Source organism: Candida jiufengensis (assembly GCF_024610255.1).
Source record: "Candida jiufengensis strain CBS 10846 chromosome Unknown scaffold2, whole genome shotgun sequence".
Classification (NCBI taxonomy): Eukaryota; Fungi; Ascomycota; class Pichiomycetes; order Serinales; family Debaryomycetaceae; genus Lodderomyces; species Lodderomyces jiufengensis.
In genome coordinates this window covers 1-933560 of record NW_026261561.1, presented here as the reverse complement: position 1 = coordinate 933560, position 933560 = coordinate 1, and the positions used below count along the sequence as shown (strand labels likewise).

General features: G+C 27.1%; 363 protein-coding genes and 1 pseudogene across 364 annotated transcripts; 177 read left to right on the top strand and 187 right to left on the bottom strand. All coding sequences in view use genetic code 12, as the record gives it.

Moving 5' to 3' along the window:
• Window positions 1–561: 561 nt before the first annotated feature.
• Window positions 562–2865, top strand: PMT2 (dolichyl-phosphate-mannose-protein mannosyltransferase; the record flags this gene model as incomplete). The annotated part of the gene is made up of 1 exon (XM_051764045.1): window positions 562–2865. The coding sequence occupies one exon, from the start codon at window positions 562–564 to the stop codon at window positions 2863–2865; it is 2304 nt and encodes a 767-aa protein (XP_051619515.1).
• Window positions 2866–3116: 251 nt separating this feature from the next.
• ISA2 (Isa2p) lies at window positions 3117–3731 on the top strand (the record flags this gene model as incomplete). Its single annotated transcript, XM_051764044.1, has 1 exon — window positions 3117–3731. One exon carries the CDS (start codon window positions 3117–3119, stop codon window positions 3729–3731), a length of 615 nt encoding a protein of 204 aa, XP_051619514.1.
• A 49-nt stretch (window positions 3732–3780) lies between these two features.
• On the bottom strand, window positions 3781–5658 carry TPD3 (protein phosphatase 2A structural subunit; the record flags this gene model as incomplete). The annotated part of the gene is made up of 1 exon (XM_051764043.1): window positions 3781–5658. The coding sequence occupies one exon, from the start codon at window positions 5656–5658 to the stop codon at window positions 3781–3783; it is 1878 nt and encodes a 625-aa protein (XP_051619513.1).
• An 806-nt stretch (window positions 5659–6464) lies between these two features.
• KGF54_003452 (uncharacterized protein) lies at window positions 6465–7682 on the bottom strand (the record flags this gene model as incomplete). The annotated part of the gene is made up of 1 exon (XM_051764042.1): window positions 6465–7682. One exon carries the CDS (start codon window positions 7680–7682, stop codon window positions 6465–6467), a length of 1218 nt encoding a protein of 405 aa, XP_051619512.1.
• Window positions 7683–9554: 1872 nt separating this feature from the next.
• KGF54_003451 (protein serine/threonine phosphatase) lies at window positions 9555–11969 on the bottom strand (the record flags this gene model as incomplete). Its single annotated transcript, XM_051764041.1, has 1 exon — window positions 9555–11969. One exon carries the CDS (start codon window positions 11967–11969, stop codon window positions 9555–9557), a length of 2415 nt encoding a protein of 804 aa, XP_051619511.1.
• A 998-nt stretch (window positions 11970–12967) lies between these two features.
• On the top strand, window positions 12968–13963 carry KGF54_003450 (putative endodeoxyribonuclease; the record flags this gene model as incomplete). Its single annotated transcript, XM_051764040.1, has 1 exon — window positions 12968–13963. The coding sequence occupies one exon, from the start codon at window positions 12968–12970 to the stop codon at window positions 13961–13963; it is 996 nt and encodes a 331-aa protein (XP_051619510.1).
• A 31-nt stretch (window positions 13964–13994) lies between these two features.
• Window positions 13995–14741, bottom strand: TPI1 (triose-phosphate isomerase; the record flags this gene model as incomplete). The annotated part of the gene is made up of 1 exon (XM_051764038.1): window positions 13995–14741. One exon carries the CDS (start codon window positions 14739–14741, stop codon window positions 13995–13997), a length of 747 nt encoding a protein of 248 aa, XP_051619509.1.
• Window positions 14742–15253: 512 nt separating this feature from the next.
• KGF54_003448 (uncharacterized protein) lies at window positions 15254–16339 on the bottom strand (the record flags this gene model as incomplete). The annotated part of the gene is made up of 1 exon (XM_051764037.1): window positions 15254–16339. The coding sequence occupies one exon, from the start codon at window positions 16337–16339 to the stop codon at window positions 15254–15256; it is 1086 nt and encodes a 361-aa protein (XP_051619508.1).
• Window positions 16340–17315: 976 nt separating this feature from the next.
• FBP1 (fructose 1,6-bisphosphate 1-phosphatase) lies at window positions 17316–18353 on the bottom strand (the record flags this gene model as incomplete). Its single annotated transcript, XM_051764036.1, has 1 exon — window positions 17316–18353. One exon carries the CDS (start codon window positions 18351–18353, stop codon window positions 17316–17318), a length of 1038 nt encoding a protein of 345 aa, XP_051619507.1.
• An 813-nt stretch (window positions 18354–19166) lies between these two features.
• Window positions 19167–19835, bottom strand: KGF54_003446 (uncharacterized protein; the record flags this gene model as incomplete). The annotated part of the gene is made up of 1 exon (XM_051764035.1): window positions 19167–19835. The coding sequence occupies one exon, from the start codon at window positions 19833–19835 to the stop codon at window positions 19167–19169; it is 669 nt and encodes a 222-aa protein (XP_051619506.1).
• A 448-nt stretch (window positions 19836–20283) lies between these two features.
• On the top strand, window positions 20284–21723 carry SEC61 (translocon subunit; the record flags this gene model as incomplete). The annotated part of the gene is made up of 1 exon (XM_051764034.1): window positions 20284–21723. The coding sequence occupies one exon, from the start codon at window positions 20284–20286 to the stop codon at window positions 21721–21723; it is 1440 nt and encodes a 479-aa protein (XP_051619505.1).
• A 215-nt stretch (window positions 21724–21938) lies between these two features.
• KGF54_003444 (uncharacterized protein) lies at window positions 21939–22685 on the top strand (the record flags this gene model as incomplete). Its single annotated transcript, XM_051764033.1, has 1 exon — window positions 21939–22685. One exon carries the CDS (start codon window positions 21939–21941, stop codon window positions 22683–22685), a length of 747 nt encoding a protein of 248 aa, XP_051619504.1.
• Window positions 22686–22808: 123 nt separating this feature from the next.
• On the bottom strand, window positions 22809–23984 carry STD1 (Std1p; the record flags this gene model as incomplete). The annotated part of the gene is made up of 1 exon (XM_051764032.1): window positions 22809–23984. The coding sequence occupies one exon, from the start codon at window positions 23982–23984 to the stop codon at window positions 22809–22811; it is 1176 nt and encodes a 391-aa protein (XP_051619503.1).
• A 3576-nt stretch (window positions 23985–27560) lies between these two features.
• On the top strand, window positions 27561–28298 carry KGF54_003442 (sucrase/ferredoxin-like domain-containing protein; the record flags this gene model as incomplete). Its single annotated transcript, XM_051764031.1, has 2 exons — window positions 27561–27686; window positions 27906–28298. The coding sequence occupies 2 exons, from the start codon at window positions 27561–27563 to the stop codon at window positions 28296–28298; spliced, it is 519 nt and encodes a 172-aa protein (XP_051619502.1).
• Window positions 28299–28375: 77 nt separating this feature from the next.
• SAP3 (aspartyl protease SAP3) lies at window positions 28376–29524 on the bottom strand (the record flags this gene model as incomplete). Its single annotated transcript, XM_051764030.1, has 1 exon — window positions 28376–29524. The coding sequence occupies one exon, from the start codon at window positions 29522–29524 to the stop codon at window positions 28376–28378; it is 1149 nt and encodes a 382-aa protein (XP_051619501.1).
• A 5053-nt stretch (window positions 29525–34577) lies between these two features.
• On the top strand, window positions 34578–39153 carry CDR1 (ATP-binding cassette multidrug transporter; the record flags this gene model as incomplete). The annotated part of the gene is made up of 2 exons (XM_051764029.1): window positions 34578–38680; window positions 38769–39153. The coding sequence occupies 2 exons, from the start codon at window positions 34578–34580 to the stop codon at window positions 39151–39153; spliced, it is 4488 nt and encodes a 1495-aa protein (XP_051619500.1).
• Window positions 39154–39659: 506 nt separating this feature from the next.
• KGF54_003439 (uncharacterized protein) lies at window positions 39660–40355 on the bottom strand (the record flags this gene model as incomplete). The annotated part of the gene is made up of 1 exon (XM_051764027.1): window positions 39660–40355. One exon carries the CDS (start codon window positions 40353–40355, stop codon window positions 39660–39662), a length of 696 nt encoding a protein of 231 aa, XP_051619499.1.
• A 1761-nt stretch (window positions 40356–42116) lies between these two features.
• CCC1 (Ccc1p) lies at window positions 42117–43067 on the top strand (the record flags this gene model as incomplete). Its single annotated transcript, XM_051764026.1, has 1 exon — window positions 42117–43067. The coding sequence occupies one exon, from the start codon at window positions 42117–42119 to the stop codon at window positions 43065–43067; it is 951 nt and encodes a 316-aa protein (XP_051619498.1).
• A 7787-nt stretch (window positions 43068–50854) lies between these two features.
• WOR2 (Zn(II)2Cys6 transcription factor WOR2) lies at window positions 50855–52411 on the top strand (the record flags this gene model as incomplete). Its single annotated transcript, XM_051764025.1, has 1 exon — window positions 50855–52411. One exon carries the CDS (start codon window positions 50855–50857, stop codon window positions 52409–52411), a length of 1557 nt encoding a protein of 518 aa, XP_051619497.1.
• A 3456-nt stretch (window positions 52412–55867) lies between these two features.
• On the top strand, window positions 55868–56422 carry RHB1 (putative GTPase; the record flags this gene model as incomplete). Its single annotated transcript, XM_051764024.1, has 1 exon — window positions 55868–56422. The coding sequence occupies one exon, from the start codon at window positions 55868–55870 to the stop codon at window positions 56420–56422; it is 555 nt and encodes a 184-aa protein (XP_051619496.1).
• Window positions 56423–57157: 735 nt separating this feature from the next.
• Window positions 57158–58479, bottom strand: MCA1 (Ca(2+)-dependent cysteine protease; the record flags this gene model as incomplete). Its single annotated transcript, XM_051764023.1, has 2 exons — window positions 57158–57807; window positions 57921–58479. 2 exons carry the CDS (start codon window positions 58477–58479, stop codon window positions 57158–57160), a joined length of 1209 nt encoding a protein of 402 aa, XP_051619495.1.
• Window positions 58480–59165: 686 nt separating this feature from the next.
• KGF54_003434 (uncharacterized protein) lies at window positions 59166–61271 on the top strand (the record flags this gene model as incomplete). The annotated part of the gene is made up of 1 exon (XM_051764022.1): window positions 59166–61271. One exon carries the CDS (start codon window positions 59166–59168, stop codon window positions 61269–61271), a length of 2106 nt encoding a protein of 701 aa, XP_051619494.1.
• Window positions 61272–61277: 6 nt separating this feature from the next.
• On the bottom strand, window positions 61278–62447 carry KGF54_003433 (uncharacterized protein; the record flags this gene model as incomplete). The annotated part of the gene is made up of 1 exon (XM_051764021.1): window positions 61278–62447. One exon carries the CDS (start codon window positions 62445–62447, stop codon window positions 61278–61280), a length of 1170 nt encoding a protein of 389 aa, XP_051619493.1.
• A 392-nt stretch (window positions 62448–62839) lies between these two features.
• On the bottom strand, window positions 62840–64138 carry CEM1 (fatty acid synthase; the record flags this gene model as incomplete). Its single annotated transcript, XM_051764020.1, has 1 exon — window positions 62840–64138. The coding sequence occupies one exon, from the start codon at window positions 64136–64138 to the stop codon at window positions 62840–62842; it is 1299 nt and encodes a 432-aa protein (XP_051619492.1).
• A 119-nt stretch (window positions 64139–64257) lies between these two features.
• On the bottom strand, window positions 64258–65547 carry KGF54_003431 (uncharacterized protein; the record flags this gene model as incomplete). The annotated part of the gene is made up of 1 exon (XM_051764019.1): window positions 64258–65547. One exon carries the CDS (start codon window positions 65545–65547, stop codon window positions 64258–64260), a length of 1290 nt encoding a protein of 429 aa, XP_051619491.1.
• A 1086-nt stretch (window positions 65548–66633) lies between these two features.
• TRY4 (Try4p) lies at window positions 66634–67509 on the bottom strand (the record flags this gene model as incomplete). The annotated part of the gene is made up of 1 exon (XM_051764018.1): window positions 66634–67509. One exon carries the CDS (start codon window positions 67507–67509, stop codon window positions 66634–66636), a length of 876 nt encoding a protein of 291 aa, XP_051619490.1.
• A 2548-nt stretch (window positions 67510–70057) lies between these two features.
• Window positions 70058–72925, top strand: ATG9 (autophagy protein; the record flags this gene model as incomplete). The annotated part of the gene is made up of 1 exon (XM_051764016.1): window positions 70058–72925. The coding sequence occupies one exon, from the start codon at window positions 70058–70060 to the stop codon at window positions 72923–72925; it is 2868 nt and encodes a 955-aa protein (XP_051619489.1).
• Window positions 72926–73292: 367 nt separating this feature from the next.
• On the bottom strand, window positions 73293–76913 carry KGF54_003428 (uncharacterized protein; the record flags this gene model as incomplete). The annotated part of the gene is made up of 1 exon (XM_051764015.1): window positions 73293–76913. The coding sequence occupies one exon, from the start codon at window positions 76911–76913 to the stop codon at window positions 73293–73295; it is 3621 nt and encodes a 1206-aa protein (XP_051619488.1).
• Window positions 76914–81053: 4140 nt separating this feature from the next.
• Window positions 81054–82991, top strand: ARO10 (phenylpyruvate decarboxylase; the record flags this gene model as incomplete). The annotated part of the gene is made up of 1 exon (XM_051764014.1): window positions 81054–82991. One exon carries the CDS (start codon window positions 81054–81056, stop codon window positions 82989–82991), a length of 1938 nt encoding a protein of 645 aa, XP_051619487.1.
• A 388-nt stretch (window positions 82992–83379) lies between these two features.
• On the top strand, window positions 83380–85821 carry NOP14 (snoRNA-binding rRNA-processing protein; the record flags this gene model as incomplete). Its single annotated transcript, XM_051764013.1, has 1 exon — window positions 83380–85821. The coding sequence occupies one exon, from the start codon at window positions 83380–83382 to the stop codon at window positions 85819–85821; it is 2442 nt and encodes an 813-aa protein (XP_051619486.1).
• A 906-nt stretch (window positions 85822–86727) lies between these two features.
• On the bottom strand, window positions 86728–87240 carry NCE102 (Nce102p; the record flags this gene model as incomplete). The annotated part of the gene is made up of 1 exon (XM_051764012.1): window positions 86728–87240. One exon carries the CDS (start codon window positions 87238–87240, stop codon window positions 86728–86730), a length of 513 nt encoding a protein of 170 aa, XP_051619485.1.
• Window positions 87241–89864: 2624 nt separating this feature from the next.
• Window positions 89865–90587, bottom strand: KGF54_003424 (uncharacterized protein; the record flags this gene model as incomplete). The annotated part of the gene is made up of 1 exon (XM_051764011.1): window positions 89865–90587. One exon carries the CDS (start codon window positions 90585–90587, stop codon window positions 89865–89867), a length of 723 nt encoding a protein of 240 aa, XP_051619484.1.
• A 361-nt stretch (window positions 90588–90948) lies between these two features.
• On the bottom strand, window positions 90949–93087 carry HGT4 (glucose sensor; the record flags this gene model as incomplete). The annotated part of the gene is made up of 1 exon (XM_051764010.1): window positions 90949–93087. One exon carries the CDS (start codon window positions 93085–93087, stop codon window positions 90949–90951), a length of 2139 nt encoding a protein of 712 aa, XP_051619483.1.
• A 1382-nt stretch (window positions 93088–94469) lies between these two features.
• KGF54_003422 (ditrans,polycis-polyprenyl diphosphate synthase) lies at window positions 94470–95606 on the top strand (the record flags this gene model as incomplete). The annotated part of the gene is made up of 1 exon (XM_051764009.1): window positions 94470–95606. The coding sequence occupies one exon, from the start codon at window positions 94470–94472 to the stop codon at window positions 95604–95606; it is 1137 nt and encodes a 378-aa protein (XP_051619482.1).
• A 1084-nt stretch (window positions 95607–96690) lies between these two features.
• Window positions 96691–97236, top strand: ARF2 (Arf family GTPase; the record flags this gene model as incomplete). Its single annotated transcript, XM_051764008.1, has 1 exon — window positions 96691–97236. One exon carries the CDS (start codon window positions 96691–96693, stop codon window positions 97234–97236), a length of 546 nt encoding a protein of 181 aa, XP_051619481.1.
• A 767-nt stretch (window positions 97237–98003) lies between these two features.
• Window positions 98004–98801, top strand: RPL35 (60S ribosomal protein uL29; the record flags this gene model as incomplete). The annotated part of the gene is made up of 2 exons (XM_051764007.1): window positions 98004–98006; window positions 98442–98801. The coding sequence occupies 2 exons, from the start codon at window positions 98004–98006 to the stop codon at window positions 98799–98801; spliced, it is 363 nt and encodes a 120-aa protein (XP_051619480.1).
• A 377-nt stretch (window positions 98802–99178) lies between these two features.
• Window positions 99179–102470, bottom strand: KGF54_003419 (ubiquitin-ubiquitin ligase; the record flags this gene model as incomplete). The annotated part of the gene is made up of 2 exons (XM_051764005.1): window positions 99179–102379; window positions 102453–102470. 2 exons carry the CDS (start codon window positions 102468–102470, stop codon window positions 99179–99181), a joined length of 3219 nt encoding a protein of 1072 aa, XP_051619479.1.
• A 1012-nt stretch (window positions 102471–103482) lies between these two features.
• On the top strand, window positions 103483–104919 carry FGR44 (Fgr44p; the record flags this gene model as incomplete). The annotated part of the gene is made up of 1 exon (XM_051764004.1): window positions 103483–104919. The coding sequence occupies one exon, from the start codon at window positions 103483–103485 to the stop codon at window positions 104917–104919; it is 1437 nt and encodes a 478-aa protein (XP_051619478.1).
• Window positions 104920–105250: 331 nt separating this feature from the next.
• RDI1 (Rdi1p) lies at window positions 105251–105847 on the top strand (the record flags this gene model as incomplete). Its single annotated transcript, XM_051764003.1, has 1 exon — window positions 105251–105847. The coding sequence occupies one exon, from the start codon at window positions 105251–105253 to the stop codon at window positions 105845–105847; it is 597 nt and encodes a 198-aa protein (XP_051619477.1).
• A 293-nt stretch (window positions 105848–106140) lies between these two features.
• On the bottom strand, window positions 106141–108747 carry KGF54_003416 (DNA helicase; the record flags this gene model as incomplete). The annotated part of the gene is made up of 1 exon (XM_051764002.1): window positions 106141–108747. The coding sequence occupies one exon, from the start codon at window positions 108745–108747 to the stop codon at window positions 106141–106143; it is 2607 nt and encodes an 868-aa protein (XP_051619476.1).
• An 838-nt stretch (window positions 108748–109585) lies between these two features.
• Window positions 109586–111328, top strand: KGF54_003415 (uncharacterized protein; the record flags this gene model as incomplete). The annotated part of the gene is made up of 1 exon (XM_051764001.1): window positions 109586–111328. The coding sequence occupies one exon, from the start codon at window positions 109586–109588 to the stop codon at window positions 111326–111328; it is 1743 nt and encodes a 580-aa protein (XP_051619475.1).
• A 179-nt stretch (window positions 111329–111507) lies between these two features.
• On the top strand, window positions 111508–112428 carry PHB2 (prohibitin subunit; the record flags this gene model as incomplete). Its single annotated transcript, XM_051764000.1, has 1 exon — window positions 111508–112428. One exon carries the CDS (start codon window positions 111508–111510, stop codon window positions 112426–112428), a length of 921 nt encoding a protein of 306 aa, XP_051619474.1.
• Window positions 112429–112517: 89 nt separating this feature from the next.
• Window positions 112518–113402, bottom strand: PIN3 (Pin3p; the record flags this gene model as incomplete). The annotated part of the gene is made up of 1 exon (XM_051763999.1): window positions 112518–113402. The coding sequence occupies one exon, from the start codon at window positions 113400–113402 to the stop codon at window positions 112518–112520; it is 885 nt and encodes a 294-aa protein (XP_051619473.1).
• Window positions 113403–113682: 280 nt separating this feature from the next.
• KGF54_003412 (uncharacterized protein) lies at window positions 113683–115234 on the bottom strand (the record flags this gene model as incomplete). The annotated part of the gene is made up of 3 exons (XM_051763998.1): window positions 113683–114290; window positions 114441–115067; window positions 115207–115234. The coding sequence occupies 3 exons, from the start codon at window positions 115232–115234 to the stop codon at window positions 113683–113685; spliced, it is 1263 nt and encodes a 420-aa protein (XP_051619472.1).
• Window positions 115235–115475: 241 nt separating this feature from the next.
• Window positions 115476–116849, top strand: DIE2 (dolichyl-P-Glc:Glc(2)Man(9)GlcNAc(2)-PP-dolichol alpha-1,2- glucosyltransferase; the record flags this gene model as incomplete). Its single annotated transcript, XM_051763997.1, has 1 exon — window positions 115476–116849. The coding sequence occupies one exon, from the start codon at window positions 115476–115478 to the stop codon at window positions 116847–116849; it is 1374 nt and encodes a 457-aa protein (XP_051619471.1).
• Window positions 116850–116886: 37 nt separating this feature from the next.
• SMI1B (Smi1bp) lies at window positions 116887–118407 on the bottom strand (the record flags this gene model as incomplete). Its single annotated transcript, XM_051763996.1, has 1 exon — window positions 116887–118407. The coding sequence occupies one exon, from the start codon at window positions 118405–118407 to the stop codon at window positions 116887–116889; it is 1521 nt and encodes a 506-aa protein (XP_051619470.1).
• A 1170-nt stretch (window positions 118408–119577) lies between these two features.
• On the bottom strand, window positions 119578–120707 carry YST1 (40S ribosomal protein uS2; the record flags this gene model as incomplete). Its single annotated transcript, XM_051763994.1, has 2 exons — window positions 119578–120273; window positions 120618–120707. The coding sequence occupies 2 exons, from the start codon at window positions 120705–120707 to the stop codon at window positions 119578–119580; spliced, it is 786 nt and encodes a 261-aa protein (XP_051619469.1).
• Window positions 120708–121253: 546 nt separating this feature from the next.
• On the bottom strand, window positions 121254–123107 carry GPI1 (phosphatidylinositol N-acetylglucosaminyltransferase; the record flags this gene model as incomplete). Its single annotated transcript, XM_051763993.1, has 1 exon — window positions 121254–123107. One exon carries the CDS (start codon window positions 123105–123107, stop codon window positions 121254–121256), a length of 1854 nt encoding a protein of 617 aa, XP_051619468.1.
• A 1041-nt stretch (window positions 123108–124148) lies between these two features.
• KGF54_003407 (HPA3) lies at window positions 124149–124619 on the top strand (the record flags this gene model as incomplete). Its single annotated transcript, XM_051763992.1, has 1 exon — window positions 124149–124619. The coding sequence occupies one exon, from the start codon at window positions 124149–124151 to the stop codon at window positions 124617–124619; it is 471 nt and encodes a 156-aa protein (XP_051619467.1).
• A 1314-nt stretch (window positions 124620–125933) lies between these two features.
• KGF54_003406 (uncharacterized protein) lies at window positions 125934–128306 on the top strand (the record flags this gene model as incomplete). The annotated part of the gene is made up of 1 exon (XM_051763991.1): window positions 125934–128306. The coding sequence occupies one exon, from the start codon at window positions 125934–125936 to the stop codon at window positions 128304–128306; it is 2373 nt and encodes a 790-aa protein (XP_051619466.1).
• A 1398-nt stretch (window positions 128307–129704) lies between these two features.
• Window positions 129705–131474, top strand: KGF54_003405 (putative serine/threonine protein kinase; the record flags this gene model as incomplete). Its single annotated transcript, XM_051763990.1, has 1 exon — window positions 129705–131474. One exon carries the CDS (start codon window positions 129705–129707, stop codon window positions 131472–131474), a length of 1770 nt encoding a protein of 589 aa, XP_051619465.1.
• Window positions 131475–132095: 621 nt separating this feature from the next.
• On the top strand, window positions 132096–133604 carry KGF54_003404 (uncharacterized protein; the record flags this gene model as incomplete). The annotated part of the gene is made up of 1 exon (XM_051763989.1): window positions 132096–133604. The coding sequence occupies one exon, from the start codon at window positions 132096–132098 to the stop codon at window positions 133602–133604; it is 1509 nt and encodes a 502-aa protein (XP_051619464.1).
• Window positions 133605–133673: 69 nt separating this feature from the next.
• KGF54_003403 (uncharacterized protein) lies at window positions 133674–134765 on the bottom strand (the record flags this gene model as incomplete). Its single annotated transcript, XM_051763988.1, has 1 exon — window positions 133674–134765. The coding sequence occupies one exon, from the start codon at window positions 134763–134765 to the stop codon at window positions 133674–133676; it is 1092 nt and encodes a 363-aa protein (XP_051619463.1).
• Window positions 134766–135460: 695 nt separating this feature from the next.
• KGF54_003402 (uncharacterized protein) lies at window positions 135461–136360 on the top strand (the record flags this gene model as incomplete). Its single annotated transcript, XM_051763987.1, has 1 exon — window positions 135461–136360. The coding sequence occupies one exon, from the start codon at window positions 135461–135463 to the stop codon at window positions 136358–136360; it is 900 nt and encodes a 299-aa protein (XP_051619462.1).
• A 2815-nt stretch (window positions 136361–139175) lies between these two features.
• On the bottom strand, window positions 139176–140099 carry KGF54_003401 (uncharacterized protein; the record flags this gene model as incomplete). Its single annotated transcript, XM_051763986.1, has 1 exon — window positions 139176–140099. One exon carries the CDS (start codon window positions 140097–140099, stop codon window positions 139176–139178), a length of 924 nt encoding a protein of 307 aa, XP_051619461.1.
• A 4314-nt stretch (window positions 140100–144413) lies between these two features.
• On the top strand, window positions 144414–146450 carry KGF54_003400 (uncharacterized protein; the record flags this gene model as incomplete). Its single annotated transcript, XM_051763985.1, has 1 exon — window positions 144414–146450. One exon carries the CDS (start codon window positions 144414–144416, stop codon window positions 146448–146450), a length of 2037 nt encoding a protein of 678 aa, XP_051619460.1.
• A 283-nt stretch (window positions 146451–146733) lies between these two features.
• Window positions 146734–148743, top strand: TEA1 (Tea1p; the record flags this gene model as incomplete). Its single annotated transcript, XM_051763982.1, has 1 exon — window positions 146734–148743. The coding sequence occupies one exon, from the start codon at window positions 146734–146736 to the stop codon at window positions 148741–148743; it is 2010 nt and encodes a 669-aa protein (XP_051619459.1).
• An 89-nt stretch (window positions 148744–148832) lies between these two features.
• Window positions 148833–150569, bottom strand: KGF54_003398 (alpha-keto acid decarboxylase family protein; the record flags this gene model as incomplete). The annotated part of the gene is made up of 1 exon (XM_051763981.1): window positions 148833–150569. One exon carries the CDS (start codon window positions 150567–150569, stop codon window positions 148833–148835), a length of 1737 nt encoding a protein of 578 aa, XP_051619458.1.
• Window positions 150570–153885: 3316 nt separating this feature from the next.
• On the top strand, window positions 153886–156324 carry KGF54_003397 (uncharacterized protein; the record flags this gene model as incomplete). Its single annotated transcript, XM_051763980.1, has 1 exon — window positions 153886–156324. The coding sequence occupies one exon, from the start codon at window positions 153886–153888 to the stop codon at window positions 156322–156324; it is 2439 nt and encodes an 812-aa protein (XP_051619457.1).
• Window positions 156325–156410: 86 nt separating this feature from the next.
• Window positions 156411–158183, bottom strand: KGF54_003396 (uncharacterized protein; the record flags this gene model as incomplete). The annotated part of the gene is made up of 1 exon (XM_051763979.1): window positions 156411–158183. One exon carries the CDS (start codon window positions 158181–158183, stop codon window positions 156411–156413), a length of 1773 nt encoding a protein of 590 aa, XP_051619456.1.
• A 989-nt stretch (window positions 158184–159172) lies between these two features.
• ASN1 (asparagine synthase (glutamine-hydrolyzing) 2) lies at window positions 159173–160897 on the top strand (the record flags this gene model as incomplete). The annotated part of the gene is made up of 1 exon (XM_051763978.1): window positions 159173–160897. The coding sequence occupies one exon, from the start codon at window positions 159173–159175 to the stop codon at window positions 160895–160897; it is 1725 nt and encodes a 574-aa protein (XP_051619455.1).
• Window positions 160898–161002: 105 nt separating this feature from the next.
• Window positions 161003–163624, bottom strand: KGF54_003394 (M1 family metallopeptidase; the record flags this gene model as incomplete). The annotated part of the gene is made up of 1 exon (XM_051763977.1): window positions 161003–163624. The coding sequence occupies one exon, from the start codon at window positions 163622–163624 to the stop codon at window positions 161003–161005; it is 2622 nt and encodes an 873-aa protein (XP_051619454.1).
• Window positions 163625–163937: 313 nt separating this feature from the next.
• On the bottom strand, window positions 163938–164924 carry GCN4 (amino acid starvation-responsive transcription factor; the record flags this gene model as incomplete). Its single annotated transcript, XM_051763976.1, has 1 exon — window positions 163938–164924. One exon carries the CDS (start codon window positions 164922–164924, stop codon window positions 163938–163940), a length of 987 nt encoding a protein of 328 aa, XP_051619453.1.
• A 1806-nt stretch (window positions 164925–166730) lies between these two features.
• Window positions 166731–168209, bottom strand: KGF54_003392 (uncharacterized protein; the record flags this gene model as incomplete). Its single annotated transcript, XM_051763975.1, has 1 exon — window positions 166731–168209. One exon carries the CDS (start codon window positions 168207–168209, stop codon window positions 166731–166733), a length of 1479 nt encoding a protein of 492 aa, XP_051619452.1.
• A 388-nt stretch (window positions 168210–168597) lies between these two features.
• On the top strand, window positions 168598–169029 carry KGF54_003391 (uncharacterized protein; the record flags this gene model as incomplete). The annotated part of the gene is made up of 1 exon (XM_051763974.1): window positions 168598–169029. One exon carries the CDS (start codon window positions 168598–168600, stop codon window positions 169027–169029), a length of 432 nt encoding a protein of 143 aa, XP_051619451.1.
• Window positions 169030–169477: 448 nt separating this feature from the next.
• Window positions 169478–170989, top strand: KGF54_003390 (uncharacterized protein; the record flags this gene model as incomplete). Its single annotated transcript, XM_051763973.1, has 1 exon — window positions 169478–170989. The coding sequence occupies one exon, from the start codon at window positions 169478–169480 to the stop codon at window positions 170987–170989; it is 1512 nt and encodes a 503-aa protein (XP_051619450.1).
• Window positions 170990–171025: 36 nt separating this feature from the next.
• MSH3 (mismatch repair protein) lies at window positions 171026–174124 on the bottom strand (the record flags this gene model as incomplete). The annotated part of the gene is made up of 1 exon (XM_051763971.1): window positions 171026–174124. The coding sequence occupies one exon, from the start codon at window positions 174122–174124 to the stop codon at window positions 171026–171028; it is 3099 nt and encodes a 1032-aa protein (XP_051619449.1).
• A 239-nt stretch (window positions 174125–174363) lies between these two features.
• On the bottom strand, window positions 174364–176472 carry KGF54_003388 (uncharacterized protein; the record flags this gene model as incomplete). Its single annotated transcript, XM_051763970.1, has 1 exon — window positions 174364–176472. The coding sequence occupies one exon, from the start codon at window positions 176470–176472 to the stop codon at window positions 174364–174366; it is 2109 nt and encodes a 702-aa protein (XP_051619448.1).
• A 4415-nt stretch (window positions 176473–180887) lies between these two features.
• Window positions 180888–182546, bottom strand: KGF54_003387 (uncharacterized protein; the record flags this gene model as incomplete). Its single annotated transcript, XM_051763969.1, has 1 exon — window positions 180888–182546. One exon carries the CDS (start codon window positions 182544–182546, stop codon window positions 180888–180890), a length of 1659 nt encoding a protein of 552 aa, XP_051619447.1.
• Window positions 182547–189785: 7239 nt separating this feature from the next.
• On the top strand, window positions 189786–191042 carry PIR1 (beta-1,3-glucan linked protein; the record flags this gene model as incomplete). The annotated part of the gene is made up of 1 exon (XM_051763968.1): window positions 189786–191042. The coding sequence occupies one exon, from the start codon at window positions 189786–189788 to the stop codon at window positions 191040–191042; it is 1257 nt and encodes a 418-aa protein (XP_051619446.1).
• Window positions 191043–192659: 1617 nt separating this feature from the next.
• Window positions 192660–193226, bottom strand: KGF54_003385 (uncharacterized protein; the record flags this gene model as incomplete). Its single annotated transcript, XM_051763967.1, has 1 exon — window positions 192660–193226. One exon carries the CDS (start codon window positions 193224–193226, stop codon window positions 192660–192662), a length of 567 nt encoding a protein of 188 aa, XP_051619445.1.
• Window positions 193227–193635: 409 nt separating this feature from the next.
• KGF54_003384 (serine/threonine protein kinase) lies at window positions 193636–195969 on the bottom strand (the record flags this gene model as incomplete). Its single annotated transcript, XM_051763966.1, has 1 exon — window positions 193636–195969. One exon carries the CDS (start codon window positions 195967–195969, stop codon window positions 193636–193638), a length of 2334 nt encoding a protein of 777 aa, XP_051619444.1.
• A 906-nt stretch (window positions 195970–196875) lies between these two features.
• Window positions 196876–197268, bottom strand: KGF54_003383 (RNA methylation protein; the record flags this gene model as incomplete). The annotated part of the gene is made up of 1 exon (XM_051763965.1): window positions 196876–197268. The coding sequence occupies one exon, from the start codon at window positions 197266–197268 to the stop codon at window positions 196876–196878; it is 393 nt and encodes a 130-aa protein (XP_051619443.1).
• A 249-nt stretch (window positions 197269–197517) lies between these two features.
• On the top strand, window positions 197518–198351 carry KGF54_003382 (proteasome regulatory particle lid subunit; the record flags this gene model as incomplete). Its single annotated transcript, XM_051763964.1, has 1 exon — window positions 197518–198351. The coding sequence occupies one exon, from the start codon at window positions 197518–197520 to the stop codon at window positions 198349–198351; it is 834 nt and encodes a 277-aa protein (XP_051619442.1).
• A 31-nt stretch (window positions 198352–198382) lies between these two features.
• VPS28 (ESCRT-I subunit protein) lies at window positions 198383–199165 on the bottom strand (the record flags this gene model as incomplete). The annotated part of the gene is made up of 1 exon (XM_051763963.1): window positions 198383–199165. The coding sequence occupies one exon, from the start codon at window positions 199163–199165 to the stop codon at window positions 198383–198385; it is 783 nt and encodes a 260-aa protein (XP_051619441.1).
• Window positions 199166–199264: 99 nt separating this feature from the next.
• On the bottom strand, window positions 199265–200629 carry KGF54_003380 (uncharacterized protein; the record flags this gene model as incomplete). The annotated part of the gene is made up of 1 exon (XM_051763962.1): window positions 199265–200629. The coding sequence occupies one exon, from the start codon at window positions 200627–200629 to the stop codon at window positions 199265–199267; it is 1365 nt and encodes a 454-aa protein (XP_051619440.1).
• A 213-nt stretch (window positions 200630–200842) lies between these two features.
• On the bottom strand, window positions 200843–201688 carry DFG10 (putative polyprenol reductase; the record flags this gene model as incomplete). Its single annotated transcript, XM_051763960.1, has 1 exon — window positions 200843–201688. One exon carries the CDS (start codon window positions 201686–201688, stop codon window positions 200843–200845), a length of 846 nt encoding a protein of 281 aa, XP_051619439.1.
• Window positions 201689–202313: 625 nt separating this feature from the next.
• IFF6 (Iff6p) lies at window positions 202314–205883 on the bottom strand (the record flags this gene model as incomplete). Its single annotated transcript, XM_051763959.1, has 1 exon — window positions 202314–205883. One exon carries the CDS (start codon window positions 205881–205883, stop codon window positions 202314–202316), a length of 3570 nt encoding a protein of 1189 aa, XP_051619438.1.
• A 7033-nt stretch (window positions 205884–212916) lies between these two features.
• Window positions 212917–216216, bottom strand: MET10 (sulfite reductase subunit alpha; the record flags this gene model as incomplete). Its single annotated transcript, XM_051763958.1, has 1 exon — window positions 212917–216216. One exon carries the CDS (start codon window positions 216214–216216, stop codon window positions 212917–212919), a length of 3300 nt encoding a protein of 1099 aa, XP_051619437.1.
• Window positions 216217–217057: 841 nt separating this feature from the next.
• On the bottom strand, window positions 217058–221392 carry RBR3 (Rbr3p; the record flags this gene model as incomplete). Its single annotated transcript, XM_051763957.1, has 3 exons — window positions 217058–219603; window positions 219647–220408; window positions 220543–221392. The coding sequence occupies 3 exons, from the start codon at window positions 221390–221392 to the stop codon at window positions 217058–217060; spliced, it is 4158 nt and encodes a 1385-aa protein (XP_051619436.1).
• Window positions 221393–225941: 4549 nt separating this feature from the next.
• KGF54_003375 (uncharacterized protein) lies at window positions 225942–235077 on the bottom strand (the record flags this gene model as incomplete). Its single annotated transcript, XM_051763956.1, has 3 exons — window positions 225942–227719; window positions 227763–234095; window positions 234231–235077. The coding sequence occupies 3 exons, from the start codon at window positions 235075–235077 to the stop codon at window positions 225942–225944; spliced, it is 8958 nt and encodes a 2985-aa protein (XP_051619435.1).
• Window positions 235078–239472: 4395 nt separating this feature from the next.
• MFG1 (Mfg1p) lies at window positions 239473–241215 on the bottom strand (the record flags this gene model as incomplete). Its single annotated transcript, XM_051763955.1, has 1 exon — window positions 239473–241215. One exon carries the CDS (start codon window positions 241213–241215, stop codon window positions 239473–239475), a length of 1743 nt encoding a protein of 580 aa, XP_051619434.1.
• A 286-nt stretch (window positions 241216–241501) lies between these two features.
• Window positions 241502–242680, bottom strand: KGF54_003373 (uncharacterized protein; the record flags this gene model as incomplete). Its single annotated transcript, XM_051763954.1, has 1 exon — window positions 241502–242680. One exon carries the CDS (start codon window positions 242678–242680, stop codon window positions 241502–241504), a length of 1179 nt encoding a protein of 392 aa, XP_051619433.1.
• Window positions 242681–242902: 222 nt separating this feature from the next.
• On the top strand, window positions 242903–243559 carry PEX17 (Pex17p; the record flags this gene model as incomplete). Its single annotated transcript, XM_051763953.1, has 1 exon — window positions 242903–243559. One exon carries the CDS (start codon window positions 242903–242905, stop codon window positions 243557–243559), a length of 657 nt encoding a protein of 218 aa, XP_051619432.1.
• Window positions 243560–243595: 36 nt separating this feature from the next.
• KGF54_003371 (uncharacterized protein) lies at window positions 243596–244267 on the bottom strand (the record flags this gene model as incomplete). Its single annotated transcript, XM_051763952.1, has 1 exon — window positions 243596–244267. One exon carries the CDS (start codon window positions 244265–244267, stop codon window positions 243596–243598), a length of 672 nt encoding a protein of 223 aa, XP_051619431.1.
• Window positions 244268–245690: 1423 nt separating this feature from the next.
• Window positions 245691–246923, top strand: KIS1 (Kis1p; the record flags this gene model as incomplete). Its single annotated transcript, XM_051763951.1, has 1 exon — window positions 245691–246923. The coding sequence occupies one exon, from the start codon at window positions 245691–245693 to the stop codon at window positions 246921–246923; it is 1233 nt and encodes a 410-aa protein (XP_051619430.1).
• Window positions 246924–247229: 306 nt separating this feature from the next.
• DDR48 (DNA damage-responsive protein 48) lies at window positions 247230–247988 on the bottom strand (the record flags this gene model as incomplete). The annotated part of the gene is made up of 1 exon (XM_051763949.1): window positions 247230–247988. One exon carries the CDS (start codon window positions 247986–247988, stop codon window positions 247230–247232), a length of 759 nt encoding a protein of 252 aa, XP_051619429.1.
• Window positions 247989–249711: 1723 nt separating this feature from the next.
• CCT2 (chaperonin-containing T-complex subunit) lies at window positions 249712–251292 on the top strand (the record flags this gene model as incomplete). Its single annotated transcript, XM_051763948.1, has 1 exon — window positions 249712–251292. The coding sequence occupies one exon, from the start codon at window positions 249712–249714 to the stop codon at window positions 251290–251292; it is 1581 nt and encodes a 526-aa protein (XP_051619428.1).
• A 155-nt stretch (window positions 251293–251447) lies between these two features.
• On the top strand, window positions 251448–251759 carry KGF54_003367 (uncharacterized protein; the record flags this gene model as incomplete). The annotated part of the gene is made up of 1 exon (XM_051763947.1): window positions 251448–251759. The coding sequence occupies one exon, from the start codon at window positions 251448–251450 to the stop codon at window positions 251757–251759; it is 312 nt and encodes a 103-aa protein (XP_051619427.1).
• A 399-nt stretch (window positions 251760–252158) lies between these two features.
• Window positions 252159–253376, top strand: KGF54_003366 (uncharacterized protein; the record flags this gene model as incomplete). The annotated part of the gene is made up of 1 exon (XM_051763946.1): window positions 252159–253376. One exon carries the CDS (start codon window positions 252159–252161, stop codon window positions 253374–253376), a length of 1218 nt encoding a protein of 405 aa, XP_051619426.1.
• Window positions 253377–253732: 356 nt separating this feature from the next.
• On the bottom strand, window positions 253733–254539 carry KGF54_003365 (uncharacterized protein; the record flags this gene model as incomplete). Its single annotated transcript, XM_051763945.1, has 1 exon — window positions 253733–254539. The coding sequence occupies one exon, from the start codon at window positions 254537–254539 to the stop codon at window positions 253733–253735; it is 807 nt and encodes a 268-aa protein (XP_051619425.1).
• Window positions 254540–255847: 1308 nt separating this feature from the next.
• On the top strand, window positions 255848–256913 carry SPO11 (Spo11p; the record flags this gene model as incomplete). The annotated part of the gene is made up of 2 exons (XM_051763944.1): window positions 255848–255878; window positions 256096–256913. The coding sequence occupies 2 exons, from the start codon at window positions 255848–255850 to the stop codon at window positions 256911–256913; spliced, it is 849 nt and encodes a 282-aa protein (XP_051619424.1).
• Window positions 256914–257091: 178 nt separating this feature from the next.
• IPP1 (inorganic diphosphatase) lies at window positions 257092–257949 on the top strand (the record flags this gene model as incomplete). Its single annotated transcript, XM_051763943.1, has 1 exon — window positions 257092–257949. The coding sequence occupies one exon, from the start codon at window positions 257092–257094 to the stop codon at window positions 257947–257949; it is 858 nt and encodes a 285-aa protein (XP_051619423.1).
• A 471-nt stretch (window positions 257950–258420) lies between these two features.
• KGF54_003362 (uncharacterized protein) lies at window positions 258421–259518 on the top strand (the record flags this gene model as incomplete). Its single annotated transcript, XM_051763942.1, has 1 exon — window positions 258421–259518. One exon carries the CDS (start codon window positions 258421–258423, stop codon window positions 259516–259518), a length of 1098 nt encoding a protein of 365 aa, XP_051619422.1.
• Window positions 259519–260756: 1238 nt separating this feature from the next.
• Window positions 260757–261794, top strand: KGF54_003361 (uncharacterized protein; the record flags this gene model as incomplete). The annotated part of the gene is made up of 1 exon (XM_051763941.1): window positions 260757–261794. One exon carries the CDS (start codon window positions 260757–260759, stop codon window positions 261792–261794), a length of 1038 nt encoding a protein of 345 aa, XP_051619421.1.
• A 1733-nt stretch (window positions 261795–263527) lies between these two features.
• Window positions 263528–265159, top strand: RAD57 (putative DNA-dependent ATPase; the record flags this gene model as incomplete). Its single annotated transcript, XM_051763940.1, has 1 exon — window positions 263528–265159. The coding sequence occupies one exon, from the start codon at window positions 263528–263530 to the stop codon at window positions 265157–265159; it is 1632 nt and encodes a 543-aa protein (XP_051619420.1).
• Window positions 265160–265542: 383 nt separating this feature from the next.
• On the top strand, window positions 265543–266869 carry MAF1 (RNA polymerase III-inhibiting protein; the record flags this gene model as incomplete). The annotated part of the gene is made up of 2 exons (XM_051763938.1): window positions 265543–265548; window positions 265628–266869. The coding sequence occupies 2 exons, from the start codon at window positions 265543–265545 to the stop codon at window positions 266867–266869; spliced, it is 1248 nt and encodes a 415-aa protein (XP_051619419.1).
• A 125-nt stretch (window positions 266870–266994) lies between these two features.
• KGF54_003358 (DEAH-box RNA-dependent ATPase) lies at window positions 266995–269571 on the bottom strand (the record flags this gene model as incomplete). Its single annotated transcript, XM_051763937.1, has 1 exon — window positions 266995–269571. One exon carries the CDS (start codon window positions 269569–269571, stop codon window positions 266995–266997), a length of 2577 nt encoding a protein of 858 aa, XP_051619418.1.
• A 239-nt stretch (window positions 269572–269810) lies between these two features.
• URK1 (uridine kinase) lies at window positions 269811–271538 on the top strand (the record flags this gene model as incomplete). Its single annotated transcript, XM_051763936.1, has 1 exon — window positions 269811–271538. The coding sequence occupies one exon, from the start codon at window positions 269811–269813 to the stop codon at window positions 271536–271538; it is 1728 nt and encodes a 575-aa protein (XP_051619417.1).
• A 236-nt stretch (window positions 271539–271774) lies between these two features.
• On the top strand, window positions 271775–273130 carry KGF54_003356 (uncharacterized protein; the record flags this gene model as incomplete). The annotated part of the gene is made up of 1 exon (XM_051763935.1): window positions 271775–273130. One exon carries the CDS (start codon window positions 271775–271777, stop codon window positions 273128–273130), a length of 1356 nt encoding a protein of 451 aa, XP_051619416.1.
• Window positions 273131–273177: 47 nt separating this feature from the next.
• On the bottom strand, window positions 273178–275604 carry MRR2 (Mrr2p; the record flags this gene model as incomplete). The annotated part of the gene is made up of 1 exon (XM_051763934.1): window positions 273178–275604. The coding sequence occupies one exon, from the start codon at window positions 275602–275604 to the stop codon at window positions 273178–273180; it is 2427 nt and encodes an 808-aa protein (XP_051619415.1).
• Window positions 275605–276541: 937 nt separating this feature from the next.
• Window positions 276542–276811, top strand: TIM8 (protein transporter; the record flags this gene model as incomplete). Its single annotated transcript, XM_051763933.1, has 1 exon — window positions 276542–276811. The coding sequence occupies one exon, from the start codon at window positions 276542–276544 to the stop codon at window positions 276809–276811; it is 270 nt and encodes an 89-aa protein (XP_051619414.1).
• A 77-nt stretch (window positions 276812–276888) lies between these two features.
• KGF54_003353 (uncharacterized protein) lies at window positions 276889–278040 on the bottom strand (the record flags this gene model as incomplete). The annotated part of the gene is made up of 1 exon (XM_051763932.1): window positions 276889–278040. One exon carries the CDS (start codon window positions 278038–278040, stop codon window positions 276889–276891), a length of 1152 nt encoding a protein of 383 aa, XP_051619413.1.
• Window positions 278041–278120: 80 nt separating this feature from the next.
• Window positions 278121–280366, top strand: KGF54_003352 (uncharacterized protein; the record flags this gene model as incomplete). The annotated part of the gene is made up of 2 exons (XM_051763931.1): window positions 278121–279062; window positions 279113–280366. 2 exons carry the CDS (start codon window positions 278121–278123, stop codon window positions 280364–280366), a joined length of 2196 nt encoding a protein of 731 aa, XP_051619412.1.
• A 174-nt stretch (window positions 280367–280540) lies between these two features.
• Window positions 280541–281353, top strand: KGF54_003351 (uncharacterized protein; the record flags this gene model as incomplete). Its single annotated transcript, XM_051763930.1, has 1 exon — window positions 280541–281353. The coding sequence occupies one exon, from the start codon at window positions 280541–280543 to the stop codon at window positions 281351–281353; it is 813 nt and encodes a 270-aa protein (XP_051619411.1).
• Window positions 281354–281449: 96 nt separating this feature from the next.
• On the bottom strand, window positions 281450–282538 carry SRB1 (mannose-1-phosphate guanylyltransferase; the record flags this gene model as incomplete). The annotated part of the gene is made up of 1 exon (XM_051763929.1): window positions 281450–282538. One exon carries the CDS (start codon window positions 282536–282538, stop codon window positions 281450–281452), a length of 1089 nt encoding a protein of 362 aa, XP_051619410.1.
• Window positions 282539–285429: 2891 nt separating this feature from the next.
• Window positions 285430–286266, top strand: KGF54_003349 (uncharacterized protein; the record flags this gene model as incomplete). Its single annotated transcript, XM_051763927.1, has 1 exon — window positions 285430–286266. One exon carries the CDS (start codon window positions 285430–285432, stop codon window positions 286264–286266), a length of 837 nt encoding a protein of 278 aa, XP_051619409.1.
• Window positions 286267–286483: 217 nt separating this feature from the next.
• KGF54_003348 (uncharacterized protein) lies at window positions 286484–287157 on the top strand (the record flags this gene model as incomplete). Its single annotated transcript, XM_051763926.1, has 2 exons — window positions 286484–286499; window positions 286559–287157. 2 exons carry the CDS (start codon window positions 286484–286486, stop codon window positions 287155–287157), a joined length of 615 nt encoding a protein of 204 aa, XP_051619408.1.
• Window positions 287158–287203: 46 nt separating this feature from the next.
• Window positions 287204–287926, bottom strand: KGF54_003347 (mitochondrial 37S ribosomal protein uS10m; the record flags this gene model as incomplete). The annotated part of the gene is made up of 1 exon (XM_051763925.1): window positions 287204–287926. One exon carries the CDS (start codon window positions 287924–287926, stop codon window positions 287204–287206), a length of 723 nt encoding a protein of 240 aa, XP_051619407.1.
• Window positions 287927–288026: 100 nt separating this feature from the next.
• KGF54_003346 (tRNA methyltransferase) lies at window positions 288027–288881 on the top strand (the record flags this gene model as incomplete). Its single annotated transcript, XM_051763924.1, has 1 exon — window positions 288027–288881. The coding sequence occupies one exon, from the start codon at window positions 288027–288029 to the stop codon at window positions 288879–288881; it is 855 nt and encodes a 284-aa protein (XP_051619406.1).
• A 64-nt stretch (window positions 288882–288945) lies between these two features.
• On the bottom strand, window positions 288946–290727 carry KRS1 (lysine--tRNA ligase; the record flags this gene model as incomplete). Its single annotated transcript, XM_051763923.1, has 1 exon — window positions 288946–290727. One exon carries the CDS (start codon window positions 290725–290727, stop codon window positions 288946–288948), a length of 1782 nt encoding a protein of 593 aa, XP_051619405.1.
• A 159-nt stretch (window positions 290728–290886) lies between these two features.
• KGF54_003344 (uncharacterized protein) lies at window positions 290887–291879 on the top strand (the record flags this gene model as incomplete). Its single annotated transcript, XM_051763922.1, has 1 exon — window positions 290887–291879. The coding sequence occupies one exon, from the start codon at window positions 290887–290889 to the stop codon at window positions 291877–291879; it is 993 nt and encodes a 330-aa protein (XP_051619404.1).
• Window positions 291880–309873: 17994 nt separating this feature from the next.
• On the top strand, window positions 309874–311787 carry KGF54_003343 (uncharacterized protein; the record flags this gene model as incomplete). The annotated part of the gene is made up of 1 exon (XM_051763921.1): window positions 309874–311787. The coding sequence occupies one exon, from the start codon at window positions 309874–309876 to the stop codon at window positions 311785–311787; it is 1914 nt and encodes a 637-aa protein (XP_051619403.1).
• A 90-nt stretch (window positions 311788–311877) lies between these two features.
• Window positions 311878–313761, bottom strand: KGF54_003342 (methylenetetrahydrofolate reductase (NAD(P)H); the record flags this gene model as incomplete). The annotated part of the gene is made up of 1 exon (XM_051763920.1): window positions 311878–313761. The coding sequence occupies one exon, from the start codon at window positions 313759–313761 to the stop codon at window positions 311878–311880; it is 1884 nt and encodes a 627-aa protein (XP_051619402.1).
• Window positions 313762–314022: 261 nt separating this feature from the next.
• KGF54_003341 (uncharacterized protein) lies at window positions 314023–314856 on the bottom strand (the record flags this gene model as incomplete). Its single annotated transcript, XM_051763919.1, has 1 exon — window positions 314023–314856. The coding sequence occupies one exon, from the start codon at window positions 314854–314856 to the stop codon at window positions 314023–314025; it is 834 nt and encodes a 277-aa protein (XP_051619401.1).
• Window positions 314857–315636: 780 nt separating this feature from the next.
• On the top strand, window positions 315637–316668 carry MDH1-3 (malate dehydrogenase; the record flags this gene model as incomplete). The annotated part of the gene is made up of 1 exon (XM_051763918.1): window positions 315637–316668. One exon carries the CDS (start codon window positions 315637–315639, stop codon window positions 316666–316668), a length of 1032 nt encoding a protein of 343 aa, XP_051619400.1.
• Window positions 316669–335459: 18791 nt separating this feature from the next.
• MEA1 (Mea1p) lies at window positions 335460–337373 on the top strand (the record flags this gene model as incomplete). Its single annotated transcript, XM_051763916.1, has 1 exon — window positions 335460–337373. One exon carries the CDS (start codon window positions 335460–335462, stop codon window positions 337371–337373), a length of 1914 nt encoding a protein of 637 aa, XP_051619399.1.
• Window positions 337374–337494: 121 nt separating this feature from the next.
• KGF54_003338 (uncharacterized protein) lies at window positions 337495–337902 on the bottom strand (the record flags this gene model as incomplete). The annotated part of the gene is made up of 1 exon (XM_051763915.1): window positions 337495–337902. The coding sequence occupies one exon, from the start codon at window positions 337900–337902 to the stop codon at window positions 337495–337497; it is 408 nt and encodes a 135-aa protein (XP_051619398.1).
• Window positions 337903–343796: 5894 nt separating this feature from the next.
• ARG11 (Arg11p) lies at window positions 343797–344687 on the top strand (the record flags this gene model as incomplete). The annotated part of the gene is made up of 1 exon (XM_051763914.1): window positions 343797–344687. One exon carries the CDS (start codon window positions 343797–343799, stop codon window positions 344685–344687), a length of 891 nt encoding a protein of 296 aa, XP_051619397.1.
• A 168-nt stretch (window positions 344688–344855) lies between these two features.
• Window positions 344856–345926, bottom strand: KGF54_003336 (uncharacterized protein; the record flags this gene model as incomplete). The annotated part of the gene is made up of 1 exon (XM_051763913.1): window positions 344856–345926. The coding sequence occupies one exon, from the start codon at window positions 345924–345926 to the stop codon at window positions 344856–344858; it is 1071 nt and encodes a 356-aa protein (XP_051619396.1).
• A 303-nt stretch (window positions 345927–346229) lies between these two features.
• On the bottom strand, window positions 346230–349136 carry ZCF31 (Zcf31p; the record flags this gene model as incomplete). Its single annotated transcript, XM_051763912.1, has 1 exon — window positions 346230–349136. One exon carries the CDS (start codon window positions 349134–349136, stop codon window positions 346230–346232), a length of 2907 nt encoding a protein of 968 aa, XP_051619395.1.
• Window positions 349137–350121: 985 nt separating this feature from the next.
• Window positions 350122–351213, bottom strand: KGF54_003334 (uncharacterized protein; the record flags this gene model as incomplete). The annotated part of the gene is made up of 1 exon (XM_051763911.1): window positions 350122–351213. One exon carries the CDS (start codon window positions 351211–351213, stop codon window positions 350122–350124), a length of 1092 nt encoding a protein of 363 aa, XP_051619394.1.
• A 2008-nt stretch (window positions 351214–353221) lies between these two features.
• UCF1 (Ucf1p) lies at window positions 353222–353818 on the bottom strand (the record flags this gene model as incomplete). The annotated part of the gene is made up of 1 exon (XM_051763910.1): window positions 353222–353818. The coding sequence occupies one exon, from the start codon at window positions 353816–353818 to the stop codon at window positions 353222–353224; it is 597 nt and encodes a 198-aa protein (XP_051619393.1).
• An 871-nt stretch (window positions 353819–354689) lies between these two features.
• APE3 (Ape3p) lies at window positions 354690–356363 on the bottom strand (the record flags this gene model as incomplete). Its single annotated transcript, XM_051763909.1, has 1 exon — window positions 354690–356363. The coding sequence occupies one exon, from the start codon at window positions 356361–356363 to the stop codon at window positions 354690–354692; it is 1674 nt and encodes a 557-aa protein (XP_051619392.1).
• Window positions 356364–356724: 361 nt separating this feature from the next.
• On the bottom strand, window positions 356725–358710 carry JEM1 (Jem1p; the record flags this gene model as incomplete). The annotated part of the gene is made up of 1 exon (XM_051763908.1): window positions 356725–358710. One exon carries the CDS (start codon window positions 358708–358710, stop codon window positions 356725–356727), a length of 1986 nt encoding a protein of 661 aa, XP_051619391.1.
• A 281-nt stretch (window positions 358711–358991) lies between these two features.
• On the bottom strand, window positions 358992–360197 carry RPT6 (proteasome regulatory particle base subunit; the record flags this gene model as incomplete). The annotated part of the gene is made up of 1 exon (XM_051763907.1): window positions 358992–360197. One exon carries the CDS (start codon window positions 360195–360197, stop codon window positions 358992–358994), a length of 1206 nt encoding a protein of 401 aa, XP_051619390.1.
• Window positions 360198–361571: 1374 nt separating this feature from the next.
• On the top strand, window positions 361572–365276 carry TIF4631 (translation initiation factor eIF4G; the record flags this gene model as incomplete). Its single annotated transcript, XM_051763905.1, has 1 exon — window positions 361572–365276. One exon carries the CDS (start codon window positions 361572–361574, stop codon window positions 365274–365276), a length of 3705 nt encoding a protein of 1234 aa, XP_051619389.1.
• Window positions 365277–365492: 216 nt separating this feature from the next.
• Window positions 365493–366479, bottom strand: EAF3 (Eaf3p; the record flags this gene model as incomplete). The annotated part of the gene is made up of 1 exon (XM_051763904.1): window positions 365493–366479. One exon carries the CDS (start codon window positions 366477–366479, stop codon window positions 365493–365495), a length of 987 nt encoding a protein of 328 aa, XP_051619388.1.
• Window positions 366480–367361: 882 nt separating this feature from the next.
• On the top strand, window positions 367362–368738 carry KGF54_003327 (casein kinase; the record flags this gene model as incomplete). Its single annotated transcript, XM_051763903.1, has 1 exon — window positions 367362–368738. The coding sequence occupies one exon, from the start codon at window positions 367362–367364 to the stop codon at window positions 368736–368738; it is 1377 nt and encodes a 458-aa protein (XP_051619387.1).
• A 9257-nt stretch (window positions 368739–377995) lies between these two features.
• On the bottom strand, window positions 377996–378529 carry NCE4 (Nce4p; the record flags this gene model as incomplete). Its single annotated transcript, XM_051763902.1, has 1 exon — window positions 377996–378529. The coding sequence occupies one exon, from the start codon at window positions 378527–378529 to the stop codon at window positions 377996–377998; it is 534 nt and encodes a 177-aa protein (XP_051619386.1).
• A 159-nt stretch (window positions 378530–378688) lies between these two features.
• Window positions 378689–381736, top strand: RAD1 (ssDNA endodeoxyribonuclease; the record flags this gene model as incomplete). The annotated part of the gene is made up of 1 exon (XM_051763901.1): window positions 378689–381736. One exon carries the CDS (start codon window positions 378689–378691, stop codon window positions 381734–381736), a length of 3048 nt encoding a protein of 1015 aa, XP_051619385.1.
• A 515-nt stretch (window positions 381737–382251) lies between these two features.
• On the top strand, window positions 382252–383259 carry GLG2 (Glg2p; the record flags this gene model as incomplete). The annotated part of the gene is made up of 1 exon (XM_051763900.1): window positions 382252–383259. One exon carries the CDS (start codon window positions 382252–382254, stop codon window positions 383257–383259), a length of 1008 nt encoding a protein of 335 aa, XP_051619384.1.
• A 3544-nt stretch (window positions 383260–386803) lies between these two features.
• On the top strand, window positions 386804–388042 carry AAF1 (C2H2-type transcription factor AAF1; the record flags this gene model as incomplete). The annotated part of the gene is made up of 1 exon (XM_051763899.1): window positions 386804–388042. The coding sequence occupies one exon, from the start codon at window positions 386804–386806 to the stop codon at window positions 388040–388042; it is 1239 nt and encodes a 412-aa protein (XP_051619383.1).
• A 303-nt stretch (window positions 388043–388345) lies between these two features.
• Window positions 388346–388678, bottom strand: ECM15 (Ecm15p; the record flags this gene model as incomplete). The annotated part of the gene is made up of 1 exon (XM_051763898.1): window positions 388346–388678. The coding sequence occupies one exon, from the start codon at window positions 388676–388678 to the stop codon at window positions 388346–388348; it is 333 nt and encodes a 110-aa protein (XP_051619382.1).
• Window positions 388679–389061: 383 nt separating this feature from the next.
• Window positions 389062–389805, top strand: KGF54_003321 (acetyltransferase; the record flags this gene model as incomplete). Its single annotated transcript, XM_051763897.1, has 1 exon — window positions 389062–389805. The coding sequence occupies one exon, from the start codon at window positions 389062–389064 to the stop codon at window positions 389803–389805; it is 744 nt and encodes a 247-aa protein (XP_051619381.1).
• A 259-nt stretch (window positions 389806–390064) lies between these two features.
• On the top strand, window positions 390065–393121 carry UBA1 (E1 ubiquitin-activating protein; the record flags this gene model as incomplete). The annotated part of the gene is made up of 1 exon (XM_051763896.1): window positions 390065–393121. The coding sequence occupies one exon, from the start codon at window positions 390065–390067 to the stop codon at window positions 393119–393121; it is 3057 nt and encodes a 1018-aa protein (XP_051619380.1).
• A 43-nt stretch (window positions 393122–393164) lies between these two features.
• Window positions 393165–396842, bottom strand: HST6 (ATP-binding cassette alpha-factor transporter; the record flags this gene model as incomplete). Its single annotated transcript, XM_051763894.1, has 1 exon — window positions 393165–396842. The coding sequence occupies one exon, from the start codon at window positions 396840–396842 to the stop codon at window positions 393165–393167; it is 3678 nt and encodes a 1225-aa protein (XP_051619379.1).
• A 669-nt stretch (window positions 396843–397511) lies between these two features.
• KGF54_003318 (uncharacterized protein) lies at window positions 397512–398483 on the bottom strand (the record flags this gene model as incomplete). Its single annotated transcript, XM_051763893.1, has 1 exon — window positions 397512–398483. The coding sequence occupies one exon, from the start codon at window positions 398481–398483 to the stop codon at window positions 397512–397514; it is 972 nt and encodes a 323-aa protein (XP_051619378.1).
• An 88-nt stretch (window positions 398484–398571) lies between these two features.
• On the top strand, window positions 398572–399396 carry KGF54_003317 (uncharacterized protein; the record flags this gene model as incomplete). Its single annotated transcript, XM_051763892.1, has 1 exon — window positions 398572–399396. The coding sequence occupies one exon, from the start codon at window positions 398572–398574 to the stop codon at window positions 399394–399396; it is 825 nt and encodes a 274-aa protein (XP_051619377.1).
• Window positions 399397–399584: 188 nt separating this feature from the next.
• On the bottom strand, window positions 399585–400166 carry KGF54_003316 (uncharacterized protein; the record flags this gene model as incomplete). Its single annotated transcript, XM_051763891.1, has 1 exon — window positions 399585–400166. The coding sequence occupies one exon, from the start codon at window positions 400164–400166 to the stop codon at window positions 399585–399587; it is 582 nt and encodes a 193-aa protein (XP_051619376.1).
• Window positions 400167–400322: 156 nt separating this feature from the next.
• On the bottom strand, window positions 400323–401249 carry KGF54_003315 (TFIIH complex subunit; the record flags this gene model as incomplete). The annotated part of the gene is made up of 1 exon (XM_051763890.1): window positions 400323–401249. The coding sequence occupies one exon, from the start codon at window positions 401247–401249 to the stop codon at window positions 400323–400325; it is 927 nt and encodes a 308-aa protein (XP_051619375.1).
• A 1250-nt stretch (window positions 401250–402499) lies between these two features.
• On the top strand, window positions 402500–403903 carry KGF54_003314 (glucose-induced degradation complex subunit; the record flags this gene model as incomplete). The annotated part of the gene is made up of 1 exon (XM_051763889.1): window positions 402500–403903. One exon carries the CDS (start codon window positions 402500–402502, stop codon window positions 403901–403903), a length of 1404 nt encoding a protein of 467 aa, XP_051619374.1.
• Window positions 403904–404161: 258 nt separating this feature from the next.
• OPI3 (bifunctional phosphatidyl-N-methylethanolamine N-methyltransferase/phosphatidyl-N-dimethylethanolamine N-methyltransferase) lies at window positions 404162–404812 on the bottom strand (the record flags this gene model as incomplete). The annotated part of the gene is made up of 1 exon (XM_051763888.1): window positions 404162–404812. The coding sequence occupies one exon, from the start codon at window positions 404810–404812 to the stop codon at window positions 404162–404164; it is 651 nt and encodes a 216-aa protein (XP_051619373.1).
• Window positions 404813–406689: 1877 nt separating this feature from the next.
• On the bottom strand, window positions 406690–407016 carry KGF54_003312 (uncharacterized protein; the record flags this gene model as incomplete). The annotated part of the gene is made up of 1 exon (XM_051763887.1): window positions 406690–407016. The coding sequence occupies one exon, from the start codon at window positions 407014–407016 to the stop codon at window positions 406690–406692; it is 327 nt and encodes a 108-aa protein (XP_051619372.1).
• A 487-nt stretch (window positions 407017–407503) lies between these two features.
• KGF54_003311 (uncharacterized protein) lies at window positions 407504–408322 on the bottom strand (the record flags this gene model as incomplete). Its single annotated transcript, XM_051763886.1, has 1 exon — window positions 407504–408322. The coding sequence occupies one exon, from the start codon at window positions 408320–408322 to the stop codon at window positions 407504–407506; it is 819 nt and encodes a 272-aa protein (XP_051619371.1).
• A 383-nt stretch (window positions 408323–408705) lies between these two features.
• Window positions 408706–409845, bottom strand: VMA5 (H(+)-transporting V1 sector ATPase subunit C; the record flags this gene model as incomplete). The annotated part of the gene is made up of 1 exon (XM_051763885.1): window positions 408706–409845. The coding sequence occupies one exon, from the start codon at window positions 409843–409845 to the stop codon at window positions 408706–408708; it is 1140 nt and encodes a 379-aa protein (XP_051619370.1).
• A 457-nt stretch (window positions 409846–410302) lies between these two features.
• KGF54_003309 (ribosome biosynthesis protein) lies at window positions 410303–411695 on the top strand (the record flags this gene model as incomplete). Its single annotated transcript, XM_051763883.1, has 2 exons — window positions 410303–410324; window positions 410392–411695. 2 exons carry the CDS (start codon window positions 410303–410305, stop codon window positions 411693–411695), a joined length of 1326 nt encoding a protein of 441 aa, XP_051619369.1.
• A 502-nt stretch (window positions 411696–412197) lies between these two features.
• Window positions 412198–412867, top strand: KGF54_003308 (uncharacterized protein; the record flags this gene model as incomplete). Its single annotated transcript, XM_051763882.1, has 2 exons — window positions 412198–412248; window positions 412388–412867. 2 exons carry the CDS (start codon window positions 412198–412200, stop codon window positions 412865–412867), a joined length of 531 nt encoding a protein of 176 aa, XP_051619368.1.
• A 165-nt stretch (window positions 412868–413032) lies between these two features.
• Window positions 413033–413869, bottom strand: KGF54_003307 (uncharacterized protein; the record flags this gene model as incomplete). Its single annotated transcript, XM_051763881.1, has 1 exon — window positions 413033–413869. The coding sequence occupies one exon, from the start codon at window positions 413867–413869 to the stop codon at window positions 413033–413035; it is 837 nt and encodes a 278-aa protein (XP_051619367.1).
• A 3092-nt stretch (window positions 413870–416961) lies between these two features.
• Window positions 416962–419802, top strand: PHM7 (Phm7p; the record flags this gene model as incomplete). Its single annotated transcript, XM_051763880.1, has 1 exon — window positions 416962–419802. The coding sequence occupies one exon, from the start codon at window positions 416962–416964 to the stop codon at window positions 419800–419802; it is 2841 nt and encodes a 946-aa protein (XP_051619366.1).
• Window positions 419803–420916: 1114 nt separating this feature from the next.
• On the top strand, window positions 420917–424546 carry KGF54_003305 (uncharacterized protein; the record flags this gene model as incomplete). The annotated part of the gene is made up of 1 exon (XM_051763879.1): window positions 420917–424546. The coding sequence occupies one exon, from the start codon at window positions 420917–420919 to the stop codon at window positions 424544–424546; it is 3630 nt and encodes a 1209-aa protein (XP_051619365.1).
• Window positions 424547–435276: 10730 nt separating this feature from the next.
• Window positions 435277–436968, bottom strand: KGF54_003304 (uncharacterized protein; the record flags this gene model as incomplete). Its single annotated transcript, XM_051763878.1, has 1 exon — window positions 435277–436968. The coding sequence occupies one exon, from the start codon at window positions 436966–436968 to the stop codon at window positions 435277–435279; it is 1692 nt and encodes a 563-aa protein (XP_051619364.1).
• Window positions 436969–437270: 302 nt separating this feature from the next.
• On the bottom strand, window positions 437271–438356 carry KGF54_003303 (uroporphyrinogen decarboxylase; the record flags this gene model as incomplete). Its single annotated transcript, XM_051763877.1, has 1 exon — window positions 437271–438356. One exon carries the CDS (start codon window positions 438354–438356, stop codon window positions 437271–437273), a length of 1086 nt encoding a protein of 361 aa, XP_051619363.1.
• A 761-nt stretch (window positions 438357–439117) lies between these two features.
• On the top strand, window positions 439118–441901 carry KGF54_003302 (M28 family metallopeptidase; the record flags this gene model as incomplete). The annotated part of the gene is made up of 1 exon (XM_051763876.1): window positions 439118–441901. The coding sequence occupies one exon, from the start codon at window positions 439118–439120 to the stop codon at window positions 441899–441901; it is 2784 nt and encodes a 927-aa protein (XP_051619362.1).
• Window positions 441902–444552: 2651 nt separating this feature from the next.
• KRE9 (Kre9p) lies at window positions 444553–445362 on the bottom strand (the record flags this gene model as incomplete). The annotated part of the gene is made up of 1 exon (XM_051763875.1): window positions 444553–445362. One exon carries the CDS (start codon window positions 445360–445362, stop codon window positions 444553–444555), a length of 810 nt encoding a protein of 269 aa, XP_051619361.1.
• A 787-nt stretch (window positions 445363–446149) lies between these two features.
• On the bottom strand, window positions 446150–446734 carry KGF54_003300 (uncharacterized protein; the record flags this gene model as incomplete). Its single annotated transcript, XM_051763874.1, has 1 exon — window positions 446150–446734. One exon carries the CDS (start codon window positions 446732–446734, stop codon window positions 446150–446152), a length of 585 nt encoding a protein of 194 aa, XP_051619360.1.
• Window positions 446735–453145: 6411 nt separating this feature from the next.
• On the top strand, window positions 453146–454633 carry KGF54_003299 (succinate-semialdehyde dehydrogenase (NAD(P)(+)); the record flags this gene model as incomplete). Its single annotated transcript, XM_051763871.1, has 1 exon — window positions 453146–454633. The coding sequence occupies one exon, from the start codon at window positions 453146–453148 to the stop codon at window positions 454631–454633; it is 1488 nt and encodes a 495-aa protein (XP_051619359.1).
• Window positions 454634–454747: 114 nt separating this feature from the next.
• Window positions 454748–456259, bottom strand: ALT1 (alanine transaminase; the record flags this gene model as incomplete). The annotated part of the gene is made up of 1 exon (XM_051763870.1): window positions 454748–456259. One exon carries the CDS (start codon window positions 456257–456259, stop codon window positions 454748–454750), a length of 1512 nt encoding a protein of 503 aa, XP_051619358.1.
• A 1502-nt stretch (window positions 456260–457761) lies between these two features.
• KGF54_003297 (RNA-binding protein) lies at window positions 457762–459545 on the bottom strand (the record flags this gene model as incomplete). Its single annotated transcript, XM_051763869.1, has 2 exons — window positions 457762–458148; window positions 459264–459545. The coding sequence occupies 2 exons, from the start codon at window positions 459543–459545 to the stop codon at window positions 457762–457764; spliced, it is 669 nt and encodes a 222-aa protein (XP_051619357.1).
• A 744-nt stretch (window positions 459546–460289) lies between these two features.
• KGF54_003296 (prohibitin subunit) lies at window positions 460290–461144 on the top strand (the record flags this gene model as incomplete). The annotated part of the gene is made up of 1 exon (XM_051763868.1): window positions 460290–461144. One exon carries the CDS (start codon window positions 460290–460292, stop codon window positions 461142–461144), a length of 855 nt encoding a protein of 284 aa, XP_051619356.1.
• A 121-nt stretch (window positions 461145–461265) lies between these two features.
• On the bottom strand, window positions 461266–462804 carry KGF54_003295 (aminopeptidase; the record flags this gene model as incomplete). Its single annotated transcript, XM_051763867.1, has 1 exon — window positions 461266–462804. The coding sequence occupies one exon, from the start codon at window positions 462802–462804 to the stop codon at window positions 461266–461268; it is 1539 nt and encodes a 512-aa protein (XP_051619355.1).
• A 386-nt stretch (window positions 462805–463190) lies between these two features.
• ULP1 (Ulp1p) lies at window positions 463191–464330 on the top strand (the record flags this gene model as incomplete). The annotated part of the gene is made up of 1 exon (XM_051763866.1): window positions 463191–464330. The coding sequence occupies one exon, from the start codon at window positions 463191–463193 to the stop codon at window positions 464328–464330; it is 1140 nt and encodes a 379-aa protein (XP_051619354.1).
• Window positions 464331–464371: 41 nt separating this feature from the next.
• Window positions 464372–465955, bottom strand: KGF54_003293 (uncharacterized protein; the record flags this gene model as incomplete). The annotated part of the gene is made up of 1 exon (XM_051763865.1): window positions 464372–465955. The coding sequence occupies one exon, from the start codon at window positions 465953–465955 to the stop codon at window positions 464372–464374; it is 1584 nt and encodes a 527-aa protein (XP_051619353.1).
• Window positions 465956–470309: 4354 nt separating this feature from the next.
• KGF54_003292 (uncharacterized protein) lies at window positions 470310–471995 on the top strand (the record flags this gene model as incomplete). The annotated part of the gene is made up of 1 exon (XM_051763864.1): window positions 470310–471995. The coding sequence occupies one exon, from the start codon at window positions 470310–470312 to the stop codon at window positions 471993–471995; it is 1686 nt and encodes a 561-aa protein (XP_051619352.1).
• A 232-nt stretch (window positions 471996–472227) lies between these two features.
• KGF54_003291 (deoxyhypusine monooxygenase) lies at window positions 472228–473178 on the top strand (the record flags this gene model as incomplete). The annotated part of the gene is made up of 1 exon (XM_051763863.1): window positions 472228–473178. One exon carries the CDS (start codon window positions 472228–472230, stop codon window positions 473176–473178), a length of 951 nt encoding a protein of 316 aa, XP_051619351.1.
• Window positions 473179–473205: 27 nt separating this feature from the next.
• RPA12 (DNA-directed RNA polymerase I core subunit) lies at window positions 473206–473577 on the bottom strand (the record flags this gene model as incomplete). The annotated part of the gene is made up of 1 exon (XM_051763862.1): window positions 473206–473577. The coding sequence occupies one exon, from the start codon at window positions 473575–473577 to the stop codon at window positions 473206–473208; it is 372 nt and encodes a 123-aa protein (XP_051619350.1).
• A 554-nt stretch (window positions 473578–474131) lies between these two features.
• Window positions 474132–475769, top strand: CCT5 (chaperonin-containing T-complex subunit; the record flags this gene model as incomplete). The annotated part of the gene is made up of 1 exon (XM_051763860.1): window positions 474132–475769. One exon carries the CDS (start codon window positions 474132–474134, stop codon window positions 475767–475769), a length of 1638 nt encoding a protein of 545 aa, XP_051619349.1.
• Window positions 475770–476031: 262 nt separating this feature from the next.
• Window positions 476032–477294, top strand: ARP3 (actin-related protein 3; the record flags this gene model as incomplete). Its single annotated transcript, XM_051763859.1, has 1 exon — window positions 476032–477294. One exon carries the CDS (start codon window positions 476032–476034, stop codon window positions 477292–477294), a length of 1263 nt encoding a protein of 420 aa, XP_051619348.1.
• Window positions 477295–477540: 246 nt separating this feature from the next.
• On the top strand, window positions 477541–484875 carry TOR1 (phosphatidylinositol kinase-related protein kinase; the record flags this gene model as incomplete). Its single annotated transcript, XM_051763858.1, has 1 exon — window positions 477541–484875. One exon carries the CDS (start codon window positions 477541–477543, stop codon window positions 484873–484875), a length of 7335 nt encoding a protein of 2444 aa, XP_051619347.1.
• Window positions 484876–484916: 41 nt separating this feature from the next.
• RCL1 (rRNA-processing endoribonuclease) lies at window positions 484917–486023 on the bottom strand (the record flags this gene model as incomplete). Its single annotated transcript, XM_051763857.1, has 1 exon — window positions 484917–486023. One exon carries the CDS (start codon window positions 486021–486023, stop codon window positions 484917–484919), a length of 1107 nt encoding a protein of 368 aa, XP_051619346.1.
• A 246-nt stretch (window positions 486024–486269) lies between these two features.
• Window positions 486270–487370, top strand: TAF4 (Taf4p; the record flags this gene model as incomplete). Its single annotated transcript, XM_051763856.1, has 1 exon — window positions 486270–487370. One exon carries the CDS (start codon window positions 486270–486272, stop codon window positions 487368–487370), a length of 1101 nt encoding a protein of 366 aa, XP_051619345.1.
• Window positions 487371–487623: 253 nt separating this feature from the next.
• YCS4 (condensin subunit) lies at window positions 487624–491097 on the top strand (the record flags this gene model as incomplete). Its single annotated transcript, XM_051763855.1, has 1 exon — window positions 487624–491097. One exon carries the CDS (start codon window positions 487624–487626, stop codon window positions 491095–491097), a length of 3474 nt encoding a protein of 1157 aa, XP_051619344.1.
• Window positions 491098–491355: 258 nt separating this feature from the next.
• Window positions 491356–493170, top strand: LPT1 (lysophospholipid acyltransferase; the record flags this gene model as incomplete). The annotated part of the gene is made up of 1 exon (XM_051763854.1): window positions 491356–493170. One exon carries the CDS (start codon window positions 491356–491358, stop codon window positions 493168–493170), a length of 1815 nt encoding a protein of 604 aa, XP_051619343.1.
• A 461-nt stretch (window positions 493171–493631) lies between these two features.
• Window positions 493632–494804, top strand: HEM15 (ferrochelatase; the record flags this gene model as incomplete). The annotated part of the gene is made up of 1 exon (XM_051763853.1): window positions 493632–494804. The coding sequence occupies one exon, from the start codon at window positions 493632–493634 to the stop codon at window positions 494802–494804; it is 1173 nt and encodes a 390-aa protein (XP_051619342.1).
• Window positions 494805–494897: 93 nt separating this feature from the next.
• On the bottom strand, window positions 494898–495845 carry MED4 (Med4p; the record flags this gene model as incomplete). The annotated part of the gene is made up of 1 exon (XM_051763852.1): window positions 494898–495845. The coding sequence occupies one exon, from the start codon at window positions 495843–495845 to the stop codon at window positions 494898–494900; it is 948 nt and encodes a 315-aa protein (XP_051619341.1).
• Window positions 495846–495994: 149 nt separating this feature from the next.
• Window positions 495995–496861, top strand: KGF54_003280 (uncharacterized protein; the record flags this gene model as incomplete). Its single annotated transcript, XM_051763851.1, has 1 exon — window positions 495995–496861. The coding sequence occupies one exon, from the start codon at window positions 495995–495997 to the stop codon at window positions 496859–496861; it is 867 nt and encodes a 288-aa protein (XP_051619340.1).
• Window positions 496862–496907: 46 nt separating this feature from the next.
• KGF54_003279 (putative asparagine synthase) lies at window positions 496908–498815 on the bottom strand (the record flags this gene model as incomplete). The annotated part of the gene is made up of 1 exon (XM_051763849.1): window positions 496908–498815. The coding sequence occupies one exon, from the start codon at window positions 498813–498815 to the stop codon at window positions 496908–496910; it is 1908 nt and encodes a 635-aa protein (XP_051619339.1).
• Window positions 498816–499136: 321 nt separating this feature from the next.
• KGF54_003278 (uncharacterized protein) lies at window positions 499137–500489 on the bottom strand (the record flags this gene model as incomplete). The annotated part of the gene is made up of 1 exon (XM_051763848.1): window positions 499137–500489. The coding sequence occupies one exon, from the start codon at window positions 500487–500489 to the stop codon at window positions 499137–499139; it is 1353 nt and encodes a 450-aa protein (XP_051619338.1).
• Window positions 500490–501184: 695 nt separating this feature from the next.
• Window positions 501185–501949, top strand: KGF54_003277 (uncharacterized protein; the record flags this gene model as incomplete). Its single annotated transcript, XM_051763847.1, has 1 exon — window positions 501185–501949. One exon carries the CDS (start codon window positions 501185–501187, stop codon window positions 501947–501949), a length of 765 nt encoding a protein of 254 aa, XP_051619337.1.
• A 262-nt stretch (window positions 501950–502211) lies between these two features.
• On the bottom strand, window positions 502212–502856 carry YPT72 (Rab family GTPase; the record flags this gene model as incomplete). The annotated part of the gene is made up of 1 exon (XM_051763846.1): window positions 502212–502856. The coding sequence occupies one exon, from the start codon at window positions 502854–502856 to the stop codon at window positions 502212–502214; it is 645 nt and encodes a 214-aa protein (XP_051619336.1).
• A 476-nt stretch (window positions 502857–503332) lies between these two features.
• On the bottom strand, window positions 503333–505786 carry RSP5 (NEDD4 family E3 ubiquitin-protein ligase; the record flags this gene model as incomplete). Its single annotated transcript, XM_051763845.1, has 1 exon — window positions 503333–505786. One exon carries the CDS (start codon window positions 505784–505786, stop codon window positions 503333–503335), a length of 2454 nt encoding a protein of 817 aa, XP_051619335.1.
• A 1497-nt stretch (window positions 505787–507283) lies between these two features.
• Window positions 507284–507691, bottom strand: KGF54_003274 (uncharacterized protein; the record flags this gene model as incomplete). The annotated part of the gene is made up of 1 exon (XM_051763844.1): window positions 507284–507691. The coding sequence occupies one exon, from the start codon at window positions 507689–507691 to the stop codon at window positions 507284–507286; it is 408 nt and encodes a 135-aa protein (XP_051619334.1).
• A 1449-nt stretch (window positions 507692–509140) lies between these two features.
• On the bottom strand, window positions 509141–511273 carry DSE1 (Dse1p; the record flags this gene model as incomplete). The annotated part of the gene is made up of 1 exon (XM_051763843.1): window positions 509141–511273. One exon carries the CDS (start codon window positions 511271–511273, stop codon window positions 509141–509143), a length of 2133 nt encoding a protein of 710 aa, XP_051619333.1.
• Window positions 511274–512025: 752 nt separating this feature from the next.
• On the bottom strand, window positions 512026–513369 carry RRP8 (25S rRNA (adenine645-N1)-methyltransferase; the record flags this gene model as incomplete). Its single annotated transcript, XM_051763842.1, has 1 exon — window positions 512026–513369. One exon carries the CDS (start codon window positions 513367–513369, stop codon window positions 512026–512028), a length of 1344 nt encoding a protein of 447 aa, XP_051619332.1.
• Window positions 513370–513812: 443 nt separating this feature from the next.
• On the top strand, window positions 513813–514235 carry KGF54_003271 (uncharacterized protein; the record flags this gene model as incomplete). The annotated part of the gene is made up of 1 exon (XM_051763841.1): window positions 513813–514235. The coding sequence occupies one exon, from the start codon at window positions 513813–513815 to the stop codon at window positions 514233–514235; it is 423 nt and encodes a 140-aa protein (XP_051619331.1).
• Window positions 514236–514366: 131 nt separating this feature from the next.
• Window positions 514367–518902, bottom strand: KGF54_003270 (uncharacterized protein; the record flags this gene model as incomplete). The annotated part of the gene is made up of 1 exon (XM_051763840.1): window positions 514367–518902. One exon carries the CDS (start codon window positions 518900–518902, stop codon window positions 514367–514369), a length of 4536 nt encoding a protein of 1511 aa, XP_051619330.1.
• Window positions 518903–521268: 2366 nt separating this feature from the next.
• On the top strand, window positions 521269–522381 carry PGA46 (Pga46p; the record flags this gene model as incomplete). Its single annotated transcript, XM_051763838.1, has 1 exon — window positions 521269–522381. One exon carries the CDS (start codon window positions 521269–521271, stop codon window positions 522379–522381), a length of 1113 nt encoding a protein of 370 aa, XP_051619329.1.
• A 98-nt stretch (window positions 522382–522479) lies between these two features.
• On the bottom strand, window positions 522480–523535 carry KGF54_003268 (DNA-3-methyladenine glycosylase II; the record flags this gene model as incomplete). Its single annotated transcript, XM_051763837.1, has 1 exon — window positions 522480–523535. The coding sequence occupies one exon, from the start codon at window positions 523533–523535 to the stop codon at window positions 522480–522482; it is 1056 nt and encodes a 351-aa protein (XP_051619328.1).
• Window positions 523536–524342: 807 nt separating this feature from the next.
• TIM22 (translocation channel protein) lies at window positions 524343–524840 on the top strand (the record flags this gene model as incomplete). The annotated part of the gene is made up of 1 exon (XM_051763836.1): window positions 524343–524840. The coding sequence occupies one exon, from the start codon at window positions 524343–524345 to the stop codon at window positions 524838–524840; it is 498 nt and encodes a 165-aa protein (XP_051619327.1).
• A 184-nt stretch (window positions 524841–525024) lies between these two features.
• On the bottom strand, window positions 525025–525765 carry KGF54_003266 (uncharacterized protein; the record flags this gene model as incomplete). The annotated part of the gene is made up of 1 exon (XM_051763835.1): window positions 525025–525765. The coding sequence occupies one exon, from the start codon at window positions 525763–525765 to the stop codon at window positions 525025–525027; it is 741 nt and encodes a 246-aa protein (XP_051619326.1).
• Window positions 525766–526425: 660 nt separating this feature from the next.
• TAZ1 (lysophosphatidylcholine acyltransferase) lies at window positions 526426–527649 on the top strand (the record flags this gene model as incomplete). The annotated part of the gene is made up of 1 exon (XM_051763834.1): window positions 526426–527649. One exon carries the CDS (start codon window positions 526426–526428, stop codon window positions 527647–527649), a length of 1224 nt encoding a protein of 407 aa, XP_051619325.1.
• A 714-nt stretch (window positions 527650–528363) lies between these two features.
• Window positions 528364–530331, top strand: KGF54_003264 (uncharacterized protein; the record flags this gene model as incomplete). Its single annotated transcript, XM_051763833.1, has 1 exon — window positions 528364–530331. The coding sequence occupies one exon, from the start codon at window positions 528364–528366 to the stop codon at window positions 530329–530331; it is 1968 nt and encodes a 655-aa protein (XP_051619324.1).
• A 30-nt stretch (window positions 530332–530361) lies between these two features.
• On the bottom strand, window positions 530362–532482 carry KAR3 (Kar3p; the record flags this gene model as incomplete). Its single annotated transcript, XM_051763832.1, has 1 exon — window positions 530362–532482. One exon carries the CDS (start codon window positions 532480–532482, stop codon window positions 530362–530364), a length of 2121 nt encoding a protein of 706 aa, XP_051619323.1.
• A 312-nt stretch (window positions 532483–532794) lies between these two features.
• Window positions 532795–533544, top strand: RRP15 (Rrp15p; the record flags this gene model as incomplete). The annotated part of the gene is made up of 1 exon (XM_051763831.1): window positions 532795–533544. The coding sequence occupies one exon, from the start codon at window positions 532795–532797 to the stop codon at window positions 533542–533544; it is 750 nt and encodes a 249-aa protein (XP_051619322.1).
• A 669-nt stretch (window positions 533545–534213) lies between these two features.
• KGF54_003261 (uncharacterized protein) lies at window positions 534214–535704 on the top strand (the record flags this gene model as incomplete). Its single annotated transcript, XM_051763830.1, has 1 exon — window positions 534214–535704. One exon carries the CDS (start codon window positions 534214–534216, stop codon window positions 535702–535704), a length of 1491 nt encoding a protein of 496 aa, XP_051619321.1.
• A 340-nt stretch (window positions 535705–536044) lies between these two features.
• On the top strand, window positions 536045–537247 carry SGT1 (co-chaperone; the record flags this gene model as incomplete). Its single annotated transcript, XM_051763829.1, has 1 exon — window positions 536045–537247. The coding sequence occupies one exon, from the start codon at window positions 536045–536047 to the stop codon at window positions 537245–537247; it is 1203 nt and encodes a 400-aa protein (XP_051619320.1).
• Window positions 537248–537579: 332 nt separating this feature from the next.
• GLO2 (hydroxyacylglutathione hydrolase) lies at window positions 537580–538350 on the top strand (the record flags this gene model as incomplete). The annotated part of the gene is made up of 1 exon (XM_051763827.1): window positions 537580–538350. The coding sequence occupies one exon, from the start codon at window positions 537580–537582 to the stop codon at window positions 538348–538350; it is 771 nt and encodes a 256-aa protein (XP_051619319.1).
• A 241-nt stretch (window positions 538351–538591) lies between these two features.
• Window positions 538592–541729, bottom strand: CYM1 (Cym1p; the record flags this gene model as incomplete). The annotated part of the gene is made up of 1 exon (XM_051763826.1): window positions 538592–541729. One exon carries the CDS (start codon window positions 541727–541729, stop codon window positions 538592–538594), a length of 3138 nt encoding a protein of 1045 aa, XP_051619318.1.
• A 285-nt stretch (window positions 541730–542014) lies between these two features.
• Window positions 542015–543016, top strand: OAC1 (Oac1p; the record flags this gene model as incomplete). Its single annotated transcript, XM_051763825.1, has 1 exon — window positions 542015–543016. One exon carries the CDS (start codon window positions 542015–542017, stop codon window positions 543014–543016), a length of 1002 nt encoding a protein of 333 aa, XP_051619317.1.
• A 2756-nt stretch (window positions 543017–545772) lies between these two features.
• KGF54_003256 (uncharacterized protein) lies at window positions 545773–547464 on the top strand (the record flags this gene model as incomplete). Its single annotated transcript, XM_051763824.1, has 1 exon — window positions 545773–547464. One exon carries the CDS (start codon window positions 545773–545775, stop codon window positions 547462–547464), a length of 1692 nt encoding a protein of 563 aa, XP_051619316.1.
• A 956-nt stretch (window positions 547465–548420) lies between these two features.
• ERV25 (Erv25p) lies at window positions 548421–549077 on the top strand (the record flags this gene model as incomplete). The annotated part of the gene is made up of 1 exon (XM_051763823.1): window positions 548421–549077. The coding sequence occupies one exon, from the start codon at window positions 548421–548423 to the stop codon at window positions 549075–549077; it is 657 nt and encodes a 218-aa protein (XP_051619315.1).
• Window positions 549078–549157: 80 nt separating this feature from the next.
• KGF54_003254 (uncharacterized protein) lies at window positions 549158–551335 on the bottom strand (the record flags this gene model as incomplete). Its single annotated transcript, XM_051763822.1, has 1 exon — window positions 549158–551335. The coding sequence occupies one exon, from the start codon at window positions 551333–551335 to the stop codon at window positions 549158–549160; it is 2178 nt and encodes a 725-aa protein (XP_051619314.1).
• A 319-nt stretch (window positions 551336–551654) lies between these two features.
• On the bottom strand, window positions 551655–554273 carry FGR29 (Fgr29p; the record flags this gene model as incomplete). Its single annotated transcript, XM_051763821.1, has 1 exon — window positions 551655–554273. One exon carries the CDS (start codon window positions 554271–554273, stop codon window positions 551655–551657), a length of 2619 nt encoding a protein of 872 aa, XP_051619313.1.
• Window positions 554274–554852: 579 nt separating this feature from the next.
• KGF54_003252 (uncharacterized protein) lies at window positions 554853–556751 on the top strand (the record flags this gene model as incomplete). The annotated part of the gene is made up of 1 exon (XM_051763820.1): window positions 554853–556751. One exon carries the CDS (start codon window positions 554853–554855, stop codon window positions 556749–556751), a length of 1899 nt encoding a protein of 632 aa, XP_051619312.1.
• A 669-nt stretch (window positions 556752–557420) lies between these two features.
• Window positions 557421–558155, top strand: KGF54_003251 (uncharacterized protein; the record flags this gene model as incomplete). The annotated part of the gene is made up of 1 exon (XM_051763819.1): window positions 557421–558155. The coding sequence occupies one exon, from the start codon at window positions 557421–557423 to the stop codon at window positions 558153–558155; it is 735 nt and encodes a 244-aa protein (XP_051619311.1).
• Window positions 558156–560049: 1894 nt separating this feature from the next.
• Window positions 560050–561099, top strand: HEM3 (hydroxymethylbilane synthase; the record flags this gene model as incomplete). The annotated part of the gene is made up of 1 exon (XM_051763818.1): window positions 560050–561099. One exon carries the CDS (start codon window positions 560050–560052, stop codon window positions 561097–561099), a length of 1050 nt encoding a protein of 349 aa, XP_051619310.1.
• Window positions 561100–562473: 1374 nt separating this feature from the next.
• Window positions 562474–565197, top strand: MUB1 (Mub1p; the record flags this gene model as incomplete). The annotated part of the gene is made up of 1 exon (XM_051763816.1): window positions 562474–565197. One exon carries the CDS (start codon window positions 562474–562476, stop codon window positions 565195–565197), a length of 2724 nt encoding a protein of 907 aa, XP_051619309.1.
• A 343-nt stretch (window positions 565198–565540) lies between these two features.
• On the bottom strand, window positions 565541–566299 carry PRE9 (proteasome core particle subunit alpha 3; the record flags this gene model as incomplete). The annotated part of the gene is made up of 1 exon (XM_051763815.1): window positions 565541–566299. One exon carries the CDS (start codon window positions 566297–566299, stop codon window positions 565541–565543), a length of 759 nt encoding a protein of 252 aa, XP_051619308.1.
• Window positions 566300–566704: 405 nt separating this feature from the next.
• KGF54_003247 (uncharacterized protein) lies at window positions 566705–567172 on the top strand (the record flags this gene model as incomplete). The annotated part of the gene is made up of 1 exon (XM_051763814.1): window positions 566705–567172. The coding sequence occupies one exon, from the start codon at window positions 566705–566707 to the stop codon at window positions 567170–567172; it is 468 nt and encodes a 155-aa protein (XP_051619307.1).
• A 28-nt stretch (window positions 567173–567200) lies between these two features.
• Window positions 567201–568184, bottom strand: KGF54_003246 (RDH2; the record flags this gene model as incomplete). Its single annotated transcript, XM_051763813.1, has 1 exon — window positions 567201–568184. The coding sequence occupies one exon, from the start codon at window positions 568182–568184 to the stop codon at window positions 567201–567203; it is 984 nt and encodes a 327-aa protein (XP_051619306.1).
• Window positions 568185–568372: 188 nt separating this feature from the next.
• Window positions 568373–569764, top strand: KGF54_003245 (uncharacterized protein; the record flags this gene model as incomplete). The annotated part of the gene is made up of 1 exon (XM_051763812.1): window positions 568373–569764. One exon carries the CDS (start codon window positions 568373–568375, stop codon window positions 569762–569764), a length of 1392 nt encoding a protein of 463 aa, XP_051619305.1.
• Window positions 569765–569925: 161 nt separating this feature from the next.
• KGF54_003244 (uncharacterized protein) lies at window positions 569926–571785 on the bottom strand (the record flags this gene model as incomplete). Its single annotated transcript, XM_051763811.1, has 1 exon — window positions 569926–571785. One exon carries the CDS (start codon window positions 571783–571785, stop codon window positions 569926–569928), a length of 1860 nt encoding a protein of 619 aa, XP_051619304.1.
• Window positions 571786–572326: 541 nt separating this feature from the next.
• KGF54_003243 (uncharacterized protein) lies at window positions 572327–572821 on the bottom strand (the record flags this gene model as incomplete). Its single annotated transcript, XM_051763810.1, has 1 exon — window positions 572327–572821. The coding sequence occupies one exon, from the start codon at window positions 572819–572821 to the stop codon at window positions 572327–572329; it is 495 nt and encodes a 164-aa protein (XP_051619303.1).
• Window positions 572822–575106: 2285 nt separating this feature from the next.
• Window positions 575107–575451, top strand: KGF54_003242 (uncharacterized protein; the record flags this gene model as incomplete). The annotated part of the gene is made up of 1 exon (XM_051763809.1): window positions 575107–575451. One exon carries the CDS (start codon window positions 575107–575109, stop codon window positions 575449–575451), a length of 345 nt encoding a protein of 114 aa, XP_051619302.1.
• A 131-nt stretch (window positions 575452–575582) lies between these two features.
• KGF54_003241 (uncharacterized protein) lies at window positions 575583–577352 on the bottom strand (the record flags this gene model as incomplete). Its single annotated transcript, XM_051763808.1, has 1 exon — window positions 575583–577352. The coding sequence occupies one exon, from the start codon at window positions 577350–577352 to the stop codon at window positions 575583–575585; it is 1770 nt and encodes a 589-aa protein (XP_051619301.1).
• A 222-nt stretch (window positions 577353–577574) lies between these two features.
• Window positions 577575–579848, top strand: KGF54_003240 (uncharacterized protein; the record flags this gene model as incomplete). The annotated part of the gene is made up of 1 exon (XM_051763807.1): window positions 577575–579848. One exon carries the CDS (start codon window positions 577575–577577, stop codon window positions 579846–579848), a length of 2274 nt encoding a protein of 757 aa, XP_051619300.1.
• A 567-nt stretch (window positions 579849–580415) lies between these two features.
• KGF54_003239 (uncharacterized protein) lies at window positions 580416–581684 on the top strand (the record flags this gene model as incomplete). The annotated part of the gene is made up of 1 exon (XM_051763805.1): window positions 580416–581684. The coding sequence occupies one exon, from the start codon at window positions 580416–580418 to the stop codon at window positions 581682–581684; it is 1269 nt and encodes a 422-aa protein (XP_051619299.1).
• Window positions 581685–581948: 264 nt separating this feature from the next.
• Window positions 581949–582317, top strand: VMA10 (H(+)-transporting V1 sector ATPase subunit G; the record flags this gene model as incomplete). The annotated part of the gene is made up of 1 exon (XM_051763804.1): window positions 581949–582317. One exon carries the CDS (start codon window positions 581949–581951, stop codon window positions 582315–582317), a length of 369 nt encoding a protein of 122 aa, XP_051619298.1.
• Window positions 582318–582424: 107 nt separating this feature from the next.
• MSC7 (meiotic recombination directing protein) lies at window positions 582425–584272 on the bottom strand (the record flags this gene model as incomplete). Its single annotated transcript, XM_051763803.1, has 1 exon — window positions 582425–584272. The coding sequence occupies one exon, from the start codon at window positions 584270–584272 to the stop codon at window positions 582425–582427; it is 1848 nt and encodes a 615-aa protein (XP_051619297.1).
• A 198-nt stretch (window positions 584273–584470) lies between these two features.
• On the bottom strand, window positions 584471–590231 carry KGF54_003236 (annotated as a pseudogene). The gene is made up of 2 exons: window positions 589738–590231; window positions 584471–589310 (listed from the first exon to the last, which is right to left on the bottom strand). Coding segments are annotated over exons 1-2 (5334 nt in total).
• A 483-nt stretch (window positions 590232–590714) lies between these two features.
• KGF54_003235 (uncharacterized protein) lies at window positions 590715–591038 on the bottom strand (the record flags this gene model as incomplete). The annotated part of the gene is made up of 1 exon (XM_051763802.1): window positions 590715–591038. One exon carries the CDS (start codon window positions 591036–591038, stop codon window positions 590715–590717), a length of 324 nt encoding a protein of 107 aa, XP_051619296.1.
• A 465-nt stretch (window positions 591039–591503) lies between these two features.
• KGF54_003234 (serine/threonine protein kinase) lies at window positions 591504–592878 on the top strand (the record flags this gene model as incomplete). Its single annotated transcript, XM_051763801.1, has 2 exons — window positions 591504–592124; window positions 592198–592878. 2 exons carry the CDS (start codon window positions 591504–591506, stop codon window positions 592876–592878), a joined length of 1302 nt encoding a protein of 433 aa, XP_051619295.1.
• A 74-nt stretch (window positions 592879–592952) lies between these two features.
• KGF54_003233 (uncharacterized protein) lies at window positions 592953–594368 on the top strand (the record flags this gene model as incomplete). The annotated part of the gene is made up of 1 exon (XM_051763800.1): window positions 592953–594368. The coding sequence occupies one exon, from the start codon at window positions 592953–592955 to the stop codon at window positions 594366–594368; it is 1416 nt and encodes a 471-aa protein (XP_051619294.1).
• A 535-nt stretch (window positions 594369–594903) lies between these two features.
• Window positions 594904–595560, bottom strand: KGF54_003232 (uncharacterized protein; the record flags this gene model as incomplete). The annotated part of the gene is made up of 1 exon (XM_051763799.1): window positions 594904–595560. The coding sequence occupies one exon, from the start codon at window positions 595558–595560 to the stop codon at window positions 594904–594906; it is 657 nt and encodes a 218-aa protein (XP_051619293.1).
• A 3563-nt stretch (window positions 595561–599123) lies between these two features.
• Window positions 599124–599798, bottom strand: KGF54_003231 (uncharacterized protein; the record flags this gene model as incomplete). Its single annotated transcript, XM_051763798.1, has 1 exon — window positions 599124–599798. One exon carries the CDS (start codon window positions 599796–599798, stop codon window positions 599124–599126), a length of 675 nt encoding a protein of 224 aa, XP_051619292.1.
• Window positions 599799–600121: 323 nt separating this feature from the next.
• Window positions 600122–601753, bottom strand: KGF54_003230 (uncharacterized protein; the record flags this gene model as incomplete). The annotated part of the gene is made up of 1 exon (XM_051763797.1): window positions 600122–601753. One exon carries the CDS (start codon window positions 601751–601753, stop codon window positions 600122–600124), a length of 1632 nt encoding a protein of 543 aa, XP_051619291.1.
• A 2399-nt stretch (window positions 601754–604152) lies between these two features.
• KGF54_003229 (uncharacterized protein) lies at window positions 604153–605697 on the bottom strand (the record flags this gene model as incomplete). Its single annotated transcript, XM_051763795.1, has 1 exon — window positions 604153–605697. The coding sequence occupies one exon, from the start codon at window positions 605695–605697 to the stop codon at window positions 604153–604155; it is 1545 nt and encodes a 514-aa protein (XP_051619290.1).
• A 1300-nt stretch (window positions 605698–606997) lies between these two features.
• ARE2 (sterol acyltransferase) lies at window positions 606998–609079 on the bottom strand (the record flags this gene model as incomplete). Its single annotated transcript, XM_051763794.1, has 1 exon — window positions 606998–609079. One exon carries the CDS (start codon window positions 609077–609079, stop codon window positions 606998–607000), a length of 2082 nt encoding a protein of 693 aa, XP_051619289.1.
• A 1129-nt stretch (window positions 609080–610208) lies between these two features.
• KGF54_003227 (putative metalloprotease) lies at window positions 610209–610943 on the bottom strand (the record flags this gene model as incomplete). The annotated part of the gene is made up of 1 exon (XM_051763793.1): window positions 610209–610943. One exon carries the CDS (start codon window positions 610941–610943, stop codon window positions 610209–610211), a length of 735 nt encoding a protein of 244 aa, XP_051619288.1.
• A 613-nt stretch (window positions 610944–611556) lies between these two features.
• On the top strand, window positions 611557–612444 carry SPE3 (spermidine synthase; the record flags this gene model as incomplete). Its single annotated transcript, XM_051763792.1, has 1 exon — window positions 611557–612444. One exon carries the CDS (start codon window positions 611557–611559, stop codon window positions 612442–612444), a length of 888 nt encoding a protein of 295 aa, XP_051619287.1.
• Window positions 612445–612789: 345 nt separating this feature from the next.
• On the top strand, window positions 612790–613314 carry KGF54_003225 (uncharacterized protein; the record flags this gene model as incomplete). Its single annotated transcript, XM_051763791.1, has 1 exon — window positions 612790–613314. One exon carries the CDS (start codon window positions 612790–612792, stop codon window positions 613312–613314), a length of 525 nt encoding a protein of 174 aa, XP_051619286.1.
• Window positions 613315–613849: 535 nt separating this feature from the next.
• AAH1 (adenine deaminase) lies at window positions 613850–614923 on the top strand (the record flags this gene model as incomplete). Its single annotated transcript, XM_051763790.1, has 1 exon — window positions 613850–614923. The coding sequence occupies one exon, from the start codon at window positions 613850–613852 to the stop codon at window positions 614921–614923; it is 1074 nt and encodes a 357-aa protein (XP_051619285.1).
• Window positions 614924–615372: 449 nt separating this feature from the next.
• On the top strand, window positions 615373–616431 carry GTR1 (Rag GTPase; the record flags this gene model as incomplete). The annotated part of the gene is made up of 1 exon (XM_051763789.1): window positions 615373–616431. The coding sequence occupies one exon, from the start codon at window positions 615373–615375 to the stop codon at window positions 616429–616431; it is 1059 nt and encodes a 352-aa protein (XP_051619284.1).
• Window positions 616432–616823: 392 nt separating this feature from the next.
• ERG9 (bifunctional farnesyl-diphosphate farnesyltransferase/squalene synthase) lies at window positions 616824–618164 on the top strand (the record flags this gene model as incomplete). Its single annotated transcript, XM_051763788.1, has 1 exon — window positions 616824–618164. One exon carries the CDS (start codon window positions 616824–616826, stop codon window positions 618162–618164), a length of 1341 nt encoding a protein of 446 aa, XP_051619283.1.
• Window positions 618165–618374: 210 nt separating this feature from the next.
• On the bottom strand, window positions 618375–619412 carry KGF54_003221 (uncharacterized protein; the record flags this gene model as incomplete). Its single annotated transcript, XM_051763787.1, has 1 exon — window positions 618375–619412. One exon carries the CDS (start codon window positions 619410–619412, stop codon window positions 618375–618377), a length of 1038 nt encoding a protein of 345 aa, XP_051619282.1.
• Window positions 619413–620980: 1568 nt separating this feature from the next.
• Window positions 620981–622372, top strand: KGF54_003220 (uncharacterized protein; the record flags this gene model as incomplete). The annotated part of the gene is made up of 1 exon (XM_051763786.1): window positions 620981–622372. One exon carries the CDS (start codon window positions 620981–620983, stop codon window positions 622370–622372), a length of 1392 nt encoding a protein of 463 aa, XP_051619281.1.
• Window positions 622373–622450: 78 nt separating this feature from the next.
• On the bottom strand, window positions 622451–623719 carry KGF54_003219 (uncharacterized protein; the record flags this gene model as incomplete). The annotated part of the gene is made up of 1 exon (XM_051763784.1): window positions 622451–623719. The coding sequence occupies one exon, from the start codon at window positions 623717–623719 to the stop codon at window positions 622451–622453; it is 1269 nt and encodes a 422-aa protein (XP_051619280.1).
• Window positions 623720–624006: 287 nt separating this feature from the next.
• On the bottom strand, window positions 624007–625036 carry KGF54_003218 (uncharacterized protein; the record flags this gene model as incomplete). Its single annotated transcript, XM_051763783.1, has 2 exons — window positions 624007–624809; window positions 624868–625036. 2 exons carry the CDS (start codon window positions 625034–625036, stop codon window positions 624007–624009), a joined length of 972 nt encoding a protein of 323 aa, XP_051619279.1.
• Window positions 625037–627696: 2660 nt separating this feature from the next.
• On the top strand, window positions 627697–628875 carry KGF54_003217 (uncharacterized protein; the record flags this gene model as incomplete). The annotated part of the gene is made up of 2 exons (XM_051763782.1): window positions 627697–627752; window positions 627822–628875. 2 exons carry the CDS (start codon window positions 627697–627699, stop codon window positions 628873–628875), a joined length of 1110 nt encoding a protein of 369 aa, XP_051619278.1.
• Window positions 628876–628997: 122 nt separating this feature from the next.
• KGF54_003216 (uncharacterized protein) lies at window positions 628998–630209 on the bottom strand (the record flags this gene model as incomplete). The annotated part of the gene is made up of 1 exon (XM_051763781.1): window positions 628998–630209. The coding sequence occupies one exon, from the start codon at window positions 630207–630209 to the stop codon at window positions 628998–629000; it is 1212 nt and encodes a 403-aa protein (XP_051619277.1).
• A 297-nt stretch (window positions 630210–630506) lies between these two features.
• On the bottom strand, window positions 630507–631319 carry KGF54_003215 (mitochondrial 54S ribosomal protein MRPL50; the record flags this gene model as incomplete). The annotated part of the gene is made up of 1 exon (XM_051763780.1): window positions 630507–631319. The coding sequence occupies one exon, from the start codon at window positions 631317–631319 to the stop codon at window positions 630507–630509; it is 813 nt and encodes a 270-aa protein (XP_051619276.1).
• Window positions 631320–631487: 168 nt separating this feature from the next.
• On the top strand, window positions 631488–632564 carry KGF54_003214 (uncharacterized protein; the record flags this gene model as incomplete). The annotated part of the gene is made up of 1 exon (XM_051763779.1): window positions 631488–632564. The coding sequence occupies one exon, from the start codon at window positions 631488–631490 to the stop codon at window positions 632562–632564; it is 1077 nt and encodes a 358-aa protein (XP_051619275.1).
• Window positions 632565–632693: 129 nt separating this feature from the next.
• On the top strand, window positions 632694–638808 carry KGF54_003213 (U2 snRNP complex subunit; the record flags this gene model as incomplete). Its single annotated transcript, XM_051763778.1, has 2 exons — window positions 632694–633414; window positions 633905–638808. The coding sequence occupies 2 exons, from the start codon at window positions 632694–632696 to the stop codon at window positions 638806–638808; spliced, it is 5625 nt and encodes a 1874-aa protein (XP_051619274.1).
• Window positions 638809–638924: 116 nt separating this feature from the next.
• RFA2 (Rfa2p) lies at window positions 638925–639746 on the bottom strand (the record flags this gene model as incomplete). The annotated part of the gene is made up of 1 exon (XM_051763777.1): window positions 638925–639746. The coding sequence occupies one exon, from the start codon at window positions 639744–639746 to the stop codon at window positions 638925–638927; it is 822 nt and encodes a 273-aa protein (XP_051619273.1).
• A 497-nt stretch (window positions 639747–640243) lies between these two features.
• On the top strand, window positions 640244–642625 carry KGF54_003211 (uncharacterized protein; the record flags this gene model as incomplete). The annotated part of the gene is made up of 1 exon (XM_051763776.1): window positions 640244–642625. The coding sequence occupies one exon, from the start codon at window positions 640244–640246 to the stop codon at window positions 642623–642625; it is 2382 nt and encodes a 793-aa protein (XP_051619272.1).
• A 193-nt stretch (window positions 642626–642818) lies between these two features.
• KGF54_003210 (uncharacterized protein) lies at window positions 642819–644204 on the bottom strand (the record flags this gene model as incomplete). Its single annotated transcript, XM_051763775.1, has 1 exon — window positions 642819–644204. The coding sequence occupies one exon, from the start codon at window positions 644202–644204 to the stop codon at window positions 642819–642821; it is 1386 nt and encodes a 461-aa protein (XP_051619271.1).
• A 247-nt stretch (window positions 644205–644451) lies between these two features.
• Window positions 644452–646083, top strand: OLE2 (Ole2p; the record flags this gene model as incomplete). Its single annotated transcript, XM_051763773.1, has 1 exon — window positions 644452–646083. One exon carries the CDS (start codon window positions 644452–644454, stop codon window positions 646081–646083), a length of 1632 nt encoding a protein of 543 aa, XP_051619270.1.
• A 1202-nt stretch (window positions 646084–647285) lies between these two features.
• Window positions 647286–648350, bottom strand: KGF54_003208 (uncharacterized protein; the record flags this gene model as incomplete). Its single annotated transcript, XM_051763772.1, has 1 exon — window positions 647286–648350. The coding sequence occupies one exon, from the start codon at window positions 648348–648350 to the stop codon at window positions 647286–647288; it is 1065 nt and encodes a 354-aa protein (XP_051619269.1).
• Window positions 648351–650197: 1847 nt separating this feature from the next.
• On the top strand, window positions 650198–650743 carry KGF54_003207 (uncharacterized protein; the record flags this gene model as incomplete). Its single annotated transcript, XM_051763771.1, has 1 exon — window positions 650198–650743. One exon carries the CDS (start codon window positions 650198–650200, stop codon window positions 650741–650743), a length of 546 nt encoding a protein of 181 aa, XP_051619268.1.
• Window positions 650744–650770: 27 nt separating this feature from the next.
• KGF54_003206 (NADPH:quinone reductase) lies at window positions 650771–651787 on the bottom strand (the record flags this gene model as incomplete). The annotated part of the gene is made up of 1 exon (XM_051763770.1): window positions 650771–651787. The coding sequence occupies one exon, from the start codon at window positions 651785–651787 to the stop codon at window positions 650771–650773; it is 1017 nt and encodes a 338-aa protein (XP_051619267.1).
• Window positions 651788–652580: 793 nt separating this feature from the next.
• Window positions 652581–654458, bottom strand: RCK2 (serine/threonine protein kinase; the record flags this gene model as incomplete). The annotated part of the gene is made up of 1 exon (XM_051763769.1): window positions 652581–654458. The coding sequence occupies one exon, from the start codon at window positions 654456–654458 to the stop codon at window positions 652581–652583; it is 1878 nt and encodes a 625-aa protein (XP_051619266.1).
• A 2927-nt stretch (window positions 654459–657385) lies between these two features.
• KGF54_003204 (putative phosphoric monoester hydrolase) lies at window positions 657386–658252 on the top strand (the record flags this gene model as incomplete). The annotated part of the gene is made up of 1 exon (XM_051763768.1): window positions 657386–658252. One exon carries the CDS (start codon window positions 657386–657388, stop codon window positions 658250–658252), a length of 867 nt encoding a protein of 288 aa, XP_051619265.1.
• A 625-nt stretch (window positions 658253–658877) lies between these two features.
• Window positions 658878–660554, top strand: SMF12 (divalent metal ion transporter; the record flags this gene model as incomplete). Its single annotated transcript, XM_051763767.1, has 1 exon — window positions 658878–660554. One exon carries the CDS (start codon window positions 658878–658880, stop codon window positions 660552–660554), a length of 1677 nt encoding a protein of 558 aa, XP_051619264.1.
• Window positions 660555–660952: 398 nt separating this feature from the next.
• On the bottom strand, window positions 660953–663127 carry AFT2 (Aft2p; the record flags this gene model as incomplete). The annotated part of the gene is made up of 1 exon (XM_051763766.1): window positions 660953–663127. One exon carries the CDS (start codon window positions 663125–663127, stop codon window positions 660953–660955), a length of 2175 nt encoding a protein of 724 aa, XP_051619263.1.
• Window positions 663128–667799: 4672 nt separating this feature from the next.
• On the bottom strand, window positions 667800–668333 carry KGF54_003201 (mitochondrial 54S ribosomal protein bL12m; the record flags this gene model as incomplete). The annotated part of the gene is made up of 1 exon (XM_051763765.1): window positions 667800–668333. The coding sequence occupies one exon, from the start codon at window positions 668331–668333 to the stop codon at window positions 667800–667802; it is 534 nt and encodes a 177-aa protein (XP_051619262.1).
• Window positions 668334–668575: 242 nt separating this feature from the next.
• Window positions 668576–668914, top strand: KGF54_003200 (DNA-directed RNA polymerase II core subunit; the record flags this gene model as incomplete). Its single annotated transcript, XM_051763764.1, has 1 exon — window positions 668576–668914. One exon carries the CDS (start codon window positions 668576–668578, stop codon window positions 668912–668914), a length of 339 nt encoding a protein of 112 aa, XP_051619261.1.
• A 109-nt stretch (window positions 668915–669023) lies between these two features.
• TPK2 (cAMP-dependent protein kinase catalytic subunit) lies at window positions 669024–670337 on the bottom strand (the record flags this gene model as incomplete). Its single annotated transcript, XM_051763761.1, has 1 exon — window positions 669024–670337. One exon carries the CDS (start codon window positions 670335–670337, stop codon window positions 669024–669026), a length of 1314 nt encoding a protein of 437 aa, XP_051619260.1.
• Window positions 670338–671274: 937 nt separating this feature from the next.
• KGF54_003198 (uncharacterized protein) lies at window positions 671275–672024 on the top strand (the record flags this gene model as incomplete). The annotated part of the gene is made up of 1 exon (XM_051763760.1): window positions 671275–672024. One exon carries the CDS (start codon window positions 671275–671277, stop codon window positions 672022–672024), a length of 750 nt encoding a protein of 249 aa, XP_051619259.1.
• A 103-nt stretch (window positions 672025–672127) lies between these two features.
• ZCF10 (Zcf10p) lies at window positions 672128–674923 on the bottom strand (the record flags this gene model as incomplete). The annotated part of the gene is made up of 1 exon (XM_051763759.1): window positions 672128–674923. One exon carries the CDS (start codon window positions 674921–674923, stop codon window positions 672128–672130), a length of 2796 nt encoding a protein of 931 aa, XP_051619258.1.
• A 1293-nt stretch (window positions 674924–676216) lies between these two features.
• Window positions 676217–677743, bottom strand: KGF54_003196 (uncharacterized protein; the record flags this gene model as incomplete). The annotated part of the gene is made up of 1 exon (XM_051763758.1): window positions 676217–677743. The coding sequence occupies one exon, from the start codon at window positions 677741–677743 to the stop codon at window positions 676217–676219; it is 1527 nt and encodes a 508-aa protein (XP_051619257.1).
• Window positions 677744–678220: 477 nt separating this feature from the next.
• On the bottom strand, window positions 678221–679231 carry KGF54_003195 (uncharacterized protein; the record flags this gene model as incomplete). Its single annotated transcript, XM_051763757.1, has 1 exon — window positions 678221–679231. One exon carries the CDS (start codon window positions 679229–679231, stop codon window positions 678221–678223), a length of 1011 nt encoding a protein of 336 aa, XP_051619256.1.
• Window positions 679232–680348: 1117 nt separating this feature from the next.
• On the top strand, window positions 680349–681218 carry KGF54_003194 (uncharacterized protein; the record flags this gene model as incomplete). The annotated part of the gene is made up of 1 exon (XM_051763756.1): window positions 680349–681218. The coding sequence occupies one exon, from the start codon at window positions 680349–680351 to the stop codon at window positions 681216–681218; it is 870 nt and encodes a 289-aa protein (XP_051619255.1).
• Window positions 681219–681463: 245 nt separating this feature from the next.
• Window positions 681464–683551, bottom strand: ILV2 (acetolactate synthase catalytic subunit; the record flags this gene model as incomplete). The annotated part of the gene is made up of 1 exon (XM_051763755.1): window positions 681464–683551. One exon carries the CDS (start codon window positions 683549–683551, stop codon window positions 681464–681466), a length of 2088 nt encoding a protein of 695 aa, XP_051619254.1.
• A 2341-nt stretch (window positions 683552–685892) lies between these two features.
• Window positions 685893–687491, bottom strand: KGF54_003192 (ammonium transporter; the record flags this gene model as incomplete). Its single annotated transcript, XM_051763754.1, has 1 exon — window positions 685893–687491. The coding sequence occupies one exon, from the start codon at window positions 687489–687491 to the stop codon at window positions 685893–685895; it is 1599 nt and encodes a 532-aa protein (XP_051619253.1).
• A 2474-nt stretch (window positions 687492–689965) lies between these two features.
• Window positions 689966–691135, bottom strand: RPL3 (60S ribosomal protein uL3; the record flags this gene model as incomplete). Its single annotated transcript, XM_051763753.1, has 1 exon — window positions 689966–691135. The coding sequence occupies one exon, from the start codon at window positions 691133–691135 to the stop codon at window positions 689966–689968; it is 1170 nt and encodes a 389-aa protein (XP_051619252.1).
• Window positions 691136–691498: 363 nt separating this feature from the next.
• Window positions 691499–693445, bottom strand: KGF54_003190 (uncharacterized protein; the record flags this gene model as incomplete). The annotated part of the gene is made up of 1 exon (XM_051763752.1): window positions 691499–693445. One exon carries the CDS (start codon window positions 693443–693445, stop codon window positions 691499–691501), a length of 1947 nt encoding a protein of 648 aa, XP_051619251.1.
• Window positions 693446–695828: 2383 nt separating this feature from the next.
• On the bottom strand, window positions 695829–697741 carry KGF54_003189 (uncharacterized protein; the record flags this gene model as incomplete). The annotated part of the gene is made up of 2 exons (XM_051763750.1): window positions 695829–697565; window positions 697622–697741. 2 exons carry the CDS (start codon window positions 697739–697741, stop codon window positions 695829–695831), a joined length of 1857 nt encoding a protein of 618 aa, XP_051619250.1.
• Window positions 697742–699581: 1840 nt separating this feature from the next.
• On the bottom strand, window positions 699582–700037 carry KGF54_003188 (uncharacterized protein; the record flags this gene model as incomplete). The annotated part of the gene is made up of 1 exon (XM_051763749.1): window positions 699582–700037. The coding sequence occupies one exon, from the start codon at window positions 700035–700037 to the stop codon at window positions 699582–699584; it is 456 nt and encodes a 151-aa protein (XP_051619249.1).
• Window positions 700038–700617: 580 nt separating this feature from the next.
• Window positions 700618–701703, top strand: AGE2 (Age2p; the record flags this gene model as incomplete). Its single annotated transcript, XM_051763748.1, has 1 exon — window positions 700618–701703. The coding sequence occupies one exon, from the start codon at window positions 700618–700620 to the stop codon at window positions 701701–701703; it is 1086 nt and encodes a 361-aa protein (XP_051619248.1).
• A 142-nt stretch (window positions 701704–701845) lies between these two features.
• On the bottom strand, window positions 701846–702856 carry KGF54_003186 (Cu/Pi carrier; the record flags this gene model as incomplete). The annotated part of the gene is made up of 1 exon (XM_051763747.1): window positions 701846–702856. The coding sequence occupies one exon, from the start codon at window positions 702854–702856 to the stop codon at window positions 701846–701848; it is 1011 nt and encodes a 336-aa protein (XP_051619247.1).
• Window positions 702857–703506: 650 nt separating this feature from the next.
• Window positions 703507–704010, bottom strand: KGF54_003185 (CXXC motif containing zinc binding protein; the record flags this gene model as incomplete). Its single annotated transcript, XM_051763746.1, has 1 exon — window positions 703507–704010. The coding sequence occupies one exon, from the start codon at window positions 704008–704010 to the stop codon at window positions 703507–703509; it is 504 nt and encodes a 167-aa protein (XP_051619246.1).
• A 520-nt stretch (window positions 704011–704530) lies between these two features.
• KGF54_003184 (uncharacterized protein) lies at window positions 704531–705016 on the bottom strand (the record flags this gene model as incomplete). The annotated part of the gene is made up of 1 exon (XM_051763745.1): window positions 704531–705016. The coding sequence occupies one exon, from the start codon at window positions 705014–705016 to the stop codon at window positions 704531–704533; it is 486 nt and encodes a 161-aa protein (XP_051619245.1).
• Window positions 705017–705518: 502 nt separating this feature from the next.
• KGF54_003183 (NAD+ transporter) lies at window positions 705519–706658 on the top strand (the record flags this gene model as incomplete). Its single annotated transcript, XM_051763744.1, has 1 exon — window positions 705519–706658. One exon carries the CDS (start codon window positions 705519–705521, stop codon window positions 706656–706658), a length of 1140 nt encoding a protein of 379 aa, XP_051619244.1.
• Window positions 706659–706850: 192 nt separating this feature from the next.
• KGF54_003182 (protein disulfide isomerase) lies at window positions 706851–708992 on the top strand (the record flags this gene model as incomplete). Its single annotated transcript, XM_051763743.1, has 1 exon — window positions 706851–708992. One exon carries the CDS (start codon window positions 706851–706853, stop codon window positions 708990–708992), a length of 2142 nt encoding a protein of 713 aa, XP_051619243.1.
• Window positions 708993–709014: 22 nt separating this feature from the next.
• Window positions 709015–709497, bottom strand: KGF54_003181 (uncharacterized protein; the record flags this gene model as incomplete). The annotated part of the gene is made up of 1 exon (XM_051763742.1): window positions 709015–709497. The coding sequence occupies one exon, from the start codon at window positions 709495–709497 to the stop codon at window positions 709015–709017; it is 483 nt and encodes a 160-aa protein (XP_051619242.1).
• Window positions 709498–710232: 735 nt separating this feature from the next.
• On the top strand, window positions 710233–711537 carry PMI1 (mannose-6-phosphate isomerase; the record flags this gene model as incomplete). The annotated part of the gene is made up of 1 exon (XM_051763741.1): window positions 710233–711537. One exon carries the CDS (start codon window positions 710233–710235, stop codon window positions 711535–711537), a length of 1305 nt encoding a protein of 434 aa, XP_051619241.1.
• A 5179-nt stretch (window positions 711538–716716) lies between these two features.
• OYE32 (Oye32p) lies at window positions 716717–718021 on the bottom strand (the record flags this gene model as incomplete). Its single annotated transcript, XM_051763739.1, has 1 exon — window positions 716717–718021. One exon carries the CDS (start codon window positions 718019–718021, stop codon window positions 716717–716719), a length of 1305 nt encoding a protein of 434 aa, XP_051619240.1.
• Window positions 718022–723251: 5230 nt separating this feature from the next.
• On the top strand, window positions 723252–723782 carry KGF54_003178 (uncharacterized protein; the record flags this gene model as incomplete). Its single annotated transcript, XM_051763738.1, has 1 exon — window positions 723252–723782. One exon carries the CDS (start codon window positions 723252–723254, stop codon window positions 723780–723782), a length of 531 nt encoding a protein of 176 aa, XP_051619239.1.
• Window positions 723783–724714: 932 nt separating this feature from the next.
• KGF54_003177 (iron-sulfur cluster assembly protein) lies at window positions 724715–725572 on the bottom strand (the record flags this gene model as incomplete). The annotated part of the gene is made up of 1 exon (XM_051763737.1): window positions 724715–725572. The coding sequence occupies one exon, from the start codon at window positions 725570–725572 to the stop codon at window positions 724715–724717; it is 858 nt and encodes a 285-aa protein (XP_051619238.1).
• A 372-nt stretch (window positions 725573–725944) lies between these two features.
• KGF54_003176 (uncharacterized protein) lies at window positions 725945–726955 on the bottom strand (the record flags this gene model as incomplete). The annotated part of the gene is made up of 1 exon (XM_051763736.1): window positions 725945–726955. One exon carries the CDS (start codon window positions 726953–726955, stop codon window positions 725945–725947), a length of 1011 nt encoding a protein of 336 aa, XP_051619237.1.
• A 310-nt stretch (window positions 726956–727265) lies between these two features.
• Window positions 727266–728151, bottom strand: KGF54_003175 (CFD1; the record flags this gene model as incomplete). Its single annotated transcript, XM_051763735.1, has 2 exons — window positions 727266–727624; window positions 727707–728151. The coding sequence occupies 2 exons, from the start codon at window positions 728149–728151 to the stop codon at window positions 727266–727268; spliced, it is 804 nt and encodes a 267-aa protein (XP_051619236.1).
• A 691-nt stretch (window positions 728152–728842) lies between these two features.
• On the top strand, window positions 728843–729355 carry KGF54_003174 (uncharacterized protein; the record flags this gene model as incomplete). Its single annotated transcript, XM_051763734.1, has 1 exon — window positions 728843–729355. One exon carries the CDS (start codon window positions 728843–728845, stop codon window positions 729353–729355), a length of 513 nt encoding a protein of 170 aa, XP_051619235.1.
• Window positions 729356–731804: 2449 nt separating this feature from the next.
• On the top strand, window positions 731805–734015 carry KGF54_003173 (uncharacterized protein; the record flags this gene model as incomplete). The annotated part of the gene is made up of 1 exon (XM_051763733.1): window positions 731805–734015. One exon carries the CDS (start codon window positions 731805–731807, stop codon window positions 734013–734015), a length of 2211 nt encoding a protein of 736 aa, XP_051619234.1.
• Window positions 734016–734084: 69 nt separating this feature from the next.
• On the bottom strand, window positions 734085–735524 carry KGF54_003172 (uncharacterized protein; the record flags this gene model as incomplete). The annotated part of the gene is made up of 1 exon (XM_051763732.1): window positions 734085–735524. The coding sequence occupies one exon, from the start codon at window positions 735522–735524 to the stop codon at window positions 734085–734087; it is 1440 nt and encodes a 479-aa protein (XP_051619233.1).
• Window positions 735525–735929: 405 nt separating this feature from the next.
• On the top strand, window positions 735930–738074 carry SUP35 (translation termination factor GTPase eRF3; the record flags this gene model as incomplete). Its single annotated transcript, XM_051763731.1, has 1 exon — window positions 735930–738074. One exon carries the CDS (start codon window positions 735930–735932, stop codon window positions 738072–738074), a length of 2145 nt encoding a protein of 714 aa, XP_051619232.1.
• A 64-nt stretch (window positions 738075–738138) lies between these two features.
• IPK2 (inositol polyphosphate multikinase) lies at window positions 738139–739260 on the bottom strand (the record flags this gene model as incomplete). Its single annotated transcript, XM_051763730.1, has 1 exon — window positions 738139–739260. The coding sequence occupies one exon, from the start codon at window positions 739258–739260 to the stop codon at window positions 738139–738141; it is 1122 nt and encodes a 373-aa protein (XP_051619231.1).
• Window positions 739261–740992: 1732 nt separating this feature from the next.
• On the top strand, window positions 740993–741928 carry SSO2 (syntaxin; the record flags this gene model as incomplete). The annotated part of the gene is made up of 1 exon (XM_051763728.1): window positions 740993–741928. The coding sequence occupies one exon, from the start codon at window positions 740993–740995 to the stop codon at window positions 741926–741928; it is 936 nt and encodes a 311-aa protein (XP_051619230.1).
• Window positions 741929–742216: 288 nt separating this feature from the next.
• Window positions 742217–744013, top strand: PES1 (mRNA-binding ribosome synthesis protein; the record flags this gene model as incomplete). Its single annotated transcript, XM_051763727.1, has 1 exon — window positions 742217–744013. One exon carries the CDS (start codon window positions 742217–742219, stop codon window positions 744011–744013), a length of 1797 nt encoding a protein of 598 aa, XP_051619229.1.
• A 3-nt stretch (window positions 744014–744016) lies between these two features.
• MED18 (Med18p) lies at window positions 744017–744937 on the bottom strand (the record flags this gene model as incomplete). The annotated part of the gene is made up of 1 exon (XM_051763726.1): window positions 744017–744937. One exon carries the CDS (start codon window positions 744935–744937, stop codon window positions 744017–744019), a length of 921 nt encoding a protein of 306 aa, XP_051619228.1.
• A 348-nt stretch (window positions 744938–745285) lies between these two features.
• KGF54_003166 (uncharacterized protein) lies at window positions 745286–745591 on the bottom strand (the record flags this gene model as incomplete). Its single annotated transcript, XM_051763725.1, has 2 exons — window positions 745286–745511; window positions 745575–745591. The coding sequence occupies 2 exons, from the start codon at window positions 745589–745591 to the stop codon at window positions 745286–745288; spliced, it is 243 nt and encodes an 80-aa protein (XP_051619227.1).
• Window positions 745592–745904: 313 nt separating this feature from the next.
• Window positions 745905–746819, top strand: ABG1 (Abg1p; the record flags this gene model as incomplete). The annotated part of the gene is made up of 1 exon (XM_051763724.1): window positions 745905–746819. One exon carries the CDS (start codon window positions 745905–745907, stop codon window positions 746817–746819), a length of 915 nt encoding a protein of 304 aa, XP_051619226.1.
• A 67-nt stretch (window positions 746820–746886) lies between these two features.
• Window positions 746887–748212, bottom strand: ERG24 (delta(14)-sterol reductase; the record flags this gene model as incomplete). The annotated part of the gene is made up of 1 exon (XM_051763723.1): window positions 746887–748212. One exon carries the CDS (start codon window positions 748210–748212, stop codon window positions 746887–746889), a length of 1326 nt encoding a protein of 441 aa, XP_051619225.1.
• Window positions 748213–748606: 394 nt separating this feature from the next.
• On the bottom strand, window positions 748607–750718 carry PUS7 (pseudouridine synthase; the record flags this gene model as incomplete). The annotated part of the gene is made up of 1 exon (XM_051763722.1): window positions 748607–750718. The coding sequence occupies one exon, from the start codon at window positions 750716–750718 to the stop codon at window positions 748607–748609; it is 2112 nt and encodes a 703-aa protein (XP_051619224.1).
• Window positions 750719–751094: 376 nt separating this feature from the next.
• Window positions 751095–752501, top strand: KGF54_003162 (uncharacterized protein; the record flags this gene model as incomplete). The annotated part of the gene is made up of 1 exon (XM_051763721.1): window positions 751095–752501. One exon carries the CDS (start codon window positions 751095–751097, stop codon window positions 752499–752501), a length of 1407 nt encoding a protein of 468 aa, XP_051619223.1.
• Window positions 752502–754123: 1622 nt separating this feature from the next.
• Window positions 754124–756277, top strand: KIP2 (Kip2p; the record flags this gene model as incomplete). Its single annotated transcript, XM_051763720.1, has 1 exon — window positions 754124–756277. One exon carries the CDS (start codon window positions 754124–754126, stop codon window positions 756275–756277), a length of 2154 nt encoding a protein of 717 aa, XP_051619222.1.
• A 494-nt stretch (window positions 756278–756771) lies between these two features.
• Window positions 756772–756984, top strand: KGF54_003160 (uncharacterized protein; the record flags this gene model as incomplete). The annotated part of the gene is made up of 1 exon (XM_051763719.1): window positions 756772–756984. One exon carries the CDS (start codon window positions 756772–756774, stop codon window positions 756982–756984), a length of 213 nt encoding a protein of 70 aa, XP_051619221.1.
• Window positions 756985–757031: 47 nt separating this feature from the next.
• KGF54_003159 (uncharacterized protein) lies at window positions 757032–759635 on the bottom strand (the record flags this gene model as incomplete). Its single annotated transcript, XM_051763717.1, has 1 exon — window positions 757032–759635. The coding sequence occupies one exon, from the start codon at window positions 759633–759635 to the stop codon at window positions 757032–757034; it is 2604 nt and encodes an 867-aa protein (XP_051619220.1).
• Window positions 759636–759778: 143 nt separating this feature from the next.
• On the top strand, window positions 759779–761698 carry CWC22 (U2-type spliceosomal complex subunit; the record flags this gene model as incomplete). The annotated part of the gene is made up of 1 exon (XM_051763716.1): window positions 759779–761698. One exon carries the CDS (start codon window positions 759779–759781, stop codon window positions 761696–761698), a length of 1920 nt encoding a protein of 639 aa, XP_051619219.1.
• A 388-nt stretch (window positions 761699–762086) lies between these two features.
• Window positions 762087–763265, bottom strand: KGF54_003157 (uncharacterized protein; the record flags this gene model as incomplete). The annotated part of the gene is made up of 1 exon (XM_051763715.1): window positions 762087–763265. The coding sequence occupies one exon, from the start codon at window positions 763263–763265 to the stop codon at window positions 762087–762089; it is 1179 nt and encodes a 392-aa protein (XP_051619218.1).
• Window positions 763266–765086: 1821 nt separating this feature from the next.
• On the bottom strand, window positions 765087–766859 carry KGF54_003156 (ubiquitin-specific protease; the record flags this gene model as incomplete). Its single annotated transcript, XM_051763714.1, has 1 exon — window positions 765087–766859. One exon carries the CDS (start codon window positions 766857–766859, stop codon window positions 765087–765089), a length of 1773 nt encoding a protein of 590 aa, XP_051619217.1.
• Window positions 766860–767428: 569 nt separating this feature from the next.
• Window positions 767429–770422, bottom strand: KGF54_003155 (uncharacterized protein; the record flags this gene model as incomplete). Its single annotated transcript, XM_051763713.1, has 1 exon — window positions 767429–770422. One exon carries the CDS (start codon window positions 770420–770422, stop codon window positions 767429–767431), a length of 2994 nt encoding a protein of 997 aa, XP_051619216.1.
• A 153-nt stretch (window positions 770423–770575) lies between these two features.
• Window positions 770576–771340, bottom strand: KGF54_003154 (uncharacterized protein; the record flags this gene model as incomplete). Its single annotated transcript, XM_051763712.1, has 1 exon — window positions 770576–771340. One exon carries the CDS (start codon window positions 771338–771340, stop codon window positions 770576–770578), a length of 765 nt encoding a protein of 254 aa, XP_051619215.1.
• Window positions 771341–771694: 354 nt separating this feature from the next.
• CYC1 (cytochrome c) lies at window positions 771695–772030 on the bottom strand (the record flags this gene model as incomplete). Its single annotated transcript, XM_051763711.1, has 1 exon — window positions 771695–772030. The coding sequence occupies one exon, from the start codon at window positions 772028–772030 to the stop codon at window positions 771695–771697; it is 336 nt and encodes a 111-aa protein (XP_051619214.1).
• Window positions 772031–772942: 912 nt separating this feature from the next.
• Window positions 772943–777193, bottom strand: YOR1 (ATP-binding cassette transporter; the record flags this gene model as incomplete). Its single annotated transcript, XM_051763710.1, has 1 exon — window positions 772943–777193. The coding sequence occupies one exon, from the start codon at window positions 777191–777193 to the stop codon at window positions 772943–772945; it is 4251 nt and encodes a 1416-aa protein (XP_051619213.1).
• Window positions 777194–779505: 2312 nt separating this feature from the next.
• On the bottom strand, window positions 779506–781335 carry KRE30 (ATP-binding cassette family ATPase; the record flags this gene model as incomplete). Its single annotated transcript, XM_051763709.1, has 1 exon — window positions 779506–781335. One exon carries the CDS (start codon window positions 781333–781335, stop codon window positions 779506–779508), a length of 1830 nt encoding a protein of 609 aa, XP_051619212.1.
• A 625-nt stretch (window positions 781336–781960) lies between these two features.
• On the top strand, window positions 781961–788353 carry BLM3 (Blm3p; the record flags this gene model as incomplete). Its single annotated transcript, XM_051763708.1, has 1 exon — window positions 781961–788353. One exon carries the CDS (start codon window positions 781961–781963, stop codon window positions 788351–788353), a length of 6393 nt encoding a protein of 2130 aa, XP_051619211.1.
• Window positions 788354–788778: 425 nt separating this feature from the next.
• On the top strand, window positions 788779–789897 carry KGF54_003149 (uncharacterized protein; the record flags this gene model as incomplete). Its single annotated transcript, XM_051763706.1, has 1 exon — window positions 788779–789897. The coding sequence occupies one exon, from the start codon at window positions 788779–788781 to the stop codon at window positions 789895–789897; it is 1119 nt and encodes a 372-aa protein (XP_051619210.1).
• Window positions 789898–790524: 627 nt separating this feature from the next.
• On the top strand, window positions 790525–791553 carry IFM3 (Ifm3p; the record flags this gene model as incomplete). The annotated part of the gene is made up of 1 exon (XM_051763705.1): window positions 790525–791553. The coding sequence occupies one exon, from the start codon at window positions 790525–790527 to the stop codon at window positions 791551–791553; it is 1029 nt and encodes a 342-aa protein (XP_051619209.1).
• A 468-nt stretch (window positions 791554–792021) lies between these two features.
• Window positions 792022–793005, top strand: MRS4 (Fe(2+) transporter; the record flags this gene model as incomplete). Its single annotated transcript, XM_051763704.1, has 1 exon — window positions 792022–793005. One exon carries the CDS (start codon window positions 792022–792024, stop codon window positions 793003–793005), a length of 984 nt encoding a protein of 327 aa, XP_051619208.1.
• A 133-nt stretch (window positions 793006–793138) lies between these two features.
• Window positions 793139–793348, bottom strand: KGF54_003146 (uncharacterized protein; the record flags this gene model as incomplete). The annotated part of the gene is made up of 1 exon (XM_051763703.1): window positions 793139–793348. One exon carries the CDS (start codon window positions 793346–793348, stop codon window positions 793139–793141), a length of 210 nt encoding a protein of 69 aa, XP_051619207.1.
• Window positions 793349–795648: 2300 nt separating this feature from the next.
• Window positions 795649–797454, top strand: SIT1 (siderophore transporter; the record flags this gene model as incomplete). Its single annotated transcript, XM_051763702.1, has 1 exon — window positions 795649–797454. One exon carries the CDS (start codon window positions 795649–795651, stop codon window positions 797452–797454), a length of 1806 nt encoding a protein of 601 aa, XP_051619206.1.
• A 1991-nt stretch (window positions 797455–799445) lies between these two features.
• On the top strand, window positions 799446–800234 carry RPS4A (40S ribosomal protein eS4; the record flags this gene model as incomplete). Its single annotated transcript, XM_051763701.1, has 1 exon — window positions 799446–800234. The coding sequence occupies one exon, from the start codon at window positions 799446–799448 to the stop codon at window positions 800232–800234; it is 789 nt and encodes a 262-aa protein (XP_051619205.1).
• A 293-nt stretch (window positions 800235–800527) lies between these two features.
• On the top strand, window positions 800528–802798 carry KGF54_003143 (uncharacterized protein; the record flags this gene model as incomplete). The annotated part of the gene is made up of 2 exons (XM_051763700.1): window positions 800528–802196; window positions 802581–802798. The coding sequence occupies 2 exons, from the start codon at window positions 800528–800530 to the stop codon at window positions 802796–802798; spliced, it is 1887 nt and encodes a 628-aa protein (XP_051619204.1).
• Window positions 802799–805195: 2397 nt separating this feature from the next.
• ASH1 (DNA-binding transcription repressor) lies at window positions 805196–806494 on the top strand (the record flags this gene model as incomplete). The annotated part of the gene is made up of 1 exon (XM_051763699.1): window positions 805196–806494. The coding sequence occupies one exon, from the start codon at window positions 805196–805198 to the stop codon at window positions 806492–806494; it is 1299 nt and encodes a 432-aa protein (XP_051619203.1).
• A 200-nt stretch (window positions 806495–806694) lies between these two features.
• Window positions 806695–807747, top strand: KGF54_003141 (ubiquitin domain-containing protein DSK2; the record flags this gene model as incomplete). The annotated part of the gene is made up of 1 exon (XM_051763698.1): window positions 806695–807747. The coding sequence occupies one exon, from the start codon at window positions 806695–806697 to the stop codon at window positions 807745–807747; it is 1053 nt and encodes a 350-aa protein (XP_051619202.1).
• A 172-nt stretch (window positions 807748–807919) lies between these two features.
• On the top strand, window positions 807920–809050 carry KGF54_003140 (uncharacterized protein; the record flags this gene model as incomplete). Its single annotated transcript, XM_051763697.1, has 1 exon — window positions 807920–809050. One exon carries the CDS (start codon window positions 807920–807922, stop codon window positions 809048–809050), a length of 1131 nt encoding a protein of 376 aa, XP_051619201.1.
• Window positions 809051–810367: 1317 nt separating this feature from the next.
• TPS3 (trehalose 6-phosphate synthase/phosphatase complex subunit) lies at window positions 810368–812753 on the top strand (the record flags this gene model as incomplete). Its single annotated transcript, XM_051763695.1, has 2 exons — window positions 810368–810390; window positions 810464–812753. The coding sequence occupies 2 exons, from the start codon at window positions 810368–810370 to the stop codon at window positions 812751–812753; spliced, it is 2313 nt and encodes a 770-aa protein (XP_051619200.1).
• A 22-nt stretch (window positions 812754–812775) lies between these two features.
• KGF54_003138 (uncharacterized protein) lies at window positions 812776–813612 on the bottom strand (the record flags this gene model as incomplete). The annotated part of the gene is made up of 1 exon (XM_051763694.1): window positions 812776–813612. One exon carries the CDS (start codon window positions 813610–813612, stop codon window positions 812776–812778), a length of 837 nt encoding a protein of 278 aa, XP_051619199.1.
• A 186-nt stretch (window positions 813613–813798) lies between these two features.
• TIF11 (Tif11p) lies at window positions 813799–814257 on the top strand (the record flags this gene model as incomplete). The annotated part of the gene is made up of 1 exon (XM_051763693.1): window positions 813799–814257. The coding sequence occupies one exon, from the start codon at window positions 813799–813801 to the stop codon at window positions 814255–814257; it is 459 nt and encodes a 152-aa protein (XP_051619198.1).
• Window positions 814258–814343: 86 nt separating this feature from the next.
• On the bottom strand, window positions 814344–815411 carry KGF54_003136 (uncharacterized protein; the record flags this gene model as incomplete). Its single annotated transcript, XM_051763692.1, has 1 exon — window positions 814344–815411. One exon carries the CDS (start codon window positions 815409–815411, stop codon window positions 814344–814346), a length of 1068 nt encoding a protein of 355 aa, XP_051619197.1.
• Window positions 815412–816555: 1144 nt separating this feature from the next.
• KGF54_003135 (tetratricopeptide repeat-containing protein) lies at window positions 816556–819222 on the bottom strand (the record flags this gene model as incomplete). Its single annotated transcript, XM_051763691.1, has 1 exon — window positions 816556–819222. The coding sequence occupies one exon, from the start codon at window positions 819220–819222 to the stop codon at window positions 816556–816558; it is 2667 nt and encodes an 888-aa protein (XP_051619196.1).
• Window positions 819223–819430: 208 nt separating this feature from the next.
• AKL1 (serine/threonine protein kinase) lies at window positions 819431–821623 on the bottom strand (the record flags this gene model as incomplete). Its single annotated transcript, XM_051763690.1, has 1 exon — window positions 819431–821623. The coding sequence occupies one exon, from the start codon at window positions 821621–821623 to the stop codon at window positions 819431–819433; it is 2193 nt and encodes a 730-aa protein (XP_051619195.1).
• Window positions 821624–822379: 756 nt separating this feature from the next.
• On the bottom strand, window positions 822380–824260 carry KGF54_003133 (origin recognition complex subunit 2; the record flags this gene model as incomplete). The annotated part of the gene is made up of 1 exon (XM_051763689.1): window positions 822380–824260. One exon carries the CDS (start codon window positions 824258–824260, stop codon window positions 822380–822382), a length of 1881 nt encoding a protein of 626 aa, XP_051619194.1.
• A 146-nt stretch (window positions 824261–824406) lies between these two features.
• On the top strand, window positions 824407–825327 carry KGF54_003132 (uncharacterized protein; the record flags this gene model as incomplete). Its single annotated transcript, XM_051763688.1, has 1 exon — window positions 824407–825327. The coding sequence occupies one exon, from the start codon at window positions 824407–824409 to the stop codon at window positions 825325–825327; it is 921 nt and encodes a 306-aa protein (XP_051619193.1).
• Window positions 825328–825401: 74 nt separating this feature from the next.
• KGF54_003131 (N-acetylglucosaminyldiphosphodolichol N-acetylglucosaminyltransferase anchoring subunit) lies at window positions 825402–826058 on the top strand (the record flags this gene model as incomplete). Its single annotated transcript, XM_051763687.1, has 1 exon — window positions 825402–826058. The coding sequence occupies one exon, from the start codon at window positions 825402–825404 to the stop codon at window positions 826056–826058; it is 657 nt and encodes a 218-aa protein (XP_051619192.1).
• Window positions 826059–826303: 245 nt separating this feature from the next.
• RPC11 (DNA-directed RNA polymerase III core subunit) lies at window positions 826304–826639 on the bottom strand (the record flags this gene model as incomplete). The annotated part of the gene is made up of 1 exon (XM_051763686.1): window positions 826304–826639. One exon carries the CDS (start codon window positions 826637–826639, stop codon window positions 826304–826306), a length of 336 nt encoding a protein of 111 aa, XP_051619191.1.
• A 1721-nt stretch (window positions 826640–828360) lies between these two features.
• On the top strand, window positions 828361–830853 carry RDH54 (DNA-dependent ATPase; the record flags this gene model as incomplete). Its single annotated transcript, XM_051763684.1, has 1 exon — window positions 828361–830853. The coding sequence occupies one exon, from the start codon at window positions 828361–828363 to the stop codon at window positions 830851–830853; it is 2493 nt and encodes an 830-aa protein (XP_051619190.1).
• A 172-nt stretch (window positions 830854–831025) lies between these two features.
• On the bottom strand, window positions 831026–832402 carry TEF1 (translation elongation factor EF-1 alpha; the record flags this gene model as incomplete). Its single annotated transcript, XM_051763683.1, has 1 exon — window positions 831026–832402. One exon carries the CDS (start codon window positions 832400–832402, stop codon window positions 831026–831028), a length of 1377 nt encoding a protein of 458 aa, XP_051619189.1.
• A 501-nt stretch (window positions 832403–832903) lies between these two features.
• Window positions 832904–834943, bottom strand: KGF54_003127 (protein kinase activating protein; the record flags this gene model as incomplete). The annotated part of the gene is made up of 1 exon (XM_051763682.1): window positions 832904–834943. The coding sequence occupies one exon, from the start codon at window positions 834941–834943 to the stop codon at window positions 832904–832906; it is 2040 nt and encodes a 679-aa protein (XP_051619188.1).
• A 149-nt stretch (window positions 834944–835092) lies between these two features.
• On the bottom strand, window positions 835093–835566 carry KGF54_003126 (uncharacterized protein; the record flags this gene model as incomplete). The annotated part of the gene is made up of 1 exon (XM_051763681.1): window positions 835093–835566. The coding sequence occupies one exon, from the start codon at window positions 835564–835566 to the stop codon at window positions 835093–835095; it is 474 nt and encodes a 157-aa protein (XP_051619187.1).
• A 740-nt stretch (window positions 835567–836306) lies between these two features.
• On the bottom strand, window positions 836307–837371 carry KGF54_003125 (peptide-N4-(N-acetyl-beta-glucosaminyl)asparagine amidase; the record flags this gene model as incomplete). The annotated part of the gene is made up of 1 exon (XM_051763680.1): window positions 836307–837371. The coding sequence occupies one exon, from the start codon at window positions 837369–837371 to the stop codon at window positions 836307–836309; it is 1065 nt and encodes a 354-aa protein (XP_051619186.1).
• An 84-nt stretch (window positions 837372–837455) lies between these two features.
• On the bottom strand, window positions 837456–838379 carry KGF54_003124 (tRNA (guanine(9)-N(1))-methyltransferase; the record flags this gene model as incomplete). The annotated part of the gene is made up of 1 exon (XM_051763679.1): window positions 837456–838379. The coding sequence occupies one exon, from the start codon at window positions 838377–838379 to the stop codon at window positions 837456–837458; it is 924 nt and encodes a 307-aa protein (XP_051619185.1).
• A 131-nt stretch (window positions 838380–838510) lies between these two features.
• On the top strand, window positions 838511–840217 carry PSO2 (Pso2p; the record flags this gene model as incomplete). Its single annotated transcript, XM_051763678.1, has 1 exon — window positions 838511–840217. The coding sequence occupies one exon, from the start codon at window positions 838511–838513 to the stop codon at window positions 840215–840217; it is 1707 nt and encodes a 568-aa protein (XP_051619184.1).
• A 953-nt stretch (window positions 840218–841170) lies between these two features.
• Window positions 841171–842121, top strand: KGF54_003122 (CWC27; the record flags this gene model as incomplete). The annotated part of the gene is made up of 1 exon (XM_051763677.1): window positions 841171–842121. One exon carries the CDS (start codon window positions 841171–841173, stop codon window positions 842119–842121), a length of 951 nt encoding a protein of 316 aa, XP_051619183.1.
• Window positions 842122–842219: 98 nt separating this feature from the next.
• On the bottom strand, window positions 842220–844958 carry KGF54_003121 (uncharacterized protein; the record flags this gene model as incomplete). Its single annotated transcript, XM_051763676.1, has 1 exon — window positions 842220–844958. The coding sequence occupies one exon, from the start codon at window positions 844956–844958 to the stop codon at window positions 842220–842222; it is 2739 nt and encodes a 912-aa protein (XP_051619182.1).
• A 4867-nt stretch (window positions 844959–849825) lies between these two features.
• Window positions 849826–850920, top strand: KGF54_003120 (uncharacterized protein; the record flags this gene model as incomplete). Its single annotated transcript, XM_051763675.1, has 1 exon — window positions 849826–850920. The coding sequence occupies one exon, from the start codon at window positions 849826–849828 to the stop codon at window positions 850918–850920; it is 1095 nt and encodes a 364-aa protein (XP_051619181.1).
• Window positions 850921–854478: 3558 nt separating this feature from the next.
• On the top strand, window positions 854479–856516 carry GIT1 (Git1p; the record flags this gene model as incomplete). The annotated part of the gene is made up of 3 exons (XM_051763673.1): window positions 854479–854848; window positions 855568–856190; window positions 856247–856516. 3 exons carry the CDS (start codon window positions 854479–854481, stop codon window positions 856514–856516), a joined length of 1263 nt encoding a protein of 420 aa, XP_051619180.1.
• Window positions 856517–857039: 523 nt separating this feature from the next.
• KGF54_003118 (uncharacterized protein) lies at window positions 857040–857702 on the top strand (the record flags this gene model as incomplete). The annotated part of the gene is made up of 1 exon (XM_051763672.1): window positions 857040–857702. One exon carries the CDS (start codon window positions 857040–857042, stop codon window positions 857700–857702), a length of 663 nt encoding a protein of 220 aa, XP_051619179.1.
• Window positions 857703–859057: 1355 nt separating this feature from the next.
• Window positions 859058–861034, top strand: KGF54_003117 (uncharacterized protein; the record flags this gene model as incomplete). Its single annotated transcript, XM_051763671.1, has 1 exon — window positions 859058–861034. The coding sequence occupies one exon, from the start codon at window positions 859058–859060 to the stop codon at window positions 861032–861034; it is 1977 nt and encodes a 658-aa protein (XP_051619178.1).
• Window positions 861035–861171: 137 nt separating this feature from the next.
• KGF54_003116 (uncharacterized protein) lies at window positions 861172–863085 on the bottom strand (the record flags this gene model as incomplete). The annotated part of the gene is made up of 1 exon (XM_051763670.1): window positions 861172–863085. One exon carries the CDS (start codon window positions 863083–863085, stop codon window positions 861172–861174), a length of 1914 nt encoding a protein of 637 aa, XP_051619177.1.
• Window positions 863086–864501: 1416 nt separating this feature from the next.
• KGF54_003115 (uncharacterized protein) lies at window positions 864502–866989 on the bottom strand (the record flags this gene model as incomplete). The annotated part of the gene is made up of 2 exons (XM_051763669.1): window positions 864502–866576; window positions 866956–866989. 2 exons carry the CDS (start codon window positions 866987–866989, stop codon window positions 864502–864504), a joined length of 2109 nt encoding a protein of 702 aa, XP_051619176.1.
• An 860-nt stretch (window positions 866990–867849) lies between these two features.
• KGF54_003114 (uncharacterized protein) lies at window positions 867850–868731 on the bottom strand (the record flags this gene model as incomplete). The annotated part of the gene is made up of 1 exon (XM_051763668.1): window positions 867850–868731. The coding sequence occupies one exon, from the start codon at window positions 868729–868731 to the stop codon at window positions 867850–867852; it is 882 nt and encodes a 293-aa protein (XP_051619175.1).
• Window positions 868732–869122: 391 nt separating this feature from the next.
• Window positions 869123–870445, top strand: KGF54_003113 (uncharacterized protein; the record flags this gene model as incomplete). Its single annotated transcript, XM_051763667.1, has 1 exon — window positions 869123–870445. One exon carries the CDS (start codon window positions 869123–869125, stop codon window positions 870443–870445), a length of 1323 nt encoding a protein of 440 aa, XP_051619174.1.
• A 348-nt stretch (window positions 870446–870793) lies between these two features.
• KGF54_003112 (MFS transporter) lies at window positions 870794–872344 on the top strand (the record flags this gene model as incomplete). Its single annotated transcript, XM_051763666.1, has 1 exon — window positions 870794–872344. One exon carries the CDS (start codon window positions 870794–870796, stop codon window positions 872342–872344), a length of 1551 nt encoding a protein of 516 aa, XP_051619173.1.
• Window positions 872345–873082: 738 nt separating this feature from the next.
• KGF54_003111 (uncharacterized protein) lies at window positions 873083–873949 on the top strand (the record flags this gene model as incomplete). Its single annotated transcript, XM_051763665.1, has 1 exon — window positions 873083–873949. One exon carries the CDS (start codon window positions 873083–873085, stop codon window positions 873947–873949), a length of 867 nt encoding a protein of 288 aa, XP_051619172.1.
• A 732-nt stretch (window positions 873950–874681) lies between these two features.
• On the top strand, window positions 874682–875638 carry MTW1 (MIND complex subunit; the record flags this gene model as incomplete). The annotated part of the gene is made up of 1 exon (XM_051763664.1): window positions 874682–875638. The coding sequence occupies one exon, from the start codon at window positions 874682–874684 to the stop codon at window positions 875636–875638; it is 957 nt and encodes a 318-aa protein (XP_051619171.1).
• A 328-nt stretch (window positions 875639–875966) lies between these two features.
• On the top strand, window positions 875967–877163 carry PHO23 (Pho23p; the record flags this gene model as incomplete). Its single annotated transcript, XM_051763662.1, has 1 exon — window positions 875967–877163. One exon carries the CDS (start codon window positions 875967–875969, stop codon window positions 877161–877163), a length of 1197 nt encoding a protein of 398 aa, XP_051619170.1.
• A 1346-nt stretch (window positions 877164–878509) lies between these two features.
• RAS1 (Ras family GTPase) lies at window positions 878510–879286 on the top strand (the record flags this gene model as incomplete). The annotated part of the gene is made up of 1 exon (XM_051763661.1): window positions 878510–879286. The coding sequence occupies one exon, from the start codon at window positions 878510–878512 to the stop codon at window positions 879284–879286; it is 777 nt and encodes a 258-aa protein (XP_051619169.1).
• A 349-nt stretch (window positions 879287–879635) lies between these two features.
• KGF54_003107 (dolichyl-diphosphooligosaccharide-protein glycotransferase) lies at window positions 879636–880223 on the bottom strand (the record flags this gene model as incomplete). The annotated part of the gene is made up of 1 exon (XM_051763660.1): window positions 879636–880223. One exon carries the CDS (start codon window positions 880221–880223, stop codon window positions 879636–879638), a length of 588 nt encoding a protein of 195 aa, XP_051619168.1.
• A 274-nt stretch (window positions 880224–880497) lies between these two features.
• Window positions 880498–881292, top strand: OCA1 (putative tyrosine protein phosphatase; the record flags this gene model as incomplete). The annotated part of the gene is made up of 1 exon (XM_051763659.1): window positions 880498–881292. The coding sequence occupies one exon, from the start codon at window positions 880498–880500 to the stop codon at window positions 881290–881292; it is 795 nt and encodes a 264-aa protein (XP_051619167.1).
• Window positions 881293–882857: 1565 nt separating this feature from the next.
• Window positions 882858–883733, top strand: KGF54_003105 (uncharacterized protein; the record flags this gene model as incomplete). The annotated part of the gene is made up of 1 exon (XM_051763658.1): window positions 882858–883733. The coding sequence occupies one exon, from the start codon at window positions 882858–882860 to the stop codon at window positions 883731–883733; it is 876 nt and encodes a 291-aa protein (XP_051619166.1).
• A 2347-nt stretch (window positions 883734–886080) lies between these two features.
• RAP1 (DNA-binding transcription factor) lies at window positions 886081–888657 on the top strand (the record flags this gene model as incomplete). The annotated part of the gene is made up of 1 exon (XM_051763657.1): window positions 886081–888657. One exon carries the CDS (start codon window positions 886081–886083, stop codon window positions 888655–888657), a length of 2577 nt encoding a protein of 858 aa, XP_051619165.1.
• A 359-nt stretch (window positions 888658–889016) lies between these two features.
• Window positions 889017–890132, bottom strand: MP65 (putative family 17 glucosidase; the record flags this gene model as incomplete). Its single annotated transcript, XM_051763656.1, has 1 exon — window positions 889017–890132. The coding sequence occupies one exon, from the start codon at window positions 890130–890132 to the stop codon at window positions 889017–889019; it is 1116 nt and encodes a 371-aa protein (XP_051619164.1).
• A 5034-nt stretch (window positions 890133–895166) lies between these two features.
• KGF54_003102 (ubiquitin-specific protease) lies at window positions 895167–899171 on the top strand (the record flags this gene model as incomplete). The annotated part of the gene is made up of 1 exon (XM_051763655.1): window positions 895167–899171. The coding sequence occupies one exon, from the start codon at window positions 895167–895169 to the stop codon at window positions 899169–899171; it is 4005 nt and encodes a 1334-aa protein (XP_051619163.1).
• Window positions 899172–899247: 76 nt separating this feature from the next.
• Window positions 899248–900153, bottom strand: KGF54_003101 (putative pantetheine-phosphate adenylyltransferase; the record flags this gene model as incomplete). The annotated part of the gene is made up of 1 exon (XM_051763654.1): window positions 899248–900153. One exon carries the CDS (start codon window positions 900151–900153, stop codon window positions 899248–899250), a length of 906 nt encoding a protein of 301 aa, XP_051619162.1.
• Window positions 900154–902115: 1962 nt separating this feature from the next.
• RPS10 (40S ribosomal protein eS10) lies at window positions 902116–902463 on the top strand (the record flags this gene model as incomplete). The annotated part of the gene is made up of 1 exon (XM_051763653.1): window positions 902116–902463. One exon carries the CDS (start codon window positions 902116–902118, stop codon window positions 902461–902463), a length of 348 nt encoding a protein of 115 aa, XP_051619161.1.
• A 407-nt stretch (window positions 902464–902870) lies between these two features.
• GYP5 (Gyp5p) lies at window positions 902871–904598 on the bottom strand (the record flags this gene model as incomplete). Its single annotated transcript, XM_051763650.1, has 1 exon — window positions 902871–904598. The coding sequence occupies one exon, from the start codon at window positions 904596–904598 to the stop codon at window positions 902871–902873; it is 1728 nt and encodes a 575-aa protein (XP_051619160.1).
• A 340-nt stretch (window positions 904599–904938) lies between these two features.
• Window positions 904939–906120, bottom strand: KGF54_003098 (uncharacterized protein; the record flags this gene model as incomplete). The annotated part of the gene is made up of 1 exon (XM_051763649.1): window positions 904939–906120. The coding sequence occupies one exon, from the start codon at window positions 906118–906120 to the stop codon at window positions 904939–904941; it is 1182 nt and encodes a 393-aa protein (XP_051619159.1).
• A 1186-nt stretch (window positions 906121–907306) lies between these two features.
• Window positions 907307–908485, bottom strand: GAL4 (galactose-responsive transcription factor; the record flags this gene model as incomplete). Its single annotated transcript, XM_051763648.1, has 1 exon — window positions 907307–908485. The coding sequence occupies one exon, from the start codon at window positions 908483–908485 to the stop codon at window positions 907307–907309; it is 1179 nt and encodes a 392-aa protein (XP_051619158.1).
• A 4420-nt stretch (window positions 908486–912905) lies between these two features.
• On the top strand, window positions 912906–914492 carry KGF54_003096 (uncharacterized protein; the record flags this gene model as incomplete). The annotated part of the gene is made up of 1 exon (XM_051763647.1): window positions 912906–914492. The coding sequence occupies one exon, from the start codon at window positions 912906–912908 to the stop codon at window positions 914490–914492; it is 1587 nt and encodes a 528-aa protein (XP_051619157.1).
• A 96-nt stretch (window positions 914493–914588) lies between these two features.
• GCN1 (Gcn1p) lies at window positions 914589–922061 on the bottom strand (the record flags this gene model as incomplete). The annotated part of the gene is made up of 1 exon (XM_051763646.1): window positions 914589–922061. One exon carries the CDS (start codon window positions 922059–922061, stop codon window positions 914589–914591), a length of 7473 nt encoding a protein of 2490 aa, XP_051619156.1.
• A 549-nt stretch (window positions 922062–922610) lies between these two features.
• On the bottom strand, window positions 922611–923861 carry ZSF1 (Zsf1p; the record flags this gene model as incomplete). Its single annotated transcript, XM_051763645.1, has 1 exon — window positions 922611–923861. The coding sequence occupies one exon, from the start codon at window positions 923859–923861 to the stop codon at window positions 922611–922613; it is 1251 nt and encodes a 416-aa protein (XP_051619155.1).
• Window positions 923862–926160: 2299 nt separating this feature from the next.
• SGS1 (ATP-dependent DNA helicase) lies at window positions 926161–929364 on the top strand (the record flags this gene model as incomplete). Its single annotated transcript, XM_051763644.1, has 1 exon — window positions 926161–929364. One exon carries the CDS (start codon window positions 926161–926163, stop codon window positions 929362–929364), a length of 3204 nt encoding a protein of 1067 aa, XP_051619154.1.
• A 1296-nt stretch (window positions 929365–930660) lies between these two features.
• On the bottom strand, window positions 930661–931149 carry KGF54_003092 (uncharacterized protein; the record flags this gene model as incomplete). Its single annotated transcript, XM_051763643.1, has 1 exon — window positions 930661–931149. The coding sequence occupies one exon, from the start codon at window positions 931147–931149 to the stop codon at window positions 930661–930663; it is 489 nt and encodes a 162-aa protein (XP_051619153.1).
• Between the last annotated feature and the right edge of the window lie 2411 nt (window positions 931150–933560).

The following is a 933560-nucleotide window of genomic DNA, read 5'->3' as shown; positions in this document are numbered from 1 at the left end:
GTATGGTATAGCTTAAACTCTCATACAAAATGCAATTAAATTACACAAAAATCAAGGAGTGCTTTTTTGGGTAGGTGTTCTAAAGTAGAGCAGGTCACTCTAATAAACCCTTTTTACGAGAAATAAAAAAAATTAGATCGATCGACCGTCACGGTGATCTAAAAGCTACCAAGTAGTACTAAAATCTCGGCCTATTCTATTGTTATTTGAAGAACTTTGAAACTCACTAAAATAAAAATGAAAAATCTTTAATATAGTTCATGGATAGTGATCAAATTCAATTTTAATAAATTGATTTCATGATCAAAGGAATTAAATAAGTTTTAATGCATTACATGATAGTTGGTTAGAATTACCTATTAATAAGTAAAATTTGAAAGTAATAATCTACTAATAATAATTAATTCTATTGAATAATATTGACGTGTCTGATATTTTTTTTATTTTTATTTTTATTTTTGTTTGTATAAAGAATAATTTTTCAATTGAACGATTTTAATTTTCTTTAGATTTATTAACTAATTTTAAATCTAATTCAACCAACCAACTATCTCTAAAATAATGTCATCTTCAGCTCAACTTCATGAGACTGATGTCAAATTGAAGGTTAAACACAAAAAATCATCATCACCAACAACAATTGAATCAAAATATCAACCAGAAGAAGATGAAAATGATTTAGATGATTTAAAAAGAAGACAATTTGAAGAAAATCAAGAAACAATTGAATCATGGAAAAAATTAGAATCTATATTAGCTCCTATATTATTTACTTTATTATCATTTTTTGTAAGATTTTATCGTATATCAATAAATAATAATGTTGTTTGGGATGAAGCGCATTTTGGAAAATTTGGATCATATTATTTAAGACATGAATTTTATCATGATGTTCATCCTCCTTTAGGTAAAATGTTAGTTGGATTATCTGGTTATATTGCTGGATATAATGGTTCATGGGATTTTCCAAGTGGTGAACAATTTCCTGATTATATTGATTATACAAAAATGAGATTATTTAATGCTACTTTTTCAGCATTATGTGTTCCGTTTGCTTATTATACTATGAAAGAAATTGGATTTAGTATTTGGACAACTTGGTTATTTACTTTAATGGTTACATTAGAAAGTTCTTATGTTACTTTAGGTAAATTTATTTTATTAGATTCAATGTTATTATTTTTCACAGTTACTACAGTATTTTGTTTTGCAAGATTTAACAATTTTAATGTTAGAGAACAAGAATTTGGTAGAAAATGGTGGAAATGGTTATTATTAACTGGAGTTTCTATTGGATGTGTATGTTCAGTTAAAATGGTTGGATTATTTGTAACTACATTAATTGGTATTTATACAGTTGTTGATTTATGGAATAAACTTGCTGATAAATCTACTTCCTGGACTAGATATGGATATCATTGGATTGCAAGAATTTTTGGATTAATTATCATACCAATTACTATTTTTATGCTTTGTTTTAAAATTCATTTTGATTTATTATATAAATCAGGTACAGGAGATGCCAATATGTCATCATTGTTCCAAGCTAATTTAATGGGATCAGATGTTGGTGGAGGTCCAAGAGAAGTTTCAATTGTTCATTCAGTTGTAACTTTGAAAAATCAAGGATTAACTGGTGGTCTTTTACATTCTCACGTTCAACAATTCCCAGAAGGTTCAAAACAACAACAAGTTACAACATATGGTCATAAAGATTCAAATAATAATTGGATTTTCCAAAGAGCAAGAGGTCAACCTTATTATGACCCATCAGGAAATACAACTGATGTTGAATATATTTTTGATGGTATGCATGTAAGATTAATGCATCCACAAACTGGTAGAAATTTACACACTCATGAAGTTCAAGCGCCAGTAACCAAGAATGAATTGGAAGTTGCTTGTTATGGAAATTTAACTATTGGAGATGCAAAAGATAATTGGATTATTGAATTTGTTGAACAAGCAAGTAAAGAAGATAAAATGAGATTACATCCATTAACTACTTCATTTAGATTGAAAAATGAAGTTATGAATTGTTATTTAGGTGTAAGTGGGGCTACATTACCACAATGGGGTTTCAGACAAGGTGAAGTTGCATGTTTTAAAAATCCTTTTAAAAAGGATAAAAGAACTTGGTGGAACTTAGAAAATAATAGAAATGAAATTTTACCACCAGCACCAGAAGATTTTAAATTACCAAAAACCAAATTCTTGAGAGATTTCATTCAATTAAATTTAGCAATGATGGCTACAAATAATGCATTGTTACCAGATCCAGATAAACAAGATGATTTAGCTTCATCTTTTTGGCAATGGCCTACATTAAATGTTGGTATTAGAATGTGTGGATGGGGTCCAGATAAACCAAAATATTTTATGATTGGTTCACCAGCAACTACATGGACTTCAACATTTGGAGTTATATTATTTGCATTTATTACATTGTATTATATCATTAGGTGGCAAAGACAATATGTTGATTTCCCATCTACAAATAAATTAAAATTAAAACAATTCATAATGGGAGGAATATATCCAATGTTTGGATGGGGATTACATTTTATGCCATTTGTTATAATGGGTAGAGTTACATATGTACATCATTATGTACCTGCATTATATTTTGCAATGATTGTATTTTGTTATGAAGTTGAATCATTTACTTCATTCTTGAACAAAAAAAATTCATCATCAACAAGTAAAATCTTATATTTTTTAATATATTTATCATTATACATATTTGTTGGTGGAACATTTTATTATTTAAGATATTTTTCATGGGGTATGGAAGGTGCAAAAGAAAATTGGAAACATTTAAAATTATTAGAAAGTTGGAGAGTTAGTGATGATAATTATCAATAATCTCTAATTTATATAGTTTTATATAGTTTATATAGTTAATATATATTTGATTATTGTATTGTAAAGAAATTATTTTATAGTAAAAAGAATAGAAATTGGAAAAGTTTTCGACTAAAAATCCATATTTAATAGATTGAGTATTAAAAAATTTTGCGCGCGTAGTTTTGAGACACTCTTTATAACTTGAGGATCAAAAATGTTTGATAACCGTTTTTAAAATATATTAATAGTTAGTAAGCAAACTTTCATCAATGATTTCAAGATACTCAAAAATACCAAGTAGATATATAAGAATACTACCTAGAGTCTCCTCAACTTGTCTAATAACTCATCCAATCAGGTACAATTCATCAACCACTACCACAAAAACATTAAAGCCTTCAACTTTTGCATCATTCCCAGAACCAGATTTACCAACTTCACAAAATATAGATGATTTTAAATCAACTAAACTAGTATATGGATCAACTAAAAAGACAATAGCAATAACAGATAGAGCAAGTTCAAAATTAAATTCAATCAAATCACAAAACCCACAAGATTCTGCATTACAAATTCAAGTAGAAAGTGGTGGATGTCATGGATTTCAATATAATTTAAATTTAATTAATTTACAAAATTATTTAAATGAAAATAAAACGAAGGATGATATTTTTGTATTTGAAAAAAATGGTGGGAATATAATATTAGATGATTCAAGTTTAACAATTTTACAAGATTCAAAATTAGATTATACAAAAGAACTTATTGGTTCACAATTTAAAATTATTGATAGTCCATATACTTCAACTGCTTGTGGATGTGGTGCATCTTTCGATTTTGATTTTGAAAAATTAGAACAAAAGGAAAAAGAAAGAGAAAATTAGTTAAATACATTACAGATTAATTTATTTATTTTATTTTTTTAAAATTATTTTATGCTATAATTTCATTAATACCTTGAATACTCTTTGATGAATAAAATCTAACATCAATATCATCATCACTTTCTAATCTTTCTAAATTTGATAAAATTTGTAAATTTACTAATTTTTTCAATTCTTCTTCATTATTTATTTGATTTTTATGATTTATTAATGATTCAACTAATGTTAAATAAGATTTTGCAACATTAAATCTTATATTTGGTACTGAATCTGTAATTAAACTATTCATAAATGGTAATACTTTATCAACTAATTGTGAATAATCTATAACTGGTATTAAACTTGTTATTGCAAATAAACATGTAATTCTTATAATAAAATTTGAATAATCAATCTTATCGTCTTCATCAATTTTATCATCTTGATTTAATAATCTAACAAGTATTTCTCTTGTTGCCCAATTGGACCCAAATATTATTGTTAAATTCTTTAGATTTTGTACTGCTGCTTCTCTAATGGCAAATACTGGATCCCATAACCATGACATACATAATGATAATAATTCATTATTGAAAAAGGATTCACCCAATTGATCAGCTAATTTAGGGATATATTCAATTATAGCTAATCTAACTCTCCATTTATGATCTTGAGCTAATTCAGTTATAGCAGGTAATAAATTGGTAGATAATAAATTAATACCTATAGTTTCATTTACAACTGATAAATTTGAAATTATATTTAATCTAACATCTGGGAATTCATCTTTTAACATAACCAAAAAAATAGGTAATAATTTATCAATTGTAGCTTGTTTTTCCAAAATTGGTGATAATTCTGTTATTGTTGAAGCTAATGAACTTCTTACACTTTCTTGAGGATCTTGACTTAATTCATTAACCACTGGGATTATCTTATTTAAAATTGTTGCTTTTGTCAGTGGGAATTTATTTAATAATTTACAAAAAACAGGTAATTGTTTAGCAATTGCTTTTCTAACTTCACCTTCATGATCTTTCATTAATGAAATAAAAGGATCAATTAATTGAAATAAGTCCAGCTCATTATGAATGAAATTACAAGCAATTTTACTAAATCTATCAGCTGCTGTATATCTAACTCTCCAACTATCATCTTTAATTAATTTTAATGCACTTGATAAAAAATCTGAATTAAAACTATATTCATGAATTTTTTGAAAAAATTCCAATATTGATATTAATACATCAACACTTAAAAATTTTACAGAATCTTGATCATCATTAATTAAATGTTGAAACATTTTGGATATAATTTCCCAATCTTCATTATTTATTTTATTTACATCATTTGGTGAAGATTCAGTAAATTCAGTTAATAAATCAATAATGTGGGGTAAATTTGTTGCAGCTGCTCTTCTAACCATTGGATAATCATCAGTGACTAGTTTTAAATACATTCTTAATAAATCTTTTCTAGTTGTTGAATCAACTCTTATTATAACAGCTTGATATAAACCACATGATGCTATCTTTTTCAGAAACCAATTTCCTTGAGTTAAACTTGTAATTAATTGTAAAAATATTTTATTTATTTCTTCTTGAGTTAATTCTTTACTTATTTTATTTAATGATTCAATTGCTTTATCTCTAACTAATGGTTCTTCCATTGATGCTAATATTGTTAATATATTAATTAAAGGTTCACAATATTCATGACCACCAATTAATGGAACAAAATCACCTAATTTTGTACCTAATACAGCAAATACTTCTTCTTCATCATCTTGAGCAACATCATTTAAAAATGGTAATAATTCTTTACGAGTTCTTTCTGGTCCTAATGCTATAGCAATTGTATCTAATTTTTGCATAGCTTCAACTCTATTTGATACATCATCATGTTTTAACTCATCCATTAATAGAGCAAGTGGATATAAATCGTCCATTTTAAAAAATTGTGAATATATTTATTTAAATTATTATTTGTGAATGTTAAAAATTATATATGAATAAATTGATAAAAGTGATAAAACAGGGTTTTTTAAATGAACAAAAAAATTGATAGTCTAATTTGAAATTTTTAGTAAATTATGAAAAAACTCAAGTAGTAATGTAAGTCTGTAGATGATTGATTAATTGAGTTATAAAAATTGAAATAAATTTTGATTGAGTATCAAAAACTTAATCTTTGAATATTCGTTTTTTGTTGTCAAAAAATTGCAGAGAGAGAGAGAGAGAGAGAGAATGGAAAATTTATATTTTTATTTTTTATATTTTTTTTTATTGTTGTATATACAAATTTAATGTCATAAATTAGAGATATATTAGTTATCCACAATTAGTACTGGTCATAACATTGAAATCGATAGCATTATTCTATGACTTATTTCAATTAGTTTTGAGAAATAACAATAGCTGGAATCTCTTTTGATCGTAAAGAGTTAGAATTGGTTCTATTTTAATTGTTAGATATAAATAACTAGTGTCGCAATTTTTATGTTGCAATTTTTAAAATTCTTTGGTGTATGACATCAAAGTTTAGTTACCATCGTTTTTATCATAAGTTATAGGTGAGAATAGATTATTCAAATCTAAAACATGCATAAATTTTTTATTAAATACCATAATATATATAAATATAATCTAATTTACATCTAAATTTCAATAAAGTGATAATTATTGAAAGAACTAAACCCATTAATTTTTTTTTTATTTCACCTCCAACCTTTAAATTATTATTTTATTCATTTATTCAACCTTTATGTTCATAAGCTGAAAGATTTCTATATTTTCTTCTATTTGAACCAAAACATCCACAACAATAACCCAATAAACTGAAAATTACAACAATTAAAGTAGCAACAGCAGCTGACCAAATAAAAGCATAAAAATTTATAGATAAATAAGATTTTATACCATAATCACCAATTTCATCATTAACTTTTCTTCTTACAAACATAAATACTCCAGTAGCCAATCCAGCACTTAATAAAGCTATAATAAATATTATTAATTGAAAAATAAAATTTAAAACTGATAAACAACAATTATTTGGTGAACAACAACAAGCCATTAATTGTATAACAATAGATAAAAATGATAAACAAATAGTTACAATTAATAAAGCAAATGATGCTTTTGTTAAATTATTTAATAAAGTTAAATTATTTTGTAAATCTCCAGGTAAATTTAATTTATCAATTGATAAATTATTAATAAGTATTTGAATTTCATTTTTATAAGTTTGTGATAAATTATTTACAATAGTTGATTGAGTATCAATTGAAAAATCATTTACTGTATTGTTTAATTCATTTTGCATAATTTTAACTGGATCAAAGAAATATCCCGGTGTTGGTGGAGAACACCAAGTCCAATTAACATTTGAATTATCAAAATTTTCATCAATAAATCTACCTAACGAATTATCAAATACTTGTTGTGCTTCTGTTCCATTACTTTTAAAAAATCCACGACAATAACCCCAATAACTTGTTGAATAAACATCTGCTATACCTAAATCTTGTGGTGTAACATTATTTAATAAATCTGCTATAGCTGCTTGAATAGTATTACTTATTTGATCTGTTGGTATACTACTTGGTAAACTAGATGGAATAGATATACCTAAAGATGAAGTTACAGAATTAACTTGTGATATAACATTTGGATCATTAACTAAACTTGAAGCAGCATTTATCCATTGTTGAGCATTTGTTGGAATAGGACTATTTGTAGTTGTTGTTGTTGCAGTAGTAGCTACTTCATCAGCTCTTTTAATTTTTAATTCATTACCAATTGTTGAACTTATAATTTGTCTTAAATCTAATTTATTTAAATGAAAACTTATTAAATAAGTACCTGTTAAATGACTTTCATTTTTATATGATCCAGTTAATGCAAAACATGATAATACTATACATGCAATTGAGAAAAATATTAAAAATACTCTAAAACAATTAAACATCATTTTTTGAAATAGCTATATTGTGTAGTATGAAATGAAATTTAGCTTAGCGTGTGTATAAAACGCGATATAAAACTTAGGTTCTTGAATAAATAATAGATTTTGGATTAGATTTATATATGCTTGTTTAATTATAAAGAAATTGAAAGATAATAAATGAATGTTGATTATAAGAGATGGAATAGTATAAATTAAAATTTTGAGTTAAATGATTCAATGATTCATTTATATAAAATCATTTAATTATTTATAAATCATGTATAATTAAAATTAATTGCAAGCCTTTTTTTATTTTTCTTATTTTTTCTTTTTTTGTGATTTAATGATTTTGTGTAATTTTTAATATAGCCCACTACCAACTTTTATTTATAACCTTAATTTTATATTTACACAAAAACATTTTATCTATTTTTAGCATCAATTTACAACTTGAAATATAATACAGATCTATCCAATAACTTCGCCAATTGTAACTTCAAATATCATTTTAGTTAAAAATCCAGATTCCATTATTAAAAACTTCATGATTTTTTGTCATTGGAATAAATATTAAATATTTCGTAATATGCGAAGAAATATAATTTGAGCAACCTAATATATATGTATAATCTAATCTACAACAATCTAATTTTTAACAATTCACACATTATGATTTATCTTTAATTTACTAGCACTTCTTAATCATACACTTGAATTATTTTGATTTAATTGATTTGATAGATTTATCGGTTCCTTCTTTTCACCTTTATGATCATACGCGGCATCATTTTAAGTTTCTTTCTATTTAAAAATCATCCACAACAATAACCGATAGCATTTACTATTACTACTAATGTAGTAACTATAGCAGCTAATCATATAAAAGCATAAAAATAATCGATAAAAGAGCTTTTATACCAAAATCAACTACAACTTTTTTGTTTTTTTAGCAAACGCTATATTCACCTGCAACTGATGCAGCACTAATTAATGCAATTATAAAATTTTATAGTTGGAAGGTAAATTCAATACTGATATATTGACAACAATTACCTTCAGTCCTAAAATCATTTAAGTCTTACAAAAGCAATAGATATCAACGCAGAACAAAATTATCTATAGCTAATGTGTCGAAGAATAACTTTCGCATAATTCAAAAACAAAATGTAAAACGCTTTTAAGTATAATTGAATAAAATGATTAGAAGTTTTTTGCAATTTTCATAAACAATGGGATTTCGAATTGTCTATTAAGTTTGATTGAATACAAAACTTTTTGTTAATGACAGAAATGATCTTCTCATGCGAAGCTTTTTTTCTGGATATTTTATTTATGTTTGTAGTTAAACTTTTTAAGTCTACTTTTTAGCTCAAATTTAATTTTGATTTTGTGCTCTTATTTGAAACAGACAATTTTGATTTTTTGATTGATGCACCCTTTTCTTTAATGAGTTTATTTATTTAGCTTCAATTTTTGTAATTTAAAAAATTTTTGAGACTTTGTATGTATCATGTATAAAATTTTAAATGATACAATGATTTTGATGTTTAAAGAGACAGACAGAGAAAGGTAATTATAGATTTAAGTAACATAAAAGAGAAATTATGTTAGAACTGTTGCACCAATTTGCCATCTTATAAATTTTAAACTCATATCTACGTTATTCTGGAAATGAAAAAGAACAAATTAGTTTACGATATATTAGTTTCGTTTGCTGATCCTTTAGTCTATTGTCTTTTACAATGCCTCAAAGTGCTTCTTCTTTTATTGTAATTAAATTTGTGAAAATTTATGCTTAACTTACACTAACATTCTTAAAAAATGAGAATTAAATCGAATATTAATACATTAGTTCATTATATAGCTATATATCATTACAATATTCATTAATTAAAATTATTCATCATCTAAATCATCAAATCCATTAAGTAATTCTTTTTCCAAATCATCAGCATCCAAATTTAATTGCTGGTCCTCATCATCTTCATCTTTGCTTGTTTTTCGTTTTTTATCATTATATCTTTCTTCTTCTACGTCTTCGTCCTCTTCCTCGTCTTCATCTACTTCTAGTTTTCTTTTCTTTTTATACATATCTTTAATAAATGAGTCATGACCATTACTTTTAGTTTCGTTTTCCTCATCATCTTCATCCTCATCTTCTTCATTTTCGTTATCATTTTCATCTTCATCTCCATCTTCTTCATCACTTAAACCAGCTAAGAAATCATCAACTTCTTGATTAGCTTCATCTAAATCATAATCTTCAAATATTTCTATTGAGTTTGATCTAACACCCATCGAATCTTGATCATCACCTTCAATTAAATTCTTTTTCATTTCTTCATTTTTTCTTTGATGTTCTTCTAATTTTTTAAGGTATTTATCAATTTCCAGCTGTTTAATATTCCATAATTTTGAATCATTTTTGGATATTAGATATTCATCTTCTTTAACTTTTGACCATGAACTTAAACATGAAAATAACCAATCTGGATTTACAATTTTTAATTTATCACCATATAATTTATTAGCAACTCTTACTTTAAATGTTGGACCTGAATTTTCAGTTATGTCTTTACATATAACATGAGTAACTTCTGGAAATACTTCATTTACAACTTTTACTCCAAATTGTTTACACCAAATTACAATATCTGCTGAGTTTAAATTTATACCTAATGGTATAATACCTGAAAATAGTATTGTTATACCTTTTAAACATTGACTCTTCATGTAGGGTATTATATTAGTTAAGTCTGGTTTATTTGTTTTTGTGTACTCCTTATAATATTCTGTATGAATATTATTTAATACTTTATTCAACGAATTTAACTCAGTATCATCATCAAATAATAAATTATCTTCTTCTTCTCCTTCTTCATATTCTGATTCTTCATTTTCAGTGGTTGAGGTTTTATTGTTTAAATCCAGTTTATGTTCATGTAATTGTTCTAAATCATGTTGTAATTTAGCTAAAGGACGATCATGTTGTTGTTGTTCAATTGATTGGTTTCTTGTAATTGATTGTTCTAACAACAAATCAGTATTACCTTCTCCTCCTCCAAGTTCTAGTATTCTTTCTACTGGATTTGAAGTTACTTCTTTTGGATCTTCTTGAGTCGGTATTTGTGATTGAGTATTTTGTGATTTTTTCTGTTGTGATTCTTCTCCATCTTCGTCGTTTTCTTGTTGTTGTTGTTGTAGTTTTGAATTTTCTGCTGCTGCTTCTAATTTAGCTATTGATTTTCTCTTTTTTATCGGACCAATTAATTGACCATTCTTTTTAGGTAAAAAACTTGAATTAATATCACCAATCCCAACGAAGAAATCGTATGGAACAACTTTTATCAAATTATTCTCCCATTGCCATACATCACCTCTATCATCAATTATTACAACCATTGATTGATCAACTGGAAATAATCTTTTCAAATTTTTATGAGTTAATGAACCACTTTCATCTCTACTTAATATACGATCACCAAAATATTTACCATCAGGGTCTATAATTTTCGCTATAGCTAATGCATAATTTCTTGTTGCCATTGTATATATATGCATTTCATATTTATCATCCATATTTTTCAAAAATTCAGATAATCCAGGACGTACTTTTACATAATACCAACATTTTGTAGGAGGTAATTTTGGACCAGTCCAACCTGGTGGTACTATTGGATCTTCTTCGAGACAAAAAGTTTTAACATCTTTAACAGCAGGGTAATTTGGATTTGATGGGTCCAGTTGCCATTCTCCAACAGTTGGATCAACAGTTGCATGTATAACAGTTTGATCTAAATCAACTACTAATATTAACTTTTTTTCTTCATTTAATCTATCAGTTGTACTCAATTCAATTTTTGCTGCTTCATCAAAACTTATCTTTAAACCAGTATTATCATGAGACATTGATATAGTTGCTCTATCTTCATAATCATAACCTGAATAATCTTTTTCTTCTTCTAATGATTTCCCACATAATGCACATAATCCTCCATATTGAACCGTATGAGTACATGCTTCTTTTATATGTAATATTTCAATGTCATTATGTAAAATTTCTTCATTATTAAATACATTAATATCATCAATTACCCCTTCAATTGGACTTTCAAATGTACCAATTCTCTCAACTCTTACTTTTTTTGGTGGATCTTCTTTTGAATTTGGATCATCTTGATATACCCAATATTTATATTTGAAAATTTCTTTATGTTTAGGTATTGAATCACCTTTTGAACATAATATAGATGATATTATAACAGGAAATGGTAATGATGATGGTAATTTTATTGGTGTCAGTTCAGACATCTTGAAAACTTATGGGTAGACAAAAGATTTTATTGGTAAGTGACTTGATCTTGATATTTAGACTCTATAAGTATATGTATAATGAACTAAGATATTATTATATAGTTAACAATTGTATATATATTAATTGATTGAATTGATATTTTTGCTTGAATTAAAAATCTGGTTATTGCATTTACTTTTGTTTATTTGTTTGTTTGTTTGTTTGTTTGTATTTTTACATTTCGGAAAAAAAAAAAAAAAAAAATTAAAATCGGAAAATTTATTTTAAAGTCCTAATAAATTTAACTTAAAGTATAAAGAATAGAATAGGATAATACAAATCACGAAATGCAAAATTTATCAAAATTTACTTTTACGAAAGGTTAATAAAGTTTTAAATCTACTGCCACTCAATGTTGGATCAATAATCATGATAAGATGTAACAGAAACAATTTATTTTGTAAGGTCAATGAAACAAATTTACTTCGTTGACTTGTAAGAGCAACTTAGTCGATAAAATCTTTTTCTATCCCCATTGATATTATAAAGTTTCTTTTTATACTGCAGGTTTCAAAAGCCCCAGATTAATGCAAGCTAGTTAGGTCTCTCGCTACAAAACAAAAAACTAATAAAACAGCATATAAGGTAAAACAGAGTTTCTTTGATGAGTCAAGGTCAACTCCACCTTGAATGAGCGAAAGTATCTCTCTATTGTAGGATTGTACGAGCACTTCTTGAGACGGGAGACCAAACATATTCAATGTAGAATACTTTATGTGAGTTACTACCTGAATAAATTAGTCTTTAAAAAGGTAAGAGCGGCAATGTTATTGAAAAACACTGATCTTGTTGGACGCTGTTTGAACTTTCAAGAGCATAGAATATAAAATTAAGGGGTTTGCAAGGTTAAATCAAATAATACCCCCTAAAATAAAAGATCTAATTAAAACCAAAATATTATAGCAAAACTAAAATATATAACTTGAATACTATATTTTTCACGAATAAAAGATAAATGCAAAAACAAAAACTAGATGAACCAGTAATAAACTTATCAGACAATCATTGTCATTTCCACCCAGAAGCTACAATTGAACAAACTTTGAAATTTTCAAATGCATTAAATAATTGTAAATATGAAATTCCTGAGAAATTCTTTCATGTAATGACTACTCAACATATAGATTTAGAATGTATGAATGTACTATTAGAGCATTTACAAGATAAAAATATTATAGTACCTTATTTCGGAGTACATCCTTGGTTTAGTCATTTATTCTATATGGGAGATGTGAAACCTAATAAAATTGATCATTATACTCAAATTTTAAAACCTGGTCCAAGTGATGAACTTTTACAATATCTACCTGATCCAATGAGTATGAAGAAACATACTGCTAAAGTAATGGGGCTTATAGAGAAATATAACTTGAAAGTTTTTGGAATTGGAGAGATAGGTCTAGATAAATTATTCAGAGTTCCAAATGCTGGATTTTTAAGTAATCCTAAATATACAGACATTAATGAGACAGATAAACTTTCGAATTCAAGAGTTAAAATTGAACATCAAATGTCGATTTTCAGGTATCAACTAGAGCTTGCTAACCATCTAAAAAAGCAAGTATCAATTCATTGTGTGAAAGCCCATGGGATACTATACGATGAAGTAATGAATTATTCAGATATTATAGTTGTGCTACATTCATATACCGGATCCATTGATCAAGCTCAAAGGTGGTTAAAAACAAAGAAGAAAAATCTTTACTTTTCATTATCAAATTGGATAAATGGTGAAAAACAAGAATTATTGGAATTACTAGCGAAAAACGTTAATGATAGTCAAATTTTAACAGAAAGTGATATTTACATTGATAGATATTTCATATATCATAAAGAAGAAGAATATTTCAATCATTTAATTGGAATTTTTACAAAATTAAATTCTTATAAACCTATAAATTCATTACAACTTAAAACTAATATGTTAAATAGTCTTTCTATAATAGAATAAATAATATAAACAATATTTTTTCTCTTTAGATTTATAATCTTGATTTAATAATACTAACAAATTCTGGTTTTAATGAAGCACCACCAACTAAGAAACCATCAATATTCTTTTTATCTTTAAATTCTGGTGCATTTTTACCATTAACTGATCCACCATATAAAATTTGAATTTTTTCAGCTTGATCTTCACCAATAGTTTTAGCTAAATGTTCTCTAATTTGTTTATGAGTTTCTTCAGCATCTTCAGGAGTAGCAGCTAAACCAGTACCAATAGCCCAAACTGGTTCATAAGCAACAACGATTTTTGACCAATCTTTTATAATTTTTGAAACAGCATCTAATTGTCTTGCACAAACTTCTAATGTAATACCTGATTTTCTTTCATCTAAAGTTTCACCAATACATAAAATAACTTTTAATCCTTTATCTAAAGCATATTTAGTTTTTTCAGCAATAAAATCATCACTTTCTTTAATTATAGTTCTTCTTTCTGAATGACCAGTTAATGTCCATTTAGCACCTAAATCAACAACTTGTTCAGCAATATTTTCACCAGTGAAAGCACCACATGCTTTATCAAAAACATTTTGTGCTCCAACTTCAACAGTTGGTTGTTTATTTAAATCAACAGTTAAACCTAAATATAAAGCTGGTGGACATATAACAACTTCAACATCTTTTGGTAATTCTTCTGAATTTAAATTTTCAACAATTGATTTTACTGATTGTTTTGTACCATTAGCTTTGAAATTACCTCCAACGAAAAATTGACGGGCCATTGTGATTATGTATGTATATGTTTAATTGATATAGAATAAATTGAGTATATCTAAGATATTAAAAGATCGAATCAATTGAGTTGTAGAAAGCAAAGAATATATAATTTTAAATATGTTATGAATCGAATTGAAAAATGGAGAGAGGGTGTATGAAAAGTAGTGTATATTACAACAGGTGGTTTTTACGCATTATAATTGTCCGGGGATTTTATTTGTACGGAAAATTATTATACATGTGAATAATTAGCAGGTCTTATATAATGCGAATCTTTTTTCACGCAGACTTAACAAGATTGAAGCATCACTTGAGACGAAAGTTATAAATCTTTATTCTCTATAAATACATATATCCACTTCTACTTAATTCACTATTGATTGATGATGTATGTAACTCCGAATATCTTCGATGACTAAATTGAATGATTTAGAAAGTTGTCAATTGAGCAGTAAAGTAATAAAGTAGGTAAATGAAAGAACTTGGATGTTACTTGAATATCTAAAAATTCTTATCTCTATTCTGCGAAGCCATTAATATTATCAACACTTTTATATCCTATTTCGGCAACCAAAGGGATATGATCAGAAGGAAATTGTTCATTAGGAAATCCAATATCATTAGTATCCATATAATCAGGATCAACTTCCCCCAATATTTTATTTACTTTAATATCATCAGTTATGAAAATATGATCAACAACATCAGCAAATTTTGTAACACAAGTAGTGAAATGTAATTTTGAATTTTCAAATAATTCTTGATATACATTTCTTAATTTTATTGGATTTTCTATTATTCCATCACTATTTATTAACGCATTATTTATTCCATATTCATGATTTAGAAATTCTTTTGATTTAGATATATCTAATTTTCTTTCTTGAATTAATTTTATAACATCTGAATTAAAATTTGAATTTAAATCTCCTAAAAATAATACTGATGAATCCATTTCTTTTCTACATGAATTTAATTTGTTTAACAATAGTTTAGTTTGTATAATTTTAACATCATTATACTCGGGACTCCAATATAAATGAGTATTTGTAACATATAAAATCTTGTTAAATCTTTTATCATGTAATTTCAATATTATCCCCACAGTATTTCTAGGTATTACTCTTTTCAATAAATCATTAGTTAAATCATAATTTTTTTCATGTTTTAGTATTTCTTCTCCATAATTTATCCTATGTTCTTCAATTACATCAAATCTTTCAGTATTTATAAATATTGCAACTCCATCAGTATTTTCATTCGAATTATATTCAGGTGATGATTTTTGCATATAAAAACTTTTAAAATTTTCATTAGGGAAATTTTTACTCCAATGTCTTTTATATACATAATATTCCATTTCTTGAAAACACATTATATCACAATTGAATTGTCGTATTGTTTGATTTATCAAAGGAAATCTATGTTTTGTCCAATCTAAATCATCGGGATTATTTTGTTCATATACATCTCTCCATATATAATGTCTTGATAATAAATTAAAAGTCATTATTGAAAATTTATTGTCTTTATTTATAGATGATAATTGATTTAAATGAACCCATTTTCGATACTTTAAAGCATCGTATTTTTCTTGCACCATTGAAAATAGATATTTTGTATTTGTTTGTAAGAATTTAATGATTCTCAAAAAGTAAATTATTTAATAGAAGATATTCAATTGGATAATTATCAATTTTTTGGTGTAAATAACACCTGATGAAAACCTATAATTAAATGTATTAATTAATTGATAAATCTGATATCTTAAGAATATTTTTTGCTCCGACTTATTAATATTATAAATTTGAAAGTTTTTGTACCATTTAAGCGGTAATAACAGGTAACTATTTAATTCAATTTCATTTTATAATATTTCCGGATTACGAAACGATTATGAATTTATCCGATTTCAGTTACCTGATAATCATCGTAGCATTCTGAATGTGACATGCAATGAGCTATTTGATCTCTTGCCTCATATATATTCAAAAAGAAAAGAAAGAGAAAGGCTGGATTATGATATAGTTTTATACTTTTATTGTTTAATCTATATTATTTTCTCTTTATAACCGATCCGTAATAAAAAAGAAATGTAGAAGAAATGGTTTATTGAGTTTTGCAATTAATTGTACACTTTCAATGAGGTATACAAACTTAAGTTCAATCGGAATAAAGCTATCGCTATGCTTATTCATTCAAACTTTACTTCAGAAATTAATAAACAAGTAAAAAATGAGTGCTCGTTTGATATTAAAAAATACCTTAACAGAAAAAATTTCAGATTGTTTCACAAAATTAAATTAATCTAAAATGAATTAAATTTATCCTTCTAACCGAGATAATTTATATATTGATCTTTTGGATAACGTTTTAAAAATAATCAACTATTGTATTTAGATTATTAAGAACCTCCAGGATTCAACACAACACTATTTTATGTAGATGTTTTAGAACTAGTTGAATATCAAGCTAAGAGTACATTACCTGTAACATCTACAACAATGACTTGTCAAACGTGCTTTTTATATTAATTGATTTAAAATATTAAATATTAACCTATGTATAAATTAATTTGCTTAATTTTTTGGAATATATTCAATAAATCTATCAATTTCACCTTCTGAACCTAACCAAATACCCGATTTATCATGAATTCCCTTTGGTAAAATTTCCAAAATTCTTTCACCTTTATCATTAATAGCTTTACCACCAGCTTGTTCCAATAACATTGCCATTGGGAAACATTCATATAAAATTCTTAATTTACCATTTTTTGATTTTGTATCAGCTGGATAACTGAAAATACCACCATATAATAATGTTCTATGAATATCAGCAACCATTGAACCAATGTATCTTGCACTATATGGTTTACCTTTTAAATTATCTTGAGGTTTTTTCAAATCTTCAACATATTTTTTAACATATTCTGGCCAATAATAAGAATTACCTTCATTAACTGAATAAATAGCTCTTTGTTTTGGAATTTTTAAATTTGGTTGAGTTAAAATAAATTCACCTAATTGAGTATCTAATGTAAATCCATTAACTCCATTACCTGTTGTTAACATTAAATGAGCTGATGCACCATACATTGTATAACCTGCAGCAACCATTTCTGTACCTTTTCTTAATACATCATTTATTGAACCTTTTGAATCGTCTTTTAATCTATAAATACCAAATATAGTACCAACTGAAACACCTGCATCAATATTTGAACTACCATCAATTGGATCAGTACAAACAGCATATCTACCACCACCTTCAAAAATAATTAAATCTTCTTGTTCTTCACTAACTAATACTTTAACATTATTTGAAGATTTCATTGCATTAATAAAAATTTCATCACCAATAACATCTAATTTTTTTTGAACATCACCAGTACTATTTGCAGTACCTGAAACACCAATAAGATTAACTAATTCAGCTCTTCTAATATTATGAGCAATAAATTTAAAAGCAAATTGCAAAGAATTTAATAATAATGATAATTCTCCTGTAGCATTTGGTGCTAATTTTTGTTGTTCTTGTAATATAAATCTTGTTAATGTTATTATATCAGTTTCAACATCCATTTGTTTTGAAACAGTATCATGTGCTTCACTCATTATGTATTAATTTTTATGTATTGATTGAGATATATTGAATTAAGATAAAATTTATCAATTGAAATTGAAATTGAAATTGAAATTGAATAAATCAAAAAGAAAAAAGTTGTTGATAAAAAGATAAATAAAAAATTCGATAAACTATAAATTTATTTAAAATATATCTACCCCATATTAAAATTTAATTAAATGGTTGAAAAAAAAAATCACTAGATTTATTTAAGCTTGACAATTTTAATATGAGAAAAACAAATAAAAATTAACGAACGAACTTCGAACTAAAAAAATGATTTAATTATACATGTGCTTTTATTTAGTCTTTGCCCTAACATACCGGGGCCATAGGTTTGTGGAAGTATAATTTCTCAATACTAAAATTATATCTTACCATTAATATTGGATAGCAATTTGCCGTTAAATTTGTGTCTCAAGTATATTTTGTTTTATGATGTAAGTCGAGATAATATTCCCGGGACTGATTAATAAAATACAAAAACAAAATTATAAAATTTAATTGTTGTACCTATTACGTAATTTATTACTTAATGAAACATTTAATTTTGATTTTTCATAAACTTAGTAAAGAATATACGGAGGATAATTACCGTCAATTAGAAAACAAAAGTTTGTATTTTAGTCAAGACAGAGTCTAGAGGAAGATCGCGACTTCAATGTAATTTTAATTTTTTATTGAATGCTATTAATGATTCAAAAAATGATATATAATAGAGCTGACATTATTAAATACTAGCGGTGCTTTCAAATTCCTTCATTTATTCCGTCGACTAATTTGCAATATGTATCAGTAACAAATTATGTTTTATTTGAACTTTGTTGTTGTTGCCTTTGTTGATAAATTGATCTATTTATTTCAAATAATAGATCAACTGTATTATGCAGACCATTAGTACTGTTGTTCGTATTGTTATTATTATTGTTGTTAGGGGAATGACTGTTTTTCCCATTATCTGCATTACTATTGTGTTTATTATTTCTTAATACATTTTTAGGTTGAAATCCTTTATTTGAATTTGATTTAGTTGTCCATTGATTTGTATTTTCTAATGATTTATAAATTTTATAATTCTCTTCATCTTTATCATTTTTAGCTGATTTTAAATATGATTGATAATTCGACTGTAAATAATTTATAATTTCTTTTGAATTGAAATTGGTCGTATCTGATTGTGATTGAATTTGTAATTGTGGTGATGCATGTGAGGATTTATCATGAGACTGCTGTTGTTGTTGTGCTGGTGGCGTCGATTGCTTTTGCTGTTTTTTGTCCGTCGATGGTGTATTAGATGAATTCTGTTGATGCTGTGATGTAGTAGGTGGCGGCGATTGTGAATGTGCTTGAGTATGTGATTGAGATGATTTCTTCTTAGATTTCTTTTCGGATGATTTTGGTGTTTGATGTGATGGTGAGTTTGATGGTGGTGGAGCTACATTTGCTAGTTTAGCGGCCCAATCTGATGCCATTTTTTGTTCTATGATATTCAAGCTTAAACTAATTTGCTTAGTAGACCAATTTGGTAACAATACAATAATATAATTTGTGATGTTAGATAATTTTTCAAACAGAACTGCATATAAATCCCTAAAAAAGTGGAAAGAGGGTTTCAGTTAATTACTTAGTCGCGTGTATTACCATAGCTTACTTAATTAGGAAGTCAACGATATCTCACACTATGTTGACGTGTTACAATATTTTTTTCAAGTTTTTCAGGTTTCAATTTATTTTTTTTTTCACGAACATTATATAGGAATTTAAAATTGATCTGACGACCAAAATTATTTAACTTTTTATTTTATTTTAAAGTTAAGAATTATACAGTCAAAAAATCAATACAATTTTATAATTTTTCACTCAAACTCATCATATAATATTAAGTTCAAATAATCAATCACATATACATCAATAATTAATATGAGTGGGTTTCGTGTATTAGATTTGGTAAAACCGTTTAGTCCATATTTACCAGAAGTTATTGCTCCTGAACGTAAAGTTCCATTTCAACAAAGAGTAATGTGGACCATAATAACATTAATGATTTTCTTGGTGATGTCAGAAATTCCATTATATGGTATAGCATCAACAGATTCAAGTGATCCATTATTTTGGTTAAGAATGATGTTAGCATCAAATAGAGGTACATTAATGGAATTAGGTATATCACCAATTGTTTCTTCAGGAATGTTATTTCAATTATTACAAGGTACAAAATTAATTCATGTTGATATGCAAAATAAAAATGATCGTGAAACATTTCAAGTTGCTCAAAAATTATTGGCAATTTTATTAGCAATTGGTCAAGCTACTGTTTATGTATTGACTGGAATGTATGGTCCTCCAAAAGATTTAGGAATTGGTGTTTGTTTATTATTAATTTTACAATTAGTATTTGCAAGTATTATTGTTATTTTATTAGATGAATTGTTACAAAAAGGTTATGGTTTAGGTAGTGGTGTATCATTATTTACTGCTACAAATACATGTGAACAAGTATTTTGGAAAGCTTTTGCACCAACTACAAGTTCTTCAGCTAGAGGTACTGAATTTGATGGTGCAGTTGTATCAATGTTTCATTTATTAGGATCAAGAAAAGATAAAAAAAGAGCATTGATTGAATCATTTTACAGACCGAATTTACCAAATATGTTTCAATTAATTGCTACAATTTTAGTTTTTTTCATAGTTGTTTATTTACAAGGTTTTAGAATTGAATTACCAATGAAATCAACTAGACAAAGAGGACCATATGGATTATACCCAATTAGATTATTTTATACTTCAAATATTCCAATTATGTTGGAAAGTGCTTTAGCTTCGAATATTTTTATTATGTCACAATTATTATTTGTTAGATGGCCAAATAATTTCTTTATCAAATTATTAGGTACTTGGGATGCAAGACCTGGTTCAGCTCAATTATATGCTAATGGAGGATTAGCTTATTATATTCAACCACCATTTAGTTTTACCGAAGCTCTCTTAGATCCAATTAAAACTACCATCTACATAGCTTTTGTTTTAGGAAGTTGTGCTTTATTTTCAACTACATGGATTGAGATTAGTGGTACATCACCAAGAGATATTGCAAAACAATTTAAAGAACAAGGATTAGTTATTGCAGGTCATAGAGAAACTTCAGCATACAAAGAATTGAAAAAAATCATTCCAATTGCTGCTGCTTTTGGTGGTGCTACAATTGGTGCATTATCAGTTGTTTGTGATTTAATGGGAACTTTAGGTAGTGGTACTTCAATTTTGTTGGCTGTTACAACTATTTATGGATATTATGAATTAGCAGTTAAAGAAGGTGGATTTAATAAAGCTTTAGTAAGTGGCTATTCTGATGGTATTTAAAGTGAAATAACATTTGATGAAGTAAATATTAAATAAAAGGAAGTGTATAAATTTTAAAAAATAAAAATTCCAATTTTTTTGTACAGTGAAACTTGAATTTTGTAAGTGTTTTAAATTTTTCAATTTTGTAACCACTTTTTTCTTCTGCTACACTTTAAAAGTCATCTCCTAATAAAACAAACTCAAGGGTTTAGTAAACATATCAATACAACATAATGGCCAAATCACAACATAAGCAACAAGAGCCAACAATAGCTGAAAGTTCAGAGACAGAATCATATACATCATCAAATAAATTTCCTGCACAACATAAAAATCCAAATGATGATAAGTCACTAAATGAATTATTCAATGATTTACAAGAAGAATTAAATAAAACATCCACCAAACCAACCCAATCCTTAGCAACAAATACCTTAGATTCAAACGATGATTATACGTCCATAAATTACGATTTTAAAAATTTAGAAAAAAAAATAAATAATCTACCTAAAATTCAATCAAATTTCGAATCATCATCACAACATCAAAACCCAATAAAAAAATCATCATCAATACGAATCCATGATCCAGTAGTATCAACAACAAAGGACAAATCATCGAAAAAAGCAGACGCTGGATCAAAATGGTTCAATATGTCACAACCAGAATTAACTCCTAAATTAAAACAAGATTTACAAATTATAAAACAAAGACAAGCATTAGATCCAAAAAGACACTACAAGAAGCAAAAATGGGAAATTCCACAATTTTTCCAAATGGGTACAATAATAGAAGGTAATACTACTTATTATAATAAATTACAAAGAAAACAAAGAGGTAATAATTTAGTTGAAGAAATTTTGAATGATGATAATACTAAAAAATATTTTAAACGTAAATATCATGAAATTCAACAAGATAAAATGAGTGGTAAAAAGAATCATTATAAAAAGGTTAAAAATGATAGAAAGAAATTTTGAAAAATCCAAATGATAATAGATTTCATAGTTTCGTAGAGAATTTCAGTTTTTATAGATAAATTTAATCCAAGATTCAGCTAATTTTTCAAATACATTTTATATTTTGTGTATATTACTCTAATATTATTCAAGACCAGCTCTTTTAAAAACATCAGATCTAACTTGTTCCCATAATAATTTTTTATCATCTTTAGATAATTTTATCTTTTTACCATTATTATTACTAGTAACGTAATTTTTTTGTTTAAATTCATCTAATTTAAATTTATATTCTTGAGCAGTTGTAGCAGCAGCAGCTAAATTTATTAAGTAATTTCTTATTGCAATTTCTTTAAATTTAAATTTTAAAAATCCTGATTGTGAACTTAATAATGAATTATTATTATCTTGTGGTGATCTACTATTAATTTGTAATAATCTTGATTGTTTTACTGATATTTCAGCTACTGATTTTTTAAAATTAATATCTAAATTATGTTCTTGATATAAATTTGATTGAATTAAAGTAAAAATTAATTCAGAATCTGTTAAATGTGGTTGTATTATTATTATATTACATTTTGATGCTAAATCTCCAATCAATTGTGGTAATATGGTTTGATTATATGATATTGTATCTGATGTTGATGAAACGAGTGGTAATTGAGTTAAAATTAATTTACATCTTGTTACATTTAAATTCCAGTCTATTAAATAATTTTCATTGTCGTTTTGATACGATAAGTTGGAGCCTAATGATATTTTGTAATATTCTTCTGGATCTTGTTTTGATGAATTTATTGATGTGATTGATGATGATGAGGAGGATGGGTTAAGTAATAATGATGATTCATTGCTATTTTGTAGAGAATTTAGTTGTTGTTGTTGCTGCTGCTGCTGTTTGTAATTGAATTCTTGTGAAAAATGTTGTTCATGTAATACAATATCATTAACTAATTGTTCAACCGTAGTAGTCATTTGTTCCAGATCTTCAGGAATTGTACCTGTTGAACTTGAATATATAGAAGGAGCGCTTCGTACTGATCTTTTACCAGTTGAAGTTAATGATGAGAAAATTGAAGATGATGAAGAAGATGATCTATGCAGTGATTGATAAGACTTATATGAATTTTTTAAAAATTGTGAAGGTGCAGATCTTATAGATAAAGATGATGATGGTTGTTGCTGTTGTTGTTGAAGTTGTATATTTTGACTTATTGATGGTAATTGATTATAAATTGCATTTCTTGCATTTTCTTTGAATTGTGATGGTGCTTGTTGTTTTTGATGTAGACTATTTGTAAATGGTGATCCGTACATTGTGTATTGTTTATGATTTAAAATTCAATGTGGAAAGTAGTGTCAACTTATTAAGTTAAATAAGATAAAGTAATTATTTAACTCGATGCAAGTATAATTTTATGTGAAAAATTAATAAAGGGTTTGAATTCTTATATTGTTGTATATTTGAATAATTTGAGTTTTGAAATGTAAGATTGATTTATTATATCCTGCGACATGCAACATAAAACGACTATTATTATATTTCCAAACAATTGATGAAGTTAAGTGAATAAAAGAACGAAAAAAAATTAGTGTAATTGAATTGTTGATGTAGTCTGAAATAAAAAATTTAATTCTTAAAGTATTTGTATAATTTGATTTGTTATTTGACGTTGATATTATTATTTTTATATTTCCACTATCTTCTTATTAATCTTTTGTTATAATATATTATTACAAAATCCTAAATCAAAAAATTTAATAGAACTAATATTATAATTGAAGTGGTGGGGTATAAAATTTTCCCAATAACACAAAAGAAATTTTTTTTTGTTGATAATTAAATAAATTCTTTAGATTTCCCAAATAATTGACTGTTGAATGTTGATGTAATAATGGAATGGTTATATCAATACATTAAATATTCATCAAATTCAAACGTTATGAAGAAAGAAAAAGTAACGTTAATAAATATAATTTGGTTTGTAGAATTGAAATCGAAAATGAGGATTTATTTAAATTGTTTTTTATTATTTTTTATTAGTTAAATTGAAGGAACAATAGAAAAATGAAAAAAATAAAAAATAAAAAATAATAAAAAAAAAAAAAAACAATTAAAATTTTTTAAAAAACTTAAACTTAAACAAAAAAGGATCATTCAGATTTTAATTCTTCCGATAATAATATATAATATATTAGAAGGACTTAAAATGAATTTAATATTCTGTAACCGTTTTATTACAAGATGAAGATATAAGTCATTATTCATTCTACGAATGAATTATTTAAAGCATAAATATATGAAAATGTCCAAGAAATGAGGTTGAATAAATATTTGATCTTTTGAAAAGATTTTGGTTATTTTTTACTTTTCTCCTATTCTAATTTTTGATTTTAATCTCTCTCTTTTTTTGTCGGATTTTTTTTTTTTTTACTACTTTTCAGCTAGTTAAACAAATTTATTAATAAACGTAAAATTTAAATATTAATCAAAAAGATGTTTTGTTCCATCACTAACATATGATTTCATAATATTATATCAATTATTACTACTATTAATTGTTCTTTTTCTTTCCGATCGATATTCCCCCACATCTCTCCAGTTTTTTAAAGCTCCAGATTTTTAGTTAAATAATTAAAATGTTTGTTTTTTCTATTGTTTTATTTTTGTACATAAACATAGCACATAAATTGTTCGTAACAACTTTCATAATGTAACGAGAAAAAAAGGCAAAAATATTTATCAGTTTTTTCTGCATACATAAAACGTTTGTGGTTTACAATTTATTATTTTATACTCAATTAAAAGAAAGTCGAGAATTGTTTTTCAGAACTACAATACAATAGGAAGAACGAATTTGGTAATTATTGTGTAGAATTTTGTTTTCTGATCACCTTGAAAGCAAGACTCAATAGCAAACTACAAGATTCATAAGTCTTATTGTTGTTGATTAACAATAGATTGATTACGTATAATTATTTCTTATTATATTTTGTTAAATCAATTAAAATATTATTATTACAAAAATATATTTATCTCTCTTGTAATTTGTGTTTGTCGGATTAATTATTTTTTTGCATTTTGTGTAATTATTTATATCGTTTGCGTACAAGATTTGAAAAATAAAAAATTTTGATATGTCAAACCATTTCTAAACTTCTTAATATATTATACTATTTTATGCGAATTTACTTATTCTGAATCCCCCAATTCTTTTCTCTGCTTCGTAATTTTCTTATTTACTCCATAAATAAGTTAAATCTGCAGTCCCCAGTTCTGCCATCTCTCTCGGAGAATTAATATTATTTAGTTTTTCCGAGATGATAGTACTCTTAATATAATTTATCAAGTGTTGTTATTCCTGATTAGTTATTAATGCATAGTGAAATTTCACTAATTTAATTTGTATGGAGTTTTCATACTATTTTCCAAATCTTTCATTCTTTTTACACTAGAGCTTGTAAGGTAGGAATATTCTCAGATTCTCATGATTATCTACTCCTTTAGTACAATTGACAGTTTTGTAATGTGTGCACGCTTTTCTGATCTATTAACATAGTAGAGAGAAAAAACGATATTTTGTAGTATTAGCTCATTTATCTACTATATAAGATTCTTATAGTTGTCTTCTTGAAAAATTTCTATGTTTATCTAATGTCCATCTATATTGCAAATATAACAAAATAAATTAAATTTAAGAGGGAGAAAAGTTACTTATGTACTCCACTTAAATTTTCATAGCTGTTTATAACAAAAACCCAATTTTAATATAATTTTGTTTTTGTTCGGTTTGTTGTTCTTTTTTGTTATTGAAGGATGATCATCATTTATATTGTTCAATTCAGCTCAAATTAGGTGTAGTAGTTACAGGTCTAGCTCTTGGTGGCATTCTATCTTTTATTAACTATGTAATCATTAATTCTTTTTAAATCGTTATCTCAAAACATAAACTTCAATTTGATAGTACAAAGACTTGATTAAGAATGCAAAAACGCTAAGTACATAAAGAGATCAAAATTTAGGTAAAAGATTATGCACCAACCTTACAAACAACAAAATAAAGTATTTCATTCTTTCAAACCACAGGCTCTCATCCTCACATCGAGTTACGATGAAATATAAGCTAGACCTATTCTTCTCTTTGTTTATATGTCCTTTGAATAGCAAACCAAAAATTTGAACCCGTAATCATGCGCTAACTAATGATTCTTTGATACATATATCCTTTTGATTTCTGTCAAGAAAAGGATATCAACTCTAGTTTTACAAAAATTACGAGGTTTTTAGAATACATTTTATACTTATTTTTTTTCTTTGATCTTGTTGCAAATTTGAAAGCTACACAAAAAGCCAAAAGGCTTGAAAAATTTAAGAATAACAAAAGATTAAAATTATTATTATATAATATTTAAACAAAGTATCAAAAAATATCAATATTGATTATAGTTCAATCATTATACTGAACCAGATCATAGAAGAAATAACGCTAAAAGAAATAACGCTAAATGGAGAAGACTATAAAATTATAATATCATACAATCACAAGATAAAACAAAAAGCTCCTCCGGTAATTTCTGGTTTGACCGAAAAAAGTCTCATAACTAAGTAATTTTGAAGTATCACAAACTACAAAATCAGATAGAAAAGAAAGTAAATTTGACATGAAGCTATTACTATCCCATAGATCAACTTCGAAAATGTTCAATCAGCTAAGACCAAGTTCTATTTAAAAGATTCACTCATCGGCAATTAAATGGAAACTCACAGATTCAATAAAAGAACTCAAATATGATATTGGATGTACTTTCTGTCAACCTAAGCTACCACTGGAAAAATAAATCAACTTTGATGAGCCATTAAACAAGAGTTCAGCTATTCCAGAGAGACACATTATGGCACCAACTATTGACAACCATAAAATGAATCAGTTTGATTTCAAGATTGTAAATATGCCAGGTACATTAGCTCATAAGATTCATGAATTGAAAAGTAAGTTAGTCATGAAACCTGGCGTATCTGTGTCTAGTATCATTTTAAAGAAACATGATAGTGTTTTAAAGAGTTTTGGTGTTAATTCAAGTGGTGGGACCAATGAATAGTTGGTATTTATCTATCCCGATATGAAAGCTATAAAATCTGACTTGGATCATACTGATCAGTTTTTGAAAAAATATAATTAGCTTGAAACAGACCAGCAAAAAGTGTATAATCCTTTCTTAACTTCCGAACAAAAATAGGAACTACAAAAGAAGAACAATGAAAATGACATTACGGTAGATGACTCAAATTTTGAGGAAATTCCAATATGCAAAGATTTAATTGTAACATGTGGATATGCAAAAAGAGACATAAGATCTGGTGAACTAGGTCCATTCATTACAAAAGAGTTTGATCAAGTATTAAAATCAAAAGGGCTAGCTGATGAAACACATCTAGGTGAGATAACTCATGTCGGGGGTCACGCACTCGCTGGTAATGTCTTATATTACTGCAAACAATCTAACTCAAGTCGAGGCTTTATATGGTATGGACGTGTATTTCCTCAAATGGTTCAATCTTTTGATGATACTATTATCAATAAATCAAATGTAAAAGAATTATTTAGAGGTAATGTATCCAAATATGAATAAACTCAAAAAAATTGTATATATTTATAGATTTATGGAACTTTTATAAAAACTTTTATTTATTCGAAAGTTCAGTTATATCAAAACCAGAAATCGACAACATTTGAGGCAGTAGCATAATTGGCTTGAGCTAATCCAATTTTCAAAGTATCTAAATTATAAGCGACATAAGCATTTTGTAAAAAAGTGTCACCAAAAAAGTTACCTGAATTATCATTATCTTCCAAAAAAATTCTTGATCGACACATATTGTAACCTTGATCAGTGAACAACAAAGTATATGGAATTTTAATACTAACTCCATCAAAGTTGAAAGTTAAATGATCGTCGAAATTTACAGAATCACAATATGTATATCCAGAGTCATCAACTCCTAATGCATCCAAGATTGGCCTACCAACTGAAGGAATCAATCCAATGTAGGTAGTACCTGAATCTAAAGCTGCATTTATTTGCAACTCATGAGTAGTTCCATCTGGTAAAGTGTAAGATTGAACTTGAACTCCAACCCATGGATAATTTGCAACATCCAAAATAGTTAAATCACCATCATATTTTGCTGTATCAACACCACCAAATAAAATATTTCCTGATTGAGCATCTGGTTTATTTAAATATAATGAATATGCTGCATGATCAATTATTCCAGCATTTTTCAAAGCAAATGGGAAATTTGGATATTTTTGAGGAGTGTCTTCTTGTTTTTCTAATCCTATTCCCAAAAGACCACTGTATTTTCCATCTTGTGTAATTAAACCAAATTGTAAATTTGGTAATTTTGTACCATCAGCAAAATAATAATCATCAGTTGCATAATATCCAAATGCATTACTTCCGTCAACATAATTGGCATAAATTGGAATTGATAAATTTTTGTAAGTTGTTGAAGTTTTTTCATTAAATGTTCCATAACTTTTACATGACACTCCGTTTTCACATGTAACGTGTGTACTTGGGAACCATAAATTACTCAGACCTGTATCAAGAGCAACATAAAGTGATTGTTTGTTTGAACCCATAGTGATTTGAGTTTTATATTGTAAATCCCTATATTGAATTTGTATTGTTTCATCTCGTGATTGTACTGGAACACCTGTATCGTTATTATTGGTGAGAACAACATCAAATGATAAGTTCAAAGTTTTTGGAGCTCTTTTCTCTAATGGAGCAGCTAAAGCAACAGAAGCAACAACTGTTTGAACAAGTAAATTTATTACAGAATATTTCATTATATTTGGTATTATTTGACTAATTCATATCTGACAATTCAAGTTGTTGGATTTTATCCCTTATTTATAAAAACCTTTAATCATTGTCTTGTTATGACTAATTTTTTTAAATTCAAAGTACATAATACAGAACACGCTTCATATTATTATTAGATTATGTCGGTTTGTAGCATTTTGCAATAATTCGAAATTGGAAAAAATTTTGAACAATAGTAAATATTTTCAAATAGCTACAAACCGTAGGCATTTTGTTGGGCTTGAGATAAGGAAAAAACTAGCATTTTTCTTCAACACGGAAGCATTAATATAAGGTATACTTTTTAAAAATTTTCACTTAACAAGGCATCAAATAAAAATTGACTTCGCTTTAAATGCATCAGGTATAAACCTTTGCATGATCTGTAAGCAGTTCGTACTTTCACTCTAACCTCGACTTATGATTAATGAAATACTCGTTATAACCTTTATTAGTAAATAGAGTAATACAAAATCCCTGTCCAGTATATTCCATTTGTTTGGAAAATCAGATTTCTATTTTCAGGTTGCAAAATCAAAATTGTTGCAAAAGTCAACAGCAAATTTCGCTCAAACGTTTTTATCAACAATTCTCAAAATACATAACCATGAGAAAGTATAAGTTTTTGATTGCTAGCCAAAAGATTTTGATATAGGCACTTGGTTGCTGATGAAAAATTTTTTAGAAACAAGTTTACGTAAGATCTGCAATCAACGGTTTTATGCAAGGTACAAAAGTGATGTAGTGAAGGACTAAATTTGGATAAATTTAAACCCGTTGATAAATTGACACACTTTGAGGCCGTACAATTATAATTTTATCAATACTTATCTATCTTTCAAGTTTAAATGTTTCAAAACATGAAATTTTTGATTGTACAAAAAAATACACTAACCATAATTTATTCTTATCCTTCCGATTGGATTTTGTGACTTGAAAAAAAAAAAAATTAGAACAATAGACTACGGATGATAGGTGATATCTCGAATGTTAACTGAAGACGACTGCTTACATAAAATTTTCTTTTGAATGGGGATAAATGGGTATTTTGTAAATTCAAACTTTAAAGTTCCGGATCGCTAGTAAGATTTACGAAATTTGAAGTGAGGCCAATTTTTTTTTCAAAAGTGTCACGTAAATCTACAATAGCTATAACGCTTTACGTGAAATTGAAAGTAGTGACATGACACAACATTGATAAATAATTAGTAACATATGACACAACATTAATAAATACCTACTGACAATTTGTTAGACTTCTATGATATTAATTTTGACAAGATCTTATAAAGCTAATAGAAATATGAATATGTTATTCATATTTCATGGGTATAACTGAACATTGAGTTTTATGTATTTTGGGGAAGATGGGTGAAATGATTGAAGACTGCATATTGTATGATTTTTGCTATAAAACATTAGTAATTTGTGTCAAATTAAAAACAAACAAAATATGATGAAGTAATCGGAAATTAAGGTCCGAAAAGGAAAGGAATAAAAAATATGGAAAATTTTTTACGAAGAAAGTAAAGAAAAAGAAGGAGCAAGGGACCAGAAAAATAGATCCATAGAACCACATAGTGTATTAAGAGTCTTGTAACCTGTATTTGTATATTGAAACTAGATAATCATTTGACGTCATATCTTCTTCGTCTACAAGAATTCATCAAAATATAATCTTTTTTCAAAAAAAAAAATTCAAATGATTATGTGATAATCTTACTCAATAAATAGATTATCAAAACATACAATACAAACATAACAATCAATAAATATATAACTAGTAATTAACAAGCAATTACCTAATATGAATAATAATATTTTAATTCGACTCATAGTTTGTTGTCTCTTAATCATACATAAAGTAATATCAATAATCTAAATATATATATATTGGTCAATGTCAAGAATTTCAATATCACAGTTCAATAATTCGGACAATACATAATATGTAAACCTGCATTACTTAGATTAATATCAACAACTATGGGCTTGTATGCATTATTCTAAGTACCACTTTTTTAATTCTTCATCAGAAAGTTTTCGCTTTCCGGCCTCGATCGTCGATAGGCAAATACTTTGAGTAAACTTTTTCAGGTACTTGTTTGATTGAATCATTTGTTTTGGTGTTAGTTCGGAGTTGCATATTAAATGGTTCAATTTAAGTCGAAGTTCTCTTGCCCCCTGCTATCAGCCAAATTCAATTTCATTCGATTTTTTGAAAAATGTTCCCCATTGTTCTTCTTTGTTTTGTAATTCTCCACTCCGTTCATTTGGTATGAGGCATGATCTACTTGTAAATTGATACAAAAGATCACAATAATCAAGAATCTTTTATAACAGTCAGATTAAGTACCTATTGATAATTGAATAATTTTTATATTCTCGATCTTCAACTTGGTACGAATTTAACTAACTTATACCTTCTTCAAATTATGATTACAAATTAATCTCCGAATAAAAAGAAAAAATGAGATCAGACTATTTAACTCGGAGATTGGTCCAGATTTGGTGAAGTTTGAGGAACAGGATCGGATCTCGTAATTACTAATTCTGTTCAGTTTACGGGATAAAGATAGTAAAATATATAATTGTTGTCTTCGGTTAAAATTAAATGGCGGAACTTAACCCATCGGATAATACGTTTTTTTCAGCCTCTACGATGAATTGACAATAGATCCAGTGTCTCACTTGTTTGTTTGTGTTTTTGACCAATTTTAATAGCCATAATGTGATTCAATTCTCGACAATAATAGAACAAATTCTGATTTAGCTTGTGCATGAATTCACAACGCTCTTTAACTGTAATAAGCTACTTTATCAAGAAGAAATATTTATATGACTACTGGAAATATTCTGTGAGTTTACCCATAAAAAAACAAACATAGCTCGTCAAATTAAGGTTTTATAAGGCTAAAAGTACAACAAGTTAGTTTTTCTGTTTACTCAGCCGTGACTTTTTAAAAATTAAAGATGGTTTTCTGTATTTACTACGTTAATTCAGCTTCATAAAACTAAGTGAACGACTTTTTTAATCGAGGTACTAATTTAAGCTGTCAACGATTACACTTTGTTACAATTGTTGTCAGATCCGACCTGGACATTTTCAATTTTTTTAATGAAAATAAATATTACGAAAATTTGTTTTGAAGTTTGTTCGGAAAGTTTTAGTTTAATTTTTTTCTGAAATTAAGATTAATTACACAAACTTAGATCTATTAGTTTAAAAGAAAATTCGGATATTTTTTAATCTTTGACAAAGTTGTAAAATTTAGTGTGAAACATGTTTAAGAGTTTGACAATCCAGGCTCGCTATAGAAGAAGACACTTAAGTACAATCATCATCCTTTTAACGGTAATAATTGAATCTTTAGCCTCAAAATCTAAATTCATACACACCCTTATTGATGAAATCATGTGGAACAATTGGAGCGTTCGAATCCTTTCTGAGAAAAGGTTGAAACAAACGGAGTTTTTCAATATTTATTGAATTTGATTCAAGATTTTGTAGATCTATCTTCTCATTGACGATGGTCCTTAATATTCAAACTTCAAAGCAAGATCGTATATTATATCGTATTGAAACCTTAAATTCGCAATAAAAAGAAAGAAACCTGTGTCTCAGCTACTTTTCTTAAGTTTCTTAGTAAGTTTACCAAGCCGTCTTCTGAGCACAATTACTAACTTGTCGGCGATAAAACGTTAATTTCTCTAATGTTATAAAAACAACGTTGAGATCAATCTTCAAAACTTGTACAAAAAAATATTGCAGAATTAAAAAAAATTAAAAGTTTTTTCGGATAATTTGTTTTTCTTCTTCTTTTTTCTTTTTCAGATTTCATCAAAATAAACTTTAAAATTAAATATAGCAACTAATAAATGAATGTATATATTCCAAAATATAAGAAAAAAACTTGTTTTATTAGAATTATGACCTTATATTTGTATATTTAAAACGAATCTATGACATAAAGCTATCACGTTGCCAAAATAGATTTTTTTCAGTATATTCATTCAAGTTAAGACTATATTTATTAACAAAAAAATATATAAATCCGGTTAATATCAACCTATGAAACTCTTGATAAAAAAAAATCGGATAATTAACAAACACAATTGCAATAATAAAACCAAACATTTCATACATAAAGTACTATGTCAATCATAAAGTCAATGTCGATTTAGCTATGAATGGCTTTTTTATTTATGTATTTTTTAAGTGGCTTTACATTTTGTTAAATTGTTGTTAATAATAATATAATAAACTAATTTGTGTGATAATATGATAAATCCGTAGTATAATATTTTTTATTTTTAGTAAATCTCTCTCAGCCTTAACCAAAAAAATTCTTTAAATTTATAAATATTCAATTCAATTTGCACCCTAATCAAATTTTCTAAAATGTATAACGAAAATCTTATAATCTAGTTGATCATTTGAGAAAGATATGAGATGAGATGAGATCTTATTTTCAGCTTTATAGTGAAGATGTGAAACTCAAGTAAGATCAATTATAATAAATTTAGATCTAGAGTAATTCGGTTGCGGTTTTAACAATTATTTGTCTGAGCGACACAATAATATAATTATAGAAATTTTTAAATCAAATAAAGGAAATCAATTTAAAAATAATCTAGAAATATATTTTGTTTGTTTTTTTTTTATTTTGCTTCTTGACTAAATTGAATTTATTCTTTATTGTATATCTTTACAATAAATTAAAATTAAATTTAGTATTATGTCCTAATTTTTTTCGCTTTAAATTAATTTATTTATCAACCCCAATTACCCTTTAATGTCAAACATTTATCCGTCATCCGTAATTTTTTCTTTTTCAGGAATTCATATATATTAAATAAACAATTCTTAACAAAATTTCATCTCTTAATTTTCTTTAATGTTCTAGTTTCAATTATCATTTATCGTTTATCATTAATTATTATATATTTATTTTCTAATTTAATTTTATACTCAGTTCTTTTTCTAATTATTCATTTCATTAATTATTCAACTCCAAAAGCAAATTAAATTCAAATATGACAACTTCACCTTTAGAATCTAAAGAAGATTCTTTTAATAGGTTGGAAAATCAAAAAACGAATTCATCATCATCAACTTCCAATTCAATCGGTGCATATGAAGGTATTGATGAACAAAGTGTTCGTAAATTAGCAAAAACTTTTACAAATAGTTCAACTGGTGATATTCAATCTGCTTCTGGTTTACATAAATATTTAACAAATATGTCAACTGTTCCAGGTGTAAATCCAATTGCTGAAACTCCAGATGAAAGATTAGATCCCAACTCAGACAATTTTGAAGCTAAATATTGGGTTAAAAATATAAAAAAATTATTTGATTCAAATTCAGATTATTATAAACCTTCAAAATTGGGTGTTGCATATCGTGATTTAAGAGCTTACGGTGTTGCTAATGATACTGATTATCAACCTACAGTTACGAATGCATTATGGAAATTGTTACACGAAGGGATTGGTTATCTTAAAAAGGAAGATGAATCAAAGCAATTTAATATTTTAAAACATATGGACGGTATCATGAGACCGGGTGAAGTAACAGTTGTATTAGGTAGACCAGGTGCTGGGTGTTCAACTTTATTAAAAACTATTGCAGTAAATACCTATGGTTTTCATATTGGTAAAGAATCACAAATCACTTATGATGGTTTAACTCAAAAAGATATAGAAAAACATTATAGAGGTGATGTTATTTATTCAGCAGAAACAGATGTTCATTTTCCACAATTATCAGTTGGTGATACATTAGATTTTGCAGCAAGATTAAGAACTCCACAAAATAGAGGTGAAAATGTTGACAGAGAAGCTTATGCTAAACATATGGCTAGTGTATATATGGCTATGTATGGTTTGTCGCATACAAGAAATACAAATGTTGGTAATGATTTTATTAGAGGTGTTTCAGGTGGTGAAAGAAAAAGAGTTTCAATTGCAGAAGCCTCATTAAATGGTGCAAATATTCAATGTTGGGATAATGCTACTAGAGGTTTGGATTCAGCAACTGCATTAGAATTTATTAGAGCTTTAAAAACATCAGCAACAGTATTAGATACTACTCCGATAATTGCTATTTATCAATGTTCTCAAGATGCTTATGATTTATTTGATAAAGTAGTAGTTTTATATGAAGGTTATCAAATATATTTTGGAGATTCAGTACATGCAAAAGAATATTTTATAAATCAAGGTTGGGAATTTCCACAAAGACAAACAACTGCTGATTTTTTAACTTCATTAACAAATCCAGCAGAAAGACAACCACGTCCAGGTTTTGAAAATTCAGTTCCAAGAACTCCAGAAGAATTTGAAGCTCGTTGGAAAAACTCACCAGAATATAAAGCTTTAGTTGCTGAAATTGATCAACATTTTATCGATTGTGAATCATTAAATACAAAACAATTATATCATGAATCTCATGTTGCTAGACAATCTAATCATATTCGTCCTGCATCACCATTTACTGTTTCCTTCAATATGCAAGTTAAATACATTATGCATAGGAACTGGTTAAGACTTAAAGGTGATCCTTCAATTGCTCTGTTTTCTATATTTGGTCAAGTAGTTATGGGTTTAATTTTATCATCAGTGTTTTATAATTTACCACAAACTACAGATTCATTTTATTTTAGAGGTGCAGGTATTTTCTTTGCTGTTTTATTCAATGCATTTGCTTCCCTTTTAGAAATTATGTCACTTTTCGAAGCTAGACCAATTGTTGAGAAACATAAAAAATATGCACTTTATCGACCATCAGCAGATGCCTTGGCAAGTATTGTTAGTGAATTACCAGTCAAATTGTTGATGTCTATGGGTTTCAATTTTGTTTTTTATTTTATGGTAAATTTAAGAAGAAATCCAGGTAGATTTTTCTTTTATTGGTTATTTTGCTTTTGGTGTACATTAGTTATGTCACATTTATTTAGATCCATTGGTGCTGTTTCAACGTCTCTTGCAGGTGCTATGACTCCAGCAACAGTTTTATTATTAGCTATGGTTATTTACACTGGATTTGTTATTCCAACTCCATTAATGTTGGGATGGTCAAGATGGATCAATTATATTAATCCGGTTGGTTATGTTTTTGAATCGCTCATGTTGAATGAATTTCATAATAGAGAGTTCGAATGTACTGCTTTTGTTCCATCAGGTCCAGATTTTAAACAATTTTCAATTGCAAATAAAGTTTGTTCAGCTGTTGGTTCTAGACCTGGTAGTTCGGTGGTTAATGGTACTGATTATTTAAAAGAAGCTTACAACTATACTAATGGTCATAAATGGAGAAATTTGGGTATAACAATTGGATTTGCTGTTTTCTTTTTAGGAATTTACGTTGCTTTAACAGAATTTAATAAAGGTGCTATGCAAAAAGGTGAAATTGTTTTGTTTTTAAAAGGTTCTTTAAAGAAACATAAAAAGCAAATGCAACAAAAGCCTCATGATTCAGAATATGGTGGTATTCCGAATGAAAAAGTTTCATATGAAGCAGCAGCAGAAGCTCAAAAATTTGAAGAAGGTGATGGTTCAGTTACTTCTAGTCCAATTCCAGAAAACAAAGAAATCTTTTTTTGGAGAGATTTAACTTATCAAGTTAAAATTAAAAAAGAAGATCGTGTCATTTTAAATCATGTTGATGGTTGGGTTAAACCTGGTCAAATTACTGCATTAATGGGTGCATCTGGTGCTGGGAAAACTACTTTATTAAATTGTTTATCAGAACGTGTTACTTCAGGGACTATTACTGATGGTGTTAGATTAGTTAATGGACATGCGTTAGATTCTTCATTTCAAAGATCAATTGGATATGTTCAACAACAAGATTTACATTTACCAACTTCAACTGTTAGAGAAGCATTACAATTTTCAGCATATTTAAGACAACCAAGACAAGTATCCAAAAAAGAAAAAGATGATTACGTTGATTATGTTATTGATTTATTAGAAATGACACTTTATGCTGATGCATTAGTAGGTGTTGCTGGTGAAGGTTTAAATGTTGAACAAAGAAAAAGATTGACTATTGGTGTTGAATTAGTTGCTAAACCAAAATTATTATTATTCTTGGACGAACCAACTTCAGGTTTAGATTCTCAAACTGCATGGTCTATTTGTAAATTAATGAGAAAATTAGCAGATCATGGTCAAGCTATTTTATGTACTATTCATCAACCATCAGCATTATTATTAAAGGAATTTGATAGATTATTATTTTTACAAAGAGGTGGAGAAACAGTATATTTTGGAGATTTAGGTGAGAATTGTCAAACGCTTATCAATTATTTCGAGGGAGAAGGAGCACATCCATGCCCACCAAATGCTAACCCTGCGGAATGGATGTTGGAAGTTGTTGGAGCTGCTCCAGGTTCACATGCCAAACAAAATTATTTTGAAGTTTGGAGAAACTCAAAAACTTTCCAAGAAGTTCAAGCTGAATTAAACAGAATGGAAGTAGAATTATCCAAATTACCAAGAGATGAAGATCCAGATTCAAAATTAAAATATGCTGCACCATTATGGAAACAATATGTTTTAGTCAGTTGGAGAACCATAGTTCAAAATTGGAGATCACCAGGTTATATCTATGCCAAATTATTTTTAGTTGTTTCATCATCATTATTCAATGGATTTTCATTTTTCAAGGCAAATAATTCTCAACAAGGATTACAAAATCAAATGTTTTCAATTTTTATGTTTTTCATTCCTTTTAATACATTAGTTCAACAAATGTTACCATATTTTTGTAGACAAAGAGATGTCTATGAAGTTAGAGAAGCACCTTCAAGAACTTTTAGTTGGTTTGCATTTATAACTGGTCAAATTACTTCAGAAATTCCATATCAAATTGCTGTTGGTACTATAGCCTTCTTCTGTTGGTATTATCCAGTTGGATTATATAGAAATGCTGAACCAACAAATTCTGTTAATCAAAGAGGTGTGTTGATGTGGATGTTTTTAACATCTTTCTTTGTTTACACTTCAACTATGGGTCAATTGTGTCAATCGTTTATTGAAATGCCTGCTAATGCTGCTAACTTAGCTACATTATTGTTTACAATGTGTTTGAACTTCTGTGGTGTTTTAGTTACAGGACCAGAATTACCAGGGTATGTTTTTTAATTATTTTTTTGAAATTGAAGCGTTGCTTCTTTTCTATTCTTTATAACAATGTCTTACTAACTTTATGTTTTTTAGTTTTTGGATTTTTATGTATCGTGCCAATCCTTTCACTTATATGGTTCAAGGTATATTAGCAACAGGTTTAGCTCATACAAGAGTTATTTGTGATGAAGCTGAATTATTAAAAATAAACCCACCATCAGGCCAATCATGCAGTCAATATTTAAGTGCATTTGCTGAAAAAGCAGGTGGATATATTGATACAGCAAATGGAGCATGTAGATATTGTGCTATGAGATCAACTGATATATTTTTAAATAGTATAAATGCTAGATATAGTGAAAGATGGAGAAATTTTGGAATAGTGGTTGCTTTTATTGCTATTAACGTTGTATTAACAACTTTCCTTTATTGGTTAGCAAGAGTTCCAAAAGGTAATAGAGAAAAAAAACACAAATAAATTAATACTTAGAAATTTTTATTTTAATTTAATACCCGTTTACATATAGAATTATAGTGATTAATAATATAGAGTTTGCATTAGTTAATTATTACTCTTTTAGTCTTAATTCATTAGAAGTAACTCGCTATTTATACAATTTCAATCAAAAACTCTTACTCCAACGCAATTTCATTGATTTGATTAATGAAAAAAAAGACGTGTTTCAGAATTTAGCACGAGAGCTGAAAGAAATTTGACTATACAAAAATTGCATTTTAACATCTAACTTTCATCTAAATGAAAATGGTCAAAAGATGAAAGAAGGACCTAAGATGGTGATTGTTTAAATTTATTGCGATTTGGTTTCAAATCTCAAAGTGATTGATACCGAATTATTGATACTAAGAATCGTAAAATCTTTACTCATCAGGAAATAATCAAGAAAATATATTGATTCTTTATATTAAATTATATTAACTGATTCTAAGCTTTACCTAGACTTACTCACAAAGTACCAAAAGCATCTATTTTTTAGCATAAGAGAATATTATGTCATTACCAAATTTTTCTTTCAAACTTGACAAATCAACATTGTCTAGACAATTTGTAGATAACTCTTCATTTTCAAATTCAATGAATGATAGATTTCTTGGTTTAATGTATCTAATTAATTCCAATCCAGCATAATCTTCAAAAAATTCCTCAACTTGATTTTTATTTATATTTTTAATGTTGTCTATATTTTGTAGAAGTAATATTTTATTGGGTGGTAAATTTTGCCAGCTTTTTATGTCAATGGATGTTGGTTGTTCTTTTGTTGATTTAGAGTCTTTTTTGGATGCTTTTTTCTTGGTGAGTTTCGATTTTGATTCTGCTACTTTCTTTTGAATTTTGCTTTCTTTTCTTGAATTTCGTCTTGAATTTATTTCGTCCTTGTCTTTATCGAATACATCATCACTGTTAGATTTAGCAAAGTTTACGTTAATAGGTTTATCAAATAACTCTTTTTTATCTAGATCTTTCACAGCTTTTGAAGCAATTTCGATATTATCAAATGTTATGAATGCTTGACCTTTTAACTTTAAAGTCTTTTGTATTAGTATTTTGTTCGGGCTATAGTTTTGAAGTAGTGCTTGTAAACTAGATCGTAGTTTGTTTATGGATACTTTATCATTTATGTTGTTTACATAGATTGTTTGCTTTGGTTCGATTGATGTCATGGATGGTTTATCACTTATATTGAATGTTTAAATATTTTAATCTAATCAAAAAAGCGCACTATTAGTGTATTTTCCAAGTCTGCATATAAGTCAATGTTACATTACGTGTTATTATTAATCTTGTCAAATACATTTCTTAGATTTATTTGACGAGTTAGGGATGAAGCATGCTTACAACAGGAAGCTCAATTGAGCAAAAAAGTTATTTTTCAAGATCTTTCAAATTAATGTTACTTTCAAGTTTAAATACAATTGCTTTATTTGCTGTGATTTTGTAAAAAGACTTGTTAAACGTAACTTTATTTTACGTTTTTTCGCAGCTAAATATGTACTAATTTAAATAGAACAACAACTTTTAGAACAGTCCAAAAATGAGCTAAATAAACATCAAAATAGCTTACAAACATTAGAATCTCTCAAAATCTACTAAAATTACATAAAGACTAATTAATTATTTGAAAATTTGTAAAGAAACCTACCAACACAACTAAACTTAAACTTTGCAACTCTACTTTCTTCTTTTGCCTCTAGCTCTTTCAAAATTCCTACCTTTTGCAGAAATTCTTTCTGCATTACCTTTATTATGACCATATTCAAAGTGTCGGACAGCTTATTTGGCAATTAGTACTATAACAATTAAAATATTTCGACCTTTCAGAGCTCTTAAAGCTAATTGTTTTGAAGTGATCGCTTTACACCATTTTTTAAGATTTTAGATAAAAAAAAGGATTTTTCAGGTTGGTTGTATCTTTAAGTTAAAGATAATTTAGAAGATTTTAACATATATTTTTGCATATTAAAATACAAAGGTCTATTGATTTTGAAAATTAGAAATATATTTATATGAGAATTTATGTCGTTGAAACCTGAAACACGACAAATATTCGTTTACTGTCACACTCAGCTTTTTGTTTTGGTAGCATCATTACCAAGCTTACTAACCACAAAAAAAAGTTAAACCAATTAAATAAAAGTAATTTGTAATCATACAATAATAAATTATACCGTAAATAAATTATTAAACACAAAACTCCATTTAATAACAAATATTAATATTAATATTCTATTTTCTAGAAATTTAGATAGAGAAGAGATTTAATTTTTATTATTATTATTACTTTTAGATCTATTATAATGCGCAGAGATTTAATACTACATCATTGATTGTAGATGTTAATAATGAATTTCTTGTAGTTTACTCTATAGATTTTTATTCTAAGAACCTGGTTTTCTATGTTTCAAGGATCGTTACTTCAACATGTTCTGCTAATTTGATATAAGTAATTAGTTTAAATTAAAAATCCAATGTAAAAACTATTACTCTACTATTATATATAAATCTTACTTAATAGTTTACAATTTAATGTATTTCAAAACGCAATATTAAAATATAAATAAAATTAAATATATATTTATAAAATAAATAAATAATCATTTTTCCATTTTCAAATAGTTTTTAAATTCAAACCACATTTTATTTATATATCTTTTCTTTCATTATTTGAGTTTATCAGTTAAAAAATTTAATAATATATTCAATACTTAATATCAATAGTTAGGCAAAATCTACATATATTCAGATTTTAATTATTAATTTGCAGTTCCTACAACCAATTTATTTAAAATTGAAAAAACCATTACATCACATATCATTGGAATATAATACCTCATTTCACGGTTATATTCATCATCATAACAGAAATTAGATCAAAAAATATATCAATCATATACATTTATAGATATTCATACATAAAATAATCAATGTCTTTAGTTGCTTTAAAAAACGGAGTTTCAAAAGTTTTTAGTCAAAATAATAAATCTGATGATGAATTACAAAGAGTAAATAGGTTGTTAGATAATAACCAGAATCCTTACGGATCAACAGACAATAATGGAAATCAAGATGAAAGAGCATCAGCAATAGCAAGAGAAGAAGCAGTCATACAAGCAGCAGCTTCAATAGCATCATCATCAGAGAATAAAGAAGAAGAAGAAATCAATACAAATTTTTTAACCACATTTTTTAATAGATTTGATCCAAGAGTAATGTCGGATATAATTATCGGATTGAGTGATGGGTTAACTGTTCCATTTGCATTAACTGCAGGTTTATCATCATTAGGTGATTCGAAATTAGTTATAACAGGTGGTATGGCAGAATTAGTCTCAGGAGCAATTTCGATGGGATTAGGTGGTTATTTAGCAGCAAAATCAGAATCAGAATATTATCATTCACAAGTTAAAAAGGAAAAACTAGATTTTTTTAAAAAACCAGATTCAATAAATCAAGAAGCTGCAGAAATTATGTTTGAATTAGGTGCAAGTGATACAACAATTATAAGTTTTTTAAAAGATTTAGATTCAAAACCTAGAAATTTAATTGATTTTGTTATAAGATTTGGTAAAGGTTTAGAAGAACCTGCTGAAGGTAGAGAATTTACTTCTGCTTTAACTATTGGATTATCATACTTTTTGGGTGGATTTGTACCTTTATTACCATATTTTTTCACACATGTTGTTCAAACTGGTTTAATAATATCAGTAATAGTTATGTTAATTACATTATTTATATTTGGTTTCATAAAAACTTCTATATCTTTAGGTGATGATTGTGGTAATCATAAAAAAGTTGCTGAGGGAATTCAAATGGTTGCAGTTGGATCAGTGGCTGCTGGAGCTGCTTGGGGTCTTGTATATTTCATAGATAATTAATAATCATATTTTTGCAAAGGTAATAATTTTATACAATGTAGAAATATAGTGAGAATTGTAATATAGTGAGAATTGTATGAAATGTAACATTAAATTATTATCAAGAAGTTCGTCGGTTATAAAGAACGGACTTTAAATTTTTCGACAGTAAGGTAGGACTGATAGTGCTCTTGATTATTGCACCAAAAGTCATATGAGCGTCTGGGTGATCGACTAAAAATTTTGTATTTGCTACAACATCAATATTAGAAACGAATTAATCGTTCATTTAAATGAAGAGCTTATAATAATTTAGTATTATGCTATGAAAACAGCTTTCTCTTAATCTAATTTACATATATTAATTATTTGTCAAAAAATCGTAAGTGACTTCAGCAATTGAAGGAACTAGGAAAATCTATTCGTTTTGACCTGAAACTATCAAATGTTCTTGTGAAAATTCAGTCTCATTTTGCCTTCCCATTTATTGTTTCGTGACCCATTACATAACCAACCAAATTAACTTGAATTCTTTTAAGCAAAGTTGACATAAATGTGCTTTATGCATTTACGATAACTATATCTAAACTTTAAATTTAAATCCATTTCAGTACAACTTTAAAAAAGCCTAAATATTTCGACTAGAAAATTATTATTATTGTATGCACCTTTATAGTTTTTTAAATTTCAAGATTCAATGTAATGCAAGTTAAGGAATTAATGCATTTTTAGTAAATTTTCGTTTAATAAAATTAAAAAAATATCTTATTGTTTTAAATTTGAAAATTTCATATTCTAGCCTGCCAATACTGAAAAAATGATCACTTGCATGTTATAAAAAACAATAGAGGATTTAATAATTTGGTAATAAATTTAATGCTTTGGATAATACTGAATCAGCTGTAGTTTAGTTCATCACATGAAACTACTAAAACTACTAATATCCGTTGATTAGGTTTAAAAAAATGTCAACATTAAGTGCATGTTCGTTATGAGACCCTGCTATTGTTCTTTATCATATCAGAAGAAAAACTTCTTCGTTGACTATACCTGTTTAATTTGTAATTTTGAGTGCGTATTAGTTCATCAGTCTACTGTCTATTTAGTCTTGTGAAGTCCTAATTCTAGGATGAATTATGACATAACTCTAGATAGTTCGAGTTTTTTCTCATTGAATGTATACTTAGACAAGTTTAGAAAGTAAATACATTTTAAGTGTAATCCAGGCGGTGTTACTATCTTTGTATAATAATTGGGAACTTTAGCCGTGTAGATAGTAAATTGTTTGAGTAACAAAACATTTGAACCCCTGTTTCAATAATATAACAGGTAATTTTATTTGTATCGTAAAACTTTCAGAATAAAGTAATAAAAAGGATCTCGTCTAATATAAAAACAAAAACACAATACTGAAAGACATGATACAAACGTTAGACGAGAAAATATTTGCGATAGGAGATATTGACGAAGTCAAAACAAAAACGATGATACAAAATCGTTAGATCCCTAAATAATCAGAGATCGTCGTTGTTCATGAACAATAGAGGAGACATCATTTCGTCCGAACAAAGGACCCTTAATTGATAAATTTGAAGGCGGTAGAATAATATTTTGAAGTATATGTAGTATAATAGATAAGGTTAGTCTCACGGCATTTCTCAGTTAGGTTTTGATATAACAGTTCCTTATTTATCAAGAAGTATTTTAAGACAATTTACATGATGAACAGGATCTGTCACAAAACTGTAGTTAATCAAAATTAATCAAATTAGATCTTTTGTTAATTTTAATTAGTAACTGAAATTCGAGTTTCATCAAGTTTAATGCAATCATGGGAAAAAGGGGTAAGAACTGCAATGAATACTTTGAGCAGTTTGTTCTTAATTTTGATTTGATTGACTTATTGACGTATGTGAAAAATTTTCTTCATCTTTTTTTTTGATAGTATCAATTGTCGTAATCAACTTTCTATTATAAACTGGCATTGACATTACAAATGCACTGAAACGAATTTCCAAAAAACTTCGTCATTTTACTGCTAGACAGTGTTTTTGTAAAAAACAACTAATCATCAAATTTGAAAAATATTATTGATCCAAATTTGGACATTATGATAACTTATTAACGTATATGCATGATTTACTAATTCTAATTACTCTTCAACAAATTGAGTTAAAATGAGATTTGATCCTCAAAACCAATATGTAATTTAATTTTTGATGGTAAATCTCATCGATCTACAATTATTACCAATACTTGTAAATTATGCCGATATATGCCAAGTTGCCGTTACAAATATTATTCTTCTTAATAAAGATGACGTGTCTTTTGTAAATAATTCACTGAAAATGTGGTTAATCTTTTCGTATAGTAGTGTAGCCAATTACGATTGAGATAAATTTAATCCGCTTGTTATCTTTTCGACAATGTTTATAAATATTACGACTATAGAACTATTCTGAAAGAGGAAATATAAAGTAATTAAAAAAAATAACAGCCACATTCAAAGTAAATTTGTATATAGTTTTTGCATAGATTATTAAGGAGTAAATAAGAAGGTACTAAAAAAAAACTTTGTACTGATATATACTTATTTGGGTAAGAATAGTTACACTCCTGAATCAAGACCTAAATTTAATCTGGTCAAAAATGGAAAAACAGGCTTAATTAACTTTAACCTTTATTGCTCTATTGGTTATGTATTTTTTAATTTGTGCTACATACAAATAATTTGTAAAATAAATTTGAACTATCTAATAATAAAAATTAAATTTTGTTTTATTAAAAACAGTACGAGTTAAAATTTCTTTTTAAGGTACGATCGATTTTTTTAAAATTTATCAATTTTGTAACTCAAATCATGTGCTAATAAATTTAAAACTAGATAATAAAATTAATACATAGTTGGTTTCGGAAAAATTTAATAAGATTATAATTTTCCTTTTTCTTATAGCCGGATGAACCCTTTAAAAAACTTGTTGCATTATTTATCTTAGGCAACTTTTTAAACTGAGACAATAATATAGCAAATCACATCTTTACCTTGTTTAAACGTTCAATGCAACTCCAACATATTTATCCGTTTCGAAATCACCAAGGCTTTAATGAGATAGGTTATGAGATATGTTAATAGTAGCCTAAAAGTTCGTTTCAAAGAGTAATGAAATTTTTTAATTTAAGCCCTTGTTATTAGTGGTAACATGTTAAAATGTTTTAGGGGAATTTTTTTTTAATACAAGTTTAACCAAATATAGCAAAACTAAAAAATAAATTTTATTCAGATCCATGTACGCTTTTTTAATTTTACATAACTTCATTATATGCTAAGTAGTTAAAATCATATAAGTAGGTTAAAATATATACAAATTAAACCCCACATGCAAATTTCATTAAGTTATCTACAAATAGATCATTCAAAATAATGAATTACTAAATGATGACATGAAAATCGATAGGTTACCATCTATTAATTGCAAAATCATTTTATATTCTTGATGGACGCCTCTCTCTCGTATAACAAAATAACAAACTATAATCGAGATAACAATATACACAATAGCATGATGAATATTATAATCGCTTAGTAAATTTATTTATTTCTTTTTATCGACATTTGAAAATCAAAAATATAATAATTTATTATATCTTTAATCTTATTGTTCGTGCCTATTCATTATTATAATCGAGTCACTGTACCTTTTCTTAATTTGATAATATTTTCTTGTGTTGCATTTTTCAAAAATGGAGGACCTTTTTAAGATCAAATCTATGACGATACTATATTAATGATTTTTGAGGCATCTACTATCTTCATAATCCCGCTGATGCCCTACTCTACAAAGAAATTTGAGTAAAAATGTAAATTTGTCAACCTAAAATAAATAGGAGAAAGAATATAACTGAAATGAAATTAAAGTAAGAAATCAAAATTTATAAAACGTTTTACATCAAAAACAATAAAAAATAAAAAAATATATGAAATTGTCAAAAAATAACTGACAAAAAGTTTAACAAGGGGCACTTTGATCCATACTTTTAATTTCACAAAGGTATTGGTTCGATTTTGGTTTTTTTCAAAAAGTTCTCGAGTTCTTGCAAACATTAATTAAATGTAGAAATTAATGTAAAACACTGGTGATATCCGAGACAATTAATTGAGAGATTTTTCAAATAAATGTATAAAAGTTAATGTATCAATTAGTTTCAGACAGATATATGCAATTTTCTTCCCCACTCATCCAATTTTTGATTTGCGATTTTTTAAAATTTTTTAATCATGATCAAAAAATAAATGCAATGTTATCTAATAAACTGTAATGTTAATGCAATATATTTCTCGAGTAAAAGTTTAAGTTTAAAATTATATATGGTTTTAAGCTTTTCTATTTCATTCGGCAATTTAAATAATAATTTTTTTTGTCTTTAATTTGAATTTTCTTATCTAAATTGTATAACATTTGATTGTTGTTTCAAAAATTATATGGATAAAACTAGACCTTTGTATTTATTAATAATTGAACGAGAACAAATAATAAGTACAATTTGAAGAAGAAGTCATTTTTTTTTTTTGGTTTTTTTCTGTTTCACTTCTAAAATTTATTCAATCTTAGTAAATGCATATTATACTAAAAAGATTTACTTATCATCTGCTTTTGTAAATTATACATCTATTACAAGTAATTAACGGAATTAATGTTTGAATTAAAAATCCATCGATTCGATTTAGCGGTTCTTGATGACTAATTGACGAGTCAAACATAAGTGTTAGTTTATGAAAACGTCACGGAATGGATTGTAAAAATCATATGGACTTCCAATTGCCATATTTTCCATTGACCTTATCCAAATCCTTGAATTTGTGATCGTACACGAGCCAGTAAAGAAAAAAATCTAAAGATCTCAAATCTTACTAGCCTTAGAGTAGATTCATCTCTCACCCCCAAATCCGTTTAATTAAAGTTGCATAAGCTTACAGTAAACTGTTTAAATGTATAGTTAGTTAAATTATTTAAATTATGAAATTTACCTCAACCTGCTCTCCCCATTAGTTAAAAAAGATCTTTAAATTTATTTTTTTATTAAGCGTAACTTAAATTTTTTTTTTTTTTTTCTTTTTTCTTTATTCTTTTATTTTTGTTGTTGTTGTTGTTTTACTCCAACTTACATTTTTATTCTTTTAAAAAATCTTTGTAATTAAATCAAATCGAGAATTCAGATTTCAGATTTGCTTTGTTTAAAATTTTAATGGTTGTCAATTGATGATCTGATCATTTAAGTATCTGTTTATTCATTAACCAATAATTTGAAATATTGACCTTTATATACATAATTACTCCTATATTAAAAATGTTTCAAATAAGTATGAATGTTCTTAATTGCCTAAGTACTTTGAATTTTTAGTAAAGCTGTTAATTTATTTTTCTATCAAATTTTTAAATATTTCTTACTTTTTAATTTATAACCATGTCTTAGATTTGAGTTTAATAATAAATTTGTTGAGTTTCTTTTTCCTATAGAATGTTTTTAAATATAGTAAATTCAAATTTGACAGCTTATTTTTTTTTGAACTTGTTGATAAGACAATTAAATAAAATAACTATTCAAATTTATAATTGTTAAGTTTAATCGATGTAATAATTTATTTTTTCATGATTGTGACTTTAATTAATAATTAACAGTTATAGTTTTGTGATTATTATAAAAAAAAATTAATTATTAAGTTTATTAGCACAAAAGTTAATTTAAAATTATAGTAAAATAAATCACAACAAAATTTATCAAGCAAGGGGAGTAGTGTAAATTTTCTAATTATATATAATTTTTAATTTAAGTTTCATATTTAGTATCAAGATTTTCACCTTATAAATTATGATCAAAGTTTACATTTGTAACTACATAAAGTTTGTAATCAAAATAGCCAATATCAGTAATTCTATAAAACTAAATCATTTTATAATACTTCATAATATTTTGGTCTAAATTAGTCTTCGTTTGTTGTAAACCCTTTTTGGATTTAAAAAATTCAAAAAAGTTATAACCAAATATTTTTTTTTAATTTTTTATTTTTATTATTTTAATACGTTATACATTTTGTGTTTTGTACTATTGATGTATAAATTAACACAACTAATAAAAGTATTCAGAAATATTATTATTATTTGGTTGGTTGATTATTGTGATTTTTTTTTAAAATTGATTAACGTTTTTTAAATTATTTTTTTTTTTTTAAAATATTTAATTATTTATTTTTTATTATTTATTATTTTTTTTTTTTTAAAATATTTAATTATAAAAATTAATTATATTTTAAAAATATAAATATAAATTAATATCCTCTCTTTTTTAACCTTTAAAATGTTTAACTAAATTTCATTTCAAGAAAAGATTAAAATTAAAGAAAGAAAATTTGAATTCATTAAAAGTATAATGATTAATTAACTTTAATCTATTTATCATTCAGAAATTAAATTTATATATTATTCTTTAAATTTTCTGACATCATTTTAAAAAAAAAAGTATACTTCATTATCCACAAATTAATTCTTCAAAACCAAATACATTTTAAATCCAACGGTTTACAATATTTCAGTACAGACTTTATCAAATCTCAAGTCATCTTCTATCTCCATCATCAATCAATAAACATTTCAGTAGTTCGACTCATCAAAAAAAATTCAAAAAAATCTTTCAGTACATTTTGTATAATTTTGAGTTTTAATTTATTAGACTAACACATATTTCAATATTATTATTTCCAGATTCGATTATACGAAAAAGTCAACTAAAAAATAAATCATATCAATAATTAAAATTATTACTTACAAACTATACATCCTTTCGCCTTAAGATTATAACTTATTGTGATATTATTCGTATATTCGTGTTTCAAATTATAGTAACATTTTTGTCAGATTTGATATTTACCTTTAAAAAAAAACAACATATTAACCTTTCATCATCAAAAGAAACTTGATTAAATACAACATTAAAATAAACAAGTAATAACCATAAACAAAATAATTCAATTTAATCAAAGTATTTATAAATTTCTATTATAAAAAAAGTTTAATTAAAAAAACATTTAAAATTTTTTAGTCTAAATTAAAATTAATTAAAAATTATTAAAAAATTCATATTTCCATTTTTTGTTAACAAATTTAAATTAAATTTTAAAAGGTAAATTAAGAAAGTTTTATTAAAAAGGTTAAAACGAATTTTATTTAATTTATTGGAAATATATAAAACATTGCTACAATAATTGTTATTTTTTTGTTGATAAGTTGATTTTACAACCTTGTATTTTTTTGGTATATCTCAAATTATTATCAAAACAAGTTATCTTATAAATACAAAAAATCTATTAATATTTATTTTTAAGAATTTTATTTTCGATTTCAGGTTTGTCATATAAAATAATATATTATTGTCAAATTCATATTCATTAATTTCTAGAGGAGGAGGAGATAGACAAACTTCTTACTGTTTCAAATATTACGGGGAAATTATAGAAAAAATATTAAAATTATAAACAATTCTATTTTCACAATTATTTCAAGATACAGTAGTAATTTGAATTTCAGACGATTGATATTACATTTTAAAATAGTACTAGTACTATTATTAAATTTGTAAAATAAATACTACTTTACAAGATCAAACGGTAAAAACTTTCCCAAGAACAGAGTTTTAGATATTAGAATCCAACTTTCATACATTCATTAGTATTTGATAATATTATCATTATCAACTACATTTCATTTCATAAACTTTCATGCATTACAAAATTAATTTTATATCAAAAGAATATAATGCCACCATTGCCCTCTGTATCTGAACTACTACATTCAACAAATAAAAAACCCTTAAATTTACAGAGGCAACATGTCAATGATGCAAACAATACAATAACACAAGCACAAAATAATAACAACGTTATAGAGAACGAGATTAAACAGCCGAGTCTGAGACTAGCAATACCTCCCCCTCCTCCTACACAATCATCAAATCAATATACGGATCAAAATCAACGACTACCTTCATTTTCAAACACAATTATTTCTTCATCATCATCTTCATCAATATTTGATAAATCACCGAAAGGAATATCTAATCAAATTCCAAAATTCTCTTCCAGTAGCATAAATTTATATTCACACAATTCAGATACAAACTCAAGACTAAACAGTTCATTACCACTAAGAAGATCAACCGAATCTGCAATTTATGATAACTCGTCAACTTATAATATAAATTTAAATAAAAGATCATCTTGTGATATTGCTAGATCTAGCTCTATACATCAATTGATAAATCATCAAGAACAACCACAACAACCAGCACAACCAGTACAACCACCACCTCCAGCACCACCACCATCACAACCTCATCCAATTCAATTTTTACCTCAAAAATCATCAACCACAAATTTACCTCCTAATTTGTCACAAGATAAAAAAAAGTCAAGTCCAGTGATGTTATCTCCTAAAAGTCAAAAAAAACCGCATAAGAATATATCAACTCAAAATGTATCAAATAGTCATGAACTGATCAATAATACTGGTGCAAGTCATCAAACTCATCATCATATTAATTATTCTCAACCATTTAATTCTAATGCTGGAGATCAATTTCAACCACAAGTAAATTCAACTCAGCCACAACAATTACAACCTGAGTATTTAAGTCAAATGCAACATTTACAACTACAGCAACAACAACAACAACAACAACAACCAATAATCCAAAACTCGCATGTACAAAATATCTATTCTCATCCTAGTATTCAACAACAACAACAAAAACGTTATAGTATACACTTTCCGACAAACTCAAATCCACCACCACCATCAAACTATTTTGTACCACCTCATTATCAATCCGAAATGTCATTCAATTCTCAGCATCCCCCTACACGTCCTCAACCACAATTTTATGGTCAACAACCTTATATTCCTATACCTCCACCAAATCCATACGATCAACAACATGTTCATCTACAAAATTTACAATTACAACAATTACCTCCACCACCACCACCAAATTACCCATACACAAATCAACCCCCAGGTATGCCATTACAACAACAACCAATACCATTGCCGCATCATCATACATTAGGTGAAGAAGAAATATTAATACAGGATGAAAATAATGCATTAATGAATAAAAGAAAAATCATCAAGAAAAGAACAAGAACGGGATGTTTAACATGTAGGAAAAGAAGAATTAAATGTGACGAAAGGAAACCAATGTGTTATAATTGTGAAAGACTGAAAAAAGTTTGTTTGGGTTATGAAAACTTAGATAGTTTATCAAAAAAGAAAAAATTCAGAGATACAAGTTTAGATTTACCAATGTTTCAATAATTAGAAAAGTACAAGATTGTTAGCATATTAATTCATTTCATTTGATTTTTAAGAAAAGTTTTAGCCTTTTTATTTTTGAACTTTTTGTTAATTGATAGTTAATTTTTGGTTATTTTTTAGTTATACTTCGTAAATTATTATGTATTTTTTTTCAGGTAACGATATAATGAATTAATTTAAAAATTTTAATGTAAACTAATTTAATAATTTGTAGAATTGAGTCTCATGGAATGCTGTTACAATGCTGAGCTTATTATGGTTCGTATTGTTTTTGGATATTATGTGGTTCCTAAACCAAGTAAGTATTTTTTTCTAAACCGGGGATATTCTCCCCGGTTAAACAAAGATCGAACAGACTAAAATTTAATTTAAATTTATTAAATGAAAAAATACGCCCTACAACCAAAAAACCCCTTCACTCAACAAAACTCAGAAAGACATTGTGGAACATATCTAAAATTTAAAAAATTACAAATTGAGTGATAATAAGTATAATTTCATCAACAAATAAGGAAAGGATTCCGAATTGGTTAATAATTTTATATCTATTGTTATGAAAAAAAAGGGCTCAAATGATTAATGATAAATTTTACAAATTATTTTTGTGTGTTTGTTTATAATTGAATAATTAATTATATACTAATCAGATTGAAAGATAAACAAATTAATAAATCATTAAGTATTTGTGATATTTTATTGTTTATAAAAAGACAATGTGATTATAGAATTCTAATTTGCAAACGTTTGACACAAAATAAAAAACTGCACAAAATTAATTTGCTATTCGTATATACAGGTTTTACGTTTTTGTAATAAATTAACACAAAAATAAAATAAAATTTAAAATTTTTTAGATTTAAAAAAAAAATAAAAATAAAAATAAGGAACCAAATAAATTTTAATTATTTTTAGTTCATTACACTAAAATATTTATTTAACTAAATTAAGTAAAAAATTAAATAGAATTAGATAATAAGAATTAGAATTTAAATCTTGTAAATCATTTAAACTAATGATTCATCAAACTAAAAGAACTGGATTTTGCCTACTTAGGCTATATTCGATAGAACAATACATTTGAATGCTAAACAATTGAAAAAAAATTCTGTCGTAGATTTAAAAAGAGAAATTAAGGAGTTAAAAATATTTTGAATCTTGAGAGACAAAAACCGCCTTAATAATAATCGATTTTAGTCACAATCTAAATCAATTATCTACCTTTGGCTACATATTCTTTACATATCGAATCGTTTAATTCGAACTTGTTTGTTACTTTACTCTCAGCTTGTTCTTGATCAATTCGAATATGCTCAGAAGATAAAGTAGAAAAATTCTGCTGAGCTGTCAAATGTGTTTATATGAATAATTCTTCAGGCTCAAGGTACAATATTTTTAGGTCTAGAATGAACGATGAAGCACTTTACTCCAGTACTAATGAAGCATATAATATTTCATTTAAATAGTTTCGTGTTTAATTTTTGATTATCATCGTGGCTGATTAAAAAGGAATTGTTTTTAAACCAACGGATTTGAAATACCGTCTCTTGAAACAGATGGTCAAAACCAATTTGTATTACAGTTTGTGCGTAATTTGTGATAAAGTAGTTGTACCCAAAGAAAATTGAAAATTGATTTATAAGGTCATAAATTTGACACAATCAATAACTGTAAGAAAATAATTAGCTCATAACTCTAGTGTTTAAATGCATGCAATGTAATTGTTTTGTCTAGAGCAATTAAATACAAATCTTGTTTGTTCACTACTTGGCTCTCTTAATGTTACCTCTTTGCTGTGCAGTTTGCATTTTGTGGTTTTGAGATATGACTTTAAAGCGTATCTAAGGATTTTCATTCATTTTTATTAGTTGTAAAAACTATGTTTTTGCGGATTAATTTTTTTTTATGAGTTACATTCCAGTCTGAATAAACAATTAAGCGAATTACAAATTATCGTATGATTTTTGCCAAATGTACAATTAAACTTTTTTTATACATAGGTTATAAGTTTACAAAAATTATCGTTATTTGTCAAAGGTGAATAATTATTTCAACAAGCGAAAATAAAATAAAAGGGGTGTATAAAATATTTATAAAACTATGATATTTTGAATAAAATATTGATAGTAGATCAGATCAATAAAGGAGTTAGAAATTTAGCTTCTGACCTCTTCCGATTCAAAAAGTCAAAAACGTTTGATGATTTGATTAATGGTACAAATAATATTGCTTTTAATTACTAACCTCTAAATATCGCATCAAACCGATTCCAGTTATTAGTAGCATTTGCCTTATTTGATGACGTAAGCTTTAGGTGATCGAACTGTGTTACTACGATCTATCTTCCCCACAATATTAAGATGAAATTTTGGCTCACAGAGCTTGTCTCTATCTCTAAGTATCTAGTTAATGCTTTTAGTTTAAAGAAGTTTACAGCTTTATCAGCTCGTATCTCGAAAAGATTTGATTAGTTGAACTATTAGCTACATTAACTAACAAAGATTATATGTCTTTCAATAGTATACGAAATCTCCTATTAAGTCTTCGTAATATTCAGATCTTATTGACTTAAATATATCTTATGAAAGTATATACAGGATACTAAAAGTTGAGTTTTACACTATTAATCTAACGATAGAAAGAATGAAAGTTAATAGTTAGTTTAGAATAAAAAGGAAGGTGAAATCCATTTCTAGTAAATCCTAAAAACTGACTTTAAAACTAAATATATTGTAAGAAGAAGAATCCTTATATAAACTTAAAGATATTATACCTCTTCAAAATTAAAGCAAATATATACTCTACTTTATCTGTAGATGAATATTTAATATTATATACATAATTTACTTTATCTCTTTGTTCGAAATAATTATTATATGTAATATTATATTTATTATATAGATAAAGAATATCTTAATGATATTAAAGAGAGAGAGAAAGATAAAAAAAAAAAACAATAAAATTTAAAAAAAGCTTTTACATTTTTTTTCACTTTTGTCAAGAATATTTTAATTAAGCAACCACATTTCAATAATAATATAAACCTTCATCATAATTGAAAAGGGATTTATTTAATACTATGAATAATCACTAGATTTTTTGTCATTTTTATCTCATAAAAAATAATAGTTGCTCAAACAAAATTTTTGCATATACCCAATTTTCGAAATATAGAGGCATTATCGGCCATCAGATAAAAAGGTATTCTCAATATCAATAGGGGTCAATAAGTTTGTACAAATATCTATTCAGTTAAACACATCGTATAAAGACTTTCACTCATTATAAAAAGCTACTAATTCAATTTCATTCACTTAATCTATTGTCTTTCATTAGTTCAATTTCATAAATTCATCAAATAACCAACACTTCAAGCAGCTCAATATCTGTAATTCAAGGACGACCTTTCCAATTTTAAATACTGATTAAACTTAATATTAAACATATCATTTATCAAATATGTCGGTAAAAGCACGTAAAATAGCGGTGGTTGGATCGCGGTCGGTTGGGAAATCATCAATGACAGTTAGATTTGTTGAAGATCATTTTGTAGAGAGTTATTACCCAACGATTGAAAATCAATTTAGTAAGAATATAAAATTTAAAAATCAAGAATATGCAATAGAGATATTAGATACAGCAGGACAAGATGAATATTCAATAATGAATGAAAAACATTTAATTGGAATACATGGTTATTTATTAGTATATTCAGTAACATCAAGACAATCATTTGAATTAATAGAATTTATAAGAGATAAAATTTTAAATTCGATAGGAAATGAAAATATACCATTGATTTTAATTGGTAATAAAAATGATTTAAATTATCAAAGACAAGTACAATTTGATGAAGGTCAAAAACTAGCAGAAAAATTTAATTGTAAATTTTTAGAAACATCAGTTAAAGAGAATTATAATATAAGTCAATCATTTGAGACGTTAATTGAAGAAATTGAAAAAATTCAAAATCCACCAATGGCCAAAAAGGAAGATAAATGTGTAATAGTATGAAACAGAAGAAGTTGAAAAAATTTTTACGATTAAATAAAAAGGGTAATTAGCCACTAGCAACGGCTACACTTTAGCTTTGGAACTTGTACATGATTTTTTTTATTTTTTTTTCTTTAGCATAGGATGATTAATTATATATATAATAGTAATGATGTTATATTAAATACAATCGTAATGACGCTACAACCTAGTTGAGCTCAACTACATTATGATAACAGCAATCAAAGTGCTCGCAACAACTTTTCATGTACCTTGAATGAATTGATTATACTACGTTGATTTCTGCACAGATTTTTTTTAGTCTCGGAAATGGCTGAAAAGATTTGGTCAAACTTTGAATTTTTAATTATCAAAATTAAATTCAATTTAAAATGTAATTTTTACAATGCTTCTTTTTTGGGTGTAATTTTATTTAGACTTTATTTATAATTTTTGGAGATTAAATAATAAGTCAAATATTCTACTATCTAAAATAATACAAAATCAGAATTGAAAGGGCGCTCTCAACAAAAGCACCAAACGTAAGAATGGGTTTGAGAAGTCTTCAAATGTAGTGTCTCATCTTTGTCCAAAAACAATAATTGTGCATAGTGTGACTAAGAATAATCTGAAACGAAGTATAATTTTTTTAGTTTCGCAGCCAGAATACATTTATGAAACGTCAAAAACGAAAATACACACTCGAGTAATAATCTATATAAATACATTCACCCCCTATAAAACTTTAAACCAAATTCAAAATATAAATTGTAAATTAGTATCAATCGGATGAGATGCAGTTAATTGAGGTTTTTGACTATATTTATTTTGTAAAATAGTTCTCATATTTTGTAATAATGATAAATAAGATTGATTTGGATTTTGATTCATTACTGCTAAAAATGCATAACTCATTGCACCAGTAGCTTGACCTTGTTCACTTGCATCTGCACTGGTTTGATCATCTTTACAACCACTAAAAGAAATAGCATCACATGGAGCAGTTTTAGTTTGTTTACTTACTTGTTCTGCTTTTGATGCTTTTCCTTGATTCATTACACTTTTGAATGCCGAGCTTAACCCACTCATCATATTACGATTGTTTCCTGTTAAATAACCCATACCTGCTTTTAATAAATCTTGACCAGTTTCAGCATAAACATTTGGCTCCTTCAACACACCCTTTGTTGAATACATATATGGTAGATCTAAAGCCGAACCTGAATGACAAGAATCAAATAATGCAGTTAATCTACAACCTGGTGGTAACGATTTCACTAAGGTATCGTGTAAAAGGTCATCAACGATGAAACCATTTGTCTCAAAATCAAGAGGGTAGATGACCTCATCATACCCATCTGCTTCATCACCGTCAAGGTCTCGCGTTTGACCACCATGTCCCGAATCTGTTCATATTACGCTGTTAGTAGTTGTTTGTTGATGTCAAATTGGTCAAAAATTGCTGAAAATGTAGAATTCTGTCAAAATTTGAAAATTTGTGGATAAAGTAAATACATACAATGGAAAAAAAGACTATCATTCGGTCTTGCATCTTTCACAAGCCAATGAATAGCATCTAAGATGTTTTGTCTTAAAGGTATGGCTCTTTGATTTCTTTGATCATCAGATAATTTAACAATATCATTTTCACTGAAACCATGAGTGACTAAAAATTGTTCCATTCGAGTCACATCATTTATACAACCTCTTAATTCATTACTAGTACCATAATAATTGATTCCAACTAATAAAGCTTTTTTTTTACCATTACATTGAGAATATTGATAATTATAATTTTGAACACCAAAGGATTGTTGACTTTGAGGTGGTCTTGAGTAATGACCTGACCCATATTGATCTCCATAATTTGGTTCCCCATTGAGTCCAGGTTGTTGTTTATTATTGTAATTGTTATATTGTTGTTGAGGTGGAGGTTGATTTGGTCTTTCGTAATTATTATACTGTTGAGGTGGAGGATTTTGAGGTGGACCATAATTATTATATTGCTGATTTGGAGGTGGTCCTTGAGGTGGGCCATAATTCCCTTGATAAGTATGACGTCCTTGACCTGGGAACATTTTGAGCTTAATTTGTTGATGAAAGTAGTAATTAGTTGTTCGTAAATTTAAATTCACCTGAAATTTCTGAGTTTCATGGCCCCTTATCGCTACCAGATTTGTCATGAGATAAGGCTTATGATTCTGCGTCTCAAGATATCGAGTTCAAGATTAGATCAAAATTTTTAGAGCTATCTTCAATGAAAAGTTTGTTATCCAAAAATTACCAAATTATTCGTTTCGACGCTTCATTCTCATGACCAAGATGGTACAAAAAATAAACCGTTGATCTTTAAATAATGGTTTATCACGTACTTGATCATTTCTTAATCGCGTGCTTCTTGTTTCGTTTTAAAGGAATGTTTATATTAAGTATCCTGTAATTACATTGATTCTATTAAGTTTTATATCGTGAATTATAAAATTAAATTGTTATGATGTTATAAATAAAATTATCTCGTAAATAAATAAAATAATTGAGAGGTTGCAAAAATTAATTAATAGAAATTTTTATTTTTAATTTTTTTTTGAAGAATCTTTCGGTTCTAAAAACACAAACTTTAAATTTATTTAATATATTATTATACAGTCTACTAAATAATTAAGAAAAATAGGATCTTATAATATTATATTTTTTACAACCAACTTCTATCATTAGAAACTACTTCAACAATTGAGTTTAAATCAACCATTATAAAATAAAACTAATGTCAGAACATATAATGGATAAAAGGAAGAAAACAAAAAAGAAACATGTAAGACCAGGTCCAATATTTTCGGAAAATGGAATCCCCTATGATTATATTGTAGTTATTGATGCAGGTTCAAAAGGTTCAAGAGTACATGTATACAATTGGCTACTGCCTTATAAATCAATGGAAAAAGGTCAAAATTTAAATACGTATCATCCATTAAAGAAAGCAAGAAAGTATGAAGAAGAAATATCGGATGATGAAAGTGATTCAGATGATGAAAAATCAAAAGAGTTACCAAATTTATTCCCGAAAATACAAACAAAGACTAAATGGCATAAAAAAATCATACCTGGTGTATCATCATATAATAAAGCTCCTCATAAAATTGGAAAACATCATCTTGCAAAATTACTATCAAGAGCTTCAAAAATTGTTCCACAACCTTTACAATATCGTACTCCAATATTTTTATATGCAACTGGTGGAATGAGATTATTAATACCTACTGAACAGAAGGAGATACTAAAAGAAATTTGTAAATATCTTGAAAATCAATCGGACTTCTTTTTTCCAGATTGTGCAACTCACGTTAGTGTAATAGATGGTGATTATGAAGGATTATATGGTTGGTTATCTATAAACACTTTAATTGGAGCATTTGATGATCCAAATTCCCATCAACATGGTAAAAATCACACAACTTATGGATTGCTAGATATGGGTGGAGCTTCAACTCAAGTTGTATTTCAACCAAACAATACAGAAATTGATGAACATCAGAATAATTTATATCATATCAGATTAAGACAAGTTCCTGAACTACATGATCAAAAATATGAAGTACCAAAACTAGAAGAATATAATGTTTACTCAGATTCATTTTTAGGGTTTGGAATGTTTCAAGCAAGAAATAGATATTTTAAAGCATTAGTAGATAGTGATGATAAAGATGAACAATACCATTATTGGGGATTTACCAAATCTCCAATCACTGATCCATGTATTCCAAAGGGATTTACAACCTCTGAATTTATAAATGATCGTTCCTATGATTTTATAGGTGAATCAAATTTTGAAAAATGTTTAACCAATATATTTCCAGTATTACAAAATTCAACTCATGGCGGTGGACCAAAAGCTACAAATTGTAAACAATTCAGTGATGGAGACGAGGTAAGTGAATGTTTACTTAATGAACTAATACCAGCATTTGATTTTGATGTAAATCATTTTATTGGAGTTAGTGGTTATTGGGATGCAATTGAAGATTTACTTTCTCAACAGGATAAAAGAGAATTGATAGATCAAAAAAATACATATGATTATAAAAAAATTTTTAGTAAAACTTCAAAAGTTTGTTCTCAAAGTTGGTCGAGTATGTTAGAATTAAATAAGCAAAAAGATTATAAAGAGCAATTATCGGAAGATGAATTATCAGAATTATGTTTTAAAGCTTCTTGGATTTTAAATTTTTTGCATTTGGGTCTTGGGTTTCCAAGATTTGGTATAGATGAACCAAATAATAAAGATTTCCAAACTTTACAATTAGTGGAACAATTAGGTGGTTCTTCATTTTCATGGGCTCTTGGTAAAGCAGTACTATATGCCAATGATGAATATGTTCAAGCTTACAATAATCTTACACAGAGCTCTTTAGCAAGACCAGGTTTCTATCATAGTACTTCCGAAAACACATATCAATACGGAGCTGAACAAAATAATATAATGCCAAGACCTTTATTTGATGAATCTAAAACAAGTAATTACAAATCTTTTAAATATGAATTAAATGACGAAGATGATGAACTGAAATGGAATATTGAACCACATAGATGGTATGGAATGATAATATTTGCAATTTTACTTACTTTTGTGGGATATTTAATGTTAGGTAGTAGAAATAGAGGATTATTTGTTACAAAAATTACTACTGCATTTAGAAAACTAGTTAGGTTGACACCAGGATATAATGAAGCTAAATATACAACAGTATCCCATGATGATTTTGAGTTAGGCGACTTAGCAGAAGTTGATGCACAATTCAAAGTGGATGATGATGAAGAGGATGAAGATATCGAACAAGAACAACCACCAAGGAAAAAATCTATAAGTTCATAATATATATTAATTAATACTAACTACGTATTTTTCACCATTTGCACCGTTTTTTTCCAAATCATTTAATGCATCATCAATAATTTCTAATCCACCTTTATATTGTTTATATCTTGTTGGTTTAATTTTTGATTCTTTTAAAAATGTAGATGTTATTTTAATAAAACTTGATCCAAATTCTTTATCTTCGTGAAATCTTTTGATTATTACTTCTTTTAATTCAATTGAATCTGGGATTTGTTTGGGTACTCCAACTATTCCTGAAAATTTTGTCTTGTTATCTGTAGGTTTATTTATTTTCTCAAGTATGTCCAATACTTTTTGAGCTGTTTCTTTGGATACACAATCAACTGAATAATTTATACTACCACCATTTAAACCTTCTTCAATTTTTTTTAAAATTTCTTCATCTGATTGATGTCTATTTATTAAATGATCAACCCCAATATTTTTAAGATATTTTTCATGAGTGGTACTTGCTATAGATATCACTTTTAATCCATGTAGTTTGGCTAATTGTGCAAGATATATTCCAACTATAGTAGCACCACCCCAAATCAAAATTGTTTCATTTATTTTAACTTTTGGTTCTAAATTTAATTCAAATCCAAAAGAATTATATAATAAAATACCAGCAGTAACTAATCCAACACCAATAGTAGCACCATCTTCAAATGAAAAATTATCAGGTAATTTCCAAACTAATCTTGAATCAATAGCTGTAAATTGTTGAAACGTTGAAGTTCTATTATCTCTATAACTTGTAGAACTTACAATTACTTTATCGCCAACTTTAAAATTTTTAACTTTATTACCTAATTTAACAATTTCTCCTGATGATTCTCTACCATCAATTCTTGGAACATGAGTTACAAATCCATATTTTTTACCTTTCCAATCTATTGGATTTAAACCAATTGCTTTATTTGATACTAATATTTCATATTCATTTAATTCTGGAATTGGATATTCTGATTGAATTTTTAATGGTTCACTCAATTGTGTCAATGATAATACTGATTGTGATCTTTTATTAAAAGTGATTTCAGAAATAGTTTGAATTATTTCTGGTTTTGCTGGAGTAGAACTTGAAGTTTTAATTTTTTTCAAAGTTTGTGGTTGTGCATGTTGAGTTCTTAATCTTTTTCGTGAGATTTCTTGAGTTTTAGTATATGACATCTTTGAAAAGGGAGTAGGATTTAATTCTAGAGAAGAACTACAATACTAAGCAAAAATCATAATGACTATTATAAAGAATTTTTCATCATATATACTCAAGCCCTTATTTTTTATTTTTCATTTTTTAATCTTGATTTAAAGACTGTGGCTATTATTATTATTCTTTGTATTGCAATTTTTTTGCAACCGGAAAAAATAAAAAAAATAATAAATTTTGAAACTTGATAATAAATTGTACATAATCTATTTAATATGTAAAACAGCTACCAAATTTTGGCCACAATGTATTAGGAAATTTATTCACAATTTTGCAATTTTTTGATGCGACCCGAAACGAAACGAAATTGATAGGTTTACTTATGATTATAATATATTATTATAACAGTACGTAATTACACTTTTCCAAAAATTAAGGAACTATTTACACCACCAAAACCAAATGAATTACACATAGTATAATTTAAATCAATATTAGTTTTAGCTTTATTTGCCACATAATCAAATATAAATTTATTTTTATCATCATTTTCATTACCTCCAACATCATTTAAATTTAAAGTTGGTGGAATTTCTTTAGTTTTTAAAGCATTGATTGTGAATATCGATTCAACAGCACCAGCAGCTCCTAGTAAATGACCAATTGATGATTTTGTTGAAGAAACTAAAGTCTTTGCAGGAAATAATCTACTCATTGCATTATTTTCAGCTCTATCTCCAATAACCGTTGATGTTGCATGAGCATTTATATAGTCAATTTGTGACGGGTCTAATTCAGCTCTTTCTAATGCTTGATTCATTGCATTAAATGCTCCTTCTCCATCTTCTCTTGGAGCAGTTATATGATACGCATCACCTGATACCCCATAACCTAATACTTCACCATAAATGTCATCTTTAGTTAAACCTCTTTTCAAAGCATGATCCAATTTTTCAAGTATCATAATTCCACAACCTTCACTTAATACAAACCCATTTCTTTCTTTATCAAAAGGTCTACTTGCTTTTGTAGGTTCATCATTAAAATCAGTTACAACCGATCTAGCTCTTGCAAAACCCGATAAAGCTAATGGATGAATTGAACTTTCAGTACCTCCACATATCATTACATCTGCATAATTTAATTTTATAAAATTATAAGCATCACCAATAGCTTGTAACCCAGTAGCACATGCAGTTGAAACTGAATGTAATGGACCTTTTAAACCATATTTTATTGATATATTTCCAGCTGCCATATTATTTAATAATTTGGGTATAAATAAAGGTTGTACTTTCTTATATCCATTTTCATGATATGCAATTGAATTATCATAAATATCATGAAATGATCCAATCCCACTTCCTACTGCAATTCCAATTCTTTGTGGGTTTTCATTTGATAAATTTAATTTCGAATTTTGTAATGCTTCTTCAGTACATGCTAATCCATATTGACTAAATTCAGCTAATCTTCTAATTTCTCCCTTTTCAAAATGTTCTAATGGATCCCATTGGCCATTTTTTATTGATCCTTCGGGAACTTTCCCAATAACTTTTGATGGAATTTTATCCCAACCATCTTTTGTATAATTTGGTAATGATGAAGTTGATATTAAACCCGATTCTCCAGCTATTAATCTTTTCCAATTGTGCCGTAATCCAACACCTAATGGTGATATGATTCCAATACCTGTTACTACTACTCGTGTCATATCATTATTTCGGACTTGGTAAAATTATGTGATTTATTGAAATATCTCGTACCTCTTTTTTTTTCAAATCATTCGCGGAAAAACAATAAAATATTTTAGGATAAATGTCTTTAATATGATTACTTTAATTTATTTAAATGTTGTATATAACTATTCAATCTTTTCTCATCACCAACTACAAAATTTATATTATTTTTAGCAATTTTCAGACTGATATTGTTATAATGCATAAGACAAAGCCAATTTTCAAATAATGTATGTTTTGAATCGATTTTATAATCTACACTACGACGAATATTTTGATTATTTAAAAATTCATTTAATTTAAAAATTTTATAATTTTCTTTGAAATCTGGATTTGATTTTTTATATTGTTTTTCAGAATTTGCAAAATCAATAATGAAGTTTTTGAAATCTCGAAATATTTCCTCTTTTTTGGATTTTGTCAATTTTATTGAATTAATTTTTTTGTAATATTTTGAATAATAATTTGGCCATAACATTGATTTTACATCATCTTTGGAGTTTTGAAATAGTGATAGATAAGTCAATTTTGGAGGTAGGGAAAGATTTTCAAATGTTATCTGTTTGTATTCTTCTAAATTTTCATCGTTATATTTTTCTAACTCTACGTCTGTTCGCTCGTATAGCCATTGCTTGAAAATCTCTTCTTTAATCTTAGTGGAGCCTATCACATGATAACTTGGTGACTTTATAAATTCAGAACTCAATTTTTCCTCAACTAAATTCCAAGGATCAAAATAATCAATTTGTGATGAATAACGATTCAAAAGTTCCTTGAATTGGGTAGTTGAATCAACAGTTTCTTCCTCCTTTTCCAATGATAAATCTAATGAGTTGTTGCTTTCATTATCCGATGACTCTTCTTCTACTTGTTGTTGATCTAATACTTTGGAAACAATATCCTCATAATTATTTGTATATTCTTTCAGTTTATCTGGTTCATCTACTTCATCTTCTTCCTCGTCTTCTTCTTCACTTGATGAGTAACCAGCTAAAATACCTGAATTTTTTTGCTTTGGTACTTCTTCTGTAACTGGTTTTATTGATATATTATCATTCTCATACACAAACTCTTCATCTCCTTGATTATTATCTAAGTTTTCATCTTCCTCTTGAACATCAATCTCATCAGTCACTACTTCTGGCTCCTCTAATAATTCAACTTTAAGTCCTTTAGATTTTGCAAACAATAAACTAACTTCATCAAAATTAATCTTTGAAACTAAATTATTAATATCAATAGTTGATTTATAAAATTCTTCAATATTACTCAATTGCCAGAATGAATTTCCATCTTTGTTGTTAAAATAAAAATGTTTCAGGGTATTAGTAATAACTATATACCATGACGAATCAGGTATTTGATAGATTAAATGAGGTTTCATTTTATTATATTTCTGTGCATTATTTGGTTGTAACCGTGTTTATTGTTAATTACAGAAATTTAATTTTTTAGTATTTCCGATACAAGCTACCATTCTTTAGTAAAGATTTTATACCAACTTTTGATTCATGGCCTCACCAATTTTTATTTCATCTTGAATACCTTGCAACAAACTCCTTACTAACTACATAATAAATCTGCATCTCGATTCTTTCTATTTTAATTGAGCAGAACATTGAATTGAAAAATATAGATTATTGAAATTTTTCTTAATTATAACTCATCTCAAGGATTTTTAAACAAATCCAGTTAATCCCAATTTAATAGGATTAAAAATCTGGGGTACTTTATTTTTATACAATTTATTGATTCCTAATAAATCCAATAAAGTAATTTGTCACGGACATGAAATTAAAATTAAAAGATGAAAAAATTCGTTAAAATATTGACTAAATTGGAAACTTGCTCATTAGACTTATAAATGAGTTGTAGGAATACAATCACTGAGACCCGGAGAACAGGAGGCTGTTTATTGTCTTAAGATAAATATAAAATATTTAAATTCACATTCACCGTAGAAATAAAAATATAAATATTTGATTAAGGAGGGGGGAAAAATTGGTTTATACACACCACAAATACTATTTAATTTATTTAAGTCCGCATAAATTATGTATAATTACTAAAATTTTAATTTAATAAGAAAAATTATACATAAATTAAATATGGGGTAATTTTTAAAGAACGTTTTATTTTTTTTTTCTTTTAATTTTTTTTTTATTTGTTTATCCTGATTTTTAAATTGCGATTTTTTTAAAATATGGAGAAAGAAAGAAATAATTATTAAAGACATGTTAATGATGTACCAATAATCAAATTATCAAGGACACAATCAATCTACAAAATACTACAAGAAATTATTAACTTAAGCTATTTCATTATCTTAATATTTTATCATATATTTTACTATCATTACTTCATTACTTAATTTATTTAATTTGATTTTGAATGGAAAAATTTGAAATTCTCCTGCCTTACTTTGTATTTGCTCTCTAATATGTTGTTGGTTGTAATAATTTTGTTTAGTCTAGCTGACTAACATGTTGACTGACATTTTTAATCTTTTTGATTGTAGTGATTCATGACTTTTATTTCTTTTTATTGGCCTATCGTTTTCCAATGTAATACTATTATTATTGTTGGAATTAATACTTTTAACACTATTAATATTATTATTTGTTGGAACTGTTCGTATTGGTGGAAGTTGTATGTTATTAATTCTATGATTAACAATTCGTTTATATTCTTTTTCGTCTTCCAAAAGTTCATTATCCTCATCATCATTACTATTATTTGAGTCATTATCTTTTTCATCTTCATGTTCATCTTCATGATCTTGTTCTTGTTCATTATTGACATTCTCATTATTATTATTTCTATTTTTATTTTGTTTATAAGTTCTACGAATTCTACTAATTGCTTTTTCACTACCTTTATGTAAATTTTTTGCATGTCTTAATAATAAATCCCTTCTTGAAAAAGGTCTTGAACATATACCACAAGTAAAAGGTTTTAATTTATTATGAGTTGATTGTACATGTCTTGTTAAATGTTCTTCTCTTGTAAATGCTCTTTGACAAATTTTACAATTAAAAATACGGGAATGACCTGATGGAGTTTTTGTTCCATATTCAGTTACTTTTGGTTTTTTTGGTGGTGATATTAACATAACTGAAGAAGTTATTTTATTATTTGAATCGGTTGAGCTCATTGATGTGTTTGAATCGTTTGACGTAGTAGAAGTTATGGAGGATCTTGTTGATGAAGGTTCTGAGTTTGATGATATAGATGAAGAATCCGAATATGATAGATTGAGGGGTATTGATTGAAAATTATTATTATTGTTTGAATTAGTTGAAGTAGTTATTAAATTCGAGATTATAGGAGAATTTGGTGAAGTCATTAATTGTAATTTATTTGGTTGTAAATTATTTGAATGTGTATGTCAATTTTTTTTAAATACGGTAAGTGGTGGGTTTATTTAAAAATCCGCTTGTGACAATTATATGATAAAAAGACTTATAATAAGTAAAGTGAATATCACTTATTATATTGTAAATGTAGTAATAGTATCTTAAATTGTTGATTATAATTGCAAGTTGCTAGTTTTTGTTGAAAAGTGTCATATAAAAAAGAATGATAAATTATAAGTAATGAAAGAATGAAATAAAAAAATTTTAAAAAAAATAAATTGAAATGGATATTATATTTTATATTAATATTAATATATTAATATTTAAATAATAATTTTAAATTATAAGTAATATTTTATTTATTTAATATTTAATATTGTTAAGTATAATTTTTTATTATGTATTTTATATTATTATTATTATTATTTAGTTTTGTGTAACATTTGAAAATTTAGAACCTCTTTTAAAAATGGATCTACATAATNAAATTTACAAAATAAAAAATTAAAAAAAAAAAGAAATTAAAATGATTTTTTATATATTTCAAGTGGGGAAGATTCTTATTATTATAAAAAAAAAAAAGGTTAAAAGGAACTTTATATTATTACTATAAACAATTACTAAATAATATATTTATTACTATACTTAATAATTAATAAAGTATAATAATTAATAAATAATAAATAATAATAATTAATTATTTCATATGATATATTAATTGTAATAACAACAATAAAATTTTATTAATTTAATATTAATGATTGGTTTATAAAAAAGTAATAATTTATTTATTTTGTCTTAGCTGAAAATATTAAAATAAGTTTCATAAAATCAAGTAGAAAAAGAGGCTAATGCTTTATATATCTAGATAGAATTATGAATAAATACTAAATGAGTTTATATAATAATACTAATTTGTATCGTTATTTTTGGTAAGTATTAGAAGTTTCAAGTTATTATAATAAGAAATTCGATTCCGATTTTTATAAAATCCGATACTTGCTTTGATTTTATTATATTATAAACCAAAGAACAAAATAGTAATAATAATTCAATCTATATAATATGCTTAATTATTATTTACAGTATAAATCATTTATGAAGTATAAGTAAAAATAAATTAATAGCAAACTTTAATTACTTTTTCGTATCTACAATACTCCCCGCTAACAAATATATAATAGTAAGAAATATAAATATAGAGGGGAAGATTAAACTTCCAATGTCATTCAATTAATATAATATTAATCTTAATAGTATTTTAATATATTTTCTTTATTAAAGAATTCAATTGACTGTATTTCTTCTAACAGACTTTTAAAATCCAAAAATAAAACGTTTCAAATTGAAAATTCCATTGCACCATTTTTCCTACAGAATATTCATATTACTATAATATCTACAAAAGTATATCTACTTAAAGTAAAGATCAGAAAAACTCAATTAGATTACAAGGAATAGATATAATGTAAAGAAAATTCCATTATGAATATATTGTTATTCCTTGTCGGGGTTTCATCACAAATTGGATTTTATTTTTGGTTTTCTTAATTTCTTTTGATTTATATTTTCTTCATTTCATTCTTTTAAATAATGTATCAAAATATAATGTAAAGCACTTAGACTTAACAAATATAAATTTCAATTATATGAGAAATGATTTCAATATTCCATCAAGTATATCTAACAACCTTCATCTTATAGTTCGAACAAAAAAATTTATGTATCGAAATTAAAATATTCATTCCATGTTTCAAAATATTTTAGTAGTTCGGGACTTGAATAATCACGTTAGTAAATACTGAGCCTTTTCTAAAGATGGACTTGGACTTTAAGTGTAATATACTAACCACCAACTCCCCTCATATTAATGTTTAACGGTAATTTATAAAATTCTCGAATTTTATTTTCAGTCTAAATTCCCCCACAATTTTTTTAAAAATTTATTGCAACCTATTTTAATTTCAAGTATTATATAGTAGCATTTCGTTCCTAAAATTTCGTAAATAAACTAACAGATAATCTTTAATCTGACTGAAAGTGCATATTTCACATTTTAAAATTGTTAGTATGGTAGAGTATTTCGATATACCCGCTTTATGACTTATTTTTAAAAGTCATGAAATATTAAGTTCTGACTTTAATTATTGTTTGTGTATACTATACTTAAATGTTTTTTTTAGATCTTGCTACATAGAACTCAAGACGTAAATTGATAAAGTTTAACTACAAAAAATTGACAACTCCCCAGTGTGATGAGTAAAAGTAATCCAAAAGTCTTCAAAAGTCACTTAATAGTACTACGAATGAAAGTAGAGATGTATTAATATCTTTGTGCTAAACATTTATTTATCGTAACTACTTGCTACCAAATTTGATAGATAACGATTTTATCTATTTAAGATTAAATAATATTAATCATTTATTTATATTTAGTAAATATTAACAATAGTTATTAACTAACTACAATTATTTATTAATAATACATTTTAAAACCATCTAACTAATCCACCAACACAAATGACTTAAACCGGAAATATGGCATCATCTAATCCTTATCTAAATAGTGTATACAATGACGAGGATAATAATGAAAATAGTAAAATAAAATTAACCACACCTTTACCACATAATGATTATGATACAGATAATTTAAATGATAATAATTATGATACAAATCAGCAAAATCAAGATACTTTTTTATCGAGAATATTTGGTTTAAATTCTATCTATAATCAATTACAAGATAATTATCAATATTATGATCCAGAATTTGATAGCTCATATCATCAACAACAACGTAAGAGTTTATTAGAAGATGATGAAGATGGCGAAAATGGTGAAAATAGACATTTAAACGTGGAGGATGATGAGGAAAGATTATTACCGAATGATCAAATACCTATGGATAATTTACAAACCCAAATTCTGAATTCAAAAGATGATAAAAAGAAAATGGATATTAATTCAAATAGTTTATTGGATTCAGAATCAGATTCTGATTTATCATCAAGTTCTGATTCTTATGTCAGACCCAATAAACCAAAACAACAACAAACTCAACATCATCAAAAAACACTACCAGAACAATCCACTCCGATAAGCCAGCAAAAAGCACAATCAGAAGAATCACCTACAGCATCATCATCTAAACGACCACAAATCAAATTTCAAGTCCCACAAAGGGTCAAAACACTTGTAAATAATACTACTAATAGAGGTAATAAAACATTACCATTATATAATGAACAATATAGAAGACCCAAAACTCAACAATTTACAAATACAAATTATAAATCAACAAGAATAAATTCATCATCAAGAAAATATATGATTCCACCAAAAGAAAGAGCGTTATATTTATGGGCCAATATAACAAACATGGATGAATTTTTGATAGATGTTTATTATTATTATCGTGGTCGAGGTTTATTAAATATTGTAACTTCGAGAATTGTTGATTTAATTATTATTGTATTTGTTATAAGTTTTTCAATTTTTTTAAAATGGGGGATAGATTATTCCATATTTTGGGATAGTTATTCTCAAGAACGTCATTTAACATTATCTGATTTAATAATACCTGGTTTTTTTTGGAAAATTCCATTTTTAGTTAAATTTCTTGTATTTGGATTTTCCATTTACGTCACTTTAAGATCTATACAATTATATTTTGATTATACAAGAAAATTAAAAGAAATTCAAAATTTTTACCACTACCTTTTAAATGTCGAAGATGTTGAATTGATGACAATAAGTTGGAAAACAATAGTTGAGAAGTTAATGTTATTAAAAGATTACAATAGTTTAACTTCATCACATCCTATAGAAAATCATTATATAAATGATTTATCATCAAAAGTTCGATTAAATGCTCATGATATAGCTAATAGAATAATGAGAAGAGAAAATTATATGATTGCATTATTTAATAAAGATATTCTAGATTTTAATATTCTTTGGTTTAATGAAAAAACTGTTCTAACTAAAACTTTGGAATGGAATTTAAAGTTATGTATTGATAATTTTGTTTTCAACCAACAAGGACAAATTAATGGGTCCATATTAAAAGAACATAATAGAAATTTATTAGCCAAAGAATTAACTTCAAGATTCAAATTAGCTTCAATCATAAATATTATATTATGTCCATTTATTGTTATTTATTTTGTATTATTATATTTTTTCAAATATTTTAATGAATATAAATCAAATCCTAGTTCCATTATTGGGTTAAGACAATATACCCCTTATGCAGAATGGAAATTTAGAGAATTTAATGAATTACCCAACTTTTTCAATAAAAGATTGCAATTGTCAATGGGTCCAGCTAATAATTATATAGATCAATTTCCTAAAGGATTTTTGGTAATTAATGGTATGAAATTATTGAATTTTATTAGCGGATCTATATTAGCAATTTTGGTTATTATGGGAATATATTTAGAAAATGAAAGTTATTCATTTTGGTCATTTGAAATTACTGAGGGAAAATCAGTCTTGTTTTATATATCCATATTTGGTACATTGTGGGCTATAACTTCTTCTCCATCTTCCTCTGCTTCATCATCATCAAACACAACAAATGATCAAGTACCACAACAACAACATTTTTCATCAAACAAAATAGTTTATGATCCAGAATCAAATATTCGTTATGTTTCTAAATTTACTCATTATTTACCTAAGAAATGGAATAAAAAATTACACACTATCCAGGTCAAGAATGAATTTTGTGAGTTATATTCATTAAAAATTATTATAATCATAAACGAAATCTTAAGTGTTTTATTAACACCTTTTTTACTTTACAAAATTTCATATAATTCAGGTAATATAATTGATTTTTTCAGAGAATACAGTATTCATGTTGATGGATTAGGTTATGTTTGTTATTTTGCAATGTTTAATTTTGAAAAGAAATTAAATAATATGAATAATCCAAGTCATTTAAGAAAGCAGCGTAAAAAACAAAAAAGAAGAAAATCAAATGATACAAACAATGAACCAAATGACAATCAAGAAAACACTAAAGATTATGATTCTTCAGAAAGTTATGAAGATGAAGATGAATTTGGGTTTGGTATTGGTAATGAAGATAATGATAAAATGACAAAATCTTATATGCACTTTTTAGAAAGTTATGGGGCTGGACCAAAAGTAAATAATCAATCTCAACAAGAACAACATCAACATCAACATCAACATTTACCGCCTTCAATAAATGACAAATCCAATTTAGGTGATGGAGAGAATTATTTTGTATTTGACAATTCCGATATATTAAGCAATAATAGTGGTAAAGGAGTTCAATTTGAAGGTAATGCAAATAAATCCAAGAGAAAAGGTGGAGTTTTAGGAATGTTGAATCAATTTTATAAACAAGATATAAATTCAAATGTATAAGTAATTATAATCAGTTAATAAGAATTATCACATTTTAAGTAATTACGTGAATTCTCTACAATTTGCTCTAAACTATTTAAATAAAATTAAAAAAAAAAACGTCTATTAATTAATTTTAACATCCTAAATAAATAATAAAACATTACCCAAGTTTAAAAATGAAAATAAAAATTGTTGTATGTAAAAATAATACAAAATTTGATGAAATGAAAAAATATGTGTTTAATGTAAAAAAATTTAATGTTGTGTCGTTATAAATTTGCTTAGTTTATACAATTGTCTGTCTCTCGATATGAATTTATTGAATGAAAGTGTTGTGTGATGCATCAATTGACGCAATTAATGAATGTAATACAACTGCGTAGTCTTAAGTCCCTCCTGATTGTTCTTTTGCTTTTAAATGTTCAAGTAAAATAGGTCCAAATTCAATAAAAATTTTCTTCAAGAAATTTCTTCTAATAGGTTTTGCTAAAAATCCATTCATACCACAATTATAACATTCTTTTACATTACTTTCATCAGCAAAAGCTGTTAATGCAATAATTGGATTTATAAAATTTAAATTTGATCTAATATATTTAACAGCTGTAATACCATCCATAATTGGCATTTGAATATCCATAAAAATTAAATCATAAGTTGAATTTTTTTCTATAATTTCTACTGCTTCTTTACCATTTGCTGCCATTGTTAAATTTGTAAAACCTTCTAATCTTAGCATTCGTTTAATAACTTCTTGATTTACTTGATTATCTTCTGCTACTAATATTTTGATATTTTTTAATTCATCGCATAATTGAGACGATGAAATTGTGGTTGTTGTTGATGATGATGATAATGATGATGATTTTTTTATTGGTTCTTTGTTTTGTATTTGCATTTTGATTTCTGAATTTTGCTTTATAAGTTGTGGTTGCGCTTGAATTTCAATTTGTTTTTGTTGTGAGGTTAAACTATTATTTGGAGAAGTTGTAACTGCTTTAGTTAATGTTGTAACTTCAGTTGTTGTAGCTGTTGGAGTATTTGTTATTTTTGTTGTTGTTGTTGGGGTGGTAGTGACTGTTGTTAGTGCGATTGGCATTTTTTCTCCAATTTCATTTAATTCATCATTTTCATAATTATTATCGGTTGAATGTCTAGCCGTACCAGTTGAGCTTTTAGGATAAACACCACTTTCAACACTTTTTGATTCTGATGCTTTACTTGGTTTTGTTCCAACAGTTTCTACTTCATCATTAAAAGCGACTTTTCTATTTATTTTAGCTGATGGATTAAATTCATCATCACAAAATTCTTCTAAATCTTTTGATGACATCATCATTTCTCCAGTTTGTGGTAATGGTAAAGTTAATGTAAAAGTTGAACCTTCACCAATTGCTGATTTTAAAGTTAATGTACCTTTCATCATTTTTGCCAATTGTCTACATATACTTAATCCTAAACCTGTACCACCATATGATCTACTTAGTGTTTGATCACCTTGAACAAATGGTTCAAATACTTTTTCTTGTAATGAAGGTTCGATACCTGATCCTGAATCCTTGACTTCTATTTGAACAACCCAAGTTTTTGGTTTGTACATGTTTTTAATTTTAAAAGATTTATCCCCTTCAGATTCTTCTTTTTTGTTCATTGTTGGGTACGATTTGAAAGCATTTGCTTGAGGTAAGATATAATTACTTAATTCTGAATGAATCTCATCATTTGTTTGTATCTTTTCATTATAGCCAGACGCTTTCCCGTCATCGTCACTTGATGATGACAAATTTTTGGTGTCTGATGAATCATCAAATGAAGTTCTTGGTGATGGAGGTAAAGAATTATCATGTTCTTTAAATTTAAATTGTTGATCAAATACAACCTTTTCATACTGTTGTGTAGATAAAGTCACAAGACTCATGTTATCATCAGCTGTATATAAGCTTCTTTGTTGTTGTACTTCATTTTGAGGATCTACTGCCATTTGTTGCAGAGCTCTACTAAATCTTCTTTTCAATGATAGATTTGTATTATACCTTGGTGGTACTGGTCTAGCAGTTGGACCACCATCGAAAACGCAAACTTTCTCAAAATCACAGATTTCAGATTGTTCATAATCATATTCACCCACCAACTTGAAATTAACATCAACTGATCCATCAACTGGTGTAAATTTTAAGGAATTCGAAACTAAATTCATTATAATTTGAATAATTCTATTTGAATCACCATGTAAAATTAATTTTCTAAAGAAATTTGGCTTTACCAGTATTTTAAAATTAACTCTTTGATCTAATGCTAGTTTATTAAAGATTGAATGAATTTGATATACAATTTCCAAGATTTGAAAATTTGATTTTTCTAATTTTGATCTATTAAGGGTGTTTTTGGAATATGTTAATAATTCAGTTAAAATGTGTAATAATAATTCACCAGATCTATAAATCAATTTTAATGAATCTTTCATTCTTGTTTGATCTTCTTCTTCCATTGCAATTGAAGCCATTCCCAATATACCATTTAGTGGTGTTCGTAATTCATGTGAGATATTTGCAATAAAAACAGTCTTAGCTTCATTTGCAGCTTCTGCTTCAATTTTGGAAGCTTCTAATTCTTTAGTTCTTAATCTAACTCTATCTTCTAAGTGGTTATATTGCTTTTCCAACTCTTCGGTCATAATATTGAAAGCTTCAGATAATTCCGTTAATTCATCTTTAAATAAAGCTTTCGATCTTGGAATTCTTGTTGGTAATCTGATACCTGATGAATGAATTGATCCAGACCCATTTGTAGATGTAGTATGAACACTATTTCTTTTACTGCCCCCTGTATCAGAATCATAAGCTCCACTTTTCTCTCTTTGTTCCAGTATAACCATTTCCTTTTTATATTGAGTTATTGATTCTGTTGCATTTTTCAATCTTGTAATAGGTCGTATAAACCATATTGCTAAAAATAATGTTAAAACACACATGAATACTCCAACTCCAAAAACAACTCCGATTATAATTTTTTTTAATTTGGTAACTGGAGCATTAAATGTCTTTGATGTTTGAGTAGTTAAAATTAGCCACATCCAATTATTAAATCTTACTCTATAATAACTTGTTGCAAGTCGAACATTAGTCACAGATCTAACATTTGTTGTTACACCAGTTGTATTATTTGATTTGAATGCGGGCCCTATTAAAGATGATGAGCCTATAGGATAATATTCACCTGCTTGAATTATTCCACCTCTATTAGGGAAGACAGCTTCAAAACCTTTTATTGAACTATAAGGCATACTATCGTCATAATCAGTAGAATTGTGATCAAATACAGGAGTTACAGCTAGGGTCCAATAGTCATTAGTTGAAACATTTAAAGCTTTAAATAAAGTTTCGGCAGATGCAATAACTGAAAAATAGCCCACTATTGTATCATTACTACTTGCCTCTATAGTTGTAGTAACTCCCATATAAAAGTCTGTTGTATGTTGATTTACAGTTTCATTTGATAATGGTCCACTATAATAATATTGACCGTTACTAACATAATGATTAACAATTCTCGTCATAGGACCACCATCAGGTATTGGGTATAATTTTGATTTAACTTCATCTGATAATTGAACTGGTTCATTTTTTGAACTTGTTACTATATTTAAATCTTTATCATATAATCTAGCAGACACAAAAATATCTGTTGACATATATTGATCGAATAAGTCTTGTACTTCATCATATATGTGAGATGATGAATTACCACTCTGGGCAGCTTCTAAAGGTCTAATAACTGTATCAACTGTTGATAATGAGGCTATTGTTAATCCTATAAATCCCATTGCTTGTGCAACTTGTACAGATTTTAATTCTGAAATAACTGATAATCTCTCACTCCGTAGACTTTTTAAATTATCACTAAAATATATACCCGTAACTAACCCCAAAATTAATAATGATAATAGCGAAGCAAAACATACTAGCACTATTAGTTGAGGTCTAATTCCAATTTTTAACCTCTTCATAATAAATATACTATATAATTAATGCAGGATGATTGTATTGATGATATTACCAACGAACAGTTAAGCTATTGGGTCTTGTGATTTTTTATTTGATAAATGAAATCAGTTTGGAATTATGTAATTTTTATTGTAGGTGATTGATTAAGTAAATGAAAATAAAACTATATTCTTCGAGGAGATTTGAAATTTTGTTGTGCTATATTTAAGGATTATTAAAAATTTTTGAATATTTTGAACCTAAGTTAATTAAAACAGGGATTATATTTTCAAATGTTGAACTGAAAGTAATGAATATTAAAATTATTGTAAGATCTCTTGAAATTATTATTTTACAAGAAATTTATTATAAAGTAAAGATCTCTAGTACCTTACTTTGACTTGCAGATTTTGTCAAAAAAATAATTTCCAATATGTCTCTTTTTAAATAATAAATACGATGTCAAAATTATTAATTAGTTAGAACTGAATTATATAAAATGTATTAAAACTTTGATTTTTGAGTATAATACGATATGATGAAATGAATGTAATAATAATAATGAGTAAATTAAATAAATATAAGTAGATCTCGTAAAAGAACGAATAAATTAAGCAGGAAATTAATAAATTAAAATTTTCTCTAAGTCTAATCCTTTAATGAGTTCTAATTTTAATATGATTAATAAAAATGATAACTATAATGAAAAGTATAAGATGATAAAAAGTTATTAATATAAAATGAAATGAAGTGGTAAAAAATTTATTAATGTATTATAATTTTTGTAATTAATATTAAAATAGTAAAATAAAATTCTTATTTAATTATTTTTTTTTTTTCTTTATTATTTTTCTATAAATTCTAATAATAAATTTTTTTTTTATTTATTAATAGTAAATAACCTACCTAAGGAGAGGTTCATAACTTTAACGTTTTTAATTAAATGTATCAAATATTATATTAATATTAAGTATTTTTATTATAGTAAAGATTATAATATGATGTTTATAATAGTTAAGTTTAATCTTATTCGTAAAAGTTTTACAGAAATTATTATAAGTTAATGTAGTTATTTTTCACTTTCAAATAACTTTCACATCAAATAACTTTATAATTTTATCTATTAAATCAGTTGAATTTATGACAGCGTCAATCTATTTTGATTTTTAAATGACAAAACTTTAAAGCTTAAATGTAAGTTTCATCTAAAGTATTTGATTTTGTTGTCGCTATTGATGTTATTTTATTTTTTTGAATTAGATGCAATAATGATTAAAATATCAATAACAACATTATAAATAAATATATTTAATTTTCTGCCACTTTAGCAGGATTTTAATACATTCTACCTCACGAATAATTGATGTTTATAGCAATATCAATGATGTTTTTATTTTATGTAGAATCGAGTATTGGGTGCAAAATCACAAATTTCGTGATGACCAATGAATACTGTAATTGGTAATTGATTGATTATTGGTACTTATAAACTGCTGATTAATAACGTGATTAACAATTGGTGAAACATGTTAAACTAAGAAGATCGAGTTATTGAATCCCACAAAATCCTATATTGATTGCATCAATTACACAAAACAAAAAAGTTTTTGATTGTGTTGCACTCACTAAGGCGGGACATATTCCAGAAAAGAAATACAAAAACATTACAAGTTGTAGCAATTAATAATATTAAGATTCCACGGAACAAGATCGGAGTTTAATAAGTTCTAATTACGTAATTTAATTCAGATTTATGTACAAACAGAGACTGATCTCTTCTAAAACCTAAACTCCTAGATTTGTTCGAAATAAACTAAAAATGTTATTAATAAAATCTATTTATTTTAGTTTTGTATAATAATTAAACTTTTAAAGTTTTAATTTGCCTCAGCTCTAATAATCTTTTGATACACAAAACTAACAACAACAATAAAGAGTTTGTTAAAAAAATAATTGATAAATGAAAATATAATTTTCCAAATTTTGGTCTACCTTGAACGAAGACAGTTTACACTATCAATAAGACGAGAATGATTTTGAAAGTAATTTTTTTTCCTATCCTGATCATGCTGATGTAAAATTGAACTCCTTAAAGATTTTTATTATGCAGTAATTGATAATTTACAAGACGTTGTGAGACTCAAAATTAGTTGAAGCTAGGTTTTACTGATCATCAAAACTTATTTGCTCTCTCACAATTTGGCTTTGCTTACTACGATGAAAGTACATATTTTAGAACAGAACTTTGCTGGTATACAGTGCTTTCAATTTCACGGGAGACGACAGGCTAAATTATGTTTCACTATTGAACTCCGTTATATTGTTCTCGTAAATGTGCGGATATAAAATTTGTCTCAATTATCTTGATTTGGTTGGACCTCAATAGACGCTCATAAATTGCGATTGACTAAAATTGAATAGATATAATTGATTTCACTCGAAAACTTTTTATCTTACGAAGAATTTAAAAAAATGGTACTTAAAATAATGCATACAAGCACGTAATGATAAGAATCCATTACGAAAACAGAACAACAACAGAACAAACACAAAATATATTATAAATGGGTTTTGGTTATAAAGAGCTATGAAAAAAGAAAGGAATTATATATCTAACTTTTCTTTCTCTTTTAGTTTATTTCTTTATATTTAGCAAGCTAGATGGACATTACATAAACATATAAAGTATTGAAAAAAAAGTATTGAAAGAATAAATTTTGGAGTCAAAGTTTTCGTAAAAAAAACAACTACATGGGTTTGACTTTAAGATTCAGTCAAAAAATTAGACGTTTGAACTATTACTAGGACTTTGTGAAGAGATTATTCTTAGGTAATCCTTGAATTATTACTATCTAAAATAAACTACTTTTTTTATATCTATATATAATATCGAGTAAGTCGTAGTAATTAATTACGACTTTACTACAACGTTCGTTTTAATAATAGATCAAATGTTTTCCATAAAAAATCACAGGTTAGAATTGGAAATAATCGCTCAAAATATTGAATGGATTATTGAATGGATTGAGCATCATGAAGGTCTGGTTTTAGTTCATTCCTAGCTCTCCTTAATTCTCTTAAAGTTCGTTGGAGCAAATATCAAAGTAAGTGCAATATTTCTTCAACTTACTATTAAAACTCAACCAACAACTAATGTTATATAATCTACCTTTCAGACTTTAAAAACTGTGGTTCTAATCAACAAAGAAAATTAGTAATCAAGATAAGTCTGATATCAATTCTTGATCCCAGTTCGGATGGCTAATAATTTTGTTATAAGCAAATTTACTTTCCAAATAAATACTATAACTTAACTAAACGTCAACGATCATATTCCCAAATATCTACTGGAACTTATATACCGTCGATAACCCAATGACATGTCAAATCCTTCACTTCCAATATTATTTTTAATAAAGCCGCAAATTTGAATTCTACACGCAGATTCGGTTATTGGTGTTTCAAAATTTTCCAAACCAAAATAAAAATACTCCGAAATTTAAAAAACCCCTTAAATCAAAAGTGAGAAAAAAGAAAAAAAAAAAGAAAAATCGGTAGTAAATTTACCCCATAAGTCCTAATAGGAAGACAAATTTAATAGGAGTAAATTGGCAACCACAAGAAAGTCAAAAAGGTGAACTGGACTGCTTGCAACTAACTCAAATGTAATCTTTGGAGCCAATTATCTGTATGGTAGAAATATTCTCTTGGTATTTGTCATGAAATCTAACCAGAGACAGACAAAAACCCTTGATTTACCGATTGCGTTTGATTAAAGAGTTATTATTTTTTCTAAGACCTTATAACGGTGGGTCATTCGTACCATTCGTTATAATAGAGGGGAGAAATGTTTACTTGATGTAAGAATATTAAGTTAAAAAATAATTACTAATGATATTTATTACCGTGTTGTACTCAATTTATAATCCAACCATCGATAACCGAGACAATAGAATTTTCTATACAAAATTCAATAGAAAACTTTACCTTAACTATTAGAAACTTATCAAATTATAAACATATATGTAATTAAATTTAATTCTTTTATAAAGAGTGCCTCAGTTATGGAATATAATATAAATATGACAAGAATTCACCATCAAAATTGGTAATTTTACCATCTTGACTATCTCAACTCAAACTCAATTAAATTAACACTTACAATGGCACCAATTCAATTAAAAACTTCCGAACCTCCAACTCCTATAAATTCTAAATCAACTTCACCAATATTAACAACCACCAATCCTATTTTACAACCAAATACTCCAATTGATATCCCATCATCAGAAATTCCAATTGGTGAATATTTATTTCATCGTATATTACAAGCAAATCCCAAATTAAAAAGTATATTTGAAATACCAGGAGATTTTAATTTAAATTTATTAGAAACTAGTTATTCACCATCTTTAGCTTCAAAAGGTTTTAAATTAATAAATACATGTAATGAATTAAATGGAGCTTATGCAGCTGATGGTTATTCAAAAGTAATTGATGGATTAAGTGTATTTATTTCAACTTTTGGTGTTGGTGAATTATCAGCTATTAATGGTATAAGTAATGCTTTTTCGGAATATGGACCAGTTTTACATATAGTTGGTACAACTTCAATAAAACAACAAATCAAGGAATCAGAATCAAATGAAATCATAAATACCCATCATTTAGTACCCAAAAAAAATGCATTTGAACGTCCAGATCATAATGTTTATAAAAAAATGGTCACTGATATTTCTTGCGTTCAAGAAACTTTAGATTATGACTTAGACTCAAATTTAATTAAAATTGATAAAGTTTTGAAAACTATTATTCAAGAAAGAAGACCTGGTTATTTATTTGTACCTTGTGATGTACCAGATTTATTAGTTGATTCAAATAAATTATATGATATACCATTTAATGTAAAATCCAAATATCAAGGTTCTGAACAATCAATAAGTTTAATGAATGAAATTTCAGATCTTATTTTAAACAAATTATATGAGTCTTCAAACCCATCAATTTATTCAGACGCATTAACCACAAGATTTGGAGCAACAAATGAATTAAATGAATTTTTAAACAATTTACCAAACTCAGTCAAATTATTTACTTCAAGTTATTCAAGAAATGTTGATGAAACTAAATCAAACTATGTTGGAGTTTATGGTGGTAATGCATCATCAGATCAAAAAACTAAAAATTTATTTGAAAATTCTGATTTTGTATTAGCGTTAGGTTATTGGGATGGTGAAATGAATACCGGTAGTCATTCAGTAAATTTTGATACTGCTAAAAATAAATGTATTATTCATCCTGATTATATTCAAATTAATAATTTCATTACTCGTGTAAAACAAGCAGATGGTGAAAGATTATTTACTATTGGTGAATTTTTACAAAATTTAAATTCAAAATTGGACATTTCTAAAATCAAATTACCAACAAATATAGATCATTATAAATACCAACCAAAACAAGTATCTTCAAACGAATTGAAATTGCCATATATCCCACAATCTTACTTAAACGACCACTTCACTAAAACTTTACAAGAAGATGATATTTTCATAGTTGATACAATGTCATTTGCTTTTGGTTTATCAGATATAAGTTTTCCAAAAAATGTTAAATTAATAACTGGTATGAATTATGGATCAATTGGTTATGCATTACCAGCAACTTTTGGAGCAACAGTAGCATTGAATGATTTAGGTACAAAACAAAGAATTCATTTAGTACAAGGTGATGGAGGATCACAAATGACTATTCAAGAATTAGGAAGTTTCATGAGATACAGTTCTATTTTAAATATTCAACCAAAAATTTATTTATTAAATAATGATGGTTATACCATTGAAAGAAAAATAAATGGAGCAACTAGACCATACAATGATATATGTGGTAATTGGAAATGGTCTAAACTATTAGATGTATTTGGTGGTAAACAAGGTATAACTCATGATTCTTTCATATTAAATAATATTAAAGAATTTGACGAACATTTCAATGATGAAACAAACTCCAATAGTGATAATAAAAAATTACAATTTTATGAAGTTATTGGTGGTAAATTTGATGTATCTTATAGAGTTGATAATATGATGGTTAAAAATTAAAAAAATGGTATATAAAAACAAAATGTTAATAGAATTTGATAAATAAAATAAAAATTATGTTTCAAATTGTTTTCGCGCGCTGTTTTGGACTCTTTGAATAATCTACAAATTAATATCTTCAATTGAGTAAAAGTTATGCAGATTAGGACTGTAAAATATTTTTCTTTTTCAATATAGAATCGGGCTAGCTTTTGGCTATTCTAATAGAAAAGGTAATCAAATATCGTACGTAATGCTCTGAACATCATTTTTAATATGTTAGTAAATTTATTAACAAATCTTTTTATTACACAAAATATATTATTTCTCATCTCTTAGTTAATTATTTGAAAAAATATATTTACAACCAGATTTACATACAACCAACCTATTAAATAACTAGTAAATTATGGCAGGGTCCCAATTAAAACAGCTAAAAGCTGCTTTGAAAGAAAAAGGATTAATAGGTCAAACAAATACCAACAACAAAAAATCAACTAAAGGAAAAACATCAAGAAGAAATGAAACAAATAGGGATTTACAACAACAGAACTTACAAGAAATCAGAAATAATTTTAATAAATTTGATCAAAGAATAAATAGAACTAAACATGACATATCAATAGCGACAAAGCAAGGTATGGTCAAAATTGGATCGAAACAACATAATGAATATGCAGCCAAAAATGGAGCAATGCAAAAACAAATCAAGATGCAATATGATATGGAAAAAAATCGTAAAGGTAAAACTGGTGGGATATTAGATAAAAGATTTGGTGAAAATAATTCTCATTTATCTCAAGAAGAAAAAATGTTGGCTAGATTCACAAGAGAAAGACAAAATGCAGGAGGTAAAAAGAGGGGAATGTATTCATTAGAAAGTGATGATGATAATTCAGATTTTGATGAAGATGAGCAAGATAATGGTGGTTTTCAATTAACACATTCTGGACAAGCTTTATCATTGGATGATGAAGAGACTATAAAATATGTTGATGAAGATCAATTACCACAAAATATAGATTCAGAACCACCAAGAAAAAAATCTAAAAATGAAGTAATGAAAGAAATTATAGCTAAATCAAAATTTTATAAACAACAAAGACAACAATCATTTGCAAAACAACAAGATCAAATAGATGAATTAGATGAAGATTTTGGAGATATAATGGATGATTTGAGACAAGTTCAAACCACATTACCAAAACAACAATTTTCAAATAAATCAGAAAAAGAACTTGATTATGATAATAAAGTAAGAGAATTAAATTTTGATAGAAGAGCGGTCCCTGCAGATCGAACCAAAACCGATGAAGAATTACAAAAGGAACATGATGAAAAAATGAAAAAATTAGAACAAGATAGATTGAAAAGAATGGAAGGATTTGTTGATGATAGAGAAGCAGAAGGTGATGATTTAGATGATGATGATGGATTTTGGGGTGGTGATGATAGTGAAAATGAAGAAAATGGGTTTACTATAAAAGATGATGGAGAAGATATTGGAGATGAAGAGGAAGAAAATGAGGAAGATGGGAATGGAGGAAGCTCAGGAGGAAGACCTAAAACTTTAAAAACTCCAGCAGTTATTATGCCAACAACAATTGAAGAATTTATAGAAAAAATGTCAACAATTCAACCATTACAACAACCAAATTATATCAAAATATTATGTGAGACATATAAACCAAATTTAGCTCAAGGAAATAAAGAAAAAATGCAAAAATTTGTATCCATATTATTTGAATATATTTTATACTTATCAAATAATTTTATAAATTTTGAACCATTTTTAAAAATCTTAAAAAACTTATCATCATCATATAATGAACAATTGGTTGAATCAATGAGATTATACATACTGGAAATTTCTACTAGAATAAATGATTTAAAACCAAGTGATTTAATATTTTTTGTTATAGTTGCTTATTTATTTTCAACTTCTGATCATTATCATTTAATTGTTACTCCTTCAATAATAATAATGAATCAAATATTAAGTCATTTAATTTATCATTCAGACAGGATTGAAAAATTAGGTCAAGGTGTTTTTATAATTGATGTTTTATTAAAGTATCAAAGATTTTCTAAAAGATTTGATCCTGAAATTTTAAATTTTTTGGAAACTTCATTTTTAAAATTATGTCCTGAACCTAAATCGATTAATCAAGATGATTTATTAATATCAAATTCAAATTTCAATAATTCATTAAATTTGTCAAAATCTACTAAATTTAACGTAGAAGAGAATAAAGAACCAATAATATCAATACAAGAATTGTTTTCAACTTCAAAACAATCATCAACTAAACTAGCTTCAAATTTGCTTATCAAATTATGTTACATAATGGAAAAATGTATAAACACATGGAGAGATAATTCATCAATAATAGAAATTTTAAAATCATTTATAACATTACAAAAACACTTAATAAAATACACATCAATACCAACAACCACCCACTTAACAAAATTCCATAAATTATTAACATCAGCACAACAACAAAGAAAACCATTAAAATTACAATCACATAAACAAATTTCAATAGCAACATATGCACCAAAATTTGAAGAAAATTTCAATCCAGATAAAAAATCATATGAATTAAATAAAGATAAACAAGAATTAAGTAAATTAAAACAACAACTTAAAAAAGAACGTAAATCTGCCCTTAAAGATATTAGATTTGAAAATAAATTTATTGCAAGAGAACAAATTTCTGAAAAAACTAAAATGTATGATGAATATCATAAAAAGATGGCTAATATTGTAAACACTATTCAAAATACTGAAGGTAGTGAAAAGAATCAATATGAAAGAGAGAAAAAACAAAGAAAACAACGTAAATAGTATATTTTATAAAAGTATTTAGTTGTAATTGCATATACATATACTTGGCTTTGATTTGAGATTAAATTTATTGTAGAAAAATGAGATCTGAACTCTTATCGATGAAGTCCTCAGCTTAGATTGGAAATGCAGAGACTCAAATATTTAGATTCAAGATTAAAAAAGAGATCTATCTAGATTTTAAATTTTAAAACCCAGATTTGGCAGTCATTTTATCTAGATCGCAGATTGTGAAAAAAAGTTGATAAACCATTTTTTTTATTAAAATTTGGTTGCAAAATACAATAAAAAAAATTTTAAGAGTTAAAAAAATAATTTATTAATAAATTTAGCTCCGAAACATCCTTATCTTTTCAACTCTAATCTTGGCGCCATCTCTCAATCTGAATACGATAGTTGATTGTAGAGTAAATTCAGTATCAACAATTAGACATATACTCTAGATCTTGCGAAGATTTCCAAATAAGATTACTTATAATATTGAAAGTTATTTGAAAAATAAAATTACGTTTATATGAATTAGAAAAAATTAAATTATAAAATTATATAAATAATATAAAACAAACAAATAGATTTTTTTGAAAAATAAAAAAAATTAAAGGATATATTAAAAATTGTATGTTATTATATCATTATTAGGTCTCATGAATTAAAAATATGAATTGAGGGTATATTAGATAATGTTAAACATTAAATTTTCTCTTCTTTCTTTTTATTCTTTCTTTTGTTCTCTTATGATAATTTTATATTAGGTTACGTTTTTGAAGTGTGAATTGATTTGAGTGGTGTTGATGATTTTTTAATTAAGTTCGAGTATTGGTATTATGAATATGTCATTTGTAAAATTTCAGAAGCTATTATAGCTCTTTTTGATTTGATGATATTTAACTAAAAAAATTTTCAAATTTATACTTGTGACATAGATGGAACACCAGTTCTTGGAGTTGATCTTGATGATGAACCAAATAATCCACCTTTAAATAATCCAATTAAACTGAAAATACCACTAGCAATGAAAATAAAGGTTGAAAAATATAAAAATGCAACTGAAGCTTGAGCTTTTCTACATCTACCACTTGAACCTTGAGTAATATTATTATCATCTAAGTAATCTTGATTAGAACATGAATGAACTCTAATACCAGCAGCAATTGCAGTTGCAGCAGCAAAAGTGAAAACAAAATTTAAGAAATCAAAAACAAATAAAATAACTGGCCATGCAAATGCACTAATGAAAAATGCAAAGATACCATATAATGATGAAGTTAAAATACCAAATGCAGCAGCAAATACACCGAAGTTAATTTGTGGATTATGTTGAGTATAAGTTGTGGCTGCTAATGAACCAGTTAAACCTAAAGCAATGGCTAAGAAAATGAAGTTAAAAGCTCTTAAGATGACGTCTCCGATAGCTAACATTTTATTATTATATTATTTGTAGTTGTTGTTGTTGTTGGGTTTTTAATTAATCGAATTAGTAAAAAATTGAACTTTTTATGAGTTGTGGTAGGTATTAAATACTATGAAAAAAATATATTAATTCCTAAAGTTTTGAAATATCAATTGAGTTTTGAGTTATAAATTAAAGATATGAAATCTGAAAATTGAAAATCTCTGTTTTTTTTTTTCTTTTTAAGATAGAAGAAGATTGATAATTGAACTAAATAAAAAAGTAAGTAAAAGAAGAAAATAAAAAAATTTAGAATATGAAATTTAAGATTGGTTATTAGTTTAAATATATATGAATTATTAAACAAGATAATATTAATGATTTTTTTAATTAAGGGATTTTAAATTGCTACTTTATTAATAATATTTTAGTTTGATAATATTTAATTATTATTGTGTTAATAAATTTAAATTTTTAATTTGTTTTGGATGATTTCTAAAACGGAAAGTTTAATAATAATTGTATGGGATTATGTAATATTTTGTATCGCTGCTTAGTAATTACTAGTACAAATGTTTACGTAATTTAATCTTTTTTTTTTTTTTTTTTTTCAATTAAAATTAGAGAGAGAGAATTATTAAATTAATATTTAATATAATGATCATTCGAATTTAAATTATTTTCTTAATAGTTTGCTTAATTATAATATGTCATTTAATAATTGGAATATTCGGTTACAATTCTAAGTATTGATGATTGAATCATCTTACTTCTTGAATCATTAAAGAATGGTCAGTTTATAGAACGGCAGGAGTAAAATTCCACACCCATCTCTTTACAAATTCACTCAAATTAATTTTTAAAATTTTTAAAATTCTATAGACCAAAATTTTTGAACAATATGCTTTATATTGATAAATTAATAAAAAATTTAACCGGCTGAAACCATTTATTAAAGAAATTGATTTTATATTTTTTGTTGTCATTAATTACAATTTAAGTAAATATAACGGTTTGGAAACTTTTCTAATTTATTTGATGTAATAATTTAATCAATGAATTTTATTAGTTTTTGACATTACTTATCTCTTTCTTGATTACTATATCGTTAATGATGTACATAATTTATCGAAATAAATAATAGAACAATTCATGTAAACCATTTTATATATTTTATTGTATGGAATAATATACTTTGTGTAAGATATGACAAATAGTTTAATTATATAGTACATTATGTTTTGATTATATCTAATTTAGTAATAATTATTAACTATTTAGGTTTATTTAATAATAGTATATAGAAATTTTACGAATATGGAAAAAAATGAATTAAATTTTTAACTAAAATAGTACATTTTAGATAGTATCAATTAAATCTCGTGTAGACCTGAAATTCTCACATACCACATTAAGATTATCTTCATAAGAGTTTTAAATTTTTGATGCCATTCAATATCAATCTCTTTACTAATTTATTATTTAATAAATCTTTATTTTTCCTCGAAAAATCTTAATTCTATTTTAAATTTTTTTTTTTTTTTTTTTTTTTCTTTTCTTTTTTGTCAATTGATGAAGAAGACAAAAGTTTTCGACACTACTAAAAAAACTTAATCTTATAGAATCAGCAATATTAATAAAGGCTCATCCAATATGAAAAATTTGTAATTAATTGAGTTTTTATTAGCAAACATCATGCTTAGGAGCAATCACAATAGTCAACCTTTACAGTATTTGATATTTTTTTTCTTGAGTGTTCCTGAAGTTGACATTTTTTATTTTTCAATTATGTCATAATTTTTTTATTATTTTTCTCAAGATTTAATTACCGAGATTCGAGAATTTTCATCATTTGCTACGATGAATATGTCTAAAAATCTTCTTTAATAGTTGCTTTTTTTCACAGTTCATCCCTTTCATTCGATTTAACTGAGCTATATTGTTGTTACTTCAAGTTTAATTCATTCTCACTATGAGATGAACATCCATATGGTCCAATTAAGGTATATGTGGAATCATTTAGTATTGGTAACTATACAATCATTTAGTATTGGCAACTATACAATTTTAGTGTCATAAACTGGCTTTTGTATTCTCATGTGTATCTAGAAAATCAAATGCACGGCTAATAATAAGAACTTCCAGTGAATACAAACACTCTGAAAATAATACGACTACTAGTCAATTAGGAACATTGTAGAACTATAGACACACACAAAATTTTATATCCGAAATTAAAGTTTTGTATAAAATTTTAAAATTATGAAATATTACATATAAGATATATAGAGGAAAAAAACCTCACACAAAATTTTTCAGCCGTGAGTAAGGAATTTTTCATTTTTTATCGATATATATGACGTAGTTTAAAACACTTAGAATATAATGTTGTAATTAATTCGACTTGGCAGTTGTTGTAGCCTTATGTCAGTCACAATTTAACTCATTTACTAAAAAGATTCCTTATTGTTTGACCCCAGATTTCGGACATTTAAATTTGAAGTCCGATAAATATAATTTAGGTGTTTCAAGATATAGTAGATTCAATGTAAAAAGTTTAGAGAGACTAATTCAATTAAGAGAGATTGAAATCAAACATTATCAAAAATCATCTTCAACTTCAGAGTTTATAAATACTCATATATATTTAAATTTATTCAATTTCTCTAATTTTAGCATCAATATGATCTTTAAAATATCTTCCAACTTTTTCATCAACACTAACTTGAATAGGTTTTAAATCTTCATTATTTAAAATATTTGGATCAGCACCTCCTTTTTCAACCAAATAAACAGCAACATCACCATGACCTTCAGCTAATGCATGATGTAAACTTGTCCATCCATCATTATCTTTTGCATTTACTGGTACTTTTTTTTGAAGTAATTCTTGTATTATAGGAATAGATCCAATTGATGATGCTCTTATTAATGGTGTATAACCTTTTTTATCTTTTGTTTTACAATTTGCATTAAATTCATTAATTAATGTTCTGACGTAATTTAAATGATTTTTGGAAATTGCTAAATGTAATGGAGTTGTACCTAAATCAGTTTTAGAATTTATATCTGGTGGATTATTCATATGCATAAATAAATTTAAAATTTCAATATTTCCAATAGATGAAGCGATATGTAATGGAGACCAACCACTTAAATCTACGTATTCATCAATGTTGGTGTCTGGAGAACATGAAATTATAAATTTTACTAAATCTATATTATTTGCAGAAACTGCCCAATGTAATGGAGTTCTTTCATCTGAATCTTTTTGATATAAATGTTTTGGGTTTTCTGTTATTAATTGTTTTGCTAGATTTATTTTGCCTTCTTTGATTGCATTTTGGATTGGATAATCATTGTTTTCTGTATCCATTTCGAGTAGTTAGTCAGCGATTGAGTGGAATTGGTGTCAATGAATGATTTATTAGTGGCGAATTATAATTTTAAAAATGTGATTTGAGTAGAATTCCATGTTTCTCCACAAAAACGCATTTTTTTAAAACACAATTAAATTTACTAAACTTATAAAGGACTTAATAAATAGCATGAAAAAAGGGCTAAAGAGGATCAAATTGAACAAAATAAAGTATTTATTATTTATTATAAATGGTTGAAAGGAAGAATTGAAATTTTGTTACATAATCTAAATTTAAGGCTAGTGATATATAAGGTGCTAGCTAGCTTTATTTTTTGTTGTTGTTGGATTGCAATGATATTGCAGAATTGTCCTTGATCTAAGTTTCTTCTTCCTCTCCAGAACTAGTATCTGAATCAGGTGGTGGTTGATCGAAATAAGGAATTGCAATAATTGTGGTTTGTAAATTTTGTAAATCATTTAAATTCGTTGATTCATTATTCGTAGGTATGATGTTGTGACTTGGAAAGTGAGAATTGAATTGTTCTTGATTCAGTGGTTGATGATTAATTGGGAAAGCCAGTTCCAAATTTGGTGGTTGGGAAGTAATACTAGTTTGTCTATTACTATTATTTAGTTGAGATTTTTTACTTTGACTAGTTGAAATTTTTTTGATCATATTTGCTGAATTGCTATAATGTTGTGAATACTCTTTTTGTAAACTTTCTAGGTAAAGTTGATAATCATTTGATACTTGTGATTGATGAGTTGTAGATTTCGATGAGTTAATGGAAGATATTATTGATTGTTTTCTTAATTTAGGTGCTGTTGATGTTAAGTTGGAGTCATTCAGTGAACCCAGCACAGATGGTGAAATTATATTATTATATGGAACAATTGTTATATTTTTATTTTCTTCCATCATTTGATCATTAGAATGATCTGCTAAATCTTCTTCCTCATGATCTTTTTCATTTGGTGATAAATCATTTGATGTAGTTGATGCTGGGGGTAATGGACTTATTGGGTTATAATTTTCATCTAATTGATCATAATGTATTTTAGTTGATTTAAATTTATTTGAAATTCTTGCATTATTACAATGGGCGTACATATAATCAACTTCTTCCAATTTTAACCCTTTTGTTTCATATACCGTAAAGTATACAAATATTGTCCCTACTGCATTCAAACTACCCCATATGAAAAATATTTTACTTCCAATAGCTGCGGTATGTGAGCCTGTATCAATCAAATATGGAGTAATATATGCAAAAATCAAGTTAACAAACCAGTTTGTTGCAGCTGTTAAAGAAACAGCTTTTTGTCTAATAGATATACCGTAAATATCTGAACATAATGCCCAAGTACAACCACCCCAAGTACTTGCAAAAAATAATATAAATACACATGAAAATGAAACACATAAAATAGCATTCACATGTTGTTGTTGAATACTTACACCAGCAATTGCAATTATGAAGTTAGAAACTGCCATACCAATACCTCCCCAAAATAACAATGGTCTTCTACCAACGGTATCAATTAGAATTATACCAGGTATAGTAAAAACAACATTTACAACATAAGTAATTAGTGACATTATGTAGTAATTCAGAACCCCAGTTGAACTGAAAAAATTAACTCCGTAATAGAAAATAAAATTAACACCTGAACATTGTTGAAAAAATTGTACTCCAACACCCGTCAACATTCTTAAACCTTGTTTATGTCTACCACCACCACTTCTAAAACAATCTAAAATAGTTGTTTTACCAAAGGATCTTTCATAATCATAATTAGCTTTTATTTCAACTAATTCTTCAATCAAATCATCATCATCAGCTGGTAAACGTCGTAGTTTACAAAGTGCTTCTAATGCTTTTTGTAAATTATCTTTTTGTACATAATAACGAGGAGATTCGGGCAAAAACAACATACCAGTTGTTAAAATTAAAGCCCATAAAAACTGTACTCCAACAGGTATTCTATAAGAACCGGAATTTGTCATTCTTCTAGTTCCTTGGCATATTGCACTTGCTATTAATAACCCCCAAGTTATAGCCCATTGATAAGTAAAAACAATAGAACCTCTTACCCATTTGGGTGATGCCTCTGCTTGATATAAAGGAACAATAGCTGATAGTATACCAACAGCTATACCAGATACAAATCTACCAACAGAAAGTAAAGCTATTTCAGTAGAACTAATTTGTAATATATTTCCAATATTAAAAATGATACCAGCACTTATTATAATTGAAAATTTTCTACCATAATTATCTGAAATTAATGGTGCAATTAAAGCTCCGCATAATGTACCTAGAGATAATGAAGCAACAATGATAGCTCTTTCATGAGTTGAAAATCCTATTCCATTACTTGGAAAATTTGTATAAACAAATTTCATTTCTAATAAATCATTTATTAATCCTGTATCATATCCATACATAAAACCACCAACTGCTGCAACTAAACCAACAATTAAAGCTGAATTTGATGAACTCTTCTGTCGCATTTTTCTGTAATATTCTTCTTCTATTGTATTATCATACAATAGCTGATCTATATATGACCATAGCTTCATTTTGGCAATTTAGTTTCTCTATGGTTATATGGTTGAATACATGAGTTTTGAAAATTGAAAGAAGTGGTTGTAAATGTATTCTTGTTTTGAATGAATGAACAAATATTTCTCCGAATAAATATTGGATACAAGATGTTTATAATAAGTAGTAGTAAATATCTTATTTAAATAGGTTTTGATATAGTTTTGACTGAAAAGACGTTGTTAATTTGAATCTCTAAGATTAAGTGTATAAATGATTAACTATCTGGGGTAAATTATACAAAAATTTTGTTGATCTCTCTTTTATTAAATTTTTTTTCTATCGTATTTAATTTTTTTATTTATTGTGTTTTAATTTTTATTAAGATTCATTCCTCTCCATATTATTAAATTACAAATATTAATAATAAATTATTATAAAAGTTTTAGACAAGAAATTATTATAATTAATGATAGTTCAAATAATTGAAGTCAAATATAATTAAAATATGTCAAATTTGATTAATTATTTTCGTTCGAGAGGTTTATTGAATGTATTACTTGTTTAGAAACAAAGCATTCTCTGAACAAAAGATTGCAAATTTCATGTAAATAAATACATCAGTCTATATTAAGTGATCTGATATATCTTATGGAATTAGCTTCTGTTAAATGAAGATGTAATAGAAAAATAAATTAAGAAGTCTCTTCTATAAGTCCATTTAAACTAATGACTTTTTATCACTTGATTTTAAATTCGTCTTGCTCAAAACTCATTCATGAAAATCATATTGTTCAAATTTACGAGAATAGGAAAATAGATTTATCGTGGAAAAAATTGAGGGGAAAGTTTAAAAATTTGGTTGCAAAAAAAAAATTCTTTTCGTTAGTCTAGTATCAGAGATACTTTAATTGCTTTTATAGCCACTTTAAAGCTTGTTTAAGATTTTATTTTGTAAATTCTAGTAATCTCAATGAACTATTATAAAAAAATATGGAAACATTTTTTAAAAGCAGTCTTGTATCAAGTGAAATCTGACCACCTAGAAGTAAAAATTATAAGACAGCCTGGCAAATAAATTAACATTTATGAATTTTAACATCAATCTTTTCTGTGAGAAATTTGTCAGTTGTAATTACTAAATTAAAAGATTCAAAGTTATCATCAAGTTGAATATAATAACTTTTATGGTTGTAAACTTATTATTTACTATTAGTATATATTAATAGTTGATAAATATTAATTAAATTATTATTAGATTTAATTTATTTAAAATTACAAACTAATTTTTTTTTTTTTTACAACCAAAATTTTTTAAATTCACTTACTTTCTTATGATTAATCAACTATAATGCAATCACCCAAGATTACAGAAGATGTTAGAATAAATAATAATGGAGAGGTTAAACTAAAAGATATCACATCAGAAGTAAGACAAAGAAATAAAACCATTGAAGATGTTAAACAAATATCACCACCTCATACAAATAGAAATATTAATATTTTTACAATTTTCATTCAATTAACTCATAGATTATTTACTTATAATGTTATACCATCAATAATAGCAACTACTTCACAAACTTCATTATCACTTATTAGTATGATTTATTATAACATTATTCATTTTATTTTAATGAATTTATTTTTTACAATTGCAATTTATAAAAATTTTTTATATATTTATAGAAAAAGTTATTTAAAATATCTAACATTAATTTATTATCATAATAAATCACCACAAGTTATAAGAGATGATGTTAATAAATTAGATAAAATTCCAAAATCAATCTCATGTATATTAGATTTAAAAGATGCTGATGATGAAAATGGTGGTAAAGATGGATTAATTAATCAAATAAGTGAATTAAGTGCATGGAGTTTAAGTTCAGGAATTTCAAAATTAATAATTTATGAATATACTGGTGCATTAAATCAAAGTAGTGATTCATTAATTGATTTAAGTAAATTTATAACCAAAAATTTAATTTCATATTTTGGATCAGAATCAATTCCAACTTTTTCAATTAAAATTCCTCATAAAAATTTAATTTTATATAGTGATGAAATGTTATCAAATTCAAATGTTGCAACAGCTGTAGCCGTTGATGGCAATAGTGGTGCAAATCAAATTAATGGAGGTGGTATTACAAATGTTGACTTAGAAATTGATTTGATTAGTAGAGTTGATGGTAAACCAACATTAGTTGAATTAACCAAAACAATGAGTGAATTAGCACAAAATAAAGAATTATCAGTAAATGATATAACAATTGATTTAATTGATGAAGAATTAATAGAATTAGTAGGTCCAGAACCAGATTTATTAATTTGTTTTTCACCAAGTTTAAATCTAGAAGATTATCCTCCTTGGCATATAAGATTATCAGAAATTTATTGGGAACCAGAAAATATAGATGTAAATTATGCTGTATTCATTCGGGCATTAAAGAAATATTCAAATTGTAAAAAAAATGTTGGTAAATAGAGGAAGAATAAGAATACCAATATTGTAAATACAATAAGATGGTCTTTGATGAGTTGTTGATGATAATAACATATTAAAAACAAATTATATTAATGATAAAATTGCATGTTTTATACTTTTATTTCCTATTGCATTGATAATGATGATAATAATTTTAAATATTGATGACTTTTACTACTATTATCATTATAATTTAATTTCAATAACTATTTATTTAATTGGGCTATTTTGATAAATTACTTAGACTTAAAACAACAAAAACAACTTGTAGATTAGTAGCTCTTGAATAATTAATTTATCAATACTTAAATTTACGATAGAATAAATAAATTAATTAGCGTGTGAGTATTAAATTTTATACTACTATTATTAATAATAATAAAATTGTGTGATCTAATAAATTATATTTATAAATTATATTTAGTGCTACCAAATCAGTCAACGAATTTTTGATAGATCAATCAAAGAAAAAAAATTAAAATTGATTTGTTGTTATTTTCTCCTATTTAATAATCACAAGATCATAGATCAAATTTAATCGGTGAAGTAATACATTATAATACTTATAATCAATTGATAGAAAAACATATTATTCAGTTTTTTATATCAAATCAACGAAGAAGAAAAATCATTGATTTTAGATTAATAAAAGTAAAAAAAATAATTTCAGAATTTAAAATTAGATCAGAGTTTGAATCAAAAAATAAAATATAAATTATTTATACATATTTTTACACTTAAGTACTCAAATTAATCAAATTTTTAATCTTACATTAATCAATTTAATCAATCTTATCAATCGATATTTCATAAGTTAATTAATTGTTCAAATATTTGTCAAGTCGCGTCAACGTAATACAAGAAATTTAACTGATTAATTTTTCTATTTTGCATTTTTAAATTCCAAATTTTCAACAAACAAAATCAATAAAAAAATTCCTTAATACTAGGACAATTTTTTTAAACAAGATCAATCAATTAAACAAAGTAATCAATCAATTATTATAAATATTTAATTCATCAATACATTTTTATTTACACTCATTCATAAACTTTTTTAAAAATTAATTAATATACACTAAATATGGGTTTATCATTTTCAAAATTATTTGCCAATCTTTTTGGTAACAAAGAAATGAGAATTTTAATGGTTGGTTTAGATGCTGCAGGTAAAACTACTATATTATATAAATTAAAATTAGGAGAAATTGTTACAACTATTCCAACTATTGGTTTTAATGTTGAAACTGTTGAATATAAAAATATTTCATTTACAGTTTGGGATGTTGGTGGACAAGATAAAATTAGACCATTATGGCGTTATTATTTCCAAAATACTCAAGGTATTATTTTTGTTGTAGATTCAAATGATAGAGATCGTATTGCTGAAGCAAGAGAAGAATTACAACAAATGTTAAATGAAGATGAATTAAGAGATGCATTATTATTAGTTTTTGCTAATAAACAAGATTTACCAAATGCTATGAATGCTGCTGAAATAACTGAAAAATTAGGTTTACACTCAATTAGACAAAGACCTTGGTATATTCAAGCTACTTGTGCTACTACTGGTGATGGTTTATATGAAGGTTTAGAATGGTTATCAACTAATTTAAAAAATTCATCATGAGTATTAATTTAGGTAAAGTAAAATAAGAGGTTTTAGTTTTAAAAGAAGGCAGATCAAACTAAAATAATTCAAAAATAATAAAACAGCAATTCAATTAATTTAAATTTTTAACTTTGTTCTATTACATATCATTTTAAACAATTTTACATTTCCATCTTGTAGTAAATTTGGACTGTTCGTTCTCTTTTTCGTTTTTCTCTCGTAGAATCATATTTGTTGCTTCTCAGCCTCGTTTAAATTTTTGGTTTTTGCTCGACAAACTCGATTGCTCGACCCCATTTTTTCGTGATCTTGAGATTGTCAATAAGACAAAGATATAATTTGCTTATAAGGCAAAACTATACTACTTTATTACATTATTAATTTGGTCCATCAATACTAAATAGAAATTGATCTTATTTCCATACATAATAGTGCATTATTAACTTCTAATATGAGAGTCTCCGGAATGACCAAATTACAATGGATTTCTACTGGGCACTTAGCCCCAAAATTAAAGGTTTCATACTCATAAACAAACGCTCTATTGATTACCTCTTGCCCCACAAAAGTTGGATCATTATCAAAATCTTATTGCAAAAAAATCAATCACGTGCAGATACAATCAAGTAGGGCTACAAATTTTTATAGTAGTGAGAAAAAAAATTAACTATGTAATGAAAGTCGCACATAATAATTTTCTACTAACAAAAACAATTTTTAAAATTTTCAAATTAAGTTAGATCTATCTTAACGAACAAGTTCATTAAATCAAATATACATACACAATGGTATGTTTCAATAACTAGCATATGGAGTCATACGTAGGGAGTTTATCGATTACCAAACTAAGAGAAGCCAAGAGAAAACAAGAGACGAAATATAGACAACATGGAAAGATAATGAAGATTAAATAATGAAAATAAGGTCATCATCAATTTTAAGGAATATACTAAAAAGAATTTTTACATTTCAATGAAGAGTAATAGTCATGTCGATATTGTTATTAACAGAAACTTATTTTTATGATGACCAAATTACTTTCTATCAAGTCAAAAGAAAGTCAGCTTTTATAATATTCATCATTACTTACCTTCAATACTCATCAATTTCACAAGTCCTATCAACAACCGATCAGAAATTAAACACACAGTAATAGTTTCAAAATAAACTCCTTACAATATGCACTAGTCAACGAAAACAGTAAATACTAACATAAATATTAGGTCGCTGTCAAAACTTACGAATTAAGAACAAAATCAAAAGATCAATTAGAATTACAATTAGTTGAATTAAAAAAAGAATTAGCTAATTTAAAAGTTCAAAAATTACAAAGACCAAGTTTACCAAAAATTCATGTAGTTAGAAAAAATATTGCAAGAGTTTTAACTATTATAAATTTAAATCAAAGAGAAAATGTTAAACAATTTTATCAAGGTAAAAAATATCAACCAAAAGATTTAAGAGCTAAAAAAACAAGAGCAATAAGAAGAAAATTAACTAAATTTGAAGCTTCACAAGAAACTGATAAAGCAAGAAAAGCAAGAATTTCAAATCCACAAAGAAAATATGCTATTAAAGCTTAAATTAAATTAATTAATTAGTTTGAATTATTTAATAGAATATGTAAAATAATAATAATAAAATAAAAAAATTGGAAAAAAATCAAAGTTTTAATTTAATGTTATTATCTTTTTTTTTTTAATTTTGACATGCATGATTTCATGAGAAATAGCTTTTTTCATTTGGAGGTTTGTATTTTTTTGAAAAATAAAAAAAATTATGATGTTTGGTGTAAAATTGTATGATAGTTTATAAATATTAGTTTTTTAATATATTATACTTAATAATTTGGGATTTTACTTGTTAAATTTGAAAAGTTAGACTTTTAAGATATTAATATTTGCGTAAGTTTGGTTCAATTGTGTGTATGCTATTTATGCTATATACTTCTGTTCTTTGACTATTCAGTCATTTCAATATCTTCATTGAGCTTGGTTTTTTTCCTGCTTTGTTGTTTAAAAGCTGTAATTTTAGCTTTTAATTCAACATCATCAAACACGTCCTCTAATTTCAATGGAACTCTATTAAATGGATCAGTTGAATCACTCAACAAATGTGCTTTTATAGTTGATCTATCAATACTAATTTTTGATGATGGTAATACAACTGGATCCTCCATTAATGTAAACATCAAAGGATCTAAAAATTCATCAGGTACTTCACCTAATTCCAATTCTTCATTTTCTTCATTTAATCTATTGTCTTCAGCTTTTGTTGCAAAAATTGAAAGTCCATTGATGATTTTGTTATCAACAAATGTTTTATTTGTTAAAATGGATTCTGCCTTTTTGAAAATTTCTATATTAAAAGATCTACCATCTCTTGATACTGCAATAACAAATTCTTTTTGTAATGATAAATTTACAAATATTTCACATATATCACTTAAAATCTTTTTAGGTTCAAATTTATATTTTTCAGGTTCTGCAACTTTTAAATTTGATGCTTTTGGTCCAACCATTATTGATAAATTATAATCCAACATACCTGCTAATCTATCAACAATTTCAGGTAATACAAACCCTTTGGGAACTTCTTTTGTAAATAATTTAAATAGTTCCATAGTTTCATTAGATAAACCAATTAATGATTTAACTCTTCTTTCTTCACTTTCTAAATTATCATTTAATGTTTCATCATTACCTAATTCTTCATTTGGTTCTTGACCTTGTCTTCTACGATTTTGTTCAACTTGAAAATTATGAATTGAATTTAATAAATTAAAAGTTTCATCTAATAAGTATGTGGTATCATTCAACATTCTTGCAATAAATCTAATGAAGAAATCAACATTATTTTCAGAATAATCTGTTAATTGTAATCTATATTCTGGTATATTCCAAAGTTCTTCTAATATGACTGAAACATAATAACGACTATTGAACTTATCGTAAAATTGTGATGAAGCACCTGTTTTTTCAACCATTACGTAGAAGTCTAATAACGAATATAATATGTTTTTCATCACTAATTTATTCTTATCAAAGATTGGTATCAAAAATCCAGGGGAACCATCTTGTTTTGGCATTGACCCAATATATAAAATTTCAACTAAATTGGATTTCATGTGAGGATTACCAATTAATTCTGGACATCTTAATAAAATAGTTGTAAATTCAATAAACAAAGTTAACTTATCTTCATTTGAAACTAAAGGACAACCTCTAAAATTTGCTGAAAATTTACAATAATTGATCATACCTTCTAATAAAAATTCTGGATAGTATTTCCATGGTATTGGAGTTTTAGTTTTCAAAAAATCGTGATCATCTAATTCTGAAACTTTTGTTATATTAAATATTGGTATTGATAAAGGTTCACGTGGGTATTTATGTTTTGGATCAATTAATCTTGTGATAAATACTGTTGCTCCAATTATAAAATCAAATATTTCCAATTGTAAATCTCTATAACTAAAGACTGCAATTATACAATGAAATTGAGATTTTGATTTTTCAAGATGACTACGTAATGCTGGTAATTGTCTTCTCATCATATCCATATTAGCTGTTTCCATTCCAGGTATTGATCTGCCAGCTTCAATCAATTTAATTCTTTGTTCAAATTGTTCAATTTGACGTTTTAACCTATCAAATTTAATGAATATACCACCTATACCATAATGTAAATAAGCTAAAGTTAAATTAAAACAATCTGAAATGAAATTTGCAGGTTGACCTTCTCCTAATTCTTCTTTTCTTGTTTCACTAAATTTATTTGCTTCTTCTATAGTTGAATTAACTCTTGATTCTTCTTTGATATCAATTAAATTACTTTTGGTGAAATAATCCACATCAATTTTATCAATTTTGACATATGCTGGATAATCTAAAAATGGCATACTCAATTTTGTTAATATTACAGTTATATTAAACATGATACCGTCACCAGGAACTGTATTGAATTGTACATGACTACCTCTTCTTAGATGACTGAGATTGACTAATTCAGCTAACCATGTTAATAAATCTTGTCTTGTTTTAGATGAACCACGGATTAACTTATCAACAATTATAAATAATTGATCGATAACGACTTTGTATTCATTTTGAATAGATTGATATGCATTATTTAACTGAATATATGATAATTTAGTTATATCATCATCAAAGTACGATTTGGAACTATCAGTTAACGGCGATAATCTTAAAATTGGACCTAATAATGATCTGTATTCAAAATTCAATCCTTGAGATTTATCTGGTGGATTGAAACCTTCAATTTGTGAAAATATTGCAGCAACTGGTTTTATTGAAACTAAAGTTTGAATTATTGATAAATAAGTCAAATATCTTTGATCTTTAAAATCCCATTTAACTAAAATAGAACTTATATATGGGAAAATTAAATTTAATAAATCTAATAAAGTATCCTCTTCAAAACTAAATTGTATAATATCAATTAAAAATGGTGACATATCTCCAAATTGACTTATAAATGAATCTAATGCTAATTTTAAATCATTTGATAAAAACATATCAGGTATTAATAATCCCATATTTCCATATCTTACAGCTAATTTTATAATTTGATTTAAAATTTCAATTTTTTCTTGATAATATTGAGCTTTAGTTGGTATTGATCTTTTTTCTTTATATGCTTGACGATATATTGAATATAAATAATCTATTGGTTTTGTTTTTAATGTACCAACTTCAGTTAAAATTTCCATAAAAATCGAATCTAACAAACTTTCATCTAGGATATTATTATTTGAATTTTTTAAATCATGACATAAACTAGGTAAATATATTACTTTATTCGATTTTTCATTTATATTTAAAGTGACGTTGAATAAATATTTTAATTGTGTAATCATCCATTGTGATAAATGTTCTTCTTTTGATAAAGTTGGAGTTGTTGGTTGTTTTGGTGAATTTGTATTTTCTGTGGCAACAGGTTTTTGAGATTGTTGGGGTTGAGTCTCCACTTTTTTAGTTGATGATGTGGTTTGATTTGATTGATTTTGTTTATTATTTACAGATTCTGTTGATCCATTAGTGGTTGGTGTTGATTGTCCACTATTACTATTACTGGTGCTATTATTATTATTATTATTTGATTGTAATGCTGCTAATTTAGCTAGTCTTTTTGCCCTGATCTATAATAAATATATTGTTAGTAAAAAAAGATCTTTTATTGAATTAATTATTGAAATTTTAATAATTACATACATCATCTGATCCAGACATTTATTAAATCTTAATATTAAATTTAGAATGAATAAGTTTATTATTTTTTAAATTGATATAAATTTTGGTTGTAAAAATTGAATCAACTTTCAAATCTAATATTTAATAATTTTGTAACACTTAATATTTTAATTTAAGTAAATTATAAGTATTTATTAGTATTTAAGTATGTATTATGTAATACAGTATACTATTGATTGTGTAATCGTTATGTAATAATAGTATATTGGAATTATGTAATATTAAAGAGAGAGTTTTCAAGTACATTAGATTCAAATGAATTATTATCATATAAGTTTGATGTATTGAAAAGAGATTTAATATCATAAGTACTATTTTTGAGAGATGTAGTATTAGTAATAAGTTATTGTTGATATTACTTTTTTTTTTAGTTTCCCACTAATATTAATATAATTAATAGATTAATATTTTATTCTAGTACTTAAAACTATATTAAATATTTGAGGCTCTCATCAGACTTGTTTAATTTACTATACAGTAAATATTTGACAATACTTTAATACATGAATCACAACACTAGGTTTATTCTTGTATTGATATTCTCTTAATTTCTACATAGTATCCAGCTTAATACCTTAATAATACTACTATTACTACTACTACCTCCACACATACTATTTACTAAAATTTGTTTGTATGAAATATCTTTTAACAGAAGAAAAAAAAAAAATTATTTTTAAATAATAATAAATTTAAATAAATTTCATTCCAAATATAATTTTTATATTTAATATATAATATATGTTTTTCTAGAATTTTGATTAAGTTTTTATATCAAAAGAATATATATTTATACAATTTTATTAATTTACAATTACTTACTTTATGATTAATTTATTATTCAATTCATATATCATATAACAAATTATTTTAGTCTCATATAAATTTTATTTAATAATTAACGATCAAATTTTTTTTTTAATTTTGATTTGTTTTGATCATATAATAAAAGACTCATTATTATTATTGAGTTAACTTTATCATTATTACGATGTCAGATATACCAAAATCAATTATAACAGCTTTAACAAAATATCAAGATAGACCATTTATTTTATATCTTGAAAAAGATTTAATAAAATTTATAAAAAATTCAATTTTAGGAAATATAAAACAACCAGAATATGTTATTCAAGCTCAATATTTAAAAAATTCTTATTATAGATTATTAAGTCATCAATTATGTCATTATTATCAACTACAGCATTGGAATAATCAATCAAATGAAATTGTTGTTACTCCAACTGAAAATTTTGATTATAAATCTTTTATATTAATAATTGAAGATGAAAATAATGAATTTATGAAAATAAGTGATATTGCTCATCAATATCAAGCTGAACATTCTCCAAATACTTTTAATAATCAAGAATTAAATGATGAGAGTACTAGCAATAAGGCCGACATTAATGATAATAGTTCCAATGGTATTATAAACAACAAAGACGACACTAGTAATAATATCCAAGTTCCATCAGATGTAAATAAAAATGTAAATTCAGATAAACCAACAAAGCCAAAGTTCATTGTTAAGAAAATCATCAATAAACCTCAAACCCCTGAAATTGATAGCTCAAAGGAAACTAATATAGAGAAAAAATTAACAAATTTAAAAATTAATGATAATGATAACAAAAATAACGAATCTAGCATACCACAATCAGAAGATTCTGATGTATCAATAACAACTGATTCAACTAATAAATCAACCATAGAAAGTCAGAGAGCTTCAAAAGAAGCATTATATAAGAAATTAAGAGATGAAATATTTTTAAAAGAAGATGAAGATCAAGAAGGTGATGATGAAGAAGAAGAAGAAGATCTCGATGATGCGGAAGATGTTGATTCAGAAGAATCAAATAGTAAAAAAGGTCAAAACTCGGAAACAGATAATCACACATTCACAAAAGACCACAGTCATAAGAGTAAATATCATAACAATAATAATAATTACCGATATAAACATAACAATAATCAATACTACAATTCACATCCAAATCATCATCATAATCACCACAATCAACAACAACAACAACAACATCCATATCAAATGCCAATACAATTCACCTACCCACAAATGTATTCACCACAAGGTTTATCCCCAACTATACCACAAGGTCCAATACTATATAATCCATATTATCCAAATCAACCACAACATATAATACCACCACAAGGTTTTACTACATACACTACCTTCCCAATTCATCATCAACCTCCTTACGACAAGGAAACTGAAAGAAGAATTTTAAATAATCCTTATATTATATTACCAGGTGATGATGGATCAAATGATAGGTTTACAAATAATAGCGGTAATATTAAACAACAACAAAAATTGAAGAAGATTTACAATAATAATAATAGTAATGGTTATACAAATGGTAATACTAATGGAAATTATAAAGGTAATAACGGTAAACATTAAGATTTCAAGATTAAATAGTCTCTATCAATATACAGTAACCCAATGTTTATACAAAACTCAACAAAAGTATTCGCTTGGTTGTAGTATATTTTATTCGTCTAAATTTATTTTTAAGGACCAAATAATAATTCTCCTTAAAACGGAAATGTTTCAGATCAAAAAATTTAAAGTGAGAAAGCTTAAGACAAAAATAAAAAATTAAAACTCGTCTATTATTTTTATTCTCACTTAATTTAATTAGTTTGACGTGTTTTATCACAAATCAATAAATCTTTTGATCTACACTCCAAAAAAAACCTCATTTTTCCCTAAAAGAACCTCAACACAACAAATGTCAAATAACGAAGACGATTTAATACCAGAAGAAGTAGAAGGATATCACGTTGGTGAAAAAAAGACAATTGATGAATATAATAAATTAGATGCAGAAGATGAAAGTTTAGCAAAATGGAAAGCATCATTAGGTTTATCAAGTACAGGTTCTTTACTCCCCGTAGATCCAGGAGATAAAAGAAAAGTAGTAGTTACTGAATTATCAATTGAATTTCCAGAAGATTCCAATTTAAAACCACTCACGTTCAATTTAGATTCTACCACCAATCCCACAAAAGAAATTAAATTTGATATAAAAGAAAAATCAGTATATCAATTAGTTATAAAATTTAAAATCCAACATGAAATAATCACGGGTTTAAAATATTTACATTCAGTTAAAAGAGGTGGGTTAAGAGTAGATAAAGTTGAAGAACCTTTAGGAAGTTATGCACCAAATACTACTGAAAATCCTATATACATTAAAAAATTTTCTGAAGTTGAAGCTCCATCTGGTATGATTGCAAGAGGTAATTATTCTGCTATTTCTAAGTTTATTGATGATGATAAAAATGTTCATTTGACTTTACCTTGGAGTTTTGCTATTGTTAAATAAAACTTTGAGAATTATGTGATTAGTTGGGATAATTAAAACTAGTTTCTAAGTTACTGGTTAAGTAAATAGATTGGAAATGTTTATAATGAAATGAAGCTTGGATAGAATTAAAAGTATGTTTAAAAGAGGTTAAGTTACTAAGATAATGTAGATATTTTGGTTTCTAATTTTAATATTATTTATTATTATTATTATTAATATTATTATTATGCTATTAAATTAATTTATTATATTCATTATTAGTAAGAATATGTTATAATGCAAATTTTGAAACGCTATTAAAATCTATTTCTTTAATAACGTTTCATTCCTAACTTTTTTGAAGATCCATCTCTCATTGGTACATATGCTGGTGCTTTATTACTAGATTTTGGACCTGACGTTGATGATGTTGTAGATACGTTCGTATTATTAGTTGTTAGAATGAACGGATTGGGAGGTTGATTTTGTCTTGATAATGAAGTTCGACCAGCACTAAATTTTCTTCTTTTAACATTAGTAGATGAAACTGAAGAAGCTGATTTAAACCCACCTAATGAACTTGAAGAAGATCCATTATATTCAGTCAGGAAAGGAGCACCTCTTTCAAAAGATACCCAATTTTTACAATACCCTTTATAAAAATTATCAATATTAAAATTATCAAGAATTGAATTATCTTCAACACCTAACAAGTCATACATTTTTTTTAAATTTTCTATATTTTTAAATGATGATTGATTATTTTCAAAAATTCTTGAATCTTTTAAATCTTTAATGAAAACAGATAATTCATTATAATTTTGTCTCCAAGTTTCATAATGACTACCACTTTCTTCAATGTAATTTGTAATATACAAAAGGGTTTTAGCTCTTGTTACAGCAACGTAAAAACATCTTCTTTCTTCATCAACAGCAGTTTCACCAGTTGCGTATTTTGCAGGTAATAAACCATCAGTTAAACCAGGAATAAATACAACTGGCCATTCTAAACCTTTTGATCCATGAATTGTACTTAATGAAATTTTAGGAGTTGGTGAAGTAGTAGCATTTGAATCTTGTTCATCTTTTTTATCTTCTTCTGATGATTCATATAATCCAATTGATTCAATAAATTGTATAATGGTGTTTCTATTATCTAATACTTCAATTTCTTCATCTTCTTCATAAAATATATCATCTTTTTTAACAAAATCAACAAATTGACGTTTAACTTCTTCAATGTTTTCGATTTTATCTGCATTGGCTTCTGGGTCATCTTCGTATTCTTTTTTCAATCCTGATTTTTCATAAACAAAATCAAATAATTCTTCATGTAATATTTCGGTTGGTTTTGTTGTATCTTTTAAATTTTCAGGTAATAAATCAAACCCACCTTCAATTACATCTAAATAACTTTGTAACCCAGATCTTACTTTTATCGATAATTTTTCACTTGAATGACGATTTTCGGCCAATTGTTTCAAACATTCTCTTGCTGAATTTTGTTCACGTTTCAGTTGAGTAATTGCATCATCTATTTTATCTAAAGTTTTAGCACCAATACCTCTTTTGGGAAAATTTATAGTTCTCATTATTGATATTCTATCATTTGGATCACCACATGCTTTTAAATAATCCATTATTGCAACAACTTCCTTTTTGTCCCAAAATGCTTTACCTCTAACCATAAAATAAGGAATTTTCTGAGATACTAATTCCTTTTCAATAACAGAACTTTGAAAACCTGATCTTAATAATATTGCTATATCATTTGGTTTAATTGGTTGTTGTGGTAATGATAATAAATATTTGATTTCGTAAACAATTTTTTGAGCTTCATTTTCTGATGAATTTGCATTTTTAAAAACTGGTTTTATAGACAAGTTAAATTGTGAATTTAAATTTTTAGTAATTCTATCTGATTCTTGTCTCATTATTGATTCAGAAAATTTCAAAATATCATTAGTTGATCTATAATTTTCATTCAAAGTAATAATTTCACAAGATAATGATTTGGTTTGAGAATAATGATCTCTCATTGATCTAAAATTTGTTGTTTGAGCATCTCTGAATCCATAAATACTTTGATCTGGATCACCAACTATAGTTACATTATTTTGAAATTTTTCATTAGTTAAATGACCTTTTGCAAATGAATACATTAATTGTAATTGAATCTTATTAGTATCTTGAAATTCATCAACTAAAACATGTTTTATAAAATGTAAAAAGGGCCATTTTGTGAGTAATATATTACAATATAATAAACAGTCATCAAAATCTAATTTTTTTTCATCTTCTTGTAATTTTCTTTGATAAGCTTCATATAAAAAATATAAAACTCTATTCGAATCTGGTCTAATTTTATATTCATCAGGTAAATAACCATTTGATTTTAATTTTGAAATTTGTCTTTTTAATTTATTTATATCAATATCATGATATTTTTTGTTGGGAGATTTTGAACGAATTAAATCTAATTCTTTTGGTGTATTCTGCATATAATTTAAAATTGGTAAAGTTAATTCTTTAGTTAAAACTTCTTTTAAATAATGATCTTTATCTCTTTCATCTGCAATATTAAAATCTGATAAATTTAATTTAAATCCATATTTTTTCAAAATTTTAAAACATATACTATGAAAAGTACCAATTAATAATCTTGATATATCAATATTAGTATTTATTAATAATTTATCTAATCTTTCAATCATTTCATTTGCTGCTTTTTTTGTAAAAGTTGTAACTATAATTTGTTCAGGTTTAATCTTTTCTTGTAATAATAAAAATGCAACTCTTGATGTTAATACTTTTGTTTTTCCAGTACCTGGACCTGCTATAATTTGTAGCCTACCATTAACTGGTGATGTCACAGCTTTATATTGTTCTGGATTTAGATCTTTTAAAAATTTTAATTTAGGGTTGTCTATAAATGACATTTTGTATATTTGATGATATTGAATCTTGATCCATTAATCACGATTGAATGAAAAGTAGTTGTGAAAATGTATGATAGGTGAATAATTAAATTTTAAATAATTTATTCATATATATACAAAGTAATTATTATATGTATCATTTATGTTTCAAATGTGTAGCATTAATTTATTAATTTATACGTGTAATAAAAATGTTATGTATAATATTTATTTATTTATTATGATAATTTAATTTTGTGATATGTTTATCATTATTTTACGTAAATGTCTTACTTTGTGTTTCATATTTTGATCCTTTTAAATATACGACAATTAATTAAGATTTAAGGAAGGGCTAACTCTTTCAATTAATAAACAGACTATGATCATTCTATAGATTCAGATACTTATTTTGTAGGATCCATTGAATTTTTCTTTTCATTTGTTACTATCACAAGAATAAATAAAAGTTGTTCATTTAATTTACGTAATTTTGCAACAAAATAATGCACAAAAAAATTTTTAAGCCTGTTTCAGTTAAATAAAAAAAATAAATTCAATAACGGACACCTAGGACGTATAGTTTATTTATCCTGTGAAGGTGATAAGTCATCTTTATTGAAAATAACATATATATGAGATAATCGATTTTGTCATAATTTAAAACTGAACTTACATATCTAAAATTAAAAAAAAAAAAAGCTACCAAATAATTTTTATATTTTGTGAAATATAATACCTTCTAAAGTTGTTAGTATTTATTTTTAGTATGTACATTTGATTCATTCAACTAGTATTTTATCAAACCAATAAGAAGTACTGTATCAAGAATCATAAACGAAGAATATGACTATATAACATGAACTTAATAATAAAGATATTCTATCTTTTTTCCCTACTAATAAAGTATACATTATCAGATGCTATTCTACCGGGAGCTTCAAATGAAACTTTAGAGGTTGCTTTAAGATCTCAAAGAGATATATCAAAACCAATTCCTATTGATCAATTATCAGTTTCTGGTTTATCATTAAGTTCAATATTTGAAAATAATGTTTATAATACTGAAAGTTTATCAAATTTAACTACTTTATTAAATAAGGGAACTCAAGCGATAATGATTGATTTATATTGGAATGAATTTACATCCATATGGCAATTATGTCCTGCACCATTTCCTCAAAATTCTTCTTCAGCTATAAATAATACACCTTCCATTATATGGAATAATCAAACTTATTCTTGTGATTTAGAATTAACAACAGATTATGTAATGGAAGTTATTACTTCATATATAACGTCTACAAATACTGATTATCAAGCTAATTTTTTACATATTTTAGTTAATTTAAAATCAATTCATTATGAAAAATCAAATCAAACTATTGAATTGGAAAATATTTATAAACCGACTCCAGAAACAACTTCAGTTGGAAATTCAACATTATCTGAAACTTTTGCATTAATGTCACTGTATATATTTGGTCCACTGACTTTAAATGATTATCGATCTAAAGTTCAAGAAGAAGAGGAAAATCATGAATTTGTATCATTTTATAATAGATCAGATATAATTATGCCTTCATTAACAACAGTTTTACTTAGTGAATATAAAAGATTAATGGTTAATGTTATTTCAGATGAGACTATTGATTCAAGACGTTCTTATACTATCAATGAACTTGATAAAAATATGATATTTTTTAATGATACTTTACCTACAAATACTATGTCAATTTTGGAGGCTGACGATTATTGTAAACAAGTTTTGGTTCCAACAAATGGTCTTCGTCAATTCAATAATTTGTCACTTTCAACTCATTTTAGATATGTTATTGATAGCAAAAGTGTTCCTTTTACATTGAAGAATATACGAAGATATGTAAGATGTGGGTTATCACCAATTTTCAATTCTACTACGTACAATGTTGGGAATTTACTGAATACAATTAATTCACTGGATATTGAACAAGTCTATCAAGCTTATGCTCCATATTATTTCTGGTCTTGGAGTCCTGGTCAACCAGAAATTATGGAAAATACTACCAGAAACAATTCAGGTGATCCAGATGAACTGAGAAATGTTGCTTATAAATGTGTATATTTACAAAATGATGGTTGGCATGTTGGAGATTGTTATGAAAGATTTGAATTTGCATGTCAAAATAAAACCTCACCAAATGATTGGCTTATTCAAAAAGAAAATAAAAAAACTTATTTTGAAATTGGTAAGGAAGATTGTCCAGATGGGTTTAATTTTAGTTTACCAAGACTGAATATAGAAATGCTTTCACTATTAACTGCTGTTGATTTGCAAAATGGTACATATCCTATTTGGATAGATTTAAATGATATTACTATTGCAACTTGTTATGTTTCTGGTGGTCCTTATGCTCAATGTCCCTATCAAAGAACGGTCACAAGTCAAAGATTTGCTAGAATGATTGCACCAGCTTCAGTTATTTGTATAATTGTTTTGATTTTAATTTTATTGGAGAAAATATTTAGAAAAAATCATATTCAAGCTAATAGAAAACGATATTGGAAAAAGAAGCTTAATGATTATTACAAATTAAATGATTATGAAGGAGTGCCATCTTAATCTTATTACTTCTTCGTTGTTGCTCAATTCATTTCATATTTTATAGACTTTATATACTTTTAACAAGTTTTACCTGCATATAATTTATTCGCATTCAATTATCGATTTTTCCCTTTTTACTAAGAAAACCAGTAATTAACAATACTACTCCATAATTCAAATCTAACCAACCCACTAAAATGAACGATCAAAATTGGAAAAATTTGTCTAATGAATTAAGACGTAGAGCTCAACAAGCACGTCAATCAAGTGGTGGAGGTGCACCAAAAAATCCATTAGCAATCTTTGGAGGAATTGGAGGAATATTAGTATTAGGTGGAGTTGCCATGTTTGCTCAAAATGCATTATTTAATGTTGATGGTGGTCAAAGAGCTATAGTATATTCAAGAATTGGAGGTGTTCAACAAAAGATTTATCCAGAAGGTACACATTTTGTTATTCCATGGTTTCAAAGACCAATAATATTTGATGTAAGAGCAAAACCAAAAGAAATTGCTTCATTAACTGGTACAAAAGATTTACAAATGGTTAATATAACGTGTAGAGTATTATATAAACCAGATATATGGGAATTACCAACCATATATAGAACTTTGGGAACAAATTATGAAGAAAAAGTATTACCATCAATTGTAAATGAAGTTTTAAAATCAGTTGTTGCACAATTTAATGCATCACAATTAATAACTCAAAGAGAAAAAGTTTCAAGATTAGTTAAAGAAAATTTATTACGTAGAGCTTCAAAATTTAATATTGCTTTAGATGATGTATCATTAACTTATATGACTTTTTCACCAGAATTTAGTCAAGCAGTCGAAGCAAAACAAATTGCTCAACAAGATGCTCAAAGAGCTGCGTTTGTTGTAGATAAAGCAATACAAGAAAAACAACAATTAGTTGTAAAAGCTCAAGGTGAAGCTAAATCTGCTGAACTTATTGGTGAAGCTATTAAAAAATCAAGAGATTATGTTGAATTAAAAAGATTAGATACTGCAAGAGAAATTGCTAGTATATTATCTTCTTCACCAAATAGAATTATATTAGATAATGATACTTTATTATTGAATACTGTTGCTGATAGTAGAAACAATAAAAAGTAAATGAAAGAGTGAATAATTATTTTTGATGTACATAGTCTTTATATTAGTATAAAATAAACAAAATCAAATAACATAACATAAAAAAAGAATCAATTAAAAATACTATTAACCACACCCAGTGCAATTCCCATACCGGCTCCAACTGCAAGACCATCTCCAAAACGTGCCCCATACTTCTTCAAATGTTCATTTCCATTGGATTGTGGTTGTTGTTGAACTTGTTGAGGTTGATCACTAGGAACAACAGCTGTTTGTGGTTGAGCTGGTGGAAAATAATTAGAAGGTGGTGGATATTGAGCATAACCTCCATAAGAAGGTTGTGGTTGCATTTGTCCATAAGGAACAGGTGCACCTCCATAATTATTAGTATAGGAATTATTGGAAGAATATGAATTATGTTGTGATAAATTAGGGTTAGGTTGTACTTGTTTTCTTGATTTTTGAAATTCTTGTTCTAATACAGCTTTAACATAATTCGATGGAAATACACCTGATTTTTTACTTTGATCTGTTGATTTATAACCTTTCCACCAATCTTCTGATAAATGTTCTGTTATAGCTAAAATGTCACCTTTTTTCAAACTTAAATCATCAGCTTCTTGAGCTCCATAATCGTAAATGGCAGTACAATATCCAACAGGAATAGGTTCTTTATTTGGTGGTTGTGGTTGATAAGCTGGTGGAGCTACTGTTAGACTAGTTTTAGCTAGTTCATCTGCTATTTTATTTGTTTGATCTTTAAATGATTGATTTGTAGTTATTTGAGCTTGTTGGGAGTAGTTGACCTCTGATTTAGTTGATTTTTCACTGTTGGCGGTGCCAATATCTTTTGGTTTACTATCTTTCGTATATTTTTGAGGTAATGAATCAACTAATTGATTATATAAAGCTTCTGTAATGACATCAGAATCTTTTAAAAACTCTAACTCCGTTCTTATTGTTGTTAATGATCTATTTACTAATGCTGCTGACATTTAAGTATATGATTATGATCTATTGTAGGTTAGTGTTTGAGTGATATAAGCAGTAATATTTTAGTGATTGTCAAGGAAGGAATTAGATGTATATAAGAAAAGGAAATGAAATATTATAAAGTAATTAATATTCAGGATATTATTTTTAGCTTATGAGAATTTGGTTAAGTAATTTTACAGATTAATTTTGTGTAACTTTTTTGTTATCATTTATTTTTAGACATTGATACATTGAGGCAAAGTAAATGAGACAAAACTTTTGCAACTTTTGATTATTCTTTCATCTTATAACTGGATTCTTTTTGGTAATACCTTCAACTAATTCGATAATTTCACTACCATAAGCACCAACTAATCTTGAGTCATTATTTGAACTAGAATTAATTTCCATACTCTTATTCCAAATATGATATATTCTTATAGTTGAATCATTAGTTGCAACACAAATTGAACAAAAATCAGGACTTAAACAAGCACTTAAAATTCTTAAATTACCACTTGCATTTACTTCTAATGTAGGTATCATTTCAGGGTATGAATAACATCTCATTAAATTTGATTTTGTTGAACCACCAAATCCAAAAGTCGCAACAATTTCTTTTTTATATTTTGACCAAATTAATGAAGTTATTTGTCCATCTGTATAATATTCTTTTAATAATGTTCCACTTAATGTATGCCAAAATCTAATTCTACGATCTTTTGAACCTCCTCCTGTGGCTAATAATGATGAAGTCCATGGACAATAAGCTAATGCTTTTATCGCAGCATTATGATGTAAAATAAATTTTAATATGGGAGTTTTATAATCTTTTAAACTCCATATTGTACAACAATTATCATTTGCTCCAACTACTACTTCATCATTAGTAGAGTTAATGGCAAGTCCTTAAAGAAAAAGCTAGTATAATAAAGCAGTACTTAAAGCTTCTATCAGTATATAATTACCACAAATTTGTTGTTGATGACATTTAAACCCCTTAATAATTTCCAATTGAACAGTAAATAAACAATTAATTTTCATTATATGAACTTCACCAGTATCATCACCAGCTAAAAAATGATGAGAATCATTAAACCAAGCAAAGCAAAATACACATTTACCATCTTCGAGTTTAAACTCAGTGACAACATTATTAAAATCTTCTCTTTGATCAATTAACAAGATTTTACCATTTGCAGTAGCTGCTAATATCCAATGTTCAAATGAACAGCTGACTGCAGTTATTAGCTCTTCATTATCATAATTTACTTGATTTACATTACCTTCACTACCCCAAAGATAAATTTTAGAACCTAATCCAACTACCACCCTGTTTGTTTTATGAGACCAACTTATTAAATTTGAATAATAGTCGTTTCTTAAACCAGGTGCTTGTAGAATATCTGAAGCTAGAATTGTTTTTATTTGACTCTTTGTTGTTTTGGGGGAAGATTTATCAATTATATTTCTAATAGAGTCACCTTTTGACAGTAACACTTGGTTTATAGGTTGATGAGTATAAAATTGATTAAATTTAAAAACTTTAGAATCTTTATTAAAGTCTAATGCTTCTGCAACAACTTTTTGATGAACATCAGTAGGACTTTGAATTGAAGAACTTGTACTTCTAACATCTGAGGAAGATGACGAATCTGATGAGCTTGAAACATCTAATGATAGTTCTTATGGGATAAAAGGAGTCTTCCACTAATGAAGTTTGGGAAAAGTTCTGATCAATGTTTGAATTATTTGTATAACCTGGAGAATTGGAATTTGTTTTGTATGCCAGTAATGAGGAAGAAGTTGGTATAAATCTATCACCGATAATTAACGGTTTGTAATTTGACATTATTTTCAAATAATATTAGCAATCAGTTAATGTAAAAATACTTTTTTTTCAAATTAATATGAGTTAAGCTATTTGGAATTCAAAATGATAATGATTTGGTTAAAGTTTGGTTGCCTCTTTTTTTGCAACCAAATTATTTTTTGTGTAATGCTTAATTTTAATATGTATTTTGTGTAATTATGATTTAGTTGATCTCAACTTTGAATTTTATCTACATGATCAAATATTACAACCAAATCATATGCCACTAATAGTACAATCCTCCAAAAGCTATCAAAGACTACTACTAATCAAGTATTTATGCACAATTGCATTTTTAATTTTAGTTAGCTATGTATTTTTTGAAACTATAAAACAAGTGAAAAAACCATTCATTGATGAAATCTTTCATTTAAGACAATGTCAAACATATTGTGCTCACAAATTCAGTCACTGGGATAATAAAATCACAACTCCACCTGGATTATATATACTAGGATTTATTTATTCATCATTTTTGAGTTTTATATCACATGGTCAACTAACTTGTCTAAATTATAATGTATTAAGATCATTAAATTTATTTGGTGGTTTAATTGTAATGCCTATAGCTTTAACGTATTTTAAAAAATCAAATATAAATCAATTTTGGAACGTCAATATAATATCACAGCCATTGCTATTCACTTATTATTTTTTATTTTATACTGATATTTGGTCAACTATTTTTATTATTTTATCATTATGCTTAGTGAATAATAGAGTTAATCAAAGGCCCGTGTTAAGTTCCATATTTGGGTTTATGAGTTTATGGATGAGGCAGACTAATATTGTATGGGTTGCTTTCATTGCTGCTGTTTCAATTGATAGAAAAATTGTAAGACATAGTTCACTGATTGGTAGAATTGGGCAATTTGTTTCCACGAGTTTGAAAAATTGGACTTCATTGATTGGGTACATTGTGAATTTTATATTATTTGGTTTATTCCTAAAGGTGAATGGTGGTATTACTTTTGGTGATAAAGAAAATCATCAAGTTCAATTACATTTAGTTCAAGTATTTTATTGTTTCACCTTTATTAATATTTTCACTTGGCCAGTTTGGTTGAACAAAAGCACTATTAGAAATTACGTTAATTTTTTATCTGGAAATTGGGGACTTAATGCTTTATTTAACGGTTTGAGTTTTATTGGAATTAAATATGTTATAGACAATTTTACTATTGTTCATCCTTTTTTATTGGCTGATAATAGACATTACACTTTTTACATATTTAAGAAGTTGCTCAATCACAAGTATAGTTCTATTGCAGCTGTACCAATTTATCATTTTGCCACTTATAATATCATTTCATGTTTATCACGAGCTAAAAAATTGAATTTGTCACCAATTACAATTCTAGCTTATATCGTTGCTATTGTACTAACGATTGTACCTTCACCATTATTTGAGCCTAGATATTATATTATTCCGTTGATTATATTTAGATTATACATAGCTCCTAGCTATGCTTTTGCAAATGTTTTTGAGTTTCTTTGGCTTAATCTCATCAATGTCATTACAAGTTATATATTTTTCAATTATCAATTCACATGGTTATCTGAACCAGGAAGTATACAGAGAATAATTTGGTGAATCAATTAAAAGAACGTTAAATAGAAAAGAAAAGTCATTATATTTTAATATTTACTTCTTCTAGTGTCTTATCAATATTTGCTATCGTCTTGTCTAATTCTTGTTCATCAACTTCTTCATCAATTTCCTCTTCGGTTACTTCTTGTGATAATGGGCTTTTACTTGGCCCTTTAGTAGGAACTTTTGGTTTTGGTGTTGGTGTTGGTTTTAAATTTATCTCTTCTTCAGCTCTCTCCAGAACTTTAACATTATCAATAAGATTTAAATTATTATTTATAAAACTATCAACCGATTGATAATTTTTATTGTTTAAAGATAGTATTGAGATTTCATTTTGTTTTAATTCCAGTAATAATTCTTTATTTATATCATTCAGTGAATCCTTTTCTAAACTCGACATCCACTTTTTAACAGATCGTCTTTTTAATATTTCTAGATATGGTATTTCTAATTTAGTTTCTTTATCAATAAATACCAACTCCCCTTCATTCCCAATAAATAAATCACCATAGTTATTCTTTTGATTGGTTTTAATATCCCAATTCCCAATTTCTAAATCATTTGCAAAAATTAATAGGAAATCACCCCAAGTATCTGCAATCTTGAATTTAAAATCAAAATCTCTACCAAACAAAATGACTTGACCCCATTTCCCACCCGGAGGTGGTGATAAATCAATACCTATATAATTACCAACTTCATCTGTTACAAGTGGGATCCAGTTTGGTTTTATATATGTTTCATGTATAGTTCCTGGAGGTATACATCTTTGTTTCGGCATATTCAAGTGTTTGTTATTTTCATTGCTGTTCTTAGATGATGATGAATTTGATTCATGTGATGAAACTGAAGTCTTTCGTGAATTTTCTTCTAATGATAAATCAAAAGAAGTTCTTGTCAGTGATAATTCACTACTTGCATTTAAACTTAATTTCTTTTTGTACTGACTCGAACTTGGATGTGATGTAGGTAATTTACTAAGCTCATTTAATTTTTGATTTTGTTTATTTTCTTCTTGATGAATGAAATCAGCAACTTTTCTCCAATTTTCAGTTGAAATCATAATTTCATCTAATGACATTAATTTTAAACCAAATAATAATCCATTCGTTTCAATATTTAATTTATTACCAAAATTCAGTTGACCATCGGTTATCTTGAAAAATTCAATAAGACATTGAGGTAATTTTATATTTAAATCTTTTTGAAAATCTTGTAAATCTGAATTTGTACATTTACTCAGTAATGAACTATTCATATCTGGTGCATTTTTTAATAACCAATTCTTAATATGTCTCCATGCTAATTTCATTTCATGAATACCTTCAGTACTTGTATTAGGTTCATTTGCATTTGTGGTTGTTGTTGTATTAGTGGATTGATCATTTAATTCTAATGATGAACTACTATGTTGTGAATATATTGTTAATAAATTTTCAGAATCTGGTTTATTTATTCTATTAAATGATTTTCTTGAATCATATTCCGAATACTTGTCATCGGTACTTAATAAATATATGAATTCTTGAAATTTTTGTCCAATACTTATTTTTGGCATTTTTTTTAACTATAATTTTAACGAATGTAAAAAGTTAAATTTAAAAAGTATAATATGGTAAATGAGAGGCTTCAATGAATGATAGTAAGTTATGTCGGATGATTAGCGAAAGTAATAGTGAAATTGATAAGAAATATGTCTTGATAATCTTGGTTGTAAAGTAATTATGTACTCAAGGAAACATTTATAAATTATTATTAATTTATTTATTATATGACTTGAATAAATTTATTATTATGAAACACAATATTACAATACAAATGTTAATAATTAAATTTAAAATGTTAACTAATTGTCATTAGACTAAACCAACTAAATAGCGCGTTTTTCTTTCTAAAATCTGGTAGCATATTTGATGCTAATAATAATATTACTTAATTTAGTAAAATTTAATTTTTTATTATCACCCCCATGCCAAATTAATCGAGAGCGTATAAACTCTCGACCAGTTTTACCCGGTGAATGACCACGCAACTCGCGCTAGAAGTGCAAGTTCCATTGAAGCACTAATTGGAAAGATCAAACTATTTAACTATGATAGTAGAGTTAAATACAAAAATATAACCTGGGCATGAAGTAAAAATCTTATTAAAAAAAGAAGTATACGATAAACCAGGTTCCTTTACTCTAGGAAGAATCATAAATATAATCAAAAGAAATTGAAACAAAGAACCAAAAAATATAAAACATATTTAGTAGTTCCGATAAAATGTTTAATTTGAAAAATGTAATTTACAATCACTATCCATGGTAATCAAATTGAAGAAGAAAAAGAAGAAAAGAAAAGGATGGTACTTTGTAAATTTTTAACTGAAAAATTATTTTCTTTATACAACTAAAATTTGATCGCATCTTGGACATGGCTTAAGTGCAGGATTTCAAGATTATTCATACAGATGCATCTAGTCAATGATCATTAACTCAAGAACTACTTACAGTATATAACTACAATATTTTTGCTATAATATTAAACGTTAATTTAAATGAAACTATGTAAAAAATACACTATGAGCCCCCCTGCTGTATAACATATAAAAAGTTTTAACTTTTTTTTTTAAATTTGTCAATTTTTTTTATATATATTTGATCATCAATAGTAGTTTTTTGTTGTTATTGGTTTTTGATTTATTGATTTTGGAATTGTTTTTGTATAATGATATTTGAATGAATTTACCAGTTTGAAGCAGCAGCATCTTCAGCAGCTGGAGTAGCTCCTGATTCAGCCCAATCAACTTCTTCGGTTTCACCAGTCCATTCGGTTTCACCTTCAGTAGCTTGAGTTTCTTCAACTTCTTCAGTTTTACCTTCTTCTGAAGCATTTTGTTCAATTTCTTCTGGATCTCTGTAGAAATATAAATCTGGCATAACTGACCATTCAGTAGTTCTATCAGTAATAATTCCTCTTAATCTTAAAACTTCTCTTGCTAATAACCACCAAATTAAACCAATTGAATGTTTACCTTTGTTATTACATGGGATAGCAACATCAACATATTCTGATGGTGAATCCATATCAGTTAAAGCAATAACTGGAATGTTAACATATGATGATTCTTTAATAGCTTGTGAATCAGTTCTTGGGTCAGTAACAATAACTAATCTTGGTTCTTTGAATGAACGAGTGATATAATTTGTGAAGTTACCTGGAGTAAATCTACCTGCAATAGCAGTAGCACCAGTATGAGCAGCGAATTTTAAAACAGCTCTTTGACCAAAAGTTCTTGATGAACAGACAGCAACATCTGAAGCATTTGGAATAGCAGCAATGATTCTAGCAGCTAAAACAATTTTTTCCCAAGTCTTACCAACATTGATAATGTTAACACCATCTGGTCTGGTTTTGTAAACATATGGTTTGTTGTGAACCTAAAAGTATTATTGTTAGTATAAAATAATTCTCTTGAAATCTACCACAGATCAAACTAAATGACATCAATTATACAGTGATTTCGTGGGTATCTTTTTTAATTAGTTTTGAGTTCTCATGAATTAATTACAAATTATTTATAACTAAAAGCTTGTTCGCTTGTCCGCTTGTCCTTTTGATTAAATGAATATTCTTTTATCATGTCGCCCACATTGCTTTATTCATGAGTCCAAAACTTCACATTGTGAGTTCTCTAAATTATCTATCTCTCTTATTTCTCGTAGTGTAATGCTTTTATGTCATTCATTGTTTGATCCCAATCATTTAGTTTTATTCAACATACTTGAACGTTTTTTGATCCTAAATGAACGTTGGCAGCTAATAATAATTTAGCATCTTCTGGAGTTAAGTCAAATGAAGCTGGTAATGACATCTTGATTATATGACTATTATGAATTATTGGTTGTAAGTATTATATCAAGTTTCAATCAAATCTTATATTTGAAAAATTTTTGAAAAATTACAATTTTTTTTTTCTGCGTATTCACTAAGTTAAACCTTAACTACTACTAAGTATGTGTATTATAAATTTTCTACTAACAAATTGTAATTTTGTGTAATACAATTAGTACGAACTGTTGTTGTTTTCGCGCTACTTTAAAAACTGGGTCGGCTTGCTAACTGAAGCTAAAGCGCGCTTGTCCAAGTACTGTATGAGTTCTCGCGCAGACAATATATTTTTTTTGTTTGTTATGCACTAATAATCTCGCACTACCAAGTACACGGCTCAAACCCTAACGTAAGCTATATACACGTGACTTGTTTTTGTCTGAAACATGAAACATCGTTTGCATTTATTGTTGCAAAAAAGACGAAGGTTGAAGACAGTCGATTCAAGAGAATAGGAAACTTAATTTAAATTAATACTAGAAGGATTTTAAGCAATAGAGTCACTCGACGTGTATTCAGGAAACTAAGTCTACTTAACATATCTCCAAACGCTAGTTGTTTCAGTATATTCTTCTGGTAACATCAAATACATGAACTTTAGATTATAATCATATTTGAAATTTATAATATCACCAGAAACTAGATTTGGCAATATCGAATCTCTGAAATTTTTAGCTCTTTTAAACAACTTTATAAAATTGACGAAAATTTCCAGATAAGTCAATGATTTATTTGATAAATTTAAAAAACTTATGTTGTTTTCATTTTTAACAAATTCAAATTTAATACCACCTTGTAATCTTTTTGAATTTTTGAATTTAAGCAAACAAACAAATATTGGTGTGAAATTTAATATAATTGTAATGTTCTCTAATAAATTATAAATCATTAATGTTATTATATGTATAATTGAAAACATCAAATAAAATGCAAAACTTGTAGGTAGTAAAAAAATCATTATCATAAACAACAAAGTACCAAGTAATAATTGATCAATTTCAAAAATATCACCAGTTTCATAATTATTTAAATTGTCAATTCTATTTCTTAATACATTATATTTTTTACCACGAAACAATTGAAATAAAGATTTTATAATTTCAATTTGTCTTTTATAAACTTTTGCAGCACAACAATAAAATGCAAATATGTGAAAAGTCAACAAACTAATTAAATCAATTAAAAAGCAAATGAAAAAAGAAGCACCACCATAAAAACATAAATTTTTCAGAATAAACAACAATGTCGATTTATTTTGGAAGATAGTTAAACTTTGTACATGATTTTTCCAAAACATTATCGTCCATATATATAATTCCCCAAAAAATTGACCTAAATCTGTATTTAATTTAAAACCTGCTGGATGTTTACTTGATACCCAAGTAATTAATGACATCATATCTTTGAATAATGTTTTGTCCAAAATAGTGGAGTCAATAAAGTTGAATATCTTTTCCTGACGAGTGACTAGTATTGTGTAAATTGACCAACCTAGTAGTATATCATTGAAAATTAGCCATAATGAATTATATAGATTAATGTAATTTGAATTATTAATATTAAGATTATTGTTAAATATTGGTAGTTTCAAATCTTTAATTATTGGAGAATTTTGCTGATATAATATACTTCGGTCGTAATAACATAAAAATTGAATTGGGAAATAATTAAATTGCTTTAGTCTTAAATCAAATTGACGGAATACTTTGGATATTTTTACCAAAGATGGTCCAAATATTGGTGTATTTATAAATTGTATTAATGAGATAATGAATGATTGTATTAATTTTACTAGTGGGATTACAAACCAAGTAATGACAAGCTTGAATATCAAATTCAATAAGCTTGTGCCATTTCTTTTTATTTTCTTAAATAATAATCTATTTCGATGAATTTGATTGATTTTCTCCAAAACTTGATCATCTGATACTGATAGATTTGCTGGATCAATTACCTTTGCTGGTTGATAGAATTTTAATTTTGAATCTATTAATGAGTTTGTTTTAGACTTGGATTCTCCCATGGACTGTAAAAGAATTGGCTCGATTGAAAAATATTCTAGATTTTTGAAGTTTGGAGGATCAAAGTTGATTGTCATGCAATTGATTGAACTTATAAATTGATTGTTTGATTTATCATAATGTAATTGAATGGGTAGCTTGTTAGTTTGTTTATTATTAATTGATCCAACTATCTTTAAGTCTAATGAATTTTTTATGTCTTTAATTTCGACTATTTTATCTTCAACACAGTCTAGAATTATGTAAACATTGTTCAATTCGTACCCTAGTAGATAGACATTGTCATGTTTAAAATATTTCTTCAAATCATTTGGAAAATATATTTGTATGGAAGTAGTTTTCTCATCATATCTAATACTCATTTAGAGAGAATGAATCTCTTCGTAAATATTGTGAACTGTTATTTAACTGCAGATAAAACGTATCTCTTGTAAGCTTATTCACTTGGTCCAGTTGTTCTTTCTTTGATCTAACTTTTTTTTCGATTGTCTGTTCTATTCGATTTTTATCAATATATGGATAATTCTCAATGACAAAATGATTTATAAGTTTGTAAATAATGAAGTGAATTGACGTTATTAGTAGTATGACAATTGTTAATCTAAATGTCACTGAATTAAACCATTGAGACTGGTTTGATTCCATATACAAGCGAATGAGTATTGACAACTTGGTAAATTTACGAGATTGAATTTCGAGAATTTTAAGTTATAGTCTTGTTTCATTTTGTGTTACGAATTTCAGTCAATACAAATTATTGAATGTTGTATTCTACTTTGATCAAAGTGTTCTACTTCTAAATGATTATCGTATTATCTGAAACTAATTTATCATACTACGAATTCTAACTATTCGTGAATTCCAATTTACGACAATAGAATATAACCTGGAGATATTCTTTTTTTACTGTAATTTGGTTGCAAAGTTTTCCAATTTAAGTTTAAACCATTTAAAAAATGACGGTGCTAAGTTATGTTTGAAGACTTATAACATTTATAGCAATTTTTTCTGAAATCAAACTTTAGAGCTAGTCGAAAATATGTGCAAATTGCTGTTATGACTACGATCCCGCTATTTGATTGCACTTGACTTAATGCGGTTTTATGGCTCCAAGTCCTTATATGTTGATATGTGACTCAAACTCTTTATCTACTCATTGTGAAAAATGTATTTACGTATTGGACCCGCTAAGTACGATTTTCGCTTTCTTGTAGATATGTGACTCAATTGTCTAAATTTCAAAACTAAATATAATGTAATTAAAATAATCGAGATACCTAATAGGGAACCGAGAAGCGACAAATTACGATTATGATAAGATCTTGATATTCAAAGTATAAATATGGTATGAAGATCAACTTTTGAATTTACAATTAAAATCATAAACAAACTACGGCTTAACAATGTCAGTAATCATAAGACCAATTGAACAAAAAGATAAAGAAGAATGGATCAATTTATGGACAGGTCCAAAAGGATATATTGAATTTTATAAATCATCAGATAAGATAACCCCAGAAATTACAGAAACAACATTCAAAAGATTTTTAGATCCACAAAACCCAACTTATTGTAATATAGCAGTTAATTCAGAAACCGGTAAATTAATTGGTTTTGCAACTTATTTAACTCATACAAATACTTGGGCTCTCGAGGATTCTTGTTATTTAAATGATTTATTTGTTAGTGAATCAAATAGATTAGGTGGAGTTGGTAGAAAATTGATTGAAAGTGTTTATGAAGCTGCTGATAAATTAGGTTGTGCTAAAACTTATTGGCATACACAATTTGAAAATCATAGAGCTCAGTTATTATATGTAAAAGTTGGTGTTAAAGATGGATTCTTAAAATATTCAAGACCTTTGAAAAAATAAGTTGTTTATATTAGATATTCTAGTTTTAAATATAATATGAATTTATGGTTAGGAATTAATCGGATGCGAATGAATTAATCTTTTACAGATAACTTATTGTTCTTATATTGATAAATGTACAAAGTGATAGCCACATCGTTTTATTGAAATCTTTGTCTATACGTATTTATGTTCCTTGCGTTCAAACTTTTTGATCTTCATTTTTGTCGAAATTTTACATCTAACTCATACGGTGGTGCAAGTAGAGTGTCAAAGATTGATGGTCAATCTTAGTAATTCGAGTGAGTGATTTTCCCCTATACGTAAAATCCTCGTATTGTTCAATTCAGGGAGTTCGAAACTTTGATGCACAATGGTTAAAAATGGAATAATTAGAATATTAAACGCTTCATATATTGCCATCAACGAATGGCATGAATTGTCTTGAAACAATACACAAACACTAGACACTTATCCATTTCACTACATTTATAGATAGATAAACCTTGGCTATGCTGTAAGATAGTGTCAGTCTCATCTCAAAATTGATAAATTTGTCATATCTTGCAAGTAAAATAATTTATTATATTTCAATTTAGTAAAAACTATCTATTACTGACTATATCTTTTAAACGTGTTTAATTAAGACATATATAAATCTAAAATTTATAATGCCATTCTTCAACTAACTAACCATGATTTAGTTTTTGGTCTAAGCTTAACCTTAAATTCTAAAATTTCATATTTGAAACAAATTCAAATATTTACGGGATATAGGGGAATCAAATAATTCAGAAAGATCTCGAATCTGTTTCATGTAAGTTTGAGATTTTGTAAGTTCAATAGATTTGATAAATACTGGTTAAATTAAGTTTTATAAACTTCACAAGATATAGTAATGATTAGTATTACTGTTTGTATTAAAATGTAACATCAATGTCAATAATATTGACAATATGGTAATACTTATTCATCATAGATTCAAGCAAAAGTAACTTAAATATATAAAAATGCTTGTGTTAAATATAATCGAAATAATTTTGTGTAGTAATTCTCTTTCTGTTGCTTTTCATAAATATTTTTGATAATCCTTTTTTTTTTTATATTGTATTTTTACCTATTGAACAATTATTATTACAATATTCAAAGTTAATTTATTTTTACAACCTAGAATTTTAAGAAAGGATCATTTTTTATACAACAACCTTTTTTTCAAACTCAAATCATCTTTTTTATTTTTTTTATATTAAAAATATATTCAATTATTTATAGATTAGTTTAAAAACAATCCAGCAAGACAAAACAAGTTTTATTAATATATATATATATACGTATATGTCAAAAAATAAACTATCTTCACTATCTCAATATGGTACTACCGTCTCCTTAAATAATAAATATAAATCATCATTATCCAAAACAATTACAACTCCAACAAAATTTAATTCAAATATTGGTTCAAATGGTATTGGTAAAATTTTATTTATATTTTCAAATTTTATAAAATTAGTTCATTCAATTCCAATTTATGGAAGAAATGAAGATATTGATGTTGAAAAACATCATGAATTAACTCCTAAAGAATTTTATATCAACTTGTTTATTTCAATGTTCTTAGTTTTAGCTGGTGGTGTTTTCGCTGGTTTAACTTTAGGACTTATGGGACAAGATGAAGTTTATTTAAAAGTTATTGCAACAAGTGGTGATAAGAATGAAAGAAAACATGCAAAAAATGTTTTAAAATTGATTGGTAGAGGTAAACATTGGGTTTTAGTTACCTTATTATTATCAAATGTTATTACAAATGAATCATTACCAATTGTTTTAGATCGTTGTCTTGGTGGTGGTTGGCCAGCTGTTGTTACCTCAACTGTTTCTATAGTTATATTTGGAGAAATTATTCCTCAATCTATTTGTGTTAGATATGGTTTACAAGTTGGATCATTATTTGCACCATTTGTTTTAATATTAATGTATATTATGTATCCAGTTGCTTATCCTTGTGCTTTATTATTAGATCATATTTTAGGAGAAGATCATGGTACAGTTTATAAAAAATCAGGTTTAAAAACTTTAGTTACATTACATAAAACTATGGGAGTTGAAAGATTAAATCAAGATGAAGTTACTATAATTAGTGCAGTTTTAGATTTAAAAGAAAAATCAGTTAGTTCAATTATGACACCAATGGATAGAGTTTATACAATGAGTGCTGATACTTTATTAGATGAAAAAACCGTTGAAGAAATATTCAATGCTGGATTTTCAAGAATTCCAATTCATTTACCTAATGAACCAAATAATTTCATTGGTATGTTATTAGTTAGAGTATTAATTAGTTATGATCCTGAAGATTCATTACCTGTTGCTTCTTTCCCATTAGCTACATTACCAGAAACTGGTACAGATACTTCATGTTTGAACATTTTAAATTATTTCCAAGAAGGTAAATCTCATATGATTATAGTTAGTGAAACTCCTGGTGAACCAACTGGAGCCATTGGTGTTTTAACATTAGAAGATGTTATTGAAGAATTAATTGGTGAAGAAATTGTTGATGAATCTGATGTTTATATTGATATAAATAAAAATATTAAAAGAAAACAACCAGGTCCTTTATCAAAAAGAAATTTAACTGCTTATTTACATAATCTATATCAACGAGGTGGAGCAACATCAAAAAGAAATTCATTAGATTCTCAAATAAATCCACCATCTGATTTAAGAGAAAGATTAACAAGACAAGGTTCTCAAGCAACTGTAATTTCATCAACTCCAAATACAAGAAGAGATAATAAGTCTGAACATTTGACAGATCCATCAACTAGTGTTGATCAAAAGAATTCAACCAATGCTAATGCATCAAAATGGAAAATTAAAAATCCAGCAATGAATCCTTTAGAAACAAGTAAAAAATTTGTTACAATCAAAAGACCAGATCAAGGTACAATTGATTCTGTTGCAAAAGCTGCTTCTCCTGCACCACCAAATTTAAATGAACAAGATCATGAGCATCATGACGTTAGTAATGATTCAAATTTGGTTGGAGTTGTTCATCCAACAGAAGAAGGTGCATTAAATGAAGCAAAAAAGAGATCATTAGATGTAAAAAGAGATTCCTCACAACCACCAAGACATAATAATACTAATAATAATAATAGATTTTTATTACCGGATGAAAAAGAAACAGATGTATCAGATCAACCAAATAATACTACTACTTCAAATGGTAATCATCACAACAAAGATTCTAATAGTGAAGATAAACATTATAATGATGGACATTATGATGTTCAAATATCATCAAGAAATATACCTATACAAAAAACAAATAGAGATAATGAAGGTTTATTAATTCCAGAACAACAAGAATCTCGTAGTTATAGAACAGGAGGTATAATTGAAAGTGTTATAAATGTAGATGGTGTTCATAAAACAATAATTGAAAATGTAAGTGATAGAGAAGATCAAGATGATGATTTAATATTAGATGGATCTATTTCTACATCATCAAAACATCACAAAAAAAATAAAAAGAAAAAAAGATCATCAAGTACAAGATCTGAATCTTTTAATATGAATGATAATTTAAATTTTGATGATAATGAAGAAAATAAATCTTTATTATCTAATAATGGTAGTGGTGATAAATCTAATAGTAGAAATTCATCAATTGGTTCAAATAGTAGTAGTAAAAAGAAACATTAAAAAATTAGTTGAAGTTTTTCATTACCAAAAAGTGGAATCATCATCACTAGTATGTCTGTTAGTATTATCTTTAGAATATTTATTAAATAAATTTATAACAACTTTGTAACTTATATTTATTTAAATTTTATAACGAATTGAATGTACATGTTTTGAAATCATAGCAGTAATATGATTAAGCCTTTTTTTTTTACTGAAATTTGCACATTCACATATATATAATATAAGAATGTGATAATTTGTTATCTAATCATTAAAAATAAGCTTTTATAGTCACTTGTGTAACATTGTAGTTCTCTTAAACCCAAGAATACACATGAAAAAAATCATAATCACATTAATTCTTTCTTAGTAAGGTTACAAAATTAATACTTACGTTACGTGATCTATTAAATTGAAAGTTCATCTTCTTTATTCCATTAATTCTCATACGATTATATATATACAAAGTGAATGATTGTAAATTAAATAGTTAGATATAAATCATTAAAATGAGGCTAATCCGGAATTAACGATTAAACAGTGTAAAAATAAAGCTTGAATCAAAAGTATAATGAAAATAATAATTTATTATTTTAAGAATTATTTCTATTTCGTAATTGATTAAATTAATTTGACAGATTTTGACAGATTTTTTAAATATCAAATTAATCCATTCAATAAATAAGATATTTGTGATCATATTTTGGTTCCTTATTTTAACTTAGAATAGTAATAATTAATATATATATTTTGTTCGTATCTTTGTGTTGACAATTAAGAATTAGTAGTTTAAATTGGTAGAAGAAATTGTAGAAAGTTGAAACCCTGTTTAATAATACTTACTTTACTTCCCTATAGTTCGAATAAAGTTTAAAACAATATGGTTTAATGGACTACGTAATTACTAGTTGATATATTCTTTTAAAGCTGTAAATCAATAAAACAATAGAACCGGTTGTTAATTAAATACTATTTTATATAAATTTATCCGTTATGATCAATGATCTACATAATTAAGTTCTCCAATATAATAGAAATTTTTTAAATAAAAATAGAAATTGAAATTTTAATGATATTTTTTGATTCCCTCGTTTATTATATCTCTTGAATGAATTAAAATTATTATTATAATATTGAACTAGGAACTATTATTAAATTATAATAAATGATTTAAAGATTTAAAATTTCAACAATTTATTTTACTAGATATATCAATATTATTTTAATCTATCTCACAATTGAATTGATAAAAGAAGAGTATCTCTGATTTCATTTAATCAATTTTGTTCAACATCAATATATTTATTCAATTAAAAATACTGATCTATTTTGACATTTTTTTTTCCATTGATTTACATTTCCTAATTAAAAATATTTGATAGACAATTATTCATATATAATTTATAGATCCATGATATGCCGTTTAAGAAATTTTTTACTTCATCATCTTCATCTTCATCTTCATTAGTTGATGATCAATCTAAGAAATCAAATAATGAACAACAACAAGTACATCATCAACATCAACAACATCAACAACATCAACAACAGCCGCAACACCCACAAAGTCAATCACAGCCTCATAGATCATTATTAAATCAAAGGAATAATAGATCAAGTTCTCCACTTTCAACTACAAGTTCAATAAATTCCACAAGAATTGTAAATCCAAATCAACAACAGAAAAATGGTACATCAAATTCACAAAATTATGTAAATAGTAATAATAATAATCATAATAATTTAGCTGGAATAAATAATCAACATTCATCATCTAAACAAAGTTTAAATCATTATAATAGCAATAATAATAATCATCAACAACAATATAATAATGGAGGTAGTTCAACCACATTAAATAATAATTATTCACCATCTTCTTCAAGTTCAGATATGTCTAAAGATTCAAATATAAATGGAAATAATCATCATCATTTATCATTAAAGAGATTTTTAAAAAAATTCAAGAATAATAATAATGATAGTTCAGATAGTTTATCATCTCATAAACATAAACCAACTTCTAAAATTGGTAAACCTGACCCCATTCATCCAACTGCTGATTTGTTTAAAAAATATGGTACACCTGGTAAATTATTAGGTACAGGAGCAAGTGGATCAGTTAATTTATTAACTTCTAAAAATGATCCTAACAAAATATATGCTGTTAAAAAATTTAGAAGTAGATTACCAGCAGAACAAGAAAGTGATTATCAAACAAAAGTTCAAAATGAATATAAAGTGGGGGAATACTTAGTTCATCAAAATATTATACATACATTTGAATTAATCAAAGATTATTCAATAACAAACAAATATATAAAAGATCCTGATTATTATATAGTTATGGAATATTGTTCATATGATTTTTTCAATTTGGTAATGTCAGGATTAATGAATACAAATGAAATATTTTGTTATTTCAAACAAATTATAAATGGTGTTCATTTTTTACATGAAAATGGTTTAGCTCATAGAGATTTAAAATTAGATAATTGTGTTGTTAACAATAATGGTATATTAAAATTAATTGATTTTGGATCAGCTGTACAATTTAGAAAAGAAGTTCCTAATGGTTATTATATTACAGAAAATGATATAATGTTAAGTCCAAAACATAAATTAATTAGAGCAAGAGGTGTTGTTGGATCAGATCCTTATTTATCACCAGAAGTTTTTGAACCTTTAGGTGTTGGGTATGATCCAAGAGTTGCTGATGTTTGGTCCATAGCTATAATATATTGTTGTATGATTTTGAAAAGGTTTCCATGGAAATTACCAAAATTAAGTGATCCATCATATAGGTCATTTGTTGGCCCTCAATTAAATCCAGGTAATAATGTTGAAGATGATATGAATAATCTAACAATAGATTCAAGACATGCTCATCATCCCGTAACAGTTGGACCAGAAAAATTATTAAGATTATTACCAGCAGATTCAAGATCATTAATTAAAAATATGTTAATATTAGATCCCAAAAGAAGATATCTTATGTCTGATGTATCTAATGATCCATTTATTCAAAGTATTAGTGAATGTAAAGTTATTGGTGAAAAAAATGTTGATGAACATACTATAAAATCTGAAAATCATGAACATCATTTAATTACTGAAGATGATTTAAAAAAAATTACTGCGGAAAGAGAAAGAGCTAAAAGATTAAAAGAAGCAGGGATGACTTAAAATAAGAAAGGAAAAGTATAGAATAAGGAAGTAAGGGAAAAAATTTGTAGAGATTTTTAGTTTGGATAAAATATATAAAAAGTTAAAGGTCAATTTGAATAGTTGAGTGATTATTGTAGGTTTTGTTTGTATATCCGTTGACTTTACAACTTGTTGATAATGACCGAAACATTTTGAGTAATTAAAACAATTACCAATTGAATTATATATTTTGGTATTATATTACCCCTTAAAACTTACTGATAAAAAAAATAAAAAACCCAAAAAAAAAGAAAATGTTTTGTGTCATCTAAAAGAAATAGATACAAACAAGAAATTAATAATAGCTGAAGTGTTATCAATTACATATCAACAATTTAGAAACTTGTATTTACTTTATATTAATCATTGGCGCAGCCTTAATATACATTATTAATGATACTACATAAACACAATGTCACAAATCTACTATATAAGATATATAATACCGATTCAGATGAAGGAGGCACAACAAAAGGACCAAGATTACCAAATTTTCTAATTAAAATATCATTATATTCATCATTGATATCAGCAATAATAATATTTATATGTATATTTTTACATTTATTAAATTATAGAAAACCTTTCCAACAAAGATTAATGATTAGAATTCAGTTGATAGTTCCATTATTTGCATTAACTTGTTATTCAATGTTAATTAATCAAACTTCAATTTTTAATAAATTTATTTTGGAACCTACAAGAGAAGTTTATGAAGCTTTTGTTATATATACCTTTTTTTCATTATTAAGTGATATGTTGGGTGGTGAAAGAAATATTATCATAATGACAAGTGGGAGAGAACCAGTAAAACATCCTGGTATAGTGGGGTATATTTTACCACCATTAGATATATCTGATCCAAAAACCTTTTTAATGATAAAAAGAGGTATATTGCAATACGTTTGGTTAAAACCTATCATATGTGTCACTATTATAGTTGGAGAATTAACTGGATTTTATAATGTTAATGATATGAGTTTTAAATCGGTATATCTTTGGTTAACTTTAATTTATAATGCTAGTGTTACGCTAAGTTTATATTCATTGGCTATATTTTGGAAGATATTATGGAATGATTTAAAACCTTTTAAACCAGTAGGGAAATTCTTGTGTGTTAAATTAATTATTTTTGCCTCATATTGGCAAGGTGTAATATTAGCAATATTGAATTTTTTCGAAATTTTACCAGGATCAAATGAAAATAATGGTGGACAAAGTATTGGGATATGTATACAAAATGCATTATTATGTGTTGAATTAATTGCTTTTGCAGTGGGTCATTGGTTATCTTTCAGTTATATACCTTTTACTATATCAAATTTACCATGGGGTAGATATAAATTTTATTACGCTTTAAAAGATTGGTTAGGCTTTAAAGATTTAGTTATAGATTTTCAAAAGACTTTCAAAGGTGATCATTATAAAGATTATAGACAATTTGATTCAGTAGAAGCAATGGTTGCTCACCCTGATTCAAAGGGAAGAATGAGTAGAATTCATCAAGGACTAAGATATCATTATGATGGTAAACATAAGCATTGGTTACCTGATAATACAAGTATTAGTGGTGCTCAAAATATTATACCTAGTACTTCTGAAGTTCATGCATTAGATAATGCATCAATATTATCAAACAATACATCAATGAGAGGTATATATTCACAATCACCTAAAAATTCACCACCTGGATCACCAATCACTATAAGAGAAGAAGATTATTCAGATTCTGAAATTGGTGAAGTTGGTGAGAATTCAATTCAAAATATATTAAATTCAGATTCACAATTATCTAATATTGATTATTCAAAAGAAAAATTCGATATTGATGAAAAAATTTACCAGGATGCTATAAATAATATTAAAATATATTCATTAAATGATCCAGATATTAAAAAAATACTAAATTACCCCATTGTTGATGAAACTTTAGAAAGTCATTTATATGGTTATAAAGTTCAAAAATTAAGAAAACAAAGACAAATACAACAACAACGAAATTTAAAAAATTCGAATAAATCTTCCTTAAATAATAAACAAAGTAGTAAAAAGAAAAATAATGATTTACTACTGAGTAATCAAAGTTATAGATATGGTAGTATAGTTTAATATAATTTGTAATTAATCGTAGTTATATTCATTAGATTCTATTTACAATGTATATTGATTATTTACAGGTTAATCTTCAATTTTGAACAGATATAATGAATCAAGATCATCTTCTTCTATTTTTTTCTGTTGTGTTTGTCTTGGTTGTGATTTTTGAACTTTAATGGGCTCGATCTCCTGTATTTCAGGTTTTGGTTCATTAATTTCTGTTGGTTTGACAACACTTGAGATTCCATATTGTAATCTTGTATTTACGTCACCATCAATTAAGTTCCATTTACATTTGAGTGGTGATTCAGTTAATTCGTTAAGATAAGTTTCGATTTTATCTTTGATTAATTCTCTTTTTCTTATTTCCAAATTTAATTGATCATGATCTTTTATAATGTCCTTGATGTTTGGATTATTCATAAATGATATATTTTTATTTGTAATAATGTATAAATTAAATTTCCCATTTTTTTTCAATAATTTTTCTAATTCATTAAATTTTTGATTTTTTAAATCATTAATACTTATATTCCATTTTATTATAAATTGTTTATCACTTGATTTTTTTTGTTTTGATTTCAATTTATTATCTAAAATTTTCATTGTTTTTGTTGATCCAATTTTTAATAATTCTAATTCTTTTGATTCTGCTAATTCATCATTATAAGATTTTAACATTTCTTGAATCTTGATGATTTTAACTAATGGTAATTTATCATCTCTTTCAATAAGTTGTATACCTTGTTTTTGTAAATTTAAGTCTTTTAGTATTTCGTGAATCTTGCATGTTGATAAACCTTGGTCTGTTACTTGTTGAATTTGATAATTTGTATTGAGATTGTATAATTTTGTTAAGATTGATTTTAGTGCATTTTGAGATGATTCTGAACCTGTTTCTAGAATTTTTTGTAAGTCGAATCTGTTGTGATTGTTGCTGGTTCGGTGATTCAGGTTTTGGTGAGAAGGTCTAGGTACTCTTTTGTTGTTGTGATTCGAATTATTAGTCTTGGATTTATTGTATTGTTCTTGAAATCTATTTGATGAAAGTATTGATGATGATTTATTTGATGATGACTTATAATTTGAATGGTTGTTAAATGGTTTTAAATTCGATGTAGTTGTTGATAGACCTCGTCTACTTAGTAGTAGTCTAATAGGTTGCTTTAACATCTTGTTTTTCAGGTTTGCAAATTGTTATAAGAAAATACCGTTTAAAATAATACTTAAAGTAAAAAATTTATTTTTCAGTCCAAATCATATGTCTCATCATCTCAAAGAATGTCATTATTTTTCTGACACTTGTCTAATTAGCGAAATTAATTTAGTATATCACTAGGCTGTACATAAGAATGTGTATGTACATCAACAAGTCACCAATAAACAAGCTGGAAATAGAATGTGGTTGTTGCACCACATAAGTTTTGAACTTCTAATTCTGATTGTCAATACTTAACAAACTTAATTCTAAATCATAATTTCAATTTTGTGTTAAGAGCTAAAAAAAAAATCTCGTAAAAAACAAGGCTTGTGTAAATTTAAAAAAATAAAGGGGAAATAGAATAAAATGTTAAATTAAAGTATCATAAGTTTTACCTATTAAAGCTGGTAAACAACAAACTCAATGTTGACACTCAAGGTGACTACTTAATAAATTTATAAACAACATAAATGTAGTAACATTCAGAAGAAAGAGGTGACCAATTCTATAAAATCCCCTATTTTGATTGTCATTTATTGTTTTTTTTTTCGATAGTTTAGATTTCTAAAAATAAATTTTATTGTTTTAAATGTAATTAATTTATTAATATAAATGTATAGCCGTGTGTCCTGATGAAACTTATACTCAAAATTTTATAGAAGTAAAAATGAACGAACAAGTAAGTGATAATGAATGGAAGAAATTTTTCACCGCACAATGGATAATTAACTTAATTTTATCAATAACATTTATCACCATAATAATATATAAATTAATAAAGACAAGAGATTTCAAAAATATTATATTATATTTAATAGCATTAAGTTTTTATTTTGCAACAAGATTTACAGCATCAGCTTTAGCTATAGTGTATTTAAACAAAACCGGATATGATACTAGAGGTTATAGTTTATATGCAACTACTTATATTTTTCAAGTTATGGGATTAGGATTAATAATAATTTGTTTTAGTTTGTTGATTAAACACTTTCAAGAAAGGACAGAGCATGATAAAGTTGTTGAAGAAAAAACCAATAGTGCTTTTCATACTCGTTTGAGAAATTCGTCTTCTACAAATTTTGTTGAAAAAAACTCAAGTGATGAGACTGACATTGAAAATACTCCAATTCAAGAAGCTTTATCAAAAGTAGAAAAAAGCAAAATTGATAGATCAGGATGGTTACAATTTTTAATCATTACAACATATACATCAATCTCAATAATTTTGTACATAACTGGTCCATCACTTTATGCAAGTGATCCGTATGATGCAAGTGAAAGTTTAACAAAAGTCATATCCATCATGTACATTATTTCAACAGTTTTAATGATTTTGTTTTCCATTATATATTCACTAAAATGCAGAGACTATAGACTTTCAATTTTGTTGGTAGGTTTAGCATCAATCATTTTATTAATTGAAAACATTTATTTGGTAATTGATGCTTTTCAAGCAACAGATGGAAGTTACAAATTGTTAGGCTCAAATGCAAAAATGGGAATTTTCACATTATTGCCACAAGCTTTCTCAACCATTTTGCTTGAGATTGCATTTTTATGGTGGTAAAATAGCTCATCTAATCAATTCTTTAATAAATCAATTTTGGTTCAATTTGTTGTACTCATTTTTTCAATATACACATTCCAATAGCTAATAATTAATACTAATACTTAAAATTTAATTTAAATTTTAATTTAAATTCCAAAGTACTCACTTTCGAGGTAAATGTTATTTAGATTAGAACTTTTTTATAATTGTGAGTATTGTAATAAACTATAAGCTCTTGCTCTCTTATGTACGGCTAATACAAAATCAAAAAGGTGGGGTACAATAAGTTTGTGTAACAAGTTAAGTTTAATTTCAAACACTTTTCATTCAGAAAATATAATTCACGAAACTTAATCTTTCATCAAAAAACTTTATACTAATCTTTTATCACAAGCAAGTTAAGAAAAAAATAGAACAATAAACGCCATATTGAATTATGTAACTAAATACTGAATCTCGGAGAATTAGGTAATTAAGTAGATCTACTTTTTCTTCTACAAGATCTTAGCAAGTTAATGTTAGATCTAAATAGGTGCAATTACCTGAAAAACAATAATAGTAAATTTAAAGTTATCAAGTATGTACACTTACACCTCATAAATCCATCCACTTTAAACTTATGTAAGCATTTTTAATTTTGTTCTTCTGTCATTTGCCTCCAAATATTAAAGTAAACAATAGAGTAAGATCCAAACGTTTACAAATTTGTTCTCTTCTTCAAAAATTAAAATCAGATCTGCAATTATACTAATCACATACTTTGCTAGTTGCTATTCAAAATAGATTACCTTTTCCACCTTCCCCTTTTTCTCAGAAAAATGTTGGCAATAGGAGAATAGCTCGGAAAATACTATAAGTTTTTGTTGATTAAATGATTTCGATCGGTAGTAAAATCCAACAGCTAGGACATTGGAAATACGCAGTTCCCTTCCCGGCCACAAGTTCTGAATTTTTATGAATAAGTAAATGTTGGATCGGAAATACTTTGTTTCAAATTTAGCAAATAAAGGTGTAACTTCTAGTTTTGCATCATATAGCATTTGATATTTAAAGGGTTTTAATTTGGTTGTAAATAATCAAATACTTTTCCGCGCTCTATATAAAGTTTTTGGTAGGAAGTGTTTCAACAAACCTAATTGGGAAAGTATATACCGGGTTCATGGATTGACTTTTTTTAATAGTATTTTATCATTTACTTGAGCGGATATAGGACTACAGGTTTTGAGTTTGAAGTGGGCATAAAAATTGATGAGATTTCACACTATGAGTTTTGACGATCAAGCACTGTATGTTTAAATAGAGATTTTCAACTTAGAAGCATTTTAGTCAATATTATAGAACATCGGGAAATTTTTAGCCCTATGTCAAACACTTTGAGGATCTATTTGTCTCATTTTTCTTCTTTTATGGCTTTACCAGTCTGGAAATACAAAACACATATATTACACACATATGGATCTGGCAAACTCGTCACCTTTTTGGAATTTTGTTAATTGAGTTTTTCCCTAAAATCTTTAAGATTGAGAATGATAAATAAAAAATTTATTAAATTGTTTAGAGGTGGGAGAAGGTCATCTAGCAATACTCCAGTCTAAAATTTATTCATTGGTTTAAACCTGACTTTGATTTATGTATATTGAATGATATATTAGTACATTTAAATAGTCATATATAAATAAAAAATATGTCAAATATTTAAAAGAAAAAATAAAAAAAAAAACAAAAATAAAAAATAAAAATTAAATAACACAAAACCAACAGCCTCCCCATTTTTTTTACGATTATTAAAAATAAGATGGAGTAAAAAAAAATATAATTATAGGGAGAATAATCTATTTTGTGTATTTGTCATTTTTTCAGATGTTAATTTAATTTTTATCGGTTCCGGGGTGGATGTGTAAATTAATATTAGTACCAACAATCAATCCAAATAGAAAGAATTAAAATGTGTAAAAGATAAAGGGGGGTGATGTTACACAATTGTTAATAAATGATTGTATTTGTTGAGATGTAATCTTACGGATTAATGAATTTCAATTTAATGTAATGTATGAGAAGTATTTAGAAAACTGCATAAGTTTGTTATGTATCTATAAGTATGTACATAATAAAGTTTATTGATGATTGTTGTTTACAATCTTTATGTTTTTGTTGAAAAGTGTAACCAAATTAAAATTTTCATCTCCTTGTAAATTTTTGTATATTATTAAATTTTAAACTTTAAACTTTTATTTACACAAAAACTTTAATTTTTTATTATTTTAATTTGTGGGAATCCAATTACGAATTTAAATAATATTACTAAATGTACTCATATATGATATACGATATACCAACTGTGTAAACAAATACAATTAATTTTGAAGAAAGTGAGTAGAATCTCATGTGCTGGTTGAGTAGAGTAAATTGAAAGATAGAAGATCTATCAGTTCATATCATATACATTAAATACTCAGATCTCAAATCTAGAGATTCCGTAATGGTAGATCTGTTCTAGTTCTAATTTTACAAAGTCTTTTTTCAATTCTATTGTTTTAAGATAAATCAATTGAATTGAAGATTATTTAATTTATTAAAAATCTAATCCAACTTTTTTTTTTATATATTGTAATATTAATTTTCTAATTTAACCCCATAATTTTTGTTTAATTTTTATTATAGACCAGCTATAAAAACCTACTTTATACTTGAGTGTAATTTAATTTAAATGAAAATGTAATTAATTAATGCATTAAATGTAAAAGATGTAATTAAAATGAATGATAAATGATGAACAATGCAAAATAAAATACAAAATTTGTAACAAAATGAATTTGATGAATGTAATAATGTTTTAAACACAATTTCTATCTAAAAAATTATAATCTAATGAAATATTATCTATTATTTCTCTCATATTTATAATATAATTAAATGATACTTTACGTGATTGTTGTTGTTGTGGTTGTTGAAATGTAGATGTTGAAGTTAATTTTGGTGAACCTTTTAAACATGATCTTGGAGGTGGTTGTTGTTGTTGTTGTTGTTGAGATTGTTTTAAGTCTTCTTCATAATAAGAACTTGATAAATTCGATGTTGTTGAACTTTTTCTTGATGATGAATTTAAACTATAATTTGAAGTTATTGTTGAATCTGAATCTAATGATGATACAGAAATATCATCATCATCTTTATTGTTCTTGTTGGTAGTGTTGTCAATATTAATAGCATTATTATTAAATTTATTAATGTTTTCATCAGTAATTGTATGATTATCAATTTCTTCCTCTTCCTCTACTTCTACTTCTACTTCATCTTTCTCTATCATTATTTCATTTTGATGTGATAAATTAATTAATGAAGATAATGATGATTCAATTTTTGGACCATATAACCAAGTAATATCTGAATTTTTATCCCAATTTATAATTAATGGATTTAAAAATTGTAAATCTTTATGATTTTGATATATCCTTCTCCAACATATATTTTTTAATCTTTTATAATAAAAATAATTATTAAATTTATAATCAGGATTTGATTTTAAATATTTAATAAATAATAATAAATTTTGATTGTTTTTTAAATAATGATCTTGATTTTGCTGATTTTGAAAATTATTAATATCAAATTCAAAATCATCTGAATTTATATTGTTGGTTTCTGTTGTTGTTGTAGGTACATATTCTAAATAATCTATATTACAATTAAATTTAGTATATAGATAAGTGTTTGATAATTTTGAATTTATTATTGTGTCATCTGTAAAATAATACATCTTATTTTAATATATTGTTTATAGTGAATAATATATGTTAAAGATATTACTCTTTCCTTTGTACGTGTTCTTATTAAGTTACTTTGATATTGATTATAAAAATGTTGATGTTTAAAGACTGTTGATAAAAATGTAAATTAACTAAATTTTAAAAAAACGTTAAATTAAGAAAATCTGAGAATAAAAATCTGTTTATATTTATAATAAATATTTAAATTAGTTTGAGCCATTTGAATTTTATTTTTATTTTTTTTTTTTATTTTTTTTGTTTTTTTTATTTTTTTTATTTTTATAATTAAATTATAAAATGTTACACAAACATTTTATTTTTTTTTTTTTAATTTAATTTTAATTATTAATTTTAAAAATGAGGAGAAATTAAAATTAAATTGAAAAAATATAAAAATATAAAAATAAAGAAACATAATTAAAATTTGGGTAAAATAATAAATAAGATAATATCAATAGTTATGATAATATTTTATTAAATATTTACTACTTGAATTTCATTACTCCAATAATTATATCATTAACTAGTAGATTTTCTTAATTCTTCTTTACATTGAAACAAAAGAACTAATAAGTAATTGTAATTAATAAGCTTATTAAAGATTGAGGAAATTGTTGTCTAATATGAATTTTATATTATTAAAAACTACATTGCATTATAAATTTACTTATCCATCATACTAATAATTATTGAACAGTAACATCGTTTACTATATAAAAAATTAATTTAGTACTGAGGCAATCGAATTATACAACAAACTCCTTTAATCCATTGCTATATATTTAATATTTAAACGGAAGTGTGACATTCTTTAGCAATGAAAAAAGAAATAACAATTAAGTAATGGAAATAAGTAAAAATCTTGAAGATCTACTGAATCTATATTTTGGTTAATTGAGAAAGTGACACATTTTTAATTGAATATAAAAACTAGAAGGTGGAGAGTTTCAAGATATTACATAGGCTTAAATAAGGCTTATAACAAATTTTGTTTTTCAATTTTGTATTTATATTTTTATCCTAATTGTGTAACTTTTTTTTTTTTTTTTCCTTTTTTTGGTCCGGTTAACAATTGAAGCTAACAGATTTTAGATTTAACCTCTTGATATTACCTAAATTTGTATAGCTAACAAAATAATGGATACACTAAACTTATGTATTTTGTTTCATCGGATTTCATCACTCCTTTTTATACTATTATCCGCTAATTTAGAGATTTGACAAGAGATATATGTCTCCCTCCTTTTTATTATATAACTTGACTGAGGTCACTTACTCTAAGAAAAATTACCTAGAGCACCTAATTCTAGAAGGCTCCTGGTTTTGGCTTATATTCGAGTCACAAATGGAAATTAACATTGACATTCTTTATAAGTTTTTATTAAAGTTTAAATTCATAATTAAAGTTTTTAAAAGCGAAGCTGAAATATTATTCTCTATTGAGATAGGAACAGAATTACGAAATTAAGATATAAAGTAATTATAATAAAATCATTTAGGCGTTAAGTAGTTTATTAGATATTATTATTTTTTTGAAGGTAGTTGACTAATTTGTATGTTACTAGTCAATTGATCTTGTATCTAGATGATTCTTACTATCTAAACTGTGGAGAAAGGATCTTAAACATCATCTTTCTTCCTTCTATACGCAATATCTAGTACAAGTTTGAATTATAATATAACGCGGGCGGGACAAATTATAATACTCAACTGAATGAATAAATATATTACACTTTGTTGTTGCATATCGCATTAAAATTTTGAACAATATAAAAAAAGGAAAAATTAAAACAAAAAACTAAAAAGTTTAAATTTAAATTTAAATTCAAGAATAAGAAAAAAATAATTAATCCGAGAAATGTAAAGACGCTTAAATGTTTTTGCTTCTCTGCTTGTCTCATAACGTCAATGCGGAGTAAGAATTAATGATTCGATTATTGTAATAAGAAATTTATAATTACTGGTTGAATATCTAAGATTGAGACAAGCTAGATCAATGACAACGAAGAAACTCTTGTTTCTCTTGAGACTTTTCTAGATAAAAGATGTCATCATTCACAACACATTTTTCGCCTCGCCTTACTATTGAATTTTATTTGTTTTTTTCTTGATGAAATAAATCAATACATTTCAAAATAAGATGATCTATTTTTTCACAATTTTCTTATATGATCATCTAAGGAGTTAACGAGTAACAAGATCTCAATCGTTCAAGACCAGATTACAACTCGAATATATGTTACAAATTATTGGTTAATGAAATTTTTTTGGTTTTGATTTTGTCTCTGGTTTTTTTCAATCATCGAGTCCGATATTTCCCCCACACCAAAACTTTCTTTTAGAAATTTGAAAAGTTAAAAGCTTAATCATTCACAAATGAAGTATATATCAAGTCTATTGTTAGTATTGTTCTGTTTTCTCTAATCGAATTTATTTGACTCCAAGTTGTGGGGCAGTGATAAAGCAAAATATGTAAAATGTATTTATCCTTATTTGAGTTTATCCGTTTTAGTTAACATTTGTTCTTTTACATTGTCTTTCTGGTTTTTAGCTCTTTCGCTTTCCATATATAAGTATTATTTTTTTAGTTTAAATTTAACAATTGTAATTAACGATTTAGAGTAAATAAATCGAAGTTTGACACAAAACACTGACATTTGGAAATGAATAGAGAACATAAATTTTTAGCTTCTTTTTTCCCATCACTTGTTGCAACACCTCGATAGCAGTTCTCCAGGTAAGCACGTTTGGGATGACTGTAACAACTGTGAGCATTAAACAATCAGCTCATAAACAATAGGAGAAATCATCAACGGATCTGTTGAACATGGATAAAATTTTAACCTATTTTGTACAAAATAATAAATTATTTTTTATTTTCTTTTTTATTCACTTGCATTATTATAATTTTTAACTTTGTGTTATAATTTTAGGATAATTTAAAAAAGCTAAATTTAATTTTTTTTTTTATACACACATTTTTTTATTTTAATACGGCAAAAATTTTAACAATATTTGTTAATTTTTTGTAAAAAAAGAAACCTAACCATTTTGATATGATTATTTCATAACCATAATGATTTTTCCAAATAAAGCTAGTAAAAATTTCAAATGGAGGCGAACTTGTTATTTGTTTACAAAATTTTTACTTTGAATCCAATTTTTTTTTTGGAAATTCTAGAAGTAGTCGAAGATTTTGTGGGGTAGTATATTTAGTATTTTTGTTACAACATTTTTTAAAGCTTAAATTTAGTAACTTTTTATTTTCTTTATGATTATTCTACTGTTTTAGTTTAATCGTTTTGACCGTTTTGATTACTTTAAACAGTAATCGTACTTTAAGTTTTACAATTTTATATGAATTAGAATTGATACTATACCTTTTTTTGTTAAAAATTTGATAAGGTGGAGCTTTTCGTGTTATTCTCAGTCTCTCGACTAATAAACACTGAGATTTTTATATTTCTTTTAATCATTGAACCCCAGCTTATTGTCAAATTTACACCATCGCTTGTTCTGTAAGTAATGACAAATAGGTCTAAGGAAAAAGATTTGACCATTAAATAAGACCCAAGCTTTGACTTTATATCTACGGATCAGGTTTCGAAGCTTGGTTAAAAAGAACTGACAGAAAGATCTAGCACCTTGAAATTGATGCAAATGGAGGGGAAATCAACGTTCTTTTTCGTGAATGATTCAGATCAACCGTACGTTTCATGAATTTGGGTTTAGTTCGTACATGATCATCGAAAAAATACATATCATTTACAACATGAAATTTACTTCCACGTAAATTCTACATCAAAAGTTTTTGATACATGAGTTCAGCGCAAGGATACCTTTATTATAAACAACCCGAATAGGAACACCAAGTCAATGTATGAAATCGAGAAATACTAAGCTTTTTCGTTTTGTTTGCTTCTTAAATATAACCAAAAGTTATTGGTCAATAAATTTCTAAGAATTTTAAAAGATTATATTGATTAATGACTCTTTGTTGTATTTACAAGTGGAGTAAAATAATTTTTGGTCAACTGCTAATAGTAGAATCATACGGTATATAGAAAAAGCAGTATAATTCTAAAATTAGCCAGATAATAATTTGGCACATTGACGTAAAATTGTTTTTAGACATATAAATTTATTGACATTCTTACATAATCATTTATTTATATTCTATTTATATATGGCATCAATTTTTCAGTTAAAACTAATATTACTAATTAATAAAAAACATTAACGAAGCCATACTTTTTAGTAATATAGTTAATATTCATTACAAGTCTTTTCAAATAACGCCAAACATGGCACCTTCCAATTCTGCTTTTCATAATGATGATGTAAAAAAACAACCTAGTAATTCCAATTTAAACACTTATGGAGGAGCATCTCCAAATTTAAGACTGCCAAATTCATCAAGTCCACAACACTCACAAACTAACAATAATCCATTGCTAAACAGTCATAGTAATAGTAATTCACAATCAAATTTAAATTCAATGATACGTCCATCAATGCAGAGTTATAACTCAAATGAATCTCAAAGTTATGATGATCATATATCACAGATAAATCAAAACTCAAATAAAAACGTTGACTTAAAAACAATTGGTAAACATTTAGTAAGTCCTGAAGACAGTCTAAAACAACAAGGTGGAGATATAACTCGTAGATTATATCATCAAATGGAAAACGTTGGAGATGATCATTCTGGAGCAATTAGTATAAGAGATCCTAAAAGAAGAGCAAGAAGTTCATCATTTTCAACATATCTAGAGGAACAAAGAAGAGGTTCAATGGCGAGTGATATAAATGTTCCAGGTGGGTTTAGAAGAGAGTTTATAATTCAAAAATCAATAAAGAAAAATGAAGAACCACCAAATTTCTTGTCTAGAAATTTCATGGAATTTTTAAGTATGTACGGACATTTTGCTGGGGAAGATTTTAATGATGATGAAGATGAAGAGAAAAATGATGATGAAGAAGATGAGGAAGGTACAACTACTGGAGATTCAAATTATGAAGATGTATTTGATGAAGAATCAAGTTTATTACAAAATGAAAGAAGGTATTTACCAAAACAATTACCAAAAATGAAACCACAACCAAAAGGTGCAGCTTCAATACCGAAAACTTTTTTCTTACTTTTTAAAGCATTGGTTGGATCTGGTATTTTATTTTTACCAAGAGCTTTTTATAATGGTGGATTAGCTTTTTCAATGGTCACTTTAAGTATATTTGGTTTATTAACATATTTTGCATACATCGTGCTTATTAAATCAAAACAAATTCTAAAATTGACATCATTTGGTGAATTGGGATATAAAACTTATGGGAATCCATTAAAATATTGTATATTAATCTCAATTATACTAAGTCAACTTGGATTTGTTGCTACATATATTTTATTTTCTGCTGAAAATATGATTGCATTTATTGATGGGTTTTTATCAACAAGACCTGAATGGTTGAATAAAGCTAATGCTGTGTTGGTACAATGTATTTTATTGATTCCTTTAACTTTAATTAGAAATTTAACTAAACTTTCAGTTGTATCATTAATATCTTCAGTGTTTATTGTTATTGGATTATTAATCATATTTTATTTTTCAGGTTTGAAGATTTATTTAGATGGATTGGGACCAAATATTGAGAATTTTAATTCAAGCAGTTGGACTTTATTGGTAGGAATCAGTGTAATCAGTTTTGAAGCAATTGGGTTAATCTTACCAATAGAATCTTCAATGGCTCAACCTGAAAAATTCCCAATGGTTTTAGCAATTTGTATGTTTATAATTACTACATTATTTGTTGCGATTGGTACTATTGGATATACTGCTTTTGGTGATAAAGTAAAAGCAATAATAATTTTAAATTTACCACATGGCAACATAGCTGTACAATCAATTCTTGTATTATATTCAGCAGCTGTATTTTTATCAGCTCCATTACAATTATTTCCCGCGGTTAAAATCGGTGAATCTGTTGTATTTAGACATAAACGTAAAAATGGTGATGGTAAATTATATTATCATTCAGGTAAAAACAATCCTCAAGTTAAATGGTTGAAAAATGGATTTAGAGCTATTTGTGTTATAATCATCTGTATTACAGCTTATTTTAATGCTGATAATATTGATGGTTTTGCAAGTTTTAATGGTAATTTTTGTTGTGCTCCTTTAATTTTTATTTACACTCCATTAATTCACTTGAAAGCATCTTCCAAAAAAATTGAAAAATCAACTTATGATAGAATTTTACCAATTATTGATTATGTTTTAATTTTTGTTGGTATTTTCACCGTTATTTATTCAGCTTATCAGCTTGTCACCTCAAATTAAATAGAAAAATTAGAAGTATATACTTATAGATAGATTTTTATACTAAATTGGTAGTTTTCATGGGTTTCATAATAAAACATTTACAACTAAACTTTTGTTTCAAAACTTGTTATCAAAAGAAATGTGGTAAAAAATTTGAAATCATTTGGTAGTAATCTCGTTTGATAATTTTTATAAACAAAGAAATTTAAACGTGAAACATAAATTTATAAATTTAGAGATACAGACACGAATTTCGTAAACAAATTAGTTTATCAAAGTTTTCAAAAACTACCTAAATGCCATGCCTGAATCTAAGAAAAGAAAATCAAATGGTAATGATGATATAGCACAAGAGGAGAAGAAAGAATCACCATCTATCAAACCTGTAAAGAAATTAAGTTGTCAAAGATGTAGAAGTAGGAAAGTTAAATGTGATGGAACACTTCCTTGTTCTGGTTGTCTTAAAGCAAAAGTTGAATGTATTCAAACAATCGCAGATATGAGAAAGAAACGACCAAGTACAAATTATGTTGCTAAATTAGAAACTCAAGTTGCACATATTCGATCTTTTATCAACGATCTCAAAAAGTTAGATCCTGAAAAACAAATGGAGTTATTAAGAAATACTGATTTAATTGATTTATTAGAAACTGAAGATCTTGACTCACAAGCTAATACATCAACCACATCATTAGCTGATCATCATGACGATGTTGATGAAAACAAATCAATTTATGGTCCAATCTCAGTTTATGATAACAACCTTACCACAAATAATATAAATAATACTAAATCACTGAGACGTGAAAATGAAATTAATATAATTAAGAAAATGAATAAAGATCCAGAAATTTTAAAATGTATACAATTATTTTTCACATGGCAATATCCAGATCATAATATGTTTATATTTAGAGAAGCTTTTCTAATTGATTTTTTCAATCCAACCTCAACAAGTTTATATTGTTCGAAAATTTTAATATTAAGTATATGTGCATTAGGATCAAGAATGGCTGATGATCCAATTTATAACAAATCAAAGCAATTCTATAAAGAAGCAAAAACTTTATTACTTCAATCATTAAGTCAACCATCAATAACATCTTTGCAAAGTTTTATGCTTCTAGCATTTTTTGATATTTGTAATGGAATGAATTCAAGTGGATGGATGCTACTGGGGAATGCAATGAGGATGGGATTTGATATTGGATTTCAATTGAACCCAGAAGTTTGGTTTGTTAAATCTAAAGAAAGTTTAAATGAACTTGATGTTGCTATTAGATCAAGAATTTATTGGGGTTGTTATATGGCTGATCATTTTATTAGTTTAGTGTTAGGTAGACCATCTATTTTGAAATTGTCGGATGCTTCAATACCAGAAACTAAAGATTTACCGGATTTGGAATGGATTGATGATTTCACATATACTGGATATGAAAAGAAAAATGGTAAAGTTAATAATGGGTATAAATCATATATTGGTGATCCATTAAATCAAATTATAAATCTAATCAATATATCGGATAATATATTAAATGATATTTTCACTAAAACGGATATTGATGATCAATCAAATGAAGAAATTAACCTTGAATCAAGATTAGATAAACTATATGAATATAATTCACAAATAATGAATTGGAAGCAGAATTTACCAGATGATTTAAAATGGGAAAAGATTACATTGGCTCAAAGTGCAGAAAACCCAACTTATTCAGGTATACGATATTACTATTATATTTTATTATTGTGTTTAAATCGTCCCTTTGTTGGTTTAGAAACTCAAGCCGTAAATGATTTATCATCATTAACAATCTGTTTAAACGTTATAGAAGATTTATATGAATCAATTCGTAAATTTGAATCAGAGCATGGATATAAAAGAGCATCTATCTTTATTGTTTATTCATCAATTTTATCAATTTCAATTATTTTATTAACCAATTCAACTTTTTCACAAGTAAATGAACATAAAGAGAGACTTCAATTTTTTATGGGTGTTTTATTAGGATGCTCAAAAACTTGGAAATTAGCTGAAAAATCATATAATTTAATTAAAGATAAATTAAAACAAAATTATGTTGGTAATAATAATAGTATTGCTGGTTTTTCAGATCCAACTATATCAATTGCTAAAGCTGCATTTCAAGCATCTCCAGTTTCAAGTGTTGATTCACAAAATTTTACAAATGTCTTGCTTGATGATAATATAGATTTTCTTGGTGGTCCACCTGTTTTAATGACTTCTGATTTATTTAATGAAGATTGGGAAGCATTATTTCCTGATTATATTTTTCATAGTAAAAATTGATATACGTAGATGAAGAGATAATTTATTTTTGTTAGCTTTTTCATGCTTATCACATTTTTATCTAATAATTTATACAAATCTATAATTGATTAACCATCATTAACTTTTGATGACATTTCAGCTTGTTTAACTAAATTTTCAGGAGCATCAAAAGTATCTAATTTAAGTTCAATTAATCTTAATTTATTATTTTTAGCAAATTCTTCATCTTTAAATAATTTTGAAAGTTCACCAACTTTTTCAGCCTTATGAGTTTCATAATTATCAGATTTAAAAGTTTTCAATAAATCAGTATATTCCCATTCTTGAATTGCATTATATTCGGCATCTCGACCATGAATATATCTTTCAATAGTAAAACCATTATTATTTAAGACAAAAATGTACAAGTTATTGTGATTTCTTGCCATTGTTGAAAGTTCTTGGACTGTTAATTGTAAAGAACCATCACCTACGAACAAAATAACTCTTCTATTTGGATCAACTTCTTCAGCTGCTGTTGCTGCACCTTGAGCACTTGGTACAGTATACCCAATAGATCCCCAAAGAACTTGTGAAATTCCAATAACTTTTTTAGGAAATTGAGTTTGAATGATACCAAAATTAGAAGTACCAGTTTCAGTAATTACAATATCACCTTCTCTTAACCAATTACCTAAATTAGACCATATCCAAGCTTGAGTTAATTTATTATCATCGGGTAATTTAACTTCTGGAATTTGTTCCCATTTAATTTCTTTTGGTTCTGAATTATCAACAAATTTTTTCAATTCTGGGGATTCAACTAATTTTCCTAATAATTCTTTCATTCTAATTTTTGGATATTGAGCATTTTTGATCTTGGTATAATCTGAATGGAATTCAATAACTTTTGAAGTGTCTAAAGAATATGAAAAAGCACCAGTGTTAAAATCTGATAAGACTGCACCCAATGATAAAACCAAGTCAGATTCTTCAACTAATTTTTTGGTTTCTGGATATGATAAATCACCTAAATAAACACCAATAAATTTTGGATCTTCTTCATCTATATCTCTAGAACCTTTAGCCATTGGTGTAACTGCAAATTTATATTTAGTTAATTGAATTAATTTATTTGCTTCGAAAGTAGCATTATGTCTATTAGTACAAGCATCAACAATAATTACTGGATCTTTAGCTTTTGAAATCATTGAAAAAATTTCACCTAATACTTCAGTTTGAATTTTTTCATCATTTGGTGGTGGAGTTAAATTTAATGGTTGTTCTAATCTCTTTTTTGGAACTGGTGAATTAAACAAGTTGGATGGGAAAGCTAAGTAAGTTGGTCTTTGATTTATAAAAGCAGCTTCAATAACTCTATCAATTTCTTTTGGTGCTTCATTTGGATCACTTAATACAGCAGTGGCTGCACTAACAAAACTTGCAATTTTATGGAAAACTGTAAAATCACCATTACCTAAAGTATGATGTAATAATAATTCCTTTTGTTGTGATGCAGTTGATGGTACACCAACAATATGGACTAAACCAACATGTTCAGAATAAGAACCTGCAATAGCATTTAAAGCTGAACATTCACCAACACCAAAAGTTGTAACAAGTGCACCAATTGCTGAACCATCAGCTGATGTACCATTTTTGACTCTTGAATAACCATCAGTTGCATAACCAGCATTTAATTCATTAACACTTCCAACCCATTTCATACCTTCAACATCATAAATTTTATCTAATAATGCTAAATTAAAATCTCCTGGTACTCCAAATACATTTTTTATACCAATTGGTTTTTGATTTAATCTTTCGAATAAATATTGACCTAATGAAATTGTTTCTTCTGACATTTTTTGCAATTATAAAGTAGAATTGAATTCAATTGTTGATGAATATACTACTCAATTCAATTGATGTTGAATTTTCAAATGAATTCTATTAATTTATAAGGGGGTTTTCATAATTTATATAAAAGTCCGGAAAATTAAATTTCAACTAACCATAAAATATTTATAATTGCTTTAATTAATGAAGTTTATGTAAATGGATCCCAAAATCGCAAAGTATCAATTTTTAACTCAAAAAGGTATTCGGGGTTTCAATTTCCATATGATTTTCTTTATGTTTAGCTGGTAAATGAGCTGCTCCTAATTCATAACCGTTTGTTCCTGATTAATTGATATTATTATCTTTTCTTGTTCCTAAATTATTATTTTTTTCTTTTGCTTTTAGTTTATTTGATTTGTTTCAAGCCAAGCCGCTTAATACCGTAGCCGCATAACACCGTTCGATAAAAATGAAACGAATTCTTTATACAATTGTTCTACAAATCATCAATAGGCAGGTGTTTCGTGAGTTGAATTAGAATGATTGTTGCTAATATAGTATAGATCGGATTTATTAATAATGTTATTAATGTGAATCGAAGAAACGAAATACGAGAAACAGAATAGATAATCGTAATTTATTATTTTCTTCTGCTTAGTCAAAACAATTAATCCGTACTACGGTGTATCAAAGATACAACAAAGTTTCGAACATAGAGATTGAGCCCAATTCGAGTTTCTAATAAAGAGTAAATCACACGAGTCTGTTGAGCTGGAAGACAATGCAAAAAAAAACTTTGAATGCCCAATTATGATTCCGCCCAGGATCGAACTGGGGACGTTATGCGTGTTAAGCATATGCCATAACCAACTAGACCACGGAACCAATTTCTGAGCTAAAGAATTACCTGGTTTTTTTAGTTTTATAAAATTGTGCCCTTAACCCGTACAAAACTATCCCATGTGGTTTTTTTTTGGTTCAATTCAAATGCACTTTAATTTTCACTCCATCATAGCTTAAGGCACCATGAGCATCCGGTGTACCTTATATAGCGATAGGCTTATAATTGATTATATTAAATTGTATGCTTGAATTCATGCTGAACACGAGAAAAATGAAAGAAAGAACCATAAATTGATAAATTCGTTAGATTTGTCATGATTTTTGTCATGAAAAGGTTTAGCATCAAACCACTGACCAAAAGAAAAACAAATCTCAATCAATCAAGAACCTAAAATTTGGGTATTTAAGATGGTAAATATTATCCTAGAGCTGAAAAGCTGGAGACTGATTGAGATCACCAATGTCATTTGGTTGTAATTTTTTACTATATTTTTGCAGCAAAACTTGGTCAACATTAAACAAATTTTTTTTCATCGAAGCGTTCAAGCATTTTCTTTACACAAGTAATATATTTATATCAAACCGCAAGAAAAATTCATCATTCATTGCTCACTTTAAACCAGATAAATTGATCAACAAAAAAAAAAGAGCATTCGATTGGGTAGATCCCAATATCATATACATATACATATTCTACTTACTTGTCTCTGGACTGGCCCACTCATAATTTCCTCCAAACTTGGATTATAGGACCACTAAATTTCTTAGTATATTAAGACCTTTAGACCATTAAATCTTGAATTATAACAACCTGAGCTTTAGATTTTGGGTTAAGCAACTACAATTCATATAGAGCATTGTCGTTGCTTTCAACTCAATTATGATCTCGAATATACATTTACCAACAAAGTAGCAAAACAGATTTCAATTAAACTCAAATCAACTTTCAAACCCAAGATCTTGATCTAAAATTAAAATCATGCTCAGATATAAATATTTGCGCACACCCCTTAATTAAGTGGGGTAATTAGTGGAACCTAGAAGAAAAAAAAAAAAGGACAAACAATAGAACTAAGATGTTTCAGATTTGATCTATTAATATAAATTACAAAGCAAACACAAAAAATTATAAACCAATTATAAGATTGAAGTACGCCCTAGTAAGTTACCAATTGATGAGTTACAAAATGACTATATAAAACATTAAGAGTCCAAATCTTCACCCTTATCTTATCTAAAATCTTTACCAAGATAATAATATTTTAGTTAATTGAAAATTAGTAGTCAAAAATATGTCAAAACCTTATCTCCGATAGTAATTATATCAAATCTCATTTTTATTAGATTTTGATAAAAATAAAGTACATATAACTGATGTAATTGTTTTACATTACCTTGAAGTACAAACAGTTTAACAAAGTTATCATTCATATTAATTACAAAACGTTTATGAAATAAGTAAACCAGACCAATTAATTTTTTAATTGATAATATCAATTAATACCTTTTAAAATTTTGTTGAATAAGTTTCAGGTTTAAGGTTTTTTCCAATCACAATATAAAAAGCTTGTGATCGAGTTTAAATCGAGAAAGAACACGGTTTAATAAAATAATCATTAATCAAATTAAGGTTATTAAGAAGCATTTCAATAAAATCAACAATGATAATTTGAGATCATTTCCATAATTGTTTAATTTTTTCTTTGTTAAATCCAGGGGAATTATTTTAATTTTGAACCCCATTTTTTAATAACAAATATTTAATGCCTTATCAAAACATTGTACAAATGTACGTTTCAAAATCGACATTATACAATATCAATGAAGTAATTTGAAAGCAATTAGGTAGGTCTAATAGCAAAGAAAAAAAGTAAGTGAAGGTCATCTCTATTAATTTCAAGATCTCTTTGATAGATCTTTGAATAAACATATTCGAAATCATCAAACCATGTTACTTTTAATAATCATTAGACCTTTAATTGATCTACATTTATTGTATTAATTGTATTATGTATTATGTATTGATTATTAAATTACTAAATATGGAATTAAATTTATTGCCCAACAAAATATTTTTAAATTTAATTTTTAATTTTTAATTTAACGTATCAAAATTAAATGGTTATATACAGTATTAATTTAATTCACATATATAAATACAAAATATTAAATTAATTTAAACAACCAACCATATCTTCAATTTTAAAATTTTGATAAAAGATTTGTGGTTGAAGAATATTGATAATACTTCATTAGACTTAATTATAAATTTATTTTTTAAAAAGATAGTAGACTCATTTTAAAAAAATTATTCATTTTTTTAATTTTATCAAATTTATTAGATTATTCAGTTCTTTTCACAACAATTAGACAATAATTCAATTGATTCAGTTTCACTGTTGAGATTTCATTGGTTTTTTTTTTTTATTTTCATCATTAGCATTTCAATATTTAATTTTTTATTTTCACTTCAAAAGTTTAGCATAACTATTCAAAATGACAACTTCCAGCACATCATCATCTGAACCAACTAATCCATTAGCTACAGGATTACAACAAGATATTTCAAATGCAGATTTTGATATCAATATTTTACATGATCCATTCATCAATCCAAATGTTGATTTAAAATTCCCATTACCAATTGATAAAGAAACTTATATAGATGGACCAAATAATGTTAAAACTTTACATGAATCATTTAATATTTTACATTCAGCTTTTAGATTTTTTACAGGTGGAGAAAAATATGATAAGATTTATTCAAATAATGAATATAGATATTTTATGAATAAACATTCAGATAAATTTAGACATACATTTAAAAAACATATGGATGATCAATTGGAAAAAGATGATAAAAAATTAGATGAAATTATCTATAATTTAATTAATCAAGAATTAAATATGAAATTAATTAAACCACAAGATTTTAAAAAAAGATTTGAAGAAGTTAAAGAATTCATGGTTAAATTTTATAAACAAAATAATGATACAAATTTACCAACTTTCCCATCTCATCAATTTGTTAGATCTGCTTATGTTACTGTTATGACAATAATGAGAAAATTATTTCCAAAGGGAGTTTGGGTATCAAATGATGATTTATCGAATTTATATAAAAAATATTTGAAAGATCCAATGTCAATTATTTGGACTCCTTCTCATCAATCACATTTAGATTATATTATATTACATTTAATTTGTGTACGTTTCCAAATGGCTATACCAACTGTTATTGCAGGTGAAAATTTAAATGTTGCAATTGTAGGTAATTTATTAAAAAGTTTAGGTGCAATTTTTATACCAAGATCATTTAATAATGAATTATATACTGAAAGAAATTTAAATAATGTTATTGAATTTATTTTAGTTAATAAAATTCCATTTGAAGTATTTATTGAAGGTACTAGATCAAGAGATGGGAAATTATTATTACCAAAATATGGTATATTAAAATCTTTGGTTTCTATATATTTAAAACAAAGAAATGAAGAACATAAACCAAATTTCGATATGTTATTTCAACCAGTTTCAGTTACTTATGAAAGAGTTTATGAAAATGATCAATTTTTAAAAGAATTAAAAGGAGATGATAAAACTCAAGAAAGTTTATTTGGTATATTAGGAGTAGCAACAAGTGCATTTTATCATAAAGAAGATAAAATTATTTATGATAAACAAGGATTTAATGATAATACTGATAGAACATTAACTGGTAAAATATTCGTTAAATTAGGCGAATCTTTTACATTAAGTGAATTCATAAATAATGATGATGTAAAAGATGAAAAAGAAGTTAATTTAAAAAAATTAGGTTTTAAAATCTTGCAAGAAGTTAATAGAAATTCATTTATACCAGAAATTTCAATAATTGGTTTAGCTATTCAAGCATATAATTATTTTTCACAAAAATCATTATTTACAATTGAAGAAATGTTACCAATTTTAAAAATTGTATGTCAAGTTTTATTAAAAGAAAATGACTCATCTGCTACAAATAAAATTATATTACAAGATATGCTTAATTTTTCAGATGAGGATTTGATAAGTGTTGTTAAATTTGAAATTGTTTCATTTTTTAGATATATTAAAGTTAATGATAAGAAAAATTTAATTAAAATTGAATCACCAATTGAATTATTATATTATAAAAATTTAACTATTCATTTAATTATTCACAAATGTATCATCATGTATATTTTGCTTTTATTAAATAATGATGTCAATTGTAATAAGATTGTAATTGGGAAATTATTTTATATCATTACAAGTTTTTTAAAGAATGAATTTTTATTTGATTATGATGAAAATTCTAAAAATGATTTAAACTATATTTTAAATGATTTAGAAGAAATGGGATTAATCACCAAAGAAAAATCAACAGATTCAGATTTTGAATATTATAAAATAAAAGATGAAAAATATGTTAGATTATTTGCAAATTTAGCTCAACCTTTTATGGAAAGTTATATAGTTTTAATTTCAAATATTTTAGAAATGACTCATAATTTATCAAATAGATATGCAGCATCAAGACAACAAAGACAACATTCTAACTTGGTATTAGATGATGATGAATTAAAATACCCTACAACAAAAGGTTTATTGAAATATATAATAGATCAATCAAAAAAGAAAGCACAATTCCAATCCCTCGAATCCATAAATAAACAATATCTTGTCAGTGATTTATATTACCTTAACCACCTTAATTTAATCAAAATTTTCAAAAATAAAGCTAAAACTAAAGCATTTGTTCAAATTTTAAATCCAAAAGATCTTTCTATATTAAATGAATTTTTAAAACAATTATTAAATTTATCACAAAAGAGGGATTTTATTACTAATGAAATTAATATTAATTACATTATTGACATTACTAATAAAAATAAAGATAGAGATTCAGATGTATTGAGAAGAAGTAAATTATAATTTTAGATTAAATAGAATAAACTAATAATAATAATAACAATAATCAGTCTAAAAAATGATGTGTTATTCTCTATTTTATTCTCTATTTATGCAAATGATTCATCTTCAACTTTATCAATCAATTGTAAATAATAATAATAAAACCCAACAATATGATAATGAGATGACAAATTAACTTTTTCATTAACACTATGTTCACCACCACTACCTTCATCAATAAAACTAGGTATATATCTATAAATATTTTTAGTTAAAATCCAATAAGATTTAGTATCTGTATTTCCACTTGATAAAAATGGAGCTACTACAAATGGTGTTGTAGTGGTGGTTGTATTGATTAAGTTCTCAAATAAATAACGTATTGAACCTCCGAAAATTTTCCAACTTTCATTTAATGGTGATACTGGTGCTGGATTTAATGGTTCTACTATATTGTATTTAAAGTATCCATTTTCTGTAGGTTCTATAATTGTAGTATTTTCTATTATTAAACCTAAATTAAATTTATTAGCTACTTTAACAATATTTTCTTGATATTTTGCAACGGTTTCATCGACTGAAGATTCAACTGCGATTCTTGAATTTACTAAAAATGATACATGTTCAGGTAATGCGTTTGATTTAACACCACCTTCAATAATATCTATTGCTTGAGATGTAGTTATTAAATATTTAGTATCTAAATTTTCACTTAAATATTCAACAACTTTTGAATTAGATTTTTGGTCGATTTGAGATTTTAAAATATTTGTTTTTAAATTTTGGGGAATTTTTGAATGTTCAGCTAAACAATATAATTGATTCATTAATGGATTAACTTTAGTTAGTATTGGTTCAAATGGTGATGATTCAATTTCGTTAATTAATTGAGCAATAATTCCAATAGATGTATGAGATTGAGGAACACTTGAATGACCACCAGGTGTGAAAATCTCTATAACTGAATTCAAATGACCTTTTTCACCAGTAGCAGGTAATATAAAATTTGTACCTTCAATTTCTTGATATCCAGCATTACCTTCATCAATAATTTGTAAAAAAGAATCTTGACCATAACGGTTTTCTAAAAATTTACCAATTTGAAAAGCTCCATCTCCTGAACTTTCTTCATCATAACCAAAAGCTAAAATTATAGTTCTTTTAGGTTGAAATTTATTTTCATCTAATAAGAATTCAATAGTATTTAATAATCCAATTAATAAATTCTTACAATCTAAAACACCACGACCATAAATAAAATCATTTGAATCAATAAACCCACTAAACGGTGAATGATCCCATCTATTGACTGTTGATCTATCAACTGGTACTACATCTTGATGAGCGGTTAACATTATTGGTTTTTTATCTGAATTGGAACCTTTCCAAGTATATACTAAACCTAATTCATTTACTTTTTCAACTTTTAAATTCTTATAGACTAATGGGTATGTTTTTTCTAAGTAAGTGTGAAATTGTCTAAACGTATTCCATCTAGTGTCATTTTGACCTTCTTTAGTTGGATTTTGCATATCATCGTATACTTCAGTTGGGTAATTTATTGAGTCTTGAAACCTTTTATTTAATATTTCATGATATTCTTTGTTATGTAATATATAATCTATATTTTCTGGATTTGTTACGTATTTATTTGGAATTATTTTTTCAAGAATTGGACATAATTCTTCATCTGGTACTCCCATTGTTACTAGATTTTGAGAATAAATTGATTTTCCAAACCAGAATAATATCATAAATCCAATTGTGTAGAATACTAATAACCAATTGTTTTTCTTTCTTGGCTTTTCATTGTGAAGTGGTAAGTCTGACTTGCTCCAGTTATTGGAATGTACCGCTTTTTCATCTATTTGATTGACCATCTTCAATTAACTGAATTTATATAGATTGAACAATTTGAAGAATGGTATTAATAATTTGGTAAAATACAAAAATTCTATTTACGATAACGGAATTATCGCTACCATGTTTTTGGAATTGTGTTTGTGTAACAAGAATAGAAGTTTCAAAATTTGTTTGTATGAATTTAAAAAATTAAAAAAATAAATTTTTATTTTTAAAATCAACTTTGAGATGAATTAAAAATTGTTGGTGGCAATATTAGTCGATTATAATTGAAGAAATCACATCTTTTTGTTGATCTAATTTCTCGAATGGTATTATCTCATAGTCTTTTATTTCGGCTTCGTTTAAACTTTCAATTTTAAGAAATTTTGCCGTCGGATATTTGTTTAACTATTAATTTTGTTTATGTCTTACGATAACTAGAAATAAAAATTTACAATAATGTAGCATTGATTGCACTTTTGGTCCTACCGTCTTAACACTCGAGATTACGGTGATAAAATAGCTTCAACATCCCCGTCTAAAGAAGGTAAACGATGTAGAATTTAAAAGGGCTTTATCAGTTTTTTTCACATCTTTCCTCAAAATATCTTTCTTTCGCTTATCAATTTATGACTCAAATTAAACACTTGAAATTTGACTTCATAATCCTCCGACAAACGCTAAACCTCTGAAAGCAATTTTCAATACGTTCTATAAGTATACCTGTAGTTGACACATGTTTCAAAATTTTTCTTATCTCTCTATCTCTTACTTCAAATAATTTCTTATGACTCAAATCATTAAGCGTAATTTTTATGACTAAAGATAAATTAATTTTGTGTATTGAAATTTTATTCATAATAAAAAACGGTGATTTTCTTCTTTGTTAAGAAAAAAAAGAATTTTTCAAATTTTTCAAAATTTTTCAATATTACAACCAAACTAATTATTCATTCATTTAATTTTTAAAGACTTATAGGAGTTTTTAAATTTAGTAGATAAAAATAGACTAGAGAAATAAATTATGTGTGGTATATTTGCATGTTATAGAGTTCAAAATGTTGATGACTTTAAACCAAAAGCATTACAATATTCAAAATTAATAAGACATAGAGGTCCAGATTGGTCAGGTAATATTATATGTAATAATGATACTATATTATGTCATGAAAGATTAGCTATTGTTGGTTTAGATGCGGGTGCACAACCAATTGTTTCACCAGATGAAAGATATACTTTAGCAGTTAATGGAGAAATTTATAATCATATTCAATTAAGACAACAATTTAAAGATTATAAATTTAAAAGTTTAAGTGATTGTGAACCAATTATACCATTATTTGAAAAATATGATATTGATGCACCTAAATATTTAGATGGTATGTTTGCTTGGGTATTACATGATAAAGAAAAAAATAGAATAGTTGCAGCAAGAGATCCAATTGGTATAACGACTTTATATTTAGGAAAATCTTCAAAATCTCCAGAAACAAGATTTTTCAGTTCAGAATTAAAATGTTTAATTGAAGAATGTGATTCTATTGAAGCTTTCCCACCTGGTCATATTTATGATTCAAATACTGATAAAATTACAAGATATTTTCAACCTTCATGGTGGGATGGATCAAAAATTCCAACTACTCCAGTTGATTATACAAAAGTAAGAGAAACTTTGGAATTGGCAGTTAGAAAAAGATTAATGGCTGAAGTTCCTTATGGGGTATTATTATCTGGTGGTTTAGATTCAAGTTTAATTGCTTCAATAGCTGCAAGAGAAACCCAGAAGGCAAATGAAGAAAATTTAAAAAACCATCATCATAAGGGAATAGATGCAAACAAGGAATTATCAGGTGTTGATGTTTCAGGTTCATTACATTCATCTGCAGGTTTTAATCAATTACATTCTTTTGCTATTGGATTACCAGGAGCTCCCGATTTAATTGCTGCAGAAAAAGTTGCACAATATATTGGTACAATCCATCATTCACATACTTTTACTTTAGAAGAAGGTATAGATGCATTAGATGATGTTATTTATCATTTAGAAACTTATGATGTTACAACTATAAGAGCATCAACTCCAATGTATTTATTATCAAGAAAAATTAAAGCACAAGGTGTTAAAATGGTATTATCAGGAGAAGGATCAGATGAAATTTTTGGTGGATACTTATATTTTGCTAATGCTCCAAGTGCTGATAGTTTTCATGAAGAATGTGTACAAAGAGTTAAAAACTTACATTATGCTGATTGTTTAAGAGCAAACAAATCTACAATGGCATGGGGTTTAGAAGCAAGAGTTCCATTTTTGGATAAACAATTCTTAGAAGTTTGTATGAATATTGATCCAAAGGACAAATTAATAACAAAAGATCATATTGAAAAATATATTTTAAGAAAAGCATTTGATACTAAAGAAAATCCATATTTACCAGATGAAATCTTATGGAGACAAAAGGAACAATTTTCAGATGGTGTTGGTTATTCATGGATTGATTGTTTAAAAGACACTGCTGAAAAATTAGTAAGTGATGAAGATATGAAAAATCCAAAACCAGAATGGGGTGATGATATTCCTCAAACTAAAGAAGCTTATTGGTATAGATGTAAATTTGATAAAATGTTTAATAATTCAAAAGCTGCTGCTTCAACTGTTATGAGATGGATTCCAAAAGCTGAATGGGGTTGTCATGCTGATCCAAGTGGTAGATATGCTACTACTCATGATCATAAAGTTGATCAAGAATAAAAGAATTAAAAATAAAAAACGTTATACTGTTTATAGATTTTGTATTTTTTTTTGATATGTACAAAGAAAAAAACTGCTAATTAATATTTTAAAATATTTATTTTCTTATTTGGAGGATAAATATGCTTCAACATCTTTATGATCTCTTTCAAACCAATGAGAATTTATTTTAATATTATCTAAAGCTTGTTTTAATGCTCTTTCAAAACCGTGAATATTTCTATTAGCGAAAAATTGTTCAATTTGTTTGAATTCTTGTTCAGTTTGATAATTTCTTAAAGTGATTTTAACAAATCTATCCAACACAACCATATTTGTAGACATGATCTTATAAAATTTAGAATCATAATGGTTTAAAAAAAATTCCAAGAATTTATATTTTGTTGATGTGTTTATACTTAATGGTTTTCCTAAATAGTGAGAATCCATTGGTGGGATAATTTCAGGATTAATTAATGAATTTAATAATTTATCAACAAATTCAGATTTAGTTGTTGAACCTAATGCAGTTAATGCAATTTCTCTTGAATCTAAATTTGTTGGATTTGTAACTTGTTTCATTATAGTATCGAATTGATCTTGTGTAAAGTCTGGTGAAGATGCTAATGTTGAATAAACGAATAATACCAATGATGGATGGATTTTCTCTTGATTACTAAACAAATCTAATGCGTAATTGTAAACTTCTGGGATATTTAATTTCCCAGCTCTTGTTAAAATTTCAGCTCTAAATTTAACTTGTAAGAAATTTGAATCATCAATACCGGACTTATTTATATCTTGAATAATTTCAATAGCTTTTGATGAGTAAATATTTTGTAAATATTTTATTATTTGAAGACGTGATTCATCATTTGCAAAAACAGTTGCGAAATTACTCAATGTTTTACCTAATTCTAACCATACAACATAATCATTACCTAATTTTGGTGTTATTTGATTAACAAATTTTAAAAATTTAACTGTTGAATTATTACCTGAACATGCGGTAGCTGCAAAATCTGCTATAATACCAACTTTATCTCTTGTTGAAAAATTTTCAAAATGAGCTATAACATTGTTTTCCAAGATCGTATCTGAATAATTAACTCTATATACTCCTGATGTATCTTTATTAATTTTGAATTGTTTATCACCTAATTGAAAACCTTCAACCACGTGATTTTTTTCTTCAAATGAATCAATCCCAATTGAATTTCCACTCAAAGTGTTTAATGGAATCCACCAAACTGCCTCATTTTCTTCAGAAGTAACATCACCACCATTCAAAAATCTAGATTGACTAAAAACTAAACCTTGGTCATTATTTTCAACATTAACAATAGGAAATCCAACTTTTTTAATCCAAGTTTCCATTAATTTATCAATAGGTTTCCCACTAACTTCACCAATAGAACTCCATAAATCATGACTAGTAGCATTTCCATATTTATTCTTTTGTAAGTATAAAGCAACACCTTTTAAAAACACTTTTTCACCTAAATATTTAGAAATCATTAAAATAGTAGATGCACCTTTTAAATAACTTATAGCATCAAATACTTGATCAATATCTAATGCATCAACTACTGGAACTTCAATAGGATGTGAATTTCTTAATCCATCTAATTCCAAAGCTTGTTCTAATGAAGTACTTACAAATTCACTAAATATATCCCATTCAGGATATAAATAATCCACAGCGGCGTAACCCACCCAAGTTGCAAACCCTTCATTAAGCCATAATTCATCCCACCATTTCATAGTAACTAAATTACCAAACCATTGATGTGCTAATTCATGAGCTACAACATATGCTACTTTTTGCTTATATGATGGATCTGATTTTGTAGGGTTGTATAATAATGCAGTTGATCTATATGTTATAAGACCCCAATTTTCCATTGCGTTATGGGAAAAAGAATGAACTGCTATAAGATCTAATTTTGGAAGGGGATATTGAATTTCGAAAATTTTTGAAAAATAATCAACTATTTTGGGAGTGATTTCTGATGCTAATTTTGCATCTTCAATGTACCCACCTCTAGTAGTGTATATTCTAATAGGTAATGGTTTACCATTGTATTTTTCCAGTGTAAATGATTCAATATATTCAAATTCTCCACATGCCCAAGCTAATAAATAAGTAGACATAACGGGAGTTTTTTCAAATTCAACTACTTGTTGACCTTCAGTGGTAGTGGTTGTAGATTCAACTGGTGTATTACTTATTATTGTCCAATTTAAATCACCTGTAATTTTAACTTTGAATGTTGATTTCAAAAGTGGTTCATCAAGACAAGGAAATGCTCTTCTTGCATCTGTTGCTTCAAATTGTGTACTTACCATTACTTTTTCAACTCCATTGTCATCATAACTTGATCTATAGAATCCTGCCATATTTGTTTGTACTACTGCGTCATATTTGATATTAACGTATAATTTTCCTTGAGTAACTTGTTTATTGAATTTTACAACAAAATATTCTTTTGATTTATGTTCTTCAATTGATTCAATTTCAATTGTTTCTTTATCATTCTTGATCTCAATATTTTTCTTTTTAACAGTAATATCTCTATAATTTAAATATAATTCATTAGTTGGTTCTATAACTTCTAATTCAATTGAAACGTCACCTTCAAAAGTATCATTCGTTAAATTGATATCATAAATTGATAAGTCATAATGAATTGGTTTTAAATTCGTTGGTAATGCTTCATAATACGGTCCTTCTTTAGTTGCACACATGATTCAACTAAAGTTGGGGTAATTTTGTTCAAAATATTGAAAAATTCCTAAAAATAATTCCAAACTGAATTTAGATCTGGACTCGATCTGTCAAAAAAAAAAGAACTAAAAATAATTTGTGGTCTGAAAATACTATTTCACGACATGACAATAAATAGACTTTTATTATATAAATTAAAATTTGAGATCAGAAATGAATTAAATTTCTTACAATTGACTTATTTTAACAACAATTTTTTTTTATTTTTAAGTTTCTATTTAATTATATAAATTTCAAGCAAAATTCAGACTATCAATTCACCTTTCCATCAATTTAATATGAAATACCATTAGCTTCCAATAACATTTTCAAACGATCATTTTCATAAATTAATGATTCTACTTTAGTTTCCAATTGTGTCATTCTTTCCATTTTACGAGCTCTTGATCTTCTTGCAGCTTCAGTATTTTTAGCTCTTTTCAAAGCAGCACTATCTTCAATTTCATCAAATACAATTGGTTGTAAAGATTGTGATCTTTGTTTTTTTGAATATGTAACACAACCTAAATGATCAACTTTTGTTTTTTTACTAGTTGGTTTTTTCATATCTAATTGAGGAGTTGGTAAAGTTGATGAAGGGTTTGGAGTAAATAATTGTTGTTGTTGTTGATGACGTTTTGATTTTGGATAATCAATTTCATCATCTTCAAATGATCTTTTAGTGGTGACACTAGTAGCAATTGTACTTGCCAATTCCAATTCTGGACTTGAAGCAGATGTAGTAGCAGCTGAAATAGTTTCATCAGATAAACCATTTGGTGATGGTTCAATTAATAAAGCGTCTAAAACTTCATCTCTTGGTATTAATGATTCATCATCATTAAAATAACCTTCTTGGTTAGTGGTATTGTTGATAATTTGGTCACTTGAATCTAAAGATAAAATTGGTTCATCAAATTCATTAACAATATCAGTAGTTTCTTCACAATTTTCACCTACTGAATTGAAAACATCCTCATCAAATAATGCAACCCAATCATCTTTAGAATTAACTTTAGCACCATCAACAATAAAATCTAATTCATCAAACATAGGAGTATGATCAATCATTACATCTTTTCCATCTAAATTTGAACTAAAGACGGAATCCAAAACACTTGAATGGATTTGAAAAGGTGATGCAAAACCTTCTTCACTTTTAAGATTATTGTTAGATTTATTAATCATTTTGTTATTAACAATTTCTTTAGATTCAATTGGGAGTGAATCTTTTGGAAATCTATTAATTGTAGTAGTAGCAGTAGCAGTAGTAGTAGACATTTTTGTAGTAATAGTAATAGTAGTAATATTATCTAATAATTTAAATTAAAAATTTGTAGTAATAATAAGCAGTATAGCAGTATAATAGCAGTAGCAGTATCAGTAAATAATCTATAGTTTATGATATAATAATAATAAAATTTATATAAACTCTTGTAGTAGTAGTAGTATAATCACCATAATGGGACAGTAAATTAGGGAATTCTATTTCAACATTTTTAATAAGGTATAATAAGTTTTATAATCAACAAAGTAATTTTATGATTAATTGATCTCTTTTTATTTATATATAATAATAATAAATAAGTTTTAATAATTGTAAAAAACAACAAATAAATTTAAGCACACATTGTAAAATTGTAAGCTAATAAAGTAATAATTGGGGAAAAATAAATTAAAGTAAAGTAATAATAGTAGTTATTTAATTAATTGATTGTTGTTTTTATAATGTTGATAATTGATTTGAAAAAAAAGAAAAGAAAAAAAAATTTTCAAAAAAAAATTCAAATTTAGAAAGTGGGAATCAGTTTGGTTAAATATTAAAATATGAAAATATTGAAAAATTTTTCTCTTATTTATTTGTATTACAAATGTACTGTATATAACAACTTTTTCGTATATTTTTTCTATTGTATTGTATAATTATAATATAATAATAATCAATAACAAATGCTACCAAACAGTCACATAATGAAAATAAATTGGAGTAAAAAATTTGCTTAAATATTGAAAAGTAATCTCTGACTCATAATTTTTCAAACAATAGAGATCGATAAAATAAATATAAGGAGATAAACAAACCAAATTATTAATTGATAATCCAACTTTAAATCAAATTTACTTTCGAGAATGTTCCTGAGCTTAGTATAAGTACTTGACAACCTGTCAATTGAGTTATAAAAGAGGACAGCATTTTCATACATTTTCTACCTGTTCCTGTAGGGCTTTTAAATTATTTTTTGTAATCTTGTATCTAAATTTCATATTTTTTATTGTGTAGGGTCTGAGATTCCGTAAATTTTTAAACCGCTGACGGAGACGGACTGATAAGAGGAAAATTAGGATTTAAGAAGGTAACTTATTAGTACGGCACAATTGAACATGGATCGGAAAAGTACAACGCTTCCGTAATATTTATTTCACTGAAATCTCGAGAGCTAATATTATTATTAAAGATCTAGGGCTCAAATCGATTGATCTAAAAATTTTCGTAATCTAAGTATTACTTAAACTCATGGTAGCAATAAGAAAGTACAGTGATTAATTGACAATTACAATAAATACCAGTAAATGCTAAGCAACAGTCTAAATTCCTGAACTTTAGTTGATCAGTAAACGTATATCTTACAATAATTCTTGAAAAATTACTTAGTAAGAGTTAATTAAGTATTTGTCACTAGGATACTTTCAATCAAGACGAAAATGTGAGGAAAAGCTTGTAAAAGCACGTGACAATGCACGTGAGCAGAATATCTATATTCAAGTAAGTGTAATAAGATTAGATAGGATTCTAATTATCCATGAAAGATTTCAAAACAAATTATAATTATTCTAGTAAAGTTCCCAAATCTAACATTGTCCGATTATTTGTAAAATATTCTTCTCATATAATCTTGTTTGGTAGAAAGCTACACGAATTTGCTAATAAAGTTGACAAAAATTTCAAATTATTGTATATATCTACTTGAAGGCTTCTTTATGATTGTATAATATTCCTCATTATTATCATTTTACAAATATTTTTAATCATCATGCATATATTTGATATATATAATTCTAGATTATACAAAAATAAACCCAAATGCTCTATTTTTTACTGATCTTTAACCATTTTGATAATTTTGATTTCTTTTTATCTTCGTCACCATCATTATCATTTGCACTTGATTTTGACTTGCCGAAAAACAGCTTTGATTTATGATGATTATCATCAGGTAATAATGATCTATTCTTTTCCAATTTTCTTTCAGGTAATTCATCTTTAGCTTTTATAATTAAATCTTGAGAAGTATTATTTAAAAATGGACCTTTTGAAGCTAATGAATTTTCCCAAATTAAAATAATTTGTTCATTTTGAAATTCTTTTAAATTTATGAGTAACTCATTGTTAGTGGTAAATGATTGTGTTAATTTTGTGAATGGTGGATAACCTAATTTTAAATTATAATTATTTAAAAATTGAGGTAATAATAAATCATCTATTCTTTTTATAAATTGACCGAATTTCAATGAATTTATATTTTCTAAAAAATTTAATTGTAAAATGGATCCATCGGGGAATTTAATTCTAATTAAGTATTTAGTAGGTAGTTTGGAATCTTTTGGTTTAGTTCTTTTTGCTGAAGCTCTAATTACATTTTGATAAGTTTTTGCTTGATTTACAGTCATGTTATAATCTTCATCTGGATTTTGATATTGTTGTTGGTTTGAGTTGTTTGAAGTTGATGATGGAATGTATAATTGTGGAGTTTCTTGAAATTCTTCTTCTTTGTATACGTATGATGATGATGATTCTATCAATTCTGCAGATTCTGTATTATTTTGTTTTGATGGTATATCTGAAACAATTAAATTTGGGTTGTCTTGTGAAGTTGGTGGTTGTTCAACATCTGTCATTTCAACATCTTCATTTTCTTCATTTGTAGTAGTTTTTTTCAATTCATCATGAGTTTGTGCATATTCTTCTCTATGTTCTTGTTCTTTCCTTTCTTTAGCTAATTTTTCTTCTTCCAATTTTTTGCGCGCTAATTCTTGTTGTATATATAATTGATTAGCTTCTTCTTGTTTTTTATTTAATTCAGCTATTTGAGTTTTGGATTTAATTTCTTCAATTCTTATAACTACACTATTTGCATTACCTACAATTGATCCCAATGTTGTTTTTTCATAGTTGATAAAATCTATTGTTAAATTTAAAATTCTTAATTGAGTGTTTTTAATGGGATATTTGAATGATTCTACTAATTGTTTTAGGGTGGTTGTTGCATTAAATTTACTTATTGAGGTACCTTTTGAACTTGTGAATTTAACATTAATTTCTTTGTTTATGTCAATTTTTTTCAATTTTAAAGTCAATTTGGAGTTATTGATAAGATTGGTTAATCTAATTGGAGTTGAACTATCTAAAATTTTATCATTGTGATATAAATCTCCAGTGTATGTAGTTGAGTCAATTTTAAAACCAGTTAAACATTGTGAAACCAATTGTGAAATAGTTTGTGATTTGCTTGCAGTAAATTTTTTTGAAGTCGTTAAATAAGTTATATTCAATGATACTGTGGCCATTTGTTTATGTTTACGTTAATTGTTTAAAGGAGTGACAACGTTCTGAGTTTTTGATAAATATTGATGGCAAAATCAATTGATTACAACTTGAGCTAATAATAAATATTATTATATATCTTAATTGACCTGCACACACGAATTGTTTTAAATTTAGTTTGTATGACATAAAAAATAAAATTACGACACCACTAGAATGTATGCGTCACACATTCTTATAAATTTTTTTTTTTAAGCCGAACCACTTAATATAACTCTAACTTTTAAACAAAGGCAATAAAATTTTGATAAACAATAGTTAACAACCACTATCCTTTCGTTTTTTTATATAGTTTCAAAAACAAGCAAATACAAGCAATATAGTTTCAAAAACAAGCAAATACAAGCAATAATGTGTTTATGTCTTTCAGACCTTTGTTTAATAGTATTATCAATATTTTTCCCTCCATTACCAGTATGGATAAGAAGAGGTGTATGTTCAACTGATTCTTTAATAAATATTTTATTATGTATGCTTGGTTTTTTCCCTGGATTGATTCATAGTTGGTATATTATAGCAAAATATCCACCACATTTACAATACGATGAAAATAATAAAATATATTATGTTTATAGAAACGATTTAGAAAATCAAACTCAACATCAACAAGCTCATTGTCATCATCATCATCACCATTGTGAAGGTGAAGAAAGAAGTATTAGAAATGAACCAAACGGTGCACCACAAATTAATTATGGTGCTGTTAATGAAGGTAGTAGTAATGGTAGAGTTGGTCAAGCACCTCCTGAGTATTCAGAATATGATAATAAAACTCAACGTTAAAGGATAAAAATTGGCAAATGAAGAGCTAGAGTAAGGTGGGTTACAAAGTATTTATAATTCTTTAATGGTTAATTAGTTGGGTATTATTTGTTTAGTTTTTCAAAGTAGATAATAATAAGTGTTTTAATTTAAATAAATGTTTTAATAATTTTAAACGATCTGAGGAAAGTAGAGATTATTGTAGAAATAGGTAAAGCTTGGTGAATCTAGCGATCCATCACTACACTACGTCTGAACAGAAAGCAGTCAATATAATGGTTATGGTATTACTACCTATTTTTGTTTGTAAAGTAATAAAATATTATTTAACAGATAAGGAAAAAAAGATAAGAATTACTTTTAACATTCCACCAACTTTAAATAACCGAAGAATTATGTTACTACTATAAACCTAGATTAAATATTCAACAACTAAAGTATATAGATAACTACTCACATCAAATTACAAATGGCATCATTAATAAGAGACTCAATTCAAACAATGGGTAATCCCAACTCTACGACCACCCAAGATCAAGACATAATAAAATCAGAAAAATCAATAAATTCAATATCTTTCTTAAAATCATTAAAAGATTGGTGGTCTTGTCCTTCTCCTTTGATTTATGATTCTACTCAAAATTTACAAATTGATAAATATGAAAAAGCGAAATTGAATAATCGAATTATTGAATATGAATTGTTTAGAGCTATATTACCTGAAGAAATATATATTAAGAACCCAGTTGAAAAAATAACAGAAGGGACCAATTCTGATGAGTCGTCAACTACAGAAACAGAAGATTTAGAAAAGATAAAGCATAAAGTATCTGGAGAATTAATAGATGTTGAATTAGATGATGGAACATTTATACATGAATTTTATCTAAGTAATAATGAAGAAACCACTAAAGAAATTCATATAGTGATAATACATGGGTATATGGCAGCTTTAGGATTTTTTTTGAAAAATATAGAACCATTAGTGAAAATACCAGGAGTGAAATTACATCTAATTGATTTACCAGGATTTGGGAACTCTTCAAGACCAAAATTTCCTATTGAATTTTTAGTTGATCCACCGACAAAGAAAGCTAAAATACAACAAATATTAGATATTGAAAATTGGTTCATTGATAAGATTGAAAATTGGAGGATAAAACGTAACATTACTAAATTCAAATTAATAGGTCATTCAATGGGTGCATATTTATCTTGTTGTTACTTGATGAAATACAATCTCCAATCAAACCGTGAAAATTTAGTTGATCAAATCATTATAGTAAGTCCAATGGGTACTGAATCAAATCCAACAAGTTTAATAAATGATTCAAGATACGACATTAACTTACATTTTTCAAGTAATGCTCTTAACGAATTAAAATTTGAAGATCATGAAGCTAATGGTGAAGAAATAATTATAAATGAAGAATTTACCACGTTATGGGAAAAGTTAGGAGCACCAAAATTCCCCAAAAATGTTATATTGAAAACAATATGGGAGAATAATTATTCACCTTTCCAAATTTTACAAAAAACAGGTCCATTATATTCCAAAATTTTATCATATTGGTCATTTCAAAGATTTAAAAATTTCCAAACTACATCCACAGACAAAAATGAAATAATAGAATTAATATTAAAATTACATAATTATTCATATTCAATTTTTAATCAGTATCAACAATCAGGTGAATTAGCAATTACAAAATTTATAACTTCAGAAATATTAGCAAAATTACCATTATGTGATCGAGGATTAGTTGATTTCTTGGTGGATCATAATATAGATAATTATTGGATTTATGGAGATAAAGATTGGATGAATTATAAAGGTGGTGAATATATTTTTGAAAAAATCAAGAATAAGAATTCAAAATCCATTACAAAATTTGAAATATTGGAAAATGCTGGTCATCATATTTATTTAGATAATCCTACATTATTCAATCAAAGAATTATTGAGTTTTTTAAATTATAGATAGATAGATGCAAAATTTAGATTATATATTGGTTTCTAGATATTAAGTAGATTATTAATAGATTCTTCATTAATTTCACCAGATAATAAATTTTTAACACCCTTTAGAAAATTATAATTTTTATCATCAGTACTAACTTCAATTTGTTTTTTCAACTCTTCAGATATTTTAAAAGCATTTGAAATTACATCATTAGGTATACCTGCCAATTTAGCAACATTTAATCCATAAGAATTATTAATAACACCTCTAACTAAATTATATAAAAAAATAATTTCAGGAAAATTTTGATTTGGGGTTTGAATTTCTTCAAATCCCATATGATAATTTATAACTTCTCCTGGATATTCATCTTCAATTGTATGTAAACTTGGATAATGAGTAATAAACAAGATTAAAGGTTTATAATCAATTTCAATTAAATATTTTAATATAGCAAATGCTAAACTTATTCCATCAGTTGTGCCTGTACCTCTACCAATTTCATCTAATATAACTAATGATCTATTAGTTAATCTATTAATAATTTGACTACATTCTGACATTTCAATCATAAATGTTGATTTTCCCTTTAGGATATTATCAGAAGCTCCCATACGTATGAAAATAGAATCAAATATCCCCATTTTAGCAATAGAACAAGGTAAATAACAACCAATTTGACACATTATTGTAAATAATGCTATTGTTTTGACATAACTTGATTTACCACCCATATTTGGACCTGTTATAATTAATGCTCGATTTGTATCATATGAAATATTAATATCATTAGATACATAACTTGAATCGTTTTTCAATTGTTCTATAATTGGATGTCTTGCTTGTTTTACATCTATTATTAAATCATCAACTAAATCGGGTTTAGTCTTGAGATTATTATTGGAATAATAACTTAATGATAATAAACAATCTAATGTAGATAAATGTTTAACTATAATAGATAAAAATGAATATTGACAATCTAAAATTTGACAAAATTGTAAAAAAGATAAATCACATTTTTGAATTAACATTTCTTCATGATATGATTTTAATTTAATTAACTGAATAATTTGCTTATTTCTAAATCTACTTACTGTTTTTGTTGAATTAATTTTTATAAAATCCGAAGATAAATTTGAAACTAATGGACCATTTCTAATTTCTATAAGATATGGTTCTCTTTGAGCTGTTACATATTGCAATTGTGGTCTTTGTAATAATACTCTGATTTTGGTTAATTCTTTTTCAAATTCGGATTCAATGTTTTTTAAGTTTTCAAATTCCTTTTTAATATCTTCGAATCCTTCTCCATTACTATTTAAATTGAAAAAAGTAGTCTTTTGAACAAAAGGATCTTTTGATTCATTCAATAGGTATGATGGATTAATCATACTTATCAAATTGTATATAACATCAGTTTTGGATAATTTTAACAAGTCCTTTAACATTTCTCTTAAGATATTAGATTTAATTTCAAAATTTGAATCAGTGATTGTTTTTTCAAACAGTTTAACTAATTTTAAAACATCATTAAAACTTTGTAACATTAAAAATATTTGTTTTCTATTAATTCTTGTTGAATGGGTAGTCGCTGAATAATGAATCTTGATGAGTAATTCTTCTAGGTCTAAGTTCTTACCTATTTTGACAAGTTGTTGTGATAATGAATCTATAATATGATTAAACTTACATAATTCTTCTACTGAATTTAATCTTTGTTGAATTTGTTCTTTATCTATTAATGGTCTTGAGATCCATTTATTCAATAATCTATTACCAAATCTTGTCTTGGTATGATTTAATAACCAACATAACGTACCTCTATTTGAATTGGGTTCAGTTGTGTTTACAAATATTTCTAATGCTGTTAATGTGTTTGCTGGTAAAATCATATATTTTCTTGAATCTTTGAAAGTTGAAATATTTTGAGGAATTGTGAATATATTGTTTAATTTAAATTCTGATAAGTATTCAATTAAATGTAATATACATTCTTGAATTGATAATGAGTAATGTGTAATGTAATAATTCAACATTTCATCATTTAAGTATGTATTTAATTTCTTCATATTTTGAGATTTAGATTTATGTTCTATTTTTAAATCATGATTTATAAGCTTTAAACATTTTAAAGTACTTGAATTAATTTTTGAATCATTATTTAAAACAATAACTTCACTAGGTCTTAAATATAATAATCTAGTTTCTAATTCATCTCTATTAATTAAATCATGAAATTCATCATAAATGATTTCTCCAGTTAATGGTTGTACTGCAACCACCGCAAAATCTTTTTCATTAATTTCATTAATACATATAATATAATTTGGATTTTCTTCTTCAATAGAATTAGGTATTAAATTTGAACCAATAAATTCATCACTCATATATGTACCTTTTGTATATACTCCAGTAACTTCTCTTTTCATTAAATCTCCTGATTTTCCAACTTTATCAATTTCTTTTATAATAGCAGATTCCATTTGTTTAACAATTCCAACTTTTACATTACTGTTTAGTATTCTTTGTAAATTGATATGTAATCTATTATCAGGGAATGAACAATATGAGAACCGTAAATCTTCTTTATTTTCAATATACATTATATTTAATACTCTTGAAACATGTTGTGCTGATTTTTCTCCAAATATTTTATACTTATAACCAACTTGAATTAATAATATTTTGTCAGGATGTTGTGATGTTATTTCTAGGATTTGATTTTCTAGTGGTGTTAGTTTCTTTTTGGGGGTAGGTTTGGCTACTTTACGTGACGTGTATGTGTACTCAGTGGTTCTTTTTTGAGGTATTATTTGATCTTCTTTTGAGTTGGTGAATTGAAAATGATCCATTGATGTTGATGTATTAGTCGGTGGTTCTTTCGGTGGCGTTGTGATTTGTTCTGGTTCTATTGGCTGAGCGGTTGGTTGATATATTGGTTTTGATACTTCTTCTACATTATTTTCTACCTCTGATTCAGGTGTATTTAAAGTGTTAGATGATTTTAAATTTATAAATTTGAATTTTTCAATCCCATTATTTGTAGAATTTTCTGGCGAAACTTTAGGAGGTTGTTGTTGAGTAGGTGATTTTGGTTTTTGAGGTGTGAAGAAATGACTTATTGAACTTTGTTTCTTCTTAGGCGTCATTTAATGTACGTGAAGTTTGATTCAGGTAAAGTTGTAATACCAGATCAAAATTTAATTATTTAACGTAGGCGCGTTTTCTAAATGTTTCAGAATTATTTTTTGTAAAATGCAACGAATTTGTTAAATAAAAAGTCTATATAAATACCTATACACTAAAAAGTGAAGAAAAAAAAAGCCCATCCAAATATTCCAAAATAAGCGTCATTATTAAAGTTGTAGTCTCTGGATGTTGAAATAAATTATCTAACTCTACTAAAACTAACTTTATTAATATTATTACTTAATGAATTTAAACTTGAATTTTGATTAATAAATAAAGATTGATTGTTTTGTTGGGAAGTAGTTTGTATTGTTGGTGAATTACTGTGTTTGAATGATGATGAAGATGATATAGAAGGTAACGTGCCTGACGAATTTGATTTCTTCAATATCATTTCATTTTGGGGGTTGTTGTAATTGTTGTTGTTGTTGTAGTTATTATTGTGATAGTTTATCGTAGTGTAACTTGAACTACTATTGTTTTGACTGTTATTGTTATTGTTGTTGTTGTGGATCAAATGTTGAGAATTTGAGCTATTCGAGCTTGAAAAACTTCCACTTGATGAAGTAGTAGCTATTGGAGGGTTTTGATTATATTGGTGATTACTATTGTTTGAATGATTACTATTATAACTATGAGATCTTTGTTTAGTAGGGCTAGTATCTAAATGATTTAAAGAAGTTCTACTTGAATTAAAAGCAACTCTTGCAGCAATAGAAGCAGATGAATTTTGTCTTGTTCTTTGTAAATCTTGAATTCTCATTGATGATTTTAATTGTGGTGATGGTTGTTGTTGTTCTGAATCATCTACAATTGGCCAAAATACTTTTTCGGAATTTATTGATGGTAGTTGATTTGAAAATGAACTTTTCCTTCTTGTTATAATTCTATTATTTGATATGGGAGAAGTATTTGTATCATTTGATAATATAGATTGTGGAGAATTTGGTTCAATAGCTTCTTGATGGTTGTTTAATTCTTCATTACGGTGGTGGAGATGATGGCTATAGTACCCGTTTGATGATGATGAAGATGGTGGCTGTTGTTGTTGTTGTTGTTGATTTGATAAACTACGAATTGAAGGGGATATAGTTACTGATTTTAAAGAAGGTGTTTTATTGATCATCGGTTGAGTAGTTATTGGAGTTAATGGTCCAACCATAAATTGATTATGAATTGATGAACAACCTGAAAGACTTGGAGTTGAAGGTTTTGTATTTGTTGAAGATGATGTTGTAGTTAAATTTAATGCAATTGGCTGTTTATGTTGGTGTTGTTGTTGGTGATTATTGTAAGTAGTATTAGATCTTTGTCTTGCTGTTGTAGTTGTTAACGGGGTTATTTGTGATGAAGCATTTTCCAATGGTAAAGACAGTGAATGTTTACGATTACCATTTAATCTCTTATATTCTTCTTGACATTGTAATGACATTGATACTATTGGACTTGATAAAACTTTATTTTCACCATCTAAATCCAAAGACATTTGTGAATGATTTTCAGTATTTAATCGTAGCATTGGTGGTAATTTATTATCTGTGGTGGTTGTTGATTCAACTGAATTAAATTCATGATGTTGGTGATTGTTGGTTATTGTTGTTGTGGATGATCTTTCAAAATCGAAATTATTTATTAAATTATTTTTCATTTCTTCATATTCTTGAATTAATTTAAAACTTGATGAATAATCTTTTGCAGTCCAATCTTGTAAATTTTTTAAATTTTCAAAATTTTCAATAGTTTGTTTAGCTAATTCTTTATTTATTGAATTTATTAAAATATGATTTATAATTTCTTTTAAACAATCTAAATTACCAAATTGAAAACAATAATGTAAACAAGTATTCCCTAATTTATCTTGAATTAAATAATTAGACCCAAATTCTAATAATAATTTACAACCTTGTTTAAAATTATAAATACATGAATATTGTAAAGGAGTTTGTTCCAATTCTCCACCTTTATAATTTAACCATAATTTACCAGGAAATTCTTGTAATAAATAATGTAAAGTTTGTAAATGATGATTTTCAATACATAAATGTAAAACAGTTATATTATCAAAAGTTAATAAATCTAAAGTAGTATAATCATTTTGTAAATTCCCCAATGTCTTATTTATAAATATAATAAGATTATAACAAATTAAATAATGACCATAATAAGAACTATAATGTAAATTTGACCAACCTTTATTTGAAGAATCAATATTTAACCATAAATCGGGAAATCTGGATAATATTCTTTTTATAATTGGTAAATTACCTTCTATTATAGCATTTCTTAAACGATTTGAAGGATCTAACATTATAACATTATTGATGTATTAATAAATTGAAACATGAAGTTCAAAGTTAAATAAGATGAAGTAATTTAATCAATTGATGGTTGTAAATAAAATAAAATAAAATAAAATATAAATGTTGATAATATAATTATAATAATTATAATAAAATATAAAAATTGAAATATTATAAAATGTCACAAAGAAATTATTTTTTATTTTTATTTTTTATTATTATATTGCGATCTTAAGATTATAGACGTGTTTTTTGTTTTTCTTACTATAAATGGATTGAAAATATACTTTAAATAAATTTGTTTTAATTGATAATTGAGAATAATATGATTCAAGACTGATCCAATAAAATAGATGAAACTGTAAATAATATCAAATTAATCCAATTATGTATATATTCTTTACTACCATATAGTTGTACTATGTTACCTTTATTTGAAATTTAAATTAAAAAAAATTAAAAATAAAAATAAAAATAAAAAATTTCTGCACATAATAAATTATTTAATTAAAGGGAATAGAAAATTTCATCTTCTAAGAAATAGTTACAATAATAATAATAAAAATTTCATACTTCCGTTAAATTCTATTATTTTAATCTTATATTTGAAGTTAATCTTTATTATTATTTATATACAATAATAGAGACCAATTATATATAATATAAACTTGTTATAATTAAGATGAAATTCTCATATTTCTTAAAATACTTTATTCTTAAATATTGTTCATAACAATTTAAACTTAAACTTTTTAATTGTATAAAGGAATAACTCGTACTTTTTGAGGGGGAAATAAAATTTGTCCGTAAATTTAATTTTTATTTTGAATAAAATAAATATAATAATAAATTTATTTTTGCTATTCGCCTTGAAATATAAAAATTAAAAGATTACAAGAAGATTAAATGGAATAAAATAATTCCATCTTGTATTCCAAATTTCAATATTTAATCTTCTTATTATCATCATAAGGTTTTGAGTATATTTCATATTTTGATAGTTTAATAATTCAAATTTCTTACTTAAAGTTCCCTTAATTTCTTTTTTAATTAGATCTAATACATTCTTTATTATTCTTTTTCTAAATATAATAGTATCTTTTCTTGATTACAATTTTAGTTGAATTAAAGATTTACACTTTATGTACATTATGTACGTACAATACTTGCGATGTATATGCGTAACAAGTTTGAGTTATTTTGATGTAAAAATTGTACCAGATAAGATTGTACATTTGTAAGAACTTGAGAATTTTGTTGCTACTTGAGCTAATTTCTTACACTTGGGTAATTTATGAAAATGTAAACACGGACCTTAAGCCCTTTTCTTGGCTATAAAATATTAAAATTTCTGTCTAAAATTTGTTTATGTGTTTACAACCTGTTGTTACATGGACACTTGCCATATTTACTGTCTCAACAATTGATTATAAGATATCTACTTTAATAAAAAGACACTACTTTCAAATATAAACACTTAGACAAATCTGACTAGTTTTAAGTACATTTTATATAGTTTTATAGAACAACTACTCATGACTACTTATTAATTAACAACCAAATTGATATATAATTAACTTGAATATTTTTAATAATCCAAATTAGGTATAAATACGAACAGAAGATCAAATATGTTACGAAATTAAAGATCTTATTGACAAGACACTCTTTATGAAGAAATACTATAAGGAAATAACAAAGTTTAATCAATTACACTTGAGACTAAGGTCAAAGTTAGAATCAAATTTTGATTTTTGGTTTTACAACCTCCTCTTTGCTTCTTCGAAAACGAGGAAATTTTGATCTTTTTAATTAAAACATTATATTATGTTTTTGCGTACTTTTATAAATAATGTTTATTAATATAAATATATCTCTATCAAAAATCGTTAAAAGAAATTTTGAGCTGGATAAGTATGGTGTAGTCTTGAGGATGAGATGAGAAAGTTTGAAAAGATATATGTAAAGTCGTGAATAGATATTTGATAATTAATTGGACATGATTTAATTATTCAAATTTAAGTTTTTGAGTAGTGATTTCATTTGGACACCGCAATGAGTTCATGAATTGAATGAAACTGATTGATTGAAGGAATAAAAGTATAGTCAGTGTTTTTCTTTAATGACGGTATGAATTTAAAATCACTATGTTTTGTTGATATGATTGGACATTATGAGTTAGATGTGAATGAGTTGAATTGGAAATTTGATATATAATGATGATTCTTTATTTCAAAGATAAGTTCAATAACAACTTTAAATCTAATGATGTTCAAAAGGTAATTTCATACCAAATATAACAGGACCATCTTCTTTAATTCTATAAAATATCCAAAACCACATAGTTGCACCCATTAATTTAGCACCCCAATAGATATGAGGAGCAACGTGAGGTTTAGCTACTGGTGCATGACGTATATATTTAGCAAAATGTCCTGCTGCCATTGTGTATGTTGTTGAGTTGGTCTATTTTTTATAGATTTGATTTGGTTTAGACTGATAGTACTTTATATTTTTTTTCCAGTAGTAATGTTTTTTTTCTTTACTTTGGTTGGTTTAAAAAAATTATGTTAGTCGTGTAAAACTTTCAAGACTTTCGGTATGTAAAGTCTAATATACAGTAAAAACAAAATTGTTGTCGTTTTGTGTATAATTGATTTGTCGTTTTAGTTCAAATTGATTTGTCGTTTTGGTAAATTTAATCTGTCGTTCTAATGAAACTAATCTGTCGTTCTGTTGTAAATTGATCTGTCGTTATATAGTCAATATTTTGGCGTTTCTTAACTATGAAAAAACGAAATTAATTAATAGTAAAAGTGCGACTAAAATTTCTCCCCTCAAGCGACAGATTAATTTGATGTAGGGCGACAAAACAAATCTTTCAAAGCGACAGATTAGATTCAAGAAAACGACAAATCAATTTAAACTAAAACGACAAATCAATTATACACAAAACGACAACAATTTTGTTTTTACTGTAAGTATTTACGAACTTTCCAGTTCTTTTTTCAATACAGGCCTAATCGATATTCAAGTCTAATTCCCCAAAGAGTAGAAGATGGAATGAACTACTGGATAGGACTATATTGATGAATCAACTACAAATGAGAGTTTTTCCTGATCTTATTTAATATTTAAAAGTTTTTATTGAGTGTGAATTCGTCTAAAGAAAACTGACTTTGATCTTTGTTTTTCAAAAAGCAAGGGGCATGTAAAACAATAACGTTTTATTTTTTCATCACTCTGAATGTTCATTAGATATCCATCTAGCTAGCTAAAAACAAAGAAAAAATTTAAGATTGAGAGTGAGAAGGTTATTCATGTAATTCACTTACATTTTCGTAGATGTTTATAATCAAAACTTATTTTGAATATCTTCTGTTTTTGTTCTGTTTGTTCTATTTTTGTTGATCATGTGTGATCATAGCGTGCTTGTATGTTAATAACCACCTTTTTAGAAATGGTCAATCATAAATCATCATCAACAATAGAAAATCTAGATTTAGATTATTGGTTATCAATTGATTTACGAAGTTAATTTAATACTAATTAGGCATTCAATTGATAAACTCCGATACCTGTAATTTTACTTAAATTTGAATAGACCAACAAAACTAATGCAAGGTTGCAATAAAACACTTTCCCAAATTGTGTTTATGAAAGGAAAGTAATTTTTTCAATTGGCTTTCCGAAGCATTAATCAAATTGAATAAAGATTATTATGTTTTAACTAAGATCTTTTACAATTCTTTCCCTTTGATCCTCGCAATGCTATTTGATTGTTAAATTACAAAACAGATTTGGATTATTGACAAATTTAGATAAACGAAAGTTACAAATTAAAATTTAGGCTGGTTTTAGTTAAATTGCCTTTAAAAATTTTGGAGAAAATTGGAAAGATCATGATACACTCTAAATATCACTAAAAATTATTTACGAATTTTTCTTCACTGAATGCCTGTTTTCAATATTTCTTTTAACCTATATCTTTTCCCAATAGATTTTCAAAGCTACAACCAAAACAAGAGTAATTGATTTTTTAGGTGCAGAAAGCATGTTTAACATTACGAGTTATGAGAATTTCGGAACTTGTTTAGTTAATTAATTGTGATGATCTCAATACTTTTTATTTTTAATTTTACCCCTTAATTTAACAGTTCCACATTGTGATTAATTTTAATTACAATTAATTGTAGATCTTTAATATAAGAAAATCTTAGAACCTAATTAGGAATCCAATTAGGGTCTGTTTGTCTTTATGTAGAATATATCATTTGATAGAGCCAATAGAGACAAGATAAGTCATTAAAAAAGTTGTAAAAAAAGATAAATAAAAAATGTTTATTAAAAAAGAATTGAAGGTCTAAAAATTAATTATTAGAATTAAAGATAAATAAAAATGAATCACATTTGAAAGAATCTCCTAAGTTCTGTAATTTTCAGAATAATTTATTTGTCTTGGTTCAGAAGATGCAGATGATTGTGATGAAGTTATTGGTTGAGCATTTGTAGAAGTAGTTGTTGTAGAAGTGGGCTGATTAAGATATGGAGTTGTAGTTGGATTTGGAACTGTAGAATTATAAGTGTATTGTTGTGGGTATTGTTGTGGTTGTTGTTGTACCAAAGGCTTATTTTGATATGAAAATTGTTGATGAGTTGCATTTCTTGCATCACCACCTACCGGAACTTGAAAAGTTTGATAATTTACTGGAGGTTGTTGAGTTATATATGTGGTGGTTGTAGTTGGGCCACTAGCATTCTCTAATTGATTACCAGCAGGAGTTGCAATAACCATTTGTTGAGTTCCAGAAGTTGGTAATTGTTGTTGTTGTTGAGGGTTTTCAATATTTGAAGTCGAACTAATGGAATTATTTTGAAATTTTTTAAAATCTCTTTCATGTAATTTATAATGTCTTGTCATATTTGATTTAACACTAAAAAATTTCCCACATTTTATCCAAGGACATTTAAAAATTTTTTCACCAGTATGGGAATAATAATGAGTTTGTAAACTTGATGGTCTTTTGAATTGTTTATTACAGATTCTACATCTATTTCTTTCTGCTGTTTGTGGTGTCATATCATGTACTGTAGCTGTATGTCTTCTTTTCCTATTCTTTTTTGAAGGATCTGTTGTGGTTGATGATGAGCCTGGTTGAGGTTCATTGTATTGTTGATCATTGTTTACTGGTACTGAGATTGAATTTAATGGTGATGTATTTGATACAGGTTGCTGCTGTATTGGTGGTGGATATTGATTATTATTGTTGTTGTTAGGTATATTATTTAACGGTGGTAAAGCAGGTTGATATAAATAATTCATATTTTGTTGATCACTTATATTACTATTATTATTATTTGAAGAGCCTGAAGAATGGGAGGATTTATTTGATGATACAGAAGCTCTTGAGTTTTGATGATGATGTAAATAATAATTTTGATTTAATGAAGAGTTGGTCTTTGGGAATGAAGGTTGACCATATTCTGGAGCAGATTGATGAGAAGTTACAGAAGTTGCATAAGTATTTGGTTGTTGTTGTGGTTGTGGTTGTGGTTGTGGTTGTGGTTGTTGCGGAGGTTGTGGTTGAGCTTGTAAATAATAGTATTGAGGATGTTGTAACTGATGTAATTGTTGAGGTAAATGTTGTTGATTTAATTGAGGTGGTAAAGTTTGCGGTTGATTATAAGTATTTTGTAAATTAAAAGATTGAAATTGTGGATACTCCATAAATTGAGGAGTTGAAGAATAATAATTTGGTGGTATAACTTGAGTATACATATTTGAATTTGGAGAAATATTTAACGTGTTTTGTGGAGTTTGAATCACCGTTGGTGTTGGCTGTTGTTGTTGTTGTTGATTTATATTTCTCAAATCTTGATTAGCAGATTGAAAATTTAAAGTTTGATTTGGAATCGGAGTATTTATATTTGGATTTGGATCCGAATTAGTATTTATACTTGAATTAGTGTTTGTATTTAAATTTGAATTTGAATTTGAATCTAAATTACTTTGATTATTATAATTAATTGAATTATATGATTGATCTATATTATTATTAATTGAGTTTTGGTTATTTGACATTACTTTTTCTTAATACATTATCTAAACTTTTTATTCAAAAGTTATATTCCCATTTTTCTATATCTATAATGATCGAAAAAAAATAAAAATGTATGTATTGAATTAAAATATTATGATGATCCTTTTTTTGAAACAAGTAGTATTTGAATTAAATTTGAACTAAGTGGTAAATTAAAACTTTATATTTATGTATGGAAATTCAAAACTGAGACAAAGTCTGTTTCTTATATATGTTTATAAATCTCCAGATTTATTATCATTCTTTAATTAAAAAAAGTTGATGATATATAAGTATTATTAAATAATATTAATTTTGTCACAAGTAATTAAATAATTTTTTATTTTTTAGTTTTAAAATGATAACACAAATTCAAATTGATCAACATTCAAAAATTATTTTAATAAATTATACATAAAATTATATTTATATAACAAAATTAAAAATATTAGTTGATTATACATAACTAGCTTATTAATATAGATCTTAGTCTTAAAAAACATAGTTATAAAATCAAAACAAGGATTATGAGATTATATTTAAAGATTAATTAGATTGTCTATTTAAAATTTAAAAAATTAAATAATAAGAAGCCGAAGCCTAGCTATTGTAATTAACTCTTGACGTAAAAAATAAACCTAAATTAATTGTCTGAATTGTGTTTCTCGGATAGCAGCTAATAAATAATTTATCAATTAATTAAATAAGAACGTGTATTAAGATCAATCTCAAATTTACATGATGATCTAAATATTGAAAATAATAAATTTAAGGAACCTTTTTTCTGATTAGATTTTTTGAGTAATAAAAAAGACCCTAACTTAATAAATATAACCATAAATAAAAAGGGATTTACAATTTTCAAGTATATGTATAACATTAGGATCCTTTTTACATACAAACTTATTAATAGTATTATAAGTGATTGAAGTTAAGCGGTAATGTTGAATGTGTTACTTGAAACAAAAAAAAATTAAATTTTTTTATTTATTTTATTAAAGAGTGCATATACCAAAAATAGATTTCAAAAGGGAAAACAACAACTAAAAAAATGATTTGCGATTTACTTAAAATTAATTTTAGTACAATTTTTTTTTTAAATTCATATTTAACAAACGAAAATTAAAAAATTGGAGTGACGAAATTACATTAATTCCGGAAATTGCATACAAATTTGAGTGTTTTTTTTTTGGTATAAAGGTCTGGGTCTTTTTTTAAAAAACATATTAGCTAGCGATTTTTAATTTAATTTTAAATCTATTATTTACATACGAAATATTAAAATTTGATTGTATTTTTTAGTTTAAGTCAAATTTACATCAACTAGCCAAATTGATTAATCGTATAGTGAAGCTTAGTATAGGAAATGTAATAAATTAATTGTTACAAGCAACAAACGTACCATTAAATATTAAGTCCACTTTTCACAGGCTTTAAACTTTATTACTGAAGTAAATTAAGTTTGTAATGATAATATTATTTTATTTGAACCCTTTTTTATAAAAAAAAAAAAACAAAACTATTAATTTCATTTTTTGTTACCTGCATTGGTTTTGAATTTTCGTCTAATTTATTTAATAAAAAAAATTTTTTTTTTATTGTTTACAAAATTTATAGTTTAAAATCGCCCTTAACGCTTTATTATTTATTTTAATCAAAATACATCTGGAACTTTTTGTTCTAGTCATCATTTCATCAGAAGCTTTGTTTTGGATCTTGGTTAAATTATTAAACAATATACATCTAGTTGATAAATAAATAACCGCTTTTTTTCGTAAATGAGTTTGTAAATTAATGTACGCACTTATTCATAAAATTCGAATTTTTTGACCTAATTAGTCAAAAAAATTCATCAAGAGTGATCTTTTTTCAGAAAAGATTTTTTTTTGAGGCGTATGAATTATTATTTTACATGGAATTTTCATTAAAAGATCATCCTTGCAGTGGAATATTTGTTTTATAAAGATGTACTAGAATTGTCAAAAAAAGTTCTTTTAAGAATTTAAGTTTTACGATAAGAGGAACCTTTGAACTAAAGTTTCATCGTGGTATTTGAAATATAAAGCTTATTCTTTATTCGGTTGAGTTGACACAATTTTAAAACTTATAAAATATACAGTTTGAATAGCAAAGAAGGAATGGCTGAATTTCTTTGTGTTTCATCTTCAGTCTGAGATGTTTCTCTCACATGTTTTCAAAATTTGTAAATATGTTCGTGACATACGAGAATCAAAGGGTTAAATGTATCGAAATTAAGCCTGATCGACATACTAATATTAGTTAAAGATATATCGAGATCAGATTTATAATTGAGGTGACGATGATTGATCTTTATAGATAATCATTAATTTACAAAACTAATTAATTCGTATCTGATAAAGCACCTGCAATTTGTTTTCTTCGTTAATTAATCGATGATTTTCTATACATCTAAAATTTAGATACTGAAAAAAACCCTCCCCTTAAGATTTACAAAAACGTTTTTAAAAAAGCGACAATCTCTATTTTCCAAATTCACGAAAAATAGAATCGTCTAAAATTGCACTAGAAAGCTTTTCTCAACGTATGAGAAATTTCAAGGAAAACCTATTCCGGGTTCATCAAAGAACCTTTGTTCTAAAGTTTGTGTAAACTTAGAATGTAAGGAAAAAAATTTGAACAATCAGTATAGAAAAGTATGGTCGCTGATCTCTTGTTAATAATAAGTTCATCAAATTTTATAATAATTACATATACGATTTTAAGTTCTTTGTTCTACAAGTATGTAAATTCCACAATTGCTGGCATCTATAAGAGCAATTTAAAATTTATTAATGAATCAAAAGTATATCCTCAACTAGAATATTCATCAACTTTTACCAATTAACTTCCGGAAATATACCGTCAGTTGGCAATTAAAACTTAGGAGGTTAAATGGAAACAATATAATTAATTATTTAATCCTTATCTAAACATATTGGTTATATTAAAATGGATCTGCAAGAACAAATTAATTTAATTTAGCTTTTTAGACGATCAATTTTTAATGTTTTTTATTATTGTAAATCATCTTCTTTTTAACTTTGTAATTAAATTTTTTTCACATGCTAACGCTTGAAAGATGGAGAAATAGAATTCATTTAATAGTATAGAGCGTTTATAGATCCTAAATTCAACTCTGGACATCACTCATTATAAGGACTTGTTGAGAGGTAAGTAAAATATCAGTTAAAAATAATTTTTAATAAAGAAGTTAGTCTTAAATAGCGGGGAGTATTTCATACCGAGCATTGTAAATTTGATATAAATATATCACAAAATCCATAACTAACAAAAACCCTTTATTTTCTTTAACAATTTTATTTTAAATAAATTGCAATACTCAATTTACCTCAACATTCTACTTTAAAACTCCACCAATACTTTTGCCCAAAACAAGTAGCTTAATAGTTAATAACCAAACAAATACTTCAATTCAAATAAACGTTTTAATCTCCAATAGAAAATTTAAAATTAGATTAAAATTACTCCGAATTGTTTATATTCATAAAAACTGCACTAAAACTTTTTTTAACTCGGAATTTCGCTAATAGGTAATAAACATACAGAAAACACTTTCTCTTTGTAAAAAGTTGTGAATTGTACATTGTGCAATATAAATTATTTCTCTACAATTATTGTTGTCTTTTTTTTTTCAATACATAATCTGTATTAAATGTCCATCTAGCTTGCTAAGTATGAAGGATCAAACTAAAAATGAGAGGGTGGAAAGTTATTTATGTAATTCAATTAATTTTTCCTAGCTGTTTGTAACCAAAACCTATTGTTAATTTATTTTGTTTTTGTTCTGTTTGTCGTTCTGGTTTTGATCATTACGTGCTTGTATACATTATTCTAAGTACTAATTACTTATATTCTTCATTGAAGTTGTTAATATTTTCTCTCTTGTTATTGAGGCTAGCGTTTAATGGTCGTTTTGCTTCTGCGATAATCAGAGCTTTGAGGATCGAATGTAGACCAAAAATGAACCACTTGCTCATCATTAAGCTGGACATTTTATGTGAGTTTTTGAATAAACAATTTTTAATTAAAGAATTTCTGAGTAATGAATATTTGACACTTTCTTAATCTTCATCCATTAAGTTGTGATGGTAGAGAAGGCTTATGAAAATAAAACTAATACAAATGTTAATGGGTTTTCGCAAAATTCTACAATCTTGGTGTTAATTTTGTATATTCATTTCACTCAATAACCATGAAATGTGTATCAGAAGTGGCCGATGAAATACTACATTAAATGCCGAGTAAAGGATTTCCAAAACATCGATAAATTTTTAAAAACTGATGTAATTTCAATTTTCTAATTTCTACTAAATCATTCTGTATAATAAAGATCACTTTGGTCAATAGAAATTGATAGTGATTTAATCCATTTTCCAAATTTCTTTATCTATAAACTGAAGTTCTTGTAACTTGTTACGAGAACAAGCTATGAAAAAATTTAAATTGTTTACATAAACTCTCATATCTTCTTGTATCTTGTAGTAACCGTTCACAACGAATGAACTTTGCGAAAAAAAACTTGATATGAAATTTGATTTGGTACTCCAATCTTTAAAATGAAAGACCTAAAATCGAATTTCAGAAAATTGAACTGAATTAAATTTACAACGTAATAAAATATATGTAACAACCGCATATTTGAAGTAAAACAATTATAAAACAAATTTCTTGTATCATTATAATCACCACCTATATACTCATAAAAACTAGTCAAAGTAGTCTTCTCCAATTCTAATAGATTCACCTCTATAAGTACACTCTTTGTATTCAATTACTTCATCTAATAAAGCTAGATTAACCTACATGAAAAAAGTAGTCTTTTTATTTCTAAGACTTTTGGACTCCAGCAAAATAATCAGAATAGTAATCTAAAGCCGCTACTGCTTTATATATCTCCGTCACTAATAGTGAGCTAAAAATTTATATAAAATTTAGATATATCATACATAACGGAATTATAAAAAATAAAAAAATAAAAGACCTGAAATTGATTACCAAAAGAGATGAAAAACTATTGATTCGGCTATGATACCTTAACATCTTGAATCTGAATGATCAGGTTATTATCATAGATAGTTCTCAATTGCATTTAACTTGGTCATATTTGATAAGAGAATAAAAAATACGTACTTAGTAAGATATAACTTACACAAAATCAAAGAATTTCGAGACTACAAAACATATTAAAAACTTCATCGTAAAAAATAAACCTCGAATTATCGAAAGATTTATATATTATTTATTTATATATTTCAGGAATCAAACACCAAGTAGATCAAAGTTAATGAATCCTAAAAAAACTATTGAACATTTAGCTCAAGTTTTAAAAGTTTTCTTTTTATGAATAACTAACAAAAAGTATCTGCTTAGACATTGCAATCTACAAACTCTAATATAACGACAGTACAGTGATTTTGAAGCTCACCCCTTTCCCAATTGAATCAAAAGATATCTTGATTAGATCACAAGGCTTACTAAAATTAGTGTCGGTGAATTTCGAAAAGTAAACAAAAATCTAAAGCATAAAAAAATTTCTATTTATTTGATAAATTTCTGTTTAAATTTCAACTTACCGATCTGCTTGAGAGATTTTTTAGTTTTTCACTCTATTGTCGCCCGTTTTTTAGTTTGAGACAATAAAATTTAAAATTTGATCTGAATTTTTTCAATGCTTATTTGCTAGATCACAAAAATTGAAAAGAATTTGCGGGAACATCAAAGCACTTCCCGTTTGAACCATTAAAAGTTAAAACTCTTCATGCATTGGATGGAGATTGAGCATTATTTTCTACTACAAGAATCAGATCAAAATGTTTTTAAATTAGGTGAGTTTGACCCCTGAAAAAATTAGTTTGTTTTAAAGTTTTTTGTTAAACCTACTACGAATTGATTGCTACTCCAATTTAGGGAGATTACCGACTCAACGAGAAAACATGTTTTATCTTCGAGGTTGTAAAAATTTTGTCAAATTAAACTAATCATGCACTAATAAAATGTAAATTTATTTTCATAGTGTTGAATCAAGTTGTATCTTAAACATGATTAGAAATATAATATCATGGCTGGTTTAATTATAATAAATTATTATTTTTGAAATGACGTTTCAGTTTCTAAAATTAGATTTTCTCTGTTTACATCAAAATATATATCGTTGATTATTTTTTTTTATCTCATTTTCATTGATGTAATTACGGATAAATTAGCGAAAAACACAAGAAAAAACACAGTTGCTTATTTTACGTCAAATCTCATCTTTAGTTGATAAGAAAAAGTAAACAAGAAACTGTTTGATGATTAGAGAATTTCAGATCTAAACTTTGTTTCGGATCTCTAAACCTTGTATAATTATATTTTTCATTTTACCTATTATATTTTTAACTCCAATTAAAATTGTTTTACCCCTTTCGTTCATCTAATTACTTGCATTAAAATATTATATATGAATTATTACGTAAGAATGTAACAAGTGATTACATAATACATATACTTTGAAAATTAATTTTGTGTAACGCATTTTGTAGTTTATTGAAACAACCAGCACAAATCAAACTAACTAACCAGCATAAATCAATTAAAGACATGATCAAGTTTATCGATCTATAGTTTCAACCAGCACAAATCACAATAAGATCATAATTTTCTTAGCAAGTTTTCCCCTTGATCTTGACATAATTGATCATTTATTTCTCGGCCTCAAATGATCAATAGGCTCAAAAAATTTAAAAAATAATGTTACATTTTTTAGTAAAACTAATCTATCTTTCATACACAAAATTTGATACAATGTTTTTTACTAGTGTTTATGATGTGAATATTTATCTGTACTTGCTATGTTTTAATTTGTTTAAATTTTTTTCAATATTATGCAAGTAATTTATTTCGTAATATTACATTTTTATTATTGTCTTTATTAAGTTATTGATTTTTGTACTATTATTTATTATTTATTATTTATTATTATTATTATTAGTTAAAAAAATAAAAAGTGCTGCAAAAAATTATTTATATAAAAAGGAGAACGTTTTACTTATTAATTTATATAATTTTTTATTATTTTTATATTCATAAGTTTCATCTTATTACTTTCATCATATTATCAATTGACAACCAAAGATCAATTGAACTGTAAATAAATAAATAAATAAATTAATCATCAAATCATAAATAGTTTTTCAAATCAAATCAAATAATATATAAAAATGAAATATACTACAATCGCTTCAACTGCTTCATTTTTGACAACCATTTTAGCAGCAACTGTTCCATCTGCGCCATGGTCAACTTTAACTCCAAAAGCTTCAATTCCAACTGATGCTACCACAAATTATTCACAAAAATTCGGTATTCAAATAGTAACTGTTGAAGATGCTTCTGCTTTAGCTACTGAAACTGTTGCAAATTTATCATCAAAATTAGAAACTAAATCAGCCAAATTGAAAAGAGCAGTTGCTCAAATAACAGATGGCCAAGTTCAACATCAAACTACTGCAGCTCCAGTTGCTCAAATCACAGATGGTCAAATCCAACATCAAACTACTGCAGCTGCTGTATCAGTTATAAATCAAATCACAGATGGTCAAATACAACATCAAACTACTGCAGCTGCTGTTGCTCAAATTGGTGACGGTCAAATTCAACATCAAACTACTGCTGCCGCTGTTTCAGTCATTAATCAAATAGGAGATGGTCAAATACAACATCAAACTACTGCTGCTGCCGCTTCTGTTGTAAATCAAATTGGAGATGGTCAAATACAACATCAAACTACTGCTGCTGCCGCTTCTGTTGTAAATCAAATTGGTGATGGTCAAATACAACATCAAACTACTGCTGCCGCCGCTTCTGTCGTAAATCAAATTGGTGACGGACAAATTCAACATCAAACCACCGCTGCTGCTGTAAACCAAATTGGAGATGGTCAAATTCAACATCAAACCACTGCAGCTGCTGTTAACCAAATTGGTGACGGTCAAATTCAACATCAAAATTCAACTGTTGCTGCTGCACATCAAATAAGTGATGGACAAATCCAACATCCAACTACTGCTACTGCTGCTCATCAAATAACTGATGGTCAAATTCAACATCAAAATGGTACAGTTGCAGCTGAATCATTTACTGCTGCACCAACAACTCCAGCTTCAGGAATTCAACAAGCATGTTCATCATCAAACAATTTAGTTATGACATTAAAAGATTCATTGTTAACTGATGGTAAAGGTAGAGTTGGAGCAATTGTTGCAAATAGACAATTCCAATTCGATGGTCCACCACCACAAGCTGGAACTTTAATTGCTGCAGGTTGGTCAATTTCAAAAGATGGATTTTTACAATTAGGTGATTCAACTGTATTTTATCAATGTTTAAGTGGTGATTTCTACAATTTGTATGATGAAAATGTCGCTGCTCAATGTAATGCAGTTAAATTAAGAATTATTGATTTTGTTGATTGTTAAATTTACTTAACTAATTAATAAATCAATACTATAAAAAAAGTTTTCTACGGTTAAAAATATATTTAAAATTTATGGGAGAATTATTTTCTAGGAATTTTGGGATGGGCATTATTTTTTCGGTTTTTCATTACGTCATGTATTCTATACGTTTTCTATATAGATCTATTATTTAAAAAATACTAAGCATTATTAATTATCAAGATACTTTCATTTTGTCTTTTTCAACTTATTAAATTCGTATTCGGTGATTTAAATTATTAACTATATCGAGTATTTTCTCTCGCAGCATCTTGCATTAAATTTGAGTTCGTATTTGAAACATCGAGTTATATGCAGGTTGACAGATTTTACAATAAAACTTTAATCTTTTGAGTATTGCCATTTGTGGATAAGTCTTTATATGCGAGCAAAGTTGATGAGCGAACGTCTTGAAAAAAGGTTGGCTTTCAAGCTGGCTAGGGAATTCAGAAATCTGCAAAATACGAATTGTCAATGTTCCCAATTAAGAATCTAAATAAAATTTTGATGCAAATATGTTGCAATTTTTTGATAATATCATAATTTACTTACCATTTGTATTAATTTTGAATTATTTTGAAGAATTACGAAAACTTCTATATTAAGAGTTATAAAAAAGACACTACAAAAGCAATCGCTCAAAGCAGATAAATAATTTCTTCTACTTCATTCATATAGCCTACATTTAAATCACAGCTAATTTATCTTTCATAGATGAAGGTCTTTTATTCCCTTCTAATGGTTCACAAGCCTTTTTCTCTTTTTCAAAGCTTCATTTCCACCAGTTAACAAGTTCAATTGTTAATTCACACCTTGTTTTAAATTAATTGTGATATTACCGAATGTTATTGTTCTATAACTTTGTTCTTGGTCTTATTTTCTAATCTCGTTTGAGTCTTCTTCCCTTTCGTTAAAAGTTTTTGATAAAACTGGACTGGAATTGTTACCATATTGCCGTTTAACTAGATTTGATGATACATTACCGTCAACTAAATCACTTGTGTTGGTTGATAAATTTGATTCAAAACTTCAATAATTCAATTTTCTTCAACTTCAGTTGAAACTTCTACTTTTTCATCAAAATCTCTATCAGATATGCTTGAACCATCATCACTTTCAGCAAAACCTAAATAGTCTCAGTTTCAAAGTTGATCTGAGGGTAATTGTCTCTCTATTTGTGAAACATGCTGAAATATTCATACTTAATTCAAAATTGTTAGTGATACCAGAATTACTTGATTACGTGATAGTTGACGGTTTATTAAATATCAAATCTTAGTTGCAAACTTTTTGTCAGTTCTGATCTCTCCCAGCTTTCACGCAATTTATTCTAGAAGTAATAAATCATTTTTTATTCTTGATCAACCTGAAACAAATTTATTACATTTATTAATATATTTTTATTTTGTGTTAACAATAATTTTTAAGTCAGTTTAATGTCTACAGTATTAACAACACCTAACTAAAATCTGTGCATTACATTCAATAAGTAAAAGCATGTTGAAGAGGTGAAGAAGTCTTTTGAAAAAATAGTGCAACATGCTAAATGCGTGCAAACAATTCACCAATATATTTTATATAATCTATAAACCCATAAATCTAAGAATTTCTAATTTTTCTAGATGCAAATCTTTTACTTTCTCGCATTGGTTCACTAAATGATCTATGTCTCTTCAATGAAATTTCATTATCACCCAAAGAAATATTTAATTGTAAGTTTTCTCCTGTTTCCAAATTTATTGAAATACCACTGTTCATTGTAACTTGTGTATAGTCTTGATGAGTGTTAGTGTTTGAGTTATTTAATGATGCAACTGATTTAATTGCCAACTTATTATGTTTGCGATCTTGAATTGTTTCTTCTTTATCTAGATTATAATAGCTACTAACTACAGCAGACTCTTCCAGAACAGCAACATGAGCTTGATAATTTCTTGACAATTTAAAACATTTTTGCACTTCATCATAATTAAAAACCAATTGATTTAAACAATGAGGTGAATTACAATTATAAATAACTTGATATCCATCTAAATTTACTAACGAATAAGTTTTATCGTATGCATTTATTTGTAAGTAATTCATTATTTCAGTTTTGGTTTTGAAAGTTTGTTTTATATGGGGTCTACTTGCATTTATGTCGCATACGTAATGATCAGTTGTCATTTTTCTGTGGTGATATTGATTAATGATATGACTTCTATTAGTTGTGGATGTATTCAAGAAAATGTGAATTTTTGATAGACGTGACTTTTTATATACTTTGAAAGGGATGAAATAATTTTTTTTTAGCGTTAATCAATATTTGAAACACTTTATTATATTTAATATTAACTAAATTTCTCGTTCCTTGTTTCAGATTTTTTTATTTTTTAGTTTCACAAGTCCCATAGTTAATATTCGATTTTCCTTTCGATGCCAGCTCAATGAACAGTTAACATAATCTAAGAGATGGTATTTACGAGATTGGTATTTACGTGAAAAAACGCAAAATCATCGATAAAGCTTAACATATATGAGTGAGACTTTTTATTCATTTTTAAATCTAAAATTTACGATACTCTAGTATAATAACCTATTTATTTATATAAGTAACGGTAGTGTACAGACTTCTCTTAGGGTTATAAATACTTAAATTAGTTTCATCACCATATCTTAAAGTAACAGAATTGAATTTTGAAAAAGGATCATTGGGGTCTTTAATAATTTCAATTTCTTTAGATTGAGTAATATCTCCCTTTTCATCAAATTTATCCACGGGGAATGAATTTTTAGATGATGTTTGATCATCTTGATCCTCGTTGGTTGGTAGTGGAGTTTGATGTTTTCTTGATTTAGTTAATACGGGGATCATTGGAGGTTTTTGATGTCTTAATAATGCCCATTGAGTGTTTTTGAAAAATGAATGATTTTTTATTTCTGATGCTCCTGTTTTGGATCCTAATCTTTTTTCTTCTTCTTTTATCAATAACTTTTTTATAAGACTTTTGCAATTTGATGATATCACTTGTGTATCAGGGTACTTTATGTCCTTCTTTAGTACATTTGCAAATGTTTTCTTTCTATCATGACCCTTGAAAGGTGTTATACCAAATAACATTTCATATATGAATATTCCTAAAGTCCACCAATCAACAGCACTTGTATGACCTTTACCTCTTATAACTTCTGGTGCTATATATTCTTCAGTCCCCACAAATGAATTAGTACGGAATCCATCAATACATGCTTTTGTATCTATAGTGGGACCATGCCTTGGAGAATTACCACCAGATGATAAATGCATACCGTTTTTATTGAATGAGATCTCGGGATTTTTTGATCTTTCACTTTGTTTCGATAAATCAAAATCACTCAACATAATATGACCTGATTGATGTAACAATATATTTTCAGGTTTTAAATCTCTATATATGAATCCCATAAGATGTAAATATTCAAGAGCTGCAGTAACTTCAGCTGCATAAAATTTCGCATCATTTTCTGATATGGTTTTACTTTCTCTTGTTTGTAAAGCTCGGAAAAATTCTCCACCCATACAATATTCCATACAGAGGTATAAAAATTCTTTTGATTGAAATGAATGGTATAATGTTACTATAAATGGATGATTTGAAGTTGCTAAAATTTCTTGTTCTGCTAACGCTCTCTTGATCTTGTTTCTTTCTATCATTTCTTTCTTACTGAGAATTTTCATTGCATATAATTGATTTGACAGTTTTTCTCGTACAAGATATACTTTCCCTACATCTCCTTTTCCTAGTAACCTAATTTTTTCAAAACTGTCTGGTCCAACTTGAACTTCAACTTTTTTAGTAGCTGAGTGAGAATAAGTTCTATCTTGGGTTAAAGTTCTTGGACGTGTTGTAATTTTTACTTCTCCTATATGCTCATTTATATCAAATGGTTTTTCAATTTTTTCTGTGCTCTCATTTGTTTGTTTTGATTCATTTATTAATTTGTGAACTAATGGAGCTGAAGCTACTCTCCTTAACGCTCTTTGGAATGGTGATGGAGGTGGTGTTAAGTTGTTCTCTTGATCAAATGGTTTTATCAGTAAATCATCATCTACAGTTGTTGTTATGTTTGGAATGACAAGTGTCTGGTTTTTAGTTGGTGTTTTAGGTGGTGGACCCGGTTGTAATACTTCTTCATATTCTTCTGATTCTTCACCTGATGATATTTGATTATAATGAATTTGAGGGGGTTTTAATATACCATTATCATTTAATGAATATACTGAATCGTTATGTCTTAAAGAGACTGATAATTCTGATTTATTTACATTTAAAAATTTAGGTTGTGGTGGATTAGTAGTTGTATTAAAATGTGGTGGTAAACCTTGATGTTTGAAATAAGGATTTGAATTTATTACAGGACTTGAAGTTTCCGTGATATCACGTTCTGGTTCATTTGTTATTATTTTAGGTAGTTGATTGGAGTCTGCTTTGACACCTGGTATACTTGTAGATTTTTTATGTCTATTATCCTTTTGTGACGGTTGTAAGGGACTTGATGAAGATCTTGCTCTATTTTGAATTGATTTATCATCTGATAATGAAGATATCGATGATGAAGGTAGTCGAAATATATTTTTGAATTTGTATAAACTATTCCCATTGGTGTTATTGTTGTTATTAGTCTGATCATTTATATTTTGTTGTGTCTTGTTATTATCTATTATATCAATTGACTTATTTTGATTGTATTGACTATTATTGTTGTTATCATTGTTGTCTCTATTAAAAAAAAATCTAGTTAATGAAATTGATCTATTTCTATTTCTTGATGATGGTCTCAATTCTGGACTTGCTGAATTAGAAGTTGGTGAATTGTCGTTATTCTTTGATAAATTTAGGTTATTGTTGGTCTTATTAGTATTTTCATTATTATAAAATATATTGACCATAGCCTTGTATGTATTGTAAATGCAGTTACTTAAATGATTGATTTAAAAAATGATTTAAAAAAACAGTTTTGACTAATGTAATATAATGCTATAATTTATGATGGTCTAGTACTAATATGATATCAATAGAAACCTAAATAAATGATGTTTAATAAACTGTAAATTTATGTGAATAATTGTTCCTTTTTTTTTTCAATTTTATAAATTTAAATTTAAATTTTCCAAGTGAGGGTTGGTAACAAAATTTAAAACGGAATTATTTTAAATGTTCAAAGCAAGCAGTTTAAAAAATAATTATAATTGGAAACACAACAGAATGTATATAAGTAATTTTTATAAAAGACATAGAATAAGAATTCAAAATGAATTGAGGTTTTAACTAAAACTTATGTCTGGTAGATCAAGGGTCCTACTACTTAATTCTAGTTGATATTCAAAAGTGTAATAATAGTTTCCTTTTTTAAATAATACTAGGTTTATTATGCAATAATACTTAAAATTATTTATAATAATATTTGATTTCTCAAGTTGAATTAATGTCGGAAAATTGCGAATTGTGACAAGAAATTGTTTGGATTTATCAACCATTAACAAAACTACATAAGGTTTTTACAATTACTTCATGGATTAACTTTGAAGTGTTGGGTTTGTATTATATTGATCTCTATGGAATTAATTACAATTAAAGTACAACTTAAAAAGATGAAAACTACTTAAAGTACGCTATTATAAATAATCTTTAGTCCCACTATTGATTAAAAAAAGTCATAACCAGGTTTGCTAATGCTGCAATGAAGCTCCAGAAGACTATAATTGGTGATCTCGACTCGCCGGACTTTCTATGCCTTTACTTTTACGTAATATCCCATTATCTATTTAACTCTTTCCCCTAGATAATAATTGTATTTAATTTGCAAGATGAGGTGGTAATAGAAAATTAGGTATTGAATTCTTGATATGATAAATATGTTGACAATTTTTACAAATCATTTTACCTTCCACAATTTGAGTTTCTATTAATAATGTATGTAAATCTTTTAATATTATTTGATCGTCTTCCATTATCGGATCTAATCCTTCAGGTTTTGTTGGAGGTAATGATTCATTCCCCAAATCTTTTGCTACTGATATTATTGCATCCCAATCTAATTTATCTAACATATGTGTTATGAATACTGGTTTAAACTCTTGTTCTTCCTGTACTAATTGACATTCTTCATATTTTAATGGGAATGATTCTGTAGATGATTGACATCCTTTCACTGCACATTTGACAAAATTGGTTGTAAGGAATTTCATGATAGATTTGTGAATGGATTCTTATTGCCCAAGTTGAAACGTTGTAATTTTTAATGTATGAAACATACAAAAGATGTGAAAAATTAGAGATGGAATACTTGCATATAAAACTTGGTGTCAAAACATTATTTCATTTTGTCAAAGAATTTTGCGACAAGCTTTTATTTTTCATAAAAACATTTTTAGTGGCAACCAGTTTCAAGACTTAATTAAGCTCAATTCAATTAAAATTTGTAACACTCCACATCAATGTCATTACAAAAGCTAACAGCAGAAATATACTCACTTTTTGAAAAAGAAGATTATGCGAAATGTCAACAGTTATTGCCACCTATAAAATTAGAATTAATTAAACATAATTTATTAGTACCATTAGATTCAAATACACAAACAAAAGATCAAATAAATGATATTAAAATAGCTCAAAGAGTATTAGAAATTGGAGCATTATCATCATTACTCACAAACAATTATAATGGATTTGAAAACTCATTTGCTCAATTAAGACCTTTTTATTCAAATGGTAAAATTCATAATATAAATAAATTACATTTAAATACTGATTCAACTAAAATTATATCATTATATTTATTATATTTATTAAGTCAAGGATTAATTTCAAAATTTCACATTGAGTTGGAACTCATCTATAACTCCAAGCAATATGACGTTGAAAATGACAAATACTTGAATTTACCAATCAATTTAGAAAGTAATTTAATGGAAGGTAATTATATAAAAATATGGAAATTATTAAAAGAAGAAAAGAATTTACCATGTAAAGAATTCAATCATTTCATTGATACTTTGATAAATGCATTGAGATATGAAATATCAAAAAGTATTGAAAAAACGTATGATTCAATACCAATTTCAAATTGTAAAAATCTATTATATTTACCTCAAGAAACAAGTGATTTACAATTTGAAGAAATTTTAAAAGATAATTTAGATACACAAAATTGGGAACTTAAAAATGGAAATATTATTTTTACAAAACCAGAAAATGAAACTAATGTTGATAATGAAACTATTATTAAAAATGTCTTGGGTTATGCTGAACAAGTAGAATCAATTGTATAATGACTATAGAATATTATAAATATTTGTAATGTTATTCATTTTTCAAAGATGCGTAATAACCTTTATAAGCTATGTCCAAATCATTCAAAAAAGAATCTGAATCTTCTTGAGATAATTCTTTTTCTAAATTATTTATCTTAATTAACCAATTAATTAATTTTGACTTTCCTGTAAACTCTATATCCTCATTAAACTCATTTAAATTAACAACTAAATCACTTAGCAAAGGATGTAATTGTTCTCTTGTCTTATAATTCAATTTGATTGCGTCCATACATGTTATGAAATTACCAGTTATTTCTGCAATTAATCTTGCTTTAGCAGTATTGTTGGTGTTGTTGTTACCATTACCATTAACGTTCACAGTTTGACTAGTTTCCGATAAATGCTCAATTGTTGAAGGTACTCCAGACTCCAATCTCTTAAGAGCTAGTGGATAATTTAAATTAAATTTTTGCATATATTCCTTTAGAAAATTAGATAGATCAGGTAATAAATTTGGTAATAAATTTTGTAATATGGGAAATTTTGTATCATCAAAATTCTTAATTAGTATTTGGTACTGACTTATTAATCTGTATGTAGTTGATGTATATTTTTCTTTATCTGTAATGTAGTCCTTTATGAATGAATTCTCCAACATTTCGATAGTTGGTAATATCGAACATATTTCTCCTAGTGCATCATATACTGATTTATGCGTTGTACTTTTGATTATTGATGATCTAGTTATTTCATGATTATATATTGCTGAGTTTGAGGATATAGTGAATGAAGTTGAAGCTGTTGGGGCATATTCTGGTGGTAAACTCATTTATTCATTGATAAGTCTGATAAAATAGATAACAATTTTGTGCTTATTCAGTACATATAATTTTGGTATAATATGTTACGAAACAAAAATTATATTCAATTAATCTATAAACAGAACTATATTTTTACTTCTTGAGTCTCCAAAACTATCTCCATCATAACCCAATCTAATCCAGTCTTCTTTACAATATCTATAAACTATAGGGGGGGATTTATATCTACTCATCAAAGAACAAATATCATTATAATTTCTTGATGCAAAAAATTGATCAATAAATTGCTTACCAAATCTTGCTTTCGCAACTTCACATTCATGAATTATCCATTGTAATAAGAATTCGCTTGATTGACGATTGAATGGACATATTGTTATAGGAAATTTTATATCGAAATCTTTTGATTTTGAGAATTTTAATTTAATTATGATTTCAAATTTTATTGAGAAAAATCTACCTTGGGTTGTGAAACTTTGAATGTGGGTTATTGGTAATCCTTCTACTAATTTTTCCATTAATTTTTGATTTGATACATTTGTTGGCTCTATTATTGTTGTATCATAGTCATAAGTAACTTCTTGTGAGTTTATTGACGGTTCTTCTTGTCGATATATATCTAGAAAATCATGATCTGTTGGGAATGGGAATGTAAAAGTTGTCGTTGTTCCCTGAGTATTTAGTTCTTGATTTGAATGTGTCGTAGTTGAATAAATTTTATTCTCTCTAACTGGTGGTAAACCGCCATCATAACATTCAAGGTATTCTTTAACTTGAAAAGTTTGTTGCTTTAGTGAAAGGTGCTTTTTGACTTTGTTGTTGGATGAATTTGTCATTAGTTTACATATAAGATTTAATTGATCTCCAGGACCTATTGAACTATTTGGTATTGTAACTTCTGCTATAACTTGATTATCAGGAGAATTTCTTAATTCAACAACTGGTTCGTTAAATTGTCGATATAAAGGTAATGTATCATATAATTTAATAACAACAGGAAACATTTCCATATAAGAAACTTCGGTAGTGCTACTTTCTCCAGTTGTCACCTTCACAGTTAAATAATGTGTTGTAATTGAGCCAAAAGTCGTCAGACATCCAGATGATATAACGTCACGGGGAATAGGTATCAAAATAGGTAAATCTAACCCCAAAACTTTCTCACTAAATCCATTTATTGGTTTAAAAGCTAATGGATCTTCAAAAATCTTAAATTCTTTAAAAGCATCATTTGATCCAAATTTTGTGGGTACTGTAACTTTTTGTCTGGTCAATAAAACTATAGAGACTGAACGTATTAAAAAGGGTGATCCATTGCTTGATCTAATTTGAATATTTGCTTCTATTCTTGGTATACTTCTACTAATACCAGGACATCCATAAACTATTGATGAGGCTGTTGATTCTAGAAAAATATTTATTGGATATTCTTGTTTTTGTGCTGATGAGTTTGATGACACTTGAAATAGCATTGGGTGTAATTCATTGAATCAATTATGTTGGTGACATTAAATAGATATAGAGTTTGTTAGATTGAGTAATTTTCGTGTGTGTTTATACTTTATCGAGAATATACTTACATATATTTTTTCTTATGAAACTTGTTTCAAATATAACATATTTTAATTATATATTATCTTTTTACATTTATACATAGCAAAGCCTATTTCTTATACAAGAGTAGTTCATAGAATCCCAGGGAATATAGCCCATTGAATTTTAAAGTCCTCTTTATATTTCAAGTGGTAATAGTTGTAGGTTTCCAAAGCAGTAATTGATAAATTAGTAATCACAAATAGCCATCCAGCTATAAACATGAATGAAACAGTATTGAACCCATTTTTGAGACTAAATAACATCAAAATTGTATAAATTATAACTTCATAAGTATAATGTGGTGATGAGGAATACTTAAAGTTAGGTAACGAATATTTTTGTAAATTAGCTAATTGATAATGAGTAACAAATTGTTGAACTGAAGCAATTCCAAAAAACGCCATTAATATATAATCAACTATAGTTAATGCAGCACTTGTTCCACAATTACCTTCCAACCCCAGGTATGTAGCTGTTGAGATCAATACATAATGAGCCATACCAACTAGATAATGACTTACATTCATTTTAGAAGTTGGTGAAAATTTAGTAACAAAAAAGCTTTCAAACATTCTTCTTGAACCTTGAGCCAATAGTAGTTTGTTAATAATTTGTAAATTTTTATAAGTAGCTGAATCATTTAACCCCAACATCGATTTATGACATTCCTGAAAATAAGTAGCAGTAGATAAAGTAAATAAACAAATATAAAAATGAGTAAACCACAGCTTTTGAACAACTGCATTATCAGCTATAAATTGAACTATTTCTGATGAAGGTGATGATGGTGAAGAATTGGTCTTCAAATCTGCATTTTTGCCATAGTCCAATAGTTTATTCAACGGTTTAACAAATTTAACAATTAAAACTCCCAATGTTAAAGCCAAATATGAAATAATAACAAATATTTGTAAATGATAAATTGTTATATACATGTTATATTTGAAAAAAAAATTGATATCTTTGAAATATAATGATCTTGTTCTATATTTTTTTAATTTAATCAAATACTTGTACTTTTCAGATTCCACTACGACATATCATAAAAGTTTGTTAATTGTAGTTTAATTTTAATTTGAGATATATGTTAAGTTTATTTTGTCTCGTATATTTTTCAATTTATGAAATTTTTATAAGAGAGTTAAAATCTGTTTTACAATTATATTAGGGGGTATTGGTCAAAAGTTATGGATTAGATGTAATTATCATTAAAGAACGAAAAATATAGAAATGAATATTTTTAATAGAACATTTTAATATATTAATATAAATATATCTACTATAAAAATAAATACTTAAACAAGAATCGAATGATAGTCATCATTATGATAATGAACAAATTGTTATGATTAAAAATAAACAATGAAGAAATGAATAATAATTTTTTGTTTGAAATTAATACCGAAACATGAAGAACTTAAATAAAAAAGTCTTTTAAATTTTGAAAAATTGATTTTCTAATCAAGAACAGGGTATGAAAATTAAATTAGGTAATATTACCAATGACTCGCTGAGCTATTGTGAAATCTTTTTAAAATATTAACTCATTATTAATTTCAGTTAAACAATAATTGATAATAAAGCAAATAATCCAGCCAATATTGATGAAACCTTAGTTGATGAACCTGAACCTTCATAAGCTGGGACACTAACTGCTGAAGACGAAGGAGCAGCATTAATTGAAGTAGAAATACCTGAACCAGAGCCACTACCTGATCCAGTACCTGATGATCCACTACCTGATCCACTACCTGGTGAACCACTGCCTGATCCAGTACCTGATGATCCAGAACCTGATGAACCACTACCTGAACCACTACCTGGTGAACCACTACCTGATCCAGTACCTGATGAACCACTACCTGATCCAGTACCTGATGAACCACTTCCTGATCCAGTACCTGATGAACCACTTCCTGAACCAGTACCTGATGAACCACTACCTGAACCACTACCTGATGAACCACTACCTGAACCACTACCTGATGAACCTTCACCATTATTAGAACCTTGACCGCCATTATTTGAACCGTTGCCACCTGAAGGAGTTGAAGTGGCAGTACCATTACCATTACCGTTGCCAGTACCAGTACCAGTAGGATTACCGTTTCCATTTTCTGTTCCAGTAGCATTTCCATTACCATTGGTGTTTCCATTTCCATTATTGTTTCCACCGGTTGGAATTGAAGTAGCAGTTCCTGAGCCAGTTTCAGTAGTCTTACCATTGCCTGAGCCAGTTTCAGTAGTTTTACCATTGCCTGAGCCAGTTTCAGTAGTTATACCATTACCAGTACCTGTACCTGTATTTCCATTTCCAGTGCCTGTGGCTGAAGAAGTTGAATTTTGGTAAGGAGCTGTAGGAATTATAGATGATTGATGTGGGAAAGTTGTAATAGTAGTAAGGTATGAGTTTGATTGACTAACAATTCCTGATTCAGTTTCAGTAGAACCATCTGAGTTAGTTGTAGTCCAAGTAGTTGTGTACTCGGTTGTAAATGGAGCTGATGAAGATTTGGATGTTGATTGATGTGGGAAAGTAGTAATAGTAGTAAGGTATGAGTTTGATTGACTAACAATTCCTGATTCAGTTTCAGTTAAACCACCTGAGTTAGTTGTTGTCCAAGTAGTTGTATATTCAGTTGTAAATGGAGCTGATGAGGACTTGGATGTTGATTGATGTGGGAATGTTGTAATAGTAGTAAGGTATGAGTTTGATTGACTAACAATACCTGATTCAGTTTCAGTAGAGCCATCTGAGTTAGTTGTAGTCCAAGTAGTTGTGTATTCAGTTGTAAATGGAACTGATGAGGACTTGGATGTTGATTGATGTGGGAAAGTAGTAATAGTGGTAAGGTATGAGTTTGATTGACTAACAATACCTGATTCAGTTTCAGTAGAACCATCTGAGTTAGTTGTAGTCCAAGTAGTTGTGTACTCGGTTGTAAATGGAGCTGATGAAGATTTGGATGTTGATTGATGTGGGAATGTAGTAATTGTAGTTAATGAAGTATCTGATTGACTAACAATTCCTGAATCAGTTTCAGTTAAACCACCTGAGTTAGTTGTCGTCCAAGTGGTTGTGTATTCAGTAGTAAATGGAGCTGATGAAGATTTGGATGATGATTGATGTGGGAAAGTAGTAATTGTAGTAAGGTATGAGTTTGATTGACTAACAATTCCTGATTCAGTTTCAGTTGAACCATCTGAGTTAGTCGTAGTCCAAGTAGTTGTGTATTCAGTTGTAAATGGGGCTGATGAGGATTCAGATGAAATAATACCACCAGTTGAGCTTGCGCTTGATGAAATTGGACCGGTTGAGCTTTCACTTGATGAAACTGGACCGGATGAGCTAGCACTTGAAGAAGAAGGAGCTGATGAACTTTCACTTGATGAAGATGGTACTGATGAAGAACTTTCACTTGATGAAGCTGGTACTGATGAAGAGCTTTCACTTGATGAAGCTGGTACTGATGAAGAACTCTCACTTGATGAAGCTGGTACTGATGATGAGCTTTCACTCGATGAAGATGGTACTGATGAAGAACTTTCACTTGATGAAGATGGTACTGATGATGAGTTTTCACTTGATGAAGCTGGTACTGATGAAGAACTTTCACTTGATGAAGCTGGTACTGATGAAGAACTTTCACTTGATGAAGCTGGTCCTGATGATGAGCTTTCACTTGATGAAGCTGGTACTGATGATGAGCTTTCACTTGATGAAGCTGGTACTGATGATGAGCTTTCACTTGATGAAGCTGGTACTGATGATGAACTTTCACTTGATGAAGTTGGAACTGATGATGAGCTTTCACTTGATGAAGTTGGAACTGATGATGAGCTTTCACTTGATGAAATTGGACCAGTTGAGCTAGCACTTGAGGATGTAGGAGCTGAAGAGCTTTCACTAGAAGAAGTTGGGATAGATGATGAACTTTCACTAGAAGAAGTTGGGATTGATGAACTTTGACTAGATGATGTTGGGATTGATGAGCTTTCACTTGATGATGTAGCTGAAACGGAACTTATAGATGAACTTGATGAAGATAAAGTTGAACTAGTAGCAGTAGTTGAAGATGAAACATCAGTTCCTGGAGCAGGTGGTAATTTTTTACAAACACAATTACTTGGACGAAGTGAACCGGCTGGAACAGGACCATTATATTGTAATGAACCTAACAAAGTAGTTGGTAAACCAGCACCTGTATCGGTAACAACTTGGAAATTTGAATTAATGTAACCAAGACCAATATCAAATTTTTGTGATAAAGCTAAACCAGCAACATTAAGACCTCTTAAAGTTAAAATACCAGTACCAGCATTATAATCCCAAGCTGGAGCACTAAGGAATGGAATTGCAAGTAATGGAATACTAATACCAACTCTATTTCTATTACCATAACCATAAACCTTATAAGTACGTCCTGGAGTACTGACAGCTTCAATAACAATGGAACTTTCTGAATCATCTAAATAGAAAATTTGATTAGGATCAATTGGTGAAACTAAAGTAGCTAAATAAATAGTTGAATCTTCATAAGCAGCAAAACAACCATTACCAGAAATACCACTTGTTTGTTGATAAAAACTTCCATATAAACAAATTGTACCAGTATTTGAGATAGATGTAGCAGGTAAACCAAGAGTAACAGCTGCAGCACTTCTTTGAGTTTGATAAAATACAACTAAACCAGTATTTGTCCATGAAGCAGCAGTTAAACTGAAAATTGAACCAACAACTGCACCATTGGCACCAAAATATATTTCACCATTATTAGTAAATGATAAACCAACTAAATTATAATTAGCAGGAAGCAATGATTTAACGGCGTTAAATGCAATAATTCCATCATTTTGAATTTTATTTAAAACACCTAATAAAGTAACTTGTAATCCAATTAATGGATTAACTGATGAAATATATAAACCAGCATCTGGTTGAACAGTTAAATCACCAACAAAAGCGGAAATAGCATTATCAATGATTGACCAATAAGCACCTGAATGAATAGTTATAGCACCGACATTTAAATCAATAGTATTTCTTGAAATAGTGTTTGTTGTAATATCTAAACCAGCAATGGCTTGAACATAAAAGAACAAAATTGGGTATAAAATTTGTCTTAACATATTTAACTCAACTTATTCTATAATTTTTAACGAATGATTTTATTATTTAACGAATGAATTGAATTGATGAATGAGTCGAAGTTAAAATATGATGATATATAAATAAAAAATAACCGAAACAAATCATCTTGAAAAAGTATGTGGATATTGATATATATTTATAAATTTTTTAGATATTCCTATTCTAAAATTAATTTCACCAAATAATCTTAAGAATATTAAGGATATTTACAATTTGCCTTGAGATTTCAAAATTTGTATTTATGATATACACATATTGCAACAATTTTTAGCATTCTTAACGTGAAATACACAATCCCAAATAAGAAAACAAATATCCACAATTAAACTTTTTTAATTCCTTATTTAATCAGTATTTAAGTTTAATAATATTCGTAATTGTTTCTTTAGTAAAAAGCAATTGTATATTCTGTAAATTAGATTCATTATATTTTTGTTGGTAATACAAAATTAGTTTCATTTATTTTGCAACCTATATAATAAAAACATTACACAAACCCAAAGAAAAAAAAATGTGATATAAAAAAAATTTAAAATTTAAAATTATTACACAAACCAAGTGAACCCTACAAATTTAAAAAAGTTTATTGTTTCAAAAATATATTATAAATAATAATTGTTAGAAAATTGTACATTAATTCCTTATTTTATGATTCTTTTAATTCTTATAGACTTAAAACTAAAATGAAAGACTTTTTACTTAATATGGAGATTCGTCAAATTTCGCCAATATTTATTCTGTATAATGCATTACAGTATATCATCCATATATTTAAGATCGAAACGTTTAAATGTATAACAAATTCAAGCGTTCGTTTCAATGCAATTCTAAACAAGAATAACAATAACAAAATAGCCTAAAGGGTTGTTAAGCCATACCACAGTTTGGAAAACTAATCATCAAATTGAATTTGCTATCTATATTGTCTTTCATCTGTATATATATTTTTTTTGAATATGAGGTGAAACTATACATAATTGAATAGAGAGTAAACTTCCTAAAAATAAAGGACAAAAGAAAATCGCTCATAAATAAAAATCTCACTAATACTTAAGAATAGTCGATGCTGCATACATCCTTTGAAGAATTTGTTTTATTCAAGTATCCAGTAAATAAATGATTTTCCATGATCGACGACCTGCCAAAAAAGAATAGTTCAATACCTAAAGTAAATTAAACTTTCTCTTTTGTTCTTTATTACAATACACCATGAACAAAGTAAACATCAATAAGGTAAACAAAAACTACAACATTTTTCGTGTTTTGTACTTCTTGCTTAGCCATTAATGATTATTTCTATTATTTTACAACCATGAATTAAAAGCTAATTCAGAATTAAAGTTAATTTTAGACACTTGTTAAATCTTTAGCTTTTACTTGATTGGGAAAGATTTAGTTGTTCGATCGATCTTGTAACAAATAGTTGCATTAAACGAAAAAGTTCTTGACTAAGTATGTATTATAAAGATGAGGTTTAATTTCAAACCAAAACTTTTTGCAATAATACGAAAACATAAAAATGAAATTATCTAGGAAGTAAAAACATTTTCAAAGACAATACAAATAAATCAATTTGTTGAACAATTTATTTTTTGACGGTAATTGGTCGAAAAATTAATCTGAACACAGAACTGAAATATGCATTTTTTAATTACAAACTTAACAACTCAAAACCCCAGTTAATACAATTATATTGGTTGTGAGACTTTAATTAGTGTCTTAATTATCATCGTATTATTAACATGTGCATACTCATAACTATAGGGTCTTAATTCGTTATAAACAACAAAAGCAGAGTCTATTCAAACAAATTACAATTAACATTTAATCGACGATATACTACTTTATGATTTTTGTACTCAAGTCGAGTTTGAAACGTGGATCAGCCTTTTCAATGTGAAAAAATTCGAGATTCCAACATAAATGAACGTTTGATTGTGTATGAAATTAGCATCAGTGATTAAAATTATGCATAATTTAAATTTTGCCTTACTTGAATTCTTTGTTAGGAGTTTATGTTTAATGAGTTAAAATTTCTTACTTATTAAATTATTTTCTTTGTTCTTTATCTTATTTTTAAATTTTTATTTTTATTTTTACTGTTGAACCAATAAATTGATATTCCTGAAAATTGAAAATCTTGAACTTACAAAAGAATATTCCAAAAAAATTGATTTACTTAATTAAAATGAGTCGTATATTTTGACTTAACATAATTACGGGATATTAGATCTTGGATTGCATTACTCAAAGCTTTTTAATGAATCGCTTGCAATAAGTTTGAAGATTTAAATTTAAGTTAAGAATCAAACGACATGTATTTTGAATTCTATTAAGATATTAAAATTATTAACAAGAAAAATTTTAAAGTAAAAAAAGGGTTTAATAAAAATTAGACGAAAATTTAATTGTTTTACAATTTTAAACTTTTTAATAAAAAGTTTAATTATTTATTTATTTATTTATTTATTTATTATTTAGATTAAATTTTTTAAGCATCAAATGATTTGGGGGGTGTTTTTTTTTTTTTTGTCTATTTTTCATCATAGAATATATTTCAAGATTAATAGCAATGAATTATATAAGTGATTCTCATTCACGTAGTTCAATTAAACTTTGTTATTCAAAAACGGCAGTCCTTACCTTGATTTTTGAAATTAAGGTTATAACTGTTGATCAAAAAGTTTAATATACCAATTTACAAATTGAACAAATTTTGAGCAAAAATGAGAGACAAATTTGCACATGAAATATTGTACTTTAATACTAGTTACATGAAGAGTACAGTGTGTTAAACAATCGATTGTAATGCATTTTTTAAGCCAAAATTGAAATTATTTTATTGATGATATAACGTCACTAGTACTACTTTACATTCATTTGATTAATATATTTAAAATAAAGCATCAAGTATTTTCAGACAATACATTGATTCGAGAAAGTTTTATCTCTATAATGTGATGAAATTACTTTTGTTTTTAAATATTTACTATCGTAAAAGTATAAAATCTAAAACAACCAAAATATTTCATTTTACTTTTAAGAATTATTACTTTAAAAACTGATCTACAATTTGAGCAGAAAGAAAAAAAAAGGTAAAATTGAGTGTTCTAAAGAATATGTACGAATCGAATACATTCTGAAAGGTTTTTACGACACGTTTGCATTAATTTAGTAAGTACATTGTTAATCCCTAAAGTTACCTCAACAAAATAACCAGTTAAGTCAGGGCTCGATAATAACGTATTTCTCTTACAAACGTATTATTCTTGCAAACCCAGTCTTGTTAAAAACATTAAAAAATGGGCTGATTTCCTCTTCAGATTACTGTTAACATTAGATTTATCTCCACTGAAACTGATTATGATCGTGAAGTTTATCGCTAAGTAAAATTTTAGCTAAAAGTGCAACATATAACACAAAGTTTACGCATAATTACTTGCCGATCACTAAGGAATTATTTGTTTGAGAAATAAATATACTAATCACAGGGAAGAAAAGAGAGTTGGCTCTGCTGGATGTATTTCTAATGATTTCTAGAACTTGATCAATATTGCATTTCTTACATTAAGTACCAACAAAATTGCATTTTTCATTCGGTTTCTTTTGTTCTTATTTGGGTCTATTAGTTTTCTCTTTTTTGGGTCTTGATGAACGTTTGCTTTTGTATTATATCACTTAAGAATTTTCTTCACGACGATAACAAAAGTCAATATGCCCATTTTTTCATTAACATTGGCATTGTAGATTTAACCTAGATTTTGAGTATTTACTCGTCTCAGACTTGAAATCTAGATCTAAGATTTAAATGGTTAGATTTAAAAAAGTCTAAAGATTCCAAAAAGTTACTACTTTGGGGTATGGGGAAAAAAATACACGGCCCAAATCACAAAACTTTTTTACATGACAAGTATTTACTACAAGGGCGAAAACTGTCACTTTCATTTTCTTCCTGTCGATGAGGTATATACCAAGAATTACTCAACAATAAAGAATGACAATTGCAAAGAATCAAAAGATGAACTTTCTAATTCAAAAACGCAATCTCTTCATTAATTTTATTAATAAATTACACTCGGGCGGGGTTATCAGAAATTTCTAAAGTACTAAAGGTAGGGAAAAACAATAGGAGTGAAAATTTAAGATTTAGCAAACTGTTGATTATACCATTAGTGACTATTTCTAAATATGGTATCTAAAACAACTCAACTGAAATTGTAAATCTTTTTTCTTGTAAATAAATTTATGAGATATCACATTTTTTGATATTGTTATATGCAGTATAAATGCATAAATAAAAATGTATTAGATGTAATTGCTTTTGGCATTGTTCTAAGAAATATTTTGTTAATACTATAAATAAATTAAAATATACTTTCTTTAGTTATAAGACCCTTCTCATCATATGTGAACCAAACATTACACAAATTTAGTTCTTTTTTGAATAATTGAGCAATAAAAAATTAAATTCATCTAAGATAATACAATTTAAATAAATTAGATCTTGCAGTGGTTATAAGCAATATCTCAATTTAAAATCTTCAATTTTTTTGATCTGCGTTTACATAATGGAAATGTAAGTCAATATATGTATACAATATTATTTAGTTGATCTTTCTTTCTTTTACCTTAGTCAATTCTTATTTATTGTAATTACGGAAAGACGTGGAACCTTTTTTTATTTTTTTTAATTTTAGGAAACCAATGTCCCTTTTTAGAAAAAAATGGTATTTTTGTGCTTCGATTTCACTATTTTAAAATGTATTGATCACAATATAATATAATAGAGACATAATTTAGGGTAAAATTTTATAGAATGGTAAGACAATTTAAAACATATTCTTACTAGCCATTCTACTAAATTGTTAAACTGAATTTTCTTTCAATTTCTACATGGCCATTAATTTAGATATGTGAAATTTTTAGTTAATTAATTTAATTATTGAAAGGCAACGATTCTGCGACTTAGTATATCTAATCAAAAATTCAAGTTTAAATGCTAAATTTATTTTATTCTCAAAAGCATTTCTTAATGATGCCTTTCAATTCCTCGAGAAGTTTCAAGACGTGAAATTGAAATGAACGAATTTTAGTATGTATTTATTATTCATGTAGAACTGACTATTTCTTTTTTATTTTACAATATTACCTCGTACAACAGAAAGGGAACTCATCAATTCTTAACCTTTGCATAAAAAATCATAGGGAATTAATGTCCCTTTTTTAATACATGCTGCATAATTTTTTCTTGCATATAATTTACTCTTAAGATAATTTTTTCTACACAAAAAAAGCCACCATAGTTAAAACTTAGTAGAAAAATTACCCTCTAATTTTCATTAGCGATAAACTAATTTTATAAAACAAATAAACGAATAATTTGACAAGATTAATCTAAGTTGCTTTAATCACCTTACAGTTAATTCATTCTAGAATCGATTAAGGCAAATTAAAGTTCTTCGGAATAAAAAAGAACTACTTGAAAAGTATTTTAAATTAAAAAAAAACATAAACCAGATTACAGGAAATTTCAAGAAGTGTTTTTACTACCCAGACTTCCGTACAGTTAGAAAATATAATCTATCACTTTCATAAGCAAAACACAAATTATTTCCAATCTGAGGCAATAGAATTATAGTCATTATTAGATTAGATGATCTCGCTAACCGGGACATGGTTATAGACTTTAACTTCCAATCAAAGAATTTCCAGGACTCGATGGTTGTGATATTTCGGAAAGAAGGAGAGGATTCAATCTATGCTAGAGATTTACAAAACAATTAGATTTTAATTAAAAAGATTAATCCCTTTTTTAATACCTCATTTCTATTGTCTAAAAAATACCATAAAGGATGTTAACAAATATTTTACCGGATATATGTAGATGCTATATATAACTACTACATTTCGTAAAATTGTTAGCTCATTAATCCAGATTGTTGCTCTATCCTTTTTTTTCCTTATGCATGTTGTTAAGCATAACATGTTTCTACTTTTCGAACCACATAATTTTTCAATATCCGCATTTTTAATCACAACCCTTATTTTCACCTAAAAAAATTTTATACAGTGTCAAATTGCAATAATAATGATAAAAGAGAAGATAGAACAATTATATTGACTTCACGTTCGTTTCCAATCAGTGATCCCAAATTGTTGAAATTGAAGTTTCAAGCACTAGGAGCTATTCGGCATTTCTGTTCCTATCATACAAATGTATGTAAAATAAAAGGGTAGAATCATAAGAAGCAAAGCAATCTGACGAGCGGCCAAATTATTATCTAGTTGGAGAGTTAATCTTGATGACCAATATCGTTTATTTCACTGTTAGCTAATTTTAATGACCAGATAAAAGATAGTAATTGTAAAAATTGAGATGCAGATATTTTTGTAGGAATAATATGACTAGGTTTGAATAGATTAGAACAAATTTTAATCAAAAAGTTCATTTTCATTGACCAGATAGCTAATTCATACAAACTATGGAAGTACTTTTGAATTTAATTACATTAGTGTAATTGTGATCTGTTTCAAACAATAAATCTCAAACTTGAATTTTAATCTTATTTTGGTGCAAAATTATTCGTTTCATAATTTTTTTGGAGCAAAATTATTCATACCAACCACTCTCTCAAATGCATATGGTGATACACTGAGTCATTTATTTGCTGGGACTAAAACCGAAACCCAAAGCTAATTCTGTTTGCATATTCTGTAGTTATTATTATCGGATATGTTGTATATATATTATCAATATGTTAGGATGTGCTACTCGGTTTTTGTGTCATTAATTCTTTGTAAAACATTTTATATTTTTGTTTGGTATTTGACGTTTTAAAGTTTAATTTCGCGACAAAGACTTGAAAAACAATCATCAAGAGGACTTAATATACGCTTTATGTTCACTCTATTACTTTGCAAAAACTTTTGCAGATTCAATTAAAATTCAAGCATGCTCAATTAACATGATTTTGAACATAATCTATCTCATCTATAAACTTTTCTATAAGATTAATAAACTTCTAAAATATATCTACCATCTTCTTTCAAATCTTCGATTAATTTACCAACATCTTTAATTTCTTCACCAACTTTCTTAGCAGCATTAATTAAAATGTCTGATAAACATTGGGTAATATCTGGAACAGGCCAAGTTGGACCACAAAGATAGAATCCTCCCTTTTTATTAACAAATGCATCTGTTAATTCTTCAAGTGATTCTCTAATTCTATCTTGAATATAAATTTTTTGTGGTTGATCTCTTGAAAAAGCAGCACCAATATGAGTTAAAACACCAGCATCCTTATAGGCTTCCCATAATTCTCCATAAAGATACTCTTCTTTTCTATGTCTTGAACCCATAAAAAGATAAATTTCACCAATTTCCATACCTTGTTGCTTTTGCCAAATTTTTTCCTCTAAGAAAGCTTTGAATGGTGCCAAACCAGTACCTAAACCGGACATAATAATTGGTTGCTTTGGTGATGGAGGTAATTTCATAACTGATGGTTTAACACTAACTACTAATTCATCACCAATTTTCAAATCTGATAAATATTTAGAACAATGACCATATCTTAATCTACCTTTTGGATCAATCCAATCAACAACGACAATTAACAAATGAACAGAATTTGGATGCATTTTTTGAGAGGATGCAATTGAATATTCTCTTCTTTTTAGAGGTGCAATAATTTTAACTAGTTCATCAAAAGTTGGCCTTGCTGTAGTGAATTCCTCCAAAATATCAAAGTATGAATCGAAATTAACATCTTGTCTCTTTTTCAATTCTTCAGCACCTTCACTACTACCTAATTTTGTTAATTGTTCTTTTTCTTTTGGATCTGTTGCAAATTCTGCTAAAGCTTCATAAAATCTTTTCGGTGGTTTACCCAAGAAATCAATTGATTCTGATAAAATTTGTCTAACACTTCTAATTTCATTTAATTTAAAGTTTTCTTTATTGGTCATTTCAATAAATGAATCACCATCAAGTCCATAAAATTTGATGAATTTTTCAACTTCTTCGGAGTTATTTCTACCATGGATACCCAAAGCTTCACCAAGTTCATACCTCAAACCAGTTCCAGTTATGTCAAATTCAATATGGAAAATGTTTCTTGAATATTCTGTTGGTGTTAACCTTTTATTTTCTTGAACTTTAACAACAAAATTTTTAACTGGTAAATCAGGTCTTAAATCTTTCTTGACATTAAATGCATCTGAGAAAGCAATTTTTTGAGCAATACTATTATAAAAGGTATTATTGACTTCTTCTGATTTCTCAATTGGAACTCGAGGATTGGCAATTAATGAATTTTCATTAATGAAAAATGGAAGTGGTTCTGTTTCTTCTTCTGGTACCTCTGTCGAACCATTTTGATTTATATCTTTCACGTCCGATTGCTCTTTAGCTTGATTTTTTTCATCTTTGTTCTCAACCTCTTGTGTTAAATTTTCCCATTCTGGTGAAACCTCGATATCCACAATTGCTTTTTTCTGATCAGCAGCTTTAATGAAATTATCTAATACAGTAGCTAGTAACTCAAATGATCCTCCATTGGCTTGTAATAATTTATTCACAATAAAATTACCTAATTCTGGTAATGTTGCTCTCCAAAATGCTAATTGTAGTAAAAGTTCAGCAGTCAATCCTTTTGTTCCGTTATTTGTTTCATCTAAAGCATCGACAACAGTGAAATCAACAATAATTAATTTGTTGTGATTCGAGGCTAAAGTCTTCTTGAAATCAATTGGTAATTTTTCAATATCAATTTGTTGTTTATTATTAACCAAGATTACTTTACCACCAGGCTTGACAGTAGCTAAAATGTCATATGAATTTAAAAGAGAAATATCTTCGATTAAAATAACATCAGCAGCATCAACCGAGGCGTATTCCCCATTGGTTGAGATTAATTGAGATTGGAAAACTCCTCCTGATTTGGAATTATCGTATTTATTTCTAATAGCAACATTTTTGCTATTATCTAAAGACAAAGAAAGTGCTAATTTATCAGCAGTATCAACGACCAATGTATTGTCTCTACCCCAAAACAAATAACTTCCTTCAGGTGAGGAGTTTGCATTAAGAATTTCATCTTTAACACCACTTTGATTGGCCAGTTTTGATAACAATTTATCAATGTCAATATTTTTATCAAATTTGTTGATTGTTTTGGCAATTGTAATTCGAGTCCAGTTGAAATTGTGAGGATATTTAAACTCTTCAATACTAAGGGAATGATATCTATTACCCAAAAATAAAGAAGCACTTAAATCTGCTTTTAATTGATCATTTTCAGTGGATAAAACTACCAATTTACTAGTTGAATCAGGAACAATTGCTAAAAATTTTTCTTGATTAAACGGTACTGGAACTCTAATTTGAATTAATCCAAAATCATCATTTACCAAATTTTTCCATTGCTCACTGATGTATGTTCCATAAACAACAAAAACTGTCTTTGCATTTTCATTACCGAGGTATTCAAATTGTGAGTAGTTTTTACCAGTAACTTTACTCAATAAGCTAAAAGCATTATCAATCGAGCTGTCTAAATTTGAGGCCGAGTCTAATAAATTTTGATATAATTGTCCAATATCCTTAACAGATATCAAGTCGTCAAATTTTCTGAACTCTTTTGAAAACTCGATACCATCAAACAAAAATATTGACGGTTTACCTGAAAGAAAAGCATAAAAATGATTTAAAATTGCTAAATGTTGTATTTCATTACTAAAACTTAAAGGTGTAAAAACTGGAAAATTCAAATCTCTTGCAACATTTAATACTCTGCCATAATTTGATACTAATGAATCATCAACAAAATCAATAGCAGAAACATTTAAGGATAATGGAGCATTTTGTCCATACAATGAATTTCTCATATAATCAATACCATTTGCCCCAACAATAGCTGAAACTGGTTGACCATTCGTACCATTTTTTTTAAAGTAACCCAAAATTGCATTTGAAGCACCTGATCTGACTTCAAATTTATTATAAAATGGAACAATTTCGAATGCATTTGGTTGTTGATTATGTAACCAAAGTTGAATATATGAATCAATTAAATTTTCAACACCAATAGTTTCGTAACTGAATATTTTAGAAGCAATAGAGTATATAGCTTGATTTATAATGGTAGTAGCAGACGTGTAACTAACTCCTTTTATCAGGGTTGGATCAGTTGTTATTCCAAATGGATTTGATTGAATTATACTTGAAATATTTGAGCCGATAAAGCTTGAACTTTCTCCATTCTTATTTAAAGAAGATAATGATTCTTGTAAGGCATGAGGAGCCATGATAATTTTGCTGAGTTAACCTTATCAATAAAAAGTTTGAGGATAAATGATGTAGTTAAGATTCTTTCCTTCGTAAAATATAGAATTTTTCATATTCCCAAACTATTTACTTACTATAATCTTTGTATTAAATCACGTGCTAGCAGCAAATGGTAAAAAGCTTCAAGCCCCCTATTTCCCCTTAAGCACAAGAAGAGAAAAAAAAAGGTAGCACAGTCATATAATAATTTTACTCACGTAAAGTTGATTTACTAATTTCACAACTCGTCTATAAGTTGTTTCATAAGTTAATTAACAGGTTTAATCTTTTTATTAACTCTCTTTGATTTTATTATACGGGACAAGTAAATTTGGTCCAGTACATATATAAAATCTTTTTTCGAAGTAATAGATGTTATGAATGAAGACAAATTATGCAAATAATTAAACAAAAAGTTCATGAATTATTTCTGGAAGTAAAAATAAGTTAAAGTCAATATCTTATAATTAACTGTTTATACATGACTATAACATTAATCTTTAACGACTATAACAGTTTTTATTGGTATAAATGTTTGAATCTACAATGATGTTAAATCAGACTCTTAGTATTAACTAAAACTAAAAAAACACTATAATGATATAAAAAATTTACTATTAAATCGATGATTTAATGACCGAAAATAAACTAAATGTCGAATGAATGAAATTGAAAAAATTATTAGGTATAGATTTTCATGAATCAGCAAAAATTCAAGCTTTCTTGTTGATTTTGAACATTATTTATGGAAAAAGCTCTCTCCTGACGACTCAAAATAAAATCATAAGCAAGGGTATGAAAAAAACTTGATTAATTTTAAATTTAAAGCATTATGGAAAGTATAGTAAAAATTATACTTAAGATTGATGAAACTTTCATGACTGCACCTGAACCTTGATACGTACTAACAGTTAATGCTGATGTTTGAAGGCTGATGGATTGTTCACTCAAAGTTGTTGAGAAGCTCGAGCTGATAAGTTGTTGAGCTGAATGAATTGATTCTGAAATTGAGTCACCAGCAACAGTTGTATAAGCTGAATTAGTTGAAGTACCAGTGCCTTGATTTTGAACTTGGTTTTGACCATTTGTTATTACAGTATCGGTAGATTGATTTTGATTATTTGCAGCTGAAGTGGCTTGAAATTGACCTTCACCTTGACTATTTGAACCAGCAGTGTTGGTATTTGCATTTTGAGCAGCAGGTCTACTAAAAGCTGGTTGATCAGTAGAATCAGAAGAAATTAAAGTTGGAGCAACTCCACCTCCGACAGCGGATGATAATTGAGGAGCAAATGTTGAAATTGTAGTTAAAGGATTACCAGATTTTGAGACTATTCCTGACTCTGTAGCAACGGATCCATCTTGGTTAGTGGTTGTCCATGTAGTAGTGTAATCCCCACCTCCAACAGCGGATGATAATTGAGGAGCAAATGTTGAGATTGTAGTTAAAGCATTAGCAGAGTTTGAGACTATTCCTGACTCTGTAGCAACGGATCCATCTTGATTAGTGGTTGTCCACGTAGTAGTGTAATCCCCACCTCCAACAGCTGATGCTAATTGAGGAGCAAACGTTGAAATTGTAGTTAAAGCATCACCAGATCTTGAGACTATTCCTGACTCTGTAGCAACGGATCCATCTTGATTAGTAGTTGTCCATGTAGTAATATAATCTCCACCTCCAACAGCTGATGATAATTGAGGAGCAAATGTTGAAATTGTAGTTAAAGCATCACCAGATTTTGAAACTATTCCTGACTCTGTGGCAACGGATCCATCTTGATTAGTAGTTGTCCATGTAGTAGTGTAATCTCCACCTCCAACAGCTGATGATAATTGAGGAGCAAATGTTGAAATTGTAGTTAAAGCATCACCAGATTTTGAAACTATTCCTGATTCTATAACAACGGAACCATCTTGATTAGTGGTTGTCCATGTAGTAGTAAATATACCAACACTAATACAATCAACATCATCTCTTCTACAAATAATTGGTCCTGAAGTAATTGTAGGGAATTTTGATATAGTCGTTAATGAGGTTCCTGATTGACTAACTATACCTGATTCTGTTTTAACTGATCCATCTGAATCTGTTAAAGTCCAAGTTGTAGTATACTGAGTAGTAACTGCTGGTTCAGCGGAAGCTGGGAAAGTAGTGACAGTAGTTAATGAAGTTCCTGATTGACTAACTATACCTGACTCGGTTTCGATTGAGCCATCTGAATTTGTTAAAGTCCAAGTTGTAGTATACAGAGTAGTAACTGCTGGAGCAACAGAAGCTGGGAAGGTAGTAACAGTAGTTAATGAAGTTCCTGATTGACTAACTATACCTGATTCTGTTTTAACTGATCCATCTGAATCTGTTAAAGTCCAAGTTGTAGTATACTGAGTAGTAACTGCTGGTTCAGCGGAAGCTGGGAAAGTAGTGACAGTAGTTAATGAAGTTCCTGATTGACTAACTATACCTGATTCTGTTTTAACTGATCCATCTGAGTTCGTTAAAGTCCAAGTTGTAGTATATTGAGTAGTAACTGCTGGAGCAATAGATGCTGGGAAGGTAGTAACAGTAGTTAATGAAGTTCCTGATTGACTAACTATACCTGATTCGGTTTCAATTGAGCCATCTGAATTTGTTAAAGTCCAAGTTGTAGTATATTGAGTAGTAACTGCTGGAGCAACAGATGCTGGGAAAGTAGTAACAGTAGTTAATGAAGTTCCTGATTGACTAACTATACCTGATTCGGTTTCAACTGATCCATCTGAATTTGTTAAAGTCCAAGTTGTAGTATATTGAGTAGTAACTGCTGGAGCAACAGATGCTGGGAAGGTAGTGACAGTAGTTAATGAAGTTCCTGATTGACTAACTATACCTGACTCGGTTTCAACTGATCCATCTGCATTTGTTAAAGTCCAAGTTGTAGTATATTGAGTAGTAACTGCTGGAGCAACAGATGCTGGGAAGGTAGTAACAGTAGTTAATGAAGTTCCTGATTGACTAACTATACCTGATTCGGTTTCAACTGATCCATCTGCATTTGTTAAAGTCCAAGTTGTAGTATATTGAGTAGTAACTGCTGGTTCAACGGATGCTGGGAAAGTAGTAACAGTTGTTAATGAAGTTCCTGATTGACTAACTATACCTGATTCGGTTTCGATTGATCCATCTGAATTTGTTAAAGTCCAAGTTGTAGTATATTGAGTAGTAACTGCTGGTTCAACGGATGCTGGGAAAGTAGTGACAGTTGTTAATGAAGTTCCTGATTGACTAATTATACCTGATTCGGTTTCGATTGATCCATCTGAATTTGTTANAGTTGTTAATGAGGTTCCTGATTGACTAACAATACCTGATTCTGTTTCAACTGATCCATCTGAATTAGTGACCGTCCAAGTACTTGTAAATTGAGTAGTTACTGGTNATACCTGATTCTGTTTCAACTGATCCATCTGAATTTGTTAAAGTCCAAGTACTTGTAAATTGAGTAGTTAATGGCGGTGGGAAAGTAGTGACAGTAGTTAATGAAGTTCCTGATTGACTAACTATACCTGATTCGGTTTCAACTGAGCCATCTGAATTAGTGACTGTCCAAGTACTTGTAAATTCAGTAGTTACTGGTGGTGGGAAAGTAGTAACTGTTGTTAATGAGGTTCCTGATTGACTAACAATACCTGATTCGGTTTCAACTGATCCATCTGAATTAGTGACTGTCCAAGTACTTGTAAATTCAGTAGTTACTGGTGGTGGGAAAGTAGTAACAGTTGTTAATGAGGTTCCTGATTGACTTACTATACCTGATTCTGTGGTTGTAGCTCCATTTTGATCAGTTGTTGTCCAAGTTGTAGTATACGAAGTTGGAGTTGAAAAGAAGCTAGTTGTACTAACAAATGAACCTTGACTATTAGTACTTATATCAACAACACCAGTTTGAGTCCATGGTTGACCATTTGAGTTGGTTGTAGTTATTGTTGTTGTGTATTCTGTTGGTTCTGAGCCTGGAATTGGTGGTGGTGCTTTACAAGCTCTGCATTGTGCTGGTTGACCAGGGTTTGGTGGTGGTCCATTATATCTAACTGATCCTAATAAAGTTGATGGTAAACCTGCTCCATTATCTGTTACAATTTCAAATTTTGAACTATCATATCCTAATCCAATATTAAAATTTTGTGATAATAAACCTGCATACAAATGGTTAGTAAAAATAAACTCTCGTAAAAAAAAAATATGTCTTGCGAAAATTTGCAACCATTAGAAATGGACAAGTACAAGTTAATCACGTGAAAGTCATATATCAAAAGTTGGTTCAACATACCTGCACCTCTCAATGTTAAAATACCAGTATTGGAATTATAGTCATAAGCATTACTAACAAATGGGATAGATACCAAAGGAATACTTAAACCAATTTTATTAGCTACTCCGTTAACTTGACCAAAATTACGAACGTTGAAAGTTTGAGGCGTAGACAAAGCTTGAACAACCATTGATGAAGCACCGTCAGCTAAATAAAAAGTTTGTCCTGTTGAAACTGATAATAATGCATTGAAAATATAAATTGATGAATTGACATCAGCAGTGAAACAACCAGTACCTGCAATTGTGGTTGTTTGTTGATAAAATTGATTGTGAAGACAAATTTGACCATTATTATTTATAGTTAATGCTGGAGTACCTAAAAGAACGGCTCCTGAGGTTCTTTGATTTTGATAAAAAACTAATAATCCATTGTTATTCCAAGTAGCTGATGTAAGACTGACTGCACTTGGTACTACCCCTGATGATGCTAAATACATTTCTCCGTTATTTGTAAATGATAACCCAACCAAAGTATAAGTTGATGATGTCAAAGAAGCCAAAGAATTTAACGAAATAATACCATCATTTCTGATTGAATTTAATACACCAGCCAAAGTAACTTGTAATGCTAGTAATGGTGATATACTTGAGATATATAAACCAGCATTTGATTGAACATCTATACTTGAAACAAAAGCTGAAACAGCATTATTAATAATAGACCAATATGCTCCTGAGTGAATTGTGATATCCCCCACATTCAAATCGATAGTTCCTCTATCAACTCTATTCAGTGTAACATCCAAAGCTAAGGTCGAAGTTATAAGTAACCAAAGTATTAAATAAACTTGTTTAAATAACAACATTTCTTAAGTTAAATAAAAATTATTGTTGAATTTAAGTGGTTGGGATTGAGTGAAAAGACAATTTAATTTGGAAGATGAAAAGTTTTTGAAAAAAACAAAATAAAGAGACAATTTATGAATATAGGGATATGTATTTCATATATAATAATTAGTTTTGAATTAAGACTTTGTACATTATTGAAGTAATTGTAGAAGANAAAAAAAAAAAAAAAAAAAAAAAAAAAGTAAAAACCACCTTAAAAATTTAAGTTTTATAGATTAAAAATAGAAACTAAAACATAAAACAATTGAATTTAAGATACTTCACATTTACAAGTTGGAAAAATTACTAATTTCTTGCCCACCACCGTAAATGCTTAAGAAATTATAATTACAAAAACAATAATAATCAAAATGCATATTATTACCTATGAAATTAGTCTCAAAATTTAGAGCAAATTTTTTTTTTTCATCGAAAAATTGAAAAGGGCTTCAAATTAAAATATCAATTAAAATCATATTATTTTGGATGCAAGTAGCTTTGCAATAGCTGGAGTTGTTATGAACAGAACAAGAGTCTTGAACTCATCATACAAGAACCCTGACGTTGTGAAAGTATGATAGTTCTCTTTCAACTTGACCGGAAATGTACCCTGAACATCAAACTCAAAAATTTCTTTTGTTAATTTTAGGCGGTTAAAAATAAAAATGAAAATAATGACAACAAATTTATCAAACTGAAAGCAGAAAAAAATCAGGTTGTTCTTTTACAAGGTAATTTATATATTTTGGAAGAGCTAAAAAAATACGATGAGCAGCTTTTCACAGATAGAATAAATTAAATAAAAGTGTCAATGTCCTCACTGATGACTTGAGAACATCTTAGTAAGTAATTTCGTCGCTCATTGAGGAAGGCTGAATTGTCTCTATGAAAATTGACTGAAAACTTTGACTTAATGGTGAATTATGATTGGATGCCGGAAAAGGAGGGGCATACTCTTTGGAATAGCAAAATCGCTTTCATTCATTGTACTATTCTCAAGTTTCATCTACATTTCCATTTTTAAACTTTTAAATCTAGAGGCGAGATTTTAGGTTCAAACTTGTTCTACTAAAAGGAAACTCCAAAGTTTAAAGTTAAAACCAAAAAATTCTGGTTGATTAATGTTACATTTTTTTGGGGTAAAAACCCTGGATACAAAAATTTAAACTTTAGCTGTTTTAAACTTTAATTTCTATTTTGTTTTATACTTTTTTGTGTAACGTTCAAATCAGCAATAAAATCTCTTGAAAAAGACAGAAAGTGCCTTAATTAGACAAGCTTATGAAGGGTCATGAGTGGTTATTGTGCTTCGATTCTGCATAAAACAGACTCTTATAATATAGCTCTCCCAAAAATTGTATTTCTTTGTTTCAAAAAGGCTAAAACTAATAACCCACTAAATTATAAAGGATTACTCATTATAGTTATTGTGTAACTAGTTCAAAACAATACTTTTATTAAAAGAGGATTCAAAAACCAGTAAATAATATACGAACCTCGTAACTTTATCTATTAATGGGGTTAGTACTCGGATCCCTAAACTGAAATCTTCTAGAAGCAATGATATAATTTTAACTTTCAAACCTACATTAACACGCATGAGATCAATGTGTCAAGTACGCATTAAAGATCACTGCGATCTTCAAGATTAAATTGGCAAATCTTTTCATTACGATGTATCGATTAAAAGGGACATTACCTTTGCAAGAAAATTACTACATATATAGCAGTCGAATTCCTGAAAATGCAACACCAGTACATTGAAAAGATTGTCAGCCTATATTCTAAATAAAAGTAGGATAGTCACAGAGAACTATTGAAGTTGCGAAAAAAATCTTTCCCAAATAAGTAGTACTGAACTTAAAGAGTACTACTAAAATTTAAATTTGATCCTAAAAGATAAAGCTAATACTAAATGTTGCAAAGTTAAGAACCAAAAACTCACCCAAATTATTGCCCCACAATAACAGATATTTTAATTTTTCTAATTTTCTGAGTTTCATAACAACAATGATATAATTTTCATGCCGCATGTGCATGTTGGTTCATCAAATTTCAGTTCACTTTTACTATATAATTCATATAAAATTTAGATTTTAGTATCTGCATGATCTAATTTTTCACTATCTAAAATTTTAATTTCAGGTGGTGTAAACCCCATTTATTGCTACATGGTTTAATCAAGATGAAGATCCTGTTTGAAAAAAGTTAGTTGACTTACTCAAAAATAAACTTAAAATAACCATGTTTCATCTTGAGATTTACTTTAAGATCTGCTGATATCAAAATTTGAAGAAAGACAATATAATTGTAAGGTTTTAAAAGACTTTTATGTACGCGATTAAAAGCTTCAGCATTCGTTCACTAGGGACTCGTGGAGTGTAATTAGTTACCATAGCTGTTGTTAGTCTCGTCTAAAAACAAGCAGTTTAAAATCAAGCAAACAATATTAAGTAGTATCAAATTATTTCTGGAAGAGAAATTATGTATGAAAACTTTTCAATTAATGACCTATTTTTTGAACTAAAAAATTTAAAATCCACAACCTTTGGAACCAAAATTTCCGTTTAAAAAGGTAATAAATTATTATTTCAAGTTGCTTTATCATAAATAATATAATTGAAGAGACTAGAATGAAAATAGTGGAAGAAAAAGGAAAAAGAAAAAGAAAAAAATTAAAGTTTAGATCTGAAATTTCATTAAATTTACACAAACCTAAATTTTTTTAATCAAGGGCGTATATTTACTCATTTTACGAATTAATATTTTAATTATTTTCTGAATAAAGGGCTCAGTTGGCTTATTTATTTTAAATTTGTGTAATGTTCGTAACCAACAACTAATTAATTTGAATTTAATATTATAGTCTCTAACATCTGAAATTGGACCATAAATTTTCAAACCCCTCCCGTATCATTCATTTTTATTAAGAATTTCTGTATCATTTACATTTAATAAAAATTCATGCTCAGAAAGTCAAAATATGAAATATGATTTTAGCTAAGAGTTACCTAGGATTTAAAGATAAAAAATTTTCACCGTGTAATTCCATTAGTAAATTTTATAGTAGTCATAAAAGCTTCACTCATGTAATGTTGAATGTAATTGAAAGACTTCTTTCATCTAAACTTTTCAAAAACATAGTTTATAAGACAATGAAACCTCAATTTTTTGTGGTTTCAAGTGAGATCAATTGTTCCTCTTTACAGTTTCCGTAAAAGATGAGCTTTCATAATCGCAACTACAAATTCTCCTATTTGATCCCATGTTTTTGAGCTACTACTCACCAAGAGTATAACTCAAGTTAATCATACCCAAGTTTTTCAACTTAAATTCTTCTAACTAGAAATAATTTGAATATATTGTTTTGCATGCAAAAACTCGAGACAAGCTAACATATTCGAGGTTTATTCTTCATAAAAAATTTGGTGAAAATTTCATTTGAAAATGTTGTGATTATAAAAATTTTATTAAATCTTTGTGTCCATTTCCACAGCCTTCAATATTTAGTTGTCCTTTTGGATTTATTGCTCTTTTGCCTTTTACTTCAATAAAGCGGTAATTAGTATAAAGTTTCGGTTGAAAAAGAATAAAAAATTGATAGCACAATTGTTGTTAAAATGAGGATTTCCCAAAAAGTATTTACTTAGGTGATTAAGAAGTAGCTTCTGAAAAGTTTTGACTCTAAATTTTCTATACTTTGCTTTACATCTTAAAACCATATCTGGAATTTCATAAACTTTAAATTTTAAACATAACCTTTGAAATTCACTTCTCTGGTATTATGCGTAAGTAAGTAAAATCTGGTCATTGAGTTTACCACGTAATACTCAGCAAGCTCCATTGCTCACGCTGTTTCTTATTGACCTCTACGCAAATTGAGCAAAATTTGCATGAAACTCGCTTATAAATTATTAATTCGCAAAAATTTCGTCTATGATGGAACTAGACTTGCTCTTCTTTAATGTTCAAACTTATGCTTTTAGACTTATGAGCTGTTGTCTGTTCTTATATCCACTAGCTGTAAACTCGATTTCGATTAGGCTAATTGTAAAGCTGAAGAGTCTTAATTACACAAAAGACCTCAAATTTTCTTTATGGATTAATAAATTTGCAGACTTATGAACAAACCTTAAATTTTTGACTATAATTTCTAATGGTGTGTCTTGTTGCAAAAGTAATTAACTAGAGTTGTAATATAGATGATACACATTTCTACTTAGAGATTTAAAAGAAATCATTAAATTTTTTAAAACAAAACTAAAAATATTTTAAAACTTATAAACTAATACACAAGATATAAATAAAAATAATTAAAAAAATAATAAACCGAAATGAAGAATATAAAAATTCTTATAAATGAACAAAGTTCAACGATAGAATTTGAAAATTTTATGAAGTTTTAAAATTGAATAACGTAGATTGAACTGAAAATAATTGTGTGGTATGTTTTTTATTACCAGAACGGCAACAACTTTTAAAAGCTTAAGTGTGGGGTATTAAAATGCTAAAAAATTGTTATATTTTCTAAAGCATGATTGAAATGACAGTAATAAATATAGTTAAAATGGATGATATCTTCAAGACTGAACCCGATCCTTCATATGTAGTAACAACTGGAGCTGTTGATTGAGGAGTACTTGATGATTGTTGGCTTAAAGTTGTAACAACAGCTAAGCTACTTGATTCGCTACTGGGCTTGCTACTTGATTGCCCATAAGTGTAATATACTGATCTCAAACTTGACTCAATAGTTTCGGATTGAACACCAATCGATGACTCTTTACTTTGGTTGGTAGTTGAAATAGAAGTAACTTGGGTCACACCTTTAGTTTTTGCATCTGCTACGGAGGATGTAGCTTGACTCTGACCATTTACTTGACCATTTTCTGAATAAGTAGCTTGAGTTTGGCCTTCGTTTTGACCACTTGCTACAGCAGAATTTTCACTTTGAAAGCTGTATACAGATAATGTTGGTTTCTGTGCGTTAGATCCTGTTGAAATCAAATTGTTTGTAGCAGTGGCTGATGAACCAAACTCTTGACTCGAAGTTTGTGTTTTAAAACTATGACTGGCTATCTCGGTGGTAGTAGCAACAACAATTTCTGTAGACCAGGCACCTGTTGCATGTTCAATGCTTAATTTACTCTCATTGTCAGTGTTAAAGCTTAATTTGGTTGATTCCGGAACAGGCGTGTCAATATAAGTTAATTCAACACCTTCCACACTAGAAGAAAGCAAAGTAACCGATAAAACAGTAGATGATGAAGAATTCCAGTATGGACCATAAGTCGATTTGGTTGGTATTATTGAAGCTGTATTAAATGTACTTTCTGTAGTGATTGAAGGACCAGATTTTGAAATAATTGTCGATTCTGTAGTCATTGACCCATCTAAGGTGATGATAGTCCAAGTAGTAGCTGCGGGTTCTGCATCGACCGATGATGATAAAGATGGGAATGTGGTAATTGTAGTTATCGAAGAACCTGATTTTGAAACTATTCCTGATTCCCTTGCAGTTGATCCATCTGATTTAGTGGTTGTCCATGTAGTAATGGATTGAGTTGTAACCGTTTGATCAATGAAGGATGAGATTGTAGATTTGATTGCAGAAGACTCTGTGGAAGAAACTATTGTTAATTCTTCCGATAAAGTCGTTGATGAGCCAGCTGAAGCAAGTAATGAAGGTAATGATGACATATAAATTGAGTTTGAGATTGATGATAAACTAGTAGACAAAATCTCTGCTGTGGAAGTCAATCCACTTGATACTTCTACTGATTGAGTTGTAAGCACCGATGAAGCACAATCTGTATCATCTCTTCTACATATAATTGGGCCAGAGACGTTTGGTTGGAATGTGGCAACCGTAGTTGATGAGGTACCAGATTTTGAGATCATTCCTGTTTTTGTTGCAATTGAACCATCTGATTTAGTAAATGTCCAGGTAGTAGCCACAGGTACTGCATCGACTGATGAGGATAATGGTGGGAAAGTTGGTATAGTAGTTAATGAACTTCCAGATTGACTAACAATACCTGAATCTGTTTCTAATGAGCCATCAGATTTTGTGGCAGTCCAAGTTGTAATATATTCTGTGGTAAATACTGGTTCAATTGCTGATGAAATTGCTTCAATCGATGATGAATTTGCTTCAACTGATGATGAGGTTGCGTCAATTGATAATGAAACTGCTTCAATTGATGATGAAACTGCTTCAACTGATGATGAACTTGCTTCAACTGATGATGAAATTGCTTCAATTGATGATGAACTTGCTTCAACCGATGATGAACTTGCTTCAACTAATGATGAACTTGCTTCAACNTCCAGATTGAATAACAATACCTGAATCTGTTTCTAATGAGCCATCAGATTTTGTGGCAGTCCAAGTTGTAGTATATTCTGTGGTAAACACTGGTTTAATTGCTGATGAATTTGCTTCAATTGATGATGAATTTGCTTCAATTGATGATGAACTTGCTTCAACTGATGATGAACTTGCTTCAACTGATGATGATAATGGTGGGAAAGTTGTAATGGTAGTTAATGAGCTTCCAGATTGACTAACAATACCTGAATCTGTTTCTAATGAGCCATCAGATTTTGTGGCAGTCCAAGTTGTAGTATATTCTGTGGTAAACACTGGTTCAATTGCTGATGAATTTGCTTCAATTGATGATGAATTTGCTTCAATTGATGATGAACTTGCTTCAACTGATGATGGTAATGGTGGGAAAGTTGTAATGGTAGTTAAGGAACTTCCAGATTGACTAACAATACCTGAATCTGTTTCTAATGAGCCATCAGATTTTGTGGCAGTCCAAGTTGTAGTATATTCTGTGGTAAACACTGGTTCAATTGCTGATGAAATTGCTTCAATTGATGATGAATTTGCTTCAATTGATGATGAACTTGCTTCAACTGACGATGAACTTGCTTCAACTGATGATGATAATGGTGGGAAAGTTGTGATGGTAGTTAATGAACTTCCAGATTGACTAACAATACCTGAATCTGTTTCTAATGAGCCATCAGATTTTGTGGCAGTCCAAGTTGTAGTATATTCTGTGGTAAACACTGGTTCAATTGCTGATGAATTTGCTTCAATTGATGATGAATTTGCTTCAATTGATGATGAACTTGCTTCAACTGATGATGAACTTGCTTCAACTGATGATGATAATGGTGGGAAAGTTGTAATGGTAGTTAATGAACTTCCAGATTGACTAACAATACCTGAATCTGTTTCTAATGAGCCATCAGATTTTGTGGCAGTCCAAGTTGTAGTATATTCTGTGGTAAACACTGGTTCAATTGCTGATGAAATTGCTTCAATTGATGATGAATTTGCTTCAACTGATGATGAACATGCTTCAACTGATGATGAACTTGCTTCAACTGATGATGAATTTGCGTCAACTGATGATGAAATTGCTTCAACTGATGATGAACTTGCTTCAACCGATGATGAAATTGCTTCAACTGATGATGAACTTGCTTCAACCGATGATGATAATGGTGGAAAAGTTGTGATGGTAGTTAAGGAACTTCCAGATTGACTAACAATACCTGAATCTGTTTCTAATGAGCCATCAGATTTTGTGGCAGTCCAAGTTGTAGTATATTCTGTGGTAAACACTGGTTCAATTGCTGATGAAATTGCTTCAATTGATGATGAATTTGCTTCAATTGATGATGAACTTGCTTCAACTGATGATGATAATGGTGGGAAAGTTGTAATGGTAGTTAATGAACTTCCAGATTGACTAACAATACCTGAATCTGTTTCTAATGAGCCATCAGATTTTGTGGCAGTCCAAGTTGTAGTATATTCTGTGGTAAACACTGGTTCAATTGCTGATGAAATTGCTTCAATTGATGATGAATTTGCTTCAACTGATGATGAACTTGCTTCAACTGATGATGAATTTGCGTCAACTGATGATGAACTTGCTTCAATTGATGATGAATTTGCTTCAACTGATGATGAACTTGCTTCAACTGATGATGAACTTGCTTCAACTGATGATGAATTTGCGTCAACTGATGATGAAATTGCTTCAACTGATGATGAACTTGCTTCAACTGATGATGAAATTGCTTCAATTGATGATGAACTTGCTTCAACTGATGATGAACTTGCTTCAACTGATGATGATAATGGTGGGAAAGTTGTGATGGTAGTTAATGAACTTCCAGATTGACTAACAATACCTGAATCTGTTTCTAATGAGCCATCAGATTTTGTGGCAGTCCAAGTTGTAGTATATTCTGTGGTAAACACTGGTTCAATTGCTGATGAAATTGCTTCAATTGATGATGAATTTGCTTCAATTGATGATGAACTTGCTTCAACTGATGATGATAATGGTGGGAAAGTTGTAATGGTAGTTAAGGAACTTCCAGATTGACTAACAATACCTGAATCTGTTTCTAATGAGCCATCAGATTTTGTGACAGTCCAAGTTGAAGTATATTCTGTGGTAAACACTGGTTCAATTGCTGATGAAATTGCTTCAATTGATGATGAATTTGCTTCAATTGATGATGAACTTGCTTCAACTGACGATGAACTTGCTTCAACTGATGATGATAATGGTGGAAAAGTTGTGATGGTAGTTAATGAACTTCCAGATTGACTAACAATACCTGAATCTGTTTCTAATGAGCCATCAGATTTTGTGGCAGTCCAAGTTGTAGTATATTCTGTGGTAAACACTGGTTCAATTGCTGATGAACTTGCTTCAACTGATGATGAACTTGCTTCAACTGATGATGAACTAGCTTCAACTGATGATGAACTTGCTTCAACTGATGATGATAATGGTGGAAAAGTTGTGATGGTAGTTAATGAACTTCCAGATTGACTAACAATACCTGAATCTGTTTCTAATGAGCCATCAGATTTTGTGGCAGTCCAAGTTGTAGTATATTCTGTGGTAAACACTGGTTCAATTGCTGATGAAATTGCTTCAATTGATGATGAATTTGCTTCAATTGATGATGAACTTGCTTCAACTGACGATGAACTTGCTTCAACTGATGATGATAATGGTGGGAAAGTTGTGATGGTAGTTAAGGAACTTCCAGATTGACTAACAATACCTGAATCTGTTTCTAAGGAGCCATCAGATTTTGTGGCAGTCCAAGTTGTAATATATTCAATTCTGAATGGTGGTGGGAAAGTTGTTATAGTAGTTAATGAACTTCCTGATTGACTTACGATACCTGAATCGGTTTCAATTGAACCATCTGATTTTGTTGTAGTCCAAGTTGTAGTATATTCAGTTCTGAATGGTGGTGGAAAAGTTGTTATAGTAGTTAATGAACTGTCTGATTGACTAACTATTCCTGAATCGGTTTCAATTGAACCATCTGATTTTGTTGTAGTCCAAGTTGTAGTATATTCAGTTCTGAATGGTGGTGGAAAAGTTGTTATAGTAGTTAATGAACTGTCTGATTGACTAACTATTCCTGAATCGGTTTCAATTGAACCATCTGATTTTGTTGTAGTCCAAGTTGTAGTATATTCAGTTCTGAATGGTGGTGGAAAAGTTGTTATAGTAGTTAATGAACTGTCTGATTGACTAACTATTCCTGAATCGGTTTCAATTGAACCATCTGATTTTGTTGTAGTCCAAGTTGTAGTATATTCAGTTCTGAATGGTGGTGGAAAAGTTGTTATAGTAGTTAATGAACTGTCTGATTGACTAACTATTCCTGAATCGGTTTCAATTGAACCATCTGATTTTGTTGTAGTCCAAGTTGTAGTATATTCAGTTCTGAATGGTGGTGGAAAAGTTGTTATAGTAGTTAATGAACTGTCTGATTGACTAACTATTCCTGAATCGGTTTCAATTGAACCATCTGATTTTGTTGTAGTCCAAGTTGTAGTATATTCAGTTCTGAATGGTGGTGGAAAAGTTGTTATAGTAGTTAATGAACTGTCTGATTGACTAACTATTCCTGAATCGGTTTCAATTGAACCATCTGATTTTGTTGTAGTCCAAGTTGTAGTATATTCAGTTCTGAATGGTGGTGGAAAAGTTGTTATAGTAGTTAATGAACTGTCTGATTGACTAACTATTCCTGAATCGATTTCAATTGAACCATCTGATTTTGTTGTAGTCCAAGTTGTAGTATATTCAGTTCTGAATGGTGGTGGGAAAGTTGTTATAGTAGTTAATGAACTTCCTGATTGACTTACGATACCTGAATCTGTTTCTAATGAGCCATCTGATTTTGTTGTAGTCCAAGTTGTAGTATATTCAGTTCTGAATGGTGGTGGAAAAGTTGTTATAGTAGTTAATGAACTGTCTGATTGACTAACTATTCCTGAATCGGTTTCAATTGAACCATCTGATTTTGTTGTAGTCCAAGTTGTAGTATATTCAGTTCTGAATGGTGGTGGAAAAGTTGTTATAGTAGTTAATGAACTTCCTGATTGACTTACTATTCCTGAATCAGTTTCAATTGAACCATCTGATTTCGTACTTGTCCAAGTTGTAGTATACTCAGTTCTGAATGGTGGTGGGAAAGTTGTTACAGTAGTTAATGAATTTCCTGATTGTGAAACTACACCTGAATTTGTTCTGGTTACTCCACTTGCGTCTGTAGTGGTCCAAGTACTAGTAAATGATGTTGTAACTGGTGGTGGAAATGTTGTTACAGTCGTGAATGAACTTCCTGATTGTGAAACTATACCTGAATTTGTTCTGGTTACTCCACTTGTGTCTGTAGTGGTCCAAGTACTGGTAAATGATGTTGTAACTGGTGGTGGAAAAGTTGTTACAGTTGTAAATGAACTTCCTGATTGGCTCACAATCCCAGATTGAGTTTTAGTAATACCTCCTGAAATTGTTGTCCAAGTACTAGTAAATGAAGTTGTAACTGGTGGTGGAAATGTTGTTACGGTTGTAAATGAGCTTCCTGATTGTGAAACTATACCAGAGTTTGTTTTTGTTGCTCCACTTGCGTCTGTAGTGGTCCAAGTACTAGTAAATGAGGTTGTAATTGGTGGTGGAAATGTCGTTACAGTTGTAAATGAACTTCCCGATTGGCTCACAATCCCAGATTGAGTCTTTGTTGCTCCACTTGTGTCGGTAGTGGTCCAAGTACTAATAAATGAGGTTGTAACTGGTGGTGGAAATGTTGTTACAGTTGTAAATGAACTTCCTGATTGTGAAACTATACCTGAATTTGTTCTGGTTACTCCACTTGCGTCTGTAGTGGTCCAACTACTAATAAATGAGGTTGTAACTGGTGGTGGAAATGTTGTTACGGTTGTAAATGAGCTTCCTGATTGTGAAACTATACCAGAGTTTGTTTTTGTTGCTCCGCTTGCGTCTGTAGTGGTCCAAGTACTAGTAAATGAGGTTGTAACTGGTGGTGGAAAAGTTGTTACTGTTGTAAATGAACTTCCTGATTGGCTCACAATCCCAGATTGAGTCTTTGTTGCTCCACTTGCGTCTGTAGTGGTCCAAGTACTAGTAAATGAGGTTGTAATTGGCGGTGGAAAAGTTGTTACTGTTGTAAATGAGCTTCCTGATTGGCTCACAATCCCAGATTGAGTCTTTGTTGCTCCACTTGCGTCTGTAGTGGTCCAAGTACTAGTAAATGATGTTGTAATTGGTGGTGGAAATGTTGTTACAGTTGTAAATGAACTTCCCGATTGGCTCACAATCCCAGATTGAGTCTTTGTTGCTCCACTTGCGTCTGTAGTGGTCCAAGTACTAGTAAATGATGTTGTAATTGGTGGTGGAAATGTTGTTACAGTAGTAAATGAACTTCCTGATTGGCTCACAATCCCAGATTGAGTCTTTGTTGCTCCACTTGCGTCTGTAGTGGTCCAAGTACTAGTAAATGATGTTGTAATTGGTGGTGGAAATGTTGTTACAGTAGTAAATGAACTTCCTGATTGGCTCACAATCCCAGATTGAGTCTTTGTTGCTCCACTTGTGTCTGTAGTGGTCCAAGTACTAATAAATGAGGTTGTAATTGGCGGTGGAAATGTTGTTACTGTTGTAAATGAACTTCCTGATTGGCTCACAATCCCAGATTGAGTTTTAGTAGTACCTCCTGAAATTGTTGTCCAAGTACTAGTAAATGATGTTGTAACTGGTGGTGGAAAAGTTGTTACTGTTGTAAATGAGCTTCCTGATTGGCTTACAATCCCAGATTGAGTCTTTGTTGCTCCACTTGCGTCTGTAGTGGTCCAAGTACTAGTAAATGAGGTTATAACTGGTGGTGGAAAAGTTGTATACGTAGTTTTTGAAGTTCCTGATTGAGAAACAATTCCAGATTGAGTTTTAGTAGTACCGCTTGAAGTTGTTGTCCAGGTTGTAGTATATGAAGTTGGAGTTGAGTATAAACTTGTTGTACTGACAAATGAACCTTGACTATTAGTACTTATATCAACAACACCAGTTTGAGTCCAAGGTTGACCATTTGAGTTGGTTGTAGTTATTGTAGTTGTATATTCAGTTGGTCCAGAACCGGGAATTGGTGGTGGTACTTTACAAGCTCTGCATTGTGCTGGTTGACCAGGGTTTGGTGGTGGTCCATTATATCTAACTGACCCAAATAAAGTTGATGGTAAACCTGCTCCATCATCTGTTACAATTTCAAATTTTGAACTATCATATCCTAAACCAATATTAAAATTTTGTGATAATAAACCTGCACATAGACTGTTAGTAAAAAAAAAAACTTTATTGGAAGTTTTTGGCTCTCGAGATTTGCAACCATTAAAATTACTTAACAATCACGTGACCGATAAATTGATAATGTAATATAAATTTAAAATAAACATACCTGCACCTCTCAATGTTAAGATCCCAGTACTTGAACTATAGTCATAAGCATTACTAACAAATGGAATAGAAAATAATGGAATTGATAAACCAATTTTATTTGCAACTCCATTAACTTGACCAAAATTACGAACATTAAAAGTCTGAGGAAGTGATATAGCCTGAGCAACTATGGAAGATTGACCATCAGCTAAGTAGAAAGTTTGTCCAGTTGAGACAGGTAATAAACCATTAGAAATGTAAATCGAGGAATTTACATCAGCGGTTATGCAACCAGTACCTGCAATAGCTGTTAATTGTTGATAAACTTGATTACGAAAACATATTTGTCCATTATTGTTGATTGTACCAAGTGGTGCACCTAAATTTACAAGTCCTGATGATCTTTGATTTTGATAAAAGACTATTAAACCATTGTTATTCCAATTTGCTGAAGTGATGGTAATTGCACTTGGTACTACACCTGATGATGCAAAATACATTTCTCCGTTATTTGTAAATGATAACCCAACCAAAGTATAAGTTGATGATGTTAATGATGCTAATGAATTAAAAGATATTATTCCGTCATTATTGATTGAATTTAATACACCAGCTAAAGTAACTTGTAATGCCAATAATGGAGAAATACTTGAAACATATAATCCTGCATTAGGCTGAACATTTATGCTTGAAACGAAAGCTGTAATTGCAGTATTTATGATTGACCAGTAAGCACCTGAATGAATTGTTATATCTCCGACATTCAAATCAACTAATCCTCTATCAACTTTATTCAGTGTAACATCTAAAGCTAAGATTGAAGTAAAGAACCAAAATATTAAATAGAAATGTTTGAGAATTAACATGATTCAAATAAATTCTTATTGCCCTTTAAAAATCTAATTAATGTTAAGTGATTGGATGAAAAATCTTGAAACTAGTTAAAATATGATATAAAGTTTCAATTAAAACGTTTAAAAAGTCTGGAGAAATTGAGATTATTTATAAAAACTATAATAGATTACATTGGGTCAATTCTATATACATATACTAATTTTTTCCCAAGTTATAAACGTTTAATATTTTGGTTTGAATGGTATAATTATTAAAAATCTATGATCCCTTAATTACAAAAACCACCTTATTTTAGATTAAAATAAATAATTTTAGCCTAAAAAAATAAATTATTTTTTTTTAATTAAAATTAAATTTTTAAAATTTAAGACAAGTTACATTTACTGAGAAAAAAAAAATATTTTAGTCAAAATTTTAAACTAAAAGAAATAAATGAATTTAAATCATCAACTAAATTTTACGACTAAAGTCAAATTAAGTTAAATATTTATTAAAATTATAGTTTGTTAATAATTCAAAAAATTTAAATCCAAAATATGCGAGATTTGTTAATTTCTTTCATGTGAATAATAATTCTATATATCCATTAAATTAAGCATGGAATCTAGATTACTTACTATAAGTCTGTTTCAAATTGTTTAAATGAAAAAATCATTCACACAAACTCAAAACTTTGAAGTAACAAAATTTGAAAAACATAAATATCGGATTGGTAAAAAATTGATCAAAGAATATAGAACTGTTTTTCCAAATGTCCTACGCAATATAATAATTTATTTTCCAACACTTTTAACTTGTTGAGGAGAAAATATAATAATAGGTAGGGTCCGTATTATTTAACAATAGAACGGCACAAAATTATTGATGTGATGAGTTTATTTTTGTGTACGAGTTTTTATATTTGATTGAATTTTGTAGCATCAATTGCTAGAGGTAAATTTAAGTAATATTGCCTGATGGTACAATACTTCCATTGAAAATTTCTGTGATGGTAAACCTCATGTGAGCTCAATTATGAAATGATACTGCTAAGGTGAACAATAGCTTAGAATTAAGTATCAATTGACACAAGTAATGATTTTAGGATGTTGATTGCCAATTTTTTTAATTGTAAATGCGAGTAACCATACATCAGTTTGCGAACCACAAAAAATTTTATTGTATCAATCTCTTGGAAAAAAACTTTTTAGAACTGAATGTGCTTCACAAGTACACATTTTATGAAATTAGAGGAAATTAAGGTTTCTTTTTGGATAAGCGAATGTTTCTGAGTCTAGACACATCTTGTGATCGTAGTAGGATCGCAAATCTTGAAGATTTGAACTGTAAATTTACGATTGTGGTTGGATCAAAAGTTAAAATTCGTAAAGAAGAACAAGAAGAATTAAAATTTATAGTTGATTTGATGATCAAAGATTTACTATTGTTTCGACATCATAATTAGAAAGAATAATAAATCTCAGAGAATTTAAATACTACAAATTTACTGTTTAAAGTAATTTTAAAGCCAATTGTAAATCAAGGTGCTAAAGTTTAGGTTAAAAGCGATTCCTGTTGAGGTTTTAAAATGTTTAAGACCCTAGTCTCCTATTTAATTGAGTCCACCTTAGAGCTGTAATGACATAAGAATGTGAATTGGTTAAAATTTGCTGCACTAAGTCTAAAAAAAATTTATATTTAATGTGCATCAAAAATAAATTTCATTGCTTTATTTTTGAATAATGTATAAACTGTGGACTAATAATCATGATTAAGGTCCTTTAATTAGAAAAACATTCCCTCAAGCAATGACTAAACTATCTTTCTTTTCATGTGGAAACACAATTAATATTAAAGGGAGATTTAAAGTCTTGAAATTGAGTAGAATTAATCATTTACTCTAAAAAATTGAAGTTCTAGTTTAGGGGCTTTTTATGTTACACAAAATTGAATCACACTAATTTAATAATGTACACAAAACAAATCAACCATGCATTTTGTGTTAAAAACAAAATTATACTTTTTGTGTTGCAGATATGCAAGGGTAAAATTAAAAGGGTAAAATTACTAAAAGAAATTTGGGTCAGATTTTTAAAATTATCGAGCTCATAATCTTCCATACGATTTAAAGTATAGAAAACTACTCAAAACAGTATAAAGACTAGAAATAACTTAGGTTTTTACCCTTATTACTCATTCTTATTAAAAAAATTATAAATAATATTAAATAAAAAACTTAATACAATGATTCATTTTGGTTTTTTATATATTCTCTATTTAAAAATGTACTTACCTAAATAGGACAAGAATTTCAAAAGAGTGCTATGAGACAAGTAGGATTAATCTTGTTCAAAATTGATGTATTATAATTACAATTACAATTATATCAAGAATCATGGGAAAACTTTAAAATTTATTATTTTATTCTTTTTTTCAACTCTGTATCATGATTGAGCTTTCCATAAATAAGTTTTTTAATTAAAATTTGATAAAGTTTTAAAGCTTATCATTATATCATTAAGTGCTTCTTAGTAACAATTTGATCAATTAATATCTTGCTCTTCTCACTAAAATATGTTCGTTTATCAAGAATTTTACCGATACATTGCCCCACTTTTATTTATGTATTTTTGATTAAAAATTATTCTACATATTTAACAAATTTGTAATTATTGTAAAATTAACTTTCATAAAATCCGATTTATAAAAATTTTACGAAATTTAAAAAACCTTAAATTTTTTTTTGAAATTTTTTACACCTTGAATAATTTGTGATAATTCATAACCAATTTTGGTTTTACCTTATGTGAGGTTTGTAGAGTTTATTGGGGTAGAGGGTTTGTTTTGTAATTGAGGAATACAATTTACTTACCTAAATTTTTTCCAGATCAATGCTTTGAACATTACTAATTTGATCAGCTATTTTTCACTTGAATTTTTAAAGTTTTAAACGAATTTTCAACGGTTCATTGAAATAAGCTTTTTCTAAATAATACGTCAAATTTAGAAATGTTAAATTAAAATAAAATAAAATATTGAAAAATGAACAAATAATATTACTACCGTTAAGAGAAATTTAGCCAGAAAAATTCAATCTAAATTTGAAATCTATAAATCTAAGTCTGAGATTTCAGCTAATAAATAATCATGCATTGGAACTTTTGTAGGTTTTTTAGTAATGTTCTTCCGGAAATGAAATTCCAGAAAATTTTTAAAAAGAAGGTAAGTCCAAGTTCTAGCAATTTGTCGGAAAGAACAATAAGATTTCTTTAAAAGGGTATAAACGAAATTCTGAACTAAAATGTTACTGTAGAGAGAATAAAGTCCATAGAACAATTTTAATGGCAATTGAGATCTGCAAAATTTCATATTAAAGTGACTAAATTATTTTATGATACTTAGGCTAAGAAAATAAACGAAAAATATTATATGAATATATCATACTATTAATATTCTTTATATTCTATATTCTTATCATATTAAAGAATATTACAGTACTTTGAATAGTCTGTAATCTCAAGGTTTTGCTAACTTCTAAGTTACCTGAGTCTGGATGAATAGTTTAACGAAAAACATCAAGTATTCGAAATTTATATCTCTAAGGCGGTCAGAAAATTTAAAGTACTCATACATAATTCCACTTATCGTAATTTATTCTACTTTGCAAATCTCCTCGTAATTTTTTTCTACGCGCACAATAGAAAGTTAAAAAGAATAAAAAAATCTATTATTTAAAAAGAAGTACCCTATATTTTATTACATTTCCAACATTTACGAATATAAAATTCTCAAAAATTTCGTCATTTATGAGATTTCATAATTTTTGAGATCTTTCGTCATATAATGCTTTACTTTTTAAGCCCATATTAAATGAAATATTAATTAGGAAAAACAGTTATCTATAAAACGTGCGATCTTTTCTCTATCTTTTTTCATAACTAAACGATAAGGCGTTCACAATCAGTCAATATCTTCAAAAGTCAGCACTATTGCATATTCAACAAGTAAAAGAGCAGGTATTAGTCAGAACTATCTTATTAGTAGCACTAACCAGTTTTGTCTCGTAATCATATTACTTAAAACAGAAAAATTGTAAATCTAGTGTAGATCCATGCATTGTCAAAACAATACTAGTCTAATTTTAGCGATTTACTATGTTTGTTTCAATGTAATTCTGACGTGATATCTGCAAATCTGTAAAGTAAAGTTATAAGCCATAAGGGAGTGGGCTGGTAATTAATATCAGTACAAGTGACGAAATGAAGATTAGATAAAACTATCTTCTCATATTCGAACGTAGAGATTCAATCTAGACTTCAACAAATTATTTTTCCAAATTCTACAACCCTTGTTGTTTTAATTTAATGAGTGAATACCTTTACGTATATTCTTCTATAACATAATAATACATCATTCATAAATTTTTTCTATTTTTTATTTATTGGCTGATTTCTATTCTGTGGTGGTTGTTGTTGTTGTTGTTGAGGAGGAGGTTGAGGTGGTCCATTTGAATTATTAAGTAAAATTTCTAAAGCTCTTTGAGGTGATGCAATATTATTCAATTGACTAAATTCCATTAATTGTTTTAAATTACATAAAGTATCATTAATTTGTAGATTTCTAATACTTGATTTATTTAAACCAAATGTTAATTCATTTTGTTTTGTTATTGAATTTTCATATATTTTATTTATCGGTTGTTGTGATGATGATGAAATTTGTGAAAAATTAAAAAGACTTTCATATTTAAGAAATTCTAAATCCATCCATTCTATTCTAAGATCTCTACTCATTAATACTTTGAAACCACCAATTAATTTTGTTATTGATTCGTCATTATAAGTGAAATGTAATTCTAATTTTGATATAACTATAACTGATCCATTGTTTAATACTTGGAATTTTAAATTTGGTAAAAAGATTTGAAATTTTTTAAGTTGTGAGTTCTCGATACTTTTTGTTAGAAAATGAGGTAATGATGATACACTTAGTTCAAAATGATTTGGATCTGAATTTGGTGGTGAAGATGAGTTAATGTTGTTATTTAGTGATTTTAAAAATGAGAAATTTAATCCGGTGATTTCATTTAATGGTTTTTGATTATTATCTTTTAATTTGGTAAAATTTAATTTCAATGTAGAATTTGATAAAAAATAAGCAGGTATAACTCTTTGCCAAAATTCTAAATTTTTTATATTTTCAAAAGTTTCATTCGTTATAAAATCAATAAAATCTAACACTCTCATTGCTGCTGCATTACCTAAATTTCTTTTTATTATTCTAGTGTTAAGTTCTTGTTGTTGTAACATCTCGTTTGGTTTAGGTTGTTGGTTTTGTAGTGGTGGTCCTTGTTGCATTTGTTGAGGAATTTGTTTTGGAATTTGTTGTTGAGGATGTATTTGTTGTTGAGGTGGTTGTGTTTGCTGTAGCTGTTGTTGTTGTTGTTGTTGTTGCATTTGTTGTAATTGTTGTTGTTGTTGCATTTGTTGTTGTTGAACTAGCATTTGTCTTTGAGCTGGTGATAGATTAGCTAAATTTATATTTGGAGGTATTGCAAAATTATTAAATTGGTTTGGTGGTGGAGGTTGTTGTTGATACATTGGAGATTGTTGCATTGAAGGGTTGATTCTATTTTGTTGTTGATTTGGTGGTGGTGGTTGGATTTGAGTTTGAGGTTGTATTTGTTGTGAATTTTGAGGTGGAGGTTGTTGATTTCCAATTATTGGAGTATGACCTTGAGAATTATTATTTGATTGATTTGGATTATTTGGTTTTTGTAATGTATTTCCATTTTTTTGTGATTGTTGTTGACCATTAGTTTGAATAGATTGAGAACTTGTTGGACTTCCACTAAAATTTGCATTTCTTTGTAAACCAGGTCTTGTATTATTTGGTAACTGATTGTTGAATGATTGACTAGGAGTCATATTGAATTTTGTAGGTCCTTGTTGTTGTTGTTGTTGAGGATTATTATTTAAGTTCCCCGGGGTTTGTTGATTATTTATGACTGGTGATTGAAATTGTTGCTGTTGTTGAGATTGTTGTTGTGGTTGTTGTTGAAATGGTATACCATTGAAATTCCTCTTATCACCTGAATTTGGTGGTTGTTGAAATTGAGTTTGAGGAGTTTGATTAAACATCTGCTGCTGTTGCAGCTGTAAATTATTCATATGAATATATCAATTTGTCGATAAATCTCCTTTCTCGTAAATTGATTATTGAAAACAAAATGATTTAGTCTCTTGTTTGGAATTTTTTGATAGTTTTGAATTAATTTGTATCTTGTTTAATACATTTAAGAAATTGAAAATTGAAATATTATTTTTTTTGTTTATTATTTTTTACAGTTTTGTAACCCTTAATGTTTAATTATACGAATTCTTTTTCAAATTGTAATCAAGAAGCTATTAAAGAAAGGACTATTCTACAATATTTGTATAACAAAGATCATATCATTCATTCATTATAAGCTAAAACAGAATTACCTTTTAAAGTTGTAGTATTATTAACATATCGTATAAAAGCAGGATGTTTTAACATTGGTCTTCTTTCTTTATAAAAAGAATTTAATTCTTCACCTGGTGTACCTTCTCTATCATCAGTTATAATTTCTCTTGATTTAGTAGCTCTTCTTTTCAATAATTTATTTAATGTATCTCTTTTCTCTTCTTCCAACATTTTATTTTTATAATCTAATCTTTTTCTTGCATTTTCTGCTTTTCTTAAAGCTACTTCTTCTTCAGTTTCAATTTTTGTTTGTTTTTTAGCTTTTGATTTTTTACCACTTGCATCTAATTCAAGATATTGATCTTCTAAACCAATTGATGTTTCAGTATTATATCTTGCTCTTTGTCTTTCTGTCATTTTTGATATATCATTTGCTGAATTTATATTATATTCATTTTCTTCATCTGTTAATATTAAATCAGGATCTAAATCTTGTGGTTGAGTTTTAGGTTCTGGAATGGTTCTAATTTTAATTTTTTTAATTGGTGGTGGTATATCATCAACATCTGATAAATCATCTGAAAAATCTAGACCATCGTCTTGATAATAATTTACCTGTCTTTTCCTACTGCTTCTTGTATCGTCTTCTGTGGTTGTGGTAGTTGTTGTTGTCGAAGAAGTAGGTTTTGAAGTTGTGTCAGGTTTCATTGTTGGTGGTTTGATTTTAATTTTAATTGATTTATGTGGGGCTGTTTTAATTGGTTCAACAACCTTAACTTCTCCAATGTCTTCATCATCTTCTGCTTCAAATTCATCCTTCGGCTCTAAATCTTCTTCTATGTCGTCTATATTGAAATTTTCATCATTAGCTGGATCTTCTTCTTCACTCAGTTCTAATAAATCGTCTTCTTCTTGTTCATCTTCTTCGTCTTCATCCTCGTCTTCTTCTTCATCTTCATCTTCATCTTCCTCGTCTTGTTCAACCTCTTCTGCTAGTTTTGATCTTCTTCTTTCTCGAGCAAGCCTTGAAATTGAATCTTCACCATGATATGGTTCATCAGTACCTTCGTCTTCATCATCATCATCATCATCATCGTTAAATTCGGAGTCTACTGCTGGTGATTCAGTGTAATTATTATTCAGGTCATTATCTTCTTCGCTGCTATCTACTATCTTTGGTTTAGCCATGCTAGTTGATATGGAGTTAATAATTGATTTCGTAGTTGGTTAATTGAATTTGAATTCTTGAACATTAAATCAAATGTCAGAATATGTTATTAAATTGTGCGTCTTTATATTTTCAGACACTAAATTTATTTTTGATTTTTTACCACGGCAGTCAATCTCCACAAAATATATTACTTTTGATAATCCAAAACCAAAGATCATTAATTCAACTTTACAGCTCTAATGTCATCAGTGCCTATATTAACCATTCCAGAATCATCATTTGATCCATCAGTATACAACTTGCGAAACCCAAACTCAAAATCACAACTACTAATATATTTAATAAAATTAACTCATGGAGCATCATTATCATTAATTATTACATACGCAATAGGATTATTCATACTAAAACCTTTATTAGAAACAAAAAATGAAAGAAGATTAGAGTTGTTAGAATGTATAAGAAACAATCTAAGAGATTTTTACTTAAAAGCTATTACAAAAATAAGTTATATCCCTATAGTGGCAATAAGAAGATCAAATAAATTATATTCAGACGCTATATGCCAAACAGAATCATCATCAAAAGATAAAGAATTAAATGATAAATTATCTCAAACTGAATTACATCTCAAATTGAAAAAAATGTCAATATTATTAAATGAAAACGTACGTACTTATAAAATGCAAGATATGTCAAATTATAAAAGTATCAATTATGCAATCAAGGATTTACAAAATAAATCTGACTTAGTTTATTTTGATGATACTGAGGTTTTCATGATTGATAATGGATATGATAAATTGGGAAATAAAATAAAAAGGAAAAATATTGTTGTTGATACAAAAAATGAAATTAGAAGTATAAAAGGTTTGTATATGAGTGGACAAGTTTAGATAGGTCTGCTATACATTAAATATGACTGATATGCACTAAAATTTACTTTGTATTCTATTATAATTTGAATTGAACTCTTCATTATCTCTATCTGGTTTTTTATTTCTGTGATTAGTTGATAATGACAGTCGATTCGAGTTTCCAAACCTATTTATTTTTCTAGCACTTTCATCTCTTTTAGCTTCTTGTCTCTGAATCATTTGTTTTTCTTTTCTTTTCATAATTCTATCTTCATCAACATCATTAGGTACCCATTTACTCTTTAGTATTCTTCTAACAGCTTCAGGTGATATATGAAAAAATTGAGCTAAATCAATAGTTCTATATTGGGGAAAAGTTTCTTTTAGTTCTTTTAATTTAATCATTTCTTGTCTTGTTAATTTTTTTTGTGGATTCCATCTTTCATATTTAGATTTTTGAGTTAAATCTCTCTTAATCCATGGTGGTAAATTTGATTTAAAATTATTGATCATCTTTTTGTGTTCTTCCATTCCTTCTAGTAGGGTTTTTGGTTGATGTTTTAAAGGTTTTTCTGGTTTGGTTTTAAGGTTGGTTGATTCATTTTTATCTTTATTATTATTTACAAGGTTGATTTGATTAGATTTTGTGGAATTAGGTCTTATTTGAAGATACAGTAGTGTATAATTTGGTTGAAGCCGTATTGTATTCTTCAAAAGTGACCGTATTTGACTTGATATGGGTATCATTATAAATTTTTGGTTGCCAAAATTATACTATAATTTGAATTAAATATAATATAGATGAGTTGCAAATAATTTATCTTAATGCATATAAATCTAATTAGTATGTAATTTCTACTATGCAGTACTGTCGGCTTAATTTTTACAACAGAAAAAAAAATAAATTATGAAATATGAAATGTCAATTAAAAGACACGTTAATTCTATCAAAGCTACAAATCAACTTGTTAAATTATCAGACTAAATAGATCTTTTCAATCCAATTGTTTCAAATTTAGACAAATATACAAAATGATAACGGATGATCAATTAAATACAATAGCATTAACTTTTGGATTTGCTTCAATAATATTAATATTAATATATCATGCTATATCAACAAATCTTACCAATTTACAAAATAAAAAGACTCAATAAAATTCAAACGGATAAGCTGGAACTTATTTAATGGTAGTTTAACATAGAGACTGGGTAGTTACAAAATTGGGTAAGTCTAATTAGGATCTAGTTGACTATATAGAGATAAGAAAATAGTATAATTTGTATAAAATGGATATATGATATAAAATGATTGTTCCTAAGCACAAGACTTATCAAAGTTTATAACTCTTATTCACTTTAATACAAAAGGTTAGATCAAATAGATTGATTGTATAATTAAATGTATAAGATAAGTAATATTATAATATAATATCTAATAATTTCGTAGTAATAAATTTGGTAGTCCAAATTTTTAGATTATGAGACATTAAAAAAGACACATATTGTTAACCTTAATTTTAAATGGATTAATGGAATAGAAGGGAAAAAATGTTACATAAAATATATAATCAGTAATAATAATTCATTCTGATCTTTAATGAACTTTGTTGTATCTATTTATCATTTTGTAGACCGATTAAAGAAGAATGAGTATAATTGATGACTTATTATCAAGATCTTTAAATTATAAAGCCTCATAATATATTATATAATACTCTCCTAATAATAATTGTTTGGCTTAAATTAATTTTTAACAAATTAAAAAAAGAAAATAAAAAATTTAAAAAAGAAAAAATTAAATTAAAAATAACAACAACAAAAATAAAAATATTCATCAAAGAAAAAAAGATCAAAGATTAACTTTTATTAATTAAAATTTAAAGAGAAGTAATTAAAAAGAATCTATAGAAGAATACTTTAAAACTTTACTATTATTAAGGAATCAAGGGGTTTATTAGGATAATCATTTCTATTATTACTTTACATTAATCATATTACTATCTCAAAATTATTTGATAAAACTACTGAAACATAAATACATTCACTTTACATTTCAAGATTCAATAACAATTTATTTAATATAATCTAATAATTTATCTTAGTCAATCGCTTCTTATGTCAATTCTTAACACAATAATAATTACAAATAACTAATTAAACTAGAAAAATGACTACAACTGAAGGAATTGATCTAGACCGAATGAATATAGACACTAAAGATACAAATAATTTACAAAATCACGATATAAGCAATAACATTAATAATAATAACCAAGATGTACCTGAAGAAGATAAAATGCATATAGATAGATCTTTATCAAATTTAAATCAACATAGTCAACAACAACAAGCACAACAAGCACAATCATCTTCAAATCAAAATGAAAGAAATGGACAAGATAAAGATCAACAACAATTACAACAACATCAACAACAACAAGCTAATATACAACCACATCAAACGCAACAACAGCAGCAACAACAAGTACAACAACAACAACAAATACAGCAAAATCAAATAAATCAAAATCAACCTCCTCCTCCTCCACCAGAAGCATTTACAGTACCAGTTGATATAAAATGGGTACAAGGTGGTGAAAAAGTATATGTTACTGGTTCTTTTACAAATTGGAGGAAAATGATTGGATTAATTAAGCAACCAGATGGTAATTATCAAATTACTTTAGGTTTACCAGTTGGAACTCATAGATTTAGATTTGTTGTAGATAATGAATTAAGATTTTCAGATTTTTTGCCAACAGCAACTGATCAAATGGGGAATTTTGTTAATTATATAGAAATTACTCCAGAAAATGTTGAACATCATTTAGAAGAACAAAATAAATTACAACAACAACAACAACAACAAACAAAAGAAGAATCAACTATTGAAGATTCACAAAAAGATAATAATGAAAATAATAATTCAAAAAGTGGATTTTCAAGTAGAAGATCATCAACTTCAAGATCAAGAACAGATTCAATGTGGAGATTAACTAATGATGATGATGATATGGGTAATGGATATTCAAGATATCATGATTCAGAAGAAAATGATGGATTATATAAAAATTATGAATATATTAATGATATACCACCAATTTTTACAGATCCAAAAGTAATGGAACAATATTATGTTGCAATAGATAAACAATCAAGATCAAATAATGGTCAACAACAAGCTTGGTTACATCCACCTCAATTACCTCCTCATTTAGAAAGTGTTATATTAAATAATTTTAATAGTAATGAAAATAATTCTGGTGCTATTCCAATACCAAATCATGTTGTTTTAAATCATTTAGCTACTACTTCAATAAAACATAATACTTTAGCTGTTGCTTCAATAGTTAGATATAAAAGAAAATATGTAACTCAAGTTTTGTATGCTCCATTATAAGGTGATGGAATGGGTTTTTGAATTAATTATTAGAAAGGTTTATTAGTTATAAATTATAAATGTTTTTATGTTTTTTTTTTTCATTTTTTTTTTGGAAATACTTTATATATTAATTGTTTTAATTAGAGTAATGTAAAAATAAATAATTTTTAAAATTTATGGCGATTGTATAACTCTTATAGTTCAAACCTATTCATTTTGCTTGTTGAGTTACAAAAGTCTACAATTTAATAATACTTACTACTCAATTATATTTTTTATTATTTCAAAAAAGCTATAAAACTAAACCCAAAAAATTACAACTTCTTAATAATCTGAAGAATCGTTACCTCTTCTATTTGAAGATTCATAAGAATCATCATTATCATCTTGGCCATAAGATGAAGATCCATATGAATCATTACCACCTCTTCTATTTGAAGAATTTGAACCATAAGAATCATCATTATCATTTCCATAAGATGATTTTTTATTTGATGAACCATAAGAATCATCATTATCTTGACCATAAGTATTTGATGTTGATGAACCATAATTATCATTACCACCTCTTCTATTTGATGAACCATAAGAATCATCATTTGAATCACCATAAGTATTTGATGTTGATGAACCATAATTGTCATTACCACCTCTTCTATTTGATGAACCATAAGAATCATCATTTGAATCACCATAAGTATTTGATGATGACGAACCATAATTGTCATTACCACTTTTTCTATTTGATGAACCATAAGAATCATCATTTGAATCACCATATGAAGATTTTTTATTTGATGAACCATATGAATCATCATTATCTTGACCATAAGATGATGAACCATAAGAATCTCCTTTTTTATTAGAAGAACCACCATAATTATCATCATTAGTATTACTTGAACCATAATTTGAATCACCATAAGTATTCAGTGATGAAGAACCATATGAATTATCATTATCTTTGTTTCTTCTTTGAGTGGTTGAATCATCATAATTTGATGATCCATATGAATCATCATTATTGTTTCCACTTCTTCTTGAAGAATCTTTATCGTCGTCTTTACCAAATCCGAAAACCATTTTTTTTAGGTTAGTTAGTTAGTTATAAATTGCAAAAAAATAAAGCTAATTTGAGGATTAAAAAAAAAAACGAATTACTAAATAAAAAAACGTGGAATTGACTGAATATTTATAAGAAAGTCTATCCTTTTAATAATTTTGATACATGTCATTAAATTGTTATGCTTAATTCATACTTAATTTCACATTTTCCATGTATGCTAAAATTAAATTCGGTTATGAAAATTTCAAAATTTAAAATATAATCCCTTAAACTTCAGTTACACAAAAATAGAATTATTATTTTGTTTCAGGAATTTAATTTTTTTAATTTGACGTAAAAAAGTAAGGAACTTTATTTTTTTCTTTCAAATAATTGGATCCAAATGGTTCTATTTTTTTTTCATGAAGCTACTGACGTGTTGGTTGATACCAATTGAGCATGGTCCAATGATGTTACTGATACTTATAGTACTTTAAACACAATTAAATTGGGAATAGTCAAATCTAAATTAAAATTTCAATTAAAACTGACTGCCACACAAAAACGTTCGGTACTTAACAAAATTCCAATTTAACCACCACATAAAAATTGACTCAAAACGTGTACCTTACCTCATATTAAATTTTCGTTCTTTACTTAAGAATTAATAGAAGATGAAATTCTTTTAATTGTTTGGAATTATGAAAAGAATATTATATTTTATATGCACGAATGATAAAACTAACAATTGAAATGTTTATGTTTGGACCAAAATTTAAGTTTCACTTAACTACTACACGACGACGTGGAGTTTTATATATCCGTGATAATTTTTGATTTGGACAACTTGAAATGTGGAGACTTAAGTAGTTTCTTCAATTGTATTATCCCAAAATTATTTTAAATATTCGTAGCTATCTCTCTATGAGGATGACAAGCATCTTCTTTGCAATCTGATTGATTATTTTGTAGTAAGTCAATTAAATTAGTTTCAATTTGAATTGATCAACCAAATCCAAATATAACTTTATAGTGTACACAAAATTACTAGGTTGCTTTATCCTTGAACTATAATTATATCAATTGATCTCCTTTTTATCGGAGAATCTCATATGTCCATTTTTATCATTCAATACGCGTCTAATTTAAATAATAAGCCTTGTTTATAAATTTTGTCACTTCTCAACATCAATATGTTAAATTAACTTTTATGTTTGAAGTTTTGCATTAATTGATTATTTATCCTAGTACTATGTTAAATGATTAATAAAATTGCACGTATATAAATTGAAGATACCTTATAAACATTTCCATATCTTTCATACTGTAAGCATTTATTCTCTAACGTGAAGGAAAGAAAAATTTAAGGTATCTAAATAATTGATTGCATCACAGTTCAAAGTAAATTTTTGGTAAGATTTTGGCACAAATTTTGAGAAAATCTGAAATTTTTTGAATAGTATCAAAATGGTAATTCATTTTTAAGCACAGAAGTTGTTAATTCTTTAAAAAAATTTGTATAATGCTCTCGGTTACTCAGAGCCAATTATTTAAGAATGAATTGATACTTCTCTATAAGATTTGGTTGCAAAACTTATAAAGATTTATCAAATTCGCACGCAAAATTTTATTAAGAAGATCAAAGAACAAAAAAAAAACTAAAAGATGAAAAAGTCAATATCGAGATACAAAAGATTAGTACTACAACTCAAACAAAATCTCAATTGATTGTCAACACCACCAAAAAATTGATTTTTAAATATGTCTGTAAATATTTTCAAAGATCAAGTTGAGGAAGATAGAGCTGAGAATGCTCGTATGTCAGCATTTATTGGAGCTATTGCAGTTGGTGATTTAGTTAAATCAACTCTAGGTCCAAAGGGAATGGATAAATTATTACAAAGTGCAAGTAATCCAGATCATGCATTAGTTACGAATGATGGAGCAACAATATTAAAATCTATACCATTTGAAAACCCAGCAGCAAAAGTCCTTGTGAATATATCAAAAGTTCAAGATGATGAAATTGGAGATGGTACAACATCAGTTACAGTATTAAGTGCAGAATTATTAAGAGAAAGTGAAAAATTAATTGATCAAAAAATCCATCCACAAACTATTATTGAAGGTTTTAGAATTGCAAGAAAATATGCTATTGAAGCATTAGATAGAAATGCTACAAATAATGGATTAAATCCTGAAAAATTTAAAAAAGATTTAATTAATATCGCTAAAACTACATTATCATCGAAAATTTTATCACAAGACAAAGATCATTTTTCAAAATTAGCAGTTGATGCTATATTAAGATTAAAAGGTTCAACAAATTTAGCAAATATACAAATTATAAAAAAAGTTGGTGGGAAATTATCAGATTCTTATTTAGATGAAGGTTTTATATTGGAAAAAAAATTTGGTATTGGACAACCTAAAAAAATTGAAAATGCCAAAATTTTAATAGCTAATACATCAATGGATACTGATAAAGTTAAAATATTTGGAGCAAAATTTAAAGTTGATTCTACATCAAAATTAGCAGAATTAGAAAAAGCTGAAAAATTAAAAATGAAGAATAAAGTAGATAAAATAAAAAAATTTGATATAAATGTATTTATAAATCGTCAATTAATTTATGATTATCCAGAATCATTATTTACGGATTCTAAAATAAATACAATAGAACATGCTGATTTTGATGGTGTTGAAAGATTAGCTTTAGTAACAGGTGGTGAAGTTGTAAGTACTTTTGATAATCCAGAAAATGTTAAATTAGGTCATTGTAAAGTAATTGAAGAAATTTTTATTGGTGAAGATAATTTTCTTAAATTTTCAGGTGTTGAAGCAGGTGAAGCGTGTACTATTGTATTAAGAGGAGCTACTGAACAAGTACTCGATGAAGCAGAAAGATCATTACATGATGCATTATCAGTATTATCACAAACTACAAAAGATACTAAAACAGTATTGGGAGGTGGATGTGCAGAAATGTTAATGGCAAAAGCAGTTGATCAAGTAGCTGCTAATGAAACTGGTAAAAAGGCATTAGCTATAGAAGCTTTTAGTAAAGCTCTTAGACAACTACCTACCATTTTAGCAGATAATGCAGGTTATGATTCAAGTGATTTAGTTACAAAATTAAGATCAGCTATATATAATGGTATATCTACTTCAGGTTTAAATCTTAACGAAGGTATTGTTGATGATATGAGAGAATTAGGAATTGTTGAAAGTTATAAATTAAAAAAAGCAGTTGTTAATTCTGCTACTGAAGCTGCTGAAGTATTATTGAGAGTTGATAATATTATACGTGCTAAACCTCGTACTGCTGATAGAAATCATTAAAGTTAATAATTTTTAATATATACATATACATTCTTGTAATTTTAGTATTGTAGAATTTTCACGATAATTCTTAGTGTAAACAAACCACAAAATCAATCAAAACAAAAAATAATCAAGATTAATTGAAACAAAACCAATATAATGTTTAACAACTAATGAGTCAACTACCAGAAGACACAATAGAAACAATAACACAAACCCTCAAATTATACAACTCAGTAAAAATAAATGAAATAATAATATTCACTAAAAACTTACAATATATAGGAACTTACCCTGAAACCAAATCCAAAAAAGATGAAGATGTTAAAAAATTAAAAGAGTTAATTGAATCAATTGGTACTAGTGAGAAGAAATTGGTTAGTTTCAAAGTTAATAGTGATGCCGATGAAAATACCGAAGAGAGTGGGGAATACATTACTCATTTTATGGAAAAATTTATTATGGTTTATAAATTAGAGAAGTAAATAAGTTCATTTATTGGATTATGGAGTGTAAGCCCAATCTAAAATGTCAAATGTCAGCTTCAACTAAAGGGTGTGATTGTTTACGATGTTCTGATAGTTTTAATTAAAAGAAGAGCCCATTATATTTACTCAATTGGTAGGAAAGAGAATATTTCAGTTTTCATGAAGTAATTAGATGGTGAAGTTTAATCATGGTCATAAGGAAATACATAATTAGTGATTTGTTAACAAAAATTGACATTCAGTGTCTTACAATATTTTGTGTCATAAGCATAAAGTCTTTTGCAACCAACTAACTTTTTTTGATATGGAAAATTACCAAAGAATATAAAAAGAAAAAAAGTGATCTAACAAATATCAATGTTTATATTCAATGTCCCTTAATAAGAACTTCAAAAAATGAGGGTTGAACCAAATACTCCAATCTCAAAAGAAAGTCCACCAGAAGTTAGCTTAAAATTAATTAGGTCATCATCATCATCAACTCATGATTCCAAAAATCAAGATCAACAAAACTCAGAAACTCATGAAGACGATTACGAAACTAAAGACATTATCTACAACCCAGACGAAGAGTTGTTTAATTTCAATACCATCGAATATACGAAAAGAAAAAGAGCATATACAAATTACAATTCATTTTCAAATTTTAAAGAATTAGCAGCATTTTTTAAACTAGAAAATTCAACACTTGAATATTTAAATAATAAAATAAATCAATTTAATCAATACCAAGCTATAATTATTCCTAATAAACAACTTTTAGAATATATTGATAGTGTTGAAAAAACCAAGTTATTTTCTCCTGCTTCTGCTATTGATTGTTTGATTCCTGCTAGTGATGATATCGAAACCGAAAATGGTATGCATGATGATGGTGTTGATGCTACAAAGAAAAATGGTTCAGATGATGTTGTTAAAGAAAAAATTAGATTACCATTAGGAAGTATAACCCAGTACAAATATGGTAAGTCTACTGATGAATCCATTGAAAGCAAGAAAAGAGATGGTGGTTCAGCTGATGTTGATGTTCCTCGATTAACCATCAACCCGTCAGTTAAAGCCCCAAAAGATGATGATTCTGTATCGAAGGAAGATAAACTCCGGAAAGGTAATGAAGATAGAAGAATTGATGCTAGTCCAGTTGATACTAAGAAGATAGAACCAATCAAATTACCATTAATTGACATAACTCATTCAACAACCAATTCATCAGTTAAAAAGGAATTAGATAAACACAATCAAAAATCACTAGATAATCATCCACTTTATTGCGTAAGTTCATTTAAAGCAAGTCATTTAAGAAAAAAAACAAATCCTTATAAGGGATTACAAAATAATGATGAAATTTCACCAAAAGTTGATCAAGAACGGCCATTATTTATACCACAAAGAAGATCAAGAAATTTAAAAATGACCAAATCAAATAATTTAAATGGTAAAGATCAATTTAAAAATGAACCAATTAATAATCTTTTAAGGGATAATTCATTAAATTGTTATCAATTACATATGGATGGGTATAATTCTTCAGTTGATCAAAAGTCTTCAAATGGTGGCACTTGTGATGTTGATGGAAAGTTGCAAAATAAGAAAAAATTTATTGAAAAAAAATGAAGTCAAAAGCTTGTTAAAAGTATCAGTTTTCCTGTTTGTAATTATCTCTGTATAATAAAACGAAATTTCATAAAAGCATTAACTTTCTTTACTCAATCTACAATTATTATAAATCTAAATTAAATAAAGTATATTCTATAAATACATAACGAAACGAACTATATATAAAAAAATTTATAAACGATGTAGAATGATAAAATTGTATGAAAAAGATGTTTGATGTAATGGTTTGATCAGGTTTAAATTTAAGGAAACCAAAAAATACTTAATGAAAAATAAAAATATGCTAGATTAAAATTCTAAAGTTCTAATGAATAATTGAAGTTGATGCAAAAAAAATCAGTTTACATTTTTTTCTATTTCTTTTTCTCAATTACGAAATCATAAACTTGTGATACTTTTTTCGTAGATGTTGATGGTGGTGGTCCATTAGGTCTTTCAAAATCTTCATTACCTGATCCAGAACTTGATGTAAAAATTGTATCTGTTTCTATTATTCTTTCACCTATTACTTCATTATTTTGTACATTATTATTGTTGTTGTTGGTTGTTGTTAAATTACTATCTCTTCTTTGACTTATTGAATTTCTTCGTGAAGTTGGTGGAGGTCCAACCGGTCTACTTATATCACCAATATCATCATTACTATGATTTTGTCCTTCTAAGTCACTAGGTAAATTAGTTGCACCACCACTACCATTATTTAAATTATTATCACCACTACTTGAACTATTAGAACCATGTCTTTGATGAGTTGCAGGAGGATGTTGTAAAGCATTTTTAGCATTTGGATTAGGATGAAAAGTTCCAGAAGAATCATAATAACCCATATCAAATTCATTAGCATGTTGAGTATAAGTAGGTACATAAGCAGAAGGTAAATCAGGATCTCTTAAATGATCAGGTTGATCATATTGATTTTGTGATTGTCTATAAGAAGGTGGTGTCATCCATCTTGTACCATACAATGGTTGTTGACCATGTTGACTTCTTTTTTTATTTACTCTTATAGTTCCTAATATTACTATTATTACTAATACTATAAATATTGCAAAAAATGCCCATCTTGCTGAATTTGAATTTTCCCAATAATTATCACCCCAATCTCTTTTTGTAAAATTATTTGCCGTTGATGATATTATAAAATGATTTATTATTGCCATTATTTGTGAACTTTGAGATTATTTTATTTCGGATATAATAAGTAGTATGAAATAGGTTATTAATGAAAATTACTGAATAAATTTAATTTAGTATTAATGATAGTTATTGAATATCGATTTTATTCAATAAAAATATAGTTGTTGAAATCTAAATTTTTCCGATCTAATCTAAAAATTAATGTTTATTGGATCTTAGATAAATAGGGTTGATTTAATAAGAATAACTTAAACTTTAATCAGTATAAAATTTAATATTGATTTTATGATATTGATTATTAAAAGTTGATTAATATTTGATATAAATATTTGAATTCCGAATACTCTTTTTAATTTAAATAAAAGAAAAGAAAAAAAGTTTAAATTTTATAAATATTAAAATTAAAGAAAAAAAAAAAAAAATGTAAGAGAATGAAATTAATAAAAAAAAAGATAGGAGTTATAAATAAATATATTTATAAGATTAAATTTGTATTAAAGGATAGAGAGATAGGTTTAGTTTAGTTTAAAGATTTATTAAATGAATCGTATAAGATTTAGATGATGATTATAAATATGATTAACGATTATAAAGTAGATCGTTTTTAAATATAAATCAAATCATCAGTGTAAACTTTTAATCAGAAGAGGCTTGTGCAAAAATGTCTTAAATAACAATAAACTCCATTTTAATTCCATGACTTTACAATACAAATTTTTTTCATACCAAATGGAAGTTTGAATCGTATCTTAAATTTAATGTTTTCTTGAATAGTAATAGACAAGGCATTAGACATTATGAAAATTAATTTTACGGTACGGATAATATAAAATTTAAATTTAAATTGACAGTATTTTCTTGTTTAAGATCATTTCATATGCATATTAAAGGAATAAATAGTTTTCTTTATTCTTATAAGGGTTTTTATTTCTTATTTAATTTTTTATATTTTTGACTATTTACTCCCAAGAAAAAGCAAAATAAATTTTAGATTAAACAAGTTATACAATTAAATTCAAATAATTGAACGTATTAATTAATTATTAATTTGACTATTGATTTACTACATCGAATATTGGTACCAATTTAAGTAATTTTTAGAAAAATGAAAGATCAAATTTTTGAAAAAATGTGTTGATTAAATATTTTTTAATTTTTTAACTTCAATTTTAAACGGATTTATTATTACTAAAAATAAAAATTTTAAATCCGATCTATTTAATTTAGTGTAATATAATGATTTTCTCTATACTTTTTAAATTTTCTATTTTAAAGTTTTGCAACCAAATTTTTAAACTATTATTAGACAACTCATATACTTTTAATTTGAGATGAAGTTGGTTGTAAAATCTATACAAATATGTATTGAAGACAATGATTCATTGTAAGTATATACGGGAAGTAGAGATTAAGTTTTATACATTTGAAACTTTCTAACTCAATATAAGATCTATATTAGAAGTGCTTAATAAAATTTGGCAACAAATTGAAAATTGCATTAAAAATTATGATCACTTTTGTTTGATTTTATTCAAGAATCAATCAAGAAGGAAAGTCAAAACTTATTATTCAATTTCAGATATACCTTATGAACTTTCACATTTAACTGCAATTATAAAATTAATTAAAATTGTAATTAATCATTTAAGTCAACCAAATAATTTAACAACTATAAGAGATATTTATTATCAAGATGTTGAAATTTTCAACAAGAAACAACAAGAATGTAAAAAATTATTAATTGATGTATTTGAAGATTCATTAAATTGGTCATTAATTAATGATTTAAATATACATCCAACTCAAAAAGGATTATTTTTTGATAGTTTTAGTAATGAACCAATGCTAATTCCAATTAATTTTGAAAATTATTTTGAAAATAAAAAATTTTGTATTAATGATTTAAAAATTGTGGTTGTTGAAAAAGATGCTGTTTTCCATTCATTTTGTCAATTTCTTAATCTTAATTCTAATAGTGTCAAGGAATTAAATTATATTATAATTACTGCCAAGGGATTTGCTGATAAATTGACACTTAGATTCTTGTCATTTTTAAATTCAACTTATAAACCAATTGCAATTTATGGTTTCTTTGATTCTGATGTATATGGTATAATGATTTATAAACAATTTAATGAAAATTGTGGAAATAGTAACTTAAATTTTAATGGTATATTTTTATTTGACACTAATCCTATTAGTTGGTTGAATATAACCAATAGAGATTTTAAAATAATGAGTAAAATGTCAAATGACATAAATTCATCAACTCATAGAGAGTTATCAAGAGGTATGTTTTTCCATAAAAAAGTTGAAATGAATGTTGTTTCAAATAAAGATGGTAAAGATGAAACAACAAATTATAATCAATATATTTTTAATAAAACCTTTAAATAAAATTGTCTGTCTGAAACACGTGAATTGAAAATATGTCAATCGAAAAAAAAAAATTTCAAAGATTTCAACAAATTTTTTTGATTAATTGTACGTTTTTGAATACACATATTTTTTTTTTTTTTCGAATCAATTTCATTTCAATTGTTCAATTGATTTACTAATTATTCTCAATACCAAAATGTCATTCACAAATCGTCAAGTAGGTGGTAAAAACACTTTAGATTATAAATTATTTTTTGAAAAAGATGGTAAACCAGTTTCACCATTTCATGATATTCCATTATATGCAAATGAAGAAAAAACCATTCTTAATATGATTGTTGAAGTTCCAAGATGGACAAATGCAAAATTAGAAATTTCAAAAGAAATTAAATTGAATCCAATTATTCAAGATACTAAAAAGGGAAAATTAAGATTTGTTAGAAATTGTTTCCCACATCATGGTTATATTCATAATTATGGTGCTTTCCCACAAACTTGGGAAGATCCAAATTATACTCATGCTGAAACTAAAGCAAAAGGTGATAATGATCCATTAGATGTTTGTGAAATTGGTGAAAGAGTTGCCCATGTTGGTGAAGTTAAACAAGTTAAAGTATTAGGAACAATGGCATTATTAGATGAAGGAGAAACTGATTGGAAAATCATTGCAATAGATGTAAATGATCCATTAGCTTCAAAATTAAATGATATTGAAGATGTTGAAACTCATTTACCTGGATTATTAAGAGCAACAAATGAATGGTTTAGAATTTATAAAATTCCAGATGGTAAACCAGAAAATCAATTTGCTTTTAGTGGAGAATGTAAAAATAAAAAATATGCAGAAGAAATTATTACTGAATGTAATGAAGCTTGGGAAAAATTAATTTCTGGTCAATCTGTTGATTCTCATGGTATTGATTTAACTAATACTACTCTTGCAAAAACTCCTAAATTTGATGATAATGTTGATATTCCAACCGCTTCTCCTGCTGAAGCTGCTCCAATTGATAAATCTATTGATAAATGGTTTTTCATTTCTGGTGCTCATTAAATTAACTATATAGTGAATTAGTAATACTAAATAATGGTTTTAGTAATCTATGATATAAATTACATAAATTGAAGGACTTAAGAAGTTTATTTTTTAAAGATCATTATACCCTGTTTAAATAAGCAATTACAATATCTGCATAATTTTAATCAGCCTCATTACCACAATTAATTTATAACATTTAAAGATTATCTACTTGTAAGTTAACTAATATTAATCGGTTTGTAACTTAAATTGGATTAAAGTCCGTTATTCAGCCTTTCATTAATTCTCTTAGATATGGATAAAAGTACAAAAAAATAATATTATACTATTAACCGGAATTAACAAAATATTCATAACAAATTTACTAATCTCAATTATAAATCAAATATCTTATCAGAAAAAAAAAGATGTATATATAAATATTATCAACAATTCATCACATATCTGAAAATTTCATTTGATCATTATAATACAATTCATATAACAATGTCATTAGAAAAAATCATCATAATTGGTGGTTCATATGCCGCAATTTTAGCATTAAAAACAATATTATCATCTAAAACCAAAAAGTTCGATATAACAATCATTTCCCCAAATGAATATACTTTTTTCAATGTTAGTGTACCAAGATTGTTAATAGATAATTCATTAATTGAAAAAACTTTATTTCCAATTAAAGAAGTTGTGGAATATTTAGCTAAGGGAACAGGTAATAAAGTTACACATATAAGATCAAGTGTTGAAAAAGTTGAATTTGATACTAAATCAGTGATTGTTGCTAATGGTGAAAAATTAAATTATGATTATTTAATAATTGCATCTGGTTCAAGATCAACTTCTCCATTATGGAAATTAGATTCAACAAAGAGTAATGATTATAATTTAGATTCAATTAAAGAATTTACTGAAAAGATTAAAACTGCTAAAACCATAGCAATCATTGGTGGTGGTGCAACTGGTGTTGAAACTGCTGGTGAATTAGGTACTGAATATTATGGTGAAAAAGATATAACTTTATATACTGGTTCATCAGGTCCATTATCAGAAACATTACCAAACCATGTTGATTCAGCCACACAAAAATTAAATAAATTAGGAGTTAAAATTATAAACAACGAAAGAGTTAAACCAGAAGGCAATACTATTATATTACAAAATGGTACCAGCGAATCATTTGATTTGGTTATAGAAGCATTTAAATTAATTCCAAATACTGAATTTTTATCAAAAAATTATTTAGATGATCAAGGATATATTAAAACAAACAATTATTTTCAAATCCCCCAAATAAAAGATGTCTTTATTATTGGTGATGTGTTATCAATTGGTTTACATTCAATAGTAGATTTATCATATAATCAAAAACCAATATTTGAAAAAATTATAGAAAAAGAAATTTTTAATAATAATAGCATAGTATTAAAAGAATATCAAAGACCTACAACACCTACCTATTTAGTACCTATTGGAAAAAATGGAGGAGTTGGAGCTTTTTATGGTTGGAATTTTCCTAATTTTTTAGTTTGGTATTTAAAATCAAAAGATTTTATGATTCCTAAAGCAAAAAAATTTTTAACTTAGTTTACAATTTAGTTCATTTATGGAATATATTTTCATATTTTTTTTGGTTTTTATAGCTATTGTTAAGCTTATTTTTAGATTAATATATATATGACCAAATTTAAGTTTATTTTATTTGTAATTCTTTTTTAATTTACTTTTATATGATTTCGAATGTAAATTTATATATTTCCGAAGAAGTGACACAAAATCAACCCCACCCTCCCTGTAAAAAAGTTTTTCTTATTCAACTTGGAAATTTGGCAAATTTTTACACACAAATTTTCAAAAAATCTCGAACCAACTTAAAAATTGGATTGGTACCTATTTTAGTTTATTTTGAATGTTATTCGTATGTGATTTTTTTCACCAAATTGAGCTGAAGCAACAGTATATCGGAAATCAAGAATTGCCGACACTTGAAATATTTTGGTGAACTTTGAAAATCTAATTTTTGAGAATTCTTTCTTATTATTGGTGTTTCACATACTCTTATGTATATCATTCGAATCAGGAGAATTTTCTCTTTCATATGAGGGTCTTATCTCAAAAATGAAAAATTTAACCGCTCTAGTGCCTGCTATATAGGACACTGGGGACGGCCCAACATTTCACAATTTTCAAAAAATTTTTTAGATGTCAAAGAATGAGACTGCAATATTAATGTTCGAAAAGTAAATGTAATTTGTATGAGACTTTTTGTTCCAACTACTCCGTGTTAGTCAATATTTGAGCATAACGACAAAGCAATTTTCATAACTAATCTGGGAAAGGAAAAAAATTTGAAAGTTTTGGTGAACACTCAAGAGTTATACTAATTAATACATCTAGTTTAGGGAACAACTTGTGTGGTCGCTAGTCAGGGAAGTTTTATTATATAAACCAACTTATATAATCCATAAAGTAACTTCCGTAGGTATTATGCCGATATATGCAAGGTTGGCTATAAAAACTTGTGGCTAGTAAAAAAATAAGGTTTTCGGTCGATAAATATTATTCCTAATTCCATTAGGATTATTAAACAAAACTTCCTGTTCAAATGTCAGCAATACTTGAACTAGCATGTAGTTGATAATGCTTATTAATTATGGATGACATACATGCAGCTGCTGAATGGGCTTACTAATCACACAATCCTGACCATTTAATATAAAAAGAGATCAAAATTGCAAATGTTAAATTTAATCTTCTTAGAAATCAACTGATTCAAGCAATTGCCAATTTAAACTGCTATTATTGATTCGCATTAAAAAATTGAAATGTCTGCTCAACCAGAATCTGTTTTTGTCACCGGTGCTACTGGCTATATTGCTCAACATATTGTTAAACAATTACTTGAACAAGGATATAGTGTGATTGGTTCAGTTAGATCAGAAGAAAAAGGAAAAGATTTAAAATTAACAATTGCAAAGACTGATTTAATTTCAGATTTGTTTCATTATGTTGTTGTTCCAAATATTATTGACAAGAAATCCTTTGATGAAGTGTTTGATGAACATCCAGAAATTAGGGTCGTATTACATACTGCATCTCCAGTTGATTTTACTGCAAAAGATGCTCAAAAAGATATTATTGAACCAGCAGTTCTAGGTACAAAAAATATTTTACAATCAGCCAAAGAACATTCAAATATCAAACATGTTGTTATTACCTCTTCTGCAGTTAGTGCTATTGATATTACTGGATCAGTTAAACCCGATGACGTTGTGACTGAAAATTCTTGGAGTAAACTAGACTTTAAACATTTAAAGGGTCCAGAAGATGCAAGTGTTGGTTATGGTCTTAGTAAAACTTTTGCCGGTAAAGAAGTTGACAAATTTATTGAAAATGAAAAACCAAATTTCACTATAGCTTCAATTTTACCACCTTATGTATTAGGTCCACAAGCATTTGAAGTTAAAGATAAATCTCAGTTAAATTTCTCAGCTGAATTAGTCAATAAAGTTTTAAAGTTGAAACCAGATGATAAAATTCCTGAATTTGTTGGGTTTTTTGTTGATGTAAGAGATGTTGCTCATGCACATATAAAAGCAATTGAATCAAGTAAAGAAACAAATGGTAAAAGAATAGCCACTGATGCTGGATCTTTTACAAATGAAATTATTGCTACTATAATTAATAAACATTTTCCACAAGTCCATATACCTGAAGGATCAGTTAAAAAATCAAATGAGCAATTGAAAGATAAAGATTTTGCAAGAAATTTTTCAAAATCTGAAAAATTATTAGGATTTGATTATATTCCTTTGGAAAAAACTATTGTTGATTCCGTTCAACAAATTCTTGTTGCTAATTAAATTTTATGGTGGTTTAAAATATGAATAAATAGCCTCTTAATATAGCTTGTGAGTTTTGTTTAATTTCATTTGATTGTAAGTTCTGAAACTCTGGCATGAAAGTTTTCCTGTCTTAAATCTCTACTTTAAACAGTCACTCATATTGCCTTTGGTCTATATATACTATACAAAGAAAAAGAGTAGGGGTATTCGAAAATGCAGTTGAAATAACGCTAAAAAAAAAAAATTGACATGTCCTGGCTCAAATAGAAAACCCTCAAAATTTTTAGGGGGTAGTTTTACAGACTCTCTAGCATCAAGAACCAATAGGCAACATGTATGCATCACTAAAGCTTATATTTGTGTTAAATTATGTAATTGCTGAAGCTCTGCTGGTACATGTTATTACTTTTGCAACAATAAATTGTTGACAGCTGTAAAGTCCCCCATTTGAGAATTCTTTAAGGTACCTCATGGTAGTTAAATATTTGTGGTTGTACTGGCAGATAAATAGTGTAACTCCAGTTGCTTTGAAGTAATGATTTTTCATATTTATTCATTTCTTTTCTAGATTTAATTTACAACTTAAGGTTTTATTCAATAGATCTTCAAAAAATCAGTAGTTGAAAATAATTCGTAATTTTCTTCTCCCAAAGTCTTAGCTGTCAGTCTCTAAATAATGTATGTGTAGGGTTCTAATGATCTGTTTTGTAAACTTTATTTGTGAGGCTTTGGCTTGGTCTGGGAGTTGTTTTGTTTGGATCGACTATGGACTGCATTTGTCTTAAGTCTTTGTCAAGCCACAATCTAGATTTATTCTGTTCCTTGTACCAATGCTTAGTTTTAGTCTGATCTTTTGAGTGATATGTTCTCAAACTAATTGGATCTCTCATAGACCAAATGTAGCTGTTGTTGTATTGAATTCATCAAACCAAAGTTGAGTTAGAATCAACTATCTACCTTTATCAAAGAACCAGCCCACTCACGATCATGAATCTCAAGTATCAAAGTCAAAAAGGGTTGTCAGTTAATTATCCAAAACACCAAAGATCTTACTTGCTTCATTCCAGTGTCTAATCCATATCAAAGTCCAGTCAATTAGTCAAGTTTGTCTCCAAAGGTTGAGTCCCAAGTTTGATAAAATCGATAATTTGTTCAATGGGGTCGGAAAAGCGTCTCAGTTAGTCAACTCAGGTATTTCCCATACTTAAGTGGGTGAAATGTCTCACAAATATTTCTCAATTGATGATAAAGCTAGAATTCTGAAGTTAGTAGAATAAATAAATATATCTACATTTGCATGGATAAAAGTAGGTTTCTGTGATCAATTGGAGAAGAAGAAGGTTTTCAAAATGTCCAAAAAATTGTTTTTTTTGTTTGTATTTAAATGGCAAAATATTTGATATGCTAATCTTTAGCTGCAAAATATTTTGCACCTAGTAATAAAGTTGTAAACAAGATGTAAAAATTTCTTTTCACTACTAGTACGTCTCTCGCAAACAACTAAATACAACGAAGCTCAATGTTCCGCTCAAATAATTTCTAGTGAGACTGACTACCTGAGAAATCCTCTAAGTTACAAATTATCTCATTATTTGCTTTAATGCAGTTTGAGTTCAGAATATTTGACCAATTTTCAGACTTCGAAGACGCACATTACACAAAAACAAAATGATAATAGAATTGAAAAGATAAAATATTCTGTCACTGTTAAACTCAAACAATTAAGTTACAGAACCAAGTTCAATTATTATATGGATGATTACAAACAGCTAGGTCCAAATGAGATAATTAGCTCTCATAGAAATACATTTTTTTTTACATTATTACAAAATGAAGGATTAACAATAGTGGATTTATTGCAGAATCAAGAATTATCACTAAATCAAAAGAATTCAAATTTAGCTGAATTGTTCAACAGACCAGAACTAGAAGTTGATGTTTATTATGATTTATTGAGAAAAGATTTTAATGTTGAACCTACCGATATTGATGATATCTTTGGTGATGAAAATGAGAAATATATCAAGACTGGGATTCAGTCAATTGATGAAGATTTAGGTGGTGGATTACCAATTGGTGAAGTTACAGAATTATTTGGAGCAAGTGGATGTGGGAAATCTCAATTAGTATTTCAATTTATCAAAAACTGTCTAAATGAATTGGAAGATTCCAAAGTTGTTCATATATCAACTGAGACTAACCTAAATTCTACAAGATTAAATGATTTTTTGGAGAATGATCAAACAAAAATGGAAAAAATCTCATGTATATATTGTCCAGATTTGATATATCAAGATCATATACTATATACTCAAGTGCCGATTGAATTAGAGAAAAATTCAAGTACAAAATTATTAGTCATTGACTCAATATCTCATCATTTTAGAGGAGATGATTCAATATCAAGCAGTGATATACTAAAAGAAAAGATGGAGTCAATTGTGACAAATTTGGAAGATGATCCAGATTTTGAAGAGTTAAAACAAACTGAGAAAAAGCAGTCGAAGTTCAAAAACTACAAGACTGAAAAATACTCCAAGAGAGTTCAAAAATTATATTACATGATTCATTTGTATAGACATTTAAACAGATTAGCTAAAAAATATCAAATTGCAATTGTTGTTATAAATCAAGTTAGTGATTATGCATCAGATATAAATACAGACTATGGTCAATACCTAATTGAAGATATAGATGATCCATTAAATTATGATTTTCAAATTCCAATATCAGCAGGATGGGATCAAAAATCTATATTTAACTTACTACCTAGACATTTTATAACTACTGATTCCCAAAATACATTACTGAATATTCAAATAAATGAAAGAGATGTAGAATTATTAGATTTAGAAATTGAAAAATCAATGGATATATCAAACAAAAGATACAGGACAACCAATGAATATGATCCAAAAAACAACAAAACCAATGTGGTTAATTTACTCGAAAATCAAAAAGAATTAATTTTAAAATCTTATAATTTAAGAAACAAAAATTCAATAAATAAATTAATTCCAACTTTAGGTTATACATGGTCAATGAATTTACAAAACAAGATAATGGTACTGAAGAAATATAAACCAGATCTTAAAACCAAAAAGGAAATAGAAGAAGAAGCAGAAAATTTTAACTCAATAGATTTAGAATCAGGTATATCTTTTAATCAACTAATGGAAGAAGTAAATTCAAATGGTAAACGACCTTCAAGTTCTTCTTCAAATCCTCAATCTATAGACCTAATCAATAAGACTACAAATTCTTTATTAAAAGGTTGGAAAGTTCAAAGATTTATAAAAGTTATTCAAAGTTCTAATAATTTCTTAAATGAAAGTAATTTTGAATTACATAAATTTGTTATAGAGAAAGATAGAATCACTTAGCTGTATAGATATATATTTATTTGTATTATTACGTTATATAGAAATTGCTGCAATTCAATTGTTTCATATTTGAACTACTCACCAATAATAATAGAACGTGATTTACACAAAATGTAAGTAAGTAATAGAACGTGTTTATCAGTAAAATAGAGTAGTGCAATCAAGAACAAAAATTACGATACTTTGAAATAATAAATTATAAGTTCATAAGTTTAATAAATATAGCACAAAGTAATCACGTATAATAAATAGTAAATATTTACAACCAGCTTTTAATTATATATATCAATAATTTGGCAACAACAACTTCAAATACCAATAACTACAGTCTACAACACGGTATATCAACTATTCAATAAATACGCTTTCTATAATTAAAAAAGATGAAGGTACGAACTTAAACTGATGACGGAATTTATTTCTCCATGATTTTACAACCAGATTTAATACTAACGAATTTACCTAAAGTATATTGATGAAATTGATCTAGAATTAGTAAATCAAGAACTAAATTTTATAGTACCTGAAAATAATCTAAATATAAGAGGAGGATGTGAATTATTTACAACAAAACCAATTGGTTCAGATAGGAAATTATTCAAGACAATAGATAAACATTTAAATCAAATAATAGAAGATAATCAATTATCAAGATCATTAGAAAAAGAAAGACAGAATTCATTAGGTTCAATGTATGGAACAAGTGGTAGTCCAATTGATATACGAATAAATAATCAAAATTTTGCAGAAAGGAAAAGAAGGTCGAGTTCAAATCTGGGGAAATTAAATTTTCACAAAAGTTCAGTAATATCAAATACAACAGATGATGAAAATAGTGCAAATGTAAGTACATCATCATTATTATCAAAATCTTTAAATGACGATAGTATAATAGCGCAAGAAATACCCATTGATGAATCACCATTTGGACCTTTAAAAAGTACAACAACAAGAAGAACTTTTGCATATCTTATAGCTATTTTGAATAATACATTTCCCGATCAAGATTTTTCAAACTTACAACCAACTTTTGAAAATTTTTACAAGATTGAATCACCAGAAGATTTAATACAGAAGTTCAATAATCTTTTAGTTTCATTAGGTAAAAAAGAAGATATTTTAAATTGGATTTGGGATATAATAAATTCTTACATGGAAGTATTACCACTTAAGAATTCATCACCTTATTTATCAGCTCAAGGCTCTGGTAGTCCCACTAATAATCAAGGTTCAAGAAAAAACAGCTTAAACATAAGTAGTAGGAATGGATCAACTTCAACATTAAATGGAGCATCAAGTAATAATTCACCACCAGGTTCTACACCATCAAGTTATGAAAACTGTCAAATATATCAATTCCAACCATCAGATGAATCAATATTTGAAGATTTAACGTATCCACATCAACCAATGTGGTCCTACTACTGGTTTATCTACAATCGAAAAAGAAAAAGAGTAACTTTTTTACATTTAACAGCAATACAAATATCTACAAAGGAAAAAAAACGAAATTCAAAAGATCTCAATACGAATGATGATAAATTAATTCATGAAGATTATGATGATGAAGAATATGATGAAAATGATGAATATATAAATAATGGAGAAGAAGATGAATTAGAGGAAGATGATGAAGATGTAGATGATTTAACTAAGGCTACTACTTTAACTGAAGAAAATGCCGATGTTGTTGGTGATCTTGAAATTTGAATACCCTAATTTTGTATATACTCAAATATGATATGTTTTAATACAAAAAAGAAATTGATTTTCTTCCTCGTTGCTGACTTGAAGAGACCAAATCTACAAAATTTAAGAACTTGTAGCTGACAAATTTATTCTTTTATTAATTCACTACTTTTAATTAATTTTTCATCAATAACTAAACAATTTCTCATATACTCTTTACTAGTAAGCACTAATTCATAATACATGATAAATTTCGGCTTTTTTGAGTTATGTTGAAAATTACCATTATTGTTTTCCTGTGGTTGTTGTTGTTGTTGTTGATATTGGTTTTGTTGTTTGGGCTTTTTATATAAGACAGAAGATGGATGAATATAGCATGGAATTTTCAGTTTGGATTTGGTTATATTCTCATAACAATTTCCCATTGGTGATAATTTGACAACGTTATTGAAAAACCCTTTAAGAAGTACTTTTTGAATTTTAGTAATTTTTTCATCTGTTATTTCAAAAAAATCCGAATCTTTTGTTTTGGTGGAAAGACCAATTTTATCACATTTTTGAATTAATTGAGTATATATGTTTTTTATCCTTTTCATCGTTTTGTGTTGAATGAAATTATCATTACACCATTCCTTCGAGTAATCGTTTTTAATCCAATACAAGTATATGTTGAGTAAAGTTATATGATCACCTTGTGAATGATTGAATTGATTGAACCTATTTTCGTTGAACTCATTGGTAGATTTTTTAGGTCTAAATCTTAAATTGGAAGATTCTGTCAACATTGATATTATTATACATATTTCCTTCGTTATTGCAAATTTTTCACTTTCGATTATACATTTTGTAAGGACTGGATCTAATGGGAATTCATTCATTTTGAAACCAGTTTTGGTTAGTTTACCACCAGTTGTGATTGCGTTTAAACTATATAATAAATTTAAAGATTTGATCAAGTTGGGTTTTGGTGGAGAATCCAAAAATTTGAAATTTAACAAGTCATTAATACCTAATGATAATAATAACAAAACAATTGAATTTAAATTTAATCTTTGAATCTCTGGTTTAGTTGATGCTTCCATATCATTATCAAATGAATATTTTGTAAAAATTCTAAAACATTTACCAGGTCCAACTCTACCTGCTCTACCAGCTCTTTGATCACAGTTAGCTTTGGAGCATGGTACAACCACTAAGCTTTCCATACCTGTTGTTGGGTTATATTCATTTTGTTTTACATAACCTGAATCTATTACGTACGATATTCCATTGATTGTTATGGATGTCTCTGCTATGTTTGTAGCTAAAATTACCTTTCTTGTATCGGGCAATGTTGGCTCAAAAATCTTGTATTGTAAATCATTTGGCAAATTTGCGTAAATCACACAAACATTCATTTTCTTATCTTGTAATTGATCTTTTAATCTTACAATTGATTCATTTAGTTGAGTTTCTAATTTTTCAATTTCCTCTTGTCCTGTTAAAAACACTAATATATCACCAGGTAACGGTTGAGTCAAATGGATTTGGAAAATAGTTGTCATTATAGCATTTAAATAATTAGCTTCTGGTTGTTTTGTATAATGAATCTTCACGGGAAATCTTCTACCGGGTATATTCAATATTGGTGAGTTGTTGAAAAATTCTGAAAATTTAGTAGCATTTATTGTAGCACTTGCAATAATCAATTTTAAATCTTTTCGTTTAATACATAAATCCTTTAGCAAACTTAGTAGTATTTCAGTAGATAAAGTTCTTTCATGAGCTTCATCAATAATTATCGCATTGTATTGAGACAAATTTGGATCATTTAAAAATTCTCTTAATAACATACCATCAGTTGAAAATTTTATAACTGTATTTTGTGAGGTTTTATCATCAAATCTTATGGAATAACCTACTTTATCACCCAACTTTGCATTCATTTCAATAGCTACTCTTTGAGCAACTGATGATGCTGCTATTCTTCTTGGTTGGGTACATCCTATTAATTTTGTATTGTTATTTGAATATCCAGCTTCATATAAATACTGAGGAAGTTGTGTTGTTTTACCAGAACCTGTTTCTCCTACAACTATTAAAAATTGGTTTTCTTTCACTAGTTTCAAAAACTCTTGTTTATATTGGAAAACAGGTAGTGAACTTCTAACATTTTCAATCTCTTTTTGTTCAATTTGTGCAGGTGACTCTGTTTCATCTTCATCTAATATTTCATCCTCATCGAAATTAACGTACTGTGATTCATCGAAGACATACTCATATTCTTTATCTTCTCCAATATGAATTTTATCATCTGTCTGTAATGTTAGCTGTTGAGCTTTTTTAAATTGATCTGTTTCCCAATCTATTTTTGGTTGTTGTCTTTCTCTATCATTGGGTAGCCTTCTATGTAGTAATTCTTTTTTATTTTGTGGATCCGAGTAGTTGTTGTAGTTGTTTCTATAATTGTCTCTTTGGTGTTGGTGTTGGTGCAGTTGACGTTGATAATTGTTCCCATTATTGTTATGATAAGTTTGTGATCTTTGATGGTCTTTAAAAGGTTTAGCCAATTCTGCTTCCGCATCACTCTTTTGTGCAGAGTCCGAGTCTCTGTCATTTCCATTTTGATCTTCCTCTATTACTTCATCTTTTATTATATTGTTCTCCTCGTTATTACTATCAAATTCGAAATGTGTTCTCTTTCTCCTATATCCATATTCTTTGTTTCCATTTGATGAGACCATCTATTCTTGGCCTGGTTTATGTCTATCGTTATCCAGTTGTATAATGGTTGTTTGAATTGATTAGATGATCATCCCTTTAATTGTTGTCAGTTTTGTGATATTTCTAAATTAATTAATTGTTTCATAATTTAGATCAAACTTTTTACATTCCTTTATCTCATAGAGGAATTTGCAAATCAACTTAAAACAACCATTGATTAACTAAATTAGATTTATAAATATTCTTTATGTTTTAAATTATGTCATTGAAACCAAAAGCTAGAAGGTATTCAAGAATTTCTCCAAATCACAGCGATACTTCGTTTATCAGTCCATCAATTGAAGAAAACTTACAAGATGTTACAAGCCTACAAGAGAATTTTAAATCAAAATTAGATCTAGATAATTTAAACATATCAACCGACTCAATTCCAAATAGATTATCTACCGATTTACCTGTAAGGTCACCACTATTATCAAAATTTAGCAATTCTTTATCGGACATTCCAATATTATCCCCTGATCTGCCCTATTATAGTCCATCACCTCAAATAAACGAGCATTCGAAAATGAATACTTCATCATATATCCCACCATGGACAGAACCTTATATAATTGGTATAGCAGGAAATTCTGGAAGTGGTAAAACTTCTATCTCGCAACAAATAATTCAAGGTATAAATCAACCATGGACAGTTTTACTTTCATTTGATAATTTCTATAAATCATTAACTCCAGAAGAAAGTAAAAAAGCATTTCAAAATGAATATGATTTTGATACTCCAAAATCACTAGATTTGGATGCCATAGTTGAAACTATACAAAGTTTGAAAAAAGGTGGGAAAGCGACTATTCCAGTTTATTCATTTGCTAAACATGCGAGAACTGATAGAACTAATACTATATATGGAGCCAACGTTGTTATAGTGGAGGGACTTTACGCATTATATGATGAAAGATTATTATCAATGATGGATTTAAAAATTTATGTTGATACAGATTTGGATATTTGTTTATCAAGAAGATTAATTAGGGATATTTTGTATCGTGGGAGAGATTTAAGTGGGGCCATAAAGCAATGGCAAAATTTTGTAAAACCAAATGCTGTAAAATACATCAATCCAACTAAAGAAGTTGCAGATTTAATCATACCTAGAGGTTTAGATAATTCTATTGCTATAAATTTAATGATTAGACATATAAAGAATCAATTGATAGCAAAATCAAGAAAACATTTGCAAAATTTGAAAAACTTAGGTTTAAGCAATACTTTCCACGTTAAAAGTCTACCAAATTTGAAAATCTTACCAGTAACAAATCAGTCAAGAGGTATAAATTCTATTATTTTAGACGTCAATACCTCCAGAAATGATTTCATTTTTTACTTCAATAGACTATCCGGTATACTAATAGAATTCGCTCAAATGAATTTATTTGACTTTGAGTCAATGGATGTTGTAACTAAAGGTAATCATATATACAAAGGATTAAAATCAAAACAAAATCAACAAGTAGCAGTAAGTATAATAAGAAGTGGGGATTGTTTTATGTCACCTTTGAAAAAGACTTTTCCAGAACTAACAGTGGGTAAAATGCTTATCCAAAGTGATTCATCAACAGGTGAACCTCAATTACATTTTGAAAGTTTACCCAAAAATATAAATGAAATAGGTAAAATAATGTTATTTGATTCACAAATTATAAGTGGAGCAGGAGCAATAATGGCAATACAAGTATTGATAGATCATAAAGTTGAAGAAAAAAACATCATATTCATAAGTTATTTATCAACAGAAATAGGTATAAGAAGAATATTAAATGTTTACCCAAATGTTAATTTAGTAATTGGTAAATTATCATCAATGGAAGAGATTAAAGATGATTGCGACCTAAAAGATGTTCCTTGGTATAATGAAGAAAGATTTTGTGATACTAATTGGCATTTTAGAAATAGATTTATAGATAGTTTATATTTTGGAACTGATTAGTTAGTTATAGTTGGTTTCAAATTAAATTTGCAAATAAAACGCGCATGAGATCTTCAAAGATAAAAATAAATCGCAATCGGATCTCTGGATAGATATGACGTACGTCCTTGCGACTTTCACGACATATCTGGATAACCGAAAAATAAATTTATTATTTCTTTTGATTTTGCAACATCATTTTCTAATAATAGTCATACATCAACTTTCAGTTTGCTAGATCGAACACGAATTAAAATATGAAAATTGTTCAAAATGTTTCATATCGAATAAAATCATATCTATCACAACATATATCGACAACGAATTTACGACTTTCAGCATTTTTAATATCATTAATATCATGTTTAGTATCTGGATCAATTTTATTATTTACATTATTTACCCCATCATTTCATGATATATTGGGATTGACTTATTTACAAATAAATTTTATAGCTTCATTATCAGCTGGTGGAATGTATCTATGTCTACCTGTTTTGGGGTATTTATCAGATTGTTATGGACCTTCAATATTATCGTTTTTATCAGTTTGGTTTTTCGTTCCTAGTTACGCATTAAATAGTTATTTGGTACAATGTGGAAATAATAATGTTATTTTGTATTGTATTACGTTTTGTATGATTGGATTAGCTACTTCATCATTATATTTTTCGAGTTTATTAAGTTGTGCTAAAATTTTCCCCAAACAAAAAGGATTAGCTATTTCTTTACCTATTTCATGCTATGGATTAAGTTCATTAATGGGACTGCAATTGTTGAAATTAAATTATTTCCAAATGAAGGAAAGGGATGTTTTGAATTTAGTTCGAGTTTTCAGTTTTTTTGCTTGGTTATATTTAGTAATGGGAATTTTTAGTTTTATTTCAAGCTCGATAGTTTTAGTGGAGCAAGATGTGTTGTATGACTTAGAAGAAACAGATGTTGAAACCACTCCATTAATTAATGAAGAATTAACTCCACAAAGATCAATAAGATCAGTTGATCCACCAAATCATAGACAAAGATATATTAGTTTTTTAAAAGATTATTCTGCATGGATTATATTATTCTCATTAATTTTAAATATTGGACCTTTGGAGAGTTACCAAAATAATTTGAGTTCTATTACAGCAATATTGGAACCAGTCAGAATGAAATCTAACCTTTCTGATAAAGTTGGATTATTAGCTTTATCATCAACAATAACAAGATTAGCAGTTGGTGGATTAAGTGATATTTTCCACAAGAAGCAAATAAATGCAGTTTGGATATTAGTAGTTGTAATAGTGCTTGGGATATTTGGTCAATGGAATAATAACATAATATTAAATGGTGTATCATATGGCGGGGTATTCACTACATATCCAACAATAGTAGCATCAGTTTGGGGAATAGATATTATGGGATCCACATGGGGTTCTTTCATGGTTGCACCAGCTGTAGGATCAATAGTATTTTCATTATTTTATGGTAAAATAGCTGATCGTCAAGGTGATTCTCAAAAAAATGTTTTAACATATTTTAGAATTACATCATTTGCATTATTTTTAAGTTGTATTTTAGTATTATTAGCATTTCGAATATGGAAAAAAAGAGGACAAGTTTTGGTATAAATAGTAATAGACTTTATGTATTAGAATAGACTTTTTGTATTTATTTATTAATTAAAAAAATTTGGTTCAAAATTTAAGAAATTCAAATTTGAATTTGGATTTAATTCTAAATCTTCTGCTAATCTGTTGAATCTTTTGGTTTTATCTATCCATGAACTAGTTACCATTTCTTCAGTTTGAATTTTTTTGAGTTGGTTCCACATATTTTCTCTTCTCATTTCCATAATTAATTCACCATCACTTAAATCAAACAAATCTCGGTTTTTAGGTGGTAAATTATTAGCTAACAATTTTTCAAATTTCTTTAAAACATCTATTGGTATAAGTAAACATGCTTTTTTGATATATTCATTATTATTCGAACTCAATATTTGTGGTAGATTTTCATTTAATTTCATACCTAGCATATGCATACGACGTAACATAATTGAATATTTAAATCTAGATGAAATGTCACCCAAAATTAATGCTTGTGCATGACCATATTCTCTTAATAATTCGTTAATTCTGTGTAATGTATATACATCACTCATATCTGTCATGACTCGAATATTACAGTTCACCCGTAATCTAATAAATGTAAAAATCAAATTGTTGAGGTGAAGATATATTTGAGTCAATGGCATAATGAATAATGGAACTGAATTTGGTGCATGTTTTTGGAAAACATAAGTATTCAAAAATGATAAATCTTCTGTTAGGATAGTCATTGCTTTCATGAAATAATTTGATTGTGCTTCTATATCTTTTAATTCTTCAAAATATACATATAATGTAAAATAAGTGTAAACTAAATTACACTTGACGTGAATGAAAATTTTTATATCAAGTAATGATACTGGAGTTAATTCATATTGTTGAGTTTTGACATTTATATCTCCCACTGTTTCTTTCAATTCCAACTCTAAATCATCTAATAATTTAGTCAAATCATCAATTTTAACATTTTGGTCAACTGTTAATTGATACTCTGATAATCTCCTACACAATTTGAATAAATTTTGATATTTTTGAAAACTCGTAATAATCTGCTGTTCAACTTTTGAATCAGAACAATTTGCAGAATCAGAATCTAATGTAGGTATTGAACAATCATAAGTTTGTAAATTCGTTGATAAAGTAGTATTAAAAATTAAAGAATTTAAAATATCAAATCTAACAATAAAATGCCATATCTTTCGTCGAAGATTTTGAATTTTGGGTAATTGATGATTAAAACAAATGGGATCTCTATTTAAACCAATGGAATAACACAACTGAACTATTGCACCCATTGTGATTTGTATTACACTTCCTGTGTTGGTATTCTCTGGCGATAGTATTAAATATATTCGAATCATTATCCCTGCTTGTAATGCAGTAAAACTTTGCTTTCTAGTAAAGTCAAATTCTTTCATTATTGTTTCCGCTGCTCTGAAAGCATCGTATGAGACAGGATATTTAACTAATTTAGATTCACTTTGACCATTCATATCTAATAATGATAAGTATGTTAACCTAAGTATAATTAAGTGCATGGCTAATATTGCTAAATCATTTGATGAATCAACATTGGGGAAAGTATTCATGTAATCATCACTTATTTCTGGTCCCAAAATTCTATTTAATGATGATCTAAATTCTGATTCATCAATAATTGGCATTAATGGATATATGTCTTTAAAGAAAATATTCAATAATTTCTTGTTAACCCAAGCTGGTGGAATTAAATTAAAATATGAAGATATTGGATCATTAAAATCAATACCAGGAGAAGCAAAATGCAAACTTTTTTCATTTATACCAATTATAGTTTTTATTTCATTAATATCAATATCTTCTTCAATTTCAGGTATATGGGACGCACCAAAAATAATCCTAGATTGTGTTTTCAACTCCTCAATTTTTTCAGGTTTCAAATCATTTAATATAGCAGAAATATCAAAAACATTAGTATTACCTTTAATAGACAGTGCAATATGATTCCATAACAATTTAGCACCAATATCTCTTCTCATTAACAGCAAGTAAGGAAATGGTCGGTGTGACATTATTAGTGGTTTCCATTCTTGAAAACAGTATTGAAAATTTATTTCACCTGGTGGGATTTTTGAAAGTTTTGATGATTTTTCTTCTAGTTTTGATTCTAAATCTGCTATTTTCTTTTTGATTTTGAGAATCTCCTCTAGTTGTTGACTTTCTGATGATATGTTGGGTATATTTGTGGGTATATTGTTAGATATGTTTGTTGAAGTATTTGTTGTAGGTATATTATTATCCAATTTTATCTTCTTTTTAACTTGTTGTGGTTTTATTTTAGATATTTTAAGACTTTTCATAGATTCAGTATATAAACATTCATGTTTTAATTTAATACAAGTTTCACAAGGTTGTTGTCTATCACATTTTATTTTTCTACCTCTACATCTATCACAACTTAAAACTTTTCTATTTCTTTTTTGTAAAGTTTTGGGTTGTAGGGTTTTGGTCTCCATTCTTGTGTAAGGGTGTTGAGATAAAGCTTTGAAGTTGAAAGTTTTAACGAAGTAAATTCAATTCTTTCTGAGACCTTTTGATGAGTTATCTATGCGTATTTTTGACTTTATATAAATTGACCTGTAATAAATGCTGTATAAATAACAAAGTATTTAAAGTGTGTATTTATTTTATTTTATTTCTTTACATAGCCGTTACAAAATGAATCTCGGATATATATTTAGATTACTTGTGAATCAAGTTTTAGCCGTTTAATTAAATTTATAATTATGTTATTTTAGTTTTATTCAAGACCAAGTTTTATGTTGGCTTAGAATTGAGACTCACTTAATCTTAATTCACATTCATCACACAATCTTTGCTTTGAATGCATAAATCAACTTGATTTGTTACATTTTACATTCAAGGTGATCCTTATGATTTAACACCGATTAAGACCGAGACCAACTCACTTTTCTTTGAATCAAGACTATCAACCTTTGACTCAAAAAATGGTTTCAGGCACTTCAACATAGTTAAGGAAAAGAGCTCTGGCTAGATTTCAATGCGTCACATACAGATATTCAAGACATGCTGATGGTTAAAAATTTAAACTCAACAAAATGATCGTAAATTGTAAAGCATGTTGTTGTTATTTCTGTTTCTGATGTAAAAACAAACAAGCATAATAATCAGAGAATTCTTGAGCTTTTTTAAAATTTACATTTACTAAAAGATAGAAAAGTTATAAGTATTTAATATTGTTTCAAATTTTACATTGTATAAATATGAAACTTGTATCAAACTAAGCTACCAATCAATTTTCAATTTTTTATGACACAAAATTAAGGTTTTGACAATTTAATTAAAACTGTCAAAAATTGAAGAATATTCTTTGCATTACAAACTAATCAATAAACTACTATACAGCATCAGAAGGAACCAAAATTGTTGAAAATGTCATCAACTATATCTCCATCAGCACTACAAGCACTAGACGAACCCCTGAGAAAACAAATAATGAAATTTATAGAATCAGAACAACAAAAATCAAAAGTTCAATCATCAATTCATAATTTTACAGATATGTGTTTTAAAAAATGTAATGCAAATAAATCTATTACTAGTCCCAATTTAGATTTACAAGAAGAACAATGTTTAGTTAATTGTTTGAATCGATATTTGGATTTAAATATTAAAGTTGTTGAAGCATTACAAGGGAAATAAATTTAGGAAGGTGATTTTTTGTAAATAATTATTAAGTAGATTAAAATGTTGTAATATAGGTTGTTTTTTGGAGTATTTCATTGGTCTATATATGTACATAATTCATCAAATTCATTCAATTTATCATATTTTAAAGCTAGTCTTTTTAGATTTGTTATACTTTGTTGAATTAAACTAATATCAATGCTTTTGATCTCGTATTTTTTAATTCTTTTTAAAAGTATTCCATAAGCTCCAATTATATCATAAACAAAAGTATATATCATTGGATTATCAATAGATAGTATTTCATTTACCACATCGATTGCTTTTATAATAATTTTAGGTTGTTGCTCTAAGTAGTTGATATTTGTGATTATATTATTTAAAAGGTAAAATATTTTGGATATATTTATTAATACATCTAGTTTGATTTCTTCAATACATATCGATAATTGATTTAATAAAAATATGACTATTTCAGGATAGTTGTTAACATAAATTATTGATGATAAAATTTGACCTATAATTTCTATAAAATTCAAATTATTTCCAAATTTTCTATCAACTTGATAAAGACATGGATATGCAATAGTAAGTAATTTTAAAGATTCATCTTCTTGAGTGATTGAAGGTAAATGAGTTAAACACTTGATTAAATTTTGTCTTAATGGACCTATTAAATTTTGAATGGATGGAACTTTTTGGATCTCTTTTGACTGTAAATACTCTAGTAATTTACAAGCTTGTAATTTAGCATCAATGTCAAATTTCAAAGTATCAATAATCAACAATAATACAAGCATTTGTATCTCTGAATCATTTTTTACACTCACCAAAAACCAAGCTTGAGCTAATATAGAAGGATCAAATTTTTGTTCTCGAAATGATAATCTTGGTCTTAATGTCAGTTGCTTTTTTTGACCTAATTTAACTAATTTTTCAATTTCTAGTAATTTCGGACGAAAATATACGTTGATGTATTGAGGTAGTAGTGAACTGATGTTTGATTTGCCAATAATTGATATCACTAGTTTAGAATTTTGTACTGAACTCCATGACAAATTTGGATTTGAATGTAGTGATAATATTTGAAGTTGTTGTAGATTTAAATTGATTAAAGAATCATTAAGGTTAGCTAAAGCTTGAGTATAGTGGTTAGATGGATGTGAAAGTTCTTTTAGCTTATCAAAATTTTCAGCTATATTGTCTTGATTTGGGTTGACATCTGGCAATTCCTCTATCTTCATAATTTGATTTATTCTAAAACAATCCAAGAGATATCTCAAAACTCAATTTTTCTAAATTTTACAACCAAATATTCAAATAAATGAAAAACATACTAAAAATATCAAAAGAAGTTCAAAATGCTATAAGACTAAAAAGACCAATTGTATCATTAGAATCAACAATTATATCTCGTGGTTTACCTTATCCTCAAAATCTAGAAATGGCAAGATCAGTTGAATCCATACTAAGAGATCAAGATGTTGTTCCAGCTACTACTGCATTTATAAAAGGTATACCTCATATAGGTCTAAGTGATTCACAACTTTCCGAATTTGCAGAAACTCCTCAAGATCAAATTCACAAAGTATCAAGAAGAGATATGGGGTATGTAATGGCTAACAATTTAAATGGTGGTACAACGGTTTCTCAAACTATGATTTTATCCAATATGGTAGGTATAAATTTTTTTGCAACAGGTGGATTAGGAGGTGTTCACCGAGATTTACCAGGTCAATTTAATATGGACATATCAGCAGATTTAACAGAATTAGGTAGAACTCCAGTAAGTGTAATTTGTGCTGGTCCAAAATCAATATTAGATATTCCCAAAACATTAGAATTTTTAGAAACTCAAGGTGTATTTGTAGGAACATATAATGAAGATCATTTACCACCACAGAAGTTATATTTACCGGGATTTTATTGTAGAGAATCTTCAACATTATCACCTTTTGGATTTTCAAATTTTAAGGAAGCTGCTAATATTACTTTTAATCAAAATTTAATGAATTTACAAAGTGGTAATGTCTTTTGTATTCCACCACCAAAAGAAACAGCATTGAATAGTGAGTTTATAAATAAAATCATTGATGAAGCTAATGAAGAAGCTAGAATTAAAGGTATATCTGGTAAAAAATTAACTCCTTTTTTACTTAATGAAATAGCTATTAGAACTAAAGGTAAATCTGTTGATTGTAATATTAGTTTGGTTAAAAATAATGCTAGTGCTGCTGCTGAAATTGCTAAAGAATATCATAAATTAGTATGTTAATCATAAATTTGAATTGAGTATCATTATACTGACAATTGTAGGAAAATCAAAGTCAAACTCCAGTTTCAAGCCTTACAAATATAGATATTAAAGACTTAAAACCAAAACAATCACCAGCTACAACTTCGTCTAAAATCGATTTATTAGTAGTTGGATCAGTTGCATTAGATACAATAGCATCAATAAAAACACAAACAAAATTTAAAGATTCAAATATAGGTACAATAACAAATTCAATTGGAGGAGTAGGTTATAATATTGCATTAGCAAGTAAATACGTCAACTCCAACACTATAAAGTTTATTTCTAGAGTAGGTGATGATTTTGCTGGAAAATTAATATCAAACAACATTGACATAAATTCAAATTTAAGTATAGGGGATGGAAATACTGCTCAATATGTATGTACTCATGACTCGAAAGGTGAATTAATTATAGCTTGTGCTGATATGTCAATAATCGAAGAACCGGAATTTGGTGAAGATGTTGTACAAGAAATAGAGAAGACTGAACCAAAAGTTGTTGTATTAGACTGCAATTTATCATCACAAACAATAAATCAAGTACTAAATTATCCATATAAATTACAACCAAATTTCATTATTGAGCCAACATCATATATAAAATCAACAAGACTTTCTCAAACTAATTTAAAAGTATTCCCACATAATCAAATAAAATTAATAACACCAACAATAGAAGAATTAAATACTTTATTTGAATCATTCACAACTGCTCAAAAATTTGAATTAGATTATTGGTTCCCCGTATTAGATTCAATGAATATCAACAGTACATTTAGGGAGAAACTTGCAAGTATTAAAGAATTAAAAGATTTACATCAAAAAGGTATATTTCAACAATGTTTCCATTTATTACCGTTTTTCCAAAATATTTTAGTGAAATTAGGATCAAAAGGTTGCTTATTAGTTAGTTTGGTTATAAATCATTCAGATTTAAAAAGTATTCCAACTACTTCAACTTATAAACCCAGTAGAGTTGTTATCAATGATTATAATAGTAGAATCGGAGTATTAATAGAATATTTCCCAATACCAAAAGAAAATGAAAATTTACAAATTAAAAACGTAACTGGTGCTGGTGATACATTAGTTGGTTATTTATCTTCAAAATTATCATCAACAAGTAATAAAAATGAAAATTGGCTTAATTGTGAAATAAATTCAATAGAACAAGTTTGGTCCAAATGGGAAACAATATATAAATCTCAATTAGCTAGTGGATTGAGTTTAACTAGTGAGAAATCAGTTAATGAAAAAATAGGTGATATATAATTGTGTAAAAATGTTATGGAAACGTTTATAGATTTAAATAAAAGTCCGCTTATGTTATATATTTTTTACCTATTTAGTCGCTTAATTCCTTGTAGAAAAAAATATACAAGGGTTTTGAGAAATTGCAAAAAAATTACATCAGACTATTCTTCACCAACCAAATACCATCCAGAAATGTTCAATTCATTTAGATTTTTCAGGGTAAGACCATTAAGAGTATTACCAGTCGTTGCTATATCCTCGTATGCTATATCACATCAATATTGGAATCAAAAAATATACTTAGATACACAACAACAAGTACAACAGCAACAACAACAAAATAGTATAATTGTTGATTCATCAATATCTCCATTTCCTAAACAAATTTCAAAATCAAATTTAATAAGTCAAAATTTCACATTATTAGGTCATGGAATTAGATCAGTTACATTTATAGGTTTTAAAGTTTATGGTATTGGTATCTATATTGCAAATTCAGATATATCAAAAGCATCACAAATTTTAAACTCATTTGAAAAAAATAATCAGAATCCTGAATTTCCAGCATTAAATAATCCAACAGAATCTGATCATATAATAGAAACTCTATTAGATAATAATATTAAATTCTTGATAAGATTATCACCAGTAAGAAATACTGATTTTAATCATTTAAAAGATGGATTAATTAAAAGTATATTAGCTCATCCAAGTTCCAAAACATTAAAGGAACAATTAAGTAAAGGATTAGAAGAATTAAGAGCAGTTTTTAGTAAAACAAGAGGATCAGTACCAAAAGATGATTTATTAATTATGGAAATTTTATCAAATGGTGAGATGTCAGTTAATTATATTAATCAAAAACAAGATAAAATTAAAGAGATGGGGATAGTTAATGAACCATTAGTTGGTAAAATATTAATGCAACAATATTTAAGTTCAAATAAACCATTAAGTGAAAGTTTGAAAAAAAGTTGTATTGAAGGATTAAATAATTTAATTTAAAAAAAATCAAAGTATTTATTAATTATTTAATTGTTGTTTTATTATTATTGACTAAACTTGTAAATTCTCTCTTATTTTTTTTTCTATGAACTAATTCTACATAATAATTGATTCTTGTTCAACATTTGCTGAAATTGATTTATGTGGTAAAACTTTTGCACCATTAACATAAATTTCATTTTTAATTTCAACATCATCACCTAAAACAGTAACACCTTCAGTTCTTGCCCATTTACCAATTCTTGAATTCCAACCAACTATAGTTGATTTAACCCATGCATGATCTTTAACTTCTGAATTTGCTAACAAAACAGATCTTTGAATTCTTGCACCTTCACCAACAACAACATTTGGACCAATAGTAACATTTGGACCAATTAATGCACTTGGATGAATCTTGGCGGTTGGATCAATTAAAACATTACCTCCATGTACAAATTTTTCTTTTGATAATCTTTCTGGATGTTTTTTTGATAATGAAGTTAAATATAAACAAGTACCACTTAAAAAATCTTTTGGTTGACCAATATCCATCCAATAACCTTCTAAATCAAAACTATATAATTGTCTTTTTTCAACTAATTGTGGAAAAGTTTCTTTTTCAATTGATGTTGGTCTCATTTCAATTAAATCAATAACTTCAGGATTTAAAATATATAATCCTGCATTAATTCTATTACCAACAAATTCAACTGGTTTTTCAACAAATCTATCAATTAAATTTGGAGTATCTCTATCATGAACAATAACACCATATTTACTTGGTTCATCAACTTTTGTTGCAACTATAGTACCTTGAGCACCATGAGCTTTATGAAAATCTGCCAATTCTTTAAAAGGATAATCACAAATAACATCAGAATTTAAAACAAAAAATGGTGAAGAATCTTTTTTCAAAACTTTTTCAGCTAATTTTAATGGACCAGCAGTACCTAAAGGTTCTTCTTCAACACTAAAAGTAATTGATACACCATATTCTTCTTCATATTTTTTTAAAGTTGAAACCATAACTTCAGGTCTATAATTAACAGCTAATACAATATCTGTTACTCCAGCAGAAGCTAATGCTTCAATTTGATGTAAAATCATTGGTCTATTACCAAATTCAACTAATGGTTTTGGTAATGTTAAAGTTAATGGTCTTAATCTTGTACCATAACCTCCTACTAAAATTAATCCTTTCATTTTATATGTATATATGTGTTTGTAAAATGTGATTAAAAGTGAATGAATTAAGTTAAATTAATAAAATGAATGTAATAGTATCTTTTATTAAATGTTCTACCTAGATTTAAGGTCAAAGAAGAAAAGAAGAGAAAAAAAGATAAAAAAGAAGAATTCATTAAAAAAATTAATTGAAAGTATTTTCAATTGATTATATATTATTAGTATTATTATTTTTATTATTTTTTGTTGATTTCTTCAGGGGAGTTTAAATTTTTTTTTTTCGAAAAAGAAAAAAATTTATTTTTAAATTAAAATAAATAAACAAACAAAATCGCTATTAAGTAAACTCCAATTAGGTGTCAATTAACAATCAATCATCGATTTATTGTATTGTACAATTACTAATTAATAACTTATTCAAACGTTACACTAAAGAAGAAATTAATTTATTATCTTGTATAAAAAAAAAAGAAACATCAAAAAGGTAGTGTGCTTTGTACCGTTTTGGATTTAATTTAAATTTTATTTTAAGACGAAGACGTGTTTAATGATTAATGTACCATGCAATAAGAATAATAATATATTCATTGAACCACATGTTGATTTGTTATAAGATATATTATAATTCTTAATGACATTTCTTTTGTTAAAATTATCAATTGAATGACAATTTTATTTCAATTAAATAGATCTTTAATAAGAAATTATTCAATTAAATTTATTTTAATGAAAATTTCTCGAGGATCTTACAATTAAATTGAATATTTTTTAATTTATACTTTTAATTGCAAGTTCTTACTTACCAAACAGATTTAAATTAATATTCAATATAGATTTCGTAAAATTAAATTAAAATTAATAGAATTTATTCTTTTTATATTTTTGTGTTTATTCCTAACTCATGGCTGTTTCGTATATTAAAATAACATGGGTAGTAAATTTAATTGATTTGATTCTAAAATATTGATTAGTTAGTTATTAAGAACTAAATATAATACGTGTTATTTAAATAATTATTATAATAATATAATATCCTGTATATAGTCAAAGAATAATTATTCCGAAATTATTATATTACTTTAATTTATTTAATTACCTTTTATATACAGTACTACTATTAATTTGTAAATAAGAGCTGGCTTTAAATTAAATATTTAATACATCTTCACAAACAATATTAAAATTTAGTTATTGATTTTCCAGGGCTGTACAATCTTTGAAAACTCATTGAATTATAATTTTCAAGGCCAATAGGTAACCAAAATGTCTTAGTTAATCCAAATTAAGATTGACGAGATCTATCTCAAAGATCATTATATACAATTTTCTTATAAAAAACTGATACAAACAATAGAATGTAAATCTTTAATTAAACTTTTTATAAAAATCTTCAACATATAATAGTACAAAAACGTCTAAATTTGTTTCAACTTCTATCAAAGATTTTAAATTTAATCAAAAGACGTGTTCCAGACGGCGTGTTCTATTGTTTGAATTACAAAACTAAAATGGTTCCATCGATAATCTTATGCAACATGTGTATGACTTATCAACTATTTAACTGAAAGTAGAATTAATCAAAGTTATTATAGCTAGTAAAGAAGATTTTGCATATCAACTTTGAGACTATTTACACTCTATTTTTAATATACGAATTTTGTCGCAACATCAAAAATTTTGCAATCAATGTATTTTTTTCAATAGTTAATACGTTTACCAATTCTGATGTATTTATTGTACAATTTTCCTTGAGCCCTCCGGTAGTTAGAACTCAGTACGATTGTATATCTATTAAAAGGTACTTAAGGAAGAAGACGGTTTTATCGAAAATGTAAAAAGTAATAGATAAGTATGCGTAGGTTTACATTTTTTATACAACTTTGATACAATTTTAATGCCAATTTTCTACAAAATTCAATTAAAAATTAATACCAATCTTCTGTGTTTAATTCAGTCACTTAAATCACTTACTGATTAAGGTCAGCCAAACAGTTTCCTCAATTAAGATATGAGAACTACTACATTCACATGGATTCAATGAGATAACTCATATTAATTAGTCAATTGAAATTAAATATAAATAGAAATAGAATTGAAGTATTATATAAGTCGGTTGATCCAAACTATCCGAAAAAATAAAGTTTCACCCATTTGAGTTGATATTTTTCTAAACTTCTAACAAATTTCAATGCTACAAGTTTTCGAAACATCAAATAAAGTAAAGCTTTGAATAACATCACATCAATTGATAATTTTCAATCAATCTTTAACAAACGTACCTTTCATACCTAGTTGGTAATGATCAGGCGGATTTGATCAAGTTTTTTTTTAATAAATCAAATCTAAAAAATTAAATCTTTTGCAACTATTAAAAATATTTTTTAATCTAATTGCAATCACATTAAAAGCAACAAGATATTCATTTTTAATAGTATATTACAATATTTATAATATATGAATATAATATTAAATTAAATGATATATTATATAAAATCGATCACTATTATTATTCAAAATTATCAATAATATAATAATTAATAGGGGGCGGGAAAGCTACCAAATTCTCGGCACCTTATCTTTACTACGCTTATTAAATTAACTCTTAACTAAACTTTTGGGTTTAATTTTTTTTTTCTTATCTATATTAAAAATTTTTCTTTATCATACTTTGACTTTTTAACCATTATTGAATAATTATTTAATCAATCAATCAATCAATCAATCAAAACTATATTATGATTGTTGAAACAAAAATTATATATATCCATATAATATAATAATTTAGAGTATTGATAATAATAAAGATAGTTTAACATTATAATAACAAAAATTTAAATTTAGTATCAGATTACATTATATCACATAATTAACAAAATATATAAATATATTCAACGTTAAATAATTATAAGATGAGCCATCCCGAAATACGATCAACTCCAAAAAGGTCATTATTATCATCAAATCTAGCCAGGGAACATAATCAATCTAATCAACTTGGGGATCAAACATCGCTACCTCAACAACATACTTTTTTCAATATTCATGAAATTATAAATAATAATAATAATAATAATAATGATGAAATTATACTAGATCATCCTGAACCTCAATTACTAGCAAGTTCCGTAGGAAAAGATATAAATGGGAAGTTAATACCGTCATCATCTACAATCTCATTATTATCATTAGGTCAAGATTCTCAGTATAGTCAACAACAACAACTCCAACAATCTCAAAATCAACAAAATCAAGCACCAATACTAATACGTCAAAATTCAAATAATAGATCATATTTAAATTTACAAAGATTACAACAATATCAAAGAATATCACAACTGGAAAATTTACCTACAATAAATTCAATAAATTCAGAATATATATCAATACCAAACTCACCAAGTTTAGATCCAACTTCAGTAGGTAATTCACCTTCTAGATTCTGGTTATCTTCACAAACTCCACCTTACAAAATAAAACCAATATATCAATACGTAACTCATAGAAATCCAACCACTAATAATAGTACAACTACACTAAATAATATACAAGGAGATAAATCACCACAATTAAACCCAGTTCAAACACCTTTGGAAGATCCACCTATGACTCCCCTTTTTTTGAACTCACAAACTAGAATGGATTACTTTGGACAATTGACTGAACAAGTTGAAGAAGAAGAACATGAAAATGAAAATGAAAATAATGTTGATAATGATGAAATTTTGGAAATGGAAAAGGTTAATTAATGATTTGTTATATTGAGGTATTATAAAAATATATAGAGTTAAATAATGCATTCATTTTAATATCCTATAACTGAAGAAATATACTATATATGTAGCTAATGTTTTTCTCAAAAATTGGTTGTAAAAATCTCAGAATTAAAGTTCGAGTAATGTCAAAAACATCAAAATTAAGAGGCGAAAATATACGCACAATTATTTTCAAAGAATTCATTAGAATATGTCAACTTATGAAGGTATGAAGACCTCATATTCTACAAATTAATTCAAATTTCTATACTAACATATCAATTAGAGGAGCATAATATATCTCCCTCTCAAAATCCTGAAAGAGGTAGAAATCATCAAACATTAAGTAGAATAATAGACTCATTCATACATCAAACTCCAAATTCTAACAATCAAAGTCAAAACCATTCCCATCTAATTGATTCAAATAATATAGCATCAACAACATCAATAGAATCATTAACAGCAGCATTAAATCAATTACGTACCCTTGAACATTCAGATATTGCAAATTCTTTAATTAATATTTTAGAAAATGAACCAAAACATGAAGGTGTTAATTCAGAATTTTTAGATACATTAGAACGTATTCCAATCAATCAATTATCAAATGAAGAATTTTGTCCAATATGTACTAATAAATTTAAAGATGATAAATATCCTTTAGTTGTAAAATTACCATGTGGACAAAAAAGAAAACATTATTTTGATTTAGAATGTATATCTCCTTGGTTAGTTCAAAATAGTACTTGTCCAATGTGTAGGACAAATGTATTAGAATTTGAAAAAAATAGAAGAAAACTTATTGATGAAGAGATTAAAAAAGCTAAAGAAGAAGATTCTGAAGAAGAATTAGAAGAAGAAGGATGGGATATTTATGGATAGAATTATTTAATACATTTTTTATTATATCTATTTACAAGTTTGCCAATTACAAATGTCTTTTAAATTCTGCTGATTGTAATAATTCTTTTACTTTTAAAGCAACAGGATCTTCTAAATCCTCGTAAGCTTTAGGTAAATTAAATTCTTCAGTAGCTAATAAATCTTCATTGTATGTTAATTTTTCATTAGTTGTAATAGTAGCTTTTAATTCAACATCTGATAATCTATATTTATTTATATAACTCAACCATAAATCAATAACTTCAGGATTAGAATCATATGCTATTAATTTCTTATTATAAGTAGTTCTATGAAAATTTTGTTTTGTTTTAGCTTGAGCAAATGGTGATTTAATAACAGTATATAATCTTTTTTCAGTTTTTAAAGTAGTTAAAGAAGATAATGGTATACCTAAATAATAACCTGATCTTAATGCAAATTCTCCCATTCCAATTAAATCATCTTCATTATAGCCTCTAAAAGTTAATGTTGCAACTTCATTATTATGTGTTGGAGGCAATCTCAATGGTTTGTATTGTAATAATTCTACGTTTATTGGAATGGGACGTTGGTTTTGAAGGTTATGTGAACTTAATGTCTTTGGAGTATATGGGATTTGATTTTGAAGTAAATTTTTTTTAAATTGTTGATTTTCGAGTTTTTGTTGTGTTGATTGATTTACTAGTTCATTTGGTGATATGAATTTTTGAGATATACTGCTGCTAGTGGTGAATGATCTTATTGATGACTGTAGTCTTGTACGAATCATTGTGAATGGGTTTGATTGAATTAACTTTATTGATAATTGTAAAAATATTTTTCATATTAATTTTTTTTCTTTTTTGGTTGTAAATTTTCAAAAAACTATAATGGGTAAGACAAGTAAAGATAAGAGAGATTTATATTATAGACGAGCGAAAGAAGAAGGATGGAGAGCTAGATCAGCTTATAAATTATTACAATTAGATCAAGAATTTAATATTTTAAAAAATGTTTCAAGAGTTGTTGATTTATGTGCTGCACCAGGTTCTTGGTCTCAAGTATTAAGTTCAAAATTAGGTTCATCAGCTAAAATTGTTGCTGTTGATTTACAACCAATGACTCCCATAGATAATGTGATTACAATACAAGCAGATATAACACATCCAAAAACATTACAACAAATATTACAACAATTTAATGGAGAATTAGCTGATTTTGTATGTAGTGATGGAGCACCAGATGTTACTGGATTACATGATTTAGATGAATATATTCAACATCAATTGGTATGGGCAGCTATGCAATTAACTACATGTATATTAAAACCAGGTGGTTGTTTTGTTGCTAAAATTTTCAGAGGTAAAGATATTGATTTAATGTATTCACAAATGAATAAATTTTTTAATAAAGTAATTTGTGCAAAACCAAAAAGTTCAAGAGGTACTAGTTTAGAAGCATTTATTGTATGTTTAGGGTATAAACCAATACCCAATTGGGTACCACAACTAAATTTAAATCAACTGACTGATGAATTTTTTGAAGGTGTTTTAGGTGGTGAAGAAAGATTAATGGTTGAATTTATTAGTTGTGGAGGTGATGATGCTATTGATTCGGATGCTACATATAACTTAGATTTGGATAAAGTTAGTCTAGATCCTATTCAAATGCCAACGGCTCCACCTTATAAAAAGGCATTAGAATTAAAAAGAAAAGGAGAATTAGTTAGACGAGAGATTAAATAATGTAATGTAATGTAATGATAATGTAACTTTAAATTAAAAAATTCTATTTACAAAATTTATCTCTTTAATTATCTTTTAATGGTTCTTCACCTTTCAAAACTAAAGCATCAGGTTTTAAAGTTGGAAACAACAAGACTTCTCTAATAGTATTTGAATCAGTTAAAAACATAGCTAATCTATCAATACCACAACCCCAACCAGCAGTTGGTGGTAAACCATATTCTAAAGCATTACAAAAAGTTTCATCAACCATTTGTGCTTCATCATCACCTTGAGCTTTTTGTCTTGCTTGTTCTTCAAATCTTGCTCTTTGATCAAAAGGATCATTTAATTCTGTATAAGCATTACAAATTTCTTTTGTAGCTACAAATACTTCAAATCTTTCACAAAGTCCAGGAATTTTTCTATCTTTTTTAGCTAATGGTGACATCATTTGTGGATGACCAAAAATAAAAGTTGGATTTATTGAAGAATCTTCTAATTCACCAACTAATTTATCCAACATTCTTGCATTAGTTAATGGTGGTGAACAATCTAATTTATTATCTTTTAATACTTTTTTCAAAAATTCACCAGTAGCTTCTGTATGTAATTCATCACCAGCTGGGAATTTAACATTATAAACTTTTTCTAATTCTTCAATCATATTAATTCTTTTCCAAGGTCTTGTAAAATCTAAAGTTAATTCTTTACCTTGAGGACCATCAGGATGATATACGACTTTATAATCACCAGTAATTTCTTTAACCATTTCAGAAAACATTAATTCAGTCATATCCATTAAATCATAAACATCAGCATAAGCTTGATAAAATTCACAAGTTGTAAATTCAGGATTATGAGTCATATCAATACCTTCATTTCTAAATTGTCTACCAATTTCATAAACTCTATCCATTCCTCCTACAACTAATTCTTTTAAAAATAATTCAGGTGCAATTCTCATAAACATTTCCATATTTAAATCATTATGATGAGTTGTAAAAGGTTTTGCAGTAGCACCACCAGCAATAACATTTAAAATAGGAGTTTCAACTTCAACAAAATCTCTTGTATCTAAAAATTTTCTAATAAATTGTATAATTTTTGATCTAATTTTAAAAGTTTCTCTACTTGATTCATTCATAATAAGATCTAAATATCTTTTTCTATATCTTGCTTCTTGATCTTTAAAACCATAATGTTCAGTTGGTAACATATGTAAACATGGAGTTAATAATTGAATTGATTTTGCAAATATGGATAATTCACCTTCACCACCTTTTGCTGGGGCAGTTCTACCTGGATATCCAATAACTCCAACAATATCACCTCTTTTTAAAATTTCATGCATTTCTTCATATGATTCAATCGATTCAGCGTCTTGAGCTTGTGCCATAATTTGAATTTCTATACCATCACCTTTTAAAACATAAAATTTTAATTTTGAACCAGCTTCTCTTTTAGTCATAATTCTACCACTTACATTAACAATTTGATCTTTTAATGATTCACCTCTACTTAAATGTTCAAATTCTTTTTTAAATTCAGGTAATCTCTTGGTGACTTCAAATTTATGTGGATATGGATTAAAAGCATTTGGATCTTTATTGTTTTTTTCTCTTAATTCTTCAATTTGACGTGATCTAATTTCATGATATTGATTTGGATTTAAATCTGCTAATTCATCTTTTTTTTTAGTAGATTTTTTTTGCTCTGGTGCTGGAGTTTTGGATGCTTTTTTAGCCTCAATTGCTCTTTGTTTTTGTCTTCTTTTTAATTCTGTTTTAGATACTTGTTCTCCTGTAACATCATCTAAATAAGTTTTTTGAACTTGTTCAGTAACTTGATCAACTCCGTCAGACATTTTTATGGAAAGTTGTTGGTTGGTTGTCAAAATGAGTCTTCTTGATAAATTTGAAATTTTTTTTTTTTTTCTTACTCTTATTGTTATCTTTTAACAAAATTATTTTAGAGTGAAAAATTTTTTTCAGATTAAAGATCAATAGCAAATCACCAACCAAATATGCCAAATAATAACCACAAGTATGAACCATCAACCATCAACACAATCTCGATATCATCATCTGTGTTGTTATCATTACTCAGACACACTTCAGAACACTATCCAGCCTTATTTTCAGGTGCATTATTGGGATTTGAAGATGAAAAAACAATTGATATAACTCATGGTTTCCCGTACCCTTACCCAGATCAATATGAAGGTGGATCTTTTAAATCAAGATCAGGTAGTCAATACCAAAAGGATTTATTAGAAAATTTCAAAAAATTAGGCTATGGAGTTGAATTTCAAGGTTGGTTTCAATCAACAATTTCAGGAAATTTTGTAACTACACAATTAATTGAAGGATTAGCACAACAACAATTAAATAATTCAAATATTTTTATTTTAATTCATGATATGTCAAGTATAGGACAAGAAGTAAATTTAAAAGCTTTAAGATTATCAACTGGATTTATGAATGCTTATATTGATGGGAAATGGAAATCAAAAGATTTAGAAAAAAATAAAATATCATATTTAAATATATTTGATGAATTAGAAATAAAAATACAGAATCAAGCATTAACTGAATTATACCTTACAACAACAAAAGAACCAAAAACAACAGAATCAGAATTACAAATTTTAAATTTATTATCAAATTCAAATTCAACATCACAATTATTAGAATCATTATATTCTCAAGTAGATTCTTTTAATTATGATCAAAATAATTTTAATTATTATCAAAGACAATATCAAAAAGAAGGTTCAAAAATACAACAATGGAAACAACAAAGAAAATATGAAAATTTAGAAAGAGCTAAAAATGGAGAAAAAGAAATTGAAAATAATGATGAATGGAAATCACTTTTTAAATTACCTGTTGAACCTTCAAGATATAATAATCTTTTACATAGTCAATCTATTGATTTATTAGCTGATGATATATTAAAAAAATGTGATGAAGAATTACAAAAATCTTTTGCAATTAATAGAAAATTAACTTTATAGATTTTTGAATAAATGTTAGGTTTTGTCAACTATATTTCTGAAATATTATATCAATGGAAAAGACTTTGAAATAGCAGCTTATACAGACTATTTAGTAATGAACGTACGTTGTCTAATTTTAATAAAATCCAGAGTAAAGAGATAGCTTGTTTATCAAACATTGTATTTGTTCTTCTATAATTTTTTGAAGATACTTCATAATCTCAATTTACAATTGGAAACATACAATGTATTAATGTCCTTGGAAATAGAATTTATAATATGTATGTGATAATATACGAGTTTTTTATATTAAATGATTCCCACTTATATGCAGTAAAGTAAGTTAATAAATTTTTTATTGTTTAAATTTTTGTTTCAGATTTTTAAATTATTTTTGTTTTTTAATTAAAAGACCAACAAATTTAAAATATTTGGATTATTACGGGTAACAAATTAATATTTGTTTATTTCTATTAAAAGATTACGTAAAAAGGAGTATCCTGAAATTTTATAAATAGAGACAAAATTTTCCGTTAATTTCAGAATTATTTTGAATTTATAATAGTTGATCGACTATTAAACCAAATTTTGACAAGCTGAAGCGTAGTTTCACCTAATAATTTACTGATTACTACATTCAATTAGGAGATTAACTTTTAATCATTCTTTACAAATATATTATAATTTTATAATATTATTTGTTTAGTTTGTGGAATAGATTTTATAAATGTTTCATTATCAAGTTGTATTTTTCAAATAATAGCATTTCTTAGATTCGACAGTTAATTTGTCTATTTGGTTATCATACACCGATTCGTTCAAAACCTAAGTTTCGTGCTGCAGCTTATTTGAAAATATATTCGCATTCAGTTATGATTTTTGGTGAATACCCTCACATACTACTACAATGAATTAAATTATTAAATTTTGATCATTCTTTACAAATCTATTTTAACTTTATAATATTATTTGTTTAGTTTGTGAATTAGAGTTTATGATTAGTTCATTATCGAGTTGTTCTTTCTAATAATCTGTCATTTTTTGGATGTATAATAAAGGTTTCAATTTTCATCCAAAGACTTATTCGTGTGAGAAATGTGTTTAACTTTACATACTTTACCTCTTAATAAATGTATTTATATTGTATTTTTTGTATTTAAAACATTTTAAAAAATGTAGTTGATCTCTTTAAGTATTGATGTATAGAAGTTTGAAATGGATTATAACAATAAGCTCATGGTTTCCAGAGGTCTTCTTTATTAGTAAATCTAAAACAATTTATTATTGTCATAAAATAAGGCTTATTTAAAGCAGATAATATTTTTCACCGAAATCTTATATATTTATTATAATTTTCAATAGTTTGATTCAAATAGTGTTCATAGGTTTGATCATTTAAAATATTTTATGATACAAATAGTAGGACTAAAAAACTTGTTTCATATGATTTTAGTAATTTTTATTCAGTGTATAACTTTATTTTGATTTTTTTTAAACGAAGATATCTGATGGTAATTTTAAACTATTTACTCACTGTTTTTTTAACTTAATCCATTGATCACCCTTTAAAATTTATTGGACTATAAGAATTTTTAAATTTAAAACAAATTGTATCCTGTGTATAATATCAATTTTATAATTTAATTGAAAAGTTTAATTTTTTTTTTTACATTTTTAGATTTTGAATTTTAAAATCCCCACTAAAAATTAGACTCAAATAATATTTTTCTATATAAAAAGAGAGAATTTCTCAATTTTTTATTTACATAATTAAATTTTACAACCAACTAAAAAAAATTTCTGATAGAATTTTCTTTTAAAATTGGATGAAATATAGGGTAAACACTATTGATAGCAACCTCATCAGCAGATTCATTTATGAGTAAAACAAATTATATCATTTTTTACGAAAATATTATAATCTTATGATATTTATTTGTTCAAAATGTGACCAAAAGTTCTCAATTTCTTATCATTAACCTATGGTATGAAATTATGAACCTAAAGTTTTTGTTTTGAATTGTGTTGATGTTTGGAATTTATTCGAACTGAAAAAGTGGGAGGTTTTATCAGGTTTGCGAAGTCTCAAAAAGTTATTATCATGTTTGTTTTCATGACATATATTAATGAAGTTTAGTTTATGAGGTAACTTGGCTTTAAGCTTTTTATGTCTCGGTTTCAATATGTGCAATTCATATAGCTAGGGTATTTTTGGGTTATATGTAAATGATCTAATATATTTTAATGTATAATTTTATGATGTATTTTGTATTCTGAATAAAATTCACTTGATATTGTAGCTCAACTCTTCTACTTACTTTCATTGCGATTCAAATCTATTACTAAATTCAAAATATCTTGTCTCTCATTTTGTTGTAAAATTGACTATGTTCAATACTGATAAAAAAATTCAATTCTGCATATAAACTTCTATTGTTTTAATTTTTGTTTCAGAATTTTAAGATTTTAATTTTATTATTTTATTTATTAATTAATAAATTTGAAAATAAAATAAAATTACTCTATATAAATTTAATTACTGAGATTAGATTCTCAACAAAAGAAAAAAAAAAAGCGGAGTAAATTTGAATGTAAATAATCCTGTGAAAATTATATTTAAATTGATTTTTAAAGAGGTTGAACTACTAGAATAACTTTACAAAATAATAATATTTATAAATTTTATAGATAAAGACAATATTTTCCATAAATTTTAGAATTATTTGAATTTACAATAATTGGAGACCTAATCCTTTGAGTTCTTTTGCGAATTAGCTGTGTATTTTTGGTGCTAGTTTATTTCACTACAGTTAATTAAAATATTAAGTTTTGATCATTCTCTACAAATACATTATAATTTTATAATATTATTTGTTTAGTTTGTGCAATTGAGTATATAAATGTTTCATTATCAAGTTGTATTTTCCACATGATAGCATTTAATAAATTCAACAAATTAGTTTTTCTTTTTATTTAGCATATACTATTGTTTCATTTTAACATTTGCAACGCAAAAATTGTGTTTAGGATATACTTTAGACTTCGGCTTTTGTGAATATGTTCACTCACTACTACAATTAATTAAAAAATTAGTTTTTAATCATTCTTTACAAATATATTATAATTTTATAATATTATTTGTTTAGTTTGTGAAATAGAGTTTATAATTATTTCATTATCGAGTTCTATTTTTTATATGATATCAATTTTTCAATAATTTCTAAATTGGTTCTTTGTTTTGATGTTACCATTGTCAAATAATTAGTGTTTAACGTTATATACCATACCTCTTAATAAATGTATTTGTATTGTATTTTTTGTATACAAAACAATTCTAAGAATCGTAGAAAATTTCTTATCTAACTATAAATGCTTAGAAGAAGGAAATGGATTATAAAAATAAGCTCATGGTTTTTTCAGAGGTCTTCTTTAATAGTTATTGTAAATCAGTTTATTATTGTCTCAAACGTTAAAAAATACCATTCTCTACCGAATTCTTATAAATATATAAGAATTTTGAATAGTTTGATTTAAAGTGAGTTTATAGATTTGTAACATTTGTTTGATATAGATAGTTAAACTAAAGATATAACTTTATTTTATATCTCCTCTTTAAACACAGATTTTTAAATGTAATTTTAACTATTTACTCACTAGCTCTGCTAAGTTAATACATTGATCGTTTCTTTAAGTTAATTCATTGACCAATTTCAAAGATTAACCGACGAAAAGGATTACTAAATTTAGAACAATTGTATCCCTGTATAATAACAATTTTTTATAATTTAATTAAAAAGTTTAATTCTTATTTCTTATTTTTAAATTTTAAAATCTCCACAAAAATTAAAATTAGATTAGATTTTTCTATATAAAAAGAGAGAAATTCTCATTTTTTTATTTACATAATTCAATTTTACAAAATTTACTTAGCAACTAGATCCCATTTGAAATTTTAGTATAGTTTTTTTTTTGAAGATAATAAGTTGGGTCATTGAGTTTATCAACAGAATAAAAAAATCAAAATATATCTTTTTTTACGAAAATATCATAATTTTATGATATTTGTTTGTTTAGATTGTGATCAAAAGTTCTTAATTTCTTATCATTTAACTATGGTATGAAATTATGAACCTGAAGTTTTTGTTTCGAATTGTGTTGAATTTTAAAATTAATCCGGATTGAAAAAGTGGGAGGAATTACCAGGTTTGCAAAATCTCAAAAAGTTATTATCATGTTTATTTTCATGACATATATTAATGAAGTTTAGTTTATGAGGTAACTTGGCTTTAAGCTTTTTATGTCTCGGTTTCAGTATGTGCAATTCATATAGCTAGGGTATTTTTGGGTTATTTGTAAATNTTGATACTTTTTTTTTTTTTTTTTCTTAATTCGACATACATTTAAAAACTTAGCTTAATACAGTTTAAATTTAATTCTGCATATAAAACTTCTATTGTTCTAATTTCTGTTTCAGAAATTTATTATTTAAATTAATTAATTAATTATTAAAATTAATTATTAAAATTACTATGTATAAACTTTGACTACTTGGATTCTCAACAAAATGAAAAAAAAAAGAGGAGTAAATTTGGAATTAAATTATCCTGTGAAAGTTATATTTGAATTAGTTTTAAAAATTAAAAGAAGTTGAATAACTATTTTATAAATCAATATATAAGTATAAATATTTAAAACTTTATTCTTAATTTTTTTTTTGCTTCATTGTGATCTTTAGCTGCTTTTTAATTATCAATTGTTGATTGTCTGGAAACTTTTCTATATTCACAAGTTCCAAATGATAATCATTCTTCACGAATAGATTAATTCAGTTCTAATTTTATTTGTTTGGTTTGTGTTGCTCTTTTTACTATATGATATTGACTTCACATCAATTTATACACGTTAAAGAGAATATCAATTTGTATGCTTGATGTTATAAGAACTACTTTCAATTTTACATTTTCTCATTCATTATTCAGATCATCATTAGAACTAAAATCTTCAATTTTCACCTTGAGGTGTTACTAAACTTTAATGACTATTAATAAACATATAAAGTATTGAAAAATAAAAAAAACTTGTTTAAGAACATCTTGTACAAGTTTAAGAACATCTCCAAATGCTAAAAATTCTTCATCTACTAAAGTCAGGAAAGTTCAATTAATTCTGTTTATACTTCAATTTAATGTATGTAACTATTTATTTGTATTTTAATTTTTGACTTGTAGAGTTCAACTCTTTCAACAGTATTGTTTCGCATACTGACTATTTCTTGTTCAAATAAATTAATCATACTGACTTTTTGATGTATTCGCTTGGTAAGAAATTTCCGGGTTGTTTGACGAGGGAGAGGTTAATTTCATAGATTTTTGTTACGTTAAATGACAACTAAACAATTCATGTTGAAGATCAACAAAAAATTTCTTTTATTGTTCAATCAATTGTTGCAAAAAGAAAACAGCGAAAGTTGAAGCTAAATTTTTATTCAGAAAAATAATGAAGAGAGTATTGATTCTTGGAGGTTTTGACTGCTTACAAACTATGGGATCATTATTACTTTCTTTCATTTATTCTGAACTACGAAAAATTTGATCTAATGTATCTTCTCTATGTATTGCAACAATACTTATATATTGGCAAGAATTTCTTACAAAAAAAAAAAGAACAGAAAGAAAATAGCAAATTAGTTTTTCTACACTGACTGATTAGATCATTTTAAACAGCTGACTACTAATACTTAGTATATCATCATTATCAATGAAATTTTTACCAACCAAATTTCTGACATATGATATCGATGGAAATGATCTATATCCCAGAGGAAAGATTTTGAAATGGTATTATCAACAAGCTAATTAGTAATACACTTATAATTTATTCTCGAGAGTTTCGGTAAATAGAATCTGACTTTAGGAAAATCTAGAAATACGTGGTTCATTTAACGAACATTTGATTTGTTCCTAGTCTTGAAATTTTAATTTACAATTGGAAACATACCGATTAATAACTTGTGTTGTTGACAATAGAATTTCACATTATGTGATACTATAAGAGTTTTTTACATTACGTGATTATCATTTATATGCAGTAAAATTTTATTTAGTAAATTAGAAAATTTTTTATTGTTTAAATTTTTGTTTCGAATTTTAGATTTTAATAATAATATAAAATTTTCTTTTGCATTAAAGATCAACAAATATATTATTTTTGGAAAATATCGAGTAACAAATTGATAATTGTTTATATCTATTATTAAATATTACGTAATAAGGATTAATTTAAAATTTCATAAATAGAGACAAAATTTTCCATTGAATTCAGATTTTTTTTTGAATTTAAAATACATGATTGATAAATCACTTCATTGAATGATGGTTTTGGATAAAAATGACACATAATATTGTAAATTAGGAAATTAATTTGTTATCATTCTTTACAGATATATTATACTTTGATAATATTATTTGTTTAGTTTGTGGAATAGAGTTTATAAATGTTTCATTATCAAGTTGAATTTTCCTCATGATATCATTTCATAAATTCAACAAATTAGTTTTCCTTTTTGATTAGCATACAGAACTGCTTTATTTTTCAATCTTAGTAGCTGCTCTTAAGGTATTATATTCTGATCTATGAAAGACCCTCACATAACACTACGAATAATTAGAATATTAAAGTTTGATCAATCTCTACGAATATATTATAATTTGATAATACTATTTGTCTAGTTTGTGAAATAGAGTTTATAAATATTCTATTATCAGATTGTATTATTCACATAATAGCATTACATAAACTCAACAACACAGTTTTCTTTTCAATTTTCACACACTGTTCTTTTTGTAACTAGTTAATGAATCATACAATTAATAAAAAAACAGTAAAGTAAGAATAAGAATGACAAATATTAATAAGTAACTACAATGTATTGAAAATAAGTGTAAATAAGAGTAGTATATGAAAAAAATAAAACAAATAAGATAAAAGTAGGAATATTAGGATATGAATTTAATCTTAAGGATATAAAATAAATCCTAATAGATGTTTCATAAAAAACCCTTTTAATTCCTAATTTGGAATTGACAATAAAACGAAATGTCGTGTAATAACAACTCAGACTTATTCATTTAAGAACTATATTTAATGTTACATACCATACCTCTTAATAAATGTGTATATGTTGTATTTTTTGTATTCAAAACATTTCTAAGAATTGTAGCTGATCTCTTAATTAACTATTAATGCTTATAAGATTGAAAAGGATAATAACAATGAGCACATGATGATTTCAAAGGTCTTCTTTAAAATTTAATCCAGAACGGTGTAATATTGTCAAAATCTAAGGTCGATTCAAATCACTAATCATTCTCTGCCAAAATCCTATATATTTATGATAATATTGAATTTTTCGAGCTAAAGAGAGTTAATATATTGTATCATCTGAACTAGTATATGATACAAGTAGTAGAATTAAACGACTTGCTTTATATGGTTTTAGTTGCTACATAAAGACCCTAGGCGTTAGAACAAGCAAAACATACATTCTATTTTCTTATTTGTATGCCTCGTTGCCAACAAGCTTGATCTGATGAATGTGATTCAATTTAGTTTCAATTCATTGTGTATCTTTATTTCGTATTTATTTGAACAAAGAAAACTAATTAAAATTCTAGACTATTTACTTACTGGCTTTGTTAAATAAATTCATTAATCATTTTCAAAATTATTCGACTAAAATTAAATTTTTTATCTAGAAAAAACTTATATCCTGTATATAAAATGAATTTTAATAATTTAATTAAAAAGTCACATTCTTTTTTATTATTATTCTAAATTTCAAAATCTCTACAAAAATTATAGTCTACTTACTTATTAGATATTAATTTATTATAAAAAGAGAAAATTTCTCATTTTTTTTTTAATTAAAATTTTCAAAATTTACCAACCAACTATGTTATAAGTTTTTAATCTTGAAATTTAGTACTAATTTTTTATTTAAATATTCCAGGTTGGATTTTACCATTTACCAACAGAATAGAAAATCAAAATAGATCATTTTTTACGAAAATATCATAATTTTATGATAATTGCTTGTTTAAAATGTGTTCAAAAGTTCTTAATTTCTTATCATTTACTTATGGTATGAAATTATGAACCTGAAGTTTTTGTTTTGAATTGTGTTGATGTTTGAAAATTATTTGAACTGAAAAAGTGGAAGGTATTACCTTTTTTATGTAATCTTGAAAAGTTATTATCATGTTTGTTTTCATGACATATATTAATGAAGTTTAGTTTATGAGGTAACTTGGCTTTAAGCTTTTTATGTCTCGGTTTCAATATGTGCAATTCATATAGCTAGGGAATTTTTGGGTTATTTGTAAATGAATTAATATATTTTAATGTATAATTTTATGTTGTATTTTGTATTTTGATAAAAATTTATTTGATATTGTAGCTCAACTCTTTAAATTACTTCCATTGCGATTTAATTTTATTACTAAAATCAAATATCTTGTCTCATACTTGGTTGTAAAATTGACTATGCTCAGTAGTGATAAAGAAATTCAATTCTGCATATAAACCTCTATTGTTTTAATTTTTGTTTCAGAATTTTTAAAATTTAATTTAATTTAATTATTATTTAATTTATTAATTATCACAATATAAAATATTAAAATTACTATATATAAATTTAGTTATTGATATTCTCAACAAAATACAAAAAAGAGGGGTAAATTTATATTTAAATTATCCTGTGAAAATTATTTTTAAATTGATTTTTGAAAGAGGTAGAACTACTAGAATAACTTTACAAAATAATATTTATAAATTTTATAAATAAAGACAAACTTTTCCATAATTGTTAGTATTATTTGAATTTACAATAATTGGAAACCTAATCATTTGAGTTCTTTTGCGAATTAACTGTGTATTTTTGGTGCTAGTTTATTTCACTACAGTTAATTAAAATATTAAGTTTTGATCATTCTCTACAAATACATTATAATTTTATAATATTATTTGTTTAGTCTGTGGAAAAGAGTTTATAAATGTCTTACTATCAAGTTGTATTTTCCACATGATAGCATTTCATGAATTCAACAAATTAGTTTTCTTTTTATTTAGCATGTACAATTGTTTCATTATTAATATTGTGCTGCGGCTATGTTTGAAATTAATATTCACCTTTGACTTTTTTTTTGGTGAATATCTTCACTCCTATTACAATGAAATAAAATATTAATTTTGATCATTCTCTACAAATATGTTATAGTTTTATAATAATATCTGTTTAGTTTGTGAAATAGAAATCATAAATGATTCATTATCGAGTTGTATTTTTTACATGATTTCAATCACTGACATTAACGTAATGGATTTTTTAATAGATTTTTATTGTGGCCAGATTTTGGTGTTTGAATAATGTGTTTAATTTTACATACCATACCTTTTATTAAATATATTTATATTGTATTTTTTGTATTCAAAAAATTCTTACGAATTGTAGTTGATGTCTTTAACCATTAATGCTTTTAAGATTGAATTGAATTATTACATTAAGCTCATGATGTCTTCAAAGGTCTTCTTTGATTTTAATCTAAAACAGTTTATTATCGTCAAAAAGACTAAATTAAATATCATTCTCTACCAAGATCTTATAAATTTATGATACTTATCAATATTTTGATTTAAAAGGAGTTCATAGATTTGTATTGTATTTTTGATACAGACAGTAATCATTTTTTTTTCAGTTGCTTCATAGATTCACAAGAGATTTGTTTTCTAACAAGTATACTTTGGGGTAACAAATTGGCAAGTACGATTTTAATGAATTGTATAACTTTATTTTGTATTTCTTAAAACACAGATTTTTATACGTTTACTCAAACTATTTACTCACTAGCTTTGCTAAATTAATCCATTCATCGTTTGTATATAATTAATCCATTGACCATTTCAAAAGTTATTCGACAGAAACTTTTGTAATTTATAAAAAATTATATACGTGTATATAATATCAAAATTATAATAATTTAATGAAAAAGTTTAATTCTTATATTTTTTAAATTTTGAAATCCCCACAAAAAATTAAACTTAGATAATATTTTCTATATAAAAAGAGAGAATTTCCCATTTTTTTTTTTATTATATTTTACAAAATTTACTTACCAATTAAGTTGAAGTTTTCTTGTTTCAAATTTCTCATTTCAATTTTGATTTAATAGCAACATTTTTCAATTTTTAGTTAAAACATAGGAAAATTTAATTGATAGCATCAGCTACTTCATCAGCAGATTCATTTATGAGTAAAACAAAATCTACCATTTTTTACGAAAATATCATAATTTTATGATAATTGTTTGTTTAAAATGTGACCAAAAGTTCTCAATTTCTTATCATTTCCTCATGGTATGAAATTATGAACCTGAAGTTTTTGTTTTGAATTTTAAAATTTATTATGACTAAAAGATATGGGTAATATCGCGGACGCGATGATATCCTTAAAAGTTATTAATATGTTTTATATCATGACAAATACTGATAAAATTTAGTTTATGTGCATAACTAGGGAAATCTTGATATATTTGTGGAGAAGAATATTATGTTTTTAATGTATAATTTTATTTTGTATTTTGTATTCTGAATAATATTCACTTGATATTGTAGCTCAACTCTTTCAATTACTTTGATTACAATTCAAATCTATAACTAAAATCAGAATATCTTGTCTCATACTTGGTTGTAAAATTGACTGTGCTCCATACTGATAAAAAAACTTAATTCTGCATATAAATTTCCTGTTGTTAAATTTTTTGTTTCAGAATTTTTAAAGTTTAATTAAATTAATTATTTAATTAATTATCACAATACAAAAGAAATAACAAAATTAGAAATAAATAAAATAATATACAGTAATTTATTGAGATTCTCAACAGAAAATAAAAAAGTGGAGTAAATTCATAATTAGATTATCCTGTGAAAATTATTTCAAATTAGTTTTAAAAAATGATGGAGGTTGAATAACTAGAATAATTTTTTAAAATTATAAATATAAATAACAATTTATTCTTAAATTTTTTTTGCTTCAATGTACTACTTAGCTACTTTCTACTGCTTAATAAATTACCAGCCGGATACTTATCTATCTTCATAAGTCCCCAAATGATAATCATTCTTCACAAATAAGTTATTTCAGTTTTAATTTTATTTGTTTGGTTTGTGTTGCTCTTTTACTATATGATTTTGACTTTACATCATTTCAATTTGTATGCTTGATGTTATAAAAATCATCTTCGCTATTTCTACTTAACTTCAGAATTTATTACTAATTCAACACATCACCAACTTAAACTGGTCTTCATTTTCAGCATCAGGAATAACCATTTTTAAGAAACTAGTTGCTTGTTCAGGAATCATCTTCTCCAATTAGATTGGTCAGGAAAGTCTTGAATATTCTGTGTATACCTCAATTTAATGCATGTAACTATTTATTTGTATTTTAATTTTTGACTTGTAAAGTTCAACTTCTTCAGCATTACTGTTGCGCTTACTGACTATTTATTGTTTTAATAAATTATACATATTGACTTTCTGATGTATACGCTTGGTAAGAAATTACCAGGTTTTCTGACGAGGGAGAGGTTAATTATTTGACAAATTTAATGTGTTACGTTAAATGAGAACTAAACAATACATATTGAAGATCAACAAAAAATACTGTTGTTTAATCAATTGTTGCAGAAAAGAAAACCACAAAAGCTAAAGCCAATTTTTTTTTCAGAGAAAATGGTGAAGTAAGCATGATTTTTGAAACCATCTTTGTCTGCTTTCAAAACATGATTTATTTTAGTTTCTGTAGTTTATCATTAATTATTAAAAGTATTATTAACTCTTTTCAAGTCAAACTCTTCGGAATAATCATAAATTGACAATATTTCGGTAATTAATGAATAATATTTGATTTGAATTAATCTTAATCTGTGACAATAACAAACTGCTTTTGATAAACTATAAAAAGCGATTTTTAAGAAACATCGTGAGCTCAGTGTTATAATTCAATTCAATTTTATAAGCTTAAATAGTTAAAGAGATCAACTACAATTCTTGAAAACATATGAATACAAGAAATACAATATAAATACATTTATTGAGAGGTAATGTATGTAAGATCAGACACATTCCTTACACAAATAAGTCTGTGTAAGGAAATTGAGAATGAAAAATCCAAATTTGTAAATGCAAGAATCGAGCCATGTGAATTTCAACAGCTTTATTATGAAACGTTTATGAACTCTCTTCCACAAATTGAACAACTAATTTTAAAAGACTATAATTTATTAGCTGAAAATGATCCAAAGTTGATATTATAATTCAATGTAGTAGTGAGTGAAGATATTCTCACAATTTAGTTTAGCAGAACATTCCTTTAACATCTGCACAAGGTTGGAAAGGAATTTTCAATGTTATGGATAATTTTTAATTTCAAAGATGCTGCTGATCGAAACTTTAAAATGAAAAAATCAGTGTATGCTAATCAAAAGGAAAACTATTTTATTGAATTTATGAAATGCTATTATGTGGAAAATACAATTTGATAATAAAACATTTCTAAACTCTACTTCACAAACTAAACAAATAATACCATAAAATTATAATATTTTTCTAAAGAATGATCAAAAATTGATTTCCTAATTAATTATGGTAGTGAGTCAAGGCATCACTGAAACTAAAGTAATTTGCCAAAGGAAATTAAAATGTTGATTAAGTATTGTAGATTCAAAAAATTCTGAAATAAATAAAGAATTTGTCTCTATTTATTAAATTTCAGGATACTTCTTTTAACGTGTAATCTTTAATAGATATAAAAAATTGTTAATTTGTTACCCGTGATTTTCCCATTTTATATTTTTGTTAATTTAAAAAATAATTTAAAATTTGAAACAAAATTTTAAACAATAAAAATTAAATTATTAAATGAAATTTTACTGCAAATAAATGAGAATCACATAATGTAAAAAACTCTTATATCACCACAAAAAATAAATTCTTTTGCCAATAACACTAATTTTTAATTGGTATTTTTTCAATTGTAAACTGAAAATTTAAAATTAAGTTCAAAGCAAATGTTTGGTAAATAAGCTACCTCTTACCTTGATTTACCAAAAGTCTCAAGAAAAATTATACGTATAGTTCAAATTGGTTTGTAGACTCTACTATTTCGAAATCCTTCCTTAGGGATATAGATCTTTTTCATCAATATCATATGTCAGAAATTCGGTTGGTAATAATTTCATTGATGATGATGAAGTACTAAGTTTCGGTGGTCAGTTGTCTAAAATTAATTGATTAGTATGTGTAGAAAATTTAATTTGTTATATTTTTGATTTCTTCTCTTCTTTTTTGTAAAAAATTTGTACCAATTTATGAATTGTTACTACACACTTCATAGGGAAATACTATATTTTAGTTCATAGGATTGTGTCATTTTTATTATTATATGATACAAATAGTAGGATTGAAAAACTTGTTTCATATGATATTAGGCCTCATAAAACCCGGGGAATTTGTTACAACAAGCAAAACATACAGTTTATTTACATAGCTTTGAGCCAACAAGCTAAATTTGGTAAGTGTGATTCAAGTAAGTAATTTTAATTTAATGTATAACTTTATTTCATTTCTTTAAATACAGATTTTTAAATGTAATTTTAAACTATTTCCTTTTGGTTTTGCTAAATTAATTTATTGGTCATTTTGAAGATTATTTTACTAAAAGAATTTTTAAATTTAAAAACAAATTGTTTATCTGTATTATATCAAAATTATTATAATTTAATAAAAAAGTTTAATTTTTTTTTTTTCTCATTAATTCTTGAGTTTTAAAATCCCCACAAAAAATTAAACTTAGATATTAATATTTTCTAAATATTTAAAGAGAGAGAATTTCTCATGTTTTTTTTCAATTAAATTTTTTGATTTTAATTTTGGTATATTTTAATAGCAACATTTTTAAAATTTAGTCGAGACAACAGAGGAATAATATATTGATATCATCAGCGACTTCATACGCAGATTCAATCATGATCAAAACAAAATATATCATTTGTTACGAAATTATCATAATTTTATGATATTTGTTTGTTTAAAATGTGATCAAAAGTTCTCAATTTCTTATCATTTACTTGTGGTATTAAATTATGAACCTAAAGTTTTTGTTTTGAATTGTTTTAATTTCTGAAATTTATTTGGAAGGTATTACCGGGTTTGCAAAATCTCAAAAAGTTATTATCATGTTTGTTTTCATGACATATATTAATGAAGTTTAGTCTATGAGCATAACTTGGGAAAGCTTGATTTATTTGTAAATAAATTAATATATTTTAATGTATAATTTTATATTGTATTTTGTATTTTGATTAAAATTTATTTGATAATGTAGCTCAACTCTTTTAATTACTTTCATCATGATATAAAACTATTACTAAAATTAAAATATTTTGTCTCTCATTTTGTTGTAAAATTGACACTTTGCTTAATACTGATAAAAATATTTACTCCTGCATATAAATCATCTATTGTTTTAATTTTTGTTTCAGAATTTTAAAAATTTAATTTTTATTATTTAATTATTACAATTTAAATTAATTATTTATCACAATACAAAATATAGAATTACTATGCATAAATTATAGTTAGTGAGTTTCTCAACAAAATATGAAAAAGTGGAGTAAAATTGTATTTAAATTATCTTGTGAAAATTATATTTAAATTGATTCTAAAAATTGAGAGAGGTTGAATAACTAGAATAATTTTTCAAACATATAATATATATATAATATAAATAATAATTCATCTCAGTTTTTTTTTGCTTCAATGTACTTCTTAGCTTTTTTCTAATTTTCAGTTAAGTATGAATAGTGTCATTACTATATTCACAAGTCCCAAATGATAATCATTCTTCACAAATAGATGAATTTAGTTCTAATTTTATTTGTTTGGTTTGTGTTGCTCTTTTTCTGTATGATTTTGACTTTACATCAAATTTTATATGTTAAAGAGGATTTCAATTTGTGTGCTTGAATCATTTTCGTATTAAGTAATCTTTCTTACTTTAATCTTCATTTTATTGACTAGATTTTTTTTATATATTTTGCCTGGAAAAAATAGTTTTTCAAATTTCACTTCAAGAATAATTTTAATAATTAGTAATTTGGTTTAGAAAGTCGTTTTTCAATTAAAGTGGTTTTTAAATTTTTATTAATTCTGTTTTTGCTTCAATATAATGCATGTAACTATTTATTTGTATTTGAATCTTGTCTTGTAAAGTTCAACTCTTTCAACATTACTGTTGCGCATAATGACTATTTATTGTTGAAATAAATTGATCATTTTGACTTTTCAATGTATTCGCTTGGTAAGAAATTTCCTAGCTGTCTAAAAAGGAAGAGGTCAATTATTTAACAAATTCTTGTTACGTGGAATGTTAACTAAACAATACGTATTGAAGAAAGATTATCTTATATTGTTTAAACAATTATTGTAGAATGGAGAACGACAAAAGCTAAGGCTCAAATTTTGCTCAGAAAAATCATGAAGTAGGTATGACTCTTGGAACAATCTAAGTTTATGACTGCTGTCAAGCCTCTGATTTGTTCTAAGTTTTTGTGGTTTATCATTAGCTATGAAAAAAATTATTTATTCAAGTATAGTTTTTTCTTGTAATGTTTTAAAAATATATATCTTGATCTGAATTTCTTACAAAAAAGAAAAAAATAGATCAAAAAAATAACAAATTAGTTATTCTACACTGACTGATCAATCCCTTTACAACAACTGATAACCATTGCTTAATATAATATCATCAATGAAAATTTTACCATCCAAATTTCTGACAAATGATATCGATGGGAAAGATCTATATCCCTGGGTCAAGATTTTGAAATAGTAGTATCTACAAACTAATTAGGAATATACGTATAACTACTTCTTGAGAGTTTTGGTAAATAGCATCCGCTCTTAGATAATTCAAGGAGAGAGGTGGCTTGTTAACCGAACACTTGATTTGTTCTTAATTTTGAAATTTCAGTTTACAATTGGAAACATACAATGTATTTATGTCCTTAACAATGGAATTGGTATTATGTGATACTAAATGTTTTACATTGTATGGTTCTCATTTATATGCAGAAAAGTAAAAAAAAAAAAAATTCTTTATTGTTAAAATTTTTGTTTCAGATTTTAAATTATTTTTATCTTTAATTAGGAGACCAACAAATATAATATTTGGACTAATACGGGTAACAAATTAATATTTGTTTGTATCTACTAAGGATTACGTAAGAAGAAGTACCCTGAGATTTTATAAATAGAGACAAATTTTCCATTAATTTCAGAATTTGTTGAATTTACAATAATTGAAAACCCAGTCCTTTGAGTGCTTTTACAAATTACCTATAATTCTTTGGAGCAATAATTTCTACAATTAAATAGAAAATCAATTCTTGATCATTCTCCACAAATATATTATAATTTTATAATACTATTTGTTTAGTTTGTGAATCAGAGTTTAGAAATGTTTTATTATCAGATTGTATTTTCCACATAATAGCATTTCATAACTTCAACAGATTAGTTTTTCTTTTCGAATTAATTTCATTCATTGATATATATTTATTTGAAAATTTTTGTTGATGTTAAAATCCTTATTTCTTAATAAACGTATTTATATTGTATTTTTTGTATTCAAAACATTTTCAAGAATTGTAGTTGATCTCTTAACTAACCTAACAAGAACGAATTTGTTTATTAAATCATCTATAAGGTATAGAATACTAACGATTAATCAAGATCAACTGATAAATAAAGTTTAATCCCTTAAAGTTATTTTCTACCTTATAAGTTTACACAGGATTGAGATATTAAACTATTTATTGTCTTAATATTTATGTTTTAAGAAATAATGCAAAAATCCCCAACAAAAGTATAGAGCAGGTTCTGTATATAATATTTTATTATTCAAAAAATTGTTTCAGATTTATAAATTAATAAAATGTATATAAAATTATTTTGAAATATAAATAAAATTAATTAATAAAAAACAATTAAAATCCCACTAATAATTTTGTTTAAAAACGTATTAATTCTAAATTTTGTGTTGTGTTTATGGAATTTGAAAGGGGTTGAATTTGTATTTTGAAAAATTATAAATACTTCTGAGTTTCACCAAAAATTTCTCAAGTTCTTCTATAACTATAAACTAATTTTGTGTGTTTTTAAGTGTTCCAGTGCTGGCGATATGTGAAATATAAAAGGTAAATAACGGGCACAGTAAGATTATTATACCTTACGAATGTTTCATTGAAGATTGATTCATTTGTTTGGTTTGATATATAGAATTTATATAAAGTTTGTCATACATTCTTTATATTTTTCATTCCTACTGCATGCTTTTTTATTTACATATGCTCTAGCTTTTTGAAGTATGAATTCTTCTCCTTTGCTTAATTTGAAAACAATAAGTTTAAGGAAAGAGTTTCTTTGTGCGGACGACAAGTGACACTATTATTGCATCCCTTAATATTGATTTTCATTTTGAATTAATAAATGTTATATGTATTTTGTATGTTAAGTTCCAAAAATTTTGAGTTGTAGACAGTTTATCTCTTTATTTGTTCATCTGTTATTTTGACTCTTTCCCATAGCTTAATCTATCGTTTTCTCAACATTACGAACAGTTTGAAACTTTCAGAATGCAAATTTGCACTTCCTTCTCATTACATCTCATTGATTACAATAATAAGTATATTACAATAAGCAATTTTTTCAATTATCTATGTAGACTATTGTAATAAAAATTTATTATTACATATTATTTTAGTGCGAATTTCTTACAAGAAAACAACAGAAAAAAAAATATAACAGACTACTTTTTCCATACTGACTGATCATATTCAGTTATAACAGTAGATTACTATTACTTAGTATATCATCATCATCAATGAAACTAATATAATGTCAAAACCAGATAAACCATTATCAGCTACAGTTGAAGATCTAGTACAACTAAGAGCAATCATCTCACAATTTCAAGCAACTTATAAATCAATTCTTGAAAAATCGCCAACTCCAGAATTATTTGAATACTATTTAAAGTTAGGGAATGCTAAAATTGAAACAGGTGAAGCAGTAAGTACATTGGATAGATTAAAAGGAATTATTGAAACCCCACAAATCAAAGTAGCTGTTAGAATACGTCAATTAGGTGAAGCTGAAAAATTACCATTTTTAACTGGATTATTAAATGTAAATTTCAAAGCAGCTGCAGGTACTGATCAAACTTTACAAACTTTCTTAGATATAATTCCAACAGTTGATGATAAAACTAAGAAGTTGTTGAAATTTAATGATGAAAGCACCAAGTTATCAACTGATTATTATTCATATCCACCTACATTACCATTAATGGCAAATGATTTATTATTAGTCAGAATTTGTACAGATAAGTCATATAGACGTATTAGTGACTTTGTTGAATCAAAATCAATCAAGTATAATAATTCACATAATGCAAAATTGGCAATAAGAGGTAGATCGATTATGGATTTCTTATTACTAGAAATATTGGAAGAAAAATTTCCAAATTTATATGAAAATGATTTGGTGGTTATAAGAAGTAGATTGATGTCTTCTGAACAATTAGCTAAATTTGCCTTTGGGTATAATTTAGTTGACTCAATGAAGTATAATCTATCTTCAGATGCAAATATTGAAGAAAAAATGGTCATATGTGGAAATATTTTCTTATCTTATATAGCTGGTCTACAAATGGAAAATTATGACTTGAAAGAAATTAAATTGTGGTTGAAAAAATTATATGAACCTTTGGTAATTGATTTAAAAGCATCTACAACTCCAATTGGAAAAATTGCATTAATTGAATTAGAAAATTTATTTAAATCTATAACAAATTTAACAAAATTACCATTCGATAATATTAAATATGAAATTGTTGAAGTAAAATCAGATCCACATCTTGCTCATGTTTTAGTTGGTGGGGAAGTTTTGGGAGTTGGAGTATCTAGTGTAAGTTTTGAAGATGCAAAAGATCGTGCAGTTTTAGATGTTATGGATAATCAAAATAGTATAAACAAGATTTTCACAATTATGAAAGAAAGTTATTTAAGAAATAGAGGTGAACTAGTTCCGGTCGATCATAATCAGCAACAATCCATGGCAGTAGCAGTTCATGATAATTACTCTGATCCACATGCATACCAAACTAATTCAAGAGATGCTAATACAGCCCCAAGATCACAATATAGAATGTCTCTGGTTACATCAGAAGTATCACAAGGTATACATGAACAATATCCATATCAACAAAATTCAATGTATCAAAACCAAATGCCTCCTCAAAATGTCGGTTATCAACAATCTCCACCACCAATGCAAAGATATGGTCAACAACCTACATATCAACAACAACCACCACCACCACAACAACAACAACAACCAATGTTTTCACAATTTGGTCAACCACAACCACTACCACCACAAATGCAAATGTCAAGAGGTTCACCACACAATTCATATCAACAAATAAACAATCAAATGAATAGTTTTGGAGTTCCAGAACCAGTAAGTGCTTTCAATCAACCAATAAATTGTCCAAGAGTTCCATTATCAGTAAAAGAAATTAATATGCAAGCTAAAAATGATTTGTATGCCATATTAGGACCATTACAATTAAAAGCTGATTATGATGTTAATCAAGTTGGTACTGAATATCATACTATTTGTTCATGTAATGGTATTCAATTAGGATTTGGTGTTGATACAAGTAAAAAGAAATCAAGTCAAAAATCTGCTATGGCAGCTTTAGATAATCATGGTGCTTTACATCAATTAGGAGTACCAAATCGTTAATTGGAATAAATTTATTAATTATATACGAATACATACTCTATAAAATGTAACTACTACTCAAATTTATAGTTTATATTTCATAGCCAGTTGCTATAATAGTAAATCCCACAAAGCGTTTTCCTCAGGAAACTCATGATGAATTAAACTAACCAATACATAATTTTCATAAACTGAATTTAATAATTTAAAACTCTCAGATTGTTTCTTATAACATCTTGACCATTCTAACCATAATAAAAATGCTTCTTCATTCCAAGCTTTAAAAGATTCATAATCTATTACTGTAGGTTGTATAACTTCTTTTGATGGAAAAACTCCCCAAGTTACTGCATTTTTAGATTTAAAATTATGACTTTGATTTATTGGTAAATTTGATTCTATTTCTCCCTTATTATTACCTGCATAAAAAGTAGTTGATTCATCTAATTGGGGTTTAAGTTGTTCCCAGTCCTTTTTAGGTATAAATAACTCAACAAATGATTTTTGATAAATTATACCATTTGGAGGTCCCCAACCAAAAATATTATCTGTTGATTTACATCCATTTACAGCAGGTTGAGAAGCAACTGAAAACCAACCTTTCTCATTCAATTCAAATAATTGTTCTTGTATAATAGCAGTTTCTGGAGATAATGAACTATCAGCCCATGGAACAACATCAATTTTACCAGAAAGATAATCTATAAAAATTGAACTTAATTGTTTTGTAGTTGTTGGTGAACCCCATTTTGTTATTGCTTCCTTGGGGTTATGAATTTTTAAATTTGGTCCATACCCATCAATTTCTCCATAAGCTGGTGAATTAGAATCACCAAATCTACCATTGGGAAAATCGTCCCATGTTGCATCTTTACCTAATGCTCCTTTACCTCTACTTATTTCAAATAATGCCTTTTTATTACTGTATAATAATTTAGTATTCATTGATTTACCTACTACGTTTTCATTTATTGATGATTTTCTTCTTTGTTGTTGTGGTTTTTGACCATTTGGAATTTCTTCATCTTCGGAATCTGAAGCTAATGCATCTTCATTTTCAAATCTTGTTGATGGACCTTCCAAGATTGGATGTAATACTTTTGATTCATTTATTATTGATGCTACTGCTTTTTCCAAGTTTAATGTATAAAAATGATAACCTTTTAAATTTGTTGATTTATTAATTTTATCAATTATATCACAAAGTAATTCAACTCCTAAAGATTTTACTGCATCATCATCATTTTTTATATCTTCAAAATTATTATATATGGTTGACGGTATTGTTGCATGTGATAATTTTGTAGCTCTTGTGAATACTTTATGGGTTGTAATAGGCATTAGACCAGGTATCAATGGTATATTTTTGAGTTCTGGTTCTTGTTTAATTAATTTTTCAAAACTTATAAATTTATCAACATCAAAAAATAATTGAGTTATTATGAAATCAGCACCAGCTTTCACTTTTTCTATTAAATAAGGTATGTCCTTTTTAGGATTTTGATTTGAATTATCAGATCCATCAACATGTCCCTCCGGATAAGCAGCTACTCCAATACAAAAATAATCACCATAATGTTCTCTTATATATTTAACTAAATCAATTGCGTTTTTGAATTCACAATTTGGTGTCCAATATTCTTCTGTTCTTGCTAGATCTCCTCTTAATGCTAATATGTTTCTTATACCATTTGTTTTAGCTCTTGCTAACGCTTCATCAATGACTTCCTTGTTGGTGTTTGTACATGTCAAATGTAATACTGTGTTAAGACCAATTTTCTTTTGACAAGTAGCTGCTAAATCTAAGGATTTTTCACTAGTTGAACCACCAGCTCCCCATGTAACTGTAATAAATAATGGATTAAATGCTGATAAACGATTTAATCTTGCTAATAAATTTCTAAAACCTGAGTCTGTTTTTGGTGGGAAGAATTCAAAAGATACAAATTTTTCATCTGGACCTAATGAATTTATAAGATCTTTGACAGTACTCATATTTGGTGGTTGTTGTAATGAATAAAGGTTATTGTGGAGTAGAAAACTAATTTACATGTTGCAGCGTATGTATTAATTATTTTTTTTTTTCACTCGGGAATCTATGCATTAAAGTTAATTTTTCAATCTGTTTCATACAAAGAGCATAAGATCTACACAGATACTTGAATGATAATTAATTGATTGATCTATATACTTCAAATTACATAGATCTCCCAATACAAGACTATTTAAACTATTGTGATTCTAAGTAACCAAAAATTATACTGCACTGTAATCACCTCTATTACTACTATTCCCAGTAAATTTTTCAATAATTTCCCTAACAAAACTTGGTAAACTTTTCAATAATTCAATAAAATTTTCAATTACTTCTTTAAGCGCACTTTGAAAATCAATTGCATTACCTTTATTATATTGAAACCAAGCACCACCAATAATATAAATACTTAAAAATAAAACTAAAAAGATAAAAATCCAAGTAAACCAACCCCATGATTCTCCATTGTCATTTTTCTTCTTGTTGTTATCTTTATCATTGTTTTTATTGTCATTATTTTTCTTTTTATCTTTATCACTTGTAATACATGCACCTTTTGACAGTATTGCAATTCTTAAAGTTTCACCATTCCATTCATTTGATTTTATTTCATAATTATCAATTTTTTTATCACAATTGAAACTTAATTCCGCATTTATTAATTGATCACCCCAATTAGCCCCCTTTATACTTACAATTACTCCATTTTCACCATTTTTACCTAGTGTTGAATATGATTTTTGAATATTTGAATTAAAACCAAAAATTTCTGATACTATTGGTTCTTTATTATCTAATAATATTGAAGTTATACCACAAATATCTGAATTTTGTGGACAATCTTTTAAATTGTTATTATTATTATTAATTGTTTCACATATTCCAAAATTCCAAGTAATATTAGTTTTTGATGGTGGTGTATTTTTTATTGTTGACACTGTATGAATACCTTTAATTAATTCCAAATTATACGGCTGAAGTTCTTTTACTGAACAGTCAATTGCATTTGTTAATGCCAAAGTACTTGATAAAAGTATTAAAATTGATTTAAACATTGCAATCCTTAGATTTTGATGATTTTGAAGATAAAAGTTTGAATATTTATAAAGTCCGATAACTAAGCAAATCTAGAAAGCGAAAAACTTGAATTTATCAATCTAAGAAAGTAAATTGATCCTTTGAATTAAAAATTATTGAATAGATTGATGTATTATTATTTCGATAAAACCTATCAAATTGATTCAAGTTTTTTATGCCTTAATGATCTATTTGTAATATTAAGTTTATTATATTTCGTCTCTCTCTATCTTTTTAATTTTTTTTTTGTCGTTCGGAATAAAAAAAATTTTGAGACATCTTTTAAGTGTCGGTTAATTTCATCATGCGACACCAAAGATATTGTGGTTTTTTAATATTGTGACCTCAATGAATCGAACAATTTCAAAAATTTCATCATTTATCCCCGGTAAAAATGGCCAAAGGTTTATAAGGTCAAATTATAACTTAGCTACCTAAGTAAGAAATAACTAGCCCTTATCCAGCGAATTATATAGATAGTATTCTCTAATTCTTACATACCATACCTTTAAGAATTAAATATTCACGTGAATATTTTTGGTAGTACAAATAATATTAATTTTTACCCCACGATCTTTTTTTTAATTTGTAAGGAGATTAAACAAATTAAATTGAATATTTCAATACACAATTTTTGAAATTTTGTTACATTTTTCTTTTCTTTTCTATCAAGTCAAGTTTTACCACAACAACTTATTTCATATACTCATTTCAATTACACTTATCACATACATTTATAGAATCTTAATCTTACAAATATGGTAAAAGTTACAGTAGCTGGAGCAGCAGGTGGTATTGGTCAACCATTATCATTGTTATTAAAATTAAATCCTCAAGTTTCAGAATTATCATTATATGATATTGTTAATGCAAAGGGAGTTGCAGCAGATTTATCACATATTAATACACCAGCAGTAGTTACAGGTTATCAACCATCATCCAAAGAAGATAAAACTGCTATTGTAGAAGCTTTGAAAGGTTCAGATATTGTTGTTATACCAGCTGGTGTACCAAGAAAACCAGGAATGACAAGAGCTGATTTATTTAATATTAATGCTTCTATAATAAGAGATTTAGTTGCTAATATTGGTAGAACTTGTCCAAATGCTGCTATTTTAATTATATCAAATCCTGTTAATTCAACGGTACCTATTGCAGCACAAGTTTTAAAAAAATTAGGAGTTTTTAATCCAAAAAAATTATTTGGTGTTACTACTTTAGATAGTGTTAGAGCTGAAACATTTTATGGAGAATTAACAAATACTAATCCTTCTTTATTAAAAGGTAAAATTTCAGTTATTGGAGGTCATTCAGGTGATACAATTGTTCCATTAATTAATTATAATACAAATATAAGATTATTAAATTCAGATAAGGAGTATGAGGGATTTATTCATAGAGTTCAATTTGGTGGTGATGAAGTTGTTAAAGCTAAAAATGGTGCAGGATCAGCTACCTTATCAATGGCTTATGCTGGTTATAGATTTGCTGAATATGTTATAAAATCATTAACAGGTGGTGATTCTATTGTAAATAAAGTCCCAGATTCAGCTTATATTTATTTACCTGGTATAGAAGGTGGTAAAGCATTTTCAGAAAAATATTTAGGTGGTATTGAATTTTTTTCAGTTCCTGTTTATTTAACAAATGGATCTATTGCTGGTTTTATTGATCCATTTAAAAAATTAAATGTTAGTGAAAAAGAGAAAAAATTAATTGATGTTGCTTTGAAAGGTTTGAAAGGTTCAATTGATCAAGGTATTGAATTTGTTAATGCTTCAAAATTATAAGTAATTGAATTTTTGATTTTATAGATTTGAATATAATGGATGATCAAATATAAAATACTCAGAGCTTTGTAGAAATTAAGAGCTTGTCATGGTTCTAAATACTTTTTTGGCAACTCCTATAAGTTTTGCTCTCTAATGGCCTCTAGGAACATGAGACGATTTGAATAATGATTGACCTTTTAAGACGGAAGCCTTTTCTTCTAATAGTATGCAGATAGCGAAGAAGTATAAAAAGAATAGAAATCAAGAGTAAACTTTACAACCTGACACTCGGTCAATATTAGTTAATACAAAATACATAATACAATTAAAATTTATTAAAAATTCATCAAATATGACGAAGTAAAATCTTACCACTTACACATTGACACATACATACGTAGACAAAAGTAATAAATATGTAAATTTTCTAAAAATAATGGAAGTAGACGACATTATGAAATTAACCAAACTCAAGCTCTGTAAGTTAAAAATATGAAACAAATATTATCCACAACTGATACTTGGCTAACATCGAGGGTGATGATTATGTTACTAAAGTAAACAATCTCACCTATCATTGGAGCATTCAAGATTCTTCACTACTTTACGTTAGAAGAGTTATAAACAATCTTTTGCTGATATTGCCAAATTTAAGTTATTCTAGACCACAACAAAACACCAATTTTTAACATTATACATAACCGACATATAATGTTGAGAATTAGTAATTTTGAGAACTCAAACAAATCAAAATAACATTAAATAAAATATTTTTCGTAATGAATGAATCTTGTGTAAACTTGAACATAAACATACTTTAAACACTTTAAATTTTAAATCTAAAATGGAAGAAAAACAAACAGTAAATTATAGCTATTTTTAGATCCACAAGCTATTTGCTGACAATAATATTTTAACTCATTCCAGTCCACAGCAAAACTCCAACTTTCTAACATTATTAAATTATCAAAATGTAATGTTGAAAATTAGTAATTTTGAAAATTCAAACAATTTAAAATAATATTAAATGAAATATTTTTGTAAAGAATGAATCTTGTGTAAACTTGAACTCATACTCACTTTGGAGATTGTGAACTTGCCGAAGAAGAAAGCTGCAAGAACCAGCCTTGCTTTAGAATCTTCAGTGGTATCACATGCTTGTCTTAAGTGTATATCATTGATGAAAAGAAATTTTTTTAGATAATATGTGTCCAGATTAAACCAAGAGGAAATTTCGTGTCTATTTATATAATTTTTAGTGACATATTTTTTTATACATTTAAAACGGACAGTAATAATTAAACTTTTTTGTTATGAAATTTAAGGGGTGAAAATAAAATAAAAATAATTTTAATTTAAATCGTGAAAAAATTAATTAATTAATTAAAATTCTGAAACAAATTTTTAAACAATAGAATTATAGTAATAATCCTCGGAACTGTATTCAATGGTTGTTATACTCTTACAAATTAGTACCTCTTTGAAATTTCGTTTAACAAAAAGTAATTAGATTTAAATGTGTTTGTGATGAACGGATGATGGATATAGTATTATTGTACATTAATTGGTGAGTTTGATTTAAATTTAGTATCTTGTGGCGGATAACAGTCTAATCGAAAATAAAGTGACTTCGATTTTAAACAATTGAAATCTAAAAGTTTTCTCAATTGTCTAATAATACTTTATTATAGTCTCTTAATAACCAATTTTAAATTAATAGATTTTATTCCTTGTTTTAGAGATCATCTACAATTTGAATGTCAAAATAAAATTAAAGAATTATAAATATCTACTAATTTAGAATCATTAATTAAAAATGTATACGTACGAACAACGACAATTGAATTTTAAAAAAACAAAAATTTAAAACTTCAAATGTATCAATTAAATTTTACAGATTATTGATTGAGGAGTATGTCAAGTGACCCCCCATCCAAGATTGTTGTAATAAACAAAGTAGAGCACGAAGTAACAACCTCTATTCAAAAATGTTTGCTAAGAGATCAAAATCTACAAATCATAGTTTTAACAAATTAAAGATACACATAATATAATAATAAAATCGTTTATTAAAAAACATATTTTTTGAAATTTAAGAGTTCAATCAAAAAGTAATATCCAGTTATTGAAAATTCAAAATTAAAATTCGCTAGAATATTTCTCTACCTTTCATTTAAAAAAAAAAAACAGGAGAACATTAGTAAAAACTCATAAAATATCATAGTATGATCATGATAAATTCTGAAATTTCAAAGTCACAAACTAAACAAATGATATTATTAAAAATATAAATTATTCGTAAAGAATGATCTCTTCCCTTTTTTGACAAATTTGATTCAAGTAGCAAAAAAACTTAAAATACAGTTACCTTGAAAAATCCTCAGTCAAACTTGATTGAAAATTAACAATAAATTGAAAAAATATAGAAAAAATCATTTCTATTTATAAGTTTTATTTTTTCAAATATTTTATTTTCATCCCTTTCTGAAATTAATAATTTAAAAATAAATCACAAAATCAATAAGTATTTATTTTTAGAGATATTTGAATTTATTATACAGATAAATTATTTTCAAAGTTTTGAATATGTTTTTAAATGATTCAATACTAATTAGTTGTTATTAAAACAACGTGAAGACAAATAAAAGAATGGATTTTGGTTGAAAAGCTATACTAACTCAAGTTAATGCTCTAAAATAACTTTTTACCTCTCAGATTTAGTTTGTTACACTATATCTTGCAATTTAGATGGACATTTAATAAGCAATGAAAAAAATATAAACATATATATTAGTGTATTGAATTGAAAGATGGACTTTGTCAAATCAAGAGTCTTTTGTATTGTCTTCAAACCATTCATTCAAACAAAAAAATTTCAATTTTCATATTAAAGTTAACTCCTACAAGTTTTTACTCTCAAATGGCCTTTTGCAACTGAGAAAATCTGAATAATGAATGGCCTAATAAAAAGAAGCCTTTTCTTTTAGTATATGAGAAAAAATCGATGAAATATAAAAGTATTGAAATCAAGAGTAAACTCTACAAACTGACACTAGGCCAATATTAGTTAATACAAAATACAAAATACAGTAAATATATATTAAAAATTTATCAAATATGATGTAGTAAAGCCTTACGACTTACACATTGATATATACGTACGTAGATAAAAATAACTAAATTTAAATGGTAATAAACTAAGGTTTTTTATAAGAAAATGTCTTCCTAGTATTGTATTCTGAATCAATGGTTTAACATCTGACAATTGAAATATTTACTACCAAGGCTGGTTCAAAATAAACACACTGGTTTGATGACATAAATCCTTTAACTTATTTTAAGTCCACAACAATGCACCAAGTTTTTGACATTGTACATTATAAAAGTAAAATGTTGAAAATTAGTAATTATGAAATTCAAACAATTCAAAATAATATTAGATAAATATCTTTCGTAAAGAATGAATCGCGTGTAAACTTGAATAAGTATGGGAGATTTTAAATTTTCCAAAAATTCATTCCTTGATGATTTGTATTAAATGCATAAATGCATGTTAAAGGCGTATATAAAAGATAAAAAGAAGAATTTTTGAAAAGATTAAAAAGAGAGGAAAATTTGTGTCTATTTATAAAACATTTTCAAATTAATTAAAATACTAAATATAAAAATATTTCTTAATAAATTTATAAAGAGATAGTAATTAAATTAATGTGTTATGGAATTAAAGGGGTGAAAAATAAAAAAAAAAATTGTAGTTAAAATAATTTAAAAAAACTCTGTAACAAATTTTTAAACAATAGAATAATAATAACAGACCCTCGGAACTGTATATGACGGTTGTCATACCCCTCAATCATATAAATTAGTACCTCTTCAAGATTTCATTAACCAAATGATTTTGTGATGAATAGATGATAGATTTAGTGTCATTGTATGTGAATTATTTGGTGAGCTTGACTTAAACTTAGTATATTGTTACGAATGACAGTCGTAATTTGAAATGAAAAACTGAGTCCAATTTTGAGCAATTGAGATTTATCATTTTTCTCAATTGTACAATAAAACATAATTATAGTCTCTAAATAACCAATTTTAGATTAAAAGGTTTTGCTGTAGAGATCAATTACATTTGAATGTTGAAACAAATTTAAACAAATGCAAATACTAATTTAAAATCATTTTTAAAAAAATTATATGTACGAATAATAATTAAATTTTTACGAACGAAAATTAAACTTCACAAGTTTATATTGATATTTTATAAATTATAGAAGAAGAAGTGAGCCGAATGACTTTGCATCTAAGACTGTTGCAATATATAAAGTAGAGCACGAACTAACCACCTCTTTTCAGAAGAATTTGTTAAGAGGTCAAAATCTACAAATCAAAGTAATTTAACAAATTAAAAATACACATAATACAATAATAAATTCGTTTATTAAATTCACAGTGTTTAAAATGAAAGAATCAAGAACATAAAATAAATCAACGCAAATGTTTTTAAAGCTCTAACAGTTACAATATGTTTTACCATGTCAGTTAATAAAAATGGAGAAGATTAGTAAAAACTCATAAAATATCATAATATGATCATGATAAATTTTGAAATTTCAAATTCACAAACTAAACAAATAATATTGTTAAACTATATTATTCGTGAAAAATGATCTCTTCCCTTTTTTTTAATGAAAAATTTATGCCAAATAATATACCAAAAAGAATGGATAACCCATATAATCAAATGAACTTGATTAAAAATTATTTCATCGAATTTAAAAATTTAAGAAAAAATCATTTCTATTTATATTAATTTTTATTTTCAAAAATTTTTGACCCCTCAAAAATTTTACTTATAAAAATAAATCACAAAACCAATAATTAATTATTCGTGGGGAATATCTGATTTATCTGTAAATAAATTATTTTCAAAATTTTGAATATGTTTCTAAATGATTTAATATTGATAAATATTTATTGAAACAACAATCAAACAGATAAAAATAATGAATTTTGGTTGAAAAATTATGATAACTTAAGTGAGTGCAATGAGAAAACATTTCTTCCTCTTAAATTTAGTTTATTACACTATATTTGGTAAAAAAGATGCACATTTAATGAACAATAAAAGTATATAAGAAATAAATATACCTTTTGATGTACTGATTTCAAGGATGTATTTCGTAAATTTCGAGCCTATAGTATTGTCTTCAAACCAAAAATTCAAACAAAAGAGCTTTAATTTTGTTTTGTAACTCCTACAAGTTATTACTCTCTAATGACCTCTCGGATCATGAGACGACTTGAATGATGATCGAACCTTAAGAAACAAGTCTTTCGTCTAGTATATAGAGAAAAAAGCGATTAAGTATTATAGGATTGAATTCAAGAGTAAAATTCTACAACCTGACACTCGGCCAATATTGGTTAATACAAAATACATAATACAATTAAAATTTATTAAAATTCTATCAAATATGACGTAGTAAAGTCTTACCACTGACACATTGATATTTACATACGAAGACACGTTTAAACAGTGATAAACTAAATAAGGGAAAGTAACATGAAAAATCTCAAATTCATATTCTTGAAAAACAAACAAAACTGAACTTCTCAAATTGTTTACGCAATCAACGGTCCACGACTGATTTTTGGCTAACATCGAGTGTGATAACTATGTCACTAAAATAAACAATCTCAGAAACAATTGAAGCATTCAAGATTTGACACAAATAAAGATAGAATTCTTCATTGATATTATTAAATTTTTATTATTCTAAACCACAACAAAACACCAATTTTTAACATTATACATAATCGAAATATGATGTTGAAAATTAGTAATTTTGAAAATTCAAACTATTCAAAACAATATTAAATAAAATATTTTTCGAGAAGAATGAATCTTGCTCTGTAAACCTGAAGTCATACGTACTTTAGACATAACATACCTTAAATTCAAAAAAGTGGAAAAACTAAAAATCAATTCTATTTTTGATGCTTACTACACTGCTTTTCTAACATGAATAGTTTAATTTATTCCAGTCCACAGCAAAACTCCAACTTTCTAACATTATACATAATCAAAATATAATGTTGAGAATTAGTAATTTTGAAAATTCAAACAATTCAAAAGAATATTAAATAAATACTTTTCGTAAAGAATGAACCCTGTGCGAACTTGAACTCATACTCAGTTGGGAGTTTGAAATTGAACTCGCAATGCCAAAACTTCGTGCTTATTCACACGTCCAATAATTGGAAGATACATCAATTAAAAACCTGACCTCATAATTGAATTACGATACATCAAGTAAGAAAAAAATTATTTGTCTAGAATAAACTTAGAGAAGATTTCCTATCAATTTATAAAAATTTTGTAAATTAATTAAAATACTAAATATAGAAATATTTTTCTGTAAATTTGAAAACAAGTAGTAATTAAATTGATATAATATGAAATTTAAAGGGGTGAAAAATAAAATAATTTTAATTTTAATTAAAATTGTGAAAAAATAAATTAATTAATTGAAATTCTGAAACAAATTTTTAAACAATAGAATTCTAATAATAATCCCTAGGAACTGTATATAACGATTATTATACTCGTAAATACACAAATCTCAATCTTGCAAATTAGTACTTCTTAAAAAGTAATTAAATTTAAATAAGTTTGTAAGGAATGTATGATAAGTTCAGTTATCATTGTATTAATTGGTGTGCTTGACTTGAATTTAGTATCTTGTGGTGAAAGACAATCGTATAAAATGAAAAAGTGAATTAAATTTTGAACATTTAACATTTAAAAGTTTTCTCAATTGTCTAAAAAAACTTTATTATAGTCTTTAATTAGTCAATTTCAGATTAATAGGGTTTGCTCTAGAAATCGTCTACAATTGACTGTTGAAGTTTAAAGAAAGATTGATACAAATTTAAAATCATTTATTCAAAAACATACGTACGAATAACATAAATAAATATTAACAAACAAAAATTTAAAACTTTTTATGTACTAGTTAAATTCTAAAGATAATAGATTAAGAAGTAAGTCAAATGACCTCCCGTCTAAAATTGTTGTAATAAGTAGAGCACGAACTAACATTCTCCTTTTTAAAAAGTATGTTAAAAGATTAAAATCTACAAATTATAGTAATATAACAAATTAAAAATACACATAATACAATGATAAAATCGTTTATTCACAACATGGTATTTAAAAGAAAGAATGAAAATCATCAAAAATGTAAAACAAATGATTTAAAGACAATAACAAAATTTTCTATTTCATTCAATAAAAAAAGGAGAATATTAGTGAAAACTCATAAGGCATTATAGAATGATTCTAATAAATTTTGAAGTTTCAAGTCACAAACTTAACAAATGATATTATCTAAAATAAATTATTCGTAAAGAATGATCTCTTCACTTTTTTTCAATGAAATTGTCAAAAAAAAAATACGACCTTTACACAAAATCTAAATCATACTTTGATTATTTGAAAAAACTCGATTGAAGATTAATTCATTGAATTAAAAAATTCAAAGAAAAGTTCAGTTCTATTTATAATTTTTATTTTTTCAATTTTATTTAAACTCCTTCTAAAATTTAATAATATTTCAAAATAATTCACAGGATCAATAAATATTTGTTTGTGGGGATATTATTTAACTTTATTATAGTGTGTTAAAATTTGCTATAAGAAATTAAATTCATTTTTTGGTTTAGTCGAAAAAGAGGGGTTGATGTACAATAATTATTTTACACAATACACAATACACAATACACAATACACAATACACAATACAGAAAAATATAAATTATCCTAATTACCTATTCAATCCTAAATAACCTCTTGAATTTAACATGGCTTCCATTAATAAAATATTAATTTAATTTTGAGATTAAATGAGAAATTTAATGATTTACTCTTTGCAATCAGTTAATTTCCTTTTTTCTAATAATAAATTACATAATTACATTATTTACATTACTCAATATCTAATTTAAAATTAATAACATTTAATAGAGTACTTTACAACAAAAGATAAATTTGTATTAAATTAAACTGATCTATCTTATTCTCATAGTAAAAAAGTAAGTTCAAACAAACTTGAAGTAAAGATAAATTGGTTTTCAAGTAATTTGAATTCTTGTAGTTAAATTTAATACTTTTTAATTGGTAATTTGTTGAATGATTAGAATTAATTAATAAAACGGCCTTGGCAAATTAAAAGATTTCACCAGTTGAATTCATAAATTCTAAAAGTAATTTAACAAATATAGTAGGTAAACATTTTAAATTTAAGAGGCTACTTGGATTGAATAGGTAATTAGGTTAATTTTTATTGTAAGTAATTTGTAAATTTTTTGTATATAAAATTGTCGAATTAATTAGAACACTGAATATATAAACAATAATATTTCATAAATGTAAAATGGATAGTAAATTAAATTAATGTATTATGCATTGAAGGGGTGAGATTAAAATTAAAATAATTCAATTGAAATTGTGAAAAATTTATTAATAAATAAATTCTGAAACAAATTTTTAAACAATAGAACTAAAACAATAACCCTTGGAACTGTATGTAACGTTTGTAATCCCCTTATGAAGTAGTACCTCTTTGACAATTCATTTATCAAATAGTCATTAGATTTAAATGAGTTTGTGACGAAAGGATGATTGATTAGTATCTTTGTATGTGAGTTCATTGGTTAGTTTGACTTATATGTAGTATCTTGTGGCGAAACACATTCTAAAATGAAAATCTGACTTCAATTCTCAACATTACAGACTTGAAAGTTTTCTCAATTGTTCAATAAAACATTATTATAGTCTCTAAATAACCAATTTTAGATTAGAGGGTTTTGCAGATTAGAAGGTTTTGCTGTAGAGATCATTTACAATTGAATGTTGAGATAAAACTTAGAAAAATACAAATACAAATTTAAAATCATTTAATCACAAAACACATGTAGGAACAGAATAAATTTTGACGAACGAAAACTTAAAACTTCACATGTATAAATTAAATTTTATAGATTATAGACTAAGAAGTAAGTCAAAGGATTTATCGTCTAAGATTGTTGTAACAAGCGAAGTAGAGCACGAACTAACAACCTCTTTTCAAAAGAATTGTTAAGAGATCAAAATCTACAAGTTATAGTAATTTAACAAATTAAAAATACACATAATACAATAATGAAGTCGTTTATTAAAAAAATGCAATCAATAAGACCAAACAAGATCATCTTTGGAGATAAAGTAAATTTTATGAAACATCAACAACACTGGAGAAAACCGTATTAACACTGGAGTATTTCATAATGTTTTGTTATTTAATAAAAAAAAGGAGACCATTAGCGAAAACTCACAAAATATCATAGTATGATCATGATAAATTCTGAAATTTTAAAGTCACAAACTAAATAAATGATATTATTGAAAATAACATTATTCGTAAAGAATGATCTCTCCTCCTTTTTCAATGGAAAATTTGAATCAACATCAAAAGACATGGTTAGCAATCAAAACTCTAAGACATCCAAAGTATTTTGAAAATTATTTTATTAAATCAAAAAAACTTAAGAAAAAATCAATTCTATTTATAATTTTTATTTTTTCAATTTTATTTCACCTCTTTTTAACAAATTAAATAATAATTAAATCACAAAATTAAATAATTATTCAAATGATATTTAATTTAATGTAGGGAATATTTAATTTATTATACAGATAAATTATTTTAAAGTATTGAATATGTTTTAAAATGATTTAAAGTTTATATATTATTATTAAATCAACGATAAAACAAACGGTAAAAGGAAATTTGGTTGAAAAGCTATGGTGATTTAGATGAGTGCAGTTAGGTAAAATTTATCCTTCTTGAATTTAGTTTCTTTAATTATATTTAGAGTATTAGATGGACATTTAATGAACAATTGAATTATTTGATATATTTATTTATTTTATTGTATTGATTTAAAATATCTATTAAGTCAATTACGAGCCTATTGTATCGTTTTCAAATCATTAATTCAAACAAAAAAGTTTAGTTTTTGTTTTGAGGTTAACTTCAATTTTTAACCCTCTACAGACCTCTTGAATCATGAGACGACTTGAATAATGATTGACCTTTAAAAAAGAGACCTTCTCTTTTAATAAACACGGAAAGAATTTTGAAGAAAAGGACATAACGTAAGAGTAAAATTCTACAACCTGACAATCGGCCAAAATTAGTTAATACATAATACAAAATACAACAAAAATTTATTAGAATTTATCAAGTATAATGTAGTGAAGTCTTACGACTCACACATTAATATATATATATATATGTATAAAAAAGTAACTAAATATGAATAGTAATACACTAAGGTTCTTTATAAGAAAAATAACCTCCTGGTACAATATTTTGGAATGAACGAATAAAATCCAAATTGAAGAAACACCTCTAATATTAGCCTAGGATAAGTAATACACTAATTTTGATGACATAAAAACTTTAACTTATTTTAGTTTACAACAAAACACTAAGAATCTAACATTTTACATTATTAAAATATAATGTTGAAAATCAGTAATTTTGAGATTCAAACAATTCAAAATAATATTAGATTAAATATTTTTCGTAAAGAATGAATTTTGTGTAAACTTAAAATCATACTCACTTTAAATTCAAAATTGATTCATCAAAACAAAAACTTCGCCCTGAAGAACGCTAACGTCAACTTGAAGTGTGATACATCTGGTTAAGAAAAAAAAATTTTGTCTCGAATAAACTGAGAGAAAATTTCGTATCTATTTATATAAATTTTTTAAACTAATTAAAGAGCTATTTTATTATGAATTTAAAATGGACAGTAGTAAATTAAATTAATTAATTTGTTATGAAATTTAAAGGGGTGAAAATACATATAAAATAAAATAAAATAAAATAAAATAAAATTTAAATTATTAACTAATTAAATTCTGAAACAAATTTTTTAAACAATAGAATTTTAATAGTAAATTCTCGGAACTGTATAATACGACTATTATACTCGAACATACACAAACTCTCAATCTTATATATTAGTACCTCTTCGAAATTTCATTTACCAAATAGTATTTTGATTTAAAAGATTTTGTGATAAAATGATGATAGATTCAGTATCATTGTATGTGAGTCAATTGGTGAGCTTGACTCGAATTTAGTATTTTATGGTTGAGAGACACAGTCGTGTTCGAATGAAAAACTGAGTTCAATTCTAAGCATTTGTGTGAAAGTTTTCTCAATTGTCTAATAATACTCTATTATGGTCTCTTATAGCCAATATTAGATTTTGCTCTAGAGTACAATTGAAAGCTGAAACAAATTTAAAGGTATACAAATACATATTCAAAATCATTTATTGGAAAAAAACACGTACGAACAACAATAAATAAATATTAACAAACAGAAATTCAAAACTTCTTATGTATTGAATAAATTTTATAGATAATAGAGTAAGATGTAAGGCAAATGACTTCTCATCTAAGATTGTTGTAATAAACAAAGTAGAGCACGAACTAACAACCTCTTTTCAAAAAAGCTTGTTAAGAGATCAAAATCTACAACTTATAGTATCTAACAATTTAAAAATACACATAATACAATAATAAAATCATTTATTAAAAAACATATTCCCAAAAACAATACAATATTTAATTTTGAAAAACAATGACATTGAAATTATTTTAGGTAGAAATATATTCACTAAATTCAAATATTGATAAGCATAAAAAAGCATTAAGGTGTATGATGCTGCACTAAAAGAGTTCATAAATAACTGGCGTTTTATAAAAAGGGGAGAAGATTAGTGAAAATTCACAAAATATCATAGTATGATCATGATAATATTTGAAATTTCAAAGTCACAAACTAAACAAATAATATATGTATTAAAAATATATTATTCATAAAGAATGATCTCTCCCCTTTTTGTAATGGATTTCTGGTCCGGAAATACACATAAAACTATCAAACATCCTCGAAATAATTTTCCTAATAGACTTGATATAAACCTGATTAAAAAAAATATTAAACTAAAAAAAATTAAGAAAAAATCATTTCTATTTATAATTTTTTTTTTTTCAAATTTTCTTAATTATTAATACATGAACTTTCTACTATTTTTTTTCTTAAATCAAAATACATTTAAATTATATTAACTATTATACAATTTAAAATTAATAACTTAAAAATTATATCACAAGATCAATAATTAAATATTTATGGGGAAAATTTAAATTTATCTGTAAAATAATTTATTCCAAAATTTTGAAAGTTTTTAAATGATTTAATATTAATTTATTATTATCGAGACAGGAATTATGACTTAACTGATTATAATTAGATAACTTTTCTACCTCTTAGACTTGAATAATGTTTGACTTGTCCTTTTTTGTTTTGGTTTATGAAGAGCCAGAAGGCATGAATAGATAGAATTCAAGAGTAAAACTCTAAAACCTGACACCCGGCCAATATTAGTTAATACAAAATACAAAATACAATTAAAATTTATTAAAAACTTATCTTATATACGATATAGTAAAGCCTTTTGACTTACAATTTGATATATACATGCAGACAAAAATAACAAAATATAGATTTTCAAAAATCAAGGCTGGTGACATATCAATTAAATTAACCCCCACTAAAACTATGTAATCAAAATCACAAAAAAGATTATACGATCTATACTTGGTCAACATTGAAGGTGATGTCTGAAACACTACTTTGCTGACATAGATTCTTAACTAATTTCAGTCCACAACAAAACTCCAAGTTTCTAACAATATAGATAATTGAAATATAATGTTAAAAATTAGTAATTTTGAAAATTCAAACTATTCGAAACAATATTAAATAAATATTTTTTGTAAAGAATGAATCTCGTGTAAACTTAAACTCATAATTACTTATGAGATTTCAATTTTGCAAAAGGACGAATTGACATAAATGACTTTTCTTTATTATTTTCAGTGATATGATGAACTCTTTAAACTTTTTATATATGAAAACTATATAATTGATTTTAAGAAATTTTTGCAAGATTTCGAGTGTAGCTTAAATTGAGAGGAGATTTTGTACCTATCTATATAAATCTTTCAAATTAATCAAAATACTGAATATTTTTTTATAAATTTAAAAGGAGATGGTAATTAATTAAAGTGTTATGAAATTTAAGGGGTGAAAAATAAAATAATTTTAATTTTAATTAAAATTGTGAAAAATTTACTAACTTCTGAAACAAATTTTTAAACAATAGAATTATACTAATAAACCCTCGGAACTGAATATAACTATTATTTTATCCATAAATACACAAACTCTCAATCTAGTATCTCTTTGAAATCTCACTTGGCAAGTAGAAATACAATCAAATGAATTTGTGATGAAAGATTTAGAAGCATTGTATGTTACGTTATTGCTGAGCTTTGGCCTGAATTTCATGTCTTATGATCGAAAGGCAGTGGTACTCGAATTTAAAAAACTGACTTCAAGTTTCAACTTTTGAGATCTGAGAGTTTTCTTGATTGTCTAATATACCTTATTATAGACTCTAAATAACCAGTTTTAGATTAGAAGTATTACTTATATGGTCATCTACAATTGAATGTTAAATCCAACATTATAGAAATTTGAATACAAATTTCAAATCTTCTATTAAAAAAACATCCGAACGACAATAATAATAAAAAAGGTAAAATTTTTCCAAATTTCTTCCTCTACACAGTACAATAAACATAAGTCCGAAAACATTCCAATCCATGTGTAACTTTGTTGACACTGAATCGAAATGGAGTCATCATGTAGATAGTAAGAGAGCTCAAGTTTTCTTAAAAACCAATTCAAACGAAGTATATAATAACTTTGCTAATCTAATCGTTTAAAAGAAATGTACTTCTGTAACGAGTTTCAAATTTCCATAAAGCAAAAAGCACCAACAATAGAAAGTCTTAGACTTGAAGCGCTTTGAAGCATAAAAACGAAGAGTATCTTTGCTTAAGATTAAGACTTTTGAAAAGATGTCAATAGTAGATATCAATTTATAAAAATAACAATTCTAAATTTTTAATTAAATTTTTAAGACTTCACAAGTGTTGATTAAATTTTATAGGTTCTAAAATAAGGAGTAAGTCAAATGATTTATTATCTAAAATTGTTGTAATGAACAAAGTAGAGCACGGCCTAACGACCTCTTTTTGAAAAATTTTGTTAAGAGATCAAAATCTACAAATTATAGTAATTTAACAAATTAAATACATATAATACAATATTAAAATCGTTTATTAATATCACATATTATCAAGGAAGGAATATCACCCAGCTCCAGAAAAAATATGAAGCAATAAAAAATTGGACACTCCCCACCACTATCACTGAACTAAGAAGTTTCATATCCTTTATATCATTTTAAAAAATTTTATTCCAAGGTTAAGTCGTTCACTAAGATAGAAAAATGAAGATTCGTGAAAACTCATAAAATATCATGATATGTAATTATGATAAATCTTGAAATTTCAAAGTCACAAACTAAAAAATGATATTATTTAAAAATAACATTATTCGTAAAGAATGATCTCTCCTTTTATTTTATTATTATGAACTTATATCTAAGAAGAAGTACCCCGATCCAGCAATCACATTTATTACCAATAGATTTCAATATGAGCTGACTATCAAAAAACAGTTAATTTCAAATCTTGTGATGGTATAAAATCGATTTCCGCAACATACTTTATCACTAAACATATTTGAAATTGTTAAATCTTCATGAAATCTTTATTAGAGATTAAATTATAAAATTAAAAAATTTAAGAAAAAATCAATTCTATTTATAATTTTTATTTTTTCAAATATTTTTTTAACTCCTTTTTCAAATTTAATAAAAAATAAATCACAAAATTAAATAATTTATTTATTTAAGGGGAATATTTTTGATTTTAATGAAATATTAAAGTTTGTGAACAATAGATATAGCAAGATTAAAATCAAGATATTACAGGAAAGATGGGAAATTTTCCAAGTAGAAAAAGAAAAGCATAATGCAAGCAAGATAAGAAGAGACTAGTATATAACTGTCAGAACAAGGATATATAGAAAATAGGAATTGAGGTAACAAATTAAATTTCGTACCTAAAGTCTAACAATCGTAATACAAAATTTCCTCAAATTTATCTGTAAATAATTTATTTCTAAAAGTATTGAGTATGTTTCTAATCAAGTCAACATTATTTAAGTTATTACAACGACGGAGAAAGTGAAAACATGGAATTCGGTTGAAAAGTAATGATAACTTAATTGAGTCTAATTAAATAACTGTTCTACCTCTCAGATTTAATGTATCACACTAAATTTGGCAAGTTGGATGGACGATCAATATACAATTGAAAGATTTTTTCAATGTATTTTATCAATTACAAGTCTATTGTATTCTTCCAACCATTAATTCAAACACAAAAAACTTTGATTTTTATTTTGAAGTCAACTCCTACAAGTTTTTACTCTCTATTAGCCTCTTGGCACATGTTGAATAATGATTGACCTTTAAAAAAAAGGTGCCTTCTTCTAATGAACAGAGAGAAAAACGAAGAAGAATAAAAGGATAGAATTCATAAAACTCTACAATCTGACACTTGGCCAATATTAGTTAATACAAAATACAAAATACAATAAAATATATTAAAAATTTATAAAATATGATATAGTAAAGTCTTACCACATACACATTGATATATATTATATGTTAAATTAAAGACATATTCAACAATCCATAAATAGTACTCAACTAACATCGAGATTAATACAATACACCTAGACTTCGCGGACAGAAATAAAATAAATAACATAACTTAACCCAAACCACAACAGAACTTCAAGTTTTTGACATTTTACATTATCAACATTATCAAAATATGATGTTGAAAACTAGTAATTTTGGAATTCAAACAATTCAAAATAATATTGAATAAATATTTTTCGTAAAGAATGAATCTTGTGTAAACTTGATCTAATACTTATTTTGGAACATTAAATTTACCAAATTCAGATAAAGGAACCGTTAGAAACAAAGTTTTAGTTTTTTATGATCAATAAAAATGCAATGCTGATACAAATCGTTTGAGTTATTCCAGTTCACAACAAAACTCCAAGTTTTTAACATTATACATAACTGAAATATGATGTTGAAAATTAGTAAGTTTTGAATTCAAACAATTCAAAATTATATTAAATAAAATATTTTTCGTAAAGAATGAACCTGTGTGAACTTGAACTCGTACTCAGTTGGAAATTTGAAATTTAACTCGTAAAACAAAAACTTCGTACAATTAACTAAATTGAGTATCAATCAGCACGTCCATCAATTGAAAAATACATCAATTAGAAAAAAAAAACCGGATCTCTTAATTGGATGACGATACATCAAGCAAGAAAAAAAAATTTTGTCTAGAATAAACTGAGGGGAGATTTCCTATCTATTTATAAAAATTTTTTAAACTTATTAAAATACTATATAAAGAAATACTTATAATAAATTTAAAACGGGCAGTAGTAATTAAATTAATATGTAATGAAATTTGAGGGGTGAAAATAAAATAAAAATAATTTTAATCTAAATCGTGAAGAAACAAATTAATTAATTAAATTCTGAAACAAATTTTTAAACAGTAGAATTATAATAAAAATCCTCGGAATTGTATATGACGATTATCATACTTGTAAATACAGAAACTCACAATCTCACAAATTAGCACCTCTTCGAAAGTTCATTCACTAAATAGTAATTACAATTAAAAGAATCTATAATTGTGAAAATAGATCTAATATTCTTGTATATGAGTTAATCGGTGAGCTTGACTTAAATTCAGTGTCTTGTGGCGAATGACAATTTGATCGAAAATAAAGCGACTCCAATTTGAAACATTTGAGATTTGAAAGATTTCTCAATTATCTGATAGTACTTTGTTATAGTCTCCAAATAAACAAGTTTTGATTAAAAGGTTGTAGAGACCATTGAATGTTAAAATAGATTTAAAGAAATACACATACATACTTGACATCATTTGTTAAAAAAACATACGTACGAACAATAAATAAATTTTAACAAACAAAAATTTACATCTTCACATGTACCAAATAAATTTTACAGATTATAGAATAAGGAGTAAGTCAAAAGATTTTTTATCTAAGATTGTTGTAATAAACAAAGTAGAGCACGTCCTAACAACCTCTTTCCAAAACATTTTGTTAAGAGATCAAAATCTACAATTTATAGTAATTTAACAAATTAAAAATACACATAATACAGTAGTAAAATCGTTTATTAACGACATATCCACTAAAAGTACATATAGAAAAGCACTTCCCAAATACATATCAATTCCTGAATTTTATGCCACAAAAATATTCCATGATGTTTCTTCATTCAATGAAAAAAGGAGAAAATTGGTTAAAACTCACAAAGTATCATATCTAGATCATGATAAATTTAGAATTTCAAAGTCACAGACTAAACAAATGATATTATTAAAAAAATAATTTATTCGTAAAGAATGATCTCTCCCCTTTTTTGAACAAAAACTTTACAATGAAATCAAACTCAATTTAAATAATAACTCACATGATCAAAAAAACTTGATTGGAAACTATTATAAAATTAAAAAAAAATTGAGAAAAATTCAAGTCTATTTATAATTTTTATTTTTTCAATATATATTGGACCCTTTTTTATAATTTAATAAATTAAAAATCACAAAATTAGTAATTACTTATGTGAGAATATTTAAATTTATTATACAGTTAATTTGTTTTCAAAATTTTGAATATGTTTTTAAATGATTTAATATTAATTAATTATTATTATTAAAACATCGATATAACAAATAAAATAGATGGATTTTGGTTGAATACCTATGAAAACTTAATCGATCAAAATTGGATAACCTTTTTTCCTCTTAGTATTTAGTTTATTTCATTATATTTAGTATATCAGATGGACATTTAAATAAACAATTAAAATATTGAAAAAAAAACAGCTGTTCGTAGTATTGATTTGAAAAATAATTTTTTATCAATTACGAGCCTGTTCTGTTTTCAAACCAATAATTCAAACAAAATATTTGTAATATTTATTTGAAAGTTCACATCTTCAAATTATATAAGTTCCTAAAATGATCCATTTAATTTTTTCTTCTCTACAAGTTTGGTTTGTCTACCTTGTCATAATTTATTTCAAACCCTAGCTGGATGCATTTCATAATCAATTAATTTTAATAAAATTTTTTTTTATTAATATTTTTATATATTGCACCTGAATTATCCTGTACATAAGATTTATTTGACAGTTTTGAACCAACACATTAAATGATTTTAAAAAAACCATCAGGACATACTTCACTATCGAGTCGCCATCTAATGAATTATTTAGTTCAATCTGATAGCTTTGTTGATTCTAAAACATAACATATCAAATAAAAAATTTACGAAATTATAACCATATTTTTAATGTCGAAAGTAGTAAAGATAAATTTACGACAAACGTTAAAGATACATAAAATTTATCTTTAATCTCGTCTAATTTTTTTACGATAATGTTAAGTAAATAATTATGTAGTTTTATTTCTTACTTGATAATATTTGTTTCATATTATAAAAAATTGAGACCAAATACATTTATGCAACCAATATACTATAACCTGGCTCAACAATCAGAACTAATATAACCTTTCATTTCAATTATCATCATTCATTCACATTCGTTCAATTAATGCACAGAATAAAATGCCAAGCATTGAATACATAATAACGGCTGAGTTTCATATTGATAAAGGACCTTCATTAATTTTTCAATATCCTCATCAATTACCTGGATTACAATATTTATATTTTTTACCAGAATTAATGTTACCAGATCAAATTCATAAAAGAAATGAAGATTATACACTTTTTTTACTTTATAGAAATTTAACAACTGGAGAATTCCAATATCTTTATAATAAAAACACATGTGAATCAGAACCTTATTTTTTATATACTATAGTATTGAATTTACATAATGATGAATATAAACGAGGGTCACAAGTTAAAAGTTTATCAATTGTTACTAAATTATCATTTTTCAAAAATTTCAAACCAGTCATGATGATTTGTTTGGATTTATATTTTAAAGAAAATGATTATAATATTATTAAACAATTATATACAAGTATAAATGAAAAGAGTTTTGTAGTAAGTCGTGACTCTTTAAATGGAACTGAAAATGGTGATATAAGTTTAATTAAAAAATTATTAATTACAAGTATATTGGATCTACCTATTAATGATAAAATTTATTATGATGAAAATTTTAGGAATAAAATTTTGGGAATTGGTAAGAATCAAATTATAAATCCTGATTTATTTATAAGAAAAGATTTAAGTTTTAATTCAATTTTAAATTTTAATGGAATGAATATACCAATTAGAATTCCAATGATAAATTTACCTGATACTATTGGTGATTATTTAAATCCAACTGATTTGAATTTCAAACCAAATTTAATAAATATTTTAAATAGTAAATTATCAAGCTCGGTACTAAACAATGAATTGACAATATATGGATTACAAACACCACCAATAATTATATTAATTAACGCTATACTAACGGGGAAAAGAATATTATTAATGAGTTATGAAAATAGTTCAGGATATATAATTGATCATATACTACTAATACTTAAACTTATAACAGGTGGTGGGATTTTGAGTGGACTTTTAACTAACTATAATGTGTTCCCCATTATTGATGTTTCCAAAATTGAATTATTAGAAGAATGTGATAGTTTTATTGCTGGTACAATAAATCCATTTTTCAAAAACAATGATAAATTATGGGATTTATTATATGATTTAGATTCAAATGAATTTATAATAAGTTCAAATATTGAAACCTCAAGTGATGGACTAATCAAAAATTCAATCATTTCTGAAGATGCAAGATTTTTATCAAATTTACAATTATCAATTTTTAATTATAATGATGATTTAACTACTATTCAATTAATTTTTAGAAGACATATTAATGAAATTATTAGAATTTTATTAAGTTCTAAAAATTTTAATAATAATTTAATTCCAAATAATAAAGATTTAATCTTGTTGCTTGATGGAATAGGATATTTTTGGCCAAGTGATAGTACAAAACTTTTAGAAATATCATGTTATCAATTAATTTCAAAAAAATTTCAAGATTTATTATATAATGAAAAATTAATTTATAATTTAATTTTACCCAATTTATCTAATGAGTTAAGTTTAATGATTGATTTACATTATCATTTACAAAGTTTAAGTAATGTATCAATAAGTACTAAAATAAATGAAAGAGAAATATGGTTTAATATTTTAAAATTTTTAATAAGTGGGAAATCTTTGGAGATTTTTTTATTAATTACTTATTTAATCCCACCAAGTAGTTCAACAAGTTTACAAAGTTCAACAGCTCACGGAGGTAATTTAACAATATTTGATAAAAATAAAGGAATTGAATTATTATTAATTAATTTATTTAATTTTGATGATCAAATTAAATCAAACATTATTATGATATTACAAGAATTAGAAGATAATTTCTTGTGTGGTTGGTGTATTGATTTATTTTTGAAAAATAATTTGATTTATGAAATTGCATTTAATGAATTAGTTAATTCATAGATACATTTTTTAAATATTTACTTGGATATTTATTTATTTACATGACTTTTTTAATAATAGGTAACTTCTGGGCATTAAAATTCTGATCTTTTCTTGTTATTTATTTATAATTTCCATCTCATTATTTAATAATTTTATCTTCCAGAGTTGGTGAATAATATTGAGCTTCTTTTTCCTTATCATCAGGCCAATATTTTTGTTTTAATATATTATATAAACTTAATCTATCTCCAGGTCGTCTAGAACTATAAGCATCACCACTTCCAATATATTTACTTTGTCTATTAATATCATCATAATTTAAACTTGGATTATTTTCTGGAAATCCAGGTCTCTTATAACCAATACTAAATTCATTATCTGAATTATCTATATCTGAATCACTTTCTAATTTATGACGTTGTTCCTTTTTGTATGCTATATGTTTTTTACCTATAAGAAATAAAGCTATTGCTATTGATGCAAATAATCCATATCTTCTTAAAATGGTGGATCTTGTATCTGTTGGTTTTTGAGCTAATTTATTCATTCTTGATTTGGTTTGTATTATGGGAGTATAAATGAAAATATAATTTGAATCTTGAAAATAATTGTGATATGATTAAAAATTTACTAGCGTGATCCAAAACGTGAGGATCACGTGATACTCTTTTTTAAGGGGTATTTTTGTGAGGAATTGGCTGGTGCGGGGCTGTCTAGTTTGGGTCGATTTTGGTATGCTTCTAAGTCTTGGTCTGCTATAGTCTAGATTTATTCTGCAGATATCAATGTCAGTCTGTTTTTGTCTCGTTCTTTGTATCATTGCTATGTTCTAATCTGATCTTTGATTGTTACATTGATAATATCATATTAGTTGGATCTCTTATTAATCAATTGTTGCTGCGACTTCGTTGAACTCATCAAATCAAAGTTGAATTTGAATCAGCTATCCGTCTCTCCCAATCAACCTGCCCACTCACAGTCATGTATCTCAAGTATCAATGTCAAAAACGGTTGTCAGTTAAATATTCAAAACTTCAAAACTTTTACTTGCTTCACCACAGTGTCTAATTCAAATCGAAATCCAGTCAGTCAGTTAAATTTGTCTCCTAAGTTGTGTCTCAAGTTTGATAAAACTGTTATTTTGTCTCTTTGGTCGGAGGTATGTATCAGGTAGTCGAATAGATAGTCCCCAATTTTAAGTGGGCGAATTGTCTCACAAAAAATTCTCAATTGATGATGAAACTAGAATTCTGAAGTTAGTAGTAAATAAATAAATAAATAGTTCTACATTTGTATGGATAAAAGTAGTATTTGTATGGATGAAAGTAGAAGTTGGTGATCAATTAGAGAAGCAAAAATAGTAAAAATAAAAAAATAAAAAGATTGATTTGTATATATTTAAATGGCTAAATCTTTGTTATGCTGCAAAATATTATTGCAAAACGAAGTCGTGAATTTTAGATAAAAAATATAAATATAGAGACTTGAAACGACCTACTTTAGGTTGAGTTTGGACTAAACTAGCCTCGTTCAGAGCCAGGTTATATTTTAAAGTCACTTAAGTCAGGACCTACCTTGATTCTTGATCTGATTATACGTGTAATTTGTTGATAATCCAATATTTGAGCTTCATAATTAAAAATTATAGCACGTGAGCGGAGCTATAAACAGGGTTTTGTGTCATTTTGACCTTAAAATTGGCATTTACTAAAACAGCCTATATCTCATAAACCGCTGCAGTTGTTCACAATCTGGCATGTGGATTATCTTAGCTAAATTGAGATCTAACTTTTGGTGCTGCTTTCAAACCTGTAGCTGCTCAATTGAGCGAGTTAGACGTTTTGTTTGATATCTCAACGACCAGAGGAGATCCTTCAATAAGACCTATTGCATTATAAAGAGAAGGGGAAAGGGTATCTGAAAATAAAATAAAAAACAATGCTTGAAAAAAAGTGAAATGTCCGGGCTCAAATTAGAAAACCCTCAAATATTTTTAGGGGGTAGATTTACAGACTTTCTAGCCATATTGAGAACTCTGAGTACCATCAAGAACCAATTGGCAACATGTATGCATCACTAAAGCTTATATTTGTATCATATTATGTTACTGCTGAAGCTCTGCTGGTACATGTTCAATAATTTTGCAACAATAATTTGTTGACAGCTGTAAACTCCCCCATTTGAGAATTTTTAAAGGTACGTCATAAAAATTAGGTATCTGTTGATCAAATACTTGCTAAATTATTTTACTTTAGTTGTTCTAATGTATTAATTAATCATATTTACTATTGTCTATTTTTTAGCTTGAATTTATAATTTATAATCCTATTCAATTGATCTCCATGACATTAGTTGTTGCAATTTTCTCAATATATACGAAAAATTTTTCATCAACTCTGAAATCTATTAGTTATTGTTGATAAATTCGTAATGACTGAGTTGTTGTGCTTGTTAATTTACACTTCACCTTTTTGGTTGTAAATATCTTAATATGTTTTTATATTTGCAGTGTTTTTGCGTGTAAATTGTACAAAACTTTAAATAATAGTTTGGTAGCATCTCCTGAAACAATTTGTAATTTTTCTTGTCTTAAAGTCTAAGCTGTCAGTCTTTGAATATTGAATGTGTAGGATTCTATTGATCTTTTGCTTTTAAATATGAATTTTTTGACCATTTCTTTGAGGGGAATTTTTGTGAAGCTTTAGCTTGGTTCACGACTTCTTTTGTTTGGGTCGATTTTAGCCTGCTTTTGTCTCCAGTAAAAGTCTGCTACAGTCTAGTCTTGTTCCGTGGAAATCAGTATCAGTCGGGTCTTGTCCTGTTCTTTGAACCATTGCTATGTTTTAGTCTGATCTTTGATTGATGCATTGATAATATCAAATTAGTTGAATCTCTTATTGATCAATTGTAACTGCAGATGTTTTGAAATCGACAAATCAAAGTTGCATTAGAATCAACTATCCATCTCTACCATTCAACCTGCCCACACCCAATCAGGTATTTCAAGTATCAAAGTCAAAAAGGGTAGTCAGTCAATTACTCAAACCACCAAGAAATCTCATTTGCTTCGCTCCAGTGTCTAATTTAAATCAAAGTCCAGTCAGTTAGTCAAGGGTTGAGTCTCAAGTTTGATAAAATGATTAATCTGTCCATTGGGTTGGAAAAGCGTCTCAGGTAGTCAACTCAGGTAAATCCAATACTCAAGTGGGTGAAATGTCTCACAAATTTTTTTCAACTGATAATGAAACTAGAATTCTGACGGTTGTTAATAAATAAATAAATAGTCCTACATTTGCATGGATAAAAGTAGTTTTTGTATGGGTAAAAGTAGAAATTGGTGATCAATTACAGAAGAAAAAGGTATACAAAATAATCTTGAATGGAAAACTTTATCTGCATATAATAATGGCAAAATATTTGTTATGCTAGACTTTAGCTGCAAAATAGATTAAGTAGTGTATTTGAGCACAAAACATTGGTATGACGAGTTTAAAATTCTACTTTGGACACGATTTGACCAAATATAGTCTTGGCAGAACCTCAACTGTATTTCAATGTCTCTCCGACTACTATCTAGCTTATTTATTCAACTGGGTCACACGTATTTTGTGTAAATATTCCACCATTCATACTATTTAGTTAAAAGAAAGTAATGTAACTTGTTACATTTACGTATATGCAGGAACCAAAGGTACATCATATTCAGAAATATTAAAGTACTTATTATAACCTAAAAGTTGCAAATAAAAAGGATTAATAATGATGATTAAAAAAGCACAACCACAAAGCAAACAAGTAAACAACAAAATTATATTGACCAAAAGTTTCAAAAAACTTTTTTTAAGTCAATGAACAAGTAGCCTTTGTTTTATTTGAAACAACTTATCAAATATAAATTGTTTTGGAAAATTTTGAGTTACGATCATGGAAAACTGTAACTCAATTAAATATTCACACAGTTTTCAAAGTTAAGTTGATACTAAACGGTAAAATTACATTTTCTTTTCATTGGTTGAAATTAATTTATTCTCGACTATCTTATCATTGATGAAATTTAAACTTTTCTTAACTATTTTACATTTTATTATTGGCGGAATTTTATCTTTTCATAACAAATTTATAATTGGTGGAATTTGTTCTATTCTTAAATAATTAATTTCTTAACGTATCATTTTTAAGAAAATTTAAGGTTAAAATATATAGGAAAATATAAGGTTAAAACAAATAAGAAAATATAAGATTCATATTAGTAGAAGAAAAAAAAGGGATGTAAATATAAATATAAAAGAAATAATCCAATAATAATTGTAAAATTGAGAATGAAATAAGAATGATAATAAGAATATATATATTACTTGATTTCATATGAATACAGAGTTACAAAATAATATTAAACTAAATGATTATATAATAGTAGAATGCAACGAGTATTATTATTGATGAATTTAAAAAAGATACTAGGATTATTCCAACATCAATTCAATTTATAATTATTCCAATAATTATTTGATGAGTTCAATATAAAAAAAAAAAAAAAAAAATCAATTCAATTGTGATAGTTAATAATAAATTTAAAGGTACGTTATTTTGTGTTTTGTATTTCATTATAACCTCGATATTTAGTATAAATCTAGGTAATCTTGTATTTCATGATAGTTTCTATGTTTAGTGTATCAAAACATGGTAGTGTTTTGATTAAGATGTCCAATTTTATTTTAAAACAATCATTCGATCCATCTTCAAATCAATAGTAATGACTAATTTCATTAATTTAAATATACGTTATTTTGTATTTTGTATTTAAATTATATCATTCTTATTTAAAATCATTATTCCCTTATTCTCTAATCTAAAATGAAGATTGAGCTTTCATGTTTAAATTTTTAGTCTAAGAGAACAAATAAATGCTAAAATTTGTAAGATCAAAATAACATTAGAGTATAACTCTTCTAAATCTCTACTCTATGATACAAAAGGGAATATAAAAATGTTGAGTCTTACTATTTATATATTTATTTTAATAGTCTATATCTGGCTTTTGCTGGTAGATAAATATTTAATATTTACTTTTTGTTCGTCTCATTTCTCCATCGTCTCATTTCAGAAAAATTGAAGGAAAAATTTTAACATATACATGTTAGAATAGTGAGAAATATATCAGCATGTTTGTTGTAAAATTTTGAGTGTAATTAATTTGAGACTTTTTTCTCCTACTCTTCTAAGTGTGAAGTTTACAAGTATTTTTTAACTTTGTTGCTCCTAACATTTTACCATTTTTGGTTGCAAAAACTATAGAGAATAATCCTAGACAAAAATTTATAATGCAAGTAATTGAATACGAAAGCTATAGATTGTATTATGAAAAGAAATTTCAATCTTTTTATCATCCGTCAAAAATCAGACGTAATAACAGTCCAGAACAACTCAAGTCAATTATTAGTGAAAGAATCACCAATAGAGTCACATTGAAAGTATACCAGCTAGGCTCTTTAAATTTTTGACAGAATATCTCAACTTGCCTCAACCAAAGCCCCAAAGAGTTATGAACATGCTTCAAGTCAATCTCTCGTTCAAAATAAGTGGAAATCTGAGGATCAATTATGATTATTCATAAACTACCGCAAGTATCTACATTAGAATTTCAACTACATTCGTGAAAGAGAAGACCAATTTATGACATAAACTGATATTACACACGGTACTATAATCAATTATTTCTCGAATCACCAAAAGATAACCATTGGATCATTTATAATCTCAAACACAATTAATCAAAATGCCCTTGTTTTATGTTAAGATGTCTGAATTCATGTGATATACGGTGTGTAAAGCACGTGAAAATGAAGGTTCTTATTAAACCTAGCATATATTTTTACAACAAATTGAATGATTTGGAGCAATTGTAAAATTACTTAGCCTGGCTAGCTCAATCGGCTAGAGCGTGAGACTTTTAATCTCAAGGCTGCGGGTTCGAGTCCCGCGTCGGGCTTTCATTTTTATTGTATGCTATTTTTTTTTGAGCTCCATCAATACTCTGTTAACTTTAATGATTAGACGTGATAGACCTATGACACTTATAGTGCTCTACAATTTTGGCAACATGATCATAGAGGGGCGAAGTAGATTCTGAGACAAAACGATTGACAAAAAAGCAAGATCAGAAACATTATGATACATGTGGATCTATAGATCTTTGGACATCTTCGTCATAGTTCATATTTTGAACACTTTGATAATCTCACTTTGAAGTGTTTTGGCCAATACGGGTAATATAGAATTATAAATGTGGTTAATTTATGTTTATTAGGTCTTCCCAATATAGTAATCCAGGCGCTTAAATATTTTTTCAAATCATTGCAACAAACTTTATTTCTTTTTTTTTTTTGAAGTTCCAAATTTTTTCAGATTTTTCATAAAACTAAAAGGTACCAACTATAATAGATGGAACATGATACAAAACAGCATCAACATGATAAGATCCATCCTATAAAAGAAGTCACATATGGTGCCATATCAGGTATGATTGGTAAACTTGTGGAATTTCCCCTTGATACAATAAAAGTTAGATTACAATCTAATAATTCACAACCAATTTCAACTTTTCAAATGATTGAAAAAACATTTAAGAATGAAGGAGTGTTGGGGTTTTATAAAGGTTTAAAAGCTCCATTATTTGGTGCATGTTTGGAAACTTCTATTTTATTTACTAGTTATAATTTTGCAATGAATTTTTTAAAACTGGAAAGTTTAAGTAATCAATGTATTAGTGGTGGGTTTGCTGGATTTATGGCTAGTTTTATATTGACTCCTATTGAATTAGTTAAATGTCAATTACAAGTTGTAAACATGCAATCTCCACCTTCAAAAGTTAATCACACATATTCATCAATTATTAAAAATATACTAAAGAAAAATGGAGTTTTGGGATTATGGAATGGATTAAATTCTACAATGATTAGAGAAGTTGTTGGATCATCTATATGGTTTGGTACTTATGAATATTTAAATAAAAAATTTGAAAATTCAAAAGATCCATTTATAAAAAATAAAGATTTACAATTATTATTTAGTGGAGCAATGGCAGGTATAACTTTTAATTTTTCAATGTTTCCAGTAGATACAATAAAGTCAAATATTCAAACTAATGATATTTTAAACACTACTCAATATAAACATCAAAGTACTGATTTTTTTAAAGAGTTTAAAAAATTAATCACTAAAAAAGGTGGTGTTTTGAATTTATATAATGGGTTGGGTATTACTATGATTCGTTGTATTCCTGCTAATGCTTTAATTTTTTATACTTATGAGATGTTGAAAAAGAATTTTTAAAAGTTTGTATAGATTATGATAATAGACTTAATGATAGACTGATTGATAATTATTGTTTTTCTGATTATTGACTATTTCAAGCAATTTAGAGGTTAAATATTTTAGAGCAAGGAAATATTTTGACATTAAACCGAATTTAATCCAATCTATATTTTCTATATAAAATCTCTAATTTCTAGTAATAGTCCAAGAAAACAAATCACTTGCTCTTTTTAAATCATCAACATTTAATAAATCAGTACCAGCTTGATATAAATCCAATAAATGAGAATCAACTAAATTCCAAGGCCATGTAATATCACCCCATATTCTAGTTTTCAAACCATATGTATGAGCTTTATCAAATACTGACTTAAGTTTGGTTTTTTGTTGATCTGTGAAATTATTCTTGATTGTGGAATTGTAATCGTCTCCCAAAAGACTTTGTAAAGATCCACTAGCTACTTGAGAGAGTTTTGACCAGTTTTTTAATTCGTTATCACTTGCTGATGTGTTGAAGTAAGATAATGGTCCGTCTAAAAAGGTATACCTTATTTTTTCTTCACTAACTTTTCCAATTGGTAAATTTCCTGTGATGGTTAATACTAAGGGACCTTGATGTAATGAATCATCAGTTGTATTATAATAAGTTAAGAAATTTGAATCTATAAATGGTTGTAATAAAGGTTTTAATGCGTCATAAGTATCATTGGGAGAAGTTTTAAAATCAAACCATAAATAAACTTGTTGTTCTGGATCATTGTAAAATAATGAATGTTTTTGTTGTGATCCTAATAATGGGTTCCCATCACCATCAATAAATTTAAAATTTGGATTTGAATAACTTAAAAATTGATAAATTGGATTTAAATATAAATTAAATAATGTATTTATTGGATGTAAAAATACTTGATTATGACCAACATATACTTCATTACTATTAAAATATAAAGTTTCATTGGGGGTAGTAGTAATACCAGTACTTTCAGTTGTTGTTCTTTGTAAAGTGTAATTTTTAGGAAAATGCCAAATATCACTTTCTATTGAAACTGCACCTATTGATAATGCATCAAATAATGGATGAGCTCTCCAATAATCATTATGTGAATGTAATGGTTTTGGATAAACATCCCTTGTTAATCCTTCTATTGTGTAATTGAACGGTAATATTGGTGTTTTGGCGGAGTTTCCATCGTATTGTAATATTTGAGAATTGTTATTGTATTGAATGTCTTTTGATGGTTTGAATACGTTGATCATTTTTAGGGAGTGAGAAATGAAGGAAGTCTAGTTGGTAGAAATTAGAAAATGTGGGTTTTTTTGTGGATATGGTTGGTTCTTATATATATTGCTGCATTCAATTTATTAATGGTATATTGAAATTAAAAACGTGGGGTTTATATTAAATTACAAAAAAATTAAAGGTTATATATTTTTCGCTTGCGTTAATTTGAAAATAAATATAATTTAAAGGGTTTTGTCAAGAGTTAGAAGTTACCACATATTTTACTTACGAAAATTATGTATTTCATTATGATATTTACAAATTATTGTTCTTCTTTTTCACCTTGATAAAATTTCTTCTAAATGTTGAGTTAATTTATTCATTCTTTTAACAGAATCATGCATAACTTCTTCATTACTATAATATAATTTGTATTTTATAAATTCACAAAGTGATGAAACTTTACTTGATAAATTTATTGAATTAAAATTTTTAGATATCCAACCATCAACAATATGAGGAATTTCAATAATTTCACCAGTTTCTATTAATTCAACAATTAAATTTTTATTTTGGGTATGTGAAGATAATCTAAGGTATTTTGTAAGTACTGCTAAACTACAAGCAACTGATAAAAATGCAGTTGAAAATGATAATGTATATTGTGGGAATTTATTCCATGATTCTTTAACTGTTGATTGAAGTTCTGGAGCATCATACCATTCTATGGGATTACTTATAACATCTCTGAAATTTGATTTTGAATCTGCTGTTAAGTTTGTGATTGAAGTTGGTCCTACAACAACTGAATAATGATTATATTCTTTTGATGGACATATTTCTAGTAATGAAACAAATCCACTTAATGCTTTTGTTAATTCAATTAAACTTATCCATTGATTTGTTTTAAAATTTTGTAATTGTTGAGTTAAATTATTAGTATCTAAAAATTCATCACATATTAATGGTGTAAATAAATCTTTTGTTGTATCTTGTTGTTGAGCTGTATTTCTTCTAAATTCATATTTACACATTTTAAATTTCATAACTTCATAAATGAAAAAATTATATTGTAATACTTCACCCACACGTAATATTAGGTTAGCAAACCAATAAGTTATATTTATAACTATTAATTTTTTAGAATCTATAATGTTTATATGTTGATTTGATATTTTTTCAGCAAAATTAATATTAAAAGAATTTGAACTTATTAAATTATCAAATGTTAAATCATCATTAGATAATTTACTTAATAAATTTTCAAATATTTTACTAGCTAATATTAAACTTGATAAATCTGATGGTATATGATTTCTTTCATATAATTGTTTCCAACTTGTTCTATTATTCACAAGTTTTAAAGTCATGAAATCTATATCATTTAATGGTAATAAGATATTATTGGAATAATGATCTCTTTCATAATCAAATTTAAAATCATCTAATATGGAAGATAATTTATAATATGGTCTACCTTGATTAAATCTTAAAAGAATTATATGATTAATATAAAAAGTCCATATTAATCTTAAAATAGTTTCTCTTTCATAACATTGTCTTGATGTACCAAATAATGAATTTTTAGTTCCATTTTCTTTAAATTCAAATCTTTTTTGACTGTAAATTTCAATATAATTATTATCATATATTGTTTCAAATATTTTAATATTACATTGATTTACTCGGTACATATTAAATCTAAATGATGTACATTTAGCAAGTAATCTAAAACATGCCATTATACCAAAACCATTTAAATTATCCCAATATTTTTCCATTTGACCTACCCAATAAGATTCATCTGAATTTATATTAAGATTTGGATTTTTCCTGTTTGCTAATATACAAATTGTTGCAATCATTATATGTAATATTGAACTATCAACATTTAATGATATATTTTTTAAAAAAATTTGTTTTCCTGGAAACATTTGATGACTTGGTTGATTATAAATGTAATAATAATCAATTAAAATATTGAGTGAATTCCATTTAGGTAGTTCATATTTTGCTAATTCATGATCACTAAAAGGAGCTTCATCAGTTTGCAGCTTAGGACTATCATTACTTGTAGTAATACCTGATCTATAACTAATCTCAGAATTGGTATTTGATTGTTTATCCATGGGTGGCGTTGAATCATAATATGAATTATCATAACTTTCAGTTAAATCAGATTGTTGTTGATCAAATCCATTGAAGAATCTATTATGTACATGAGGAGGTGGTCCAGGATGGTGATGAGGAGGTGGTCCATGAGGATGAAGATGATGATGAGGTGGGGGATGGAAATGTTTATGATGAGGTGGTTGACGTGGTGGGAAATGTGAAGAATTTGAAGGATACGAATTAGTTAATGAAGGTAAAGGTAGTTGATTTTCTGAAGTTGAGTCTGATCTATGTTGGAAATGATGTTGATGAGGTAAATGATGAGGTGGTGGGGGACCATGAGGATGATGATGAGGTGGTCCATGATGTGGAGGAGGTCCTGGTGGAAAATCATGATGATGATGACCAAAAGAAGGAGGACCATGATGATGTGGAGGTGGATGACGAAATGGGAAAGGAGGACCATGATGGAAATGTGGTGGTCCTCCTGATGATGGACCCCGGGGGTCTCTGGGATCTAAATATCTAGATTCTGGACTTTCTAAAGTTGTTCTTGAATAATCTATTGAACTTGATCTTGTATCAATTTTAGGTTTTTCATAAGTAGTTGTAGTTGATGGAACAGGAGATGATAATTTTTTTCTTGAATTTTCATTATCTAATATAAATGAACTAACTCTTTCAATTGAAGAATCTTCTTTTTCTTCTTGAGTATTATTATTATTATTATTTAACATTTTTGATTTTTTAATTGCATCAATAGATAAAATTTCCCCCGTTTCTAAATCTTTTCTTTTACGTCTCCCACCACGATTACTTTGTACAAATATACATTTTATATCTAAAAATTTACAATTTGAACAAATTCTAGTTTTTTCTGGTATAATTTTATTTATACCATCAGCAGATGTAATTGAACTTACTGGTTCACCATCACATTTAATTTTTTTTTCACGACATGATAAACAAGCTCTTCTTGCAACTCTTCTTGATGAATTTGTTGTTGATGTTGTAGAAGTTTGTGAAATTGTACTTAATGTACTTAATGTTGAATCACCAGTAATTCTACTTGTAGGTGGTGATATTGATGTATTTGGTGATCCTGGATTTGTTTGTGATACTCCATCATTCATAATCTATTTGTGTAATGGATCTTTTGATAGATTGAAAGATTAAAGTGGATTGCTTTAGTAGTTGCTTATATAGTTGATGAAAAGAAGTTGTATTTTATGAGAATATCAAATAAAATCTGTTGCAAAAAATTGTAATATTAATGAAATACCGATTTCAATTGCCGGGCAAATAAAAAATATTGAAATTTTATTATTTTCTATAACAAATAATATCAAATCAATTTACGAATTTAATTTATCAAAGATTTAATAATTAATCTTAAATTATTTAATGATCAACAAGTAATGGCATAAATTTACGTCACTTTGATCAAGAAGGGAGTCAAATGATGAATAATAAATTGGAGGAATAAAAATTGATTTTAATTTAGAACAATTTGTACGGCATCAAAAATCTATTAATAGCACAGTGTTTAATTAATACATTATTTCGGTTAAGTATTTTTGCAGTAATAAATAAAAATTTAAGAAATTGTACACGGCAATTCGGGATTTAATTTTTTACGTTTTTTACGGCATCAATTATTTTGTTATTTGTTATTTGTTTATATTTTATTATGTAATATATTATGTAATATTCAGTGTATTGTATTATGTAATACTTTGATTATGATATTGGTAACCAAACAATAAAATGTATTACTGTTAAAATTGATTATAACCTTTGTCATTGCTAATATCATTTATAATAAAGAGTCAAGAATCTTCATACCTTAAAAATCGATGCAACAATCGAGTCAATTAATAGTGTAAGGAGAAGTACAAATTAATAAAAATTTTGTGTGCTTTGCTTCATTTTGTCTTAATATTATAATTGATTTCAAAATACAAACTTAAACAGCTTATTTTTTCTTCTTCCTTACATTCAATTAATTTGAGTATATAACTTATCTATTTATTAAATCAGAAATTCATCTATATACTGTCCTTTGAAACCCTCAACCCTTGTCATGTTTAGTTCAAACACTTTAAAGAAGCAGATTAATTAATTACTATAAGATGAAACAACTTTATTATTATTTTTTCTTAAACTTAATAATTTAATAATTTCAACTAATTTAATACTACCAGTTAATAATTCTTCTTTAAAATAAAATAAAAAAGCAGCAGTTGAAATACTTTGAATTAATTTAACAATTAATCCACCATATAATCCTTCAATACCTTCTTCATTAATAATTTTTTTAATTTCTTGAATCATTGATAAATTTTTTTCTTTAGTGGTATTAGTTTTTTCAATTTCTTGTAATTTTTTTTTTCTTATATGCATTCTTGATTTTAAAGTAATATATGGATAAGTTAAACTTGTTGCTATTAATTTACCAAATGCTCCTATAAAAAATGCTTTTATTGCAGTAAATGATTTTTGTCCACCATTTAATATAATTATATTTTTAATTTGTTCAAATATAGTATATTGAATTATTGGATTTATAACTAATACTAAAGCAGGTAAAACTCCTGCAAATAATGTTGATATACCATCTTGTTCAATAATATCTAATATAGTTCTAAAAGTAGAATTTGATTTGACAGGTTCTCCATTAGATTGTTTTGATTTCTTTTCAGTCATCATTCTTGTATTTGCAACCCAAAATGGATTAGATCCAATACATGTTATAGCTCCTGCAATAGCTCCAGTAATAATAGATTGGAAAGTACTTAATCCACCGGTTTTTCTTTTATTACTTACTTTATTAGCTTTTAAAAAAATATTTGAAGTTAATTCATAAAAATAATAATATATGAAATTAGTTAATGTTATTCCATATATAGCACTTTCTAAACCTGAATATAAACCAAATATTCCCTTTTCTTGAATAATTTCTTTTGCTGCAATATATGAACTATTTGTTTTGATTGATTTTAAAATTTTTTCATTTATTGATAATTTTGAATTTTCCTTTGCTTGTTGTATTTGTTGTTCTTTTGTTAATTTTGATTCAATTTCTTCTTTTTTTTTAGCTTTTGTTTGTGCTAATGTTGATAATGTAACTAATGGATATGTTACAATCATTGATAAAGCTCCACCTCCTGCTCCAGCAATTGCATGAGCAATTTCTTCTGTATCAGACATATTATTTTGGTTGATTTCTCTTAGTATAAGATCGAATTAATTTGTAAAGATTGAGAATATAGATACGATTGGTAGTTTGATCTATTGATTGGTTATTTGATTGTATATATATATATTCTTTTTAAGAAAAAACCTGGGGTTTGTTTTTTTATTTTAATTTTATTTTGTTTTTAATTTTAATTTGTTGATTTCTAATTTGACGCGTAATACTTTTAAAAATTTCCACGGTAAATAATTAAAGATCACATGTCAAAAATTAATTTGATATTATTATATAATACTGTATATAATAATTATAATGTATGTGGAGAGAGAGAGAAATAAGAGAAATAATTATTAACACTTATTATTCAAAAACTACAATTAAATAATACAATTTGGTTCGAAGTTTTAGTCAGAAAATCTGAAATTTTTAGGACGCGATAATAATTGTGAATTTGAATTACAATCTAGCCTAACGATTTTCAGATTAAATAACGTTGTTATCATTCCCTTTGATTTCGCTTGTAATATAAGTTTAAAGTTTAAGTTTCATTAGTCATTTGATCATGTTGTTAAAAACTTAAAGCTTAAAGCTCTTGTAAAAGTGTACATTTGAGTCACTCTCTTTTAACTTTAATCTTGAGCTACGTTGTTTAAAAACTTATTTCAAACCAATCCGGTAGTAAACTATATGTATAAATCCGTTTGTATGCTTTCGATTAAATAGCAGGTAATTTGTACAGAAAAATCAGTAATCTGATTGAAAAATAATATTTAAATAATAATTAAGGGGTAATATTACTGATGATAATAATATAATTAATACAAGATACAGTTTATAACGTTTATTAAAGGTATACTTAACTATTATAATTGGATTGATAATGATGATTATACAAATTTTTTGGAGGACAAAGACTTTATGGAAATACATACATAATAATAATTATATAATTAATACAAGATACAGTCTATAACGTTTGTTAAAGGTATAGTTAACTGTTATGATTGGATTGATGATTGATGAACTTATTGATTGATTATTGATTGATTATTGATTTATTCTTGGATTAGTTGAATTCTCTTATTCTTCTTCTATATAAAATTTTTCTAAAAATCTTTTTGTAATTTTTGGGATTATTTCATCTATATTTATATTAAAATCTTTCCTTGTTCTTTTCATTTAATATTTATTCTCAATTGGCTCAATTTAACCTTTTCTCAATTTTCTTGTTATCTGCTTGGTTCAATATTTCTCAGCTATCTAATTATTTGCTAATCTTATTTTTTAACTATTTTACATTGATTAAAATATTTTCAACTATCTTTCCATTGGTGGATTTTAGTTGATCCTTAATTGTTTTATCATTTGTATGATTAGACTTTTCTTGACTAATTTTTATCATTGGTTGAGTTTAATATACTTTTAAGTAATTTATCATTTGTAAGATTAGGTTTATTCTTGACTATCTTATCATTGATGAAGTTTAATATGTTTTTAATTAATTTATCAGTTGTGAAATTGACAGAGATAGAGTAGCAAATTTCAAGTTTTGAAAAAGAGTGAGTTCCTGATAAGTTGACGAATAAAAGTAAAGTTTATCAAAGATTCAAAGTAAATCGATGATCCCATGTAACATTAACTATTTTTTCCTCGTATTTCATTACCCCAGCTTTTTCAATTTACAATTTACGACAAATTCAAATAATAATTAAAAAATCTACAACCATTAATTTTGAGATAAACAAATTTTAAATTTTTCATTAAACAACCAACAAAACTATGTAGATAGTATTCAAAAAAAAAGGAGAAGAAAGGAAGATAAAGCATAAATTCATAAAAACATAGGACACATCAAAAAATTAGCAACCACTTTAAGGGGTAAACCAACAAACAAAAAATAAAAAACAATTGTAAAAAAAAAAACCACCAAAATCTACCAAGTATATAAAGGAAAAAAACTTTATAATTTCTAAAATTTAGGCTCTTCTTTTTCCTCTAAAACAATGTTTTACTCTTGTAAATTTATAAAATTGGAATTGATTTATATTCAACATCAACCATTGCAGATTCATTAGTACAAGAAACTTCTAATTCCAATTTCCAATGTCTATCATATAAATCTTCTTCTTCTTTACTAAATCCATGATCAGATTCATCTTTAAATCTCCACATCAATTTATTTGGAGTTTCAACAACTTCACCTTTATCAAAATTCAATTCATAACCACAACATTTTTCTAAATCCTTAATAAGATGTTTTTGAATATGATGTTGTAAATTTCTTCTAAATTTTTTTGAATTTTTATTATTTGTTGGTTTAATCTTTTCTAAATTATTTTGACATTCTTTTAAAATAAAAGGTGGATAATAACTTAATGCAGCATGAGTCCAATCATAATCACCACTCATAGTTTGTGTGTATATATAAGCTTCAAATTCAGTCAAATCATCAAATTGACGTTTACTTGCTGGTTCAACAACTCTTGAAATTAATCCTTCACCAGATTCAATTGATGTAATTGATGATGTTCTTGATTTGGGAACAGCAGTTAAATGATCCAATGGTTTTACTTCATTAATATCAAATGATTCAAAAGCCTTTTTTGATTTTTTACCCATAATTAAAAGTTGTTGTTGTTATATAATTTGATAAGACGTTTTAAAACTTTGGTGGTGGTTAGTATACTTTTTTTTGGCAACACTAATTATTTATAGAAATATATTATACGTTACTTATTTATATTGTATTCTATTAGTATTTATACTATATATTTGTAGTTGTGAAATACTAATATTCAATTTGGTTGTAAAAAAAAGGAAAAAGAAAAGAATGTTGAGAAAAAAGGGGAGGGTTCGATCTATATATATATCAGTTGGCGAAAAAGTGTTGCAATCGTAAGAAAATTTAATATTAGATTAAAAAAGTCTCCTCTTTTTTTTTGGTATGTTGTATGTTCTTTTAATTAGTAGATTAAATTAAGGGGGTATATTATACTTGAAAGGTCGTGTGAGGACTATTTAAGTAGTATAAAAGAAAAAAATAAGTGGAGAGATTTTTATATAAAAATTAAAGTCATGTTTATTAAACGTATGTTTTTTTAATACTTTTGATTCTTGTATTTTTTTATAGTATTTTTTTTGAGATTCTTTAAGCAATTAACTCTACTGACATTAAGGGCAATCAACTCAATTCAATGAATCTAATGATTGGACGATTGATGATTTATTACTTTTTGTTATTGTGTAGTAATTTTATAAAGTGAAACAAATCACAAAAGCGGAGTTTTTTCTCAACACAAAATATTTATTAATTTCCTTAGTATTTGATATAAAAATGAAACAATATCATTTAATGTTGTAAAGCTCAACGCATAAGTCTATAATTAAACTGAAAATGTAATGCATAAATTAATATTTAAATACATGATCTAATATTCTAGTTCTTAAATAATCTAATCTAATAATCTATACTTATAAAATATATGGTTTATCAAATAATATAATTATGACCTCTTCTAACAAATAATTCACCTCCTTCAGGTTTATCAATACTACTTAAAACAACTTTATCATTATCCAATTTTCTTTTAGGAAATCCATCAAAAGACTTTGAATAAACAGCAACAGAATGAGCAATTAATTGAGTATTTAATTTCCAAGCTTCATAATTTGGATTAGTTAAATCATCACATAATTGATGATAACAAGGATCAAACCATTTATTAACTGAACCTCCAAATTTTTCTTGTGATTTTGAATCTTTTACACCTTCAGCACCAGTAGCTATTCCACCTGCTGGTATACCATGATTTATAAACCCAACATAATCTGATCTACCATCAAATGGTACAAATGTATAATTTAAACCTTTTTCTTTATACCATTCAATATATAATTCTTTTAAATTACCACTACCATCTGGATGATCTTTATTATTTGCATTATAAATTTCATATTCATAATTTGGTGATGCCATCATATCATAATCCATAAATAATCTTATTTTTGAATTATCATGTTTGGATAAATTATCAGCGTAATACGAACTTCCTAATAAACCTTCTTCTTCTCCACTCCACCAAGCAAATCTTACAGCATTATTTAATTTAAATTTTGTTAATTGTTTTGCAACTTCTAATAATGATATAGTACCGGACCCATCATCATTAATACCAGGGCCAGCAGCAACAGAATCAGAATGAGCTCCCAAGGAAACAATATTATCATGATCTCCAAATACAGAATCAGCAATAACATTTATAGTAGTTATATTTTTAACATAAGAATCAATATATAAAGTAGTTTCAAATTCATGATTTGGATCCTTTTGTAAAATTTTGATATATTCATCAACATCTTTTTCATCTACTGATAATGTAGGAACTTCTTCTCCATTTGGTGAACCTAAAGTTCCTTGTATTGCACCATTTGAATCATAAATTATTGCTCCTTTTGCTCCAAATCTTCCAGCAACTCTTGATTTATCACCAAATGAACATTCACCTCTTTTTATCAATACAATATTATCTTTAGCAAATGCTGGATAATCTTCAATTTTACAACCATTAGCACCAACTAATACTAAATTACCATTAATTGGAGTTTTATTTGGTGTTGGAGGAGTTAAAGCTAATGCTAATAATGATTTTGGTTTTATACCATCGATTAATAATGAAAAAGATTCAACATGACCATCAGTTGCATTAAAACTTTGAGTCTTGATGTTGTAGTATCCACCTAATTTATTTAATTCTGAAATTATATAACGAACAGTTGCCCAATGACCTGGTGAACCAATGACTCTTGTTGGATGACCATATTTTTTAGTTGAATAAGTTGCAACTTTATATAAATCTTCAGCTCTTGATTTTAAATTTTGTTCCTGAATTAATGATTGTAAAATGGTAGTATTTATTTCTGGTAATTTATTATATTTAGTTTCATCTATAAAATTTTCAATTATTATTGAATCTTTATCTTCATAAGGTATAGATAATTCTTCATTAATATTTAATTCAAAAGTTTCTTGTTCTTGTTGTTGTTGTACTTCATTTATTAAAACGTGTTGTTGTGGATTAGTGATTTTATTCCAAAATGTTAAAGCTGGTAAAGCATTTGTACTAGTTAATGCAACTGATAATGATAATAAGACCGATGCTTTCATAATGAATAATAAATAATAGGAATAATTTAGTGAAAAGAAATAAAGTAAAAGGTTTTGTTGAATTATTTTTGGACTTCTTTTGTAGTTTCCTTAAATTTCCCTGACTAATATTTTTCTGATTATTTTTGTGTCTCTTTATCTTATCTCTTAGATCGCCACATTAGTTATGTAAAACCGAGTCAATGTTTTATTTCAATCTCAACACGAAAATACTTCAAAAAAACGGTTAGATTTTCAAACGGCTCTGAAAAATTGAGATTTTTAATACCATTTAGGTTTAAAAGCCGTGTTGAGTTTGAGTCTAAAAGTTAATTCATTATTTTTTTACTATGTATATACGATTTATTACTTTAGAATCTATTTATGTATTTTTTTTATTCTTTTTAATCTTAACTTTTTGATGATGACCACCAAAAGGATTAGATTTGGCATTTCCACCAAACCCACCTCTATTATTACCTCTATTACCATTCATATTTCCAAAAAATTGTTGAAAAAAATCTCCACCACCACCACCGCCATTACCACCAAAATTAAATTGAAATTGTTGATGACCACCACCACTACCACCAAAACCACCAGATCTTTGAGATGCCCATTGTGGTTGAGATTGTCCATTAGTTAAAGGATCATTTGGATCATCTCCATTATCGAATCTTTGTCTTAATTCTGGATTAGATAAAATTTCATAAGCTTTATTTATATCTTGCATTTTTTGTTCAATTTGTTCTGGTGTTAAATCTTTTCCTTTATATTTATCTGGATGATATTTTAATGTTTGTGTACGATATCCCTTTTTAATAGTTTTATCATCTGCATCTTTTGGGATATCTAGTATTTTATAGTAATCGTGTGCTGGTTTTTTTGGTTGTTGTTGTCTAAATTGTTGTTGCTGGTTGAATCTTTGTTGTTGTTGTTGTTGATGTTGTTGATATTGTTGCTGTTGTTGTTGTTGTTGTTGTTTCATTCTTTCTTGATGTTGTTTTTGTTTGTACGTTTCTACTTTACTGTAACGTTGTTTGAAAAGTGAAGTTTTTTGAATATTCTTGTTGAATTTTTGCATTATTGAATCAACTTGATCGTATCTTTTTTGTTTTAATAATTTATCTATTTCTGGTATTAATTGTGGTAAAAATGGAGTTGGGTTATTTTTGAACTTATTACATATTGTTGATTTTGAACCTATTTGAATGTATGATTCACATGATAACTTATTTAAATCTTGTATAAATAATAATTCATCTGGTTTTGAAGATGGTGTAAATTCTTTTATAAATTCATCACCTTTTTGTAATAAGTACTCATAGTTGTTTTTAATTTTAAGATTCTTGCGTTTTTCAACTTTACTAAGTTTCAATTCATCATGAAATAAAAATTGATTTAAATTTTTCCAAATAAATTGATAATTTTCCAAATCTTCATCATCCATATTTATTTGATCATTTGTTTGTAAGTTTGGATATAAATGACCAATGAAAATTGAATAATTTTCTAATTGTTGTAAAAAAATTTGAAATCTTGAATAAAATTTTGATAGTTCTCCACATTCTCTAAAATCATTATCCATTCTTAAACAATTTTTGACGGTTTTATAAGCTTGATCAAATTGAACACCAGTATATAGTAGGAAGTTTGATAGTATTGAATAATTTTTTAAATTTTTCACTGGTTGTAATTTTATTAATTGTTGTAGTACCCTAATCACTACTTTATTTATATTCATTTCTTCATCAATAATTTTAATTTGTTTAGTTGGATCAATTTTATAAATTTCCAAAACTGCTTTCAAAAATAACTCGTATACTTCATAATTAGACTTACTTATAATCAAAAGATTATTTAATTCATCAATACTTTCTTCATATTTACCTTCATTTATAAGTGATTGAGCAGTAGATAAATGATGATTATATAATTGAATAATTTCTCGTACGTGTGAATTATCTTGATTAGTAATTAAATGTTCCAAACTTTCTATATCTCCACGATGTATTAATAAATCAATTAATTTATTTCTTGCTGTTTTCATTAATGGATCAATTTTTAATACATCTTTTAAATCTATAATTGCACCATTATCTTTATTCAAATTTATTTGAATTAATGCTCTTTTGAATAACAATTGAGCTAATGATCTTTCTAATTCCAGTGAGTTCTCTGAAACATTTGATTTCACTTCATTTATAATTGAATCAAATTGATCAAGGACGTTTGATGTTGGACCTTGAGTTGTAAATAATGATTCAACTTCTTTTATTTTTGATGTTAATGCTTGTGGTGTTTGGGAGATTGTCAATGCTATGTTTAGTATGAAAAATGTAAATAGATGCTGTAGATCAAGTCTCATTATTAACTTATTTGAGTAATATTTTCGTTAGTTAATGTTACCAAATAACTTGTGTAATAGTCTTTTGATTAAATATTGAAAATATCACAATTTGGTGTTTCCGATTTCAGGTAGCGATTTTTCAAATGTATATAGAATTATAAAGAACAGCACAATATTTAATACCTACAGCTCATATAATGTTAATGACATTAAAGCTTTAGGTGTAAATACATTCTTTCAAAAGGATACAAATTTATTATTCATAAAGTGTTTATATAACAATAACAAAATAAATAAGACTATTTAAATAATTTTTGTAAAGAAACACCTTCTTCATTACTTTTTGACATTACTTTAGCAACAGCTAATTCAAAATCTTCTTGAGTTACATGAATTCTTCTTTCTCTTAATGCATACATCCCAGCTTCTGTACAAACACCTTTAACATCAGCTCCAGAACATCCATTCATTTTTTCTGCAATTTTTTTTAAATTTATACCTCTTGTTAAATTCATTGATCTTGAATGAATTTTTAAAATATCTGTTCTTGCTTGTAATGTAGGTGCAGGAAATTCTATTTTTCTATCTATTCTACCTGGTCTTAAAAGTGCTGGATCCAAGATATCTAATCTATTTGTTGCCATTATTATTTTAATATCTTTTGAACTTTCAAATCCATCTAATTGATTTAATAATTCCAACATTGTTCTTTGAACTTCTGAATCACCACCAGAAGAACCTTCAACTCTAGAAGATCCAATAGAATCAATTTCATCCATAAATATAATTGATGGTGCATGTTCTCTTGCCATTACGAATAATTCTCTGACCATTCTTGAACCTTCACCAATATATTTTTGTACTAATTCTGATCCAGAAACTCTTATAAATTTACATTCTGTATGATGAGCTACTGCTCTTGCTAATAATGTTTTTCCTGTACCTGGTGGACCATATAATATAACACCTTTTGGTTGAGCAATTCCTAAACTTGTAAATAATTCAGGATATTTCACAGGTAATTCAATAACTTCTTTAATTTCTTTAATTTGTTTATCTAATCCACCAACCATATCATAAGTTGAATCAGGTACTTTTTCAACCATCATTAATGAAACTAATGGATCTATTTTATTTGGTAAAATTTTATAAAGATCATGACTATCAGCTTTTAAACATACTCTTATTGATGGTGTTAATTTTTTAACATCTATATCTTTTGTAATATTGACTATATATTTACCTTCTGGATGAATTTTTACTAATACTTTTTTTAATCCCATTACTTTTATAACTTCACCAACAAATGATCCAGGTTCTTGTAATAATCTTAATTCATCTTTTAATTGTCTTACATTATTATTTAATTTATTTCTTTGAGCTTCTAATCTACGTAAATTTTGAGTTGTTTGTTGTATCTCTATTTCTGTATTTTGAATTTGTTGTTCATAATATGGTCGAATTCCACCTTCATGTACGTATGGTTTATCAATTACTGAAGTCATTGTTAATTATGATTTTTTTGAAGAATTTATGATGAAGATTACGTTAATTGTATGTGGAAAATATGGGTTGTATAATTGATTTGATATTGTTGTTGTAACTACTTATTGTGTTGCCATCAATTTGAACTTCAAATATTTCAATATGTATCATGTTTTATATACAGGAACCAAAAATCAATAATTTGATGTCTATTAAAAAAAAATTGTCGTGTGAATCAAATCAAATATTTGAAGTCTTGGGAGCTCAATATCTAATTCATTCAAATAACATACCAACTTTAAATTTAAAATCCGAACAAGGAGTGTACACTTCCTAAAGACTAAAAGATGATGATATAAAATATTGCTATATTAATTATTAATTGCTTCTTAGATCATCACAAAAAGAATTGCTAATAAATCATGAGACTATTAAACATTTTAATAATATTCATTTCAACATTAATAACGGTTAATTGTTATCAATTATATTGTAAATGTCAATGTAATAATGCTAAAACAATAATAACAAAAGTAAACAAATGTGGAGAATGTACAAAAGAATATTGTTTATCAAAAGATTCAAAATTATGTGAAGTAGAAAAAGATCAAAAAGAAGAAAATTCTAATAAAGATGAGACCGATCAAGATTCATCAAAATCTAAAACTAAACCCACAAAACCAAAAGAATCTAATGAGGATATTATTATAAGTTGTTATCAAGTTGAATCTTTAAAAGATGGAATAATTATATATTCATTTTTTACATTAATTTTGGGATTAATGATTAGATTATTTTATAGTTCATTTAAAAATGGATAAATATACATTAGATACTACATTAGAGAAATTCAGTACTCAAAAATGGGTTAAATCGGCCTAGAATTGAATTTAACCAGTATTTTGTGGTCACCCAAATTTTGGGCTCAGAGACCTAATTGAAAAATCAATAACTTTTAATCTTTGAATCTCAACAAAGACTTCAATTGGTTATTTTAGAAATTTTGTCGTTGACCTAAGCATTATTAGTAGATAGATCGTTAATCTCTTAGATCAATATCGGAATTATTCTTTAATTAAAATAATGTAATTACACTAAATCTAAGTTTCGTGTCTGATTTTTAGTCTATATGACAATAAAATTTTTTTTTCGTTACTATTGTACTTTACTTATAAATTTAAGTGTAGCACCATACAATAAATTAAAATTAATAGTCCACCTACAAAAAAAAAAAAAAAAAAAAAAAAAAATTTAACATATCAGATTTATACTTTTTATAGGAATTAAAAAAGACAACCCTATTTCAAGAAGTAGTTGTCTTTCATTTTTATTCATATTTAATCAATAGACATTTGTATCATTAGTATATATATATATATTGATTTATATAAATTATGTCTGATACTAATATTGATAAAAAATCAAATCAAAATGTTAATTCAATAGATGATAAATCATTAAATAATATTAAATCTACAACATCATCATCTTCATCAAATGATTTAAAGAACAATAGCAATCAAATAGCTAATTCAGATTCAAAAGATCATCATGTTAGTAAATCAAGTTCATCATCAATGGATTCAAGACCTGATAGACCTGATTATCAACATCATCATCAACAACATCAATCTCAAAATTCTATAAATTCAAGTTATAATCCAGGAAATCAACAATATCAACAACAACAACAACAACAACAATACAATAACTACAATCAGCAACAGCAGCAACAGTATACTAATTATAATGGAAATTCAAATTATTATTACAATAACAATAATAAGAATCAATATAATAATAATCCAAATAATAAACATTATTCTGGTAATAGACAAGGGTCATATAATCAAAACAATAATCCAAAATATAATAGTAACAATCAAAATAATCAATCTGGTCCAGGTCATAGGAAACTGTTTAGTAACTCGAAAGTAAATTATTCTCATCATAATCTTCAACAAGATCCAAATCAACAACAACAACAACAATATGGAAATTTTGTTTATGGTGGTACACCAATGTATGGAGCATATAGTTATTATCCTCCAGCAATGTATGTTCAACCAATTCCTTATAGTACTCAACAACAAACTCCAAATTATTTACCTCAACAAAATGGTAATATTAATAATATTAATGTTAGTTCTAATAATTCAACAAATTCAACACCACAACATCAACATCAACAATTAAGAACTCCTCCTGTTGCAAGAGTTAAATTAACTACAAAAGATGGTAAACCTGTTGATTTAGAAGATAAAAAGAAAAAAACTGCTTCTTCAACACCAATTGCATCTCCTTTTATTAAAAATGCTTCTCCTGCTATAAATAATATTAACACCACATCAGAAAGTAAGGAGCCTACAACTACTTCAAAGGCATCTTTATCAACTCCTGAATCAAATGTTGCTTCTCCTGCTACTACAACTTCAACCACAACTACAACAACTGAAACTCCAGTAGCTAAACCAGGACTTTCTGCTGCTGAAGAGTTTAAAAGAAAAATTAGAGAAAGAGCTGCTGCTGCCGCTGCTGCAAAAGAAAAACAAGAAAAGCCTGCAGAATTAGTAGTAGAGACAAAGAAAGAAGAGCCAAGAGAAGAGCCAAAGAAAGTTGAAGAGACTGAAGAAGAAGTAAAACCAACTAAGGAAGAAGTAAAAGCTGAACCTACACCAGAAGTCAAAGAACCAGAAACCAAATCTGATGAAGTTGTGAAGAACTCTACTGAAGAACCAAAAGAAGAGGCTAAAGAAGAGTCAATAGTTGAAGAACCGAAAGAAGAATCAAAAGTTGAAGAACCAAAAGAGGAACCAAAAGAGGAACCAAAAGAGGAACCAAAAGAAGAACCAAAAGAAGAATCTAGAGCTGAAGAGCCAAAAGAAACACCACAAGAAACTAAAGATGAAGTCAAAGTAGAAGAGCCATCAACAGATTCAAAGGAATCGCCACAAGAGAAACCAGAAGAATCATCACAAGAACAACCTCAAGTAGGATCAAAAGAATCAGAAGATACCACTTCCTCAACAACTGATTCTACTACAACTGCATCAACAACTCCAGAATTTACAATTACTCAATTTTTAGAAAAATTAAATGAAGTTAGTATAATTAACAACATTTTAGAAACTAGTTATCCAGAAAACATTAAAGGTGTTGATGGAACAAAACAAATTTCTGCTAAAAAATATAGATATGATCCTCAATTCTTAATTCAATTTAGGGATGTTATACAATATCCAATTGATGCTCCTTTTAAAACAAGATATGAATTTATGGATTTAAGTCAACAACAACAAGGTGGTTCAGGTGGGTTTAAACGTTCTGGTTCAACAAGAGATAGTTCAATGCGTAACAATTTAGGTGCTGGTCAAAGACAACCAAGTAGTATGAATACAAGATTTAATGCACCACATGGTGGTAAGGGAATCTTGGGAGCACAAGCAAATTTTGATAATAGTAGACAAAATTCAAGAAGTGGTTCAAAAAGAAGAGGAACTTCAAGTAGAGATAAATCAACAAGAAAAGGTGGTGCACCAAGTAAAAGAGGTACAAATACTAGAGGTGGTCCAGATATGCGTGAAAAGACAGAAGAAGAAATTGCAAAAGCAAACAAACCAGTTGAAGAAGTTAAACCCTTGGAAAAATCTGCAAATAGATGGGTTCCAAGATCAAGACAAACAAAAGTTGAAGTACGTTATGCAGAAGATGGTAGTGTAATATTAGAAAAAGAAGATGTTGAAAGAAAGATTAAATCATTATTAAATAAATTAACTTTGGAAATGTTTACTGCTATTACTGATGAAATGTTAGATATAACAAAACAATCAAAATGGGAAAAAGATGCAGCAACTATTAAACAAACCATATCATTAACATTCCAAAAGGCATGTGATGAACCATATTGGTCAGAAATGTATGCTAAATTTTGTGCTAAGATGACTCAAAATATTTTACCTGAAATTACTGATGAATCAAGTACTTTAAAAGATGGTACTCACCCTGCTGGTGGAGCATTAGCAAGAAGAGTATTATTGGCTACATGTCAAGAAGAATATGAAAAAGGTTGGAGTGATAAATTACCTACAAACGATGATGGATCACCATTAGAACCTGAAATGATGAGTGATGAATATTATGCAATGGCAGCTGCTAAAAGAAGAGGTTTAGGGTTGGTGAAATTTATTGGACATTTATACAATTTAAATATGTTAAATGATCAAGTCATTTATGTATGTTTAAAAGATCAATGTAATAATACTACGGATCCAAGTGAAGATAGTTTAGAAAATTTAGCACAATTAATAAAAACAGTTGGACCAAAATTAGATGCAAATGAAAGAACTAAAACTATGCTTAAAATTGTTTTTGATAATATTCAACTTATATTAAATCAAGTAAAATTAAGTTCAAGAATTAAATTTATGTTAATGGATTTACAAGATTTAAGAAAAAGTAAATGGTCAAATTCTAAAACAGAAGCTCAACCAACTACAATAGAAGCTATACATAGAGATGCAGAAATTAATAGATTAAAACAAGAAAAAGAAAAATCTAAAAAAAGATATAATAATCAAACTGGTACTAATTTAAATGAAAGATCTAATCTGCATTATGGTTCAAGAGATTCTGGTTTTGGTTCATCATCAATTTCAAATCAATCATTACAAAATCAAAACAATAATAATCAATTTTTCAAAAAATCACCATCGTTTGGTAGATCAAATTCAAATATACCTAACAATTTAAGTGATAGAAGTGGATCAAATCGTAATAATAATGATAGAAATGCATTTACTAATGTAACAAGTAGTAGTGGGAACAATAACACCTCAAGTACTGATCTTCAAAGAGATTCTTCCAAGAGATCTGAAACTCAACAACATGTTAATAGATTTGCTGCATTAGACGCTTTGGATAATGAAAATGATGATGAAGATGAGGAAGAAGATGAAGAAGACGAGGAAGAAGAAGAAGCTGAGGAAGAAGAAGAAGAGAATGAAGAAGAAGCTGGTGAAGAAGCTGAACAAGATGTTGAAGGGGAAGCTGATGCTGAAGACGAGATTGAAGTGGAGAATGATTCAAAAGATCAAGAATAGGGAGAAAGAAGAAAATAAAATAGTTTTATTATATTAGTTATAGTGTTGTGTGTAATTAAAAAGATTTTGAAATTATCAAAAGGTAGGTTTCTTATATATTTATGCATGTATTAATCACTTTATATATATATATACATATATTTAATAACCTCCAATAAAAGATTTTTCATCAAAATAAAGTACTTCATAACAAATTATCAATTTTTTAACTTCATTTTATGATCTAGCTAATGCATCATATTGTGGTGAAGTATAATAATATTCATTTTGATAATTTGATAAATTATTTTTTAAATAAACTAATAAATTTTCAAATTCTGAAATTAATACATTTATAGAAATAGAATCCATAGTTGTTGTACTTATTAAACCAGGAAATGAAACTAATAATCTTAATAAATGTTCTACTCCATAAATTTTACTTTGTTTTTGACCTGAATTTATCAAATTATCTTTTAATAAATTTAAATATTGAAGATTTTCATATTTATACAAAAGAATTAAACTTAGGGATTTATTAAAATAAATTTCTAATCCTGTTAGAATTTCTTCAAGTATTGAAATTTGATGTTTTTGTAATTGTGGAATTCTTTGGATTTTATAGGTTTGTAGGATTTGAAAAACTGAATTTGATGGTGGGACTGGTAATGTAACTAATTTTTTATCTTTTGTTATATATTGCCAATCATTAACTAAAAGATATTTTAATTCTGGTGGGAATTTTAAATTTATAGTTATATTTTTTTTAATTGGTTTTTTTATAGGATCATTTGATGAAGTAGTTGAACTTGATGAAGATATTGTTTTGGATCTTTTTGATCCATTATTATTAATATTATTATTATTATTCTTATCTTTAGAAGTTGGTGTTGGTTCTTCCTTTTTAACTCTTTTCTTTTTAGTTAATTGTTCTAATTCAGATTTTTTAAATTTATTTTCTTCATTAATTTCCATAATTCTATCAATTGAAACCCATTCATCCCATTTAGAATTCCAACCTTGATAATGTAAAAAATAAACCGTAGTATCCGAAGACCAATTTCCAGGTTTATATTTTGGGTTTTGTTCTAATGTTTCATGTTGTAAATCATTATTTATTATAAATGAATCTGTTGATTTTTTAATTTTGACGATTTTGGCTTCATAAATTAGTGGACCGTGGTAGGCGTATACTAGTTGGTTTGGTTTTAAGTCCGTTGACATTTCATTTATTGGGTGAGTATATATTTTTGGTGAAATGTGGTGTTAGGAATGTGAATTGATAATGTGTTGTGTTTGGTTGTAAAATAATATTTTGTAATAGTTTAGAAAGATTATATAATATTTTTTTCTGATTCACGTCTAAATACTAAATACTAATAAATTTGATTCAGAAAGTTTCAAGTGACAATTTAGAACAATTTTCTTTTCAATCCTCGACTGGTTCTGTAAGGGATTAAATCGGACCCCTTCATTAATAAATAGTATATGTTTTAGAGTGAGATTGATCGAGTATTTGAAGATAGTAAGATTGAATATATTACAGTTAGATTTAAGACATTACATTTGACTATAATTAATTTACGAGATGGTTAGTAGATAAATTAAATATCTCATTAAAAGATATACCTCATATAAACGTCTTTCTAAATTGTGGGTATTAATGTAAGTAAACTTATATATCTCTTCTTTGTCTCTTGCCTTGTCTATGTCTTAAAATTACAATAGTCTATAAATAAAATTGCTGAAAAATAAAAAATTAAAAAAACAAAAGAAAAAAAAATTAATTCAAATATCAACCAACTTTAAATCTTAAAAGTATAATAGTATAAGAATTGACTCAATTTTTCATATAATCTTAAAAACTTAATCATTATTTAACATTTGGACTATCAAGGATAAATACATTAACAACAACTAAAACATCATCATATATTATATCATTTCATAATCTTACACGTATAGTTCTATTCACATATTTTCAATTTCAGTTTTGATTTTTCATTTCCCCATTTAATTATATTAGTATTCATTCACTTAATATTGTCATTGTTTAACCTTGTATTAATAACCTTATAAATCCACTATCATATAATAACAAATGCAATGTCTCAATCTCCAAGTATAGTTGGAGTTCATTATAAAGTTGGTAAAAAGATAGGAGAAGGTTCATTTGGTATTATATTTGAAGGTATTAATATCTTAAATAATCAACAAGTTGCTATTAAATTTGAACCAAGAAAATGTGAAGCACCACAATTAAGAGATGAATATAGATCCTATAGAATATTAAATAACACACAAGGAATACCTCAAGCTTATTTTTTTGGACAAGAAGGTGTACATTCTATTTTAATAATAGATTTATTGGGACCATCATTAGAAGATTTATTTGATTGGTGTAGTAGAAAATTTACTGTTAAAACAGTTATACAAGTTGCAAAACAAATGATTCAAAGAGTTGAAACTATACATGAACATAATTTAATTTATCGTGATATTAAACCAGATAATTTTTTAATTGGTAGACCTGATTCCCTAGAGTCAAATCAAATATTTGTGGTTGATTTTGGAATGGCAAAACAATATAGAGATCCTAAATCAAAAATTCATATACCATATAGAGAGAAAAAAGCATTAAGTGGTACAGCAAGATATATGTCAATAAATACTCATTTAGGTAGAGAACAATCAAGAAGAGATGATTTAGAAAGTTTAGGACATGTATTTATGTATTTTTTAAGAGGTTCATTACCATGGCAAGGTTTAAAAGCACCAACAAATAAACAAAAATATGAAAAAATAGGAATGAAAAAACAATCAACTCCAGTAAATGAATTATGTTATGGATTACCAATACAATTTGCTCAATATTTAACTTATGTTAGAAATTTAAAATTTGATGAAAAACCAGATTATAGATATCTTATTGGATTAATGGATAAAGCAATGATTTCATTAGGTTTAGAAGAAGATGGGCATTATGATTGGATGGATTTAAATAATGGTAAAGGTTGGGATGCTTCATTAAATAAAAAAGCTAATTTACATGGATATGGAAATCCTCATCCACCAAGAAAATTACAAAATTCTCAACAACAACTACAGCAACAACAACAACAACAACAACAACAACAACAACAAAGATCAAATTCATATACTCAACAACAACAGCAACAACAACAACAAAATTCATACTTAAATTATCAAAACCAACCACTGTCCAACCAACCATTACTAGGTACTAAAAATGGATCAATTTCAAGACAACAGAAAAAATACGGAAATTATCAATCAATAAATCAAACTCCAATTAATGGAAATTCTAAATTTTCTAAAAATAATAATAATTTACAATATCAACAATTACCTCAACATCATAATCATCAAAATCATCAAAATCAAGAAGATGAAGATTTACATTCTGATACTTCTAGTTTTAATAGAAAAATAAGCTGGTCTTGTTTTTTCTGTTGTTTCTAGCATAGTTTATATTAATTCATTTTCATTCACAAAGTATCATATAATGCAATCAAATTGAAGTAGAATAAGAGTTACAATGTTCAAGATTCATTTATCTTACAGAATGCTCCAAAAAGCAAGAATTCATTAATCAAACAGAATGTTCAGTTATGGTAAATTCGCAAGATCAGGATTGAACCTAATGAACTACCGTCATACTTGAAATTATTTTAAATCATAAAAATTACATATAGAGTTTATTCTCTACATTTGAATATCCAAGACGTATACTGCTTCATCTTTATATTATAAATATTGAATTAGAATAAATAAATTTAATCATTTCTTGTAAAATTTATAGAATTTTACTGTTTATGCTTTATAAAACTCTAATCATGCTTTGTGGCAAATATTTTATTTTTGTATATGCAGAAATAGAAAAATACTTAGAATCCCAGTTTAGCCTCAATTTGGACAGAACTAAGCTCTTTTAAAACTCATTTACATTCCAATGTCTCCAATTTTACTGACTACCTTATTTATTCATCCATTTCATACAAAATTTGTGTAGGTTGTACAATTTATTAAGCTGCATTAGTAGCTAAACGTAGCACGTGAGCGGAGATATAAATACGGCTTTGTGTCATTTTGACCTTGAGATTAGCAATTACTAAAATGGCCCATATCTCTTGACTCATTGTAGCTATTCACGATTTAGCAAGTTGATTGAGTTAGTCAAATCAAGATCTAATCTTTGAAGCTACTTTCAGACCTGTAGCTGCTCAAATGAGCGATTTACACGTTTTGCTTAATATCTCAACATCTAGAAGAGAAACTTTTTTAAAACATAGTGCATTAGAAAGTAGAGGAGCAAAGGTATCTGAAAATGCAATTAAAGTTTTTAGAGAAAAAAAAGTGAAATGTCCGGGCGAAAATTAGAAAACCCTCAAATTTTTTTAGGGGGTAGATTTACAGACTTTTAAGCCATATTGAGAACTCTGAGTACCATCAAGAACCAATAGGCAAACATGTGTACATCACTAAAGCTCATAGTTGTATCAAATTACGTAAGTGCTGAAGCTTTGCTAGTACATGTTAATCATTTTTGCAACAATTATTTGCTGACAGCTGTAAACTCCCCCCATTTGAGGATTTTTTAGGGTACGTCATTTAGTTAAGTGCCTGCGTCACAGCTGGCAGTTGAATAACGTAACTTCAGTAGCTCTGGTGTGCTAAATTGTCACATGTATTAGTGTTTATTTTTGCTCTATTTCACAATCAGAAACCTCCTTCAATGATCTCCAAATCATCAGTAGCAACAAATTCTATCAAAATATAGTACAATGATATATCAACTCTAGTATTGAGTAGTTTTGCTTCTCAGTCGGTACTCAAATTTGGTGTTATCCAACTTTTAATATATTTGCACTTTTTTTGGTTGCAAATTATTTTTAAGATATATGGTAGCGTCTTTTGAAACATATCTGTATTTTCATGTTGTAAGGTTTAAGCTGTGAATATCTGAATACCGTCGGTATGGGTTAGTTCTGGCCTGTTTTTCAATCTTAATGACCATTTCAATCTTTTGGTGGCTAGTGTCTGGTTGCACTGGGGATATTCTGTGTCTAATTTTCTTACTTTCTTGTGCTATTTTAAGTCTTAACCATTGTATTTAACTTATATGACGATACGAAATGAGATAAATCAAAGTTGAATCAAAATCAACTATTCATCTTTAACAAGCAGCCTGTCCACTCACAGTCATGTATCTCAGTTACCAAAGTCAAAAAGGGTAGTCAGTCAATTATCCAAAACACCAAAAATCTCACTTGCTTCACTCCAATGTCTAATCTAAATCACAGTCCAGTCAGTTAGTTAAGTTTGTCTCCAAAGATTGGTTCTCGAGTTTAATAAAATTGTTGGTTTGTCCATTGGGTTGGAAAAGCGTCTCAGGTAGTCAACTCAGGTAATTCCCATACTTGAGTTGGTGAATTGTCTCACAAATATTTCTCAATTGATAATGAAACTAGAATTCTGAAGGTTAGTAAATAAATAAATAAATAGTTCTACAATTGTATGGATAAAAGTAGTATTTGTATGAATAAAAGTAGAAGTTAGTGATCAATTAGAGAAGAAGAAGTAGTAAAAATGTACTAAAAAATTTCTTGATTTGTATATAATTAAATAACAAAATCTTTGTTATGCTGCAAAATATTATTAAGACACAAAGTCGTGTAATTTGAACACAGATTATAACTATGGAGACCTGAAACTACCTAACTTAGGTTGAATTTGGACTAAACTAGCTTAGTACAAAGCTACTTTGTATTCCAATGTTATTCAAGTCACATATCATCTTGTTTGCTGATCTGATTCATGCATATATTCTGTAGATAATCCAATATTTGAGCTTCATAATTGACTGCTGTTGCACGTGAGCGGAGCTATAAACCCGGCTTTGTGTCATTTGACCTTGAGATTGGCAATTACTAAAATGGCTTATATCTCCTGACTCACAGTAGCTATTCACGATTTAGCATATTAATTGAGTTAGTGAAATCAAGACCTAACTCTTGGAGCTGCTTTCAAACCCATAGCTGCTCATTTGAGCGAGTTAGACGTTTTGCTTCATATCTCAGCAACCAAAACAGATTAGACAATTAGAGCTGGTTTGTTGGATAGCTAAAGAGTGAGGGTATTTAGAAATGCAATAAAAATTATCAAAGAAAAAAAAGTGAAATGTTCAGGCGCAAATTGGTAAATTCTCAATTTTTTCAAGGGGTAGTTTCACAGACTATTAAGCCAAATTACGATCTCTGAGTACCATCAAGAACGAATAGGAAACACATAAGTTTTATTCGCAAGTTTCTTTTGGCTTCATCTGAGCTGATGTTGAAGCTATGCAAAGACATATCTTTTTAGTCTTTGCAAAAACAAAGTTTTTGATAGCTGTGAACCACCCCTTTTGAGAATTTTTTTAGGGTACGTCATTTTGAGCGAGTGTCTAGCTCCCAAAATAGCTATAGCTTAAGCTCTGTCGTACCCGTAAGGTACACTGAAACAAATCACTTTTCAATAATGGCTTTCTCTATAATATATAATAAAATAAAATGACCTCCTAGAACTTTGTAGTTACAACAGCTATCAGTATAAATAAATTGTTGAATGCTGCATTTTGCGTTTAGTGTAGTTAGTGAATGGCCATATATGATAAGGAAGAATGTGTTTGAGATTGATAACGTATTTTGTAATTTACTTTTGGTATGCTTGTATTTGCAATTTTTTTGCGTGTAAAAGAAAAAAAATTATAAAATATTTTGGTAGCATCTTTTGAAACATATTTCGTAAACAGCATTTGCTTCTAATAATTTCAATACTCTGTTCAAGAAGTACTTGTCTTGATCAGTAAGTACTGAAGCATAATTTCAAAGCATCAAAATATTGTTTGGTTACTACTTCAGTACAAAGAAAGCAAGAACATCAGATACTTTAAAATTACTTGATCTACTCCGGGAGAATTTTGGGGTTCTTCCCGCATAGTTCTTATGTATATAAGAAATTACAATATCTAATTAGTGGATTATCTTGTACTCGATTTAATGAAATAAGTTCAGTCATTAATGAGGATGGTATTTGTGTTGTCTGGGCCGTTATAAACAGAAATAAATGTCCTCGTACTTCAATTATTAAGTTCCATAACATTTGGTAACTGAGTTCAAAAGACTGATTGTCTCGAAATTAGTTAAGTGATTTTTTGAATAGTTTTAAAATCCCAACCCCATTATTATAATGGTGTAATAGTTTGAGCTGGGAAGGTTTTAAATATTAAGCGCGAAGTTAAATTGCGAAATTTCAATACCTCCCTGAACATGAAGGACTAATGTACCAAAATTTACCGCTCGTGTAAAAGTGTGAGTTAAACGAGAAGCTTCATGTTACGTACTGACTACGCATGAAACAAGAGCTATCTCCAATGCTAAATAGTAAGTTTGAAATGAGCTTATATGCAGTACCTCGTGTTTAAGAATTTTTTCGAAAATTGCAGCCCAAACTATTAAATTTTGTCATTACTTCTTGATCTATATACCAATCTGATCTTTGATCAAAATCGAATGTAATTAATATGAGACATTAAGCACCAGCTCTAAGAGGGCAAAAGTTATAACGAGTAGTGTATTTACCAAAACTTCTCAGAAGCTCAAGTTTTCATCGAAATTTCAGCTGAAACCTAATTTTTTAACCATAACCCTTTCAACTTAAATAACTGGTCTTGTTTGAGACTATGATATTGTAAAATAGAGCTGTAATTGACTTGAAAATTGTACATTTAACCACTTTTGAGTTCGGTTGAGTTTTTGTTTACGAATATAGTAAATTTTATTTTCCTAACTAATTACCCTGGTGATGCCAAACGTCTCATTTTTATGAGTGTCGTATATTTAGATACTCTATATAAAAGCATTTTTGAACTTAGTCTTTACGTAGCACATCAGCTACATTTGTTGTGGTGAAAAGTTGAATTTTCTCAAATTTCTGCAGGGGTGCATCGACGATTTTGTGTTTTTTGACCCATTTTGACCAATTTTTGCAATTTTTCATGGCTGTAAATAGTAATATAAAAGAAGCTGTCTATACATTTCAAGACTATCCTAAAGGAATTTTGCATCCAAATTTTTGTTCTTGGCAGGATTTGTTGATCAAAAATTTGTACTTTGCTAACTATGGCGGTGTCTAATTAGCCCTTTTTTGACTGCATGGATTTTGATTCTGAACTCTTTTGATTCTCCAAATCATTAGCTTATCAGCTTCTAGATTGACCAAAATTTCTTAGTAATTTATTTAAAAAGTTCAATCTTTAGTCATTGTTGTTAAAATTCTTCATTGCTTGGAGCCTAGTTGATGCAATTATTTTTGTTCCCAATACTGTTAGTATAACAGTGAAAATTCTTCAGAGTAGATTCTCAAGACTAAGAGCTTATCCTAGTTTTTAAAACCCAATAGGTTGTACCATTAGTGTATGAGATTTTTTTGAATTTAAAAAGTTGCACAATGAGCCACTTACTTTCATGTATCGCTTTTAAAGAATTAGCTTGGGAGACTAATTATCAATTATTTGTGTCATCCAAAGAGGTGAAGTTTTACATATGCCATCTGTTCGAACTAAGTTGGCTGGTTTGTCCTCAGTACTTATTTGTCAGTATTTTAATTTGAGACGCAAAACTGTCCAGAATAGTAAATCGAGTGTCTTAGAACCAGCTAATAGTGGATTTCTTGTTATTTGAAAAACATCAAACCTATTGATACTGTTTAAGTTTTAGTCACGTCGAGTAAAATATGTTGGTGAAATCAAATAATTTATCATAGTAGATCTTGTTCTGGAAAGGAAAATTTTTTGTGAAGCAGCTTTCGAATTAAAAAATCATCAAATAAGTACAGGAAAGCTAATATGCGCTTCAAGCTTTCAAGCATTCATAAGAAAATATCCAGACAAAGTCCATCTCTTTTCCAGACAATTGGGTGAGTGAGTGAATATTATCGTCTGTATCTTTTTGAAATTCTAGCATTCTCAAGGGCTGACAGTAATGTTTTATCCAAAGCAAGTGAAATCAATTGCTAGAAGTTACCAAAGTTTGGAATTACAGTGAGGACGTTTTTGGAGTATTTTTTGCAACCACAAACGTATGGCTAATTGTTTCAGATCATGCTACCAGCTCATTTTCAAATTTACTAAAAATTTATCTATACATTATGTTAGTTCTAGATTATTACATAGTCTTTAGGACTAGAAGAATGAACAGTGCAGGTTCGAGTGAGATCGAGATCAAGATTTGCGGGATCTCAAGCCCAAATTAACTATTGTGGTAGGGATGGACTGAGATCGAGATCGAGATCAAGATCGAAATCAAGATCTGGATCGTAGAGATTCTGTTATGCTGGATCTATAGATTTTGTTATGCTTAAATCATGTTTTTGTTATGCTTAATTCATGTTTTTGTTATGCTTGTTTCAGGCTTTTGTTATGCGTGTTTCAAGTTTCTGTTATAGATCTAAACTTTTTTGATATGCTGAATCTACATTTTTTTGATATGCTAGCTTTCAAGATTTTGGTATGCTTGATTCAGATTTTTGATATGCTGATCGAAGTTTTTTGATATGGATCGGAAGAAACCTGGATCGGGATCTAGATACGAGTGGATCTTGAACAGATACGAAGATACGATGAACTAGTATTAACTACCCCAACATCAAAAATAGAGTAAGCTAGCCCAGAGATTTAGTTTTATACAACATTAGTCGCTAACAATAGGTAATCTTTGGACCAAAAATTTCTCACAAATCCTGTACGAAAATGTTGTTTCATTCACTAAGCATCAGTGATACCAAAGCTGTAAAACTTTAATCATCAAATCCAAAATGTTATTGACTACTCTTGTCTACACTGCCGTCATCTTTGACGCAGATCGATTTAATTAAGTTGAAACAGTCAAGAGTATTTTTTTTAAGTTGCAAAAAGGAAGTGCCTAAGTTACCAATATTTGTATGCAGAACCCTAAAGTACGTTATAAGTTTAGAATCATAACAAATAAAATTGCAAAAATGTGATTTTTGAACCAGCTCATAAATAAACATCAACAAAATCATTTCAAGATGAATCAGTTAGTCTATTGCAATTCAAATTGTGTATTATATATAGATTGAATAAAAATATACAGAATAAAAAAGTTGTGTTGTCATTGGAATCAATATAGAAATAAAAATATAAAGTTTAAAATATTTTGCTATACAATCAAACTAAAGACTTGGAAAACAAACACAATATACAAAGGTACGCAATACTTAAACAAACAAATTTAGCGCTGGATGCTTATACTTTAAGATAAGGTCCATGCTTCCTGTGCCATCAAAATTCTCAATAGGGGGTTTATCAGCCATAAAAATAATTAGAAAAGACTAATAAAAGTAGAAAAATATATATAAAGCCATAAAACTTAGTTATGTCTATTACATAAATTATTAGCTTGACTAGTAAGCCCTTAATGGCACAAGGCAGTTATAAAGTCACATATGCTGCTCTAAACCCCTGTTTTGAAAAAATTGACAATTTTGCCAAATAACGGCGAAGCACATCAGTTTTTTTCTTGACTCATTAGCCATCATTGACAAAATGCCCTTTTTACTGCTTCTCCAGCTACTTATACTTTCTCGCTTCTCTTCGATGTAGGTTGATTTTCCATTGATCTCTTGGTTGTTGAGATATTCACGGTTTTATCTAACTCCGTCAATTTTGCACCTACACTAACAAAAGCTGTACCAAAATGTAGGTCTCACTTTACTGACACAAAGAGACTACTTAAATCAAGCAATTCTTCACTCTTTCTTGAGTTATTGGCGTTTTTAATTTTGGCTTATATGCAGTCACATACAAATACAACTCAAAATGCAATATTTCAAAATCGATATTTTCACGAACATTTAAACTACTTCAACTTTTACAGAACCTAAACCATTGTAAAGTTAACAAAAAAGTAAATGTAATTATTATGACACTTTCTTCTCCAATTTGCACCAGTATGGAGTTGAAGCCAATTGAAAAAACGAAAACGAAGAGTGTAATTTTGCTTATATGCAGTATTTTGTGTGTAAAAAATTCTGGGTTCCCGACTCTGAGTTTTCTTCAAAAATATCTAATCCTTATATCATTTAGATCATTGATCAATTTTAAATGTGATTAGTTTGACACTTTTGGGTTCAACACTGAAAGTAAAAGACTTATTTAAGTAGTTTAGTTACCAATAACGTGACCTCGGTGGTATAAATTCGATTTTGTGTAATATTGACTTTGAAAGTGACCCAAACTAAAATGGCTTATATCTCATCAATCAGCATCGCTAGCAGCACACAGAATCGTTTTTTGATCTACTTGGACTAAGATCCAGCTGATCAAATTAGTTTGAAGGCGCTAGCTGCTCATTTGAGTGAGTTAGACATTTTCCTTAATATCTCAACAACCAGAGGAGTTTACGTAATGGGACCTAGCTCAATAGATGGATAAAGAGCAAGGGTGTCTGAAAATGCAATAAAAAAGTTTGAGGAAAAAAAAGTGAAATGTTCAGGCGCAAAATGATAAATTCTCAAATTTTTTAGGGGTAGTTTCACAGACTATTAGGCCATATTGAGAACTCTGAGTACCATCAAGGACCAATAGGCGACATGCTTGCAACAATCTGAGCACTCTTTTGGCTCTCATTTCCCAAATGGTGGAGCTTTACAAAGACATGTTTTGTAATTTTGCAACAGAAACCTTGTTGACAGCTGTAAACTCCCCTAATTGAGAATTTTTTCAGGGTACTTTGTAAAGATCAAGTATTTGTATTCGAAATACTTTTAGACAGCGTAGATTATGACAGGTGGAACTTGCTGAACACTCTGTATTCTAAAATAGTCCGAGTCTTTCAATCTTACTATTTGGTCAAGTACTAAAAGTATCCAGTATTTTTGCATATACCACTTTTTTTTATATTTTAGTTGCGTAGTTACTTTTTTCAAAAATATAAAGACTTCCTGGCCTTGTAATTGAGTTTGTTTCATATCATTTTCTAAGTTGTTTTTGATATGTTTGTATTTTTAATTTTTTGCAATTTGACAGACACAAAAATAATTATCGCTGATAGGTAGCGTATCTGAAACAGACACTTTTTCATAGTTATTTCGTTTGAACATGTGCTTAATTAAATCTATGGTAAAAGCTTCTCAATTCGAACCAATACTGTGTAGCCTAGAAAAAATAATACAACATGTCTGGACGGAGTTTAAAACGACTTACAAATTTGAATTTAACTGAAGTCTTTCTAATGAAAGATAGTATTTTCTTTAGGTGTACTTATAAATTTGTATAAAACCTATATATGATATAGCCTAAATTTCAACATCACATTGTAAAGACAAGCCCAAAGTATGAGCTTAAGTATTGATTAAATTTCAATAAAAGCTTGATTGTTTAACATATTACTGGTGAATAAATTAAGTGAACACAAGAAACCAATTGCGTTGACCATGGGCTTCATATCACCTCAAAAACATCTGGCTTTTCCCAAATCTGAATCATCTGAAACCATTATATTAGGGCATGTTAATAAAGCAGCTCTTTTTTTTCCAAGTTGAGTATTTGCACAACTGAAATATTACTAATACTTGGTCAGTTCGTTGTTCTAGAAAACTTGACTACAAAGTTATAATTTAGCTGTTTTGAACTTACGGCCAACCATGATAACTTCTTTTTAGTCATTTGATAAGATATCAATTTCTCTATTATCTATACCATCATTTAAGGTCTTAATTAATTCAGAATCAGATTGATGTATTCCCTTATATTCACAAGTTTTATGATCCAACATCAAAACACCTCGCAGTACAATCGCACCAGGTTTAATTAATAATCTCCCACCTAATTTTATAGGAACTGGTGTTTGCGTATTCTCATTTCTTAGAAATCTTAATGGTTCTAATTCATATGCGTAGATGAAATTGTTGTTTTTGTCTCTGAGTAATAATTTGTAAATTGATGCGTCTTTCAGTCTTGGTTCATTGAATTGATCGTCATTATCATCTCCTAAATTGACTTCTCTGATTATTCTGTTTGATTTGTTTAATCTATCCACTGATACATTATTTGGATCTGAGATTTCTTTCCATTCATCGATCTGATGTGATTTGGACTGACTTATATTTTCTACTCTAATAATATGTAGTAATGATGCTTGTTTTAAAGTCGAACTTTCTATATCTGCATAATTGGATGAGACTAGTGACATTAACTTGAAGGTAGATTTTGTTAGATTAAATTTAATTGTATTGCTACATATTGAAAAATTGTACTCGCGATATCTGGAGAAAAAACGCAATATTCATATTTACAATCTTTCTAGATCTTATAATAAATTATATGGTAAAAGACGTGTTAAATCAATGGAATGTCATTATTCGTGGAAGATGATGAAGATGTGACGGAGCAACAACAGCAATTGCTTGACCAACAAGATTTCGATGAAAGAAGTGAAAGATTAAATCCATTACAATCACATATTGAACCACCACAAACCTCACAACCAAAAGAAAAAGAAAACGAGCAAGAACAACCACAATATCCAGTTGTTTATGATACAGCAGAATCAGTTCCTGTATATCCGGAAAGAGAAGTTAATTGTACTTTAAATCTACGGTTTCAACAAGAAATTTTGGAGGATATGCTATCTAAAGATTCATTATTAATTCTAGGAAGAGGATTAGGTTGGGAGACTATAACTGCTAATTTATTATTTTCATTGAGTGCACCATTCATTCAATTGAGTAAAAGACAAAGTAGGAAAACTTTGATTTTCTTGTTGAATGCAAAAGATCATGAAATTGTTAGATTAGGTGAAGAAATTGATGATTTAAATTGGCTTAATGAAGATAATAATCAATGTAAATTTACACCACTTGCCGGTGATGCTACTTCATCAAAGAGAAAAACGATATATGAACAAGGAGGTATAATATCTATATCACCAAGAGTCCTAATAGTTGATTTACTCTCTGGGACAATAAATATTAACGAAATTACGGGTTTATTCGTGTTACATGCAGAACGTATAAGAGAAACTTCAAATGATGCATTTATAATTAACGTGTTTCGTGATAAGAATGAATGGGGGTTTATAAAGGCACTTTCTGATGAACCTGAATCTTTTAGAGGTTTTACTCCATTACAATCAAAATTAAAAATTTTAAGATTATCAAATGTTATACTATGGCCAAGATTTCACGTTACTGTTACACAATCCATACTATATCATAATAAAAAGGATTCCAAATTATTGGTTACTGAAATCAACACTAAGCTATCTTATAAAATGAATAAAATTCAAGCTGCTTTATTAGCTTGTATTGAAGCATGTCTTAGAGAATTAAAAAGACATAATCCAACATTAGCTACTGAATATTGGGATATTGAAAATATTCATGACCCAGATTTTGTTGTTATAATAAGAGCTTCATTAGATTCTCAATGGCATAGATTGACTTTTACAACAAAACAATTATTAAATGATATTGGTTTATTGGTTGATTTATTAACTGATTTAGTTACTTTAGATTCTGTTACATTTTATCAAATTGTCAAAAATATATTGGATCTAAATTTGAAACTGCAAGCCGTGGGGATGAATAGATCAATGAGTCCCTGGTTGAATCTTGATGAGTCTCATACTGTTATTGGATACGCTAAGGAAAGAGCTTTAGGTCAACATAATGGTGAATACTTGCTAGAGGAACTACCTAAATGGAGTCAGTTGGGACAATTAGTTGATGATATATATCATGAAAAATCTATTAGTGGGAATTATGATCAAGAAGGTGGTAGAATATTGATTATGTGCTCGAGTAGGAAAGTGGCGAACCAATTAAATAGGTTGCTAGCGTCAATGAAAGAGATAAAAAGAGGTGATTTTAAACATTTTTCATTTAGATCGTATATGATAAACAAGTTGAAAGATTATCTACAATTTAAGGAGGTGAGTAAATTAGTTAAAAAAATATCAACTGATTTGGATAAAGAAGAAGATGAGAATGAACAAAAAGCTGAAGAGACTGAAATTAATGTTTCCAAAACTTTTTCTAGAAATGGTCAACCAGTAAGTAAACGAAGAAGAACAAGAGGTGCAAGTGTAGCTGCTCGTGTTAACCAATTACATTCAATAGCTGATCCAAATGAAGAATCAACCACAAACGAAGATGATTTGATTAATCAAATGATAGCTGATGAAGAATTAACACAACAAGAAGAAGAAAACCCAGAAAAGGAAAACCTACCTGAAGATTTTGAAATTATTGAAGCATTTGATACAAATACTTTGAAATTTGAATGGATAAACCCTAATGATCAAATTATGATACAAGTATATAATGATAAACAAGGTTCATCATTTTTAGATGAACTTTCGCCTACTCATATAATAATGTATGAACCAAATTTATCATTCATAAGAAGAATAGAATTATATCAGTCAATAAATCATGAAAATCCCGCTAAAATATATTTTATGTATTATGGAAATTCAGTTGAAGAACAAAAACATTTGTTAAGGATCAAGAAGGAAAAAGAAGCATTTACAAAATTAATCAAAGAAAAAGCCAATCTAAGTAAACATTTCCAAACTTCAGATGATAACTATAAATTCCAGTTACAAAAAAATCAAGTTGTTAACACAAGAATAGCTGGTGGTGCAAATTTTAGAACAGAAACTGATGAAATGAGAGTTATAGTAGATGTAAGAGAATTTGGTTCATCCTTGCCAAACTTATTATATAGAATTGGAATTCAAGTTATACCTTGTATGATAACGATAGGTGATTATATAGTATCACCTAAAATATGTGTTGAAAGAAAATCAATACCTGATTTAATTCAAAGTTTCAAAAGTGGAAGATTATTCAACCAATGTGAACAAATGTTTAGACATTATGAATTACCAACATTATTAATAGAATTTGATGAGAACAAATCATTTTCATTAGAACCATTTTCTGAATCCAAATTTTTAAAAGCTAAATCAAATGCAACTGCTACAAATCAATCGATAGAACTGAAATTGAAACAAAGTGTACAATCTCAAATTTTTGCTTTGTTATATTCATTCCCGAAATTGAAAATCATATGGTCTTCGTCACCTTATGAGACTGCACAAATCTTCCTAGAGCTAAAATCAAATCAAGAAGAACCAGATGTAGGTACAGCTTTAGATAAAGGTGTAAACAAAGCATTAGTTACAGAAGATGGAGGTCCACCTGTTTTCAATGATGAACCAATAGATTTCATACAAAATATACCAGGTATCAACAACGTGAATTATTATTTGGTTATACAAAAAGTTAAAAGTATTGAAGAATTTGTTCAATTAACTCAAGACCAGCTTATTGAAATATTGGGACAAGAAAATGGTAGGAAAGTTTATAATTTTTTAAATAGATCTATATCTTAAATCTTAAATGATAAAGTTAGATTCATATCTTAAATTTTACAAGTTTAAAGCTAACGAATTTTGAGAAATTTCGTGTTGTATTTTCTTTTGTTTATTTTCCTTTTCTTCTTTTAGTCTATTAAATTTAGTCCATAATCTCACGAGTTTCAAATCTAATTGGTTTAATTTTTGACTAAATCTGTATAATTAATCAACTAATTTTTAATAATAAAATGCCCCACAAAATTGAAAATCTCATTGATGCCTTACACAAAATCTTAAGATCTGGAGATTTTCTTAATAAATAAAATTAGAGTGAGTGATTACTCTATTATTATTATTCTATTGTTCTATTAATATATTATTCCATATTGCATTAACAAATTATAAATTCTTATCTTCTAATTAATTTTAAATTCAAAAATAAATCAGCTTTATTTACAAACAACTAGCCACCACTTTCTAAAACAACTCATTGGATAAATTAATCTATCAATACACATTCACACACTCATCAAATTCTACATCAAAAGATTATGTCATCAGCTTATGCAACATTATTAGTTGGTCCAAGCTATGTTCCAGGTGTATTAACATTGGGTAAAAAATTAAAGAATCTAAAAACAAAACATAAACTTATAATATTATTAGATACTTCATCAATTGAACCAGAATTCAAACAATTGATAGAAGAAATATATGATGAAATTATTCCAATAAATGATCAAATTATAAAATCTCCATTAGCTAAATTAAAACAAGAATTAAATAGACAAGAACTTTCAGTTACTTTTAGTAAATTATTATTATGGAATTTAATTGACTATGATGATATAGTATACCTTGATTCTGATATTTTACCACTAAAGAATTTTGATGAAATTTTTGAAAATTTCGAAATTAGTGCTGATGAAATTGCTGCTTCTCCAGATTCCGGATGGCCAGATATCTTTAATTCAGGATTATTTAAATTGAAACCAAACAAACAAACATTTGATAAATTAATAGAATTTGCATCAAAGGGTTCCGATTCAACTTTCGATGGAGCTGATCAAGGATTATTAAATGAATTTTTCACCGAATGGAAAAAAATACCATATTTATATAATGTTACACCAAATTATAGGAATGATTATCAATATTTACCAGCATTCAAAAAATATTTTCATAATATTAAAAATTTACATTATATTGGTCATCAAAAGCCATGGCATTATGAAAACATTTTAAGTAGTGATTTATCTAATTTTCATCAATTTTGGTGGGATGATTTTAATAAATTCTTTGGTGATGATCAATCACTAAAATTTAAGATCTTGAATTTACCTCGTGGTGAAGCTTCGAATTTAAAATTCGAAAAAATTCAAAATTTAGATAAGAAATTAGAAGGTGAAGATATTTTGAAAGATGATTTAAAAGAATTGAAATTAGGACAAGAAGAAGAAAGTGTGGATGATGATATTGCAAATGAAGAAATTGAACAAAAAGTATTTCCTTGGGAATATCGTGAAAGAAAACCTCCTTCAAGAGTTTTTGAAGATTAGGATTTTAGATTTTCACTATTTTTTTGGTTTCTTTTGATTTTAGACTTTTGATTGCTGAACATTTGCAAAAACTTTTGCTTGTTTCTTTGCTTTTTTAGATTTTTATATATTGTACTTTGTTTCTTTATTAATAATAAATAATTTGATTCGTTAGACTGCCAATATCTCGACTCTTACGAACACAGAAATTTGATGCAGTTCTCTCAGCTTTTTGTTCCTATTTGAAAAATTGAAATTTCAAGGACAAATTCAACATGGTGGCACACACACACCAATTAATTAACTAAATCTTTATAACTCAAACCAATAAATGACCAAAATCAAAAGTTGCAAAAAAGGAACAAAAACAAAATTAACAAAATAATGCCATATCCTGGAATCGAACCAAGGTCTAGTCGGCCACAACGACTTGTACTAACCACTATACGAATATGGCAAATTATTGCTTTGTAAACTTAGCTGGTTTAATATATTCTAAGCCTAAATGCTCAATTTAGCCAGACTTTAGTAATGTTATTTTGGTTTGAGTGCTCCTTAATTCGCCCTAAATTTTGGCTGGCTGTGCGAGAAGTTGACATTTCCGTTGTTTTTTGTTCTTATTCATTCCTATTTTTGCAACATTATTTACGGTCTTGTTGAAACCTCCTCCTCTATATCTTTGAGTTTCAAGAAGACCATTTCACGATTAGAATTGCATATTTTGTGCAGTTCAAGTGTATTAATTTTTGCACTTTTTTGGTACCAAATTTATTAATAAAGCAGGGTGTGTGACTCAAATTCAACTACATGAGAATAAACATAAAAGTGAGCAAAAATAGATTATGTTCGTAACGCTAAAAAAGTTGATATCTCAGGAAATAAACAAAGTACCTCAAGCAATTACAAAGAGCAGCAAGAAGATTGAAAAAAGCATGTGAAAATTTTTTCGTTGTTTGATTGTTGTTTCATTAGACGATCATTTTTAAAAATAGGACCGACTTAGTAACCATTTCGTGGCGATTTTTTTTTAGTTTGTGCTTTATTTCTTAATTAAATAAAAATGTATTATCTTGGATCATCGCCTTAATTTGCTGAAATTTTGCCCTGTTGAAATATTTAGTATGAGTGTTTCAGAATTAAAATCTATTGTTCTTAAGTTTTTTAATTGATCTAATTTTTGACCTGCATGTAGAGCTTAATAATTTTTTTGACTTCCATCTTCCTTTCCGAAACATTTTCACTTCAAGTTATTAATGCAAGAATTTTATCCGGTTTTTGCCAATCTTTTATCTTGTCATTTCAAAATCTCAGTTTTGAGCTATATAGGTCTAGGACACAATATAAAGATCACATCTAGTTCTTCGATCGAAAATTCTAGCTCATGCATAATTCTTACACTAAAATTTCATTTACGAACTTTTCTTGAAAGGGTTTTACCAAAAGTCTAAAACAATCTAAAATTAACTTTAGTCTAAAATAGATGAGCGGCACTGAATACCTAAAGTTTGTTTCAGATTTCTTACACAATTTGTGTGTCTTGTGAAAATAATAAATTACACCTTTATTGGAACTTAATAGTATACAACTAAAAATATTGAGTTATAATATAATTTTGTAACACAGTAAAGTTGAAATCAAAACAAAGCAAAGAAAAAAATAGTTAATTAATATTTTTGTACTCATGCTTAATATAATAATTTATTATAAATGCAAGTATTGTACCATCATGAGAGTCAATCAAAGTATAAACAACTATGAAGTACATAAACCGATTCAAAGTTGAATCAATTAAGAGCGGAGTTGTTGTAGTTCTGGAAATATGACTAAATTTAGTTTATGCACCAGTATGGTTTTTAAAGTTAGTATATTTTTTTTACAATTCCCCTAGCAATATATATGTTACCTTAATCAATTATTCAGCATCTTTAATCTTAAACCAACAACAATCAAGAGCTCGTGTAAACTTAACTCATTTTTGATTTTAAATTTCATATGTATATTGTGTTGTTTTTAGAGTTATTACATTAAAATTTTGTGCCAATTTATACATTTTGCAATGTAGTGCATCACTATTATAATAATAACTACTTTATTTCCTATTTTGTGGCAAAGCTTTTTCTGATGATTTTATTACCGATTTCCCTAGTTTTTATTTCTTAAATTAAGTGAAATTATTATTGTACGATCTCAATAATAATATATCAATCTCTGTTCTTCCCTAGATAATAATTAATTTATTTACAAATTAACTTTATTGAAACATATTTTAATTGTAAATCACATAAACAACAGTTATAAAATATAAAATTATTAGTTCGTTAGATCTAATAATAAATTCGTCGGTTGCAAAATGAGATTGTAGTTAAGGGGTAACACTTCAAAATCTAAATAAATTAATTTGCATATTTCCGGTACTGAAATAAACTTTTTATGTTTGATTTACAAACTTCCGATGTAAAAGACCTTACTCCAAATGTAAAAAACGATATGATATTTTCTTTAATATTCTCTCACCAATAAAGTATTAGCTTTACTTAAACTAATTACCTATACTTTATTTTTTTTTCTTATTTTTTTTTTTCAATTCTTTTGATTTAAATTCCTATACTATTTTTTGTGTTTTATAATAATTTATTATTTAATGTGTTTCAGCTTATTTTTTTATTTTTATTAAATAATAAATCATTTTCTTTTAAATGAAAAAATCGTTAGCAAATATAGTCGATCTTATCAATCATTCTCCACTAATTTAATTTGGTTATAGATCATTAAACTTTAAATTTAATTTTAATTAACTACATGAAACAAAGTAAGTAATTTATTCTGAGGCAAATTTCATCTTATTGTACTGTATAAAATATTCGATAACTTTTTTATTCATATTTATATATATATATATTGAATAATCCTTTAGTTTTAATATTCATTATATAATATTTTATTTTTTTCTATAAGTCTTTCTTATTCAAATTAAAATAATAATACAACACCATTTTTAATTGAAAGCACAACAAACATATACTTTTACAAACAAAAATTACGAGTTCAACTTTGAGAGTTTCAAGTTTTGGTGATTAATTTACAACACAATATAATTTACTACAACCTCACAAACTCAAGTTCACTGAGCTCACATCTACTCAATTGCAACAATCTCATTATATACTTGAAAAAGAAAGAATTACTGGAGCATTTCCACCAAAGTTATAAATGAAACAATTTTTTTTTTTTTAAAACAAATTACTAAATTATTATAAAAAATTCAAAAAGAAAAAAATTATAAAATACATCAACAAACATAATTATACATATCATAGCATTATTATTTATATTTCATATTTTTTTACTATATTCATTTCTGTTTACCTACAAATTATTATTTCAATTCTTTACTTTCATTTCCATTTATTTCAATTGTCCAATTTTTTATTTAATCCATTTTTCCAAATATTTAATTATACATTTGCATATATCATTTTTGAAACTTCAAAACAAACATACATTTACAACATTTATTTTACTTTCTCCATTTTCCATTATTATAGATTATTTTATTTTATAGACTATGCAACCACCCATTAATTCAAATTCTCAACAACATAATCAGAATCAACAGCATCAACAACAAAATCAATCTGCACCACCTTCAAATTATTTAGTTCAACATAATTCACTTTCTCAAACAATGCCTCACCAACAATTAGTCTATTCAATTCCTCCTCCAAGCTCTCAGCCGATAGCTTTAAATCCTTATTATCAACAATATCAACAACAAATGCAAGCTCAACAACAAGCTCAAGCACAACAACAAATGCAAAGTCACCAGCAACAGCAACAACAACAACAACATTATTATGACCCAAATGCATATATGATGCAAAACATTGCACCAAATTATCAACAACAACAATCTATGCTACAACAACAAGTGAGACAGCCAATTCCTCAACAACAATCATACTATAATAATAATAATAATACAACTACCCCCAACAATGTTTTAAAAAATAAATTAAAAGATGAAACAAATAATAATAACGTAAGGTCAAATAATTCAATTATAACATCCCCATCTACAGAGGAAATAACAATAAATCAAGTTATACATGCAAATTTTCCTGAAAGATTACAAAAAGTATTACCTGCTCCGCCATTGTCAAAAGCTCCAATAAGACCGGATATAACTATAAGTAATACTGCAAAAAGAGCTAAAAGAAAATCTAAATTTAGCCAAGAACAAGACGATTTAATTGTAAATCTAAAAAGAAAAGGTAAGAATTGGGTAGAAATTGCTGAAATTACAGGGGTTGGATCATATTTAGCTGCTCGTAATAGATATCAAGTTATTGTTGGACAACAAGGTAATAATAATTCAAGTGCATGGGATAACAAAGACAAGATTTTTTTAAAAAATTTATTAGATGCAGCAGAATTTGAAAAATGGAAATATATTACAATAGAATTAAATAAATCAACTTCAAAAAATTTCAACGATTATGAAGTAAGAGAAATTATTAGAGATCTATTTTGGTCTAACCCGGCAAGTTTCGGTGTTAGTGAAGAGCTGATAAAGGAAACTGAAAAAGAACGTAAACAAACTGAAAAAATTTTAGAACAACGTGAACAACAAAGAAGAAAAAAATCAGGTGGATCTGCTGCTAGTGCTAGAAATGATGATGATGATGATGACGAAGAAAGTAGTGATGATGAAGGTTCAACTAATAATAATAATAATGCTAAAAAAAGCACGGCTAACGGAACAGATAATGGGGAATATAATAGTGATAGCTTGAGTTACTACTAGATTTGTTTATTTAATTTAAGTCTGTTTTGAAAACCGATATACGTAATACATAATACATTAATTTTAAAGTTTACGCTCGTAATTGTTGCAAAATTGTCGGTGTTATACAATCTCTTAATTCTTATTGATCTCGATGTTTTTACTCAAGTTTTTTTATCTTTAGCTCAATTCGCAGTGGATAATAAATCTGAAACACGTAACATAATAATGTTAGAGCACCTTAAATTTAATGAACCAATATACGCATTAATTAATATATTAAGTTGACACAGTATTTAAAACCGTCTGACTCAACTTTTCAATTTAATCCAAAGCTTTTAATTTTTTATAAACAACATCAAGCTTATCCTGAGGACTTTGTACTTTATCAATCCTTGTACCCAATCTAATATCACTTTGAATTCTAACAACTCCATTATCATGTAGCAACACGTGGAATTGCTTTATCAAATCTAAAACATCATCAATTGGTCCTTCAATTACTGTCCCACTTGATTGTAATGTAGTTTTAACTTTTGTTTGTTTTTTAGCGAGGTTACTTATTAGTGCTATTTCATTTGATACACTTGGGGTATTCATTCCAATTGGAATTAAACATATATCTGCTAAGCAATATAATTCTTTCTTCTCTGACATTATAGCGGTGGTTGGATCGGGCAAATCTGGAGATCGATCTGAAGTTTATGGTTTGTTAGATTCATAAAACGTTAAGTCCTCAGATTAGATTTGATAATTAAATTTTGTTCAAATGCGCACGACTTGTGGTTTGGTAGCATCCTTATCTTTTTGGATCGGATAAATACTCGTAAAAATTCAATCAAAATCTTGAAATTTTTCAATTGCTTTAGCCCCACAATTCAACAATTAAGAAGTTCAAGTTTTTAAAGTAGTATCACAACCTGGACTACGATTTTTTCATCAATCGACTTTCACTCTTCATTTTGGTGAATTTTTGACAATTCTATAGAACTAAATTCAATTTCAAACTATATTTTTTACACTATAAATTAATCGACCAAATGGCTTCAAAATCGACTTCTTTACAAAAATATGTCAAATTGGAAAAAAATCAAAAACTAATAGAGTTCGCTAAGGAGAATCTAAATCATATTCCTAGCGACGATAATAATTGGGAAAGAATGATTTCTGGGATGTTATATAACCCAGAAGCTGAAAATTTGGCTATAACAAGAATGAAAACTAGAGATTTTCAATTAGATTATGGTAATTTTAGATTTAGAGATTATAAAACTACAGATGAATATTCAACTGCCAAAAGAGAATATTTGGAAACATTTATTGGACACGTTGGAGAGGGTACATTCATGGAATATCCTGTATATTTTGATTATGGATTTAACACATACTTGGGTAAGAATTTCTACAGTAACTTTAATTTAACCATTTTAGATTGTTCAATCGTTAAAATCGGTGATAACGTATTATGTGGACCAAATGTATCAATTTTAACTCCATTACATCCAATAGAACCTTATTTAAGACTAACACCAAGAAAGGAAGTTTTGGAAAGTGCCAAACCGATTACTATAGGGAATAATTGTTGGTTATGTTCTAATTGTTCAATTATGGCTAATGTTGGTAACAATTGTGTTATTGGTGCAAATTCAATTGTATCTAAAGACATACCAGATAATTCGTTGTTCTTGGGTAATAAAATAATCAAAATTTTGGAAGAAACTGACACTAATGAGAATATTGAAGCTTTATTAAAAGAGTATGGATTTTATGATTCAAGAAAATAGACCATTGGTATTATAGATGATATATAGACAAATTTAATAGACATAAAGCATTAACTTTTTTAGTAAGTTTCAAAATTGAAATTTAAGCTGCAAAAAATGTACATAATTGGTAGCAACGTTCTGTTTGCTTTCAATCAAAATAACACGACTAACTTTTACTAAGTAGATTAATAATTTATGTAAGTAATTTAATAGATTGAATTATTTCAATTACTAATTACTAATTTATCTTACAATTAATACAACTAATAGAAAAGTAATGTCTGATAATATGCAAATTGATTCACCATCTCCTCAAGAGATTGATGAAGGATTGTATTCACGTCAATTATATGTCTTGGGTAAAGAAGCAATGTTAAAAATGCAAAATGCAAATGTATTAATAATTGGTTTAAAAGGTTTAGGAGTTGAAATTGCTAAAAATATTGCATTAGCAGGAGTTAAATCATTAAGTTTATATGATCCATCTCCAATTGAAATTCAAGATTTATCAACACAATTTTTCCTTAGTGAAAACAAAATTGGACAACCAAGAGATGAAATAAGTGCAGAAAAATTAAGAGAATTAAACTCATATGTTCCTATTAATATTGTTAAAAATATCGATGAATCTACTTTACTAAAATTTAAATGTATTGTATCAACTAATATCACTTTGGAAGAACAAGTTAAAATCAATCAAATAACTCATGCAAATGATATTGGATATATAAATGCAGATATAAGAGGTTTATTTGGACAAATATTTGTTGATTTTGGTGCAAATTTTACCATAGTTGATCAAACTGGAGAAGAGCCATTAACAGGAATTGTATCAGATATAGAAAAAAATGGTACAGTTACAATGTTAGATGAAAGTAGACATGGATTAGAAGATGGAGATTATGTTAAATTTAGTGAAGTGCAAGGAATGCCAAAATTAAACGATGGAAGTATACATAAAGTAGAAGTATTAGGACCATTTGCCTTTAAAATAAAAATAGATGAAAGTTACGGAACTTATGAAAAAGGTGGATTGTATACACAAGTTAAAGTACCAAAAGAAATTAAATTTGATTCATTATTAGATCAATTACAAAACCCAGAATATTTGATTTCAGATTTTGCAAAATTTGATAAACCACAACAATTACATATTGGTTTCCAAGCATTACACGCTTTCCAAACTAAAAATAGTAATAAATTACCAAGACCATATAATGTAGAAGATGCAAACGAAGCTTATAGATATGCTCAAGAATTAGCCACCCAAAATAAATTTGAAGAAGAACTTAATGAAAAATATTTGAAAGAATTATTCTATCAAGCTCAAGGTGATATTCCAGGTATTGTTGCATTTTATGGTGGTTTAATTGCTCAAGAAGTTTTGAAATGTTGTTCATCTAAATTTACTCCAATAAAACAATGGTTGTATTTTGATTCAATAGAGTCATTACCAAGCGGTAAAGATTATCCTAGAAATGAAGAAACTTGTAAACCACTTGGTTCAAGATATGATGGTCAAATTGCAGTATTTGGTAAAGAATTTCAAGAAGCTATATCTAACTTAAAAATATTCTTAGTTGGTGCAGGTGCAATTGGTTGTGAAATGTTGAAAAATTGGGCAATGATGGGATTAGGTTCAGGACCAAATGGTAAAATTTATATTACTGATAATGATTCAATTGAGAAATCAAATTTAAATCGTCAATTTTTGTTCAGGCCAAAAGACGTTGGTAAAAATAAATCTGATTGTGCCGCGGAAGCTGTTGTTGTAATGAACCCTGCATTAAAAGGTAAAATTGATTCAAGATTAGATAAAGTTGGCCCTGATACTCAAAATATTTTTGATGATAAATTCTGGAATAACTTGGACCTTGTTACCAATGCATTAGATAATGTTGAAGCTAGAGAATATGTTGATGGACGTTGTGTATTTTTCAAAAAACCATTATTAGAATCTGGTACTTTGGGTACTAAAGGTAATACTCAAGTTGTTGTACCACACTTAACTGAATCATATTCTTCATCTCATGATCCACCTGAAAAGGCAATTCCATTATGTACTTTAAGATCTTTCCCAAGTAAAATAGATCATACCATAGCTTGGGCAAAGTCATTATTCCAAGGATATTTTGTTGAATCACCAGAAAGTGTAAATTTATATTTGAGTCAACCGAATTACGTTGAACTGTCATTAAAACAAAATCCAGATAAAGTTGGAACTTTAGAAAATATTTCAAAATCATTAAATCAAAGACCATATACTTTTGAAGATTGTATTAAATGGGCAAGATTGGAATTTGAAACTAAATTTAATCATGATATTAAACAATTGTTATATAATTTCCCACCGGATGCTAAAAACTCAAATGGTGAACCATTCTGGTCAGGTCCAAAACGAGCACCAAAACCTTTGGAATTTGATATAAATAATCAAAATCATTTAGATTTTATTATTGGTGGTGCTAATTTATTAGCTTATATTTATGGATTAAAAGAACAAAATAACTTAGATGATTACAAGAAAGTCTTATCTAGTATTGAAATACCAGACTTTAAACCAAAATCAGGTGTGAATATTGCTGCTACTGATGCAGAAGCTGAGGAACAAGCTAACAAATTATCGGGATCAATTGATGATGAAGCAATTAGAAAAATTGCAGCTACTTTACCTGAACCAAGTACATTAGCTGGTTATAGACTAAATCCTATTGAGTTTGAAAAAGATGATGACACAAATCATCATATTGAATTCATTACCGCTGCTTCAAATTGTAGAGCTTTGAATTATGGTATTGAAACTGCTGATGCTCATAAGACTAAATTTATTGCTGGTAAAATTATTCCAGCTATTGCAACTACTACTGCATTAGTTACTGGATTAGTTTGTCTTGAATTATATAAAGTTGTTGATAAAAAAGATGATATTGAACAGTACAAAAATGGATTTATTAATTTAGCATTACCATTTATTGGATTTTCAGAACCAATAAAATCAAATAAAGCCAAATATGGTTCAAAAGAATTTGATGAAGTTTGGGATCAAATAATTATAGATAAAGATATAACATTACAAGAACTTATTGATAAATTTGCAAACGAAGATAAATTAGAAATTTCCATTTTGTCTTATGATGTTGTTGTATTATACGCTACTTTTTTCCCACAAAAGAAGAAACAAGAAAGATTAAATATAAAAATTTCTGAAGTTATTAAATTAGTTACCAAGAAAGAAATACCATCTCATGTACAATTTTTGGTTTTACAAGCTTGTTGTGAAGATGAAGATGGTGAAGATGTAGATATTCCTCCAATTAGTATTAAATATAAATAATCTATAAAGTATTAATATATATTATATATACATTTTGTTTTAATTAAAGTTGTTCAAAATTAACCAAATCTGCAGCTACACACATTGAATAAAATAATGAATTATGATCATTTAATAAGTTTGCTGGAGTATCATATTCTTTAACTTGTCCTTGATCCAATATTATGATTTTATCATACTCTGAAATTGAAGTAAATCTATGCGTTATGTTGATAATTGTGGAATCTTTGAAAGCAGCTCTTACTTCTTTTAAAAATTGAACATCAAACCCAGATTCTAAATTTGATGTACATTCATCAAATAAAATAATTTTAGGTTTTCTAATTAATGCTCTAACAATGGATAATCTTTGTAATTGACCACCTGAAATTGTGGAATTATTACCTTCACCTATCCTTGTATATAACCCTTCTGGTAATGACATGACAAAATCATATATGTTACATAATTTCAAACATTTTATTAATTCATCTTCATTTATATGAGTTAGTGGATTTATACCATATACTATATTATCATAAATTGAACCTTCGAAGAAATTTGGGAATTGTGGTACAATACTTATTGTTTCTCTAAGCCAATCTATATTTATTGTTGAAATATCTTGATCATAGATTTTTATTGCTTGTGAATTTTCTGAATCAAATAATCTTAATAATAATGATATAATGGTGGATTTTCCTGAACCTGATTTACCATAAAGACCAACTAGTTGATTTTTTTCAATTGCTACTGATAAATTTTTCAAAATTGGTGTATCATTATATTTGAAATTCAAATAATCAATTTTAATGATTTCTTTTATATTTTTGGTTTTGGGGATAACATCACCATCATTTTCAATTTTGGAATATGGAATCAGTTCTAATAATCTAACAATGAAAGTTCCTGCTCTTTGACCTCTTGTGACTTCTGGTAATTCATGAATTAAACTTGCTGCATTACCTAACGTAAATGTCAATAACGTAATAACTTGTAATAATTGTTGTTGATTATATTGATATTTACCAGTTAATTGCATACCGAAATATAATATAACACCAGTTGCAATAGCAGTTATAAACTCATTTATAGCTAATCCAATACCTGTTTGAATAGCTCTATAATTACCAATCTTGATTATATCATCAATTTGATCATTGAATTTTTTCATAAAATAGTTTTGCATGTAATATAATTTTATAGTTTTTATTGATGATACCGTTTGATGAACGTGAGTTTCATTCACAACAACACTTGATTTATATTTATTTTCAGCTGTTTGTAATACTCTACTGTATAAAATGGTAATGATCAAAATTAAAGGTACAAATGATAATCCAACTAATGCTAATTTCCAACCTGTTATAATTGACCATATTATTCCGACAAGAACCATTGATAATAAATTAATAACCACTGACAAAAAAGTACTAACTAAATTTCTCAAATCTCTAGTATCATTCATTAATAAAGTTGTAATTTCAGCAGTTTTCATTTCTTTGAAAAAACTCATATCTTGACAATTTAATTTTTGGAAACAATGTTTTCTTAAACCAACAATCCATTTTTCACTTGAATAATATAATAGAAATTTTGATATGTATGTTGTTAACCCAATGAAAACTGCAACACCAATTGAAATAGCTGACCATTGAACAATTGGCTTTGTAATATGTTTACCTATTGATGCATCTAATGCTGTACTTAATAATTTTGAAAAACAAAATGAAAAAACTGGTGATGCTGCACCTTCAAGAACTGAAAATATAATACCAATTACTATTAGTGATTTAACGTCTATTGTATGAGCACAATATTTTAAAATTGCAAATATTCCCATTAATTTATCATCCTTTTTAATTTGTTCTTCATCTGATTGAGCCAGGGTTATTTTAACTAATGGATCTATCTTTTTTTCATCAATATCACTTTCTTCATCATCATCACTCGTATCTTCTGCATATTCAAGGCTATTAAAATTATGATACTTATCCTGCTTTTTAACATATCCATCTTCCATCATTATAACATTATTTTCAGGATCAATACAACCATATTCATGAGTTATAGAAATCGTCGTTCTGCCATATCTCCAACTTTTAATTCTACTAATTAAAGTTTCTTTTGTTCTTGAATCCAATGCACTAAAAGCCTCATCCATAATTAAAACTGGGGAATCTTTTAATCTTGCTCTTGCTATAGCTAATCTTTGTTGCTGACCACCTGACAATGATAATGGAGTAATTTTGGTTTCTAAATCTAAATCTAACATTGCAAATTCAGCTGCTGCTTGTATATAGTGTAATGGAACATTTTCAATTGAATCATAATTATCAACTACCGCTAAAGCTATATTTTCACGAATTGTACCATTGAAAATTACGGGATTTTGTTGAATTAACGTAATATTTTGTGATATCCAATTTGAATCTAGTAAATCAATTTCACTTCCATCTATAGTTATTTGACCATTTGTTTTGTTATATAATTTCATTAATATTAATGGTATTGTTGATTTACCAGCTCCTGATTTACCAACAATATAATTTTGTTTACCTACTTCAATCATAAATGATACATCTTTTAATACCAATTCATCTCTTGTTGGATATTTAAATTGTACATGTTCAAAGATAATTTTACCAAAACAATGAGTTGGATATTTTAATATACCTTTTGTAATTTCATATTCATCTAATGATGAGTTCAAATAAGTTGAGATTCTACCAGCTGCAGCATGGGAAGTGTTTAAAATAGCCATTAATTGACTAATTGTGGAAATTGATTGACCCAACATCAAACAAGAACTAAAACATGTAAATAATTGACCAATTGTAATCTTGTGATGTGATAATAAATAAACACCAAACCAAAAACCTTGAACAAACATCATCAATGTTAAAAATTTTAAAATACCTGAATTAGCAGCAATTGCATTTGAAACTTTAAAATATGCCTTTGCAGAAGCATTAACAAATTTATTAAATTTAACCATTTCGACATATTTACCATTGAATACTCTTACAGTCAATGGAGATGTCATACACCAATTTAATACTTTACTCGCATTTGCACTAAGATCATTTTCTTCTTCTTGTGCTCTATAAGTTAAACCACCAAATAACCAAGCAAAACATGCCATAACTGGAGCTGAAGCTAATATAATTAAAGTTATAGCCCAAGACTGATAAAACGACATTACAATCAATGCAATAATTAAAGCAACAGTTTGTATAGATTCAGCCATAATTTCAGCATTTCCAGAACGTAATTCTTCAATACATCTATCAACTTGAGTTAATTCTCCCATGATATTTTTATTTGAATCATACCATTTAGTACTTTGATTAAGTAATTTTGAATAAACATCTTTTCTTGCTCTCATTTGTTGAATTTCTCCAAATTTTAAAAATATTGACATTCCAAACCAAACTAATAACATTTTACCTAGTCCTACTGCCATTAATATTCCACAGAATTTAAGACACTCATTGATGAATGAATCATATGATAAAAATTCATGTTTTAAATATTTTGATAATGCTTCCATTATATAACCATAAAGTAATGTTGATATTGGTGTTCCAACTGCTGCTATAGTCATACATAAAGCTCCTGATAAAAATACTGGCCAATCTTTCTTCAAATTTAAAAACATAAATACATTCTTTTTGGTGTCTACTTCTATATCCACTTCTTTGGTTTCTACCTTAACTTCATTATCTATTTTTTCGTTCATTTTGAAAGTAGTTGTTTAATTATTGAGCTTCAAAAAATCTGAATTAAGGAATATCATCATCTTTTTATTGATCTGAAACTGATCGTCACCCTCCACATTCAATCTTAGTAACATACTACAACTGAAACTTTCTCATCTTTGTATCTCTTATCTCATATGCATGTAATTAATTTACTTTATTCTTTCACTTGTTTCAAATCAGTAGAACAAAAAGAAAAGTGGTTGTAAAATTCAATTTTTTTTTTTGCAACAAAATAAAATTACCTATTTAAGCCTTGACAATTAATGTATGTAATTAAAGGTGGAAATATAATAAATTTGATTGAAGAATTTACATAGCATCAAAAGAATATTACATTAGATACATATAGATGAAATTTTACAAGATGACAAGTGCTGATACAAAAAAGAAACAAATTTTGTAGTACTTGGGAGATAAAATGAAAAATGAATATGGGCAACTTGTAATGCACTCTATGATGTATTTAACGCTTTATACATTTACTGAACTCTAAAATTATCTAACGTAAACTACTTCATTATAACCCGCTTGATGCCTTGTATGATCACAAGATCTTGGATCTAATATCGTAGACCTCAATTGTTCTCAAGTGGTTTCACTCACCACATGCCTTATGTTTGTCCTTTTTTAGGATTTGACATTCGATACTAAATATTGTTGACCATAGTTTCCCAGAGTTGTAATTTTTCTGCAAAAGGAATACCAAAAACCAATCCAGAAGTACTTGGAAATACATAAATCTTTGGTTTTAAAGGGGAAAATTCCGAGTATATATAATTTATAATCTTATTGTAAGTTGAATTATTACCACCACCAACCTCTCCCCAATGAAAATTATCTTTATCTAATTTAAATTTAATATTCATTTCAACACTGTAATATTTTATAATAGTCTCCCATATTCCCTTACCTATTAGTACTACGTTTTGAGCTTCTGTTTCTTGAATTTCTGTTATTAGTCTTTTTATATTATTGTATTTCTCATCTGATGCTAGTTCATCTGCTTTTCTGGTACATCTTAGTACTAAATCTGAAAACCCAATTTTATAATTTACAAGTTCATTATCATTTTCTGCTGTACATCCATTTTCCAATAGTTTCTCTAGATTAGGATTTTCAATATGAGGATCTTTATTTTTTTCTTGTATTACGTCTACTACTTTCTCTAGTAGCTTTGATTGTCTAAATAATTTCCAGAATAAATTTGAATGATGAGCGAAATGATGTTGGTCTATCGATGATTGAACTCCCGGATTATATCCTATAAATAAAACAATTAAATTTGAAGCTAATGATGGGGCTAGATCTGGTAGATTTGTAGTATTGATTTTTTCAACACGTCTGTTTTCTTTCTTTATAGGACTTTTTGAAGTGGTTTTTGATTTCTTGGATACTTTATATCTCGCTATTTCCGCTTTGTCAGTATTTTCCGGTGATTCACATTTGAAACCTTCTAGTAGACTCTTAAAACCTTGTAGATCACTCATAATCTGGGGTAAATCTGATCTAATAATGGCCAGAACAGATTTAAATCCAGGTACGTATGGATTATAAAAATGATGGAGAATTATATTACACAAACTCAAAGCCGCTTGACGAAGATTATTTCTACATGTCATTAAGATAAAGATTATGACATTCTATTAAAATGTCACATCTTTCGTTATATTTCCGTGTAAACAAATACAATAACAATTGCATTCAAAAATGGAGAGGGAATACTCACCCATAACATTCAATGAAATAGAATCAGAGTCGACCCCTATTAGAAGATCAAACGAATTACCAGATACAGAATTTATCACTGCAGATGGTATAGTGAATACAACTATACCAATTGATGATAAAAATGAAAATACTGAAGAAATTGAAGAAGTTGTAAATATTTTGGAAAATGAAAGAGAATTAGATGATGATAAGACTCAAATTAATCCTGTGAATGTTGCATATTTGATGTTTTCACCTAAAAGAAAGCAACAACAACAAAAGTTGGAGAAATTGAACCCTGAACCAGTTAGATCTCAAACTCAAAATAATCAACCCTCAACCTCAACCGATAACAATTATAAACAAACTATACTAAACAATCCAATGATACCGTATACTTTAAATTTATATTTTCAATTAATAATGAACGTTATACTATGGTCATTCATAATATATCTAACGTATATATCTTACAAAACCATCAAATCAGATATATACAATAAAATAGAATCAAAAGTAACAAAAATACTAGATGAGATAAGTTATTGTGCAAAACAATTCCAAGCTAATAATTGTGGATCATCAAACAGACCACCAGCTATAGCACAAGAATGTGATGCTTTGGAAAGGTGTCAAAATCAATCTATTCAAATTTATGGAACCTCACTTACTTTACTGTTGTTGGCTGAAGTTTTGAATTCTTTTGTGAATCAATTAAGTTTGAAAACTATTTTGGTTTGTGGGTTTTTGTTCTTGGGTGCTGTTTTTATGACTGGGTTGAATATTAATAATTTTAATAGAGATTTACCAAAAATTACGAATTGAAAAGAATGTGACAGACTAGATGTGACAACCTAGAGTCAATTGCCAGTCATGAGCTTAATTACGAGTCTCTTGAATAGAATACTTCAGGTTTCATTGTACAATTTACATAGATTGAGTATAGACTGTATTAATTAAATTATTTATTTTTTAACATAATAGTAGCCATTACCTTACCAGTTCTATTTACATTATGACCAAATCTTGTTAAACCCTTCATTCAAATCTTTATAAAATTCATTAACTTTAACACTATCATTAGTAGCTTCACCTAATTCCCCAAAATTTTTAACAAATACTTCATCAATAAAAATTTTAATAGCATTACATTGTTGAATATTATAACAATCCTGATAATGTAACAATTTGAACGCATCAACTTGTAAATTTTTACATTGCTTTAAATTTTGTTGTTGTTTAAAACATGGGTAAGAAAACATATTTAATATTGGTGAATATTGTTGATAACATAAATGTAAATTATATTCTAATTCTGCACAGTTTATTGCAACTGAATTTGTTAAAGGATTTGAAATTTTATATTTTTCAAATTGATATTTTTCTTCTTCTGATCTTGGTGGTTGTGAAGATAGTATTTTTGTAACTTTTGTTGAATTTTTAGAAGCTTCGAATTTAAAAGGTTCTGTTGGTGTTATTCCTGGTTCGTTTAATTGTTTTGTTTCGTTGTTTTTTTGAATTAAGTAGTCTTTTATGTCTGCAGGTAGATCTTCTCCTAGTGGTTTTGTTTCTTTTGTAGTTGTGAATGGCCACATGATGGAAATTACTTAGTTGTATTTGATCGGACTTTCGTAGAGATTTGAAAATTTAGTGATATTTTTACCCCAAGTTTTTTGTGAGATCTACACTTACAAAATTCTTTTGACGTACTATAATTAATTATTACATTAAAATTTTATACAAAAATAGTCTTATATTCTTTCCAATATACCTTCAAATATTCTACTTGATTCTAATTCCATTAAATTTTTCATAGTCTTTGATTTAATTTCTTTACTTAATTTTTCAATTTTTTCAATAATTATAATTCTAATCCTCGTTATAATTGGACTTAACCTTATAATTTCAGTATTACTGAATTTAGATTTACCGTTCACTTTAATATAATCAGGTATGACATCTTCATCTTTATCATTTGAAAGTAAAAAAGATAATTGTAAATCTAATTTTAGTAAGAATTTAAAAAATGATATTACTTCATCCTTTTGTAAATTTGTCCATCTTTTACCCTGTTCGTCTATGTCAATTGATTGATAAAATAAGTTTGGGTAATATAGTAGATAATCTTGGAAATCTCCTATTATTTTGATGTAATATTCTTCTTGTCCAAATAAATTTACTTGATTATTGTAACATATACTTTTCCATATTAAGTCTATTATTTCATTCAAATTTCTTATCAAGTGTGATAAGGGAAATACAACTATTGATTCTGATTGTTGTTTTATAAATTGTCTTTGTAAGTCTAATAATTGTTCATCGATATAATTTATAAATTTCAGTTGTTGAGTTAATGATAATGACACTTGATTTGTAGAGTTTTTGAAATTTTTTGCTATAAATTGTTGGAATTTTTCTTCAAATGGTAATGTCATTTCAGTTAGACTGTCTAATTCAACATTATCCAATTCGTCATCTTCGTAGTTTGGTAAATAAGATTGAGCAATTTTAGAATCTTCTTCATCTAATTTTTGTTCATCTTCTTCATCTTCATCGTATAATTCAGGGTTCAATTCTAAGTCGTCATCTTGGAGTTTTGTAGTAGGTAGACTATTTGGATCAATCTCATCATTCGGGCCTGGATGTAGTGGACTTTGTGGTGTTTCTGTTCCATTCATTAATGATTGTTGTTATTCACTTGTCTATGACGTGATTAGTAAATTTGTACATGTTTTTTTTTTTAACAATAAATTTAGGGGGCTTTCGAAATAGAGATTGGTCTTTGTCAATACCTCTTAATATCGTATGTGAAAAGTATACAAAAGTTTTAGAGAAAGAATTGATCAGATTTATTGCATATATTTACGAGGTTTCGAAAGCAGCATGTCATACTCAGTTTCCACAGTGATGATACTTTGCATTCAATAGAGTTTTAATGTAAACAGTTTCAAAGTTTAGAGCGCAAACGGTTGTTATGTTGTAATTGGCTAAAAACTTAAGGTACGAAAATTCCAAGTTTTTAAAGTGATTGGTGGTTTTTATAATTCGATAATAAACACAAAGTTTTTTCTATACCGTCAAGCTTAAAATTATTATTTAAAATGCACATTCTTTAATTAAATATACTTTAAGCGATGTAATAATTTCTTTAAAAGTACATTTTATCATATGTATTTTATAGAATCTTATTAATATATTAATTTAAAAGGTAGAGTTTATTATATAATTAATTTATTATATTAATGATAATATAATTGATATATGTGTGGTGAATGGTGAATAGCAATTCATATTTTTATTCATCAGAGATGGCTAATTATTATTTATTATTTATCATTCATTAACGATATATCCGTTTTAAATGACACAAATATAATTAGATAGAAATAAACAGAGATAGTCTTCATTTTAATTAAAGCAAAGTTATAGAAGTTATTAGATAGAAGAATATTTCAATAAAATGTTAATTCCATTAGACCAAAATAAACTCATTAGTCTTGTGAATTAGACTCGGATCCATTCATTGATATAATAAATTATTATAACTATTCCATTGACCTTTGCTACTTATTATTATATATATATAATACATCATTANAAAAAAAAAAAAAAAAAAAAAAAAAAAAAAAAAAAAAAATTAAGGCAGTATAGTTTTATTTATTTATTTATTTATTAGTACATCATCATCTTAATCATCATCATTACAATATTATTTATAATTATATTATTTATATATCATATTTACAACAATTTTTAATTCATTTTCACTTATCATATTAAGATCATACCATAAGTTTTTATACTCATATATATATATATATAAATAGATAAGGATTGTCATCATAATTTATAAATCAAGGGCAACCACTATAGTTTATCATTAATAAATATAAACAAAATAAGGATCAAATAGAACATCATTCATAAAATGCCGGTCACTGAAATCATACCAGATCAAGTCAATCAAATTAATCATATACAATCCATTAATACCGATCAATCCAATTTACAAAACAATAATTCTGAAATTAAGGATCATGACGTAATAGATCAAATTGAGGAAGATCAAGAAGATCAAGAAGATCAAGAAGATCAAGAGCCAACTTCTGAACAACAAAATCAACAATTTCAAAAACTTCAACAATTACAACAACAAATTGAATTGAATAGGCTGAATGAAAGGAATGATCAATTTATTGATGTTAATTCCTTACAAGATCAATTAAAAACTAAACAACAAAATTTACAGAACCAAGATTATGATAATGGTTATATCATTGATTCAAACAATTTAAATTATAGAATTGGTCATAATGACAACAATAATGACAACCATGACTTAGAAAACTCACATATTAATGCAAATAATCATGACATACCTCATAAACGTTTAAATATTTCAACAACTGAAACAAATATTGAAAATAACAATCATCAACATAAAATTAATACTGATACCCAAAACATGGAAAATAATAGTACTCACAAATCAATCTTACCAGCTAATTTATCGAAATCAGCTCATTCACAATCAAGAAATTCAAAATCATATAAATTTAAAAATCAATATAGTTTAGATTATTTTGATTCATTCAAACACTTACCACATCAAAAAGCTATAAATTATCCATACTCAATACCTTCAAATTACTCGAAATCTCATCACAACCATTCATTAAATAATTTTAATAATAAATTCTTACAACCAAATGCTCAATTTATAGGTGAACAACAATCCGGAAAATCAAAATTTCGTATAAAAGTTGAATTTAAAACTATAGACCTAAAAAATTCATTAATTACTGGGTTTTTACAAATAAATGGATTAACTAAAGATCATCAAGAAATAACCACTTACTTTAAAGGAGAAGTTATAAATAATCCATTGATCAATAATATACCAAACAATAAATTCTCTACAAAGAATTATTCATTCATATCAGAAAATAAAAACTGGGGTTCATATCCTAAAAATGATTTTGAACATTGGAAAAAATTAACAAATTCAACTAATTTAACAACTGAAGAATTTTTACAAAAATTAACTAATATTCAATTAGGTTTAGAAAATCAGAATTGTTTATATATGAGATGGAAAGAAGAATTTCTTTTACCTGATTCAAGAATAAAACAAATTCCAAATGCTTCATTTGAAGGTTTTTATTATATTGTTTTAAATATTGGGTCCGGTGATAGTAGTGATAATAATGATTTTGGTGGATGTGGTGATATCAATGGATTATATTATCATAATCTGTCTGAAAAGTTTCAATCTTTGAGTTTGAATCATGTTGAAAATTATGGGATTTCTGAAGTTTTTGATTTTAATTGATATCAAGTTAATGAAGAGGTTTTTATTTTTGGGTTTAGTTCTTTGGATGTTGTTATTGGGCTTTGTTCTTCGGGTATTGCATATTTATCAGCGGTTTTATAGTTTTAATAAATATTCATTCTTTCTTTTTCTTATCTACATTGATTTCGTAGTATTTTAACGATCATACTTTTATTTATATATTAATTTAATGTTCTATATACAAATTGAATATTTTAATTAACGTCTTTTTTTTAGTCAAGCAACATTAAATCAAACTTATATATTTTTCTTTTCAGCATCACGATTAGCATAAATCTTAGCAGTAAAAGGTTCTTCAAACAATAAAGCAATTTTATACATAACAAAAACAAAACCACTAATAACTAATCCAATTGGTTTTCCATACCATAAAGCAGTACCCAAAAAACATAAAGTAGATCCATTATACATTGGATTATCATTAATATTAAAAGGGAAACCAGTAACTCTTTCATTCATTAATATACCAAAATAATCACCTAAATAAGTTCCAGTTACTCCAAGTGCCCACATTGATGAAATTACTAAAATATTACCAAATCCAAATAACAATATAGCTAATGCTTTTATAATTGATGAATCAATTAATGGTTGGAAAGTAGGTTGTGAAATTAATAAATCATGATAAATTGAATCACGTAAAATACCTAAACTGAATATAGTAATAGCTAATAAATAACAACCATATTTAGGTGATCCTACTAATTTTGTTATAAAATGAGTATTATATTCTGCTCGTGCTACTATATTCCAGAAAATTGGATTGAATGAAATTGACGCTATTGTTAAATAAAATTTATCGTTTATTTGAACGTAATTTGAAAAATTTTCTATAAGATATTTTAAATCGGTTGTTAATGTTGTGAATTCTAATGATAATGATGACATTTTTTGATATAAGTTGGTGGGTTAGTTTCAATTGATGTGGAAAATTTTCCAAGGTTTGTTGTATGTAAATCAGTTGAATTGTTGTCAAATATATTTATGTGACGAAAAATTTACCCAAAAACTTTTTTTTTTTGCTTGTTTCAAAATTTTTGTTGTATTTAACATTAAGAACATTAAGCGCTGATTGTAATTTTTGTGTTACTTGTTAGATCTTTGAAACAACGAATCGTGGAGAAAGGTTTCGATTTATGATATAGATCTCATACCTAAGTCTTGTTAGTAAATGATTCCATTGTCGGCTATTCAAATGAATTTGTATTTTGTATTCCCGAATTTTGAATTTGTTCGAATAATGATTGTTTATTTTTTAACGTTTTCTTTATTACAAGTTTTACTTAATAAATCACATGCATATATGCTGTGTAAATTTTAAACAAATCTATTTTCTTTTTGTGTCACTATTCTGCATGCGCAAATATTGAGGTATGTAGTCTAGTTGTTGATACAACTCACTTTCAAAAAATTTCATACGAGCAGTTCAATTCCCGCTAATGACATTTATTTTGGTAGCGCGTACCCTCATTTGGTAGTGACAAGCGAAAAATAAAATTTGCAATTTTTAACAAACCATAAGTAAATGAGTTTAAATGTTACAGCAATGAGACTAAGTGCATTTTGAAGTACATAATTGCCACTTTAAAATGGTATTTTATTGTCAGGGCTCATTTGCGATACCTGCATATAGTTAATTTTTGCTTTGTGGCTAAGTTGCTATTGAAAGTGTGTTTTTAGACTTTTTAAAGGTTCGATTCCAACTGCTAACACAAGATTTGGTAGCGTATGCGCACGTTTGGTAGTTGCAGCGGAAAAAATAAAATATTCAAACTTGAAGGCATCATTACTTAACCAATTTGGAAGATACAAAAATAAGACCAAGTGCATTGAAGAGTACATAATTTGGAGATTGTAGTGGTACTTTTAAGTCGACGTGCATTTTGTAATACTGCATGTAAGCAAAGTGGCCCTCTTGGTCGATCTGTTTTTTGAGCTCAAAACCTCAAAAAGTCAATACTTCAGTGTTCGAGACCTTTTAAAAGCTCTATATAAACGCATTTGGTAGCCATAATTTCATATGGTAGATACAAGAAAAAACATTTTTTTGCAAAATTCACCTTGACATAACTTAATGAGCCCAAAAGCATTTAAAGTAAGAGTTATACAGTAAGCAATATAAAAGTGCCTTTCCATGTAGCACTTTTTGTGTGTACTAAGCGGGTTTAATATTATACCCATTAAAACTCCCAGCCTACAAATTTTTCAAGAAAAGGTTTAGTGGTGTAGCGGCTATCACGTTTCGTTTACAAATTAGGTCACTGATTGTAAGCTCCGAAAAGGTCCCGAGTTCGATCCTCGGCTAGATCATTTATTTTTTGCTTTTTTTAACCAGTTTGGTGTTTTTTTTTTTGCTACAATAATGATCTACTAGTCTCAAAGGTTATTTTGTGGTATTTAGCTTTTTTATCGGAGGTAAATTAAAAAAGCTGTTGCTGCTGATATTAAGTTTTTGCTTACATTTTTACCTCAGTTTTTTAGGGGGCTGTTCTTAAGGGGTAGAGTAGTACGGCCGACTATTCTTTCAAGAAAATTTTTAGAAAAGAAAAGATAAGCAATCTTGTTTGCAAAAGCTCGTCATTGAAATCTACATACAAGGGAGAAACCCCATGTTTATCAATTCAAAAGGTTTTCAATTACTCATCTCAAAAAATGGATCTTGAAAAATTGATCTCAGATTCCAAATCTACAAAGTTACCAGATCTCATTTTATCGCTATATTCAGTATGTATAATATAAAACACTATATAAGGACATCGTATTCGCTAGTTTTCTGATGATACACTACTAAACCTCGATCTATTCAATTTATCATCATCATCAGTGGTAAGAATAGGTTGAGTTCCAGAAGTTGAACCAACTTTGATATCATCTATTGAAGTAATTTTACCATCTTCAGAAACAACTAATTTTTGATCATCAGTAGTTGAAGATTTTCTTGGTAACCAATAATTATTATTACTTGGAGTATTATGATAACTATAAAATTTACCTGAATTTACTTGTGAACCCATTGAGTAACGACGTTTTGTTTGACCATTATGGAATTTTGCACCAATTGATGTAAAAAAATTATCGAATAAATCTGGCATTGTTTTAATTTGTATTTGAATATTTATAAGTAGTTAGTTTGTATAGAGAGTAAAAACGAAAAGATTAAAATAGATAATCTATTGGTTTTATATAAGTTGAAATAAATAAGGGATGAGAATTTATAATAGCTAAAAGCGATGTTTACGTTATAGATTAAGCGGAGTTATTATACACAGCTCCAGGGATTTTTAATAGTAGAATAAAAGTCAGAAATAATTACATAATGAAACCATAAGTGTAATTGAGGGGTTAAAAGCAAAATTGCAGCAAAAAAATTAAAATTATAAAAAAGAAACGTTTCAGATTTAATTATGTCATTAATCGAATAATGTGGAGAGTATTACTAATCGCATAAACTTTTTGAGACAACAATAGATTTAAAAGCTACTTATCTATTGATAAGATAAGTGATATATTATAAGTTAATTATTAATTAATACTATATATGGTTAGTCACCTATTCATGTATATTTCAGCCTTACCATCTTAACTTAAAAATACATGTTTAAATGCTTCTTTAGCATCTTTTGTAATAATATTTCCATGGCACATAACAATTGTATTGAAGTCTAAAGAGTAAATAGCTTCCAATCCTTTTCTACTCTTTGCATTATTGACCAATTTATTAAACATGAATACACCAACTTTTGAATAAGGTTGTAAATATCTTGTTAAAAATGAAAAACCAGAATGAGGATTATAATTTTCTGGATAACCTAATTGAGGTGAAAATTGTTCTAAATTAGGAACTCCTAAATTGAATAATAAATCAGCTTCAAATAATACTTTTGAATTTTTATCAAACAAGACCAATTCTGAATTTGCATGATATGGTAAGTAAACAAAATCAAAATTTTTATAAATCAATTCATCATTAATCAATTCTTTTAATACTTCACCACTAATTAATTTATTACCATCTTTTTCTTTAAATGTATAATCCAATGGAACTTTTTCAATGCCTTCCATTCCAATGATCTTGGTGTTTGGAAATTTCTCTTTATATAATGCTGCAGCTAAATTATGTTCTCTATCAGGTACAATAACATATGCGATATCTAAATTTGATTCTGATGTAACTCCTGAAAACTCATTTATAACATTTACTACTTGAGGTGAATAAGGTAATGGACTCCAAAGTATTAATTTTGGTATAACTGAATCTTGATTAGTACTTGGAAATTTAAAAATAGCCATTCTAGCTCCAAAATTGATTTTATCAAATCTTTTGAAAGGACTTGCTGCTAATAAGATATTGTTTGATAATGATTTGGTGACAACTTTAAAATTTTCTGGATAAACCATGGCTTGTGGTATTGATGAATTATTGTAGAAAGAAAAATTGGCAATTGAATTTGATTATTGTAGAAAAAAAGACTGATAATTGAATTGAATTATTTTAAAAGTTTTAGGAAATTTGACGATAAAGCATTTTCATTTATAAACATTTCAATTATTAAGCAATAATACAGAAAGATAAGTAGTTCAAAGCAATATTTTTACTGTGTAATAAATTCTGCACATCGATTGTTTTTTAATGTGCTACCAAATATCTGTCATAAATCCGTAACTTAAAACCTTTTCATCAAAATAATTTGATATTCTACGATATGAAACCAGTTCAATTTCCAATTGTCTGTGATTTTTTTATTTCTTCTTTATAAACTATTTAATCTAAACTAGGAAACTTAAACAATTTCAAATTCATACATTACAAATGGCTCATAATCAGTATCCACCAAAGATGCATATTCATGTAAATTAGTATTATTTGAATAACCATCACCACCTAAATAACCAAATTTCTTGATTAATTGTTTTTTAACATCACCAACACTCTTCAAGTTACTTCCCTCAAATTTAATTAAGAAGTTATCAAATTGTGGTGGTAAACCATACCTCAATACAGCTTCAACATAAACTCTTATAACTTTAATATGAAACCAAGCAGCCACTATATCTGAATAAGCAGTTTTACTTAATCTTATTAATTCATTTTTCAGTTTTGTTTCAGTTGCTTTTGTTATATCAAATTCTTTTCTCAAATTATTAAGCATTTCATCATTATATATAAAATCAGTCCTTGGATGCCATTTATGTTCTCTTGCATTATTTATAAATTCTTGTTGAAATTTCTTGAATAAAGTTACTGTGAATAAAGTAAATTCTGAATCTTTTGCAATAATTTCTGCTGATCTTGGTATAACAAATTGTGTTAAAGTTTCATAACTATTTTTAAAATCTGAAACAAGATTATTAGGTACTGCAATTAATAAAGTTACTAAATTTTCTGAATCTAATACAAATTGTTCTGGTTTTACAATTTCATGTAATGATTTTATTGATAAATCTCCATTCTTTTTCCTATCAGCTGCTAAAAAATTTGATTTTGCAGTTTGATAATTTTGATAAGAAGATCTAACATCATTATCTAAAGTAATTGCTTCACTTGAAATTATTTTGACTAATTGATTTATTGGTTTATCTAATCTATATTTTGAAGAGTTCCATTGAAAATTTTGAATATAATCGAAAATTGATCTAGATTGAACAATTCTGGAAGAACTCTTGGTTTCACTTACTGAATTCAATATATCTATAACTTTTGCAACGGATGAACCTAATTGTTGATCTATTTTATTTAATTCTTCGCTTTCTTGAACTAATGAATCTAATGTTCCACTTTGGAAATCTGGAATTTTGAGGTTGTATAATTGTTGTTTTCCATTATTTAATGATTGCTCTAAATATTGTTCACCATTGGCCGATTGTGGTAAAGAAAGTATTAAATAATCAGCTATCACGGCTTGTTGAGTTCCTGTTGACATTTAATGGATAATTTAATTGCAATTGATGATGATATTTGGATATACGTCAAAACCTAACTGGTTACTTTTATTAATTTAAGTTGATGAAATATTGAATGTTATCTCGTTACTCTCAACTACAAATTTCACAATATCAACGTTTAGCAATTGGTACACGACTTGAATAAACTAGATTTGGGGACTTCAATTACTCTCTAGGTGAGCAACATGTAAATTTTCATTCTTGGGTTGTAATTCAAGCACAATTCCAATTTCTTTGAAGCTTGAAGTTGAATTCCATACGTTTGAATGTTGTATGTGGTCTCAAATTAATCAGATCTCCCTATAATTACTTAAATCTTACCTTGTAACGAAATATTACACAAAAACTTAAGAAATATCTCATCTATTAAAAAAAATTAAATTTAAGTTAGTAGGAAGATCATTATAAGTCTTGTGAATAAGATCAATTATAATTATGAGTAACACATTAGAAGTATGTATAAAGATATATATAATGCATTAACACAAATAAATGATACTAACAGAAAAAGGAACGACTAAAAGATCATTCCACTGCATTTGATGGATTATTATCATTAATACCTGCAAAGTATTTCTATGATGATGCAACACAAGATCAATGGCAACAGAAGAAGAAATCAAAGGAAGAATCAAAACGTAATAAGAAGGCAAAATTTAATCAATCCGTTAAATCAAATGCTGATGAATACTTAAATTCTTATGCAACTGCAAAAGATGTAATGGAAAATAAATCAAGACAAGCTCAAGAAAAGAAAGAACAAGCTGAAGCTGAGGAAGACGAAGAAAGTGAAGAGAAAATTGATAAAGAGGAAATTGAAGAACCCGTAAAAGTCGGCAATAATGGAATCACTGAAGATTCTGAGGAAGATGATTTTCATTTGAATAATAATAATAATTTAATATTTGACGATGATGGAAATGAAATAGAAGTTGAAGAAGAAGAAACTACCACCAAGCCACCAAAGGATAAGAAAAACCAAAAAGCAAGTAAAGTAATATCAGAAGAAGAAGCTAAAAAGAAACAAGAAAATTTGGCAAAACTAAAGGAAAGATTAGAGCAAAAAATCAATAGTATGCGAGAGAAAAGAAAAGCAATAGGAACTAAAGCAGCTGGAGCTCCAAGTTCAAGAGAACAAATATTAAACGAACGTAAAAGAAAAGCAGAATTAACAAAACAACAAAAGAGAAAACATGAAGAAATGGAAGATGAGGAAGAGGAAGAGGAAGAAGAAAATGATTCAGATAAATCAGATAACTCAGATGATGAAGATAATGAAGATAAATCAGTATTATTTGGTAATATAACATTTCTGGATGGCTCTCAACTTACATCAAATTTATCATCAATACGTAAATCAGCAGACAAGAGAAAACAAAATGGTCCATCAAATAATGATATAAAAGCTCATTTAACAAAACTAGAGAAAAAGAAACAAAAATTAGATTCAATGACACCTGAGGAAAGAAATAAACAAACCGAAAAGGATAAATGGCAAAGAGTAATATCACAAGCTGAAGGTATAAAAGTGAAAGACAATGAAAAATTATTGAAAAAAGCACTTAAGAGAAAGGAAAAGAAAAAACTCAAGAGTGAAATTGAATGGAGAGATAGAAAACAAGTTGTTAAAGATACTGTTGCTGCAAGAGCTAAAAGAAGAGAAGAAAATTTGTTAGCTAGAAAAAATAGTAAAGGTATGAAAAGGAAAGATAAACCAAAATTAAGAAAGTTCACTGGTATTCTTGATAAAAAGAAAAATTCATCATCACAGAATAAAAAAAAGAGAGCAGGATTTGAAGGAAGTGTCAAATCAAAAGCAAAAAGATAGCCGGTAAAAGTTGGTGAATACTTTAATAATACGGTTAGAACATATAGGATTCAATAAAAGTTCATGGGCAATATTAATTATCTTATCATCTTTTCTTATTCGTAGTTTCAAATTCTCATACTAATTCATATTTGAAACAATTGTTTAGAAATAAAAGTCTCGTGCCATTAAAGATCGAAATAGTAGTACAGAAAGTAAAAAATTTAATGTAATTGTGCATAAATCAACATATGAAGCTACAAAATTCGATCTCTTAAAATTAATAACTACGTAATCGAGATATTCCTTAATAATTTTAGTTTGCTATTTTTAGGTAGTAATTAGTGTAGTAATCTAAAGATGAAATTTTCCATCATATTTTTTCTGTCAGAGATTCTACTAATAATTTAAATAAATAATCTTTTCTTCCCCCCTTCCTTAAATAATTTTTATCTTATTATCAAACTCAATTGATATTTAATACTACACTTATTTAAACTTAATCATCAATTATTTATATACAATGGCAGGATTTCCAGATCAAATTAAAAAAGTTTTAGTTGAAATTGATAGAGTATGTTTATATTGTCTTTATTGAAGAAATTGTGGTTGTCAAAAATTCATTGCTCAAATCAACTGATTAGTGGGTTCAATTGCAGCTTTTTCTTGTCAACCTACCACTTTAGAACATAATACTAACTTCAATTGACTAGAGCACCAAGGGTTTCCCATTATTAAATCATTTTGAAGCTCAAACTGGTTTACCAAGATCTTATGCTGTATTAGGACTAGTCGGAGTTTATTTCTTCTTAATATTTTTAAATATTGGAGGAATTGGTCAATTATTATCAAATATTGCCGGATTTGTTATACCAGGTTATTATTCAATATTAGCTTTACAAACCTCAACATCAAAAGATGATACTCAATTATTAACTTATTGGGTTGTTTTTGCATTTTTAAATGTTTTGGAATTTTGGTCAAGTGCAATTTTATATTGGGTACCATTTTATTATTTATTTAAAACTATCTTTTTATTATATATTGGTATTCCAGGTTTTGGTGGTGCTAACATTATTTATGGAACTGTTATTAAGCCAATTGCTGAACAATATATTAAACCAAGTAATGTCAATGTTGCTACTCAATTGAATGAAGCTGCTGAAGGTGTTTCTACTTCAGTTCATATTTAAGAAGGTTGAATTAGGGTTCAGGTGAGGAGAAGAAGAGTGTATTGTGTACAACAAATTATGCCTCGGGCAGTGGGTGAAGAGAATGTAATTTTATATATTTATACATTTGTTAATTAATTATATTTTAATTACTTTGAAAATTCATATAGCTAATAGTAGTATGTTTCAATGGTAAACACATTCAACATCTTCTAATCCAGTCATAGTAAATAATTTAATTTTATTTAATTTATTAAAATTAAAAGCTGTTGCAAATTGTTTAATTTTCCTATTCCATTTTAAATTTTTATAATGAGGATTTAAATAAGTTAAATAAGGATAAACTTTTATAACAACTGTTTTTCCAAAAGTAACTGGGCAAGTATAAAATGTAGAAAAACTATTACTAAAATCTATTTCTGGTGCAAATCTAAATCCAACTAATCCTCCAATGAATATATTTAAACCTAAAAATAATGAAGCATTCATATCATATTCAGTTGCAACTCTTCTTAATTGACCCAATGAGTATGCAACTTCTCCCCGTGCATATACACTATCCACTGTACTTAACGTTTGGATTTCTATACCTCTTGGATCTATTAGTTGTTGAATATTTGTTGCATAAAATTCTATCCAATTTTGTGGTACTTGAGGTTTTTTTGCAACACTATTTTCAAAATCTGAATCTGAATTCGAATCGGTGCCTGAATCTGAATCTGAGTTTGTTGTGGGGTATTGATTTATTTCTGGAATTAAATAATGATCATCGTCAATTAAATGAAATAATACTACTGAGTTTGTTAAATTTCTGTAGGTATAAAGGTCTTCTAAATTTTCTTGCAAATCATTCAAGTTTTGATAATGTAAAATATTATTAGTATTTGAGTTCTCATTTATGAAGTTGTGAATCTCTTCATAATCTTTGAATTGAAAATCATTTGATAAAATGGAGTCCTGAAAGCAACAAACTTCAGTGAAAAAAGAGGTAATCAAGAATACGATGATTTGTAATAAGTTCATTGTATTTGCGGTAGTTTAAGTTAAACAATAATCTGTCTGAAAAATTTAGACTTGATATAAATTGTATTTAAGAAATTTGAATTGCTACAAAAATATTCATTGATCCAATCTACAAACAATAAAATGACACCTATTAGATTCGAAATGTATTCAGAGGCGTTTGACAATTACAAAACACCTTCGATACATGTCTACGTTCCTTGAAAGACTGAAACTTCCTAGACTTCCTAATTGGGTAATATGCTGTAAAACTGTAAATAGCCGAGGGTTACTTTTGCAATATCCGGGTAACTTTAATGTCTGAGTTGTATTTTTTACGACTAGACATCAATTTTAGACTTCCTTATGCGGTAATTAACTGCAATTCAGCTTTTAGTGCCTCACATTGTCATTTTTTCAAAGTTTCGACTAGACACAGCTTTCTAGACTTCCTAATTGGGTAGTCAATTGAAAGAATTATTAAAAGAAGGTGATTGTCTTAAACTTTAAGATCGCGACCAGACAAAAGATTTGTGTAAATTTTGAGTTTTTTGCAACTATTTTTCAAAATTTGAATCGAAATCTGATCTGGTGCCTGAATCTGAATTGGAGGTTTTATGTGGGGGTATAAATTTCTTTTCTGATTGAAGAAAAGAGCAGGTGGGGATGGTTTTGCTGAATATTCTTTTCCACGATTAATGGTCGCAGATTTTTACCAAGATTGATGCGAAAAAATGTCAATCTTTGCAGAAAAAAAACGCTCACTACTCAAATATTAATATCAATTTCATGATTCACATTAGTTCTACAATTAGACATATTATAAGAAAGCCCAACTTAAAAAATTGTCTAAAATAGAGTTTACCTTGATCTATGATGTAACTCAAACTAATTTGAGTCTTGAAACAAATATACGAATTCGAAATCGAATCTTTTTTTTTTTTTATTTTTCCGAGGACAAATTTTGAGATGACAAGAACAGTAATACAATTGCTGTCTACCATAGTAAATTTAAAAAGGTTTGGCCCCATGGGGCATAAAACGACATGAGTTAAGTTACTCAATTGCTTTAATTGAACTTACAAACAGATGTTGACTAACAGAAAAATATTTGATTTGTTGAGTATTAATTAAAAAAGAAAGGCTATGTTGCCAATAGTTTGAGTTTGACTTCGATAAAGTGAAACAGGCACAAACAGTTCTCAAATTGAAATTGAAGCTCAATCTTAAATTTAAAGTTTCGATTTGAAACCAGGGACCTAATTTTAAAGCAAAACAGCAAATTTAAAAAAATATTTTAAATTAGTTGCATTTTCGTTATAAGATTATTGAGTTAAAAAGTACAGTGTATTAATATGAGCCCAAATTACGATTTGTAGAAATGCTCTTTTTATTCCCAAGGCTGTAGTATATTTTTTTTATATGTAAAAGCAAATTTAGATAAGATGTGAACTTTATGATAGACGAGATACATTTAAATTATTTCAAAGCCTGTAAAAGCAATAGTTACATACATAATTTACTATTTTTTCATATGATAAAACACTCATAGTTAATTTAACGAACAAAGCTAGTCAGTAATCATTATTTGTGCTCCCTCTCAAAGTTTGGCTGATGACAATACGCGTTTTGACTGAATATCTGGCCATCTTGAGCTTTCAAAAAAAAGTAATTGAAAATTTTAAAGTGTGATCGTCAAGATGAAATACAACACAAATAATCAAATTCTATGATTTCGCGTCTTAGATTCATTTGTTGTTTGAACTTTATAGTTTATAATTTGGTGTTTTGAATTTGAATTTGTGTTCTTTTTATACTTTTTAGGTTTTGTGTTACCAGTGTTTTTAACGGATAAATTAATATGAATTCTTAATTTTATAAATAAAGTTGTCTCATATCTTGAAACTCACTATAGATTTGTTAGTGAGTAGAAAGATTCAGTTTCAAGATTTATGGATAGCTGGCAAGATTTTTGATAAACTCTTCTGTTCACTTTATTCAATACTACAACATTTTCAACCTCCCGCCAACATTTGATTTCAACTTCAATATGACACAAAATTAATGGAATTTAAAAAGAAATTTATTTTCGGAAATAAAGACCACATGAAATTTTAAATTTAAAAATTTAACCAGAAAATCTTTGATATAAAAAATAATGATGTAATTGACTAATAAAAAAATTTTGAATTTATATATTTGCTAATTTTATAATTTTTGGATTTTTAAATAATTTAGTGTAAAAACCTTTCCTCGAGTTCGACCCTGATTTTGTTTTATTGATGTTTTAAATTATTATCCCCAATTTAAAAGTTTAATATTTATTGAAATATATGTTTTACAGTTTGATGATTTGAACCAATTTGTGGATGACTTTAATTAAGTAAGCTTTTTTCATATTTTACTCCTTTCATTAAGAAATTGGAGTAAGTTCTAATAATACTTATAATAATAGTTACTTAATTATGTCATAATCTTTATAATATGATAAAATATTATAATAAGTCATACACAAGTCATACACAAATTTGAAATTGAATTAATATTATTCTATACACGGCTGATCTCTACAGAATATTTCTTTAAAGTTGTTATTTTTAATTTATAATTTGTGTTCCTTTAAACATTTGTTAAGTGTATGTATGTATGTATGTATAAATTTTAATGTATAATTGATTAAAATATTATTTGTAACCATTTTTAAAATTTCAGTTTAAATATTTTAAATTTCCTTCACTAACTATTTTTTATTCTATTATTATAAAAATAAACAATCATATATATAATATTTCAAAAGTTACTTCATTTAATTATTTGATCACTTTTTATATAACTTTTTTTTTTTCATTTTCAATTAAAGTTTTACAACATTTGATTAGATCTATAAATTGCAACCAATTTTTTAAATTCAATTGATTCGACAGGTCAAACCAATTGAACTTATCAACTACTAGTTACACAAAATACTACAATCTAAATCAAAACAAATCACATCTTAGATAGCAAACAAGATTTCAAATCAATTTTTTAAAAGATTCAATTTTTTTTTAATTTATCATTATAATATTATATTTTACTACTTCAATTGATATTACAACAACTTTGAGGAAATAATGTCTGATGCTCAATCATCAAATAGTTCTGCATCTCAATTTGTATCAACTTTAGTTCCAACTTTAGTTATATCAGTTGTATTTTTAATAGCATTCGTTGCTATACGTAAAACTCAAAAAAGAGTTTATGAACCAAGATCAACTGTTAAATCAGTCCCAGAAGATTTAAGACCACAACAACCTTCAACTGGTCTATTTAGTTGGTTAACTGCTTTATTATCAAAACCTGAAACTTATATTATTCAATATGCTGGTACTGATGGTTATTTCTTTTTAAGATTTTTATTTGAATTTTGTTGTATTTGTTTATTGGGTGCTATTATTACTTGGCCAATTTTGTTTCCAGTTAATGCAACAAATGGTAATAATAATCAACCAGGTTCAACTGTTGCAGGATTTGATATTTTAACTATTGCTAATGTTAGAAATAAATGGAGAACTTTTGCTCACGTATTTTTATCATGGATTTTATTTGGTGCTGTATTGTTTTTAATTTATCGTGAATTAGTTTATTATACTACTTACAGACATGTTTTACAAACTACTCCATTATATGATTCATTATTGAGTTCAAGAACCTTATTACTTACTGAAATATCAACTGAAAAATTAACTGATGATAATTTAAGAAGTTATTTTCCAACTGCTACTAACATTTGGTATGGTAGAGATTATAAAAAATTAGATAAAGAAGTTGAAGAAAGAGATAAATTAGCTAAAAAATATGAAGGTGCGTTGAATAAAGTTATTACAAAAGCTGTTAAATTAAGAAATAAATGTATAAAAAAGAAAAAACCAGTACCTGAACCAGTTGATGATTTAGATAAATATTTAAAAGATGGTAAAAAAAGACCAACTCATAAATTAAAACCAATTATTGGTAAAAAAGTTGATACTTTAAATTATGGTGCTGAACATTTAGGTGAATTAAATAAAACTGTTTCAAAACAACAAGCTGAATATGCAACAAATAAACAATTACCTGCAGTTTTCATTGAATTTCCTTCACAATTAGAATTACAAAAAGCTTATCAAGCTATTCCATATAATAAAGAATTTAAAGGTGTTAAAAGTGTTACTGGTGCTGCACCTGATGATATTATTTGGAAAAATTTACAATTGACTCCAATGCAAAGAAGAATTAAAAGTATTTTAGCAAATACTTTTTTGACTTTAATGATTATTTTCTGGTGTATTCCAGTTGCTGTTGTTGGTGCTATTTCAAATATTAATTTCTTAACTGAAAAAGTTCCATTTTTAAAATTTATAAATAATATGCCAAGTGTTATTATGGGTGTTATTACAGGTTTATTACCAGTTGTTGCATTATCCATATTAATGTCATTAGTTCCACCAGTTATTCAATGGATGGGTAGAATTTCAGGTAAATTAACAGTTCAACAAGTTAATGAATATTGTCAATCTTGGTTTTATGCTTTTCAAATTGTTAACGTATTTTTAGCTATTGCTTTAGGTTCATCAGCTGCTTCAGTTGCTCAAGAAATTGTAAAAGATCCAGGCTCAGCTATGCAACAATTATCTCAAAGATTCCCACCATCAGTTAATTTCTATTATTCTTATTTATGTTTACAAGGTTTAACTATTAGTTCTGGTGTATTGTTACAATTAGTTCCATTAATTTTATCCAAAATATTAGGTAGAGTTTTAGATAGTACTCCAAGACAAAAATGGGTTAGATGGAACACTTTAGGACAACCTGGTTTCCAAGTATTATATCCAAATTTCCAATTATTAACAGTTATTGCATTATCTTATTCTGTTATTGCTCCATTAATCTTGGGTTTTACAGCAATTGCTTTCATTTTATTCTATTTTGCTTATATTTATACATTTGTTTATGTTATGAAACCAAGTCAAGTCGATGCAAGAGGTCAAAATTATGTTAATTCATTATTCCAATTATTTACTGGTTTATTCTTGGCTCAATTATGGATTACTGCATTATTTGTTTTTACTAAAAATTGGGCTTGTGTAGCATTAGAAGCTGTTATAATCATTGTTACAATAGTTGCTAAATTTTGGATGCAAAGAAGATTTTTAACTGTCTCTTATGCAGTACCAATTTCAGCTATTAAATATGCAGCTGGTGATTCAACATATACTTATCCAATGTATGATCAAGGTTATAAAGAAATTCAAACTGAAGGTAAAAATTATTGGGAAGGTGGTAATCAATTGGGATTAAATGGTGCTGATATAAAAGATCAAGTTGTACCATATAGAAATCCTTTAGAATCTGCAACTTCACCACGTACAGCTTCAGCAATCGATGGTGGTTCAACTGTATATGATCATCGTGGATCAGATTCTTCAGCTATTGATACAAAAGTTGGTAAAATTGATAGTGAAAAAGAATTTAGTAGAGATGCTAAATCAGCTACTGGTCCATTTGATAATCAACAACCAAATAGTGCTGATCCAGAAAAAGCAGGTGGTCATAATGGTCCATTAAATACTGCAGAAGGTGCAGCAAAAGGTGTAGCAGGTGCACCAGGTAAAGGAATATCATGGTTAAAAATCTTTTTCAAACCTAAATCTCAAACTTTTGATATGATAAGAAATATAATGCCAAATTCATATTTTAATTATATTGAATATAATTCAGAATTTATAAGACATGCTTATGATGATCCAGCAGTTTCTGCAGAAGAACCTCATATATGGATTGCAAAAGATCCAATGGGATTAGCTGAAATTGAAATAAACAAAGCTTTGAAAAATGGTGTTGATGTTAGTGATTCTAATGCTACTTATAATGATAAGGGTCAAATTGTATTTACTGGTCCTCCTCCTACTTATGAAGAAGCTATTAGAGTTTAGGTTTTCTTAGTGGGTCTAGTTTGTTTTTTAATGATTTTTGTATTCAAAAAAAAATGAACAAAAAAGATAAAAAAATTAATTATTGGTGACTTCTACCCAGAAGTTGTTCAATAATTTGGTTCATACTTTGGTATATTGCTTTTTCATAATAATTAATAATTTCAATTTATCACATTTTAATTTAATTTAATAATTTTTCTTTAAATTTTCCAACTCGGTATTATTACATGTTAAATATAATTTTTATATTGTTTATAGTTTATTAATAATTTATTCGTTTAATTTTTAATTCATATAACCTTCGTAGAGTTTTGATCTAGACCTGATGTTTTGTAGCTTTTGCTAAGAAAATATTAATATTTGATATATTATAAACTGTCAAAAAGAATATTTATTATATAACAACTTTAAATTAAGGGGTAATTGTAGTTATAATAATTTATTTAACTTACGAAATTTTATGTATGACGAAATTGAAAAAAAATACGTCATTTTTTATACCGACATTTGACCCCTATTTTCCCAAACAAGCTTGTTGGTTTCAAGACATAAAGATCTATCAGACACGAGATCTAATTTCTCTATCGATATGAAGTGTTTCTGTCTAAATCTATGAAGTTGTAGTTTAATAGAAATATATAGATTTTGTGTTTCCGTGTTTAAACAAATCTCTTAACTGCGTCCACTCCAAAAAAAAAATAAAAAAATCAACGTGATTGGTAGCATTTCAAGTAAATTAAAACAAAGAAAAAAAAATAAATTTAATCAAAAAGATTATTATTATTTAAATTTAAAATTCCATAATTTAAAATTAAGAAATACGACTAAAAATTTAATTTATAGAACTAGTTTAGTCTAAATATTCATTCAACATTGATACTTTTTTTAAAATTTCATTAATACATTTATTCATCCATTTCATCTATTAGATATTCAGTTCTTTTCATTTGTGTTATAATAATTTATTTATCAAGTTACTTTTTTTTTTTGTTCATTTTTTCAATCAAAATCATAGAATATTCTAAAGAAATTAGTTCAAGATAACTAGTTAAAACTGTGTTTAATACTGCAAAACCTACTATAGCAACTAATTAAAAATTATAAATGAATCAACATGTCTCCAAACAATGATAATTTAAGTCATAATCACAATAATAATAGTTATAATTCGAATAATATATTTCGACCGCACGATCAACAACAATTACAACCTCAACCACCTTTATTAAATCATAGACAACAAAGATCTGATCTTCCCCCAATATTACCTCCTTTACATCAACAATTTCAACCTCCACTGACTTTTCATCATCCTTTAAATCAACCACATCCAACAAATCATTATTCTCCACATCTTCATCATCAACAACCTCATCCACCTCAACCACCACCTCAAGGTCCTATGATACCACCTCATCATCATAACAATAATCAGCCACTACAACATCAGCCTCAACATCAACATCAGCATCATCAACCATTACATTTATTTCAACCAAATATGCCCACGGCTCATACACAACTACTTACTGAATCCAAGTTAAAAGAAAGGAAAAGTAGAAGAACTCATAAAAATTCTCGTGATGGATGTCCAAATTGTAAACAAAAAAGAATAAAATGTACTGAAGAGTTACCATCTTGTCATAATTGTGTTAAAAAAAATTATAGATGTGGTTATTTGGATTTTCCAAAAGATAAACTCGAGAAAATAAGACATAAAAATATGAAAAAATCTATGGAAGAAAATGGTGGAACATCGAATGAATACTCATCGAGTTTAAAAGAACCTTCATTAACTCCTATCAATAATGACTATAACTACCCAACTGGAAATATTTATAATCCAAGACAAGAGGAACTACTACATAATGAACAAATATCAAGAAAGAGTCCAAACGGCTCATTTGCATCTTTACAACAGCATCAACAATTGTATCAACAACACCAACAACTTCAACAACATCAACAACAGCATCAACAACAACCACAACCACAACCACTGTATCAACCTCAATATCAACCTCATCCACAACTACAACAACCACTAGAATTAAATCTAAATTATCATGGAAATGGTCTGGATACTATACGTCGAATATCCACAAATCAAATTACAAATCCTACATCATTGAATCCACCTTTATCATCATTAAACAACAAACCATCCGTAAAATCAGAGATTTCATCTTTAAATCACCCAACTCCACCATCTGAAAAACCTGAAAATTATCAATCATTACAAAGTTCATACAATTTACGACCATCAAATGGGCCTGGGGCTAAAGAATCATTTGCTGAGAAGATCAAACCTGAAGATTCATTACCACAAACTCAATCCAAGTCTACTCAAGAAGAGTCTAAACCCGAAAGTGATGTTTCATCTAATCCTAATATCCTCTATTTAGGCTCAGACATTAAAAAATCATCTGATTTTTTGAAAAACAATGGAAAAACTCCAGTATCTTTATTAAATCCGGAATCACCAGAATTATTTGCAAACATGGGTTCAATTATTACACCACCAGTCAACAATCAATCAATGTCATCACTAGATTCTTCACCATACTCAGAAACTCCCAATAATACAATACAATTATTCACAAATTATGAACCTTCTTATATTCCTAATCAAAATGGTACAACAAAGTCTCCACCAAATATTTTTGAATTTTCAAAAGATCAAGATTTATCTGTGTTTTTGGAAGTACCTATAATGGATCAAGATTTGAATTTAGCAGTTTATAGAGATTCTATTAAAAAAATATCAACAAGTCGTCATGAATTATATTTTTCCGATAGTTATATGGATAACCAACCTATTTCAACCAACAAGAAAAGAAAACTTTCAACTGTTGATATCGAAAAAGAATTTGATCCAACATTAATCAAAAAAGGATCTATTGATTCTGATGCTATTTCAGTTGATAGTTTTGAACAATCACAATCTATTTTTGCTCAACATTTTGGTATAGATATTTATCAAAAAAATTCAGATCATAGTTTTGATTCACTTGATGGAACGATTGTTGGCAAACCATTACCTGATGCACTCATATCAACCACTACTTTTAAAGTTTTGAAACATCCTGATCATTATAAACCGTTGTTTCTGAAAAGTAAAACGAAGTACAAATTTGAAATGCCATTACTGGAAACAAATCCAGAATGGTTGAAACAAAATAGTAAAGAATTATGGGGAGATGTTTATAACAGAGCATTTAATTTGGAAAATATATTCTTTTCACTTTTTTTGGATAGAGCATTAAATGTTATATTAAAAGTTTGTAATCATTCCATTACATCAAGTAGTAGTGTTACTTGTTTCACACCCAAAATTCAAGAAATTTTAACAAAAAAATCATATTCATATTTTGGTAAACTTATTAAAGAATTAAGAGAATCTGTTGGAAGTTCTGAAATTAAAGGTACAACTTTAATATCATGGTACGCTGGATGGTCATTGTTCTTACATTCTCAAGCAAGTGCAAAAGCTGGGATTTTGTTCCATGCTGGTTCTGCATCATTACTATGGAACTGTCTTAATGAATATAAAATTATACAAAATGTTGGTCCTTCAATTAATTTCATTTTGCATGCTTTAAGAAATCATACTTCTGCTTGTGTTATACCTGATTATAAATTTGATGTGTTGCTTGAGTTAAGTGAAAATTTCTTAATTTTTAAGAAGTTTATAAATTATAATACAAATTTAACGTCTTCAAGTAATGGATATATTTTGAAATATTTTGTTGAATTTGAAAACTTTCTAAAAGATTTAAGTGAAAACTTGTACCCAAGATTTTTGTACATTGATCAATATTATAAATCAAAGAATAACTTGCATGGTCACTCACAAAGTATAAAATATTTTTCACCTTCATTATTTTATGAATTAATTAATAAATGGTTAACTATAATTCCAAGTCATGCAATTTCAATTGGGAGAGATATGACACCTTTGAAAAGAGCATTTTATTTATTTTACATTGCTGTTGCTAAAGCTTTAGCGAATGTATTTCCTATAATAAGAGGTACTTTTTTAGTTGATACTTGGAATACAATATATCCACAATTTGATCTAGATTATAAATTATTTGATTTTCTGAGAGATGAAATCCAAGATGAAACTCAATTCCATTTCTTATCAAATTTAGCGGCTAAATTGGTTAGAGTAGTTAAGTTTTTCAATTCAAGACAACAAATATTATCTCATTATATGTCTGCTGATACAGTTTTAAAACAAGGTGAGAAATATATTGAATCTATAAAAGCTGATCATGATTTCGGTAAGGAATCTATAAGAGACATTGCAATGTTGAAACATCCGAAGATCGATTTCAAGGAAGTTATGATTAGTAATTTTAGTATCAACACAATTGTCAATATTTACAACTACCCGGTGCTTATTGAGTTTTGTAATCATATAAGTGCCAAAACCAATACATTCAAGAAGATGATAGAACATGAAAATCATAGTCAAAAAGTAAGAATTCAACAATATAGATCAAAATATGAAAACAATCAAAATGTAAAAGAAGAATACTTGACAAATATAAACCATTCATATGATTTTGATTTTAATAGAGGAATGTTTACTTTTGACTACAGAGTTGAACCAGCACTCAAATACTTGTTTGATTACTTGAAAACTTCAAATCAAAATAGAATTTTTTCACTTGATGATTTTAAAAATCAAGCTTTGAATTTTGAAGCTTCTCAAAAGGAAATGTTTAATAATACTTAATAATGATAAATACATGATAATACATAATGATTTATATATTCATTTATTAAATTTTTTACTTATTTTTCTCAAAATTTCTCAACTTATTAATTTTAAAACAATTCTCTATCTTTGTAGTCGATAATATATGGCAGTTTGGAAGTGTTTCAAATCTCGATCCAAGTTTTCATCGGATCTCAAATGAGTTTAACTATTGTAGTAATGTTGTAACTGGGATCTGATTTACGGCGGTACTGGGATCTCAAGCCCAAATTGAGTATTGTGTAGTTGTATCTCTGATATTGCATAACTAGATTTTGTAAGTATTGGTGTAATGTTGTAGATGGATCTGATGATCTCAAATCTAGATTTAACATATCTATTATCTAGATTTTGTAAGTATTGTAGTTCTGTTGTTGTTATATTTAAGATTTTAAACTGATCTAATCTAGATTCAAGGTACAATGGGCCCCTGGGATCTGATCTGGAATCTGAAAAGTTTACAATTGTGTTCATCGTAGTCAATTAGTTAATTGAAATTTACTTGATTTGCGTTATTTAGCTGCAAATTTATATAAATTTAGTCAGTGTTGGAGGAATAATGGAATCAATAATTTCAATTGAAAACCTTATATGAGCTTGAACTAACACAGATCAAAGACCAAATCACAACCCTTCTAGCCATTACTATATTTGAAACAAAAGTATTTGCAAGTCACCGATGCATTTTCCTATAATGTCAAGTTTTTGTGAATTATTTCAATGATCGACGACACGACACAAACTCTACTGATTAGTTTATCAAATTCAGAATTAAAATCATGAAATTCTTACTTTATGTACTTCATTAGTTCAACAACTACGACAAGGACTTCAATTTTACATCAATGCTATATCAAAATGATGGCAAATAAGTACGGCAAACAATTATGACTGCCTTTTATTTACTTACTTATTCTTCAATTCACTAAAAACCGGCAAATTTAAAGATTTTAGCAAAGGTACAAATTCGGGAAGGTGATCATATACATCTTTAAACTTCGACTCAACAACTATGAAAGGCTAAAAAGCAATTTTTGGGATAGTTTGAATGTATTAGAAGAGTCACGGGAGTAAGATAATCTCAGCTTTTGTTGGAATTGTTTCGGGTTCGCAGAAAATTGAAAGTAGTTATGAAAAGATTTTCCAGCTTCTTCAAAGGCAAGTAAATCAGCATCGGGTGAATCTAGGATCTAAAGTTTTAGCTACAACAATTATTACATCAAAAATTGGTTGATTATTACTACAAATTGATGGAGAAATAGCCATAGATAGTTTAATAGCCATTTTTATCAAATAAACTCGTTAAATAAAGAAAGAAAGGACTTAATAAGTTTCGTGATACTCATAAACCTGCCTCTGTTACCGACAATGATTCTGGAGAGTTCTAGCGGACGTGTGATGGACAAAGAACCAATAATTTTGCAAAACGTTCAAATTATTAATTGAACAATAGGAGATCCTGAATTGATTAAGTAAAGTGATACAGTAGCATGCTTTGAATTATACATTTGCATTACCAACGGATATTAACTGAAGAAATGAAGATATATTGTACGAAAGCATTAAACAAGAGTTTCAAATTGTATATAACTATGATTAATGTCGTGTCGGTAAATTGCATTTCAAAACATTCGGGTTCGGCTGGAGATCTCGGGCCAATTTTTTTTAGATAATCTTCACTCAGATCTTGATTTACCAATGGCATAGTGGTCAGTGCTACGATAGTGCTTGTGAAGCTTGCTTGTTCAACTCCTTTTGAAGCCAGTTGATTGATTATTTCTGGTATGCAAATCTCAGAATTTTGTTATGCCAAATTTAAGATTTTTGATATGCAAATCTCAAGGTATTTTGTTATGCTAGATCGAGGTATTTTGTTATGCTAGATCTGAGTATTTTGTTATGCTATATCTGAGTATTTTGTTATGCTAGATCTTAGTATCTTGTTATGCTAGATCGAGATATTTTGTTATGCTAGATCTAGTTTTTTGATATGCAAATCTCAGTCTTTTGTTATGCTAGATCTTAGTATTTTGTTATGCTAGATCTTAGTATTTTGTTATGCCAAATCTAAGCTTTTTGATATGCAAATCTCAATGTATTTTGTTATGCTAGATCTAGGTATTTTGGTATGCTAAATCTCAGTCTTTTGATATGCAAATCTCAGTCTTTTGTTATGCTAGATCTTAGTATTTTGTTATGCTAGATCGAGATATTTTGTTATGCTAGATCTAGTTTTTTGATATGCAAATCTCAGTATTTTGTTATGCCAAATTTAAGATTTTTGATATGCAAATCTCAAGGTATTTTGTTATGCTAGATCGAGGTATTTTGTTATGCTAGATCTGAATATTTTGTTATGCTAGATCTAGTTTTTTGATATGCAAATCTCAGTCTTTTGTTATGCTAGATCTTAGTATTTTGTTATGCTAGATCGAGGTATTTTGTTATGCCAAATCTAAGCTTTTTGATATGCAAATCTCAATGTATTTTGTTATGCTAGATCTAGGTGTTTTGCTATGTTAAATCAAAATTTTTGATATGCAAATCTCAAGGTATTTTGTTATACTAGATCGAGGTATTTTGTTATGCTAGATCGAGGTATTTTGTTATGCTAGATCTGAGTATTTTGTTATGCTATATCTGAGTATTTTGTTATGCTAGATCTTAGTATCTTGTTATGCTAGATCGAGATATTTTGTTATGCTAGATCTAGCTGTTTGATATGCAAATCTCAGTATTTTGTTATGCCAAATCTAAGCTTTTTGATATGCAAATCTCAAGGTATTTTGTTATGCTAGATTAGTATTTTGTTATGCTAGATCGAGGTATTTTGTTATGCTAGATCGAGATTATTTGTTATGCTAAATTTACGCTTTTTGATATGCTAAATCCAAGTTTTTGTTATACTAACTCGTGCTATTATGTTATGCTGGAATCAAGTTTTCATATATATACTAAATTTCTCCTAATTTGTTATCATGTTGTCAGTACGGGGTTATACTAATACGATAAATAAGTGCACATCAAGAGCTAATCGATTATTAAGGATCTCATATTGACGAAGAGGGCTCAAACATCATGAAAACAGAGATATCAAGTTGGGAAATCCGAATCTCAGATTTGGTCAGATTTCATACCTTAATCTCGTATATAATTATCAGATCTTAGTTTAATAGATCCAGATCTCAAACATATGACGTACACTTTCATTTCTATAAATTTTCCCCTCTTTTTCCACAAATGATACTACCAATTCTGGAACTCTGGGTAAAAAGTTCTACTGTCTCAAATTGACGAAGAATGCTCAAAACAGCAAGAACTTTAAGTTTTAGCTAAATCTATTATATGTTAAGTTGTGAGATCCAAGTCTCGAAATTTTCAACAGCATCTTAAAACATTGTACAAATTTCACCTCTTTTCTCTGCAGATACAACCACTTATATTCAAACCTTTTGAAGTTTCGCTTAGCATTGTACGTAAGTTCTCGAAGTCCCACCTAAATGAAGTTTCAAGGTATAAAATACCACCGGAGTTCCCGGATCTACTCATCCGGGAATCCCCGCACGCGCAATCAAAAAAGCGCAATTTTCACCCATATAATCAAATAGGCATGTGATGAGTTCATACTTTTATAAATTTTTGCAATATTTCTATAAAATCAATATATCATATTTCTCAACCAATTACGTGAGTTAAAAGCGATAATTAATATTCAAGCTATTAGTATGTATTTCTCTTGAAAAATACTTCCATCCGTAGTAGTATCTTGAAGGTGTAAAGGCCATATAAATCTACAAATTAAAATGCGAAATGTATTTATTTTGTGTCTTAATTCACAATAATCTGCTAATTTCAAAAACAATTGAGCACCCCTCATACATTTGTCTACTAATGTCAGTGCATGATCAGAATTATATTTGAGGTAAAAAATTCTCTATCATAAATGTTCCAAGATTAAAAGCGTGCTAAAGCTCCATTTTATATTCAAATTTTCTCACAACTGTGGTATGTTTCAAATTCTAGGATCATAGTTTTCTGTGAAACTTTGTTGAAATTCTATAAAATGATATACTGATAAAACGACAAACTATGTGCAAATAGAAGGAACAATGTACTACTTCTAATTTGATAGATAAATTGCTTTCGGCAATAGATTTAGCTTAAAACTAAAACGTGTGAACTATGGACAAATCGCAAAACCCTAATTTTTGTTTTATGTCAATTGCTGCAGATAATTAACTAAGATGTTCAGATCTGCCAAATTCTATTACATGTTGAATAAACAAAAATACGCAAACAAACAAATAAAGTATATGTAGATAGCGCGAAGATTTCTGTATTTGAACATTTAAAATTTGGCATCTTAAGATTACTGGAGTAGTTATGAAAAGATGTCTTGATCATTTGATATCTGTGCAAGTGGCATCTTTAGTTGCAAGTGAGAGAAGCTTAAGACATGTAAGTCAATTAAATTATGTACGAGTGGTCGAGTTTGCCTTTGATACAAGTTTTTTGTTGAATCGTATAAACTCCATGTTTTAAGGTCAAAGACTAGCAAAATTACGATACTTTTCATTAATTACTTGCTCTGAGTAATTCTTGAATCAACCAAAAGTATCATTTGAATTTGGATGTTTAACTCGCTAATTTTAGTTTTTTAATTTCATAGGTGACATTAGAGTTCTGATGAGATTAAAAATTTAAACAGCATCAAAAATTTCAAGTTTTGATATTTTTGATATGCACTGGTCTTGTAATTAATAGAGTAGCGTAGGGCTTGATGTCAGTTTTGAAAAAAGTTGTCGCCGATAACATCAATGTAGTTACTCTAGATTGCAGCCCTTATGGCTGAATCGCTATGTTGAAATGTATGGTTGTTTGAAGCTTTTGGACAGGATAGATTTGATCCGTCTATTTTACATGCAGAAGAAATTTAACATTTAGTCACTAATTACTATTTGTTCAACGGTGAAACTCGTGTAGTTAGGCTTTGAATGGTGCCAAGCATCACAAAAATGAGTTTGATCACTTCAATGATCAAACTGTGTTGAAACTTACTTATTACTTAGTACCAAAACCATGCATTTGAATTAATCTTAACATTGTAAAATGAGAAGCGGGTTGTAGTTCTTTAGTCAAGAAGTCCACCTTAAATTTAAAGGTGATAGGGACACTTGACCGTCACGATCAATATCTAAATCTGGTGGAGAAGAAGTTGTGTATCTACTGATTTGCGAAGGGAGCATACACGGGGAGATATTATTACATATCAGCGTATTTATGTGTTGAGTATTTGAAAAATATCATCGTAGTTTGATGTTAGACTTTACTGCTCAACCTTTATCATATCGGTATATCAGATTACCCTTTTTGTTTTCTAAATGTTATATGTTAATACCCTAACTTAATATATCCATATTTTTTAATGTATATTAACTTAAACGCAAGTTCGATTTGCATCAATTACTAAAGTATATATAATATTGATAATTAAAATATTGATTTTATTTTGCTCTCAATGAGGTGGTAGAAAAATTTGAGATTTGGATCTCGCAGCTTATCATGCACGAGATTTAGATCTCTTAAATTACACGAGATTTGGATTTTGTAACGAGAAACTTAATGGTCTTGCTTTGTTGAGCATTCTTTGTCAGTTTGAAGCATTAGAACTTCTTACCCAGACTTCCAGAATCGGTGGTATCGTTTGTAGAAAAAGTAGGTAAATTTCATAGGTACTTTCAAAATGAGGGTGTAGGTCATATGTTTCAGATCTGGATACCATTAAACTAAGATCTGATCATTATATACGAAATTAAGATCTTGAAAGCTAAGATCTCTGACCAAATCTGTGATTTGGATTTCCTAGCTTGAGATCTCCGTTTTACGTTGTTTGAGCCCACTTCGTCTTTTGGTAATTGGTAAGCTCATGATGTCTTTATTATATCAGGAAAGCCCAGGACAAACAAGTTAGAAAACACTATGATAACAAATTAGATAGAATTTAGTATACATATGAGAACTTGACTCTAGCTTAAAATAGTAGAACGAGTTAGCATAACAAGAACTTGAATTTAGCATATCAAAAATCGTAAATAGCATAACAAATAATTTCGATCTAGCATAACAAAATACTTCAATCTAGCATAACAAAATAACTAGATTTAGCATAACAAAATACTAGATTCAGCATAACAAATTACCTAGATTCAGCATATCAAAAAACATAGATTCAGCATAACAAATTACCTAGATCTAGCATAACAAAATAGATTGAGATTTGCATATCAAAAATCTCGATCTGGCATAACAAAATACTGAGATTTGCATAACAAATTACCTAGATTCAGCATATCAAAAAACATAGATTCAGCATATCAAAAAACATAGATTCAGCATATCAAAAAACATAGATTCAGCATAACAAATTACCTAGATCTAGCATAACAAAATAGATTGAGATTTGCATATCAAAAATCTCGATCTGGCGTAACAAAATACTGAGATTTGCATAACAAATTACCTAGATTCAGCATAACAAAATACCTAGATTCAGCATATCAAAAAACACAGATTTGACATAACAAAATACCTAGATCTAGCATAACAAAATAGATTGAGATTTGCATATCAAAAATCTCGATCTGGCATAACAAAAAAGTCTAGATCTAGCATAACAAAAAAGTCTAGATCTAGCATAACAAAATAGAATGAAATCTGCATATCAAAATTGAGCGTTCAAGTGGCTTAAAAAGGAGTTGAACAAGCAAGCTTTACAAGAACTATCGCAACACTAACCACTATGCCATTGGTAAATCAAGATCTGAGTGAAAATTATCTAAAAAAAATTGGCCCGAGATCTCCAGCCGAACCCGAATGTTCTTAATACAATTTAGCGACACGACATTGCTCGTAATATATACTCCTATTCAACACTCTCGTAGATCCCTCTCTTTATTACTTCAATTATTTACCGTTGATAATGCAAATAAATGCTTGCTATCATGCTACTGAATTGCTTGGCTTAACCGATATAGGAGCTCCCAATGATTTGTATCTAATAATTATTCAAACATTTAGCAAAAATGTTGTTTCTTCCTCAATCACATGCCCGCAATAAATCTCTAGACTTGATCTGAGTAATAAAAACAGCATTATAGGTATCACGGAACCTTACAAGTCTTTTCCTTTTCCATTTAACGGGTTTTTAAATAATCATGGCTTTTAAGTTAATTTCTTCATCGATTTGTTGTAAGAATTGACCAACTTTAGGTCTAACGATTGTTGTGACTCTTTGAATTTACCTGTCGCTCATCTACTTGCCTTTGAATTAAGTAGAATTTCTTATTTTAGGAGCACTCAATTTCCTCCGAACATGAAACAATTCTATCAAAAACTTAAAATACCTTACTTGCCCAACTTTTTTAATTCATTCGAAGTAAGTGTCCCAAAAATTGTTGATTGATCATTCGTAGTTGCTGATTTGAAGTATGAATTCAAAGGTCCACATGAATGGCCTTGCAAATTTGCACTTGCTTTGAGATTTCTAAAATTGCCAGTTTGTAGTGATTTTAAAAAGGAAACGCCAAACAAAAAGATGTAAAATCACTCGGAATAGTGTTTGTAATTATATTGGTATAGCATTAATGCACAATTGAAGTCCTGGTTGTAGTAGTTAAACCATTAAGGCGATTAAATTAACCTGAGAATTACTTGATTTTCAAATTTAAAATCAAATTATTAATGAGTAGAGTGTCGTGTCGTCAAACTGTAAAATAGGTTTTGCATTTAGTATAAGTTGCATCAGTTAATTGTAAATTTGCTTTGTTCATATATGGTATGGTTTCGACTAGTTGTCCTTTGCTTTTAATTCTGAATTGGTTCAAACTCATTATTTAAATGAACTGCAAATTGATCGATAATTCAAATATTCTCCCAACACAAGATTTAATTAGTTTCATAATTGAAAAATACAAATCCTACTTGCTTTAACTACGTAATTAACTTAGCTATTTAACACAAACCTAAAATTTTCAGGTCCCAGATCAGATCCCAGAAGTCCCTTGTGCTTTAAAGTCTAGATTATATTTGCTCAAAATCTAAGATCTATTAACAGCACAATCACAATACTTACAAAATCTAGATACGCAAAATCATCAGATATAACTACAACATTTCACCGATACTCACAAAATCTAGTTATGCCATATCTGAGATATATCGACAACATTACCGCAGTAGTTAATTTGTGATACCAGTGCTGTCGTGAATCAGATCCAGCTGCAACATTACTGCAATAGTTTAGGGGATTCAAGATCCAGTGAAATTTTGAATCGAGATTTGAAACACTTCCAAACTGCCATCTATTGGGTTGAAAATAATAAAGATTTGTTTTAAAATTGATGACGTAGAGACTGAAGAAAACCGAGTTTAAAATCAATTAAATGAATATATATGTCATTATATATTATCATGTATTTTACATTATTAAGCATTGGTATTATTTCCATTTTGAACAGCCTCAAAATTTGGAGCTTGATTTTTGGAATCATCTAATGTGAAGTTCTTAAGTACTGGTTCAACTCTATATTTGAAACAAAAGACTACCGGATTCTTTACCAGCTTCATAATCAGCTTCAATCAACTCAAAATATTTCTCTCCTTGCTTTTAATAGTATCAACGGGCATGCAATAAGATAAAATTTGCTGTCTTGAATTGTAAATTTGTACAACTGGTACCGATTTAGCATTTGAGAAGACGAACAAATAAAATTAAGCTTCATCTTGAAATCCGTCATTTAAATAATCAAATGATTAATAATTTAATTTGATTTGTCGGTGTATAGTATTCCACGTATCAACTAAAAAAACCCTCTTATTGTTGAAAACACGATAATTGAATTTAGCAAAAGCAATGTCGTATCTTTTCCAATTGAGATTGTATGATTTGATATAATAGTTAATTTTGTATTAACCAACTCATATATAAAGGTGAAATGATATTCCGCTTTTAGAATGGTGAAGTATATTATCTCTTGATTTACAATATTGATCGTTGTACCTAAATGTTAGGTTTCAGGTTAATCAATTTACAATTTAAAATGCATTAAAGGACCAGTCTTTTGCATGAATCATAGTTCAGTCTGACCATGATATCGGAATAGAGCAATCACATAAATACCGGATTAGGCATTTTCTTGGGAATGGAAATACAACAACTTACCAGCATTTCACGTTAGCTCAATTGTTTTTTTGATTTATGAACTTTCAACTGCATTTTGTAATTCTTTCACAAGCTTCCCAAATTCCAAATTTAATTTTGCATTTAATTTAATTGAACTAGAGCAAGCAACACGTACTTTATTATAACAATTAATGCTTTAGTTAATCTGAGTGTAGAAATATACAATGAGTTAGTTGCTTAGCTTCTCCCCATAGCTCTTCACCGTTTTGTGGGTTTTCAATCAAAATCAAGCAACAGCAGTTCAAATTTTACATTTCTTATCAATTCTCAGAATTGAAGTTTTATAATGAGTTAAACAATCCAACATTTTGAATAAATAATTGATCAAACTAAACCAGACAATAACTTCCAGTGGTTCACTCGTCATACAAACTCTGTTAGCAAATCTAGCATTTTAAAAACAAAATCCCTAGGTCTCAATTAAACAACATCATGCAAAATTATTATTCTCAATTTAACTAATCTACATTAATCTGGATTTTGCCCTTTATATGCAATCAATTTCTCATTTGTAAATGTAATTTCTCAAAAAGTTTGAAAGAAGTTAAAATTTAGAACGAGGACAATTTATGTGTACTGCCGTAATTGGTAAATCTGAAACAATTAAATAATGTCTGAATCTTGAAATCTGTAATATTTGAAACTATACTTTCCAAAAAAAGTCTTCTCTGTCAAAAAGTGTCAGAATCTACTTTTATAATTAAATCTTGTCTGTTTAGTTTCAGACAGTTCTTTGTTAATTTTGATGTCGTAAAATGTAAAGTCGCTGTTATTTATATTTGTCTAAAAATTTTAGAATTGTGTCGTACTTCATATTTGCGCTCTTTTTGTAATGATTTCGTACAAACTATTTCTATTAAGTATTTAACTTGACCTTCGTCGATTACAAGACCATTGTATGATCTATGAAACCATTATGCAATCACTCATGTTTGATGCCTTTGCCAAAACACAGATTAAGCTATTTGAGCTTAAATCAGATTCTTATTTTGAAAATCGAAATCTTTTCAGCATTTTGCAACCAAGAGGCTTTAACTATTATCTACGTGCGAAAGTAAAACACATTTCTAAGGTACGAGATCAGCTATCAACGTCTCGAGTGCATGAGATCAAAATCTGTGCAAATTATTCCTTAGATCTCCTTCTGTCAGTGCGAAGATCTATTTTTCCGAGCTTCAGATCCAGCCACACCATTATCACAACAATTGAGATCTAGTCTCATCTTAATTGTTTCATGTTAATTATTTCATGTTACTTGTTTCAACTTAGTATTGGATCTCGCTAGTCTTGGTTTCAGATCTCATTACCGCTTAACTTCAAACATGAGAGTTGGTAGAGTTCATTTAAAATTTTATTCAATTTCCATGATGTTCAATTTGACAATCGAACATGCAGTTGAATATGTGTATTAAGATAGTTCCGTTTATCAATTCTTGCATTCAAAAAAAATGAACATTAGCTTGTATTATTACTTCTTACCCAATCTTGCCTCAGCAGCTCTCGCTCTTTGTTCCCTCATGATCCTAGCTCTTTGATCATCATTTAATCCACTAGAATTTTGGTTCAAGTTGATGGAACGATGTTTTTCAATAGGATTTTTACTCTCAGCTTGTGATTCCAAAAGTTTCTTTTTTTCAAGACTTGCAATTTCTTCAGCTTTTTTATCCTCTTCATCAAATTCTTCTTTCGATTTCGCAACACCTACTTTTGCTAATTCCCAATTACAATAATCATCTCCTAATTTATGTCTTGCTATTTGGAAAGCTCTTTTTGAAGTTTGATTTCCCAATTCTGCAGGGTATCTACCAGCGTAATTCTCAACTAGTGGTGATGCTTTCAAATTTATTAAAAGTACTTGTATCATATGACTTAATCCATTTGCTGATGCATAATGTAAAAATGTTGGAGTGTTATTTAAAAGCTCTTCTGAGTTGATTACAAATGTATTTACATCAATTTTGTTGTCATTTACCCACTTTATAAATTTTGGGGCTTTTTGTTTTTTGAAAAATGGCATTATTTCGTTAGATTTGTCATTGATTTTTTTATCAGCATCAGATGTTTCTGTTGCAACATTAGACTCTTTTGGTTTTTTATCTTTTTCAGATGGTGGTATAACTTTTGGCAAATCAACTAATTTGAAATGACTTAATTCAACCCAACTTCTTTTAACTTCAGATAAACTTGCTCTTTGAGTTGAAAATGGTATTTTTTGTATTCTTTTGTCATCAGCTTTTATAGGAGATCCTTCATAACCAATCAATACCTTTTTGTTAGTTGGTCCATTAGCTCTTATATATATAGTTGAACATTCGTTCAAATGATCTCTCCATTTTGACAATAATTCTCTTACTTCTTCCATAAGTGCTTTTTCATTATATCTTCTAATACTTGAACCTGCTGAAATTGCCTTTCCTCTTGAATTATCACTAGCACTTTGAGCCCCACCTTGTTTTCTTCTAGTTGTGTATCTATGAAATGTTTTTGATTCTATTACATTCACTTGATCTATTTTGGAAGACTTTCCACTATTTGAATTTTTTTCATGTGATATTATTGCACCAGCAAAATGGCCACCTCCAATCATGAATATAGCTGATTTTGAATTACTTGTTCTTTGATTTTCTTTCAAGTATTCCAACGGATTATTAATGTACGTTTCATTAAATATAGACTTGTAAATTCCAATGGCTTTTTCATCTGAAATCATTGATGAGCCAAAAAGTACAAAGGGACTTTTCGTGTTTAAATGTGATTTGAAAGATTCATTTTCATTAATTTCAGCCTTTTCCAAGTTTTTTATCAATGTATTTACTTTTTGTTCTTGTTCTGTATTGTTTATTTCATCCTCCAGTTCATTCTCAGTATCATAATCTGACCCAGATAGACTTTCAATTGATTGAGTCTCTAATAAATTTTCGAATTCTTCTTCATTAATTGCAGGTAGGTTTTTCTGTTCTCTTTTCAAATTATATCTATGTAAGTCTGATTTGTAATATATCATGATATCTTTTGAAGACTTTGATGTATTTGGTGTATCTTTAATTGTTGGTTCGACATTTTCAAAAGTTGTTAAATCAAAAGATAGTAGTTTTAAGGAGTTTAGAAGATCATCGTCTAGATTATATATGTAGTTGTTGGAAATATCATTAACTGTCATGATGTGATTGAATGTATTGATTATGTAACTAAAATTTCCTATATTTTTAGTGAAAAAATAAAATGTTAATAATTTTTTTTTTTGCAGCAATTTTTTGATGATACAGTAAATGTAAATATTAGTCATAGAAAGAGTTATATTTTGAAGTTTACCAATAGAAGAATCAAAAGATTAATTGAATGGCAGCTGTTTAAAATTTACTTTTATTTATTTACAATGCTAATAAGCTAATTTGAATGCAAAAATCACAATAGGAACATCATTTAAAGTAATACCTTTACCAATCTGATTCCTTATAATCATCAATATTCTTTTCCATATTTATGACATTGTTTTAAAAAATATTCAATTTTTTCAGGTTTCATAAATGGGTGAGTACCATGTCCAAAATTTATGATATAATTTTGAGTTCCAAAGTTTTTAATCATTTTATCAACTTTTTTCTCTATTATTTCATCACTTCCATACATAACACCAGGATCTAAATTACCTTGTAATGTAATTCTTCTATCACCAACAACTTCACGTGCCTTTTTAGGGTCGAAAGTCCAATCAAGAGAAACACAATCATAACCTGCTTCACATAAATCATCTAAGGCATACCAAGCACCCTTTGCAAAAACAGTTAATGGTATGTTTTCAGTTATTCCTAATTCTTGTAACCTTTTTGGTAATTTTGATGCAATTTCTTTTAAATATGGTAATGAAAATGTATTAAAATCATCTGGACCTAATTCACCAGCCCATGATTCAAAAATTTGTAACATTTGAGCACCTGCAACAACTTGTTGAGCTAAAAACTCTATACAAGCGTTACAAGTAGCTTTTAATAATTTATGAGAAGCTTCTGGATATTCAAAAATCCATTGTTTTGCGAATCTAAACATTTTTGAACCTTGACCTTCCGTCATATAAACTAATAAAGTCCAAGGAGCTCCAACAAATCCTAATAATGGAACTCTACCATTTAATTTAGTTCTTGTTAAAGTAATTGATTTATATGCCCATGCTAATTTAGTTTTAACATCAGGATTAAGATCAATCCTTGATAAATCATCTGGATGTCTTAATGGTGATTCAAATACAGGACCTTTTCCATCAACCATATTAATTTCAAATCCCATAGCTTGAGGTATAACCAAAATATCACTAAATATAATCGCTGCATCAATTAGTCCATCAAAATGATCTATTGGTTGTATAGTAATAGCTGAGGCTGTTTCTGCATCTTGACATGCTTCAAAAAAATTCTTACTTCCTTTCACTTCATGATATTCTGGTAAATAACGACCTGCTTGACGCATAATCCAAATTGGTGGTCTTTCAACTTTTTCACCTTTTGCTGCTCTTAGTATTAAGTCATTCTTCAATGGAGCGAATTCTGGCATTGTTGAGGTTGGTTGTAACTTTCGAATTTGACTATTTGAGAATTTTAAAATAATTTATGGGGTTTTCAAATTTGGTTTTGTGGAATTTTTCAAATTTTTCACTTGTTCAACAGATCTTTAAATATTGATATTGGATTTGATTCTAGATCTTGAAAGATTTGAGGAGATAAGCTCAGATCAGACGATGAGATGAGATTAGAATGATGGTTTAATATAGTAATGAGAAGTTTGTTTTATACTTTAAACTAATAAGCTTAATAGTGGGAGAATAGTATTTCAAATATTATAATAATTGAAAGAAACTGACAGTATAAATATTCTATAAAGGACAAATTTATCCGATGAATTATTGATGAATGAATTACAATAAAAAAATTATATATGTAAGGACATTTTCAATTGAATTTTTATTTTAAAAATGTTTCAATCAAATCTCTTTGCGGCCAGTTGAACGTAATTCGAATTAACTATAAAATGTTACTAACTTTAATAAGCACATGGAAGCAATCTTGTTTTAAAAATTAGCCAAAATTTGGTAGCATTGTAATGTTTTCATTTTAACCAAATTCAAATAATTAATTAATAATTAATCATATTACAATTATAACATAAGTAGATATACAAGATAGCATTAAGAAGTTAATACCAATTTTTACAATTCCACTACACTCAGCGAGCAATAAATTTTACCATTGAAATATATATCATTCAATTGAACAAAGAACGTTGCTTCTCAAATATAGAATTGAATAGAATACAAAATGACTGATACAGGAGAATCCAATCTGTTGCGAAATAGTGTGAATAATAGTAGTCATAATCAAAGTAATCATAATACGAAATCAAACCACAACCATAAAGAACCTAATTTCATTGTCAAATTTTTCAGAGAAGTATTTGGATATAGGAAAACTTCATTATCATTATTTGTCATTTTAACAGCAGTAATTGCAATAAGTTTATCATATTATGAAAATTCATTAGATTATAGTATTAATTTACCTGATAATATATTTGAAAAGGATTTACTTGATAAATCTTGGTTAGATTTGGAAATTATATCGAAAAATGAACATCCATATGCATCAATTGCAAATGATGAAGTTCATGATTATATAAAGTCAGAAGTTCAAAGAGTTACCAAAGGAATAAATTACGTAACAATTGATGCAAATACTACAAAATTTTTGAATCATACGTATTTTGAATCCAAAGAGGTGTTTTATTTTGAGAGTAACAATATATTGGTGAAAGTCAAAGGTAAAAATCCACTGCTTCCAGGATATCTTTTAAGTGCCCATTATGACTCTGTACCTACAAGCTTTGGTGTTACTGATGATGGAATGGGTATAGCAAGTTTATTAGGAGTGTTGAGATACATTTCAAGTCAGAAACAACCAGAAAGAACTATAGTATTTAACTTTAATAACGATGAAGAATTTGGTCTTTATGGAGCAGCTGCATTTGTAGAGCATCCATGGTTTAATGATGTAAAATATTTTTTGAACCTCGAAGGAACTGGAGCTGGTGGTAAAGCAATTTTATTTAGAGGTACAGATTATGGAATTGTTAAATATTTTAATCAAGTAAGATATCCATATGCAACTTCAATTTTTCAACAAGGTTTTAATAATGGATACATTCATAGTGAGACTGATTATAAAATTTATCATGAAGCTGGTCTTAGAGGTTTAGATTTAGCATTTTTCAAACCAAGAGATATTTATCATACAAGTTTGGATAATATTAAAAATGTTCAAATTAAATCATTATGGCATATGCTTTCAAATTCAATTGATTTTACGAAATTTATATCAAATGAAAATATTGATGATTCAGGAGATTCAGAATCTGCTATATATTTTTCATCTTTTAATAGTTTTTTTTCATTACCAAGTTCAAGATTATTCACAATCAACATAATATTATTATTATTATTTCCAATAGTGAATGGTATTTTAATTTTTACCGCTTTAAAGTACAGAAACTTAGAATTAACTGCTGGATCATTTTTATTTGTTCCTGTTTCATTATTTGTAACTGCATTAATTGTATCATTTATTACAAATCAGATATTCAAGTCAATAAATCCTTTACTACCATCATCAAGTCCATACCTTTTAGTTCTGACTATATCGTCATTCCTGATTTTGATTTTTTACTTTTTTTCAAATTTATCAAGTTACAATACATATGGAAATTATAATGACTTCAAATTGATTTGCATAATCGAAGTGTCATTTATTTATTGGTTATTGTTGGTGTTCAGTGTTGTGAATGGGTTTGTTTCAGACAAAAGTAAAGATCACACTGGTGAAATAGGATTAACAGTTTTATTTTTCTTAGAGACTATAACATCTTTCTTGGGATTGTTAGCATGGGCTCTTTCCCTGAGGAAAAAAATTGAACTGACTGAAGAAGGTGAAGATGAACCGTTACTAAATGGGAATTTGGAAGAAAGATATTCTTCTGATGAGAATGAAGATCTGGATGAACAAGATACCTCATCTCAAATTAAGCAAGTTTTTCAAAGCTATAGTTATGATTGGTCCTTACAATATTTACTTACTGTTCCATTATCATTTTTTATTATATATAATTCTGGATGGTTACTAATTGAAGGAGTTAATAAAACTATTCAAGAATCATTATCAGGAGAAGAAACAGTTTATTTTATTTTACAAGCTGTTGCTATTGCGTTGATAGTTCCAATGATTCCATTTATTCAAAAATTTAACAGAATTATAATATTTTTAGTACTAATTACCTCCCTAATTGGATCATTCATAATTTCAATCAAGGAACCATTTAATGAAGAAAACCCAATGAAATTAAGATTTACTCAAGTATTAGACAAAAATCAAACTTATGTTAATGTTTACGGTAGACAAGGACATGTTAAAGAAACATTAAAAAGTTTACCATCAGTACAACAATCAAATTTCAAGATCAGCTGTTCTAAACTAGTTGATGGGAATGAAGTATGTACATATGAAACCAATTTGCATCCAAATATCAAACCTACAAGATCATCACAAGATTATTTAGATGTAATTGTAAAAAACACAACTAAATCAAAAGCATTTGGAATAAATTTTGATGAAATCAAAATAATAGCACCTAAAAACAGACAGTGTAATATTGAATTTTCAGGAACTGAAGTAAAAGCAATAATCTTAAAGAACAGTTCAAAAGAAATCCCACCATTCAAAAAATTACCAGATGGATTTTCAGAAGACAAAAATTACTATTATAAAGATGTCCATGGAATCAATAAATTATACCTCAACAAATTAAATTATGATTCAAATTATGATTTGGGTTTATATTGGATTCCAAGTATTGATGATGAAACAAATGTCTTGGATATTAAAGTCGATTGTTTTTGGGCTGATTTATCACCAGTTTCTTATGAAGGTGAAGTAAAATCAGCTATTCCAGCTTATGACGAATTACTTCATTATACTCCAAATCATATTAGTATAGCAAACAGAGATAGAGGATTAGTTTTAGTTTCTAAAAAAGTGAAAGTTAAAAGTAGTTAAGTGTATATTAATAATTAATAATTTAATCATAGAAAGTTTTTAAATCTCTGTTCAATTTACTTTTGAATATTTATTAAAAGATAAATCCGATAGTGACTCCTCGCTCACTTTTAAGGTCTTTTTTTCGAGAAAAAGCTTTGACACAATATTTCGATATGAGTTTGTTTTTTGATTGTGTAACATCCTATTTTATTCTCTGATTATTCATCTATATTATTGTATATTGATGAGGATCATTAATTTAAATAGACTGTTAAAATAGATTGTACTTATTTATTAAATAAGCCTTGTGGAACTATTCAATCAATATATTATGAAACAGCTCTTGCTCCAACTTTCTAACTGTGAAATTAATTGATTCTCATATTTCAAAATCTCCTCAATTTGGTACCAATATAATGCAAAAAATTTCAGTAACAAAATCTAAACATGAAATTTTTCACAACCATGTATCTTAGATACGAAGTTTAAATCTGTTGAGATACGAGATTTGTGGCTAGTGAAGGCACTTTTATGATATGCTAATTTTCTTACTTTGATATGCTAATGGCCATTTTTTGATACGCTAATTATCTTATTTTGATATGCTAATGGCCATTTTTTGGTATGCAGCATTCAACTTAATGCTCTATCTGGATCCGAACCAGGTATATTTGTTCTTGAGAGCCTCAGTGACCACTCGGCCAAAAAATTTTAACAAATCTTGTGGCTCAGTGGCAAGTAATTTTCTCACTATTCTGTTTAATCCACGCTGGTTCGATTCATTTAAATGACTAAAAATTTGAAGTGTGTGGCGTAGTTGTCACGCTACCGTTTATCTTTATACTTGCGAGTTCGACTCTAGTTTGCAACGGAAAACTTAACGTTTGTGGCTTAGTGGATAGTATACTTTGCTGTTCTTGTCTAATTAAACACTGGTTCGAAGCACGCTAAATGCATTTTTTGCCTATTGTATGGCCTAGTGGTCACGCTACCTAATAACTTTTTTTACTCGCGGATTCAACTCCAAAAACTTCCAAATATACAGATTTTTGTGGCCTACTCGTCACGCTACCATCAAATGACCCTCAAGGTCCCTACGCGCGGGTTCGACTCTGAGTAATTGATTTTTAAGTTTTAGAGTGTGGCCGACTTGTAGACGATGCGGGTTTAGTCAACTCATTAAAAATAGTCGGCAATGAATTCGATTCCTAGAATGAACAATCCCTACGTGTTTGATCTTTGAACATTTAAAAAATTTCCCTCTCAACTGAATGAGTACGTAGGTGACTCCATTCTCAGAATTATAAACCAGGTATCTGATTCACCCTCAAAGTAATCTCATTTTATGATTGCCAAAAGTCAAAAAAAATCTAAAAAGATTGGTCGATGCAGCTTCTGTGGCTCGAACACAGTACCTCCAGATCTTCAGTCTGACGCTCTCCCAGGTGAGCTAAAGCTGCTAACACGATGATTCTTTAAGAAAACCCACGCCGGGATTCGAACCCGGAATCCTTTGATTAGAAGTCAAAAGCGATAACCATTTCGCCACGCAGGCTAATTTCTTGATTTGGCAAATGCTTGAAAAAACATAGGTGTTAGGTACTTGATCTAATACCGTACAAAATGAATATGGTAAGTTGAATAAAATTAGGTCGTTGATTTTAGATCTAAGGGAGTAAGTTTAATTTGATTCGTAGAACTGTAGATTCTTTACATATTTATACATTTTTTCATTAGACCATTCAGAAAGCTTTCATGATTGACCAATTTGTCGACTTTAAGTTATTCCCAAAAAGTAATTCATTGCGTTGTTTTTTCCAAAAAGTCATTTCATTAAGTTTGAAAATGATTAAAATAAACGTATATAATGATACTAAACACTCCCAATATCTGTATCATCGAATTAATTAAAACTCCATATCTTTGATACCTATTAGTTCTATTTATCAGGTAGTTTTCTTGCTTTTCTATATCTATATTGTGTGATGACTTTTCATTATATATATAATCATTATTCATTTGATTCTGAATTAAAGTATCAGTTGATTTTGAATTGAACTTATTAGATAAAATATTTTGCAAAACATCGTTGTTGATCCCTTTTGGTTTATTCATACACATTGTTTTGTCTACTTTCCATCAATTTCTATAACTGAGTTCATTAATAGATGTTTTGCAAATTATAAAATAGTTGTGATTGATGAATTTATATGTAAATTTAAAGTTTCAGTCTCGATTTTCTCCAATTAAAAACCTTAAACAATTAATTAATTTTATCAATTTTCTTCAACAAACAAGATGAACGTTCAATTGTAATGAAATGATGATAATTTGGAATATGTATAAGACTGGAGTTTTTAAAAATTAAGTGGAGTTTCAAATAAATATAATTCTCCATCAAAAGCGCAATTGGTTAATCATACTTAAATCATATCATAAGATTTTACAAATACTTTCCACCGAGATCAAGATCTAAAACAATAATCAAGATCTTGTTTCAAATCTAAGTTCTTCAGATCTGTATGTTTGAGGATTAAACACAAAAGAGTAAACAGCTAGTAATTTTAAACTTATATTATACTTTACATTAATTAACTTAAATTAAAATCACTATAAACTATAATAATTAATGATAAAAAATTTCACCCAAAGAACCTTCCAAAAATTTATTAATCTAACCATCTTTTTTTCTTTTTTGTAGCAGTAATAGAAGCATGACTTACTTTTCTTTCACTTGCAGCATACCAATTTGTAGGATAAGGAGCAACAGAAGCCCAATTAACTTCAGAACTTGCAGTATAACTCCAACCTGGTGTAATAGTTGACATTACAACTGGAGATTTTTGTTTTGTTGTATAATAAGTTACAGCACTTGTTGGAAATCTTCTTGTCCAAGTAGTTGCAGTTACTGTTGAACCAGGTTGCATTTGCATTGGAGCAAATCTTGTTTTACCTGTTTGTAAAGTATATGGAACAGTAAAACTTGATGAAAAATCAGTATTTGTTGCAGGATCATAACCACTTGTTTGACCTTGTGGTGAATCACCAGTTACTGTTACAATATAAGTACCTGCAGTTCCAGACATTCCTGTTAATCTAAATCTTGGAGTATATTGAATTGTTGTTGCTCCATTTTTAAAACTTGTATAAATTTGAACAAAATAATAACCATTTGCATAATCAGTTTGTGGAACACTTAATGTTGCTGTTTTGGATGGAAATTGTTGTTCTTTCAATACTAATTTTGTTGGTTGTATAGTACCTGATAATCCAGTACATAAAGTTAAAGTATAAAATTCTACATTATCTAATGATAATGCATCATCTGATGAACCATCATCTTTCCATTGAACTTGAACACTTGCTGAACCTGATGTGCCTGAAAATTGATCACCTTGTTCTGGAGATGTAATATCAACTGCTGCAAACGTAGATGGTATTATTGATAATAATGTTAATATTAAAAAATTAAACCTCATAATATCTTAAATTTATTAATTTGACATGTATCTATTTATGTTTACGATGAAGTGATTTGTATAATGTATTGATCTATGAAGTAATAAACGATTGATTGTATATGATAATAGTCTTTGTTTGTAGTAACTTATTAAAAGTAATATTGTATATATTGGCTATGTTAATAATAATAGTAAATAATATTTTTGCTATTTAATATTTTTATATTTTTTTTCTTCTTCTTCGAAAGAAATTTATTTTATTATGTCAAAATTTTGAATTATTATATAAGGAACTATGTATGTGTATGAGGTTATTATTATTTTTCTTTTGTAACAAATTTGACATCAATAAGTTAAGAGGTATAAGAAAAGTATTATTAGATCTAAATGAATCATTGATTTGAATCTATAAATCTTCAGATCTTTTATAACTCTTTTGAAATTTAAAATCTAGATCTCAATGGAGATGAATTCAATTATGTAGAATGTTACATCGTAAAATCATTATATATTTACATTTAACATCATTATTTGATATATATACTGCATCTGTCAATTTGGCTTGTTCCTTAACTTTGAAGCAATCAATTGTTCAGTTTATGGTTTATAATAGAGCCAGTATACCCTTCAGTCAATGAATTCAGACGCGTTTCCAAGTTTTTTGCAACCGCTTGTGATAACAAATTTAATTTTATAAAAGTTATATTTTATTTGCAACAAAGATTAATAACCTGTATTAATACATATGTCTCAAACATACAATTGTTGACTTATCCCTTACTATCTAATTTTTTTAATTCTTGAATTAACCATCATAATAAAGTTTATATAATAAATATAGTATTATTGAAATTAAAATCCATTCCAAGGCATTTAAAGTATAACCTTCTCCAAACAAGTTTTTTAATTGCATACTAATATCTTGTTGATTGGGTATAGTGCCAACGCTGATATCCATATCATGATTCACAGATTCCGATCTATTCCTTTTAGAGTTTTTATTGGATTTTGATTTACTTGATTTTTTACGCTTTATTGATGGTATTCTTTTATTTGATACTTCTTCATTACTTGAATTATTATTTTTCATTAATTCATCATTTTCAGAATCTTCTGATAGTATATTATTGAAATAATCTTGATTATTTTTAAATTGTTCATTATCATTATCATTTGAATTTGGTGAAGATTTTGGTGAAGATCCTGGTGATAATGCAGTACTTCTTCTTGATATAGTTTTTGATGACATTGGATTTGGAATAAATGAAGCTGGTATTTGCATTAAATTAGTTAATGATTTATTAATTTTATTATCATTACTAGTTATATTTATAATATCATTTGGTATTAGTTTATTTGCAAATGATTTAGAATAATTAACCAAAAACATTTTGTATAACATTAATACTTTGTATTTGATTCTTTAATATTTGAATAGATATTGAAAATAATTTTGAATAATATAATTGTAATAATAAACTTAATTTATGAATATGTAAAAATAAGGATATAATTTCATATATTAATATAAATAAAAATAATAATTAAATTGTACATTCAAATGAATATATATCACAAGATCAAATTAAATGTTTAAGATTAGTATTTCTATTTTTAAAATTTGAATCATTTATGATTACTATAATTATTTTAACTATAAATAAAACGGGCTTAAATATTTATGATTTATGTGTGGAAAATGTTCTAATATTGATTTGAAATTAAAAAAATATACAATTGAAATTGGTTATTTAATTGTTAAAAGGCAATTATTACAAAAGGTGATTAGATTGAATTACATTTACATTTATTATTCTAATTGAGTCATTCAATATATCTGTATGTAGTAGTATAATAGAAATGTATTATAAAAAATTCATCTGAAACAAAAGTTTCATATTAATAATCGAATGCGAATATATCGGATATAAAAAAATGGATTTAGGTTCATACGAAGATACGCAGACAATTCATGGGGTTTTCCTTCTATTAATTATAATTTACGCCATCAACAAATAGCAACAATGATATACTGATATAATTATGTCCTTGCTTTTTGAACAAGATAGAAAGTTAAAGGATTTTGAAAGAAATTTTCATATACATTTAAGAAAGGTTATATTTACTTTAGCCGACATATCTTTTTTTTCCTTTAAAACGTTTAAAAACGACGGTTATAATGGAGGACTAAAGCAAGTAACATAACCCCGTTTTAAAATTTAATTATTAAAGTATGCATAGAGAATAGCTTATGTGAGATGTTCGCTTATCAACTAAAATCCGAGTGACAATAATTTTGAAAGACTTCAAAAGTGCATTAGAGTTGAAGGACAAAAGAATATAATCATTAATGTGAATATATAGCATATGATTTATACAGTTCAAGTATAGCTTGAGGAGTTCCATAAGTTTCGATCGAGTATTCCATAAAGTAAATGACCCCGGTTTGTAACATTGGTTATATCCTTATTATGCAAGATTTTTGAATTTTAATATCGTAAATCATTTAGTTTTTCAACAGTAATGTTAAATAAAACTATAAGCGATTATTAACAACTATATTTTCAATAACTACAACCCGCCAATTTGTCTATTGAGATTAAATAGAACTTTTAACTGATAAAAACCACTTAGCTCAAGCAAATGTAAGAAAATTTGAAATAGGATTTTTACAATAATTAACAACCTTATATTCTCCATCTTATATTTGAATCATTTTAGTGCCAATTTGGTGCAAATAAGATTGAAAATGATTAAAAATATAAATACAACTACTTCGATATAATATTTTCACATGCATTCAGCGTAGTCATTTATGTATACTTGACAGGGAGAGTTAATGACTAAAGTTTCAAAAATAGATCAAGTCAAGTCTATGTGAAACATTAACAAATTTAAATTTAAGCCATGTTCATATACATGATTAACAAAAAGCCATGTTTTTATTTCAGTACTGATTCATTTAACCTTTGTAATCTAATCCATCTAAAAATAGTTCAAAATTCTATTTATATCTTTTCAACATAAGAGTAGTAATTGTACACTTTATCTTAACAGTATCTATTTTTGCGGTGTATTTTTTCGAGGGAGAAGTTCTGCATAATATTGACGTAAAAATCTGGTTTTGATTGACCAAGTTTACAACGAGGACCAAGTTTACAACGAGCTCTAGTCAGGTAGCACATATCAGCTCAGTGAAATAATTAGCTGCAAAATCTTTAAAATATATTTTTTCACCAAATCTATACACATCGACTCATTTAAAAATCTGAAAAGTTTTTTTTGAGCAATCGTCCAAACCATAAGACTTTAAATGATTCATCCTGATGAGATTATCTCGTAATAATAACTCACAGCCATAACTATCACATAATATTAGAGAATAGTTAAACTTTGTGTAAATTTTTTTTTTTTTCAATACTTTATATGTTTATTAAAATTAATTTGATCTAAGTAGAAGATGCTAATAGAATCAAAACTGTAAACTCAATTGAAGGGAATTTACAAGTGAAAAGAAGTTATTAATATTAGGAGATGACCATCTGTAAGCAGTAAAACTCTGCAATTTAAAATTTCTTATTTAATGAACATATAAAGCATAAAAAGAATTTGAGATAATTCGTGAACGAAATTCACAGACTCTAAGACAAATTGTTTAAACGAAGTAAGTTAGTAAAGGAGAGTTCAGTTCTAATGTTCTAGGTTTTTTTATCATCACGAATCGTTTGTCTTTAATTGCGCTTATACTTTATGAAAAACAATTTTGGCTTAATGAATTTCATTAGGGGGTAGAGACCCAGTTGTTTCAGAGCTGAGATCAAGATTCAAATATTTTTGTTTTGAAGATCAGGAGAGATCTATAGAAAATAAGATCTTGCATCGAAGGAACCAAATCTAGCATAGGATTATAGGATTTTAGATCTGCTAAACCCTAAGTAGGTTTTGTGCAACAACATTTCTTGGTTATTAGAAGTAGTAAACTGAATAAAATAGAGCCAGTAGCTTTGAAGGTTTGATATACAAAATACTTTAGATAATGAGAATTTACTGAATATAATATGCAACAGAATTACATAAGTAGTAGGGTATTAACACAGCAAATTTTTTGAATTGAGTTGGTATTGATTGTGTTCATTAGAGAAAATGATTAAAATAAAAGCTTCAGGTGCTGAAAATTGATCTACCAGTAGAGAGCTTATAGATTTTATGTTCTTAAAATAAGCGAATATCTCAATAAGAACTTTTCTATTTCACTAGCATTAAATGTTGAACAGCGTTAAATTATAATAACACTGAAATATATAAGAAAAATAAGAGGTTAAGCCGTATTGGTAAAATTGTTTGTTCAAAACTTAAAAGATGATTGAATTGTTGAAAAGACTTAATTATTGGGAGGATGATCAATTAGACGCCAAGACAATTACTCATAATCCCAACGCTCCAAAATCAGCTCAGAACTTATCCCCCAGTTATTTAGGCCTCGATTTTGTAATTTTATTATTATTGTACATCAAGAAATTTTTTTTTAAAATTTGCAACAGTAAAAAAATGTCTGTCTGTTGTTTCAGAATATGCTACCAATTTTACAATATTTTTTTGATATTTATAAATTATTTTGTACCTTGAAAACGAAAAACAAAAATATATCAAATTTAAAATGCAATCATCTTCCATACTACTAAAACGTCAATATTACTGAGACAGAATTTAGTAAAAAGCACAAAGACCTTTTCGGGAGAGTTAGCTAGTACAAAAAGCAAGTTCTAGACACATGTTTGCAAAAACCTTGATGAGAGCTTCTTTCAAAAAAAAAACTGTCTGTCTATTACAATTTTAAGGACGTTTTCAACGGTTTTCCTAAACCAAGAATCTATTTCACTTTTGGTGGATCCCTCTAGGTATCCATCCTTAATTATGACGTACCCTAAAAAACCCTCAAATGGGGGAGTTTACAGCTGTCAACAAATAATTGTTGCAAAAGTGAATAACATGTACGAGCAACGCTTCAGCACTTACATAATTTGATACAAATATGAGCTTTAATGATGCATACATGTTGCCTATTGGTTCTTGATGGTACTCAGAGTTCACAATATGGCTAGAGAGTCTGTAAATTTACCTCCAAAAAATTTGAGGGTTTTCCAATTTGCGCCCAGACATTTCACTTTTTTTCCATGTTTTATTTTATATTGCATTTTCAGATACCTTCAATGTTGCCCATTCCAATGCACTAGGTCTTAATGAAGGAGCTGTGCTGGTTGATGAAATATTAATCAAAACGTCCAACTCGCTCAAATGAGCAGCTACAGGTTTGGAAGTAGCCCAAGAGTTTAGATCTTGATTTCACTAGTACAATTAACATGCTAAATCGTGATTAGTTGCTGTGGGTCAGGAGATATGGGCCATTTTGGTAAATGCCAATTTCAAGGTCAAAATGACACAAAGACGGGTCTATAGCTCCGCTCACGTGCAATAGTAGTTAACTATGTAGCCTAATTATAATATTATCTTTCAAGTATAAGTATAAATCAAATTAGAAGACAGACATCCTCGTAACTTGAATAATACCAGAATGCAAATAAGCTTAAACGAAGCTATTTCTGGTCAAAATGAGCCCAAAATAGGCACTTGAAAGTCACCATAGTAGAGTTTTGTGCCTCAATACACTACCTTTACTATTTTGCAGCATACCAAAGATTTTGTTATTTAGATATATACAAATCAATAATTTTTTAATTACTTTTTACTACTTATTCTTCTCCACTTGATCACCAGCTTCTACTTTTATTCATACGAACACTACTTTTATCCATACAAACGTAGAACTATTTATTTATTTAACTACTAACTTCAGATTTCTAGTTTCATTATCATTTGAGAACTTTTTTGTGAGATATTTCACTGACACAAGTCTGGGAACTACCTGAGTTGACTACCTGAGACGTTTTCCGGACCCAATGGACAAATAAACAATTTTATCAAACCTGAAAGCCAACCTTTGAAGACGAACTTAACTAACTGACTGGACTATTTAAATTCGACACTGGAGTCAAGAAAAGTGAGATATTTGATGTTTTGGATAATTGACTGACAACCTTTTTGGCTTTGGTACTTGAGAGATGTGACTGTGAGTGGGCAGGCTACTTGGCAGAGATGGATAGTTGACTTTGATTCAGCTTTGATTAGTTCATTTCATAACATCACATTAAGTCTAATGCAATGGTTAAGACTTAAAATAGCACAAAAAACTAAAAAAAATAGACACAGGCCAGTCGATAAATTAAAAAGGTCACCAAGATTGAACAATAAGCCAAAACTACCCTATACACACATTATGCTTCACAGCTTAAACTTTATGACAAGAAAATACAAAATTGTTTCAAAAAATGCTACCATATAACTCAAAATTATTTTGCACCCAAAAAACTACAATTGTAAACAATTAAGATTTCAATAACACCAAAATTGAGTACAAACGGACAAGCACAATTACTCCACTTAATTATAAGCAAATACCCAATACTGAAGTTTAAATATCATTGCTAATATGTCTTGATAAAAATTGCAATTGTTGTTGATTTGGAGTCCAATTGAATGAGTATATTAGAGCAGAAATAGACATGAACAAATGTGATAAATTAGCACACTTGAGCAGCTGGAGCTACATCATTTAACATCCAGCTGAAACACAAGTTCTTATAAAAATTGACGTACCCTAAAAAAGCCTCAAATGGGGGAGTTTACAGCTGCAATCAAATTATTGTTGCAAAAACGATTAACATGTACTAGCAAAGCTTCAGAACTTACATAATTTAGTACAAATATGAGCTTTAGTAATGCATACATGTTGCCTATTGGTTCTCGATGGTACTCAGAGCTCACAATATGGCTAGAGAGTCTGTAAATCTACCACCAAAAAAATTTGAGGGTTTTCCAATTTGCGCCCAGACATTTCATTTTTTTTTCAGGCTTTATTTTTTATTGCAGTTTTAGATACCCTCAATGTCCTTCATTCTAATGTACTAGGTTTTAATGAAGGAGCTGTGATGGTTGTTGAGATATTAAGCAAAACGTCTAACTCGCTCAAATGAGCAGCTAAAGGTCTGAAATGAGCTCCAAATGTTAGATCTTGAATTCAATAGCTCAATCAACATGCTAAATCGTGATTAGCTTAAAAGTTGCAGGAGATATGGGCCATTTTTGCAAATGCCAATCTCAAGGTCCAAATGACACAAAGCCGGGTCTATAGCTCCGTTCACGTGTAATAGCAGTTAACTATGCAGTCTAAATAGCATTATCTACAAAATATACATATACATCAATCCAATTTCAGATTTAAGCCGAAAAGCTCATCAAAGTATCAAAGGTAACACATGTTTGTTTACAATATTTTTAATACTACACTTTTCTGCAATTCTATAAAATTTACCCCATAACAACTATTCAATAATAAACTGATGAAAGGAAATGACCAAAATTTTTTTTTGAAAAGCGATATTAGAACTAATTAGTTAACTCATCAAAGAACAGGTTTTAAAGCTTGTCAATTTACAAACTCACGTCTATCAATTCAGTTAATCACTAACATTTTAGAATTGTTTCAACACTCAGAAATGAAAAACCGCTCAATTCTCAAACTTCTTAAGCGCGATTTGAATTGCTAAATATTTCTAAATTTGTCAATTACCGCTAATTTAAAAAGATGATGTTTTAAATAAAGACTAAGATTGATTCAATAAATTTTCAAAATAAAATACGATAAAATCTATTCAATTCTGAACAAGTTCATCACTCATCAACAATGCCATATTCACCACCAGAGCAATTGAAAAACAAAAACTTATGGCAAACAAACCCCTTTATTAACAATGAATTCATAACTTCCCCATCAACAAAAACCTTTCAGGTAGTCAATCCAGCAACAGAACAAATCATAGCAGAATGTCCAGAACAAACTGCTGAAGAAATAGACGAAGCTATAAAATCTTCTTACGACGCATTTGAAAAATTTAGAAAAACTCACCCGCATGATAGATCCAAAATGTTACGAAAATTATATAACCTCATTCATGAAAATCTTGAAGATTTAGCACTCATTTTAACTTTAGAAAATGGGAAATGTTTAACTGATGCAAAAGGTGAGATCAATTACGGGGCATCATACTTTGAATGGTTTGCAGAAGAAAGTAAAAGAACTTATGGTGAAGTAATCCAACCAACTAATCCAAACAATAAAATAATAACATTAAAACAACCAGTAGGTGTTGTGGGGTTATTATGTCCTTTCAATTTCCCTAACGCAATGTCAACAAGAAAAGCAGCACCAGCTTGGGCCGTGGGGTGTACATGTATTTTAAAACCAGATGCTCAAACTCCATTAAGTTCATTAGCTTTAGCTTATTTGTCAAAAGAAGCCGGGTTCCCACCAGGTGTGTTTAATGTTGTGTTAGCTTCAACTGAATCAACTCCAATGGTTGGTAAAAAGATTTGTGAAAGTAATTATATTAAAAAAGTAAGTTTTACTGGTTCCACTCCAGTGGGGAAATTATTAATGCAACAATCTTCATCATCATTAAAAAAATTATCAATGGAATTAGGTGGGAATGCTCCAATTATAGTATTTGACGATTGTGATTTAGAACTTGCTGTAACTCAATCAATTGCTTCAAAATTTAGATCTTTAGGTCAAACTTGTGTTTGTGCAAATAGAATCTTTGTACAATCAGGTGTTTACGATAAATTTTGTTCAAGATTTGCTGAAGAAATTGCTAGATTTAAAATTGGTAATGGTTTAGAATCAGGGGTAACTCATGGTTGTTTAATAAACACTAAAGCTATTGACAAAGTAGAAAGTCAAATGCAAGATGCTTTGCAAAAAGGTGCTAAAATCTTAGTAAAAGGTGGGAAATTACCGGAATTAGGTAAGAATTTTTATTCACCATCAGCACTTTACGACGTACCTTACGACTCACTTGTATTTCATGAAGAAACATTTGGTCCATTAGCAGCTATTGCAAAATTTGAAAATCGTGATGAGATTTTGAAAATTTGTAATGATACTCCTTACGGTTTAGCTTCTTATGTGTTCAGTGAATCTTTAAATAATATTTGGTACATGTCTGAATATTTAGAGACTGGTATGGTTAGTGTCAACACTGGTGTATTTACAGATTGTAGTTTACCATTTGGTGGAGTTAAAGAATCTGGGTTTGGTAGAGAAGGTTCACTTCATGGTATTGATGATTATACTTATGTCAAATCAATTAATTTAGGAAATGTGTATAGATAAATTTGAGTGTTATGAATATGTAAAAGTTGGTATAGAGAGTAAAACGTAGCAAATAATCTATAAACTTGTTTTGTATTAACACAAACTATTGAATAAATAAAATAAAAAGTTCAATTATAAAGATAAAGTCATATCTTTATACTTATTTACAAAAGAATGATGGAATTCTTTCCATCTAACAATCCATTCTTTACCAGGTGGTAAAAAAGTAGTTCTCAAATGATAAGTGCCCGGTCTTTGACCAAATCCATTCCCAGGTACACAACATATACCAGTATGTTCTAACAATTCAATACAATAAACGTCATCAATTTGTAAACCTGAATTTTTAGCTCTTGAAAATAATTTATGATATATTTCAGGTTTGAAATCAAGTTTAGGGAAAATATACATTGCTCCTTGTGGTTTGTCAACAAAAACATCTTCCATTTCTAAGAACGCATTATAAAGATGTTCTGCTCTTTCTTTTAAATCATCATGTATTGAATTTGTTTCTGAAATGTAAGTATCATAAGATTCATCTCCCTTTTTTGGAGGATTTATCATTAATTCAACCATTGCTTGACCTGATACTACTGAACATAAATTAATCGAAGCTAATTTAAATATGATTTCTCTAACATCTGGTTTAAAACCAACTAATTCCATATATCCACCACGTTGACCACATTCACCAGTAACCCCCTTTGATGTAGAATGTAATGAAGCTAACTGAACATCCTTATATAATTCTGGTGATTCCTTTTTCATTTCTGATAATACTTTTTTAAATGATAAGAAAGCACCATCAAAAACATTTTCTTGATAAACTTCATCTGCAATTAATACAATACCATATTCTGCACAAATTGAGATTAATTCAACCATATCTTTACGTGTTAATACCCCACCAGTTGGATTACCTGGATTTATAACCACCAAAGCTTTAATATTTATACCTTCTTTAGCTTTAGTTTTTAATAGTTGACGAATTTCATTAGGATTGGTTGACCATTTATTTGATTCATCTAAATAATAACCAACAGGTTTTGAATCATTCAATGCAATCGATGCAGTATATAAAGGATATTGTGGAATAGGAATTAAGAATCCTGAATTTTCATCTTGTGATAAAAGCTGCAATAAATATGAGACAGCAGTTGAAGCACCTGATGTCAAGAAAATATCTTGAGCATTTGATGGAAATCCATCTCTTTTTGTAATAAATTCAGCAACTGACAGTCTAAAATATGGAGCACCTTGAGAATGTGAATAAGCACCAATTGATCCAACATTTTTTAAAATATTTCTAGCTCTTTCTTTAACATCATTAGGGAAATTATTTGGTTCATTTAAAAGTTCTGGATATTGTAAAATAGAGAGTACTTGTCTATACCAAGTTAAAGGTTTTTGATCTAATTGTTGAGGATTACCAATATTTGCATTAATAATTTTATTAAAAGGTAACCCATGATTTGTTGGTGACATTTTAATTAATTCTTGTAAACCTTCAGCAATAATAGGTATTTTACCTCTAACTGCATATTTTGCTTCAACAGTTTGTTGATTAATATCATGGATAGTTAATGGTTCTGCAGGTTTGAAAGTTGAATATGAATATTTATTTAAAAGTAGAGTATTTGACATCCTTGTTGATGATGGCACTCGAAAACTTTTATTAGTTTGCTTTAAAATTGATAAACATTTTTGATTATTTTTTAAATTTAACATTGTTTGCAGTTGAATATATATTTATATTATATTTTAGTTTTATAAAAAATGAATGTGAATTAAAAATAATAATGATAATCAATTAGGTAGTGATATAAATTTTGTAGTTATTTACTCCAATCTAAAGCTGGAATCTTCAACTTTGGATTAATAATAATATATTATATTTGTGAATACAACCTGTACTTTATTTTTTAAAGTCTTAATAGTTGATTTGAGACTTAATTGATCAAAAATTTATTATAATTTGAATTAAAAATCTGGAGTAAATTGAAGAGTCACAATTTGAGTCAGATCTTTTTTTTTTTTTTTTCAAATGAAATTTTGATAAGCTTTTGAAGAACAATAAGAATTTAGTAATATGATCGACAATCTATTAGCAAGTTAATGATAAACTAATATCAATTATGAATAATTGAACCTACTGATAACAACATCAAATTTTAGAAAAATTTTTCCCATTAAATTCATATTTGGAACTTTTTCATTAATAGAAATTTTTTAAGTTATGTGCAGAAATTCAATTATTATCGGAGCTATATCACCGATATTGTGGGGAATTTAGCTTTTAATATCAACACAACTGAACAAAGTTAATGGTCTTGTGCTATAAATAGTTGAACAACTTGGACTAAAGTAAGCGATCTGAAATGCAAAGTTAAACGGCATTTGATGTAGTCAAACTCTAAAATAGATCAACATTGTGTCGAACGTTTGTGAATTTATAATTAATATTTGACATTTATTGGTCGAGTCAATGATTTACTCTAACAAATCAAAACATTGTTGCTTTAAACACATTGGTCTAAATTAGTCTTTCAACTAACTGGATCCAAAAGACGAATGGCGACAGTAAACATCACGTATTCTTCTCACAAGTTGTTCTGTAAATGTAGATCTGTTCGTAAAATCTGCACTCCACATTTCAACTGATGTTAGGTTTTGAGCATTTGTCAAACAACATTAAAGGCACCAAAGTTACGTTTAGAGAAATTGTTAGATCTAATTGTCTCGTCTCGTACATTTTTTATACCTGATGTTTGGGGCATTTTCAGGGTCACATACATTTCTAATTGGTTTGTGCTTTAAAGCAAATGAATTGTTTGAATTTTGCATCAAGGCAACTCGAAAAGCAAATTAGTTTAGATCCAATTTAATCCCTAATTGATAAAATTTTAACAACTGTGAAGAAACTAATTACAAATAAGTAAATTTATACAGTTACAAAATTTATTTATTAATAAAACATGAATACTTAAACAAAATACAAAAGATAAAAGTTTTCAAAGTGACTAAACACATCAAAAAATGATAAAAAAAAGTACAACTAAAACCTCAAATCGAACAGCAGCAATATCAGCACCATAAAATTTAAACAAAGTTCATTTCTTTCGACCTATCTGAAATACCAACTTATTTTAATTATCAAAATAATCAGCCATTTCTTGATCTAATTCTTCAACAGTTTTCTTTTTATGTTGAGGTTTTTTAGCTGGTTTTTTAACATTTTTTTTAGCTAATAATTTTTTCTTATGATCTGCTTTATTTGGTTGTTGTTGTTGTACACGTTGAACAGGTTTTGCAGCAATTCTAGCAGCTAATGGTTTTTTACTCGTATCAATAATTAATTCTAATCTTAATTTTGCTGCTCCACCATCAATTGATGCTCCATTATATTTTTCAACTGCTAATGTTGCATTTTTGCTTGATTTGAAAATAACAGTTGCAAAACCTTTGAATTGACCTCTTTCATTATAACTTAAAGCAACTGTTTGAACACCACCAACTTGTGATTGAAAAAATTCCTAAATTATTGTTAGTTATTTGAGACAAAAATATATAAAATTATATAAATGAAGGTAGGATGTGTTTTGATAAAAATATTGAGAAGAAATGGAAAGTTGAAATTATTTTGAAAGTTGTAAAACATTGTCGTTGAATGTATTGAAGGTCAATGATGTATTTTGATTGTAAAAAAAGTCTGTTTGAAGTCAAACATGTAAAAACCAGCCCATAATTGGATAGTATTTCCGCAAAACATACAACGCCTGTTCAATTTATCTTGATTTCCAAGTTTGTAAAATTGTTGAGAAGTTTGAGCTTTGTGGTTGGCATTAAATATTCTCAATTTTTAATTGGTTTTGAACATTGTTGCATTTTAGTTTGCATAGAATTTGATTAGCATTGATATGGAAAGGTGATTAATCTATTGAAACTTCTTGAGCATCTTATAGAGTATTTGCCATGGCACTTAACAACAAAGTTTTCATGCATCAAAGATTGATTGAGCTGAATTTCGTCAGAAAAGACTTTTGAAATCTAGCTAATGATCGTTGAACAATCATGATCATAGTTCGAGAATTTGTGAGATTACTTATCACTAAAAGTATGGACTCACAAATTGACTCTATAGGATGTCTCACAATCATCTGAGTTTGAGCACTTTTGTTAAGTTTCATTCCTGCAGTTAGAATGAAAAGTGCGAGCCAACTTATGGCCTAGTGCTTGGCCTACTAATAGCATGTTGCTGGCCCTATTATAGCACTATGTCTTCCACTAGTGGCGCAATGTTAGGCAATTTATGGCAAATGTAAATATCAACTTTAGTTTGAGTGGGTCTAATGGATTGCAAAACCGTTTATCAATCAGCGTTAAGACTTATCCTTCTAGACCTCGAACACAGTTTCAAACTTACCCTAAGAGTAGGAACCATTAGCCATTGATACATTTGCAATCTTCAAATACATTTCAAGACTTTTAAACACGTTTCAAAACATTTCTAATTTCAACTTTAATACAAATCTTTAGATTGAGCAAAAAATAAAGCATAAGTTTCTCCTTAATAAAATTCCATTTCCCAATTATATTTATATCATATTAATAATATCCTTTTTTGACCCCATATATCCTTAAAACATACCTTAATATTATCTTGTTTTAAATCTTTTGGTAAACCAGAAACATTAACTTTAGTTGCATAAGATAAATCAAAAGCAGGAGTAGCAACAGGTTTTGGAGCAGTTGGTCTATTAAATGAAACAGAAGGTTTTTTCTTTTTATTGCCAACTAATTTTTTACCAACTTTATTTTGATTTCCTTTATTACCACCAAATTTTGAACCTTGTCTTTTATTACCGCCTTTAAAAGTTTTTTTTGATGATGAAATAATATCATCTAATGATTTATCTAATGAAGCTGACATTGTGTATAAAATATGTTGATTACTAAGTAAATTAATTGATTGATTGATTATATAATTGTAATAAATTTAAACAATTAAATTTCTTTATGTTTATTAATGATTCAAATAAAAGTTAATTTGATATTAAGTTGGAAAAAGGCAATTTTTATTTTTTCTCGAGTTTTTTGTTTTGTTACTGCTGGTTTATTTATTTATCAAATTTTGGGAATAGATACACTACCTTATGATTTAGTTGTATAAAGATTATTTTGACAATCAAGTTGAGGATTGTTAAGTTGACACTGAATTTTCAAAATCTCAAGTATATATAATGATGGGTTATCAATAACAGTTTGCTTGTGACTTCCTGTGCCGTAAAGTTTGGAGTTTTACAATAATTATTAGTGAAAAATACTTGTAAAATAGATAAAGTTCGAGTCAATGTTTCTCAATGAAAGCTATCGCCCAATGCTTCAAAACCTAGACTACCATCAAGAACGAAAATCAATTTTCATACATGCTTTTGCGAGTGATCCTACTCAATTTGTTAAAAAAAGTGTTGCAAAATTATCTAAATTTAAATTGTTGCAAAAATTCAAACTAATTAACAAAAAGGTAGTGTAAATAACGACGGGCAATTATACTAATAATAATAAAATACAATATACTATTTATACTAATTTTCACTCACTCCCTTATATTAAAGACAATCAACTTCCCCATACAACTTCTAATAACAAATACAACCAACTCATACCTCCAAAAATGTCACAAAGAGTTGTTGAATTGATATCAAAAATAGCATTACCAGCAGGTATAACATTTGCATTAGCACAATCAGCATTATATGATGTACCTGGAGGGAAAAGAGCTATTATATTTGATAGATTAAAAGGTGTTGAACAACAAGTTATTGGTGAAGGAACACATTTTTTAATTCCTTGGTTACAAAAAGCAATAGTATTTGATGTTAGAATTAAACCAAAAGTTATAACTACAACAACTGGTTCAAAAGATTTACAAAATGTATCATTAACTTTAAGAGTTTTAACAAGACCTGAAATTTCAAAATTACCTATAATATATCAAACTTTAGGTTTAGATTATGATGAAAGAGTTTTACCTGCAATAGGTAATGAAATTTTAAAATCTATTGTAGCACAATTTGATGCAGCAGAATTAATTACTCAAAGAGAAGTAGTATCAGCAAGAATAAGACAAGAATTATCAAGAAGAGCCAATGAATTTAATATTGAATTGGATGATGTTTCAATAACTCATATGACATTTGGAAGAGAATTTACAAAAGCAGTCGAACAAAAACAAATAGCACAACAAGATGCAGAAAGATCAAAATATTTAGTTGAAAAAGCTGAACAAGAGAAAAAAGCAAGTATTATTAGAGCTGAAGGTGAAGCTGAATCTGCTGATGTTGTTTCGAAGGCATTAGCAAAAGCTGGTGATGGACTTTTGATGATTAGAAGATTAGAAGCTTCAAAAGATATTGCAAATACTTTAGCTGGTTCTCCTAATATTACTTATTTACCAAGTAGTAGTTCAGGTGGTGATGGTTCTGCGGAAGGTGCTAAAAATTCATTATTGTTAAATTTAGGTCGTTAAATTAAAATTTGTAAAGTGATTATTTATTAGTTTATGTACACGAGATTTAATGATATAGTAATATTTGTAAATAGAAAATTAATTTAAATGTAATTGAAAAATGCACTGTTTTTTGTAAAGATTAAATGTCTAGTACCACCAATTCATCATCAACCCCAGGTGTTGAAATCCCACCTTGAATTAAAGATTCAATATCAGAAATTTCTTTAACACACCCACTACTTAAATTAATAATTTCATCATTTGATTTACCAACAACAATATCATCCTCTATTCTTATCCCAATACCTTGGAAATGTTTTGGCCATCTATCATCAAATGGTATATAAAGACCAGGTTCAATAGTTATAACATTACCTTCTTTTAATTTATTAAATCTTGAAATTTGAGGTACATCATGTAAATCTAAACCTAAATGATGTCCAATATAATGAGGATATAATTGTCTTGAAATATCTTGATTATTTAAATTATCAAAACCTGGAATATTTTGTAATTCTTTTCTTAATGAATTAACTGAAAATTCATGTATATCATGTAATGAATAATTTAAACTTTCATCACATAATTCAATACATTTTTTATTAGTTGCTAAAACAACTTCATATAAATCTCTTTGTGGTTCACTAAACCCTCTTTTATAATTTGGCCAAGCTCTTGAAATATCAGCACAATAACCACCTAATTTCCCACCAGCATCTATAAAAACCAATTCATCATGATATAATAAATCATCATTTCTAGTATAATGTATAGATAATGCATTAGACCCACTAGCCACTACTGGTATATAAGCTTGTTTATCACAACCACCTTTCACAAATTGATAATCTAAATATTTAGCCAAAGTCTTTTCAGTTTGAAATAGGTTTTTGGTACTAACTTGACCCATTGCTTTATTTATAGCTCTACTTGAGATTTGACAAGCTGCATGCATAACTTCAATTTCTGCTGATGATTTAACACTTCTTAATTCGGCAATTAATTTATTCAAAGGATTAATAACTTTCCCCGAACCCAATATAACTTCATTTAATCCATAAAATTTCTCACCACCACCAAAATTGAAAAACAGTTTTGTTGAAGCAGGTTTTAAATCAATATTATATTTATTATCATAATACACTGTTTTATTAGTTTTCATTAAATTCTTAATATATGTAGCTGCTTTACTAACATCTTCAACTAAATCAGCATTGAAAAAATCATAAGCACCTTCCAAACCAGATTTTGAACCTTCCCATAATTCACGATGTTCATTTTTTGGAGGTACTAACATATGAAATACAACATCATCTTCATTTCCTATGTCTGATTTTTTCTCAATCACTAATATGGAATCAGGTTCTAACCAACCACTTAAGTAGTATAAATTATTATCTTGTTGAAATTCATAAAATACTGAACCTGAACTGAATTTAGTGGTATTACCTAATACTATAGCTAATGAATTTACTGGCAATTTTGATGCTAATTTTAATCTTCTTTGATAATATTCTAAAGCTGATACGCCTGGCGTTAGATTGCCTGGTTTTGGTATAATATGAGATCTTGTTTCATATGTAGGTTGTCCTAGTTTTATGGATCTTGGAGGTCTAGTTTTCAACGATAGACATCGTATTTGATAAAAATTGGTCCTTAGTATTCTATGAAAATGCATTTATATCTGACTTAATTTTTATATGTACAAGAATTAATAATATGTTATTGACAAGGAATTGAAGTTTTTCAATTTTAACTTCTCATTTGAGGTCTAATTAATTTATTATAGTAGTCCAATGAAAGATCTTTGAAAACTCAATTGATGGTTGTATAAAAATTGATTAGATCTTAACTTCGGAGTACAGAAATGTATTGAAAAATATTTATTATACAAAATATAAAAATAATAATTTTATGTTTGCAACCAATTTGAAACTAATTTTAATCCTCGAAAACATTTTCTTATCTTTACATATTTATTACATTTTACATTTTTATTAATATATAACTAACAATTGCCACGTTTAACTCCATAAATGATTCTAACCAAATAATCATCAACAAATGACTAATTATAGTTGGGATAAATATAAAGGTTATCACATAAATCATAATACAGGTTATCAGTCACAACCACCTACACAACAACAATCAAAAATAATAAACGGAATAGATTTATTACCATGGGACGAGTTTTTACCACGAGAAACAGAATCCCACCAAACAGTACCACCACCACCTCAAAAAACACGTCCTAAAAAATTAACCAAATCAGAAAAACGTGAAATTAAACAAATCAAAAAAATAAACGTTCAAAGAAGAAAAGAGCTAGAACGAAACACCGAATTAGGTACAAATGGTAAAGAAACAGAAGTCGATTTTAAGCCATATTTGGTCAAACAAGAATTAAAAAATCTATTCAATTCAATAATTTTACAAAAGAAACAACAATTAGAAAACAACTCAAACAAAAAAATATCACCAACAGAAGATTTCCCCATTTTGAAATACAATTCAGTATCCATATACAAATCAGATTTGAAAAACTACCTACCAAATGAATGGTTGAACGATGGTAACCTTTCACTAATTTTTGAATTCCTCAACGAGCTTTTCATAAAATCCCAAATACAACTTTCTCACGAAATTCAACTAATTTTCCCATCAATAGTTCAATTAATCCAACATTTCCCCTCAAATGATATTGAAAATTTATTACCAATTGCAGAATTAACAAAATCAAAATTTATATTCTTACCAATAAATTTAATTGACGATGATGATCAACAACAACAAGATTTAGAAGTTGAAAATAATGGAGATCACTGGATCTTGGGTATTTTATCATTAATAGATTATAAACTTTTCATATATGATTCAATGACTTTAGATGATGATATGAAAACTGATCTTAAACTTCACAAGTTTTGTAAAAAATTAGAAAGTTGTTCATTAATTCCTTCAAAACAAAAGATAAAATTACAATATTTAAAATGTGATCAACAAAAAAATTTTGATGATTGTGGTATATTTGTTATTATGATTACTTGTTATCTCATAAACGAGTTAATATTTGGTAAAGAATTAGTAGTAGATGAAGATGGTAAAAATTTAGTATCGTTAGATATCTCGGGAGTAAGATTTAATCCATTAGCTTGTAGATTATCAATTATGAAATTAATTTCAAAATCTATTGAATACTAAATATGAAATATATAACTAGATAAATGTATAAAATAAACTAGTTAATTTGATTCTTCAATTTGTGAATATTTTTCAGTCAATATATTTGTTATTAATGCACAAATTGAATCAGATTTTAAATTAGTAGTCAATTCATCTATTTCCTCTTGATTTTGAGCAACTTCTAGATCAAATTTAGGGTCATTTGAATCATTAACAAAAACTTCTTCAGCTATTAAATATTTTATTCCAACTTTACCTAGCTGCAAAGCTGACATAATTGTAATTAACATTTGAGTTATTTCATTTAAATTTTCAACATATTCAGGTGATGTATCATCTACATTATACCCCAAAAGTTTCAACAATTGTAATTTTGAAATTCTATCAATATTTGATAAAACCAACAAGAAATTTTTAAAATCTATAATCTTGTTTAAATATTCTAAAAATGAAAATATATTAGAAACTTTTGTAGTAGATGACGTGGGCAATAGATATCCAATACTTGATATTATTTCAAAATTTAATAATTTATTATTTAATTGGGTTTTAACTTCTATTATATCAAATTTACTTAATGGGTTTATTATAGCATTGTAAAATTTGTATTCAATTGATCTTGGATCTTCGTTGAATAAATCTATAATATCTTCATTTTCTATATTTATTGATTTTAGAACATTAAATGGTTTGACAAAGACCAAAACAATTGAATACATGACCATAAGATTTCTTTTCAATAATGGTTGATTTTGTAAAAATGTAGTGATTAAATAATTTGATGATTCATTTTTGGAAAGTAACAAGGTTGTAAAATCATTGTAAAATTCAACGAATTGAAATTGTTTGAATATGATACTTAAATTAAATAGTTTTAAAAGCCAATAATATTTAGTTTCATCATCTTGTTCATTGAACCATGCAATATTTTTGGTATGATACGTAGTTGAAAGATTGTATAGTTTAGTTAAAGTTTTAAATGATGATGATGATACTGAACTAGATGCGTTAATGTCACCACTAAGTTCATTAGTTTCACTGACTGATGAAGGAAACCAAACTAAATTGAATAAATTGATGACATATTTTAAAAACAAAAATTCAATATATCTGTTGCTAATGAATACTTCTTTAGTTTTGGGTTGATTTGAAAAATCAACTAGATTAGTATAATGATTTAAATATGTGATCGCGTCTTGATAATTTGTTTGGATAATTAATTTTATAACTATTGATTTAATTTGAGTATATAATTTTGCAGATTCTTCAGGCTTCAAACCTTGGTTTTGACTATTGTATTTTGCTATATCATCATCCAATTCCAGTTTCAGACTTTCAAAAGATTCAATAATTTTACATGCCCACGATTCATTAAATTCTGATAGTTTGTTATCTGTATTAGTGATTTGTTGTTGTTGTTGTTGTTGTTGTTGTTGTGAACTCAAATAAGATATCATTAGTTTGTAAGATGGATGCAATGATTGATACTCATTCATTAACTCTAAACTTTGAGCAGATATATTTTGTAATTGATTATTAAATTCATTATCTAAATGTATTAATTTATTAAATTGATATGCTAATTGATTTATATTTATAAAGTATATATCAAATGCTGATGGACTTGATTGTAGGTTACTCATGTCATCCAATTCATTAGTTGATGATGTTTATAATGGACTGCTTATTGTATTATATAATCTAAGTGATAATTGTTGTTGATTTTAGACTTTTAAAAAAAAGTGGTGGTAAAAATTATTTGTTTCAGAATTTGATTATCGTTTATAATACTTGATTTATTATATTGTAATTAAAAATACAACAATATTGTCAAGAGAAAGTTTAGCAATTGAAGCAAATAAATGTAAATAAATCTGAAATAGTCTCCATGACATAATCTTCAATTAGATGATTACATACTATGTGTATAATAGCTGTATCATTATTTAGTAAAGTATAGTAAATTAGTGTTACTTACTTTTGTAAGTGTATTAATATATGATTAAATCACGTGATCTATAATTGTTCTTTTTTTAATTTTTAAATTGTGAAAAAATAAAATTTTATCAACAACAAAAACATGAACTATTCTCATCAACTGAAGCATCTATAACAGATTATATTACTTTGAATTAAACAATTTAATTTCAAAAATCTTTATTTTTTTACTTCTTTTTGAATTAATCAAAGTATGAAAACATTGATTATATTTGATTAGTTGATAATTAGAAGATTTCATTGAGGTAAGATCATTAACAAAAAGTTTTATGGAATTTGCTCTGTTAGAAAACCATGAAACTAGACTTGATTATTATTTTTTTGCTCCAGTCCAGGTACATTTGATAATAGATAATGAAGATTGGTGATAAACAATTGATCAAAAACCATATAAAATTTTTACATCGAATTGGTCACTTTCGATATGTAAAATGCAGTTATACCACCAGTTTGTTTTATTTTTTCAGATCTAAAATTTGCCTAACAAACTGATAATTTAACTCACCATAGTGATTTATCTTTTCCTTAATTTTCAGATGCTTAAATATTTTTGGAAATAATGGTTTTTTAATCATTTATTTTTTTGTTTAGGATTCAATTGAGAAAAATAAAAAATTTTTGGGTCTTGATAGAGTTTGATTTCATTTGGATCTAAAAGTTAATTGTAATTTTCATCAAGGGTGTTGTCTAGTTGTTTATTCAACAACTTTTCAACGCCAGAAAACTTCTTGCTATTGGGATTAAATAGCATTCCTCTGAGACGAAGTTCAACCATCTCACTCATTGCAAAAAACTTTTGCATGAAATTCATAAAATCATATGATGTCACATAGGGTTTCAACTGAATGTATTATCAAACAAAAATTCTAAACATTTGATAAATATATGTTGTTACTTCCTAAATCAAAATTAATGTTTTGATTAAATTGTGATAGTCAATTTGTGTACAAGAACTATTTTCAATAGTTTACCAGGTGGTCATGTATATAGCTCGAATGTATGTTAGATTGTATTTGTATTTAAGTGTCTTTCAACTACTTTTTCTACATTATTTCTTTCTGTAATCTAAAACAATAATTAAAAGTTATTTTTTTAACACACTGTACAATTTTTTTAAAGATATATTTTCTAATGTAGTATATAAATGAAATGCTTTAAAGAAGGTTTGACTCAAGAATTTAGCATGTCATCAATTCCAGTAACCTAATGCTGCAATAATTAAAGTTACATAGAAACGAGAAAAATAATACGAGCCATGCGGCTTCTTACCCAATTGGGAAGTTCAAATTCTCACAAGTTAATTCTCGCATCATACAATTTTATAAATAAAATAAATTCCTTTCGTTCTTTAAAACATTACTTTGTTTTTGATTGACACTAGTTGATTGACACTAGTTGATTGACACTAGTTGTTTGACTAGTACTTGTCATGGCCAGTTGGAATGATGAGACCGTTGCGACAAATGTTCGCCGGAAATAGTTATCGCTTAATGATTCTTTGGAAGAGGATCACATAGAGTTTCAGAATGTGTAATGTCAAAGTACTACAATTTGAATATTTATACACTGCTGCTCCTCTGATTAAGATTTAAATCTTAGATAAATTGTGAAACTTATAACATAAAATAGTGAAGCAGAGATGGAAAAATGAATTCTTTGCCTCCTATTGCATGCTTTCCGAATTGAATCTTGACTTCTAATCTGATAGAAAAAAGTAGTTACACGATACTGGGAATAGGTACGTATGTTTACAAACTATTTAGAATCTAATGTATATTTGATTTGTATCTGTATTTAAAAAATTAATGAATCTGTAGTTGAACTCTTAACATAAATTAGAAAAATATAGTTTATTGAAGCTTTCTTTGTTGCGTTCTGAACTGATGTGGTAGATTACACCCAAATGGAGTAGATCAAGGAAGAATAGATTTATGAAAATTTGATGGTGACACTACAACAAATGTTTAGAAACCTACTACGTTATAAAATTGAACGAATATGACCTTGATTCCATTCAAAGTCTTATTTTGTTTTAACAGTTTCTTAAACTTTATGTTAAAAAAAGAATGAAAGTGATAAATTGAATTGAGACTTGAGAAATTGATCAAAAAAAAAAATTGCATCATCAACAACATTTGAGGTTTGAAGATTCATATCATTTGCAGCAAAGTTAATTTCAACAACGTTCCAAATTTTTTCAATATTATTGTTATTAATGATCCCAAGATTCAATTGATTACTTATGCTTATGATAAAATACGTGCCATTAATCTTTAATCTGCTTCTTTATGAATCAATCAATGGCTAAATGTTCTCGATTGTAATTTTAAGTGACTATACTTTTTCCATATCTAGATCAACGATCGCATATTTTCATCGTAATCCCATGAATGTAACAACAAATTGTAACTTGTACAGACCTATTTCTCCAAGGCACTTTAATGATATTGCTACCCATACGAAAAATCGTAGAAGTTGAATTATTAAAGTAGCTATGAATTTGTTTTCAACAAAACCACATAATTAAATAAATTATATTTTACAAATTCATATAGCTCCGTTGGTATAAAATATGAAGAAAAACTTGAACACGTGACATTGGTTTATATTTAGCAGCAAAAAAAATTCAACAGTTTTTCATTATCTTTCAAATTGGAAAATTGGTTTTTATCCCATGAGTAAGAGAGATTTTCATTATATGATCGTTTTGACTGAAGTTGTAAATAATGTTTCGACTATTTAGTTTTATGTGTGGTGGACCATCGAAGGTTATTATTGCATGAAATTCAGGACATCACTTGATTCTGTGAAAGCATTAAAATTAGTTCAATTGCAATGATACCCGAATTAAATTCAAATAGTTTGCAATGTTCCGATAAGTTAAAGGCTCGTGAGTTTCCTAAGTAATTATTCGTATTATGTCCTTATTGATTGCAGCTTTTTGAACTGATCAAGAGTTTTCAATTTATGATCAGTTTTAATTAGTTGTGAGGTCAATTTTCAATTTTAATTCAATCCAATTTCAACCATCATTAGATGGTTTTCAAATTTGATTGAATATTTGAAGAGGAATGTAATAATCGACAAATAATTGAATAATCATTTTTTTCCAATATATTTCATATTTGTGATCCATCTTGTTCGGGTAATCGTCCGATACAAAAGCATTTGAAAAAGCGTATAATTGGATATTTCGTTACTGCATTCTTTGTACTTTAGTGCTGAGAACCATCAGAAAAAAAACCCCTATACTATCTTTATTGATTCCAAGAGCACTTAATAAATTAGCAGATGGGATTTCTGACCCGTTAATTGGTAATAATTTTAACTTTGTCATGAATTTGTAATTAATTTGGTGATTTGAAAGCTAAAATCTTAGTTGAAAGCTAAAATCTTAGTTCAAAATGTATCTGATACTAACCCATATATGTTTATAATATGGAACGTTCAATTCTGCTATTAAGAGGTCCCAAATGATTGAGTCAAATGGGGTTTCAAGACGTGTAATATTAAACATGTTATCATGCTTAGTGGATTATACATTGTTATTCTTACGGTTTTAAATTTTTAATTTAAGTTATTGAATTAAAACATTTTTAACCAAACTATTTGATTTCATGATTTTGAGAGAATCTACTGATAAAAATACATTGCTTCAGCACCAAAATGATTGAGTCTAGCTATTTAGATCACTTAAAATTATGTTATTGTATTTGTATAAATTTACAGCTCTTGAATGATCTCTTATTCACTCGTTGTACATGAGATATTATGTATATGTAATCAATATTTATTGAAATTATCTTTGAATCAATTACTTATAAAATTTTGTTAGTAATACTACTATATTACAAATCATTTTAGTAATTTGAATTTGTAATACAAATACAATTTAATACATTTCACGTAATCATTTAAATACGAACAACAATGCTACATAACTCAATGAGCAGCCACTAGATATCTCAAATATCCAAAGATTAATAACACTAGCATTACATGATGACAGTAGATATACAAGAAATTTTGAAATATTTAATACTAGAACAAGGAAATTCTCATTTAAAAAACCATTTACAACAGTTCAAATACGTAGATGTTTACTATCAGCTAGAAACTATAAGATCACTTTTAGTTCAAAGACCACCTAATCCACCAATTGATTCAAAAATAAATCAACAAATTAATGAACTAGTTCAATGGAGAAACAATAACAAGTTAAAAACTTCAATCCACTCAATAAAGCAAAATTACATATATAAAAACAAATTAATTTCATTATGGAAAGGTGATATAACCACATTAACTGACGTAACAGCAATAGTAAATGCAGCAAATTCAGCATTACTTGGATGTTTCCAACCAGAACACAAATGTATTGATAATGTTATTCATACAGCAGCAGGACCAGATTTAAGAGAAGCTTGTTATGAAATTATGTTAGAACAGAAACACGAAGAACCAGTTGGATCAGCAAAAATTACTTCAGGGTTTAATTTACCTGCGAAATATGTCGTTCATACCGTGGGTCCAACCATTAGAGGTGGAAAGCCAAGTCGGAAACAAATTGAAGAACTAAAGAATTGTTATATTTCATGTTTGGAAGTTATGGAGAAATTAAACGAGTCAAATAAATCAATTGCTTTTTGTTGTATTTCAACTGGATTATTTGCATTTCCCAAAGACTTAGCCTCTAAAATCGCTGTTGACACAGTTCTTGAATATTTTGATAATCATCCTAATAGTTCAATTCAACAAGTTATATTTAATGTATTTTTAAAAGAAGACGAAGAACTATATTTGAACCTACTTAATAAACTTGAAAAGTCAAACGTAGCTCTAAAACCAACTACAAATCAGAATATAGAAAAAGCAAAACATCTAATCAAAGAAGCAGATTATATATTAATTTCTGCAGGTGCAGGATTATCAGCAAGTGTGGGGCTAGATTATTCATCAAATGAATTATTTCAAAAAGAATACAAGCCATTTTTGAAATTAGGTATCAAAAATCTATATCACACAATTGGTTTTCCCTTTCCATCAGAATTAGATCAATGGAATTTCTTCTTACATCATTATATAAATACTCATAAAAAATGGCCAAAAACTGAAACTTATCATCAATTACTAAAACTTACTGAAAACTTCAAAGATTGGTTTGTTATGACGACTAACGCTGATGGGTTTTTCGTTAAAAATGAATTTGATAAATCAAAAGTTTTGACAGTTCAAGGTAATTACTCAATCATACAATGCTCAAAAAATTGTAGAGATGATGCTTACAGATCAATTGATGAATTATCGACCCAATATCCATTAAAAAAAGAATCTCAAATTCCTCGTTGTGAATATTGTGGTTCTAAAATGCAAATGTTTTTAAGAATGACAAGATATTTTAATGAGAAAATAGTAGACGAACAAAGAAAAAACTTTCATAAATTCTTAGAGGAAGTGGTTGATTCTGGCAAGAAATGTGTAATATTAGAATTAGGTGTCGGCTTAAATACTCCAAGTATATTGAGATACTCAAATGAAGAAAGAATTGAGAAATTTCCAGAAGTATTTGATCTAATTAGAATTGGTAATGGACCAAGTAGTACTATTGATCCTGAAGTTATGGATAAAGCTATTGTTATAGATGCTGACGTTAAAACTGCAATTGATTTAGTATGTAAAAATTAAATATTATGGATTATTAATAGATATTATAGAATTAATAAAAATATAAAGCGGCTTTATGTATGTATTATTATACCTCTTAACTGGAAATAAAAAGAAATTACGATATTACACAAAACAAGAAATTTTTCACTTGTACAAAAAATTTTTTTTATCTTAAAGATCTATAAAATAAAAAAAAGAATTCATACCATCATTTAATCAGAAATATATATATACCAACGACCACAACATAATGTCCGAAATAGATATTGAATCCGCATCATTAGAACAATTAAGAGATATACTAAACAACAAAACATCCAACATAACTTTAGCACATAGATTTAGAGCATTATTTAATCTAAAATCAATAGGTAAAGAAGATGAGGACCGAACAAAAGCACGTAAAGCTATTTCGTATATAGCAGATGCATTCGCAGATGATTCAGAATTGTTGAAGCATGAAGTTGCTTATGTTTTGGGACAAACCAAAGATCTTTTTGCAGCTCCTTATTTAAGAGATGTATTAATTGATACTAATCAGCAGATTATGGTTAGACATGAAGCAGCAGAAGCCTTGGGTGCATTGGGTGATAAAGAATCTTTAGAATTATTACAAGATTATTTTGTTAATGATCCAGCTTTAGAAATTAGACAAACTTGTGAATTAGCTATAGAAAGAATTAAATGGGAAAATTCTGAAAATTTCAAGACTGAGAAATTAGAAAAATCATTATATGAAAGTATAGACCCTGCTCCTCCATTAGTTACTGATGAAAACAATTCCAAGATCGAAAAATTACAACACATTTTAAATGACCAACAAAAACCATTATTTGAAAGGTATAGAGCCATGTTTAGATTAAGAGATATTGGAACCGATGAAGCTTGTTTGGCATTAGCCACAGGGTTTGCCGATCCAAGTGCTTTATTCAAACACGAAGTTGCTTATGTATTTGGACAATTATGTAATCCTGTTACTGTACCTTCATTAATAAAAGTATTAAAAGATGAAAGCGAGGCAGGTATGGTAAGACATGAAGCTGCTGAAGCCTTGGGGAGTATAGCTACTGATGAATGCTTACCAGTATTGAGATCATTCCTAAATGACGAAGAACAAGTTGTTAGAGATTCAGCTATCGTTGCTCTAGATATGTATGAATATGAAAATTCAAATGAATTAGAATATGCAACAGTTAAATAGATAAACATTTTTCTTAGTAAATGTATATTAGTTATTAGTCCTAAATCTATATCCACAATTTGTACAAGTGTAAAAGACAGTAGCACCTTCATCAGCAGATCTTAGTTGTAAGGTATGATATTGCATTTCTTCATTACCACATTTAGGACATTTTTCCTTGATAGTTGCACCATCATCTAATTCATCTTTTTTCAAAGTAGTTTTAACTACTGATCTTGCAGATTTTAATTTTGAAGGAAATGCATCATCTGAACTTTTCGTTATAACTTTTAAATTTGCAAATTTTGATTTTGGGTATGATGCTGAACATACTTTACATGTTATATCTGATGATGAACTATGAGAATCTAGCAAGTCTCCACAATATGTGCAAAATATTAATGATCCAACTACTGACATTTGAGGGTGAAATTATGTAATAACTAATTTAAAGTTGATGTATATTGGTTTAACGAGTTTTAAGATAATGTAAGTAGATTTTGTAACATTTTTTTTGTTCCTTCGTACAATAAATATTTATTATGCAAAGCGATGAGACATAAGAAACAGTGATTAATACAAGGACTATATTCTTAACTAGACCCCATAGATTTAATACAAGGCAGTTAGAAGAAGATTACTTACGTCTTTGATCAAAAGCTTTGACTCAATTGACTTCAATTGATGCTTAATAGCCCAAGTAGAGCACTTTCTCGTAAAACTTTTACGTTTAATAATGAACACGTCCTCTCAAGTAAGCCATTCCATAACTCGGCGTGTTCTACACGTAATAAAGCCTTCACATTATCCAATTTATTAGTTTAATTCAACATATTTTGTTGTTTTACTTTTAAAAGAATATTTAGGAAAAGTTCAGATTTTTGTTTTGAAAAAAAAGTTCTCTAAAAAATAAAATTTACTTCAATTCTTTGATTTCAAACCAAATCGAAAACCACTAAACAACATATTCCAAAATGGCTATGCCAATGCCAGATTTATCAAATGCCATCGTAGCACAAGATGAAATGGGTAGACCATTCATTATTGTACGTGATCAAGGTAAAAAACAAAGAAAACATGGAATTGAAGCAACAAAATCTCACATTTTAGCAGCAAGATCAGTTGCAAGTATAGTTAAAACTTCTTTAGGTCCAAGAGGCTTAGATAAAATCTTAATAAGTCCAGATGGAGATATTACCATAACGAATGATGGTGCTACTATATTATCACAAATGGAATTAGATAATCAAATTGCTAAATTATTAGTTGAATTATCAAGATCTCAAGATGATGAAATTGGAGATGGTACTACTGGTGTTGTTGTTTTAGCTTCTGCGTTATTAGATCAAGCATTAGAATTAATTGAAAAGGGAATACATCCAATTAAAATAGCAAACGGATTTGATGAAGCTTGTAAAATTGCAGTTACTCAGTTAGATAAAATAGCAGATGAAGTATTAATCAATGAAAAACCAAATCTTTTAAAAGCAGCCAAGACTTCTTTAGGTTCAAAAATAGTTTCTAAAGCTCATGATCATTTTGCAAATATGGCAGTTGATGCAGTATTAGCAGTTGCTGATTTAGGTAGAAGAGATGTCGATTTTGAATTGATTAAAATGGAAAAAAAAGTTGGTGGATCAATTGAAGATTCTAAATTAATTAATGGGGTTTTGTTAGATAAAGATTGGAGTCATCCTCAAATGCCCAAAGAAGTTAAAGATTGTAAAATAGCTATATTAACATGTCCATTTGAACCACCAAAACCTAAAACGAAACATAAATTAGACATATCAACAGTTGAAGAGTTTAAAGTATTACAAGAATATGAACAAAAAAAATTTCAAGAAATGATTGATTTAGTCAAACAATCTGGTGCTAATGTTGTTGCTTGTCAATGGGGTTTTGATGATGAAGCAAATCATTTATTATTAGCCAATAAATTAAATGCTATAAGATGGATTGGTGGATCTGAATTAGAATTATTAGCTATAGCTACTAATGGTCGTATAGTACCTAGATTCGAAGATTTAAGTGCCAATAAATTAGGTAAAGCAGGTATAATAAAGGAGTTAGAATTTGGTACAACAAAAGATCGTATGTTAGTAATAGAAGAATGTTCAAATACAAAAGCAGTTACTTGTTTTATAAGGGGTTCAAATGAAATGATTGTTGCAGAAGGTGTAAGAGCTTTACATGATTCATTATGTGTTGTTCGTAATTTAATAAGAGATAATAGAGTAGTTTATGGTGGAGGGGCTTCTGAATTAACTTGTTCAATTGCAGTATCAGAAGCAGCCGACAAGCAAAAGGGAATAGATCAATATGCTTTTAGAGCTTTTGCTAACGCTTTAGATACAATTCCATTAACATTAGCTGAAAATTCAGGTTTAGATCCAATTGAAACTTTAAGTAATTTGAAAGCAAAACAAGTTAATGAAAATAATTCCCATTTAGGTGTTGATTGTCTTGGTAAAGGTACTAATAATATGAAAGATTTGTTTGTAATTGATCCATTAATTGGTAAAAAACAACAATTATTATTAGCTACTCAATTAACTAGAATGATATTGAAAATTAATGATGTTATCATTAGTGGAACTGATGATTATTAAGGGTAAATAGCTGGGTTATAATACTATTAACAGTACATATTGTTATAGAAATTAAAGACTGTCTACTTTATTACTCTAAAAAAATTCGAAGTTAATTGGTAGTGCGGAAATTTGATAAAGTTCGGTTCCAAATTTCAACGAAATTTCTAAGTTTAAAGAATCAAGCAAAACTAGAATAACCAATTCATTCACATCCAATTGACTTTTCCATTTATTGTATATAACTCAATCTTATAGCAGATTATTAAAAAAATTATCAATCATGAGTATGGGAACGCCAGCAGTTGTTATGGACAACGGTACCGGATTAACCAAGTTAGGTTTTGCAGGTAATGATTCACCTTCATTTATATTCCCCACCGCAATAGCAACATCATCAGCATCATCAAAAGCTGGTAAAACCACCATTAGATCATCGAATTTATCTTCGAAAAGAGGATTAGAAGATTTAGATTTTTATATAGGAGATGAAGCCTTGGAGGCAGCAAGTGGACCACAATATGGATTACATTATCCAATAAGACATGGACAAATTGAAGATTGGGATCAAATGGAAAGGTTTTGGGAAAGCTCTATTTTTAAATATTTGAGATGTGAACCTGAAGATCATTATTTTCTTTTGACTGAACCACCTTTAAATCCTCCAGAAAATAGAGAAAGTACTGCTGAAATTATGTTTGAGAGTTTTAATTGTGCAGGTTTATATATTGCAGTACAAGCAGTTTTAGCGTTAGCTGCATCCTGGACTTCACCAAAAGTTCAAGATAGATCATTAAGTGGTACAGTCATTGATTCTGGTGATGGTGTAACTCATGTTATACCAGTGGCAGAAGGTTATGTTATTGGAGCTGCTATAAAAAACATACCGTTAGCTGGTAGAGATATTACATTATTTATACAACAATTATTAAGAGATAGAGGAGAAGCTGATACAAGTTTACAAACTGCTGAAAGAATTAAACAACAATTTTGTTATGTATGTCCTGATATAGTTCAAGAATTTACAAGATTTGATCAATATCCACAAGAAAAATTTGCACAATATATGGTTGAATACACCGACAAGAATAAAAACAAAATAGTTGATGTTGGATACGAAAGATTTTTAGCACCAGAAATTTTCTTTAATCCAGAAATATGTTCATCAGATTTTTTAACACCATTACCAATAGTTGTAGACCAAGTAATACAAGCATCTCCTATTGATGTAAGGAAGAAATTATACAAAAATATAGTCTTATCAGGTGGTTCAACAATGTTTAAAGATTTTGGTAAAAGATTACAAAGAGATTTAAAATCAATAGTAAAAGAAAGAGTCGGATTAAGTGAAAAATTGAGTGGTGTACAAAGTAGTGGAGTTGATGTACAAGTTATATCACACAAAAAACAAAGAAATGCTGTTTGGTTTGGTGGTTCATTATTAGCTCAAACTTCAGAATTTAAAAGTTTTTGTTATACCAAAAGTGATTATGATGAATATGGTCCAAGTATTGTAAGAAATTTTTCATTATTTTCAGTACCATAATTGATTGAATGACAAGTTGTCTCTTGATAAAGATCTGGATCTCATTTACTTACTGAATTAAGATAATGTATAATATTGATATCATAACTTCGATTCGACTTACTCTCTACAATTGTTTTGTGTAATTTTTCAAATTTATGTTCTCTCTCTCTGTTAGTTTACATTTTTGTATTTATCACTATCAACTTTAGGTATTCAAAATTCAATAAAGTAAGATCAACAACAGATCATCGTACCAGGGGGGTTATGTCTACTAATACCACTACCACTACAGCCAACAACCTACAAGTAGTAGACTCCTTAGCATTAAGTGAAATTTTCAAAGGATTAACCTCAAATTCAGAAGAAGAAAGGACAAGATATGCACAAGAATTACATACATATTTATCATCAATTGCAAGAGATTTATCAACTGAACAGTTTAATAGATATAATAATGATATAAATAAAACAATTTTTGAACTACTACATCGAGAAAAGACTTCAGAAATATTAGGTGGTATAGCTGCATTAAATGCATTAATTGAATTTGATTCTGGTGTAGGTAAAGAAAATGCAAGTAAAACTGCAAGATTCTCCAACTACTTGGGGTCATTAATTTTATCTAATGATTTAGTAATTATGAAACAAGCAACTAGAACTTTAGGAAGACTAGCAACGTTAGGAGGAAATTTAACTGGAGATTTTGTTGATTATGAAGCTAAAAGAGCCATTGAATGGTTACAAAGTGATAGTAGACAACATGAAAATAGAAGACATGCTGCAATTTTGATCATAACTGCATTAGCAGATTATGCACCTACTTTATTATATCCTTTAACCAATCAAATTTTTGAAAATTTATGGTCACCTTTAAGAGATTATAAACTTATTATTAGAATAGATGCAGCAACAGCTTTACAAAAATGTATGCAAATTATATATGATAGAGATCCAACTGCTAGACTGTTTTGGATCAAAAGAATGATTGAACTGGCTTCAAAATTACTTAATGAAAATCAAGACGTCAATAATGATACAAATAGTTCATATAATTTAATACCTTCTTCATCTCAACTGAGTGAAAACATTCACGGATCATTATTAGTCTATAAAGAATTATTAAAATACTACAAAGATCCATTTATAGTATCAAGATTTGAAATAATGTATGAAAATACAATGCTATATAAACATCATAAATTAGCAATAGTAAGGCAGGAATTAACTAAAATTTTTCCATTATTATGTAAAGTCAACACGGAATTATTCGTTGAAAAATACTTGCATAGAACTTTTTATTATTATTTATCACAGTTGAAAAAATATAAAAACCAACATAACGAAACTGCAAATCAAGACAAGAGTGTAATATTTAGAAGCATCGGACTAATAGCAATAGAAGTGGGGAATCAAACAGCAACTTATTTAGATGCGATTCTAGATAATATAAGAGAAGGTTTAGCTCGAAATTTTGGAGTACAACTGTTTGAAGCAAATGAAAATGTTATAACTTCAAACATTGCATCTTTATCAACAAGTTCAAAGTACACAACCAGTAAAAAAGAAACAGAACCCGCAATTTTCGATTGTATAGGAAAATTATCTATAGCAGTTGGTCCAGCACTTACGAAGCATTTACAAAGAGATATACTAGATATGATGTTTGCCAATTGTTCACTTTCAAAACCTATGCAAGATGTTCTACAAACTTTAACCAAAAATATACCCACTTTAACAACATTAATCAACGAAAAATCACTCAATCTACTAAGTTTAGTCTTATCCGGTAAAGGATTTCAACCACCTGGTTCACCATACGGAAGTATTAAAATGAAATCAAATCTTGCAAAAGATTGTAGATTGATAATGATATCAAGAGATACTGGATTAAGTATAAATAATATACGATCAGATCAACAAAAATATGAAAAATTAGATAGCTCAATAATAGTTCAAGCATTAGAAATGTTGGCAGCTTTTAAATTTGATAATTATCAATTAAATGAATTTGTGAGATATTGTACTATAAATTATCTTGAAAGTAATAATTTGAAAGTTAGACTTACTGCAACTGTCACATCATGTGAAATTTTTGTTAAAGATCCTATATGTCAACAAGTTAGTGTAAATGCATTAAATGCTGTAAATGAAGTCTTGGGTAAATTATTAGCTATATCAATAACTGATCCTGCACCAGAAATTAGAATTGCGGGTCTTACGGTATTAGCAAATGCTGGTAATTTTGATCCTCAACTATCGCAAGCAGATAATGTTAGACTACTATTCATTGCATTAAATGATGAAGTATTTGAAGTAAGAAAAGTTGCAATAAAAATATTGGGAAGATTGTCATCAATCAATCCTGCATACATTGTACCGTCATTAAGGAAAACATTGATTCAATTATTAGCAAAACTTGATTATTCAATTTCAAGTAGGAAAAAAGAAGAAACTGCAATATTACTATCCATACTTATCAGCAACTCAAAAGAATTAACAAGACCTTATGTTAAACCTATTGTAGAAGCATTATTACCAAAAGCCAAAGATGTAAGTTCATCTGTTGCATCAAGTGCAATCAAATGCCTAGGCGACTTATCTGTTGTCGGAGGTGAAGATCTAAAACCATTCATACCAAGTTTAATGCCACTTATACTAGAAACATTCCAAGACCAAAGTTCTTCGTATAAAAGAGACGCAGCTTTGAAAACTTTAGGCCAATTATCATCATCATCAGGATATGTTATACAACCATTGTTAGACTACCCTCAATTATTAGGTATGTTGGTAGCTATATTAAAATCTGATAATTCAATAGAAATAAGAAGAGAAACTGTTAGATTATTAGGTATACTAGGAGCCTTAGATCCATATAAACATAGAGAAGTAGAACAAAATTCCAAAAACATACCAGCAGAACAAAATGCTCCACCTGTTGATGTTGCCTTGCTAATGCAAGGAATGTCACCATCAAATGAAGAATATTACCCCACAGTTGCCATCACAAATTTAATGAAAATATTAAAAGATCCATCATTAAGTTTACATCATACAAAAGTCATACAAGCTATAATGTATATTTTTCAAACTTTGGGTTTAAGATGTGTTACTTTTTTACCACAGATTATACCTGGTATTATTAATGTTATACATACTTGTCAACAGTCAATGTTGAAATTTTATTTCCAACAATTAGGTGATATCATATTAATTGTCAAACAGCATATAAGACCATTTTTAGATGAGATTTTTCAAGCTATAAAAGATTTCTTTTATGTCAATCAATTAAATATTCAAGTTACTATCATTAATGTTATACAGTCAGTTTCCAAAGCCTTAGATGGTGAATTCAAATTATATTTACCAGATGTTCTTACATTATTATTAGGTGTATTTGAAGAAGACAAATCGGTGAAAAGAGTTTCTTCATTACATGTACTTAAAAGTTTTGTTGTATTTGGAAGTAATATTGAAGAATTTGTTGATATTATTGTACCCACTATAGTGAAGATGTTTGAAACTGGTCCATTAGAATTAAGAAAAGCTGCTATTGAAACCATTGGTAGATTATCACGTAATGTGATGCTTAATGATATGGCATCTAGAATCATACATCCGTTGTTAAGAGTTATGCATACAGAAGAACTTCGAGAATCATGTATTAATACATTAAATTTTATGTTATTACAATTAGGTTCAGAATTTACCGTCTTCATTCCAATCATCAAAAAAACTTTAATACAACAAAATATAGTTGCACCAAAATTTGAACAACTTGTTAGTAGATTATTAAATGGGGATCCATTACCTTTGCATGTAGAAGAATATGAAAATGGTCATTATGACGCTGCAGATTCAGATATGCCTTCCAAAAAACTTCCAGTAAATCAAGCAGCTTTAAAAGCAGCATGGGATGCAAGTCAAAGACGTACGAAGGAAGATTGGCAAGAATGGATTGGTAGATTAAGTAAAGAGTTATTATTACAAAGTCCTTCTCATGCCATAAGAGCGTGTGCTGGTCTAGCTTCAGATTATTATCCATTAGCTAAAGATTTATTTAATGCAAGTTTTGCAAGCTGTTGGAGTGAACTATATTCTCAACATAAAGAAGAATTGGTTCAAGCTTTTTGTATAGCACTTTCATCACCAACAAATCCACCAGAAATACATCAAATATTATTAAACTTAGCTGAATTTATGGAACATGATGATAAATCCTTACCAATTGCTATAAGTACATTAGGCCAATATGCTCAAAGATGTCATGCATTTGCAAAAGCACTTCACTATAAAGAGTTAGAATTTTATGAAGAACCAACAACTCCAACTATAGAATCATTAATAAGTATAAACAATCAACTTCAACAATCAGACGCAGCCATTGGTATTTTGAAACATGCTCAACTACATCATGATTTACAACTAAAAGAAACATGGTATGAAAAATTACATAGATGGAATGATGCATTGAAAGCTTATAATGAAAGAGAAAAAGTTGAACCTGATAATATGGAAATTACAATGGGTAAAATGAGATGTTTCCATGCATTAGGAGAATGGGAACAATTATCAGAATTAGCTCGTAGTAAATGGGATAATTCGTCAAGTGATGTTAAAAGAAGTGTTGCTCCATTAGCAGCAGCAGCGGCTTGGGGTCTAGGTCAATGGGATAGAATGGATTCTTGCATAAAAGTTATGAAAGCTGCATCACCAGATAAGGCCTTTTTCAATGCTATATTGAGTTTACATAGAAATAATTTTGAAGATGCTTCTGAACATATCTTAAAAGCTAGAGATCTTTTGGTTACGGAAATAACAGCATTGGTCAGCGAAAGTTACAACAGAGCCTATGGTGTTGTTGTTAGAGTACAAATGTTAGCTGAATTAGAAGAAATTATTAAATATAAATGTTTACCTCAAGGTTCAGAAAAGAGAGCAATAATGCGTAAGACATGGAATACAAGATTACTTGGATGTCAAAGAAACGTTGACATATGGCAAAGAATGTTGAAAGTACGAGCATTAGTTATCAAGCCAAAACAAGATATGGACATGTGGATTAAATTTGCAAACCTTTGTAGAAAATCCGGCAGATTAAATTTAGCTGAAAAGTCATTAAATCTGTTATTAGAAGAAGGATCACCTGAAAATCCTTCAAGAGCACCTCCTCAAGTTGTTTATGCACAATTGAAATATATGTGGACAAAAGGTCAAAGACCAGAAGCATTAAGACATTTAGTTGATTTTACAACAAGAATGTCACAAGATTTAGGTTTAAATCCAAATGACTTGATAACTCAACCATTACCATCTGAAGGACCAGGTATTCCAAAACATGTTGATGAATATACTAAATTATTAGCTAGATGTTTTTTAAAACAAGGTGAATGGCAAATTGCGTTAAATAATAATTGGAGGTCAGAAACTTCAGAGATTATTTTAGGTGCTTATTTATTAGCTACTCATTTTGATAATAAATGGTATAAAGCATGGCATAATTGGGCTTTAGCTAATTTTGAAGTAATCTCATTATACACAAGTCAAAATCAAGGTGAAGAGAAAAAATCCAATGATATTGATGGTACAATTCATATTCAACAAACTAATGTTATACCTATTGAGGCAGTTCAAAGACATGTTATACCATCTATCAAAGGTTTTTTCCACTCAATTGCATTATCAAACTCAAATTCACTTCAAGATATGTTAAGATTATTGACATTATGGTTTAAATTTGGTGGTATACCAGAAGCAGCAAAAGCTATGAATGAAGGTTTTAATATGGTCAAAATTGATACTTGGTTAGAAGTTGTACCACAATTAATTTCACGTATTCATCAACCAAATGAAATTGTTAGTAGATCATTATTTGGTTTGTTAACGGACTTAGGTAAAGCTCATCCTCAAGCATTAGTATATCCATTAGCTGTTGCCATTACTTCAGAATCGGCAAGTAGAAAGAAAGCAGCTCAATCTATAATTGAAAAAATGAGGTTTCATTCTTCGGTATTAGTTGATCAAGCAGAATTGGTCAGTAGAGAATTAATTAGAGTTGCTGTATTATGGCATGAACAATGGTATGAAGGTTTAGAAGATGCTTCCAGATTGTTTTTTGGAGAACACAACACAGACAAAATGTATGAAGTATTAGAACCATTACATCAAATGTTACAAAGAGGGCCTGAAACAATGAGAGAACAAGCATTTGCTAATGCATTTGGTAGAGAATTGGCTGATGCTTTTGAATGGGTCTTAAATTTTAGACGTACTAAAGACATTACCAATTTAAATCAAGCTTGGGATATTTATTATAATGTTTTTAGAAGGATTACAAGACAATTACCACAATTGGTCAGTCTTGAGTTACAATTTGTTTCACCAATGTTGGAAAAAGCTCATGATTTAGAATTGGCTGTACCTGGTACTTATGAAGCAGGTAAACCAGTAATTAGAATTATTGGATTTGATCCTACTTTTTCGGTTATATCATCGAAACAAAGGCCAAGGAAATTGTCATGTAGAGCAAGTAATGGTAAAGTTTATCAATATGTTTTAAAAGGTCATGAAGATATTAGACAAGATAATTTAGTCATGCAATTATTTGGTTTAGTTAATACTCTATTAGTCAATGACCCAGAATGTTTTAAAAGACATTTAGATATACAGCAATATCCTGCTATTCCCCTTTCTCCAAAAGTTGGTTTATTAGGTTGGGTACCAAACTCAGATACTTTCCATATGCTTATAAAGGGATACAGAGAATCAAGAAGTATTATGTTGAATATTGAACATAGATTATTATTACAAATGGCACCAGATTATGATATTTTAACATTATTACAAAAAGTCGAAGTATTTACAAGTGCTTTAGACAATACAAGAGGCCAAGATTTATATAAAGTTCTATGGTTGAAATCTAAATCTTCAGAAGCTTGGCTAGACAGAAGAACTACATATACCAGATCATTAGCCGTCATGTCAATGGTTGGTTACATTTTGGGATTAGGTGATAGACATCCATCTAATTTAATGCTTGATAGAATTACTGGTAAAGTTGTACATATTGATTTTGGTGATTGTTTTGAAGCTGCTATATTACGAGAAAAATATCCAGAAAAAGTTCCATTTAGATTAACAAGAATGTTAAATTATGCGATGGAAGTTAGTGGAATTGAAGGTTCATTTAGGATTACTTGTGAACAAGTAATGAGAGTTTTAAGAGATAACAAAGAATCATTAATGGCTATATTAGAAGCATTTGCTTATGATCCTTTAATTAATTGGGGTTTTGATTTCCCAACTAAAACATTAGCTGAAGCTACTGGTATAAAAGTTCCACAAATCAATATTGTTGAATTATTAAGGACTGGTCAAATTGATGAAGCTGAAGCTAATAGATTACAAAAGCAAAATGATTTAGAAATTAGAAATGCTAGAGCTGGATTAGTCTTAAAAAGAATTACTGATAAATTGACTGGTAATGATATCAAGAGATTAAAAGGTTTAGATGTTCCTACACAAGTTGATAAATTAATCCAACAAGCAACTAGTGTTGAAAATCTATGTCAACATTATATTGGTTGGTGTTCCTTCTGGTAAAAGTAATGAAAAAAAATACGTCTATTATATTTATTAATGTATTATGCAACTTTCTTAGATACATTTGTAAAACCAGTACCTCTTATTGATAAAGTCATAAATTCATCATCACCATCTATTTCATCAGCATCATCTTTGAAATATGCTTCAGTACCCATTAATTGTTTTATATCCCTCAAAGCGTATATTAATTTTTCATCAATTTCACTCTTGTGAATTTTGATTCTTCCTATGTCTTCTTTACCAATAATCATAAACACTAAAGCCATAATAATCTGATATCTTCCTATAGCTCCACTTTTAGTAATTTCTTCAATTAATTGATATGCAGTCAATTCACCTAAGTCTTCAGGCAATGATTGTGCTTCTCCAACGTTTTCAGCTATTATTCTCCAACCTCTTTTTGATTCAGCTACTAAAGTAATTCCAAAACCAGGAGATTTACCCGAATTCTCACCTCTCCAAACATCAGCAGTTATATTAACTTCACATCCAGTATTTCTTAATACTGATCTTGCAGAATCAATCATTCTATTTACAATCGAAGGTGATACTCTTGTACAATACGCAACTCCTCTAATCGCTGAATATTTAGGTATATCTATGGCATGTATTGTTAATGGGCTCGGTATCAATGAGTTACAAACTAAATGAACTTCTCCACCACCTAATGGAGGTGATCCTCTTTTTATTGTATGAATTAAACATTCTCGTACTCCAAATTTCTCCATTATTGGTAATAGTCCCCATTTTATAGCATCAACACCAGTTTCACCCGTAAGATTAGTTAATCCTTTAAATATGATACTAAATTTCTTTTTTGAAAAAGGAGCTAACATTAACATTGGTTCAATAAAATATCCGACAGGTTTTGAATTTGGACAATTATGCGTTAGTTCACCTCCTATTATTATACCTGGTCTATATATTATGGTCGTACCAGTATATGATATTTCTATATGTGAACCATTTGTTACAGATTCAATTAATCTTAAAAATGAAACTTCATAATCTTTTAAACCTGGATTTAAATCATTTGATCTTATTTTTATTATTTTTATGGATTTCCCACTCAATGTTGAAAGTATTAGTCTTAATCTAAAACTTCTATGACCTTCAAATACTGTTACACTCGGATTTGATGACATTCTGGTAATGTTTGTGATGGGGTGGTCAGATTTCTGGTGTAACTTTGATAATACCTAGATGATGATCATCTTATAAAAGTTGAGTTTTTTAATATATTGTATTTCGTGTTTTCTAATTTACGGACAATGACAGATTATGCGACATTAAAAGTAAATTTCAATACAAAAAGAGACTGGAGATTTGTTTTCAAATATATTCAAGAGGTTTGTTTCAAATTTAAATACCAAAATACATTTCAATCGTTAATGTCAACTCCATCTGAAGGTTCATCATTGAAAAGGACAAATACAGAACAAAATGGAAACGATTCTATAAAAAAATTAAAACCCAATGACTATGATGTAGCTGGAGATACTGAATTACAAAATTCAATGAATATACTTCAAGACCAAAATAATTTAGACACAAATACGACAACATCAACTAGTCTAGCGACTCCTAATATTACTACAGCAACTAATCCATTGACAGCTCAAAATACATCCAAAGTTCAACAAGATCAAGAAAAACAAGATACCTCAAAATTGAATGATGCAATTGCAGCAGCAGGTGTTGATATTCAAAAAGAAGAAGAATTATTATTACAACAACAACAATCAAGAAGATTTGAAGGTTTTCAAGATAGACCAGGTTTCACAACTACATCTAAAACATCACCATTTTTGAATCCATATCATTTAGCTGCATTCATTGTTAAAATTGCTAAAACTCGTCAAATTAATCAAAATTTTTTAGAAGATGGGGACATGTTAAATTTAATATCTGGAGCTTGTGAAAATTGGATTGCTCATATTGCAAGTAAAACTTTAATACTATCTCGTCATAGAAGGAGAGGTATATTAACTTCGAGCTCAAAAAAAAGTAATTCCTCATCTTCATCTTCTTCATTTCAAAGATCAGGTGTTAGTAAAGAGTTAAGAAATATGGCTTTAAAACAAAAAGAGATGGAAGAGAAAAGAGTACAAAAGAGAATAGCATTAGGTTTAGAAAAAAGTGCTCATGATCCAACAAATGATGAAAATGGTGATAGTAAAGCAGGTGCAGATGAAACTTTACATAGAGCAGCTAATGCAACAGCTTCGATGATGACAATGGGTAAAAAGAAATATAGTTGGATGAATGCAGGAGGTGGAAATGCTAATAATGCAACTGCAGATAGTGGGAATTCAGGTAGTAAAAGTAAACAAAGTCCTATAATTTCGATAAGAGGTGATAATGGATTAAGATATAGAGAAGTAAGATCGGGTAATTCAATTGTATTAAAAGATTTATTAGGTGCTATCGAAGATGAAAAAAAAGGAACACAACAAGCTGTAATTAAAGGTTATGCTAAATTACGAGATTGAATAAATTAATGAAATGATGAATTGCTAAAATTGTTTCAAGGGTTGTAGTATCTTCTTTCTCTATGTTATATTAAACTAACTTTGATACTACTAACTTGTTGGTTATAGATAGTGAAATTTATCACGTCAATTATTTTGTGTAACAAAAAGATTGCAATGTTTTTGTTTACATTTTTCTTTTTGATCTTTTAAGTGATTTAAACAATTTACAACTAAAATAGTTTAAAATCCAACTCATTCACAAAAAACACCAATGGAGTTCAACCTAGCGACATATTTTAACTCGTTTGATATAGATAATGACTATGAAGTTGATACATCCGAAGTGGACTCAAAAGTTGGGTCATTAATTGAATCATTAGCCAATAATCCAGAAGCAATCACTACAAATGAAGATACGCTAGAAGAAATTATAGAATTAACTCATGGTTTTAGATCACTACCCTTTAAACAACAACAACAATTAGCGTATCTCATTGTCTCATCAGTTAATACAGTAGCTCAACAATATACTCAACTACTAAAAGAAGAGGATTTTCATGAATCATTAGATCAAGTCAAAGCTACAATGGAAAGATATGGCTACTTAATTTTTGTACTATTGAAACATTTGGGAAAAGAAGACTTTTCAGAAGTTGGAGTAGCGAAAAACAAAAATCATATACCAAGAGAATTAAAAGCCAAATGGGAATCAAATTGTACAGAAGTTGAAAATGGGTTAGTAGCAGTAAGAACTATATTAAATTTAGAACTTGAAAAAATATTCGTTACAATTCCTGAGAAAGATGCATATATTGAATTATTTTCAAGACCAATAATTAACCTTTTGGAAAGTCATGAAAGAATGAAAATCGAAGGTATAAAAATTTTAATGATTGAAGTTTTATGTATTGCAGTTTCAAAACATGGACATGGTAAAACTATAAAACATTCATTGGTTCAATGTTTGGCCTTTTACGCACATCTTCCACAATACATTGCTCAATTTTTACATAAACTTTCTGATAAATATAACCATACACAATTAACTGAAGAAGTATTGAGAGAAATTGCTCAAACTCATTTTAATGCAAATGATACAAATGGACCAAAAGCTTTTGCAGACTTTTTGGTAAAACTTTCAGAATTAAGCCCAATGTTAATCTTGAAACAAATGACGAGTATAGCTCAATTATTATCGAATACAAGTCAACCATTAAGATGTTCTGTGATTGAATCATGTGGTAATGTTGTTGTTAGTATAATCAAGAGTATACAAAGTTCCGAGGAAGATGAAGATGAATCAAATGAAAATAATAATAGACAACTAGACAAATTATTAGATTTATTACAGGCCAGATTTTTAGATAGTAATTCATTTGTTAGGTGTAAAGCATTCCAAGCATTTGCAAAAGTAGCAGAATTAAAAGTAAAAATGAATGAAAGAAGGAAAGAAATTATGCAATTAGCTGTTAGAGCATTAGATGATAAGAGCGGGTTTGCAAGAAGAAATGCTATAAAATTAATTGGGAAATTAATTGTTAACCATCAATTTCAAGGTCCTCATGGTACTCAATTAAATTTGTCGTTTTGGAAAGAAAGACTTGAAGAAGCTAGTAAAGAAATGTCGAATTATATACCCACAACAGGACCTCCAGCAACTTTAAATAATGATGACGATGATGATAAGGCAGCTGCTGGTGATGACAACAAATCAGATATTTCAATGCAAGATGCTGAAGAAAATAGCTCTGATAGCGAATCGGAAAAAGATGATGAAATGCATGAAAATAATCAAAATAATGAAGATGACGTACGACAAGAACAAAATGCAGGAAACATTTCTCAAAACATCACTGACAATTTACCAGATACCACAGGACTAGCAAGAATCAGATTAAAATTTGAATTTTATAAAGATGCAGTTGATTTCATTAAGTTAATTCACAAAGGTGTTGAGTTGGTTTCAAAATTATTATTTTCCAAAAATAAACTTGAGTCTATTGATTCAATGGATTTTTTAGTATTATGTGATGTTTATGGAATTGAAGATTCTCAAGATGGTATTAGAAAAATGTTACATTTAGTTTGGATAAAAGGTTCATCAGAGGAAGGTACATCAGTTGCCTCACATTTAATTCATTGTTATATAACTTTATTTTTAACTGCTCCAAATGGTACAAATCGTGAAAAAGCTACTCATATTGCTAAAAATTTAATTGCATTAACTTATGATGCTTCTTTAGCTGATTTGGCTTCATTAGAAAAATTACTTGGACTAATGTATGAAGGCAAAAGTATTAATAGTGAAGTCATTAATGTATTATGGCAAATTTATGGCGCTCAAGTTGATGATGAATCAGTAGCTCAGGAGAAAAGAAGAGGAGCTATTAAGGTATTGGGTATGATAGCACTAGAAGATCCTACGATCATGAAAAAGGGATTGTCGTCATTATTGGATATTGGTTTGGGTAATATTGGTAAGGCTGATTTTATCTTATGTCGATATACATGTATTGCATTAAAAAGAAATCCAGCATTCACCAAAAAGGATTCAGAAGATCAAGCAGTGGAAGAAATAAATGCATTTTCACGGTTAGTTGATATTCTCAAACTTTATAGCACGGATACAGAATGGTTTTCTGTTGCTGAACAAGCTATAAATGCGATTTTTAAAATTTCATCAGATCCAGTTGTTGTTTGCTCCGATATTATACGTGATAAATCGAAAGATGTCTTTTCAAATAATCCAGATCAATTGAGAAGTTTCGCATTGTCTCAATTATTATTTCTTGTTGGTCATGTCGCTATAAAAAGCATAGTTTATCTTGAAAGCCTCGAAGCTCAATTTAAAAAGAAAAAAATAGCAGCAGAAACTAATGAGAATAATCAAGATGATGAAGAAAATGCTGATAATGAATTAGAAATGATTGGAGGTACTTCAGAAGATGATTTTGCAGATGCTGTTATTCACGTTAAAGAAAGGGAAATTTTATATGGTGAAAAATCAATTTTAAAAGGATATGGTCAAATAGTACAAAAGATATGTGCAAATCCAAAACAATATAAAAACTCACTAGTACAAAGACATGCAGTGTTGTGTTTAGTAAAATTGATGTGTGTTTCATCAATATACTGTGAAGAAAATTTACCATTGCTTTTAAAAATTATGGAAAGTTCAAAAGATCCAATAGTTAGATGTAATTGTGTTTTGGGATTAGGTGATTTGGCAGTTAGTTTCAACAGACTAATTGATGAAAATACTGATTACATATATCGTCGTTTAAACGATGAAGATCTAACGGTGCAAAGAACATGTTTAATGACAGTTACATTTTTAATCTTGGCTGGTCAAGTAAAAGTTAAAGGTCAATTATCATCAATGGCCAAATGTTTAGAAAATTCAGATCAAAGCATTAGTGACATGTGTAAGTTATTCTTTGCAGAATTAGCCACTAAGGATAACGCAATATATAACGGTTTCATTGATATTTTCAGTGGATTATCATTTGATCCTACTTTGGAATCAGAAGAATTTAAACGTATCATGAAATTCTTAGTTGGGTTCATTGAAAAAGAACGTCATCAAAAACAATTGAGTGAAAAATTAATGGCAAGATTACCTAAAGTTAAAGATGAAAAAGAATGGAATGATGTTGCTTTTGTATTGGAAACTATTCCCTATACTAATGATGTTATTGCAGAAACTTTGAAAGAAGGTTATCAAGTTGTACAAGCTAGAAACTAGGCTAGTATAGATATAATGAATGATGTAATGAATGTAAAAAGGTGATTTTCTTGATGTTGCAACTCTGTTGTTTCGATGTTTCATAGTTGAATTAAAATTGAGCCGCACTTGCTTGATTTGTTAATTTTCGTATATTTTACATCATGAAATTTAAAAAATCAAGTTATTGATTGATTAACAACCAATTCACTTCTTTTCTTTATACCTCAATTGATACCCAACAAATCATTCCTTGCTAGTCTTTTACACTAGACAAAAATGAAGTCAATAATACAAGACCAAATCAGGCAATTGCTGGACGCAATTGGTTTAGATGAAGCAAGTTTGAAAATATTAATATGTACATTACTTTCATATCCATTTGGAATAATATTCAAAAGAATACCCGATCAACAATATTTTTTAAAAAACCTTTACAACGTTTTGGTTTCTTCATTATATGTATTTGCAATTTGTGATTTAAGAAGTGGACTAGGCACTTTGTTAATTTCTTCAATGGGGTCATATTTTATCACAAGATATTTAAGAACTCCTAGTATGCCTTGGATAAATTTTTTATTTTTAATGGCTCATATGTTTTATAGTCATGTTCATTTACAATTTTTTGCTGAATACGATCCAAGAGTAATTGATATAACCGGAGCACAAATGATTTTGGTTATGAAATTATCAGCATTTGGTTGGAGTATATACGATGGTAAACAACCTAAAGAATCATTGAATGATTACGATAAATCAAGAGCAATTTATAAACATCCAAATTTGTTGCCATTTATTGGATATGTGTTTTTTTATAGTTCCTTATTAACTGGTCCAGCTTTTGATTATGCAGATTATGATAAATTCATTCATTCGACTTTATTTGATGACGTACCAGAAGATAAAAGACCAGGTAGAACAAGAAAGAGGAAAATACCAAGAAGTGGATTTGAATCATTTTCAAAATTAGTTCAAGGAATATTTTGGGCTATATTATTATTTCAGGCTCCAAAATACGTTCAAACAGATTATATTTTTGACCAAGCTTTTGTGAAACAACATGGCTTCTTCTACAGAATCGTTTATATGTATTTTTTAGGATTTTCATACAGATTAAAATATTATGCTATTTGGTTAATTGCAGAAGGAGCATGTATTTTGTGTGGAATCGGTTATAACGGAATGGATCCAGTAACAGGTAAATTTAAGTGGAATAGAGTACAAAATATAGATCCATTAGCATTCGAATTTGGTCAAAATGTTCATGAATGTTTAGAAGCATGGAATCAAAACACAAACAAATGGTTAAAATATTATGTTTATTTAAGAGTTGCTAAAAAGGGTAGAAAACCAGGTTTCAAAAGTACTGTGTTCACATTTGCAACAAGTGCATTTTGGCATGGGACTAGACCTGGCTATTATTTAACATTTGTTTTAGGTGCTTTGTTACAAACTGTTGGTAAATTTTATAGAAGAAATATCAGACCTTATTTTCTAGAAGCCAATGGTAAAACTTCAAAATCATCTAAAAAAATATATGATATAATAAGTTGGATAACTACTCAAATAGCATTTGGATTCTTGGTGCAACCATTTGTTATATTAGATTTTAAAAAATCATTACTTTGCTGGCAAACTGTTGATTATTGGTTGCTTGGTGTTACAGCTTTAACATTTTTCATATACACTGGACCATTTGCAAAAACCTTTAAATTCAAAGCACCAAAGAAAGCTAATGATAGACCAGTCCCAATAAGAGCAGATTCTGCTAAATTATCAAAAGAAGAAAAAGAAGTGGTATCAAATGCAATTTCAAGTAAATTAGAAAAAAACTACGATTCACCAACTTTAGGATTACCATCATTAGATGTTTTCCAAAATTTTGATAAACATGAATTAGATGAAGATATTCATTTATTAAATAAAGCTTGGGATTCTATTAAAAAAAGACATTTTTTGGATGAAGATGATTTTGATGGTTTAAAAGATGCATTTAATAATTTTACTGATGAAATTAATGAAATTTTTGATAGAAAAAAAGAACAAATTAAAGAAGAAATTGAAAAAGAAGCTACAAAACATAAATTACAATGATTAGTTCAATTTAAGTCAGTATATAATAATTCATAGAGACGTACTGTTAATTTGCATCCATTTAATTTCTTTTTCAATTCGATGATTAACTTTGTGCGTTATCTATTTGATCAGTAATAATCATTAAAAAAAATCAACACAAATAATTATTTGGCCGATTGATCTTTTGAAGAAATTTTGACTCTGATAATCAATTTACTAAAAGTAAAATTATGACTAAGACATCACCTCAGCCATCGAATGTAGTAAATACGTAATATTTAGTGTTTAAATCTAGATTATTGCTATTACATAATTTCCCCAGATTTTGTGTTACGAAATATGCCGGATAATTTTGCAAAATTTGGATCTACAATCAACTGTTTAAAATTTCAATTTGGACTGAAAACACCAACATTCAACTTTATATACTAAACGTTTTAGTAGTCAATTACCATTTCTTCAATCTTCACCAAAGCTAAATGCTTTCCAGAATTTCAAAAACCTCCTCATTGAGGTCATCAGCATATAAATGTTATATAAGATATAATTCAACTGATGGAGCATCAACAACAAAATCACCTACAGGTATAGTATTTATGAATATGGGAGGACCTTCAAAAAAGGAAGAAACATATGACTTTTTACTCAGATTATTTCAAGATGGAGATTTAATACCCTTTGGACCATTTCAAAAACCATTAGGAAAATTCATAGCATGGAGACGTACCCCAACAATTGAAGAACATTATGAAGAAATTGGAGGTGGTTCACCAATTAGAAAATGGTCAGTATATCAATGTTCAAAAGTATGTGAAATATTAGATAAGACTCATCCTGAAACTGCTCCACATAAGCCATATGTTGCTTTTAGATACGCAAAACCATTAACTGAAGATACTTTAAATGAATTGCAAAAAGACGGAATAAAAAGAGCTGTTGCATTTTCTCAATATCCTCAATTTTCATACTCAACTACTGGATCATCAATTAATGAATTGTATAGACAAACTTTGAAACACGATCCCGAAAGATCAATTGAATGGTCAATTATAGATAGATGGCCACAACAATATGGTTTAGTACAAGCTTTTGCAAACAATATCAAAGAAAAATTAGCAGAGTTTCCACCAGAGATAAGAGATGAAGTAGTGGTATTATTTTCAGCTCATTCATTACCTATGGACATAGTTAATTTAGGTGATTCATATCCTGCCGAAGTAGCAGCAACAGTATATAAAGTCATGGAAATATTAAATTTCAGTAATCCATATAGATTGGTTTGGCAATCTCAAGTTGGTCCAAAACCATGGTTAGGTGGACAAACTGCCAAAATAGTTGGAAAATTGGAGAAAAGAGATGATATAAAAGGAATAGTATTAGTTCCAATAGCTTTTACATCAGATCATATTGAAACATTACATGAATTAGATATTGAGTTAAAAGAAGAAGTTGAAAATCCTGAAAAGATTAAAAGAGCAGAATCAATGAATGGAAATGAAATTTTTATTCAAGGTTTGGCCGATTTAGTTAGTGATCATTTATCAAGTGGTAAAAAATATTCAAAACAATTAGAATTAGATTGTATATTGGGTGGTGAAAAGGCATCTGGAACGTTTAAACATCCTGATGAATTATTTGGTAAACAAAATTAATGATGAAGATTGAAAATGAAAAATTATGTAAATAGAATGTGTTTTTCGGGATATGTATATATGCTAATAGACAAAATGTATTTCAGACTGTTCTTAGTCCGAGTATTCATCATCTGGATCGAATAAATCTAAGTTCAAATCCATTGAAGGCTGTTGTTCTTCAGATTTAGGTCTATTGTCATCACCATAACTATGTGAATGTCTCTTTCTCGGAGCTTCGGGTTTTGTTTCTTCAGTTTTTACATCTTCATCTTCATCTTCTTCTTTTACTTTACCATCATTTAATTCAAAATTTATAATTTCATCACCTTGTAAAGAGCTCATAGCAAGCATACCTCTTCTCAAAGAATCTTCAGCTGGCCATATATAATTATTAGGATGTATCTGAAATGCCATATTTCCTACTGCTGCTGGTGCTTTTGTAAATTTCGCTAATTTCATTGAATAATTTAGTAATTTATTTACATCAATGTTTTTATTTTGTATTCTATATTCGTTCTCTTTGCCTTGTGGTTCTTTTGGTAATTTTGGTAATTTTTTCAATTGCGATCTATATTCTAATAATTTTTTTAAGTTTGTTTTAAGTTGATTATCTAGATTTTCATTTACTTTCGTTAATTTTGATAATTTTTCACCTCTTTCTTTATGTTTACTCAATTCATGTATCTCATTCTCTAGATTTTCATTGACTTTTATAATTTTCTCGACGTTCGTGAAAAAGTCAACGTCTTTATAATGTGATATATCTTCATTTATATTTCCAAGTAGATCTTTAAATTCATCTAGTATTTGAATAATCGGTAAATTGTTAAAATCTTGAAGTTCATCTTCCGTTCGTATCTTACTGTTTATATTATCTTGAGTTGTCGGTATATTTCTAGTTGGATTTAATGACGAAGTAACATATGCTGATGGTGTTGATGGAATTGATGAATCTAAATTTTTAAAATCTTGATTCAATTGATTTAATCTAGCCGAAGAAGCAACTCTTGACACCGAGTTAGACTTGAATGGGGAATCTGCTCGTTTATGAGGTAGCATTCTTTAATTGACAGTAATTTTATCTGCCTAATACAATTAAATCTTTTAGTATAAATAAATTTGTTTCAAGATTTCAAACTCGCGTAATTTTTCATAACTCTTTAAAAGTGTCTTGACTGATACCAAGACTTCAATTACTTCAATAGTGCATGGTCATTAAGAGAAAAAATGTATTTGATGACTCCGATGACGATGCTGTTTCAGAAGTAATTGAGACAGAACCAAAAGTCAAATTAAAAATCAAAGAATTCATCAAACCACCAACTTTAGATCAACAACCCCCAAATGCTCAAAACGATGAAAATGAAGTAGAAGATACCAATGAATTTGACGCATTCGATGAAGATTATAATTACTCACCTGAAGATCTAGAATTACCTACAAAAGTGCAAGAATTTTCACTGCTTGACAAATCAATATTCGAAACAAATCCATATTCGATTGGTCTTTCAATAATGCAAAAAATGGGGTTTAAAATAGGTGATTCATTAGGTGTTTCAAACTCAAACAACAAGGCATTGAAAGAACCTATAACACTATCTTGCTGGACTAAAGGAAGAGGAATAGGTATGTTGACTTCACCAACGAATAATGAAGTCGATTATGAGTCCATAAAAATGTCCAACATTGAAGCAAAAAGACAAGGTAGAGATGTAATACAATTGAAACAATTAATGAAAATATCATTTGAAATTAGCGGTGAGTGTGAATTATATTTAAACGAAGATTTAAAAATTGAGGAGGTGAATCCAATTTGGAAAATTTACGTTGATGAACTTGAAGCTGAAAAACAATTAAGTACAAGATCTTCACACTCGAGGATGTTGGAATTTAAGTCGTACAAAGAATCTTTATACGAAATGGGTCATGATGAGGTAAAAGAAAGAACTTCACATTTACTCGAGTACTTAAGAAATGAACATAATTATTGTGCTTATTGTGGAGATCAATACGATGATGAGGAAGATTTGATCAAAAATTGTCCAGGAATAGATTATGACTCGCATCTACTGTAATTATCAAAACTTCCTAAATATTTACAACTTTTTGTCTATTAGAAATCTATAAATTATCAGTACCTTTTGACTTATTCTGACCAATCTCTAATTTTGCACTCTTTGCACCAAATTGTATAGCTCTTTTCAATTCATTAGATACCCATTCCATACCTAGTTCTTTAGCTAATTCTCTCAAAATATATTTTCTAACAGGTTGAATTCTATCATTTCCCTTTTTATCTTTTGCAAAATTATATTTAAATTTCAACTGTGGTGGAATTTCACTAGTGACCCAGTGAATAAACTCATCATCTAAGTAAGGATACCTAAGCTCTTTGCCCCAGCAACTTATGACTCTATCATCTCTACCCAAATTTCGTTCATGAATTACCTGAATATCGTAGTTCAACGAGTCTGCCAATTCCTGGTAGTTTGTATCTGATATGGAGTTGAATATCCCTTCATGACGCGAATAACCTGCAAACAATTCATCAGCTCCTAATCCACTAAATAAAACTTTTGCTGATGATACATAATTCTCAGTTACATCAACATATTTTAAATGATCTTTCTCAAAAGTTTCCCATTCAACTGAATAATCTTTTAATCTCTTCAGTCTAGTCAATTCAGGTATGACTGAAGAAGCGAAATAGAAAGCAATAGCAATAGATAAATCCATTTCAGTATTACAAGGATACATCAACTCCCTAACTCTAGACTTGTGAATTAACCAATTGGAATAATCAACATTCACTTCCACCAAATTTATCTTGAGTTTAGGAAACATTTTACATAAATGAAACCAAGACTTTATTGCTAATTTTCTATCAGGGCTTGAGCCTGGTTGTTGATTAGTTCGTGGATTCTCAAATCCAACAGTTAATAAATCTATCGAAATTTTATCTTGATCTTTGACTAATTCACATATTAGTCTTGCTATTATGGTACAATCTAATCCACCACTAAACAATACAGATAATGAACTTTCATCTTTTGAGTGAACTAATGGATGTATTGATTCAAAACGTAATCTAGTTGATTCATTTAAACGTTTGTGTAAGTCTTTTAATAGCTTTCGTTCATCAGCTACTTCATTAAAAGTTGGCTCAGGTAAATCATGTAATTGGTGATTGACTAAAGTTTCTTGTTTTATATCATATTCATAAACTAAATTTTTACACTCAACATAACCCAAACTAGAATTTGAACTGATGGTGATCCCTTCGTCATTAATGTCATAACACAATGACCTTTTCCCAATAGAATCTCTCCCAAAATAAATATGATCATCAACTAAATCAATTAAAATGATAGCCCATTCCCCACTTAAAGTTTTCAAAGTCTCCAATATTGCAACTTTCCTATCTTGAATATCCACCAAGTTTGAATGCAATAAATCGATAATAAATTGAGTATCATTGGTCTCCATACATTCCAGATTATATAGTTCTCCATTAAATTGTAAAAAGAATTCATCTCGTAGTACTGGTTGTCTCGTAAATGGTTGTCTTAATGATAGTATAGCTGAAAATGATTGGAAGTATAGGTCAGAGTGTTTGAATTGTGTATAATTTAGGTAGTTTGGTCCTCTATTTGATATTTTATATATTAGTTCGTCTAAGTTATTTTTGGTGATCGGTTCTTCTTCCTCATTTGTGATTTCATTGATTTGATCTTGAACCTGTATTATTTTTTCGAACTTCTCAACTTCTGAAATCTTGACGTTGTTTCTCAACTTTGATAGTTGTGAATTCAAATCTCTTAGCAAATCTAGGTTGTTTAATTTATGTAGTTGTTGTTTTGATAATGGTTTTAATTTTGAACCTTCTTTCAAAAATTTATCTATAGTTGAGTTATCATTAGTCTCCCAAACTAGTAGCTGAAGATTATTTTCCTTGACTTCGGTTAGTTCTGGAAAACACGTTGTCTGAGCAAACAGAGTTTTAGAAACTCTTAGTAGAATTCCACACATTCATTTAATTCTTTGATTTTATTAGTATTAACTTAATCACATCTGGGAAATAAATTTGTAAACAAAATTGGCTACCAAACGATTCAAATTTTGTAACTTTTGGCTGCAAAATTCACCTATTTGATCAACCTGAAATAGAGTAACCATCAAGTAAGTTATACTTACTATTTGAGAAGCTACTCTTAAGATGAAACTCAATTTCAAATTTTATTAAGCATTAACAAATCTTCTTCAAAATATATAACAGTATATATATATATAAATCACTCTAACAACAACAACATTTTTTAATCAACTTATTATTTCGCATTTCTCAACAACCTAACCAACCAAATCAACACTAATGACAGTTTTAGAATTATTATTTATATCAACCAAAGTAATCTTGTTTAAATTATGACCAAAATTAAAAGATTTAATCAACAATTCAACTTGATTAGCAATATCAAAAGACATATTTAAAATTGGATGAATCCACAAGACAATTTGTGTCAATTGTCTCTTTTGTTGATAAGTAAAACCACATACATTAATTTTAATTGCATTATTTGGTACATTATTCAAAATGGAATATTTACAACATTTCATAAATAAATTTAATCCCAATTCTGTATTTGTTAAAGTTTTACCATGTAATAATTTTAATTTAACCAAATAACCATTTTTAAATTGTAAAATATTTGGAACTAAATTACTTTTCATTATAAACACTTCTTTTAAGTTAAAATTTTTAAAAAATTCAATAAAATCTGATCTACATTCAATTAATCTTTCAATTTTTTTTTGATTTGTTGTTTCATCTATTGTCCAAACATTCCATAAATTATATGAACTTTCGTCAAATTTATCAAATTTATGAAATTTTGAAACTTGAGTCTTAAAAATGGTGGGGGTGGCTATATTTCTTTTAAAAACTGGTTCTCCTGAATATTGACTAAATACAATTGGAATACTATCATCTTCTTCTAATCGAGTTATTAAATTTGTTAAAGTATTTACATTTTGTTCTGTACTTTCTGTTGATAGTAAATCCAATTGATCTTCACTTTCACTTGATGCAGCAGAATTTAGTAATAATGATGGTGACCTATTATGATTTTTTAAAAACCAACTTTTTGATCTTGGTATATTTGTTCCCATGTGTGTTAATTGTAAATGATTAAAATGAGGATATCTATGATGATGGTGTTGATGTTGACGTTGTTGATTAGTATATGAATCATCCGTTGGTGAATCATTATAATTTTGTGAATTTTCTGGAGATTTCATTATTGAAGTTACAACAGATGTAGTAGCTGCTGGTGGTATGTTTGATTCCTTTTTACCACCACCAAATAACCATGATCTTTTTTTCAGTAAATTATTACCATTATTATTATTATTATTATTATCGGTTGTTTTGTTCTGTTTCTCAATTTTATTACTCTTATCATTACGATGCTTAATTGGTTTAGGAGGTGGTAAACGATGAGGAGGTGGTTGTTGACCTTTATTGAATATATTTAATTTTCTTGAAAATGAATGTTGTGAATGACCACCATTATGTTTATTATTATTAGTATTATTGGTGTTCTTAACGGTGTTGTTGTTTTTGTTATTGTCATTGGTGGTGGTATTATCTTTATTTTCCATTTCATTCTCCTTTGTTGAATGACTCTTTCTCCCTTGTATCATATCTCCAATTTAAGAAAAAAATAGGGGGAATTGGAACTTGATATAAAAAATTTTGGTTGCAAATTAATTGAGTATTAAATAATTATTTTGATATTTTAATTTGGTGTACAAAATTTATTAAGGAAAGTTTTGTTGCAAATAATAAATTTAAGATAAGAATAAGATTTTATTTAATGAGATGTTAAATAATAACAAGTATAAGAATTAAATAACTAATAGATCAAAGATCTTAAAGAAAGTACAGCGATTCAATATTAACAACTTTTTAGGCTTCACTACTTTGATTTGAAGATAAGGATTATCAAAACGATTTCAGCCGCTTAATGTTAAAGGTTCCACGCATTTGCAGCACACAAATGCAACACATTTTTAATACAAGAAAAGAGTTAATTTAAGAACTTATATATTTACTGAGACCAAAAATTTCATTATATGTCATTTGGAAGAACTATCATGTATTAAAATGTTTCAACAAATTAGGTTTAAAATAAGCATTTATCGTCCATACAAACTAGATTACAATTAACGGGATATTTTACATTTAATCAATAATGCATTAATCTTAACACAAAGTATTTTTAGTTTCACGTAAAATTTCAAATGGTAAACAAAAATGAAACATGAAATTTTGAAAACTAAACTAACAGAAAATAAGGTACTAGAATTTTTCAAAAATAAAGTAAACTAGAACAAAAATGGCTGATATATTAGATAGAGGAGCAAAATTATTTGATCCAAATGAACCAGCATATAATCATGCAACAGACAACCAGTATAAACAATTAAGATCAAAAGCTGATCATTTATATCAAAAAAGAAATCAATTAAGTCAACAATCTCAACAAGCATATCAACAAGGAAATAAACAAAAAGCTCATGAATTAAGTGAACAATCAAAATCAGCACTAACAGAAGCTGAAAATTATAGTCAACAAGCTGCTGAATATGTATTTAGAGAAAATAATACTGATTCAGCATCTGATGAAATTGATTTACATGGATTATATGTTAAAGAAGCAGAATGGATAGTTAAAAAAAGAATTGAACAATGTTTAAATACAAATCAACTGCATTTAAAAGTTATAGTTGGTAAAGGTTTACATTCAAATAATGGTATATCAAAATTAAAACCAGCAATTGATAAATTATGTAATGAATCTAATTTAAAACATTATATAGATTCTAAAAATTCAGGTGTTTTGGTAATTGATTTTCAAAATTCAGGAAATTCTCAAATTCCTTCACATTGGAATTCAGGTGGAATATCTCAACCTCAACAAGCTTATCATGGTTCTAATCAACCTTATTATGGTCAACAACAACAATCACATGCCAATAATCAATATCAACAACAACAACATCACAACAACAATAACAATAATAATAATAACATTAAGACTGGTAATCAATTTCTCGATTTGCTTATTAAAGGTGTATGTATGTGTATGAATAGTAAGTAGAGACCAAATAAAATAGATAATATAGATATTAGAGTAATATTACAGTCAATCTTAAAAAAGTGCTAAACTAATGAAATTTAAAAAAAGTTACTCTTGATATTACTTGATGAACTGAAAATTAAACAAAACAAATTATAAAAACTAATATATTACACATGACAAAATTAAAAACTTAATGACTAATGATCAATTTGATCAATCTCTCCTCTTCTCTTTTCTTTCTATAAAATTAAAAATGACTCTCTCCTTCCACTTATATTTTTTAACATCCACAACTACTTGAATCATTTTCCAAATGAATATTAATAGCATCATTATAATCATCCCCCTCGCCACCATTAGCAGCATTTAATTCTTCTTGTTGTAAAGCCATTTTAGCAACAACTTCAAATGCTTGTTCAACATTTACTGAATCTTTTGCACTTGTTTCAAAAACAGGATAATTTAATCCACCAAATTGATTTTGAGTAATTTGATTTAATTTTTTAGATAAACTTGGAATTTTTTTAGAATCATCTATATCTATTTTATTACCAATTATAATAAATGGAAAATCTTGAGGATTTGTAACATTAGATTGTACTAAAAATTCATCTTTCCAAGAAGTTAAATTATTTAATGATTTTTCATTTGTTACATCAAAACATAATACACAACAATCAGCACCTCTATAAAACGCTACTCCTAATGATTGAAACCTTTCTTGTCCTGCAGTATCCCATATTTGTAAAGTTACTGTTTTACCATTATCCAACAGAATTTCTTTTGTTAAAAAATCAGCTCCTATCGTTGCTTTATATTGTTGTGAAAATTTATTATTTACAAATTGTTGCATAAGGGAAGTTTTACCAACACCTGAATCTCCTAAAATGATCACTTTCAATAAAGTTTTCTTTCTTGATGACATTATGAAGTTGGTTGTCTATATGTTTTTGGTTGTTTTATGCTGGTTGTATTAACTATAGTTTTGGCTTTTGTTGAATGTAGAGAAAAATAATAAATATTAAAATGAAACCAAAGAAATAATATTATATACAGGTTTATTATTTATAAAATGATATTTTGCACGATATAAAAAAGATAAGATAACGATATTAATGATTAATTTGAATAAGAAGTACCTTTACTGTGTGGGTGTGATCGGTTTTGCTTTAAGTATAAGTAGACGAAGCTAGACAAAGAGTCCGAAACGCCAGTTTTTCACAATTCAAAGAAATAATGTAGTTACAATTTTAATGAAATCTAAAATAAATTTCAAAAGTAAATTAAATTAATGAAAGTAAGTAAAAAATAAAGAAAATCAAAGTGAAAAACCAATTTAACAAAATATGTATGTATATATATATGTATAAGAAAAAAGTACCTCTCCCTTCCCAATAAATTCTATTCTTGACCAAATCCAACAGTTTCTTCAACAGCTAAAGATAATTTTTGTTTTAAACTTTCATAATTTTCATAAGGTGGTAAATCAACTCTATTAAAACATGTATGAGATTTTGGTAATTGATTTGGTTCACCTGCTTTTTCAATTGTAAATCTACGTGGTCCATCACTACCTTGTAAATCTTTAAATCCATTAACTGGTATACGAGAAGTACCTGTTGTAAATTGTAATAATCTTGCTTTTTGTTCTGAATCCCATTCATTAATACATTTCCAAAACCATTGTATAACTTGATCTTGTTCTTGATATCCTCTATAATCAGTATGTTTTTTCCAATCTTGTGTATCTATTTCTGCTAATCCTCCAATTAATAATTCTAATTCTCTTTCATCAAAAACATTAACTAATTCTTGTGGTATTAATTCATTAAAACCATCAATAAAAGCTTTAAATTGTTCTTCAACTCTTTTACTTATTCTCCATTCCGTTATTAATTCAACATATTCATGTTTATTTTCTTCTGTAACTTCAATTTCTTTACCTTGAGGTTTTAAATCAACTTCAACTCTTTCTCCAAATATTTCTTCTTCTGTACTAAATGTTAAATCTAATATATCTGTTATATCATTATCTAATATCCATTTCAATGATCTATAAAATTCTGCATCAACTCCTTCCATATCTTGTAATACAACTTTTTTATGTAGCATCATTTTATATAATGCACCAACAAAGAAAGCATCTAAAAATCTTCTATGGAAAACACCTAATCCAACAACTCTACCAATAAATTTGAAATAATTTAAATGTTCTGGATTTATACTTGAATTTGGATTAATTTGTAATGTATAATTATCATGTGAACTATATTCAAATAAACAATAAAATGGATTAAACATATCATGAGATAACAAGAAAAAAAATTCTCTTGAAACTCCACCATAATCTAAACCTTCTTCTCCATCGAATTTTATCATTAATCTCTTTTTTAAATCTTCTGGTGTTTGTCTCATTATTTCTTGATAAGAATCTTCAAAAATATGATCTCTTCTAACTTTTATATGACATTGTCCTGGTAAAATTCTTAATGCAGGTTGTGATCTGAAATATATAACTTTTCTTCTAAAATCTCTTTTATATTGTGGTACATTTTGATCTAATGATGATGGTAATCTTGGATCATCCCATGTTGTAGTTTTAGTATTATGATCAACAAAATATACTCTTGCAGTATTTGTTAATCTCATTTCCCAACCTGATGGTAATGGACCTAATTGTGATACTGGTTGTTGTTGTATAGTTGTATTTGGTCCAAATGTACGTATATATTGTTGTCTTCTTGGATCTACCCAAGTTGTAGTTCTTGTATTATGATCAACAAAATATGGTCTACCTTCATTTGTAAAACGTTGTTCCCATCCTGAAGGTAATTCACCTAATCCTGAAGTTGTTGCACCTGAAGCTGCCATTGATACTGCAGCTGCTGGATTTACAGGAGTATTTGAACCAGTTGAATTGACAGTGACATTCCCGCTTGTTACTGAATTATTATTACTTGTTGGTAATGGACTTGTTGGTAATTCACCAGGTAAGGTTCTTCCACGATGTTGTCTTCTTTCTGCTTCAGTTTCAGTTTGTCTTTGTTGTCCTCTTTCACTTTCACTTTGATCCAATGTTGGTCTTTGCCATGTAGTTGTTCTTGAATTATGATCTACATAATAAGTTCTACCAAAATTATCAGTTCTTCTTTCCCAACCTGGTGGTAATCTTCCATATTGATCTTCAAATGATGAATATTGTCTATGTGAAGCAGCAGCTGAAGCAGCTGTCGCTGAATTATTATTAATTGCACCATTTCCAGATGCAGCAGCTGCTGGTGTTGATAATGTATTTGATGATGATGGAGGTACCATTGATGAACCATTTGATATTGAACTATTTGGAGCAGCAGATGATGATGCAATTCTATTACTACTACTACTATGACCATTACTTGATCTATTTGCTGAAGTTGATGAACCATTAATAGCTGAAGATTGATTACTTGATCCATTTCTATTATGTGAAATAACAACTATTATTCTACCACTAATTGCAACATTTTCCATTGATTTTTTCAATTCTCTTGTAATAGTTTCTTCTGAATTAGGTAATCCAAAATTTATTAAATCACCAATTCTTACATTAACTACACCTAAAAATCCTTGATCTTTCTTTTTAAATTTTTTTTGATCAAATACTTGAATTACTAAAATTGAATCTTCTGATGCTTGAAAATTAAAAGTTTCATTCCAATAAGGATTTAATGTCTTTTTAGCAGTTTTTGTAGTTTTAGTTTGTGATCCATCAACTGTTATAACTGCAAATGGATCAGGTTGACGAAATACATCTCTTTTATAAAGTGATTCCGCAGCAACTACTTTTACACTAATAGTTGTTGTATTTCTTGACATTATAATAATAATAAATTATTGAATATTTATATTAATTCCTGATGAAAATCTATAAATCTTCTCACTATTTGATTCAATTAATAAATTAGAAACAGAATTAGTCAAATACGAAGTTGTTGTATGGAATTTAGATGACAATAATAACGATTGTATATATCTCTAGATTATTGATAAATAATATGATCTTTGAAACAAAATCTTCCCAAACTTCTTAATGAATGATAAATGTTGAAACGTATTGAATGAAGTTAAATGACTAATACAAAATGATTGATTATATTATTAATAATTATTAAGGGAAAAGATGATTAAAAATATAATAATAAATTTGGAAGAAAAAATAAAAAATCTAAATTTTTGGTTGTCTCTTTTCTGAGAATATTATTTTTAGTAAATTAAATATTACTATTAAAGTTATTAATTCTTTTAATTAATAACTAGTTGATTAAATTGAACAAAACAAATTCTAATAAATAATTAAATGTATTAGGTCTATCTTATAACAATGAAAAGATTATTTGAACGTAGATCAAGTATAAAATTTGATGGTATTCAAATAATGTTGATAAATTTTAGTTCAATATTTAATTATTTCATCTTTTTGTTCTATGAACCTTACTATTACATAATACATTATGTAATCACCTTAGTATAAAAATTATATATACATAGCAATTTATTTATTATTATATTAACATTAATATTAGTAATGTTTCATATATTAATAAGATCTTACTCTTACTTATTTGATTATTAGATAGATTGGGAGTATCAGCTTTGAATTGAAGCATCAACTTATAAGTTCTTATGATATTTTTCTCCAGTTGTTTTCAAGTCTACTAAAACCAAAATTGTAAGATGTCGCAAATTGTTCGTCTGAAAAGTACATAAATGGACCTAATCGATTATTTATGTACCACCAGAATTGACATAGATCCGACCAATTCCACACTACTTTAATACAAATGTGTAACAAAATTTAATAATTATTTACTAAAACGGAAACGGAATTTGGATCAATTTGAATCAATAGGAGAGAGAGAAAAGAAAAATGAAAAGATCTAGAATAAAGTATAAATTTGAAACAAGCTTCTTCCATATGTAAAAATACATAAATATAATTTATGTTAAATTAGTCCAAGATTATAAGCCACAAGTGAAAAACAATCAATTCTTTGTTTGAGCAAAATCGTAGAATAATTTAACGATTTTATAGATATTTTATTATTAAGTAAGAAAAAAAAATTTATAAAACAATTTGCAGCAAAAAAACGAAATTAAATTTTTTAACAAATTTAAATTGAAACACAATTCAAAGAAAAAGAGAGTTTGAAAATTGTCATATGTTCAGTAAATTCTATATATTTGAAATATTGAAAGTTTAATAAGGAAATAAAGAAATAAAAAAAACAACCAGTAAATTGAGTCTAAAAAATTTAATAATTTCAAAATGTGTAATTTGTTCTTACACTAACTCCACTTTCATGATCCCAATATCTAATTTTTATAATCTTTTAAAGCAGAAGTACCATTATATAATAAAGCACCAAGAGTTTCAAGTAAAACTAACCAACCTAAACCAGAATTTAAACCTAATTTATCAGCTTCTGATTGATTAATACCTAAAGTTTGTAATAATTGATTAAAAGCATCAGTAGCATTTGTAAAATTTCCATGTAATATTTCATAAATAGCTTCTTGAACTTTAGTAATGTTAATAGAATCAGTTAAATTATCTCTTTTATTTAATTGTAATTGATTTGATTCAATATCGTAAATTACTGATTCTGGTTCTGGTTCTGAATCTTTTTTGGTTGGAATGACGATTGAATTTCCAATTGGTGATGTGATTGCAGCAGCTTGAGTTGTAGCGATAAGAGCAACAGCAACGGTTAAGAATCTCATCTTGTATTTTATTAGTTCAGTATAAGTAGTAGTGTTAGTAGTTGTAAAACTTGTTGTTTAAAAAGTTATTGAAATTTGTAGGAATTATAGACCATATTTATATTATTCCAATAACTACTTCAAACCAATGCCTACGTGAAAAATATTATAACCATTACTATGATAAATTTAAGCACATGTCAACCCCCCTACTCTTCAACTTGACATTAATTCCCACAATTCTTCAATATATTACAACTTGAAAGTTACGAGAACAATAAATGAAAAGCCTATTTAATTTTTTTGACATATGCTAAAATTATTCAGTGAAAGTATCAAAACCACTTGAACACTTTTACATTCAACCCTTCCTTCTTTTTATGTATTCATTCGTTATACGGATCACATATTTATTTGTCTTGTTTCAACTTTATTAAATTTAACTCTCATTCAGTTTATTGGTCAATATATGAAACAAATGATACCGATTTTTTATAAAGGATTTGCCAAAAAAAAACGGTTTTTATACAAAAACTGTGACTACTAACTAATTGAAAATAATCCTCATTAACGCAAGCAAAGCAAAATATAGCGCTTCAACTTTCAGCAGTTTCTATTGTTCATATTCTTATTGTCAATTTAGTTTCTACACTTATTGTCAATTTACACAATTTTTATTGTGCCAAAAATACCCTCTAAATTTAATTACCAAATTCCGTAAAATAATTTAAACGTTTTTTAATTATGTACATGCGATACTTTTACATGCAATACAATAGAATTATAAGTAAAATATAAACCATATGTTCATAATTTACCTACAAAGCTAATAGTAACTTAACCATTAAAGTGGAGCTATAAAAGTACCAACTATTGCGAGGTGCAAATAGTAAGAAATGAAGGGGTTAATTGTGCACATTTCAGTTTTGTACAAATTGTGTCAAAATTGAGTTACAAATCTGAAACAAATATGAATTTTGTTAGATATAATTTATTAAATTTCTCAACTTAAGTGGTACTAAGAAAATGTTATTCAATTAAATAAAAATGGACTTTCTATTGTTGACAGTATAATAAAAATAATTGTTTGTAATTACAATAAAATCACAATTGTTGCCTAATGTTATGATCCTACATATAAATAATTTACTATAATAATTAATGGTTTTGAATCATTTACGTAGCTCCACAAATGAATAAAAGGATAGGGATTTTACAAAAGTTGAACTTTAGCAACCAATAACATCCAATAAGAAATAAGAGTGTTCCACTAAACTTGAAAAATGTGGTTTTGGATATTGATTTTTTAGTCTTTATTTTAAAGACCATACTAAAAGAGTTAAACATTTTGGTAAAAACTAAAAGTACACAAATTAAAAAGCATAATATTATTCATGTTAAGTTTTCTCGATATAACACTATATAAATTCATAAAACCATTGGTATACTCTTATAAAAAAACCATAAACCCTAATAACTTAAATTTAAATCATCTAAAGATTTGAAAACATCACTATACTTATACTCATTTAAATTATTTCCCGAAAAAGTCTTAATCAATTTATGACCATCCTCAAAAACTTTATTATTATTTATATCATGAGCTATTATTTCATCTATATCAGTAGCTATAGTAGATATAGAATTAGATGAATGATTCTTTTTAGATAAAAAGATTGAATTATTACTATTGTTATTTTGATTATTTCTTATTGGTGAGAATTCTTGATCACTTTGTGATGATGAAGAAATATCTGATTCTGAAATATTATTATGGAAATTGAAATTAAATTCTTCATCATCTTTTTGTAACAAAGCTAAATTATTAATGTTTTGAATTTCTTGTTTCAATGAAAATTTAGGAGATCTTGGTATTGGTGTTTTTATATTTGATTCTTTTTTAGGTTCTAATATTGATTCAATTTCTGATTCCGATGATGATGATTCTAATAATTCAGGATTACTATTTAATGAAATTGATTCCAAATTTGAATCTGTACTTTTTATTGTTATACATGTTGGTTTTCTTGATATCATTAATGGTTCAATTAAACTTTCTTGAGATGAAGTATTAACATCAATACTTTCTTTACTATAATTTTTTGAAAAATTTAATAATTCTTGTAATTCATCTTCAGTATAATATAATTTATTTGAATTTATATGTAAATTAATATTATTTTTAAATTTTGAATGAACACCTAAAAATGATGATCCATCAATTGATAAAATCTTAGTACTATTATCTATTTCATTAGTTATTGAACACATATCAACAATATTAGTATTTGAAGCAGGTAATATTGTTCCACATTGTCTTTGATTAACATCAACTTCTAGTTTTTTAAATTTATTTAATTTAATACTATTAAAACCTTCACTTAGTCCACAATTTAAATGGTTTGTTTCATTCAAATTAATATCTGATGTTAAATCCCAATGTATTATATTACCATCTTGTCCACCAGTAAATAAATCTCCTTGATTCCATTCTATACTTGTTATTGATGATCCATTTCCAACAGAATCACTATTTATAGTTGCAAAATAATCTTGTTTTCTAATGTCCCATAATCTAACTACTCCATCACCATGACCTACGGCTAATATATTATCATTATCGGGATTCCATTTCACTAAATTAGCTGATAATTGTCTGAAATTTGTAGTTGTAGATGAAGACATTGGAATATTTAATTTTGAAAATCTTGTATCATATAATGATATACCAAATTTACCACATACACTTATTGTTGTATTATTATGATTTAAAGTATCAAAATTTAAAATACCTTGAATTGTTGATATTGAAATTGGTTGTGGTCTTAATTGAGATTCTGAATTTTTAATATCCCAATGAAATAAAAAATTATCATATATTGAAATCATTTCTTTATCATTATTAAATAAATTTAATTTTTTAATTGGTGAGTTGTGAATTATTGTAGATTTATCTTTAATATGTTTTCTGTGATTGAATCTTTTACATATTTCTGCTGAATATAATTCGGTATCATCTTCACCACCTAAATTAATATCAGGTATTGAAACTAGATGAGCATACCCTTTATTATTACCAGTAATCAAATGATTCTCATTGTTATTTATCCATTTCATACTATGTATATTTGATAAACTAATAGTTGAATGATGTATTAAATGATTTGAATTTAGATTCATTTCATAAATAAATAAATTATTTTCTTGATTACCTGATGATATTGCAATTAGTGGATTATTTTGTTGTTGGTTTTTAATACATATTGAAGTTAAATTCATATCATTATCTGGAATTTTCCAATAATTTGATTTAATCTTTGTACGATTTAATGAACATGATTTATTTAATATTTCAGTATCTTGAGGATTATTATTATTGAGTAACCATGATGAAGTACTGAATTTATTTTTACTATTCATATAAGGTGAATTTATGGATGATTGTGAATATATTGAATTATTTTGATTATTATCATTATTATTCATTGAATAATCATCATTTGTTAAAAGACTATCAACACTTGAAATTGGTGATAATTGGGGATTAAATCTCCGTATAGCATTTTGTCTAAATATTAAAGTAGGTTCGTAATAGTCAGTCATTATAAAAATTTATGATGTGATAGGTATAATAATTGAATAAATAGATTAATTGATATTTGGTTGTAAAATCTGATAAAATTTGGTTGTAAAAAATTAGATATTTGATAGATTAATGGTAGTAAATTAAACTTGTAAAAATTCAAGTTCTACTTGATTTAAAAATCAGCCAATTCTCATTCTCTTATATTATAATACTTCCAGCTTTGACTAAGTAATAATCCGTTTGATAAACATTTAAACTTTCTAATTGTAATTGTAAATCAGAGATAATAAATTGATATTGAAAATGCTGGTTATTTTTTTCTTTTTTGATTTAAATTCGCAGCACTTTTTTTAATTTAGTAAAATCTTATATACAGTCTTCTTACAACGTAGTAATCAAATCAATAAATTATATACAGTACACCTGTGATTTATATGAAACTGCTGGTTTAGAATTCAATTTTTGGAATAATTTATACCAACTTAAGATAGATTGTCAAGCATGGAATAAATTTTTAGTTTTATGTCATGTCAAATCAGAAAGATCGTTAATGCCAGATTGAAAACTAAATATATTTCAAAAATTTTAACAAGAATTCAAAAGAGCATTTGACGTCATAAGATCAATCTTAGAGAATCTTGAAAACTATTGTTACATTATACCTCTACGAAAACATGACTCAAGCTAATATATAAAAAGAAACAATCAGTAATACTACATACCAACCCTTTACAACCCCTACCATATCTCAATTACTATTAGTTAATCCTTATCTTCTTTTATAAATACAAGGTTTCAATAACCATTCACCTTCAGGATGAGTTTCTCTTTTAGATTCCAATTTTTCTTTTTCAGTTTCTTCTTCAATAAATTTTTTTTTACGTTCTAATTTTGCTTTTCTTTCAGCCAATACGTCTTGTGATGGTTTAAAAAATTCAAATCTTGTAAACATTTTATTTGAATTATCTGTTGATTTATGAAAGAATCCATTTAATTTTAAAGCATCAACAAATTCTTGACCTACTTTAGAATTTTCAACATTTTCTTGTTCTTCTTCTGGTTTTTCACTAAATCTTGATTTTATTTCAGCTATCCATAATTCACCTCTTGGTTGTAATATTCTATATGCTTCTTTAATAAAATCTAAAAAATTTGTTCCCATCAATGCTAAACAAAATATAACAATTGAACAAGACTCATCTTCCAAAGGAACATTTTTTATATCAGCAACAGTTATATATTCATTTTGCTTTTTTAAATCAAAACTATTAATTTCAACTTTTAAATTTTTAAATTTTTGCTTTTGTTGTTGTTGTTGTCTTATAAATTTTGTAATATCTTGACTAAATTGAGCTTCTCCACATCCCATATCGGCAACTATGATTTTTCTATCTTTATTACCAGGTAATCCACCAGGTGCATTTATATTTCTTGTGAGTAATCTATTTTTAAATTGATTTACAAATACATCTACTGGATTTTCAGGCCAATTTGAAACTTGTGATCTAAAACCCAGATGATATTCATCAAATAATGATGGTTGTTCTTTTATCAATTTAAGGGCTTCTTCTGATGTTATTGTATATAATTGTTCATTTATCCATCTAAATCTTGATCCTGATAATTTTGACATCATTTTTTGTTGTAATGGTGTTAATTTTGTTTGTGATGTGATTGGAATTGGTTGTGATTTTGATGTTTCAATGGTTGCTTTTGGAATTGTTGTTGTTGATACTGCTTTAGCTACTGATTTTGATCTTTTAGTGGTTTTTGAATCTATTTGATCTGGGTTATTTTGTTGTTCTTCTTCATCATTATGTTTTCTCTTCTTTTGATTCTTGGATTTTTTAACTTCCTTAATTTCTGTTTTAGACGAGTCTTTACTTAAATCATTTGTCTTGAGTTTTTTATCTTTTAAGTCGTTTGGCTTAGATTTGTCTTTCTTTTGATCTTTAGATTTTTCTTTACTTGGATTTATAACATCATCAATCTGATCATTAGTAATTTCAGTCTTCTTCTTACTTTTATTCTTTTTGTTTTTCTTCTTTTCAGATACACCACCAAGTGCTATATTCTTATCATTCTTTAAATTCCATCCTTTTACTTGAAACATTATTAGTTTGTGGTAACTCTTGACTTGTTAAAGTTGATTGTTCCACTGTATATGATTTTTTTTTCACATATATATATTTAGTTAATACAAAAACAGTAAAGTGCTTTCCTAATCCAGACAATAAAAGCCGCATCATCTCTTCTACTTATTACCCCTTAACGATAGTATTATTTTTAAAATAGTTTTACCCCTTAAGTCGGTTAGATCCGCAATTTTAAAATTATTCTTTCTGTAATCTTCCATTTAAAATTGCATCAATTTCTATTTATATTTAAACCACATCCCCTGCCAGTGTTATTCAACTTCTAAAATAGATATATAATATATTCCGAAACAAAACAATTACTCAACTGGTCAATCGAATTCTAACAAGTTAATTAAATCAGTTATACAAGTCAATTACGAAGTTACATCAATTAATCAAACCATTAATCAAAAATAAAATGTCAAAAACAGATCCAATAACAGCCCACATCTTAGACACAAACACAGGCACACCAGCAAGTCAAGTAATAGTTCAACTTTATACCACATCTCAAAATTCAACAACAGAAAAAGATTCACTTTTAGTAACTTCAAAACCATTCGCAATGGCTAAAACTGATAATGATGGTCGTATAAAAACATGGTCATTTGATCCAGATATTGATTATAAAACAACTGGAATAGTAAACAATGAATGGGAACATCTTATTCCAGGTGTTTATAAAGCTAAATTTTTAACTGGGAAATATTTTAAAAATAAAGGTAGTGATAGTTTTTTCCCATTTGTTGAAATCTTTTTTGAAATTGATGATCCAAAGAAACATTATCATATTCCACTTTTATTGAGTAATTATTCTTATACTACTTATAGAGGATCATAAAATTATCGTCGTTGTTTCGGTAAATAACTATATTTAGAGTATTGAAGAAGTAAATAGAGAAGAGTTTTCAATGGAGATTGGTTTCTTTTCTAAGGATTAATATTATTATGTATTCTAAATTATCTCTAATTCTAATAATAAAAATGAGTATTATTTTGTGACAGTTCATGAACCAACATTTCATTACATTTATAATAATTTACTTCATTTTTAATCATGTTAATTTCAAGTGGATCAGTTAAATTATATTGAGTGACTGATTTATTATAACGTTTGTATAAATCACTTGAAAAAGTTTCATTAATTTGAATTTTATTTTGAAAATTCACTTGTTTTTTTGTAGTAGGTACTCGAGAAAGTTTGATTGATGATTTATCTGATGATGTTTCTGTTGGGATTTGAAATCTATAATTTTTTTTCTTTTTAAGAATTGATGAATTGGTGGTTGTTGTTTCTTTGGTACGTGGTGGTTGGTTTGTTATATCTTTGAATTTATTTATTTCAACTTCTATCGATGAAGAAGAAGATGTTTTTGAATCATCTTGAAATTGTTTTATATATTTTAAGTGTATTGGTAAATTATGTTTATCTTCATCACTCATATTTTTTAAAAAATAATTCAATTCTTGATTATCTATTACGATGACTGTTCCACAACTGCTTTGTTCTTGATCAATTGATCCATTTGAGATACCATTAATATCGTTTTGGTTTACATCAAGAACTTTTACAGGTGATGAACCAATAAATTGAGAACGTTCATCATTAGGAGCCACTTCATGTTCTTGAAATTGATTAGATAATCTTTTTTCAGATTTTGATATATGTTCTTTTAATGCAGTTTCATCCATTGTTGTCCAATATTCTTCATTTTTTAAAAACATAAAATTATCATCGATATACGGCAAAAGAAAACTATTCATTGTACCACCTGCATCATCATTGTTTAGGTCTGGATTAAGATGATGTCCCACTACTTCATTTGATGGTTCAGCAGTTAATCTTTTCAAATCTTCATCACTTATAAAATCTAATATGTTATTATTTGTATCTTGAATTTTTTGATCTTTAATTTGATCTTTAGTCAATTCATCATCTTTTAAAAATGGTTGATTACTTACATTTTTCATGTCAATATTTGATGTGATTCCATTACTTGTTGTTAACTTTTCATTTAATTTCTTTAAAAAGTCTGGTGGTTTTGTTGGTGTTAATTCATTTTCAAATTTTTCATCAAATGTAGTCAACATATCATCAAATAATCCAGTTGATTCTGGTTCGAAACTTGGTAATGAATCTATTTTAAAATTTTGTGCAGGTTCAGCTGGTTTTGGTTCTTCTCTTGGTTTAGTTTTGACAACGATCTGATATTTCGGTGTATCTTCTTTATTTCTAAAATTGAATCTGAACCTTTTACCTGATGAAGATGATGTTGTTGATTTAGGAGTTGATTGATTCGATTTTGTAGTAGGAGATTTTGCTGCAACAGTTTGTGGAGATGTAGTTGTTGTAGAATCTAGTTTTTCACTATGTGGTGGTCTAAACTTTTTAAAGAATGATTTAAAATTACGTATTGAAATTGAGCTTGATAAAGTTGAAGACGATGGAGACTTAGTTGGAGGGGCATTTAGTAATGTTGCTTTTATTGGTGATTTAGTTTTCAGAGAATCTGATATTGGTGCTTTACGTTTTATATTCGTGGATGATGGTATTATTGGTGATTTGAATTTTTCATCAGATTTTGGAGTCTTTGGTGATGACGAAGATGAACTCGACTTCAGTCTTAATAAACTTGTCAATGATCTTGATCTTGTTAGTGATATTCTTTTCGGAGTTGTAGATGGAGTTGCAGATTCGTCACCTAACAATGACTTTACTTTCTGTTTCGGAGTTTCAACGTTAGCTTCTGTTGTTGGAGTAGCAACTTTAGATGAATCAGGCCTTGAATTTGATTTTATTAAATCTTCACTAATCATACTTTTTGTAGTGGTTGTTTTACTCAACGATAAATCAGTAATTGCACTAGCAGAGTCTTCATTGGTCGATTTTTTCTTTTTAGATCTTCCTTTAACTTTCATGTTTGGTGATTTTTCAATAGGTGGTGGAGGTATTAATAATGGACTTTTTGGAGGAGTTAAGTTTAATTGACTTGGAATAGTTTGACCAACTGGTGTCTTAGGACTTGCTGAATTTCCTCTTTTAAAAACTTGTGGTGGTGGTGTACCTTCTTTTGGTGAACGATTTACTTCTGAATTAGTTGTTGAAGTTCCAGGTTTATTAAAAAAATCAGCAGATGATGCAGATGAAGCATTTCGGTGATGTTTTTTAATTTTATGATCCATTATTGTAACATCACCTCTTGGTGGTACTTCTTTTTGTTCATCATGAATATATTTATTGAAAGCTGAAGAATTTAATTCATAAACTTCTGAAACATTACTTATATTACCAGTAGTATTAGCATCTGCTGGTTGAAGTGGAATATCTATTACAATTGGTACTGTATCATCATCATCATCAATTTTGACATTTTTATTGAAGTCATTTTCATTTGGTTCTTTCTCTTTCGCTTCATTATTAACAGGTAATCTTTCTTTTACCACGACCAGTTCTGGTGAAGAATCATTTAAGTAATGATCCACAAAATCAACAGTTGGTTCTGGATATATTTCTGAACTAGTTCTTTCGATATCATTTGGTGGTGAACTATTTGTGGAACTATAAGCAGCTCCAGTGTCATCTATATCTAATGGTGGTGGACGATTGGGTATATCTTTAACAGGTACTGTATGAAATGAATTTTGACCATTGTTTCCTAAATTAATAGGTGATGTTAACTCTGCAGAACCATTGAAGTTTCCATCTTGTTCTGTTGTTTGATGAATAGTTGATAGAAATTTTGGCTGTGATTTATCAATTTCCGGTGTTTGCAAAGGGGTCCCAAATATATCATCCTCACTTTGATTGTTTAAACTATTTAGTGTTGGCATTTGTGGTTTTGATAATTCTTCAACATTTACATTTACACTATTATTTGATATATTTGATGATTCATACGTTGTAAAATATGAAGTATTTGACCGATCACCAGCTTCCAAAAAATTATTTCCATCTTCTTCGTTTGATAACGAATTACGCGTATTTATATTATTATTATTATTATCATCATAATTATTATAATTGTGATAATTATTATTATAATTCCTATTATGGTTAATTGGTAGTTCTTGGTCCAATTTTTTTACAAACTCATTTTCATGTGAAACATCATCAAAATTTCTTGAATTAGTATTTAAATCATGGTGAGATATTTGATCAATTGGATGACCGGCATCGCTTGATTCAAATTGAGTCAAGGTAGGTGTAGTTGATTTATGATACTCTTCACTAATTTCATTTAATGTACTCAATCCTGTATCATCAGTGACATCATTACCATAGTCATCTTCATTTTGTGGAACAGAATTACTCATATTACTTTCATTTACTGATGATTCTGAACTCAAACTTGCGCTATTTCTCAGGTTCGTATATTGTAATTTATTTTGAAGTTGTTGATGCAGATTTATAATTTGGAAACCAGTTAAATCATTACTATCTAAAGTTGATTCTTCTTTATTTTCAAGATCATATTCTTTTGAATTTGAAGTTATATTAGATTCTTTTGAACTATTTGATAAATGTATCATCATACCAGGCATTCTTGGTTCCCGTGAAAGATTATGTTGTTGATGATTATTATTAAGTTGGTGATTATTAATTTGTTCTTCATTAATTGAGGTTGAAGGTGTATTACTCATTGATCTGTTAATCTGACTATTTGATCCATTATTATGTAAAACATTTGAAACATTAGAATTCGTTGAAGAAAAAGAATTTGAATTTCTTTGTTCTGTTTTAGTAATATTTTGACATTGTAATTTTCCACTATTATTCAAACTTGATGAACTACTATTATGGTTGTTTCTATAACTTTCAAATGGTTGTTTGAAATTATTTGATTGATCTTGAATTGTAATATTAGAATGTATATCGTCATTTTTATTATCTCTAATTGTTTTAGTTAAATTTTGCATATTTAAACTTTTAACATTTTGTAATGATGCTGATTTTGGTATATAAGTATATGAACCATTTGAATGTTGCATTGAATTAGTAGATGTTGAAGATTGAGATGATACTGGTGAATCTAATCTATTATGAAATGAAAGTACTTGTTGTTTTTGTTTTTGATGTTGAGGTGGTGGGTATTGATGAGAATTCTGATGGTGATTATGTTGATTAGATTTTGTATTACCATTTTGTTGTCTATTATTAGCTTCTGTATTAACTTTACTTGGTCTATTTCTTTTTATTGGATTTGTTCGTGGACGAAATATTTCACCATTTGGAAAATAATAAACACCTTCTTTTGAATAATAAGAATTTGAACTATTTATACTATTATTTCTACTACCATTATTACCATTATTATTAAATTCAGCAGATGGTATAACAGGTGATATATTTGATTTTTTTGTAGGTTTTCTTAAAAATTTATCATCAACTATTATTAAATTATCAGTTGAAGTTGATCTTAATAATATCTCATTTTTAGTTCTTGATGAATTAGTAGTTGATATTGAATTCAATGAATTTCTTCTTGAGTGTGAAGTTTGATTAGACATTTTAAAAATTATTTAATAACTTTTTCACAAGATTGAGTAAATACAACAACAACAACTTTTTTGAACTTTGATAATGAATATATATATAACAATTGAAAAATGAATATGTAAATGTACAATCAATGTCAATCTATTCTAACTCTCTTAAACTTATAATCTTTGTTGTTGTAATAATAATAAAGAATTGAAAATCAAATCAATAATATAAAATGTAATATAAAGTAATATTAATACCAAAAAATCAAGGGTTTAAGTGTGAAAAAAATTAAAAAAATTTTGTAATATAATATAATATAATAAAATTAAACGAATGAATATATAGTAAGAAGTCTTTTAAGACGTGTTTTCTTTTTAATAGTAGCTATTTGTTGATTAATTAATTAGTATTGATCCATATAAAATATAAAGAACTGAATTGAATAATAAAATATTTGATTATTTAAAAAACGAATTGGTTGTAAAAAAAATATCAATTGATGGAAATTAAAATTTAAAAAATACTTCATTTTTTATTTATTATTATGATTATTATATTATTACGTAATAATCAGCATATAGATTACATAATAGATTATGTAATATAGAAGATAAATAAATATAAGAGTAATCCTGTATATAAGTTATAGAATATTTACCCCTGTATAATAATAACTTTAAGGTACCACAAAAATAGAATATTTCCTAATTTAAATCAAGAAGTTCAATCAGATCGATGTTTAAATTATCAATTAAAAAGTTATAAAGTCATTAATCAATACAAGTTCTCTGATCAAGTTATCCTCATCTTCAAATTTGTTTTATTGAAGATATATTTAGCTTTATAAAAAAATTGTTGTAAAGTATAAACAAACTTTTTTTAATTTTAATTTTGATATAATGTAAGAATATTGTAAATCTTTTCCAAATTGAAATTAGAAGTTCTATAAATCTTTTTTTTTACTTTATTAAATAAAAAATATTATAATTAGATTCTGTTATGCTTTGTTTCTACATATATTAAATCTTGTATTGTTGTTGTTTCTTCAAGTAGTTTAAAATAAATAAAATTACTATATTTATATTGAGACCTTTAAAAAATAAGGATCTTTTTGTTTTCACTCCACTATCGATGGTAATTCTTGTAATTTATTGTTTCTTTGTTTCCTTCATTTCATCAAATTTAAGTTTTGTATCTTCAATTTTTCATGATTTTTGATAAGCTAGTGAAGTCAATAAATAAAATATCAAATGCAACTTGAACAAATTTGTGTAATTTGTAGTTGTTCTTTGTTACCAAAATATTTTTTTTAGTTTGCTAAGGGGTTAGTTAATTGAGACAACAACAAATTTAGCCTATATTGTTTGCTCCTTACTATATTGATTTTGATTTGATTAAGAATATTTGAGACAAATTAAAACGAGATGTCTTATTCTACTTTACTACTTACGTTACTACTTACAAGATTCATAATGGGAGAAAAGTATATCTTGTCAAAAAATTCCAACTTGAAACAATTTTTACTTAACTACTTTGCTGGCATTTGAAAAACTTTATTACTTAACTGAAGCATCTAAATTTAAGCTTTTTCGTTATTAAAAATGACCACTCCAAGCTTCTTACTTCCATTGATGATATAGTAATTAGTAATAGTTTCACAAATTTTAATAATGAACAAACAAAGAGGTTTTACTTGTAGTTCAGACGTATTGAGATTGTTAGCAACTATTTGGTGAATTATACAGAGTATGTTTATTGACATAAGTTTAATTTTTTCAACTAATCAAATTCATTCTGTAAAAGTCGATTTTCTTTCCATTTTAAATATCTAGCCGCAAATCAGTAAAAAATTCATAACCAGCCTTGCATAAAAAAAAGAATATAAAATCGATTCTTGAAGTTTGTTTTTATATCCGATCAAAAAGTTCGATGTACAATTTCTTATTTAAAATAAAAAATGTTTCGAGGTTTTGCGTAAAATGAGACAATCGACGGCTATTATTTAAAGCTCCGATACTTTTCCTACAATAGTACGCAAATTCAAGTCAGGTGATGCAAGGTGCAAAAGTTTCTATTACATTTTGTTCTTTTATTGACATAATTTTTTTCTTCGTTCGGGTTAAATCAATTAGCCAGACAGTGAGCTAATGTAAGGTCTAGTATCGTATAGTTTTGTCTATTATCTCGTTTGGTTTAAATTCTTTACAAATATGGCTAATAAACAATTTTTTCAATTTTGTGTAACCGCTTATATTAATCTATTTTGGTTGCAAAATATTTGAATTGAAAAATAACAAAGAAATACAAAAACAAAAAAAAAGGTATCAAGTTAATTAATTACACATACTCAAAGATTGTTTCACAACGAAAACACTTAGTCACAATCACAATGAAGTACAAAAGCGTAGTATCAATCAATTTATTATTTCTTCATTTATTAATCCTACTAATAACACCAACAACTCAATTCGAATTAATAGTAAATGATCAAGAAATAGAAAACCCAAAACAAGTTTTAAAATCAAAATTTAAAAAATTAGTTCCTTTGGAATTACAAGAAAATTTAGAAATCCCAGTTAGACCAAATCAAATTAATTTAAGAGAAAGTTTTATACAATCTAAGATTAAGGAATCTTCACCACCACCTCCTTTAAGACCTTTTGAAACTAAAAAATATACAAATAAATTAAAGTCTTTATTTAGAAAAAGTAATTTGAAGTCTGGGTTGGTCAATGTGGAAACTACTTCTTCTATCACTTATGCTACTGAAACTAGTTCTGAATCTGATTTTTTTGAAATTGACACAGATGATGAAGAAGATGTCAAACTCAATCTGGATTTGAGATTAAAGGATGATCACACTAATCAAACTACAAGAACCACTATAAATTATAATTCAGTATCGGTCAGTATTGCTGTTTTAGCAACTTCAACAGCACCTACTGTTGAATCACCTCAAACTTCACAAATTCCAACAATCCATTCAAATAAATCATGGATAAAAGAATTTCTACAATTTAAAAAATCACAAACTCAAAAACAACCAAAAAGATCATCATTAAATAATCATCGATTAAAATCCAAAATAACAGAATATGAAGATTCATTAAATAACCCAAAAGATCTTAAAAAATGGGTAAGATTAATAGCTTCTCCACCACCACAACAATATCAACAAAAGAAAAATTATTTAAAAAATATAAATCAAGAAATTGAAATTGATATAAATGAATTTATATCATATTTAGTAAAAGAACAAAATTTTAATGAATCAGATTTAAATTTTTTAAAATTTAAAAATTTAGATTATGGATTAATTGAAATTGAACAAGAATTAAATAAATTAAAAGAAGATGAAATTTCAAAAAAACCGAAAGTTATTAGTATTGGTGGTGAAGATATTATGAAATCTAATGATGGCTCACTAATCAGATTAGAATTTTGGGTGTTGTTCGTCTTCTTCGTGTCCTGTGTTGATTGTATATGGTCTAACGTAATATAAGAAATACTCTAACAACTTATATAAGTAACAACGATACTAAGAATTATATAAAAAAACAACGAATAACAAGAACTATACAAAACTTTTTCTATTTTTTTCTAAATTTCTAAAGCTTCAACATTAGTTGAACTCAATCTCCATAAAATCATCATAAAAGCACTTCTAAAAGGTTTAAATTGTTCAGCAATATGTAAAACATAAACATCATGAATTGGTTTCCAAGTTCTTTTTGAATCTTCTTTATTAAAAAATTTAGATCTCTTTTTTAAATCCTTTTTTTTGGATTCATCTTTATCACATTCCTTTTTAGCTTCATCTAAAGTTTCTGGTCTTTGTTCCAAATATTTGGCCATTCCTCTAGCTACTCCTAAATCATCTTCTGCAAAAACGTCATTTTCTTCTAATGTAAACAATGCAAACATTTTAGCTGACCATATTCCAATACCTTTTAATTTACATATTTCTTCATAAATTTCATCAACTGTTGCATTAGCATAAAATGAAGTATCTGTTAATTTACTATTTGAATCTGTGAAAACTTCACTTATATGTTTTACATATTTTATCTTGGGACCTGATATACCTGCACTTTTTAAAGTTTCATCTGACATATTTTTAGTTTTTTCAGCAGTTGGTACTTCATCATCTTTAAATAAATTTTTAAATTTATTTTCTATTGATTTTGCTGCTGCTCCACTTACTTGTTGTGCTATAACTGATCTTATTAAACTATACCAATATAAATGGATTTTATCAGAATCAGAATTTTGTAATTTTTTATCAAATTCTTTTGATCCAAACCCATTAAAATTTTGCTTAACTACTGTTGGATATAATGTTGGATCTTTTTGTATAACAAAATTTAAACCTTCAATAAAAGCTGGTGTATGATATTCAGTAAATTCTTTTGGTAATTTCAAATCTTTTGGAATATTTTCATGATCCAAAAATTTTTCAATTGAGGGTTTTGATTTTTCTAATATTTTTTCAGGATTTTTTGGAGCTTTGGGGTTAGTTTTAGATTTTGGTTTAGTAACTTTATTTGGTTTTGATTTTAAATTAATATCTTTTGGAATATCAGTTAATGTATATACTTGAGACGTGTTTTCTGCTGTTTTATCTCCTGATTTATTTGATCTTGTGATTGCTCCCATTTTGAATTGATTTTTGAAAATAGTAATGGGTTTGAAATATCTAATTGAGATTCTAATTTGTTTAAATAATCGAATTGACAAAATATTGAATGATATTTAAATGTGATACACGTAAGAATAACATAATTAGTAATGTAGCAATATCCTTTTTTTTTTTGCTGCAAAAAAAGCAATATTATGGGGAAATTTCATTTTTAGTATTACACAAATTACATCAGATCAACAGCAAATTAGTATAGTGTTACTCATCAAATTTATATTAAAATAGGTCTCAATGATAAATGGAACTGCATTTTAACGGTTTTTTCAATTCGAAAGGTGCATCTCGTAAATGATTTTCGATGATGAAATCGATATTGATGTCACTATTCAATTTTGCTACGGATGTTTAACACTAGAATCAAAAATAGATCAAAGCCAGTTAAAACTATCTTACAACAATTTCATACCAACAAGCTGTGTACAATTAGGGACACCATTTTAGTTGGTGTTGTCATAATCTATAGTGGTTATTTTCAAAATAGTGACTCCAAGTCTATAATGACATAAAAATACAAAACACGACAATGAAGGAGATTAAAAAAATTTCAAATATCAGATATCACATTCTTATATGCAATATAACTATCAATTACTTACTAGACGTTACCAACAATAATATCGTACACATAGCTTAAATTTTGACCATACCTAAACTTATACATTTTTCAACACGACAGCACATATATCATATAAATCATAGTAGTCAAAATGAGTCAGTGGGGAGTATATCAAGCAAATCAACCCCAAAAGAAATCATATCAAGAAATGACCCAACAAGAACAAGCAGAAGAAGGAGCAAAACAATTCGTGAATTTTATGCAATCATGTCCTGGAAAAACAGCAATGGCAGGAGTTAGTGGATTTGCATTAGGTGGATTTTTTGGATTATTTATGGCATCAATGGCTTATGATGTACCTGTGGGGACAGATGCAGTAAAACATATATCAGATTTACCATTTAAACAGCAAATGAAATTACAATTTTCTGATATGGCTAAAAGATCATATAGTTCTGCTAAAAATTTCGGATATATAGGTATGGTTTACTCGGGGGTTGAATGTACTATAGAAAGTTTTAGAGCAAAACATGATATATATAATGGTGTAAGTGCTGGTTGTATAACTGGAGCTGGATTAGCTATTAAAGCCGGACCACAAGCTGTTGTTATTGGATGTGCTGGATTTGCAGCTTTTAGTTTGGCTATTGATATGTATTTACATAGTGATGCTGCTAAACCTCCTAAAAATGATTATGATTTATGATTAACTAAGTAAAAAAAATGATACAAAATATAGATGTAGATGTATTAATTGGTAATACTTGTAAATAAAAATTAATGTATATTAGTATTGATACAAATTATTTAATAATACAGTTAAGTAATTGATTTTCTGAAATTGTCTAATGATAATGTTGTAATGTATCTAGTTATAATGTGGTGGTAGGTTAACAAAAATAATAACAATAATTATACTTAAAATCAGATGCATAAATTGAAGTAATGAAAAAAACTATTAAAAACAAAGTGAAATTTAGTACCCAATATTTTTTGTGCTGTATGAAACTTGTAAATTGATTTAGTAGACTGGACTGATTTTTCTCTTGTATCTTGGTTTTCACAAAATCTAGGTCTTGAAATAATTTGTTTATTTTACTTGAATCTTCACCATCTATCCCTTCTTTTGATAGCCTCAAGATTTCACTATCTATATTGAGTTCTTGATCCAGTAGATCTAATTCCACCAAGATCTGATCAATTTCATTTAATTTTAACTCTATTAATTCTATGTTTGTTGTGTCTTGTAATAGTGCAAGTGTCTCATAGTACTGATTGAAATGATCAAGTAGTTTAGATAATTTATTCTGGATTCTCTCAACACTTTTGTTGTCTTGATGTGATTGTTGTTGTGATTTTTGAATAATTGGTCTAGGACTTATATTTCGTCGTTGTACATTACTTTGTGAAGATGAAGAATGACTTATATTATTTAATATAGGTAATATTTTTCTAATTGGCTGATTCATATAGGATCTTTGTTGTTGCTGTAGTGGTTCATTGTTTATTTTGGATTTATTAAATTTATTTGTAGATTGATTTCTTGTTGGAGTATAAGTTAGTGGTAATGGATCTCCTAGATTTATGTGATCTGATTTGTAATGTGATGCTGTATAATTTGTTTTTTTCATATTAACATTGTCTATAATATTGAATGTTCTGTCTTGATCTTGTTTTATCTTTATCAAAAGTTAAGTTTTGGGTTTGTTTACATTTTTTATTTTTTCAAGATAATTTGTTTTTTTTTTTTGTTTCGAGTTTTGAAATTTTGAAACTGATTCAAATTTTAACAAGTTCTTCCATCAACTATTTAATTTTTAATGAGCAGGAAAAAATTATATCTATTGGCTCAATAAGTTTGAATAAGCCAATTCATTTCAGCAACTATTCTGGTCAATCCTATACTCAGCAAATAATAAATGAATTTAAAATGTCAGATTTACTTAAGTTTATTTGGGATCTACTCTCTAAATATTACAAGACACAAAACGGAAAGTGAATACTATTTTATAGAAAATCTTCAATGTCCACTTGATAAAGTGAAACAATCACTTTTAGTTTAGTCTTGGTCCAATTATTCAATTTACCCACATGGATCTAAAATTATAGGACTAGGTTGCTACCAAATATTCATCATAGAAAAATATCACAAACTTCACAAATTTCTCCAATGATCATTATAAATTTACCCCATATTTTATAGCAATTAACTTATCAAAACATCAATAGTTACTACTACTTTTCGTAGATAACAATATCTGCTCAAACTAACCAATCATCAATCACATGGAATGTCCTTTCAAGATGTTTTGAAAAGAGGAGATGATTTCCTAACAGAATACCCTAGAACAAATCCATCATGGAATTTTGCATCTCACGCAACTTGTCTTATGATGATAACAGGTACAAAAATAATACTAAATACATTATACAAGCCATTTATACATAATATAGAAAAACTAGATCATGCATTACAAAAAGCTCGAGAAGAAAATCGAGGACTTTTGACGGTGATGAACCATATGTCAGTAGTTGATGATCCTGCTTTTTATGCTGCTTTACCTTGGAGATATCATTTAGATATTGATACTATACGATGGGGATTTGGTGCTCATAATATATGTTTTTCAAATGCTTTACAAAGTTGGTTTTTTAATTTGGGGAAAATATTGGGGACAAAAAGATTTGGAGAGGGTCCATTTCAAGAATCTTTAGATGCTGCTATAAGAATATTAAGTCCTGATGATACGCTTGATTTGGAATTTACACCAGGTGTCAAAGAAGAACAAAAACCAAATATTTTACAAACTGTAAATAATTATCATAATCAACAAAATACAGAGTTAGTTAAATTCATTAAGCCAACACCTGAATCAACTAATGTATTAATGTCCAAAAACCCATTCATAAGATCAAAAACTTCATGGTTTCACGTTTTCCCTGAAGGATTCGTGTTGCAATTACAAGAACCACATCAAAATTCAATGAGATATTTTAAATGGGGAGTATCTAGATTAATTCTAGAATCAACTAGAGCACCAGTTGTCGTTCCAATTTTTTCATACGGGTTTGAAAAAGTAGCACCAGAAGATTCTGCAGAGAAAGGTATCAAGAGATGGTTACCAGATAATATCGGAGCTGAAATCCATATGACTATTGGAGACGCATTACCAGATCAAATAATAGAAAAATATCGTGAAAAATGGAGAGACTTAGTTACAAGATACATAGACAAATCCAATCCAACTGATCTTTCACAAGAATTACGCACTGGTACAAAAGCAGAGGAATTAAGAAGTTCATTAGCTTCTTACTTAAGACAAAGTGTATTGGATATACGAAACAACATACCTTTATTTAATAGTGAAGATAAGAGATTTAAAAACCCAAAATTTTGGAAAATTTATACAAACACTGAGGGTTTTAGTGATCCAGATGTAAATTTTGTTGGTAAAAATTGGGCTATTAAAAAGTATCAATCTCATTTACCTGAATATGAACCTGATAAAGAATAAAATTGATTGAATAGAATGTAATATAGATTATTTAAATAGATTTTTGAACATTTCATTTTGTAAATATATAATAATAATTATAGACAAAAATTTTGACATTATACATATTACACAAAACTTACTACTGAATAATTTGAAAATTTTCAAAAGTTTATTAAAATTATATCATTCTAGATATCAGAATAGAACTAGCATAAGCAACATGATTATATAGTCAAAATGTTCAAATCCTCAATTGTAAAGTACCCAAAACCAAGAACGATACTACTACGGTACAGAAACTTTTCATCAACTTCACACACTCAAAAAAACCTAATCAAACTACCGAAAGTTATAATAGAAGAACCAGTAAAATACAACAACAAAGTACTACAACAATATCATGATGAAATAGCAAACTATAAAGCAGATCATAAACTACCGACCAATCTCAAAACCCAATTAATAAACCTGAAGATAGAATCAATCCTACAAAAAAATGAAAACCAAAAGGAAACAATAGACCTAATAGAATTTGCATTAACTAACTCCAAATCACCAATTCCACTCCAAACGTCAATCTCATTATTCAACAGTCTATACGACCAAATCACCAAACAAAAACCACAGTTTCTAGAACCAATTGTGAAAAGTCTCCTAATAAATATACAAACCTTACCACCAAAAACACTAATCCTACTACTTGATTTCATTTCCAAGCAAGGTAAAGTCGAAATGATCGAAATCTACAATAGAATAGGCGTAAAATTCAGTGATGAGTTTATATCAGAGTATCTCACATTTTTATCATCATCTAATAAATTAGTAATAAAAAATTTCGAGGATTTAGTGAACTTTAAAATTAATGACACTTTAGTTTCACAGTTCAATGACTATATAGAGGCTTTGTTTGAGAATCACTTACCTGAGGTACACTGTTATGAGAATTTGGAGTATAGTATAGATAGAATACAGTTGTTGATCAACAATATTCTTTCAAAAGTGAATATAACTTCATTGTCTATAAATTCAATGTTGACATTGTTTAAACTAAATGAGGAATTTTTATCAGTTAATAGATGTGAACAATCTAACGAAAGCAATTCAAAATTAGTCAGAAATTTAGAAGCTAGAGAGAAGCAATTTTTGGAATATGTCAAAAATGAGAATATGGAAGAATCAATAGTAGAAAGTTTATTATGTACCTTAAAACTCCAAAACTCGTCATTATTAGCACCATTTACTAAACCAATTCAATCCAACGACAAATTTTCAGAGATCCTTAAATTTCAAGCCAAAATTTTCGTAAAAAACATAAAGGAGGAAGAGCTACTCAATCACCCAAAATCACTTGAAATCTCAGAAGATAACTTTGAAAAGTTAATATCAACAATATCAAATACCCTACCAACATTAATACAACCAGTAGTAGAATTCTACACAAACGAAGGTTTAGAACTAACACCAATAATCTACAAACACATCCTAGATCAACTTATACAAAAGAACCACTACCATCAAGCTATAAAAACATTCCAAGAATCAACACAAAAAGTATCTTGGTCAGAATCAATAAATAATCCCACAATTACAAAAACACTAAATGATTTAATCCAATGTGTATGCTCCAATCTTCCAATAAGAGAACTGTTTCCACTATTCCAGAAAATCAAAGCTAACTTAAACCAACAACAAATAAACATTGATTCAATTAACGTCCTCACTTCAAAAATGTTAGACCAAAATCTAGTTGGAGACACTATAGAATTACTCAAAAGAGAACTTCCAGACCTCAAGAACAACCTAAAAAAATTACCAATAGATAAATCATACGGAAAAAAGTACCTTCAATTGTTCAATACAATCCATGACTACGTCATATCAAATGAATCTGACACGACAATAAAAAACAATTGGTACTTATTCATTCAACTTTACAAATACTTTAATATTCCAGAACCAACAATTTTACCAACTTTAAAATTTTTCTGTTCACACAAAAGATGGAATTCAGCATTACTAATATTCACCAAAATGTGTGACTTAAACCAATTACACGGTCATCACAATTACCCACCCCCATCAAAACAAATTTATTCCTACCTTCTTAAAGAATTTGGAGATAATTTATATGAAGAAGGAGTTATTGAAATCCATGATTGGTTGAAAATGGACACTTCGATCGATAGCATAGGATTAGAGCTCAATAATATATTAATGAATTCATATTGTAATTTACAAGATGTTTCTAAAGTTCGTGACTTATTTAACTCAGCTTTTGCGGCCAATCAAATCAACGAATCAAGTGCTATTATTTTACTCAAGGCATATACTTATAATGATTTGAATTATGTGGAGAAATTTTATAATAATTTGTCGCAATTTGGTTTAGAACCTAACTATGAAATTTACAAGCAATATATTATAGCATATGCTTATTATGGCCAAGTGGAAAAAGCTTTTGAGTTGTTGGAAGAAGAGGATGAATTTGAAGTTAATGAAGATCTTTTGATTAATTTATATAATTTTTGTTATATTGCTGATCAACAAGTCAAAATTCCAGAGTTGGCTTCAGAACGTTATCCAGAAATTTGGTCAAATGTAGTTAGTAGTGGATTATTGATAAACAGTGATGGGTATACTAATGAAAAATTTTTAGTTGATGGAAAAGAAATAAAGTCTATAGAGTCTATAGAATCTTAATTTTAAAAATGCAATGTATATGTTAAAAGTCTAGATTAATTTAGTATTATTAACTTTTGTAGCAAACCTTAAAGAATTTAATGTTTCATTAAAATTCAGTTCTAATGGAGAAATATTCACAAACATTAGTGTTTTAGAATTACCTAAAAGACTATGCTTTAATAAATAAGTTAATTTTGAGTTTCTAAATGGGATATGATTATCACCACCTTGATTTTTAGAAAGACTTGCAATAACATCACCTAATGAGGATAATGATTTGTTTATAGATTGAGTTTCTTTTAATCTATCTCCTTCTACTTGTGATTGTGAAATTCTTTCAGATCCTGCTAAATCTATTAAGTTTAAAGTACCTGATGTCCGTGTTTGTGTTTTATTGTTAAATCCATTTATTTCTATTATAAAAATTGAGTGAGATCTTGATGATTCATCATTTGATTTAGTTGATGCTGTGCTTCTTTTTGAGTTGACTTTTTGTAATATAAAGGTGGATTGTTCTATTGATGATAATGTGGTGGTGGTGATGTTTGTGATGCTAGTTTTATGGTTTATATCATCGTGTTTTATCTCATGTTTAAGTTGTGAGTTTGAATTTAGTAAATCAATTATATTTTCATTGTAAATTTCCAAAAATTTACCAGTTAGTGAATATTCCCAATTTGGATCTTGTTGTTTTAGTTCTCTAATATAGTTGAAGATCTTATTTAATGACAAGGGGATCATACCATTTTGAGGGTGTGACATTGTGAAAGTTTTACCTGAACCTGTTTGACCGTATGCAAATACACATACATTTAATCCATCAATACAACTTTGAATTAACTGAGAATATTCTTCGAAGATATACTCGTTGGATTGGTGCATTGAGAAAATTTTGTCAAATTGAAATTTAAAAGTGTTCTTGGTAGTTGATATCGAATGAATTCCATTATTTGGTTTTGATATTATTAATTCTTGTTTCGCTTCATCATTTAAGTTGTCTTCGTTTAATACAATGTCTGTTAACTTTGATTTTTCTGGAACTGATCTAATACGACAAAATACTCTTATATTTCCTTTTAAACCTTGTAATTTTGCATGTAGAATTCTTCTTTTCAATTCTTGATCAATCATTTCTTCTTTCATTCTGGATATTTCAAACTTCATTCTTATCAATTCTTCCGTTCTGGTCGAGGATTCTTGATTTAGTTGAATAACATGATTTCGTTTTTGGGTTGTAAGATTATTTAACTCATCCATTTCTCTTTGTTTTTCACTATTCTTTAGTTTCAATTGATCTAATATTGAGGTGCATCTAATTGATTCTTTTTCTCTTTTGGGGTTTTCAATATTCTGTAATGAATGAATTTTAAGTTTAATATCTTGAATTGATTCAGTTAATATTGCTAGTTCCTGCTTCTTCTTAAATAAACTATCATTAATCTCTGCTTCTTGTGTATTCAATTTTTCTTGAAATTCCTTTTTGATTTCCAATAGCCTATGCTCTTTTTCTTGATCCGATAACTTCAATTTTTGTTTCAAGTCATTAACAATTTGTTCTTTCTCATCAATTTTATTAATATAACTCATTTCTTTATCTTTTAAAATCTTATCGATATCACTAAAAATCTCTTCTTTTCTTAGATTTAACTTAGTTTGATGAATTACAATCATTTCTTGATCATTTATTTCAAATTTCTTATTTAAATAATTTAACGAGTCCTTTTCGAAATTTTCCAAATCTTTAAAATTACTATTTAATTGATCCAAATTTTGTTTAATGTACTGAAATTTACTTTCAATATTGAAATTATTAAGGATTTGAGTTTCTAATTGGTTCTTGATTGTTATTAGGTTTGTTGTTACACATTCTAAATCCATTTGTTTTTCATTATATATTTGCCTTAATGAGTAAGTGTCAGTTTGTGAGTTTTTAGTTGGTGCTGATTTGAATTTTGATGATGACGAAGTGGCTAATTTTCTCATTTTATTTTGTTGGATATATTTATTAGGTGATGATACTCTAGATGATGAGTTATAACTATTGTTTGTTTGCAATGGTATTTGGTTATTCCGTATCTGTGTATTTGGTGAATGTGATTTTGATACTGAATTCAGTAGTAGATGATAATAATCATTTTCTTTTTCCCCTTCATCGTGAACCTGTAACATTTATATATACAGTGTGTGAGAATATTAAAAATGAATGTGAAATTATAATTTCAACAAGTAATTTGTTTCAAAATTGTTTCAATTGTTTCAAGTATGTTCTAGAAGTGAAATAAATTATGTTTTGTTTATTTACTTTTGATTTGCTTGTCACCAAAGTCAAAGTAGAGACATAACAACAATCACGACATCAAAAATAAATCCATTACACAAAAGTTTATCATATGAATTTTTCTTAGATGAGTATGATTTTAATTTTATAAAGAATCAATCTAACCAACTTCCATATTCAAAAATCTACCACAATTGCCAATAATGAGTCCGACGACTAAAAATTTAAAACCAAAATCAATATTGAAAAATAAAGCACAACCTAAAGTTACTAAAGAAATACCTAAAACTAAAAATATAACACCACAAATATCAGAAGAATCAATTGAAGAAGATGAAAATCTAGAAGGATTATCAGATTTGGATGAAGATGATGAAGTGGACGTAGCAGATATATCAAGTGGAGAAGATGCATCAAGTGAGGATGAATTAGATGAAGAAGAACTAGAAGAACAAGAAGATGAAAGTTTTCCCTTAAAAAAGAAACAAAAAAAGAATAAAGATGATGGATCAGAATCATTCGCAACTGCATTCAATTCAATTGTCAACTCTAAAATAAAAGCATACGATAGAAAAGATCCAATATTAGCAAGAAATAAAATTACTCTCAAAAAATTAGAAAGTGAAAAATTAGAAAATAAAGCAAAAAAAGCCATTTTGGCAGAAAAGAAACAATTTCAAGATAAACATAGAATAAAACAATTATTACCAATAACAACAGCAGAAGATTCAAATGAAAATATTAAATCGTTATTAAGTAAAGAAAGAAGTATGAAAAAAATAGCACAAAAGGGTGTTGTTAAATTATTTAATGCAGTTTTATCAACTCAAATTAAAACTACCACTGAACTAAATAATGTTAAAATGGGAGTCAGTAAAAAAGAAGAATTAATGACTGATGTTTCAAAAGAAAAATTTTTGGATTTAATTGCAGCTGCTGGAGGAGAAGAATAAAATTACACTAAAAAATGTGAAAAGATGCAAAATTTAATACCATATATTCAAAGAATTTTTCATACCACGAAAGCTACATCATCTTAATTGTCACCAAATTATTCGATTCGTAGTGAGGTTTGAATTAAACTTGCAAATAAACTAATTTTTTGCTATAATTAATAAAAGTTTTGCCCACATTGAAATTTTAAAATTCTCAAATGTTTTATATATCTTTCTTTTCTTTTTCTCTTCTTCAATTGTGAACTTACAGTTGATGTAATTCAAAAACAATTTGAATAATTTAAAAAATCAAAAGCTTTATTAATCACTAGATCTAAAGCTTCAAATCGATTTATCAGATCTTTGGGAACTGATTGTTCTACTTACTTGATTGACACGCATAAAGTTGGTTTAAATATTGTGTTGCTCATGATGCTGATTAAATGACTGAACTTGTTGTCTGGTCTTAATTTACCATGACACTGAAATAATGACAATCAATCAAATTACCCCAGAGTTAAACAAAATAGTAAAGCGCAATCTCAAAGAATTTTCGGAAGAATATAAAAAATTTGGTGAAATTTTCCTGATAAAGAAATTAATGAAAAATGGATATAAATAGGTCTTTAAATTAGTAAGAATAATGGATTAATTACAAAATTGAGCTCAAATAGGTCAATAGGTACAATGAATAGGTTTACTTCTACTGCAACAATTGATCAATCAACAGAAAGATCATTAGATTTGACAGAAAATACGGATATCTCAATTACAGCAACACCCGGTACACCAAATTTCAGATCAAGTGAAGATGATACTACAATTGAGATTATAAGGGATACACAATCTTACGAAGAATCACAAAGTACTCCATTTGTAGACGAAGTGATGACATCAACCAATCCACCAAAAAATAGATGGAGAATTATAGCATGTCTTTTATTCAATTTTACTTTGGGATTTAGTGATGCAGCACCAGGTGCCCTTTTGCCATATATTGAATCTTTCTATAGTATTAATTATGCAATTACTTCATGTATTTGGGTAAGTAATGCTGTTGGGTTTATTTTAGTTGCTTCTATATCTCATAAGATTCAATGGTTAGGAAAGCGGTACAGTTTTCTTGTTGGTACAATTTTAAGTTGTATAATGTACGCGATTGTATCTAGTGGCACGTACTTCCCTATAATTGTTGTTGGTTTCTTTTTTGGAGGTTGTGGATCAGCGATAGTTGCTGCTCAATGTAATGTATTTTTAAGTAGATTAGATAAACAATCCAAGTATTTAGCATTTTATCATGGGACTTATGGTGTTGGTGCAACTGTATCTCCTTTGGTAGCTACTAGTATGGTTAATAAGGGTATAAAATGGCATTTTTTTTATTTGATTTTGTTAGGATTGATGCTTTTAACTTTGGGTAATTTATTCATGTCGTTTGAAACTGCTGATGAAGATTTGCAAAAATGGTATATTGAAGATGATCAATCGCCAAACATCGAGTTAAATGACTTGAACTCATTGAGAAATTCATCAACCACTACTCAAAAACTGGACATGATATTAGCTTTGAAAAATCACATTACATGGTTAATTGCATTTTTTTGTTTATTTTATCAAGGTGCAGAAGTTTCATTAGCTGGTTGGATAGTTACATTTTTGTTAGATTATAGACATTCAAACCATAAGACAACCGGGTATATTGCTTCGGGACTTTGGGCTGGTTTAACTATTGGTAGATTATTATTAACTCAACCTATACATAAATTTATTGGAATCAAGAGAGGTGTGTTGATTATTTCTGTGGTGTCTATAATTTTAGTTGGTTTGACTTGGGGTATACCAGTAATCATAGCAGAAGCTACATTAGTTTCAGTAGCTGGTATATTCATTGGTCCAAATTATCCCCTTTTAGTGACTTATGGAACACAACCAGGTCTTATACCCAGAAAAATTCAATTAGTTTCATTAACTATAATGACAGCATTTGGATCTTCTGGAGGTGCTTTATTTCCATTTTTGACTGGGTTATTATCTCAAAGATTTGGAACTTTTGTTGTCTTACCTATTTTTATTACATTGTATTGTTTGATGACTTTACTTTGGGTTATGTTACCTAATATTGAGAGACAGAATAAAGAGACTAGAAGTAATTTCGGATTTTGGGAAAGAATTTGGTAAGTTAGGTAATTGGTTGATTTGGTTACATTCCAATAGAATCGTATAGAATTAGAAATTACAATATAGATTTAATAAATAATAATTAATTAATTGAATAAAATAAATTTTATAAGACGTAGATTCATTTTTCTCTAAACTTAGTAGTTAATTTTATTTGGTAAATCAAATCTGAAACACTCTCTCGATACTTTGAAAGAAAAAAAAAAAAATGATTAAGATTTTAAAAATTATGTTACTTAATTTTTCCTTCCTTATTTATAACTTTAATTTGCCAACACCTTCAAATCACTATCAATTGACCATCCTTCATTCTATCTCAATCTAGCATTAATCAATCACAATGGCAGTAGAAAAATTAATCAAACAAGGTCAAGAATCAATAGACTCCAAAGATTACCTAAGTGCAATTCAATCATTAACTCAAGCAATAAAAGAAAATCCAAACGCATTTCAAGCATACCTCAAGAGATCAACAGCTTATCAAAAACTTAAAAACTACGATGACGCAAAGAAAGATATATCATCAGCATTCACTATCGCAAATGAAAGAGGTAAAAGATCAGATATTGGAATTTGTTATTTCAAATTAGGTTTAATTTATTATCAACTTAAAAATCTCAAAACTAGTTTAATTCAATTTCAAAAAGCTAAATCATACGATTGTAATGAATCTACTTTGGATATGTGGTTAAGTAAATGTGAATATGATTTGAAAAATCATCCTGATTGGAATATTGATGATGATGATGATGATGAGTTTAAATTAGATTATGAACAACCAAAAGAAGAACCCAAAGAAGTGCCAAAACTCGAGGAACTAGATATTGATGAAGAAGAAAAACAACAACCAAAATCAGCTACAGCAACTGCATCAAAAGAATCAATCAAACCTACAACCACACAAACTCAACCATCAATTAAATCAACAAATATTGACGTAATCAACAAAATAGCACCATTAAATACCAAAATAAGAGATGATTGGTATCAAACAAATGAACAAGTTATAATAACAATTTATGCAAAAAATGTACCTCAAGATAAATTAGATATTAAATTCGATTCAAATTCATTATCTATTTCATTCCCAAATAAAATTACCAATTCAGAATATAATTACAATTTAGATCCATTATTTGACGAGATCAATCCATCCGAATCATCTTATAAAGTATACGGAACAAAACTAGAAATCTATTTGAAAAAAACAACTCCAACAAAATGGTCAACTTTAGAAAAACCACAATCAACCACAACCACTTCATCAGATTCAACTCCGGCTTACCCTACATCATCCAAGAAAAAAATCAACTGGAATAAATTTACAGTAGACGATAAAGAAGTTGGAGCTTCAGGAGATGGATCAAATGATTTTTTCCAAAATATTTACAAGGATATGGATGAAGATTCTCGAAGAGCAATGATGAAAAGTTATGTACAAAGTAATGGTACAGTTTTAACTACAAATTGGAAAGAAGCTAAAGATAAAGAATTTGAAACTTCTCCTCCTGATGGTATGGTTGCTAAAAAATGGGGTCAATAAGTTAAAATTTTGCTCAAAAAGTATGTTTCTATGAGTTGGTGTATAGGGTTTATCAAAATATCAATAACTAATGAATTAAAACTAACTAACTTTGGTCGGATACTTTTGTTCTTTCTTTATTCTTCTTTAAGCTGAATTTGTAAACTGATTCAAAAATCTCACACAAAATCACTTACCGGATTTATTTACCATAAAAGCAACCAACACAAATTACAAAATAATAATTTTGCATTCAATTCAAATTCAATTGACATTTTAATAAATGAATGTTATTCAAATCATTACTTAATCACAAATCCTCACTCTTTAAAACATACACTCAATTAAGAAAAATGCAAATTGAAGCAATCCCAATGAGATGGGGTTCAGGAGATAACTATGCTTATTTATTAATAGATGATAAATCTAAAAATGCATGGTTAATTGATCCAGCTCAGCCAAAAGAAGTATTACAATATTTGAAACAACATAATCCTAAATACGAACTTAAGGCTATTGTGAATACACACCATCATTATGATCATTCAGACGGTAATAAAGAATTTCACAATCGTTACCCAGATTTACCAATTATAGCTGGAAAGGATTCACCATTAGTTTCATATACACCTCAACATGAAGAAGTCATTGATTTAGGTGATGATTTATCAATCACAGCGTTACATACTCCGTGCCACACGCAAGACTCCATCTGTTATTTTGTAAAAGATGGTAAAACTGGTGAAAAAGCAGTGTTCACAGGTGATACGTTGTTTATTAGTGGTTGTGGTCGATTTTTCGAAGGTACTGGTGCAGAAATGAACCACTCACTTAATTCCGTGTTGGCCAAATTACCAAAAGATACTAAAGTATACCCTGGTCATGAATATACTAAATCAAATGTTAAATTTTCTAAAACTATTTTAAATAACGAAGCTATCAACAAATTAGCTGACTATTGTAATCAACATGAAAAAACTACTGGAAAGTTTACAATTGGTGATGAATTACAATTTAATCCCTTTATGATGTTACAAGATTCTCAAGTGTTGGGGAAAGTTGGTGGACTAACTGAATCTGATGATATTATGGATAAATTACGTGAAATGAAAAATAATGCTTGAAAGAGGAGTTAGAAATGTTTATGAATTGAGAATGATGGTCAAATCTGGGGTGGTAGTTATGTAAAAAATTTATACTTAATGCATAAGCTTATTTATTCAATAATAATTAGTAATGCGAATTGATTTTAAAACGTAAGAGCTACACCTGAGATCTATATTTACATGTTATATTTTGGTCTATACCTATACATCTTCTATACATAACTCAAAACCCTCTAAAAATTCTAAAACAGCGTCATAATCATAACTTCATATTTTTAATTTTCCATTCATCATTAACTTTCAACAATTCATTATTCCCAATAACACTAATCAAATTATTAGGATTATCAACAAGGTATTTTTCAGTAACTAATCTTAAATCTTGCAAATTAGTATTTAAAAAATTCTCTCTTCTTTCTTGTCTCAACTCATCAGAAATATCATCGAAAAATTGAGTTGATCCTTGGTTAGCTATATTTATCGGTGCATCAATCGACTGGAAAATTCTTAATTTAGCTTCTGTTAAATCCCTTTCTGTCCAATCAGCAGTTAACCCGTAAGGAAATGATTGTTCAAAAGTTTGTACTGATTTTATAGGATTTGGATCTCTATACGAGTAGAAATTTAATGTTCCTCCCAATCCATCATAATTTAATCCACCTCCATATGCACCGTTAGATTCTCTAATTTTGGAATGCAAGTTTTTAAACGTGTATAATTGTGATAAGATTTGTAAATGAGCTCCTTCTTTTGATGCGAATGATGTTCCTTTTTTAGCAAGACATGTGTAACCTACTTGGAATGGTAAATTTACTAATGTCTTTTCTGTGGGGTGGTTGTAATCAAATGTTGAAAGTAATGTGTCTAATCCTTTTGAAGTGTTTATTGATGTTGATTCTTCTTTAAGTATTGATTGATTGAATTTATTGATTAATGGTTCATTTTGTTTTATGATTTCTTTATCACCAACAATTCTATATTTGAACTGACTCTCACTACCTAAAATAAATTGTTGAATTTTTTTCAAATTCGGTAAAATCTCTTTTGATAAATATTCTTTACCCTGTTCATCTAATTTCTTGTTCATCTCCATTATAAATTGAACTTGATCCAATCCACCAGTAATTTCACCAACGTATTTAGCAGGTGTTAATTTTGAGTTACTTAATCCACAAGCGTACGAGTGACCACGATCAGCTATATTATTTATTTGATTCTGTCCCATATTTCTAATTAATGTGTATAATTTATCCACCACCATTTCATCATCACTATTAAATTTCGTTTTAGTGAGTATCTCAAACCATAAGTCGTAAATGCTTTCTGAATTTTGTTTCAATGATAATCCTGACAACAGATATTGTAATTTCATTTTGTTGATGTTATATGGATCTATTGTTGTTTTGTTGTTGAATGATATTCCACCAGTAAGCATTTGGATTTTAGTTTCTAATTCTGTTATTGAAGTTTGTGATGTTCCCGCTAAGTTAGTTAAACAATTGTTGAATAATGGTAAGTATGTATATAAGGTTGTAGGTAAATATGAAATGTCTTTCAATGCATAAACGTAAACTAATCCGTTTGTGTCTACGATCCGCTTGCTGATAGCCTTGTCATTTGATGAGTTGATCAATGGGGAATATTCAATTGAGTAAAAATCACCTTTTTTGGAAATATCTTCAATAGTCAAAGTTGGTAAAATATTTACATCTTGCTCTTTGGCTTGAGATTCAGCTAGTTTGATGTTTCTGTCATAAATGATCTTCTTGTCTTCTTCAGTTAATTTTTCAGTTTTCTCTTCAAAATTTTTAATTTCTTGTTTGTTCAAGTTTGAGTTGAATTGTTCTTCTGGATACATAGTAAACTTAAATTTTTGAGTATTTTCATTCAAAATAGTGGAACTCAATAATTCATCAAACATTTTCAATCCCTTTTCATGGTACTCGTCTTTAAATTCTTTTAGTACAGTTTCAACACTTAGTATATCTAACGGATTCGATCCGTTAACCCAAGATGGAACCAATGAACTTAATAAGCCAAATCCAAAATCGGGTTTATGTTTTTTAAATCCAATTTCAATTTGATGTAATAATGCTTCAACTCTATTGTTATATGACTTGTCATTTGCTGCTAATTTTGGTAATACATCTTCTCTAATGATCTCGATTACTTTTGGCTCTAATTCTGGAACTTTCGACTCAGTTAAGTAGTTCAACCCCACGGTGAATGATAATAATGCAGTTGTCGAATCTAAACCTGAATTAGCTGAAAAATCTTCTGAATATCCAGTTTCAATTAAATTTTGATATAAGGGAGAATTATGACCATCAAATAATAATGAACTTAAAATTTTCCATTTAAAAACTGTACTCTGCATTTTTGGATTTAATGGATTACCCAAGTTCCAAGTGACTGATGAGTTAAACTGCTCGGAAATGTCTTTGTCTATCATTGTATCCAAAGGACCTGCAACTTTTACATCGAATGTATTCTCCTTTGAGTTAGTTGTGAATATTGGTTTTTTGACATCTCTATTCGGTGATCTTTTTCCGAATTCTTTATAATATTCACTTAATCTTTTTAGATGATTAATCAATGGTAAATTACCATAGGTAAAAGTCCTTCCATTTGAAGGATGATAATGTTTATTATGAAACAGCAATAAATCCTCGTATGATAGTTTAGTCATTTTCAAAGGATCACCACCAGAATTATTTAAGCTTGGGTAAATTGACTCTAAAAATTTAATATAAAAATAATACATTGAATTTGAATATTGACCTTTCATTTCATTAAACACGACACCTTTAAATTCTAAATTTGAATTTATATCATTGACATCTAAATTCTCAATTCTCCAACCTTCTTGTAAAAAATCATTATAATTAAGTAGTGGTTCAAAAACAGATGACAAATATACGTCCATTAAATTTTCAAAATCTTTTGCATTAGTTGTTGCAAATGGATAAAAAGTATAATCATGACCAGTCATTGCATTCATGAAATTACTTAAACTTCTATTATTCATTTTGAAAAAAGGATCTCTTACTGGAAACTTTTTCGATCCACATAATGTTGTATGTTCTAATATATGAGGTACTCCAGTATTATCTGGAGGATTTGTCTTAAATGCAATTGAAAATACATTATTATTATCATTATGAGAATCTAAATGTAAATGTTGTGACCCATTAACTTCATTCTTAAGTAATACGGCAACTAATGAAAATTCAGGAATTGGTTGAGTATTTATAATCTCAAACCCATATTGTTTTAAACCAACTGGATATTTCCTAAGTATCGATAAATCAATATTATTTGATGATAATGTTGCATACTTTCTTGTAATCAGGCTCTTTGGCTTATTCAAACTTTGCCTTATATTGGCTCTCAACATCTATTCATTAACCTAATGGCAGTAATACTTGATTTGTGTAGAAAGATGAGCTTAATAATTTATTCTTTAAAACTTGTTGCAAAATTTACCGTGGATGACTCGACCTAATAATTTTTTTTTCACTAATTTTTATCACCGATTATCACAAGTATAAAACAAGCAAATTCAGGCTTATGAATTAGTAATATACATATTCTTAAATTTAGAGAGGGCCATTAAAGAGAAAAGAAAAGGTCATAAGAACAAATTAAGTGAATAAAACAGGAAAGAAAAATAGTCTATTAAATGAGTCAGTCAAAATCACAACCTCCAAAAGAACTACCGACCAATAATGCACAAAAAGTTTCAACACTAGGTGGATTTATAGCGGGAGGAGTAGCAGCATGCGGAGCAGTAACATTCACAAACCCCATAGAATTAATCAAAACAAGAATGCAACTACAAGGAGAGTTATCCAAAACTCAAAAAAATCAACCAAAATTATACAAGAACCCCATCCAGGCATTTGGGTTAATTTATAAACATGAAGGTTTGAGAGGATTACAACAAGGTTTAATATGTGGGTATTTTTATCAATTAGGTTTAAATGGGTGTAGAATTGGTCTTTATGAACCAAGTAGGTATTGGTTATCAAAAATATTCAATCCAAGTTCAATTATGGATAATGGATTTATAAAACAAAACTTGTTAATAAATGTTGTGGCTGGTGGTATATCTGGATCTGCTGGTGCTGTATTAGCATCACCCTTTTTTTTGATCAAAACAAGAATGCAATCTTTTTCAAAAACTGGAGCTGTTGGACAACAAACTTATTATCATGGTACTTGGGATGGTCTTAGACAAGTTTATAGACATGAAGGATTTAAAGGACTTTATAGAGGTGTTGATGCAGCAGTATTAAGAACAGGAGCAGGATCATCAGCACAATTACCAGTCTACAATCTTACCAAAAGTTTCTTGCTAAAGAACAAATTAGTCAAAGATAATTCATTTTTATTACATTTTATTAGTGCATCAATGGCAGGATTAGGTGTTGCAATAGTAATGAATCCATGGGATGTTGTATTAACCAGAATGTACAATCAAAAGGGAAACTTGTACAAGGGACCGATAGATTGTTTTAAAAAGACAATAAAGATTGAAGGTCCAATGGCTTTATATAAAGGATTTTGGGCTCAATTATTTAGAGTTGGACCTCATAGTATATTGACATTGATATTTATGGAACATTGTATGAATGCAATGATCAAGATTGAACATAAATTAGGGTTCAATCCGGTATACTAGTATAAAGCGATTCTTTGATGACTACTAAATGTCAAACTACATATTCAAAATTCAAACGACAACACATAGAGTATAGAAGTCTTAAATGAGATGATTATAGAATTTATAGAACACTTAGAGCCTTATAATGTATATGTAGATTTTACTTTTATCCTCGACTCTAGTACACATGTATAGTTTCAGAACATTACTGTTTGAACTATATTGCACTACTTTATTTATATAGATTTTGCAGCTAAAAATTAGCATACCAAAGATTTTGCCTTTCAGGTATATAAAAATTAATTTTTAAGTTTCATTATTTTTTACTACTCTTTCTTCTTTAATTGATCACCAAAAACTACTTTTATCCTTCTTCAATTGATCACCAAAAACTACTTTTATCCATACAAATGTAGAATTTATTTATTTATTTATTATATTACTAACTTTCAGAAATCTAGCTTTCATTATCAATTGAGAAAAAATTGTGAGACATTTCACTGACACAAGTATGGGACCAATCTGAGTGGAATACCTAAGACGTTTTTCCAAAGCAATGGACAATTTAATAATTATATTAAACTTAAAGACCTTTGGAGACAAACTTAACTAACTGACTGGATTATGTTTTAAAGACACTGGAGTTGAACAAGTGAGATACGGGGGTATTCGAATAGCTGATTTAAATTTTTTTTTGACTTTGGTACTTGAGATACATGACTGTGAGTGGGAAGGTTGTTTGTTGGAGATAGTTAGCTTTTTTTGACTCAACTATAATCTAACTCGTTTCACTTTATCTGATTAAATTCAATGTAAATTACAAGATGAAAGAAAAAGACTGAACAAATGCAACAAATATGACACAAACTAGCCCCAATCCAACTTGACACAAGTAAAAATTGGGCAAAATGGTCTCCAAGAATAAATACCGGGCCAAAACGACCATAGACATACATTATTCAGAAATTGACAGCTTAAAATTTATGACATGATATTACAAATCTGTTTCAGAAGATGCTACCACATAATTTAAAAGTTTTGCTCATTTTGGCGCCAAAAACTTGCAAATACAAATACAATTACAATAAAATCAAATAACACCAGAAATAAGTACAAATTAACAAACGGATCTTGTACCTTAAAGAATCTTCAATTGGGGGAGTTTACAGCTGTCAACGAATTAATGTTGCAAATTAATTAGCATGTACTAGCAACGCTTTAGCAATTAAATAACTTGATGCAAATACGAGCTTTAGTGATGCATACATGTTGCCTGTTGGTTCTTGATGGTACTCAAAGATCTCAATATGGCTAGAAAGTCTGTAAATCTATCTCCAAAAAAAATTTGAGGATTCTCCAATTTGCGCTCGGGCATTTCAATTTTTTTTCAAGCATTACGCTGGAAATTGGATTAGCGTTTAGTTCAAAGTCTTCCAGGGTTCAATTATTGCAAAGAATACTCATGCTATTACTTTGACTCTTGGCTCAGTTTGTTTCGGAGTCGTTAGTATTAAACAAATAATTAATTATTGATTTTAAAGCATGATCGAGTAAAAGTAATTCATAGTAAATTAACGGTAAAACATAAAATTAAGTGATACTATCGTGGGTTAAATGGTTTATATGATTTATGTTTTCTATAATACAATTATTACATAAAAATTCTAAAAAATTACAAATAATTTGGTAGCAAGCTCTGAAACAAATGAGGATAGTTTTTATAATTGCAAAGTTCTACAATAATCAATTAGTTTTTGACTTTTGACTGCGATTGCAAAACTCCATTTGATCTCAAAGTCTGGAGTTAGCCATTATCTTTTATGACATGATCGTCTGAAGGTACAAGAAATCTAGTTAAGATAAATCCTATTAAACGATTCTAGCTTTGAAAACTATTATCAATTGAATTGCGAATTAGAGGTATGAACTAAGTGGAATTGTCACTACAAACCATTTCGTATTTTACAATTAAGTGATATTATCTGATACTTTACCCTTTTGTTTATGAGGGGCATATTCTCAGTATATATTTGCTTTGATAGTTAATTTGTTTTCAGACATGCTGCGATTTTCTTAGTGATATTACAGTTTCAACTTGACTTAGTTTTGACAATCAGTACCATTCTCTCGATGAAAATGATAAAATTGATTTGAAAATACTGACTTAGATATCTTTTAATAATTTAAATTTTAGTAGAAATTTGCATCAAAATAAAAAATTAAAACCAATTATTGTTAATAAAACAATTTTGCTTTTTGATGCCGTGTCATTAACAGAAACCATACGATTTTTCAAAAATTACTAAATGCATTAAGATATTTAAATTAATATTCATTTTCTACATTTGTTATCTTTTTCTTGCTTGCAGATTATATATTTCTTAAATATCTAATTCTAATTATATAATTAGCCCTTTGTTATTCTTTATATTCTTATAGTTTACTTAATTACATCACAGGTTTTTGGTTTTTGGTTTTTGTTACTATTCTCAGTTTTGTACACAATAACTAATTTTAGAAATTGAAGTCTCCTCATAGAATTTAGAATTTAACTATCATTAAATATTTTGAATAACAATATCCAATTATCAAGTTCATTTCATATATTTAATCATCTATAATTATACAATTTAGAGAAAATATTTTATAATAAGTTCATTACTTATTAGTATATTTCAAGCCTACAAATTATTAATTTAAAGGGACAAGTATTTGCCACATCTGTCAATTAAATCTTATTTTAAAGATAGCCATACTCAAAACGCTATTCAACAATGATGCTAAGTAACTCATTCATAATATTATTTATCACATTAACATCATATGTATGTGCGATATTAGACGCACCAACAATATTAAACAATGGAAAGGGAGTATTATGTAGTCCAATCCAACTGAAACCAAACAAGCCTTCAAAATCATATATAAAATTAAAAACTCAACACCTCAAGTATGAAGATAACTTACAATCTATTCAAGCACTTATATTCCATTATCCTGATATTGTCAATTTCACTGCAATTCCAACTTTAGAAGAATTTGCCCAATTGTATCCTAACGAAAAGAAAGTATTGTATAAGACAATGTTAACTGATGATCATAAGTTCAACGTGAATGCTGAACTGGGTTATAATGTTGATAAAACTAAATTTTGGGAAGGTGAATTATCTTCTAAAAATGATGTAGTTTTTAAAATTTCACAATCAGGGATATATTGTGTTTATATTGCTCCAATTTTGGAAAATGATCAAAAAGAAAAATTGGGAGCTGTTGATTTCAAAGTACCTATTGTTTTTAAAAATTATTATGGTAATTTATCATATCCTATGTATTTAATTTATTCAACTATAAAGTATGTTGTTGTAATTTCCATTATAATGTTCATTGTTTTATTTAATTATATATTGAGGTTTAAAATTGGTGAAAATTTTCAAAATTTGAATTCTATTTCGGTTATTTCCAAAGGAATTTTATTTTTGATTTTGGCTCCGTTTATTTGTTTGGATATTTTTCAAGGATTTGTATTTTGGTGTATCAATAATTTTTTAGAGACTGATTCAAAATCATTTATAATGTCTACTTTGTTTTTCATCAATGAGACTATTGATAGCATTTACTCAAGTTTTAGAAATTATGTTGTATTGTTATTTGCAATGGGATTCGGGGTAATATATTACTACAATGGCAACTCTAATAATTATAGATTATTCCCACAAGAAAGTTTCAGAAAAATTACTGCATTCTTATTCATAAATATTATTGCATTAATTGTCAACAACATATTGAATTATTTGTTTTTGAGTCAAGATTATCAAATTGTTGGTCTTTTTAGTACTATGGGAAGTCCAGCTTCTACTACATCTGGTTTTGATACAAATGACAACAATAATAATTTTTTGATGTTGCTGAATACCATAGTGTCATTATTTCAATTATGTTGGTTTGTTTTGTCAGTTATATTTTATTTCAAAACTAAAAAAACAATAGCTACTTTCCCATCAGCATCAGATCCTGATTCGAATCAAAAAGTAGTATCAGCATTTAGGAAATCATTTTTTGTAATAATGGTTTTACCAATAATAACAGCAATTATCGGAGGTCTCATATCAGGTATTTTAACGCTTCGAAGTTTCAGTAACGTACCAGATTTCCCACAAAATTCAAACAGAGATTTAGTATATCAAAGTGCTTTGATGATAATAATGTTGGAAAATTCATTAGGTAAATTCATAATGCCAATAGTTTATTCCACTTTGTTTTATTATTTTACATTGATTTTGTCTATATTTTTCATATGGATTAAGGATAATAATGGTTTAATATATTCTGAAGATGATCCTGTTGCTTATGCCGATGTATCTAATTTTAATATTAGTGATGATGATGATAATGGACCAACTGAAGAAGAAACACAGGTTGATAATGCGCAAGAGGAGCATCAAGAGGAAGAACCAGTTAGAATTTAGATTCCTTAAAATTTGATTCTTTTATAAGGGTACAAGTACTTTACAACATATATGCAAATATATATATTTACAATAATACTATTGTTTATTGTAGTTTTCTATTAATACTAATCTTCCTCCGTATATACAAGATTATTTTATATGTTATACTATATACTCATTAAATTCATTAAATTGGTGTGATATTTGACTGATTGATCGGTGAATGTTTAATGCTATTGCTCTTGTTCTTGACAATTCAAAAAACTAGGTATTCTCTGCAGATTGACGTTACTGTGGTTCTTGGTGTCTTATGTAAAATTGAAGTAATCTAACGATGTCTTCTAGCATAATCCTTAGGAGGCAACTCTGCTATTTTTCTTTTTCTATCTTCTTTAAACAAACAATGTCTTTGAGCTCTTGGATCATATAATATAAGATTCAATTTTCTAGCTGATCTAGGTATTTGAAACCATTTTTCATAACCTGTAAGGGCTGTTGATACCATTTTTATCATTGTTGTGTTTGCTCTTGCTTTTGCCATTTTTGTATGTAATTTTGGTGTGTGAGACTCTTGCTGTAATTTAAGTTATTGATTTAAGGGTAGGATTGTTATGATGTTTTTGTTAATTATCAATTTGATATGTAATGTAAACTTGGTTGTTTTTTGGTAATAGTCTTGATAATTTTTCATTTAAAATTTTTGTGTGAGTCTATGCTACCAAGTCGTCTGTCAAACTCTTATGTGTCGTGAATCTAAAAGCTAAGACAATCACGCGTCCTTAAAATTAAAAAAAGTTCGAACTGAAAAATTTTGTTAACACGCAAATTATAATATTTACTATAGATCAAATTGATTGAAATATTATTTAAGGTCAATTGAATAATATACTTACTTGGATCAACACTAAATCTAAAACATTTAATCAAATCACTAGAACATCATCCAATTGACCAAGTCCACACCAAAACAAAAGATGCAGTCCCATATATTCAATTATGCATTAATATTAACATTTATATTACAACTTGTATCTTCATTACATATGGAAATTCCATCATTACCAAATCCAGATCCAGTCTGTATTCGTGATTTCGTACAAGAAAATCAAATGGTAACAGTAAATATAAATACAGATGGTTCAAAGGGAGATGGACAAAGATTAGATATTAAAATAACTGATTCTTTAGGAAATAATTATGCAACAAGAAAAGATATTGTAGGAAATGTTAAATTAGCATTTACTTCACATAATAATGCTGCTATAGATGTATGTTTTATTAATTATTTAGAAGCAAAATGGAAACATCATGGTGCAAGATCAAATTCAATAAGATCAGTTGAATTAGAAATTGAAAGTGGTGCAGCTGCAAGAGATTGGAATGCTTTACAAGCAAGTGAAAAATTAAAACCTAATGAATTAGAATTGAAAAAAATTGAAAGTTTAACTGCTGAAATTGTTGAAGAATTACAATATTTAAAATCAAGAGAAGAAAGAATGAGAGATACTAATGAATCTACAAATTCAAGAGTTAAATGGTTTTCAATAATTATTATATTGTCATTAATTGGATTTGGAGCTTGGCAAATTCAATATTTAAGACATTATTTTAAAGTAAAACATATTATTTAAATAAGTAATGCATGAGTAAATAGGTAATTAAAAGAAATATAAGATTTAGCAAAAATCAGTAAATACTATAAATTCTGTGATTATAAATAATAATTCAAGATAGAAGTAAATTGTTCACATTTTGTAATTTTACCTTTTAATACTTCAACATCTTCTTCGTTCAATTGAAAATTTAAACCAGATACTTCAATTGGTTCAACACAATTTTTAATAAACTCCAAGAACTTTGTTTTCTTTAAATGATCTGCTTTTTGGAAATTTTTGTTGAAAATTTCATCTTTATATATGTTGCAGTTTGAGTTATACAAATCATTTAAAATCCAATTTAAATTCCATTCTAAAATAAAATTCACTTTCATCCAAGTTTGATAAAATTCATTAAATGTTTTATATAATTGATCCTCTACTATTTGAGAATATAATATTGGGTTATTTATCCATCTCATTAGTATGTCTAGATTCTTAATTTGATAATTCTTATTATTTGGATTTTCATTGTTGAGGTGATTACATAATTCAAAGTCTTGGAATTCTTCCTTCTCTCGCAGAGTATTACCAATAATTTCTTTCAATATCTCTTGTGACAATTTAACTAAAAACAAATTTCTATAATCTAGACGGATTTTTGAATTTATAGCCAGCGAATAATAAAACTCAATTAAATATCTATAATCGATAAAATTTATTTTTTTGCTAATATAATCCAAAAATACACTTGAATTCAAATTAGCAATTGATTTTCCATTACTACTTCCTGATAATTTAGAATTAAATACTAATGACCAATAAAAAATTATAGAACAAATTTTAAATCTTAATTTCATTGAGTTCATATTATTTGAATTTTGATCCCATTCATTTTTAAGATTGTTATGCATTACAGGTTGGCTTTTCTTGTATTTAGTTTCCTTTTCAATAAGTAGGTTTTCATGTTCATAACACGTCTTGGGGAATATGAGTTTTGATGATAATCCATTAAATATAAATTCAACTACTCTATCATACCATTGACTTTGGAAATGGCCTAAAGTTTTGATGAGTTTCAGAAATAGTATTTGGGAATTATCTTCAACTTTCAAACTTGCAAATTTTGTATATTGAGGATTTGTATTTTGAAATAAACTCAAAATTGCATCATTATTAATTGAGTTGGGTGCTAGAAAAATTGAGTCCATTTCTTTTACCAAATTTATTTCAATGAACCGAAATATAAAATTTAAGACATTTGATTGTGCATGGTAAATTGTATGACATTCATTTTTCTTCTGTAGTGGGTAATAAATGGTTGATAATCCTGAACAATAAAAAGTCCAATTTATTAGTCTCCATAAATTAAATTCATTCTTGTTGATTGTTAATTTATCTTTTAATAATGATTCATCAAATATTCGTATCCCTTCCCAAGTTTCATTTTTGCTGTTGTTTGTCGCAAATATATTTAAGTTGTTCTTCTTAGGTGATGACGCTGCACTAGTTGGTGATTCTTGATCTGTTTTGGTTGATAATGGGATTTTTTCCTCATAACTTTCATCTTCTGAATCACTTATTACTATATATGTACTATCATGCTCATTATTGGATGTATTACTATCACCATTTGGTGAATCTTCTTCATATTTGATTTCTAGTTTTTGTCTTTTTGGTGGTGGTGTAACTCTTCTTGGTGATGTTCTTCTTCCATTAGTTTCAGCTTTAAACATTGAACTAATTGATGATTGTTGTTGTTGAAATGGTAATTGTGCTTGATGTGAAGATTGCACTTGTTTTTTACTTTCAATTAAATCATTTATGGCCTTAAATATTAATTCATATAATTCTGTGTCACCAGTTAATTCGATTATATCTAAATAATTATTTAGTATCAAAAAGCTTCTCTGATTTAAATTTGATTTATGTAAAAATTCATTATATATAGAATTGATCAATTTTATATGACTTAATGATTCAACTATCCCATTTTTAGCATATGATGAGTTTTGAGTCCAGTTTAAACTATTACTTCTTGAACATAATGTAATTAATACCTGTAGTATTTCATTTGATGGATAAATTAAATTTCTATTGTTTGAAAAACATGAGGAGGTTGGTGATGATGATGGCGCTGATGGTGCTGATGAGTTAATCTCCAAGAATTGTAATAAATCATCAAATTTCTCAAAATTGTTTAGATTAATTGAATTTTCATTTAGATCAGGTATGATTTTATTAATGAATTTGGTTTGAACTTCATTATATGATTCTTGTAGAAATAATGACATTTGGCAGGAGAAAATGATAAAATTGATGGGCGAGTTCAAATGTCTTGTTTTGTTGATTTGGGTTATATCATTGATCTAATAATGTAGTTGTATTGAAATGAAATTTATGATAGGGTTTTATAAATTGATTGGAAATTGGTTGTAAAATTAAATTTTTTGATATCCCATATATTTTTTTTTTTAGATAACAAAGCTACCAATTCCATTTGAAACAAATTTTATGTTAAGACGCGTTACATATTGATTATAAAAGAACAAATACAAATATCGATTAATGCTATTGCACATTATATTACAACGCTATAACTAAGAATGTATGTTAATATGTACCTTCACCATCATATTGATCAAAATCACTAGTCTGATCATTATTGTCATTAAACCCATTAAATCTCATCGGTAAAGTCCTATCAAATTCTTCTTCCTCGTCTAAATCATCAAGGTCATCTTCACCATTTTGAATAACTTCTTCTTCTTCATATATATTCCCTATCTCAAATTGTTGTTTAGAAAGGATTGAGTCAATTTCAGTATCTGAATCTGAATTGATCAGTAGATTATCACTCTCTATTGTTTTTATACCTTTGATTTGATTTAGTTGGCTTATTTGGTTGAGTCTATGTTCATCTGATTTGGAATCTTCGTTTGTGATCTTTTTTATTAATAAATTTTCTAAGTTGAGTAATCTGTTTAAGATTTGTTGGTTTACGTTATTTGTCGGTGATGTAGATAATTGTAGTTGCTGAGTTTGTATAGCTGACAATGAACTTGGAATAGTTTGTGGTATGTATGATTCTTGTGGTTGTAGGGTTTGAAGATTCGGATTATGTCTTGAGATTTTAAACGATAGTTGATTTGATTGTTGTTTGGATAACTTTTGTTGTTGTTGCTGCTGCTCTTGGTATTTCTTTGAAAATAATCTATTTGATTCAACTATTTGCAAGTTTTGATCGTTTGAAGCTGTCACATTATTAACTGTAGCATTATTAACTCCACCTCCATATTTTCGGTTTAATAATTGATCAATAAAGAATGAGTCAGTAGAAGCAGTTCTCAAATGGTTACCATTACATCCCAAAGTGCTTATAGATTGGTAATTTTTAATGATTTTATTCTTTGGCTTCCTTTTTCTTAAATTTATTGAAGTTTTAAAATTTAGCTCATGATCGAAATCTGGCTTCCTCAAGAATGTAAAGTTTTTCAAGTCTGTGACTTCATTTTCTTCATTGTCACTTGGATTAATAATACCCAACTTTTTGCTTTTGAATGTGAAAACTTGCTTGAATTTCACCAAAATTGAACACATGAACTCATAAATAAATATCAATACAATAAAAGGAATTTTGAACACTTGACAATACAAATTAGTTACATTCCAATCCTGATTCAACTCCGAACATTTGAAGTAAATGATCAAATTATTCAGTTTGAAAAAATTAAACTCATACTCAATATTTTCTCTAGTTTTATTAAAAACCCCACTCAAACAAATAGCCAAAATAGTACCAATAATAAATTGTAACAAAAACAAATAACTCATTTGCATTATCTTTCCCAAAGTATTAAAATCATCCCAATTGTTCCACACTGAAGGTGTAAAACCAAAAAATACTTTCACCATATTAAACAAAATCTCGAATGGAGTTTGATTATAGGATAATTTTAAAAAACAAAAATAGAATCCCGAAATTAATGTAAAAAACATCAATACCAAGCCAACTAAATTCAAAAACATTTTGTGAAATGACAAGATTATCAAATTGAAGAACTTGTAGTTGTTGAAAATTGACAAAATTCTTGGAAACAAAATGATACCAATTAAGCTGAAGAAATCATTGAAATAACTTTGATTATTGAAGAAGAACCTTAAAATGAAACAGAAATCTATTATTAGTATTAAAACAAAGTCAATATGATTCCATAAAATAAGATTTAAGAATTTAAAATTGATGTGGTAGAATTTATTCAATATTTCGAAATTAAAACTTAACCCAATTAACCAAAACAATATTTCTATTGAATTTAATTGTATTTCTTTCTCAGAATGTTGAATCAAGGCAAAATAGTTTATGGCAAATATTATCAATTTCAAGTTGATTAGAATGTTTTGATATTTTGGTATGACGTTGATCCTTCTGTATATACTAATGATTGATAGTTTATGATTTATATTCGTAATGTTGTAGGAAGTAGCACAAAATTTGTTTAATTCACCATCATAGTACTTATAATGTTGATTTTTTAACAATAATTTTTCATTATCATCTGAGTTAGGATTGGCGTTATCACCAAGTTTTTTATAATCATCATAATCATCATAAATTAGATCACCATTATAAAATCTATTCAATATCTGGACTATTATAGGTTGTGATAAGAAATTTTTCAGTTTGGACAATACACATAATTCCAAAGTATTAAAATTGAATTTATGATGACTTGAAATTAAATTTGGAGGTGGTTTTACAAATAAAATTTTAACTCTTTGATATGAATTATATTCTCTTAGCATTCTAATTGACATCAATTCACAAACATGAGATTTACTAATTAATAAATCATATTGGATTAAATTATTTTCCAGTTGAATTAAGTATTCGTATTTTAATAATAATAAAATATATATGGTGAATATTGATATTTTTAGATCATTTTTGATTGTGAATTGTGTTTTGTTTTCTTTAACTATTGATATAATTTCATTACTTATTGGTTTGATTAAAGTTGAGTATATTTCTGGAGTTTTCAATTGTTCATATTTCAAACTTAAATTTACTTTTTTATTAATTAATTTTTGAATTTTGAAATAATTTGTTTGGAATTCATTATATTGTTTTAATTGTATATGTTGCAATTGTTGACTGTCTGGAATTGATGAAGATAAAAGTGGTAAGTTTGCATTTTCGTACGAGCTTGAGTTTCTATATCTATTTGACATGTAATTCAATTATGAAGTTTTTTTTGAATGTATAAATTTGATGTAAAGTTGAATAGGTAGTGGTAGTGAAGAATGTGAAGACTGTGATAAAATATTGAAGTTTTTGTTATTTTATATATAACCAAATGTTGCTAATAAAGTAGTAGTCTTATCTTTTCTGATAATAGATACATCATCATATTTGAGTTATATAATTTATGGCAAATTAAAAGGAAGTTTAATAAGTTGGATCAATTAGTTTTCTTAATTTGGATTAATTGTAAACAATGTCAAATACGAACATATGCTACCATATTTTTTGCAAGTTTCAAACAGTAATGATCTAGAAGAATACTTTAGGTTAGTTAACGGCTGACACGGTCCTTAGAATTGTTCATAATACGAGATTTGCTCTATTGATTTTAAACTTCAGGTTCTTCTAAATTAAAATAAATGATAAGTTTAAATCATTGGAGCTATTAAATTATATTCCGAACCCAAAATTTGGTAGCAACACTTCTCCATAATTTTATCAAATATTGCTACAACCTTTATCTTTAATCTCCTTTCATCTACATTAAATAATCTACCCCAAAAACAATGGATATTCTATCATTGGGGTTTACATTAAACTCTAAAAAATCAAGTAAGATCCTAAAAGTCATAAATAATAACAATAGAATCTCGCTTGCAATAAAGCAAAAGTTCAAAAAATTAAATTCATACACTAAACAATATTTATCAAGTCAATATCTGATTAATCAACAACAAAATGAAATAATACAAGATATTTTTAAAGATGTTTATTTTTTATTAGATTGTGAGAATTTTAAATTTGATAAGTTATCTGATTTAAGTCTTAATTCATTACAAAAAATATACTCCAGATTAGATAATGTTCAAATTGATACGTTATCGAAAGATGATAAAATATTATTTGATTTGATTAATGAATATGTTTCATTAGTTATTAGTTTAAAACTATCAAATTCACTTATTTTCAAAACATTAATATTGAAAAACCAACAAATATATTGGGAAAATATATCAAATTCCATAATAAATAAATTAATATATTTTGTACAAAAGATTCCAGTTAATACTTTTAATTTTGGTGTTGAAATATTTCATAAGACTAACAATATATTATCAAGTAATTTCAAACAATCAAATTTACCACCACCAAAACCAAATCAAGGAATATTAACAAACTATTGGAGAAAATTCACCAGGTTTAATTATGCATTTTTTAAATCTATTTTCCAAACTATTGAAATATTATTTGTTCAAGATAATCCAGTTATAACATTACTTTCCAAAACTGATTCCAAAACTAATCTTTCATCAATAAAATACTACTTAATTTCTATAGTAAAATTCCCAATTACAATAGTAAATAAAGAAATTTCATCAAAATTAAAAATAATAGAAAAGGAAATTAAATCAAATACCATCAATATTAATACATTAGTAACTTCATTAAATTCCGAAAACTATTTACCTATAGTTGAAAAAATCTTACAAATTGATGAAAATGGTTCAAATCAAATCTCACAAACTATTCAATCAGTTATAAAATTCGACCAAAAACAATACACCGATACAGAAAAACCATCATTTTTAACAAGATATTGGGTTTTAATAGTTTTATTTATAAGGTATGCTCCATCACAAACTAAAAACATTTACAACAATAAAGAAGAAATCGTACATTGGATTCAATATAACGGTATAGAACCAATCAAAGGTTTCTTCACTAATTGGGTTATTAAACCAATCAATGAAATGTTAAATATTTTAAGAAGTGATGATGAAATAACAATAACAACAAAAGACTCCCTCAAATCAGAAGTTGATTCCCTTGAAAAAATGATTTATGAATTTGCAGAAGATAATCATATTACTAATGTTACTCCACAATTAATTAATCAAGATATTAAAAATGGAGATTTAAAAATTATAATGAATAGATATGAAAATGAAATTAGATCACCTATAAAATATTTAATTAGTGGATCTTTAATTAGATTAATTTTAATTCAAATTCAAAAGGGAAAAGTTGATGGTGGTGTTGCATTAAATGGAATTGATAAATTATTAAAATCTCAACAATTAGTGTTTGGAATAGTATCAATGAGTCCATCAATTATTATTCTTTACCAATTATACAATTATTTCACATCATCTAAACCTTTAATAGTTAATGGTAAACAATTAAGTATTATTTGCCTTAAGAGTTTAAATAATATAGAAAATTTATTAATCTTGTTGGATTATGAATCACAACAAAAAAAAGACCAACCAATTAATCCATATGAAGGTGAATTATTAATTGAAATTATAAATTTAATATTAAATTCAGAACCAATTATTCCAAAAGAATTACAAAATGATTGGGTATTTGATTTAAATGAAATTAATAATAATGATTATTCTATAAAAATTAAATTAAATTTAATTTCTAAAATATGGAATATGTATGGTTCTTATTTTAAATAGAAACAATATAGATAAATACAGTGTAATTATTCATTTAATTTGATAATTAGATAACAATCTTATTGATCTTAGTAAATAACAATATCAATTATAAAAGAAAAAATGTATGAAAGCTTAAGAATGATCTGGTAGAAAAATGAGTCGAAAGAACAATAAATGATTTTACTTTTTACGAGCAAAAGTTCTAGGATTGACAAATTTCCAAGGGCCATAACTACATACCCCGAATTATAATCTAGTCTACTCAGGTTTTTTATTTTCGTCATATTTCTCTTTATATCATTTTTTTATTAAAATCTCTTTTAAACGTCGTTTAAAGCGAGTTCATTAGATTTTTTTCCCTCAATATGATCAGTTTTGTTGATATTCGACCGAATTGTGAGCTAAAGTCAATTATAAAGAAATTACTTTAATGTATATTTAAGATGAAAATAGATTTATTAAAGAGAGAACTGTCAGCATAATTTAAGTAAATAAAGCTTGAAACATTTTCAGATTTCTTTGGAGTGGTTTCTTTTTGTTGTTTTTCTTACTCTCTTTTTATTTGCAAAAAATTACAAAAAAAGTGTATCAGATTTTGCATACTCATACAAGCGGAGAAAAAAAAAAAATCTTTATATTATTACATATAATATACATATATAATCATCAATGGATTAAATTTCAAAAATGCCATCATCACGCAGCTGGACTGAAGATGCTATGCAATCAGCAATTACTGCTTATAAAAATGGTGAAGGAAGTTATTTTTCAGTAGCTGGAAAATATGGAGTTACTAAATCTACACTTCAAAAAAGAATTGTATTGGGTCAAAAATCTTGTAAAGATGGTCACATAAATCAACAATTACTTACTAAAGAACAAGAAATTTCAATTTGTTTATATATTGCTTCTTGTGATATGTGTAATAACGGTCTAACTTCACTGGAAATAAGAGAAATAATTTCTAGATTTGTAAAGAGTTTAGGAAAAAATCATCATGTTGGTGTAAAGTATCCTAATAAATTACTTAAAAAATATCCATGGATCAAAATGGTTAAAAGATCGCCATTAGAATCTGGAAAATTAAATGAAAAATCAATCAATAATTCACAAATCGAAATTATTAATGAATTAACATTACCAATTGTTGAATCTTCATCATTTAACCAAAGTAATGATACAATAAGTGAAAGTCCAGTTGCTTCTTTGAAGGAAATCCTTGATATGTTGCCACTGGAAGGAAGACAAGATACTGCAAGACTTAAAAGAGCTATTATTAAGTGGGACAAATCATTGAGTGATAAAATCAAAGAATATGAAATGCAAATTAAAGAATATGAAATGCAAAATTTTTTAACTCAAGAAAAAACTAATCAATTGGAAACAAAATTGCAAGAATACAAAAGAGCCAAAAGCTATTAAAGATTTGGTTAAATTTAAAAATGTGATCCACAACAACTCCAAAGTGGCTACTCGAGAAAGCCTTGCAGCTGAAAGGGAAAGAATCTTTGCTGCAAAAGCGGCAAAAGCTGCTAAAAAAAGGAGAACCAACACCTGTTAAGAAAGTTTTAAGTAATATAACTAATGCTGCAACTCAAATTTGAACTGGCTTTAGATTTGATCCATTTTTTTACTTCTTTTTTATAATATTTTTTTATATTTGATTCTTTTTCAAATAGATTTACTACATAATAAAATCAATTCTAATGATTAGAAAATTAGTTTTTGCGTTACCTTGTACCATATGTTATATGAGTTGTAAAAGTAATTCTGAGTTTTAAAAAAAGCCTATTGTTCAAAATTAATTGCCAGATCACTATATAACGTGGAAGTTCATGAGCATCAAATAACTAATGATAGTTAGTTGAATTTGATTTCAATTTGATATAAAAGTAACTGAGTGTATCTTCTATTTTTTTTTTGGCACATTGACATCTTTTGTATCAATTTTTTTTTTCAGAGTCTCTGTTTTCGCAACCAAAACAATTTAGTAAAACATGAATGAAAATCGCAAAAATAACAAATCAGTCACAACTAACGTAAAATAAAGCTGTAAAAATAACGAACTTAGCTGAATATGATGCTTCAGAATAATACAATGTAAAAAAAGAAGTAGACGATGAGGGAAGAACAAAAGATAGTAATTACAAGCGATGAAATGTAAAAATAAAATTAATAGATTATTTCAAAGAGGTTTCACTCATCAAAAATTTATAAATGATATAATACTTTAAAACACATATAAAAAAAGAATTTTGAATCAATATTGAATAAAATAAATAAACAGAAGTCTCTTTTACTTCAGGAACAAAATAGAAAATAAAGTATTGAAATAAGAAAAGTTTATAACGAATTAATGAAAGATAGATTGAAGTGAACTATAATATCTTAAAGTTAAAATTCAAACAGAGAGTTTATTGTAATCTGATGAAATGATAAAAATTAATAAAAAAAAATGAAAAAATTCGATTTTTATCAATATATGAAAAATGGCTGCAAAATAATATAATAGATATATTCTTTGTTTCATTTTGATATATTAATTATGATAACCAATTAAAACTAAATAATTATTAATATGTAATATTATATACAGTATTTAGTATTAGTACTATTACGATTACTAAATTAAGTATTAATTTCCCTTAAATCGGTTATTACTTTTATCGTTAATTGGTAGCACAATTATACTATAATTTATCTAATCATAATAATGTTAATAATAATAATTAGTATTTGATATAATATATAATATATCAAATACTTTTCAAATATTTATTTATTTATTAATAGATCAACATAATTTTTATACCATTGATTATCAACTATCATATTCATTTTATCATCATTCAATTACTCATTTCTTTAGTCATTATTTTTATATAAATTAATTAATTTTATTAATTTACAATATATGATTTGATAAAAATTGTAAGACACTTATAAAAAAAAAGAAAAGAAACACAAGACATTAGAAAAAAAAAAATTATTTATTTAATTAATATACAGAAATCTTAAAATTTTCACATTTAAAATTACATTTCCCCAACTTTTATTTTTTACAACCAAATTAACAAACAAATATTTCATCTTGAAATCATCATCATTCTGTTCATAGACTATCATCATTAATATAACAACCACAACATCAACAAAAGTAATACATCTCCTTAGCATTTAATATTTTTTATCATCAATCAAATTTTATAGAATTTTTACAACCATCATTAATTAATTAATATCATCTATTCATTGTACATAATATAACAATTTTCTCATATATATATACAACATCAAAATAATGCCACATAATACTATGCCCATAGAAGATAAAAATAATAACAACAGCAATCAACTAAAACATATACAAATTGGAGGTAGAAAATCAAAATTAGCAGTAGTACAATCAGAATTAGTTAAACAAGCAATACAAACATATTATCCAGAAATAGATTGTTCAATATTAGCATTATCTACATTAGGAGATAAAGTACAAACTCAACCATTATATACATTTGGAGGTAAATCATTATGGACAAAAGAATTAGAAATATTATTAATTGATCAAATTGATGAATTCCCCAAATTAGATTTAATTGTACATAGTTTAAAAGATATGCCTACTCATTTACCCGAAGAATTTGAATTAGGTTGTATTTTCCAAAGAGAAGATCCAAGAGATGCAATAGTTATGAAAAAAGGATCACAATTTAAAAAATTAAGTGATTTACCTTCAGGATCAATAGTTGGTACTTCATCAATTAGAAGATCATCACAATTAATTAAAAATTATCCACATTTAAAATTTGAAAGTGTTCGTGGTAATATTCAAACAAGATTAAATAAATTAGATAATCCATTAAATGAATATTGTTGTTTAATATTAGCAAGTGCAGGATTAATAAGATTAGGATTAGGTGATCGAATAACTTCATGTTTAGATGATGTATATTATGCAGTTGGACAAGGTGCTTTAGGAATTGAAATTAAAAAAAATGACCAACAAATAAAACAAATTTTAAAAACCATAGAAGATCCAATAGCAACAATATGTTGTTTAGCAGAAAGATCATTAATGAGATATTTAGAAGGTGGATGTTCAGTTCCATTAGGTGTAAATTCATCCTTTAATCCAGAAACTTCAATATTAAATTTAAAAGGTGTAATAGTAAGTCCAGATGGTAAAATATCAATTGAAGATGAAATAAATAAATCCATCGATATTTCAAATGATGAAACCCTAAAAAGAGATTGTGAATTAGTTGGAATTGAATTAGGTGATTTATTAAAACAAAAAGGTGCAAAAGAAATATTAGATAAAATTGATATGACAAGAAATATAAATGCAAGACCAACTGAAGTATGAAATAAATGTTACCTTTAAGTGGGGTATATATAGACAAAATCATAACATCAAAGTATTCAAATGGATCAAATTATACTCTCATTGTTTTATAGTACGAAGTTTGATTGCGCAAATTTACATTTACTTTGTTTATTAAATAACACTGATTAATGGTGAAGTAATGCAATAAATTTTTTAATGTAAATAACACTCAGATATATTGCTAATTGAATGAGTAAATTTCAAATAATAAATTGAAAATGAATTTGTAACTCATTAAGTGAAAATATTGCGAATTATACTGAGCAAGTTTTATGACAATTACGTCCAAGATTATATCCTTAATACTACAACTTTATTTAAATTTTAAAATTAATTTGAGCTCGAAGAAAAGAGTAGCAGCTTTTGGTTGCAAAAATTTTGATGAACTTCTGACATATAAAATTTCACTTTATCAAAATACGCTACCTTCCTGATAACGTAATATATATTTTTATTGTGTAAATAAATTTAAAGCCATTTGTAAAATTTAGGCAACCAAATTTTGTAAAAGAATAGGTTTTTTTCAAAAACAGTTGAAGAACTACAGAAGTGCTTATAGTATCTATTAGATTATCTCTTATCAAATAAGTTCTTCTTAAAGCTTAATAAGAGTAACACAATCATCTCTGTCTGATCAATATTTTATTGATTCAACTTGTGTATATAAGTAATAGTAAGATTAATAATATAATTAATAATAATACAGAAAAAAAAAATTTATTGTTAACAAAAACAAATTAAGACAAACAAAATTTACAAATCTCATTTAGAAAATAATCAAGTTAATAAAACAACTATAATTTAACTAATAATATTAGAATTCAAATACTTTATAAAATTGAATCAAAACTACTACCAAAAACTTATTCAACTTAATCATAACATTAAGACGTGAAGAATATTTAAAAATCATCATCAAATTATCCATTTTTTGATTTTTTTTTCGCCCCTCCCCTTCATTAATAATTCAATATTCAATATTCAATTTTAATTTAATTCCAATTCAAATAATTTGTATATTAATCACTATTTAAATCATTTGTCATAGTAACTTTCATTTCGATTTCAATTCAATTTCATCTCATTTTATTTCATTACATTCATTCATTCATTCAATCTTCATTTTTCATTTCAATTCATTTTTAAAACAATATAAATTAATCATTGATCATTTATTACTAATTTAAATTGTTATTGATTGTTTACCTTTTTATTTGGTCTTCATTATCATAATATCTATACTTTTTGATACTTTTATTTTTGAAATCATTCATAATTATTTATTACATTAAAATTAAATTTATAAACTAAATTAAATTTAAATCAAATAAAGATAAAAAATTATAATATCATATGCGTGATTCAAATTTTAGAGCTATATCAAGTAATAAAGCTGCAGTTACAATAACGACAAGTTTATATGATAGAAGAGCATTAGATGTAACATCAGATAAACCTTTAGTAAATTCATTAAATTATTTAACTTATTTAGTTAGTTCATCAGCAAAAGTAAGAGAAACTTTATCTATTGATGGTGGTATAGAAAGATTAATTGAAATTTTACATGAATGTCATAATTTTAAAAAATTTATTAATGATAATGATGAAAAACAAATTTTAATTGCATGGAAATGGACTTTAGCTTTTCAATGTCTTGTATTGATTGGTACTAGAGGAACTGAAAAAATTAGACAAAAAGTTGTAAAAGCTGGAATTTTACCTATTATTGCAACTGTTTTAGATAATTATATTTCATTACATGAAAGATCATTTTTACATAATAATAATAATAATACTAATAATAATGGTGTGTTGGGATGTAATAATAATAATAATCATTCAAATTCAAATTTAAATCTTAATCTAAATCAAGGGAATGAACAAGATGAACAACAATTATTTCTTAATACTGTGAATGATATTGTAAATCCATTTCATTCACATTTTCAAAATCAATTTCAAAATCAAATATCTCAAAATGAACAAATAATTAATAATGGTAATGGATTAAGATATATAAGTCCAACAAATATAAATTCAGATCAAACACTAGTGAATCAAAACGTTTTTCAACAACAACAACAAGAACAATCTGAAAATCCAATATATAGTAATACAAGATTAAATACAAATGATGAAGATGAAGTTGAAGAAGCAATAATTGATGGGAATTTTTTAAACATGAATATAAATAATAATCAAGATAATAATAACACTACTACCAATAATAATAATGGGAATAATAATTATTATTCTCAATTCTCAGCAGCTGCAGCAGCATTTGAAGCAACTTCTATTTCAACTAATCAATCAAATTTATTAATGGATCAATTTATATCACTAAAAGATATTGATTTACAAGATATTGAAAATTCAAGTATTGAACATTTAATACAACTACTCAAATTATCAAAATATGAAAATAATGAATTTGCAAATGATGAAAATAATATATTGAATACATCAATTGAATTAGATATTAAAAGAAATTTTATAACTTTAAACCTTTTGGAAAAATTAAAAGAAATAAAAGAAACTGAATCTTTTAGCGATAATCAAAATTATTCAATTAATTATGAAGAAAATTATAATGATACAGAATATGATATGGATAGTAATTTACAATTTTTATCAGATTTATATCAAAGAAATTTAGATATTAATGGTAAAAACAATTCGAGTAATAAATTAGCTGTTAGATCATTTACTAAAACTGGAGTCGTTATTCCAAAAGATGATGATATAGTTTGGTCATTACAATTATTAGCATATATTTCTAAATATCCATACCTCAAGGATATTTTACAAAATACTCATTTAATTCTTAATATGAGTATAAGAGATAAACAAATTAAATTATATATTGAAAATCAATTAAAATTATCAAATAATAATTCCATTACTACCACCAACACTACCAAATCTTCAAGAAATTCAAGTATATCAACAACAACCAAGAAATACCCCAAGAGGGAAACAATAATTCCGAAATCAAGGAAAAAAAAATTAAAAACTACATTTTTAGAAAGATTTAATCCAAGTGCATCAAATTCTCCACAAATGATTACTTCATTAAATGATGATGATGATAATTTAATTTTAAAAGATGATAAATTTAATTTATGTAATAATCATCAAAATTTAGAAAATGGACAAGTTAATTTAAATGAAGGTGATGAAATTGAAGAAAATGCAGAAGTGGAAGATGACGATGAAGATGAAGAAGATGATGAAGAAGAAGATGATGATGAAGACGAAGAAGATCCAGAAGATGAAGAAGAAGAAGATTTAGAAGAAAGTTTATCAAATTCAAGTGAAGATGATTCAACAATAAAAGATTCAAATCCAAAAGATAATTACCTAAAGCATTTTTATAACTCAATACAAGAAATAAATAAAATTGAAAATGCACTACTCAAGAAAATTAAATATAATCAATTAAATTTAAAATTAAATAATTTTATTGAATTTGAATTTAAAAAATTATCAATTTTAATTATCCAAAAACGTCAACAATATAAAACTCACCTAAAAACCAAATGGAATTATGAAAATTATAAAAATTTCGATATAGATGATATATCATCAACTACATCATCCACATCATCAACTACATCATCACCAACTTTCACCACCACCACCCAAGATTTAGATTCATCACTTTTTGAAATTCAAAAATTAAACCTTTTCCCACTAGTTGAAAATTTTACATTTTTATCAGGTACAGATATGTATTATTGGTCAGGTGTTATAATGAGAAATTCATGTAGAAGAAATGATTTAAAAGGTGGAATTCGTCAATGTGGAAATTTAAAATGTTCGAAATGGGAAACTTATCCAAGAGAATTTAGTAAATGTCGTCGTTGTAAAAGAACAAAATATTGTTCAAGAGATTGTCAAATGAAAGCTTGGCATTGTCATCGAAATTGGTGTATTCCTTCAAGTTCAAGTTCTTCAAGTACTATTACTAATAATACTGTGAATACTAATACAATGACTAATACTACTACTAATAATAATAATAATAATAATAATGATAATCTTGGAGGTAATAATAATAATAATACTAATGGTTGATGATTATATGAGATTTGATAATGAATAATAAGATTTATTTATAGAATTATTTAGTTTATTTACAAATGAATAACACGAATGAAGAAATAAAGAAATTATTAAATTGACTTTCTTTAGCAATTGAAGTAAAGTAGTAGAAATGGCTTAAAAACTGTGAAGTGAAATCTGGTGTAAGAACTTATTAATAAGTAATATCCATTTAACTTCTTCACTAACTTTCCATATTAATTTTCAATTTATTTAATTCAAATTTAATATTTTCAGAGTATAGTTAAATTCTCACAATTGAGATTAAGAGTTCAAATCTAATATACATATATTATTTAAATATCTATATAATAATTTATTCCTCATTTGCAGCTTTATCACTTAATACACCACTTTCTTTAATCAAATCATTAATCTCATCACTTTTCCAAATCTTCTTAATTAATTTTTCTTTTTCGGTATCAAAACTTATAGTTGCAAATTCAATTTTATCACTGTTCAAATTAGATAAATCCATTGTCTTGGATAATATAGTAATTGCCAATTCACAACCACTTCTCAAAGTTAAATCATCATTATAATCCTTTTTCAATAAAGTTTGAACTTGTGAAGTATTTGCTCCAATACTTGTCGCTTTCCAACCTGAAAAATTCCCAGATGGATTTGAAGTATATAATTGATATTCAAATCTATTATCCCAACCCGCGTACAAAAATGATACACCAAATGGTCGTAATCCTCCATGTTGAGTATATCCTTGTTTTATATTTGCAACTCTTTTAATTAAAATTTCACATGGAATTTCTTCATTATAAGTTTTTAAATAATTTTGTGATTGTACTCTTGCATTATTTACTAAAATTGATGCATCAGATGTCATCCCAGCTACTGCACATATTAATTGATCATTTATAATATATATTTTTTCTGATGATCCATCATCATCTAATAATTTTGATGTTATTTTTTTTTCACAAGCTAGGACTATACCTTCTTTTGTAACTATTCCTAATGCTGTACCTGCCATTGAAATGGCTTCTTGAGCGTATTCGACTTGATATAATCTACCTTCTGGAGAAAAAATTGTTGTTCTTGAATCATATCTTCTTGACATTTTGTAATTGAAATTTGTATATTATGGTGAATTGTCCTTAAAGAAATTGTAAGTTGATCTTAGGTGCTTGAGCTTAATATTTAATTGTATCAAGTCTGATGTTTTCGACACAAATTGATGATTTATATAAGTCAATTGAACGTCGTGAATATGATATCTTTGGATTTGAAACAATGGTTGTAAAAACTTGTAATATCAATTGGTGGCAATAGTTAATTTTTTTGCAAATTGAAACAAAATCTAAAGTTTTTAGTGTCGTGTCAAGAGAAGAGTTCTTTGGTTACAGAAATAAATATTACCAAAAAAATATTAACCAAAATTATTTAAAATCAGCTCCAAAACCATAACCAAGTTTACTTCTTTCTAACTTTAAAACATTTCTTATAATACTAAAACAATGTTGTGATGTCAGTATTTATAAGTTCAAGTAATGTACCAATAGGTTATACAACTCCACAATTTCCCTCAATTTTCTGGCCAATAGGTTCAACAAGACCATCATATTTAAATTCATTTTTATATTATTCATGGGATATTTGGAGATTTACAGTATATTGGTCATTAATATTATCTGGTTCTTTATATTTTTGTGTTGGTTCATTAGCTATGTTAAGTTCAATTTTAAATAATTATAGACATAAAATACCAATAAATAGTTTTAAAATTATAACTTTTATTTTTGTATTTATGAGTTATATATTTGTTGGATTATTGAAAGGTTTTATTGGTGGGGCTATTATTGGGGTTATATTGGCTGCGATATATCAAGCTGGTAGTTTGACGATGAGTTGTTGGATTCCTTTGACTTGGTCTATTGCTCAAATTTTATATGATATTGCTTCTTCATATCTGATAAGTTCAATTATTTTATAGAGCAAATAAATTAATGTTTAATAATAAATTATTTACTTGTATAAGGTTGAATTTGCTCTTCTAAATATGTCCAAACTTTTTGTCCATTTTCAACATCATTTAAATCATCTCTACAAGTTCCCTTTTTACCAAATGATATAATATATTCACCATTTTGAACTTCTGGACTCAATGCAGCATAAATTTCAGTATATGCACCTAAAGAACTTTCATGAGTTATCATACCACCAAAAAAATTCTCCAACTTATTTAAATTCCTACTTAATCCAGTTTTAAGATATCCCGGACATAAAGCAACACTGATCACAGAATTATTTTGGTTGTGTAATGACCATTGTTTTGATAGTATTATTGAAATTGCTTTTGATTGTGAATATATGGTTAAATTACTTGGTTCTTTTGTTTGTCTAAAATTTGGATCTGAGAAATAAAGCCCATTCTGTGGTGCCCAAAAATGAGATGTTGATGATACCCAAACTATTCTACATGAGCCTGGTTCTAATGTTTTTGAGGTTGATATTAGTAATGGATCTAAATAGTGTTGTAATAAAAAAGGTGCAATACAATTCACACCTAATTGCAACTCGTAATCTTGTTTTGTGAATTCCCCCTTTCTTGGCATCATTACTCCAGCATTATGTACAATTATATCTAGTTTATTCTCAAGTTTGAGAAATTCATCAACTGCTGGTTTTATTGTAATCAAATCAGCAAGATCTACTTTTATAAAATTTAGTAAGTGTTTCCTATCTTCTTGACCTTTAACTAGTTCATCAATAGCTGCTCTTGTCGTTACCTCATTTCTTGCAAATATATAAATCTTAATATCAGTATTATTAAATAATTTTTTAACTACTTCATATCCAATACCTGAATTACCACCAGTTATAATTAATACTTTTCCCAGATCTTTGGGCCATTTATCTTCTGTAAAACTTGGTTTACCTGGATACAATCCTTGTAACACTTCTCTCCAATTTTGAAATGATTTTGAGGGTATGTTTACTGACATATTTTGAATGAATGAATACATATAAAGCAAGTTTAATAAAAATGTAAGTTATATAATGATCAAATTGATAATCAGAAAATATCGTGCGGCTCAAGATCTAAAAATTCGAGCCGCACAACTAATGGTTCTTTGAATTTTGAAATTTGTTTTATTTTTCAAGAATCACCGTCGGTTCGTTCTTTATCAAAATGTCATATAAGATTCTAGATTATTTCAAGACTAAGAAAATAGTCAATCAAACAATTACTTTCAAAGTACCAGTAGATTATTCAAGTACTCATCCAAACCCTCCCTTAATTGACGTTACAATTACTATCACTCAAAAATATGACAAAACATTTCATTCTGAAAAAGACGGTTTTGAAGAAATTATATTACCTGAAAACCCAAATTTAATGTTATATTTACAAGGTGGTCCTGGATTTGGATGTAACATACCTACAGATTACTCAGGAATGACTAAAGTGTTATTAGATGAAGGATATCAAATTGTATGGTTAGATCAAAGAGGAACAGGATTAAGTACTCCACTTGATTGTTTAACCAGAAAACAAAATACTCCAGCAAATAAGTACTATGATAAATTATTTGAATATTTGATTCACTTTAGAGCTGATTCTATAGTTAAAGATGCTGAACATATTAGAAAAATATTAATTGGAGATAATAAATGGTCATTATTAGGTCAATCATATGGTGGATTTTGTTGTTTTACGTATTTATCATTTTATTCAGATTCAATTAAACAAGTATTAATAACTGGTGGAGTTCCACCAATTGGTAAAACTGTTGATGACGTATATACACAAACATATAAACGAACAGAAGAAAGAAATATTCATTATTACAACAAGTACCCACAAGATATTGAAAGAGTTATTGGAATATGTGATTATTTAGAGCGTAATCACCCAGACGTAATCTTACCTAATGGTGGTACATTATCTGTTGAAAGATTTCAACAATTAGGTTTGAATTTTGGTGCCACTGGAGGGACTGATAAAATTCACTCAATAGTTACTAAATTTCATTCAGATTTGAAACAATTTAAAAAACTAAGTTTGAATACATTAACTTTAATTCAAGATCTGATGTCTTTTGATACCAATAATATTTATGCGTTCTTTCAAGAAGCGATATATTGTGACGGTAATATGAAATCAAATTGGAGTGCTGATAGACTTAGGTACGCTCCAGGCAATGAAACTTTCACACATAACACAGACATAATATATTTTACAGGAGAAATGGTATACAAAAGTATGTTTACAGACTACACCCTGTTAAGAGAGTATAGAAGTCTAGCAGATAAATTGCACGACTACGAGAATTGGTCACAATTATATGATATTGATAAGCTTAAACTGATTACATGGGATCAAGTCCCAATAGTAGCAGCAACTTATTATTCAGATCAATACGTTGATTTTAAATTAACTGAACATGTTAAAAATAACATTGTATCACCAGATAATTTGAGACAATTTATAACTAATGAATTTTTTCATAATGGGTTAAGAGCTAATCCTGAAAAGATATTAGGTTCTTTATTTAAATTATTAGATGATGATATAGATTAAAAAAGAAATTCTTGAGTCTATTCTAGTAATGAATATTCAGTTTGTTTTAAATATATCAAAGTTAAAGGATTACATAAAGCATTCTTCAAAGTATTACACAAATGACTATTACGAATAAATTTTACAAAAGCTGCTTTTTATATTTTAATTGATGACATAAATTAAGCTATATAATTACTAGGTACAAATCCAATTCTATATTCACCATTAGCATCTCTTTTCAACCCAACAACCCAATTCAAATTATTTTGTTGATAAACATAATCAATTTGTTGTAAATCATACAACACTTCAATAATGTCACCTTGATTAAAAGTCAAATCACCAATTTCCGAACCTTGGAAATCGTATTGAGCAATTTGAGTGGTTTTATTTAATTTATCTAATTTACTAAACAAATACTCTAGTAAATTGATCTTATATGAGTCTGTAATAATTTGATGTGTTTTGGTTGATTCGAAAATTGGATAGTCGGAGAAATGTTGTGTTGGTTGTGGAGCTAATTTGATTTCATTTTTTGCGGAGTTGTATATTTTTTTAAGATGTCTATCCGCTGTATTACCTTGTTCATTACCGTAATGAGCCATTGAATGAGTTGATAATGAACTTACATCTGAATCTGAAATTTCTGAAACGTCATCGTCACTTAAAGTTAATGACTCCATTGAATTTGAAGAACTTTGTGAATAGATTGGAATGGGTTGTGGTTTTGATTGTGGTTGTGATGCGTAAAATGATATTGTTTTCATTCTTGGTGGTAATGTTGGTGGTTGAGGTTTTGATTGTTCTGAAATTACTTCTGGTGGATCAATTAATTTTCTTGGATGATAAGTTTCTGATTGATTTGAATTTGGATTATTATATTTCTTGAATGATTCGAGGGTATCTGATTCTATTGTGTCATTAAACATTCCTTGTGATGGATTATTTGGTTTGACTACATGTTTTCTTTCATTTACTTTATTAGTTATACTCAATAAAAATTTATGAGTATTCAGTGATTTGTCTTTATCATCTATTTCTTCGTTAATTAATTCTGGATTTTTATTTTGAATTACTGTTAAAAATGATTCAATTTGTAACCTTGTTTTGGTAACGTCTTGTTCCCATTGATTTGTTATTGATTCATAATCTGGAATTTTATCGGTTACTAAACCATAAAACACTGCGAAATATCTTAGAGTTTCCATTATATTTTTATATATTGATGTTTGTTTACATATGAGTAATTTGGTGATTGTTTCAACAAATTCATCCAAAAATGACATGATGTGTGGTAAAATAGTTATAGTTTTGTCATTCAAATAATGAAACGCTTTATCTACGTCATTAAATTGATGTTGTAATTTATCTAATTCCTTTTGATCTTTTTCACTTAATGGTATTTGTTTTTGATTTAATTTTGCAATTTTACGATCTAATCTATCTTGATCTTCTCTTTTTCTATCTCTTTTTTTGATAAGTTTCAAAGTTTCATTTAATCTTTTTCTCATGGTTTTAATTTTAGGTATAACAGTATCGATGTAATCTGCACATTCATTATCTAAATGAAATTTTAAAGCTCCAATTGATTGCATATATTGAAATAGTTCATCATTTACACAATCCACTAAAAATTGTCGTTCTTTTGGATGAATATGCGGAATTTCAGATTCTGCTTCATAAACATCATATTCATGATAATATTTCTCAATATTTTTAAATTGTAATGAATTGTGACCAATTAAATTTTGAAATTCATAAATTACTTTCATATTTATTGACATAACATGAGGTATAATTTTTTTAAATAATTGATTATTTTGAGTTATTAAATATTTCAATCCCAGATTTGCTTGTTTAATATCATGTTCATAATTTTTAATTAATTCATCATCTTGATCAAAATCTCTATGATAAAAAGTTACAGTATCTTTTATATTATGACCTAAATGACTTGCTTCTGTATAAATATGATCTCCTACTCCCTTTATATGAGATCCTACATTATTTGAAAATGATTTTAATGTATTTACAGCCATTGATGATTTAAGATCTCGTGTAATTTTTTAATTGTTCATCAAATTGAATTCAAGTAAAGCATTTAAAGCATATCAATGGATAACTGAACAAGATTGAGTTGTTGTATGACTTTTTCTAAAGCTTATTGATAAAAAGTTAAGAAAATATTCAAAAAAGTCATTATTATTAAACTAATGGGCTTTTTCGGATAAAAAATTAACATTCAAAATATTCGCTTCTAAAAATAGGAAACATCAAATATTTATTATATTCATTAACTTGTAAGTTAAAGGATAGATAATTAGTATGATAAGAGTATTGAAGAGGTTGAGATAAATTACTAACGGTTTTATATGAATTGTATTTAATCTGACTTCAACAGTTTACTACAATTACATTCCGTGAAATCAATAAAAAAAGAAAGTTCAAGTACGAATCCAGTACATATACGATCAGCGATCAGGTTTTAGCTTAACAGTTATAAACATATCATATATTTATATTCTAAAAAACGAGATAGTGTTCTTTCTTACTCCAAATACTATTTAAAAAATTTATAAATCAAACAATTAAATTTTTTAAATGTTGATAAAGTCCACCTAATTTAGATTCAACTGATTGTGAGATTAATTTAAATTTGGTTTGTTCATTATTACCTTTCAATTCTTTCTCGACTGCTTCTTTATAGGTTTTGTATTTATGATCTGATACATTTTCACTCAACTCTTTATAAATCTTAAACAAAGTTCTATTAATGTCATCTTGTTTAACACTAGAATAGTTACCGCCATAAATTAATGTTAAAAATTTATCATTCAATTCTTCAAATGTTTCATCACCAATAAATTTTATATTTTTAACATTTGATATATTTGAATCAGTTAAACCAGACCAAACTGATGAAAAATCAATTTTTGAATTATATTCGTAACCCAAAGCTTCTGATATACTTGCATTAATAACATATACATTATTTTCAATATCTCTTAACTTTATAAATTCTTCACCTAAACAAGCAGTAATTAAAAATAATACAATTAATTTAACATAAAACATGGTATAAAAGCAGTTTCTTTAAATTTTGTGTTGATATTCAATATTTGCCAAAAAAACAAGGTTCGGAGAATTAATGATATATAAATACAATTAAAAAAATTTCTCAATAAAAGGGATAAAAAGGGATAATATAACTAGTATAGAGTCTACTTTTATTCAAAATTAAGGTAATTATTAAACATAAGTCAACAGTACAAATGAAGCCTTACGAATTTTAAAAAGAAGACAACTAGTACTTAAAATGCACTAAATCTAAAATGTTTAATCACTGCTTTTTTAAATACTAATTTTAGTACTGTACTTTTATACTTATTGTTTCATCAGTTTTTAAATCTTTAAACTTATAATAAAATGCAAATTTTATATAAATTAAGTTCTTAATTAAAAACCAAGTTTTAGACTTCAATTATTTTATTAAGTAAAGCACAATACAATGTTTTACAAGAAATTACCCCCCTATTTTCTACATATTCCTAAATTTACATCATGCAAAAAATCTTCTTTTGAATTTAATCCTTACTACTTCTATAACATCATTAATGTAACATTAGATTTGTGAATCAATGTAGAGCACAATTCAGAATGAAATAATTTGTTTGTTATTTTTTCCGAAAAAAAGGTAAATCAGCGAGTGGAAATTCTGAAACAATTTGGTTTCAAATTACATCACCGTATTTCCTTAAATTCGTATTTTAGTAACTTGACACACAAATTCAATATATCATTCATTGAAACTAATAAAAATTTAAAAAATGTGTCTATATTTAGAAATGAACATGTAATCATTAACTTGAGTTAATTCAGGCTAAACTTTAATTTGTTAGAGCCTTGTTATTTAATAGTATTTTTGGTTTGTATCTTTAATTGTATTTAATTAAAACTTAGTAAAATGCATGCTCGCCATTTTAGATCTAAGTAATAATGACTCAAATTGTGAATTATTTGTGGTTACTTTTAAAGAGACTTTTTGTCTACTGTGCCCATTTCAATAAATTAAAGGATTTCAGTTGAAGAATTTAAAACTCACTTTGTTTTAAATTCATAACTTTATTGATCAAAAAGATAAAGATATGACATCATACATTATACGCGCTAGATAAAAGTAAGGTCCAAATTTACTTTCTGAATAATCTCAATATAGAATTAATCAAATGATGGTTAATTTGTTTTTCATGTATTCAAACTACTATACTATTACATGTCGCTAAAATAAAACTTTACCAATATGTAAGTACATACAGATGAAGAAGAAAATTACCTTGGATATAGTATCGATTTGTGATAAATTGTACGATACCGAGTGAAATTGCTAAAATTAACTGATCAAAGACTTTAATAACTAAAAAATCAGTTAATTGTAATTGATTGACATTCTCGAAAACGAGCTTAAAACTTGTAAAACATCAAATTTTGTTTTGCTTTCTACTCGGAGTTTAATATCTAAACTTTGTTATTTTTATCTGGATCTTGTACAGGTTACATGTATTTGTAATTTTAGTTAAACCGACTAAAAGAAGCTTTCGGGTTCTTCTTGATTCTCAATTATTACCAATCAAAATTTGATCTAATTTGTTGCAAATTTTACGCAAAAAACCATAATTTTCATTATGAAACCTAAATTAAAAGAACGAAATAATATATTATATATCTCTTAGAAGGAGTTAAAAAAATTCCTGAGACAAAGATTAAAAAAGATGTTGGTAAACCAATCTTGGGATACTAAGATCAAGATAGCTGATAGATTTAATTGGTCTTGTGAGTTTATATTTATTATAAAACGTACATTTAAAAAACGATTCAAATTGGTTGCAAGATGCATTATATGCTTGTAAAAGATTAAATAGTATCTAATCCTCAATTTGAGAAAATTAATCAAGAAATAACCGAATTTTTTGAAGTAATATGTTGGTGCAATTATAAATAGCAATTATAGAAAAAGGTTGCAAAATATTTTCATTCCACAAAACAAAATTAGGTCACACTTGCTCTAATTCAATCAAAGATCAAGACAGAATTATTAGTCGAGTTCGATCCCAAAGTCTCACAAATTGAGATCACAACGCCGTACTAACGTATAATGACATACTTTGATTTTAAAATTTTATTTATATTTCTTGGTTTATAACACACCACAATTTTAAAGTTGAATCTGATTCAATTGCTATAAAATTTAAAGTTTTTCAAATTGGTCTCAAGTATATAAATATAACTTGAATTCCCCTTCCATTTTTAACTTTAATTCATTCAACAATTAACTCAACTACATACAATTGAAAACATCCATAATGACTAATCAACCACATAAATTATTTTATAAAGGAGCAGATAACGATTTCGTTATATTCATTGATTCACCAGAATTATTTCAAAAATTCAAAAAAGGAGATACCACTATTCCATTAATTGATATAGTTTCTATTTTCAAAGTATTTATAAATAGACAAGGTGGAGCAGAAGGTATATTAGATGAAGCATCAAAACAAGATTTAAGTAATGAATTTAAAACTTCAAATGTTGATGAAGCTATCAAAATAATTTTAGATAAAGGAGAAGATAAACATAATATTGATGTTGATCATGGAATTGCTTCTAAGAATGATTCAATTGGTGCTGGTAATACTGGTAATTAAGTTTAAGCTAATTAGAGAGAAAGATATAATATATGTTAATGTTTTTTTATGATTTAATGATTTTATAGTGTTGAAATATATAACAATATATTAAAAGTTATTTTAAATTACTAGCTACAAATTGTTAGCAATCAGTTTAAAGTTGAAGCATCAATTGTCCCATACTTTAATATAGAATTTTCTTCATATTCAATTTGTTCATCTATATTTTGTAAATTATTATTCATATTATGCATATCAGCAAATATGTGTTTATGTGCCCATATTTGACTACTCCATAATTGTACCGAGTATTGACAATTCATCTCGGTGTCAGTTTGAAATTTATAATTACCTTTTTTCATTAAACCAGAATAATTGAAATTTACTGTAAATTGGTTTTTATAATAACAAACATTTTGAAAAACCATATAATCTGATGGTGATTCTAACAAATAGTAAGCTTTAATTGATTTTGGAACTTGATTTAGGTAAATGAAATGATCTTTTGATTCAGAGCATGAACCATTATGTATATGATTAATTAATAAGTCTAGTTTTTCAAACCAGATATTCGATTCTTCTTGAGTTAAAAATAATAAAACAATTTCAAATTGAGTTGATTGAATCAAGAATCTTAATTTTATATTACCCACCAAGTTAACTTGTATACCATCTTGATCAGTATCATCAGTGATTATTGAACATTTAACTAATGGAATAATAAATTGAGGAACATATCTTTTCAAGGTTTTATTTCTTTTCAATTTTTCAACATATTTCAACAAAATTAAATGCCCCTTAAATAATAATATTGCATAATGTTTTAAAATTGGTTTATTGCCTTTAATATAAACAACAAATCCAACACCAATATAAATTGGAACTCCAAAAAATTCAGAACTTAAGTCATTAAATTTAAAACATAATTTTTCAAATTTGAAATATTGATTTTGTTTTGTTAAATATCTTTTAAAATCTACTATTAAATTTAATTTTTCATTTATTGAATTTGTATTATTTTGATTATTAATTTTATTAATTTTGGAATCTATTTCATTATGAATTTCTAAAATTTTTGTTGTGTCTCTATCTATTGATTCAAAGTCATCAATTACTGCTCTTGCAAAAACCAAGTAGTGAAAGATTCTTGACATTCCATTATGATGTAATGCCTGAAATGACAAATTTCTTTTTAGTTCTCCTTGATTTATACTACTTAAATGTTGTTCAATTCCTTTTTGATATTGATCAACTGCAATTTTAACTTTTTTACTCAATTCAAAACTATTCGAAAAAGTACAATCATCAACTTCATCATTTGAATTAAAAATATTTGAAATTTTATTTACTGCAATTGAATTTGAACAATAATATAGGTAATAAAATATTTCTAAACCTTCTTTTGAAATTGCTTCTAAAATGTTTTCAGTTTGTTCTGCAATACTTCCAGATCGATCATTTTTAATACCATCAAAAACTTGAGTTAATTTATCATGAGACTCAATTATTTTTTCTAGACATTCTTTAGCAATTATAAACGGTGTTGGTAATTCATGATGTGGTAATTCAAAATTTGAATAATAAAATCGAAATAATTCTTTACAATCATTAACATAAGATAATTCAGTTTTAACTATTTCATTTGACCTTTCTTCTAAATTATCATACCCCGAAGTATTTGCTGAATAAACTATTAGTGGTTTTGGTGTTTCTGTTATATTTTCAAAAGTGTTCGAGGAATTCAATAAGGTGGTTTGTTTCTTTCCCTTTTTTATAACTTTATCTCTAAATTTGAATGGTGAACGATTTTTATGTGATGGTTCTTTCAAAAAATTCAGTGGTAGTGAATCATATCCATTAATTGATGTTTTTAGTTGAGCTGCACCGTTTAAACTTCCAAAGGACTGCGCCAGTGGCATTGTGGTCCATATGTTGAAGTGTTTTTGAGTTGCCGAAATTAATTTGAGTTTTTTGTTATTTGATATTTTTAATTTTTCTGTTTCAAAATTCATTTGGGTGCAAAAATTAAAATTATTTAATGATTACATAATCTATGACTAAGATCTTTAAATTTAGTCGCAAAATAAAGTTTTATATAATGACATGAAATCTGGATTTACTTTCTATTTTTACAACCAATCATGAGTGCAAGACAATTAAAGAAGATAGGAGGTAGAAGTCTAGAAGATGAATTAAAAAGATTAGATATTGATGTGGATGAAGAAATGGGAAAAAGTAAGTCACCAGAAAATGAGTCAGAAGAGGAAGAAGAACCTGTAAATAAACCAAAATTTAATGCATTTGCTTTATTAAATGGAGAAGATGATGATGAAGGTGATGAATATGAAGAAGAGGAAAATGAAGAACCCACAACCAAAGAAGAATCAGACAAAGTGCCAACCCCTCCTGTAAATTTATTATCTAAGAAGTCTAAAAAGAAGAAGAAGAAGTCAAAGCAGAATAAAAAGACACCAGAACCAGAGATAATCGACGAGGGAAATGAAGAAGATGACGGGGAGTTAGATAGAATACTAGCAGAAGTGAGAGCCAAAGAATCCAAACAAAATCAATCCACCAATCAGTCCAACAATCTCGATTCATATAATTTTGAAGAAGAATATGATGAATTGACAGAATCAATGGGATTTTATGATTCAAATTTCAAAAATTTCACAACATCAGCATTAAAGCAATCTTTACCATTATTATCAATTAATTCTATTAAAAATCTAGATCCAGATCAAGAATACAAGAATTTATTTGGGAAATCTTTATCAATAGAATTAATAGAAGATGCAAATTCAACAACATCGTTAGCTATATCACCAGAAATACTAGCTCAGTTTAAAAAAATGAGTAAAATGATTAGAAATTGGGGTGGTAAAGATCGTAGAAACATTCCTGGAACTTCAAGAAAATTATTATTATCCAAGATTAGAGATGATTGGTTACCTACTCAATTAAAAAGTGTAACAATGGAAGAATTATCTAAGCAAGATATTATAGAGATTTACAAATACAAGGAAGAAGATGTTGAAGAAGAAGATATTGTACATAAAGTTACAAATGAATTATCTTTAGGTGTAAAATATTTTAAATTTAATAAGGTTTCAGATACGAAAAGTAAAGTAGCAAATACAAGATTTTATGTATCAACAGTTTTAACACCAGATCCAGAATCATTAATGCAATTACTACAACAACATCCATATCATCAAGAAACTTTATTACAAGTTGCAATGGTATTACTTCGACAAGGTGATAATAAGGCTACATCAAATGCTTTGATTGAAAGAGCTTTGTTTACATTTGATAGAAGTTTTCATAGAGTATTTCATGAATTGATGTCATCTGCAACTAATGGATTAATACGATTACCTTATGAATTTTTTGCAAATAGACAATTTTATTTGAATTTGTTTAGATACATTGTTTCATTAGGCGAACGATCATTATTTTTTACAGCTTGTACATATTGTAAATTTTTGTTAAGTTTGTCACCATGTGAAGATCCGATGGGAGTAAGATATTTTATTGATTTTTATTGTATAATGAGTGAGGAATACGAATATTTAGTTGAATTGAGAAACTCGCCACTAGTTACATCATATACGAGATGGTACACTCCGGGCATTGCGTTTTCTACCGTACTTGCATATTTAAAAGTAAATAAACAACAACAAGCAATTGAAGAATTGAAAAAAGCATACGAAGCATACCCGTATGTTGCATTTAAATTATTAACAGAAGTTGGATTATCAAATGAATCAAATTTGAAAGAATCAGATTTCAAAACTAATCATGAAGAATTAGTAGCATCAGAAACTTATTTAATAAGAGCAAAATTATTATGGCAACAAAATCTTGAATTTTTAAGTTCAAATTTAGAAAAATTATTTTCAACAAGAACCAAAAAATCAGCCAGTCAGGGTTATGCACAATCATTATTTGGATTTTTAAATTTTGGTAAATCAAATAATAATAAGGAGCTGAATGAAGTACCTTTAAATCTTATAAGATTTGCTATATTATCTGGTGAGAACAAGATAATGGCAAAATTACCAACCAATATATGGAATAGAGATGATATTTTAGAATATGATGTATTACCCCCAACTGAAAAAACCGAGCAAGAGTTATTTATAGATACTTCACTGAAACAACCAAAACATATATGTGATACATTGATGAATTATGTTGATCAAAATCTTTTAGGTGAGTTAGTTCAACGAAATACTAGAGGTGTTGGTGATGGTTTAAATCCTGAAGAAGCTAATATGATTCAGCAAATATTGAGAGATACTGAAGGGGTTAATTTGAATCTTGCAGAAGCTGATAGAGAAAGATTAAATCGTATGCTCACGCAAATAGTTGCTGAAGACGAAGCAGCAACTCAAGGGGAAGACGTGGAATAAAGTGATATAATTATATAGTTCAGTCAATTTAAAATAATACTACTTTTATTAAAGAGTCTGTTTGGTGAAATAGTATCAAAATAAAAACATATCTGACCGATTTTGCATTCTAATTGCTCAACATACTGCTAAATTATTCAAACAAATTTATACTCCTTCATTTCACAAATCAATTGTGTAATAGTATCTACTTTTGAAGAAGTCAAATCCGCTATTCATCTTTTTACCCCATAATTTAAAAAATGAAGAGATTTGGTAGCACGTTCCGTGGTTAATTATTTAATTAGGAAATTATTATAATAAGTCCGATTGGAATTCTATATAGAATTCTAAGATATAATATTCACAATGAATTAATATAATAATATAGTCATATATTACAATTTCGTATAAATATATTAATAAAAACCAAATAGTCATAATTCTAATTGGATCCTGCTTTAAATTATATTAGTCTAGTCAAAGAATTATAAAAAAACCTGGTGAAATTTGGTGGCTAATGTTATGGCAATAGCTTTAAATAATACAACGTCTTTTGCAACTACATCAACTACATCAACAAAGACAATGAATACAGATTTGGATAATTTAACCGACATCGAACAAAATCAGCCACCACCTAAACAAGAAGAAGATGAAAGCGAAGAGATTTTCAAAGATCAAAAACATTTAACCATAAGAGAATTTTTCAGAAAGGAATTTATAGATGATTTTCATCCTGTTTATTTTGTTGGATTTTTGGGTTGTGGTATAACTGGTAATATCTTTTATGGCTTTCCTTATCCTGCTGAATGGTTAAAAGTTTGTGGTATAATCTTTTTTTGTTTGACTATACTAATATTTTTGGTGACTAATTTGATGTTAGTTCTAAGTTTATTGTACTACCCTAAAAGACTATGGTTATATATTTATGACTACAATTATTCACTTTATTTTGGAGTATATTCAATGGGATTTACAACAATTATAAATGGAGTACATTTGCTAACTAAAGGTAAATACCCCACATTTCAATGGGTATTATTTTGGATTGGAACAGTACTAGCAGTTCATAATACTGCAGTCATTTTTTTCTTTTCATATTTATCAAAACACAGTGTTCACAAATTACGAGATATTAATGCAAGTATTTTTATTGTGATAGTTACATGTTGTGTTAACAGTTCTAATGGTCATTTAATTGTTGAAAACTTGAAAACAGAAAATCAAAAAATCATAACTGAAGTAACTGCACTTATGTTATTTTTCATTTCATTATTGTTATTTCATGGAGTTGGTGCGATATACGTAGTGAGATTAATACTATGCAAAGTACCCAGTACTCCACAAGTTTTCACACAATTTTTACCAGTTGGGTTCACGGGTCAAAGTTCATATTCGATTATGTTATTTGGGAACAATATGTACAAATTAATACCAGATGAATCACTAGGGAAAGCTTTCTTAGTTCTGAGTGCTCTACTATCATATGCGTTGCTATCAGCTAGCTACATTTATATGTTCTTAGCAATAGTATCATGTTTATCTAAAACAAAACCATTTATCAAGAATCCTGACCCAAAATGGAACACAAAAAGATTTGGACTAATCAAATGGAATAAAGGTTGGTGGACAATGACTTTTCCTACTGGAACAATGCTGCTTTGCTCTTTTGAGATATCAAAGGGAGTAGCTGGTTATGAATTTTTATTTTTTAAGGTAATGGCTGCAATAATTGGTGTTGCATTATTTATTATTTGTATTATTAATGTAATTGGTTTGGCTATTAGTATATGGGAAAAAATTTATGATGCTTTTTTCAAAGATTTAAATAATGATATAAAAGTTAAAGTATAGACTAGACATTTGATATAGATTTGACTTTCTTAAACTGAACGTGGTTGTATTTCCTCTTATATTTTCAATTGCTGCAAAATTAATAAATTTGAAAATGACCAAATTTACACGACTTTGTCAAATTCAAAATGAAACACAAAATTATTCAATCAACTTTATCTTTCATTCAAATTGTCACCAACCACCAACTTTATTCAATTCATCAATAAAAACCTAAAACCTACTCATACCAATTCCACTCGTGCAAATACAATTTCATAAAAAATGTCATCAGGTATTCAATCGTTATTAAAGACCGAAAAAGAAGCAGCAGAAATAGTCAATGAAGCAAGAAAATACAGAACCAATAGATTAAAAACAGCAAAACAAGATGCACAAGAAGAAATTGAAAATTATAAAAAACAAAAAGAAGATGAGCTTACTAAATATGAGAAAGATCACGAAGGAATAAATGAAAAAATAGATAAAGATGCTGATGCAGAAGTTGAACAAGAATTAAAAAAATTAAAAGAACAATTTGAAAAAAAAAAAAATGATGTTATTCAATTATTAGTTGATGCTACTATATCTCCAAATCCAGAATTACATATAAATGCTAATGTTCAAAAAGAAAAACCAACTGAAAAAGCTTAGATCAAACTGTTGTATACTAAATCGATAAATTGTTATAAAAAGAGAAATCTTACAAATCTGTTGTAGTCATTAATATCTCGTTTATTTCTAAAATGCTATTATATATTTTATGCTCCACCTTTAGCTAAATTCCTAAAAGCTTTTAATTTAGCCCAAACTCTACCATCATAACCAGCAATATTTAAGTTTTTAACAAAACCCCATGCCTTTTTATCATCAGTAATAGGATAATCAATAGGTGGTGGGATAGAAGTTGCAACTCCCAATACTCTAAGCAATGGTTTATCCATTATAATTGATTTTAAATTACATAATCCAGTTAAACCTTCTTCACCTCCAAATTTCCCATATCCAGATTTTTTAACACCACCAAAGGGTAATTGAGCTACATAATAAGTTGCAAAATCATTTATTGCAACATTACCACTTTTTAATTTATTTGCTAGTTGATTCAATTGATTAAAATTTGATCCAAATATTGAATTTCCTAATCCATACTCGGAATTATTTGCTAATGATATGGCATCATTTACATCTGTTGCTTTTATTATTGTTAATATGGGTCCAAATACTTCTTCATTAAATATTTTCATTGTTGGATCAACATCAATTAATAATGTAGGTTCAAAATAATGACCTTGTGGATAATTTGGATGTTGATATGCTTTACCGCCATGAATTAATTTAGCACCCTTTGATACAGCATCTTTTATTAATTCATCAAGTTGTTCAAATCTATTATCAGATATCATTGCTCCCATATCTATTTCATCTGATTGATCAATATCTGACCCTATTCTGAATTCTTTAATACGTTTAGATAGCACATCCACTAAAATTTCGTATGATTTAGGTAAACAAATAACTCTTTCAATCCCAATACAATTCTGTCCAGCACTTTGAAAAGTCCCTCTCAATATTATAGAAGATAAAGCATTTAAATCTTTAACATCATCCAAAACTATAAATGAATCCTTCCCACCCAATTCTACAACACAAGGAGTTAATTGTTTAGCAGCATTACTAACAACATGATGAGCAATAGGTTTTGATCCAATAAATGTAATATGATTTAATCCAGGGTGTGAGCTAAAATAATTAGCATCTTGAGGAAAACAATAACATAGCTGTATTAAATCTTCATCTAAATCCAAAGCTTTTAAAGTTGATTTACACATCGAAATAAACCATTTACTAGACCAAACTACATTTTCAGAACATTTTACAACTATAGCATTACCTGTGAAAACCGAAGCTATTATTGGTCCCATTAAATTATGAAATGGATAATTCCATGATATAATTGAAGATACTACACCTAAAGGTTCATATCTAACTTCTGCATTTTTCATAAACCCCAATAAAAAATTAGCAGGTCCGGGTCTTTGATTAGGTTTCAATATTTTTTCACCATGTTGAACAATCCAATTTACTTTCTCCAAAGTTACCATAATTTCTCCCATACTTGCATCTAATTTTGTCTTTCCAGAATCTCTACATGCTATTCTTGCTATATTCTCTTGATTCTCCAATATAAAACGAGCTAAAGTTCTTAAGAATTTTCTTCTAATGGTGAATGAACTATTTGACCATTTTTGCTGTGCTTTGTGAGCTTTCTCAATCATTTCATCCATTTCTTTTCTAGTTGTGGTTGGAAATATACCTAAATCTTGACCAGTTGCTGGACAATAACATTGTAATTTTGTTAAATCATTCTCTACAAAAATACTTGGTTTAGGGTATAATCGTTTACCTTTCCAATGAGGTCTTGCTTCTTCTGGTATTGGTATTGTTAATTTTTTAGGTGATTCAATTTTATTATATGAATTTGGTGATGAAGTTACATATTTACAATATATGTAATATAGTATTGGTAGTATTACAAATATAAAAAAAGTAGTTGATATTTGATATTGCCATTGCCATTGTCGGAATTCTAGATCAATTGCAATCATTGACCTAATTTAGTTCGGTAATTTAAGTTTCTTTGTTTACAATTTTTCAATCGTTTAGCGAGTTTTGAATTTTTTATTCTCGTTGCTTTTTAAAGCATGATACAATTCCGAAGCTACAAATTTTTTGCAACCATTAGAGAAATCAACTTAGTATTTTAATTATCATTACATGCATTAAATATTAATCTATTTACATCCTTAATAAAACCCTTCTGCTATAAATCTAAGCATATATTCATCAATATGACCAACACCTTCATCAAAATCTAAATCAGCATTTTCATTATCTTCATTATCATTATTTACAAGTTGTTTATTGTTGGTATCTTCACTAAAATCTTCATCATCTATAGCAACTTCCTTTAATGCAGCACCAGCAGCCACTCTATCTTCTTCATCTTCAGCTTGTGCAAATACATTACTCATCTTGTTATCACCTGAAAAATCAATAGTTCTATCAGTTGGAATTTCTTGTGAAATATTTGGATCTTGAACTAAATCACGTACTGAAAATTTTCCAAAATAATCAGTTGTAAATTCACCTTCTTGAATAACAACATTGTCTAATTGTCTTTTTTGATTTGCCTTTTTAATTATATTTGATTCAATAGTATATTCTGAAACAAATCTATATATGTGTACATCTCGAACTTGACCAATACGATGACAACGATCTTGACATTGTTTATCCATGGCAGGATTCCAATCTGAATCATAAAAAATAACTGTATCTGCACCAGTTAAATTTATACCTAATCCACCTGATCTTGTTGATAATATGAATACTGGAATTTTTGGATCTCGATTAAATTTTTCAGTTAATAATTGTCTATCTTCAATTTTAGTAGCACCATCTAATCTCATATATCTATAACCATGAATATTTAAAAATTGTTCCAAGATATCCAAAACTTTAGTCATTTGTGTAAAAATTAACGCTCTATGACCTCCAGCTGTAAGATCTCTTAATAAAATTGCTAATTTTTGTAATTTACCACAATCATATTGTAATAACGTCTTATCGGGAAATGCAATTGATAATTTGACTTGTGATTGATGAAATGGATTTGTAATTTTATTTGTGGCAACATCATTTTTAATTCTATATTGTGTAGATTTTGGAATTAATTGATCAGTCATATCTAATGCAACTACTGAAGGTGTTAAAATTGAATATTGACTTATTTCATCTTTCATTGAATCCACTCTTTGGTTTAATGTTAAACAAAATTTATCAAATGGTTCATCTGTGTAATTTTTTGGTTTTAAAGTTAAGAATTTCAACAACGAATTCCCATAAATTGGTTTCTTATTACATCTCAAAGTATTCAAATATAATACTTGTTCCAATTTACTTTTAACTTCAAGTTGTTCCTCAATTTTTAAATTTTGAAAATATCCAACATAATCAGTTATAGTTTCATTACTTGTAGGTTTCAATTGGGTTAATTGATCAATTTGGTTCTGGATTTGATTCGAAGACTGTAAATTTGATATTGAGTCAGACACAAAGAAGTTTAGATCTTCATTCGCGGTAAGTTGTAAATTCAACACATCGAAATCAACTGATTCTTTAGTGGTACATAATTTTTGAGTAAAATCGTTAGTAATCTGATAATCAGAAGAAGCTGATCTAGGAATAGCAAATGATGTAACAATGGGTCTCACTTCGAATAAATCTGGATGATTACAAACTTTTCTTAATTGCATAAGACAATTTATAATCGATAAAAAATTCCCAGAAGCTAAAGTTTCTTTTGTTTTAGCTCTTGACATGAAATCATCATATAAGTATCGTTGTCTTTTGGATAATCGACAATATACTATATGTTCATATTTACCAGGCATTTGTTTTTCAACATCTTTTTTCATTCTTCTTAAAATATAAGGTCTTAAAACTTGATGTAATCTAGATACTGTATTCTTGGTTTCTTCATCCATTTTGGAAGTGGTTTTTTCATTTTCATCAATTAAATCAGAACTATTTCCCAAAGAAGTTTGTTCTAATATTTTATCAACTGGTTTACCAAACCATTGTTGGAAATCTTCTAAATTTGCAAACCCATCAGGCATAGCTAAATTGACTTTTGAAGAAGGCATCAAGAAATATAGTAATGACCATAATTCCATTAAATTATTTTGTAAAGGTGTACCAGTTAATAATAATCTATTTTCAGTATTAAAATTCAATAATGCTTTCCATCTAGTTGATCTAAAATTTTTTATATTATGAGCTTCATCTAAAATCATATACTTCCATCTTCTTCTCTTAAAAGCTTGTTGATCTTGAACCACTAACTGATACGAGGTAATACAGACATGAAAAGCATCTGGTTTATTCCAACCTTTCCTCTTTTGAGCTCTTTGTTGTGGAGATCCATAATATGTCATTACTTTAAAACCTGGTGCAAATTTTTTAAATTCCATATCCCAATTAAGCATAACTGATGTTGGAACAATAATTAAATGCGGTCCCCAAATATGATGCTCACATGCTAAATATGATATTAACGATATTGTTTGAATAGTTTTACCTAAACCCATTTCATCTGCTAATATACCATTAGTGTTGTTATTGTACAAACTAGCTAACCAATTTAGCCCTTGTTTTTGATAAGGTCTCAAAGTACCCCTTAGTAACGAGGGAACAGGGACATCCTTGACTTTTGAACCATTAATTATATCAACTGGACCTTCATCCTCAGTTTCTAATTTCTTTCCAACATTTTCTTCTTCAACTGTACCATTGATTTCTTCTTCATCCGATTCACTCAACATATCAACACTTTCGTCAGACAAATTATCCATATCAACATCTTGATCACTTTCTGATTCTTCAAAATTATTAAATAAACTTGCTAATCCACCATTTGCAGAAGCGTTTCTATCGGATTCAATTTCTTCCTTCGCCTCTTCAACTTCTTCCTCTTCTTCCTCTTCTTCAGAGCTTGAAGAACTTGACATTGAACTGCTTTGATCAGAATCAAGTAATGAATTTCTTTCAGATTCCAGTTCTTGTTCAATTCTCATTGCAATTCCGTCTTTTTGTTCATGTTCCGTATCAACACCATTTGGTACGATTATTTCCTCTCCATATAATGCAGCTAATCCTTTACTTTCATCAAAACTTTTATCATCCTCTTCTTCTTCTGAGTCTACTTCAACTGATCCATTAAATGATGCTTCTTCTTTATCTGATGTTTCTGCAGTTTGTTCTCTCGAACTATCCATATCTGCATATTTTTTTCTTAATTCGTCAATAGATAAATTAATATCTTCTTCTTCCTTTGGTACAAATCCATTACTTTGTTTTTCTTCTTGCTCTTCTTCATCTTCATCTGAACTTGATGAAAAATTATCTGAATCGTCACTATCCGAATTTTCTTCTTCTTCATCCTCTTTTTCATCTTCACCAATATCACTCATAAATTCACTTTCTGCAGTTGCTTCTTTAGAAGATGTTAATTGAGCTTCTAATAATTGAGTTGAGTGTTCTAACATTTGACTTAAATGTTCTCTTCCCTTTAATTTTTTAATTTCCTCATTTTTTTCATTTTGAATAATTTGATAAACTTTGAAAGCTTCATTCCATCTTTTCTTGATCGCTTGCATTGCATTTCTGCTAATTTTCTTGATGTTTTGTTCTTGTTCCCTCAACAATCTTTCTCTTTCTCCTCTTTTCTTTTTGAAATGTTGATCTACCATTGATGCAATTTTTCTTGTTCTGTTTATATGTTGTCTTCTCATTTGTTGATGAATTCTGGAAAATGACATACCTTGAGCTACAAAATGATCATGATGTGTTAAGTTGTTTGTAGAGCCTTGTAATTTTGGTGTGACTGATGATGTATCTCTAAATGGATCGTTTAATTTAACGTTTGATGTTGGTGGTAGTAAGATTTTACGTCTTTCAATTTTATTCGCATTATACTCCAAAACATTTTCATTCATTTTTTTCAAGATGGTATTGAATAATTGTTGTTGCTGAGTATTTATTGAATCAAATTCTTGTTTTGTGAAATTATAATCTGGCATATTTGCTTCATCAATAATTGGAAATTTACAATTTTCATCTAAAAAGTGTTGTAATTTATTGTCTAAATTAGGTGCTACTAATAATTCATCTTTAGTTGCAGCAATTTTCAATGATTCAGGTTTAAAATCTATAATTTCATCAGATGTCTTTGATTCCATTATTGTATTGGATGATCCTTCAGGGGCTTGTTTCCAACCAGGTACATGCGATGGATGTGTTATGATTAAATGTGGAATACTTCTACTTATCTTTTTAATTCTATTTTTGAATTTTGGGAGCTCTGTACTTTCATCAATTTCTTCAATATCATCATCGGATATAAATGTTTCCCCATCCTCCTTTTCTTCTTTTTCTGGACTTTCCTGTCTTGATTCTGAGTTTTTCTCCTCAATTTTTGGTTTTGTTCGCTGTTTGCCTTTAGTTGTTGGTTTTGGCAATTCAGTTTTCTTTTTATTAGGTATGGATTTTTGTTTTGTCGGTATTGGTTTATGTCCATTTTGTTGATTAATTGGGAAAAGTTCAAGCTCTCTTTTATTTACATCTTCAAGCACTTGATTCTTGAAAGGATATTTCTTATTTAATAATTCTTCTCTTTCTGCAATTTTCTTTTTCTGAAATCTAAATGGCAAATTCTTCAATTCTTCATCATCTTCAATTTTTTCATCCCATTTTAGATTATAATCATTTGAATCTTTAAATTTTTGAAATTGTTCATTTGTTGTTGAGCTATTTGATGAAAAATCTTGGGGTTGCCAACTAACTATTGATTTATATTCTTTTAATTGATATAATTCATTAACGGCTAAGTTAAAATCTGATATGATATCTACCAATTTTTCTTCTTTTGTTTTTTCTATTTTCCTTCTCTTATTGGAGTTCGTTTTTGATGTTGATGTTGATGTAACTGTACCATTACTTTGATGTGATTGATTTGATCTTTTATTATTTCTTGATAATGATTGTAAATTATACAGTATAGGTGTTGAATTATTTTGACTTATTCTTGACAGTATTCTCCTCCTGCCTCCTTCATTTGACATTATATATACATTCGAGTTAAATTATTGTATGTTAAATTTAAAAACAATTATCAAGTTGTAAATAAAATTAAGATATGTGAATTGAAAAAAATATTTATAATATGTATAAAACATAAATAAATAAATTTAAGAGAGAGAGAGAGAGAGAGAGGGCTTGAAAAACGCTCATTTGATATATTTTACGCACTCATTTGAAAAATTAAGCATAGAGTCAAACATATATCAGTTAAAAGATCATTATATTATCGTCTTTATTTTACAGGTATAATGTTATTTAATAATTTAACATATATTGTTATTCCTTTATTTATACAGATGGTAAAATTCCATTTTCTTTAGCTTTTTCATCAACAGATACATTAACTCTTGGTTTTCCTATACTTGTAAACCATTTCATTGTTCTTGAGAAACTATCATCACCATTCCAATCAAAAGTAGGTTTAGCTCTTACTGGATCTTGACCTTCTGATACAATAACATCCTTGACAGCTTTTTGATCTGGATTTAAATGGAAATATAATATACTAAAAGCAATACCAAAAATTGAACCAAAAAATATTAAATTTTGTTTTATAGCTTGTGAATCAGATATAAAATCGTAATGATCTGGTGACCAAATATCATACATATCTTCTTCTGTATGAACTGGATCATTTAAATTTCTTCTATTTTGTGGATCATCATATTTTTTATATGGATTTTTATCTTGAGCTAATTGAGGATTTGGAAAATTTTCCCATTTTGATGGATCTGGAAATGATTGAATTAATGTTTTCCCACCATCTGCATAATTTCTTATGGTAGTTATATTTGATTGTGTATTGATTTTAATAAATTGATTTGATGAACATTTTAATGATCTTAATGCTGACCTAGATATCATTTTTATTAATTGTTGTGCAGTGGAATATATAGATAGGTAATTGAAGTAAAAAGTATGAGTTTATGAAAAAGTGAATAACTAGTCAATGGTTGTAAATGATGAAGATGAAGATGATTGACTATTATTTGACTATTCTACCTTTTAATAAATTTTAATAATAATAAATAAAAAAATATAACCAATAAAAATTAATTTGTATTAAGCTTACAATATAAGTCGTGTAATTCATCAAATTTATTAAGTATCAAAAGACCATTAAGAAGAATTCAAAATCCATACCGGTAGGGAATGAACTAATAGAAGAAGAGTAGTGTCAGAATGTAGAGCTTTCAGCTTAGACGTTAGCCTGAATTGCTTGTCCAGAATAACTTTCCTATCCAATAAATATGCTAATTTGATATTTCATTAAAGTACCCAAGGTGACTATAACTCTATATTAACCTCCGTAAAACTCCATCAAAGTCGTATGTATCTCAATATAACTTATTCTTTACTTGGAATAGTTTGACTTTCACCAAATTTAATAGATTTCAAAGGAGATTGTTCACTATTTGCAAAATCTAATAATCCATTATTACCTTCTAATCCAATTCCCAAATCTTTAGCAAAATATGATATTGTTAAAAATACAGGTATAAAAGCAAATAATACTGATGAATTATAAATATTCCAATATTCATGTATTGGTGGAGGATTTAAATTAAAATGATATTTATTTGTGAATGGAATTGGGGATTGTTTTGGTGTTGATGCTGCTGCGTGTTGGAATCTTTTTGTCGTTATCCTTTTAATTGATTGAGTAAACATTGTGAATATTGTATTAATTTGATTATATGTGAGCTATGAAAAAAGTAAGAATTAGTAAATTGTTGTATGATTAGGATGGGTATAAATAATAATAACTGAAACTTTTATAATTAAAATGTTTTTTTTCTATAGCCTATATAAAAATAATTAATATTAGTGCGATTTTTCAGCAGACTGCGCGTTATTACAGATTTGAAATAAAAATATGTGAAGTAATTTTACTTTTATCATTTTCATTACACTGATATAAACCCTAGGTAATATAAATTTTAAATTCAAGTTTTATCTTTATTTTAATCATTGAATGAGTTGAGAATTCAATTTAAAATTATATAAATTCATTAAGTTTTAGGATAATTATAGATTCTCTTAGTTCAAGTTTTCATTTAAATTTAAATTAATGTTACACATAATAATAATATTTTTTATATATTTTGCAACCAATTTTACAACAATTTATTAAAGATGACAGATTTTATAGCATTATTAAGAATAGAACCATTGAATGATTGTAAAATAACAGCACTAAAGAGAAGTCAAAAATCACAATATGAAGATCCAACTGAAACTAATATTTTAGTTCCCATTTTCACTCAAGAAGTTTTGAAAATAGGTAGAAATAAAACAAATGATATAAAATTAAATAATCCAACAATTTCTTTGACTCATGCAATTATTTGGTCAGTTAAATTTGATTCAGAATCTACTCCGTTAGTTTATATAAACGATTGTTCAAGAAATGGAATTTTATTCAATGGTTCAGAAATGCAGAATGGTGAAACAAAATTATTAAATGATGGTGATCAAATTGAATTTAAAACTGCTGCTATTTTAAGTTATGAATGTTTAGTTGATTCAATCAGGGAAACTAATCATTTAAAATCAGATTTTAAAATTAATGATAATTGGGTTGTAACAACAAATTTAGTTGGGACTGGTTCATTTGGTTCAGTTTATGTTGCAAAAAACTTAGAACATCCAGAAAAGTTATATGCTGTTAAAGTTTTAGGTAACAAACAATTTTTTTTAAACAAGAGTCCAATATCAGGTCATAATGAAGTAAAAATATTATCAAAAGTCAATCATGTATGTAATTTGGGTAATTTTTGCAACCAAATATTTTTTTTACTAACAAAAATTGCAGCCAAATATTATAAAGCTATATAATGCAATTACGACCAATTCATTTACATACATAGTTCAAGATTTAATATGTGGTGGTGATTTATTTTCTTATTTAGTTAAAGGTACAACTTTAAAAGCAATATCAGAAAGAGAATCAATTTTCATTATATTTCAAGTAATGAAAGCATTACAATTTTTACATAAAAATCTCAATATAATTCATAGAGATTTAAAACTAGATAATATCTTATTAGAAATTCCACAACCTAAAACTAAAATATATTTATGTGATTTTGGAATTGCTAAAAATGTATCATTTTCAAATGGTCGTACAAATACATCAGTTGGAACAATTGAATATAGTGCACCAGAAGTTTTTAAACAAGATTTAAATGGGAAATCTACCAAACCATATAATTTCAAATGTGATATTTGGTCATTAGGTGTAATCACTCATATATTATTATCAGGAATTTCTCCCTTTTATTCAGATCAGAAACAACATATTTTGGACTTGACCAGAAGGGGTCAATTAAATTTCAAAAGAAAACAATTTAATCAAGTATCTAATAAAGCACAACTGTTTATACAATCTTTAATACAAATTGATAGTGGTATAAGATTAGATATTGATGAATGTTTTGAACATAATTGGATTAAAGCTAATAGATTAAAATTAGAAAGATTTTATCGCGAAAATATTTTAAAAAAATAAATTTATTTTTGCAACACAAATAATTTTTTGAAGCAGTTTAAAAGTATTGATTAAATAAATAATGCATCATATCAATGCTGTCGAAACCACCATACGGGTTTAATGGACCACAAAGAAATCACGGAGGATATAACTCAAATAAAAATTATCAGAATAAAGGATATGGAGGAGGAAGTGGTAGAAATTCATCATCATCATATACACAACATAATCAATCATCAAACTCAGATAGAAATTATAATAAGAGACCAAATTCATCACATCAACAATATAATCAACAAAATAGAAACAACTCATCATATAGAGCAAGACTGAATTTATACCAACAATATTCATCACAACCACAACACCACCACCAACAACAACAAGATAATCAATTTCAAATATGGATGGGGGATATAGATCCAACATGGGATGAACATACTATAGAAGCAACTTGGACAAATCTAGTAACAAAACCGAAATCTATCAAATTAATGAGAGATAGAGTAAACCCACTGAATTCATCATATTGTTTTGTTACTTTCCCAGATAAAGAATCTTATGAATTGGCATTACAAAGGAATAATCAACCAGTACCCAATAGTACAAAATTTTTCAAATTAAATTCAGCAAATAATTCCAAACAAAATCAAGGAAAATCAAATACATCAATTGGTGGAGAATTTTCAATTTTCGTAGGTGATTTATCACAAGAAGTTAATGAACATATGTTATTTACAAAGTTTAATTTAAAATATCCTAATCAAGTTAAACAAGTTAAAGTTATAATTGACCCAAATACAAATGTTGGTAAAGGGTTTGGATTTGTTAAATTTTTAAATGGAGAAATTATGCAAAAGGCATTAAAAGAAATGCAAGGAGTAATGGTTGGTTCAAAACCAATTAGAGTTGGAGTAGCTGCTGGTTCAGAAAATCCACAAACTTCTTCAATTGGGATTGATCATAAATCAACAGATTTTAAAAAATTGCATTTACCACAACATCAACCAAATGAAATTAACCCACAAACAGATGAAAATAATACATGTATAACTATTAATGGTTTATCTTCAAAATTTACAGAACAAGAATTACAATCTTATTTTATTGCATTTGGAGATTTGATATATGTTAAAATTTCCAAAAATTTCCAAACTGGTTATATTAAATTCTTGTTAAGATCATCAGCTGAATCAGCAATGTTGTATCTTAATGGGTTAGTAATTAATGAATGTAGATTAAAACTCAATTGGGGAAGTTCTAATATACTAGCACAAGAAGAAAATGGATTAAATTTTGAACCAAATTATGAATTAACAAAATATAACTATACAAAACAACAACAACCACCAAGATTTTATCATTCAATTGATTATACAAATACTAATATTAGTTCTTTGAGAGATGAAGCTATTCAACAATATGCTAATAGATTAGATGAAACTGAAATCATATCAGTTAACCAAATTAATGAAATTTATTTAAATAGTAAAATGTGTAGAAATTAAATACAAATTTTCATTTTTCTGTCGTCAAACATGAAACCCTTTTTTTGAGTGATCTCTTATCAAATTTTATTACCGAACGTTTACTTTTATTTTTTTACTCATTTTGGTTAAGAACTAATAGAAAATTTAAGCTTTTCTCAACCCTTGTTCAAATTGACGATCTTGTGATAGTTCATAATCTTATATAAAAACAAATCAGTTTCGAGTGGACCAAAATTAAAAAGACTCTTCATTCTCTATCTTTCTTTACTTATATTATTCACGGATTTCACCAAAAATGTCATCAAAATCATCAACAAATTTTACAAATGATTATTTAGCTGCTTTAGTTTTACTTTTCGTTGGATTATGTGTTATCGTTAAAAAATTAGATACTATAGTTATTGAATTACAAGGATTAAATAATAATTTAAATTTACTTCGTGGTTAATTAAATGCTGGTCATTCACATCAAGAAATACAAATTTTACAGTTTAAAATAACTAATAAATATTTAATTACAAATGTTACACTCTATAATTTTTAATCTATCCTTCTATTTTAATTCATCTACCCATTTTGGTTCAATAATTAATACTTCACAATCACATAATAAATCACATTCTTCCAAATCCTGTTTATTTTGATCAATTAAATATATTTCTCCTTTAACCCAACATTTTCTTCCAATCTTTTTCATAACTGTACATTTTATCGCAACCCAGGATTCACATTTCGTTGGCTTTTTATAATTAATATTTAAATTTGCAGTTACTCCCCTTTTGGATTTAAAATTCAAAAACCCTACGCGACATGTCAATTCATCTAATAACGTAGCTAATAATCCACCATGTACAATCCCATGATGTCCGCTTAATTGCTCACCTAAATACAAAAACGTAATTGAGTAATTCTCCTTATCTGATGGTTCGATGATGTCATTGAATTGGAAATGGTAGTCATTTATAAAATATAGTGAATTTGATCTATATTCAATTTTATTTGGACCTGATAATGTGCATCCTGTTAAGTTAGGGTATAATCTTTCTTGTATGTTTAAAGTTTCATGATTTGTAGAAGTGAAATCAGAGTATTTCTGGATAAAATGTTGGTATATATGAAATTTTATAATCTGTTTATCTAATTTATTTGATATTGTTGGTTCATTCTCTATTGGAGTGGTCGATATTTGATTAACTTGATCGATTGTCATGGATATTGATTAGGTGAGAAAGTGATGAAGTTGTTGTGAAACTTAACTTAATATTTATTACTTATTTATATCCTTCTTCTTGTGATATTCGTAATTTAATTTTTCTTATCTAATTTGAAATACCATATTTGTGTGAATATTTATGAAATGTGGGGGTTACTTAATTATACATACTAAAAATTATGATGTCTAATTTTGATATATTAAATCGAGTATACTCTGATTTGAAACTATATGAAAAGTTTCTACTTAGTTGCTGAAACAAGATGATCAATGAATTCAGAGTTTTGTCATCTATCTTTATTAATTTTCAAAACTTAAACAATAGTTGATAAAATACGTAATGTTTAAGTACAAATGTAATAGAATTTGAGAATAAAATTTCCAGTCTAGTAGTAGATCTAAATTAATTTTAAAACTCAACTAAATAATCCAACCAAAGTTGAATAGCTTCAGTAAAAATCCTAAAAAAGGGTATACTGAATAAATACCCAATGTATGATAACTTTAAAAGTAAATGATCGACTAAACCATCATGAAATTCTAAAGACTGTAAATATAATAAGTGGACAAAAAGTCAACCTATAATAACCATCAAACTTCATGAATTTAAATTTCATAAAGTTTAGTAGAAACAACAATTCAGTAAAACTAACAAACAGTTTTTGACTTCAACTCTGTCATTACTGTTTGTATATGGATACAACAATTTTAATAAAGTGCACAGCAATTTCCACGTCTATAATAACGAAGACTATTATAGCTAATTCGATAATAACTAAGGTATTCAACTACTCCAATCAAAATTAAAGATTTCGGCCACTTCAACAATATTCTAAAATACAACTTAGAATGCTTTAAATGGACCTTTTGACAACAATAAAGCTTCAAACTACCCCAAGCAACTTTGGGCCCAAGCTTCAGGTCAATACTCTGATTTTCAAGTGTGACAATTAAGTAATAAATACGAAAAGTGTGTAAATTTTAAAACATTTTATTAATCTAGAGAAAAAAACATATGTAACGTGAGAACACGACTTAAGTAACTTTTATTCATTGATATTAAAATTGAGTTAACTAAATTATGATCAAATAGGTTCATAAGAGATAGACCAGTACAACTAGCTAGATTTCTTGTATGCCGTAGTCATCTACATTTAATATATTTTCTATTTTAAAAATTAACTAGATAATTCAGCTTAAGTTGAATAGTTCCGGTAATAAATTTTAAAAAAGGGTATACTGAATAAACACCCAAGGTAATGATAACTTTAAAAGTAAATGATCGACTGAACCATCATGAAATTCTAAAGACTGTAAATATAATAAGTGGACAAAGAGTCAACCTATAATAACCATCAAACTTCATGAATTTAAATTTCAAAAAATTTAGTAGAAACAACAATTCGGTAAAGTTAACAAATAATTTTTGACTTCGACTCTGTCATTTTTATTTGCATAACAACAATGTTAAAAGGTGTAATAAAATAATAAGAATAACGGCTAAATCAACTTCAGAGAAACCACCAAATGAATGGATTTACCAACCTGAATTAGATGTTTCAGTGCCACTTCAAATATAGCTATAGTTACGACCGCAACAATCAACTGTAGTGTAACTACTTTATTTTGAACGGTCCAACTGATATTATTACAGATTCAAATGTGTTGGCGGCAATGCAATATTTTAAATTATTACCGAGTTATTTCTCCAAAATCTAACTTTCATGAAGGACCAAATTTCCTGTCAAGATAATAACAAAAAAAAGTTGAGTAAATTGTAAAATAATTTTTTGATCTAAATATAGAAAAAATACATGTAACTTAAAAACACGACTCCAAGTAATTTTTGCAATTTCTACAATGTACTCTATGTGTATAAAATTCATTAATATTCAAACTGAGCTATAAATATCAGATCGAATAGATGCATAAAAAACAGACAAGAAGAGTTAACCAATTTACCTTGTATGGTTTTGTAATCAGTTAATTTTTAGTATATTCTTCATTTCAAGATCCATCTAGATAATTCAACTTAAGTTGAATAGTTCCAGTAATAAATCTTAAAAAAAAGAGTATACTGAATAAATACTCTATAGTTAGATAATTGTGAAATCGAATGATTAGTAAAACAATCATAAGATTCCAAAATTATTTATTTAACGAATCAACATACTGTTAATTCAATCGTAACTAAAAACTATATGAGTCCAGATTTCATAAAGTCTCCAATAGAAACAACAATTCAGTGAAATGACCGTGGAAAAAAAGATTAGTTCAAGATCAGACTAATACTAGTCAACATCTATCAATTAACAACATGTTCGCATACATGGACGACATTATAGTCTAAACTGACACCGTGGCTGACACCAATATTTGCAATGAGTCAAAAACAAAAGTATCGTATTATATATTTGTAAATCAACCTTTTTTTAAACTTACTGTTTAAAATTTGAGTAATTACGCTCACTATATATCAGAACGTAAAAACACGACTCATGTTTCTTTTATACTACAATGTTCACTATTTGTAAAACATTCATGTCCATTAAATTTGAGCTACTTAAATCATGGTCAGATAGTATATCATAAAAGACAGACCAGTACAATTAGCTAATTTATAGAACATAAAAGACAATCCAGTACAATTAGCTAATTTACCTTGTATGATTTAGTAATCTTCTACTTTTTAATTTAGTCTTTTTTTTAAAACTCAACTAGATAACTCAGCTCAAGTTGAATAGTTCTAGTAATAAATCTTAAAACTAAGAGTATACTGAATAAATACTCTATAGTTAGTTAACTGTGAAATCAAATGATCAGCAAAATAATCATAAGATTCCAAAACTATTTATTTAACGAACCAACATATTGTTAATTCAATCATAACTATCAAACTATATGAGTCTGAATTTCATAAAGTCTAATAGAAACAATAATTCAGTAAAATGAGCTTGGAAATAAATAAAACCAACCCACTTTTCTCAAAGGTAAAAGTACCCAATAGATTGTACAATACGAGGCATAACGTTCTTCACTGAATGCACAAACAACTCCGTCTTGAAACCGTAATTAAAGGAAGCAAAATTTGTATAAAACTTTGTTCTTCGATTCTTCACATATATTTATTTTTTTATACCAAATTCAAATATATAGTATCATCAACACTTAAGCAAGTGAAAACATATAAAACTATAGTGCCAAGGTTCATGAACTTAAAAGGATAAAAAATTTATGCTAAATATCCAAAACATTTAGTACACTTTGGAGTAATTATCTTGATATAGATCCTGAGGTACGTATAAGTAAAGTAGAGAAATATATATATATATATTTTTTTTTGTTCAAGATACATAATATTTATTTTTGGTCCTTGTGATTAAATCTACTTTATTTTGTCATCTTATAGGAGATTGGCACAACAATTTTAACAATAGAATCGACAAAACAAGCACTTTAAAATTCGGTGAATTAGTTGCACATGTAGAAGAAGATCAGAAGAGTAAATTAAAATTTAATTCAAGCTTTTATTATCTAGAATTTTTAAGTTAAAATTTCTTTCATTTCTGTTTTTTCAAACTTGGTTGTTCATCATCACATTCACCTTTAGAATCCTGTTGATACAGTAACAAACCCTCATGAACAGCATTAGTAACTAATTCTCTTAATCCTTCTTCAGGATTCTCACTAGCTAATATTTTCTCAATTTTTTCCCTTCTTCTTTGAAGTTCTTCTTCACTTATTGCTTCATCAGTATCTGTTTGTAAACTATATTTTATCTCATGACCATTTACATTACCTGGTTCAGGTAGACTTTGTAAAAAATCATTTGCTTTTTCTATTTCTTTATTTGTAGGTTTATCATGAATTAATGATTTTAAATAATTTGCAACTTCGGGAAATTCATCTTCTTCTTCTATATATTCCATTGCAGTTAATCCATCATTATTTTTTATCTTGTAATCAGCTTTTATTTCCTCTACTAAATATTTAGCAGTTGTAAGATCTTCAACATGATGTAATGGAGTATCTCCTTCGTTATCTTGAATATTTATATCACCTTCCTTTGTTATAAGGTATTTTAGTAAATCTATATTTCCATATGAAGCAGCTGCGTGAATTGGTGTATATCCATTTGGATCTTTTGAATTTGATGTGAATTGACCTGATTCTATTAATTGTTTTACTTGGTCTATTTTATTATCTGATGCTGCTATCCATATATTTGTTGACATTTTGAATATCTTTCTTTTACTTAGCCGCTATTACAAGTAAATGTTATGTAGTATTTAGTGGTTATTGAATTTTGCTAGATGGAATTGAGTTTCTGATATTTTGACAATGTTGTGGTAAATTGTATATGATGAGATCTCAATTTTCGCGAGGCGAGTGCGTTAATTTTTGAATATACTACTTAAGAGTTTTATTGTAGACCTAAGTGCAAATTAAGAATTCAGCCATTTTCATCAATTTTTAATATAATTATTAAATGTACCTATTATATATATTATACAACTTTTTTAAATCTAAAATTTTAACTATTAATTTAAAATCAAACCTAAAAATTGAATTCTGAACCAGTATCATCATATTTATTTTGATATTGATTATTCAAATGAGCATTATACGCATGATTTCCATTATGATTATTATTATTATTATTATATTTCTTATCTTTTGAATCCATAGGATATGGTGGATTTTTCTCATATTCATCCGAACTAGAAGATAATTTTTCATTTTTTGGAACTGTAAAATCCCATTCAGCAGAATCTATATCATCAAATTCATCATTAGTATCATCTTCAAAAGCTGATTCTTGACCATCTGCATACATGTGGTTTGGTGGATAATTATCTTTATAATGAGCTGGTTCCATACGAGATTCTGAATTTTTATATCCATGTTCTGCTCTACCTCTAATTTTTCCATAAGTTTCTGGTTTATCTCTATGAAATCCATCTTCTTCTTCATCTGAACTTGGATAATACGTTTGTTCTGCTGTAATAATTGATCTAACAATTTTTGGTAATTTATCTGGTCTATAAAATCTTAAATCAACTCTACCAAATATGTATAAAAGATTGATAATAATTTCAAATACACCCCAACATACGTACATAAACCAGATATTCTGAGCAGGACTTGCTCTCATGTTTTCTCTAGCTTGGAAAACAACAATACAACGACCAATTGATGCTATCAAAATTAATATAGTTGTAATAATTAATAATGCCATTGATATATTATGTTTTAAAGGACCTCTTTGATTACTTACACCTTTTACACTACGATAATGATGCTCTGTAGCAGCAATAACTCTAGTAGCATGTCTATGATTTGAATTTCTTTTCAAAAATCCCTTTTCAGCTTTTGCTGCTGCTCCTTTTTTAACAAAATAAAAAGGTGAAAATGATTCAATCCACCATGGTTGATAAGTATATCTTAATTCATCTTTTTTTGTTGGTAACCAAAAACTTAAACCAATTAAAGCAACTGCAGTTAATGTATATAAGATAATTAAAATAGCAGTAAATTGAACAATTTTAATCCAATTTCTATATGATGTCCAACTTAAAAAATATAAATAAGGAATGAATGATGCAGCAACAGTAATACCTATTAAAACAAGTACAAATCCATAAGTAATAAACATAAAATTCCAAAATAACATACGAGAACCGCCAACTGGATGTCTCCATGTAAATAATCTTTGAGCTAAAATTAAATTAGCACTAACAATAATAATAGCAGGAATAATTAAAAATATTTCACCTGTTAAACCAATAGATATCAATTTAATATTAGTTGCCCATTTTGCTCTTAATGCAAATCCAATAACTTTCATAATACTATAAAAAATCCAAACATATGATAAATAAAAAAAATGACCTCTACTAGTATTCATAATTAATATTGCTAAATGTAATAATAATATAATTCCAAATAATACTGCAAATACAATACTTGGTGCAATATCATCATGTGTTGGATAACCTCCAAAAACATTATTTTGAATTCCAACATTGTAATCAATTAAAATAGGTGTGATTTCTGAACCTAATAAATTATAAGCTAGATCTATGATATGTTTTATACCTGTACCTTTTGATGCACCATCATATAATGAAGTATATATTAAATTCATTACTCCTACTGTTGCATTATAATTATCTATTTGTGAAAGCATGTTGAAGCGGAGTTGTTGAAATTTATATTACAAATGAAATTTATTACACGATTAACTGTTGGTGAAAATGATGTTTGTAACGGAACGTAAATGCTAAGTCTAACTGTTATTGATTATACCAGATGATCAATAACAAATTTTGGAATAAGTAATTATTTTTGTAGAATTGAAAGTGAATGATAAATTAAATTTCAATGTTAGTGATTGAAAAGACCTTTAGTTATGAAGTTTTCTTTTCTCAAATGTTAAACATCAAACCACTTATTTGAAATGATGCTGTTTAATGATAAAAATATCTTTCCACCACTATGAATGTGAGATATTTGATGATGAATGGAAAAGAAAATTGTTGAGTTAAACTCTTATTCAAATGAATAATAATTTTAATTTTATTTATTATTGAAAAACATCAAAGTATTATAAATCATAAAATTTTTTACTCAAATTAATTCATATTGCATTGATATATTATAATTCTGAATTAGGTTTCAGAATTTCGTAAAATTGAAATGTATGTGTCATTAGATGTAAAAATATTATTACTTTCTACTCGATTAAGGAATTATTATTTTTCAAAACCTCAATCAATTTAAACTTTTTGTAATGAAAACGAACGTATTATGAAACTAGCATTTTGTCTCCACTCTCATTTTATTTAATTAATGTTTGATTAAATTAATTGTACTGGAATGTTAATGAAACGTACATATTTAAATTATGGATTTAATTTCATTTTATTAGCCCCACGTATTATTTTCATTTTTGTACTATTTAGATTTATTTTAATTATTTTTTTAATTCGATTCATTTGGTAGTTACAGTACGTAAAAATGGTTTGTATTGTTTTAAAGAAGATCTCTCGTACTAAAAAAATAATAAGGGGGTTATAGAAGTAAATTTTGAATTTTGTATCATAACCTAATTCGAACTCATAAAAGATAAGGCAAATTAAGTTGAATTGTGATTATTGGATGTACTTTTGAGATATTAATACTGAATCTAAATTATAATTAAGTTTATTATCTTGCTACTCGAGGGAAATAAGTAAATTATTGAAACTAAATAGGACCGCATAGGATAATAATTTCGGTGTGTCATCTATAGTCGATCAATTAGATCCAGTTGTAATGTAACTTGACGGAAATACTTGACAATTGACAATAAGATCTACAATTTAGTAGAAGGCTAGAGAAGAGAAGGGTTTTGAAATTTTCAAAATAATGATCAAAAATTTTTGTATTGGAAACCAATTTTTGTGTAATTAAATTTTTTTACATAAAACAAATTAAGTAAATTACCATTTTAAGTAATAAATTTAAATTTTCTGCAATAACTTAATAAAATACATTAAATTTTATAAGGTATTCTTTGTTTACGAAAAGGGAACGAATGAAAAATAGTTTACAATATTTTAAGACATATTACTTATCTTAATATAGAAAGCCCGAATATTGAATTTTCGTGATTTATGAAATTGATGATTGTTCTAACTTCACCATGTAAACCTTGCAAGATTTTCAACTTTTCTCACAAGTTTTCCAAGATAGATAACAGAGAAAATTTCTGGCTTGAATAAAGTTGAATAAAAAGCTTGAATGATGAATGGTTCAAGTAGAATCTTAAAAGAAATTTAGATTGTAACTTTATTCTATTATTTCTTTCTACTTTTTTTTCAAAATAAAAATTATGCAAAAACGTATCTCAATAAACTTATCTAATTTCTCCAACTTTCTATCATGATTGTAATCTCCACAAATCAGTTCAAAAGTGCTTTTGTCTATGTAACTACTAATTTGGAATTTTCTTTGCCAATTGCTTGTGGGGTTATTAATTATTTGTTCTTTCATACGTTTGATTAGGGTGCAAATATTCCATCATTGATAAACAAAAAAGTATATAAACTGATGAAACTCCCATCAACTATCGATCGATTAAAATTCTTTCACTAATAACGATTTAATAATATCATTTAAAATTAAGTCTACTAATAATTTCAATTTATGTTCTATATTTAAATTATTAAAACGTCTATATAATGAATTAAAATCAAATCTAATAAAATTTAATCAAAAGAATTAAAAGTGGTTGAGGAAAGCTGGAGGATGACTGGATATTCAAATAAAGCTGAGATATTGAACTGAGCTTTAGTCTTAAATAAAGCTGGGATTCTGAAATCCAGCCTTATAAGACTCTTCCTCAGTTTGAGATTGACAGTATGGGAGATTCAATCGTGGCTAATATTTTCAAAGAAACCTTGATATTAGCGTCCAATACACACATTTGGAAATAAGATTGAAATGACTTTATGTAAACTTTAACATCTTGAGCGAAATAAACCAGTATTTTTCTCTAGTGTATGAACGTAATAAAATAAATTTAACTTTGTTGAGTTAAAAATCTCAAAATTGAAATTCATCTTCAGTATCATTATTTTTCTCATTATTATACCCATTTTTAGGAGTATTATTATAAGTATGTTGATTAGTATTAAAATTATAAGAATCTCCAGAACTCATACTATTTAATTTTTGATTATTTTGTTTGGTTGGATCAATAGGACCAAAAAATAAATCATCATCAGTATCATGTTCTTTAGATGATGGATAAACAAATCCATCATCATTGTCACTATAATCTTCATAATCAGCATCATCATATTCTCCTTCTTCATCAGTTAATCCTTCTTCATCATCTGAATGTGATGGAGTAACAACATGACTTTGTTCAGCTGTAATAATAGCCCTAACTTGAGCTGGTAATATATCTGGTCTATAAAATCTTAAATCTGCTCTACCTATAATTTGAGCCATATGTAAAACAAATTCAAAAACTCCCCATGTAAAATACATTGCAGTTGGTGATGATGCTGGTCCAGTTACATTTTGTCTTCTTGCTTGAAATACAACAATACATCTTAAAATAGCAGCTATAAATACACAAACAGTAGTTATTATAACAATCACTAATGAAACATTATGTTTTAAATCACCTCTTTGATTACTTAAACCTTCAACCATATTATAATGATGATGAGTAGCTGCAATAACTCTAGTAGCATGTCTATGATTTGAATTTCTTTTCATAAATGTTTGTTCTGCTTTTTGAGCAGCTCCCTTTTTAACAAAATAAAAAGGTGCAAAAGATTCAATCCACCAAGGTTGATAGGTATATCTTCTTTCATCCTTTTTTGTTGGTAACCAAAAACTTAAAATAATTAAAGCAATAGCAGTTAATGTATATGCAATTAACATAATACAAACCCATTTATTTAAATTTTTATATAAATCATACCTTGATGCACTTAATAAATAATCATAAGGAATAGCAGATGCAACAATAGCAATAGTTAACAATATAGCAACAAGACCATAAAGTGATAACATAAAAATCCAAAATAATTTTCTTGTACCACCAACAGGATGTCTCCAAGTAAATAATCTTTGAGCTAAAATTAAATTAGCACTAATTAATAAAACAGAAGGTATAACTAATAAAATTTCATCAGCTATACCTAATCTAACATTTGCTATATTTTGTGACCAAGCTGCTCTATATATAAAACTCATACATCTAATTAATGTAGTAAAAGCCCAAAATATAGTTAACATAAAATAATGACCTCTATAAGTATTTATTGTAAATATAATACAATAAATTATTGTAATTAAAGCAAATATAACTGCAAATAATATAGATGGTGCAAAATCAGATTGTCTTGGATATTCACCTAATAAATTATTTTGATAACCAATTAAATAATTTATTAAAGTTTGTGGTAATATATCTCCTAAAAGATTTTTACCTCTATCTACTAATACTAAAATACCAGTACCTTTATCTGCTCCATTATAAGTTGTATATAATAGATTGACCAAACCTTCTGTTGCTGTATAATATTTGGGACTTTCCCATATTGATGGTTCTGTGAATTGTTGATGTACCATTTTTTGAATTTTGAATGTAGTGGTTAATCTATTAATTAATTGGTCTATGAAAGTGAATTGTGGAAAAAATGTTTGATAAATTGATTATCTAATTAAATTGGTATAAAAGAAATGAAAAATTAACGATAGTATTGAATTGAATTTAAAGAAAGTAGTTGAATTATATATATGAATGATATATTAGTTAATTAAATTTGATATATAGTAAATGAAATGTGTAACTAAAAATGTGTAAATAAAATTAATGAAAAAAATCAATGAAAAAACATGTAAAACAAAATTAAAAAAAATATAAAGTTAAAAAATCAAGGGATTCCAAATTGAATATATATAAATATATAATTTAGGAATTCAAATGTAAGATCAACTACTCTTTAAAATGAAGTTAAAAAATATTGATGGTTATAGCTTTATTATCAATAGTTTTATAATTAATTACACAATATTATAATATTACTTAATTAAGTAATTTACTTGACTTTATTATATACATTATATAATATTTTACTACTACGAACATCAATCAAATTTAAGCAATATCTAATCTTGTAATCATAGTAGGTGAAGTATCAATCAACTTACCTACAGTCTTTTAAATTAAATGATGAATTACTGTGAATCACTTGATTTACTATTTTGAAAATTCATGTGATAAAACGTTTTTCGTTTTGATTTTGTCTTTACTTTTTTTTTTTCTTTTTCAATTATCAAATTCAGTTGAAAAAAAAAAAAAAAAAATTAGTTTAAACGTACCAATCTTAAATGTTAAACAGAAATTGAAGATTTTAAGTGTGAAAATTAGCTTGATATTTAACCGTTATTTGAAGAGGGGCGTTATTATTACTTTCGTAATTATGTCAAATTTCTTCTTTTAGTGTTGTTTTCAGACGCTTTTATTTACTTGACTTTACCACTCAACTTTTGATGATACTTAGATTTTTGAGTAGTTAAAAACGTAGAATTATAATTAGCTGATTTATTATATTCTCAAGTGTGAAATACTGTTTAGGGCCTTCTTACTCGAATATTCTGTCTTGATGATACAAGGATAAAGTTAAACTTATTCAAGATGGGCTAATATAAATTTTTGTTTGAAACGAACGAAAAGTTTAAATATTTAACGATAAAAAGAAACTTTTATATAAATACACCAATTATTTACAGACTATGAAAAATAAAAAGAAATATCCCATTAATTCATTAGCTAATATCAACTACTCCAATAACCTAGAAATCATAAAACCAATTAAATATTTGTAAAAACTTCTTTATTCGTGAAGATTCCAAATGTTTTTCCCCCTTAAAATACTAAATATAAAGTACATATAATACTTGGACCACTAATAAATCCAAACCAACAAATTAAATTCCCCAATACTTTTTTATCTTTCATAAATTTAGTTCTACTCATCATTATTAATGGAATTTGGGACATTTGAAATAATAATAAATAACCTCTTAATGAACCAAATATAACATACATTACTAATTCATGAACAATACTTGAAATTATAAAAGTTAACATTGCAGCTTGAATTTTATTTACTTTAAAAGCACTAATACTTGAATGATAAACATGTCTTAATAAAAAATTATGAACTGGTTTATTCCATAATCTTGCAAAATCACTAAAATCTGTACATGACCACCATGGACCATAAAATTCTCTATCTGCAAATAATGTTAATTCTGCTAATACATTTAATATTGAATCCCAAATTAAAAAAAATGTAAATAAATATTCCATTAAAAATGGTGGTATCATATCTAATAATAAAAATATATATTGAGGAATTCTTTTTTTAATTGGTAATTTCCTTATTATTTGAGTTCTTTCATATAGTGGAAACATATTATTTTGAGCTATCAAAATCATTAAAAAAATCAATCCAAAAACAGCACTTAATTTTAAAAATACATATGACCATCTTATTTTTTTAGTTCTTGGGAAATTAATAGTATAAACTAAAGTAGGAAACATACTATATTCAAAATAATTTTTAAAATTTATATTTGCAGGAAATTTTATAATATCAGATTCTTGTAATTGTTTGAAATTTAAATCTAATCTTGCTTCATCAAATTTATGATTATCTTGATCTGGTTTATCTGATGTTGCTCTTGATTGATATTCTAATTCTAATTTTACAAATTCAATACTAGTCTCTAATATTTCAACAGTTTTATCCATTTCATAACCTTTTGGTAATTCTACTTCTCCATTTTGTAATTTGGATAAATAACTTTCTGAAAACAAGCCCTCATTTAATATATTCCATAAGTATCCATTATAAAATGAATATGAATGCATCTTCATAACAAATACAAGACTATGTAATGCTAAAAATACTCTTGCAATCCATGGAAAATTCATCCAATGAGAGAACCACATGAATATAACAAAAAAGCTAGCTTCATATATTGTAAAAAATATCCATCCATATTTTCTCCAACTCAATAATCGTCTAGCACATAAAACTTGTAAAATAAATGGAAAATAAGAACTTAAATACATAGCTCCATCAGTTAATCCAACTTTCACTATATCTTTCTTTAGTATTTGAATGATATCCCAATCCCATATAGGTTTAGCACCTTCAAAATACATATGAACCATATTATTAAACATTACAAAAGCAGTAGCTAACCAAAATAATACATAAATTCCAAAAAATTCTGAAGTTAAAAAATCATTTGAATCAAAAATTGTTGTACTTTGAGGTTTGAATGATAAATCACTAAACCTTAATCTATATTTATCACTCTTATATTTCTTTTTAACTTGATCGTTTTGTAATTTTAAATTTTCTTCTTTCTGATCATGATGTTGATGTGGTTGTTCTTTGTGATGTTTTGGTTTTTGACGATGTTGCTTCTTAGTACGTAAATCATCTTGCAGGGATACATATTTAACTAATCCATCTAATGTTATATCTGAATCTGAAATATCTGAACTTATAGTACTTGATCTTAATTTTGATGGTTTTTGTTTTCTAGATTTTAATTCATTATGGTTATTATTACTATGGGAAGGTTTTAATTTTTGTAAATTTGAAATATTATCTTGATCTATTGATCCATTCCCTATTTCCTCTAATGGAGTAGTAGGTATAGATTCATTACTCGAATCGACTTTGGATAGATCTTTAAAATATGATGAACTATTTGTTTTTCTTGGCGATATAGGATATCCATTAGGTTTTATATCTTGTAAATCTGAAGGGTCAATATTTGATGATAAAGTAGATTTCGGAGTATCTGGTTCTTCATTATCACTTGAACTTACATTATAATCATTGTTTATATTCAAAAGATCTCTTCTGTTGACTTTATTTGATAAATTATCTAGTTTCTCCACAGTATTTGTCCTTTTTGAATCCATTTTTGTTGTTGGTTGTAAAAAATGTCTACTTATTGGAGATTATGAGTAAAATTGTTTATGAATTTAATTAAAAATAGTTGATTGTTCCTACTAGTTCATATAATTGAAAACTAGAAGTATGCAAATGAAACGAATGCTAATAATAAATAAATTGATGTCAAATTATAAAAAGAAAGAAATGGAAAATAATTTTGGTTGAATTATGCAAATTGAATTTCGAATTATGATTCTATAAATATAATTTGGCAACAATTTTTGTAAAGTTACTGAAGTTCCGGTTATTTATTTTTGTACCTATCTCTAGATTTATTTTGATGGGAAATTAGGGGGTATTTTAAATTTCTTAATGGTTGTACAATTAGTGGTTAACTATTTGATTTACGAACTATTAAGTGCTAAACTTGGAAGTATCTCACTCGATCAACAACTAGTCCAAATCTAACTAAGCAGTAAGTGGCAACCTATAAACCTAATATTTTTTTTTTGTTGGGTCTTAATGTTTAATTATATTTTAAAGTACAATAGACAACGTTTGCTCTCAATAGCAACCGTAAATGTAAAAATTTAAGACAATTTTTATAATGAAACTAGAATTAATACAAAAATAAATTACTCAAAAGAATATAAGCGAAAAATTAATTTTCTTTAAGTTTCACGTCTCGCAGTTAAGCTCTACTCAATTATATGGGATATTCGGACATTAGACAATATTTTGGTAACTTACTATCTGATAATCTTTTAATCAAGCATCAACGAAAACACAAAAAATTCTAAATATGTGAATGATTAGACTTGAATTAAAACGGTCTAACATGCATGTGAATAATCTCAATTGATAATTTGATCACGCATTGTATTAAGGATTTATTTGTTCAAACTCTATGATATTTTACCGTACAAACCGTGCTAATTACTTTGAACTAAGCTTATCAATGATCCACATAACATGAAAATCTTACTTATTGACTTTCAATCCAGAATTTAATTTTGTAGTCTATGATAGTATACATTATTTAGCACTACTTACTGAAAGCTATTTACATGAACTAAATGCATATTTTTATCTCAAGACTCAAAACCGTTTACTTAAACAATCTGCTACTAACAATCTTCCTAAACTTTCCAATTTCTACCTATATATTCTTTCAAATGGTCTAGTATCATTAAAACAACTTTTCCAAACAATATTAACCACATTTTCAGCTTCCTCCTTATTCTTACATACAGGATTAGCACTAACACTCAATATAGCTCTACGTTTAATACAATTTTGAAACTTTTTACCAAATTGTCCCAAACCTGTTTTTTTAATTTCTGACCATATTCTACATTCTCCACTTAACATTGATGCTCTAATTTCAGTACATGCATGATGTCTCAAATTATTATAATTTATATTAAATTTCATAAAATCATATAAATGAATTAATTCATGAGTTAATATATCTTCTAATTGCCATTTTGATCTGATCCAATTTGAACATAATACAATTCCAAAATTTGGATCAAATCCTCCACCTTTTGAAAAATCACAAGTTTGACATTTTATATATTTTGAAGTATTTATTGGTTCATGTTGTTTTTGTAGTTTTGTAATATGATTCATCATGAATATAACTGATGGTGAATAATTCAATACCCATTTTAAATTCTCTTCACATGATTTACATTTGGAATCTAGGCTTCTATTCTGGTAATCGTATTCATATTGAGCTTTTTCTTGTGGTGATAATCCTAATCCTGTTTGATACAGTAGTGATCTTCTCCACCATTCGAATCCGTTTAATTGTGATTGTGGGGATAGTTGTAGTTGAGATACGTTATCTATTGGTGGCTGTGACGTAGGATGAGGTTGATTAGTCATTATTTGATCTTAACCTATAGTTTGAATTTAATGTCTTATTATTCACTTGTCTGAAAAATTTTAGATACTTTCACACGTACTGCATATAGTGAGAAAAATACGAGCTACTTGAGTTTTTTCAATGTTGATAGCTCATAAAACAGACCTTCTAAGTCAGTCTGTGGGTCGCTAATTTTTTCTTCGACAGTTATATGAATGGATTTTAGTTGCACAGAAGCTGAATAGAGCTGAATAAATTTTAGCCACATCATTCTTGATGATCTAAAAAGGAATTTTAAGAAGAAGTGGTCTGTTGGCAGAATTAAAATGTCATAGCAGGTTTTAACGATTCAAAAGACTGGTACACTAAGTGCTAGATTATTTGGTCGGACTTATTTTCAATCTTTAATTATTCAACCATTTGTGAAAACATTACTCAAGCATGAGCATTAGCGGCTATGATACCCCAATTAAGTTGCAAAAAAAATCATCCGTAATTAAGTTTTGTGTAACGATTGAGTCTTTTTGAAAATTTTTTGAAAAAATTGAATCTTTTAAGATTGCCAAGTTTATCATCTCAATTGAATATATTCATTCATCTTAGTTTATAACTTAAATTAGTTGGTGTCTAATTATGGCTAAACAATTATCACATCCTGCCATTAAAGATGGTTGGTTTGCAGAAATTTCCGAAACCATGTGGCCAGGTCAAGCCATGTCATTAAAAGTCGATAAGATTTTACACGTTGAAAAATCAAAATATCAAGATGTATTGGTTTTTAAAAGTGAAACTTATGGTAACGTTTTAGTATTAGATAATTGTATACAAGTTACTGAAAGAGATGAATTTTCATATCAAGAAATGATTACTCATTTAGCTTTAAATTCTCATCCAAATCCTAAAAAGGCTTTAGTTATTGGTGGTGGAGATGGTGGTGTACTTAGAGAAATTTTAAAACATGAATCAATTGAAGAAGCTTGGTTATGTGATATTGATGAAACTGTTATTGAAGTTTCAAAAAAATATTTACCAGAAATGTCAAAATCTTACCAAAATCCAAGAACAAAAGTTCATATTGGTGATGGTTTTAAATTTTTAGAAGAATATAAAAATCAATTTGATGTTATTATAACTGATTCATCAGATCCAGAAGGTCCAGCAGAATCATTATTTCAAAAACCTTATTTTGAATTATTAAAAAATGCCCTTACTGAAAAGGGAGTTATAACAACACAAGCAGAAAATATGTGGATTCATATGGATATAATTTCAAAATTGAAAAAGGATTGTTCTGAAATTTTCCCTGTTGTTGAATATGCATACACTATGATTCCAACTTATCCATCTGGTTCAATAGGATTTATGGTTTGTTCAAAAGATCCAAAAGCTGATGTTAAAAAACCAATTAGATTTGATTGGAGTGATGAATTTGTTGCTAAAAATTTGAAATATTATAATAAAGCTATTCATGAAGCTTCTTTTATTTTACCAAATTGGGCTGATCAAAAATTAAATAAATAAATTTGATATTTGGTAGATTTGAAGATCTATAAACACTTAATTTAATTTTAAGTAATTTTTCAAAATTGTTTAATAAAAATGCTCAATGTATTTATTTCTTTGTATATTCATAATTATTGTAACATGAGATTTTAATTTATGCGGTAGGAGCCTTTCACTTATACTTCATTACACAAAATTCAAATAGTATAAAGTTTGGACTTTCTTTATTCAGTTCTTGATCTTAGATCTACAATTGAGATACTCTGTCAACTTTGATTTGAAAATATTTAAAATCCAAGCAAAATCATCAAAAATGACTAAAACAAATATTAGTAAACTCCTTGTTTAATTTTAACTATAAGAATGTATTATTATGAATGCAAAAAATTCGTAGACATAGAAAAAGAAATCGACTCAGTCCAATTAGAGAGTTTACATCAATCAGGATTAATATCAAGACCAGAACCATTAATTTTAAGAGACGTAGATTATCAACAACAAAAGGCTAAAACATTAATTATTGATGATGGATACAAATTAAATCAAATACCTCCAGATTATGTTGAATCAACTGAGAATATTAATGAATCGTCAAGTAGAACAATCAATGAAGTAATCGCTCCAAGCGTCGACCAATTTGAGAATTTAAATCACCCTTCTACTCAAGCAACTAAAGGAACTCAAACACAACTGATTAATCAAGAACCAATTAAACCATCAAAAAGTTCAGCAGACATAACTCAACAACCACCTTATATCAATGAAAAGGGCAACAAACCAATTTTAGTCAGGTATGAATCAACTGAATATGATTTTTGTACTGCTGCTGCTATGGTTATTATAATTTGTTTGTTGATTGGATTATACATTGAATTAAAACTCTTGTAGCTTTAATTACTTTTGTCAATTAATTAATTTATTATTTTCAAAATAGTGTTTAGTTTACATGGTATTGATTAATATATGAATTGTATTTTAGGTAGAATTAAAAAATCTAAAATTGTTTTATAACTTTATGTGCGGTTTGTAGCGCATCATTTTACTTCTTGGCATAATTATAAATCTGAAATCTGAAACAATTTTGCAACCACTAGTAAATCACCTCGCTGATAAAGTCATACCTTAAGATCATACCTTGAATTCCAGTAAAGTTCCCAGGATTATTCTAAATAAAATTCTGCAAATATATAATAAAGAATAAGGATAACAATTTAAATCATACAATTTTCAATAAAATTTAATCAGGTACAATGTATCACAAAAATGATGAAACACAAGTACGATAAAATTAAAAAGAAATTTTTCGTAAATTAAGATAAAGAGAGATAGACCAGAAAAAAAAAAATACTAGACCAAGAGATGGATTTTTAATTTCCAACGAATTATTTACCAATTAAAGAATCAGATAAAAAATCAACAAACCATGACAATACCGAAATATGAATGCACTGACTGTATGAAAAATTTTCTTAAAGAATTACCAAAATGTGAACATCACGTTCATTTAGAAGGAACATTAGAACCAAACTTATTATTTAAATTAGCAGAAAGAAATAATATAATATTACCTTCAACATTTCCCACCACTGTCGAAGAATGTAATATTAGGTACAATAACTTTGGAGATTTACAAGATTTTTTAGACCATTATTACATTGGAATGAGTGTATTAATAACAGAACAAGATTTTTATGATTTAGCAATGGCATATTTTCAAAAAGCTTGTGAAGATGGATGTTTACATTCAGAAGTGTTTTTTGATCCACAGGGCCATTTGGAAAGAAACATAGATTTAGAAACTGTTGTAGCAGGTTTTGATAAAGCATGTAAAGATGCCAATAAAAAATTTGGTACAACTAATAAATTAATTATGTGTTTATTAAGACATTTACCAAATTCAGATGGACTAAAAGTTTTACGAGACTCTAAAAAATATTATCAAAATGGAACAATACATGGATTAGGTTTGGATTCAAGTGAGAAACCATTCCCACCTCAATTATTCGAAGATTGTTATAATCTAATTAGAACAGAATTTCCAAATGTTGGATTAACTGCTCACGCAGGAGAGGAAGGTGATTATACATACGTTGAAAACTCATTAAATTTATTAAATGTAACTAGAATAGATCATGGAATTAATTCAAAACAATCATCAGAATTAATGGAAAAATTATATCAGAATAAAACAATGTTAACAATCTGTCCATTATCAAACGTAAAATTACAATGTGTTAAAGATGTAGCTGAATTACCTATCCCATTATTTTTTGATAAAGGTATTCCATTTTCTATAAATTCAGATGATCCTGCTTATTTTGGTGGTTATATATTAGATAATTATATTGTTGTTCATGAAAGATTTGGATTTAGTGTTGAACAATGGAAAACTATAAGTTTGAATGGAATCAATGGGTCTTGGTGTGATGAAAGTAGGAAACAAGAGTTGAGGGATAAAGTTGATGAGGTTTGTAATAAATATCTAGAGTTAGTTTAGACGATTATAGAATTATAGAGATAGACGAATTGCATAGAATAGAATTATTTTTAAGATCAATTGTAGCTCTGTGAATAATTTTTTTTTTTTTTGTTGGACCAGGTGATAAATATCTGCTAATTTGTGGCATCGAGTAAGTTAGTTCTTACATAAATATCAGACGATAGTTGAAGGTGCTTGCTCTACTTCTAAAGATAGTATTTTGTTTTATCTAAAGTATTTTGTGTAACATCGAAAATTTAAGGTAGTGTGTGTAAATTCAAAACAATTTATTTTTATTTTTATTTTTATAATTCCATTTTTAGTTAATAATATTAATTCATTCAGAAGTAACATTTCATTTGATAAGATATAATAATCATAAACAAGTAAATTAGACCAGTCAATTTAATCAAATTTTCACAATCAAGTCATAAACAAACAGAGTAACATTAAAAAATCACAAGATCATGTCACAATCATCAAGAAAAAAACTATTACTAATGGGTAGATCAGGTTCAGGTAAATCATCAATGAGATCTATTATATTTTCAAATTATTCAGCATTTGATACAAGAAGATTAGGAGCAACAATAGATGTTGAATTATCTCATTTAAGATTTTTAGGAAATATGTCATTAACTTTATGGGATTGTGGAGGACAAGATGTATTTATGGATAATTATTTTACAAATCAAAAAGATCATATTTTTAAAATGGTACAAGTATTAATACATGTTTTTGATGTTGAAAGTAAACTGATTAATAAAGATATTGAAATTTTTATAAAATCATTGACAAATTTACAAAAATATAGTCCTGATGCTAAAATTTTTGTTTTGTTACATAAAATGGATTTAGTTCAAATTGATAAAAGACAAGAATTATTTAATATAATGATGGAAAAATTACAAAAAATAAGTAATCCTTATCAGTTCAAATTGATTGGGTTCCCAACTAGTATATGGGATGAAAGTTTATATAAAGCTTGGTCACAAATTGTATGTTCATTAATTCCAAATATCAATTTGTTTAATAATAATTTAATTAAATTTAATTCTATATTGGATGCAGAAGAAATTATTTTATTTGAAAAGACAACTTTTTTGGTAATATCATCAACTGCATCAATCAAACAACAACAATTACAACAACAAAAATTATTAAATGGTGGGGGAACACAAAATGGTCAACAACAGAATGGAGAACAACAAGAAGAAACTCAAGATAATTCACTAGATTTAGACCCCAAAAGATTTGAAAAAATATCAAACATTATCAAAACATACAAACAATCAATATCAAAGTTAAGAACAAATTTTAATAATCTTATAATAAGAGGTTCAAATGGGACGAATTTTTATATTGATATATTAACTGAAAATATGTTTATAATGATTATTCTAAAAAATAAAAATGAAATTGAATCAGATTCAGGTTTCAAAATTAATCAAAATGAAGAATTATTAGTTTTGGATAATATAAGGTCAGCTAGGAAATGGTTTGAAAAAATTGAAAATTCTAAATGATTTATGAATTGTATTAAATTTGCATAGTTTAATAAATATATTTTGCATTTTATTCACACAGTTTTATCGTTCATTTGTAGTTCAATGATCTCATACTCTCTTTGCTGCCTGAAGCAGATAATAATTTATTAATTATCTGAGTCGATCGAGTTATAAAACGCGTATGGTATTGGTCTCGCATTAATTATTATGATCGTCGTATAAAAATTTCATTAACGTTAAGAATTTATGTAAAGAATAAACAGAATTTTTTATACGAAATCAGATAATTAACAACAAATTGATTATAGCTAATTAATTAATATATCAATTCATCTTTGATATTTCTTCCTACTATCTATTCAACAATTGACTCTCATATCTAACTTTATATTTATCAATTGAGTCAAAAAATGGGTAAATTAGTTCAATTATTAACTCATCCAACAGAGTTAAAAGCTGCAATACAATTAATGGGTTTTAGACAACCATTACATCCAATTGATAAATCATTACAATCTCCGAGTTTAATTAGATGTTATGAATTATTAAATTTAACTTCAAGATCATTTGCATCAGTTATAAAAGAATTACATCCAGAATTAAAAGATGCTATAATGATTTTTTATTTAGTATTAAGAGCTCTAGATACTATTGAAGATGATATGACAATAAAACCTGAAATAAAAATACCTTTATTAAGAAATTTTGATTCTAAATTAGATACTTCAAATTGGACATTTAATGGGAATGGACCAAACGAAAAAGATCGTGATGTTTTAGTTGAATTTGATCAAATTTTAGTTATTTATCATACTTTAAAACCAGAATATCAAGAAATTGTAAAAGAAATTACATATAAAATGGGTAATGGAATGGCTGATTATATTTTAGATGAAAATTTCAATTTGAACGGGGTGTTAACTATAAAAGATTATGATTTATATTGTCATTATGTTGCAGGATTGGTTGGTGAAGGATTAACTAAATTAATGGTATTAGCTAAATTTTCAGATGATTCATTAATTCAAGATAATTTTGAAAAATCAAATTCAATGGGATTATTTTTACAAAAGACAAATATAATAAGAGATTATCATGAAGATCTTTTGGATGGTAGATCTTTTTGGCCAAAAGAAATATGGTCAAAATATACTGATGAATTACCAGAATTTCATAAAAACCTCGCAAAACAAACAGATGGATTAGCATGTATAAATGATTTAGTTCTTAATGCATTAAGTCATGTTAAACATGTATTGGAGTTTTTATCATTAGTTAAAGATCCATCAACTTTTTCATTTTGTTCAATACCTCAAGTAATGGCCATAGCAACATTAGCAGAAGTTTATAATAATCCAAAAGTATTACATGGAGTTGTAAAAATAAGAAAAGGAACAACATGTAAATTAATTTTGGAAAGTAGAACATTTCCAGGAGTAGTCAAAATTTTTAGACATTATATACAAATAATAAATCATAAATCATCAGTAAGTGATCCAAATTATTTAAAAATTGGTATAAAATGTGGAGAAATTGAACAATTTTGTGAAACTTTATATCCATCAGAAAATGCTATACCAAAAGGAGTTAAAATTCCTGAAAATTCATTAAGTAAAGTTTTAAAATCTAGGGCTAAAATCGATGAAAGTGTTCAAATTAGAATTGATCAAGAGAATTTTAATACTAATGCTGTTTTGGGATTTTTTGGTGTTTTATTGTTAAGTATTGTTCTATACTTGATTAAGAAATGAAGTTGGGAATGTATTTACTTAATGAACTAATAATTGAAAGCGCGTGTACGAAGATATATTGAATTGTAGAATACTTTTGCTCTTTTACTTGATCTCATTTTCAAGTTAATAGATCAAATTCTGCGAACACACTAAAATTAAAACAGCTACAACTGCATGAAATTTTCTAATAAAAGTAGAATTATATTTATTATCTATACAAATATTCAATTATTTAGCATTAAGAATTTGTTGAACAGAATCAACTATTGATTTTTCCAATGGAATATAATCAAATCCTAAAATTTTTTTTGATTCAGAAAAATCAAATCCAATACCTCTAGATTGTAATTGATTATTTGATTTTTCAATTGAACCCTTTGGTATATCAACTTTTGGGAAATTTTTATTAATAATACTAGCAATCAATTCATTAGTAACTTCCCCAGCATCTAATCCTAATCTTTTACCATTTGTTTTTTGAGATTCTTGAAACGCTTTAATATGTGCATGAGCTACATCCCTTACATCAATGAAAATTCCAGTTAATGGTGGGATTTCTTCATTTGGTTTTAATTTTAAAACTTTATTTACTAATTCAGCAGAAAAATTTAATTGTGATTTATCTTTAACTTCAAAAGCTTGTGGACCAAATACATATGATGGTAAAATTGAAACTATTGTAAAATTTGGATGTTCTTCATTTTGGAATCTTACAACTTCTTGACCTGCATGAGTTTTACTTATTCCATACCCGACAAACGTATCTTCCGGGCCACTTAAATGTTTTGTTTCCAATCCACTCCATGATTCTTCAGTTATAGTACCTTTAGGTTTCCCATCTTCGGAAACGTCAATGGTTGCAACAATTGATGAAGTAATAACAAATTTTTTGATGTTTGGATGTTGTTTAGCTGATTGTAAAATATGTTTAGTTCCTAAAACTGCTGGTTCAATAATCTCTTTAATAGCATCTTTTGCATTAAAATCAACTGGTGATGCAGTATGCAAAACAATTGAAATTTCTGGATGTTTAGAAAATACTTCATCAAATGGTTGTTTATCTATAAGATTAGTGATTATTACATAATCAAAAAAATTGGAATCTAAACCTGCTTCAGTAATTAAGGATTTTAAATTTTCTCCTTTGTCTTTTGACCTAACTGATCCAATTACTTTATATCCTTTCTCAATTAATTGTTTGACGATATGTTGAGCAATAAAACCAGTTGCACCAGTAACAAATACAGTTTCAGATTGAGTTGACATAATGATGTTTGTTTAGTGAATTTTGCTTGATTGTAGTGCAATAGGAATTAAAAGAAAATTTAAATGGCTTAAAGTTGTTGAATTGATCTATATTTATATTAACTTATTTAAATTAGTAAGCGATATTGTTATGCCTCAAACTTTAACTTCAACTGTGGATTAAGAAACTCAAGGAACAGCATGTCAAATTAAATTACTGTTATTATGTGGAGATTATTTTGTAATTAAAAATTGATTAGTAAGATTCACTTTTAAGACCGAACTTTTATTTCAAAATTAATTATCCGTAATTGTTTCAAATGTTAACACAAATTTGATTTTTTTCCGTTTACTCTGATTTCTTGTATGTAGTTTCAGATCTGAAACTCGAATCTTCTGATTGCAAAATTGAACTACAATTTCCTTTATAATCTTTAATTCTTGAAATTTGCTTAAACGCATTTACTGAGGTGTTTACATATACTGTGATGCTTTAGACAATCAATCAAGTATTAGGTAATAGCATCAAGTATAGACTTCTCCGAAAACGTATGACCAAATTCCGATATTTTTTCTTGAACGGAAGAATCAGGTTCAAAAAGCTTTGAATTGCTTAATTGATAGCTCGATTGATGTTATTGAATTGTTGATTTTTTTATCTAAGAGTACATGGTACTTTATTTTCAATTAATTTAAAATTAAATCAACAGTACATGCGATCAATAGATGGGTCACAGAAGCAGAGAAAACTTCTCCTCTACTATTTGTTACACTAGAACAAGCTTCTTCTCAGAAAACAGTAAAAGGACCAGCTCGTAGCAAGACTTAATCAGTTACTTCTTGATTTTAGCGCTGAATTTACCATTTTTGCCAAATTTTATGCAGAGCTATGAAGACATGAGTTAAAAATACAGAAGTAAGTAATATTTTATTCAAGGTCCAAATTTTCACTGACTGACTGATAATTCTAATTTGAAAATGAGTTTAACCACTTTGTAAGATGATATTAATATAGTTTCTTTGGATTCTAGCTGCAAAAAGGAATTGTGGAGTACAATCTAGATTACAAAATTTGAGCATAGCCTGAAGATTGTTAGGAAAAAGAAGACTTTTCAAATTCAAAATAATGAAATATTAACAGAGGAATTTTTCATATAAACTCAAGGTTCAAATATAGAATTCTTGGTACAATAAAGTTTGAGATAGGAGTTTCAAGGCTTGAAATGACTGGTTCAGAGCCAAAATGTCGTGACAGCACATTACAATTGCTTCTTTTTCGTTACATTAGTCTGAGTCAATTGTATAGGCTTTTTACTTAGCTATTTTTCTTCATTAACTAAGATTTGTTAATTTTAATAACCGGTTCGATCGTGAAGAAAAAAAAAAAGGAGCCGCAGTCCTAATTTTCTATTTTTCTTAATAAATTGATCATTGATTTTATCGATTAATGAAACAATTAATTTTACAATAAATAATAATAGAATAGACGATAAGAAAATAATTAACTTTATATTATATATATTCATGCTTTAATCATTCTTCTTCAATTAGTCTCAATTAATTATACTCATTAAATTATAAGACCAAAGATGTCAGTAGTAGAAGGAAGTTCAACAAAATTAGAAACAACTACTCCACAAAATCAGTTACAAAATCAGGTACAATCAGAACCAAAATTAGAACTAAAATCAGAATCACCAACTCAAACAACTACAAAAATTTCAAAATCTAAAATCTCAGACAATAATGATGTAAACTTTCCAATAAAATTAATCAATTGGTCATTAGATGGATTTACATATGATAATCAAAAATTAACCACCCCAATATTATTACAAGAGAAAAATGGTCCATGTCCATTAATTTCATTAGTTAATACATTATTATTACAATATAATTTCAAAAATTTACAATTTGACCAGGGAATTTTAAGTCAAACTGAAAATCAATACAAGGGATTGAAAAATTTAGAAAGTTTATTAATTAAAAAATACCATTCAGATAAAAAAATTAGTCTTAATGAAATTTTATCATCTATTGGAGACTTGTTGTTGATGTATTCTGAAGAGGACACCTCTCTTAATCCAGAAATTGTTGATCAATTATTAACTCAATTACCTAAATTACATACGGGGTTAGATGTTAATCCAAATTTGATTACTGGTGATTTCGAATTAAACTTAGCTACTACTTTGTTTCACATATTTGGTTTAGTTTTCAAACATGGGTGGGTAATTGGAGGAGCACCAAAACAAGTATCAGACGAAACACCAAAAGAAGAAGAAGATACCAGTATTAAGAAATTAGAAAATATAATGAATGAATTACAAACGTTCGATAAAATCCAAGATTATTTATTTTTAGAACACCCAAATTCATCAGTTGTTACAAATCAAGAATTAATCAAGTCTTGGTTAGATACAAACTGTACCCAATTAACACAACAAGGTTTAACCAACTTAAATACAATTTTAGAATCATCACAATTTATAATATTTTTTAGAAATAATCACTTCAATACCCTTTTCAAAAAATCATCAATGGAATTTTATTTATTAGTTACTGATTCATCATTTACTACACCAAAAAATAAATCTAATCAAATTATATGGCAAAGTTTAAATTCAATAAATGGAGAAAATGATTTATTTTTCACTGGTGATTTTATGCCTGTTTTAGATATAAATCAAGATTTAAATTATGGCACAAATCAAGATGAAAATTTTGATTCTGATTTATTATTAGTTAAACAATTACAAGAAGAAGAAGATGCTGCTATTGCTAAACGAATGCAAGATAAGTATGAGAAACAACACAAAAGACATACGACAAATAATAATAAAAAAAATGAACAAAAAGATAAATCTCAAAAATCCACATCATCATCATCATCCACTACTTCAGATTTGAAACCTGTCAAGAAGGAACAACCAACTGAAAAACCAAAAAAGAAGAAATTATTTGGAATATTCAGCCGTTAAACGATATTTATATAGAGATTACTTAAACAAAATGACTTATTTATGAATGCATATTTACATTATTACACTTACAAAATTCTATTCACTATCATATTCCATTGGATCAAATTCAGATCTTGCTTTATCCATAGAAACCAATTCGTTAGTAGTTGGCTCTCTTAATTTAAAATTGATTTGATCAAATGTTCTTTCTTTGATAAATTTGTTTATTTCTGTATTTGTCGGAGCACGATGTTTTCTTAATTCTATTTTACCCTTTATAGGTAAATAATGTGCAACTTTTCTTTTTTTGAATTTTGATTTTAAAGCTTCTGGTTCTACTTTCGTTTCTTCTACAAATTTTATAGCTAATTCTGAATATTCATTGTTGTAGTTTTGATAATTTATATCATAATTCTTGTTATATTTGAAATCATAAGTTGGTTGTGATTCATCTTCCATATCTAATAAGTTTATTGGTTTTTCTGGATCTGTTGAGTTTAATTCGTTGTAAAGTTTAGAAATTTGATCTTGTTGTTGTAATTCAAACATTGACATCCATTCACCACCGTCTTCGGATTTTATGGGGTAAAATATAGCAGTCTCTTGTTTTTGTTTTTGTAAATTTTCATCATATGAAGAACCTTGCTTACGCTTGAGTGTATCCAATTCTCTTTTGACTGATGCACTTCCTATAAATTTCAAATTCATCAATTTATTATCCATCATTGAAGTATCTGGTAATAATGGCCATGTGAAAACAGCTTTTAAATTTTTACGACGTGGATGTTTTATAGTAGATGGATCAGCCATAGATTTTTCAGCTTCAGTAAAAGTATTTTCAACAGCTTCTAATTGATGATCAGCATCTAATTGATCTTCTTCATTATTTTTTAATTTTTCATTAACTTTTGATTCTTCAATATTTGTAGAAGATTTTGGAGCTGCTCTTTCTGAAATATATTCTGTTCTTCTTAAAAATGAAACTCCTGGTTCTGATGTATTTTTCAATTTCCCAATACCTGCATCTCTTAATAGTGCTCGATCTTTAGGATGTAAAGTAATAGGTTGGTCATTTTTTGTTAATTGTCCAATAACTTCCAATTTATCTTGATCTAAAAATCCAGTATTGTTGATTAAATTCAACTCGAGTCCAAAATTTTCATCTATTCTTTCAATCAAGTTTTGAAAATTTTCTTTTCGGAATAATGAAGATAATAATTGTTCACCTTCTAATTTTGATGATATTGGATTTGTTGTGTTGTATTCTATATATTTTGGGTTTAACGGTGGCGGTGGTAGATTATTTGTGTATCTGATTTTGGCTATATAGTCCTGCCTTACTGGTTTGTTTGATCTTGATGACATTACGGGGTTGGTGATGAATTTGTGGTTGGATTTTAGTTGGTAATAGTTTTTTGTATTGAATTTGTCTCAAGATTAATTTTTTTTGAATATTTTTTGTGTTCTTTGGTTCTTGAATTCTTCAACTAAATTTATAAAAAAGACATCAAAAGATAAATTACCGAAGAGCTGTTTTCAGGAATTCTTAAACTATGAATAAATTTGTTTTAGAATATGTCAGTGAATTTTCAGTCTATCAATATTTTTCTATATAAAAAGTTACATGGCTATGAGTAATTTTCTAGCGTTTTTTAATTATCACCATCTTTAAATAAAGTAGGATCTTTACCACCCCAAGTTAAAACTTCAGCAGATTCAGGTTTATCCAAAGCTTCAATAATTTCAGGTTCCAAATCAACTTTACCTAAATGAATTTTTTCTTCTAATTCATCATCATCACCATTTTTGATTCCATCAGGTAAAATATTTAAATTTTCTTTTATTCTTTTCGGGTTTTCAGTTTTAACTAAAACTATAAATCCTTGTAAATATGCCCATTTTAGCAAAATTTCTACTGGGGATAAATTGTATTTTTCACTTAACTCAAGTAATTCTGGATCTTTTAATCTTTTACCTTGTGTAATTGGCGAATATGCTTCTGCTAATATATCATGTTTGATTAAATATTCTCTTAATTTCAATCTTGGTAAAAATGGATGTAATTCTAATTGATCTACTACTGGTTTAATTAAGAATCCATCCCATGCAAATAATTCTTCTAAATGATCAATTCCATAATTTGAAACACCAATTGATTTAACATTTAAAACTTTATTATTTGGATCAATAACAAATTCTTGTAATGCCTTGTATGTTCCTAATCTTTTATCTTTAGAAGTTTTTGGTGAATGAATTAATATTAAATCAACATAATCAATATATTGTTTAACATCTTTACTTATTATTTCAACTGCTTCTTTCGTCTTTTCGTATCCTTGATATTCATTGAAAATTTTGGTTGTGAACCAAATGTCTTCTCTTTTAACATCTGGATAATCTTTTAAGAATTTGGCGATACCTTCAGCTGCCTCTTTTTCATTTCCATAAACCATAGCTAATAAACGTTAGTACTCAATTCATTTCGTGATTAACGCGAGCGTCAATGAACATACCAGTATCTATATGTCTATAACCATCTTTCAAGGCTTGATAAACTAAATCGCTTGTCTTAGAAGCATCAATTAAATAAGTTCCAAATCCGGCGACAGGAATGTGTTGACCATTATTTAATTTATAAGTTGATTGTTTAGTTAACTGAATTGAAGTAGTTAAATTTGACATTATTTATAAGTTGTAGTTAAAATTGACGTGTGTAAATGATTCAATTGATATTATTTTCTAACAAATTAAACGTTTATATTCAATTAGTAAAAATTAAATTATAACCGGAAAAACAGTGGCGATCTAACCCATGTTTTATATTTATAACCTCTAACTTCGTAATCAACCTAATAATTGAAATTCCATGCTTACATAATTAAAATTCGCAACTATAAATTTTGCAACAAAATATTAATTACGTAATTAGTACTAGTTTTTGTATACACAAATCCATTCTTCAACCTTCAATGAAGGATTGGCAACATTGTATGTAACTTGAGTTCCAAAATCAATTGCACGTAGTATCTCAAACACTCAGGTCTGTTGGATGCAAATGATAACAGCAATTTCAAATCCATTATTGCATTCATTTCATTTCTTCGATGAGACACAATTGAGGAATGATTTTAGACCCATTTTCAAACCAAATTTGTAAAACTTTTGTTAAGTCTTCTTTGTTGTCTTTAATCCTTGCAAATGAATTACATCAAATGTTGATTTTATGATGCAAAGATCAGAAGTTGAAGTAAAATCAACTACCCATCTCTACCAAACTGCCTGCACACTCACAGTCATGTATCTCAAGAATCAAAGTCAAAAAAGGTTGTCAGTCAATTATCCAAAACCCTAAATATATCGCTTTTGCTTCACTCCAATGTCTAATCTAAACCACAGTCCAGTCAGTTAGTTAAGTTTGTCTCCAAAGGTTGTTCTCTCAAACTTAATAAGATTATCATTTTTGTCCATTGGGTTGGAAAAACGTCTTAGGTATTCAACTCAGATTGGTCCCATACTTGTTCAGTGAAATGTCTCACAAATATTTCTCAATTGATAATGAAAACTAGAATTTTGCAGTTAGTATAATAAATATATAAATAGTTCTACATTTGTATGGATAAAAGTAGCTTTTTGGTGATCAATTGAAGAAGGATAAAAGTAGTATCAAAAAAAAAAAAAGAATAATTGATCTGAATGATTTTTAAATGGCAAAATATTTGGTATGCTAGATTTTAGTTGCAAAAAATTATTATGTGAAAAAAAGTAGTGCACCATAGTTGAAACATAATAAATTATGTGGGAATAGTAGGCATTCCTCTTCAAATACCTTGAATATATGGATATTATATAGATAATAGGGGGTTGAACTAAAAATTAAAAACAAGGAATACGAAGGTATCATTTGGGTGTTTGAAAATATTATAGGAATGTTTGTGAGTACGATTCAAATGAACACAATATACGATTGCAAAATTCAAAAAAATGATCCAACTAATAAGCACTCAAAATAAACAAATCTCTGAAGCCTGGAGTTTCTTAGATTTTGATAGATTAAGAATTTAATTATTAAATTTCTTCTGAATGAATAATGCTTTTATCTTCATAATAATTAAAATTTATTCACCCTTTTCAGTATCAAATATAATTTTTGAATACCTTAAGCAGTATTTTAATCATTTGAAATTTGATTTTACAAGCCAATACTGTCAGATTTGAGTAACATGATAGATTTTGCGAAAGATTTTATTGAAACTAAATTTAGCAAATATGAAATAATATATTATAGAGTAAACGTAGAAAATTCAAATGCAGCAGTATTATTCATAAATCTTGACAAGCAAAATTCGAGTGGGGTGATATGAAAAATACTATACATACTATACTAATTGTGTTTATTGTTTTGACTTGACACTACTTTTTTATTAATATAAATTAACGCATATTTCTCATTTCAAAACAAAATTAAATTCTTACAATAGTTTTAAATTGGTGATCCATATTATGTCTTAAGTTCAATTCTATTAGGAGAGGAATATCTAGAGGGCTAATGTCCTAGGCCAAAACAGTTTGGGCATTGAAATCACATAAGCATTCTTTCATACTTTCATTGTCAATGAAGGATTGAGACAAATAAAATTTAGTCTTTAAGTTGGCCATGCTAGCTGCAGAACCGCTTTTAAGATTTACTGAATTATTATTTCTAGAGTTTATGAATTTAAATTCATAGACTTTGATGGTAATAATAGAGTTGACTATATGTTGATTCGTTAAAAATGATAAATTTAGAATTTAGTGATATTTACTATCATTTGATTTTAGAATTTTTAAATTTAAGAGTGTTTATTCAGTATACTCACATTTTTTAAGATTTAGTATCAAAACTATTCAACTAGAGTTTGAATTATTTGATCAAATTTTAAAATTGTAGTCGTTAAGATGGATCTACATTCAATCTTAAATAAGGAACAATTTGTCTTCTTTAAGCTTTTTACACATTTTAATTGAAGTTTGTAATTCAATTTGAAAGATATTTCGCAATTCGAAACTTGAAAGAATAAAGCTAGCTGTTTGTATTCATCTTTCGGTAAATTTATTACGACAAATCCCTGTCTTTAAATTAAGATCTGTACATAAATCAACAAGAATCTATATCTAATCTACACTATATAATAATAAATTTTCAATAAATAATAATTTTTTACACCACAAAAGTTGAAAAATTGAAAAAAAAATTGGTCGACAGTTTTGTTTTTGAAAAATTCTAAGTTCTGAAAAAATCGTTCCAGAATAACTCTCGACCCCAACCAGTCTATACAACTTCATAAGAACAAAAGACAACTAATATGTCGCTGCCAATCCTAGAATTTCTTGGTAAATATGTTCCAGTAGTCAAGCCAGAGTATGTACTAAAGTGCTGTCAGAAGTGCAAAGCATTTAAGCTATAGCAAAATTACTAACAATTTCATAGTACTGGTGATCTTACAATTCAGGATTTAAAAGCTATGACAATTTTACAAAGGGTTCAATTAAGAGATTGGACAATTGAATTTTTCACATTTGGATTTATTGTACTTTTTACATTGTTGTGGAAAGTTGGAGATTTTTATAATGAATTAAAAGTTAAAAGGTTTTTAAGTGGTGTTGAACAAGTTTTCAAAAAGCAATTTTATCAATTTGGTGTATTACCAAATAAATTATATATCAAAGATAGTTCTGAAAATTTTGCATCTTATGCTACTGGTAGATTAAATATTGCTAAAGTTGATTTAAAATTCATTTTAAAACCTAGACAAAATTTATTCTTGTGGATTTTGGAAACTTTCTTTAGTTTGTTTACTACATCTGTTCAAACTCCTGAAGATAAAGTTGAAATTATAATCACACCATCTGGAAAATATGATAATTTCATTTCTGCCATAGTTTCAAAATTAGGTATGAATGAAGCTAGAAAATTTAATTATTTCTTATCATTATGTAAAACTACAGATTCTCCAAATTTACCAGAATCTTTTGTATATATGAGTGAAGCAAACGAATTCCAAGATAAAATCACCACACCTGAATTAAAGCAATCATTAACTTTACAATCTGCTAATTTTTTAAAAGTTATTGCATTCACTGATCAATCATCAATCAGACCAGAAACTTTAAAAGAATTCATCCCACATAGAAAAGTTATTTTAGAATTTAAATTAACCACTAGCAGCGAAGATTTAAAAATTATAAGTTCAGTATTAGATTCAGTTTTTAGTATATTAGATAAATTATCAGATCAAGTTATAACTTTCAAACCAGAAACTATTAAAAAAATAGTCAAAACAAGAGAAATTGAGATTGAAAAATTGAAAAAAATTGAACAAGAGATTAAGAATGAAAAAATTGCTGATGAGCAAGCAAAATTGAAAAGAGAAGAAAGGGAAAAATTAAGAAATATGTCAAGAGAAGATCAATTGAAAGCTGAAAAAAAGGCTCAAGAAAAGAAACAAAAAAAATTGCAAAAGAAACAAAGAGTTAAAATGTAAGATCACCTATAGGAGACGAATGAAGAAGTAGAGACATAGAAAACTAAAACACAATACAGTAGTAAAATTATGATGTATATATATATATAAATTTATAAATTAATAATACAATTTTTAATAACTTAAACTTTACCAGTTAATCTCCAACCTCTCCCCACAGGAGTATTAAAAACTTCAATTATACCAGCACCTAAAGCATCAGCTAATACCCAGTTCAAATCATACCCAAAGAATGGCTTTTTAAAATTATTCAACTTCAATACATCAAAACCTAGCTGAGGATTGTTCTGATTATAACTACTATTTACTTTTCCTGACCATTTATTGAATATTTCGTCTTCTAACAACTCTTTATGTTTAGTTTTATTTAAACATTTGACTAACCATACTCTACCTTCGTTTATTAGTTTTAGAAATATACCACAATTGGGAAAAGATATTGCGAAATTATTTTCTATTTCGTTGAAATGATTTGAGTTAAGTGTTATGTATCCCATTTGAACCAAAGTTGAAATTTCTGCATTTGTGAATTCACCTGATGAGACGAATAGGTTAGTTGGATTTTGTTTTATGAAATTAAAGAATTTTGTGAGCACTTGTTTTTTCTCTAATTCTTTTGGATCAGTAGTATCTAAACTAATTAATGTCTTGTTTATTTGATCGTAAAAAACATTATTCTTGACCACTAGCTCTACATTCTCAAATCCATAAGTTACTTTACTCAGTTGAAAATTATTTAATGATCTTGAAATTATTGGTGATGCATTACTTATAATGAATTTCCTAATTGAACCTTTCCTAATATTCAACTCTAGTAATTTATCAACAAATGTATGACCTTGTTTACTGAATATTGAATAAAGTTGCGTAGTTGTAATTAATCCATTAGGTATTACTTGAGTTCTATATTTTATAATATCTGATCTAGTTACGTTAGATAATCCTTTAATTTTGAATATTCTTTCCTCTAGCTCTAATTTCTTTAAATAATTTAAATCAAATTTATCATGTAAATAAGTTTCATCTGACCATCTATTTTGTAAGACCGTGTCAATAGCAACTATAATATCATCATTACCACTATTGATTTGATAATCTAATTGTATATTATAATCTTTCACCTCTAACTTTTCACGATCATCTTTTTTACTTGGTGATACAGGTGGTGAAGGAGATCCCGTTTTTTTGATGTTATTGGTCAAATTCTGATTATATAATTTTTGACTAGGTAATAGTTTCTTTGCATCTTTCTGAAATTTTTTAATTGGTGATTTTGACAAACTATTTCTTTTTGATGCAATAGATGTTTTGGCCGCACTATATTGTAATGGCATCTTGACTTATTCTTCAAAAGTATAAGTGTTTGGTCATTGAAATCACGAAGTCATCTACGCTAATTGAAAAAGTTAAGATGAGTGGATTATTGAGTTATTGATGGCAAAGAAGAACTTCTTTCAAAATTCTATGGTAAATTTTAAAAGATGATTCTATAGTTTTTTTATATACAGTACAATACCCAAAATTTTATAGATCTACGACACCATGATAATTTACGTATTATAATCATTTAACATCAATATTTATCCTTCTCTATGTACATTATTATATGATGTGAAAAAGAACCTTTCCGTTTATTCAACTTCCAAAACTTGCGTTACAAAAGAATCATCCAAAGTTGAGTTTAATTTAACTTGATATCTTCCTCTTTCGCTTATTTCATTTATAGTTGTTTCGGGAGTGTCAATGTAACTTAATTCTACTTGTTGTAAAGTAAGACTTGAATCACCAGTTATCTCTTGAATTTGCTTTATTATTGATTGTTTTGAAATTGGTAAACTTGATGCGTTTAATGTTAACAATTTTGGTAATTTTGATGTAAGACTATGGATTGGATCAGTGTTTGTGGTTTTTGCTGATGAAGAAGAAGTTGGTTGGTTGGATTCTGAGGATTCTTCAAATACATTTGATTGAACTTTCAATTCTGGTTTGGAATCTGGTTTTCTCTTGTTTGATTTCATACTACTGAATAAATCAGATAATTCTTCAAGTGACATAGCGCCATCGGTTTCCTTATCTTCAGTACTTTCTACTTCCTTGTCTTGTGATTTAGCTTGTTGATCTAGTAATTTTTGTTTTTGAATTTGTTGTTGTTGTGCTATTCTACGTTTTCTTTGTTCTTCTTGACGTAATTCTTCTACATCAACTATAGGTAATCTTGGTGGATTATTTGGAGTTATATAACATGCTTTGTTGTCTATATGTAAATAATTTCTCATGAAACCTGGTTTAACATGCAAGATTTGTCCTTCAACTCCAATACCTGGTAAAGTCTTTAATAATTGGACTTCAACTAACTTATTTACCGTTCTTCTTAGTTTTATGGTCCTTATGCTTTGTCTGAATTGTGAATTAACACATCTTGGCGACCTTATCGTTGGAATCATTACCGATATTGATTGATTCTTAGACAGTAATTTTGACCTGGTCTGAAAAATTTTGCAAAAAAAAAATAAAAATTAATTTTCTTATTTGCAACAATTAAAGGATCAAACAGTAAATCAAAGAAAAATTGTAATTACAAGCAAAACTTGGCAACATCGTATCAAAATTTGATGAATCAACCAGAAGGAAAATGCTCAATATGTCAAACAAATCAATATAAATACACATGTCCAGCATGTGAAACCAAATCATGTTCATTAAATTGTTACAAACAACATCAAACACAATCATCATGTACTGGAAAGGTAGATAATACAAAATTTATAAAACAAGAAGAACTTTCACAAAATTCCGTACACCTAAACAGAGACTATAATTTTTTGCTACAAGTAGATAGAAAAATTCATTTATCAAAAGAAGACCTTAAAACCAATGCTAAACATATTTTCAAAAGATCAAGAAATGATTTACAACCGAACCGAAAAAGATTTAAAAAATCTACTGAAGACTCAACTGACCAGAGAAAAATAGCAGTTGATAAAACTTTCAACGATCCACAAACTAAAATTATACGGGAAAATACAATGGTTATTCAACTACCTACTGGTATGCAAAGAGCTTCATCAAATAAAACTGGGTATGATAAAAAATCGAACACATTTGTATGGACAATTGAATGGAAGCTACTAGCTAATTCAGGGAAAGAACTTACTACTTTTACAAGCTTCAGGCTAAAAGAAAATTTAATTTTGAAAGATTCAATCCCTATGAATATACTAAATAATCATGAATGGAAGGATAAAAATAATTTAAAATTTTATATAAAAAATGTTTTAAATACTCCAAAGGACTCAGTCATTGAACTAGATGAAAATGCTACAATTGGTTCAGCATTAAAAGATAAAATAGTGCTTGAATATCCAACCATTTACGTAACCCAAGGCCCAGATGTCTTGCAGAATAAAGTACTTGTGGAAAAAGAAGCATACCAGCTAGAGGATACAAGTTCAGATGCTAATAGCTCGTCATCGTCAAGCGAAGATGATCTGAGTGATAATAGTCATTCAAGCTCAGAGGATTCTGATTCGAATTCAGACTCAGATGGAGGACCTGAAGAAAGTACTCTGAAACCACCAATTCTCAATAAAAAATTTGAAGATGATGAAGTTGACATACCCAAGGCAGTAGATGAGAATAATGATCAACCAATTATAGAAACTGTAAGTGATTTACAAGATATAGATTAATGTAATTTGAAACGACTAAATTTTGCACGACCTTCGACCTAAATACTTCGTACTACTTTTAACAAAACTCTAACTAAAAATATCGCTTATCTTATCTTTTACATCATCAATCAATTAATCTACATTTATATGTCATCAGTATTCAAAAAAATACCAGACTCAGAAAGAAATATCAACGCATCATTATATTTTGGAAACATAGATCCACAATGCACAGAAGTATTAATGTATGAATTATTTTTACAATTTGGTCCCATTAAGAATCTTTACATGCCAAAAGATAGAATAAACAAGATTCATCAAGGTTATGGTTTTCTAGAGTTTAAAAATCCATTAGATGCAAAATATACTGAAGATATACTACGAGGTGTAAGATTATTTGGTAAACCACTAAAGTTAAAAAAATTAGATATTAAAACACAACAACCTTCATCTACTCAATACAAGCAAATTGGTACATTTGTTGATTTAAAACTGAATCTACTAAATGATAAGTTCGTGGACGTGGGAGCCAAACTCTTCATAAACAACCTTAATCCATTAATTGATGAGAAATTCTTGCTAGATACTTTTTCAAAATTTGGTACAATAATAAAACAACCAGAAATTAAAAGAGATGAAGAAGGTAAAAGTTTAGGTTATGGATTTTTAACATTTGGAGATTTTGAAATTAGTGATTTAGTTATTGAAAAAATGAATAATGTCATATTAATGAATTCCAAAATTAACATAAGTTATGCTTTTAAAAATGACGTTTCAAGTATTAATGGAAAAAGATTAAGACATGGTGATAAAGCTGAAAGAATTTTGGCTGAAAATGCTAAACAAAATAATGTTATAAAGAAGGCAGGTAAGGTACAAAAGAAAAAAAAGTGATACATAGCAAAGTATATAGCTAACGAACAATGATTAATGATTAATGATTGAGTTGATTTTATGATGTTTTTCAAATTCTATTTAAGTCTCAAAATCTGGGGTGTAGTTATCTGAATTTAATTGAACTATACAACTAGAACCGAATCAGACCAAATATCAGCTGGTTGTTTTAGTTTGATGATATATGAATTATTATAAACTTGATTGACCCCTCTTTTTCAAAGTTGTTTCATATTTTTAAAATCTCTATGGTTTAAATAGTTGAAATTAATATTTGTTTCATTTTTTCTCTCTTATCGTTTGTTATATAAATAAAGATATCTATAACACACTTTTTTTTACAACCAAATTTAAAACATATCTTTCAATTACATTTAAAATATACAAATATCATCAAACAAGTCATTATCATCTGTCATGAATTAAAATGGAAATCATTTATGTATATGAAGATAATCTCATAGAGTTATCTCAAGAATTAGAAGAGTTAAATCATCAGAATGATCAACCCCAGAAAAAGAAAAGAAAACTTAGTGTTAATAATGAAGATGAAATACCAGTTACTAAGATAAAATTAATTGACAAATCATTTGAAATTACTGAAGATTATGAAAATGAAAATGATATACCAAAAGAGCTTGAAATAAATGATTCAAATGTGAAATTAACGTGTCTACGTGATGGCAAATTGATTATAAAATATTCAAGTAATAGACTGATACCGTTATTTGATTTAAGACTTTCTGGGGATGAGGATTTAAAAAGTGATATAGTTTTACTAAACAAATGTAGTGCAAAATATGGCCTTTTAGGAGACATACGTTTTAACTTCAAATTCAGTAATGGGAAAATTACATTAAAATTATCATATCAAGTATACTATTTACCCAGTTTAGAAAATGTAATAAAGATTGAAATCAAAGAAGCCTTGCTTCATGTCATTAGTAAGCAAGATGAAAATTTCAATAAGTCAAATAATGTTCAAATTACTCCTCAAATTTTTTATCAAAGTATATGTGATCATACTAGAGAAATGCCACCATATGAACAAGAATTTGATATTCCTGAATTAGAAACTAAATTATTACCATTCCAAAAGAAAACTGTTAATTGGATGTTAGAAAAAGAAAGTGCAAAACTAAATCATGAAACAAATAGATGTGAACAAGTTACTTATTTTACTGAAGATGATTTAAATGATACTAATAAAATTTTGGAAATAATTAATAAATCATGGTTTGGATGGAAATTGGTAAATATATCAGATGAACAAGTATTTTTCAATGCCTATACTGGTCATATTGCTACATTTGAACAAATCAAAGAACATATGGTTGAATATTTGAATGATGAAGATAAAGCCTCGTGTCCAACAGTTTTACCAGCTAAAGCGTTGTTAAGCGAAGAAATGGGTTTAGGTAAAACAGTTGAAACAGCATCAGTCATATTATTAAATCAAAGACCAATTGATGAAATTGATCGTAAAATTACCTTACCGATAAATGAATTTGGAGATGATAAAACAATAGTCGCTGGTCGAACTACATTAGTTATTGCTCCTGTTTCAATTTTGAACCAATGGAAAGAGGAAATGATGTCATTAGCTCCGACTTTATCTATTACTGAATATAAAGGTATAAATAGTTATTCCATGTTTGATAATAAACCTGCAATTATTGCTGATTATTTAAGAAAATTTGATATTGTATTCACTACATATAATGTTATTGCAAAAGAATTAGATTATGCAAGATTTAGTAGTAAATTAAGAAAAACAAGAGCATCTAAGAAAAATACATTATATGAAGAAGAAATCCAACAAGTACCATCACTGAGTAGTGGAGCTGAAGAAGAAACTTTTGAGAAAAGTTACAAATCCATGTTTCAATTGACTGAAATTAGGAAACCTGATCCAGCTAATGCCAAAAAGAGTAAAGAACAAAAAGAAACAGATTATGAAAAAATATTACAAAAGGAAATTAAATTAGCAATGAAACATAACAAACTCCCACACTGTTATACAAGAAATGAATACGAAAGTCCTTTAATGCTTATACAATTTTGGAGAGTTGTTTTAGATGAAGTTCAAATGGTTTCGCTGACGTTTTCAAGAGCCTTTCAATCAGCTGCATTAATTCCAAGGTTTCATGGATGGGGGGTTTCTGGTACACCTATAAAAAAGGATATAAGAGATTTATTATCATATTTAAAATTTTTAAAAGTATTTCCTTTTAATACTCCTTCAGGAGATTTTGCATTTAAAATATTATTACAAAATTCAATAGATTTCATCAAATTTTGGTCAGATACAGCAATCAGACATACAAAGGCGTTGGTTCATGATGATATTAAATTGCCACCACAAAACAGAGTTCTTTTAACTATTCCATTCACTGCAATTGAGCAAGAAATGTATAATGAACAATTTAGTCAATGTTTAAATTCAATTGGATTAGATAAAAATGGAAATCCCACGTCTGATAATTATGAATTAACATCAAATACTTTAACATTAATGAAAATGTGGTTATCAAGATTAAGACAATTGTGTTGTTCACCACAAGTTGGTAGAATGCACTTGGATTCAAAGAGAGCAAGACGTGCAAACTTTAGAGGTGATGGAATGGCGTTTGTTGATTCTTTGAAAACTTTAGATCAATTGTTAGACGAAATGTTGAGTAAACTGTATGGTGATTTATCAGATGTTGAAAGAAAAAATATGGATGTGTTTGCAAAAATTACTGATCTTTTGGAGTATGTTTATTATCCAGATAAATCAAAATTTTATTTGGAAATTGGGATCAAACAGATTAGAGATATAGTTTATCGTCTTGAAGTTATATTGAATAGATTAATTGATGAATATAAAAAGGATACTAATGTTAATTTTGAAGATGATGATGAAATTGGAAGAGATAAAAAAGATGAACAAACTGAAAATTATAAAGAAGGTATGATATTCGGTTTCAGAACTAAATTAAGACTTTGGTTACTATTATTACATAGATTTTACTTTATGTATGCATCAGCTAATTTTCAATTACATAATAATGAATTTCAAGAACTTGTTACAAAATATAAAGTTATAGTTGATATTGATGAATGTTTAGGTTCAAGTGTAAAAGATTATGAGGGTGTTCCTAGAGCAAATCATCTAGCATCTTTAGTTAGTTCTGCTCCAGAAACTGCTTTTGAAAGAGAAATTTTATCAGTTGATTTAGGTTCTTACCAAGAAAATGAAACAAAGTATTATGAATTAGCTGATGATATAAGAGCTAAAATTTTAGCGGGAGTTGTCAAACAATTGAAAAAAGCAATAGATACTAGAATTGTTAATCGTGGTTTTTTATTCCCACAAGATTCAGTTGCTGAAGATAGTGGTGAAGAATTAATACCAAAAACATCAAGAAAATTTTTCAATCAAATTCCCAGAATCAATGTTCAAGATTTGAAAGATTTGGTAAGTTCACCAAAATTATTAGCTTATATTAACAAGTTACTGAAGTTAGTTGTTGAATTAAATTCCAAAAGTGAAAATATAAATTCAGAATTCAAGAGTTTAGTTGATATACTTTGTGAATCGGTTGAAACAGTTGAAAATCAAGATGCAGCAGTAACTGAAACTGTTGAAAATCAAAATGGATCAGTAAAAAATAAAGCTGAAAATCAAAATGGCTCAGTAAACAATAGAGCTGAGAATCAAGGTGTATCAACAGATGAAGGAGCTGAAAATCAGGATCCAACAAATTATGAACAAAATTTAGAAGCACAACAAAAAGTCGAAGATTTATTATCAGCATTAGATCGTAAAATTTTACAAAGAAAACATTTAATTACTGGTCTGCTCGAAAAAACTTTCCATCCTTTACATCCTTCAAATTCCAATGATTTTACAAGTTTAATTTCGGAATTATCAACTATCGAAGAAGAAATTAAGGAAACTCAATCAAAAACAACTGCAATAGAATTAGAATTAATTGAAGCATTAAGTTCAAAAATTAGAATCATATTTGATAATCAAAAATTTGCTCAATCGTCAATTGCAAAAGAATTAAATGTTAATTGTAATGCTGTTTTCAATGCAAGAATTGAATACTTCAAACAATTACAACAGATTTCAGACTCTGTTGAAACTACAAAATACCCATACATGGATAGAACCAAATTATCTTCTCATGATATTGAGCATAGACTCAATCATTATAAAAGATCTTTTGAACTAAATAATTCTTCAATTGATACTCATATTGGTAGATTTAGATATTTAACAGAATTAGTTAAAGAAACCAAAAATGGTGGTAATAATGAAGAAAATGGTCCAAATGATGTGTTATTATGTGTTATTTGTAGATCAGGTATTACATTGGGTTCATTAACAAAATGTGGTCACAAATATTGTAAAGAATGTCTTCAACATTGGTTAAGAAACTCAAGAACATGTCCCGTATGTAAAACCAGAATTGAACCACACACTATTTATAATTTTACAAGATATGCACCAGAATTAAAAGCTCAAGAAGTTGTTAATGAAAATGAAATTAACCATAAAGGTGGTGCAAATTTTAATTCCATATATAAATCGTTAGATCCAACTGTTATTCAAGAAATTGGAGAAATCACATTAAATGCAAGTGTTAGTTCAAAAGTAGATATGATTGTAAAACAAGCATTATATTTGAAAAAAAATAATCCATCTGTACAAATTGTTATTTTCAGTCAATGGCAAGATATGCTTTATATTTTAAGTATGGCTTTAAAAACAGCTGGTGTATCATTTATTGAATCGAAGGGGGTATTACCAATTGATAATAAAACGATATCAAATTTTAAAAATAAATTTGAAAATGGATCAATTGAAATGTTCAAAAATCCAGTTAATGAAATCACTTGTTTCTTGCTAAATGCAAAAGCTCAATCTGCTGGTATTAATTTAGTTAATGCTACACATATTTTCTTTTGTGAACCTTTGGTTAATACATCAATTGAATTACAAGCAATATCAAGAATTCATAGAATTGGTCAAACTAAACCAACAACGGTATGGATGTTTGCTATTGAAAATACAGTTGAAGAAAGTATTATTGTAACATCAACAAATAAAAGATTAAAATTAATGGCCAAGACAAATGATACCGAAAAAAATGGTTCTTCAGAAGTAGTTAATGATGAAGAAGAATTAAACGGTAGTATTTTACCAACTACTAGCAATGAAATAAAATTAAGTGAAGCAGATTCAGTTATATTGAATGGTGGATTAGTTGATGAAATGTTGGAAAAAAAATTAAAAACTGGTGAAAATGTAAATAATAATGATTTATGGCATTCATTTTTCAGTTCAAGATTACCTTCAAATGATTTAGGTTTATAATAATTTAACTAGAAATTTATAGCATTTAAAAAATATAATTAATAATTAATAAAAATATACTAAAAAAATATATTCATCTACGAAACTCAAACTATGAACGAAACACCACCCCCGAATTAAATAGCTAAATAAGCTTCTTCATTGAATCCAGCATAAATTTTACCATCTTCAATTAATTCATTACAAAATCTTCTTGAATCATCAGAAGAAATTTCTAATTTTCTAGAAATATAATCAATTGGAACACCTTCTTGCATTCCTTTACTTTGATCTCTAATAAATTCTAAAATTCTTTCAACCATAGATAAATTATTACCTATAAACATTTGATTTTGATTATTATTAGTGGTTGCTCCATTTTGATTACCTGAAGATGAAGGTAAACTTATCCCTTGCATTTTTAAATGATGATTTATAGCATTTAAATAGTGATATAATATTTGATTACTATCTTCAATTGGTTTTATAATTGCATTTTGAACATTCTTGTTATTATTATATAATTTTAAAGCTCCTGAAACATTGACATATTTGTTTAACATTTCACTATATTTTTCCAATTCTTGATCCGTTGTACTTACATTTTCATCAATCCATTTTCTTAATTCAATTGATCCTGTTCCATCTTCAACTGTTATTAAAATAGATGTTTGATTTCCATGAACTTTACGTAACACACCAATAAAACTAACAATACTCATATTTACATTATTTATTGAAAATTCTCCGTCGGGAACAGGTTGTTGTGATTCATTGATTTGTTTAATAGTTACCGGTGTTATACTTGAACGTGTTTGAGATTTATTATTTTGTGAACTTCCTCCATTATTATTGTTATTATTGTCTTGAAATCCTCCTCCTTGTGAAAAACCCGTATTTGAAAATCCTCCATCTCCATAATTTCCACCATAGTTTCCAAAATTACCGTAATCAGACATGACGACGAGTGTATGATGACTTTAAATTGAGTTGTATTGAAAATGTACTTAGTGTAATAGATCACTCTATAAGATTTAAGTGAGACGCGTTCTCAATTTTATTTTCTTATTATCATGAGAATCACGTGTACACAAGCGGATTATAAAGTCCTAAGTTTCAAATATTTGGCAACACATTTTTGAACAATTTGAATAATTTACCATTTATCACTTCATCGTTCACTAATAAATATTGAATTAATGTCAGACTGAGAACCTCAAAACACACAACGTTTCATTACTTATTGTTGAGCACATGCACAATTTTATTTGTTTATCATAAAAAAAATCTTAATATTGGTTTCACACTTGTTTCAGAATTATATTAATTTATTATTATTCAAATTTAGTTCCTTCCACATTCAGATTGTATATATAAATATCCAACTAATTCCCTTTCATTTTGTATATAACTGTTTTTTTTATTCATGCTAACATCAGCTAGAATCTCACAAAATATGAGAACAAAAATACCAATAGATGAAATAAATCTAGATGATATAGAAATTGATCCAGTTATACGAGAAGATTCAATTGCTTCATCAGCTTTAAATTTAATAAATAGTATTGAAGAAGTTGAAAATGATCAAAAAACAGACAACCAAAGTGAAAATCACGTTAGAGAAGCAACAAAACCACATCCAAGTAAAACCAAAACCAAAAATGGAGTTAAATTAGTTCAATATGATCCAAATTCAAAACCTGCAAGATTAGGTAGACCAAGAAGTCATATAACAAACCCTATAACTGAACCATTATCAGATTCATCATCACAAAATGAAGAAGGTTCAATAATATCAAAATTTAGATTTGATAATCAACCGTTAGAAGGACCAGGTTCAAGAGGTGGTCAAAAATTAAGAAAATCACCTCGTGGGAAAATTACACTGGAAGTTATTAAAAAGAAACAAAAAACTCAGTCAACCTTAAATTTTGGTGTACTTAAGTCTCCGTCCAAATCAACTACTAAAGAGCAGTCCAATTCAGAGGAAAATGATAAAACCACTTCTTCAAGTAAAACTAATAAAACCCTTAGCATTATCACCGCATCTGATCTGAAATATAAACAAAGATCAAGATTAACAGAAGATAACTTTTATGCCCATAGAAACGAAACTGTCAAAAAAACTTTCAAACCATTACCTTCTCCAATTATACCAATAAGTTTATTTACAGATTTGTTGTCGGTTAGTGATCAATCAAGAATTAAAGATACAAATAAATTGGCATTAGGTTTCCCCGTACGAAAAAATCCATACGCAAGTGATATAACTTATCTCATAGAATATTTAACAAAATTTAAAGATATCATACTGATTAAACCATTGGGACCACAAGATTTTGAAGAAGGATTAAGTTTACCCACTATCGAAGATACTGTGGAATCTGAAAGATATAATAAAAAGGACTTCAAAGATGAAGTTGATAATTATGATGTTAATTATATATCACCAGATATGCAAAAATTATATAAAATATTGTTGACGTTAGTGTTGAATAGAAAAAAAGATGTGACAATAGCAACAGCAGCCATGCAAGAATTAAAGCCCAAAACTAGGGAATTGGGATTACCACGAGAATGGAAAATTTATGATCCAACAATTAAATCAACTTATGAAGCAGGTGAGCCAGTTGATCGAAATTGCCCAGATATATTAATTGATGAATGGCCCAAAGATAATGATTATAAAACCAAATACAATCCATTTTATGATAATCATCAATTCGCGGCTTTAGGTTTATCGGGTTTGGAAAATCCAGCTGATAGATTAATATTATTAAGGACTTTAGCTCAATGGTCATTAACTGAATCAGTTGCAATAAATGAATATATACATGCAAATATCCAAAAGCAAGAATTACCGGGTGATAAAGATACATTTTATGTACCAAGATCTGTAATTTATGGTTTTGATAATTGTATAAAAAATAAAGATCATGCTAATCATAGATTATCCAAAATGAAATCAACTGAAGAAGATTTAAAATATGTTGATCCAACTAGTGATCCAAATTTACATACTATGAATTTAAGATTGGTTAACCATTTTGCCGGTGATTTAGGTTTCCACAATGGTAGATTTTATTTATGTAGAATGAGTGATTCAAACAATGGTGGATTATCATCAGTTGAGAAAATGAATGAAACCTGGAAAAATCCGAATCCGAGTTCTAAAAATTTACCTTCAAATTTTAAACTATATTTACAAGATGTTTTCACTGTGGTTAAAAATTCATTAAAAGCAGATGGTGTTGAATTTGATAATGATGAAAATGAAATTGTACATAATGAAAGAAATAATTATGATTCCGATGATTGGTATGAAGTTGCTTCTACCCCAGAGGAATTAAAACTGTTTATTGATTTTTTACAAACTAAAATTGATGAAGCTAAATCAAAATCTTCAGATTTACTTTCAAGTATTAAAAAGTTGCATGAATTTTTGAAAAAAATATATCCATTGTTGGAAAAACAAGATCAATTGATAAGATCAGCCAAAAATAGAAAATTAACCGGAAATGTTGTAGTAGATGACGAAGTTGAAGAACCACAAACTGGAAGAAGATTAACAAGAGCTCAAAAAGCAAAATCGTACGCTGAGGTTTACGATGAAGATGAATTTGATGACGAGGAAGAAGAAGAAGAGGATGATGAAATTGATGAAGATGAAGTAGAAATTATTGAAAACAAAGGTAAAATCTATGAAGCTAATGATAATGATGTTGATGACGAAAATTATGATGATGGGGATGTCGGTGTTGATGACTTAATTGAAATTGATGAGGAAGAAGATGAAGAAGAAATAGAAGAAGGTGAAGATGAAGAATACGAAGATTAATCACTGGTTTGACTTATTCTTCTAAAAAATAAATTTAATTCTTTATAGTAGTAGCATACGTAATTCATAATTTTGTCCAACGCTTTCGTAGTTTGATCAGAGAAAATCTTGAAAATAACTAAACAAAGTTACATTATATATTTTCAATTATACATCATCTACAAGAACTAGAACTCTAACACCTACCACTTATTCAAAATTTGTTAACACCAAACAATAAATCAATTTTTTCTTTAATCATATCTTCATTATCTTCAAAATATTTAGCTCTTCTAACAACTTCTTCTTCGTAACCTTCATCACTTTTCAAAGCTTTTAAAGTTTCAGACTGAGTTTCAATCCAATTTTCAATAAATTTAACGGGATTTTTACTTAATTCGGAATAAAAGTTTTCTCTTGAATTTGCATTTCTTAACGCTATAATAGCTAGTGAAATTTTTTGATTCAATTTTTCAATTATTGTATCGTGATGGGATAAGTTTTCAAATGCAGTTTTGTTCAAGTCGAGCAACTCTTGTTGTGCTTTCGATAAGTTAACTGGTAATTCTACTGGGATGTCTAATATTATATCACCTAATGTTGTTGATTTTAGGGTGTTAATCTCATAATCTAAAATAATTGGTTCTCTTGGTTTAAAATGTGGTTGAATTAATCTATACAAATCTGAAAATCTGAATTCTGAGACTTTTAATAAATCATACAAGATTTCATCACATTGAGTCAATGTTAAATCATCATGACTATCTTGATCTTGTTCTGGCATTATATTTGTTGTTTCTACTGCTGGGACGTGCATATATTTTGATGTATTTTTGAAAAGTTTGTGCAGTAAAGCATATTGCCATATCGTATACATGACTTCTTGTTGAGTACATTCTAATTTCCCAGTAAATCTTGCCATATCGTCTGTAACTCTTAATTTTGCGGTATAACTTTTTATCATTATTGCAATTTTAACTTTTAAATTAAAAATTCCAGGTCTTTTGATGTCCATTCCATCAAATCCTACATTATTTGGATGTCTGTTAACATTTTGTGATCCATCATCTCTCCATTCTATTATATTTTGATTATTTTCTTGAATATTTGGGTAATTTTCATTTGGTAAAAGATCAACTGATATACCTGATAAAAATGAGCTAAATTTTAAGTCTGCATTTTCTTCAATTTCTGTATTCTTATCGCCAATGAATCTACCTTCTATTCTTAAGGTCCATGTTGGTTGTTGATCGGAGTTCTTTTGTTGTTGCCATGGTTGATTTTCAGAGGTATTGAAAATAAATACTCTTAATAAACCTGTATTTGTTTTATATTCAAATGGATGTATGGTTTTTTGTTGTATAGCCTGAAAATCTAAAGCCTTTCTTGCAATTAATAAATCAATTTTCCTTTCTGCTTCTTTTAATCTTTTATACTCCTTTAGGTTTGGAATTTTATCATATAATGTTGGAGGTATTGTTATATCAGTTGGTGAATAAGATATCGTTGGCATGGCATTGGCACTAGATCTTGGTTTGAATTGTGGTTGTTGTTGCTGGTGTTGTGCAGGCATCTGTTGATGCTGAGGCATACTTGACATTGTTAATGATGAAGTAAGATATAATAGTATTAATCGGTTGGTCTAAACTCTGGTGGTTGTTTTGATTGTAAACAAAATAAAAAAAATGTTTTGGTGATAAATTTCCATTACTAATTTTACACGACCAAACTGATTAAACATAGAATTATTAGTGATCCAATCTATATGAAACTAATTACATTTCAACCGATATAAATCATTCATAATTGTTCATATTTTTTATTTTGCTCTTAATTCTTGAGTCCTAATGGACGATACAATATCTACCAATGGAAATGCTCAAAATGTGTCAAGTTTCAAAATACAAAGACGTAAAATTGCATCACCTACAACATCAAGTAAATCAACTTCAACTTCACAAAATCTAATGATGCAAGCAAATAAGATGAAAAATACAAGAATAAATGAAATGAAGAAAAGAAAAAGGGATTTTTTTAAAAGAATCAACTATACTCATTGTTTAACATTGATTGCAATACCCAGTTTTGCTTTAATTTATCTACTATATTACAAGGAAAGTATACTACCTGGTAATGAGAAAACACTATATTTCCTATCGTTTTATTACAATTTCACGATGTTGTTGTTTACCTCGGGATATCATAAATATTTTGCCCATAATTCGTATAAAATTAAATACAATTGGTTAAAAATAGTGTTTGCAATTTTTGGGTCAAGTTTAGGATTAGGATCTATAAGATGGTGGGCTGGTTTACATAGAGCTCATCATCATTTCACTGATGATACAGAAAAAGATCCGTACTCTATCAAAAGAGGTTTATTGTTTAGTCATTATGGGTGGATAATTAAAAGTCCGAAAATTTTGAAATTTTATGATGATTTTATTGAGCAAGAATTCCCACAAAAGATCGATGAAAAGTTAAGAGAGGAGAGAAAAATAGAAAAGGAGCAGAGTGAAATTTTTGGATTAAGAGATGAATTTGATTTAGACGATAAAGAAGAAGAAGAATCGGAAGATAATTATAATGAACATTTGAAAAAATTATTAAATTGGCAACAAAATACATATCTACTATGGTTCTTTATCACAACTATTATCATACCTGGGCTAATTACAAAATATATCTGTCAAGATACTTTCATGCACGGGGTGATATATCCTGGCATTTTTAGAATGTTCTTATGTCAACAATCAATACTAAGTACAGAATCTATATGTCATTACAAGAAAATCCAAGTAACTATCCCAACTCAACCATTCAACGACAAAAACTCGTCACAAAATTGTTCAAATCCATTAATCTCACTAATAACGTATGGCCAATCACATCAAAATTACCACCATGAATTTCCACATGATTATAGATGTAACAATAGTATATTAACTTACGATCCCACAAAATGGTTTATATGGACATTATCAAAATTAGGACTAGTTTATGAATTATGTAAAACTCCAAATAATTTAGTTGAACATTTAAAATTACAACAACAACAAGAAATTTTAAATAGAGCAAGAAGTCAATTAAATTGGGGTACACCAATCCTGAAATTACCATTAATTACACCAAAAGATTTCAAAAAAACCATATCATCATCGTCAAACAAAGATAGAATTTACATAGTTATACAAAATATCATTCACGATATAACACCATTTATGGATCAACATCCAGGAGGAGTTCCTTTGTTAAAAGCATCACATGGTAAAGATGCAACAAAGGCATTTTACGGTGGTGTATATGGTCATCTGACTGCTGCGATTAATTTGTTAGCAACTATGAGAATAGGAATTTTGGATAATGGTAATGATGAAGAAGTTTGGAAAAGAGTTGTAAAAGAAGAAGGCGATGTTAGAGAAGTTGCGGAATCTTCAAGAAATAATTCAAGTCAATATAGAACTGCTGAGGCTGCTTGAAATTTGTCAATTGTGTTTAAAGTATTAATAATGGGTATTTTTCCAATATTTAAACCTTTTCCCCCTTTTTTTTTATCTCTTAATCTAGAAAAGTTCGATATAGATGAAAACAAGCCGCACTGAAAAATCCTGAAAAAGAAATAGTCTAATACATAAAAAAAAAATTTTGTGTATGAAACATCTGTATATTTAATTCCGATAAGATAGGATAAATTACTTACCTCGCAAATTTTAAAAAACAACTTATTTTTGAATCAAAATAATATATAATCACCTTAGAGGTCGAACCAACTAGACATTCATTGATATATACTAGTAGTGTAAGATCAACAACATATAATAAGAAGTTCACTCAATCTCAACAACAAGCAGAAGACAGAAGCACGTGGAGTCTATCAACCTACGTATAAAGCCCAATCAAACCATAAAAAAAAAAAACAATTCAATAGAAAGTTTGTTGAAACTACACTCATGAGTATTCAAATTTTAAAAACTACTTCAGAGAAGTTTGATGATCCCAAAACTTTATTTAAATTTGTTAAATACTTAGTCATATTACTGCTATTTATTTTGGGTGTATTTATTTATGTCATGACAAATTTCAGTGATAGTTCTGATCTCAATGCCATTAGTACGAACGATGAAATGAGTCTTAATCTAACTCCCAATCCAAATAAACAAGACTGGTGGTTCATGTGGTTCCTCTTAGCTGGAATTTCAGGTATTTTGATCTTTGGAGCAATATTAGGGGGCATTATAGTACTGAAATTTTATAAAACTTCTTTAGATAATGCAATTACATTACAGCATTTGTATGTCGGTTTAGGCTTATGCGTACTTGTAGGCGGATTGGGTTTGACATTTTTTGTTATCGCTAAGAATAATTTATAAATAGAGATTTAATAGTATATGTATGATTGATGCATTCTGAATGCGATTCTAATACTCAAATAGGCTTTTATCGTGATTGAAGTCGTAAATACAAAACGTTTTGATTACTGGGAATCGAGAATTCTGAGAACTTTCAGGTCTTCGATTGAGAGCTACTCGATCAGTTTTTATTACATATATTTAGGGGCTGATATATAAATGTTATAAAAAAATTTTGTCTAACTTATAAAAAAAACCGAAAACAATACAATTGAGCAGGGAAGTTCTTTAATTCTATCAACAATATCTTTGCTCATTTCAAAAAGAGCATGTTAATTTCCACAACCTCCATCACTACATTGTGCACCATCTTTATTGTCATTACAATAACCATCTACACCTCCATATGTGTTGAAATAAAACTCCCCGTGCAAAGCATTATCTTGTCCTAATTGATCGTATCCTTCATTTTGACCTGGATTAGGGTTGACTGTTGCTGTACCGCAGAATTTCCAACCACCATTATTATGAAAATAATCTGGAACTTCTTGATCATATTCCCACATTTCTTCCATTCCTCTATCTTGTGTCAAAGTACGCTCTAAATCTTGATTACCATTATCCCAATTCCATGTTACATAATCAACATCAAAATAATTTTGTCTCTTTTGCATAGTTTTATTACCCATTAAATGATCGATATTATCCAAACCTGCTGGTATTGGTTGGGACTTTTGAATTTGCTGGGCCATTTCAATTACATCAATTAATTTATTTGTGTAAGCAGCTGAATGATTACCATATGATGATTCCCAAGAAATCACGTTTGGAAGAATCTCAGTTTCGTCTCCGTCTCTTTCATTTAAATCAACATCCTCTGTACCAATGGTAAATGTTCTAACATTGCTAAAACCATGGCTCTCTGAAAGAATTGACAAAATTTTTTGATGGGCAGTGGTATTATAATGTTCATCAATATGATACTTGCCTAAATAGCCATGTCTGGCAATTTCCAACTCTAACGTATCATCATCTCTTTTAGCATTACCAAGATTAGCACCAGCAGCAGCAGTTAAAGCAGTTCCAAGTCCTGCAACTACAGCTATACCAGCAGCAGCATACCAGCATGTAGGTGTTGCAAGCGCTGCAGTAGTTCCACAAGCATTTACCCACCAAGCACCTGCCATACCTGCAGCAGCAACCAAAAATCCTCCAATTGCAGCAGCAGTAAACCAAGCCCAGAAGTTTCTTCTTTCTATAACATGGTAAGGTGACATAAGTTCCAAATTTCTAGGAGAATATGGTATCAAACCTCTAACATCACGAAGTTTAAGCGAATCAAGATCTGAACCTTTATGATAAAAAGTGATGATCCCAATAAAAATTAATAAAACCATAAGCAGAAATACAACGAGGTACTTGACATAATGAAGCAACTTTTGCTCATCACCGGCTCTTTTGGATTTTCATAGTGTAATAATTAACCTTGGTTAGCTATATTTCTTCTATTTGTAATTTGATCAAAACCAAGACCAACTTTTTAAATTCATTCATGACTTGAAGTTTTACTTGAAATGGATTGAACTTTATATATCCTTAATTTTTTAATTCTAAGTATATTAGAAAACTTTACACGTGTGAATTACGATTTGCATAACCATTGTTAGACTTTTAAACAATAGGACTTTTATAAAAACCTTTAATTTCCAGTCCTTCCAATCTGATTTTTATTAAATTATAAACTTTTAGAAATATCTTAAATATACTATCTATGTATTGTGATTTAGTTTGGCGATTGTCTTTTATAATCACATTATAGTTTTTTAAATAAATATTTACTTGAATTTGCTAATACATAAATACATAAATACAAATTTTCTACATATTTAAAGTATTAAGGAAATGTTTTATCTAATACTTCTCTTAAAGAATCTGCTATAACCCAAATATCTTTAAATGATGAAACTATAACTTAATTTTTTTACAAAGAAAGATAAATATAAAATGGTAAGTATATCTTATCTATCAGTTTCCTGAAAATGATGTAATAAATTTACATCCCTGAATTTTAATTCAATTGGTTGTGAACTTACATCAAACGCATATTTTAGGAATGCTCATTTGTTCTACCCTTTCAATTATCAGCTTTGAATTTCAATTGATTTCAAATACGCTCTTGTTTTTGTTTTTTTTTAATAATTGTACATAGTAATTTGGAAGACTTATAATCAAGATTGCAGCTTGTGTGCAATATCAGCTTGGCATTATCAATTACATTTTACACTCAAAAGCCACCAAACGCATTTCATAAGGAAGATGATTTGGTTATGATATTAAATTGTGCCGTTCAATTGAAACAATAAAAGTTTTATTATTACGAAGTTAAAAAATTACGAGCCAATTGAGTGGTTGAAAAAACCATCAAAGTATAAATTATTTTTCGACTGAGTGTATTATAAATAATGTAACATCTATACAATTTGAGCAAATATTGAAACTGAAAATAGATTTGAAGTGCCTATTGGTCCGAAAATGAATTCACTAATATGTTAAAAAGAATTAATAGCTAGATTGTTTTTTCAATTGCTTACATTTCTTTACGGGGTAATAATGATTCGTACAAAATAATTTGATCACTTTTTAATACGAAAAAGGATCTTCACTATCTCTTTGTATTTAATATTACCCTATAGTATTTTTTGCTCTTTGCTCTCCATATCTATTTTCATTGTGTTTATGGTGAAAAGTTCCCTATAGCTTCATCAGATCTACTTCTTTGAATTTGATCCTAGACTCAAATAATTTCTTGCAAATCTTGTTTTGAAAATCTATCAATTACAATACAGTTACACAAAATCTAATCATCATTAATAATTTCGGATACAATAAAACCAAGATTAATGTCGTTATCCAAAAATATTTTTGTCGCGCAGAATTTAATTCGCACCGTTTGTTAAGTATGCAATTTACAACAAAATTACAGCAAACAACTCACTCCAGATTTTTCCACCCCGTCAAGGAGAACTTAATGCAAACTATAGAATGAGAATTGATTAAAAGTTAACAAATTTCATTGCTCTGTTTGAAGGAAAAAGATTTGGTTGATCAATAAGACTTATTTAATAAACAAATAACGGGGTCAAAAATAAATTATGTCGGGCGTTAAAAATTAGCGAAACATTTGTAAAAATCTCAAACATCATAAGATCATAATTAATACTCTATCAACAAGACTAAAACAACAATGTCAACATCATCACAACAAGAACCTAAAAATCACATTTTCAAAACAAGAGATTATAGAGGAGCAACGATAGAAGATTTAGACTTACCACCAGCTATATCAATAAATCCATCAACTTCAATAAAAGATGCTATACAAATTGGGTTTGAATATGATTTTACTTTTTTACCTATAATTCATGAAATTAATAAAAAATTATTAGGTGTATTGAATTTAGATGAGATAAATAATAATTCTAAAATAAACGGTAACGAAAAAGTGATGAAATATATGTATTGGTTTAATAAATCAACTCAACGTAAATATCAAAATAATAAAGAACCAACAACTAATTCCACATCTTTAAAAACTACAATTTTAAAACCAAATACAGGGAAACGATACTCTGTGTTGACTCCATTTAGTCCATTGGAAGATTTAGCTAGTTTTTTTAATAGAGATAATAATTATTTCGCTATAATAACAAATGATGAAGGAACGTTTGTATATGGAATAGCTACACCAGAAGATTTGATAAAGTATGAAAAAAGTCGACCTAAATTATAAAAATTATACATAGTTTAAATACAAAATTTATTGAGGAATTTTCAAAGTTAATTTTCCGTGAGTTTTTCTACCTTCTAAATCTTGAGTTGCTTGTTTATAATCTTTTAAATCATAAGTCTTGTAAATATCAAATTTAAATTTACCTTCTTTATAAAGTTTTAATAATTCTTGAGAGTAATGATCCCATTCTTCTTGTGTAACAATGTATGAATTTAATGTTGGTCTTGCTAATTTTATATTCTTTGGTGTTAATATACCTAATCCGAAATTTTCAACAGGACCTGAAGAATTACCATAAGATATAAAAGTACCTTTTCTTTTCAATGAATTTAATGAAGTTTTAAAAGTATCTTTTCCAACAGAATCAAAAGAAGCATCAACTCCTTTTCCATTAGTAAATTCTTTAACTTTCCCTTCAATATCATCAGTTGATGAATTAATTAAGTATTTAGCACCATTTTCTTTAGCTAATTTCAATTTTTCATCAGTTGATGCAATAGCTATAACATTTGCACCTAAATTTGTTATTAATTGAGTTAAAATCTTACCAACACCACCAGCTGCTGCCCAAACCAAAATATTATCTCCCTTTTGTACTTTATAAGCTTCATTTATAAAAGTTAAAGCAGTTAATCCTTGAAGTAATAATGAACCAAAAATTTTTAAATCTTCATCAGTTGAATTAGCTGGTAATTTAATATATTTATGATCATTAGTTGTAATTTTTGTATATTGAGCAAAAGTACCAGGAGATAAATAAGCAATTTTATCACCAACTTTTAAATTTTTAACATCATCTCCAACTGCAACAACTTCTCCACTTGCTTCTCTACCGAAAACATAAGGAAATTTACCAACTGGATAAATACCTTTTCTGAAATAAGCTTCAATGAAATTTATACCTGCGTAATAATTCTTAACAATTATTTCATTTGATGATTCTATTTTTGGAGTAGGAATTGAATTATCAAATTTGATCTTATCGTATTCTCCTAATTCGTTAATATATACTGCTGATTGAGTTTTTGGAATTTCTTTTGACATTTTATTTATTATTGAAAAATTTCTTGTAAATTGTTTGTAAATATGAAATTGAGGTCTAAAAAGTAATTTGGTATAAAATTGAACTTAATTGGATTTAATAATGGGATTTTATACATATATATATATATACTCCAATCCAAATTTTTGAAGAAATGTGTGGTTTGTTCAAAATTGATTATTAATCTTTGGTTTATTGAATTGATTATTAATCTTTAAATATATCAATACCCAAAATTGTTGAGTAAATGTGTGGTTTATTAAATTTGATTATTAATCTTTACTAAATTTGTATGTGGAAATTTTGGGAGACTATGAACCACAAAATCTGTAAAGTAAAGCTACCATATTTTATTTGTAAAGATTAAGACGCAGGCAAAACGGAATTCTAATTTGTTTCAAAGTTTAAAGTAATGTGTTTCAAAGTAACCCCTTGATTGTAACATTAACAAAAGATTAAAGTTTTGAGTTCTGATTATTGCGTTGAGCCAACATGATATTACAATCTATTGCATTCCACTCTCTACTTATAGCTCCAATATTACGAGAGTTCAAGTTGCAAATTCAAATTCGAAATAAAAATTTATCTATTAAACAAATCTAAAATTTATATCTAAGAATTTACTAATGAATATTTGTCCAGCCCTTCTCTAATTCTTTTTTGTCTTAAAGATAATACTCGAATAAAAATAAAATGAAAAATCTAATAACCAAAACTGAAATTGAAACATGAATCTAAAACTTGTTCTTTTTTAATAAGTATGCAAAATATAATAACAAACAACCTTTCTTCAATCTAACTTGATCGAATTGGAATTTGTTTATTTTTTCTTCTTTCAATAATTGAAGCACCACCCAAATTAAGATCAAATCCATTATTAATTTTGAAAACTTGTTGTTGTTGTTGTTTTTGTCTATTAGTTCCACCAGCAGATCTAGGTACTCTTGATGTATTATTATATTTTTGAGATTGTGGAGTTTTTTGATGATGTTGTAAAACTCTACCTGAATGACTTACATCTTCTTCATTTTCTTCTTCTTCTTCTTCAATTAAATCTTCAATATTTGGTTGTTGATTATTATATTTTGATGATAATGCTGCTTCTTCTCCCATTCTATGTACTGCTGTTGATATATCGAAAGCATCTCTTAATGCAACTGCAGCTGGGGAATAAAGATCTTGATGTGTTGATGATTGTGCTTTGAATTTTTTAGAATATTTTGTTTGTGATTGATTATTATTTTGTGATTGGATTGGATGTGAATTTTTAATATGTTGTGGTATACTTGATGCTGTTGTTTTGGGTTTTGGTGATTCTTTATTCATCCATGGATCTTGTAAAAATTCATCTATTGTATATCTTCTTTTTGGATCAACTGTTAATAAATTACTTACACAATTTTTAGCATCTTGACTAATTTCATCCCACCATGGTTGTAAAAATGTAAATTGACCTTTTGCTACTTTTTCAGTTAATGTTTCAATTCTTTCATCATAAAAAGGTGGGAAACCACATAATAAAGTATATAATACACAACCCATTGCCCACATATCAACTTCTTTCGAATATCTTTCATCTCTTACAATTTCTGGTGCTGTATAACCAACTGTACCACATGGAGTTTTAGTATTATGTTCCCATATCTGTTTACTTAATCCGAAATCGGCTAATTTGACTATACCAATTCCACCACCACCTACATTTGGAGTAAAATCACCTTCATCTTTTTTAGTGTTTGGATCATCACTTTTTCTTAATTTTGATACTGGATTAGCACTAGCTTGAAATTCAATTGGTTCGAATAATAAGTTTTCTGGTTTTATATCCCTATGAACTATTCCAACTTCTTCATGTAAGTATCTTATAGCTAATGCAACTTGTTTTATAATCCATCTTGATAAATCTTCTGATAAATAAGTATATTTTACAATCATTGTAAAAATTTCTCCACCACTTACTAATTCTTGTACAATATAATAATAAACTGGTGAATCAATAAATTCAATAAATTTAACTACGTTTGAGTGATTTAATAGCCTCATTATCGTAACTTCTTTTAATACTGCTTGTTTTTGTTGTTGATCCATTTGAAATTTTCTTAATATTTTTATAGCCACTTCTTTGTTTGTTTTTAAATGTTTTGCTCTATAAACTACTGAAAACGCTCCTTCTCCCATTTGATCCAATACTTGGTAATTATCCAAATTCGGATATTTCTTATTTTTGGATTTTTGTTTTTGTTTAATTTCTTCTTCAACCATTTGAGCTGCTAATTTATTATAATCTTGTTCTTGATTTGGTTCATTTAATGTAACATCTGAATAATTACTGGTGTTACTGGTGAAAGCATCAGTACTATTATTATATATTCCTGTATTTTGTTGTTGTTGTTGTTGTCCTTGTTGTCCTTGTTCTGCTAACTGTTGTTGTAATTGTTGTTCATATTCTTGTTGATATTGTTGATATTGTTTATCAGAAGGGTTATAACTATCTATGATTTGATAATTTGAACCAAATGGATTTTCATTTGCAAAATTTGAATCTGATGTTATATTTGTTGCAAATTCTGTTGATAATGGTGAAGTATTTGTATCAAGGGAAGTGGTTGGTTTCTTTTTCATATCATTGGCTTGTTTGCCATGTCTTATAAAAGCTTTTAAATTTTCAAACATTGGTGCTGTGTGACTTGAAGTGATTTGGTTGTTAAAATGAAATTGTAATTGAAATTTATAAAATTTGAAATATTATAAAACGGAATTTTATTTTGTGGGTTTTTCAAAAGATTATTATAATTTTTCTTTATTATAACCACTTGAAAGTTTCAATGAAAATTTATTAAAATTTAATGAAATTTGCTTAAAAAGATTGTTTAATTTGACGATCTAATTTGAGTTAAAATTGACGAATTAATTGAATGTTAAATTATATATCTAAAAATTGATTCTAATATATTCTATATGGTAAAAATTATAAGTTTTATGATGATCGTCTAATAAAAGTTAATGAAATTAAAATTAAAATTGAAAGAAAGAAAGAAAGAAAGATATATGATAACAAATAAAATAAAAATTTTGAAAATTTGTTGATATTAATTCTATTATAAATTAGATTTTAGACAAATTATAATACTTACTTTACTTACTTACTAATGATATTAAAAAATTGGTTCAAATCTTAAAATTTAATATCATTTGCATGAAATACATTAAGAATATACACAAAATTTAGCAATAAAGCAATTTATTTATTTTTTAATTAAAATCTTGAAAATTAATTGTTAAACAAAGATAATTCTGGTTAATAATTTAAGAACCTAACCTTTTAGATATAGTTTGAATAGTACTATTGTTCCATGAGTTTGACATTTCCATTAGGTATTCCGGAAAATATTTGAAACTAAAAAAGGAGAATTTGGTTCATTGATATTGTTCTTCGACACTATAAAATATTGTTTAGAATAAATATTTTTTTATATGGAATTCAGTCTGTTGAGGTGTCCCGAATTCCACATAATAAATTTAGACAATAGAAAGAAATTAAAATCAAATATATCAAGAATATTTTTTTACATCAACGTTTCATAGTAACATTTCTCCAGTTCTATAACAAAAGTTTCTACATATCTTATATCACCTTCCTCTTTCAAATCTAATCATTTTAAATTACGTATAATGGATAAATGAGTATACTAAAATACTTTAATTCAAATGATATCATTATTATTTAAAGATTATAAAAGTTTAAAAAAAGACTAAGATAGCAATCCAATTTTTTAAACAAATTTGAAACAGAAATTTTTTTAAGAAAAAAAAAAAATAAAAATTTTTTTCCACAAATTCTATAAAGAAAATCAAATTCTAGAACAGTCTTGAGTTTCGTCTATAAGTGAATCATTTGATTCCTCCCTGTTTTTTGTAGTGAGCCATTCTATAGCCATTCATTTTTATAAATAAAATTGTAATACACTGTCTTCAAATTAAATTTATGTGAAAAGATTTTGAGTATACGTCCAATATGGATCAATTTTATAAAATCAAAAATAGCAGGTTTTGCGCCATATTGTGCATTGAAATGAGAAAAGTGACCAAAGTTTTAAAACAAATTAGGTTTAACCCACTCTGAAATATAATATTAGTTTGGCACCATTTTTTTCTTAAACTTCTTACGTTTTGTTCGGACCTTTCATATTCATAAATAAATATGGTTTGACCAACATTGACTAAAACTACACCAGGAAAAGTGAAATTTGCTTAGCGAAAATTAAAAGGCTCAAGCTTGACTAAATAAATTTTAACTCTAAACAAATTCAAGTTTCCATTGATCAATAATAATTTAAACTTTTTGAGCATTATCAATCAGAGCCGTTAAAGATTTAAAAAAAAAAACAATAAAAAGTTTATATTAGTAGACGATATTTAAGTTTTCGTAAAATATTCGCACAATAGTTTAAATTTTAAAATCTTAATTATTGGAGGTATTGATGAAATTTAACAAGTTAAAGAGACAGAGCTCACTACTTCTTGTAAGATAAACATGTATGGATCTAGATCTAACCATCTGGTGAAACACATGTCTTAAATTTTTCATAAATAAAGTTATAAATAGATCTATTTCGGCAATGATGCCTAATTTGGTTGGATAGCAAAAGACTAATGCGTTAAAAACTTTCAACATGAAAAATTTTTAGAGAGCAATTAAATTTCAAATCGGCCATAAACTAATGAGGGTCATGGATTCCCAAATAGACTTGTCTCATTAGTTTGAGCAACATCTAGTTTAGAAGAAGTCTCGGACTCACAGAGAAAGTTAATTCGCTTTCTTTCTGGCTCGAGAAATATTGCAGGACTCAAAATAAGTTCTAAAGTAAGTGAATCTGAATTCACATGCCACAATAATTTACTCCAATTTTATCAATCCTGATCTAAATTTGTGAAAAGATTCAAAATCAGTAAATTTTTTAAAGTTTAAAACATGTTTATAAATTGAGGTTACGAGGTACAGATAATTTGCGAAGTCCATATTGTTGATCAATTTTATTTTAATCTTGGTTCCTTAATTTTTATTTTTTACTCTCGGAAGTCCAACTGAGGAAGTCCTTTTTTGAATATCATTCTAGTCCGTTTGACGTTTCAAATATTATTTACTTACGTTCAGTACTGTATAATTTTCTAAATCATACCCAATATTCCCAAACCCGTTCATACTCCTGATTATGCCTCGAGAAGTTGCATATTTTATTATCTTGTAATTGTTAAAATATTTTGACAAAAAATTTGTTTCAAATCCAGTGCAAAAAATTAAATATTTCCTTGAGTGAGATCTGAAATCTGGGGTATATAATTATGGCTAACGCGAAATTAAGGATACGATCTGAATCATCAGATACAAAGATAATAAACACAAAATTTTGAAATACTAACATTGAAGTTGCATAACATTTCTACAATCTCAACAAGTGAATGCATTTTCATTCTTGGATTTCTATTAAATTCATGTGAAATCGTGGGTCGTGCATTTTTATCAAACTGGAAACGTTCACTTAAAATTCAAATTGCTGTTTTTTCCAACCGATCAGTGATTCTGAAACAACCATACAAAAATGTCTACAACTCCACCACCAGCTATTTTCTTCACCGATTGGGATGGTACAGTCACATTAGAAGACTCAAATGACTACCTTACTGATAATTTAGGTATGGGTTACCCAAAAAGAAAAATTATAAATGATAAAATATTAGAAGGAAGTTTAAGTTTTAGAGATGGATTTAGAGAAATGTTAGAATCAATTCCAACACCATTTAATGAATGTATTGAATATTTATTGAAAAATGTCAAATTAGATCCTGGATTTAAAGAATTTTATAACTATTGTGAAGCTAGAAAAATTCCAATTATTGTTGTTAGTTCAGGAATGACTCCAATTATTTCTGCATTATTAACTAAATTAGTTGGTGAAGAAGCTGTTTCAAAAATTCAAATATTATCAAATGATGTTAGAGTAGATGATAATGGTAAAAACTGGGAAATAATTTTTAAACATCCAGATTCACATTTTGGTCATGATAAATCAAAATCAATTACAGAATATTTAGAAGCACATGGGTTTTCAGCAGCTCAAAATCAAGACTTAGACGGTTTACCAAGCATGCCAAAACTTTTTTACGCAGGTGATGGTATTAGTGATGCTTCACTGGCAGAAAAACTTGAAGAAATTTCAAAAAGTTTGGAGAAAAATGATAATAATGATAAATCTGATGAAGATACTGATAGTTTATTATTTGCCAAAAGTGGTCGTGATCTTATTAAATTTTGTGTTAGAGAAAACGTTGCATTTACTGAATTTAATGATTTTAAGGATATATTATCAAAATTGAAAAGTATAGTTGATGATGGTGTTCCTGTTAAAAATTTCGTTGAAAATTCAAAAGTTAAAGCTAATGAAGAGGTTAAAGAAACTACTAAATAGACTTATAGAAAAATAGATTAGCTTTGATCCAAGTAATCATATAGATTAATAGATTGTCTTAAAAAGCTGAATACAACATAACCCGTGTAGAAGTTTTTATATGCTCGATGAGAATTTGCTCTAATACTCCTTCACAAGCCTTGCCTATACTTTAAATAAGCCGTTATATTTCAACTCAGTCTTCCAAGATGATTTGTCAGTGCTTTTAGCGAAATCTTCGTATTCGTGGTGCTTAATTACGTCCAGCTATGACTTAGCCTAATTGGGTATTAACTAAACTTTTTGTGCACATTTACGAAAATAAATCGGAACTATTATCGAGTCCTTTTCCGGTAACCATTTATTTATCTCTTTGTTTGTAATAAAAAAAAAAATAAAAAAAAATTAATAAAAATATTTAAAAGTTAACTAATTTTATATGAGCAAGATACTAAAATATCAACTATAATCTAGAAAAAGATCAAACATATTTACCTATTAAACTTAGTCATATATAAAAGTCGAGCACGGGAGCCAGATATAGTCGAGCTATAACTTTGCTATTCATTCAAAATATCCCCACATAAAAAGCAAAAGATTAAGAAAATAATTTCGAGGTACAAGATCAATTAAATTACTAAATAATATGTCAAGATCTATCGAACTAACCAAAATAATTAAATCAAGATTTACGAAGTCACAATCTAATCAATCAAACCATGCTTCCATTAATGAGACTTCATCTACCGCACATGACAATACTTCATCAACTACAAATATAACGTCTGTTAAAGAATTAAGTGAGCAAAAAGATCAACAAGATCTAACGAGAACATTATCTCAATCTACATCAGAAGAAACAATATACAACTCCAAAACTAATTTCCAAAAGGCATTATACATCATTAAAAAATATATATCATTTGTAGGTCCAGCGATAATCATATCAGTTGCATATTTAGATCCTGGTAATTATTCAACAGCAGTAACAGCAGGTGCAAATAATAAGTATCATTTATTGTTCATTACATTTTTATCAAACATTATAGCGATTTTTTTACAAAGTTTATGTATCAAATTGGGAAGTGTTACTGGGTATGATTTAGCAAGATGTTGTAGAGAATATCTACCCAAAAAGTTGAACTTGGTGTTATGGGTATTAGCAGAGTTGGCAATTATTGCTACTGATGTTGCTGAAGTTATTGGATCTGCAATTGCTTTGAATATATTATTGAAAATACCCTTACCTGCTGGTGTTGTTATTACCATTGTTGATGTATTATTTGTATTGATGACTTATAGAGCAGATACATCATCTATGAAATTCGTCAAAATTTTTGAAACCACAGTTGGAGTTCTAGTGCTTGTTGTTGTTATATGTTTTGCTATACAATTATCAAGAATTCATGCAGATGCTAGAGATGTATTTTTAGGTTATATACCAAGTAAAGAAATGTTTAGAGGTAATGGTATGACTATAGCTACTTCAATTATTGGATCAACTGTAATGATTCATTCCTTGTTTTTAGGTTCAGGATTAGTTCAACCAAGATTAAGAGAATTTGATGTTAAACATGGATATGTTAAATTGAATGAAATTTATGAAAATTCAGCCAACATGGAAAAATCAAATTATGAAAAAGAATCGGATTTTTTTTACAATAACTACAAACCATCCTACAAAGCTATTAATTATTCATTAAAGTATTCAATAATCGAATTAATTATTACTTTATTCACATTAGCATTGTTTGTCAACTCTGCAATTTTGATTGTTGCAGGTTCAACATTATATGGAACACCAGAAGCTATTGATGCAGATTTATATACAATTCATGATTTATTATCTAAAACTATCGCACCGGCAATGGGTACAATTTTCATGGTTGCTTTATTGTTTAGTGGCCAAAGTGCTGGTATTGTTTGTACAATAGCAGGACAAGTTGTTTCTGAAGGTCATATTCAATGGACATTAAAACCATGGTTAAGAAGATTAATTACAAGATCAATATCCATTGTGCCTTGTCTAATTATAAGTTTATGTATCGGAAGAAATGCAATGGGTGTTGCTTTAAATATTTCACAAGTTATTATATCCATATTATTACCTCCACTAACTGCTCCATTGATTTATTTCACTTGTTCTAAAAAGATAATGAAAGTTAAAATTGATTTGAATGAAGATAGTGATGATGATGATAATTTTAAAAATATGGCTAATAATTGGATAACTACTATTATTGCATGTATAATTTGGATATTTGTTTCGATTTTAAATGTTTATGCTATTTATCAAATGTCGAAAAATGGTGTTTCTGGATAGGTTTTATAATATAAAAAAAAGGGGGTTAATTTAGAATTAAAATCTCTAAATTTGCAGTAAAATGAGGATCTCTAGATCTTTCCCCTACTTTGTAGAAACTCATTTAAGCGAGATCTTGATTTTGTGATCTTTTACGTGATCGTGAGGTTGTAAAATATAGTCCAGATAATCTACATGTTTCAGACTTTGTGATACTAATGACTTTTTTTTTGCAGCCAAATCTATACTGGAAAAATTAATGCGATAAAGAATATTTATTATAAATTTAAATTTATACACTATATAAATATCTATCTCCTATAAAATTCCTTTTAGTGAAAAAAAAAAACTATGCTAATAAATTAAATGAAACTCCGATAAAAATAATATAAAACACACGAATTGAAATTCTTTTTTAATTACTCAAAATATTTAAAATCATTACTATATTGATTTGATTGTTGATTTAAAGGGTGGACTTGATTAGAATGATGGTTGTTTAGATTAATTAAGCCACCAACTGGTGGAGTTAATGAATTTTGATTGTTATTGGAATGCATTATTGATGATTGTGAACCTCCGTTGAATAAAAATGAATTGCTTAAGTTATTTAAATTGCTCAAGTTATTGAATATGTAAGGGTTATTTACAATTGATGATGGGTTTGTTTTGTTGGTGTTGGTGTTATTGTATTGACTCCCATTCTTGAGGATGTGGGATGGGTTTAAGGTTGATGCCGTTGAATTTAGTAATGGCATTATTGAATCAGTTTTGTTGTTAGTGTTGCCATTATTTGTATTAGTTGTACCTGTTGTTGCTGTGTTTGTTTGTGAACCATTTGATCCGTTTGATCCTGTTGAAAAGATTGAAGATAATGTTGATTGATTATTGTTGTTGTGACTATTAGAATAGTTGTTTCTTGAATCATTTGCTAAAATATCAGATTGGTTGACTTGTGGTAAATTATTTTGTATTGAGTTAAATGGAGGTAATTGATTTGATTGATGTTGTTGTTGCTGTTGTTGTTGTTGTTGTTGATTATAATTTATTGGTCCTATTGATGCATTCCCATTTAATTGTGAGGTATTTTGTAAATTATCTAATGGATTTGCAGTTATACTGTTTGATGTTGCAGCATCTACAGCACCAGAAGTTGTATAATCATCTCCTTCTGCCCCGTTACCATTCAATAAAGGAGATAAAGGAATTGATGCAGTGTTACCATTAACTGGTGTAGCTGATGATCCTGCAAACCAATTATTTATTGGATTCTTTTTATATTGCTGAGGGAATACAGGTACTTGCTGTTGCTGTTGCTGTTGCTGTGGTTGCTGTTGACTTGGCACATCCATAAATCCATTCTCAACTTTTTGTTGTTGTTGTTGTTGTTGTTGTTGGCCATATAAATTTTGTTTTAATGAATGCATGAATTGTGAACTAAAAAAATTTCTATAATCTAATAATAATTGTGATACAAATGAATCAATTAATGAAGTTTTCTGATTATCTGCTATATTTTTATTTTCTAAAATTAATAATCTCACTTTATCTCTTACTTCATTTTGTAAAGTTTGTAATGCAAATGATGATTGAGTTTGAGTTGATCTTGGTTGTGGTTGAGGATGTTGTAATTGTTGTTGCTGTGGTTGTTGTGGTTGAGGATATTGATATTGTAGTGGTTGCTGTTGCGGCACTGAATATTCTTGTTGCAGTTGTACTAGTTCTTGAATTTGAGGATAAGTTTGTTGATTCTGTGAATTTCCATCATTTGGTAAACTAGTTTGATCATAATTATTCATCTCCTTAATTTGTTGGTTCTTCTTTGATTTTTTGGTCTTCTTTGGTTGCTGTTGTTGTTGATTTTTCCTCTTGGATGGAGTTTTACCTGTTGAACTGGAACTATTATCGTCCATTGACATTGCTAAATCTTCTCCTATTGAATTTAATGAAGTAGGAGGACTATCTTTGTATTCATCTGAATTTTTATCAGAATAGGTTGAAGTTGCAGAACTTTGATCTGTAGTCCCATTACTATTATTACTATTATTACTATTACTATCATTATTATTATTTTTTGAACTTCTTAAATTATTTGCATCCATTTTAGTTTTTTTGTTCATATTACTTATGCTCAAATTCATTCCAGGACCAGCTGGTAATGGTTGTGGTTGTTGACGGTAATTTGAAGTGACCTGTGATTGTGATTGTGGTTGAGGTATAACTAATGATTCTGTTTGACCTGGTGGTGGATCAACTATATGATCATGATAATCATTTATTACCAGTAGTGACCATATCTTATTCCTTAAACTAAAATTTGCTCGTATTTTGAAAGGACAACTTGTATGACGTCTTATAGGTATTTTTGATTTCTTGTTTTTGGATTCTATAATCTTTGTCTTTTTTTCTTTATTTTTACATTTGAAAATGATCTTTGAGGTATCAGATCTTTCAATTACTACATGAATCCCTTTATTATTTAATAATTTATCTTGTAACCAAGGTTTAATATCATCTTTTGCAATAAATCTTTGTTTCTCTAATTCCAAATCATCTAATGGGATTCTATATGGTTGCTTCTCCGTTTCCGTCATTTAGATTAAATGTGGTAGTATTTTGGAAAATAATTAATTTTACTATTTTCTATATGTGATTTTTCTTTAACTGGTGTAGTGGTTGAATTTAATTAATCATACTCTATATTTTATGTTGGGAATATTAAAAGTGTGACAATTGTTCTGTACTGTCGTTCTTTTGTTGTTGTAGTATCAAGTGATGAAATATAGTTTGAAACTAGTGATATATAATGATCGTTATTTTTCTAAACGAATGATGATAATGTAATGATATTGGTTGCTTTATTTTTGCTATTGAATTTTGTTGAATCTGATAATATAATTATATAATCTTTATTAATAGGTAAAACTTTCAAGCAATTGAATATTGAAATTTTGCAACAATAATATTAATATTGTAAACCTCTTGTTTTAATTTCTTTATTGTGCATCAACGGAGTCCGTTGTAATTATATAATTATTTTAGTATTGAAAATTGTGTCGTAAAATTTTTATTCTCTCTTATTGCTGCTAAGATAATGAATCTAATGGTAATATTTTTGATTAAATAATTATGATTTGATAAAATATATATTCAATGTAATTGATATTTTAATTGAAAGAAAATTAAATTGTTGATTAAATCAGATAAAAATTTCATATAAACATTTAATCTGATATATATATTCAATCAATAACTTATTAAAATTTTAGTGATCAAATTTTATAAATGGCAACCAAATTTTTTATTTTTTATTTTTTTTATTTTTTTATTTTTTTTAAATAAAATCTTTAAATTTTAAAACAACATACATATAAACTATAACATAAAACAATAAAATTAAACTAAAATAAACATTAAAACAATCAATCAATTCAATTATTAACGAGGTATACAAATTTACATCATTGAAATCAAAAGCAGATCTAGTTGTATTTGTTGCAGTATTTGATGAATCGAAAAAAGAAAGTGTTTTGATACAACCCAAGCTTATCCATTTGTAGGACCCCCAACCCAAAAAAATAATAGAAGTAGGTACCAATTAATAAACATTAGGTACTCAGACTAAGCTTTTTAGGAGCTAATAAGGCTCAAAATATTTCCAGGGATATAGATTTCGAGAGAGATAGTAATAAGAACTACTTTAGATCTAAACCTTCTTTTGAACACGGAAGGGCCAATTTTAGCATGTATTACATCATTTTCAAGTTTAAATAAGATCAATATTGTTTAATTAATTTGAATGCAGAACATATAGCATTTGTAGCGTCTGACTAATTCAATATTTCTCGATAAAACTATTGATGTTCTATTGCTTCACGAAGTTTAGCTCTTACCAACTTGACACAAAAAGGTTATATAATANTTTTTTTTTTTTTTTTTTTTTTTTTGAAGTATTATTTTATTTTTTTTATTCAATATTTTGATCATACTGACCAAAGACCATAGCAATTTAGTACTTTCTCGAAAATAGTTAATTCTTTTAAAAGTGAAAAGAAATGAAAAATTAAAGTTTTTCTTACATAGTTAAGAGCCTGAAGAAAAATTGAAAAAATTGATTGTTTTTGGGGGCTAGTTACTAAACACAATCACAAGTCTGTTGAGATTGAAATAAAAAAATTACTGGAAAAGCAAACATAGTTTACCTGATATATCTCATAAGAAATACATAATAATTAGTGTGTTTCAACAAATGAATGAAATTTGACTTTGCTATAAATAGAAACCTAAAATTAAATCAAGTATTACAATTTTAACTTTAAACTTCGAAACTTGCGCCATAAATAAACTTTTCAGTACTAAACTTTAATTTTAAAGTTTAATTTAATTTTTTTCGAGATTTTTTAAGCTAAAACCAATAGAACAATCATAAAACAACTTTTATGTAAATTAAATATTTAATCTGCACCTGGATCTATGGCTCGTTTGTTTTATACAAGTTTGATATCAAAGACCTTAGATTCAATTTGGTTTCACTTAAGTCTCAATACCTCTGATTTTCACTTTGTTTTTGAAGGTCTTGTGATAATCTTAATTTGCTTTGATCGAGATCTAGACTCGAGAGTCAAATTTAAAGTTTGCTTCTACATAAAAACTTTTCTATCGTATACTGAAATTTTAAATTTGAATAAGACAAATCATCGATCCAAGTCAACAAAGGGCTCGAGAACTTACAATGTCCTTCTAACTGCTTAGGGCGAATTTAATTAAAAGACATAGAACTAAAATATAATTGTGTCGAACTTTTAAAATTAAATATCTCTGCATATTTCCGGTGGTATATAAAAAAAAATTAATGAAAGCTTGATGAAGGAATCCACAAACCCTTGTTTGTAAATAAAAACAGATTAAATGTTTTTGGTGGTCAATTGATTTGAAATAAATTTAATATAATCATAAGAGACGCTCCATTTATCTTTTATAACGATTATTTGAGGGTAGTAAAAATAAAAAGTCTAAGTCCTTTCTCGTCGTTGTAAATTTCGTCACAAAAATAAGATTTTTTTTGGTCCACCGTCTATCTTTTCATTTTTCCGACACGCCTCAAATGGTAAAGGTCGTTAGAGGGCAAAGAGGCGATTAAGTAAGGCGGACTAGAGTAAGTTAAATCGGGTCCAATAAACTAGTGGTAAGCTTTTCGTTTATTCTAATTCAATTTGTGAATAATCTCATATCTGATAAGGGTGTATAAAATTATACTTTCAAAAAAAAAATATTAAATTAAGGTTTTTTACATAATTTTTAAATTAAAATAAGGTTTTTTAGTTAATTTAAAATTTGAATATACGATTTATTATTAAACATTACATAATCAAAGCTAGCTTGCTTATGTAATGAAGTCCATTTTCAACGGACTTGGTTGCAATCAGTATAAGTCGATACTCGAAATGGAAAACAAAGTAGCTGGAGATCTCGGAAGTCCAGTATAGCTTGATACGTTTCGAGCTTTGGCTACAATTTAATATCTTGTGCGTTAATTTGACACAATTCTTCTTCAGCTTAAATTAAAAGATGTATCAGGGTTGAATCACAAAGCAAACATCAACTCCATGGTATCAGTGATCGAAATAGTTTACTTTCGAGTTTTCTATTCTATTATTAGTAATACGCTGGTACTCAACCTCTTCGATTTGATACTATTAATGACCAAAGCCGAAGTTGCTGAGCTGAGTTTGACAAAACTATATTGAAGATAAAAATTCTACGGAACGGTAAGTGACCGGCTTTGCTTTGAATGTTTTTAAGATTTTTAAAAATTTTGTCCAGAAATGGGTATTTGACCAGGAAAGTACGTTTGATGTGTAGTATGTCATTATTTGAATGTAATTTGTTTTGACGAACTTTCTCCAGTGATTCATTTAAAGGAGTTATCTTACAAAATAATCTTTACGATCTATTGGTCCTAGGTTAAAACTTTTGCTAATTTTTAAGTCGAAATGGTCAATAAACATTTTATTCAAATGACTTTCAACTACATCATGATTTAACAAATATTGTGTTTGTTTTGCTTAGATAATGTTTGGTTCTTCAAAGGAAATTTATTGATTTCAACAAAAATTTAGTGTGAGTTATTTGACTATTTTTTCGTTCACATCCGTCGATTAAAAAAATGAACCTGCCAACTTGCTTGCGGATTATTTATATCAATGAGCATTTTACAACTTTATGATCCTTTAGAAATTAAAATTCATTACATTTGTATTGGGGATAATACATATCAAATTATCCCTACTACAAATATGGTAGCAAAGTGGTATAAATCTATATTTGAGCTAATTTTATCCCACATAGTTAAGCATATACAATACAAAATTTACACAGAAAATGCCATTAATCCCACCAATCTCAAGATGTGTTTGTCTGAAAACAAATTAACTCTTTTAAATTACACATTTTATCAAGCTATCTATTCTTGTATCTTTTATTCTGTTGTGAATAAGAATGAAAAATCAAAAAAAAAATCGAGTATCTGTTTTAGAATCAGCGACCCAACATCCTGACTTGTACCCAGATTTTCAATATTAACTCAAAAACCAAACAAAAACTTTGATGAATAAATTCAAGGTTTTTTGAATATAATTTGTATGGGCAAAAACTTGGGAGGCTTACAAGTAGAGTGAGATATTGAACATAATGGTTGAACTTTTGAGCTATTGTCAACTTCAAAACTGCGCTAAAATTTACCACGCAACAAAAGCGAGAACTATAGTGCATTTAAAAGACCCATTTTAAGACTACTATTCTCATTCTTTAAACACTTATAACTACAAATTACAAAAAGATGGCAAATTTTGTCTCATACAAATTACATTCACTTTTCAGTTATGAACATATTGATATTTTAACCGATTTGATTTACAAAACATGAAAATTCGTGATCTCAAAATCAAACCCATCTTTCACCTTTCCCTTCCCTGCAGCCCAAATAGTCCAGTCTACTTTCGCGCAGCTCGTCATAATTACGCAGTGCAATACTTAAGTAGAGTTCAAGAGCTGCGTATCCCATGGAAGTTTCACTTGGAAAAGATTTATACAAAAGACTCCTAAAAATCCTGATAGATTCTATCCTTATTGAATATTTATTTACAAGATAGTGTTACTTCATTATACAAATACATTATTAATAAATTTTCATTTGTCAAAACCCCAAAAAGTAATCAACAAGATTTCCTAACTCATTCTTCCAATTCTTAAAATGCAAAAACTAATCTATTCTAATGAAACTTTAGCACCTAATCCTTCCAAAGTAGCTTTAATTTTATCAGCATCTTCTTTAGCAACATTTTCTTTTAAAATTTTTGGAGCACTTTCAACAAATTTTTTACTTTCAACTAAACTTAAACCTAATAAAGATTTAACTTCTTTAATAATTTTTGGTTTTGATTTAGCATCAAAACTTTCTAATTTTATTGAAAAAATGGTTTTTTCTTCTATTGGTTCTTGTTTAATTTCTTCTTCTTGTGGTTGTTGTTGTTGAGGAGTTGATGATCCACCTACTGGTAATGCTATATCACTTATATTCAATTTTGTTTTTAATTCTGTTATTAATTGTGATGTTTCTAATAATGTTAATGTGGAGATTTGATCAACTATTGTTGAAATTTTTGGATCTACTACTGATTCTGAAGTTGTGGAATTGAATCTATAACATTGTTTTGAAGTGAATACTGATGATTGTTTGGTTATGGTTTTGGTGAAATTTGATCTAAGATTACGTTGTATAGATTGACGAATGAGCGACATTATGCGAATATTTAATTGCTAGGTTGTGTAGTTCTTTTTGATTAGTCTCTTGATATTGAAAATTTTTTTGAAAGGTTTTGATTGAAAAAATTAAATTTGATTTTTCGTAGTGGTAAATTTACACGACTTAGCTTAGTATCGTACTGAAAAAATATCAATCAATATGAAATACTAACTAAAACTTGGTTCATATCTATCTTCATCTATCTTATCAATACCACCCCAATCATCATCCATCAAAAATGGCATCATTCAGGTTTTGCGCAGAATGTAACAATATGTTGTACCCAAGAGAAGATAAAGAAGATCAAAGATTATTATATGCATGTAGAAATTGTGGTTATACAGAATTAGCAGAAAATCCAAAAGTTTATAGACATGAATTAATTACAAATATTGGAGCTACTGCTGGTGTAGTTGAAGATATTGGACAAGATCCAACATTACCTAGAAGTGATAAAGAATGTACTAGATGTGGGAATAGAGATTGTGTGTTTTTTCAAAGTCAACAAAAGAGGAAAGATACTAGTATGATACTATTTTTTGTTTGTTTGGAATGTAAAAATGTATTTCAAGCTTAATTTGGTCAGTGGTTTTCGCTTCAGTTCTATAGAAAAGTTATTGTATTTATTGTAATATATATTTTATTTGAAAAATCTTTTATTATAATATATTGTATAAATAACGACTTTAAAATTCTTGAAAATATTGTCCGTATGGATCATCACAAGTTATACCATAATCAAGTTGTTCTTCAGGATAATGATCAAATAACGAAGAATCACCAACACCAGCAGTTATAGGAGGTTCATAAGGAGTTTCAATATCTTTTGCTAATAATTTTTCCCAAACAACTTCTTGAAACCAAGGATGATTTCTAATATCTGCTGGACCATTAATTAAATTACCTAATCTTCTTGTTAAATCAGCAGTTATTAATTTTGATAATAAATCAATTTCATCAGGTTGGAAAAAACTTGGATAATGAATTTTTCCAGCTAAAATTTTTTCATAAGTTTTCATTGGAGTTGAATCATAAAATGGTGTATAACCTGCCAACATTTCAAAAATTAATACACCTAAACTCCACCAATCTACTGATTTATTATATGGTTTTGTTGTTATAACTTCAGGAGCAATATAATCTGGTGTACCACATAATGTCCAAGTTACTGTACTTACTTCTTTTGCAAATCCAAAATCTGTTATTTTAATATGACCATTTCTATCCAACAAGATATTTTCAGGTTTTAAATCTCTATATATGATATCATGACTATGTAAATATTCTAAAGCTAATGTAACTTCAGCTGCATAAAATTTTGCAACTGGATTTGGAAATCTTTGAGATTTTCTTAATAATGAAAATAATTCTCCACCTTCAATATAATCCATTACCATAAATAAATTTTTTGAATCTTGGAACGTTCCCCACATTCTAATTAAAAATGGATGTTCAATTAATTTTAACATTTTTCGTTCATCATTTGTATGTTCAACTTGTTTCATTTTAACAACTTGATGCTTTTTCAATACTTTTATAGCATAATATCTACCATTATGTACTGATCTTACTAAATGAACTCTACCAAAAGATCCAGTTCCCAAAGTTCTCATTATTGAAAAATCATTTAATGAATATTTACCTTTACTTACAGTTGATCTTTGTGGTAATAATGATCTTTCTATTGCTTCTTCTGCTGCATTTTTAGGTACATGTTGTTGATGTTGTTGTTGTTGTTGTTGTCTTTGTTGTTCTTCTTGTTTTGCATGTTCTTGAACTTGTGCTTGTTGTTGAGCTTGAGTTACATTTGCTGTAGTTGTTGCATTTATATTTGTTGTATTTGCAGCTGATTGTGCAGATGTCGGATGATTTACATTCTCACCTGGTTGATGTGATTGTTGATAATTATTAGTATTGTAATCCATATCTGATTGATTAATGTTTTTATTAATATTATTATGATTCTTTGTCAAATGTAATTTTTGTAAAAGATTTGGCATGTATTTTTGAGTGGTGATTCAGGTGTTCATAAATTAATTATGAATTTAGCAATTGACCTGAGGATGATAATTTTTGGTTAAATATCTTAAAAATGACGTGAATATCAATTGAAATTTGGGATATTGAATTAGTGATACACTTATATTGATAAATAGATTGAAGCGAACGATAAATGATTCAATTCAAGTCAAGTCAATTCAATTGATAAAAATTGATGATAAAAATTTGACCTAGTTGAAATAGAAATTTAGTTATTTTAATGATTTGTTAAATTATGGTTGTAATAAATTTTTGTTAATAAAAATGTGTTGAAATTCTATTACTAGTAGTAATAGATTTAATAGTAAATAGTACAATAATAAATAAAATTAAGGAGCAAAGTAAAAAAAAAAAATTATTATAATTTTTCACTACTAATGAAAAAATATTAAGTCAGTGTTGATATAATTTTGAATCTTTATCCAGCAATGATAATTAAATAATAATTTATTTTAATTCAATCAAACATCATATATAATTTAGACTACATTCTACTGATTTCGTAGATTAAATTATAGATCTTATGATACTCAAAATTACCGAATACTACGAACTCTACTTTTAAATGTTGTATACGGTGAGAATTTCTTACTGAGTAAGTCATATTAACTGACGTTATACATCAATTGCAAGACCGCTAATTATCAATTATTCAATCTTGTGTCGTAGATCGTATTATAGTTATAATTTAATTTATCACCCCAATTTATTTTATTATATGAATTTTATGTCAAATATGTTGTTTCATGTATAATACTCAAAAACGCATACATTGGTAGCTTAACTCCAAGTGCGTGTTTTATGTATCTAACATATGTATGTAATATTATTTACGATCTCCATAAAAATGTATAAAGTAATTTGCCAACCAGAATTATTCTACAACCAATTTGAATTATGTCAATCGATTCACCGTATATCCCAATCTCAGGAAAGAGTCAACCTAAATTACAAAACTCAACATTAATACTCCCCACAATTTCAATTGGTAATCTACCACAATTAACAATAGATTTATTAATTCATAATTATAATTTTATCAAAATAGGTTATTTAAATGATTTATACTTGTACCCATTTGCATCACCTATAGATTATGTCAAGAACCCAATTGAAGGAATAAGTCATGCTATTGAAGTTTATTATTGTGAAGAATTGAATATAACATTAATACAACAAAGATCACCTATAATTCCATCATATTCAAGTTCATTTTTAAAAGAAGTAATAATTCCATTTATAACAGAATCAGATTTTTTAAAAATAATAATATTAAATTCTAATGATTCTGGAATAGTTGAAAATATACAAAATGGAGATATAATAATCTATGATAATCAAGATTTATTATCAAATTTTAAAAATTTAACTATATCTAAATCAATTGAAGAACAAGATAAAAATTCGATTTTTATAACTAAATTACTTAAATTACTAGAAGATCTTGAGAATGTTAATGTGAAAGTATTAGTTAGTTATATTTATGAAGGTGATAATTTTCAAGATGCTGAAAAAATGATTAATAAATTAATTAAGAATTTAGATATTGAAATAAATAATAAAAATTGGGTTAAACCTGTAAGTTGGCTTGGTGCTTATGGAGATAAAGAGGTTCCTAATTCAATGGAAGAAGGTATATTTGGTTAGAAGAAGAAGAGCTAGTCTACGTGATATTTTAATAAATAATATTTATTATGTTTATATTTAAACTTGTATGTCATTAACTTTTACTCTTCAATTTATTTTATTTTCACTTATGTTGTTGTTGTTGATGTTGATGATGATGGTGATGATTATGTACTTGTTGTTGTATAATAGGTAATGAAGTAGGTGGAGGTTGATAATTTTTATATTCAAAAGCTTGTAATTTTTGTTGATTCACAAGTACTCTTTGTTGTTGTGGACTTAAATGTGGTTGACCATTGAGATGTGGGGGATGTTGTGGATGAGAATGTTGTTGATATTGTATTGGCACTTGAGGTTGAATATGTTCTGGAACAGTTGGCATTCTATTTTGTAATTGTTGTTGTTGTTTTACTTGATAATCGTAATCTGTTGGAGGACTTAATGCGTTTACACCATCCAATAAAGCTCTTGATTGAGAATCTAATGATTCATGTTTTGATGAAACCCTCGTAATTGGTGGATTTAAAGGTATTGATGTTAATTTTCCCGAGTTGGTTGTTGGCATTGGATTTGTAGCTGGTCTTTGTTCAGGAGAATTTAATAAATTTGCAATTGTTGGACTTTCTTGAGCTTTTGGAGTTTCTTGAAATTGTAATTGTTGTTCAACATTCATATGTTTTGAAATCTCAAGAGATATTCTCATTGATGGTATAAATTGAGCACTTATTAATAATTTATTCATTTCTTTACAATGAATAATTTTTTCTTGTTCTGTTGAAAAATCCATCATTTGTGGGAAATTCATAGCAATAGCAATTAAATAATCAACAAATGGATAATACCTTACCATTTGTACCACGTCTGAACTGAATAATTTCTTTATGGCTGTTATTGCTTTTGTATATTGAATATTTCTTGATCTAATCATTTTTCTTTGAATTTCATTATTTCCCTTGAGTGAACTTAATCTAACAACTAAAACACACCATATTAATTGTCTCATTGCATGAATTGCAACTATTGGTGGATCATTTAAATCTTCTTTCAATCTACAATAATCAGGTAAATTTCTCATCCATTCATTAATTTTAGATTCAAAATTACTCATTGTCATACTACTTGAATTTTGTCTATCATCATAATCAATTTTTAAATCTGCTTTATCTTGATCATCTAATTCATCCATTATACCCTTTGATGTATCTATAGTTGATGTAATTGCTAAATTCAATATTGAAGTAGCTCTAACAAATTCATTAAATTTTGTTAAAAATCTACCATGAGTTAATTTTATAGATTCCGATGAATGATAACATTCCCATGATTCCCATTCTTCCCATCCATCATTGTTGACTTGCGGTATTGGCCAATCTGCTGCTCTTATAACTGGTGATCTCCCCATTCTTGCTGCTAACAAAGTGTTTATTGCGTAAACTGCTGCCCATGTTCTTTGTCTACTTATATTATTTAATGTACTACTTGATTTATATTTTTCATTTTCTTCATCTGTTGCAGATCTCATTAATCTAACATCAATAGCCATTCTTGTACTTGAACTAATTAATACCCAGGAAAAATCCCATTGACCAACATTATAATAAAATATACCTAATAATAACATAGCTTGCATTGTTTCAATTGTTGAAGTTAATGAATACTCCAAAGCCATGATTGCATTTTTGGCATACCTTAAACTTTCCATTAAATCACCACTTGAATTAGTACTTGATTCACCTAATGCAATCATTGCCCAAATTAATGCAACAACATTACAATCAAAAGTTTGTCCTTCATCGTCATTGATAGCCTGAAGGTGATTCAAGTGTCGTTTAATACTAATTTTATCCAACATTGGTATCATAATGTGGAAAATTTGAAAAAAATAATCAACATATTTACGAACATTTGGTGGGAATTGAAACATTTCTGAAGGTAATGAAATTTTTTCTTGTAAACTTGCATCAATAGCAAAAGATGAAACATTAAAAATTGATCCAACTCGGAAAGGATTTTTATGAGCTATAGATTTCTTGTTATAATTTTGTTGAATGGCTTTATTTGTAAAACCTGAAATTATAGAAGATAATCCATGATATTGTAATGCTACTGGTTCCCAATTGTTATCTGAATTACCTGCTCCTTCTACTTCATCTGATATAAATTGGAAAATGTCATAATTTAAAAAGAATGATGGGTCATTAACAAAATTAACTGCTTCCGGTGGTAATAATCCATTTGGTGTCGGTAGCATACTATTGAATTGTGATGGTATATTTGGAAAACTATTATTATTACTGGTGATAGTAGCAATTTGTTGTTGTGTTGGTGCTGGTTGTTGAGAAAATTCAGGTAATGAGTGTGGGGTATCTATTGGTGGTGGATCACTCGTTGTTGTTGTTGATGATGATGGCTTTGATCTCTTTTTCGTGTCTACTTTACTTTCTGGTGTAGAGCTTTTACCATTGGATTTGACTGATTTACTACCCATACCGGACTTAACACTTTCTAGTATTGGATTTAATTCATCTTGATTATTTTCAATATATTTAAAAATTTCATGATTTGTCCAAGTAGAATTTAAATTACTCAAATTGTTAAATAATTCCGTAGGATTCTTTAAAATTTCCCATATATCATTCTCTAGATAATTTCTTTTCGTTATTAATGATGCAATCATACCTTGCAAAAGTAAAACTTTTTTCTCTAAATCATGAGTATAACCAGTTGGTAACCCTCTTCTTTTTAATGATTGAGTATAAATACATTTTTCATTGTTTGTTAAACAGTTGGAACAAGATGGTGATAATCCATCACATTTTGCTTTTTTCGATCGACAAAAATCACAAGCTACTGAAACTCTAATTCTTTTCTTTTTTGTTTGTGGTTCTTCCCCTTCTTCAGTTTTAACTTGTATCAGCATTTTTTATTAGTTGAAAATTTGTGATAAATCCAAGATGTAATGTTTGATCTTATGTCTTGATTCTATTATTTTTTACTTTCTTGACTTATGTTGTTGTAATTACTAATGTTTGGAACTTATGAAAATCATAAATGACTTATTGAATTGAGTTAATGAAATTTGAAATGAAATTGTGGGGTGAAATGATTTTTAATCGATAGAACTGGTATCAGTACAATGCAATAATCTTTTAAGTTAATAAATTTAATTTGATAAATCTTGTAAGCCAATAACTATATTTTAAAAAAGTGGTGAACAATTTGGTTGTAAAAATATTTAATTATAAAAATGATTCAATAAAGAATAAATAATAATAATAATTGGTATAATAATATTCCAAAATTCATTTTATATTAAACAATCACAAAATTGAAAAAAAAAAAAAAAGGTTGAACAAAATAGAAAAGAGATCTTAAAAGTACAAAGAAGGATAAATACAATAAAAAATAAAAACTAACCAATTGATAATAATAATCAATTCAGCAAACAAGTTGGAGAACTAGCGGAGAACGTAAAAAGCCTAACACTGAAATTTCTGTGTAATTTTGAATTAAGAGACAGTATAAGTAATTTATAACATTTTGGCTATGTCACAAACTTTGATTTTTAAATAAGTAATAAAATTGAAAATCTTTTTGATCAAAACGTTGATGACTTTTAAATTATTCAATTTTTAAGCTCTCCCTAATCTCAACTATAGATCTGGATTTTCCTAGAAACTCTGGCAATTGAAAAAGTCTTACTGAAACCGATGGCTATGTAAAATTGATGAATACCCCTTAACTGCCAATATTATCGAGATCTCTTGGTGCCACGATCTACGAAGATATAAATTCTTTTACTTGACTAAAACCGATTAAGTTATTTAATCATAATTATAAGAAAAGAAATTAAATAATAATATTAACAATGTAAACGGTTTTAGTTTTGTTTGCCTTTAACTTTGCATAAAAGAAGAGGACCCCATTAAACGCTAATAAAAATATTATTTTAACTGCTATATAATAAATTATCATTGAAAAAAGGAAAGATGGTAATAATTTCTATACAAGTGACTATACATAAAATTGCATTGATTAAAGAGATTAAAATTATCAAACAATAAATAAATTAATTTTGACTCTTGTATATTACACAAATGAGCTTTATGCTTTATTAAATTGGTTCCATTAAATTTTTATTTTTGATTTTGTCTCTACAAAATGTAATTTCAGTTTTGTTACTTTCCATCTCTAAATCATAAATCGTCAATATCTATATTTCTATTTGTTTTAAATTTGGTGAAATTTCAAACTTAGCAGCAGTTTTAGCTCTAACTTCTTCTATACTACTACTTGGATCAATTTCAATTAATATTAATTTTTCATCAATAATATCAAAAACAGCTAAATCAGTTATAATTCTTGAAACACATTTTTGACCAGTTAATGGGAAGACGCAACTATCTAAAATTTTTGGTCTACCCTTTTTATCAACATGTTCCATAACTACAACAACTCTTGTATTCTGTGGATTTGATACAAGATCCATTGCTCCTCCCATACCTTTAACTCTACCAGGTAATCCCCAATTGGCTAAATCACCATTTGCTGCAACTTGTAAACCTCCCAAAATAGTTAAATCAATTTTACCACTTCTTATCATACCAAAAGATTCTTCTGATCCAAATAATGAAGCACCTGGAGCTAAAGTTACAGTTTCTTTACCAGCATTAATTAAGTCTGCATCTTCTTGACCCCTTTTTGGGTATGGACCCAATCCCAAAATACCATTTTCTGATTGTAAAGTAACTGATATATTTGATGGTAAATAATTTGGAGCTAATGTTGGCATACCAATACCTAAATTTGCAAATGATCCATCTTTAAATTCTTGAGCTGCTCTACGTACAATTTTAGCTCTTTTTAATTCAGAATCAGATTTTGGATTTTCTAATGATGAATCAAGTGTGGATTCTTCTTCTGAAAATGTAAAAATTTCAATTTCTTTTGGTGTAGTAGATTGAATAACTCTATCAACATAAATTGAAGGTAAATGAACATCTTCTGGTTGAATTTCTCCAGGTTCAACAATATTTTCAGCTTCAACAATAGTTAATTTTGCATTTCTACCCATAACTGAATTAAAATTTCTTGCAGCACCTCTAAACCAACAATTACCTAAAGTATCAACTTTGAAAGCTTTTATTACTGCAACATCACCAAATATAGCTGGTTCTAATAAATATTTTTTACCATTAAATTCTCTAACTTCTCTTGGTTCACTTGATTTTAAGACTTTTTCACCACTTGAATCGTATCTAACTGGTAATTTACCTTCTTCTAACCAAGTACCTACACCAGTTGGTGAATAGAAAGCTGGTATTCCAGCGGAACCAGCTCTAACTCTTTCAGCTAAATTACCTTGAGGAGTTAATTCTAAATCAATTTCACCTTTTAAATATAATTTTTCAAACGTTCGATTACCTCCAATATATGAACTAATCATTTTGGTGATTTGACCAGTGACTAATAATTGTGATAATCCTCTACCATCTAATCCTGCATTATTTGAAACTGCTGTAACATTATTTATATTTGGATTATTGACCATTGCATTTATAATAGTATCTGGTACACCACTTAATCCAAATCCACCTGATAATAAAGTGATGTTTGAGCCAACACCTTCTAATGCTTCATCAGTAGTTTGAACAACTTTTGTTTTGGGGCTTGCTATTGAATAGAATCTAATAAAACATGGTAGTTGTTTAATTTGAATTTTGTTAAATCTTGACAACATAATTAATGTTAATCAATAAGATCTAAAGTTTTTTATGAAATGATAGGTATTTTAACATGAAGTCTTATTGATGGTAATATATTCAATTCATATTTATAAATTTTTCAAAACAAGAAATTCCATACATGATCGGATATAGTTACAAACCATTATTTTAAATTTTGATTGATATAATTTTTGTTGTTTAAATTTAACAATCTTTCGGAAAAACAATTTACTTGAGTCTTTGTGTCAATTGATGGAAATTGAATACTTTTTTGATCCGATTTGTGGAGAAACATAAAGAGATGAATGACAAAGTGGAACAACCTTAACTTGATGAGAGACTCAGAAGTACTAAACTCGATCTAATATAAAATTTCGCTTTAATTACTGGAGCTCAAAAATGAACCTACGAGGTCGAAAAGGGTAAATTTAAATTTTCGTTACATTATCTAAACTATACCCATAAACTAAATACTAGATCTTTATCCTGAGTTAATCCAAAGGTGCTGCTTCAGGTAAACCATTAGAATTAAGCACCAAATTTTCGCCACTATTTTTGATCGCCTCAGTATTTTTTTTAATAACCAATTTTTTTGATTCTTCTTCAGTTATTATTTTAAAGTGCCATTTCAAATACCAATCATTTGGATTCATATCGTATTTTTTAGCTTTTTCCTCGCCTAATTTATCTAGTTCGAATAATAATGGAGATTTAACACCAAAAACAGCATCTGAAGTTTCATAAGGATCCCCCTTTGCATACAAAGCAGTAATTAATTGATCGTAACCTGGTTTCTCAATTATAAAATGTAAATGAGCAGGTCTATAAGGATGTCTGTTTATTGTTTTTAATAATTTACCAACTGGTCCATCATGAGGAATTGGATATGCTACTGGTCTTGTACATTTAATCATGAATGAACCATCATCAGCTGTTGTAACAATACCTCTCATATCTGGACCTTCTCTATTTGTATATTGGGTATCATAAAACCCATTTGCATCACAATGCCAAATATCAACAGTTGCATCAGCAATTGGTTTACCTTCTGGATCAGTTAATAAGCCTTCGATTAATAATGGTTCACCTTTACCTTCAGAACATATTGAATCTCCCTCGTGAATAACTTCAGCATCGTGAGTATGAAAAGGACCTAACAAAGTACCAACTGTAGCATTAGCAGGTTTTGGATGTGATATAGAATCAACTAATACTGACAACCCCAACACATCAGATAATAATACAAATTCTTGTCTTATATCACTGCACATTTTACCACATTCTGTCAAAAATTTTATACCTTCACCCCATTCTTCAGTAGTTAATCTTGTTTCTTTTGCGAAATCATGTAAATGTTGAACTAGTTTTTGTAAAATAAATAATAATCTCATGTTTTTATGTTGTGAATTGACTAAAATTGTATTTTCAGTAATGGTTTCATCACTCATATCCGTAACTTTTGGACCCAATGGTGGGTGACCATTATTATGTTGTGCAGGCATTCTGAAGTTGTAAAACTTAATTGATCAAAATATTACGGATAAAGATTGGTTTGAAAAATGTAAAGAAATTGAAAAAGACGTTCAAGGTTTGATTATGTTTTTATATCATTTTGAGTTGGTTTTTGAATAAAGATATTAAATGTAATTCCGATAATAAGCTCTTGAATTTAAAAAGTTAGGAGCCTTTGTTTAAACTTTTTAGTCAAGATACTTTTAGAAAGTTTAAAATTTTTGAATTGTGGGGGGGGAAGATAACCAGAGAAAAATTAATTTTGACTTGTTAAAAAATACATCAAATTTTTGAAATATACCATAATTTATAAGGAAAGAAAATGTCAAGAGTAATTAAGGGTCTAGCTTTACAAAGAAAAATGATTGACTTCAAAATTCTTTCACAATTTGCTAATTTAACATTCTAAATTATTTCTTGTCAAGGGAGAAGAAGAGTTATTCACTTGAAGTTTAGTTTATAAGTTGAAGATTGCACGTCGACAATTGTATCGAGTAATTGAACGCGTGCTATTAAAGCAATCCCGTTCATTATGTGATCTAGGCTGACCAATTTACTATCGTCTAATCGCTCAGTAGTTATTTCCATTTTGTTAAATGAGAGGTTTTGACTTACATGATTCGGATCTCGAAGAATTGAATCGGCTCGAGCGTAAAAGTGAAAAATTACTAAAGAGTTACTAAGTTTTGATAAAAACGTCAATTAATACAATATGTGGGACCTAATTTTCCATTAATCATTCCACTCAAATTGTATTAGATCCATAGTTTTAATTTAAGTTTCGGATAATCATTTTTCAGATTTTAATTTTTCAAGGAGTTACAAAATCTAAAAATAAATAATTCCGATACTATGAAAATAAATATTATCAACAATTCCGAAAAATTATTAATCATTTTCATTTTAATTATATCTATATTAATTTTTAATAATATTGTAACCGATTGGATTAATAAGCATTAGAAATAACTTTATTATATTATTCAACCCCAATTTCGAATTTTCAGATTCAGCATATCTTAAAGTTGAATGAAAATATCACATTCATTAAAACTATTCAGATCTACATTTACTTTACAAAGACAATTTAATACAATACTATTTAAAATGACTCAAACAGAAGAACCAAAAAGATTTGGATTAGAAAATCAAGTTAAAAGAAATCCACATCGTGATTTTAATAAAGTTGAAAATGAAAGACCAGGATTTGATTTTGATTTAAATTGGAGTTATTCACAAATTCCTTTTAAAGATTGGGAAATTGGATCAGGTGCTAATAATAATGAATGGAAAAACCACAAGAAATTAGAAATTGATCCTTTTGGAGAAGGTAGAAATCCAGTTGATAATTATAAAACTTTAATCAGTGCTGTTGTTCCAAGACCTATTGGATTTGTATCAACAATTTCCAAAGATGGTATTAGAAATTTAGCTCCTTTTTCATATTTTACTGTAGTTAATCATGATCCTCCAATTTTTACATTAGGATTTTCAGGTGGTAAAGGTAATCCAAAAGATACTTGTAAAAATATTTTAGATACTGAAGAATTAACAATAAATATAATAAGTGAATGGTTTGTTGAAGCTGCTAATTTTTGTGCAATAAATAGTCCACCAGATATTGATGAATGGAAATTATCAGGATTAACTCCTTTAGAATCAACAAAAGTTAAACCTCAACATGTTGCAGAATCTGCTTTTTCAGTTGAAGCAAAATTAATAACATCTCATGAATGGAAATCTAAATCTGATCCAAATAGAGCAACTGGAACTTTATGTATTGTTGAAGGTATTAATTTTCATGTTAGAGAAGATATCATCAACAAGGAATTGAATAATTTAGATATTGCTAAATTAAAACCTGTTAGTAGATTAGGTGGTATAACTTATGCTAGAACCGTTCAAGGTTATGAAAAACCAAGACCTGATTTTGATAAAGAAATTGAAAAAGAAGAAGTTAAAGATTTATTGAAATGAAAATTGTGAACAATATGAAATTTAGCCTTTTTAAAATATAGAGTATAGATTTTGTATTGTAAAATTTGGAGATAGAATTAGTTATAGATTAATGTATGATTTTTATATGCATTTGATTACCAATAAACATGCTCTGAAACGCTAACTCTACAAGTACAATATTGAAGGAATAATTTTTGAAAAAATTAAAAAATATACATTAAACTTTTTATGCAAATAATTCAACAACCACCTATTTTTAACTACTAATATAAACCTTTAGTTCTTTGAGCTCTAAGAACTTTTTCTTTTTCTTCAACAGCAGCATCAAATAAAATAAATTCATTTAATGCTTTACCAGCTGGTACCATTGGTAAAACTGGAACTTTCTTTTCAACTAAAACTTCCAATAATACAGGTTCTTTAGCATCTAAAAATTCTTTGACACCATTTTTTAATTCTTCTTGAGTACTTATTCTAATACCTTTAACACCCATACTTTCAGCTAATTTCATAAAATCTGGATTTGATTGATGAGTATGTGAATATCTATGTTCATAAAATAATGATTGCCATTGAGTAACCATACCTTGTTCTTCATTATTTAATACACAAATTTTAACTGGTGCACCAGCTTGAACTGCTGATGATAATTCAGTTAATGTCATATTAAAAGATGCATCACCATCAATATCAATAACAATAGCATCTGGTTTAGCAACTTGTGCACCAATTGCTGCTGGTAAACCATAACCCATAGTACCTAATCCACCAGATGTAATCATAGTTCTTGGTTGAGTCCATGTAAAATGTTGAGCTGCCCACATTTGATGTTGACCAACACCAGTAGTTACAATAACTTCTTTACCATAATTCATTGATTGATTTGAAATTTCTTTTATTAAAGTTTGTGGTTTAATTAATGAACCTGGAGTTTCTAATTGATATGCATATGGATATTTTTCCTTCCATTCATTAATTTCTTTAAACCATTCAGGTCTTGATTCTATTTTATTAACTAATGGTATGAATTTTCTCAAATTTGAAGTAACATCACCTTCAATAGCTTCAGTTGCTTCAACAACTTTATTTATATTTTTTGGTGAAATTTCAAAATGTAATATACCACCTCTATTTTCACTTGCTGCTAATTTTGCTTCTGGTGCAAATTTAGATATATTACCAGTAACTCTATCATCAAATCTTGCACCTAATGCAATAATACAATCAGCTGCTTGCATTGCAGTATTTGCAGCTGCTGATCCATGCATACCTAACATATCTAAAGATTTTGAATCTCTTTGATCAAAAGCTCCTAAACCTTGTAATGTTGTTGTGACTGGAATATTTGCTTTATCAGCTAATTCTTTTAATAATTTTGGACCATCTTCATGATTTAAAATACCACCACCACAATATATAATTGGTTTTTTAGCTTTATTTAAAATATTAGCTGATCTTTTTATAGCTTCAGAAGTAAATTCACTTACTGCTTTCTTGGTGATTTGACTTAATGCATTTGATGGTAATGTTGTATTTATAGGTATTGATTCTCTTAAAATTGATGCAGTAACATCTTTTGGTAAATCAACTAAAACTGGACCTGGTCTACCTGTTGTTGCTATTTCAAAAGCTTCATTGATTCTTCTTGGTAATTCAGCTACATTTTTAACCATTACATTCCATTTAGTACATGATCTTGAAATACCAATAACATCGGCTTCTTGGAAAGCATCTGTACCAATTGCTGTAGTTGGTACTTGACCTGTGAAAACAACTAATGGAACACCATCCATTAAAGCATCTGCCAATGGTGTAATAACATTTGTTGCACCTGGACCTGAAGTAACTAAAACAACACCTGGTTTCCCACTTGCTCTTGCATAACCTTCAGCCATATGACCAGCACCTTGTTCATGTCTAGGTAAAACAAATTTAAATTTATCTGAATTATAAATGGCATCGAAAACTGGTAAAATTGCACCACCAGCATAACCAAATACAGTATCTACATCATGTCTTAACATCATTTCATGAAAAATTTCACCACCAGTTAATCCAATGAATGAATCATCCATTACTTGTTCTTTTCTTAATTTTCTTGGATGTTGATTCTTCTGATATAATGAAGTTTTATTTATATTATTTATTGGTTGTGGTGATGATACCAGTTGTGCGTCTACTGTATTGAAAGCAGGCGATGGTTGTGGTCTTGATGAAGATGTGGCAGAAGCTTGAGCAGCATTTTGATGATTTATTTTGGAAATTGATCTTGTTTGTGATTTAATGGTTTGATATAAAATTTTTTGAGTTGTCCTCTGACAACATCTTGATGTGAAATTTCTTGAAATCATTTTTATTTGAATAGATTTACAGTAAAGTATCTAAGCGTAATGAATTAAAAGAATAGTTGGTTTGACTAATAGAAATGAATAAATATAAAGTTGTTAAATTAAATATTAAAAAAAATGTTTTAATTTCAAAATGACTAAGAATTTTTCACAGAAATTTTTTTTTATATGGAGTAATAATATTACTTAATAAATTATGTAATAATTATCTTGTGTATTACATAATACTTATATAATAATGATTTAATAAGTAAATAATTAAATCGTTTCTTTTTCTTAATAATAAATAGGACCTTTTCCGCCTTATGTATAATAATAAGGACAAACGGGAAAATTTATTATTATAAAAAATTAATGTCTTATGACATTAAAAAAAGATGACATACATCTGAAACACTATTTTACACCTGTTTTAACTTGTTGCAAAAAACATCGAAATATAAGTTACTGCGTAAATTTTTGTGATTTAATGATGTTTGGTGAGCAAATGATTTACTTATCATTGAAATTATAATTTCGAAGTAATAATTTCAACATGGCATCAATCTGATACCTTCATTTTTTATATCCTACAGCGTAGCTTTTATAATAGAAATAATCGCTACAAAGAAACATTGTACTTGAGCCTATTCGAGAACGTGCTAAGATAGAATAAGCGTTAAACAATTTTCAAGGATGTAAATTTCAGAGTCAAATCACACAAATTGTATGGAATGACCTCAGTGACATAGATTTGGGTTTTGGCTCTATTTATCTCAAAATAAGAATCCAATTTTTACTATTTGTTCGAGCTATACGAAATGTAGTATCAATATCTTCATCGTTGAAAAGTAAGCGTAATTTGTATGGGTCAAAATATAGTGACACATTGTGATATAAGTGTTATCAATGACTGAAAATTTGAAGTTTGTTACTTTTTAAATCGTCTGTCAATTGAATTAGAGTTCTGTTTTGGTGCGAATTGAATTTTTAGTACAATTTCAAAGTTGACAAATGCTCAAAATGTCGATTATATTCGTGAATAACTCTTTGACTTGCGTCCTTAAGAACTTTTTGTTAATATCAATTAGATTTAAAATGTTTTTAACTTAAGGATAGAGTCGCTTGTTTGGCTGTTAAAGCATATGTGAAGCTTTTGTAACTTTGGAACTTTTTGTGCAATAAATTGTGGAAGGTCGGAAAATTACCACAGGAAATTTTTGATTTGAAATCTGAAAACAACTTCCAGATTTTGAATTTTGCCACAAGTTAAATAAAAAACATATAAGTGAGTTCGTTCAGCAATTTTGAATGTAATTTGTATGAGTAATTTTGTTGACAGATTAATTAGTTTTGAGATACAGCGAAATATATGTTTAAACTCATACAAAATTTGTATTGAAGTTTACTATTATGGATAATTGGGGTCTTATTTTTCCATACTAGTAAAAATGAGAAAAGCTACCAAATTTGTATTATGGAACTGGATTTACATTATTTCCAATTTAAAACTTATCACGAATTGTATAAATGGCAGTTAAACTTCAAAGATACCGAAATTATGTATTTTTAAAATGAATAAGTTTTGACTTAAGATTCATTAAAGAAAAAAACATTGATAAGCAATTCTAATTTCTGTAAATTTAAAAACGTTTGATATTGAGATTTATGTTGAACTCAGGTGAAAGATTGATTGACAAAATGCGTTTTTTTCTTTTTTTTTTATATCATATTTGTCGGAGTGCTATTAGATTTTGAAATTGCATTCCCAAAAATTGAATTTTTTGTGAAGTAGTTTTAATTTAATATCAATTTGTTCATGATCGAAAAGTAAATGTAATTTGTATGGGACTTTATCTTTCATCTATAAAATTGAATCAGCTATGAGCAATTCAAAGTAATTCTCTTATTTCCATTGCCGTTGTAAAATATTAGTCCAACTCTCGTTTCGCTCGCTTTAAGGTTTTTCTCACTAATTCTGTTTCAAAAATTCAAGAATGGCATTATTCAACAACACATTTAATTTAAATATTTAAACAAAAAGACAAATACAAATAACATTCGAAATTTATCAAATATTTCAAAGAGCATACTCATATAAATAAATATAACGGATTTTTTAAATTTTATTCTCAATTTTGTAATTTTTACAAACATGTTTACAGTAGGTTATTTTTTACCGTTACAAAAAGACAGTATACGCTTTTTTTTACCAGGCTTCATTACGCTGAAAAGTTGTAAATGATCTAATCAAGGGATTATGAAGTTACAAAATAGATTGCAATACAATAAATATTATAGTTTAGTAACTACTTTTATCTACAAATAACCACGTTAATAAAACTTATCTATTAATTAAAAAATATTATTTTTTAGGAAATTCTTTTATCGAGTCAGTATTTGACATATTTGGAGTTAAATCTTCTCCAGTTTCTTTAGATACCCCATCAATTGTTTCTGGACCAGCAGTAGCATAAATAGGATCAACTAATTCTTCTTCATCTCCAGTTGTGTTTGTTGTATTTTTTGATACACCACCTTTATTAATTTCTTGTTGACGAGATTTTGATATAGCTAATTTTTCTTTCATTGCTGGTGTTGATCTAATTGGTTGTAATAAATATGGTGAATTATCTGGATCATCTTGTTCATCATAATAAGCAAATTCTCCAATTTGTGCTAAATCTGTACCTAACATTTCTTCTTCTTCACTTAATCTAATTTTTAAAAATGGAATTCTATCCATTACTAATAATAATATGGAAGTAACAACAAATGACCAAGCAGCAACTGAAACACTAGCAGCTAATTGATAACCTAATTGTTTCCAATGATGATTCATCCAACCACCTTTAATTTCAGTACCATCAATCATTGCAACATAATCAGCTGCAAAAATACCAGTCATAAAATTTCCAACAAATCCTCCAACACCATGTAAAGCCCAAACATCCATACCATCATCAATACCAATATAAGCTTTTAAATCAACTGCAAAATTACATATTATAGCTGGTACAATACCAAATATTAATGAAGTATAAACTGGAACATATCCTGCTGCTGGAGTAATACCAACTAAACCAGCAATTGCACCAGTACATAAACCAACAGTTGACCATTTACCACCAGTTCTAAAATAATCAATAAACATCCAAGTTAATCCACCACATGCAGCTGCAATATTAGTATTTACACAAGCATACCATGATCTCATATTTGCATTACCAGTTGAACCACCATTAAAACCAAACCAACCAAACCACAAGAAAACAGTACCTAAAACAACTGAACTAACTGAATGAGGTTTATATTTTGGTACTTTACCTTGAGCAACAGGATCATGTCTTTTACCTAACCATAAAGAATAAGCTAAAGCAGCAAATCCAGAATTTTCATGAACTGGTCCACCACCAGCAAAATCTAATGCACCTAAATTAAATAACCAACCATTACCACCCCATACCCAATAAGCAATTGGAGCATAAACAACAGTCATCCAAATAAATAAAAAAACCATCATTGGACCTAATCTTGCTCTTTCACAACCAGCACCAACCATTAAAATACCAGTTATAGAAGCAAACATACCTTGATAAAAACAAAATAAAATATCTGGAACAGTTTTAACTATAGCAGGAGCTCCTAATACTTCCTTGAGACAAAAATTTTGTAAAGTACCTAAAAATTGTGATCCATTATGAGCAAAAACTAATGAATAACCCCAAAAAAACCATTGAAAACTTGTTAAACACATTGCCATTATTGATGCCCAAATTAATGATAATGCATGTTTTTTTCTTGATAAACCAGAATATAATAATCCAACTCCAGGTATCATAATCCAAACTAATACACCAGCAGTTCCAATCCATGCCATATCTGCTGCTTCAAATTGTTTATTTAAATCAACTTTAAAAACATCACCTCCTGTTCCACTTTCAGTATAACCTGAATCTGACATATTGATATTAAAAAGGTTGTATTGTATTAAAAATGAAAGTGAAAATTGAAAAGATAAAAGGATATATATTAGATAAAAGAATGAAAAAAGAATTGATAAACAATAAAAAATTAAGAGATAAGATGTTTAACTTATATATTTTAAAATTTTTACTTCATTAATCAAATTTTAAATTAAAAATTTAAAAATAAAAAAATTAAAAAAAAAAAAAAAAAAAAAAATTTAAAATTTATCAAACCAGTTAAACATTTTTAGTAAATCTTCATGAAACTTTAAATTTTATCAAATTTTATTACTAATTAATCGAATTTGAATCCTTACTTCTATTTATAAATCATTCAAATTTTTCTTGTATACCCCCAGTCAACGAATTAAATTTTAAACGAAGGGTTTTTTTGATGTATTATAATAATTTATTATTATATAAAGAGATGTAGGTTTCAAATAAAAGGGTTTTTTACAAGAAAGTTCTTTAAGATATCGCAGATTCAAAATTTATGTTGGTTTTAGAAAAAAAGATCTCTCTTATGCTTTAGTTACTTGAGTTTCAGTAAATTTCATTTTATATTTTCCAATTGTATCTTATTAATTCGACTAAAAATTTAATAATAACAATTTTCGTTATCAGTAAAAAATTGCAAAATAAATTTGTTTTTTTTTTTTTTCAGTACTAAAATATTTCAAAGCTGCAAAATTTAATATGTCATAAATATTAAAATTAAAAATATTTTTTCTGTTGTTAATTATTTTCTTATCAACCAATTAAATTTAAAAGATAAACAAACAATTTCTCTCTTATCTTTTAAATAAATAAATAAGAAACATTTAAAAAATATATTAAAAACGTATTTAATAAACGTATTTACAATATGTCAAATTTATCAACACATATACAATATATATAATAATAGAAGTTTACAATATGATTAAAATATTTAATTTCTTGGTATTTCAATTGAAAAATTAAGGGATACTTAATTCTTGTATAATAGTGTGACTATTGTTTTAAAATTTAATTGAATGATGAGGTTCGTAACTTGACATCTATTCCTAAAAAACAAAGATAGCAACTTATGACTATCTATCATATTGATTTTAAACGAAGATCTTATTGAAAAAATAACTGGGGTATTGATAAAATATATGCATTATACATACATTATAATAATAAGTATAATAAGTATAATAAAAGTATTCACGCCTCTAGACATACATTATATATAAATATATATATATCATTATTGTTGATAATTTAGACTTTGTGTGTATTGAAGAAGATCTTTTGAAAAAAAAATATAATTTTGATAAGTTTGTGACAGCCTTATGAACTAAGGAAAGACACAAAAATAGGACCGTTAAATTCTGACTCATGTGCCGTTTTAGGTTTTTATCTATTTTAAACCGCTTTAAAATTAATACTAAAAAAAAGAAATTTATTAATAGTAAATTTAATTGATTCGTACGATTGAATTAATTTTAGAGGCTTTTAATTTAAACAATGTTATTTTTTTTATTTTTTTCATATGCATTTACGAATACAGAAAATTTAGATTGTTCTATTTTAATTTATTTTTTTTTTTACTTATTAAAGAAACATCCGATTTATTCCTAAAATGGTACAGCTACCATTTGATGTCGGATATTTGTTAGGATGTCAAAATTCCGAATGTTTTATATACAATTTGTATCTAAGTACTAAAACATCTGTACTTCAATATTTATAATTTTTACAACCAAAAAAATTCTTAAAATCGAAACAAACATTAAGTAAAATAATTCAATGCTTGGTACAACTAGACTTCGTCTTTTTTTTCTCTAACAATATTAATAGAATATCAAAAAGTCTATCTAACGAAGTTAAGTAAATTTTACAAACTTTTTCAGGATTAAAATTATTCAAAAATTTGTACCAAATACCCAAGGAATAATTTCAAAATGTAGTATGATTTTACAATCAACCTTCTAAGAAATAATATTGTAATTCGAAATAACATTTCATTCAATTGGATATAACTTCCCTTAAAAGTCAGAGTTTTTGGATTAGAAACTGTGCATAGAGATATTAATTAAGTCTAAGAATTGTAATATGTTCAAATTGTCCCACTTAAAGTCACTATTGATCAGCTATGTATCTCTCATAGTACACAAAATAGAGCGACTAGGGGATATATGTGTAGCCTTTAGACAAACCTCATTCGAAATTAATAGTAGTTTCTGTTAGCATTGTATGCTCAGTAAAAGATTCAGTGGAGTCCGTTTAACTTTGATGATACTTGCTACATTTTCATATTGACAAAGGAATTGTTAGTATTCAACAAAGTTTCGAACTGCCTCTCTCAGTATCTTCTTCATAATGATCAATTGTAGAGGAAAAATTTCATAAGAAACATAGTCGAAAATTACAAATGCATGACAAAAAATATACGATATTAAAAATTTAAAATTTATTAAAAACTAACTAAATATTAATTAATTTAATTTTCTAAATCTTTCTTTAAAGTACCCATAAAAGCGTGTTTTTCAGCTGGAGTTTGGAATCTACCTTTACCAAATCTTGAAGCAGTATCAATCCATTTCAAATTAACTTGTTCTAAAGCTCTTCTTGAAGTATCAACATATAATGATTTTCTTAAAGTAACAACTCTTTTTTTAGTACCTGGAATAGAACCTTTTAATAAAACAAAATCATTGTTTACATTACCATATCTAACAAATCCACCCATTGGATTAATAGATTTTTCAGTTCTATCAAATTCAGTAGCACCATTTGATGAATCACCACCTTTACCAACTCTATAAACTTTATGATTAATTGAAGTTCTATGATGATAACCATTTTGACCAGCTCTTGCAACTGTCCAATTAACATTAGCTGGATGCCAAGCACCAATACAAGCAACTTTTCTTAAACCTCTATGAGTTTTTCTTGGTAATTTTTTAGTACCCCATCTATGAGTAACACCTTCAAAACCATGACCTTTTGTAACAGCAACAACATCAATCATTTCATTTTGTTCAAATACTGAATCAACTGAAACTTCTTTTTCAAAATGTTCTTTTGCCCAATCAACTTTATCAGAAATTGAACCACCATTAATTTGAATTTCAGCTAAATGAGCTTTTTTTGAAGATAAAGGAGTTTTTTTAATTTGAGTATGAGCTAAAACTCTAACAACTGATGCATATTTTTTAATTCTTGCTAATTCAGTTTCAATTTGTTTTGAATCTTGTGCATATTTATTTGAATATTTAGTAAAAGCTTTCTTTTTAGATTTATACCAATTTTTATAAAATCTTCTTCTAATTTCTTCTGATAAATGTTCAGCCCATACAGTAGTTAATGATCTTAAACCTCTTGGAGTTTCAACATAACCAACAACACCAACAACAACTAATGGTGGAGTATCAACAACAGTAGCAGCTTCAACAACTTCTCTTTTATGCATTTTTGAACCTGGTCTATCTAAATCTCTAACAATAGTAGTCATACCAGCTTTATAACCTAAAAATGCAGTTAAAGCAACTGGTTTTGATTTAACATCTTTTGGGAATGATTTAACTCTACCTCTTTGTTTGGCAGCTCTTTTTCTTGGTAAGAAACCTAATGAACCATGTCTTGGTGCTTCGTATTTTCTGTGAGACATCTTTAATGTATTAATGAATTTTGATTAGGAAGATGTAATAAATGTGATTGTAAAAAAATTTTTAATTTGAGAAAATTAAAACTAAATAAATTTTTCAAATTTTTCAGTCAAGTACACTACCATTTGATTAGCATAGAAAATATAATTATATGCAGGTTTATAAGGTTACCCGGATAACCAAATACTTACACTATTTATAACTACTATAACTTAAGAGCTAAGCACGTAATTTATGTATAATATGTGTATTGAACGTTAAATGGCTAATAAACAAGATAAAGAACTAAACAAAACGAGAAAGCAGAGTAAGTCGATCAAAGACCAATGGAAAAAACATCAATAAATAACTTTTTTAGTAAAATTTTAATCTCTAATTTGAATCATTTTTTTCAAAGCTAATCTAGCATCACCAGAATCTTCAGAATTTAAACTTGAATCAGAACATGATCCATTCCCTTGAGGTTGTGAGTTATCACCACCACTACCCAAAACTAATTTTTGTTGTTGTGATGAAGGTTCTATGAAAATGTCTTGTGATGAAATTTCTGCGTGTGATTCATTAATTTGTAAATTACTTTGTTGAGAATCTACTGTTTCTTCTATTTCTTGTAATGGTTGAAACAGTGGTTGAGATTGCGATGACGATTCAGAAGTGAATATCTCTTGGTTTAATGTGAATGGATTCATTCCTTTTTTAAATTGTGGTGAATTTAAATTCATTACTGAATACATTAATGAATTAAATTGAGGAGTTAAATTAAACATTGGAGTTAAACCAGTTGATAAATAAGATATATTTTGATGTTGAGATTGTTGTGGAGTCGTTGGATAATTAGTAGAAAGATAATTTTCATTTATTGATGATAATATAGTTGATTCCAATTTTGGTTGTGATATTATATTTGTAATGTCAGAATTATGTCTTCTTAAAATATTTGGTCTTTTATCTTCTAATTGATAATCTGATGTTGAACGGTTTAATTGTGGTTGTTTTGGAGTTGTAGTTGTTGTAAGTTGAGCTTTTGCTGGTTGTGGGGTTTGCTCTGATTCTTTTGGTTCTTCTTTAACTTCTTTGGTGGTGGTGGTGGTGGCGGTGGTTGTAGTTGTTGGTTGAAAAATATCTGATGATAAAACTGCTTTACCCAGATCATCTATTGTTAATTTTAATGAAAAACTGTTTGATCTTGAAATTTGTGGTTTCGATTCTTCTGTATTCTCCTTCTTTTCAGCAACTTGTTTATTATTATAGCTATTTAATGAAACAGGTGGTAATAAGTTCTTATTTTCATCACTTATTGATTTACCTCTCTTTATTGGAGATTCAATTTCACCATTGTTTTGGTTATGGTTCTTTTTAATACTTTCAATATCTATAGTATTTTGATTAATACTTATATCACCACCATTTTGATGAGGTGTAAAATAACTTGATTTATTAATAGCAGAACTTGAAGGAGGAGTATTATAAAAACCTTGATTATTATGATTTTGATTATGGTGTTGAGTAATTAACGAAATATTATCAAAAGTCTTTTTTGAAAATTGATAGGAATTACCATTTGAATCTAAAGAATTTGGTGGGAAATTTTGTGAAGTTGAAGATAATGGAGTAGCTAAAATTGTAGAAGGGTGAGAAAAAGATTTTGATTTTTTAATTAAAATAGGTGAAGTATTTGATATTGTTGAAGATGATGAATTTTTTCTTTTCCTTTTCGCTATTGATGAAGATTTATTTGTTGGACTTACTCTCATTAATGGTGTAAAAATATTTGGAGCACCTTGTTTTGCAGCTTGATTTGAATTTGATTCAGCTGGAGAACTATTTAATGGTGATGTATTTATATTTATATTTACCTGGGTTGTGATCCTTTCAGTAAATGAATTCAATTTTGGTGGTCTACCTCTTTTCTTCTTTGGTGTTGAAGTTATTGTACTAGTTGAGACTGATTTTTTATGGGATTGTTGTTGTTGTTTCAATAATAATTTTCTTTGTTTTAATTCTTCTTCTTCTTGTTCTTGTTTTTGTTTTGCTATTTGTTGTTGTACCATTTGTATTTGTTGTAATTGATTTTGTTGTGCATAAAATTGATTTGCTGAATAAGTTTTTGTTGAATTAGGTAAATCTTGATGATGATTTTGTTGTATATAATTTTGTTGTTGAGGTAATGAAAGATGATGATTATGTTGTTGATAATGATGGATAGGTATATTGTTATCTATCTGGGTATGTGAATGAGAATGTACTTGATTTAAATTATTAAATTCAGTATTTTGAATAAAAGGTTGAGTTGTACTATAATGATTTGACATGATTTTTTTTATTTTTTTAAAATTTAAATTTTTTTTTGAAACAATCAATCAATTATTTAATTAGATGTTTCTTTTTTTATATATGGGGAAAGTAAAAAGTAATTGGGGTGTGAAATGCAATGAAAATTCTCTAATAATTAAAATTGATTCATGCAACAGATTATGAATGATTGAATGTGAATCTATAATTGGAATGGGAATTAAGACGTGTTTATTTATTAAATGAACGTAGTAGCTATTTGCTGAATATATAATAAATCTTTAATTCTTAAAGTTGTATCAATTGAGGTATTAATTGAAGGTAACTAAGTAAAACCTTGTAATATTAGAGTGGAATAATTAAAGTTGAATGATTCAGCTCTTTAAAAAAATAATAAAAATTCAATAAAAAAGAAAGAATTGCTGATAATTTTATATAAAAATTGTGTTATATTTATTTTCTTATAAATTTATTGTATATTGTTGAAAATATAAAAAGTAAAAGAAGTACTGCATACAAAAGTAAATAAAATAAAATAAATTTTAATTACTATTCCTAATTTAGATTTATTATTTACTTTACTGATTTATATATTATGAATCTTTAATTTTTTTTTGATTGAAACTTGTATCAAAATTGTATCAGTTTGTTATAACTTGATTAAGGTCAAATAATGTGGAGTTTAAGACTCAACAAATTCACTTTGAAACCAACTTGGTTAAAACCTCAATTTCAAGGAGATGAAATGGTATTAAAATTGATTAAAAAAAAATTCATATCACAAAATGATAAAAATTAATCGAAAATTTTTTTACTAATTCTTACATTGTTTTTTTTCTTATTATCTCTACTATAATTATAAAATGAATGAAATTTGTTAATACTCCTATTGTCTTTGATATTGTTCTATCAATTAAATCCAGCCAACCTTCAATGGAAATAACGAGTAATTGACAGTACAGAAACTACGTAATTTATGTAATTGGAATTCCTTCAATTCGACTTTTCCACTTTCTCAGTCTCTTAGTTACACAATATTTTAAAAATACACAATTTGTTGTGTCTATATTTAGGACAATCACCTTTTGTTTTTCTCAAACACTACGCTGGTTACTTCTCGGGTTAATTACTATTAATCAAATCAGTCCATAGTTTTGTAAAAGCACCTCAATTGGTTTCAAACCATTGAAGTAATGGAATAATATTCATATCAATAATTATCCGTTTAGTTATGGTAAAACTAAAATAACTTTTAGTCCCCCTCTCTAACCCCCCCTATATAATTCCAAATTTTCAAAAACCTTATCTCTATATTTAAAATGGTGGTTGCAAAATTAGTAGAGAAAAAAAAATAAATTATGTCAGATGAAGTAAATTGATGCCGTAGAAAAAATCAAACTGAACGGCAAGAAAGATTTGATATCGTTGAAAAACGGTTTTATAGTAAGATGGATTTAAAAAATGGGATTAGTCCGACATGAACTATATAATTTATCTCTTTCCACATGGAAAACTTTCTCGAGAAACGTTCACTTAATTAATATGAATAATTAATTAATTAAAAAAGCGAATACACAAAATTAATGATATCCGTAAAAATTTAGAAGAAATAAAAAGAAAAGTAGCAAACTATTTAATTCCACAAATTAGAGATATCATCAATAAAGTTTAATTATAATTACATCACCCAAGAACTTCGAAACTAAGTTTAGATCTTTGTTTCCATTTGGTGGAAATTAATTGGAAATTAAACTTTTGAATTTGACACAAAATTGTAATGGAGTAAAAAATAAATTTAAGAAAAAAAAAAAATCATCGATGAACAAAGTGAAACAATAGGTGGGAAAATACCATTTAACGAACTTGATATGAGGCGACTACCTCAACGCCTAATGGCTCGTCTAGACTTTCTTACGTTATTATGTACTTAGAGCAATCTTCAAAAAGACCGAAACACTTTTTTCATAAATAATTTTACGATTTTTCGAAAATTAAAATTTAAATTAAAATTCTCGTAAATTTAAGAAAAAAAAACACGCGTTAATGCAAGTAATTTAAGCACTTTCCTAAAAGAGTTAAATTAATTACATTAACTAAATATTATAATAAATGTCAAAAGTATAGATCTTTACAGTTGACGATTTCATTTTTTTTTTTTCTTATCGATTAGTTCTTTAAAGTTTTGTGGGATTTATTCTTGTGGTTTATCTTCTCATTAATGACTACTTCCGTTGGTGATCTTTGTTTATTCTTGAGGCTAAATTTTTTACTTGCTGTTTAGTACTTTTTTGGTTAGACAGTTGATATTGTTCATATGTGGTTACAATAACTCAAGAGAAATAAACGGAAGACTAAAATATTTCGTAATTATGATATATGCAGTTTATTCATTAATTTTAGCTTTTAATCTTTTAATTTATTTATCCATGATTTAATTAAATGTAATTTCTTAACACTAATTAAATTTTCATCATCTAAATCATCATCACCACCATCTTCTTCATTTACAGTAGAATTTAATAATCCAGTATTAAAATTTTCCAATTCTTCTGATGCATTTATGTTAGTTGTTATTATTTCGGTATTGGGGGTAAGTTTATGTTGTTTTGGTTGATAGGACATTATGTAGGTATACCACATGTTTATTGATGAAAACCAATCTTCTGGTTTGTTTGGTCTTTCTGTGAGGTAGAATAGTTTTGATAATAGATTAGTTTGTTGTTGTTGTTGTTGTGGTATTTGTAAAGCTTGTAATTGTTCTTGTGATTGTTCTTCTCTTATGGTTGTGTCATCAGTCATCATATCATTATCATTAGTTGTTGTAGTTGTATTATTTTTTGGTGTTATGTCAAAATTATCAAGTAATTTAACACTGTAGTAAATTTCTTCTGCATCTGTTGGGAATAAAAAAGTTTTTGAGTCAATACCTTCAGATTCATAATTTATAGACTTTTGAACGAAATCAATTTTGAAATTTGTTAGTTTACCTTGACCAATTAATTTAAGTAATAAAAATTCGAAATCATATTCATTAATTTGTAAAGAATGTACTAAATCTTTAAATGTTATTGCTTTATTTTTGGACTCAACTAGTATTTTTAATAATAATTTTACTCTTAATTTTTCAAATATAATATCAATAGATTTTTTAAATATTTCATCAGCAAAAAATTCATCACCACTAACTTCATACTCCTTCAAATTATTCAAAAATTCATTTAATTCCAATCCTCTATAGTTTTTAATCAATTTTTTTAAATTATTAAATTCATTGAATTGTGAATAAGTTTGAGTTTCTTGAGATTGAAAATTATCTAAATTATCATTATCTCCTAATAAACTTATTAACAAAACATATTTCAAAATCTTGTTTTTAATTAATGATCCAGCTTCATCGTAATTTTTAAAACTATTGTAGAACAAATTTTTCGATGATTCAAAATTTTCCCTATAGAATTGAACTTTACCCCCACATTCATTTATTATACCTAGAATTTTTGGGTGAGTTACTGCTGTTGAATTGTTTAGACTTAATTTGTATAATTTATTTAATCTTATTAAATCTTTGGAATTTGTTTTGAACAAAAACTCTATTTCACTTGCTATTATTTCTAAATTGAATAGTTTTTTAATTGGTTCTGATATATATGGTAATTTTTGATGAATTTCTTCGATAAGAATTGCAAATTTATCGAATTGGTTAGTTTCAAGGTAAAAATTAAGTAAGTTTGAATTTAATTTTAACCATAGTTTATCATTTTGGAGACCTGATTGATTATTTAAAATTTCCGAGAATCTAATAATGAAATCTTGTTTTGATTCACTAGTTTGTTTAGTAGTGTTGTTATTATTTGAATTGTTCAAATATCTCCCAATCATTCTTGATAATGATTCTTCAATGTACGATTTATTTAGTTTTGATAAATACGGTATTATGTGTTGTAAATTACTCAAAACTTTTTCATATTCCCCTTCATTATAATATATTTTGATCAATTGCTTATATGATTTAAATATCCATTCATTTGAATCTTCTTGTGACTCGTCTTTCTTAATGGAATCTATAACTTTTTGTAATTCTTTAATCGATTGTTGTATATCATCATCTTTTAAACTTTTAGCTGTATAATATCTATTTTCCTATTCATGGAGTTAGTATAAAATTCGAGTAAAAATTGACTATCTATAACACATACCAATCCTTGATCTTCATCTTCTTCAATATTATCATTTCCTTGATCTGATCCATCATTTCCATCTTCATCCTCAAACTCAAATTCATATGAGTCTTCTGAAAACAATTCTTCATCGGACATTTATACTGTTCAAAAGAATAGATGAATTAATTGGCAATTTTGAAAGTGTTGTAAAAATAGTAATCAATAAACCTAATTTAATTTTTATTTTTTTCGATTGTGTTTCAAATTTATTTACTAATTTTTATGGCAATTGCAACCTAATTTTTGATAAGAAGAATGAGCTGAATTGTACTATCTGAAAGACCAAAGAGACCAACTGTTAACTTTTTAAAACCCAAAAGTAAAGTCAAATATCTAGCACTAAGCTGAGAAATTTGACTTTTCAGAAAAGAGACGATGAAAATCTAATTTAACTGGTTTTTGCGCCAAAAAATCAAACAACGAACATGTTTATAGGTTGATATATCTACAATCTAATGCCTAGTCGTGTTATATAACTGTTACATATGCTTTATTGTCTTTTTCGGGCATTTCACTGCTACACTTACAGATATTCACAAGTTTGGTTAACTTAACTCAACATCGTACTGCTTTCACACCATTCTTGCCACAATCAACCTCAAGATTTTAATCAAAAAAAGTCAATTTTTAAAGCTTCTTAAAAACCCCCAAAATTTTATCTTTAGAAATATTCCTTTGTAGTGTAATGGCTATCACGGTTCGCTTTCACCGAGCAGATCGGGGTTCGATTCCCCGCAAGGGAGGAAATGTTTCCTTCAAAACAAATTTTTGATTGTCCTTTGTAGTGTAATGGCTATCACGGTTCGCTCTCATTAGATTAGAATCTTTTGATCAGCACCGAGCAGATCCGGGTTCGATTCCCGGCAAGGGAGTTACTATGTCATTATTTGTTTTTTTTTTTCTAGATTTTTGTTTCAGGTCAAAAATAGAGCATGGAACCACATTTTTTACTTCTTATGTTAAAGTAATTTAGAAAGTTTTTCTTCTGAAATTAGTATTCAGCAAGACTCTCTAGTCATTCGCAGTACTATTCCTACTAATCAATTATGTCACCAAAGCTTTCCTTAAGAGAATTAACTAATTTGAACGTTTCTATTTTCAGAACATCTCCATTTAACAAATTTCCATCTTTAATAATCGCTGTAATTTAATGCATCTATTTTACCATAGCTGCGAAACTCCTCTAAGCCCCCCCCCATTTTCGTTGATGCTTTTTTTAGATAAATTGTACCATCAAGTGTAATGTAAGGGTCAAACCATCACAAAACACCAATTTGAATTACAGTCACAAACTGAATCCAAACTACTAAATAATTATAATAATATTATTAATGAACAGAAATCAAATATACAATTATAATACTTCTCACCCGAAATTAAAATAATCAATAAGAGGTAAGGAGAAGGATATATTATAAAAAATTAAAAGTTTAACCTAAAAACTTGCATAAAGTTGCATTATTTATAAATCCAGAAAACCCCATAGAACTCTTACAAAAAAAATTACCCTTTTATCCTCTTTATCTCTAATTTTGGATACATGAGTTTAAAGAAAAAAACTTATCACATACTAACTGTAATGTAGTTTAATTTAAAGTTTCTATTTACGAGGTTTATAATATTTGAAGAAGTTAATTTATGATTATGAATACTAAACTTTTACGAGGCTTTTGCAAAAGTAAAATTATGAATGTAATTATTTAATGAAAGTTAACCGTTGTATATATATTATTTAATGACACTAATTATTTAAATGTAACTATGCCAGCACAGTTTGTTCTAATGTAATGACCTACCCTTCCCTTAAGAATTGAATAATGAATGTCCCTTCTGGTTGATGTTACATCACCCTCTTTGTTGTAGTTTTTTTTTCTTGTATTTTGATTTCTTTTTCAGTTCACAAATTTTTTAATCAGATCTCGAAACCAGTACCAAATTATTTGAATTTTTGAATTAATATAAGCAAAATGAATGAAGAAATAGCTAGAAGAATCAACAAAAATAAATTAGTTAATTCATAAACTCTTCTAATAATGTAATGATAAAAACTTTCAAATTTTAAATCATCAATTTTATTATTTCTTGATTCAAAAATTTCAATTTCAGGAGTAAAAGATTTTATATGATAAATTTTCCGATCATTTAATTCAACATCACCAATTAAATAAGGTTTTAACATTTCAACTGCAAAATCACTATGACCAACATCTTCAAATGCTTCAGTTGCATCTGATCCTCCACAATCATATAAAACTTCTATACCTCCTATATGATATTTTGTAAATTCTGTTAAATCATATACTTTATTATATAGTATCATCCATAAATCATTTGGTTGATCATGTTTCTTGATTTCTTTTAGGGATATTTCTCGCCTTGATGATCTTGACATTATTGTGTATATGTATTGATGGAGATTATTAGGTATTAATTGATATTATCATATATCTTGAAAAAGCCCTTGGCTGGTATATGTAGTGTAAATGAACAACAAATAATATGAAGTAAGGAAAATGCAAAAAAAAAAAAGTAGTAGATAATGTTATGATATATCTTATGAATAAATGAGTTGAATCAAACAAATAAATATCTATGTATCTATTATCTATTATATGTATATATATGAATGAATTTATATGTAAATGTATAGTTATAATGTCAAAAGAAAGATTAGATTTAAAAGTAATGGTTAATTCCTTTCTCTAATATTTTTTATTTTAATTTAATTGGGAGTGGGTAGTGTAAATTGATTAATTGTATTTAATTAAGTAGTAATAGTAAATTATATGCAGACTAAATGTTGATTTTTATTTTTATTTTATTTCAATATTGGAAAAACGTAATTCCAACCAAGACTTGAATAAAGATTCAAAAGTAGAACTGTCGACAAATATAGATTTTGATAATCTACTTAAGTCATCATCATCAACCATTAGTAAAACGGGATCATCACATATTAAAAAAGTACAAAAATGTCCCACAGATCATCAGCATTACCTTCATCAAAAAAGACACACCTGGAAAGACATAAACAAATATTAAAACAATTATTAAAAGAAGAACCAAATAAATCATGTGCAGATTGTAAATTAAATAAAAATCCAAGATGGGCATCATGGAGTTTGGGTTGTTTTATATGTATTAGATGTTCAGGTATTCATAGATCAATGGGTACTCATATATCAAAAGTTAAATCAGTTGATTTAGATGCATGGACTGATGATCAAATTGATAATATGATAAAATGGGGAAATGCTAAAAGTAACAGTTATTGGGAATATAAATTACCTGATGATTATATACCTGATCAATCTAAAATTGAAAATTTTATTAGAACAAAATATGATTTAAAAAAATGGTGTTCTTCTCACACGATACCTAATCCAAGTGATTTAAAAATTAAAAATTCATCAACTTCGTCGACAAAAAATACTACAACTACTACCAATGAAGTGAAACAAACCCCACCACCACCACCACCATCATCAACTACAAAATCAGCGAATTTATTGGATGACGAATTTGGTTTATTCACTTCGCATTCCTCAAAACCAACCTCAAAAAAGTCTCCATTACCTTCAACACCATCCCAACGTATCCCAACCCCAAACAGATCAACTCCACAACCTCAGCCACCCCCACAAATTCAATCAGCTCAATCCACAGGTGGATCAATTAGCTCAAATAATAATAGACCAGATTTAAAAAAATCAATACTTTCATTATATGCATCCCCATCATCATCAAGTAGTTTACTTCAACAACAACAACAACCACCTCAAAATCAACAATTAAATTCATTATCTGATTCATTACAAGGTTTAAATTTTCAAAATTCAAATTCTACTTCAAATTTATATAATTCAAAACCTTTATATAATCAAAATTTACAACAACAATATTCAAATTCTACTGGATCATTAGGTGGTAATAATGGATCAACTCAAAAGAATTGGAATAATGAATGGAATAATGATTCTTCTACTTCTTCTTTAAATACTAAATCTTCAGTTAATGTCACTTTAGATGATGATTTATTTAAAAATGTTTGGAATTAAATTATAGAGTTGACAACTACTTGATTGTTTATGAAATGAAATAAATTCATCCAATTCATATATTTCTTTAAAAATTATTAATACATTTTGCATTATATTAAATTTTATACATTATCTAATTATAATCTATTACCTCTTTAGTTTAATGACCACCAGTAGTTGGTAATCCAACCATAACTTTAAAAGTATCATAAATCAACCATTGGAATCCAGTTAAAGTACCAATCATAAAAATTCTAACAGGTAATCCATTCCATAAACCAGGAAAACCAATTTTTGAATAAATTCTACTTATAGCTTGACCAGTCAGTTCACCAGGTTTTTTATCTGAATTTATTTTTGATACCATAACATCAGCTGGATGTGAAACAATTGCACATAATATACCTGCTAAATAACCACCAGCAAATGAAACTTCAGTTTGTTGTAATGTTGAAAAACTTGATTTTGGTTTACCTAAAAATTTATAAATTCTATCTACTATATTTTCAAAACTTGCAAATTTAACCATAGTATATGGAATTTGTCTACACCATAATGGTACTATTCCTTTATATAATCCAGCTACCCCTTCACTTGCAACAATTTTTTTCCAACCATCAATTATGGAATTAGCATATGGTGGTATAGTTGTTTGAGTTTTAACTTTTATTGTTTCAAATGGACATAATGCAATATCAGCTAAGAATTCAGCACTTGCAGAAGCAGCTAAGAATACACCTGTTTTATAATCTTTTGCATATTTTGGACCAACTAAATCACTATATTTTTTTTTGAAATATTCATAAAAACCATATTTACCAGCTCCTTGTAATGAATAACCAATAAAAGTAGCACCAAACCCAGTGAAAAGGGAATCTCCCAGTGTTTTCATAATAGTTTTCCATCCTTGAATATTTGATTTATATAAATGACCATCAACTTGTCTTCTACATTTAACTAAATCCAATGGTGTAATTGCTGAATGAGTTGGACCACATGCAATCATACCACCTAAAGTACAAGCAGCATAATAAGCTGGTGTAAATTCTCTAATCTTGGAATGGTCTGGTGTTGGTGGTTTTGAAGAAGATCCGACTGATCCACCAGTTGCTGATTTTCTAATTTGATCTTCAATTGGTTGAGTTAATGCATCTGATATACTTCCAGCCATTATGAAATTGAATTTGAATTAATAGATATTAATTTATTTTTGGAAATTTTTTAAGCTAATTTTTTAAAAATTGGAAGAAACAAGACCAATTGAGAAATTTCAGTTTATATTTAAATGGAAGTTTTGATAAGGTTATAAATTGATTGCTAAAAAATTATTAAGGAGTTTTTTTAGAGACCGAAACTAAAACAAATTTAATAAATACCGCATAAATATTTATTTTATTCCAGTATACCCAGAATTTAGTTGACCAGATTTTAAAAATGGTCGAAGTACTTACGACTAACCATTGATTGCGGTTTGTAAAATTTCAAAACCCAAACTTGAAACGTTTTTCAATTATTAAAGTGACAATTTTTATAACTTTAATCGGATTAATTATTTTATATTTTTTATTCTTAAATATTTGTTTCGGAAGTAAAAAAGAAATTCTTTTTCTCTCTTTATTTAAAGTATTAAAAAATTACACAAAAGTATAATAAATAAAATAAATAAATAATATTTCAATCTCGTAAAATTGTGTTATGACATATTTTAAAAAATTAAATACTAATTATATAAAGGAAGAAAGTAGATAATATATTTAAGATCTAAAACTTATAATAAAAACTTAAAACTGAATCAATTTTATTTACAAGACTATGTAAAATTTAAACACTTCTTGCAAAATCTCTTTCTTTAATCATCTTCAAATTCCAATCAACATTTGAAATACTTAATTTGTCGCCATTTTCAGATCTTCCTTCCCATTCACCATCCAATAAACCAATTTCTTGAATAATCTCACCATTAGAAGTTTCACATTCAAATTGATCATCTGGTATGAATTCTAATAATCTCATCCCATGAGTAGTAATTTTGAGCACATCATTATATTCATCATTGATTATACCACCACTACCCATATCAGTTAAAATAGCATATCTTTCTCTTTTACAATCTTTACATTTAATTAAAAAATTAACCACACGTCTAAACCCTGTAACTTCATATTCATTTTGTTTATTAATTACTATCGGATTTGTATGATTTAATTTACATCCGTTACATTGGAATATGAATTTATAATCGTGTGGATAATCTTCTGTGTCAACTGGAGTGACTTTCACTATGTTGTGTAGTGAAGCTTTTGCTTGTAGTAAATATGTTAACATTGTTTAATTTTGGATTTGATTTGAAATAAAAAAAAAAAACGAGAAAAGATTGGAATTAATGCTCATTTTATAAACTTTTGGCAACCTCAATTGGTATTGACCAAATTAAAGCTATTGAATCAATTTTGTTGATTGATTAAAGACTCATTTTGCAATTGTTGCAAAAAAAACTCCAAATTTGGATTTAAGTGCGATTTAAAATTTAAATCCGGTGACATGAAAAATTTGAAATTTGAGTCACAAATTATTTTACGATATTAAACAGGCTTTAAGAACTGGAGTTAAATTAAGTAGTCATTGATACTCTATGAGATACAAAACGTATACGAACAAATTAAGCATGAGATTAGTTAGAACGTTGAAGCAATTGATAAATACGTAATTACAAGAAGTGTTAATCAAAGTGAAAAAGTATAGAGAGGATCACTACTGACTACAAGTAATTGGTTTAACAGATACATTCTTTATTATCATTATATACTTAAAATTCTGTATAATTTAAATTTATTCGATTAACTTTTTATGACCTCGTTATACTCCATTTAACATCAATAATTGAAACTTCGTCATTAGTCTTTTCATCCACGTCATACCATTCATCATCTTCCAAATCTACTTCATTAAATTGGGTATTAGTTTCTTCTCCAACACATTGAAATTTTCCATCTGGTATAAATTTTATAAAATCAATACCTCTTGCATCAATCTCTAATAAACTAACAGGTTTTGTATCTTCTATTTTAAATGATTCATTAGTTCTTGTAATAGTAGCAGAATGTTCATTTTTACATTCTTTACACCTAAATACAAATGATGCTTCACCTCTTGATCCTGAAATTTCATGTTTTTCAAATCTATTTATTTGTATATCTTTATCATGAATTGTTCGACATTTTGTACATTCTATTTGGAAAGTATATTCATATGGTGATTCAGGTGTATCCAATGGTTGTAGATCTGTTACATTTGATAATTCACCTTGTACTTTTAATAAAAATTTGACCATCTTTTATGGTTGTTGAAAATGATTGTACTGAATAAATTGGTTCGCTTTAATTATACATTATTAATTTAATTCTACTATCTTTTTAAGTACAAAAGAAAAAAAGAAAAAAGAAAAAATAATCTTTATTTAATTAATAGAATTTTAAGAGTTAAATTGATTTGGTCCATTAATCAATAATTTTTATATAAACCAATTGTTTTTTATATTTGTTTACTTCAATTCATTATCTAATTTTAATTTTGAAATTCAATAAATTTATAGATTCTTTTTGTTTTTACTTATTCATTTAATCTTTTCAAAAAACAACCACATGTTGTCATTTATCATATCAGCAAATTATAGCAACAGACATAGATAAAAGATAATACCGGATATCGGATTCCTTATACCACATTAACTATTCAAATAAACCTTGACCAAGTACACAAGTACTCAATTATTCAACAATAAATTCACCATAGCATAATAGAAACTTATAAATAATAGCATAAATACAAAATAAATGAGTGAGAATACTCGAATAACTAATCATGATCAAAACATATCACCACAAACATATTCAAATTCAAATCATGGATTTTCTGATATGATACAAGGAGAAGACCTTGAATTTAGAAGAGATAATGATGATGATTCATTTCCTATAACACATAAGATAGAAGCATTAGGTCATATAACTCCTCCAAGTATATTATCAAGATGTTCAACTAATCAACTAATAACAATGGCAGGTGCGGCATCTGGTTTTTTAGCGGGTGTAGTTGTTTGTCCATTAGATGTTATCAAAACGAAATTACAAGCACAAGGAAGTCAAGGTAAAAGATTAAATTTTAGACAAACTTTGGAAACAATACTACGAGATGAAGGAATTAAAGGATTATATCGAGGTTTAGTTCCTATTACAATTGGTTATTTACCAACTTGGACGATATATTTTACGGTTTATGAAAGAGCTAAAAGATTTTATCCAGATTATCTACTACATCATTGGGATATAAATAGTCCTTCATTAAATCATTTTTGTGCAGCAATAACTGCAGGTATGGCATCTTCAATAGCAGTTAATCCTATATGGGTTGTTAAAACAAGATTAATGGTTCAATCAAGTAAAAAATCATCAAATCCAGATGAAATACGGTATAAAGGAACTATAGATGCTTTTAAAAAAATGTATAAAGATGAAGGTATTAAAGTATTTTATAGTGGATTAATACCTTCATTATTTGGATTATTACATGTTGGTATCCATTTTCCAGCTTATGAGTACCTAAAATCTTTATTACATTGTAAAACAATAGATCAACAACATGAAGTATCCGGTTTATTATGGAGATTAATAGCAGCTTCATCAATATCAAAAATGATTGCAAGTACAATCACATATCCTCATGAAATATTAAGAACAAGAATGCAAATAAGGCAGCATAAACAAAAACATTTAGGTGGTGAATGTAATAAACCATCTTTAATTCACACTATAAAACAAATTTTTCATAAAGAAGGTATAAAAGGTTTTTATGCTGGTTATTTTACTAACTTGTTAAGAACTGTACCTGCAAGTGCTGTAACATTAGTTAGTTTTGAATATTTCAAAACTTATTTATTAGACATTAGTGGTAAAACTCGAAAATTAAATAATTAAAGAAGTAATAGATGCTACTGTAATCTTCTTCTACTTAGTAAGCTGTAGATTTTTTTCATAACTAAATTTAGTAATAAATAATTATTATTATTCTATGCAGGTTTTTGAAGAAATCAAAAAGCCGACCAATTTGAAATAAGTTTTACGACCAACAATTGAAGAACCACAATTAAAATACACATTCCACCACAAATGAAACTACTATATATAACGTTTTTCATAACAAGTCTATCTAAAGTATTTGCTGATGATCCACCACAAAATCAAAATGAGATCTCAACTGTCAAATCTGATGTGCTGGAGATCACATTACCTGAACCATTATCATCAGAAGAATTTAATAAAATAACGAGTGAAAAACTAACATTGATAGAGTTTTATTCACCATATTGTCATCATTGTAAGACGTTCTTCCCAACTTGGGAAGAAACATACAAATTACTTAAATCAAAATATTCACTGCTTCAAATAAATATGAATCAAATTAATTGTGTAACAAATGGAGATATATGTGAACAAGAAAAAATAGAATTTTACCCAAATATGGTACTTTATTCTCCAATATTAGATTCTAATAACAAACCTACTGGAAAATCAAAAGCTGTTGATACATTCCCTAGAACACTAACAAAAAATGTCGATAACATTATTGGTTATTTACAAGAATCAGTAGCTGAATATGATCCAAGTAGTGCATTACCAAGTGTATCTAAACAAATGAATGTTGATGAAATGTTAAAAGCTATAGGTGGGGAAATTACGAAACCTATATTTGTATCATTTTGGCAAGCTAATCAAGAACAATGGGATAGTGTTGAAAATGGTGGTAAATTAAAATTTTCAGATAATTGTATTGATTGTATGAGAACTAAAAATGTTTGGGATAAATTAGGAAATAAAATTGTATCAATTTCAGATACTGGTCATTTAATGTGTAAAGATTTCCCCATGATTTGTGAAAAATTACAATTAAGTCAATTTAAAGATGGTAAAGCAACACCACCTGCATTTATTATGTTTATGCCCAAAACAGTGGGGGCAATAAGGTTTGATTATGAAGGTGAAATAGATGTTGAAAAAATGAAAAAATGGGTTAATAAACTTTATGTAAATGCTGCTTTTGAAGTTGTTTCAGCTAGAGGAGTTACTGAAATTATGGAATATGTTAAAAGTTTACCTCACGAAGCAATTCCTCAAACTTATCCATTGACTAATAAAGTAACCGTGTTGTTTTTCTTTGATGTCGATACCTTGACTCCAGAAGATGAAGCAATTTTACCATATATGTTAAAAACATTACAAGATTCTCCATTTAATATTCAATTGTACAAAGCTAAACATAAAAAGATTTTGGAGAATATTCAAACAATGGGAGAAAACTTGATTGATTATATAAATTTTGATGACAAGGAAAAATATGAATATGATAAAGCAATGCAAATTGCAACTACTATTACAACATTACCTTCAATTATAGTTTTCAAAGAGAATTCATTAATTCCAGAAATTTATCAATCTTTTGCAGTTGAACAAATGAGAATTTATGATAAGATTCAAAATTTTTTAAAAACTGCTCAATTTCCATTTAATGGTGAATTAACTCCAGAATTAATATCAACTTATTTTTTAACTAGACCTGAAGATATAAATGAAATGAAAGATTCAAAAGTAGTTATAATTTTCATTGACTTAAAGAATGAAGATCAAACTAATCAAGAACTTTATAAATTATCATTAATTAATCACGAATACAATTTTCTCAAGAAAAAACACTATTTCAACAAAATCCAAAGGGAAAGAGAAATTAAGAATGAACAAGTTGAAAAATTAAAAGCAGAAGATGCAGAAACAACTAAAATATTATCAATGATGAGAAAAGAAGTTCCACATTTATTTAATAATGATGATGTAATATTTACATTCATAGATAAGCAAAAACTGAAAAACTTTAAATATGTAAAAAATTGGAAAATTGATCCACAAAATTACGAAGTTGGTGATGCTCTTGTGGTATCAAGAGATAATAGATATTTATGGAACCAAGATTTAACAGGTACTAAATTGAAAAACGATCCAAAACAAATTAAATCGGTATTAATGTCATTATTACAAAAAGATGGTAAATTACCTATAGGTTTAGTAGGTAGTCCATATGGAGGATATTTGAACTTTATGAACTACATCCATGATTTTGGAATCTGGGGTTATTTATTCATTATTATTCTAGTAGGTGTAATATCAAATATCGGTATAAAATCATTGAAAAAGAGAAGGTATAGATCTCAAGGAATAATTGGAGTAAATAATGGTGCTTTCTTACCTAAAAAAGATTAATATTTTAAATTAATAGACTTATTTATGATATACCTAATAAATTTAATTTTCTAATTTCTGATTCTATTTCTTGTTTATAACTAAAATTCAAAGATCTTGAAGTGAAATTCTTACCAGGAACACCACTAACTTCAGTAAATGGGGGTACGATATATTTTGGTGGAATTATTGTATCTTTTTTTACAATACAACATTCGTATATTATTGAACCTGATTGTAAATGAACATTATCTTCGACTATTACTCTATTACCTATAATTTTCGACTCCGCTACACAGTTTGATCCAATTAAAACGAATGCTCCTATATGAATTGGAGTCTTGATTTCAGTATTTGGTTTAATAAATGTATATTTACCAATTTGAACTTGATTTTGATCTGTGTTGTTTATGGTAACGTTTGAGCATATTGTTATATTTGATGATAGTTTGATTGCTTTTATATCTGTTATACGAGATTCTTTTGAGATTTTGGTTCCCGATTGTAATTCTATACAATCTGTCATATCATTTTCTTGATCGTTGTTGATGAAAGATTATTATTATCAGATTTGAAAACTGAATGAAATATAATACGAGATCGTTACACAAAATTCGATCGATAAATAAGGTGTCATAAAAGTGCTAAATTTGAAACAGCTTACTTTCCCTTTTCAAGTATCTAAAATATTATTCAATTATTGACTTATAATTAGAGTAAATAATTGGTGAAGTATTTAAGCTTGAATCAAGTTTGATTGAAACTTTTAGTAATGTTAATTCGCCCTTCTTAAATTATTTTAAATATGTAAGCATGGTAGCACAATTAAAGGGTCAAATTAGAAGCGGAATAATTCAATTCTCACACAAAAATAACCTTCATTTTTGTGTAATTAAAGAATTTTATTCTTTGAAAGCTTTTGAAAATTAAAAAAACACGTTTCAAAATTAACCCAAGATTTGTCAACAACTTCCCCCGAAGTTTGACAAATTTGGAGTAGTATAACAGAACGCGTGCATGTTGGTCCAATGCTAGAGACAAAAATTCGTAACCCAGAATATCCATTCAAAATAAAACGCGTTAATTACTCCGTTAATAAATATCTCGTAAATAAATTTTAATTAAATAAAAAAAAAAAATGAATACAAAAAAAAATTATTATATTTGTTCAAAATTATTTGACAGAATTTACTTTTATTACTAAATTTTATTTCATTAATTATAAAGAGAATAATCAACAACTCATTCGTTATCAATCAACATGTCAGAAAAATTAATCAGACTTCAATGTGGTTATCAAAATTATGATTGGGGAAAAATTGGTTCATCATCAGCTGTTGCACAATTTGTTAAAAATTCAGATCCATCAATATCAATAGATGAATCAAAACCATATGCAGAATTATGGATGGGTACTCATCCATCAGTTCCATCAATAGCTATAGATAATGGTAAGACATTACGTGAACTAGTTGAATCTAATCCAACTGGTTTATTAGGTGAATCAATAATAAAAAAATTTGGATCATCAAAACAAATTCCTTTTTTATTTAAAGTATTATCTATTGAAAAAGTATTATCTATTCAAGCTCACCCTGATAAAAAATTAGGTGCTCAATTACATAAACAAGATCCAAAAAATTATCCAGATGATAATCATAAACCAGAAATGGCTATTGCGGTTACTGATTTTGAAGGATTTTGTGGATTTAAACCAGTTGATCAAATTGCTAAAACTTTAGAAACTATTCCGGTTTTAAAATCTATAATTGGTGAAGAGATTGCAAATGAATTTGTTAGTGGAATTAAATCAAATGCTACTGCTAATTCATCAGATGATGAATCAAATAAAAAATTAATTCAAAAAGTATTCTCAAAATTAATGAACACAGATGATTCTGTAATTTCTCAAAAGGCAAAAGAATTAGTTGAAGAAACTGAAAAAAATCCACAATTATTCAAAGATATAGATCCAAGATTACCGGAACTTATTCAAAGATTAAATAAACAATTTCCAAATGATATTGGATTATTAAGTGCATTAATTATAAATTACGTTGAATTGAAAAAGGGAGAAGGTATGTTCTTACAAGCTAACATTCCACACGCATATATTAGTGGTGATATTATTGAATGTATGGCAGCATCAGATAACGTTGTACGTGCAGGTTTTACTCCAAAATTTAAAGATGTTAAAAATTTAGTATCTATGCTTACATACGGTAGTGAACCAGTTGAAGATCAAAAAATGCAACCATCAAAATATACAAAATCTAAAGGTGATGCTAAAGTTTCAAACATTTTTAATCCTCCAATTGAAGAATTTTCAGTTATACAAACTGAATTTGATACAAAAGGTGGTTCCCAATTTTTCCAAGGTATAGATGGACCATCAATTATTATAGCTACTAATGGATCAGGTACTATTGAAATTGTAAATCACCCTGCATCAAAACAAAAAATTTCTAAAGGGTTTGTATTTTTTGTTGCTCCAAATACTGAAATTTCAATAATTGCTGATTCTGGTGATGAATTTATAACTTATAGAGCATTTGTTGAAGCATAGAAATTTTAAAGTAGATTTGATATAATACACTAGAATATTTTATTTATTAAAAACTGTCTCTTACTTGTAGAATGGTATTTATGAAAACTAGGTCAAAAGTATAGAAGCATCAATACACTTAATTAAGACCAATACTGCATATAGCTTATTGTTTGTTTTAACTCAAATATTCCAACTATTTCAAAATTCCATGATACCAATTTTTCTTTCTTTCTAACTTTCCTTTTTTCGCAAGAAAAGATTTCCAGTTTGCATTTTTTGTTTTTGATTCTGACATAGCTCCAATAATTTTAGGTGAAGATTTTTGGTTTCAATATAAAATTTTATGCCTGGGCCAGCCCATTCAATAGATTCACAACAAAATCGTTGGATACGAAATTTATAGGCGCTAGATGAATCAATTGTGGAAAAGTAATTTGCTTTAATGCCTGGTAATAATTCCCCAAACAGTTTCCAAGTTATATGGTAACACACTCAGTATTAGGTAAAATGGCCATATATAACACCATGATGAAAATAATTTGGGAAAATATAGCCGTTGGTACATTTGGTTCGTCCTGTCTCTACCCGGATTTTGCAATGTTATGTTGCCTTTTAGTACCCCATGTGATAGGGTTACCATCAGCAAAAATTGTAAAACCTGCTATACTTTTTCGGTCTGATTCGGGTGCATAACTAGCATCCAGAAAACCATATATACATAAGTCTTTCGTTTCTAGGTTTAATCGAAATCGACAGAAAAAGCTTTCAGCTTATCAATTTTGATTCAATTGATTTGCATCATTGGGATTTTTTTCATGTTTATCAAATTCAGTTTATGATAACTACATGATCAATTTAACAATTTTTTATTTTTCAGAATTCATGAATCCAACTCGTCATGATTCTGTTAAGTCAGAGAAGGATGATGATGCAAGTGAATTAGGATTTCTTTTCTTTCAGTTACATCTTTTAATATACTCATGAGGTCTATATTGAAGAACAATTTCTATATTAAAGAACAATTTCTAAGAAATCAATCCAAAATGTGGAAATTTATTCAAATCGGATGTTTAAATATGTGTTGTTGGTGGAGGCTTTTTAGAGACTTTATCAAACATAAATATGAAAGTGATGATAAAAGTTTTAAAGAGTTTCAATAAATTTTCAAAATTATTTGCGCTTTGAAATTTAAAACATCGCAACATACACATATTTAACATGTAATGTTTGTCATCCATGACACCAATCTTTTGTTAAGGATTTCCCAGCTAACTTCGTGTTTGGAGTGAAAACCTGTTTTAACCATTCACATGCAATTTCGTTACGAGTCCAACCTTTATCGGGGTGGTGCATGAGCCATATTCCACACAAATGAGAATTGAGAATTGAATTGCCATGATATTAGTAGAGGCTTTTTTGGACTTTCTCAAGCTTTACAAGTTTTGATGTTAGTTCTAAGGAGCATCGAAATTCCAATACTCTGAATGATTTTTCAATTTAGGCGAAAGAACCAACAATTTATTTTAATGATTGAATCATCAACAGGTATTGGTAGGAATTATGAAAACGATTACTCAAAAAGATTGTCGGCAGTGAAAACCCATACTTCGTCTAAACTGTGTGCATTGATATAAACCAGAGCCTTTGTTGTTTTCTCTGAAGATACCAAAATGAATACTAATCTCATTAGGATTTATATTAATTCAAATGAGATTATCAGTGCTGAATATATATGATTTAAGATGTATGATGTATGATGTACGAGTTTTAGTTAAAATTGTAGATTATCTCTTACGCTTTTGTTGCAATAGTTTTTACACACCATTTCAATTTCTCTATGAAAATATGGGCATAAAGTAGAGTAGATGAGTGACTACGTTATTACAATTTATTTAAACTTCTTCTTCTTTTCAAACTAACAACGAACTTCAATTAGATATATAGTACATGCTTCTTCTTATTATATAAAGTATGTGGATTAATATGGTACTCACAGATGATTCTATATGGTCTTGAAATAGGCAATTTTAAAACCCAGACCTCAAATGTGTTTCTGGTTTCAGGAATTTTTTTTACAAACTGTCTCTTACTTGTAGAATGGTAATTATGAAAACTAAGTCAAAAGTATAGAAGCATCTATACACTGAAAAAAAACCAATACTGCATATAGCTTGTTGTTTGTTTTAACTTGAATATTTTAACTTTTTCAAAATTCCTAATACCAATTTTTCTTTCTTTCTTCTTTAGATTTTTTATCAACCTATTTTTTGCAATATGCTTTCCGCTCCTTGTATTAGCTTGATTAATATATGGTTACTAGTTGATAGATAATTACATCAGCTTTTTAAATTTGATTCAATTGATTTACATCATTGGGATTTTTTTCGTGTTTATCAAATTCAGTTTATGATAATTACATGATTATTTTCACAAATTTTTAGTTTTCAGATGAACCAAATTCAACTTGATTAATTCTGTCAAAATTAGAGAAGAATGATGATGCAAGTGAATTAGAATTCCAGTTATTTTTCTTAAGATATTGAAAATGCTTATTGGATGTGTATTAGAGATAAGTTTCTATTTTAAAGAGGTAGCCATATCATTTATTTTGAATGTTAATATATGTGTTGTTAATGGAGGCTTTTTAGGAACTTTATCAAACATAAATATGAAAGTGATGATAAAAGTTTTAAGGAGTTTCAATAAGTTTTAAGAAATGTTTGCGCTTTAAAAATTTAAACATTGCAACATATATAATTAAAGAGTAGTTTTTATCATCAACGTGTGAAACCTGTAGGGTTTGCGAATTTCGACTGCTTGCTTTATGCTAAGAATAGTAGATAAATACTTATTCATAAAATTTATCGGAGCTAGGGCACTAATAGTTGGTGTTAATACCTTTTGAAGCTACTCAAGGGTTATTTTGTTTTTCCACTCTACCATTGCTTTCATGATGACCAGTGACAGATAAAAAGTGTTTTATGTTGAATAATGATAAAAATAGTTGAAAAATGATGCGGTAAATTGAGGACCTCGATCAGTTAAGATTGCATTTGGTAAACCGTGTTTTGGGAAATAATAGTGAACAAAAATACTCAAGGGTGGTGCATGAACCAGTTTCTGCACAATTGAGAATTGAATTGTCATGGTATTAGTAGAGGCTTTTTTAGACTTTATCAAGCTTTACAAGTTTTGATGTTAGTTCAAAGGAGCATCGAAATTTCAACACTCTGAATGATTTTTTGATTCAGAGTAATGAAAAGAATCAACAATTTATTTTGATGAATTTATGAATACGATTTCTCAAAAAGATTGCCAGCTTGAAGTAGTTGACTATATCATTTGCAATTTCAGTGAGGAAATTGGAATGATGGTTTACCTTGATATCAGCATCATTTACTTTTACAGTGAGTACCCATACTTCGTCTAAAATGCGTGCACTGAAATAAGTTGGAACCTTGATTGTTTTCCCTGTATATCCCAAATAAGTGCTGATTTCATTAGGATTTATTTTAATTTAAATGAGATTACCAGTACTGAATATATAATTTAAGATGTATGATGTAAGATGTATGAGTTTTAAGCAAAATTGTAGATTATCTCTTGCGCTTTTGTTGCAATGGTTTCCATGTTCCATTTCAACTCTCTATGAATATATGAGCATAAAGAAGAGTATATGAGTGACTACGTTATTGCAATCTTTTTGAACTTCTTTTTCTTTTCAAACTAACTACAAACCTCCATAAGATGTATGATTTATACTTCTTACTATTTGAAATCTGTGGATCAATCTGGTATTCACAGATAATTAAATATGGTTTTAGATCAAGATCTTTAAAAGTGATATCTCAATTGTGTTTTCGGTTTCAGAAATTCTTTACTGTGGATCGAGTTAAATTTTCGTTTTTCCATAGAGGGTTTTTTTATTCATTAATCTACTTGTTTCAAGTTCAAACACTGAACTTATTGTTATTTCGAATGTAGAGAGATCAAATTGAGACAAGAGCAATTAAAATTTCGAAGATATCTTTTAACGAGATAATTGAATTTGATCAAACCATTTAAGTGGAAAGTGATTATTGGTATTTGTTAAATTCCAAAGATCGAAAAGTGCTAATATTTGAGGAAAAATAAATTTCTATATATAAAAACAATAATACTGCATATAATTGCATTTGTTTATTATTTAAATTTCTACGCGATTTTTTTTTTATAAGTTTTAATTTAGATTTTGTTTTTTTATAAATCTGTTGTTCTTTTTTTAATTCCAAAAGTATCAATATGAAGAAGTTAAGACTTTTCATAAATTGACTGGCCACTGACTAGCCTCCCGTGCTTTGTCGTCGCAATTCATGACTTTTGTGAAGAAAGCAAGTCTCCAACCAGCGCATTCAACGTTTTTTGTCCAATTTGAGACCCATTTTGAGATTCAATTTTGTTGCTTAGTTTTGGAAACTTTAATGTTGATCAAATGAAATTTGATTTTAACACTAAGGAATTTAAGTATGGTTATCATGTCAGTTTTATCATTCAATATTTCATGAGATTATTTCAAGTCAATACTTTCATTAACGAAGGGTAAAATTATTTGATAATTTATCTCTAGTGCAATTAAAAATGAGATTAATGAATGACTTTTCAGGATTGAAATAGGTGTGAGATTTTTTTTTATTAGCAAAACAAGGTCCTCGTCGCTCTTAAACCAGCTTTTAGGCATGCCTTTAGACATTTCCCATAACAGAAGTCAAAAATCCATAGGATGCATTAATACGTTGTTAGTTCAGGCTCACTCAAAGACTTTGTCAATCAAGTTGTATTTGACGTAAGTTTAGAGGAGTTTTGATGAGCTCAAATACTTTTTATTTGAAAGTTTGAATTCAAAAACTACGACTGATATTGTTACAATTATCGAACCAAGTGGACATTAAGTTTTCGCCCTTAAAAATGATTGTTGGTCGTATAGTTTTTCCAGCCGTTGAAAGCATTTAGTAATGTATAATTGTATGACGTGTATGAAATAGTTTCAAACCTTATGATCTCTTTAACCTAATTTACGTCTAACCAAAGAGTAATATACAACTGCAGATATATAACAATTTTTAAAAGCTAACAAAATGTTCTAATTATGTATTATTTTTAAAAAAATGTATCTATAAACAATCTATCAATATCAAATATTTCTTATATTCTTCATCATTTAATCTTTTGTACTTAAATTTTCAGTTCTTTCAATTAAATCAATAATTTGTTGTTTATTAGGCCAAAATCCCCAACCTAATTGTAAAGCTTGATATAATCTAACCCCTAATTTATCAGCAAATGACCAAACTAAACCAGGATCTCTTAAAAATCCTCTACCAATAAATGCAAAATCAAATACTCCATCTTCAATAAATTTAGCAGTTTGTTCTGGATTAGCTTCTAATCCTCCAACACATGATACTAATAATTTATCACCAACATGTTGCTTAATTTCACGAGCTAATGGAACATGAATTGGTTCTGTATGTTTAATTCCTGATCTTGGTGGTTGTCTATAATCATTACCTCCAGAAGAAATATCTAATAAACTTACTCCCTTTTCAATTAAAATATCTGCCAATTTTTTACTATCTTCAATATTCCAAGATTCTGGATCTGGACTGTTTTCTTTGGCTGATATTCTAACAAAAATTGGTATTTTTGTTATATCAATTTTGGATTTTACATTGTCTATGACTTCACTTAAAAATCTAGTTCTATTTTCAAATGATCCACCATATTCATCAGTTCTTTTGTTTGCAATAGGACTATAAAATTCATTAGCTAAATATCCATGAGCAGCATGAAGACTAATAACATCAAATCCACTAATTTCTACTGCTCTTTTGGCAGCATCTCCAAAATCTTCAATAATTTGTTTAATTTCTTTTATGGTTAATTCTTTTGGAGTTGCTAAATTTCCATGAGGTCTGAAAGGTATAGCTGAAGGTGCTTTAACTTTATCTGGCCAACCACCAACTGATTCATCAGCTAATTGTTCCAAATGTAAAAACATTGGTTGACCACTTGCTTTACGACCACCATGATTTAATTGTATACTAATTAATTGTTTTTGAGAATGTGCATAATCAACAATTGGTTTTAAACTTTTAGCTTGATCATCAGTCCATATACCTAAATCATGAGGACTTAATCCACCATATTCACTAACTGAAGTACTTTCAACAACTGTAATACCTGGACCTCTTGTTAAAAATGAACCATAATGAATCAAATGATAAGGAGTTGCTTTAAATTCATTATCGGCTGAATATTGACACATTGGAGAAACACCAATTCTATTTTGTAAAGTTAATGGACCAACTTTTAATGGTTTGAAAATAGTTGGTGCTGGTTTATTTGGATCTGATTCATTTTCCTTAAAAGTACCTGCTTTGACTGGTGGTTCTGGAACATAATATGGAACAGCATTTGAATCTGTAGCTTCATCAGATGAAGTAACTTCTTTTGGAATAGTCATTATTCTTGAGCTTGTTATTAATTAATTAATCTAGTGTGGTTGATAAATATAGATATTGAAAAAGAATATTTAATAATTGTGGAAAATTCTTTGCATATTTATACAGCAATTCTAATTTAGTTAGTATTCAAAAATGATATTTAAGAAAGTAATGGAAATGTGAAACAAGCTTAGTTGAATTTGAATTTGCTTATTAATAAAAATAACGTTATAAGCCGCAGTACCTTCCCCAATTGGTAATTTCTTAGCAATTCTTTAAGTTTTGTGTAATGAAACTCAAACAAATTTAAAAAAGGTTTGATATCCGAAAAAGGTATAATATCCGAAACATAACTGTTGATGATTATTAATTGATACTTATTTTAAAAGCTGGTAATCATGTACCAATTATGTCAAATACTTGTAATACCTAAAGCCCATCATAAATCCATCATGCAGTTAAATCTTACCTTTTTTCTTTCTGATATTATTGGTTTCAAGTAAATCAAGTGATTTCGGAAATACAAATTAATTTAAATTTTCAACTAATTTTTTGTGGAAAATCTAAGTAAGGAATATGAAGAGCATCCTTGAAGAGTCAAGTGATTGATTTTGTGTTTTTAGTAACTTTCAATCAATTTCTCAATAGTTGAAATCGATAGAAAAGAATTGAATTTATGTATTAAAAGCAGTATGTAACATTCAATTATTGTTATTGAATCCTGTCTTTACAATCATAGTAATGATTTATATACAGTATTATATACAGTATTTTATATGTAAAAAATTAATAAATGAAAAAATAAAAAATTCGTCTAATAAAAAAAAATTTAATTTAATATTTTGATTTTATTTTTTTTAAAAAAATTACAAAATTAACAAATTTGTCTTAACGTCGTTTAGTTGCACGTTTGTTTCATCCATGTTGTAAATGTTATCTGGTTGGAGAAAAAAATTTGTATCTTGATTGGAATACTTTTGAAATGTTGCTCAAACTTTGTTGTTGAATGGACATTAAAGATTTTGAAAATATAACAGTTTTTCGTATATTTTGAAAATTATTTTCAATTTATACAATCTTGTTATTCTGAGTTGAGAGATGCTTTTTATGAACATAAAGTAAGGAAACCTCAATAATGAAAGTTTTTCCATGTCCTGGTAAGGCAAGAATCAATAATGTTAATGTTACAAACATCATAAATTAGGTGCTGGTTCTTTTTTGACTTTATCAACTAACAGACTGAATTTGATTTTTGAATTAGTTTGATTTTGATGAAGTTGAGAGGGAATTGGATATACTACAATTTAACATTAAAGATTGCAGTGGATCACCATTATGATGTATTTCCCATAGTAAGTTCGTTTGTAACCTCGTCAGGTTATAAAGAGCAATTTTTCAAAGGCCATTTTAACTGCATAAAATTCCTTTATATGGATGTCCCAATTAATTTGATTAGAGACTGGCACCAATAGCTTGATGGTTTGCATCAATTTCAATTAGTATGTGCCGAAGTCGTTCATTCCTTTCCATATTTGTTTTTGATTTTGTTATAGATTATGATCCACCACATCAAAAGATGCATGTAATTGGCAATCCCTTTGAACTGATACATGAAAGGTATGAAGGTTAGCCGCACCTTCAAACCGCGGTATGAGGTACTACTTCAAGGGTTAGTATGAGGCTTGTGACTTGAATTCTGTGACATTTTTCCAATCTGAGATTAATTTATATTTCGATGGAAATTTCTAAATATATGTTATTGTAATTATGTATGATGTATGATAATATTTAAAAAATTTTTGTAGCATAATCTCTACATTTAAAATTCTGGGACCTGCATTTTCATTACCAAAATTTTTTAATTTTTGATAATAAAGTCATTTCATATCGTTGTGCCCCAAAATGAATTCACTCGACTTCAATTTCGTATGAATGCAGGGTAAAAATTTCAACTTCTTTTCAATTTCTTTTCCAAAAGAGGTCGTATATTCTGAATAATAGCTAATAAAGTCATGTTGCTTATCAAAAGCTCTGATTCTTAATCAGCAAAACTTAAGAGTCCTTGATTGATTATTGGATGATATATACAGAATAGATGATCGAAGGAGGTTTTTCTAATCTTGAGAGTCTCAAAACAAATCTTTGCTGCATTTTGTTTCAGAAATTGTAAAGGTGAAGAGAATATGGGTTAAATGGAAATTTAGCTTGTCACTGTTTCTCGAAAATTTTTTAAAAATAAGTTAAATGGTCGAGCACAGCTACATTCTCTTTTAGTCAGATGAAGAATTTGTTGCATAGCGAAATTGTTTCATGTATACTAATCTGGTAAGCAAGTACTGTATTAGAATTTGATGCATGATTCAGTATAATGTATGATTATAAAAAGTAAAACTTTTTGTAGACTTATCTCTGATCAACTTTGTCTTTCGACTTATTGACAAGGTCAATTTTTTTGTCCTTTGTTGAACTAGTTACAGTTTTCTTACACTTAATGACATGGAATCTAAGTTTAAAAGAAAAATATATAGTATATTTAATGAATTCACAATAACTCCAGTATTTAAACCTTTTAACGTCAATTTATACATGCTGCAAATTCTGTATATAAAATAAAAGTAAATTACGCAATAATTCTCAACGTTCCTAAAATTTGTTTCCATCAACTTCATTCTGATAATCTTATAAGTTTATCATTCTCGGGTATCATTCTCATTTAGCAACCTTTGATTATTTATTATTTGTTGTAATACTACCCCTTTAATGTTATAAAAATCTGCATAGTTTTCAAATATTGAATCTTGGGATGCAACCACACTGTCACATCCATATTGAAAGATATCTCATGAATTGCATTGCTTTGATATGGGTAAACTTCTGCTTCCATTATTACGGTCAGTTTGATAACGGTCATTCAATTAATTGGAATTATTCAAGTGTTGTTCAAACCTTTGATAGACATTGAAGATTTTGATGTATTACAATGTATTTGTAATTACAATTGATGCTATTGTTATTTTTTGTTGCAATTAATTGACATTAATCAGGAAAATGATTATGATCGAGGTATGTTATTGCTTTACCGGTATTGATTTCAAGCCCATCATCGATTTTGTTCATCTTGGGTTTATACTTCGAGTATATCATCTTCAATGCTATGTGTGAGTTAACAGCTACTAACATTGCTACATCAAGATCCACGATTCGGTTCATGAATGAGAATATACACTTCGTTTTAGGATTTACTTTTTCAAGTGATAAATAGGACCATTAGCATAATGAAATATAAAACCTTCTGTTGATAAACTAGTATTAGCATCATCACACCAACTCAGATCACAACAACCTTGAAGTGATTTATTATTTGCAGTTTTGAATCATTCCATGAGATTGAGTTGTAGGTTGATTATATGAAGTAGTATTGATTAAAGCCTAGTCAAATATTGGTGCCACATTCTTTTCGACTTCTTCATTTTTAATGAAGATGGAGTTGAGAGGATATTGGAGATTTTGCAATATTAATCATATTGTGAATTAACACTAATACGTTGATTAAGATATCTGACTTCTAACTACAAAGTCTTGAAGTTAATTCTATTCTATTACGAAGTCCATGGTATCCAAAAGTTTAAACAATACTTAGCTTTCAAGTGTTTATCTAAAAATATTTTAAGTGCTTCTTTTGTTTTTCCATTGATGCTTGAGCATCTGAGATATTATGTTGACTTAGAAATTCGGCATTAGCAGGTTGATACACAAAATTATTTAAATCAATTTTTTCATTCAGTAATCTGATCATCATAGTTGCATTGATTGAACAAAATGAAGACAACATCAATTCATTACATAAATTTTCCAATATCGTTGCTGTTAATGATTATATTCACCTAACTTTAAGGTGAAAATTTTAATAAATTTTGTATTATGTATCTTGTATGCTGTACTAGTTATTGTAGCATTCACTCTACACTCAAGACCTTGAGCTAATACTTATTAAGAACTACATTTTCTTCTTCACTAAAAAGCTTTTTTTAAAATATGTTTCATAATAGAAATATAATAATCGTTTCATGCTTTTTGTGACTCAAATTGAAACCAGTCAGTTTATTTTCTTATTCGAAAGTTTCTCCTTCTTTAATATATATAAACTTGTAAGACCCGCAAGAGAGGATCTCATCTTTTTTCTTTCATCATTGACTGTTCTTTTAGCTAGACCCAAGAAACTGTCTATGTCGCTTATCGATATCGAATTTGTCGTATTTACCATTTGACAGACGTCTTATATAAGATTCTTTATTTGGTTATCAAATATTAAGTTGATCGTCAGTCAAGATTTCTTTGATATCGTGAGTTTCGAAATGAAAAAATATAGTTCTGGTTCATTTTAAAATAAGCATGATAAAGTTATTTGAATGAGAGTATTTGTCCTTTGAGTCAGCAAACTTTTGACAATCAGTGAAGCATTTGTTGAAGAAATGCTTTAGATACCAAGCATTTGTGAAGATGTTATTGTCTAAGAGTTGTATAAATTTGGTTAGATTGTCATATACAAGCTGGTGAATTTTACAACAATTATTGTCACCTTTATAGTACTTGATATAGATTTTAATATACAAAAATTGTATGATGCAAGACACAAACCACACAATCGTGTAGCCTATTGTTCCTCTATTACTAGTCTACTAATTTGTTACTTGGTCCAAGAGCCAGCTAAATTTTTTTGCAATCACCTTGTGTGCAAGTCTGACAAGAATCACCACCTCAGATGCAAACATAAGTGCGTTGATTAAGTTTGAAATTATAAGTACATAGAGTCAATCAAATATAGTCAACTATGTTAAATATGTTTCGAGGTTGAATTGTTGTAAGTATCCTTTTTAATAATAATTAACGTTACATAATATTTATTACTGGTATTACATAATAAATTACATAATACTTTCATACTTTTTTAATGAAATTTCAACGAAAAATTAATCAATAATATCAAATTTATATAATTTACTTACTTTATTGAAAGAAATTACAACCATTACATTTATACAATAACATCAATTGATTTATCAATTATAATATAATCACGTAAAAAGAGTAATTGCGCTGAAATTTTTGGTAAAGAATTATTGAAAAAGTAGAAAACTGGTGATAAAACAACTTATTATCTATATAATCAAAAGGGGGAAATCAGACTATTGAAATAAAAATAAATCAAATATAGTCAAAAGATCATCAAATAATTAATAAACTTGAGAAATGACTGAAAATACATCAAGAACTGAAGCTACAGCTTCAGCATCAGAAAATGAAGAAAAAAATTTAGTTCAAGAAGAAGTTGATGCAAGAAGTATTTATGTTGGTAATGTAGATTATCAAACAACTCCAGAACAATTAGAAGAATTTTTCCATGTTGTTGGAGTAATTGAAAGAGTTACAATTCTTTTTGATAGATTTTCAGGTTTACCAAAAGGTTATGCTTATGTAGAATTTGAAAAACCAGAATCTGTTGCAAGAGCTGTTGAAGAATTACATGGTAAAGATTTTAGAAACAGGGAAATTAGAGTTTCAGAAAAAAGAACAAATTTACCTGGTTTCAGAAAAAGAGGTAATGGATTTAGAGGTGGAAGAGGAAGAGGAAGAGGATTTAGAGGTAATTTTAGAGGAAGAGGTGGTAGAGGTAGCTATAGAGGTGGAAGAGGTGGTTACAACAATCATACTAATGATGATGGAAATGGTAATGGTGATGGTAATGGTAAAACTGAAGAAACTGAAGCTTCAACTGATTAAAAAATTTGAACTTGATGGTTTTTTTTTTATATAGTTATAAATTTAATAAGTATGTTTATGAAAAGGAAATACATGAAAAAGTGAGTTATTGTTGAACTGATGATGTAAATGTTAAATTCTGAAGGTGCTTGATCCATGAACGTTAGTAAGTTGTGTCATGTGTCTTTTGTCACAAACCTACAATTGTACGACAAAAGATCAAGACACAAAAAATAGATTTATAATGTTTCAAATTTCTCATCTCAGTGTAATAATTAGTTTCATACTTTATTCAGATATATAAACAACAACAGGTTCAAAATGGTCTCAGTAAGGAAAAGAAAGATGGCAAGATCATCAGTTAAGAAAAGTACAAGAAGAGTAAAAGATAAGCAAAGAGATATAAATATATATTCAAATCCAATAATTGCCAAAAATTGGGATAAATCATTAACATTAAAACAAAATTATAAAAAGCTAGGATTAACTTCGAAATTAGGTAAGCCGGCAGGTGGATCTGAACAAAAAATAGAGACTTTAAGTGACATAAGGAAGAAAAATAAAAATTCATCACAAAGTATAAGTATTGAAGATATAGAAAATACAGATGATCCATCAAAAATACCAGAAGGAGAAGCAAGAATAGTAAGAGATCCAGAAACTAATGAAGTTTTAAAGGTAATACATGGTACAATGAAAGTAAATGAAACTTTACAGGAAGAAGAGCCACAAAATTCAGTCATAACAGAACTAGAAGAATATGCTTCAGCTCATGCTAAACCGAAAAAAGAAAGACATTTATCTGAAAGAGAAAATGAATGGATTGAAAAATTATATAACAAATATGGAGATGATTGCGAGAAAATGAAATGGGATAAGAAATTAAATGTTTATCAACAATCAGTGGGAGATTTAAAGAGAAGAATAAATAAATGGAAAAAAATAAATAATATTTAGGTAGGTGTATCTAGTACTTTATCTATAATGTCACTCATAATTGGTTTCAACTCTGATTTATCATATAAATTGATCAATTTTTTATCCTCTTGTTCATTGTTTTGCAACTCTATTAGTTCAACAAAATTCGGATCTATAGGAATATTCCCCAAATACTTAAGATTTAATTGATTCGATAAGGCTAACCCACCACCACTTGAAAAAATATTTGTACATTCTGAACAATGAGGACATATAAATCCAGACATATTTTCAATTATCCCCAATATCTTAAAATTGACTTTTTTACAAAAATTTATCTCTTTTTTAACATCAGAAGTTGCAACTAATTGTGGAGTTGTTACAATTATTGCTCCATCTAATTGTGAAACATATCTTAATTCTTCTGCTATTGCTATATGTTCATCTGATGTTCCAGGTGGTGTATCAATTAATAAATAATCTAATTCTTCACCATCATTACCACTCCATATAACATCTTTCATGAATTGTTTAATCATTGCTGTCTTTTTTGGACCTCTCCAAACTATTGAATTTCCTCTATCACCAATTAAAAACCCCAAAGACATCAATTTCAATGATCCACCATTTGCAGTATTATAAACTTGTACAGGAACCCAGCCTCTAGATGATTGATGAACTTTTTGATGTTCAACTCCAAACATTCTTGGTAATGAAGGACCAGTTAGATCAATATCCAATACTCCAACTTTAAAACCTTTATTTACTAAAGTCAATGCCGTTTGGGTTGTAACTGAAGATTTTCCAACACCTCCTTTACCTGATAGTATTAGTACTATATGTTTGACATTATTCAAAGATTTAGGTGTCTCTTGCAATTCAGGGTTTGACATCTTTCGATTATTTGGGAAATTTTGAGTTTCTTGATTTCTTAGTAATCACATCTTGAGTTTTAAACCTCCATTTTTGTGTAATAATGAATGAGAGATTGCAAAATTGCAAAACAAAAATTTAACAGAAATTAGGTAGAAGTTTGTGATATTCTTACAATATTTGAGTGAATGTTGGATGTGTCTATTGGTTGCGATATATGGTTTATATTAATTTAATACAATAGTGTTATACAGATGTTTTATTGAACTTGAAACTATATAGTCTGATTGTTATTGGGTTGTTTTATATATAATATTTCTATATGAACAAATCCAATATCTATCATTTTTATTGTACAGATTTAACAGATTTTGAAACGGAAAAAGTACTTTTTAACGTTGAGCAAATAACTTTCTAAAAATTTTATATAAATCTAAATCGCTTTCATTTTTCAGCTTTTTCTGAACAATGAAGTCGTTGCCATTTAATCTAGGAAGATAATTTAATTCAATTAATTTTGCTAAAATATCTTGCATTGGAATGTAGTTGTCTCCGTACATAGTAAAATAATTAATCATGCACTCTTTCTCATGTTCTTCATCGATATAATCAGCAGGAGCCATCCAGTCACGAACATCACAAGCAGCTCCCAATAGGTTTATATTCAATTGCTCACATAAAGTTGAAATGCCCTCAATAGGCTCTATAGACCATGCACCCGTACAACAGCCACAATTGCAAGTATCTTTATTTCTATTATCTTCTATTATCCCTAGTATCTTAATGCTATTTTTTTTACAAAAGTTTGTTAAAAAGTTTGGCCCTGATGTCCCAACTGATTCTGAATTAATTACAACTATTGCACCATCTAACTGTGTCAAATGTTTTGTCTCTTCCATCAAATGAGACTCTCCAAAAGATCCTGCAGGTGTTGTTATTAGTAGAAAATTCAACGGTTGATCTGTACTCCAAACAACATCATATGTTAATTGGTTTATAAGTTTTTTTTTTTCAATACCTCTGAAACTGTTTAAGTCACATTCGCTATCTTTGATTAATCCGGTTGATATAAGCTTTAAAGAACCTCCATTTTTTAAATCGTTCTTGCTTAACACTTCTTGTGGTATCCAGCTATCATTGGATCGATGGACTTTTGATCTACAAACGAAATACTCATGTACATAAATAGACTCTCGGAAATTTATTTCCAAAATTCCAACGTTATAACCTTTCTCTGTTAATGCAAATGACAATTGAGACACGATATGATCTGCTTCCCTAAAATCTGGTCCAGTTTGACTGACCATATATATTATATGCTCCACATTGGGGATTATTTTGAATTTTGGCTCTTCTAGGTTTGAACATTTATGATCTATTGAATCTGGGAACGTCTGATGCATTTCAAAAAGATTTTGTAGTATCAATTTAAAAATTATTGGTTTACAAAAACGCTCTTTATGTTTTAAGAAACTTCAAAAGACTGGGTGAATGACTTTATATATAAATTACCTCATTGATTTTTTATCAAATCATGTTGCAGATTCGAAAACAATACTCATTTGAAATTAATATTTTAAGCGGCTCTACAATAATTGTAAACAAATTGGTAGCATAGTTACTGAATCATCATCAGAAAATAGTCAATTATATTCAAAATTTGTATCTAATTTATAAATATATTCATTTCTCAATTAATCTGAATTAAGAGGGCTAGTTTGATTCAAACAATTTATTTAATACTTCTCTCATTGGTGTGTCTTTCTGGCCATGCTTATGATAAAAATATTCCTCAATCAAGTAAGTTCTCTCATATTCATAATCAAATTCTTCATTATATGAAGGGCCGAAATCCTCACAGTCTTCAATATCACTAACTGATCCCAAAAAGTTTATATTTAATTTCTTACATAAAGTTAAAATGCTACCTGTCGGGTGATTTGACCAGCTGAAACCACAAAAGCAAGCATCCATTTCTCTGTTGTCTTCGATAAGTCCTAGTATTTTGATGTTATTTTTCCTACAAGAATTAATTAACTTTTGAGGCTCTAGTGATTCTGAATCAACTACGACTATCGTACCATTAAATTGTGTAAAATATTTTAATTCATTCATCACGAATTGTTCTTCAAAAGTTCCAGCAGCTGTTGTTACCCAATGGCCGATCTGTCGTCCACACAACATCGAATATTAATTGTTTAATTACTTCTTCTTTTTCAACACCTCTGACATTTCCTAAATCAAAGTTAGTGTTTTTAGGCAAATTTATAGACATGAACTTTAAAGATCCTCCACTTGCAAAACTACTATTATTTACAATTTCATGAGGTATCCAACCTTCTGAGGTTTGATGAATTTTCGATTTTCGAATTCTAAAACAATCCAATAAATATGAGTCCATGAAATCAATATCTAGTACTCCAACATTAAATCCTTTCTCTGCTAAAGCTAATGACATTTGAAAAACTATATGTTTTGGATCTCGAAATTCTGGTCCAGACTCACTGACCATCAAAATTATATGCTCAACGTTTGCAACCGTTTTGTATTGAGTTTGTTCAGCCAACATATTCTTATCATTTTTTGTATTTGAATACATTTTTTAAAATAGTGATAGTTTTAAAGTAATGTTTGAAATCATTTTGTAGACAAAGTATGATTGTAGATTGGATTTTACAAATGGTTCTTGGTGTGCACAAAATGCATGATGATAATTGTTGTTTCAAAAACACGACTCACTTTCGTTAAGCGGTAATTGACTATGAAACTAAAGTTGAAAAATACAGAGCTCATCAAAGCAACAAATAAGCTATCAAGTAAACAAATTATATTTAGTTTTAACTGGAAATTTTAATAAGTATGTCAGTTTTAATAATCAAGTCATTAAGAAAGGATACACGCATAAAACGTAACTTGAATTCAGTTACTTCATAATTTTGGTGAGGTATGAAAAACAATTCGAAAAACACCCAAAAGCTAGCTCATAATTGAGACTAAACAGTACAAATACAAACGATATAATTAGTTCTATTGAACAAAATAACTTTTTACAATTTTTGAAACATTAACATTTTAAAAAGAAGTAAATAAATTTAGAAAATTGTTAATGATAATAAAATAATTTAATTTTGTGTAAATTCTCGTACAAAAATAAAATATCAAAATTTATCAATTGAATTAAAGAACAACAAATTCATTTAATCAATTCAATTAATACATTAAAAAATTATCAATTATACAATAAAGCTCACTCGTCTAAACATTCATCCTTAAGCACTCACATTTAATCAATGTCATCTAGATTTACGGCTGCTGGCGGCGCACATCAAAGATCCGATTTAAGAACTCAATTATTTAATACACCAACTCACCATAATTTTACAGGAATACATAAACAAAATTTTAATAATTCACCATCACGATCGCAATCACAACAAGAATCTTCAAATCCACCACTGAGAAACTCAACTGCATCACCATATGATCAACAACAACCACAACAACAAAAATATAATGAATCTTTATTAAATTCCTTAGAATCTCAAAATGATGAAGAAATGAATTCAATGGGATTAAAAATAAATATGCTAAAAAATTTAGGAGAAAAAATGGGAATAGAAATTAATAAATCAAATGTATTAAATGATGAAATTACAAATTCTTTTGAAAAGGGGAAAATAACTTTAAAAAATACTTATAATAAAATGATTATAATGTCTCAAAAAGCTGGAATTAGTTGGAAAATGTGGTTATTGGTTTTTGCAATTGTTGGATTATTTTTTTTTTACGTTTGGATACTATAATGTAATAGATAATTTTCTTAATGAATTAATGCTCAATGGAAAGTGTATAAAATTTATGTAAGAAAGTCCAGAAATACCATTGTGTTGTATAATGATTTGACCGTCGAAAAAAGATTGTGGTATTCAGAGCTCAGTATTTTTCGTTGTTTTATCTAGCCTTTATACATCATACAGAATACATTAACTATTTATTTCCTAACTATTACCACTTCGCTGCAGCTAAAACAGATTTTGATTCAAATGTCGAGCTCTGATATAAAATCACTGCGGCTAAAAAAGATTCTGATTCAAAGGTCGAGCACTAGTATAAAACAAACCCGTAAACTTATGCCATAAACTCAATAACCAAAATGCCAAAAACCTTGAATATCAATTATCATCGCAAGTTGATAGATTCTCAAAGATTCCGTAATTATTGAATTTAGATTAAGACATTACTAGTTTTTTGGTTCATCACCTTGTTGTTGATGCAGATTTAAATATAACTTGAGGAGGAGTTTAGAAATTTGAATTTCTGTAAAATGAACATCCATATCATTTAAAAGTAAAGTCTTTCTCTTGCTGAGCTAATTAGAAAATCTGTTCAACGTCCAGATTCATTAACTGGTACTGTATTCTATATTAGCCCCAATGCTTTTTTTTTTGTAGAGCTTTCTTACATCACATAATATTAATAAGCAATATTATAAATGATCAAGATCAGCACATAAACTGATACCAACCTCACCTTACTTAACTCATAATACACACTCGAAGATCCAAGAAAACGAAAATACAAATATCATTTAGACACAGCAGATGAGGTACCCATTGTAAGGAAAAGCTACCCATGATCATCAATTTCAATTGTAATTTCGTAATTGCATATCAATGATTGATAAATTGAAATATTAAACGACTTCGAGTAATTTTATATGAATTCATAACTTTGTATGAAAATATACATAAAGTAAGCAAAATTCTCACAACTCTAAATATTAATCAAAAGATATCTTTCTTGATTAATACTTCGAAACATTGCATATTTGATAATAATTCATTTTAGATACAACTATCAAATGTTCCATCTCAAAATGGACTCGCCAAACTTTTGAAATAATCAGAACTGACTTTCATAATAACAAACTTGCACTTGAGTCTTTTCATTTCTCATCTGGTTTACCGTTTCAATTTCTTCATGGAAAACAATTTTCGTAAATTCAACAACCAATCAATAAAAACCTAAAAAGATTATCAAGTCTTGAATAATTGATTGATAAGCTCTAAAAGAATCCAAAATTATTGAATTTAAAAGTGATGACTTTCTATCTAATGATTACACTTTATACATTACTGGCAAAAAAACATATAGATTTCCTGAACTAAGAAGCAACAAATTTCTCAACGATTCTCAGACTTGAAACTTCTCACTATTAGCATGTTAGATAAATAAATTAACTTGGTGAACATCATTCCGGTCTATGATACTAACAAATATGATTCAAAATTCTAATGAATCATACTTTGATAATACCAAAAATATGCAACATTAAATATCAATCAAATATAAATGTAGGACTAATTTGAACAATACTTTAAGCTGTATTAAAAATAAGATGCCCCAAAACAATTCTTAATTATGCCTTCATTGATCTAATTAAGCTGATGTTAATTATAAATTTTGGAATTATCATATATACTTATTCCAAATGTGTTAAAATACGATATTAAATGTACAACTAATTAAATCAAATTATCTGGTACAAATATTTTTACCCAATTCTTAATAAGAACAGGCAAGAATTAATTTTAAATGTTAGTAACAAAGTTTTAATTCATAGGAAAGCTAATATGTTATTAAAATATGGAAATAATATTAGGGACCCATATTTAAACAATTTGTAGAAATTGATGCCCAAGTTGACAACATTGTACTCTATTATACAACTTTAACCCAAAAGTGATCAAAAAATTTCTGACAGCTAACACCATTCGAAGCTGATTTATTATTTTTTATGTCAAAATTTTTTTGTTTTATATTTTTTTGACACTCGTTTGGTAGCAATTTGCTCTATTAAAATTTGTTCATTAAGAAAGTAATTTTTATACGATTGTTTAAATATAAGTACAGTAAAGAATTGAACATATTTTAGATTAGTAGATTAAAAGCGATTAATTATAATCAGAAATTTTATATCTTGTGATTCCATATAAGCTTTAGCAAAAAATCATTAGAAAAAGTTGCAAGACAAGTGGTAGCACGTGTCACTCCACATAAATTATAATAGTAGTACAAAAATTATTATACTTATAAGTTACGGATCAACCATAATTATAAAGTATTCTTTGATCATCACAGATTCAAAATACAAATTACTTTGTAGTTAAATGAAATAAGTATTTTAGTAAGAGTAATAAACCAACATATCATCAAATTAATTCATAAATCATATGATCCATTGATTTGTACATGCCATCTGATGTTCAAAAAGTTGATTCCAGATCAACAAATAATACCAATACAAGATTAAGATCAAATTCTGCGTTAAAAAATTGGAAAAAACAATCATATAAACAATATCAACCTAAATTCTTGAATAGTTTAACCACCTCGGGAACAAATGCATTATCAACATCATCTACCACAAAAGATATACCATTACCATCAATTGAATGTTTCGAATTACAATACATCCTAAATAATGTTCTAACAAATGAATCACAACAAGTTATAAATGATTTATTAAAAGTTACAACAAATTATCAAAACGATTTAAGAAATGAAATTAAAAAAAATTTATCAATAGAACAAAAAATTCAATTTAAAAATATAAGTATATGTAAAAATATTCATCAAGTTAATCAAATTATTCATCAACGTAAAAAAAAATTGAAGAAAGTTGTTGTAGGTAATTCAAAGTTTAATTATTTGTTAGGTGATGGCTCTCATCAAGATGAAAATGATATTAATCAATTGTTAATAAAAAGTGTTGAAATTAGTGATCGAGTTAAAAGTACTACAAAAAATCTACGAGCTTTGGAGTTGAAGGTAAGCAATGGGGAAAGTTTTATTAACAATGAGAAGTATCCAAACTTATTCAGATTATTTAATAAAGAGAAACCGAAGGAAGAACCACCAACTTCGTACCAGGATATACTACCACAAAAGCTAACAACACCTACTGTCAGCAACAAGCAATTTCCAGATGATGAGGATGATCAACCACCATCAATTGATTTACTGCCCAAAAATAGCATTTGTTCACTGGAAGAAACTCAAAAATCAACATCAACAGAAGTGGAAGAAGAAGAGGCTTTCAAAAATAATATTTCATTAATTACAATAACAAAACCTTTACCAGCACAATCAACAAGTCCCCAATCAAATGCAACTATTGAGTTTGATGGAGATATAGAACCACTGGAATTTGAAAATTTTATGTCATCAAGCATAGCCAAGTATAGGACACTACAAAAACAAAAACAAGCGTCAAAACAAATTCTAGCATTTGAAAATGATAATGATAGGAATGGAGAAATAGATAATGATGATGAATTCATCAATGCAAATAATATAATAGAATTCCCTTCGAACTCGATAATCCATAATAATCCATTAAACTTACTATATTCTCAATTGATTTCAAATCCAAAATATCAATCTCAAGAACTGGAACTAAGTACACCACCAAGAAAAAATAATTATCCATTTGCATCAATATTGAGTATAAAATCATCGGCCACTATTAAATCCACTGATCAAATATCACACTTCAAGAAATTGAGGATTAATGGAAGTCCATTAAATACTGAACATTATAGAAAAAAATTGGAAAAGGAAAATAATCATACCAAAAAAATTGATGATGCTGTGTTGGCTGAAACCTTATTAGAAACTTTGGTGGTTGATGCAGAAAATCAACAAAAAGAACAAGATAATATAGGTAATAATGAAGATGATGAATTGTGGAACTCTTCTGGCTTGACGAGTGAGGAAGAAAATGAAGAAGAAACTAACATAATATTAATGAATAATGAATCTCAAGAATTAAATGACTTAAATTCGAATTTTTCATCAACTTCAGATTCAGACTCAGATTCAGAATCTGACTACACCAAAACAAATGAAATTAACCCTAGAAATTTAACAAATATACAATTCACAAATCAGTACTACAACAATTTACAAAAGGATTTCAAACAAAAACAGCAACAACAACAACAACAAAAACAAAAACAGAAAAGAAAACTAAAAAATAGTAAAGAACTTTCACCAATAAAAATCTCATCACTTCATATAAAAGAATTATCACCAACTCCAAAACATAAACCATCACATCACATCCTAAAACCCAAGCGATCAATCCTAAAAACTCAACCACAACAACAATTTCCTAAAAAATCAATCAAAATAATTACTAGTGCACAAACAAGTAATAAATCATCTAGATCTTCAAGTTTTGATAAAAAATTACATCCTGAAGATATTAGTGCATTATCTGAATTAAATTCAAATTATAGTTCTAAAATAGGAAATATTATCAACAAGTGTAATGTTAATGGAACTATTGTCACTAAACGAAGAAAATCAAATGAAATTGATGAAGAAGTTGAAGTAAGTGGTAGTGATGATGAAAATGATCAAGAATCGATTTTAATTTTGAAAAATTATGTTAAATAGAATTAAAAATGTAATTGTTATGACTTCAAACAAAAAAATTGTAGAGTTAATTATTTATCATTTACCTATTTAATAATACACTGAACTCAGTTTCGAAACTTCATTTTTATCACCAAATGGATCATTACTAACAACAGAATCGCTAGTTTCCATCTTAGATAAAGTTGGTCTATTACCATTTTCATTAAACCCATTCTTCAAAGTCGGTTGTTTTTCAAATTTCTTGGTTGGTGGTGGTGGTGGAGGAGCTCTCTTTGTATCCATTGTAACTGATTGTAATCTTGAAGAAATCAGATCTTCTGGAGTATCTTCTACTTCACTTTCATATTCTTCACTATCATAATAACTTTCATCACTATCACTCCATTCTCGATCATCGTCAAGTGATGGTGCTGGATTTTCTTGGGAATAACCTGATTTTGAATCAAATTTTTTAAAAGTTTCAATTAATTGTTCATTAGCGAAAATTAATCTAGATAAAAATTCTTCATCTTTACGTAATATCTCGGGGGATTTATCTTCTGTGTTACCTGCTCCTACAAATTGTAAGTATTTCAAAATTTTACGACGAATTTTTTTACATTGATTGAAATTTTTCATTATTTCTGTTGAATCTTGTGGTGATTCATTTGATGATAAATGTAATAATTGGTTGTTTAATGTTATTGTTATACTGTTACATTCGCTTAATAAATTATTGATTTTGGGGGTTTCTAATTTATAATTAATTTGTGGGATTGCATATTCTTCGTCTGCGTAAATTATACCATTTTTGGATTTCTTCTTTTTGGATTTCTTTTTGTCCTTTTTGTCCTTTTTGGTGGTTGAATATGGTGATGCTGTTGTTGGACGTGGTGGTGGGATTTTAGGTGATTGTATTTTAGGTGATTTTGTTGCTCTAGGAGTTGAAGATTTTGATTTTGATTGTCTTGGTTCGTCATATGTATTATCATCAGAATAAGGATCATTTTCATCATCCAAGTATTCTTCTTCATCACTTTCAGGAGTTCTATTTCTTCTTGGTGTAGAATCATTTCTTATTCTTTTAGGAATATTTTTATATAATTCTTGCATATATTTATAACCTTGTAAATCTTGAAATTCAGTTTTCCAACCAAGTGACATATTTATAGCCATTTTTTGAATTTTAACATCATAATTTGAACCTAACCCAGTTTTACCATGACCATTTATAATACTTTTTAAAACATCTAATAATTTATCATCTCTTGCAATAATTGTACCTATTTTATTTCCTGAATTTAAAACTAATAATTCCAATAATTTTAATGCTCTTTTTTGTTCTTCTACAGAGTCACCATATTTGATTTTTTTCCTAATTGCCCTTGCAGCTTCTGTTGCTCCAGATTGTGGTTGGATTTTAATAAGGTGTAATAAATCACTTAAATATAATTCCATTATATCTTCAATTTCATCATTCTTGTGTTGAATTAATTGATTTACTTTTATTGTAATTGATGTATATGAATGATCACTAAAAATAGCCATGTTAAAATGATTTGTAGCTGCTTTGATTTGATCAATTGATTGTATTTCTCAGCTTATTATGAATTATATAACGTTGTAAATTTGTTATGTGTCAATATTTTGAATTCTTATCAATGTAGCAAACTGCAGAATTGAAATAAAATATGTCGAGAATTGGATTCTTAGGGGGTGTTTTTTTATTATCATCTTAAGGGGTAATTCTGATTTGAAAAAATGATTGCTACCAATTAATTGACATAATAAAATTTTTCAGTTAAGTTTCAAAGCAAAGCACAGAGACTTAGAGTGAGTGAGAGAGAAGACAGAGATATATATTAATTTTTCAAGTCTTTTAAAGTTGTTACAATTTATTCTTTTCATTTATCTTTGATTCATTAAATACAGCCCATTGCTACTAAGTAAAAGATGTCTGATCAATATAATCAAGATAAATTGAATCAAGACTTTCAAAATACATCACTTGGTGGTACACCAGTTGATCAATCTCAACAAAATCAAAGTCAAAATAATTATAATCCAAATCAAGCTCAATCATTTGTACCTTTTGGTGGTTATCAACAACAATTTCAAAATTTCCAACCTCAACAACAACTGCAACAACAGCAACAACAATTTGGTGGTTATAATCAATATCAAGGTGGTTATCAACAAAATTATAATAACAACAATACTAATAGAGGTGGTTACCAACAATATAATAGTAGAGGAGGATATCAACAATACAATAATAGACAACAACAACAACAACAACCATATAGCGCTGGTCAACAATATGGAGGTTATCAATCATATAATTCTCAACAACCACAGCAACAACAACAGCAGCAAGGTATGTCATTAGCTGATTTTGAAAAACAAAAACAATCTCAACAAGCATCATTAAATAAACCAGTTAAAAAAACTTTGAAATTAGCACCATCATCAGGTATAAAGTTAGCCAATAAGAAAGTTGAATCAAAAGAAAGTTCACCAGCTCCTTCAACTAAAGAAGAAGAATCAAAAGAAGAACCTAAAAAAGAATCAGATGATTCATCAAAAATTGAATCAACACCAACACCTGCATCATCAGCACCACCAGCAAAGAAAGAATCTACACCAGCACCAAATCAAAAAGAAAGTACTCCAACACCAAAAGAATCTACTCCAACACCATCAAAATCAAATACTACAAAATCTTCAACTCCAGCACCATCAATATCATCAGATGCAGTAGTCAAAGAACAAGAAGATGAAGTTGATGAAGAAGTTGTTAAAGATATGTTTGGAGGAAAAGATCATGTTTCAATAATTTTTATGGGACATGTAGATGCAGGAAAATCAACATTAGGTGGAAATATTTTATATTTAACTGGTTCAGTTGATAAAAGAACAGTTGAAAAATATGAAAGAGAAGCAAAAGATGCAGGAAGACAAGGTTGGTATTTATCTTGGATTATGGATACTAATAAAGAAGAAAGATCTGATGGTAAAACCATTGAAGTTGGAAAAGCATATTTTGAAACTGATAAAAGAAGATATACCATTTTAGATGCACCAGGACATAAATTATATGTTTCAGAAATGATTGGAGGTGCATCACAAGCAGACGTTGGTATCTTGGTTATTAGTGCAAGAAAAGGGGAATATGAAACAGGGTTTGAAAAAGGTGGTCAAACTCGTGAACATGCTCTTCTTGCTAAGACTCAAGGTGTCAACAAACTTGTGGTTGTTGTTAATAAGATGGATGACCCAACTGTAAATTGGTCACAAGATCGTTTCAATGAGTGTACCTCCAAATTAGGTGTGTATTTGAAGGGTATTGGTTATGCTAAAGAGGATGTTATTAATATACCAATATCTGGATATACAGGTGCCAATTTGAAAGAAAAAGTTTCACCTAAAGACTGTCCTTGGTATAAAGGTCCAACTTTCTTGGAATATTTAGATAATATGGAAACTCTTAACAGAAAAATCAATGGTCCTTTCATGTTACCTATATCAGGAAAAATGAAGGATATGGGAACAGTAGTTGAAGGTAAGATTGAAAGTGGACATATCAAAAAGGGTTCAAATTTATTACTTATGCCAAATAGAACATCAATTGAAGTTTTAACCATTTATAATGAAACAGAACAAGAATGTGAATCAGCATATAGTGGAGAACAAGTTAGATTAAAAGTTAAAGGAGTTGAAGAAGAAGATTTACAAGTAGGTTATGTATTAACTTCACCTAAAAATCCAGTTAAAACAGTAACTAAATTTGAAGCTCAAATTGCAATTGTTGAATTAAAATCAATTTTATCAAATGGTTTTTCATGTGTTATGCATTTACATACATCAATTGAAGAAGTTAAATTTTTAGAATTAAAACATAAATTAGAAAAAGGTACAAATAGAAAATCTAAAAAACCTCCTGCATTTGCTAAAAAGGGTATGAAAATTATTGCAATTTTAGAAGCAAGTGAAAGAGTATGTGCTGAAACTTATAATGATTATCCTCAATTAGGTAGATTTACTTTAAGAGATCAAGGTGCTACTATTGCTATTGGTAAAATTACTAAATTATTATAAATTTAAATTAAAAAGTAGCTATTAAATTACATGTATAATAGTATTCTAATTTGTTTATTTTATTCTATATCTTTTCTTGTAATTCCGTAAATATCTTTATTAAGTTTTCAATTCCTCTTATTACGTTTTCATCATACCCTTCATTTGGAGTTGGTTTAGAATGAGCAAAATCAATTAAATTTAAACTACTTAATGGTGGAGATGAATTTGCTGGACTTTTATCAATTAAATTTTTAACAACCTTGTAATCATTCAAAATGGCTTTGTCATTATCGTCAATTTCTTCTGATTCTTCATCATCACTTATTTCCGGTTCCTTAATTAATGGATCAACATCTTCAAAATCTTCACTATTAATTTCATTCCACACTTTTGGATCACCTTCATATATGAATAATAAACTGGCTGAAAACATCCTTACCTCATAATCCAACAAACAATTGTATATCAATTGTAATCTCTTCAAAAATATATCAATCAAATGTGAAATTTGTATTGGAGATAACATTGATAATTTGAAAAATAACTCAATGCCTTGTTTTATATTATTTGAATCGAAAGATCTTCCAAAGAACTTATTGAATTGAAAATAATCATCCTTATCATCCAAAATTGTATCATTCATACCTTCAAATAATTCATCAGGTAAAATTTTTTGATTATTAAAAACTTTCATCCCACAAATTCTAAACAGATGTGATCCACTAGTAGTTTCACAACTTACTTTATTTAATCTTTTAATTTTTTCTTCAGTGGTTTTAGAATCATCAGTTAATTTTGAACCAAGTTTTATATCCATTATATTTGGTTTTTTAAAATTATGATATAAATTTTGTAATACTATATAATCTTTAACATTTTTGGAATTTTGAGTTAGTGATATTGATGAATTATCATCTAGATTTAAATCTAATTTGTTTGACTCTTTGGTTTCATTTATAGTACCTTCTTTTAAATTCCCATAAAATTTAGGCATCCAATGACTTAATAAAGAACCTAAATAAATATCATCATTTTCAATTGAATTTGATTCTCTTGATTGATCTATTGTATTGATGTATGAATAAAACTCTAGTTCTTGCTTTATTGTTGGTTTTACAAAAATTGAATCTGATATTAAACAGCCATCATGACCTGCTGCTTGATGTTTTGATGGTTCAAATTTAGTTTTGTTGTTAAATGGCATGGATGATGTTGGTGATGTTGATAAGTCTTGATTTCTAATATCGTGAATTAAATCATTATTTTTACAACCGTCTTTATTATTTCTGTTGCTTGTAATTTCCATCAACTGCTCTCAAATTTTTTATACAAAATTGAGCATCTGTAGTCTGAAACAATTCAAAAGTTGAATGATATTAAAAATAGAATTGGTCTAAGGGTTTGATTTTATTACTTGCAAAAAAGCTACCAAGCTAATTCTGGATCTTGATACATCCTAACTTCAACATATATTTTTTGCAACCAAATTTTTCTTATCAAACTTCTTCTTTTGAAGAAATACTACAATCGTTGGACTTTGATCAGCCCATATCAAGTATTAGTTAGTTAGCTATATCATTGGGTTGAATTAATCTGGTACGTTCTGAAGTCTTGAGAATCAGAGAATGAACAAATTGAAGGAAACAATAATAATGGAAATTTTGACAACCAATTTAGTGCAAAATATGTGAATTGTCGAATCAAGAAGCAACGTTGTAATTAACTGCTACTAACAGAAAAAGATCAAAACGGATGAAGTAAGACCTATTCAAGCACCAAAGTTTATGATTAGAGAATTTATTTTTATTGTCATCTCCAACTAAAAATTAGATTTAGTCGACAGTTTCAGGTACAATTTTATAATAATTTAGATAAGTAAAGACTACTAATAGGGTTCATTTTAGCTTGGCTTAGACAATTAGAATTATAAGAAAAAACTAAAAATAGATTCAATAATTCATCGTACAATTAAGGTACATGATTTAAATTACAATAATAAATTAAATGCATAGACTCTTCTGCCACTACATGCCAACAATAGGGTTACAAGTCAAGTGATTATAATGATAACACTAAAATCCATCAAATCTAGTGGCAAACGTGATAATACTTAAGTTAAAATGTTGATAAATTTATACACAGCCTTTTCAAAGTGTTATTTTAGTATTAAAGTACTACTTTAGTTAAACGCGAATTTCAAGTTTATCCAATTAAATATATTAATTTTAACTCGATTAAGTTAAAATTATTTGTTAGGTCCATCGACCTAAATTCCAATACTAATAACGCCTTAACTCGTCTTAAAATTAAAGTTCAAACTTAAAGTTTTTAAACGAGTTAGAGAAAAATTTTTATTTTCTTTTCATGGAATTAATGGAACATTTTGAAAAAAATTGAATTTAGAGATAAATGACAAAGTATTTGGTCATTTTTTAAATTAATATTCATAGCCAGCTGTAGAACAAATAATATTAAGATATCTCATATTTAAGTGATCATATAATAAATACCTGAAGTATTAAAATTAGTTAATAATTTCAATAAAAATAATAAAAATTTATTAAGTTAGCCGGTGAAAAGAAATTAAAAATTTTTTTATTTGAAAACAAATACAAAAATAAATACAAAGAAATACAAAAATCTAATAATAATAAATTTTGATATTTGAACACAAACAACCAAATATTATAAAACTTCTTTAACAAAATTATCAACGAATTTCAATTAATAGAATAATACTTTTCATCAAATAATTATCCAACTTTTTTATATTACATCCTAATTATCAAAATTCAAATTCACTCATTTAAAATTTTTTGTTAATACTTTATTGTACTTTATTTTGTTCAGTTTTATTTCATAAATATCTTATTATTAATTAATTTTCATTAATAGAAAAATAGCATATTATAATCAATTATTAATATTACATCATCATGAGTAATCCATATCAAAATCAAACATATCAAAACCAAAATTCATATGAAATGAATAATATTGGAAATAATGGTAATTATAATCAATATAATAATAGTAGTACTAGTAATTATGCCACCAATTCAAAACAATATGATCAAGATGATTTTGTTTCATTTATGAATGAAATTCAAGAAATTAATTCTCAATTAGATAATTATTCAAATATTATAAATTTAATTGATAATAAACAAAAGTCATTTTTATATAATATAGATTTAAATGATGAAGATACTGAATATAATTTTCAACAAATTGATACATTAGTTGGAGAAGCTCAATCATTACAATTAGATTTAAAAGCAAGAATTAAAAATGTTCAAATACAAGCTATACATTCAAAAGATCAAACAAAAATTGATCAATCAGAAACTTGTAGAAAAAGATTTTTAGATTTAATTCAAGATTATAGATTAATTGAAGCAAAAAATAAAGAAAATTCAAAAGATCAAGCTGCAAGACAATATCAAATTATAAAACCAGATGCAACACAAGAAGAAATTAGAATGGTTATTGAAGATGGTGGAGATTCTCAACAATTTTTTCAACAAGCTTTAATGCAAAGTAATCGTAGAGGTGAAGCAAGATCAGTATTAAATGAAGTTCAAATAAGACATAGAGAATTATTGAAATTAGAAAAAACAATGGCTGAATTAACTCAATTATTTCATGATATGGAAGAATTAGTTATTGAACAAGATCAACCAATACAACAAATTGAAGAACAAGTTGGTACTGCACAACATGATATTGAACAAGGGGTTGGACATACAAATAAAGCTGTTAAATCTGCAAGATCTGCAAGAAAAAAAAAAATTTGGTGTATGGTTATTGTTATTATTATTATTATTATATTAGCTGTTATTTTAGGTTCTTATTTTGGTACTAAAAAATAAAAGAATAACAAGTAAAAGAAGCAAATAAAGAGGACTGTGTAATTTTATTTATAATCAAACTTAATTTCAATTTAATAAAAAGAAAAACTTAATTAATCAATAGTGATGATGAATATTCTTGACTTGAATTCTGTTCATTTGAAGTCTCCTATTGCGTGAAACCTCAAAGTGCGCTAACTTGTAAACCCCACCTATTTTATTTTTTCTGTAGGAGATGAGTTTTTGAATTTATATTTTTTTTAAAATCAATTAAATCAATTATCTAATAAAAACAGAACAACATCAAAAATGGCTAAAATTAAAAGAAGAGGAACTTCAGGTAATGCTAAAAACTTCATAACTAGAACTCAAGCTATTAAAAAATTACAAATATCATTAGCAGATTTTAGAAGACTTTGTATTTTTAAAGGAATTTATCCAAGAGAACCAAGAAATAAAAAAAAAGCCAACAAGGGATCAACAGCTCCAGTAACATTTTATTATGTAAAAGATATTCAATATTTATTACATGAACCTGTTTTGGAAAAATTCAGGCAGCATAAAACATTTGCAAAAAAATTACAAAGAGCTTTAGGAAAAGGTGAAATATCTGCAGCCAAAAAACTTGAGTCTAACAGGCCTATTTTTAAATTAAATCACATTATAAAGGAAAGATATCCAACTTTCTTAGATGCTTTAAGAGATTTGGATGATCCATTGAATATGTTGTTCCTTTTTTCAAATATGCATTCTACTGATAAAGTTACATCAAAAATCATTGGTGAAGCAGAGAGACTAACAAATCAATGGTTATGTTATATTTCACAACAAAGACTTTTGAAAAAAGTTTTCGTTAGTATAAAAGGTGTTTATTATGAAGCTAATGTCAAGGGTCAAACTATTAGATGGCTCATACCCTACAAATTTCCAACAAATATTCCTACAGATGTTGATTTTAGAATTATGTTAACTTTTTTAGAATTTTATTCAACTTTATTAAATTTTGTATTGTTCAAATTATATAATGAAAGTGGATTAATTTATCCTCCTCAAATTGATTTTAAGAAGTTAAAAGGTATTGGTGGATTAAGTTCTTATGTTTTACAATCAAAAGATGAACAACATAATGAGGTGGTTGAAGAAAAAAACAATGAAAAAGGTAAAGAATTATCATCAACTGAATTACAAAAAGCTATACAAGCTGATGAACAAGAGGAAGAAGAACCAAAAGAAGAGAATGTCGAAGAAATTGAATTAGATAATTTTACAACTAGTGCAAAAACCGTGTCAGATACTTTAATTCAACCAACAAAATTTTCATCACCACAATCTCAATTATTTGAAAATTTTATTTTTTATATTGGTAGAGAAGTTCCATTGGATATATTGGAATTTATAATATTATCATGTGGTGGTAAAATAAAATCAGAAATAATGTTAGATGATTTAAAAATTAATGATCCAAAAGCTTTTAATTCCCTTAATTTAGATTCAATAACTCATCAAATAAGTGATAGAAATAAAATAACAACTAAAGTACCAGGTAGGACTTATATTCAACCACAATGGATTTTTGATTGTATTAATGCTAAACAATTACTTAATGTTAATGATTATGCACCTGGTGAAACATTACCTCCTCATTTATCTCCATGGGGTGATTCAAGTGGTTATGATCCAAATTCTAAGAAACCAACTGAACAAGTTGAAGAAGGAGAAGAAGAAGAAGAAGAGGAAGAGGAAGAAGAAGAAGAAGAAATAGAAGTAGCTTCAGGAGATGAAGATCAAGAAAGTTCAGAAGATGAAGAAGAAGAAGATGACGAAGATTTTAAAGCTCAAAAGGAATTAGAAATGGAAGTATCAGGTAAAAAATTTTCAGAAATAGAAGAACCAAAAACCAAAAAACAAAAAATTGCTAAAAAATTAACAGAAGATGAAGAAGCAAAAGAATTAGCTAAAATAATGATGACAAATAAACAAAAAAAATTATACAAGAAGATGCAATATGGTATAAACAAAAAGGAAACAAGAAATTCAGAATTAGCTTCAAAAAAGAAACAATTAGAAAAAAAGAAAAAACAATTACAATCATCAATGAAGAAATAGTTATTAAATATTTAATTTTATTCTTGAATCCATATACATACGATCAGGTACTTCTAATATAAATAAACTTTTTATCAAATTTTGTAAATTTATTAATTTTTTAATACCTAAATTTATATTTTCAATATCTGTTGAATTCTTTATGTTAATATATACTTTTATTTGAAAAGTATTTGATTCATCTAATAATTTTAATTTAATTCCATTACCAATATAAGAATCATCACGTATGAAAATTTTATATATCTCAATTATTATATCTTCCATTATAAAAAACTTCGTTCCCTTTATCCAATATTGATTTATTACTTCGTAACCTAAATTTGATAAGTAGATTAGGAATGAGTCTTGTTGTTTTGTGGTTGTTGGGTTTGTATTTGACTCTTCTTTTACTTCTTCTGGATCTATTTCCATTATATCTGAATCTTCATTATTCTTATCATTGTTTGCAGGTTCTTTTTTTACACTCTCCTCTTTTTGAACTTCATTAGTTGCATCTTTTTCATCTACTCCAATATGTGTATGAATTAAAGTACTTTCAAATATAGTTTGTTGAGAACATTGTTGATTTTTACCAGCAATAGGGATATCACTTATTTGTAAAGTCCAAACTCTTTCAGTACTATCTTCATCATTATTAAATAATTTTTGTACAATAATATCTTCTTTTGAATCATTCAAAGGTTTTGAAATATCAAATTCATTTTTTGTCCAAGTTGTTGTACATTTCATAAAATATTGTTCAATTTGATTTATTTTTCCAGGTTCAAATTTTGGTTTAAATATTAGAGATGGTTGGGTTATTAGTGAGTATGTTGATATTTCTGTTGGTTTTATTATTCCTGTTATTGCTTGTAATGATGATATTGTTTGAAGATATTTTGAATGTGGAATTGATGATACTAATGATAATTGATGGACCATGTTGAATTAAAGTAGCTTATCAATTGACTTGATTTTGATATTCAATTGTTTTAGTTTGATTCTATAAAATACATTTGTACCCGTTTTAGGTGTTGAAATATGAAACTTAGTTATATTATAAATTTGGATGAAGTTATCAATTGAGGTAACAAGTTTTATATATTTTTCAATGCGGCTTTTGTATACAATTTTGAATCAAAGTATTAGTAGAGATTGAAGATGAATTTACATTTCTTGAACTAATCCTACCAATTGATTAACAATTAATTATATATTTATATTTACTAATATTTACAATAAACCAAAGCTAAAAACCCCGAAATCCATTTGATCAAATATAAGATAATTCTATAATTGTTTCTTTTTCTCTTCCAACATAATTTCTTCTTGAATTTTAGAATTATCTTCCATAAATGCAACAATTATATAACCAATTAATACTAAATTAGCAACTAATGCACTTAATCCACCACTTATTATTGAATTATTTGTAAAAAATTGTATTGAAAAAAATGTAATTAATGGTAATATTATCATTAATGCTGTGAATAACATTAATTTTTGTATTACTGATCTATTTTTTAGTGGTTAGTATAATTTGATCTATTAAAAAATTAGACCAATTGATATTACATACTTTGGAATATCCGCCATTGTAAACAGTTAGTTACTTGTAAATCTAAAGTGGAATAAGTTGATGATAATATTCAAAATGAATGTTTCAAAATGATTTCAATCCTCCTCGTTTTGTTGTTTAAATCTTTTTAACACTTTTGAATATATTTCCATTTCCTGTATATAGTTACCAATTTTTTAGTTTGTAGATTTTTGTTGATAATTTTGAAGCAATTCAATCATCATCAATTATTACATCTTTTACATTTCAACTTCATTTTCAAAGTATTATACTCAAAACATCTACGTTTGATCATTAAGGTTTATTTTAGTGAATACAAAGATAAACAAGATGCAGTTTAATCAATTAATAATATTTATAAGTTGTTTTATAACTTTAATAACAGCATTTTCAAATACTGCTCCATTATTAATAGATACAAAATATGATATAAGTAAAATAATACCATCAACTAATCATATTATACATAATCGTAAAATAGATCAAAATTTACCAATGATTTATGCAACTAACAACTTTAAAGATGAAGTAAATTTCAATCGTAATAATAAAATAGATAAAACTGATGATATTGTATATTATCAAGTTTCATTAAATGATTGGAATAATATTGAAGATAAATCATTTATAGAACTTAATGACTATTTATATATGAAAAATGTATTTTATAAAGATGAGTCACATGTTAATATGATACAATTTAGAATAATTAACGTTGAACCAGAACAATTAGATAGTGAATCATTGAGTCAAGTAATTTCTACAATCAAAAACAAAAACTCATTTCCAAAAGATTTTATTATACAAGTTATCCCAGATTTTATTACAACTGAATCATCACATGATAATAAAATAGAAGAAGTTGAAGAAAAAATTATAAATTTATTCAATAATGACGAAGTGGTTGTTAAAAAAGATGAAGAAGATGTAGAAGATATTAAAGTTCAACAAGAAATAGAATCAGATTTTGCAGAAGCTAATCGATTAGCAGAACAAGAAGATCAATTAGTCTCAATAATGGAAGGTGGTGATTTATCAGATGATGCACCACAAAACTCAACCACATATAAACATGATAATTTATTTACTAATTATCAATTTTTTACAAGTGGTATTTGGTCAGGATTAATTGTTTCTGGATTTTTATTAGCTATATTATATGGTGCTTTAAGTTGGCTTACTACTTTAGAAATCACTTATGCATCTTTTGAAAAACCAGTTGATTTTGATAAAAAAAATGAATAGAATCAACTCGTGAGTATTTATTCAATAAATATATATTTACAAAACTATAAAAAAGGTCCATTGCTCTTTAATAAACATATGGTACAATTTTATAAGGAACTAATTCTTTATATTTTTTCCAATCATCACCATATTTTTCACTACATTTCATATCATCTCTAATTTGTCTATGCACCAAAAGACTAGCAAAATAAATCATATAGAAATAAGTTAATGGAGTTTGAAACCCAGTAGGTAAACACCATGACCACGCCAAAATCCAATCACCAAAATAATTTATATGTTGAGATAATCCCCACCATCCTTGACATAATAATTGAGAACCTGTCTTGGTCTTAATAGATTTCATATGTGGTAATTTCCCATTTTTGAAATCTGATTTTTGTTGATTCGATGCTCTAAAGATGTAAAAACCAACAAAATGTAATACTAAGATCAATATAACATTTATCAAACCTAAATTTACTTCATTTCCTTTGATACTCATATATCTAGTTTGTAAAGAATAACTCCATGGTAACCAAGCTAAATCTCCAAAACTTAACATAAATCCAAATCCATCAGTTGTAACATCAATCATAGTTAAACAACCTTCTTCATTTAATACACCATCAAAAGTATAAAAAGCTTGTAAAACAATAATTAAGATCATTGAATCTGTAACATACCCTAATTTATGATATTGATTATGTGCACAACTTAAATTTATCAAGAACCATAATAGCATACCTGGTCTTAATTCACAAAATAATTTTATATCCCAACCTCCAATTCTTGGATTTAATTCTCTACCTATAAACCAATCATATATAGGATTTCCAGTATTACCATTAACACTTAATATTCTTTCTTTTGTACCAACACCATTTTGATGAGTTAATGGAATAAAACTTATTATATAAACAAATGTAGCCAATAAAAACGAAAATATAATACATGTGAATAATAAAGGAATTTGATTATCATAAATGAATTGTAATTCAGGCAAATTATAATTTGAAACAATAAATACTCTTGAAATTAATAAAACAATTAAAGTAATACTCATTCCAATTCCATTAATTTTATAATTTAATTTGGTCCCATCTCTTAATTTAGTTCCATCTAAATTCTTACCAGGTATAATTCTATCTAATAAAACTAAACCCCAAAACCAACTCATATAAGCTGCCCAAACTTTTTTATTAAAACATAACTCAAAAAATTCTTGTTTGTTAGAAGGTAATTGATCTACAACTTTTGCTAGTTGTAGATTTATACCTTGTAATGAATAATTATCATTTGTTACAAATGCAAAAAATATTAATACTATTGGTAATCCCAATGTTATACCTATTGCACCTGATAATCCATTAAATTCTTTATGTTTTGTAACTGGATTTAATTTTGACATGACTATAGTTGGAGAATTTTGAAAAAAGAGTGAAAAAACAGTTGGAATCCCCAAATACTTTATATTTTCTAATTGTTTTTTGATCTAAATTTGTTTTCTAATGATCTTTCTTGTTTCAAAGCAAGTGAAATTGAATTGTAATTACATCAATCAAAAGTAAAGCGCGTAAATTATTGTAACTTCTTAATGATCTTCTTCTTATTTTAGTTTTTCAATGCGAATACGAAACATCTCGTTTCGTCTTATTTTGCAACTTTTTATACGACGAAGATGAAGACGAAGAAAGAATTAACAAATTAGTTTTTAACGATGTAACACATGTTTACGAAATGTATTCTATAAATAGTATTACAAGGTAATATTCACAATTGATCTATTTTTGGAGGTATTTGTTTTATTTCATATGAGCATATCTTGAGGTATCAATTCTCATAAATTCTCTTAACGCCATTGTAGCATATGAACTAACACCTAATTTCATTTTTAATATTACTGCTAATTTAATTTCTTCACCTTCTTTTAATTCTTGTTTTATAACTCTACTATCTATGGCTTCTTTACCGAAATTTTCAATATTTATTTCAGAATCTGGAGTTGTTTTAATACCTTTTGATTTTAAAATTTCTAAAATTTCCAAATCTGTACGAACTAATGGTGATTGATCATTTTGATATTCAACAATATCATATGATAAATCTTTTGGTATTGATATAAGATTTCTATAAGCTCCAGTTAAAGAAAATTCTTTATTTTTTCTCATTAATCTAAAAGGATCCAAATTATCAAAAGACATTGTGTCTATATATACTTTTTGAATTTGTTCATTTTCTGGGTATGTTATTTTAAAACCGGGACTTGGTAATATTACATCAAATATTGAATATTTTTTGGTAGTGATATCTTCTTTCGTTACTGTTTTAACTGGTATTGGTTCAAAATTTGCAACATCTTCTTCAAATTCATCATCTTCTTTTAATTTTGTAGATTCTTCACCAGCTAAAACCAAATCACCTTCTTGAATTTCATAGCCAAATAATTCAATTCTTTTCGAAGCTACTAAGTTCCAAATATATGATTGATAAGAATGTACATACATCATTCTTAAATTTTTAGGTATTGACAATAAAGCTTTAAGGTATGAGTGAGGTTTAAAATTTTTGTTTTCATCTTGTGGTTCACTTGTCAATACTTTTAAAATATGATTCTCAGCAACGAAATGTCTTGGTAAACTTGCAAGAGCTTCTTTAGCATTTTTAGTATCTTTCCAAATTTTTCTCATTTCAACAGTACCAGGTGAACATAATTCTTGTTCTGATAATAATAATTCAACTGCTTTTTCCCAATTTTCTTGTAATATAGCTTTACCTAATTCATGAGTTGGTACAGAAAATGATCCAAACCTTTGCATTCCAAAGTAATTTATGAATCCATGTTGGTTAAAACTATTGAAGCACTGACTTATAACTGCTTTTATATTTGTATCAGTTTCATTATTAGCTAATTTAACATCTCTTAAAGTTATCGTGAATTGATTACCATTCAAATCACCTAATTTTAAAGGTTTATCTTCATACTTAAAAGAACCTAATTTGAAATTTGAATTTTTCATTTTATTTAATGCATTAATTCTCAAAACTTTTCCTTTATTTATACTAAATCTTTGACATGTTACACCTCTTCTATCTTTCGTACCTGCATAATTTATAGTCTTTGGTGGTATTCTTAACATCTTAGCAATATTATTTGAAACATCCATTGTATCTCTATTTTGTTTGTATACTGTAAAATGTAAAAATGGTTTAAATTGACCTGCTCCATAATTAATAACCCCATTTTCATCTACATGATGCATACTTTCTTGTCCATTATTGTTGTTATTGTTTCTTCTTTGATTACCTCCTTTGTTCTTAGCTATAGCTATTTTGAATGTGTTTGTTGGTGATGTAACTGTTTCCAACTTATTTTGAAATGATTCACGGAATAATTGATGTAACTTTGTTCTTTTTTCTTTATCATCAAAAGAAGTTTTGGTTTCCATGTTGTTACCAGTTGTGAATAATTGTTCAATTTCAGTTAATTCTTCAGGTGTTATGAAAGTTAAAAGTTGTTCTTTATTTTCAGATGATAATTCGTAATTTGATTTGTTTTCTTCCTCCTTCAATTCCTTCGGTGGTTCCTCTTCGCTTTTTCCTTTTCTTTCTTTTGCTGCTTCAATTTTTTTCTCTCTATTAGTTTTACCAACATCTATACCTTCATCAATCAAATGGACAACTTGATTATTCGGCAGTATCTCATTAACTTGAAAATCACAATGTAAAGTTTTAAGTAGTCCCGAGAATCCTGTGGTTGAGTTATTTATAAACTTCAATATTCCCACATCCTCTTCCGATATACCAAATGATGCTGGAGTAGTGGTTGTTTGAGTTGGTTCTGATTTGAATTTTTTTATAATTGAATTTGAAATCTCATCTTCTGCTGATGTGGTTCTTTTTAGTTGTTGCGTCATTATATTGATTATTCTATGACGTAAACTTCTAATCATACAACCTAATGGATCCTTGTTGAAGTTGTTGCAAAAATTCTTTATTCTTTTGGTTTCAATAATTTTTCAAATCATAGAGAAGATGATTTAACTTTGTGTTAAGTTTTAAGTCAAACCTGTACATAAATTTGACTGCAAAATTTATAAATTTGATATGGAAAATTAATTAATATTACATTTTCAATTGAACAATATTGTAAAGATTTACATATACGATTAACTATCTTTGTTTATTAGTTTGCCACTTACAAATCTGATTGAACAAAAAAATCATAGGGCCCCACTTTTTCTATAATCTAAAATTCATTTAGCAAGTTAATTCAAAATTAATATAAAGTGTATGATAAAACAAGTTATTCATCCTGAAACTTTTTTACTTGAAAGTCCACAAGCAGCATCAAGTTCATCATCAGAAAATAATCAAAACTCAAACAATCAACAAGTTGTTTCAAATGATAATCACCAACCTAATAACATAAGTATAAGAAAATCATCACCAAACTCTTTACGAGTTTCAAGTTTTACTTATTCAAGAGCAATTTCTCAAGATCATAGTAATAGCAATAAATTTCCAACTGTTAATGCTAGTAATAATAATGGTAATGGTAACAATGTAAATGGTAATCCTTTGACCAGCAAAAGGTCTAACTTTTTAAAAGTTTGTTCTTGGCCATTTACAAGAAGTGATAGTTTAGTTGAAAAAAATGAAGAACAAGGAAATGATGATAAGATTAATAATGTGAATTTAGTTAACGACCAAAAAAAATTAAGTGAACAACCTCTACAAATTCAACAACTAATCAATCATCAACAACAACAAAAACCATTAGCTGGAAATCCAAGTTTAGGCAATAAAAACGAACACACCAATTTTAATTATAATGAAAAATTTAGTAAAGTTTTATTTACAAGAAGAAAACATCAACAACAATTACAACAACAGCAAGCTCAACAAACATATAATGAAAACATAAGAAGATGTATAACTATATCAAATTTAGATCAATCAATGGGTGTTAATTCAGTAATTCAACAAGTTTGTGGGGGTCCTTTGGAAAAAATTATAAAATTACCAAATAACAAATTAGAAATATACTTTATATTTCCTCAACAAGCTAAACAATTTTATCAATATGGTAAAAACACTGGATTATTAATTGTCAATGGTATAAAATTAAAAGTTGATTGGTCTGATCAAGAATTCTTGAATAATCATGGTTATATAAGCACCACTACCATAAATGAAGATATTGAAAATTATGATGGTTTTATTTTAGGTTGTAGCAACAACGATAATGCAATAGTTGGAGGTATAAATAAAACTTCAATTACTCAACCTTTCTCAAATATTGTATCACCACCAATGAATTATACATTACCAAAATCTTTGTATAATGAAATAATTTCAAATGGGTGTAGAAGATGCTTAATAATTTCTAAAATAGTCATTGGTAAAAAGATAAGACAAGGAGATAAAATGTTTTATCCAGAACCTGAAATTCATTATTCCAAAAATTTACAAATTCAAGATATTAAAATGGATTTTGAACCATTTGGAGAAATTATGGATATTGGATCAGTTATTTCAAGAAAATTATCTTTTAGTGTATTTTATTATGATATTAGATCTGCTATTAAAGCTAAGAATGAATTTGAAAAAATTGGAAGTAAATTAAGTGATAAATATAAAGATTGGAGTATATGGTATGGTAAAGATATAACTGACCGTGCTTGTTTTGTTTTATGAATAAACTAATCAAATCAGTCGATAATTAAATCCCTTAAATAATGAATGTTTATGATAAATACAGACTCTTATAATAAAACTCGATAAATTTTGAAGACATTTTGTAATTAATTGTACTCTTTTTTAAGTAAATTTGTTAGACACTTATTACCGTGATTTGGTCGATCTGCATTCTTAATATTTTATCAACAAATTATATAATCAAGTTAATCGTTGAGCATACAATTAAATTGTTAAAAAATAAATTGAGATGACAACATTCAAAACGTTGTCATCAAATTAAGTTTCAAAAAATTATTAAAATTTTAAATCATTCTAACAATCATTTGAATGGCTAGATTCAACATTGTGCAACTAATAGAACAGATACACAATCGCTATTGACTTGTAAATTTCTAAAAGAAGTATATTATATTGAACCCCAATATTCTGATATTAATTTTATAATCTAATGACAATAATAAAGCGAGGACTAGCCTGTTTTCTTATTAAAACCGAAGTTCAGCTGGCTTCTCAAAATAATATTGTTGGACCTGGGAGCCAGTGCAAAGTTTATGTTAAAATAAAAAGTAAAAGATTTGGTTATTATGATAAAAGCTTCTGCAATCATAATTAAACATGTGGTGTATTCATTTGAATTGAATTAATTTAACATAAATCAAATTGTATAAATATATATTAGTTGTAAATGTCGTGATAACGACATATTTTTCTATCTTATCGTTTTTATATCATATATAATTTTATATTAATATTTTGAAGTAGTCTATATAAATACTTCCCCAAAAATTTACAATATTTTATAATTTTTATAATTTTTAGAAAGTAAGAATAAATATTTTTATCTTATCGAGAATCTACTATATTTAAGAGATTTGAATCTCTATTAAATTCTTTCATTCAACATCATTCATCATTATAATTCAGAATGTTATTTAAGATGAATGAACGAATTGAATTAGAAAATTCTCGTTCCGACATAATTTTAAATATATGTATTTTTCGTAATAAATGTATAATGCGACCTAAGGATTGAAAGAAAAGTATCTAAATCTACGTCGAACTTGTCACTAACTTAAAGACAAATAAATTACCGTGTGACAACAAAGCATTATTTAGTCGAAGTATTCAGCATTTATCCAATCACACTATCTTCAACCACATTAAACCAATAATTATGCATTATCAGCATCAGATTACAGACTGAAAAGCAATTTTAAATATAGGTTTTCAACACATTGTATCTAAAATAAACCAATTAAAAATCTACCGTTTTAACATCCAACGTGCTTCAATTATTATCAATGCTTAAAAGTTGAATCTAAAATGGATAAACTAAAAAAATTAAATTTAGACTAAAAGAAAGAAAAAAGAAGTAGCTACCAATTGTGGCTTACGTAATTTAAGTTCTAAATTTTACAAAGTAATTATCTTTCCTAAAATGGACTAAAAGTAAACATCAAATCTTATACAGATCTTTAAATCTGGAATGAATTTTGATATTTTTTTGGCATGCCATATCTTTGATATCACAATTGCAATTTAATTCCAAAATAATCTCACAAATAGAAGCTTAATTGAAGTCAAAAACTATAGCTATTCCAAAGTCTCATAAACCACCAATGAGGTCAAGATCCTCTTTAGATAATTCAACTATTAATAATATATCAAATATTTCAATGTCAACTATGTCAACACCAACTAGAACTAATACTACAACCACAAATACAAATACCACTACAAGATCAAGTTTTAGACCGCCTTCAAGACCAACTATGTTACGATCGTCCTCACCAATTCAACAACAACATCATCAACCACCAAGGTCAAGACCAGGATCGTCATTAGCTAGTAGACCAGGAACTCCAGTTAATTCAAGCACCTATGTAAATCGTCAAGAACCATATTTTGGTACTATATCAGTTTCAATACGTCCAAATCCACAATCTTATCAGCACTCCTCACAACAACAAAATTGGAATATTGATCCTTTTAGTAATTCAATTTCAAATAATCCAGATGGAACTCACTTTGTTTTTGATAATGTATTTCCCGCAAATGATATTAATTTTAATAATAATTATCAAGTATATATTAGAACTTGTAAACCAATAATAGAAAAATTTTTAAATGAAGGTTTTAATGGAACTGTATTTGCTTATGGTATGACAGGTTCAGGAAAGACTTATAGTATGAAAGGAGATGATAATGAATTAGGATTTGTTGAATTGTCAATTAATGAAATTTTTAAAAAGATTGATGAATCAAGTGATGTTTTGAAATTTCAAATAAATTTATCATACCTTGAAATATATAATGAAAGAATTATTGATTTATTAGATAACAATACTGCTTCACAATTAGACCTAAAAATAAGAGATGATCCAGAATATGGTATTAAAGTAGTTGGACTTAATTCACCAATCATTACATCAAAGGATCAAATTTTATCATTAATCAAAAGAGGTGATCTAAATAGAAAAACAAGTGCAACAGATTTCAACTCCAGATCATCAAGATCACATTCAATTTTACAAATAAAACTCAAGTGTATGAATACATTAACTAATAATGAAATATTATCAACATTATCATTATGTGATTTAGCAGGATCAGAAAGAGCATCGGCAAGTTTAGAAAGAAGAAAGGAAGGTTCATACATTAACAAATCTTTATTGGCTTTAAGTAATGTTATTAATAGATTATCGTCATCTTCAAATGGTATGGTTGATAATCATATAAGTTATAGAGACTCAAAATTGACAAGATTATTACAACCTGCATTGAGTGGTAAAAGTCTAGTGCTGATATTATGTACTATTCATATGGGATCAAATCTAACTAATCATACTGTTGTAACATCAAGTATAAATCAGTCAGTTTCTGAAACCTATAAAACTTTGAGATTTGCAGCAAGAGCTAAAAATATTGTTATAAATGTTGAGAAAAATGTCACGAAGAGTATTGAAACTAATGATTTAGAAGCTTTGAAATTAATTCAGGATTTGAATAATACAATTGAACAACAAAAGAAAGAAATCTTCATATTAAAATCATCATCAACGAATCCAAATAACAATGATATTTTTACATCATCATCATCTTCAAATATTGTAGAACAAGAATTAAGATCAGAGAATAAAGTATTACTAGAAAAACTAGATCACTTGAACAAATTAACAGATTTACAAAAAACAGAAACAATAATAATAAAAGACAATATCCTAAACGATATATTAGGTTCCAATCTCGACAACACTCAGTTAGTAATGACCAACATTGAAGAATTCTACAAAAGAGTAAATCACGAAATGAATGAATACAAAAACTACATAAACAGTCTAGAAATCCAATTATCAATGTCATTAAACCAATCACCGCAACAACAACAACATCCACCACAACAAGATTTAGAACTAATGGAAGTACTAAAAGAACAAGAAGAAGAAATAATCCACTTAAAAAACACAATTCAAGATAAAGATCACATTATAAAATCATTCACAAAAACAACAAAATTCAGAAAATTAGTAGAATCAAATACAAATCATTCCCCTCATACATCAACATTATCTAAATCAAATTATAGCATAATGGATCAAGATTATAAAAGGTATATAACGTCAAGAGGAAGTTCTGTTAGTCGTGGTGGTGGTGTTGGGGTAGATAAAGAAAATGAACCTGAATTTTTGAATTATAAATTGTCTAGTCATGAAAGTCGAAATGTTACTCCTAAAAAGCCAAAAGCTAGTTTTGATATAATGCAAACTTTATAGTTCTTGTATAGATTAGATAATGTATGAATAAATCACGAATGTTCTGACTTTCGTTTGAAAACCATAAGTTATTTCAAACATTAATGATGTATCGTATTGAAACAAATCTGAAACATCTACAAAATTGAATGGTAGCTTTTTCAGACCTGAAATTAGAAATGAGAAACTTTTTCAGAACCTTGAACAATTGGTGACTTGAGGTCAATGATTTTTCCATCTGAACTTATGATTTGACTTTAAAAGTCTACATGTATACGTTCTTTGAGTAAATCATTTGGTCATTTCCATAACTGTTTTAGTCCAATTTTTTATAATTACTTGCATTTGTGCTTGTTTTTAAGAGGTTTTACATATGATCAGGTATATTTTTAAATTCTTGGTATTTGGCAAACAATCAGAAATCGAAACTTATAAATACCATGTCAAGTCTCATATACTTTCAACTCATGTAGCACTGCTCTACAGTCAAAATTTACTAACAAAACTATAAAGCAATGGATGCTTCAGATTTTGATATCAGATTTAATTGTGGAGCTTATACATATACCTCAGATCAATTTAATCAAAGTACTTTGGAATCAATTTATGCATGTGGTCAGAATTTTATAAGACTTAAAAATTCTGGAGAAAGTCAATATAAAGTCGCTAACAAATTTGGATTGATAGTCCTGGTATTTGCTTTGAGTATGATGTTTGTTCAGCTATAGTTCTAGGTTCTAACCAATATAAATTATATGTACATTCTGGTTTCTATTTACTGTGTAATTTCAATTTTATTTACATCTATTAAATCATAAATTTCTTTTACTAATGAATTGAATTTTTCAGCATTAGTATCGTATTCACTGTCTTTCACATCTGAAGAATTTATTGATATTAATTTCTTTAATCCACTTTTTATCTTTTGATTTGATTCATTTAAATTCTCTGTTTCATTATATAATTTACTTAAATCATTAAATGTCTTTTCTATTGTGGCAACATATGTTGATTTATCGTATTTGGAAATCATAAATTTTGGCCTGTAGTATTTGATATTTGCTTTTAACAATAATTTATTAATGTGGATTTTTTGTTCTAATGTTTCTACTTTCAACCAATTTGCGAAATTTATTGTGTTATTAACTTTATCCATAAATTGATAAAAATCATTTGGTGTAAATGATATTTCTGCTTTTTTCATATATGCAGCATAAACATTTGTAAAAGTTACTAGATTTTTTAAAAATTCATCTAATTGATCAAATTTTAATTGTGGTTTGGTGCTGTAACCTGATTTTTTGTTTGAATCATTGTAATAATGGATATCTTTGAAGAAAGTTGAGTACATGTTCTCAATATGATCTTGTTTGACTTCGATACTCTCGACTCTATATCTTGCAAATGTTAAAGCAGTAAACATTTCCATTATTATATTAGTTTTAGTGGTTCCATTTAATCTTCCATTTTCTCCAACTTTATATATGAACGAATTGAACATCGCATCATCCATTATTGATGGAACTCTTCCGGTTTGATGCAGACGTATTTGCTTTACTTTATCAAGAAAATTTTCCAAAACATTATGTTTTTTTAAGTCTGCAGTATATAGTCTTAATCCACCCCATTGAATTAATGAAAACCAAAATGCTTCAACATATTGTTTGAATTTACCCATATTTATAAGACAATCGAAAAATTGATTTAACAAAAATACATTAACTGAATGCTCCAATGGTTCTAATCTCTTCTTTTCAACTTTTAATTTCTTATTTCTATTTGATTTTTCTACAAAATTCAAATCACGTCTGAAGTCTATTAGTTGTTCTGTATTTGGTTTGAATTTATCAAGATAATTCATGTGAACTTTTGGATTTATATCTGAATCCAATCCATTAACAACATTTTTTGGAATTAAATCATCTATTTTATCAACGTATGTTAATTTCGGTTGGTTTTTTATACCATTTAATGCAAGTCTGATTCTTAAATCAGTGTGATTTTGCACTTTTTGAGATGCTTTTATTGTTTCATTCGAATTTCCATCGCTTTTTTCTAAAAATTTCAAGATTAACTCAATTTCTGGTGATAAATTTCTTAAAACTTCTAAAGCTCTTTCGTTATATAAGTAATGTGATCCACCTTTAAGATCCACACCCGTACCTGAATCACGACTGCATAAACTATTGAGATAGGTAGCAACAAGTGGCATATCTATATTGATTCTTGTTCTATTCCAACGTGATATTAATTTTTTATTTTCTTCCGGATCTGAGGTTGGGGTTGGTGGAATAGCTAATGATTTGACTTTTTGGAAAATAGCTTCAGCTGTTTTGATATGACCAGCTTCAAGATCTAATAATTTGACAATACGTTCATGGGATGATATATCATTCAGTTCCAAGATTTTACTTTTTTCATGACCTGTATACTTTTTAATACCATGTAACAAAATAGTAAAAGTTTGAGAGTCGGGAACTATACCTCTGATTCCCAATTCTTTGTTTTCCATTAATTCATCAAAGAATTCCCATGCTTTAGCTTGTCTATAATCGAAATTTTTCACTAATATACTCAAACATGCATTATAAATTGATGTCTCTAATTTTTTATTTTCATCATTTTGAAAAATTTCTCTCCCACTTTTAAAAATCTCAATCATTCTATCACACATCTCAATACTAACTTTACCCCAGGGACTTGTTTTTGAAACTCCATCAAATAATCTTAAATATGTATATCCATCACTTTTAATTCCATAATCTCTTCTATCATTAAATGCTTTGATTCCACTTTTCTGATCGTTTCTATCAAAATGCCATTCCATAATTGTATTCATCCCAACTACTGCATGTTTTTTATCACTTATTCGACATAAATACGATGCCCTTTTAGCTTCTTGATCATATGCTAGTAAGTCTACTACATTTTTAGTTATAAAATATGGATCTTTTAATTGTTTATTACTTGTTCCCAATAATGTTAATGCTAATGTTCTGTTCACTTGTTTTCTAGTTGCATCTTTTATTCTCATAACATTATCAAATATAACTTTTGATTGTTCATTACGAAATTTCAAATCATTAAATCGTAGTTTACTGACATTTAGTGGCTTACCATTTCTATCTTGAAACATTACCGAGTCATAAGTTCTCTTGAGGTAACCTAAAGCTCTTCGTAATGTACTTTCTTCTCTTGAACCCTTTTGAACTCTTTCAACTAATCTTTTATTGTACCTTATCATTTCTCCATTATTTTGCATTATATCATTCAATTTCTTTCGTATATGTATTTTGATACGAGCTTCACTCGTTTTTTCTCTAGGAATATGTAGTAGTTCTGTGACTTTCTTTATGTTTTCCTTCTTTGGTTTCTTCATCTTGTGTGGTTTGGTTGAGATAGAGTTGAAGTTTGATGATTGTAAGAGATGCTTTTTGCATCTAAAAATTATCTAGAAATAATTTTTTCTGAGCCGCAGATTTTCGAGATATCAGACATCACCAATTTTACCAAGTAATACCAATGAGTTCAGGGAATGAGAATAACAAAGAAGATCTACCTGCAACCGAAAGCACTAATGGGACTAGGAATGAACAATTTGATGACGATTACCAGAAAAAATATTGGTCAACCCTAAAATCATCCATCAATAAACAAATAGAACAACTTAATCAATCAAACCTCAAAACTACAATTCTTGATTTATTCAAATTGAACATACTACGAGGTCGAGGATTGTTAGTCAGATCAATTATGAAAAATCAACTCAATATTACAAATAAAACACAATTATATGCATCATTAATTAGTGTATTGAATTCAAAAGTACCAAAAATTGGAAAACTATTGTCAAGTAGACTTATACTACAATTCAAATCATCATATATGGCAAATGACTATAAACTAAGTCACTCTTCTTCTTCCTTTATTGGCTATTTAACAATTTTTGAAGTAGTTAGTGAAGTTTCAGTTTTACAAATATTACAATTGTTATTGGAAAATCCAACAAATGGAGATATTGAACTAGCTACTAAATTATTTCTTATAGTGGGGAAATTTTTGAATGAAAAATCAAAACCAGCTACTACGATGATACTAAATAGATTTAAAGATCTTATTCAGGAGAATGAAGAATTAAGTCATAAGTCAAAATCATCGATAAAAGCTATACTTAGACATGGTCAAACTGAATTTAAATCAATCCCTAAGATACCAGATGAATTGAATTTGGTAAACGACGAAGACAAAGAAACTCATATAATTGATATATCAGATAAAATAAAATCTCGAGACTACCTAAATTTGTATATTTATGATGAAAATTTCGAAAGTAATGAAAAAGAGTATGAAAAATTACGAGATGAAATCTTGGGCGAAGATGATGAAGCAGAGAATGAAGAAGAAATATCCAAAGATACTCAACTAGCAATATCTGAACCGGCTCCAGTAATTTCCGATTTAAGTCAATCTGAATTATCACAATTTCAAAAACAAGTATATCTTACAGTGATGTCATCAATGTCATCAGATGAAGCAGTTTTTAAACTTCTAAAACTCAAATTTAATCAAACCAAATCAAATTCCAATTCAGAAGATAGTAAAATTTTGTCTGATATGATCATAAAATGTTGTTCCCAAGAAAAAACATATTCAAAATATTTTGGAGTTATTGGAGAAAAATTATGCAGTAAAAATTTTCATTGGCAAAACAATTTTATTGAATTATTCAAATATTATTATTCAAACATTGAGAATTTTGATACAAATAGTTTAAGAAATACAGGTAAGTTTTTCGGTCATTTGTTTGCATCAAAATCTGTCAAATTACAAAAAGCATGGAATGAAATAAAATTAACTGAACAAGATACAAATGCTCCAAAAAGAATTTTATTGAAGTTCATATTTCAGGAAATGGTTGAAGAAATGGGTATTAATGATTTGAAGAAAGCATTGTTGAATGATGAAAAGGTCAAATTTTCCATTGGTGGTATTTTCCCAGTTATAGACGTAACTCCAAAAGATACAGATCACGTTAGATTCTCAATCAATTTTTTCACAGCTATTGGATTAGGTGTCTTAACTGAAGAATTGAGACAAGTATTAACAAATTTGGAAGAGATGGGTTCTAGAGGAAGAAGCAGAAGTGTTTCGGGCTTGAGCAGACTGGGCTCAAGTTATTCAAGGAGTTATTCAAGAAGTTATTCAAGAAGTTACTCAAGAAGTAGATCAGGTTCAGGTTCAAAAAGTTTTTCAAGAAGTAGATCAGGCTCTCGAGAATCTTTTTCAAGATCCCCGATTGAAGAAAGAGGTAGAACAAAAGAAACAAAAAGAAGTGAGAATGACTCAAGAACTCCTTCTCGTGAACCACTCAAGAGAAAAAGATCTGATTCTGATGATGATTCTAGAACTAGATTAAATAAAATATTAAATGCAATGAATTAATATATAATGATCATAATGTCAATAAATTTGTCTTTCTCTACTTTGCATTCCAATTCTGTTCTTAACAATTGTAATTCTACATTTTCTCGCTTTTGTGAATGTGGCTAGTGTTTTAGAAATAAAGGGGTCGACAAAAAAGGGGGTAGATATAAATAAGTGTTTATTCAAGTAAAACTAATAATTTTTAAAATATAAAAAATTTGAAAATATAAATTTGAAAACATTACATACTTTTTGGGGTATTGAAGAATTGAAAATAATAATTGTCTGAAAAAGAAATGAAAAAAAAAAGTTTGTGAAAAAAAGAGATTGAAAAACTCATTTTAAGCTTCTAACCATAAGACGTAACTTGAAACGCCATCTTGACATAATTGCTAACAGCTCGTTGCTATGAAGTACTTCTAGCAATCGAATTAAAAATTTGAGCAGCTGAACCATCATTTAATAAAGTTCTTTTTGGTTGTGCAACATTTCCATTACAATAGTTATCTGCAACGAAAGTATAACCTATGCTATTGTCACCAGTTACTTGTACATAATTATCATGTAATGATTTTATATTCTGATAATCTCCAAAGTTTCCTGGGCTTAATTGATCAAATAACCAAACAAAATTTGCTTGAGTTTCTAAACCCGATGAAAATTGTGTTGCTCCTCCAATTGATATTAAGTCTGCTATTCCAACAAATAATAAATGGGAGTAACTCAAATTATTATTCCATGCTCCATTAGCACTTAAGAATACTCTTGAATTAAATACCGAATTAGCTAAGGTCACCGCTTTATTCAAATATTGTAAATTACTTGTAAATTTTGATAAGTAAGTATAGGCAGAAATAGCAGTACCAACAGTATATGTCAATTTACCTCGATTAATCGACCATGTATTACTATCCAAACCATCAAAATAAAACCCATCGGTATCAGTTAAATGAGTATCCAACCAACCAAGACAACTATTAGCAAATGTCAAAAGAGTTTGATCTTGATTATATTCATAAACTCTAACAGCACTTAAAGCAGCCTCAGTAGTTGAGATAGAAGCAACATATGTTTGACCAACTTGCCATAATATACCACCAATTTTGGACCATTGAGTTTGAATTAAATGCATTAAATTTATTGCAGTGTTTAAATATTGTTGATTTGATGTTATCTTATAAGCATCTAAAAATACCCAAACAACTTGTGCATTATCATCAGTATATATTTCTCCACCACCTGGAGTACTTGTAAACCAACCAGTTTGAGTATTTTGATATTTATATAATGCATTCATAACTAATTGAATCTTTTGCGGGTCACCACCATTTACAACAGCTTTACTGGCAACAGCAACACTCCATAATGAATCATAATTAAACCCACCTTGACATTGTGGATCATATGCATTAAAAGCCTGGTATTGAGTATTCCAAAATAAATTCCAAGTAGTATTTATAGTTGTTTGAAAAGCAGATTGTGGATCCCATGATATATCCCTTTTAGCAATTATGTTATTTTTATTCAAGTTTATTGGTGAAGCGAATATTAAATTTAAAAACACGAGTAACGAAATTAGAAACATTAATTCGAATTGAATGAGTGACTTTTGAAACGAAAATATCTGAAACTTAAATGATTGTGATTAACTGTGAAACAAAGTATAGTTCTAGACTATTTCATGTATGAAATTCATAATAAATTTTAAATTTATAATAATTTGGAATATTTAACATAATTTAAATAAAAGAAATTGAATATTTTATGAAGATCAAATCCTAACAAAATTAAAAAATTAAGAAACAATAAAACATGGTGGAAATTATGTACAATCGATTAATCTTCATAACATAAGAAATATTCGTTATGTGAAGATTGTCAAGTTTAACTTCAGCTAAGCATCTGGACTAAGAAAATTTGTAAAAAAAGAAACTAAATAAAAAAGTGGAAACAATAATTTTTAACAAGGTTGATATAAATTTGTTGAAAAATAAAATCACAAATTTAACACAAAATCAAAATCAAAAAAACGAACTAAAACACAATAAGAAGCGAATATTTCACAAAATTATTTACTAAAAGCTCTGTAAATTATTATTTAGTTCAGGATATTGTTAGGTGTATATATTGTATTAATGTCAATTGCTTGACAATACTTGCTGTTTAAGCATTATAATAGTTATGATTTAAAGTTAATTTTAGTACATTAACGAATAAATTTGCTAACTTAAAATTCAAAAATGAAAGGGTTTATCTTTTTTAAACTTTAGTATTTTACAGTTTATAACTTTTTGAAAGGGGTGGGGGAGGGGCGATGCACAAAATCAACATCTTTAAATTATTTTTGTATAAATATTTAACCTTCAACCTTATCATTTTTTTTAGTTATTCTTTGAATAATTCTATATCTATTGTAAGATATTGATGTTTTTTTCTTGTCCAAGAGCAAGAAATTTATTTTACATGACATCTTCATCAACTAAAATTTTCTAAGTCATGAATTTGAACATATGTGCTGGAGTTAAATGAAGAGATGAAGTTTCACCCACTCATATACTATTGGAAACAGTTTTAAGTCCTATCTTTCAGCAGGCTTTCAATTGTACTTTATTACTAATAACAGTAATGTAGTAAAGTAATGTTTCAAATCAAACGTAATAAAATTGGTTTAGTGCTTCAATTCGTATCTTTAATGTATTATTGAAAAATACTAAAATACAGAAGTACATTATTATTAAACCACAAAATCAATTAGAATACCTAATTAGGTTAATTAATTGAATGCATATATTTTGATTTTGTGTTTTGTATCGGATCAATATTTTTTAATTTTATTTTTTAATACCGACATACATATTAGATTGAATTAATACTTTATTCGAAGCACGGAAATACATCATCTTTTCACTCTTATTTACATCAACTCTATGGAGCGACATTAGTTTTAGGTTTATACCTGCGCAAGGCCAATCCCTGGAATTAAGCTTTGCTATACAAAGAATTATACTTAGTCTACCGCTAAGATAAAAGGCTATCATTTAACCCTTTATTTTGACTAAATTGAAATTTTTCAGCCTTAAATAAACACCACAATTTTCTACAACGTGTCGAGCAAATATATGAGATAGACCAAGAATATTCATATATTAAAATAGATTCAGACCTTGACCTTATCTTTAGCGGTTATGAAAACGATTTTTGTATTGAAGTATAAAGGCTGATGCTCAGCAACGAGAATTTAAAAATAGTAAAAGTAAATAAAAAGAAATTGCGAACCTGCCAAAGGGTTGAAAGACGCCTCTTTTTTCGAACAAACCGATAAATCCCAATAACTTGAACCTTGAAACGTAAGCCTCTCTACTATTTACTAATCTAAAAATAAGTTCGTTTTTATCATATTATAATCTTATAAGTTATGAACTATATAATATAATAAATATGCATTTGAATTTAAAACATTCATTTGATCAACGATTGAAATCACACTATCATCAAATTTAAACCATAAATTTTGGAAATTTTTAATGTATACTATATAATGTCCCGTGTTTACTGAACCAATGTGACAAACCACTGAAAATAATTCAAAAAATTGATTTTCATTTTGTGATTGTTCTTCTTTTGTTGTGAGGTATTTTTGTAGGTTGAGGTATAGTGGGATTTCTACTGGTGTTTCAATTTTGGAACTTGTGTCGCTTACGATATTGTGGTTGAATCGTTTTAATTGAATTGATAATATTGGTGATAAGTTTTTAAGTTTTAATGTCTTTGTAGCTTTTGATTTTTTGAAACAAAATTTACACTTTATTGGTGAATCTAATTTTTCTTCTTGTGTGAATAGATTGAGACAATCGTATAGATTGATTTTTTTGTTGTGTTTTTGAACTAAGTGATTTATTTCTAATGATAAATCAATCATTGGATCTACTGTTTCTGTTATTGAATTACATGAGTTACATTTCACACAGCTTTGTAATTCAAATGAGAATGTTGAGTGAGTTATACATTTACATTGTTCAGTTGCTGGTTCTTCTTCATCAATGTTCATTTTATCTTCAATTTTGATGTTTCCATTACCATTAGTTGTATGATTTAAATCATTTTGTTTTTGTGTCACCAATACTCTTTGATAATCTTGGTGTAATTCATTTAGCAAAAATTGCCAAAATTCATGAGCATCTTGTTCTTGAAATCCCGCCAATGATTTATGCTTGTACCATGCAGTAGTTAATAAATTAGTCATTCCAAAACCTTCATTATTTTCCACGTTATAAAAATTTTTAAAAATCAAATCTATACTACATGTTATACATGCATTTTCTTCTCCTATATATCCATTAATTTCTTGATTTTTCAAATGTTCACAATTAAAATAATGTAAATCGTTGTTGAAAAATTGTGTCTTTATTATGGGGTTGTGTATGAATGTTTGTAATATTGAACTCATAAAACATGTAGCTCCTAAATTTACAAAACCTTTTAATCCAAGTATTGATAATTTATTTGGTTCCGTATAATTTTCATCAATTTGAATTTTTGACTTAGTATCATTATCTTCATAAATTTCATTAATTTCATCATCATTATTTTTTATAATCTTGTATCTTATCTTTTCTAATTCTGGATGGTTTATATAGTTATTGCATTTAAAACAAAATAATAATCCAAATTTCAGATCAATAGCAAACATATGCTGTGTTCCTTTATAATGTAAAAATGAATGTTCTTCACATCCAACATGAGGACATTGTAAACATATCATAACTTGTTGGAAATTTGATTTGGAGCAATCACTACATTTTAAACTTGAGATTTTTTTGTTCATAATCTTGTCGTGATTTATTAATGAATCATCTTTTTTTAATTTGTATATTGTTGTGTTTAGTATAGGTTGAGATATTATAACTGCTTGTTTATATGTATCGAATACCGTGTCTTTTGCTCGGGACTCCAAGACTTGATCCAAATGTAGACATGAATTTATAGATTTATAATTATCAGGTAGGAATTTAAAATTTGAATTTATTAATGCAATTGATTTAATATCTCCATTACCACTTTGTGGTTCTGTTTTTATATCCCGTAGTGAACTCTCGTTTGATCTTGAATCTCCATTTGTTGAATTATTTGAGTTATTATTGTTCGTAGAAATAGGAGTTGATTTTCTTGATGATGACATAATTTATAAATGGTTGTGAAAAATGATGCAAAAAATATAATATATGGCAATTATGGTTTAAAAATGCAATAAATGAAAAACTTGAAATAAAGTGAAACTAATGAAATGAAAATGTTCTGTACAAAATGCAAAGTAAATGAAAGTCTTTTTGATAATAATAAAATCTTGATTTTGTTGATGTATTTAATTTGGTCTGATTAAAAAAGAAAAGTTTAAGTTGTACCTTAATTACTTTTATTTGATCTTTATTTTAATTCTTTTTTTTTTTTGACTGAAAATTCGAGAGAGAGAGAGATTATAATTTTATTTAATGGTATTGTGATCAAAATGGAACATGAATAGAATGAAAAGTATAACCTCATGAATTAGTCCAATTTGCCGACTTTGTTCTTGTGTCTGACACAGCTTGAAGCCTTTTTGAGAGCTGGATAATAAATCAATTTGATCGAATCTCAGAAATATTCATTGTATGCACAAAATTTATTAAAAGTTATGAACAAACTATTAATTCGCAACCAAAAATGTACGTTTCAAAACCACAAAACCATTAGCAATCACCAAACCGATTATTAAGTTTTAAACAAAATAGCAGACAAGATATTATCAGGAATCTTAGTTGGAAGTTCTTCAAACATATTATTAGCCAAATTAATTTCATTTAATTCGATTCCATTAGTTTTGTGATTAAAAATGTCAAATTTAAAAGTAGTGAAATAATTATTACTTAAATCTAAGAATTTTAAATTTGATTTTCCAATTTTTTCAAATTCTATAATGAAATTTTTATAACCTAGATGATTTCTTGATAGATTTAATGATATCAAGTTGTTTGATATTAATGTGTTGAATTTTGAAATTTTACATTTACTTAAATTTAGAAATTGAAGGTTTTTGAAAATTCTGTAATCTTGATCTATTTCTTCAATTTCATTATTTGATAAGTTTAAGTTTCTAACACTATCTGGTAATTCCAAGTCTGCTAATGTTGAAAGCTTGTTATTTGACAATTGTAACCAGTCTAAATTTTTTAATTTATCTAACTCAACTTCTTTAATACAGTTAGATTCACAATTTATTGATTTTACAGAACCATAAGCAAAATCTTCACTTCTCAATTCTTCCAAATTGTTAAAAGATAAATCAATATCTTGTAAATTTTCAAAATTGTTCAAGTTAAATTTATTTAATTTATTATTTGATAAATCCAAAATTTTCAATTTAAGTAATTTTTCAAAAATTTCAAATTCAGTTAATTCACATTTTTTTAAACTTAATTGAGTAATTTGTCTTGGAAATTTAAATTCTTTCCAATTTACATTTTTACATTCATTTAATATCAATTTCGATAATCCATCACCTAAAATTGTTTTAATATTTGTTTTGGAAGCATTCAAGTAAGTGGTTTGATTATGTAATTGGATGTCTTGAATTCTCGGATTATTTGATAATATAATATCTTTTAATGGTAATTCAGCTGCATCAATTACTTCATCTAAATTATTTGAATCCATTCTCAAAATCTTTAGATTCAATTTAGGTAATAAAAACTCCAAATCATTCAGTTCTAAATTAACAATTTCCAAAAATGGTGGGAACGCAGATTTATTAATACCTTGTAATGAAACATTAACTAGTTTTAAAATTTTCAAAGTCAATGGAAATTTAAATTTATTATCAACATTAATTGAACAATTAATGACTTCTAGTTTCAACAAATTTAAACAACTTATAATTTTATCATCTAAATCTGAAACATCACAGTTTTCAACTTTTAATCTTTGTAGTCTACTCATATTACAAATTTTTTTACATCTCCATTTACCATCTATAATTATTAATAATCTTAAAGCATCTGGAAATGCAGTCATATGGGAACTAATTAAACAATCGATTAGTTCTAATTTTCTTAAACTTAATGGAAATGATAATTCTCTTGTTCTTGCAAATGATAAATTCAGTAAACTTAACGATGTCAAATTGTTAAACCTGAAAAAATTATGACAAACAACAACTGATGAATCAAATTTTAAACTTTTTAATTCTAAAAATCCTTTTGGATAATTATCAATTCTTCCAAATAATCTTATATCACCATTAATGCTAAGACTTGATAAATTCTTATTTAAATTGAATCTACTAAAATTAATATCACTAACATTATGTAATCCAATTTCTTTCATAGTGATTGGTAAATGAGCAAAATCATTTAAACTCAATCCATTTGCAACTATTAATTTTTCAAGTGACGGTGGTAATCTTATTTTCATTGTATTATCAGTTAATCCAAATACATATCCGTTACCGTAATGATGTAATCCCATGAATAAACCTAAGGATTTGATTTTTTGGTAAAATTGAGCATTCTCGGTCAATAAGTTGAATATGACTTTAATTTGATTAACGTAAGATGCTGAAAATTTTATATAAACTGAATTAATTTTCGAGTTCAATTTGATTTCATTTTCTTTGAAATATCTCATAATTTGTAACAATATATTACATCCATTGTTATTCAAAATTAAATCAATGTATAGGTCTCTTTTGTTGATTGAGTTCTTGAAAAAAATATTGAAGATTTTATCAGGATTTAAAATTTTAGTTGATATGTAAATAATTTTTTCATCATTTAAATTTATTAGTGAATCTTCATCATTCCTTAAAGATTTAGTTAATTCAATTTCTCTTTGAAAATTATTTATACCAAAAAATTGATCATAATCAGATGATATCCAGTAATTGACTTGTGGAGTTTTGTTTTCATCTTGAGTTGTAGTATTCACTAATAACGGTGAATAGCAAGTCAAATGTCCACTGTTGATTAATTTGAATTTTCTTATAGTGGGTTTCATGTTCAAGGTTTTACTAATTGGATTAAATTTGTTTTCAACAACATTCATAATAGTCTTTGATCTTGAAATGTCATTTTCAATTGATGTCTCTGGTAAATCTCCTGCAACTAGGGTACTCATTCTTTTAGTTGATGGCTTGATAGTACTAAAACTTTTGTAAGGTGGTGGTGAAAACGTTGGAGGTGGTGAAAAACTACGTGATGATTTTATTTCTTGAAAACTGATTGATGATGGACTTTTAATAATTTCTTCTGATTTAACTTCCAATTGTTCAACCAACTTAACTTCAACTTGGTCTGCTGATTTGGCTTCTGATTGATCTGTTGATTTAGCTTCTGATTGTTGTGCAGAAACACTATGTTTTGAGCTTGGAATTGCAACATCAATAACATTATTTGCAGTTTGAAAAACAGCTTTTTCAATTGAACTTGTTGCATTTTTTGATGAAGCAATGGCTTCTTCGGTTGATTCAGATGATTTGCCATTATTTTCTTCTATTTTACCATTTTCACTGCTTTCACTTAAATTAACTGAGCTAAATTTTCCACCAGAATTCATCAATGGTGTTTCCTTCTCATTTGAAACATTAACACTTGAATTATCTCCATTAAGCGGCTTAATTGAAGAATGTGAACTTTTATTTGATATTTGATCAACTAAATTACCAGTCTCTGTCATTAATTCATGAATTTTTGCAGTTATAATTGAAGTCATGGTCAAACTGGTGAATATGAATAATATCAAGAATTCAAAAATTTGGTTGTAAAAAATCTATATTCTAATTTTATTGCAAATTTGTTATGTACAAAAATAAAAATAACTACCAAATGCATTATTGTCGTCAAACATCATCATGAGACATAAAACTTAGTCATAAAAATCATCATCATCGTCTTCATCGTCTTTATTATCTTGTCTAACTGATTTTTTAGCAAATCTTAGCCTTCTGAATTCTTGTAAATCTTCATCTTCATCATTTACAACCAATCTTTTATCATTTTCATTTATTGCTCCCAAATCAACCAAAACTTTTTCTATATCTTGTAAAGTTGTTGAGTTCCCACCCAATTGAGTTAATGTAATATATTGCTTCAACACATTTTCATTATGATATATGATCAAAGTTGGACAATTTGACTCTGGATAATTTTCAATACATCGTTGAGCTGGAATTTCACATACTTTTAATTCTGGGAATTTTCTTGCAATTTCAATTAACAATGAACTTAGTAATCTACTTTGTAAATTTGATTGTAATGATAGATGAACTATTACATATGTATCTTTTGAACTTTTGGTCACTTCATCTTCATATTCATTTTTGGAGATAGGTATAACTGATCCAAATTTTTTCTTTTCTGATAATTTTTTAATTTCATTCATTCTTTTCTGCTTGTAAAAATTTAAAAATTCTTCATCTTCTTCATCTTCTAATGCATCCAATTCGTCAAGATCTTTATTTTCTAATCTATTATCATGCTGTCTTCTTACTGCTTCATCTAATGCTTCTTCTAATTGTTGTGTTGGACTTGGTGGCTTTTCTGGTATTACACCATGGGCACGTAGTATATCATTCCACTCTGTGTCTTCATCTGGATTGACTTGTACTGGTATCTTTGGATCGTTATTCATATCTCTTAATAATCTTATATTGACAATCGTATAATTGTTTCGAATTGTATAGAAACAAAAATATCTTTTCTTGTCGCAAATTTGATTCACGTAATAGTTTTCGAAATTTCGTGACATTCCAGATGAGTTCCATCAAGGCAATTCAATACATTTTGATCAATTGATCAAATCGATTACAACCGGTAAGGCGATTAAATAAAGTGATTCTTTTATTTTATAACTATTATATACAGAGTGTGAGAAAAACCTTTGATAAAAAAAATAATCTATTAAAATTTGATGAATTTTATTTTGAAATAAATATTTGACAGTTGTATATTGTCCCTTTGGGATTGTTTTCTTGAATTATTAAATTTAAGATGAAGTAGCTTTCTTTAAATAAGTAACTAAATCATCTCTATCTTTAGCTTTTTTCAAACCACCAAAAGCCATTTTAGTACCTGGAATATATTTTTTTGGATTTTCTAAATAATCATGCATTGATTGTTCTTCCCAAGTAACTCCTTTCTTTTTGTTAGCATCGGTATATGAGAAACCTTCAGCATGACCTGATTTTCTACCAAAAACACCATGTAAATTTGGACCAACTTTGTTTGCACCACCTTTTTCAACAGTATGACATTGTAAACATCTGGTTTTAAATAAAGTTGCACCTTTTTTTTCTGAACCTTTTTCGTATTTAGCTGGCATTATGGATTATGTATGTATTAATTGAAATTAAAAATTCTAAAAATTTTAAAAATCGAATATATATTCAGATAAACGTAAACTTGAAGAATTGCTTTATATTTAAATGTTTAAATGTTAAAGTTGTAATTTAATTTTTTTTATTTTTTTTGCTATTTATAAATAATATTTAATTTATTTCAAACTGCAAAATTTTAATTGGTTTAAAAAAAAATTAAAAATTTTTTAGAAATTTTTCAATTAAGTAACAATACATTTTCAAGAGATAAAACAACACAAACAGAGATATATAAAGTCATTCGCGTGATTGTAATCTTCAGAGGGTCAGACAGAGGCAAATAAATGTAAAGTTTGATCAATACAATACTGACCAGAATTGGTTCATTGGTCTTTCAGAATCAATTGACCCAGTATACTTAACCAAAATATCTGCAATAATTTACATGACTCTCGTAAACTCATCTTAAAAACTAATATAATACTTCATAATAACTTAGTAAACGGACTACCAGTTTAACTGAAGCCGTTGTAATATTTGGCTAGGCTGTCGTACTTTAAAAAAATAAAAAAAGTCAGTTCAAATTATTATAATAGTTCACTCGGAATAATAATCCGTACTAATCCGCAAGACTAAAATAATTGCTTTTCAAATCAACATCGTTCGAGAAAAACGTCACATTTTGAATTCCATTTGGACAATAATACTTCATACTTTTTGTGTATTAAAAAGATTTTGAATTTGCGATAAAAGCGAAAGATTAATTGAATCTTCAATAAAGATATAAATGTAAATGATAATCAGGTACTACTATTTGAGCTTAATGCATTGATCAAGCACAACTTCAATAAAATCTACAACTTTATTCATCCATTCATTAATCATAAATTTTTTATCATTATATAGTATATCAAAAATTATACAAAATCATTTTCATTAATATTAGCTTTATCACACATTGATCTAAAAACACCATCAACAGTACTAAATAATTTAGAAGGTTCTCCCTTTTCAATAATTTTCCCCTTATCCATTACTATGATTCTATCATAATTCAGCAATGTATTCAATCTATGAGCAATACATATTACAGTACAATTTTTAAATTCAGTACGAATAGTTTCTTGAATCATTGTATCAGTTGCATTATCAACTGCTGAACTAGCTTCATCTAATATAAGAATTTTACAATCTCGAATCAAAGCTCTAGCTAATGTAATTAATTGTTTTTCACCTAATGAAAAATTTGAACCTTCATCATCCACAAATTGATCTAAATGAAACTTATGAGATTCATGACAATTATATAATTGATCTTTATCAATTAGCCCAGATCTGTACAATGCTCTCCAAAGCGTACCATCCAAATGTTCATTGAATGGATCTAAGTTTTTCCTAATAGTGCCTTGAAACAATACTGGATCTTGTGGTATAATAGATAATTTTGATCTTAAATCGTAAAGCCCCAATTGTGAAATATCTAATCCATCAATTTCAATTTGTCCACTTGTTAATTCAGTTAATCTATATAATGCAGTCATAATGGAAGATTTACCAGCTCCTGTTCTACCACATATACCTATTTTTTCACCAGGATAAAAATTAACATTTAAATCTTTTAAAACTAATGGTAAATTATCTCTATACCTAAAATTAACATTTTTAAAAGTAATGTATCCGGAAGGTGGCCATTCTTTTGCTGGTTTTGTTTCTATTTCATAAGCTGATTCTTGAGGTAAATTAAATGCATACTCGTGTAATCTTTCAACTGAATTCATTTCATTTTCTATAGATGTCATTGATCTTATTGTTAATGATAAAACCCCTACTAATTGAATTACATAATTTAACAATAACCCAGTAGATGAAGCACTAATGTTAAACTGTCCAGTAATACATAGCAAACAAATGATTAATGCAAAACATGAAGTAATCATATCTAAATGTACACATAACCAACGTTGAGTAGCTATAGATAAATAATAAGCTTCATTCATCTTGTTGATAAAATAATCATTTTTGGCAATGAAATCATTTTCAACTTTAAATGATTTAATAGTTAACATACCAGTTAAAGTTTCATTGAAATTATTATAAACTAATGATCTTTGAGTAGCTTCTAACCTTTTGACTTCTCTACTTGATCCTTGGTAAAAATTAGCTAAGAAAATAAAAGCAAAAACTAAAAATGGTATAGCAACTGCAAAGTAAGGCAAATAACAAGTACATAATATAATGATACCAATAATTAAAGCTAAGGGAAAGATAAACAATCTCATTTGTTCACCTAATTCATTATCCAAAGAATCTGTATCTTTAGTAAACCTGTTCAAAATTCTACCTAATGGTGTAGTATCCATATATGACATTGGTGCATGCAAAATCTTATTAACTGCTTTCAAATTCAAGAAATTTGCGGAACAATCTTGCATATATGCCAATATACTAAATTCAATAGCTGTGAAAAATACAGTTAAAATTGCAAACATAATGTAAAAACCAATATAAAAATGATCTGTCTTTCCAGCAAATTTCTTTTCCATCCAGAATGATAACCATGTATTAGTGAAAACTTGACAAAAAGTAGCTATTACCACAAACAACAAAAAAATTGGAATTGCAAATCTCCCAAATATACCACTACCTAATTCGATATATTTTTTATAAATTGACCAAGATATAGCATTAGTTGCTCTTTCTTCATCGGTGGTGGTTCTACCAGTAATATCAAGATCTTGTAAATTTTTGTCTTCTAAATGTTTATCTCTCAGTGAAATATAACTTAAATCAGTTATATCTTCTTCTTCTTCTGCTTGTGATTGTCGTTTTTTACTCTCAATATCTCCTCCAAATTCAATTAATTTTCTAAAATCTCTATTATTAGTCATTAAACTTTTGACATTTCCAACATCAACTGATCCATTATTTACAAATACAATCTTGTCTGCAAATTCCAAAATACTTAATTGATGAGTAGCTAATACTATTGTCTTATGACGTAATAAACCTTTAAAGAGATGTGTAACTATATGTCTTGCAACTTTTGCATCAACTGCAGAAATAACATCATCAAATAATAACACTTGAGCATCAGTATAACAAGCTCTTGCCAAATTTATTCTGGCTTTTTGACCACCAGATAAAGTAATACCTCTTTCTCCAATTTCAGTTCTATCACCAGCTGGTAGTATTGCAATATCATCTTCCAAAGCACATGCATATAATACTTGACGATATTTATTCAAATCAAATTTTTTACCAAATACTATATTTTCTCTTACTGTTGCATTTTGAATCCATGGTGATGAACATAATAATATATCTTTATTTTTTTCAATTGATCCATGTGATAATTTCATAAATCCAGCTAATGCATTAAGCAAAGAAGTTTTACCAGATCCAATTATACCAGTTATAACAACAAATTCTTGATTTTTGATAGTTAAATTAACATCAGATAATCCTGAAAATGAAGTACCTTGAGTTGTAGTTGATTCCATATCATATGAACTTGTATCCCAATTTTTTTTTTCATGTTGTTGTGATGGTTCATTATAATTATTCCAGTTAAAACCTGCATGAGATACTTTTATAGCTAAGTCATCTTTTTCATAATAAAATGAATTTTGATGACTTAATTTTTTACTAAGTTCTTCTGTAAATTCTTCAGCTGATAAAAATTCATTACATCTTTGAAAACCTATCATGGCATCTGCACCCGTGGCTAAAGCAATTGGTAGAAGCATTATAGCTTGTGCTAATATGGCATATAATGATAATGAACTAAATACTTCACCAGGACTTTTCATATTATTTGTACCCCACATAGTAATGAAAGAAATCATTGATGTTAAAACTGGTAATGTTACAGCATATGCAGTTATAAAATTTCTCAAAACTTTAATTGTGAATAAGTGGTTCATTTCTTTATTTCTTATTTTAGATATTGATTCTTTATAGGCTTTTTCCCATGCATAAAATTTTATAATTTTTAAATTGTTTAATATTTCTCTCATTAATGATATTCTTTCATCAGTATATGCAACAACTTTTTCTCTAGTTGTGAATAAAACTTTTGTTAAAACCACACAAACAAATAATGATACTATAAATAATCCTATACCACTTAATGCTGCAACTCCAATACTTTTTATTAATATAACCACTGATATAATGACAGGGATTGGAAAACAACAAACTAAAGGTTGAAACCCAATAGCTAAATCTATTCTTGATAAATCTGTACTCATTAAACTCGTGATTTTACCTACGGGAAATTTATGTCTTGATTCTGAATTCAACTTGAACGACTTCATCAAAAGCGCTTTTGTTAAAATAGCTTTTGATTGAGCACCACAAATCATTGCATTATGGAAAAAATGATTCAATAATAATCCATTTATAAATATTAACACCACCGAACCAACAGTCAATCCAATACCTCTGTTGTACGTAGTATATACTCCAAAATATTTATATTGAACAAAATCAATAATTTGACGAGTTAATAATGGTGAACAAGAAATACAAACAAATGCTAATGCTAAACAAATACATGAAAAAATATATTGCTTTTTTAATGTTAAAAATAATGCATATGGAATTGCATATTTGGGCCAAATTGGTTTATCTTCAATTATTGGCTCTAGATTGTTGATAAATTTATCATATAAATATTCAACTTTTAATTCTGGTGTTAATTTAAATAAGTCTCCAGGATGTAAAGTTCTTTTGTAGCCTACTTTCAAAACTGAATATAACCACCAAAATCCCATACGATTTAAGTAATTGGTCTTGTGCCATGGATATTCTTTTCTTTCATCTTCAGTAGGTAATATGGGAACATTTTTAGAAAATAACCATGAAAATAATCTTTTTTGATTTTGTAGTTGAGGTTGTGATTCTAATGATGATATTGATTCATTTTTGTAGTGGTTGTAAAAACTGTCTTTTTTGAATGATTGTTTTTCTTCTTCTATAATTTTATATGAGTTGGAATTGGTAGCGTAGTGGTGGGATTCAAATTTGTTAGTGTTATTATAATTATGATGTTTTTCGGTAAATGTATTTGCCGTATCAGAATTCAGTATTATTTCAAAATTATTATCATTTTGATTATTGTAACTTATATAATTCGATGATGTATTATAGTAGTCATTATTTTTCATTATGTTGGTATATAGGGTATCAGTTGAAGAAATGAAAGTTTGAATATGTCAATTTCTTTTCTATAAAAAAATTCGATACATGAGATTGTATATATACTTTTAGTATTAAAGTTTGTCAATGATTTTGTGATGAATGTAATTAATATTAAATTGGTAATTTTCAAGCAGGGCTTTATTCTAATTTAAGTGATGAGTTTTAAACAAAAGTTTATTGTATAATTATAATTTTCTATTATTTTAATTAATTTTGCTATATTTATTTTAGAAATATTACCTGAAATCAATATTATTCATTTTTCATTAATTAATTAACTACAATTAGAATTCGAATTTCAATGAATGATTAATGTTAAATAATTTTCTTATCTATACGATGTTTCAAAATATAATAAATTAATGATATTAATATTTTATTGTTTCCATAATTTATTATTTTGCAACTTTATTCTAAACCTGCATATGACCACAATGTTAATTTAATTGCCGGTAACTCAAAATTTAAGTTTATTTTTGACACAAAAAGTAAACAAATAAATAAAAATAAAAAATAAAAAATAAATTTCAATTAATTTTCTTAATGGGGAAATTAAAAAAGTATTGATAGAATTTTAATTATTTGTTACGATTTACAATAATTCCAAAGCCCTGTTGATTAGTATTGTTTTGTTATCTTTTTGATTGACGTAATGTATATGTCTAAATTTCAAGTATTTAGGTTGGTGTACATTATATGTAAATTAATTTTACATTACATGTTCGGGGAAACTCGATTTAATAATAAATGGGCTTAAGAATAAGATCTACGTTGAGAATCAAAACTGTAGGAAAAGTGGAGGTGAAAAATTTCTTAATATTTAGAACATTGGTGTAATCAAAACTCGTATTTGGATCAAATAAAGTTTAGTTTATTATTTAAATCATACTTTAGTCTCAATTTTAGATATTCTCAGCTCTATGAATCATTCTTGCAAAAACGATTGAGAATAGAAATATAAGTTTATTCAAATTATACTTTAAACTTGGTTATTGATTTCTGTCAATATACGTCATTTTATACTAGCCAATTTCGCTGTATTATCAATTCGAAATTTTTGGGGGTTTTACTAGTTTATCTAACCTCAAAAATTTATTTGCTCAAAGCCCGGAAAAGGTCTGATTTAAAAAGTTTACATAACCATTTTGTTTAAATTATTTAAATTTTTATGTAAGATAAATTAGATAAGGTACTTGATAAAAGGTATTTAGTCGTACGATAACAACAATTAAACAAATTGTTATTCGGCAAACGTTTCCATTTATTCACCTCACACTTAGTAAAATATGTTAAAATTAAAAAATACAAAATTAAAAAATAAAAAATTAAAAGAAATACCTTGTGGAAAATAAAAAAACTTTATTTCTAAAACATCAATTAGGAAATTTTTATCAAAATTAAGGTTTTTTTTTTAAGTTCAGCCCAAATTCATTACCAAACTTAAAACTTTAGAATGATGTGGGGCAAACTCTTTTATATCAAATTAAGGTGGAATTGGGCTTAAATTGATTGCCTATTTGAGTTTCCAATATTGTGTGGTTTTATTCTCGCAATGCAAGGTCAAATTTCTCAAGGTTTTTTCCGAAACATTAGACTTGTAGTTTTGCTTCAAACGTTTATGTATTCGGAATTTTACTTATTCTAATTTATGTTGTTGGTTTTTGCATTTATTGAACAATAGAAATTGAGATGTGCACTGGAATATTTAGATTATTTGCTTTAAAATGAAATAAAATATTGTAATGATTGTCAACTATTAGTTATATGAATGTAAGTTAATTTCTTATCTATTACAACCATGGGTATCAACTCCGAAATATATCCTTTCGAGGTTTTAACCTTGGATGGTTGTAATTTGGAATACAGTCTTATTAAAGATTTTCAAATTTAAAAATCATGAAAAAAACTTCAGAAGTCACTAGCATCTGATTGAAAGTATCAAGTATGGATCGAATTGAAGTGAAACTTAAAAAACCAGCAAAAATTTTAAGTGTAAAATGGGCGTGTGGCGTAGTTGGTAGCGCGTTCCCTTAGCATGGGAAAGGTCATGAGTTCGATTCTTATCTCGTCCATATAATTCAAATACTTGAACCTTTTTTTTTTTCATTTCCTCATCTTATGACTTAATTATAGTGATTGAATATCACCTCTTTATTTAAAGCAACTCCAAGTTTAAATATTAATTCAAATTGAATATATTAAAAAATAATCTATAAATTTACACCTACAATCTTTTTGATCAAAATAATAAATAATTTTTACGGAAAAACCAAATGTTTTAAAGAACGACTTTATCAGCTAATGATTTTTTATAATCTAAAATTGAACCATCCCATCTTGTTGCTGTTTTATTTTCAATAACAAAAATATCTTTAGCAACTTTATCTAATAATCTGAAATCATGTGAAACAACTACAACACCACCATTAAATGCATTTATAGCTTCTGCTAAAGAATCTATAGTTGATAAATCTAAACCATTTGTAGGTTCATCCAATAAAATTAAATTTGGAGCTTCTAATGCCAAAAGTGCAAAAACAACCCTTGATCTTTGACCTTCTGATAAAGTAGCCATTTGAGCAGTTTGTGCTTCACCACTTAAACCATAACGACCTAATTGACCTCTCCAATATTGATAATCTTGTGAAATGCTTGAAAATTTAGTACGTACAAATTCTAAAGGAGTTTGAGTTAAATCTAATTGATCTGCTGAATGTTGTGAATATACACCTAATTTAATATGTGTATGTTTGATAATTCTACCCTTTTGTGGATTTAATTTACCTTGGAATAAATTTAATAAAGTTGATTTACCAACACCATTTGGTCCAACTAATGCAACTCTTGAATCCATATCAATACCAATATCTAAATGTTCATATAAATTATCTTCATCTTTACCTGAATATGAAAATGACATATCATCAAATGCTAATACTGGTGGTGGTAATTTTTCAACATCTGGGAATTTAAATGTAAATACTTTATCAGGTACAACTGGTTGAATTAAACCATCTGCTTCCATTTTATCTAAAATTTTTTGTCTTGATTTTGCTTGTTTAACTAAATTAGCATAAGTACCAGCTGATGCAATAAATTTTTTAATATGAGCAATTTCTTCTTGTTGTTTATTATATTGTTTCATTTGATTTGTTTCTAATTCAGCTCTTGTTTTAACATAAGAATCATAATTACCACCATATAATTGTAATTGTTTCATTCTCATATCAATCATATTTGTACATACACCATTAAGGAAATCTTGTGAATGTGAAACTAATATTAATGTTCGATCATATCTTTTCATATATTCTTCTAACCAAACACATGCAGCTAAATCTAAATGTGCAGTTGGATCATCTAATAATAATAATGTAGGTTTAACGAATAATGCTTTTGCTAAAGCTACACGCATTCTCCAACCACCAGACATATCTCTTGTTCTTTTTTTGATTGTAATTGCATTGAAACCTAAACCAGTTAATATAATAGCAGCTCTTGATTCAAAAGTTGAAGGATCCATTTCATCAATTTTTTCATATAACCCTTCTAAAGCAGGACATTCAGGACCTTCTTTAACAATTAATTCTTCAATTAAATCTTCAATTCTTTTCATTTCATGTTCTGCTTCTCTTACAACATATTCTAAAGCAGAAAAATCAGTTGCATCTGCTGGTTCATTTAATAAATAAATATCAATATGTTCAGGAATTGGAAACTCTCTTGCAGCAATTGATTTTAATAAAGTTGATTTACCACAACCATTTTCACCTAATAAACCATAATGACGACCATAATTCAATTCTAAAGTTGAATCTTGAATTAATACTTTACCATGAAATAATAATGATACTGAAGATAATTTAATATCTCTTGAAGTTTTTAAAGAATCTAGAACACCCGTAGTGACTCTATCAGATAATCCATGTTCATCAGTTTGTAATTTTAACTTTGCAACTTGTTCACTTGCATCTTCAACTTCATCCTCTTCTGCATCTTTTTCAGCTTGTTTTTTAGTTTTTTTAATACTTTTACCTTCAGCTGCTTTCTTAGCTTCTCTTTCTAATCTTTTCTGTTCTCTTTTAGCTTTTGATGCTGAAACTGACATATTCAAAAAAAATTAATTGAATTTAATAAGTTAATTAAGATCAATTAGTGAATATTAATTAAATTTGGTTGTAAAAAATAATGAAAAGAGAAGAGAGAATTGAAAAATTGAAAAAAATAAATTTTTTTTATCAAGGTTTGCGACAAATGAGAGAAAACGGTAATTTTTATGCGGCTCATTTATGTCAAATTTGCACTACCAATTTTTATGTGTTTTGTGTTACTTTTGATTTTTTTGTAATAAGCACTGTAATATAATTCTCGTTAACTGAATGATGTAGTGAGTATTTGGATATTAAATAGTTAGACCAAACTTATAAATGATACAAATAAGGTGATATATACATACAGTTGTCAATAGAAATGAATGACAATCAGTCTGACTAAATTCAATAATATAAAAGAAATGACATAATAAAAGAAATTACTTGTAACTAAATAAATTATTATTATAAATCTCATACTATAATAATTATGTATAATAATTAATAATTAATAATATTGCCACTACTTAATAATTAACTTTAATAGTTACTTCTTTTTACATACAAAATTTATATTTTTGCAACACTTTTTTAATTCAAAAGTACAAAATCTGAACAATATTATTTACAACCAAATTGAAGATGGCATCTCCCAATAAGTCAACTATAAAGGGAGGTGGTCAATCAGAAGATGGTGGACCAAAAGATATTAATGTTACTTCACCAATACCTATAAGAAATTTAAATCCTGTTATAGATCAATTAAAATATAATAATAATAATAATAATGAAACTAGTAATAATAACAATATAGATTCAAGATCTTTTACTCCAAATACTTGGGGTTCTGTTCAACAACATTTAACTAGAAGGCCATCTTATAATACTATAGTAACATCAAGAGAAAAACATTATAATTTAGACTACCCCAAAAACATAGAAGAATTATTAAAATTACAATTAGACCCCACATCAAGATTTTATTCAAGATCTAGACCAAGAACTTTAAAATTACCTTCATTATTACCTTATGAAATTGAAAACCCAGAAGAACAAGCAAAATTTTTAAGTCATATTATATCTCATTTATATATTGCCATTAAATCATTAGATATTCAAGGTTCATTATCAATAAGTGCAAAAGATTTAGCAGCATTAAAAGATTCAATTTCAGATGTTGATTTGGCATTAGAAACTAATTTATTTGAAATGAATACTACTACAGAAGAAGATGAATCAGAACCAATTGAAGAAATTGATAGTTCAGATGAAGATATGGATAGTTCAGATGATGAAGAAATTTCAGAAGAATCAGATGATGATGATAAAGATGCAACAAATCAACATAAAAAATCACCAAAATCAGCAGCAGTTGTTAATGTAAGAACATGGACTCATGAATTATTAATATGGATGAAAATGAAATATGATATGCCATTAAGTTTAAGAGTCAATTTAGCAAAAGTTTATTACGCATTATGTCTTTGTCGTGGACAACATGTAAACCTAAAGGCTTATGTAAGAGTATTTGAATTATTAGTAAGTGATCAAAAATTATTACTTGATGCAGGTTTACATTTATCTTGGATAGATTTATATAAAGAATTTCAACATTTATTCCCATCACCAACTTATCCACTTGAAAAAAAGGATCAAAAATATTTATCAAAATTAGCATCAAAAGCTTCTCCATTTTTTGATCCAAAAAGTTTACCAGAAATTTTCGCCAAAATTGGAAATAATTTTTCTCCATTAGTATCAGCATTAACTATTTCTGCATTACCATTACTTCCTACAACTTTTGGCAATGGAGTAAAAGATCCTTATGATATCCGTCATTACATTGAACCATTGTTTCACATGTGGTTAAAGTTAAATAAAAATAAAGATTTAGAAGATCAAATTACATGTAGATTGGGGATAATTGCAATGGAAACTTTAACTAAATTAAATTATGAAAAAATAGAATTAGGGAAGTACGGATTATTTACGGAACATCAAATGGGATTTTTATTCAATGATTTATTAAACAGTTTAGGTATCAGAATTCAAAAATTTTCATCGAAAAAAGTGAAGTACTTCCATGGATTTGCATCAACTATTGTTTTTTCAATCACTGATTCTTCTTCAGATATTATTTATTATATTAAATCATTAATAAATGCTATAGAAAGTTATATACATCCTTCAAACACGGGTGATTGGACAAGACCAATTTCAAAATTTATTTTAGCTATAATTTATCAATTTCATAAAAGATATAATATGGAAAATGAAAAAGATGGTTTACTTTGTAATATTCCAGTAAAATTAAGCAAAGTAGTTGTTAAAAAGTTTGTTAAAATTATGCTTCCTGTGGTGAAGATCGGTATACAATCTAAAAAAGGTGATGCATCAGCAGATTATCTTTCAGCATTAAATCTTTTATCATTATTAGAACCAGAATATGTGTTGGAAAATACTTTATTGGATATTTATGAATCATTGGAAGGTGTAATTTCAACTCATAGAGTACTAAATGCATTACGTATTATAGATTCATTATCAAGACTGCTTGTATCAACCCCAATTTATAGAGTTCATTTAACTAGAATACTACTGTTAACTATTCCAGGAATTGATTCAAATGATTTAATGAAAACATTACAAACTTTAGAAGTATTTTCAGCTATTGCAAATTTCACACCAATTTATAATTTAAATGAATATGAAGATACTTCATTAGCAATAGAATTTACTCAAAATCATATAGAGCACCTTAAGAGAAAAATTTATGAAGATGAAGAATTTAATGTTGATGAAGAAATGGAAATTGCTGCATTAAAATCATCAACTTCAGCTTTTAAAGATATTTTTAAATCACTTGCACAAAGAATACCGCCATTATTGGAGAATTTACCAGATCCAGCAAAAAGTTCAGGTATGGAAAAAGATTTAGCTATATCATTACCAAAATTTTTTTATGTCATATTTGAATCAATGTCAGATGAAATTTTTAAAATATTCAAAGATGAAATTTTTGATTTTGTTTTCAACAATGTACATCACTTAATAGCCACAACAGTTGGTGAACTTTGTGGTGCAATGATTAAAAGAGATCCAAAATGTTTTAAATTAAATGCAACTATTTTAATGGAAAAAATAAGAGATGAAATTGATGAAAATGGTGCTGGTGCTTCAAGAAGTATTGAAATTGTACCTAGAGATCAAGCTTTATATTGGTATTTAACTATATTCAATTATTGTGCTGGTAATGCCGGTAAACAATTAACCAAAATGCCAGAATTAAAAGAATTTTCATTCTATTTAATGAATCATCTCGAGGGTGCTTGTGTAGGAGATTCAGCATCTTTAGTATATCATATTTTACAAAGTATTACTAAAATCAGACTTCAGGAAAGTAGATTAATTTCACCAGAATATGAGAATGAATATGGTATTAATGAAAAGTGTTGGGGTGGATTTTGGGATTCTGAAAAAAGATTTGAAAATATTAAATTCGACTGGTTTATACCTACTGAAAATGAAGTTAAATTTGCATATAATTTTTTCAATGATCATATAATGAAATGTATTGAGAATGTTACAGCTTTAATGAAAGATCATGAAAATCAACCAACAAATAATTCAATCTTGGTGATAGATGAAATAAGAAAAAATTTATTCTATTTTAATAACTCACTAAGTGGTGTTGCTTTTTTATTAGATCCATCATTTGAAGAAGACATCCCAAATATTAATCATGAAGCGGAAACTATTCAACAAAGATTAGCATTATTGAAAAAAATTAGAAATGCAAATGTTTCATCTCAAAAGGATAATAACACATACGATGAAAAAGTTTCTAGAAATATGCAACAAGTTATAGAAGATTTGAAAGATGAAAACCTTTTAGATTATATAACGGGTTTTGAAAATATTGGAAATACTGAGGAATCACCAAAACCAAAATCACCACATAAATTAGATAAATTAGTCATACCGAAAGAAACTTCACCAGCATCAGGAAGAGAGACACCAAGAGTGGAAGGAGTTCATATGTCATCAATAAATCCAGCTATAACGTTCAGAGAAAAAAGCTTATACACCTCCAACTACTTTTTTGGTAACACCAAGAACAAAAAATTTAACGATTTATATTTGAAAATTCACAAAACGAGATATTTAGTAGGAAGAAGTTTACATTATATTTGCAAATTTCTAATCAACAATTTTCATGATAATACAAGAATTTTTAGGTATTTATTAAACACCATAAACATTTGGATATCGGATGTTGGAAGAGAAAGACTTTATAATTCAGCAACTGCAGAAATTGATTATGGTTATGTTAGTTTCCTTCAAACAATAAATAGAGTTAGAAAGCCATTTACAAGAATTGCAATTGGTGCAAGATTAGAAGCATATCATCAATCAAGACTATCATTGCATGCTACAGCAAGATCAGAAACTAGTTTAGATCGTGTTTTGGTGGAAGATGTTATAAATTTATCTGGTTCCACTTATGCCACGATTTCAGGAAGTGCTCAAAAAGTCTTATTGGATTGTATGAGAAGAATTTCTGGTAGTTATAGTCATATTGTTAGATCAACTGTTAAAAATCTTACTAAAGCTTTGGAAGCAAAAGATGATAAAGAGATTGAAAGTATATTGAAAGTACTTAATTTAAAAAGAATTAAAGCTAAATTAAGTAATGATTATATCAATTTACAAAAATATTTAGACCTACTTGAACGTTGTTTACAAGTAGATGAACAAAAAGTTAATAAAGTCGCACAAAGTTTGTTCAATGGGATATGTAAAGGTTTATCAACACCAAATTATACTTGTTTAATTGATCATGAAGCTATAGATTTAATTAGACCACCAGATCAATATATTGATTTAGAAATCAAAGCAGTACAATTAGCAAAAGATAAAAAGAGAAAGTTATATTTCGAAAAATTAAAGAAATTAGAAGATAAAATATTGGAAGATGATAAATCAACATTACATTGGAAACTTACATTACAGAATCAAGAATTTTTAACAAATCTTCAACTGCATTTAGATATTCAATTAAGAGGAGATATATTAGAAAAATTATTTTATCAAGCTGCTGGTGATCATCCAACAATTTCAAGACAAGCATTATTTGGAATATTCAGATTGATTGATAAACTTCGAGTAATAAGTTCAATAAAATATAATCTAAACAATGCATATGATTTGGATTATTTACCTGAAAATCTTTTAAAAGTTGATACTACTGGTTCATACACATCCAAATGGTTTAAAGAAATGAGTGATGAAAATCCTGAATTTTATATTGATACAAAACCAAATTCTGGTTGGTTATTCTGGGGTGACAGCATATTAGTTGAATCATCAAAACCAAATTATAAATGGAAAATTAATGAATTAGATCATTCAGCATTAGTAAGAATTGGATTATTAATTGATAAAGAATGGTTTTTGAAAATAGTTAAAATGTGGGTTGCAGAAGCAGAAAATAATAATGCTTTCCAAATTATTGATGTACAAATTACAAGTACATTAATTTATTTAATTTCAAATGATTACACACCAAATTTAACTTTCACTGAATTATTATCAGTAGTTGATGATATTTATGAACCAGATGAAAAAAGTGCTCATATTGTAACTTGTGAATTATTAGCAGGTATACTATTAGCTTCAAGAGAAACAGCACCAAAATTTTGGGATCAAAGAGATGAATTTGTTATAAGATATTTAAAACAAATTTTGGAACATGATATATCACCAGGAACTCAAGCTACTTGGGTTGTATTTTGTTTTTGGGTCCCATCTCATATGGATTATAGAAGATTTCAAAAAGTTATCGATGAGATATTAAATTTTAAATTAGATCCAAAATCAGATTCTGCTTTCAAAGATACTGCAAGAATAACTTATGCAAAAACAGTTTTAGGTACTATATCATGGAGATATCCAAATTCAGATTTAATATTAGATGAATGTGTTTTAAATATAAATCATAAATATAATACAGTTAGAAATGAAATTGGTGGATTATTAAGTACAATTTCACAAAATTATTATATGGATGGATTTAAAGATTCAGAAACTTTTATAAATTCAAATGAATTAATTCAAGATAATAAATTAATACAAGTTATACCAGAATTATTTGAAAAAGTTGAAGAGTATAGATTACAAGTCATTGGATTAACTCCACAAGAAATTTTAACTACTAACTATATATATCTGGCAACAACTTTATTAAAATGGTTAAGACAAACTCTCAATACTAATATGTCAGTTGTATTACAAAAGTTTTCATCAACATTAATTGTTCCATTTTTGTTGGAGCTTATAAATATGAAAGAAGTGTGTCAATTAGGTAATATTGATCCAATTACAGTTTTAAAACATGTAAGTCAAATTACATACACGAAAGATGAATTACATAATATTCTTGTAATGTTGGATCAATACTCCAAAAAGGAGTTAAATATTGTTCAATCAATTGTTATTGGAGAATTTACAGAGACTGTATTTTTTAAAAACTTATTCATATTATCAAAATTACAACGTGAAACAATAATTAATATTACAATATCATTATTATATAGTAAACATCTAGAGGTAAGAGAAGCAGAAGCACATACATTATCAGGACTCATTCATATGTTACCAGATGACACAATAGTCCCCAAATTTATTAATGTCTTTTCAAATCAATTAGAATCTTTAAGGTCAAAATATAAAAGAGATTTCAAATCAATAACATCTGAAGATATGATAAAATTACACGGATCAACATTAGGTCTTGGGTCATTAGTTCATGCTTTTTCATTTGCTTCACCTCCACCAAAATGGGTTCCTGATATTTTAACAATAATAGCTAACAATTCAACTGGTATACCTGGAATAGTTGGTAAAACTGGTAAAGAAATATTAAGTAAATTTAGAAAAGATCGTCAAGACTCATGGCATATTGATAGTCATGTATTTAATGATGATCATTTATTAGCATTAGAAGGTGTCTTATGGAGAAGTTATTTTGTATAGATTTCTTTGTATTATTCAATTTAAAGCATATAAATATTTAATAACCCAATATAAAACAATAATATCCGTAAATTTAATGTAAATTTTGACATGAAACGTAAAGTTATAATCACAAAGATATACACATACATTAAATTACAACCAAACCTGGTTAATATCTACGACGTAAGTTTATCAAATAAAATCCTTATCAGAATCACTAGAATTAAATAAAAATCATTTAACCGAATCGCTTGGATCAACTATTTTAAATTAAAATAATAATTCTTAGTTCTTAGTGTTCTAATTAGTCTCAGTATTAATAATAATAATAAATAATTTGTTTTTTTGTTTTTTTTGCTTAAAATAGAAAAATTTAAAATTACATACAATTGAATTTCATTACATTAAACATCATATCTTCAACAATATCAATTCAATCAAGGATGAACGATCTACCACAAATGCCTACACCTCAACAGGCATCTTATCAACAACAACATCAACATAATCAACACTTGCAATATCAACAACAAAAAAAGAATCATCAAAAACAAAGACAACAACAACAACCACAATCTCGTACGGCTAGTTCACAATATCTACCACCACCACCTCAACAACAACAACAACAGCCTTATTATAATGGCCCGCCTGATTATTATAGACAACAACAACAACAACCCCAATATGGTTCTCCTGGAATTTATCAACAACCTCCACCACAACAACATATGCAACCACCACCTCAACAACCTATATATCAACAACAACAACAATATCATCAGCCACCTCCACCACTACACCCACAACAACAACAACAACCACATCAAATATATCAACAACCATCACATCAATCACAATCACAACCTCAAATAATACCTAAACAACATCATCAACCACCACCGCCCCAACAACAACAACAACAACAACATTATCAAAGTCCACCAACTAAAAAACCACCACCATCATCTAATGAATCATTACCATTAACATCCAAACAAAAATTAGAAATAGAATTACGTAGTGTTTTTGAAAAAGTAGACATTAATAAATCAGGTAGACTATCAGCAAAAGAATTATCTTATGCATTATTAAATTTTGATCATACAAGATTTCAAGATTCTACTATAAAATTAATGATTAATTTATTTACAAATAAAAATGATTCTTCATCAAGTTCATTATCATCAACATCTTATAATTCAAATAAATCATTAAATTTCGAACAATTTGTTTCATTATGGAAATATCTATCAGCATACAAGAAATTATTTATTCAAGCAGATACAAATAAATCCGGAGATATATCATTTGGAGAATTTCAAAAAATATTGGAACAAATAGGTTATAAATTAGATATTGATTTAATACTACATTTATTTTCAAAATATTCACTCAAAGATAATGGAGAAGTGGGGAGATTAAAATTTGATTCATTTATTGAATTATTAGTATATTTAAGAAAATTAACTGATATTTTTAAGAAATATGATAAAGATTTATCAGGTACTGCAACTATTGGATTTTCTGATTTTTTGTTTGAGATTAGTAATATGAATTAAATGATTTGTGTATATATGTTTTTTAATATTTTAATATTTAATAATGATAGATTTTATTTTGATCACGACAAACGCTTTGCAAGAGTAGAATAAATGTTTGTATCGTAAAAATAAAGGCTTGAAGTACTTCGTATCTTCAGCATGTAGGCTGAGAGATTATCACAAAATCCTTTGCTTCAGCCTTATCTTCAGATTTTCGTGCTAAATTACTCAATTAAGCAAAATGTATAAGATATTTAAGAAAAACAGGTTTTGAAAACCCTTAAAATCTGTTCAATACTTAAAATTTCGGACTCAGAATACTCCAATCTCGATCCATACTCGATCCGTAACAATTCAGCCCAAAACCTTTTAATTTATGGTTACAAATACTCCGAAATCTTGCTTTGATTTTGAGTTATTAATTTAAAATGTTTCTCCCCCCGCAAAAACTAAAATTTGTAGTAATCCCCCAAAATAGAAAATTAATCCCCCACTCGTATCATAATTTTTCAAATTTCTACTTATGTAAATGTTAGATCTTAAGATTACGAATCTCTGAGATTTCAAATAATGATTATAAAATTCATCAATTTCCATAGATTTTCCAATTTTTTAAATCAATCAACTAAATATTATTATTCAACAATGGTAAAAGCTAAAGTATTAAGAATTGGTAAAATAGAATTTGCTAATGAAAAATGGGATGAAATTAAAAAATTAGCTGAAGTTATTGATTGTGAATCTAAAAATAGACAAGAATTTATTAAAGATTTAGGAAATAAATATTCAGATATTACAAATATAGCAAGAACTTTTGCATCAATTGAACAAACTGGTAGATTTGATGAAGAATTAGCTTCTAAAATGCCAGAAACATTAGTAAGTGTTAGTCATTGTGGTGCAGGATATGATCAAATTGATGTTGAGCCATTTACTAAACGAGGAGTTCAAGTTTCAAATGTAACAGTACCAGTAGAAGCTCCAACAGCTGATACAGCTGCATGGTTAACTATAACATGTTTAAGAAATTATCAAATAGGTCATGATAATTTAATGAAAGGAGATTGGTTGAAAAAAAAAGCAGCAGGTACTTCATTAGGTCATTCACCAAAATCTCAAGTTTTAGGAATAATGGGAATGGGTGGAATTGGTAGAGCTATAAGAGATAGATTGACTCCTTTTGGATTTAAAGAAATTATATATTACAATAGAAGTCAATTACCTTCTGAATTAGAAAAAGGTGCAAAATACGTTTCAAAAGATGAATTATTTTCTAAATCTGATGTTATATGTATAAGTATTCCATTAAACAATGAAACAAGACATTCAATAGATAAAGAAAGTATAAATAAAATGAAAGATGGAGTAATTATAATAAATACAGCAAGAGGTGCAGTTATAAATGAACAACAATTACCAGATTTGATAAAATCAGGAAAAATTGGAGCTCTTGGTGCTGATGTTTTTGAACATGAACCTAAAATTGCTAAAGAATTAATAGATTTACCAAATGTCGTAAGTTTACCTCATATGGGAACTCATACTTATGAAGCTATAAAAGATATGGAAGAATGGACTGCTGATAATGTTGAAGTTTGTTTAAAAACTGGTAAAGTTAAAACTATTGTACCTGAACAAAAAAATATGAAAATTGATGCAAAACCTTTAGTATAAAAAAAATTTGGAAAAAGTGGAACATTTAAAAGATTTATGAACTAAATAGACTATACATTCATATATAAGACATATAAGGCACATGTTAAATAATAGACAAGTAAAATATACTAAAAAATGATGATATTCATTTTTAATGGTAGCTGTAGTACTAAACAGTACTAGAATAGATTCGCAACAAAGCCGATATGGAATGAAAAATATTTTTTTTTTTTTTGCTTCTTTGGAATAATTTTTCAAATCTTTAAACTCATTCTCCACTTCAAATTATATATATAGATAAAATAATCTATACTAAATAATAATTATAATAATATCAATTAATACATTACATAATTAGATTCTAACAACAAAACGGCTTATTCATCATTAGAACTTATATAAATGATAGCTTAAAATTTATAAATATTCATCTATACATACATACATATTCAAATAGATCTTCACAAAACACAACCCATCAAAAAAATGGAGCATCAAGAACATCAGATACAGTTTATGCCAAAAGATCCTATGGAAATAGATTACGAAGCATTACCAGAAGATGCATCATTAGGAGCTCATTTAGGAGCTGGAGCATTAGCAGGAATAATGGAACATACAGTAATGTTCCCCATTGATTCAATAAAAACAAGAATGCAAATGAATTTATCAAGTAAAGAAATATCAAAAGGTTTATTACAATCAATATCTAAAATAAGTTCAACTGAAGGGTTTTATGCATTATGGAAAGGTGTATCTTCTGTTATTTTAGGAGCAGGACCAGCTCATGCAATATATTTTTCAGTTTTTGAATCAACTAAAACTTTTTTATGTAATAGATTAACTAATAGTCATACAACTAAATTAGTAACTGATGAAAATCACCCAATTATAGCTAGTTGTGCAGGTATAGCTGCTACAACGGCATCAGATGCATTAATGACACCTTTTGATATGTTGAAACAAAGAATGCAAGCAAGTGCAGCATATCCAGAAAATAAATCAACTTCAATAAGGTTATTAAAATTAGCAAGTGATATTTATAAAAAAGAAGGTATTGGTGCATTTTTTATTTCATATCCTACTACATTATTAACAAATATTCCATTTGCTGCATTAAATTTTGGATTTTATGAATATAGTTCATCAATATTAAATCCAAAACATACATATAATCCATATTTACATTGTGTTAGTGGTGGAATAGCAGGTGGTATAGCCGCGGCATTAACTACTCCATTAGATTGTATAAAAACAGTATTACAAACAAAAGGTATATCAACAAATGAAGCTTTAAGACATGTAACAGGTTTTAAATCTGCAGCTGAAGCATTATTTAAACAAGGTGGATACGCGGCGTTTTGGAGGGGGTTAAAACCAAGAGTTATTTTCAATGTACCTAGTACTGCTATATCTTGGACTGCTTATGAAATGTGTAAAGAATTGTTGATTAAAAGAAATAGTAAGTAAATAATGTATTATTAATAATGAAATTAATCTATAGACTAAAATTGATGATTGAATAATTGTAGTAGGTAGTACCATGAAAATTTCCGAAAACTGATAAGTTTCATTCCTTTACTGCCTCATATCCAACATATACTCAATTGGTGATTGCTCTTAACAAAGCATCTGCTTTAGCGATATGAGCTAATTCTCTTGGATGTCTAGATAATCTTTGAGCAACAAATGAAAATAAAACACAGGATCCCAAGAAACCCAATAAATTAAAAAAGGCAGTTCTTGAATATAATCTTTCTTCTTCTTCTGTTCTGAATGATTGAAATATACGTCTTATACTTGCAAATATCATTGATGTGGATTATGCATTGTAGTTGTAATGGACTGAAAGTAGATGGATCTTTGGTTTTGAAATTCTGATATTGATCTGAATTTATTTTCCTTTTTAAAATTTAAATTTTTCTTAGTATGGATTCGAACCTGCGTAAAAACATTTTCACCATGAAACAAATATCAATCAACCAAAATTAAAAAAATAGTTCAACTCACTTACAGTGATCGGTATCGGGTTAATAAAATATTATTTTCGCATATTGCACTAAATAGCTCTTGAATACTTTGACATATTCCAACAGCCAACCATTCACGACGTTATTTCCATCACAAAATTCTCAGAATTTCGTGTTAATTTCTTGTAACATCGCCCATACGCTTTCACGTTAAGGAATTTATAACTCTCAAGAGTAAAAGTTTAATTGAATGGAGAGTACCACCGAATTTCCCACCCGTTAAATAAATATTTTTCGTGTTAAAAAACCTTTTGTTGACGGGTAAATGCGAATCGAAATGAGTCGAACTTTGGTGCGAGTATGCCACGAATGTGAAAACCCATTTTTTTTATGTAGTGAAAATATATAACCTTAAAAATGAATACGCTTTAATTTTTCCACCATAGCTTAAGACACCATGTGCATCAGGTGTCCCTTATATAGATTTAGTATTATAATTACATGTTTATAATTGTATACAAAAATATATATTGATTACAAGAAAAAAAAAAAAAAATTGCAAAATGAACTTTGGGACTTGAGACCAAATTTAAAATTCAATCTCAGCTTCGTTTCTTTTATTATAAAACCTAAGTACGTATATTGTCAATTAAAGAATCTGATAGCGATGGTCAATTTACGATGAAATACCAAGAATATTTAACTTGAGAAGCACAAATTGCAATGACATATTGACTAATTAATATTAGGCATTTTGACCATGACAACGGTTTAAAAAGGCGGTGTCATGTATTTGAATGAAGAGTGGGTAGACGAAAGTACAAACCATGTGCAAAATTTTTGTTGCTACAACGTCAAGTCTATAATTGGCTCAATTTTATGAGGCAAATGAACATATATCAATGTTTTTAAAAAAGTATAGTGATTCGAAAATTTTTTTTTGTCTGAATTTAGTATCAGTAACCTTTTTGATTTATTTTTAATCACCGGACTCGGAAACACACCCTATTCTAGATGCATATAAATTAAAGTGAAAATTTTTTTATATGTATAAATGATATAAGATTGTCTAACTGATGGAAAAGATTAAAATTAATTTCAACAATACGACTTTTTCTTATTCATTAGAAATACAAATAATATTTAATGCATTATTTGCTCATCTAACAATACAATTAGTCTTGTAAAACCAATTGATTTAACTGCTTATTGAATTAGTATTTGTATTTCTTTTTGTTATCTTTTTCATCAAATTATAATATTTAATTTTTGGAATTTTGTATTAAAAATTATAATATGTTTATATTTCTTAACTGATTAATCTGATAAAAAAAGTCTGAAACGTTAAGACTTTACTATTTAGCAATTTAATTTACACCATTTCAAAAGATTAACTTTTATCTTCAAAATGTGTCCCTGTAATTTGACGAGATCTTCTTTAAAAAAATTTAAATTTTGACTAAATTTGAGTAACTCTTCTCAATTGGTAAGCAATTACGGCATTCTTCTTATTAAAATTGTTCTTTTATTAAAATTTTTCTTGTCGATGTCAAAAAATTATTTTTAAATTCTAATTAAAGAAAAATTTTTTTTTTTTTCCTTGAATTCTGGAGTTCACCAAATATGGAAAGATATCTAATCAATCTATGAACAACAGTACGGTATTTGAATTTTGTGAATTAATCATCATGGTTAAAGTCGTATGAAATGAACAATATTACTCAGTGCATATGAGTAGCAAAGAAAATAAAACAATAGAATACAAAACAAAACAAAAATAAAAACAATACAAAACAAAACAAAACAATTGGTATTACACAAGATGCATTAACTTATTAAATATGTACAATTTATATTATGCAATTAATTGAACTGTAAGTAAATGTTTTTCCGTTAAGGTTTAAATTACCAATCATTCTCAAACGACTTTTTATATTTAAAAAAGAAATTCAAATATGTACAAATTCTATTAATTATTTACAAATTTATAAAAAATTCATTATTAATTGAGAAGATCCTCAAATTGGTAAAATTATATAAATAAAATGGAGTAACTCTTTTGATCATAATCTAATTTCATCTTTCGTTTTTATTTATCAGTTTCAATCATTTCCAACTAACCAACCTACCCACCCAAAATTTCATGGTTTCAACAATTGATAATAAATCATCATCATTTGATGAAGAAAAAAATGATACAACTTTACAAAATCAAAAATCTCAAGAATTAGAACATGCTATAGAAGATGAAAAATCAATTGGTGTATTAAAAGCTGAAATTTTAGCAAATCAATGGAAACATACATTTTGGTATAAATTAATATTATTATTTTCTGCTTTTTTGGTTGGTTATGCTTATGGTTTAGACTCTCAAACTAGATTTATTTATACTGGTTATGCTACAGCTTCTTGGTCTGAACATTCTTTATTAACTACTGTTAATGCTATTACTGCTTTAACTGCTGCTGCCTCTCAACCAGTTTATGCAAGATTATCTGATGTTTTTGGTAGATTAGAATTATTTATTGTTGCTGTATTATTTTATGTTGTTGGTACAATTATTGAATGTCAATCTCCAACTATCAATGCTTATGTTGCAGGTGCAGTTCTTTACCAAATTGGTTTTAGTGGATTGATTATCGTATTATTATTTATTCTTTCAGATTTTTCAACACTTCGTTGGCGTTTATTTTTCAATATTACACCAGCTCTTCCATTCATTATTAATACTTGGATTGCTGGTAATGTTAAAGATGCCGTTGGTATGAATTGGAAATGGGGTATTGGTATGTGGGCTTTTATTTTACCATTAGCTTGTATTCCTTTTGTTTGTTGTATGCTTCATATGAGATGGTTAGCTGGTAAAACTGAAGAATGGAAACTTTTTAAACAAAGAAAAACTAAATATCAAGAATTTGGATTTTTGGGGTTAATAAAATATTTATTTTGGAAATTAGATGTTATTGGATTAATTTTAATGGTTGTTTCATTAGGATGTTTATTAATTCCATTAACTTTAGCAGGAGGAATTCAAGAAAAATGGAAACAAGGTAATATTATTGCTCCAATTGTAATCGGAGCTGTTTTAATACCAATCTTTGTACTTTGGGAATATTTTGCAAAAGATCCAATCATTCCAATATATTTAATGAAAGACCGTGGTATTTGGTCAGCTGGTATTATATCATTCTTTTTTGATTTTGTTTTCGCTGTTGAAGCAAGTTTCTTATATACTGTTTTAATTGTTGCGGTGAATGAATCAGATAAATCAGCTACAAGAATCACAAATATTTCATCATTTGTTTCAACTATATGTTGTTTTCTTTTTGGTTTGTTTCTTGTTTATTTCCGTCGTATGAAAATGTTTGTTATATTTGGTTGTAGTTTATGGTTGTTAGCCTTTGGATTAATGTATCATTTCAGATCAACATTATCTGCTCATGCTGGTATTATTGGTGCAATGGTTGTAATGGGTTTAGGTACTGGTTTTTTTTCATATCCAATAACTGTATCAGCTCAAAGTTGTGTTAGTCATGAACATATGGCAGTTGTCACATCAGCTATATATACTTTATACCGTGTTGGTTATGCAGTTGGTGCTTCAGTCGCTGGTGCAATTTGGTCACAAATTTTATTCAAAAAACTAAATAAATATTTAAGTACATCAGTTGCAACAAGTGTTTATACAAGTCCATATATGTTTGCCACTCAATATGCATGGGGTACACCAGAAAGAGAAGGAGCAACAAAAGCTTATGGAGAAGTTCAAAGAATTTTAATGATTGTTTGTCTTTGTTTTGTTGTACCAATGATTATAGCTGCATTCTTTTTAAGAGATCATAAATTAATTAGAGAACAAAGTATTGAAAATGTTGAAGAAAAAGAACAAAAAGATTCTTTAGGTAGATTTATCGGAAATTTTGGTAGAACAAGAGATGAAAAAATTTAGATTTGTTGTTGTACTTTATAGATTTATGTATTAATATTAATGTTTAATTTTACGAATTTTTAAATCAAGTTAAAAAGTAGTTTAACTGAAAGTGTATTTTGTGAATGCAATTATCTGAACCTGTCTCTAGCAAGTATTTGGCTTCATATTGTACAAATTGAAAGCGGAATTGAGAGATTAAAGAGGGCATACTTACAAAATTTTTAGCTTTTAACAACATACAAATACAAATAAATATCAATTAAATTATGAATTTTCCCAGATATTGTTTGAACTCAGTATCATCCCAATAAAATCATCCCACCATGGATTTATCATTTAAATCTAGAAGACATTCAATATTTCTTAAACGGATTAGAAATTCAAGAACACAATCATTTAGGATTCAGGAGCAAACATAAGTATTATCAATAACCATCTTTCAAATGACAGAATTCAAATATAACATTTAATCTTGTAAAATCAATTAAATCAGTTTAACAACAACAAAGATTAGCTTCATTAATTGACAAATACAAGACTCAAACAATGAAAAGAAAAACCAATCAAATTGTAAATACCAGTTTCTTTATTGATATATTCGATTAGAATCCCCCGCAACTTTCAAATCTGGCAACTTTAATTAATCCATACATGAACATGACCAAATGACAATAGTCGAAATCGCTGAATTAGTCCACATCCGGACTTTTACTAGCTTCCATCTCAATAATGCGACATAATATGATTGAATCACTCATTGATTGACGATGAATTTAAGCTACAAAATTTGAGGAAATAAACTTCATCAAGATCCTTTAATGGAAAAAACCAATTTAAATACATCATTGGTAAAACTTATAGTGTATTCAAATAGAATCCTCTCCGATCTTTATGAGTAGTGACTAATTACAATAACTGAACATAATTCAAATTTATATAATCAAAACGATTGCTTCTTAGTATTGACTTAATTACAAAAAAAAATAATAGAGAAATTGAAAGCTTTGTCAAATACACTCACTACATTAATAGGTATAATGGTAGCGATGCAAGCTTAATAGACCAAGAAGAACAAAGTTCATTAAAACAAGCGAAGACAAAACGAAAGAAAGTCATATTTGCCCGCTTTCAAAGCAATTATTGAATCTCTAATCGTCGACATAAATATTCAACATTTTAAAGATTCAATCTAAGAAACTACATGATAATTAAGAAATTCCTCTGGAACTTAAAAATTGACTTCTTGAGCTTATCACTTACTCAATTCACTTAACATTAGTACAAGTTATGAGATATGGATCTTACGCCCAAAATGCAATGAACTATAACCAAACCTGTATTGTTGATGAGATTAAACCAAGTTTGATATTGTTGCAGATTGAGCTCATGTATACTACTTACACAAAATAGTCTCACACGCTTGCACGTGCAAATATTTTAGAGCAGGGTTTGGACCCTCTATTAAAAACTACCAAATGTCACATAGAGAAAATTTAAACATACTGAAAAATCAAATATTAATCAATATTATTAATTTTAGATAACCAACTACAATTAACATCAAAAGTATGTCAATATAGCCTATGGGAGACAGTTGATTTAATGAAGAAGTTTACGATATTAAGGAAAACAATTGGAGTTCACAGGGTCGAATAGTCGAAAGTAAATTCAGAATTTTCAAATGTCAATTAGTTGTAAAAAGACATCAAAAAGATTTATCGAATAGCAGTCATAACATTAGAGGAAATTTCAGTAGAAATAACGAATGTAAGACACCCAGAGAGTGATTGTGGATCAGTATCAATTGTCGTATCAGATCATCTCATCCTGTTAGAACCTTTATTCTCATTTTTAATAATATATTTAGGACAATATTGAAGACAATTAAAAATTAAAACAACATAATTGAAATATGATATCCATAAACATTTCGTCATTAATCTGTCATTATAAATCGACTATTTTTGCAGAACCTTTTATACTAACAATTATTATTTAGTTAATCAAAAATGGGAAGAGGTCCAAAGAAACATTTAAAAAGATTAGCAGCTCCACATCATTGGATGTTGGACAAATTATCTGGTGCTTACGCTCCAAGATCATCAGCTGGTCCACATAAATTAAGAGAATCATTACCATTAATTGTCTTTTTAAGAAACAGATTAAAGTATGCTTTAAATGGTAGAGAAGTTAAAGCTATTATGATGCAACAACATGTTCAAGTTGATGGTAAAGTTAGAACCGATTCAACTTTCCCAGCTGGTTTTATGGATGTTATTACCTTAGAAGCTACTAATGAACAATTTAGATTAATCTATGATGTTAAAGGTAGATTCACTGTTCATAGAATTTCACAAGAAGAAGCTTCATATAAATTAGGTAAAGTTAAAAAAGTTCAATTAGGTAAAAAAGGAATTCCATATGTTGTTACTCATGATGGTAGAACTATTAGATACCCAGATCCATTAATTAAAGTTAATGATTCAGTTAAAATTGATTTAGCTTCAGGAAAAATCACTGATTTCTTAAAATTTGATACTGGTAGATTAGTTATGGTTACTGGTGGTAGAAATATGGGTAGAATTGGTGTTATTACTCATAGAGAAAAACATGAAGGTGGTTTTGATTTAGTTCATATTAAAGATTCATTAGATAATGATTTCGTTACTAGATTAGGTAACGTTTTTGTTATTGGTGAAGAACAAGGTAAACCATGGGTTTCATTACCAAAAGGTAAAGGTATTAAATTATCTATTACTGAAGAAAGAGACAGAAGAAGACAACAACAAGGTTTATAAGTTAATTAAAACCTAAACTTGTATAACAAATAACTAATAAATTGAATAAACTTATCAAATAATATTTAGGACGTTGATACAAGTAGATTATGATTCTCTTTTTTTTTGTTATATGTTGATATAAAAATTAAGACCATTATTCCGTATAATTTTCCACATTCGTAAATTTAAAGCGGAAAAATTATAAAACCGATAAGGTTTCTAATTTAATCTATAAAAATTATATTGATAATGTAACAGTTTTTATAATCACTTAATCATTTAATTTCTTTATTTTTACTCATCAGCTCGATATGTTTACCAAACTGTTCACATTCATTACTTCTTTAATTATTACACATTTCACAATATGGTCAAACCCTATAGATTCATCAATACGACCTTTAAAATGGAATGATATTAATTTCTTATCAACAACAGATACTCATGGATGGTATTCGGGTCATATAAATCAAAAACAATATAACGCAAATTGGGGAGATTTTGTTTCGTTTGTTATAAACATGAGACAATTAGCAGATTCTCAAAATCAAGATTTATTACTTATTGATAGTGGTGATAAAATAGATGGATCTGGAATATCAGATGCTACAAAAATACATGGTTTGAAATCAACTCCTATTTTCGTTAAGCAAAGTTATGATATTTTAACTATTGGGAACCATGAATTATATTTATGGGAAAGTTCAAAACAGGAATATGAAGCTGTTGAAAAATACTTTCCTCATAATTATATAAGTTCGAATGTTGAATTTAAATTAGATAATGGAACTTTTGTACCTTTTGGATCTAAATATCGATATTTTACAACCAAGAATCAAAAGAAAAAAGTACTTGCATTTGGATTTTTATTTGATTTTAAAAGATTTAACGAAGGTACTAAAGTAACTCCAATAAAAGAAGAAGTTGAAAAAAAATGGTTTAAAAATGTGCTTAAAAAGTACGAGGGCAAAGTTGATTTAATTGTAATTGCTGGTCATACACCAATAGCACATGGATGGCCTGAATTTTATCATTTACATAGTCATTTACGTGAATACTATCCAGATACAATAATACAATATTTTGGAGGTCATAGTCATATTCGAGATTTTGCAGTTTTTGATAATAAATCTACTGGAATTCAAAGTGGAAGATATTGTGAAACTGTTGGATGGGTAAGTATTGATTTAGATGAAAAACAATTAGAAACAAAAGACAGATTTTCAAGATCATATATAGATTTTAATTTGGATTCATTTCACACACATTCTAAAAAGGTAAAATCATTTGATACTGAGAAAGGATTGGCGGTTACAAAACTTGTTGCTAAGACCAGAAAAGAATTGAAATTAAATACTCAAATTGGAACAGTCAATACAAATTATTATGTCGACTACGTACCGATAGATCACCCGAAAAATATATTCAATTTAATCACCACGAACGTTTTAAATGATTTGCCTGGTTCAGGAGAAAGAATCATTCTCATCAACACAGGGTCAATAAGGTATGATTTATATAAAGGTCCTTATACAATTGATTCACAATATATTGTATCACCATTTGAAAATAAATGGGTAAATTTAACAATCCCAAAATCAGTTGCTTCAAAAGTGGCTGAGAAATTAAATGATGCTAGTTATATCACTACAATAAGATTAAAACCACCACATCATTACTTGAAAAAAGAAATAGTATCTTCTGAATTAATAGCCACAGAAGTTACCAAAAAATTATCAAAAGGTTATGTTACTCATGATGATTTTGGTTCTGATGGTGATGATACTCCACATAGAGCAGTTATAAATTTTGATATACCCAACGTAGTCCAAAGTGTTCAATTTGAAAATGAAGAAGAATCATATGTTGACCTTGTATTTTATGATTTTATAACTCCAAATATAAAATGGGCATTAAATGAATTAAATTACGAAATCAAAGATGATGTTAAACCAACTGAATATTCAAACATATATTTAGGTACTTTACTTAATGATTATATAGCTGAAAAATCACCTTAAATAGTTAATGTTGAATCTTTTGGAATATAAGTAAACCTATAATCTAAACTATTTACAATTTCTCCACCTTCAAAATTATTATCCACTACTATATTTCCATTTATACCAAACCATGAACCCCATATAGGTCTTGAATTTTTTACAATTGTAGATTCTTGAATTAAATCAGCAGATTCTCCTAATCTATTTTTACCACTTTGATCAAATTTAACTTTAGCTGCAAAATTTATAATAAATGTATTTGTGCCCGGTATTAGATGACCATCAAAACTAGTTAATTGATGAAATGAATTAGGAGTAGCCAACCATTTTTTTTGAAATTGTAATTTTGAATCTTCATTAGGTTGTGGTATTATTGGTGATCCATTTATTATTATTGCTGAATCTCGTTTTAATTGTGATCCAAATTGTGTTGCATATGTTTCTACATTTGTAAATGATGAACTTGCTGAATTATATTGTGCATCTAATGATGTAAAGAAATTTTTTAGAAATGGTTCAATTGGTTGTGCTTTTGGGAAATTGTTAGAACATATTATTGATGATGATGAAATGTTATAGCAATTTTTTTACATACTCGGATCTTGTTGATTCATAATATATGAGGGAGTGTCCTAGTTATTTTAATATCATGTATTTGGTCTATTAATGTACCTTAAATTGTTTTAAATTACCGAAGCTATTTAATTTTTTATTAAGTGAAGAGTTTGAAACAAGAAGGTAGTGTTATTGAGTACAAAATATATTTGGTACAATTTTGTTTTAGATTGCTTTTTTGCAATCATTAATTGATCAATTTTGGGAAATAATTTTTTCAATTTTGTTGCAATATAGCTTGAGCAGAAGCACACAATCAAGGTAATAGTACATGGTTGATCTCAAACAACTCTACTAGCTAAGCTAAGTGAATGATATAAAATTCATATGCAATGGAAAAAAGGTATGGCTGATGTAAGATTAAAATTATGAACTCTGAAATGTGATAGCAATCAAATTTATAATTGAACAAGCGTTCATGCAGCGTCACCAACATTCCCCATGAAATTTCATTTGAATAATAGGAGACAACTTCTCCAGATATAAATACTGGCTTAAATTGTCTCAATTTCTCGGATCTCTATAAATTATTAAAATTTATTTTGAATCATCAAACCTTTATTTGAATCTTCACACAACGAGTATTATTCAAATAATCAAATTTATATAACTCAAAAACATAATATAAAATGTCAGGAAAAGAACAAGCTGAATCAATTGGTGCTTCCGTTTTAGGGTCTGTTGGTGGTAATAAAGTTGCCGATCATCTTCCAGGTGGAAATGTAACTCATATAATCGGTGGAATTGGAGGAGGTATCCTTGGGGGTGAAGCTGCTGGAAAAGCAGAACAAAAGCACGATGAAAATAAAGGAAATTGAGTTAATGAAATTTTAATGATGTTTTGAAAATTTTGTTGATAGTTTTTGCTATCAAAAACTTTTTGTCAAAATATATCTCAGGGAAAATTTAATATTTGGATTTATATAGCTGAACATTTCAATGAACAATTCATGACTATTAGATTTCATTAGTAAAAGCTTTATGCTGAAACCTGGTCCTTAATTTCCAAGGATAAGTATAAATTTATCGCTCCCTGCGCAAATTTCTAGCCAGAGTTGACTTACTCTTATTCATTAAGTTTACTGATCAAAATTTTAGATGACTGACTTCTAGTTATATTTAGAGTTTCAGAAAGGTAACTAACAATCAATAATTAATGTATAAATCATCTTTAATTATGTGGATTTTGTCAGCACTCAACGAAAGAAAGAACTAGCCAGTTTCTCACGAATTAGTATTTGCAACTTTATTCTCGCCTTCTTACATTTCGTACTCTAAGATAGTAAATACCTACTCCTGTTAGAATTCTGTGAATGCTATTTCAAATTACCAAAATTGATACAAAGCGAGTAACATGCGGCTAAAATTTTATATGCTAACAACTTTGAGCTGGTAATTTAACCAAATCAAAATCAAAATCATCGAATTATTATGAGATCAACTTCAACTATTGATTTCATTTTGTTTTAAAACTTAATGTTAGTTTAATGTTGTACAATATCTAACTGAGATTACTTGCAATTTAAGATTAAAAGAGAATAAAACCATAAAAGATTTAAAGTTTTAAAGTTTTATAAAAAATTAAAAAAAAAAAAAAGAGATAAACTTTCCTTGATTTTGTGTAATAGATTCAAATAGTTTAATATAATATTTTACTTGCAATTACGTAATGCACTCATACAAAAATTACATAATTAATTACATAATAATGCTTGTAATAAAAATCCCAATTTGGAATTAATTTAACTTAAATTGGATAATTAATTAATTACATATTTTACTTGTTTAACTATAGAATAAATAATAGAATAAAAATATCAAAACTTTAAAATCAAGATAATAAAAAGTGGTACTAAATCAAAATATATTTTTTAGTTGATTTGATCTCCGACTAAAATATTATCTTAGTATTAAGGAAATATATATTTTATGCATTGGAACAAATTTATAATTGTAGCAAAAAAATGGCTTGTTTTCTATTGCATAATCTGTTCCTTAAAATACATAATTTAATCATATTAATACAAATTTTGGATACTACTTTTTGAGATCAACAAGCAAGATTTAATTCTGAGCTAAAAATATATAATCTTTCAAATATCTTTATTTAAAAAAATTAATTTTGATTCAATTAATATTATCAATACATTCTTACTTCAAGTTTCATATTAAATTATTACTTTCATTTAATTTATTTAATTTTTTTTTCAATTCAATTGCATTATCATAAACTTACCCCCTAATTAACACACTTACTACTTCAAAGTTTTCAGTTCAAAATCAGTAGATTTTATATCAATCATTAAATAACATACACTCGTTTTAATATCAAATTTTTTGCATAAACTCCCTAAAAATACCATGACTTTAGTACAATCAATGATGTTTGAAGATCATTTTAATACACATTTTAGATCACGTAGTTTTGAATTAATTAAAGAAGCTAAAACTGCAAGAATCAATAAAAGATCATTCAGTGATGATTTGAATACTACCTCCAATAAAAGATCAAGAACTGCACCACCTTCTCCACCTTATGAATCAAGATCAAAATTAATAATACAAAATTTTGTTAAACCAACTTTTACTCAAATTAGATCAAAATCTTTATCACCAAATAAAAAATTTACTTTATTATCACCATCAAATTCCAACAAGTCTTCACCAAATACTTCACCAAAAGTTCAATTACCAAGTATTGCAGCTACTTTGAAAACCGAACCAGTTATCCCAACAGTTTCATTAGATTATTTTGATACATATAAACCAAATGATGAAAATTGGAGATATGAATTACTTGATAAAATAACAAAAGAATCAAAACATTTTCATTTAAATCAATATAATTATCTCAATAAGCGTAACGACAACAAGCCAAATTTTGATTCAAAAATTAGTACAAAAATTCAATATACATCACCAGTTAAATCAAAATCAAATAAAGAAGTCAATTTCCCATTTGAATCAAATTATACTTACTTAAATCAAACATATATGAAAGATGTTAAAAATTTCCCAGAATATTTAGAATTAGCACAATCATTAATCAAATTATCAGATAATAAAGTTGAACCAAGATCTTCACAACAACAACAACAACAACAACAACAACAACAACAATCACAACCACCATTACCACAGATGCAACCAATGTATAATAATCCCTTACCGCTGGTCGGTCCTTCATCATACTACCCATCAAATAATCACACTGTATTACCAAGCATATCACAAACATTACCAAACATTCAACAATTACCATTATATCATTATCATCAATCACCACAAACTCATAAATTTATACCCATATCTCCAACTTCAAATTCAAACACAAAAATAAAATCAAGATCTGAATTATTAAAATCACCACCAAAATCTTATAATACATCTAGAGTATGTATTTCATGTGGATCAGATCAATCACCATGTTGGAGACCTTCTTGGTCAATTAAAGAAGGTCAATTATGTAATTCTTGTGGGTTAAGATATAAAAAAACATCTGCAAGATGTCTTAATAATAATTGTAAAAAAATTCCAGCAAAAGGTGAATGGTCATTAATGCAAAGTAAAGGTAAAGTAACTTTTGAAGATGGTATGAAAGGTTATAGTTGTTTAGAATGTGGTTGGAGAGTTGAAGTAAATGATCAATTTAATAGTTAATAATATCTTAGTTTAGAATACCTTTATAATAATAGAACAAAAACATGTTTATTTAATGATGTAATTCTTGTTTAATTTAGTATATTTTTTTATCTTTCACTCCGAAGGCAAACCAAACAAAAAATTAAATTTTGGTGAGATTTTATATTGTATTTTATACTATTAATTTTAGTACAACAACCGCCAATCAACAATCAACAATGTCAGATATTACTATCACAATCAAATCATCTGGTGATAAGAAATATGAAATCACATTCAATCCATCAATTACCATACTAGAATTAAAAGAATTAGTTGCTGAAAAAGCTTCAATTCCTGCTTCAAGTCAACGTTTAATTTATTCTGGTAAAGTTTTAAAAGATAATGAAACTGCTGAATCATATAAAATTCAAAATGGTCATACAATTCATTTAGTTAAAAGTGCAAATACTTCAACTTCTTCATCAACTACAGCTGCAAATACAACTAACTCAACTACTTCCACCAATGAAACACAACAATCAACAGTTCCATCAAATATAGCAGCAGGTCAAGGATCTTTCAACCCATTAGCTGATCTTACAGGTGCTCGTTATGCAGGTTATAGTCAATTACCATCAGCATCAATGTTTGGACCAGATGGAGGTATGAATTCAAACTTACCAGATCCTGATCAATTAAATTCAATGATGTCAAATCCAATGTTTCAAGAACAAATGAATGCAATGTTATCAAATCCTCAAATGTTAGATTTTATGATACAACAAAATCCTCAATTAAGAGCAATGGGTCCTCAAGTTAGACAAATGATGCAATCTCCAATGTTTAGACAAATGATGTCAAATCCTGAAATGTTAAGATCAATGATGCAAATGCAACAAGGTGGTGGTGCTGGTAATTTATTTGGTGGTGGAGATTCAAATTCTGCATTTCCAGCTCCAGGTGCTAATCCAACTACCTCCACTGAAGGTGAAAATTCAGATCAAAGTAGTTCAACTCCATCAGCAACAAATCCACAAGCAAATCCATTTGCAGGTTTATTTGGAGGAGCAGGTATGCCACCAATTGACCCAAGTGCTTTATTTGGTGCAGGTGCTGGCTCGGGAACTACACAACCAACAGATAATAGACCACCAGAAGAAAGATATGAAACACAATTAAGACAATTAAATGATATGGGATTTTATGATTTTGATAGAAATGTTGAAGCTTTAAGACGTACTGGTGGTAGTGTTCAAGGTGCTATTGAATATCTACTATCACATACTTAATCAGTTTAGCTATTTATATAAATTGTTTAATTTATTGAACATTTAAAATTTTATGAATTATTTTGATTGTAGAAATCTGGAATCTCTTTTTTTAAACACAAATTAAAAGTTATTGATTTTTTGCAAAAACAACAAAACAACCATTAAAATAAATGATTATCATATAACAATAATGACAACGGAATTAATAGAACCAGAAGAACTACAATTCACAAAAGTAATAGCAGTGCTATTGAATTCACGAAATTATCAATTCCTGGAAACTTTTTTGAAACAGATAACTGAATTAGCAACACGGTATTTAAATACAATCATTTTCAATTTATTAGAATATACGCAATTACAAAGACGTAAACAACCATCAATATCAGATATAAACATTTTACTAAAGCTACATGAAATACTGTCTGAAGATCTTTTTGAGGAAGTACTCAAAAGTAAAAAATTTCAAAATCATCAACAAATCAAACAAATTCTAAATTCAAAACAAAAACCTTTTGACTATACAGAATCATCACTACCTTTTTTTCAAAATGAACATTATGCAATAACAAATGTAGTACCCAACTTGAAAGTAAAACCAAACTACATACCTCATTATTTACCAGATTTACCACCAGATTATACATATCAATCAACAGATATTTATTCAGAACCATTAACTGATTTAAAAGAATTAAGAATTAAATTGGTAGAAGAATCAAGATTAACTGAAAAGGCATTATACAAATTAATTGAAAATGATGAAGTTGAAAGTAATAAAAAACTAAAATTTGAAAATGAATTAAAAGAGTTATTACAAAAGCAAAAATCAATAAAAGAAGTCCTTGAAGAAGATCCACAACCAAAAGAACCTAAAATAACTAAGTCAGATGATAGAATAATTGAAATACCCAATGACAAGGCCGTCTACAAATTTGATTTCATAGAGTACGCCAAGAAACGAAAACTAATGACTCAAAAGAAGCAAAAACAAGCAGAACTTAAAAGACAAAAAAGAGATCAAAACATTTTCATTAAAGCAGAAACTTACTACTCACCATACGCTACGAAATCACCTACATTAGAAACAAACGAATTTTTCACAAATATTTTAAATAAAGAATTCAAAAATGTTATAGTATCCATACGATCAAATGAATTTAAAAAGAAAGAACAAAAACGTATTCAAAAAGAACTCAAAGTTCAAAAAGAAAAAGAATTTAGACAACAAAATGAAATTCAATTCAATTTCCAAAATTCAAATTCTAATGGGTTTAATAATAATAGTGATATTGATAGTGATGATATGGATGATTTTTAGTGTCAAAGAAAAATAATTATAGTGTCAATAACCATAAATATACATTCCATCTAATTATCTTGATAAAGTTATGGTATAAATACATACAGCAAAGTGTTAATACTACAAAAGTTAAATTTCCAATGAATGATGATGTTACTCAATAATTTGATTTTGATATAAAACAAAATTTAGTTTCATTGTCGATGTGAATGAACTATAAAAATATTTATTAAAAGAATAACGTCAATTATGCTCAAAGTCAAGTATATATAGATGATGAAGAATCTTTGTATGCGGATAAATCAATATATTTTTTTCGCTAAAAATAATCAATTAATTTAAAATTCTTTTCTATAATTATAAAGTAAGTCAACCATTAGCTATGAACATTTTAGAAATTAATCAAAAATCTACAAATATTAGCTTTAATAAATTGACTATTAATTCTTATTATGATTCTGATAATACTTTGTATTTAACAAATTTATATAGCTTTACTGGAAATGGTACTTTTGCCAAACATTTTGTTCTTGGTTGATTAAATAAATTTAATTAAGTAATTAATAGAATCTACGGTTTTGAAACTTTTAAAATCTCGGTTGTATTAACCTTTTCAAAAATATATATAATTAATCTTCAAATTAGAATCAAATATTCAGTGCCTTTCGAAACTTCAATTTTTAAATTGAAACAGCAATAATAAAATATTTTCACTTATATTTTGTTCCACTAACTCGTTGCGGAATAGTAAATAATACAAAATGTAAGTCGAACTAATTAATTAGTCTATTGTTCCATATTTTTCTATAAATAAGGCACACAGACCAAGAATTTCCCCCCAAATTTAGTTTGTCTTTTTTTCCAGATTCCTTGCCAGATCATTTCAAATTGTTTTCTATTTTCAAAAAAAGATGTTTCAAATTTTTTAAGAAAATTAGAAAAACCCCCTTGAGAAGTTTTGATTCAAATATCAAAGATATTAGATTAAATTTAAGCTTAAATACTCTCAACCCCTTTTTGAAACATTGTTTATTCAAGAATTAAATTCGATAATCTTCACACTAAATTAATACTAATTTTGCTATTAAATTCTTCTTCTTTTCATTCTCGAAAACGTTGTCTTTCTTATTATTGATTTAATATGATTTTGTACTATAACTAATAAATATTAAATTATCAACTAATTTTAATTTTTTATCATTGCTTTTAATTATAAATACATTGAAAATTTTTATTAGATATATTCATCTTTCATGAATTGAGATTATCTATTTTTACTTTTATATTTACTTATTCAATTGGTATAACACTACAAATCATTTCCATATTTTAATCATGACAGTTATAATTGGATCATTGTATGTAATTTAAATAAAAGATATATGGTATTTCCGGAATTGTATATATACTAACTTTTTTATTACTTTCTAGATTCTTACCATATACAGTTCATTTTCAAATTGGTAAAGATCAATATGATTATTTACAAAAAGAAGATAGTACTAAATTACAATCAATACAAATATCAAATGATAATTCTTTAACTAATTCAAAAAATGCATCTACTTCACAATTTTTACATCAACAACAACAACAACAATCAGATAATTCATTAGATCAAAATTCAATTATACCATCATTAAGTCAAAAATTAAATATATCATCAAATACTTCAAAATCTCAAAATTCTACATTAAATAATTCAGTTCGTTCAGATACTCCAGAAGGATTTTTTTATAATAAAAGAAATATATTACAAAGAAATAATTCTAATAATAATAATAATAATTCAACTTCTGCACCAATTTCAAAAACAACAACAGCTGATCATCATTATATACAACCAAGACCAAGATTAGGTAATAGAATTGATAGTTCAATATTAGACCCCAAAAAACCAACAACAGATGGAGTTACTGGTTTAAAAATTTCAAGATCACAATCAAATTTATCATCATCATCACCAAATTATATTAACATTAGACCACCAAATCCAAGATCAAATTCTTCATTTTTAAGAAATGAAAATAATCAAAAATTTGGATTTACAATTCATGGAAATAATAGTTATAATTCAATTTTATCTGAAGAAGGTAGTACTAATACAAGTAGTAATGTAAACAATAGTGCAATGATTCCATCATCTTTTGAAGATGAAGATGAAGATGGATTAACAGGATTTGAAAAAAATTATAAACATTCAGCATCAAATAATAAAAGATTAGCACCATTTGGAGGATTTTCAAAACCTGGTATAGAACATGATTTATGGAATGATGATAATATTTTTGATACTGCTGAATGGACAGTTGAACCATCAGATGATGGGAATGGATCATTAACTAAAGCAGTTGATATTTCTGTACAAGATGGTATATTGCATCAAAATAAATGGGTTGGTATTATAGCAATGCCAAGTGATACTATTTCAGCAGAAGTTAAAGATAAAATTTCAACTAGGTTAAGTTCAGAATATAATTGTGATGCTGTTTTCCCTGATGATATAACTTTTGAAGGTCATTATAGATCATTTTGTAAACAAATTTTATGGCCAACATTCCATTATCAAATTCCAGATGATCCAAAATCAAAAGCATTTGAAGATCATTCTTGGGGTCATTATGTATTAATGAATCAATTAATTGCTGATAAATTAGTTGAAACTTTTTTACAAACTAATGGAGAATGTAATTTTGAAGATTCTGAAAATATGATTTGGATTCATGATTATCATTTGTTGCTAGTTCCTAAAATGGTTAGAGAAAAATTACCAAAAGTTAAAATTGGATTTTTTTTACATGTTTCATTTCCATCTTCTGAAGTTTTCCGTTGTTTTGCTCAAAGAACTGAATTATTAGAAGGGATGTTAGGAGCTAATTGTATTTCATTCCAAACAAATGAATATATTCGTCATTTTAGACAAACATGTAGTAGGTTATTAGATGTTGAAGTTAATGAACATGAAATTATACATAATGGACAATTAACTGTTGTAAATACTATTCCTGTGGGAATTGATTCACCATCATTAAGAGAAATAGTTTATAGTGATGAAGTTAAAGAATGGAAAAAACTTATTAGAGAAAGATGGCAATCGGAAAAATTAATAATAAGTAGAGATAAATTTGATAAATTAAGAGGTATTAAACAAAAATTATTAGCATATGAAAAATTTTTAACAACAAATCCAGAATTTATTGATAAAACAGTATTAATTCAAATATGTATTGGATCATCATCTGATCCAGTTTATGAAGCTGAGATTATGAAAATAATGTCAAGAATTAATTCATTACCTGAAAACATATCAATGACTCAACCAGTTGTATTATTACAAAAGGATATAGATTTTGAACAATATTTAGCATTACAATGTGAAGCAGAAGTTTTTGTTGTTAGTTCAATGAGAGAAGGTTTAAATTTAACATGCCATGAATTTATAACAGCAACAGAAGAGAAAAAATCACCATTAATCTTATCTGAATTCACTGGATCTTCATCACTTTTAAGTTGTAATGGAGAAGGTGCTTTATTAATTAATCCATGGGATTTAAAGAAATTTTCAGAAACTTTTTTAAAAGCACTTACAATGTCTAAATCAGAGAAAACAAAACGTTGGAAAAATTGTCATCATTTTGTATTAACTCAAGATTCTAAACATTGGGTTGAACATTGTTTAGAAAGTATAAATCATGCATGGGAACAAAACAAAAAACATTAAAAACATTGAAAAAATTTTTGAATTAAATTTGTTTATCTTTATAACTTAATAGTACCATATCATTTAATTCTTGTAAATTATTTAAAAATTCTTTTTTTTCTTTTCCTTTTAATTCATACTTGGTATTCCAATAATAATTTAAAAATTCATCTTCTGTTATAAATTTTGAATTTTTATCTCTATCTACACACCAATTATTTTCCTTAAGACGTTTATGAGTTTCTCTTTCATCTTCCATTCTTGTTATGATTTGTTTTTTTGTTAGGTATTGATTTGAGTCTGTCTTTTTCCGTATATTGAATAATTGTTGTTCTTCAACATTTTCTTCTGTTGATGGTTGTTGTTCTAATTCTAATCTATCTTTTTGAGATTCTTGTTTTCTTTGAAGTAATATTTTCCATGCACTAATTAATGAATCTTCATTTTCATTTATAATTATATCTTCATTGATTAATTCACCATTGAATTTTTCTTTGCAGTTTGAACAATCAATTTTGTAATGTTTCAGTATATTACATAATCCATTATAAGTATTTGATAAATTTGATAAATTATTTAATGGACATATTAATTCCACTATTCTTGGTAATATTGATTTCAAACTATGTACATAAGCCCCACCTAACTTTGAAGTATTACAACTTTCCATTATTAGTAATTCAATAAATTGGAATATAAATGATTTGGTATTTAAATCTAATTTTGAATCTTCTAGTACCGTAATAATTGATGGGATTATATAATCTTCTTTATCTGCATTCTTTAATGCAAAATAACTTGCTTTTGTAAGCAGCTGTATTTGAGGTGTTAGATTTTTAAGTATGGTTGTGAATTGATTCGCTACTTCAAAGTCATCCATGGTTGATGGTGGTTGTCAAATTGATAAGATTGTAAATTGATGTCATATAATATTTTATAATTTTTATATCTGTGTCATAAAATCTTGTACTTGAAATTTTTTTATTTTATTTTTATTTTTTTTTGCTTTTTTTTTCAATTTCATCACAAGATACTTAACAGAATATAATACAACCACCACCAAAACATGGGTAAATCAGGTAAAGGTAAAGGTGGTAAGAATAGAAGAAGAGGTAAAAATGATAATAGTGGACAAAAAAGAGAATTAATATTGAAAGAAGAAGGTCAAGAATATGCACAAATTACAAAAATGTTAGGTAATGGTAGAATTGAAGTACAATGTTTTGATTCAATAAAAAGAATGGGACATATAAGAGGTAAAATGAGAAAAAAAGTATGGATGGGACAAGGTGATATTATATTGGTTAGTTTAAGAGATTTTCAAGATGATCAATGTGATGTTGTACATAAATATAATTCAGATGAAGCAAGATCTTTAAAACAATTGGGAGAATTACCAGAAAATGCTAAAATTAATGAAACTGATACTTTTGGTGCTGATGAAGATGAAGATGTTAATTTCGAATTCGGTGGTGCTGATGAATCAGAATCTGAAGATGAAGAATTAGATATTGATGATATCTAGTTAGTTGTATTTCTATCCATTATCTACTACACTAATAAAAATAAATTAATTAAATTTCGGATAAAAAACTTTTTCTTGTATTTCGTTTATTCTATTTCAAAACTATCTACTCTTCTTAATGCTACTTGTTCTTCTGCATCTGATCCTCTACGTAATTGCATAGATCTTCTAACAGTTGAAAATGATCCTACACCATTATCTAATGGTCCCATATCTTTACTAGTATGAACTCCAAATAATTCTCTATGTCTTGCTTCACCATCATCATCATCTTTTCTTGCTATATTTAATAAATAAACTCCACTGAAAATAATTAAAAATCCTATAAGTAATGATATTATATCCACAGCAGAAGAAGTATTAAAACCTTTAAATAATATAAATGATGCAGCTAATGTAAATGTTGTAAAAGTAACATAATATAATGGATTAACAATTGATGTATCAAATTTATCTAAAGCTTTATTAAAATAATTCATTTGAGTTATAATACAAATAGCAACAACAATTAAAAATAAATATGTAGAAATATGAGTAAATTGATTATTACCTCCTAAAGTTAATTTTAATGCAATACCAAATGCTTTAATGGACATAACAGATATTGAACCAACTGATGAACATATAGATAAATAAATCATTGGATTAGTATGACCATATTTTGGAACAATTTTATAAATCATAAATAAAGAATATAATCCAACAATTGTACAATAAAATAAAAAACCAGGCTGAGTAGCATAATTTAATATTTCATCAACTGTTTCAACTTCTTTATCAGGAGGTGCATGTAATACTATAATAACACTTCCCATCAAACATATAGCACAACCCATTTTACCTAAAGTCCCCAATTCTTCTTTTAAAAAAATCGCGGCTAAAACAGCTCCAATAATAACGGATAATGCACCCAATGGTGTCACCAAAATAGCAGGAGCAAAAGTATAAGCAGCAAAATTAGCAATTTCTCCTAAAGCCATTGTTATCATACCACCCCACCATATTGGATTTTGTAAATAATCTGATGGTTGAACATTTGTTGATGAAGATCTTGCTGATGCATCCATAAGACCCTTTTTCGTTATTATAAAAGATGTACCAATAGCTAATGAAGATGACATAGCTAATGCCAATCCTATATATTTATCATCCATTGGCATATTTATAGTAAAATCATAAATCAGTAGTTGTGGTTTGAAATTGTTCTAGTTTGTAGAACTTAAATCAAATTTGACATTTTTTTAATCTCGTAATTTTTCTTTCTCTTTTTGTTTTTATTAAAGTTTCTTTTTTTGATTTTTTAAGACACGTCAAATGAACTTCTTATTTTATCATTAAGATATGATGAATCAATCACTGAGTTGTTGATCTAAGAATAATTTATTATGTTTTGAAGATCTAGAGATCTGTAGGTAGAGCTATAAAATTATCAAGATCTGACAATCTAGTATTTTTTCATAACAAATAAAATTTGCCTGTGTTGTCATGAATTTTAAATTCTTTTTGCAGCTAAAAATAGCATATTTCTATTTCATTTGTTTCACCTCAAAATGACTTATTATTACAAAGAATTACAAGTGTTAATAATTCAACATATTAAATTTATATTTCTATTTTACAGACTATTAATTCAAGTATTAAGAAGAAAATTATATTTTACAATTAAACGTTGTATTGCAATTTTTAAAGCAGAAGGATCAATTGATGATTTATGGTTAATTTGTAATATTTTAACAATTTTTACTGGGTTTATATGGTCATATTTATGGCAAAAATGTACTATTAAAAAATTAAATGATGCTTATTTTACTATAATTTTAATTGCTTTATGTAATTATGGAGTCAGATTATCTTATCAAATTAAAAAATTATCTGGTAAATCATTAATTAGATTAGTTTCACATCCAAATTTTCGATTTAATGAAAAACCAATTATGAAATTATTAAAGCAGGAAAATACTTGTATGTTTATATTCACTTACTTAATTCTTGAATCTAAGATAAATTATATAAAAATTTGGTTTTTATTATTTCATTCAATGATTATGATGTTTAATATAAAACATTATGTTGTTAAATTTTTATTTGGTGTATTGGAAAATTTAGTATTGGTTGTGTTTTGGTATGAATCAATTTTATCATTTAAATTTAATATTTCAATATGTTATACTATTGCATTCTTGTTAAAACTTGAAGAATCAGATACTGCTATCAGATCAATTAATATGGTATTAAAATGGTTTAAAAAAAAGGAAATTGAAAGACCAATTTCTATTGGATTTGATAATTTTAGTATAATTAGTGATTACTAAGTTCCTCTTTTAATTGCAATAATTTCTCCCATCCTGGTGAATCTTCCCATGTATCTTTTCCCTTTGACATTAATGATCTTATTGTAGTTCTTGCTTTATATTTCCAATCTTTACAAACTAAATCTCCAGCTCCATGTTTTCCAGGTAATTCTCCTAATGATTCAAAAGCACTAACTAAATCGTCACAAGCTTCAACTACTTCATTCCAAACTTCTTCATTTGATTCCAATTCAGGATTATGTAAAACAACTCTATAAGCTTTTTCATGACATTCTAAAGCAGCCCATGGTTTTTTCCTCCATAATTCAACTTTAGCTACTATTTTCCAACAACGTGCTGATGATGTTATTATACTTGGAATTTTATTACATACCAAATCAATACAACTTCTTTGAAAATGATTTAATTTATCACTATAATCACTTGATATTAAAATTTCTGTTAATTTTTCAAGTATTGGAATATCAATTGCTGTATCACCATCATTTTTTTTAATATCTAATAATTCATTATATGCAAATAAAACATCATTCCATTCATTTAATTGAGCAGCAACATTCATATAATTTTCAAATATTCTCCATGATTTCTTATCTCCTCCACATCTAATTGCTTTTTTCAAAGCATTAAAAGCAGGTTTCTTTTTATCTAATTTTAATAATGCACTTGCTAAATTCGACCAAGAATAAGAATTCGTATCATCTAAAGAAACACATCTTGTAAAAGCTTCAGAAGCTAATTCAAATTGTCCAGCTTCTAATCCACAACAACCATAAAAATACCAATTTTCAAAATTTAATGGATTTACTGTTAAACAATCAAACATATTTGATATAGCAGCTTCTAAATTCTTTTGAGCGTAATAGTATTTACTGAGTGAAGCTTTGGCTTTATAATATTTAGAAATTTGCCATGATTTTTCCCATAATTCCGGATTTTGAGTGATATCTCCAAGTATCGATATACTTCTTGCATCGTTTGGATTTGATTTGATTCTTTTAACTAAAATGCTTTTAGCTTCTTCTTCTTTTCCAACAGCTGCATAACATAAAGCAGCTTCGGTATGTAATTCCAATCTTTCATATATTTCAATTGCCGATTTGATAAGTCCCAAAGACATATAAGTTTCAGCCAATTTTGTATCCATTACCCATTGAGGCAATAAAGGTAATTGATGTATAAATTTTAATCTTTCAGAAGCAACACTATCCAAATTTTCAATTTGTTCTTGTGGCAATAATCTTGTTTTAATTTTTAAACCCATTTCTTCAACTAATGCAGTCATTTGTAAGAGCCCTCTTTCTATAGTTCTTGATTTACTAGTTTCTAATATAGATCTTTCCCATAATGCTCTTGAAAAAAGTAACCAATTCACTCCCTCGGGGTTTGAATATAGTATTCTTGCAACTAAGGCTAAAAGTTCTTCTTCAACTAATGGATCATTTGAAGGTGATGTTTGTTTTATAACTGATAATCTTAGCAAAACTTGTATAATATCAATATTGTTTAAAGGTGGTTGATTATTTGGATCTAATTCTTTCAAGTCTGTGGGTATATCTTCTACTCTCATAGCTAATGGTAATAATCTATCACTTTCAAGGTCATCAGCTAAAATTGTTGGATCTAATTTAATCTTTTTACTTGCATTCTCTAATTCCATATCTAAATTTTCCAAAGAATCAAATTCAGGTTTTTCTAAAAGTAAATCAGAATCCAATTCAAATTTTTCTGGATTGTTATTTATATTTTCATCATATAATGTTGCACTTGAGCTTTTACCTAAAACGATTAAATTTGATGCGAAAAATTTTTGAAATTTTGTTCTTTTGGCTTTTGCACCAGATAATAATAATTGTAATCCAGATAATCTATAAGCTTTTATAAGTGGTGCTACTGATAAATGTTCAGTTTTAGCATGAATATGAACTCTAGCTTGTTCTAAACAAAATTGAATTTCTAATAATTTTTTGATGTTGTGATCTTCTGATGGTATTAAATTAATTAATAATCTATCATTTAGCAAAATTCCACACATTGCCAGTATAATACTAGGAGGTTCAGATAATACAGAAGAATGCACTTGTAATGCTCTTGAAAACCACCAACATACAGATGCTTTTATAGGTGAATCTACTTGTTGTGTTATAGTACCCACATGTTTTAAAACTGATTCAGTATTGAATTGACTAAAAATTGATAATTCTTTTGGAGTATCTAATAATTTTTCAAATATTAATTCAGAAACAATTAAATATAGCGGATCTTGCATTAATTCATAAGCTTGTTGGCCTTCAAGATCTAATGCTCTTGTTGCATCTTTTTGAATTTTATTTTGATCTACATTCGAGAAAAATAATGAACCACTTTCTAAAGATAATGGTGGACCTGTAAAATTTGATTGTATGAAATGATTCAAAAATGATATTGCAATTGATTGGAGGTTAATAAATGCTTCTTCCCCATCGTTGGATTTTATTAGTTCAACCAATTTGGTTACGAATGAGTTTAAAACTTCTATTAATGATGAATTATTTGGATAATTTTGAAGAATTGATTTGAGTTCTGGGGAATTTATTAGTTTTTGAAGATCATTTTGAATAGATTGAGAATCATTGGGCGTGAGTTGTAGTAAACTATCTAGTATTTTGCTCATTATTGGTATAAAATATAAGTGTTGTTTTATGGCAAATCTAGAAATTTTTAGAGAAATAAAAAAAGTGTTTTAGAAAATTAAGATGAAACGTTTTAATATGCAGTATTGAAACTTTGAAACAAAACTAAACAGAAAACAGAAACAACAATTACTTTAGTTCTTATTATTAGTTTATTACGACTCTATATCACTTAAAATGAAAATCTATTTATGTTGACCCACCAAAAAATGAAAGACGCTTTTTAGATTCATTCGTAGAACTATCAGTTCTTTTTAATTCTGAACTTTTCCTACTTTTAGGTTTTTTCAAAGAATTTCTAATCTTCATTCGACTCATATTTGATCCATTATCTAAATTTTCATCATCTGACTCCCAATCAACAGTTTCTTCCTGTAATATTATTTGAGATGGATTTGTACTTGATGATATTCTCTTTTTGAAGACTGGTTTTTCAATGGATTTCTTTTTAGATTCTTCTATATTTAAATCTATAAGGGATAAGTTGGAATCATTGTTTCTTGTGGCTGTCAATATTGATGATGATGAATTTGAGGAAGCTAGCCCTACTTCAAGGTCAATGAGATCCGGTTGTTGTTGTTTTGGGATATTATTTGATGATTGCAGTAATGTTGGTTTATGAGATGGTCTAATTTCTTCTGAATCAAATTTGTTCCCCCATGGATTGTGGTTCTTGTATTCTTGCTTGAAATGAGATTCTGATTTGGTAGATGTTAAATTGGAAGGTCTTGAAAATGGGAATGGATTGTTTGCTGATGTTGGAGTTTCAATATTTAAATTTTTGAGTTGATGAGACAAATCTTGTTTTGGAGTATTGTTAACATTATTGTTTATTGGTTTTGGGTTACTTTCATTATTTGCAAAAATATCATCAGCTAATTGCTCAGCACCTTTATCGATACTTTGTGATTGTGAATTAGCCCAAGCATCAACATTTTGATAATCATTACTTAATACTTTAGATGCAATGGAGTTATCCGTCTTCATACTGGTTGATCTTGTTGGTGTTTTCCCAGATGATGGACTTATAGTTTTGTCCAAGTTATCGATATTATCCAAAGATGGAAATCTTTCCTCTGCATCTTCAAGTTGTTCCAAATCTGAAAATCCTTCATCATTTTCCAGGCTAAAACCAAGTAATGAATTTGGTGACTTATCTAATGACTCTAGTGGTGGAGCTAATGAGGCTGTTGATTTAGGTGGCGTTTCTACTGGTTCTTTGATGACTGGTGGTTTATGTTCTTCTTCTTTTGCTGGAGGAGGAGCTACGGATGAGGTTGGAGCTGTAGGAGCCGTAGGGGCATTTGAAGTAATTGGTTCTACTGGAGCTGCACTTACTGCCAATCTTAACTCACTTTGATCAATCATATTTTGTTGTTGATAATATATTTGTTTTTGTTGCATAATTTCATTCTGTTTTTGAACTTGATACTCGTGTAATGCTTGGAAATTATATGGACCTAAATTATAAAAATCTTTTATTCTCAAAGTTTCAAATTTTATATTCATAATTTTACATATCAACATTAATACTTGAATTATATTTGGTCTAAATAAAGCATTTTCTTGTAACATTATTATTATTAAGTTTTTTAAATCTCCTGAATATTGAGGTAATGGTGGGAATTGGAAAGATGCATGTAATATAGCAATATCACCATTTGCTTCAAATGGGGTTGTATAATAACATAATTTATAAAGAAAACACCCCAATGCCCAAATATCTGCTTTTTCATCTATAGGAATATTTCTATACAAGTCAATCATTTCTGGTGATCTATATTGTGGAGTAGTTTGATACAAGATATCATGACTTATTAATTTGAATTGTTGTTGATCTTGCGGTGGCATTATTGGTGATGAAGTTGAACCAAAATCACATAATTTAAACCGTTGTTGTAAATTAATTAGTACATTTTCTATTTTAATATCTCTATGACATAATCTTGTTCTATGCATTTCATAAACTCCAACGGAAACATCAATCATAATTTTCAAAATTTCCGATTCTGTTAATTTAGTCTTAATTCTTGCATTCATATAATCTAATAAGGATCCACCAGGACAAAGTTCCATCAACACCAAGACTTGATAAGTTCCATTATCTAATCTTTCAGCATGTGAATCATAATAAGTAACTATACTTCTTGCATCTCTTAAAGTTTTCATAACTTCAACTTCTTTTCGTAATATATTTAATCCATTCTTATCAGGTACAACAACTCTTTTTAAACATGCAATTTGTGGTTCATTGTTTGGGGTATTTATTGTAACTTCATATATATGTGCAAATCCACCTTCTGATATATATTTAACTATTTTTACCTTATGTTTACCAACTTGTAATTCAGTACCCTCTGGAAGTTTTTGAAGTTTTTCCATTGCGGTCAGCTAAATTTTGGTGATATAAGATATGAAACTTGATTATGAAATCCCAATTGAGTAAAAATGATTAGTTTATTGACCAAAGTGTGAAGTGCAGTTGTTAAATTGATTGAATATATATATATTGTATATACATAAATAACATATGTATGTATTTAATGGTTATATTTAAAATTAAATCTGATCCAAAATTAAAAAAAGATAAACATGTCAATTTTCGGTCGCAAAATTACGGTTAAAATATTTATTACATATATTTTAATTAACATGGATAATTCAATGACATTCACTTACTCTGACCACAAGAGATCGTTTACTTACTATTAATCACTAAAGATATTGTACTAGTCAGCTCTACCATTGACTTTGCTGTTAATTAACCAAATGTATTAAGATTATAACTTAATTTACTAATTAAAATGTAAATGCCTAGTAGACGATTTTAAGACTGCATATTAACACGTTTTGACCAAAAATTAATGCTGTGAAATTTGCCATCGTTTTACTTCAATTATTAATATTTTTTAAACATGAAGAGCTTTGATTACATATTTTAAAAGTTTATCTAGATCATTCAAATACAAACTTATCTGCCATAAAATTGTTAAAAAGTAAAGTCAAACCAAGAGCTAAATGACACGACACTCGGAAATTTGTTTTTGTGTAAATATTCTATTTTTGTAAATAATTTTTAGCTACCAAATAAAAAAGCCTCTTAAATTATTACCCCTTAAAAATTGTAGTAGTCAAAATTTATTCAATTGATTGAAGAATACTATTTAAAACTTTATAATTTAAAGGTATGAAAATTGAATTTTTATTGAAAACACACATATTATGATCAGCAAATTCTTTTAAAAACAATTTAAAAGTAGAATCATTAGAAACAATAAATTCATCTAAACATTGATTATAAAATTCTTTTAAATCGATAGCATTTTTTAATGAACCTTTTGCTAAATCTGAATTTTGTGGTTCTAATATATGCATTTGTTTTTTAATTAATAATATGAAACATTTTTTGTGATTAGAAGTTAATGCTTGTAATACATAGATCCATCCACTTGTATTCATTTGATGTTGTTTGAAAGCTAACATATCTATTGAAGATAATTCAGTAAAATATGAATCAAATGTAGTTAAATCATGCCATAAACAATTCATACTCTTTAAGGTTGAACTATCAAATAATAATGTAGAATTTATGTGGTCTATTGAACAAATGGCCCAGATTTCTTCAATACTTAATAATTTTGAAATTTTTGAAATTTCTTTTCTTAGATTTGGACCATCTAAGTTATGGATTATGAGTAACAATTTTGGTGTTATTTCTCCTTCTTCTCTTCTTTCATTCATGGTTTTTAATAGATATTCTATTAATTCATTAAGATGTTTAGGGTAATTGTCGTGGCCTAATAGAAGCAGAGCTATTTGATGAACAATTAATTTTATATCCAAACTTTGTAAATATCCATTAACAACCAAAGTTTTAACACCTTCGCCATATACTGATGTACACCATTCATTAAAATAAGGAATGAACAGATTAATTAGATTTAATTTTGAACCTGTCCCATACATGATCAAATTAAATTGTTGAGACATTTCAAAACACCATTGATTGAAAAGATAGTTATGTAAATCAGCTAATGAATTTCTTTCTGGTTGTAGTATATCTAAAGATAATTTTATATTATTTTGTAATTCTTCCTTTGAAATTTGTGGTACAACAACTGATGATGAATTATTTCTGAAACGCTTATGGTTTTGTTCAAAATAACCTTCTGCTCCATCTATTGAGAATGATGATTGATCTGATAATTTGATTTGTTTATTTGTGGTGGTTTCTAGTTCTTTCAAAAATTGTTTACCGTAATCTAGAGATAATGGTTTAAAAGTTGTGATGTCCTGTTGGTGGGTTTTTGTTTTGTCTTTTTTAAGTCCTGAAATTAATGGAGATTGTTTTACCGAATGTTGACTAACAAGTAAACTAATTAATGATCTATTGGTATTCTTTTTAGAATTCTTGTTTGGTGCTAGTTGATCAAATACTTCATCATCTTGTAGGAAGATACTTTTGATGTTTGAAGCTACGTCATTCAATCTTTTATTTTTGGTTTTGTATACTGATGCCTTAGTTGGACTTTGTTGTTTGGGTTGTCTTTTTTTGAAGGGTTGTTCTGTATCAGAATCTGATTCATGAATTTCTGCTTCTGATCCAGACAGTAGATTTTCTTCGTCTGCAATTACAATTGATGCTTTTCTTTTAATTCTTCTTCCTCTTTTGGTTGTTTCATCAATTTCCAATTCAACATCACTTCCATAATTTATTTCATCTTCTTCTTTAACTTCTGTTTTGGAAGCTTTGATAATTCTTTCAGCTAGAAGTCTATCTTGTTCATTTAATAATTCATCAAAATCATCTTCATCATCCATTAACTTATTATATAAAGTACTATTAGCTCTTTTTCTAGCTGAGTGATCTAAATCTGAAGTTGATCTTTTCTCAGGTGATCTTAAACCTGCCCTTCCATTTGGTGTTTTAACTGGTGATAGTATGGTTTTTTTGGTAGGTGATAGCACAAGATTTAGTAGACTATCTTTCTTCAAAGGTGATCTAAACGGACTATTCATTTGAGTTGTAGTATATTCATCTGTATTTGAATAAATGAGTGTTTGGTTGTAAATGTTTTTAAATTTGGCTGCGAATCACGAAAAATATTTACATACAAAATCTAAGTAACATAAAGATAAAAAACAAAGATCAATCAACTACTATCATGAGTTCAAATACTTTCATAATATGTACAAGATGTCTAGGAGATTCAAAATTCATCAAAATGACAAAACATGAAAATGGAGAAGAATGTAAACAATGTACAAGACCTTTCACAGTATATAAATTTAGAAATGCATCAGCTTCAACAAAACCTTTGAGTACAGTAATATGTGAAACGTGCGCAAAAGCACGAAGTAGTTGTCAAATCTGCTTATTAGATAAGGAGTTTGGAATACCTGTTGAATTAAGAGATGCTGCTTTGAAAATGGCCGGGTTAGAACCTATTTCAATACTACGAACTTCAAAGAATAGAGAAGTTAAAGCTATTATGGCTGATAAATTGGAAAATTCATTTAAAAACCAGAAACAGAATGATGAAAAAGCAAAAGAATTATTATCGAAACTAGCGGAAAAATATAATGATCAAAATTCAACTGAAGAAAATACTACCAATAAAGATGAATCTAGTAGTAAATCTATATCAAAATCATTTAAAAAACTACCTTTTAGTAACTCATTAAACTCAGATAAATATCCAGAACTAACTACTTTTTTCATATTTGGATTCCCAACAGATTTCCCACAATACCTACTTTCAAAATATTGTTCAAAATTCGGTCAACTTAAAAGTATAAATATAAATCATAGTTGTCGTTGTGGATATATAACATTTGAAGATAGATCATCATCAGAAATATTTGCTAGTTCAGTAAATGAAAATGGTCTTAATAATAACACCAAAACCGCAGGGTTGATTAATATAGATAATTATCCAATGAGAGTATGTTATGGTAAACAAAAACCTCTAGGTAAGACTAATGAAGATCAGAAACAATTGAGTTTATTGGTTGGTAGAGTTATGAAACAATTGGCTGAAAAAGATTTGAAATTTGAAAGAGATAAAGTTGCAGTTAAAAAATAGAAAGTAATACGTAATAAATTTATCAAATTTTTTTTCTCCAGACTTTTTCAACTCTTATCAACTAGAACAATGATATGAGTTTAGAATCATATTTCTGTTTAATTGTATTTTTATCATCAATTCCTATAATTTCATTATTCATTAGATTAATATGTATATTACCATTCACTAAAATATCAAAATCAATTAATGATTCAAAAAAATCAATAAAACCATTTAAAGGGTCAAAAATTTCAATTTTTTTAGGATCAGGAGGTCATACAGGAGAAATGTTAAAACTAATATCAAAATTAGATATATCTGATTTAAAAACAACTTGGATTTATTCATCTGGTGATTTATCCTCCATAAATCAAATAAAACAACATAATCAAAATGCACACCTAATAGAAATACCTCGAGCAAGAAAAGTAGGTCAATCATATCTAACATCAATTCCAACAACACTATACTCATTTCTAATATCATCAATAACATTGCTAAACCACAATCCCAAAATCCTATTATTAAATGGTCCAGGTACTTGTATTCCAATAGCATATATTTTATTTTTCTACAAAATTTTCGGATTAAACAACACTAAAGTTATATATATTGAAAGCTTGGCTAGAGTCAACAAATTAAGTCTTAGTGGGAGGTTAATCATGCCTATTGCTGATCGATTTATCGTTCAATGGGAGAATTTATATCATCAGTATAATAGAGCTGAATATTATGGGATTTTGTTGTGAATAATATTCAGGTGGAAAAATTGGTTGTTTACACATAGTTGCGTGATACTTTTGAATTGCCGGTCAAATCAGATTAAAAATTGGAGTTGTATACTGTCCTTTAAATTTTTAGAATAAATTTTTAGAATCAATATCAAAATTAATCTCTCAGATATCTCAATTGTTTCTTTAACCAGTCAAACTAGTGAGACTCAAACTAACTTTATTCTATCATAAACATTCATTAAAACTAAACTCTATATCCACTAATTTTCTTTCCATCTATTCCCACATTTAACACATTTATAAAAAGTAGTCATTGGCTCATCAGCAGATCTAATTTGTAATTGAAAAAAATAAGCTTTATCACCACCACAACTATCAATAGGACATTGAGCAGCAGTTTGATCAACATTATCCCATGTACCTTCACCCCCTAAAACATCATCTACTTCTTTTCTATGTAATTTTTTACGATCAAACATTTGTAATCCTTGGATTTTGAATTCATACGGACATGTTGAACAATAGAATCTATTTGATCCATCGTCTGCTGGTGATATTAGTAGCATGTTTGAGCAATTTGGGCAAAATGTAAGCATGATGTGGTTGGATTGTATATATGATTTGATAATGTTATGTATTCTCAAATCGATATTTGTACCAAGATAATTTAATGGAAATGAGTTGATCCATATCTAGAGTGCTACCAAATTTTAGATAATTTTTCAGAAGATGATTAGAGATGTGAAATTCGTCAACAATAGTCTACAGTAAAGTAAGATGGTCAAATCTATTAGCATGATCGGTGATGGATCAAGATTCTTTCAAATCTCTTCATAGAAGACTCAATCTTGCAAAAAATCTAAAAGCAAAACTCCTTTGTTTTCCAGTCTTCAAAATCTTAAATTACCTGTTAGTAAAATGCCCCCGTATTAATTATCAATGAAAATATAATCTTCTAATTTGATCAATTTCTCTTTTATTGTCAGTGTTAAAAAGCTCTGATATTATAATTGTATCCACATGAATTGTTTCAGTTGAAGAAATTCGTTGTTGTAAAATAATAATTCATCATTAAAAAAAAAGAATTGATTGAAATTTTGAAGATTAATTTGATAAGAAATCAATTAAAAACATACTCATCTGTTTATTGATTTGAAATCAAATTGATATAAAATGAAACATGAACTGAATTTGATTAAAAGAAGAAAAGTGATGTTTAAAAAATTTCGTAAATTAAAATTTAAGAAAATTTATTTAAGAGAGAGAGAAGAGTTTTGAGTCTTGAAGTAGCACAAATATTTGAATAAATAGAATTAATTTAATAACCTGTTTCACTAGTAAGTAAATTTAGTTGAAAGTGTCAATGTAACATTTTGGCGAGTGTAACCAATAAAATAATCGACTAACTTAACTGAAGAACAATGCCATTTTCTATGTGATTAAAACCTTAGGCAATGTTTTTGGTTTTGGTACTCCAGGCTCGCCCCAATGAAAAAACAAATCTCGCTGTAAGTTGGTACTCTATTTCAAGCTAGATAGACCTAAATTCAACTTTGCCTCTTTAAGTAAACAAAAATAATAATTTAAACGAACGAAAAATAAAAATTTCAAATATCAAAAAAGATAAGATAGATACTAAAACATTTTACAACCAAATTCTATTACTAATATATTCAATCCTCATAACAACTCAATATGTCTACGGAAATCAAGATAGATAAAAAAGTAGTACCAAAAGAACCAGATCATTATACATTTATGACACCAAGATGGATATATAATATGTATTATCATCATTTCCCATTTACAATGTTAACTACAATAGAAAGTTTTTTATTACATGGATTTCTACTATTATTTGTATTCTTTATTGTGTTTGGTATATATTCTTATTTACCTACAAGTCTAATGATTAGTTTATCAAGAGGTTATTATTATATATTTGGTGATGAAGATTTAAAATCAAAATTAGGTATACAAGATTAAACTAAAAGTTATATTTTTGACATAAAAATAAGAGAGACACACTGTATTAATACTATACTAAAATTTTCATTTTTATAATCTAATAAAACAATTATAGTACGTTCAACATAGTTATATGTTGTAATCAAAATTGAACTCTTTTCAAACCATCTTTTAATTCATTTCTTTATATCGGATTTAATAAAATTAATTTAAATCCTATGAAAAAAATTAATACGCGTTGTTTACATAAATTACAATTTTTATTAAATAGATCGATTTATTTTGGCAGCTTAAATCGTTACAACCAAATCATTTAAATCAATACCTAGCTTGATAGAGATGAGTTGAAATGTTTAGTAAACCAAATGCACCATTCAAACCACCAAGATTGATTAAAAAAGAAGATGCACAACCACAACCACAATTACAATTACAAACAAAAAATCAAAATATTCAAAAAGCGTTACCAAAGTCAAATGCACCGAGTTTAAAAAGACAAATTAATACTACTATTAATAATTCAATAATCAAGAAAGCTAAAAGTACAGAAGTTACAGGATCTTCAACTACAGAAAAATACATTGTTCAATGGAGAAGAAAAACAAATAAGAAGAATAAAAGTTGGGATGGAGATGGTCAAGCTATTATAAAATATTTAGAATCAGGTTGTGAAATAATACTAAAGGGAAGTGATGGTAAACCAATGAGTAAGAAAAAATTTCTACAATTACCAGATTTTGGTGATGTTATTGCAATAAGTGTTTATGAAATTATTTTAGATGAAAAAATTACAGAAGATTCAACAGGTGAAATTGAAATAGTGAAAGAAGCACAACTACCTCCACAAATAGTAACTACAAATTTCAAAAAAGTAGTACCTGAAAACTATACTGAACAAACTCAAATAAGAAAACCATTATATCAAGATTCAAATAGTGTATCATTAACTCCACCACCAGATTCTTCAGATTATGTACAGATTAATATAGATCCTTTATTAGCTTCAAAGTTAAGACCCCATCAAGTTGAAGGTGTGAAATTTATGTATGAATGTTTAATGGGATATAGAGATTTCAAAGGTTTTGGTTGTTTATTGGCTGATGAAATGGGGTTAGGTAAAACTTTAATGACTATTACTACATTGTGGACTTTACTAAAACAAAATCCAATACCCACCAAAAGATCACCAATAGTTAATAAAATTTTAATTGTTTGTCCGGTTACATTGATAAATAATTGGAGTCATGAGTTTAAAAAATGGTTGGGATCAAATAAAATCAATATTTTAACTTTAAATAACCCAAAATGTGATGATAAAAGAGATATTATAAATTTTGGGAAATTAAATGTGTATCAAGTATTGATTGTTAATTATGAAAAGATATTATCGCATTTTGAAGAATTATCAACTGTTAATTTTGACTTGGTTGTTTGTGATGAAGGTCATAGACTAAAAAATAATTCAGCTAAGGTTTTAGTGAATTTAAAGAAATTAAATATTCCAAAAAAGATTATACTAACAGGTACTCCTATTCAAAATGATTTAGAGGAATTTCATACAATTGTTTCATTCTTAAATCCAGAAGTATTACCAGAACTAAAGCTATTCCAAAAGGAGTTTATTAATCCAATTACAAGAGCAAGAGATGTCAATTGTTTCAACCAGGAGATTAAAAAATTAGGAGAACAAAAATCAAAAGAATTAATTGATTTAACTCATACATTTATACTCAGAAGAACTCAGTCAATATTAGAAAGTTATTTAACTGATAAAACTGATATTTTATTATTTGTTCCACCAACACAACTACAACTTTCTTTATTCAATGAAGTCAAAAAATCTGAAAAATTTAATGATTTAGATTCAGGAGCAAATTCATTAGCTTTAATTAATGTGTTTCGAAAAATATGTAATTCACCTTCATTATTAGCTACTGATGAATACTACAAATCTATGGGTTTGAATCCAAAATTGTCAACAAGTTCGGGTAAACTAAATGCTTTGATTCCTTTAGTATTGGAAATTGTTAAACATAATGAAAAAATTGTATTGATTTCAAATTATACAAAAACTTTAGATTTTTTGGAACTTGTTATAAACAAATTGAACTTGAAACATTTAAGATTAGATGGCTCTACTGCTAACAATCTTAGAAATAAGCTAGTCAATCAATTCAATAAAGATGAACTGATTAATATCTTTTTGTTATCGTCAAAATCAGGTGGGATGGGTATTAACTTAGTTGGTGCATCAAGATTAATTCTATATGATAATGATTGGAACCCATCATCAGATTTGCAATCGATGTCAAGAATCCATAGAGATGGACAATTAAAACCATGTTTCATATATAGAATTTTTACAACGGGATGTATTGATGAAAAAATCTTTCAACGACAACTAATGAAAAATAAATTAAGTTCAAAATTTTTGGATAATGATAACTCATCAACTTCTGATGTTTTTGATTATAATGATTTAAAGAATTTATTCAGTATTAATGAAGGTACGAAATCAAATACTCATGACTTATTGGAATGTTCATGTTGTGGAGATGGTGCTTTGGTTTTAACTCAAGAAGATGAATCATCTTCAGAAGAAGAAGATCTTTTTAAAGTATCTAGATCATTTTTGTCTGCATCAGATTTACAAAAAAAAATAGATGAAGAAGGTATTAAAAAAAAAGCTGTGAAAAAAGCATTAAATGATTATGTGCATTATGATCCTGAAAATTTTAAAAGCTTAGACTTTGATTCCGTGTTGAGTAACATTGTTGGTAATAAATCTTATGATCAAAAATTACCATTTACTTATATAATGCAAAAAAGTACTAATAAATAATTCATAACTCGCGTATAGAAAGTAAATTTTTCTAAATATATACAAGTTAATAGATATACAAAATGCAAAGAGCATAATTAAACAACATAAGGAATACTAATCAATAGACTACATATTTTTTTAAACCTGAAGTATTTTTTATTTATAAATAACTATATATAAATTAATCTACTTATTTTTTAGCAGCTTTTTGGGCAGCTTTGGTAACTTTACCAGCTTTGTCTGATTTTTCAACTGATTTGATAACACCAACAGCAACAGTTTGTCTCATATCTCTGACAGCGAATCTACCTAATGGTGGGTAGTCAGTGAAAGCTTCAACACACATTGGTTTGGTTGGAACCATTTTAACGATAGCAGCATCACCTGATTTGACGAATTTTGGATTTTCTTCTAATTTTTTACCAGTTCTTCTATCAATTTTTTCAATTAAAGTATCGAATTTACAAGCAATATGAGCAGTATGACAATCTAAAACTGGAGAGTAACCAGCTGAAATTTGACCTGGGTGATTTAAAACAATAACTTGAGCATTGAATGAATCACAACCTTTTGGTGGATCGTTTTTAGAATCACCACAAACGTTACCTCTTCTGATTTCTTTAACTGAAACGTTTTTAACATTGAAACCAACATTATCACCTGGAACACCTTCGGCTAATTGTTCATGATGCATTTCAACGGATTTAACTTCAGTAGTAACACCAGCTGGGGCAAAAGTAACAACCATACCAGCTTTAATGATACCAGTTTCAACTCTACCAACTGGCACAGTTCCAATACCACCAATTTTATAAACATCTTGTAATGGTAATCTTAATGGTTTATCAGTTGGTCTTGATGGTGGTTCAATAGCATCAATAGCTTCTAATAAAGTTTTACCAGTTGATTTACCAGCTTTAGTTTCTTTTTCCCAACCTTTATACCATGGACAGTTGGCTGATGGTTCAATCATATTGTCACCATTCCAACCTGAAATTGGAACGAATGGAACGGTTTTTGGATTGTAACCAACTTTTTTAACGAAATTTGAAGTTTCTTTAATAATTTCTTCAAATCTATTTTTATCCCATTTAACTGAATCCATCTTGTTAACAGCAACAATTAATTGTTTGACACCTAAAGTATAAGCTAATAAAGCATGTTCTCTAGTTTGACCATCTTTTGAAATACCAGCTTCGAATTCACCAGTACCACCAGCAATAATTAAGATAGCACAATCAGCTTGTGAAGTACCAGTAATCATATTTTTGATGAAATCTCTGTGACCTGGAGCATCAATAACAGTAACATGATATTTTGGAGTTTCGAATTTCCATAAAGCAATATCAATAGTAATACCTCTTTCTCTTTCAGCTTTTAATTTATCTAAGACCCAAGCATATTTGAAAGAACCTTTACCTAATTCAGCAGCTTCTTTTTCGAATTTTTCAATGGTTCTTTTATCAATACCACCACATTTATAGATTAAATGACCAGTGGTGGTTGATTTACCTGAATCGACGTGACCAATAACAACGACGTTAACGTGAGTTTTTTCTTTACCCATTGTATATTAAATTAAAACTTTTAAAGTTGTTGAAAAAGAAAGGGATAGAAAGAAGAAAAAATTTTTGAAAAATCAAATGAGATTTATAATTTTGGTAGTTGAGAAAAAATGAAAACGTAAGAGAAAAAAAAAAATTTTTAGTTGTTCTCTCAGCAAACAAAGGAAAAAAAAATTGTTTTGCAGTGATCTAATTGGGGCAACTGAAACAAAAATTTGGTTGGGTGTCGTTCTAATTTTTGGGCCAGTCCTCGTGCTACAATTGAAAAGTAATTTTTCAGCAAGTTTTATTTTTTCAAAATACTAAAAGAAGAAGTGTAAAAAAGTTGTATATAGAGAAGAGTTAGTAACTCGTTGTAATTTCTTTCTTGAAACTTGAATCAATGAAGTACTTATTGTAGTTTCAAAAAGAGGTGAATAAAAAGGTTAAAAAATGTTTAAATTTGAAAAAAAAATTTGGTATATTAAAAAGTCATCACGTGCTCGTAGAATCATTAAGGGTTTTCACCGCTTTCTTCTTTTTTTGATATGTACTAATTGATCAACTTCATCATTACTTTGCTCAATTGAATTTTCCAACTTCTTTAGAAGACGCTCTTGATTATTCATTGATTCAACATCTTCATATCTAATTTGTGATGATAACTGTTCACCATTTGTAATGTCGAAATTTTCTTTATTTTGATGATTTTGTTCAACTTCTTCTGTTGACATTGTTGATCTTGATAAATCCATTATTTTATTTTTAATTGATTGTGGTGATGATCTACCTATTAATTTACCATATTTTTGTTTTCCCTTGATTTTTCTTGGTGATGGTAATTTTACTAAATTCTCATCATCACTTTTATCAATCAGTTTTGTTGAAAATACTTCTTCATTCATGTTTTTAATATATTCTATTAATGATTTTGGTCTTGTATAATTGATAGGTGCATATATACACCATTGATGGTTTGTTATTTCTGGCATCAACAATATAGATTTATATTGTGAAATTTCAAATATTTCCCATAAATAACCAATTGAAACAACTGGGATATTCCATTTTTTAGCAGCATCTATTTTACTTTTAGCTGATAACAAGGAAACTGAAGATTGTCCTGATTGATAAGTTGGACAATTCAAAATGTCTTTACATTTGTATTGAAATAATTTTGGTGAATTTTTCATAAAACTTTCTTTAAATAAATTGATATTAAGTATTAATAAATCTCTTTGATCAGATAATGAATCACAATACTCAAAATTTAAAAATTTTATAAGTTTCCCAATGTGTAATAACTCAATACCTGTGAATCCTGATGTTGAAATTTTAAATTTTTTGGTGGATGGCATTAATCCTTTAATTGGTTGTCCCCATCTATCCAATATAACTTTTTGATAAAAAATACATCTTTCAATGAAAAATTCAGTCACTAATTTAATTTCTCCATTAGTGATTCTTTGTTTTGTCTCGTTTGGTAACATTTTTAATGTTGATGATGTTTGACTTCCTTTGTTTGCTGGTATTAAAATATGACTTATTGAATTATCATAAACATCTTTTGTAATTTCACCTTGAAATGTTTCAATTCTTTCACTTAATAAATCTGATTCCCTTGAATTTAAACCAACTAATAAAAAATTAAAACCTAAAAACAAAGTACTTTTACTTCTTTCAGTTGGTGGTTTTATTTCAATTGATTCATCATTTTCAGAATCACTTTCTTCATCATCCCATGTATTATCCTTTTGTTTGGTTTTAATTTGAACTTTGGTGTTGTCCATTATTGAATTCCAAATTTCTGCTTTATTTGATTTTTTAGGTTTTTTAGGTGCATCTTTTGGTGGTGGTGGTAATGTTACTTTTTTAATTGGTTTTGGATTAAATATTTGTTCCCATTGAATACATCCATTTTCATATAAATCTTTATTGTCTTCTTTTAGTATGTAATCTTGAAAATCTAATGCTGCACCTCTTAGTATACTATCCAAAATCCAAATAGGATGTACCACGGAAATTTTCCATTCAATTGCTTTATCATATCTTGTACCTCTTGGATCAGCACTTATCATGCAATCTTGATTATTCAGTAACGATTCTTTCGCTTTACCTCCATTGTCAATGATTAATTGCATTAAGTTCTTTGAAGTGAATTGATCTTCTTTTATACGTGATTTTCTGAAAGATGATTCTTCTATTAAGTACTTTATTTGTGATTGTGGTAGATCAACTCTTGAAAAACATGCATTTATTTCATTAAAAACTGGTAATTTATAATCATCAAGCCGTATTTCGTCACTCTCACCTAAAATCCATTTTTCATATGCCTTTATAATTGAATCTTGAGTTAAAAATATAATATCTGATCTATTCTTTATACAAAATTTATATTTTTCAGTTTTCCTATTTCCAACAATCAAGTATTGTACATCTGTCATTAAATCATCATAATTTATTCCTCCTAATGAATCAATGTTTTTTATAATTTGTAATCTTATTTTAGTTTCTACTCCAGTACAACAGAATGTTTGTCCCGTTAATGGTTTCTTTGTTTTCATCTCATAATTTATAATTGATTTGAAACAGTTAGTTGGTTGTTTAGTTTATCGCATCTTTTTTTAGTTCTTTTTGCAACAGTTTACGCGTTTGTACTATAAATGATATAATAGTAAATTATATAGCTATATGTAAAACAACTAATAGAAAATTAAACTGGTATAGCAGAATCAGCAGTTGTAGCACCAGTACCATTTTGATCTAAAATATCAAATAATGAATTGATTGAAGATTCAATTGAATTTGTTGGAATAAGAATTAAATTTTTTTTACATTTTAATTTTCTTGAGAAACAAAAAAAATGATTATTTGGTAATGATAAGTTAGTAGTAACATGACGAGCAGGAACAATTGATTCATAATTTGGTGGTAAATTTAAATTAGTGTCTACTTGTTTTAGCAACTTTTGATATTTTTTTTTACGTTTTAATTGAAATAATTTACCAATTGATTTAAAAAATTTAATTAACTTTGATTTTGTTTTATGTGCTTTAGTACTTAATACATCTTCATCAGAAATAAATGGATTTGAATTATATCTTGGAATATCATTTGAGATTTCTTCATCAATTGATCCAAACATTGCCATTCTAGTGTTTGTAGGTTCACTGTTAAACCAAGACATTTTGAAGATGTTCCTTGGTTGTTGATTTTTATATTTTGGTTGCCAAATTTTTAAAATAGTTGCAAAAAAGTAATTTATATATATTTATATAATATATATATATATTTCTTACAACCAAATTTAAATATTTACTAAAAATTACACATTTCTATCTGATATTAAAGTAATAATTAAAATCAATGAGCAATACACTTAAGAATAGATTTATTAACCACGATACTTAAACTTGAAACTCGATTTCAATGAACAACTTCTTTAATTCTCAAAACTTTTGCATCAAAGTGAAATACATCAAAAAAAGAAAAAACATAATCAATTTGTGTATAGTTTTTAAAACAGGAATTTCAATAGACTTGAATTTGTAGATTCCTTGAACTACTAATTTTGTGATAAAAAAATAATAGAGAAATAGTAAAGAATTTTTAGATACTATAAGTTACTAATAACTCAAGTAATGATAGAGATCAATGTTTCAAAATATTTTATTCCATTAGATCTATCTAAAAAAAATTGAAAAATTCATTGTAGATGGTCCCTAGCAGGATCGAACTGCTGATCTTGGCGTTATTAGCACCACGCCTTAACCAACTGGGCCAAGGGACCATTTTTTTTAAAAAAAAATTGTTGGGTTTTTAAAGTAGCACAAAAAAGGAACTGATTTCTGAAGTTATTAAGAGAACATCAGAACATCAGAACATCAGAATTCACACATCTATAGTTAAGTTGTACATTATAAAAGTCTAACCATTTTCACCTCTAGATTTAGTCCATTCAGATGATCCAGTTTGTCTACCCTTCGGTATATTTGATGAAGGAGTTGCTTTTCCATCACTGCTGATATATTCCCTATTTCTAGGAACAATAATTTGTTCATAAACTTGTAGCATTACATCTCTGTGACTATTTTCTTGCTTCAATAGACTACAAAAATCATGTAATTTTTTATAATTATAAAATTCAATCACTTTTTTGACTTCTTTTGGATCAACAACCTCTTTTTGTTCAATTTGTTTTACTTTAGTAATATATTTATCACTTAAATCAACAATACTATTCATATTAAATCCAATAACATATGACATTCTTTTACCCCAATTATTACAATATAATAAAGGTTCATCAAATACTGCTTCACATGGATCTAAATGTACCCATTTTCCCAAACCATAAGAATAATATTCACACCAAACATGATCTTCTTGATTTAAAACATACCTTATTCTATCTTTACCTTCTCCAATTAGAGCTTCTAATATTAACAAAAAGCAATTAACCCACTCTCCACATCGACCTTTCCTTGTATTTAATAGTGACACTGGATTATTAATTCTGGGGAATTCTATAGATTTTTTACATTTCAAACATTGATACACTTCAATTATTGATATTTGGTCAAGGTTGTTTGGTGGTGGCTTTTTAATCCCTTTATGTTCAATTTGTTCACTATTGCCACAAGTACAACTTGGTGAATTAACCCATTTAAAAAAATCATTTTTGAAATAATGTAATAATTCCAAAACTATAAAATCATCATATCTCAAATTCGGGTTCTGATTCTCTTTTTCTCTTTTTTCAACATTTTCATATATTTTGGGTAAATCTATTGTATTTAAAGCTATATCTAAAGAATTTGGATTTTTATATGGTAAAAGGCAATTTGCATGTGAATGAATTGAACGTATTAATGGTAAGTTTGCGTTTGCTTGAATATCTTTAAAATCTATTTGAGGGTTCTGACTGAGCTGCTTTTTTGCATAAGCTATTATAAGATCATCTTTTAGTTTCTTGTAATCTATTGGTGACATAGTCTTGTTGAAGAAGTAAAAAGTGTTATTAAATTTGATCTACAAAAAATATTGCACAAAGATAAATTGATTTTTGTATTATGATTATACATTGTCCTTAGAATCAACTTCTTCTCCTATCTCAACTTCAGGGTTTACTTCTTCTTTTGATTCTATTTCTTCTTCATCTTTATCTTTGATCACTTTTCTGGGAGGTAAAACTTTATTAAATGCTTCTCCCCAATCTTTATATTCAAACCATTTACTACAAATTTCGTAAACATGAGATGTAACTAAAACATTCCTACTATTCAATTTAATATATTTGCCAATTGGTAATCTCCCACATTTTAATCCTAATTTTTTGGCTTTATCATAACATAAATTTTTATGTCTGTTTTTATCAACTATTCCCCCAATTATATATGTATGATTTGAAGTTAATTCCATAAGGTCGTCGTCTGTATCAGCAGTCAAATACACAAATTGGTCTTTATTTTCTGGAGTTATCAAATCTTCAATTGAGGAAGAAGTAAATTCAATTTCTTGCCAATTTTTGTAATCTGATAATGAAGTTTCAAATCTTTCTTTTAGTCGTTTGTTAAATGATGTGATTTGCAATGGGAGTTTATAAAGTGAATGTCTCATTATTGAATAAGATGTTTGTATTTGTCTAGCCATTGAAGTGATTTCTTTTATATTCATTAAATCATCAAATTCACAATCTATTATAAAATTAACATCTGTTGGGATTTGCTTTTTGGGCTTTTTCACAATTGAGTTTTTATATTCATCATCGTTCTTTATTCTTTCCCTTTTTCTTTCTCTTTGCAATTTCTTTTTAGCTCTCATATCTTCTCTAAATTGATCTTTTGTTTCTTCCCATCTTTGTTGTTTTTGAGTTTTTTTGTATTCACGTCGTGACATTCCTTCGGGGATTACTTCATTTTGTTTTGCTTTTCTTCGTCTCTCAATTTCTTCAGCTGATGGTGGGTTCTTCTTCACCTTTTTTGGATGTGGTTGATCCATGATGATGATGGAGCTAAAAAAAATCACAAAATTAATTTATTTGTTGCAAAATTTTGTAACAAATTCAATTTCTGGTTATCACGTCTAACGCGTAACCAAATAACATTTCAAATTTTAATGATTCAACTTTAATGGCAAATACTTTCAATGGTGAAATTTATGAAATACCTGGAATATATGTTGATAAATTTCACAATAAAGGGGAATTATATTTTTTAACTCATTCTCATCAAGATCATTTACAAGGTTTATTATCAAAAAGTTTTTGTAATAAAGTTTATTGTCTGAAATTAACAAAAGACATTATTGCATTAGATTCAAGATATGATGACAAATTAAAATATTTAATACCTGTGGAATATGATAAACCTTTTGAATTACAAACTTTCACATCAACTGTAACTATAACAATGATTGAAAGTTATCATTGTCCTGGATCATCAATGTTTTTATTTGAAAGTCAGGGAGTTTCAGTGTTGGTGACTGGTGATATAAGAGCTGAGGATTGGTGGACTTCATCATTAATAAAAAATGGGAACTTATTCCCATACATCACAGGCTCTAAAAAATTAGATCAAATTTATCTTGATACAACTTTTAGTTATCGTGGAGAACCATATATTAAAATTATGCCCAATAGTGATGGAGTTGTTGCATTAATTGAATTATTAAAATTATATCCAAAAGATCAAGATATTGAATTTTCATTTGTTGATGCTGTTTCTGGTTCTGAAGAAATTTGGTTACAAGTTGTTGATCATTTTAATGGGTCTTTATCAGCAAATTCAATAATTACCGAAAGAATTAAATTAATTAGAGATTATCAATCCAAAAAAGATGGACCAGTGTTTAATGTTGGTAATCTAAACAAAAATGTTCCAGTAATGATTGCAATTAAACATACTATCAATTTCAATATTGTTGATTATGCTGGGTTTTGTTTACCTATGAGAATTGATGAAGTAGACACTAAACAATTAAAATTGATACATGAACTTCATAACGGACATCAACTTTATTCATATCAAGATAGACAATGGTTACTACCCAATAATGGAGTAGAATTACTACCCACATGCTTAATGCTTATGTTTTCACGTCATTCATCATATGAAGAATCAATGAAATTTGTTGCACTTTTCCAACCAAAACTGGTTTATCCATGTACAGATTCAAGAAAGTCTTGGTTAAATGGTTTTACAATGGAAAGAATATTTGGATCAGTATGTTCATCAAATGATCATAGATATGATAAAGAAAAATTAAAACAATTTAGTTCACCTGATAAATCAATCCTAGAGAGAAAAGTAGTTTCAATAGATCGTTGGTCATTTTCGCAATGTTTACAAGAAGTTGATTTTATTGATCAATACACCAAAAAAGAAAAACCATTCAAAGGAGTACTTAAATTAATTGATGATAATGGAGATAAAGCAGCTTATTATTCATACGTTAGAGATTTTAAATTACAATCAATTATAGCAGGTAGAAATGAAACAAAATATAAAGATGTTATTAATTATCATCAAGATTTAAAACAAATGAAATTAAATAAAATGGATCATGGATCAGCATCAGAAACAGAATCAAGCGTACCAACATTGAATTCAGATACAACTTCTAAAACTAGTAATGCAACTGAACTAGATTTTGTACAATCTAGTGTATATACTGAACAATCAATTTCAGAAAAATCTACAAGTAATCTTTATTTATCACCTTTTATAAATCATAAACAAATTAATGAAATTGCTGATAAATTGAAAAAGGATAAAAGAAACTGGAATGGAATGATTTTGAAGTCAATAAGTTTAAATAAAAACAAAGTATCAAAGTAAAAATAAAATTATTAATTTGATTTATCAGGCATATATCATACAATTACATTTAAATAGCATTACACATAATCAAACAAAAGTTATACAATTAATATTAATAGCATTACAAACATAAAGATTTTTATTACATAAATAAAAACAATCAACTTCATATAGTACATTTATAATTTACAATTAACAAACATAATTTAGTAAAGTTTTTTCAGATATTTCCTCTTATTTCAAATTTGTTGTCCTATTTTATTTTTACCCTATTTAATCATAGTTGAAATAGATGCAAAACGTTGAGTCTCTTCCGTACATGTCAAATCAGAATCTCTTGCTTTTTCAAATTTTTAGCTTGCTATTATTTGTTACCAATAAAGTATATACCCTATTTTATCTCAATAAATACTTGAACATCGTCTAATCATTTTCTTCAAAGAATTGCTATATTCAAAAGTTTCTTTATTTCCAGCATCGTTATTGTTGTATAATTCCATTATATCTTTTAATTTACTTTCTAATTCTTTATTAAAACGACTTTAATTTTTGAGTTGAAAGACAAATGAGGCTGCACGATTTGTATCAAATTGATCAATGTTATCATTAACTGAGACACTTATAGCTTCCATTATATGCTTAATAGTTGTTGGTGAAGATCTATGAAAGTTGGAGATTGAGAATACACTTGATTCATATAGATATTTTGAGTTTTATCTGCAATGATTTTGAATTTAAGAATGAGATGAAGATCTGTTTTGAATCGACTTTACTGATATAAAAATCATGCTAATCTCATCAAACCAAAAACTAAATCTGCAATGAATAATGTGTCATTTGAGGACTATTTTAATTTGGTTATTGATAATTTTATGTAATTCTGAAATGTTAACGATAAGATAAAAAAACTCCACAAAATTTAAAAAATAATATGAAACAGGCATCGACTTCATTCAATACAAAATTAAATAATGTCATTAGAACCCAAAACAACAGCTCAAATAACATTAAAAACATCAAAGGGAGACATACAATTACATATTTTTGCAAAAGAATTACCATCAGTATCAAAACAATTCCTTCAATTATGTCAATTAAAAAAATTCAATCATCAAAAAATCAAAATAGATAATTCAAAAAATTTCATAACTTTACTACCTCAAATAGAAACAAAACTAGAGAATGAATCAAATTCAAGAATTAAATGTAAAAGAGGATATTTAAGTATATACAATAATTCATACGTACTAAGTTTATCTGAATTAAATAATTTAAAGTCAGTTTTTGGGAAGATTAGTAACGAATCTTGGTATATTTTACAAAATATTTCAAAACAATTAGAACAAAAAAAAGAAGTAGTTATACTAGAAACGATAGTTGATGTACCGTATTTTGAATTAGATCAAGTTGAAAACGAAGAAGAGGTTGAAAAACCGAAATTGAAGAAAAGTAAAATTACCATAAATTATAATGATGAAGAAGAAGAAGAAGAAGAAATTAAATTGGTAAGTGCTTATGATATGAAAAAAAGTGGGAAAAATCAAGAAAAGAATCAAAATGTTAATAATGATGAGTTAAAATTAGAAAAGGAAGAAAATGATAAAAATGATATAGAAGATGAAATCGAAAAAGTACAAGCAGAAGAAAATCTCAGTCTAAACGTTGAAAATAAAAATGATGAGAATGAAGAAGCAGCGGAAAAAGAAGAAGAAGAAGAAGAAGAAGAAGAAGAAGAAGAAGAAGAAGTAGAAGAAGAAGAAGAAAATTCAGATTCAGATTCAGAAATAGAACCAGATCAACAACCGATTCCAAATCCAACAATAGATTCCCCTTACAATCCACAATTAGATCTCCAAAAAGCAGAAAATATAACACTACAACAATTGAAAACCCATAAGTTCATACCTACATCAACATACTAAGCTAAAAAAGTGTTTATATTAAAAAATATACATATCTAATCATATATATCATAATTTATAAGAACTAAAAATTAAATTATCCTTTTCTCTCTCTCTTTTTATTCTTCACATGTATACCCAGGTAAATCATTATGATCATTAGTTAAGTTTTTTAATTCATTATCGGTTGTTGTGGTGGTGGTGGTTGTTTCATTAAACCAAGGATGTTTTAATAATGAACTTGCATCGTATCTTTCTCCAGTATTAAATTTAAGACATTTTAATATTAAATCAACAATAAGATGAATTTCAGGATCATTTTTTGGAAATTTATATTTTTCAACCAAAACTTGTTCAAGACCCCAATATTTTAAATTATCTATATTTTTGAAAATAATTTGTTTATGATTTTTTGGATCTAATTTGAAAAATTTACCAGTTAATTTACAATCAACTAAATATTCATCATTTGGGAAAGCACCCAACAATTCAACAATTTGAGCTAAATGATCTTCATCTTTATCGAAAAATTTCCCATCATGAGGATCAAATAAAAAATCTCCAGTTATTAGTTCAAATATTATACATCCAATACTCCATATATCTGTTGATGAACCCCATGATTTATACTTGAGTAAAATTTCAGGTGATCTATATTGTCTTGTTTGAATTTGATTTGTAAAATGTTCATTTGTATATGTTGCATTACCTAAATCTGCAATTTTTATAGATAATTTTTTGGTGGTTTCATTAGTTGGTAATTTTCGGGTTAAATCAAAAATTGAGAAATTTTTGGGGGAGATTGCTTTTGATATTGATAATTTTCTAACTTTATCAAATTCAACATCTTTAAAAAATACTTCTTGTGACATTTGTGAACAACATAATGGTTTTGATGATCTTATTGGTGAATCATATTTACCATGTATGGAATTTTTGGAACGACGATAATAAAAACTTGATGATTGTGAATTTGTTGATACAGTTGAAGAAGCTCTTGGTCTTTCCTCGGGTGGTTGTTGTAAAACAGTTGAACTTGAAGTTCTACTAAATAGTTGTGGTTTATTGAATGAATTTTTTTTAATAAGTGAAGCTGCTCTAGTTAATGAATTTGTTCTTGATAATTTTTTATCTTCTTCAATTGTTTTAATTAATTTATTAATATCTTCAATATCAATTAAAATATTTTCTGGTTTTAAATCTGTATGAATAATACCACAATGATGCATATAATCAATTGCTAAAAGCATTTGCTTAACAATTTGTTTTACTAATGTTAATGGTATTCCTCCACAATTTTTGGAAGTTTCAATAATTCTAATTAATGAATTTGAATTTAATGATTTTAATTTTTTATCAATACAGTTTTCCCATGATCCTACTGTTGTTGTTGAAGTTGTAGAATCAGAATCTTCATTCATAACTGGTGAAACTGTTAATGATGAAGTTGATGATGATGTAGTAGTTGATGTGGGATCTTTCATACCCAAACTTAACATTGATTTTGTTTTTTTACTTGGTTTTGTTTCTAATTTATTAAATTTCATTGGTTCTTCATCTCCACTACTACTTGAACTGTTTTTCTTTTTAATTTCTTCATTTACATTTTTATAAAATTTTTTGTACTTGTATATGAGGTTTAAAACATTTTCTCCTAATATTTCAAAAACCATACATATGTGGTTACCATTTGGTCCAATGATTTCAAAATCATCAAGTAATTTCATTAAATGATTATAACCTGGATGATCTTGTGGTTTTTGATTTTCAAAATATTTATATTCTTTTGGTAAATGTTCACTGGTGGTTGGATCATTTAGGGTTTTTAAAATTCTTATTTCATCTTTTGCTGCTTCTTTATAATTTTTATTTGATTTTACAAATTTTATTGCAACAAAATATTCACTTGAATTTTCGCTTGTTGAATCACTTAAATTTGTAACTCTTGATTTTGCTAACCAAACTGTAGAAAAATGTCCCCAACCTAGTTTTCTAAGTATGAGGTATTCTCTATTTGGTAAATTTTTACTATAATAAATATCACCTTTACAAACTGGATGATATCCACCAATTTTATAATCATATTGACTTTCTTCATGTTTTGGATCAAATTCGAGATCTGATTCAGAATCTTCTTCATCTTCATCTGTTATATCCAGTTGTTCTTCTGGAACAATTAAATCTTTATGAGGATTTGTGGTTTTTATATTTTGATTTCCAGAAAATGAACCAATTCTTAATAAACTTCTTAAATTTCTTTTAGGTTGTGGTCTTGTTGGTTCTTTTTTCTTTTTATCTTTAACTTGTGGTTCTTCTACCTCCAAATGATTACTCATTTCACTATTTTGTAAAGATATACAATCTGATGTAAATGAAGTATATCTTTCTTGATCTGATGAATATTGACTGGGGAAATAACTCAGTGCTGTATTGAATAATGAACTTTTTGTTATAGGAGTTAATTGAGGTAATGATGATTCACCGAATGTAAATTCTTCAATTCCTTCTTCTTCATCTTCTTCATCTATACTTTGTACAATTGTTATATGATTTATATCGGTTATAATATTTTGTGGTTTAACTTTTGGTGAGTTTATTTGTGGTAATGATTCAGATTTTGGTGACTGTGGTGGTGGTTGTTGTGAAAAAGATGGTAACCTTTTGAAAAGTCCTTGAATATTGAATTTTAATTTTTTATCTTCTTCTGATAATTTTTTAGGAGTTGATTCTTGTTCTTCTATTGTATCATTACTATCAAAATTCAGTATATTATTATTATTATTATTATTATTATTATTATTGTTATCATTTGTAGTAGTTGTATTATTACTACTACTAATCCTATTTATTAATATCATTTCTTTAGTGATTAGATTTGAAATATAAAAAGATTATTATTAAATAAATAAATGAAAAAAAAAAACTGTCAAAACTTTTGAGATTAAATTATAAATAAATGGATAGAATACATAAGTTGATATTGATATTGATTTGGGTTAAGTGATTGGTTTAAATTAGTTGAATAAATATATTGTTGTTAAATAGTTGATATAAACTTGAATATTTTTGGTTGTAAAAAAGAAATCAAAATTATATAAAAAGAAATTGTGGTTGAAAAAGTATAATCAAGTTGGTAAGTTTAGGATTATGAATAAGATTGTAATTGTTAAGTTCTCAAAGAATAGTTGTTATAAGTTATAGTTGTAGTTGTTGATATTAATGATGATGATATTTTGAATTAATTGTTGGTTGTAAAATATAAAAAAATTCCAAATAGTCAATATTGAAATATTATTTTATATTTAAAAGAAAGAAATCTTTTTTAATCTTTTTTTTTTGTTTTTTCTAAAAGCAAAAATAATTTTATTTTTTTTTATTTTTTTTTATTTTTAATTTTTATTGTGGTGGATAAATAAAATTAATCAAATAATAAATAATAAATTATACATACTGTACATCTAAACAGAAATTTTGTTGAACAAGGTTAAAGGAATATTCAAAAGCAATTGCAATTAGTTGTTTTAATAAAGTTTAAAAAATTGAAATAGAAATTTTAACCTTTTTTTTTCATTCATTTTGATTGAGATGTATTTTAGAATTTGAGTAGATTTAAACGGATAATTACATATCTATTACAAAATTTTAAAAATTAGTCTTATAGTTTAATTGACTAGATAAAGATAGTCTTGATATAATTGTTAATCAATTATCTAACTCTGTAAGGATAAATAATTCATTGAATTGAGAAAGTTGTAATTAATCTAATATATTTGTTAAGATGATCCCTAAAAATTTAAATTTAAAGTTTTATAAAACATTTGATATAATAGTTGTAAATCCGAACTTAATTATTCAACTACATATCATCTTACTATAACCTATAGAATCAATAGAATAAATAAAGTGGGTTATGATTTTGAAATTGAAACTGTTCATACTTTTGATATATGAAAAATTAATTTAATTAGAAAAAAGTATGGAGTAAAGTTACAAAATCATTTTTTGAGATAATAATGAGATTAAATTTTAAAATCATAAAAAACTAAAAAACAATAAACTAAACAATAATCTTTTAAATTTATTGGTCTCACTTTAAATTAACAATTAACTATAAATAAATTATCAACAGTTAATTATAAAATTACATCATAGAATATGTAAAATTTTAATCAAATAAAATATAATATTATTTAATTATTTAAATTTAAAAACAGGGAGTTTTTGGTTTAAAAATAAATTATTATAAAGACGTTGAAAAACATATTATTATAAAAAGATATATATAATATATGGCCCCCATGTGGAGTATAAAAATTTGAATCACTCAATTTATTTGTTACATGAATGAACTTCTTTTATTGAGAAGAAAAAAAAACTGCAAAACAAGTTTAAGAGATTGCCATCAATATAGTTGTGGTAGAGAAAGGCGATTTAACAAAAATTTTTATTTTTTAAAGGGTAGAAAATAAAAAATTTGTTTTGCCTTACAATTAAATGTTAATTAAATATTTAATATTTGATGCCGTACATATTAAAAATAAATTAAAAACTCGCATAAATTATTATTAGAATGCAACAATATAACCAAATTGTTAAAGAGCAAAAAAAATACTAAATTTCATTCGACGGAGCTTTGAGCTAAATTGGAATAAATAAAACTAAATTTATGGCTGAAATTATGGTTTAAATTTTTACAAATTAGTAGAGTTTACTTTAAGAAAGGGAGGTAGTGTAACTTGAAAAAGGGAGTAGTGTAACTTGAGGTAGTGTGATACTCAATTATCTTTTAATTTTATAACCGATTTTTTCTCTTTCTCAACAATTCAAATTTTAAATTTCATTCGCTTGCTATAAATAAATTAGAAGCTTTTGTTTTAAAAATGAATGATTTTCAATTTTAAATCAAATTAAATAAAAAAGAAAAATTTGACAGATTGATTTCCTTTTATTGTTTGAATTACATTGTTAAATCGTTAAATCTGATGTTTTCTTATCTATTTATTTATCTATTTTTATTATTTTAAAAGATTTAAATCTAGGTTCCTTTTTTTTACAAAGTTTTCTTGGTTAGCTTTAAATCTTTACTTAGCGCCAAATACTTAATTTATTAGATTGAATTTTAAAATTAAGTTTCAATTAAATAATTAAATTTCTTTCGCTAATGTAAAATATATTACTTCCATGTTGTATTGAAGTTATCACAGTTTTGAAAAATTTTTGTTGAAAAGCTTATTTGTAATTGATTTGAATTGCTTTTTGAATATGAATTAATATTAGGTTTGAATAAATATATTTTGCGGAGTTTTTAACGCTAACGGTTTTTATCATTCACAAATTCAGATATAATAATTTATCAAATTTATTCATTCAGTTACTTGTAAATATAATTATTTATTATTATCATTTTAATATTATTAGACACTTTGTTCAACATTTTATACTTAAAAGATCTGTACTCCCCGCATTTATTTTTTTCACTCATATAGGATCTAATCTAATTGGAATCTGGTAATGTAATAAATTTTATAATTTGGCGCTAATTGTATATTTCGGCTCAATTGATCCTTAATTTAGATAAATAATTTTATGAGTATTATAATTTGAGATTATACTATCTGATAATTTGCGGAGGATAGGAGGAATTTTTCTACAGCACAATCAATTTTTCAATATTTGTAAAATTTCAAAATCAATTTGAAATTTGACTTCGATCAATTGTTGAAGTCTAAACTTTAAACTTAAGTTTTTTCGTAAATTCTTCGGCCGAGATCTACGATTTCTTTTTCACTATATATCTAAACATTATAGGATTAAAATAAGCTCTTTGGATATACCGGCTGGAAGATCAAAGTAATAGCCTAAGTCCAAATGTGAAATAGTTTTAACATCTTGTGTTAATCATTGAATTGTCTTGTGATAATATTTCTCCTTTTTTTTTTGTTTCTTTGATCAAATTCATAAAGGATTTGGAAAGATATTCTAAGACCTTTTTCTAAAGCATTAAGAATCATACGAGTTAGAATATAGTAAGTCTACTACTAATATTAATACCAATATAGAGGGCTTAATACTTATAGGAGTAAAGCAAGAAGTTGAGCGGTGAAGAACCAATTAGTCACTAATTATTTTTGAACAATTACAAATTAGAGGGACCAAACAAGTTTGGAGAGACTAAAATATATCAATTTGCTATTTAAACACTGTGAATGGAATACACCAATTGAAATTAGTTTAAAATCTTAGTAATCACTCCAATATTTGAGAATGTTCGGAAATTGACCGTGTTAAAATTTAGTTATTGTCTTTCACAAATTTGTCCGATGAACAAGGAAAACGAAAGTTGAGAAAGACTTTACTCTGATCTAGAGACTATTAAATTAGTTGAATAAAGCTTGCAAGGGAAGAACAAGAGATGTCAGTAATTTTTAAATTTGAGCGTTAAGACTATTACTCTCAATTGACTAAAGCTTAAAAGAAAAAAAGAACAAATATCAGTAATTTTTAAATCCTGGCTTCAAGACTGTTAAAACTAATTGACTAATGCTTAAAAGAAAAGAAGAATAAGAAATGTTAGTAAATTTGAAATCTGAGCTTTAATAGAGAAACTTCAATGTCAATTTCGACTTCAAAGATTAAATGAGGACATCCGTACCGCAACACAACTTCTCTTCTCATTTTGTTTATTTACAAGCTTTTAACATATTGAATGAGGTTATCTATTTTTCATTCCTCTCAATCATTGGATCAAGCAAGCAAGATCCACATTCAATAGACGTATAAAGTGTCCAATAAACTAAGAGTTTTATCTAGTTTTTGCAACCAATATGGTGCAAAAATTTTGTGTCAATTTTATCAATAGTATAAACTATTGCACAAATATTTTTTGTTACCATTACTGTATTTGCAATCGAGGCAGGTTAATTACTTCAACCTATGATGTGCATAATTTTTACTTTAAGAAAGGTCTTAGATGCTGTTGTTATACCTCAAGTGCATTCTCTGGAATTATTCTTTAATCAAATTATGATGTGCCGAAATTTTGTACAGTAAAAACCACTTTTTGTCGTTTTGCAAAATTCTTTTTGTCATTCACTGTTAAATTTTTTTTGTGCTCGGAAAATTCATGCTTATCAACAGTTTGAATTTTTCTTGATTATTATCTCATAACCATAACTCATGTAAATCGATAGTTTTAAACTCAATATATTTAGTGAAATCACTGAAGAAAAAATTGGAAACGTAATTATAATAATTTCACTAAGCTTGATATATGCGTCATTATAAAACAATTAAAAATTTTGGTGGGTTTTGATTGTTAACAAGATCCCCAGCTCTTAAATAGCTCAAAGCTGTTGAACAATAAAAACTCAGAGTTATGAGTCGACTAGTGCAAACGTTTGCTGTTAGCTCATAACAAATTCTGTGGTTTAATGGTTATAATTCGACCTTTAGCATTAATTTTTATAATTCATCAGGTTGAGCTTTTGTGTAATAAACTAAAACGTGTTTTGTGATTTATTGTTGCAAAATATCATGAAGAACAATAAAAATCATAGAACAATAAATCATAAAGCATCATGAATGAGTTTGTGGAAATGTCTCGTAGACTTTTTGCAATGACTATTACATTTAATTTTATTATAAATAAAGTTCAAAATTTCACTTTTTTCTTCATCAATTAACTTCAGAACAAAAAAAACTAAAAAAACCATCATCATCAAAAAAATGTTATTTGATTTGACTTTGCTTACTTTAGCATTAACCACATTTGCTTCTGCTAATCCAATTTCCAAAAGAGCTCCAAAACACTTGTCCTACCCATTACATAAAGTTGAATATAATGAAACACACGAAATTGCCAAAAGATCTGGGCATTCAAGTTTACCTCTTGATAATTATTATGATTTTGGTTATTATGCTAACATTTCCATAGGTTCAAACAAGGCTCCTTTGCATGTTCAAGTTGATACTGGAAGTTATCAATTATGGATTCCAGAAAGTAAAACTGGTGATAGTTTGAATAAATTTGATCCATTCATTTCAAAAACTTATAAAAATGAAAGTAAACCTTATGAAATTACTTATGTTGGACAAGATTCAGTAAAAGGTTATTACGGAACTGATGATTTATGGTTACCTGATGGAACAAAAGTTCCAAATTATGAATTTGCAACTGTTTATCAATATTCTAGATCAACACCATTTTGGGGTATTGCTGGTTCAACTGTGAAAAATATTAGTGTAGCAAATGCTATGAGAAATGCTGGATTAATTGATCATGCCGCTTATTCTATTGAATTAGGTGCTCTTCATGCTCAAAAGGCAAGTTTGGTTTTCGGAGCTATTGATAGAGCTAAATATAATGGGAACTTAACTATATTACCAAAAGGAGATGGTACTGGAGTTTTAACTAATTCAGTAACTTTTGCAAATGGTAAAAAATTCAATATTGGAATAAATTTACCAATAGATACTGGTGCTCCATTTACTTATTTATCTAAACCAATTGCTGATCCAATTTTGACTGAATTAAGTGGTGGAAAATTAAATTCAGATTATACTTTTGATTGTTCAATTGCTAATCAAAATAAAAATTTGACATTTAATTTTAATGGGGTCAATATTGATATTCCATATAGTGATCTAATCAGACAATCTGGATCAAAATGTGTTTCAACCATTTTAGTTGATACTTTTCAAGTGTTGGGTGATAATTTTCTTAGGCATGCTTATGTTGCTTGGAATTTTGATACTAACAAAGTTGGACTTGCTCAAGCTACTCATTCAGATAAAACAGATTTAATTGATTTCTATTTTTAGTGGGAAAAGCACTTTTTTTTGAATATTTTGTATAGTTTTTGGTAGGAATAAATATACATTTGTTGTGTTCTCAAACCATTACATTTTAAGTGAAAAGTCACTGTTTTTGTCGTCAAAAGTGTCGAACAACTTATTACTTTGATCACAACCATATGTTGAGTCATTAAATGTACTTAATAAGTAGTTGCAAAAGAACTGGTAATTAAGTACAAAGACTTAAAAACAATTGTATGCATAATCAGATTATTCACTTGCTTGTTACTGAACTAATTTAAATCAAATGCATGAATTAAAAAGAAAAAAAAAGAATTCTTGCTTTGACTCCGATTAAATGTCGTTGAGTTCATAACAAGCTTATTCAATTAAGTAAATTTTTATTGTAGCTCATAACATTAATACTCATACAAATCAGTTATTGTTCAATTATTATAGCAAATTTGCAACAACAGTTTTTTGTAAATCTTGCTTGATTGTAATTGTAATTTTGTGTTACATTTTAAAACGCGTTTGTGTTTTTTTAATCACAGTTTATTAAATTCTTTCAAAATCATAACCCCCCACCAATCTTGTTAAACAAGAAGAAAGACAATAGAAAGCTAGAGACATTCCAGCAAATTTTAATAAGGTTGTTAAACAATATCGGGATGAAAACTCCCATGCTAAAAAATTGGAAATCCAAGAAAACTAAATTACAATATACATCATAAATTGATTCATCATAAGTAATGGAATTCAAATTAAGGCACAATCAAAAAAACCTCAAGCTACAAAAATAAGAATCGTTATTCAATCTTGCTTCAGCTATTTCAGTACTAGCTGTTTTAGATCAAGCTAATGCTGTGGTCAAAAGGAGCTCCAAAGTCTTTAAATTATCCGTATTCTTATAGCTGTGAACATTATTATATATGGTTGCACTCTCTGGTAATTTGCAAAATACAGGAGAAACTTTTCTATACTAAACCCATTTTTTAACAATACCAAAATTTCAAAACAATTTGACATTTGACTTCGATCAAATTTTTTGTCAAGTTTTCTCGTAAATTCTTCGGCCGAGATCTACGATTTCTTTTATTGTATATAAAAAATGTAAACATGATGGAATTAATAAGTTCTTTGAATGTATCGCGTGATATTAGAAATAAAGGGTATATATTAACCTAAGTCCAATTATGAATTGTTTTTAACATCTTGTGTTGATCATTGAATTGTCTTGTGATATTATGTTTTCTTTCTTTTGCTTGTTCCCTCGTCCAAAATAAATATTTGTAAAGAAATTCTAAAGCCTTATTTTTAAGCATTAAAAATTGTACGAATATTAATATGGAAAGTTTATTACCAATATGAATACTAATATAGAGGGACAAAAGCTGAGAAATACTTTACCCTGCCTTAGAGTCTATTACAATCAATTATTTTTAACTCGCAAGAAAAGAAGGACAAGAGGTGCTGGTAATTTTTAAATCTGAGCTCCAAAATAGAAACTTGAACGTCAACTTTGACTTCAAAATTTAAATGAAGCTAAGGATATACAGAAATTCTCCTTCCCATATTATTTATCTACAGGCTAATAGATCTATCTGACTTTTCTTTCTCTGAATCGTTAGAGTTAGCAAGCATGCTCGACATTTAATAAGTGTAAAAAGTTTCAAATTAAAATTAAGATTTTTATCCAGTTTTTACAACCTAACAATTGCAAAAATTTTTGTCAGAAACAATTCAATTTTGCACTATTTTTTTTCACACAACGATTAATGCATGAAAGCGACTAAATTTACGTTTTGTCAATTATTTCAGCCCATGTTGTGCCTAATATGTACTTAAATAAGTGTCTTTAATGCTGGTTTTGTTCCTCAAGTGCATTTACATTTCAATGCGTAGAAATTTTGCTTGAGATTTTTTTGAATAAAGAGAAGTCTTATGCAAATCAAAAAATTAACATTCTAGCATAATGCTCTACTAAAACTACTCAAGAAATCAAATCAAATAGTAAAATTTTCTTTAATATTTGTATTACAATTGTTACATGTGGCCCTGTTATAGATTTTAAATTTAAATCGCTTACAATCTTTATCGATCCCTGAGGTTTTAAGATTTTTTTTCATAGGCTCCAATTATGGTCTGTTTCATATACCACGTTTGTTTCATTACCTTGTTTAAATTTATTTAGATTTAAAGATCTGGTTGTGATCTAAAGATGAAATCATTTTTTTTTAGTAAACTAGTATAATTAGTCGGAAAACGAACTAAAGATTGTCCGTACTAAAATTAAAAAAAAAAAAAAGAAGTATTAACTAAATTCATTAACCTCTCTAACCACAAGTTTTTTGTTTCTATAATTAATCTTTTGATAATGTTGTCCTGCAATTAGTTGCATTTCATTACTCTTTCTTAATGATTCCATTATATCATATTGTACGTATCGTATTGTAATGATCAAAATTATTATTCTTCCAATGGTACGGCTAAATAATTATTATTCTTTCAAATTATATTTAAGGTTTTATAAAATATTTTAAATTAAAATTATTATAAAAGAAATTAAATTTGGTAACAATGTAATGTTTTTAGACTTTCGGTAACAAAATTAATTTTATAAGTTTAAAAATAAAATAAATTAATTTTTTAACCCCTTCTTTTTCAATCAAAATACCCGTTGAAATTTGAAATGTTACATTAAACATGTTTAAATGATAAATTTATCTCAATAAATAATTTGTCAATTGTTCTCCCTAGTTACAGTTAGACCAGTTTTGTAAATCACTAGAGTATATCTTTATAAATTTAAACTGCTATTTGTATGAAAATTTTTTTTACTCCTTAATTATTTTTCTTTTATAAATCAAATTAAATTTTGTGTAACATAAATTTAATTCGTAATTTAAGAAAATGCTAAGAAAATTTGAATTTGACATATTTTTATCTGTCAAAATTCCTTTCTTTTTTTCCATTAGACGAGTAAAATATTTATAAATTCAAAAAGAAGCTATATAAAAAGAGAAGGGGTCTAAGAATAGAAACAATTAACAATAGATTTTTATTGATCTCAGTGTTCAGATATTATTAATTTATTTGATTATCTGAAGATTAATTTGATTACACGTGGACTGGCTTATTGTTCTGTACAATTTTTTAATTTAATTTTTAATTTTTAATATTCGATTTTTATTTTTTTTCACTAACCAAAAACAAAAAAAAATTTAAAAATAGATAACGTTTCAAAGCTAAAATATTTTGATTTTTGAGATATCTCTTTACAATCTTTACAAACGTGTTAATTATGTAATAATTATTCCGTATAATTTTAAATGAATTAATTACATGCATATAAACTAAATTACCCTTTTACTGCACAAACATAAAATTAGAAATTTATTAAACAATAGATCTTCAAATTTGAGATATGAACTTTTCATTTTATTGTCTAAAATTAAGATTTGTTGAAATGATATAAATTAACAAACAATTCCTCATTACAAATAACATGAAAAGATGCAAATCATATATTGACTCAACATTTCTCATTGACTTAATTCATTAGATTTAACCTACCACAAAATCATGTCAAAAAAAAGTCAAGCTGTTGAAACAGTTTATACTGAACCAGATCAATTAAATGGTTCTTCATCACAAGAAGTTGAAGAAATTCCAAATCATGAAAAGAAACATTACGTATATAATGCTGAAGAAAGAAAACAAAGATTAATTGGTGGTGTAACAACTAAAGATTTACTAATGATTTTATGTGCTGGTTTTGCATTAATTTCTGATGGTTATCAGAATAACGTTATGTCAATGTTGAATAAATATTTTGCTATTAAATATCCAAAAGTTTATGATGGTAATATGTCTGCTCAAGTTTCAAATGCTTCTTTGGTTGGGACAATCTTTGGACAATTTGGTATGGGATTCTTGGCAGATATTATTTCACGTAAGCATGCAATCCTTATCTCAACCTGTTTTTTGGTGGTTGGTTCTATTATATGTGCTGCTATTCATTCAAAAAGCGCAACTGGTCTTTTTTGGGGTTTAGTATGTATAATACGAAAGATTTTTTCTTTGTGAAATATATTTGATCAAATTTTTAAAAAGTTCTCGCTCAGAAAAAAAAAAAGTTTTTGTGTAATTTGTTTTAAACACACAAATTGAGAACAGAACTTTTTAAATTTGATCTTGATCAATCAATAGATCATTAAACAACAATAGGAAAGGTACTAACCGTTTGGACACACGATTGCAAGGGGTATTGTGGGTATAGGAATTGGTAGCGAGTATCCATCTAGTTCCCTCACTGCCACTGAAGCAGCAAATGAGTCAGTTAAAAAAAGAGGTGGAACTTTTATTATGGTTACAAATTTTCCACTTTCTTTTGGAGGACCATTAGCACTTTGCGTATTTTTAATCGTTTATCAGATTACAGGAATGTAAGTACTAAATTTGTAATGAGGAATTGGAGACTGTAGAAAGAAAATTATGCAAAAACTATTATATTTTTTTGAAGCAAGGGAAAAAAACGTTTTTGTGTAAGTTGTTTGGAATTAAAAAAAATAAAATAAAAACATCAACATAAGTTAAAAGAACTGCTTTCAAGGTCTCCAATGGTGTTCCACATCAACAAATAGCTATACTAACGCAATTTCAGGAAATCAGGTTTGTATAAGTCAATGTATGCGGTGGGTGCATTTTTACCTCTATCGGTATTCTATTTTAGAATGAAAATGGCTACTTCCGTATTATTTAAAAAATCTGCAATTAGAAGAAATCCACCATATTGGTTAGCTTTAAAATATTATTGGAAGAGATTGTTAGGTACAACTGTTACTTGGTTTTTGTACGATTTTGTTACTTTTCCAAATGGTATTTTCTCAGCTACTATCATTTCAAATGTTATAAAAGATGCTAAAGACTTGCAACTGATAGCAGAATGGAACCTTCTTTTAGGAACTATTGCATTACCAGGTGTATTTGTTGGTGCTTTAATTGTTGATAGAATTGGTAAGAAATACACAATGTTACTTGGATTTATTGGATATATTGTTTTTGGTTTAATTGTTGGTTGTGCTTATTATAAAGTCAAAAAAATCACAGCTTTATTTATTGTTCTCTATGGATTAATGCAAAGTATGGGTAATTTAGGTATGGGTAATTGTCTCGGATTAATTCTGAGTGAGTTTTATGCTACGCCAGTTAGAGGAACATTTTATGGAATTTCAGCAGTAGTAGGTAAAATTGGAGCTGTATGTGGGACAAAAGCGTTTCAACGTGCTTTAAATGTATGTATATGATCTTGAGTTCAATTCAATCAACATTTTACTAACCAACCTTCTAGATTGGTCATACAACGGCAGAAGGGCAACGTTGGGTTTTTTTAATTGCAGCTATATGTGGAGTTGCAGGGGTCATAATGACTATGATATTTATTCCTAACTTGAAGGTTGATGATTTACTTGAAGAAGATATTCGTTTCAAAAATTATCTTAGAGAATATGGTTATAAAGGTCATATAGGATTAAATGAGAATGACGAAGAAGAAGATATTGAATCTTCAGAAACTGACAGTGTTGAACTTCAACAACAAAAAATTAATGAAAAACAATAAATTTCTTGATTTATAAAATTAATTAGATTGTTTATAATTACAATAGTGTTATGATTAATATATAATAAGTTGTAATTAATTTTTAATAACAATTTGATTTGTCATTAATGAATAGATTGATTGTAGTGATATTATTGAAGTTTTCAGTATTTGAGTATTGTTAGTTTTATTTTTTTGATCTTACCCCACTAAAGTAAGGGGTAAGGGGGTAGTGCATTGGAAAACATTTATGAAACAATCTCAAGATACAATTATTTTATTTTTTCGACAATTTTCTAAAACACTAAAAGTAGTAAAAGAGATTAGCAATTTACAACCAAAAATTATTTTTTATAGTAGTAAATATTATAAACGCGATGAAACAATTTGCTTATGATTTTTATTGTCATTCATAAAGCTCTTACTATTTTTTTTTTTTAAAAAAAAATATATATATAGTATAAATTAGCTAGTCAAAAATTAAAACGCGTTTGATTTATGATACTTCTTTTTCTTATTACATTATCAAATTAATACAGCTACTATGTCAACCAATCTGAATTCAGAATCAATTACAAATCAAGATACCCAAGTTGATCCAAGTATTCATAAATTTGAAAATGATGTTTTATTAAATGAAAATGTTTCAAAATTAGCTTTGACAAAAGTTAATGGTCCTTATCAAATACATTTTGAATATTGGAAACAATTTTTGATGATAATGAAAGAAGATCCATCATATAATGTTAACAATAAGTTAATTAAACATTTAGAATTTGTTGAACATAATGCTGGTACTACTACATTGACAACAGATAAATCAATGTTAAAATTTTCATTATTTACCTTTGAAAAAGTTTTACAACTTGCTTATGGTAATAATAATTTTTCATCTGGAGAAATTTTAAATGGAGTTAACTTGAATGATTCAGGAAATGAATTTGAAGAATCAACCAAAGTAGATGAAAAATCAACAAAAGAAGATGAGTTTAACATGAAATTTATGGAATTTGAAAAAAAAGTGTCTGAAAAAGGTTCATTAGCGCTTAATAAAATACAAGCAGCATTTGCATCATATTTTGAAAATTTACCCGAAGGTGATAGAACTATCTTTAGTGAATACATTAGTTTGGGTTTTGAAGAAGTTATGGAAAAAGTCAAGGAAGTGTATAAAAACAACCTTATACAAAGAGGTGCTTCTGCTTAGTTTTATTAGATTGTTCATTGCTGAATTGCCTTTTTTAATGCCAAAGATAGATTTGTTTTATTTGGTTAATTTTTTTGATTTTATATCAATTTATTGATTTTTTGTTTTCTCATTTTTAATTTTTTGTTTTCAAATTTCACTTTTTTCTATTCATTTTATGGTTGGTTTTGAGATACCTTGAGATTCATACAACAATATCTATGAATAAATTTGGTGTTTTTTTGTCCTACATTTACTTATCATTTAATGAAGTCTTATTATTGTGAGAATTCATAGTTTATATTCGGTTAATATATTTTCAATTCTTTTTTAAAATTAATCTCTCTTTGATATCTTTAAAATCATCATTTTATTTTAAGACATTATTAATCCAAATAAAACGTTCAAGGTATTTACCATTACCAAATTTTTAGCTCTTGATTGAATTATTGTCTTCACTTAGATTTAATGGTTGACTAAATTTTTTTATTGGAGTTTTAACAGAAGATTTTGAAAACAAGTTCAATCGAATTCCTATTGAATTTAATGTTTGTTTTTTTGATGAAACTTCTGACTTTAAAATTATATTTTGCAACGTAAAAGTATAAACTTTTTCAATTCGTATTAGACCAAATAGTACTTTACTAGTACAATTGAATATAAACTTCATTGAATTATATTTTGATTCAGTCTACGTCTGAGTTTTTCAAAAAAATGAGTTTAGTTCTCCAAAAGTCAATTAATTGATGAAATACAGTAGGTAAACAATTTAGGATTATTTGACGTACTCATATTATTTGAATTGAATTTTAAAAATTAATTAGTGAAGAATGGTTTACTCATTTACTTACTCTATTAAATCAACATACACGGCTTTACAGTAATCAAATACGATTTAAAATTATTTTGATTTTGTGGTTATCATTTTAATAAAAGTTCTAGATAATAGATAAAAACAAAAGAAAAAAAAGAAAAAAAGTTTGACAAATTGAATATAAATCTTAAGAAGTTATATATGATCGCATTCACAATTATGGAATTAAGACATTGAATAGTAATTGAAAATCAAGCTGAAATTTGAGAAACTTATTAATCTTATTGAATTCTAAAATAATAATAATGAGGGAATTTTTATCTTAATTAGATTCATCAAAATTTAATTTATAGAAATAATTTATTACGTAATTTATATTATTATTATTATTATTATTATTAACATACTAATAAATAAATTATCAATTAATAATAATATTTGTATATACTTTTTCTTATTATTTGCAACCAAGTTATTTCATAGAATTTTTAGAAATAAGTTTCAATCATTTTCATTATAAGGTTATATAATAGATTAAATAATAGAATAATCATTTTAATTTATGTTTAAAAAATATAGAAGTAGAACAAATAGTCATAATAATAATAATAATAATAACACAACAAATAATCACAACAATGAATTTAACAATAATAATATATTAAGACCATCAAGACTGGATCAACAACAACAAAATCAACAGTATAAAAATGAATATATAAATCAAGAATATAAAACACCATTTTCAAGATTTCATCGAAGATTTAGTCAACCGAATTCAAGTATTAATTCATCATCTCAACCAAGAAATTATAATTATCAAATATTACATGAAGGTTGTCTGTCAAATGATAATGTTAATAATACAAATGAATCAGCTATTGAAGATGATGATGGAGATGAAAATTTATCACCATTAAATTCAGATAATAATCATACAAATGCAGACACTCAATCCATTGCTTTGTCGGAAGCTCCAACTTTAACTGTTGATAGACTGCATCGAATGGATTTACAAGAAACTTATATTGATAATTTTACTGAATATTTACCTTATGTTGTAAGAAGATTAAGATCTATGGTAGAAAGAAGAAGACAACAACATCAAGAATTATTAGAACAACAACAGTCAGAACAAGAACAAAATGAAAACAATTCGGAAGTAGTACCAGCACCACCACCTTTTGATCCTTTTGAAGAATATGATTTTGATGAAGATGATTTATCAACAATATATAATGAAGAAAATGTACCATCAGAACAACATGCTTTAGAACATATACAAATTTTGGATAGAGATATATCAGTATATAATTATAGAAGACAATTGGTAATAATGAATGGAATGTTGAAACATAATACTTATATTTTTCCAAGTTTGGATTCATATCAATTATTTAAACAATTAAGATCAAATATTAAAAAAGATAGGAAAAATTCAATAATAATGTATGATTCAAAAGGGAATATTAAAAAGGCATTAGAAACAAATGTTAACAAGTTAGAGTTTCAACAACAACAGGGTGAAGATATAATAGATAATAGAAATCATATAATACCAATAGATTATAAAATTAAAGGTTTAGGTTTACCATTATTTAAAATTAATGTTCCATATATGTCAACTTTTAGAAAAAATTCACCATTTATAATATTCAAAAAATTTAAAGAAATTCCAGCACCACCAACCCTTAATGAAGAAGACGTTGAATTTGAAACTTTCAACTATTGTTTTGTTTATTCAAAATATTCATCAAATTATAGAAGATTAATATTTGAATTTTTACCAAACACTTCTAAAGTATTTAAAGTTATATTATTTCAACTGAATTTTAAACCTTTTAGTGATTTCAATTATAAGGATACAAGATTCAGAATATTAGGTACAACAATAGCATCAGGTTTAGTTTGTCAATATAATCCTCATATGAGATTATTATTGGTTGATGATGATGAACCCTCTTTGTGCGATAACATAGTAAATAAACCACCTTCAACAGCTTCAAATTTTTTAAAGTTTGGTAAAAAAACAACCATCACCACCACCACCGACGAAACCAAAACAAAAGTTAGATTTAATTTATCAGATGTAAAATTTAATTTCAATGATCCATCCACATTTATAAATCCAATTCCACAAAATTCATTTGTAAATCAAGAACCTTCATTTTTTGCATCAAATACAAGTTATGGTTATATCCCCAATGATTTACCACCATTTGGATGTTTTAAAGATGCCTCAATAATAGAATCATCAAATTCTTCGAGTTTATTTCCAAAAAAATATAATGAAGCAGGTAGAATTACTTTATATCAAGATTTAACAAATATAACAAAAGATTTAAATAGTACATTATCAATTGATCAAGATACTTTAGTTATGTCTGTAATTTTTAGTACAATGAGAGAAATTAATTTAAGAAATGCTTCTAAATCAAGTGGGAATTCAATGAATATTTTACAAAGTAATTCTAATAATATGAGTGGTATGAGATTAGGAGCTTTTGGTTTAGCAACAACTGGTTTGTCAGCTTTATAATGTTTAAGATAGAATATTTAGTTCTTGTATTAATAACATAGAGTAAATTTTACAACAATTTTGAAATTTATAAAACCACGCTCTGAAACAAATTATATTAAGTGTAATCTAAATACAAAACTATATAAAAAATTGAATCATTTTTTTAATTCTATTTGAAATTCAATTAATCCTGATTTCAAATTTTTACTTGCTGGTGAACTTTTTAAATTATTTTGTTTTTGAGTAGCTAATGAAGTAGCAGATGATGAATTCGTTGAATCTGATTTTTTATTAGTCGAGTTTAATTCTAAATCTTCTTGATAAATTGTATCAACATTTTCATAAACAAATGAATAGTGATTATTTGATGTGAATACTGGCATCGAGTTGATTAAATCTATGTGATTGTTACTATTGGAAAGCGATCTCTTTGAAGTTGATGACGAGTTTGTTCTTGAAGTCTTAAAAGTTGATGTTGTTGGAGATGTTGTTGTAGTTGTTTGATTTTTAGTCCATTGTATTTTTGGATTTATTAATAATGTTGAAGTTCCATTAAATGATGAAGATTTTTTAAGAACTTTCTTATTGGAGTTAGATTTTGATGAACTTGCTGGTCCTGAAACTGAATTCTTTTTCCTTCTTGGTAATATTGTAGAAGTTGATTTTTGTTGTTTTATTTTAGTAGGTTCACCAGTGGAAATTGGTTTTAATTTTGGTGATGTTTCTTCAATTTTAATTATTCTGGTGACGTCTTGACTTGAACCGTTCTCTTTCTTTATATTTACAAATTCATTAAATGTATCATTAGAATTTTGTTTTAGATCATCAAAAATATCATTACTAAGTAACTCTTCAGCTGTTATATTATGACCATGACCATATTCTTTATTCTCTGTTAATTCATCATCTGATGACTGAGGACTTGTAATTTCTATAGTAGTTGGAGAATCATTTGCAGTAGATTGATTCATATGATTTACTTCTAGAATAGGTGATGAAAGTTCATTTTTAATATTAGAATTTGGAATTGGTTCTTCCATTGGTTCATCTAAATTAGGAATTTGATCTAATGAACCATTTATTGATTGTACATAGTCTTCATATTCAAAAGAATTATCAAGTTGTTGTTGCCATAATTTTTGTAAATTTAAATTCAGTTCAGATTGAGCTTTATAAGAATTTAAATTATATGCCACTTGTTGTTGTTGCTGTTGTGGTAGTGGTTGTTGAGCTAAATATTGATTTGGACTTGTCAAATTATTTTGAGTTATCGGGGAAGTTCGTCTCAAATTTTGATTATGATTATAATTACTTTGAGGAGGAAATCTTTGTTGAGTAGGAGTACTAATAAATAAATTAGGTTGTTGATGATTCATTTGATCAAAATCTGTTACTTGTTGGTTCGCTGTTGCAGTATTTAGACCTAACCCAATAGTTGGACTTGGATTTTCAGCAATTGAAGTATTTGCAGATGACATTTGCGAATTATCATTGGTATTATTTGGTGGAGTAAATTGTTGTGGAGAATTATTTAAACCTAAAACGGAATTTGGGGTATTAGTTGAAATTTCATTATTACTATTATTGCTATTTTTTTGATTAACATTTAAAAAATTTGAATTTATTGGTGAAAATTTAGTATTTATATTAATTTGTGAAAGATTATTTTGTTGTAAACTAGTTAAAAAACTACTATTAGATAATATAGCTGGAGTTGATTGATTTAAAAAACTAGTTCCAATTAAAGGTTGTTGATTTAAAAAAGTAGGACTTGTAGTAGTTTTTGGAGTTTGTAAATATGGAGGTTGTGGTGGGAAAGATTCTTCTAATTTTCCATCAATTTTATTATTAATTATAGTAGTATTATCATTTGACAGTAAATAATCAAGAAAATCAAAAGTTGATAAATTATTTGATGATTGAAAACCATTTGTATTATTTGGATTTGGCAGTATTAATTGATTAAATTCTTCATTATTATTACTATTATTATGAGTTGAAAAAGATGATTGATGATTTAAATTAGGTGATTGCTCTGGAATTGTCTGCGATAGAAAGTCAAAATTCATTTTATACTGATATTGAATGAAGCGAATGTAATAAGTTTTGAGTTAGAAATGGAAGAACGAAACTTTAGTTGATTAGTTGTAGCGAAAGTGACTAAGTAAAGTAATTATAATTTATTAAGCGAATGACAGTTTTGAGGTATTGATTATTTGATTGATAATTGACTTGGATTGCTCTTAACTAAGACTATTGATATATGTATATACTATATTTGATTCTTAAATGTTAAATGTTGTTGTTGAGATAAAAACGGTTGTACTGGTTGTAAAAAAAGATATTAAATTATAAATTAATATAAATTAAAATAATAATAAATTTTTTTTGTTGAAAATAATCCGGAAAAATAAGGGGCTCTCTTTCTTTCTATATTAAATTTATTATATTTAAGTTTTGTGATATAACTTATATTATATTTATTTTTACTACTATTTTTATAAACTGTTTGAAGATTTCTAGTTTTTAATATTTAATGATTAAACAGTACGAGAAGATTGAATAATAATGATATAAACTAGATGAAAGGTTGATTAAATGCTACAAGTAAAAAGTTGAAATTATTCTTGATGAAATTTTAATTTTTTTAATTTTAGTATTATTTTTTAAAATTTTAACTTCTTCAAAAAATATTATCTTTTTAAAATTTGAATATTTTAAAATTCTAAAATTGAATATGAAATTTAAACAAGTATTTTTAATGGTAAATCAAATTTCATAATTGGAAACAACTAATGCATTGGATACAAAACTTTCTTTACTCTTGTACCAAATATAGAACTTAATTCAAAATAATCCTGGCTAATCTTTACATATTTAGAAACAAATTTATTAATATTATTATTATTGTGTTATTAAAACAAGTTCTCGAAAATTAAATTTAAAACAAAAAAAAATTATCTTTTTTACGAATAGAATATTAAATAGAATAAATAATTAACAAAAGGGAATTTAATTAAACAAATTATAATAAATTATTATAATTAATTTATCTAACTTGTTCTTTATCTTTAAATGAAATTCTCAATTTTAACAGATTAGATTAAAGATATAACAATTTACAATAATATACAACAATCAATTACAGTTGAATTTATTTATGAATAGTAAGAAATAGAAAAAACAGGATTCTAAAAAGTTAAAAATTAAAATATAATTAAGTGGGGAACTTTAACGAAAAAAACCTGCATATTAATTTAAAACATTTTAAATAAATATTTTTTATTAATAACAAGTAAAAATATCACAAATAACCAGCATTTTAATATTGAAGTAATTTTTTTTACTTTTATTAAGTATTTTTTACTAGTATTTATTTGAAAGTACTATTTAATTGAACTCTATAATATGGGTATAATAATAGTCAAAAATTTGTTTGTTTCTCATCTAATTACACGATTTTTAAATTGATTGTAAAATTTAGTTTACAAAAAGAATGGAAATAGTATTGCAATGATTGTAATTATAATATTATTATTCAATTTTGCTCCAATATTTGGTAATGGGTCAGTTTCTTTGGATGGTTCTTGTGAATTTATTGTTGGTTGAGTTTCTGTAGTTAAATCTTGTTTAGTAATAAATGAGTAGCTTGTAATTGTTGTAGTTGTATAAGTGGTACTTTCAATTTCTGTACTATGTTTGTCACAATCATTTCCAATACTACATTCTTTAACTGTATGGGTAACATTGATTGTATTCGGGGCACTTGTATTTTCATTTATTAACGAGGTTGGACAATAAGTTGAAATGATAGTTTTTTGAATTTTAATTGATTCTGTACACACTTTACTTTCATCACAAATTGTTACAGTAATTGTTGTTTCTTTTGAAATTGTAGTCAAATCATTTTTACTAGTTGTTGAAGTAAAAAATTCTGATGCTGAAGTTTCAATAAATGTTGTAGATTCTTTTGTTTCAATGGGTTCTTTTGTTTCAATTGGTTCTTCTGTTTCAATTGGTTCTTCTGTTTCAATTGGCTTCTCTGTTTGAACTGGCTCTTTTGTTTGTATTGATTCTTGGGTTTGGGTTGTATCTTCAGATTGTTGAGGTTCTTCTGTTTCAACTGGTTCCTCAGTTTGTGTTGATTCGTTAGTTTCAATCGGATTTTCAGTTTGTGATGGTTCTTCAGTTTGTGATGGTTCTTCAGTTTGTGATGGTTCTTCAGTTTCTACTGGTATCTCAGTTTGCGTTGGTTCTTCAGTTTCAATCGGAGTTTCAGTGCTAACGGTTTCAACAGGTTGTTCAGTAGCAGCAGCAGTTTCAACCGGTTGATCCTCTAATTGACGAAGTATGAGATCAACTGGAAAGCAACCTCCATTTAAATAGACAACAAAACCATATTGTGCTTCACAAAGTCCAAATTCAACTGGCTCAGCACGTTTGACTAATTCTGAACGTTTTATTGAATTTTGAACTTCTTGAAAATATATAACACCATATACCATACTCCATCCAAAAGTAGCTTCAGTAATTTCTTCCACAACTAGTAAAAGTCCATTTTCATCAACAAAAACATATTGACCATTTACGATTAAATAACCATCTATGATTAAAAATGATCCTTCAATTCCATTAAGAAAATTTGCAGCTGTGATATGGGTACTATTAGATTGTAATAAATGAAATTCTTCATTGAAATAAGCAAAAATATTAAATGGTTTTAATGGGTTGATTGGTAAACCTGGAAGTTCTGTAGGTGCTATTGGTTCAACTTCTGTAGTAACTGGTTCTATTGATTCAACTTCTGTTGTAACTGGTTCTATCGATTCAACTTCTGTTGTAATTGGGTCTTTTGATTCTGTTGTAATTGGTTCAATTGGTGGAAATGTATGAAATGTAATTAATTGATCACCAATTTGTGATACAAGACCAGATTGAGTTATCCGATTACCCGGAATATCAGTTGTGAGCCAACTTGTAGTGTAATTGGTAATGCTTGGTTCAATTGATTCAACTTCTGTCGTAATTGGTTCAACTGGTGGGAATGTAGAAAATGTAGTTAGTGAATCACCAATTTGTGATACGAGACCAGAATGAGTTCTCCACTGACCTGAATCATCGTCAGTTGTATACCAACTTGTAGTGTAAACGGTAATGCTTGGTTCTATTGATTCAACTTCTGTCGTAATTGCTTCAACTTCTGTAGTAATTGATTCAACTTCTGTGGTAATTGATGCAATTGGTTCTTGATCAATGGTTTGTAAATCAACTCGTGTAAATAGTTCTGTAAAGAAGAGGCAGCCGCTATCTTGATTTGAAGAAAAATAGTAATCAGGTCCGTCACCACAAATGAATAAATCTTTATTAAAAACGAAACGTTCTCCCTCGTATAAAGTCCAACCTGTCAAAGCCGTATCAATTGGACGAAAAGCTAAGGTTGTTGCATTATCACTGTCTGAAAACACTAAACTTGGGTCTTGATCTAAAGCTAGCATGTAATCTTCAGTGAATCTAAATTTTGCTTCAAGATTTGCTAAAATTTTTATTGAACCATCTGTATCTAAAAAAAGTGGAAAAAGTGGTATATCCTTATGTATCGTGGAAACTCTAAAATTTACCCCCAACGCTGCAACTAGGGATAACGTTATGAAAAAACTAATAAATAATTGATTAAGTTTCATGAACTGACTGTTTGCAAATAGTAGATTAAATTAATTGAAATCTGAAATTGTATTGTCTTGATATCTGTTAATTGAACAATAAGATATTCTTTTTTGCAAATACATCAAATTGTATCACTTATAATTGTCGAATCGTACGATGCAGAAATCAAAATATAAACAAATTCATCATTAACTAAGAAATATTAATGTTTCAAAATAAATTATTATTTAACAAAATTTTTTATACCCATTGATTTCACAATCTCTTGCTCATACTTGAGCTAGCTACTTTGAATAAGCACAAATTCATATCTTCTTTGTTTGATTGGCTGATTGATTGAATGAATATCCGTCTGATTTATGTGACTGTATTAATTAACAAGCTTTGAATTAATGTTGTAGCTTTTGATTGTAAAATTGAAAAAATAGTTATAGTTTTAGATTTCAGATCGCGCTTATATTGGAATCTTAATAAACTGTATATAATAAAATATTATTTATTTATTTTAATATTACAAGAAATAATTTCAATGTAAAATCCAACCAATGGTATTTTCACATTTACAATCAAGATGTTCATTATGATGTAAACACGAAATGATTTTCAAAAAAGAGTTAAATGTTTAAAAAGCATTCTTCTAAAAGTAGCGTTTAGATAATGAATTGATCAAAAGTGTAAATACAAATGAACACAATAGAAAGATTTCTTCCCTTGGCTTAAAGCTAGTAGGCTTTAATTTAGACTTGTAATAGACCCAAAGTGAAAATGAATATTTTTTAGATACTTGAAGTAAGCCACTGTCTTTGAATTATAGAATACTTGAATTAAGATTTCCAATATGAAGAAATGGAATGATGATGCAAAATTTCCGGCTTTAATTTTCTGTGGGTCGCCTCTTCCTTCTCTCAGGTTTATAAGCTCAATTTATTAAAAGATATTTTAATCATTTCTTCATTTAGAGACAAGTGTCTCACATTTTTATAGATACAAATGTTCTCTTGTATTTTGAACAACTGCAAAATTCGCATAGAATACCCCTTAATAATTATACCTAGACCTTAAATTTATCTTCACAAACAAATCAGATCGTATTGACAGTTTCAAAAACAAGAAATAACCAATCTACAGCTTTAGCATTAAAATTCAATATAGTAAATCAATCAAAAGTTTTATTCAAATAAAAAATCACCTTTATCTAATTTTAATTGTAAATTATATTCAGGTTGAAAAGAAGCAAATAAAGTATCAGAATCATTAGTAACATAAGCAGTATAATCAGCTTCTTGATCTGGAATAATTTGTTTAGGTTTTAATTTTTGATCAACTGAATCACACAAAATTTGAATTTGACAAGTTTTTTCCATTAAACAAAATAAATAAGCTGCTTCATCTATAGTTTTACCCATGGTTAATAATCCATGATTTTGTAAAATCATTGCTTTAACAACTGGACCTGCAGCTTCTGCAATTTCAATACCTTCATTTTTATCTAAAGCAACCCCTCCAAATGTTTCATAAATCCCTTGATTTTTGTAAAAAATACAAGCATCTTGATTAAGCATTTCCAAAGGTTTACCAAATGCTGAATAAGCTTTCCCATATATTGAATGTGCATGACATACCGCATTTATATCAGGTCTTGCCTCATGAACAGCTGAATGAATACCGAAACCTGCAGTATTTATTGGTGCTTGGTTTCCATCTGGTAATATTTCACCTTTATTGTTAATGTGTACTAAATCTTTTGCAGAAATTAAACCAAAATGTATACCCAATGGGTTGATCCAAAAAGTATTACGATCAATTGGATCTTTAATAGAACAATGACCTGCTTCACCTTCATCAAATCCTTTTCTTGCCATAACTCTAAATGTTCCAGCTAAATGTTCCAACATATATTTTCTTTCATCTGTTTTATTTGTAAATTTTGGGTATTGAAAAGGATGAGCACCACCTAAGGAGATGTGATGTGACCCTCTTTCACCATATTCATAACCTTTATCGGTTTGAGTTGGTGGTGTAGTGGTTTGTAATTGAGCACTTGGTGACATAATTGACAAAGACAAAATTGATTAACAAAAAATCAGCTTTTCAGACTAACCTTTACCTTATATATTGAAATCAATCGCACCAAATGGTATATTACTTGGTAATAAATCAATTCATACACAATCTTACTCCACTATTCAATTCTGTGTAATTTTTATTTTTAGAAATTATTAATCTTGTTTAGCGGTTACTTCCTAAATTGTAAAATATTAAATCAAATCGCTTATTACGAGATTTAGTATTCGATAATAAAAAGATAAGCTTTACGATAAAATCATGAAACAATGTAATCCAAAATTAAAATATAAAGGATTGTGGATTCCTACAAGACCAAAATATAAACTAACATGATTTCCTAATATTGATAAACAGTGTCTCAACAACAACTACAATATGACTGCTGAAATAGATTTCGATTCCATAAAAACTACAAAAGGTAGACTATTACAAACTATTCATGAAACTGCAAAATGGGGAGCAAAGGGAGTATGGGGACCTGAATCGACTCAAACAGGAGTTTGTAGATTAGCATTATCAGATCTAGATAAATTAGTACGTGATTGGTTTGTTGAAGAAATGAAATCTTTAGGGTGTACTATCAAGATTGATGAAGTTGGTAATACTTTTGCCATATATCCTGGTAAAAACAATGAAGCAAAACCAACAGGGGTAGGATCTCATTTAGATACTCAACCAAGTGGTGGAAGATATGATGGAATTTTAGGAGTTTTATCAGCTGTAGAAATTATTAGGACTTTGAAAGATAATGATTATGTACCAAATTTCCCAATAGCTGTTATAAATTGGACAAACGAAGAAGGTGCAAGGTTTCCAATTAGTATGGTTGCCTCTGGAGTTTGGGCTGAACAAATACCGTTGGAAACTTGTCTTAATTTAGAATCTATAGATGATGATCAACCCAAAAAATTTGGTGATGAATTGAAAAGAATTGGTTATAATGGTGATTTGAAAGCTTCATATAAAGAAAATCCTTTGGCTTGTCATTTTGAAATACATATTGAACAAGGTCCAATTTTAGAAAATGAAAAGAAAAAAATTGGTGTTGTGGTTGGAGCTCAAGCATTTGAATGGAATACTGTGATTGTTACAGGTAGAGCATCACATGCAGGTACTACACCAATGAATACTAGATCAGATGCCATGTTAAATGCGTCTAAAATCATTATAATGGCTATTGAAACTGCAGAAAAATATGGTGGATTAGCTACAATTGGAACGATTCATTTAGAACCAATGTCAGTGAATGTTATACCAAATATAGTCAAGTTTTCCTTAGATGTGAGACATGTTGAGGATTCAGTGGTTGAAAAAATAATGTCAGAAATCAAAACAAAAGCAGCAGAAATTAGTGAAAAGGGAATAGGATCACCACATGCAAAACCATTATCAGTAAAATTTGAAAATTTGACCACCTCCAAAGCAATAAAATTTAATGAGAACAATATTGCAACTGTGAGAAAAGCAGCATTATCATTATTTGACTCAAGTGAAATTAAAGAAATTACAAGTGGTGCAGGTCATGACTCATGTTATACAAGTAAACAAGTTCCAACATCAATGATATTCATACCTTCAAAAGATGGATTGTCCCATACTCCTGAGGAATATTCAAGTCCTGAAGATGTTGAAAATGGGTTTCAAGTGTTGTTAAGAACTATATTGTTATATGATAAATTTAGAGCTGATAATGAGTAGGACAATAAAAGTAAAAATGTGGTAATTTTAATGACTAATAGCACTCTTGAAATTCTGCCATATTTGTTTGACGGATTTCAAATCATATGCACAAACACTTATCAATACTAAATAAAAAAATGTGCATCGGGATTATTGCCACATCGGCACGTAAATTCCGTCACACATACAAAGAACTCTTTGTCTCTATTGTTTTACTTACTAAATGAAATAATCTATTTGCTATTTACTAGTTGATGCCATTTACTCATAAATCTAAAGATCTATCAAAAGATTCAAAACCACTTACTTTTCTACCCCTTTATAGATCTCTTTTACCTTATGATCAAATGATTCTACTTTTTAAATATGAATAATCCAACAGTATCAGAACAACTACAGGGTTTCCCTGTATTTCAAATGTGTATAATAATGTTATTAAGATTAGCTGAACCAATAGCATTTTCAAGTTTTTTAAGTTATATTTTTTTCATGATTAAAAGTTTTAGAATCACCAAAAATGATGCTGAAGTTTCTAAATATAGTGGATATTTAGCATCTGCTTTTTCATTAAGTCAATTTTTCAGTTCTGTTCCTTGGGGTAAAGCTTCTGATAAATGGGGTAGAAAACCTGCTATATTAATTGGCTGTTTGGGTACTGCTTTATCGATGGTATTATTTGGATTTAGTTGTAATTTTTTTATGGCTTTTGTTTCAAGAATATTAATGGGATTATTAAATGGTAATGTTCCTATAATGAGAACCACAGTGGGAGAAATTGCAGTTGAAAAAAGACATCAAGGAATAGCATTTTCAAATTTAAGTTTAATTTGGGGGTTGGGGAAATGTATTGGAGCATATCTTGCAGGACATTTAACTGATGTTGATCATTTCAGGGAATATAGAAGGGAGGAGCAAAATACAAATTCATTATTTGTTAAATTTCCATTTGCTTTTACTAATATTGTTATTGCATTATTAATTTTTAATGTGGTTATTATTGGGTGGTTATTCTTGGAAGAAACTCATGATGATTTAAGAACTAAAAGAGATAGAGGTTTGGAGGTTGGTGATAAGATAAGAAAGTTATTAGGATTTGAAGTACCTGATCGACCATGGCAAACTAAAAAGGGAGAAAGTGCAGAAACTTTAATTGATAATAATTCCATTGATTCACTTGAAGATAATGATTTTGAAATGCAACTGTTTTCCTCAAATGAATATATCCCAATAAAAGTTGAAACAGAACCAAGTATATTTACATGGCCAATAATTCATAGAATTGCATGTAATTTTTTTATATCTTTTACAAATATCATATATACTGAATTTTTCCCCATTTTTTTAGCTAAAACAATGATGCCTAAATCATTAAAATTTCCATTTCATATGAGAGGTGGGTTTGGGTATAGTACTGATGCAACTGGGAAATTACTTTCAACTACTGGATTAATTGGAGTTATTACTGTTAGTATATTGTTTCCAATTATAAATAAACATTTTTCATTATTAACAGGATTCAAAATTGGGTTGGCAATTATACCTTTACTATTTTTTGCATTACCATTGAATTTATTTACTATACCCGAATATAATCATTTAACATCAAGTCACGCATTAACCACAACCTTGTTATATATAAATGCAGGATTTTTATCCTTTTTTGGTTCAATTAATAATTCCCAAATGGTTCTCCTAATACATAGAGCTTCACCCAAAAAACAACGAGCTTTAATCAATGGTTATACAATATCAATAACTGCTTTATCAAGATTTATAGCTCCACTAATATGGGGTTGGGTAATGTCAAAATTTGATTTTAGTGGTACTGGAGGTATTAGTTGGTGGTTATTAGCTGGAGTAAGTGTATTTGTATTTGGACTATCATTTATATTAAACGAAGATGATGAACATGATTAATAGATTTAATTTATAGACAATAGACAAGTTTATTTGAAAATAAATAACGTCGTAAGGTCTGAGATTTACGATAAGTTTGAAATTCAGCAAGTCGTCAGCCTTACCTACTAATAATGAGATTTCATAATTTCTTTTTCAAAGAACAAGATGACCTATTGTTGAGATAGCAAATGACTTCGAGACAAACGTGTAAATTTTGGCTTTGTAAGATTTGCGAGAAGTTTATTGTTTAAAAGTGGAGATTTTATACATAAACTAATTTAAAACTAAAAGAATTCCAATTAAATTTGAAACTAATTAATCTGTATTTAGAAAGTAATGAGGCTCACCATACAAAAAAAATTCCCCTTTTAAGTAAATGAATTTTTACGAGCTGTTTTGTTTTGGTGTATGCAGAATTAATGTACAGAAATTCGTTAAATTCGTTACAAAAGTATTTTAACTTTGATGGTTTAGTCTTTGATGATTACTTGAAATTTTCAATCACCTCAAAATATTAAGACCTATTTCATATTAAATTCCTATATTGGGGTAAGGTTTTGGATATTTTTTTTTGGTAATACACCACAAAATTGACTAAATCAATAATTATAATTAGTCGATGTCAAATTTAATTTAGTTGTTTCATTTTAGAAGTGATATATAAATGATTTATAATAACCCACTTTGAAGTTAGTTTTAGACTTTTTTCTATTTACTTTCTTCATCGTCTACCAAAGTTAAATCTTATATTCAAAAATGAAAGTAATTTTTGCTTTATTGTCTTTCGTTTTCTTTGCATTTTCATTAGGTCAAACTTTGGATGTTGACTATAATATCGATTCCATAATAAAAAGAGCAGATGAACCATCACAACAAACATTAGATGAAGTTGATCAATATTTAAAACAATTAGTTGCCATTGCTACTGGTAATAATACCAAAAGAGATGTTCATTATTTTTCCAAAAGAGATAATGTATTATTAACTGCTGCTTTTACTGCATTAAATAATTCAGGTACTGGTGTTCCAATCGTGCATGGGTTAGTTACAAATTCAGGTTCTCAAAGTCAAGTTATTGGTTTAATTGAAAACTACATTCAAACCACCACCTTAAAAACCTTATTATCTGCAGCTGATCAATCAAATTTAGCAGTTGATATTGTTATGAGATTTTTTATTAATTATAGTTTGGTACCAAATTTATGGACAATTATCTATACTTTATACACAAATGGTGTTTTATTTAAAAGAGATTTATTTGGTTCAATTATTGGTGGTATTATTGGTGGTGTTAATCAATCTATTTGGTCATCTTTAATTACCTTATTAAACACAGTTGTTAATGTTGAACAAATTTGTGAATCTTTACAAAAATCTGGATTTGCTGTATCAGTTGTTGATGATATTGTTAGTACAAGTGACGGTAGAACATTTGCTGTTAATTTAGTTACTTCAATTATTCAAAAACAAGTTATTACTTTAAGTAGCTTAGTCGATGCTTTAAGTTCAACTGGATTTCTTCAAAATACATTAACTAAAATTTTATCAAATTCTACTTATAGAAAAATCATTTTCATTTGGGCAGTAAATTTCTTAGTCTCTATGATAAAATATATCTTTTAAATAGTATTTAATATACAATAGTTCAGTAAAAGAACCATGTAAGACTATAGAGGGCTCTGCGATCCGGAGTAGAAAAATTATTTTCATGTAAACTTTTTATTTTCAATGATAAAATAGTATTTAATATACAATAGTTCAATAAAGAACCATGTAAGACTATAGAGGGGCTCTGCGATCCGGAGTGCTTCAAATCCCCGACCAACAACTTCACTGTGCGGCGAGGATGTACGACTGGACTCCATAGTAACATAGCCACTTATGGTTGAACACAACAAGACTATTTTACAGGTTTGTCGTCATTACGCAATGAATGCCGAAGTGAGGATGATGTATCCACTAAAACCCTATACATTCAAACCGCTAGTACTTGCCCCCTCGGAGACCGAGAGTCGTTCGCCCAATTGGTCCGAAGACCCAACACCCAAATTAACACCACCTCCGGTATTGTCAACAGAAGCCTTGCGTCCTGACCATCTAAATAACATAGTTATTTTTGTATTTAGATTATACTTAATATAATGTGTTTCAAAGCGTGGTTTTATAAACTTCAAAATTTGTTGTAAAATTTATAGACTTTATGTAAGTGTTACAGTTTATTCTGCGCGAGATTTCAAGGCACAAAAAATGTAAACAATTAGAAAATATCAAAATATTGAGAGATTCCATTCTGCAACCAAATTTTCTACAAGGGACATCAAAATAAATGCATCGATATAGCTATATATAACAGAGATGACGGATAAAACAACAGATTCAACAACAACAGCATTATTAATAGAACATTTTGGTTTCGCACCATTAAAACTAATAGACGAAGTAATTAATGCAATAAATCAAATAACAGGTAAAGGAATAGAAGCTTTAGAGGAGTACTTATTAAACTTACAGAATAAACAAAAACTAGAAGCCACACAACAAACAACAGATGAAATTTTCACAGGATCAGCTAAACTTGAATCTTTATTACAATTCAAAATTGATATATTCTTTGATAAATTTGAATTATATTCATTAGGTAACATATTCCATATCCCACAAGATTTAGTAGATGATGGACTAATAAAACTTAAGCATCATGAAGGAATTCACGTTGAAACTCTTAAACTGATTCAATTACAAAAAGATGAATATGATTTCAAAATTTTACAAATTTATGAATTAATTGAAAAAGAACTTATAAAACGAAAACTTTATAATTTACAAATTGTCAAATGTGAAAAAATACTATCAAATTTAAGAACAATGAAGAGTCAATTACTAGCTATTAATAATTTACAAAAAGATGGGGAAAAATCATCAAAAGATATACTAAGAAATCTTAAACCAATAGATGAAACTTTGGAATTTTTTTATAACCAACTAAAACTAATCATATTACAAATTGAAACTCTAAACACCAAACTAGACTCAAAACCTTCTAATACTGCTTCAATACATAAATTTTCAATGAGTTCAAGAAATAAATTTATTGATTTAAGAATGAAGAAAATTATGAATGATTTGAATTTGAAAATACCGACTCCACCTCCTTCACCTCCTTCAAGTAATGAAGAAAATGAAGAAAAAGAATCAGCTAGTAAAGAAATTGATGAAGATATTGAGGTTGATACTGATTATGATGTTGATTTGAAAAAAATTACGGATTTAGATGTTATGAAACAGATTATGTCCAAAGTTGATACCTCGTGAAGGAAGTATCTATAACTATTTATTTAGTTACTTTTAATGAATAATGAATTGTAAGTCTGAATGATTCTTTAAACTTTCGTAGAACACTTACTTGATCTTATCAATCTAAAAATGGTTTGGTAGCTCTGTTTCTTCCTAATTTTCATTTACATTTCCAAAATTAAATTTCAAGAATATCATTTTTACAACCAAATATATTTTTACAACCAAGCTTCAAATTACATACCAAACAAATTCATCTTACATACTTTTATAAAAAATCTTGCTTATACAAATTTCTTACCAGATCATCATAGTCAAACAAAAACCATATCACATCAAAAATTCAATGATGAATAAAAATACAAGAGAATCTAAAAAAAGAGATAAAGAAGAACTTCTAGGTATATCAACATCAAAAAATCGTCCAAAGAATATAACAAACTTACATGAATTATTACCTGGATTAAATGATATAAGTGATGCATTTGAAGCATTACCATTGGACATAATCAAATACTTTACATTATTAAAAGAAATTGATGCAAAATGTATAAACACTATACCACAAATTAATGTAAGAATTAAAAATTACATTGAGAATTTACATATCAAATATAATGAAACAAAACTCAATAAAACAAATCAAGAAAAATTAAAAGATAATCAACAACTCAATATAATAAAAAATAAAATTAATGAAATTATTCCATGTTTAGAAGAAAAAATGCATGTAACATCAGTTGCAACAGACTTATTAAATAAACATATGTATAGAATAAATCAAGATTATAAATTAATTATACAAAATAATGAAATACCAGAAAATATAAGAATTGGTCCATTAGTTCATCCAGCTATGATATTAGATTCAAATACTGGATCATCAAAAGATTCAGCTACAACAAATAATGGGAATAATAATGGTAATGGAAATTCAAATAATAATAATAATTCATTAAATTCTCAAAGAAGTGAAAGTAGAAGAGAAGCATTAGCCGCTAAAAAAGTAAATAAAGATGATGATAAAGATAGTGGTTCTGGTGGTCAACCATCAACTTCAAATGCTGGTAGAAAAAAGAAAAATAAAGAACAAACTCCATTAGAAGGTTCTTCCAATACTAAAAATTCAACTAATGATCCAAGTGTTAAAAAGAGAAGATATAATACAAGTGATGATAAATCAACTAAAAAGAAAAAGAAAAATGAAAATGGTAATAATAATAATGATGAAGATGATATAAGAGATTATGATAACCAAATTAACAATAACAATAACAATTCAACTTCAACCAACAACAACAATAATTCATCAGGAGGACGTAGTAGAAACTTATCAATAAATTCAGATAATAAATCAATTAGAAATGAACCAACTTATTGTTATTGTAATCAAGTATCATTTGGAGAAATGGTTGGTTGTGATGGTGATGATTGTAAAAGAGAATGGTTTCATTTACCTTGTATTGGATTTAAAAATCCTCCAAAAGGAAAATGGTATTGTGATGATTGTGTTATTAAAATGAAAAAAACTAAAAAATATTAACTAGTTGTGTCTGTATACGTATGTCATACATTAATGAACGCTAATATTTTGTACATTCAGCTATGACGTCTTATGTTTGAACTTGTAGTTTTTCCTGACATAATAAAGGGGAATGGATGAAACGTAACTCAAAAGAATCAATTCGGAATTTGTTGCCGGTAAAAGTTTTCAAAAAAAAAAAGAAAGATGATTCTGGATCAATTTAATGTACAAAATTTATAGAAACAGATGCAGATACGATTTTTTTGAAAGTCAACTACTGCCTTCAAATATTATCTAACTTATATAGTCCTTAAAAGGTAAGTGATATCGAGTGTAAAGACTTTTTGTTTTACCATGACTACATCAAATGGAAGTGTAACATCTTTCACTCGCTCATAATCTAATTTTCAAGTCCACGTCATGTGGTTTTCATTCAAAAGTGGGGGATGACAGATCAAGTGGGGTTGATAAACTTAAAAATCTAATTGAATAATCAATCAAGGAAATAAACTCTAAATTAATATATTGAATCAATCATTAAATAACCTTTTGTGATTTATCACTAAAGTACTCTTTTAATCAATCGAATAAAGAAAAAAACCAATCCGTTACCATTAAGTTTACGACGATTTGGTAGCTTCTAGTAGTGAATTAATTTTCGCCTTAAAAGGGTCTTAAAAATTTCAATTTTTATTAATGGAAAGGCTTTTCCTATATGAAATAAATAAGGCGGTGATTCTTTTTTTCACATTTCCATTTTCCAAATGAATTAGTAGTATAGTTCATACGTCATTAACGTATTTCATGTGATCATCTATAAGACATATATACATAGGAGAATATTGAGCACCATAAGAAAGTTTCAAAATTAATATTTCGGCATTTGTCCATAAATTGTTTTGTATAAAATTCAAATTTAGGAACAAATGAAATTTCGTAAGTTTTCATGGATTAAGTACTTAAATTAATAATTATTTAATACACTACAAATAATCAAATAAAGAAACTAAATCTAATTTCAATTTAAAACTCATAACTCTCATTAATAATTGAAAAAAAAAATTATTCCAAAATTTATTAACACAAAATTAAAGGAATTTAAAAAAAAAAAACATCAACAACAATCTTACAATAAATAATAATCAATTTAACATATTTTAATATAAACTTTTCATTAATTTAACCTTAATTATTAGTTAATTTATCAATCAATTCTACTTATATTATCAACTTTTCAATCAGACAATATAATAAATTAGTTGTAGAATATTTCATAAACTAATTATACTATTTGATACAATTCATTCACTTAATTATTAATTTAATCAACAAATAATTTAAAAATAATAGCAAGAAATCAAATAATGTTAAGAGAATACAAATTAGTAGTTGTTGGAGGGGGTGGTGTTGGTAAATCTGCATTAACAATTCAATTAATTCAATCACACTTTGTTGATGAATATGATCCAACAATTGAGGATAGTTACAGAAAACAATGTACTATAGATGGAGAACAAGTATTATTAGATATATTGGATACTGCAGGACAAGAAGAATATTCAGCTATGAGAGAACAATATATGAGAACTGGTGAAGGATTTTTATTAGTTTATTCAATAAATTCAAGAAATTCATTAGAAGAATTACAATCATTTTATGAACAAATTCAAAGAGTTAAAGATAGTGAAAATGTTCCAGTTTTAGTAGTTGGAAATAAATGTGATTTAGAAATGGAAAGACAAGTTAGTTATGAAGAAGGTCAAGCATTAGCAAATAGTTTTGGTTGTCCATTTTTAGAAACTTCAGCTAAAATGAGAATTAATGTTGAAGAAGCATTTTTTGATTTAGTAAAACATATAAATTTTACAGAATATAATTTAAAAAGACGTGATGAAAAAGATGGTATTGAAGATTCAAATATACAACAATCTCAACAAAATGGTGGATTAAATAATCAACAACAAAATATAACGGGAGCTGGAGCTGCTGGTGGAGTAGGTAATGGTTCAAATTCACAACAAAAATCAAATAATGGAACAACTAAACCAAGTGGTACAAAATCACAAGTTAATCGAAATAATCAATCACAACAACCAAGTGGTGGGGATAAATCAAAATCAGGATGTTGTGTTATTGTTTAACATCATTACCCAAAATCTAAAAATTATTTAAAATTAAATTGCATTTGCATTTAAATCATTATAATCATTATATGTAACATTATAATATTTGTTTCATTTATTTTGTACCTTTTCATTCATCATTTATACAAGAGTTTGATACTTTTCAATTTATTTATGCGATACGATACGCGTATCAGGACAATACTAATAAAACAATTAAAAAATATAAAAAAGTTCACGAGTTTAAACCATTAATTAGTTTCATTTTAATATAATTCCAATTTCATTTTATAAAATCTACAAATCTATACTCGAATAATTCTCTATAATTTTTTGCTTTTACTATACCACTATAACACACTTGTTTCTAATTTATAAAATGAATAACAATAAAATGTAAAATCAAGCTAGCTAAAATAAAATCACCAAATGATCTTTCCGGTGTAATATATTTAAATATTTTTCCCGAATGTTCATCTTCTTCATTTTCAATATCAATAATATTTACATCTTTTGGTTCATTTTTTAAATCAATAATAATTTCTTCTTCTTCTTTATTTTCCAATTCATCATTAATTTGTAATCTTAAACTAACAAGTAAAACAAATTGTCCAACACATATTGAAAATCCACCTAAAAATGCATTAAATGGGAAATTACCAATTAATAAAACGTATATAAATTGTAATATACCTAAACTCACTAAAAATACTAAAAAAATATCAATTAATTTTAATTTTGGAGTTAAGTTTTTAAAATAATCGTTTGTGGTGGTTTTCAAAGCTAATGATAATTCATTGAATGTTGAAGTTATTGGTTTTGTTTGAGTTTTTATACCTGATGTGGAATTGGTTGTTGAAGTTGTAGTAGATTTCTCATTTAATTTTGAAGTTTGTGCTTGAACTTGTGCCGTAGCTTGTTGAGCTTTCTTTATTGCTGTATTCTTACTAGGCATTTTGGAACAATTATGACCAATTGAAGTAGTAGTTGTTAATATTTAAATTGACTTGATTCAAAGTGGAAATTTCAAAGTAATTAAAGAACAAATTGTTCTCTTTCATTTTTTTCAGTTGTGTCAAATTTGTATTGTCTCGAATTTAATTATGGAATTTTTTTTCTCTATGGTTTGTTTTAAATGAATTATGGGTTTTACCATCAACTATCAAATCATATAACATTAACTTATATTGTCACTCATTAAAAAGTCGACATTATAGACATTCAACACAATGGAAGCTGATCCTATACCTGTTAAGTCAGATGGTCAATTGAATCTAAGTACACAAGTTGAAAATTCTCAACAATCAAATTCACAACCACAATCACAACTACAACCACAACAAGAAGAACAACCAGACCGCTCGTCCTCGCTATCATTACAGCAAAAGCAACAGATTCAATTACAACAAGAAAATAGATCACAATATGTATCAGAACAAAATATAAATTTACGTAAAATATCACATCCACCAACAATTAGAATAATACCACCATTAAATTTTTGTCCTGTTGAAAAACAATTATATAGATCAGGTCAACCATCAATTATAAATCAATCATTTTTAAATCAATTAAACCTAAAGACAATAATATGGTTAGCTTCAGAAGAACCCAATGATGAATTTTTAGATTATTGTATTGATAAACAAATAAACATTGAATATGTTGGTATGTTAAATGAATATGAGTTCGATCAATCAAATAACCAATCAGTGGTACCAAACATTAATCCATGGGATTCATTAAATGAACCAACTATAAAAAAAGCTCTTGAAATAATATTAAATAAATCAAATTATCCAATGTTAGTATGTTGTGGAATGGGTAGACATCGTACAGGTACCATAGTGGGATGTTTAAGAAGATTACAAGGTTGGAATTTAGCTAGTGTAAGTGAGGAATATAGAAGATTTACTGGTTCAAGAGGTGGTAGAATCTTGGTTGAATTATTAATTGAAGGATTTGATATACTGTCTGTAAACATTGATCCAAATTTAGCTCCAGATTGGTTAAAAACTAAATAACAGAATTGAGATGAAAATGTATCAGGTTTAGAATTGATGAAAAACTAACAAAATTGACTAATAAATCACAGAGTATGAATATTTTGGCTTTTTAATTTGCTTATTTAGTACGAATAAATTTATTTAATTATTGCATATATGATATTTTGAATAGACGATAAAGGCATGCATCAATATTTCAGTCCTATTCGTTGAATAGATATCTAACTCTTAAATTGAATTTCATGAAGGAAACTTTGCAATACTAAAACATTTTCTTAAAGCATTCAAGATCTATACAATTCATTAACTAGTACAATAGCCCCAATGTGATTTATGAATCATCGACTTCTACAATTTTGAACGACTATAAATACGAATGTTCTTCGGTTCGGCTATCTTTAATAATATATTGAAGGTATCAGTAATGGTATTATAATCAATACTGTGATATTTCTGTAAATAAATAACGGCTTTATGTTTACGTAATCAGTTATGTAATTGTAATGGCTGTGATTATGTAATCATTTTTTTTTCTTTATCTTATCGGAATATTCTTAAAAATAAAATAATTTTTTATCTCCACATTATTTTAATAAATGGCATTACTTACAGAATAATTGGTTAATAGATTACTCTTTTAAATGAAGAATATTAGTAATAAGATATACTTTAGGATAAAAGAGATATTGAATGAAAGGCTTTCAGATTATTCAATGCTTATGTTCCATAATCTAAAGTTTGACTAAATTATATTTCATGATAAAAATATAAAATGATCATAATAAGTTATATTCCCCTCTTTATTGTTTTTCGAGTACGGTTAAATATTTAATTTAAGCAAAGAACAACAATTTTTAACGACTAATTCCATATTCTTCTATTTGTAATATTCAATGAATTCATCATCAAAATCAATTGCTTTATATAAGTTTTACAAAACAAACAGGTTAAATAAGGCAGCTATATTTATTATATTTAATGATAATAGACTTCAATTCTTTGATTATTAAAGTGGCAAATATTTATTCTTTTGTTCCTTAAGTATTATTATTATATTATATAAATTTTATTATCTTATCTATTTTATATTCTCAGTTATTAAGAGTCTAGTAGTAAATAAATTTTTATCTCCCTATTTTTTATTTTTATAATATTATTATTATATTTTGACTACTTTTCTTTTCTTTTCTACTTTGATTTTAATTTCAAATTCAATCAATTCAATTTATCACTTGAAAAGGTTCAATTAAAGTCTTATTCTTTAAAGTGGTAATTCATTAGCTAAAGTCCCTTGTTAAATTATAACATTTTGTTCAAAGAGATATTTTATTTAAATTTTTTTGGTATAATTAAGTCACCCTTAAAAAATTAAATCACACTTTTTTTTTAATTAATACAAGAATTTAATAATATTAAATCGATAATCAATTAAATACTAAAATTACAAAAGTTTTGGTTGAACGTTAAATCTCATATTAGTTAGTGGTTGTTGCTCGTACAGTTCTTACTCGATTTGTTAAACTTTGTTCGTCAATAAAGTAAGTTAATTAAAAGTACCATCAATCAATAGAAAATCAAAAAATATGGCAGGTGCTTGTATTAATACAATAAAGTTACTAGGATTAGGCTCACTTGGTTTATTAACTTCATCAATCATCTATCAATCAATTCAAAATATTCCAATTTTAATAAATCAATTAAATTCAATATATCAATTTAATATTTTAAAATTAAATAATCAAATTAATTTAACAAAACAATATATTTTTGGTTCAAGAATTGTTAATATTTTATTAACTGGTTTAAGTACTTTATTATTTACATTAGCTTTTAAATTTAGTCCAATTGATGAAAAACATCCTTATTTAATTTATTCTGCTATTGGTGCTCCATTAACTATAGCTGGTATTTATTATACTTCATGGAATTATGAAGATAAAATTTTAAGTAAACCAGATTTAACTGATAGAACTCCAAAAACTTTTACTACCAATACAACCACAACAACAAGTACAACAACTCCATCATCAATTATATCTGAAGAAGATGCAAATGATAATGATCGTCATAATGAACATATAGATGAATTTGATGAACCAGAAATAATTTCAAAAGTTAGTACTGCTGATGAATTAGGTAGATCATATGTTCATCTTTCAGATGAAAGTGGTATATCAACACCAACTTCAACTCAACCACCATCACCACAAATTAAACATCAATCAGATGATGAAGAAGAAGAACATGAAGTTGAATCAGAGAGTCACGAACCAAAGGAAGTTGATCATATAAATGATGCAGAAGTTGAATCAGAAATTGAAAATATTTTGATAAAAAAGGAAGTTATTCAAGATTTAGAAAAGATTCAATTTGGTTATAATATTGGTTCGTATATTTCAGGTTTTAGTTTTTGTATTGCTTTAATTGGTTTAATTGGCGACTTCTATATAGTTAATTAAATATATAGAATGAAGATAAAACTTTATACTCTTTAAAAAAACGCGGAAGCATTATCAAATTTATTTTGATTTGCCTGTAAAAACATTTCCTATTCTAAAGTTCCACCTTCATTGAATGATCCATCAGAAGTAAACGTTTACTAAGTGTTCCCAACCGCCAACAAGTCAACACAAGAGTCGACCCAAATTAACCAAATTAATTTACGTGGTGCAGGCCACAACCTTTCGACAGTTTAACCTCTAACTTCACATTAAAAACCATCAATCTAATTTAAAAAGATTTTGGTACAGGGAAGGCCTTTGACAACCTCCACCTGTTGTTAAATTCTGAATCCTAGAATTCAAATATCTTTTAAATTTAGATTGTATTTATTATTTTAAAACCCCAAGTTGTGTTTATTATTTTTAAAACCCCAAGATGTATTATTTTTAAAACCCCAAGATGTACTATTTTTAAAACCCCAAGATGTACTATTTTTAAAACCCAAATTGTATTATTTTTGAAAGCGCAAGTTGTATTATCTGTAAAACCCAAGATGTATTATTTTTAAAACCCAAGTTGTATTATTTTTAAAACCCCAAATTGTATTATTTATGAAGTCCCAAATTGTATTTATTATTTTAAAACCCCAAGATGTATTATTTGTTAAAACCCCAAGTTGTATTATTCTAAAACCCCAAGTTGTATTTATTACTTCTAAAACCCCAGATTGTATTATTTTTAAAACCCAAGATGTATTGATAATTTTTTAAACCCCAAGTTGTAATATTTTTAAAACCCAAGTTGTATTGATTATTTTTTAAACCCCCAATTTGTATTTATTACTTCTAAAACCCCAGATTGTATTTGTTGTTGTTGAATCCCAGATTGTAATTTTTTTAAAACCCAAATTGTAATTTTTTTAAAACCCAAATTGTATTATTTTTGAAACCAAAATTGTATTTATTATTTCAAAACTCCAAATTGGATCTATTATTTTAATTGTATATATTACTGTAAAACCCAATTGTATGTACTATGTTAAAACCCAAGTTGTATTTATCACTTCAAAACCCAAGTTGTATCTATTGTTGTTGAATCCCAAGTTGTACCAAATGCAAGAAATTATAAGTTATAATGGTCTAGTAGTAGTTACTTGTTAATGGATACTAATAATATATAAAATCTAAATAAAACTAGTTTTCCAAGTCTTGGGAAATTAAACCCTTATTTATAATCTTTTGAAATTATTTCAAATTAAGGGCCACAATCCTTATTTCTCATATTACACCATAAAATAAAATTTTACCATACTTAAACTAATGAAAGGGGTTATTAATAAATTAAATTCCCGCATGTGTAACCTATTGATTAAATTATATCGGTTGTTTCAGATGTTACCTATATTATCTAATTTTAATTTAATGTCCTTAACTATACAAAACAAACTATTTGAGGTTTGCACGACCTAACACATCTAAATTAACTATCACTTTCATTAATTGAAAAGGCGTTTTGAATGTGATGTGTTTCATTAATTTTGGGGAAGCGTTTGAATATGATATGATTAATTAATTAATAAACGTTTGCTATTAATTAAACTTTGTTATAGCTAAAATCTAGACTTTCTATTTATAAATTTATTTATAAAATTATTTATTAAATTATTTATTAACAGATGGTAGCGATTTCATTTTAAATCCTAAGTATGTAATTCTAGCTTGATATGTAATATATTGAATTGTATGTAACTGAGTTTGCCAGCTATCAACCGTTTACTAACAAGACTTTCTTTAATCAATACTGAAACAAGCTCCAGTTGGTAGATCACCAAATTTTATTGCAACATGTTTTTAAATTTAGCTACCACTTTTTTTTAAATCAGTTTTCAAACAATTCCCGAATGTCTCAATTACCACCACCATATTATAACGATGATAAGAACTTCTTTGCATATCCAACAATTCATAAAAGACTGCCAACTATTTCAAAAGGAGCGCTTGATGATGTTTAATTAACAATTGATGAAAATTCATATTTAAAAGAATCTGGATTTGAGTATGTAGTTAATTAATAAATTAAAATTACAAAAATACACGTCTTTAAAAAAAAACACGGGTTTGTTAGTAATAAAAAACTATCAACAAAACATCAAAAAATTTATAAAATATAAACAACATCCGTACTAATCAAATAATTTGACATCCGTACTTATTTACAACCAAGCTTGATTTTTTTTGCAACCAACTTATACACAAGATAAATTTAAAAGAGTTTAAACACATTTGATAAGAGGACCTTATTTTATCAATATCAATTGGTCACCTAATACACTTGAGGGATTTCTTTTTTTTTGCCCCTTGAAAAATGAATTATTCATATAATTATGAATTTGACGAAGAATCATCAGAAACAACTCAAGCAGGAGGATTCGCAACAGGTCAAGAACAACATCATCCACAACGTCTCACACGTGCTCAAGCTGCAGCTCAACAACAATCACAGCAAGAACAACATGCAACAAATTCATCACCACATTATAATCATCAATATTCTAAACCAAAATCACAAATCTTTGTAGATTTTGAAAATAAACCATTACCTTTTTATATTCAAGATGAAGAACCTGATAAAATAAAGTATCAAGATTTAATTCTTAAAAATGGTGGGAACTTAGTTGAAGGTGGTGTTGAAAATTTAGTTTATTTATCAAGTAAAGAACATATGGGTGGATTTATTAGAATTTCTTATATTGATGATTGTATTAAAGCTGGTCATTTATTAAATACTCAAAATTATATTATTCCAACATTATCTGAAGATGCTGAACCAATGATTGATGTTTTAGGACTTGGTTCAAATGTTGATAATAATAATCAAAATGGTTTAGCTCAATATATTCAAGATCAACAACAACAGTTACAACAACATCAACAACAGCATCAAGAACAACAACAGCAGCAGCAACAACAAGAACAAGCTCAAACTAGTTCTTCACAACAACAACCTGCTGCAACTCAACCCTCAACCCCTTCTCAGTCTCAATCTCAACCACCAACACAAGCTTCACCTACTAGAAAAAAATCTGGAAATCAAAATAGATTTTCAACTGAAAAAGATGAATATATTTTGGAACAAGTTCGTAAAAATCCCAAGTTAAGAAATTCTCATGAATTTTTCAGTAAATTAGCAACAACAGAGATGTTAAGTATGCACACAGGTCCATCAATTAGAAGTCGTTATAGAATATACTTAGAATCAAATTTAAAATATGTTTATAAGACAGATGATCGTAATAGATTAATCAAAGATTCGAATGGTGAATTAATTAAAATCAGTACGGATGAATTGCCAGAAACTTTAAGAAATAAATTCACGCCAGAAGATGATTTACATTTATGTTTACAAGCTGAAGAATGGAGTAAAGAAGTCTGTAAACAAAATAATACCGTTTATGATCCATATCCAAAAAAATCATTACCATATTCATTTTTTAATCAATTATATAAAAAATTTCCAAGACATACTTTAAATTCATGGAGAGATAGATATAGATATTTTATTACTGATGGTACAATTGAACAATTTAAAAAATATTATAATGATTGTATAACCAAAAATCAAATTCCTAAATGTTTGAAAAGAGTTCCTAAACATTTGACTGAATTTACAGCAAATGTTGAAAATTTAAGACAAGATATTGCTTCAAGGGAGTTAAGAAGTGCTGAAAGAGTGGAAAATGATAGAAGTCAAGCAGCAGCTGAAGTACAACCAGATAAAGAAGTAAGTAATGAAGTTATTGATGAAGATATTTTATTTGTTCAAGAAGCTGAAATTAGAGCAAGACAAGATATTGCAGCACAAGATAAAGCAGATGCTGAAAAAAAGAAAAAATTACAACAACAACAACAACAACAACAAGAGGAAGAATCTGCGTTAGATGAAGAAATCGGTGAATTAAAAAGTTCAAATATTGATGATGCTTTAAACAGAAATAAAACAGAAGAAATTGAAGTACCAAAGTTGAGTGCTGTTGAAACATTTGAAGAAGAACAAGAACAAGAGAATGATATTGATCTTGGTAAATTTGATGGTGATAGTGTTGAATCATCATCACCAGCTAAAAAGAAAAGAAAATTAAATGAGCTTGCAGCAAGTGAACCAGAACCAATTGTGAGTGATAAACAAGAGCCAACACAAGAAGAAGAGCAAGCGGTTGAAGAAGATAAAGAATTAAGTAGTGATAGTGATGATGAAAATAATGAATTTTTCACAGCTCCAAAAGCTCCAAGTCAAGAAATAGTAGATGATATAACACAATTAGAAGAAGAAACACAACAACAAGATGAGAAAGTAGAATCACAAACCCAACCTCAACCACAACCACCATTACAACAAACTTCTGATTCTACTCAATCATCATCACAATCAACTATAATATTAAATTATTTAAAACCAAATACAAAATTAATTGAAACAATAAATCCAACTGAATTTTTCCCATTTGCAGATTTAGAAAATCCAAAAGAAATTTTAAATAAATATTTATCAGAAACTGATAATATTATTACAATATATCAAATTTTAAATAATTTTGGATTAAAAGATAATTTAATAAGTCATATAATTTATTCAAGTTCAGCAGAAACATCAACTATAATTAATTATATTTTAAATTTTATTACTTTGTTACAAGATGGTTTATTACCTGAAATAGAAGATAATCAATTAGATGATCAAGAAATTGAAGTTGATTGGGAAAATAAAATTATTGATAATTATTTACCAAAAACAAATATTTTTGGATTATGGAATTTACAAATGGATAAATTATTATATTCAAAACAAGAAAAAAAATTAAAAAAATTTAAAAATGATGAAGAAATTGAAAATAGGAAAACTTTTATAAAATCAAGTTTACAAGTTGATGAAAATGAGGCTTGAGGTGGTTTGTTGTGTTTGCTAAATATTAATTTGTTGTTTTGTTTTACTCAATCACTCTTTCTGTAGTTCAAATTATAATATAAAGAAATATGATAAATAAAAGAAAAATCTCTACAAAACATCTCAAAATTTGAAACAAAAATAATTATTATAAAAAAATATAAAACACTATAAAAAAAATAATTGAAAAAGCTAAAACTTAAAATTTAGTTTTAACTTCAAAGGGTATTATAAAATAAAAACAACAAAAAAAGTAAGATAATAAAGAAACGTTGAATAAAACAAAAAATTGATTTTTATGAGCCAAAAAACAAAAAAAAGAAAAACCTCTTAATTTAATTTAAGATTGTCTTGTATCTTTAATTAGATAAGAAACCCCAATATTTTTCAGCATTGTAAGGACCATCAGCTTTCCATAAATCATTAAAAGCAGTAAATAAAATAGCTGATGAACCACAACTTGATTTAATTGATGAAACAGCACTTTCTTGATTTTGTTTTGATGGAACAGCAACTCCATTAGAATCACCTCTTGATGGCCAACCAGTTTCAGTAATTAAAACATTTTTGGACCCACCACATGCAGACCAAACTCTTTGAATTTGTTGTAATACCCAATCACCAGCTTGTTCAGCAGCAATATGACCATCAAAGAAAGCATGAGCATTAACTGCAACATAATCTGAATATTGACATAATGATGGATTATTAATAACAGCAATAAAAGTATCAACTGAAACAACTGGACCTGAATAACCAGCTGATGATAAAGCTGATTTACCTTGTTGAACATAAGATTGAATTTGACTTGGTGAACATTGACCTGAATTAACTAATTCATTACCAATTGAAACAGTATGAATATCTGACCATGAACCATGAGCTTTTACAGCATCAGCAATAGTTGAAACACCTTGAGAAATTTGAGAAACATCAAAAATACCTGCAAAAACTTTTTGATTTGATGATTTTGATTTTAAAACTTGAGCAACTTGATCACAATCAACTCCATATAATCTAATAATATCAAAACCTGATAATTGAGCAACTTCTGAAGCAATTTGTGAGCTTGATTTACATCCACCATTATCTGAATAAGGAGTATAAGTAACACCTTTAGCACCACCTGAACCAACTGATGATGATGAACCAGAAGTTGATTGTGGAGCTGGAGCTTGTGATGAACTACTAGTTGAGGCAACTTCAGTATTAGCTTCAATAGTAGTAGTTGGAGCATTTTGAGGAGCTTCAGTAACAGCACTAACTTCACCAACTTCAGTAGCTGATGAAATTGAAACTGGTTTGATGGTGGTAGTAGCATCACCAGCACCAACAGTTACAACAACAACGTTAGTTTTAGTAACAACATGAACTGCTCTTTTTTCATTTTTATGTTGATGATGTTGATGTAAAGCTGGAACAGCTAAAACTTGAGCTAATAAAGCTGATGAAAAAACAATAGATTTAAATAACATTTTTAATAAATTAAATGAATGAATGAATAATATTTCTTTTAAATTAAACGATTGTAAATAATAAGTTGGTTATCTTTTTATTTAATGAAAGTAAGATTAATTTGTTGTTGGTTTATAAAGTTATAATATATATAAATTTTAATGAAAACTAAAAGACTTCTAAAGGAATGTTTGAATTTAAGGAATGACTGATAGAAGTTGGTTCTATTTTCAAAATGAAAAAATATATATTCTTTTTATAAAAATTGAATGTGAATTTGACGTGAAAGAAAGGAAAGAAAGAAAAGAAGGAGTTTTATAAAAATTATAATATATAAAAAATTTTTGTTGATAATTTTGTAATTTAGTAGTTTAAGAATTAAGAATTAAGAAAAATTCAATCAATTAAAATTTTTTATTATTTTTTTGTTTTATTAAGAGTTTTTTTTATTTAAAATTTATTTTCTTAAAAGGGGGGAGATTATCAATTTGTTACCCAAATGTGTATTTAGTTTAAGGTAAAGTAGTTTAGTAGTAATGAAAATGTTTCATTTAAGTATATTTACATTTCAATTTTAACTAAACAAATTTTAATACATTTAACATCAACATTAACAATAAAATTGTTTACAAAAAAATCAACAAACCAAGACTAAAATTAAAAAAACAATAAAAACTAAACTAAAATAGATTTAAGTGAATGCACATATTACGAGAGTAGTGTAATTTTATACGATATCTTCGACTAAATTTCTTTTTCATTTGGTTTGTAATGTCTAATCCATCGAAGAAGAAAAAGGCGTTTAATATATCGATTAATACCCACATGTATTCTCCTTGAATCTAAAGTTTTTAATTTAAATCTAAGATATACTTTTTAGATTCTAAGATTTGAATTAAAAGATGTAAAGATATGTAAATGAATGAAATAAAATCTTAAGTTTAGTGTATCATTTAAATAAATCTAGAATTTAACAATAAAATAAACAAAGTATAACAATTGGTAGTGCAGTCAAAAGGGTAGTGTAAATATTTACATATTTTATTTTTCTTTCTTAATTTGAATAAAAAATAAATAAATATAAAAATATTTTTTTTACACGTTAAAAAATTTCAGTTTCTTAGTTGTTGTTTATTAATTAACAACCTAAGAATTATTTTATTGAACCAGCGCAGATTTTGAAATTTTATTTGAATCAACTTCTTTTATTGCTACTTCAATTTCATTCATGAATTTGTTAGAATCGTTCTACAACTATTGATTCCTAAGTGCAAATTTAAGTATAACTTAGAACATATTTTACTTCGTATTGTATTTAACTAATGTTTTTTCAATCGTATATTTAATTTCTTTTTTTTTTTTTTTTAATGTACATTTTAATTTAAACATTATTCATAATGAATTTATAAACTTGATTAAGTTTAATCTAATGAAAAAGTTGATAGATTGAATTTTAATTTTACCTATACATCCGATTCATTAATCACATTGATTGCTATTATTAATAACTATAAATGGAAAGTTCACTCTGACATTGTAAGATTTATACTTTGAACTCTTAAGTGTTGTTTATTATTCGACTAATTATAGAAAATAAATATGAAATTTTAATTTTTCGGTTAAAGAGAAAATATCATAATCTGTCAAGAGAACAAATTGTTATAACAGAACAGCAATAATACGTCAACATCTCAATCTAATCTTATCTAAATTATTGCAATGATAAACCAAAAGTTCATACAATATGCAATATATTAAACACAAATATATTCGAATAAAAATATAAAGAAAGTGAGTTGTTAATTTCATTTATTATTTTTTATTTTGTTGTAGTTTAGTTGTAAATTGCAATATTTAATAAAACATTACACAATAACACGAATTAAAAATTTACTTAACATTAAAATGATTTTTAATATTTATATCAATAAGAAAAAAATTGTAAAGATGTTTTTATGTAAATAGTAAATAAGTAACAGATTATTACTTCGAATAAGAATTTAATATAAATAATTGTAATAATTTCCTCATTTTTCAATAAATATTATATATATTAAATTTCGTAGGAGACAATGAATCTATTCAGTCCCTTTAACACGAACTTTAATCCCTTTCGTATTATTTCGTTTGAGATTATCGAAGTAAATTTAAAACGTTTCAATTTAAATTTTCTATATAAAACACATTTGATTAATTATTTTATTTTTCATATGATTGAAGGACTTAAGAATTAATTGTTCCAATTAAAGATTAAATATATCAGGCAAATCAAATTTATAAATTATGTTTGTAGTAATCTTTCGCATTTTTCTTCCATATAAAAGTAATGAATCCTCTAACTCGAACGGCATTAATTTTTAATTTTATCATTGGCTTACACTCTTACTTTATTAAGGTCAAGTTTAGTCGATCTGAAACTAGGCGGATTCAAATGTTGATACGATGAATCTTTAAAAAAAGAAAGAAAATTTGTTACAAAAAATCTCATCGAAATATTATAACCATCTTTAATCAAATTAAACAAAGAAAACTATAAATATAGTTATACGGATAAATTTATTTAAATTTTCTTGAATACTACTTCATCAGTTCTAGATTTAAATGAATTAACTAAATATTTTGATCGTTTCAACTTAAATATAATATCTCAATTATTTTGTGTTCCAATTTTTAATAGACTTTATTGTTCATCTTAGATTTAGTGTTTAAATTTAGTAAAAAATTTTAAATTAATTGCATGAATATATATCGTTTGAACCCCTAATTTATCAAATTTTTATCTTCTTTAGTCTAACTAATTTTGAATTTTGAATCATATAAAAACTAAATTTTAAAGTCATCTCTTTGAATCATTGTCTTAGTTATTTCAATCAGTTTCAAATTCATAGCGATTTGAAAAAAAATTGCCTGAAAAATTTCTCAGTATTTCAGATGCATATAAAATCAAGTAAATGAAATCCTTTACTTTTTGCCAATTTATAATTTTCTTGTCTTTGCAACATAGGGCTCTAATTTTGAATCAAAAAAGAAATTGAAATGTTTAATTAAAATTAAAGTTTTAAGATGTAACATGTTGCAGATCTAATTCTATTAATTGAAAAATTTCATCTTTTTTTTTTGATCGGATGAAACTTTCTGAAAATTTTAAAGTTTACACCTTCCAGTCCGTTGATTCAAGGGTCTAACCTTTTATCCTCGCTGATGTTGCTGAGAATTACAAAAGTTTATTAGAATGATGAAAATTTCTCCAAATAAATCTCTATGATTTTCTACGAACTATAGTACACGACGAAGAACTTACAATGCTTTCTTTCAAAAAGTTATTTATTATTCAGAAGATTCATGGTTTTCAACAAAAGAAACAAAGAAAAAAACATAAATTAATGGAGATCTTTTCTGAAACATCTTAGCGATCAAAATTTTAGAGTTAGACCTATACCGTTGAAACGTATTGACTACAGATCATAACATATGTGGCTGAACCTACAAAATTACTAATGATACGTCACTTGCTCTATCAAATTAAAGTTACGTTTCAAATTTTGTAACAAAATTATTAGAAATGGTGGGGTAATTATTTGTTTCAAAATTGTTGCAAATTTCTTTTTGTTTTTTTTATTTTAATTTTGTCATGTTTCAGAATTGCCAAAAAAGTCCGAATAGTGACACTGTGATCATATTTGATTAATTTCATCACAATAATTTAGAAACATAAATCACTTTGGATATCTAGATGGACACTTAATAAACATATAAAGTATTGAAAAAAAAAAAAGTTCCCAAAATAATAATACAATAAATTACTACATTAATTCTGCTACCACTTAATCATTTATTTATGGTTCTTCAGATTCGTTAGGAATGTAAGCTAAATCAAATAAAATTTTCAGCTTAACTTAGAATGATTCAAGTGATTTTTAATACATAGCTATGTACCTTATCAAAAATTTAAATTCACTAGTTTAAATCTAATTGAGACAAAGTCACTATATAAAGTTAAAGAATAACGAGCATTTGAAAGAGCCTTCGTTTTCTGTAAATCTTGAGCTTAATAAAACTGCCCTATATTGTGTGGATAACTTTAACTATATGAAGACTCAGACCTTGTCTTGTAGATGATCAAAATTCAAATCTTTTAATTGTAATTACTAGTTAATTATAATTAAAATTTGACATGATTTATATATAGCAATCTGATAAGATAAAGTAAGTCGTGTAAATTAGCTCAAAATTTTGATAAACTACGTAATCAATTTTTTAACTCTATTATTATATTTAAGATCATGTTCTATACTTAATAACTTAGAACCTCATGTTAATTTGACAAAAAACCAATTTTTTGTATAGATTGAACTCATTGATCAAATATTGTAGTAAATAGGACTTTATAATTGTTGACAGAAAGAATTTGTTTTACACAAACTTTTATTAAATAAATAAATATATTATTAATAAAGAGATCATTAGTTTTTTATTTCTTAAGTTGTTAATTAAATTGTTTCATATAGATTATATTAACAATTATTATAACACACACTCTTTCTATTTTATCAATTGAGAATCAATTAACTACAAACTATAGATCATTCATTTAGTGATCAATTGATAGATTTTGTATCTATATCTTCAACAATTATACAATTATTTATCTTATAGATTAAGTTTTTCCTTATAATATTAAATAACTTTATAGATAATAAATAAATAAAAATATTATTCTATTAAATATTTATTTTTTTTAAAGGGGATCAGAAATTTAATTAAATTTAATAATATTTAATATAATTTATTAAACAAACACAATTAATTGATATTATAGATTTATCATCAATTAATCAAAATTCTTTATATCGATCAATCAGTATAATTGACAATTTCATTACATTTACATCACAATTTGCATATTTGAACATTTACTTTATTAGGGTGGGTTTATAAAAAAGTTATTAGAAATTTATTTGATTTTAATTGCCACAACTTATTAAGAATATAAATTCATTCATTAGAGGGATCAATTAATCTTAGCATAACTAAAAAGATATATATATCCTAAAATGGATAGGATACAAGAACAAAATAATAAAAAGCGATCACTTCATAATGAACAAGAACCTTCAAGTATAGATATAGAAAGTACAACTGATGAATTTATTGATGAAGATATACCTAATGATAATAAAACCCAGAGATTAACTAATGATTTAACAAGTTATGAAGATGCTTCAAGTCCAGAAGTTATAGATATTACTGGAGATGATGTAGAAGAAGATGATGACGAGGAAGATGATGAAGATGATGAAGATGAAGAAGACGAGGAAATAGAAAATTTAGGGATGGATGAGGAAGTACAAATTGTTGATAATAATGGTAATTTAATTGAAATTGTAAATGATCAACAAAATACCAAAACAAATGGTACACAATCAAATAAAGGATTTCCATTAGCTAATGAATTTGATGAATTATCCAAAAAGTTATTAAAACCAATACCAGATTTACCAACGAAAGATGAAACGTATATGGTGTGGGAAATTAAAGATTGGGCTCTGTTGGTTAAAAATGAAAAAGTACGATCACCAACTTTTAGTTGTGGAGGATTTGAATGGAATATATTGTTATTCCCGAAAGGAAATAATCATAGTAATATGTTATCGGTTTATATGGAACCACATCCACCAAAAGATGAAGATGATAAACCAATTGATGAAAATTGGTATGTTTGTGCACAATTTGGATTAGATTTTTGGAATCCATTACATCCAGAAGCTCATTTTCCAAATCAAAGTTCTCATAGATTTAGTAAAGATGAAACTGATTGGGGTTTTAGTGCATTAATAGATTTAAGATCTTTGACTTCAGCAAAAAATTTAAAAACTCAACCTTCATTGTTTCCAATATTAGAAAATAATCAATTAAATATTACTGGGTTTGTAAAAGTTATTGATGATTCTTCAACTGGGGTACTATGGCACAACTTAAACAATTATGATTCAAAAGTAAGTGCTGGGTTTGTTGGGTTAAATAATCAAGGTGCTACTTGTTATTTGAATTCATTGTTACAAAGTTATTTCACAACAAAATTGTTTAGGAAATTGGTTTATCAAATACCTACAGAAAATAGTAAAAATGCAAAAGTTGCTTTAGCTTTACAACGTATTTTTTATTTACTTACAAATTCAAATGATCCCGTGGGTACGATGGAATTAACAAAATCTTTTGGTTGGGATTCTTCAGATGCTTTTACACAACATGATGTACAAGAATTAAATCGTATATTAATGGATAAATTGGAAACTGCAATGAAAGGAAGTGAAATAGAAAAGGGATTGAACGATATTTTTGTTGGTAAAATGAAATCATATATAAAATGTGTTAATGTACCTTATGAATCTTCAAGGGTTGAAGATTTTTGGGATATACAATTAAATGTTAAAGGTTGTAAAAATTTAGAACAATCCTTTAAAAATTACGTAGAAATTGAAATGTTGGATGGAGAAAATAAATATCAAGCTGGTGAAGAATTTGGTTATCAAGATGCTAAAAAGGGGGTAGTGTTTGAATCATTTCCACCTGTATTACATTTACAACTTAAAAGGTTTGAGTATGATTTTATGGTTGATGATTTAGTTAAAATTGATGATTTTTATGAATTTCCTGACAAAATTGATTTAGCACCATTTCTAGATGAAGACCTACCAACCACCGTCAAAAATGAAAACTGGACATATAAATTACATGGGGTTTTGGTACATCAAGGAACAATCTCAAATGGTCATTATTATGCAATGATTAAACCAAATTCTAATGGTGGTTGGTTAAGGTTTGACGATGATAAAGTTTGGAAAGTTACACCCACAGAAGTATTTAATGAAAATTTTGGAGCTGCAGAAATACCAAGAGCTAAACAAGTTACAATGTCAAGAAGTGAACAAACAGAACATATGCTTAGAAGAGTTACGTCTGCTTATATGTTGGTTTATTATAGGGAAACCGAGTTGGATAGTATATTACCAGAAGATTTTGCAACTGAGGTGGTTCCAAAACATATTTCAAATCAAATTAAATTTGAATTGGAAGAAAAACAAAGATTGGAAAAGGAAAGACAAGAAGCTTTGTATTATTGTAATGCAAAAGTTATAACTGTTGATACTATAAATAATAATTTGGGTTGTGATTTATCACTAGATGCAACTTTAGATAGATCTTTTGAAGAGAAGCTTGTGGGGACTTTATGTGATCCAAAGACTTTTAAAGTTAAAAAGGATTCAAAATTTTCAGAGTTGGTTTCGCAAGTGGGTGAGTTTTTAGGATATGAAGACTCAAAAGGTTTTAGATTAGTGGTTACTTGTCATCGTAATAATCATACCAACAGATTAGATGTCCCAGTTAAAGAAGATTATAATGAAGTTGCAATTTTCAACGTTTATGGGAAATTATTTAATAGGAAGTATGATGAAATGGTTTTTTATGTTGAAGAATTGAATAAAGATATTAAAAATATTAATCAACTTACCACCAATTCAATGGGTACCACTGACCCAGCAAATTTTTCATTTGATGAAGTATTCAATAAAATCAAATCAGTTGGCACTGATTTTTCTGATGATATGCAATTTAAATCAATTGATGAATATTCTGGTAATATGACAATTTTTATAAAATATTTTGATCCAATATCACAAGAAATTAGAGCTTTGTCGCATATAACAGTCTCAACTCAAGATCAAATTAAAAGTATAATTGAACCAGTAAGAAAATTATTAAATTTTGGGGACACAGTAGAATTTGATTTATTTGAAGAATTATCACCTTATAAACTTGAAAGATTAGATCCAAATATGATTTTTGATAAACACGAATTAAGTAATGGAGACATTATAACTTTTCAAGTTTCTAATGTTGAAAGTTTGGCTGGTGATGCACAATTCAAAAACCTTAAGGAGTATTATAAATTTTTAGCTACTCGTCATCGAATTAGAGTTAAACCTTTTAATGCAAATTTATCAGATGAAGATTCAGATTATGTTGATGAAGAAGAACCTCAAAATGGTCAAGATAATGATGTACAAACTATTAAAGAAATTGAAGAAGCCAAAAAATTAAGTAAAAGTTTTGAATTATGGGTTTCTTCTACTTATAGTTATCAAGATTTGGCGTTAGTGTTGTCAAAACATATTAAATGTGATCCAGAGTACCTTAAAATATTTGCTATTGGTAACAATGGTACAAGGTATCCATTAAAAACCACTTCTTACCTAAGTCAATTTTTACCAAAACAAGCTTCCATCAATAATGTCTACGATTTTGAATATGAAATATTAAACATCAAAATAAAAGATTATGAAAATCTCAAAGGTTTTAAAGTTTATTGGTTTAATAATTTATTACAACTTCAAATGTTTGAATTATTGGTACCGAAAAATGGTAATGTACGTGATATAATCAATAAGTTATTACATAAAGTACAAATACCTGAATCAAACCTAAAACATATTTTATGTTATACTGGTTATAATCATAAATTTGAAGAAATTTTAAGGTTTGATAAACCTGTTTTACATATTCGAAATGAATGTGAAATTTTCGTAGGTGTATTTCCAGCAGAAGTTGAAGCTTTGGTACAAAATGATATAATGAGAAGATTCGTTGATGTTGATGAAATAAACCCCGAAGAAATTGAAGATTCATTTATGAAAGAAGAATACTTAAAAACAGCTGAAAACATAAAGAATCTCAATTTAATTCCAGCTTTCCATTTTCATAAACATAGTACAAATCATCATGGAGCCCCATTTATAATGATTATTTACCCTGATGAATATTTCCCACAAACAAAAGAAAGATTAAGACAAAAATTAGGTTTGGGGAGACAAGCATTTGATAAGATTAAAATAGCATTAGCTAATACTCAAGATAAAGGAGTTTACTTAGATTTAAATGATGAACAACTCAAGATATATGATAAGACTGGGACTGGTGAATTAAGTTTAGCTTTGGATCATCCAGATAGAAATCCAAAACGTCAATCACAATTTGATAAAGGTATATCCATTAAGTAATCTAAAATTCTATACTACTAAATTTTTTTGAATTTTCTTTCTCTATTCGTAGCTAGTATTTATTATCTATGAATCTCTAGAAATCTATACTATTAAATTTTTTTAATTTGTTCATTTCTCTTTCTCTTATGTCGGTGGAGCTTAATTTCCCCCTCCATGAATTTTTTTCATTACTATCTTCATCTCCTATAATATTTATAGCTGTAACATCTAACTCTTTAAATCCAATATCTCTACGGTAATTATTAACAAATTCACCACCTTTCAAAGTTTCATGACTAATTATCAAACTATCTATATCTGGTAAATATCCAGTTGGACCACAAATATCATTAATTTCATAGATTTCAAATCTTAAATTGTTATCATCTATTATAATATCCAAAAAATTAATAACTGATTGTTTTCGTACCAGAAAAGATTCTAAAACTTCTATAAATTTTTTATTTTTAAGTAATTCATTCCCAGTTATACCAATAATCATACGTTTTGAAGTTAAAAAATATGCCATTGATAATAAGATCTTATGTCCATCGTGTAAATGATCAAAAGTTCCCCCAACTGCAGTTGTATTGAATTGTTTAAATGATTTATTACAACTTGAACTTAATTCTGTAGGTGGTAATTCACAATTGATAGATGATATAGGAATTGGTAATTTTGAATTAATTAAATTTTGTTCTGTTTCTGCAATAAATATATGATTCCATTTTTTAATAAGTGTTCGATATTTATCTAAACTGATATTGAAAATAATATTTATTTGAAAATTATAATCTTCAAAATTTAATTTATTGATCTCATTTCTAATTAAATTGTAATAATTATATAAAATATCATTTAAATTTGTAACATTTGTAATTTCACATTTAATTAATAAATCTAACCTATTTGATCCTATAATTTTGGGGATTGTTTGTTTAATTAAATTGTCATAGTTTGTTGTTAGTGGATTGTTTATTATTATTACTGGATTGGGCATTTGATATTATGAAGTTAGTTGGTTGTTCTTTTGATAAGATAGTTTGATGCGCGAGAAATATATAATTATTGCAGAACATGTCATAAAGTTAACTAATTCGTAAACCAACAAAATAATAATATTTTATTATTTGATTTCATTTAACTATATACTTTCATCAATTTTCTAATTTGAGATAAGAGATTGAATATCAATCTCTCTTTATTTTGAAGCTGATCTATCTATAAATTGACTTTGCTCGCTCTAGCTGTCGGGGTAAATTCATCTAATTTATTAGCATAATGATTAATTACCATAATGATTAATTACTTGAACTTTCCCCACTTAGTTGGATTCGTTTTGAACATATTCACCACTATATAAATTTCAATTTGCAAATTGACATGATTTAGTTGGCATTTTTGCATTGAATTGAATATCCTATGTCAGGAATTGAGCAGAACATTATTCAAATTATCATGATACTCTTAGCTTTAATAGCTAAATTAGTCAAATATTTATCTTGTTGTGATACCTTGTGACAATGTCATCGTCATTAACAACATTACATTCCCCATCTATTAAATGGAAAACATCAATGTTCTAAAAAAAGCAGCTATAGACGACATAAGTGTTTGGATATGAACTTTGGCTAAGGGGCGATCCCATGGTGTAATTGATAATCACATTGTCTAATTTGTTTAGCCGGAACACGTATTTAATTTTGTTAATCAAATACGGTATGACACCTTCTGAGAAATTTGGCATTCAGTTAAAGTATTCAATACAGTATAACCAAATATTTGTGAACAAATTTCAATCTTGTATATTCAACATATTGGATTTACTAAAAAACTGATTATTTACTTAGTTACTTACATAGTATTTACTATTTACTTGTTTACCATTTACGTACTCACTTCTTGTAGTGTATGCTTCAGTTCGATATTGAATTTAGTAGTTCGTAACCTCTCTCCAAAGCTTTGTTTCAAAAATTAATTTTGTGTTCTTCAAAAAAGTATTTTGTGTATCTTTCTGAAACCTAAAGACAGTGAGTAGGGCTACAGCCCTTTGGAAAGAATCCGTACCACAATAATAAATTCATAATATTTCAACTTCTGCTTGTTATGCTGAAATTGCAATTTATAATGAATTATTGGGGATCTGTATTCTAATTATCGTAACGACAAAAGGCTAAAACGTCTTGATTGATTTAGAAAGTGGTTCGAGTTTGATCAACAAAATTTAAAATCTAAGTTTGAGAGGACGAAAGACAAAGGATTCGATTAGCAATCCTTATGAAGGTTTAGGTCCATTAATCGAGAATTTGACTACTTATAGCATGCTTACAGGAATAAGTGTGAGTTCAAATAAATGTATTCGCATAGATGCAATGAGTTGTGGCACTCTCTTTTCATGGCATCTTAACAATTCTTATATCAATTTGATTCTCTATCGTTTTAGTTCTCGTACGTGTTATCGTCTATTAAGAACACTAATAACTAATGTTCTGTTCCAAGGGGTAGAGACTCGATAGCTTATATTAGAAACTGATATTTTGTACTAAAGTACAACGATGATGTTTATCTATATATTAAAGTAACCAAGCTGCTTGGCTTCTTGTGATAGCATCGTACGAAGGTCGCACCAGCACAAGCCCATAGCTAGCGAGAAAAAAAAGAAAATTGGACCTAAAAAAGTTTTTCCTATACCAATTTTCATGGTCCTGCACATTGTTTTGCTATATTTTTTATTTTTTCTAAAAAAAGAATTGAAAAATTTTAACAACTTTTGAATCTATCATTCATAACAGTTTATTTGAAGTAAGAATTATCAACACAACAAGAATTTTACTAAAAATTTTATAACAGTATGTAAAGAATATTAAGGTCAGATTGGTTTACAAATGTTTGAGGAATTCATTTACTGATCAAGATATCCAGATTTTTCTGAAAATGGTACTAACTTAGTTTAGAGATGTTGATGGAAAAAAGTACTAGACGTCAAATTCATGAAGCTTTATTCAGTGACGGTTGCCTTGTAGCAGCAAAAGATTACGAATGTGATCACCCAGATATTCCAGTCAAAAATTTATATGTCATTAAAGCTTTACAATCATTAACTTCAAAAGGATATGTCCACACTCAATTTTCATGGCAATATTATTATTATACCTTAACTGATTCAGGAGTAGAATATTTACGTAATGAATTAAACATTCCAGAAGGTATCTTACCATTAACTCGTTTAAAGGCTGCTCCTGCAGAACGTAAAAGTAGTAGACCAGCTGGTGGTATGAGAAGAAATTATCCAAGAAGAGCTAGAGAATAAGGAATTAATACATTTTGTTCACTTTTAATATAATAAGCAGTGGTTTGTTGTTTAGAATTTTGTTAATATTCAAAGTTTATCATTGGATTAGATGAGTTGGAACGAGGGATATTGAATATGTTTTATATAATTTTTATATAGCGATTTGATATAAAATTTAAATGGTTATTAACGTCAGATTTTGTAGATTTGTGAACAAATAGAGAGTTAAGCAAGGAGATACCGTATCAGATAATTTTTATGTTTTTGTTTTGACCAAAAGTAGACGTATTGAGTATTGATTGTGATTAGGTTATGCTGGAATCATCAAAGGACTTTGAAAAGACCTTCAATCTAAGGGAAAAGAGATAAGAGCATTTTCCATCTACTCAACTAAATTTGTTCGTTCATTACTTGAAATATTTAACCTATTTCCATTTAAACCAATTATTATTCTTAGCATGTTCTTTCAATTGTTGTTTCAATATAGAATCTTCCTCTTGTAATTTAGCAATTTCATCTTCTAATTCAGCTGTTTTATTGACTTCTTCAGCATTTACTTTCAATAATTCTTCAATTTGGTGTTCTATAGAAGTTGGTAAATCATTTGAGTTGTTTTCGCTGGTTTTAGTTTCTAATTCTTCAATGTCTTGTTGTAGTTGTAAAATTTGTTGATTCAATTCATCATTTTCATTTATTAATTCAGGTAATGAAATCTTTAAGTCAATCATTTTTTGAACTATATCGATGTGATTGTGATTTAGATTTACAAATTTGAAATCCAACTGTTTTAATTGTTTTCGTAACTTACCATTTTCTTGTTGATAATGTTCTATATCTTTTAATTTTAATTCTTCATCTTTACAACATTGATTAAATTTTGATTCAAATTTTACAAGTTCTAGTGGGTCTATGTTTATTTTCATTGAATCAAAAACTAAGTCATTGAGTTTATAGTAGTCATGATCGTTTATTGTTGGTATGGAACTTGATGATTTTCTTAATAACGAAAATTTACTATTGTTGGTGGTTGTAGGGGTAGTATCTTTAATATATTTTGGATCAACGTAAATATTAAATAATTTATCTTTTAAAAATTCTAGTAGTTTATCAAAATTTAAATTTATTAATTGTTGTTCATTTTGAATCATTAAATTAACTGCAAATTTCAAAATTGATTCCATACCTTGGGTTATAACAATATCATAAATCCTTAAAACAATATCTAATGGAAATTTATAAGCAAAAAAAGTTAAAAACCATTGACTTGCATACATTGAAGATTTAATCCCCAGTCTTACTAAGTGATTATATAATGTTGGAGAATATTTTGCCAATAAACAATCAAATTCATAAAGTAATAAATGTAATCCTTTCATTTCGGGACAAAATAAATCTCTTAATTGATATTCTTTCATTAACATCACCAATAAACAAAAACATTCACTTTCATCCATATTCATTATCAATGGAACTGCAATAAAAATCATACCTTGAGTATACCCAACATCAGGATCATATAAAGAATAAGCTTTTATAACATTAAATAATTCATTTGCTTTATCTGCACTCTCTAAATTTGTGAAAAAACTTGTTCTTGTTAGGTCTCGTTTAATAGCTTTTTCATGTATTGAAGTTTCTAATTTCAATGATCTATAAAAATCTTCTAAATTTGAATCTTTTGATTTTGTAACTATTTGCCATATTATACCTCTTATTTCTTTGGGTATTCCCTGGTTTATTAAATTATTAAGCTGTTCTGATTTGTTATTCACTATAAAATCGTAGTTATCCACAACTAAAGTCCAGAATTCCCAATCAATATTATATTCCGTTTGATATGTTCCTACAGTATTTTTTATATGATTAAAAGTTGTCTTTATATTTTCATACCCATTTTCAATTGATTTTTGAGCAATTGAAGTCTTATCATTAAACTTTATTGATAGAATATTATGCTTCGATTGAAGTAAATAGTTTGAAGTTGATTTATCATATGAACTTTGTACTGAATTTATATTACTTGAGTTTATTTGGTGTGAGTCGTAATTTATGGGTGAGTCTAAGTGTAGTATTGTTTGAATTGGCTCTCTTGATGGTAATTGTAAATTTCCATTTTCTCCGGTGGTCGTTACGACAACTTCTTCTTCTGCCATTTTTTTGGTTGTGGTTGTAAAATTAATTTGATATAGAACTTATGATTTAAGATAAATTAAATATAGAATATTTTATTTCCGAATTCTGACATGTCGTGTCAGTTTGCAAAATGTTTCAGACATTAAAACAATACACTGGTTTTTACTAGCTAATCTGGTGAAGTAATTATCATTATTAGCAAGTTTTTATACCATTAAAATACCTTTCGATACCATTAGGCTAGGTATCCTACATTTCTCTATGTATAATTTTACATTTAGAATAAATGTTGATTTTAGGAAAAAAAAATTAAAAAGTACAATACTAAAAGAAATAATGTTTATTTATTTATTTACAGATTTAATTAGAAGAAATCCAATGATAACCATCACCATCATTTATACTAATCATTTGTTGTACTGGCATAAATTCATTGATTGGTCTAACAACTTCATTCAAATGAACACCTAATTCATTGGAAGAGTTACTAAGAATATCAGCATCACTTGTACAACTATAATCTTCATTATAAGAACTCAAAATATCAACATCACTAATAGGACTTTGTGGTTGTTGAACTATTTTGGTAACTGGTTCTACTTCTTCAATAATTATTCCACCACTAATGTTTTTCTCTTTACATAATTTCTCCAATCTTTCTCTATCACAATTTGGAAAATGAATTCTAATAACATTTGAGGATTGAATGTATTTCAATGGTAATTCACCTAAATCAAATAAATTAATTAAATCGGATTTGAAGCTTTTTAATTTCATTTCAAAATTTTTGATACTAAAAATCATTTCATGAAATATTTCTTCCGAAAGTATTGTTTCATTTGGAATATTAAAATTAAAATTTATTGGGAAATCCATAAAACAACTCTCAATTTCCACAGATTCTTTAATTGGTGCTGATGATTCAATTTTAGCTAAACTTGTAATGATATGATGATTTTTAGAAGTTAATGATAAGTTCAATAATAATTTTGAATTTATTTTTTGATTTATTTGTAATGAATCTTTTGTTTTATAGATCTGATATTTTTCTCTTAATTTAGTAAATAATATTTTATAAGTATTTTTAACATTTTGTTGATAAATTTTTAACAGGTAATTGTTTTGATAAATTTGTGAAAAATTATGATATATAAATCCATGATTTAATAAACTTAAAATTTTTGATTTTTTAAAAAATTTTAAATTTTTAATTGTGGTTGAATGAAATTTTCTTTTAAGTTGTGGTTGAAATTTATAATTCCAAGTTGGTGAATATGTAAAATTTTGTCTTCTTGTTGTTGTTGAAAATTGACGAATAAATGGTTTAAAATTTCTACCTTGATTTACTGGCACTGGTATATAAGCTGGTTGATGTTGATGTTGTGATGGTTGTTGAACATTTTGACCAAATTCTCTGTGGTTCTTATTTTGTTGTAATTCACGTTGTAAATTTTCAGATAATTCATTTAAAGCTCTTTGTATTCTTTTAGAAATTTCTCTTGTTCTTATTGAGATTTGATTTGTAAATTTATAAATGTTCATTGTAAATCAAGGTGTGGAAATGAATAGATAAGATAGTGGGGTAAAAAAAAATTATTGAATATGTAGTAATATAAACAATTTGAATCGAATTAATATATACTGGATCAGGCGAATTAAATCAAATAATGATAATCTATATAATTAAATGAATAAATACAAAATTTAGATGAATAGTTGGTTGTAAAAAAATGAAGTAGTAATGAAGTAGATAAGAAAAAAAAAAACTTATCAAGAAATGTTTTGTTGATCTTTCTTACTTTTAATTTTTTAATCTTAAAATAAAAATATTTGAGGGATATTACACAAAATTAAAAAGTAATGATTCACTTTGAAGTAACTCAATAGGAGAAATATTTAAACTTACAAAATTAATAACAACAATGAAAAGAGTAGGGTCGTAATCAAACGGTACTTTTAATTGAAATTGTTAAGATCAAATCCAAGATCTGAAGTAAAATTTCGAAAATTTTTAATATTTAATGCTTCAAAAATAAAATTCAAAACGCATCCGTTTTTCGGTTAAGTCAGTTGGTAGCTATACCTCTATAAAAATGGTTTAATATTTTGAAGCTTTTTATTGATTGGCTCCAAATCAGGAGGTGTATTGTAATAATAGATGTTTTAGGTTCACTTCAAGCTTAAGACTATTTTGAAAATCCTTATAATCTACATAATAAGTATTGGTGTCTGCGTCAATACACATTACTTAAAAGAACTAGCCACGGCATTCATAATTCTAAGGGTCTTCTGTCTTTTCTTGATACTTCTAATTTTGTAATTGTTTGTGAGAGCTATTAAATTCAGCTTTTGGACTGACTTGTTTTAATATTGACTTAATCGCTTGTATAATAACGTGATCAAAAATTAATAAATATCGGCTGCAAAAAAGTTCGAATTTTGAGTTTGTGTTTCGAAGATAAAATATATTAACACCAGATTCAACAAAAGTTTTAATTATATCGTGTTAACGGAATTTAAAATTTCAAAACAATACAATTTAGAGAAGAAACCAGTAAGTGCACTAAATAAATATTCATTCTATCATTAAAAAGTAATATAAAAGGTAAAAAATAAAAAAAGTCAAAGATATCAAAACCTAAATTAAATGGAACTGAATAAAATGTAAAAATCGAAACCTGAAATAACTAAACTTTTCTTTTCATCTTCATAAATCATCACTTTATTTTTAAACATTGATTTGTTCATCCAATACATCATCAAATATTAAATCAAAATTAGTTGAGTTTAAATCATTTAAATTTGTGGAACTAGTTTTATTATTCAAATTTTGTAAACTTAGTAAACTTGTAAAATTCCAATTATTTAATGACTCTTTATTTAAATTGTTACTATTATTATTATTATCTAATTTTATCTTTTTATATTTTGGAACTTCTTGATCCTCTACTTCTTCTTTTATTTCTTGTTCAATTTCAAAATTTGGATGATTGTTATGGTGGTGATGATGACTTTGGTGGTTGTGATTATGATTATCGGCCATTACTTCATTATGTAATGAATTCAAACTTAATATAGAAGATGGTGATGTTAACATTGAATTTTCATTTGTTGTATTTAATGAATTTTGGAAAAAAGTTGATGATGAATTTGATATTAAATTATTGTAATTATTATAATTATTATTATTTTGTTGACCACTTATTAAAGAATCAAATAAATCTTTACTATTATGATTTGTAGTTGGTATATTATTTAATAAAAAACTATCTATTATTTCTTGTTTGATTTTAGATTTATCATTTGAAAAATTATATTGTTGTTGATCTATTGAAGTTGTTGATTGTATTGGATGTGATTTTGATTGTTGTAATGGTGGATAACTAAATATATCTTCTTCATTTTCAATTGGTGATTGTACTAATGATTGTGGTTGTGTTGGAAATTTTTTTGGGTCGTCTTGTTTTTTCGTTATATTTAATTCACTCCCCTCATTATCGTTTTTAAAATTTAATTTTTCTAGATTCTCTTTAATTGGTTTTAATTCATTTTCAAAATTTTCAAATCTTTTATTATTATTTAATATTTCATCTAAATTAATCAGATTTGGTAAAATATAATTCATAATTTCTTCCAATTTTGTTAATTTATTTTCAACTTCTGTTAAATGAGCTCTTGTTAATGGTGATCTTATAGTTCTTGGACTATATGAACAATTCCAATTATGTTGAATACATTTTGAACAACGTGGATATTCTTTTGAACATTTTAATTTTCTTTTTCTACATGAATCACAAGCTTGTTCAATATTTGGTGAGGAAGTTGTAGTAGTATTTGATTCATTATTCGATGGTTGTGATTGTTGTTCCGTTATTTTGTTCAATTGATTATCAAATTGTGACTCCATTTTTGGTGAACTTATGAAAGATCTTTTATAGTTAATTCAATGGCTATCACAAAGTCTTATTTCCTTTTTAAAAGATTATAAATTGAAATTTGGTTGATATTATAGTTGATGAAAAATTAAACGGAAATTATGGAATATGTAAATTTCAATTGATAATATATATATAACCGTCTGAAAAATTTATGTAGACCTAAATTTTAATATATTTATTTAGTTATTTATTTGTTTTAATTCTTTTAATATTAATAGTAGAAATTTGAAACCCCTAGAATCAAATTTTAATTAACAAATTTAATTGGGAATAGCAATCCTTAAATGTAAAAATATGTAGTATTTTAAGATAAATAAAAATATTGTAAAAATTGACAGGTAGAAGTCTTTTACCTAGTTAAATTGTTTACTGTAATAGATAACTGAAATTGAAATTTATCTAAAAAAAATAATTGAAATTGTATTTGAATATATGGTTTTAGTTGATATTCTTAAAAATTGAAATTATTTTGAAAAATATTGAAAATTTGATTTGATTAAATAAAATAAATTAAAATTAAAAATTAAAAATAAAAAAATAATAATAAAACAACAGAAACACAAAAATGTAAATTATTAATACACAAAATATTAATATTCTACTAATAAAAAGTTGAACTTTATTTTTATATAAAATCTCAATTTATTATTAGAGATATTATTATTAGTAAAAAGTTTTGGTTAGAAGTTCGTAAACATTTTATTTTACTGCAAAAGAACAATTAACTGAAAGTCAAATAATCATATCATCATCCAATTTTATCTTTAGATTTATCAATGAAATAAATCTTATGTTATTTCATGATTATCAAACAATCAAATTAATCTAAAACATATAAAGATTAACAATTTAATTTAGAAACAATTTAGTAATAATTAAATAAAAAAAGAAATCATATGGTTATTTAACGTTGATCTTTTTCAATCGAAAGATTTTAAAGATTTTAAAACAATTAAAAGTAAAAAAATTTCCTTGATTAACCTTAAAATTTATAGTATTTTTAAAAAAATCCCCTATCTATCAAATAGATAAACTCAATTTGATGCTTGAGTTGTCTGAATTGTTTTGAGTAAAAAGCTCATGTTAATTCGCTACGATTGTTTTGTTTAGTCAATTGAGATATAATAATCTCAAACTTTAATATTATTTGCTCAAATGTTAATTAATAATTTTAGTTAAAAGAAAATTCAAAAGAGGGGAAATTTTTTGTTGGAAATTAATAATTTTAATTTTTTAATTTTTTTTATTTTTGATTTTATTTCCAATTTTTATACTTCTGTTTTTTAATATTTAAAAATACAAGTAAGATCTTATTTACGATGTAAATCCAATTTGAAGCAATTAAAGTATTTTTAAAGGAATAAATTGTATTGTTACCTTCTTATCAACTTGTATTTCCAAATTCATATCAATTTGTTGCAATCTTACAAAAACGTTGTTGTTACAACAAACTTTTTTTTTTTTCTTCTTTATAGAAATAAATTAAACTTTTAAAATATTTCGGAGTTTTTTTTTTGTGTAATTTTTAATTGATTGTTTTAGATTTTAAAGAAATTTAAATTACTCAAATTATTAAAGATCGGTGATATACGATATTTCAACCTTGAAAAACAATTAAAAGCGATTTAAGGCAATTAAAATCTAATAGTAATAATTGGTATCTTATTGAATGATATTTATCAAGATTATAGATGAGCTTCAACTACTCTCAATTTTTTCTAATGTCAAAAGGGGTGAATGGAGTTTGAGGATGACATGATAATCAATAAACCATCAATTTGTAGTGAAAACTTTTACTACTATCAATTTAACAATCTTAATCTTAAATTGAAAAGTTGTGACCAAAAATAGATGATGATAAAAATTTTAAAGAGTGAAGAATAAAATTTTTTCTCATGTTTCGTAATTTTCGATAGGGGATTAAACACCGAAAATTAGAATTTATATGAGCAAAAGTATAGCAAATAATTTTTTTGGTCTACTAAATTAAGCATTAATTAGTGGTTTAAGGTATGCATCATGAAATGATGAAGGGACCAAGATTTTATCTGCAAAGGTTAAATTAAATGAATTCGGCTTCAAAGTAAAAAATCAGATAAACTTGCTATAATTAAAGTAATATTGGAAAAGCTAAAGTGAATAAGTAAATTGACATTAAGTTAAATATCAAATCATACAAGTAAGCAATATTTTGTCATTTTTAATTATTAAATTATTAAATTTATGTATTGTTTGTTTAGTTTGCATATACTATTTATTCCCTAGTTTATTATAATAAAAAATTAATCCGAGACATTATTATATTTTTTTTTCTTGTCAAAATAATTTTTCCGTGATCTTATACATGAAAAAAGAAAAAACAAAATGCATAAATGTTAACAAGACCATTTTATTAACTTTTTAAAACCTATTTAATTGGTTTTTAATTCTGATTTAGAATTTGAGATACCCGATAAGTAAAGTGGGATGATTTATAATTAATAAATTGATATAATTTATTTAAACTACATTTATGTCTGATTGTTGAACGATCTCGGTTTTATTGTTTGCTTCTAAATGATTATTTGTCTTTTTAAATTTTGTGAATTGAATTAGAGTTTGATTTTAACATTTGTGATACTAAACTTATTCAGTTGATTTGTTCGATTTTAAATTTATTTGAAATGCCCTTGATTTAGATTGTGTTTAATAAGAAACTTTGTATTGGGGTACGGGTGTTGAATTGTATATAGTAAGCATGAACATTTTGAGCTTTAAAATATGTAAAATTTATGGGTAACTTATAAAAAGGGCTAGCCGATAGTGCTTTTTTTTTGGATTCAAATAGTGGTTCAAGTATTTTTAAAAGTTCTGAGGAATTTGTAAATTTTTTAGAATTGAGTTTATAATGTTTTGCGTCAAAATGAACAGAAAGATGTTTAAAAAACATTTTATAATTAGTAATTACATTAAAATCGTTTTTTAGCGAAATTTAACAAATTAAACTAGAAAAGCAAATAATTGTTCTAATTTTTGACGTATAAAATTTTAATTTGATTTTGAGCTAATATACATAATGCTTTTAACAAGTTTCAAAATTTTGCAACATTAACCTAAAACAATTAGTGATACGGCAAAAAAAAAAAAAAAAAAAAAAAAATTTTTTTTTGTACAATAGAAAAAAATTGAGCAGATAGCCACATGAGTATATTTTAGTACTGAATGAACAAATCTGATACCCGTAAATTGACTTATTAGAAATTTAATTAACTATATAAATAAAAATTAATACATTAAAATGTTCAAATTTCAATTCATGTTAAATACAACAAATTAATTGAAATAATATTTAATATTTTGTTCCTGAATAAATATTATTATTATTATTTGATTTTATTATTGTTGTATTATTATTAGATATCTTCAATTTTGATCTTAATTACACTACTCAATATTTAATCTTATTATATCATATATTAAGAACAATGAATACTCATCATAAGATCTTGTGTTTATTAACATTTCTTTTTTTTTTAATTCTCTCTCTCTCTCTCTCTCTTTTTTATGAATTATGTGGAGAAATACAAATTTTGAATAAATAGTAAACACATATAATTTCAGTTGAATATATATGGCTACGCTAATCATCAATGAGTAGCAATTAAATCAAATAATGAATCTGGAAATTTGTATAGTTATAATAANTTTTTTTTTTTTTTTTTTTTTTTTTTTTTCTACTTACTTAATAAAAAATTTGAAATTACATAGTAAATAAATAGTAAAAAGTTAAACTATTAATAATAAAATTTTCCCCATATTTTTTATTATTATTAATTATTATATTTTGTTCATTCATCTCTTTTAATAAAAATATCATTCAATTTTAAATTGATATATGTATTATAAGATTCTCAAATTGTTTCATTTAAAGATATATAGAAAACAAGAACAACTTGGATTCAATAATTTGATTAATTTTGGAGACAAAAAAACTAAAACCATTTTTTGTTTTAAAATATTTTAAATTTCGGTATTTCTTTTTTTTTTTATTATTACAAAATTTTTTTTCTTCTTTCTTTTTACTATAATAATATTAATAAACAAAATAATATTTTTTTTTATCATACAACAAATTATTAAAAAATAATATCAATAATTTATATCAACAACACTTTTATTATTAATTTTATCTTTACTATTACTATTTACTATTATTTCATTCATTCATTCATTCATTCATTCATTTATTGAGAATTTTAAGTTTATTAAATTTATTAATTACTAATTATTAATCTTCATTGTATTATTATTATTATTATTTTTATAAAAATATATCATTTATATCATCAACATTTTTAATAACTACCAGAAAGCAAATATAATATATACCTAATTTAATAAATATTAATAATGAATAATATAATACTAGATCATAGTATAAATAAGAATAATAATCATTATCATCAACAACAACAACAACCATCATCACAACAAATAACATCTCATACTCCACAAAACTTATTATCATCATCATCATCTTATTTAAATGATTTATCACAACAACAACCACAACAAATACATTCTGATAATATAAATAATAATAATAATACTACTACTACTAATACCAACAACAACAATTTATCACCTGATTCTAATAACTCATCAATATCATCATCATCAACAAAGAATAAAAGAGATGGCACAAGACCTTATAAATGTCCTCATTGTGATAAAGCTTTTCATAGATTAGAACATCAAACAAGACATATAAGAACTCATACAGGAGAAAAACCTCATATTTGTAAATTTCCTGGTTGTTCAAAAAAATTTAGTAGATCTGATGAATTAACAAGACATTTAAGAATTCATACAAATCCAAATTCAAGAAAGAATAAAAAAAATGAAAAAGTTAAAAATGAAATTATATTTAAAAATAAACTGATATTACCTCAACCAAATTCTTCTTCACCTTCATCACCTCCATCACAACAACAACAACAACATAATAATAATAATAGTAATAATAATAGTAATAATAGTCCTCCTTCATCACCTTCAAGTTCAACTTCTTCATTAATAAAACAAGAATTAAATATTAATTATAATAATGATAATAATAATAATACCATCAGTAATAATCAACCTAATATCACTTTATCACCACCAAAAAATACTCAACCATTAACTCCATCTCATACTCCACTTTTTAAATCAAATCTAAAACCAAAACCTATTGATACCCCCAATTTTTTTACTCCTCAAAATTCAATTATTAAAAATAAATCATCAGATTCTTTAACAATGAATAAAAATCCTTCAAGTATTGATATTTTAGCACTGGCAGCAAGTCAAGAATTAGAAATTATGGAATCATCAAAATCTTTACCTTCTTTAGTTGATCATTTTGGTCAACAACAACCACCACCATCATCATCACAAAAATCATCAAATTCATTATTAAATCATAATCATAACCATAATAATAGTACATCAAATTTTCAATTTACTAAAAAGAATTTCTTACCATTACCAAATAATCAAAGTTTTGAAAATTTAGAATCATCAAAATCTTTACCTTCGTTAGTTGATCTTTTTGGTCAATCAGGTGTATCAAAATTTATACCAAATAATAATGATTTTAATAGAGAAAAAGTTTCATTTCAAATTAATGATAATTTACAATATTTATCAAATGTTGCAACAAGATTTTCAACTATATCAAGAATGACACCATTAGAACAACCAATTGCAATAAATAAAAAAAATACTCATATATCACAAGATTCAGATATTGATTATTTACATCAAAAATTAAAAAGATCAAGACCTAATAGTCCTAAATTTTATCAATATGGGAAGTTTAATAATAATGGTAATAATAATAATAATATTAATACTTTACCAAATTCACCTATTATGGGATTATCAACAAATTCAACTCCATTAATGTCAACTCATAATAGTAGTACTAATTTAAAAGCAATGGGACCAGGATAAAAAAAAGGAGATTTGTATTATATACGAAATAATATAATTTAATAATATTAATCTTTAATTTTAATATTTTACATGTTTTAAATTTATTGTAGTTTTCTAAATACCTACTGACCAAATTTCATTTTCATCTTCAATTCTATCACTATATAAAGTTTCTTCATCTCCTCCTTGTTCTATTCTTTCTCTTTCAACATTTGCTAATCTTATTGCAACTCTTTTTGTATAATCACCAATTGATCTAGGTACAATTGAAGTTCCAACAATGGTTTTAATTTCTGATTGATTATTAAACCATTCATCAAATACCACTAAATTTTCATCAACAATACTAAAAATATCAAGGTATGCTTTTTCAGCTGCTAATTTTATTGGAATAATTGGATCACGTACTGATGCAAAAACACTTGGTACGATAAAATCAAAATATTCTTTTGGTATAGTTATTTTATGAGCAACAGTTCTAATAACAATTAATGATAATCTTTTTGTATCTGGTGATGATGAATTTGGTTGAATTATAATTTTTGATAATTGTTTGAATAAATTTTCATTATTGTTACCACTTAATAAAATTTTACCGATTGCAATAGTTGCATTATCACTAATATAAGCATTTGATGATTCAGAACACCTTATTACAAATTCAATGACATCTTCATTATCTTTTATTAAATCAGGTGCATATTTTAAAAATGAATTAATTGCCAAAATGGAAAATTTACTTTCACTTACTAAAACTTTTTTTTGTAATAAACTTGTCGTTTCTTCCTTTGTCAAGATATTGGCCAATGAACCTAATAATTTTGCAGAAGATATTGAATCAATACTTTCTTCTTCAACTATTGATAATAAACTAGATTTAGAACCTTCATTTAAAAATTCACCTTTTTGTTCAACTACTGCTAACATACCTTGTAACATAGATGCTTTTACTCCTGAATCTTCTGTTGTTTTTGCAGTAGATACTAATTCAGTAATTAATGGATCAACTCTTGGTTGATGTTTAATTAAAGTTGATAAAGCAATAACAGCTCTTTTTCTCAAAGTTTCATTTGATGAATCCCCCAATGAACGTACAAAAGTTCTTTGTAATTGTGGAATAAAAGGTCTTAAAAATTGTGGAATTTTAATTAATAAATTATTTAAAGCAAGAAGAATTGCAGATTTAATATTTGATGCAACTTTTTCACCAACAACTCTAATTAATGGTCCAGTTAAAGTAGTTGCTAAAGTTCTTAAATTATCAGATGGTGTCTTTTCAATAATATCTGCTATAGCCAAAGCTGAAGATTCTCTTTGATCTGAAGTACCATACATTAATCCATGTAAAAACACAGGTAATATACAATTCGGACCTTTTGGTAATGCAAATCCATGCACTGAAACACCAGTTAGATTTAATGCTTGAGCTGATGGTTTGACTAATCTCTCTAATATTTCTTTTGGTTGTTGTTTTATTAATGAAGTTAATGATTCCATTGAGCCTTTAACCACTTTTGACGATGGGTCACTTAAAGATAAAATCATTTGGAAAACAATATCTTCTAAATACATTGAATAATCTAAAGTTGCATGATCGAAAAACATTCCTAATTGTGCAAATATAACTTCTCTTATTTGTGGATCTTCATGTTTCATTAACGCTAATAATTGTTGCATCAATAAATGTGCACCATCATCTTCAACAGATAATAATACTTGATTAAATTCTTCTGATATGTCTTCATCATTATTTATTATAGCATCAATTAATGTATTTAATATAACTGATAATTTCTTATATAATGCTGTACCTGCAACTGAAGCTAATGAAGCTAATGCCAAAGCATCTACTGGTGGTTTTAATAACGATGGTAAAGTAATTGGGAAAATTATATCTGATTTTGAAGCCATTAATTCTTTTAAAGCCATTAATGAAGTTTCTGAAGAATTATTTAATTCAGAAAGTAATTTTGGTATTATTTCATCAATAACAACTTTACCAATTTGTTCATATAATTGTTCAAATGCTTGAGCTGCTGCATTTCTTGTTGGTTTATCTTGTTTAATTAAACCATCGTAAATAATTTGAATGAAAGTATCTTGATATGTTGTCAAACCTTCTAATGAAGTTGATTTAATCAATTCTGTTAATGCCATACATGCACCTTCTTGATCTTTAGCATTTTGTATAGATGGTAATAATTGTGGTAATGCATTTGCACCAACACGACGAACCATATCACCTAAAGTATGAGCAGCAATAGTTCTTTGAGTTTCATCATCTGACGCTAATTTTGTAACAATTATTGAAGTTAATGAAGGTAAAATTTCTTTAACGGTTCTTGGAGTGTTTGAAACAAGAGCTTTCCAAATATCAGCACTTGCATTTCTAACCATACCTGCAACGTCTGAACGACAAACAAATAATGATGCCAATATTCTATCACGTCTATCTTGACCCAATACATCTGCCAAAGTTTTGTTAACCATTTGATCTTCAATAAGTTCATTTTTACCAGAAAGACCCGTGATTTGAAACAATAAATCTCCTGTAAGTTCCAAAGAAGAAAGACGAATACGATATGATGAATTGGATAATCCAGCTTCTAATTCTGGTAGTAATAAATCAACTGCCTTTTTAGCGTAATTTTTAACAATTAATCTACCCGCTCTCAAAGCAGTTTCTCTTATTTCTTCATCTTGATCAGCTAAACCATTTAAAATTGGTGGAATAATTCTATTTAAATATGGTGAAAATTGTGAACCAAAACAAACTGGTAAAAATAAAAGCAATGGCATGAAACCAGCTCTAATAGCAGCTTTTGGTGATGTTGAAGATGATATAATTGATGGTAATAATTCTTCTAACTTGTTAACACCAAGACCACATATAACTTCAGATAATGCTTGAGCAGAACCAAGCCTATCACCAGCTTTGGTTTCATCTTGTAAAGTAGCAATTAATTTTGGAATTAAATCTGGGAATTGATCTTCACCTAATTTTTCAACTAAAGAACCTAAAGCTCTAGCAGCTGTTGATCTTGTTGCTGGAACTGGATCAACCATTGCAAATTCTAATTCCTCAACTAGCTCGTTCAAGTACGGTTTTAAATCTTTAGAATCAACTAAAATCGCCATATTACCAACAATTTGACAAGCTTTTTTCTTGGTGGATGCAGATCTATCTTTCATTGCACGATGAATAACGTGAATTATTAAAGCTAATGAAGAACTATCAATATAATGAACGAATTGGGTTTTAGTTAATTTATCTAAAGCTTCATTTAAATGTTTTGTTGGATCACCAATAGCATTGATTAAATAAGGAACAATTTGTTGAATTTCTGGATTTCTTATAACCTCACCAAATCTTTTAAGGGATTGTTCAGCAGCTTTTCTAACTTCTTTATGAGTATCATTTAAAACACCAACAATTTCTGGGATAATAATTGATAATGAAGCTGATAATTGTTCTGGATCTAAATAAGCCATAGCACCTAATAATTCAACTGAACCCTTTTTAGATCTCCATGCTATTTCATCAAGATTTGATATAGCTAATGGTATTAATTTTTTAACACCAAATGAAGTTGTATTTTTCATAATTTCTTTTGCTGCATCATCAGTAGCAACTCTAACTTCATTTTGAACATCACCAAGATTTTTTAAAATGGTTGGTAAAATTTCAAATACAAATGGTTCAAAAAATTTACCCAATGACCTAGAAAGTGCTTCAAATACTAAGGAAACAGCTTCTCTTTTTGTACCATTCTTTTTATCATCGGAAGCATCTGTTAAATTTCTAATGACATCAAATTCAGATAATGCTCTAACTCCATATCCTTTAACTAAACCAGCAATACCATAAGCAGCACCTCTTCTCTTGGTTAAAGTTTTGCCATCGAATAATTTTTCAAATAATTCATCAAATTGATTTGGTAATTCTTTCTCAAAAGATGGAACTAATGGTGCGATACATTCAGAAACTGCAAATTGAACATTTGGTGTATCTAAAGATTTCATCAATCTGTCATATATAACTTTTAATCTTGGATCTGACCCTTTCAAATGACTTGCTAATGAACCATACAAGACAACAACTGATTCTTTAATATTCTTCGACTGTAAACTTTCCTCAAAAATTTTGATCAAGTTTTCAACATTTGAAGCACCATGGACTTTAATTGCTTCAATACCAGCATCTTGAAATTGTTGACGTACATGTTCATCTTTATCACCTAGAGCTTCATCAACCAAAAATTTAACTAATTTTTCAATATCTGATGATTCTGTCAACAGTGGAACTAAAAATTTCAAAGCAAATGCAATAGTTGATCTTTCTTCCCAACGATCTCTTTGATCAATTGTTGATTTGATAACTAAACCAAATTCATCTAATTTTGGAGCTGGTGGATTTTTCTTTTCTATGTAAAAATTGAAAAGCTCTTCTACTTGTAAACCTGTTTGTAAAGCAGCATCTCTATATGCTTGTGCTACCGATAATCTTAAACCAGAATCTTTTAAACCAAACAATTCCAACAAGTTTGTTGAGTCAGGTACTGTTAATGAATTATCTTCCCATATAGTTTGAGCAAATTCTCGGCAATTGTTATCGGTATCAAAAGTTTCAACAAATACTTCTTTTGAATATTTAGATAATTCAAATTCTGAATCTAATCCTTCCAATATTGTGGATCTTACAAAAACATATGGTGAAACAACATTACTCAATAACAATTGTAAATCTTCATCTGAAATATTAACAGCAATATATTGACAAAGTGATAAAAAGCATTCTTTCACTAATTTTGATTTTGATGGAATTGACATTAATGATATTAAAATTTTTAATATACTATTTCTTGGAATACTTGAATCAGCAAATAATTCAGCATGAGCGGCAACAATTTCAACACTTAACAAAAGATTTTCTTCTTCTGGGTCATTTTCAACAAACTCAGAGGTGACTGCGATTTTTTTGGAATTTTTAAAAGCAGCAACTTGTCCTAATTCTAATACTTTGATAATCAACGGTAAAATATATGATAATGAAATAGCATCTAATGGATTTTGATCACTTAAAATCTTAACACGATATAAAATTCTACCTAATAAAGATTCTAAAGGTTCTTGTTCAAATTCTGGATTTGGTAATTTGATATCATAAAGTCTTAAAATGGCAATACCAACAAAATACTTTAGATTTTCAAATCTATCACTTATTAAATTTGATAATCTCAAAAAGGTTTTAATACTTGGGAAAAAAGAACCCTCCACAAAAGCTAAATCAAGTAACTTTTTGACACTTATTGGGAACCAAGAATCAGCTCCATTATTTACAAATTTAGCTTGCTCTGCAAGTTCTTTGATTAATTGAATTGCAAAATTGACTTTGTCAACAGTTGTTTTAACTTGTGCTCTTATCTCTGATTCCTTTTTAATTTGTTCAGCAACTAATTTTTTTTCTTCTGGTGTTAATTTCTTGGTTTGTTTTAATTCTTTACTCATTTTTTCTTCCCATGCTTTTATTTCATAATCTTTTGAATTTTTATCTAATGCTTTTGGAGTTTTTGCTGTCACATCAATAACAAGTTCACCTTCTGTTCCTTGGTAAATTAATTTTGATGTTTCATCTATTGGTTCAACTGTTAAATATTCATATATTAATTTGGTGATTAATGTCATTTCTGGTTGAATGAATGCTATGGTAGCTAATGCTTTTATAGAATTTGAATTCTTGGTGGTGACACATTCATTAAATATAGTTTGATAATTTTTATTTACTAATTCTCCAATATCAATTTTATGGCCACTTCTTTGAATTAATCCAATCCAACCGCCTGTTATATTGACTTCAGGGTTATTTGCAGGTATAATTAACTTAATAGCATTTGATTTAACTTGATCAATTTCTTTTAGTTGTGTTAGTATAGCGTAAACTACACTGATTTCTTTTATGTTGTAGACTTCCCAATCAAGCTGTAAAGATTCTTCAATTATAGATTCACTTAATGATAAATTTACTTCAATTTCTTCTTTGAAACGATGTTGAGCTAATTTTTTGATTTTATATGGTACTTTTTTCCCAGTTAATACATATAACCAACCTTTTGGATCATTATATAATGCATGAGTAAACCAAAACAAATCTATAGAATCTAATTTTTCATATATTTTGGAATCTGATAATATTGATGAAGTTTTATGAGTTAATGTGAGAATGACAAATGCACAGGTTATGGTTTTGATTGAAGCAAGTGGTGATTTTTCGATGGTTGCTAAATTTTCATCAAAAACTTTTTTGAAATGTGATGATTGATCAGGTTTATGTATTGCATGACGACCATACTCATTAAACCAAACTCTTTTTAATTTTGAGTTGAACCCATTAGTGAAGGTTTTTATAACGTCATCATCAAATTTATTAATTTTGAAAATGTTGTATGCCAATACATCAACATAAGCACTCAAAGATATTTCATTTACTTCTTTGCTTATCAAAGGTAGTATAAAAGCTATAATTTTTTCTGAATCTGACTTAAAGAATGTCCTTATGAGTAATGATTTTTGATCAGCATTTGAAGTGGTTTTTATAGCTTTGAAAATTTCTTCACATAAATCTTCTTTTGAATTTTCAGAAATTAATGTTAAAGTTGTTGAAGCACCTTTCCTTATATTCTCCTTTTGAGATTTTACACCATTTATTATAGATGTTAACAATTTAGGTGATATTGTGAAATTTTTGAGGTATTTGAAAAAAATTGGTAATACTGTGAAAGCATTATCTGAAGACCTTAGTATTGATTTTTCTATAGCTGGTATTAATTTATCTTTGAAATTTGATTCATTGATTAAAGTTTCAGTACATGAACCAAAATTTTCTAGTTCAATAGTTGATGGTACTGTTTTACCTAATAATACTTGATCAATAAAAATATTCAATATTTCATTTTCGTATTGTTTCAAATCTTCAATGGCTGATGGTTTTGTAGATACTAAATCAATACATGCCATATTCAATACTCCCAATAAAGCAAATGATTTAGCTTTTATAATTAAATCCATATATGATTCATCATTTATTAAAGTATCTGCAATACTGTTTTTTGTTGCAACATTTGCAGCATTTATTATTCTATTTGAATGTCTATGACGATTTCCTTGGTATTCAATACATTTAATAAATAATTTAGATTGAATTTGAACATTTAAATCACTTAGTTGATGTTGTTTTCCAATTTCTATATTAAAATAATTAATCCATTGTAAAAAAGTTAAATTATCAGTAATTGCTAATGATGTACCTGATATTTCTTTGTTTATAAAGTCCACATAAGCTTTGTAATAGTTTTGGTTGATTTTTCCAATTTTATTTAATATATCAATTACTGCATTTCTTGACTCCAAGTCTGAATAATAATTATAAGTGTTTAATAATGCTAAAACAATTAATTTAATTTCGTTTTCTTCTATACTATTTAAATTTGATTTAATACTTTTTATGACATTTATTCTTTCTTTTCTTGAAGAACTTTGAATACCTTTTTCATAAATAGGTTTCAATTGCTCCCATGTATATTCCAGCATGAATTTTTGGGAAGGTTGTTGTCTTATGACTGTTAAAATATTTTTGGTTGTAAAAAAACTTGTCTAAATAATTTTTCAGTTCAAAAGAGAAATCAAACAAAAAAAAATTTTTTCATTTTTTTCATACTTCTTTTTTTTCTTCTTTATCAACTATAACAGTCGATGAAGATAGGTTATCTTCCGTTGCAGCAATGAATTGAAGTATGAATTTAACGATTTATATTTTGATTTGACTCAATTGAGAGACTTTATATGTTTCAATTTTGGGCGCTGTGGAAAATATCACGAACCCCCATCACCACACAATTTTAGTGATTATATATATAATCTGAGGCTGTTGTTGATACTAAAATGTAAGAAATTGTATTTATTTTAATCGAAAAATAAGGTCTCTATTAATAATATAAAAACTAAATAAAAAAATATCCAAAAAGTTAAAAGCAATTAAAATGAAATAGAAAAATTGATAACCAGTATGGACCCCAAAAAATGTAATATATATAGAGAGAATTAAAATCATAAAAAAAGTTTGATCTCATAAAGCTGTGTTTAATCACTATGTTTGAAACAACATCTATTACCATATCTACAACTTCCAAATTTTGACCAATTTGAACAAGGTTTTGATCTCCATTTTGGTGGTCTTTCAACATATTTCAATTCTTGTTCTCCATGAGCAAATTGACATTTTAAACCATAAGGACAAACACCCATTCTCATAAATGCTTGACATAATTCAGTTTTATATAATTGAGTATTTATAGGTTTTAATTTATTTTGTTGTTGTTGTTGTTGCTCTTGTTGTAATTGTAATTGTTGAAATTGTAGTTGTAATTGTTGTTGTTGTAAATTATCATCAAGTTGAGTATATTCAATTATTGATTTTTTTCTAGATTGAACTTCTTCATCTAATAAATATATTTGTTGTAATGTTGTAGAATTTAAAAATGGTTCAGGTGATTGAATTGAATTATTTTGTAGTTGTTCTTGATAATATCCCATTTGTTGTTGTTGTTGATGATGTGGTTGTTGTTGTTTCCAAAGACTTGAATTAAGTTCTTGTTGTTGAGATAAATAATAGTTTTGTAATTGAGGAGATGACGGTTGAATTGAATTAAAATTGGATTGAATTGGAGATTGTAATAAAGGTTGTAGTTGTTGTTTTGGAGATGAAAATTGTAAACTTAATGGAGATTCTTGAGAATATTGATTTGGTTGTTGTTGTTGATGGTGTTGTTCTTGATGATGATGATTATAATTAACATTAAAATTACTATTATTATTGTTTAAATTAGGAAATTGTTTTAAAGTTGGAGGAGATTGAGGTTGAGATAAATAATTGTCTAATGCAAATGATGTTTGTAGTTGTGGTTGTTGTAATTGTTGTGGCTGTTGATGATGATGATGTTGTTGTTGTTGTTGTTGTAATTGAGTTAAATCTTGTTTTATTGTTAAATAATCTAAAGAATCTGAAGATAAATAAGTATCATTTGATGAAGTTTGCCACAATTCTGGTAATAAATCATTTTTATTAAAATCTATTAAAGAATTTGAATTTGAATTTGATGAAGATGATGAAGATATTGAAGAAGTAGTCAATTTTGAATCCTTTTTACCATTATTAGTTAAATTTGTTTGAATAATTTTTGATGAATTTAATTCTTTAAAAAATAAATCATGTTTAATATTTGCATTATTATTATTATTAATTAAATTATTTGATTTAAAATTATTATTTGAATTTGAATTTATTTTATTAGAATTTTGACTTACAAATTCATTTGAGTTACTTCTAAACATCCTATGATAAATTGAATTAATAATTGTTCAAATTGAGGATCAAAATAATAATAAAAATGATGATGATTTTTAAGTTATATAAAAAAATTAAATAAAAAAAATAGTAAATAATAAAAAATTAAATTAATAAATTGAATTGAATATTTTATGGATATTAAAAATTGATTGGTATAATGATGATAATAATATTTAATACAAAATTTATAATTTTATATATATATATATATCTTAAAATTATAAAAATTGATATGGTTAAAGGAATGAAAAGATATATATAAATTTAATTATTTATAAAATATATTTATTTATTTATAAAAAAATTACAAAAAAGTTTTAAACTTTTTAAACTTTTTAAAAATATTAAATAATTAAAACCACACAAAATAAAAAGATTACACAAAATAGAAATATAATTATAATAAATTATTATTATAATTAATTAAACTCATCTTCCCCTCCTTCCTCCGCAGTTTTTAATTTTTACTCCAATTTTTATGTTTCAACTTTATCATGAATTGAAAACTTTAATATGATACCTAAGTATTAATTAATAAATTTACTTNAAATTACAAAGTATGTAAATAACTATGAGTGCTATTAATATAAAAATTAAACAAATTAAATTGTAGTATTACATTGTAGTATTAAATACCGAGATAATTTATTTAACAGTTAGAAATATTTTAGTTAATATTACTTTTTCTAATTAATTATTAGCCTCAGTCCCAGTATCAAGTAATTAATAGTTTTATTAAATTTAATTATCAATTCCGACAATTAATTTTATTTCTAACATCTCTTTAATTAGTTAAAAACTATATGCAGTATTTTGTTTTTTACACATAATAATCGTAAAGACAAAATGTTTTTTTTATCTATTTAATCAGTTTAATAATATTAATATTAATAATATTATAATAATATTTATATAATTGATTAGATATAAAATATTTAAATCTACAATAAAAACAATTATCAAGGTAATTTCTAGATTTACTATATTGAAGTTTATATTAATTTACTAACAACTTATTTCTATTCAGTTTATATTTGACAATCATTTCATTAAATTGAGTTGTATTGTAAATAAATTTTTCAAAGTTCATTAAAAACTTTAAATATAATATAATTGAAAAAATACGTTTTATGTTTTATAACTAAAAAATTATATTATATTATATTTTATAAAGTGTGTTGTTAATTGATAAAAATTAAAAATTAAAAATTAAAATAAATTTAAATTTTGACATTTTATTAATTAAATTATTATTATTTTAAATACAATATAAATTATTTATTATTAAAATCTTTAAACCAATTAAGACATTATCTAATTGATATTTTGGAGTTTTAATGAAATAAAGTATTAATTTGTGATTAATATAAGGGTATAATAAGGGGGGTATATGGTTTTAATATCAATAATGTCTATTCATTCGATAATTTTTACCATCATTTCTACTCAAATTTTTCTAATATTTTTGTCCTCTCTGTCCGTGCGGCTTTTTTTTATTTGTTTCATTCTTTCAATTTCGATTATCGGATTAATCAAAATTTATTCTTTTCATTATTTTTTTTTTTTTTTTTAATTTGAAACTAAATCTATAAAGGAACTATAAATGATAAAAGACTAGTAGGATTATAAAAAGATTCATTTTTTCAGACTAATCTAATCTCAAGTAAACTGTTGTTGAATAAATTCGTCCCTCAACTTAGATTTATTTGAACGTTGTCAATTAATACTTTTCAAAAAGATAAAGAAAAACTTATTCGTAAAATAAAGTTTAATTTAAGCATCAATTTTAATTTTTGTTTACTAAGAGTACTGTTAATCGGCTGAATGGTTGAAAATAGTCAATTTTTGCAAAAATTTTGTTTATCTCTAAACTAATTCAAGACAATTTGTATACTAAAAGATGAAGGACATTGTGAGTGATTTCGTGCTAAAAATTTAAATATTGATTGGTATGACGAAATCCAGTACAAACCATTCTGGCCAAATAAAAGTCTAATTGATTCATGTAATTGAGCTAGATGACATTCTTTATTAGATACTTTTTTTTAATACTGATAAGCTTTAAAATACAATCTAAATTCTCAATATTGTACAATAAAATTATTACTAGTATAAATTTTATTATAAGAGATCAAAGAAAAGAAAAAACATTAAAAAATTGTAAACAAACAAAAAATTATTATCATTATTATTATTATTTAGTAAAAAAAAGGCAACCAGACTACAATAATCCATATATATAAAACATCAAAAGCAATAGATATAAATGAATAATATACTTATATGATTAAAACTAACAATCTACAAGAACAACTAGATTGGGCAAAACTAAAGAAACCTCATCTACCTTCACCAAATTTATTAAATAAAGTATTAAAAAAATATCCAAATTCAAATCAAAATATAAATCAAAGTAATCAAATTAATCAAAGTAATAATCAATCCTCCTCAAGTTCGTATTCAACAATAAGTAATAGTTCAAATGATAATATAGTACGAGAACCTAGAGTACGAGAATCCGTATCACAAGTTGGAAATTTACTTGTTACAACATTTACACCAGATTCAAATAAAGAAAATATTCCTCCACCGTCATCATCATCAAATACTTTAAATGACGCGTCGTTTACTTCAACTCAATCAAATTTAAGTAATAAGAGTAAATTACAAAAGAAACAATCAAAATTACCATTAGTTTCAAGATTTTTCAATCCATTATCAACACGTCCAGAAACAACTCAACCAAATAATGAAGAAATTATTGATTTAACATTTGATCCAAGTCCAAATAAGAAAAGGCCATCATCTGAAGAATCAAATTTTAATTCCAATAAAAGAACCAAAATAAATAATGATAATACAGCCTCAATAAATTATAAAGTATTGGTAAATTTACAAGAATCTAAAATCAATTTATTGGAAGAAAAATTTATCACAAGTGAATCTAGTTCTATTTCATTAGATCAAAAGAAAGAACAATATAAAGTATTACAAAGTAAAATTAATGATTTAGATATTAAAATTATCCAATTAAAAGAACTAATAAAAGAAGAAGAAGATAAAAATCTGGTTGCAGTTGAACAAACAATGATGACGGATATTATAGAAGATTCAGTTGCAGAAACACAAGATACTTTACAACAAAATGAAGTATTTAGAGCACCAGCAAGACCAGCTCGTATAGCGGAAGCAAGACAAATTTTGGAACACGACTTACTGATTATTGAAGCTGAAGATAATTTCGGTGATAATACAATGGATGGTTTAAAAACTCCAACTCAAGAACGTGATGATTATGATGATATGGGAAGTTTTATCGATGATGAACCAATAATTGCAAATTCAGAAGATGAGTATGAACTGATTGTTGGTACTCAAGAAGTTCAAAGAGTTGATAGAAATGAATTAGATAATATTAGATTATCACCAGATGTTGCAGAAAAATATGGTATAAGATATGATAATGATAATGATAATGATAACGATTTTGAAAACTTTGATGAACCAATAAATTCTGATGAAGAGCAAGAAGGAGAAGAAGAAGAAGAATTTGATCAAGTTGAAGAAATTGACTTTTCAACACAATTAAATCAAGAAAGAGAAATTGATATTATTCTGATTGATTCAGAAGATGACGATGAAGATAATGAACCTATTGGTAGATCTTTACCTACAAGGAATATGATATCATCATCAAATAATTCAATTGCAAATTCAATAAATGCTGCTTCTACCTCAATAATTTCAAAACAAGGTAATTTAACACCTCCAGCATTACCTCCATTATTAAGTATTGATACAGATGATGAATTTAGTGACGAGGATGATGATTTATTACAACTTATAAATGCTCCAAAAGAAAGAAATGTACCACCTGGTTCAGAAAAATTTATTGATGAAATTTATAAAGTTTTAAATTATACTTTTAAATTACAAGCATTTCGCTCAAATCAATTAGAAGCAATAGTTGCATCACTACTAAACAAAGATGTGTTTGTTTTAATGCCGACTGGTGGTGGTAAATCTTTATGTTATCAATTATCTGCATTAATTAAAGGTGGTTTAAATAAAGGTACAACTGTTGTTATTTCTCCATTAATTTCTTTAATGCAAGATCAAGTTCAGCATTTAATAAGTAAAAATGTAAAAGCTGGAATGATTAGTTCAAAAGCTAGTAATGATGATAATAAACAAACAATCAATTTATTTAGAGATGGAATGTTGGATATTGTTTATTTATCACCAGAAAAAGTTAATAGATCATCACAAATTCAAAGGATTATTGGTAATCTTTATGATAGTAATAAATTAGCAAGAGTTGTTATAGATGAAGCACATTGTTTGAGTTCTTGGGGTCATGATTTTCGTCCAGATTATAAAGATTTATGTTTCTTTAAAGAGAAATTTCCAAATGCTCCTATAATGGCATTAACTGCAACTGCTAATGAAAGAGTTAGAATGGATATAATTCACCACCTCAAAATGAATAATCCGGTTACATTAAAGCAAAGTTTCAATAGAACTAATTTATTTTATGAGATTAGATGGAAAGCAAATGATCATTTGCAAGATATTTTTGATTATATACAACAACGTCATAAAAACAAATGTGGTATAATATATTGTCATTCAAAAGTATCATGTGAACAAACAAGTAGTAAATTAAATCAATTAGGTTTGAAGACATCTTTTTATCATGCAGGCATGACCGCAGAAGATCGTCTAATAATACAAACAAATTGGCAAAAAAATAAAATTCAATTAATTTGTGCAACTGTTGCATTTGGTATGGGTATTGATAAACCAGATGTTAGATTTGTTATACATTTAACTATTCCAAGAAGTTTAGAAGGTTATTATCAAGAAACTGGTAGAGCTGGTAGAGATGGTAAACCATCTGAATGTATTATGTATTTCAATTATAGAGATGGTAGATCATTAATATCAACAATTAAAAAGGATAAAGATTTAACTCATGAAGGTAAACAAAATCATATGGAAAAATTAGGTCAAGTTCTACTGTTTTGTGATAATAAAGTTGATTGTAGAAGAAAAATCGTTTTACAATATTTTAATGAATCTTTTGATTCAACCAATTGTAATAAACAATGTGATAATTGTAAAAATTTTAATCATGTTACAAGTATTGCAAAAGATTGTACTGAACATTCAAAAGATATTTTAAGATTAGTTCAATCAATTCAAGATGAAAAAGTTACTGTTGTTCATTGTCAAGATATGTTTAAAGGTTTAAAAGGTGGTAAAATTAGTAAAATGGGTCATCAAAATAATCCATATCATGGTAAAGGTAAAAATTTAGATAAATCTGATATTGAAAGAATCTTTTTTAATTTAATTGGTGAAGGCTGTTTAGAAGAATATTCAATAATGAGAGGTGGGTTTGCATCAAATTATGTTAGATTAGCTAGAAAAGCTAATAAATTATTAAATGGTCAATTGAAAATAAAAATTCAATTTAATTCATAAAAATTATAGCATTATTTATTGAAAGTAAATAGAAAATAAAATATTACGATTATTTCTGTTGCTGAATTATCAGATATGTATGTAGAGCAATTATTTGAAACGATTAAAACAATATAATTGATGTTGATGGTCGTTATTTAGTATTTTTTAAATAAATTTCTCCGAAAGATTGATTTAATTTATACTATACATATAATTTTCAAAATATTATAAATTTTGTTCTCGTTTCAAAATTAGATTGGTTGCAAAATTAAATAAAACTATATATTTTTTAACTTCTAGTAATATTGATTAAAGATATCTTAATTACAACTTTTTTAAGTAATGGGTTTTTAATATTACTTTTCTTTTTGTTTGTATTTTGTAAATTAATTAGCTATATACTTGAATATGGAGAACAAGTACAAGTAGCACAAATCTTTAGAATATACCTACGTAATTTACTAGTTAACATGTTTTTTTGGATATCTTACTTTTTAATTGAAATTTACTAGTTGACCTTTTCGTTTTTATATTTCATTTGTTCAGATAGACTATTAAGTCTATGAAAATTATTTGATAAGAAAATACTTTGAATACTTTGAATATGTTTAGTTTTTTTGTTCTTTTCAATACTGGAGATTATTTTAATAAGTTCGTATTTTGATAATGAATCAAGTCCTTAATAGTCTTCACTGTTATGAATACACGAATTAGTAGATTTAGTAATTAAACTAAAATAGAAATAAATTTTGAAATTATAGTTTAACACATAAAAATTTTAAACTCGGATAGTTTAAGCATTTAACAGATAGAAATACTTGGCCAAATGAATATATAAGTTTAAAAATTTTATCTAATGATTGCAGAAAATATATTGACAGTGATCATGAAAAGTATTTTAACCAAATTAAAAATAATAAAGATGACAAAATAAGAAACTCGGATAAATAAAGTAATGAATTTGTCATCTTATTTATTTGTGTTTTTGTTGATGTATTTCACTGTATTTATTAAGATGAAAGTAAAACACAAAGTAGTGATTTAGTTAAAATAAATGAGTCAACAATGTATGTTGTTAAATTTGGTTAAGTGTAAGTATTAATAATTAATGATTACTATAAGTGAGGTCTTATTCTTTGCTTTTTGTCTCTAAATTTAAGTTTATAAACATGTATAATATAGTTTGTAAGGAAACTATATAAGAATTTAAATCAAAATGTATTGAAAAATAAAAAATTTCTTTAAAATTCAAATAGATAATGTAGTATTAGAACCTTAACTAACCAAAAAAACGTGGTGTTATCATATTTCTGGTTAGGATTTACAATTTGGAGCTGCAATCTTATTCGATTTCTTGACATTATCCTCAATATTATCTGAACTTGCTTTCCTTTTCTTTGATATAAAGGTGAACGAAGATTTCAACGTTGTGTCTGAATCAGATTTCAACGTTGTGTTTCTTTCGGTGTTTAATTGTAGATCTAGTCTTGTTGCTTCAACAGTTTTTGTTGACTTGGCAGTTAATTGACCAATGTTTGCTAATTCATCATTTGCTTTAGTAGATTTTGATTCCACTCTTGTTTTCTTCACCAGTCTCTCTTCAAACCCATTCCTAGTCTTCTTGTTCTGCGTTTTAGGATTATCTCCTCGAAAATATATTGGTTCACTTAATCTAAAGATATCCTTGAATGCCTCGTCTGTTAATTTTCTCCATTTATCTGTATCAAATTTAAATTTAAGACTAGGAGGAAGTTTTAATTCGTCTTCAGTAGGATTGAACCAGCTCTTATAATTGTGGTCCATGGCTTGATAATGTCGAGATTGTAAAAAAGAAAATAAGCGGTGTCTGTTTATACTATTGTGTTGTAACAAAAAAAAATATTAACTTAAATTTTTTGTCTTAAAATTGGAATTAGAATAGTGAAAATGATAAGTAACTTAAACAATCCAAACTTGATTGATATATAAATAAGACATCTGAGTGATCAATTGGAGTACATGTGACAAGACAGTTTAATAATCTGTGTTTTCTTAATAATGAAGTGTTAATATTAATAAATTTTCTCAATTTTTAATTTAAAGAAAATATGATTAGATTTGACTAATCGACAACATAATTAATTAAGTTTATTATCAAACGTATATTGGACTTATGATCAATCAATTTGAGTTATTTCGTTGTTGAAGAGTTAGTATAGTTTTTAGAATTTATTATTTTCTTTTTAAATTTGGTGTTAATATTTTGTGAAAATTTAAACGCACTTACATTTTTGGTGAGCGTTTTACTTGTCTCAAAATATAAAAACTGAGATTGTAAATATAAACTGTAAATTAAACAGTAAATACTGAAAATTTTATGAATAAGAATATCAAGTGATCAGCTGATTTGAAATGTTACAAGAGAGTTTAATTATTTGTGTTTTTGTTGATAAATTGAAGTGTTATTATAAGTACATTTCTATCATACTAAATTATTTTCGCAATTCTCAAGAGAAAAACTAATAAATTTGTTAGCGAGAAAATTCTCAAGAGAAAGAAAAAATTCTCAAGAGAAAAAAAATCCAATTCTCAAGGGAAAAATTATTTTTTGTTAGTAGTGTAAAAATTTCAAATTTTATTCCACGCACTTGGTGAGTGTTTTATATGTCTCAAAAATTTTACGCATACAAATTTAGTGAGTGTTTTACATGTCCAAATATTTCACGCATTTACATTTTGATGAGCGTTTTACATGTCTCAAGAATTTAAAATTAAGTAAATATAAAAAGTAAATTAGACAGCTCAAATTTAATAAATTTTATTAATAAGAAAATCAAGTAATCAGTTAATATAAAATGCGACAAGACGGTTTAATAATCCGTGTTCTTGTTAATAATTTGAAGTGTTAAAACTAGTAAATTTCTATCAATATTTTTTTCAAATAAAATATAATTAAACTGTACAAATTAACAACATGTTTAATTAAATTTATCGTTCACAAGTATATTGGACTTATGATCAATCAGTTTGACTTATTTTGTCGTTGAAACATACTAAATTATTTTCGCAATTCTCAAGGGAAAAGCTAACAAATTTGTTAGTGCGAAAATTCTCAAGGGAAAAGAAAAATTCTCAAGGGAAAAAAAATCTAATTCTCAAGGGAAAAATTATTTTTTGTTAGTAGTGTAAAAAACTCAAGTTTAATTTCACGCATTTACACTTTTAGTGAGTGTTTTAAGGTCTCAAAAATTTCACGCACTTTCAATTTTGGTGCGTATTTTATATGTCTCAAAAATTTTACGCACTTACATTTTTAGTGAGTGTTTTACATGTCCAAATATTTTAAGTCAATAAAAATTAAATAGTAATTAGAAATAATAAATTAAACAGAACAAATTTGATAAATTTTGTAAATTAGATAACCAAGTGATCAATTGATCTAAAATTTTACAATGTTGTTCAACAGTCTGTGTTTTTATTAATACATTGAAGTATTTTTATGAGTAAATTTTTACAATATTTTTGTGAATAATATATAATCAAAATCAACAAATTAACAACACATTTGATCAATTTTATCATTCATAAGTATTTTGGACTTATAATCAATCAGTTTGAGTTACTTTGACGTGGAAAAATTAATAAAGTTTATAAAATTTATTAGATATTTTTTAGAATTGGTGTCGAAACTTTTTGAAAATTTGGAAATTTCCAGAGTATTAATATCAATAGTGTAAATTTATACACATCAAAATAGTTATATTGTTACTCTGAAAGAAGTTTAATGTTTAGTAAAAATATGAGTGAATGTATTGGGTTAATTTATTAAATTGAATATCTATATAAGTGGAAGAAAATTAATTAATAATTGAGTAAGCGAGGTTTTGATTATTCTTTGAGGTACGAAAAGTCTAAAAATACGAGATCTTTTTAAACGAGAAAATTTAAAAATACGAAAATTTTATATCCGAGCGGAATATTTAAAAATGCGAGTTTTTTATATCCGAGCCGAAGTGTGTTATGAAATACGGACTTAAATATCGGATTACGGAAGTTTAATATTTGTACGGATTTGTGTTTTGAAGTACGGATTTGTGTTTTGAAGTACGGATTTGTGTTTTGAAGTACGGATTTGTGTTTTGAAGTACGGATGTTGCGGTACGGATGTTGCGGTACGGATGTTGCGGTACGGATGTTGCGGTACGGATGTTGCGGTACGGATGTTGCGGTACGGA